The sequence below is a fragment of the Oryx dammah genome, unplaced genomic scaffold (genome assembly GCF_014754425.2).
Source record: "Oryx dammah isolate SB20612 unplaced genomic scaffold, SCBI_Odam_1.1 HiC_scaffold_3, whole genome shotgun sequence".
Lineage (NCBI taxonomy): Eukaryota > Metazoa > Chordata > Mammalia > Artiodactyla > Bovidae > Oryx > Oryx dammah.
The window spans coordinates 98,930,543-99,883,042 of record NW_024070187.1 but is presented as its reverse complement, the minus strand read 5'-3'; the positions used below and the strand labels follow the sequence as shown (position 1 = coordinate 99,883,042).

Genomic DNA, 952,500 nt, shown 5'->3' with positions numbered 1-952,500 from the left:
TTTGGCCACCTGATGTGAAGAGCTGACTCATTTGAAAAGACCCTGATGTTGGGAAAGATTGAAGGCAGGAGGAGAAGGAGAAAACAGAGGATGAGATGGTTGGATGGCATCACAAACTCGATGGACATGAGTTGGGTAAACTCCGGGATTTGGTGACGGACAGGGAGGCCTGGCGTCCTGCGGTTCATGGGATCACAAAGAGTCCGACACGACTGAGCGACTGAACTGACCTGCACTGATTCTGATCCAAGCCTGGGTTATTGCAGGAGCTTAAGGGGTTTACTCTCAAAACTTCAAGAGATATATTTGAAAAATATGAGTGAGATCACGTCCTTGGTTAAAAACAAAACAAACAAAACAGAAAAACCATTTGGTCAGTGAGATGTCTTCCCACCTCACTAATGGTAAAAATTTTTTAAATAAATACCTAACCCTTTGCCTTGGGTATTGCCACCTAGACACACTTCCTTAAAATGCGCTTCCTTTATTATCCACTTGGCTCACTCATTTACTATTTTCAGAACTTGGCTCAAATATTCTATATAAAATTGCCCCTTCCTACTCCACACGGCCTATCTCACACTTCCTACCCAGCTTCTTTGTCTTCTATTTTGTCCCCTCCATGACAGCTTTTGATATATGTGACTTGCATGTTGTTTCTCTCTGCTGGAATACATTTTTCGCTTGGTGTGAGCTCCCACAGACTGACAAGGCTCACAAGCATTGAGTGTGCACACCTCTTCCCTGCTCTAAGTTCAGTGATGTTGGGTTGGTAGATCTGTCATAATAGGAATATGTACATTATGTAAATAAACAATTGGTGCAGATAAGTCCTCTTCCCTCCTCCAACCCCAGCCAGTTGTTGAATAATTACAGCACATAGTTGGGATTTTCTCTCTTCTGCACACAGCTGTGTTGTAGTACTAACAATAATATCTGGCAGAGGGTGGGCTCTCACCAAATATTTGCATAATGAATGATACATGTTTGGTTAATGCAGTCAATTGCAGCTGGGATAGTGCCCTGGTGGAAAACGAGCAGGCCTGAATTTCTGGTTAGAATATCTGGGCCATTTGCAAGCTTTATGATTGTAAGCCATTGCCTTAGCGTCCATGGTTGTAGTCATTTACCATGGGCATTAGCCCTTAAGAACCAAACCAAAAACAAACCAAAAAAGTTTATTTTTTACATATTTTGAGATTAATATGAATTTAAGAAATTATCAAAAAAATCTTAAAACTTCAGCTATTATTTTTAATCCAAAAATCTTCTGTGTAGGTTGAAGTTATTTTTAAATTGTCTCCCCAAATTTGCGTACAGATTCAGAATGTCTAGTTCTAGGAAGAGTTCTTAAAGAGTTTAAAGCAAAGGAATAAAGAGAAGAAATGAAGCATGAACTTTTTTAATGGCTCTGATTTTTTTTTTTTTTTTGCTTACTGTGAACTTTTAATACCTAGAAGATATACATGTGTATTCTATAACTTAAATCCTAAAAATATCATAGCAAGCAGGATATTTCTAGTTGTGACTCAGAGTGCTTAATTTACTTTCCATGTAGAACTTTAATTTGATGATGTTTATTTTTTCTGTCCTGTAGCTGTGTGCCTCATTTACTATTCCAACAATTTAAAGAAAATGGTGTCTTTATTTTCTCTAAATGAATGCAGAATTTATTTATTTGAGTTTTATTTATTTATTTGCTTGAGTTTTCTTGCAAACTATGTGCTTTGGAAGCTTCTCATTTTATGAGACATCTCATGGATCCCTGGTATGCCGTGGCATTTAACACCATGTACAGTAGGGTTAGGTTGTCCCAACTTCTTGCCTCACAGGTGGTATGTGAAGACCTTTAAGTAACTTGTCAACAATTAGGGATCGAGTATATCCCAAATGGAGGGCTTCCCTGGTGGCTCAGTGGTAAAAGAATCTGCCTGCCAGTGCAGGAGGCATGGGCTCCATCCCTAAGTGGGAAGAGGCCCTGGAGAAGGAAATGACAGTGCACTCCAGGATTCTTGCCTGGGAAATCTCACAGACAGAGGAGCCTGGCAAGCTACAGTTCATGGGGTCACAAAAAGTCGGATGCAGCTTAGTGACTAAACAACAATATCCAGAATCTAGGTCTCTTGAATCTTAATCTCTGGCTTTAAAAAGTTATATCATATTTCCAGGTTTCTCACTGTTATAAGAAAGAAATCATAGAAAATATAGAAAATAAAATTGCCCAGGTAGTTATCAACAGTAAATATGTCAGTTAACTGTAGTAATAATCTTATTTCTTTGTTAAATTATTTGAAGAACATGAGATTCATTGAATTTTTTAGCTACTCCTATTCATTTTTTTTTCTTTAAAAACATCAAGCAGCTTTTGTAGACAGGAGGTTTCTTGCTCTATTATGGGGAGAAATTTGTCATAGACAATGAAAAACAATCTTAAGTTTGCCCTTGTATAAATCATTTACAAAATATAGACCAATAGGGAATTGAAAGTGCCAGAACTCTTGATTCTCCAGAGATGTAGGTAAGCCTTCTTAGCCTTCTTTTCTCAATTGAATAGAAAAGTGAAGAACTGTTAAATTTCACTCTATGAATTAAGAAAAAAATCTGTGAAAATTGCTGTTTTTGGAACTCTGGTGTACTGAATAGATGAGTCATGGTTTTAACCAAGAAATATATGCACAGAGAGATACTGTATGTTGGAAACCACATGCATACCCACTGGTGTCTACAGCATTTACCACATCCCAGTTTGTGTTACCATTGGTTGTACAAGTTTATGCTTTCCCAGCTCAATGGTGATGGCCTCTAGGGTAGGGCCAGGGCATCCTTATCCTTGTCTTCCAAGCCCAGACTTCTACCTTAATTCAGGAAATGCTCAATAAGTGCTTTTTGAATAAAAAAGGGTAAATAAAAACTCAGAAAAGCACTAGTAGAAATTTGCTCACCTTTGAAAATCAAGTCAATTTCTCAACATCTTAACATCTTGATAAGTGCATATCTTCAGTTCAGTTCAGTCGCTCAGTCGTGACCGACTCTTTGCTACCCCGTGAACTCCAGCATGCCAGGCCTCCCTGTCCATCACCAACACCTGGAGTCCACCCAAACCCATGTCCATTGAGTTGGTGATGCCATACAATCATCTCATCCTCTGTCATCCCCTTCTCCTCCTGCCCTCAATCTTTCCCAGCATCAGGGTCTTTTCAAATGAGTCAGCTCTTCATATCAAGTGGCCAAAGTATTGGTTTCAGCTTCAACATCAGTCCTACCAATGAACATCCAGGACTGATCTCCTTTAGAATGGACTGGTTGGATCTCCTTGCAGTCCAAGAGACTGTCAAGAGTCTTATCTAACACCACAGTTCAAAAGCATCAATTCTTCGGTGCTCAGCTTTCTTTATAGTCCAACTCTCACATCCATACATGACCACTGGAAAAACCACAGGCTTGACTAGACGGACTTTTGTTGACAAAGTAATGTCTGCTTTTTCATATGCTGTCTAGGTTGTTCATAACTTCCCTTCCAAGGAGTAAGCATCTTTTAATTTCATGGCTGCAATCACCATCTGCAGTGATTTTGGAGCCCCAGAAAATAAAGTCAGCCACTGTTTCCACTCTTTACCCATCTATTTGCCATGAAGTGATGGGATTGGAATATATTTAATTTGTATTTTGGTTAATTTGTTAATCACAAGTGTTAATCTAACACTTATTTAACAATTTATCAACTTATTGCCCTATCCTATTATTGATGCTTGAGTTGATTACAAATCATTTAAAAGGATTTCTTGATTTTCCAAAAGCCTTAAGAGACAGGAGGTTCATGTTAGTGAGTCAACAATTATGGTTTTATGCAACAGTGGAAATAAAGAGACTGAGCTCAGTGATCTGCTTTTTTGCTGTGACACAGAAACTCTTTGGGCTTTCTTTGCGTGGAGACATCTACACATCGAATGATTATTGATTGGTTCCATCATTCATTTATTCAACACATCTTTATTGAGTGGGGTTCCCTGGTGGCTCAGATGGTAAAGAATCTGCCTGCAGTGCAGGAGACCCATGTTTGATAACTGGGTCAGGAAGATCCTCTGGAGAAGGGAATAGCTACCCACTGTAGTATTTCTTGCCTGGAGAATTCCACAGACAGAGGAACCTGGAGGGCTACAGTCCATGGGGTTGTAAAGGGTCACACACAACTGAGCGACTCACACACTTCTTTACCGAGTAGCTCTAATATGAACCTGTAACGTAGAAATTAGGGGAGCAGGGTGGGTATTGTTACTGTCCTCAAAGAACACCATCTAGTCTAAAGCACAGTAGAGAGTAGCTTGGCTTAAAACATAAAGAAAACTTCTTCCAGTTTCAGTTAAAACCTCAGTGATAACTATGGGCTAAACGATAACAAGTCAGAAAAGGAAACACCTCAATACTTAACAGATGCTTTCTATCTGTGGGGACTTCATTAAGACTTTATCTCATTTAATCTTTACAGTGCCATTAACTACCAAGACAATTCAATTATGTTTTATTCTGGGGTTGGAAACCTGAACCATTTTACTAGAATGTCTTTATCTAGTCTCATCATGGAATTTTGACATCTTCTATTGGTTACACAGAATTTTAACTGAACTGAGTAGCGACTAGGACTCAGAACCCAAATACTATAATTAAATGCAAAGAAGCCTAAGATTCTATTGGTGGCCAGTAGGAAAAAAAAAAGAAGACTTTTATATAAATTCCAAAGGACAGTAGTGATGTATAAGGTCTAAAATATTACTGGGTAATGACATAAATAGCAGTCTCTTTGTAGAGTTCTTAATGGCAAAATTGTTTTCAGTGTCTTCAGAAGTTAGTGTTTTTTGGTATAGCCCCTTGTTAGAAATAAAGGCCAAGACTGAGCCTGTTGAATTTTCTAGTTAAAACGATGCTTTTCTTAATAGATATAAAATGTTACTAGATGACTAGGTAAGTAGATTTTATTTTGCTACTCTAATGTCTGGATAACAAATGTGCTATGTGTGTGTATATATATATATAGTAATAATAATCTTCCTAGCCACAAATGGTGGCTGTTCTAAATAAATGAAAACTTAACTTTTAAACAGATTTCAAAAGAGTGACATTAGTGTTACATTTATGCCTTTTACCTCTGCAGGCTTTTTAAAAGAGATTTATTATGTAATTATTCCAGTTAGTAAGTAGATTCCATTATGCTGCTAAATATTATCTAACAAAAATGTATAGATCCTACCTAAGATTTGGTTCTGTAATGATAAACTTCTCTATTGGTTTATGTGAGTATGTGTTTGGTTTGCTTGAAGCATGTAAAAGTTCAGGCCTGACTTGTTGAATGATCTTGTTGAATGATCTTAACCTGAATGTAAATGTAACTCAATATTATGAGAGCAATTATGGTTGAGGTAGTAATCAGATTAAATGAAGTTATTGCTTATATCTGACAAAATTATTGTGCTGTAAAAGGTCCCAGAATTATCTGTGGTTTTCAATGTATGGTTAATCATGCTCTGTCAGTTAGGTTCACGTGAGTTCAGTTGCTCAGTCATGTCCAGCTCTTTGCGACCCCATGAACCCCAGCACACCAGACCTCCCTGTCCATCACCAACTCTCGGAGTTTACCCAAACTCATGTCCATTGAGTTGGTGATGCCATCCAACCATCTCATCCTCTGTTGTCCCCTTCTCCTCCAGCCTTCAATCTTTCCCAACATCAGGGTCTTTTCAAATGAGTCAGCTCTTCACATCAGGTGGCCAAAGTTTTGGATTTTCAGCTTCAACATCAGTCCTTCCAATGAATATTCAGGAATGATTTCCTTTTGGGTTGACTGGCTTGATCTCCTTGCAGTCCAAAGGACTTTCAAGAGTCTTCTCCAACACCACAGTTCAAAAGCATCAGTTCTTTGGCACTCAGCTTTCTTTATAGTCCAACTCTCACATCCATACATGACTACTCAAAAAATCATAGCTTTGACTAGATGGACCTTTGTTTGCAAAGTAATGTCTCTGTTTTTTAATATGTTGTCTAGGTTGGTCATAGCTTTTCTTCCAAGGAGCAAGGGTCTTTTAATTTCATGGCTGCAGTCACCATCTGCAGTGATTTTGGAACCCCCCAAAATAAAGTCTGCCACTGTTTCCACTCTTTCCCCATTTATTTGCCATGAAGTGATGGGACCAGATGCCATGATTTTAGTTTTCTGAATGTTGAGTTTTAAGCCAACTTTTTCACTCTCTTCTTTTACTTTCATTAAGAGGCTTTTTAGTTCTTCTTCCTTTTCTGCCATAAGGGTGGTGTCATCTGTGTATCTGAGGTTATTGATATTTTTCCCAGCTATCTTGATTCCAGCTTCTGCTTCATCTAGCTTGGTATTTCACATGATGTACCCTGCATATAAGTTAAGTAGTTTGATGCTAGCACAGGTAGGCTCATGAGGTTTAAGAAAAGATGCCATCATCTTAACATAAAAGTGCAAGGTGAAGTAGCAAGTACTGATGTAGAGGCTGCAGAAAGTTATCCAGATGACCTAACTAAGATGATTAATGAAGGTGGTAACACTGAGCAACAGGTTTCTAAGCATTGTCAAAGCAGCCTTCTATTAGAAGAAGATTCCATTTAGGATTTTCATAGCTATAGAGGAGAAGTCAATGCCTGACTTCAAAGCTTCAAAGGACAGCCTAACTGTCTTGTTAGGGGTTAATATACCCAGTGACTTTAAGTTGAAACCAATGCTTGTTTACCATTCTGGAAATCCTGGGGCCCTTAAGAATGATGCTAAATCTACTCCGCTTGTGCTCTCTATATGAAAAAACAAAGCCTAGATGGCAGCACATCTATTCATGATATGATTTACTAAATAATTTAAGCCTACTGTTGAGACCTAGTGCTCAAAAAAGATTCCTTTTGACATATTACTGCTCATTGACAAGGCATCTGCTCACCCAAGAGCTCTGGTGGAGATGTACAGTGAAATTGATGTTGTTTTCATGCCTGCTAGCACAGCATCCATTATGGAGGTCATGGACTGAGGAATGATTTCCACCTTCAAGTCTTATTATTTAAGACATTTTGAAAAGACAGAGCTGCCATAAACAGTGATTTTTCTGGTGGATCTCGGAAAAGTAGATTGAAAACCTTCTGGAAAGGATTCACTATTCTAGTTGTCATTAAGAATATTTGTGATTCATGGGGCAAGGTCAGAATATCAATTAAACAGGAGTTTAGAGGAAGTTGATTCTAACCCTCCTGGATCACTTTGAAGGGTCTGAGACTTCAGTGGAGGGAGGAACTGCAGATTCTTGCAGTGAAAAAGCAGGAGAATTAGAATTAGAAGTGAAGCCTGAAGATGTGACTGAATTGCTACCATCTCATGATAAAACTTTAACAGATGAGGAATTGCTTCTTAGGGATGAGCAAAAAAAGTAGTTTCTTGAGAAAGTAGCTACTCCTGGTGATTTTCTTTGAAGAATGTTGAAATGGCAACAAAGGATTTAGAATATAATGTAAAAATAGTTTACATTCAATATCACAGTAATCCAAGTCTATGCCCCAACCATTAATGCTGAAGAAGGTGAAGTTGAATGGTTCTATGAATACCTATAAGACCTTCGAGAACTAACACCCTGCGAAGATGTCCTCTTCATTATAGGAGAATGGAATGCAATGGTGGGAAGTCAAGAAACACCTGGAGTAACAGGCAAATCTGGCTTTGGAGTACAAAATGAAGCAAGGCAAAGGCTAATAGAGTTTTGTCAAGAGAACACACTGGTCATGACAAACACCCTTTACCAACAACAGAAGAGAAGACTCTGTACATGGACATCACCAGATGGTCAATAATAAAAACAGACTGATTATATTCTTTGCAGCCAAAGATGGAGAAGCTCTATACAATTAGCAAAAACAAGACTGGGAGCTGACTATGGCTCAGATCAGAGAACTCCTTATTGCCAAATTCACACTTAAATTGAAGAAAGTAGGGAAAACCACTAGGCCATTCAGGTATGACCTAAATAAAGTCCCTTATGATTATATAATAGAAGTGACAAATAGATTCAAGGTACTAGATCTGATAGACAGAATGCCTGAAGAACTATGGGGTGAGGTTCATGGCATTGTACAGGAGGCAGGGATTAAGACCATCCCTGAGGGAAAAAAATGCAAAAAGGCAAGATGATTGTCTGAGAAGGCCTTACAAATAGCTGAGAAAAGAAAAGAAATGAAAAGCAGAGGAGAAAAGGAAAGATATACCCATTTGAATGCAGGGGTCCAAAGACTAGCAAGGAGAGATAAGAAAGCCTTCCTCAGCAATCAGTGCAAAGAAAGAGAGGAAAACAATAGAATGGGAAAGACTAGATATCTCTTCAAGAAAAACAGTGATACCAAGGGAACATTTCATGCAAAGATGGGCACAATAAAGGACAAAAATGGTATGGACCTAACAGAAGCAGAAGATATTAAGAAGAGGTGGCAAGAATATACAGAAGAACTATACAAAAAAGATATTCATGACCCAGATAACCACAATGGTGTGATCCCTGGCCTAGAGTCAGACATCCTGGAATGCAAAGTCAAGTGGGCCTTAGGAAGCATCACTGAGAACAAAGCTAGTGGAGGTGATGGAATTCCAGTTAAGCGATTTAAAATCCTTAAAGATGATGCTGTGAAAGTGCTGCACTCAATATGCCAGCAAATTTGGAAAACTCAGCCGTGGCCACAGGACTGGAAAAGGTCAGTTTTCATTCTAATCTCAAAGAAAGGCAATGGCAAAGAATGCTCAAACTATCCCACAATTGCACTCATCTCAGATGATAGCAAAGTAATGCTCAAAATTCTCTAACCCAGACTTCAATAGTATGTGAACCATGAACTTTCAGATGTTCAAGCTGGATTTACAAAAGGCAGAGGAATCAGAGATCAAATTTCCAACATCCACTGGATCATAGAAAAAGCAAGAGAGTTTCAGAAAAACTTCTACTTCTGCTTTATTGACTATGCCAAAGCCTTTGACTGTGTGGATCACAGCAAAGTGTGGAAAATTCTTCAAGTGATGGGAATACCAGACCCCATGGCCTGCCTCCTGAGAAATCTGTATGTAGGTCAGGGAGCAACAGTTAGAGCTGGACATGGAACAACAGACTGGTTCCAAATAGGGAAAGGAGTATGTTGAGGTTGTATATTGTCACTCTGTTTATTTAAATTATATGAAGGATATATCATGTGAAATGGCAGGCTGGATAAAGCACAAGCTGTAATTAAGATTGCTGGGAAAAATATCAATAACCTCAGATATGCAGAAGACACCACCCTTACGGCAGAAATCAGAGAACTAAAGAGCCTCTTGATGAAAGTGAAAGGGGAGAGTGAAAAAGTTGGCTTAAAACTCAGCATTCAGAAAACGAAGATCATTGCATCTTGTCCTATCACTTCATGGCAAATAGATGGAGAAACAATGGAAACGGTAACAAACTTTATTTTGGGGGGCTCCGAAATCACTGCAGATGGTGATTGCAGCCATGAAATTAAAAGACCCTTGCTCCTTGGAGGAAAAGCTATGACCAACCTAGACAGCATATTAAGAAGCAGAAACATTACTTTGCCAACAAAGGTTTGTCTAGTCAAAGCTATGGTTTTTTGAGTAGTCATGTATGGATGTGAGAGTTGGACTATAAAGAAAGATGAGTGCCAAAGAATTGATGCTTTTGAACTGTGGTGTTGTCCCTTGGACTTCAAGGAGATCCAAGCAGTCCATCCAAAAGGAAATCATTCCTGAATATTCATTGAAAGGGCTGATCCTGAAGGTGAAAATCCAATAGTTTGGCCATCCGATGTGAAGAACTGACTCCTTGGAAAAGACCCTGATGCTGGGAAAGATTGAAGGCAGGAGGAGAAGGGGATGACAGGAGATGAGATGGTTGGATGGCATCACCGACTCGACATGAGTTTGATCAAGCTTCGGGAGTTGTGATGGACAGGAAGCCTGGTGTGCTACAGGCCATGGGGTTGCAAAGAGGCGGACACGACTGAGTGACTGAACTGAAGTGTAAACGTAGTTGATAAGGCAGTGGCAGTGTTAGAGAGGATTGACTCCAATTTTGAAAGAAGTTTTACTGTGGGTTAAATGTTATGAAACTGCCTTGTATGCTAGGAATAAATCATTTGTGAAAGGAAGTCTGTTGATGTGGCAAACTTCATTGTTGTCTTACTTTGAGAAATATCCACAGCCCCTCAATCTTCAGCAGCTACCACCCTGAGCAGTCAGCAGTCATCAATGTTAAGACAAGAGCTTGCACCAGCTAAAAGACTGATTCACTTCACGCTCAGGAGTTAGCATTTTTTAGCACTAAAATATTTTAAAATTGAGATATTTATTTTTAAACGCAATACTATTGCACACTTAAGAGACACTACTTTTATAAGCACTGGGAGGCCAGAAAATCTGTGTGACTCTTTTTTTTTTTTTTTAAATGGTGAACTGGAATGAAACTTACACTATTCCTAAGATATGCATGTGTTGCCAGCATTCCATATAAAAGGACTAAGGCTAAGATTGTTAAAAGTTTGCCCAAGGCCTCCCAGTAATGATTCTTAGATGAAAGTTGTACTGTTACCCTTTGCTGAAGTACTCAGTCTAGGATTTCTCAAGTGCAAAATGAAAATACTTTAATCTTTTGTGTGTGTTTTGTGCTGATTTATTATACACTTAACACAGCATCTGGTCCTAATATAAGCGTGGTACTTAGTAGGTATTCAAGCAGTATTAGTTATCTTCCTTTATATACAAGGAACAGGCAGGCAGAAGCCATGCCTGTCCTGTTATTGATTACTATTATATGCTTTTTCAAATAAGTGAAAATAGTGATTAAACAAAATTTAAGTCTTAAGAGTTTTTACTGCATTACTGATTTGCAACAAGCCATTGATTCCACAGAGTAAGAGTTCTGGGAAAGTGATATAGATTCCATACTGCAGTCTTCCTCTTAAAGTGGAAACATTTCAAGAAGTTGAATGGGGAAAATATGCTCAGGACAGAACAAAATTTATTTCAGTTCACTTCAGTTCAGTTGCTCAGTCATGTCTGACTTTGTGATCCCATGAATTGCAGCACACCAGGCCTCCCTGTACATCAGCAACTCCCGGAGTTCACTCAAACTCATGTCCATCGAGTGGGTGATGCCATCCAGCCATCTCATCCTCTGTTGTCCCCTTCTCCTCCTGCCTCCAATCCCTCCCAGCATCAGGGTCTTTTCCAATGAGTCAACTCTTTGCATGAGGTGGCCAAAGTATTGGAGTTTCAGCTTCAGCATTAGTCCTTCCAAAGAAATCCCAGGGCTGATCTCCTTTAGGATGGACTGGTTCGATCTTCTTGCAGTCCAGGGGACTCTCAAGAGTCTTCTCCAACACCACAGTTCAAAAGCATCAATTCTTCAGCGCTCAGCTTTCTTCACAGTCCAACTCTCACATCCATACATGACCACAGGAAAAACCATAGCCTTGACTAGACAGACCTTTGTTGGCAAACTAATATCTCTGCTTTTTAATATACCATCTAGGTTCGTCATAACTTTCCTTCCAAGGAGTAAGCATTTTGTAATTTCATGGCTGCAGTCACCATCTGCAGTGATTTTGGAGCCCCCGAAAATAAAGTCTGACACTATTTCCACTGTTTCCCCATCTATTTCCCATGAAGTGATGGTTGATGCAAAAATAATTCTGTTTTTACATTTTGAACTTTGCTGTTAGATACTGGAATGCATTCTTAAATAAATGTTATGCTGTACATCATTTTAATGTGCATTTCTCACTTTGTTGTTTTTTTTTTTTTGCTAATGACTTGTTACTTGCTGTTTATTTTATATTTATTTTTAACTAGGGGAATGATGTAGGCCAAAAGCAAATTCAAGTGATTTTCTTATTCGAATTCAAAATGGTTCATAAAGCAGCAAAGACAACTCGCAGCATCCATAAGGCATTTGGCCCAGGATCTGCTAACGAAAGTGCAGTGCAGTGGTACTTCAAGACGTTTTGCAAAAGAGATGAAAGCCTTGAAGATGAGGAGTGCATTGGCTGGCATCGGAAGGTGACAGCAACCAACTGAGAAGATCATTAATGTGATCCTCTTATAACTACACAAGAAGTTGCTCAAGAACTCACTGTTGGCTGTTCTATGGTTGTTCAGCATTTAAAGCAAATTGAAAAGGTGAAAAACCTCAAATACATGGGTGCCTCATGTTGTTGCTCAGTCGCTAAGTTGTGTCTGATTTTTTGTGACCCCATGGACTGCAGCACTCCAGGCTTCCCTGTCCTTCACCACCTCCCGGAGAGTTTGCTCAAACTCATATCCAGTGAGTCATCCAACCCTCTCATTATCTGTCATCCCCTTCTCCTCCTGTCTTCAATCTTTGCTGACTGAAAATCAAAAAATTTGTTCTTTTGAAATGTTATCTTTTCTTATCCTACGCAAAAGCAATGAACCATTTCTTGATCAGATTGTGACATGCCACTAAAAGTGGATTTTATACGACAACTGGCAATGGCCAGTTCAGTGGTTGGACCAAGAAGAAGCTCTAAAGCCCTTCCCAAAGCCAAACTTGCACCCCTCAAAAAAGGTCGTGGTCACTGTTTGGTGGTCTGCTGCCCATCTAATCCACTACAGCTTTCTGAATCTTGGTGAAGCCACTACATCTGAGAAGTATGCTCAGCAAATCGATGAGATGCACCAGAAACTGCAGTGCCTGCAGCTGGCATTGGTCAACAGAAAAGGCCTGATTGTTCTCCACAGTGATGCCTGACCACATGTCACACAACCAATGCTTCAAAAGTTGAATGAATTGGGCTTTGAAGTTTTGCCTCATTCATCATATTCATCTGACCTCTTGCCAACTACCTACCACTTCTTCAAGCATCTTGAGAACTTTTTGCAGGGAAAATGCTTCCATAACCAGCAGGATGCAGAAAGTGCTTTCTAAGAGTTCGTTGAATCCCAAAGCAAGGGTTTTTATGCCTCAGGAATAAGCAAACATATTTCTTGTTGGCAGAAATATGTTGATTGTAATGGTTCCTATTTTGACTAATAAAGATGTTTTTGAGCCTAGTTTTAATGATTTAAAATTCACGGTCCAAAACCACAATTACTCTTTCAGCAACCTTAATCATCCTTAATGTCATTAAAGATTGTCTCAAATCTCCCCTTTAAAACTCATATGTAGACTATGTGATTCAGATTTTAAATGGAATCAACACATGCCTTTCTGGCATAACAAACAGAGTAGCAGGCATTTTTCCTGCTGACTTTATATTTCAATCATGGAGGGACATCATGAGCAATTCAATATATTGGTCATAACTATAAGACTAAAGAGCTCATTATCACTTGTGTCAAAAGTAGAATCATCACTTTTGGCAGATAGTTTTCAGTATCCAAATATCAGTGCTAAAATACTATCTAACGGATTGACCAGTTCATTTTCTGGAGATGTGTTTTGTAGTGGACTCATCTTGGCTATCCTGTTGAGCTAGATCGACATCACATCCAGAGCATCTTCAATAGTGCCTGGCACAAAGCATTTAACACCCACTCCAGTATTCTTGGGCTTTCCTTGTGGCTCAGCTGGTAAAGAATCCACCTGCAATGCAGGAGACCTGGGTTTGATCCCTGGGTTGGGAAGATCCCCGGGAGAAGGGAAAGGCTACCCACTCCAGTATTCTGGCCTGGAGAATTCCATGGACTGTATAGTCCATGCGGTAGCAAAGAGTCAGACATGACTGAGTGACTTTCACTTTCACTTCAAGCATTTAACAAATACATTTTCTGGGCAGCTCTGAAAATCCAGATTTCCATCACCAACACAAGACTGTCTACTTCAATCCTGAACTTCAATCACCAACACAAGACTGTCTACTTCAATCCTGAACTGTTCAGTGAACTTCAAACTCCAGACTGAGACAATTGATCAGTGAAAGAGTAGGATGTGTTACTCATTCATCTCTCTTAAGCTCTATTCCTACAGCTCAGTTTTTCATAAGAAAATGACATCACCGTTCTAAGTTATTTTAGCTGAACAAATGAATAGTAAAAGAAAAGCACATGTTTGGATTTGGACAAACTTCAATTCATATTAATTGGTACACTATTAATAGTTAATAGTTTCAAGACTTTGAGCCAATTAACAACTCTATATGCCACTTCCCCCACCTGTTGTTGGTGTTGAATATAGTATTTAACAGAATATGAAGTTCACCTTTACTTGGTAAGTGATCAATGCTGGTTCATCTTTCTCCCCCTGCCTTATTGAGAACTGAAATCATATGACTTGTATGGAGCAGAGTTCTATGTCTTTGATGAAAAAATGCTATATCTACTGCCTATTTGTTGATTCCAGGGTTATATAAAGAAGTGTTGAATATTTTTTCCCTTAGGGTTGAGTGCTGGAGAAATTTTGCTTTTCCTATGAACTATTGTATGATATACTTCATGAAATTAACAAATCAAAACTTGCCACTCACTGTGGTTTTGTTGTTGTCATGCTTTTCTTTGGCTTGCTGTAAGCATGACACTAACTTTCGTGTTCCAGACAGTAGACATTTGTAACTTAAGTCTTCTGGTAAAACTGTCATCTCTCAGCCTGCTTTATTTGACATTTGCTCTTAAAAGAGGATTTAATGGTTTTATTGCTCCTATATCTTTTATGGTGAACTGCACAAATCCTTTTTGAAACCACACAGAATATAAATAATAAATGAATGAAAGAATAAAATTGCTTGGTTTTATAGATATTAAGTGCAGAATTAATCCAGGCCTGATGATCTTTTCAGTTATATCATTCAAGAGAAACGAAAGAAACTTAACATCTAAAAATTCTTAAACCTTAATGCTTCCTGCTCAGGAAATGACTGGCAGTAACATTGGCCAGCCATGCACAAATGAAAATGAGGAGGGGATGGCATACGGGTTATTAGATTTGAGAAAAATGCAACCAAGGCTTTGGACATTTGCAAGATAGGATCAGTAACGTGGGACATTTGTTTCTGCAAACTCCGAAGCAATGTGCTAGCCACTGAACTGATGATGGGCAATCATGAAACAAGGCCCCCCCCCTTTTTTTATAGTTCTCTCTAATATGCAGTCTTTTGACAGAACAGGTTCTATTCAGATTTCCTTTCTGCCTACCAAACTGCTAATAACAAAAAAAATCTTCTTTTAATTTAGCTTAAATATTTTTTTTTTTTTGGCAGATGGAGGACAGGGAGGAAATGTGTTTGTTTTGAATTTTTTCAAAGAAAATTCTATTATGTCTGTATCAAGTAAATTGTCAATTCATTTAAATATAAGATTAGTATTTGGTGAAAGAATGAGTTAAGTACTTTTAAAAATAATTTGAATTGATAATAGAATAGAGTATTCTAAACCTTTAGTTATTTTGAGCTGTATTGATCTCCAAATGTTATCACTGTGATATTTATCATTTTTAATGTAATATTTCTTATTTATAATTAATTTCAACATCTTAGCTTCTTCTCTGAAAGAGACTTTTCATTTTGATGAGCATGTATGAATAGCATGTATGAATTTCATACGTTCCTCCATGTTTTATATAAATTTAATATGAATAGGTCATGGAATGTTTATCTCCATGAGATAAATGAAGTAAAGTTGACTGAGCACTATATTGCACCTGTGAGGTAGGAGAACATATCCTAGGGAATACAACATCCGGGCCTGTTATAGGGGTGCTGGTACCAAGGAAAGGCATCTTGGCATTATTTTAAACTTCCATATCCTTTGTTTACTTGGGTTGACCTGCGTTTCTTTGAGTTTTGGCCTCTCCAACTAGCCCTTTTTGAGTGGTGAGACTTCTTACATCTACTGTTCTTCAAAATAGTGGTTCTTAAAGTTTGTGAAGCTTGTTAGAACTACAAACTCTTGGTCTTGTCTTAGTCCCACTGAATCAGAAACTTTTCAGTGGGACACAGCAATCTGTTTTATAAGCTCCTCAGGAAGTTCTGATCTATATTAAAACATCAGAATCTCTGCCTTAATCTATTAGCCTTAAACTAAAGTCATACCTTTCCAATGGGCTTTCTGGGTGGTGCAGTGTTAAAGAATTTGCCAGCCAATGCAGGAGACTCAGGGGATGTGGGCTCTATCCCTGGCACAGGAAGATCCCCTGGAGTAGGAAATGGCAATCCACTTCAGTATTCTTGCCTGAGAAACCCCGTGGACAGAGGAGCCCGGTGGGCTACATACAGTCCATGGAGTCACAAAGAGTCAAATATGACTGAACACACACTCACGCCTTTCTAATATGAATTTTTGGTTCTTCCCTTCTTGGGTTCAAATCATCAGTTCTGGGATATGAACCAAGAATATATTAAAATATACAACTGGTGAAAAATCTCTTTATCACTGATCATATTTTCTATAGTGTGCTTAATAGCATATTTTCATAGGCACATTTTTAAAGAAGAGTTTATATTTGACCTTTATAGTCATGACAAGAGAGACTGCATGGAAATTAAGGAAGGAAAGTGTGTGTGTGTGTGTGTGTGTGTGTGTGTGTGAGTTCACAAACTTCACAATGATGATTTTCAATCTTATTGTAAGAAATTCTCTGAAATGGATAAAAAAGATCACTGAGTAATTTTTATTTTAGAAAATGTGTCAGGGCATTAGCTGACACATGAAATGAAATATCATTTGAGTAGCTTTTATTTGTTTCTTTCTGACAAGGAATACTTTTGTAGCTAAAATTTTGCTCTTAGTCTAAGCCCTTTGATTGTTTTAAACATTTTACCAAACTACCACTAAGTCCATTTATAGCTTCCCCTTTATGTGAAAAGTCCTGCTCCAGGCACACACTGTGAAAAATTATAGGGTACTTCTCAGGTGGGTCCGTTGCTGGGATGAAATGATATACTCCATTACATAAAACTTGGCCAGCTGGTGACCTGTCTGAGTACCAAGACTTTGTTAGTCCTTGAGTCTGGAGCAGTGGGTCTCTTTCAAATACCTGAATCTGAGATACAGGATAAATCCTTGTCCTAACTAGGCATTCTGGTTGCCAGTTTGTGTTTGCCATGGACAATGGAATTTGGCAATATGTAAAGACACAGAGTGTGTTCCCTGATGTAGATGCAGAAATATTATTTCTGCTGTGTAATAAGTGTTTCACTTTGCCAATATCTCAGGCAGAGCTGTATGATCTGTTTCACAGGCTTCAGGCAGTCCTTCTCCAGGGTGTGATTCTAAATATCCATCAGAACACTTAGAGGGCTTATTAAAGCAAGATGTTGGACCTCAGAGTTCCTGATTCAATAGGATTGGGGTGGGAGTGAGGCAGTTGTAGTTCTAAACAAGCCTGCAGGTGATGCCAATATGGATGCTCCAAGGAGGACACTGTGAGAATGATGTTCTAATGCTGCCTTTCTCAAAGTCAGATCCTCAAATCAGAACCACCTGCACTGCCTGCTAATCTCCCGACCCTCAGGACCATCCTGATGGCCTGAATTCAAATCTCTGAGGTGTTATGTCACTGATTTGTATTTGATCAAGCGCCCCAGGTGGTCCAGACGCACATTCACATCTGAGAACCAGTTAGAGGGGGAGGACAGGGAATAAGGTTAGCCAGAGAAAACACAAATCAAGTCTTCTTTTCAATATAACCAATTTTAAACCATGGCTTGGCATTTGTGGTTGTTTTATACATACTAGTTGAATGAATTAACGGTAATGAATGTAGGCAGGCAATTAGTCGCTACTCTGTTTGCTCCCAGCATCTTTTCTTTATTCTGCTCTAAGTTACATCATCCACATTTTAACTCCCTGCTTCTTTGACTGTCTTCATTTAGACGGGGACTTTATCTTTTTGTTCTGTCTCTAGAGTAAGAGGTCTGGAACAAAAGGATCATTACATAGGATCACTGCACACCTGGAGTGCAGTTGGAATAAGTGACATTCCAGAGGTGAAGAGAATGAATACATGGGGGAAGAAGAAAATAGATCACTTAGGTTTGATGAGACTAGTGTGTGCTAAGAATTTTGTGGGTGGTCAGAAATAGAAATGACAAAATGGCAAGTCAGGCATTTCTTCCCAAATTAACCTTGACGGGGGGGACGCTTCCCCTGTGGCTCAGTGATAAAGAATCTGCGTGCCAGTGCAGGAGACATAAGAGAGGCAGGTTTGATCCCTAGGTCGGGAAGATCCCCTGGAGGAGGGGATGGCAATCCATGCCAGTATTCTTGCCTGGAGAGTCCCATGGACAGAGAAGCCTGGTGGGCTATGGTGCATAGGGTCACAAAGAGTCGGACATGACTGAAGTGATGTAGCACGCATGTACAACCATGACAGATGAAATTTGTTTGTTAGTCGAACTACAATTTATTTAACCTTTCCTAGTTGAGAGGGAAAATGACTTTATTAGGGTTACTTTGCCAATATGTAAAAAAAAAAATCTAGAGTAAAAATAGATTATAGATGTGGAGAAGAGTTCCTGATACTGTGGTTGAAATAAAGGATTGTTATGATGTCCTTGTTTCTGTTATTGTCCACACCCATTGTCTAAATTATAAACTCTATTTAGTCTCCCGTGAATGGGCTTACAATGCTCTGATTCTTAATAGTCTTGTTTAATTTTCTGTTCTGTGCTTCACAGACTGCCTCCTGAATGTCAAACCTCTCATCACTGTATTTGTAAATGACTTGAATTTTCAGTCTCTGTCCGAACAACCTGGACTCCTAACACAGTCCACTCTGTTCTTTGAGGTCTGTGTGCATTGGTACTGGATTGTTTCTAGCACATGCATCCCAGTCATAGACTGCTTCTGTCACGAGTATTCAGTCTCAAGTCTGTCTGCGGTCTTAAGATTCTTGCACCAGATTCGTGGATTTTGCCACCATGTCCGCACAGTCCCCGTTGTATTTTCCTCATTTGCATCATTGATGCTGCTTGCCCCTCTTCCAAGAGCATACTAGGGCAAATCAGTTTGTACTTCCATTTCAATTTTTTAATTAGAAATGAAATGCCAAAAATATCTAAGGATACATGCAATGGAATATTACTCAGCCACAAAAAGGAATGCATTTGAGTCAGTTCTAGTGTGATAGATGAACCTAGAGCCTGTTAAACAGAGTGAAGAAAGTCAGAAAGAGAAAAAACAAATTTGGTATATTAAGGCATATATATGGAGTCTAGAAAAACGATACTGATGAACCTATTTACAAGGCAGAAATAGAGACACAGACATAGAGAACAGATTTTAGACCCAGTGGGGGAAGGAGAAGGTGGGACAAATTGAGAGGGTAGCATTGACATATATGCACCACCATATGGAAATCAGATAACTAGTGGGAAGTTTTGTACAGGAACAGGGAGCTCAACCCAGTGCTCGGTGACAATTTAGAGGAGTGGGGTGGGGTGGGAGTGGGAGAGAGGTTCAAGAGGGAGGGAGCACATGTATTCTTATGGCTGATTCATGTTGATGTATGGCGGAAGTCAATGCAATATGGTAAAGCAATTATCCTCCAATTTAAAAATATTTTTTAAATGTCTAGGGAAATGATTTTATTATCAACTAGAATTTCAGAGCCTGAGACGGTTTAACTTTTCTTTCATATTATGTGAGAATTAGATTTTCTGAGGTCAGTGTAAAAACCATACAAAGACCTTTAGTTTAGATTCTGGGCTCAGAACATTAAAGCCAGTTTTGTTTTATTTTTCACTAGTTAAAACTTTGGCATGCTCAAAAATTGTAAGGGACATAGAAAATTATTCGCTGTGTGGGCATGTCCCACTTATTATGCGTGGGGCATGGCCCACTCATAGACCACTAGCACTGGTCGATAAGCCACATTGCCTATTATTGTGGCAACCAAAACATGCCCACAGGTCTCCCAAATGCCTGCTAAGGGTTGGCACCACCTCTAAAGAGAACCACTGGTTTAGACTGTTCAGTTGTCAAGTGCTGGAACTTGGAAGGAACCCATGGAGCATGTGTGTGCTCAAAACCTGAACAACATCAGCAAGAAGGAAACGAATGACTTTTTGGGTAGGCATCCACCAGTGTGTGCTGCAAGGAAAAGGCTGGATAATATTCTGTAATGTCCCTTCTCACTACAGAATCCAAACTACTTAAAGTCATAGAAAGCAATGTAAGATCATTTATGCATAAACAATAATCATGGATAATGGATATTTACATTATATATATTCATAAATCATGATTCAAAATAGCAATTTCTTCAATTGCTAAATATAATTAATAGAATTTTTCTTAATGATAAATGAAAGATATAACAATTGAGATACTTAAAATCTAAACTTGAAATAAATAAAAGAGCTATCATGTGGTATTTTAGAACAGTGTTAGTGACTAAAATCTCTCCATGCAGGATAGTAGCACTTTTGGTATTACTGAGAGCAAAAGAAGTCAACACTATTTAATTCAAATTTTCCAAATTAAAACTATGCATTATTTTGTATCTCATTTCTTTCTGAGAAAAGGATATATATACAACCCTTTTTTAAGGCAAATTAGCCCTCATTGCCCTTTTTCTAAAAATTGAGTTTATTTATTTGGCTGTGCCAGGTCTTAGTTGTGACATGTGGGATCTTTACTTGTGGGATGCCAACTCTTTGTTGCAGCATCTGAGAGTAGTTCCCTGACCAGGGATTGAACCTGGACCCCCTGCATTGAGAGCACAGAGTCTTAGCCCCTGGACCACTAGGGAAGACCTAAATACATTCTTTTATTCCTCTTTATATGGCTGTTACAACAGATGGTCAGGGAGCATCTTTGAAGTATTAATATCTAACATAGTCTCTGGGGCCAGTAGATGTTTGGTAGGTGTTTGCTGCATAAATAAATGGTTTCAGTGAAACATTTCAGAAAAGATGATGCAGATCTAAGAATATTTTATCATAAATAGTTTTAACATTGAAAACAAATTTTTCTTTGCATATTTCTCAGCTCTTTTACTCCAGATTATCATGTGTGGGCTAATAGGTATTTTTTCCTGTGGGAAATGTGGGTTTATATAATGATCACAGATGACAAAGTATTAGTAATCACCGAAAGAACAGGCTTCTCTGCAGCTCATTGCCATTCTGGCTGTTCACTTGTCTCACATTTTCGTTGTTCTTTTCCACAGGGATTCGATAAACAAGTGGATGTGTCATATATTGCCAAACATTACAACATGAGCAAAAGCAAAGTTGACAACCAGTTCTATAGCGTGGAAGTGGGAGACTCGACGTTTACGGTTCTCAAACGCTACCAGAATCTAAAGCCTATTGGCTCTGGGGCTCAGGGAATAGTCTGGTAAGTAGGATGGATTTAACTTCTATTTTTAGAGGGAACCAGCTGTATATGTTGACTAGCCACAAACACACATATACAAATAAATAGTACGACTTGAGATGGGAAATATCCATTCTACCAAAGAAAAATAAGTGTATGAACATTATTAGAAATTTATTGACACATTGGTTAACAATATGTACATCTTTGCTTGTGATTAGCTTTTTCCTAGTTAAAAAAAAAAATCCATTAGACAACAACCATAGAGGAACCAAGAAAACCAGAGTTTTTGCTAAAGCCTTTCAAAAATCTTATTGGATGTTCTCACAGCAAGAAATGAGGAAAGATGTGTTCAGATAACCAGAAAATAAAATTATCTACTCTCAAGAAGTATAAATGAGATCTCAAATGTTTCAGTGACTTTTAAAGTTTAATGTTCAAAATTCAGTTGCCTATTAGAAAAGAGGTATTAAAAAAATGTTTGTTGAGTATTTCCAAAATGGAAAGATTTTGGGCTCCTTGGTAACCATTCTTTTTGTGACATTTTGAGTGGCAAATTGAAATGATGACAAATCAGGATCTAACTTACTGATTATAAAACTCTTGCAAAAGTGATGATATCAGATTAGTAAGCATTTTTTTTGTAGTTTTAACTTGTAATTTAGCAACCAAATATATTTAGTGTGAACTTCTTAGTGTAATTTTCAATTTAGTGGCTCACAACTATAAGTAAAAATTTAGGACAATGCATTATAAGTATACATGTATATTGATATTTATTTATAATCAATATTTACTTATAACAATATATTTATCTGTTGTATAACATATTAGGGATATCTATTTAAAAACACAAATACCCCTTTTAAAAGATGAATAAGATGAAGATGAAATAAACATCATTTTAAAATAGGTAGGTTTTTAAAAAATAATTTTATGCATTTTATTATTTATTTTTGGCTGTGCTGGGTCTTTGTTGCTATGGAGGCTTTCCCCTCGTTGCAGCGAGTAGGGGCTACTCTGTAGTAGTGGTGTGTGGCTCACTGTGTGGCTTGTCTTGTTGTGGAACATGGGCTCTAGAGCACAGGCTCAATAGTTGTGGCACACAGGCTTAGCTGCTCCACAGCATGTGGGATCTTCCTTAATCAGGGATTGAAACTGTCTCTCCTGAATTGGCAGGAGGATTCTTTACCATAGAGCACCAGGGAAGCTCTCGATTTTGATTTAAAAATCCTTTTCCCCCTCTCGTTTGATATATGTATTTTTTTTCATATTTCATAAGATGATCCTAAAATCTGATTCACTTCACTCTTTTAATAATTTATTTTTAAGACTATTTTTTAAGAGTAGTTTTAGATTCACAGCAAAATCAAGAGGATGATTCTGATTTTTCCCATAAATCCCTAGCTCATATGCATGCGTAGTATCCCCCGAATCAACATCCTTCACAAGAGTGGCACATTTATTACAACTGATGAACCGACAGTCACACGTCATAATCACCAAAGCCCATAGTTTGCAGTAGGGTCACTCTTGGTGTCATACATGCTATGGCTTTGGATAGATGTAAAATGATATGTATCCATTTTTATGGTATCATATAGAGTATTTCCACTGCCCTGCCAATCCAATATACTCCCCCTGTTTATTTCTCTCTATATCCTCAACCACTGGCAACAGTTGATCTTTTTACTGTTTTCATAGTTTGCCTTTTTCAGAATGTATAGTTGAAATCCAACAGAATATTGGATTGGCTATTCAGATTGTCTTCTTTCACTTAGTAATATACACTTAAGTTTCTGCCATGTCTTTTTATGGATTGAAAGCTCATTTATTTTTAGCAGTGAATAATATTCCATTGTCTGGGTGTACCATAGTTTATTTATTCATTCATCTACTCTTAGGACATCTTGGTTGCTTTTGTTTTGGAAAATATAAGTAAAGCTGCTTTAAACATTTGTGTGCAGCTTTCATGTGGATATAAGTTTTAACCATTCACTTCATGTTGACAACTCATTTTAAGCTCACTCTCAATGCTTAGTCAATGCAAATGGCAGAAGTGCCTAGCTGCTATACTACTAAATCATTTACTAGCACTTAAACTTCATTTATTAAATATACCAAGATTTTCACTGAAATTCACCTAGGGAATTTCAGTCTTTGCCAATGTCAATCAGTAGCTGTTTTTGCAATTTGAAGATGGAATATTTTAATATTTTAAAATAGTGGGCCAAAACGTCATTGTGTAGATATTTTACAAGTTAGGTAAATTTTTATTTTTAATGTTTGTTTATTATGGTGCAAGGTTGCAGGTCAACATCTTTGTGACACAAAATGTCACAGGTGACACAGTGACAATGCAGGAGGTATAAGAGATATGGGTTCCATCCCTGAATCAGGAAGATTCCCTGGAAAAGCAAACAGCTCAGTATTCTTGCCTGGAAAGTCCCATGGGCAGAGGAGCCTGGTAGGCCACTGTCCATGAGGTTACAAAGAGCTGGACACAACTGAGTGACTGAGCGCGCGCGCGCGCGCGCGCACACACACACACACACACACACAAGGTTGCAGGTGAACTTCTGTATTACACAAAACAATTTCAAAGTGTGGTAGACAGAATAGTGATCCTTCAAATAATCCCCAGAATTCTTGGTATGTTATCTTATTTGGCAAAAGGATCTTTTGCCATATAACTTAAGATGAAGGGGGCGTTAAAATAGGGGGATTGATTATCTTAGAATATCAAGGTGGGACCATTGTAATCACATGAATTCTTAAAAATGGAAATGGAAGACAGAAGAATGGATAAGAGAGACACAAGGAGAGAGAAGAGAATAGAGATTCAAAACATGACAGGGGCTTGCCTTGTTGGTTTTGAAGACAGAGGAAAAGTGTCATGAGACAAGGAGTAGGGCAGCTTCTAGAAGCTGGCAAAAGCCCTCAGTTGCCAATTAGCAAGACAATGGAGATCACAGTGATACAACCATGAGGAGCTGAAATTTGCCAGCAATACCCAAATGAGCAAGGAAACAGGTTGTTCTACAGTACCTCCAGAAAGGAACTCAGCCAGCTGATGTCTTGACTTTATCCCTGAGGGACTCGTGTAGGACCTCTGACCTGAAGAACTGTAAGATAATAAATTTATCTTCTTTGAGCAGCTAAGTTTGTGGTGATTTGTTGTGGCATTAACACTAATACATACATTATAATATTCTACTACTAAGATGATTGCTATAAATCTCCTAAAAAGCAGACACACCGAACTATTATTTTCAAAGGAAGGAGTTCAGAGTGCCTTTGTCAACTGTCCCCAAACTGTGAAATTCCTTTTTTCCTTCCAAGTTGCATCTTTTACCCTAGATTATATATGACCAATGTGAGGAGGATAAAATGTGCTTGGGAGAAACCAATATTAATTGTTCAGTTCAGTTCAGTTCAGTTCAGTCGCTTAGTTGTGTCTGACTCTTTGCGACCCCATGAACTGCAGCATGCCAGGCCTCCCTGTCCATCACCAACTCCCAGAGTTTACCCAAACTCATATCCATTGAGTCAGTGATGCCATCCAACCATCTCATCCTCTGTTGTCCCCTTTTCCTCCTGCCTTCAATCTTTCCTAGCTTCAGGGTCTTTTCAAATGAGTCAGCTCTTCGCATCAGGTGGCCAAAGTATTGGAGTTTCAGCTTCAACATCAGTCCTTCCAATGAACAGCCAGGACTGATCTCCTTTAGGATGGACTGGTTGGATCTCCTTGCAGTCCAAGGGACTCTCAAGAGTCTTCTCCAACACCACAGTTCAAAAGCATCAATTCTTCAGCGCTCAGCTTTCATTATAGTCCAACTCTCACATCCATACATGACTACTGGAAAAACCATAGCTTTGACTAAATGGTCCTTTGCTGGCAAAGCAATGTCTCTGCTTTTTAGTATGCTGTCTAGGTTGGTCATAACTTTCCTTCCAAGGAGTAAGCATCTTTTAATTTCATGGATGCAATCACCATCTGCAGTGATTTTGGAGCCCCCCAAAATAAAGTCTGACACTGTTTCCACTGTTTCCCCATCTATTTGTCATGAAGTGATGGGACCAGATGCCACGATCTTAGCTTTTAGAATGTTGAGCTTTAAGCCAACTTTTTCACTCTCCTCTTTCACTTTCATCAAGAAGCTCTTTAGTTCTTCTTCACTTTCTGCCATAAGGGTGGTGTCATTTGCATATCTGAGGTTATTGATATTTCTCCTGGCAATCTTGATTCCAGCTTGTGCTTCCTCCAGCACAGTGTTTCTCATGATGTACTTTGCATATAAGTTAAATAAGCAGGGTGACAATATACTGGCTTGACATACTCCTTTTCCTATTTGGAACCAGTCTGTTGTTCCATGTCCACTTCTAACTGTTGTTTCCTGAGCTGCATACAAGTTTCTCAAGAAGCAGGTCAGGTGGTCTGGTATTCCCATCTCTTTCAGAACTTTCCACAGTTTATTAATTATTAGTAAGGCTTAATTTGGGCTTCCTTGTGGTTCAGCAGTAAAGAATCTGCTTGGAATGCAGGAGCCACAGGAGATGTGGGTTCGATCCCTGGGTCAGGAAGATCCTTTGGAGGCATTGTGGCAACCCACTGCAGTGTTCTTTCCTGGACAATCCCATGGACAGAGCATCCTGGTGTGTTATGGTCCATAGGATTGCAGAGAGTCGGACGTGACTAAAGCAACATAGCAGCACAAGGTTTAATTTATTTTCTAGATTACATGTTTATATTTTCTTCTGCATTCTACTGTGTGGTTTGGATACCACTTGGAGAGTAGGAACCCCATTTAAGAGGTCACTACATCCATGAAGAATTTTCAAAGTAAAATAGAAAATAAAACAGAAACAAAAATTCCTGTGAAGGAGGAGAAATAGCAGACGGAGAAAGTAGAATGATTCATGGATACCTTTTTAAAATGGAAAGTTGTAGAACACGAGAAATTTTTCCCAAGACCCTCAGTTTTGATGCTCCAATCTTCATTGGAATCATTTCATTTTCTTTCAAATAAAACTACCACAAAAATCAGAAGTAGTATTAAGAGGAAGTTAATAGATTTTTAAAGATTAAAAAATAGCCCCAAAGCACCATTTTGCTCAAGAAGTTAACGGATTGTCCCAGAAACATTTGAAAATCTACTAGAACTAGTACTCTTGCCTGGAAAATCCCATGGACGGAGGAGCCTGATAGGCTGCAGTCCATGGGTTCGCTAAGAGTCAGACACGACTGAGCGACTTCACTTTCACTTTTCACTTTCATGCATCGGAGAAGGAAATGGCAACCCACTCCACTGTTCTTGCCTGGAGAATCCCAGGGATGGGGGAGCCTGGTGGGCTGCCGTCTATGGGGTCTCACAGAGTCGGACACGACTGAAGCGACTTAGCAGCAGCAGCAGCAGCAGCTATTTGCTAGTGTTAGTCACTCAGTGTGTCCAGCTCTTTGCAACCCCATGGACTGTAGCCCGCCAGGCTCCTCTGTCCATGGGATTCTCCAGGCAAGAATACTGGACTGGGTAGCCATACCCTTCTCCAGAAGATCTTCCCTACCCAGGGATTGAACCTGGGTCTCCTACCTTGCAGGCAGATTCTTTCTCATCTGACCCACCCGGGAAGCTTTTTATAGGGTACATTGGGCCTCTGTTTCTCCTCGTACAGAAATGAAATCATACAAGGTCTTAAGTATAGTAATTGAAACAAATTTCAGTAAATAAAATGTCCTTGAGTACAATTTTTACTCCAGTAAAATCAGTAAAATTAATGATAGCTTTATCAGCAAACTTGTCAATAAAAGGACACCTGAATTCCAAAATATTAGCCTTGGAATTTCCTGAGATTAGAGGAAAATAAAAGTAGCAAAGACGAAGATGAAGGGGCAGAAGTGGGATAATGTATTCCTCTCCATCATCTTCCAGTACCATTGTACCACACGCACAGATACAATTCCAGCACATTTCCTTCTATATATGTATATAGTTGTCTCTTCCTCGTCCCTCTTCCTCAACCTAACTTTGAGTTATCTCTGTGTACTTATTATAATTTGGATTTGTGATGTGCTATTTTTCTGGAAGATCTACTTTTGTATTAATTTGTCCTATCTACCTTCTTTATATTTAATTGTTTTTTTCTGTTGCCTTTTGTCAATGGTGAGTTCATCCACTTCTCTACACCAAAAACACATTTGTTCCCAACATGCTTGCAAAATCCACACCTTTCCTCTGTTCATGAAAATTCAGATTTGCATATTTTGAATGTCCCACGTAGGGTTGCAAAGAGTTGGAAATGACTGAAGAGACTTCAGTTTTTTTCTTATTTTGGCATACATCACTATAAAATTCTCTGTATATGTATAAGAAGGAGTTTGCTTTTCAAGTGAACTATTGATATATTAGTACTTATGTCACAGAATCTCCATTTTCGTAACTTGTTTAAAATGGATTATCCTTTCTCTTGTTCCTGTTACCTTAAACCTTTTTTCTTATATGTTGTTTCCTCCCTTTGAATGGCTTCATTGCTTACTTACTATCAGGAAAATACATAGGCAATAACTAAAGTATTTTCAAAAGGAACTCACCATTACCATGCTATTTTTCATTCACCATAGATAATAGACCACATATATCATTATTTAGAATCATTAAATAAAATCTAATATAAAATCTTTAGAATAAATGACAAATTTCTTTCTACCACTGAGGAAAATATATTATCCATTGAAACAAAAAGAAACTGATGACTTTCCTTCTCCATGTGAACAAAGAAGTCTTCTGTGGCTTCCTAGGTGGGGAATCATAAAGTGATCTATAAAATGTGGTTTTAACAACAGTAGTCAGGAGCCAGATGAACAAAGCATTTCAGAACATCTTTTCAATCATCAGAAGAGGATCTCATTAGTACTGTGTCTACTACCAGCTCCAGAACAAAAACTGAACGTAGGAAGAAATCAACAGCAGGGAGTTCATTATCTTCTCTTACTTCAGTTCTGCTGTTGCTTGTCAAACCCAGAAAACATTTCTATTTTCTCAGTTCTTTCTGCAAAGATGATTTAAAGTGACAGTGAAATGGTGGCAAAATTCAGGTCAATCAAGTTCAGCAGAGAAGACTTGCCAAGTTTGATCTGCCCCTTAATCGAAAAGAATTCGTTATACGGTTTTAAATGACAGGAAGTATTTTAAATGACGTTTCCTTTCCTTCTTGAGGTTGTTCTCTTTATTATCTGTGCATGTATGCTAAGTCACTTCAGTTGTGTCTGACTCTCTGTGACCCCATGGACTGTAACTCACCAGGCTCCTCTGTCCGTGGAATTCTTCAGGCAAGAATACTGGAGTGGGTTGCCATTCCCTTCTCCAGGGGATCTTCCCAACTCAGACTGAACCCACACCTCCTGCACTGGCAGGCAGATTCTTTATCGCTAGTGCCACCTGGGAAGCCCCTCTTTATTATCTACATGTAATCAAATTGTAAGCAGTCCCAATGTAATTTTGCAAGATGATCTTTTACAGGATATTTCTGTCAAAGATGTAAGCTGAATGCTGAAAAAGTAGAGACTTAATAGTGGCTTATTATAAAAAATGTGTACTTAGAAAATTAAATATTTATTATACACTGTGTATTAACTAAACTTTACTGAAATTCCAATTAGAACAGGAGAACATAGAGATAGAAGTAATTGTAGTCATAAGATGCCCTGGTAATAATGCAGTGGGTTAACAATTTTAAATTAGATACATATCCATATGTGTATATACAAAATGAAGAACACTGGAGTGGGTTGCCATTTCCTTCTCCAACGCATGCAAGTGAAAAGTGAAAGTGAAGTCGCTCAGTCGTGTCCGACTCTTAGCGACCCCATGGACTGTAGCCTACCAGGCTCCTCCGTCCATGGGATTTTCCAGGCAAGAGTACTGGAGTGGGGTGCCATTGCCTTCTCCATATAACAAATACATTATTTATAACATTTGCATATGTATATGTTAATTTACATAATTTACAAAAATGTAAAAAATCATTTCTGGTGATTGTCGTTCAATCAGTGGTCTATAGCAATAAGCTCCCGTGCAGATAAACAATCTAAGATTTAAGCTGCCGAACATGTTCAGCAGAAAATCGTGTGCTCATGTATTCTTATTTCATCACCTTCCTTTGATAAGTGGACCCTGGTGAGTACAGTGAGCCTGCCTAGCAACGTCCTATGACCCTGGTCAGGTTACGGATCTGGGAGATGGTGAAATACAGGGAAGCCTGGCATGTTGCCGTCCACAGGATCACAAAGAGTTGGACACGACTGAGTGACTGAACTGAACAGAGACTGAAAAATTGTCTAGAGTTCCTGTACTTGTGGCTTTTTAAATCTATTTAGTATGGGTGTGATCTACATGGAAGGAGGACAGGGATAGAAAACATTCTGTAAGAAACTCTGTGATGCAGAAAACTAAGTCAGTTATGGCATTTTATCTCATGGGCCCATTCTTGGCTCAGCATCTGAAACTGTAGTTATATAATTTTGGTACCTGCATACAGATACATACGTGTTGGAACCTTGTTTACCCTCAAATAGGATTTAAAGTGATGAGACCGTACTATAGCACAGGAAGGTCTACTTAATGCATCATGGTGATCTGAGTGGGAAGGAAATCCAGAAAGTAGAAGATATGTGTGTATGTTGGCTGATTCACTTTGCTATACTGTAGAAATTAACACAGCATTGTGAAGCAACTGTACTCCGATAAAAATTAATTTAAAAAGAAAAAAAAGTGGTGGAAAAGATAGGTGTGACTTAGTATCCACCTAACCTTTAGGGAAGATTGTTACCATATGCCTCAAAGTAGAATCTCCTTAAGGGTGATGATATAATAAGGCATACAGCCTAAGTTGATTGAAGACCTCCCCTGTGCTTTAGGAGGGATAAAAGGAAAAGGAGTTTTCTTCATGGTTTGTTTTTTTAATTGTGGAACATAGTTTGTTTAGATGTTTTTTTTCATGGCTTTTTAAAATTGTGGAACACAGTTTGAATCTTTGCCATCCTATTTCCACATAGTACTTATAATAATAATAATAACAACGAGTTGTATCCTCAGTGCTCAGCATGTCTAACTCTTTGTGACCGCATGGACTGTAGCCCACCAGGCTCCTCAGTCCATGGAATTCTCCAAGCAAGAATACTGGAATGGGTTATCATTTCCTCCTCCAGGAAGTCTTCCCAACCCAGGGACTAAATCTGTGCCTCCTGCATTGACAGGGGCTATCTGGGAAACCCCTAGTAAATAGAATTACTGTGGGTAGGCCAGAGCTCTCATCAAAAACCAAACCAAGACAACCAAGAACCAGCCCCCGCAAGAATTTCTGAATTTGTTCAAATGCTCAAAATAATTACTGATAATCATCAAATCACATTATTAGAGCATCAAAATCCTTGGAATTTTCTTCAAATTATAGTAGTTTCTATGTGCTTTAAAAAGTGAGTTATGGAAAGTCTCCCCCTTTTAATTTTCATTTTTATTTAAAAAGATATTATTGACTCACTGATGCTTTTAGCAGCTTTTCTCATCTTGATGATGAATTGGAGCTCTTTTATCTAGACTCTGATTTAATCACCCTTGAAATAATGGCACACATTTACAAAATGACTGGCAAAGGTTAAGGACTATCTGTAGATATACACCAAAACAAAGGAGTTGCAACCTTGGCAATGTTAGGCTGTATGATGGAAAGTTATTCAATATATGTTTATTGCTGATTGAGATTGGGATGGAAGTTAAGTATATTATCTGAATTCTATAAAATATTTGCACATTTAAATACATTGATTCAATTAAAGATTTTTTTTGTTTCTGTGTGTGTGTGCTTAGCCATGTCTGACTCCAACTCTTTGCAACCCCAGGGACTGTAGTCAACTAGGCTTCTCTGTCCATGGAATTTTCCAGGCAAGAATATTGGAGTGGGTTGCTATTTTCTCCTCCAGGGGATCTTCCCGACCCAGGGATCGAAGCCTCATTTCCTGCATCTCCTGCATTGCAGGTGAACTGTTTACTGCTGAGCCACCCAGGAAGCCCTCACATACTTAGGATACCTCATATTATCATGCTCAGTCATTATAATTATAAATACACTTCAGAATAATTGAATTTCCCATTGTGCTTTATCAGTGATAGAATTTATCATTCAGTCTTTCAGAACTCATCTGTACTCAACTGTGAAATGGAGACATTGGTATCTCAGAGGGCTCAAATAGCATAAAACAAATTAGATATATGAGATTGCTTTATAAATCTGATGTTGTCATGAATTTTAGTAGATTTCAAGGAAGGTAGACAATGTTACTCTTCTATCAGTGGAAAATTGCAGGTCAACACATGTAACCCAAGATGGCTGATTGTAACAGTTGCTTAGACTGTGCATATTGTTTGCATATTGTAGTTGAGAATATGGGATGCAAAAAATAACGTATGTAATGCTCCATAATGGAGTCAAGAAAAGCCTCTGAACCTTTTCATTCCTATCTTTCTATCTGAGTTTCAATTAACCAAGGATATTTACAATATTTACACAAATTTTAAATATTAGTTTTTAAATTTGCAACATGGTGACACAGAGTCAGCTAACCATCTTGAAGCATGGAATTTGAATAGAAATGTTTTATGGTAATTAGGTTGATGGTATGAAGTGAGACCATCCAGAGGGTGATCAGGCTTTCTGAATAACACAAAAGAGGCCTGATCAGTGGGTCCCAGATGATGGTTTTATTTTGCTTCTGGAAACATCACTTTTGATCCTGTAGTGCATTTTTCTTCTGAGAGTTCCTAATGAGCCATTATACTAAACAATGCAGCGTTACTCACACATTTCCATTTAGCCTCTGACTAGGGGACATGATTGCCTTCTGATCCACATCTGGAATATCAGCACACTTTTGTGTCCCTGTTATTTTCCATTATTTTTACAATTTAACCCTTAATTGCAAACTTCATTTTTATTTTTTAATTAAAAAATTTCCATTATAGTTTATTACAGGATACTGAATATAGTATCCTGTGTGTAGTGTTTTTTTTTTTTTTTTTAAATCACAACCTTCTTGGTATAAGGAGCATTGAGCTTCAAGTATTGCCTTTTGTATTGGTAAGACAGTTGAGGTTGTGATGGTGCAATACGACAGAATTAGACACTGTATTCTCCTGCTATATTTCAGTTTTTCTTGGCCTTGTTGCCTAGCATAAGCCGCAAATATTTACTTGCTCTATTACTCGACTAGTGATTAAGACTTATACACATTACCTTTTTCCCCTTCACTGAGAAAAGGTGGACTTTGAGAAACCATGGGTAGAGGAGTTTCGTAGCAGCATGCTTTTAGGGAAAACATTATACAAGTTCTATATTTCTGTGTGTTAAAGTACACATATGGTACACATAAAGTACACAAATATGGTACACATATTTCTGTGTACCATAAAATACATGTCTCCATACTTGTAAATATATAATTGCCAGTGCAATAAATGATGGCATAGGTTGTATATAATCTTAAAACTATGTTTGATTTTGCAGTGTGTTATGGACATTTATTCTGAATCCTGTCTTTCTTTAATAAACTTGCAATTAATTTATATCCCTGTTGTTAAAATGGACAGTGAGAGTTTGTAGCTGAGAAACATTTTTATTGGCAGAAGGGATAAGTAGTTATTGAAATTCCATAGATATTTATTCACTTATGCATGAATGAATCTTCTCTGTAAATCAGTTATTGATATAAATGCTAATGTCCTATCAGGAGAACTATTAATAATAAACAAATGAACTATTTTTTTTCAGTTTCTACTTCAATTCCAAAGATTAAGAGTTTAAGTGACACTAATTCTTATTTCTTTTAGGATCTGTCTTCTAGGGCATCAATAGGTATTTTCATTGCAAAGCTAAAATTAGTTTATGGTTCATGTACTCTTTCGCTAGATACATTCTGATTGTTTGGATTAGAGGGCATTCACGGTTTTATATATAAACTATAACCTAAATATAAGTGAAAAAGTTGAAGGGGCTCAGTCATGTTAGACTTTTTGTGACTCCATGGACTATTGCCTGCCAGGCTTCTCCAGCAAGGATTTTCCAGGCAAGAATACTGGAATGGGTTGCCATTTCCTTCTCCAGCGGATCTTCCAAACCCAGGGATCAAACCCTTGTCTCCTGTACTGCATGCAGACTCTTTACTGTCTGAGCCACCAGGGAATCCCTAAAAGATTAATCTTGTACTATCCTGCATGTTCAAAAAAAAACATCATTCTTCACAGAAAGGAGACAATGTCTTCAGTTAAATTAAATTATGCTCAATATAGATGGGCTTCCCAGGTTGGCTCAGTGGTAAAGAATCTGCCTGCTACCAGGAGACACAGGTGTGATCCCTGGGTCAGGAGAATCAGCTGGGGAAGGAAAGACAATCCACTCCCATATTCTTGCCTGGAAAAGCTCATGGACAGAGGAGCCTGGTGTGCTGCAGTCCATGGGGTTGCAAGGAGTCGGACACAATTTAGAGGCTGAACAACAACAACAAATAACAGATGGCAATTGCTGTTCCTCAGATTTCATAGATTATGCTGAGTTATTGGTCTTAGAGATCTTTCCATTCTATCTGTAGATTAATATGACTTAAAAAAAAAAGGAGAGCAGGTAGGTGTTATAAATTTGGTAACTAAAAATACGAAGGCTTCAAGGAACTTTTTATAAAGCTCCGAGGGAAGGTACTTGGCGCCCTCTCTTCTGCAGAGTCATGCTTCTGGCCCATTCCAGCATCCTATTCTGTTTATAGAGTTTGAGCTGTCTTGCTAATCACGGATTTGAACGTGGAAGCTGAGGACAAAGGAAGACATCTTTTAGAAGTTTGAGAGACAGCCCTGTCATTCCCTGGTTCCGCTCTCTATTCCTGAACTCATTAAATGTATTTGAAATACTTGACCTTGTCAAGCGACTTGCACTTTACGTGTCCAACATTTTGAATCCAGCACTGAACCATTGAATTTTAAGCTTCTCAATATGATGGGGGTGTCAGTCACCATCAGAGAGGGAATTTAGCCACTTCATATGACATGGGGCTTCTTTCGTTTAAAAACATGTACTTTAGAGACCTCTTAGCTATGCTCCTCTTTGTCTATGTTCACCTTTACTTTTTATCATTAAAAATGTTTTCCACAGAAGATGTTCATACATCTGTTCATAAAATCAAGATTGTACTCCCAATCCAGAGAGCTACAATACTGAATATATTTTAAACAATTTTTCACTGGGCTCACTTGGGACTGGAAAGTATAGCTGGGGAAGGATGCCCTGCACAACTGCACACAGATGAGGGAAAAGTGTAGGGGCTGAAACCCAGGCTGCTCTTCACCCTCCCAGCAGTGTGCCCCGTGGGGGAGGTCCCCTGTACCCCAAGGAGTTGCCTGCTCCTTATTCACACACCACACCTGAGCTGCTATTGAATGAATGAACTTTGGATTTCAGGTGATCCATGAGAGAAACATTGAAAGACTGAGAGCAAGAGGGAAAAGAGGGAAAGATTGAGGGCAAGAGGAGAAGGAGGCGACAGAGGATGAGACGGTTGGATGGCATCATGGACTCAGTGGACATGAGTTTGAGCAAACTCTGGGAGATAGTGAAGGACAAGGAAGCCAGGCGTGCTTCAGTGCATGGGTCGCAAAGCGTTGGGCATGACTTAGCTACTGAACAGCAACAAATGACAGAGGCTCAATTGACCTAGCAAAAATAGAAGTTGAAGAGTGAGTAGTATGTAGTGGAAACCTAGTAAATTTAGGAGGTGAAATAATTCCCTGGTGGGGAAATATAAGAAAATGGAGAGAAATAGGGAGCAGAGGGAATTAAAAGTCAAATTGTTGTCACACACTATGCTGTTCCTTCTTGTACCTTCCTTCTCTCCCTGTATGTCCTTACAGATGTCAGTCTTTCAAGGTTTCCCTGTTCTCTGAGTCTGTCATCCTCCTGCTAGATTAACATTTTTCCTATTAAGTCTGGAGCCATGAAAATAATTTCAAAGACTGTATAGGAGGCTGTCTATTTTCTTCCCTCTCTGTCTCCTGCAGCTCTCTGTTTTCCAAACCCTCATCCTGGGCAGCCCCATGAGCTGTTTCCTCCTGCCAAAGCCTGAGCCCAGCTGGAGAAAACACATAATCACACTGATTCCCTCCATTATAAGTTTATGAGCTTCATCCTCAGCTGGGCCCTTGATGCTGCTTAGCAATCCTTTTACTTACATGTCTCATCAGCCCCCTATCCCATTTCCCATGGTGGCCCTTACAATCCTTTTATGACTGTTATTGCAAGCTCCTGGTTCCACTTCACCCACGCTATTCTTGGTGGAAGGCTTGCCTCCTACTTCCTGGAGAAAACAGATGGCCTCAGTCAGGCATGTGAGCTCTCAATTTCCCCTTCCACCTCCTAACGCTGTCTGCAGTCTTCTCTCCCAATTAGTTCCTCCATGAGGAGCTCTGGAGGTGGGTGGCCACCAGGGTTCTTAATTTCATTCCTTGCCTCTGGGGTCTGCCAGAAGTTCCCTGTCTCACTTCAACTATCTCTTCTCTAGTAGCTTCTTCTGCACAGACTCTCGAAGACCTCCCACTTGATTCTCGTGTAAAAAATGTTATTTAGAATGTGCCTGATTTCTGCCTCTTGACTCTCTTTTCTTCATTGTCAAACTTCTGGATAAAATAGTCTACATTTAGGGACTCACATACTGTTTAAATTCTCATGCCACAGACAGCCCCAGTTCCAGTACCATCACACCCTCGGATGGAGTAGGATGCTATAGAGAAGGCTACCGTTGACCCCTAAATAGTTAATAAGCCACCAACTTCTTTTTCAGCCCTCGTTTCTTTACTTCTCTTTAATGTTTGGAAATAGTAAGTATTCATTTAATTCTTCTTGAATGTTGTCTTACTTTGATTGTCAAGCTGGGAATTTTCAAAATCTGCCCTTTGGAATTGGATGAACTGAGCAGCGTGTGAAGTGCAGCATGGTGGTTAAGAAAGCAGACTCGAGTCAGACGGCCTGATGGGGATCTTGGCTCGGTCTTACCCATGTGTGACCTTAGTTACTTCATCTGAAGATGGGGACAGTAGAAATATGCATGTATAGGGCTGTTGTTAAAACAAGTTAAATTAGTTAACATAGTGTTTGACTTTAGTAAGTAGCCAATACATGTCGGTTTTCATTAGTGGTGGCTGGTCTGGGTCATGGCCAGTTGCTAAGGGACTGGCTGGCTGGAGAACTGTATTTGATAGCGTAATGCTCAGAAAGATAGGAAAAGAAAAATCAATCCAAAGTTCCTGAAGGCAGATTGGAATCAGGGGCCAGAACAAAATGAGCAAAAAGGCAGGTACTAATTCTAAATCCTGTGGAGAGGGAGATTCTAAAGGGGGAATGGAGGCAAATGCCAAAACCCGGTATGAAGCTGGGTCAACGAGGGAGAAATTTGGAAGCAATGGAGCGAATCTAGGACAAGTCATGAATATTATTGGCTGGTGGGTGAGTGGTTGTGATGTTAAACTGGGTTGAAGCCAACTGTTTCCTGGTCCCTTCCTGCTTCTCTAATGAAAAATTATCTATCTCTTTTGTAAGTAATTTTTCTCTACTTTTCAAATATTTGTATGCTTTAAATGTTCATCCAACCTTGGCTTTTCATTTCCTCTCACAGTTCAATCCCTAATGTTTTCCACGTTTATATTGTTCTGGCTACCCCTTGTTCCTTTTTTATTGATATAATGTATATTTAATCATCTACTTCAAATATACATTTTTATTGAGGTTATGAGTGTCATTAGTTTCAGGTATATAGCATAGTGATTCTATATTTGTGTATATTTAGCAATGATCATCACAATAAGTCTAGTTAATATCTGTCACCATTCATTGTTACAAAAAATTTTTTCTTGTGATGAGACCTTATAAGATCTACTCTCTTAGCAACTTTCAAATATGCAATAGAGTGTTATTAATTATAGTTAAAAATGTGAGTCATCTATTCAGTGATCAGAAGAGGCAGGCTGATGAAGGCTCTGTCATATTTATCTTGTGGCCTCTAAGGTCTCCAGACAACAGCAGGGGATAAAGCATGGAATTACTCTTATTGCACAGGCCCAGAAGTGGTGTGTTTTCCTCTGTTTACAGTCCAGTGACCAGAGCTCAGTTACATGGCTGTTTAGGAGGCTGAAAATATCATCTAGCCATGTGCCAAAGAAGAGGAGGGGGACTAGGATTTGGAGTCTTTGCCCTATTTTGTTGTTTTTATTATTTTTTTAAAAATATAAATATAGCTTAAACAACAGGTATATTATTGCTGGGTGTATCATTTCCAAGATTGATTAATTCAGAGACCCAACAAATGTCATTAAGCACCCAACCTAGGTGCTTTCTGCCTTTTCCCTTTACCATCCACAGCATGTAGGTTTTCATTCTCAGAGTTGTCCCTCATGGTCCCAAGATGGCTGTCATAGCTCCATAAATTGTATCTGCACATAATTTCATCTAAAGACAGAAAAAGGAACATTTCTCATCATGCCCCCTGCCTCTCACCCTAAATGTCTATCACCCACCTGAATCCAACGTCAGTGCCTCTCTGATACGCTTCCACACCACTCCATGTTTCTTTGATCAAATCATCATCATGCCATATTTATGTTGTTTCTTTGTAGTGTTTTATTTCCCACTTAACTATAGAAGCTCTTACAGGCAGAGACTGTCAAACTTGATCCCAACTGTGTTTCTAAAGCCTAGCACAGCCCTGGCTTAGAGTAGACACTTAAAAAGTATTTATTGCTGTTTTCTCTTCTTCCTCTCCTGTTCACTCCCCAGCTCACTGGAATCCACTTCTGTGTACACTGCTCTGTGGGAACTGCTTTTGCTAAGTTCCCAGTAATCAAATGACGAAGACGGCAAGTACTCGTGGGTCTCTTCCTCTTTGGTTTGGCGCTTGCTACTTCATTTTGGCACTCTCATTAAAGGTTTATCTTTGAGTTTTTCAGCTTTACCTTCTCAATTCTTATGTGGATTCCTTTCCCCTAAAATTTGCTTGCAAAGGAGCACTCTTGAGTGTTCAATGCTTGCTTTACAGAGATAAGGAAAGAGTGTATTTTTAAAAAGAGTAAAGTCTGTGTACCCCATCTGATGGTAAATGCTGGATGCTGGAAATTGAGCACTTGGAGAAGAAGATGGGTAGTGGAGAGACAAGTCTAGAGAAGTAAGAGAAGATAGATACAGATGTAGAAACAGAAATAGCGAGAGAGAAACCAGCGACAGATGCACAAAAGGAAGAGTGAAGATGGAGAGATGTGGGGGCACAAAGAGGTGGCTGAGAGACACCCAGAGAACGGAGAGAGGCAGAGAGCCCGAAGATACCAGCAAGTGAAAACAAATCTGTTAGGGAACAATTTCTGAGGAAACAAGTCGATGCTAATGGGATTAGCTTTAAACAGAGATAATAATTCTTCATGAAAGAGCGAAAGTGAGAAAAATGCTTCTTTCTTTCGTTTACAGAGAAGCGTCTTCGATATATTGTGTAACATTTCTTCACTAACGTTGCTTTACTCTCAAATAGAGGTAGAGATCTGAATGGACAAAGAAGTCTTTTGACCATGCAGCTACATATGAAAAGGCAATTGAAAGAAAAAGTGGGACAAAAGAGAATAGCATTAGTCACAAAGCGGTTCTTATAAAATTGCCACTGACTCAATGGACATGAATCTGAGCAAACTCCAGGGGAGATAGTGAAGGACAGGGAAGCCTAGTGTGCTGCAGTCCATGGAGTAGCAAAGAGTAGGACACAACTTAGCGACCGGACAACTGTTTCTTTGCCCTTTGAGGGGGATGAAGCTTCTGATGCAGAATATTGTTACTTATAGCAACAACTGCATCGGTTACCCACGTCCCCTTTCAGGGTTAAGCTATAAAAGCCAAATATTACCCTGTATATGCAGATGGGTTTTTGAAAACAAGAAGAAATTATGAATCTTAGAGTTTGTCTGGGAAATGCGACACAGCTGCAGCCTCCTCCTTCTAAGACAGAGGATGGGAAGTGGGGAGGGCAGGAGAGAGAGACTGAGAGATCTAATGTCCCTAATATGAAGAATCTTCTCCAGGAAGAGAAAGGAAAGGTCTCTATTTAACAGTCCTTTGGAATGTAAAGGATGGTTCTGATTTTCACTTGCTTTGAAATAAAACACATTTTTCTTGGGAAGTCTCTATTTATTTACTTTTTAATTTTCAAAGTCTGTGCTTGATAAAATTATTCCCTCCAAGTTCATATATTTCTTTAGCATCATGATTTGAGTTCCTTTTTTCACCCACCTGAAGTTCCCTTCTTTTTGAATGACAGTTTTTAGATGAAAAGTAAACACCAAAGGAATCTGGGTTTAAAATCTGCCTGAACTGGCACAACATCATCCCCATATATATTAGCTGAGTGACTGTACATAGATTACTTACAATCTCTGATCCTTGTTTTCAGCGTCAGTAGAGGAGCATAAAAAGTGCCCAGCACAATCTTTGGGTGCATAGTAGATAGTTAATTCCTGAAATTCCAACCTTAACTATGGCAAAAAATTATGAGAAAGAAAATGAACTTCCTCTAAAAACTAAAGGAACTAGCCATATTTTTCTTTTTTCTTTTTTCTCTCCCAGGAAAAGAAAAATCCTACAGCTGAATTTGAGAAAACAATGATATTCAATGAAGTAACTAACAATAGCAAATATGTCATTTATCAGGTTAATTGATTTTTTTGGTTGGAATCTTTAACAATTTTGATAACTGAAACAGATGGAGAAACAACACTTCCAGCAGTATATTTCAGACTTGACTTATCCTTGGGTTTCAAAAGGGCAGGATTGGTAAGAGAGTCTCTGGAAGCAACTGATCTGCCAAATCTGGGCAGTTTATGTTTATATTTGGTTCCGCCTATTGATGCTTCAAAACACTGACCTAATTAGGAGTCCTAAAACAAAAGATAATCTAGCTATATTATCTGGGTCATCAGAAGGATGAAGTTTGTATTATTTTCTTGATAGCTTGCTTGCAACCCTTTCATAATTGAGTTTTGTTTTTTCCCATGGGACAATTACATCCCAGCTGGCTAGCTTCGCTTTGTCCTTGTTCCGTGTCAGAAACTGCAACTGATTTAGAACGGAGTGAAAACTTGTTGATGAGCAAGAAGATCTGGATGACTAAACTCACTGCTACAGCTTTCTGATTTGAGGTCTGTCTTGGTCATCTCAGGCTGCTATTACAAAGTACTGGCTGGCTTACACACACCAGGAATTTATTTCCCACAGTTCTGGAGGCTGGAAGTCCAAGGTCAGTTTGTCTGCATTGGTGAGGGTTCAGTGTCTTATGAGACCCTGTTTCCTAGTTCACAGATGGCTCTCTCAGTGTTATCACCTGATGAAAGAGGAAGCAAGGTCCCTCCAGACTCTTGGAAGGACACTAATCCCATTTATGAGGTCATCCCTCATGGTTTCACTGAATTGTCCTTACCTCCCCAAAATCTCACTTCTTAACATCATCACATTAGGGGGTAGGGTTTCAATGCATGGATTTGGGGGATACCAAACATTCAGTCATAGCGAGTCTGTGGTGGATACACACTGATGTAATCCCCAATGAGTCAAACCCTTGTATAACCTTCCCCTCTTGGGAGCAGATGAAACCTGTGTCTTACGTCTAGTCACTTAAGTATGACAATGGTGATAGATAGGATCATCGCTTCCTTGATTAGGTTGTAAGACACTCTTAGGAGACTGAGTGAGATGTTTTCCTGCTGGCTTCGAAGGAGTGAGCCATTATCTGGTAAGTGGATAATAAGCCTCTGACTTGGAGGTGGCATCTAGAAGCTGATAGGAGCCTCTGACTGACAGCTAGCAAGAAAGTAAGGACCTCTGTCTTACAGCCACAGAAGAGTGAGTTCTTCCAAAAAACTATGTGAGCTCAGAAGAGAACCTTGAGATCTAGAAAGCTCCTTAAGCGGTCCAACATCTTGATTTCAGCTTTGTGAGACCCTGAGCAAAGGGTCCAGCTAGGCTAAGCATGCCTGGAATCCTGCCCATGAAACCCCTGAGATGATAAATTTTTTGTTATTTTAAACCATTAAGTTTGGGGTAATTATTATGCAGCATGTAAAACTAATTCAAAGTCATCTCATTTGCCCTCTGAAGATTATTCAGTTAATCCTCATAAGTGGATGAGATTTTTGGAAGGATGATATCTTAGAAATGCGTCAAACATACCTACGTTCCCGCGTGTGGAGGATTTTACACAAATTTACATCTAATGGCTACTGACTCATTCATTTTCTAGTGCTGGAAGTAGGTTTTACACTGTTAAACTTTGCTGCAATCAGGAATTCTACAGCTATTTTACTTAAATATGCACCTTACAAGTTAATGTGGAGGAAAGTGAAAGTGTTAGTCACTCAGTCGTGTCCAACCCCATGGTCTGTAGCCTGCCAGACTTTTCTGTCCATGGCAAGAATACTGGAGTGGGTTGCGATTTCCTTCTCCATGGGATCTTCCTGACCTAGAGATAAACCTGGGTCTCCTGTATTAAAGCCGGACTCTTTACAGTCTGAACCACCAGGAGTCACTACTTACAAAGAGCAGGTTTAAGGAGAAATAAGCCTTGTCTGGCAGTTTTCCAAAGAATACTGACTCCCTGGTTTTGACCTTCCTCTCACTACTAGGGAGTTCTTCTCAGTGAAGATATTTAGATGCAACAGAATTGTTAGTTTGTTATGGGGTGGTCTGATGGTTGTATATAACTAAATGAGAATGACCAAGTCCACACTGAAAAAATAAAAAAGATGAGTACTTCAGCATGTAATTAATATAACATCAATTGAATGATTATAGATTTTAATATTCAGCATACATAGATTTCAGCCTAGCTGCTGCCACTTCTTAGCAATATGACCTAAAGCCTCAGAGCTTCTTTCCTTTTTTGGAAAATGAGATAGTAATGCCTACATCACAGGATTATGTGAGGGTATGTAAGGATTAAAATGTATAAGTAAAATGCAACATACAGTATGTGACACGGATACTCAACAAATTCTGGTTCTGTCCCTTCCTAGGCCCAAACTAACACACACACACATACACAAACACACACACACATTCAAACTCACAAACATGTGCATACCCACACCACAGATACATAAAAGAACTCTTTGATCTGGATTGAAGATTATTTTCTATTCTGGCCCAATCTTGATACTTCTTTTTGTCTTACTAAATGTGAATTGTGCTTATCTGTTTTTATTACATCAATATTATAGTAAAAGATGCTTTTCTTTAGCATTGCCCTGTTAGATTGTTCAAAGTGCATTTTAAAAAGTCTATCAGTAAATTCTACAGAGCTTTGTTTTGTTTATATTGAACACAGAATTCTCCCTGCCCCTTACTCCCAGTGAAGAGATGGACCTTATGACAGTTTCCTCACGTTCAGGGATCGATTGTCTTGTGTCACAGCACCTGTGGTGTGAACTGCACCTCTTAGCATCTTGTTCAGTGGACAAGTATCTCATGTTCACCGTGGACTTAATTTCTTGTAAGATACTAGCAAGGCTTCCTAGGTGCCGCTAGTGGTAAAGAATCCGCCTGTCGATGCAGGAGACACAAGAGATATGGGTTCAATCCCTCAGTCATCCCCTGGAGTAAGAAGTAACCCACTGCAGTATTCTTGGAAAATTCCTGGAAAATTTCATGGACAGGGGAGCCTGGTGGTCTACAGTCCATGGGGTTGCAAAGAGTTGGGTACTAGCATCATTTTTTGTAAATGGTATCTTTTTTATAAGATGGTTTCATGATTCCTTAACTCAGTCTTGGTCATTAACCATGCTGAGCTTGACTTGTATGTTTTAGTACAGCTGAATCTTTAGAACATAAGACAGAATCTTGTAGAACTGATGTTGCAAATAAGCCATGTATCTTTGGGTAAGTCAGTTGTCTTCCTTAGGCCTTGATTTCCTCTTTATAAACAAAATGGATTCAATGATTAGAAGTCTTGCTAGCTAAAAATTAAGTCTTGCTATGTAGCCCATTTGCTATTTATGGAAATGTACAATATGCTTTTCCTTTCCTTTTGAAAACTGCTGCTGACAAGCACAGTGCTTTTAGCACTTAGCAAAGTATTTATTGTACATCTGTTAGGAACCTTGGCTTGGGAGCATGGGAAGTAATTGCCAAGTCTTAAGCCTCTGCAGCCAATAGTTTGTGTCAATGTATGTATACTTGAATGTGTATCTGTCTGCCCATACTCATGCCCACATATGTGTGTACATTGCAGCCAGTAGGAATCTGAATGTGTACCTAAATTTCCTTTCCTCTAAATGATGAGTAGAATATATAGTCTTATTGCCAAAGGTAAAATTTCTTTCATTTTCAAGGCTTCTTATTCTTTGGAAAATCTGAAACACCTGAATGTTATCATCAGCTTGCAGATCAAACACAAGTAATAGACCAAAAAATGTGTGTGTTTGTGTGTGTGTGTGTGTGTGTGTGTGTGTGTGTGTTATGGCAGTGGGATAGAGGGGATGGGGTAGAGACTGATGTTGTTTTGCAACATTTGATTACTAATTGCTATTAAGAGAGTTGGACTGTGAAGAAAGCTGAGCACCAAAGAATTGATGCTTTTGAAGTGTGGTGTTGGAGAAGACTCTTGAGAGTCCCTTGGACTGCAAGGAGATCCAACCAGTCCATTCTAAAGGAGATCAGCTCTGGGATTTCTTTGGAAGGAATGATGCTAAAGCTGAAACTCTAGTACTTTGGCCACCTCATGGGAAGAGTTGACTCATTGGAAAAGACTCTGATGCTGGGAGGGATTGGGGCCAGGAGGAAATGGGGGTGACAGAGGATTAGATGGCTGGATGGCATCACTGACTCGATGGATGTGAGTTTGAGTGAACTCCGGGAGTTGGTGATGGACAGGGAGGCCTGGTGTGCTGCAATTCATGGGGTCGCAAAGAGTCGGACACGACTGAGTGACTGAACTGAACTGAACTGAAGGGGCGTCCCTGGCGGCTCAGACAGTAAAGAATCCACCTGCAATGCAGGAGATGAGGGTTCGATCCCTGGGTTGGGAAGATCCTCTGGAGAAGGGAAAGGCTGCCCACTCCAGTATTCTTGCCTGGAGATTTCCACAGACTGTATAGTCTATGTGGTCATAAAGAGTCGGACATGACTGAATGACTTTCACTTTCTTTCTCTCTTACACATAGGAAGGGTATGGTTGTTGAATCTAGAGCTAGAGATACTTAATTTGGCGAGAGGTTGACTTTTCAGGGAGATAGAAAATATCTTCAAATATTTGAAGATACCTGTGTCAATAAATCAGTAATGTACTCCATTTGACTCCAGAGGACATATATAGGGATTAATAGGAGTTGAATTTGGTTTTAAGAAAGAACTTTATCAGAGTCAGAACCATTCATCAATGGGCTGTCTTCTTTGTGAAGATGTAAGCAATTGGTTGCTGATAGTTTTTAAGCAAAAGCTGGCAGGATGAATCTCTCTCTTTTTGTTGAAGTATAATTGATTTATATTAGTTTCAAATGTGCAATATAGTGATTCAATATTTTATAGATTATACTTCATTTAAAGTTATTATAAAATAATGGCTATTTTTTCTGTGCTATGCATCATATCCTTATAACTTATTTATTTTATACATAGTAATTTGTGTCTCTTAATCCCATATCCCTATCTCAGTCTGCTTCTGTCCCCTCTCCCTACTGGTAATCACTGATTTGTTCTCCCTATCTGTGAGTCTGCTTCTTTTTTGTTATATTCCCTACTTTGTTGTATTTTTTAGATTCCATATATAAGTAATATCATACAATATTTATCTTTATCTGACATTTCACTAAGCATAATACTCTGTAGGTCCATTCACATTGTTACAAATGGTAGAATTTCATTTTTTATGGCTAAGTAATATTCATATATATATGAATATATACATATACCCCATCTTATTTATCCATTCATTTGTTGATGGGCATTTGGGTTGCTTCCATATCCTGACTATTGTAAATAATGCTGTTACGAATGTTAGAATGCATATTTCTTTTCAAGTTAGTGTTTTCATTTTTTTTCAGATATATACCCAGCAATGGAGTTGTTGGATCGTATGGTAGTTCTGTTTTTAGCTTTTTTGAAAAACTTCCATTCTGTTTTTCATAGTGAGTGCACCAATTTACAATTCCACCTCTCTTGGTCTGTGTGCGAGTTGGAAAATGGTTTCCAGACATGAGGCATAATGAGAGCAGAGGAGAGTTTACTAGAATGAGAGACACTGTTAGAACAGTGGACAGGCTCAAGGGAGAGCTGACTGTTAGAACAGTGGGCTAGCTGAAGGGAGAGCTGACCTTTTCATGGGTCAGTAGCCAATTTTTATAATCTCGAGACTAAGGAAATTCCTGCTGGAAGAGTGGCATTAGGTGACTGGTTAGGGTGGTTGTTTTTACCTAACATGGGGTTATGGATCTGGCTGGTTTAGATCAGGGGTGCTCATAGCAATGGTTGCTATGGTGCTTGGTCAGTTCCACAGATGACATTGGTGCAGGGCTCTGCACCTGTGTCCTTGGTATAGGGCTCTATACCACCAACGATGTACTAGGGTTCCTTTTTCTCCCTGTCCTCACCAACACTTGTTATTTCCTTTTTTTATAATAGCCATTCTGACAGGTGTGAGGTGATATTCATTTTTGATTTTGAACTTGCATTCTCTGATGATTCATGATTTTGAGCATTTTTTTCTTGTGCCTGTTGGTCACCTGTATATCTTCTTTGGAAAAATGTCTGTTCAGTTCTTCTGCTCTCATATTTAGTTGGGTTGATTTTTTTCTTTGATATTGCCTTGTATGAGATGTTTGTATATTTTGGATATTAACATCTTATAGATCATATCATTTACAAATATTTTATCCCATTGAATAGGTTGTCTTTTTGTTCTGGATTTGTTTATTTTTACCTTTATTTCCTTTGCCTTCGGAGATAGATTTTTAAAACCTTTCTACAGTTTAGGTCAGCATGTTCTACTTATGTTCTCTTCTAGGTTTTATGGTTAATTTTTTATGGCTTTCAGCTTGCAGTTGGTCCTTAATCCATTTTGAGCTTATTTTTGTATGCAGTGTGAGGAAATGTCCTAATCTCACTTTTTACATGTATCAAGAGCTGTCCATCTTCCCCAGCACCAGTTATTGAAGAGATTATCTTTTCCATTGTATATTCTTGTCTCTTTTGTTGTAGACTAATTGACTGTAAGGGCATGGTTTCATTTCTGGGCTCCCTATTCTGTTTTTGATCTATAATTCTACTTTTGCGCCAATACCATGCTATTTGGAAGAGAAAATGCCAACCCACTCCAGTATTCTTGCCTGGAAAATTCCATGGAGGGGAGCCTGGTGGTCTATGGTCCATAAGGTTTCAAAGAGTTGGACACGGACATGACTGAGCACACATTCACGCACCATGCTATTTGGACGACTTTCTCTTAAGGATATTCTATTCCACATAAAATTTCTTCTTTTGGTGGACTGTTGGATTAAGTGGGTTAGTTTTCTTCCCATTCTAAGTTTGTGTAGATTTTTTGTTACTTTAGAGATGTTATTTGTAAGCTATCAATGTTTTTAAGTAGAGAATCTGCTCCTAGAAGATGGTTAAGGTAGTGCTATGATTAGCTTTGGAGCAGGGTATATCCTCACTTCATGCACCATATTGTTGGTAATGGCTGAATATCGGATTGAGTCGCAGTGAAGATGTCTTGACTCTACACCCAAAGTCTGAACCTAAAATTCCGTCCAGAATGTTAAATTCATATGTTTAACACCCACAGAAAGAATTACTTATTCAGATTTTCTCAAATACAAAACTGTAGACACATGTTTCAGTTTTTTCCAGCTGGTGTAACAAAATGCCATAAACTGTGTGGCTTACACACAACAGAAATTTATTTCTCACAGTTATGGGAAGTTCAACTTGCCCGATGGCTCAGTGGTAAAGAATCTGCCTGCAAGGCAGGGTGGGGGAGATCCCCTGGAGAAGGAAAAGGCAACCCATTCCAGTACTGTTGACTGAAAAATCCAATCAACTGAGTATCCTGGGGGGTCTACTGTCCATTGGGTTGCAAAGAACATACATGACTGAGCATGCATGCAAACTAATGGAAATTTCAAAATTAAGATGCCAGAGGATTTTGTGTCTGATGGAAGTGTGTCTTCTGGTTCATAATTGGTGTCTTTTAGTGACAACCTTACATGGCAGATGGTAGAGGGAATCTCTCTGGGGACTCTTTTATAAAAGCATTAATCTAGTGTATGAGGGCTCTGCTTTCAGGACACATTACCCCCCAATGACCCCACCTCCAATCAGCATCACACTAGGCATTAGGATCTCAACATATGAATTTGGAGGAAAGTGAAAGTGAAGTGTTAGTTGCTCAGTCATGTCCGACTCTTTGCGACACCATGGACGGTAGCCCACCACCTGCATTGGCAGGTGGATTCTTTACTGCTGAGCCACCGACCAGGGAAGCCTGATACATTTGACACTAGCACCCTATTTCCAATTTTACAAGGACCTACAATCTATTATCTGTCCTCATTTCTTTGTTCCTGATAACCTTCATGTACTCATTTTCCTCCTTCCATAGCTTGGATATTGTGGCTGATATTATAATCTATCCCATACATAAACTCTCAACTCTCTTCTCCTCTCATCCTTCCTGCCAAAACTCAAATGCTGGTTTAATCTAACTCCTCCCCACCAAACATGGCTGGAGAAAAACATTTAATCATGTTGACTGTTTGCTAAAGATGAAAACCAAAAGATGAAGTGGGGCTTTATGCTGCCCACCCAGAATCTCTTTATTACTGCCCAGACTTCCCCAGTGGCCCATTGGTTGAGGCTCTGTGTTCCCAATGCAGGGGGCATGGGTTCAGTCCCTGTTTGGGGAAGATCTACATGTTATGCAGCCAAGAAACAAAACAAAAAGTATCTAAACTTTCCACATTTGGGCTTCCCTGGTGACTCAGACACCTGAAATGGGGGAGACCTGGGTTCGACCCCTGGGTTGGGAAGATCCCCTGGAGAAGGGAATTGCAACCCACTCCAGTATTCTTGCCTGGAGAATTCCACTGACAGAGGAGCCTGTGAGCTACAGTCCATGGGGTCGCAATGAGCTGGACACGACTGAGCGACTAACACATACACATGCAGTGACTTGAGCTCTCTGAGTTTTACTTATTGGGGCTTCTCAGGTGGCACTAGTGGTAAAGAACCTGCCAGCCAATGCAAGAGATCAGGAGATGTGAATTCCATCCTTGAGTTGGGAAGATCCCCTGGAAAAGGGCATGGCAACCCATTCCAGTATTCTTGCCTGGAGAATCCCATGGGCAGAGGAGACTGACAGGCTGCAGTCCATAGGGTCACACAGAGTTGGACATGACTGAAGCGACTTAGCACTCAGCACTCAGAAACTCTAGCCCATTACATTTCTACCACTGTAGGTGGCAATTTTATTCCTGTTTCTGCCCTCAAAACTCGAACACCGCTTTGCCCATTTTTTCTTTTAGCAGATGATCTTGCTTCCTGTTTCACTTCAAAATTAAAAGCCAGTAGAAATGAACATTGGAAAGTTCTTCACCACCACTATCCCTACGTATGTACTGTCATCTAAACCTATTCAGGCTACTTTTCTGGGTGATGCTGTACAGAATTTTTCCTGTATAAATTAATCCCTACACTTGTATAAACTAGTCCTGTGTAAACTAGATCCCACATCATTTTATCATCTTTAGCAATTGTCCTATTTGCCATCTTCCTTAAAACTAGACTTTTCCATCTGTGTATTGTATTTTCTTCTCTCATTTTTTAGCTAATATTTTCAGTTTGTATTTTATTCCTATATTAGGTCATCCCTAATATGTCACAGTGCTTTGAGTATAAGAAACTGAACTTGTATATTTTTTTGTATATATCACAATAAAAAATTGCAAGATTTTGCTTAATTTTCTACCTGGCAGAATTTAACCTTCTTCTATGAAATTTTTTATTTTATCCAAATAAAAATATCTAATAAATAAAAACAGACACTCGACAGATCAGTAAACTTATGTTGAGTGAATAAAGAGATAGTCCTGCAACAATTTATAATTAACTTGATTTTAAAAACGATTAATTCAAATTAAAAAGAAATGTTACAATGGAATTCCATTTCCTTATCGTGTGTAGCCAAAGGACAAAGAGAGGTATTGTTTTCAACAATCCTAGAGGACGTAGAATTTGTGTTCACATAGTTTCATCTATATTAAGGTGTCCCGGAATAGATGATTAATACAAATGCATATGTACAGGCATATATACATACACAATGCTTTCATCTTTACCAGTGACGCAGAAAGAACCTTTGCAAGAAGAGAATTTTTGTTATTGTTAAAGTGACTCTTGTACATTCTGAACTCAGACTGCATCACAAAGAGAATACATAAATAAATCTCTTTTCCATTTTGGTGCTTTATGAGCGTTGGGTGTCTTGGGTTCCTAAATTGAGCACACATAAAACCATAAAAGCAGGATGCAGTGGGAGTGCTGTTAACACCAGCTCATCAGGAAACCCATTTGGGGTCAGTAAGCAGATTGCTAATGATACCAACCAACAGGAAGAAGGTGGAGATGGCAAGAGGCAGGCAATCATTTAGAAGTAAAATCAATACATGTACTTGATAGGTGTGTTCCTTTTTGGGTAGTTCTGCAAAGAAATTCCAATGTAGAGTCTTAAAGTGCCAATTCTCTATCACTGTTTAACATTTTTAGGAAGATAGGTTTTGTGAGAAGAATACTTGATAGACCAAACCTATGCTGAACAATCTTCTTGTTTGTTTAAAGCAAACAGAAACAACTAACCCCAGCAGAATTTGCCAGCCATTTATCTGATTTTACCATGTTTCTCAAAGGAATTGATCACATCAGAAATTCTTTATTTAAAAATATGCTTTTGGTATTTCCTGGAAGCTCAGTTTTCATTTCTTTTCAAGGAGTAAAGCTTTAATGGGGAGCAGTTTATCCCCAGACCACTCATGTGCTAATTATTTCATGAGCAAGTTCTTTAACCATTCTGCGTCTCAGTTTCTTTAGCTCCACTAGTTTGCCAATGTTCTGTAAAAATATGGTAAGTTCACTAACATCTGTTCAGATGAGAAATGTAAATTTTAGTTATTATCACGAAGTGATTTTTCGAGGTTCTTTCAATTATCTAAATAAGTATTAACTATCTGTTGATTGAATGTATACATGAATAAAGAATGAACTAATTGTGAAGTAAGAATCAGACATCCTAGAGTAATGGCTTGCAAATGTTTGTAGTTTTGACTTTAATAATAGAGATAGTAAAGGGAACATAGAAAATTATAATAATAAGAACTGGAAGAAAATTAAGAGAGCTCACAATGTTGCGGTCATATAACATCAGTTACATTTTTATTTTTCAAATGTGTGCTGTATTTCTATATATTTATAATAATGATGTCAAATTTTTATTTTGCAATGATTTTAAAGTTGCAGGAATAGCAAAAATAACCATATAAGATCATAATAATACTTCATAAAATTTTGGTGAGGATCAAATGTGCTAGTAAATAGAAAGTTTTAAGAACTTTAGAAGAAAATAAACTGGGAGGAAAACTGCTTGAAGCTGATAAACACTGGTTGTTATCATTAAGTTTCAGTTTTGTCATGTCAATGATGGTGGTAATAACAGTGCCTATCTTATAAGATTATTACACGCATAATACTTAGCAACCTGGGGTTTTTCCTGCCTAAGTTAATGACAACCTGTGCTTTATAGATAATAAAACTTACTGTAAGAAACCCCATTTGAGTTTCTATGATTACTTAAATAACATCCCCCTAAAATTGAATTGCCTATGCATAGTTTGTTTGTTTTTTTTACCTAGAGTTAACACTTACATCAAGTCTTCACATTTCAGATTTACCTAGGCTTCCCATCAGTATCTGTCAATGTGAGGATGAACCTTGTTATCTTTCCTAAAGTGCATCTGGTAAATTATTTGACATTAGGAAAAGGTTTACCAGTGGAAGAAACTTCAGTCACCTTATTGTTGTCTAGAAATGCTAATCAAATTTTGGTGGAAAGAAAACAGCCTAGATGTTACTCTTCCATTTTTCACATTGGAGTCTTTGTGGTTCAGGGTAAGGGGCTGCTTGGGGAGGGATACTGATGCAGCTTGGCAGGAATGCTCAGAGCCCCATGATAAATATGGCAGGTGTGACTGGAACTCAGATTTAATGTAAAGACTGAAGTATTAATGAAGAAGTGAAATTTTATATTAAATATGGATATATATGGGATTAAAATACAAATTTTATATGAATTTTAAAAATGAAACATATGACTTCAAGAATATTTATAAGTTAGTTGACTCTTGTTTTTATAACTCTGAGATCGATAATTCATTTTGCTATACTATTAGGAGTATTTCAATCGGCAATTAGGTTACTTGTTTAAAAATACATGCCAGACACTGTGCTACGCTCTCAATGCAAACAAAGGTGAGCAAGTCTCATTGCAGCATTATTTACCAAATACCTAAGTGCCCATTTGGCTCAGTTGATAAAGAATACACTTGCAATGTGGGAGAGCTGGGTTCGATCCCTAAGTTGGGACAATTCCCCTGGAGGAGGGCATGACAACCCTCTCCAGTATTCTTGCCTGGAGAATCCCATGGGCAGAGGAGACTGGTGGGCTATAGTCCATGGGGTCGCAAAGACTGACTGACATGGACACGACCGAGTGACTAAGCACACAGCACCTAATTGCCCGTTGATGGATGAATTGATAAAGAAAATGTGGTATCTATACACACATACACACAGACACACACACACACACACACACACAATGGGATATTATCCATCCACAAAAAGAAGGGAATTCTGCCATTTGTGTCGACATAGATGGACCTTGTTAACAAGGTCAGAGAAAAACGAATACTATATGATCACACTTATATGTAGAATCTAAAAAAAATTGAACTCATAGAGACAGAAACAGATTGATGGTTGCCAGAGATGGGTTTAAGGGTGGGAAGAGGGATTGTTGAAGGTGGTCAAAAGGTATAAACTTCTAGTTATAAAATAAGTCATGAGATGTAACACACAGCATGGTATCTATAGTTAACAATATTGTATTACATTTTGCAAGTTGCTGAGACTAAGTCTCACCATAAGAAAAATTTGTAACTAAGTCAGGTGATGAGATGAAGAGAGATCTCTAGTCTTTCCCATTCAATTGTTTTCCTCTATGTCTTTGCATTGATTGCTGAGGAAGGCTGTCTATCTGTCCTTCCTATTCTTTGGAACTCTGCATTCAATGGGTATATCTTTCCTTTTCTCCTTTGCTTTTCACTTCCCTTCTTTCCACAGCTATTTGTAAGGCCTCCTCAGACAGCCATTTTGCTTTTTTTTTTTTTTCTTGGGGATGGTCTTGATTTCTGTCTCCTGTACAATGTACTGAACCTCCATCCATAGTTCATCAGGCACTCTATCCGTCAGATCTAGTCCCTTAAATCTATTTCTCACTTCCACTGTATCGTCATAATGGGATTTGATTTAGGTCATACCTGAATGATCTAGTGGTTTTCTCCACTTTCTTCAATTTAAGTCCAAATTTGGCAATAAGGAGTTCATGATCTGAGCCACAGTCAGCTCCTAGTCTTGTTTTTGTTGACTGTATAGAGCTTCTCCATCTTTGACTGCAAAGAATATAATCAATCTGATTTCGGTGTTGACCATCTGGTGATATCCATGTGTAGAGTCTTTTCTTGTGTTGTTGGAAGAGGGTGTTTGCTATGACCAGTGTGTTCTCTTGGCAAAACTCTATTAGCCTTTCCCCTGCTTCATTCTGTACTCCAAGGCCAAATTTGCCTGTTACTCCAGGTGTTTCTTGACTTCCTACTTTTGCATTCCAGTCCCCTATAATGAAAAGGCCATCTTTTTTGAGTGTTAGTTCTAGAAGGTCTTGTAGGTCTTCATAGAACTGTTCAACTTCATCTTTTCAGCGTTACTGGTCAGGCATAGACTTGGATTACCATGATATTGAATGGTTTGCCTTGGAGATAAACAGAGATCATTCTGTCGTTTTTGAGATTGCATCCAAGTACTGCATTTCAGACTCTTTTGTTGACCATGATGGCTACTCCATTTCTTCTGAGGGATTCCTGCCTCCAGTAGTAGATATAATGGTCATCTGAGTTAAATTCACCCATTCCAGTCCATCTTGGTTTGCTCATTCCTAGAGTAGATGTTTACTCTTGTCATCTCTTGTTTGACCACTTCTGATTTGCCTTGATTCATGGATCTAACATTCCAGATTCCTATCCAATATCGCTCTTTACAGCATCAAACCTTGCTTCTACCACCAGTCTCATCCACAACTGGGTGTTGTTTTTGCTTTGGCTCCATCCCTCCATTCTTTCTGGGATTATTTCTCCACTGGTCTCCAGTAGTATATTGGGGACCTACCAACCTGGGGAGTTCATCTTTCAGTGTCCTATCTTTTTGCCTTTTCATACTGTTCATGGGGTTCTCAAGGCAAGAATACTGAAGTGGTTTGCCATTCCCCTCTCCAGTGGACCACATTCTGTCAGACCTCTCCACCATGACCCGTCTGTCTTGGATGGCCCCACACGGCAAGACTAGAGATCGCTTCAAGAAAATTAGAGACACCAAGGGAACATTTCATACAAAGATGGGCTCAATAAAGGACAGAAATGGTAGGGACCTAACAGAAGCAGAAGATATTAAGAAGAGGTGGCAAGAATACACAGAAGAACTGTACAAAAAAGATCTTCATGACCCAGATTATCACAATGGTGTGATCACTCACCTAGAGCCAGACATCCTGGAATGTGAAGTCAAGTGGGCCTTAGGAAGCATCACTATGAACAAAGCTAGTGGAGGTGATGGAATTCCAGTAGAGCTATTTCAAATCCTGAAAGATGATGCTGTGAAAGTGCTGCACTCAATATGCCAGCAAATTTGGAAAACTCAGCTGTGGCCACAGGACTGGAAAAGGTCACTTTTCATTCCAATCCCAAAGAAAGGCAATGCCAAAGAATACTCAAACTACCGCACATTTGCACTCATCTCACACACTAGTAAAGTAATGCTTAAAATTCTCCAAGCCAGGCTTCAGCAATATGTGAACCATGAACTTCCAGATGTTCAAGCTGGTTTTAGAAAAGGCAGAGGAACCAAAGATCAAATTGCCAACATCCACTGGATCATGGAAAAAGCAAGAGAGTTCCAGAAAAACATCTATTTCTGCTTTATTGACTATGCCAAAGCCTTTGACTGTGTGGATCACAATCAACTGTGGAAAATTCTGAGAGAGATGGGCATAGCGAACCACCTGACCTGCCTCTTGAGAAACCTCTCTGCAGGTCAGGAAGCAACAGTTAGAACTGGACATGGAACAACAGACTGGTTCCAAATAGGAAAAGGAGTATGTCAAGGCTGTATAGTGTGACCCTGCTTATTTAACTTCGATGCAGAGTGCATCATGAGAAACTCTGGGCTGGAGTAAGCACAAGCTGGAATCAAACATTGCTGAGAGAAATATCAATAACCTCAGATATGCAGATGACACCACCCTTATAGCAGAAATGAAGAAGAACTAAAAAGCCTCTTGATAAAAGTGAAAGAGGAGAGTGAAAAAGTTGGCTTAAAGCTCAACATTCAGAAAATGAAGATCATGGCATCTGGTGCCATCACTTCATGGGAAATAGATAGGGAAACAGTGGAAACAGGGGCTGACTTTATTTTTCTGGGCTCCAAAATCACTGCAGATGGTGGTTGCAGTCATGAAATTAAAAAGACGTTTACTCCTTGGAAGCACAGTTATGACCAACCTAGACAGCATATTGAATAGCAGAGACATTACTTTGTCAACAAAGGTCCATCTAGTCAAGGCTACGATTTTTCCAGTGGTAATGCATGGATGTGAGAGTCGGACTATAAAGAAAACTGAGCACCAAAGAATTGATGCTTTTGAACTGTGGTGTTGGAGAAGACTCGAGAGTTCCTTGTACTGCAAGTGAGATCCGACCAGTCCACCCTAAAGGAGATCAGTCCTGGGTGTTCATTGGAAGGACTGATGTTGAAGCTGCAACTCCAATACTTTGGCCACTTGATACAGTGAGCTGACTCATTTGAAAAGACCCTGATGTTGGGAAAGATTGAGGGCACGAGGAGAAGGGGATGACAGAAGATGAAATGGTTGGATGTCCTCACTGACTCGATGGATATGGGTTTGAGTGGACTCCGGGAATTGGTGATGGACAGGGAGGCCTGGTGTGCTGCAGTTCATGGGGTCACAATAGTTGGACAAGACTGAGTGACTGAACTGAAGTGAACTGATGAGATCAATGTCAGTTAAACCTACTGTGGTGATGATTTTGCAATATAAACATGTATCAAGTCATTTTGCTGTACACTTTGGACTAATACAATGTTATCTGTCAATTATATCCCAGTGAAACATTCAGAAAACAAATATCATGGCATCTGGTCCCATCACTTCATGGGAAATAGATGGGGGAAACAGTGGAAACAGTATCAGGCTTTATTTTTTTGGGCTCCAAAGTCAATCACTGCAGATGGTGACTGAAGCTATGAAATTAAAAGACGCTTACTCCTTGGAAGAAAAGTTATGACCAGCCTAGATAGCATATTGAAAAGCAGAGACATTACTTTGCCAACAAAGGTCCATCTAGTCAAGGATATGGTTTTTCCAGTGGTCATGTATGGATGTGAGAGTTGGACTGTGAAGAAAGCTGAGTGCCAAAGAATTGATGCTTTTGAACTGTGGTGTTGGAGAAGACTCTTGAGAGTCCCTTGGACTGCAAGGAGATCCAACCAGTCCATTCTGAAGGAGATCAACCCTGGGATTTCTTTGGAAGGAATGATGCTAAAGCTGAAACTCCAGTACTTTGGCCACCTCATGGGAAGAGTTGACTCATTGGAAAAGACTCTGATGGTGGGAGGGATTGGGGGCAGGAGGAGAAGGGAACAACAGAGGATGAGATGGCTGGATGGCATCACGGACTCGATGGATGTGAGTCTGAGTGAATTCTGGGAGTTGGTGATGGACAGAGAGGCCTGGCGTGCTGCGATTCATGGGGTCGCAAAGAGTCGGACACGACTGAGCGACTGAACTGAACTGAACTGAACTGAAAACTTGAGTAAAAAGGTGATCAAGATTCAGGTGGCTCCTGCCCTCAGTGGACTTTAAAGCAAGCAGTATGGCAGATATTTTTTTAAGTCAAGCTAACAATTTTTGTGACAATTTATGAGGTTCTATCAGTTATTTTATTAATGCTGTGTTACTTCAAGTCATTTTCTTGATAAGTACTAAAAACGAGCAGGATTCTCAGAAACAAAGTAGTGTGGCTGGGACAGCCTCATTTAGATAAAATGAGACTGTGCGGGTGGGGAGTTGCAGGTTGTTGAGAAGCAAGAGTTAATCTAAGGAGACCATTTAAGGGGAGTCTCTGCACTACATGTAGTACATTATAGTGGACATGGAGTTATAGTTAAGTGGATTAATTTGAAAATTTTTATTGGAATTAAATACAGACCTTCATGAATTGGGTATGGGGAGGAGATGAGAAGAGAAAAATCAAGATGACTTCTATTTTGAATAAATGGTGTTGAAAAGAGAAACAGATGAAGAGAGAAATCAGGGGTTTCTTCAGTTTATGGGCATATTAATTTTCAGATAATTCTTAGACATTTAATTAGGGGTGTACAGTAGGTAGCTGTGTATGTGAGTCAGGAGCTTTGAGACAGACATCTTAGCTAGAGACAATATCTTGGCATCTTGAGTAACCCAGCATTAAATTAAAATATGCTGCTTGGTTTATTTGAACTTTTGTTCTTAACTTATACAGTGCTATCTTCCTAACATCTTTAAACCTCTAGACATAAAAAAATTAGCAACAGCAAATATAATTCCATGCAACAAACATGTAGGGTATACAGAGCTAAATCCCTCAGGATTTTGACCATTAAGAAGCACAACAACTCTGAGGATAGCAAGAAATATATTAGAAGGTAATGTATGATAATTATACCATAATGATCATACAAATAAACTGTTGCAGATATAGAAGTCAGTTTCATAAAGATCAGAGTCAGGGAAGTGAATTAAAAAAGATAAATAGTAGACAAAGAGGAACAGGCCATAACAAAGGAAAGAAGTCCAGGGGTCATAAAAAATAGCTAATACACATTTTCAGAGTCAAGAGATGCTGGGGGTCATCCATAGTTGACAATGCTGTGCCAGTCGTCAGACTATGGAGGGCAGTCATAAAGCCAGAAATGCTGTGCTGGGCCAGGCACAGAAGAAGAGAGAGTAGGCCCATGGGCTGGGCAATGAAGCTTATTCCTGACATAATTATATGTCCTGTGTGCAGGAACCATTTGCAAGTCCTGTGGGTCACTTAATGGATCTCATTAAGCTGCAGGTGTCAAGAAATAGTACCAACCTCTGAGCCATAGGAACATCCTACTGTCTTTAATTACATTAATTTTAGACATAGCACATTTTTTATTATAAGGCTAATCTGAGAGGTGGCATTTCAGAGTAGAGTTACTTGCACAAATAAAAATGATGTGCTCAGTGAATGCTCAGTCCTTAGCTAACTCTGCCATCATCCAGGTTCTGACACTCACGTAACCTATATGCACTTAAAGCTATTAAGTAGAAATCAGATTTCAAATTTTATTGCCAGGAAATGGCCAAAGATAAGAATGTAACAATAATCCTGGAAGAGCAATTCCTTGCTTCTGTCTCTTCCATCTTGTGGAAGCAACCTGCAAAAGCCTCTTCAACAAGAAGCACAGTGGCCATCAGTAGCAGGGGACCATATCATTTATCTCTAAATGGGGAAATTTTTGGCAGTGAAAAGGCACACTACAATACATTGGTGGATGTCAAAGAATTGTAGTTGCTGGAGAAGACTTGAGATTCCCTTGGATAGCAAGGAGATCAAACCAGTTAGTCCTAAAGGAAATCAGTCCTGAATATTCACTGGAAGGACTGATGCTGAAACTGAAGCTCCAGTACTCTGGCCACCTGATGCAAAGAACTGACTCATTGAAATAGACCCTGATGCTGAGAAAGAGTGAAGGCAAAAGAAGAATGGGGTGGCAGAGGATGAGATGGTTGGATGGCATCACTGACTCAATGGATATGAGTTTGAGCAAACTGGGAGATGTTGAAGGACAGGGAAGCATGCTGCAATCTATGAAGTCACAAAGAGTTGGACACAACTTAGTGACTAAATAACAACTTTAAAATTAGAGCTGTTTGTTCTAAATTACTTAAAATAATACAAATAAAAATTTAAGATGTGTTTATATTGATAACCTAAATACTAAAAATATAACATGAGAAGAATGATTATTCTTCATTTATTCTCATGTACTTTTATCAACTGAAAATTCATTGCCCTGTCTGTCTCTTATACAATTTCACTGGTGTTTTTCTGGAGGAAACTTTTTTCAAATATGATTTTATTATTTGATTTGTTCAATTTCTTTCTTGCATCAGTTCCTTTTACCACATTTCAGTGTGGTTCTATTTACAAGTATTATTTGTTTATATTAACAGCTGTTTCCTAAAATTTCAAGAGGTGAAGTATAGGGATGCTCCATTTACTGAATACTATTGTTAAAGATTTCTAAGTGATTATAAAAAACAATCTGAAATTTAAGAATTATTTACTAAAAGTTGTTTTTCAACCAGAATCATAAGGATTGCTAAGAAAATGCCAACTGCCTTCCAGAAGCATCTATATTTTTTTATTCAACATCAGCTTTTTCTTGAAAATTTTGTAATAAAGTTATTTTAACCATTTATGCATTCTATTTTCAAATCTTGGCACATATGCAAATTTTATTTTGATTCATAGAATATTTCAATTTGCTTGAACTCAAATGTGCATTGTTTTTACATCACAACCACTGTTCTATAGAAAATCAAGCTAAACTAGAGTATAGTTTCTAATATACTATATAAAATCCAACTATTATTGAAAAGTTCTGATTTTATATTTGAAGCATTTGGCATAACGCAGATAAAATGATGTAAAGCAGACATAATCTAAATGCCTTAAGAATTATTTTTCTGTGGCAACACATTAATAAACTTTTGCTTAACTTTTTGTACATATCCAAAAATACACCTTGATATAGAAAATAAGCAAAATTAATTTAAAATTGTCATTTGACCTAAATGAAAAGTCATAGTTCAAGTGCATTTTAAGTGCATGTGTTAAATTGTTGTCTTTGGGCATGGCCTTAAAATAATTACTAATTTTTGAAATAGATCTGATGTTTCTTTAGGAAAATTATTTTCTAGTTTTCATTTAGTTATGCCCAAGAAAACATGAGAAATGGAAATTCAGCATATGGTATTTTAATTAAATATGCAGTCTCAATTTTATTTACTTTTGTCAAAAGGGTTTTATTGCAAAGTTAAAAAAGCTTTTACTAAACACTAAAAGATAAATAATTATAAATTGATGCCACACACATGGCGAAATCAATGTAGCACAGTTATTCTGACTATTCTCCATGACCTCATTATAGGCTTTATAGCAGGCTGATCAGCCTCTTTACTCCCAGATATTTCTTATCAAGCTAAACTGTAATTTTAAACTAAACTCTTTCCTACTGAGTTTATCAAAGAGGGGCATGGTAGCTCTGTGAATTTTGTAGGTTAAATCATGGACCGGATCATACATGGTGCACTTAGTGGTCACTAAGGGCAGCAGAGTGGGCATGAGACAACTTGTCACAAAGATAAAAGAAAAGCAAGAGAAGCAGCACCTATCATTCCCTCTCACTGAGATGAAGCAGCTTCTAATCGGGAGCCTTCAGTTCTTCTCCAACGCCATCATCCCAATTTCTGAGAATATTGTTGCCTTGTCCATCTATTTTTGGTGGTGATGAGTTTGTTTAGCTAGTCCCCCATTCTTCATCCATGTGGTTAAGTCTTTATGTGATCTCCCACAACACTCGTTTGCTGGAGGGCTGTAAAGTTCTAGTTCAGTATCTAGTGTTTGGAAGAGCTGCTGCTTTTGGTCCTGTCTTTGAGGGTTTGGCTTCTGAGCCCTTTGCTGTTCATGCTTCAACTCTGTTGTCCATCAAGTGCAAAGTGCAGGCGCAGAGTTGCCTGCAAGGAGATCCAACCTGTCAATCCTAAAAGAAATCAGTCCTGAATATTCATTGGAAGGACTGAGGCTGAAGCTGAAACTCCAATACTTTGGCCACCAGATGCGAAGAGCTGACTCATTGGAAAAGACCCTGAGGCTGAGAAAGATTGAAGGCAGGAGGAGAAGGGGATGACAGAGGATGAGATGGTTGGATGGCATCACTGACTCAAGGGACATGAGTTTGAGTAAGCTCCAGGAGTTGGGGACAGACAGGGAGGCATGGTGTGCTGCAGTCCATGGGGCCGCAAAGAGTTGGGCACAACTCAGCAACTGAACTGAGCTGAACTGCCTTACAGTATTGTCTTAGTTTCTACTGTACAGCAAAATGAATCAGCCATTGTTGTTCAGTTGCTCAGTTGTATCAAACTCTGAAACCCCATGGGCTGCAGCACTCCAAGCTTCCCTGTCCTTCACTGTTTCCTAGAGTTTCCTCAAATTCATGTCCATTGAGTCGGTGATGCTACCTAACCATCTCATCTTCTGCTGTATGGCAAAATGAATCAGCCATACATATACATGTATTTCTTCCTTTTTGAGCTTCCATCCCACACAGGTTATCACAGTGCGTTAAGGAGAGTTCCCTGTGCTATACAATCAGTTCTCATTTTCTATTTTATGGGAGGAGAAAAAAAAGTGAAAGAGAAAGTCACTCAGTCTTGTCCAACTCTTTGCGATCCTATGGACTATACAGTCCATGACATTCTCTAGGCCAGAATACTGGAGTGGGTAGCCTTTCCCTTCTCCAGGGAATCTTCCCAACCCAGGGATCGAATGCAGGTCTCCCACATTGCAGGCGGATCCTTTACCAGCTGAACCACAAGGGAAGCCCAAGAATACTGGAATTTTTGGTAGCCTATCCCTTTTCCAGTGGATCTTCCCAACCCAGGAATCAAACTGCGGTCTCCTGCACTGGAGTGGATTCTTTACCAACTGAGCTATCAGGGAAGTTTTATACATAGTATCAAAATTGTGTGGGTGTCAATCCCAGTCTCCCAATTCCTCCCACCCCTTGTTCACCTCTTGGTATCCATATATTTGTTCTCTATGTCTGTCTCTATTTCTGCTTTGCAGACATGATCATCTGTACCATTTTCTAGGTTCATGTATGCATTAATATATGATATTTGTTTTTCCCTTTCTGACTTCACTCCATATGACGACACTCTCTAGGTCCATTCACATCTCTGCAAACGACCCATCTAGACAATAAGGCTTGGTCATCTAGGTTCAGTTCAGTTCAGTCGCTCAGTCATGTCCAACTCTTTGCGACCCCATGAATCGCAGCACGCCAGGCCTCCCTGTCCATCACCAACTCCCGGAGTTCACATCCATCAAGTCAGTGATGTCATCCAGCCATCTCATCCTCTGTCATCCCCTTCTTCTCCTGCCCTCAATCCCTCCCAACATCAAAGTCTTTTCCAATGAGTCAACTCTTCGCATGAGGTGGCCAAAGTACTGGAGTTTCAGCTTTAGCATCATTCCTTCCAAAGAAATCCCAGGGTTGATCTCCTTCAGAATGGACTGGTTGGATCTCCTTTGTTGCATATGAAGTGGCTTTCTTGGTGTTGAGCTTTGAGCCCAGACACCTTCATCTACAATGGGACACTGCCTTTTGCTTAGAAAAAGATCCTGGCAAATGCCACAGCTTATTGCTCTATTTGACCATGAGTTACTGCTTGTCAAATGTTGTGTTCCCCAGAAAATACACTTCGAGATGGTGATCACATGCAGGAGATTTATTAGTGAGTGTTTTGGGGATTTACAGCAGTGGAAAGGAAGGGAAAGAAGCAGAGGCAGAAGTTCAGCTGCAATGGAAACTCATTGGAAGCCTCTGCTGACCCTACTGGGAATTCTAAAGAGGGAATGAGCCTTCTTTGCTCTCCTGAGTTGGCGCAAGATGGCCATGCTTTCATAATCCTGGATTTGTTAGTTGCTGATTGAAGGCTGCCAAAGAAGAGAGTGTAACTTTGATTAGACAGCTCTTTTCAGCTGAGGTTATAACCAGAGAGGACTAAGAGCTGCAGGGCTTTGTGCCAGCAGCGTTCCCAGCAGTTGGATGCAAACAAAGTCCTTTGTTCTTGAAGGGGCATCTTAGTGGTTCATGGCAACACCTACACTTCCCTTTGAAGAACTAATGGATTTCTGTTATTGGCTTTTGTTTTCAACATGTTTAGAAACAATCTGCAGAAAATCAGAAATCAAAAGTGTCTATGGCCCATGAGAGTTATAATGTATTCCTGAAACCTGGACATGCCTATTTTTAGACTGTTACATGATATAATGAATACCTTTAATAATTAAGTCAATGTTAGTCATAATTCTATTACTCGCTATCTTAAGTGGTGATATAGACAATCTTATTTATAAAACAGAAATAGAGGTAGAGAACAAACATATGAATACCAAGGGGAAAAGGAGGGCAATGGGATGAATTGGGAGATTGGGACTGACATACATATACTATTGATACTATGTATAAAATAGATAACTAACGAGAACCTACTGTATAGCAGGGAAATCTTCTCAGTGCTCTGTGGTGACCTAAATGGGAAGGAAAACAAAAAAAAGAGAGAATATATATACATAGCTAATTCACTTTGCTGTACAGTAGAAACTAGCACAGCATTGTAAAGCAACTATATGCCAATAAAATGTTTTTTAAAAAATACTTCTATGAGTTTAAAACTTTTTAAAATTTCATTTTATTTATATGTTTATGTCTGTGTGTCTGTCTGCATTAAGATATGAATGCAAATAAGCCAAAATGACTATGAACAGAAAAAAGTGTCTCTAACAAAATATAATCAAAGTGATATAGCCAAGCAATTCAATGACAAATTAATCAATCAAAAAAATATCAACTGCTGACTTTTGATAAGAGGGTTAGGGGAAGCCTGTACTGAGGAGATGATGTTTAGGCTGAAACCTGAATCATAAGATGGAGTCAGGCTAGTGAGGATGTGGGAAGAGCATTTCTGGCAGAAAAGAACAAAAGCCCTGATGCAGAGGTGATTTTGTAGGCTGGCCTATGCATTTTTCTGTGGTGGAATCAGTGTCTTGATAGCATGGCTAGGAACTCTAAAGTTTGGGTGTAAAAGAGATATTTGAGGGTACTGGGTAAAGACTTTTTGATAGTTTTCAATTGAAGTCCAGGCCTTTGGTAAAAGCCAAAGTGAGAACATAATAGTAACATGGGGACAGAGCTGTGAAGGGTGCAGTGTGTACTCCGGGACAGAAATTGGCTTCCGAGCTGTGGCTTGAGAATCTTAAGATGCTCCAATGATAAGGTTTTTTTAATTTTTATTAAGACATAAGCTCTTTTCATCCTGCCTAGGGATTTTTGGTTTATTCTTTTTAATTTTCTGTGCACTAACATGTTAATATTGATCAAGAACATTTTAAATGTGATAGGGAAGGGGAACAAGAGAAATTATCAAATAAATAATGATGACTTAGGAAGAAGAAAATTTTGCAAAAGGTTGTCTACAGTTGCTAGAAGGAAAACTGATTTTATGTTTAAAACAGACTTGGCTACAAGGATGTGTATGTGTGTGTGTTTGTATAAATATATTCAAGGAGGTAAACATAACTTTATTGCATCATAAAACTGGATTAAATAACAGGAGCATAAAAACAGAAGGCTATATCTTTCTTTTATGAATAAACCTGGTAGAAGTGGAGGTGAGATAGTACTGTGTGTCAAGAAATTTCTCAAAAATTTTCAGTAAAGTTGCTAGAAAGTTGCTAGAAGTTGTTGGAAAACCTTTATAAAGATTTATCTCTTTTTCACCTACATGAAGAAAAAAGAAAAACTACTGAAAGAAATAAAGTAATATTTTATAGACCAAGATTCAAAAAAAGAAGGAGTTAAGAGTAATGGAAAACTTTCAGACATTAATTTATGACTATGCAGCATCAGTGATGCCAACTTGCAGATGTATTTGCTAAACTGCTGCCAGTAATCACTGAGAAATTACAGAAAATGGGAAAGATAGTAGTGTCAGCCAAGGTTCATAGCAGGAGACAGAAATACTGTAAATAAGCAAAGATTTAATTCGGTAAATTGGGTGCATTGGAAAGCCTGGAGAAGTGGACTCTAGTCTGGGCTTCCTGGAATGGCTCAAGACACAAGAGAGCTGAATCACCAGGGGAGCTCCAACCTCTGAGATTATCCTAGAGAACTTGAACTTCCAGAGTACATGATGTAACCAAGATTTGAAAATCACAGAGCTGGAACTGTGTGCTCATTATTACCATCATTGCTACTCCATCAGGCTGGTAACTGGAAACCAGTGGCCTGGTGGCTGGGCCCTGAAGACCAGTAATGCCTCTGCTTTAAATGCTCCCCTCCCCCAGGAATCTGGTGCAGGGTATGTATTTTCACTGCTTCAGAAGAAAATTTCAGGTCTTCGTGAGACCAGGCCTACCAACTGAGAGGTGATGGAAGATGACCACCCTTGCTTTTGCCTTACGAATCTCCCATGATTACATCTGCATGGCAGGACCATATTGGAATCCAGAATACCAGCTGCAAAAGCTTCTGGGAATAGTATGTGTGTCTTTCAAGTCTCTTCAGTAGAGGAAAGCATGATACATGGGGTTAACTGGAAGTTCAGTGAGCCAAACTACCATGTTCCATACAACCGTAGATAGGCAAACATTCTTATTTCTCTAGAAGGAAGAAAGAACGCGTAAGAGACATCTGCTGACCTTGACATTGGCCCTAGCATTAGTTAGAAAAGAACACCTGTGAGCCACTGAGAAAGGATGTAGTGATCATTGAGAATAGGGGTTTCATTAAAAATAAATCACAGCAAATAGCTTATTAAAGTGGTAGGTAATGGAACTGTATGGCTATGATGTATCTGGATTTTAACAAAGCTTTTGTCCCAGACTTTTATATCGTGGGACAAACTTGTGAAATGTGGTCAAGATAGTAGTATAACTGATTTGTAATTAGTAGAAAGATTAAAAATGGCTAATTAGTAGATATTATACCTATCCAATTATAACACATAAATATAAAAAAGAATGATATATCTCTATATATTTTATCCTACCCTACATCACACAATGACTCTAGCAAGGATATTACCAAATCCAAGCTCACTTTGCTCACTGCATGACAGGCTAATAAAATTGGGAGATGAGGTGCTGAGGCAAGGAATAGCAATTTTGTTCAGAAAGCCAACAGACTGAGAAGATGGCAGACTAGTGTCTCAAAATAAATAACTGTCTTGTCAGGGGTCTGGATGCCAGTTTCTTTTATAGAACAGAAAGGTGGAGGAGGTTAGGAAGTAAAGTAAAAAGGCCCAAAGTGTTTTAAATATCTCCTGGAATAGCCTGCCTTGGGGAGGGGACGTGTTAATTTCTTCTTTCCTGTAGCCATTCACAGGTCAGGAATGGGTCAGCTATTCCTAGACCCTTTGGTTTAACCTTCAGGCAGAGGGGCAGGGTTCCCTGAGGCAGGCCATTATGTACAGACAGTATCCTTTTAGTAAATAAAAGCAATGGGAAGCAAAGGTTAAAGTAAAAGAAACAGATCCAACAGGGAGTCAGATTTTGTTCCTCCATGTAACAAAGACATTGACTTGAAAAATAGTAATAGTCATTGTTTATTGAGTGTACACTCTAGGCAAGGCACTGTAGATACATCACCACCTCATTTACTCCTTATAGCAATCTTGTCAGATTTTTATCTCCATTTTTAAATATGAGGACATTGATACTAGAAAGGGTAAGTGGCTTGCTCATACTTCACATCTATTAAGCAGTAGTGCTGATTCAGACCTAGAATTGTTTCAAAAAGAGGCACCAGACGGAGAGAGAACTTTACAACACTTCTAGGAGAAACTGGCTAGAACCTGCCCAGATCCCCAGAAGGGGACATTTTCTTGGTCATCCCGCATGGGCCTATGGTGTTGCAGGATCTGTTCAGTATCTCAGGGACTCAAACACACATTGATGAGCTTCACTAAAGGCTCACACATAAAACCAGATGCCAATATTTTAAATTACGAGAAATTCAGTAGTCAAGCTAATCAAATATGGGCGGATTTCTTGCATGTAGGAGTCTGAAGGAGAGCCTGATGAGCAGAATTTCAACTGCAGAGGATAGACTCAGCCTAAGGAGACACAGACTAGATTGCTAACTGGCCTAGGTCTGTACTTCCACAGTGGGGATGTCCACCTGGCTGACTGTTTGGCTGGACCAACATCAGTCAGTCAGTGTTAATCCCTCAGTCATGTCTGACTCTTTGAGACCCAATGGACTATAGCCCGCTAGGGTCTTCTGTCCATGGGATTCTCCAGGCAAGAATACTGGAGTGGCTTGCCCTTTCCTTCTCCAGGGGATCTTCCCAATCCAGAGATCAAACCCCAGTCTTCTGCACTGCAGGCAGAATCTACCATCTGGGCCACCAGAGCCCTACATCAGAAGGCATTTATTTTGCCAGGCAGTACCAGAATTTGCCTCTCTTACTCCTTCCCTGGAATGTTAGGTCCATGAATCAAGGGAAATTGGAAGTGATCATACAGGAGATGGCAAGAGTGAACGTCGACATTCTAAGAATCAGTGAACTAAAATGGACTGGAATGGGTGAATTTAACTCAGATGACCATTATATCTACTATTGCAGGCAGGAATCCCTTAGAAGAAATGGAATAGCCATCATGGTCAACAAAAGAGTCCGAAATGCTGTACTTGGTTGCAATCTCAAAAACGACAGAATGATCTCTGTTCATTTCCAAGGGGAACCATTCAATATCATGGTAATCCAAGTCTATGCCCCAACCAGTAATGCTAAAGAAGCTGAAGTTGAACAGTTCTATGAAGACCTACAAGACCTTTTAGAACTAACACCCCCAAAAGATGTCCTTTTCATTATAGGGGACTGGAATGCAAAAGTAGAAAGTCAAGAAACATCTGGCGTAACAGGCAAATTTGGCCTTAGAGTACAGAATGAAGCAGGGGAAAGGCTAATAGAGTTTTGCCAAAAGAACACACTGGTCATAGCAAACTCCCTCTTCCAACAACACAAGAAAAGACTCTACACATGGACATCTCCAGATGGTCAACACTGACATTAGATTGATTATATTCTTTGCAGCCAAAGATGGAGAAGCTCTATACAGTCATCAAAAACAAGACCAGGAGCTGACTGTGGCTCAGATCATGAACTCCTTATTGCCAAATTCAGACTTAAATTGAAGAAAGTAGGGAAAACCACTAGACCATTCATGTATGACCTAAATCAAATCCCTTCTGACTATACAGTGGAAGTGAGAAATAGATTTAAGGGACTAGATCTGATAGACAGAGTGCCTGATGAACTATGGATGGAGGCTCGTGACATTGTACAGGAGACAGGGATCAAGACCATCCCCAAGAAAAACAAATGCAAAAAAGTGAAATGGCTGTCTGAGGAAGCCTTACAGATAGCTGTGAAATAAGGGAAGTGAAAAGCAAAGGAGAAAAGGAAAGATATAAGCGTCTGAATCCAGAGTTCCAAAGAATAGCAAAGAGAGATAAGAAAGCCTTCCTCAGCGATCAATGCAGAGAAATACAGGAAAAGAACAGAATGGGAAAGACTAGAGATCTCTTCAAGAAAACTAAAGATACCAAGGGAACATTTCATGCAAAGATGGGCTCGATAAAGGACAGAAATGGTATGGACCTAACAGAAGCAGAAGATATTAAGAAGAGGTGGCAAGAATACACAGAAGAACTGTACAAAAGAGATGTACATGACCAAGATAATCACAATGGTGTGATCACTCATCTAGAGCCAGACATCCTGGAATGTGAAGTCAAGTGGGCCTTAGAAATCATCACTATGAACAAAGCTAGTGGAGGTGATGGAATTCCAGTGGAGCTATTTCAAATCCTGAAAGATGATGCTGTGAAAGTGCTGCACTCAATATGCCAGCAAATTTGGAAAACTCAGCCGTGGCCACAGGACTGGAAAAGGTCACTTTTCATTCCAATCCCAAAGAAAGGCAATGCCAAAGAATACTCAAACTACCGCACAATTGCACTCATCTCACACACTAGTAAAGTAATGCTCAAAATTCTACAAGCCAGGCTTCAGCAATACGTGAACCTTGAACTTCCAGATGTTCAAGCTGGTTTTAGAAAAGGCAGAGGAACCAGAGATCAAATTGCCAACATCCGCTGGATCATCAAAAAAGCAAGAGAGTTCCAGAAAAATAACTATTTCTGGTTTATTGACTATGCCAAAACCTTTGACTGTGTGGATCACAATCAACTGTGGAAAATTCTAAAGAGATGGGCATACCAGACCACCTGACCTGCCTCTTGAGAAACCTGTATGCAGGTCAGGAAGCAACAGTTAGAACTGGACATGGAATGACAGACTGGTTCCAAATAGGAAAAGGAGTACGTCAAGGCTGTATATTGTCACCCTGCTTATTTAACTTCTATGCAGAGTACATTATGAGAAATGCTGGGCTGGAAGAAGCACAAGCTGGAATCAAGATTGCCGGGAGAAATATCAATAATCTCAGATATGCAAATGACACCACCCTTATGGCACAAAGTGAAGAGGAACTAAAAAGCCTCTTGATGAAAGTGAAAGAGGAGAGTGAAAAAAGTTGGCTTAAAGCTCAACATTCAGAAAATGAAGATCATGGCATCTGGTCCCATCACTTCATGGGAAATAGATGGGGAAACAGTGGAAACAGTGTCAGACTTTATTTTGGGGGGCTCCAAAATCACGGCAGATGGTGATTGGAGCCTTGAAATTAAAAGATGCTTACTCCTTGGAAGGAAAGTTATGACCAACCTAGTTAGCATATTAAAAAGCAGAGACATTACTTTGCCAACAAAGGTCATTCTAGTCAAGGCTATGGTTTTTCCAGTGGTCATGGATGGATGTGAGAGTTGGACTGTGAAGGAAGCTGAGTGCCAAAGAATTGATGCTTTTGAACTGTGGTGTTGGAGAAGACTCTTGAGAGTCCCTTGGACTGTAAGGAGATCCAACCAGTCCATTCTGAAGGAGATCAGCCCTGGGATTTCTTTGGAAGACATGATGCTGAAGCTGAAACTCCAGTACTTTGGCCACCTCATACAAAGAGTTGACTCATTGGAAAAGACTCTGATGGTGGGAGGGATTGGGGGCAGGAGGAGAAGGGGACGACAGAAGATGAGATGGCTGGATGGCATCACCAACTCGATGGACATGAGTTTGGGTAAACTCCAGGTGTTGCTGATGGACAGGGAGGCCTGACGTGCTATGATTCATGGGGTCACAAAGAGTCAGACATGACTGAGTGACTGCCCTAAACTGAACTGAACTCCTTCCTAGGCTGACATAACTGATTGCTATTCTTTCTTTAGATATTTTAATGACTTGACCTTAGTTATTTTTACTTTAAATTTAGTTTTTCTCTTTAAGGTGACTGTTCTGATCAGTTTCCTGCTGATACAATTTCTTATCTGCAGGAAGCAATTTCACTTCCTCTATTTCCAGACTCACTGTTACCCTTATACACTACATATAAGATGAAGGCCCGTTTGACTCTTTCCTTTCCTTGTGCTGCCATTGGTAAGTACCAGTGTTGAAAGACAGAGTCAAATAGCAGCATAAGATTTTAAGAAGACAGTGTTTCTAATTAGCATAGATTCACTGTGAATCAGTAGTGTGTGATGCATTTATCAAAGGAGCTAGGACAGACTCAGCTGTATTAACTGTCAGCAATTGAATGAGCAAGTGAATGTTTGAGGGAGTTAGCCTTTCTCTACTCGTCACTGATATGACATGCTTAGAGGAACAACGTCACTTTCAGAGATCGACAGACTGGAATATATTCAGCGGAAACTGACCAGATGACAGTAGATCTTGAAATCACGCTCTGACAAATGGAGTAGGACGTTGGTGATATTTAGCTCAAGAAAGAAAATACTTGGCGGGGGTGGGGAGTGGGGGTGGCTGAATGGGGGCGGTAAGGAAAGCTAGGAGTTATTGAGTGCTTACTGAGTGCTGATAGATTAGGCCAGAGATTGAGTAGGGTCTTTAGTGGATTTCAGTCATTATAGGTCTGTCATGATGAAAAGTCCTGGAGGAGGTCACGGCAACCCACTCCAGTATTCTTGCCTGGAGAATTCCATGGACAGAAGACCCTAGCAGGCTATAGTCCATTGGGTCTCAAAGAGACTTCCGGGATCCCTTTCATTTGCTGCCAGTTCTTAAGGGATTTCATTCATTTGACTCTTGGCAACGTCACTTGTGTTATTTTGAGTTGCCCTGGAAGGCAAGGCTGAACGTAGTTAATAGAAATCAGAGAGACAATTCTGTTCATTAGAATGATGACATTTCTAACCCTCGAAATTGTCCAACGACAGAGTGGGCTGCCTTTTGTCAAGGAGCCCAGGTGTTTGAAGCTGCACAAGCAGAGACTGGTCAAAATTTGATGAAGATATTTTGGAGAGGAATAAATATAAATGCAGGTATGGACCAGATGAACTCTAAGGCTGTGTCCAAACTTACCTTGTAATTCTCATCCTGTAACACAGCAATCATTTTCTTTATCTTTTAGTGTAGAGAGTGGAGCTCTACATGGTTAATGTCACTTCCAATACAATAGATCAGTAGGATACTGGTTACTGCCTTCCTTCCTGGCAACTAAGACAAAATCTAGTACAATCCAAATTTTCAAGGATGGAAAAAACTTTGTAAGTGGGCTAATTAGATGTAATAGCCAGAAGAGACTCACTTTCTCATTGACCCCTAGACCCATATACTTTGAGTATGGCAAAAACATAAAGCATGGTAAATTATTCTTAAATGATTTGAAAGCTTCAAATGTTAGTAGCATTCATTTCTGTCTTTGTATTTAAATGCAGTTATTTATGCTTCTGAAATTCTCTCTGATTACATTCTGTATTTCAAGCTCTGTTATCATTAATGAGTGTACTTGGAACATCAGCCCACCTGTGCATTCAAGGCAATTAGCATCATGCCTTAAAAACTAGTTCCTGTGAATGGGGAAAAATGAATGTCTACTTAAAATAATCAAAGAACAATAAAGTTTTATAGCTAAATATCACATATTAATAGATGAGAAATTCAAGCCCCTTGAGATTAAATGCCTTGCCACAGTCACGTGGCTAGTGGGAAAGTTGAGCACTTTTCTTTCTTCTTTTGTCCCCGACTCACTGACGCAATTACATGCTGTTTTCTTGGCAAGATACCCTTTTTATTTTCCTAGCAAGTAGAAGGTTTCTATACTAGTCACTCTTATGTCTTTATTTACAGCTGATTGACATGTGCCTTGAGAAGCAGGTATTTGAGTAGGATTCCAAACTGATGTTTTCCTCATCCATACCCTTAGCTCAGTAGGTAGGAACTGTAAGGGCTCCTTTGTTCTTAATTCCGGATTGCTCTTGGGTCTCTGCAGCGCTGCATATGATGCTGTTCTTGACAGAAATGTGGCCATTAAGAAGCTCAGCAGACCCTTTCAGAACCAAACGCATGCCAAGAGAGCCTACCGGGAGCTGGTCCTCATGAAGTGTGTGAATCATAAAAACGTGAGTTGGTATTTTAAACTGCTGGCGGTGGGAGGTGGTGAGATTGGGAAAAGAAGATCAGTATGCCAACTTGAGTGGGAAAAGCTTTCTTTACTTTGCAATTTTTGCCTCTTAAGACTGTTTATCCTGCCCATATGCTACATTTGCTTTCATTGTCCTCACGGTAGCTTTCTGCTTAAAATTCATCTGAAAACCATATGGCATGGAGGGACTGAATTGGATAGATATTTCCCTGTTAAGAAATTAACTGTTGGATGCATGAAACAGGGCACTCAAAGCCAGTGCACTGGGAAAACACAGAGGGATGAGATGGGGAGGGTGGTGGTGGCGGGGCGGGGGGGGGGGGGCGCGGATTCGGGATAGGGGACACGTGTACACCAGTGGCTGATTCATGTCAATGTATGGCAAAAACCAAAACAGTATTGTAAAGTAATTAGCCTCCAATTAAAATAAATAATTTAAAAAATTAACCATATTTGGTTTTCTTACTCCAGATTAACCAGAAAACTTCATGCATTTCCAGAAAAAAAAAAAAACCTCCAGAAAAACCAAACAAAAACCAAAAATATCTTAAAGAACAATATGCTATATTTCTTTACAACAATTTAAATTTAATTATTAACAGGTGAAGATTTTTATCTCCTTTTACTTTTAGCTATAGTCTGGCAGTGGCCGCCAACTGTTCAGTGTACACACTGTGCTTTGGCATCTTGCTTTTGGTAGGATGGGGCAAAGGCGCAGAGACATATCTGCAAAGCATTCAGAACAGGTTTGTTCAAGAACATTGCTCAGGGACTTCTTTGGAGGTTAAGTGGTTAATGCTCTGTGCTTCCACTGCAGTGAAGAACTAAGATCCCATATGTCTTGCAGTGCAGCCACAAAAAATAAAAGCATTTTGCATTGAAACACAGTAGGGAGCATCATTACAGAGCTTTCTTCACTTCAGAGTATAATCTTCAACCACCAGTAAAGGCCTCTAGAATTCTTCCTGTGCTCCTGTTTTTCTTAGTAAGGATAAATGGGAGATAATTCTTCTTTTAATAAAGACAATATTAATAAATAAATCATAATAAATATAGTGTATATTTTGTTAGATATAAACATGTAATAAAATAGATTACTATAAAACTGTAATATTAACTGCTTACAAAGTTCTTCTTGAATATGAATCAAATCACAGAATATATGAAATCATGAGTACACTTTTATAAATAGGTGAATTTGTCATAAGGCGCTAAGTAGAAGCAAATATATGAGTGGATATAGTTGAAAGATACTTGAAATAAAAATATAAGGATTTAGGCCCAGTGATAGTGTTTCTTTTTTCCTCAATTCCTCTACTCTAATGAGTTTTTAGTTCAGTCACTTGACAAATACTTGTTAACTGAATAAAAGTGCCAGGTATAGATTGCGCTCTAGATGCTAAGAATACAGCAGTGAAGATAAGAGAGACCAGTCACTGCCCAAGTGATTCTCATGTTCTATGAGGAGAGAAAGGCAGTCTGCAAAATAGGCATATCTATGTATAGAATGTCTGTCAAGTAAAACAAAGCAAAGAAGGAAGAGAAAAACTACTGGTCAGTGCAGAGTGGATAGGGTAACTCTTTTATAAATAGGTTGAGCAGGAAAGGCCTTACTAAGAAAGAGAAATTTTATGAAGCGTGAGCCCATCTCTAGTTTGACCAGGCAAGGAACATGGTACTACTAGGAAGGAATATAAAAATGACAGAAAGGATGATTCCTAAGAAAAATCATTCTACTAGCATAAGTTCTTCTTTGAGTATGATAAGTAAAGGCAGGAGCAAGATGAACCACATGATCAATGCAATCTATTTTTATGATAGCAAAGAGGATGAGAAATACCACAGGCAGTGGAAGATGGGTGGACACAAATGATGAAGTGACTACATGGGAAGTTTTGATAGTTTTCATTTTTGTATATTTCCCTAACCCTTCTTCCAGCCCTTATAATGCAATAAAGACATTGTGGAGAAAGTCCTGCTTACTTTGCCAATATGAGGGACTCATATTCCCCAGTCTTGACTGGACTATGGGGGTTCATGTTTATGATACTGGAAAAGGATTTCCAAATTGAAATAATGATTTTAAATGGCATCTGATATGCTACTCCATTTATCTGTGTATGTACATAGGTTTGTATATATGTATGTATATAAGTCTATGGAAATAAATTTCTAGAGCTTGTTAATAGAGAGGAAGTTCACTTACAACTTAATGTAAATTCTACATTAGTGCTTATAATACTAACTAAAAGCAGTCAGAATGCAGAACTCTGTTAATGCTGTGGAAAGTAATATAAAATATTGAAATTATGCCAATTAAATTTTTAATAATAAAGAAGACAATCTGTTTAGAAAATGAACACCCTTCTAGGAAGTGATTGCTGGTATGATAGTGGGGTCATTGATTCATATCTGTGCAGCTTAAGATGCTAGAATAAAAAGGAACCAAATCACATTCCTGCCTGAAAACTCTTGAACTAAAATGGAAATACCTGTGATGATCTGTTTCTAAAGACAAGATTTTTAATTGGTTATTAATAAGAATTAGGATTTACAAGGGAGCAAAGGAAGAACAGAGGAGAAATTCTAAAGGACAATCAAACACAATGAAGGTGTTACAACAAGGGCATGGTAAAAAGGAATAATATATAGTGGGAATTTATCTTTTAAAGTAATAGACCTTGATTTATTTAAAATTGTAATGCTATTTTCTAGATAAATTTAGATTACCTAGATTATCTATTCACCAGATAATATCAATTAGCACTTTTTCATCTTTAAGAGTTGTTTGTATGTATTGTGTGTGTGTGTCCTATACATAGTCACTAATGTTTTCATTTGAACAAATATCAAAATGAATTGTTTGATTGGGAAAATCCCCTGGGGAGGAGGGCATGGCAACCCACTCTAGGATTCTTGCCTGGAGAATTCCATGGACAGAGGAGCTTTGTGAGCTATAGTTTATAGGGTCACAAAGAATCTGACATGACTGAAGCAACTTGGCATACACGCAAAATAAATTCCTTTCTAAGATTGATGAAGTAATATAAAAACAGGCTCACAATATATGTTCCAAAGAGATCTGGAGACATTTTTCAACACAAACCATAACTAAGTATACAGAATAACAAAGCACTTTAATCACAAGTTTGAAAATATTTGAAACAATTTTATTTCTAGATGCATATTCCATACTGCAAGGTTGCTTCAGAACAGATAGTCTTGTTTTTTGATACAACCATTGCCGTGTATATATACCTGTGCATGTGTGCTAACTCGCTTCGGTCGTGTCCAACTCTTTGCGACCTCATGGACTGTAGACCACCAGGCTCTCTCTCTCTCTCTCTATATATATATATATATATATACACACATATATATATATGCATTGAATAGTATTGTGATTTTTTTTCAGTAATTTATCAATAAATGAAAACTACTGAAGACCTAAACCATTCCCTAAATTTTCAGATGTTGAAAATAATTTTCTTTTGTTTATTACTTCTTGTGTACCACTTATGAACTTTACTGAAATTCATTAGTTCATGTTTTGCTGCTGCTGCTGCTGCTAAGTCGCATCAGTCATGTCTGACTCTGTGCAACCCCATAGACGGCAGCCCACCAGGCTCCCCTGTCCCTGGGATTCTCCAGGCAAGAACACTGGAGTGGGTTGCCATTTCCTTCTCCAATGCATGAAAGTGAAAAGTCAAAGTGAAGTCGCTCAGTTGTGTCCGACTCCTAGCGACACCAAAGATGTATAAATCTTCCTCTTGTTTTTGTGAAACGGTTGCATCTATTTTATGAGTAGAGTATTGCTTTCTATGGTTTTATTTTTATTTCCCACTGGCACATTAATACAGAATATTTAGCTGAAAGAAAATTTTGAGTAACTTGTGTATGCAATTGAGTTGCATAAGACAAAGCCTTTTTCCTTTTAAAGTTTACTTATTCTGTTTACTATCTAATATATTAAATAACTAAAGCAGGAGAACAAAAAAGTTCAAAACCCAGAATTTTAATAACTTTAAAAAATACATTTGCCTTTAAATTCATCATTGATATCATGTAAGACATACCTTTCCTCACACATACCATTGGAGTTTTAGTTTAGTATTGGAGTGTGAATGAAGCAGGAGCAAAAGAAACTAAAGTAACAACACACACAAAAAATCTTGACTTAGAATACCTCCTGACTTAGAACATCTCCTTGACATAGAAAGCAAACTTTTCATTTGGAGGAAGACATGGGCTTCCCGGGTAGCACTAGTGGTGAAGAACCCATAAGAGATGCTGGTTCAATCCATGGGTCGGAAAGATCCCCTGGAGTAGGATGGCAACCCACTCCAGTATTCATGCCTGAAGAATCCCATGGACAGAGGAGCCTGGCCATGGGGTCACAGAGCGTTGGATGCCACTGAAGCAATTTAGCCCACACAACCCTTTCACATAGCCTTGCCATGTCCTGCTGGGTATTTCACTGATGCTTAACTTTCCTTACATGGTTTTTTTCTCCTTTTTTGTTTAATTGTATCATCACCTTGTATTTACCAAGGAGAACCACACTCTAGAGCAATATCACAATTACGTACGTTTTCTGACTCTTCTGCTTAAGAATTTGAGCTTTTTAATTGCATTTTAACCAAAGACAGATCATATATCCTTTCTGAGTACATTTTTCTATGAGACAGTTCTAGAAAAATTTTCCAACTTTTCTATTTCGATCATAGTACTAATATGTGACTTTGAGTGGAATAAGTACTTGTTTAAATATGCTTTTCAAATAATTATTTTTCTCCCTTTTTCTTTCTCTCCTCCCATCCCACTGTCTCTTCTTAGATTATTAGTTTATTAAATGTCTTCACACCCCAGAAAACACTGGAGGAGTTCCAAGATGTGTAAGTAACACAGCTCATGAAGGAAGCGGGAGTATAACATCCAAATAACACAAGTGACGTTGCCAAGAGTCAAATGAATGAAATCCCTTAAGAACTGGCAGCAAATGAAAGGGATCCCGGAAGTCTCATTTTCTGGTGTTTCTTCCTGGAAAGACGGTTCCGCTATTTTCCGGCCTTCGGGTTCTTTGTGTTTTGTTGTCCCACGTTCTTGGTTCAATCAGAATCAAGGAAGGCTTGCTATTTATTCTTTATTTTTCTTTATTTTTTAATGTATTTTGTGAGCTTTCTAGAATGAGTCAGTTCACTTTGAGAAATATTAATGGTGGACATAATAAAAAAAATCATCCTTAATCTATTTTTGTGGTGTCTTGGATTTTGTGCAAAAAAAATTACCAGGAATACAGTGACTATAAGTGAATCACAGCATGTTGTCTTTTTTTTTTTTTTAACACAGATACACTGCATTTAATGGAAAATTCTATTCTGAAATTTTTTTCTTATTTGTAATATTAATACTCAGGAAAGAGTTCAGGGAATTCAGGGTAAAGTTGAGAACAAAATGAAGGGAGAAAGTACACAAATAGAAACCACACACCCGTAAATGCTACCTCTATTAGCACCTTGATGGTAGAGTTACCACAGCTATCATGCATGTAATACTTGCGCGTTTTTTTGTATTCTTAATTCAGAGGTGGAGCTGGGAAGTTTGGGAGACTTAGAGATTTAGGAGGGGATTCTGACTTGTTTGAAGGACTTCGTGGGTCTTGTGATCTGAAACTGACGATGTGGATTTACCTTGCAGTTACTTAGTGATGGAGCTGATGGATGCTAACTTGTGTCAGGTAATTCAGATGGAGCTAGACCACGAGCGAATGTCGTACCTGCTATACCAAATGTTGTGTGGCATCAAACACCTTCACTCTGCTGGGATTATTCACAGGGTAAGAACACAGTCCAGAATTATAATGCAGGTGCTTGTGCAGAAGACAAAGAGCGACGGTAGATTACGTTCTTTAGGTAGGGGAGCTTGGTTAAATATATTGTACTTCCTCATTTATTTTACTATAGAATAAGCATATAGCTCACTAATGTGTAGGAGGAAACATGTAGCACACTGTAGCTGATTTTGTTTAATGTTTTGTTTCAGCTCGCTGAAAGTCAGCTTATGAGACTTCTCAGAAATTCTGATTGGCAGAGGTCATACGTGCAGCTGAAACAAGACAACTCCTTTCCACTGTTGGTTTCTGGTCCCATAAAGACAGCTGCCCTGATCTGCTCTTCTGTCAGGCCTAGAAATGAAATATAACCTAAAAGGCTTATGTTGCTGTAAAGAGAAACTTAACAGATGACAATCGATGATTCTTTTTTTTCCTAAAAACGTCTTCCCAAGATGAGCCAAAAATTGTAAAAATGATGCAATTATCTTCTGGGTTTAAAAAACTTTCTGAGGATATTAAAACAAAAATCCCAAACCTAATTTTAAGCTTCCTTGGGGCAGTACTGTTTGGCTTTACATAGGGCTCTGCAGCCAGTGGGGAGGCCCATCAGTGCTATTGCAAGACTGCCATGTTGATTGAGTAGATGGACATCACATGTGCCATTTGATGTTTTTAATTTCTTCTCTTGTTCTTATTGTCAGGACTTAAAACCAAGTAACATTGTAGTCAAGTCTGATTGTACATTGAAAATCCTAGACTTTGGGCTGGCCAGAACAGCAGGCACAAGCTTCATGATGACTCCCTATGTGGTAACACGTTATTACCGGGCCCCCGAGGTCATTCTGGGAATGGGCTACAAGGAGAACGGTAAGGATGCCTCTGAATAGCAGCCACAGAAACTGTAAAGAAACGAAGTACATCAAGAGCAATGTTCTCTCTCATGTGTATGAATTTTTTAAAATAGGGCTACCAGCCTTCATAGTCAGAAGTTTTCAAAAATTACTACTAAGAGGAACCAACATGAAGGACGCTTCTAAGAAGCATGCATAACTAGAAGAACACTGACATGTTATAACTCGAAAGACTTATAAAGAGTCTGATTAAACAGTCATATGGATACTGATGAGCATGCATGCTGTAGATATTCAGAAACACTGATATTTAGAAGGCAGCTCAGCTCACAGTGAATATAAACAGGAAGAAATCCATCTATTGCATTTTACCATTTGGCTTTATGTCATGTCTTAAACTGATGTCTCTAGTCCTAGGAAAAGACAAACAAAAAGGTACCACAAATCCTTGGAGCAAGAATCTTCACACATGCTCAATGCATAGTCATTTTAGAATAATCCAAATTGTTCAAGTTGGATACATACTGTTCTGTGAGTAATAGTTAAGGTAGTAATTACCTGGTAAGCTTTTATAAATTCTGAAACCATACAGAGAGAAAAATATTAAATTTTACACTGCTGCTTTCATAAAGAAAATCTAGTATTCATAAACACTTGCAAAGAAAAGGTAGAAAGAATCTTCAAAATATAGTACAATTTGATTTTATTAAAATGAGGATTTATAAAAATACTTATTAGAAAGCACTGCACTATATTATTTTGAAAGAATAGCCCTAACAAGTAATGAGGTGTATTAAAAAAATCCAACATATTCAGGAAATGAAACTTTTAAAGTAGAATTGTATATGTATACTTAATATACCTTTCATGCTTATTTTGATACTTTATTCTATTAAGTTACTGGGAAGCTGTAAGTTCTATAGAAATAATTATCATTGTATTTTTATGTGTAGGTGCTACAGAGTACTTTTATGAAAAATCCCTGGCCACCAAAATTTTGAAAAATTTCTTGTGCTCCTTCCAGGTTAGAGGAGAGCCAGTACTTTTGTGCATTTGTGCAGAGGAAGCAAAAACGTTCTCAGGAAGGTCAGGCTTACTGTGGTGAACAGTGGCAGAGTTCCTTTTGACTTGGAGGAGGAAAAAAAATCTAATCCTGTTCCAAGGCAATACTACATCTAACTTATTTGGAAAAGCAGATAGTTGTATACATTCTTCATATTTAAAAAAAAATCAAAGTGGGAACCAATTTAAAAAATTCAAGAATCTACAAAAAATCTGTAGGGAAGTCTGAATTTGCTATTAATGATTTCAGATCTTTGCTGAACACAGATGGCATGTGACTGCATCCCTTGTCCTTCCCTCACTAGAAAGGATCGCAAGTTTCTGCCTCCATTTTTTGGCTTCTCTGGATCCGCGGAGAAAGCATACCTACCACCCTTGTGCTGCTCTCACCCACGTGTGGGATGAGGGTTATCATGCACAAAAACCCGCTTGCTCCCACATCAGGCATGCCAGCTCTCCTGTGCACCGAACCTTGCCTTCCTTCCTCAAGGAGCGTTTTAGCCTAATGTTTTTGCCCAATTCCCTTCATCCTTACTAAAAAGTGAGTTGGAAGAGGGTAAAGATTAGTAAGAGAAGGTGAAATATGTTTCGTTAACAAGCATGGCAACAGAAACCAACATATGTGCATAACAACTTTTTAACACCATTAATACTCTGTTTCCTTCATGACTCCTTTATACATGTACAAATTAATTATACATCTTTTTTCTTGAGATATATCAAAAAGGAACTCAAACTGATATTTATAAGAATAACTTCTGAAGGAAAAACTAAGTCCTGAATAACAGGACTTAATTAAATTTTCAGTGTTTTTTATTCTTCTTAAATTATTTTATTATCTATAATTCAAAATAGCAGTGTTGTTTTTCATAAATAAGAGAGGCCAACATTTCTCAAGTGATTAAAATATATTTCGAATTAGTAAAAGAAGTCACTAATACTTCTGCCTTTAAACCATAGTTTCAGCCATTTCCTAGTTTCTTGGATTTGGCAGCATGTACCTTATTTTGGACCAAAAAAAGATGATCTCTAGTTGCCTTATTCCATGTAATTGAGTAGAATAGAAAATGGAAATAGCCACCCCTAAGAGTTGATTGAGATTATTTTCTCTCCCTCCAGAGAATGACATTGAAAACCCTTTGGTGGCTTTGAGCTGTCACCTGACATGGAGATAAGTTTGGTTAAGCTGGTGCTTGTCCACGTTAGCACTTTATGGCACTAAAGGATAATCTAAGACACTCACAAAGTAATTTTTAAAACTTGAGTTCTTCTACTAGACATGGTTTATGTCATATTACAGTGCTGGTTTTAATTCACATTTTTGGCCAACTTTTGGTGGGAGACAAAAATTTGTACCTTCTAATCAAACTGTTCTTTTTCCTCCTCCTTCAGAGATCAATTATCTTAGTTAACTTTACTTTCCTCCCTTTTCTTCACCTCCCTCTCTCCTGTTCTAGTGGATATATGGTCTGTGGGATGCATTATGGGAGAAATGGTTCGCCACAAAATCCTGTTTCCAGGAAGGGACTGTATCCTTGTACCTTTTGCTGCAGCTTTACCTGTTTTGTTCTCTCTCCCTTTAAACACATAATGATTTTACCAGGAGAGTAAAGATAGAAGCAAAAAGTTGGGTAAGTGGTGTAACTGTGATTAAAAAAAAAAAGTGATTATTTCCATAATCTGACCAGTACTGAAGACTACCTATCTCAATAGTTTAATTACATTTTTGATGGGTTTTTTTCCCTTAAATTATTTTATCTATAACTCAGAATAGCAGTGCTCTTTTTCATAAATAAGAGAGGCCAACATATCTCAAGTGATTAAAATATATTTCAAATTAGCAAAAGAAATCACTATTTTCAAGTATTACCCATCTGTTTTCTAAATCCATTTTGTGCTTCTACAAATTTAGGCATGATCATTTCTCTTCTTGCCAACATCTTAAGCTTCTGTCCACACCTTTATTGATTTGAATTACTCTCAAAACTATATCCAGTCTTAAGGCATATCTTCCTTAAAACATGAACTTCCACATTTAAAAATCATAATTTTAGTCAACTTGCTGGAGGCCAGGTAGGTTTAAAATAGGCTTTCCTTATTTGACTTGGAGATGTGACTTAGACATAGATAATTGCTTTTCCAATGAAATTTAGAATCAAAGAAATGAAATGTACAATGTGCGGGATGTAGTCAATTAAAAAAAAGCTGTGTTGCTTTGCCTTATACCACTGAGTCTTTAGCTAGATTTCATCAGGAATTTTTTTGACAAATATCTCTGATTTGGAATTATTAAGTGAGCTGGTGATATGAAATATGATAAGGAGCGCAAGTATAGTGGGAGGGGGGTTCATGTTTGGGAACGCATGTACACCTGTGGTGGATTCATGTCAATCTATGCCAAAACCAATACAGAATTGTAAAGTAAAAATTAAAAATAAATAAATTAATTAATTAAAAAAAAAAAAAAGAAAGTCAGTGGGGAAGCTACATAAAGATAGTAAGTCTTGCTTAAGTTAAATTTTACTTAAATATGGGTAAATGATTTCCACAGGAAATATGTTGAAATTAGTTCATTTTCCTATAATTAAAATTATAATTTAATGTCAGTCTGACCATATTTAAAAATTAAACTAAACCATAGAAATCCTTATTGAACAACGGATTATATATACTCTGTGTTTTTGGATGAAATTGTTTCATTAATCTTTATATGAAATTATTATCATTTTGTAATTAGAGCTTACTACCGGTAATAAAAGGATCAGAACACTAAAGTAACTTCACTAGACCATGATGATCAGACACAAGTTTGGGGGCTGATGGAGCTTATTTATGGGGAGAAGACTCATATCAATATTTTAGCATAATGAAATGATTTCAGCATTTACTGGAAGTAATATCAAAGTTTCAGTTCAGTTCAGTTCAGTCTCTCAGTCGTGTCCAACTCTTTGTGACCCCATGAATTGCAGCACGGCAGGCCTCCCTGTCCATCACCAACTCCCGGAGTTCACTCAAACCCATGTCCATTGTGTTGGTGATGCCATCCAGCCATCTCATCCTCTGTCGTCCCCTTCTCCTCCTGCCCCCAATCCCTCCCAGCATCAGAGTCTTTTCCAATGAGTCAACTCTTCACATGAGGTGGTCAAAGTACGATCAAAGTCTAGTATATGCTAATTTATACCTTGACTACTTCCAAGATTCTTCACAGACAAAACAAAAACAAAAACAAAATCTAAGTGAATAATGCACTTAGAATTATTCAGAGTGACTTCCATTGAATTTCTCTGAGGCTGAAAAATGATGTTATAGTACTCTGTCATCATAATCAAAGTTATTCTTCTCTCTGAACAAAACGTTTTAATGTTCCTTTTAAAAAAATCTGTGTTCTAAGTGAAAATAGTAAAACACCTTGAAAAATTGGGAGCTCTTAGGAAATTACCATTCACAACTGAAGTTTTAGCTATTTTCCTGTGTTAAATTTGTTTTTTCACTTTGAGGAACATTGTGTGGGTTTCTTGACTATTGACATGACCCAGATGATATCAGAAGGTAGTTTCTTGATGATTAAATTAAAGTGTTGGCAAAATACATACATGCATATTTAGTTTTCCATTCATTAGTTTGCTAGCTTTTGTAATATCCAAAGAAACATTTAGAAAGTACTTGTTTTTATTGTGTAAATAGTTTCTTAATTATATAAACATGCACTATTATACACTCAATTTTCATTTGTGGTTTTATGATTAAAACCTGCATATAGGTTGACATAATAATAGTATTACTAATAATTCTTCAGTCTATGATGAATTTCAAGTTAGAGAACAATAAATATGCCAAGTCACTTATTTTCTATTTTCTTTACATAGTGCAATGATCATATAAGAGGCATCAAAGACTACATTTCATTAAGATCTTGTTTCTTTTAATAATAGCTTATAGTACAGCAGTTTTATGATACTTTCTTGGAAGTTTGTTTGTCTGTTTTTTTTTTTAAAAAGAGAACTATCTAGTCACTGACTCCTTCCACAGCCCAACCAGGGCATGGTAATTTTTTTATTACCAAAGTCTCATATAGTATCAGTATAGTTTGTATATACTGTAATATTAGTTCTTTCCTTAAACCTGCATCTTTTTTTAATTAAACTTTTTATTTTGTGTTGGAGTACAGCTGATTAACAATGTTGTGATTGTTTCAGGTGTGACTGTTCAGAAAAAATGGGACTCAGCCATACATACACATGTGGCCATTTTCCACCAAACTCCCCTCCCATCCAGGCTGCCACATAACATTGAGCAGAGTTCCCTCTGTTATACAGAAGGACCTTGTTGGTTATCCATTTTAAATAGATATACTCTTTCTACCTTTTTATTTCTATTCTACTTCAAATGGTTGCACCTTTTTTGAACAAGATCAGGTGATATTCCTTTATTTTGAGCTCTGGCTAGAGTTCTCTGGATCTGGGGAATAATATAAATAGGCACACCATATTCATTTGAAACTTCTAGACCTCAGGCATATTATTTCTGATTAAAGCTGACAGTTGAGCTGCTAAAACACTGTTTTTTGCCTTTCCCTCTGAGGACATGAGAAATTTCAGTTAGAAAGAAAAGAGTGTATATATATATATATGTATATATATATATATAAAATCTTCCCAAGAAAACAGCTTATTAAAGAACAGGGAATGATTTACCAAAATATTATATATTTAAAGAAATAAAGAAAATATCCTCAGATTAACTAAATATCACATCTTTCTAAGCTTGAAGAAATGAAAATTAGGGACAATCAAGGTAAGGTGAACAAAAATTGGAGGTTGTGGATTATTATATCCATCTAGTACAGATAGATACTTTTAATCCTTCTTCCCTCTTTGAAATAACTTTGCTTATTTCCTAATAATCTTTTGCAACTAATAAATTTTGTTATAGTCTGAGTCTTCTACCTAATATTACAGTAATAAAACATTATCTCAAACAATACATACTTTATAGTCAGGGTTTAAAAACAGTCATTCTTCACATTCATAAACAAATTGCCAATAATCACAAGCATTTGAAAAAATAAGATTTAACTCCTTTTTCTTTGTATTTGCTTAAGAAAATATTTTTCACCATGAATTTGTTAATACACTTCCCTTTATTACTTTAAGAAAATCTGAGTAAGCTGAAGATTCTGAGATGATCTGAACAGATGGAAGAAGTACAGAGTTAAGAGGAAAATTCTTCTCCCAGGAAATTTAGAGGAGGCCAGAGTATTCTAGGGGCTTCAGAGGGTAAAGCATCTGCCTGCAATGCAGGAGACCTGGGTTCGATCCCTGGGTCAGGAAGATCCCCTGGAAAAGGAAATGGCAACCCACTCCAGTATTCTTGCCTGGAGAATCCCATGGACAGAGGAGCCTGGTGGACTACAGTCCACAGGGTCGCAAAGAGTCAGACATGACTGAGCAACTTCACTTTCACTTTCACTTTCAGAGTATTCTAGAGTTGGGGGTGGGTCTCAAACCTCCAGGATCTAAAGCCTGATGATCTCAGGTGGAGTTAATGTAATAATAATAGAAATAAAGTGCATAATAAATGTAATGTGCTTGAATCATCCTGAAACCATCCTCCTCCCCATCCCAGGTCCATGGAAAAATTGTCTCCCATGAAACCAGTCCCTGGTGCCAGTAAGGTTGAGAACCACTGTACTAGAGGGCAGGATAAGGCATAACTGGGATAAAACAAGGTCAGAAGGGTATATTGAGAGGGGGCAGAAAGTAAGGGAGGACACAGTGAACCAGCTTTGGTGGTAGAACAGGAAAAAATAAATTGAGGTGATGGACCTTGATGACTTGGAGAGAAGCATTTGGGTGACCATGCACATAGCTCCACCAGGATTGCCAGTTCCCCCAGGAGCCCCTGTCTCCCAGAAACAGATATCAGTGCAGTTCAGTTCAGTCACTCAGTCATTCTGACTCTGCAACCCCATGAATCGCAGCATGCCAGGCCTCCCTGTCCATCACCAACTCCCAGAGTTTAATCAAACTCATGTCCATCGAGTCGGTAATGCCATCCAGCCATTTCATCCTCTGTCGTCCCCTTCTCCTCCTGCCCCCAATCCCTCCCAGCATCAGAGTCTTTTCCAATGAGTCAACTCTTCGCATGAGGTGGCCAAAGTACTGGAGTTTCAGCTTCAGCATCAGTCCTTCCAGTGAACACCCCGGACTGATCTCCTTTAGGATGGACTGGTTGGATCTCCTTGCAGTCCAAGGGACTCTCAAGAGTCTTCTCCAACACCACAGTTCAAAAGCATCAATTCTTCTGCACTCAGCTTTCTTCATAGTCCAACTCTCACATCCATACATGAGCACTGGAAAAACCATAGCCTTGACTAGATGGACCTTTGTTGGCAAAGTAATATCTCTGCTTTTGAATATGCTATCTAGTTAGGTCATAATGTGAACTTACAGATGTTCAAGCTGGTTTTAGAAAAGGCAGAGGAACCAGAGGTCAAATTGCCAACATCCACTGGATCAGTGGAAAAGCAACAGAGTTCCAGAAAAACATCTATTTCTGCTTTATTGACTATGCCCAAGCCTTTGACTGTGTGGATCACAATCAACTGTGGAGAATATTGAAAGAGATGGGCATACCAGACCACCTGACCTGCCTCTTGAGAAACCTGTATGCAGGTCAGGAAGCAACAGTTAGAACTGGACATGGACCAACAGACTGGTTGCAAGTAGGAAAAGGAGTACGTCAAGGCTGTATATTGTGACCCTGCTTATTTAACTTCTATGCAGAGTACATCATGGGAAACGCTGGTCTGGAAGAAGCACAAGCTGGAATCAAGATTGCCGGGAGCAATATCAATAACCTCAGATATGCAGATGACGCCACCCTTATGGTAGAAAGTGAAGAGGAACTAAAAAGCCTCTTGACGAAAGTGAAAGAGGAGAGAAATAAATATAGAAAGGTTTAAAAGCATATTGCTTTTCCTTATCCCTCTACAGTTCTGTAGACAGAGTACTGGAAGGTCTTTAAAAATAAACTGAACTAATTGACAGAGTAAAACTACAATAACCAAAAATATTCCTTAGTCATTACTGTGCTATTCCATTCCAACTGCCCTTAGCCTGATTGGCTCTTAGGATGAAATGCATGAATAGTGATAACTTATTGTGGGACTCTCTCCCTTCAGCAGTCAGATGAGACTCCAGAGCATAATGGTTCCAAGAACTGGCTCTGGTCCTCTTCATTTTAGTCATAAATTATCTCCTAGGAGTTTCAATGTATTTTGTATAATACCTCCTTTGCCAGCATTACAGAATTGCTGTGATGATATTATATATATATATATATATATATATAATATATATTATATCATCATTAGATGTTTAGATGTTTACAAACATACTTGTTTTGTGTGCTAAGTTGCTTCAGTCATGCCTGACTCTTTGCGACTCTGTGGACTGTAGCCCACCAGTCTCCTCAGTCCATGGAATTCTCCAGGCAAGAATACTGGAGTGGGTTGCCATACCTCCTTGAGGGGATTGTCCTGACCCAGGGATTGAACCTGTGTCCCTTATATTTCCTGCATTGGTAGGTGCATTCTTTACCACTAGTGCCACCTGGGAATCCCCTTACAAACATACACATACCTGTAAATAACTTTAAGATATAAAGAACTCCAATTTTTATGGCATGGAATTAGTTTGGGGGCACCTTAGCCCAAATAGAACCTTCAAATTGAATTAGATAAACTATTAAAAAATAGAAATAACCAAAAGACCGCCTAGAAAAAAAATTATCAAGTGATGAGAAACCAAAATTATCTGTGAATTAGTAAAAGGAAAGAAAATGAGTAGTTCGTCAGTTACTGAAGCACTTCTGCAAGTTGATGTGTAAAATGAAATGAGGATAATTACCCCAGTCTTTAGGGAACTTGTATTTGGTGATAATGTGAAACATTCAGAGCCAAGAATTTACTATGTGTTCATCAAAACATGAAAAGTTTAAAGAAAAAAATTATTTTTTCAACATTAAGATTTCTTCAGATTCCTTATTTATACACACTGCAGAATTATAGAAATTTTAAAGATGACAATTTAAAATATTTTGGTGCAATAAAAAATGACTTAAGCCTTTTTATGGCAGAGTATTTTGAAAATTATTAGTCTACAGTTTTATTTATAATTTAACATAAAGCTAAAGTTTTTCGTCTTTATAGTAAGTTTCAATGGATTTTATTGTTTCATTAAAAAACAAAATCAATGTTATAACATCTATAAAAAAATGTTAAAAATTAATATGATGCCATAGAAGTTATAAAGGAAGAAAAACAAGTTGAATAGCTAGATCCAAGGAGAAAAATCTTCCTCTGTTTCCTGGAACTAGAATATTTAGCATTGTGTTCCATGAATGTTTTTTATTTTTCTTAGTTAGATCCACAGGTGCAAAATAAGTACATTCACAGTTTATTTATACATATTGGTAGTTTTTCATAATTCTATCTTTGCACTAAAGTTTAAAACAATGTGTTTTTGTAAAATATCTAATTAAATGTTGAACTTTTAAAGCAAACATTTTCAAGAAATGGTGTTCTGATTTTAGAAAACCATATTAAATCTTCTATTGTACTTTGAAGTGCTTGTTGAAAGATTTATCAAACCCCATTGTCTGAATCCTATGCTAAACAAAGATATAATTAGGTTAAAGAGAAAAGCAGTGTGGTCTCATAATTGTGTTACCAGAACCGCATAATCTCCTAGACAGGAAACATTTGTCAGGTTGCTGGATAGAAGCCGAAAAAAAATAGTCCAAAAAATATTTCATATAGTCCAAAAAATATTTCATCATAAATCACAAATCAAGCCACTGGGGTGTGGAAGTAGCAATAAAATGCTCTCTATATTTAGATTTAAACTGACACAACCTTGTTGTTAAGTCATGTCTTACTCTTTGCAACCCCATGGACCGTAGCCCACCAGGCTCCTCTGTCTATGGGATTTCCCAAGCAAAAATACTGGAGTGGGTTGCCATTTTCTTCACTAGAAGCTTCCCTGGTAGATCAGTGGTAAAGAATTGCCTGCAAATGCAGGAGATGCAGATTTGATCCCAAGGTCAGGAAGATCCCCTTGAGAAGGAAATGGAAACCCACTCCAGTATTCTTGCCTGGGAAATCCCATGGACAAAGGAGCCTGATAGGCTACAGCCCATGGGGTCGCAAAAGAATCAGACATGACTAAACAACAATAACAATTTAGATTTAAACTGTCATGACCTATATTATTTTATTTCTATCTCTTGACTAGAGTAGAAAAATGATAATTTAGCGTAATCTAATGCCTGACGAATGATACACATGAGATTTTCTCCCTTAGAAAACTGATAACCATATTTTAGTAACATCAAAACTTACTAAACATTCCTTTTAAGAAAAGTAAATCAGTTTCTGTGTGCCACAGTTGCAAACGAATCTGCTTTCTCTGGAAATACTGATGATGAGAGGAATGTAATGATCAGAATCATGGAAGGAACTAGAATTCTGCCTGGGTGGCATTAGTGTACAAAAATCTTATGGAGACTCACATATCATATCAGACTGTCTCAGAGAGCAACAAAATCCAGTTTCCAACTGTGACTGAATTTGCCAATTTCTTCTAAGGTCTATGCACAGTCGGTATTCATTGGAATATCTTGAAATTTTCATAAAATAATCCAGTCTTATCTTGAGAAGCATATAGATGTATTAGTTGAGGGAGGGCTATCACCCCTCATCCCCAAAGGATTTAAAAAGATCTAGTACCAAATTCTTTTATTCCCTATTTATTGTTTTAGTTATGATGAATAATTAATAAAATCCCTTGCTGGTGGCTGTTGCAATGACATTCTCTTAAAATTTCATCCTGTCTTGAGTAATAAGAATCAATATAAACTCATATGCATCTACTCCCCTTTTTGTAATTTATAATGGTGGTGGTGGTTTAGTCACTAAGTCACGTCCGACTCTTGAGAACCCATGTTCTCTAACCCACCAGGCTCCTCTGTCCATGGGATTTCCCAGACAAGAATACTAGAGTCAGTTGCCATTTCCTCTTCCAGGGGATCTTCCTGACCCAGGGATTGATCCCTGAACCTGGGTCTGCTGCCTTGCAGGTGGTCTCCTGCATTGCAGGTAGATTCTTTACCAATTTAGCTTCCAGGACAGGCATAAGGCTTAGCATTTCTGTGGCATAAGCATGGAGAGTCTATAGGAATAGTGAATTGTGAGGAAAGTTAAATGGAAACTGGAATTTGGAGAGGTTTCTAGGGTATTATAACTCAGAAAGTGAAGTCGCTCAGTCATGTCCGACTCTTTGCGACCCCACGGACTGTAGCCTATCAGGCTCCTCTGTCCATGGGATTTTCCAGGCAAGAGTGCTGGAGTGGATTGCCATTTCCTTCTCCAGGGGATCTTCCTGACCCAGGAATCGAACCCGGGTCTCTCTCATTGCAGGCAGACGCTTTACCATCTGAGCCACCAGGGAAGCCCATTGGTACGTTAAATAAAGCAAATGGAATTCAGTATTCATCAGGAGTTCAGATCTTGAGTTTTTATCTCTCCATTATTTTCACACAAAGGCTCCGTTATCTATTAAGTCTACAATTGTAGCTTCTATCGTGAAGATATATTTCCAAAAATGTTCTGCTTTTACTTTAGAATATCTGTATCTTGCAGAGCCACGTAAGTGAGAATTGGGAGACACAGCAGTTATTATACCAACAACTATCTAGAGCCAAGTGAGACTGAAGTAACCCCAGGACTAAGACTTCTTGCAGGGCATCTGTTGTTACTGTCATTGCTGTTTAGGTGAGGGAGAAGAAAACGCAAGGGATTCTTAGTCTGAAAGAGGAAAATTGTCAGTTTTGCAAGAGTGGTCAGGGGTCACAGATTCTATTTTAAGATTATTATTTGTATTAGAGAACAAGATAATTCTGATTTAGATAATGGAGAGAAATTCCATGGAGTCAGCTGTGATTTAATATGTGGAGTGCCTTTCAAAGTGATTTCAACAGTGAAAAGGAATGCCCAGTGAGTGATAAGCTTCCCTCATTGGAAAAATTTCTTAATTATAGATATTAATATAAGATATAGTATAATAGTATATAAATATTAAATGAATAAGTCTTCTCTAAGTATATTTAATTCTAATATGTATATAATACATGATACATAACAAACATTTATTGATAACTTACTATATGCCAGGTAATATGGAAGGATCTTTACCAGGCATAATCCTTTTAAGTCAAAAAATTTTTACATAATAAATGCCATCCATGTTTTAGAGGATGAAAAGAGAGAGTCAGTAACTTGGCCAAGTTGATACATTTAGAAGGCTTCCCTGGTGGCTCAGACAGACAGAACACAGAAGATCTGAGTTTGATTCCTGGGTCAGGAGTATCCTCTGGAGGAGGAAATGGCAACCCACTCCGGTATTCTTGCGGAGAATTCCAAGGACAGAGGAGCCTGGCAGGCTACAGTCCATGGGGTCACGAAAAGTTGTACATGACCAAGTGACTAACACACACACATACAGTTAGAAAGCAATGGCATTGGTTCTGCAGCAGAAAAAAAAAATATCTGCCAGAGATAACATAAAAGAGACATTTTTTCATTACATAAATATAGAAATAGATGTTTTTTAACTAGCAGATAGGTTTGGGGCAGAAATAACCTTTTTCCAAATGTTTAAATTGATGTAGGCAAGAGAAAACCTTGCTTACTGAGCCTTTAGCTCGCTCTCTCTTTTTTTAAAAAAATCTATCTCTCCCACAATATCTCTAAAAAATAGATACATGTTAAATAACAACTTAGACTGGTCACTTTGATGATAAGAATATTTGCAATTCAAAAGCAAATTTTGTTTAAGAGAATTTTTTTGCCCTTTAATCAAAGTGCTCACAATACCAACCTCTTGTGAGACACATATTATCTTGAATTCCAAATGTATTAATAATAAAGAGATGCACAACTGTTTGCTCTATCTTTTCCTGATCTTTTTGCATGTCCCTTGCTTTCCTAAAATGGAAGCAAGACAAATTTGCTTCTCTGGGTATGCTTGTCACCTTCATAGCTATAACCGTTTCTTTACAGTGATAACTCTGTTTAGGTATTTGGTCAAACTTTGCATTTAACCTGAGTGAGACCTTCACCTGGGAAAGAATCTCGAGGAATTCTGTAAGGTCACTGCCAAATTACAATATATAATTAGAAGAATAAGTGGAGCAAAATTCTAGTGTGCTATCTTAATGTCTTTCCCTATTTGTTCCCCCTCAACTTGCCTTATTCTTCTAGGTTAATTTTCCTCATAAGAATGACCTATCTTTCTTTCTGAGTTTTCAGTAGGAACACGTGAGTAACCAAGGACAGTTAGAAAGCAATTGTTTTTATGAGAATAAGACAAAGCTTCCTGTTTAAAAACATACTTCTTTGGTGAGAGTCAATGAAACTGAACCAGCCTATTCGAAAACACTCATTGTTGAACTGGCATTTCACTTCCGGAAATTTATTCATATTTATAAATAAGAGTAAGTGTTTTTTATAAAAGAAACCCTTTCTTTTGAGGTTTCAGGCAGCTCAATCTTTCTTTTTTTTCTTTCTCCAAGTATGGTATACAAAAGAATGAAAGAGAAACCAATTTGTATGTTTCCCACATTAACACAATCTAGAATAATTTACAATACAAATCGGTAGGATTCTAGGAGATGAATGCAAAACAGACCTTTTAAATCAGAACCTAAATTAATCATTGCATTATAATTGCAAAGTAATATTATCATACATTAGGTAGCATTGAATGACATGGTTAGTTCAGTTGCATAGCAGAAAGGGCTCTGACATTCTTGTGTTCTTCCCAGCCCACTGTTTTAAAGCACTGTTAAGTGTTTTAAAGCACTGTTATCCAGTCAGCAAAAGTTCAGACCATTGCTCCAAGGCCTGGGTAGTGAAGTGTTTTTGTTTATTTGCTGTTCTATTCCTGTCTTCTTGTTTATCTTCATTTCATTTTTGTTTTCAGTTGACATGTGGTCAGTAGGGTGCATCATGGGAGAAATGATAAAAGGTGCAGTGCTGTTTCCTGGCACTGATCGTATCCTTCTTAGAAGCCAGGGGTCTCTATGGGTAATATTTTCAATCAATTCCATTAAGTCTCCAGTATAATACTATTGATGGTATATCCTCACTGCCCTTAGAGGGGTTCTATGAAACTCCAATGTCAAATATTTACCAGCTGGCATCATGGTAGAGTAACCTTGTCTCCTAGCAAGATTGTATGTAGATAATATTGTAACACATATGAAACATTCAATTACTATCAAAAGATCTGCCTTAATTCAGTCTTATGAAACTAATAACAATGATATATTCTACTAGGTTTTACTGTTTTTTGTTGTGAAAGTGTTAGTCGCTCAGTTGTGTCAGTTGTCATATCCATAGCTAGATAATAAACGACAAAATCTTTTAGTTTAAGACTAAAGATTTATGCTTTTATACCATAAGAAATATTCATTTGGCATGGAAATCTTTTATCAGTTAAATTTATGTTCACTCATAAATGCAATCAGTTTATTATTAACACATATTCAGAGAACATTCATATGAATTTCCTTTTAAAAATGATCTTCTAAAATAATTTTTCTCATTTCCTTAATGTCTAGGAATAATAACTCCGTTACTGCTTTTATTCTCTCCACATTATCAACAAGTACAATGATTAAAACCTCATTAATTAATAATGATTATATGAAATATCCAAAGAAAGCAAATGTATATCACTTGGTTAAGTAAAAGTGATCTCTTAAGCAGCTAATAATTAGCAAGTAAAGGTTCTATAGGCTTTGCAGTATTAAAAAGATATGGAGAGTGTGATTTAGATGGGTTTATAATAACTTATTTTATTTAGTCAGTTAAGTATCCTACTCACAGTCACAAAAATATTATGTCATTGTCATACTAAAGATAAAATGATCATTTAAGTAAATGGTCACCGTTCAAAAACAAAATTGAGCCTATAATAATGGGGTTTTCATGTATAAAGTAAACCTAATTAATAATATTGTAGCCTAACCATGTAATTAGCCATTTACTTTGAAGATTAATATGTAACATATATTAAGTGCATGCATATATTCTCTGTGTTAGTGGACAAATTTACAAACTGACTGAATTAGGCACTCAGTTTTTGTGGATAAGAAGCTTAACGTGAAATGTTTTATTTAGTTAAAAATAAAACTGCACTACTTTTAACTCTATTCTTACGAAGAGTATTTTTTTTAGTTTTATATGACACACATTTATTTCTAAAAAATTTATGCCTGTTTTGCAGAATTGTCTTCTGCATATACATTTTACTAAATAGTATCTATAAATTTACCACATTCATGTTTATGTTAACACTCTTTAAAAGTGTGTTAGCATGATAAAAACTGAATTCCTTCAGATTGAAAAAAAAAAAAGATTTCTTTGACACCCTGTGGATTATAAACTTGAATTTGGACTTTGAACATGAATATGAAACAGTTAAGTTTTGCCTAATTTCTAGACATTTGATAAAAACAGACTCGATCTATTAACTTTATACTCTTTGATATTTTAGAAATTCATTTTGCTTGAATAATTGATGATTAAAATGAATTATTTGCCACCTATAAATTAAAATGATTAATTTTCATTACTTTTCTTATAATTTTTATTAAAGAAAATCAAATCAGATTTCCACAACTGAGTTATTAAAACAGATTAACATTTCTTAGAATTCATTTTTTTTTTAAGTTGGTTGGTTATCATTTCTTAACTTGATACCAAAATCCCTTATAAGTAAACCTTTGGGTTGCTGCTAATGTTAAAAAGTCTCAGACTGTCCTTTCAATACTTGAGCTTGGTATTTTTATTTTTGGTTATTTATAGAGCTCTTGTATAGGGATATATTTGTAAATTTTGGGAAGGGCAAATGGTAATTATTAACTAAAGCATCTCCTCTGAATGTCAGATATGGTCTTTTCATAATTTTAAACATGTTAGTAATTTCAAATCAGAATTTTTCAAGCAAACAAATCATGAACACTCATTATTATAATGTTAAACTCTTAAAATACAAGACAGATTACTTATTTTTTGAAATGCCCTATTATTAAACATGACATCTGAAAGTGGCAATAAAATTATATTTAATCTACTAGATATATAGTGTGTGTAGTATACATCTATACAATACATTGTAGGCAGTCATATTATTATTTAACATATCATTTATTTGAAGACATTCTCAAAATAAATGATTGATAAAAGTCAGTGCAATATGAGCCATACATGTCTTAATACATAAAATAACAACAAAACTTAAAAATACAGTCTTGTACCCTTTTTTAAAAATACCTAAACAAACACATTATTTTTAGCCTTGAGAAATTTAGATAACCAAAAGCAGTTCTTAAAATTTAATGCATTTTTATGCTACTTTATTCATAGCTATATTTTTGTGTTGTGTGCTTAGTCACATAGTTGTGCCTGATTTTTTGCGACCCCATGAACTGTAGCCCACCAGGCTCTGCTGTCCATGGGATTTTCCAGGCAAGAATACTGCAGTGTGTTGCCATATCCTTCTCTAGGGGATCTTCTCTGCCCAGGGATTGAACCCAGGTTTCCTGCATTGCAGGTGGATTTTTTACTGTCTGAGCCACCAGGGAAACCCTTTATTAGTAGCTGTATTTTGATATATTTTAATTAAATTTTTCTTCAAATCAAATGTGTTTAACTTTCTACAGAAAAATCAGAGTTCAACTACTGAGATACTTTTCTATTAGGAGGTCTCCTAATGAATTTCACCCTGGCAGACACTTTTACTTTGAAATTACAAAATATATTATGCAAGTGAATTAGAAGAATATTAAATTTATAGCTTTTGAAAAGATCAATAAAATGAACACACGTATATTACCACTCAGGTTAAAAAACTGGAACATTATCAATACCTATGAACTTTTTGTGTGTGCTCCTGGTCAGTTATATCCTCTCTTCCCCAGAGGTCACCCCATTCCTAAAGGCATGTTTTTAAAATCTCTTGGACTTTCCTTATATTTTTACCACATACATATTTATCCCTAAACAACATATCATTTCAGTTCAGTTCAGTTGCTCAGTCTTGTCTGACTCTGCAACCCCATGAACCACAGCATGCCAGGCCTCCCTGTCCATCACCAGCTCCTGGAGTTCACTCAGACTCACGTCCATCAAGTCGGTGAAGCCATCCAGCCATCTTATCCTCTGTCATCCTCTTCTCCTCCTGCCCCCAATCCCTCCCAAAAGATCAGGGTCTTTTCCAATGAGTCAACTCTTCACATGAGGTGGCCAGAGTATTGGAGTTTCAGCTTTAGCATCAGTCTTTCCAATGAACAGCCAGGATTGATCTCCTTTAGTATGGACTGGTTGGATCTCTTTGCAGTCCAAGGGACTCTCAAGAGTCTTCTCCAACACCACACTTCGAAGGCATCAATTCTTCTTCACTCAGCTTTCTTCACAGTCTAACTCTCACATCCATACATGACCACTGGAAAAACCATAGCCTTGACTAGACGGACCTTTGTTGGCAAAGTAATGTCTCTGCTTTTTAATAAGCTGTCTAGGTTGGTCATAACTTTCCTTCCATTTAATTTTATCCATTTTACATATTGTGCTATTATTATTTTGTGACTTGCTTTTTTTTATGGAAAGCAAGCTTTTTTTGAAGTTAGCATTATATTTTTAAGATTTATCCATGTTGATACATCAGAAATAGTTCATTCATTTTCATTGCTGTATATGAATGTTCTATTAATACAATAAATCTGTCCTTCTATAAATAGACTTTGGAATATATTGAGTTTTTGTTTTTACTTTTATAAACAATGAATATATGTTTCTAGGAGCACATGGACAAGATCCTTTATGATGAATGCCTGGGATCATTGTTTTTTAGTTGCTGAGCCATGTACCATGCCGCTCTGTAGGATTTCCCAGGCAGCAATAAGAGTAGATTGCCATTTCCTTCTCCAGGCGATCTTTTCCACCCAGGAATTGAACCTGAGTCTCCTACTTGGCAGGTGGATTCTTTACCACTGAACCATCTGGGAAGTCACACCAGAACTCATAGGTGTGCACATTTTAAGCTTGACTGTGTGTTGATAACATCAGATTGATTTCCAGAGTAACAGTATATATATATAAGTAACTGTCTACTCCACATCCAAACCCATTCTTGATATCGTCAGATTTGTTTTTAAATTTGTTAGCAATCTCTTGGATGTAAAATCCTATTCATTGGAGCTTTTATTTATATTTTCTTTGTAAGCATTTTTCCTATTTACTGGCCATTAGTATTTCCTCCTGGTAATATATCTTTTGTTTTTTACTACAAAATTTTTAATTGTATTTTTAAAAACTAATTTGTAGGAATTCTTTATTTATTGTGGTACCTTTGTCCATTTTATGTGTTGAAAATATCCTTTCCCTTATTTAGAATATTTTGCCATTTTATTTTATTTTGATTTTGAAATTTGCTTTTTTTAATAGTTCATTTATTTATATGTCTTTCTTAAGAATCCTTTGATGCGTTAGTATTCTCTTTTAGTTTTGGTGTGAATATTTTAAAGTTTAATCTTTTATATTTAAGCTTCTAGTTCACTTGGTAATGATTTTTGTGTATGGTGTGAAAGAGGAATTTCATTTCCATTTACTGACTGAGGAAGAATAGCTAATTCTTTCTTCATTGTTCTATAATGCTGTCTTTGTCATAAGTTTTCACATTTAGGGGGAAAGGGTGTTAGATTCTTGGCTCTGTATTCTGTTTCATTATGAGGGTTTTTTTTTTTTTTTTTTTTTTTTGGTCTGTCGCTATACCACAACTACCCTTTCTTAATGAATATAAGTGTATACTACACACATATCAGATAAGATAAATATCTTCCTTCTTTGTCTTCTTCAGAAGTACCTTAGCTATTAATGAGCCATTGCTTTTCCGCAAATATTTTAGAATTGGCTTGCTAACTTCTATAAAATGATCCCTATTTGCAATTATTTTGGATTTGTATTGAATCTATAGTTCAGTTTGTGGAGAATTTCTGTTTTAATTCAGATAATTTTTATCTCTCTCCTGAACACACAAGGATCTTACCACATACTAATAATTTAGATCATTACTGTACCAATTTAAATATGCTATCTATGCTCAGTATTTTAGGTTTTTTTCTTTGAACCTCATAAATTGATATTATCATATGGTTATGTAAAGAGTTTGTTTAGATTTACCCTTATGATTATAATTTTCTTGGCTTATCAGTATTTCTTGCAATTTGACCCTTTACTTTGCGATTATTTTCATTTCTTCTGGAGTATATCCTTTAGAAGTTCTTTAGAAGTCTTTGATGATAAAGCTGTTTTCTGATTTGTATTCCCTACTAGAAAGATAGTTTTGTTGGATATAGAATTTTAGATTGAGAGTTATTTCTTTCAGCATTTTAGAAATGTTTTTCCACTGGCTTTTTCTTTTTAATATTACTGTTGAATAATTAGCTGTCAGTGTTAGTCATCTTTGGACATACTCTGTCTTTTTTTTCTCTTCTTTCATTTAGGAATTCTTTTCTTGATCTTTGGTTAGTTGCTGTTTCTCTCCCATGTGACTAGGTCTCGATTTCTTTTTATTTACCTCTCAGGATTCCCTTTGTTACCTAAATTTCAACCTTTCTCGAATTCCTGGAATTTCTCAATTTTTGTTTCTTTGAATACTTTCTCTCCCTATTCTTCAAGTTATCTCCTTAAAAAACTCTAATTGAACATAAAATAGATATTTATTTTTTCAACAGATATTTTGAGCACTTGCTATGTGCTTATACCTAGGGATATACATGTAAAGAAAATTGATAAAAATCCTTGTCATCATGAAACTTAAAATAAAAGGCATGGTATATTAGAATGTGTTAACAACTAAGGGAAAAGAGGGATCAAAGTGCTAGGATGGGGGAGGCAAGGATTTTCTCCTTTCTTTTTGAATTGAAACATAAAAAGTTTTGTCAAGTATGCCTCATATAGCATGTTTTCTTTACCTCATATAAACTTCATTGTCCCTTCTAAACCTTTTTCTTACATAGTGTTATATCCAGAAATGAGTGTAATCTTTCAGAGAGGTTTTCATAGAACAGGGTAGAGAGTTACCAAAACTGTTAAATAGAATTTTGTACTTCTTTTAGTGTTGGGAGCTGTTTGTATCAGCTACTTTTCTTAAAGTCATTTTACTTACCAATTTTAAAACATCTCAACATTTTTCAGCTATAAAATACAGATGTCAATTTAAGTGATTTCCAAGACATCTTCCCGTTTCAAAATGCAGGTAGAGTCAGATCTAGTCTTTATGAGACCAGAATATAATGCAGTTGGAGGAAGCTGTTATGTAAAGAAAAAATTAATATTACAAATACAAAACTAGGCATAGAATTTTGCAAGGGACCTGTACAAATGAGTGGCCCTAAAGATTAACCCTCAATAGTTTAATGAAAATTCCACATTGTGATACATATTAACGTATATTGAATTTGCTTATGTGTGAAATGTCTTTTCAATATTTTTTGCTTTGTAAATATAGATTACAATGATAAATAGATTTATTAGATGAAATAGATTATGCTGAGATGCATATATATCATGCTTCAAATATCAGCCTCTGGATAATTCTTGTTCCTCAGTATTCCATGAGCAATCAGCTTCCAGTGATTGACAAATAGCCTTTTAATCAAACTGTCAGCTTTGACTTTTTCAAAGTGTTATTAGCTTATAATATTTCCCCTTCCTGTGCTCATTTATAATGAAAACAGATGTTAGTTATAATTTTTCACTGTCACTTATTCGTATTTCTAGAATTTGAGGGTGACTATCAAGATGAAAATAACACTTTTCAAATAGAAAAAAGTAAAAATGTTTTTAAAGTGACAAAAAACTCAAGACAAAACCATGAAAATCTGAATCCAGACCTTTGTCATATGAATATAGATATATTTCTAGCCTGAATTTTACAATGTCCTCAGAAGTGAGAGTTCCTTGAGAACAAATTTTATCATAGAAAATTATGGAGTAATTACTGGAAAATAGTAAAATAGTTTGAACTTATATTGAATACCTTTTACGCTTCCTATGAGTAGCACTCCATATAACATGATATCAATCTGTATTTTTATGATGGCAACATGCAATTTCAATCCTTCTATAGGTATTCATGAGTAGAACCCCTTTTTCTCTGCATAGAGCTTATGTGTGACACTTGTCATATTTTCTCATGGTCTTTTCGGGAAAATGACATGCGGAAGGGAACAAATAGTAGGATTTTTCTTTCCTTGTCATGTTTCCATGTGAACAACCCCTAAGTTTTCCATAGCAAAAGGTGTGGAATAATATTTTGTTGAAATTGACCCTAAACTAATCTGTGTCCTAAAACTGAAACAGGTTAGTACTTTATTCTTAGATCTGGACTTATTTTTTCACAAGATATTGTCAGTATTTCTCAGATATACCAGGGGCCACCTGGATTGCAATTACTGTGATGTTTCTTAATGATATCATCTCAAACATATGCATTCAGAATCTTGTAGATCAATGGGGAGAGGGGGGTGATCTATATTTTTATAAGTTCCCTAAATGATGAATATTCAGTTTGAGAACTGCAGTTTTTTTATCATGATGCCTAACACATGGCATGCATACCTCCACCTCCTAATGCACATTCATTGAAGGGCTAACATAAAGCCACCCAGTAATACACAACACAGTGCCAACCAGGTAGCTGCCTGTCTTGCAAGAAAAAGTAGTCACTCCTGGAACTTTTCTAAAGACAGTACTCTTAAACAATATTGTCTTTAAAAACATAGTTAAGAATTTGGGGACAGACACTGATATTCTTTAGGTTGTGAAGAGATGTCAACATTTTTGCACAGAATATTGAATATAAGGCTTAGAGCAGAGTAAAAAAGCAAATCTGAATTCACAAAGATGTCAACTCTGGAAACCATATTCATCAGAAGAAAAAGTAATCAATGGAAAAACAAAATGGAGATAAAATAATTCAAAGGGCATAGAAGAATGAAGTCACTAACAACTCTTTATGATCCCAATTGAAAGAAAAAGTGAAGTCGCTAAGTCACATCTGACTTTTTGCGACCCCATGGACTGTAGCCTACCAGCTTCCTCTGTCCATGGGATTTTCCAGCCAAGAGTACTGGAGTGGGTTGCCGTTTCCTTCTCCAGGGGATCTTCCCAGCCCAGGGATCGAACCCGGGTCTCCCGCGTTGCAGGCAGATGCTTTACCATTTGAGTCACCAGGGAAGCCACTTGATCCCACTTGGTAGCCTCTGAAAGCTTAAATGTACATGGTATAAATTATGACCCCAAATTTTCAGAAAATATTAAGGCATTATTCATACATTAGGCTCAAGGCAGTTTGTTATATATTTTAGAAAGTTTCTCAACCAAGGAAATTAATGTAAAAGAAGGACATTAAATGTAAGTTCTTGGCTAACTGACAAAAATTAGCTGGAATGATTTCCAATCTTAGGATTTCAAATAATCACTTTTACAATCCATACTTTGTTTCTTTCATCTATTACAATACTACTTATTGAAGACATTAGTAGTAGTCAATAGTTGTACATTATCTTATCATACTCTATTTAAAAAAACAAACTTTTTAGTGTAGTGAGTTTAGAACTAGATGAGAATATTGTCAAATAATTCCTACTAGATGACATTTTAAAATTTTTATTAAAAAAATAAAATAAAATTTTTATTAAATACATTTGATAATTATGTTGTATGATGATTTCTGAACTGCTACTGCTGCTGCTAAGTCGCGTCAGTCCTGTCTGACTCTGCACGACCCCATAGATGGAAGCCCACCAGGCTCCTCTGTCCCTCGGATTCTCCAGGCAAGAACACTGGAGTGGGTTGCCATTTCCTTCTCCAATGCATGAAAGTGAAAAGTGAAAAGTGAAAGTGAAGTTGCTCAGTCGTGTCCGACTTTTAGCGACCCCATGGACTGTAGCCCATGAGGCTCCTCTGTCCATGGGATTTCCCAGGCAAGAGTACTGGAGAGGGGTGCCATTTGATAATTATGTTGTATGGTGATTTCTGAACTAGTAGATCAAAAATATATATGTTTTGGTTTTTTGATGACTGCACATGCTGGAATCTGTAAGTACTCATATAGTAGAAAAATGATGACCTATTAGTGTCCTAAAGCAAAGAAATTGTTTTACAAAAGTAATTTTGGTCATTCTTTTAAAAAATATTTACTGTTTTAAATTAACACATAATCATAAAAACCTAGTTAATATTTTCTGTATTTTTAAAAGTATAATCATTGTGGAAATCTGATGATTAAAAAGTTCTTTTAAAATGTATCACCTTATTTTCTATTTAAATATTAATAAGATTAGTTGTTTTATGTGAATCAGTTGGCCTAATAGATTAAGAAAGCAATTTCAGAGGCATTCTTTAAGAGGGATTGCCTGTGACAAACATACGATCAATTTTATGGCAAAATTAAAGTAATATTTACTAAGTCAGTTCCAGACGTGGTCTTTTTTCTACTGGAATCCTTGGAACAAGACCTGGGTTTAAAGCCAGGAGATATTATTTCTAGTATTGGATTGTATTTGTTTAATTATGATTATAGAGAAAACTCACATGGTTAACTAAGTACATAGTTGTTAATGATGTAACCCTGTGAACGCCTGTAAAACATGTACTTAGTGTTTAAATGTACTAGTCATGTTTTGGGGAAGAAAGAGCTTGAAATGGATTGGTTAAAATAAAGGCACACACTTTTAAAGATGACTATACCACATATTTACAGTTAGAACAATCAAGTATTTCATTGCCAATAATAAAGATTAGTGTTTCTTTTTGGTAAACCATTACATCAAGGACCATAACAGTATTTCATCTAAAGAGCAATCTAAGGTAGGAAGATGTGCTGAATGCTTCTAGAGACTTTAATTATAACTTTTAATAAGAAACATTTTAATGGTTCTTGTTTAATTAATTCTAGGACGTTTGACTCTCCTTAAATTTCCCTGGTGGCTCAGCTGGTAAAGAATCTGCCTGCAATGTGGGAGACCTGGGTTCAATCCCTGGGTTGGGAAGATCCCCTGGAGAAGGGAACGGCTATCCACTCCAGTATTCTGGCCTGGAGAATTCCATGGACTATGTCGCCCATGGGGTTGGAAAAAGTCGGACACGATTGAGTGACTTTCACTTTTTCTGAAAGTTTACTGTAAAAACACCATGCAATTGTTTTGGAAATGTTACTTTAAAAGCAATTCACTTTTTAGTTAAATAACTGTATCAAGTGTTAGTTACTCAGTAGTGTCTGCCTCTTTGTGACCCCAGGGACTGTAACCTGTCAGGCTCTTCTGTTTGTGTAGTTCTCCAGGTAAGAATACCAGAGTGGGTAGCCATTCCCTTCTCCAGGGGATCTTCCTACCCAGAGATCAAACCTGGGTCTCCTCCATCATAGGCAAATTATTTACCATCTGGGCCACCATACTGTAGCTAAATATAACTATACTAGTGTGTTGGGAGTATTTTGCTAACTTTGTTAAAAGATTCCTTTACAGAAAATCTGATAACTTCTCTGCCCTGATCAAATCTTTAGAATTCTCCAGAAGTTTGATCACTGATTAGATTATGTCTTGTTAGGACATGATAACTAAACAGTATTAAAAAGTAGATCTCTTTTCATAATTTACAGTGTAAGCATTGAGGTTTATTTAACTGTATTAATGTTTTCTATTTAAAATATATCTAAGTAAATCTAGCTTACCTATTATCGATAGTACTAACATAAGTTTTTGTCTGAATAACTTTTAACTCTAATCTTTTGCATTTTTTTACTTTATTCCTAATGATTCTCATTTACTACTATATATTCTCATACACATGGTAACTGAGATGAATCTTTATTGAGAGATGTTCTTGTTTAGTTATTTCTGTCATTTTGTAAAGGAATATTCTTCAGTTTTCCCCACTCTTACTTCATTTCTTAATTACACAATCATACATTTTTTCATCCTAGTAACTGAGAGGATATATAATTTAAATTTTATTCAGCTCGATTATAAGAGAAATAGAAGAGCATTTGCAAAGTAGCTTGGTTTTACCTTTGTTCAGTCACCTATCTACATTGTATTATATATTTATTTTTGTTAAATATAGTTAATTTTGTCAGGACTGTCCATCATTTTTAGTCCAATGCTATAGAAAAACTAGGGGTAACGATTTTACAAATCTTAATTAAATAATATTATAGTAACATTCCCTGAACTGTCACAAATTGCATTAGCAGAAATGAATTAACTTTACACTAAAGATAGAGTTATAGCATTAGCAATATTGGAGACAACACTGCCTATGGTATTGGATTTGAGAATTTCTAAGGCCTCTGTCTTTCATTGACACATGGCAAGGAAATCTATTTGAAATCAACTTCTTCCAGTTGACTATTCAGAGTTTTCATGAGTGGTATTTATCATTCCCAAGCTCTAACATATCAAATATCTATGAAAGATGAAAAAGAAAATCTCAATCAGTGGGTGTGCATGTAAAAGACCCCCAGTTTTGGAAGTATTAGTTTTCATAGAGAGGTAATGCTTTTCTTATAAAATTCCCCATGTTTAACATGCTTTTGAAACACAGGCACTTGGATGAAATCTGTCTTGAATTGAACATCCTGTGTTTACCTTCATATTTCATTGAATATTACAGTATTCAGGATATGAGGCACTATTATCAGAAGTAAGAAAATGGGTATGAAACTGCAACTGCTTTGATAAACGGAATCTTTTAAGTCTTTGATGAAGAGTTAATAAGTTATTATCATACTGATTCTATTTGTAATGTGCATGAGTCGAAAAAATTAACAGATGAGGAAATTTCCCATTTTGTAGAGAACAAGAGGAATAAAGAGCCTTATAAAGAATTTAAGAAAAATATAGAAGAATCTTATAAAATATTTGTTCATCTGTCATTTTTAGAAAATAAATGGAATAATTTCATGATAATATTATTATGTGTCATTATAATTTTCTCTTCCAAACTACATGGCTATATAGAAGTTTAACTCAATAAAAGAAATTCTTCTGTTATTTAAATACCTTTCCATTGACACAACCCAAAGACTCCTTCATGATATCATATTTTGTTAAGTAATGCTAATTCCTCAAAAGTGTATGTGTTCTCAAAGTGAATTTAAAATTCCAAGAGGATTCACTGCCTGACAATCTGATTTTATATGTTTGTCCGTTGTTGTTTTTTTAGAACTTCTTTTGTATTATCAACTGTTCAGAGTTCTGAGAAGCAGTTAGTCTCCCAACTAGTGAAAGGCAAGAGCTGGTGTCCTGCACTTGTTTTTGCCCTTAACTATTCAATTCTCAGATATTGACCAGTGGAATAAGGTTATTGAGCAACTAGGAACACCATGTCCAGAGTTCATGAAGAAATTGCAACCCACCGTAAGAAACTATGTGGAGAATCGGCCCAAGTATGCAGGACTCACCTTCCCCAAGCTCTTTCCAGATTCCCTCTTCCCAGCGGACTCTGAGCACAATAAACTCAAAGGTAAGCCCTTCAGGGATAACTTCAGAACCACCGCATGGGTGATGCAGACCATAGACACTCTTCTCCCAATGCTGGGAAAATTGAGCGCAGGAGGACAAGGAGGCCACAGGGGGTGAGATGGTTGGATGGCATCACTGACTCAATAGACATGAGTTTGAGCAAACTTAGGGAGATAGTGAAGGATAGGAAAACCTGGCATGCTGCAATCCATGAGGTTGCAAAGAGTCGAACATGACTTAGCAACTGAACAACAACCTCAATTTAAGAAGAGGTATTTTTAAAAGATCCTCATTACAAAGGGAGAGTAATCAAGGATTTTAAAGTTTTCTGGATATCTAGAGAGAAGACTAGTAATAAGGTGTGTGACAGTGGTATGGGTTAACTATTCACAGGGCTTATTTAGAATCTAAAATTACTTTGCAATGTTAATGCTAAAAGAACAACATTATATAGACATTGAAGCAATTGTTCCAGTTATTTTTATATTCTGGGAAATATTTTCAACACAAGATTTTCATTGTACAATCTTGAAACTATAGATGTTTGAGTTTTATTTGTATTTTACTAAATGCTTAACCATCGTTTTTTATTTTAGAGTGACAAATGAGATTTTTACTTTCACATTTTGTTTTCAACATAAAGACTTTCATTAATAAGTAATTTTTTCTACTACTATGTCTGCCATTATGAACTTTGGTAATGAATCTTAATTTCTTACCCACAAAATGGGGAGCATAACAGCTTCTTTATAGGATTCAAGACACAGAATAAATTTGGCAAGGTATAAAGTATAATATAAGTAATATTTTAATTCTTATTATAATTTATGACATTTCAGAAATTGGGGATATGAAGCAAATCTGATTTTTTTCCTTTGCTGGGGGAAGGAATCCTATCCCTTAAAATCTGTGTGAACCTGGGCAAGTTATCTAATCTTTTTGTACCTTCTTTAACAAACTAAAGCAAAAAGTGTCCATCTTATAGGATCATTGGGAGGATTAATTGAATAATTTGTCAGGCACTTAAAACACTGCCGGTCTCACACTAAATGCTCAGTAACTGTTAGATATTAAAAAATAATAAATCTTTATTAATAATAAAATGATTATTTCCAGGGGGTCTATGTTGCTGTTCAGTTGCTATGTTGTCTCTGACTCTTTGTGACCCCATGGACTGTAGCACACCAGGCTCCTCTGTCCTCCTCTGTCTCCTGGGATTTGCTCAAATTCACATCCATTGAGTCAGTGATGCTATCTAATCATCTTATCCTCTGCTCATCTTATCCTCATCTTATCTTTTCCTTTTGCCTTCAATCTTTCAGAGTATCCGGGTCTTTTCCAATGAGCTGGCTCTTCACATCAGGTGGTCAAAGTATTGGAACTTCAGCTTCCCCTGTGACCCTATAGACTTTACAGTCCATGGAATTCTCCAGGCCAGAATACTGGAGTGGGTAACCTTTCCCTTCTCCAGGGGATCTTCCCAACCCAGGGATCAAACCCAGGTCTCCCACATTGCAGGCGGATTCTTTACCATCTGAGCCACAGGGGAAGCCCAAGAATACTGGAGTGGGTAGCTTATCCCTTCTCCAGCGGATCTTCCTGACCCAGGAATCGAACCAGGATCTCCTGCATTGCAGGTGGATTCTTTATCAACTGAGCTATTAGGGAATCCTCCCACCCCACCCCACCCTGCAAAAGGACACACACTCATGAAATTTTACTGCAAATTGTTCAGTGGACAATTAATTAGTTACAGATTAAATGTACAGGCTTAATTTATAGTTAATATAGAATTAAATGAGGTGGAGAAAACAAAATATAGTGTTACAACTTCCCAGGGTCATATTATCTTCTCCAGACTTCCATCTTGTGGTTTTTAAATTAAGTACCGTGTTGTTTCTGAGTCTGTGACACTTTCGTTGCACAGTTGGGTTTCTCCCGTCTGCTACCTGTACCACTCTCTGAATTTTATAATTGCTGAATTATAATTATAATGCAAAATCAGCAAATTATAAAGAATTACACAAATAATCAAAGGGAAGGATTTATTCTACTGTTGTTTAAGAGTGTAAGACATTTACTTGCAAACAAAACAATGAAAGATGAAGAATTAAAATCTTTTCCTCTTCCTCATTTTGTTCCCTACAAGCAGTAGTGATCATTGTTTCTTAGTGAGATGATTTGGTTTTCCAGTGGTTCATTCTCCCATAGATGAGGAGACCACTCCAACCCCTGCTCTTCCAAGAACAGAAATGTGGGTGATGCATGAGAACCCGTGGAGTGTGTGAGTCTAGGTATAAAATCAGTTACAAATCAAAGAGGTCTTGAACCAATGAAATAGACACAGACCTGTTAGGTTAACAGTCAGAGAAACTAATACTGAAAATCATTGTATATTTCTGTACTTTTGTCACTCTTGTCAACTTCAAAGTGTAAATTTGGAAGTAGCAGAAATTAAGTGTTTGGAATTGAGATCCCCAGAAAAATGACTAATAGAAATAAAAAATCTTCCAGTAATTTAACCTGTGATTTTTTAAAAATATATAATTAGTATAAATAAATGTGAATATTTTACTAAAATGTAATAACACAAGAAATACAAATGCTGTAGGTGTGAAAATTAGATTGCCACATTTTAACTCTAGTATAATCAAAATTATGAAACAGTACATAAAACTAGAAGGGAATACATTAATAATAAGAATGATTGCTTGAGATGGTGGGGAAGGTTGGCTTTTCTGGATTTTATGTTTAATGTAATGTCAAAATTTTATAATTAACCATATTTCATTAATAATAAACAATTGCTAATTAAAAATTGGTATATATTCATGAATTCAAACACATTGCCTTTTTCCTAATTTAGCAAACCAGTTTTAGATTTTCCTTTCTTTAATCTGAAGTTTTACCATGTTTGGAATAAATTGAATATTTTCACCATAAAAATTTCCAAATCAGTTTGGATCCTTATTTTCTGAAACATTTTTTATATTTTCGGATATGTTTAGAGCATCCTTTAGAAAAGTTAGGGGCTTCCCTGGTGGCTCAGATGGTAAAGAATCCACCTGCAGTGCAGGAGAGCATGGTTCGATCCCTGGGTTGGGAAGATCCTCTGGAGAAGGGAGTGGCTACCCACTCCTGTGTTCTTGCCTGGAAAATCCCATGGACAGAGAAACCTGATGGCTACAGTCCATGGGGTCACACACACACGGTCAGACATGACTGAGCAACTAATACACTTCACTCAGCAATGTTATTAAATAAATACATTTACTGATTATCACTGTGCAAATTTTTTGTATCCCTAGCATCTGAAACCATACCTGGCACACAGTAGATGATGTATATTGAATAAATTGAATATTGAATAAATAAACAAGATTCCCTGCATCAATTTGTTTACTAAATCTTGTGGATTTTTTCTCTCAGAGTTGCCCCCTTCTCTCAATCCTTGAAGCTTCTGCTTCCATTAAAGTCCTCATTATCTCTCCCGTTCTCCAAAAGTCACCTCTAACTTCCTTGCCTCCCTCCAGATACTGCTTTGTCCTTTTTTGCAGCTCTGAAGTTTTAAAATGAGTGGTGTACACTCACTTTGTTTCCTTTTAAAAAACAACTCTTTAAACTTTATTTTTATTTTTATTTTTTATTTTTTTTTAGATTTTCCTACATATATATATATATATTTTTTTAATTTATTTATTTATTTTTAATTTTTACTTTACAATTCTGTATTGGTTTTGGCATAGATTGACATGAATGCAACCAATACATGTACGAATTTTCTTCCTCTCAGAGGTACCTATGATTTTCAGTTTGTCTATGATCCTTGCAGAATTTTTCTATGCATTTATAACCATAAATAAAGAGAGAGAAATGTTTGTTGTTTTATTGGGAAGAGGCAGATTTATACAGTGGCATCAGGATCTATGGGTCATTCTGCAGTTATTTTTTTACTTAATACCATGTCCATGTGAATACATCTGAAAGTGAAAGTTGCTCAGTCGTGTCTGACACTTTGCGACCCCATGGACTGTAGCCTGCCACGCTTAAAACTGCCAAACTTAATTGGTACAGGTGGATGACTCTTGAGAGTCCTTTGGACTACAAGGAGATCAAACCAGTCGATCCTAAAGGAAAGCAGCCCCAAACATTCACTGGAAGGACTGATACTGAAGCTCTAATACTTTGACCACCTGGTGAGAAGAGCTGACTCATTGGAAAAGACCCTGATGCTGGGAAAGATAGAAGGCAAGGAGAAGGGGGTGGCAGAGGATGAGATGGTTAGATAGCATCACCAACTCAATGGACATGAATTTGAGCAAACTCCAGGAGACAGTGAAGGAGAGGGAAGCCTGGTGTGCTGCAGTCCATGGTGTTGCAAAGAGCTGAACATCGTGACTGAACAACGGCAACACTTAAATTGTTTAAAATGTTTAATCCTTGACCAATGCTGCAGTGAGCATCCTTTCTGGATGCTTTTCCTGAACGTGTGCAATTGTTTCTCTAGACTGTATACCTAAAAGTGGAACTGTTGGGTCATAAGGTATTCACATTTAAAAATTTAAAATATACTCCCAGATGTGCCCTCTAAAAAAATGTTTATCAATTTACACTGCAACTGCATGAATGAGATTATTGAATATTATGCCATGTTTTGTGTGTATTTGATGGATAAAAAATATTTCATTGTTTCATTTTGCATTTCCCTAAACCCTTGGTGAAGTTAGCTGATGTTTGGAAGGAAGGTGCTAACTGACTTTTTAAAAAATATTTTTCCCTCCAAAAAATGTCCTTGCCAAAATCAAAATTTAACAAATTTTTTTCTTCATTCATTTTTTTCAGCCAGCCAAGCCAGAGACTTGCTGTCAAAGATGCTAGTGATTGACCCAGCAAAAAGGATATCAGTGGATGACGCCTTACAACATCCATACATCAATGTCTGGTACGACCCTGCTGAAGTGGAGGCGGTAAGGTTTAGGTTTTTTTTCTTTTCTTTTCTTTCCACAAACAAATCATAGTAACTGGGTGCTCCATGGTGTGCACTGAAAGAGAGTTAGAATCCAAAAGAATTCTCAGAGGGCCTTCATAAAATTCCTAAGTCACAAAGCTACTACCTTCCCTTCTAAAAGTTATTTCCTTCAACCTATGTTTTGAGTTGCATTTCTTTTTCAGGATTTCCTATGTGAGATGGTGATTCAGTCCAACACCTTGGCTATTCATGACATGCTTCCACTAGTTTTTGTTAAATTATTAATACCACCAGTATCTCCTTATGTTTAATGATCAGTCTCTCTTGATGCAAACTAAGTAACAAAAAATGTAATAAAGGATAAATCTCTTTGCCTCTCTTCCAATCAGGTGCCTGGTTTTAATAAACTGTGGTACTAAGAACATTTATTCTTTTTAATTAACTTATTTATTTTAATTGAAGGATAATTTCTTTACAATACCATGATGGTTTTTGCCATACATCCATGTGAATCAGTCACAGGTGTACATGTGTTCCCCCATCTTGACCTCCCCTCCCACTTCACTCCCCACCCCATCCCTCTCAGTTATCCCAGAGCACTGGCTTTGGGTACCCTGCTTCATGCATCGAACTTGTACTTGTCATCTGTTTTACATATGGTAATGTACATGTTTCAATGCTGTTCTCTCAAATCATCCCACCCTTCCCTTCTCCCACTGAGTCAAAAAGTCTGTTCTTAACATCTGTGTCTCCTTTGCTGCCTTGTGTGTAGGATCATCATTACTGTCTTTCTAAATTCCATATATATGTGTTAATATACAGTATTTGTCTTTCTCTTTCTGACTTACTTCACTCTGTATAATAGACTCCAGTTTCATCCACCTCATTAGAACTGATTCAAATAGATTCCTTTTATAGCTGAGTAATAATCCATTGTGTATATGTACCATAACTTCCTTATCCATTCATCTGCCAACGGACATATAGATTGCTTCCGTGTCCTAGCTATTGTAAAAAGTGTTGCAGTGAACAACGGGGGTACATGTGTCTCTTTCAATTCTGGTTTCCTCAGGGTGTATGCCCAATAGTGGGATTGCTGGATCATATGGCAGTTCTATTTCCAGTTTTTTTAGGAATCTCCACACTGTTCTATCAAGTGGCTGTACCAGATGGCATTCCCACCAACGGTGTAAGAGGGTTCCCTTTTCTCCACACCTTCTCCAGCATTTACTGTTTGTGTAGCCTTTTTGATGATGGTCTTTCTGACCGGCATGAGATGATACTTCATTGTGGTTTTGATTTGTATTTCCCTAGCTGAGTACTGAAGAATTGATGCTTTTGAACTGTGGTGTTGGAGAAGACTCTTGAAAGTCCTTTGGACTGCAGGGAGGTCCAACCAGTCCATCCTAAAGGAGATCAGTCCTGGGTGTTCAGTGGAAGGACTGATGCTAAAGCTGAAACTCCAAAACTTTGGCCACCTCATGCGAAGAGTTGACTCATTGGAAAAGACTCTGATGCTGGGAGGGATTGGGGGCAGGAGGAGAAGGGGACGACAGAGGATGAGATGGCTGGATGGCATCACTGACTCGATGGACATGAGTTTGAGTGAACTCCGGGAGTTGGTGGTGGACAGGGAGGCCTGGTGTGCTGAGATTAATGGGGTTGCAAAGAGTCGGACACGACTGAGCGACTGAATTGAACTGAACTGAAAGAGTTTTAAAGAAGTGTACACAGAATGTAGAACCCTTGATACTACCTATTTATTTCCAATTTATTCTTATGTGAATTTGCAGTTGATTTTTTTCTAGACTTTCAACTCAGTTTAGTTCAGCTCAGTTGCATAGCCATCTGACTCTTTGCAACCCCATGGACTGGAGCACACCAGGCTTCCCTGTCCATAACCTACTCCCCGAGTTTGCTCAAACTCATGTCCACCAAGTCAGTGATGCCATCCAACCATCTTGTCCTCTGTTGTCCCCTTCTCCTCCTGATTTCAACCTTTCCCAGCATCAGGTCTTTTCTAAAGAGTCAGTTCTTTGCATCAGATGGCCAAAGTATTGGAACTTCAGCTTCAGATCAGTCCTTCCAATGCATATTCAGGACTGATTTTCTTTAGGATTGACTAGTTTGTTCTCCTTGCAGTCCAAAAGACTCTCAAAAGTCTTTTCCAACTCCACAGTTCAAAATCATCAATTCTTCAGTGCTCAGCTTTCTTTATGGTCCAGCTCTCACATCTATACATGACTATTGGAGAAACCATAGCTTTGACTAGACAGACCTTTGTTGGCAAAGTAATGTCATGCTTTTTAATATGCTGTCTAGGTTGGTCATAGCTATTCTTCTAAGGAGCAAGTGTCTTTTAATTTCATGGTTGCAGTCACCATCTGTAGTGATTTTGGAACCCAAGAAAATAGTCTCTCACTGTTTCCATTGTTTCCACATCTATTTGCCATGAAATGATGAGACCAGATGCCATGATCATCATTTTTTGATTGTTGAGTTTTAAGCCAGCTTTTTCACTCTCCTCTTTCACCTTCATTAAGAGGCTCTTTAGTTCCTGCTTTCTTTCTGCCATTAGGGTGGTGTCATCTGCATATCTGAGGTTATTGACGTTCCTTCCTGGCAATCTTGATTCCAGCTGATGCTTCATCCAGCCTGACATTTCTCATGATGGACTCTGCATATAAGTTAAATGAGCAGAGGGTTAATATACAGCCTCGACGTAGTCCTTTGCCAGTTTTGAACCAGTCCATGTTTCCCTGTCTGGTTCTAACTGTTGCTTCTTGACCTGCATACAGGTTTTGCAGGAGGCAGGTAGGGGGTCCGGTATTCCCATCTCTTAAAGAATTTTCCACAGTTTGTTGTAACCCACACAGTCAAAGGCTTTAGTGTAGTCAGTGAAACAGAAGTAGATGTTTTTATGGAATTCTCTTGCTTTTTCTATGACCCAACAGATGTTGGCAATTTTATCTCTGGTTCTTCTGCCTTTTCTAAGTAAAATACCTAAAATTAAATATTCTCAGTTTAATTCTAATGCTCTTAAAACTGAAAAAACTAGTGTTCTTACAACTAAAAACTAGAATCTCTTCCAATCTCTCATTCTTGGGAAATATTTCAAGTATATTCCTGGAGTAGAATGAAATAATGAAATAAATAAGAGAAAGTATGATGTAGACATATGTGAAAATTAAGCATGAGTTTTTTCTCTGATGATTTTTGAGGTTATGCTGATGAAATTTTAGATAAACATAAATTATTTGAAATTACTGCTCAGTTATTTTGATAGATGGAATCATGTTGCATATATATTTTTCCTTATATGTAATGTAATGTGTATAATAGGTTTTTAATGGATTGTGGCCTAGAGTTTAATTGGAGTCATAAAGTCTGTATTTGTAATTCACTTGTAATTATGTTGCCTATAAAAGAGACAGTTGCTTAGAATCTATAACAGCATATTAATGAATAGTTTCAATGGGTTTTTAAATTAATTTTAACCTCTTATGAAAAATTCCTCTCAAGTATAGAAAGATCAAATTTAGGGTACTTATAAGGCTAGAATCTTTTTCTCAGTCATTTCAATATTGCCAAAGTAAGCATCTTTGGAGGAAAAGAGAGGCAAGTAGAGGGAAATAAAGGAGAAAGTGCAAAAGAATATGATGTCTTCAGGAAAAATAGAGGTAGAGAAATGCTACATGTATTAATCAGTTAATCATACTACAAGCTATCTTATCACATTTCCAAAAGTGCCAAACTACCAAACTGAAAAGCAAAGAACATATGAATGCTGTCATAATGCTAAGAGAGAAAATTATTCATGTAACAATGAAGTTGAAAGTGTAAAAAGTTGAATGTCAAGGTTAATATTCATCTCTTTGTATAACAGAACATCAAATTTGAAGATAGATCTGTTCAGATTATTAGCAAGTTCTTATTCAAGTAATGTTCAGAGTGACAGAAATATGTTCCTCAAACAGAAAGGCCAAATTTACTGTCAATACTTTTTCAGGAAACGATTAGGAGGTATTCTCACTTTCAGTATTCATTAAGAAGAGTTCGATATCAGACATAAATGCCATTTATTTGAGTTGTTTGTATAATCACAGATGTGGAAAGATGCATTAGGTTTAAATTCCTGTTCTGTCACTTACAAGCTGGACTAGTTCAAGTTTCTTGTCTCAACTCTGTTTTCTTAACTAGGAATGGAGAACAATCATACATATTGTATTGTGTTCTTCAGGAATTTGGAGTTAATGTAGATAAAGTACTTTGTACAGTGCTTGGTAGCCAGTAAATATCATACAAAATCTTATTCTCATAATCATTACTATTACTATTATGATTTTTACTTGCATGCCTTTGCTATGTGGGGTGTGTGTGTGTGTGTGTGTGTGTGTGGGTTAGTCACTCAGTCGTGTCCAACTCTGCAGCCCCATAGACTGTAGCCTGGCAAACTCCTCTGTCCATGGGATTCTCCAGGCAAGAATACTGGAGTGAGTTGCCATTTCCTTCTCCAGGGGATCTTCCTGACTCAGGGGTCGAACCCAGATCTCCTGCATTGCAGGCAGATTCTTTACTGACTGAGCCATCAGGGAAGCCTGCTCAAGCCTTTGCTACCTTTTGATATTCAGAAAAATAGATATATTTGGTAAAAAAGAGGAGCTGGTCAAGAAACTATAGAAATACTCTACATTTTAAGAAAATCACTAAAATCCATCTAGTTCCTGTAAGATTTTAAATAGTTGGCTTTTATTTATTTATTTATTTTGCTGATGTAGACCCTCCAAGTATAAGAAAATCCAGTGCCATTAATTTAAGCCAACATAAAGACAAATTATGGGGCTTCCCAGGTGACTAGGTGATAAAGAATTCACCTGCCATCGCAGGAGATGTTGGTTCAGTCCCTGGGTGAGAAGATTTCCCTGGAGTAGGAAATGGCAACTCACTCCAGTATTGCCTTGAAAATTCCATGGACAGAGGAGCCTGGTGGGCTACAGTCCATGGGGTCACAAAGAGTCAGACACAACTGAGAATGCAAGCATGCATGCAAAGATAAATTACATTGTTTACAAATATTCATTATAACTATTGATATCTTTAAGAAACTAGCATATAGTCAGGGCAATTTTAGGGAATCAGCTTGACATTTTCTCTGTGCTCTGTTGGAGGGAAATACAGAGACAGTAGGGATCAGCTGCCTTGTTTCTTATCCAATTCCTGAGTTTAGAGACCCTGCTAGGATACAGGATGACTCTCTCCTTGCAACCCCTGAGAATAGGCATATGGATACACTTTAGGAGAATTTTTGTGAACTGCAAGCTAAGAAGGAGTCAATTAACTCTGTCTCAGGGCATATAAAAAAGTAACTTAAGAAGAGTATGAAATGTGACCTTTTTTTTAAAAAAACATAGTTTTAACTTTTTTAAGAAACTTCTGAGCACCCTATGAAAGCTCATGAGTATAGGAAACTTACTAAGAGCTTTTGTAATTCTTCTGTGTTGGAGATGGGGGCTGGGAGGAAGATGGAGGGGAGGAAGAAGGGAGGGAGAAATGCTTGGCCACCAAACCAAAGACATCCAAACTCAAAGGCATCATCATGGGATGTCCCTGGTGGTCCAGTGGCTAAGACTCCATGTTTACAGTGCTGAGGGCCAAGGTTCAGTCACTGGTCGGGGAGCTAGATCCCACATGCTGTAACTAAGAGTTCACATACCACAACAAAGATCCCAGAGTAGCCAAAGTAATCATCATGAGGATCTCAGTTGGCAACTTACCATGTTAGAGAAGGACATCCATTTCTCAATTCATGATAAAAAAAGGAAGGCTTCTGACCTGATACTAGAACTATTGTCTCAGGGGGTACTGCTCCTGGGGGCCAGGCTCATGGCCAACCGTGATCACGTCCACTGTTGGAAGGCTCTGTCTCTGAGAAGCCCAGATACAGTCCTAAATGGTCAAAACATCACTCTGGGAATCTGGACAGAGGGACAGGTTGAACCAGTCAGGCAGCTGGTATCTGAGAATTCTGCCCTCCAGTTGGCAAGCCACAGATACTTGACCGTATAGTGGAGGAATGGCAGGCAACCCAAACCTTCTGCCTGGTGATTGAGTCAAAGTGACAGGAGAGAATGCTGGAAGAAAAGTTTGAAACATGGGCCCCAGCTGAGGATGGACTAGAGAGAGAGGTTGGGAATATAAATATAAGTGCCATCCATATAGAGATCAAGGGGAAAGGTGTGGCTAATCCAATCCAGTTTCAGTGGAGTGTGATTAGGGAAGCAAAGCCAGTGCTGCACTTATTTGTTATTTCTTATCCAGTTCAAGATTAATTTGGGAATTGGGACAAGGCTGTGTGGGAATTTAATCTACCTATATAGACCCTAAGTTAAACAACCTAGTTGTCAGCTCCCCAGTGAGAGAATAACCTAGGAAACAGTAATGCTTACATGTGCTAGTGCTGAAGTTCAATTAAAATAAGCATGGTGGAAATGTAAGCCCAGAATAGTCAGTAATGTTACAAATTTACTGTTTATAACATAAGGTAATTAATAGAGCCTTAAATGTTTTATTAATATTTACTATTACATTGCTCTAGGGATTATGTTATTTTTGTGAGCAGTGAAAGTATAGGAACAAGCTAACCTGACTATTATAAACTCTTTTACTGCAAGACCATCATAGATTTCATGCTCTTTGAGCAGTGTTACTCTCTGACATTATTTTATTTATCTTGTCTGCCTTTGTATCTTTTTGGTCATTACCAAAGTGAGCACATGGAAGAGATGACCAACCATACAGGAAATATACACTATTTTTAATCTTTTTGTGACATAGATATGTAAATTTTAATGTTGTGTATGTCTAGAAATTTATTCAAGGTAAATCTTAAATGAGAGCTTAAAGATCATTGTAGAATGTTTTCGTGCTACAATTCGTCCAATATCAGCATCCAGAATATCAGCTCTACAATTATGAACAGCGACAGGCACACAGATCAGAAGCCATGAGGAGATGAGTAGAATAGGGCTAGATGTGGAATCAGAAAGCATCAAAAAAAGAATCAGAAGCCTGTGTTAAAGTAGCAAAGATTCCAGAGCTTGGTCTGAGCAATCCAGAGTGAAGGCTGACTCGTGTGAACAAATCACATAGGGCAGGGTGGGCACATCAGACCACTTTAGGAGAAACATGTACTCTAAGGTCAGAGGTCTGAGCAGATACCACTCTACAGGGCATTTATACAGAGGCAAAGCTAAGAACATTTTCTGATCATAGGGCAAAAGTCAAGAGCAGATATGCTTTTCTCTCTCTCTCTCCTTTTAAATTGTAACCATATTTAACTGTACAGTTCAGTGGCACCAAGTACATTCATATTGTTGTGCAAGTCTCACCATCATCTACCTCCCGAATTTTTCACCTTCCTACACTGCAAATCTGCCTCCATTAAACATTAACTCCTCATCTCCCTCGCCCTCCCCACTCCAACTCTACCTTCTGGTCCCGGGCATCTACCAATGTACTTCCTGACTCTATGAATTTGACTATTCTGTCATTGTTCAGGCACTTAGTCATGTCTGACTTTTTGTGATCCCATGGATGGCAGCACTCCAGGCTTCCATGTCTTTCATCATGTCCCAGAGTTTGTTCAAACTCATGTCATGATGGATGGCATCACTGACTCTTTGGACATGAGTTTGAGCAAGCTCCAAGAGTTGGTGATGGACAGGGAAGCTTGGCATGCTGCAGTCCATGGGGTTGCAAAGAGTCAGACATGACTGAGCAACTGAACTGAACTGAACTGAACTGAACATGTCCATTGAGTTAGTGATGTCATCCAACCATCTCATCCTGTGTCGTTCCCTTCTCCTTCTGCCTTCAATATTTCCCAGCATCAGGGTCTTTTCCAATGAGTCGACTCTTCGCATCAGGTAGCCAAATTATTGAAACTTCAGCTTCAACATCAGTCCTTCCAATGAATATTCAGAGTTGATTTCCTTTAGGATTGACTGGCTCGATCTCCTTGCAGTCCAACGGACACTCAAGAGTATTTTCCAGCACCATATAGCTTGAAGGCATCAATTCTTCAACACTCAGCTTTCTTTATTATGGTCCAACTCTCACATCCATGCATGACCACTGGAAAAACAATAGCTTTGACTGTATACACCTTTGTCGGGAAAGTAACCTCTCTGTTTTTAAATATGCTGTCTGGGTTTGTCATAGCTTTTCTTACAAGGCCACATTGGGTTTGCCTCTGCTCACAGCGTGTGTGCTTTCCCTGTCCACACTGCTTAGGTGCTAGGTTGCTCTGCCAGGAACTGTCTGAGGCCGGCCCTGGGTTGTATGCACTTCCTAGGTCTAAGCCGCTCAGGTTCAGGTATTCGGGTAGTCCTCAGAGGCACAGACTCGGTTGGGCCAGCGTTTTGTGCCCTTCCCAGATCCAAACAGCTCAGGTGACCAGGTATTTGGCGAGCGCAGTCGCTGCAACTTATCTCCTCCCCTTTCCATGCTGCTTGGTTTTCTGGGTATACAACCAGCACACCTTCTCAGGCGGATGTTGACTGTCCAGAATCGCAAGAAGTCTTGGTTAGCCACGAAGCCTGCTTGCAGTTTGGTAGATGATGCCTCTCTGGAGCCATGACGGCCCCCTTCCAGCTCTGGCTGCCCTCGCCTGCCTGTCACCGGAGAGGGATGGACGGTCTGCAGCTAGCTCTGCTCAGTCCTTTGTTCTGTGAGTGGGCCTGACGGTGTCTTAGGTTAGGGATTTTCACGTGGTAGTTATCCCACAGTCTGGTTTGCTAGCCCAAGCAACCTTATTTCCCTCAGATTGCCCTCGAGGCATTCAGGCCCGGTCCTTACTCTAAGCAATGCAGCTTCTGCCTCCCTGCCCAGCCCCCGCTTGCTAGTGGCGAATGCAGGCGTCTGCGCTGCTTATCCGCTGGGGGAGTTACTGTTGGGCACAGTAATTGGTGGGTTTTATTTATTTATTTATCCTCCCAGTTATGTTGCCCTCTGTTGTTCCAAGGCTCGCCACAGACTCAGCAGTGAGAGTGTTTCCTGGTGTTTGGAAACTTCTCTCTTTTTAAAGACTCCCTTCCCAGGATGGAGCTCCATCCCTACCTCTTTTATCTTTTTATCTTTTATATTTTTTCCTATCTCCTTTTGAAGACAACGGGCTGATTTTCTGGGTGCCCGATATCCTCTGCCGGCATTCACAAGTTGTTTTGTGGAATTTTCTCAGTGTTCAAATGTTCTTTTGATGAATTTGTGGGGGAGAAAGTGGTCTCCCCATCCTATTCCTCTGCCATCTTAGGACCGCCCCCCCCCCATTTTTTGAATGTTGAGTTTTAAGCCAGCTTTCTCACTCTCCTCTTTCATTTTCATCAAGAGGCTCTTCAGTTCCTTTTCATTTTCTGCCATTAGGATGGTATCATCTGCATATCTGAAGTTATTGATATTTCTCCTGTCAATCTTGATTCCAGCTTGTGCTTCATCCAGCCAGGCATTTCACGTTATGTACTCTGCATATAAGTTAAATAAGCAGGGTGACAATACGCAGCCTTGATGTACTCCTTTTCCAATTTGGAACCAGTCCATGATTCCCTGTCTGTCTCTAATGGTTGCTTCTTGACCTGCATACAAGTTTTGCAGGAGGCAGGTAAGGGGGTCTGGTATTACCATCTCTTCAAGAATTTTCCAGTTTGTTGTGATCCATACAGTGAAAGGCTTTAGCATAGTCAGTGAAGCAGAAGTACATGTTTTTCTGGAACTCTCTCACTTTTCCTATGATCCAGTGTTTGCTGGCAATTTGATATCTGGTTCCTCTGCCTTTTCTAAATCTAGCTTGTAAATCTGGAAGTTCTCCATTCACTAGGAGTCAGCTTGAAGGATTTTGAGCATTACCTTGCTACCATGTGAAATGATTGCAGTTGTGCAGTAGGTTGAACATTCTTTGATGTTGCCTTTCTTTGGGATTGGAATGAAAACTGACTTTTTCCAGACTTGTGGCTAGTGTTGAGTTTTCCAGATTTGCTGGTATATTGAGTGCAGCACTTTAACAACATCATCATTTAGAGTTTGAAATAGCTTAGCTGGAATTCCATCATCTCCACCAGCTTTGTTCATAATGATGCTTCCTAAGGTTCACTTGACTTCGCACTCCAGGATGTCTGGCTCTAGGTGTGTGATCACACCATTGTGGTTATCTGGGCCATTAAGATCTTTTTTGTATAGTTCTACTATGTATTCTTGCCACCTCTTCTTAATACCTTCTGCTTCTGTTAGGTCCGTATTATTTCTGTCCTTTATTTTGCCCATCTTTGCATGAAATACTCCCTGGGTATCTCTAATTTTCTTGAAGAGATCTCTGGTCTTTCTCATTCTATTGTTTTTCTCTATTTCTTTGCATTGATCACTTAGGAAAGCTTTTTAATCTCTCCTTAGTATTCTCTGGAACTTAGCATTCAGATGGGTATCCTTTTACTTTCCTCCTCTGCCTTCTACTTCTTTTCTTTTCTCAGCTATTTGTAAGACTTCCTCAGATGCTTTTTTGCATTTCTTTGATTAGGCACACTTAATCTGCAGAGGAGTAGACTCTGGCTTCTTACCAGGAAATCATGAATACTATGCCAACCTGAGTGTCTTGGCAAGAGAGTATTTCTCAATGGGTTTTCAACAGAATATGTGTACTCCTTTGTATATGTTGGTATCACTTTTTCAGTTGTTTGTTGTGTGGCTGAGGAGGAGCCTGCAGCTTGTGGAGCCAACACTAGACAGCCGATGTGTGGGGACATGAGGGACTCAGCCATCTGTTTTCCTTTAGGTTGTTTTCATGCTACCTTTTTGTTGCCAAGCAGGTAAAACACACCAAAAAAGGCCACTCTGTGATTCTTTCTTCTCATTCACTTCTTGGTTGGTTCTTTGTTCTTTGTCTTTTCTTCTCTTATTAGCCCATTTTCTTTATCCAGCTCCTACAGAGTTATTCACATTTGTTTTGATTATTTATTAACAATTTAGTATTTATTCACTCTGTAAATATTTATTAAACCCAAACTGTGTGTCCCTCACTGACCTAGCTTCTGGTGATTCAGCAGTGAATTAAAAACAAAACAAAACAAAAATAGTGCCTGCTTTTACTGATCTTCTATTTCTCTTAAATATATCTTGAATATTCATTTAATAGCTAATGAAGATTTTTATTGATTGGGAATTTTATAACTTATCATCTCTGGACCTAAATGACTCCAAATGTGGGTTATCTACCTTACTTGACTATTTAACTTGTTTAGTATGTAAGATTCTGAATGTAAGAAGAATCTGTAATAATTGTCCTTCAACGTTAATCAGAAATAACTAGATAGCAATGACCATCTTCCAATCCTTGACCTTATGTGCACCAATTACTTTGAAACCTGTTTAACAAATTATGATAGTCTATCTCTAGCTATGATATTAAAAAAACTATTTGACTTTGAATACAAATCAGTGTCCAATGTATGTTTTAGTAACTGTAACACATAGATTTTTATTGAAGAATCAAAGAATCCTGAAGTTGGCATACTAAATAAAGACTTCATGTGTAGTTTAAAGGTTCATCTATAAATATATTGGCTATCTGGGGCCTTCCAAAAAATTCAAGTTATTGAGGATGATGGTGGGAAATTATTCTTCTTTTCTACTTCTAATTCTCCTGAATATATAGTAAAAGCTAATATTATTTGATTACAAATATCATGTATTAACTTTTTCTATTACTTACTTCATGAATGAGTTGTTGTTCATATTATCTTTATCTTCACTAAGTATGGTTTAACCAGCTATCTTCTACCAAATTCTCTTGAGTCCATAAGACATTCCTAAAACAATGTGGTAAAGAATAGGCTTATAAATATTTTCATTTATAAATTCATTAAATGCATTCTGCAAAACTCAGAATGAATGTAAATTTAGGAATGAGAAAAATATGAGCCACTGTGAATATGAACTTGATGCCCCTCATGTTCAGAGTCCCTCAGCAGTTTACATTTTGGTGATAAACCACTGAATAAGAGGTATATGTGTTTGCTTCAAATATTTTACAATCTCTTTACTAATTCAGTGAGTCTAACACCATTAAACATGAAGTATCTAGAAGAGATGATATAAAAGAGTTATAAATGAAAACAACTCTCTCTATAGGCTGTCTCTCTCCTATTGAGGGGAAAGGAGATTAAAGTCTTTGTAACTGACATTTCTCTTTGGTGAGTAATATCAAAAGGTTAGGCCATATCCTCAAGACAGCTTCTGAATAAGTAATCAATCTGAAATTCAGAAACCACTGTTTTTTGTTTCCTGATTTTGCCTGGGGAATATAGACACATGCTTAAAGGGTTAATGGGTGTTACTTTTTTTTTTTTTTTGCCTTTAGTGTGCCTGAGAAAGAAGCCAGTTTGAATATGAAGTTTATGGTATAAAATTTAATAAAAACTCTCAACTATCAATACAAAGAAAGAACTTTTACATATATAAGTAAACATGCGTGCATGTTCAGTTGCTTCAGTAGTGTTTGATTCTTTGAAATCCTATGGACTGTAGCCCACCAGGCTCCTCTGTCCATGGGACTGTCCAGGCAAGAATACTGGAGTGAGTTGCCAGGTCCTCCTCCAGGGGATTTTCCTGACCCAGGGATTAAACCTGCATGTCTTGCATCTCCTGCATTGCAGGCAGATTCTTTACCCACTGAACCACCTGGGAAGCCCTTCAGTAAACATAACCTGCAACCATTATGCTATTTAAGAATTTTTTGGTGTAATCTGAAATTTTTATTGGGGTAGAAAAACTCTATTTCACCAATGTAATAAGATAACTAGTGTCTCTTAACATTTATTGGACAAAAAGCCTTCAGCGCTTTTCTTTAAAGCAAAAAAGACTATATGATGCTATGTCTCCGACTATGACCTGGGATTTTACTGGTGATATTGTTACTAGTTTGCTTCTTGATGTTAGGTACCCTCACTATTGGTTAAAAAAAAAACTTTTTACTTTTCTTTAGATAATTTCAATCACATTACTCTATCCTCTTGGATTAAAATTTGGAAAACTTATAGTTTTTTCTTTTCATATTTGCAACTAGACATATTGCTATATGTAATAAAGAATATAAATTGAATTTTCCCATGAAAGTCCTGGGAGATTGTATAAAGGAAATTGTTCTCAAAAAAGATTTTTCACATTGTCTCTAGCATTTTAAGAATATCAAAAATGATAAGTTCTCTTAAATATGTTCATAAGTAGGGTAAACTGCCATTTCAGAGGGAGGAAAGAATAATTAACAATGGTTCCTCAAATGCCTAACATCATGGATTTCATTTCCTTAGTATGTTAGCATGCATTATGTGTTTTAAATGTGATAATCAGTCTAAATTCTTCCCAAGCATTTGTCACTAGTCTGGTCCATAATTTGGGTTCAGGTCACTAGTGACCTTTTGCTGTTTTTTGTTTTTACTGTGTGATGTTGTAAGGTGAAACATTTTTATTCTATTCATTCCATTCTAAAATTGCCATCATTTAAATTCTTTTTTTTCCAGACTAAATGTTCCTCTGAATTCTTTTCAATATGATTTATTCTACTCACAGGGAGTTATTAAATTGGCTGAATCCTTCTCTCAGCTGTTCTCTCCATCTGTCCTGACACGAGGACTACCTCTTTCAGTCTTATGATTTCTTATTATTGCAGCAGGCATCATGCTGGGAAAAAGCTAGTGCGACTCCCTGGCAAGCTTAATTTGAGAAATAGTTTAGTGCCATCTATCTGGCACAGAAAACACTTTTGTTGTGGAGTTGAACTCTGAGTAGGTCTGTTATACAGAGAATGTATATAAATTTAGAAATAAGAAGGAAGAAACATGAGCTTACAATGGATATGAATCTGATGTACTCTGATGACGTATTTAATTATAGAAAGAGTGATGTGTATTTTTGGATTCTTGTTTGCTTGGTGAAAGTTAAATCAACGTCTCTAATTCCTAATATCTGCCATTTGTGGAATTCTGCATTTCCATCTGTTCATGTTGGTGTAGTCTTTTCAGCAGCAAAATGTGAGCAGTTTACTAATTGCCTGCTGGAGAAAAATATAACTTACAGTTCACATGCCCAGTGCCTCAGCTGTTAAAGTGAAGATGTCTTTTGAATCACATTGGGATTGTTTTGATGCCATGCTGGTGGGAGCTTGTCAAAATGTTTGTTGTAGATAGATTTAGCCACCTGCTCTTAGAGGCCCCTCTCCCTACATGACTTACAAGAAGAATATATACTTCACTCAAACACTAATTCATTCATCTCTAATTTTAGCAAATTGTTCTGCAGAAGAAAAGCCTTCTTGGCTTCAAATCATTGGGAGATTCAGAGTTCACTGAATGTATATAGTTCTCAGGTGGCAAAACTGGAGTGGTTGGTGAGTTTTTTCTCAGGAGATACCTGTTTTGCTGACTGGTAGAGTCTGGGATCAGGCTTTTCTTTTCAGACGTTACTTTGAACACTTGTTGTTGTTCTGCCCCTGTCGTATCTGACTCTTTGTGACCCACACAGACTGCAGCATGCCAGGCTCCTCTGTCCTGCAGTATCTCCCAGAGTTTGCTCAAGCTCATGTCCGTTGAATGAGTGATCCCATCCAACCATCTCATCCTTTGCTGCTCCTCTGTGGGGCCCTTTAGGCAGTGAATACTTTTAATGTCTTGAATAGACCACTGGAGGAGAATTCTTTTAAAAACATGGGAAGGGAACAGAAATTATCATTCTAGAACATTCCACAGCTGGTGATCTCTGAAAGCCTGAGTTACAATGTCCCTGTCAGCTTCTCCCAAATCTACATTTTTTTGTTTGTTTGTTTGTTTTCTCCCAGATGACTTTAGTTATTGTGAGATCCACCCATTTTACTCACAGGAGTAAGCATTTATGAGAGCATATTTTATTTTCTTAATAATTTCATCCTAGAAAGAAAGATTATTCACTGTGGCAGATGCCACGGTTCAGTTCAGTCGCTCAGTCGTGTCCGACTCTTTGCGACCCCATGAATCGCAGCATGCCAGGCCTCCCTGTCCATCACCAACTCGCGGAGTTCACTCAGACTCACCTCCATCGAGTCTGTGATACCATCCAGCCATCTCATCCTTGGTCATCCCCTTCTCCTCCTGCCCCCAATCCCTCCCAGCATCAGAATCTTTTCCAATGAGTCAACTCTTCGCATAAGGTGGCCAAAGTACTGGAGCTTCAGCTTTAGCATCATTCCCTCCAAAGAAATCCCAGGGCTGATCTCCTTCAGAATGGACTGGTTGGATCTCCTTGCAGTCCAAGGGACTCTCAAGAGTCTTCTCCAACACCACAGTTCAAAAGCATCAATTCTTCTGCACTCAGCTTTCTTCACAGTCCAACTCTCACATCCATACATGACCACTGGAAAAACCATAGCCTTGACTAGACGGACCTTTGTTGGCAAAGATGCCACAAGGTAGTATAATTCACAGGCTGTGAGAGAATAAAAACTAATTTTTTTACCCTTTCAGAGCTGCCTGTAAGAGATAAGCAAAGAAGTTAATATTGGAACTTGTAAGGTTTTCTGTCAATGAAAACTTAGCAAATTTTATAGTAAGAGGAAGACTAAAGAGGAAGAAAGGCCAGTAAGAAGAGAGAATCTCTGCTGGATAGCTTTGCCTTGAGATAATTAGAAGTCATAAAAATCGCTCATCCCTAGGAAACCTAACTTACTTGGTAATTTGCATTTTGGCTTTGTTTGACTACCCACTGTGTTACTGAAATAATCAAACTAGGCTGTTTCCTTTACACAATTTTTTGTCTGTCCTAAAAGAATATCCTCTAAACTGTGTTTATAAGTTCAAGGGCAGCTGTGAGGCATTCCTGCCCACCCTCATATCATTATGAGTGCTTTCAATATAGAACCTTTATTGATAAAGAAACTGCTACTGCTGTGCAGAGTTGGGGATATTTTCTGTAAGGCACACATATTAATGATTATATAAAACATATATAAATTACATATAAATTAAATTACATATATAAATCAGTATGTATGTAATTTAAAGGCCACCTATGTTCTATTTGGGCTTCCCTGATAGCTCAGTTGGTAAAGAATCCACCTGCAATTCAGGAGACCCCGGTTCAATTCCTGGGTCAGGAAGATCCGCTGGAGAAGGGATAGACTACCCACTCCACTATACTTGGGCTTCCCTTGTGACTCAGCTGGTAAAGAATCCACCTGCAATGCAGGAGACCTGGGTTCGATCCCTGGGTTGGGAAGATACCCTGGAGAAGGGAAAGGGTACCCACTCCAGTATTCTGGCCTGGAGAATTCCATGGATGTATAGCATATGGGGTCTCCAAAGAATCGGACACAACTGAGCGATTTTCACTTTTACTTTCTGTTCTGTTTCTAGCAGTAATGCTTATTTGGTGGGTTGTTTGTCACTAAGTCATGTCTGACTCTTTTGTGACCCCAGGGCCTGTAGCCTACCAGGCTCCTCTGTCCATGGGATTTCCCAGGCAAGAATACTGGAGTGGGTTGCTATTCCCTTCTCCAGGGAATCTTCCCAACCCAGGGATTAAACCCACATCTCCTGCATGGGCAGGCAAGTTCTTCACCACTGAGCCTCCAGGGAAGCCCATTTGGTGGGTAGCTCTGTTCAAGTTTCTAAACCTGCTCTGGTTTGCTATTTTAAAAAACTTTTTCTTTGTCCTGTGTCTACCAGATTCAAGGAAGTTTATTTGTATGATGAACTTTTAAAAAGTATATTCTCCTTAAAAAAAAAAATCCCTTAATACACACATGCCAGCGTGCACAATTCAATGTAACAAATTATTTCTGCATGTGTGCTATGTTAAACACCATTCCATAGTTAAAGAGGCACAAATGAGGGAAGCGTTTTCCTACTCTGATGAGCTCATGATCTAGCCCTAAGCTCTCTTATTCTGGCGTTCATTTATCCCTAGAGGTTCTTTGGATGAGCCTCAGAGGGCTGGTGCAAAACACACTGAAATTATATGCCTATAATTATGTGTGTACATCTTCCTAGGGATATAGTTCATGAGTTTTATGAGATTTTAGAGTTTTTACCTCCAGTGTTTTTAAAAAACAGTCTGATTCAGAAAGTTTTGGAGGAGGGAGCCACAAAAATATGTGTAATTGATTATTAGATTTGGCTATCAGTCATAGCTGTAGCCAAAAGAGTTAATGCTCTTCTTAAAAAAATCTCAGGTTGTGCCCTTGAGGTAATTTTTATTTGTATGGAAAGACCCTTCATCTACAAACGTTCTACTTTTTTTAGGTGGGGGTTCACAGGAGAAAGGATAGGTAAATATAAGCACTATGCTTGCAAATTTTATTATGATTTTTTAAGTTTATTGAAGATATGAAAAGGTTTTCTGTGTTTTTAAGCAAGTTAAAAATGACATTTTTTTTCTAAGTAGAATTAATAGCCAATGTTTACTTTCCAAGTAGCTAGCTCCTTTCTTGTGCTATGGAACTTTCAGGGGTTCAATTAGCAGTTTGGTATATAGCTTCATGATGGCATTGTTCTGCAATGAAGAACAGATCTCCTGAGAATGAGCCATTCAGTTTTCTCCATACTTGGCTTCCATTTTTTTTCCTCCTAATTAAAGACATCCTTCCTTTGCACTATCCATTTTTCTCCCACCATGTTTGTCTCCAAAGATTTTTGGAATTTTGCCTATTTTCTAAGAAAGTGGATATGTTGTTTATTGCAACATAAAAGAGAAATAAACAAATGAACAGCTAAAACACATAAAAAGGCCTAATTTCTTCAGTATGCAGGGGGCACCATAGGGTCAAGTTAGTCAATCATCTTGTTTTAAAATTCATGCTTAAATTTGGTTATGCAATCAATGTAATGGGCTTCCCTGGTGACTCAGTGGTAAAGAATATGCCTGCAGTGCAGGAGATCTCCTGAAATGCAGGAGATGCAAGTTCGATCCCTGGGTCAGGAAGATCCCCTGGAGAAGGAAAAGGAAACAGCAACCCACTCCAGTATTCTTGCCTGGAAAATCCTATGAACAGAGGAGCCTGTCAGGCTACAGTCCATGGGATCGCAAGAGTCAGACATGACGTACAGACTAAACAACACCACATGCTATCAAGGTTAGGAGATAAATTGAGAAATTTCAAGTTGTAGGGAAATAATAAGAAACTATAATCCTTAATGGTGCTGAAAACAAATGTGTGGTGCTATGAGAACAAAGCTATTAAACCTGAATGATGTTTAGTTTGGCTTTTTTAGCCCCAAATGAAAGCTATAGAGATGAAGTCAGCAGAACTCTTCTAAGACCAGAAGATTATAGTCTGGAAATCTGAGGAGCTGTAGAATCAGAAAAAAGGGTGGCCAGGAAGCGCTCTTGAGTGCTAAATCACAGTAACCTTCAAATTCAGGGAAAAGGCTAGATCTGAACATTTTCTCCTCGAGTGTGGAACCATTGCTTAGGCCCTGGGGCATCCATCTTGCATGAGGAGAGGGTGGAATGGATTCACCCAAGGATGACACAGAATATTGAAAAGGTTACACTCCCTTTTTATAAGTCTATTAAAAGTTTATGGTCTTTCACAGAGCATGTAGTATAATAAAATTATTATGTCCCTTTCTAATGGCAAGACAGTCTGAAGAATGATAAAAACCACTGCTATTACTTGCTATAGGTTTAATTTGGGATTTATAGTGTCATTTGTGGAATATTCACCCACAACATGTTGTAAAAGAATGAAATTTATTGTTTATGCAAATGTTTTTAATTGATAACCAAGAGACATTCCCCACAGTTTCTAATTCCAGGGAGGATATTATTTCCATCTTTATGTACTTTTTGAAAACTGAACTCCTCATGTTCCTCTGAACGTAGCAAGGGATAAAATAGCTATGCTTTGGGCACTTTTTCTGAAAATTTCTTATTTTAAGATGTTTGTTACTATGGACTAAATCTAGCCAAAGCATTTTTGGTGACTTCTTTTCATGACATATGCACCAGAATGCTGTTATCATGTTACAGCAATCTGTTACCATTTCTCTTTCTGAAGCAAGCTTGCTCGTGTTCCCTGCTCCATTGCCTTGGGCCTCCTATATAATTTCAAAGAAAAGTTTATCCCTGGCCAGAATTCTTATACATACACTCACAGAGAAGTTCTTAAGTATTGAGTAGCTTCCCCACAAATAGAAAAGTAAAAGTGGAAGTCACTCAGTCGTGTCTGACTCTTTGTGACCCCATGAACTGTATCAGTTCAGTTCAGTTCAGTCCAGTCGCTCAGTCGTGTCCGACTCTTTCCGACCCCATGAATCACAGCATGCTTGGAATTCTCCAGGTGGAAATACTAGAGTCTTTCACTTCTCCAGGGGATCTTCCCAACCCAGGGATTGAGCCCAGGTCTCCACATTGCAGGTGGATTCTTTACCAGCTGAGCCATAAGGGCAGCCCAAGAATACTGAAGTGGGTAGCCTATCCTTTCTCCAACAGATCTTCCCAACCTGTGAATTGAACTGGGGTTTCCTGCATTGCAGGTGGATTCTTTACCAACTGAGCTATCTGGGAAGCCCTCCACAAGTAGAAGACTTAGCAAAAATATAAACAAACAACAAAAAAAAAAGGATTTGCAATGAGTTAATTTATAATATTGAGGCATATAACCTAACTTCATCAAACCAAGGGGTTCTAGGCAATGGGAGAAAACAAGGAGTTACAGAGTGTGGAGACCAAAGTCATTATCTGGGGGATAGCAGAGCACAGTGGAAACTGCTCATAGTCCACAATTAGACCTGGACTCAAGACTTTATGTTACCTTTAATTCCCTAAATTTTCATTGAGTTTCAATCACATATAGTCATTGAGGGTTCATTAATTATAATTATAAAATTACTTAATTCTTATTACTTAGATTCTTATAATATAGTAGTGTTGATAGATAAGTAAATTAGAAATTTTGACCTCTCTGGTAAATTATATTAAAAAGAAAGACAAAGCTCTACAGAAGCCAAAAGAATAATGAATTTGTTGTTGTTCAGTTGCTAAGTCAAGTCTGACTCTTTGGGACCCCAGGGACTGTAGCATACCAGGCTCCTCTATCCTCGATTCTCTCTTGGAGTTTGCTCAAATTCATGTCCATTAGATGCTGTCTAGCCATCTCATCCTCTGCCGCCCCCTTCTCCTTTTGCTTTCAATCTTTCCCAGCATCAGGGTCCTTTCCAGGGAGTTGGCTCTTGGTATCAGATAGCTAAAGTATTGGGGCTTCAGCTTCAGCATCAGTCCTTCCAATGAATACTTCCTTTAGAATTGACTGGTTTGATCTCCTTGCTGTCCAAGGGACTCTCAAGAGTCCTCTCCAGCACCACAATTCAAAAGCATAAATTCTTTGGCACTCAGCCTTATTTATGGTCCAATGCACATATCTGTACGTGACTACTATGAAAGCCACAGCTTTGACTATACGCAGTTTGTTGGTAAAGTAATATCTCCATTTTTTAATACACTGTCTAGATTTCTCATAGTTTTCCTTCCAAGGAGCAAGCATTTTTTAATTTCGTGGCTGCACTTACTGTCTGCAGTGGTTTTGGAGCCCCCCAAAATAAAATCTGTCACTGCTTCCACTTTTTTCTCTTCTATTTGCTATGAAGTGATGGGACTGGATGCCTTGGTCTTAGTTTTTTGAATGTTGAGTTTTATGCCAGGTTTTTCACCCTCCTCTTTCACCCTCATCAAGAGGCTGTTTAATTCCTCTTCACTTTCTGCCATTAGAGTTGTATCATCTGCATATCTGAGATTGTTGATATTTCTCACGACAATCTTGACTCCAGTTTGTGAGACTTTCAGAAGGAAAGAAAGTCTTAAATGGATCAAAAAGGATGGGGAAATGTTAGCTAAATGAAACAGAGATTGAAGTGTAGAATCTTCTATTCAAAGGAATCAACCTGTTCAAAGACCAAGAGAGAAAAAACATTTTCTTACAGTTCTTCTCAGGTAATTCAGTGTGACCAAGGAAGGGATCAGGTCAGGAAGCACCTTTAAGTCATTTTTAGAGAGAACCCACACTGAAAACAGAAAGAATGCTTATAGGAATATTGATCAGAGATGTCTGTTGAGGTTGACTGTTCTTTCTGACTGGTGAGGTGGTGACTATTATCAGAAAGAGCAGTTAGAAAGCTGGTGAAGTAGTTGATATAAAAGATGATGATAAAATGAACTTCAATGGCAGTGAGGATGAAAAAAGAATGATAGATTCTGGATGTTTTTGGTGGTATAATTGTCACAACTGATTTTTATCTATGAATTTTCCCATCTAACAATGTCAGTAGATAAGTATTATATGTGAAAATGCTCAATAAATTTGAAAATACATGATGTTATAAAGAGGGACTGTTTAGTTTGTGAGTGTAGTAAAAATTGTTTCAACCTAAGGGTCTTAACCTTTATGACATAAGGTAAATGAAAATGCATTTGTGTCTTATTAACAAAAAGCTCAATTATAATTATTTTCTTTTTCATATTTCATTAGTGAATGAAAAGGCATGGTCTTTTTTAAAAATAAAATCTATTACGTGAAATGTTTTAAGAGGAAAAATAGGGACAATAGTTATGCCTTATATTAGGTCATAGTTCTCTATGATTGTGTTTGTAAGGAGGAAACTTGTGTTCTCAACCTGTATCTTCCACAGTGTACCTGAGAAACAATCATCAAGTCTTCAACATGCAATAAGACAATTATTATCATTTTCTTGTCTGTGCTGTAAGACTTGGAGGATCTCAGTTCCCTGACCAGGGATTGGTCACAGCAGAGAAACCTGGAATCCTAACCACTAGGCTACCAGGGAAATCCCAAGGCAATAATTCTTTATGGGATGTGTGGGGTATGCTAGAATCTTGTGAGCAAATCAATAGGAAATAATCCTTCATCATTAGGTGATTCTGTTCCTTAGCCAATCATCTACCCACCCACCCGAGCATCCTGTTCCCACCGTATGTATACACATTAGAAATGATTGCTCTGGGAACAATTTGAAGACAATGGTTTTGTCTCATTCAGTTGCATCATCTGTGCAACTACTTGTTCTTAGCACACTGCAAGTTCTCAGAATAATTAATTAAGGAAATGTTTTAATCATCTTCGTATTGACTACTTTATTTAATCTTCCCATCTATATTCCTGTTACCCCCGGCAAAAGAACCCCTACCACTATTTCTGGATACTATTATTCCCATTTGACAAAATTTAGAAATAACTTTTACACAGTCCACAGCTAAAAACTTTGGTTCTAAACCAGTGGTTTTTGCACTATGTCATGATTTTCTTTAAAAACATCTATTATTCAAAAAAATAAATAAATAAAAACATCTATTATTCTTCATAAAGGAAATTCTTTAATAATATTTGTATTGATGAAATTTAGAATAGAAATGAAATTACAATATTTGCTACTTTTTTCCTGATAACCATCTTGTGTTTATAAAATGGTACATGAACATTTACTTATATAATGTGCCAAATGTATTGAATCTAGGTGGGTAGTGTGCATGTGTGTTAGTTGCTCAGACATGTCTGACTCTTTGTGACCCCAAGGACTGTAGACCGCCAAGCTCCTCTGTTCATGGAATTCTCCAGGCAAGAATCCTGGAGTGGGTTGCCATTTCCTTCTCCAGGGGATCTTCCCTATCCAGGGATCAAAGCTGCATCTCCTACATTGCAGGCAGATTCTGTACCAGTGAGCCACCAGGGAAACCCAAGGTAGGTAGAAGAAATAGTAATTACTAGATTAGCAGAACTCTTTATACATGATTGAAATTTTTCACTAATCCCAAATCTTTATGTCATGTTCTTGGGCTCCCCTTGTAGCTCAGTCAGTAAAGAATCTGCCTGCATGCAGGAGACACTGGCTTAAGTCCTGAGTCAGGAAGATCCCCTGGAGAAGGCAATGGCAACCCACTCTAGTATTCTTGCCTGGAAAATCCCATGGACAGAAGAGCCTGGTAGGTTCACAGTCCATGAGGTTGCAAGAATTGGACACGCCTTAGTGACTAAACCACCACCAGCAAGATTTTTCAGAGAGATCACTACTAGGAAAGACAGAAAAGCAGAAACTTGTAATTTGAAAAAAATGTATACTTTAATAAAACTATTTTGTAATAGGAAAAAGATGAATTTTTATGTTAAAATACAATAGCATTCTTTTAATGGCAGTAAAGAATAGGCACATCAGTTTTCCTTAATAGAGTTTCTAACTATGTTTCTTTATTCATTGTGGATTCCTACTGGGGCTACTCTACTCACTTATGCTAACTAGAGGAGTGTGGTTTTCTCTGGTAAATGTCTCTAGAATGAATTGCTCTTGAGTCATGTTACTGATAGGGAAGTGCTGAAAGGCTTTTATCCCCTTGTTCCTTTTGCTTTTGCTTTGTGACTGTCCAACAGAGGTGCAAATGGCACGTGACCTTAAGAGGCTGACTCTTTATGTTCGATGTGTTGACTTTTCACCCAGGATGTTTTCCTATCTCCTTAATTTTGTCCTATAATGTATGATGGGGGCTAATATGGCCTTTTGCCTGTGGTAAGCCTTGCAGTAAAAGCTGTTGCTTCTCAGAATTTTAAGTTAATGCTGTTTTTCTTTAGAACCCTCCACATGCCATCATCGTATCAAGTGCAATGCTGAAATGGTCCATTTTTAGATCTGTCTCCCCAACTCCACAGCTCTAATGCTCGCTGTGAGCACTTTTCGATTTACTACTAAGTGTTTCTGTTTGGTGTTTTTGTCACATACTTATGACCACTTATGGCCATAAGCCAATTTTGCTACCAAAGGCAAAATGAGTGGTTGATAGGTTGGTTTGACAATTTGGTTTCAGTGCCAGTTACAGGTAACATAAAAGAGGTGACTAGTAATTCACAAAAAGTCTTTGAGAGCATTGATTACCAATTATTTAGCTGATTCAAATAAAACAACTTGTTCTCAAAGGTATCTTAACCAAATTTATTGCACAATATTTGAAGTTGGAGGCAAAAGGAGAATCAAGATCCTTCCATCTCTCTCCAACCCTAAACGGTTACCTGATTCATGATGACCGTAAATTTCCTGAAAATGGCGACATTTCTTTGTTGTCTGATAGTGGAGAATGTGACGTTGGACAAGTGAAGTCGCTCTGTCGTGTCCGACTCTTTGCGACCCCGTGGACTGTAGCCTACCAAGCTCCTCCATCCATGGGATTTTCTAGGCAATAGTATGGAGTGGGTTGCCATTTCCTTCTCCAGGGGATCTTCCCGACCCAGGGATCGAACCTGGGTCTCCTGCATTGTAGGCAGACACTTTACCGTCTGAGCCACCAGGGAAGTTATGTTGGAGAAAGCAATGGCAACCCAGTCCAGTACTCTTGCCTGGATAATCCCACGGACGGAGGAGCCTGGTAGGCTGCAGTTGATGGGGTTGCTAGGAGTTGCGACTTCACTTTCACTTTTCACTTTCATGCATTGGAAAAGGAAATGGCAACCCGCTCCAGTGTTCTTGCCTGGAGAATCCCAGGAATGGGGGAGCCTGGTGGGCTGCCGTCTGTGGGGTCGCACAGAGTGGGACACGACTGAAGCGACTTAGCAGCATCAGCAGCAGTGGAGAATGTGATGTAGACTGAATTTGGGGATTTGGCACAGAATATGACTTAGATGGTTTGGTGAAATGTAAGGATTGGGCATGTGATGGGACACTTGAATGTAGTCCAGATGTGTACAGCACCAGTTACACATGTTACATGGATTTATTGATAAGAAATATCATCATTCCTTGTCTGTTTTTTTTTTACTTCCAGGGAAATCTGAAGAGACTTACAGCAGATTTTTTTTTTTTTTGCATCATAAAACAAATCCACATGGTTTCCCTCCATTATTTAATTTAGTCCTTTGCTTAAATGTCTTCTCAAAGAAGCCTTCTTGTATCTGTTATATGCTGAGTACAATGTTTGGCTCTGGTGAATGAAGATACAATCTTTATCCTCCAGACTTTGTCCCCACAGTCTAGTGAGAAATAAAACCACTAAGCATTAAGTGACCAGTAGTCCAAATTTTAAGCTTACTGAAGCACATTGAAAAAACTCAACTCAAAATGTGAATTAGGGAAGGCTCTTTGGATGATTTTACATGAAATTTAGATGATTAATATCTAAATAGATGTATGAAAAATAAAGCAGGAGTCGTCCAAATGAAAGAAAGGCAGAAGAAAAGGTTGGCAAAAAAAACTCAGTCGAGAGAGGCTTGGGAGAACTGCAGATCTTTGGGGGTGACTCAGTGGAGAAGGTTGAGAAACAATCGGGGCTGATAAACAGGGATCAGACAAGGAAGAAAAACATCATGGGGGAGCGTGTGCTCTATCCTAAGGGTGAAGGGAAGCTGTTCAAAACTCCTACGTATAAAATAAATAAGCTACAACGATGTATTGTACACCACCAGGGAATATGGCCAATATTTTCTAAAACTTTAAATGGAGTATAATCTATGAAAATTATGAATCACTATGTGGTACACCTAAAACTAAGATAACATTGTAAATCAACTCTTCTTAAAAAAAGAAAGCTAGCAAGCAGAACACTAACATTACCTGATTTGAACTTCTGCAAGGTCACTCTCAGGATGAGATGGTTGGATGGCATCACCAATTCAATGGACATGAACTCGGGCAAATTTCAGGAGCTGGTGAGGAGCAGGGAAGCCTGGCATGCTGCAGTTCATGGGGTCATAAACAGTCGAATAGGACTTGACGACTGAACCACAAAGTCCCTCTGTACACAATGTGAGACTCGAGGAGAGAAAAGGGAGATGGAAGGTTGGAGGATAAATCTGTAATGACATAGGTTAGAACTAATGGCAGCCTGAGAATAGACATGAGCAAAATCTTTTTTAAATTTTATTTAAAACAATTTTAGTGAAGTATAGTTGCTTTATGTTGTGTTAGTTTCTGCTGTATAGCAATGTGAATCTCTTATGCATATCCATATATTCCCTCTTTTTTGGATGTCCTTCCCATTTAGGTCACCACAGAGCATTGAGTAGAGTTCCCTGTGCTATACAGTAGGTTTTTATTAGTTACCTCTTTTATACATCAGTTCAGTTCAGTCACTCAGTCATGTCCAAATCCTTGTGACTCCATGGACTGGAGCACGCCAGGTCTCCCTGTCCATCACCAACTCCTGGAGCCTACTCAAACTCATGTCCATTGTATCGATGATGCCATCCAACCATCTCATCCTCTGTTGTCCCCTTCTCCTCCTGCCTTCAATCTTTCACAGCATCAGGGTCTTTTCAAATAAGTCAGTTTTTTGCATCATGTGGCCAAAGGATTGGAGCTTCCGCTTCAGCATCAGTTCTTCCAATGAATATTCAGGAATGATTTCCTTTAGGATTGACTGGTTGGATATCCTTGCAGTCCAAGGGACTCTCAAGAGTCTTCTCCAACACCACAGTTCAAAAGCATCAATTCTTTGGCGTTCAGCTTTCTTAATAGTCCAGCTCTCACATTTGTACATGACTACTGGAAAAATCATAGCCTTGACTAGACGGACCTTTGTTGGTAAAGTAATGTCTCTGCTTTGTAATATGCTGTCTAGGTTGGTCATGGCTTTTCTTCCAAGAAGCAAGCATCTTTTAATTTCATGGCTGCAGTCACCATCTGCAGTGATTTTGGAGCCCAAAAAAATAAAGTCTGACACTGTTTCCACTGTTTCCCCATCTATTTCCCATGAAGTGATGGGACCAGATGCTGTGACCTTAGTTTTCTGAATGTTGAGCTTTAAGCCAACCTTTTCACTCTCCTCTTTCACTTTCATCAAGAGGCTCATTAGTTCTTCTTTGCTTTCTGCCACGAGAGTGGTGACATCTGTGTATCTGAGGTTATTGATATTTCTCCCAGCAGTCTTGACTCCAGCTCATGCTTCATCCATCCTGGCATTTTGCATGTTGTACTCTGCATATAAGTCAAATAAGCAGGGTGACAATATACTCCTTTTCCTATTTGGAACCTGTCTAACTGTTGCTTCTTGACCTGCATACAGATTTCTTAGGAGGCAGGTCAGGTGGTCTGGTATTCCCATCTCTCAGAATTTTCCACAGTTTATTGTGATCCACACAGTCAAAGGTTTTGGTATAGTCAATAAAGAAAAAGTATATGTTTTTGTGAAACTCTCTTGCTTTTTTGATGATCCAGCAGATGTTGGCAATTTGATCTCTGGTTCCTCTGCCTTTTCTAAATCCAGCTTGAACATCTGGAAGTTCACAGTTCACATACTGTTGAAGCCTGGTTTGGAGAATTTTGAGCATTAGTTTGCTAGCATGTGAGATGAGTGCAATTATGTGGTAGTTTGAACATTTTATATATATACTTTTTATTTTACTTTATTATATATATATTTACATATATATGTTTTATATATAGTAGTGTATATATCACTCCCAATCTCCCAATTCATCCCCCCTCCCCTATTCCTCCCTAGGTATCATAAGTTTGTTGTCTACCTCTATATCTGTATTTCTGCTGTGCAAAGAAATTAATCTGTACCATTTTCCTGGATTCCACATATATGTGGTCATATATGATATTTGTTTTTCCCTGACTTATTTCAGTCTGCATGGAGGTCATTAGGTCTATCCCCAGCTCATATTCATTGTAGATATATATCATGTCTTCTTTATTCATCCCTCTGTTGATAGACATTTAGAGTGCTTTCGTGTCCTGGCTGTTGTAAACAGTGCGTCAATGAACACTGAGCTGCATGTATCTTTTTGAATCATGATTTTCTCTGTGTATTCCCCGGGCAAAAGATTCAAGACACTTTTAGAAGCTAACAAGAAACATGACTTATAAATGATTAGATTTGAGGTATAGGATGGTAGGATTCAAGAGGGCATACATTATACATAATAAATATGTGTTAAATGAACAAATGACAATAATTTATGACTTGGATACTGAGTGATTCATTGTGCAATGACTTGGTCTTTATGATTAAAGAACCATAGAAAAATTTAGCTTCCAAGGAACAGTAAAGAGAATTTCCACTTTCAAGACATGATTAAACTTTTTAATGGGTGTAAAGCTAATAAATTTGTGACCTAACATCTGAGAAAGCTATAGAATAAAAAATAAAATAAAACTGAATTCAGCTTTCTTATCAAGCCACTGGAAGGTTGTTAAATTAAGTTTCAAAATTACACTCAGTTTGCATTATAATTACAGTTTGCACTATTAGCTTTTAAAATTTCCTCTGGTCACTTAGTGCTCTGGTGTCTCTGAACAACATTCGTGCTTTCCGTATGTAACACATTATATATAATACCAAGCTTTGCACAGTGCAAGTTCTCTAGAGAGGTGTGTTGAATTACCTGTTATGCATGTGAAAGTAGTCTCCTCTTGAATAAAGCAGTATATAAACTCTTTACAGGTAATTAAGACACCGTAAGCTAGGTGATTTGCCCAAGGTCACTTGTCTTCCTAGTAACAGAGTCTAGGTTGCTCTGGGCCCCATGCACTTTCCATTATTCCTGTGAGTTCTGTGACTTTCAGCAAAGACTGAACTTGATTAAGAGATACAAATCTGGGGTCCACTTTGATTACAATCCACAAATCTCTGTTCCTGTTCTTCAAAACCAGAGCACATGATGATTTCTGTTCACAAAACATTTTTTTCTCCCAAGAAATAGATATCTTTAAAGGCTAAGAGGAAAGCACTTACTTTCTCTTGAATATTTTCTCTTCAGTTCAGCTGCTCAGTCCTGTCTGACTCTTTGCAACCCCATGGACTGCAGCACACCAGGCCTCCCTGTCCATCACCAACTCCCAGAGTTTACTCAAACTCATGTCCATTGAGTCGGTGATGCCATCCAACCATCTCATCCTCTGTTGTCCCCTTCTCTTCCCGCCTTCAATCTTTTCCAGCATCAGGGTCTTTTCAAATGAGTCAGCATTTTGCATCAGGTGGCCAAAGTATTGGAGTTTCAGCTTCAACATCAGTCCTTCCAATGAATATTCAGAACTGATTTCTTTTAGGATGCACCTGTTGGATCTCCTTGCAGTCCAAGGGACTCTTGAATCTATACAAACGAGGCACATTAGGCAAATAACAAAACTTGCCTTGATTACTGTGTAAGGATTTAGAACAGAGGTCCTAATCTTGGCTACCTGTTAGAATTACTCTAGGAGCTTTGAAATGTCCTGGTGCTGAGATCTCACTCCAGGCCAATCATATGAAAATCTCTGGGGGTGGGATTAAGGAATCAGCATTTTTAAAGTTCCCAGTTGATTTCAACGTGCAACCAAAGTTGAGAATCCCTGGGTGAGAGCAATTTGATAAAAATGGTGAACTCAGGCTTTTAGTTAATGTTTGCTTTTTGTTTTTTACAACCACAAGGTGGCAGTATGACAATACAGTGCACATACAGGCCCTTCTGTTGCAGGGACTTAGAAATTTGAATCAGTAATGCTAATTAATAGTATTTTGAAGGTTCCTCCAACTAGAGACAGCATTGACTTTTTTACCCTGTTGTTCTCTCTTGCTTTGGTTGGTTAAGAAAACTTTTAAACAGAAAACTATTTCAACAGGTTAAATTAGCACGAACTGTTCTTTACCGTCTGAGCCACCAGGGAAGCTCCATATAATAAGTTATAGTTGAGTGGAAAATGCAAAAAAAAAAAAAAAAAACCAAACAGATTTTACATTCATATAGACTTGGGTTTAATGCTACCTGTGATGCTTACCGAAAGACTGTTTAATCTCTTTGTGCTTTAATTGTATGCCTAGATAAGGAGGACTGTTAATTGGACTAAATGAGGTAATATGTGAAAATCAACTCTGTGAATGGTACTAGGATGGGGATGATGTCAAGCATGACAATGAAAAAGCTGTGATAGAGTCAGTTACACAAAGTCCAGAAAAGCTCAGGATATGGCGCTTTCTCACGTATGGTCTTTTTCTGCATGGGCAGTTCTTTTGTGGTGTGTGTCCCATCTTTCACTTTTCTCTGGTAATTATACTAATACAAATGAACATGCTCCAGCTGCCTTCATTTAAAGAATAAAGAATCAGTCATTACTTTTTTTAAATACACCATTAGCAATGGAAGTATCTTCCACCAATTTATAGTCAAGTTTCTGTAAAAAATTAGACTTTGTTCACAATTACTCTAGTTCATGTCTCAAACCTTAAAATTGATGCTTTTTAACTGTGGTGTTGGAGAAGACTCTTGAGAGTCCCTTGGATGGCAAGGAGATCAAACCAGTCAATCCTAAAGGAAATCAGTCCTGAATATTCATTGGAAGGACTGATGCTGAAGCGGAAGCTCCAGTACGCTGGCCACCTGATGCAAAGAACTGACTCATTTGAAAAGACCCTGATGCTGTGAAAGATTGAAGGCAGGAGGAGAAGGGGACAACAGAGGATGAGATGGTTGGATGGCATCACCAACTCGATGGACATGAGTTTAAACAAGCTCAGGGTGTTGGTGATGGACAGGGAGGCCTGGCGTGCTGCAGGCCATGGGATGGCAGAGAGTTGGACAGGACTGAGCGAGTGAACTGAAGATCACCAGTGACTTCCTAAGGGCCAAGTCCAAAGAAAATTGGCAGCTTGTGCATATTTGACATTTCAATAGACTATAAACACCCTCCTTCCTGATACATTCCCCACTGATCACTGTGATGACACCTTTCCTGTTCTCTAGTCACCACTGCTGTCTGAGTTGTTTTCTCTTCCCTTAGAACTGGGGATCCCAGGAGTCCTCTCCCATAGCCCTAACTTCTTTTGTCCAGGGGAATCTTTGGCTTCCTTGCCCACAGCATGAATTTTAATTACTATGAATGACTTTCAAACCTATGCATTGTTACACATGGCTGTCCTGAACTCCAGATCTATAAATCTAGCTATAGATTTAGATTGGCATTTAGACTGGCAACATAAAATTCACATGTTGAATTTTGAGCTGGACATAGCCCCTGTCACCCCAAACTGATTGCTCTTTCTTCCTGACTTCACACCTTTCAATCCACGGCATTACTTTCCACCCAGGTGATTGAACCAAATCCCTAGGAGTCACTCTACACGTCTCCTTCTTCAAATCCAAATTGTCAAAAGTTTTTCAATTTTTTACCACCTCCTGAAAAATACTTTGCAACAGTGTTATTCAGTCTCAGAAATCTCCATTTCTTACTTCACACTTGACGCTTTCACACATGTCAGTCTGACTTCTGCACCAACACAACTCTTGTTAAGGTCACTAACTGTTGTGTTATTCATTCTTCCCTGTTCATCATCCTCCCCTCACTTACAGGATGCTCCCTGAGAGCACATCTTCAAATGATCATCTGCGCATGAATCCCCTTCTGAGCTCCTCCTTGAGGACCCAGTGCCAGATGACTTCAAAAAGAAGAATTAATCAGATTGGTTTCCAGAGACAGATTTTACTAACCTTTTTTCCCCTCTCTGTAGAGTACTTTCAACTCATCAGACTTTTAAAGGGCATTTACTTCATCTGTAGTACTAGGATGTTTAATTTCTATGTAAGAGCACAGACATACTTCCTCAAACTTGTCTAAGCAATTAAAAAAAAAATCAACTGGTAAGTATTACAAGCTGCTATTTGTCTACTTGGGCTTTCTGGTAGCTCAGATGGTAAAGAATCAGCCTGCAACACGGGAGACCCAGGTTGGATCCCTGGATTGAGAAGATCCCCAGGAGAAGGGAGTGGCTAATCATTCTAGTATTTGTGGCTGGAGAATTCCATGGACAGAGAAGCCTGGTGGGCTACAGTACATGGGGTTGAAAAGAGTCGGACACGACCAAGTGACTAACACTTTCACTTCACTTTGTCTATTTTTCAAAGGTCAAGTGCTGTGCTCAGTCATATCTGACTCTTTGCACCCCTATAGACTGTAGCCCACCAGGCTCCTCTGTCCATGGGATTTTTCCCAGCAAGAATACAGGAGTAGGTAGCCATTTCCTTCTCCAGGGGATCTTCCTAATCCAGGGATTGAACCCGTGTCACTTCCTCCTACATCTCCTACATTGCAGGCAGATTCCTTACCGCTGAGCCGCTGGGTTGTCTACTTTTGGAGGCAATTATATTTTTGTTGATTGGACACCACGTCATTGTTTATTGCATAGTCAGGTCACAAAATAGAGAAACACTGTGACTCTCAAAAATAACTATGTTTAGTCATTTTTTTATAGTTGTCATAGTGCTGTTATACTTTTATTAATGTGGTAAATTTTGTAAGACTGTTAGAGAGACATTGAATCTCATTGTGGATAATGAACTGTTCTTGGTCCTACAGGGAATATAAAGTTTTCAGAAAAAATTTGTTTAGTCGCTAAGTTGTGGCTGGATTTTTGAGACCCCATGGACTGTAGCCCACCAGGCTCCTCTGCCCATGGGACTTTCCAGACAAGAATACTGGAGTGGGTTGCCATTTCCTTCTCCAGAGGATCTTTCTGACCCAGGAATCGAACCCAAGGCTCATAGAACATATCAAACACTGTCATTAGCCAAAGAAACAAACATATCATTTAGTGCTGGGTAAAAATTATTCAATATAAATGTTTATTTCCAGTTAGGAGGCTAAAATTTTAAGAAGTTATATTCCTCAAAAATTTTAAATACATTTAAAACTTATCTCTGTATGTGTTGAGTCAAGGAAATTTAAAAGCAAAATTTTCACATTTCTTTTAACAGTTTTTCTGATTTCATTTTGTACTAAAATACATTTATCTTGGTTGAAGCCTTACCGTAAATCATGCATGCCTTGGTAGTGCTCAGACTGCAAAGGTTAATAAGAAAAAACAAAGCATATTTCACTAGGACAGAATATAAGTTTCTTTGACCCAGCTACTGAATTAATAGAGAGAGCATACATAGAAAGACACTGCTATTTAAAGCTTTCATTGGCATTTTCAACAAGAGAGCAAACACACACCGAGAAAAAAGGTAGAACAAAACCATCCTGTATGCTGAATTAGGATAAAATAAGCAGAAAGCAAACACCAGCATCTTCATGATTGTCATATGGTCAGAACATGACTGATATGGAAAATATGTTAATTCAGGGCTTAAAGATGACTACAAAGAACAACTTAGTGCAATTTAGCTCTTTCATATCTGGATTCATGTGTGGAGAGACCCTGATGTTGGCCAGGGTATTGTAACAAAAAGCCTTTTGGAATATGTATTGACTACTCAGATGGTAGCTGCCCGATCCAGTTACATGTATAGACTGACAGAAAATGGGAACAGAAATTAGAGTGGCATCCTTAAATTTGTCATTAATGAAAATGTTTTGTGACTGTTGAATTATTCTGTTTAATATTCCTTCAACCTTAAGAATTCTTCATTCCATTTTTTCTCATAAGAGATAATACATTTTATTTGTAACTCTGCCACTAATTAACTCTATTCAGTTCACTTCAGTCCCTCAGTTGGGTCCAACTCTTTGCAACAGCAGGAACTGCAGCACACCAGGCTTCCGTATCCATCACCAACTCCAGGAGCTTGTCATGCCATCCAATCATCTCATCCTCTGTTAACTCTATGACCATGGACAAATCACTTATGACCACCAAGTTTTCATATTCTCATTTGCAAATTAAATGAAGGTGGCACTAGATAATCTCTCAACCCTCTTCCATCACTAGCCTTCTACGATGCTGTTGATAACAAAATTATCTTGAAGATTAAAGAAAGAAGAATTCATACATATTACTCAGTTAAGAAAAGTGAAAGTCGCTCATTCATATCCGACTCTTAGGGACCATATGGACTGTCCATGAAATTCTCTAGGCCAGTATACTGGAGTGGGTAGCCTTTCCCTTCTCCAGAGGATCTTCCCAACCCAGGAATCAAACCCAGGTCTCCTGCATTGCAGGCAGATTCTTTACCAACTGGCTATCAGGGAAGCCCTACTCAGTTAAGAACTATTACTTAAACATATGATATAAAACCTTGAGTCTGTCACACAGAGTGAAGTAACTCAGAAAAAGGAGAACAAATATTGTATATTAGCACATATATTTGGGATCTGAGGGCTTCCCAGGTAGCTCAGTGGTAAAGAATCCCCCTGCAATGCAGGAGATGTAGGTTTGATCCCTGGGTCAGGAATATACCCTAGAGAAGGAAATGGCAACCCACTCTAGTATTCTTGCCTGGGAAATCCCAAAGACAGGGGAGCCTGGCAGGCTACAGTTCATGGGGCTACAAAGAGTCAGGCATGATTTAGCCACTAAACAGCAGCCGCAGCATATAGAATCTAAAAGATGGTATAGATGTACAGATGAAGCTGTTTGCATGCCAAGAATAGAGACACAGATGTAGAAAATGGACATGTGGACATAGAAGGGGAAGTGAGCTGTGAGAGGAGTTGGGAGAGTAAGATTGACATATACGCACTGCTATGTGTAAAATAGGTAGCTAGTGGGAAGCTGCTGTGTAGCGCAGGGAGCTCAGCTCGGTGCTCTGTGTTGATGGGTGGGAATGGGGGGTGTGGGGGAGGGAGGTTCATGAAGGAGGGGATATATGTATACTTATTGCTGATTCTTTTGAACTGTGGTGTTAAGACTCTTGAGAGTCCCTTGGACCTGCAAGGAGATCCAACCAGTCAATCCTAAAGGAAATCAGTCTCGATTATTCATTGGAAGGACTGATGCTAAAGTTGAAATTCCAATACTTTGGCCACATGATGGAAAGAACTGACTCATTGGAAAAGACCCTGATGCTGGGAAGGGTGGAAGACAGGAGGAGAAGGGGATGACAGAGGATGAGATGGTTGGATGGCATCACTGACTCAATGGACATGAGTTTGAGCAAGCTCAGGGAGTTGGTGATGGACAGGGAGGCCTGGTGTGCTGCAGTCCATGGAGTCACAAGGAGTTGGACACGACTGAGTGACTGAATTGAACTGATAGCTGATTCACGTTGTACAGCAGAAACCAAGACAACATTATAAAGCAATTATACTCCAATTAAAAAAATAAAGTTGCAAGAGAGAGCAACTTGTACCTTAGGAGAATCAACTAGGAATTTAAATAGATGCTGATTATAAAGATCTCTTCAGCAAGAAATCATGCCCAGCCATAAGAACTCAAGAGATTGTCCCCCAAATCCATATTCCTTAATTTCAATCTTATTATGTAGAAATGTACTCTTTTATGTACTGTCTGGCAGTACTAATATCTGAGTACCAAAATACAGAAAATGGAAGAAACTGCTGACTTGTTGTCCTTGGGCAGGAAAGGGTACAGCTGCAAGTGTTGAGACTCCAGTGGTAGAAAAACGTTGCAGTTCAGTTATTTTTTTCCACCCTCCCAATTGCAGTATCCCTGACATCCCTAATAGGCATATTTCAGCATTGCCAAGTAGGCTGCTCACATAATTGTCCTCCAAGCACTTATGAGAGTGAAGGAGCTGAGGGCTATTAATAACTGCGAGGACAGCAAGCACACACGGTGACTGTGTTGGGCAAGTTGAGAAGTACAATCCTATGTATGCTTCATACAAAAACCCTCTATACTTATGTTTCTATTTCCTGTTTTACAAAGATCTTAATTTAAATATTGTTTAGATATTGTTTCATTATTCCTTATTTTAGTTTCATCTCAATTACTATTTGCTCTGAATCATTCTTCATATTCTTAAACTTTTAATCAAAAGTCTATCATTAATTTAATTTGTAACTTCAAGATATTTTTAAAAAACTTTTTTGAATCCTAGTTTCCTGATTCAAGGATTATTACACTGTATATAAAAGCCTAGTGTATGGTATCTTCGGAGAAGGCAATGGCACCCCACTCCAGTACTCTTGCCTGGAACATCCCATGGACAGAGGAGCCTGGTAGGCTGCAGTCCATGGGGTCGCTAAGAGTCGGACACAACTGAGCGACTTCACTTTGACTTTTCACTTTCATGCACTGGAGAAGGAAATGGCAACCTACTCCAGTGTTCTTGCCTGGAGAATCCCAGGGATGGGGGAGCCTGGTGGGCTGCCATCTCTGGGGTCACACAGAGTTGGACACGACTGAAGTGACTTAGCAGTATAGTATCTTCTCAGGAAAAAAAAATATGACTTCCCTTATTTAGATATAGAAGAGATAGAATTAGATATAGAAGAGTGGTATTCATTTATGAAGCCCTGCTTCCCAGGTGGCACAATTGGAAAAAAAATCCCTTGCCCATGTAGGAAACATGAGAGTCACAGGTTCGATCCCTGGGTTGGGAAGATCCCCTGGAGATGCCCATGGCAGTCCACTTCACTGTTCTTGACTGGAGAATCCCATGGACAGAGGAGCCTGGCAGGCTACAGTCCATGGGTCTGCAAAGAGTTGGACATGACTGAAGTAACTTAGAACATACAAAGATAGTTAGGGGAGCAGATCTAAGACCATTGTAACTTTTTTCTTTGGTGTCACAATGTCACAATCTGTTCTGCAGTTCCTTTTTGTCTTATTCATATACCATATCCATGTTAGCATTGAAGGTATTTCTCCTATATTGTTCCTGTCTTTTAGGTGCTAGCTTGTATAATGTTCCCCACCAAGAATCTATCTGGATCTTTCTGAGCATGATGGCAATTTTGAAGTTTGGAAACCTTGATGGGTTTCAGAGGCATGCTTTCTATCATGCCTTTCTGGTGTTTTCAAAGCCAAAATCTTTACTTTATTTATAAGAAACTTCCAATTACTTCTTTTTTTTTTTTAAACTCCCTGGTCATTTCACCTCTCTAGCAATATTCTCATTCTCCATGTATTCCTGTAAATGTTCCTTTCCCCTTGTCTTGTTCCCCCCACCTCCTCCTTCTTTAACTCATCTTCCTCTGGCCAAACTTTAAATTTTGGTGTCTGACAGGGGCCCATTTTGGCCCTTTACTCTTTCTCCCTGCCTTGACTTCAGCAAACTCCTCTTGCTGATACTCTCAAATAAATATGTCTCTAGCCAATGGCATTTCTGTGAACATCATATTATATGTTTGATTATCAAATAACCATCTCTGCCCACATAACACTAGGCTCATTTCTCCATCAATCTCATTTTCCATTGTTTTACTCTCTGTATTTTTAGTTGACTCCACCAGTATTGCCATTGTCTAGCTACTGTGCTTAGAAATCTGGAAGTCATTCTTTCCCATCACACACATTCCATCAAAAACAAAATTCTAGCAATTTGATTTATTAATATTTATTAAGGATTCTTTTTTAATTTGATTTACAGAATTTTGTTGTTTACTGTCAAACCTCAACATGAATCAGCCATAGGTATACATATGTCTCCTCCCTTTTGAACCTCCCTCCCAATTCCCTCCCCATCCCACCCCAAAAACTAAGGAGTCTTGTATCCATGTTTTCTATCTATTTTTACCTTCTCCACCCCAGCCAGACCTTTTAGTGTTTTTTTTCCAGATGGTGCAGCAGCTCCCTGACTCTTCTGTGTGATTCTAGTTGTGTCTTTCTTGACTCTGGCCATATATTTAGCCATGCTGTTCTCTTTCATTCTTTGGTGGGTTCTCCCCCATTAGAAAAACATCTTCATTTCAGTCATGGTACCTGAAACCATTCTTGATTCAGCCTTTCTCTGACCCGTCTGTTTCTCTAGGCATGGCCCTCTTGTCCCTTCTGACCACATAATTTATAGTTTATGACCACAGATGCCTCTGGTTCTCTTGCTGTGTGTGTGCAGCTGAGCAGAGAAACACACACACACACACATACCACCACCACCATTCTCAGCACCACCACCGTCCTCACCACCATCATCATTCTGTTTTCTAGATTCTGTGGCCTGGAGTCATCTTTTTCTTTTCCTCACTTTACCCTGTCAATATCCAAGATATTTTTTCGCTCACTGAACTAGTACAAGTGTCATCTACTCCAAGAAGAAAAGGTTTCGCTTATAGTTTCTTCACTCTGCTCCGATATACCACCTACGTATTTCTTTTATTTTTCATGTTGTATGTTAATTACCTGTTTTACATAAGTCTTACCCAGCTAAATTCTGAGTTCCTTGAAGTCAGCAGTCACATTATTCACTTTCAAAATATCGATTTCTAATATAGCCTAGCATACATATACTGGGTGCCCCAAACCTTTATTGAATGAATGAATTTAATAAATGAGTAAGTCAATCCCAGTATCTACTAACTCCTAGTTACTTGTATTTGGCCATGTGTTTATCTAATTTAACTGAAACCATTTGTACCTGTATACATGGTATCATTAATATAAAACACATCTAATCCATATTAACTATTCATATGCAAGCTATATGAATTCCTAAAAGAATTTAAAATAGGTAAGCAGAGTTCAAATCTTCAGGAGGAAAGAAATCGTCAGTCTCTTGAAGAATATGCAAAAGCATGCAAGATATAAGCCCTAATAACTCTCCATAGATTATTCTTCATTTCTTCTCATCCTTAATTTTCTCACATCTCAATTTGTTCAAATCTACTGCACTTTCTTAAAATACACTCTAGGGCACTTCCCATGATACCCACTCCTCATTTCCTTTGTATTTAGAATGTTACCTGGGAAGAGAGACTCCTTCCTGTTTAGTAAGGTGGGGAAAGGGGACAACAGAGCAATAGGCCCCTAGCTTCATCTAACAGGGAAAGGCAGGGAGTGTATGGACCACTGCATGCTGACAATAGCTGTCTGAGCACGTGCATATGTATGCTGGAATATGACATTACTCTTTTTGGATTATTGATCAGTTACTATTTTATATTGCTATGTAGAAACATCTTTATGTGAAGTACCCTTCCATCGCAGGTGATCAAATCCCCTCTTTTAAAAGAGACAAACAAACAAACATGCTGCTCTTTCAACCATAGCACTAATGCAGGTGTGTTGAAAGCAGTCCTTTTGATTTGTTGAAAGGTAACATCTGGGACTCAGTACTCTGCTTTCTTTCTTTGTAGTTTGTAATTAGAGTGTAATACTTTGTGCTTTCTACATCAGCAACAGCGGTCTGCTGAAGCTCCAAGGAAAACGTCTCTCAAACAGTTTAGTTGCAAAGAGAATATGGCATTCATGAGCTTTGGCAGGAAATAACACTCTTGAGCCATGTTCCGTTTTGAAACTTGAAAAATCCACTGCTTGGAGAAGTCAGCCACAAAGGATCCTGAGCTGAGTCTATTGTTAGAAGAGGCACCAACAGTGAACAGAGCTCGGAAGTGCGGGTAGAGGGGGAGTGGGGGGCTCTGGGAGCTTGTGTGCCTCCCTGCTGGGGGGCCTGGACAGGGCTCACTTAGAGAAGACCTCACCATGGCTTTATGTAAGCTCAGTAAGAGCAGAAAACCTGCCGCTTGGGAAAAGTGTCTTTCCATAACCAGAGTTTGACTTTGCATTAGCTTACTTAGATGACATTTTCACAAGTTATAAAAAAATAACCTTATTTTACTCATGCGCTCATTAAATCATCATATTTCTATAACTGGTGCATGCGTGCTTAGTCGCTTGGTGGTGTCCAACTCTTTGCGACCCCATGGACTGTAGCTCATCAGTGTTCTCTGTCCATGGGAATTCTCCAGGCAAGAATACTGGAGGGGGTTGCCATGCCCTCCTCCTGAGGATCTTCCCAACCCAGGGATCAAACCCAGGTATTTCGCATTGCAGGAGGATTCTTTACTGTGTGAACCACCAAGGAATCACAGTAGCTGGTTTAAAACCTTCTGTCCCAGTAGCAATCGTAGATTTTGAAGGAATGTCTGACCTCATCAGTAGTTGTTTCTCAGTAATTCCATATGGTGTTAAGCTGCCCCACGACAACTGGTCAGAGTCTTTCATTTTCATATCCAACTCCTTCTGTGATCTGTGACACTGGCCCAACATACTAAGTCTAAGGGGAGTGCTCCTGTCTGTTATGATGCAGGCTGCCAGCGATTCTGCACAGTAAAGAAGAACCATGTCATACTAGGGTGCTGCCCACAGGTCTAAGACCTCCCCACGGAAGCCAGAAACTTTCTCTGAAGATCTTGTCCAAAGTCTTCCTGTGATAGCCATTGTGAGGGAGGCTGTCCTCAAAATGAACAGGCTTCACAGGTGGCTCAGCAGTAAAGAATCTGCCTGCTAATGCAGGAGACATGCATTCAAACCCTGGGTGGAACGGATCCCCTCAAGTAGGAAATGGCAACGCATTCCTGTAATCTTACCTGGAAAATTCCATGAACAGAGGAACCTAGTGGGCTACAGTCCATGGGGTCCCAAACAGATATAACTGAGCAACTGAGTGTGCACACACATCCTAATAGACCTGAGTCACTTTATTGAGCAACTATTAGTTTCTTATAAAAAACTGCTGCTTTTGGAGCTTTGGACAGCATGAATTCTGGGGCCCCTGTCTCATGACACCAGACGTTTGCAGCTCTTTTTATTTTCACTGAAGCCATTGTTGGCCAAGATATCTCCTTCTCTCTACCTCTTTCTTTCTCCAAGAGATTTTTTTTTTCTTCCCCTCTTCCTTGAGCTGAATTGGAGCTACCATGTCACCATGATAGAATTCCCTAGGTCCAAGATTTGGGAGAAGGAGGTTAAGGAATCTGTCTGAGATCTCCTTCCTAAAAGGCACCTCAATCTGTGAAAATTTCTCCTTTTCCATATCCAAATTCCTCAGAGCAAGAGGAATGCATATGTTAGGCTAAAAGTTCCGTCATATCCTTTTCCTCGAGTGGGTTAACTCGGGCCACTCAGGGGTCCAAGGTGAGTGAACCTTGAACCCCTCTAGAGAACTGGCAGTTGCTTCTGAGGGGAGGAAATATCTTAAACCATTTAAATATAGGGCACCCAGCTATGTCTAAAATGTCTTATGATGCTTCAAAAAAATAAAAATTGATTAGGTCTAAATATTCCTTTGGGAGAAGGCAACGGCACCCCACTCCAGTACTCTTGCTTGGAAAATCCCATGGGTAGAGGAGCCTGGTGGGCTGCAGTCCATGGGGTCGCACAGAGTCAGACATGACTGAGTGACTTCCCTTTCACTTTTCACTTTCATGCATTGGAGAAGGAAATGGCAACCCACTCCAGTGTTCTTGCCTGGAGAATCCCAGAGAATGGGGTCGCACAGAGTCGGACACGACTGAGGTGACTTAGCAGCAGCAGCAAATATTCCTTTATGATGGAGGCTAGTACTAAGGTCTGTTGAGAGGCATTGAAGACTCTTCTTCACAAGGGTCTAAAAATGGAACAGAATCTTATCAGTCTGGGATAATTTTAGCAGGGTTCTGTTAGAGGGCTAGTGAATGGACAAAATGCAACTTCTGGGTCCTTGTTATCAAGTGTCTTGTTTGCTTTCTAAAGAGAGCGAGTGCATGCCTGCTCTGTTGTTTCTAGCTCTCTGCGACCCCATAAGGCTCCTCTGTAAAGGGGATTATCCCAGCAAGATACTGGAGCAGGTTGCCATTTCCAAACTGAACATTAATTGGTAACACTTAAGTTCTGAATCAGATTTTGGAAAGTGAGCTCTCAGGTTTTGGACTCTGCTGCCTTATTTGTTAGCAGCAAATATTGGCATATAAATGAATCCTTTATAAGTTTGTTGGGGCAATTTAAACTTCTTCACCACTGTAATTACTCCACAATTTATATGAGATTCTGATCATCCCTAAAATCACTGCACTGAATAGCAAGATGTTCTCCTTCACTGAAAGAGTTTATTAAATTTTTAGGCTATTATAGAAAGCTCATTGTTTGTCTGTTTTTTTCTCCCCGCAGCCCCCACCTCAGATATACGACAAACAGCTGGATGAGAGAGAACACACCATTGAAGAATGGAAAGGTGATTCTACTACTTAATTAAGTGTACTTTTTCTTTTATTTAAACTCAGAAAATATTTTTAAGTCTTTTCATTTTAAAATGCTTTAGTAACAGATGGTTTTCTAAGGGCTATCCTCTTAGACCATTTTCAAAACTCCTAAACTTCATCTGTCTTTTCATACTAATAACAATATTACATTTACTCAAGAATGAAAGGAATTAATTACTGACACATTTTAAAAAATAGTACTGATTGTCAAAATATTTGTCACGGTGAAAGTCAAGCTTTAATTCAAATTTCAGAATTAACCATTCTAAGTTTGTACATAAAATTATCACATTAAATGGATAATGTTATGCCTGAGATGGTTTTAGGCATTATAAAATAAAAGAGTGAATATGTGAATTCACTCACTCACTTTATAGGACTTGAGAATTTAAATGAAAATGTATGCGTTCAAGCAGCTTATTTCTTATTTAAACTAAGAAAACAGTGAGTGAATATATTAATTAACTTTTTTTTTTAACAAAACTTTTCTAAACACATACTATATTGTCAAGATCATACTCAGGATGAAACAAAGCAGAGAAGAATTGCTAAACTAATATAAATAGCCACAGAGTAGAATAAATATGAAAAAACCAAATGGAGTTTATAACAAATGATTAGCTCAAAATGAGGAGGAAGAGAAAGGGTGCATCAGAAGGAAAGAAATGTTTGAGCTACCTTGAAAGAATTAGTAATTCTAAGTTGGGAAAATAAAAAATAGAGTAAAATACTAGAATGAAAATATAAGAGGAAACCAAAGGGTAAGAATGAGCAAAATGTGCTATAAAGAAAGTAAGGAGAATTCACTGTTCAAGAGATCATATTGGAGAGTATGGAAAAATGAGCTCATATAAACAGATCAAATTTTAAAAAATGATGAGAATGATAGACAGAAAAAGACTTGATCTAAATAAGGACCAGAGTGCACTCAAAGGTTCTTGATTAGGTAAGTGATAGGGTGTAAATATCACTCAAGGAGGATAGACTCAATTCTGAAAACTGGAGGAATACCTATAAAGGATGGTGATTGTGTTAACTGTAAGCCATTGCAAAGCAGGAATGAATTGCACAGAGTAATTTTTAGCTAAAAGGGATAAAGTAAAAAGAAATGAATATATACACACACATTTTTATCTCTAGCAATGAAAAAGCCAGAAATGGATGCCAGTTTGGAAATGAGGGTAATAATTTTTTTTAATGTTGGATTTTAGGCAAGTTTAGTTTTACAATCCAAAATTTGAGTCTGGAAAAAAAGATGAAGTAAGAGTTGGAAATAGATAGAAAGTAATAATTTCAAGTCACAAGAATATGTGCATCTTTTAAGGAGAGAACATAAAAGAGAAATGGATGTTCAAACTGAGGCATTAAAATCCATAAGAGATAAAGTCAGAATGCATCAGAAATTCCCCACAGAATTCAGAAAACAAGTAATGTGTATTCTATATACATTGATTTGGTCAAAGGCACTGTTGAACACCTACGTTTGCCAGGCTCTGTGCTTTTGCAAGAAAATGGGGCTTCCCAGGTGGCTCACTGGTAAGGAATCCACCTGCCAATGCAGGGACTCGGGTTCAATTCCTGGGTTGGAAAGATTCCTTAGAGGAGGAAATGGCAATCCGCTTCAGTACTCTTGCTTGGAAAATTCCATGGACAGAGGAGCCTGGCAGGCTACAGTTCATGGGGTCGCAAGGAGTTGGACACGACTGAGCACATAAAAATACAAGAGTAAAAAATTCCACTTGATTTGTAATTGACTCAATCCTATCAAAATGCTATTATTTGTTATTAATGACTTTTTCTTTGGGTTGAGGAGAAAACTGATTTTCATAACACTGATAACTTTGTTACAGAACTTATCTATAAGGAAGTAATGAACTCGGAAGAAAAGACTAAGAATGGCGTTGTGAAAGGACAGCCTTCTCCTTCAGGTACTCACTCTCAATGAATAACCAATAAACCAGTACTTGCATATTTTTTTGGCCTTAAGGAGAGATTGCAGTCAATAATGTTGCTTATCAAGCAAATGAACCAGTGTCACCTGTTTCCCTCTAATGATTTCAGTCTCGCTACTTTTGATGGTTAGTGTGGCATTTATTCTGACTATAATGATTTAGCATGAGTTCTTTCAGAACTTTAAAATACCAAGGAATCTTGAAGAAATATTAGCATAAGCTGATTAAAGGGTGGCTTGGCAGCAGCAGCAGCTCCTCATCAAAATTCAGAGCCATAATGCCCTCTTGACCACCAAATCAGTGTGGAGTTCAGGAATCCCTCCAGCCAAAACCTTTTCCTTCATTCACTCTAATGTTTACTCTTCCTAAGGTTGATATGACAGTAGTTGAAGCCTTAACCACAATGGGTCCAATTAAAGTCAGTACAGAAAAATCTTTCCATTTGTAATCTACAAAATATAACACACATTGGTACATATACGTGGGCTTCCCAGTGGTAAAAAAAAAAAAAGAAAAAAACCTGCCTGCCAACACGGGAGACATAAGAGACACGGGTTCAATCCCTGGATTGGGACAATCCCCTGGAGGAGGGCATGACAACCCACTCCCTATTCTTGCCTGGAGAATCCCATTGACAGAGGAGCCTGGTGGGTCACAGTCCATAGGGTTACAAAGAGTTGTATACAACTGAAGCAACTTAGCATGCACACATGTAATACACATATTTTCCTGAGCTCACCAATGAGCTTTAGGATGACTTGAGATAATTTACTTACGCTTTTTAATGCCAATATATTTTTCCTAAGACCCATGAAAGAGAATATAGAAATAGTTTTAAATAATGTAATGACTTTATCATCAGCTTTAAACAACACTCAGATCATGCTGACAAAACTGTAGGCTGCAAATTATTACCTTAGAGAAAAGTAGATTTGGTGTCCTACTTTTGATATATAATTTTTTCCCGTGCAATTTAAATCATTTCAGGAAACCAAATAGGATGAGTGAATCAATCCCTCCTGCTGATATTACTCTTTCACAAGTTGGCAACCCACAACTACTATGATACCCAAACTGATGCTGTTCAGTTATGACACGTTTTTCTCACTTCTGCTGCTAAGTCACTTCAGTCGTGTCTGACTCTGTGCGACCCCATAGACAGCAGCCCACCAGGCTCCCCCGTCCCTGGGATTCTCCAGGCAAGAACACCGGAGTGGGTTGCCATTTCCTTCTCCAATGCATGAAAGTGAAAAGTGAAAGTGAAGTCATTCAGTCGTGTCCGACTTCTGGCGACCCCATGGACTGCAGCCTACCAGGCTCCTCCATCCATGGGATTTTCCAGGCAAGAGTACTGGAGTGGGGTGCCACTGCCTTCTCCATTTTCTCACTTCTAGACTTAGGGAAATGTCCAATTCTATGTCAAGTCTTTCCTTTCATCAAAGAAGGTTAAAGGAATCATTGGAGTTGGTTGTCTGCCCACCCTATTTATCCAACCCAGCCTCTATATTGATACAAGTCTGTAGAAGCTGCTTCTTACTTACCTGCCTGTTCTATCTGCTGCTGACTAAAGAGCCCAGAGACTGAATCCAACAGCAAGATGCCACCTGCTAAGGCATAAAGACTCCCTAACTTAAGAATTATCATTATGATCAGAATACTTTTTCCTATAATCATTAAGAAGTTGAAATACCAGAATCCAGTGAAGGGTGACTTAGCATTTCAGGAAGTGTTGAAAGTGAAAGTGTTAGTTGCTCAGTTGTGTCCGACTCTTTGCAATCCTATGGACTGTAGCCTGCCAGGCCTCTTTATCCATGGAATTCTCCAGGCAATACTAGAGTGAGTTGCCATTCTCCTCTCCAGGGGATCTTCCTGACCCAGGGACTGAACCCGTTTCTCCTGCGTTGCAAGCAGATTCAGATTCTTTCTTTACCTCTAGCACTATTTCAAGATGTGAAAGTGAAAGTGTTAGTCACTTAGTTGTGTCCAGCTGTTTGCAATCCCATGGACTGTAGCCCGCTAGACTTCTCTGTCCCTGGAATTCTCCAGGCAAGAATACTGGAATGGGTTGCCATATCCTTCTCCAGGGGATCTTCCCAAGCCAGAGCTCGAACCTGGGTCTCCTGAATTGCAGGCAGATTCTTTACCACTGAGCCACCAGGGAAGCCCCATTTCAAGATGGGACAGGACAAATTTCCAGTTTGTTCTATTTATCTTTCTTTTTTTTTTTGAAACTGTAAGGCACCTTTTGTTTTATTTTATTTTTACTTTACAATATTGTATTAGTTTTGCCATACATCAACATGAATTCACCACAGGTATACTCGTGTTCCCCACCCCCCACCCCCCCACCCCACCCCCGCCCCGTACCATTGTCTCAGTGCACCAGCCCCAAGCATCTAGTATCATGCATCTAACCTGGACTGGCGATTTTTTTCATATATGATACTATACATGTTTGAATGCCATTCTCCCAAGTCATCCCACCCTCTATTCATCTTTTTTTAAAAAAAATTGTTTATTTCTGCATCAGGTCTTATTTGCAGCACACAGGATCTTCATTGCAACATGTAGAATCTTTTGTTGCTGCAGAAGAACCCTCTAGATGTGCTGCATGGGCTCAGTAGCAGCAGCACATGGGTTTAATTGTCCCGTGGCAATATTCGATCTCAGTTCCCCAACCAGGGATCAAATCCCTACCCCCTGCATTGCAAGCCAGATTCTTAACCACTGGACCACCAGGGAAATCCATTCACTATCTCCTTTGTTTTTTGCAAAGAGCTCAGAATTATGCTATCCACTCCAGGATACCCCATCTTCTGCTTGTTTCCTCCACTTTCCCCTCAACCCCGACCAGGTCTTCACAACAGCTAATCTGTGATGGCATAAAAATACACAATTTGCTTTTCAATACTTTCACAATACTTCTACAAAAATCTTCTTATTCCCATGATTCCTTTAAGGCTAACTGTACAGCTCAGGGAAGGCAGAATGTACAGCTCAGGGAAGGCAGAACGGAATTAGTGATGGTACAAGTGAGATCAATGAATCATTAAAGGGATGGGATCAGTAGTCTGCCATAAGAAAGGCTTGCGTGTTTGGTAAAGGAACAAAGTTTTTATATAATCAAAGTGTAATTCTTTAATCATTAAAGCCATTATTCTTATTGCAAAAAGAAAGTGAGTACATGTAAAGTTTCTTTTAGCTCCTTAATGAGGGAAATGACAGGATGACAAAGTTCAGTGAAGATATGAGAAATTAAGATTAGATAGTCTATGGAAAAAAGAACACTGAGATAAGATTACCAAATTAAATCAAAACCTGCAAATGTCCTACACAGCAACCAAACCTATCTTTGTGGTTGTCTTTTCTACTAGGCAGAAAAAGAAGAGTTTTACTTTATCAGTTTTCTACAAGTTTACAATGTTATAAAACATCTGGATCCTAATCTATTGAGACTATTAAGTCAAAAAGTTATGTTCCACAAAACAGTCAGATGACCCTTAGGAGGGGGCCTATTAAAAAATGCTCAAGTATGATATTAAAAGGTTATATGCTCATTTTTTTTGCACTTATCCCAAGTGTTGGATCATTTTCTTGAACAATATCTAAGGTTATTGACATAATTTCTATATGCTCTGAATAGATGAACCTTAGTTTTGGCCAAGTAATTATTTTTAAGTTTGTAGGAAATATATCTAAGGGGAATAAAGCTGAAGCCTAGTTTACAAAGTAGTTTGTTATTTCTGGAATGACTGTGAAATAAATTCATTCTGCCAAATTATGTAATGATGAGTGTAACCTAGTCATAAAGAAATTAGGATACTGGGCCAGGATGCGTGAGATGCTGCCAATTCAGATTCCATTTGTTTAAAACCAAACACATCCTTTCCATTTAGATTCACCCATTCAGCAGTAAATTTTGTCTCAGCTTTCCCATTTCTATTAATGGCAACTCTTTTTCTCAGCCTCCCAGCCTGAAACACATAACTGACCTTTCACTCCATACCCACATTATGACTGTCAGTCATTCTTTGCATCCTAAACATTTTGCTTGCTAGATGTCTTACATCTAATTGCTACCATCCCTTTATATTAACACCATTATGATTAAAGTTTTCTTGAAATAATTTTCCATACTTCAGTCTTGACCTGTTGATCTTTCAAAACTATAGGTTGAGCAATCATTTTACTGATCAGTGCCTCCAATAGCTTTGCATCACTTATAATTTAAGTCTAGTAACCTCTCACTGACACAGACAGCCCTCTGAAATACATTCCACATTTTCCCACTTTTGATACTATACCCATTCTAGGGTCCTGCATTGTCACTGCCTTCCTTGACTGGCTCCTCACCTTTCTGCCCATTCAGAAGTGTTCTTTTGTTACCACCGTGTCGCCAAATATTTTTCATATCTATTCCAAAAGACTTTTCATATCTTCCCAAAGAATAAGATCTTTCTTTCCTATGGGTCGTACTAGTACTTGTATTTTACACATTGTCTTATTGCCCTTATTGATTATAAATTCATTGAGAAAAAGATTGTATATAGTCACTTTGTGTACCCTGCGGTGCCAGAGTATTGTCCCTTCACATAATGAGTGAGTGAAGTCGCTCAGTCATGTCCGACTCTTTGCGACCCTGTGGATTATAGCCCACCAGGCTCCTCTGTCCATGGGATTCTCCAGGCAAGAATACTGGAGTGGGTAGCCTTTCCCTTCTCCAGGATATCTTCCCAACCCAGAGACTGAACCCAGGTCTCCCGCATTACAGGTAGGCGCTTTAACCTCTGAGTCACCAGAGAAGGGTTCCCTGGTGGCTCAGCGGTAAAGAATCTGCCTGCTATGTGGGTGACATGGGTTCGATCCCTGGGTTGGGAAGAACCCCTGGAGAAGGGAAAGGCTACCCACTCCAGTATTCTGGCCTAGAGAATTCCGTGGACTACAGTCCATGGGGTTGCAAAGAGTCAGACAGGACTGAGCAATTTACACATAATAGTAGCTTGTTAAATATTTATTAATTTGCAAATTGGTGCTCAGGTCTTTCCTCAACGTTTCTTGGTGATTTCCCAAAGACACAATTCAAGACAGGATTATAGTTTTGAGACAGTATGCAATTCAGTATGTTCTTATGCCAGTTAATATTTATTCACCCATTAATCATCATGAAGGTAAATGAACCGAGTATCAAGTACACAGATTGTTGCTTCTGGCATTTGCTCATGCTTCAGATAAAGCTTTGCGCTTTCAGGTGGTTTTTTTTAATTTATTCATTTTGGGGCATATATAGCCCTGAAATTTTTTTGCATGCCCGTTTAGTTTAATGTGCTAGTGATTAATAATAAAGTATTCCCCTTAGGCTCTTTGTGCACATGAGAAGGCCAAAATATTTTTTACCCATTCCAACTACCTGTAACAATACTAAATTATCTACCTTCTACACCTGCTCTAAACTGTAGTGGACTGGCTTAAGCAATTTATAGTTAAAATGATTGTGGATTCAGTCTTTCACTACATGATTTTTTTTTTTTTACTTTAAACTTTTATTTATTTATTTTTCCTTTTAAAATATTATTTTTTTTTTTTACTTTACAATATTGTATTGGTTTTGCCACACATCAACATGAATCCGCCACAGGTGTACACGTGTTCCCAGTCCCGAACCCCCCTCCCACCTCCCGCCCTCGGCCACACCATCCCTCCGGGTCATCCCAGTGCACCAGCCCCAAGCATCCTGCACCCTGCATCGAACCTAGACTGGCGATTCATTTCTTATATGATAGTATACATGTTTCAATGCCATTCTCTCAAATCATCCCACCCTCTCCCTCTCCCACAGAGTCCAAAGGACTGTTCTATACATCTGTGTCTCTTTTGCTGTCTCACATACAGGGTTATGGTTACCGTCTTTCTAAATTCCATATATATGCGTTAGTATACTGTATTGGTGTTTTTCTTTCTGGCTTAACTTCACTCTGTATAATCGGCTTCAGTTTCATCCACCTCATTAGAACTGATTCAAATGTATTCTTTTTAATGGCTGAGTAATACTCCATTGTGTATATGTACCACAGCTTTCTTATCCATTCATCTGCTGATGGACATCTAGGTTGCTTCCATGTCCTGGCTATTATAAACAGTGCTGCGATGAACACTGGGGTACATGTGTCTCTTTTGATTCTGGTTTCCTCTGTGTGTATGCCAGCAGTGGGATTGCTGGGTCATAAGGCAGTTCTATTTGCAATTTTTTAAGGAATCTCCACACTGTTCTCCATAGTGGCTGTACTAGTTTGCATTCCCACCAACAGTGTAAGAGGGTTCCCTTTTCTCCACACCTTCTCCAGCATTTATTGGTTGTAGACTTTTGGATCGCAGCCATTCTGACTGGTGTGAGATCGTACCTCACTGTGGTCTTGATTTGCATTTCTCTGATAATGAGTGATGTTGAGCATCTTTTCATGTGTTTGTTAGCCATCTGTATGTCTTCTTTGGAGAAATGTCTGTTTAGTTCTTTGGCCCATTTTTTGATTGGGTCATTTATTTTTCTGGAATTGAGCTGCATGCATTGCTTGTATATTTTTGAGATTAGTTGTTTGTCAGTTGCTTCATTTGCTATTATTTTCTCCCATTCTGAAGGCTTTCTTTTCACCTTGCTTATAGTTTCCTTTGTTGTGCAGAAGCTTTTAATTTTAATTAGGACCCATTTGTTTATTTTTGCTTTTATTTCCAGTATTCTGGGAGGTGGGTCATAGAGGATCCTCCTGTGATTTATGTTGGAGAGTGTTTTGCCTGTGTTCTCCTCTAGGAGTTTTATAGTTTCTGGTCTTACATTTAGATCTTTAATCCATTTTGAGTTTATTTTTGTGTACGGTGTTAGAAAGTGATCTAGTTTCATTCTTTTACAAGTGGTTGACCAGTTTTCCCAGCACCACTTGTTAAAGAGATTGTCTTTAATCCATTGTATAGTCTTGCCTCCTTTGTTGAAGATAAGGTGTCCATAGGTGTGTGGATTTATCTCTGGGCTTTCTATTTTGTTCCATTGATCTATATTTCTGTCTTTGTGCCAGTACCATACTGTCTTGATGACTGTGGCTTTGTAGTAGAGCCTGAAGTCAGGCAGGTTGATTCCTCCAGTTCCATTCTTCTTTCTCAAGATTGCTTTGTCTATTCGAGGTTTTTTATATTTCCATACAAATTGTGAAATTATTTGTTCTAGCTCTGTGAAAAATACCACTGGTAGCTTGATAGGGATTGCATTGAATCTATAGATTGCTTTGGGTAGTATACTCATTTTCACTATATTGATTCTTCCAATCCATGTACATGGTATATTTCTCCTCTATTAGTGTCCTCTTTGATTTATTTCACCAGTATTTTATAGTTTTCTATATATAGGTCTTTAGTTTCTTTAGGTAGATATATTCCTAAGTATTTTATTCTTTTCGTTGCAATGGTGAATGGAATTGTTTCCTTAATTTCTTTTTCTATTTTCTCATTATTAGTGTATAGGAATGCAAGGGATTTCTGTGTGCTGATTTTATATCCTGCAATTTTACTATATTCATTGTTTAGCTCTAGTAATTTTCTGGTGGAGTCTTTAGGGTTTTCTATGTAGAGGATCATGTCATCTGCAAACAGTGAGAGTTTTACTTCTTCTTTTCCAATTTGGATTCCTTTTATTTCTTTTTCTGCTCTGATTGCTGTGGCCAAAACTTCCAGAACTATGTTGAATAGTAGTGGTGAGAGTGGGCATCCTTGTCTTGTTCCTGACTTTAGGGGAAATGCTTTCAGTTTTTCACCATTGAGGATAATATTTGCTGTGGGTTTGTCATATATAGCTTTTATTATGTTGAGGTATGTTCCTTCTATTCCTACTTTCTGGAGAGTTTTTATCATAAATGGATGTTGAATTTTGTCAAAGGCTTTCTCTGCATCTATTGAGATAATCATATGGCTTTTATTTTTCAACTTGTTAATGTGGTGAATTACATTGATTGATTTGCGGATATTGAAGAATCCTTGCATCCCTGGGATAAAGCCCACTTGGTCATGGTGTATGATCTTTTTAATGTGTTGTTGGATTCTGATTGCTAGAATTTTGTTAAGGATTTTTGCATCTATGTTAATCATGATATTGGCCTATAGTTTTCTTTTTTTGTGTCATCTTTGTCAGGTTTTGGTATTAGGGAGATGGTGGCCTTATAGAATGAGTTTGGAAGCTTACCTTCCTCTGCAATTTTCTGGAAGAGTTAGAGTAGGATAGGTGTTAGCTCTTCTCTAAATTTTTGGTAAAATTCAGCTGTGAAGCTATCTGGACCTGGGCTTTTGTTTGCTGGAAGATTTCTGATTGCAGTTTCAATTTCCGTGCTTGTGATGGGTCTGTTAAGATTTCTATTTCTTCCTGGTTCAGTTTTGGTAAGTTGTACTTTTCTAAGAATTTGTCCATTTCTTCCACGTTGTCCATTTTATTGGCATATAATTGCTGATAGTAGTCTCTTATGATCCTTTGTATTTCTGTGTTGTCTGTTTTGATCTCTCCATTTTCATTTCTAATTTTATTGATTTGATTTTTCTCCCTTTGTTTCTTGATGAGTCTGGCTAATGGTTTGTCAATTTTATTTATGCTTTCAAAGAACCGGCTTTTGGCTTTGTTGATTTTTGCTATGGTCTCTTTTGTTTCTTTTGCATTTATTTCTGCCCTAATTTTTAAGATTTCTTTCCTTCTACTAACCCTGGGGTTCTCCATTTCTTCCTTTTCTAGTTGCTTTAGGTGTAGAGTTAGGTTATTTATTTGACTTTTTGCTTGTTTCTTGAGGTATGCCTGTATTGCTATGAACTTTCCCCTTAGCACTGCTTTTACAGTGTCCCACAGGTTTTGGGTTGTTGTGTTTTTATTTTTATTCATTTCTATGCATATTTTGATTTCTTTTTTGATTTCTTCTGTGATTTGTTGGTTATTCAGAAGTGTGTTGTTCAGCCCCCATGTGTTGGAATTTTTAATAGTTTTTCTTCTGTAATTGAGATCTAATCTTACTGCATCATGGTCAGAAAAGATGCTTGGAATGATTTCAAATTTTTTGAATTCATCAAGGTTAGATTTATGGCCCAGGATGTGATCTATCCTGGAGAAGGTTCCATGTGCACTTGAGAAAAAGATGAAATTCATTGTTTTGGGGTGAAATGTCCTATAAATATCAATTAGGTCTAACTGGTATATTGTATCATTTAAAGTTTGTGTTTCTTTGTTAATTTTCTGTTTAGTTGATCTATCCATAGGTGTGAGTGGGGTATTAAAGTCTCCCACTATTATTGTGTTATTGTTAATTTCCCCTTTCATACTTCTTAGCATTTGTCTTACATATTGCAGTGCTCCTATGTTGGGTGCATATATATTTATAATTGTTATATCTTCTTCTTGGATTGATTCTTTGATCATTATGTAGTGGCCTTCTTTATCTCTTTTCATAGCCTTTGTTTTAAAGTCTATTTTATCTGATATGAATATTGCTACTCCTGCTTTCTTTTGGTCTCTATTTGCATGGAATATCTTTTCCCAGCCCTTCACTTTCAGGCTGTATGTGTCCCTTGTTTTGAGGTGGGTCTCTTGTAGACAACATATATAGTGGTCTTGTTTTTGTATCCATTCAGCCAGTCTTTGTCTTTTGGTTGGGGCATTCAACCCATTTACGTTTAAGGTAATAATTGATAAGTATGATCCCTTTGCTATTTACTTTATTGTTTTGGGTTCGGGTTTATACACCCTTTTTGTGTTTCCTGTCTAGAGAGTATCCTTTAGCATTTGTTGGAGAGCTGGTTTGGTGGTGCTGAATTCTCTCAGCTTTTGCTTGTCTGTAAAGCTTTTGATTTCTCCTTCATATTTGAATGAGATCCTTGCTGAGTACAGTAATCTGGGATGTAAGTTATTTTCTTTCATCACCTTAAGTATGTCTTGCCATTCCCTCCTGGCCTGAAGAGTTTCTATTGAAAGATCAGCTGTTATCCTTATGGGAATCCCCTTGTGTGTTATTTGTTATTTTTCCCTTGCTGCTTTTAATATTTGTTCTTTGTATTTGATCTTTGTTAATTTGATTAATATGTGTCTTGGGGTGTTTTGCCTTGAGTTTATCCTGTTTGGGACTCTCTGGGTTTCTTGGAGTTGGGTGATTATTTCCTTCCCCCCTTTAGGGAAGTTTTCAACTATTATCTCCTCAAGTATTTTCTCATGGTCTTTCTTTTTGTCTTCTTCTTCTGGGACTCCTATGATTCAAATATTGGAGCATTTCATATTGTCCTGAGGTCTCTGAGATTGTCCTCATTTCTTTTAATTCATTTTTCTTTTTTCCTCTCTGATTCATTTATTTCTACCATTCCACTAATCATATCTTCTGCCTCCGTTCAGTTCAGTTCAGTTCAGTTCAGTTCACTCACTCAGTCGTGTCTGACTCTTTGCGATCCCATGAATCGCAGCACGCCAGGCCTCCCTGTCCATCACCAACTCCCGGAGTTCACTCAAACTCATGTCCATCGAGTCAGTGATGCCATCCAGCCATCTCATCCTCTGTCATCCCCTTCACCTCCTGCCCCCAATCCCTCCCAGCATCAAAGTCTTTTCCAATGAGTCAACTCTTTGCATGAGGTGGCCAAAGTACTGGAGTTTCAGCTTTAGCGTCATTCGTTCCAAACAAATCCCAGGGCTGATCTCCTTCAGAATGGACTGGTTGGATCTCCTTGCAGTCCAAGGGACTCTCAAGAGTCTTCTTCAACACCACAGTTCAAAAGCATCAATTCTTTGGTGCTCAGCCTTCTTCACAGTCCAACTCTCACATCCATACATGACTACTGGAAAAACCATAGCCTTGACTAGATGGACCTTAGTCGGCAAAGTAATGTCTCTGCTTTTGAATATACTATCTAGGTTGGTCATAACTTTTCTTCCAAGGAGGAAGCGTCTTTTAATTACATGGCTGCAATCACCATCTGCAGTGATTTTGGAGCCCCCCCAAAATAAAGTCTGACACTGTTTCCACTGTTTCCCCATCTATTTCCCATGAAGTGATGGGACCGGATGCCATGATCTTCGTTTTCTGAATGTTGAGCTTTAAGACAACTTTTTCACTCTCTTCTTTTACTTTCATCAAGAGGCTTTTTAGTTCCTCTTCACTTCTGCCATAAGGGTGGTGTCATCTGCATATCTGAGGTTATTGATATTTCTCCCGGCAATCTTGATTCCAGCTAGTGTTTCTTCCAGTCCAGCATTTCTCATGATGTGCTCTGCATATAAGTTAAATAAGCAGGGTGACATTATACAGCCTTGACGTACTCCTTTTCCTATTTGGAAGCAGTCTGTTGTTCCATGTCCAGTTCTAACTGTTGCTTCCTGGCCTGCATACAGATTTCTCAAGAGGCAGGTCAGGTGGTCTGGTATTCCCATCTCTTTCATTTTCCACAGTTTATTGTGATCCACACAGTCAAAGGCTTTGTTTGGCATAGTCAATAAAGCAGACATAGATGTTTTTCTGGAACTCTCTTGCCTTTTCCATGATTCTACTATTTGTTGCCTCCAGAGTGTTTTTTATCTCATTTATTGCATTATTCATTATATAGTAACTCTTTTTTATTTCTTCTAGGTCCTTGTTAAACCTTTCTTGCATCTTCTCAATCCTTGTTTCCAGCCTATTTATCTGTGATTCCATTTTTATTTCAAAATTTTGGATCATTTTCACTATCATTATTTGGAATTCTTTATCAGGTAGATTCCCTATCTCTTCCTCTTTTGTTTGGTTTGGTGGGCATTTATCCTGTTCCTTTACCTGTTGGGTATTCCTCTGTCTCTTCATCTTGTTTATATTGCTGCGTTTTGGGTGGCCTTTCTGTATTCTGGCAGTTTGTGGAGTTCTCTTTATTGTGGAGTTTCCTCACTGTGGGTGGGGTTGTACGGGTGGCTTGTCAAGGTTTCTTGGTTAGGGAAGCTTGTGTCAGTGTTCTGGTGGGTGGAACTGGATTCTTCTCTCTGGAGTGCAATGAAGCGTCCAGTAATAAGTTATGAGATATCAGTGGTTTGGGGGTAACTTTGGGTAGCTTGTATATTGAAGCTCAGGGCTGTGTTCCTGTGTTGCTGGAGAATTTGCTTGGTATGTCTTGCTCTGGAACTTGTTGGCCCTTGGGTGGTGCTTGGTTTCAGTGGAGGTATGGAGGCGTTTGATGAGCTCCTGTCGATTAATGTTCCCTGGAGTCAAGAGTTCTCTGATGTTCTCAGGATTTGGACTTAAGCCTCCTGCTTCTGGTTTTCAGTCTTATTTTTACAGTAGTCTCAAGACTTCTCCTTCTATACAGCACCATTGATAAAACATCAAGGTTAAAGATGAAAAGTTTCTCCACAGTGAGGGACACCCAGAGAGGTTCACAGAATTACATGGAGAAGAGAAGAGGGAGGAGGGAGTTAGAGGTGACCCGAATGAGATGAGGTGGAATCAAAAGAGGAGAGAGCAAGCTAGCCAGTAGTCACTTCCTTATGTGCACCCCACAGTCTGGACCGCTCAGAGATGTTCATGGAGTTATACAGAGAAGAGAAGAGGGAGGAAGGAGACAGAGGTGGCTAGGAGGATAAAAGGGGGGAATGAAAAGGAGAGAGACAGATCCAGCCAGTAATCAGTTCCCTAAGTGTTCTCCACCGTCTGGAACACACAGAGATTCACAGAGTTGGGTAGAGAAGAGAAGGGGGAGGGAGGAGACAGAGGCAACCTGGTAGAGAAAAAGGAGAGTCCAAAGGAGGAGAGAGCAGTCAAGCCAGTAATCTCGCTCCCAAGTAAAAATGGGTACTGAAGATTGGGTTTTTAAAGGTACAAAATTGATAACAACTACCAAAAAGCAAAGATTAAAAATCTAGAGTAGAAGTTGGATTTTCAAAAATACAATATTAAAGAAAAGAAGAAGAAAAAAACCAAAGTCACAAAAATTATTAAAAAAAAAATATATATATATGAAGTTTGCTTTAAAAATAGGGTCTTTTTTTGAAAAGTAATAGTAGGTTATAAAAATGAAAATTAAAGGAGTAATAGAGGACTTAAAAATTATAAAAAGTTAAAAAAAGAAGAAGAAGAAAAAAAGAATGATCATAAAAATAGTAAAGATACATCTAGGACTTTCTCTGGTGTTGTTGTGGGCAGTGTGGGGTCAGTTCATTTTCGGATAGTTCCTTGGTCTGGCTTATATTTCTCAAGATCTATAGGCTCCTTCCTATGTAGTTGGTACTAACGACAGGGTTGTAATCTATTGCACCTGTCACTTCCAAGGCAGTTCCCTCTGTTTTAGCTTCTTCTGTTTGCTGGTCTCTTCAGTGTCTGATTTCCACCCTGACACAAGGGGGGTGGTGATGGACACTTTTTTTAGGCTCACTTGTTCAGTCGTGCTGTGGGGAGGGAGGGATGGTGCAAACAAATAACACTGATGTGTGCTCACAGTGTCTCAGCCACACTGGGCCTGCCCCTGCTCACGGCGCATACAGCTCAGGCTCTAGGTTGCTCCGCTGGGAACCCTCTGAGGCTGGCCCTGGGCTGCATGCACCTCCCAGGTCTAAGCCACTCAGGTTCAGGCACTCAGGGAGTCCTCTAAGGTGCAGACTCGGTTGGGCCTGCGTTTTGTGCCCTTCCCAGGTCTGAGTATGACAACCCACTCCAGTATTCTTGCCTGGAAAATTCCATGGACAGAGAAGCCTGGTAGTCTACAGTCCATGGGGTCGCAAAGAGCTGGACACCACTGAGCAACTTCACTTTCATTTTCCAGGTCCGAGTAGCTCAGGTGTTTGGCAAGCGTGGTCTCTGCAATTTATTGCCTGTCCTGTCCCTGCTGCTCGGTTTTCTGGGTGTACAACTGGCGCACCTTCTCAGGCAGATGATGACTGTCCAGAACCCCAAGAAGTCTTAGTTAGCAAAGGAGCCTGCTTGCCGTTTGGTAGATAATGTCTCCCTGGGGCTGCAATTGCCCCCTTCCGGCCCTTCCAGCTCTGGCGGCCTGTCACCAGAGGGGAATGGTCTGCAGCCGGCTAATTCTGTTCCGTCCTTTGTTCTGTGCACGGTCCTGGCGGTGTCTTATGTTAGAGCTTTTCGTGTGGTAGCTATCCCACAGTCTGGTTTGCTAGCCCAAGTTAGTTCGCTCTGATTACACTCCGGGCATTCAGGTCCGATCCTTACTCTAAGCAATGCAGCTCGTGCCTCCCTGCCCCGCCCCCGCTTGCTAGTGGCAGATGCAGGCATCTGTGCTGCTTCTCTGCTAGGGGAGTTACCACTGGGCAAGTAATCTGTGGGTTTTAATTATTTATTTATTTTCCCCCCCTGTTATGTTGGCCTCTGTGCTTCCAAGGCTCACCACAGACTTGGCAGTGAGAGTGTTTCCTGGTGTTTGGAAACTTCTCTCTTTTTAAGACTCCCTTCCCGGGACGGAGCTCCCTCCCTACCTCTTTTGTCTCTTTTTGTCTTTTATATTTTTTCCTACCTCTTTTCGAAGACAATGGGCTGCTTTTCTGGGTGCCTGATATCCTCTACCGGCATTCAGAAGTTGTTTTGTGGAATTTACTCAGCGTTTAAATGTTCTTTTGATGAATTTGTGGGGGAGAAAGTGGTCTCCCTGTCTTATTCCTCCACCATCTTAGGACCACCTCCCCACTACATGATTTTAAAGGGAAATATTCCTGGCTCGATTTTGAGAAATCATATGTGTGATACATATTATATGACATATTTGTGTTTGGTGTTTTTATTCTTTTATTTATTTAGCTAGCTATTATTTATTTTTGGCTGCAGTGAGTCTTCATTGATGCCCATGGGCTTTCTCTAATTGCAGCGAGTGGGAGACTACTCTCTAGTTGCAGTGCATGGGATTCTCGTTGAGGTGGCTTCTCTTGTGCAGCATGGATTCTAGGGTGCATGTGCTTCATTAACTGTGGTATGAGTGCTCAGTAGTTGTGGCACATGAGCCTAGTTACTCCGAGGCATGTGGAATCTTCCTGGAACAGGGATTGAACCTGTGTCCCTGCATTGGCAGGTGGATTCTCAACCACTGGACCACCAAGGAAGTCCCTGTGTTTAATATATTTCCATGCATTATGCGGAGACATAGGACACCCATGTGCTGGTGCAATTATTCTAGCTCATGAGCGCCACTTGTGTACATCTGAGTTTTTTGACCTCATATTGTAGCTTGAAACCCACCATGCAATATTTAAGATACAGAAATTGGCTGACTCTCCAAATAAAGGCATTCTTAACTCCCCTGAAGAGCCAATTGCTAAATTTTTATTGGCACACCACTGTGCGTGTGTGCATGTGTGTGTGTGTGTGTGTGTGCATGGTGTGTGTATATATATATATACAACCACTCCGGTATCCTTGCCTGGAAAATCCATGGACTAAGGAGCCTACTGGGCTACAGTTCATGGGGTTGCAAAGTGTCGGACATGACTGAGCAATTAACACACACATACACACACATGTGCAGTAAATTATGCTGGAAAGAGAAAGCTATTACTTAGAAAACTTTTGAAGATTCAGCCTTATTGCATTCCTCATTATAATCACCTTTTCTCAGGAATGTTGCATATCACATTTTATTTTGTAAATAGCTGAGATGAAATAATATTACAGCATAGACTCCCTTAATATTCAGTCATGGCAACACTGGAAACCCAGCAGCAAGGGAATAAGTTAATGCAGTTTTTCAGTGACAAAATTGTTCTAATACCCAAACTCATGTTTTAGTGATGCTTTTAAAATGTAAATAGAAAGTTAAATGTGCATTTGAAGAATAATACAGAAGCTTGAAATTTACTGATGGAATTGTTGTGTATCAATAAGAAATAAATCTAAACCCCAGATACACTTCTAAATAAATAATTGTATTCCCTTCTACTATCTGACTTCACTTGCATAGTGATTTATCTTCAAGAATAGCATGAGTGCTTGCTTTCTGAATTGATTTGTAAAGATTGTTGAGGGAATAACAGCCCATGAATAGAAATTAAATTTCTTCTGAAAGCATTTACTATAGAATGTTAGAGCAAGAACAGACTAGAAGGTCATCTAATACAAAGACTCTCAGTCTGTTCACCACCCTGTTGTCTGAGACGTAAACCTCCCTGAAGTGACAATGACTCACTGAGCTAGGGATGCTTAGCATCAGGATGGGTAGAGATTTCTAAGAATCTCTAAATGGAAGATAAAGCTTTTCCAGTGATTTTAATATATAGCCCCTCCTTCTCCTCTACACCTTATGGGAGTGTGTTCCTCCCAATTAGTTACAGATCTATCCCAATAACTTTTTCTATTAAAAACCTCAGCCCCTAAACCAACTGAAGCTGATGGCCATGAATACAGAGAAGGAATACATCTCAGTGATTACAAAAAATCTAGTGGTTCTCCTAACACTTTGTGTCTCTTTTTATGTTTGGATGGGTCAAGAAAATAATTTTATTTAAAAAAGCAGAACAATATTTTCCTTGAGACTATGAATGCCTTTGGCTAGATAACTTCTAGGCTTCCCAGGTGGCTCAGTGGTAAAGAATCTGCCTGCTGGTGCAGGAGATACAGGAAATGTAGGTTTGATCCGTGGGTTGGGAAGGTTCCCTGGAGAGAGGAATGGCAACCCACTCCAGTATTCTTGCCTGGAAAAACCACGGACAGAGGAACCTGGTGGGCTACAGTCCGTGGGGTTACAAAGAGTCAGACACAATGGAGTGACTGAGTGTGTGCACACAGATACACACACAACTTTTAGCTGGTAAATTTTTGTAAGTTCAGCTCGGTTCAGTCACTCAGTCATGTCTGATCCTTTGGGACTCCATGGACTGTAGCACCCCAGGGTTCCCTGTCCATCACCAATTCCTGGTGCTGCTCAGACTCATATCCATTGAGTCGGTGATGCCATCCAGCCATCTCATCCTCTGTCATCCCCTTCTGCTCCTGCCCAGGGTCTTTTCCAATGAGTCACTTCTTCCCATCAGGTGGCCAAAGTATTGGAGCTTCAGCTTCAGCATCAGTCCTTCCGATGAATATTCAGGGTTGATTTCCTTTAGGATTGACTGGTTTGATCTCCCTTCAGTCCAAGGGACTCTGAAGAGTCTTCTCCAACACCACAATTTAAAAGTATCAATTCTTCAGTGCTCAGCTTTCTTTATAGTCCAACTTTCACATCCATACATAACTACTGGAAAAAAAATAGCTTTGACTAGATGGACCTTTGTTGGTAAAGTAATGTCTCTGCTTTTTAACATGCTGTCTGGGTGGTCATAGCTTTTCTTCCAAGGAGCAAGTGTCTTTTAATTTCATGGCTGCAGTCACCATCTGCAGTGATTTTGGAGCCCCCCAAAAATAAAGTCTGTCATTGTTTTTATTGTTTCCCCATCTATTTGCCATGAAGTGATGGGGCCGGATGCCATGATCTTTATTTTTTGAATGTTGAGTTTTAAGCCAGCTGTTTCACTCTACTTTTCACTTTCATCAAGAGTCTCTTTAGTTCTTCTTCACTTTCTGCCATAAGGGTGGTGTCATCTGCATATCTGAGGTTATTATGTCTTTCCATAAAACCTAAATTTTTTTCAGGTAATTTTGAAAGTAATTGGTATTTTTTATCTGTAACTCTACTAGTATTTTTGGTTAATTTAAATGAGATATTTATTGACAAAAATTTATAATGCTTTACTAACAAAAATGTTTTATAAAAAAGTATGTATTTTACTGGTTTCTCTGAAAACAAAAAAGGAAGAGGGGTATTTATCACATTGCTAGGATATCCTGGGCAATGATAAGTTCAGTTTAGTTCAATTCTACTTTTAACATGTTGTCCCAAACTGTTTGGCAGTAAACTAACAACTTGAAGCCAAAATATTTGTCTGGAACCTTCTAATTTTGTTTGGTTTTATGGTTTAAAAATTTATTTATTGTTTACATAAAAAACAGACTTGAGAGGATCATTCAGTAAAGCCAGAGATGGATACAGTTGAGAAGGCATATAGTATAGTGCAATAGAAAAAATCAAACAGAAGCAAAAGTTTTCTTTTTTTAATTACAGTGTGGGGTTTAATTTTTAATAATGATAGGGTTTGATCCCTGAGTGAGGAAGATCCCATGGAGAAGGGAATGGCTACCCACTCCAGTATTCTTGCCTGGAGATTTCCATAGACAGAGGAGTCTGGCTGGCTACAGTCCATGGGGCCACAAAGAGTTGGACACGACTGAGCAAATGAGCATGCATGCATGCATGCAACCATCTCTTTAAAAAAGATGGACTGATTGTAGCAATTACTAATTTCTATTGACTGCAGCCATGAAATTAAAAGATGCTTACTCCTTGGAAGAAAAGTTATGACCAACCTAGATAGCATATTCAAAAGCAGAGACATTGCTTTGTCAACAAAGGTCCATCTAGTCAAGGCTATGGTTTTTCTAGTGGTCATGGATGGATGTGAGAGTTGGACTGTGAAGAAAGCTGAGCACTGAAGAATTGATGCTTTTGAACTGTGGTGTTGGAGAAGACTCTTGAGAGTCTCTTGGACTGCAAGGAGATCCAACCAGTCCATTCTGAAGGAGATCAGCCCTGGGATTCCTTTGGAAGGAATGATGCTGAAGCTGAAACTCCAGTACTTTGGCCACCTTATGTGAAGAGTTGACTCATTGGAAAAGACTCTGATGCTGGGAGGGATTGGGTGCAGGAGGAGAAGGGGACGACAGAGGATGAGATGGCTGGATGGCATCACCGACTCGATGGACGTGAGTCTGAGTGAACTCCGGGAGCTGGTGATGGACAGGGAGGCCTGGCATGCTGCGATTCATGGGGTCGCAAAGAGTTGGACACAGCTGGGTGACTGAACTGAACTGAATTGATTGTGTGATCAATTTCAAGCTATTGATATGTCATCTATGAAGGCAAAATTGGAAAGAAATGCTAATAATTGACTCTCAAAAGCCACTAAAGCCGCTGCAGCATGCTGCTAGACAGTACAAAAGATTCCGCACCCCCCCCATAGCACTATATAGAGTAACTCTTTACATACAACATGAGAATGTAATGGGGAGTTTATAGAGGGACTGTTGGAAGAGAGAACCTCTTTTTAATGCATTTGTGCTACACAGAGTCAGCAACAACAATTATGGAACCCTAGAAATATGATTGATAAAGATTCTGAGAAATGAAAATCAAAACTACAATGAGATATCACCTCGCACCAGTCAGAGTGGCTATCGTAAAAAAGCCTACAAACAGTAAGTGCTGGTGAGATTATGGTTAAAGGGAACCCTCCTACACTGTTGGTGGGAATGTAAATTGGTACAACTACTATGGAGAATAGTATGGAGGCTCCTTAAAAACTAAAAATACAACTACCATAAGATCTAGCAGTCCCAATCCTGGGAGTATGTCCAGAGAAAAACATGGTTTGAAAGGATACATGCATGTCAATATTCATTGCAACACTGTTTACAATAGCCAAGACAGGAAGCAACATAAAGATCCATCTACAGATGGATGCAAGAAGAAGATTTGGTACACATATACAATGGAATGTTACTCAGCCTTTAAAAAAAAATGAAATAATGCCTTTTGCAGCAACATGGATGGACCTGGAGATTATCATACTAAGTGGAGTAAGTCAGAGAAAGACAAATATCATATGATTTTATCTACTAAATAAACAAAAGGGATATAGTCATAAGTAGAATATTGTCATAAAAAGAAGTGAAGTATTGATACAAATGAATCTTTTGAAAATATTAAGCTGTGTGAAAGAAACTAGTCACAAAAGACACATATTGTATGATTCCATTTATCTGATATGTTCAGAACACACAGTTTTATAAAGACAGAAAGTGAGTTAGTCATGGTTTAGGTTTGGGTGGTAAGAAATAGATTATAGGATTTCCTTTTGTGGTGATGAAAACTCTACAAAACTGATTGTTGTAATGATTGCACAACTATGTGAATATGCTAAAAAAATTGAATTATACAAATTAGATTTGTGAATCATGTCTCAGTGAAGCTGTTACAAAAGGTATATGGGCAATATTTTATATTTCAAATTAAAACTAAATCTAAACTCTAGTACCGTGATTTAAAAATCATCCATAGTATAAGAATATATCATTCAGGAGATGAATAGACAGTAATCTCACTCTGTCAGCCCATACTTTGATTAAGCCTTTATTAAAATCCTACATCTAGTTTTAATCTCTACCCTTTAATAATGATGTGGAAAAATTAAAGATGTTTCTGAGAAGCCCATCTCAGTAATGCTCAGTTATTAGAGACCATAGCTGATGAAAGTATATGAGGATGTTGGTATAATTTAATCTAAAATCAAAGGAAAAAAACAGAACTGGGCCGTTGGGTTGTTTAATCAAGGATTGTCTGCTGGGCTTTGAAATCTACTAGTATATGTCATGAGAGGAAATGAAGTAGTTCTGCACCATATCTGTAAAGGATATAATGAAATAAAGCTGGAATGAATTGAAGCCAGATAACTTTACATTACTTGTGTGCTTACTGAGCAACTAAGCACACATTAGGTGGCCAAAGTATTGCCACCTGATGCGAAGTACTGACTCATTGGAAAAGCCCCTGATGCTGGGCAAAATTGAAGGCAGAAGAAGGGGAAGACAGAGGATGAGATGGTTGGATGGCATCAGCAACTCGATGGACATGAGTTTGAGTAAGCTTCAGGAGTTGGTGATGGACAGGGAGGCCTGGCATGCTGTAGTCCGTGGGGTTGCAAAAAGTCAGACATGATTGAGCGACTGAGCTGAACTGAACTGAACTTTATGTTATATATTTTTATGACAATTAAGAGTAAAAGTATTTACAAGAAGATGTTAATGAGACAGATTTAAAAATATAGAGACATTTAAGATTAGAGGGTACTGATACTTTTAAGAGTTTAAAGAACATGAAATATTGCATAGATTTTTTGGATAAGAAAATATAGGATACAAAAGGATATATATGAAATGATTATACTTAGAGAGAGTTCCTAGCAAAAAGACTAGAAAGTAATATATCAAAATTTAATAGTTCTTATCATTAATTTGAGGATCAGTGCATATTGCTGTCTTTTTTCCTATATTTTTTATATTGCTCATAATTTGCATAAATATGGTTATAATCAACAAAGTACAATTTAAAAAGGATCCATATAATTTGTCTTGGTTTAAGTATGTGTATCCTCTCCAGTTACTGTCACATTTTAATCATCTATCTACTCCAGGAACAAGGAGATTGTATTAAGTTCTCCACTTCATTAGATTTTTTTCCCTAACTTATTAGATGTATTTGATAATACTACTGTGACTTATTCACAGGGATATATGATTTTCACCAAACATCTCACTTTATTAGATGATTATACTTCATATATTTTTAATAGTGAACTATTTCACAAAACATGCATTTCACCACCTATATCACTTGAATATAAAGGCTCTATAAAGAGAAAAAGTGACTGGACTTTCCGGGGTGCTCTGGTTGAATTCAGTTTTATGATCTCCCCTGTGTGGTTCTTAAAACTACTGTAGCTCAGTAAGTATTTATTGAGTGATTACCATGAGCAAGTTTCTCCTCAGAGTTTCAAAATCTTTGTATTCCTACATAGCAGATCAATTAAAAAATTTTTGTAGTTCTTATTTGGAGATTCCCAGGTAAGCAAACCTGATGAAAGGTAAACACACTCAAGAGGCTGACTGTGGTCCTGACTTCTGTTCTTTTTAACTTTCATCCACAGTCCTACCTGGATTTTCCTATATGGATTTTAAGTTTGATGTCAAATTAATGATGGTGTAATAATATTTACTTAATATACCTTCCTTTCTTATAACTGTAGCCTCAAAGTAATTTTGATCTCTGGGAATTACCTCAGCCTATATTTCTGGGATAAGAGGCTTATATGTGTTTGTTTTAAAAGTTGCCTGAGGAACTTCCCTGGCAGTCCAGTGGTTAAGACTCTGTGATTCCAGTCCCTGGAGTGTGGGTTTGGTCCCTGGTCAGTAGCTAAAATCCCACCTGCTGCCTTATGCAGGAAAAAAAGAAAAAAACCAAACACCTTCCTGAATTGAAACCATCCAGGTTCAGGTGATTACTTTAAAGATGTTCACTTATTTGCCCTCTTCATAGAACAGTAGTCTTCAGCCTTTAACATCAGTCTCTGGGAGCTTTTGAAAAATGCAAATGCCTTGACTCTACCCAAGGCCAGATGCGTTACAATATGGGAGGTGTGAAGGGTGAATGGGGTGTTTAGTGGAGTTTTTTTTTTCCTTTTAGAAGCATTACAGGTGATTTCTAGGGTAGAGCAGAATTTGAAAGTTATTGCATTGTTGTTATTTAGTCACTCAGTCATGTCCCACTCTTTGCAACACCAAGGACTGCAGCACAACAGGCTTCCCTGTCCTTCATGATCTCCCAGAGCTTGCTCGAGCTCATGTCAGTGATGCCATCCAACCATTTCACCCTCTGTCATTCCCTTCTCCTCCTGCCTTCAATCTTTCCCAGCATCAGGATCTTTTCCAATGAGTCAGTTCTTCCCATCAGGTGGCAAAGTATTGGAGCTTCAGCTTCAGCATCAGTCCTTCCAATGAATATTCAGGGTTGATTTCCTTTAGGACTGACTAGTTGGATCTCCTTGCAGTCCAAGGGACTCTCAAGAGTCTTCTCCAGCACCACAGTTCAAAAGCATCAGTTATTTGGTGCTCAACCTTCTCTATGGTCCACCTCTTACCACCATACATGGCTACTGGAAAATCCATAGCTTTGACTAGACAGACCTCTGTGAACAAAGTAATGTCTCTTCTTTTTAATATGCTGTCTAGGTTGGACATAGTTTTTCTTCCAAGGGGCAGGTGTCTTTTATTTTCATGCTGCAGTCACAATCTTCAGTGACTTTGGGACCCAAAAAATAAAGTCTTCACTGTTTCCATTCTTTCCCCATCTATTTGCCATGAAATGATGGGTCCAGATCTTCACTGTTTGAATATTGAGTTTTAAGCCAGCTTGTTCACTCTCCTCTTTCACCTTCATCAGGAGGCTCTTTAGTTTCTCTTCACTTTCTGCCATAAGGGTGCTGTCATCTGCATATCTGAGGTTATTGATATTTCTCCCAACAACACTGATTCCAGCTTGTGCTTCATCCAGCCCAGCGTTTCTCATGATGTACTCCGCATGTTAGAAGTTAAATAAGCAGGGTGACAATACACAGCCTTGAGGTACTCCTTTCCCAATTTTTAATTACTGCATTAACCCTTGAATAACTTGTGACCAGGGACACTGTGTTGTTATCCTCATGTTCACAGTCTAATGTAATGCTCTGTGTTAGTGGTTCTATGAGGACTTGTCGAATGAATGATGGAGCAGACATCCCCTATCTAGGGTCCCCAACCTTCAGGATCTAATAATGCCTGATGATCTGAGGTGGAGGTGATGTAATAATAATAGAAATAAAATGCACAGTAAAGGCAAGGCACGTGAATCATCCCCAAACCATCCCCCCTTATTGCTCTGTGGAAGAATTGTCTTCCATGAAACCAGTCTCTCGTGCCAAAAAGGTTGGGGACCACTGCCTTATTGTATGTGCACACACTTGTCTGCTGAGTGACATCCAGCTGAGTCTAGTTCCAGGTTTAGTCATGTCGGTCTTCGTTTTCTTAGCACAGGTGCAGCCGTGAACAGCAGTGAGAGTCTCCCTCCTTCCTCATCCGTCAACGACATCTCCTCCATGTCCACCGACCAGACCCTGGCGTCTGACACTGACAGCAGCCTGGAAGCCTCGGCAGGACCCCTGGGTTGTTGCAGGTGACTAGCCGCCTGCCTGCGAAACCCAGCGTTCTTCAGGAGATGATGTGATGGAACACACACGCAGACACTCACGCACACACGCACACGCAGACACGCGACGACAAGAATGTGGCAAGGGAGAGAATCCGAGTCTAAAATTGAAACACATCTTTCAGCCTGCTTCTTCTCCAGAGTTCTGTATTGCAGCTAAGCCAAATGTATATTTAACTCCTAGTTGCTCTTGCTTTGGTATTCTTCCAATGATGCTTTTACTACAGAAAGCAAATCAAACACAATTAGAGAAGCCTCCATAAAGTGTAATTTTAATGGCTGCAGAACCAGTGACCTGTAACTGCCCTTTCAAATGGCATGACAAGGTGTGCAGTGGCCCCATCCAGCATGTGTGTGTCTCTATCTTGCATCTACCTGCTCCTATTGGCCTAGTCAGATGGATGTAGATACAGATCCGCATGTGTCTGTATTCATACAGCACCACTTACTTAGAGATGCTTCTGTCAGTGTCCTCAGGGCTCTCCCAAGACATCACGCACTGGGGTACCACATGGTCCATTTCATGTGATCTATTACTCTGACATAAACCCATCTGTAATATATTGCCAGTATATAAGCTATTTAGTTTGTTAATTGATTAAGCTGTATGTCTTATGAGAAAATGTGTAAAGGGCGGAATATGGGGAGGGAGTGAGTTCTCTTGGACCCTTGAAGATGTAGCTTCCAAATCTGAACTGATTAAATGGCACCTGTAAACCAATTTGTAGAAAGAACATATGTGATGCTTATGTACAGTGCGGGGTGGGAGAGGGTAACAGTTTCCAGGTACTGAATGGTTTGACCTTTAGAAGGAAGGGAGGCATAACAGCTGAGGGTCTTTTCTCTGATAATGAGTGGGTAGGAGAGGCTAGGGTAGTGTGGCCATGTGGGAGGAAGAACTAAAGGAAGTATGACCCAGATTCTAGGAGACACCGACATTCCTGTTTTAGAAAGGAGACCCTCATTTGTCGTTTGCAAATTATGTGTCACAACTGAGAAGAGATTGGCAGCTAGTGAGGCAGGGTTAGTGCGTCCATATCTGATGGGAACCCTTCTCTGAAATAGAGGGGGGCTGCCTCTACATGGTATCCCTAACAAAAAATGAGTTTGCCTAGGCTATTTTTAGATCGTGGGTTGTGTTTTCCATGACTGTGATATTTTCCGTGTTTATACCTTGTCAAGGTTTTATTTTGAGAAGAAATATTACTTCCCTCTTCTGGAATTTAAAAAAAAAAATTATTTAAAAAAAATACCCCAAGCCCAGGGCGATCCTCAGGTTAGCATTTGAAAACATCCCCAGACATTCCTCAGGGGTTTTCCCCGACTCCTTAACATGGCCAATGTCTCATGTTTATTTATTTTTTCATAAATTTCACCAATTCAAGAAGGGCTGATCATCTGAGTTTTGTACCACAAGTTGACGTGACAGCAATAACTCTACCCATAAGTTACTGCTGCTAAATAGCTTTAGCAATAGAGTGTCTTAAAAGCCATGAAGCATTGGTGTCAATGTTTAGCAAAATCTCCTGAATTTAGCTCAAAAATAAATGAAAGTGCTTTCCCAGGCACTTGAAGGAGGCACTGTGAAACATCCTGGTTCCATACAAGGCAACACCAGGATAACTTCTCAGCAATAACAGGACCAGGTCGACCCTTCTCCTCTTATTCACTCTAGTGAAGTATCCATCACAACTGTTTGCACTCTGACCATTTTGGTGCTCACCAATGTGGTAGTATTTCAGCTGAAGAAGAAGCGAAACACACAGGATGGTTGGTTGAGTGTGAGATGACGGGCACATGGAATCCCTCTGAAAACAGAGCAGACAAGAATGCCAGTGCTCTGAAAACTGCCTTAAACACAACGATAAGGAAGCCGTATCTCTTCCTAAGCAATAGAATCAACTCCCACCATTGCCACGGGAGCAATGCTGCCATTTACCAAGGATTGCTTTGCACCATCGATTTCATGACAAGAGGTCATGTGTTCAAAATGGAGAGAAAAATTATTAGACTGTGCAGCCCATCCCCTGGAATAGAAGTGGCCCAGCGTCTCTATCTTGCTGCCCTTGCTCTTGGTTAATATTGCAGACAATCTGATTGGGAAAATGCTTCCACATTCACATGAGTTCTCTCAATTTTCTTTGTGTCGCACTCTCTCAACCCTCCCCCTCAGTCTCCCTCCCCCTTTAAAGTTTCTCTTCTCTGCTTTCCTTTTTCTTTGTTTATCCCCTTTCTTTGTGCTCTTCTCTTGCTATACCTGCCGCCTCTCCCCTCCTGGCTCTTTAACCACATGAGATTAAGGGCAGAGAGCACGAAGCTGTTGAAAGAGAGTGAATCCAGGGAGAATTTCATCAGCCACAAAACAACATCAGGAGACAAGAGGAAATCTCCAGCCAGCGTCTTCAAACCACTCGATAGTTAGACTCTCTCTCATGTATGTGGAAGTGATTTTTTTTTTCCACTCAGATGAAACCAGGCAAGAACTACCTAAAGTACCCCCCCTTTAGTTGCTACTTCCACTTGCTACTTACTTACTTCTCTAAACTCTCCTGTTGTCTCTTGGAAACGGGTTACCTTTAGCTAGAACTCCCTCCAGTCAACGAAAAATGGAACAACTTTTATATTGAGATATCATGTATTACAAAGCAAGTTAAGGGTTAGCTTCTTGACAGCTTCTACAATTAATTTTCCTAGATTATCAAAGCAATAGACAATAGGCCAACAAAAAGAACCATCATTGCAGAAGTCCATCCACCCTTCAAAATCTTGGGTCCATTTTATTAGAGTCTCTTCAGGAGGTGATTATGTTGTTACCAGATCCACAGAATATACTATGTTCTGCACTGAATCTTCTTTTCTTGAAAAAACAATTATTTCCGGTGCAGTCACCCATTCCTTCAAAAGGCCTCTCCTGCTTTTCAGGTAGGGGGGTGTCAGGTCACTCTCAGCAAAAGTGAGATTCCTGCCTATGGTTGGGGTTCCTTTCAGAATGCGAAGTTGGCCTGACCTTCCTTAAAGGGCAAGTAGTTTCACAGTGATCCTTCAAGAAATGTTTTGTAGTATTTTACAGGAGGGATAGCTACATGTCCATGTGCAGGAGAAACTAGGTTTTTGAGAGAGCTTGGCAAAACCACCACCACCACTTTGATATTTCTATATATATTCTGTTGGCCAATGTGTCCAAAAGAGATACACTGGCCTAATAACCAAATTTCTTCTTGTGGAATAAAAACTGATAATAATCTTGCATCTTCAAGAATCTGATGACTGAGCTTTGAGAGAATGTACCCCATAGGTGGACCAGGGCCTACTCTGTTACCTCCACTTGGAGTAAACTATTTAATTGAAGGCTAGGGAGCTGTATAGTTTTATCTCAGTCTGTTATCATTATCAGAAAAATATTACCTAAGGATGCTGATAGCAGCTGACTGGTAAATCAGAAAACAGGCCTTGACAAAGAGAATAAGTAGAATAGGTGAGATTAGATAAATCCTTTTATGACTTGCCAGGGAAGGGGTGGTGGGCAGAATGAGCAAAACGGACTTTAAAATTTTAAATAGTCATTGCAAAATCTAAATTATTCCAAATCTATTTCTGTGTAATTCTCAACATACGATAATCTAAATCTTAGAAGCATCATGCTCTGTGATGAATGCTATCAACCAGGTTGGCTGAAGAGAATTTATCTTGTATAGCTCAGAGAAAGGGATTAAATAGACTGAGGAATCTTTGATTCCAACCACTTTGGGTCTGAAGAGAAATCTCCACCCTCTGCCCTGCTCACAGTGCACAACGTGCGTATATTCCACAGAGATTATTGAACCCAGAATGGAAACTCCTTTCTCTAAGAACAACGATCAACTTATAATGTACATAGTTACACTAATTATTTTCCATGTGATTAAAATATAAGATTTTATCTCTTTTAGCACTTGGACAGTTTTTTCGCTGTCTGAAATGGCTCACTTTGACTCATTTCCTTGATCAACAAGCTGAAATGGAAGATCTCTGTATATGAACTCCTGTACATCTAACTCTTGATTATGTGGGACCAATGGCCAGTATATCCTAATGGACAGAAATCTCCCACCCCTAGTTAGCACTGAACTGTTCACCTTGCCATGTATATCTTGCAACAAGACCTAACTTACACCTGCCTGTTTCTCTGCATGATTGGACTCCAAAGACCATTACAAATGATGAGAATTGTCCTGTGTCCGTGTTTATGAAATGAACTTAAAACACACACACATTCATACACATCTCACCCTTATAGTTCTAGATCAACCCTGGAAAGAAAAACTACACACATCCCATTTCTTTGCAAGGTCTTAATGGTGAGAATTGAAAGTCAGCCTGATAGATCAAATGCACTTCAGTGATGTTTAATAAGGATTGAAATTATTTAAATCATTTGTGTCCTTTCTCACTCTTTTTCATTTTGTGTTTTTTTTTTTTTTCCTTTTTTATTTTCAAGATGTTGGTGAAACAAGAGGATGAATGGGGGGAGAACTTTGGCTTTTTTGAACTCTTTGTAGGTGGATATGAAGTCGATACATTGTGATTTCTGTTTCTTATGAACTATTAAAAAACAGAGCAAATCTGCTTCTAGTAACATAAAACCAAATCCAAACCCAGACTGTTGGAGTTTGCCTGTTGCTAACTGTTGTCGTGCTGCTCATTGTCCTGGGTTTTATGTCCTGACAGTAGCTCTGAAGCATATCACATGATTTCATTGTGCAGTCTGATTGTGCCAGGGAATAAATGAGAAATGAGGAGTGACCTGCTTTCTCACTTTGGGTAATGAGTGTGTAATACGTATGTGACCATGTAGAAAGCTCTACTTTCATTTGAGATTAGTTTCTTCTAATCTCATTACCCAAGAGAGAGGTCAAAGTTGTTGTTGTTGTTGTTGTGTGTGTGTGTGTGTGTGTGTCTACATGGTAGTTAACCTTACTCCTCAGTGAATTTATGATTTTATGTCTTGATAAGGTCACAAAACCCATGCTAAGCTGGAAACATCTGAAAAATTGAGGAATGGCCTTCTATTTCTGTAAATACAATGTTTTATTTAACCAGCTAACCATTACAAAGAAAATCTGGAAGATAAACATACCTATTCTTTTGCGTTAACACAATTTAGTTTGGATGAACTCTGGGAGTTGATGATGGACGGGGAGGGCTGGCGTGCTGCAATTCATGGGGTCGCAAAGAGTCGGACACGACTGAGTGACTGAATTGAACTGAACTGAACCTTTTATATATGAGAAAATAGAAACCAAAAGCCATTTGTTATCTCTGGCATAGCTTCTATTTTAAATCACATATCTTTACTCTGTTAATAAAATACATTTAAAAGTGGCCAAGTATAGGTACCTGAAAATACAATATTAAGAAGGGGAATCACATTCCGTAAGACTGCTTATGGAGAAAAAGGATCAGAAGGAGTTATTGGTGCATACCAGGTGCCATGAAAAGTTACCAAATATGTGGGTCATTTTGACTGCATTTACAGTGAGAATAAAAATATCTTGAAAACTGCCTTTCTTGCTTGTGCAACAACTATTCTAGAAGGAGGATTCTGTTTGCTCAGCAGTTGCACTGGGGTACACTCAAGGTGGACTTCCCTGGGGGCTCAGACGGTAAAGTGTCTATCTACAATGTGGGAGACCCGGGTTCAATCCCTGGGTCGGGAAGATCCCCTGGAGAAGGCAATGGCAACCCACTCCAGTACTCTTGCCTGGAAAATCCCATGGACGGAGGAGCCTGGTAGGCTGCAGTCCATGGGGTCACTAAGAGTCGGACACGACTGAGCAACTTCACTTTCACTTATACTCAAGGTAGAGGTTTTTGACCTTATGGATTTATCAGAAAGCTACTTGTTGCATCTCTTTCCTCCCCAAAGTTTGAAAGGCATACCTGGAAGACATTTGCAAGTAGGGAAACACACTGAAAACGCTATTGTCTCAGATCAGTTCACGTCAGGGACCGCTGAACATGGCAAGTCATCTCCCCAGGTCCAGACTGAATTCAGTCTGTTCATCCTTGTAGCTCAGTGTCTTCTCTTTTGTTACTGAAACAAACTGTAGACATGTACAGTTCCTAAGCACATGAAGTGTGATGGTACATACACAAGAATCAAACCCCACTTTGGAATTTCCCATCCTCTCTTGTCACATATTAAAGACTTGTTTATCATAGTATAAAACTTAATGTAAAATAAGTCTGAAATGCAATTGAGAAGATTCAAATTTTACTCCATGGTTCACTTCCTTGACACTGAACTTCTGGTTCTGTCTTTCTTTTTCTTGTTTTTGCCCAATGATCCACGTTGTCTGCAACTCAAAAGCAGATATAAAATGTTATTCATCTTAAAAACTCTCCACACTCTTCCTAGAAAAGTGTATCTCTCACAATTTGCTTTTCATGAGCACTTTTATATTTGCATTTGTCAAAGGATTATTTATGAACAACTAACCATACACAAAATCAATTTTTATAAACCAAATAATATTTTACATGGACAAAGGAAACTACTGATATTACAGTGCTTCTTTTATAAAAGGCAGACTTTCAAAAAGCAATTGCTTATTTCTTAATGTTAGTATTTTGCAAACTTGGATCTGGTGCAAATCAGCTCTCAAAAAAATTGCTCTAAATTTCTAATTTAAATTCTGGGTTACATTCATAAATGGCACATTCATTCACTCCAAAGCCATTTGTTGAAGATCTCTCTATGTATCCTTGGTAGGAGATAAATACAACATAGTTCTTATCCTCACAACTTCAGAGTAAATGAAGCTTAACAGTTTAAAAAAAAGTGGTTGAAGCAAAATATCTTTAACTCATCTATTACTTTCTTTTAAAATAATAATGTGTTCAAATTAGTGGCATGATTTGAATGATTCCATTTTTATTATTCTCTTAAAGCAAATGAAACACAGAATCTGCTTCTTTAGATGTTATCATTTTGTCTAATTGTACATAATTACAATTAATGAAGGGCTTCCCTGGTGACTCAGCAGTAAAGAATTCTGCCTGCCAAGGCAGGAGATGTGGGTTGGATCCCTGGGTTGGAAGATCTCCTGGAGAAGGAAATGTCAACCCACTCCAGTATTCTTGCCTGGGAAATCCCATGGACAGAGGAGCCTGGGCACAGTCTATGGGGTGCCAAAAAGTCAGACAAGACTTAGCAACTAAACAACAACAAACAAATTTCAGTCTCCAGAAAAAGAGAGAAATGTGATGGCATTTTGACACCTTGCCAATGACTTATGATATTTGTATCCTGGGGGGAAAATAGATAAGAGGTTCAGAGGCTAAAAAACAACAACAACAAAAATAGCATGGATGCTTTTTTCTACATAATATAAATTTCATTTTGATACATGTTTCTTCCAAGAGCTATTGGGCCTGAATGCTGAGCTTGAGGCTCATATTTCAAAATATCCAAATGAGTAAATAACATCACAGCAGATACTGGAGTCTCTCTGCACTGATGCTCTCATAGGAAGCCAAATCTTTGAAATTTGTTCAGTCTGTGGGGGTTGTTGGAGCCCTAAAATAAGGTAGAGTTTAGTCATTTGTTATTTTCTGTTAGAAACTCCAACTCAGAACATCACTGAATATGTGAACCAGAAACTTGACATTGAACTCTGAACATTCACTCACTGACCCATGCCACAGATATTGATTAAGTACTTCAGTCTTCCCATGATTGTTCTATGCACACTGAAAAAGTGAAAGTGAAAGTCATTCAGTTGTGTCCGACTCTTTGCGACCCCATAGACTATATAGTCCATGGGATTCTCCAGGCCAGAATACTGGCGTGGGTAGCCTTTCCCTTCTCCAGGGGATCTTCCCAGCCCAGGGATCGAACCCAGGTCTCCCTCAATGCAGATGGATTCTTTACCAGCTGAGCCACATGGGAAGCCCAAGAATACTGGAGTGGGTATCCTATCCCTTCTCGAGCGGATCTTCCTGACCCAGGAATCGAACCAGGGTCTCCTGCATTGCAGGCAGATTCTTTACCAACTGAGCAATGAGGGACACCCAAGGTCCTGTATAGCACTAAGGGAACAGACAAAGTAGTTAAAAGGATAAGGCAGCATAAGGGGTATCATTTAGATGAGGTGATCAGGGCAAGGTTCTCATAAGAGGTAATATTTGAGCATAGATCTGAATAAAGTGAGAGAATGAGTTATATTAGTATCTGAGGGACAGGCAAGTTCAGAGGCCTTGCAGTAAGAGCTTGTTTGTATATATAAAGAATGAGTCTTGTGAATAAAGGCCTTCCCCAGTGACTCAGTGGTAAAAATCTGCATGGCCAATTCAGGAGACTGGGGAGATGTGGGTTTGATCCCTGGATCGGGAAGATCCCTAGGAGGAGGAAATGGCAGCCCACTCCAGTATTCTTGGCAGGAAAATTCCATGGACGGGGAGCCTGGTGGGCTGCAATCTAGGGGATCTCAAAGCGTCAGACAAAACTGAGCACACACTACCTCTTGTGAATAAAGCAGAATGGACAAGAGAAGTGTGATAATAAATGAAATTGAAGAGGTAGAAAGAGTCAGAGCATGACAAGATCTTGGGATTTGATCTATCATGGGAAGATGACGCATAGAGTTGAGCATGGAAATGCCATAATATTTCTTTTTAAAAAGTATCTCCCTTGCTGCTGAGTAGAGAGAGGAGGTTAAGAAAAAAGACAAGAATCGAAACGAAGAATCCATTGTAAGGTGTATCAGGATCCAGAAAAGCATGATGGAACTTGGGCTAAGAAGAGCTGGTGCTGAGAAGGAGTTGGAGTCAGAGTCTAATTAAGGATACGTTGTGAAGGTAGAGTTGACAAGATCTGCTGATGGATTGAAATGTGATACAGAAGAAGAGATGAAGGAGTGATTGTATTTTTAAGAAATCTAAGCTGCAAGGTAAATGATGGTGCAGTTGACTGAGAACGATGGGCTAGGAACATATTTGTGAAGAAATTCATATTTCTTGTTGGAAATGTCAGTTCATTAGATACTCATATGAAGTAGCTGGAGTTTCTATGAGGTTGGAGGTAGGAAAGAAGTTGAATGGAAACATAAATTTGAGAGTCATAAGTGTTGATTGAAACAAGGAGATTATAAGAGGCTTAAGAGGTTGAGGGTAGATGAAGAAGAGTCCAAAGATGAATGTACCTCTTGTTCCAACATACAGAGGTCAGGAACAGGAGGGTGTTCTAAAGAATGTCTAGTAAAGCAGAGGGAAAACCAGGAACATGTGCTGTCCTGGAAGCCAAACAAAGTGTTTCAAAAATGAGGTAGTGGGCACCACGGACAATGTCACTGAGCAGCTAAGATGGAGATGGAAGATTGACAATTGGACTTGATTTTATGAAGGTCATGGCTGACCTTGACTACGGTAGTTTCTCTGCAATTTTGAGCAAGAAAGCATGATTCCACTGAGTTCAAGAGAACATGGGAAGCGAGAAGTTAGAAATGAGGTCAGAAAATTCAAGTTTTTTTTGTTTGTTTTTTCTGAATAGTGAAGCAGAAGAGTGATGTTGAAATTAGACATATATATATATATATATATATATATAAGATGAAAGGATTTTTTAAAGTTACCAAAATGTAAGTATGTATGGGTGGGCTTAATAGTTAAGAGCAAAATATCTAATTCAAGAGAGAAAGAGTATCTGTTTGAAGGAGCAATATTCTGGAATAGGAGAGATGTGCTCTCAAAGAGGAATCATTGGCCTGGGTGGAGCAGGCAGCACGGTTTTTGGAACAAGAGCTAAGATGGGTATATGGTGCAGGTGTAGGTTGTCTGGTAGATATGACAATGAAACATTAAAACAGGGACTTCCCTAGTCGTCCAGAGGTAAAAACTTCACCTTCCAATGCAGGGAGTGTGGGTTTGATCCCTGGTTGGGGAGCTAAAATCTCATGTGCTTTGTGGATTTTTTTTTTTTCCTCAGTAAAGAGAGGCCATCGGTAAGTAAGGTTATATAAGTAAGATTATCAGCTGAATATGAGGATAGAAAGAGCTCATGGGGCTTATGAAGTGTGAACTAGATCTTAAAAATTACAAAAATAAGTTATTGGACAACAATGAGAGGGAAATGAGCCATTTTTATATAAGGTAGACAAGTCAGTCAGTGGTCTTTGCTCTTCAGCCACATTTAGTTTTTTAGATGAAGGTTAGGAGGAAGCAGAAATTGGATTTAGCCAAAGTTGAGTTCTTTTCTTTGCTTCCCAGGTGAGTGGAGTGGTGAAAGAGAAGATGAAGGGATTTGAGAGTGGAGTGTGTGAGTGCGTACTCAGTTATGTCTGACTCTTTGGCACCCCACGAGCTGTAAACCACCAGATTCCTTGGTCCATGGAATTTCCCAGGCAGGAATACTGGGTTGGGTTGCCATTTCCTACTCCAAGGAATAAATGGAGAGCCATAGAAGCTAAGTTGGTCAAGGAGGGAAGTGATGCCATGAGGGATGGCATGAGGGGATAATAATTTGGGAAAATTTAGGCAAGTCCATGGCTCTGAGATACTTTGGGAGTATTCAAGAATTGTTGGAGTGATGGTGCAGAAAGGAGTGATCTAGAAAGAGAAGAGGTGATAATCAGAGATTGGATGCTTGGTCTAGACATTTTGGTGATGGTGCAGTTATTTTTAGGCTGTATATTATCACCTCACTTGTTTAATTTGTATGCAGAGTGCATCATATGAAATGCTAGGCTTGAGAGTCCCTTGGACTGCAAGGAGATCAAACCAGTCAATCCTAAAGGAAATCAGCTCTGAATAGTCACTGGAAGGACTGATGCTGAAGCTGAAACTCCAATAATTTGACCATCTGATGTAAGAGCCGACTCATTAGAAAATACTCCGATGCTGAGAAAGATTGAGGGCAGGAGGAGAAGGGGATGACAGAGGATGAGATGGTTAGATAACATCACCGAGTCAGTGGACTTGATCAAACTCTGGGAGATAGTGAAGGACAAGGAAGCCTGGCATTCTGCAGTTCATGGGGTCACTGTATCGGTCACGACTTAGCGACCCAAGAACAGCAACAACTTTTTATAATGCCATGGTGTGAGGTCAACCTTGGGCATAGATGGCTGATGTTTGGGCAAAGGAGAGTAAGATTTTTCAGGATCGAGTAGGTTGAGGAGCTGTTTGGCCAGAGGTGAGGACAAACAGCTGATTGGATGCTCTTTCATGTGACATGTACTTCCAAGAAGGTTCTTAGGGAGGTGAGAGGATCAACGCTCCAAAAGGAGCAATAAAAAGCAAAGAGAGACCTTTCTCTCTGTCAGGCTAATGATAATTGTGGGAATTATCATTTGTGTTGAACTGTGTTGTGGGAAGGAAAAATAGGCCATCCTGGAGAGGGCTGCAGGACAGCCATGTCTTTAGGACATAGCTGCTTCAGGAAAGATGTAGAGGGGACGCTGGCAGATCTAGAAGGTGTAATGGAAAGGTTGGGGGATGGGAGAGGGATCAGAGTTTGAAGCAAACGTGGGAATGTGCTGAGCAAGACGGGGATGAGCTCACAGGCAGAGACAAGCGACATGGGCCATTAGCTACTTCGATGAAAAGTAACAGAGGGTGAGGGCTTCCCAGGTGGCCCAGCAGCATCCACCTGCCAATGCAGGAGTTCTGGGTCGATCCCTGGGTCAGGAAGATCCCCTGAGAAGGAAATGGCAACCCACTCCAAGAATTCTTGCTTGGGAAATCCCATGGGCAGAGGAACCTGGCAGGCTATAGTCCATAGGGTCACAAAAGAGTCAGACATGACCGGGCAACTAAATGGCAACAACAACAGAGGGTGACGTGTTCTTCACTTCTGTTAGCCTGTTCTATTCAATTAGCCCGTTCTAATTGGCTAAGAGTCGTTAGCCAATTCTAATGACTCTTGTGGAGGCAGGGAACGTGTGTGTTGGGAGGAAATGGCTAGGATGGACTTGGTGTCTTCACAAATTCTTTAAGGGTTCCCCTCAGAGCCAAGAGATAGCTTTGCTCCAAGCAAACAGTCCCACTTGACTCCTCACTCAGACAATTCAGTGTTACCCTGTTACCTGTACCCTCCACTTAAGAAAGGGACCCCGAAGATAAAACAAAAGGACTTCTACCTGTGTGGGCTGGTCTCACCTGGGCTTGAGCCTCAAGGGGCTATGATGACAGCAGGTACACATAGTCCATAAATAAAGAGTGTCATTCAGCCCTGGACCTGAGCCATAAATGGGATGTTAAACAACACACTTTTCATTGGCTAAACTTTCCGCTCAAAGCTCTAGAGTAGGTTCAGTAAAGTCAGGCTGCCTGGGAAACTGTTCATTATCTAAGTCATTTGGCAACAAGAGGCCCTTCAGCTGGGCCGTGCTAACACTTGGCTCATTTCCCACTGGTCCCATTAAGAAGACTATAAAGAGAATAATGAAAGAGACCTACAGGAGCCACTGATCCAGCGCTCTTTCCCTGTGGTTCGTGCATTCAAACAAGGCAAAACACTTCACACCCTGGCTGCTTCCTTTGAATAAAAGGGTAGAAGCCGCCTGGGACCTAAGCGTGTTTTCAAGTCTCACAGGGTGCAAGAAGGTTGTGAGGTAGAAGGCCACCTCGATGGCACAGGCTGGATAGGTCATCTTGTGTATTTGAAAAGGCCCCCTCCCTAGAGTCCGTAACACAAGCACCTTCGTACATGCTGTTCCACGTGTGCTCCAGGGAGGTCCTGGCTCCAAGCTGCCTCCCTGTCTGATTACCTCCAACCTATCCTTTAGGGCTCATGTCATAGCCATGGCTCTGCAGGGCCTTGCCCAGCCTCACCTCTGTGATCTTTTAACATCTGCAATACATCTCATGTGGAAATTATTGTAAATTAGGCTGAGCACTGAAGAAATGATGCTTTTGAACTGTGGTGCTGGAAAAGACTCTTGAGAGTTCCTGGGACTGCAAGTAGATCAAACTAATCAGTCCTAAAGGAAATCAACCCTGAATAGTCATTTAGAAGGGCTGTTGCTGAAGCTCTGATACTTTGGCCACCTAATGCAAAGAGCCGATTCATTGGAAAAAACCCTGATGCTGGAAAAGATTGAAGGTAAAAGGAGAAGGGGGTGACAGAAGATGAGATAGTTAAATAGCCATCACTGACTCAAGGGACATATTGTTCAGTCACTAAGTTGCGTCTGACTCTGCGACGCCATGAACACGCCAGGCATTCCTGACCTTCAATAAATATCTCCTCGGGTTTGCTCAGATTCATGTGAATGAATCTGTGAATGATTCATGTGAATCTGAGCAAACCTAGCCTCCTGCTAGTCTACAATGTGGAATCCTTCAACGAATATTCACTAAAGGTGATGCTGCTATGACTGTAGGCATGTTCACTGGCCCACATCCTTAGGCTCTTTCACCGTACTTTACCTAATACCTTTAATGCCCATTGTTTCCCTCTGTGTCCACATAGACAAAATTGGTGGACAGTTAGAGGTGGTTCTTTAGATTTTTTTCCCAGATCATGGATGTAATTGTATTAATTCCAAATAGAAAGGATGCTCTCGGCATGCCTCTTTCTTGTCATCAATCTCGGCAGGTCATCTGAGAAAAGGTAAAATTAGAGTCCTTGAGACAGGATCACAACTACACCCTCTGCTACTGTGCATGCTAGTGTCACATTGCTGGTCAGTTTCCCAAGGCCAGAATCCAGCTATGAGCTCCAGAAGCATCCCTTTAACAGGAGTAATTTGGGGGCCAACAGCTACCATTTATAGAACACTTAATATATGCCAAATACTGTGCTAATCACTTATTCATGCCTCAGAAAAATCTAGTAAGGAAAAGACAGTATTACTATCCCAATTTTACATGAAAATGAACAGGCTTGCAAACTTGACATAACTTCCTTTAAGCTTATATAACTACTAAGCTGCAAAGCTGGGATTATGATCATTTTCTCTTCTAGGATGCTACACCCAGAGGGCACAAATCTGCAGTGTAAGGAACACCGGGCTTTGTGGTTGGCTCCCTGGGGCTTCCTTGGCGGCTCAGCAGTAAAGAATCCACCTGCCAATGCAGGAGGCATGGGTTTGATCCCTGGGTCCATAAGGTGCCCTGGAGAAGGAAATGGCAACCCACTCCAGTATTCTTGCCTGGAGAATCCCATGAACAGAGGAGCCTGGTGGGCTACAGTTCATGGGGTTGGAAACGATTTAACAACTAAACAACAACCCCAGTCTAGGCTGAGCACCGAAGAATCAATGCTTTCGAACTGTGGTGCTGGAAAACACTCTTGAGAGTTCCTAGGACTGCAAGTAGATCAAACCAAACAGTTCTAAAGGAAATCAACTAAACAACAACCCCAATCTTTAATCCGCTCCTGCATTTCCAATGAGAGATAATTATATCATTAAAATTATGGCAGTACTAATTATATGAATTAATTTTATAATATTATATTAACTATATATTTAAAAAGAGATTTAAATTCTCTTACCTAGCATTGATCTAATTTTGTAAAAGGAATCCTCAGCGTGTGAATAAATTGGAATGACATTATTTAAATTCCACTTGGAGGTTTTAGTCACTTCATGATAACTTTACATATGAAATCTACACTTTAGTTAGCTTGATGGCATGGGCATTTCTATTTTAAATGTTCATTAAAGGATACACAGCCATATAGTTGGATAAGTCAAACCAGTACTATAGACTCACTTGGAAGCAAGTCTTTTTTCCTGAGCCCATAATATAAAAATCATCACAGTTGTCTAAAGAGTTTTAAAGAAATGTATACAGAATGCAGCAAATGAACCCTCAACACTACCTGTATATTTCCAATTTATTCTTATGTCAATTTGCATTGATATTTTTCTAGGCTTTCAGCTGAATTAATATAAAAACCAATAGAAATCCAGATGGACATTGCTCACAGCATGCATTGACTAAAGATTGACATCACGGAGATTTATAATTAAAATTAATAACAGTATCCCTCATAAAGCAAAGACAAAATTTATTGCTAACTCTCCATGCTGATAGTCTGTGGCATAATAATGGTGAAGAGTGTGTGTGCTCAGTCTTGTCTAACTCTTTGTGACCCTATGGACTGTAGCCCACCAGGCTCCTCTGTACATGAAATTTTCCAGGCAAGAATACCGGAGTGGTTTGCCATTTCCTGCTCTAGGGGATCCTTCTAACCCAGGGATGAAATCTGCATCTCTTGCATCTTCTGCATTGGCAGGCTGAATTCTTTACCCTTGCTTCACCTGGGAAGGCCAGTGATGATGGAGGAGGAGGCACTTAAAATCAATAAGATATCTTTCTGGTGCCTTAAGAAACTCCATTTGTCAATAGAGCTATCAATCAAGTTACATGGCAGGCACTTGGATAGGCCCAGGGCACATCACCTCAAAGTAAGAGAGTTACCATCTTCACTTTACAGATGAAAAAACTAAGGCTCAAAGGTTAAATAACTTATCATTATTTTGCATCTTGCCTAAGGTATATTCAGTCCAGTTGAGTTCAGCTGCTTAGTCATGTCTGCCTCTTTGCAACGTCATGGACTGGAGCTCGCCAGGCTTCCTTGTTCATCACCAACTCCCGGAGCTTGCTCAGACTCTTGTCCATCGAGACAGTGATGTCATCCAACCATCTCATCCTCTGTCATCCCCTTCTCCTCCCACCTTCAATCTTTCCCAGCATCAGGAGCTTTTCCAATGAGTCAGTTCTTTGAATCAGATGGCCAAAATATTGGAGCTTCAGCTTCAGCATCAGTCCCTACAACGAATATCCAGGACTGATTTCCTTTAGTATGGAATGGTTTAATCTCCCTGTAGTCCAAGGGACTCACAAGTCTCTGCTCCAACACCACAGTTCAAAAGCATCAGTTCTATGGTGCTTAGCTCTCTTTATGGTCCAACTCTCACATTCATATGTGACTACTGGAAAGACCATAGCTTTGACTAGATGGACAAAGATTTGACTATGTGGACAAAGTAATGTCTCTGCTTTTTAACATGCTGTCTAGGTTGGTCATAGCTTTTCTTCCAAGGAGCAAGCATGTTTTAATTTCATGGCTGCAGTCACCATCTGCAGTGATTTTGGAGCCCAAGAAAACAACCCACTGTCTCCATTGTTTCCCCATCTATTTGCCATGAAGTGATGGGACTGGATGCCATGATCTTAGTTTTCTGAATGCTAAGTTTTAAGCCAGCTTTTTCATTCTCCTCTTCTACCTTCATCAAGAGGGTCTTTCGTTTCTCTTTGCTTTTTGCCATAAAGTTGGTGTTATTTGCATATCTGATGTTAGTGATTTTTCTCTGGCAATCTGGATTTCAGCCTGTGCTTCATCCAGCTCGCATGTATTCTGCATATAAGTTAAATAAACAGGGTGACAATATACAGCCTTGACGTACTCCTTTCCCAATTTCCAACCAGTCCATTGTTCCATGTCCTGTTCTAACTGTTAAGATGCTTACTTTTGTATGGTTCTCAGCTTCCTGCAATTACCATTCCACTTTGCTGCTTCCTAAACTGCTTTTTAACTTGGTGAAGAAAACAATCAGACATGGAAAAGGGTAAAAGAGATAAATATAAATTGGGAGCACAAAGCACAACTAACCTTCCATTGAGATCTTAGGAAGCTTTAAAGGGGAGCTGACATTTGATGAGAAGTGCTGGGCTGGATGAAGCACAACCTGGAATCAAGATTGCCAGGAGAAATATCAGTAACCTCAGATATGCAGATGATACCACCCTTATGACAGAAAGCAAAGAACTAAAGAGACTCTTGATGAAAGTGAAAGAGGAGAGTGAAAAAGTTGGCTTAAAGCTCAACATTCAGAAAATGAAGATCATGGCATCTGGTCCCATCAGTTCATGGCAAATAGAAGGGGAAACAGTGGAAACAGTGGCTGACTTTATTTTTGGGGGCTCCAAAATCACTGCAGATGGCGATTGCAGCCATGAAATTAAAAGACTCTTACTCCTTGGAAGAAAAGTTACGACCAACCTAGACAGCATATTAAAAAGCAGAGACATTACTTTTGCCAACAAAGGTCCATCTAGTCAAGGCTATGGTTTTTCCAGTAGTAGTGTATGGATGTGTGAGTTGGACAATAAAGAGAGCTGAGCGCCGAAGAATTGATGCTTTTGAAATGTGGTGTTGAAGAAGACTCTTGAGAGCCATTTGGACTGCAAGGAGATGCAACCAGTCCATCCTAAAGGAAATCAGTCCTGAATATTCATTAGAAGGATGGATGCTGAAACTGAAACTCCAATACTTTGGCCACCTGATGGGAAGAACTGACTCATTTGAAAAGACCTTGATGCTGGGAAAGATTGAAGGCAGGAAGAGAAGGAGACGACAGAGGATAAGATGGTTGGATGGCATCACCAACTCTATGGACACGAGTTTGAGTAAACTCCGGGAGTTGATGATGGACAGGGAGGCCTGGCATGCTGCAGTCCATGGGGTCACACGACTGAGCGCCTGAACTGAACTGAACTGACATTTGATTTGGCAAAAAACAAAAACAAAAAAATACATGGTTGGTGTGTGCCAGATAGAAGGAAGGCAGTCAAGATGCGCACAATGATAAAAGGTGGAGGGACTTTGCGGGTGGTCCAGTGTTAAGATTTTCCTTTCAATGCAGGGGGTGCAGGTTTTATCCCTGGTGAGGAATCTAAGATTCCATCTGCCTTATGACCCCAAAAAACAAAACAGAAACAGAAACAATATTGTAAAAACTCAATAAAGACTTTAAAAATGGTCCATAAAAAATAAAAATTTTAAAGATAAAGAAGGTGGAACGTTTCAGAGGCATGAGATAGCTTTGCAGGTATGGGGGAAATGGTAAGATCTGAGACTGAAACTGCAGGTCAGAGTCATATATACTGTGTGAGGGGCATTTGAATGTTATTAACAAGGCTACAATAGTCAGAAGGATGACTTAGAAAGAGCAGTCTGAAAATGAAATACCAAAACACAAGGGGCTGGGTGAGATGATTTCATCAAGAGATGGGCAGAATTGATCAAGCGAGCAGATGAAAAAGGTGAGGATGGGTGGACTAGCCAGTCCTTGATGAGTGAATGTTAACATGAAGAAGAGGGTATAGTAGAGATATATTCTAGTTAACAGTGATGGAGTCCTTCCTGTATACTAGGTATCGTCCTCAACCTGATATAAGCTACCTTGCTGAAACCACATAAGTCTACGAGAGCAATGTTTTTATTATGCCCAGCCATTCTACAGATGAAAAAAGAGATGCACAGAAGATTTAGGAACAGCTGGACAATCGGAAAAAAATTGAACATGGGCAGTTTGCATAATCTTTGATTTTTACTGTTGTAACATACAGCTTCCTATGAGTCTGTGGTTTTTGTTAACTAAGGCAGGGACTTGGGAAAAGATAAGAGATCATTTTTGCACATATTGCATTTGAATTTTCTATAGGATATCCAGGTAGAAGTATCTTGCTACAGAGTTGAAGAGAGAGAGAAAAGGGAACTAAAGATAAAGGAACTATTGCTTTAGAGACAGTGGTTAATACCAAAGTACCACATAAGCTTGCTCAGTGTAAGTTTATAAACAAAGGCAGCACAGTGACAAGAACAGAGGTTGTAAAGGTTACTGACCTCTTGAAAATAAATACACACAGAGAAGAACCTCCAAACAACGCAAATCCCATAAACTCAAGTAGAATTTATTTCTAATTATGCCTTTTGTGACTTTCTATTCTAGTCTGAGAAAGATTTATTCACTTTGCTTCTCAAAATCATTGTCTTATTTAATTGTGAAGAATTATTCTCTCCAATCTCCAGCTCCAGAGAGTCTTAGAGAGCCTGGAAAGTTATCATTAGTGATGCTCACAAATTTATCACCATCGGACTTTTAAAGATTCACATTTTAAAATTATTGTGAATAACTATGTTTTAATAGGGAAGGACAATATTGTAAAAAAAACAAATTAGAAGCCGGATAGTTTCTTCCAAACTGTCTCCTCCTTCTCCTGGTCCCTTTTCCCTCCATCACCTCCCTCTGGCTTCAAACTACCTTTGCCAGCTCTCGTTCGGAAAGGATCCTAGATGGTAACAGAACAGTCAGCCTGAGCAAAAAAGAATATAAGGCACATACTCCAGCAGTTTAACTGAGAGAGATACGGTAATACTATTTCACCGTTTGCATTTCCAGAGGGCAGTTCAGGGCAGGGCGAGGTTGGTAGGGATAGGGGTGGAGTAGAGGACAGGTGCTCAACGTGGACACCATAATTAGCAAACATTGTTTCTCAACTTCCCAATGGCAGGAAGAATTTTCTCTCATAACCATCCAGCAGAAAGAGTAATTGAAGGCATGACTACTTAAATGCTTTTTTTTTTTTTTTAATGATTTTTTCCCCCTCTAAAGTGCACCCTGCATAGGAGACATGCGTCTATGGCATAGGCAAGACAGACCAGGGGACTTAAGGAGGAGACCTTTTTACTTAATCTAAAATTTCCTGTGTCAAACCATCTCACCAAGAAAACTGAGCAGTGTCAAGGGCAGAATTCATAGAGTGATTCAAAGTTTCCTGGGGATTCCATCGTATTTTATAAAATTATTTACATTTCTCTTTTTGGTCACGGAAAGGTCTATTGGCACAAACAGCACAGCCACAAAGTATTCTTTTGATTTTAATAACTCATCTCATATATATTTTTATATATTTATATATCTGCTTATCTTCGTTTCCTCAGCAAAAAGGGAAATAAAAATATTGATCTATAAAATAAGCTGATGATAACACAATACCAGAAATAGCTTATGTTAAGTGCAAGGGGTGAAGCTTGAAAGCAAGCTAAATTGCAATGACATACTGATTTAACATTTTAAATACAAGACTGGCAATAAAATAATTCTTGAGATATGCTTCTTGTTTTTAGTTTACTTTTTAAAAACTACTCTATATACACATATCCAGTTGTAACACTTAACAGTAGCATTATGGGACATGATACAACTTTGGTACACATTGAAGATATGGGTAGGTAATGTCTATAAATGATATGCCTTCCCCAGCTAGAACTCTGTACAGCCAGGTGACCAGCCACCTGGTCCCATATAATCTTCCCACCAGAATCCCCAGCGTCCTTCCCAGGGCCGCTCGAGACAGCAGGAGAGAGCGCCCCTCACTGGATCCATATCGTGTTTCCTCTCTCGGTTCTCCTGGGTTCCACTGTCAGCTCCCCAAACGTGGAAAAAAACTGCTCCATCTCTTTCTGAAGCATGTCATTTCTTTTCTCTGCATCTTCTTTTGCCCGTTCGGCATTTCGCATTTTGATTTCTATCATTGTGAACTTTTTCCTTTCTTGATCCAGTTCATCGTGGAGGCTCATCATTTCTGTTTCCAAAGTCAAGTTTCGCTGTTCTAAGCTGCACAGGGTGGAGAAGGAATAAGAGATAAAGTAATTTCGTTTTTTGAAATGCAAAAAAGATTTTAAAAAATATTTCCTAAACTCTATCTCTGCAATGCTTCGGAAACTGGAACAAGCCCTTTCAAATCAGTGAATCAAGGTCCACTGATTAATACATACATACATATATATCATATATATTCCTTTCCTTTTTTTTTTTTTTTACTATTTTGTAACATGATTCACTATCATTTCTGCAAGACCCCAAGACCTCTCTTGGAAGTACTTCATTGTCATTTGATAGTGAATTTCAGCACAAAGAAGCCAGAGACCCGGGTCATCGTACAGCACAGAATTTGGCAGAAGCAGGAGGAAGCCCAAACTACAAAGCTTCCTAATCATTAGATGTAAATATGTCTTCACTAAAAGAAAGGGGAAAGTCTGATAAAGTTGTAAAGAAAAGAGGGCCATCAAATTTGCTTTCTACCAAAGGAAAAAGAGTGACAGTGAAAATGTCATTGCTAGAGAGAGTAAGTCGACACAGCATCCCTCTTATAAAAGTGGTTCTAAAAGTAGCCACCTTACATTAACGAGAAGCAGAACTTACATGTGTTGAATAAGTAATTCACCTGACATTTTGTGACAACGGAGTCCACTTAAATAGCCTGTTAGCTGCAATTCTGTCTTCCAAGTTAACATATCTTAAGATCACTATACAGTAAGTTCCCTGCATACAAATGAGTTCTGTTCCAAGAGCACATTTGCAAATCCAATTTGCTTGTAAGTCCAAGAAACAAAGTTAGCTAAGGTATCCAACTAACACAACTGGCTATATAGTACTGTACTATAATCAGTGTATCATACTTTTCACAGAAATAAGACATTAAAAATACAAAAAAGAAAACATTTTTAATCCTACAGTATAGTACCTTGAAAAGTACAATAATACAGTATAACAGCTGGCATGCAGGGTCTGGTATCAAGTAAACAGGCAAGAATTATTGACTGGAGGAGAGAGAGGAGGTAGAAGATGGTAGAGCTGAAGGATAGAGGGCAAGCTGCAATTTTACTCACACCTGACATTAATGGAATGCACATCTGCATCTTTGAAAGTTTACAACTGCAAGGTTCCTATATACGGGACTGGGGCTTCCCTGGTGGCTCAGAGATAAAGAATCTGCCTGCAATGCAGGAAGATCCCCTGAAGGAGGGCATGGTAACCCACTGCAGTATTCTTGCCTGGAGAATTCCATGGACAGAGGAGACTGGTGGGCTACAGTCCATAGGGTTGCACAAGACTTGGAAATGACTGAAGTGCAGAGTTCCAGAGAATAGCAAGCAGAGATAAGAAAGCCTTCTTCAGCGATCAATGCAAAGAAATAGAGGAAAAGAACAGAATGGGAAAGGCTAGAGATCTCAAGAAAATTAGAGATACCAAGGGAATATTTCATGCAAAGATGGGCTCGATAAAGGACAGAAATGGTAGGGATCTAACAGAAGCACAAGATATTAAGAAGAGATAGCAAGAATACACAGAAGAACTATATAAAAAAGATCTTCATGACCTGGATAATCATGATGGTGTGATCACTCATCTAGAGCCAGACATCTTGGAATGTGAAGTCAAGTGGGCCTCAGCATCACTACGAACAAAGCTAGTGGAGGTGATGGCATTCCAATTGACCTATTTCAAATCCTGAAAGATGATGCTGTGAAAGTGCTGCACTCAATATGACAGCAAATTTGGAAAACTCAGCAGTGGCCATAGGACTGGAAAAGGTCAGTTTTCATTCCAATCCCAAAGAAAGGCAATGCCAAAGAATGCTCAAACTACCACACAATTGTACTCATCTCACATGCTAGTAAAGTCATACTCAAAATTCTCCAAGCCAGGCTTCAGCAATATGTGAACCGTGAACTTCCAGATGTTCAAGCTGGTTTTAATAAAGGCAGAGGAACCAGAGATCAAATTGCCAACATCCGCTGGATCATCGAAAAAGCAAGAGAGTTCCAGAAAAACATCTATTTCTGCTTTATTGACTAGGCCAAAGCCTTTGACTATGTGGATCACAATAAACTGTGGAAAATTCGGAAAGAGATGGGAATACCAGACCACCTGACCTGTCTCTTGACAAACCTGTATGCAGGTCAGGAAGCAACAGTTAGAACTGGACATGGAACAACAGACTGGTTCCAAATAGGAAAAGGAGTATGTCAAGGCTGTATATTGTCACCCTGTTTATTTAACTTCTATGCAGAGTACATCATGAGAAACGCTGGACTGGAGGAAACATAAGCTGGAATCAAGATTGCCGGGAGAAATATCAATAACCTCAGATATGCAGATGACACCACCCTTATGGCAGAAAGTGAAGAGGAACTAAAAAACCTCTTGATGAAAGTGAAAGAGGAGAGAGAAAAAGTTGGCTTAAAGCTCAACATTCAGAAAACAAAGATCATGGCATCTGGTCCCATCACTTCATGGGAAATAGATGGGGAAACAGTGTCAGACTTTATTTTGGGAGCTCCAAAATCACTGAAGATGGTGATTGCACCCATGAAATTAAAAGATGCTTCCTCCTTGGAAGGAAAGTTATGACCAACCTAGTTAGCATATTAAAAAGCAGACACATTACTTTGCCAACAAAGGTCATTCTAGTCAAGGCTATGGTTTTTCCAGTAGTCATATATGGATGTGAGAGTTGGACTGTGAAGAAGGCTGAGCATTGAAGAACTGATGCTTTTGAACTGTGGTGTTGGAGAAGACTCTTGAGAGTCCCTTGGACTGCAAGGAGATCCAACCAATCCATTCTGAAGGAGATCAGCCCTGGGATTTCTTTGGAAGGAATGATGCTGAAGCTGAAGCTCCAGTACTTTGTCCACCTCATGCGAAGAGTTGACTCATTGGAAAAGACCCTAAAGCTGGGAAGGATTGGGGGCAGGAGGAGAAGGGGACGACAGAGGATGAGATGGCTGGATGGCATCACCGATTCAATGGACATGGGTTTGGGTAGACTCCGGGAGTTGATGATGGACAGGGAGGCCTGGCGTGCTGTGGTTCATGGTGTCGCAAAGAGTTGGACACGACTGAGCAACTGAACTGAAACTGAACTGAAGTGACTATGCAGCAGCAGCAGCATGTAGCGCACTTGCTGTATTCTATATATTAATAGCTGTATTTTATACATTGATAGCTGTTTTTAGATGGCTATATTATTTTAGATAATTTCCTAAAAAATAAAGTTTTCTCCATAATCACAAAGTTCCAAAACACAACTTATTATTTCTGTTGTTCAAGGAGGAACATTAAGCACTTCTTTATTAGATGATATGTCTTAGTAATAGCTGGCATCGTAATTTCTCCTGTTATGAATGGAAGTTGCAAGGGTAGGCTTGAATTTGCCATGCTATTGAAATGTGAGAGGCTAATGCACACTACGCACTCAAAAATCTGATTATTCTAATAATTTTCAAATTAAAATCTCAATTATTTTTCTGCTCTGAAATAATGAGTCCCATATGTTATTTCATCCAGATAATCATAAGAACATTTAAAGATGAATCTGCTCTCCCTTTGTAAGCAACTAAGATCTTTTTGTAAAAAAGATCACATTCTTTAATTAGTTTAGAAGCCCATTTTGATCACATGATCATGTGTTTTACATAAAAACCTGGTAGTGTGCTGGTTCTCACCCAGAACTATTTTCCAGTATATTCTCTTTATATGCTTTGTAAAGTTATTTGTTTTAGAAATAGAAAAAGTTGGAAGAAACTCAACCTTTAATATCAAGGAAGACTATCCTTTAAAAATATACTAATGCATTTGTACATATCAGGCACCTGTATGAAACTTCCTGGAATCTAATGGCTGAGCTGAAAATAGAAGAAACCCCTCCCACAGACTAATGTTGGAAAAATATGTTAGAAAAATATTTTTAAAATACAAAGTTAAAAAAATAAAAAGAGCATCTTCAGGTATCAGAACCAAGGAAGAAACAAGTTTAGAACAGCAAGTGAAAGCACATGAGGGGTATTTGTCTCAGAAAGAAGCCCTAGAAGCTGCGACTAGGTTTTTACTTTTCACATGGGGAAGAGGAGATCTCCAGTATAAGAGAGACAGAAGGCTGAAAGTGACTCAACCAAGAGTTTGGAACATCAGTAGTCTTTATGGCAAAGAGACTACAAAAACTCTACTCATGGGCTGAGTGAAGTGACAGAACTGAATCAGAAGAGGAAATAAATAAATGAGAAAATAGCTTTGAGAAAAACTACCCAAATGCCTCATGGAATGAAAAAAGATGAAAATTTAATATAAGAAAGAGAAATTAACAAAGATGGAGAGGGAGAATGGACTAAGAAGGTCCAACCTACTTTAGTAAGGGTTATAGATAGAAAATTCAGAAAATGAGGAAGATGAAATAAACAAAAGAGGAGATGGATAAATGTACTCCAGGACTGAAAAAAACTTGAAACAATGGAAAATATATAGCAAGGAGTTATTAATCAAAATAGAAATTATATAGGAATATTAACATCAGAAAAATATTTTGGGCAAAAAGTACTATTACTATTATTTTATGATAAAAGGATCAATTCATTAGGGGGATATAAACAATTCTGAACTATAGCCCCAAGTTACTCAATACAAAATAGAACAAAATTATAAATAGATAAATCCACAAGAATTAGGAAATTTTAAGAAACCTTTGTTAGAAATTATAGATCTAGCAAATAAAATTTAGGAGAAATGCAAAATATTTGAACAGCTTGATTAACAGATTTGATCTATTGGTCATATATATAATCTCAAACCAATAATAAGATAATACTTCCTACCAGACCAAACAACTGATATCTATAAATGAATTGATCTGACCACAGTATGATAAAGGTAGAAACTAATTTGAGGGAGGGAAGAGCATTAAACTCATATGTTTAAAAACTAAAAATCATATGTATCAATGATTGATAAATAAAGTAATATCTATTTATTTCCCCATGATCTAGCTGTCTATCTATCTAGGGATGTATGTATATATGTACACACATATCTATCATCTATCTAGTCTCAATACTTGTAGAGTTAAAAAGGAATTGAAAGAGAAATATATAACCTTAAAGAGTAATGATCAATAATTAGAACAATTACTTCTTATACTTCCTGGCTTGGTCATATGGAGATCCTCTATCCTGTTTTATCATGGACCTCTTCCTTTGCTTGTCAAGTCGGTAAAAATGCCAATGAAAGAGGCCAAAGAGATGACATTCTGTTGAAATGTTTTTTATTTTATCAAAGTCTCTGAAATGCACCACAGACTCAGAACATAAATGTAACACCAATGTTCTCATAAATGAATGTGTACATTTGCAGCTGTTCAGAATAACGTATGTTCTATCTTAATGCAAGTTTCAAGTGCCATCTCTTGCTTTCCACTGCTAAGTGCTAATTTACCATCATGCATTCGCAGCAATTCAGAGATTTGGTAGCCATTGCTTCCATAAACTACATTCAGAAAGAAGAGTAGCCTTATAATGTTATAACTTTATTTTTTCTTCTTATTTAAGTCTCCTGTCACTTGGCATTATTTAGAAAAATTCAAACCAAGCTTCTGTTTCCAATAAAGTAATTTTTCAATCTAACATGTAAGTATTTTTATTTATTTTTCCATAGCTCTTAAAAATATGTATCTTTTGGCTTGATAATTGATAAATGGATGGGGAACATTACAATACATGAAGGTCAACTTTATATATAAAGAAAACAACCATGTGTGGTTTAGGGTAATGGAAGCAGTTGAACAGGACAAAGACATTCACGTACCATGAGGATCTTAGAACACGAAGGGGTCTAACAAGGCACAGCCTGGGTCTGGGGCTGAGGCCCCTAGAGGGGCTACTTCGGGCTGAACTGAGCCTCAGACCTGCTCTTAAGAGTGCAGGGTCTTTCCCCTATACTACACTGAAAGGTGAACAGAAAAACAATGTTTTGTAATTCCTGTAACCCTGGTGAAACTGTGGAGTGTGTTGATATTCAGGTTTCCAGCACAAGGCAGTACTTGTGGGGGCAGCGGCTCCATTTTCTGTATAGCTGCCTCTCAAGACCTAGGAGCATCTGATAGTCAGGGGCATTGTCAAGGCAGTATGCTCGGCCAATGCCCCTTATCTTTCCCAGGTTACCTCCTTGAAGTTGCTAAGCCAACTCCTCTCTTGGATATTTTATGAGAAGATGTCAACTGGTATCACTTAGGTTTCAGCACAATGGTTTCCTTATAAATCATATTTTTTGCTTCCCATTCAGGTTACAAGTTTCCTGTCTATATGAATATACTTCATGCTATCACTTTTCTCACCAGCTTCCCTGGATTCCAATCTCAGAGTAAAAGCCAAAGATTAAGATGATCTTGAAGGTTCTATGGTACCTCTCTGAGCTCCTTGTCCATCCCACCTCAGGGCATTTCCGCTTCTACTGGATATCTGCATCATTGCCTCCCTACACTTAGAATTACCCTCAGCAACACTTCTCACCCCCCTTCCCTGCTTTAATCTTCTACTTAGCATAGGATCAGTTTACTTATTTATCTATCTCTTCCAGGGGACTGTAAGCCTGTTCCACAAGGGCTGAATTTTTGTCTTCTTTACTCACTGCTGAATCCTTGTGGCCTGGTCTGAGCCTGGGAGAGAGCAGACAAGCATTCACCCCAAGCATTCAAACATGGAAATAATGAACAACAGAGATCTGTTAATTTTCCAACTTTTCTTTACTCTCATTTCATCCTCTTCCTGTGATAACAGACTCCTTGTTCTCCAGACATCCCTTACCACTCCTCTCCCCAGCTTTTGAACTGAAATCCATGCTAATAACAAGAGGTAGAATTACTGAGCATCTGCTCTGTCCTGGGGACAATGTGTAATGATTTCTTAACATGATTGTGAGGTTGGTAAAGAATCTGCCTGCAAGGCAGGAGACCCGGGTTGGATCCCTGGGTTGGGAAGATCCCCTGAAGAAGTAAATGGCAACCCACTCCAGTATTCTTGCCTGGAGAATCCCCATGAATGAAGAGTTGGTCACATCTGAGCAATTATCACCTCAGGTAGATTACTGCTAGAATTTTAAAATTTTCACATTGGGAGGCTGAGACTCACAGAGATGAAGTCAACTTTCCCTGAGTCCCACTGCTTACAAATGGCGAAGGTAGGACCTGAACCCAGGTCTCTGGAGTTAGCGGATTTAACCCGGGCGAGACTGTCTCACAGGAGGCTATCGCACCCTCTCTGGCCACTAGGGGCTCCAGGTTTTCCTCACCTCTTTATCCTGGACTCATACTCTATCTTCTGTTTGGTCATTTCCTGTTTCAGGCTGGACACTAAGCTGTGCAGGGCACTGTGGTTGCTGGTGGTGTTGCTAACGAAGGTCTCACTGTTGTCGCTGCTGCTGGTGGCCCGACTACTGCGGCCACCCACACTCCTCCGGTCGCTTTTGTTTTCATAGTCTGTGGGGTGGGAGAGGTCGTCCTGCGGGGGCCCATCCAAAACGGGGTCCTCAAAGTTCCCACCGTAAAAGTCTTGCTCCGGGCAGGTGGTGGTGGAGGAGCGGCAGGAGGTGGAGTTCTCGGGCAGGGAGATCTCACAGGAGGAAGTGGACCAGGTGGCGCTGTCGACGCTCTGCTTGTCGTCGAGGCTCATCGCCGAGAACTGCTGGTGGACGTTATCGTAGGTGGAGAGCCTGTTGTGCTGGCCCGACTCTCCTGCTTGCTCTTTTTGCTTATTATCCCTCAGGGTCACGTAGCCATTGGGCAGCCAGCTCATGCTGCGGCCATTCCCGGGGTTCCCCAGGGTATCAGAGTTCAAGATGCCCATGCGCACGGTTCCATTCTGCATGCTGTGGGTGCCCATTTTGGTACCAGACCCCTTCAGGGAAGAGGTCCTTCTGGTCTGTAAGCTCCCATTGGGAGTGGTCTGGGCTTTCTCGAGTGCTTCAGCATTACTGCTGCTGAAGGACCCATTGGTGACAATCCCACTGCCCTTGTTGAAGGCGGGATTCTTTTTGACCATGAGAGGGGGGCTTCTAGAGACATCCAGCTTGTGGATGCTGTTCCTGGGGCTGTTGGTTTTGCTGCCTGGCAGAGCTATGGGGGATCCATTATCCATGCTGCTTCTTTGGGGAGACTCAGGCTTGTCCCAAGAGCACCGCCTTACGGGACTGTCCTTGGTATTATTGTTCTCCTTGTTCTGTAGCTGCCCCATGACGGCTTTCTTCTGAAGGTCATTGTTGTTGTTGCTCACGCCATCCTGGGACTTGCTTTGCAGCTCTGCATCTTTGGGGAAGAGGCGATCATGTTTGCCAATCATCACTGACATCAGCTGTTGGACCACCACAGTGCCTGGAATTGCGAAGAAAGCAAAGGAGTATGAGCAAAACAGTTTTGATTTATCTCCTATTTTGAAAGTGACTTTTAAAGAGCCATATTTAGGTGCACATTCGGCATTATTATTAGCAGTGCCAAACTATGTTTTTGATGATGACAATAGCAATTATTGTTGTTGTTTGGTCACTAAGTAGTGTCCACTCTTTTGTGACCCCATGGAATGTAGTCCACCAGTCTCCTCTGTCCCCGGATTTTCCAGGCACCTTCTCCAGGTTAGGGAGACAATAGCAATTGCAGCTAAAAACTTCTTGGACATTTAACATGAACTGTACTAAGCACTTTACTTTTGTTAGTTTAGTCGGATTTTTTAAAAATTTATGAATAGATACTGTTATTATCACTATCTAATAAAGGTTAAGTAACTTGACCAATGTCCCAAGCTATGAAGGAGAAAAAGAAGAGCTTAAAACCAGAATTAACTAGTTCCAAAGAACAGGCTCTTAATTGGCACACACCATTTCTTGTAAGTTTGACATTTAATTATGAAAAATCTTTCTGAAGAAGTCACTGTGATCTCTCATCTAACTGCCTCAAAATATGAAGATAGTTTAATGGCACCTTGAAGTGTAACCTTCTACAATCTCTAGTGGATATGTGGTCTGCCTTCATAATATAGCAAGAAAATGAAACTCCATAAAACTCTTGCTCAGCATTCAAAAGTTTCAGGGCATTTAAGTGACATTAGCCAAAATGGTGTAATAAAGATGTACGAGAATCCTCTCTTCCATAAAAGTAACTGACAAAAATGTTCCCAGTCAATATATTAGAAATTTGGAAATTAATGAAAGGCTTGCTGTAATCTGGAGAGTGTTAATTTTTTTAAAAAAATTGTTGACTCTTGGTAAAGAACAGCAAGCTCTGTAGTGTTTTAACTCACCCTATTCCCATCCTCCTTTTTGCAGTAGCCTTGAAAACCAACAACCCTCAATCTTAGTGGGAACCAGAAGTGAAGCAGCCACTGGAATGGAAAAAGCTGGTTTGGAACTCCTTCAAAGCCCCCTTCCCAAAGAATTGTAATTTGACTTGTTTGGTGGTTCCCTGGAAGACCCCACTCCAGAGGCTTGTCTTCATTTTATCTGACTAAGGAGTTGATTAGAATGAGCGACATTTCTCAGGGGCATTTAAAAGCATGTTTGCCTGAAGCAAGTGGATAACTGTTGAAGACAAAACAGGCTAAACAAAAAGCTTAGAAGGAAAATCTGAAGAGATTTCCATAGGAGGTGCTGAAAGCTCTGCTATATACTTGAAGATTCAGATTAGGTACATGTATGCATAGGGTTCTGTGTATACCTAGGGCTGTGTGCACACTCGGGAAAGAACTGAGAAGTCCCCAAGGTCTCATCTCCAGCTGATCTTGGAGCTCTGCACAAGCAGGACCAGAATGCTAAAGCATAGTTGTAAACTGCCTGGCTGAGTGTCAAAAGTCTGGCCCAACAAGCACACGGGGCCCCTTGGTAAAGAATGGGAGACTTACTGGCCTAACTCAAATTCTGAATAGGAAGAAATGTGTTATATCCATCTATATCCTGCACATTTCTGTCATGATTCAAAACTTCTAACATATTTAGATCAGGAATCAGCAATGTGTCAGGTCTGAAGCTGGCTAGTGCTGCTCAAACATAAGTGTTCATACAAATTATCTGGAGATTCTGTTAAAATGTAGATATTGAGTAGGGCATGAGATTTTATGTTTCTAACCAGCCGCCTGGAGGAGGCAATGGCACCCTACTCCAGTACTCTTGGCTGGAAAATCCCATGGACCAAGGAGCCTGGTGGGCTGCAGTCCATGGGGTCGCTAAGATCGGACATGACGGAACGACTTCACTTTCACTTTCTACTTTCATGCATTGGAGAAGGAAATGGCAACCCACTCCAGTGTTCTTGCCTGGAGAATCCCAGGGGCAGGGGAGCCTGGTGGGCTGCTGTCTATGGGGTCGCACAGAGTGGGACACGACTGAAGAGACTTAGCAGCAGCAGCAGCAGCAGCAACAACCAGCCCCCAGGTGATAAGACAACAGTGATAACAGAATAGTAGTTTTGGTATTGCCTAGTGGGCTGCACACAGAGCTTCTGAATCATAATTTGCATGTCAACAATATCCCTAGGTGGTTTCTGTGTGTGTTAGAGTTTGAGAAACTGTGTTAGGTGGAAATGTTTCACTTAAATATCTTCTAAATTAATATTCTCATAAGGCTTTGCGATGGCTTCGGGTGGCACTATTGGTAAAGAACCTGCTCCCACTGCAGGAGACGTAAGAGACATGGGTTTGATCCCTGGGTCAGGAAGATCCCCTGGAGGAGGGCATGGCAACCCACTCCAGTATTCTTGCCTGGAGAATCCCATGGACAGAGGAGCCTGGTGGGCTACAGTCTATAGGCTTGCAAAGAGTCAAACATGAGTGACTTGGCCTGTATGCAAGGCTCAGAGATAAGACTTTGTGTTTTTCAAATGAGAAAATTGAGGTTTAGAGAGGTGATGTATAAAATTATATGAGTCCAGAGTGGTTGTGATCACCAGGCCAATCTGAAGGATCCATGCAGATTTGGGAGTCCCACTGGACTACATGTTTCAACAATTCCCCCAGGCTCATATAATTTTATATAGGTTGAATTTAAATACCATACTACAAGCACTTGTGTCTTCATAAGAAATGGATAAGAATTCAGTTTTCCTTCGAAGGTACCTAGGTACTTTAGTATATATGCGGGCGACCTGGGTTCAACCCCTGGGTCAGGAAGATCCCCTGGAGAAGGGCATGGCAACCAACTCTAGCATTCTTGCCTGGAGAGTCCCATGGATAGAGAAGCCTGGCCGTCTACAGTCCATGCGGTCACAAAGAGTTGGACACAACTGAATGACTAAACAAATACACACACACACACACGCACACACACAGAGCATTCTATAAAATGTAGTTTCAATTTGTATTTTTTGCAGTGAATTACTTTGCACATGTATCCTTCAGTACATGTACAAGATATCTGTGAGGTATATGATAAATTTTGACAAATGACAGTCCTGGAAACACTATCTAACCATTTTATAGATAATCCCCTCGTGTTCTTTTGCAGCCAATCGCCTACCCATGGCAACCACTGATCTGCTTTCTGTCACTATATTTTTCTTCTTTTCTAGAATTTCATATAAACACAATTATAGAGTCAGGTCTTTCATCACTTAGCATAATGCTTTTGTCATCTTCCCATATTGTTATTCATGTATCAGTAGTTCATCCTTTTTATTGCTGAGTGTGCCTTCGTCACTCAGTCATGCCTGACTCTTTGTGACTCCATGGATTGTAGCCCACCATGGAATTCTCCAGGCAAAAACACTGGAGTGGGTCACCATTCCCTTCTCCAGGGGTCTTCCTGACCCAGGGGTTGAACCCAGGTCTCTTGCATTGCAGGCAAATCCTTTGCCATCTGAGGGAAGCCCAGTTTTAGTTTCCATTGATGAACCAATATTGATATATTATGATTATTAACTAAGGTCTATAGTTTATATCAGGCTTCCCTGGTGGCTTAGCAGTAAAGAACCTGCCTACAATGCAGGAGCTGTATAAGATGCAGGTTCGATCCCTGGGTCAGGAAGCTCCCCTGGAGGAAGGCACGGCAACCCACTCCAATATTCTTTCCTGGAGAATCCCATGGACAGAGGAGCCTGGCAGGCTGCAGTCCATAGGGTTGCAAAGAGTCAGACACAACTGAAGCAACTTAGCACGCATGTACATGTAGTTTATATTAAAATCACTCTCTGTGTGATCTGGGTTTTGACACATGCACAGTGTCATATATCCACTATTACAGTATCACATGGAATAGTTTCATAGCCTTGAAAATCTTTTGTGCTCCAATTATTCCTCCTTCTTTTCTTCCTCAATCCTCTATTGAATCATTAGGATTTCTTCTAAAAGCTTTGTAGAGCTTGGTCCATAACTTTTAACATTATCACCAAGGTAAGACCCTCTTGAGGACTCTATGCAATGCCTCGATGTCAGGATTTTCTACTCTGGTTGTGGGAAATATAGTTACTTCAGGCTTGGTGTGAGGCCCAGGAAAGCCTCAGATAACTGATTTCTGGCACTCTTCCCCATAAAGTAGCATGGAGTCCCCTCCTGCAAGCATAAATCAATTCTTAGGTAAAGACTTAAGGGATATCCTCTTCAGATCTCGAAATAATATGTGTCTAGTTTTCTCTTTTTTGCTGCTTACTTGAGTTTCCCATCCTCTAATCTTACTCTCAAAGCTCACCAAGACCTGCACATCAGTGCTACTACTAATGCCCACAAGAAGGAATGGTACTCTAGCAGGGAAACCTGCTGAAAATAAATAGAAGTAACTTTTCATTATGATAAATAATTTGAGGTATCTTGTAATATAGAAAACAAGAAATTCTTCATGTTTCAACCCAAAGTAAATAAGCAGCATTATCTTAGAGGCCCATCTTTTCTGCCTCTTGAAGTCAGTCCAATAAAACCAGAACTAATAAAAATATATTAACTATTTGAGGTTTCAGAAAATTGCATCAAACTCAGAAAGTGAAGTAGACTTTTCCAGTTCTTGTGTGATATTTTACAGATGATTTATGAAAGTTCTGTTAATTTTTATCATGAAAATATGGAGGAAATGTTTAGTAACTTATGTTTAGTAAACTCCTCAAAAAATGCCTGGCTCTCAAACATAAGATTTTACATTTGAAGAACCTGAGTCCATAAATGAAATCACCATGGATTCACTTATTTCCTTTGTTTCCTCACAGGAGAATAGGTTCAAGACAATCAAGAGACAACTGACTGTTCTTCTGATGACGATATATGATAGTAATTCACTTACCCTCCATAATGGTCAAGGGATCTTCCACTTTGGGACGCAGGATGTTAGGGCCAAAGACAGTGGCCAAGTTCTGCACACTCATTTTGTTAATTCCTGAATAGGACTGCACTTCATCCAAGAACCTGTTGAGTAAAAGAGTATGAACAAAACACAATGGGGTCAAATTTGTCAGTGGAAAAAAAATGGGTTATCGGGAAATTTATGAACTGGAGTCTGTTCAGAGGCAATAATGGACACACAGTCACTTAGCAATTCAAACATTCTCTGCCAGATGTGAAGAACGTATATTGCAAATTTTTAAGTATCAGAATCATAAGGGATCATATAAAATATCTGCTCTGGCCTGGCTTGGTTTCCCCTGTCAGTCATAGGAACGAGTGTGTTTGGATAATGCTAATGTGGACTTGAGATTCAAGAATATGAATTTCTTTCTTATCTCTAAGTAAATATCCAATTTATATACATATTTAATTGGAGAACTATAAAAATAAGCTTGTCTGGTACAATCTCTTATTTCTGAGAAGAGGAATCAATCCCCCTTGTGGGTCAATTTGTGAGCCTCAAATTTATAGTCTATTAAAAAGTGACATCAAACATGATTTAAATTAAAACCTCGGTTCTATTGATATGAGAAATTGCAAACACAAATTGTTTTAACTTGTTAGGTGCTAAAGAATAAGAGCCATGAAATAGCCCTTTCCCAGAATGATTTTAGTAGCAGAGATTGTTTCTGCAATCTTTCAGCTTTTGTTCATTTCCCATCCCATCTTCATTACTACAAGTGCTTCTATTAATTCGTGGCTTATTGATTGTACCAATGAGACAAAAAAGAAGCAAGAAAAATATTTTTAGAAAACTTACTTTGTGTGTTATTTAAAATAATATATTTCATTCTGTGCCAGTCATTGTGCTAACATTAAATTCTCATAGCATCTCTGTGTGAGCTAAATACTATTATTATTTCCATTTTACTGATGAGACACATGAGGCACCAGAGAGGTTAAGAAACTTCTCCAAGGACACAGAGTTAATAAGAGGCAGAACTGAGACCTGAACCCAGGTGATCTTACCCTAGAGTCTGGGCTGTTGACTACTATCTCATGAGTTTCTAAAAAGGTGCCTATTTCCACATGTTCACTACTCTTATACATCCTAAATTACAGCAAAATTGAAGGGCAAAAAGTCAAACTACCATTTATTATTTGAAATAGATGAAATTAGTAGTGTGGTGTGTTCACTCAGTCGTGTCCAACTCTTTGCGACCCCATGGACTGTAGCCTGTCAGGTTTCTCTGTCCATGGAATTTTCTAGGCAAGAATACTGGAGTGGGGTGCCATCACCTTCTCCAGGAGACGTTCCTGATCTTGCGCTTCCTGTTGTCTGGCACATTTTTTACCACTGTGTCACCTGGGAAGCCTTATTAATCATTAATCTCTTTATTTAAATTTAGTATGCTTCATGTATTTCAACTATACTCCAATAACATTTTAAAAATAAATTCAATGTGTTTCAATCATATATATTTGATTTCTTAAGTAGCAGCACAGACATGGGACATGCCATCTCTGGCCTTAAACATGGTTATTGACAGAGAGTATTTCGAGGCACAATTAGTGTTCTAGCAAAATTGAGTTACAATGTTTTCTTCAGTGAATCTTGAGAGAAATGGGAAAAAATAACATATATTAACATTCATCATGTGTATAAATATATATGCATATACAAATTTTAAAAATTTATTGGAGTAAGTTGCTTTACAATATTGTAATAGTCTTTGCTGTATAGGAAAGTGAATCAGCTATACATATACATATATCCCCTCTATTTTGGATTTCCTGCCCATTTAGGTCACCACAGAGGACTGAGTACAGTTCTCTGTGCTACACAGTAGGTTCTCATTACTTATCTATACCTAGTATCAGTAGTGTAATATGCTTCATGTTTAAAACAATCATGTGAAATGTGTGCTTTCATTACCCTTTTATCTATTAGGATGCTTAGTCTCAAAGAGGAGAAGAAAATTGCATAAAAGTACGTAAGTAGTCAGAGGTAGAATCTGGACTCCTAGACAAATGATTCTCATGCAGGCTCCTTCTGTTAAACAACAGTACATGGTACACGTACAAACAACTTTGATGGAAGTTCAAAGCAACATATCTTTAATATGTAGAGGTCAGAGAGACTTGAGAAACAACAGATTAGAAAATCAAGCAATTTTAGTGCTCAGAGAAACCTTTGAGATCACCTTGTCAAACCTCTTAATTTTACAGAGGCCGACATTGGAGCTCAGAGCAGTTAAGTGATTTTTGTTGTTTTGTTATTTTAGTCACTAAGTCACGTCCAACTCTTTGTGACTCCATGAACCGCAGCCTGTTAGGCTCTTCTGGTCATGGGCCTATCCGGGAAAGAATACTGGAGTGGGTTGCCATTTCCTCCTCCAGGGGTATCTTCCCGACCCAGGGATCGAACCTGCATCTCCTGTATCTCCTGCGTTGGCAGGTGGATTCTTTACCAGTGAGCCACCAGGAAAACCCAACTGATTTTTATTCATTGTGAAAATGAACTATTATCAGTATAAATACAGTCTTTTTAAAATTCCATTTTGTCTTGAGGACAATTCTTACCTGCAAATATACTTGAGAAGGTTGTAATTGACCACTGGCAAACTCTTCACTTGCTTCGCTAATTCTTTAACACCCTGAGTATAAAGAAGAGAATGTGTGTTATCTAAGTGTTGACCTTGGAATGAAAGTACACGGGAAATGGGCATGCAGTTTTTTCTTTTGTTTTGTTCTTGTTAGTTTCACCTATTACCAGTGATGGATCTTGTCTTAAAAACTTGCCACTATCACAGAGAGCATTTCAGAAATATTTTCAAAAGATGTGAAAGCATTTCAAATATCTCTGTGAGTACTATTTGTGGAGAAACAGATTTAACATTTTTAACATTTGTTCACAACTGACTGAAAAGGAAAAATAGACTTATTTATAGTTAGGTCATTTGGGGATCCTTGGTGGCTCAGAGGTTAAAGTGTCTGCCTGGAATGCAGGAGACCCGGGGTCGATCCCTGGGTTGGGAAGATCCCCTGGAGAAAGAAATGGCAACCCACTCCAGTACTCTTGCCTGGAGAATCCCAAAGGAGGAGCCTAGTAGGCTACAGTCCATGGGGTCGAAAGAGTCGGACACGACTGAGTGACTTCACTTAGCAAACCACGAGACTTAAACTTAGTAGCCTTAATATAGTGAGAGTCCTTTCAATTTTTAGCATTTAGGGGGCAGTGTGGCAAGGAGTGCTGATTTCATTTCTTCAGCTCTACTTTCCTTTTTGATGAGAGAGAGGATTATAAATGGGACCTGTATTAGTGAAAGTGAAGGTTACTTAGTTGCATCCAACTCTTTGCAACTCTATGGACTATACAGTCCATGGAATTGTCCAGGCCAGAATACCAGAGTGGGTAGCCTTTGCCTTCTGCAGGGTATCTTCCCAACCCAGAGATCGAACCCAGGTCTCCTGCATTGCAGGCAGATTCTTTACCAGCTGAGCCACTAGGGAAGCCCAAGTGTAAAAATCTAACAAGTATAATAATCTAACTGTGTGTAATGTCAATACTTAGCATAGTGGAAAACAATCCAAACACGGCAAAGGAAAATTTACAGGTTAGAGATAAGAAACACTGACAAACCCCCCAAATAACAGCATTTTAAAAAATCACTGCATCGACTTACAGCTTCCTCTTCTTTGCTGAGCAGTTTGGCACAAGACAAGAAGTCTTCATACTTGGCATAAGGAATAACTGGTTCTGGGAGTTCTCGGAGATACAGTTTAAGAAGTGACGCCACTGTGTGTACATCCGTGTTGCTGTGGGGATAGAAGTATGAAGTTTTTTATGGAGTGAACTTTATACTATTTGATTAATGTTTCATCAAATATACATCTAAGAGTCAGACTTCTGTATTCTATTGGCCATTAAATTAGTCAATCCAGGTTTCAAGAGGCACATACTTAGGTAACGCCTGTTATCTGCTACCACAGGTGGGGAAGAGAGGGACCTAGAGGGACTTGGAATCCTCAGTGGAGTTTGAAAATATTAAAAAGTGTAAACACTCATCTTTTGTGTGTATCTGATGTTAAACAAGAGGTTACTTTCATAAAACAATGAGAATATATGTACCAAATTTTAAATAAAACGTAATGCAGCATCCCCCAAATGCCCAATCTCCATATGTATGTGATCAGTTGTCTCCAACTCTTTGAGATCCCTGTCCCACCAGGCTCCTCTGTCCATGGAATTTTCCAGGCAAGAATACTAGCATAGGTTGCCATTTCCTACTCCAGGAGATCTTCCTGACCCAGAGATTGAAGCTCTGTCTCCACACCTCCTGTACTGCAGGCAGATTCTTTACCCCTGAGCCACTGGGAAAGCCCTAGGTGTATATTAATTAATACAAAATTAATTATCTCTGGATCCTAAATTCGTTTCTTATTCTCTAGAATACAGTGGTAACTGGTTATAGACACATGAAGTTTAGTATGGCATGTTCTAAATTTTTAAGAAAAGCTCATCTTAAAGATGGTTCTCAGCATGATTGCTTGTCTAATAATCTAAGATAGCTAGGAATCCTTGGAGTCTTTTAGAGAGCAAAGGGAGGTGCTATAAAAATAAGCACTGAAAACTCAATGTGTCCTTTGTGTAATGTGCAAAATTTATTTTTATTTTCTGCTGAATACCAGAGTAACAGGATAATCTGCTGAAATGTTAATTTCTATTTTGTTCTCTGTATCCCCTGTTAATCCATGAAGATGGCTGACAGTAGAGATAGGAAGAGGCAGTTGTTTGTTTTGGGGATTTTTTTGGTTTCCTTTTGCTTTGTTTCTTGGGGGCTGGTGGGGAAAAAGGAGCATGGGAAGGAGAGGTGGTGGTCAGGGGGAGGGTGAAAGGTCAATTGATTCCCAGGAAGTGGGAAGAGCGGTGGTAAGCAAGACCAGGGATTCTGTAAGCTGTGGGAACAAACACTCCACTCCCTGACTCTGCTTCGGGAAGTGATGAGTCGCTGAAAGGTCTTTCAGAAGCTGGGATCCAGGCACTGGGACTTCCTGCCTCCGTGACTATTCTCGTGCCCCAAGGGTGACATAGAAGCAGAGTTGACTTCACAGTTCCACATGGACTGAAACAATGGGCATCTCAGTTCTCAATTTTGGACTCTCAGTTTGATTTCCTCAACTATTTCCCCCGCCTCTATTCTATAATGGAAATTACAGAAAACACAATGGCTACGGCCCTAAGGAATATTCTAGCCTGCTCATAATTTATAATCTGGTGGGGGCAGGAGACAGAATATAGAGAACACAGGTGATGCAGGCTAAGTCCCTTCAGTTGTGTCCGGCTCTTCACAACCCAAAGGATCGAAGCCCGCCAGGCTTCTCTGTCCACAGGATTCTCCAGGCAAGAATACTAGTGTGGGTTGCCATGCCCTCCTCCAGGGAATCTTCCCTACCCAGGGATCAAACCCGTGTCTCTTATGTCTCCTGCATTGGCAGGTGGGTTCTTTCCTGCTAGTGCCACCTGGAAAGCCCCAATAAAACAAGTCAGTCAGTTCAGTCGCTCAGTCGTGTCCGGCTCTTTGCGACCCCATGAACCGCAGCACACCAGGCCTCCCAGTCCATCACCAACTCCCAGAGTTTACCCAAACCCATGTCCATTGAGTTGGTGATGACATCCAACCATCTCATCCTCTGTCATTCCCTTCTCCTCCTGCCCTCAATCTTTCCCAACATCAGGGTCTTTTCAAATGAGTCAGCTCTTCACATGAGGTGGCCAAAGTATTGGAATTCCAGCTTCAACATCAGTTCTTCCAATGAACACCCCAGGACTGATCTCCTTTAGGATGGACTGGTTGGATCTTCTTGCAGTCCAAGGTACTCTCAAGAGTCTTCTCCAACACCACAGTTCAAAAACATCAATTCTTTGGCGCTCAGCTTTCTTTATAGTCCAACTCTCACAGCCATACATGACCACTGGAAAAACCATAGCCTTGACGAAACAGACCTTTGTTGACAAAGTGATGTCTCTGCTTTTTAATATGCTGTCTAGGTTGGTCATAACTTTCTTTCCAAGGAGTAAGCATCTTAATTTCATGGCTGCAATCACAATCTGCAGTGATTTTGGAGCCCAGAAAAGTAAAGTCAATAACACAAGTATCTAACTGCAAAGTGTGTGAATGATAATAAGGAAAAGTATTGGGTGCCATCTAATAGCAAAAAAAGACTAATTCAGGAGGTGAAGGGCTTCTCTGAGGAAGTGATGATTAGGCTAAGATGTGAAGGAGTGTAAGAATGAACTGAGAATGAAGAATAAAAGAAGCCACTCCAATTAAAGCAAGGCAGGTAAACAGAGCCCAAAGTGGGAAACTGACAATAAGCTAAGGGAGAACAGAGGTCAGAGGATGAAGTCTGAGCAGAAGGGAGCATCTTCGAAGACCATGGGACTTCATCCACCTCAGAATTACACAGGGCAAGGGCTGAGGTTTTCCATTTTAACATCAGAGCCAGTTGGGGCTGGTAGGATATACTGTCAACCATTTTACAGATGCTAAAATGATGGGGGTGTTCTCATAGGACCTGTCTTTAACCAATTTTATTCTTTTCATAATTACAGAAATGAATTTTGTTCTATTACATTTCTAATAGACAATATAGAAACCATCTTAAAGGCTAGTAAAGAAAATAAAAATCATGTTTCTGGGACATCTTGAAAACTGTGTTCAAGTTCACTTATTCCTAAAAATACGTTCCAAAATATTTTTTGAAAAGATAGACATAAAATAACCTTAATGGTAAAGCAAAATAAAAGATACTAGTGTTGTTGTTTTTTTTCTTTTCTGGTAAGTTACTCAGTTTTATACAGTCCAAAGCCCCTCTGTGTTTCTCTAGATATGCAGTAAAGCACCAGCCCCTTGAAAGCACAGTCATGGGCAATAACAACACCACACCCTGCAGGGTATGCAGTGACATCTATTATTGCAATGAAGCATTTCCACTTTTTTATTCCATTCATACCTAGTCCACTCTAATCCAATCCAATCCGTGACTAGGTTGTTGGATTGTGTTGCCTTCAAAGTTAAGGATCCTTCTAGTAGCGTTAGAGAAATGATATAAAATGAGTATAACTTCAATGGGGCTTCACAGGTAGTTCAATGGTAAAGAATCCATCTGCCAGTGAAGGAGACATAAGAGACTTGGATTTGAACCCTGGGTACAGAAGGTCCCCTGGAGAAGGAAACAGCAACCCACTCCAATATACTTGCTTGGGTAATTCCATGGACAGAGGAGCCGGGGGGCTACAGTCTATGAGGTCGGAAAGAGGTGAACATACCTGAGCCACTGAGCACACGTGCGTAATTTCAATACATGGAGTATATCAAGTATAATTTATAGGCTCATGTAAATAGAATATATAAAATGTGAATTAAATGCAATAAATAAATGAGACAATAATGATAAATAAGAAATATATATTGAAGAAATCTGTTTGTGTTTCCATGATGAACTATTCATTTCATTGCCTGTCCCCAAGCACACTGTTTTTAAGGCAGCTTGCCTGTTGTTGTTGCTTAGTTGCCAAATTGTGTCTGACTTTTGCGCTCCCATGAACTGTAGCCTGCCAGGTTCCTCTGTCCATGGGTCTTTCCAGGGAAGAATACTAGAGGGGTTGGCCACTCCCTTCTCCAGGGGATCTTCCCCACCCAGGGACTGAATCCGTTTTTCTTTATCTGCTCCTCTGGCAGGCGGATTCTTTGCTACTGAGCCACCTGGAAAGCCCAGCTGACCTGTTATTTCCTGTATTTTGCTTCTAATGAAGTTGAGCTGTAGTAGTGAGGACCTTTGAACAGTAGGTGGCGCGAAAGCAAAGTTAGACTAATGGTAATTGTGTGAAAACTGTGAAGGATGAGAGAGTGCAGAATCATTCTTCACCCACCAGCAATTTTCTTAGCACCAAAGCTGCAGTAATGCTCCAGGAATAGAAATATCTGAGCTATGAATCAAGATAAGAGATGTGAACCGGGATAACTATTTTATTCCTTCCCTAAAGTGATACGTTAATTAGTTTCCAGCATTATAAGTATATACCTATACTCTGCTGGTTATATAAAAATGGTCAGAAAAAAATGACAAATATGTTACTTTTTATTTCAGTTAGTAAAGGCTATTACTTTTTTTGCTTAAAGGCAACAACTTAAAAATTTATGACTTTTTGAGATGCTTTGCTAAATTTAGGTTATTTTGTAGAAATAGAGATTTCTCCCTTTGCCTTGTGCTCTCATTTTTAGCTTTGTCCTTTTCCCACTGAACTTCCCTTGTGGCTCAGCTGGTAAAGAATCTGCCTGCAATGCGAGAGACCTGGGTTCAATCCGTGGGTTGGGGTGATCCTCTGGAGAAGGGAAAGGCTACCCACTCCAGTATTCTGGCCTGGAGAATTCGATAGACTGCATAGTCCATGGAGTCTCCAAGAGTTGGACACGACTGAATGACTTTCACTTTCCCACTGAATGGAAGAAAACAATTGTTTCAGGAAGACTAGAACATGTTTGTCAGTTCCAGTTCACCTCAAGAGGATCCCAGTCCATCCTCCGTAATTGCCAGTAGGCTACTCACTGCAAGGGGAAATCTGATGTTTTCTCTGAAAGATCTCTTTGTATATCCATTCTAAAAAATAGCTACCTCCCGCATCTAACTCTACAGCCTTGTATCTCTTACTGAAAACCCACTATTTTGCCTAATTAATATTTGCTTTAATATGTACAGTCAATTAAGTACATATCCATGGTATGCGTTAATTGCTCAAAGTATCTCATGCAATATGCTCTTTGCCTCAGAGAAATATGTTCTACAACAAAGTGAATTGACTGTATTAGAACAAGAGTCACTATACAATGGGAAGTTAAAATCCCTAAACTGGTTAATAATAGTAGTAATAATAATAATAGTAACAATAGCAGCAGCACACACTTATACACATCTGTCCCTGTCTCAGGTCCTCAGAGTAGTCCAGTGAGTCCTTTTAAACTCCACTTGGGTAAACAAACAGGGAAACTGCACAGAAAGCAAATTGGGGCTAATCACTGAGATATGAGGGGTTTTGTCTTTTTTTTTTTAAAGAAGCTCTTTTGCAAAAATATTTTATTTATTTTTGACTGCCCTGGGTCTCACTGCTGCACGTGAGCTTTCTCTAGTTGTGGTGAGCAGGGGCTACTCTCTAGCTGCAGCGCTCAGGCTTCTCACCGTGGAGGCTTTTCTTGTTGCTTTAGAGTTCGAGCTTTGGAGTTTGGGATTCAGTAACTGTGGCACATGGGCTTAGTTGCTCTACAGCATGTAGGATCTTCTCCCACCATGGATTGAACCCACGTCTTCCACATTGTCAGGTTCAATTTTTTACTGGACTACTAAGGAAGTCCCAAGATGGGGGTTTGGGTGGTTTAAAATCACACTCTTGGTAGAAATTCAAAACTATGTGCTAATGTAAATTCATTACCCAGACCTCAGGTCTCTTTCACTCACCTGGTGGTAAAATCTGTTTTCAGAAGTTAAGTTAAAAATTGTGCACGTCATATCCAGGGAAAGTAAAAAGACCATGGCAGGCCCAGGGATCCCGAGTAAAGAGCTGTCAGGCCAGAAGATGCTCTGTAGCATCTGTCCCTTAATCGCTCAACAGATGGAGTTTGTTTCACCTTAGATTGGACCTGGACTTTAATTCTGGATTCTGTTTTTTAAAATCAAGCCTGATTTCCATGCGACTTTCTATAAATGACCCAATTTTATATTATTGAAGGTCTTCCTTTGAGATTGTTCTATCATTCACTCACCAAATAGTTCTTGAACACCTACAGTGTCTACTGCCTTTCACCCCATCCTAGGTAAAACAGACATGAACGACATAAATCTTTCTTGTCCCCCTTGGGCTTATGTTGCTAACCCATCTCCATCAACTTCCCTGATAGCTTAGTTGGTAAAGAATCCGCCTGCAAGGCAGGAGATCCTGGTTCGATTCCTGGGTTGGGAAGATCTGCTGGAGAAGGGATAGGCTACCCACTCTATTATTCTTCAGCTTCCCTGGTGGCTCAGCTGGTAAAGAATCTGCCCGCAATGAGGGAGACCTGGATTCAATCTCTGCGTTGGGAAGATCCCCTGGAGAAGGGAAAGGCCACCCACTCCAGTATTCTAGCCTGGAGAATTCCATGGACTGTATAATCCATGGGGTCACAAAGAATTGGACACGACTGAGTGACTTCCACTTTTCACTTTCATCAGCATCAACACATTGCCATATCATGCTTCATCTGTTTGACTTAAACTTTTCTGTATATTCCAGGTGGAAAGCCCCTGACAGGTGTGTGGTTGTAAGAAGTTTTTTATACTTTCCAGAAGTTGCTTATTTATAATCTATGTACAATATAGGCCTCCGACTAATCCGGGATAAAGGAATCTGACAACAATCCCTCTTGCTCATCCTCTAACCCCACTTCCACCTTCCCTGATAAACAGACTCACGCATACAGATGAGGAGAATGCCACAGTGATTACAAGTATAATACCACACAGATCAAAACCTTAAAATTTTTAAGCCTCAAAATTAGAAGTGGGTATTTTTCACTCTGGATACTATGTACAGAACACACCATAATCCGTTGATTTAAGTGACTAAAATGAATTTCCAGTGTACCAAACAGTAAGTTTATTAAAGTTATTGCAAAGTTATTTGCAACACATACAATAAGATGACCTAAGATCTGCTTGGAATTAATAAAAAATAATGTAATAACCATCAAATCGCAGGGAGAATGTATGAGACTGAAACGTTCAGGAGCATTACCAAGATGAAGCCTGCCAATAAACTGTCTAAAACTACACGCTATTCTGTGTGCCAAATTCACCAAGACATAGAAAAGTGAGTCCAAAGTCAGTAGGCAGTTCCAAACTAAACATTTACAAGAAAAGTCTGGTTCTGTTCTAGCTTTTCTTTTTTTTTTAAATGTATCTGTCATAACCAGATACCAGTACACTTTTTGGCAGTAAAATCTGAATCTGGTTAGACTGTCTCGCCTCACTATAGTTATGTAAGAGTCACTGCTGAATTGCATACAACGCCAAAGGACAGTTTTATCCGTCTGGACCACACTGAATTAGTGCTTGTCTTCAAGAAGCCTCCAGGCTTAAAAGCGGTGATGGCAGAGAACTATACGATGACCCTTGCTATGGACTGAACACCTGTTTCCCCCAAATTCATATGTTGAAATCTCAACCTCTGATGTGATGATGTTTCGAGATGGGACCTTTGGGAGGTAATTACGGTTAGACGAAGTCATGAGGGTGGGACTCTGGTTTGATGGGATTAGGGTCTTTATAATAAAAGACACAGGTAAACTTGCTTCCTACTCCACTGGCTCTGGTGCACGTGCAAGGGGAAAGGCCAGGTGAGTACAGGGTGAGAATGTGGCCATCTAAAAGCCAAAAAGAGAGTCTTTACCAGAGCCCACTCATGCTGCTATCCTGGTCTTAGACTTTCAGCCTCCAGAGCTGTGAGAAAATAAATTTTTGTTGCTTAAACCACCTAGTGTGTGGTGTTCTATTAAGGCAGCCTGTGTGCACGCGTGCCTGCTCAGCGTCTGTCGTGTCCGACTCTTTGCGACCCCATGGACCACAGCCGACCAGACTCCTCCATCCATGGGATTTCCCAGGCAAGAACACTGAAGTGGGTTGCCATTTCCTCCTCCAGGGGATCTTCCACCCCAGGGATCGAACCTGTATCTCTAGCATCTCCTGTATTGGGAGGTGGATCCTTTATCACTGAGCCACTTGGGAAGCTGTAATGTAACTCCTAAATCTGCATCTGGTGATCTTACTTATAAAACCATGAAGGTATTGACAGAGTCCTAGGTAATGAAATGTCATCAGAAAGACAGAAACATGCTTTTAGATAATGTGGGTTTATGGAAATATTGCCAGATTAACCAATGTAACACAGAAGAAAGTGATTCTCAACCTTGGTTGTTCACTGGAGTCACCGGAAAGCTTTTTAAAAACACTGATGATTGGTTCTTATATATTCTGATTAAATTAGACTAAGTGAAGTTGGGCATTGAAATTTTTTAAAGAGCTCCTCTATTCTCATATGCTGTCAAGGTTGAGGAACATTAATAAAGACTGTGTACTTGAGGTGGAAAACTTCCAAATAAGGAGGCAATTCTAATGTGTAATGTCATATGTTAAAATCTGGCTACTCTATCATCCATTAGAGCTGACTAATTACATACTTATCTCCTTAGTGTTCCTGGTGACAAAGGCAGGAGGGATGGTGATGGGAGATGTTGTTCATGCTCAAACCAAACTGTCATGTTGACACTTTTTTCCTACTTCTACGTTACTTATGTGTATGCGCTTACTTATGTGTGTATAGACTCCTCCCTTAAAATGCTAGCTAATCTGGAAATCAATCCTGAATATTCATTAGAAGGACTAATGCTGAAGCTGAAGCTCCAATACTTTGGCCACCTGATGCAAAGGGCTGACTCATTAGAAAAGACCCCGATGCTGGGAAAGATTGAGGGCAAGGGGAGAAGGGGACGACAGAGGATGAGATGGTTGGATGGCATCACTGAGTCAATGGACATGAGTTTGAGCAGGCTCCGGAAGATGGTGAAGGACAGGGAAGCCTGGTGTGCTGCAGTCCACGGGGTCACTAAGAGTCAGACATGACTGCAACTAAACAACAGCAAATCAGATACAAGGAATATTTGACAGTGTGATATACAACCCAACATACCATACACACACGTGCACACATATGTGCACACACACGTGTATAAGGTATTCAAAATAACAAATGAAATACTCTGTCCTGCAGGTGTAGGAAGATATTCCTTTGAGAAATCTGATTTTGATGATTCCACATAATAGACCTCTCAAATGAAACTAGCTATATCTCTACCTGAGAAAAAAATGCATGGCTATTCATTGATTTGCTATTTCTGACAAACATTTCCCATGGGTGAATCTCTAATTCCATTCATTTTGTGCCACCTCACTGACCTTCTCCTTCTCTGGCTATCATTGCTTACTAATCAGCCCCCAAGCCTTTTCCCCTCTGCTGGCCTCTAAGGGTTATTTTCTATGTACACACCCTGGCGACATCCAGGAGGTCAATTGTCACTTCTCTACAATGATTATGAGTATACATCTCCATACCAGACCTTTCCACTGAATTCTTAGACATGCCATACCCTCTCTGAACTCTGTATAAACAAAGTTGGATAACAGCAAAACTCTTGCAATAAAATTCTTTCTTTACCATTTTCTCAATGATGAATGGCATCACCATGCATACAAATGAGCAAGAAACCTGGAAATCAACCTAAATTTTGCTTTTCCTGTGACTCTATATCTAAGAGTGACTAGTGATTCTCAGACTGAGCTGCATTTTAGAACCATCTGGAAAGTTTGAAAAATGCTAATGACTGGATCCTATATATTCTGATGTCGTACCTTATGAGTCCATTCCCTCTTAATTGACACTACTCAAGTTCAAGATCATATCACTCACTTCCATTAATATAACAGCATTGGTCTTTTTTGCTATAAGCCTGTCTTTCCACCCTAGACCCCAAACACACATATATAGGTGGTAATCATTTTACCAAATACATAATAAATGACAAGTAAAATGCCTTGTCATATAGCTTTTGAGGCCTTCCCAGGTGGCGCTAGTAATAAGGAATCTGCCTGCCAAAGCAGGAGATATAAGAGATGCAGGTTCGATCCCTGGGTCAGGAAGATCCCCTTGAGGAGGAAATGGCAACCCACTTCAGTATTTTTGCCTGGAGAATCCCATAGACAGAGGAGCCTGGAAGGTCCATAGGGTCGCAAAGGTTTGGACAGGACTGAAGTGACTTAGCATGCATGCATGCATAGCTTTTGAATACTACATTTGAAAACAAAGGAAGGATGTTTAAGAATATAAGATAAATATATACAACAGAGAAATATACATACTTATTTTATAGACAAGTCATTAGAGGTGACATCATTTAGTCAGTTTGGATTAGTGTTTGAGAACATTGATTCACTTTATAAATAGCCACATTCTTATTTCTCTAAGTAAGTTAAAAATTTAGACTAAAAAATAAAAACAAAATCCAATGTTTTCCATTATAGCACCAAGGTCATTCACCAGAGTAGAAAGGCTAATGCAAATTAGACATTTAAAAGGCTTTATGTAGAATATTCAGAGACATTTCCTCACAGCAATATTACAACAGTATAACTCTATTTTAAAAAGGCTACCATATTCATAAATAGGCTTTCAATTCCAAAAATAATAAAAACAAAAAACCTAAATAAACCTTAAATTGCTGATAGTAGATAAGTTCTGGAGATCCAACACACAGCATAGTGAATGCAGTCAACAATATTGTATTATTAATGTCAAGTTTGCCAAGAGACTACATCTTAATTGTTCTCACTAAAAAAAAAAAAAAAAATTATAATCATGGGACCTGGTAGATCAGCAAATATGGAAAACTCAGCAGTGTCCACAGGACTGGAAAAGGTCAGTTTTCATTCCAATCCCAAAGAAAGGCAATGCCAAAGAAAGCTCAAACTACTGCACAAAAGCACTCATCTCACACGCGAGTAAAGTCATGCACAAAATTCTCCAAGTCAGGCTTCAGTAATACGTGAACCATGAACTTCCAGATGTTTAAGCTGGTTTTAGAAAAGGCAGAGGAACCAGAGATCAAATTGCCAACATCCACTGGATCATGGAAAAAGCAAGAGAATTCCAGAAAAACATCAATTTCTGCTTTATTGAAAAGCCAAAAAAAAAAAAACTGTAGAAAATTCTGAAAGAGATGGGAGTACCAGACCACCTGACCTGCCTCTTGAGAAATCTGTATGCAGGTCAGGAAGCAACATTTAGAAGTGGACATGGAACAACAGACTGCTTCCAAATAGGAAAAGGAGTACGTTGAGGCTGTATATTGTCACCCTGCTTATTTAACTTATATGCAGAGTACATCTTGAGAAACGCTGGGCTGGAAGAAGCACAAGCTGGAATCAAGATTGCCAGGAGAAATATCAATAACCTCAGATATGCAGATGACACCACCCTTATGGCAGAAAGCAAAGAAGAACTAAAGTGCCTCTTCATGAAAGTGAAAATGGAGAGTGAAAAAGTTGGCTTTAAGATCAACATTCAGAAAACTAAGATCATGGCATCTGGTCCCATGGCAAATAGATGGAGAGACAGTGGAAACAGTGGCAGACTTTATTTTTTGGGTTTCCACAATCACTGCAGATAGTGATTGCAGCCATGAAGTTAAAAGATGCTTACTTCTTGGAGGGAAAGCTGTGACCAACCTAGGCAGCATATTCAAAAGCAGAGACATTACTTTGCCAACAAAGGTCCGTCTAGTCAAGGCTATGGTTTTTCCAGTGGTCATGTATGGATGTGAGATTTGGACTATAAAGAGAGCTGAGAGCCAAAGAATTGATGCTTTTGAACTGTGGTGTTGGAGAAGACTCTTGAGAGTCCCTTGGACTGCAAGAAGATCCAACCAGTCCATCCTAAAAGAGATCAGTCCTGGGTGTTCATTGGAAGGACTGATGCTGAAGCTGAAACTCCAATACTTTGGCCACCTGATGTGAAGAGTTGACTTATTGGAAAAGACTCTGATGCTGGGAGGGATTGGGGGCAGGAGGAGAAGGGGAGACACGTGAGACAGGGGTTCAGTCCCCCAGTCAGGAAGATCCCCTGGAGGAGGACACGGCAACCCACTCCAGTATTCTTGCCTGGAGAACCCCATGGACAGAGGGACCTGGCGGGCTACAGTCTACGGGGTTGCAAAGAGTTGGACACGATTGAAGCAACTTAGCACACGCACACACACACACACACACACACACACACATCTATGTTATATTGAACAAACACTGCATGCTTTAAACTTACACAATGTTTTATGTTAATTACATCTCAATAAAAATAAATTTTAAAAAGTGTTTTCAGTTACAAATTAATTAACATATATAGTAAAATGAGTTAATATGGCCCTTATGACTTGGGATCCAAGGTCCAATGTTATGTCCAAAGTTAACTTGGGAGTAACATTCAAACACTCATGGTACATCCTTTCACTAGAAATGACATTGTGTGTGTGTGTGTGTGTGTGTGTGTGTGTGTGCTCAATCATGTCCAACTCTTTGTGATCCCACAGACTGTAAGTCACCAGACTCCTCTGTCCATGGAATTTTCCAGGCAAGAATACTGGAGGGGGTTGCCATTTCCTTCTCCAGAGGATCTTCCTGACCCAGGGATCAAACCCACATCTGTTGCATCTCATGCACTGGCCGGTGGATTCGTTACCACTGCACCACCTGGGAAGCCCCATAAATGACATTAATACCATACAAACTCTTGTCATATGCTATGAAAAAAATTTTCCCATAAATTTTTCCCATAGAAAATAAATCTGAGGTCAAAGAATCACAAAGATTTTATTAAACTGAGACTCTATTCATATTTATAATGTATATAATTCCTTAGAATAAGTATTAACCTAAAGAATTATTTGAAGGTCAACAATGATATGATTAGAGATAGTCTGTTTGCAAACCACAGAGATTCTGCATGTGTATTTACATACTATATATACTATATATATACCATATATACTATATGCTATATATACTATATATATATACTATATACTATATATATATATATACACACACACACACACATACTACATACACATTAAGGTACTACAAATGCAAATAAGCAACATGTAAAACCAGTTGGTGTTGAAGATATTAATAAGAAAACAAAGTTATATTAAGGAAACTTTGGTGGTTAGTTTTTAATAACTAGAAAAATTATTTGTTACACTTAACTCTGAGTTGCAAGGAGTTAGGCACGATTGAGCACACACACATACACACACACACACACACACAATATTAAAGGGATACACTATGTGTGTTTGAACGTTACTTCTAAGTGAAACTTGGATATAACATTGAACTTTGAATCCAAGTCACCAGGGCCATATTGATTCATTTTAATACCCACATTGATTAATTTTGTAACTGAAAACATATTTACTTTATTTTTATTGAGATATACTTGACATATAACATTGTAAGGTGTTATTCATAGAGTTTCTGACGATGTATCCAATTGGTTTTATGGTATGAAGAAAATGAATCAAGACTCTCCCTGATTGACTTGCATGTTGGATTTTGTTTTCTCTCAGTGCTAGAACTTTATTATATTTATTCAGAATTGTCTCAGGAGAAAGCTCTAGCCTTTGACATTGCACAGAGTATCTATTGTTGCCAATGGAAGAAGTAGTTCATTTGCTATGATTTTTAATAAACATAGGCATTTCTAATTTAGGTTGAGAGTCACGATGGAGAAATATCCACACATTAATACTTTCTCTGGCTGTTCTGTGAAATATGATTTCCTAAATTCGTGAAGTGTGAAATATATGCCAGGAAATGCATGAATGATTTAAAAAATTAGAAGATTATTGTCAATTCAGATGACCTATTTTCAGGTGGATATAAAGAAACCACTCATAGTATGACACAAGAAAACTTATCGACAGATATTTTAAAATTATACTTAACAAATTGCACTTATTATTCATTGGATTATGTGACTACAGTTTGAGAGAAGTGGACTAAGATACTTCTTGTTCACTTCACATTTCTCCCAGGAATGGCTTAGGGAAAAAAAAAAAAAAACTGGAAGGAATAATATATATTTGCTAAGCAAGACCATCCCTAAGAAAAAGAAATGCAAAAAAGCAAAATAGCTGACTGAGGAGGGCTTACAAATAGCTGTGAAAAGAAGAGAAGTGAAAAGCAGGGGAGAAAAAGAAAGATATACCCATTTGAATGCAGAGTTTCAAAGAATAGCAAGGAGAGATAAGAAAGTCTTCCTCAGCAATCAGTGTAAAGAATAGAGGAAAACAATAGAATGTTTGGGAACGCATGTACACCCGTGGTGGATTCATGTCAATGAATGCCAAAACCAATACAGAATTGTAAAGTAAAAAAAAAAAAAAAAAACAATAGAATGGGAAAGACTAGAGATCTCTTCAAGAAAATTAGAGATACCAAGGGAACATTTCATGCAAAGATGGGCTCAATAAAGGACAGAAATGGTAGGGACCTAACAGGAGCAGAAGATATTAAGAAGAGGTGGCAAGAATACACAGTAGAACTATACGAAAGAGGTCTTAATGGCCCACTCACCTAGAACCAGACATCCTGGAATGTGAAGTCAAGTGGGCCTTAGGAAGCATCACTATGAACAAAGCTAGTGCAGGTGATGGAATTCCAGTTGAGCTATTTCAAATCCTGAAAAATGATGCTGTGAAAGTGCTGCACTCAATATGCCAGCAAATTTGGAAAACTCAGAAGTGGCCCCAGGACTGGAAAAGATCAGTTTTCATTCCAATGCCTAACAAAGGCAAAGAATGCTCAAACTACCCTACAACTGCACTCATCTCACATGCTAGTAAAATAATGCTTAAAATTTTCCACGCCAGGCTTCAACAATACATGAACTGTGAACTTCCAGATAATCCAACAAGTCCATTCTAAAGATCAGTCCTGGGTGTTCATTGGAAGGACTGATGTTGAAGCTGAAACTCCAATACTTTGGCCACCTGATGTGAAGAGCTGACTCATTTGACAAGACCATGATGCTCAGAAAGATTGAAGGCGGGAGGAGAATGGGATGACAGAGGATGAGATGGTTGGATGGCATCACCGACTCGATGGACATGAGTTTGAGTGAACTCCGGGAGTTGGTGATGGACAGGGAGGCCTGGCGTGCTGCAGTCCATGGGGTTGCAAAGAGTTGGACACGACTGACCGGGTGATTGAACTGAACTGAACTAAAGTACACTATGATCATGTAATCATCTAGTGAGATGCGAATGATGATTTTCACATTTCTTGTTTAAAATGAGGTGTGCCATCTTTCCTAACATTTGACTCCTCATGTACAGACATGAAGTATTCTTTCATAGAGGGTTTATACAACTCTACCAGCGTTCATATCTTGACATTAGTAACTGTATGTACCTGAGACTGTCACATAGCTCCTGCTGGCTTCAATTGTACCCAGCACTTGAAACATTACGAGTTGTAATTTCAGTTTCATGTGGTCTTCAAAATCCTGGCAAACAGTTAATGAACTTGGCTTAGCTAAGATAGAGAAGTTACAGCTGTATTTAGTTACTTTACAATTTTATGTTGTCTGCCTACATATTTTTCCCTTTACTAAACTCCACAGATGGAATTTCAGGAGAAACAAAGGAAATGTCATCATCATAATACATTCAACAATTAATCTTTTTTTTTTTCTGAGAGATTTCAGATTATGCAACCAAGAATGTTCCAGAGAAGCATTATTGATGTTCTGATGCTGATAGGCATATGTTAAAAATATCTTTTAAAATTCCCCCAACAGCATTGAAAATCCATGGACATAATTTAATATTTTCATTTTTAAATAAAAAAAAGCAGAACTAAGTATCACACGTAATTTTTCTAGTTATTGAAAACTAAATAGCAACCAAAGTTTCCTTACTATAATGTTTTTTTCTTATTAATGTGTCTTCAACACTGACTCTTTTGCATGTTGCTCATTTATTTTTGTAACCATCATGAGTTTGGGAATTTTTGGAGGAGTAGGGGCTGAGTGGCAAGGCATGTGGGATCTCAGTTTCCAACCAGGGATGCAATACGTGCGCTGGAAGCACAGAAGGTTAGTTAACCATCGAACCACCAGGGAAATCAAAATTCTGGGAGATTTGGATTATTTGACTCTAGGATAAACAATCGAGGAGGCAAACATTCTTTTCCAGAATACTTATTTTCTTCTAATAAAGTCAATAATGTAGGGAAAAAAATCTTTGTAAAGATTTACAAAGGAGATGAATAAAGCTTTAGTTTTACATTGCTGAATCTATAATTCATGGTCTTAAAAGGAATTTAAATGTATTTTCTGGTATATCCATGTGAATCTACAAAATCAACACTGAAAGTGTTCAAATCCACTCAAAACTTGTCCCTCCTTGGACACTTCAGTGGTCTTTTATTACAACACAAAGGCATTCGCCACATGTGAGCTAAATGATAGCATCCCAGTTGGGGCTTCCCAGGTGGCTCAGTGGTAAAGAATTTACCTGCCAATGCACGAGATGCAGGAGACACAGACTTGATCCCTGGATCAGGAAGATCCCTTGGAGGAGGAGATGGCAACCCACACTAATATTTTTGCCTGGAAAATTCCATGGAGAGCAGAGGCCAACATTACAGTCCATGGGGTTGCAAAGAGTCAGATATGACTGAGTGACTCATCACACACATATATATTGAGGGAAAGAAGAAAAAGTTTTAAAAGAATCCAATTATATACTTATTGTGGATCTCACACTAAAATGTTGTTCAGCTCTTTGTTGGAAAGGATGCTTTACTACGACATATACAGTAAATCCCCTGTATTACAGCTCTTCGAGTTGCGAACTTTCAAAGATGCAAACACGTATTCCATCCATGTCAGTGTGTGCCTGATAAGTTGTGCTCAACTCTTTGTGACCTCATGGACTGTACCCTGCCAGGCTCTGCTGTCCAAGAATTCTCCAGGCAAAAACATTGGAGAGGGTTGCCACTTCCTCCCCTGGGGGAATCTTCCCAACCCAGGGATCAAACACACATCTCTTGCATTGCCAGGCAGATTCTTTACCACTGAGCCACCTCGGAAGCCCAGTGTCAGGCATGAGTGAAATCACAGCTTGTCCTCCATTTCCTATTGCTGACGGTCCTTCAGCTCTACCATCTCCCACCCCCTTCTCCCTCCCCCAGTCAGTAACTCTTCTTGCCTCTCACTCAACACCAGTCCCTGTAGGCCAGCTGTTATACTGTACTACTGAACTTGTCAAGGTACTGTACTGTAAGATTAAAAATGTTTTCTTTTTTTGTGTGTGTTTTGTTAAAGTATTATTTGTGTTAAAAGTATTATAAACTTATTACAGTATAGTACAGTATTTGTGTTAGTTGGGTACCTAGGCTAGGGCAGGAGGAGAAGGGGGTGACAGAGGATGAAATATTTGGATGGCATCATCAACTCAATGGACAAGAGTTTGAACAAACTCCAGGAGATAGTGAAGGACAAAGATTTATTGAATGTCTACATTGTGTCAGACACTGTTGTAGATATGATCAAGAGTCTGAAAATTCTCTACTTTCTTTGAGCTCATGTTTTAGTTACATGTGTAGAGTTTTGCTTTACAACCATAGATTTTTAAGTGAATATCAACAGTGAGATCTTCATGAGTGTGTATATGTAGGCTTTCAATAGTTCACAGATGTTTACCTTAATTCCCAGAATACAATTTTGATTCTTTAGCAATTTTTCAACCATTTCCTTATAATAAATTATCAAGATAATCAGAAAAATAAAAAACCATATGCCTTCTAAGATGTATTTAAGAATGGCTCATACACATATAAAATGATACACAGAATCAGTGTCATCAAGGAAATGCAAATTACAACAATGAGATACCATTCCACAATCACTAGAATGTCTAGGATAAAAAAATGAAACACTCATACATTGCTAGTAGAAATAGAAAATGTTGCAGCCATTTTGGAAAACAGTTTGGCAATTACCTAAATGTTCAATACAGATAAAGCCTAGCAATTTCACTTGTAGGTGTGCACCAAAGAGAAATGAAAACATGTCCATGCAAAATGCATATTCACAATATTATTTCTAAAAGCCAAAAAGCAGAAGCAACTGAAATATCTACCAACCGATAAATGAATAAACAAACTGTAGTATATCCACAAACTGAAGTTCTATTCATGAATGCAAAGCAACAAACTACTGATATTTGCTGAAATATGGATGTAGTTCAAAAGCATTATGTTTAAGTGAAAAAAGCTGGATGCAAGAGACCATATATTGAATAATTCTATTTATACAAAATGTCCAAAAAAGGGAAAAATCTATAGAGACAGAAAGTACATTAGTGACTGCTGGGGAGGAAGGGCTGCTAGGAATAACAATAAAGGGTACAAGAGATGCTATTTGAGTGATGAGAATGTTCTAAAACTGATACATGGTAACAGCTGCATAACTGGGAAATCTGTTAAAAATCACTGCCTTGAAATGGGCAAATTGCATGATATGTAAAATGTAACTCAATACATTTGTTTTACAAAATATATACCTTTAAGGGATGTACTTTCACTAAACTCCTGCAGGAATATTTGCAATCTGACTTACAAGACACACAAAAACATATTTTCAGAATATAAGACCTTAGAGGTATCTTACTTATCTGTTTCAGTAGGAATCGCTATGGAGATTTCAAAACTGAAAAGAAGATATTCTGTATTAAAAACACTGAAGAATTCATAGTTAAGCACAATTTCTGTATCTATGTGTTCAGGCATATTACTTTTCCTTGTCACGCACGCATGCTATGCATGCTAAGTCACTTCAGTTGTGTCCAACTCTTTGCAACCCCATGGACCACAGCCCTCTAGGCTCCTCTGTCTATGGAATTCTGCAGGCAAGAATATTGGAGTGGATCGCCATGCCCTCCTCCAGGGGATCTTCTTGACCCAGAGATCAAAACTGTGTCTCTTATGTCTCCTGCATTGGCAGGGGGGTTCTTTACCACTCATGCCACCTGGGAAGCCCAAAATGTTAAAACCATCGTCATCAATGTCATGATACTCCAATGACAATAAATATGCTAAGTGCCTTCTTCACATTGTACCATTTATTCCTGGTGGGTTTGTTCCACTTTCTTTTATTTTTAAGTGCATGAATACAATTGAGGGGGTTCTTAGGGATTATTTCCATTTTACATACAAGGACACTAGGAATTTGGAGAAGTTAAGTAACTAGTCTCATATGGTTAACATGTGAAGTAAATGGTGCCCGCTTCTCATCAAAGTCTGAACTCTTATCCACCACTGTTTCTTACAAATAAGTACACAGATGCCAACTGACAGATATGCCACATACTGGGAAAGTTCTTGGCTAATTGGCTATTTTTTTTTTCCATCACTCAATCAGTTTAGTGGAAGTGAGCTTAAATTTATTCAAAATTAAAATGAAAGGAAAGAGAAATTCAGGTTCCCCACTTCAGATGTTTTAAAAATACATTACCAAGAGAGTAAGCATAATGGAACATGACAGATTTCCAGCTAACAATCTGTCTTACATAAGTATTTAGTAAGTATTCATTTGAGCAAGTATTTTCCACATATGAAATATTTTCCCTGAAGCTCATTAATTTTTCAGACCTTGGTATGTTTACAAGAGGGTTTCATGAGACTCTTGCAAGTTACACTCATGGTTCAAATTAGATATGAAGCCAAACATTCAAGGAAGTAGGCCTGTCAATACTGGCAAAGAGTGGACTGTATTTCCCAAAGTATGGTTGTTGTCCATTCACTAAGTCATGTCAGACTCTGCAACATCGGGGACTGAAACACACCAGGCTTCCCTGTTCTTCACTATCTCCTAGAGTCTGTGCAAACTCCTGTCCATTAAATCCGTGATGCCATCCAACCATCTCATCCTCTGTCACCCCCTTCTCCTCCTACCTTCAGTCTTTCTCAGCATCAGGGTTTTTTCCAATGCTCTGGCTTTTCACATCAGATGGCCAAAGCATTGGAGCTTCAGCTTCAGCATCAGTCCTTCCAATAAATATTCAGGGTTGGTTTCCTTTAGGATGAACTGGTTTGATCTCCTGGCAATCCAAGGGACTCTCAAGAGTCTTCTCTAGCACCACATTCAAAAGCATTGGTTCTTTGGTACTCGGCCTTTTTCATGGTCCAATTCTCACATCCGTACATGACAATGGGAAAAATCATAGCTATGACTATATAGATCTTTGTTGGCAATGTGATGTCTTTGCTTTTTAATATTCTGTTTAGGTTTGTCCTTTCTTCCAAATAGCAAGCATCTTTTAATTTCACGGCTGAAGTCATTATCCATAATGATTTTGGAGCCCAAGAAAAAAAAATTTGTCACTGCTTCCACTTTTCCCCCGTCTATCTGCCATGAAATGAAGGGACCAGATGCCATGGTCATAGCTTTTTGAATGTTCAGTTTTAAGCCAGCTTTTTCACTCTCCTTTTCACCCTCATCAAGAGGCACTTCCAAATCAAGTGCCACATGGACAGGACATTCAGTTCAGTTCAGTTGCTCAGTCGTGTCTGACTTTCTGCAACCCCATGAATCGCAGCACGCCAGGCCTCCCTGTCCATCACCAACTCCCAGAGTTCACTCAGATTCACGTCCATTGAGTTAGTGATGCCATCCAGCCATCTCATCCTCTGTCGTCCCCTTCTCCTCCTGCCCCCAATCCCTCCCAGCATCAGAGTCTTTTCCAATGAGTCAACTCTTCGCATGAGGTGGACAAAGTACTGGAGCTTCAGCTTTAGCATCATTCCTTCCAAAGAAATCCCAGGGCTGATCTCCTTCAGAATGGACTGGTTGGATCTCCTTGCAGTCCAAGGGACTCTCAAGAGTCTTCTCCAACACCACAGTTCAAAAGCATCAATTCTTTCGTGCTCAGCATTCCTCACAGTCCAACTCTCACATCCATACATGACCACTGGAAAAACCATAGCCTTGACTAGATGGACCTTTGTTGGCAAAGTAATGTCTCTGCTTTTTAATATGTTAACTAGTTTGGTCATAAATTTTCTTCCAAGGAGTAAGCGTCCTTTAATTTCATGGCTGCAATCACCATCTGCAGTGATTTTGGAGGCCCCCAAAATAAAGTCTGACACTGTTTCCACTGTTTCCCCATCTATTTCCCATGAAGTGATAGGACCAGATGCCATGATCTTCATTTTCTGAATGTTGAGCTTTAAGACAACTTTTTCACTCTCCACTTTCACTTTCATCAAGAGGTTTTTTAGTTCCTCTTCACTTTCTGCCATAAGGGTGGTGAAATCTGCATATCTGAGGTTACTGATATTTCTCCCAGCAATCTTGATTCCAGCTTGTGTTTCTTCCAGTCCAGCATTTCTCATGATGTATTCTGCATAGAAGTTAAATAAGCAGGGTGACAATATACAGCCTCGACGTACTTCTTTTCCTATTTGCAACCAGTCTGTTGTTCCATGTCCAGTTCTAACTGTTGCTTCCTGACCTGCATACAGATTTCTTAAGAGGCAGGTCAGGTGGTCTGGTATTCCCATCTTTTTCAGAATTTTCCACAGGTTATTGTGACCCACACAGTCAAAGGCTTTGGCATAGTCAATAAAGCAGAAATTGATGTTTTTCTGGAACTCTCTTGCTTTTTTGATAATCCAGTGGATGTTGGCAATTTGCTCTCTGGTTCCTCTGCCTTTTCTAAAACCAGCTTGAACATCTGGAAGTTCATGGTTCATGTATTCCTGAAGCCTGGTTTGGAGAATTTTGAGCATTACTTTACTAGTGTGTGAGATGAGTGCAACTGTGCGGTAGTTTGAACATTCTTTGGCATTGCCTTTCTTTGGGATTGGAATGAAAACTGACCTTTTCCAGTCCTGTGGCCGCTGCTGAGTTTTCCAAATTTGCTGGCATATTAAGTCCAGCACTTTCACAGCATCATCTTTCAGGATTTGAAATAGCTCAACTGGAACGCCATCACCTCCACTAGCGTTGTTTGTAGTGATGCTTTCTAAGGCCCATTTGACTTCACATTCCAGGATGTCTGGGACAGGACATTAAGTGATAACAAATGACACAGTAGCAACACTAGTCCATTTTTGATTTGCTATTCCTGATTATTATATCAAGTAGGAAGTACCAGTTGGGGATGAGAATTTCTCAAGTGCTTCTGGCACCTGCCAGTCTTTACTTTCATCAAATAAACAGAGGTTCTAAGGGTCAGAGTTTTCCCAAAGCAGCTATATTCAGATAGCATTTAATAATATGCTTTGTGGCCATTGCACTTGTACTATATCGACCTTGTATTCATGGCAAGTGATGCTGCTTTTTAGGGGGAAAAATATCAAGTTCCTTTTACAATGAAATTGATCAAAAATAAAAAGTGAAAAAAATTTAAGGAAAAAAAATCAGAAAATCAAACACAGGTATTATAAGAATATGGTCAAAGTCAGGATAGTCCTATGTCATTCGACAGACATTTGAAAAGTACTATAAAACAATGGTCAAGCCACCATAATATATAAGAACTGCATCAAAATATAGAAATGTTAGGAGCAACCATAGCTAAATAGATGCCTAGAACTTTGGAGGGCTGACTTCCTTCCAGACTTGGGAAAATCATCTCAGTTGCTGAAAATAAGTAGCTAATTTGCCATCTATAAGTTCAGGGCTTGCCTTAGGTGAACTCCTGAGTCTGTTCTTTCCTTTTCCAATTCTACCTGCTTTTATGCCCTCAAGCTACATATTCTTTCTTCACTTTCCACAATCAGGCTCGGCAAGATCTTTGATTTGCACTATGATACAAATGCTCTATGTCTGTAGTATGTTATCCAACTCCACAGTGTTTTGAGTTTTCACATGGATCAAAATATTGTTGTTCAGTTGCTAAATTACATCTTACTCTTTGTGACATCATGGACTGCAGCACATCAGGCTTCCCTGTCTTTCACTATCTCCTGGAGCTTGCTCAAACTCATGTCCATCGAGTTGGTAATACCATCCAACCATCTCATCCTCTGTCATCCCCTTCTCCTGCTGCCCTCAAAAATCTTTCCCAGGATCAAAGTCTTTGCCAATGAGTTGTCTCTTCCCATCACGTGGCCAAAGTATTAGAGCTTCAGCTTCAGCATCAGTCCTTTCAATGAATATTCAGGGTTGATTTCTTTTAGGATTGACTGGTTTGATCTCTTTGCTGTTCAAGGGACTGTCAAGAGTTTTCTTGACAAGCAAAGGTATAGGAATATACTTTTTAGGCTGTTCTAAAATTTCAGACCCATTTTAGCAGATAGGATATTTTTTTATTTCACACATAAAATGTATTCCCCAGAAAGTAATTTACCTTTCACAACAGCGTAAGTAAGACCTGCTTAGGCGAGTCAGAACTAATTTGCTTCTCCCAGTAGTGCCTTGATGTTGATTTTTGTCTCCATTTCATAATTAGAAAACTGAGGCACATCACTATAAAGAAACAATTTTCCTCCAACCCACACTTCTGCAGCCCACTGTCTGTCTACCATGTCCCAAGTTGTGGTTAGAACACCATGTGTATAAGAATGCAGATAAAGATTATCTGGGGATTTGCCTGAAATGCAGATTCCTAGGTCTCCTCAATCCTTTTAAATCAGAATGAGAGCCATTGGGGTCTGGGCATCTGGACCTTGACATCTCTTTCTGGGTCATTCTTTTCCAAAATAATGTTTGAGAATCTGTAGTGTGTCCTTTTCAAGGTCACTTTTTATAACTCAGGTCAGTAAGTCTCAAAATTATATGGCTACCCAGAGGGTAAAATTAAAATGTGTCTGGTTTTTCTGTCTCCTAAACTTTATGTTATTTATTTATTTATTTTCATTTACATCTGTAGACTTGAAGTTTGTTTAGTGATCCTGAATCAGTCACGAACACAAATGAAAAATAAAACAGGAGAAGAGGAGGAGGGATGAAGGCAGAAGGAGCTCAGTATAAGGGGGAGGGCAGTTGGGGTACCTCGGACAGCAGCTGTCTTGTGGGACTCTTGGACAGAGTGTGTAAAATCGGAGGCTTCTCCAGCCTTCTGTCTTAGCTCTTGAAGGTGGTGTTGTAGTGTGTAGTTATTTTGTTGCTGAGCAATTAATGCTACAATGTGACACCCACATGGCCATTTTTGACCCTACCTTCCCAGCTCTTCCTAACTGCATCTTTAACAGCTGATACCATCTGGAGAGCCTTGGAAACAAAATAACACTTGGCTCCTAATCTGGTTTCACACATTCTGCATTTCATTTTTGTCCCTTCAATGTGGGGAAGTTTAACATAAAATGTTATATTTTGATTTGCTTCACTTTGAAACAGAAATAATTAAGAAAAGAATGGTTAGGAACTCCAACATCTGTTGTTTTTTACAGTTGACATAAACTGATTAAATACAAATTCTTTCAGGTCAGTGAAAGTGTCCTTTCTCACAGAATTCCCTTTGGTCAAGGAGTCTGTGGAAATACCTCATCTAACTGTAGGAATAAGTCATTCATATATAAAGGTCTCAAACCTGGACCTCAGAACTGGGAAAATAGCATTTGATACCATTAAAGGAGAGCGGAAAGTGCCTGGTCTCATAAAAGCTGGCATGTGCGCTTGCAATTTATAAATTCAAGCAGTCTATGTTCTAAGTTTCTCTTTCTCAAACCATCTTTTTTTTCTCTTGTAACACAAGGTATTTCCTTTCATTCAAATATGAAATATTAACTTCCAAATGGATCCACAGCTTCAAAAGCACAGGCTGATTTATGAACATAGGCGCTCAGCAGTATACGACTGATGTATGCGTAACACTGAACACAGCAACAAAGGAGAATGAGACAAGCCCATGTGATGGCATGATGAATTACTATCAGCTCAGCTCGGCCGCTCAGTCGCGTCCGACTCTTTGTGACCCCATGGGCTATGAATTATTATATTATCCCTGAAATCGTGTTTATGAAAATCACTTAGTGACATGGAAAGTTGTTTATGATACGGTGTTAACATGAAAAGGTAAAATGCAAAAACTGTGTGATTCCAGTATTTGTGTGTGTGTGTGTGTATATATATATAAATCTGCATTTAGATATATCTTTATTTTTATTCTGTACATATCAACTTATATATATACATATATATATATAAATAACAAGACTTCTCTGGGTTGTTTTGTTTTAAAATATTCATCTTTCTTTCTTATATGCTTCTATATTGTATACAAAATGTTATAGTTTAAAATGTGATTTTAATTTTAATAGCACTATACTTTTATAAGTATAAAATGTTATTTTAAAAGCTTACTTTAAAACTCAAATTTTTGAGCTTAATATTAGAGCTATAGTACTATTAGGCCTTAATATTAAAATTAGAGATGGTCTTTGCAGAATTCCTGTGAGATTGTCTTTCCAGATTTTAATAAAGATAAAGATGAAAGCTAAATCCGGTTGACTCTTTAGTGAGATATAAGCTTTTTTAGAATAAACAGGGGATACTATTTATTCATTCTTATTCTTTAACATATTTCACAAAGAAAATTTTCTGTACTTTGCTTTATATACTAATATCTAGTCAAAACATTGTGCAAAATCTATATTTTTAAACATATTCTTTTTTAGATCACTTTGATGATGAACACTGGTGAGAATAACTTGAACTAGTAAATGTTCCCAAGCAGTTTGCCTTCACATCCCCCCGGACTGAAACCTGAACTAGGACTTGATCACATGAAATTTTAAACTCAGCCAGTTCACTAAAAAATCTGATGGGCTAAATACTGTACTTGAACACATTTCCAAAAGTAATTTACTCTCCTTGGAAAATTATGGATTATTTATTCCCAAAGAATGTAGTTTACAATTACACTTGGTTATAAACATGTTACTCTTTTTATTTCGTGGTCCATGTATCCGGGAATTCTTTTTTTTTTTTTTTTTAATCAGCAGCAATTTGTATATCTGCCTCCCTATAACTGAGGGACTCAAGCTTAACAATTTACTTATCAAAACAAGCATATTCAGATTACTAGAATGTGATAACATGATCTCTTTTGATTTTCATTCCTAGCTCCTGATCAGAGCACCTAAAACCCTTGTAATTTCCTAAATTATAAGAATATAGAAGCATCTTTTGTTATTTTCTTTTTATCCCCAGTTCCTAAAATAGTTCTGGAATGAGGAAAGAGAAAGGAAAAATTCTTTGTTATTCCTACCAAGTTCTTTCAACTGTGTCTGAACTTACTTAAGGCATCCTTGAGAAAGTCCTTAAGGAGGATGAAGGGTGGAGTGGGTGAATGGTGGTTGCCAGAGAAACCAATCAGGTGAATAGAGGGTTGGAACCTTAGCCCCAGTGATTAATCAATCATGCCTATGGCAAGAATACTAGAGTGGGTTGCCATTTCCTTCTCCAGTGGATCTTCCCAACCCAGGGATTGAACCCATGTCTCTTGAGTCTCCTGCATTGGTAGGTGGATTCTTTACCACTGTGCCACCTAGGACTGAAATTGCTATGTAACGAAGTCTTCATAAAAATTTCCTCACTGAAGGGGTTCAGAAAACTTCTAGGTTAGTGAACATGTCCAAGTGCAAGGAAGGTGGTATAAGTGGGGAGGGTGTGACTGTTGTGAGCCCCTCTGCCATCCCTGCCCTATGCCTCTCTTTCATCTGTGTTCCTGAACTGTATCCTTTTATCACAAACAAGTAATCTAGTAAGTGGACTGTTTTCCTGAATTCTGTGAGCTCTTCTAGCAAATGATTGAACTTGAGGACTCTCAGATTTATGGCTGGTTGGTCAGAAGTACAGGTGATAAATGATTGATGCCTGAAGTGGGTGGGGGGTGGTGAGGCAGTCTTGTGGAAATGAGCCCTTAACCTGTGGGGTCTGAGCTAACTCTGGGTAGTTATTGTCAGAACTGATTAACTCATAGGACGGTCAGTGGGTGTCCATCAAGAACTGGAGAATTTGCTTGTTATGGAAAACCCACATATGTGGTGCCAGAAGTGCTCTGCGGGTAGATTAGTAGAAAATCTTAGTTTTTTCTCACAGAGTGATTTTTTTTCTTTCTAACATGTAAATAAAATCTTTCCATTAGTTTGTTAAGTGTCTTTCAATGGATTTCCATTTCACTTAGAATAAAAATGATATTTCTTATTATAACCTACTGCATTGTTCAGGATCAACCTCTTTCACCTCATCTCCAAGGATGTCATTGGTAAATATTACCCAAGATACATGGAGGAAATAATACAACCTACATATACTTTTTCTGAAAATAGAGGTTGAAGGAATACTTTCCAGCTACTTTTGAGACCAGAATTTCTTTGATAACAGAAGTAGTCAAATGCATTACAAGAAAATAAACTGCTGAGTCAGCAACCATGATGCAGATGGGTTCAAAAATCCTCAGCAAGTTGTTTCCAAGTCAGATACAGCAAAATATTAAGAGTAATACACCACAACCAAATGTGGTTTATTCTCATTAACATAATTAAACAGAAGAATCATATAATTTCTACAGTAAATATGGGAAAAGTGGACATGATAAAATTCAGTTGTCAGTCATTATTAAAACTGTTAGCAAACCAGAAATAAAAGAGCATTTTCAAACACGATAAAGGGCAACTACACAGAACTTATAGCTACCATCATGAACAATACCAAAAAACTAACAACTTCTCACTATATATAAGAAACACGTTCACTCACCATTCTAGTAGAATAGTTTTTAGCAAGGACAAAAAGTCAAGAAAAAGGAATACAAAGCATATCAAAAAAGAATAAATAAAACTCTCATTATCTACAGTCAATAAGGTCAGGTATAAAGAAAATCCTAAGATCTAAAAAAAAAAAAAATCCTCTAGCATTTATAAATAAATTTGTCAAGTTTGTAGGAAAAAATCTCTCTATAAAAATCATATTTATATAATCTAGCAGAAGAAATTAGAAAATTAAACATAAAAAGCAAAGGTATATATCAGAGCATTAAGGATGAATGTAACAAAATAGAGCAAAATCTTACAGTGAAAATTACAAAATACTGCTGAAATATGAAAAGTCCTAATGATACATTGAGATGGGCTATGTTCAAGGATAGAAGATTTCATATTTTTACACTGTCATTTTTCTCCTAATTGATATCTAGAGTCAATGAAATATCTATCAAAATCATATAGGCATTTTTTTTTGTAAAAATTGACAAACTTACACTAAATTTTTTAGAGGTATGCTAACGTTCTAGAATATACAAAGCAGTCTTGTAAAGAACAAAGTTGGGGAACTTACTTCACTTTATTTCTAGATTTTAAAGCTATAGTGATTTTCTCTTAAAATAACATCCCACAAATTCTTCCTTTCCTGAACATGTGTGCCCCTTCTGTCCGCTCTGGAGTTTATTTCCCTTCCCTGAAATCTAGGCTGCCCCTGTTTCGTGACTTGCTTTGACCAATGCGGTGCTTATAAGCTTCCATATTCGCTCTCTTAGAAGCCTGAGCCATATATCACTGAGTCTGATTAATCTGATAGAGATAAAAGTTGCATGAAGAGACGCTCTACTGGATGTGAGACTTCAAAGAGAGAGAGAGGACCATGCAGCCTCCAGCAATCTTCTGTGTACGCTAAGTTGCTTCAGTCGTTTCTGACTCTTTGAGACCCCATGGACTGTAGCCCTCCCAGCTCCTCTGTCCATAGGATTCTCTGGGCAAGAATATTGGAGTGGGTTGCCATGACCTCCTCCAGGGGATCTTCCCTACCCAGGGACTGAACCCATGTCTCTTACGTCTGCTGTGTTGACAGGAGGGTTCTTAACCACGGGCACCACCTTGGAAACCCAGCTAGCTTAGTCATCTCAGATAATGCTCCAAACATGTGAGTGATGCTTTCTTACATCCTTCAGACTTAACTGATCTATATTAACCAACACCACATGTTGGAGAAATGAGCACATCTTCATCACGTCCTGCCTGAATTGCTGATTTACAAACAAGTGATTGGTTGTTCTTGCTGATGCCACAAAATTTGGGGGTCAGTTCATATACCAGGGTAGAAATCTGACTGAGCAAATGAATGACACTCCTTTTACTCAAAGCAGGCTAGTAACATCATATCCTGCCTTATGCTGAAATATTCTCTGTAAGTCTCTTCTACATATTTTCCAGGGAACAGGCGGTTTCTGTAGATACACTTCAGAAATTAGAAGATAAGGACATTTTTGTGCAGCATGAAATTAACTGAAAGACCTTTCGGATTAATTTTCTGATTATAAAAGTTAAGGTTTACTGAATTTATAGTATAAAAAAGAGTACATTCCTCATCATTACACAAAACTAATGTTTATCTTTTTAATAGTTTCTTTAGTCTCAGTGCATTGGTGCATTTTATGAAAAAATGCATTTTTTGCAATTGGGATCATATTTTATATAAAGTTTATTGTTAGCCTATAGTTATCAGGAAATAATTGCTTACAGGGCACATCTCTTCTTACAAGTACCCTAAGACATAAAATAGACCCTTATGAGTTATTGAACTGAACTGAGCTGATTCTCACGTTTAGCAAAGATCTGTTATCAGAGACAAACTTCAGATACTTAGGAGAATTTTAAATAAATACACTTTACTGTTAAGGTCATCTGCATGTACTGAGATAATTACATAAATACAAAGAAAAAGGTCATTGAAATTTATCAATGTCACATGAAGTTCATTGTACAGAATATTGTTTTCTTATAATGTGATATTTTATATGAGAATCCCACTGATAAACTTTTTTCTAATTTTAGCACAAAACTTTACATTTCTCCTAGATGAACCATTGTTTATATATTCTAAACAGGCCTGAACTATGGAACCACTGAACTTTGTTTTTTTTCAAATAGACTAAGACATGAGGCTCCCCCACCAAAAGTATATCTGCATTTTTGAAATGTATTCATTTCCTTACCTCTCCATTTAATTTTCCATCAGGGAGGATTTATGAATCTTTATAAACTGTGATACTTTTTGTAAAATTAATTTACCTGTCTTATTTTTCCATTTATCATTATATAATTAGCATTTTCTAAACATTTCAATAACTAAGCAACATTTTATTATAGTAATCACACTACAGCTAGAGATAATAGATTGGTGTTCATTCTTCGGTATTATAGAAATTGTAAGAAACAACTCTGCACTTCAACTTTTTCACAAATTTGTTTTTTTTCTAGGATTAGGCTTTCCTTAAGGGGTCTTGAAATATATTACCAAATTTCTTTAGAAAGATTACAATGACCTCTACTCTAATCATGAGGGTGCCTACCTCAGCACACCTTGCCGGCACTGAGTAGTAGTATTATTCAGGATTTTGTTAATGTGACCAGTAAAAGGATATCAAATGAGTTAACATGATTTATTATTATTATTAGAACAAACCTATACTCTCAATGATGCTTCCCTTACCTTGTATCAAGTATTCAAGAGTCTTTTTGTTTATTTGTTCTATAGACCTGTGTCTATCCATGTGATAATTCTATACTTTCAAAGAGAAAGTATACTACACGATTACCTCTAATAGTGAGAAAAGTTGTAATATAAATGTTCAACATTACTGAACTAGTTATATGTGACATAGCTGCAGAGTGAAACGATTATTAAAAATTATGCTTATAGAGTTTGCCAATGATCAGATGTTAAATTAGAATATGTTGGCATAAGGGCATTTCTCAACTATTGATATAAAAAGAAAAACTTGTTTCTGTTGAATTAAAAAAAATGAAGAGGTAGTTAACAAAATATTTTCAGTGTTCAACTCAATTAGTGGAGTCATAGGTGCTTTATGCATTCTTCGCTGTAACTTGCATTGTTTTCTAAATTGTACCAAGCTATATACTTTTCCTTGCTTCCTTGCAAATCTATTCTAGATTAGGGTGGGGCTATATATTTAAGACACAATGCTTTTAATTACATTGTCAATATCCCAAGCTGTTGATCAACACTTTAAATATTCTTTATCTGAAAGAATTCAAAGAAACATCAAACAAGAGAAGACTGCTATTTTAAAAATTCATTTTCCAATGTGAAAGTTTAATATTTGATTTGAGATCAAAGGAAAAGAATAAATAATAATGTTTTAAGGGGGGAAAAGCATAGCAGAGAAAGACACCTAATACCACATTTTTGATACTGTAACTTAACAAACACAATCCATCTTTGCGAGGCCATATAATTCATCTTCTAAACTGTGACAATATCAATTCAAGTTACGCCATTTCAGCTCACAGCAACCTTTCAGATTAGTGTCTCGGTGAAGGATGATTAGTAAAATCTTGAAATCTACCTGTCAAATGACGGCTTCTCTCCACAGTCAAAAGCATCCTGCAGTTCTTTGACTAGGTTAGCCTGGCCTGGCAGTCGGAAGAGACCCTCTTCCTTCAGCCCCCTTTGTCGGATGAAGTCCACACACTGCTCCACCAACATTGGAGCCAGGCGGTTCCCGTATCTCTTCTCATAGCGAACAGTATCTTCCAGTTTCTGTCCAAAAATGCCTGGAGAAATAAAGGATCACAACGAATTTGAGGAATTCATCTGTTCCTACTGCGTAAGTTTAAGCAACCTCTCTCTAGGAGATAGTGAAGGACAGGGAGACCTGGCTCTCTGCAGTCTATAGGGTGGCAAAGAGTTGGATATGACTCAGCGGCTGAACAACAACTGCTATTACTCCTTTGTTCTAACTGCTGGGGCACAAGAGAATTCCCCTCTCTTCACTTCTGTTTTCTTTTTCTTTTTTAAATAAAAAGGCACCTTTTGTTTTCAATCAAGTGATGATGCCATGATTATAATTAAGGTGATAAACCATGAAAAGAGACACACAGAATTTTCACCCATATAAAATATTTTAGACAGTGTCTGCTCTTTAAAATCTTAAACTATTAATTTACTAGAAAGAAAAAAAATTGAATTATGAAGCTCTATGTTCCAAAAGTGAGGAGACAGGGTCATGGTGGTTTTTCCTAACAGGAATGAGTATCTGATTACATATTGTCTAGAATTAGCAGCACATGGGGGTAATAAAAATCAAAACCATTTTGACCAGTTTTATTCATTATTTTTAAATACTTACAAATGATGCATTTCTTTGTGCATGCATTTGGGGCTGAATATCCCCACTCTTAAATCTTGGTACCCCACTGATTAAGAAACAATGCCTCTAAAATATACTAATATGAGTTGGAACTTGGAAAAATAACCAACCAGTGAGAACAGAGGAAGAAAAGGAGCCAAAGCAAATATGATTCCAATGTTCCCAGATGGGATGAATATTACTGAAAGGTTTTAATGGCCTAATGAGTTTCATAAAAGGGGAAGAAAAATTAGCGGTGCATGTTGAAACTATGTAAGACTCCGGAATGTTTGGGGAATTATTTCAAAACCGTTAAGTTCAGGATTTAACAATAAGAACATATGCTTTACTTCTCTATCAGTAAAATAATTTATGTATGGATTCAGTAAAGTAAAACCATCACATTCCATGCAATAAACACTTGCTACCAAAGAGAATATTCTTAGCCTAGGCAGAAAGAAAAACACAACAAATGAAACTATTCTCCACCTGGTATCAAGTCTAGCACTAACAGATTCCTTTTAAGAAAAAGGGTTGAATGATCTGATATTAATATTTAAGTGCATATAAAACAATTGGAAATTAGCTGAGTTTGTAGACTTTACAACAAGAAGTTTCTCGATGATGGTACGTTAAACTTGGAATCACTGATCTCTGGGTTTTCTGTTACTTGAAGCAGTGTCCGATACTTTATGAAGTGGTGATAATGATTTGAAACTCTTTTAGTATTTTAATAACAAAGCTTAAAAATTGATTATGAATGAAGAACACTGACTCTTTCTCTATGGAGCTCTTTCATGCTTTCTTGCTTGGAATGTTTGGATTCTATCCCAAATTACGGAGATAGTCTTTCAGAGGCACTTATAAATTAAATTAAAAAAAATGTTAACATTAGGGAATAAATCTTCTCTATCTGATTTTTCACTTTTTTTTTTTGGACTGACACATTATTAATACATAAGGTATCTCCCTAAATCCAGCAGAAAATCTATTAAAGATGTTCTAGTTCAACCTCAATGTGTGCTACAAATGAGAACCAAACTTCCAAGATTTAGTTTTACACAGTAATGAAAAACAGTCAAGCATGCTTTTCTGATCAGGGTTCCTTTATTCCCCCAAAACTCAGGGAGGTGATAAAGGATACAGTAAGTTTTGCTTTAGATGGGTATTCTGGTTTTCTTTTTTCCTCCCTGTTACACATAGGCTTGCTTGTATGATAAGAATTTTCTTAAGTAGAGCAACAAACCAAAAGCCAAGAGCCCCCAACATTCGCTCATGCATTAAGTACCTAACATGCACTAAGCTGTTGACATGTATTCTCTTATTTCCTTAATAAATATACATGGTAGCTATATTATACCTGATGAAACTGAGAGAGATTTAAATACATAAGGTTAGTTATACAGCCAGAGAAGGCAATGGCAACCCACTCCAGTACTCTTGCCTGGAAAATCCCATGGATGAAAAAGCCTGGTAGGATGTAGTCCATGGGGTCACGAAGAGTTGGACTCGACTGAGCGACTTCACTTTCACTTTTCCCTTCATGCATTGAAGAAGGAAATGGCAACCCCCTCCAGTGTTCTTGCCTGGAGAATCCCAGGGATGCGGAGCCTGGTGGGCTGCCGTCTATGGGATCGCACAGAGTTGGACACGACTGAAGCGACTTAGCAGCAGCAGCAGCAGCAGTTACACAGGACCAAGTCGCAGAATGGAAATCCTTATCTAGACTTAGCCTTACCAATCTTTGCTTGGCTCTGAATACTTGTCCTCTTCCTCTTTATTTAACTCAATTATCATGTGTTCTCATTTTCTAGTAATTTAAAATATTAATAAATTCTAAAAGTGAAGAAAACAGCATATCTTTTCTGTGCTCTGAAAAATGGTAATAGCTAGGCTGTATTTATGTATGCCAGGCATGGGTACAAGCAGTTTATCTGCACTTCTGTTACTTAAAACTCACAGCATTCTATGAGGTAGGCACCACCATTTTACTAAGGAGGAGACTAAGCACAGAACAATTAAGTAACTTGCTGAATGTCACAAGGTAAAAGGTGGACCCAGGATTTGATCAAGGCTGTTGAATTTCAGAGCGACTCTGTGTGCATTATAAAATATTGCATAGTGGGCATAAAGGCTAAAAATTGAGTTACAGAGGAAGAGCCGACTCATCAGGAAAAGACCCTGATGCTTGAAAAGATTGAGGGCAGGAGGAGAAGGAGAGCAAGGATGAGATGGTTGGATGGCATCACTGAATCAATGGATATGAATTTGAACAAACTTTGGGAGATGGTGAAGAACAGGGAAGCCTGGAGTGTTGTAGTCCATGGGGTCACAAAGAGCTGGACATGACTTAGTGACTGATCAACAATAGAGGAAGTAACCTGCCTTTTACTAGTTTTCTGGCCTCAATACCTGTCATCATATTAAGGGTGGGGGAGTAGATTTCTGTTGAGAAAATGAAAATCTGGGGGAAAGGTGGAAGAAAGGAAAAGGAAAAATTCAGCATCCTGGCCAACAAAATGATTTCCTTAATATAAAGAGCTATACCTATTTAGCAACAGAATATGTAAAAGAGTTTTAGAATGTAGACAATATGTACACATGCTTAGAATAAAAACAGTAATTTTCTGCTGTTTATCCAGTCTTGCAAAGCATTAGGTAATGATTAGTTGTATACCCCCCAGTCTGTAGCATTGGAAATAGAATGTTCCAAAGGTCTCTGACTTACAAAGGTAGATGGTGAATCAACTTCTGTATAAGAATTTTTTGTTTTTGGTGTGGAAGCCAGGGAGAAATTGTGTGCTTAGTCACTCACTCATGTACGACTCTTTGCCGAGTCATGGACTGTAGCCTGCCAGGCCATTTGTCCATGGAGATTCTCCAGGCCAGAATACTGGAGTAGGTTGCCATGCCCTTCTCCAGGGGATCTGCTCAACCCAGGGATGGAACTCAAGTCTCCCTCATTGCAGGTGGATTCTTTACCATCTGAACCACCAAGGAAGCACAGGGGAAAGCTGGAGTTGCAGAAATAGAGAATGGAGCTGAGGGCACAGGGAGAGAGGGAAAGGGAAGGAGCAGTGGATGGAGAGATTGGGACTGACATAGATACACAACCACATCTAAAATAGATAGCTAGTGGGAACCTCGGAGAAGGCGATGGCACCCCACTCCAGTACCCTTGCCTGGAAAATCCCAGGGATGGAGGAGCCTGGTGGGCTGCAGTCCATGGGGTCGCTAAGAGTCGGACACAACTGAGTGACTTAACTTTCACTTTTCACTTTCATGCACTGGAGAAGGAAATGGCAACCCACTCCAGTGTTCTTGCCTGGAGAATCCCAGGGACGGCGGAGCCTGGTGGGCTGCCATCTATGGGGCTGCACAGAGTCAGACACGACAGAAGTGACTTAGCAGCAGCAGCAGTGGGAACTTGCTGTATAGCAAAGGGAGCTCAGCTCTGTACTCTGTGGAGACTTAGAGAGGTGAGACTGGGGGTAGGGTGGGAGGGAAGCTCAAGAGGGAGTGGATACATGTATACATATGGCTGATTCACTTCATTTATAGCAGAAACTAATACAGCATTGTAAAGCAATTATACTCCAATAAAAGAAGCTGCTTTAGCTAGAACTTCAACATTTAAACTTCAAATTTTAAAATTAACAACAACAAAAAAGCACAAAGGTCATGAGCTATCCCCAACTACCAGCATGAAGAAGAGGACACACTGTTTAGTAGATTATTAACAAGAATATTCCCTGTAGTGTGAGTCTTGCAGCAGTTCTAGATATGCCCATGTAAATTCTCAGAGAGGTTTCACATTCCCTAACAAAAGCATCCTTGGAATTTCTGGGTGACAACAGTACGTTATGCGTATTTCCCCCTGAAGTACATCGATGGTGTCATAAAGCATCATTCAGGACGTGACTTTCCACTAGACTGAGAAAGTAAATCACACAGGTGATTTTATTATATCTTTGGGAGGCTGTTTCAGCTGGAGGGAGACACAGAGATGAAAAAAAAATATGAAGAAAATCTAAATAGCTTCAGGATTTGTGAAGTTCTTCCTTTACATGTAAATGATATACTCCATAGCTAGAGGCAGCCTGTGGCATTACTGAATGTGATCAGAAAAGTATATTCAAATTCTACTTATTGCATAAATAAGTAAATAAAATACAAAGCCAAACATCTCTGGACTCTTCATGCTTTGTAATTATTCAGTTTATTCCTTGATTCTGAACTAAGTATAACACTGGCTCCATTTCATCACTTCCTGTCTTCTTGCTGATCTGTTATAATATGGCGTCTGACACCGTCATTTCACTAAAAGAGCTTTCAGAATAATTACCAATAACTATCTAGTTGCAAAATCATTGACAGATTTATTTTTTGTAGTACTTTATAGTTCACTCCCTTGAAAACCATCAATCTCACTCTTCTCACTGATACTTCTCACATCTTATGTAATTCTTGCCTTCCAGAACATTCTTTTCAGTCTCCTTCTTGATTATGAAATCTACTACATCCTTCTTATAAGTTTGCTGGTCCTCTGGATTCTATCCACAGCTTAGTTTTCACCTTATTTTACATAATTTCTTTGTTGGATTACACTCAATCTCACAGTGTAACAATTGTTCCCAGATTTGTATTTCAATCTGGGCCCCTCTTGCACTGGATTTCCAAGTGTCTATTAGACCCCTAAACATGAGTATCTCAAAACACTGGCAAACTCAAAATTTTTAAAACTATGTGGATTCTTTTTCTTCAAAACCTGTCATACTTCCTATAATCCTGATTTTGGTTCTCAGAACCAGTGATCCCCGCAAACATTTGAAGGGCCCTCTGAGAATGGACCTAGATGCACCTTCCTTCACAACCCTCATTTAATGGCCACATCGGTCCCTTCCAAACTCATTGCCATCAGATCCTCAATACTTCATAACTGACTTTTATAGAGCCAAGTTCCCAAGTCAGGCAAGTGTTGCCATAGTGATCGTCATAATATTTAAATCAGATCACGCCACTTTTTTTGTTTAATTTCTTCCAATGGTACCCACTGGCTAGCCAAGCTCCTTTTCATGAAATGTGTGTGTGCTCAGTCGTGTCCGACTCTTTGCAAACCCATGGGCTGAGGCTCAACAGGATCCTCTGTTAATGGGATTTTTCAGGCAAGAATACTGGAGTGGGCTGCCATTTCATCCTCCAGGGGGTCTTTCAGACCCAGGGATGGAACCTACATCTCCTGCGCTGGCAGGTGGATTCTTTGCCACTGAGTCACCTGGAAGCCCTTTCATGAAATACAGTCTCTGTAATCCAGTCTCTGCTGCTTCATCAACAATCCAATCAATAAGCATTTAGGTAGCACCCTTTCCATGCTGGGTGCTGGGCCATATTCACCCTCATTACTGCTGCTCCCTCAAAAACAACCTACTCAGTAACTATATTGAACTATTTGTTGTTTCCTAGGTGGGTTATGACTTATTATATCTTTGGGTGTCCTGGTACAACATAAGTCAAGAGTCAGCCTAGGAAAACTTATCCTGAAAAAGTCAACTCATATAATCTCCTGTGTTAAGTCCTTATAAACATTCCCTCATACCCAACCCAGTCACAGACTTGTTGTTTCTTTCTTTGATTTCTTAACATATCACTTTCTAATTATTTATTTAGATCCTTATCCACATTGGACTAGTTCCCTACCAGTCAAAAAAGGATTGTTTAAAAAATAAAAAAGGATTATACTTTCACAATTACTATAAGAAGACAATAGTCTACATTTATTAAAAATGATGCTTATACAGTTTATACTACTATTTATTTTATAAACTGAAAGGAAATTTGAGTAAATTTCTTAAGGTTCTGCAGACACAAGGACTGAACTGGGATTTGTGACAGATATGAAGGACTCCGAGGTTCATAGTTCATTCTATCATCGTGTCCTGGTATGAATGTTTGTGTCCCTTTCAAATTTCTATGTTGAAAATCTAATTCAATGAATGACTTTTGGAGGCAGGGCCTTTGAGAGGTGATTAGGTCATGAGTATCACTTCCCCTTGGTGGCTCAGATGGTAAAGAATCTGCCTGCAATGCAGGAGACCCAGGTTCAATCCCTGGATGGGGAAGATCCCCCGGAGAAGGGAATGACAACCCACTCCAGTATTCTTGCCTGGAGAATTCCGTGGACAGAGGAGCCTGGTGAGCTACAGTCCATGGGGTCACAAAGAGTCAGACATGACTGAGTTACTAACCCTTTCACCTTTCACCCTAGTGAAAAGTACTCATGAGTGGGATCAGCATTGGGTTGGCCAAAAAGTTAGCTTGACTTTTGACATAAGATTTTAAGAAAGACTTGAATGAACTTCTTGGCCAACCTAAACACCTTTATAAAAAGGGCCCCAGAGAGCTTTTTCTTTCTACTCCTTGAGAATGTAACAAGTAGACAGTCTGCAATCCAGAAGAGGGCGCTCATTGGAACCCAGTCATGCTGGCTTTATCTCAGTCTTTGAACCTTCAGAACAATAAGAAATAAATTTCTGTTGTTTAGAAGCCACCCAGGCTGTGGCATTTTGTTATAGCAGCTTGAATGGACTTAGGCACACTCTCTTGTTCTCTGGAACTCAATACCAAAGTGGATAAGGATTGAGTGTTCCATTAAACATCTGTGGAATTAATGTAGGCATTAAAACAAAATATTCACCCCCTCAATTAAAGGAAATAAATGAATAACTCCAAGGTAAAATGAAACTTATCAAGACTTCACAGGTTGTGGTACTGATTTCTACAAAAACTTGAAAACAAAAAAAGTCTTTGTTGATGAAAAAGGTATAAGTTAGCGAATTTCTTGGTCATTACATAAATTTTCTACTATCAACTATTTTTCAGAGTTCCCTGACCCTCTCATTCCATAGATTACCACCAAGTCATATAGAGAATTTGCTTTTACTTATATTTGTGCTTACTGCAACCCTGCTAGCAGAATAAGACTTGGTGTGACCAGGATTATAATAATTTTCAACTAAAAATTAACATATGCCCATGGTAAACGGACAAATCAAAATAAAAGACATAGTACAGAACTAAGAAGCAAAGTCAGCCAAGGCTTACTTTGGTCTCTCACCAGCAGTTTCCAAGTAGCCAACAAACCTTACATGAAAAGAAACCTTTGAATTCAAGAAGCTCAGAATCTATACAACAACCGATGAATTTGGTAAAAGCTTGACTCTCCTTGTCAGAAGGGGGAAGAAGGGAGAAAAATAAAGTCTTGAAATAATTAAGAAAGTGTAATAATGTGAAAATAGTGACCTGGTAGCATTGGTCTTAGACCAGCAGAATAATTAGCAGAATAATTAAACTCATCATTTACATCCAGGTACCAAGCCACAGAATATACATGCATTTTCTTATTTGACACTCACAGACATTCTCAAGGGCATCTCCCTTCTATAAACAGACTCAGAGATGCAAGGTTACCTACAGTCATACATACAGAAAGCAGTAGATCTGGGATATAAACACAGGCCTATATGATTCTAAAAGTCTTCCTTTTCTACTGGATTGTATTAATTCAATTCAGACATACATCCCCCCCCCCCACAGGAACACTGACCACTCTCTTAGGATCATGTAGTAGAAAATGTCTTTCCATAACTTCCAAAGATCAAATCTGATTTCACGTGGTTCATATGAATCATTGCCTTTCCACATGAACCCATAGTGAGTCTTCTTATTCATAAGCTCCTCAGAATTCACACATAATTTGTTATAGTGCTTTTTACAGATTAAACAATTACTTTTATTTATGCTTCCTTATCCTCAAGGAGGGTGTGAGCTCATAGGTTCCAGGCAGCCTGTTTTGTTTGCGTTCTCACCCCCAGAATCACTTGGTAGGTGATTCTGTAAAACTGTGATGTGCGAATTGATGAGCTATTAATACTTACAGCACCACTTAAAATTATATGGATTTAAATAGCAGCATTCTGTTGGACAAATCAGTTTCCAAAATGTGATTATAACTTCAAAATATACAACTAACTTAAAAATTATTGGTTGTATTCATTATTACTATAAAGATCTTCTATTCTGTTATTGCCTATGAACTAGTAGGTTATAATACTGTACATCACCATAAATAAATAAATCTTAAATCATGGATTGAAAAGACCTATCGCTGTTTTTAACTTTCAGAAGAAAAAACAAGTACATATATAATATATACGTCAACACACACATACACATATATATGTATACACACACATATACATATATCTTATCACAAATGTGTTTAACAGCACTTGAAGATAGATATGAAGATAAAGTGGCCTGATGGCAGCATGTAAGACATGTAAGGGAGGACTTCCCTGGTGGTACAGTAGATAAGAATCCACCTACCAATGCTGGAGATATGAGTTCGATCCCTGGTCCGGGAAGATTCCATATGCTACTGAGCAACAAAGCCCGTGTGCCCCAACTATTGAGCCTGTGCTCTAGAGCCAGGAAGCTGCTACTACTAAGCCCACATGCCACAACTACTGAAGCCTGAGCCCTAAAGCCTGTGCTTTGAAACAAGAGAGGCCACCACAGTGAGAAGTCCATGCACCACAACTAGAGAGCAGCCTCCACTCCCTACAACTGGAGAAAAGGCCATGCAGCAACGAAGATTCAGTGCAATCAAAAATAAATAAATTTAAAACAGTAGATATAAGGGCTACAGAGTAAAGAATACAAGAGGTGAACAGAGACAGCCTGATGAAGAAGTGAGAGCCAACAATGACTTGAAGAAAGTGTGGACAGACTTCCGAGGAGGGACAATGGACAGAAGCAAAGCAGTAGGAGAGGTTCAGGGAGGAAAGTGGAGCCTGTCTGGGGAAGTGGGAACAGTTGCAATTGCTTAGAAGGCCTTGATAATTACATGAAATAGTCAGGACAACCTCCTGGGAGCAACAGGAACTCATAAAACATTTCTGAGCTGTGGAACACTGCATAACAGTACTGTTTCAGGAATGTCAGTTGGATGACCCCTAGCAAACTAACTGTATGAAACATATGAACAATATTGAGGGTAAAAAGAGGTGAGAATGGATGCTGTCTTGAAGAGCCACTTTTAAGGTTAAAATCAGTTTTGTGCTTCTACGATGCTTGTTCCTTGGAAGAAAAGCTATGACAAACCTAGACAGCATATTAAAAAGCAGAGACATCACTTTGCTAACAAAGGTCCATATAGTCAAAGCTATGATATTTCCAGTAGTCAGTCAGGTATGGTATGGATGTGAGAGTTGGGCCATAAAGAAGACTGAGAACTGAAGAACTGATGCTTTCAAACTGTGGTGCTGGAGAAGATGCTTGAGAGTTGCTTGGACTGCAAGACCAAACCAGTCAATCCTAAAGGAAATAATACTGAATATTCATTGGAAGGACTTGTGCTGAAGTTGAAGTTACAACACTTTGGCCACCTGATGTGAAAAGCTGACTCATTGGGAAAGACCCTGATGCTGGGAAAGATTGAGGGCAAGTGGAGAAGATGACAACAGAGGACAAGATGGTTGGGTGGCATCACTGACTCAAGGAACATGAGTTTGAGCAAACTCTGGGAGATGGTGAAGGACAGGGAAGCCTGGCATGCTGTAGTCCACGGGGTGGCAGAGTCAGACTCAACTTAGCAACTGAACCACAACAACAATTTACAATAGCCAATACATGGAAGCAACCTAGATGACCATTACTAGATAAATGGGGATAAAGAAGAGGTGGTGCACATATATTAATACAATGAAATATTATTCAGCCATAAAAAGGAAGAATCAGAGTCAGTTCTAGTGAGATGGATGAACTTAGAGTCTGTTATACCAATGAAGTAAGTTGAAAAGAGAAAAATATCATATATTAATGCATATATATGGAATCTAGAAAAATGGTATTGATGAACCTATTTGTAAGGCAGCAATAGAGACGCAGACATATGGACACAACAGGATACAGAGAGTGTGAAATGAACTGAGAGAGAAGCATTGAAACATACACCACAATATGTAAAACAGACAGCCAGTGGGAATTTGCTACATGACCCAGGGAGCTCAGTCTGGTGCTCTGTGACACCCTAGCAGGGTGGGACAGGGTGGGAGGTTGGAGGGAGGTTCAAGAGGAGGGGATATATATAAATACATATGGATGATTCATGTTGATGAATCAGAGGACAACACTAAAACCAACACAACATTGTAAGGCAGTTATCCTGCAATGAAAAATAAATACATTTTTTAAAAGTCAGTTGTGTGCTTGAAACAACAAAGGCAAAAACAACCAAGGTGATGGAAATAGAAATGAAGCTGAAAGTATAGAAAGAAGGAAAAAGCAATATGTTGCTGTTAAGTTGCTAAGTTGTGTCCAACTCTTTGTGACCCCACAAACTGCAGCCCTCCAGGTGCCTCTGTCCATGGAATTTTCCAGGTAAGAATACTGGAGTGAGTTACCATCTCCTTCTTCAGGAGATCTTCCCAATCCAGGGATCTCTTTCATCTCCTACATTGGCAGATGGATTCTTTACCACTACTAGTACTACCTGGGAAGCCCACAGAAGCAATATTGCATGACCACTAAATAGTTATTGGAGATGGAAATGGCAATCCACTCCAGTATTCCTCCCTGGGAAATTTCATTGACAGAGAAGCCTGGTGGGCTACACTTCATGGGGTTGCAAAGAACTGGACATGATTTAGATACTAAACAGCAATAACTAAATGGCTATGGTATGTGTCGGGGGAACAACTGGGGAATTAATGATGACTTATCTCCAAGAAGAGAGCAACTCGAGAAAAAGACAAGATAAAGTTAGGGCTTCAAATTGTACTTTAGTATGTCCTGTGATCACAACAATTGTAAACCAGCCAGCCTTTTCTGACTAGAAATTTCACTGATATCAGGACCCAAAATGTTACGCACCCCCAGGTAATCAAAAGATCAGTTATGCTCTGTATATTCAATATTAGTCTTAATGGAGGTAAAAAAAATAAAGTTTCAAATAGCAAAAAATACATTCTAACCTTTATCTCAGCAGAACATAAATCCAGCAAAGCACCACTCTCCCCAGCTTCCTGCCCGATAGATGGTTTACATTCCCTCGATTTTTAAAACCACTGGGAAAGTGTGTTCTGAGAGCCTTGTGTGTGTGTGTGGGTGTGTGTGCGTGTGTGCACGTGTGCTCAGTCGCTCAGTTGTGTCCAAGTCTATGTGACCCTGCGGATTGTCCCCCACCAGCCTCCTCTGTCCATGAGGATTCTCCAGGCAAGAATACTGGAGTGGGTTGCCATATCCTCCTCCAGGGGATCTTCCTGACCCAGGAATGGAACCCATGTCTTCTGCGTTGGCAGGCAGATTCTTTACCACTGTACCACCTGGGGAGACCCTTATTAGTACCTAAAGAAAGAAACAGAGATGGAAAGAACAGTAAAGGACAGAAGAGCTCTGAAAGAGAAAGGATGGCTGAGCAGTGAGTTCCACTGGCTCAGTACAGAAGCTACAATCCCCCCAGACCTCTGGAAACTTCAGTCCAACTCCCCTCTGCATTCTGAAAGCCTTTCCATTCTGTCAGCCTAGCCAGGACAACAGAAAGAATATGTTTAAAATATGGATCAGGAAAAGCAGACATGTCACAATTTTTCACTTCTGGATGCTTTCCCATGATTCCTGAAAGGATTTCAGGGGTTGCTTTCTAAGAGGCTTGAGAGAGGAACTCCGAAATCCCCATCCACTTCTAGAACTCCCAGAGTACCCAGGATGACACAAAGAACAAAATGACACTCTTTCCTTAAGGTAGTGTGGCTTGGGAACGTGGGATTGAAAGAAAAGTTCATTCTTTTCAATGCAGGACCTTGAATTAAGATCTAACTCTCTGCTGGACACTGCTGCTGAAGGGCCTGGCTAGTGCAGCACAGAAACAGTCTCACAGCCACAGCCTGGCACTTTTTTCCCCAAAGCCTCACTGCCTAACTGGCTGAGCAGTGACCTGGGAGAGGCTGGTATGCACGGCTCAGCAGAAGGGGAGAGGGAACTTAAAAAATAGCTGAACGCTTCTGGTACCTCTCCTCTGACAGTGACCAGAATGCACCTTTGTCAATTAAAAATCTGTTAATCCTTGACTCAAATGCTGAACATTCCTCAGATTACTAAGACTTCGTAGAGGCAAGGACAATCATTTAAAAATAGCCCACGGGAGATGATAAATGGACCACATTCCCACTCTGTGGCTGCCCTTTGCTAGCCTGCCCTTTTTTTTTTTTTTTTTTTTTTTTGCAGCACTGCCTTCCCTTGCTGATATTTCAGGAGAGAGGGAAGGGGGCATAATGAATAGCAGGGCTAACCAGGATTCTTGGAGAAGTGCTATAGCTCATGACAAGACAGAAAGTGCAAAACATAAAAAACACTTTGTGTTTCAAAGATAAAGTAATTGCTCCCCAGAACATTCCATGTTACAAATGAGCAGCGATAACCTGGAAATTAGACCTTCTCTCCTTGTTTGGACAAACCCAATTTAGTTGCTGATGGGTGGAGGGACCAGAAGAGGGGATGTCCTTGAAGCAATGAATTCCTAGCTTTTTTCAGTTTCATTGTCAATTTCTCTATCAATGATGCAATCTTACAGTAACCACCAGATCTCTAGAGATCTGTAAAATATGAGACGTATCTCTCATTTAATTGCCTTTGTGGGATGAGAGAGCAATATAAATTAACACCCAATTCCTTGCTTATAATATATGATAATGATTACAACCAGATATTAACTGCTCTAAGGAAAAGATTCAGAAGGAATGAGGTTTAGTTTTTAAAAGTTACCACTATATCCTGCTTTAAATATAGCTTTTTTCTTCTATTTTGTGTTAATTACTAGATAAAGAATGTTAATCAATGGGCAAATCAAAGAAAAAACGGGAGAAGGAACAACATTAGATGTTACTCAAATCAGCTCCTGATTAAGTTATTAACTTCGTGTACATGACTTTAAAATTATAATAACCTAGTTCCAAGTTAAATAATAATTTGATTTAATCACTCCCATTTTTAAGTCAAAGGAAATTTTACAATATTTTGATACATAAACATTTTCTAGAAATATTCTTTATATATATTTTGTACCCTCTAACTCCCCCTACACAAGTCATTTCGGAAACAGTTTCTTTTACTGATCATAAACTTATATTTTCCCACTCCTTGTTCCTAATCGTTTATATCTGTGCCCTCTCCCAATGCCACCTTCTGATATATTTGGAAAGTCAAGGTGACCCCTATTTCTAATCAGTGTTAATCAATATGATTGAAAGCCTCCTGAAAAAGTCACTACAGAGAGTGATTACTAAAATTTTCTCATTAGGGAATGTGAGGCAAGGGCAGGCAGACAGAATCAAAATGATCTGATGGGAGCACAGGACAGGGACTTCACAGGGACTCTTCTCAAGGGGGAACAACAGGGCTGCTGGGTGTGGGTCTGGGAACAGCCCAAGGCAGCCTTGGGCCCTCCCCTCAGCATGGTGGGGCGAGCTTGCTTGGTCTCCGGCTGTCAAGGTGATCCCATAGGACCACCGTTCTTTAAGCCCCGCCCACCCGGCCCATTCACAGACAGTAACAAACAAATCAATAGGCGCCTCCAGACATAAGTGCAGACAAGCAAAACCACCTATAAACCACTCTAGTGCAGTTTTAAACTCTTGGTTTCCAAACTCCCATTTTATCTGAGCATAAACTGACCTTAAAGCATCAGAAAATATCTGATCCTTTTTTTTTTTTTAAGGACATGAACATATTATCTACCTACCTTTCCGAAAACTAAAACACCGTTTGATTCTTCGGTATGTAGTTTTAGGAATGAAAGGAGCAGACGCCAAGGCACCCGAGGGGCGCTCCCCAGTATTTCGGTCTTCAGGCATCATACAGGCCCAAAGTTCTGAACCCGGTTCAGGCTTCCTTTAAAACCTGCCTCTGGGCGATCTCAGGACCCCATAGCCACTCCGCCTCATGTTTGTTAGGCTTGAAGCTCGGTTTCCTAGAACTTGAAGATTTTGATCAGCCAGGTCCTGAATGGGGGATAAGTTACCCCCTCTCATTTCCTTCTTTTTTGGCCCCCCTCAAAATAATAATAATAATTTCCTTTTCTCTTGCCTAATCCCGAGAGTTCTGGAGGCTGTTTCTTTTTAAAGTTTCTGCAGACATTCCAAAATGTCACAGCAAAAAGAACCACAGCAAGCAAGCTGCACCTTCCATTCAGACAGCAGGATTAATTTTTTTAATTTTTTAATTGAGAACTGGCTTCTCAGCTGGAATTGTGGGGGGGTACTGAGGTTCCTCTGGAAAGGTCAGCAAATAGCCGTGAGCCGGGGGCAAGAGGAACAATGACCACAAGGCCCCTGAGGGATATACTTCAGGACCGTCCTTGCCGGCTCCTTTCATCTGAGCAAAAGGGGAGGCTGCTAATGGCACCTTCTCCAGAAGGCATTTCGATGCATGAGAGATTCTTTTCAAAGAACTCCCTTGGTCCTTTTACAGCACCCCTCAGCCTTTGATGCTCTCGGCGCGCTTCTCCCTTCTGTCTTTAAACTCCCGGAGCTCTCCAGGGAACTGCCACGTCAGAACAGTCGAGTGCCCAATTCCAGGAAGGCTCCTCGGAGGATCCCTGTTGGAGGCAGCTGCTCAGGGAGCTCTTCCTCCCCCTCGTCCCGCTCCTGGTTCCCTTTTCTCAGTGAGAGCTGGGCGGGAGCTGGCAGGGCTGCAGCCGCCGTGACCGCGCCGTGGCTGAGGCTGCCTTCAGTGCCCGTGGTCACATGCAGCAGGTGCAGTCACAACAGTGGGAGGGGGAGGAGGGGATGCCACGCGGCTGTGTGAACCCCTGGCTTCTCCCTCTGACTTTGCCGCTGCCTCCCCTGGCGGCTCTGTTCCTCTACATACCTTTACAGCTGGCTGCCTCAGCCCCAAACCATCCCCATGGGGGGTCAACTTTTTGACCCTTCCTTTCTGCATTTATTCCGTTCCTACACAGGATATTTTTTCCCAGGTACTTTGCCACTGAATCTATTTGTGAGTGCTGATCTCAATGTGCATATCATTAAAACCTATGGGTGTAGGGACTTCCCTGGCGGTACAGTGGTTGAGACTCACCTTTCAACCTAGGGGGTTTGGGTCCCATCCCTGGGCAGCGAACTAGGATCCCACATGCCTTGTGGCCAAAAAAACACAGAAGGTAAATAACAGAAGCAATATGGTAACAAAGCCAATGAAGACTTTAAAAATGGTCCACATCAAAAAAAAAAAAAATCTTTTTAAAAAGCAAAAAATATGTGTGTGTTTATATACATGTGTGTGTTTATATACATGTGTGTGTGAAACAGAAAAATATTCAAAACGTAGCAACAAGGAATCTGCAAGTATAACCACAAAACAAGTTAACTTCTTTACATATATATATTTATTTCTAACTAAAACGTGTTCTTATGTGTGTTTATACATTTATATATTTATTTCTCTGGCTGTAGTTTGAAAATTGATCCTGTTTTTATATTTTCCCCAGCTCTTGCATGCACCCACAGCGCCCCAGCCCCCACCTCTACCAAACCCCTTGGTCCTAGTCACTGAACAATTGACTGGCTAGGTTAATCATTCAACCACCTGGCTGTTCCATGAGCAGATTTGGAATGCTAGTGCTTCAACCCCAAATGACCCCTCAGGCCTCTGGGTGCCTTCTGAGCCTTTCAGCAAGAGTGTTAAAAAAGCTGTGAGGAATACTACACAAAGGTCCTCCCTTGAGAAACTTCATTATCATTACTCTGATGAGCATGCCTAGATAGGAAAACTTCTGTTGGAAATCATTATTATTTCTGTCCCATGGTTCAAACATTGTTTTTGTTTTCTCTGTCACAGCAGGATGCTAGGAAAATAAGGAACCGTGACGTATAGAACTCTGTCCACCAAGACAGTGGCAGTGCTGGAGGGAGGCACCTTGGTGCCTGAAAGCATCCCTCCTCTGAGCCTTGGTATGGAGGGAACACACGTAATCACAGGACTTTGGAGTTGGACTGAATCTTAGTCGAAACATTTTTCTCTAGTATTATTTCACAAGTATGGAAACTAGAGGTGGAAGTAACACCACTTATGGGAAATCACACAGTGGTCTGTGTCAGAGGCAGGACCACAGAGCTTCTTAATTAACCCCTGCTTGCCCACACACTAGTTATTCATCATGAGGATTACATTCAGTATTTTTACTGCCTTGATACATCTCTGACTCAAGGCTTTTCGTAAGGAGACAGAAATATACAGGAAGAATCCCTTTTAGTTAGTAGCTAAAATTAGGCTCTGCATTCAGGTCTAATGAACAACTAATGGAATTCTCTCTCCCCAGATCCCAGGCTGGGTACCTCCATATACACTGCCTCAAAAACAGTGAAAAAGGAACCCAGAGAAAAAAGACAAAAACAACAAGACAAAAACAAAACCCTAAAGTTTTCCAAAGTTAAATATATGTTTTGACATCCCAACTTTTGAATTTGACTTTTAAGCAGATACCATGTACTTCTCAGTGAGCAATATGAAAAGGGAAGCAACTGTTTATGAGGGGAAGCTAATCAGGTAACAGAAAGTGGAGGTATCTAGATTCAATATTGAACTAGGTTATCAGGTTTGGTTGTTAAGAGAGGATGTCTCCTTTTTGCATTTCCACTGGTTTCTTTCCTTCATCTCAGTATTCATCATAAGTTTGTTGTATTTCATAGGAAGAAACACCAGAGTCCTATATTTTATGATTTTCACTTAGTTTTTGATTTCTAAATATTGAAAAGCAAGGCAACTTCCTCAGGTGTTGCCTATATTTTAACTAAAAGTCCAATATAAAAACCATAAAGAAGAAATATTTTACATGTAAAAACAACCTGAACAAGGTAAGCTCCAGTGCCTCATGAAAAACTGTAATTGTTTAAAAACACAGGCTGTCAAACTGCAGTTGTAGACACTGAATTGTCATAATTGCTTTTCATTGGAGAATACATTTCCCTTTCCTATTTCATCATAAAATCCAAGATTATTAATCCCACATAAATACCTGTTGGCTTCCAATCTCCTTCCCACTGCTCAAAGATTGTTGCTGTCATTGATTAAATGGCATCCGTAAAGACTTTTGGAAGGCGACTTTTCACCCTGATTTATCATAGTCTATGTAGTACCTTTGGATACATCTTCAATGTATTTATTGCAAAGAAGACATTTCGTTGTCTATAATTGCAGTTCCCCCATCCAAGCCCTAAGCAATTAGTAATCTACTTTCTGTCTCTATAGTTTTCTCTGTCCTGTACTTTCATATAAATAGGACTACAGTTCGGCAGTAAAGATTTGGCCTGTAATGCAGGAAACGCAAGAGATATAAGTTTGATACCCAGGTTGAGAAGCTCCCCTGGAGAAAGGCATGGCAACCCACTCTAGTATTCTTGCCTGGAAAATTTCACGGACAGAGAAGCCTGCTGGGCTGTGGTCCATAGTGTTGCAAAGAGTTGGACATGACTAAATCAACTAAGCATGCACGCACATACACATACAGTTCCTTCTGACTGGCTTCTTCCACCTGGCACGTTTTCAAGGTTCAATTGCACCTCATTTTTTCTATGGTTGACTAATCCATTGTATGAACATACCACTTTCTGTTTATCCATTAGTGCATTTCCACTTTTTGGCATTTAGGAATAATGCTGCTATAAATATTGATGTACAAGCTTCCCAGGTGGCACAATGATAAAAAATCTGCCTGCCAATGCCTGAGACACAGGAGATTTAGGTTTGATCCCTGGGTCAGGAAGATCTCTTGGAGTAGGAAATGGCAACCCACTCTAGAATTCTTGCCTAGAAAATCCCATGGACAGAGGAGCCTAGTAAGAATCAGACACCACTGAATGACTGAGTACACCAATATTGATGTACAATTTTCCGTGTGGACATACATTTTCATTTCTTTTGGGTATATACCTAAGATTACAAATGTTGGGCCATATGTTAACTCTATGTTTAATCATTTGAGAAACTGCCCAAGTTTTCCAAAACAGCTACATTTTAAATTCCCAACAGGAATATAGGGAGGTTTCAATTTCTCCACATCCTCACCAATACTTGTTATTATTGAACTTACTGATTCCAGCAATCCTACCGTGTATGAAACAATATCTCATTGTGCTTTTGATTTTTATTTCCTTGATGACTAATAATGCTGTGCATCTTTTCATGTGCTTATTTGGATATTTGGATATTTTCCTTGCAGAAATGTTTATTCAGATTCTTTGCCCAATTTTAAATTAATTCTAATTGAGTCAAAATTTTGATTTGTCTTTAGTTTTGAGTTGTAAGAGTTATATATATATTCTAGATACAAGAGCAAAATCAGATTTATGATCTGGAAATACTTCCTCCCATTCTATGGGTTGTCTTTTCACTTACTTGATGGCATTAATTCAGATTTTTTGAAGGACTCAACTATACTCATTCTACTTATCACACTTTTAAACGCTCTTGTTTTTTATGTACTGAATAATATACTATCAATAAAACAGGGACTTGTAATTGTGGGCTTCCCAGGTGGTGCTAGTGGCAAAGAACATGCTTGTGAATGCAGGAGATATAAGAGACGCTGGTTTGATTCCTGGGTTGGGAAGACCCCCTGGAGGAGGGCATGGCAATCCACTCTGGTATTCTTGCCTAGAAAATTCCGTGGACAGAGGACCGTGGTGGGCAATAGTCCATACGGTCACAAAGAGTCGGACATGATTGAAGAGACTTGGCACATGGTCCCACAGTAAAAATAACAGATCACACTATTGTGCAATAAAGCAGGAAGCTCACTAGTCTGAAGACACAAGGTTTCTTCCTACTTATATTACTCATGATATGACACTTGAAAGTCATTGCTTCTCTCTGGGTCTTAATGATCTAATCTACAAAATGTGAGATTGAACTAATGGAGTGATTTTAAAATATTCTTAATCAGTGAAAAACTCAACTTATTTTCAAGGAAGTACTAAGTAGAACCCCTATATATATATATATATCAACTAATGGAATGATTTTAAAATATTCTTAATCAGTGAAAAACTCAACTTATTTTCAAGGAAGTACTAAGTAGAACCCATATATATATATATATATCAGCTTCAGGACATTCACTCCCACATAGAGTGTTCAGCTCACACCCAGGGCCGGGCAGCTAGGCAGCAGCTTTTGAGCTCAGACACCTATGTGTGAACACATTTTTCAGCACCTGAGTCCCAGTTCATCCCACTGGGAGCAGTCCAGGCTCGGCTAGAGCCCCGGAAAAGAGAGACCCTCACCAGCAAGACTGGAGGGCCAGGGCAGCCGGGCCTGGGCAGTGTGCTTAGGAAACAGCTCCTTGTTAGCTGCTGCCCTCGGCTTCTCCCTGTCCCCAGCTCTCAGCAATTCACAGAACTCTGCCTCCTATCCTTCCTTCCACCTGTCATCTTTGCTTCTGAAATAAGAATCATTTGTGTAACACCAATACCTACCTAAAGAAAGACATGCATTATGTGGTTGTAATCAAACCTGATGCTTTCAGATGACCTACTTATATATATATATATGATAAAGGAATTCTCAGCCACATAAATGTATTGTTTATTGCCCAAATTTATAATATTTCTTTAAAAATAAATCAGTAAGTATAGAGGAGCCATATTAATACAAACACTTGAAACAAGATTTTTGGTGACATTTGCAACCTTCTATCAGGAGTTTGGTTCTACATGCTGTAATAACTTTAGAAAATTCTGACATTAAGATGAGTCACAAAAGATTTCTTGCAAATTGAATGAGTAAGAGCTTGGTGTGCAATCTCTTAACACTTTTCAATTAAACAAAGAGGGCAAGAGAAGATTTATTCTTCAGACTATTCTTTCTATTCTAAGTGCTCTATGTTAAAATAGATCCCTTTAAAAGTAAATTTGAATCGAGCATTTGCAAAATTTCTGGAGCATATCCCATAGGATAAAGAATGTAAACCAATCAACTACTAGAATTCCAGGTTCATAAATTCGAAGATTAATACTCAAGAACCAAGAGCATTTGTGATACCCCTGTGCTGACAGGACTTCTTGTAGCCACTGATTTGGTGAAGTAAACTGGATCTCATTCTTTTTCCTTAAGAAAAGGACAGATGGAAGAGGAGGAAAGGGAGAAAGTAACACACTTGATGGAAATAATCCCCCAACAAAAGTACCATTTTCCACAGATATTAAGAATCTTCCTGAACTCAGGAGCCCCAGAAATCTGATAATGGAGGGGAGAGGAATGTCTTTAGAAACAACACAAACTTGAAAATACATATCCTTAGTATTCCCCATAAAGCCTTGACCCTGAAGGTAACAGCACACGTATCTCTCATGAATAATCATGAAGACCCCTCTGCTAAGGCACCAGGATGGAGGCCCACCAGCCTCTTCAAACATTTCAAAGTCACTTATTAGCCATTTTAGTATATGAATAGGGTGACCATACAAATTGCCATCCAAACTAGGACACCATGAGAGCGAGAGATAGCACTATCAATAATTAGCCTGGGACAACAGTTGTAAACCACACTGTTACCAGGCAAACTGGGATGAATGGTCAGCCTCTCCCTTTCCCACATCATGCTAAAGGACCAACAATTTTCAGACATGTACCACCGCTTTCATAAAATATCAACACATCTTCCATGAATCTTCACTATTTTAACTTTAACCTAACTTTTCAACTTTTTAAACTAAATTTTTGAAGTTATTTTAAAATATAATGAGGTTAGTCATTAAGAAGCATCTGATATGTTAAGGGAAAAACATTTCACATATGAATTCAGGGTGCTGACAATACACAAAAGAGAATATAAAATAAATACAAAAGTTGCAGTTGCTTTATTAAATATGCATTTGATTTATGCCATCTATTTAACTACATCAACATAAAATAATTAGGTTTTACAGTCTTAGAAATACATGTTAGTTACAGATGAATATTTTGGGGTCCTTATTTATTTGGTTCCATTTACTGAATTTTCTCTTGAAATATGTTTTTCTGTTTATATCATTTTATCTTATAATACTTGACAGAAAAGATCACATCTTTTATCCTTCCTTCCCCCTTTTAGCTCTGTTCATAGCACCATATACCTTATTCTTCAAATATGTATTCTTTACACTGCATAAATAAGATTTTTTTTTAGAAAAAATACATTATCCAATCCACAAATGCTTTCCTGATTTCAAAGATTTTTTTTAAACTCTGTTAATTAGCAGATTCTCATTCAATGCTTTGCCACTTCTATTTGATACCACCGAGCATCTGGGGGCTGAAATCTCACCCAAAACTAACAGTCAAAATGGTTTTTGTCCTGTATCTACATGCTGTTAACTAATCCACATTTATGGTATCAGGGTCATATATATTGTTAGTACAATATAAAAAGGAACAATCTAAAATAAAAGAAAAATATTATATCTTTTTATAATTCAAAGTATTCATGAAAGAAATTTGGTTACTAATGATATTTGATCCAAATTCCCAGGTTGTGCTGGTGGTAGAGAGCCTGCCTGCCAATGCAGAAGACATAAGAGACGTGGGTTCAATCCCTGGGCTGGGATGATCCCCTGGAGTAGGAAAGGGCACCCCACTCCAATATTCTTGCCCAGAGAATCCCATGGACAGAGGAACCTGGTGGACTATAGTCCATGGGGTTGCAAAAGAGTCGGACACCACTGAAGCTACTCAGCACACACACGCAAGCATCTAGAAGTTACTTAGAGATGTGTCTAAAACTAAATAAGTAGTTTACTACTTAGTTTAACATTCATTCATGTGAAAATAGGAGTTGATAGTGACACTGGCTTGGGGAAAGGATGAACAGGTTTGGCCAACCTTCCTGTTTTTCCATGATTTTAAAATATACTCACCTCCTCCAAACGGTCCCCAGATGACTCGGCGGATGGACTTGACCCAGTCTTCCATATCATTCTGGGTGCTCGCCATAAGGAGATAGCTCTCATGATTGGCTGTCATTCGATCTCGATCGCCTCCTGTAAAAAGACAGGAACAGTTACACATGAGTGTGTGCTCAGCCAAAGTTTCCTCATCAGCTGCCTCCGATGAATCCCTGAAACATAAACTGTACCTAATGCAGCTAGCACTAGGTTCTACCCAATGAATTGAAAATATTTACCATGGTTTCAGCATGGGGAAAAAAAAAGAATCTGCTTAAAAGGGAAAGGCTCTTATGTTTCCAAGAGAAAGCCAGCAAACAAATGTCATTCCCCAAACAAAGCCTAGCTTTTTGTCCTAGCAACAGCCCATAGGCCTGCATTAACTCATAATCCAGTCTATTCACACTGCACTGCTGAATAAGGAAAAATAGCAAAAGCAAAATGAAAGATGGAGAAGTGGTCCACAGAGCCTGAGCTTTCATTCCAAGCAAGAACTGAACCATCTACCTTTGCTCGGCACACACAGGGAGGCCACCAGGACATCATGGTTGAGAACAAGAGTCCCAGGAGAGGGAAAGAGCCACATGTGAAAATCTGACCCAGAGGTTTCGCCTCTATTTTTCTGTGCTGGAAAGGGGAGCCTCTTCTCCTTGATCACACTTTCAGGGGGACAAACAAAAGAAGACAGAAGCCTGGCCAGTCACAATGGCCAAATCAACATCCCAAATGGCCCTCCCACCTAAGAGTGAGCTTTAGGAAACCTCAGCAGTTAACTGCTTGCTTGTTGTTGTTCAGGTGCTAAGTTGTGTCTGACTCTTTGCAATCCCATGAACTGCAGCATGTCAGGCTTTCCTGTCCTTCAGTATCTCCCGGAGTTTGCTCAAACTCATGTCTACTGAGTTGGTGATGCCCTTCAACCATCTCATCCTCTTTGCCCCCTTTTCTTTCTGCCTTCAATCTTTCCCAGCATCAGGGTTTTTCCAGTGAGTTGGCTCTTTGCATCAGGTGGTCAAAGAATAGCTTCATTTTCAGCATCAGTCCTTCCAATGACTACTCAGGGTTGCTTTCCTTTAGGACTGACTGGTTGGATCTCCTTGCAGTCCAAGGGACCCTCAAGAGTCTTCTCCAAACCACAGTTCCAAAGCATCAATTCTTGGGCTCTCAGCCTTCTTTATGGTCCAATTCTCACATCCGTACATAACTGCTTGTTGGTTTCTCTTATTTCCTCCTCCCCCTCCCAGAAAGACAACACATACACTTTGAAACCTGTATAATCTCTGAAATCAATCTTGAAATGCTAGTGGTCTCTGAAACATTTTTATGCTTAAAGGAGTATTTCTGAAAACAAGTATCTGAGACTGAACTGCTTCACTCTCTTTTCTCATGACCAGCATTGTTCACAGAAGGAATAATTAACAAATTGGATCACTAAATACTTAATTCTGAATTCTGATAATATGTCAGTATTATTCGATTTCTAAGGTGCTCAAACTATCTGTGCACAATTTAATTTTCACGAGGTGCTGGAAAGGTGTAGCCTTGGTTTGGATGAATTCATACCCAGTGTTATATTTGTTTAAGACATTGTTGTCATTTGTTTGTAAGTGATCAGAGCAGATAGCAACTGTTTTAATTCACAGCCCTTTAGTTCTGAGAGCTGGCTATCACACCTTGCAACTGAAGGAGCTCAAAAACCGCTCCTTTATGAGGAGCTTGAGGCTCCAATTTACAAGTCCCATCACTCCCTATCTTGCACATCCAGCCTCATTTGCAAAGCTCTGAAAACTCTAGAATTTGAGTTTGTGTTCTCTGAATTTTATACAAATGTCCTAGGTTGAGAAATATGACGTTTCTAGCATGATGCAAGTTAACAGAACAGGTGAGAGGTTAGAGAAATGAAATAACTTTAAGCCAATCAGTAGAAATGCCAGCACTGGTGTTTTACAATTGAATTAGGGGGTGGGGGGGGCGGTGAGGGACAACATCCAATCAGTTTCCTAAAGTTTTTAAATCTCTTGAATAAACAAGAGGAGCCTTTTCACTTTGAAGAGAACAGCTCACTATTAGGGAAACAATGACCCTCTTACACTTCTAGGTCTATCCTAGGTCAATCCTCACTTTGAGTTACTTGTACCTGAAAATGTATAGGTTCAGGATATCAGAGAAAACTCTGCTGAAACCGCAGTTATATTTTCTGTTAGCAGTGTATCTTCTGGGAAATCACATAACTTCTGGAAACTCAGTATTTTTAGTCATGCTTTAGAAATAATAGTCTTTAATAAATTTTTTTGTGAATCAAATGAAACAAAGTTAAAATACTAGTACTGTTAGGCTGAAAGAGAAATTCTGAAAATATTCATTCATTCTCATCTAACTGCCTCCTGTATCTACAAATGCAACAGACATAGTACATCTAATCTGTCCTCAGAGATACACAAGTTGAGCATGCTACTAAGGGCTTAGGAACAATTAGTCAATAATACACATACACAGGAGGCTTTTTTTCAGAAGGCTGTCTTTCTTTGACACATAACAATGTACATTAAAATTGTATACGTAGGAAAATTTGCTAAGTCACTTCAGTCGTGCCTGACTCTTTGTGACCCCATGGACTGTAGCCCGCCAGGCTCCTCTGCCCATGGGCTTCTCCAAGCAAGAATACTGGAGTGGGTTGTCAAGCCCTTCTCCAGGGGATCTTCCCTGTAGGAAAGTTTACCGCACATTAATATGCATATGCATGACTGTGTGACATAAATAGTGGAAAGAACAAAAGAAAGAGATGCTTCATTTGGCATGGCATAGTACTAAAACTTTATTCTGTATCTGATCCACTTATAAAAAACATTACCATATTGAAATCAAGATATTTTAATTATTGTCTTTGCCTGGAGGATGCTTAGCAATTCAGACAGCAATATCCTGCTGTGTCACTCCCAACCCTGGCAGAGACAGTCCTAGTAATGAGAGTGAGCAAAAGCCACTGGAGTGTGTTTCTGCCTGAAAACAGGGAAATAAAAGAGAATGATAAGCACTACAGACCATTATCCCCTGACTTTTCATTTGATTCTCTATCTCTGCCAATGATATTGTGTGTCTGACCCTGAATCTCATTTTGACTGTCAATCACAAATATAAAATCCCACCTGTGAATTTCACCCATGGATATAGATCTTGATTCTTCAGTTGAATTAGCAGAAGAGGGGGAAGAAGATTTAGAAAGACTTTTCTCTATGGGTCTCAGTGGAAATAAAAGACTCATTGCTAAGAACGTGATTAAAACAATTGGAGACATTTATATAGATATGAACTAAATTCTCTGCACTAAAGGTATGTGATTTCTAACTGGAGAAGCCATCTGTTCCTAATTCATGATCCTTCAGTTCTGAGAGTATTGTGTTCTGAGAGTATTGTGTTCTGAGAGTACACAGTTCTGGTACGGTGCCTTGCAATTGCAGGGGCTCAAAGACAATTTATTAAATGTATGATTTGATAAATGAATAAGCTCATTGTTGACTTTCAAGGATTTGGATCAAGTTTCACTCTTAATGTTCCATTTAACTATTTAACCTAAAATTCTTTCAAAAGGTGAAATTTTAAAATGCAGCCTTAAGATGTAACTATCACCAGAGTGATAGTATTATAATCATCTTCAATCCATGTATATGTGTATATATATGGACATATATTATAATATAACCAGTGTACATTTTCCATTCGTAAACTCTGCTTGAACATAAATATTTATACAGTGCTATTTTTATTTTTTAAAACTACCTTTTAGATATTAACTTGGGTTGGTAGCAATGCTTTGGTGCTAGTGTTAACACTTCAAGCATTTGATTTTAAATTAACCAAGTAGGTCACATAATTCAATTTTACTTGTTTATATGTAATTGAAAGTATGTGTATATTTCATTGGGATCTTCTGAATATTTGCATTTAATATGAAGTTTTTCCTTCCCCAAAATAAAATAAATTCTCCAAAATAAAATAATTGGCATGATTAACTTTTGCAAAAATTAAAACGTAGATTAAGAAAAGCCTAATGAACTTAATAGATTAAGAAAAAGCTTAATGTAAAATTCAAGTGTGTGTGTGTGTGTGTGTGTGAATCGCTCAGTCACGTGCAACTCTTTGTGACCCCATGGACTGTAGCCCACCAGACTCCTCTGGGATTTTTTCCAGGCAAGAATACTGGAGTGGGCTGCCAATTCCTCCTCCAACGGATCTTCCCTACCCAGAGAGAGAACCCACATCTCCTATGTCTCTTGTAGTACAGGTGGATTCTTTACCCCTGAGCCATGGGGGAAGTCCAAAGTAGATGTACAGTTATTCAATAAATAAATACAAATCTGTACTACATGGAAACTTCAGCCCCTCTTATAATGACAAAATAATAATTTAAAAGATAATACTTTTGATGAAAACCTCTGTGAAGAGGTTAAGAGAAATATTGGGAATGGTATACTGAGATATATATGCTCACTGTTGATAGGAATATGGGTAATATTCCTTATGATGAAATCACTAAAATAAGATTTTGAAGAATATTTATTAATATGAACTTTTAATACATAAGAGAATGTACAAATTATATATATACACATATGATATCTCTATTTTCATATAGATAGAAAGCCAGATAAATAAGATACTAGATTGAAATACACAATAATTTTAATGATGATTATCTGTGAATGCTAGGATTGGAAAAATTTTGCTCTCTCTTCTGTACTGTAATACAGAAAATACAGTACTTCTCTGTATTTTCTAGATGTTCAGCCATGTGTTATTTTATAATATATATATTACTTCAGATGTTCTACTATGTATTATTTTATCATCAGAAATAAATTGTTGCAAAGAAGAAATGATGGGAATTGTATGCTCATGAAAGCATTAATCAGCAAAAATTCCAGGTGAGCTGGAAGGTAATTATGACTAACTTCATTCAGTGCTGCTTAAAATTGTTCAATTTTGAATGTTCAGAATTCTCAGTAGATTATTTACCTGTAACCTCTTTCCCTCTCTCCGAAAATACATCCCTGAGTACATTCCCAAGAGAGGATTTGGGACCGCAGATCAGCATTGCTCAAAGTATAGGCTGCATCATGTAACTAGGACTTTCTCAGTAAAATAGACTGCTACTTTTCTTAAAGACAATATTTAAAGAAATATTTCACCGAATTTATTGTGTGGAAATTTCCAAAAGCAGTCACCAAAGTAGGTTATTTTCCCTTGGAGAATTAACTGTAAATTGTTAAAATTATGAACTTGAAAAGCAAAACGATCAGAAGTGAAATATTTTATGTGTATCAGCTCAAGTAAACAAACTTTTAAAGATACACAGTGAACTACTTTGTGTTTAAACTTTAAAACAACTTGCTCAAGGGAAACATTTCGGTTCAGTTTCCAAGCAGAGTTCATGGTACAGACCTGAGGACATTTCACTGAACACCTCTGATACTGTTAATAATTTCAAGGGCAAAATGTTTCCTCATTCCCAATTACAGATCAGTTTAGACTGAGACCTAGTGTACTACCAATTTAATTAGAGCTTACAGAAAATATTTTAAGTGTTTCAAGTAGGGTTATTAATTTTTACACATATGACTCCAAGGTCTTAATTTTTTAAGCATTATTTTCTTCAACACTCAGTCTGAGTCTTCAGTAGTAGTAGAACTCTAATGATAAATTGCAAGATAAAAAGTAAATTATGAAGCACATCAGTGGAAAGTTACTGAAATAGAAAAACATTTCTTCCCTTTTATAGAGAATGACATTTGGAAAACAACCAGTATCCTGTGAACTACAAGCAACAAATTGTAGGTTTCTATGGATACAATCATCTCAATAAATAACAACAAAAAATAATAAAATAGCATGTAATTTACAAAATAAGGCCAGAGAACAAATTGGACTCACATTCAATATCCTTTTTATTTTTTCATGTGTATTAGAGAGACATTGTTCTCTGAAAATTAAGAGTTTTGGTATGCGTTACTAATCATAATTTTTACAAGTATTTTTTCCTCCAAGGTTAATTTCAAAAATATCAGAGTGGCAAAATTTCAATGCATTTTGTCAACAGAAACTTTACATTAATCTTTAATGAGATCTTCAAAATGTTAATACGCTTAAACAAGAAAATGAGAATTACTCAAAGGCCGAAGGCTGTACCATCACTCTGTTTGTAGTCTGCTGCCAGGACACAGCAAACACATTACTAAATGTCTTACATTATAATAAAATTAATGTGACATTTTAATTTCATGACTACTTTATAATACTGTTTTACATATTTCTTATACTCCTTACTAGATCATATTCTCTTTGGAAGAAGGAATCATCCTATCACTTATAGCTACATTATGTGTAAGCCGAAAATAGCTGTAAATGCACACTTATTAACCAACTATGATTGGTATTTATTATTTATGGTACATTTCTGAATTTTTCTAATAATATTTATAAATGATTTATTTCAAGAGTCTGTCTATACTTGGCTAGTTGTTGTTGTTCAGTCATAAAGTCTTGTCTGACTTTTTGCAGCCCCACAGACTGCAGCACACCAGGCCTCCCTGTCCTTCACTATCTCCTGGAATTTGCTCAAATTCATGTTCGTTGAGTCTGTGATGATATCTAACCATCTCATCCTCTGTCATCCCCTTTTCCTTTTTGCCTTCAATCTTTCCCAGCATTAAGGTCTTTCCCAGTGAGTTGGTTCTTTGCATCAGGTGGCCAAAGTATTGGAGCTTCAGCTTCAGCATCAGTCCTTCCAGTGAATATTCAGGGTTGATTTTCTTCAGGATTGACTGGTTTGATCTCCTTGCTGTCCAAGGGACTCTCAAGTGTCTGTCTTCAGCACATTTCTAAAGTATCAGTTCTTCAGCATTCAGCCTTCTTTATGGCCCAACTCTCACATCCATACATGACTACTGGAAAAACCATAGCTTTGACTAGATGGACCTTTGTCAGTAAGGTGATATCTCTGCTTTTTAATATGCTGTCTAGGTTTGTCATAGTTTTCCTTCCAAGGAGTAAGCATCTTTAATTTCATGGCTGCAATCACCATCTGCAGTGACTTTGCAGCCCAAGAAAATAAAATCTGTCATCGCTGACACTTTTTCCCTTTCTATTTGCCGTGAGGTGATGGGACCAGCTGCCATGGTCCTAGTTTTGTTTTCTTTTTAAATGTCGAGTTTTAACCCAGCTGTTTCACTCTCCTCTTTCACCTTCATCAAGAGGTTCTTTAGTTCCTTTTTGCTTTCTGTCATTAGGGTGGTGTCATCTATATATCTGAGGTTATTGATATCTCTCCCTGCAATCTTGATTCCGGTTTGTGATTCATCCAGCCTGGCATTTTGTATGATGTACTCTGCATATAAATTAAATAAGCAGGGTGATAATATATAGCCTTGACCTACTCCTTTCCCAATTTGGAACCAGTTTGTTGTCCCATGTCTAGTTCTAACTATTGCTTCTTGACCTTCATGCAGGTTTCTCAGGAGGCAGGTAAGTTGGTCTGGTATTCCCATCTCTTTAAGAATTTTCCAGTTTGTTGGGCAGATACACAGTCAAAGGCTTTAGCATAGTCAATGAAGCAGAAGTAGCTATTTTCCTGAAATTCCCTTGCTTTCTCTATGATCCAATGGATGTTGCAATTTGATCTCTGGTTCCTCTGCCTTTTATAAATCCAAAGTGTACATCTGGGAGTTCTTGATTTACGTACTGTTGAAGCCAAGTTTGAAAGATTTTGAGCATAAACTTACTTGCATGTAAAATGAGTGCAATTGTCCAGTAGTTTGAAATTCTGTGACATTGCCCTTCTTTGGGACTGGAATGAAAACTGAACTTTGCCAGTCCTGTGGCCACTGCTGGGTCTTCTAAATTTGCTGACATATTGAATACAACACTTTAACAACATCATCTTTTAGGATTTTAAACAACTAGCCTGGAATTCCATCACCTGCTAGCTTTGTTTGTAGTAATGTTTCCTAAGGCATACTTGACTTCACACTCCAGGATGTTTGGCTCTAGGAGTGATCACACCATCATGGTTATCCAGCTACAGATATAGAAAGCATTGACCTAAAAATTATATACCGTACAAATGATTTCTGATTACCTTTCTACAGGCTTTACTCTAAGAAATGTCCAAATATGTGACTATCAGAGCAAAAGTGATGCCTGGATCAAATTGCAAAGACAGATATGTGCTTATGAAGAAGTACTGAAAAGTGGTTAAGAGTTAAGACAGAGAAACCGGATTCAAGTTCAAATTACTCACTGACTAGCTATGAGATTCCCCCAGCTTTAACTGAGGGTGAGGAGTTCCTGCTTCTTAGCATTATTGTGAATTAATCAGATAAGTAATACCACAAAATATGTTGTATAGTGCTTGGAACATAGAATACCCTGCTGTTGTAACTGCCATGTATCATTGCATGCCTGCTTAGTCATGTTTGACTCTTTGTAACTCTATGGACTGTAGCCTGCTAGACTCCTCTATCCATGGGATTTCCCAGCAAGAATACTGGAGTGGTTCTCCAGGGGATCTTCCCTGATCCCGGATTTGAACCTGCATCTCTTATGTCTCTTGCACTGGCCGGCAGATTCTTTACCAACTGCACTACCTGGGAACCCCCACTGCCATGTAAAATTCAAACAAAATTTTTTGATAAATTAATTAAATATTTATAATTTGAATCCTTTAAAATGCAGGAAAGCAGCTTACTTTTGAAAAGTATACAGATATTCTTACTAAAGCTATGTCAAAGCTATGGTGTTTTCAGTAGTCATGTATGGATCTGAGAGCTGGACAATAAAAAAGGCTGAGCGCCGAAGAACTGATGCCTTCGAAATGTGGTGTTGGAGAAGACTATTGAGAGTTCCTTGGACAGCAAAGAGATCAAATCAGTCAATCTTAAAGGAAACCAACCCTGAATATTTATTGGAAGGACTGATGCTGAAGCTGAAGCTCCAGTATTTTGGCCACCTGATGAGAAGAACTGACTTATTGGAAAAAAAAACCCTTATGAGGGAAAGACTGAAGGCAGGAAAAGAAGGGGATGACAGAGGATGAGATGGCTCGATGGCATCACCGACTCAGTGGACATGAGTTTGAGCAGACTCTGGGAGATGGTGAAGGACAGAGAAGCCTGGCATGCTTCAGTCAAGGGGAAATAAATGGCAACCCACTCCCAGCAAGAGTACTGGAGTGGGTTGCCATTTATTTCCCCAGGGAATCTTCCCAACCCAGGGATCGAACCCTGGTCTCCCGCACTGCAGGCAGACGCTTTACTGTCTAAGCCACCAGGGAAAGCCACCACTATACTTAAGGAAAGTCCTTTTATAAGAAAGTAACCATTGATTTACCTTTTAGGAAAATGTTAATTTTCATATTGGTCATGTTTTAAAAGTACAATTGTGATACATTTACTTTCAAATGATTAATTAAAATTTTAAAAACTTAAATAGACATAGTTCATATTTCCTCTAATTTTCCACATTTCTTGGACTCATTCTTTCAAAAACCTACTATTTGTGCTGAGTACATTAACTGTAAAAAGTGATACAATTTTTTACATTTTGGGTAGCTATTTTCCAGATTGCATTGAGAAGTCAATAGAAGCTCAATTTAAATCCAACAATATATTTTGACTCACTTATGTCAAAGATTCAGGATCTAGTCACTTTCTTCACAGTATCTAATTAAATTCTGATGATGAAAATTTCTGAGAAATTAAAGTAGAACATTTCTTTGGAAGAACCAAAATATGTAGACATTTGCCTTTTAATTTAGCTTGGCTTACTTTGGGAGATCAGTGAATTAAAAATCTTATCTGATTGACATAGAAGGCAGGCAACACACCAAGAATAAATGACATGTATATTCGGATCAGAGTTACTCTGACAGTGGTGATACAGATGGGAGTTACAAATGAAAGCAAGTCCTGATGCAATAATCTACAAGTCGTAGCAAATGAAATGCCATTCACAGTTTAAAAAGCAAAGCAGAGAGGTTTTGCCTTGAATGAATCTAAAATGAAAAGTGTTCTTCAATTGGGAGGTCCCTTAACAGTATAATTGATGACTTTAATATTGGGGAATATTGAGAAATTTTGGAGAAATGTTTTGGAGTTATATTGAATTTTATATTCCATATGAACATAACAATAAACTTTTTATTGCAGCATTTCTCAAAGTGTAATGAAACTCGTATCCATCCAGGAGAATAATAGGAAACAACTGAGAACTTGTTAGACATGCAAATACTTGGTCCCAAGCCCAACTGAATGAGAAACAGTGGTGGGACCCAGTAACCTGTGTTTCAAGGTGCTTGCCAGAAGATTTTGATGCACCATAAAGTTTAAAGAAATCAACCATGAATATTCATTGGAAGGACTGATACTGAAGCTGAAGATCCAGTACTTTGGCCACCTGATGCAAAAAGCCGACTCATTGGAAAAGACCCTGATGCTGGGAAAGATGGAAAGCAAAAGAGGAAGGAGGCAGCAGAGGATGAGAAGGTTAGATAGCATTACCAACTCAATGGACAAGAGTTTGAGCAAACTCCAGGTGATAGTGGAGGACAGGGGAGCCTGGAGTGCTGCACTCCATGGGGTTGCAAAGAGCCGGACATGACTTAGTGACTGAACAACAAGAGAATTTGTTATAACAGGCAGAACGTATAATTTTAGAATTGACGCGTTTCAACTGCATTCATCGTATTAGCTTGCATCCACGTCTTATTCTTTCATTGACAGCCATTAAGCCAGAAAGTGTTAAGCTTTAAAGCTATGAATCATATAACTTATCTAATTGCTTATTTGCATTGTAAATGATTAACACTCTGCAACTAGTTTTGCAAGGACCTGTCATTCAAGTTGGAATTACTAAGTCTATCAAATTTGTGGGCCTCATGCATTAAAGATACTATGCTTTTATCAGAGTAAACATTAGAACATTTATTTTTGCACTTGAATATAGATTCATTATACCTCTTTCTTTGGTTCTCAGCGTCTGAAGAATGAAACAGAACATTGAATCTGGGGAGACATACCATTTTTGAAAATCTAGATTAGAAACTTGAAAAAATTAGAAAAATCCTCTCATCTTGTTGTTTAGTCACTCAGTTGTGTCTGACTCTTTTGTGACCCCATGGACTGTTGCTCACCAGGCTCCTCTGTCCATGGGATTCTCCAGGCAAGAATACTGGAGTGGGTGACCATTTCCTCCTCCAGGGGATCTTCCTGATCCAGGGATTCAACTCATATCTCTGTATCTCCTCCACTGCAGGCAGATTCTTCACTGCTGAGCCATTGGGTAAGCACTGCCCCCCACCCCCAAATCCTCTCATATCCTACTGCTTTTATCATTTTTGAATAGGGCAAAAATGCAGGATGAATAATATTATGACAATTTCAAGTTAAATTACCTTTATCTCCTGATTTTACTTGGTTTCTACAACTACCCTGAGAAATGAAACAGACCATTCATTCATTTATTCAATTAATATTGATCGAGCACCTGTACTGTGTCACTCTTCTGAGGATATAGCAGGAGACAAAACAAAGGCTGGAGTTCATGGGAAAGACCTGGACTGAAGATACAGATTTGGAAGTCATCAACATGATAATATAAAAAGACATAGAACTGGATGAGGTCCCCAGGGAATACTGTAGCTAGACTAGAGCAAAAAAGTTCAAGTGAGCTCCAACTTTTAGAGATTAAGAAAAGGAATCAGATTGAGATGATGGGAAGAGAAACAAGAGAGGCTGAGTAAAGAAAGTGATCAGGTGAGTCAAATGTTATCTAGGGCATTCAAGAAGATGAGGAGTTAAGTATAGACCACTAAATTAGGGGAAGCAGAGGTCATAGATTAGACAGCATGGAGCTTATCGGTGACCGTGAAAGATCAACTAGGCCAACAAAAATAAAATCATCATTGAAATGTGTTCATCAGATCATGTAAGAAATTGACATGTACAAAGTGCTATATTTAAAATTGATAACCAGAGAATTCTCTGGTTGTCCAGTGGTCAGGACTCCGGGCTTTCATTGCCAAGAAGCTGGGTTGAGTCTTTGATCAGGGAAATAAGATCCCATAATACAGTGGTATGTCCATAAATAAATAAATAAAAATGAGGAAACCAACAAGGACTTACTGTATGGCAGCACAGAGCACTGTGCTCAGTATTCTGAAATAACCTAAATGTGAAAAGAATTTGAAAAAGAAAGTCCAGGTGATGCAGTGGTAAAGAACCTGCCTGTCAGTGCAGGAGACACAAGAGACATGGGTTTGATTCTTGAGTCAGGAAGACCTTCTGGAGAAGGAAATGGCAATAAACCCCAGTATTCTTGCCTGGAGAATTCCATGGACACAGGAGCCTCGTGGGCTACAGTCCACTAGAGTCACAAAGATTCGGACATGACTGAGGGACTAACACTATGGAAGAGAGAAAACAGAAATGGCCAATATAAACAAGTCTTCTAGGCATTTTAATGTATAGAGGAACAGAGAAATAGGGGTGGTGATGTGAGCAGGAGAGTTGTGAGGATTAAAGGGATTTAAAAGGAGAAATATTTCAGAATATTATATTCTTACTGGAATTATTCACTGGAGAGGGAAAATTGATGATGTAACAGAGAAGAGGTTTAAAGACTTATCTGTATTTCTTTAAAGCTGAGTTCAAAATTTCTCATCATCTCTATGACAAACTCTAGGTCCATCCACATCTCTACAAATCCCAATTTCATTCCTTTTAATGGCTGAATAACACTCTGTTGTGTATTATGTACCACACTGTCTTTATCCACTCGTCTGTCCATGGACATTTGGTTGCTTTCATGTCCTGGCTATTGTAAACAGTGCTGCAATGAACACTGGGGTGCTTGTGTCCTTCTGAATTATGGTTTTCTCAGAGTGTATGCCCAGTAGTGGGACTGCTGGGTCATATGATAGTTCTGTGTTTTAGTTTCCTAGGGAATTTCCATACTCTTCTCCATAGTGGCTGTATAGAGTGAAATAAGTCAGAAAGAGAAAAATAAATGATATATTAATGCACACACATGGAATCTAGAAAAATGGTACAGATGAACCTAATTGCAGGGCAGGAATAGAGATGCAGATGTAGACAACAGAGGTGTAGACATGGAGGTGGGAGGAGGAGGGCTGAGTTGGGGATTGGGCCTGACATATATACACTACCATGTGTGAAATAGCTAACCAATGGGAACCTGCTCACAGCACAGGGAGCTCAGCGCGGGGCTCTGTGCTGACCTCGAGGGTGGGATGGGGTTGGGGGGTGGTGGGAAGGTGGTCCAAGAAGGAAGGGATATGTGTACACAAATATCTGATTCATGTCATTGTACACTGCAAATGAACCCAACATTGTAAAGCAACGACACTCCAATAAAAAAATGAAAATAAAAACTTCTCACTCTTTATGAATCTTTAATAAGCTTTGAAAATTGCTATAATGTGTTTTCCCCCAAAGTGTATTAATTTCAAAATATATAAAACATCTAGGAGAGAACCACTGAAAGAAAAGGAAGTGACAGAGTAGCGGTTTTACTCACATTTCTGCCTGAGAGCAGCATAAGGAGGGACTAAGTTTATGTGGAAAAGTCATTTTTTAAAGTTAAATTTTACTATCTTTATTGGAACACAATTTTCAGCTTATTTGCTCAATAGGAAATTTCTGGCAACTTAATTGGGATAATATTCTTTATACTCTATTAGTTTTAATTGCCACAGATGCTAATTGCCCAACTTTACATAGCAGCGATTACATAAAATGTGTTTTGATACAAACAAAAGAATTGATATCTTAAAATGCAATGATGCATAACTCAAAATTAAATTATTTCATTCAACAAATGACAATGAGTAATCATGATGATAGTGTAAAATTAAGAATAACTCTTTGATTTAGATTTCAATGTTGTTCTCTTAAGCAGCTAAAATTAACTTTGTGATCAGAAGAGCTCAGCTGTACATTGTGCTTTATTTCTCACAGTTTATGAATTTTCTGTTTTCATGTATATATGCTTGGGAGGGTAAGATAAAAAATTTGTCTTAAGGATCTGGAATTTGAACCTAGGCTTTCAGGTAAAGACACTACTTCAAAGAGCACACATTTGTATAATGTGTCAAAAGCCTCAATAGACAAGATCATTTGTATTCTGAAACTATTTTCACTTCCACTGGCAAGGATACCTGGGAATAATTTCCTGATTCACTTGATATAAATATTTTTGTTGTTGCTTAGTTGTTCAGTTGTGTTCAACACTTTGTGACCCCATGGACTGGAGCCCACCAGACTCCTCTATCCATGGGATTCTCCAGGCAACAATCCTGGAGTAGGTTGACATTTCCTTCTCCAGGGGATCTTCCTGACCCAGGAACCAAACCCACATCCCCTGCATTGCAGGCAGATTCTTTACCACTGAGCCATAAATATATTACACATTAATTATATGGTTTCCTTAAGTTTAAGCAGTTTCCACAATGAATGGTGAAAAGATTCTGTATGTTCACACGGTGTCTGGGGTTAGGGGTGTCACCTAATAGTCCCATTCTAATTAAAATAATTCCATGATCCTACAGAAGACTTCCCCGGTGGCTCAGATGGTAAAGCATCTGCCTACAACGCAGGAACCCTGGGTTGGATCCCTGGGTTGGGAAAATCTCCTGGAGAAGGATATGGCAACCCACTCCAGTATTCTTGCCTGGAAATCCCATGGATGGAGGAACCTGGTAGGCTACAGTCCATGGGGTCGCAAAGAGTTGGACATGACTGAGCAACATTTACTTTACTTACAGAAGGAGTAGGGACAGAAAGACACATATTGCTCCCAAACTGACTACAGACATAGGAGTTTCTATAAAGAATACTCTTCCATATCTGCTTCTTAATCCAAATTTAGAATGGTTAACACTATCAGAAGGGCTATGCAACACAGAATTTCATTTCTAGTTTTCATATTGGTGACATGAACATATTTTAGGATGATTTCTTTCAAAATAAACACATATGAATATACTCATAACTGCACTCAGGTTGACTATAGATCATTTGATCTATTCTTTAAAATTTAACTCCTTGCAGGCAAGGCTTCATAGTAATTCAGTCTTACACATTTCAAAAAATTGAATTTCCTTTCAAATTCTCTGGAATTAAAAAATTTTTCACTACTTATGATAGGTTGAAAGTGAAAGTTGCTCAGTCATGTCCGACTCTTTGTGACCCCATGGACTGTATAGTCCATGGAATTCTCTAGGCCAAAATACTGGAGTGGGTAGCCTTTCCCTTCTCCAGGGGATCTTCCCAACCCAGGGATCAAACCCAGGTCTCCCACATTGCAGGTGGATTCTTTACCAGCTGAGCCACAAGGGAAGCCCAAGAATACTGGAGTGGGTAGCCTGTCCCTTCTCCAGTGGATCTTCCCAACCCAGGAATTGAACCGGGGTCTCCTGCATTGCAGGAAGATTCTTTCCAACTAAGCTATCAGAGAAGCCCTATGATAGGTCAGTGTATCAGTTTTCAGCATAATCAATATGATCATTACAGTCAGGATTAATAAGTCAGGTAGGAAATTTTATTATTAAAGGAAGATGTAGAATCACTTCAAAGCAAATCAGTTGGTGAAGAGACGATTTAAAGCCAAGTAGAGTATGTGCTGGCAGAATTTAAGAATCCCAGGGACAGGGGAGACTGGTGGGCTGCCGTCTCTGGAGTCGCACAGAATTGGACACGACTGAAGCCACTTAGCAGCAGCAGCAGCAGCAGCAAGAGTATGTGCTGGCAGAATTTAACTAACTTCAGAATTTTTGAAAGGAAAATATTTATGGAATCCAAATGCTTAAATATAATAGGTTGGCAAGTATTCATTATCTACTTGGAAAGATTTTGGTAGATCTCTATGACTGCCTTGGGAGGTGACAGAAGTATTAATTACTAATGAGAATTAAATATATTGTATAATTTAAAATGATACAGGGATTTCAAGTAGTATCTTTTGTTATTGTTGTTCAGTCTCTCAGTCATGTCCTGACTCTTTGACAATGTTTATTTCAGTTCAGTTCAGTTGCTCAGTTGTGTCTGACTCCTTGTAACCCCATGAAGAGCAGAAGAAATCTAATTTGTCAAATTCATGTTTATTGAGCTTTAAGCAAAAACATATAAAAGTTATTTTTTAATCATAACATAATTTACTAGATTTATATGTAAAATAGGAAAAACTGGAACTACAACTGAAGGCTCAGAAAACTCTAGGGTTCTACATCTTTAATTAATGGAATACTAATTTAAATACAATTATTCTTGCCTTGTAGCTCACATGATAAAGAATTTGCCTGCAATGCAGGAGACCCAGGTTCAATCCCTGGGTTGGGAAGATCCCCTGGAGAAGGAAATGGCAACCCACTCCAGTATTCTTGGGAGAATCCCATGGACAGAGAAGCCTTGGTGGGCTACAGTCCATGGGGTTGCAAGAATCGGACATGACTTAGAAATGAAAGTATACCACCACAGTATTGAGGAATGTTTGCCTAAGAAAAAGTAAAAGTGTTAGTTGCTCAGTCTTGTGTGACTGTGACTTCATGAACTGTAGCCTGCCAGGCTCTTCTGTCCCTGGAACTCTCCAGGCAAGAATACTGTAGTGAGTCTCCATTCCCTTCTCCAGGGGATCTTCCCAAACCAGGAACTGAACCTGGGTCTTGCATTGCAGGTGGTTTCTTTACTCTCTGAGCCACCAGGGAAGCCCAGCACCCCCCTTAAATGATTTCTTTTTTTTAAGTCTTGCGTGGACACTAATTTTAAAGCTCAGAAACACATCAAATCTATATTACTAAAATAGCAAACTTTTTGTTTACTCCAAATTAGATTGAATCTGGCTAATTATATCAGAATTATTATAGAAAGGTTTTCTTGGGCTTCTTAAAAAGTCAGTTTTATAGTTTTCAATATCATTAAGTTAGCAAATGAATGAAAATCTGAAAGTCTCCCTTAAAACTATAGTTCCCATAACCATTTGCAGGCTGAAACATAAATATTGAGTCATATACCACTTATAACAAATGAGAACCATCTTGAGAGAACCATCATAAAGCCAAAATAACTTAGAATATTTCAAGAATTCCTTCCTATTTCTCAAAATAATCTGCAACTACTTCCAAAACCTTAAAAAACAGTGACCATCCTTAGCAAAGAGAAGTAAAATGTTCACTTAGGACAACCACAGAATGTTCCAAGTTCTCATAATATTCACTAATCTACAAATATGTTAAAAAGTAAAAAAAGAAAAAGTACCACTTCCCTTTTGCATGAATTTTGGATAACTGAGTCCAAATGAGAATTTAAAGAGGAACAAAGGCAAGGAAAAGCCCCTAGAAAAAACTTTCAGATCTTTCTCATTGCATTCATTTTTTTGTTATATATTATCTTTCATATCTAATACAATATCCACTTCTTTGAATTCTTAAAGCTCTACAATTTTCTAGACACAGGCAATAAATTAAAATTGATCCTGCCTGCTGATAGATTGATGCTATGCATCTCATAATTTTAAAGTGAAGAGCAGTCAGCCAGAATCCACAAGTCAATTCAACTCAGCATACCATTATTAATTAACGTTTAATGAATACCCTCGGGTGTCTGCAGTAGCATTTGAAGTCAGTAAACCAGTTGCTGTTTGGGAGCATGTAGTCTAATTCATATATAATTACCAACCTAAATCTGGCTAAACTCTGAATATAGATTGGCAGATCAATGGGTATATTTTTAAACTAGAGGGAAGGTTCCAAAAAAAAACAAAAACAAAAAAAGGAAAGGAAAATGAGAAAATAATATTTTTTTCAAATATAATGTATGAAAGTCACCAAAGAGGTAATAGATATATGCTATATATCCTGATCTTTTGTGTGGTAGGTGGGGTATCAGTGCAAGAGGATAAAATGAATGGACAGATACACATCTCTTTTTACATATACATCAAGACAGAAAAAGAAAAGGGATATAAAGCCAGTTATTTACTGAAGAAGAAAGTTTCATAGTTGAAAGCAAGACTAAATCAAGGTCACTGAGTTTCTCTTCAGTAGAGTTCATAAACACTTCAAAGTTAGCAAATTCCATATTCTAGATTATGGAAAAATCTGACCTTTTTCAGAAGATGTGAAGAAAGTAAGCAAGAACTAGCTATGAGAGTTGTTGAAAGATCTTTCTTGACTAACGTAACAGAAGATTAGAGACTTACATGACTCCATTCACTGAACATTATCATTTATTACTCTTTAATATGCATGTAGGGGCTTCCCAGGTGGTGCTAGTGGTAAAGAACCTGTCTGCCAATGCAGGAGACTTATGAGACATGGGTTCAGTCCCTGGGTCGGGAAGATCCCCTGGAGGAGGGCATAGTGACACACTCCAGTTTTCTTGCCTGAAAAACCCCACGGACAAAGGAGCCTGGCAGGCTACAGTCCATAGGGTCACAAAGACTTGGACACAACAGAAGCAACTTAGCACACATTCAAGCACGCACAATATGCATACAAGCTTGACCTAGAGTATATTGAAACCCACCATGAAGACTTCTTTACGGTTTACAACATATTTAAAAGGAAGAAATGAGCAAAAATGGGGAAATTATTCAGTACCCACACTATCAATAGAGGCCAGCAGAGAACAACCATTCACGAAAAATGGTGGAATAACTTACCAACTGTTGTAAGTGATCCACCACCCAAGCCAAAGTTACCATGTGAATCCAAGTTACAAAGTTATTTTGTTGATGATTTGTTTGTTTGCCCTTTAAAAAAATTTTAACTAGTTGAAGTACAATATTGTGGTTATTTTCAGATGTACAGCTTCATATTCTTTTCCATTAGAGATTATTACAAGATACCGAAAATAATTCCCTGTACTGTATGGTAAATTCTTGTTGCTTATTGGTTTGTTTGCCTTTTTATCTATAGTTTCTCAGCCTAATAACAGGTTATTGTTTTGTAATCTAGGATAAGAATTTGGACATAATAGTCTCTGTGTCTAAAGGGAGTACTCCTAACAATTAAATATAACTATTGGTACTTTTCATACATTGTCTCATTTAATCAATAAAAGTAACCTGTGAGGTAAGAATTACTATGTCTCTTTTACAGATGATAAAAACTGAGCATCAGAGAGGTTTTGTTCATTTACCAGCTGCTAATAAATAGAGCTGGGGTTTGAACAGCTTTCAGTTTAACTCCAAAGGCCAATTTTCTTTTCCTATTATTCTTGATTTCTTTAGAATCATGTATTCTCTTTCAGAAATCACCTTGTCCTCTCTGTATAGTATCTCCTTCCTCTTTTCTTCATTAGAACAATGAAGGATCTTACCCAAAGGAGAAACCCTGCTGCCTTTCCAAATAAAGTTGATTCCTCCCTCCCTGACTTCCACAACACTCTGAATGTATCTATTGGAGAAGGAAATGGCAACCCACTCCAGTATTCTTGCCTGGAAAATCCCATGGATGGAGGAGCCTGGTAGGCTACGGTTCATGGGGTTGGAAAGAGTTGGACATGACCGAGCAACTTCACTTTCTTTCTTTCTGGCATAGCACATGTAACATTTTGTTATTAAAGTTGAATGGCATCACACAAGCATTTGACTTAACTGAATTAAAAGTCTGTGTTTACTATTAATTTTTAAAGAAAATATTACTCTTAGTGGTAAAAATTTTCAAGTATCAGGGCAGGCTCCATTAAGAGATGATGTGCCAGATATTGTCCCTGAGTCCCTTCAGATACACTCTGCACTTTTCCATCCAGACTCCTGCCCAGAGAGACTAACTGGTATGGATAATAGAACTAGGTTCCCATCCTTATAGATTTCCCATTGGATTAGGCCAAAATACGGAGCTAACTCAATGCAACCCCAGAGCTAAGGAGTCAGGGAAATAAATACTCTGATCTCACACTTCTATCTCACCTCCAATCTGTCTCCTGCCATGGCTGCCTGTTGGCCAAAACCAATACTGCCATCTTTTTCCAGGCTCGCTATTTGCAAATAACTACTCCATGATTGGAAGATTCCTGAGATAGACGAGAAGCAGCTAAGCATCTCTTTTTGGATAATTTCATCATCAGCAACAGGACATGATATGGCAAGCACCAAATTACTTAAGGCCATTGACACAAAGATGATTGTCACAATTGTTCGGAAGTAGTATGCCTTCGAATAGGAGAAATTAAAAAGTATATGAATCTCCACTTTCTGTTCCCAATAAAAGCAGGGGCATTGTGGGCAAATACAATGATTACACATATACAAATGCATACATATACTCATATATACGCTTGCTCACACAAAGACACTTTTGCTGGTAACCTCGTATCAGGCAGGAATTCATTTGCACATAAGCTTATAATGAAGAGAAAATATGTAATATTAAAATCATTCAGGGAATCAATTTCAATGAGTGTATAGAAGTGTAAGATCTTTGATAACTATGAAGGTAATATTTCTTTTCACTTAATTCATCTGGATAGATCTACTTAGGTTTCATAAAGGGATTCAAGTGGGCAAAATATATTGAACATTTAAATATATGCATAATTTTAAATAAAATAAACAGATTTGTTTGGCTATCCATGTTTGAGTTGACATGGGAATTCCAAATGCTAACTTGGCCACAGAGGGGCTATTACTTTTTCTTAGAACCTGAGAACATATTAACACTAGGAATATATTAACAACTGCAAAGAAGAAAGGTGGTAAAATGAAAATCCAATTCAGAGGTTCAGAGTTCGGTCAAGACTGAATCATTATTCCACTGAAAGATGTCTGAGCAAGCAAAATGTCACGCAAATCATATTTAATTTTCATTTTGCATCTACAATTTGATTTAGATTTAGTAATCAGAAGATTTAATAATCAGTCAGTTCCTTGCACATTCAGTCTTCTTTTTCACCCATATGTACCTTCCTGCCAGGACTTTAACTTTCTCCTTTAGTCAAAATAGAAATAATAAAAATATCTTTCTGATTTATCAAGAATAGCAGAAACTGGTAGGTGAGAGACTCTTCCTTCACTAGGATCCCTATTTAAATATAGAAAACATAAATTTAATATAGCTCAGCCACATCTCTTTTATCCTGCCCCTCACAAAATTTTGGCAGTGAATCAGTCTATTATCATCATCTTCCAATGATGCTGAGAACTTTACTGTCCAATACTATGCACCAAAAAATTCCAAATGCTAGCAATGACAAAACTTTGAGATCTATTGTTTAGTTATATGAAATATGGGGTCAGTATGGTGATGTTTTTTTCTATAATTTTCCATAAATTTTTTCAGTTTTCTGCTTATGTTAGTTTGTACAGTAAAAATTAAAATGGTACAAAATTTAAGGAGCATCAAAGTACATAGTAATCAACATAAAACATTTAACAGAAACAAATTAATATTTAAAAAACCCATCATGAATGAAATATCAAAATAAAGACACCATCATTACTGATTTTTCCTTTTGCCTTAGGTTTCAATATCAGTATTATTGATCCTAGCCCAATTAGTTTGAATGTTATCAATCCCTACTATTACCTTATTTCTAAACTCCCATTTCTGCCAGCTGAGCATACTCCCTGCCTTCCAGATGATAAACCCTTTATTTGACTCTGAGAAACAGCAGAGAGAGATATAATCAGCTTTGTTATAAAAATGATGGGCTTCCCACCTGGCTCAGATAGTAAAGAACCTGTCTGCAACGCAGGAGACACAGGAGACAGAGGTTCAGTTCCTGGGTCAGGAAGAACTCCTGAAGAAAGGAGTGGCCATCCACTCCAGTATTCTTGTCTGGAGAATTCCATGGATCAAGAGCCTGGCGGTCTACCATTCATGGGGTTGCAAAGAGTCAGACATGGCTGAGTGACTAACACTTACGTAAATGATAAGCTTTAGTATGCTGGAAAAATCTATAATATGCACCTTGTGTGCTGGTAGCAGTTGGCATAATTCTGAAATGTTTGTAATAGGTTTTCGCTATCTTTCTTTTGTAAGAAGACTGAAAAAGCAAGACAATTCCTGCATAGTCTCTCTTTATTGTAAACTCCTGCATACAATACAGTTCCTGGACTAAACAATGTCTTTGGCCTCTAGCACCAGGTTAAATACAGCTTAGCAGTAACCTTGGTGTCAAGATGAAATGAGCCGATGGCCTTATTTCAGCTTCTTCTTGGCAGATATCCAGTGTACTAATTGGCACACAGGTGACAGCATCATGAAACCAATCAAGGTGAATTGAATGTGTAAAGTAACCCATGGACACAATTTTAGGTCATCTACAAACTTGAAATCAGGCATACGAAGTTTTATTTTTGCTTCACTAAATGTAAGGGGAAAATTGACTGCTTTATGACAATCCTGCTAGCATTATAATTTTAAGCAGAAGATTCTTTATACGTATTTAGGATAAGGTACAATGATGAGCTTATGATCCAAGGAAGATTGATACTCAGTGCAAACCAAAGGCAAAGGGAAGCATCTCTTCACACAGAACACATCTCAGGACTCTTCATTTACTTTCTCAATATTTTATATCAGATTTACTGTATAAAAAGCACAGAGTTGTTTAATACAGTGGAAGAAAGAATTGGAACAAAACAGGGCAGGGCAGATAAAGGAATAATGGAGAAAGGAAGTAAACAGTGTGAATACAGATATAATACCTAAGTCCATTATCACACACACACACACCATTATCACAATTTTTTTAAAGAAACTCTAAGCAACAGATGATGTTGTCTGTAAATATAAGAGGATTTAAATAAAATGTCTTCTACTTCAGTAATATAATGTACTAAGTGTGCCTAGCTTAGTGACTGGCCCATGTGAAGTGGAAAGACACTGATTAACAAATCACCCTTTTTTCTCCCTTTTCCAGAGGTAAAATTAATGATTCTTTTCTCTTCTTTTTTGATAACATTTTCCAATGTTATGGAATTGCTTCCTTTCTTAGAATTGTGACCGTATGTCTACTTCCAAACCCAAAATGTCTCTAATATCTTTCCCTAGTGGAAGAAAAATACAAATATAATTCAAACTTCTTCTGAACATATTCAGTTCAGTTCAGTTGCTCAGTCGTGTCCGACTCTTTGTGACCTCATGAATCACAGCACGCCAGGCCTCCCTATCCATCACCAACTCCCGGAGTTCACTCAGACTCACGTCCATCGAGTCGGTGATGCCATCCAGCCATCTCATCCTCTGTCGTCCCCTTCTCCTCCTGCCCCCAATCCCTCCCAGCATCAGAGTCTTTTCCAGTGAGTCAACTCTTCACATAAGGTGGCCAAAGTACTGGAGTTTCAGCTTCAGCATCATTCCTTCCAAAGAAATCCCAGGGCTGATCTCCTTCAGAATGGACTGGTTGGATCTCCTTGCAGTCCAAGGGACTCTCAAGAGTCTTCTCCAACACCACAGTTCAAAAGCGCCAATTCTTCAGCGCTCAGCTTTATTTACAGTCCAACTCTCACATCCGTACACGACCACTGGAAAAACCACAGCCTTGACTAGATGCACCTTTGTTGGCAAAGTAATGTCTCTGCTTTTGAATATGCTATCTAGGTTGGTCATCACTTTTCTTCCAAGGAGTAAGCGTCTTTTAATTTCATGGCTGCAGTCATCATCTGCAGTGATTTTGGAGCTCCAAAAAATAAAATCTGACACTGTTTCCACTGTTTTCTCATCTATTTCCCATGAAGTGATGGGACCAGATGCCATGATTTTTGTTTTTTGAATGTTGAGCTTTAAGCCAACTTTTTCACTCTCCTGTTTCACTTTCATCAAGAGGCTTTTTAGTTTCTCTTCACTTTGTGCCATAAGGGTGGTGTCATCTGCATATCTGAGGTTATTGATATTTCTCCCAGCAATCTTGATTCCAGCTTGTGCTTCTTCCAGCCCAGATTATAATAAATTAAAAAACTCAAGTAACTAATTTTGACAAATTCTCTGTCCCCAACCTCTGACCATAATTTTAGATTCTATCCTCTATTTAAAGGCAATAATTTTTAAAATTATTTATTTTAATTAGAAGATAATTACTTTACAATATTATGATGATTTTTGCCATTCATCAACATGAATAGGCCATAAGCATACATGTGTCTCCCATCCTGAATCTCTCTCCACCCCACCCTATCCCTCTCTGTTGTCCCAGAGCACTGGCTTTGGGTGCCCTGATTCATGCATCAAACTCTCATCTGGCCATCTGTTTTACATATGGCAATGTATATATTTCAATGCTATTCACTCAAATCACCCCACTAAAGGCAATAAATAAGCATTTGTAATTTGTGTTTTTACCAGTCTATTTGTAAAGTCTTGTGATATGGAAAGGAGCACTCACCAACAAAGTGTGTTTGTTTCTAAACTTCAATTCAGCAGATATCTAATAATATGGTGACAAGAGCACTTTTAGTAGTTTAACTCCACAGAACCATTATTCTATTCAGGGAACAGGCACTTAAGCCACTGAAACAAAACGCTCATATGTACTTATTTATTTGCTTTCTTCCCGACTATTTCGTGCAATCAGAAAATAAATCATACAAATGTTGACTTAAAAAAAGAGTCACAACCTAAAAGTTGAGCTTTGCTTTATCTGGTGGGAATTTTTAGAACTTCAAGCCTGGGAAACACCATCTGAAATAACCCAGAGAGAACTGTTTTGAGGAGGCAGTGGGGAGGGGTCAGCTTATACTGAAGTTTGCAACAAGGGGTAGGTAGTCTGAACATCAAAACATTATGAAGTAAGCTGGTGCTCTGGGACAAGCCAGAGGGATGGGGCGGGGAGGGAAGTGGGTGGGTGGATTTAGGATGGGGGTCACAGGTGTGCCTGTGGTCGATTCATGTCACTGTATGGCAAAAACCACCACAATATTGTAAAGTAGTTATCCTCTGATTAAAATCAATTAATCAAAAAAGGATTATTGTTAATTAAGGAAACCAGATATCTCAGATGAAGAAATTTAGTGCTTTTCTATGTATGCAAGATGCAACAATTTGATGTTCAACCAGAAATCACTGAAATCATTCCTTTCACGTGCATCTCAGCTATCTGGGGCCAGCATCCTGAGATTTGATTTTTCACATCCTTAGTTCCTCCCTCACCATAGGGAGTGGCAGCAGCTCACTGTGGCAGCTCACTGGCTGCCACATAGCAGGCACTATTCTTCCTGGGCTCAGAAATTCATCCGTGGAGGGCCGGAATCCCTGAGGGCTGTGACATCATTGTTTATTGATATGGCAGGATATACTCCATTTCACACAAAAGTAATGTGACTCTTCAGTACTTAATTTTTAGACACCATTTAGGCAATAGAAACATTCCATTCATAGGTCTAAATGGAGGTAAAATGTTTTCAATAGCTTTGAATGGGGCACATTCTCAAATATGTTATAATCATACGGCATTAGAAAGCAGTACTGATGTAAACAACAATTTGGATCTTGTCCAATTTTATTCAGCAGCATTTCTCAAAGGATGTTCTGGAGAAAATAGATTTCACAGTCTAGTTTTATACTCAATATTTTGTAATAACCGATAAGGGAAAAAGGACCTGAAAAAATATGTGTATATATATATATAGCTGAATCACTATGCTGAACACCTAAAACTAACACAACATTGTAAATCAACTATGCCTTAACAAAAAAATAAAATATAAAGCACCATTGACAGAAAAAAAAAAAAGTTATCCAGGATCAAATCCATCTGAGAAACTACAGGTTACACTAAGGTAAATAGAGTTAATTTCTGCAGGATTTCCCAGAACCTCAATATTTAAAAATGTTTTACAAAAATGCCAAGAAAAGATGATATGCAGATGATACCTCACATCTTGATATTTGAGGATATGGCCACAAATTCGTATTTTTAAAAAAGCTCCTAGAGTAATTTTGATGTTTTAAACACCCTGTGTTTTTGTTTGTTTGCTTCTGTTTGGTTTGTTTTTAGTTTTCCAGGAATACTTCAAACTGTAAGCAGTTTTAAGTCTTGAGGTTGTACTTCACATTACAAATAGTGGAAGTTTTCAAATATGTCTCTTTATAGAGCTAACTTAGTAAAATTTTTATACTTGTTGAACTATGTTCTGGAAGGAGAACACCAAAATATTATGGCTATCCAGCACAAGAATCCTGAGGTGAACCAACTATAAGATTTTTAATAAGAACCAAAACTAAAAGCTCATTTTTAAGTTGCAGTAGCCTAGCTTCAGTAAAATCAAATGTAGTATATATATCAGTGCTTTTAGCATTGCCATAGGTCCAGCATATATCAGAAGAATTTTAGATTTTAGATGCTTCTGACCAAAGATCAAAATGTTCAGTTAATTAGAAAAATTCTTTGACCTTGCTTTCCTCTCTTACATGCAGTATAGAAGTATACAAAGTTTCTCATTTAAGAAAAAGTTAAACATAGTGTTTTTGATATTTTCAATAAATTGGAAAGAGAAATATTTTTCAATGCACTCTCAGTTACATCCTCAGTTGATTATTTTTAAATCATACATGAAAATACCCTGTTTACTAGAGACAAAAAAAAAAAAACCCTGAGATGTGGGACAGAACAATTAAACCTTTCACCAAAGTGCGGGTCAGTTTCAACTAGAAAGTTTTATGTTTTAATCAAATTTCAAAACTCTGGTCACATCTGATTACTATTTTGTTCCAGACAGGATTGATCTGCTTTTTAAAGCAGATCTGTGACTCAAGCCAAGGGGAACATGTTACAAACAAGGCAACCTATGATTACCAGACCATGATTACCAGACCATGGATGTTTTATTTTCTGCTCTCAGCCAACCTTAAAAATCAGTGGCCAGTTAAAAGCTGAAAGGTTATTTGAGACAGAGAACTGTGATGTTGTATCAACGTACATTGGAATGTACAAGTATAAAGACACTAGATCCCCTCAATGTGATCATTTGGAAACCAAACTTCCTGGGAAAGAAAATATCATAATCTCTAAATTAGATGGACCAGTAGGCTTCATTTGTTAACTCTGTGTGCTGCCTGAGTTAATAGAGACTTTAAAATCTTCAAGAGTCTCTACCACAATGGAAGTGTTACACATTAAATATACCCTGAAGAGTATGATGCAGTCAATATAACCCAAATATCATATATAGTTTGGTAAACAAAGAGTATTGTTGCCTGGAGAATCCCATGGACAGAGGTGGGCTACAGTCCATGGGGTTGCAAAGAGTCAGACACGACTGAAGCAACTACACAGACACGCACAGAGAGATTGCCAACAGAATGAACCATCTCTAAATATTTACTTTTTGTTTGGCAAACAAATAACTTCTTGGGTGCTAACTGAGATTCTTGAAGGAGCAGGAGTACAATAAAGTTGCTAATGCAACTACTGTATTATTTGGCTTAATTACTTTCCCATGAAAGTTTTCAAGTTACTTGCTGAGTAAATAAAACGTGCTTTTCAAGGAGGCAAACTATCACCATCGAGTCCGTGATGCCATTCAGCCATCTCATCCTGGGTCGTCCCCTTCTCCTCCTGCCCCCAATCCCTCCCAGCATCAGCAAACATTATCAATCCTATAATATAATGTCTTCTGCTTAGGATTCTAAAACAGCAGGTAAAAATCTGTTCACCCATCAAATGGTCTGCCGAGTCTGCTCCATCTAGTCTACTATGTGACAGGTAATCGAAATGCAAGAAAGATTTCTTACAGTTTCAAGGTTCTTTTCAGTTATTTTTTGCTCTATGATTTCCCATAATGGATCCTGACAAGAAACAAACCATTACGACTTTCTATTTCTCCTCTTTCAATATGAAGGAATGAAGTTAAATTGAAGAGAGATCTCCATACATAAATAATTGCCTTTGATGATGTGCAATCAGGTTGGTAAATCATTTATTTTTCTTATTTTTTCTGACATATTTCTAGAACCCCAAACAAATGAGAAAATATGACTAACCTAGAAGAAGTTAAGTAATTGGTCTTGGAAAGATTTCTTCAACCAAGAAAAAAACAAGGTGACTGCACTTCATATGTTAAAGCTGCCATGAAAGTGAAAGTTGCTCAGTCGTGTCTGATTCTTTGTGACACCATGGACTATACAGTCCATGGAATTCTCCAGGCCAGAAAACTGGAGTGTGTGGTCGTTCCCTTCTCAGGGGATCTTCCCAACTCAGGGATCGAACCAGGGTCTCTTGCATCGGAGGTGGATTCTTTACCAGCTGAGCCACCAGGGAAGCCCATAACATATTAAGATATGTATAAATAGTAAAAGGTTAACTTTGCCTTTAAGAATGAAGGTCACTGTTGGCCCTGAGAGGTCACATGGTGAGTGTAATCAAAAGGGAAAAGTAATATTTATTGTACACCAACTATATGTCTGCCACGCATTGTGTTTGGCATTTTTACATATTTTACTGTATTTAATTCTCCCAATAATTCTGCAATAAAGGTTTTATAATGTCTATTATACAGATGAGATAACTGAAGTTCAGAAACACTGAGTACTCTTTTGACATCCAAGAGTCACTTGTTACTGGGAAAAGCACTTATGTTCACTATCCTCTGCTGGCACAAAATAGTCTTACCTAAAACAGTCTGACCATAACATATACTTGCTTGAATAACACCACCAAAATTGTCCTTAGATAATTTGATAGGAGATGACTGTTTAATTTATCATGATTTTGTATCAACAAAGCATGATGTTGCAGGAAGTTTAGAATGATGTAAGAACACTCTTCTTCCTATTGGGAGTAAAATTGACTCTATTTTCTCTAGATTCAGTTCAGTTCAGTTCAGTCGCTCAGTCGTGTCTGACTCTTTGCGACCCCATGAATCGCAGCATGCCAGGCCTCCCTGTCCATCACCAACTCCCGGAGTTCACTCAGACTCACGTCCATCGAGTCGGTGATGCCATCCAGCCATCTCATCCTCTGTCGTCCCCTTCTCCTCCTGCCCCCAATCCCTCCCAGCATCAGAGTCTTTTCCAATAAGTCAACTCTTTGCATGAGGTGGCCAAAGTACCGGAGCTTCAGCTTTAGCATCATTCCTTCCAAAGAAATCCCAGGGTTGATCTCCTTCAGAATGGACTGGTTGGATCTCCTTGCAGTCCAAGGGACCCTCAAGGGTCTTCTCCAACACCACAGTTCAAATGCATCAATTCTTCGGCACTCAGCCTTCTTCACAGTCCAACTCTCACATCCATACATGACCACTGGAAAAACCATAGCCTTGACTAGATGGACCTTTGTTGGCAAAGTAATGTCTCTGCTTTTGAATATGCTATCTAGGTTGGTCATCACTTTTCTTCCAAGGAGGAAGCGTCTTTTAATTTCATGGCTGCAGTCACCATCTGCAGTGATTTTGGAGCCCCCCAAAATAAAGTCTGACACTGTTTCTACTGTTTCCACATCTGTTCTCTAGATTAGCAACATCTTTACTTTGAGTACTCCCGAGAAGATAAACAACATTTCTAAGGCCTGAAGCCTTAACCTTGAAAATTAAAAATGTTTTTATAGGTGAAATTTTTTTTTTTTTGCCAAATGTGGTTAGAAAAAGAATAAAGGAGAAAGAAAAGAGACATGACAGATAGAACCTTGAGGACAGTTGTACACCATACAGAAGAGAGTGACTTTAGAGTATTTATTTTACAGTTTATGGATGAGGATAACTTTATATTTATATATATATAAAGAAATACCTATATAGGACACAGAATTTTCACAAGCTTGGCATAATAAATAATATATAAGAGAGTTTCTTCACTAGCTTCCCTTGGTGTCTTGGGTAACAAATGTTCCCTATTTCCCTCTATAAAACAGATTCATTTTTCCTCACAGGACTTGAATAAGTTTTGTGGCTGGCTTCCTTCTTGTAGATCTGTCTAATTCTGCTTCCATCAGCTGGGTAAATTGTGTTTCTTGCAAGTCAGACTTGTTGCAAATGCCATGAAAAAGTTATTTGGCCAGGAAACTTACATAACTTGCTATAGCATTTCATAAATTTATTTGATCTAAAAACATATATTTCTCTCCAATACCTACAGAAAAATGGTCTGATGTACTCCATTTCATAAATATTACTGTGTAGTGTATGTAACATGAAGCGATCAAACATGGAGGCAAAAAACAAAGAGAGGTGGTCCTATGAAAATGAGTTTAAGGATTTGCTGTATAAGACTGACATAAAGTCATTATTCAGTTAGATGTGAGCAAGACCAAAGTAATAATTGGTTTAAAAAAATCACACCTCAATATATTGACCTGACTTTAAAAACAAATCATAGAAATCTAGGAAGATTCTGAGCTTATATTACTTTGTAAAGAAACTGAATGTGAAAATTGCAAGTGCTAAATTTGCAAGTGATAAAAAGCCAAGAAGAAAACCAATCATTACGTTCCTACTCAAAGAGCCCAGTCTCACATCAAAATTGGCAACTTCATATACATTTAAATGTTTTAAATTGATACAAAATTTCTACATCGTGTATGTCCTGCTTCACAGTTCCCTACTTTAACCAACATTTTCAGTGGATTAATTAACTGAACATCTTCTACTTCAAACATAGTGGTGAAGAGAATTTCAACTGTATGGCCATGATACTCTACAAATTTACCTTACAGATACCCGCTCTTCTTTCTAAAGGAAGCTGTCCTTTTCTCCTATTGCAAGAGAAAATCAGCAGTTGTAGAGTTCAAGCATGAGTGTAATTTGGAAGACTGATTTTGTTCAATGGAAAGGCATCAGGTCTGGAAGCCCGGGCTCAGCATTTCTGGGACCCCAAGAGAATCTCATGACCCTGTGGTACCAGGAACACTCTTTCTTCTGTATGAAGAAATTTTTGGTATTAAAAGTGATCTGCAGGATAAGATGACTTTAAATTCCTCGTATTACTTAGCTTTGCATTTAAATGAATATTAATTGCACTTGCTGCATACTCTATTCCTTCTCAGACTCAGTTAAAATGACCAGCCAATGCATCCTGAATAGTTAAGAGAAGAAAATATGCTGATAGAAAGGAAGGATGCATTTGGTATTGTGTGTGTTAGTCACTCAGTCGTGTCCAACTCTTTGCGACCCCATGGCCTGTAGTCCACCAGGCTCCTCCGTCCATGGAATTCTCCAGGCGAGAATACTGGAGTGGGTTGCCATTTCCTCCTCCAGGGATCTTCCTGACCCAGGGATCGAATCGGGTCTCCTGCATTGCAGGCAGATTCTTTACTGTCTGATTCTTTCCCACCAGGGAAGCCCCATGTGATACTGAAAGTGAAGTCACTCAGTCATGTCCAACTCTTTGCGACCCCATGGACTGTAGTCTACCAGGCTTCTCAGTCCATGGGATTTTCCAGGCAAGAGTACTGGAGTGGGTTACCATTCCCTTCTCCAGGGGATCTTCCCTACCCAGGGATTGAACCCGGGTCTCCCGCATTGTAGGCAGACACTTTACCCTCTAAGCCACCAGGGAAGCCCTCATGTGATATTAAGAACCTGTAAATATATAGATTAGCAGGTGGACATTGTCAAACAGCTGTTAGAAACAGCTAGACTATGTTCTTTGTTCAATAATTTCTATGTTTGCTCCAATTTTGCTTTGCACCACAGGCTGGAAGCATAAGCACTTTAAAGCACACATTCTTTTTGTTCTTCTGGTTTCTTTATCATGTTAGCCATTTTAATGTTGCAGAACTTAGTAGACATTGCTCCATTGATAATTTTATAATCTTCATTATTCTGTGAATATCTTTATCATGTGAGGCTTGTCACATTTTTAAAATATTATCTTAATGAATATGGACTACTTTAAATAGTATTATATATTGCAGATGGTGATCTGAAGTTCAAAGACGTTTTGGAATTTTGAAGAGTGTTGAAATTAGACTTAATTTACTGTTTGGTTTAAATTTAATTTTTCCTGGAAGCTGACCAGATGATATCTCAAAGTATATTTTGTTTCCAGAACTTAAATTATTTTCCCCACATAATCTCAGCCTTATGTCTTTATCACTGGCTACTATCTTACTACCTTTTCACCTTTAAAGAATAATTTCTCCATCTTCCTTTTCCTTGTTGATTCTACCTCTGCATAATGGAAGTCGTCATACAAAAAGTAAAGAAAAGAAAGAGTGACCTCTGAAAGTGTGCAGATGAAGTGAAGATTGGAACTGAAAGGTCCTACTGAACAGTGCCTGTAACACAGCCAATCCAGTTACTGATTAACTAACCTTGTCCCCAAAGCAAAGGAGGTACAATGCTATTTTAGTTACCAATATAGTTTTGCTCTTTTATTATTTACATTCTATAAGTAAATTTCAAGCAATCTATGTAGTAGAGAAATTCTTATTCCCTCTAAAGATTTTTTTTTCTTTACAAAACAGAGATTTCCCAAAAACAGAGAAAAGAGCAGTTTCAACTTTAGACATTTTACTAACAAGCTGCTGCTTTAAGAATTTCCAGAAAAGTTATCTGATTATATTTTTTTAATACAGGATCCATCCGTTTTTCTTTTCTTTAAGCCACTAAAAATCTTAGACACATATTAAATCCCAGTAAGATTGATTTGATTAACTCTTTTACATCTTGCTGTTTGTATTTTCTTAAGAAATGTGGTGAACCACTGAGATCCTAATTCTGCCAGTTGATCAACTATCCTGGTTTGATTTTTTTGAAAATGCATCAGTCTTTATTCACGTTCACATCCTGATAATTTTCTTTGTAAATGCACTTTTTAATCTTACATGTATTCTAGACTAAACTACTCAGAAAGGACATCTCATCAACTGCAGCCTGAGGCAGTCATCTCCTATAATCAGTGAACAGGGTGTGACCATGTGGGTACAAACGCATACCTAAGAGGGTATATGCACCCATGTTTAGGCACGAAGCTGATAGTGCTCTGTGCAAAGTGCCTTGGAATAAAATACTATTGGTAATTCAAGCAAATCATGTTGAAGTTTTATCGAGAGTTCTGGACCCATCATTCATGTAGTCATGTGCCACTTGCTGTAACTCCTTGGGCCCATTTTCTTCATGTGTAAGATGGACATGACATTTTTCTATTGATAGTTCCTCAAACAAGAGTATAATAATTGGCCTCAGAAGAAGAATAACAATAGTTTTTTAAAAGGCATTTCAAGAAAGATAGTAACAGTTTAATATTTTGAGGCTCAATTTCATTTAGAGATCTTTCCTAAAACCAAAATGAACAAACCAAACCAAATCCCAATCCCTCCCATGAAAAAGTTCCCCTAAAGGACAAACAAAACCTCTAACCAAAAAAAATGAGCAGTAAATTGCTATATAGGAAACATTTCTTATGCCTCGTCCATCTGAACCCCTGAGTCAACTAAGAGTGGATACATGTGTGTGCAAGCGCACGCACACACACACAATGTTATCTTCCCCCACTGCTGAGCGTTTCTTTTCCTTCCTCACTTGTCTTGCTCTTCCTCTCAATTTAACCACTCTTCAAGTTGGAAAAAGAAAAGAAGAAAACTGGAAAACCATAGGAAGAAGAATAGATGATGAGAAAGTATCATAAAGAATGAAGAAGATAAATGAGAAAGAAAAAATATAAGAATGGATGGAGAGGAAAGTAAAGAAATAAGAAAAGCAGTAAGATGAGAGTTATGGGGAGAGAAAAGTAGGAAGCTGTTGGTTTCATGTTAATACTGGTGATAACATTAATTTGTGTATCCAGACCCCAAAATGCAGGGCTTCCAGCGGCCTGGCCCAGGTCACAAATCAGAATGAACTCAGCATGCACTTACGGAAATGCCTCACTGTCATAGAAATCTAATACCAATCACAACCCTCCAAATCAGCTTACTCTAGAAAACGGGACCTGCCAGCCTTGTAAGGGAATCCTTGACCTTCTAGCTAATCATGTCCTGCTCCAGCATGACAGCTTCTCCAGCTCCTAAAACAGGCTCCTGCCATGACCCTCAGGAATACTGTTCCACCACTGTGAGGCACTATGCTCTCCCAATCCATGAGTTGATTCCCCTCGCATAAAGAACATCAGACTCATTACTAAATTGCTGTAGCTTTGTCATTTGCCATTGGTTAATCACCCTTTTGAGTCCCTGTGAAATTTTTCTCTCCATATCTTTAGATATCTGTGTGTGTGCTAAGTCACTGCAGTCGTGTCCGACTCTTTGTGATCCCATGGACTGTAGCCCGTCAGGCTCCTCTGTTCATGGGATTCTCCAGGCAAGAATACTGGAGTGGGTTGCCATGCTCTCCTCCAGGGGAGCTTCCTGACCCAGGGATCTCTTATGTCTCCTGCGTTAGCAGGTGGGTTCTTTACCTAAATTACCGTGTCTGTTGCCATAAAGTCAGTTACTTCTTTTTTTAATATTAGAAATAATAACAATAATCCATCATTCCTTAACACTAGAGTTTAAACAGATAACTGAACCTAATAATATCTTGGGGTCACATTTACCACTATGATCAATGTTAGTGAAGAAAAGCTGGTGTATGTATTCCTTAAATAAAGCAAATAACACACAACTAAATAAGAAAAAAAATCTGATTACATGCAGTATTTAGAGTGGTTTCCCTCACACATGTCTTTTGAATGAATATTGATTTGAAGTGGATGGTGCTTCTGCCTGAAAATTGATCTGTGTTCACACTAGCATTCAAACTGAGAGTGTGGTGGAACAGGGATTGATTTGGTGTGTGAATCTTCATCCTTCCAAGAAAGAACTCAATCTGAAGGGAAAAAAGATTGAGACATCCATGTGTCCCACTGGAGGGGGTAAAGAGGAGAAAGGATCAGGTGATACAGCACCCATTTCCTTTTAATCATATCTTTCTCAGATGGGTTCATATGGCACATCTAAGGCAGAGGGTTTGAATAAAGTCTACAAGATGTAGATGTTAAAACCAAACTGCATGAAAGGTTTTGAGAGTTCAAAGAAGTGCATCCTGAGCTCATGGGGAACAAAGTCCTCACTCTAACTGGGGCGTGATAGGTCCTGCAAAGGATATTATGTCTTGAGCAGCATTGCAGACAATTCTGTATTTCAACAGAGAAATGAGAAAGAGCATTGCAATTAAGTGACATTCAAAAGAGATCCCCAGAGCAGAAGCAGACGACAATTGCAACACTGGGATCTGAAAGGATGGTTGAGAGAGCAAACATGCAACCCTGTCAGGGCCTCTGAGCATCAGGAGAAGACGGAGAAAGTGAAGGGGCAAGAGGTGCTGGGCTAAAGGAACTTAACCTCTATGACCCTCAAACAAGCAAAGAAATACACTGCTTGCTCTGGAAGTGAAACTTTAAGAAGGGGAATCTGGTACCCACTTCTAAACACATTCTAGATATGAGCCACTTCTACACAGAAATTCTATAACAACATTATTGCGGAAACTTCAGGAGGCAAGAATTTCCGGCATGAGGTTGCAGAAGGTGCTTGTGCTTAGTCACTCAGGCAAGTCCAACTCTTTGTGACCCCTTCGACAGTAACCTGCCAGGCTTCTCTGTCCATGGGATTTCCCAGGCAAGAATACTGGAGTGGGTTGCCATTTTCTTCTCCAGGGGAATCATCCCAACCCAGGGATCGAACCTACATCTCCTGCTTGGCAGGTGGCTCCCCTGAGCCACCTGGGAAGCCCAACGTTAGCAAAATAAATTACAGAAAATATTCCTGTTATATTTCTACCGCTTCATTAATACAGATAAATTTGGTTTAAATATCATATCAAATATTTTATTTATTTAGCTACACCTGATATCAAGAGGCACATGCTTCCTTAGGAGTGGGAGCTCTTTTGTTCCTGCATTTTTGTTTCAATAAGGTAATTATTCTTATGAATTTAGTCACATAAGCTATTAACGTTACATTGAAGTATACTCTACTATGGAATTAAGGTAATTGATCACTATAGACTGTGAGATCTATATACAACCATTGGAAGAGAGAAATGGCCTATAAATCTTTCAGAAAGGCTGTGGGAACTGGTATTAAATTTCCATATTATCAGGCAGGTAGGCTAGAAACAATATCAAAATACAAAGAAATAAGAACGATCTAGCACTCAGCTTTTGAAAGTTATTTTGTTGATCATTTACCTCCCATAAGTCTGTCAAGCAACATTTCCATATAATACTCTTCATTCATACGTCGCACCATTTGTGTTTAGAATCAATGCTGACTTCAAAGACAGCACACACAGAAGTCAGACTGGATACATTTTAAGGAATTAGGATTTAGAAATATGAATTATGTCATAAAACATTGATGCAGAACATACCACATCAATAGTTGCAAAAAATAAAAACCAAAAAAGAAAAAATCTCCCCTGCAAAGAGTTTTCTCAGGAAAACAAATACACAAAATGGAAAATCCAGATGCTCAGAGACCATGGGATGGATTCCATGGTTACTTATATGTGATTCTTCACGAGTGTTTTGTTGCCTGGAGCCCAGGGAATTTAGGGATGACTGCCTTTAACATGAGAAGCTGGTCATAGTCCAGAAAAATTTCCACAGGCTTCAACAATTCTGGTTCTAAACTCACTAGTGTAAACTTCTCCCTGGCAAATCACAGAAGTTAGCAACAATAAATAAGTAAATTATATCCTTCATTTTCATCCCTTTACCAATTCTCTGTTTTGTCTCCTGCCTGTTAAATATTTTCAAGAATAATGTGGGGTTTGGTCACCTACTGTCATTAAATTCCTAAGTGATTCAACTTGGCCTAGAATTGACAGCAGAAGATGAGCAAAATTTCCACCATCAGTCATGTTTCATGTTGAATGCTGTGAATGTGAAACACAGCAGGACCTAGGGTCCTTGCCCTTCGTCTCCTCAGTCTGCCTTTTGTCTGTGGAAAAACTTTAGCCAAGAAATAAGTTTAATCCGAGAAGTGAGAAAATGCAGAAACAAAGAAAAACAGACCAACAAGACTGAATAATAAGTCATTTAGTCATTAAGCATAGTCGAGGACCTTCAGCTTCTCTCCAAGGGCTATAGACGGTATCCTGCCGCATTTGCTTTTAGCTGTTTTATAGATACCAACACCCCCACCAGGTGGGAGAAGTTAACTACACCATGATCAGACTAGTCCTAACATAAGCTGCCACAATTCTGAGAGCTGATCTCAGAGAAATGGGAACAAACTGACCCTGGAACTGAAGATCAGCTGTACTTAAAACAATCAAGATGATGCTGGTCAGACCACCATGTGACCAATTTCACTGCATGACTGTCAGAGCTGACCGTGCTGTTTCTACACTTAGCCCCCTCCTTCCATCTATAAAAGCTCATGCCCACTGATTGTCAGTGTGTGGGGGTCGGGGGTGGGGGTTGACTTTGGGTCAGAAGTCTACTCTCCCTACCTCCCCAGGGTTGCTGGCCTTGGAGATAAACTTTCCATCAACCTTGCCTCTTTACTGGCTTCAGAGAGCTAAGAGGGAAGACCTCTACTTTCAGTAACAGACGAGCCTGTTGTATCTTCAAAAACCAAGAGAAGAATGTTATTCATACAGGAGGAGAAGAGGAGAGAGTAGACAACCTACACTTTCCCTGGAACTTCTTTTTTTTTTTTGGTTGTGTCTCCTCCTCCTCTCCTGTCAGATAACTTTCATTATCTTCCCTATAAATAGTGATCTTCTGGTGTGAGGCTTTTCCTGAGGCTTTTCTTCATTTGCTTCTGCCAGCTTGGTTATTAACACTGGGGTGATGGTTCCTAATTTTACTTCTCCATCTCTTATGTAGATGAGAAATGTACTCTACTGAATGCAAACATAAAGTATCCCCAAATAAGAATCTGTAGAAGGAAATGGCAAACCACTCCAGTACTCTTGCCTGGAAAATTCCATGGACAGAGGAGCCTGGTGGGCTATAGTCCATGGCATCGCAAGAGTTGGACACAACTTAGCGACTAAACCACCACCAAATAAGAGTCGTCCATTTCACCCCCAAATCTGCATTTTCTCTTGCCTTTCTTCTCTTATTTGGGAGTTACTTTAGTCCTATTGCAGAATGCTTCAATCTCCCCACTGATGTTCCAGACTTTATCAGTCACTGAGCCCTGTCAATATTGTTGTTGTTCAGTTGCTATGTCCAACTCTTTGTGACCCCACGGACTGTAGCCTGCCAGGCTCCTCTGTCCATGGGATTTCCCAGGCAAGAATCCTGGAGTGTGTGGTCATTTCCTTCTCCAGGGGATCTTCCCAATCCAGGGATGGAACCCGCATCCCCTGCATTGGCACTAGGGAAGCCCTGAGCCCTGTCAATATTATGTCCAAAGTCATTTCACCTCTCCGGGTTCACAGTTCTCATCAAAGCAACAGCTGTTTCCCTAGCTCAGGCTGTCATCATCTCTCACCTAGATCACTACGCTGTCTCCTCACCACGTCCCATCTCTGATATCTCCCATTAGCAATTCCACTGTCACATTCACCCTCTGCAATCTTTAGGACAGACATTTTGCTAACTGTGTACTTACTGATGCCTGCCAGCTCTGTAAAGTTCCTGTCCTAAGGGATTTTGTGTGCTACGGTGATAGATTTCATTTGATGATTCTTCAGATTAAAAATCCATCATTAGAGAATAAGGTCTCCAGTGTTAGAGGTACACAAAGCTCTTAACACTCTGACTTTAGGGTACTCGACTCAATGCTCTGTGGTCCCTAAATGGGAAGGAAATCGAAAAAAGAGGGGATATAGGTATATGAATAACTAATGCACTTTGCTGTACCATAGGAACTAACACAACATTGTAAAACAACTATACTCCAATAAAAATGAAAGAACAAAATCCAATCTGACTTCAGAAATATTTCTAGTCCTCTTTTCAATCACAACTTCACTCTTTTCACCGTTTTCTTTTTTAAATTCTAGCTGCTATTACCGAATATGTTTTTATTAATGTATTTCCTCCTGACTCATTTATTTGCAAAATTTCTATTAAAGCTTTAAGACCCTAGCTAGAAAATTTCCCTTTCAGTGAAGTTACCCTTACCATCCTAGCCAGATTTCGTTGATGCTTCTTTCATGTCTATGTTTGTTCATGCCTCTATCACTGATCATATTCACAGAATATTATAATTCATTGCTGCACCTGTATGCCCCCCTCTAGGCTGTAAGTCCTTTCATTGCAAAAATGATGTCGTCATCTTTGAATCTTGAGTCCCTATCAAAGCAAAATTTCTACCATGATAAGAACATGGTAAGGATGTGTTTAAGGACCAAAACCAGAAACAAAATAGGAAAATAAAGGGAAGAGGGAAAGAAAGAGAAGAGTGAGCAGAAAGTTGGGGCATGCTCTGCGATGCCTTAGAGGAACGGAATGGGGAAGGAGGAGGAAGGTTCAATAGGGAAGGGACATATATATATATATAAATATATCTGATTCACATTGTTGTATGGCAGAAAACAGTGCAATGTTGTACAGCAATTTCCCACCAATTAAAAGAGAGAAAAAGACAAAAATAAGAAAATTGGTAATTTATTGTATTTCCAAGTTTTATAGATTTCCAAATAATTTTGAAAAAAAAAACAAGAATACAACATGTGACAGAGTAGGGGAAAATGAATTTATTTCCAACTAATCTTAAATGTTAGTTTCATCTAATTAAAAAAAAAGCCAAAGTTTAAAAAGCTACAAAAAAAAAAAAAGAAAGTTGGGGGAAGGGAAGTTTTCAGATTAAAAGTATGGGTGATAAAATGGTTAAGGACCTTTATTTTACGCTCAGTAAATGCTAAGGATTAGGTGTCATTGTTAACTGACAGCTAAGAGGAAAGACACTTGATTGTCCCAAGCAGACCTTTCATCATTCTAATGATTCATTTGCTTCAGTTGGCTCTTCATAACAGAGAAGCTTTTCTTTCCTGCAATCCTGACAGCATGCTGGGGAAGAAACTATATATACATCATTCACAAGAAAATGAAAACTATAACCCCCTTTTCAGCTCGTGGATTTAGGAAATAAAAAAGAAGAAGAAAGAAGAGGCAATAAAAAATGAATGAAATGGCAATAAAAGTCTTGGAGGGTCAAGACAAGATTCTGCCAGGGCGCAGATGATTTATACATGCATAAGGCATTAGGAGGATTAAGAAATATTGTGCTGGGGCTGCTCTTGCTACTTTAAGCTGTAAATGATAGAAATACCAGGAAGCATGGACTTATTTATAGAAGAGGCCATTTAAATTGCTGTGTAAACGTTGGGAGATTGAATGTGCATTACCTTAACCAGATACTGAGTGTTTTCTCTTGACTTTCCATCCATTTTGCTCTGTAAACACCGGTACACAAGCAGCTAAACAGTCACTGAAGGAAGACGTGTGGTTATCAAAGTTCTCTGACATATCCACTGCAGAACCACTGTGTATACTATTGGGTTGGCCAAAAAGTTCCTTCAGGGTTTTCATCAGCTGTTATGAAAAACCTGAATGAAATTTTTGGCCAATCCAATATTATACTGTGTGACTAAGCCTAGCAAACAACAGAATAAAAGGTGTTTTACTTTCATTCTAATTTCATGAGGTTTTATACTAAAAAGGAAACAGTGATTCCTTTGAGATTTCTCCCTAAGTATTTATTTTATTGAGAAATGCTAATGTTAATTACAATTTTGCTAAGTAGGAAGACATAAATTTGCAGTTTTCCTGCAGTTAGCACAAAGAGCTGACACATTGAATAAATATGAGAATTCTGCCTCTCTTACCACCTTGCAGGTGACTATTAATGTAAACACTTTCTCAGCAGGAATGGGAAACTAAGCTCCTGTTACAGTACAACTCTATGCCCAAATAGAATTTACTTTTTGTTTAATTACATCTCTGACATTTTCTGGATGAATTGGGTAGGATGTTCATCCACTTGAAATAATTACCTAATAAAGTTTAAAAGACAGACTTAATAAAGTTTTTGACTGCTGTAAAAATTGCTGCTCAGAACAATTAATGCAATATAAAATATATCTGAAGCTATAAACATCACAAGTAAACAGTAAAAATAGAATTTTCTTAAATCCAGATCACTGAAACATGCCAAAAATTTCAAACAAGGGCCTTAGAAGCAAAAGATCACAAATACATGAAATTTGTTTAATTGTATTCAGGGGTAGTGATTTTTAAAAACACATTATATGCCAATTTTTAAATAAAGAATGAGATGTATAGCTTTTCAAAAAATGTATGAAATAAAATATAGACTATCTTGTGCCTATATAAAGAGGGGAAGGGAAGGTGAAAGATACGGAGAAAGAAGATAGAGAACAGAAAGAGAGGTGGAAAGTAGGTTTACATGATGAAAGATGAGGGGGGTGGTACTTCCTCTGGGTCCCAGAAAAAAAAAAAAAACTGACCATAGAAAAAAGACAATATTTATCCTAAAGCATCATTCAGACTTGTTAATATCAATATGTATCTTGTGTTGCAAGGAAAACTATGATTCATATATGATCCAGGGTAGTCTCTAGTTGGCAAGGGAAGCTCAGCAGCTTATATATATATAACTTTATGGTCTCTGTGATGACCAGTAATAAACTCTAAGCATAAAACATATATATAGTCCATTATGAGTCACCCTTATTTAACATTATCTTATATCAAAACATATATCAACTATTGCTTTCATATCTGAATGCATGGGGTTAAACTACTTTATTTGTATTTTTTTTAAGGAAAAATGTCTTCAGTGTAGCCTTAACATTTTGGCTGTTTTATGAGTGATTTCGACTTAGAATGTGTTAATCTATTTGGAAACAAAGAAGGTATTCAATTAATACTTTCAAAGCTCTAGGAATATGTATCAATTTTAAAGTGCCATTCAGAAAATAAACATCAACTGTTTATCACGTCTTTGCTCTCAATTAGTTTGAGTAGGCTAAAATCAAGACTATTTCAGCAGTGATTTTAGGGGAGACACACAATCTTGGTCTATGATGATAAAGTTTAATACTTGCAGGACCATTTGTAAAATGTTCACCTTTATACCTCATGAGAATGTTAATCTGGAGTCAGGATGAAAACTAAAGATGGAAAGTCTACACTATCCATGGGCTGCCTCACTGTTGTATATGAATCTTTTTAAGCAATCCAAGTTATAATTCCTATTTCACTTAGTAAATATGTTTTACAATATAAAAAAGCAAATATGTTTCATGATTGTTCTGTGAAGTTTAGCATATTATGGTAAGTAAATCATGTTTTCAGATACTGGGCATTGACAATCTTTAAACTTTTGCTAAAAACATGGTTTGCTAAAGTGTATCTTCAGCCCTTAAACAATGAATTACTTCTGAGTCCAGCTACTGCTAAATTAAAGATAAATCTGAATATAACCCCTGAAAGTATTTTGAAATAAGCATAAGAAGATTCAAAATTCTCTACAGCACTGGAATAGTGATAGTGTGATTTTGATTAATATTTATCTTTAATTTTTGAACAAGTCCAATAATGAAATTGATTATTAGATTCCATTTTAAAATTCTCTAAGTGAGGGCTTCTCATTCTAGGCAGTGCATTAATTATCCAGGATTTTGCTCTCTGAGGCATAAAAGACAATAGATGAAATATCAACCAACGTAATTTACCCTCTCTAATTCTAGCGTTAGACAATTAAGCAGCCCAGATGTTAAGAGAAACGACCCCTGTACTAACCATAACAACCTGCTGTTTTAGTTTTCCATATGGTTTCACGAATGAGAGATTATCAAATGTTTGGAAGCATATGGAAGACCTAAGAAGAACTACTGTCTTCTTACTTTATTAGAGAAAGCTCAAAAAGAAATTAATAGGTATTAAACACTTATTGCATTGCCTCTTATTTTACAATTTAAACCATACAATGCATGATCCAACAGTGCTTTTGATATATTCGAAATTCCTATATTTCAGAGACACTGAATAACCTTCCAAAATGTCCTTGAAAATTCTAAAAATGCATTATTACATTCTCTGAGAAAGTTAATACCACCCTCAAACTGGACTTATTAGTTACTTACAGATTTATAAAGAAAACGTACTATGAATTCAGCATTTGTAAAAATGGTCTTTACTTGAAGACCACAATTAAAAAGGAGTATAAATAAAAACATATACTTAAAAATCTACACATAGACACTAAGTTACCAGAAGAAATATAAACCTAAATTAGGCTATCCATGTAAATTACAAAACTAAACACCTAAGGGAGTTATATTGCATTTAAAACACTATAATTGAAGCCACATACACAAACAGTAAACTCTGCAAAAGGAATCACAATGAACTTAATATGTACTGCAAAGACACTAAATCCTAAAATGTCTTCTTATATTGGCTAATAGTGAATAAATACAAAAAAAAAAAAAGGCTATTTGCCTTAAATAAGAAAAATATTCTCAAGTCTCACTTTTTCCCGTTTGCTTCTATCTGGTGACTTCAGGCCATTCTTGAAGTCTATTTGAATTTCTTAACAGACATAAAGAACCTATACAATTAAAAAATTTCCGAACCCATTTTCACCATATTCACACATACAAAGTAGCAAATGTTAGAGATTATATTTATAGACACCATTTACATATGAAGGCAGCAGAAAATAAACTGAAATAATAAATCTTTAAAACAACTATTTTAGTTGACACAATAATGTCTTTCTGCCCTCAAACCCCAACCTCCATCCTCAACATTTCTTTATCGAAGCTTCTAAATATTCTGAAAAGGAAAAAAAAAATCAATGATTTTTACCTTCCATATTTTCTAGAAAGAAGTCAAACATGCCACAACTTGACAGTTTCAAATTCAGTCTTCCCTCACTAGAAGTGTGCTTGCGGATAGTGGGTTCATTTCTAGACCCTCCAGAAGAAAACTAACTCAGACTAGAGGTTTGCTGACTTGACACTCATCCCTCCTTTTATCAACTAAGGGTGAGAGACCAGTGACCACACATAATAGTTCCGTAACTCCCCCTTAACAAATGTTTAGAAAGCTTGTCTTGACAGAAACTGATTACAGGGATAAAAATCACACCCCCTTGTCCCCTCACAACAAAGAGCTCAACAATGAGAAGATTAAAAGACAGGCTTTGAAGTGGCTTACTGTCCCCCTGGTCTTTAAAGCCAAAACAGACACAAAGTTTTTCCCTCATTAACTTTTCAGCATCTTCTTATTTGAATGAACTGAAATCTTCTAAGATCAGATAGTACTTAAAGGGATTTGCCTGAGAAAGCTCGAGCAAAATGTCTTTGAAAAATAGGGTATAGAAAATAAATTGGAATTGCCAATTCCCTAAGTAATGATTAGGTAAGTTGAGAGTGTTAATAAAATGAATACTAAGTCGTGTATGATTGATTACAACTTAACCTACAGGTTTTTGCCCAAGATTTAACCACTTTTTGCCTTTTTTTTTTTCTTTTTGAGAACAGATGCTGTAAATAAGGTTTTTGCATACTTGTCCTCAAAACAACCTCAGGAGTTTTAAGTGAACAAGTTTTGTTTTTTAAATCTCTATTTTGTAAATAAAGAATTTGAGACATAGGGTGTTTTTCACTAAATGTACATGAAAAACTATAGGTCAACATGCAATAAGACTAGAACAAATAGTTTTAGTGGATTTTGTAATCATGGTGGCTCAGTGGTAAACAATCCACCTGCCAAGCAGGAGATACAGGTTTGATCTCTGGGCCAAGAAGATTCCCTGGAGAAGAAAATGGCAAACCACTCCAGGATCTTTGCCTGGAAAACTCCATGGACAGAAGAGCCTGGCAGGCTACAGTCCATAGGGTCGCAAAAGAGTTGGACACGGCTTAGCGACTGAAACAACAACAAATAATCATATAAGACCAAAATGCAGGAAAAATAGATTGAATGCCTTCTCAATTTCTTATATTTTCCTGACTTCTATCTGTGTGTTTGGGTTTTCACTATGTAGCCATATTTCTCCAGAAACTCTCATCAGACTTGGCTCCCAGAACTTGTACTATCTTGATTCCTTCATTTCTCCTAGCTGCACTAATTATTCAAGGTTTTGTCATGTCATGTCTCTTTGTTTGTGTCGGTTCAGTTCAGTTCATTCGCTCAGTCGTGTCCGACTCTGCGTAATGATGTATTATTTTCCTCTCCCTCAATGTAACACGCCAGCAAGTTCTCCCAGCACCTGCACTAGCAAGGCTGGATGACTCTGGCCCCCAAATAAACTCTGTTCTTTCCTTTGGCTCTTTGCTAATGGCACTCCCTCTGGTTGGAACAGTCTCCCAAGAGCATTTCTTCAACCTCAGTTGCATATTAGAATCACCGAGAAAGGAGAGGAACCGTGCCATATTTACAAGCCAATTCAGGTGATTTCAATAGTCAACTTAGGTGAAAAACCACAGAAACCTATCAAAATTCTCATCTCTTCAAACCTTGCTTATAAACCTTTCAGCCATATTGAAGTTTCTCTTGCAAATTTCTAAGAATCTTTGCCAAATTCTTCTTTGTATGCAGACAAAGGCTCTTTGTATGCAGAGGGCTCTTCTCTGAGCCCTCCTTCTTAATGATAAGCTTAGAAAAGGGGACAAGTGACAGTCTTCCTCAGTGCTCTACCTTTGTATCTGTTTGTTCCCTAGATCTGTTCCTGCTGATTAGCTTGATACAGACCATTCAAACCCGGAAAGGAAGTATTTAAATATTCTCAATGTCTTTCCTCACCAATCTGGGTCAGTCCAGCAAGGTCCTATTCCATCTCCAAGATGGCAGCTGCAGTGCAGGGCATTCTGTGCTGTGGATTGCTGAGTTGTGTCTTGCCCAAGACTCTGATCTTCAGTCTGCTCTGGGCAAATCCTGCTTTGGTTCCTATTTGACTCTCATTGGAGACTCTAGTTATACCCCAGGACTTCATTCCAATCCCTGGGGTTTGGACAATGATATGCTGATTCTGGCCTGCCATTTGACACCTGCATTGATGGTAAAGCATCTGTCTACAATGCGGGAGACCTGGGTTCGATCCCTGGGTTGGGAAGATCTGCTGGAGAAGGAAATGGCAATCCACTCCATTACTATTGCCTGGAAAATCCCACGGACAGAGGAGCCTGGTACGCTACAGTCCATGGGGTCGCAAAGAGTCAGACATGACTGAGACACTTCACTCACTCACTTATTGTCCCTTTACATTCTCGGTTGCTACATTCTAATCATCATCTATTAGAAACCTCCTCTATCCTCAGAAAATCTTTGCAGAATGCTTCCTGGATCCCTTGGCCATGTAGACAGTACATCATGATTGAATCACTAAGCTGGCGGTCAGTTGGACCTGCCTTGTGTGGCTCCAATTGTAAGAATTATGTTAGGTCCCAGATCTGTTCTCACTCACCCAATGTGTTTTTGGCTCTTAGAAACTGTCAAGCATTACACTGGAGCCCTCATGTAGATAAGAACAGTGACTTACTTATCTTTTGCTGTTTTATTTCACAAAGTGCCTGGCACTTGTTCAAACTGTTTTGCACATTTTATTTATTTTCAAAAGATTTGTTTTTAACGTAGACCACATTTAAAGTCTTTATTGAATTTGTTACACTATTGATTCTGTTTTAAGTTTTGGTTTTTTTACCTCTAGACATATGGGATCTTGGCTCCCTGACCAGGGATTGAATCTTAATCGTTACTTTGGAAGAAGAAGTCTTAACCACTGAACTGCCAGGGAAGTACCTGCACATTTTATTAGGGAAAAAAATTCATAAGCTTAATTTTAAAAAAATGAACTTTATTTAAACTTTCTATCATTCCCATCCTTGTTCATTGCACTCAAATATTTCAACATACAGAACTGAAAAATAGACTTCAGAAGAATCACAAAGATTATTGTGCTCATATTTTTCACTTTATAGATCAGAAATTAAGGAATAGAAGGGCTTAATGAACTGGCCAATGTTGTGCAAATAGTTAGTAGCAGAGACGGAGTTGGATAGCCTAACTTCTAATGCTGTCATCTTAATTATCAGGAGGGTCTAAAGATGAACATAGCATCATGGATAAAAAATGGGAGAAAAAGACCACTGATTAAGCACTTGTTGTTTCATGTCCTACTCTTTTGCAACCCCATGGACTGTGTCCTGCAAGGCTTTCCCTGGGATTTTCCAAGCAAGAAATCCATGGGATTTCCCAGGCAAGAATACTGGAGTAGGTCACCATTTCCTCTTCCAGGAGATCTTTCTGATCCAAGGATCGAGACTGCATCTCCTGTGTCTTCTGCACCGGCAGGAGGATTCTTTACCACTGAGCCACCTGGGAAGCCTAGTTCAAACTTATAGTTTTTCCTTATTCAAAGTATCCAATGGTGACTTCAAGACCCAAGGAAAACTTCCAAGAGAATTTAGACCTCATTAGAAACTGTGCACTAGGAATCATTATTTCAAGATTTCATCAAGCTTTTATATGTCTTCAGAAAATCAGCAAAGTAAATTTTTATTTACATATCATTTAGATCACCGGGGCTTCCCTCGTAGCTCATTTGGTAAAGAATCTGCCTGCAGTACAGGAGACCCGGGTTTGATCCCTAGGTCGGGAAGATCCCCCGGAGAAGGAATTGGCAATCCACTCCAGTATTCTTGCCTGGAGAATCCCATGGACTGAGGAGCCTGGTGGGCTGCAGTCCATGGGGTTGCAAAGGCATGTTGGGCATGACTGAGTGACTAACACTAATCCTTGATCACCACTTATATACTACTCAGAAGATATATTTTAAAGGACAAAGTTTTTACATAATAATAAGTGCACAATTCTTTTGATTTGTGCCTAAAAGCTGACCTAAAATTGCCAAAATAAACTATTCTGAATTATGTTTAAGGGGAAAAGAGTGACCACTAAATTTTGAAACAATTTACTAAAGGCCTTAAAACATGTAGCCTTGTGTGCTCATCCAAGTCTACAGTCTTTTATGTTTTCTCTGACTGAAAAGTCATCAAAGTATTTATGATGCTGATTATACTCAGCAGAATTTATTCCCCCACTTCGGACATTAATGTGTGTTTGGAGGCAGGTGGTCACTGTTGGGAAAGACCACCACGTTTAAGTAAGTATTGTGTGCTATCTTGCCACCAGCCAGCTCTGATTTTCACAGAATCAAACTCCTCAGAAAATCAGTTAAATAGGGGAGATTTTAACTTACCAGAATGTATTGCTCATGGTCACAGACAATTACAAAGAAACTATCTTGTCAACATAGGTCCCTGCTCATTAAAAATGTACTGTTTTGGTGAGCAATGTTGGTAATGAGGTAGGTTAGGCATGTGTGCAGAGGGAAGGGCAAATGGGACTCTACCTTTATCTTCGTTTTTTTGTAAATCTAAAACTACTCTAAAAAATAAAGTCTTTATACACACACACACACACACACACACACATTTAAGTGGCTCAGATGGTAAAGGATTCATGCAATGCAGGAGACCCAGGTTCAATCCCTGGGTCTGGAAGATCCCCTGGAGAAGGGAAAGGAAACCCCATCGCAGTATTCTTGCCTAGAGAATTCCATAGACAGGGGAGCCTGACAGACTACACAGTCCATGGGGTCACAGAGAGTCAGAATGACTGAGCAACTAACACTTTTTTCACTTTTTCAGAAAAAAAAAAAAGAAAGAAACTACCAGAAATTGGTACACACAGTGAAAGGAGAAATAAAGCTTGATACCAGCTTATCACATACTGTGTCATACAGTGGAGCTTCTAGTAGAGAAATGGAATCCAGAGCTACAGAGTTGCTCAGGGTGTTCACGACACTGAGAACTGCCAGCTTGTTTCCCCAGGTAGTTCAATATATGCTCATCGAGTTGAAGGTACAAGCATCACTGATTTGCATGGTTTGATCAAAATAGACAATTCTGACCAAACAGACAATTAAACAGTCTCACTGTGGTCTAACCGAGGCTTGAGGAGATGAAAGAAAACTTACCCCAGAGATTAACATAAACCATGTAAAAAACAAATGATAATTTCCCTAACTGATCTGTAAATGTACATTTTTCTTGATCACTATCATTTGTTGCATTTATGTAAATATATAACAGCTAAATGATGATCATAGAAAAGTCTTCAAGACACATAAAGATAGGCAATGTGTTGGACAGAAATAAATTGTATCTCACTGTAATGCAAAAAAAAAAAAAAGAAAAAATACCCGAAGAGTAATTTTCAGAATTAACCTAATACAATTGATATGTGCATGGAACACAATTTTACTGATTATGTTGTCTCAGAGAAAATTCATAGAACAAGATCATAATGTTGCTATTTTATGCAAAAAAGTCAAATAAAATAGTATCCTCATTACTAGACATAGTTACTATGCTTCAATAAAATATATACAAGTCTTCTATTTCATAATATTTTAGAGATGAAAATTCCAATATCTTTGTTCAGCAGCTAGCCTCTGTAGTACTTCCACAAGCACTGAAACGTTTGGTATTGGACTCGGCTGAATTGCTTTCTGGAGACTGAGTGCCATGCCAATTTTTCATACCATGTTTTTACAGTTTCTTCAATGCTTTCATAAAGGTGATATCTTATAAAGCTTGGCCAAAGAGAAAAATTCAATGTTGTAGAGAAAATGGACATAATGTAAGAGAAATGTTATATCAGAGATAAGGGGGGAAAACTTAAAATTGCTTTTTTATTAATCTCTTAAGAGATATAACTGGAGGAGCTTCAAGATAGTAAGATTCTCTGTGATAACAAATACTATGCTCTTTTATAATGAAACAAATGGATTACACAAGATCAAAAATGATGATTTTCATATTTTATTCCAAGATAAGAGATAAAAGACATGAACATAGGATCTAAAAACTGTATATATAATTAAATGCTGCTTCAAAATTGACTGGAAATATCACCTAGGTCTGGCTTAATTTTCATCTGTTAATGAACACTAATTATTATTGTTTATTAATAGTGGTCTTAATGTAGAATTTTTCTCCTGTCTTAAAAGATGATGGAACAATTAGCAATTAATATTAATTATAACCTTAAAAAATTAACTATCTCTTATATAGTATACATAAATGTGGGCTATACTATGGTTGTTTCTACCTTTTTAAAATACCTGAACACATAGTCTTCCTGAAATCTTTATCAAGGAATTATCTCATTGTACACTGTATCCACTTTCTACTAAAAATGATGCAAGTTGGTCTTTTGAAATAATTTACAGCATCCAAAACACACATATACACATATCTGTCTATATATGTGCCTGCTTGAAAATTAAAGGGATAAAATAAGCTTTTTTGAGTACTTGCAATTAACTGAAATAATGGACTTGATAGATAACAGGATAATTTAGCTAGATATTACAAAGATATTTTCTCTTTTATGAATTGCATTTTTATTAGCTACAAAATAGGGTTACTTCCTAGCCATTTTAACATCAAATAAAGACTATAAAACTCTGAGGTGTGCATTAATTTAATATTTAATTAACTATCAATTCCTGTAACTGTATTTTCTATATATTATTTTATTCTCATAATCATGAACAAAATTTTTCTTTCACTAGTAAACATAAATGCATTAAACTCCATATTGTTTGGGCACATTTAATAAGTTTTCTTAAATAATTTATAAACACCTAATTAAGTCTTTATCAAACATAAAATCATTCTGAATAGTTTACCCCTACTTAACTTCATTATATTTTATATAGGGGAAATGTGCCCTTATGTTCTTATACTTTTATTTCAAAACAGATATCTACATTCATTACTCATTTTTGCTTTATCTATACCACCCTGCATTAAATAATAAATATACAATAGGAATGAAACATACAGAACAACAACAGAAATCTAGCTGACTGAAAAACAAATCTAACAGACTGCAAATACTTAAAACATTTTAAATTAGCTACCATATTTTGTAACAGTCTCAAGAAAAAAAAAAAAGAGAGATGATAGATAAATATAGAAAGATAGAGCTGGAATACAGAAATGATATTTATAAGTGAAGATTTACATGAAAACTGAATTTAATAATAACGTCATAGTTAAGAAAGCACATCAATTTCAAACTCATGTCAGTGTTAGTCTGTTATCTTTTTAATAGATAAAAGGAAAAGTCTGATGAAGAATGGTAGAGTTAGATTAACTGCAGACTATCCAAGAATCTCTTTTTGATCAAACTTATTCAGGCTCCTCTGAACTCTCTTTTCAACTATATCCTGACTCTTGAATCTCTGTTTGTCTTTGCATTATCCAATTTTAGCAAGAATCTTGCTAAGTCGGTTTAGCTAGAATCCCCAACCTTGGTATCTGATGGGGTTCCTCATGCCCTAGTAACCCTACATGATGTCTGATCATCCTGGCCTTCCTTTAGCAAGAGTCCTGTTAGGTTGGTTTAGCCAGAATTTCCCCTTGCCCTTGATGTTTCCTCTTAGTAATTTTATATTCACCGACCCCTCACCTTCTTCCTTGGCTATAAATTCCCACTTTTCCTTGTTATATTCAGAGCTGAGTCCAATTTCTCTCCTCCACCGCAAAACCCCAGTGATGTGGTCCCCATATCTATTGAAACAGTCCCCTGGAATAAAATCTGCCATTGTTTAGTTGTTAAGTTGTGTCTGACTCTTTTTCGACCCCAGGGACTGTAGACTGCCATGCTCCTCTGTCCAGGGAATTTTCTAGGCAAGAATACTGGAGTGGGTTGCCATTTCCTTCTCCAAAATCTGCCTTGGGCTGTGCTGTGCTAAGTCACTTGTCACGTTGAACTGCTTGTGACCTTATGGACTGTAGCCCACCAGGCTCCTCTGTTCATGGGACCCGCCTGCTCTGTCCAGGCAGGAATTCTGGAGTGGGTTGTCATGCCCTCCTCTAGAGGATCTTTCCAGCTCAGGACTGAACCTGCATCACTTAGGTCTTCTGCATTGGTAGGTGGGTTCTTTACCACTAGCTCCACCTGGGAAGCCCCAAATCTGCCTTATTAGTCTTTAATTCATGGGGCTTCCCAGATGGCTTAGTGGGTAAAGACTCTATCTGCAATACAAGAGATGTCAGTTTGATCCCTGGATTGGGAAGATCCCCTGGAGGAGGGCATGGCAACCCATGACAATATTCTTGCCTGCAGAATCCCATGGATAGAGGAGCCTGGCAGGCTACAGTCCTTAGGGTTGCACAGTGTTGGACACAACTGTAACAACTGAGCATAGCACAGAACAGTCTTTAAGTTATACCATGAATAATATTTTTAACCAAAAAAGCACACAAATATTATCTTAGGTAGTGCCAAAAGAACCTTATAACACAAAGTTGTCATGCAATTGTAAAACAAGGGCACCAATTGGGAGTCTTTACAGGATGGTGAAGCACCAGTGAGGTTATATTGAATTCTGTCACATTCAGAGCTGATGGTCATAGGGGTTGAGTATGATAATCCATTGGGTGCTGGAAGGAAATATTACAACTTGATTTGATATTATTTTCATAGATGAAAAGAAAGAGATCCAATGTTAAAAGTGTTTTACATGCAATTGAACCTGAGACTTCCACAGAGTGCAGAAGTCAGACAATCAGTTTTGCTTACTGAAGATGAAGATTCTTGAGGGAAGAGGAGGGGTTTCACAAGGAAGTGAAAGCAGAGATCTCACAATTGTATTTGAGCTTTGAGGATACTAAATATATTGTACTTTACAGGCATGTGCTTCAGTGAAGTAATGGATCAGAGTTTCCATTTTAAGAAACTAGTCCTCATGAAATGAACAGATGGCTTACAAATATTCCTTCCAAGAAACCAAGAATTAAAGACAATGCTGGTAATTCAAGCACAAGTCAATTCCATCAGGTAAATCACAAGATGAAATAAACAATATAACTGGTGTGAAGAAAAGCAGTCCAAAAGTGGTGAAAATATAAGATTATTTGAAACATAAGTATATCTGCTACTTTGGTTGACAGACTTTGCCTTGGGTGTATGCTGATTGCCCAGAATGTATATTCTGCCCTTGTGGGACAATTTATTTCAGTTATAATAGTCAGCAAAATAATAACTTCTATAAAGATTATGAGAGAGGCCATATATTAAAGGTATCTTTCATTTAAATTAAGATATTTTTGTATTAGTCATAAATGAAGTTATTATTTTTAAAACACAATCTCTTCTGCTCTGTGTTTCTTTGATATGAACTTCGTCATGTGTGATTGTACATAGAGGAATAATACCAGTAGGATGTAATAGTAGTTTGGGTTCACATGTAACTTTTTATTAGAATGTTAATGTTTTAAAGAAATCAGGTGTAATCTTTATCATAATCAAAGAGAAAGCCTTAGCGATATTTGAAAACCTTAATAATGGAGCTGAAGATCTACAGAGGCACCTTCTTCAAATAGTGGCTCATTTAGGAATTTTAAGAACTTCTCATCTCTCTAATAGGTTAAGGTGCAAGTGTAGTTGTATAAACTGCATAAGACACATACTCTCACTTAAGTGGTGGATTAATGAGAAAGACCACACTTGGGGTGAGATTTTTCATTTTGATGAAAATGGTGTCTATTGTCGACTTCCCTGGTGGCTCAGATGGTAAAGCGTCTGTCTACCATGCGGGAGACCTGGGTTCGATCCCTGGGTCGGGAAGATCCCCTGGAGAAGGAAATGGCAATCCACTCCAGTACTATTGCCTGGAAAATCCCATGGACAGAGGAGCCTGGTAGGCTACAGTCCATGGGGTCACAAAAGAGTTGGACATGACTGAGCAACTTCACTTCACGCCAAAGCAAGTTTACTTCCACACCTACATCTCAAAGGAAGAAGTCAAGTCCAAGATTCAAGTTTGCAAAGGCTTGACTGTCTGACAGTGAGGTTTGGGCCAGTTTCTATGGAAATTTAACAGTGCTAATGTTTATATGCAGACATTTCTCACTTTGGTTTGTGCTCTATTTTCAGATTGCTCTAGGTTTCAAGTGATCTCTTCTTAATTCCGTGGGAAAACTCAAGCCTTAATATTTTTATTAAGTAATTTTGCAAGACGGAATTTTTATGAACTCATAGGGAGCTTAACAGGAGAATGCCTAATTTAATCATTCAATCTTAGATTTTTTTCTGCATGTTTTAAAAATACATTAAAAAATGTATAATATACAAGCAAATAAATACCTTATTTACATTGGAATGCATAGTCTATTTATTCTATTTTTTTTTTAATTGAGGGAGCACAGGTGAAAATGTTTTGTGGATACTACTCCAATGTTTTTTATTACCCTCCATGAAAAAAAGTGAATAAAAGCAGATATCAGCTTCAATGTGGAGAATGAAAGTGAGGAACTCTCAACAAACGGGTGAGGTAACAGAAACCCAAGACGAATGGATATACTGAAATAGAAATGCCTGAAATGATGTCGCATGAAATGAATGCTTGGAAATAAAAGCAAGACAGAACTCAGTCATGCAGCAGACAAGAAAGGGATCTCTCATTCTGAACATTCTGAACGCCCTGTGGCAATATTTATCACATTACATTCTGGTTAGTTGTTGCTGTCCCGACTCCTGGGACAGGGCACCATGCCTTATTCCGCTTTAAAAACCCTCTGCATTTGGCAAACGCCTTGGTATGCAGGACTTCTCTGCTGGCTCAGAAAGTCAACAATCCACCTGCAATGCAGGAGACCTGGATTTGGTCCAGGTTCCACCTGGGTTGGGAAGATCCCCTGGAGAAGGAAATCGTTACCTACTCCAGTATTCTCACTTGGAGAATTCCATGGACGGAGGAGCCTGGCAGGCTCCAGTCCATGGGGGTCACAAAGAGTGGGATACAACCGTGCCATTAACACTTTCACTTTCCTTTGGTATGATTACAAGCATTTGCTGAGTGAATAAAATGATTTATGAAAAAAGATGTGGCTTCACTTAGAAAGGAAATAGGGTGAAAAGCAAGAAAATGGTTAAGAGAATTAATATTTATCAAAGTCACCTATGTGTTAGAAGGAGAGTCAAGTACTTTATTACTCTAAGTTGTTCTTACAGCTCACCTATTCCCATTTACAGAGCAGAAGCTGAAGATCAGAAGTTAATTTGTTCCCCCAAAACAGATATAGCTAGTAAATTGCTGGATCAGAATCTGCAATAGGATCTGACCTGGGAGCTATACTATCATCTTCCTTATGTTGCCAGTAATGGGTAGGGCCTCTGTTAATTGCTTGCTTAGTGGCTCAGTTGTGTCTGACTCTTTGGGACCCCATGAACTGTAGCATGTCAGGTTCTTCTGTCCATGGGATTCCCTGGGCAAGAATATTGGAGTGGGTAACCATTCCCTTCTCCAGGGGATCTTTCCGACCCAGGGATCGAACCCAGGTCTCCTGCATTGCTAGCAGATTCTTTAGGGTCTGAGCCACCAGATTGAAGTTACCATCATAAACCTTTTTAGGCATAAGTAACATGGATACCAGCTTCAGAGTTCTGTAAAGTGCAGAATGAACTTTATAATCAGGGAAGAATAATCGGCCATTAAAACTTACTTTTCTTTATAGTTCAACTCCAATGGATTTGTTTTTGTTTGTATAAGATATGGTTTAAGACTTAGACTGATTTCTATAATACATTGTGTTGATTGATTTTGTCTCCTAATGTGAAATATGACAGGAAATTCAAATGTTCTTGTGAAAGATAAAAAATTTCATAAGTTCAAGGTCGCCAACCTATAATCAAAACACAGCCTATTAGACAAAAACAAACATTCATTCAGCCTGTTTCAAGTATGTGAATAAATAATTCATGTATATTTTTGCAGTTCTTCCTATAAGTACACTGGGAATTTAGACTTAATATGTGATGCACACTAGACTTTGGTTAAATATCTAGTTTAAAGAGCAAATAAACTTTTAAAGCTAGAGGCTGTAATCATTATTTTTTGATGAAAACAATTTCCTTTTTACCCACATCTTAGCATAATAATGTCATCCAATAATTAAGAGTCTTCAGGAGAATAAAACACATGGATAATGCAATGCCGCTCTTTGATGGTGAAAGGAAGGGTCAGTTTGCTCTCACTCCTTTGTCCCTCAAGCAGAGGAGAATTAATTTTGGAACAAATGAAGCTTAAGCTTCAAGGCTCCTCAACTGCACAGCCCTCATCCAAGGTCCTACAGGGGTTATGTCAAGCTGCTCATATGGTCATGTATTTTTGTAAAATTCTCAAAATTAAGATGCTTTAGCCACAGTCTAGTAAACCCCCTGTTTCCAACCATCGTACCTCCCTTGGGTCTGTTAACACTGGAATGGCCACCAGCATTTTTGGTATCCAGATAAGAAGACATGGGCTTCCCTGGTGGCTCAGAGGTTAAAGCGTCTGCCTCCAATGCGGGAGACCAGGGTTCGATCCCTGGGTCGGGAAGATCCCCTGGAGAAGGAAATGGCAACCCACTCCAGTATTCTTGCCTGGAGAATCCCATGGATGGAGGAGCCTGGTAGGCTACAGTCCACGGGGTCGCAAAGAATCGGACAGGACTGAGCGACTTCACTTTCACTTTCACTTAAGAAGACGTACTGAGGATACACCTAGCTCAGGTTCCCTGGTAGCTCAGCTGGTAAAGAATCTTCCTATAATGCCAGAGACCAGGGTTTGATTCCTGGGTTGGGAAGATCCCCTGGAGAACGGATTAGCTACTCACTCCAGTATTCTTGAGTCAGGCAGGGCTGAGCAACTTTTGCTTTTTTTCACTTTAGTGGAATCTATGCATGTGGTTCATGGAAAGGCTGAATTATCTGTTCACTCTTTCTGCAGAAAGTGATATTACAACATAGTTGCCAAAAGGTAATCAGAGAGTACTCTGTCAATTAAGGTAGGGCAGAAGGTGTTTTAGGCATTCTGTAAGTAACAATCCTGTTATTTTTCTGGATTTGTGATTCTTGTGGGTGTTTGGCCACTGTCATAAATTTGAAATTTGTTGTGAATTCTTTTTCATTCTGAAATCATAGTTGATTTCTTATACATAATTTTGTACTCTTTCTCTTAAATATGACTCCCACATGGTCTAAGTTTTAGATCCTTCAATCCCTGAAATATTTATGGAGACATTTATATACTTTTTAAATATACTTTATATACATCTATACACTTTATATACTTTCTTTGGAACAGACAAGAAAGTCAACAGCTTTCTTCCAACTAGGAATTATTTAAGAGGTATTTATTCAAAAAAGAGAATAAATAAGAATAAAAGTCTAGCCGGTCTACTTAATAATTCCTCCCCTTGTTTCAACATTACCATGGTGAGCAAGCAGATATACAATTGTACCATTTAGTAGGTACTATTCAGTGCAAAGAAATGAAGTAGATTTGTGAAACAGTAAACAATAAAATAGACTATATGCCATCTTTGAAACAAAGCAGGTTTTATTCTTTCCTTATCTCCTCTAATCTCTGTGATATGTATGAAAAAAAATGTTTCCTTTGTAGATATTTACTATTGAAGGAAAGGGCCTCAAAACCTTTGCTAGATAATTAAATGTTATTATACAATGGGAGTGGACTTTAAGTGTGCCAGAGCACAAAGTAAAACCCTTAGAGACATCTGTCCCAATGTACAAAACACCACAGTCTCCAAGAACCCTATGTTCATATCACCCATAAATATGTGAGTTCAGGGAAAGAGAAAGTCTCTAATTAGTGGACTTTACTTCTGCAGAAGTTAACCCATAAGTGTTGGGACAAGCTGGATAATAAGCTACCATACACAGACAGACCAATGAGAGTCTTCACTGATGAGTGAGGAAAGCTCAGCAGAGTACACTGGATTTATGTTTCTTCCTGAAAAGCAAAATTAACAACTGAAGTCAATTTGCTTTATAGGCATACCTAATGAATGACTTCTATGGCTTAAATTTCATCTTTGAAAGATAATATAGACATATACATCTGAAAGTCTTAACAATACAGGTAGGATGTAGACTTGTATTTCTAGACATGATTGGCAATGCTTAAGGCTGGGGAGAGAGAAAAAAGGTAAGTTATGTATAGTATATGATAATATAAATTATGAAGCCTCTTATATTGCTCTCCTGTAACTGTGACACTACTAATAATGACCATAATAACAGCTAACATGTATTAAGTGTTAGGCACTGTTGTAAGGGCTCCACACGTATTTATTCATTAATGCACATAGCATCTCAGCTAGCTACTGTTACTATCATTCCTATTTTTCATATGATGAAATTAAGGTGCAAAATTACTGAGCTACTAATCACAGGCATGAAGCCACAGTACTGACAGAGCAGGGGTTCAAACCCAGGCAGTGTGGATGCCTAGCCCAAGCTTTGCACTCTTATGTCATATGTACAATAAGCTGACGTCTCTCTTCTGAATAATTCTAATTTCAAATATTCTCCCTTAATCCTTAATAAAAATTCTATTTCTCTGATGTATGCCTCAACTTCAGTTTCAGAAAACAGTTCCCCAAAATTCAGTGTAATCAGCTCCTTTACCAAGTGGCTTCTCTTAATCTACAAAAGAAAAACAAATTGATTACAGAAATGTATGGGGAAAAAAAAAGCTTTTCCTTTCCCACAAGTTGATGTAATAAAATATGCTCCTTTATTTTATTTGACATCTGATTGGAGAACTATCGGTGAGCTGAAAATTTCTCAATTTTGCATTTTGCTTTTTTTTTTCCTTCCCCAGAACAGGACTGTAGTATCTTAGAGTTAGATGATAATAGAAGATATCAGGCAAATGCAACTGAAAGCATCATCTCATAAAAATGACTAGGAATTAGAGCTAATGTAAGTGAAACACCAGAGTTTCCTGTAAGGAATGGTAGAAACGGAAGAGAAGTAGGATCTTCTTGGAATGACAGATATGGACAGCTGGGTGTACCAACAACCACTCCCAATCCTCACCTCCCTGTTGAGTTTCTGTACAGACTGGAATTCAGTCATGTATCTGTAATAGGCAGCAATGTTGTACTATGTAATAACTCACTTATTTTGTACTTTGGGTTCCAATCCAATACTTCTTTCTTTTACATTTTTCCAGTTTTATCTATTGGGAGCTCTTCCAGGTGGTTATTTTGTTCCTCTGACATATCCCCATAACTATGTTTTTGTTTTTCCATAATACATCTTTAGCTCTGGCCCTACAGAATGCTGCAGGTTCATCTTGTATATTTCCTGCCCCAGACCTAGAATCAGACACTTTTTTCCCAAGAGACTTGATTCTTTGTTGGATAATAGTATTAGAAACCAAGATCTGGGTGCTTGGTGTATGACTGACATTTAAAAAAAATATTCCGTAGAGTGTTTCATTAATTTTCTCAAGTTTAAAAGTGACTGCTTTTTCAGATCATACCCTTTCCCTATAATTTACTCCCTTTTCTTCTCCCTTAACGTCCATCCTCTTTTCACAATATTCCTAAGTGGCCACTATATTCTTTTTTCACCATCGTCAATGGGGTAAGTGTTAATGCCCTACAGTTCAAGATTTCCAATTATATGGTGAGCAAGATTAAAACAAAATCACAACAGAAAGAAAACTTCATCCTACCATCTGAATTCTAATCACCATTTCTATGCTCGTGCTCAGTGAGTGTACACTTTTGGTTCACAATGACCCCTGGACAAGGTTATCTTGGTTGTCATATATCATAATATCCACTATCCATATATAAACGCCTAAGAATTTAAATATAGAAATTTTAGATCACCTAGATCACTACTGCCTGATAATAATAGCACTAGGATTGAGAATTGAATATAAGAATAGGTTTCTAAAAAGAGGGGGAGCTGTAACTTCCAGGCACTACTGTGTTTCCATATTTTTCTCTCAAAAAAAAAAGCACAGTAATTTATTGGGCAAGCTAAATGATCTGTGCTATTTTGAGGAAAAGAGGATACCTCAGCAAAAAATAAAAAGAAGAAAATCATATGTTTATTATTGCTTATTCCCTCATCAACTACAGTTCTGTCAGCATCCTCCAATCTCTGGACTGCTGGAAAGCCAAATATTTTCTACATTAGCTATTTGGCTAATGAACATAGGTCTGATGTTCTTTTAAGTCTGACATCAGTTGTAAATTCAGTAGAATCCATGACAATGAGGCCCAAATTATACTTAGATGTGTTAAAGATGGAGCATAGAGTATAAATAACCATGACATTTTAGAAGAAAATAGAGCTCTTCAGTCAGCATTACATTAAAAAAAAAAAAAAAAGAAGAAGAAGAAAGAAAGAAAATGACTGGTATGGGCCAGGTACTTTATGTAAACATAAATTATTTCATGTAGTCCTTTGCTTTAGTCCTCCTTATATATTTAAAAAATAAAGGTTAAATAATTTGTCCAAACATCCATGAAGCATGCAGTAGAGTCCAGATTAAAGATATGACATTTTTTCTGACTGAGACTCACATAGAGTATAAGAACCACTTACACTCTGTGTCTATCAGGATACGAGCAGGAAATAGCCCATACAGATTAGGATAATTGGTGGGGGGATTAATGAAAAGACCACTACTAAAGACATAGGTAGGCAATAGGGAGACCACAAGGCACTTCCCCAGGCTGGGCACAGTAAGTCATACCCTCTCCCAGGGTACAGTCAGCCAGACACGACCCACCCAGCCCGCCACCCACAGTGAAGGAGTCAGGCCAACAGACACGGTTATTCTCCCCCCATCACTCGATGCTCTGGATAGGTCCTCTGTGAGCCCACTCCAACCACAGGGCATAGGACAAGAGAGAGAGGGAGTGGGCTCCTAGTTCTGCCTACTGGAGTGGAGAGCAGGAAGGGGGTGGGGACAGTGGTGGGAGAGGGAATCAAAAGAGTTCAGCAAAGGCTGGCATTTCTCTAACCGTTGGTTTAAGCATAGAAACAACATAGGATTCACATTCATTTAAATACGCTAAATATTTATTCTCTTGAAAACAACCTTGAAAAACATCAGGAAAAAACTTTTGCACTGAATCTTTCTAAATGTGGACAGATCAAAGGTGAGTTTGTTCAAGTGGAAAAAACAAATCCATAGAAAAACCATAAAAACCATGGCCAAGGCTCAAGTAGAGCCTTTGCTGGTTGACAAGGTGAACCAAAGCAATGTCTTATAAGCCAGGCCTCTGTCCGTGGGATTTTCCAGGCAAGGGTTCTGGAGTCGGCTGTCATTTCCTACTCTAGGGGATCTTCCTGACTCAGGGATCAAACCCATATTTCTTGTGTTTCCTGTGCATGCGTGCGCACACACACACTCACACGCACACACACACTCACACACACACACACACACACACACAACTCTCCAGGCAACACTTATTGCTCAGTGAAGAGATTCTGAATCATGAGAAGTTATCCCAGAAGAACTGAGGCTCTAGTTCCATTACTGAGTGGTTGAAAATTCTTAGACAAGTGACTTAATAACATTGCTTTGCCTCAGTTACTTTCTCTATCTCTATTTCAATATCTAATATATATTCAATCAGTTATCAAATTAATATTGCATAAGATCAGCAGAGAGTGAATCACATTGTCAAAGATGTTTCCAATAACCATTTCTCTGCTCATTTTAACTGATTTTTGTTGATTTTCTTTCCATTGTTTTGTTTTTCAGTGTGAATTATCCAAAACATATATAAATGTACAAGGAATAGTTTCTTAATAAATACAAGTAATAAATATTTAAGCTAACTTTTAAAATTCAAAAAACCAATAATCTTTTGAATGTACTATAGATGCCTTTGACAGAAGAATCCAATTGGAAGTCTTTTTGAATATGTTATGCTAATTGAAATGAATAATCCCTTTTCTTTATTTTGATTTCAATATTCCAGACTTATTTCTACAGTAAATTACATAATCAGTTCTGGAAAACATAAATAAAATATAATACACTCCCTGATCAGCATTGGTGATTTATTTAAAGTGAATAAATGATTTCACCTCAATAATCTTAGGATTTAATTTGGTCACAATAATTATTGACCTAGAAAATCAAGAATTAGCTTAAAAAGCTTTTTGCTTATAAAGCAAAGTTGAATAGCACTCTGAAGAAATAAATAAGAATTCTGAAACTCATCCTGACCAGAAAGCCTAGAGGGAAAATTGTTCTTTAAGAGGATTTAGCAAATTTTATCAAGTCATTTCTCCACCTATATATCTCAAGAAATCTGACTTGCCTCCTAACGAGTGTTAGATGGGAAATCAGGGCCATGATACCACATGAAAGAGGGAGATGGGTGTCGCATATGAAATTTATTTTTTCAGGGTGACAGAGTTTAGTCATTTCAAATGTATGTACATTCTCAAGATGCTATTATAAATGATTTACTTCAAAGACATTTTAGTAAAAAACTTCAGAGCTCTTCTATTTCTCTAAAACACATGAAAAGAAAAATCAAAAAAGTTTACCTTGCCTAAACGCTGCACATTTCTGTGCGTTTCTTACTGCTCTCATTCATTGCCAGTGGGCCTGGCTCATGATCTCACCTCTGAAGGATTCCTCTTTCTTTCTCATGCTATCGTTTACATTCCCTGCTTCCTACCCAAGCTGATATTTGGGGTCTGTTAGTCCAAAAAAAAACAAAAAAACAAAACAAACTAATTTTCTTCCTTTTCAGAAAATTACCTGTCCATCTTAAGTTTGGACTCCAAGTTTTCGTACAGATGTCTTTGACATGCCAGAGGAGAATAACTTTGTTTTTCTTAGGACATACTGAATTTAAGATAAATCTGTGCCAAATGTTACATGGCTATTCAAGCCTCTTATACGACTATCTTGTTTTATTTGGCAGGGCTCTACTAAAGTCACACTAAGAGTTCCCTAAAACCATTCAGATTTGTATTCAAGGAGCAATGAGCTGTTACCTCACAAATGGACTCCCCCACCACACCCTGTACACTTAATTTGACATTTCAAAGTTCCTATTTCAAAAACATTAACAATAAAAATTTTACTGAAGTCCAAGTATATGTAGGATACTTTTCTAGACATTAGGGAAGCAAACGTTATGAGAAAAAACTCTGCAACAGTGATAAGTAATAGTATGAAGGAGTGGAAAATATCCTGTGCCCCCAAAGTAGTGTTCGTTCATATAACTATGTTCACAGCATCTATTGTCACCTAACACAGTGGGGCTAGAAACACAAAGATAAATGAGTAGACCTAATCCTTGACTTCACTGACCTTACATTATAGTGTTAGTGAGAGATGATTTTTTATAAAAAAGGTCTATAAAGTTGGACTATAAAGAAACCTGAGCACTAAAGAATTGATGCTTTTGAACTGTGGTGTTAGAGAAGACTCTTGAGAGTCTCTTGGACTGCAAGGAGATCAAACTAGTCATTCCTAAAGGAAATCAGATATTCATTGGAAGGACTGATGCTGAAGTTGAAACTCCAGTACTTTGGCCACCTGATGTGAAGAGCTAACTCATGTGAAAAGACCTTGATGTTGGGAAAGATTGAAAGTGGGAGGAGAAGGGGATGACAGAGGATGAGATGGTTGGATGGCATCACTGACTCGATGGACATGAGTTTGAGCAAGCTCTGGGAGTTGATGATGGACAGGGAGGTCTGGTGTGCTGCAGTCCATGGGGTCACAAAGAGTCAGATATGACTAAGTGACTGAACTAAACTGATAATATAAAGTAAATATATAAATGTCTAAATAATAGAGATTGCAGTAAATGCTGTGAAAGAAAAAATATAGAGTTTGGTGATAGAAGATAATGGGGTAGCAGCCTACACTATTTAGGGGTGGTTAATAAAGGCCTCTCAGGTTTAAGCTGAGACTTGAATGAGCAGCCAATCAGTTAAGAGAAACAGGCTGCTGGAGAGAAGAGATGGATTTAAGTTAGCAGCCTAAATTAAAAAAGAAAAAAAATCCTGGTGATGTATGTAGTAGTCACTGGAAGCCAAGATGGCTAGAACATACATCTGGAGAGAGTGGCCCAAAAGAAGGTTAGTGATGTACCTCGTCATGCTGTCTACAGGTCACGGTGAAGCATGCGGACCATTCCAAGCAGGGAAGCAACAGGATCTGTTCTCAGCAGGGATCTCTGTTAGGCCCTGGGATCTTTGTCTTAAGCAGGGACCAAACAGTATTTGTTGGCTTTAATGGCTATTTTGTGGAGAATGTGTTTGAGTGGAAAAGAGATATTTTAGGAGACCCTTGCAGTAGTTCAAGTGATCGTGGCTTGTGCTAGAGTGATAGTAAGAAACATAAAGATAAGTCCAAAGATGTGAAACATACCTTGGGTGTAGAACTGATAAGACTGCAAATGAACTGAATGTGAGACATGAGGAAAATGGGGCCCTGCCCAATATTAGATGAATTATGTTGCCACTTACTGAGCTAGGAAAGGATGGAAAAGGGACTGGTGGTGGCAGGGGAGTGTATATACAGTGGCATTTTGGACAGTTTAACTTTTAGATCATAATAACCATGAGTCAGTTATGTGAGTCCTTGCATCAAAGGAGAGGGCCAGGGCAGGAATTCAGAAGAGGCTAGCCCTGGTGGAAGAGCTGAGACTCTAGTTGGGACTTGAAGCAACAGTCAGCCTTGGAGAATTAGAAAAAGAAGATCCCATTCAAGGTACTTAGAAGCATGGATTGATCTAATTGTGGAACAATAAAAAGTTTAGCTGCAGTAGAGATTTCTTGTAGGAATGCACTAGAAGAAAAAATGTTGGAGAAATAAGTAGGAGTCAGATTAAGAGAGCTTTTAAACTCCAAGTTTATGACTTTTTTTTTTTTTTTTGGCCTAATTTTAATGAGCCATCTGAGTTTCCCAGGTGGTTCTAGTGTTAAAGAACCTCCCTGCCAATGCAGGAGACTAAGAGACGTGGCTTTGATCCCTGGGTCGGGAAGACCCGCTGGAGGAGGACATAGCAACCCACTCCAGTATTCTTGCCTGGGGGATCCCATAGACAGAGGAGCCTGGCAGGCTACAGTCCATGGCGTTGCAAAGAGACAGACACAACTGAAGCAACTTACCACACAGCTCAGGCAGACATCCAGGGTAACTGAGTAGAGATGCCGAGTGGGAGGTGTTGTGTCAGTGAAAGTGAAAGTGTTAGCTGCTCAATCATGTCTGACTCTTTTGTGACCCCGAGGACTGTAGCCCACCAGGCTCCTCTGTCCATAGAATTCTCCAGGTAAGAATACTGGAGTGGGTTGTCATTCCTTTCTCCACGGTATCTCCCTGACCCAGACCAGGGATCGAACCCAGGTCTCCTGCATTGCAAGCAGATTCTTTACCATCTGAGCCAAAAGGGTGAGTGAAGGGTATCATTAAAGCAGTGACTATTTGTGTACGATTTGGGGAGGTACGGAAAGCATTAGGCTGATGTGATGGTCTCTCAGGACACCATTTAATTAATTGTGATGTGAATGGATAAGTGTTTGTGCTAAGATCATGGGCCCAGAAACAGAAAGGAAGAGAAGGATAAAGTAACATTAAAAAATACTTGGTGCCCGAGACATCAAGAGGGGAGGCGAAATAGAGGAAATAATTTGGTAAATACCATTCAGCCTTTTTTCCTTCCTTAACTAACCACTATACTTTGGCCACGTGCCTAAGCAGTGTGTATTACGCATGCCTTGCTTCATGCTGGAATGGCTGACTCTGATCTACAAAGCCATAGTGGGAGACATCAGGACAAAACTGGTAATCGCTGGGCCAGACAATTTCCAGCACAGAAATAAGGAATGCTGAAGGGTTTGATGAATATCTGCAAAATCTACACTTTCAGCAAAGAAACATGCACAACAGCACATGTTTTGCAGCCCTCACAGCATTTAATCTTTTCTTATCCTACTTCATATAAGGCTTTTTATTTTATGGGAAGGGGGGATCACCACTATGTAAATTTTGCAAAAGTACACCAAATAAACAAAGGGAAAAATACTGTCACCAGCAAGAGCTAGCTGAATGCCAAGACAGATTAACAGTCCGCTTTGTGTTTAACTTTGACATTCTTATTTTTGTTATGTTGTTAAAACAGTATCTGGCCTTGGGCAGTTCTTTCCCTTTTTGTGTCCTGGTTTTACCATCTACAAAAGGAAATCGCTTAATCTAGTGAAGTGGGAGAGAGTTGTATTTGAGACCATGTGTGTGCATGCAGAATAATATATATTCTTAAAAGGCACCTAGAAAATATAGAGGCATAAAATAGATATTAAATACTGACAAATGGGTCTGAGCAAAACAATATTAAACATAATGCATTCCTTCCAAAGCATTTTATTCAAACCAGCAAGGAAAGATTTAATAATATTAATAAGCAACCTGCTCACAAAATATGATGAGTAGGGAGAGTGACTCTCATGATTCATTTTAATAACAAATGAAGAGATAAAATGGATGCCAGCAATTGCCTTCCGTAATGCCCACCTTCATTCCACTGGTGATTGACAAAGTATTTTGTATTGTGCCTAGAGTACAATATTAAATCTACTCCTAATCGTTCATCATTTTATGGCTGTCCTGTCCTCAGGAACTCCAGTCATGTTTAATGCCTACTTTCCTGCCGCAATTGGTGCTTCATTCCAAGTGAAGTCATCTATTCTAAGCCCGTCTTGGGTTTTGCAGAGACACATGGAATAAAAGCCTCCAGTCTGTTCAGACTACTGCGTTGGTGATTCTACCATAATGGATCCTGCAATAAATGGCTGAAGAGTTGTCCCTGCCTAAGGGAGGCTGACAAGTTGAATATTAAACCATAATGAAGAGATGTCACAAAAATATCATGTGTACCTAATATCTGGTCTTTGGAGAGACCATCTCTATAAATCCCAATTCTTTCAAGGCATTGTCCACGTTTTCTTTGGATCATATGTCAATGTGCTCTTACAGGGCACCATATTTCAACAGGTCACCCTGGTTGCTCCCACCTCTCTACACACTTGCTTTTTATATTCTCCATAAATAGCACTTAGTCCTATAATTCATCTTCCATGCCTCATTCATTCTAAATCTCAGCTTCTTGGCCCTGTTTCTGCCATATTAAAATACTTCCCATAGCAAGCTCATGTTTAAAAGGAAAATCAATTGTTCTGATTTATCTGACGTGAGCTTCTGGGTGTTTTTATAATTTATTGTTCACTCAGGTCAATATCTCTCCGATACCATCATTAAATATTAAAGGATGCTTAAGGGTACTATGCTTATCAGAAAGCTCTGCCCTGTTATTATAATATTGGGGGAAAGGATACTCTCCCTCTAGGGAGAATGCTTCACTTTTTTCAAACTGCAAGCTCTAAAACTCGGGTCTGCCACTTTGATACGGTGGTAAAGAGATTAAAAGATAACCAGGAAAGTTCAAAAGGATGGTCATTGTCTGTTGCCCCCTCTTCCCGCCTGCTACAAAAATGGCCTCATTAGTAGGTGTAGGCCCTTAAATGAAATTGAAAGCTAGAACTCCAGGGTAGAGCATGCTGGGAGAATCTGTCAGTAAAAATAGTCCACACATATATGGTATATGAACCCACTTACTGGAAAGTCCAGACATCTTACCCCTGGCCTGGAAACATCACTTGTCACCATAATCCTACCTATTAGCATGGGTCTGTGGAGATACTAAGACCTAAATCTTTCCTAAAACATCTAAAAAGGAAAAAACAACAACAACATGGAACTATAATTCCTAGTTGTAAAGAGAGAGAATATTTCAGCAGTTAGGGTGCAAAGTTTATCATGAATTTAAACAATTGATTTGTAATTACTAAAACATGCCTGCACTTACTGAGTACTTTCATTTTTATCTGCCAAGATGATTTATCATTCTATCACCATTTTCTGTCTTTGCTCCATAAGTGAACATTCTTTAAGTAAATCTCTTTAAGGTTTTGATGTCAAACGTTCATGAAATAATTCTTAAGGGATGTCTGAAGGAATGTCCAGTCCTTCATAGCTCATGGTGGAGGAACTGATTGTGTTAGTGCACAAAACCCAAGCTGTTCTCAAGGCATAAAGACAAGGGCATTGTGTGTGCGTGTGTGTGTGTGCACACACGTGCACATGTGCCATGAGGTAGCTATCAGATCTCCACCCCTCACTTTTTTCCAATGGTAAGAGGTCTAAGTTTTAATGACCACAGAGACCTGCAGTAATGTGTGAAAGAAGGAGATATTACTCATCTAATGTGAGTTCAGGAATCTGCAGACTGACTAACGTACCCCTGTTGCCTTGCTCTTGTTTCATAAACGTTAGAGTTGTCTCCTTAGCTCCCCAAAGCTTAGTCCAGTGTTTTGTACAACAGTATTATTTCTTGAAATTGCATGAATGAGTATCTTATCCAAGAGGAGCATGCATCTATGTGTCTGTTCTAATTATTTTCTATTTCTCACCACTCTTGTGGTATGGAAGAACTTATTCTGTGGTGAGAAGTGAAGTTGTTCAGTCATGTGTGACTTTGCAGTCCCATGGACTGTAGCTTACCAGGCTCTTCTGTCCATGGAATTTTCCAGGCAAGAGTACTGGAGTGGGTTGCCATTTCCTTCTCCAGAGGAACTTCCCGACCCGGGGATTGAACCTGGGTCTCCAACATGGCAGGCAGATGCTTTACCCACTGACCCACCAGGGAAGTGCCTATTTTGTGGTAGGTACTGAAGAAAAAGTTAAAAGCATCATCTGTTCCACTTAAAGATCTAAATTGAAAGCAAAAGAGATTTTTTAAATGACTAATTTAATTAAAACCATAATTATTAAAGTTATGAGCTCAGAATCAATGAGAGGCTAAGGGTCAGGCTTCAGAGTGTCAGAGGGCTAGAAAAGTAATTAAATAAAATAAAAAGCAGGGTCCAGAGGCACAGAACTCAGCCTACCACAGTAACTTACCAGTTACGGTGTCTTTTGCAATTACTGTTCAGATGTGAACTTTCCAACCGTTTCTCTCTATGCTGTGTAGCTTACAACTGAGAGAAAGAACCGAATTGGTCAAAATAAATCCATGTGCTATTCTCTGCCTCTACTGGACTGAGGCAATAAGGATCCAGTGTCTTCTGCTTCTTTCAGATAAGGTGTAAGCCTAGATTTTTTTTCCTACCATTAAAACTTCACAGAGATAACTTCTGAATAGGAAATGAAGCATTATGAGGGAGAGTAAATGGATTTCAGGAGTAGGAGATGGCTACCCACTCCAGTATTCTTGCCTGGAAAATTCCATGCACAGAGGAGACTGGTGGGCTACAGTCCATGGGGTCGCAAAGAGCCGGACTGAGTGACTGAACACACACAAAGGAAATATATGTGTGTGTGTGTGTGTGTATAATAACTGATCATGATGATTAACTTGAATTCGTAACCCATGCTTTTCTTATTCGTAAATAAACAGTGGGAAATGGAATATATGCAATACACCTGACATTTCCAGAGAATATTCTATTCTGATACTCTTATTCTAGTAACCTTATTGCTACACTATGTGTTTAATTTATATTCATGACAAGCTTCTTTTCCCTTGCTGTTTGTGAAATGAAAATAAATATTTATGAAATCACCTTTGTTCTGCTTTCCTCACAGTCTTTGAAATAGCAAGGAAGTTTGTTCCTGCTAATAGTTTTGCTCATTACCCTGTACTAGTAAAATCCTCAACAACAAAAAGTTTGCTTTGTACACTCAATGTCTAGAACAGAGCCTGGCACAAATGCTCAATAAATACTTGCTGAATGTTGATTTCTTAAACGTGTTCATTCCAGAATGCTAATTGAGCCACTGCTTATAACAACACAACAAAAATGGGAACAGTCTGTGTATCCAGCAAAAGGGGAATAATAAATATTGTTTGATGGATAAAAATCTATGAGATGTGCATTATATGTCAAATTTTTTTAAAAAATGAGTTATCAAATGAAGAACAATATATCATAGTTTTTAAATATTAAGAATATACATAAAAGTAGTTATAGAAAAAATGTATTAAAATGTTAAGACAGCTTAGTATTAAGAGTGGGTTTGGAAAGAAAGAATAAGAAAACTACTTTCACTTCTTATTTTACATAATTTCTTTAAAAAATACTTTTATTATTACAATAGCATGACATGTGCTTTGTAAAAAGTAAGTGCTGATAAGAAGGATCAAAAAAATTAAAACATCTTTATCTTTTAAAAATTAAAACACAGATCTTTATCACTGGGCATCTATCTACATAAAGATATTTTTTTAACCAAAATGAAATAATTCTGCACATAAGGCTTTTCTAGTAAATAACACCTATATTTTCATTTCAGTAAATTTTCATCTGATCTAATACAGAAGAAATATTTGTAATTGTCTTCATCAAAATTAAACTTTTGTTCTTAGAAAGACATACCTAAGTAAAACAAAAAGGCAAGCTCTGTACTGATAGAAAATATTCACGATACGTACATAGTTATCTGACAAAAAACTTCTATCCATAATATATAAGGAATTCTTACTACACATTAATAAGAAGATAACAAACCCCTTAAAATAAACTAGCAAAATATGTGGACAGTAAACCAAAGAAAATATATAAAAGGCCAAAAAGTATATAAAGAGATACCAATGTCATTAGTCATGAGAAAATAAAATTTAAACCACAATGAAATTCTAAGTTCTACCTACTAATCAAAATTTTAAAAAAGAAAAAATTACTGACATTACCAAACAGTAGCGAAGATGTGAAGCAACTGAAACTCTTATATATGCTAGTGAGAATATAAAATGGTACAAATCATTTGGAAAAGAGTTGGTCAATTTCTCCTACAGTTAAAAATGCACTTTGCAAATTACTCAGCCATTCTTCTCCCAGGTTTCCCTCAAGAGAAATCTAAACTCATGTCCAAAAATGAATTGTGTATGATGTTCATAGAGGCTTTATTTATAAGAGCCCCAAACTTGACCAATGGTATTAAAAATTGATTTTATATGGAAAATAGCACATCACTTATAGAGGGCAACTCCAAAGCCAGTCTGAGGGAATGAGGGACTTCTCAGTATCCTGCTTTTCCAGATAGAATGGAAACATCATGGGAGTCTCAGCCTTCATGTAGGCTATCAGACTGTCTAATTAAGCCTAGACTTGGTGGTCCTGTCTGAGCACTCTCACTCAAATGTAGGATTAGAATGTCTAGGCTTAATTTCACAGAGCCTTTTCTCTGTGTAACCCAGTAGTGTTTTGTTCCATTTCAGATGTAGATTTCTGTGGTGTAGAGAAGAAAGAGTGGATTTAGAGTCTGAAAAACTTAGTTTCTCTTTGGCTTAGTGTCTCTCACGTTCTTATACACAGACATACACGCACATAATGTTTGGCTGTATCAGACTAGTAGTCTAATACAAACAAACTCACAGGGCTAGTGTGAATACTACATGAGATAAACCACCAAAAATTGTTTTTCAAAATGGAAAGAGCTCCACCAGTATTCAATCTTAGCTGCAGTCCTCAGGAGTGATGGTGGTAGGCTTCATACAAAGTAGATTGCCTGGCTACCTGACATATTGCTATAGGAAAACAAAGTTAACATGAAGCTAGGACTTTGAAAAGTATAAGGTCTAGTAAATAGCCCCTTGTTCTTAAGGCAACCCCAGGACTTTAAAGGTACCAAGTGTTGTTGTTTTTCTTTTGGAAATGCTGCCCGTTAGGTGTTGGAACTAATGACACGCATGGCTACGGATCTATTTCCTATATTGTGAAGTCATCCCTGAAAATACCATTTCAAGTGGCGGAACTCCAGGGACCAAGGGCAGATGAGATTTCTGAGCTCACTCACTAGCGCTGCATAACCCCTGGTTTCCCTTTAGACCTAGTGGGAGAAACATGGTCACTGAACTGTGAGGCTTTGGAGCTTTCTAGGCTAAAGGAAAAGAGAGAAGTAAAAAGAGCAATAAAGAGATGGATTCATGGAAATTTGGAACTTTCCATAAGATACCTTAAAGGTTTAGAGATAATGTTTTAGAACACCTTCAAATTATAAGTAAAGTGGGAAAGTTGGGAAAAGGGAAGAAATAACTTCCCCAAGACAGAGCTGACCAACACGTTAGTCTTAGTACTTTCCTCCTCATCATTGTTGATGTTGTTGAATTTTCACCAGCTAATACACCAGCACCAATATCTAAAAAGCGGTCGAGTCTAAATAGTGAAATCAATTTTCTAGTTTTTCAATTCTGTAAATTCAAAATGCCATTTGTCAAGTGTGTTGAAAATGAGGACCATTCGATATTGCCTCTGTGATTTCAGTTCATGTGAACAAGATTTCTGCGGCAGTCATCATTTCATGCACTATCTTTCCATATGTAAATTTGGATATTTTATATCTCATATTAACAAATTGATAAATGGGAGACATTTCATTGGTCAGCTCACTTGTTTCTGCTTTGAGGTACAGAAATGGACATAGTAGATTTATCCCACGCAGAGACAGTGTGGTGAACTGGGAGAAAAATATAGAACACAGAGGCTACCAGCTCTGCCTTTTATACCTGTAATCAGGTATAACATGAACTTCCCAGGTGACTGAGTGGTAAAGAGTCTGCCTCCCAATGCAGGAGATGTGGGTTTGATCCCTGAGTCAGGAAGAGCCCCTGGAGAAGGAAATAGCAACTCACTCCAGTATTCTTGCCTGGGAAATCCCATGGACAGAGGAGAATGGCAAACTACAGTCCAAGAGTTGGGCATGACTTAGCAACTAAACAACAACAAATCAGGTATAGCATACCCAGATTCACTTATTGTGAGATGTCTTCATTTGAAAAACAAGCCTAAGTCTTCTGCAGCATTGAGATACATTACGCTACTAAACCGGCAACCTGAGTGATTGATGATTGGGTCCTTGACAGTGTTGACCCACCAAATATCACCACATTCTGAACCCTAATGTTGTGAAGATCAGATCATCATTTACTTAGCCAATGACGACTTTATGCGTGTCTGAATCTGATCTCATCTGCTCCCTAAGCAAGTCCCCTTGCAGTTCCTCCAACAAGCCAGGTACGCTCCCACATCTGAACCTATCCATCTGTGGTTTCCTCTGTTTGGACGCTTGTTACACAGCAACCTCCCTTAGGCTTTGGCTCACAATTCACTACTTAGAGGTGTGTCTTGAAAATCCTACATAAAATAGTGCCCTGCTCCACTCACTCTTTGGTCTCTTTCTCTTATTACTCTGCTCTGTCTTTCTTATAGCCTTTACCGCCTAGCAAGCTTTACATTTATTTTACTAAGCACTATCCATACATAATACAATATTATTATATATCTTCTGGTATCTAAAATGTAAGATTATCAAGGACAAAGAGCCTGTCAGTTTGACTCACTGCTATATTCCCAGTATTCAGAATAGTACTTATCACATAATTCACTTTAACAAGTATTTGTTGAATGAATGAAAAAATAAATCAGGCAAATTTTCTGGGGATTCAAAATGCTCAGGTGATATTTTAAATTTTCTTATAAGTTTATGGCAGACCAAGTGAAGAGTTGATAAATATTGAAGTATTATAATGTTATAAAAATGTACTGGAAGAATTTTTTGTATGTACTCCAGAAAGTTTTAGCAGAAATATGATGTTTAGAAATTCCCAGCAGAGTTCATAAATGGATGTGCCCTCAAAATTCCCCCTTTTATTTCTAGAGCCAGCTGGCATCTAAGATCTTTTGAAAGAATGTATGAATTTGGATTTATTTTGGCTAAATTATATTCTAGCCTTTGCAAGAACTGAGCTATGAAATGGTGGCAAAACTATTGTAAATCTCGCTATGACATCTTACTCTGAAATATGCATAATCAAATAGTTCTAAAGGTGGTCTTCTGACTGAAGCATAACTTTCTACACAACTATATTTTAGATATCAAACTTTGTGAACTTGTTTCTTTATTGCTTTTCTTAACTAAAAGTCCAGAAATCAATTTTTCTGAGACCCTTGGCATGGTGATTAAAACAGTATTGGAATCCAGACAAATTATTTTTTATCAAGGTAACAGGGCAGAGTGAAAGTTGGTTAATAACCACATTGTGAGGTGTGAGAATTACCCTATTACTATTATGTGAGAATTAATTGATTGTTTTATAGTTATTCCAAGAGGAAATGTAAAAGTGTTGACTTCAAAAAAGCACTTGCCTAATCCTAATGATGGATAGTAGATGATCTATGATGTATGTCTACATACTCATTCTACCGAAGAAGCAGAATTAAGATATTACAGTAGTATCTCAATAAAAAGCATCATTGATCAAAAATCCTGACTTGATTGTGAAATGCTGAGTTCTCCTATCTCTTACTTCGTTGGGAGCAGAGCAGAGAGTGAAGACAAACTGCTACAAGAGGACAGCTTTGTTTGTTTTGCCTTCTACCAATGCCTAACATTCCATAGAAAAGCAGTAATAACCAGAAATATTAAAAAATGATCTTCTTTTTACTTTAAAAAGAATAATCACCAGTAAATCTTCTTAGTAGCTAAATAAACCTTTCTAATGACTTTGAAATGTTTGCTATTAAGAAAAAGTGAGTCCTAGTCTAACCTTCTCAATACCCACTAATGGAAACTTTTTTAACTTCATTTTCCTTAATCCTATTAACATAACTGGAAGCTCCCTATTCATAATTCATCATTTATTATTTATTAAACTTAGAAGGTTTTCCCTAAATGTAATAGATGCTGATGAGAAATACGGCAATGTCTTGTATGTTTTAAGTAAAACATATTGAAAGGAGAGGGAAATAATAAGAGGGAATAAGAGAGGGAAAAAAATCCTAAGGAAGCAAATGCAAAAACTGTATTAAATTCCAAAATATGTACACAGATATACAGTAATGCATTACATGACTGCATACATTAATGTTTCTGTAGTTTGAGAGGGAGACACACAAGTAAGAATGGGATTTTTCCACTTACTACCCATGTGACTTTAGCAAGCTGTCTAATCTCTATTGGTCATAGTTTTTTTTAAATCTTAACATGCTAAGTTCAATATACATGTAATCTAATAAAATAGAATGTTTCATCCTATCTTTAAAATTCATTATCTGTCTACACATCCCTTGTTCCATCCTGCTCAGACACAACTTGCACGACACTTGTATACACACATTTACACACTCATGTGCACATGTGTACACTCACATACACATCTATGTCCATTGTAGGAAAGCAAAACAATGTGGAACAATATTTATCTGGCAAACAACTGAATTTTATTCTAGTTACAGTTGCATATTTTTCAATCTAATAACACTGTAATATCTTCCATGTCATGTTCAGTATTGTACTATTAATTCTACAAAGCAAAGCATGTTAAAATTTTTTCCTGAGTGCTAACAAAAATCACATGAAAAATGACTCGTGAGAAAGGTTTAGCTTTGAGTGAACAAACTTTGCATAAACTGTCTCTCCATGAATATATACAAATTTATATTTGTCAGAAATTATGTTAAATTATAATATTGGATATAATCATTATTTCTTATATTTTTATTATGCACCAATCTCTAAATTCAGATTTATCCTATCAGTTGGAATGAATGTTTAAGCAATATTGGTATATTTTGGTTTAAATATGATTATCTTATTAGCTTAGCTAAGAAACTGTACATTATTCATAGAAACCATATATTCATGGTGGTTTCTATGAATCTGCCTTCTAATCTACCATGGATGAGTTAAAAGACTTCAAGTCTAAATTTATGAATCTATGTTTCTTATTATGAGTCTCCCTTGGATCTTCTGTTACTTGCATCTTGAATATGGATATTAGCTTTGCCACTTACTAGCTGTTTAACTTTTCCTTACCTGTAAATCTCAGAAAATAATATAACATAGAACTAGAATGCAGGTTTCCTGACAAATGGTGCAGTTTTGATTCTGTAAATCTATTTTATGTTATGAGACAGAGAAAATAAAAGAGCTATCTAACTAATCTAGCATTTTAATGGCAGTATTAACCTAACAGAAAATCTTACTGTACCATCAATCTAATATTTTAAAAATGTAAAGGCAATCATAAAAATTCTAATGGTAACTTGTATATTTGACTCAATAATAATGACAAATTTATTACTCTGCCCATGAGCTCATTTCTTATGGCTAATTACAAGAAAAAAGTATAGTATACTTTATACCCTATGCATTTCAGTTTTTTTCATACATTTAAAACTTATTAATTTGATACATAATTTTCATCCCTTCCACATTTTTGCATTTTTACCTTAGTAATAAGGAAAAAATATGAAAAATTACAAAGAAAGAGGAAAAAAAAATGAACTGAAATATGCAAGAAGCTTTTGAGTAAATTTTGGATGGGAAAAAAACTGGAGGCCATTTATAAATAAATATTTGTTGATTATACAATTTTCAAATATCTTAATGTGAATGTAGTATTTCCTCATGTGAAGTTTTTTATTTTTACTGCTAACTCCAACTGGTCAGCAATGAATCTACTTGGCATTATCAAGAGCAGTCAGTGGTCATAGAAAACAAACATAATTACCAAAGGAGAAAGAGAAAGGAGTGATAAATTAGGCAAGTAGGATTAGCAGATACAAACTGTTACTTCTAAAATAAATAAACAACAAGGTCCTACTATTTAGCTTACTGTGGGGAACTATATTCAACAACTGTGAAAACCATAATGGAAAAGAACATGAAAAATAATATATATATATATATGCACTTTGCTGTATACCAAAAACTAACCCCAAACTGTAAATTGACTATGCTTCAATTAAAAAAAAAAAAAAAAAGCAGTCAATGGCGTGGCCTGACTGACCTTGAAGTCAGAAGACCATTTGCTTCTGGTGGGTTTTTGGCTGGCTTATCTGACCTCCCTAAGTCTGTCTTCCATGTGTACATCAGGGGCACTGATACCACCCTACCAATGAGCTGGGAGAACCAAATGAGACAAGTCACACAATACGCTTGGCACAGAGAGTCGCTCAAACAACATGAGCTCCTTTCCTCTTCCCCTAATGCCAGCTGGCTGGCAGGCCACATTAAACAAAAAAGGAAGCTCTGTTCTCCTTTTTCCAGACAGCTGGTAACCCAGACATCACAGGCCTTTACAAACAATGTTGACTTATTTTTGCCACAGCTGATGTGTATATAACGTGCGTTGCCAGTTCTCCTCATGGGTTGAGTTCATGATCATGGAATAATTGACTTGTTTTTTCTTTATTTTTCCTTATTTTATGGGACCCAATTGAGGTAAAGTGGCAGTTTCATTATGTTTTATACATTTCACAGACCTGAAGGACTTCATTTATTGTCTTGTAATAACACCAACAAAAATGTTTTATACTGTTTTGTCCCCATCCCAGTCCTCTAATGTATCTCCGGTTAAGCCTTCCAATCTGTGGATGCAGGTACTGGGAAACACAGGTTCAATAAGTTGCCCAGCATCACCTGGGTAAAAGGGACAGAGTTGGGATTTGAATTGATACATCCTGATCACAGACTCTATACCATAAATTCATGGAAGTGAAAATGAGAGAGCTTGATGCTCCTATGGAGTCAGCACAGGCTTTAAGCTCCCATCTGCTTTCCACTGCACAGAGGTCAGGGTATAGAACATACCACCGAATACCAGAATGATGGCAATTACACACTTATTTAAAAAGAAAAACTCAGGAATTTCCTCTTGAGCGATACATATGCATCTCCTCTTTTTTTTTTTAAAAAAATATTTATTTGGCTGTGCCAGGTCTTAGTTGTAGCATGCAGGATTTTTGATCTTTATTGTAGCGTGTGAGATTTTTTTTTTTTTTTAACTTGTGGCATGTGAACTTTTAGTTGCAGTATGTACAATCTAGTTCCCTGATCAGGGCTTGAACCCAGACTCCTTACATTGGGAGCATGGAGTCTTAGCCACTGGACCACCACAGAAGTCCTTGTATCTCCTTTTATATCACTCAAGTAGAGTGCATGTTTAACAGGCAACATAGTTTAGAAGTGGTCAACAGAGGATGAGATGGTTGGATGGTATCACTGACTCTAGGGAAGCCTGGCATGCTCCAGGCCATGGGGTCGCAAAGAGTCGGACATGACTGAGTGACTGAACAGCAACAAAAAAATATTCAGTGGTTTCAGAGGCACATTCCTCCTCTTTTGGGTCTCTGCTACCTATGGGGAAAAGGTAGCATAAGCTGGCTTGTGTGTAAGTGCTTAGACTAGTGCCTGGTACACAGTGAGAACTATATTAATTATTTACTATTGTGTTGACATTTTAATGTTATTATTATCATTTACAACCCAGAGGCTGCATAACATAGTGTTTAAGAGCCCAGATTTGTGAACCACACTGGCTGGGTTCTGACTTCAAATGCACTCTTAACTAGCCAAGACCATGGCTAAGTTGTTACTTAACCTCTTCAATTTCCTTACCTATGAAATGAGAATAATAGAGCTTATTGCATAACCATAAGAATTACTGGGAATAATTTCTGGTTTACATAAGTCCCATACGTGTATTATATTTTATTACTGTTATCATCATCAATTTTATCTATCTTACTATAGGAATAGTTTTGTTTGTTCATTTGTTTTCCTTTGTTTGTTGTTTTTTGGGGGTTTTTTGGGCCCTGCAAACTTGTGCCAACTCCAGTGAAAGCACAGAGTCCTAATCGCTGTACCACCAGGGAAGTCTCAATTTTTGTTTTTACTAGAATTATTTCTTCAAATGAAACTGGACACAAAAGTCCAATATACATAAAGCAGATTTTATATTGTATGGCAATGTGCATCAAGCCAACACTGTCTGGACAAATGGGGCTAAGAATTTCTTCCTCTGACCTCACCCTAGCACACCTGCACAAAAGGCAACATTCCGGGAGCACATTTCATTCAGCAGTGTTAAACAGTCCTGGGCACCAGCAGGGTGCTCCTTGGCAGGCTATAAAGTTGAATTGAGGAGGGTTGATTAAGCAACAACTTAAGAGCTCCTGGCCTCTTTTGACTTGAGGCTAATTGAGTTTGGACCCGACTTGGCTATTTGATAGTTGGGAAGTAATTCCATCCCTTTAACACTCAGTTGTTTCCTCCTTTGCTGTGAGATGGATATGACCCTATGTCCACTTCATAGGGTTGTATTTGGGTAAATAAAATTTTAGTGTAAGTATTTATATCATCTCAATGACACACAAGCCCCAAATTATTGGTGTTCAAATAATCTAAAAAGAGAATTCTTCCATCACTACTTCCTCTTTGAACACTTGTCCTGAAAAAAAAAATATGAAATTATATGAAAGGATTGTACTTTTATAATAACATCTTCTACTTTTACCCATCTGGTAGAAATAGGAAACTAATGTACTGCATTTGTTTAAAATAGGAGTTATCAGTAGTTGATTTTGGAGTTTAAAAATCTACCCATACTTCCTATTTTAAGTAAACAACCTAATTTGGACACATCAAGATTTGCACTGAAAAGCAAGCAGGCACACATTTTGAAAACTACATATTTTAACCAAATTTATACCAATGTTGAAAACCGTGTGTGTGTGTTTTAACAGAGATTAAAATTATACCTTTTGAATATTTAAAATTATCTCTCATTCATATTAACTAAATCTCAGTTGCTTAAACCTGGCCTGAAATTAATTACAATAGAAAGCTTCATTATGCTTTCTCCCTCAAGAATAGGAAGCAACATGAAATAAAAAGATATATGTTAGAATGACTGAAATTCACTAGGAAAAAGAAGAGAAACACAAGATCTCTACCCCCTTTCACATCTGAAAAGCATTTTAGAAGTTGAAAAGAAAGTTCCTATTCACATAATTTTTACAGTTTTCAATCACTAGCCCTGAAATATAAACTTGAATTAGAATAAATGAATGCAAGATTTCTAGTCTGACAATATCATCTGAAAGCCTTCCCAATACGAAGACAAAATACAACAAGAAACTGAGGGAAACTATCAGTGTGGCCAATGCAAACAAAGAATTGTGCCCTGTTATGTGGCTCCATCCTATTTGATGTTCAGTGAATCCTTTCACACTATTTTTTTTAAAAAACAAAAAAACCACAAAGGATCCTCCCTCTCTCCTAGAAGCTGTATTAATAGAGACTCAACCGAAGCCATTTCGAGAGTAAGGATTTACAAGCTGCAGGGGACTACAATATGGGCTTCCCTGGTGACTCAGAGGGTAAAGAATCTTCATGCCAATGTAGGAGACATGGGTTTGATCCCTAAGTTGGGAATATCCCCTGGACTAGGAAATGGCAACCTACTACAGTATTCTGGCCTGGAAAAATCCCACAGACAGAGGAGCCTGGCAGGCTACAGTCTAGGGGGTTGCAAAGGGTTGGACATGGCTTAGTGACTAAAGAACAAAAGAAAGAGACTACAGTGTACTTTGTCTCTCTTTGTTCAGTTACTTGAAAAATCAATTGTGGTAGAAGTTTCCTCTTTTGTTTGGTCCACAGATTATCTGCTAAAAAAGGTGAAAATATGTACACATTCAAATGAGTTGATGGACACGTCACCTATTATACTTCTATAGTCACAGTTTCATGAGGGTGTTTTTCATCATGAGTCACTAAATTTTGAAAATGCATACTGTACTGATCATACAGAAACAGGCCCTATTGAATGAAAATATTCTATTGAACTGTCATTCTAGATTCAATTTAAAATGATTCCCCATGTCCCTTGAGTACTTTTGAACTTAACATTAGTTTTCCTAAGTAATTTTTTTTATCAAAGTTTACTTCTGTTTATTCTGTCATATGTTTTTCATTTTTGCTTTTTCTTATTTTTTTTCCCCCCAGCCAGATACAGGTTTCTTAAGAAAGGTACTTTATACCTTCTAAGTTAATTTCAGGTAAATTAGTATTTATTTTGCATCTGCTTTGGTCAATAGATTGGAATTATTTTATCTCAAAATTATTTTATTCTCAAAAAATGTTAGAGTTACAATCAGAGATATGTATCTTTAGTGCTTTATCTGTAGTGATAAAGAAATTCTGTGTGAACTCTTATCAGGGATTCATACTTGAGAAAATATTGATAAAAGGTGTGAACCACTAGAAAATATCTATTCTCTGATATTCAAATTTTAATCAATATAGACACTTTCCTCTCTGAGAAAGGTACTTGGAAGCAAGAACCATGTTAAGTAATACCAGTTTACAAATTGCTGTTTTTCATGTTTAAAGATAATTTGTGTATTATTTCTGTTGAGTTCATTCTGTTTCATTACAATTTCCCAAAGCTGTGGGTGTAGCTAATATTTCATTGCCCTTGTGTGTTTCCCCTTCCCTCTGGAATTAAGTATACGTCAAACATGTATTGCTTCCCAGGTGGCAAAGCGGTAAAGAATCCACCTGTCAATGCAGGAGACACAGGGGATGGAGACACAGATTTGATCCCTGGGTCAGGAAGATTGCCCTGGAGCAGGAAATGGCAAGCCACTCCAGTGTTCTTGCCTGGAGAATCGCATTGACAGAAGAGTCTGGCAGGCTACAGGCCATGGAATCACAAAGAATCAGACATGACTGAGCGTGCACATGCATTTATTAGCTGTCATGTAAGGCAATTAGTTGTTCATGAGAATGCCATCGACAATACTCAGGTTGTGGCAACTGACCTACATTTTTTCTTTAGAACTGTGTTTAGACCAGAACATCAGCAAAAAAATAAAAACAAGGAACTCAGTTCAGCCAGAGGCAGATGCAGGAGAGGAAGAGCAGACACATCCAAGGTGCATCCTCATGTGAATGGTGAAGACAACAGGTGCATGAGACAGCAGGTAAATGGAGGGGGTGTGGAATGAGTGATGAAGAGGTGAGGTATGGAAAGCATTTTTCTGGTGTATGGATGAAAGGAAATGTGCCTGAAAGATCACAGACCCAAATACCTTTTCCCCAATACTAGCAGCTTTTGTTTTTCCCTCAATGGACCTTATTTTAGCATTAAGTTGTATAACTCAGCTAGCTGAGTCAACTTAAACTATAGACCAGGTCGGCAGAAAAAAAAGCAACGTATACAAGCAAAGGAAATATAGGAGAAAACATATGAGCACTCTCTGTATATAGTGATCTGAGTTTACTCCTAAGGGATAAGCTACAATGAAGTAAATTAATGATAATTTAAGTTTAACTCCTAAAGATATCCCCAGAGATAAACATTCCCTTAAAAATTAATTGCCATAGCTGTACTGGAATAATGGCCTATACTTGCTGAGTACACATATTAATGGTGCTTCTGCATATAAACATTATTCTTTTTTCTTCTCCTTCTTGGCATTTGCAGGTTGTGCTTCTATTCTATGAGCTAGAATAGCTCCTCTCAATCTTTATTGTATAAATAAAACATGAGGTTTTAGGGAAAGATGCAGAATTTGATTCAGTGGACCCTTAGATGAGGCTGAAGGTTTTGTATTCCTAACCAGCTCAGAGGTGATACTGACGTTGCCAATCCATTGACCACACTTTGGACAGCACTGACATAATAAAACAGCTGGTCCTATTCTCTGAATTCTTCCTGGTTTTCTTTTTTAATTATGTATTTATTTATTTGGCTGCACCAGGTCTGAGTTGTGGCACGTGGAGCCTTTTAGTCATGGCAGTTGCAGCATGTGGGTTCAGTTCCCTGAGCAGGGATTGAACCCGGGGCCCCTTCTTTGGGAGCACAGAGTTTCAGCCACTGAACCAGTGGGGACATCCCTTGTCATCACCTCACTCGAGCCAATGTTATGAGTTGAATTGTGTCTACCCCCCCGCCAAAGAAAGATATGATGAAGTTCTAACCCCTGGTATCTCACAATGTAAACTTATTTGGAAATAGAAAGGGTCTCTACAAAGATAATTAAGTCGGTAGAGTAGGCCCTCATCTAATATGACTGGTGTCCTTATAAAGAGGGGAACTTTGGACCCAGAGAGAGACTCGCAGAAGGAAGATGATGTAAAGACACAAGGATAAGATGGCTGTCTACAAGCTAAGGAAAGAGGCCTGGAACCGATCTATTGCCAGTAGCCTTCAGAAAGAACATTGACCTGCCAGCAACTTGATTTTAGACTTCCAGCCTCCTGAAGTGTGAGACAGTACATTTCTGTTGTTTTAAGCCACCCAGTTTGTGGAATTTTGTCATGGCAGCCTTAGGAAAGTAGTACAGATTAGTATTAACAGCTTTTCCCTGACACCGTTCTCCTCTCTGACACTTAGGAACCATTTCAGTACACCACTAAACTTAGTACAATGTCAAGAATTGGAGGGCGACATTCCACACACAGATAAGGTAACACAGAGGGGTAGGTCACGTTTCTCAGGTCGGCGCAAGAGAAAAGCTTGGGCTGGCCCTGGAGTTGTTGCAGGCGTTAATTATGGAACAGGTTCAATGTACTGTCTGGGTTAGTTCCCCTTGTGTGTGTGCCTGCTAAGTTGCTACAGTCATGTCTGACTCTGCGACCCCATGGGCTGTGATCTGCCAGGCTTCCCAGGCTTCCATGTCATTCTCCAGGTGAAAAAACTAGACTGGACTGCCATGCACTTCTCCAGGGGATCTTCCCGACTGAGGGATCAAACCCGCATCTCTTTCGTCTCCTGCATTGGCAAGCGGGTTCTTTACCACTACCACCACCTAACACTCAAAGGACATAGCCTCAGACTTCTGTGAATCTCTAAATTCTCAAATGCTTCTATAGAGAATAATTTCCTTCAGAAAATGAAACTTGGAGTGGCCCTTTAATAATCCTATATGCATAGACCTAAAATAAATTATAAAGGCACTGAAATGGTTTTACACATCAGTTTGTTGTTGTTGTTGTTGTTGCTCTTGCTATTTAGCACATCTGGTGGACTCCTTTTTCCTTAGATCATTGGTACTGCCAAATTTGCACTCCATCATTTATTCAAAATTGCCCTTGTCTATGAATTCCCACTTGTTTCTACCTCTTCACATTGTGCTTCATACCCTACAAAGTGCTTTTTTTTTGAAGCCACTTTTCTGCAATGAACCAAAGCTGTTCTATTTTTTTTTTAATCACACTATGAAAGTTACTAAGTTTGCAGTGAATACAAATGGAAAGAACAATCCATATAGATTTTTATTTGAAAAGAATAGGAAAGAATGGGGTAAACTGATCTTACTCAGTAGCTAAATGATGGGTCTGGACAAATCAGTCACACTCCAAACATGATTCAAATACATTCCTCATCAAAGTGACAAATTACTCAAGATCTTTGCATTCATTTTAAAACAGTAAAACACAAGCTTCCAAGGTCTGTGAAAGTCAAGAGTGGGGAGTTCTTGATTTTGGTACTTAGCCATTTCTGAATATAGTTCATCTCATTTTTTAAGCTCTCTGTGCTTCCCAACTGGGGGTGGTACCACTCCCTGAAGGGATATATGGAAAAGTGTAGGAGTGTTTGAGTTTTCACAAGAAATGGAGGGAGTTATTGGCATTTAATGGGCAAGGCCTGGGGAAACTAAATAAAGCAAAGCAAGAGATAATAAATCTTTGCCCCTCACCAAACGCCTACAGCTTCTCTATGTTGAGGTCCTCCACCCATTTGGACATTTCTTTAAGATGAATGGTCTTTCCAGTTTGGGCTTTGGGTTCACCTCTTGACTTCTACCAGAAACCATGCTGACTTCACAGGTTTCTTTGTCTCTGATTTAACAGGTGTGTCATTCCTTTGCATGTTCAAAGAATGCTGGTTTCTCACCCCCTTCACTTATGGGCTGTAATAAAGAACATACTGTGTAACTAACATATCTATTCTGGATTGCTGCTGTTGTTTTAGCATTATAGACAAATCTAACACTGTATTTCAGACAGGATATCTTGAAGATGTTTTTAAGCATTCTTTTTACAACCATCCAGTTCTCTCCACTATTACAGTTATGGTCTCATTTCCTCCTTTTTTTACTTCTTTCTTCAAACACAAATAAGCACTTGCTCTAAGACATGGTGTTAAGACTCATGGAAGAAGGTTACATATAATGATAATCAGATCTTCCTTCCAGTATAGTCAGATTTACCATCTTTTATTTCTCATTATTTATTTTCCTATTCTCCCTGATAACTTTTCCCAACTTTGAGCTTTTGTCTGATCTGAAAAAAACCTCACTCCTCCACAAAACTGTGGCAATTATATTTGCTAAAATATCTCCTTTCACATCTATATTGATTAGCTTTTTAATGATTTTTCCCACCAAAAAACAAGTCTACATACATATTTTATCATTTTAACCTTAAAATTTGTAATGTATGCTAACGTCGGAGATGTTACAAACTGAAGCTTAAAAGGTTAAACAACTTTCCCACAGTAAAACAACTTGTTCATGGATTTCAAAACAGGTCTAACAGCCCCTAATGCCTGTGTTCTTAATGAATATAAAATATTCCTGATAATTAAAATCACCTTCTTGTGACTGCTAGTGAACTTTATATGCCCTACTTTTAAATCTCAGCATAGACGTGCTTGACCTTCATTCTCAGCGCCTTGGCTAAATTCATCACGACTGTTTTAGAAAAGCGGTTATACCTTCCAAGTTTCTATTAAAAAAAAATAGTTTAAAAACTTCCCTGGGTTTCTTAGCTAATACAAAAACCACAGAGCAGAAGTTCCAAATATAACTAGGTAGTCCTCTGTGATTTTTCAATGTCTGAAGCTTTTGAAGTGCTGTGAATGTGCCTTAATCTGTTGCTAGGAACACTGTACACTGCTCCAAACAGCCTGCCAGTCTGAGAAACCTAGCGTGAATGACATAAGTGTTTCTTTCATCCAGGTCAGAGGATGGTGTGCGGCGTTATGGGAGGTCAGAGGAGGGGAGGAATTCAGGATCGAGAAAGGAACTAGAGGAAAAGGAAGTGACAAAGAAGAAAGAAGCCACAGACCCTAAAGGAAAAGCTTTCCAACTGAAGCTCTTCTGCTCTTACCAAGCACGCTCTCCTTGAGAGCTTTTGGAGTTGGTTCAGTCTAGTCTGACAACAGCTCAGAAGGGCTTGGGCACAGCTGAGAATGTTTCGTTCCCTTGTCACCCCATGGAAATCACAGATGATCAACCTGCCAATCCCAGAGACAGTGAAGCCACTTTGAGACCTCAGTCACGTGTCAGATTTGGGACTCAGGAGAGTTCAGAGCAGAAATCAGTCTCATTTTTTCCCAATACTGGTCTGGTCCCAGGATAAAACACAGAGCATCTGCTTTGGAATGAAAACAAGAAATTAGTGACTTACACATATCCCTTTCTTTGCTTCCCTTCATCTCAGGATCTTTGGTGTCTGAAAGACACGGAGAATGATGGGGAAGGTGTGCGGAGAAGGAACACTTAGAACACCTCCCTTCTGCTATAACCGTCACAACTGCCACCAAGCCCAGGCGCCTCTCGAGCAGCAGGCTGTCACCTCTACTCCTGTTCATGGCTGCTTAGTGACTTGGTCACTGTAGCATCTTCTCTGTGCAAATCAGTACACCAAAGCCTTCTTCTAGTGTGCATGTGGTTTCACGTTTTACATCTAAATCTTCGACTCGTCTAGAATTTATTTTGGGGTAAAAGATAAGCCCTTTTCGCCCTCAGATGGCTATCTTGTTGTACCCAATTGTGCTCAGTTGCTCTTTGCGACCCCCTGGACTGTAGCTTGCGAAGCGCCTCTGTCTGTGAGATTTTCCAGGCAAGAGTACTGGAGTGGATTGCCATTTCCTGCTGCAGGGGATTGGAACCACGTCTCCTGCACCGCCTGCATTTGGCAGGCGGGTTCTTTACCACTGCGCCACTGGGAAGCCAGTAGTACCCATACCTGTTGTCAACTCAGTTATTCTTCCCCCACCGTTTGGAAGTTCCATGTTTATTACACAATAAATTCCCATGGGAAATTCCAGCAACTGGAATGGAGAAACTACATAGGGAGAGGAAGAAAATTCTCTTTCCACTGAAACACCATATGTATGCTTTCTCCTTTCCTTTATGTTTAAAAACGGCGAAACAGAAATATTACGAGGTAAAATGCCACATTTCTAAGGCCTCGTCTTCCTTGATTACAGGTTATTTCTAGCACATGTTGGTCTATCCTAATTTGATAAATTAGCTGTCCTATTCATCTGCTAAATGTTCTTGATCCCTCTGTGCATTACTGCTGACTCAAGGAGTAGGGCACTATGAATGACAGATTTGCCAGTTCAGCTGAAACAGAATTGTTACTCAATTTATATATGTCCCTTGCCACATTTTATGTTTCCTTATACTAGCAGCTCGTCGTGGATATTTTTAAGTGACAAGAGACTCAGCTTTTGTTTGAGCAGAATAATCAACATCATTCGCTCTTCTTTCCTTAATTTCCTTATTATGAAAATCATACTGGAAACAATGCAAAAGGCTCTTAGGGAATCTGAAGAAAATTCTGCCAATGAGCTCAGGTGACTGAATCATTTATTTATCCACTGAGCAATTATTTATTAACTTGTGTGTGCCAGGAGTGGGTTCCAACCAAAGGTGAATGGTGAGTGCATAAAGTTAAACTTTCTTTAATAATTACAGCCTATTTAAGGATTTTAACACAACTCTAATGTGGAAGCATTTATTGTTAGACTCCAACTCAAATAATATACAGCTGTGTAGGACAAGTAAAATGTGCCTAGTTTTTCAATAAAGAGGATTTAGCTATTTTTGACCTTTCTGTTGTTTTAAAGTATTGAATGTAAAAAACAAAACCAACTGAACCAAAACCTTTCTGGAGTTTACTGGCAGAGGTTGTGGAATTGATGAAGAGGTACATTTCATGTCAAGAGATTGTTGTCCATAGTGGACCAACCAGGTGAATACCAAATTTGGCAAAATGATACTAAGTAATCAATATATTTCTGTTTGGGTATGTTAGTATGTATTAGCAATGCCTTTTAATTTTCAGTATTTCTTAAAAAAATTTTTTTTTTTTTACTGGAGTATAGTTGCTTTACAATGTTGTGCTAGTTTCTGTTGTACAGCAAAGTTAATCAGCTATATGTATACATGTATGCCCTCTCTTTTGGATTTCCTATCTGGAATCTAGAAAAATGGTACAGATGAACCTATTTGCAGAGAAGAAATAGAGACACAGACATAGAGCACAAATGTATGAACACCAAGTGGGGAAATGGGAGATGGAATGAATTGGGAGATTGGGATTGATACATATACTCTGCTCTGCATAAAATAGATAACTAAGACGAACCTACTGTACAGCACAGGGCACCTACTCAGTGCTCTGTGGGGACCTAAATTTTCTGTATTTCAAATGTTTTGGCATCTGGGCTTTGTTGACCATAAACAAGCTGCCCTTTCTGCTGCTGCTGCTGCTAAGTCGCTTCAGTCGTGTCCGACTCTGTGCGACCCCATAGACAGCAGGCTCCACTGTCCCTGGGATTCTCCAGGCAAGAACACTGGAGTGGGTTGCCATTTCCTTCTCCAATGCATGAATGTGAAAAGTGAAAGTGAAGTCACTCAGCTGTGTCAGACACTACACAACAGGGCAAGCCAATTCCTAAAGATACAAAAGACTAACCCAGAGCATGCCTTTTAATGCAAATAAATCAGTTCTGAGCCCTGACCCCATTCAGGTCCTTTATCTGACTCTCACAAGGCACTCATACTCTGGGCTAATATCCATTTGCCAGGACCAGGTACATAGACAACTAGAGACTCTTGATACCCCAGAGACTGCTGAAATTATTCCAACGATCCAAGCCTAAGCCTGTTTACCCTACTTTGTCTGTTCTTCCCCAGTTCAGTTCAGTTGCTCAGTCATGTCCAACTCTTTGTGACCCCATGAACTGCAGCATGCCAGGCCTCCCTGTCCGTTACCAACTCTCAGAGTTTACCCAAACTCATATCCATTGAGTCAGTGATGCCATCTAACCATCTCATCCTCTGTCCCCTTCTCCTCTTGCCCTCAATCTTTCCCAGCATCAGGGTCTTTTCAAATGAGTCAGCTCTTCACATCAAGTGGCCGAAGTATGTGTTCTTCCCCAAGGAAAGCACAATAAAGGCTCTTGCCCATGCTTTCCTCTTTCTCTCTCTCTGCCTTCTGACCAACCCTGGGGCTTCCCTGTGTGGCCCTTCAAGACACGATGTGTCCAGCCTTCTGAAATTGAGTAGCACACTGTCTTTGCAATAGCAATCCAGTATTCCTGATCTGTTGTTCTCACTCTATATCTAAATAATAATAAACCCAACATTTTAACTATCTCTTTAATTTTTGAAATCTTTACTTAGTTTTGTTTTTAAATTTTTGACCATGCCACATGGCATGTGGGATCTTAGTTTCCCAACCAGGGATTGAAAACTTGCCCCATACATTGGAAACAGAATCTTAACCACTGGGCTCCCAGGGAAGTCGCCAAAGCCTACATTTTAAAGTTGAGTACTTATATTAACTTATAAAGGAAAGGAGATACTTACTTATGGCTACAAAATAATTCCTCTTAATACATTGATGTGTTCTGATAAGAGTTATTCAATATGCAAATCCCACACTACAGGAGAACAGGAGTGAGAGAAGGGACAGGCTCTAGTGTGTTTTATACTTTATCATAAAATATATTTCTAAGCAGGCTGATCTTGAAAATACTCCATCACAAAAGAACATCTAAGTGTCACTTTGTATTGACTTTGGAGTGCTGGAATAGAATTCTTGAACATTCCCTTACGATCCAAAATGTTTGTAGCAGGAAACTCTGCAATAATTTTTTGGTGATGGTTTCTTGGCCTTTAGAGATATCTGGAAATTGTAATTTTATTCTCTTGAAGTATTATTCAAATTATATATGGATGAAAATTGTTTGGCTAATAAAATGTAAAGAGCTTAATTGGCTGTTAGCTTTTCTTAAAAATTATTTGTTTTGTGTGGTAGAGGGTAGCTATTTGAGGGGCTGGTTAAACATTGGGGTCAGGTTTGAAGCCTGCCCAATGGGGCTTCCCAGTTGGCCCTAGTGGTAAAGAATCCCCTTGCCAATGCAGGAGATGTCAGAGACCTGGGTTCGATCCCTGAGTTGGGACGATCCCCTGAAGGAGGGCATGGCAACCCACTCCAGTATTCTTTCCTGGAGAATCCTATGGACAGAGGAGCCTGGTGGGCTACAGTCCATGGGGCTGCAAAGAGTCAGACATGACTAAAGCAACTTAAGCATGCGCTAGTAGAAATTATTTAAGAGTTGTAAAAACAGGACTTATACTGGTTGTAAAAATGTGTAAAAATATGGCGATGCATTTTATGTGGAGGTCTGTCACAATCTGGGCCCACCTGCTAGCAACCAGACTCTGCCCATCCTGTTTACTTAGAAGACACACTGGATTCAAGACAGATGAGGCAGACCTCTTGAGAAGACTTGTAGAAATGTTTTTCATCATGGTCTCCAGTGGAGAACTGCCTGCAGCCACCTGCTCCTCCAGCAGCTGCCAGGTTCTTGCAGCCCAGGGGTCCACTAAGCAGTCCAGAGATTATCTGGGCACTCTGTAGCCCCAGGGGGACATCTACCAGAAAAACAGATCATACACCCTGCCTTCCATGTTTCTTGTCCGGAAACAATCTGGGCCTACTTTAGGGAATCTTGAAATAATAATTAAAAGTTGTGTGAATGCTCATGGCTTCACCTGAATGTACAGTACTTCATGAGGAATTAACAGGCAAAATAGAACTTAATTACCTTAATGCTAAGCTGGTGGCTCAGATGGTAAAGCGTCTGACTGCAATGCGGGAGACCTGGGTTTGATCCCCGGGTCAGGGAGATCCCCTGGAGAAGGCAATGGCAACCCACCCCAGTACTCTTGCCTGGAAAATCCCATGGATGGAGGAGCCTGGTAGGGTACAGTCCATGTGGTCACAAAGGGTCGGACACAACTGAGCGACTTCACTTTAAGGTAAAAAAGACAACCGATACTACTTTAAACGAATCCCATATACTACAAATCATATTTAATCTCAATTTACCAAGAGTCTTCATGACAGGGTAACTATGTTGCTACATGCAAACATTTCTTGATAAAGGTTTCAAAGCCCAGTAGCAGACTAGATGGCTAAGAGCATGAATAGCGGAAACACTAAGTGAGATAGACATGGTCATTGCCTGCCTGGGAGCCATTTATCAACCCTTTATTTCCCAGTGATCTTCACACTTCCTGCTCAAAGAGGGAACATTTGTCTCTTGATCTCAGGGAGGTGGGTCTTCCTCCAGGAGGTAAATCATAAATTGCTTTCTTACCCAAGAAGAAGAGATTGAGTGTAGGTCAGAAGAAAGAAGGTTCAGTAAATTAAGGATTTACCAAGTTTAAAGTCTAGAATCAGGTATAAAGCTAAAAGAAGAAAGGAAGAAAGAATACAATGTGTTAAGAAAATTAAGCTTTAAAAGAAAAAATAGAGATAATCATCAAACACATAAATAAAGCCTAATCTTTTCCTTTAACTAGGAGTACTTAATTGCATAGACATAAATGTGTTTGCACAGACTAGCATGTGCTTTGAGGTCAGTACCTATAATCTCTAAATCTTTTTAAACCTCTTTGTATGCTATGGTAAGCTAGTTATCTAAAGAATAAATGTGGACACTATTTAAGGCATTTCTTGGCTGCTTACACTGATTGTGGTTCATCAGAGAGATGACAAATTTTCTAAGGTGGAAAGTGACCATGGGTACAGATGGACACACCACATTCAAACATATCAGACTGCGCTCATCATAGAGACAGGACTTCTCTGGTGGCTCAGCGGCAAAGAATCTACCTCCAAAGCAGGAGACACAGGAGACACAGGTTCAATCCCTGTATTGGGAAGATCCCCTGAAAAAGGAAATGGCAACCCACTCCAGTTGCCTGGGAAATCCCAGGGACAGAGGAGCCTAGCAGGCTACAGTCTATGGGGTTGCATGAGTCAGGCAGGACTTAGCAACTAAACCACAACCACCACCATCATAGAGACAGGGATACTCTCGTGTTTATAAAACAATGATAAGAGGTCTTCCACCACTTCTTTTCAGTCCTGTGATAATGCTATGTTACACCCTTTTAAAGAAGCAGTCAAATTTTAGATGGAGGCAGCTGAAAAATCAAGGTATTAATAGTACATGTTCTAAACTAATCATGAATTCTTTGTACACCTCAGATTTCATATCATATGAAAATATTTCTGTCCTAAATGCATAGAAAGCAAGACAATGTTAGATTCAAGTGTTTTCTGCTCACCATTCCACAGTGTTGTAACGAAGCTTAAAAGCAAGAAACTGTGAAGAGTGGATCCATGGGGCTCAGCAGTTCAAGTGTATGTAGCGACAGCTGACATTCTAGTTTAGAAGATCAGTGTCTGACATAATTCAGAAGTGGGACAAAAAATTTTCATATTGTATATTGTTTGTTAAGTGTTTTGAACAATTTCAATGTTTACTTCATTTTAATACATCTTATATTACTTTATTAGCTTTCCAAATCTACCTAAATGAAAATAAATTTTAAATAAAAATTTTAAATCTATATTTTTAAACAAATTCTAATTTTATCAATCTAGGCAACAGAATTCAACTTAAGACCACTAAGTATATTCCACAGGTAGGCTGAAACCATGTCTTATTAAGAAATTTTGCTCTGGGCTTCATTTCTGCACACTCTGAGTTTCCTTAAATATGCTATTGTTCTTTCATTAGACTTATAAATTTGAGCAGTTGAAGTGCTTTTCTTATCCCAGTGCACTTACTCCTCATTTTAACATATTGTTTTCTTCTCCCTATAAAATTTGATAGCTTTTCAAACTTTTGCTTGTCCTATTTTCACTACCCAATTCCCAAGAGCTTTCTTTTTTAGAGCATGCGTTTTACTAATACAAATCTCCTATATATTTATTTAGATATAATAATACACTGTATCTCCTTTACATTTTGCATAAGTCCGTTAGGCAGCTAACACACAAAACTGGTGTGGCATTAAAGCCTGTCAGCTCAGCCAAGGGTACATTTTGGATTCCTGTTTTGTTCCTAGTAAGCACATACTCCATGTCCCCACATGTCTTCACAAACACACACTGAGGTTGTATTGTCCTTGTGCACACAAAATGCAAAATTCCAAAATTTTAAATATGCTGCTAACAAAAGCTTTAGGAGCTCATTAAATTAATAAGTACATCAAAATATAGCTAAGCAAACTTTGTTTTTCTTTTGAGTCTGTTTCTTTTTTAAAAATTATGGCCTCCCCCCACCACACACACACCACTGGCCAAGCATAAGTTTTCGTTTCCACAAGCAAAAACACAGAAAATTCCCATGTCACTTTTATCACCAGATCAGACCCTAAGGCACTCTGCTTTCTCCAAAGTTTCACCTACTAAAATATGAGCAAAGAATACACCCCAGCAAGTACTCCAAAAAACAGCAATCAGGATTTCTATCGGAAGCAGTTCTCACACGCTCTCAAATCAGCGCTGGAATCCCGTCTATGAACAGCTCTATCATTTGGCAGCAGCGATCAATGAAAGAATCCAAGCAAACGGCACCAAACTGTTCACATCGCAGGCTAAGAACAGCAGTTCGTCCAATCTGTTGCCATAATTTGGACACCGTGCAGCAAATGGATCACGACCGAAAACAATAAATAAAACCACAGACAGTCTAGGTCCTGAATTTGCAGCGACAGAAACCTCCCCAAATGAGCAAACACAATCGACAGCAATACCTGGCAAGTTGTCTCCAAAGTAATGAGAAAGCACCCAGCTCTCACCTTGCACAAACACACACTTCAGTGGTCAGTGACAAATGCAGGCTGCGCTTGCAGGCTGGGAGAGGGAGCCAGCTGCTCTGTCCTGAGCCGCTTAAACAGTTCAGCCCTGCTGCCGCTCGGGTCCTCCTTACTGTTGGTTCCCGACAGTTTCTCCCATGACTCCATCACGCAGGAATGGAAACCAACCGCTGCCCTTGCCCCAGGACTAGCAGGCTCCCCGGGTACTGAGCTCAGGTAAAAGTGCTGAGTCGTGCAAGGTCATTGCAAGGTGAACGAGGGGCAAAAGGAATGAACAGGGGAAAGGGAGGGACCATCAAGGAAATACTGTAAACTTAAGACACCTTGCTTTTCAAGAGATTTTGAACTCCATAAATCAGAGCGGCAACAATAGTCAGAGAAGCAGTAAATCTGAGAAGCCCCAAATGGCTCAGTGCCAATCTGCTAAACCAGAGGCACTCTTGAGTAATCTCTCTCTCTCTCCCCCCTCTTCTTTCTCTTTATCTGTCACACACACACACACACACACATACATACATATGCACACATACACACACACAGACTTCAGTGTAGCTATTCTACCAGATCAGACATCCTTTTCAAGCCAAAAAGCTTTTTGTATGCCCTTTCAGTGTGGTTGTTGCTCAGTCACTAAGTCACGTCCAACTCCTTGCAGTAACACAGCTTAAGGAAAGATCTTAGAAAATTAAAGTACTTGCCAAAATCAAAATAAAATAATTCTCTTCAGAATAAAACCATTTCTGCTCCATAAACTAATTCACATTAATGAAGTCTTGCTCTGGGGACCCATATTTGAATTATGTAAATCCCACATATTAAAAAGACAGTAAAGATATATCTATTTCAGAGATGACTGGGAAAATCAACTAAAACTTCTCATAAAAATTCTTGCCATCTTTTTCAAGATTAGTCTTGACTGATGCACATTTTAATTTGGAGAGATTTCAGAAAGGTGTTTCTGGCCTGAAATATAATCATTCTGCATGTAGATGTTCTAGGCAGATACAAACATGTTTATAAACATTTCCCTGTAAAGTCTGTCTAGGTGTTTTTTAAAATTGGGGTACAGTTGCCTTATAGTGTTGTATAACCAAATGAAGCAGGTATATGTGTGTGTGTATATATATATATCCCCTCACTTGTGGCCCCCCTCGCATTCCACCCCATCCCACCCATCTAGATCATCATAGAACACCGACTAAGCTGAGCTCCCTGCCCTATACAGCAGGCTTTTATTTATCTTATTTCGGTTTTCCTATCTGAAGTGGAGAAGAAACAGTTTTTAAGCTTGCCAAAACATTATAAAACATTATTTCTCTTTGTTTTCTTTTTTATTCTTACAGGTAAACCATTATTCACTGAAGATTAAATTGATCACATTAACAGGAAATCATTCTTACTCTTTAACCACTTTCCTCTCCCCTCCTTCTCCAACCATGTAACATGAGCAACTCATCCAACCTCCTAAACATTGGGTTTATAATCTATAAAATGGGGATTTACTGCCAATGTCTGCTTTGGCTCCCTGCTGGGTCAATATGAGGATGAAATGAGATAGCACATAAGAGTAAATCTTTATAAACTGCAGAGGGCTAGAAAAAAAAACGTACTTACTGCATTTTCCACCCTTCTGTTGCCCTAGTTTGGTACTGGGACTAGTGAGTTACTTTCTGTGTACTCAAGGAGGACTCCTCAGGCTTCATGGGAGAGTGTTTGTTTCAAGGAGGCTATAAATAGAGTTCAAGATTTTATTGAACTGCTGTCCTCCTGGTGGTGGATCTTGACGGCAGTGACCACGTGGCCAGAGTCAGCCCACTGTGAACAACATAAGATCTGTCTGGTCTTTGAGGACAAATGAGACCAGCTGAAAGCCTGGTAGAAAACGCTCTCGGGCATGACTGGTTTCACGGTTTCTGGTGTCTAGGAGTAAGACTGTGTAAGGATGTTGCCTAGGAGGATTAATGAAGGGGAAAGTTTGGGAAGAGAATGCCAAGTTCACTGCTGAGTTAATTCAGTAACAAATGCATCAGGCCATTCATGCATTATTCTTGCATTATTTGGAAATTAGGTTGAGGGAGGGTAAAGGAAGGAGACCAATGGGAAACAGGAAAGGAGTTAACCTATGAACATCTGTCTCCTGAGACACACAGGGCTGGGGGCTTCACAAATGTTATCTCAGTTAATCCTCATAGATGCTATGAGGTAATTGGTGTTATTCTCACTGTATTTTTTTAAAATTTAAATTTATTTATTTTAATTGGAGGCTAATTACTTTACAATACTGTATTGGTTTTGCCATACATCCAACATGGATCCGCCACGGGTGTACACGTGTTCCCAATCCTGAACCCCCCTCCCACCTCCCTCCCCACTGTATTGCTGTTGTTCAGTCGATCAGGTGGGTCCAACTCTTCATGACCCCATGGATTGCAGCATGCCAGGCTTCCCTGTCCTTCACTATCTCCCAGAGTTAGCTTAAACTCAAGTCCATTCAGTGGATGATGCCATTCTATCCCATTTTATCAATGAGAATAATTTGCCTGCACCCTGTTACTGGTGAGTTGTGGGGCTTGAACTACAATCATGGTCTGCCTGGCCTTGAACTTGCAAGAAATCTGTTGATTTATAACTTTCTCAAAAGAAGAACAGAAATAAAATGTGCTTTATAAATAGAGGGAGTAGAGAAGACAAGAATGCAATTATCACAAAACCTTGAGCGTATCTGCCAGGCAAGTTAGCTTTTATAAAGAGCACAGAAATGTTTAGAAAAAGTTTTTGTTTTTGTTTTTTTTTTAAAGGAAGTTGATGTAGGATACAGACAAAAAGTAATAGTTTTTGCTAATATGTGCCTATAATTCTTTTTTTTTTTAAATGGATCTGGCCTGTCTTCAAGCTGAAGATGAATGTTTATTTTTTTTTTTACAGAAAGGAACAGAATATGTATTTATTTTAAATTAATTTTTTATTGGTGTATAGTAGCTTTACGTTGTTGTGTTAGTTTCTATTGTACAGCAAAATGAATCAGCCACACATATACACACATTCTCTCCCATTTGGACTTCCTTCCCGTTTAGGTCACCACAGTGCACTAAGTAGAGTTCCCAGTTGCAGTGGTAAAGAATCTGCCTGCCAATGCAGGTATGGGTTTGATCCCCGGGTTGGGGAGATCCTCTGGAGAAGGAAATGGCAACCCATTCCAGTATTCTTACCTGGAGAATTCCATGGACAGAGGAGCCTGGTGGGCTACAGTCTATGGGGTTGCAGAGTCAGACAGGACTGAGCAACTGAGCACACATCCGTATGCTACACAGTATATTCTGAAGCTGTGAGTTTAGAGGTGCTTCTATACAGTAGACTACCACTCTGTTTTTCACGAGTATTGTTTTATTTTAATTTTCTTAAATTACAAGATCCTTAGAAATGCCCACTAGGGAGCAAGGCAATCTCTTACCCTTAAATATAGCAGACAAGGCATTTTTTTCAACTATAGTTTGGAGTACTGTATCAGAGTCACAATTTTCAGTTCCCTGAGTCTGAGGATGTTAATAAAACACCAGGTTCTTTCTACTAGTTTTATTGGAATGCTAGAAGCAGAGCCTGAAATGCAGCCCTGCATGGTATGTATTTCTGCTCTCCTCATTTTAAGTGGCACTGCCAGCTGAAAGAGAAACCTTGAAATTATATCTGCAAGCCAGCAGGGCAATTCACACCAAATCCTTCACATAGGGTAACTGTTCCTGCCTTCAATCTCCCTTTCCCATATTTTTACAATCTTCTCTGAGAATGCCACTGGCTGATGATACTTTGCCTCTGCTTTTAATACTCTCATCTGCAAACTGCACCATCCAACATCACTTCATAAAACCAGCCTCTTCATCCTTGCCAAATCTAGCCTTAAAAAGAAAACTAAATTTCAAAATCTTGGAGCTAGAATCAGTGTGTTACAGATATTTTCTTTAAAGAGATAAATATAACTGGGCCACTGATTAAACTATAATAAGTCAAAATAAGTAGCAGAGAAAAAGAATAAAAACAGGGACTTTAACAATTTTTCAGGTTAAATTCTGAATTAAAAAACAAAAGCACCAACATAATCCTGAATAGCCAGTCAGCCCATATAAAAGAAGGTAAAGGCCTTCAGCTATTTGGCCTTCATTTCATTGCTATATTTTGCTCAGAATACACATTGTGACACTTACTACAACCCTCTTGTTCTATGGCACCATATTTAACTAAAGAGCAAGTAAAAAAAGTTACTCTATAGGGAAGCCTATGATGACATATATGGTGGTGGTGGTTTAGTCGCTAAAGTCATGTCTGATTCTTGCGACCCATGGACTGTAGCCTGCCAGGCTCCTCTGTCCATAGGATTTCCCTGGCAAGAATCCTGGACTGAGTTGCCATTTTCTTCTCCAGGGTAGCTTCCTGCCCCAGGGACTGAACCCAGGTCTTCTGCCTCGCAGGCAGATTCTTTACCAACAAAACCACCATGCAGCAAAGTGAAGCAGCTGCTTTTTCTTATTCCCAAACTCATTTTACTTCTGAAGAAAGGCTAAAAACACAACCATGTCAGAATTATTATTATTTTTTTAATTTAGAAACTACTGCAGTGATCTTTTAACAAAATAAAAATCTACTGGCAAAGTTTTCAATTCTCTCTCAAATCGAAAATAATGTAAAAGGAAACATAATTTCTGGCATTTTCTGCCAAATGTTATACTGTCCCATTAAAGCATTTGGTTTTTCAAACACTTCAGCTATTGTTTTCCTGAGCACATTGCATTCTCTCTTTCTTTGTCTCAGAAACTTCATTTCGAGATCCTGATTGCAAATCATGTAATACCATAAAAAAGGCTGAGCTCCAAAGAATTGATGCTTTCAAAATCTGGTGCTGAGGAAGACTCTTGAAAATCCCTTGGTCTGAAAGATCAAACCAGTCAGTCCTAAAGGAAATCAATCTTGAACATTCTTTGGAAGAACTGATGCTGATACTGAAGCTTCAATATTTTGGCCACCTGAGGCAAAGAGCCAACTCATTAGAAAAGACTCTGCTACTGGGAAAGATTGAAGGCAGGAGGAGAAGGGGATAAAAAGGGATGAGATGTTTGGATGGCATCACTGACTCAATAGCCACGAGTCTGAGCAAACTCCAGGGGATAGTGAAGGAGAGGGAAGACTGGAATGCTGCAGTCCATGGGGTCAAAAGAGTCGAACATGACTCAGCAACTGAATAACAACAACAACAAATGAAAAGAAGAAGGCAATGGCACCCCACTCCAGGACTCTTGCCTAGAAAATCCCATGGACGGAGGAGCCTGGTGGGTTGCAGTCTACAGGGTCGCTACGAGCCGGACACGACTGAGCGACTTCACTTTCACTTTTCACTTTGATGCATTGGAGGAGGAAATGGCAACCCACTCCAGTGTTCTTGCTTGGAGAATCCCAGGGACAGGGGAGCCTGATGGACTGCCATCTCTGGGGTCACACAGGGTCGGACACGACTGAAGCGACTTAGCAGCAGCAGCATTAAAGTTTAAGTGTATAAAGAAAGTGTTTGGAAGCATGGGCCACTATTTGCAATGGGTAAAAGGGCAAATAAGATGGTTTGGTTTTCTGCTTGGTTCTTGCTTCCTTTCCCAATGATGATACCTTCCTGATGTATCCCACTGGCAATATTTAAATTCACACAGATATGAAAGGAGGTCTGGCCTGCAATCCTTAGAATCTTTCCATTTAGAGTGGAACTGGGTTCCTAAATGAGTAGAATTCGGTTGTTTCTAGTTTGTAATCTAATGAGCAAAATGATTTTTCTAACACATTTTCCCCTGCCACTCCCTTCAATTTAATTCCTTTTCTTGGGCCTTAGAAACAATGCCACATGATAATAACTATTATTAGCGATGGAGAACAAATATTGTTAAAACATTGAAGGTCATTTAGGGAAAAATTGAAAGTAATCTGAAATGTGTAAGCTTTTAGATTGTCAATCATTTTATGTGGATGCTTAAAGATATATATGTCAGGTCTCTTAATGTATATACAGTCAAAATCATGAAACTGAACACTTCCTGAACAGTAAAAATTTACAGTATCTTGAAACATAATTTTATTTTGTATTGAAGACATTTTTCCCCTGAAGGCAAAAAGATGTTTCTGTTCATATCTCTCTATGCTGTAAATAATCACTGTCCTGATTTTACTGAAAGTTTTCCTAAATATGTTCAAGTGGTTTTAGAAAAAAATACTTAGGAGCATAAGTTAGGAGAGAAAAAATTCTGAAGGTTATCATCCTGTGAACCCAGAGAAAGGAATTTCTGGGTATTTAAAGTTGCTTTAAAATGTGTAATCAGGTGCATTGGACATATTTGAAATTTTCATAAAAATATAGTCTTACAATATAATTGTCACCCATATACAGTGTGGCAGGCCATTATAGTCAGGTGGTCTGAGGAAAAGCTTTCAGTCACCTGGCAACCTGGGCTAGGTGATTATAGCCTCAGATGCTGTTCCACCAACATCCTTCAGTAAGGGCTCCTTTTGGAAGCCTGGGACCCTCTGGGACCTGGGTACTTCTGCTTTCTACAAAGTAGGTCCTTGAGGGAAAAACCTTCAAACTATCAGTGTCAATGTCCCTTGAAAGTGAAAGTGTTAGTCACTCAGTCATGTCCAACTCTTTGGGACCCATGGACTCTAGCTCACCAGGTTCCTCTATACATGGAGGGGCTTCCAAGGTGGTCAGTGGTAAAGAATCCATCTGCCAATGCAGGAGACTTGGGTTTGAGCCCTGGGTCAGGAAGATCCCCTGGATAACGAAATGGCAACTAACTCCAGTATTCTTGCCCAGAGAATTCCATGGACAGAGGAACACAGTGGGCTACAGTCCATGGAGTCGCAGAGTTGGACATGACTTATCCACTAAAGAGCAACATTAACAACAGTGAGACAACAGCAGCAATTTTATTTTTGATCTTTTTTCTATTTTCTAAATATTCTGCAACAATCATTACTACCATGTAGTAAAAAGAAAGAAAAGAAAGGAAGACGGAAAAAGAAGAAAAGAAACCCCAATAACTCTAGATCATAATATTTGGGAATCATTTTTGAAAAAAAATTTCAAACTAACTCACCCATGTTTATAGTCTCTGCAAGTGGAAACATTCAGTCTTTATATCTGTTATTATCATTTCTCTTACCAACTGTATTAAGTGTGTCTGTGTGTACATACGGAGAGAAAGAACATGATGCATATCTAAGGACTGGTAAATACATGATCAGAGTTTTGGAATCACTGTGCTGTGCTTGGAGAAGGAAATGGCAACCCACTCCAGTGTTCTTGCCTGGAGAATCCCAGTGACGGCAGAGCCTCATGGGCTGCCATCTATGGGGTTGCAGAGAGTCGGACACGACTGAAGCGACTTAGCAGCAACTTAGCAGTGCTGTGCTTAGTCACTGAGTCATGTCTGACTCTTTGCAACCCCATGGATTGTACCTGCCAGGCTCCTCTGTCCATGGGGAAAGAATACTGGAGTGGGTTGCCATGCCCTCCAGGGGATCTTCCCAACCAAGGATCGAACCCAGGTCTCCTGCAATGCAGGCGGATTCTTTACCATCTGAACCACCAGGGAACCCCTTGGTTGTTAAGTTGCTCAGTCATATCCGACTCTGTAACCCCATGGACTGCAGAATGCCAGGCTTCCCTGTCCTTCACCATCTCCCAAAGCTTGCTCAAACTCATGTCCATTGAGTCAATGATGCCATCTAATCATTTTACCCTCTGTCCCCTTCTCCTCCCAACTTCAGTATTTCCTGGCATCAGGGGCTTTTCCAATGAGTCAGTTCTTCACAAATTAGTGGAGTTTCAGCTTCAGCGTCAGTCCTTCCAATGAGAATATTCAGGATTGATCTCCTTTAGGATTGACTGGTGTGATCTCCCTGCAGTCCAAGGAACCCTCAAAAGTCTTTCAATACCACAGTTCAAAAGCATCCTTCAGCACTCAGCATTCTTTATGGTCTAACTCTCACACCCGTACATGACCATTGGAAAAATCATAGCTTTGACTATACAGACCTTTGTTTGCAAAGTAAGGTCTTAGGAATAAGTAGAGAACCCCTACTTATTCCTAAAAGGGGAATGATGAACTAACAGTATATACAATCAAGAAAATCTATTGTCTTCTAAAAAAAGAGCTTGCTTTACTGCATATTTTATAGAGCTCTGTTCTGTAAAGTCAATATAAATTTATTTGGGAGTAACCAAGGTGCCTCAACTCACTCCAGTTTTCTTGCCTGGAAAAAATCCCATGGACAGAGGAGCCTGGTGGACTACAGTCCATGGAATTGCAAAGAGTCGGACACAACTGAGCACTTGTCAGCAGCGCAAGCAGGGTACCTAGGGGAGAGACTGCATTGCTGGAGTCACTTGGGCCTTACTTGCACTTTTGTTTGTGTTCTATATATCTTCTGACCTAACTAGGATCCAGCTGGTAGAGAACACAGGAGTTACAAGAAAATAAACAAACATCAGCCAGTTAATTAAATGGCAGACTCAGGTCCTCAACTTATACGTTTCTTGGGACCAGCTGTGTTGAGCATAAAGGTCTTGAGGCCAGTCAGGAGTATTTGGACTCAGGTTAAAATGCATTCACCTACTACAGTTTTGTTTGTGTGTTTATCTGCTTAAATAATATTTGAGGAACTGGAGAAACAGAAAGACTGAATTCATGCATATTGAGCATTTTAATTTTCAATAGTTAAGTCATAGACATATGTTTTCCTTTTTAAATTGAATAAAAATTTTCTAACATGCTCATAAGGAGAAATAGGTTCATTAGGTAAGCAGGAAGGGGATAGGTTTTGCTCTTTAAACAAAAAGTCAACACAATTAAACTGAGAGAACACTATGCTTTTCAGATATTACTGAGCTAGAGGATCAAAAATATAAAGGTGTGATGTTCTCAAAACAACAATCTCCAACATACTTTAAGAAAAACAGCTAATTCTTCTACTTATTTATATCTTTGTTTGGACTGTGACTAAACAAACGTGTGTGTTTGGATTATTCCTACTCTTTAGTTGGGATACTATTAGAACTCCAGGGTTATTTTTGGAAGCTAAATAAAGTTTGAATACACTTAAATTATATATTTATGGAATAAATTTCATCTTGGTTGGCTAAAAATTTGAGAAATATGATTTATTCATTCATATAGAAATTAGAGTAAAAGATGTGTTCTATGGATTCTATTTGATTCCATTCTATCACGAAAAGAGACAATATTTTTTAGTTTAATCTATTCAAGAGGAATAATCACATTTCATCTTCTGTTTAAAATTTATAACAAGTTTTTGTTTAAATTAAATATCTTAATATTAAAGAAAATGGTATATATATATATAGCTCCCTCAACTATATACTGTATGTGTGTATCTATCTCTATCTATCTACGTAATGCATATATATACATTCCAATCTTTATCCATATGTAGCATTTTATGTGGTTATTGTCATAGTTCATTTATAAATTTTTAAATACTATTTCACTTTGATTATTTTATAAGCATTTTCCATGTATCAAGAATCATCAAATGAGATACTGCAAAAAAAAAAAGCAAAACACTTTCAAATTGTAAAATATATAAATAAAATTATTATTTCATTTGCTGTTTTCAATGTCTGAATAATATTCTTTTGCATGGTATAACACAGGTTATTTGTATGTTACTCTATTTGGAGGCATAAGCTTAGTTTTCAGGGTTTTCTTTTTAGTAAATTGTACTACCCACTACTAGGAATATTTTTGTTTTTCTGTAGATTTCTTATTTGAAAGCCTTAGAATGAACTTCTAGGAAAAAGGATCGCTATGTTAAAAAGGCTAATCTAATTGGGAGCTTTATTCTGATGGCAAAAAATTAGCATATATTAATTTTAAAGTACCTCTTTTGGGGACAGGACAGAAGGTGAGTGAATGAGCACATTTACAAGTATTTGTTATAAATTATTTTGGATACTTTAATCCATATATCAATTTTTTGTGTTCTGATGGTTCAAGATGTTTGTACAGGCTTATTTTTATCCATAGAACAAGGACAGACATTTATCCCAATAAAACATTAGGTACAAGCTGGTGCTGATCCCGTTCCACTTATACATGAGGATAAGTTCTAAGTGACTTCTTATACATTCTGGTTACCATACATCTATGTCACCCAAAGAAACCACTGCAATTTTTATTTGATAAATTCCATGTGTGGATCCTTTGAAGGTCTCAAAGCACATCTTGCAATATGAAAAATATCATTAAAATTAATGATGGAAGAGAACAGCCATTGTTTCCAGGTTGCAATTCATCAATCACTTATTCACAGTAAGAGGCATATTTAAATTTATTCACATTTTACATTTTAATAGTTGCTTTAAAACTGTATCTTGATACTCATTCAATATTTTCACATAATCTCCATATTATTTAATCTAGAAACAATAGAGTACATTATAGTAGTGAAAACAAATTTGTTGGTCATACATAAATTTGCTTTATTAAATTGAACTTATCCAACTATATCAATAGAGCATTTTTAAGGAATTATACTTAAATATGAGGCAGGAGTTTCATCCTATTAGCCTACAATAAAACACATTAGAAGTATGTAAAATAGAAGGATTAATTTTGCACTGACATCTTTTTCTTATTCACTTTTCTTGTCTCCACCATTGCAAATTTTGACAAGGGAAACTAGAGAAATAAGAAGAATCTTAGCACCACCAAGAATTAGCAGCAAATGGAGAGGTGTCCTTGTCTGGTAGAAAGAGAACTGGAATGGGAGGCAGGGGAACTCTGCTACTTGTTGACTGCAAACCTGGGCGCATCACTTTCCCTCTCCAGGTCTCAATTTCCTTACCTGTCTAATGCCACTCCAATCAGACAATGGATGCTGAGATGTCATGTAAACTGAGAATCTAAGGAGTTCCTATCAGATGTTAATCTGTACTTAATTTTATGAATTTGGTGTTGGATTTTTGTTGATTTTATAATGAGTTCCATGGCTTTTACTGCTAGGCAACTATAAATAATAACACAACATAAAGGTCTATTACAAACCTTTCAGTTCATACCAACAGTCATTTATAAAGCAAAAGATAAACAAATGATGCAGACAAACTGAAGTCATAAGCATTTCCATGAAGCTTTCAAACTGGCTAAATGGTGGTTGTCAAAATATTTCTTCTGATAACTACTACCCTTCACACGTCCCATGACATCTCCCATTAAAACAACAACAAAAAAGGAATCTTTATAGCAACAAACAATCTGTTGTGATGAGGCTATTATGACATTTTGAAAAGGAGGGGAAGATGAGGATAAACAAGTACGCACAGGCAATAGTGGAGGTAATAAACACCTCTCCCTCAACAGGGGATCAATAAATGTTAACCAGCTGGAGAGAAGAAAACAACGAAAAGAAAGATTTCACGGAGGAGGAAGAGGGCTCAGCATAGGGAAGAAACCTAGAACAGGAGACCTATTTCTCTCTAATGAAAAGTTATGTTACGTAAAACTAGTTTTCACTTTCTCACAAAGTTGTCAATGCTAAGGTCATAATATTAGAAAGAAAAAGGGATCTGCTGACATCTAATTGAGACTCTTTTGATGATAAAACCAATCACCTTTGTGGTGGTATTGAATGTCTCTTTTTCTGATTTACATAGCAACCCAATTAGGCTAACTCCTAGAGAAGGAAATGGCAACCCACTCCAGTATTCTTGCCTGGGAAAAAACCCCATGGACAGAGGAGCCTGGTGTTTGCGAAGAGTCAGACACCATGACTGAGCAACTAAGCACAAGCATGAAATTTGGCTAAAACGAACAAGAACGTGAAAAGAGCCCACGTGACACCAGAAGTTTGTGCTTTGCCTGCTTCATCATATTTCTGAGAAAAAAGAAACTAATTAGCGAGTAAAGACTTAATGCATATAATCATTTCCATTTTACAGATAAGGAAAATGTAGCTTAGGAAATCAATACCACTCTGTCATAATATCAATATCACCCAGCCAGTGGTCAATAATTCTACACTTTCTTAGGTCTGAATCAAGGAAGGATATAGGCACTTGGATTTTAATAGCCAAGATAATGGGAATATCAAACACAAATCATGCTAAGAATTTAAACAAAGAAACGAGCCAATTGGGACAGATCTCAACCTAGAACCAGAATCGGGGCTACAGGACCATGAATTTGTATTAAATATCTCAGAAAAGTCTCTATATTAAAAGCATTATTTTCACTGTACTATTTATACTTGGCTTTAATCACATGATAACATGTGAAACTCTTAATTCCAATAAAATGAATTATGTGCAAAACCTCTAAATTATTACTTATTATTTATCAAGTAAGTGATTCAATAAATTTTCACACCTACATTCTATGATGACTTCTAACTTCCACCCACCTACTTCTCTCTTAAGGATATAATGGACACCTGTCAAGCAAGATCTGCTTTACTATTTAGGTAACTTTCACTTTAAGGAATTGACCATGAATCATAGATATGAAAAAGACTAGGAATTTTACAACTGAGGACACTGACACCTTCAAATAAAAAGCCTCTTGCTCAAAGTCCCATAAATACTGAGCATTTGACTCTGGCATAGGAAACAGCATGCGATTCTTCATTTGGTTGTTATTCCTACTTTACTACAAAGTTTTGTTTCATGATTTTTACTCAAGTAGTTAGGTCTTTTTTCCCTGTTGTTACAGATCCACTGCCCCAGATGGTCAAAAAGAGGCAGTTTATGGAGAAATCTAAACAGACTTATTCCCTGTTGCTCCTGTCTTCTCCTCCTATGTGAATGTTGGACTCATTGAGGTGTACCAAAGTCAAAGTGTCAGTTGCTCAGTCATGTCCGACTCTTTGCAACCCCACCAGGCTCCTCTGTCCATGGAATTCTCCAGGCAAGATTAGTGGAGTGTGTATCCATTTCCTTCTCCAGAGGATCTCCCTTACCCAGGAATCGAACCCAGGTCTCTTGCATTGCCGGCAGATTCTTTACCATCTGAGCCACCAAGAAAGTCCAAGGTATACCAAGGGGATTACTATTCTGTCATGGACTTTGCAGTGAAGACCAACCATGGGTATTAACTCATCCTGATATGAAGTAGTTGTACTAAAAAGAAAATAAGGCAAGAAGACGGCTCTCGAAGAGTAGAAGAAGCAGATTTTTCTGGCATTCTGACTAAGGTCTAAGTTGAGAGGAGCATGGAAAATGCCTAGCAAGTCAGTTTTTGACTGATAGGTCATAAGATAGAGCTTTGAGACCTAAGATAGAGCTTTGAGGCAGAAAAGGGACCATGCGGAACTGAAGCCAGTCTCCCTGGAGAACAGGTGATTCACGGCACAAAATCCTGTGTGTGCGCGCTTAGTTGCTCAGTCGTGTTCGACTCTCTGTGGCTCGATGGACTGTAGCACACCAGGCTTCTTTGCCGTGGGGATTCTCCTGGAAAGAATACTGGAGTGGGTTGCCATTCCCTCCTCCAGGGATCTTCCCAACCCAGGAATCAAACCCAGGTCTCCTGCATTGCAGCAGGATTCTTTACTGTCTGACCCACCAGGGAAATAATTGCTTGTTATTTTCCTTTATTTTCTCTGGGATCCTTGTGAGAATCCAGCCTTGCATCAGGTGTTTTATTGGCTGTAACTGGACTGGCTGTACTGATAAATTATGAAAGCAAAAGGCTCTATGAAGTCATCATGGGATGACTGCAAATAGCTAATGGAAACAAAACTCCTGATGGGAAAAAACACTACAGGAAGTCAGGGGAAGAGAATGGAGTTACACGTCTCCATGTGAGACTCTCTGACATCTTAAAGATCATGGGCTTTATTGTTAGGGCTGGGGATAGTTTTCTTAAGGTAAACGAAGATATTTTTGGCTGGGGGAAAAATCAGTTTCAAGTTCCAAATCTTCTGTTAGTTTAATCTAGATTCTGAAGAAAGTGTGAATTCGTTTTTTGTAACTTAATAGATGTCATAGAAAATAATCTTAAGTTCAAGATACTGCTTTCAAACTTAAACCTCCCCTGAACCGACATCTGATAGAACAGCCAGGTTTACTTTATATAGCTATTACTATCCAATAATCATGTTATGAAGAAACATGAAAATGATTTTTTGAAAAGGTGAGAAATTCTCACTTGGAGCTCTGATCCTTATTATTAAAAATACAATTATTATAAAAGAAAATACTAATTATGTCACCAGCTTTTATTTCTCTAGACAGAAAGTGATATGAAAATATCACAGAAGTGATATGAAAATATTTGAAAAAAATGCTAAAATCAATTTTGCATTAATGCATGTATTGATTTTTCTCTAGCTCTTCCTAAAGATTTTGAACTTATTCATGTGATAATAAAAGATGTGAAGATTTTCTCCTTAATCAGTAAATACTCTTAGTTGTGGCTAAATCTTCATCATTAAAACTTTCTACTTTTACTATAATTATCAGTGGGATAAAATGATAAATATTTAAGTAGTGTAATAAGAAAAAATAAATTTTAGGCTAAAGGTAACCTAGAAATTTTGTTCTATAGATTAAGTAGCATGACTATAAGAAAGAGTGGAGATGGTTGATAATAGGGTAACATCCTTGCCTGTGAAGCCAGTGTGGACTGGGAATTTCAGGTTTCTGACTAGGACTCTCTATGCTTCAAGCATAGACATCACCAGATGGTCAATAGGGAAATCAGACTGACTATGTCTTTGCAGTCAAAGATGTGTCTGTGTATGGTCAGTAAAAACAAGACCTGGAGCCAACTGTGGCTAAGATCATAAGCTTCTTGTTGCAAAAGTGCATGTATGTTTGCTCAGTCGTGCCTTACTCACTGTGATCCCCTGGACTGCAGCTCGACATGATCCTCTGCCCATGAGATTTTCCAGGTAAGAATACTGAAGTGGGCTGCCATTTCTTCCTCCAGAGGATCTTGCCAACCCAGAGATCAAACATGTGTCTCCTTCATCTCCTTGGAGATATCAGGAGAAAACTTCATGTAATGATGGGCACAATAAAGGACAGAAACAGTAAGGACCTAATAGAAGCAGAAGATATTAAGAAGAAGAGGTGGCAAGAATACACAGAAGAACTAAACAAAAAAGGTCTTAATGACACAGATGATCATGATGATGTAGTCATTCACCTAGAACCAGACATTAGTGATCAGTGCAAATAAATAGAGGAAAACAATAGAATGGGAAAGACTAGAGATCTCTTCAAGAAAATTAGAGACACCAAGGGAAGAAAATTAGAGACACCAAAGGACAGAAATGGTCTGGACCTAACAGAAGCTGAAGACATTAAGAAGAAGTGGCAAGAATACACAGAAGAACTATCCAAAAATATCTTCACCATCCAGATAATCACGACGGTATGATCACTCACCTAGAGCCAGACATCCTGGAATGCGAAGTCAAGTGGGCCTTAGGAAGCATCACTACAGACAAATTTAGTGGAGGTGATGAAATTCCAGTTGAGCTATTTCAAATCCTAAAAGATGATGCTGTGAAAGTGCTGCACTCAACATGCCAGCAAATTTGGAAAACTCAGCAGTGGCCACAGGCCTGGAAAAGGTCAGTTTTCATTCCAATCCCAAAGAAAGGCAATGCCAAAGAATGCTCAAACCACTGCACAATTGCACTCATCTCACACACTAGCAAAGTAATGCTCAAAATTCTCCAAGCCACATTTCAGCAGTATGTGAACCGTGAACTTCCAGCTGTTCAAGCTGTAGAAAAGGCAGAGGAACCAGAGATCAAATTGCCAAGATCTGTTCGATTATCAAAAAAGCAAGAGATCGCCAGAAAAACATCTATTTCTGCTTTATTGACTATGCCAAAGCCTTTGACTCTGTGGATCACCACAAACTATGGAAAATTCTTTAAGAGACAGGAATACCAGACCACCTGACCTGCCTCTTGAGAAATCTGTATGCAGGTCAGGAAGCAACAGTTAGAACTGGACATGGAACAACAGACTGGTTCCAAATTGGGAAAGGAGTAAGTCAAGGCTGTATATTGTTACCCTGATTATTTAACTTATATGCAGAGTACATCATGAGAAACGCTGGGCTGGATGAAGCACAAGCTGGAATGAAGATTGCTGGGAGAAATATCAATAACCTCACACCACCCTTATGGCAGAAAGTGAAGAAGAACTAAAGAGCCTCTTGATGAAAGTGAAAGAGGAGAGTGAAAAAGTTGGCTTAAAGCTCAATATTCAGAAAACTAAGATCATGGTATCTGGTCCCATCACTTCATGGCAAATAGCTGGGGAAACAGTGGAAATAGCAACAGACTTTATTTTTTGGGGCTCCAAAATCTCTGCAGATTGTGACTGCAGCCATGAAATTAAAAGACACTTACTCCTTGGAAGAAAAGTTATGACCAACCTAGACAGCATATTAAAAAGCAGAGACATTACTTTGCTGACTAAGCTCCATCTAGTCAAGGCTATGGTTTTTTCAGTAGTCATGTATGGATATGAGAGTTGGACTATAATGAAAGCTAAGCACCGACAAATTGATACTTTTGACTGTGGTGTTGGAGAAGATTCTTGAGAGCCCCTCGGACTGCAAGGAGGTCTAACCAGTTCATCCTAAAGGAAATCAGTCCTGAATATTCATTGGAAGGACTGATGCTGAAGCTGAAACTCCAATACTTTGGCTACCTCATGCGAAGAACTGACTCTTTGAAAAGACTCTGATGCTGGAAAAGACAGAAGGTGGGAGGAGAAGGGGATGATAGAGGATGAGATGGTTGGATGGCATTGCCGACTCAATGGACATGAGTTTAGGTAAACTCTGGGAGTTGGTGATGGATAGGGAAGCCTGGCGTGCTGCAGTCCATGGGGTCGCAAAGGGTCAGACACCACTGAGGGACTGAACTGAACTGAACTGAACAAGGTAATGCACAAAATCCTTCAAGTTATGCTTTAACAGTATGTGAATGGAGAAATTCTAGATGTACAAACTGGATTTAGAAAAGGTAGAAGAAGCAGAAATTAAACTGCCAACATTCATTGAATCATAGAGAAAGCAAAGGAACTCCAGAAAACAATCTACTTTTGCTTCACTGACAACCCTAAAGCTTTTGACTCTGTGGATCACAACAAACTGTGGAAATTTCTTAAAGAGATAGAATACCAGACCGCCTTATCTGTCTCCTAAGAAACCTGTATGCAGGTTAAGCAGCAACAGTTAGAATCAGACATGGAACAACTGACTGGTTCCTAACTGGAAAAGGAGTGCATCAAGGCTGCATATTGTCATGCTGTTTATTTAATTTCTATGCACAATACCTCATGTGAAATGCTGGTCTGGATGAATCACAAGCTGGAGTCAAGATTACTGGGGAAATGTAACAACCTCAGACATACAAATGATACTATTCTAGTGGCAGAAATTGAAGAGGAACTAAACAGCCTCTTGATGAGGGTGAAAGAGGAGGGTGAAAAAACTGGCCTAAAACTCAGCATTCAAAAAACTAAGACCATGGCATCTGCTCGCATTCCTTCGTGGCAAATAGAAGGGGAAAAGTGGAAATAATGACAGATTTTATTTTCTTGGCCTCCAAAATCAGTGAGATGGTGACTGCAGCCATGAAATTAAAAGACACTTGCTTCTTGGAAAGAAAGCTATAACAAACCTAGACAGCATATTTAAAAGCAGAGACATCACTTTGTTGACAAAGTTCCTTATAGTCAAAGCTATTTCCAGTAGTCATGTATGGATGTGAAAGTTGGACCATAAAGAAAGCTGAGTGCTAAAGAATTGATGCTTTTGATCTGTGGTATTGAAGAAGACTCTTGAGAGTCTCTTGGACTGAAAGGAGGTGAAGTCAGTCCTAAAGGAAATCAACCCTGAATATTCATCGGAAGAACTCATGCTGAAGTTGAAGCTCCAATGCTTTGAGCACTGTGAGCAGTCCAGTTCAGTTCAATCACTTAGTCATGTCTGACTCTTCAGAACCCCATGGACTTCAGCACGCCAGGTTTCCCTGTCCATCACCAATTATCGGATCTTGTTCAAACTCATGTCCATTGAGTCAGTGATGCCATCCAACCATCTTATCCTTTGTTGTCCCCTTCTCCTCCTGCCATCAATCTTTCCAGCATTAGGGTCTTTTCCAATGAGTCAGTTCTTCACACAAGGCCAACTCATTGGACACAACCCTGGTGCTGGGAAAGATTGAATGCAAAAGGAGAAGGGGCCAACAGAGGATGAGACAGTTAGATAGCATCACCAATTCAATGGACGTGAGTTTGAGCACTATCTGGGAGATAATAGAAGACAGAGGAGTCTGGCGTGCTGCAGTTCATGGGGTCATAAAGAACTGGAGATGACGTAGCGACTGAACAACAAGTATATGCATCAACCATATAAACCAGCAGCCAGATCTCACGTCTGGGTAAACTCTCCTCTAGGATGAGTAATAATGCAGCAACATATGCTAAAGGAAAGGGAAGCTTTCAAATTTACATAATTTAAAATTTTTTATTAAAATATTTTATAGCATGTGCAATTTAATATCTTAATGCTATGCCTTTTTGGTCCACCCTAGTTACAACTCTAGACATCATTTCAAACGTTACCATTTTTAATTACCAATCACTTTCCAAGAAATACATACATATCAAAGGATCTCATAATTAGAGAAAATGCCAGTGGCCCTGTAGTTGAAATTTGTAAAGTGAAAGTGTTAGTCGCTCAGCAGTATCAGACTCTTTGCAGTCCCAAGGACTGTAGCCTGCCAGGCTTCTCTGTCCATGGAATTCTCTAGGCAAGAATACTGGAGCGGGTTGCCGTTCTCTTCCCCAAGGGTTCTTCTCAACCCAGGGATCGAGCCTGCGTCTCCTGTACTGTATGTAGGCAGATTCTTTCACCACGTGAAGCACCAAATTCCTCCTTACTGTTACTTTTAAAGTATGGCTTGAACAATATTTTTTTCTTGCTCATTATAACAGACCCTTAATATTAGAAAGGTTCCAAACCTTTTATGAATATGGAAATGTTTACACTGATACTATATATCATTAAAATGCACTCATGAATAGGAAAACTCACCAAGTAAATACTGAGAAGGTATTGATTAATAAATACATTACCTTCATACTTTCTCCTCTGTGTTAATAATTATAATAACACACATTTCTGTATGACAGTTTCTCAAATTACTAGTGAGTTATTTGTTACAGTTTCATAGGTCTATAACTAAAAGAGACATGACATTCTAGAACATTTTTGTCTGACTGGGGTGAGAGAATGAAGTGCTGGTGTTTAGCCAGCTTGTGGTAAAACAATGTAACACTTTCATTAAACTATTTATTACATTTGGAAAGCAGAGCGCCAGTAGGATAGATGAGGTAATAGAGATTTGAGGACAAATGACTTTCTCTATATCATTAGAAAATTAAGTTGTGCAAAGAAAATCTATAAAATGGAAAAAAAAAAAATGAGGCATAAAACAGCTGCCTGACCTGCCCAGAACATTCAGCTACATTAAGCAGGGGAACTGTGAGAAGTAACGCAGGTCATGTTACCCTACAGTCCATGCTGCTGACGCCAGTGCTGTGTTGGATTATGCATTTTGCAGCATATTGATGCATATGCCTCTTGCTTTAATTATGATCAAGAAGAAAATGGATAGCAGGCTATTAGCACCATGACCTTGGAGGACTCGAGCATTCCTCAAGATATTACCCCTGTTATTTCACGTGTGAAGAAACTGAATCATACAAAGGTTAAGGGCATTGCTCAAAGTCAAAAAGCTATTTTGTGCTGAAAAATAAAGATGAAGGAGATATTATCTAACAAAATTGGTAATTTAGTTATATAAAAGGCAAGGCTGACATTTTTAGAATAAGTTCAGTCATAATATCTGCCATTTATTGAGTGTTGATTATTTTTCAAGGACTTTATGTACATTTTTATTATTCTCCCAACAGCCCTGAAAGGTAGATGCTCATTTCATGATATAATCCTCATGTTACAGATGAGGAAATTGAGTCTCAAAAACGTAAATAGCTTGCTTGCCCCAGATTACACACATACGTAGCAGATGACGAATTCGGATTTGACTCTAAAGACCACACTATTTTCAAATGTAACTTTGGGGGACTCCAGTTGATATTTCCATGCCAGAGGTTGACTACAGAAAGAAATCCCATAGCTGGACACATCAGTTCCTTACCATCTGTCTCGCCTCACCTCATTTTGCTCATCCTGTTCTACTTCTTATCAGTCCTCAGGTCTGGAAAACCCCATCATGTCATTTCACTAAAATCTTCAATTATCTTCTAAGCTTGCCTCATCAGACTATTTTGTGGGCCAGAAAATTTACACAACAAAGAATGTTAGAACTATGTACTGAAAGTCCCGAAGTAGATTCTATGCCTGAAACAGGGGAGGGGAGTGCTAAAGAATGTTAAATAAACTTTTACATGCATAAGTATATTCAGTTCCATTGAATATATGGAACTATATATTCATGCGCTAAATCACCTCAGTTGTGTCCAACTCTTTTTGACCCCATGGACTTCAGCCCACAGGTCCTTCTGTCCATGGAATTCTCCAGGCAAGAATAATAGAGTGGGTTGCCACTTCTTTTTCCAGGGGATCTTCCTGACCCAGGGATCGAAACTGAGTCCCCTTCAGGTCCTGCACTGCAGGCAGATTCTTTATTGCTGAGCCATCAAGGGAAGGTTTTGGAAATGATTAACCCTTGAATGGAGTAAGGTAACTCTGTTTCTTATCTGGGATACTTATTTGATGAATCATATGAATAACTCATTTACTGGCTTTGCCATTAATACTTTGATATGAATCTCTATATAGTGAAGTGAGTGAAGCGAAGTTGCTCGGTCGTGTCCGACTCTTTGCGACCCCATGGACTGTAGCCTATCAGGCTCCTCTGTCCATGGGATTTTCCAGGCAAGAGTGCTGGAGTGGATTGCCATTTCCTTCTCCAGGGGATCTTCCCGACCCAGGAATCGAACCGGGGTCTCCCGCATTGCAGGCAGATGCTTTACCGTCTGAGCCACCACTAGCCATATATCCTTATTTCTTCTCTTAATTTTATATATTTATTCTCAACTCTATTAAAATGGAAGTATTTTTTGAGGTTAAAACTTTTTTTATTATTATTATAAGCAGAAAGTAAGGTATAAAGCCAAGAGTTGAACTGGAGAAGACTCTTGAGAGTCTCTTGGAGTGCAAGGAGATGAAACTAGTCAATCCTAAAGGAAATCAACCTGAATATTCAATGGAAGGACTGATGCTAAAGCTGAAGCTCTAATACTTTTGCCACCTGATATGAAGAGCTGACTCACTGGAAAAGACTCTGAGGCTGGGAAAGACTGAAGGCAAAAAGAGAAGAGGGTGGCAGAGGATGAGATGGTTAGTATCATCAACTCATGACATGAATCCAAGCAAACTCAAGGGGATGGTGAAGGACAAGGAATCCTAGCATGCTGCAGTCCATAGGGTTGGAAAGAGTGGGACATGACTTAGAGACTGAATAACAACAATAACAAGCCGAAAATAAGGGGTAAAGCCAAGACTTGACCACATGACCGCCTGTCCCCAAGGCTACTTCCCTCCATCCTGCTATGATCCTTCCATGACACACACTGAGTAAGTGTCTCCTGGGTAGGCTCTATCATGTCAAATTACCTCTCTCCAATTTCAGCTATTATCTGAGCAAGCAAACAAAACTCCTTGGCTCTTATTTTCTCTGAACACGATGTGAGGGGATAGGTTACAGAGATGAAAAAATATTTAAAAAATTACCTCACTCTGCACTTTTATTTGCTGTACATACACTGCAGAATGATATTTTATATAATTATCTCTTTCATAATTGTCTTTTGGGCATTAATATTCTTTTAAAATATAGCCTTTTGTTCATTATCTTTGAATTAAGAATACATTTTCCATAACTTTTTTCTATTATCTATCCTTTAGTAAACAAAAAATCTCAACTGTTAATATATTCCTCTTATAAAAAAATGATAAATCTTTAAGTGGTTCATTAAACAGATATAAAATGCTCCTTTTAACTGTTTCTTCTCATTTTGGAATATGCTGCCTATAAAATGCTTTTAAATGATCAGTTTTGTTGACTGTACAATATTTACCCTTGAGGTATGTGATGGTTTGGTTATGTGGACTGGCTTGTTGTTATTCATTTAAACTCCTTTCAATACCTAATTGAGATATACCAAATTATTAATGATGCTGTCAATGGTGGCTAAATATAAGTCAAGAAATATTTACAGTGATGACTGAAGAAACTGTTTTCTATCTTGCTTGTAAAAGATATTAATGGAATGCCCTTCTGTCCTAAACCAATTAACCCTGGGGCTGGTATTTCCCAAAACTTCAACAAGGTATCAGTAATGACTTTCTATCCAAGGCTTATGAAAGATACTCACCTTTGCTGTAGGTGGGAGGAGTTGTACAAATGATTCTGCAATGATCTTCTCTATGACTTCCAGGAAAGCACAGCCTTTACTTCATGTGTAACAAGAGTTTGTTCTAGGTCCACAGATTAATCTTCCAAATCACATATCTTCCCTCATGATACAAAACTTTTTTTTTTTTCGCTTTACTCACTGTTTTTCCTTTTGGATCTTTTTCTCTCATAATTAATGCAGATGATTACTACCATATGGACATTTGAATGACAGAACAGGGATAGAAAATATCATTCAAAAATCTCAAACAAGACTTAAGAAGAGCTGCTGTATAAGGGCCAACTTTCTTTCATTCTAGACTTAAAAGTTCACATTCTCTAGAGGATTTCTCTTGAGCTTCCTTCTCTCTGATAATTCTCAGAAAATAAAATATGAACAGAGGCAGAGGGAAGATGGAGTGGAGTTAATACCTTCGAACGTCTGGACATCTAGTTTCAGACCACCCCTCTCTGGGGAAGGCTAAGGAAAGCTGGCTACTAACAACATACTTCTTTTTTACCTGAAAAAAAAAAAACTCAAAATACTTTCATCTGAGGCAACTGAAGTAGCATCAGAGACAATAAAGTTTAACTGACGGGTTGACATTAAACCAAAAAACGTTGATGGAGAAGAGGGGTTTAAACAGCTGAACGGAAGCTGACCTAGAGAAGAGAACTACCGCTGAATCTCATCACCTGCCTAGATACAGTCTTGGAATGGCAGGGTGCGAAAATGCCCAGTCACCCCTAGGGCCTAACAGTGGGAATTCTGCCTTATATTGATGCCTGCTACACAATTTTACCAGAAAGATCATATTGAGGGGCTTCCCTGGTGGTTCAGTGGGAAAGAATCTACCTGTCAATGGAGGAGACATGAGTTCAATCCCTGGTCTGGGACAATCCCACACACTGTGGAGCAACTAAGCCAGTGAAGCACAACTTTTGAGCCCGTGCTCTAGAGTCCACACACCACCACTACTAAAGCCCACGTGCCTTAGAGCCTGTGCTTCACAACAAGAGAAGGCACCACAATGAGAGGCCTGTGCAGGGCAACTAGAGTAGCCCCCGCTCACTGCAACTAGGCAAAAGCCAGTGCAGCAAGGAAGACCCAGTGGCGCCAAAAGAAAATAAATAAATAAAATTACAAAAAGATCACGTGGAAATAAACAGCATAGTTTGGGGATTGGAGGAAAAATACAAAAATGCTGGCATGTCCAGTCTCTTTCATTATAAGAAGAAACAAACAGCTATATAAAACTATCAACAACTAAATAAAAATATGTATTAGTTAGGAAAAAGTCCTTCTGCTCCCAAGAAAGACAGATCAGCATCATGTTTATAAACGTCCACAGAGGGGAAAATTGAAAATCTTCCAGGGGTGCTGGGACGGGTTGGGAGGGAAGGAAGGGGTGATGTGGAGAGAGACAGAGATTAAGAGAAGGACTTAGGGCTTCCCAGGTGGTGCTAGTGGTAAAGAAACCCCCTGCCAAAGAAGGAGATATAAGAGACATGGGTTCAGTCCCTGAGTCAGGAAGATGCCCTGGAGAAGGAAATGGCAACCCACTCCAGTATTCTTGCCTGGAGAATCCCATGGACAGAGGAGCCTGGTGGGCTACAGTCCAAAGGGTTGCAAAGAGTCAGACACAACTGAAGCAACTTAGATTAGAGGGATAGGGACCCATGTGCTGACCTCAGAGTAAGAAAAAGCCACTGGAATAGTGGGGTTTGAAATACCCCATGGAGATAACAGGACCAGAGGAGAATGGTGACTTAGCAAAGCTCTGGCTCCAAGGTTGGACAAAGCCACCAGTGACCTTGGCACAGAGCAACAGAATCATCCATCATCAGGACATTGTGTGGCTTGGGCATTGATCATTTCAGCCTGATGTAGGTTAATGTTCTGAAAATCCTTTCTCTGAAATTTTAACACAGCCCCTATTTGGAGGTGGGAAAGATGAGATGAAGAGGAAAAATAATGGCTAAGGTTGAATTTATATTTATTCACTATCCTGGTGACTTGAATTTCAGAGTTTAAGATTGTGAGAGAAACAATGAACTGTTAGGCACTGAGTCAGTTGTGGGGTAAAAATTATACTGTGACAAATATTTGTACAATATTACAAAATACAAAGATACTGGTTATTACTTGGAAATATCTTTCTGACACCAGGCCTCTCTGATTTGGGTAAAACGGTAAATATAGCTGTTCTGCTAAGTCGCTTCAGTCATGTCCGACTCTGTGCAACCCTGTAGACAGCAGCTCACCAAGCTCTGCTGTCCCTGGGATCCTCCAGGCAAGAACACTGGAGTGGGTTGCCATTTCCTTCTCCAATGCATGGAAGTAAAAAGTGAAAGTGAAGTTGCTCAGTCGTGTCCGACTCCTAGTGACCCCATGGACTGCAGCCTATCAGGCTCCTCCGCCCATGGGATTTTCCAGGCAAGAGTACTGGAGTGGGGTGCCATTGCCTTCTAGAACAGGCTAATATAGACCTTCTGTCAAGTTAAACAGTGTATCACAAATGTTTTTCTCTGCCACTTGAAAAATGCTTTATTCAGATTGATGCAAAGATAATTAAAATTGGCAAAAAGCTATATGTAGCAAAAGCTACCTATGTTGAGACTGTCATGAGCTTTCTCTTAATTATCTAAATCTTGAGTTCCATTGTATCCCCATTTTACAAATGGAAAATTAGAACTAGAGATTGCGTGTGTATGTGTGTGTGTGTGTTAGTCACTCAGTTGTGTCCAACTCTTTGCTACTCCACGGACTATAGGCCGCCAGGCTCCTCTGTGCACAGAATTCTCCAGGCAAGAATACTGGAGTGAATTGCCATCTTCTTCTCCAGGGGATCTTTCCAACCCAGGGATTGACCCTGGGTCTCCTTCATTGCAGGCAGATTCTTTATCACCTGAGCCACTAATGAAGACTCAACTAGAGATAATCAAAGTAAATTTATGAACATAATTATCATTTAAAGAGAGAACTGGTGAAAAATCTTTATTTCTTAATTCCCATTTTTGTGTCTGTCTTAAGAGATAGCAAGGGGTTATGTAGCAACCTTCTCTTGAATTCCTAATCCATCCCCCAGAAAAAAACAAAAGTTACATCCATAGGGAACAACTGTTACACAATAGATAATGTCATCTGTCTCAGGTATGTTAGGATTGTTTCCTAAAGCCTTCTCTCGAAAGAAATGAGAAATAGAGTGCATAGACTCTTCAAAGAGTCTATGATGTCATGATTTTCTAACACTACTGCCAAATGCAAAATGTTTTCAATAATGACCCTGTCACACACTCTAAGCTGCAATGAACTTTAGCTTTATTGGCAGAAAGCATTGCTTCCTTGCTAAGAAGTATGTGACAGAGTCCCCTAGAAGTACCTTATCTCTGAATCTATACTTCAGGCTTCTCCTGGACTCCTCACCTTAGATCCGAGGTAACCAAGACGGATAACGTGCAACTGGTTTAATCTATCACTCTTTCCAGTCTGTAGGGAAACTTACTTAATTGGGAGCCATTAAACTGAACCATATTGGAACAAGTTTAGTTTCTAAATCCAGAGTTCCTGTTTGCTGAAGTGTTAAAGTGTTAGTGTGTTAAATCACTCAGTCATGTCCAACTCTTTGCAATCCCATGAATTGTAGCCTGCCAGACTCCTCTACGCATGGAATTTTCCAGGCAAGAATACTGGAGTGGGTTGCCATTCCCTTTTCCAGGGGGTCTTCCCAACCCAGGGATCAAACCCGCGTCTCCTGCATTGCAGGCAGGTTCTTCAACAACTGAGCCACCTGGGAAGCTGAAGAACCAAGTCAAACAGGTTCTTAAACATCTAGTCAAATAAAGCAGTTAAATGGGGTAGGCTGCTGGTATGAAACAGAGGCAATGTTACTGTACAAAAGATAGTAACAGTGTGTCTGATGAATACATATTCACTCTGGGATTTATGGATTTAGCATGAATTTCCCAGGTGGCTCAGTGAGTAAAGAATCTGCCTGTGATGCAGGACCCTCAGGAGACAGCGGTTCAATTTCTGGATCAAGAAGATCCCCTGGAAGAGGGCATGGCAACCCACTCCAGTATTCTTGCCTGGAGAATCCCATGGACAGAGGAGCCTGGTGGGCTACGGTTCACAGGGTCACAAAGAGTCAGACACGACTGAAGTGACTGGGCAAGTACACATGGTCTTCAAAGAGTCTCTGATGCCTTGCCTGAAATTGGATCCAAAAGTCTGTGATTATCTGCACAAGTGAATTTTTCTAGGGAGATTATCTTGACTAAATTTCCAGATAGGTTTGTTGAGGACAGCTGTCAAGGGTTTGACACTGCTCGGTTGTGGCTGACCTCTTCTTGAAGCTCAAAGCTGATCAATGTGACTCTATGTGGAGCATGCAAAGTTAATGAGCACTAATGGCGCATTAACAAAAGGCCAAAGGAAAAAATCTCAAACTCAGGAAATTTACATTTTAATGCAGTGGCACACCTGAGCAAAGTATCTCAAATCATAAAGCCTTCGCTATTAACCCTACACAGCAGGGGAATCATCTGTGATCGAGACAAATTTTAATATAATCCCTAATCAACACAGCAGAGGAGAGAATTTCACATCTCTCTATTCCAGATGGTGCCATTTTATCAGAGCTTCACTTCTTGGTATGCTCAGTTAATTAAAGTCCTTACTGTTTGTTAATGGCAGATTTGTGCAGCAAAAATGACTCTGGAACAGATGTCAGCAAATTTGTCAAACTGGCTGGATAATCATGCTGACTGCTCTGAAGGACCATTCCATTTCACCCACACCCAGACTTGCTGGAGTCAAATTTCACCTTTGTCTTTACTGCTTTGAAAACGGAACAAGGGGAAGGGGTAATGGTGGAAAGGGGAAGGACAGCCAGATCCTTGGTCAAAGTCATTCACTTTGCAAGGAATGATCAGTAATGAAGGCATTTTGGCAGACAGTTTCAAATGCAAACATATCAAGATGATATATTTTTATGAGACTCTGCCTACAAGTTTCACTGCAGGCTCCCTAATCAACTTGCATGCACACTTGCTATAAACTTGCAGCTCAAATAAACTTCTATCTCTTATCTTTGTTCTTGTTTTGTCAGCCTATGTCTGCAACTATAATGGCAGCCTATTATAACCAGAGATTAAAGGAAAAGGGAATAAGGAGAAGCCAGTGATTAACGCAAAAATCAACCAAAGCTACAGCAGGTAACTTGTCTCTCCTCTAAAGCTCTATGGTTCTTTGAACTCAAAATTGCAGAAGGGGAGTTTGGAATATTGTTTGTCCTTTGGCAATTTTCAGAGCACTGAATATAGTGAATGCTTTCAATAGGAAAACACAAGAAAGGGTTAGAAAACACAGCGTTATTACAATAAGAGAAAATAAAACAGAAAAATATAAAGCCCTGTACAAGATGCCACATCTTTTAAAAAATTAATTAATTCTGGTCTCTCAGAAAGATATCATTTATGATGTAATAGATAATGATGAAAAACATCTTTATCTGGCCTAGTAATTTGATTTGCATTTCTGAGCTGCCTAATCCAAGTGCACAGGCATGTGTGTGTAAGTGTGTGTGTTTTAAATAAACCAAAATCACTTATATACTGTTTGGTAGTATTACCTAGTTCTTTTAAAGAAAAAAAACAAGTTATCTTCTTTATGTTAAATTATAATGTGTTTTTTTTGTGATTCATTAAATTTTTGCTTTATACAGAATTTTATATCTAAATTTCACATATTTCAGTATATAGTTAGTAAAATTATTGATGGATGTACAGGAAAGACCTATTGCAAAGATGAGAAAGAGCTGCCTTGAAGAAACATGGCATCATTTGTCAAAGTTATTGGGGCTGAACAAAAACCAGGACTTGAGTGGCTTCCATATCAAGCTTTTCTATTTTTTTTTATTATATAGCATATCTATAGTCCCATTCCATAACATCCTATTTAAATAATTTACCTATTTATAAAAATATTGGGTTGGCCAAAAAGTTTGTTTGGGTTTCTGTAAGATATTTCTTCCTGGGATTGGGAATAGAGCATTTACATTTATTATAAATGAAAATGTTTGAAAGTAGTAAGTAGGAGCCTCTTCAATAAAATTATGCAAAGAGTCATGGCCCACTGTTTTCAAAGTCACTTTACATGGCCCCACAGTAGAGGGCACAGTGAAACTCCCAGAAAAGAGGTGAGAACTGCCTTTCAAATAACCAGCCTGAGCAAATGGCAGAGGGATATTGTGGCTATACATTTGAGAAACAGAAAAATCTCAACTTTTAAAAAGTTTCGGGGACAAATTAAACTTCAAGTCCATGAAACAAAAGGAAATATATGCAAACACAAAGATTAAAAATGTAAAGGGAAAAAGGCAAAATGAGCACCATAAAAAAGATACACAAATTGTTCCAAAGTGCAGGTCTGAAAGTATCAGCCTAGTTCTCTGATCTAGTGAAGATTTCCTACCTTTCCTCCCCTTCACCCCAACAATGGGGAGGAGATCCATCACCCATCTGTCTTAGACAATAGATGAGCTCTATTTTAGTTAGGAAAATGTTATTAGCCATTAAGCACACTTTCCCACAGTTCTAGCATTTTCTAGGATTTAGAAAACTCTGCCCATGGAAAGCTCGGCCAGTAGAGAAGGTGACCATTGGCAACCGTGGACTCCCGTGTAAGCTTCACTCAAGCACAGAGCCAGACCTAGATGTTTCATTTTAGTATTCTGAGTTTACAAAGTATAGGGCTAAGAACTGCATGTTCACACTGTGCATCAGACAATTTATTCATCTTAACATATAACTTGTTTTTATCTTAACCCAGTATTTTTCCTAATTATTGTTTTGCAAATGCAGAAGCAGAAATGCATAAGTGCTAAAATAACTTCCACAAACTTTGCTAAAGATCTGGGAATTCCAAAGCAAGTTAATCCAATTTAGACCCCTGCCCTTTTCATTTCAATGTGTTGCCTATTAAAACTATCTTGACTTTCCATAAAAACAATATTTTTCAAACTGAACATTAACTACTTTAAATCTAATTGTCTCGATTTTTTTTCTATTTAAAATTAAGTATTATTATTCTTTATTTACCATTGATAAGTCAATAATCATAACGTTTGACTATTTCTCTGGACATTTCCACATTCAAGTCTTAAGTTGAACTCTTTTAAGTTTCCTATTGCTTGGAGCTGAGCATACGAAAAGCCATTCCTTAGCTCAAAACTCTTTCTAGCTTTAAAACATATAGGCAGTGGACTAAGAGGAAATTATCTTATTTGAAAATCTTTCAGTTCAGTTCAGTTCAGTTCAGTCGCTCAGTCATGTCCGACTCTTTGCGACCCCATGAATCGCAGCACGCCAGGTTTCCCTGTCCATCACCAACTCCCAGAATCCACCCAAACCCATGTCCACTGTGTCAGTGATGCCATCCAGCCATCTCATCCTCTGTCGTCCCCTTCTCCTCCTGCCCCCCATCCCTCCAAGCATCAGAGTCTTTTCCAATGAGTCAACTCTTTGCATGAGGTAGCCAAAGTACTGGAGTTTCAGCTTTAGCATCATTCCTTCTAATGAACACCCAGGACTGATCTCCTTCAGGATGGACTGGTTGGATCTCCTTGCAGTCCAAGGGACTCTTGAGAGTCTTCTCCAGCACCACAGTTCAAAAGCATCAATTCTTCAGTGCTCAGCTTTCTTCATAGTCCAACTCTCGCATTCATACATGACTACTGGAAAAACCATAGCCTTGACTAGATGGACCTTAGTCGGCAAAGTAATGTCTCTGCTTTTGAATGTGCTCATGAGAAGAGTTGACTCATTGGAAAAGACTCTGATGCTGGGAGGGATTGGGGGCAGGAGGAGAAGGGGATGACAGAGGATGAGATGGCTGGATGGCATCACGGACTCGATGGACGTGAGTCTGAGTGAACTCCGGGAGTTGGTGATGGACAGGGAGGCCTAGCATGCTGCGATTCATGGGGTTGCGAAGAGTCGGACATGACTGAGCAACTGAACTGAACTGAACTGAAAGTCAGACAAATCTGAATTAACAGTACGCCAGTACTCCATAACAGGGTTTTTATTACAACTGCCGAGCGGAAAAACTCTTTGACTGCTAAGTTCTCGAATTCATCCTGCCACGATATGGATGCAGTCAGCCTAGGAAGAAGCCACCCAAAGGAAAGAAATACAGAGAATCAGAAAATAAGCAACATTTTTGAGATGTTGACATCATTTGAGATTTCACTTGCGATCTCCCTACATTTACTCTGAATCCACCCTTTTCCCCTGCTCTGTGAAAATGGTACACGCATATGTGCTCAGTCCAACTTTGTGCGAGCCCAGGCAAGGATACTGGAGTGGGTTGTCATTTCCTCCTCCAGGGGATCTTCCCAACTCAAGGATCAAACCTGGACCCTTCCCGACCCCAGGGATCAAACTGGCATCTCCTGCGGCTCCTGAATTATCAGGTAGACGCTTTACTGCTTGTGTCTCCTGGGAAGCCCTGTGAAGGTTGTTAGGTTCTATCTAAAAATGTTTCCTTTGTCAGTTGGCACCGTGTTAAAACTCAGCCAGTAGCGGGCATATGAGAGACACTGCAGAAGAAAGTAGGTGTTGCTTCCTGGTTCGTGTCTGTTGGCTCTACAGGTTCTCCAGCTTCCAGCCCTTCCCGTGTACAGGGGTCTTTTCAGTGCCCAGCAACTGCAGCTCTGGCAGCTTCTTTTGCATCAAGCATCTGCAGTGCATCCTGGCCCTAACAGTCAGTGGCCAGCAGTTTCCCCCAAACCTCCTCAGGCCCTTTGGTAACAAGCATCTCCAGTGAGACAACTCTCTGTGAGTTTTCTGACACCCTGGACAGCACATTTCAGCCATGTTCCAAAGGAAAGACTTTGAGAAAGTTCTGCCAGTGCAGTACCACAGTGATACTTGGCCATTTAGTGAGCTAAGGTCGTACCCTGTCCAAAGGTTTCTGGATTTCAGAAGGGTGGGAGGGGTGGGAAATTCATTGGGCAATCAATCACACCTCTAGGAGTCATGGCTGCTCCTTATATCTGAAATATGTATATTCTTTGGAATTCTTTTACTTCTTACTAGCCATTCTTCTAGATGTAAAGAAGTTGCCTACATATGATAAAATAGAAAAAAAAAAAAAAAAACTATAGAAAAGAAGGCTTCCCTGGTGGCTCAGATGGTAAAGCATCTGCCTGCAATGCAGGAGACCTGGGTTCAATCCCTGGGTTGGGAAGATCTTCCTGGAGCAGGAAATGGCAACCCACTCGAGTACTCTTGCCTAGAAAATTCCATGGATGGAGGAGCCTGGTAGGCTACAGTCGGACATGGCTGAGCAACCTCTTTAGCCATTCTCCTACTTCCTATGTGTGTGCGTATTAAGTCACTTCAGTCATGTCCAACTCTTTGGAACCCTATGGGCTGTAACCCGCCAGGCTCCTCTATCCATGGGGGTTCTCCAAGCAAGAATACTGGAGTGAGTTGCCATGCCCTCTTCCATGTACTAGTCAATTACTTATACACTAATCCTCTATTACAGTTAATAATTCTTTATACTAAACTTCCCCTGTTCAAATTACTATGTGGTTTCTCTTTCCTGATTAGATCCAAATGGATATACCATGCCTGAAGGCTGAGCTACCCTTGGATTTCTCAATTTTGTGATCTAATAAATTCCATTTTTTTGTGGATGTTGGCTGTAGTTACAACTGAAACTGGAAAAGTTCTAATACAAATAAGGTCCATAAAATTAATAAAAAGAATACTACAGAGAAAATGGTCTTAGAAAGTTCCATACACATATTTTTTAAAAAATAGACAAGAATAGTCAGACTTAATTAACACAGATTCCAATTCTAGAAAACTTCTAATCTACACAGGAATGGTATTATAACGATACTTTGGAATATGCTTTTAATTTCTTTTTAAGCTTATGAGTAAACTTCACATCTTTGATTCTGGACATTAGTAGAAGGGATCAGATTTATGTTATATGCCCTGTTGCATGCAGAAGGGAAACCATTTCTCAAGAAATTGACACTAAACACTCTCTGGTGGTGAATTAATGTAACTAAGTAAACATTAAGTAGTTAATGCACTTATGCACATCCAACAACTATCCAAGATGAACATGTGTTCATCTGAACGAAAACTGAGTGAAATAGATACAGTAAGCTGAGTGTCCTTAAGTGAAGAAATATTATAAATTATTTTTACTTTTAGTTTTGTGCTTTTAAATTATTTTATGTGTATACAGAAGTTGATTCTTCACAAGTTTTTTCCACCATGCCTCATTCATTGAAAACATCTCTTTTTTGGAATAGATATAAATTGTGTAGTCAAATTACAGTGAATGCTAAAATAACAAAACCTGGATGGTTCTTAAAAGATACTTTCTGAGTAAGAAAATAGCACACAAATAAATAGCCTGTTTCAGATTCTGACTGCCAAAAAGTAGGAAATGCTGCAACGATTTGGATAAGAATAATTAATGATTGTTGCCTATCTACAAATTTCCAATGAACTAAGATTCAACAAACAGAAATATTCTAGATAGGATCTGCCACTAGAGTCAGATCAAAAAATATTTCAAACCTTAAAGAAAAATTGACTAAAACACAAACAAGTACAATGTCAAACTTTGGTTAACAAGCTTCCAGTGTCTACTGTCAATAATATGTAGGTAGGAGGGGTTGCCAGGTTTTAAGGGTCTCAGCCCAAACTGTATTCCTTTGATTGCTTTAAATGAGATAAAGACCCTTATATGACCAAGAGTTAATGACATCTGACTACCCTTTCTCAGCCTGTCATCTCTTTCAAAGCTGTATAAAGGTCCAAGAGATTCTAAATTATTTGGATTAGAGGTCTTGTCACTAAAGTTTAGGGTAGGGTAAGGCAATGGCATTCCACTCCAGTACTCTTGCCTGGGAAATCCCATGGGCGGAGGAGCCTGGTAGGCCGCAGTCCATGGGTTCGCACAGAGTAGGACACGACTGAGCGACTTCACTTTCACTTTTCACTTTCATGCATTGGAAAGGGAAATGGCAACCTGCTCCAGTGTTCTTGCCTGGAGAATCCCAGGGACGGCAGAGCCTGGTGGGCTGCCGTCTATGGGGTCCCACAGAGTTGGACACAACTGAAGCGACTTAGCAGCAGCAGCAGCAGCAGCAGCAGGGGTTGAAATATTACAGAGATTTGATGTTTTATTGACTAATGTGGTATTTTTATTTTATTTTATTTTTACTTTATTTTACTTTACAATACTGTATTGGTTTTGCCATACATTGACATGAATCCACCACGGGTGTATACGAGCTCCGCAATTTCTCCAGCAACACAGGAACACACCCCTGAGCTTCAATATACAGGCAGTCTAATGTGGTATTTTTAACAAGTAACTTGATTGAGTTCTAACATTAATATGTTTGAAATGTATAGATATATTCAGAAAGAAGTCATGCATTCTTAGCTTACAAATTCTTTTTGATGTTTTCAAGAAAAGGCTAAATTGATATTTAAAGTGAAGTTCTGGATATTAATACTTGGCTTTTATTACTTAGAAACAAATGAATTCAAAGTGGCTTTCTTTTTCATTGAGTTGAGAATATATTAACTTGGTCTCATAGCACTATACATAGAAGAATAATTTTTTGTTTCTGTTAGTGTATTGTCTGTTTTTCCTTTGAAGTCCACATACTCTGACAATAACAAAATGAGGGTTATATGAGGGAAGATTGGAAAATAAGGAGTTCCAGCAGAATAAAATAAGGAGTTCCAAAGGTGCCCTGGTGGGCACCCCAAACAGGAGAAGAGGGACCCAATTATTATATACTACACATACATTTTTTTTTTTTACTATAAACTTTACATGAGCTGTTTCATTAGATTTCACAATAGTCCTGTGAAAATGGCATCATTATTCTCCTGTGGAGAAAAAAAAAACAAACAAACAAAACTGAAAGCCAGAGTAGTCCACTCTAGCAGACTCTAGTTCAAACCCTAATTTTTTGAAATCCACACCCCTGGTCTCTCTAATAAACCATATTGCCTTTCAGTGGGAGAAAGAGGAAGAGAATAGAAAATAGAGCCGAGACAGAGAATGAAGAAGAACAAGTCATTAGGTTATTACCATATATATATATATATATATTTAAACATCTGGTTAAGGTTGACTCCTTTGTGTGAACTTTGTGTGAATTTCTATATCAAAGTATATGTCAATTCTCAGACAAATGCCAATTTCAAAATATTAAAATGTGAAAAAGTGTAATGTGGAATGAAGGAAATATGATAGTGAGAGGTGACATTTTTCTCTATACTTGATAGAGCTTCCTTGACCCTGGATGTTGACAACTACTCATGAAAATGCCCTTGAGCTAATTAAGTAATGTTTCTCCCTTTCATTCCTAATACCTCTCAGGCTGTCCTTTGAGGAGAAAAACCCAATAGGTGCACGAGGGTAGATTTTTATCAGTTGCAGAACACATCAGATGAAGCCACTGGTGAGATGAAACACAGGGACAAACGTCATTACAGGCTCAGTATTACTCATTTGAAAGATCACATAATTGAAATTTTCTGAGATGCTCAAGATAATGTCTAAGTAAAAGAATCTGCAATAATACTTTGAAGATAGCATATTTTAAAAGCATCATATACTATGATAATATTTAGGTATTATTTTTTCTCCACTTGTATTTTATTAACTATCCCACTGACTTCATAACTAATGTTACAAAAAGGGCACTGAAAACATCTGCAGAATAATCTTCAGTGGCATATGGTATCTCTTTTTCACTCTACCACTTCATTATGTCAATAGAATTCAGATACCCTCTTGACAGATGTAAATTGCATTATGAAAGTCTCACACTTCAATAGACTCAAACGACCTGAAAGCGACAGAAATGGTCATAGAAAACTGACATTCCATTAACACTAAAGGTAAAAGTGTATTTTTCCTCAAAATTCAAGAATGTATGACTTTATCCCCTCTCTATGATATTCATTTAGATTGCCTCCTTAAACTATTAAGCATGCCTTTCCCCCTCAACAGAAGGAATATAGTTTCCTAAAGAAAGTGGCAAGAGCTATACACTAACTCTTCCTAATCATTACCTCATAATGCTAAATAAATCAAAATATTTTCTTCTCAGGTGAAACTTCAATAAATTTCCTTCAAAAATCTTCTTATTTATACCCTCATCACTTTGCTATTCTTTTTCTTGTAGGATACATGCTGACAATGAGTCATAAATTTGCAAAAAAAAAGAAAAAGGTACTGCTTCTGTGTGTGTGTGTGTGTGTGTGTGTGTGTTGGGCAACACCTACTGTGCTGTGTACAGTGGATTAATAAGGAAAAGGATTTTCTTAGGGGCTATTAATCTCTTCTTTTCAAAGAAAACACAAGAGCATTCTACTTTACCATGACAGGAAATAGCCTAATCTCATTCCATCACATATTTTATCTAAGATTAAAAAAAAGAGTATATACAAACTGAGGGTCATAATTTTAAGGCTTTGAAGACTTGTTTAAAAACAGAATGTGATGGAAAAGTTTACCAGGTACCGTAAACAGAACTAAAAGATGAAGGACTAGCCTATCTTTGGATTATTCTGTGGGAAATAGGTTTAAAATTTCTACTCACCTCATTTTCATTTATCTGGGCTATCATTTGCAAGTTATGTATCCACCCAGTTCCTGTATTTTTAAGAAACCATGTCCCCAAATCAAAACAGATATCTCTAAGTAGTCACCCACTTAAGGAGACATATAACTTGCTTAACTTTGTTTCTTTAAGGACTTCTCACCACAGAAATTTATTGTAAATGAGAACTTAAGAGTTATTGCTGGCAGTTTCTTGAAGTATACATTTCTGAGATATTTCATACTCATTATCTAGACAAAGTTAAAGCTCACCTATTCTGTACTACGTAATATTCACAGACGTAGTGGGTGGTGAAGTTGTATGCTGCAACACTTTATGACCTCTAGCTAGGACAAAATTTCATTCTTTAAAAATTTATTAGTGTTATATAACTGGGAGCTAACTTTGCTTCTTTTATATCTGTCAACTCTCTATTTATCTTACTGTCTCTAATTTATGGGGCCAGGAAAAATATTCTTGCATTTCAACTAGAATTTCCTACAGAAAAACAGTGAGTTCTCTGCCTACAGTGACAGTTTTGAGCCTAATTAAACAATGACAGTGAGTTAAATCCAAATATTAGTTGATGGGAGCAATTTGTTCATGTACTTCAATGGTGCATGACAATGAAGTCTGACAGAGCTTTAAACTGTACTATCATAAATCAACTTGATGATTCTGCATTTCTGAAAGAGGAAACATAGAAGCTCTTTGAGATCAGATATTTCCTAAGAAAACAAAGTCAAACAGGGATACTGTTGGGAAGAAAGACATACTGGAAATGTTTTTTGAGCGATTAGCATTTTGGAACATTATCCATAAATTGTCACACTGTGCTGTGTGATCTGAGTTGCTCAGTCATGTCAAGCTGATTGTGATCCCCACAGACAGTAGCCCACCAGGCTCCTCTGTCCATGGGATTTTCCAGGCAAGAATACTGGAGTGGGTTGCCATATCCTTCTCCAGGGGATCCTCCCAACTCAGGGATCAAACCCAGGTCTCCTGCATTGCATGTGGATTCTTTACTGACTGAACTACCAGGGAAGTCCGAAGCAGGAAGAAGGGATTTTAAAAAGATAAAAAAAAAAAAAATGAGGGGGCACAGACTAGTTTCAGGGTTAAAAAAATTGTGAGTATTCAGATTAACTTTGGGGACAACTGCAAAAAATCAGAGAATTTTTAAGAGATAATGCAATTAAGTCAACAAGTAGAACATACTCTAACGTACTTAAAGATTACCGGAATTAAAAATTACATTTACAGTTAATGGGCAAGTTTCTTGAAAGCAATCTATGCTATTGAGTAGACCATGTGCACCTTGGCTTTTATATAGGTAAAATACAATACTCCATTTCCTTCCAAATCCTTGATTTTGGGTTCTTTTTCAGCATCAACATATTCTTAATTCTCTTAATGCTGATCACCATATTTTATCTGCAGGATACAGGATGCTTGGGGCTGGTACACTGGGATGACTCAGAGGGATTGTATGGGGAGGGAGGTTGGAGGGGGGTTCAAGATTGGGAACACGTGTACACCCATGGCAGATTCATGTTGATGTATGACAAAACCAATACGATATTGTAAAGTAAAATAATAATAAATAAATAAATAAATAAAATACAGTTTTAAAAATTGCTAAAACTTTAGATTTTTAATGGGGAATGACAGCAAATTTTTCCATATTTGTATTTTTAAATATAAGTTTGTTTCAAGCTCAAATAAAAAGTTAAATTATTGAATGAAAAGTAGTATCTCTATTGCATTCACTTTGGTTTTTAATTTTCAAATGTTATCACTGTTGAGAGTTTTATTGTACATTACTTCTCATTAATGTATATATAAATGAACACAAATTTTTACTATTATTTTTAGTTCTTTGAAATTCAGCTCTGACTCCAAAATTAAATAAGCATGCTTCTTTCTTTCCATCATACTCCTTTAAGGAATATACAATACACACATGTACATTATTGACAACCTCTATCTTTACATCTTTACTTGTGAAACCCTCATTTTCTATTAAAATATTTGAAGCATTTTTTGTTGTTGTTTTGTCTCCATGTTTATAGCTTTACTAGTCAGGATAGGCTAAATGATGGTCCACTAACAACCAGTTCTATAGGAAAAATTATGTCTGATTTATACTATTGTCCATTGTGGGTCAGCAGGAGCTGCAGCTCATCATATTCATTCAAAGACCCTGATAAGCACCCCTATGTTCCTAGAGCATCAGGAAGAGCATGCAGTATTCTGGACACCGGAGCCTAAAACTTCCACCCGGAAGTAAGACGCATCACTTCTGTTCATCTTTCATTGGCTAAGGAAACTTACATGGCCCATGGCTCACTTCAGAAATGGGAAATATAATTCTTTCATGTGACCCGAGAGCACAGAGCTGAAAATATTTGGAGAACACAATTTGTGACTCTATATTTTCATACATGTAATCTCTTTTCTGAGGTCATCTCTCAAATCCTAACCATTTTATGGAAGATAGCAATATTTTATAGTATTAGTATCTATCTTAACCCTCAAATATGTATTCAAGGTTTACCTGAACATGCTACAGCAGCAGAATTTATTTATTTTTTAAAGTTGTTTTTTTTTTTTAATGTGGACCATTTTAAAGACTTTATGGAATTTGTTACAGTATTGCTTCTGTTGCATATTTTGGTGTTTTGGCCTTGAGGCCTGTGGGATTTCAAATCCCCGATTAGGGATCGAACCCTGCACTCCTTGCACTGGAAGGCGAAGTCTTAACCACTGGTCCAACAGGGAAGTTCCCAGCAGCAGCAGAATTTAAAGCACTGAGAAATTGGTAAGGCTACTATTAAAAAAAAAAAAAATGTTAAGACTGCACACATTCCCAAAATGAGGACATTTATTTCCAGTTGTATTTGCTTTTTTAAATTTTGGGACAACTGGCTGTATACACAGTTTCATGGAGTTCCTTCTTTTCTGTGATTCCTTACTTCTTTGTTGGGTTAGAAAACGTAAACACAGAAGACTTTTGACCAGCCTGGCCTGGCAATACGTGGCATGAGCCTGCTACATAGACCTTACAGACCCTAGTTAGAACAAATGTTTACTGATTAGTGGTTAAATGCCTGATATATTTATTTTTAGACCAAGTTTTCATTTTTTCCAATCCAACTCACGAAGAACGAAATCATATGTGAAACAGTCACACTAAACTTGGCCTAAAACAAAAGGCTATGAGCACAGTGCCTGGAAGAATGCTTATTCATTACTCCCTAGACTAGCATATTTCTCAGCAGAGAGAAGAGCATATACTGTAGCCATGGAAAATCTGGGGAACTGGAACTCTTGAAAATACCATTTATGCTACATCAAACTTGAGCCCACTCAGGCAATGTAAATCTTTCCATATGTGATGAGTGCTTGCTGCCCAGCTTCCAATCCTGAAAGAGACACTGAAAATATCCCAAACGCTCCTTTTTAATTTATACCAAGAGTCTCCATCTGTCTTTATGCTTTGAGTTAAAGAACGGTTCTCTAATAAACTAGAAAGAGAGGAGAGCACAGAGATACTATCTCATATTTCAGGTATAAATTGAAACCATCTTCATCCCCCAGAATAGATCTACATTTCAATAAAAATTAATTGCCCCTTCAATTGTAGATAATAACAAAATTAAAGACAGCCAAAACACAATTTATCTTGAATTTTGAATTGTATCCTAAAACTCTCAATGTTTTGGCCCAGGATAATGTTATGGGGACCATTTTCTTAATCCAAAATCAAGACATATGGTGTGATAAGGAATGGTTTGTGCTGTTATATGGGGAGCAAGAGATAAGTCTGAGAGCTGTAATAGAGTCAATAAATTGCCCAAATCCCTAAGGTATTTAGATAACTTAAAGCAGTGCTTTTCAAGTGTGACCCATGGACCATCTGCATCATTATCACCTGGAGTTTTTGCTAAAATACCTATTTCAGGGCCTTGAGCTAGACTAACTGAATCAGACACTCTGGACAAAGGCTCAGAAATCTGCTTTTTATGTTCTTCAGGTGATTTTTACACCTGCTAAAGGAAATGTTATACTCTGAGAGCTCCTGAGAGAAAACAAGATAAAGGAGTTTAAACATTAGGGCATTGGAGGACAGGCTAGGGACTCAGACAAGAAAACATCCTTATTTAGATCTTAAAGCAAGATGTAGTAATCTTGGAAGAGAAAGTATCAGGCTGATGCCACTTTAACAGGACTTCCCAAGGGGATTTAGGAGAATCCTTGACATTGTACCTAAGGAAGGTGGGCAATCATAATCTCCAGGAATAGCCTCTATAAGGAATGCATTGAAATAGCTGCACTAACTTCCCCATCCCCTATAACTTTCTGGTAGTCAATCACAAATATCAGAAGCCCAGAATAGGCGTTGTTGTTGTTGTTTTTTGGTCGCGAAGTCCTGTCTGACTCTTTGTAACCCCATGGACTGGTGCCTGCCAGGCTCCTCTGTCCATGGGATTTCCCAGATAAGGATACTGGAGGGGGTTGCTGTTTCCTTCTCCAGGGGATCTTCCTGACCCAGGGATCGAACTTGAGTCACCTGCATTGGCAGGCAGATTCTTTACCACTGAGCCACCAGGGGAGCTCTAGAAGAGACAAAGCCCTACAGAATATCCGGTTTTCTCTGATCACTAACACTGGTCATGTGCTTCTCTCTACTGCCATGTGACTCACGGCTAGCCCTGCCCCAAAGATCTGAGATCTCCCATTAGTAAGAACATGAGTTCTTACTAATTTCTGGTGTCTCAGTTCCTAAGTCTAGTCCCCAGGTGCTTAAGGAGCCTGCATCCTACTTTACATTTTACTCTTAAGAAGATTCCTCTTTATGAACTCCAGTAAATCTGCTGACTGATTTCCCTGAACACACAAGGCTGCTTGACCTGTTCAGCATCCCTCTTTGATTGCCTGCCATCTTATTCTCTTTGACTGACTGGACCTCATTTGCCATATTCTGGTAGCCCTGATGCTGACTGCTTCTCCAGATTATACCCCAGTGTTGCTTAACCTGGCGGATGCAGTGTCTGGCCTTTCAGAAAAGATTTTTATTCAGAGCCTGCATTTGACTGTGCATGGAGGGTTCATCTCTTGCCCCACCCATACACACAAGTCTACTTCTGCACACCACTCTCTTCTCTCTGCACGATGAAAGTAAGAAGCTGGGCCATACATAGGCAGTTATCAAATTTTGGGTAAGAAATCCCATAGATGTCCTAGAAGACCAGTGAAGACCTAAACAGATATGAGTTAGAAAATTCTCCCATCAGTAAGTTGCATTACGAACTCCTCAGGGAGGCTCAAGAGGGAGGGTGTATATGTATAGTTAAAGCTGATTCATGTTGCTGTATGGGAGAAACCAACACAATATTGTAAAGCAATTATCCTCCAATTAAAAGGAAAAGAACTCCTCAGGACTTAGATCTTTACAAGGAACTTCTTGGCAAGTACAGATTCAGCCTTTACCCTTAGAGTAAACTATAAACTACTCAGAAAGCCAGTCAGTGTCTTTTTTTTTTTTTTTTTTTTTCCTTTCTCTATGGAGCCCACAGACTTGGAGCAGATTTTTTTTTTTTTTTTTTTTGTAGCTTAGCTGTGTTTTAAGAACTTGGGTAAGGATCACTCATTACCAGTATGGACTCAGTTTATAAGGCACTTTTTGACAGGCAACAATCCTGAGCACTTTACTAAAATTTCAGCATTTGCTCTGTGTCCCTTAAGAGAACATCAATAAGGAATAGAAAGATAACAGATGTTTCCAGTCCTTAGAGATCAGAATTTGAATGAGATGGAAACTAAAATATGAAGCTCTATGAAGCTGTTTCATGTAGAGATTCTCCTGTAAGATTGTTCTTTTCATTCCCTAATCCTCTCACCTCTACGCAGAGCTCAAGACCTACAAAGGTCACATCCTATACTTTGTCTTTCCAACCTTGATCTCTCTCCCACTTCACAGAAAAACGAGTACAGTTTAGACTTTTAAAATGATAACAAACATTATTTCCACACTAGTATTTTTTATAGTAACATAGATGAGAAAGAGCAATTGGTTTAAAAAAAGATTTCTGTAGAAGGAAGGAATGGGAGTTCTATAAAATCCAGTGCACGATGTAAAACTTCTTTATTCTTTGTTACTGTCAAGTGGTTAATCTAGGATCCCCCCTTTCCTAGGAGCCATATGACGCTGTGGACATTTAGGGTTCCATGTCTGGGATGAGGGAGAGTGGGGACGTGGTCCATGGTCACCATGCACTGCCCACACAGGCTGCTCTGAGGTCGGATTTCTTCCTTTCTTGTCTGTGGCTGGAGGTCAGTCCACACACCCTGGGACTAAGTCCTCTTTGTCCTGACTCCTGACATCATGCTGTTCCTTCTTTTGGCCTCTGGGCTGCATTTACAGCATCAGGATCATCTGGGAGAATGTTTTGGACATGTCTGCCTAAATACTCATGTCTAATGACCTGGCACCAGGCAGAATAGCATTAACACTGGTTCCAGTTTTATACTTCCATGCACTTCATATAGGAAGTAACTTACAGATTCCACTGCTCCCGTTCAGTCTAACTCTTTTGCGACCCCATGGACTATAGCCTGCCAGGCTCCTTCTGTCAACGTGATTTCCTAGGCAAGAATACTGGAGTAGGTTGCCATTTCCTTCTGCAGGGGATCTCCCCAACCCAGGGATTGAACAGGTGTCTCTTATGTCTCCTGCATTGGAAGGTGCATTCTTTATCACTAGTGCAACCTGGGAAGCCCTCTCTTACATTTCTCCAATATGATCCGGGTTTTCAGGTCTGTCTCCAAGGTACCTGGTTCAGGGAGTGAGAGAGAAGATGCCAGAGCATAGAGCCCCTACGTGGGTGAACCCACATCTTCCAAGCATCTGAGGTCCCTCTGCTTTCCTTTAATTTTTTCCTTTGGTCCCACTACCATGGGAATCATTATCTGCTCTTGGGGATGGGATAAAAGATCTGCTTTATTTATTTATTTATTTTCTTGTCATTATTTTGATCCTGAGGATTTAAGAAGTTACCTTTTGAAACTCAAAAGCTGTCACTAACAAAAATATCTAAAACTCTTCTTTCCGAATTAGGCCTTTCCTGAGGCAATATTTGTCATAAAACAAATGAGATTTGAGCAAATACAAGAGAACAGACCATGAATGAATATCTCAAAATATTTCTTGAATGTTAACACTGAGTCTAAGCTTCCATCATATATAGGGATTGCTGAAACTGACAAAAGGTGAAGAAGCTAAAATTTTAAAAGTTTAATGAAACTATCCTTGACCCTATCCTGAGTGGCAAAAATGGTCATCAACTTTATCATAAAATCTGAGTAAATGTGGAATAAAATATATTTAGAGGAAAAACCTGGAATAATATACCCAGAGGGAAAAAGAAGCAATCTCATGGTCTTTTGCCTGTGTCTTTTTATTTTCCAATGGACGGACCAGATGTCTAGAGGGACAGGCTGGCCCAGCCTTTCCATACCATTGTATGGGAAAACCTTACACAAGATTTATGTTCCTTGGTAACAAGAAGACTAGAGCAATACCAAGCCCCTAAATTCGGCAGCTGTGCATCAGGCAATGTGCTGCACACTGGCCAGACAATCTATAAAACAAAAGCCTCCGGGAGCTTACGATTCAGTGGAGCTAGCAAATAAGAAGTTAAAATGCAAAGCAATGGAAGGTCAATGAAGAGGGCTGTGGAGTTGAAGTGCAGGGATGGGGTAAGGGAGAAAATCTCAGAAGAGGGAGGTACAGATTTCTGGAAAGGCAAGACTGACCAACTGTCTTTCTAGGCTGAAAGACCCCACCCTGTGTAGAATATAACACAGAGGGGAGGCTGCAGAGATGCTAATGCTAGGTGCATATATGAGAAAGTGTCCGAGATGGAGACAAACCTGCGGGGAGGGAGGGAAACAATCATTCTTATCAAGTCAACAATCTTGAGTCTTTTCCCCCAATCTCTGTGTGTGTTCATAAGAGATTGGTTTTTCATAATTTTTTTGCTCCAGTATTACTTTAAAAAAATTATTGGAGTATAGTTGCTTTACAATGTCGTGTCAGTTTCTTCTGTACAGCAAAGTGAATCAGTCAAACGTATACATATATCCCCACTTTTTGGATTTTCTTCCCATTTAGGTCACCAAAGAACATTGAGTGGAGTTCTCTGTGCTGTATACAGTAGTTTTTCATTAGTTATCTATTTTACACATCACGTCAACAGCGTATATATGTCAACCCCAGTCTCCCAGTCCATTCTACCTGCTGGTTTGTCATATTTCAAAACTGTATAACATAAAGTTCATACGTTCTGAAATGTATGAGTTTATCTCTGGCATAAAGCCTGACTTCAGAGAGGACTGTGGAGCTTTGGGAGTTGCACTTTGCAGATAATTCACAAAAATTCCATTATTTTATTTGCTATACATATATCACTCATTCTCATTTTAGGAGTCGAAGTTGAAAGTCAAGCATATGGAAGGCTGTCTCTACCAAAAAGCAGCTCCTATGAATGAAAAAGAGATGGATCTTAATATACATACTGGATGCTAACAATTCCTGCTGACTCAGAAAGAGAGAAAAGGGGAGAGAAGAGTCAGGCTTATTCTTTGTGAGTTTGAGACTATTTGTTTCAATCAATATTCCAAGAAGTTGCCAGTATAAACGCAAGGTAGATGTTCTTCCTGAAGAAACATGTTGTAGACTTGCTTTATGATCATGGAAAAGTCACTTAGCCTACTTTGAACTGTTTTGGTCATTTGAAATATGTGTGGGCTCAGTGACAAGATCTTTAAGATCCCATCCAACTTCCTTATTGTATGATTTGTGCAACTTCCATTTAGAAGTAATTAATGAGCTGATTAAGGAAATGAAATAAACCAAAGAACCCTTTGATGTTAAGAAAGAGCCTAAGTCCTCTGACAGAAATAATTTCACGGTCTCTAGGGGAAAGCCCTAAAGGAGACACCAGCATAGCTTTTATAAAACTAATATTTGACACAAGGGCAAATGGTCAGTGTGTCTACCCAAAGAGACAGGCATGTATCAATTTGGAAAAACCACATTAATCCATTGCTCTAGATTAAAATTATAGTGAAATAATATTCCTTGAAGACACCTGAAAACCCTTAACCGTTACTGTGGAGTATTTCTGCTTAAATTTGACTATGTCTCTGCATGGATTCTTAAATTCAAAGAAAGATAAGCAGTAAGCTGGATTTAGAAAAGGCAAAGGAACCAGAGATAAAATTGCCAACATCTGCTGGATCATCAAAAAAGCAAGAGAGTTCCAGAAAAACATCTACTTTTGCTTTACTGACTACACCAAAGCCTTTGACTGTGTGGATCACAACAAACTGTGGAAAATTCTGAAAGAGATGGGAATATCAGATCACCTGACCTGTCTCCTGAGAAATCTGTATGCAGGACAAGAAGCAACAGTTAGAACTGGACATGGAACAACAGACTGGTTCCAAATCAGGAAAGAAGTACATCAAGGCTGTATATTGTCACCCTGCTTATTTAACTTTTATGCAGAATACATCATGTGGAATGCCAGGCTGGATGAAGCACAAGCTGAAATCAAGACTGCTGGGAGAAATATCAATAACCTCAGATACGCCGATGACACCACCCTCATGGCAGAAAGCGAAGAAGAAATAAAGAGCCTCTAGATGAAAGGGAAAGAGGAGACTGAAAAAGGATGAGATGGTTGGATGGCATCACCAATGTGATGGACGTGAGTTTGAGTAGGCTTCGGGAGTTGCTGATGGACAGGGAGGCCTGGCGTGCTGTAGTCCATGGGGTCACAAAGAGTCAGACTGAGCGACTGAACTGAACTGATGCAAACGAGGCAGGAAATTTATTATCAAAAATCCTGGGTAGACTTCTGGGTATTTCACTTGTTTGCTTTGTGACTATAAGGTTGAGTTGTAGAGAATAAAGAAAACCACATAGCAATATAAAAGTATTTATTTGCACCATGTAGTTTATAGTTATCAAAAAGGGGAAAATAATTGTTTAACTTTTCTTGTTCTCCTTTCTTAAAAGAAAAAAGTGAGGCCAGAATGCCTTTGTCTCAAACTGAAATGACACACTCATCACCACTGGCAATTAGACTAAGGTCATTGGTGTTATTTGGGTTTGACTTCAGTGTTGGGTTGTTGTTCAGTCACTCAGTTGTGTCTGACTCTTTGCGACACCATGGCCTAGGCTTCCCTGTCCTTCACTATCTCCCGGAGTCTGCTCAAACTCATACCCGTTGAATTGGTGATGCCATTAGACCATCTCATCCTCTGTTGTCCCTTTCTCCTCTTGGCCTCAATCTTTCTTAGCATCAGTGTCTTTCTTTTCCAACTTTAGTGCAGGTTTCTTCATTAAGCCAAATGAACTCAAGAAGAATAAATAAGCCAGTCTCTTTAAGATTAATTGGATTTCACCTTTCAAGAATGTTCAATATAAATCTAATAAAATTTGCTCCTTTGAATAGGAAATGAAGGAAGGAATGCATGGGAAGTGTATAGAGCACTAGCTAGAACACATACATGTTATTCATTATTGGAACTCTTATTTTATCTGAGAAAATGAAAGCTTAGAAATATTAAGTAGCTTGCATAGGATAGTACATGTAAAGTATACCAGAGCTGGGGCCTCAAATCCTGAAATTCAACTCCATAGCCTTTGCTCTTAATCTTCTACTAAGAACTCACTGAAAAATTAGTTGGGGGAAAGACTATATATAGGTATGTCCTTTAAATTGCCAATGGTGCAGATTGGAATAGTAAAGGACTGCAGAACTAATTAAATTCCAAAGAAGCTGGTGGCCGTGAGAACAATGAAAAGAAAATGCTGAGAATACATATTTTTGAATACTGTAATCACCATCAGCTGGCTGTATAGGAAGGGAGAAAGAAGATAAAGATGAAGGACTCATTTGAGTGGAGGAAAGACACTGAGTTCGAAACACTGGAATACCTGAGACAGGTATTGTATAGGGGGCTCTGACCAGCAGGGCAACTACTTAAGAAATAATATATAGGTGAAATGGCACGGCTGTGTTCCAAGAAAACTTTACGAAAACAGGCAGAGGGCCAGATTTGGTCTATGGACTGTAGTTTACCAACCCTCATCCTAGATAGCTCAAAGTAAGAGGGAATATTATGGCCATTTTGCTTATATTAGCCAACATGCCTATAGGCCCATCTGTCACTGGCCAGGAGTGAAGATGTCATATAGACAGGCACTGGCACAGGAATGGGGGTGGTGGGTTATAATAGTACACCTCAGAGTCTAGTATGGGAAAGAAACAGAAGTAGGAATGCCCAGCTTGGTCCCCAACTCATTAAAAATGACTGAGTCTACGTACAAAATTTACCTTTCCAACATGAAAATACCTTTTTCGATACTGTGTATAGTCAATTTGGGACTAAAATACAGCCCAGTTCCCTGCCAAGACAAAGCATTGTGAATCCCGAGGAAGAGCGCCTCTAAAGCAACTTGTACAAAGTATGAGTTGGAACAGATCTTGCTGACCTGATCTCTAGACTGGGCTTTAAGATGAAGCCATGGGACTGGATGCAGTCCTCTGAGGAAGAAAGTATAATAGGGGGAAATCAAACAATAAAACCAACACAGAACCAGGAAGCGGCGAGAAGACAGGACACCTCTGAAGACAGTGAAGAAAAAAGGGATGGAAGTACAGGCCAGTATCAGATCCCTGATACACCAGGGAAGAAGTATTTCGAGAAGAGAGCACAAAGGTAAACAGTATAAATGGCAGCAAGGGGGAGGTGGGTACAAAGATAAGAAGCTGTTGGATTTAACCATTAAGTCAGCCATCATTAGCAACCTCTGAGAGATTTTCAGTATTGTGATAGAAATAGATGTCCAATTGCAAAGAGTTATAGACTCAGAAACGCCAATAGTTTGGCCACCTGATGTGAAGAGCTGACTCATTTGAAAAGACCCTGATGCTGGGAAAGATTGAGGGCAGGAGGAGAAGGGGACGACAGAGAATGAGATGGTTGGATGGCATCACCGACTCAATGGACATGGGTTTGGGTGAACTCTGGGAGTTGGTGATGGACAGGGAGGCCTGGCACGCTGCGGTTCATGGGGTCATAAAGAGTTAGACACGACTGAGCAACTGAACTGAACTGATAGAGTCAGAAGGAGGTGAGGAAGCAAAGACAGAAAATACAAATTTTTCGTGGCACCAAAAAGAGAAAACTTGGTTGAGAAAGCTGAGTGTGTGTTTGTTCAGTGTAACAGAGGCTTGAACATTGGTTGTGCCTGAGGAAAAGCAAGGGAACAGGTAACAGGACATAATTTATGAAGCAAAGCCTGGTTTCGTCTTCATAAATATTTTGTTTAAAAGTTCCATAAACAGCAGTGGCCCAGGAAATGCTTCAGCAAATACTCATTAACGAAACGACAGCTATTTAAAAATGTTCCCATAGCTGTTATATGTTTATCACCCCTTGTGTAGTAAAGACTTCTGGCATGGAATTTTGAGTTCTTTCTTTAGTATGAGAACGCTTCCGTTCCCTGAGGATTTTCAGAGAATAGGGTACATGGTTGACCTCTTACTCAGACAGAAGGAAATTATGCTTTCACCTCTTGCCCCTGAATAAATTTATCATCCAGTCATTAGTTCTTCTGGATGAAGATAGAAATTAGACTGAAAGCCGGAAGCCTGGATGCTAAATGAGTAATATTTCCGGACTTAGTTCCCCTACTCTGTAAAATGAAGGATTTAGACTTGCTCATTGCTAAGTCATCACAGCTCTAAAAGAACCAAATGAACAGAAAAGACATATGTAAATCAATGTTTATTCTTATTTTATTTATCACAGAACATGCTGAAACAATGCAGGCCCCTAACAGTGTGTGTGGTGGGGGGGTGTATTTTATTATGTATAGTATAGCCATAGAACAGAGGATTATACCCTTGTCAATTATTTGTTATCCAAGGTGTTCTGAAGATATAGAAAAAGTTGCCAATAAACTGTTACATGAAAAAGGTGGAATCCAAATTTGCAGTGTGAAGCCAATTTTGTAAAAATAAGGTGAAACAAAATATTGGTACCAATTTATGAACACAGATACAGAAGGAAATCTATCAATAGGAATTACTCTACTAAGCGAGTGAAATTCGAGACAATTTTTTTTCCCTTTATATTATCATTCTCTTTATAATCCTCCTGGTATTTTACATTTGAGGTTTACAGGAAGGTCACTTTCATTTCCATTGTACTCAACTCTACTTAAAATGTTTTCAAGTGAGGAGGAGGACCTCTGGGTGCTAACTTTCCTGATGGACTAGCCCTGTGTTCTAGAGAAGGACAAAAGCAAGTCGGTTGGAGATAGAAGATACAGACAAATGAAAATTGCCCCTCAGAATTATTATTATTCTCTTATTAATTTGGAAGTGAAGTGAAGTCGCTCAGTCGTGTCTGACTCTGCAACCCCATGGACAGTAGCCTACCAGGCTCCGCCATCTATGGGATTTTCCAGGCAAGAATACTGGAATGGTTTGCCATTTCCTTCTCCCGGGGATCTTCCCCACCCAGGAATCGAACCCAGGTCTCCTGGATTGCAGACAGACGCTTTACCGTCTGAGCCACCAGGGAAGCCCTGTTAATTTGGAAAGATGTCAGTATTTTACCTAGATCTTTGTAACATCTAACCTTTATTTGTTTAAAGCTTACCAAAATAATATTTGGCTTGTAAAATTGTCTTAGACTCAGCCGTTTTTATTTATTCTTCTGTTTCCACCCACCCTCCCCAACTATTAATACAGCAAATGCTAGCAGCATCTTCTTGTAGCAAATGCATTATCAATTCCACAATGCTTTCAGCAAAATCAACAAACCAAAAAGGGGTATTGGAAAATGGCTGATACCTCCCTGTCCTCCAACTCTACTTTTTAAATTATTATTGACAATAGACACCTGATGCTGTTTCTTCATAGCAATTTACAGTTCCAAATTACTTGTTGCTAACAGCAATTTCATAATTTGTTAAATGGCATTATAAAATGAAATTTTCATGTTTTTAGCATGCTCTAGCAGTGAACTAAATAACAAACACTTTGATAATAAAATATGAAGTAAAACATATATGGTTTTTGGATCATGTATTTGTTAACAACCTTTTAAGTTATATTCACTTAACAAACACTTAGATCTGCTGCTGCTCAGTTGTATCTGACTCTTTTCAACCCCATGGAATGTAGCCCACCAGGCTCCTCTGTCCATGAGATTTCCCAGGCAAGAATACTGGAGTGGATTGCCATTTCCTTCTCCAGGGGATCTTCCCAATCCAGGGATTGAACCCACGTCAACGGTGTCTCCTGCATTGCGGGCAGGTTCTTTACCTGCTGAGCTACCTGGGAAGCCACTTATTACACTAAAATGTACCAAAAGAATCTCGGTCTTTAACCACATCACCTCTTCAATTGTCTAGAAGTATTGATTTAGTTCATCAAAAAAGGCCAGTACATAAGGATATAGTTCAGTGGTTTGAGCATCTTTTCTTTCCTGAGAGGCTACAATTGAAAATAAGCTAAATGCAGATTTTTATCAGAACAAATCAATTATTTCTCTGTTCACCAACTGAAGAAATATCAGTAGCTTCTCTCTCTAGTTCACATCCTACAGCATTAAGCTTGACAGCCTCTTGGAAAGTATACATCTTGCTCACCGAATTCTAGTTCAAGAGGGGCTAGCTTCTGAAGACTTCTGGAGAATTCTCACAAGGTTGTGGGGAAAAAAAAAAAAAAAGGATACTTATAAGGCACTGTGGGCTTCCCAGGTGGCACAGTGGTAAAGAATCTGCCTGCCAGTGCTGGAGACTCAGGAGATGCAGGTTCAGTTCCTGGGTCAGGAAGATCCCCTGGAGCAGGAAATGGCAACCCACCCCATTATTGCTGCCTGGAGAATCCTATGGGCAGAGGATCCTGGTGGGCTACAGTCTAGAACGTTACAAAGAGTCGGATACAGCTCGGCATGCACGCAGACACATAAGGTATTATCAGTGAACACTGTCACATGTTAATTTATTTTAAATTTTCCTTTCTTTACTAGTTTTAAAAGTCATTTTCTAAATAGAAGCCTTCTCAAGTGTGCATTTCTAATGACATTGAGTTTTCAGTGATTTAAAGTTTAGGTGTTGTGGTAATATAGTTCTCACGTAAAATATACCTCATGTGTCAAATTTTCTAATTAGGTATGAATGTGAAAATTAAATTTTAATTAACCTGAAATAGTCAAGTAGAGAAAACTTTTACTGAATTAACATAGTATCCTTTCCATTTGAAAATAACTCATCCCATTTAACTGAAAGTAGGGGGCAAAAATAAGCAAAACTTGCACTTTTTAGATAATGTTTCTACATTTATGCAGACCCTAAATCCACTGTTGCAAACAAAAGATAGTCCCTAGTTCATTGTTTCAAACAGAAAGAGTTTGTCATATATATCACAAAATGCTTTTACAACTAGGACCAATTTCCGCAGTGACTAGGTGAACCTGTTTGTTTTTTTTTTTTTTTAATAGTTTCAGTTTGAAAAGGGCCTTCAGTACAAAAGACCTCACAGCATAATTCTTTATAAAGCTCTATGATCAAGGAATTAGCAGTGGATTCTTATTAAAGCTGGAATGTAGAACTATCCTGGACTCAATTTATAGCTTCATGTATTGTCTAACATATCCAGTTTTAATTTCTTTCTTGTGTCAAACAGAATTAATGATCAAGATCATTGAGAAACCAGTGATCCATTTTGCTCTGAAATGCACTACATAAAAAATGTGGGAAGATAAGAAAACATATATTCAGCTACTAAATTCAATGTTTTATGGCATTTTCAGCTTAGAAAAAGCTGTAAGTAAGAGAAAGACGCAGTTTTTAAAAACCAAGATATAACGGAGACAGTTATCTTTAATTTCCTCTTTTTTTCCCTAAAGTTTGATCAGCACACAGAAGATGACAATGATCATTTTCCCTTTTCTCTCTTTTCTACCAAGCAGTATGCCATTTCTCAGACACACGTGCATGTGAACAGCATATGTGTGAATGGGGCTAAAACAATGTACTTAGTACTTGTCCACTCAGGCATGCTCAGTTGTGTCCAACTCATTGTGACCCTATGGATGGACTGTAACCTGCCAGGCTCCTCTATCCATGGAATTCTCCAGGTTAGAATGTTGGAGTGGGTTTCCATTTCCTTCTCCAAGGGATCTTCCCAATCCAGGGATCAAACTCTCATCTCCTTATCTCCTGCATGGCAGGCAGATTCTTTACCACTGTGCCACCTGGGAAGCCCAGTATTTGATTAATACTAATTAATATTATGGCCCCCTTGAAATTGGTTAGTCACTGATTTCTTGACACATGCCTCCGGTAATTGTGTAAAAAGGAAAACAAACAGCACTTTCTGTATCTGATGTTGGAATGAGGTAGTTATCCCAGAGCCACTTCCATAGCAACTTCTACAGAACACAACTAAGAGTTTGGACACAAACCAAAAGCCTCCTAAGCACCTAAAATAGATGTCACTATGTCTGTGCACTTTGGCTCTGCACTTTGCTCATAAAAGATTCTCTTGTGTCTTTGGATAAAGTTATAGCCTCTCATTCCTTCCATTTTTTTTTAATAAACGTTTGTTTTCTGGTTTTCTTGTGCACAGCACAAATGACATGATCATTACAAAGAGATGGTGGAAGCTGAAGAGAGTTATTAGAGGAATACAAATTGTCCACACGAGCAGGTAAAGAAATCAGAGTTCCATATGGATGATGAACACAAGAAAAAAAAGTCTCATAAAAATAATACAATTTTTTAAAGCACAGTAATTATGTGACCTCATGACGTAAAAAGGATGGCCTTACACACCACAGAATAGGCCCCGCAAGTACTATTATGTTCTAGAATAAGTCTATGCTGTGTATTCATGACGACAATACTGAGAAACTCACAAAACTTTGAATTTAGTCCTCTCCAGAGAGAGAGTAAAATATCTAAGGCTTCCTAGGTGGCTCAGTGGTAAAGAATCTGCTTGTCAACGCAGAAGACTTGGGTTCTATCCCTGGGTTGGGAAGATCCCTTTGAGGAGGAAATGGCAACCCAATCTAGTATTCTTGCCTGGGAAATCCCATGAACAGAGGAGCCTGGCGGGCTCCAGTCCATGGGGCTGCAAAGAGTTGGATACAACTGAGCACGTACATATTATTATAGTAGATTTCAGAAAGATAACTCTCCCAAAATTGGCTAACTTCTCTCTAAACTTTTGGAGTTTTCAGTAGTAAACTTCTAAGCTTTCCTTTCTGGAAAGTCCATAGATAGAAAACTCCTTAGTTCTCTGTTACTTGTTTACTGACCAGCAGCAAATACTATATATAGTATTAGTTAACCAGGCCTTCTGGGGCAAGAGGGACATCTCAGATGACAGTTGTTCATGGGGTCTTATCTGTCCACTCCACTGCTACGTGGGCTACTCCTCTGCTCTGAAAACCCCTTCAGGGCTCAGTGGTTTGCACTCTTATAGCAAACATCACCCTTAGAAATGCTGTCCCTTTAAGGTGGATGAACTTAATAAGATAAACTTCATCTAAAAATTAAAAAAAAAAGAAGAAAGTTTACCAGAATTTGTAAAACTAAATGGGGGTAAAGGGAAGGAAGGGTTAAAATGAACAAGTATAGAAACAAACTAAAGATAAAACTCCAGTTTAAAAACTCATGTTTTCCAGGTCAGATACACCAAGCTGTGATGAGGTCAAGTAGACTTGACCCAGACAGTTAAAGGGCCGGGGCTTGCCCTGTGCTGGTTCCCTTATCTGATTGACTCTACAGGTTCTGCACTTCAAGCTGACAATGGATTAACCAATCTCTGCCCCTCTTCCCCAAGTCAAGAGCATCTGTACATTCTGTAATATTAAAGCATATCCTGCTTTATTCAACCTAAACAATAAAAACATAAAAGCCACCCATGACAAGAGTCAACAAAGGACAAAACTAAACTAAGATTCAATATAAAATAACAACAATTATTAGTTTCCTAAAAGCAAAACAAGATTTTACCAGCTTCAACCAACAACAGCTACAAAACAATACTGAGACGCGCAAGAGCTAAGATATTTTAAGAGTGTGTTTTCTCTCAGAATAGAGGCAGAGTGGGAGAAAAAGGTCAGATGATCACAGAATACTTGTGGCTGAAAGAAATGAACCTTGAAGGAGATTTCTATGAGTTAAAAAATAGTACCTTATAAGCAACTGGTCTGGTCTACTCACAGCTGTTTCCAGTGTCGACTCTTGTTTAACTGTCTACTGACTTCAGTTTAAAGTTAATTCTGTTGGCAAAAAAGTATAGAGCTTGTCTGGAAAGTGCTGTTGGGACATAAACCATTCCTTTCAGAGCGGTGGTAGCTGTATTAAGTTTTCTTGTAGAGGGGGATAGAAATCCTTCCTGTAGCAAATCTTCTTCCTCCTTCCCCTCAGACTTAGTCAGTATCCTCCTATCCCATATATTGAAGAAAGAGACAGAGAGGGAAGAAAAAAAAAAAAAAAACTGCCAGGAAATATACCTTAAATAATGTAGTATTTGAGCATTTAGAAATAGACCAAAAAAAAAGTGGGGGGTGGTTTAAAAATGAGACCCAGAGAAAGCACATCAGGATCTTAAATATAATTTAGCCCAATGCCTTCACTTTGTAAATAATGTAAGTGATGCCTAGAGAAAATATGATTTGTGCAAAGTCACTCACGAAGCTCATATGTGTCAGCTAAGAATAGTTATTGGATTTCACAACTCCCAGTTCAAGGCTTTTTCTATTACGCTATTGTGCCCGAGGGGAAATGGTTTACCTTTTTCCTCTGCATCCTTATAGAATACCCGCATGAGCTGGCAGGGAGAAGTAATACAATGTCAGAACCACCTGTTCTCACAAAAAAAACATTTCCCTCCACTTCACAGGCCTTAATACTGAACATCTCTGTCTCTAATGTCTAATTTCTTCTATATTTAGGAAATAATATTTTCCTCTTTTGATTTTCCAGATTATTTTTTATGTCTCAGGACTTGCCATTTTTCAGGGGGTCTGAATATCCCTTAGTCCTTACAGAGGACTCCTGGAAAGGACGGAGCTGTGACAGTTGTCAGAGTAAGTAGTTACTTGGCTCTTGAATCAGAAGCACATTATTATTACCAAAAATCTCTGATTCTAAATTGTCAAAAAAAATTTCACCATATATACAAGTTTATTTTTTAATCACTTTTGTAAAAGATCTTTTTGATGGCAACCATTTTTAGTCTTTACTGCTTCTATTTTTATATTTTTGGCCATGAGGCATGCGGGATCTTACCTCCCCCACCAAGGATCAAACCAACACACTCTACATTGGAAGACGAATTCTTAACCACTGGACCACCAGGGAAGTCTGCTATTCTTGACTTTGACTTTTTATATATTTTGTTAAATATAAGATAAACATCACAATAATTTTTATTTGGTATCTGTCACATCACTTTTCCTACTTATATATGAGAAATTATTTTTCTTGAACCGAAGGGATGATTTCTTTATTATAACTTTTTTTAAAAAGCTTCCTTTTGAAATAATTCATTCACTTATTAAACAAATATTAATTGAATATTTATAAACTACCTCATCCTTCCCTTGTGGAATATAATAACTGACAAGCAATAGCTTTTTCAGAGAAGTGCATAATTTTCAAATAAAATCAAAGGGAAGTAAGGCCAGTTTTCTATAACTTATATTTTTCTTCATTCCCACACATCAACCATGGGCCCAACATTTACTTACATTCTACCCATTGAGTTGTTCACTCTCAAAAACATCCATCCTAGGGTCAGATAAGCCAAAATATGAAGTGGCCCAGACTAAAATTGCTCTGGTCACTACTGATCTTTCTATTTGATGTGACTCCTTAAAATATTAATGTCAAATCAACTTTACGTGCTATGACTCAAAGACACAATTAAATAAATTCTCAGATCATTAAAGACCATTTTCAAACTTTTACTCATTCCTTATCTCAGAAATTCACTGTTTCGTTTTGATATTTCTTGTCCACTTTTAAGATTCCATTTATCTATGCTTGTCCTGGTCTTTGGCAGAAAGCAATGTAATTGTGAACAAATACTTGTGAAAGTATACTTTTTAAAATGAAAATTGGATTAGATTTTTAAAAACATTTTCCAAAGTGTTGAGTAATTAACACATACCATATAAATCTTCCAACCTTGACAAATAAACAGTTGATATTCAGAACATGTAAATGTTGAGAGAGATCTTGTAAAATATACTCTGTGCTTCTTTACACAATGGTAGATACTATTTCCCCTTTGTTCTTAATTAATCTTGCTTGACTGAGCTCTAAGAAAATGAAAGCCCCACAGACATTAACATCTAATCTACATTTATACCTAACACTAATATGTCAAATACAACAAGAGTTTGACAAACAGATGTGTATTCCTTGGGTTTACTAAAATTTTTCCATATTTTTCCTTTACTTCTTAAGCTTTTTTTCTTTATTTGAACATTTGGCCTTTTGGATGTTAGAAGGGGCAGGAAGGAAGTGTGAGTAAAACCTTAAAAGAGAAGTAGCCTGTGAGGAGACACAGAGATTCAGATGGAATGACTGACGTCAGGGTGATTCAGGGCTGTTGAGTAGACTCAGGGGAAAAAAAAAGGTGTAGAGAGAAGTCACGTATCAGCAGGTTATTTAGAACAGAAGTGGGTTGAGTCACAGACAATAGATTATAGGTACTGATTTCAGGAACCAAAGTCTCTCAAAATAGGGTAAGCAAAGAAAGAACCGGCAATTTTGGTGACCAGTGCAAGCAACAGGAAATTGGCCCTCAAACTTACTTTGTAATTCATAACGTTGTTCCTTTCTCCCCATTGAGAGGAAAGCAATTGCTGTCAATATGTGAAATTTAGCACCATCTAAAATAACACAGTGGTATACAATCATTTTAAAAAATCCTATCTCTTTATATTTAGGTCCCTTGGACATATTCCAGGTTGCCCTACTCTGGGCATGCTCTGAATTTCAGAATCCTTAGGTAAGTTTAGAGGGGAAGAATTACTGTGTTATGAAGATGGCATCTATGGAGTTGAATTCCACTGATGGGAGTAGCACTTAGAGCAGAGGTGAACTCCAGGGCACACTGCAGTAACACAGGCAAGGCCATCAGAATTCTCCAACTCTCAGTCTCCTCCTCTCAATTTTCAGATTTACAGTAATATTAGAAGAAGGTTTGTACTAAAGAATCCCAGAGAGCAGTTTTGTGATAGCAGGGAAGGGAAGTGATCACGTGAACAGCTGTTAGATTATTTTGTGTTTGAGAAGAGTTTTCATAGGTGGACATTTTTAACTGTCCCAGGAGACTGACGCACATACAAATCTCAAGCATCAAGTCTCTTAAACTAGTTCAAGCTCTTGCTTGCTCTGTTGCCGTCTCTGTTCACAGTCCAGTCTCCCCACAGCAGCCAGAGTCACCGTTCCCCTCTCCATCTCCTCTGTTGGTTTCCATCAGCTCCTGCTTTATATCATCCAATGGGTTCCGATCATCTCTCTCCTTCATTCCTTTCAGTTTCCCATTATCCTCTGGTTCACACTGTTCAATCATTTGCCATTATTCCTCGCTTCATCCCTACAATGGTTTCCCATTATCCCCTGGTTCACACTGTCCAGAAATTTCCCTTCATTCTCTGCTTCATCCCTACAATGATTTCGGTATGGCCAAAATCAATGGCCCTCGGTATAAATCCAAATGCCTAGCCATAGCCTCCTAGGCTCTTCATCATTTTGCCCCCATTTATCTTTCCTACTTTCCTAAATTCTGTTCCATTTGTCTAGAAAGTGCCTCCCTCATACCTTCACAGAACTATTCTCTTCTCAGCATTCAGAGCTCATTATAAATGCTTCCTCTCCAGAAAAAGAATATCCTAACCACTCTGGTTAACCATCCTCCTGACCACATACACACACTCTCTCTACCTCCTTTCTCTACTTTGGTTTTTCTTCACAGCACTTACCACTATCCAAAATTATCTTTGGTTCTTTTTTAGTTATTCATTCATTTAATTAGTTTAAATATGTTCACTGTATTTCTTCTAGAATAAGCTGCTATATAATGCAGGGAGCACAGTCTGGTGCTCTGTGATGACCTAGATGGGTGGGAAGAAGGCTCAAGAGGGAGGGGATATATATACACACATATATAGTTATGTGTATATATATACATGTATGGTGGATGTTATCTATATACATATATGATTGATGTTATGTGTATATATATATATACATGTATGATTGATTTGAGTTGCTGTTTGGAAGAAACAAACAATATTTTGTGAAGCAATATGGTCTGATTTAAAACAAATAGAATAAGTTTTATAAACTTAATTATAAAATATTATCAGAAATGTATCAGAAGTTACAAATAAGATCAGAAAGATAAGATTTAGGCTCTTTTAAACCTCATCATTCCCAGTGTTCAGAACAGTGTCAACTATAAAATAAGTCTTTGATCAACACTTCTTGAATGAATTATTTATAGTCCCGCCTGGGTAACTACTCTTCACTCAACAAGCATCTAACCTAAGTCCAGAAGCATGAGGGCAACCTTTGCCCACCTTTACAACTGATGGAACCCTGAAAATCTCCTCATGGCTCAGCAGTTAGGCATCTCAGAAATAAAGAACCCCTATTAGACTCTAGGTATGTAACTGTACCTACACAAGGGGACTCTAAGCCCTTAAATTTTCCTAACACAAAGGCCAGAGTATACCTTTGACTTGCCAGAATATCCTTTATGGATACCTGCACCAAACTAGGTATGGGATTATATTTGCTCAAAGGTCCTTAGAGCTTCCGGATATTTCCTTTGATTCCTAAACTCTACAGTAACTGCCTTTATTTAAACAGCAGATATCCGACAACAAATTCTATTCTTTCCAGGTGGTTTCGAGAAACTGCTCTCAGCTGCCAACTCTTCAGGAGAAGAAGCTAAATCTTTGCATTCACAACATATGTTTTCTAAATGAAAAGGGGGAAGACTAAGTAATTTTAGAGAGGTGAGCTCACAGATAATCTCATCCACCATCTCAGTCCTCCTCCACACGGATTCAGAGCTCTCTAGTGAGCTGTAAATTGGATTGCCTCCGTCTCCTGTCCTGCTGCTTCCTAATTACCTGTTCTAGTGAGTCAGCCTGTGGGTCCTGGGGCTCAGATGCACTGTGGGATGATGAGACTGGCTCAACACACGCTGGGTCCAGTCACATCAGAAAGGAACTGAAAGGGAAACTTCCCTGATGGTCCAGTGGTTAAGACTCTGCCTTCCAATGTACGGGGTGTGGGTTCAATTCCTCACTGGGGACTTAGATCCCACATACCTCATGGCTCTGCCCAAAAAAAAACATAAAAAAGAAGTTAAATAAATAAGAAGTAATATTGTAACAGATTCAATAACAAATTTTAGAAAATGGTCCACATCAAAAAATTTCTTTAAAAAAGAAACATGCTAATGTGATGGTGGGCAAACACTGCGGGATTCTTTGTTAGGAAGAAAATGACTTTTCCCAAGCACACACACACAGCAGTTGTCCCCTAGGACACAATGATGCAGAGAAAATCCCTTGCCAGAACATTGTTGCCACTAAATGGAAAATAGCATCATATAAAATAACTGTTGGAAAAAAATGCCCTTTTCTTATGTACTAAGATTAAATATTAATCTAAATACATAGATGCCACTTAGTTAATAAATCAAGGCTGCAAATGTTTTTTATTGCTTTCTATGGACAAGGTTTTGTGCTAAGTCATGAAGTCTCTCATCCTGGAGTCTGAAGTCAAGTTGGCCTTAGGAAACATCACTATGAACAAAGCTAGTGGAGGTGATGGAATTCCAGCTGAACTATTTCAAATCCTAAAAGATGATGCTGTGAAAGTACTGCACTCAATATGCCAGCAAATTTGGAAAACTCAGCAGTGGCCACAGGACTGGAAAAGGTCAGTTTTCATTTCAATCCCCAAAAAAGGGAATGCCAAAGAATGTTCAAACTACTGCAAAATTGCATTCATCTCACATGCTGGCAAAGTAGTGCTCAAAATCCTCCAAGCCAGGCTTCAACAGTATTAGAACCAAGAACTTCCAGATGTTCAAGCTGGATTTAGAAAAGGCAGAGCAACCAGAGATCAAATGGCCAACATCAGTTGGATCGTAGAAAAAGCAAGAGTATTAAAAAAAATGTACTTCTGCTTTATTGACAATGCCAAAGCCTTTGACTGTATGGATCACAACAAACTGTAGAAAATTCTCCAACAGATGGGAATACCAGACCATCTTACCCGCCTCCTGAGAAATCTAAATGCAGGTCAAGAAGCAACAGTTAGAACCAGACATGGAACAATGGACTGGTTCCAAATTGGGAAAGGAGTACCTCAAGGCTGTGTATTGTCACCCTGCTTATTTAACTTACATGCAGAGTACCTTATGCGAAATGCTGGACTGGATGAAGCACAAGCTGGAATCAAGATTGCCAGGAGAAACATCAATAACCTCAGATACTCAGATACCACCCTTATGGCAGAAAGTGAAGAAGAAATAAAGAGCCTCTTGATGAAAGTGAAAGAGGAGACTGAAAAAGCTGGCTTAAAACTCAACATTCAGAAAACTAAGATCTTGACATCTGGTCCCATCACTTCATGGCAAATAGATGGGGAAAGAATGCAAACAGTGACAGACTTTATTTTCTTGGGCTCCAAAATCACTACAAATGGTGATTCCAGCCATGAAGTTAAAAGACACTTGCTCCTTGGAAGAAAAGCCATGACAAACCTAGACAGCATATTAAAAAGCAGAGACAGTCCTTTTCTGACAAAGGTCCTTCTAGTCAAAGCTATGGTTTTTCCTATAGTCACATATGAATGTGAGTGTTGGACCATCAAGAAATGTGAGCGTCAAAGAATTGATACTTTTGAACTGTGGTGTTGGAGAAGACTCTTGAGAGTCCCTTGGACAGCAAGGAGATGCAACCAGTCCATCCTAAAGGAAATCAGTCCTGAACATTCATTGGAAGGACTGATGCTAAAGCTGAAGCTCCAATACTTTGTCCACCTGATGCGAAGAACTGCTGCTGCTGCTGCTGCTGCTAAGTCACTTCAGTCGTATCCGACTCTGTGCGACCCCATAGACAGCAGCCTACCAGGCTCCCCCATCCCTGGGATTCTCCAGGCAACTGACTCATTGGAAAAATGCTGATGCTGTGAAAGATTGAAAGAGGGAGGAGAAGGGGATGACAGAGGATGAGATGGTTGGGTGGCATCACCGACTCATTGGATATGAGTTTGAGCAAGCTCTGGGAGTTGGTGATGGACAGGGAAGCCTAACATGCTGCAGTCCATGGGGTCACAAAGTTGGACACAACTGAGTAACTGAACTGAACTGATGAGGTCTTTATAATAATCCCTTATTATATCATGGGATGATAATATTTCTGTATCTAGAACACAAAATTCCCTAGGGAAATACGGTCTCCCTTCCTTTCTTTACCTCTTTATTTTCTTCAGTTTATTGAAGCCTGTATTTATTAAGTTCAAATAATGTGCAATGTTTGAGTAAAAAGAAAAATATAAAATCCCTGGTGGCTCAGATGGTAAAGCATCTGCCTGCAATGCAGGAGACCCGGGTTCGATTCCTGAGTCGGGAGGATCCCCTGGAGAAGGAAATGGCAATCCACTCCAGTAATCTTGCCTGGAAAATCCCATGGACCCAGAGGAGCTTGACAGGCTACAGTCCATGGGGTCGCAAAGAGTCGGACACGACTGAGCGACTTCACATCACTTCACTATAATGTGCAATATTTGAGTAAAAAGAAAAATACAAAATCCAACATAGGGGATCTTGGAGGTGAAAGAAGTCTACTGACTATTGGGGAAATCAACACTGAATTATAGGAGAACACAATGGAGGGCTTCCCTGATGGCTTGGTAGTTAAAAAATAATCCACCTGCAGGATATACAGGATCCTGTATCCTGCAGGGATACAGGAGACGCTGGTTTGACCCCTGGGTTAGGAACATCCCCTGGAGAAGGAAATGGAAACCCACTGCAATATTCGTGGCTGGAAAATCCCATAGGGAGAGGAACCTGGTGGGCTACAGTCCACGGAGTTGCACATGACTGAACACACACACATGTGGCACTGTAAGAGGGGACATGACCAAAGAAGGCTTCCTTGAGGAGGTGCAACCAAGAAACACTTTGAGTGCAGCAGGAAAGGAAAAGGACTACCATTTCAGGCAGGAGATGAGGATAGACTTGGGCCACTTCAAGCAGTTCTACAGAACTGGAAGGTAGAATGAATGACATACAGTAACAGGTAAAATCGGAGAAGGCAATGGCGCCCCACTCCAGTACTCTTGCCTGGAAAATCCCATGGATGGAGGAACCTGGTGAGCTGCAGTTCATGGAGTCGCTAAGAGTCGGACACAACTGAGTGACTTCACTTTCACTTTTCACTTTCATGCCTTGGAGAAGGAAATGGCAACCCACTTCAGTGTTCTTGCCTGGAGAATCCCAGGGATGGGGGAGCCTGGTGGGCTGCCGTTTATGGGGTTGCACAGACTTGGACACGACTGAAGCGACTTAGCAGCAGCAACAGGTAAAATATACAGAAAGAAATACAGGCAAAAGCCAGAGTCAAGAACCTAGGCTTTATCCTGAAGGTTATGGGTAGCTACTAGAGGATTTTAAACATTGGCTATTTTGGTTTTAGAATGCTAAGTAGAAAAAGAATTTAGGAACAAGTGGTCTAAAGGACGACTTAAGAGGACGCTACCATACCAGTGTGAGGTAAGACATTGTGATGGTCTGGAGGGATGGAAAGACAGAGATGATCTCAAAAGATATTGAAATTGTTCCATAGGTAGGAAGATATAGGATAGACAAACTTACTTCCAAAATGTCCATAAAATCATTACAGAAAAATGTATACAGTGTTAGATGTGCATGAAAATGTAAATCCTTATATAAAAAACATTTTTCATAAATTCTATCCATTTGCTGATTAAGAAGCTGAGGCAGCAAACTTAAAAGAGTGAGAGCAGAATTTGAACTCTTATTCTCATGGCTGCTGCTACTGCTGCTAAGTCGCTTCAGTCGTGTCCGACCCTGTGCGATCCCAGAGACGGCAGTCCATCAGGCTCCCCTGTCCCTGGGATTCTCCAAGCAAGAACACTGGAGTGGGTTGCCATTTCCTCCTCCAGTGCATCAAGGTGAAAAGTGAAAGTGAAGTTGCTCAGTCGTGTTCGACTCATAGTGACCCATGGACTGCAGCCCACCAGGCTCCTCTGTCCATGGGATTTTCCAGGCAAGAGTACTGGAGTGGGGTGCCATTGATTCATATTTTTTACACTGAATTGTCCGTCCCTTTTAGATCATAGATTTTGGACACCTTTTTAAACTTTGGTGACTAGGATTGAAGAAACTGGAATATAATTTGGCAGGATCTTAAAAGATTCCTTACTTAGGCAGACTGTTTAGATTTTTAGGTATAAGCATGTTCAGATTTGAAATTCAACACAAACAATGGGCTTCCCCAATAGCTCAATAGGGTAAAGAACCCCCCTGCAATACAGGAGACATGGGTTCAACCCCTGGTTCAGGAATATCCCCTAGAGAATGAAATGGCAACCCACTCCGGTATTCTTGCCTGAAAAATGCTATGGACAGCATAGCCTGGGGGCTACAGTCCAAAGAGCTTTAGGAAGTCGGTAAGTGAATAAATACACAAACAATTGTATTTGCATTGTGTCTATGAAACTGTATGTTTTGCTCCCTGCAAAAGCACAAACCCTTCATCAAATTCCTCTTGATAATCTAATCATTTTAAGCCTGAAAGATTTATTCCCACTCTATAGAAGGATAGCCAGTTGAAACCAAAATGAAGTCGACTTGGCAGATATCTTAGTTCAATCAAGTCAAATACTGAGTTTTGAGTAGAATGCAGTTTGAAAGACAAATCAGCTTCAATGAGTCTAGGAAGGGAAGAGGCAAAACTCTTGAGATACTGAAAATAGAAAGGGGCAGACAGCTCAAACAGGAAAAAAAATACTGAGATTTGCCTTAGAGTTGGAGGAGGGAATTCCTTCTCTAGCAAATTTTGCAGCTACTACAGGTAGGATAACCATAGAGTTCACTATCCAAAAGTTGACTCTTTTAGATTAAAAAGAGGCACTGATTAATTACAGTGGGATAGCAGATAAAAACTAGGGCTCTTATAGAAAAACCTGGATATACACCATCCTACCTAGAGGTTTGCATTAAACCTGTCTTTCAGACGATGATATTATCAAAAATGAGGTCATTGGTTTTAAAGTAACTGCCTCTTAAAGTGAGTCAAAATTGAAAAAAAAAAGAATTTTTATACAACTTGGACAAGGTATTCAAATACATATACAAGGGTCAGATCAACTGAACCATTTGGGATGTAATAATCCTTTTATTTCCATAGTTTATTTTATTAAAAATGATGTGGAACAATAAGAAATGACACTTCATTTTAAGACAGTAATATACAGCAAGTATACAGTGTCTAGTAATAGTAGTGTTAGTTGCTCAGTTGTGTACAACTTTGAAACCCCATGGACTGTAACCCACCTAGCTCCTCTCTCCATGGAATTCTCTAGGCTTCTCTGTTCTTTACTGTTGCAGGTAGCCTTCCCTTCTCCAGGGGATCTTCCCAACCCAGGGATCAAACCCAAGTCTCCTGCATTGCAGGTGGATTCTTAACCATCTGAGAGACCAGTATCTGGTATCCCATAAAAAGTAATGTATTCACATACACATTTTGGCTATAAAATATAAAGATAGTCTAGATGGATGCCCTGAGCTATTTTGATTGTTTGAAAATAAGCACAGGCCTTATTTTTCAATGCATTAACCATAACAGAGTCAATAACACCAAATTGAGTAGAATTTCAATCCACTCTCCTGCCCCACTTTTAGATTTTTTTTCCTTAGATGAAAATATCCTTTCTTATATGGCAAAGTTCCTTACTAAGCTGGACAAAAGGAAGGATGAGCATAGCACAGGAAGCAAACATTCTCAGGTACAGACAGGAGATACCAGCCACAATTAATTAGGTTTCCAACCTTGGACAAAACAATTGACTTCACTGGGGCTTAGTTTTCTCCTATTTAAAAAAATAGGAGGATTTAGTTAGAGTACATTAGGGGTTACTTCAGATGTGAAGTTGGACTATCCTCTGAGATAATTATTTCCCATATGTTTTATATTTGTTTAAGGTTTATTCATCTATGAGGACTAAAGATCTGTTGCATCATAAAAATACTAAAACAGCCAGTTATTGAAGAAACAACTGCACTGGTAACCACAATTACGATTTTTTAAAAGATTTTCCAGAATAAAAACATAGACAGTGGGGAAACATTTTATTATTTAGGGTATAATAGGAGGACTATTAGGATTTTCTTATGGGAAAAGTCATCAGATACAAAATGCTGAACCACCTAGTGCTTAATATTTTAAAAATATTAAGCTTCTTTGTGCTCCCAAAACCACTGAATTTATACAGAAAAACAGATTTTTCTCAGAAGTGTAGGGTTGCTTCCTGACACTGTCATTTTTAACAAGGAAAGAATAAATCCACATTTACAGGACAGTGTTGGAAATAAATAGAGAAGGCTCCTGCCTGTGCTGTAGTCCTTGACAAGTTCCTAGATACATGAGCATGGTTCAGAAAATTATAAAAACAAAGTGTCCATCAATTCTTTGACATTGGACCTCAAGATTCAAGGCCAACAAATACAAGGAAGTCAGACTTTTTGCCCATATTATTTTGATTCCTTTCCAATGCATAAATAACATATTTCCTTATATATCAATGATTATTAATGATCAATGCAAAGAAATAGAGGAAAACAATTGAATGGGAAAGACTAGAGATCTCTTCAAGAAAATTAGAGATACCAAGGGACTATTTCATGCAAAGATGGGCTCAATAAAGGAAAGAAACAGTACGGACCTAACAGAAGCAGAAGATATTAAGAAAAGGTGGCAAGAATACACAGAACTATACAAAAAAGATCTTAATGACCCAGATAATCACAATGGCATGATCACTCACTGAGAGCCAGACATCCTGGAGTGCGAAGTCAAATGTGGCTTAGGAAGAATCACTATGAACAAAGCTAGAGGAGGTGATGGAATTCCAGTTGAGCTATTTCAGATCCTAAAAGATGATGCAGTTAAAGTGCTGCACTCAATATGCCAGCAAATTTGGAAAACTCATCAGTGGCCACAGGACTGGAAAAGGTCAGTTTTCATTCCAATCCCAAAGAAAGCAAATGCCAAAGAATGTTCAAACTACTGCACAATTGCACTCAATCACACACTAGCAAAGTAATGCTCAAAATTCTCCAAGTGAGGCTTCAATAATATGTGAACTCAGAACTTCCAGATGTTCAAGCAGCTGTATTTAGAAAAGGCAGAAGAACCAGAGATCAAATTGCCAACATCCACTGGATCATGGAAAAAGCAAGAAAATTCCAGATAAATATCTATTTCTGCTTCATTGACTATGCTAAAGCCTTTGACTGTGTGGATCACGACAAACTGTGGAAAATTTTTCAACAGATGGGAATACCAGACCACCTAACCTGCCTCCTGAGAAATCTGTATGCAGGTCAAGAAACAACAGTTAGAACAAGACATGGAACAATGGACTGGTTCAAAATTGGGAAAAGGGTACACAAAGGCTGTATACTGTCACCCTGCTTATTTAACTTATATGCAGAGTACATCATGCAAAATTCCAGGCTGGATGAAGTACAAGCTGGAATCAAGATTGACAGGAGAAATATCAATAAGCTTACCATATGCAGATGACACCACCCTTATAGGAGAATGTGAAGAGGAACTAAAGAGGCTCTTGATGAAAGTGAAAGAAGAGAGTTAAAAAGCTGCTTAAAACTCAACATTCAGAAAACGAAGACCATGGCATCTAGTCCCATCCCTTCATGGCAAATAGATGGAAACAGTGAGAGACTTTAATTTGGGGGGGGGGCTCCAAAATCATTACAGTTTTGGGGGGCTCCAAAATCACTGCAGATGGTAACTATAGGCAGGAAATGAAAAGACACTTGCTCCTTGGAAGAAAAGCTATGACAAACCTAGACAACATATTAAAAAGCAGAGACATTACTTTGCCAACAAAAGTCTGTATAGTCAAAGCTATGGTGTTTTCGTTAGTCATGTATGGATGTGAGAGTTGAACTATAAAGAAAGCTGAGCATCAAAGAATTGATACTTTTGAACTGTGGTGTTGGAGAAGACTCTTGAAAGTCCCTTGGACTGCAAGGAGATCAAACCAGTCAATCCTAAAGGAAATCAATCCTGAATATTCATTGGAAGGACTGATGCTGAAGCTGAATCTCCAATACTTTGTCCACCTGATGAGAAGAACTGACTCGTTGGAAAGGACCCTGATGCTGGGAAAGATTGGAGGCAGGAGGAAAAGGGGATGACAGAGGATAAAATGGTTGAATGGCATCACCAACTAGATGGACATGAGTTTGAATAAGCTACAGGAGTTGGTGATGGACAGGAAAACCTGGAAGGCTGCCATCCATGGGGTCCCAAAGAGTTGGACATGACTAAGCGACTGAACTGAACAAAAAACAATGAAGATGAATATAATGTAAAATTTAATGTTTCTACCATCTTAACCCTCACAAATTCTATTATTAAGGATCAAAAGTTGTAGTACATCCACCCAGATATTCGTCCATGCCAACTATCTACATCTGCTCACATACATGTATATTTGTACACATAAATACATATAAATATCTACAAATCTGGTTTTCAAAAGGTAAACACTTTCCTTATTTACCTCAATTTTTGAAATTATTAAAATGTGTTTACCTTTAGAGACAAGCAAGCAAACATAATTACACATATGTCTTCTTTAATCATTGTAAATTTCTCTCCTCCATTCTTAATAACTCGGACTTACACAACTTCTCAAGTGGCTACAAAAAATAAATGCAATGACATTTTATTGGCAGTCAAGAAGCTTAACAAAATGAGTACCTAACAAACGTTTACCGATTTGAATGAATCACACCACGGATCCTAACCTCATCAATGTGGAAGAAGCTGCCATTAAACAATCTCATGTGAATTGACTTCCCTACTACCCATTCCTCTGTTTTATCAAGTGTTCAAGAATTGCTTATTTGAATACTTCTTAAGCATTGCTTTTGTGTGAGGATTTGTCTGTTTCAAATAGGAATACTGTATTTTTCATCACTAAATGACAACTAAGCAATAAAAAACCATACTTAAATTAGATCCATCTTCATAAAAAATTGTCCCCTGCAATTTCCTTCATTTTAATCAACACATTGTTGAATCTATTAATCCCAGCATTCTTATTTGAGATTACAAATGTCAATGAGTATTCCCTATAGTTCTAGGGTGAAAAAGTAGTCCCACAGGCCAGTTTAGCTAGCGATTGTTGAACTGGTAAGATAATTACTGGCAGTTTTAGCTTACTGAGAAAATAATTTTATTTTTTTTTCTAATCTTAGTCAGTAGATTCTTTATATCTTTATCCTGGAAATTAACAAGTCCTTTGGTTTTTCAATAAAATTCAACTTTGATTTCTTTCTTGATATTATTCAATGAATCTATCATCATCTATGTTAGTAATACTTTCTTATGAAAGAATATAATATTTCAGTCAAAGAGAGAGATGTCACTGGACTTTGTTGGTGAAATGCTAGAGTGTTTTTTTTTTCTTTAAACTCCATTTGTTATTGACAAGTAGACAACATTTAAAGACATGAGTAGATGAGATGATCAGAAAGAGTGAGTGGAACTAGCAAAGGTGAACAAGGACAGAGACCTGTGGTATTTCAATGAAGGGTTAGAAGTATTGGGGGGGTGTGTGTGTGTGTGTAGTTTACAAACATATGAATGAGACATATATGTATTGGAATTCACTGATCGGTGAAAAACTTTGAAGATACCTGTTTCTATTCAGAGAGATGTAGTACAGAAATAGCTGTGCAAAGGTGGAAGAGCTATAATAGAGATATGAGTCATTATTAGGTGTTTATAAGGAGAAGCGAAGAAGGCAATGGCACCCCATTCCAGTACTCTTGCCTGGAAAATCCATGGATGGAGGAGCCTGGTAGGCTGTAGTCCATGGGGTCACTAAGAGTTGGACACAACTGAGCGACTTCACTTTCACTTTTCACTTTCATGCATTGGAGAAGGAAATGGCAACCCACCAATGTTCTTGCCTGGAGAATCCCAGGGATGGGGGAGCCTGGTGGGCTGCCATCTATGGGGTCGCACAGAGTCGGACACGACTGAAGCAACTTAGCAGCAGCAGCAGCAAGGAGAAGAGAATGAGAGAGGATGAGGTGGTTGGATGGCATTACCAATTCAACGGACATGGATTTGGGCAAACTCCAGCAGATGGTGAGGGACAGGGAAGCCTAGCATGCCGCAGTCCATGAGGTCACAAAGAGTTGGACACGACTGAACAACAAAAGTTTTTATTTCAGCACAATTTCAAACTTACAGGAAGACTGTAAGAATACTACAAATAAAACCTATATACCCTCTACCCCAGTTTACCAATTTCCATCTATCAGTCTATATATAGGCATATTACTTTTTCTCTGAATCACTGAGAGTAAGTTGGAGACAATGTAACCTTTAGCAGTACACAGTGTATACTTCCTAGGTATATTTTCTTATTCTTATAAGCAAGTATATTTTCTTATATACTTATAAGCAAGTATATTTTCTTATATCACTTCCCTACAATTCTAAAAATTATGAAATTTAACATTGATACAATATTATCATCTAATCCACAGTTCACATTCACATTTTTAAACTGTCCCACTAATGTCCTTTAGAGCTACTATTTCTCTATTTCTGGATCCAGTCCATAGTCACCCATTGCATTCAGTGTTCTTTTTCTATAGATTCCTTTAATTTGGAACATATCCTTAATCTTTGTCTTTATACATCTTAAAATTTTTAAGGGTACAGCAAATTATTTTATAGACTATCTCCCAGCTTGGATTTGCCTTACATTTCCTCAGTATTAGACTCAGGTTATACATTCTTGGCAGAAATGTCAGGGAAGCGATGTTTTCAATGCGTTATAGCAAGAGGCACATAATGGGAAGAAAATTCAACAAAGAGGAGATACATGCATACGTATAGCTGATTCACTTTGCTGTACAGTAGAAATGAAAACATTGTAAAACAACTATACTCCCCCCCAAAAAAAAATCACATGACATCGGGTTGCTCTGAAATTGATGCAATTTGATCCGTTTTCTTATCATACTCTTACCCAGCAGTTTTTAGCACCCATTGATTATTTCTATAATTATTAGCTGTCATTTTATTGTAAAAGAGAGCTTTCCCATCCCATCTATGTATGTATGTATTTACTTGTTTATATTAAAATAAACTCATGGATTTTTATTTTATTCAATTATTTATTATATATTTTAATATTGAAATTATTTAAAATGTGGCCAGTAGGAGCCCTTTCAGCCCAGATCCTCTGTCCTTTTTTATGTCACTATCATTCTTTGAGCACGTTCTTATTTCTGGGAGAAAATGTTTCAGGGTTAGCTATATGTTCCCTGTCCGAGACTCAGATGAGTCTTCTCTCCTTGATTTGTCTTAATGGAAAACAGCATTTAGAAACCATATGCCATGGGACTTCCCTAGTGGACCAATGGTTAAGACTTCATCTTCCAATGCAGAGAGTGCAAGTTCAATTCCTAGCCAGGGAACTAAGATCCCACATGGCTTGTGGCCAAAAAAACCAAAATGTAAAACAGAAACAAAATTGTAAAAGTTCAATAAAGATTTTAAAAATGGTCCACATCAAGAAAAACTCTTGAAAAAAAAAAACGAAAAACATGCCAAACACTCATACCATTGTTTCTACCATCTTGCCAGACATAGCTAGGGGAAAAAATTAAAGATATAGTATCTATGCACACACACAGAGTATATATTTTATTTATTTAATCATATATTTCAATTTCTCACAACATAATTGGACTCACCGGTTTAAAATTATGGGCAATTATTACTTATACTTCCATTGCCTTTCCTATCTTTTTCCACATTTTTAAGTACATATAAATATCTCAAAAACAGTAAGAATGATGCAATATCTACCTTCTGTTCTATAACTGTGTGTGTGTGCATGTGTGTGTGTGTGCGTGTGTGTGTGTGCACATGTGTATGTTCAGTTGCTCAGTCATGTCCAAATCTTTGCAACCCCATGGACTGTACCCCACCAGGCTCCTCTGTCCATGGGTTTTGCCAGGCAAGAATACTGGAGTGGGTTGCCATTTTCTTCTCCAGGGGGATCTTCCCGACCCAGAGATCAAACACATGTCTCCTGCTTAGCAGCAGATTCTCTACCACTGAGCCCTAGCCCTTCCCATTTGCAAAGCCCTAGTTCTAGAGTTAAATTAATTCAGTGTCACTGTGAGAATTTTATCATACATTCCCATTCTTGAGTTTTTGATTTTGGTTTCACAAAATCCACACTTGAGCAATTTTTTTTTTTTTCCAGGAAGGCAGATAGGTATTATATCATTGAGAATATACTCCTACAGCAGCTTGGTGGATATATTTTCATTGGTATCATTTATTATCCTCCAGTATCTCCTGGCGCTCACAATTTCTATGAAGATGTCAGAGGTAAGCCTGTATTGTTTGTTTTTCCCTTTCTATGCACTTGATTTTATTTTATCATCTGGATGACAGTAGAATTCTTCTTTTTCCCTTAATGCTAGATAACAGGTTATGTTTGGATATCCTGTTTTATGTCAACTTGATGGACCCATTCAATCTGCAGACTGATACTCTTATTCTTTTCTTCTTTCAATATGTTTTAAAATGTTTTTCCTTTCCATTCATTGATTTTCACCCTTCAGAGATACCCATTTTTCCTTCTTTCTATCATCTTTTTGCTAATTATTCTAATTTCTGTATCTTCCCTCTGCTTTTGCCACAATTATTTCAAGCATTTCCTTCATGCCAGTGATCTCATCTGTAGTTCTTTCTTGATTCCAATTTATCTGTTAGATTTATAAGAGTCTTGTTAAAGTTCTCAGTTTGCCTCCTCAACTCTGAGCATTTTTTTCTGTTGTTTTATCATTGAGTTCACATCTATGGAATTCATGGTTTTTCTTTAGATAATGCATTTTCTTTCATAATGCATAACATTGAGTATTCATGGAGGACTTCAGATTTCTATCTCATTTTTATCTTATCTTAGGTAATTTTTTCAATCTATATTTGACAGGCTAGTTTCATTTGTTTTCATCTTCCTTCCTTTGTTTTTAATTATTTACTTTTTTACTGTTACTATTTTGCTAGAGCATGTTTGCAGGTTGTCATGCCAACTCATTTCACTTTGCTCATGGTTAACAAAGCCTGCACATCTAAACAATCTCTTTTCTCTGAGCCTGTGAGCATGAATCTCTTTGATACTCTTCCTACCTTGTAAGAACACTGTTTATCTTTCCTTCAAAGCAAAGATGTCTGGACATTTCTTTAGGAGTCGGTATGTTTCTTTGATTGTACCCACAGAAATGTCTTAAGATTTTCAAATTTAGACCAATTCCTTTCCTCAACAGTACTTCCAAGGGCCTAGTTATAAACAAAAGTTGATAATGTAAGCACTGCAGCCTTATATATACAAACATGTACTGTATTTTCCGGTTCACACATCAGAGAATCATTTGCCAAACAAAAACAAGGATAACAGAAATTTAATTCCTACCAAGCATGTCATAGTTTGGGAAGAGCCTCTCTTTCTCTCTCCAATCATATTTGACATTTGTTAACAACGGCTAGAAATGTTACAACTGCCATGGCTAAAGCATAATACTAAAATTTGAAAATATGTTTTCTTTCTTAATAACTTGCCCCGCCTTGCAGTCGACTGGCTGAAAAGCAGGTGCCTCTTTTCTTCCTCCCTCTCAGGTACTCCAGTTGGTTTTGTTGTTGCTGAGATGCTCTAAGTCTCCAGGGCTTTCAACCTATGCAAATAACCCTTCTTCCTCGTCCATGGGCTTCCCTGGTAGCTCAGTTGGTAAAGAATCCACCTGCCATGCCGGAGACCCCGGTTTGATTCCTGGGTTGGGAAGATCCGCTGGAGAAGGGATAGGTTACCCACTCCAGTATTCTTGGCTTTCCCTTGTGGCTCAGCTGGTAAAGAATCCTCCTGCAATTTGGGAGACCTGGGTTCCATCCCTGAGTTGGGAAGATCCCCTGGAGAAGGGAAAGACTACCCACTCTAGTATCCTGGCCTGGAGAATTCCATGGACTGTAGAGTCCGTGGGGTCACAAAGAGTCGGACACGACTGAGCGACTTTCACTTTCACTTTTCTCCCCCATAGGAATGACAGAAAGTGTATAGTCTTACATCACGTAACGAAGAGGAAGAAGCATTCATATGAACGTGCTTATGTACCACGTGTGTTTTTGTATCCTGGTCACATAACACATACATTACCAACACACATATGAAAATTTGAGAGAAAATAAAGCACCTATCTACATGGAAGGGGCTTCCCAGGTGGCTCTAGTAGTAAAGAACTGCCTGCCAACGCAGGAGACACAATAGGCATGGGTTCGATCCCTGGGTTGGGAAGATCCCCTGGGGGAGGGCATGGCAACCCACTCCAATATTCTTGCCTGGAGAATCCCATGGGCAAAGGAGCCTGGTGGGTTACAGTCCACAGGGTCGCCCAGAGTTGGACACGACTGAAGCAACTTAGCGTGCATGCACACATCTACATGGAAATAGAGAGTTGGAAGTAGTGCAACCTAGAGGAAAAATATTCATTGAAAGCCAAAACATTAAAATATTATTACCTGAAGACTTGAACTGGCAAGGATAAACACACCATTTATGATTATTTATTAAACATGAAAGTTATGAGAAAGTTTTTCGTTTGATGTTGAGAAGCAGAAAAAGGCAAGCAAATCCCGCATGGTTTGTTTTTCTCAAGTTAGAGCTAATGAATGACCTTAGGGACACAGGAAGTCTTAGTCTAGTGGGAAGAACTTGGCATAAGTGGAGAATTTTATGTTTTCTCTGATTTATGCTTTCATCTTGGGAGATTTTTCTTCTGTTTTTCACACGCTGTGTTTCTCCGTTTGTGGTCTCTGGTTACAAAGGGACAAGTGCACACTCTGCCAGTAGATGCTGGGTCAGGCATGGCTGTTCTTCTCAATCTTAGCAACATATGATCACCTACAGATCCGCCTGAAAATACAGATTCTGATTCTAGCCCTAGGGAGAGGGTGGAAACCTGAGAATCTGATTTTCTTACACATCCCAGTTGATGCTGCTGGTCAGAGGGTTATACTTTGAGGGGCAAGGATCTGCACACTACTGACTTAAAAGGGATTCTGTTTAAATGACCAAGAGATACTGCAGGGGCCAAGGAGCAAGGGGTTCTTTCAGTGTTAAACTGCACTCCTGACATTTACATGCATGCTAAGTCACTTCAGTTGTGTCCAGCTTTTTGTGACTCTGTGCACTCTGTAACCCGCCAGGCTCCTCTGTCCAGGGGGATTCTCCAGGCAAGAATACTGGAGTGGGTTGCCAGGCCCTTCTCCAGGGGATCATCCTGACCCAGGAATCGAACCCAAATCTCTTATGCCTCCTGCATTGGCAGGCAGGTTCTTTATCACTAGTGCTACCTGGGAAGCTCCCAGACATTTGAGCAAGTGCAATCAATTCCAAAACCTTCTTCTAATAATCTTATTATTCACTCCTTCCTTGTCTTTCTTTATCTCTACTGACTTTTCCAATTCCCAGCTCCTAGCTCCTTCTCCATTTCCTTCTTTTATATATAAAAGGATGGATGAATCACAATATTCAGAATTAAGAAATGGGGACATTATTTAGATGGATTCTCCCTTCAGGGCTTTAAGTATTTTGATTCTGCATTTCCATTGTTGATATTATTTTAGGCTGAAAATAGGTTGCAAAGAACAAGACATCTGACTCAACAGTAAAGTACAGCAAATCAGTGTGTTTAATGTTTGCACAAACTGTAATCCGTAAGTCATTAAGGGTGGGAAAAAAAACAAGCTTATATTAACAGAAATAAAAGTCGCCCCAAGACTAAAAACAACACTGTGCTCTTGAGTGTAAAACTATCTCTGCTCTGTTCTCAATGTTTTATCACTAAAGGACTATGCTGTCCATGATATTTCACGTTTTCAATGACAGTGGCCACGGATTTTTTAAAAATGTACTTTCCATTTGAAAAACTGGTTTCTCTCTTGACACAGAGAATTAAATTTTCAATTTTCAAATCTCTCCTTACTGCTTATTTCCATGATCTTTCATAGTTATTTTGCTAAGTTTTGTCCCTCTGAAACTACAAACACATAATAATTTTTAATCTCAATTGCGTGTTCTTAATATTTAAGAAGCTTGCTAATAATAATTAAAAAAAAAAAACAGCAGATGTCCACAGCTCTTTATTTAAACTATGATTGTGTTTGGAGACCTAAGAGAATATGAAAATTTTCTTACCCTTAAGAATTTTTCTATTCCTTCCTCAAAAATCTTTGTACATCCATACCTTAAAAAAACCTCTTGATTCATTTTTTTTCTAGCTTTTACTTGCTAAATATTAATTATTCATCCCAAATCCATACACTGCACTTAGGTGCTCTGAAGTTAGTCAACAAATCTATCAAACTTCATAATTCCACTCACAAGCATATTCTAATATTGTACTCACTATACAATCAAACTCATAAACCATAAACAGAATTATTCTCACATCAGTATCACCAAATTAAGTTAAAAAGCACATTTTAAGCCATAGCAAGTTTTTATTAAACTTCTCTTCATCTAGAATGATCGTGCATTCAACTTAAGAGGGGACTTTCATTTAAACATTAGCTCAGGAATTAAAACTTAATGCTTGGTTCCTGATCAGTCACTCATTAAATGGTCAAACAAATATTCTATTTTTATGATATGGAAGCAGATGCAGATGAAACCTTTCAAAGACAGTCAGGCATTTGTGCCAAAAGACAAAAAATCTCCAGATCCTCCCCTATGACAATGCCTTTTACAGGACAACAATTAAGTGTACCTGGTTTGTTTAAATGTAAACACATGTAGGAGTATTGTAGGTTTCCTGAATTGAAAAATGGGAAGCTGCTATAGAGCACAGGAGCTCAGCTCAGCGTTCTGTGGTGACTTAGAAGGATGGGATGCTTTGCTTGATGCTGGGAAAGACTGAAGGCAGGAGGAGAAGGGGACAACAGAGGATGAGATGGTTGGATGGCATCACCGACGCAATGGGCATGAGTTTAAGCAAGCTCTGGAAGTTGGTGATGGACAGGGAAGCCTGGCGTGCTGCAGTCCATGGGGTCACAAAGAAAGAGTCAGACATGACTGAGCTACTGAACAACAACAACAACAAGAGGGGTGATGTGGGGGTTGGTGTGGAGGGAGGTTCAATAGGAAGGCTGTATAGGCATACATATAGCTGATTCATTTAGCTGTACAGCAGAAACTAACACACATTGTAAAGCAATTACACTCCAACGTAAAATAAAAATAAAGGATCATAGCCTAAGGAAAAAGAAAGAAAAGTTTTAACGAGGAGAAATATCATGAGATATCTTTGAAAATAAAACAACAGAAGAGGGTTGCACTTATATCACACTAATGCCTCTATCCTTCTGAACAGCCAGACACCGCTCTTTCACTTAAGTAGCTTTCTGTGTAGATAGCAAAAGACCAGACATAAGAAAATGTCCTTGGTTTCTCCTCTTTGTTAGCTGCTGGTAAAAAAAAAACACACAATTACTTCAGAGACTGGAGAAAAGGAGGGAGAGGAATGCACCTCTGTCTCTGTAAACAGCTCGACACTAACAAAATCTCAGATCTTGCTTCTCAATCAATACCAAGCTCTGTGCTTAAAAGCGCAGCATCAAAGCAGGATTTAATCTCATTAATGATATCAATGAAGGTTATCTCTACATGGAATGAAAAGGTCACTAATCAAATTGCAGAGCCTCCCTCACACGATTGTTGCTTGGGAATGCATTTCATTGATTGTTTAAGTTTCCTTGCATGGAATCTCCTCCTTTTTAATGTATTGATTATTGCAGGGGAGGACAATCATACAATGTTGTCTTGTAAATTTTCACTTCATAGTAAATAGAAAAGTGGATTTCTTCATAATATCTCTTTATGATAACGCTCTAAAATAAAGCGAGAGGAAGTACAAATTAAAGGAAAGCTGGAGAAAAGAAAATTTGCTTAGAATTTTTGGCAAGAGTATAAAATTAAAAAGCTGTCAATAAAATTTTCAAGGAACTGTCAGTGTTATAAACTGCACACCATTCAGCATGACATGTGATGCTCAGTTCTATGCTTTCACAAAATCTGTCGATCTATTTCAATGCAGATCATAACATTTATTAGGAGAGACAAAATGAACATTTAAAAAAAATGAAGTGTGATATATATTTTAATATGGAAAATATAAAATGCTGACTTCTGGTGTTTATATGCAGTGTTAACCATGCAATATTAATGTAAATAACAATCTTGTTTATTTGCTTTTGCATTTTGTATAGAAGATGCTTTCTCAATCCTGGTAAGAAAGCATGCTTATGATAGCTTCAGTTGAGTACAGTTCAGTCGTTCACTCAGTCATGTCCGACTCTCTGCAACCCCATGAATCACAGCACGCCAGGCCTCCCTGTCTATCACCAACTCCTGGAGTTCACTCAAACTCATGTCCATCGAGTCGGTGATGCTATCCAGCCATCTCATCCTCTGTCATCCCCTTCTCCTCCTGCCCTCAATCCCTCCCAGCATCAGGGTCTTTTCCAATGAGTCAACTCTTCGCATGAGGTGGCCAGAGGATTGGAGTTTCAGCTTCAGCATCAGTCCCTGCAATGAACACCCAGGACTGATCTCCCTTAGGATGGATTTGTTGGATCTCCTTGCACTCCAAGGGACTCGCAAGAGTCTTCTCCAACACCACAGCAAAAGCATCAATTCTTCAGTGCTCAGCTTTCTTCACAGTCCAACTCTCACATCCATACATGACCACTGGAAAAATCATAGCCTTGACTAGATGGACCTTAGTTGGCAAAGTAATATCTCTGCTTTTTAACATGCTCTCTAGGTTGGTCAAAACTTTCCTTCCAAGGAGTAAGCGTCTTTTAATTTCATGGCTGCAATCACCATCTGCAGTGATTTTGGAGCCCAAAAAAACAAAGTCTGACACTGTTTCCACTGTTTCCCCATCTATTTCCCATGAAGTGATGGGACCAGATGCCATGATCTCAGTTTTCTGAATGTTGAGCTTTAAACCAACTTTTTCACTCTCCTCTTTTACTTTCATCAAGAGGCTTTTTAGTTCCTCTTCACTTTCTGCCATAAGGGTAGTATCATCTGCATATCTGTGGTTATTGATATTTCTCCCGGCAATCTTGATTCCAGCTTGTGCTTCTTCCAGCCCAGTGTATCTTATGATGTACTCTGCACAGAAGTTAAATAAGCAGGGTGACAATATACAGCCTTGACGTACTCCTTTTCCTATTTGGAACCAGTCTGTTGTTCCATGTCCAGTTCTGACTGTTGCTTCCTGACCTGTATATAGCTTAGAGGGGAGTTTATTAAGTATGTCATAGACTTCTGAAAGTTTGGAGACTGTAATAATTCAGGAGGGTAAAAGAGAACTATTTAAGACATGCTCTCCCTTTGAAATAAATCAATGAACAGAACCAAGAATAAATGACTAAGTAATCCTAGACTCCTCTCTCCGTGACACTGAAGCCTCTGGGTTCCTACCCTTTCTCCCCGACTAGCTTTTGGTTAAATACTGACCCAGGCCTCTTTCTTGGTTCTTGCCCTTCACCTTAGGTTGTTGGTAGGTGTACCCTACCCAAGGGGCATCAGTTATTCCAGTGGCACTGAGATGGATCTAATAGATTTTCTGTAAATTGCCAAACTAACAGGTTTTATCACCTGGAAAATACAAGAAACAGCTGCTTATGCAAGTGCCCTAGGCACCTTAGTTAATAGTTCTCACAAATAATATGACACGGGCTATAATTCTGGTTGGCTACACTCAGTGTTTTTCTTAATATAAGAAAATAATGGTCTGGTGACCATAGCAGCATGTCAGTGATTTATCACAGCAGAGTGCTGTATACTGCCTGCTTTTTCAGAACAAAATAACTGCCAAATCATTCCACTTGAAGCACTGCTGCTGCTACTGCTATGTCACTTCAGTCGTGTCCGACTCTGTGCGACCCCACAAACGGCAGCCCACTAGGTTCCCCCGTCCCTGGGATTCTCCAGGCAAGAACACTGGAGTGGGTTGCCATTTCCTTCTCCAATGCATGAAAGTGAAAAGTGACAGGGAAGTCACTCAGTCATGTCCGACTCTTTGCGGCCCCATGGACTGCAGCCCACCAGGCTCCTCCATCCATGGGATTTTCCAGGCAAGAGTACTGGAGAGGGTTGCCATTGCCAGTACTAAGTTCCTGCAATTATAAAATACCAGAATGTAGCAGTGGATATATTGGGACCGATTGCCCTTAGTTTGCAAGATGCCACATTTACACTTAAAACTATTTTATTTTATATATTAATAGGAAAATCAGTCATTTGAAAGAAGACAAGCTATTATGTCATGAAATTTTAAACATGCACTTAAAAAGTCATAGAAACTTCAAGTTTTATAATATGCCATCTTGGTTTTCCTTTTTTTTTTTTTTATTTAAGCCTGAATTTTGCAAGGTTTTCCTTTCTTTAAAAGAAAGCATTTCTGAACTCATCGATTCTTCACAGTTCTGCTAATTAAACCAATGATACAGAGTAAATGTTTTGTTTTAGGCAGAGTAGCATTCTTCACATAAGTGTAACAGAAAATTAATGAGGAGCTTGTGGCTATAAGGAAAGGCAGCAGACTCTAAATGCTAAAGCATGGGTTAGACAGACGTGGACCAATCCTAGCTCATTCCACCATGGGCTACATGGCCTTGGGCATTTGCCTTTCAAACTGTTGGGTCCTTCACTTTCATAATTTGTACAAGGCAGATAATGATCTATCTCCTGGAATTGTCTAAAGGAATGATTCAGATAAAATATGCCAAGTAATTAGCCTTGGGATCTTTAAAGAAACCATAGTTTTATGAATTATACTACTTATTCATTTACGTTAATTAGATTTGGTACAGAGAAGGTTAGAAAAGTGGAAGGCTGGCAGTAGGTTATCATGTTTTCTCTCTTGGATCCATCTTATTTTATTATTGTTCAGTTCAGTTCAGTCCGTCTTATCTGACTCTTTGCAACCCAATGGAGTGCAGCACGCCAGGCTTCCCTGTGTGTCCATCATCAACTCCTGGAGCTGGCCCAAACTCATGACCATTGAGTTGGTGATGCCATCCAACCATCTCGTCCTCTTTTGTCCCCTTCTCCTCCTGCCTTCAGTCTTTCCCAGCATCAGGGTCTTTTCAAATGAGTCAATTCTTAATATCAGGTGGACAAAGTATTGGAGTTTCAGCTTCAACATCAGTCCTTCCAATGAATATTCAGGACTGATTTCCTTTAGGATCGACTGGTTTCATATCCTTGCAGTCCAAGGGACACTCAAGAGTCTTTTCCAACACCATAGTTCAAAAGCATCAGTTCTTCGGTGCTCAGCTTTCTTTATAGTCCAACTCTCACATCCATACATGACTACTGGAAAAACCATAGCTTTGACTAGACAGACCTTTGTTGGCAAAGTAATGTCTCTGCTTTTTAATATGTTGTCTAGGTTGGTCATAGCTTTTCTTCCAAGGAGGGTTTTTTAAATTTCATGGCTGCTGTCACCATCTGCAGTGATTTTAGAGCCCCCCAAAATAAAGTCTCTCACTGTTTCCATTGTGTCCTCATCTATTTGCCATGAAGTGATGGGACCGATTGCCATGATCTTAGTTTTTTGAATGCCTATTGTTATTTTTGAATGTTTATTAATATTATTTGAATATTATTATTATTTTCATTTTTTTAACTGGAGGATAATTGCTATACAATGTCGTGTTAGTTTCTGCTGTGCCATAACATCAGCCAGTTATACATGTACATATATCTTCTCCCTCTTGAGCCTCCCTCCTGCCCACCTCCATCCCACCCCTCACACACAGCACGAGCTGAGCTCCCTGTGCTATTCAGCAACTTCCCACCAGCTATTTTACACATGCTAGTGTATATATGTCAACACAACTTTCTCAGTTCACCCCACCGTCTCCTTCCCCTGCTGTGTCTGCAAGTCTGTTCTCTATGTCTGCATTTCTGTTCCTGCCCTGCAAATAAATCCATCAGTACCACTTTTCTCGACTCCAAATAAATGTGTTAATCAATGATATTTGTTTTTCTTTTTGGATCCATCTTCTAACAACCTTCTTCCCTTTTCATTCTCTTGGAAAATGCACCCTATGATTTTCTGGATATGAGACAAATGCTCAGAATCAAATATTAGGTTTAAGTGTGCTTGCCTGCTATGTTGTTGTTGTTGTCTAGTCTCTAAGTTGTGCCTGACTCTTTTGTGGCCCCTTGGAGTATAGCCTGCCAGGCTCCTGTCTATGGGATTTCCCAGGCAAGAACACTGGAGTGGGTAACCATTTCCTTCTGCAGAGGATTTGTCATGACACAGGGATCAAACCCTCGTCTCCTACATCTCCCGAACTGGCAGGCAGATTCTTTACCACTGAGCCACCAGAGGAGCCCAATTGCGTGTGCCTATAGTTTTTACATAAAAACAATCAAATTTCTTCATGATACTGATAATTGTTCTGTAACATAGCATAGTGTTTGGACACTCTTTTGAGCAGTTCATTTTTTCTTAAATACTGTTCCCTAATTCACCCAAAACCATATAACATTTCAAATGGAAAGCTGAGTTTAAGCAGAATGCTGAAAGATGCATCCACTGATGGGATGTATTTATACTCACCAGCAACGAAAATTTTACTGTGGCCCCCAGCCAACTGGCTCTGTTCTCAGAAAGACAATATAAAGGCTACGAGACGTAAACAGGAACTTTGGGGAAGAAACAAAATAGCACTGTTGATCATAATACAGCCGTTACTATGGACTCGGTCTTTAATCTCCCAAAACACCTTCAATCCATTTGTTGGTTCACTGAGAGTTAAGCTCTCCTTGAGAAAGGAAGAGTCAACATCCATAAGGTTAAGTCCTCAGTGATGCTAAAGTAGAAAGATATCATCTCTGCTGCCTGCTCCCTGGCGTGTTTGTTTCTGAAACTTTCAACATCATTCCATCCCACAGACAGAATGTATTGTAGGCAGATTTTTGCTTCATCTGAAACTCCAGCCCTTTCTCATACCACATTCATTCTTCACTGGACCCATGCATCAAGACTTTATTTTCTCTTCCTTTCAAAATACTCTCTTTCTACATTGGTAGATGCCATGGACTGGAGGGTTGGGGGTGAGGAGGCGGGCTGGGGAGGCAGTGTTTATTGAGGACAGGGTTTCAATTTAGGAAGGCGAAAAATTTGGAAGATGGATGATGGTGAGACTTCCACAGCAATGTGAATGTACTCAGTGCCACTGAACTGTATAGTTAAATATGGTTAAAATAGCATGTTTTATATTATGTGACTTTTACTACAATAAAAGAAGACATTAAAAAATCTTCTACTCAGGATTCCAAATATAATTTGGAATATAATTTCCACTGGTCTCCCTTTAACTCTTTCTCTCAGTTCTACCATTCACCTTCTTTGGATCACAACTTCCGGCTTAGAGGAAATAACATGAGAATTCACTCATATAAATAAATGACCAATAAAGACCCATGTGTTCCCAGCGTGGCTCTTTTAGGGTGGGATACACGTGATCGCTGGGGAGTTCTGGTGAGAACCTTGTCAGCTACTCAGAGGTACCAACAGATGCTGAGACTAAAGAGGACTCATCCCCAGGCTTGGAGAAAAAAAATCTCTAGAACTATTTTGGCTGCACTGATAAGGTTTGGGTACACCAGTTGGCTCAGTGGTAAAGAAACTACCCGTCAAAGCAGGAGACTCAGGAGACAGGGATTTGATCTCTGGGTCAGGAAGATCTTCTGGAGAAGGATGTGGTAACCCACTCCAGTATTCTTGCCTGGAGAATTCCATGGACAGAGAAGCCTGGTGGGCCACAATCCATAGCATCACAAAGAATAAAACATGACTGAGGGATTAGGCCATGCACGCACATTCATCTCTTTACTTTTGATAAAGCACAGAATAACAAGAGAGAATCAAATTACAAAGAACTCCAGCAATCTCCATGCTGTTATGATCCGAAGCACTGCTGAGGCAGATAACTGCAGCCTCAGCACCACCAGGAAAGCGTGTGAATGTAACCCTCCTAAAATAATCAGACTAATGTTTTCCTCATTACCATATCTTCATTTTTTCCTGTTGACACTGTAATGCCTACAGAGATCCCATTACTGTTGTTTTCCAAATTTTTGCCTTAAATTATTGATAAGCTGTTAGCAATACCAATCCATAGCTGAAAATAGGTGGAGGCAGGGAGCTAAGAAATGTATTTTAGAGAGCAATTGGAACACAACAAATTCACATCTGTCAAAACTGGAAAGCAGAAAATGTACATAAGATACAGCTGGACTGCTCAATTTGTGAACTACTTGGGGCAAGTCAGATCTCTTCGGAGTACAATTTGTAAGAATCACTAATGTGACAGGCCTTGAACTCTTCCAAGTTCTGTCCTTCTTGGCTCCAGGGCCTTCTCTTCTTCCTGCATCTCATTACACTAACAATTATAGTCCAAACAAAATCATATGGCAGTGATTGAATGGGCTTCAATTCTTGCTCCAAAGGTAAGTGTCATAGGTGCTTTTGGTCCTATTCCCTGTTTTTCCTGTTTGGAAGCAGATTATTCAAATAGCAGAAAGAAAATGTCACTTCTATTGCCATATGGGAAACTCTAAGCTACAGTTAAAGAAAGTTCAAATAGGAAATTTTAAGTTTCCTAGATTTGCCTGTAAGACTCCATTGCAATATACAGGAATGACATTTCATAGGATTGAAGCATTGATTAGATATGAAGTATTACTATAAAAGCAAATTTCAAGTTAATGAGCTCATTATAACTGCTGAATACTATTCTAGTAGTATTAATAAATATTAAAATAATGCAATCCTGAACCACATACATTTGCCTTGACTTCACTTATCCCAAAGTTTAAATGTTGTTTATCATCATTTGGTTTTAAAATCATTTACTCAAACAAGTAAATAGCATTAAACATGGTAGGATGTAATTCAGTAGTAAATAGCATTAAACATGGTAGGATGTAATTCAGTAAACCTGAACCAGAAAGAATAAGAAAGAAAAGTTTATCTTCATTTGGCTAAATGAAGCCCTATCTACCTGCAACAGTTTGGAACGCTCAGGTGTTGGGAGCCACATTAGGCATTACTGACAAAATGGAGACTTGGTCCCCAGCTCCCTTTCCTCATTCCGCAGGCATGGATCCCAGGATGAAGGAGTTAGACCTTGTAATCCTGACTTGTCTTTTCCTCTCCTTGGCTGAGTTGACTGAAAAGGAATATTAAGGTGCTTATTGTTCTTGAGAGGAGCATGAGAAGGCACAAAGCCTTCTGCAACATTGCTCAGAAAATAATTCATAAAGTTAATCATTGAGATTTGTTCAAGGACTTTTAAGAGTGTTCCAGGATGAGCACCTAGGCTGAGGCTTGAGGCCATGGGAGGGATTGATATCTAAAGCCTATTTGTGAGGAGAATGTTGATGGCAAAGTAGTTTACTGAATTTAGGGCTTAGAAATTATTAAAACAGTAAGAAATTAAAGATTTAAGGAATGTTGTAAAGTTAGCATAGTTTACTATAGCTTATAGAAGTTAGGAATTTTTAGAGACACTATAGCTAGAAGCACAATTGCACTCATCTCACATGCTCTCACATGCTAGTAAAGTAATGCTCAAAATTCTCCAAGCCAGGCTTCAGCAATACGTGAACTGTGAACTCCCTGATGTTCAAGCTGGTTTTAGAAAAGGCAGAGGAACCAGAGATCAAATTGCCAACATTTGCTGGATCATGGAAAAAGCAAGAGAGTTCCAGAAAAACATCTATTTCTGCTTTATTGACTATGCCAAAGCCTTTGACTGTGTGGATCACAAGTAACTGTGGAAAACTTTGAAAGAGATGGGAATACCAGACCACCTGACCTGCCTCTTGAGAAATCTGTATGCAGGTCAGGAAGCAGCAGTTAGAACTGGACATGGAACAACAGACTGGTTCCAAATAGGAAAAGGAGTATGTCAAGGCTGTATATTGTCACCCTGCTTATTTAACTTATATGCAGAGTACATCATGAGAAACACTGGGCTGGAAGAAATACAAGCTGGAATCAAGATTGCCAGGAGAAATATCAATAACCTCAGATATGCAGATGACACCACCCTTATGGCAGAAAGTGAAGAGGAACTAAAAGCCTCTTGATGAAAGTGAAAGTGGAGAGTGAAAAAGTTGGCCTAAAACTCAACATTTAGAAAACGAAGATCATGGCATCTGGTCCCATCACTTCATGGGAAATAGATGGGGAAACAGCGGAAACAGTGTCAGACATTATTTTTGGGGGCTCCAAAATCACTGCAGATGGTGACTGCAGCCATGAAATTAAAAGACGCTTCCTCCTTGGAAGAAAAGTTATGACCAACCTAGATAGCATATTCAAAAGCAGAGACATTACTTTGCCGACTAAGGTCCGTCTAGTCAAGGCTATGGTTTTTCCTGTGGTCATGTATGGATGTGAGAGTTGGACTGTGAAGAAGGCTGAGCACTGAAGAATTGATGCTTTTGAACTGTGGTGTTGGAGAAGACTCTTGAGAGTCCCTTGGACTGCAAGGAGATCCAACAAATCCATCCTAAGGGAGATCAGCCCTGGGATTTCTTTGGAAGGAATGATGCTAAAGCTGAAACTCCAGTACTTTGGCCACCTCATGCGAAGAGTTGACTCATTGGGAAAGACTCTGATGCTGGGAGGTATTGCAGCAGGAAGAGAAGGGGACGACAGAAGATGAGATGGCTGGATGGGATCACTGATCGATGGACGTGAGTCTGAGTGAACTCCGGGAGTTGGTGATGGACAGGGAGGCCTGGCGTGCTGCAATTCATGGGGTCGCAAAGAGTCGGACACGACTGAGGGACTGAACTGAACTGAACTGATAGCTAGAAGCCTTTTTAAGAGATACTGAGCTCAGGACGTTAGGGGCAAACAGGATTTAGGAAGATAAGCAGTAAACTGAGGAATGTAGCATGAGTTACATTGTAATCACAAGTTAACTATAGGACGCTTTAGAAGAGGTAGATACTAGATGATAAGGCTGATCCCCAGAGAATCACTGAAGCAGGAACTCTGTTTGAAGAGCAACAAGGATTAATGGAGATAATAAATCTGGGAGAGGGGGATCTGAAAATGTCAAACCTCTGACCTAATGTTTTTGTAAAAGTACAAAAGAGAATCTTAAACTTGGAATAAACAGGCAGTCCGTAGAAAAACGAGAGGCTGTCTCATCGCCGACACCGTTCACCTCTTCAGGTTGAATTCCTGGCTGCTGGAGTTGGACTCTGGCACTCAGGTATCAACACACATTTTCCCCTTGTCTTTACCACTTTGCTTCTCTGAATCAACTGCTGCTGAATCTCGAAAACAGAGGTGGACTGTCTTTGGCCACACACTAACTGATGCACGACTACAACACACATCATTTTTGAAGACAAAGCCCCGTCCTTGGACTTCGCTGGTGGTCCAGTGGATAAGAATTCACCTGGCAACGCGGGAGACGGCTTCAATCCCTGGACCGGAAAGACTTCACATGCTATGGAACAACTCAGCCTGTGTGCCGCAGCTACTGAGCCAGCAAGCTGCCACTGAAGCCCACGTGCCTCGAGCCCAGTGCTCCACGTGAGCAGCCACCGCAGGGAGAGGCCCACGCACCACAAACGGAGCCTAGTCCCCGCTCTGCAACTAGAGAAAGCCCATGCGCAGCAACGAAGGCCCAGCACAACCAAACATAAAATAAAACATGAATAAATTTAAAAAGCCCCTTCCTCATTCCAAGAACTGATGAAGCACATTAAAAAAAATAAAAGTTAAACAGCCAACCTCTTCCCTCCTTAAGATCTGTTCTATTCATTGCCTCCTTCCATTCCCACTGCTCTAGCCCTACTTCACAGACTCATGTCTTCAAACCCGGACACTTTCTTCTACTTCCTAACAAGTCTTTGCTTTCAGTCTTTGCCCCAGGCCTACAGAAACAGAAGCTGTCCTCAAGTGCCATTCTGATTATGTAGCTCTGTGCAGACACCTGCTGAAGTGACCACAGCATACATTTCAAACTTCTTAGTACTCTGTGGAAAGCCTTTTATGAGCTGGGTTCAACCTCTGTGCCAACATTTCAATCATCAGTCTCTCTTCACCAGCCAGGGCTTCCCTGGTGACTGAAATGGTAAAGGATCTGCCTGCCATGCAGGAGACCTGGGTTTGATCCCTGGAGAAGGGAACGGCAACCCACTCCAGTATTCTTGCCTGGAAAATCCCATGGACAGAGGAACCTGGTGGGCTACAGTCCATGGGGTTGCAAAGAGCTGGACTTGACTGAATGACTAACACTTTCTTTTCACTTCATTAGCCGAGCAGGTATCAATTAATTATTCTGTTCCTTTTGCTAGAATGTTATTCCCACTACTTTCCCTGTAAAGAATCTTAATTATGTTTTGAGACTGTGTTCAAATGCCATTTCCCCATTAAATCTTCCCTGAGTCTTCTGGCACCAAAAGTAATTTCTCTGCTTTTTATGTTCCCTTGACATTTGGTTATATCTTTCTCCTATAGTTCTTATTAAATTATCCTTCTTAAAATTGTTAGTATATCAGAATCAATTCTAATACAGAGAGTCCCCAGTTGACACATAGAAAAAAAATTGGGATTTAAATTTTGCCAGTGATATTCAAATTATAAGCAAAATTTTACACTAGTAGGTTATATTAAGTTGGCCAAAAAGTTCGTTCTAGTTTTCAGTAAGATATTATAGAAAAACCCAAACGAACTTCTTGGGCAACCAATATTTATGCTAAGTGAACATCTGAGAGTGAAATTTGGGGATGATAGTGCAATTATTTCTATAAATTGAGAACTTAGTTGTACAGTTCATGCCATCCTATGAGATAAAATGGAAGGAGTACAGTAGTAATAAGAGGATATTGAAAGTAATTAATTCATAATAACAATGAAATGGTAATGAAAACAATTTTTACGTTCAAGTCTCATGAGTGAAATTATAGAACTTCCTGTACCTTAATCCTCTCTTTTGCTTAGAAGGGTCCTGGGGTGACTCACGCCTCATGTTCCTTGACAGCATTATGTGTCTCCATCCAGAGACTGGGGTTCTTGTGTTTCATGCTTACTGCGTGGTGCACAATGGCTCAACTCTTTCTTCTCTTTTGTTTCTCCTCATCCTTGTCACCATCCACAAAGTTAGTTGTTCCCCTTCAAGGCGTTTCATAAAGCCATTCCACTGTCAAGCTGCTCACCTCTCTCCCAGTAATGTGCCACATGCACTGAGGAACTGGGACCCTCTCTCACAGCATAAAACTGCAAAACGAGAGGCTGACACCCCTTTCGCAAATTCCCTTAGGATGCTGCATTGGAAAATAGTGTGAGTGGCTGTCCTTCTTGCAAACATACCACCTAGATGAAGCCAGGACCCTTGGCTCATTACTGAATGGAGAGGAATATCCCTTCCCCTGCCATCCTTTGTCTCCTGTTGCCCCTGCTCTTTGGAGAGGTCCATTCGTTGTCCATCACTTCTCACTCCTGGACTCTAGGCCTTCTCCTTCACTCTCAAACTGTGGCTTGACTCTCAGCATGGACACAGAGAACAGTCCTTTGGGGATCCATACCCCCACAGGTATACAACTGTCTCAAGTTAAGTGTAGCTGATGAATGCCTTGGAATTGACAGATTTCTTGCATTAAAATATCCGGCTTACGATAGAAACAAAAGCAAAAAGAACCAAATGGAACCTAATTAAAATTATAAGCTTTTGCCTAGCAAAGGAAACCATAAACAAAATGAAAAAAAACAACCTACAGAATGGAAGAAAACATTTGCAAATGATACGACCAACAAGGTCTTAATTTCCAAGCTACACAAACAGTTCATACAACTCAACAACAGAACAGCAAACAATCCAATTGAAGAAATGAGCAGAACCTAAATAGACGTGTCTCTAAAGGAGAGATATACGTGGCCAATAGGCACATGAAAAGATGCTCAACGTCTCTAATTACTAAGGAAATGCAAATCAAAATTACAGTGAGGTACATCTCACACCAGTCAGAACAGCCATCATTAACATCTCTACAAATAACAAATGCTGGAGAGGATGTGGAGAAAAGCAAACCTTCCTACATTGTTGGTTAGAATGCAAGCTGGTGCAGCCACTATGGAAAACAGCATGGAGGTTCCTCAGAAAACTAAAAATAGAGCTACCATATAATAAAGCGATTCCACTCCTGGGCATGTATCCAGACAAAACGCTAATTGAAAAAGATACATGCACCTCTGTGTTCATAGAAGCACTGTTCACAATAGGCGAGACATGGAAACAACCTGAATGTCTGTCAACAGATGAACAGATAAAGAAGACGTGTCACATACATACAATGGAATACCACTCAGCCATAAAAAGAAGGAAATAATGCCATCTGCAGCAACGTGGATATGACTAGAGATTATTATACTAAGTGAAGGAGGCCAGGAAGATAAAGATAAATACCACATGATATCACTTATATGTGGAATCTAAATAGGACACAAATGAACCTATTGACAAAACAGAAACAGACTCAGGACCTAGAGAAAAGACTTGTGGTTGCCAAGGAGGAGAGGCAAACGGGAGGGATGGAGTGAGTTCAAGGCTGGAGTTCGCAGATGTAAACAGTTATATATGAAATGGATAAACAAGGTCCTACTGTATAGCCCAGAGAACTATATTTAAGATCCTTCAATAAATCATAACAAAACTGAATCACTTTGCTGTATAGCAGAAATTAACACAACATTGTAAATCAACTGTAATTTTTTAAAAAAGCAAGGTTATCTTCGTCTTTTATTCAAGTTTTTGTGAAACAAACACACTCACATGAATAAATTATTGGTGCCATTGCCTTTTATAATGAAAGTAGCTTCCCTGGTGGCTCAGCTGGTAAAGAATCCGCCTGCAGGGTAAGAGACCTGGGTTCTATTGCTGGGTTGGGAAGATCCCTTGGAGGAGGGCAGGGCAACCCACTCCAGGATAGTTGCCTGGAGAATCCCCATGGACAGAGGAGCCTGGTGGGCTGCAGTCCATGGGGTCGCAGAGTCAGACACAACTGAATGACTAAGCGAAGCACAGCAGTAAATAGATTTAAAAACTATTAGACTTTTTTTTTTTTCGAAGCACATGATGCACTTTAGCAAATTCCTAAACAACTGGTTCCACTGACCCCCTGCCGCCCTCTAGTGAGTGTCTGGTATAGTCCCCTTGGGTTCCAATCAGCAAGAAAGTAGGAGAACTGGGAGAAAGAGGGAGGTAGTCTGACCCAAAAATGCTCTAACTGATTCATTCCAGGCTCAGAAAGACCATCTGATCTCAGAGAAGAGGTTGATGCCAGGAACTTTCAGACAACTGTGCTGCTCTGGTCAGAAGACAAACAAGAAAGCACACAAAAATAACTTGGGAACATAGTTAAGATTACTCAGGGGCCCAGTAATACCCTGAAATGAATTTATTCCTGCATCATTGCTATAGAATTAGAGCCAGTGCAGCCACTCGGGGATCCCTCATATTCTAGTCTTAATTCAAACTGCACAGTCATCAGGGGGCTTAGGAATTATACTACCATTTAGTAAACAGGTTTTGAATCCTGGAGGTCAATAAAATACAGCCAACTGAGGAAAAGGAAATACCTTCTATAGCAAGCCCCTGTCCTGGTGGCTCAGACGGTAAGGAATCAGCCTGCACTGCAGGGGACCTGGGTTCAGTCTCTGGGTTGGGAAGATCTCTTGGAGGAGGGAATGGAGACCCACTTCAGTACTGCTGCCTGGAGAATGTCCACGGACAGAAGAGCCTGGCGGACTACAGTACATGGGGTCACAAAGAGATGGACACGACTGAGCGACTAAGCACACACGTAGCAAGCCCCAAGTGAACAACAGCTGGCAAAGGGGCTGGCACTGTCTTGTGTGATTTATGAGACTTTTTCTCTATAACAGTATGAAGACTTCCTTTAGGCCAAGTTATTGTAAGTCATTGAAAAGTTTCCAGTCATTGAAAAAAGAAAAGTAAGACGAGAGCCTATTCAGTACCTCAAAATATTTGTTCAAGACCCTTCCCTCTGATTCTTCTCATTTTTGGAAATGAGGAACTAGGCTCAGTAAGTTCTTTCCCAATAAAAATAAGGGAATATTCATTAACAATACCATAAAATGATATTTAATGGAAAGGTCTTGAGATTGGAATTTCAACATTTGAAATCAGATATAAAATGTGAAGGTTCTAATTTTTAGAAGGTGAGTTAGGTATGGGTCATAATGTTCATTCCCTAAAAATGCCTAATTTTATTAAATGTATAGAATAACTTAAATAGCTGCTTGTGTGCTCAGTCATGTCCGACTTTGAGTATCCCGCCAGGCCCCTCTGTCCATGGGATTTTTCAGTCCAGAATACTGGAGTGGGTTGCCATTCCTCCTCCTGGAGCTATTCTCCACCCAGGGATTGGACCCATGTCTGCATCTCCTGCACTGGCAGGCAAATTCTTTACCACTGAGCCACTTAGGAAGCCTAGAATAGCTGAAGTCCTTGGAATCATTTTGTAGGTGTACAGACTTGTAGTTTAATAAGTACATGTATTAATTATTAAAAACCAATTTGATGGGTATGGATATATTGTATAGTCTGTTGACTGTTGCAGTCTCCAGCATTATTGATGTCTTTGCATTTTATCTTTTGCTAGAAGGGGCCGTGAACAATACTCAACTCAATGTAACCAGTCATAATTGATAGAAAATAATGGAAGCTTCCCAGGGCAATGTTTTTCCCCACAGGTCAGTAGCTGAAGCAGTGCTGATCCATGAAAGAATATGTTTACTTTCCAATATAATTAAATAAGAAAACATACTATTCAACCAGTGAAGAATTCAGGGTTATGAAACCAATGTGTTGGTATTATTATTATTTCATGTGTTGTAACACTCAGTACCATACAAGATTTGACATGTCTGCATTCTGATCTCTGACACCAGATACACATAGAAATACAACACCCCGAAGTTGGACTTCTCCTCAAGAAACTTCCACCCACTGAGTTTAAAGGCTCGTAGCACATAAGCAAGGTAATTCACATGAAAGGAGCATTGTCCCCATAAGTAGGTCAGATGATAAGAAAAAGAAAGTTATATTTTATCATTCTGGAAAAAATGCAAAATAAACAACCTCATGGAAAATCGCAATGGGAGAATCACCTCCCTTCATTTATTTGTTCAGGACTTAACGTAAAGCTCATGACCTCAAGATACGATCTTTGTTCACAAAAAGCTTATAGAACTTAAACTAGAGGCAATCCAAACCAAAGAAAGACATCTGAAGAGCACTGTATAGCTACAAACCTCCTTCACGCACCTTCTAATCTGATTCTTGTAACAACTATATGAGGAAGATAGGACAGCAATAATCACCCCAGCTTTACAGACTCGTGAACAGAGGAACCAAAAATGTAAGTGGGTCGTTCAGTGTTGCACGATTCACAAAGTCTCAATCAGGACTAAATACACTTCTAAGCTTAGTGCCCTTTCCCCTATATTCTGATTGATTTTATTACTTGGCATACATTAAAGTCTTTTACCAATTGCTCGTTCTTATTTTTATAAATTTTCAAGAGGCAAGCCTACACATCACTTGCTCACAAGAACTTAAAGTTCAGTGCATACTCTATTAGAACCTGAGTCTCTTATTTAGTGCCACCTGGGAAGCCCCTACCTAACTATGCCGTATTAAATGCTCCGTATTAAATTTTAAGTGGTAACTTAAAATTGTGTTGCCTACCATATATCTCCTTGGAGGACAGTTCCAATCTGATCTTTTCCAGGGAATAAGATGAGAACCTAAATATCACTGAAGTTACTCTAATAAGGATAATACATGAGAAAAATCTGCTGTTTACTGTCAATGGAAGTTATAATCTGAAAGTTAAAACAAAGTGAAAGTTAATGCTTAGTAAGAAAGATAATGATAAAGAAGCATATTTCCAGGAAATCTGTTTCTTGTTCAGAAAAATAATTGTTGATCTGAAAATAAGCCAGAGAAGGAAGGAAACATACCTCTTTTCAAAACCAATTTAACAGAGAAGTATTTTAGGAAGCCATCAGCTAGTGCACAAAGGTTCATGTTGGGGTCCACAAATTGCTCTATTGAAATGTCAGTTGTAAACACTATTCTGAAACATGTGCAGATTTAAAGGCTGGAGTGATACTCTGGCATCAAGGGAAAGGTTTATTAGCCACTGCTGCATGTGCTCATGAGACTTTGAAATAAAGGTCCCAGAAAATGACTACCTTACTATCCGAGAACTCTAAGTACATACTGGAGGCTCTTCCCCTTTCCAGGGTTAAGCCCTATGGAAAATGGTGATTTTCCAATGATACCAAGTCCACTATGCCAGGAAGACAGAATGAGAAAAACAGAAGATAAAAAAGCAACCTTGCAATTATCAGAACATTATCCCACCACTGGAACATCTCCATTTAACTCAAATCTGTGGTCTTCATTCTGTAAGGGGCTTTGTGATCAGTTTAGCCATCGTTTCAAAAGGACACATTCTTTCTCTTCTTCTATACCAGTGACAAGGAGGTATCAGAAGATACCTTATCTGCTCATCCTCTTACACCCATTGAAAACTTTTCCCAAATTAAACATTAACCAGCCAACTGAAAAAAAAGTTTAGTCCTATTTATGAAAAGACTATTTTAATCAATGCTGCCAAAATGTACATTGCTTTATTCCTGGCAAGACAGAACGTCTATGGTGCTGAAATTCTGGCAGTGATTAGAGGCAGTATCTCTAGTCACAGATCAGTAGAGAGAACCATAAATCAGGGTGAACATTTATTGAATATTGAAATATTAAGGCTTCCTTGTGGCATGCAAGGTGTCAGGGACTTTGCATATTTTTTTTAAGTAATACATATGAAACACAACCCAGCTATTTTAATGGGAGTTTTTAACGCATTTACCCATTTTACAGAAAACTGATGCTCAGAAACAGAGCAGTTTGCTCACAGAATGAAGATACTGAGTACCAGTGTCAGATTTGAAACTCAGGCTGCCCCTTTCCAACTCCCATGCAAGTCCCTCCACAACACCAAACTGTAAGCACGGGGTCTCTCTTTGCTCATCTGTAATGGAGCAACAAGCCCTGATATTTAATGCCAAGTGATCAACTCTGAATGAGAGCCCAGCCAGAGTCTGGAGCTGTATCTGGGTTTCTTGAGTTAACAAAGAGAATAAACACAAAGGCGGTTCAGCAGACGCCAATGACTCTGAGGCAAAAATCTGTACTTCCCAGAGTTGAAGCTGAGGGTGGCTCTGCAGTGATTTATACTGACAGAAGCCTGTGAAACGGGGCAGTGATGCTTCCCGGTGGGCACGGAGCATTTTGCTAGGGGTGGAAAGCAATTCTGGGAAAGCTGTGTTTATCCACTGATCTCCCCAGTAACTGCACTCGGTGGTCCAGAGAGGCGCTGTCTTCTACATCGCCTTGTAGTCTGGAGATTCGAAGTGAAGGAGAGAGAAAGGGAAGGAGAGATGGGGGACGGAAAGGAGGAAGAAAGATGTGGTTTATGAGTAAATAAATCCTTGCTTAAGAATTTAGAGTCAAATATTGTGTTGAGCAGTGCTTGCAGTAAGAATTATGTCATTTATTTTTAAGGCATGTATATCTGTATGTATTACTGGAATCAAGCTAGAAAGGTTAACAATTTACCAAATTTCATTCTAGAGCCAGCCTGGTCCATATTTTCTCTTTTCAGCTACCTAATTCTCTATACAGCTACCTAATTCCTACAATAAATGACTCTGTCTCTGGCACTAGAGGGAACAGAAAGGCAGTCACCTGGGAATATTCCTGAATGGAAATGTGGGTCTAGTTAACAGGAAACTATGATTTTGTAATGATAACAATCCATATAGTTTTCTCACTTGATCTAACAGAGCATAGCATCCAAGACAATTCCTCTCTGTTTTGACAGCTGCTAGAAATTAAAAATAAACAAAGTTGGGCCAAAAGCCTTGAGAGGAAATTTACCATTAGGTCAATCCAGATAAAATTGCCAATATTTGACCATTTTTTACTTACAGACTCCAGAATTTATTTGGTTAACCTAATATATAAATTTAATACACACACAGCATTTGAGACAGCTAGTATGCCAAGATATATATGTGTGTTTGTGTGTGTGTGTATATATATATATATTTTTTATTTTTGAAGTACAGTTGATTTGCAATATGGTGCTAGTTTCAGGGTACAGCAGTGATTCAGGTATATGTGTGTGTGTACATATATATATATATATATATAAATGTTTTTCAGATTATTTTTTCTTATAGATTATTATAAGATATTGAATATATTTCCCTGTGCTGTACAGTAAATTCTTGCTGCTTTTCTATATTATGTATGGTAGTTTGTATCTATTAATTCCATACTCCTAATTTATACCTCCTACACTCCCTTCCCCTTTGGTAACCATAAGTTTGTTTCTTTATGTCTGTGAGTCTGTTTCTGCTTTGTAAATAAGTTCACTTGCATTACACTTTAGATTTCACATATAAGTGATATCATATAACATTTGCTAAGACATACATGAAAAGATGCTCAACATTGCTAATCCTCAGAGAAATGCAAATCAAAAGTACAGTGAGGTATTACTTCACACCAGTCAGGATGGCCATCATCAAAACGTCTAAAAATAATAAATGCTGGAGAGGGTGTGGGAAAAAAGGACCCTTCCTACACTTTTGGTGGAAATGTAAATTGATGAAGCCACTATGGAGAACAGTAAGGAAATTCCTTTGAAAACTAAAGAGAATTGCATGAAAGTGAAAGTCGCTCAGTTGTGTTGGACTCTTTGCGACCCCATGGACTGTTAGTCCATGGAATTCTCCAGACCAGAATACTGCAGTGGGTAGCCTTTCCCTTCTCCAGGGGATCTTTGCAGCCCAGGGATCGAACCGGGGTCTCCAGCATTGCAGGTGGATTCTTTACCAGCTGAGCCACCAGGGAAGCCCAGGAATACTGGAGTGGGCAGCTGTTCCCTTCTCCAGGGGATCTTCCTGACTCAGGAATCGAACTGCGGTCTTTTGCTCTGCAGGTGCATTCTTTACCTGCTGAGCTATCAGGGGAGCCCAAAGAGAGTTGCCATAGGATCCAGCAATCTCACTCTTGTGCATACATCTGGAAAAGATGGAAACTCTAATTCTAAAAGATACATGGACTCCAGTGTTCATAGTGGCACTATTCACAATAGACAAAATCTAGAAACAAAAACCTAAATGTTCATTAATAAAAAAAGTGTTCAGTGGCCATGGATAAAGAAGATGTGGTAAAAATATACATATTAATCAGTCATAAAAAAGAATGAAATCATGCCATTCGTAGCAACATGGATGGACCTGGAGCTTATCACGGTAAGTAAAGTAAGTCAGAGAAATACAAATATCATGACATCACTTAGATGTGGAAGCTAAAGTATGATACAAACGAACTTAATGACAAAGCAGAAACAGACTCACAGACAGAGAGAACAAATTTATGGTTACCAAAGAGGAAAATGGAAGTGTGGGAGAGATAAATTAGAAATTTGGTATTAGCAGAGATTAATACAAACCACTATATAAAAAATAAACAACATGGTCCTTTTGTATAACACAGGGAACTCTATTCAATAGCTTTATTGACCTATAATGGAAAATAATATGAAAAAGAATATATATATACATATATATGTGTGTATATATATATAACTGCATGGTTTTGCTGTATACCAGAAACTAACACAACATAAGTTAACTATATTTCAATTTAAAAAAATGCCAAGATATATTTATGAGGTTACAGTTTTGTTTGCAATAGTAAATACTGTAGCAGCCTAAATATCTATTAAAATCTGGATAAAAATTTTATTTATTTTGCATCTGTACAATGTAATACTATGTAGCTACTAAAAAGAGCAAAGTATATGTGTTCTGATAGAAAAAGGTATCTAAAATAAATTCTAAGTTTAAAAAATATACAGAACAAGAATGAACACTATCTCCAATAAATTCACAAGACAATGGCTAAATTGTCTTATTTACAAATAAACACATACACCTATTATATGCACACACATTCATGTATATAATATAGGCAGGGAGACTGATGATTTGAAATGTTTAATTCACGAAAACATAAGTTCATGTAGTGCTTTAAGAATGATTATAAAAAGGCAAAGAAAACATTTTGAAAACCACAACCAGAACTGTGTAGAAGGGAGGAGAGCTGTCTTGGATTTCGGCCCTGCAGTAGAATGGGGAAGGGGGAAATCTCTGAGTGGAAGAAACAGGGAGGAGATAGGAAGGAGTCTTCCCTGGCGGCTCAGATGGTAAAGAATCTGCCTGCAATATGGGAGACCTGGGCTCGATCCCTTGGTTGGGAAGATCTCCTGGAGAAGGGCGTGGAAACCCACTCAGTATTCTTGGCTGGAGAAGTTCATGAACAGAGGAGCCTGGCGGGCTACAGTGCGTGGGATCACAGAGTTGGACAGGGGTGAGTAACTAACTTTCGATTTCAGGAAGGAGCCAAGTTAATTCCCTGTGCTCTCGATAGAGGGCGAGCAAGAGCCATTTAAGGATTAAGTGGATCTGCCGGGACACGGTGACAAGATCATTTTGACCCTCTCAGTCTCCTGAATCCCTCACCTTCCTGCTAGAATCCTCTGTCCTGGTTCTAGAACCACAGCTGCTAGAGTTTAGGAATCTCTGATCTCATTGTCCAGTTAAAGAGACTTCCCAGTCACTCCATATCACAATTCCTTGTTTTATTTTTCTTGAAAACCGTAGCACTTCGGTTTCCCTGGTGGCGCTAGTGGTAAAGAACCCATCTTTCCATGCAGGAGAACTAAGAGACATGGAGTTTATACAGTGTGTAAGAACTCTGAGATTTTAACTCATTCTGATTTTCCAGTTATGCACCAGGAAATACTACCTTTCCACATCATTATTTGGGGAATAAAACATATTTCTTCCTTCAGACATTTTTATTTTCATGTCTTTTTGCAAAGTTTTTATATATTACATCATTTAACTATTAGTTTCTTATAGTCTTATTTGCATCTATAATTAAAAATATATCCACATCTCATTTAAACACCAAAATTTTTGTCACAAGCTAGTTTGAATTATATATTCCTTCTACTTTTTATTTTTTAATTATTGAGGACAACTGAGTTTAATCTACTAACTTTCCTCTGCTACAAAAAAAAATGTGACTATAAGGCAGCATCATTATTTTTATTCTTAAACACTGTTCCTGGATTTTATATAGCTCACTGTCTTTCTGGTATATCAGACTACTTTCTTAATTCTGGTATGATATATCATGTGTGTGAGAAAAGAGGGTGTGTATTGCCAACCTTATCAAAGAGTGAAAATCTTTTAAGAACTGTGGATAGTGTATATTTTAATAAACAACACAGATCATTCTGCTGTTTTAGAGGATTTGACTTTTATACGTGTTCATCATGCACAGAGGTAGGGGGATGGCCCAGGTTGCTTACTGTTAAGACTGACATCAGAGCTAAACACACATGAAGTCATCCATGTAAGTTAAGTTCAAGGTTCATTCTAGTCATGTACACACTTGAAGACAAGTGGCTGTCTTGCAGAGGAACTGCAGAGGGCAGTATTGCTGTGTGTTTTGCACATAATGATTAAGAAACTATTACTACCGAGCCAAACCACCCAGGCACCAACAAAAATAGGTGTGCTAGGTTAAGAGTCTAATCAGCTTTTTTTTTTTTAACAGTACATAGCTTTTTACTTTTATTTGAAAACCACTCACAAAATTTTAAAACATTAAAAGTCTACCCTTGTACCCACACCAAAATTCTATTTACAACACAATTTTTATTGACTGTTCTGTCCTAATGATTATATCTTTAAAACATTAAAAATTATATCATTTTGGGTTCTAAATATAAAAGAGAAATGATCACTTTTTGACTGTTTTAACGTCATGTTGTAGTTGGTTTTCTCCTTTTGTTTGTTTGATGCTTGGGGCTTATTTTTGCACAGTAGGAGTTCAAATCATATCCTCCAAGGTTACATCTCAAACAAGATTTTCTCAAACAAGATTTTTTTTTTTTTAGTACTCTTGCCTGGAAAATCCCACGGACAGAGGAGCCTGGTAGGCTACAGTCCGTAGGGTCGCAAAGAGTCAGACACGACTGAGCGACTCTACTTACTTACTTAGACCTTTTATACTTTGGAATTATTTTACTAGTTACATTTTAAAAATGTAACCAAAATCCAAACTGACATAAAAGCAAAAAAATCAAAGAGCTTATGTTTAAAGAAAGCTTTGCTCATCTTGTTTCAGGCATTTACCTGAGTGAGGGAAAAAAAAGTTTTTTCTAATGCTGCTCATAATGACTTTACATGACAGAAAGAAACAGCTATTCTCAATATATATTGGTACTGACTGGCAACGGGATCCAAGCCATGGTTTGTGTGTATGGGTGTGTGTGTGTGTGCACGTGTGTGTGTGTGCACGTGCACCCTCAGTTGTATCTGACTCTTTTCAACCCCATGGACTGTAGCCTGTTGGGCTCCTCTGTCCATGGAATTTTTCAGGCAAGAATACTGGAGCAGGTTGCCATTTCCCACTCCAGGGGATCTTTCTGACCCAGGGATGGAACCCATGTCTTGCGTCTCCTGCACTGGCAGGCAGATTCTTTACCACTAGTGCCGTCTGGGAAGCTATGGTCTGGTCACACACAAATAAGGGCCAGCCATGCAAGCAAGTGGAGTGCCTCTCCTATCCAGGCATGTTGCTAAGGGATACACAGAGATAAAAAATATAGCCCCTGCCCCAAGTAATTCACACTTTATTTTAAATGTCAGGGTATGAAATAAATGCTTAAAAACTTGAAATTATATTGAGGAAAAAATAACAAATATAAGAAATATCAGAAGAAAAAAATGTATCTGTCATGACTTAGTGGTTTAGTGGTTCTGGGACTGGTTATTGTGAGATTTACTGGAAGAGGAGCTGGAAAAACATGTTGAATTTGAAAACATACAAATTCTAGCCTCCCATCTACTCCAACTGATGGGAATTCTCCCTTCAGTGAACTCCTCCAGTACTTTCTTCACACAGAGAACTTCCTTACATGTAATACATCATTTTTTTTTTTTTTTTTTGGTACTCTGGCTTCCCAGGTGAAGGTAAAGAATCTGTCAGCCAGTACAGGAGACATAAGAGACAAGGGTTCGATCCCCAGGTTGGGAAGATCCCTTGGAGGAGGAAATGGCAACCCACTCCAATATTCTTGCCTGGAGAATCTCATGGACAGAGAAGAATGGCAAGCTATGGTCCATAGGGTCACCAAGAGCCGGACACAGCTGAAGTGACTTAGCACATATGCACTCAACAATCAGATTAAATATGTCTTGAGTTTATGTCATCAACTATTTTATCAATTTTTTAACGTCTTCCATACAAATAGGAAAAGGAGTATGTCAAGGCTGTATATTGTCACCCTGCTTATTTAACTTCTATGCAGAGTACATTATGAGAAACGCTGGGCTGGAAGAAGCACAAGCTGGAATCAAGATTGCTGGGAGAAATATCAGTAACCTCAGATATGCAGATGACACCACCCTTGTGGCAGAAAGTGAAGAGGAACTAAAAAGCCTCTTGATGAAAGTGAAAGAGGAGAGTGAAAAAGTTGGCTTCAAGCTCAACATTCAGAAAACGAAGATCATGGCATCTGGTCCCATCACTTCATGGGAAATAGATGGGGAAACAGTGGAAACAGTGTCAGACTTTATTTGGGGGGGGCTCCAAAATCACTGCAGATGGTGACTGCAGCCATGAAATTAAAAGACGCTTACTTCTTGGAAGAAAAGTTATGACCAACCTAGATAGCATAATTGAAAAGCAGAGACATTACTTTGCCAACAAAGGTCCGTCTAGTCAAGGCTATGGTTTTTCCTGTGGTCATGTATGGATGTGAGAGTTGGACTATGAAGAAAGCTGAGTGCTGAAGAATTGATGCTTTTGAACTGTGGTGTTGGAGAAGACTCTTGAGAGTCCCTTGGACTGCAAGGAGATCCAACCAGTCCATTCTGAAGGAGATCAGCCGTGGGTGTTCATTGGTAGGACTGATGCTAAAGCTGAAACTCCAGTACTTTGTCCACCTCATGTGAAGAGTTGACTCACTGGAAAAGACTCTGATGCTTGGAGGGATTGAGGGCAGGAGGAAAAGGGGTCGACAGAGGATGAGATGGCTGGATGGTATCACTGATTCGATGGACAGGAGTCTGAGTGAACTCTGGGAGATGGTGATGGACAGGGAGGCCTGGCATGCTGCGATTCATGGGGTTGCAAAGAGTCAGACATGACTGAGCGACTGAACTGATAATGTGTAGTGTGCAAGTAGATACATGATAGATACTTGTTGAATTTATAAGATTTTCCTCTTTTCACCTTTTCCTGGCACCAATTCACACATATCTGACAATGACGACCTCTTTGAAGATAAAAGCATCTCGCTTTAACCTCACATCCATATTTAAACATTGTTTAGAATGAATAATGGAGAGTACTGAGACTAGATTAAGATCCAGGAGGTTTCTGAATATGGAGGGCATATTTCGACTTGTCTGGCTGTGGATGGGAGCCTTGTATACGATCCTCTGTACCACCTGGCTAATTCCCTCTGATTATTCCCTCAGTACCTATTAAGAATTCTCTGAAATATGGGCTTATTGAAGGATATTTATGGGGACAGATATATTTTTAAATCACTCAAGAACCATTCAAATCAAAGCAGCACTACCTAATGGAAAATATCCCTGAACTAATACGAAAGATGACTCAACACAAGTAGCCCTTGTGTTACAAGTTGCTCTGGAGTTCTGTCAGTCAGGAATGTCATAACTACCTGTGTACGCAGTCACGTCTGACTCTTGGTGACCCCACGGACTGTAGCCAGCCAGGTTCCTCTGTTCTTAGAATTTTTCCAGGCAAGAATATTGGAGTGGGTTGCCATTTCCTCCTCCAGGGGATCTTCCTGATCCAGGGATTGAACCTGCATCTCTAACATCTCCTGCGTTGACAGGCAGGCTCTTTACCAGTAGCGCCACCTGCGAAGCCCCAGAAATGTCAATGCTACAAGCAACTGCCTGGTGTGTCTCTAACTACGTGTGTGGGGATGGTGGGGTTTACTAGAAACCTTGGCAATCTCAGTCCCAAGTACTCTCTCTCCCTCTCACCCTTTCTCTTCTTAACATGTGGGGTAGTCTTTAATAACCAGATGCCAAAGGTATATTCTCATTAAATTCTTACTCAGAGGACTCATTTTCGTGCTCATGTAGGAAATTTCAGTGACTCGGGCCTCATATCTTTCTCACACATACAGCGTAAGGATGCAACTGAGATTTAAAACAGAATTCTAAAAATTCATAGATTCAGGGGCCATGGGGTTTGAAATCAAGCAAATAACCATTCCAGGGAACAGAAGCCAGGTCCCCTGCCTCTCCAGGGTGTAAGCTTAATGCCAAACACGTTTGAATTATTGTGTTACCAGTGAAGGGCTCTGGGGTCTTACACAATGAAAAGCATTTTTCAAATGGAAAGTGGCTTCCATTTTTTTTCCTGTGAATATTCGGAAAATACTGAATGCATGTACGGTAATCAAAACAAACACAGCAGAACCACTGGAAAAAAAGATTTATTCACAAATAGATGGATTCCTTAAAAGAAATGCTTTTAAAAAAAAAATCCTGAAAATGAAAATCACCGACTGAACAACAATTTAGTAGCTCTTAGTGAAACCATCAGTAAATCATAGGATTTGAGATTTGGAAAGTCCCAAGAAGTTAAATACTCAAGTAGTTTTCAGCTTCAGTGGCTGCTGCTGTGTTGTTATGAGCTACGTTTTACAATTTAGGAGTAGCTAGTGACTAAAATAAAGACATTGGCAAATCTACTGATTTGCTTATTTATGATTAAAGTTTTTTAACGTTACTTTCACTTCAGTTTTGGGGTGCTTCCTTGAGTGGGAAAGCAAGAGGCAGAATTACAGTGACTGCTCTCTCATGCTAACTTGTAGTGAGTCTCAGCTGGCCTGGGGGCGGGGGAGGTCTCAGAGGAAACAGGAAGAAAGATTGGGAACTGTCCCTCCAGGGAAGCACCAATGCTTCTATTCTCTGTGTCTTTGGTTTCTTTCACTCTTTCAAACACTTGACTGACTTCCCTTAGTCTTTTTCCCTATTTCTCCTCCAAGGTCACAGATATCTTACAGTCTCCTAAATATCATAATGACAGTGATGTATTCTAGCTTCCATATAAGTTCTGATTTTTTTCCCCCTCTTTTCCAGCCAAGTAACCGTATACAGTAATCTAACAACATGGTCCTCCTTTATTTTCAATTTCTTCCTGGAGAATCTGAATTTCAAAATCATTCACGACGGCTTAGAGATCCAGATTTTCTTGCTTTAGCTGTGCTCCAAGGGTCCTGATAATGCATGGAAATTTCAAATATGCTGTGATTATCTAAGACTTCAGTACCTGGGTCTCATGTAAGCTATGAGGTTTACAACATTTTAACAAAATTAGGGACTCCATGTGAAATTTCAGACACACTTTACCATAAAATATCTATGTTCTAACAAGTTTAAACAGTATTCTAAAGGTCATAAAATGATTATTCATTGCTTATTAATTATGTGCAAGATGGCATTGGGATATAACAAAGTTAGGGCAATGTTTTGGCCCTCTAAGAGAAGTATAAGCTAGCTAGTGATATTTTAAAAATAAAAAATGAAACTTGAAACCATTAACAGTGAAGAATACACAAACATCAGATATAGCACATGCTTTGGAGTTATACAAACCAAAAACTAAAATTTATCACAAACCTCAGTTTCTACATCTATAAACTAGACTCAATCAAAGAACCTACCTTCATGATCTCATTGTGAAATTTACATCATATTTCTTTGCCTGGTATAGAGCAGGAATCAATGAATTATTTCAACTTGCATTTAATCAATGAATTATTTCAACTTGCATTTATATCTATATCTATCTATAGCTACACATATATATCTGCATGTGTTCACACACACTTATCATTCTCATCTTTTCTTCTTGTTTTGTTTAGTTGTTAAGTCATATCCAACTCTTTGCGACCCCATGGACTGCAGCACACCAGGGTCCTCTGTCCATGAGATTTCCCAGACAAGAATACTGGAGTGGGTTGCCATTTCCTCTTTCAGGGGATCTTTCTGACCCAGGGATCAAACCTGAGTCTTCCATGTTGGCAGGTGGATTCTTTACTGCTGAGCCACTGGGGAAGCCAGCCTCTCCTCCTATTCTTTCGGCACTTTGGTAATTCTGTTATCTACTGATTCAGAGATGCAGGTTCCCTACTCCATTCAGTGAGCAAAATCAGTCTCCCTCTCAGCTGGATAGACGTGCAGACTTAATCAGAATTCTTTTTTCCACTCTCCTCCCTCCACTGTCTTGTGGCTTCCCTCATTTTCTCCATTTTTATGTTGCAGGATATGAGAGAGACACCATCACTATCTCAGGTCAATGACTGGCTATCTCTCTAGGAGAAAGCAGACTGTTGGGTCAGCTGCCAGCTTCTGCCTCCAAAGCCAAGGACAATCGCCCACTCTGTGCCCTGGTGACCAAATCCTGCCAACTGGTGGCAGATGGCGTCTTCCCTGTCTAAGAGTCACACGGCAATTGGCTTGTTCACTCCACCCAACTTTTCCATTCCCTCCCCCACTTTGGCAAACAGAACATAGACTTTGAAAACACTGTCCTGTTTTCCATAATCCTCTCAGTGGAAACAAGAGTTTTTAAAGAGCAAATCGTTTTAGCTGGTGGAGTAGTGTCTGCTGCCACATAAAACATGAAGGCAAAGCACCAAGGCCTGCAAAAGAAGTTACCTCCTGGGGACACTTCTTGCCTCTCCCACACTCATGGAACAGAGCTGAGAGTTCGTAAGACCATGCACCGAAATGTCACTAACAAATCTAGTTTCCCTCTCAATTTTCAGTCAGTTTTATTATCACTGCCCTTCTTCCAGTTCCAAGGGAGGAATATAGCCCACACCCAGGTAAGGGGAGGCAGAACCTGGCCACAGTCCTTGCAACCATTCACCAGGCACTGGGATTCCCTGTCTATCTCCAAACCATGCGCATGTTCAATTGGATCAAACTGAATCTGAAACAATAAATAACAGACAGCAAGAAGCTTCACACATTTAATGACACCACTCTCAGACTATTGCATTCAGAGATATTCCTGAAAATGAAAACAAAACCCCTTTCTGTCTTCAAAAATTCTTTTCCTGTACTTCTGAGTCATTTAATAAGATATCACTATTGACATTTCCAAGTAGTCTCCATTTTTCTCCCTGATAACAAAGGCCATTCAGGTACCATGATCCCTCTTGATGCAGTGTTGTTTCTACAGTGCCTTTTCTCTCTTGCCTAGAGGGACGTACATATCCACCTGTCTGATGCTGAAGGGGGGAAAAAAACCTGTTAGCATTTAGTCTCCTAAGCTGTTTCTGAAAGAAGCACAAAATGGTTGCATGAAAGGGACCCTGGCTCTGCCATTTTACCTGCAGACCTTGGACAAGGGACTTCACCTTGAGCTTCCTCTTCTTTGTAAAATGAAAATAAAAATAGCAGCTACTTTACAGTATGGTTAAGTTAAAAAAGGAATTCAAATGTAACGAACAGAATAAATGCTCATTGAAGCTAGTGTGTTACTCTTGTTCTTTTGTGCCCCAGGGATCTATGTTTTAAGAAAGTGGGGGGTTAGTGAGGAGCAGCTACAAGTGGCATTAAATTTGAAAATATCCCTGAACAGAGGACATGGTGGGTAAGGTGGGTGCTTGGCTGGTGATAAGCTAAGCCATCGCCTAAAATATGCAAAGAATGACATCTCCTTTCACTCACTGGATATGAAGGAAGAAGAGGGAAGAAAGAGAATGATGAGAGAGTGTCCTTGTATTTGATTGATTGTTCAAGTCTGCCAAATATGACCTGAGCACACAGAATACAATGATGAATAAAACATTAAAAATTAAATAAGTCATTAAATTCAGAATGCAAAGCCTTGTGACAGATATGAACAAGATGACTAGGAACAAATACTATTATCGGAGAAAATATTTGCAAATGATACAACTGATAAGGGGTTAATACCAACATGTATGAATAGCTCATACAACTCAACATGGAACTAAAACAAACCATACAACTCAATTAAAAAATGGGCAGAACTGAATAGACATTTTTCCAAAGAGGAAATGGAGCAGAATAGCAGGCACATGAAAAGATGGTCAACATCTCTAATCCCTGGGGAAATGCAAATCAGAACCACAATTAGATATCATCTCACACCTGTCAGAACAGCTATCATCAAAAAGAACACAAGTAACAAATGTTGATGAGGGTGTGGAGAAAAGGAGCTCTCCCACTGTTGGTGGGGATGTAAATGGTGTAGCCACTGTGGAAAACAGCATGGTGTTTCTAAAAATAGAATCACCACATGACCTAGTAATTCCACTCCTAGGTATATATTCCCTGGGCCCAGCGAAGGGACCAAGTTTCCAGAGCCTTGAAGACAAGGGGTGACACCCCAAAATACAGACTCATTTTCCACTCTACCTTCATTGACCTAGCAGCTGCCAAGAACAAAGGTCGCATCTCCCGATACCTGGCAAACAAATGCAGTACTGCCTCATGAATTGATTGCTTCTCTGAAGTGCCCACCAGTATCTTCGGGGAGAAGCTTCAAGAACAAGTTGAGGAGTGGCTGTCCTTCTATGAGACTGGAGAGATTCCCCGAAAGAATCTAGATATCATGAAGGCAATGGTTCAGGCAGAGGAAGCAGCTGCCAAGATTACTAAGATGCTCAAGAAACAGGAGAAGAAACACTTGAAGAAGGAAAAGAAAAGGCTGGCTGCAGTTGCCCTGGCTTCTTCAGAAAATAGTAGTGCCCCAGAGGGGACAGAGGAGACAAGTGAAAGATCCAAAAGGAAGAAAAAGCAAAAGCCCCAGGAGGCTCTTCAGGAGAATGGAATGGAAGACCCATCTGTCTCTTTTTCCAAACCCAAGAAAAAGAACTCATTTTTCTTTTTTTTAAATTTAAATTTATTTATTTTAATTGGAGGCTAATTACTTTACAATATTGTATTGGTTTTGCCATACATCAACATGAATCCGCCACAGGTATACACGTGTTCCCCATCCTGAACCCCCCCCCCTCCTCCCTCCCCATACCATCCCTCTGGGTCATCCCAGTGCACCAGCCCCAAGCATCCTGTATCCTGCATCGAACCTGGACTGGCAATTCGTTTCTTATATGATATTATACATGTTTCAATGCCATTCTCCCAAATCATCCCACCCTCGCCCTCTCCCACAGAGTTCAAAAGACAGTTCTTTACATCTGTGTCTCTTTTGCTGTCTTGCATACAGGGTTATCATTACCATCTTTCTAAATTCCATATATATGCGTTAGTATACTGTATTTTTTTTTTTTTTCTGGCTTACTTCACTCTGTATAGTAGGCTCCAGTTTCATCCACCTCATTTCAAGGAAGAGCTAGTTAGTAGTGATCTTGAAGAGACAGTTGGCACTGGAAGTCTTCCCAAGAGGAAAAAATCTTTCCCAAAGAGAAACCAGTTATTGACCCTGATGAGTCAGAAAACAAGAGGGTCCCCAAGAAAAAGCGGAAACTGTCTTCCAAGGAGGAGCCACTCAACTGTGGACCTGAAGAGGCTGCTGTCAGCAAGAGCAGCGGCTCCAAGAAAAAGAAAAAGCTCCAAAAGCTATTCCAGGAAAGTTAGAATGGACGTCTTCCTAGTGGGGCATAACTTACAGAGGTATTCCCCATCCCATCCCCTACAGCCCAATAAAAATAAAAACAAAAAACAAAAACATGAATTTGAAAACATACATGTGCCCCACTATTCATAGCAGCATTATTTACAAGTATCAAGGTACAGAAGCAAGCTAAGTGCCCACCAACAGATGAATGGATAAAAACGATATGGTCTATGCACACACACACACACACACACAATGGAATACTACTCAGCTAATTTTTTTTTTTTAATGTATTGCAAAAAACCAAAATTTTACCATTCACAGCAACATGGGTGGACTTGGAGCTCATTATGCTAAGTGAAATAAATCAGACACAGAAAGACAAATACTGTATGATGTCACTTATGTGTGTGTGCTAAAGGCATTTCAGTCGTGTCTGACTTTGCGACCTTAAGGACTGTAGTCCGCCAGGCTCCCCCGTCCATGGGATTCTCCAGGCAAGCAAACTGGAGTGGGTTGCCATGCTCTACTCCAGGGGATCTTCCAGACCCAAGGACGGAACCTGAGTCTCCTGTGTCTCCTGTACCAGCAGGCAGGTTCTTTACCGCTAGAGCCACCTTGGAAGTCCCACTGTCATCTAAATGCAGAATCTAAAAAATAGAACAAACTAGAGAATATAACAAAAAAGAAGCAGACTCACAGATACAGAGAACAAACTGGTGGTTACAACAGAGAGGGAGGAGGGGAAGGGGTAATGAATTAAGAAGTAGAAACTATTAGGTATAAAATAGCCTACAAGGATGCACTGTATTTAATACAGCCTGGGGAATACAGTTGATATTTTCTAATAACTATAAATGGAGTATCATCTTATGACTCACTATATTATGACCTGTAACAGATAATATTGTACATCAACTACACTTCAATATAAAAAAAAGGAATATTAGGTTGGAGGTAGTTACCTTCACTAGGAATCTCCTCTGAGAAGACATTTAAATTGAGACTTGAATGATGAGAAACACCCAGAAACAAACAAGGCAAACAAAAACCTGGGGCAAGAACATTACAATGAGGGGGTTCAACATGCTTAAAGTGAAGTGAAGGGAAAGTTGCTCAGTTGTGTCCTACTCTTTGCGACCCCATGGACCATACGGTCCATGGAATTCTCCAGACCAGAATACTGGAGTGAGTAGCAGTTCCTTTCTCCGGGGATCGATCATCCCAACCCAGGGACTGAACCCAGGTCTCCCACATTGCAGGTGGATTCTTTACCAGCTGAGCCACCAGGGAAGCCCAGGAACACTGGAGTGGGTAGCCTATCCCTTCTCCAGGGGATCTTCCCAACCCAGGAACTGAACTGGGGTCTCTTGCATTGCAGGTGGATTCTTTACCAGCTGAGCTACTGGGGAAACCCAACATGCATAAAGGCTTTATATTTGAAAAGCCTGAGATTTCTCATGAACTCTAAGGCAAGCTGGTATGGCTGGAGCATGGTGAGCAAGAGGTGGGGGCTGATCCTGCAGGTCCATGACCAGGAGTCTAGATGACATGCTAAGTGCCATGGGAAGCTGTTGAAGCCTTCACACAGCCGGGGACTTGGTTCAGCTTATGTTAAAATGATCCTTCTGGAATCTGGGAGGAAAATAGAGTTCGGAAGTCTAGGAGAGAGATGATATGGCCTAGACAGGAATGAGAAGGAGGTGATGAAGGAAAGAGGACAAAGTGGAGATAAATGTTAGAAGTATAGTCAGCATCTCTGATGGTTGGGACGTCAAGGATGAGGAAGACATGAGATTTAAGGATCATGTCCTGAGTGATCTGAAAATCCAGAGCTTTTCATTCGATGGAATGCATATTGGCAACCTGGGGATGGACACCAGAGGAGAAGTCCAGGCAGATTCCAATGATCCAGACCCAGGGCTGTGGGATGGCAGGAGGGAAGGAGGCACGTGAGAGGGGAGCCACGTGGGGAACCCAGGCAGTTCCTCTAGCCTGAAGATAGAAAAGTGCTGGTGGTCACATGAAGAGAAGCAGTCAATAGAGCAAGCCAGATGAGGCACAGTCTCTAAATGCTCCTTTTCTTTTCAAGGTTTTAATAACATCACAAGGCAATCTATGGTGATCCCACATAAGAACTCGAGCATCTTCCCTGGGGCTAACGTAGATGGCAGGCAGCAGACAAGAGAATGATTGAAAATTAAAGAATGAGACTCTTTAAGAAACATGCCTGGTCTCGTGTTATCTGCAGCTGAATCAACCAGAGGGAGAAAATCTCATAACTTAATGAATCAAAAATAGTGCCAAGACAGTCCTACAGGGAAAATGCCCCTTTCAACACATGGTGTTAGAAAAACAAGGTATACATGTGCAAAAAAAAAAAAAAGCTGGACCTTTTCCTTACACCATACACAAAACTTGAACTCAAAATGAATCATAGACTTAAATGTAAGAGTAAACTATAATAAAATCTTGAGGAATAAAACTTCATGACCTTGATTTAGGCAAAGTCATCTTTGATAGGATACAAAATGATAGGAATGTAAAAACAATGCAGTCACTTTGGGAAACAGTTTGGCAATCCCCCAAAATGTTAAACATGGAGTTACAATGTGACTTAGCAATTCCACTCCTAGGTATATACTCAAAAGAACTGAAAATATATGTCCACACAAAGACTTGTACATGGAGATTCAAAATAGCCAAAATGTGGAAGAAAAGCAAAATGTTCATCAACAGATTAAATAATAAATACAAGCGTGGTATGTCAATATAATGAAATATTATTAATCAGTGAAAAGGATTTCAAGCTTCAACATGGATAAACTTTGAACATGTGCTAAGTGAAAGAAATAAGTTATGGAGATCACATATTGTATGGCTCCATTCATATGAAATGTCCAGAACAGGCAAATCTGCATGGCTAGAAAGCAGATTAATGGTAGCCTGATGTTTGAAGCTTGGGTGAAGTAGAAATGAGGTAATGAGTATGAGGTTTCTTTCTTGGGGTAATGAACATGTTCTAAATTTGATTATGGTGATGACTGAACCTCTCCATGAATATAATAAAAACTATTGAATTGTATACTTTAAAGGGGTGAATTGTTTGGTACAGGAATTCTATCTGAATCAAATTGTTAAGATCTTTCTTTCTGATAGAATAGTTACAAAACTACAAGTTAATTAACATGTTTGCTCAGATGGCTCAGAAGGTAAAGAATCCACCTGCACTGCAGGAGACCCATGTTGACTTCATGGGTCGGGAAGATCCCTTGGAGAAAGGAATGGCAACCCACTCCAGTATTCTTGCCGGGAAAAATCCCACAGACAGAGGCGCCAGGCAGGCTACGGTCCATGTGGTTGCAAAGAGTCAGACACGATTGAGTGACTAACACTCACTTCACTTTCCCATACAAAAGTTATCAAATAATATATTGCCTTTAAACAAGCCCTCAAATTTTGCCAATTTACATTGATTTGCTTACTTGGACTGCAAGGAGATCAACCAGTCAATCCTAAAGGAAATCAGTCCTGAATATTCATTGGAAGGACTGATGCTGAAACTGAAACTCCAATACTTTGGCCATCTGATGTGAAGAACTGACTCCTTGGAAAAGACCCTGATGCTGGGAAAGATTGAAGGCAGGAGAACAAGGGGACTGCAAAGGATGAGATGGTTGGATGGCATCACCAACTCAATGGGCATGAGTTTGAGCAAGCTCCAGGAGTTGGTGATGGACAGGGAAGCCTGGTGTGCTGCAGTTCATGGGGTTACAAAGAGTAGGACATGACCGAGTGACTGAATTGAAGGTAAATATTCAAGAATCACTGCCCAACGCACTGAAATTTTACAGATGATAAACAGTTGGCATAACAAGATGGTTCAACATTATATCACACTGTTGGATAAACTGTTGGATAAATCTTCTCTCCTTCCATATGGCATTTTCATGACTTTTAGTCCATTTCTTAAATTAGATTTCCATGAAAGTATTTACAATCTTATTTTTAATACACTTATGCATACACCATTAACAAACTACTGAGAAGTTCAAAAAGTTTTCCTATCACTCCATATCCTGCCTCCATTTTGACATTGGACAACACTCTGTCCACAAATGTATATAGGGCAGGAGAGGGGGCGGAAGGCTTCCTAATTCTCCATCTGCCTTGGCACATAGATATAGTTACTTCGGTGTCTCTCCCTCAACAAGCGTGCAGGATTGAGGCCCTCCAACCTTACAGAAGATGTATAACAACTGAGAGCAATGGTTGGTGGTTTCGTCACTAAGTCCTGTCCGACTTTTTGCAACTCTATGGACTGTAGCCCAACAGGTTCCTCTGTCCATGGGATTTCCCAGTCAAGAATACTGGAGCGGGTTGCCATTTTCTTCTCCAAGGGATCTTCCTGACCCAGGGTTCAAGACAAACTCAAATCTTGCTGTTTAGAGGAAGCATCCTTTTAAAACCTAACCCAGACATTGAATGGTAAATTAGCCAGGGCGGGGGTTGGGGTGTGCGGAAGACGTTGTTATCAAATATGGAAGCTGTTTCCTAATCACATGATGTATGAAAATAACAAATTTTCATCAATAAGATATATTGAGAGTTAACTACAGCTCCCGTGTTCTAGAGATCTAATGAGAAAACTCAGTATTTTTACTAGAGGACAAAATTTTAATTTCTCTGATCATTTTCTATTTCTCATCCTAGGTAAATCAACTTGGATCTGAACTCTGTACGACAAATTTAGTTCTGTGATCTTGGAAACCTTCTGACTCAAACATCACCACATGAGAAAACAATATTTAACTTATAATGATGGCAAAAATTAAATAAAATAATGTATAAATAGAACCTAATACTATACTTAGCACTTAAAGTACATCAAACAGTAGCTACTATGATGATTACTAAACTGTCATCTCTGTACTACTAGAATATTTTAAGGAAAATGAAATTCAGTGAGTCCCTTTCTCTTATTTTATAGAAGCTGTAAGGAACCTCAAAGACTGTTGTGTTCATTTCATGGTGAGGATTATGGTTTTCTGAGAGGTTATTGTGAACAACAACCTTGTATAAATGCCCATATTCCCAGTTAAGTAGTCTAAGCAGACTAGAAGTAATCTTGCTACTTAAACTTAAGAAATCAAGGAACTTTAATACCAATACAATCAACAGATATGGAAGAGCAGAAAGACTACTTAACTGGGAATATGGGCATTTATACAAGGTTGTTGTTCACAATAACCTCTTAGAAAACCATAATCCTCACCATGAAATGAACACAACAGTCTTTGAGGTTCCTTACAGCTTCTATAAAATAAGAGAAAGGGACTCACTGAATTTCATTTTCCTTAAAATATTCTTTACAATATTGTTTTTGTCTTAATTTCAGACTCAAACTAATTTCTTTTAAAGACAATTCATGTGTGGAATAGAAGGATGGAAAACATAATAGAAAATCACACAAAAACTAGTGAATATAATCTTTTAATACATTTAAATCTATAATCTTGGGAATATATAAAAAAGCCACACTCACCTATCCCTTCATTAGAAGAAACACTTTAACTGTCTGGAGTTTTCATGAGTGAACTAACTTGTAAAGCCCTAAAAAGCAAGGGATCTTATCTGACCCAGATTCCAGATTTATCAAAAATGGGAAAAACATGCTAGTCTTCCTATTGCTGTTCTAACCATGTCTAAGTAAACAGTTACTTGTCCCTCACTGAAGAAGTTGGTCTTTACCATTTCTGTTATGGGAGATAGTTTCTACCTAATGTATGTGACCAATATTGAGAAATGCCAAGAAACTACTTCTTTATTGTTATTATTTTTTTAATGGAAAAGTCTTAACTTTAATTTGGAACACATTTTTACTTCAAACAATCCTTTCAAAAGTAACATCTATGATGCATATTGTAAGAAGACATTTATTTTAAATCTTGAGATTCTAAAAGAAAACTATATTCCCCCATTTGATTTTTTTTTTTTGCAGTGGTGTTGGAGAAGACTCTTGAGAGTCCCTTGGACTGCAAGGAGATCCAACCAGTCCATCCTAAAGGAAATCAGTTCTGAGTGTTCATTGGAAGGACTGATGTTTAAGCTGAAACTCCAATATTTTGGCCACCTGATGTGAAGAGCTGACTTACTGGAAAAGACCCTGATGTTGGGAAAGTTGAAGGCAGGAGGAGAAGGGGATGACAGAGGATAAAATGGTTAGATGCATCACTGACTCAATGAGTTTGAGTAAACTCCAGGAGTTGGTGATGGACAGGGAGGCCTGGCATGCTGCAGTTCATGGGGTCGCAAAGAGTCGGACACAACTGAGTGACTGAACTGAACTGAAAGATAAGATCTAATGTTATTAGGTGAATCTTAGGTCTCATTTATAAGTAATCTTTGATATTAATTTGCCCAAGAAATCCTAAAGATTCAAGATTTGCTGGAAAAGTGGGACTCTGATCGTTAATTGCTTCAAAGATGGTGTTTTGCGGAACTGGAGCCCAATGTGGTGGTTTGTTCACACAGGGCTCGAGTCTTATGTAAAGCAAGCCAAGCTGCTGCTCTGTGAAAGCCATCTTCTTTCCTTTTACTGTAGACTCTTTGCTCTGACTCTTTCAGTATAATTTATTTTACATTGGTTGTGGTTGTCAAGATGATATGCTCTTTCATATGTTTAAATAGACAACCTAAAGGTGAATATGAATTTGCAAATGCTGTGAAAGTGAGAGCATGTAAAAGCTTCAAATTTAAATATTTAAAAATGAGATCTCCAATTAGTTTGAAGAGCAAGGAGATGGTAACACTGCACTTTGAATCAGATGGTGTTTTCAGCCACTGTTAATATACTAAGTCATGATGCCTGGTCTCTCTGCATAATTCAGTCAGTTACCAATAAGCTGACCATATAATATAATGCATTTCCCATGCACGGTCAGTCCCATCACTAGGAACACCATCAGTAGTATCATTTATGCCCTTGAGGCTTTGTGCTCCAGGAAACTAATGAATAGGCACTGCTATCTCCCAGGAAGTGAAGAAGACATTCATCTCAAAAGAAGCAGCAGTTAAATCCACCGGGGTCCATGGATTAACAGCAAAGTGGGAACAGAATGGGTAGGTTTAACATTTGGTTGTTAGGTCATGTTGACCAAGGACAGGAGTCATTTATGACAGATCTAGATTTTCAGCATTTTGAGAGGGAATGGAACACAACTGCATAAAAGAAATCCACTGTTCACACAGGCACACAGATCATCCCATTCTTTTTTCACTGACTTCTTTTGCACAATTTGAGTTTTACACATCATATCAAGTAGAGGAGAAATTGATAGAGGATGGGGTTATTAAGACTTATCACTGGATTACAACACATTAGAAAGAAGGAGGTGCCTCTAAAGAGAAGAGGGCTGAGGGCAAGTCAGACATGCATATGATGGGAAGATTGAAGGGACCAAATGATGCTCACTGGGTGACCACAATTTGCAGACAATGACATCCACAGTCTCATCTGGTAAATCCACGGTGCAATGTCTATTTCACTGATGAGGAAATGGACGCACAGCAATTAGAGAACTTGTCTAAGACATAGAGTAGAAGTCTCATTTCACCCACCTATTAGTTCTGTGAATTCTGGACTGCTTCACAAATGGGTTTAATCAGTGTTTTCCAGAGGGTTCAGTGGAACTCCATCTCTAAAGGGATGTTTTCTGGGATGACAAACCATGACTGCTTGAGAATAAGAACTTGCTACATAACATCTGGCTCACAGTTGATTCTTACTAATGTTTGTTGAACTAACCAAACCTTGAGTGTTGAAATGAGTAACAGAATTAGTGTTATACTCAAGGCTCCTGATTATCAATCCCAGAACCTACCCATTTCTAGATTATACCGACTTCCTATATCTCCCTTCTCCCTTCTTTTTCACCCTTTCTTCTGAGTTTCTCTCTCCCTCTCTCCCTTCTTTTCTTCCACAAATATTTGTTGAATGGCCACGACATGTTGGGTAGTTTGCTATGTGCTAGAGATAAGATAATGAGCCAAAATACAGAGATCTAGTTTCATGCAATTTACATTTTTGTGAGGGAACTTATATTTTAATGAGCAAAAAACCCAAAGATGTAGCTCTCATGAAACTGACATTTTTTGTGTTAATAAATCACTCATATTATTTATGTAAGAAAAATGGGTCATGGGTCTTCAATCGTGGGTTAAGAAAGACTGGGATGGAGAATCAAGCTCAGAGATAGCTGAAGAAGATAACTGATTAGGCACTATCTGAGAAATGAGTAGGAGTTAGCTCAGGAATCTTGGAATGATGGGAAGGCTAATTTTTAAAAAATAGAACAGCATATAGAAACTCTCTGTGGCTAGAGTGAAGCATGACACATTTGAGAAAGTGGAAGAAAACCAATATGGTTAGAGTCCAGAGGGCAAGAAAGAGACGAAACACACTGGATGGTCTGTGTGGGGGTCTAATTAATGCTTTTGAACTGTGGTGTTGGAGAAGACTCTTGAGAGTCCCTTGGACTGCAAGGAGATCCAACCAGTCCATCCTAAAGGAAATCAGTCTTGAATGTTCATTGGAAGGACTGATACTGAAGCTGAAACTCTAATATTTTGGCCACCTGATGCAAAGAACTGACTCACTGGAAAAGACCCTGATGCTGGGAAAGATTGAAGGCAGGAGGGGAAGGGGACGGCAGAGGATGAGATGGTTGGATGGCATCACCGACTCAATGGACATGAGTTTGAGTAAACTCCAGGAATTGGTGATGGACAGGGAGGCCTGGAGTGCTGTAGTCCATGGGGTCACAAAGAGTCAGACATGACTGAATGACTGAACTGAACTGATGGGCTGTGATATGGTTATTAAATAAGAGATGACTTGATTGGATTTGAATATCAAAATCATCACTCTGTATAAGGGACCTCTGTACTTTCTGCACAATTTTTGTTTTTAATAAATCTAAAACTTCTCTAAAGAATAAACTTTATTTTAAAATATCACTCTGGCTACACTGTATGGGATAAAACAGAATGACAGGAAGAGTGGAGTCTCCTAGCTCTCCTCTGAGTGAGCTAGGAGAAAATTAGAGATCTCTGAGACATAGATGAACAGACACAGAGCCCAAGGTCCCTCTTCCATGAAAAGGTTACGCAGACAAGGAAGAACAACCAGTGGTGACTGAGAAGACAAGGGCAGTGAAGTAGGAAGAAAACCAGGGAAGTGTGTCCCTGAAGCCAAGTGAAGAATGTGTGTCAAGAAACAGGTGGTGATTGATTATGTCAAGTGGTCTTATCAGAAATTATTATTATGAGATCTGAAACATAATTGTTGCATTTAAGAAAATTAGGGCCCTGTTAATGACAATAATAAGAAAAAGTCAAGTGAAGCGGGTTGGGGGACAAATGGATCGGGCCAAAGACAGGAACTGCAGAGAGTGTAGTAAAGAATATAGAGCAGTTTTACTGCAAAAAGAAACGAAATATATGATGTAGTGGGAGGAGTGTGGCCAAGAGTTTTTTTTTGTTTTTTGTTCTTTTTTTTTTTTAATCAGAGGACTAATAACATGATTGTATGCTCATATTTTTAAAACTTTAGTATGCATATGATTAATTGGCTTTTTAAAATAAAAATGCCAGTTCCCAGGCTACCCCTGGGAGCCCATGGGACTAATTCAATTTAGAAGACAAAGTTACATAACAAGATGCCAACAGTACAATCAGTAGATTAAGAGAGGCTCCTGAAAAGGTGAGAGTGGGTGGAATTCAATGACAGATGCTAGATTAGATTTAGGGAGGAAAAGAGACCAGTGCTCTGTTGTAACAGAGGAAGAAGATCAAATGGCAGATGTAAGCAGTTTTGTATATTTGGTATCAGGAAATTGAGGTAATTTCCATAAAATTAAGTTGGCAATAAGGTCCTCTGTGGGAGGGAGAGGCTAAACAAAGAAAAATAAAATAAAATAAATCATCTCTTCAATGAGATTTGATTTGCACCAGTTATAGCCATATGGGAATGAGTTGTCTTTCAATCAAAGAACCCATTATGACAGATCAGAGCCCCTGTATTCCAGCCAAAGAGCCCTGAAGCACAGATCTGTCCTTATCTCCTCTGTGGTTCCTGTAAGCCAGTGACACATCAGAAGTAGTGAGTCATGAGAAAGACAATGCGATTGGTGCTGGAGAAGTGAACCCTACCTCGTGGCATGCCCCTGCACTAATCATTTCCCAGAAGCCTTAATTGCCTGCCTTGATACTCTTTGCTGCTCTACACCCTGAGTGACAAGTTAGTAACTCACTGTGGAAGGCTTGGGCAACCAGATGAGATCGATCAAGGGTTTCTTTGGCTTTCTCCCCTGACTAGACACATCACAGTAATACTTAATGCATTCGTGTACCACTTTTGGAAAGGAGTTTGCTCCCAAATAAAATTGAGCCTGGACTTTTAAAAAAAGCCCAAAGACACTGACTACTAACAATGACACAGGGCTACATGCCTGGTCGATTTCCTTGGGGCAAAGTGATAAAAGCAAAGGACAACAACAAAAACAAGCCATGGAACAAAATTAAGAAGTTTAAATCCAAGGACAATTTGCAGGAAAGACTAGCTAGATATAAAATATCAGGTCTTTCTCTGGGCAGCCTCTATTTCTATTTCACACGTAGTTTTGTTAATACTTTGGCTGGTAAATCACTCAGGTTTTCCAACCTTTACAAAAGAGATGAGTGGAATTCTGAATTGTGACTTGGTGTACAAACAGCAAGGTTTGAATTTGTGCTTATTTCCTTAAATAATATGGCTCAAATAGTAAATGTGAGAAAGAGTTTGCCCCATAAAAAGAGAGGCCTCTGGAAGAACAGTAATATCTCACCTTTTTTACTCTGTCATGATGTGAGTTGTGCTCTTCCAAAATACAGATGTTGGAGATCTAACCTCTAGCACCTCAGAATCTGACCCTATTTGGAAAGAGGGTTTTAAAGAGGTGCTTAAGTTAAAATTAGATCATTAGGGGAGGCTCTAATTCAGTATTGTGCCATGCTTAGTTGCTTAGTCCTATTAGACTCTTTGTGACCTCATGGGCTATAGCCCACGAGGCTCCTCTGTCCATGGAATTCTCCAAGCAGAGTAGTGGAGTGGACTGCCATGTACTTCAGGGGCTCTTCCCAACCCAGGGATCGAACCTCAGTCTCCTGACTTGCAGGCAGATTCCTTATCATCTGAGCCACCAGGGAATCCCAATCCAATATTACTGGTGTCCTTACAGAAAGAAAAATTAGGACACCGACATACACGGAGGGAAGTGGGTGAAGACGGAAAAGGCAGCCATCTACAAGGCAAACAGAGAGGTCTCAGAAGAAATCAGTCTTACTGACACCTTGATCTTGGACTTTTAGCCTCCAGACTGTGAGAAAATAAATTTCTGCTGTTTAAGCTTCCCAGTCTGTGGTCCTTTGTAATGGCAGCCCTAAGCAGAATAATAAGCCCTCTCTACTCCTCTGTATTTCTTGTCACAGATACACAAACATGTAGTTTAAAACTACTGCTGGGCTTCCCAGGTGGTCAGTGGTAAAGAATCTGCCTGCAATGCAGGAGACACAGGAGATGCAAGTTTGATCCCTGGGTCAGGAAGATCCCCTGGTGGAGGATATGGCACCCCACTCCAGTATCCTTGCCTGGAGAATCCCATGGACAGAGGAGCCTGGTGGGCTACAGTCCATGGGGTCACAAAGAGTCATGCACGACTAAGCGACTTAGCAGGCACAAGCATGCATGCACAGCTGTCTGACAGGGAGTTCCGATACCTTCTCTTCCTACCCTGGCCTCCAGGGAGGCCTTCACAGCTTTCTTTGCTCACCTTGTCTTCTCCCCCTACGCATCTCTTCTCCTAGGTCCTAGGTTTATTCTACTCTCATATATCTAAAGCAAAGAGCTTTGTAGTTACCAAAGTATTTAGCAAATCCCCTGGAATAAATAGCGGTTTTAGAACTCCTAGTTGACTTTACTTCAAGTTACTAGTTTTCTTATTTAGGGTGGAGGGATTTTAGCAGGTAGGACTACACATTTCTGCTGAATCAGGATCTCTCCAGACTTCCATCTGGGCCTTTCTAGGCCTCAGGTCATGGGGCTGTGAAGACAGACAGTTCTCAAGAAAGGAGGCATTTGAAAGACAGGGCCAAGGAACCCACAAATCAATAGACGAAGATAACAATCTTTTTAAAGTCAGGATGCCACCCGGGCCCCAGGATGCACATGGTCCTTGAGGTTTAACTTTTGGAAACATTCAAGACCAGTTCAGCTCAGTTTTATACTGAAAATCAGAATGAAAGAAAAGAAGAAAAATGAAAAAGGCTACCATGGTTCCATGAGAGTTGGCACAGGACGTGGAGACATGCTGGTTCCATCCTTGCTGCCAGCTTATTTCCCACCCTAATTATCAGCAGCTGCTGTGCAGCACGCTCGTCCTCCTGGTACGCTGCATTTTCTGTGAGATATTTCTTTCTCAGTCCCACATCACTTCTAATCTACAGTTGTTCTCCTCACTGACAATTGCTTCATTCAGACACACTCCTCTATGACAGCTCAAGGAAGCCCTACCGCAGAAAAAGAGGACAAATCCTCTTTTCCTAGTAACAGCCACTGATGTTCCTTTAGCCCTGGACTGTCTGTTTTCTGAGCTTGATTAGATTGCAAAGGCCTTTATGATTATTGGATAAAAAACGACAGGTGAACACAAACAGCCTGCAAGGACATAATCAAAAATAGGTCACAGAGAACAACAAGGGGGAAGGGATCACATTTATCCCAGCAGATAACTTGTTCATCAACAGCTTCTATCACTGAAGTACTCAATGACACAATTGGTGTTGAGTAGTTATGAAGGACTGAAGGGAGAGGCCATGCAGATTGCTTTTAAAGAGCATAGAGTCAGTGGAGTTAATGAACTTCTTCAATCTCCAGTCTCCTAAGGCAGAGAGACAAAGAAAGGTGATGAAATTAAATACCTCAGAGCTGCAAGGCTCTTTTCATTTTAGCTAACCCAATGAAATCAATCTCTGAACAATAAAACTGAGGTCTAGTCTATTCAATAATTCAGTGAACATACATTAAGCATATACTACAAGTGAAGTAAGTTATGAAGAAGAAAACAAATATTGTTTGTTTTTATAATGCATATATATGAAATCTAGAAAAACAGTACAGATGAACCTATGTTTCAGGGCTGAAATAGAGACTCAGACATAGAGACTGGACATATGGAGGAGAAGGGGAGGGTAGGGCAAATTAGGAGAGTAGCATTGACATATATACACCACCATGTGTAAAATAGATAGCGAGTGGGAAGCTGGTGCGTAATACAGGGACCAGAGTGGTGGGATGGGGCTGGGGAGGTCCAAGAGGGAGGGCATATATGTACACATACAGGTCATTCACTTTGTTATAAGGCAGAAACTAAAGCAACATTGTAAAGCAATTATACTCCACTTAAAAAAATTAACAATAGTTATATTTTTAAAAAAGTATCACATCTGATGGAGAGGAAGAGACTACAGATAACACAAGAAACATGAGTCACATGGAGAGAAGGAAATGCAGGTTATCAGTCAGTTCAGTTCAGTTCAGTTGCTCAGTCGTGTCCGACTCTTTGCGACCCCATGAATCACAGGACACCAGGCTTCCCTGTCCATCACCAACTCCTGGAGTTCACTCAGACTCATGTCCATCGAGTCTGTGATGCCATCCAGCCATCTCATCCTCGGTCGTACCCTTCTCCTACTGCCCCCAATCCCTCCCAGCATCAGAGTCTTTTCCAATGAGTCAACTCTTCCCATGAGATGGCCAAAGTACTGGAGTTTCAGCTTCAGCATCATTCCCTCCAAAGAAATCCCAGGGCTGATCTCCTTCAGAATGGACTGGTTGGATCTCCTTGCAGTCCAAGGGACTCTCAACAGTCTTCTCCAACACCACAGTTCAAAAGCATCAATTCTTCGGTGCTCAGCCTTCTTCACAGTCCAACTCTCACATCCTACTAACTCTGAAATCCCTAATCTCATTTCTTCATTTGTCGTCCTTATTTTTCCTAATTCTTGGATATCTGGCTCTGTGGGAGCTAGTATGTGTGTGTGCTCAATTGCTCGGTCGTGTCCAACTTTTTGTGACCCGATGGACTGCAGCCTGCCAGGCTTCTTGGGATTTCCCAGGCAAGGAGAGTGGAAGGGGTTGCCATTTTCTTCTCCAGGGGATTTTCCTGACCCAGGGATCAAATCCGTGTATTTTTGTAGCTCCTGCATTGGCAGACAGGTTCTTTACCACTGAGCCACCTGGGAGGCCCTAAAATAAATCTATTCATATACTCATTAGTACAAGAAAGCTGCAGCATGTGGTGGTTTTGTGGGCTCAGATGAGTATGAAGCCCAGTTCTAGCATTTATTAGGAATGTGAATTTGTACCACTGTCAACCAGTGGAGGGGATGACATCTATCACAATTGTATTTATATTAAATGAACTGTTGTATTTAAAACCTGACATACATGAGTACAGGGACTGATTCATAATTCAGTAAACATGAGCTCTAAAAATTATGGGAGTGTTTCTCACACTGACATTAAAGGGAAACTTGTGGGACAGTAGTAGAGATATGCTCATAAATGAGAGGTGGGATAGTAGTAGAGATATGCTCATAAATGATAGGTAGGGATAATGGCAACCCACTCCAGTACTCTTGCCTGGAAAATCCCATGGATGGAGGAGCCTGGTGGGCTGCAGTCCATGGGGTCGATAAGAGTCAGACATGACTGAGCGACTTCACTTTCACTTTTCACTTTCATGCCTTGGAGAAGGAAATGGCAACCCACTCCAGTGTTCTTGCCTGGAGAATCCCAGGGATGGGGGAGCCTGGTGGGCTGCTGTCTATGGGGTCTCACAGAGTCGGACACGACTGAAGGAACTTAGCAGCAGCAGGGATGAAAACAAACAGAGGGCCCTGTGGGACTTCCAAGCACAGAGGTCTTTTTTGTCCTTCATTTCTTATAGGCAAGATTCTAGCCTCCACATCCTTCCTTGAATTCCAAAAGGGTAAATTAAAACAATCAAACAAACCCTTGCTTATCAAGGGAGGAACAGCCAAGAAACCACCTAAGGCAAGATTAAACAAACCAGAGAGGCTCATCAAGATTAGGAGACCCGTGTTCAGAGGCCTAAAATATGACCAAACCCTTTGCAGCCCTATGGACTGCAGTATGCCAGACTTCCTGTCCTTCACCATCCCCTGGAGCTTGTTCAAACCCATGTCTGTTGAGTCAATGATGCCATCCAACCATTTCATCCTCTGCTGTCCTCCTGCCTTCAATCTTTCCCAGCATCAGCGTCCTTGACAATGAGTCGGCTCTTTGCATCAGGTGACCATATTGGAGCTTCTGTTTCAGCATCAGTCATTCTAACAAATATGAAGGATTGATTTTTTCTAGGATTGACAAGGGCTTCCCTGATAACTCAGTTGGTAAAGAATCTGTGTGCAATGCAGGAAACATTGGTTCAATTCCTGGGTCGGGAAGACCCTCTGGAGAAGGGATAGGCTACCCACTCCAGTATTCTTGCCTAGAGAATCCCCAAGGACAAAGGAGCCTGGTGGGCTACAGGCCATGGGTCGCAAAGAGTTGGACACAACTGAGCGACTAAGCACAGCACACACACTTAGAGCTTTAAGATGCTAATGTACATTGTGAAGAGGAGGGTTTAGGAGAAACATCAAGTTTATTTCATCTTTCAAGGGATGCTTCCATCTCAGAGTACTAATGAATATCATCCCGAATGTGTGTGGACTGAACAAAGTAAGGGGAATGTTTTTCATGCTGCTGCTGCTAAGTCACTTCAGCTGTGTCCAACTCTGTGTGACCCCATAGATGGCAGCCCACCAGGCTCCCCCATCCCTGGGATTCTCTAGGCAAGAACACTGGAGTGGGTTGCCATTTCCTTCTCCAATGCATGAAAGTGAAAAGTGAAAGGGAAGTCACTCAGTCGTGTCTGACTCTTAGCGACCCCATGGACTGCCGCCTACCAGGCTCCTCCGTCCATGGGATTTTCCAGGCAAGAGTACTGGAGTGGGGTGCCATTGCCTTCTCCCCAATCTCCTATTGATAGTATTCATTGCTTCAAAAGCACATCACAGATTTCAGCTCTGATCAGATCATAGAGTTCTGAAGGACCTAAGACAGAATTTAAAGTGAGAATGTCAGTTTGGTCACTAAAACGTTTTACATTCATCATGATTGGTGGGAGGAGAAAAACGACATTATTCCAAGATGGAGCTTCTAATTAAAATATTGGCAAAAAGCTCCCGGATCATAATGTTGAAGCAGTGGTTAATGCCATGGCCTAGGGAGACAGGCTGTCTCAGAGTTCTAATTTTGGCTCTGGTGGCACCAGTGGGGATTAGTGATTTATAATAGTATCTTCCTGCTCCTTTTCATAGGTTTGCTGTTTTTAATCTAGCACAAGAGTTGGCTAGTTATGGCCCATGGGCCAAATCTGGCTCACTGTCTACATTTTTAACTGATTAGAGAACAAAAATCCAAAGAAGATAACATTTGATATTTGAAAATTATATAAAATCCAAATTTTGGTATTCATTACTAAAGTTTTTTTTTTTTGTTTTTTTTTTTTACTGCACTGGATCTTCATTGCTGTGCAAAGACTTTCTCTAGTTTTGGTGAGCAGGGGGCTACTCTCTAGTTGCAGGGCCAGGCCTTCTCATCAAGGGGTTTGTAGAGCACATGCTTTAGGTAAGTGGGCTCAGTTGCCTCACAGCATGGGGAAATCTTCCTGGACCAGGGACTGAACAGGTGTCCTTTGCATTGCAAGGCAAATGCTTAACCACTGGACCACCAGGGAAGCCAATAAAGTTTTGTTGGAACATAGCCATACCATTTGTTTATGCTACAGTGGCAGAGTTGAATGGTTGTAACAGAAACTTTATGGCCAGCAAAGCCTAAAATATTTGTTTTCTTGTTCTTTCTGGAAATGTTTTCTGACCCTTGAAGTATGATATAAAATGAATGATAGAATTAAATGTGAGTAGGTCAACACGTCTACAAACACTGTCAGACAATCCTCCTCATATGGACACTTCTCATAAGTGGATCTTAAGATCGGTTTATAAAGTGCTCCAAACGTCTTTTGGTTGACAAGGGAGTAGCTGGAATTTCAAGAAATTACAAACATTTAAAAATGCCCCTTGTGTTATTTTAATGACCTCTTTTAAACGTATATTTTAAAGCATTCTAAGTAGGAAGGGAATTTTGAAGCAAACATCTCAAATACATTTTTTTTAATAGAAGAATAGACAGTAGTTAAAGCATGCTGATTTTCAATGCATTTAAGTCATGTTCAGAACTACTTGTGTATATAGAAATATGTTTTCATACCATAAACAGTTCCTACTCACATTCTTAAAATGATTTGCACACATTAACCAAGCAAAAGGAAAAAAAAATACGAGCTTCAGGGCTGCCTACAGACTTAGGCAGACAGAAAAAGAGATTGTCATATTTGCCTTTGGGTAACAAATTTAATTACATGGATTTCAACTTACAGTACTAACACAAAAGGGATAGAATAAAGGGAGTGTTGTAAATTAACTGCCTTAGCAGCATATTTAACCAGTAATCAAGAAAATAACCAATTTCTATACTAAAATACTATTAAAATATCTCCACATTTTCATATAAAGTAGATGCCAAATACTGGCTTACATTTAGAATGATGGCAAATTAATTTATCCAATAGCATTATTTGATCACTCTAGAAGGAGCTGCAAAACAGATATGGATGAAAATCTTTCCTCACTGATGTCACATAATTATCTCAAAAACTCAAAAAAAATGGCTACACTTTTTTCTTTCTCAGAGACACCCATGGATATCTCTCAGAATTATCTATTTCTCAGATGGACAGAGCACAGCTATACAGCACAGCTGCACTGACTACCTAAATAGTTCAAATTTTGGTAAATTAAAAATTTTATAGCCTCCAGAGCCATGAAATATTCTATCTAGAAAGGTTTTTTTTTTGTAAATATATAAAATAGGTCTGTAGAGCTATACAATCATAGAAGCAGGGCGGGAAAAACTCACAAGTGAATCAGGGTGGTAAAAGTGAAAAACTGATACTTACTACCACACATTTGTACCCTACATAGTTACAAATAATAGGAAAAAAAATGTCATGTTTATGGAATACGTGTTTAGATGAAATAGATGATGAATAGGAACATAGAGACAAATACCTAAATATAGAGATAAAGATCAATAACATCTCAGGTCCCTAAATTTAAGGTACAGCTCTAAAGCTGGAATCCACATTGGGTTTCAGGGACTCTCTGAAGCCCCCTAAAGTGTTTGCAACTGTGGCAGGTAAACACATTTTTTTGTTTGTTTGTTTTGTTTTGTTTTAGCAAGAAGATTCATAATTCATTTATTGGACTCTCTAGGCATCTATATTTTCTAACTTTTCAGTTAGCCCCTGAAAATCCTTCTGGAAAAGAGTTAAAATGGAAATATTTTTCCTTAAAATTTACATAAGTAGTATGTAATTATCTAAGGATATTTAATAATTAGTATATTCCTGGCTAAAGGTGAGATTAAATGACACCTTCTCCTTTGTTGAAGGATTAATTTCATTTCCAGGCAGACAAAAATCACCTCAAATTACCCTTCCAATTTTCTCTTTTTTTCTTTGTTCCCATAGTTGCCTCCTCATCTTTCACCCCACTATCTCCTGTGTTCACCTCTTCTTTTCTCTTTCTGTGGGAAGGACGAAGAGAGGAAAACCTCCAAGTTTTAGTCATTTTTGATTTGGAGCACTGGGCTGAGTTTGGGCTTTGGAAATCTGCAATATTGGTAATTGCCCTTAAAACTTGTCATGAGTCTCTGCTTGGAAAACACTGTGCAGCTCACTGGACTGATTCCCAATAAAGGAACGGTATCAGGTCTGCCTATCAGCGGCCAGACCGTGAATGATACGTTGGCCAGGGTGTGGAGGGGTCTAGTGAAGAAGTGAGAACAACTTCAGCAGTCTGAGTTCTGTCAGGAATGGTATTGAATCCCAGGTGCAACAATTTTCTGAAGGAAAAAAATTACAAGTTCAGATTTTTCCTTTGATACAGTTATTCATATACATGAAAGGGCACTGCAGACGTGTGGTTTCTTTCCCTCTTTTTCCATGAGAGTTGAATTGTGGCCTTCTAACTTTAAGTCAACATCTTTACCCAAGATGCTCTTTGGAAGAAAAACTATGACCAACCTAGACAGTGTATTAAAAAGCAGAGACATCACTTTCCCAACAAAGGTCCGTATAGTTAAAGCTATGGTCTTTCCAGTATCATGTATGGCTATGAGAGCTGGATCATAACGAAGGCTGAGCACCGAAGAATGGATGCTTTCGAACTGTGGTGCTGGAGAAGGCTCTTGAGAGTCACTTGGACAACAAGAAGATCAAGCCAGTCAATCCTAAAGGACATCAACCCTGAATATTCACTGGAATGTTTGATGCTGAAGCTGAAGCTCCAAAACTTTAGCTACCTGATGCAAAGAGTCAACTCATTGGAAAAGACCTTGATGCTGGGAAAGACTGAAGGCAAGAGGAAAAGGGGGTGACAGAGGATGAAATGGTTGGATAGCATCACTGACTCAATGGACTTAAGTTTGAGCAAACTCATGGAGATAGTGAAGGACAGGGAAGCCTGGTGTGCTGTAGTTCAGAGGGTCACAAAGAGTTGGATATGACTTAGCAACTGAACAACAACAACAAAAACACTTTTCTGATAGGCTTATACATATAAATAGTTGCCTGTAAATGAAAAAACCTATTCTTACTTCAAGTGCCCAAATTCTCATCCTTAAGCTAAGAGATACAAGTCTATCCACTTCACTGACTACTAATAAAAAGAGTTCACAAGTTCATTATTTCAAAAACTAGGCTCCAGCCTCTACATACTCTATCTCATATGTTAAGCCAGAATATATATGTATATACATAAAGTCAGTAATAAATTTTATATATATATATATACACACACGCACACATGCACATACATTTACTAGCTAGTGTTAGTTATTTGACCTTGATCAAACTACTTCTCTGTTCCTGTTTCTTGATCTGGAAATGGATATAATAATAGAGTTGAGGAACAATAATGTAGTGAGGGTTAATTGATACATTTAAAAGTGTGCAATAAAAAAAGAAGGACAAAACAAACCAAAATAAAAAAGCCTGTAACATCGTCTGGGATACAGAAAGCTGGATACAAGTAAAGCTATAGATACTGTAATGGATAGTGTGATGCTTTGTCTAGATTCTAGAGGTTGTTATATTAGCTGTTGTGGCTCACAGAGACCCTCATAGAAACTTTTCTCCATTGTAATGCAGAACTGCTTCACCTGGGTTTATTTGTTTCATCTCCTCACAGTGAATGACTTTATTAGCTGATGCCAGGAAACAAAGGCTTGGAAACTCAGGTTAAGGTTAGAGCAACTCTAAGAAATGTCCAAGCTCCAGAGCTCCCCACAGCATCAGCTGAGACTTCAGGTGCCATGGCACAGCAGGCCAGCTGCATCTTATGCCTGACCCTGCCTTCCTCACTTCCTTGGAGATGGAGTATCTCCAGAGAGAACCCCCAGTAAATGTCCCAACATAACTCTTCATCTGTGCGTTTATTTGGAATTCAATGTAAGATTATAGATAGACAAAAAGTTATCCTCCCATTATCCTGAAATTGCTAAGATCTAAATTTGAAGAGAAAAGTGCTAAAAGCTTACTTAAGTTAAAACAAAAATCAGTGGAAGTTATGCCTGGCCACTTCTCTGTAGGAGAAAATGCATTTCAGAGAAGCAACCCAAATGCCATCTCCCTGCTCCTGACTGTTACCAGAGAAAGACTAGAAAAGAGGATGTGCCAGTTGGATATAACAGTGTTCAAGACAAACACGACTTTTTTTGAGGAGAAAGGAAAGAATTTCTCTCAACCATCAGAACAAGTCAGGGAAGCACAAGCGAGTAGGTCACCAGTTTTGAAGCTAGAACTGTCACCCAGCCCTTCTCCAAGTTGAAGACTCTCATGAGGCATGAAACCGCTGAACTGCTGGGCATGAAGCTCATGCTTCATGGGGAATGGGGCGAGATGGCAGTACTGAAGGAAACAGTTTTCATTACCCTTTCTTAGCAGATCAGGATACATGAGTTTCCAGGTCACTGAATAAGCTCAAAGAAAGCAGCTGGCCTTTAAGCCATTTTGTTGCTATGCCACCAGGACCATGCTCAAGGCAGAGGCTCCTACCACATGATGTGCCTTTCAATTCTGGGGACATTACATAATCTACAAATGCATCAGACGAGAGAGGCAGCATTTGAAGCGGGATGCAACAGCCATTAGGGTTTCCCAGGTGACGCTAGTGGTAAAGAACCCGCCTGCCAATGCAGGAGACCTAAGGGAGGCAGTTTCCACCCCTGAGTCAGGAAGATCCCCAGGAGAAGGAAATGGCAACCCGCTCCAGTATTCCTGCCTGGAGAATCTCATGGACAGAGGAGCCTGGTGGGCTGCAGCGCATAGCATTGCAGAGTCAGAAATGACTGAAGCAATTTAGCATGCAAGTAATAGCCAGTCAGTGTTAAGAGGCGATGCCACAGGGGTAGCTTCTCTGGAGGAAGACCTCTATCGTCTTCCATCTTTCTCTTGGTATCATTACCAGAGTGGAAGGCAGAGGAGTAAGAAACAGGATCTGAGGAGTTTCCCTCCACTTCAGGCACTAGAGGCCCAAAGAGGTCTCTGCTGCATCCGGAGGTGTAAGGATCCCACACAGCAGGACATAAGCCTTCAACACAGCCAAGGCAAGTAGTTACCGCCAACAATAAATCTATTTCATATGCTTGAGTTTCCTCGGTAAATCTGGTAAATACATACACTTCGTTTCCTCCATAAACCTGGTAAATATATACACTTCAGAAGTATTTGGCACCTTGTGTTACACTTCCAGGTGTTAGGGATACAGTAATGAGAAGAAAGCTGTGGTTCTTTAACTAGATGATAAAGTACCTACTTCCTCGTCTCTTTTTACCTGTCTCTGAATTACTACTCTTTTTTCTCCCTCTGGCAGGATATTCTTCTAAGCAAAGACATCCTCATTCCATCAATTACTCTATTTATTTTGTTTTAACATCACAAGAGAAACATGCACAGAACACATTTGGAGAAGCAACGAAACCAACTGCGTTTTCTTTCTTCAAGGACTATACACGACAGGCTGCCAACATTCCCTGCTCAACCACAGTTCCCCAAAGCTTAGCACTTGGCGATAAAAGTTCTCTCCAGCCTACAATTTGGCATGTCTGACAGCAAAGTCTTCAAATTTGCCAATTTGGCTAACGTCTCCTTTTTGAGTAGCAAGCAGATAAATAGGAAGCAATTGGAGCAAAATGCTATAAATCATGACATAATTTAGAGAGACAATTTATTTCATGGGATAGTAGTCTATAAGAAATTAACCCTAAATTATGGTAGTTTTCTTTTTTCACATAGATTTTTTTTTCTGCTTTTCTTTTCTTTTTTTTTTTTTAACTTTACAATACTATATTGGCTTTGCCATACACTGACATGAATCCACCACGGGTGTACATGAGTTCCCTATTCTGAACCTCCCTCCCACTTCCCTCCCCATATCATCTCTCTGGGTCATTCCAGTGCACCAGCCCCAAGCATCCTGTATCCTGTATCGAACCTAGACTGGCAATTCATTTCTTACATGATAGTATACATGTTTCAATGCCATTCTCCCAAATCATCCCACCCTCTCCCTCTCCCACAGAGTCCAAAAGTCTGTTCTATACATCTGTGTCTCTTTTGCTGTCTCGCATATAGGGTTATCATTACCATCTTTCTAAATTCCATATATATGTGTTAGTATACTGTATTGGTGTTTTTCTTTCTGGCTTACTTCACTCTGTATAATTGGCTCGGCCTTTTGGCTAAGATCAAGTGTAGTATCTGTTCACATAGATTTTTTATAGAAGTCTAAAATCTGCATAGAAATGCAATACAAAACAAATGTAATTAAATACTATACAAAGACCGAAAACTCTTAATTCTGTTGAAAAATCTTGTTTTTTCTCTCAAGGTTACACATGATTATTATTTAATTCCACAGGACACTTCAGACTAATGCAAAAACAAAAATGAAACAAAGCAAAACTCTGACTTACATAATATATATCAATAAATTATAAAGGTATAACTTTATAGGTGCTAATGATATATAAATAATATAAATATGCATGTTTTATTTTATATGTATAGATATATATGTGTATATATGTGTGTGTGTGTGTACTCACCATTTTACACACACATTCATACACAAATGTGTGTGTATGTATATAGTGCTAGAATATTTTGCAGAGCCTTCTGGAGATATTTGCCATTTTTACTGAAAATCATTACAAGCAGGTATGATTAAAGAATTTAATCCTATTCATTGACTGTAACTTGGGTAGTTGGGCTTAAGACGTTTGTCCATAAAGACAGAATTGTGCTGGATATGTAAGTATCATTTGCAGGATGAATTTTCAGAAGTGGTGATCGAGAGAATTCTACAGAGAAAGCCAGTGTAGAATAAATATGTGTTATGAGGATCTGCAGACAGGCAATCCTGCAGAAGATTCTATATAAGACATTGATCACATTTCTCCACTCCTTCCTGTCTCCTGCATTTTCTGACAAATGAAAACACTCTTGCAGCTTTCCAGATTCTCAACATCAAACTGTCACACAATTGAAATAATTAGAAAATAGTATCTTGTCATTCTAACTTACAAAGATATATCAAATGCCCTGCTATTTTTAAGCAATCTTGATTTTTGCAAAAACTGGTTAAAATCATGTGATACTGATCCCTCCATTCCAACACATGTACAGCAGCATTTGCCTGGAAATTCCATCCTGATGTAGGGACATACCCAAAAGTTCTGATGACCAAGACTAAGGCACAAACACTGGATTCCCAGTGCAGCCATAATATTTTTTCAACTCTTCCTTTAAAGAAGCGTTTGGCACAAGTCTCTTGTTACTGCCAAAGATGATTCAGAATTATTAAACCTAATTTAGAAGCTACTACATATTGCATTAATTATTCAGGAAGCATCTTTTCAAATGAGCTATGGGCATAGTATGTTTATTTCCATAACTACTGCAACCACCCTGAACTTCCCTGAAAACAATTTCTTTTTTGAAATGACAGCTTTCAGATTCCACACCACACAGTCTTAACTCCTTAAGCTTTGCTCATTAAAAGCCATTTTGTCTTACGTGTTGCGCATGAAACACACACCCTAGAATTGCAACCTTGGAAAGGAGTTTTGTGACTTTCTGGGTTTGAAGACACAGCTCTTTCTAGAATAGTGTATGTGAGAACATCTTCACCAAAAAGTGCAACCTCTACACAAATGGGAGACTGCAGTATTATCGGAGATGAAGAATCAAAGCTGCCAGTTTAATACCATGCTCATTTCAATGCTAACAGGCCTAATGTTTGAGAATAAATAGTGAAATTTCCTCTACTGATACTTCAAAGACTTTGCAACATCTGGAATTTGGTTCCATATAGGGTATTCCACTAAGAAGTAAGTATAACAAGATTTTAATAGAGCAAACAAGATTCAGGTTTCTTACAATATGTTTTCCCTGGGGGGAAACAAATAACACAATGCATCTGACTAACCTTTCTGCACTTGAGCTGCATTAATTAACATTTAGTCATGGATTCCACTGTGAGCCAGATGAACTCAGAGCTACAGCTGTTTTCACTGAGGGAGGAAAATATGCTTTTGCATTTCAGATTCCCAGCATTTACAAATCTGGGGAAAATGTTTTACTGACTGCCTCTGCACCAGCATTATTGATATGCATTACATATTAGTCACACAAATAAATTCACACTCACCCTAAGCTGTGATGAAATCCATGTTAATATCACATCAACTGGGTCAGTTAGAACCAAAGATATAAAAACCACATTCCTAACTCCCTTTTTCTTACAGCAAGAGTTAAAGAAATGGTAAGGAACTGACCAAGGAAGTAGGTCATGACCTTGAAGAAAGTGTTGCTGGGTGACTCAAAGACTTAAGTGCAGATGAGGTATTCTGAGAGGGGTGGATGCAACTGACTAAAAGAAAAAAAAAAAAGTGAACAGATGTTGAAGACTGAAGACATGGAACTCCAGGATCTGATCACTTGGCAGAGATGTCTTCAAATGCTCTAAGCCAAACATGTGGAAGTGGTTGGTTGTGAGCAAAACTGATGTGACTTATCCTTGGTCAGTCATTGAAGGATGGCTTTTGTTCTGTTTTGATTTTATAGCCGAGGCTCCTTAAAGATGAAATTTTGTGAGGGAACCTGACGGTGAATCAGCTGGGCAAGGCCTTCTACCTGGAGCACCTGGTCAAATCTTATACTGCAAGAAGACTGCAGAATCACCTTTGTCCCCAGTAGTCCCCATACGAAGGCTGTGTCATGACTTCTGGTCCACTCTGGAGTCTCATGGACAAATGGAAATCCAGTAGTCATGTGGGTAAATGCCTGTGTGTAGGTGTGTTCATTTGCACCAGTGTACAAACCTGGACTCATTAGTCTCTGTGTGAATACCAACCAAATTTGACACTTGCCTCTTCAAATGAATGTTCATAGCCATGACTTGAGAAGAATAAAGGCTGTCTGACCTGTCTTTACCAACATGGAACAGCAATTCTTGAATCAAAGCAGAAAAATATCTTACCTGGAACTACTTCAAAAAGAAACTTCCCTGGGCTCTCTTCATTGCAGGGATGTTCAAGCACTTTATTTCCAGGCAGGAAAATTGTACCCTGTGAACACAAATGTCCTAAATATCAACATCATCAGATGGCAAATATCATCATCATCAGTGAACATCCAAGGTGTGTCTGTAACCCAGTATTTAGTGATATGCATCTGACTCATTTATATTCCCAGCTAATCAAAAATCACATAACAGCATCATATACATTCAACATTTAACAAATATTTGTTGAGCACCTCATAGATATAAAACACTGTGTGAGGTGCTGAGTACTTTTTTTTTTGTAAATTAATTTATTTATTTTAATAGAAGGCTAATTACAATACTGTAGTGGTTTTTACCATACATTCACATGAATCAGCCATGGATGTACATGTGTCCCCCATCCTGAACCCCCTGCACACCCCATCCCATCCCTCACGGTCATCCCAATGCCCCGGCCCTGAGCGCCCTGTCTCATGCATTGAACCTGGACTGGTGATCTATTTCACATATGATAATACATATGTTTCAATGCTATTCTCTCAAATGATCCCACTCTTGCCTTCTCCCAGAGTCCCAAAGTCTGTTCTTTACATCTATGTCTCTTTTGCTGTCTCACATATAGGGTTATTGTTATCATCTTTCTAAATTCCATATACATGTGTTATTATACTGTATTGGTGTTTTTCTTCCTGACTTACTTCACTCTGTATAATAGGCTCCAGTTTCATCCACCTCATTAGGACTGATTCAAATGCATTCTTTTTAATAGCTAAGTAGTGTGTATGTACCACAGTGGAGATTCCTTAAGAAACTGGAAATAGAACTGCCATATGACACAGCAATCCCACTGCTGGGCATACACACTGAGGAAACCAGAATTGAAAGAGACACATGTACCCCAATGTTCATTGCAGCACTGTTTACAAATAGCTAGGACATGGAAGCAACCTAGATGTCCATTGGAAGATGAATGGATAAGAGAGCTGTGGTGCTCTTTTAAGCATCAATTTAGTAAATATATTCTGTGTGCCAAAACCTTTTACTGAGCTTTCAACCAGCATAATATTATTTGTTAGAAAAATATTATAAGGTGGGTATTATATATCCCCATTTTATAGCTGCAGAAACCAAGGCAGAAGCATTCAATAACATAGCCAATGCTCCCATAGCCTTCTCTTCATTATCTTCTCTCCTTTCTATTAAATTTTCTTTTCTTTAGTGGATCATTTCTGTCAGTTCTGAGAAATATTTTAAAAACTACTTTTTTGACTCCACCTTCCCCTCTAGTTCTCATTTCACGTTTTTTCCTCTTGCCAAGCAATGAATTGTCTACACTGAATCCATTTATTCATATGGATCCACTGCAGCTTGGTAAATTTTCAATCCTCCGTGAACTTGACTCCTCAGGGACATTAACACTATTAACTACTCTTTCCTGATGTCTTTCTTTCCTTGCTGTCTTAGTTTCTCCAGGTTTCCCTTTTATTTTTCTGTTGACTGAGTCTCTTTTGCTGGTTATAACTGGATTTTAAATGTTAGAGTTTTCCAGAGATTTATCCAATGCTTCCTTCTCCTCTGACTTTATACACTCTTTCTCTAAGCTATCTCATCCATGCCTATGACTTAAATAACCAACTAGAATCCAAAGAATATCAAGTTAATATTTCTATCAAGGACTATCTGACTTCTAGACTTTTGTATCCAAGAGCTTATTTGACATTTCCATTTGGATATTTAAAATGCATCTCCAACTAAACTTAGCAAAATTCAAATGCAGTTAATTCAGGTCCTGTTTATATATTCCCTAAAAGGTCTGTATAGACAAAGCTATGGTTTTTCCTGTAGTCATGTACAGATGTGAGAGCTGGACCATAAAGAAGGCTGAGCACTGAAGAATTGATGCTTTTGAACTGTGGTGCTGGAGAAGACTCTTGAGAGTCCCTTGGACTTCAAGGAGATTAAACCAGTCAATCCTAAAGGAAATCAACCCTGAATATGAATTGGAAGGACTGGGAAAGACTGAAGGCAAAAGGAGAAAGGGGCAGCAGAGGATGACACAGTTGAATGGCATCATGGACTCAATGGACATGTCTTTGAGCAAACTCTAGGAGATAGTGAAGGACAATGGAAACTGGCATGCTGCAGCCCAGGGGTTGCAAAGAATAGGGCATGACTTAGTGACTGAACAACAACTTAGCACCACCTTCCAATCAGTTGCAAAAGCCAGAAACAGAGGAGTCATTGTCTCTATGGTGTCTCTACTACCACCACACCCTAGTCCAAGAGACTGTATCTCTTATCTGGAATGTGTCAAATACCCCTTCACTGAATTTCTCACACTACTCAAACATCTTTTAATTATTTTTTTTTCTTAACATGGTCAGAGTGATCTTTAGAAACATAAATTTGATCTTGCAACTTTCTTGCTTAAAAGTGTCCTAAGGCTTTCCTTTGTCTTAAAGCTCTGAGTGGGCTTCCCAGCTGGTGCAGTGGTAAAGAATCTGCCAGTCAATACAGAAGACACAAGAGACATGGGTTGGAAAAGCCCTTGATGCTAGAAACATTGAAGACCAAAGGAGAAGGAGGCAGCAGAGGCTGAGATGGTTAGATAGCATCATTGACCCAATGAACATGAATTTGAGCAAGTCCAGGAGAGAGTGGAGGACAGAGGAGCCTGCGGTTCTATAGTCCATGAGGTCACAAAGAGCTGTACAGGACTCAGTGGCTGAATGAAAACACAACCAAGCTCTGGGTGGCCTGGCTCCATCTACCCCTCCAAACTAATTTTTGCACACTTACACTTTTAGTACTTTCTATAATCCAGCCAACTGCCCTTCTATAAATGGCACCATGTTCTCATTTACCTTAGGACTTCATTCTCTCTTTGTTGTTTTATACCCATCTTTCAGACTGACTACATATAAAATATACTTGTGTAATTTCCTGAATGTTCCTTAGACTAATTTACCACTGTATGTAATTATGTTATTTGTAAAATTATTTGATTAATGTCTATCTTCATCATTAAACTATAAAAGAGCAAATATAATGTACTTTTTAAATTTTTTATTTATTGACTTATTTTTATCTTATATTTATTTTTATCCTAAAGGTATGTGGGATCTTGGCTCCCCAACCAGGGATCAAACCCATACTCTACACTGGCATTGTGGAGTTATAACCACTGGACCATCAGGGAAGTCCCAACAATGTATGTTTTGTACGTTAAGCTACCGGCAAAGCCTAGCACTTCGCATGGCAAAAGGTTAACGTTTTTAAAAAAGGGTATGGTTGAGTCAATGAGTACTGTTAGTGCAATAAAACCAATATTCAAAATAAAGCACACTGGGATTCAAAAGCCTATACTCTGTCCACCATATTATATTGTCCATTTTCCCAGCTTGAAGCAATATTTAGCTCAAATACTTTACACAACTTTCATTGTACCTTGTTTAGCACAGAAAATTATAGTCATCTTATTGGTCCCTCCATCTGAGCTTAGAGTGATAATGGATAGCACTGTCTAACTAAAACCCAGGGAATTAGAGGTTAGAAGGGTCCCTCCCTGTCTGTACTTTACAAAGTGAGGTATTGGAGGCAATGCCTTTGTTTACCTCCTCCAGGAAGCAAAATGTCTTAGTTCTCATTACATCTAATGTTCCTTTGCCTATGGATTCCGTTTTACTTTCTAATATTTTTTTAATCAATTTAAGACTTTGAAATATTCATGGTAATTAAGATCATTATAGAGAGGTTTATATAGAGTACTAAAATCAGTTGTTTCGATTACTAGTGGATTTTACTTACTGAAACGATTTTGTGAAATACTTAAATGTGTGATTTAGCCCAACTTTTGAATATACTATCTAACTTTCAACATAGATACAGCATTCATTTCTGGATGAATATGCATTTGTATGCATGTATATATGACTCATTTAATTCTATGTCTTCAGGTTCTATACAGAATCTTAAACTGTATGTGTGCCCTATATGTTACATTCAAGCCACTCCTCTGCATAAATTATTCCCCTCCATGAAATCCCAATCCACCTTGCTTGGTAATTAAAAGATAGAGTAATGCTGTCCTTTGTTGTCTCTTTCGTAGATGAGAAATAACTACTTCTGGCTGAAATTTTTATTTTCATGTTCAAATTTGATATTATACAAGTTTTATATTTTGACAGTTTTCCAAACAAAATTATGTAAAATTATGATGTAAAAATTATAGTTTATTTACCAGTAGACAATGTTTAGGACAGGGTATACTGTAATTGACAAACATTTACTGTAGTTACTTCATTAAGTCATTCAATAAGTAAAATAAAGCCCTTTAATTAAAATGCTTAATTTGATCACCTTGTATAGAAACCAAGCAGTTAAATCTATAACTAAGGGAAAGATATTAGCTGTGATAGTTACCTTCTAAATATTTTGTAAAGTATATAGTCAGAAAATGCACATAACCAAACAAAAAATAATCTATAATTTATCCATCACCATAGACAACCAATATTAAAACAATACACATCTCTCCATATGTATTTGTATATAAATATATATTGTATTAAATACACAGTATTTAAAAAAAACAGTCAAAATATTTATCATGTACTTCAAAACTTAGGTCATATGTTGTTATTATGCTAATTTAATAATCTATATCATTTTTTAAAACTAGCACAGTCTAGTACTTACTCAAATATACATACTTTCACATTCTCTATTCTTATAAGTCTAATTTTTGGTTTATTATGCTAATTTAATAATCTATATCATTTTTAAAAACTAGCACAATATAGTATTACTCAAATATACATACTTTCACATTCTCTATTCTTATAAGTCTAATATATAACGTTTTCGTGAACATCCATGAAGCTAAATCTCTGACCTTTTCCTTAACTTGTTCTTTAGGAGAAATAGAGAAATTATTAATAGTACTCAAACATATGCACTGTTCATGTGGGATTGGTTAATTCTTCTAGAGTTGCTTTAAACTAGCTAACCAAATGAACAACTAATAAGTATATATAATTCAAGTGCTGGTGGCTCAGATGGTAAAGAACCTGCCTGCCATGTGGGAGACCTGGGTTCGATCCCTGGGTTGGGAGGATCCCCCGGAGGAGGGCATGGCTACCCACTCCAGTATTCTTGCCTGGAGAATCTTATGGACAGAGGAGCCTGGCAGGCTATAGATCATAGGATCACAAAGAGTCAGATACGATTGAGCAACTAAGCACAGCGCAGCAGAGCACATATTATTAAAACACAATGTATTGAGATACAACCAGATGTCAGACACTATTTCTAGAACTATCTCAGGTGATGTCAGATATGTGAAATAAATAAACTCTACTTTCAATAGAAGATTAACACAGTATATAACTGCAGAACTAGTAAGTGCAAAAGTATGTTGAAAAACAAAAAGAAACATAATAAAAGTTTAAGAAGAGAGTGCCATAAGAGCAATCTGATTAGTTAGGAAAGATAATAGGAAAGATTTTTTTCTTTTTTTTTTTTTTTTACGAAGTTAAGGCTTTAAGATTTAATGAGCAAGGGATCAGTTCAGTTCAGTTTAGTTCAGTCTCTCAGTCATGTCCAACTCTTAGCAACCTCATGGACTGCAGCACTCTAGACTTCCCTGTTCATCACCAACTCCCTGAGCTTACTCAAACTCATGTCCATTGAGTCAGTGATGCCATCCAACCATCTCATCCTCTCTTGTCCCCTTCTCCTCCTGCCTTCAATCTTTCCCAGCATCAAAGTCTTCTCCAATGAGTCAGTTCTTTGCATCAGGTATCAAAGTATTGGAGTTTCAGCTTCAGCATCAGTCCTTCAAAGGAATATTTAGGACTTATTTCCTTTAGGATGGACTGGTTGGATTTCCTTACAGTCCAAAGGACTCTCAAGAGTCTTCTCCAACATCACAGTTCAAAAGCATCAATTCTTTGGTGTTCAGCTTTATTTATAGTCCAACTCTCACATCCATACATGATTACTGGAAAAACCATAGATATGACCTTAGATGGACTTTGTCAGCAAAGTAATGTCTCTGTTTTTTAATATGCTATCTAGATTGGTCAAGGCTATGTGAAGAGCCTGATGTGAAGAGCTGACTTATTTGAAAAGACCCTGATGCTGGGGAAGACTGAGGGCAGGAGGAGAAGGGGATGAGAGAGGAAGAGGTTGGATGGCATCACTGACTCGATGGACATGGGTTTGGGTCGACTCCGGAAGTTGTCGATGGACAGGGAGGCCTGGCGTGCCTGGGGTTGCAAAGAGTCGGACCCAACTGAGCGACTGAACTGAAATGAGGTTGGTCATAGCTTTTCTTCCAAGGAGCAAGCATCTTTTAATTTCATGGCTGCAGTCACCATCTGCAGTCATTTGGAGCCCAAGAAAAGAAAATCTGTTTCTGTTTTCATTTTTTCCCCATCTATTTGCTATGAAGTGATGGGACTGGATGCTATGATCTTTGTTTTTTGAACACTGAGTTTTAAGCCAACATTTAAGGGAGGCCTGGCGTGCTGCAGTTCACGGGGTCAAAAAAAGTAGGACATGACTGAGTGACTGAACTGACTGACAGAAGGATTGTTAGTGACGTGGAGGACATGCTGTAGGAAATATAAGCCTTAGCAGAGGATGTTGCAGTTTACGTCCATGACAGCTGAGACCCACAGAAGGTTCTTGAGCAAAGCATAGGAGATTTAAAAATACCAGCCTCTTAGTAGTTTGCTGCTGCTGCTAAGTCACTTCAGTCGTGTCTGACTCTGTGCGACCCCATAGACAGCAGCCCACCAGGCTCCCCCATCCCTGGGATTCTCCAGGCAAGAACACTTGAGTGGGTTGCCATTTCCTTCTCCAATGCATGAAAGTGAAAAGTGAAAGTGAAGTCGCTCAGTCATGTCCAACCCTCAGTGACCCCATGGACTACAGCTTTCCAGGCTCCTCTGTCCATGGGATTTTCCAGGCAAGAGTACTGGAGTGGGATACCATGAAGCAATTAATTTGACATAAAATGGCAAAGTCAAGCTATAAATGTGTTAGCAGTAGAAATTTGCATTAGAGATGAATTATTTGGAGATCTATGTCACCCTGCTTATTTAACTTATATGCAGAGTACATCATGAGAAATGCTGGACTGGAAGAAACACAAGCTGGAATCAAGATTGTCAGGAGAAATATCAATAAACTCAGATATGCAGATGACACCACCCTTATGGTAGAAAGTGAAGAGGAACTAAAAAGCCTCTTGATGAAAGTGAAAGAGGAGAGTGAAAAAGTTGGCTTAAAGCTCAACATTCAGAAAACGAAGTTCATGGCATCCGGTCCCATCACTTCATGGGAAATAGATGGGGAAACAGTGGAAACAGTGTCAGACTTTATTTTGGGGGGCTCCTAAATCACTGCAGATGGTGATTGTAGCCATGAAATTAAAAGATGCTTACTCCTTGGAAGAAAAGTTATGACCAACCTAGATAGCATATTCAAAAGCAGAGACATTACTTTGCCGACTAAGGTCCGTCTAATCAAGGCTATGGTTTTTCCTGTGGTCATGTATGGATGTGAGAGTTGGACTGTGAAGAAGGCTGAGTGCCAAAGAATTGATGCTTTTGAACTGTGGTGTTGGAGAAGACTGTTGAGAGTCCCCTGGACTGCAAGGAGATCCAACCAGTCCATTCTGAAGGAGATCAGCCCTGGGTGTTCTTTGGAAGGAATGATGCTAAAGCTGAAACTCCAGTACACTGGCCACCTCATGTGAAGAGTTGACTCATTGGAAAAGACTCTGATGCTGGGAGGGATTGGAGGCAGGAGGAGAAGGGGACAACAGAGGATGAGATGGCTGGATGGCATCACTGACTTGATGGACATGAATCTGAGTGAACTCCGGGAGTTGGTAATGGACAGGGAGGCCTGGCATGCTGCGATTCATGGGGTTGCAGAGTCGGACACGACTGAGTGACTAAACTGAACCGAACTGATTTTGAAGAAATATGAAAGAAACTGGTTATAATTTTAACTCAGGGCATGAAGAAGGCAGAGTCAAAGATGACTTCAGTTTTTCTCTTCTGTTATTTGAAAGAAAGGTGTTACCTCTTGTTAGAAATGAGGAGTTAGGAAGAGTCCAGCTCCAAGAAGCCCATGCTCTTGAGCCCAAATTATGTGATATTCTTTCATTTTCTTTTAGAAGCTATGTTGGGTATTCTCTATTTGCCCTCCAGATCTATCCATCAGTCTGTTCTGTATCCCAGGAGACTAGCCTCTATAAATTGCATAAACCAGGCTCTCTTGATGTCTGACTTCAGACTGGGTTTGAGAGGCCATAGTAGGTGGTCAGAAGGCCACAGAGTCAAATCAAGATAACCACTGATCTGTGTCACTCCATGTTAGGCAGCATTTGATGCCTGTTGTACTGATTACCTTAGTCCACAAGTTCTAAACCTGCAGGCTCTCTGGCTTTTCCAGTAGACAGGTGGTGGTTTAGTCACTAAGTTGTGTCCGACTCTTGGGACCCCATGGGCTGTAGCCTACCTGGTTCCTCTGTCCATAGGATTTCCCAGCCAAGAATGGGTTGCCGTTTCCTTCTCCAGGGGATCTTTCCAACCCAGGGATTGAACCTGGGTCTCCTGCATTGCAGGTGTATTCTTTACCTACTGAGCTAACCAGGGAAGACTAGAGAGGTAATGGGTTCCTCCCTGTTTTTAGCCCCAGGGCTTTTTCACTATCAGTTGGTTTCCTTTAGCCTTTCCAAAGCTTTGTAAATGATTTCTTTATCACACACACCCTTCAATTACACTTTTTGAAGCAGAGCTATCAAATTTTGCCGGGGATCTTGAGAAAATAACCGGGGTACAAATATTCTGGATTTTTTTTTTTTTTTTAAGGAAGAGTATATTAACCTAAACCATGGTGTTCAACATGCCTCATTGCAAATTTTGGATGATCAGAGAGAAGAGGCTCAAGAACAAAAAAGGGAATGTAATCTTTTTGACAGGAGTTCACTACATATGGCAATAATCAGCATATTCAGAATGGAATTATACTTAGTTTTCTCCCCTCTAGGGACTATCCCTTTATAAGGAATCTTTAACATACAAAATGGGATAATATGTTATATATATATATATAACAGCTATATATGTTATATATATATATATATTGACAGCTAAGAGTTGGCAAAAGAAACATAATTCAGAACCACACTAGTATTTTGCTATCAGCTAAAATTGCTATTAGAAAAGCAGCTCATCTCTAGTTAATATCAGATCCACTGACAAGTGTTCACTCTGATCTTTGCAATTCCATGGACTGTAGCCCACCAGGCTCCTCTGTCCATGTGATTTTTCCAGGCAAGAATACTGGAGTGGGTTGCCATTTCCTTCTCCAAATATCAGATCACTGAGCCCAAACCACAAGATGGAAGGCTAGATGCTGTTGAAAATAAACACGGTATTTCTTATTCTCTGGGATTTGGACTGGAAAAAATATATGCATGTGCTTTATCTTTGTTAGTTTCATAAGTACTATAGCAAATTCTCTTTTTTCCCCAGTATGAACAATGATCATGAGCATCACAAGAAACAAGGTAAAGTCTCAGCTTGACAATATATATGAATTTTTAATGTGACCAGTCAGAGGTTTGAAAATGATATCAAGGGAGGGAGGCTCCAGAAGGAGGAGATATATATATGAGTATGACTGATTTGAACTGATGTATGGCAGAGACCATCACAACATTGTAAAGCAATTATCCTCCAAGTAAAAAAAAAAAGAAAGTGATATCAAGGTGAAATAAATATTACTCAACAATTTTTATTAGAGTATAATAGAGAAGGTTTGAGTAGAGTAGATTGGTATAATTTGCTTCTTTGTAGCAAGTAACTTCATTAATTCATTCAACAGTTATTAAATAACACATAGCATGTGCTAGGCCCTGTCTTAAGCACAAAGAAATGTAATGCTAGAAAGTCCTATAATGTCTTTATACTCCTGGATCTGAGAATCACTCAGGGAAGACAGAAAATAAAAAATAAAAAAACAGAAAAACATTACAGACAAGCCCCTGTCACAAAAAGGAAATAGGATACTCAGTTCAGTTCAGTCGCTCAGTTGTGTCTGACTCTTTGCAACCCTGTGGACTGCAGTACACCAGGCTTCCCGTACTGTATGCTTATAAAAGACATAAATTGTATCCACAAGTGCTCCAATCATATCCCAATCTACCGATGGCAATGAAGTCAGTGGTTAAGTAAATCTATTCTGGAGTCAAGCTGCCTCGGTTCAGATACCCACACATCAGCCAAGTGATTTCAGGCAAGACACTTATCCTCTCTATTCCTCATGTTCTTCATCCTTAAAATGGGATAAAAATAGAACCTTCTTCATAACTGTGAACTAACATATGTGTGGTTTATAGAAAAATCCCTGGTACACAGTATTTTTAGCTGCTTTTAATATTTTTTTTTAAAGTCTTTCTTATATCCCAGAAGCCTCAAAGATATTTTGGGCCCATATTTTGCTAATCCTCCAATAATGAGATGATTCTAATAAAGGTTCAAAATGCATCTACTAGTATCATCTAGTTGAATGAACAGGGAGGTGAACTAATTAGAAATTTTGAAGTTAGTTTTTTACTATCATGTCTGTAAGACTAGATTAAAACCAACAAACCTCTAATTAGCAATGATAGAACAAACAACACAGCAGAAAACCTGTTGATAATGATGATTGCTAATGTTTCTTAACCATCTATTGCTTTGCTCAGCAAATGTGTATGCTACTTTTATCATTAATTTGCCTAGTGCCTCAGTCATAAGTGTCTCCCATTTTACACATGAGGCAAATAAAGCCAGGAGGAGCCAAGGGAAGAGGCTGGCAGAGCAGATTCCAAATACTTATTTGCATTAATTATTAACCCAATTTATGTTCTTAGCTCTAATCAATCACTTTTACTTAAAGCAGTTTGAAGAATTTTTATCAATAATTATCAAGTTTCTCCTTCGCCTCTGAAATTAGTTACACTGCTTTCTGGGTTCTGCCAGGGAGATAAGAGATGGAGAGATTTTCCAGTTGGTTCAAATGTAGGATCTACCTAAGTAATTCCAATGTGCAAACTGTTTGGGGAACACTGACTCAAGCATTGCTATGAATTATCTAATAGAAAAAATATACATGTTTCAATGCCATTCTCCAGGTTTGATGCATGATACAGGATGCTTGGGGCTGGTGCACTGGGATGACCCAGAGGGATGGTATGGGGAGGAAGGTGGGAGGGGGGTTCAGAATGGGGAACACATGTACACCCGTGGCAGATTCACGTCAATGTATGGCAAAACCAATACAGTATTGAAAAGTAATTAGCCTCCAATTAAAATTAAATAAATTTATATTTAAAACATAAAGATTTTTCCAGATTAAAAAAATGAAAATATTGCATAATGTTAGAAAAGCTATACACTCTGTAGAATGTACTATTTTTTCTTAGCTAACAAAACTCATCAAAGCAAGTAAGACATGTAATGTTTCCAAACCATTACTTAAATTAACAATGATAGACACAATAGCATGAGGCCATTTTATGATTATGGATTTACGGAAAGAAATTCTCTATACAGAATTCTCACCTTGACGCTTTATATTCTAAACTGCATATTTAGCACTTGAGAAGCACTGTCATTCTGGGTTCACTTTAATTTTAGCACAGCATTTACAAAACATTATTACATATGTTCAAATCCTAGAAGGCTACCAAGAGCATTAATTGTGATAGAAAAAAACTGTGCAGTGTTTTGATGTGATTTATTTTTTATTTTTTAAATTTAAATTTATTTATTTTAATTGGAGGCTAATTACTTTACAATATTGTATTGGTTTTGCCATACATCAACATGAATCCACCACAGATGTACACATGTTCCCAATCCTGAACCCCCCTCCCACCTCCCTCCCCATATTTTTATTTAAAATTTTTTAAGGACTTCTCAAGTGGTCCAATGGTTAAAACTCTGTGCTCCCAATACAGGGGGCCTGGGTTCAATCTCTGGTCAGGAAATTAGATCCCAAATGCCACAACTAAAGATACCGAATGCCACAGTTAAATATAGATGCAGATATATGTGTGTGTGTATGTGTGTGTGTGTGCATTTGAAGGCATTAGAGTATGACATACAATAAACTCTATAAATATTAGCTGCTATTATTGTTGTCATAAGAAATGCAAAAAAGCAAAATGGCTGTCTGGGGAGGCCTTACAAATAGTTGTGAAAAGAAGAGAGGCGAAAAGCAAAGGAGAAAAGGAAAGATATAAGCATCTGAATGCAGAGTTCCAAAGAATAGCAAGAAGAGATAAGAAAGCCTTCTTCAGTGATCAATGCAAAGAAATAGAGGAAAAGAACAGAATGGGAAAGACTAGAGATCTCTTCAAGAAAACTAGAGATACCAAGGGAACATTTCATGCAAAGATGGGCTCGATAAAGGACAGAAATGGTATGGGCCTAACAGAAGCAGAAGATATTAAGAAGAGGTGGCAAGAATACACGGAAGAACTGTACAAAAAAGATCTTCATGACCCAGATAATCATGATGATGTGATCGCTAATCTAGAGCCAGACACCTTGGAATGTGAAGTCAAGTGGGCCTTGGAAAGCATCACTATGAACAAAGCTAGTGGAGGTGATGGAATTCCAGTTGAGCTATTTCAAATCCTGAAAGATGATGCTGTGAAAGTGCTGCACTCAAAATGTGAGCAAATTTGGAAAACTCAGCAGTGGCCACAGGACTGGAAAAAGTCAGTTTTCATTCCAATCCCAAAGAAAGGCAATGCAAAAGAATGCTCAAACTACCGCACAGTTGTACTCATTTCACATGCTAGTAAAGTAATGCTCAAAATTCTCCAAGCCAGGCTTCAGCAATACATGAACCGTGAACTCCCTGATGTTCAAGCTGGTTTTAGAAAAGGCAGAGGAACCAGAGATCAACTTGCGAACATCCGCTGGATCATGGAAAAAGCAAGAGAGTTCCAGAAAAACATCTATTTCTGCTTTATTGACTATGCTAAAGCCTTTGACTGTGTGGATCACAAGAAACTGTGGAAAATTCTGAAAGAGATGGGAATACCAGACCACCTAATCTGCCTCTTGAGAAATCTGTATGCAGGTCAGGAAGCAACAGTTAGAACTGGGCATGGAACAAGACTGGTTCCAAACAGGAAAAGCAGTACTTCAAGGCTGTATATTATCACCCTGCTTATTTAACTTCTATGCAGAGTACATCATGAGAAACGCTGGACTGGAAGAAACACAAGCTGGAATCACGATTGCCGGGAGAAATATCAATAACCTCAGATATGCAGATGACACCACCCTTATGGCACAAAGTGAAGAGGAGCTAAAAAGCCTCTTGATGAAAGTGAAATATGAGAGTGAAAAAGTTGGCTTAAAGCTTAACATTCAGAAAACGAAGATCATGGCATCCGGTCCCATCACTTCATGGGAAATAGATGGGGAAACAGTGGAAACAGGGTCAGACTTTATTTTGGGGGGCTCCAAAATCACTGCAGATGGTGATTGCAGCCATGAAATTAAAAGACGCTTCCTCCTTGGAAGAAAAGTTATGACCAACCTAGATCGTATATTCTAAAGCAAAGACATTACTTTGCTGACTAAGGTCCGTCTAATCAAGGCTATGGTTTTTCCTGTGGTCATGTATAGATGTGAGAGTTGGACTGTGAAGAAGGCTGAGCACCAAAGAATTGATGCTTTTGAACTGTGGTGTTGGAGAAGACTCTTGAGAGTCCCTTGGACTGCAAGGAGATCCAACCAGTCCATTCTGAAGGAGATCAGCCCTGGGATTTCTTTGGAAGGAACGATGCTAAAGCTGAAGCTCCAGTACTTTGGCCACCTCATGCAAAGAGTTGACTCATTGGAAAAGACTCTGATGCTGGGAGGGACTGGAGGCAGGAGGAGAAGGGGACGACCGAGGATGAGATGGCTGGATGGCATCATGGACTCGATGGACGTGAGTCTGAGTGAACTCCAGGAGTTGGTGATGGACAGAGAGGCCTGGCGTGCTGCGATTCATGGGGTCGGTAAGAGTCGGACATGACTGAGCGACTGAACTAACTATTGTTGTCATAATGATTGTTGTGTGAATGCCCCAACTAAGACCCAGGGAAAGGAAATAAACAAATATATGTAGTTTTTAAATAAAAGCTTTTAAATCTTTTTTTTTTTTTTTTTCAGACACAAGGATCCCTGCCCCATGTGAAGTCCTCCTCTGGACATAACAGAAGAAGTCCATTAATTTCTTCCCTGATAGCATCCTTCTAAATGAACATTCTCCCTGGAAACACTGCCATTATCATTCAGGCTCCCTTTAGGTCACTCATCTCTCTCCACATGGGCTTCCCTGGTGGCCAGCGGTAAAGAATCTGCCTTCCCTGCAGGGGATGCAGGAGACTCGGGTTCTAACCCTGGGCTGGGAAAATCCCCTGGAGGAGGGCATGGTAGCCCACTCCAATATTCTTGCCTGAAGAATCCCATGGACAGAGGAGACCTGTGGGCTACAGTCCATAGAGTTGGAAAGAGTGGGACATGACTGAAGCGACTGAGCATGCCTGCATCTGTCTACATGTTTTTAATTCATTGGAAATCAGAGAAATTCCTTAGCTACAGAGGGGAAAACAGATTGGAAATGTGGAAAAAGGAAGACGTCATTATTTTAAACCTAAAATTCTACAATTACATTCTCAAAATTCATAGTCATTTTTCTCATACTTATCTAATAGATGAATCCCTTTGTGATAATCACAGGCATCTAGAATTTTCCCACAACATCTAACATTTCTTAAGGTGCCCCACGCCATTTTCAAAAGATTGTGCTGCTGCAATGTGCTCAGTCCTGTCTGACTCTTTGCAGCCCTATGGACTATAGCCCACCAGGCTCCTCTGTCCATGGAATTTTCCAGGCAAGAATACTGGAGTGGGTTGCCTACTTTAGGGGATCGAACCAGTCTTTCGTGTCTCCTGCCTTGGCAGGTGGATTTTTACCAACGTGCCAGCTGGGAAGCCCCTAGAAAGACTGCAATTGCAAGAAAAAAATCCAACTGTTGACACAAAATCTATCCCCCCAAAGTTTCTCCTCCAAATTCTTCCCTTCAGAGTGAATCTTCTTTTTCCATCTTGCATCTTTACAGCTAACCATCCACTGAGATTTACTGTATACACAGCTGCACACTTTAATCTTATAAAACACTGTATGTGGAGGTACAATTACCATGGTCCATTTCATAGAAGGAAGGCCAAAGCATAAATAAACTGAGGTGAGCAGCTGGTGAAGTGCAGAGACGCAGTTTGACCTTCTATAAACCCAAACTCCACTTCCTAAACCAGTTTTCTTTCTATGATAGAAAGCTGTAGTATGATTTACAAGGCCATTCACTTACTTGTTTATTCATCAAACACATATTTACTTTGTACTATGTGTATGCCAAAATGATTATAAAAATGGAATGTTAATATGAGCTATCTTCAGATAGGCAGGTCATAGATAATTTTTATTTTACTAAGTTATTTTTACTTTTTTAAAAAATTAAAATGATGAGCACATATTACTGTATACTAAGAAAAAAATATACAAATATATATTTTAAAGCAAAAAAAAGTGACAGTACAAGGTAGGGTTGAATAGGAGCATTTTGGAGTCTCAAAGTTAGGCTTCTGCCTTGAAATAAGGACTATGGAAGTAGTTCTTTTACCAATCAAAATACAGTCCCATACCCTGAATATTGGCCATCCAAAGATATCAGGTCCTAATTCCTGGCACCTGGGAATATTATCCTGCTAGGAAAAAGATCTTTGTAGATATGATTAAGTTAAGGATCTTAAGAGACAGAGTTGTCCTGAATTACATGCATGGACCTTAAATTCAATCAGAAGTGTTTTTATACCAACCGACAGAGAGAGATTCAGCGCACCCACATAGGAGAACGTGATGAGAAAAGGGAGACAAAAATTGGAACCAAGAAATGCTTCGATGGTGGCTCAGTGGCAAAGAATCTACCTGCAATGCAGGAGACTGGGTTCGATCCCTGGGTCAGGAAGATCCCCTGGAGAAGGAAATGACAACCCACTCCAGTATTCTTGCCTGGAAAATTCCATGGACAGAGGAGCATGGTGGGCTATAGTCCATGGGCTGGCAAAGAGTCAGACACGATTTAGCAACTTCACCACCACTACCAGCATCATAAGCTGGAGGAATTTAGTCCTAGAGCCTCTGAAGGGAGTTTGGCCTTGCCAACATCTTGAGTTTCGACTTCTGGACTCCAAAACTGTGGGAGAATAAACCTCTGTTGCTTTAAGGCACTAAGCCTGTGGTGATTTGTTACGTCAGTCAAAGGAAACAAATATGGATAAAGAAATTGAAACAAACTTTCTGAGGACCCCTGTGAATGTGCTAAGTTGCTTCAGTCCTGTCTGATTCTTTGCTACCCCAGGGACTGTAGGCCACCAGGCTCCTCCATACACGGGGTTCTCTTGGCAAAAATACTGGAGTGGGTTGCCATGCCCTCCCCCTGGGGATCTTCCTGACCCAGGAATTGAACCTGCATGACACTGGTGTGGCTTGCAGAAGAAAAAGGAAAGGACTGATTTTAAAGTTTGTGTTTCACTGTGAAAGAGAAATATAAAGAGCAAAACAGACATAACTATATAATGCTTATTATGGGAAAATCTGGAACCCTAAAGAGAGGGGTCCAATAAGCCATTATCAATGGATCAGAAAGTTGTTAATAATTAAAACTTCTATTTAACCCTTTAACTAATCAGCTCTTTGTATGTTTAAAAATAAAATAGAAAAGACCTAGGTTTAACCTTGGAAGAAACTATATAATAGCTAAATCCATAATACCAGAATAAGTGCTGTATTAAGGGATGTGGAAAAAGTGTTCTTGCTAATTTTTTGACAACAGAGTGAAATTATTTTAGAGTTGGTATGAGAACTTTCTGGGCTTCCCAGGTGGTGCTAGTGGTAAAAAAGTGCCTGATTATGCAGGAGACTTAAGAGATATGGTTCAATTCCTGGGTCAGGAAGATCCCCTGGAGTAGGAGATGGCAACCCACTTCAGTATTCTTGCCTAGATAATTCCATGGACAGAGGAGCCTGGCAGGCTACAGTCCATGTGGTCACAAAGGGTCAGACATGACTGAGGACACAGGCACACATAAGAACTTTCCATATATTTGAATCTCAAAACTGAAAACTTTAACTGAGAGGAAAAACAGTCATCAGCAGGAAAAAGTCAATGCAGGGCTTAAGCACACAGCTGCTTTTGACATTCTGAACTTTAGGAAAAAAATAAATCACCTTTGGCTTACTGTACACCTATTTTTCTTGGCATGCCTCTACTTCTTTGACCTACAATTAACCATGTTCTATGTAATCCTTAAAATATGGTCCTGAACTTGCAAGTACAGTGTGATATTTATTTCTATAAAGGTAATATGCTTTTGCAAAATTAAAGAAGCTTAACAACATATTCTGTTGCTAAGGAAAACATTACTCTCACCCACTGGTGGCAAAATGGTAACATTTATACAAAGGGCACGTTGGTACTATTTATCACACCCACACGCACAAGAAATGGCTTATGTGCATAGTCCTTTGCTTTCCAAACAGCATTACGTGTAATAACAGGATTAGAAACAAATCAAGTGTCCATCAATGAAAAATTGGCTAAATAAACAATGAAATACCTGTGTAATGGAATATTATGTGGCCATAAAAATAAAACAAGCCTTATCTATTAAAGAATACATACAAGAATACATATATTAGTAGTTCTCTATGGGATATATTATCAACATAAAGGGTAACTTGATTTAGAAATAAGCATTCATTTATTTTAAAATGTTTTATTCAGATTTAGAAATTTGAGATTTTTAAATTACTGCAAAAAAAAATCAGTTACACCTAATGATTTATTAACAGAATGTAATGGTGGTGTATTGGGCTTCCCTGGTGGCTCAGATAGTAAAGAATCTGCCTGTAATGCAGGAGACCTGTGTTTGATCCCTGGATTGGAAAAATCCCCTGCAGGAGGGCATGGCAACACACTCCAGTATTCTCTAAACAGAAACCCTGCCAATGTGCCATAATAAGTTGTCTATTAGTTAAAAAAAAAATCACTTTAGGGCATGACACAGTACCGCAAATTACAGTAGGGATATTTTGCAAGAACTTATTCAAACTTGATAATTCTGAGTAACTGTATCTTTTGAATGCAGCACTTAAAAATGTAATAAATATTTTAAATAAGGAAGAAATGATGACAAGAATATAGATTTGTATTTGTCCTTATTCACATAAAAAATCATGGGTATACACACACACACACACACACACACACAATGGAGAACTACTCAGCCATAGAAAAGAATAAAATTTTGCCATTGGCAACAATATGCATGGGCCTGGAGAATATTACATTTAGTGAAATAAAAGAGCCAGAAAAAGACAAATACTGTATGTTATCACTTACAGGTGGAATCCAGAAAATGTAAGAAGACCATAACAAAACAGAAACAGACTCACAGATATTAAAAAAAAAAAACTAGTGGTTACCAGTTTCGAGATGGCAGAGGAGAGGGACAGGCTAGGACTAGGGGACTAAAAGAAACAAACTATTGTGTAGAAAAATGGAGTATAATCCATAAAAATATTGAATTGCCATGCTGTACACTTGAGACTAATATAATATTGTAAATAAGCTATATTTCAGTTACAAAAAGTGGTTATCTAGTGACTTCCTTGGAGGTCCATTGGTTAAGACTCCATGCTTCCAATGCAAGGGGCACAGGTTTGACTCCTGGTGAGGGAAATAAGATCCCAAAAGCCACATGGAACAGACCCAAAATAAAAAACATATACATTTTTATTTACAGCATGAATGTGTTTATGGAAGGGAAAATAAGAATAAACAGAGTGTAAGACTTTTCAATGTAAATATTTAATACAGTTTTGGAATTATTTGAATGTTTTTATCTACTCAGAAATTAAACATAATGAAAAAACATGCAGAGAAAAAAGTTGCACAAAAATATTAACACCTTCTATGGCTAAAATTTTAAGTATTCTTTATACATTTTTTTCCAGAATTTTCTGCATTGCAAGAATACTACATTTTTTGGATATAAAATTTTTACATTTGAGTTAATTCACTCAGTGTTAAAGATGAAGTTGATGACTTCTATATGTGTCATTCTAGATGAGCGAGGACAACTTGGAATTTAGAAACTTCAGGAAGTCTGAGCCTATGTGTAATTTTCTAAAAAAAATTTTTCATATCCAAGTTTCTTTGATGATATATGTGAATATTTTTTAGTTTAATTTTATTTTTATTTAATTCTGTCCTTCTTTGGCAAATAACTACTCTTGTTTAGTAAAATAATCTCAGGGGAAAATGTCTGCGACTAAAGTTTTGGACTCAATAGTCTAATATTTTTTTATCTCAGAAGTTCCATTGATTTAACAGTTGTTCTCACACAATATTACACTATTTGTTTGTTCCTGGCTCCTGCCCCATGCTACTCAAAATGGCATTGATTTGTTTCTCTATCTTAAAAATACTGACTTGGCTTCTATAATTAAGAGGCAATGTGCTTCAACTCTAAGTATTCATTTTCAGCATGCCTCTGTCACATTGACTAGAGACAATGTAGTCATCCAATTAAAATCTAGTTTAATTTGCAACAGCTAAAATTAATATAACACAGTCTTTTCATTTCTAAAACACATTGAGGAGAAACTGTTGAAGTTGTTTTCTTGATAAGTGTTTTAAGAGGCATCAATTTTCCTACACAAAGAAAGCACTGTAACAAAACACAAGTAGGTAGAATGGCCAGATATCAAGATAATGATAGTCTCATAACACAACATGAATTGTTATTGCATTTCCTTCATCAGAGGATGCTCTGCATGCCGAAAATACAGCAACATATGGAGTAGATATGGCTCTGGGAGCTGGTGATGGACAAGGACGCCTGGCGTGCTGCAGTCCTGGGGTCACAAAGAGTCAGACACAACTGAGTGACAGAACGACCAATGGAGTAGATGGTGTCCCTATTCTCAAGAAGCTTACCTTTTAATGAAGGAAGAAACGCATAAATTCACTTGTACATAAATAATTTTGAATCACAAGGGAAATATGGATGATGTAAAGTACTGTGCAGTTAATTAAAAAAGGATGTTCTATGTGAAAGTGCCTGTGTGTGGCTACTTTGGAAAGATTGTTCAGAGAAGATTTTTCTGACCAGATGATATTGTAGCTGAGATCTGAATCCCAAGAAATGGCCATCCAAGTGAAGATGAAGGAGAGAACAGCAATGTCTGAAAGGAAGGCAGGGGTGATCAGGTTCTACTTTATAAGCTAAGGTGGAGTGTTTGGATTTTTATTGTGAGTGTAGTGAGATGCCACTGAAGGATTTTGAACGTCGTATCCAAAATCACTGCAGATGGTGACTGCAGCCATGAAATTAAAAGACATTTGCTCCTTGAAAGAAAAGCTATGACCAACCTAGACAGCATATTAAAAAGCAGAGACATTACTTTCCCAACAAAGTTCTATCTAGTCAAAGCTATGGTTTTTCCAGTAGTCGTGTATGGATGTGAGAATTGGACTACAAAGAAAGCTGAGCACCGAAGAATTGATGCTTTTTTAACTGTGGTGTTGGAGAAGACTCTTAAAAGTCCCTTGGACTGCAAGGAGATTCAACCAGTCCATCCTAAAGGAAATCAGTCCTGAATATTCATTGGAAGGACTGACTCTCAAGCTGAAACTCTGATACTTTGGCCACCTGATGTGAAGAACTGACTCATTGGAAAAGACCCTGATGCTGGGAAAGATGGAAGATAGGAAGAGAAGCAGGTAACAGAGGATGAGATGGTTGGATGGCATCACTGACTCAGTGGACATGAATTTGAGCAAACTCTGGGAGCTGGTGATGGACAGGGAAGCCTGGTGTGCTGCAGTCCATGGGGTTGCAAAGAGTCAGATATGACTGAGGGACTGAACTGAACTGAACTGATCATCTGCTTTAGGGTTTCCCTCATGGCTCAGTGGTAAAGAATCTGCCTGCCAATGGAGAAGTTACAGGTTCAATCCCTGGGTCAGGAAGCTTCCCCTGGAGAATGAAATGGCAACCCACTCTCCTGTATTCTTGCCTGGGAAATCCCACGGACAGAGGAGCCTGATGGGTTACAGTCCATGGGGTTGCAAACAAGACATGACTTAGTGACTAACCAACAACATCTGATTTGTATTTTCAAAAGAATACACTGGCTATTGGCTAGAAAAAGGATCACAGAGGGATAAGAATGAAGCAGACACCCAGACTATCAAGATAATGAAGACCAGTACCCGTTAAGAAGAAGAAAACTGATGGTATTTAGATTACGTCTTAGAGCTAAACAGCAGTTGGTAATGTGTTGGGTGTGGGGCTTAAGGGAAGAGAAGAAACAACCACTGGAGCACTGAATGGTTTCACATGGAGAAGACAGAAGAGGGGAGAAATAGGATTTGGGGAGAAATCAAGAGTTCAGCTTAGGCGGTATTCAGTTTGAAATGCATACTATACATACAGGAAAATGAGAAGTAGGAAGCTGGTTATATAAGCCTTAATTTCCAGAAAGAGATATAGCTAGAGAAAATTATTATAAATATTTGTATTTGATTTCTCACTAGGAAAATGGATCTAAAAAGGAGCTTTCTATAGAGGTTTGTTTATAGGTTTAAATAAAATTATGCATATAAAGAGTTTAGCATAGCACCTGATATATGGTTAGTCATCTTATTAAGATGGCTTTTCATCTAAGTCTAATTGGATGATTCATTGGGTACAGAAGAGAGTTTTAGCTCAATAAATGTTTTCTATTATTATTTACATGTATAGTGTAATAGAAAAAACACATATTGGAAAGTGCTCATACATATACACAGATGTTACTCAAAATAACATATATTGAAGAATAAATGAGGCCTGAGAAAGATACTGCTTGATACGTCTGTGAGTTTTCAGGTTCATTTTCCCAGGAGTTTTAATTTGGCAAATTAGGAAATGAAAACCAGCAAGCCTGTGACCTGGAATTAGTCTCAGTCCCAAACAATAATTTCTCAGCTCACTTGGACCATTAAGCCAACTATTAACAACAAGCAGGTGGGAATTAGGAAAAAAAAAATGACTATTTCCTTTTTTTTCCTAAAAATAATTATAAAATTAATAATTAATTTAGGTTAGATCAGATAGGCAGAACTCAGGGTGCAACAGTCATGCTGGTCTCCTTTTCATTCCAGGTTGAGTTAATCAATTTTCATTCTTGTACCACAGGTCCTGCTGACCTAGTTTCTGGATAAGGCAAAAAACAGTGCAACTTTACTAAGGATCTTTAGATTTTCTTTCTTTTTTTTTAAAAAAGTAAATACAGCTTGTATCCTTAACATATGTTCAAAGGGCAGAAACTATTTTTCAACTACTTCTATTTTTAATGCAAAATAAAATCTGTAGGGGATCACTGTTTGTGATTACCTATATGTTCATCCAGTACTTTCTGAGGGTCTAAAATCTGAATTTAAATCCAGCTATATTTTATGATTATTATAACCACTGATGTATTAAGAACCTTATTGGAAATATTTTTGTAGACAGAGTGAAAATAAAAGTTAAAGAGATTATAGTTACCTCCTAGATAGTCAAAATAAAATACTAATTTAGGAGTCATACAGAAGGATTCCAAATGTCTCTTGTAAGGAAAATAAAAAAGTCCCCCCAAATCATTTGTATTTCTGCATTTTCCTTAACTATATATTCTGGTAAAAATATTTCCTTGTATGGATGTATAACAATGGTATTAAGCAAGAAATTTGAATTTTTAAAAAATAAACAAAAAAGATACCCCTAATATTTCAACTTTTAAAAATTAATGATTGTTAATTACAGAAAAACACTGAGTTAAAAGTAGACTCTATACTAGAGTTCTTCACTGTAACAGGTGAATTTTAGTAAGCAAAGTGAAATTTTACATTAGCGTTTATTGTTAACTAGTAAATTTCACAGTATGTTCAAATATTTCTATTTAATAGTCAAGAAAATACATTTTGTTAAATTGTCTTTAAAATATACCTTAGTGGTTCAACATATGTAGAATTTGACAGATTTGGAATCTATCAGGGAAATAATTTTTCTAATGGGAATCAGAGAGATAATCTGCCCTATAAACTAATCTTATATCTACATATCATATAATCTTAGAGTTGGAAAGTTATTCAGTACATTCTCCTAAAAAATACCTTGATTCGGTCTTCATCCATTTTCTGTGAGCACTCCAATGAAAAGGCACTTACTATCCCTTGAGGAAGTTCCTTCCATAATGGTGGCCTCTGGTCCTTCCCGAGATTTGCTTCATAGCCAACTACAACCTGACACTCGAGAATCTCTCCCGCTGCCAAATATTTGATTGATAATGTCCTTTGATCCTTGATGTCTTTAATGACTTGCGTCCACACTAAGTTTTATATTTTGTTCATTCATTCAGAAAAATCAATGTCAAAGCACCTCATCATCCACACAAACTGCTTTGTATCCCAGCTTGTTTGTCATTAACTGTTGGAACATGATGCCCTGAACCCAGTGCTCCAAATAAAGAGCCACTGACTAGGAGCTAAGAGCATACTTTCTGGAATCAGACTGTTTTTGCTTACATGTAAGCTCTGTGCCTTGCTAGAAAAATCTAGGGCAAGTTCCTGACTCTATCTGTACCTCTTTTCTATCTATAAAACCAGCAGTTGACCCATAGAACTGTTAGTAGCCTACCACAATGCCTTCACATGGTAAGTAGACAAAAAAAAAATGCTCATTTTTAAAAACACAGGACTATAATAACCTTCTATACCTAGACAATGCAATTCATTCAAAAGTGTTTAAAATTTTGCTAATACTTCAGGTGTTCTGAGGACATTATTGTTGCTTCCAGAGAGTATATGATGATCACTTTTCATGTGAACTTCTTTATATACACAACTAATAATTTTACATGCATTAGAGTAATGATTTATCCTAAATGTGTATATACACACACACACACACACACACATATATATATATATACACACACATACATATAATTGAAAGTGTTAGTCACTCAGTCATGTCTGACTCTTTGGGACCCCAGGGACTGTAGCCCACCAGGCTCCTTTGTCCATGGGATTCTCCAGGCAAGAATACTGGAATGGGCTTCCCTGGTGGCTCAGACAGTAAAAAATCTGCCTGCAATGCAGGAGACGTGGTTTAATCCCTGGGTTGGGAAGATCCCCTGGAAAAGGGAATGGCAACCCACTCCAGCATTCTTGCCTGGGAAATCCTATGGACAGAGGAAACTGGCAGGCAAGAGTCTATGCAATTGCAAAGAGTCAGACATGACTGAGCAGCTAAGCATGCAAGAGTGGTATACAGGTGGTCCCTGACTCACTATAGTTGAGGATGTAGTAGTCACACTATCATCTCAAGATTGATTGGGAGGATTTAATAAAGCAACAAGAAACTGCTCAAAAATTGTTAGCTGCAATTGTGTGCATGCTCATTAGCTTTGGTGGTGTCCAATTCTACGACTCTATGCACCATATCTTGCCAGGCTCCTCTCTCTATGGGATTCTCCAGGCAAGAATACTGGAGTGGGTTTTCATGCCATTCTCCAGGGGATCATCCTGACCCAGGGGTCAAAACCACATCTCTAATGTCACCTGCATTTGTCAGTGAGATTTTACCCACTAGTACCAGTGGGGAAGCCCACAGTTGAATACTCAGTTCAGTTCAGTCACTCAGTCTGACTCTTTGTGACCCCATGAATTGCAGCACGCCAGGCTTCCCTATCCATCACCAACTCCTGGAGTTCACTCAGACTCATGTCCATCGAGTCGGTGATGCCATCCAGCCATCTCATCCTCGGTCGTACCCTTCTCCTCCTGCCCCCAATCCCTCCCAGCATCAGAGTCTTTTCCAATGAGTCAACTCTTTGCATGAGGTGTCCAAAGTACTGGAGTCTCAGCTTTAGCATCATTCCTTCCAAAGAACACCCAGGACTGATCTCTTTTAGAATGGACTGGTTGGATCTCCTTTCAGTCCAAGGGACTCTCAAGAGTCTTCTCCAACACCACAGTTCAAAAGCATCAATTCTTCGGCACTCAGCTTTCTTCACAGTCCAATTCTCACATGCATACATGACTGCTGGAAAAACCATAGCCTTGACTAGATGGGCCTTTGTTGGCAAAGGAATGTCTCTGCTTTTCAATATGCTATCTAGGTTGGTCATAACTTTTCTTCCAAGAAGTAAGCGTCTTTTAATTTCATGGCTGTAATCACCATCTGCAGTGATTTTGGAGTCCCCCCAAACTAAAGTGTGACATGGTTTCCACTGTTTCCCCATCTATCTGCCATGAAGTGATGGGACCAGATGCCATGATTTTAGTTTTCTAAATGTTGAGCTTTAAGGCAACTTTTTCTCAGCAGTGAAAAAAAAAAAGGAGCTACTGAAAACACAGAACAGCATAGTTGAATTCCCAATGCATTATATTTAATGAATGAAACATGAATCAATGGCTATATGCCATAGACTGCGTTTATATTTAGAATAGATAAAACTATAGGAATGGAATAAAACAAAACAAAACAAAACATTTGTTAACCAGGGGCTGAGGGTAAGGGAGGGGAAAACTGTGAAGGGGCATGAGAAAAATTTTGTGTTGTGATATAACAAATCAGTGTCACTGATGCTCTAAGGGGTTGGAGGGATTCACAGTGCTGCAAGCCAGTCAACCCAAAACAGTACTTTATCCTATCAACTACAAATTGACACTTGCCATCTACCTCTACAAGGACTGAATCATGTGCTGCTGCAGCTGCTGATTTTCCACACCCCAGTGAAAGGAGTACAGCATAGAGAGCAGAAATGAGCTACTCTATGCTCTGAAAAACCTGCAGAACCAGTCTTCAGATAGTTGGATATTTTCAGGAGCCAATTTTATGAGTCCAATTCTTATCTCCCCTCATATCTGCTGCTGCTACTGCTGCTAAGTTGCTTCAGTCATGTCCGACTCTGTGCGACCCCATAGATGGCAGCCCACCAGGCTCCCCTGTCTCTGGGATTCTCCAGGCAAGAACACTGGAGTGGGTTGCCATTTTCTTCTCCAATGCATGAAAGTGAAAATTGAAAGTGAAGTCGCTCAGTCATGTCTGACTCTTAGCGACACCATGGACTGCAGCCTACCAGGCTCCTCCGCCCATAGGATTTTCCAGGCAAGAATACTGGAGCGGGGTGCCATTGCCTTCTCTGCCCCTCATATCTAGAAAATCATAAATCAGACCCAGAAAGATGGTACGGGGAGGGAGGTGGGAGGGGGGTTCAGGATGGGGAACACGTGTACACCCGTGGCAGATTCATGTTGATGTATGGCAAAACCAATACAATATTGTAAAGTAAAAAAAAAATAATAATAATAAAAGAAAAAATAAATTAATAAAATTTAAAAAAAAGAAAAAGCAAGAGAATTTCAGAAGAACATGTACTCTGCTTCACAGACTACATTAAAGCCTTTGACTGTGTGGATCACAACAAACTTCGGAAAATTCTCCAAGAATGGGAATACCAGACCGCCTTACCTGCCTCCTGAGAAATCTTTATGCAAGTCAAGAAGCAACAGATAGAACCAAACATAGAACAATAGACTGGTTCTAAATTGGGAAAGGAGTATGTCAATGCTGTATATTGTCACCCTGCTTATTTGACTTTATGCAGAGTACATCATGCGAAAGGCTGGACTGGTTGAAGCACAAGCAGGAATCAAGATTGCAGGGAGATGGATGAAACTGGAGCCAATTATACAGAGTGAAGTAAGCCAGAAAGAAAAACACCAATACAGTATACTAACACATATATATGGAATTTAGAACGATGGTAATGATGACCCTGTATGCGAGACAGCAAAAGAGACACAGATGTATAGAACGGACTTTTGGACTCTGAGGGAGAGGGAGAGGGTGGGATGATTTGGGAGAATGGCATTGAAACATGTATACTATCATGTAAGAAACGAAGTGCCAGTCTATGTTTGATACAGGATACAGGATGCTTTGGGCTGGTGCATGGGGATGATCCAGAGAGATGATATGGGGTGGGAGGTGGGAGGGGGATTCAGGATTGGGAGTTCGTATACACCCGTGGTGGATTCATGTCAATGTATGGCAAAACCAATACAGTATTGTAAAGTAAAATAAAGTAAAAATAAAATAAAGATTGCAGGGAGAAATATCAATAACCTCACATATGCAGATGACACCACCCTTATGGCGGAAAGCCAAGAGGAAGTAAAGAGTCTCTTGATGAAGGTAAAAGAGGAGAGTGAAAAAGCTTGCTTAAAACTCAACATTCAATAAATGAAGATCAAAGAATCCAGTCTCATCACTTCATGGCAAGTAGATGGGGAAACAATGGAAACAGTGAGAGACTTTCTTTTCTTGGGCTCCAAAAATCACTGCAGATGATGAGTGTAGCCAGGAAATTAAAAGCTTCCTCCTTGAAAGAAAATCTATGACCAACCTAGACAGCATATTAAAAATCAGAGACATTACCGACAAAAGTCCATCTAATCAAAGCTATGGTTTTTCCAGTAGTTATGTATGAATGTGAGAGCTGGACCATAAAAAAAGCTGAGCACCGAAAAATTGATGCTTTTGAACTGTGGTGTTGGAGAAGACTCTTGAGAGTCCCCTGGACAGCAAGGAGATCAAGCCAGTCAATCCTAAAGGAAATCAGTCCTGAATATTCATTGGAAGGACTGAAGCTGAAGCTGAAGCTCCAGTACTTTGGCCACCTGATGTGAAGAACTGACTCACTGGAAAAGACCCTGATGCTGGGAAAGATTGAGGGTAGGAGGAGAAAGGGATGACAGAGGATGAAATGGTTGGATGGCGTCACCAAGTCGATGGATATGAGTTTGTGCAGGCTCCAGGAACTGGTGATGGATAGGAAGCCTAGTATGCTGCAGTCCATGGGGTTACAAAGAGTCGACATGACAGAGTGACTGAACTGAACTGAAAATCCTACATGGTGAAGACTACTCATGACTAGCACAAATCTGTAAGAAATATGTGCTTGATTGCATATACTCCCCCTTCACCAAAATCACATATACACTCACTTTCTCCCCCACTACCTTTTTGCAGCAGTTTCTTATGAGTTATCTGAGATGTTGTCTCCCAGGCTATAGTCCCTCTTTTTTCCCCAAATAAAACTTAACTCAAGACTCTCAATTAGTGCACTTTTTTTTAAGTTGACAATCTTTATGCTGGTGTTCAGGCCCACCTACAATCTCACCCCACTGATCCTGAACTCCTCATCCTGTGGCATCCTCTCCACATACTATTCCAGGCAGACTGATCGATCCCATGCCCCATGCAATAATTCTGTGAAGTTCTCCTAGCAACAATGCCCAATTCCTCTTTTACTCTTTATCTTCATGTTAGCAACATGCTCAAAGACAGGAGTTAATGGCATGATGTATTTTTTGCAAGCCTTTCCACAATATCACACTCCATGCAGAGAAATTATAGTGTCTTTGAAATGGTAAGTACTCAAAAATATTTGTAGAATGAGTAAATGAATAAATAAGTAAGTAAGCAGGTGAATGAATTCCCTCTATAGCAAAGGCTCTTGGTGACCAGGCAACTTCTCATTTGAATTAGTCAAATAGAATAAGCCATGAAAGGATCTGTTTTTAATGTAAACAAAAGATTAAATTTCCTACATTTTTGTCAACAATGACCTGATTGCCTCAGTCATTATCTTGGTAGGATCTTTATTGGTTTTATTCATTTTTTCCCCTTGTCCTGTCAATGTGAAGACTTCTCTTTTTTCCCCTACATATATATGATCTTTCCTTTCATATGGGTCCCTGCGATTCTCTTACTGGCAGTTTCTGACCCACATTTCTCTCCACTCACAACCAAACTGGTCTTGGGCAGAGCAAAGGTCTTCTTCATCATCACACTGAGTACATCTTAACACTTTTCAGACCTAGACTGTAGCCTTCAAGGATCACCTATATGAAGTTAATATTTGACTTATGCTTATTCACAGGCTGTTAATGAAGCTGGGTGGGTGGGGGACTGAAGGTACTTGAACTTCAATACACAAATACACAGACCAAAGTCACATCAAAGTAAGCATCATCTACATTTTCACAATAATAAAAGTCAAGTTTAATTGTTCAAAACTTTATACAAGTAATGCTGTGAATTAAACATGAAATTTATCATTACAAGCTGGTTATGGACTCTGGAAACAACCTCAATTAGAGTACATCAAAACTCACAAGCCCCCTGAGGCAAACAAAATAAACAGTAAACATTTGTCTTTTTGCTTTTAGTATTACACTGAATAACTCATTGACAATTTGGGTAAGAAAAATATTACAAAATTAAAAATTATTTTTATTGTGTCTTAAAAATATATCTTTTCCTATATTAATTTAAAATCTATAAAACACTAATATATAAATGAATATTGAAGTATTTCAGTTAAAATAATTGAAGAAATATATATCATTAAAACAGATATTAATAAGTTATTAATAAGGTTGAAATCTATTTAATATGGTACTAGAAAGCAACCTGTAATAATCATTTTAATATATGCATACTTCTAATTTTATGAAAATTGCATTTGTGCAAATATAATGTACATTTGTTTCTCTTAGCCATAAAAAGGGAAGTCCATGTTAAAAACTTGTTTCACTTCTCTCTTTCATTCTGTCTTTTCACCAAAATATAAAAGTATACTTCCCTTTCTAACTTCCTCTTCAAGGTTCATCTTATCTTTATCCTCATGTATAAAAGCCCTAAAGGGGGAAGCTTTATTACACATGGGTATGTACATTTTATACACATATATATTATAGCCAGAGAGAGAGAGGGAAAATAAAAGAGAAAGAGACATACATTCACAGGCCAACTGGAATTTAGTAGAGATGAAACAACCTTTCAAAAGGAGAAATAGGCACCATGGGACTGATGGAGTTTTGAATGGGCTTCTTTTGACTGAGGAACTAGGTCCAAACCTCTGGTTATTTTGTTCTCTCAGACGAGACACGAAGGAAGTGTGATCTTACCACAGTACAGATGGTTTGAATGATCAACTTTCAAAAAAGAATTTTATTAAATCCACTCGCCACATGTTTCCAGTCAGCTGGAGCCCTCATTATAGTATACACATACATATAGTATGCATCTGTGAGTACATGACTTTATATGGATCTTGATGTCACTAACACTATAGTTTGTGCTAATACGAGGGTTTACAAGTTTCCTGAACATCTGTCAGGACCACCCAAGAAATTCTCAATTTTAAAAAGAGAAAATTGCAGTCAACCCAAATCTGACCAAATAAGATAGGAACTACAAGGACAGACATTTCCTTTTATGACAGCTGTTTTAAATTCTTGATTTATTGATGTTATTTATTCCACAGTAGGATGCAGTCATGCAGAAAGTACATTTTTTTTTAAAAGATGTAACAAATACGACAAAAAAGTAGCTAGTGGTTATTAGACAATGGAGATCAAACCAGTCAATCCTAAAGGAAATCAATCCTGAATATTCACTGGAAGGACAGATACTGAATGCTAAAGTTCCAATACTTTGGCACCTGATGCGAAGAACCAAGTCATTGGAAAAGACCTCAATGCTGGGAAAGATTAAAGGCAAAAGGAGAAGAAGGTGGCAGAGGATGAGACAGTTAGATAGCACTGCTGACTCAACAGACATGAATCTGAGCAAACTCTAGGAGACAGTGGAGGGCAGAGGAGCCTGTTCTGCTACGCTCCATGCGTGCATGCTAAGTTGCTCCAGTTATGTCTGACTCTTTGCAACCCTATGGACTGTGCCCATAAAGTTCCTCTGTCCATGGGATTCTCCAGGCAAGAATACTGGAGTGTGTCATGGGATTCTCCAGGCAAGAATACTGGAGTGTGTCATGGGATTCTCCAGGCAAGAATACTGGAGTGGGTTATGCCCTTCTCCAGGGGATCTTCCCAAACCGGGGATTGAACAAGCATGTCTTTCATCTCCTGCATTGGCAGGTGGGTCTTTACCACTAGCACCACCTGGGAAACCCTGTACTACAGTTGCCAAGAGTCAGACAAACCACCACCACCACCTTTGAGGGATAATTAAGTCATGATGGTGGGGCCCTGGTCTCATGGAATTAGTGGCGGCACCCCGATCTCAGACTTCCAGCCTCCAGAGCTGTGAGAGAAGAAATGTCTGTTGTTTAAGTCACCTAGTTGATGGTTTTTGTTAGCTAGTCTGATGGCAGCCCCAGCAGACTAAGGCAACTCCACGGTGCTAAATGTGGAAACTTTGAACCGATGATACCACAAAGGATATTATTACGTAGAGAAGTGTCATATTCCAACACAGTTTCTAGCACCTCACACGTGTTGAGACATTATCATTCAATTAATCCCACGAAATCTTGCTAATTCTCTCTCAGAAAAATTTCTGGAATCTGCTTACTTTTTCATTTTCTACAGCTATGCCCCTATAATAGCCTCCTACACGGTCTGCTAGCCACCCTTCCAACCTCCTCCAGCAGCTATGGTCACAGAAACCTTATTAACCCTCTACGCAACCATCAGTTCATCAAATGATTAAATACAAGCATTTCCTGTTAAGAGTCCTAGTTTCAGACTGACAAAGGTTTTGAAACATCTGTACACCTGAACTCACTGAGTTTTATTTAAAACTGTCACAATGGGCAGAACCATTAGGAAATTTTAGTGAGAGCTTGGTTATATAGATACTGCTGGCTGGCTGCCCCTCCCACTTTTCTGTTCCACATTCACACTCCCATCAAACATACCACTTGCTTAATCATGCTTTATAAATGACATTATCATGCACGTGCTAAGTCACTTCAATTGTATCCCTCTCTTTGCAACCACATGGACTGTAGACTGACTGCCAGGCTCCTCTGTCCTTGGAATTCTCCAGACAATACTGGCGTGGGTTGCCACGCCCTTATCCAGGGGCTCTTCCCAACCCAGGGATTGAACCCTGGCCTCTTGCGTCTCCTGCGTTGGCAGATGGGTTCTTTACCAGCTGAGCCTCCTGGGAAGCCCCAAATAACACTATAATGTGACATTACATTATATGTAAATATTAAATGTTACATTAATATGTAAACATTAAAAATAAAATAGGGATTTCCCTGGAGTTCAGGCGGTTAAAATTTAGCCTTTCAATACAGGGGGTCTGGGTTCGATCCCTGGTTGGGGAGCTAAGATTCCACATGCCTCATGAACAAAAACGCCAAAACATTAATCAGAAATGAGATTGTAAGAAATTAAATAAAAACTAAAAAAAATTTTTTTTAAAGGACTCAACATTTTTATCAAGTTTTGGAGCTTTTCAACTTGGGCTCTTCCAACGTTTTTTTAAGATTTTTTTTTTGAGGACCATTTTAAAAGTCTTTATTGATCTGTTATAACATTATTTCTGTATTTCTTTTCTTTTTTTCAACATGAGGCACATGGAATCTTAGCTCCCTGCCCAGGGATTGAACCCACACCTCCTGTGATGGAAAAGAAATTCTTAACTACTGGGCTGCCAGAGAAGTGCTCAGGGCTCTGTCAATTTCGATTTTAATTTCTCTCCAGCATCTACTATCACCTCTGGTCAGGGCACCCATCGTTTTTCAGCTTGCCTCCACCTTCTCCACCCCCCACCACCTATTTTCACCTTCTGTGCTTTACTCATGCTCTTCACTCAACCTGGGATGCACTTCCTCTCATTTTCTATTTTCAACATTTGACCCATCTTAAAGCTCAAACTCAATCTTCTTCACCATTCCTTTCCTCAAATACTAAGCCCCATTGATTCCCATTTTACCTAATTTGTTAGTCTCTCTTTTAGAACATAAGAACATATTTATTACCTTATCTGCTGTCTAGTATACAATGAGTTTCCCAGGTGGGTCTGTGGTAAAGAATCTGCCTGCCACTGCAGGAGACACAGGTTCAATCCTTGGGTCAGGGAGATCCCCTGTAGAAGGAAATGGTAACACACTCTAGTATTGTTACCTGGAGAATCCCATAGACAGAGGAACCTATTGCACAATTGAGCTTATTGTCATAGCAGTGTGTTATGTTGTCCAAGTAATGTTCACTGGTTTTATCCGTCTTTTATTTTTTTATTGCACACAACTAGATTGTTTTTTTATGTTGACCATTTAAAAATTATTTACTGAACTTGTTACAATATTGCTTCTCTTTTAGGTTTTGTTTTATTTTGTCCCTGAGTTATGTGGGATCTTGGTTCCCAGACCAGGGATTGAATCTTCACCCTCTGCATTGGAAGGCAAACTCTTACCCACTGGACCACCAGGGAAGTCCCTACACAACTAGATAGTTAAGCTCCTTGAGTATAGAAGCAGTGGACATTATTGTTTAAAACTGCTTTGGAGCATATCCCAATGCTAAGGACAAAGTAGTTCACTGTGTATAATAATCAATAAAACTTTGTTAGCATGACAAATGCATGGTGGTTGATTAATAAGTTGGAAAACAACATAAAACTATAAGATCCTTTCCTCACTAGCTGATCTTGATTTATCTTCCAATGATCTTCTGTGGCTCAAAGGGAGTATTTCTTATGCTTTCAACTGCAGCACAATCATTATCCATTGATATTATCATCCTAGCCTACATCTGAACTGCACTCCAAATACATCTAACTAGGAAAAATTCTTCTGTCATTACCCAATCCTCTCACTGCTTCTTTTTCCACTGGCAGGAAGAGAAGGTCCTCAACAACTTGATAAGTGCTCTGTTTGAGTCATCATTTCTGCATGGTGTCCTTTAATATAAGTCAACAACGGAGTCAGGCAACTCCTGCTTCTGCCTAGCTGAGAGAGCAGCCCCTCTCCTGCCTTAACCGTGAGGATGACCGTCTGGGCATGTTTATTTACAATGAGCACAATCCAGTTCTGAGTTCAGTTGAAAGAATTTGCTTCAGAAATAAAGTACTTGTACATGTGATGTCAGTGAATCCTTTTCAACAAACTAAGCTGCCATTTAATGCAGGCTTTAAAACATATAAAAGGATACCTAACTTAAAGTAAAACAAAACCACTTCAGGCATTAAAAGTGAAGTCAGAAAGATTAGCAAAGGAAAGGAAACAAATCATGAATCTGAAATAATTCAGATAAATCATTCAGCCTTATTGGGTTCTAGGCAGGGTTGGTATTTCTTGAATATACACCTGCCTTTTTCTATTTAATTGGTAAAAATATGGTGTAAATGTTTTTCTTCCTATTATTTCCTTGCTAAGTTATCAATCTGAATTCTGCTGCTGCTGCTAAGTCACTTCAGTCATGTCCGACTCTGTGCGACCCCATAGACAGCAGCCCACCGGGCTCCCCCGTCCCTGGGATTCTCCAGGCAAGAACACTGGAGTGGGTTGCCATTTCCTTCTCCAATGCATGAAAGTGAAAAGTGAAAGTGAAGCCACTCAGTCATGTCCGACTCTTAGCGACTAGATCCTAGTAAAAACTGATGATGGAACAGGGAAAAAAAAAAAAAAAAACACCCTACTGTTAATCCATAGCACTCAAGTTCAATTAAAAAAGAAAAAAAAAAAAACCAAAAAACCGTTGGGTCCCAAATGAGACCCATCACTCTCAACTTAATTCATATGTTCAGAAAAATTAAAATCATCCTAAGCTCTAGCAATGTTAGTCTTTCTCTAAAATGCTACCTCACCTTCATCATCCTTTATCTGTACATGACTAAATAGAAATGAAAAAGGCAACTGCCCATACCTCTGGTTGACTTAAACTATTTGTAACTGTGTCAACATATTTCCTTCAGGAAGATAAATTCAAGTTATACTCTATCAGTATATTTATTCCATGGAACTGTATATGCTTTTGAGCAACATACGTGTCGGAGACAGGAGGTAGGGACAGGCAAACACTGTGGAATACATTTTATCAATTAATTTGGTCTCTTTCAAATAAAACTGACTAAGAAGAAATTAACTGGATTTACTCTAATGAATATTAACTAACATCAGTTAATTTGCAAACAGTCATCTCTAATTTATTTGACTTCCTGCTGTTATAGACCATCAAATGACTTAGGTGTGATTTACTCAGCTTCAGAATTTTAACATATTAATGTCAATATTTCAGAGTCAGTGATAATCAAAGAGACCACAAATCCTTCATTAACCATCACACTTGCTATAGCAATGGGGCTTTAGTTCAAAACAGAAGGTTGTCAGTTTAAAAAGAGGCACTTCAGATAAGAATTCTCTTCTTTTTCATCTATGGGATGATTGAGCATTCTGATTACACTAAGAAGGTATGTTTCAGTTTTATTTTTAAGCTCTTTCAAATGAATAAATGAAGCAGAAGTAGCTAAACTCTTTCCCCATGCCCATGTTATGGACAAACATCCTAGGTGAATGAAAACCCTGTCTTTACTATGTTGTCCCCCATGGCCTAGGAGAATATGAGCCAAGGTCTTTGGGGGGGCAGAGATAGCATAGTCCTGTATCAGCATCATTTCATTTATTTTTGGAGAGATGGATACATATGGAATCAAAATAGTGTTTTACTTTACTTTTCACTGTGGGAAGTACAAAATAAGTGAAAAAATACATATATTAAAGGTTTACAGTAGAGATGACATCTTGGGGTTTGGATCCTTCTAAAACCCCAAATAAAAATGCTTAAAATAGATCTTGGGGTCCTAAGGGTATCATTTCACCTTCACATCAATTGTTTTCCTAACTGAACTAAACATGACTTTGTATTTAGTTACTTATCCTTAATAACTTCTATAAAACTTGAAAACTCAGTGCATGATGTATGGGGCTATTTCATTCCTTGAGATTTATTTATGACAAGACTCATAACTGAATAATTACATTGAGATGAAGATACATCTATATAATTAGGAAAGAAAATTCTCTAATATTTACATAGAGTGGTCTAATATATTCTTTCTTTGTAGGCCAACCTCCTGACCTGCCTCTTGAGAAACCTATATGCAGGTCAGGAAGCAACAGTTAGAAGTGAACATGGAACAACAAACTGGTTCCAAATAGGAAAAGGAGTATGTCAAGGCTGTATATTGTCACCCTGCTTATTTAACTTCTATGTGAAGTACATCATGAGAAAAACTGGGCTGGAGGAAGCACAAGCTGGAATTAAGATTGCTGGGAGAAATATCAATAACCTCAGATATGCAGATGACACCACACTTACGGCAGAAAGTGAAGAACTAAATAGCCTCTTGATGAAAGTGAAAGAGGAGAGTGAAAAAGTTGACTTAAAGCTCAACATTCAGAAAACGAAGATCATGGCATCTGGTCCCATCACTTCATGGGAAATAGATGGGGAACCAGTGGAAACAGTGACAGACTATTTTGGGGGCTCCAAAATCACTGCAGATGGTGACTGCAGCCATGAAATTAAAAGATGCTTGCTCCTTGAAATAAAAGCTATGACCAACCTAGACAGCATATTAAAAAGCAGAGACATTACTTTCCCAACAGAGGTCCATCTAGTCAAAGCTATGGTTTTTCCAGTAGCCATGTATGGACATGAAGGTTGGACTATAAAGAAAGCTGACCACTGTGGTGAAGAATTGATGCTTTTGAACTGTGGTATTAAAGAAGACTCTTGAGAGTCCCTTGGACTGCAAGGAGCTCCAACCAGCCCATCCTAAAGGAAAACAGTCCTGAATATTCATTGGAAGGACTGATGCTGAAGCTGAAAGTACAAAACTTTGGCCACCTGATGCAAAGAACTGACCCATTGGAAAAGACCCTGATGCTGGGAAAGATTGAAGGCAGGAGGAGAAGGGGACAACAGAGGATGAGATGGTTGGATGGCATCACCAACTCAGTGGACATGGGTTTGAGTAAACTCCAGTAGTTGGTGATGGACAGGGCGGCCTGGTGTGCTGCAGTCCGTGGGCTCACAAAGAGTCCGACACAACTGAGTGACTGAACGGCACTGAACTGAACTGAGGCTAAAACCTAAAGTAAACTGGAAAAAAATGCATAGTTATTAAGTAGTTGTTGTTCAGTTGCTGAGTAGTATCTGATTCTGTGATCCCATGGACAATAGTACTCCAGGCTTCCCTGTCCTTCACTATCTCCATGAGTTTGCTCAAACTCATGTCCATTGAGTTAGTGATGCTATCTAACCATCTTATTCTCTACCACTGCCTTCTCCTTTTGCCTTCTTTCCCAGCATCAGGGTCTTTTCCAATGAGCTGGCTCTTCGCATCAGGTGGACAAAGTATTGGAGCTTCAGCATCAGTCCTTCCAATAAATATTCAGGGTTGATTTCCTTCAGTATTGACCAATTTGCTCTCGTTGAAGTCCAGGGGACTCTCAAGAGTCTTCTCCAGCTCCACAGTTTGAAAGCATCAGTTCTTTGGTGCTCAGTCTTCTTGATGGTCCAATTCTCACATTCATACAGGACTGCTAGAAAATCCATAGCTTTGACTATGACGGCCCTTTGTTGGCAAAGTGATGTCTCTGCTTTTCACTATGCTATGTTGGTCATAGCTTTTCTTCCAAAGAGCAAGCATCTTTTAATTCATTAGTAGTGCTATAATCTTCCGTCAGAAAAGGAAAACTTTCATTCAAAAAGCAGTTGTACTGCTCCAGCCACCAGGCACACCATTGGTGAAAAAGATGGATAGAGCTCCTATTTCACTGCAACTTATGTTTGGCATAATCACTGGGTTCTGACTTGTGCTCCTGATACCCCTGACTCCAGGTCCCCTGTTCTTTCAAGGGAAGAATAGGGGATCTCTAAGTAGATCTCTAAGTCCCTCTTGCATTAACAGCCAAAGATTCTCTACTGTTTCAGCAATCTCATAATTTCTCAGAACTTAAAGAAAAACAAAAGCTATGTATAAAGAAACAAATAAACCAAGTAGGACAGGGAGAGCTGGCATGCTGCGATTCATGGGGTCGCAAAGAGTCGGACACGACTGAGTGACTGAACTGAACTGAACTAAACTGAGGGCACCAATCTATTTTCCAAACTAAGTAACTTCTTTGCAAATTTTCAAAACTTCTTCCTATTGATTTCTCCCTAAACAGAAATCTTAATTAAAATGATCAACCTATCTATATATCCATCTATAATCTATATAGTTAGAATTTGGAAAATTATTCTAGAAGTTGATAAATGTATGGTCATTTCCTCTCATCCCATCTCTACATTGACACAAAAGAACACTTGGTAAGGATGCAAAAAGTTAGTGGCAAGAGTTCTTTCACCTACTTTCTAGTAAAATATCTTCTGAAAATATTTGTAATGCTGATGTTTGGTGGCTAAATGTCTGAAGCAGAGAAAACTAATTGACTGATACAATAACTTTGTTAAAAATTTATCCTCTTCTTTCAAAGTGCTTCTTGCTCTTCCAACTGGGTGTAACCTTATAATTTAAGATACTAGACAATAGAAGTGTGTTCAAATTTTGCAAGTACATTTGGATTTCAAAGATAGGCACTCTTTTTCAATAAGCAATCAGGCTTAAGGATGCATTTAATGTCTGAAGAGGATTCTTCACAAACAGAAGCATGAGGGCAGCTCACACACACAGACACATTCTCTCTCTCTCTCTCTCTCTCTCACACACACACACACACACACACACACACACACAGAGCTCTCTAGCCTGTCAGTAGTGTTGCAAGATTTTCTGAGTAACCTTTCCAATACTACATACCTCCCTAAAAGTTAACTTGGAAGCTTTCATTAAAAGTCTCATCAATACAAGCCATCACCAGGGGCGCAGTTTTCTTGGTGAACACTTCTTTGTCATGACTCACTCTGGAAAAATATAAGTAAAGTTCCTAAGCTTATATATATTTGTTACCTTAAAGAGGTTTGATAATGGAGCATATTAACTTCATGCCCTGAATTTAATACATTTTTAGATTATAAATTAATAGTGACTTTTTCTCTAGCAAATATTTGCTCCATTTCCTTTATTCCTACTGACTCGTTATTATTTCTTATACTATCATTTGGTGTGGTAAATATGGGTACAACTTTTATGGCACCCTTCCCATCAAGTGATGAAATGTTTGATCTTTCCCTCAAATATAGGTGGACTCTATGACTGCTTTGAATTTGTGAGAACACTGCCTACTGGGACATACACTGGGAGCCCTTATTCTCTACAAAAACCTACCAGGTATTTAGAGATACCTCTGCTAGAGAGCTCACATATAGGTGTGTCAATCAATAGCTGTGATTGAGCCCAGCTGTCTGAACCTAGTGCCAGACATGTACATGAATCTGTCTAGAACCCTTTAGACCAGGCCATCCACTAATGAATACCACCAGGGCCTTTGGTTGCTGTCAACCAGGGTAAAAGAATTGTTCAGTCAAACTGTCCAAATTTCCAATCCAGGAAACCATAAGATATAGTAAAATGATTATTATCCTAAGCCTCTGAATTTTGGGATAGTTTGCAGTGGTACATGATAGAAGCATAACATGGTATGGAGAATTCAGTGGCTATTGTTAACAAAACCTGCAACATGTAGTATGGCCTTTGGCTGAAGCCAGAAGGGCTACAGGGAGACTTCTGTTAGGGGTTGAGGGCATGAAAGACAGTGAGGCAATTAGAAGCTGGAGAAAAGATAACCCTAGGTATGCAGTGGCAGAGTGTTTGGCAACACTGTACCATCGATCAGGTATAAAAATATATATACGTAATGAACTGGTCAATTTCACTAAGATATTCAGGCAGAATGTTGGAAGTGCCAACTGCTTTCTTTTATCTACATATGACAATGTATAACTAGAAAAAGAGAAACAAAACAAACATCCTATAAAAAGGCCTTTAGAGAAAATATATAAAGAAGACAAAACTTACTCATCAAACTGTTTTTATAATGCTCTAGGCAACCTAAGAGCACAACATAAGAGCAAACAGCAAATCCAGAACACCACCAGTCAAGTGGTAATCATTTCAAAAGTATGGCTGTAAGACCCCTTGCTGAGACCTCAGATCGCTTCTAAGGGACTGCAGTAGGGCCTCTGAAAATCTCAGGGACGTGACACTCAGACCCTTTTTTTTTTTGTAGTTAGAAGAGCCTCTAAAAATCATAAGGGTTTACCTTGTAGGCCACTAATAAACAAAAAGTCTTCTAAGAAGCTTAGGGCATTATTCACCAGCACTTTGACTCTCCATCCAAGATATAGAAAGGCCTAGTTCCGAAAAAAAAAAATGTGGTGTAGCTTTTGTCTAATTAAATGTATTATAACATGATACACTGAAGGCCGATGCAGTCCAATGGGTCACAAAGAGTTGAAAACGACTGAAGCAACTCAGCCGCACTCACACTGAAGGGCTACAACATTTTAAAAGAAATTATAGCAGCTTGGGGGCTTCCCTGGTAGCTCAGACGGTAGAGAATCTGCCTGCAATGCGGGAGACCAGGGTTCAATCCCGGGCTGGGAAGATCCCCTGGAGGAGGACATGGCAGCCCACTGCAGTATTCTTGCCTGGAGAATTCCCCGTGGACAGAGGAGCCTGGCGGGCTACGGTCTGTGGGGCTGCAAAGGGGCAGACATGACTGAGCGATGAGGCACAGCTCAGCAAAGCAGCTTGGATGGACAAGGATGCGCTACAGCACAAAATAAAATGAGACCTATTATTGTCAGCCTTCTGCAGCACAGGAAGCAGTCTAGAAGGCCATTTCCAGGAGCACACAGAGCGTTTCTTATGTCAAAGAATGAATGACTTTGAAGACTAGAGATATATAGATATGGGATTTGTTCTCTGGATGTGATTCTAATTTTTAAAAATTTAAACATAATGTTTTATCACTAATCATCAGGGAAATGCCAATCAGAACAACATGAGCTATCACCTTACAGTTGTTAGAATAACTCTTATTTTAAAAAAAAAACATGAAAACAAGCATTGAAGAAGTGGAAAACTTGGAGTCTTTGTGTAGCTGCACTGTTGGTAAAATGGAAAATGGTATAGTCACTGTGGAAAAGAGTTCAAAGATTTCTCAAAAATTAAAAACACTGCATGATCCAATGACTCCAATTCTGTGTATTTATCCAAAACAACTGAAAACAGTATCTCCAAGAGATGCTTGTGCTCATTATTTACAGTAGCTAAGAGGTGGAAATGACCTAAGTGTCCATCAGTGGCTAAATGGGTAAAGAAAATGTGATAGATATGTACAATGGACTATTATCCAGCCTTGGAAATCTTGATATGTGCCTCAACATGCATGAACCTGGAGGACATTATGCTAAGTGACATAAGTCAATCACAGAAAGACACATACTGCATGATTCCACTTACATGAGCTATCTAAAGGGCTTCCCAGGTGGCTCAGTAGTAAAAGCAAAACAAAAACCTGTAAATGCAGGAGACATGGATTTGATCCCTGGGTCAGGAAGAGTCCCTGGAGAAGAAAATAGAAACCCACTCATGTATTCTTGCCTGGGAAATCCCATGGAAAGAGAAGCCTGGCAGGCTGAAGTCCATGGGGTCAAAAGAGAGTTGAACATGACTTAGCAACTAAACACCAGCAACAAAGTAGTCAGAGTCTTAGAAGCAGAAAGTAAAATGGTGGTTTCCAGGGGCAGGAAGAGCGGGGATTGGGGAGCTGCTATTTACCAGGTGTAGTATTTCAGTTATAGCAGATGAGAAAATTCTAGAGATTACTTTGTGCTGCATAACACTGTGCAGAGTTAATAACTGTACTGTACAGTTCAAAATTTGTTGAGAGTAGGTCTCATGCATTTTTATCACAATAAAAAGCTTTTCTAAAAGGTATATATTTTCTATGTTTGAAATTAGAACATTTTCTAATACCATACACACACACAAATCTCAAAATGGATTAAAGATCTAAATATAAGACCAGAAACTATAAAACTCTTAGAGGAAAACATAGGCAGAATACTCTCTGACATAAATCACAGCAAGATCCTCTATGACCCACTTCCCAGAGAAAGGGAAATAAAAACAAAAATAAACAAGTGGGACCTTATTAAACTTAAAGGCTTTTGCACAAGGAAGGAAACTATAATCAAGGTGAAAAGGCAACCTTTAGAATGAGAGAAAATAATAGCAAATGAAACAACTGACAAAGAATTAATCTCTAAAATATACAAGCAGCTCATGCAGCTCAATACCAGAAAAATGAACAACCCAATCAAAAAGTGGGTCAAAGAACTAAACAGACATTTCTCCAAAGAAGATATACATATGGCTAATAAACATATGAAAAGATGCTTAACATCACTCCTTATTAGAGAAATGCAAATCAAAACCTCAGTGAGGTATCATCTCATGCTAGTCAGAATGGCCACCATCAAAAAGTCTACAAACAATAAATGCTGGAGAGGTTGTGGAGGGAAGGGAACCCTCTTACACTGTTGGTGGGAATGCAACCTGGTACAGCCACTATGAGAACAGTGTGGAGATAAAACTGGAAAAAAAAAACTTAAAAAACTGGAAATAAAACTGCCATATGACCCAGCAATCCTGCTGCTCGGCGTACACATGGAGGAAACCAGAATTGAAAGAGACACTGTTTACAATGGCTAGGACACGGAAGCAACCTAGATGTCCATCAGCAGACAAATGGATAAGAAAGTTGTGGTACATATATACAATGGAATATTATTGAGCTATAAAAAGGAACACATTTGAGTCAATTCTAATGAGGTGGGTGAAACTGGAGCCTATTACACAAACTGAAGTAAGTCAGAAAGAGAAACAACAATACTGTATATTAATGCACATATATGGAATTTAGAAAGATGGTAATGACGATCCTATATGCAAGGCAGCAAAAGAGACACAGATATAAAGAACAGACTTTTGGACTCTGTGGGAGAAGGCGAGGGTGGGATGATTTGAGAGAACAGCATTGAAACATGTATATTACCATATGTAAAACAAATGGCCAGTGCAGGTTGGATGCATGAAGCAGGGCACTCAAAGCCAGTGCTCTGGGACAACCCAGAGGGATGGGTGGGGAGGGAAGGCGGGCAGGTTGAGGATGAGGGGACACATGTGCACTCATGGCTAATTCATGTTGATGTATGGCAAAAACCATCACGATATTGTAAAGTAATTACCCTCCAATTAAAAATAAATAATTAAAAAAATAAAAAGGTAATATGTTTGAATATTATGAAGTGTGACAACTTCAAATACTTTATAATAATCCAAGACACCTATTATCACAGAGGTCATGTTTTAATTTAAAAAACAGCTGTAATAATTAGCTCAAATATTTTTTGGATGAGTAGATGAGTTAAAAATTAAATGATCAATCCAACAATTAGAAGATTATGGCTCAGGTCTTTGCATAGACCTGTCTATAAAATGAGGTTTTAAAAGCAGTTTTTTTTTTTAATCATCATGGACAAGGATAGAATATCACAATTACACATCATTACAATGTGTGGGAGAATTTATGCAAGCACGTGCTGACAGATGGGAAGTTTCTAATGGACAGGTTCCAACCCCTGTCATTCTCCTTTGCATATCTCGAGTTATAGGAACTGCCATTTTTTAAAAATCAGGATTCATTGTTTCCTGTTTATCCCAATTTCTGTCTCAGTCTCTCAGTTTGTTCACACACAAACACACGCAAAATTGAGGGAGGTGAGAATTGGTAATGAAGTCAGGGAAAGTGAAGGGTGGAGGGTTTGGTTCATTGAAGTTCTGAACCCAAACCTATGGACCAGCATAGGTAGAGAGGCCTATAATTTCCCTCATTTCTTGGAACACAGCAGGCAGAGAAGGGAGAGAGATCTTTCTGGCAATGGGACATTCATAAGCAAAGTTAATACATATTACATATCTTTAGAGTGTTTAACTATTAGATAAGCATGAGATCCATTGGCTAAGTTGGTCAGAAACACAAGCAATGCTACTTCTTGAAGGAGTGGTTCTTGAAAGAAAAGCTTCTCTCCATTCTGTCCCCTTCACCCAAGCCCAATACTGTTAAAGTAATCAATGTGGATTTCATAGTGCCTGCTTCTGAAGGTCTGTTATTGCATGTGTGTGTGCTCAATCACTTTAGTCATGTCCGACTTATGTGAACCTATGGACTGTAGCCCTCCAGCCTCCTCTGTCCGTGGAATTCTCCAGGCAAGAACACTGGAGTGGGTTTCCCTGCCCTCCTCTAGGGATCTTCCCGATCCAGGTATCGAACCTCCATCTCCTGCACTGCAGGTCGATTCGTTACCACTGAGCCGCTGGGGAAGACCCAAGAGGAGGTAAATGTGCTATGCAAGCAAGGTTCAAAGAACCAGATAAAGTGGCAGGAATATTTTCCTCTCAACTATTCATCCCAAGTCCTGAGCTTCTGCAATCCTTGAAGGTAATTTCTTGAGTTCTGTTCCTGGAGACTAAACTGATGATTGTGCATTTCCACAGTTCCCCTAGCCTCTACTTGCTGGTTCCCAAAAGAATGCAATCTGGTTTACATGGTGGCTGTGTGAGAAGTCCACTAGAGGTGAAAAATCAAAATAGCTGCCTGCAATTTCCCTCAGCTTATTCTCTAGGGTTCACAAGATGAAGCCTTATTGCCTTTGCTTTGTAAGAATGTGTTAAGTCTGAGGCAATGCAAACCACTGTTCCTCCCATACAAACAAGATACTAGGGCTTTCTGGTCATGATAAATGAGCATGTATTTTCAAATTACAGCACTCTGTTGAATTAACTGTAAAGCCACACAATGTAAGTAATCAGGGATATTTGTCTATCTGTGGCCGTTACATTTCTGTATGTATATTTTTACATTTTAATGTTGTGGCAGTGGACCACTGCTATGGGCACTTAGAGGACACTGCCTTACTCAGCGTGGTGATGCTTCCTGAAACAGACCCTCTTTGAGGGCAGAGTGAAACACTGTGGTTAAGAGCCCAAACTTGAGTCAGACAGACTGATGTGAATTAGGCTCCATAGTAGTTTCTGACCCTCAGCCACTTAACTTTGCCCTAGTTTTCATCTATAAAAGGAGAATCACAGTGCTACCTACATTCTACAGGTATTTTAAGAATTAAAAAATATACTCCATATACATTCTTTTGAATGACAGCCAACACATAGTAAGTGCTCAATAAATCTTAAGCTACAATATTTCATTTATCTTTATCTTCTACAAGAAAGCTTTTTGTTATTGAATTGAAAATACCATTAATATGGAAATGAAGGCATGACTAATAAATACATACTAATAAGGTTGATCTATAACTTCTTCCCAACTTGGTCAGTTCCATTTCCTCCATGATGATCATGAAAAGCTGTTACCTGCTGTTATGTTGCATATGGGATGTGAACACACTAATTTTTCTGAATTATTACATTTAAGTTTCATACATATACTTCTTTGGCCTCCTTCCCAGGAAAAGTGGGCACTCTCTGGGGAGAGCCTGTGATTTCCAGATTTATTCAGAGAACTCAATGAAGCTGTTATCTCTCACTGACCAGCCATGTCTGGCTCCAACGGTCCAAAGAGGAAAAAGTCCTGGGAGGAAGTGGACAGCTGAATGTCATGTGAGTTAGCAACAGCTTTCTTGAGCTTACATCATGTTTAATTGTATCAAATGCTGTTTCATTGTGTGGTTAGGTTTGTGGTGCTTCTTGAAGGAAGGAACATGGAAAAAAATTACTGGCATCTGAAACAAAACCAGAAATCTCTGTTCATTGGGAACCTCAAATTAGACTTGAGTCATAGGATCGTCAAGCTGTTCAGGCTGGAGTCAGCTGGGGTAACCGACTTCTTAGAGCACAATACACATATTCTTACTAAATCTCATTGTCTAAAAAAAAGAAAGAAAGATTCTCAGAAAACAAGATGTGGGAAGAATTAGGACACCGTTTTAGTTTCAAGCCTTAAAATGGGTTGACAGAAAATTCTATGGTAATTCTTAAATAAAAGCTCTGGTGTATTCATGGAAGACACACTCCTGGATGTCAGGACCAACCTTGCAACAAGACAAGCTCTAAGATTCCTCTCTATAGTATTTTTCCCTTTATCTTTAGGAAAGTCTTAGAGAAATATAAACAGAAAGACTCGTCACTGAGATTTTTTTCAGGCTCATTAGTCAGTTCAGTTCAGTTGCTCAGTTGTGTCGGACTCTTTGTGACCCCATGAGTCGCAGTACGCCAGGCTTCCCTGTCCATCACCAACTCCTGGAGTTCACTCAAACTCACGTCCATCGAGTCGGTGATGCCATCCAGCCATCTCATTCTTTGTCGTCCCCTTTTCCTCCTGCCCCTAATCCCTCCCAGCATCTTTAGAGGCTCTTTAGAGGGGACTTTAAAGCTTTGGGGAGCTTGTGAAACAAAGTAAAGTTATACTTCCTAACTCATGATATATACAGTGTTATATCTATCCAAACAATGAGGAGGAGACAGTTATCCACGCATAGGACTTCAGGATACTTCAATTTTCTTTCACCTCTGCCACTTCACTGCATGACTCTAGGTTGATGACTTAACCCCTCTGAATCTCAACTTACTCTGAAATATGTCAAAACAACACTTATCTCCCAAATTTCAAGTGCTGCACAAGTACATACTAGGAGTACGATGCTGGAGTACGATGCTATTGTTGGGATGAAGAAGCCATAGCCCTTATCCCCAGATCTCAGTGTAGGACCATCAAAAGTTGAATGAGAGAAGACACAAGAAACTACTGTGGTACATTTTAGCTCTCAGTATTAATTGGTTTCAATTTAGTAATAAAATTCCAAATCTGTATTTACTTCAATACTATGGTATTTGATGAAATGTTAATTATGCATTGGGTAGTAGATAGGGCTTTTTAAAAACCTTTCTAAACTGTGTTTCAGCTAATTAGATGCTGAGCCATGGATAGGCATGGAGGAAAAAAAGAACATCCACAGGGAAATATATTTCAGTAATGAAAAAAAGAAAAATTTTAAACATTAATGAGGGTTGTTCACAGACAGAAAGGGAAACTGTGGGTTGTCAGGAGTTTCTCATCAATGAGCCTGCTTACACAGAGGCCAGACAGCCATCTGGTGATGCTCATGTCAACCAGATTCATAGTGTTGGAGATCACTGTGCCTGGATGATCACCGTGCCTTGATGATACCCTTTTCCTGAGCTCCCTCATTTGGGCCACTAGAAGGACTCTTTCATCTCCTTGGAGGGGAGTAGAGTCAGAGAGAGAGAACTTCAAATAAGCAGCAAAGTTTCAAAGCTTCAGGTCAAGAACATGACAGAAAGTTTCAATTAGGCAGTTTCAATTCCTTGTATCTACTCCTTATTTCCACTAGGTTAAAAAGAATATGGACTTGGACCTGTAACGGGAGGAAAAAACTGAAGGAGAAACAAGAGAGAGATACCAGTCAGACTCTCATAGAAAGGACCCTGTGTCCTGACATCCTTGAGCTGACCTCAAGGTCAATTTGTCTGGAAAACAGGTGATATGCTTTCTCGCCCCATCTCATTTCATGAGGGAGTATGTGCAGAGTGTGGATTCAGGGAGCAAGGAGGAAGAGTTTAATCTTCCTGCATCTTCAAGGAAGGCACTGGAGTTAGCTGAGAATGAAGAGGGTCCAATATGCGGGTGAGGAAGAAAGAAAATTTATGAACTGAGGATCAGAGACAGGAAGACACAGGACATTATCACAGCAGATACAAGCGTTATTGTTGTTCAGCCGCTAGGTTGTGTCCGACTCTATCCCTATGGACTGCAGCACGCCAGGTTTCCTTGTCCTTCACTGTATCCTGGAGTTTGCTCAAACTCATGTCCAGAATCAAATATGTAGAGCTGACTTCTCTGAAGGAATGCCAATACCTCTTTAGATGCTCTGATGACATGTATTGGGTTGGCCAAAAAGTTTGTTTGGATTGTTCGTTAGATGTTACAGAAAACCTGACTGGACTTTTTAACCAACCCAGTGCTTTCTAGAACCTAGTGCTTTTTCTGGACACAAGGAGAAATGAAATCCTGTTTCGACTGACTGTAAATCTGAAAATAGCTAAGAATTGTGTGAATCATGCTTTGACTATAATTCAGAATAGAAATTTAAAATTCAGACTAGCATGAAGTATATGGTTTCCCAGGTGATGCTAGTGGTAAAGAATCTGCCTGCCAGTGCAGGAGACAGGAGAGATACAGGTTCGATCCCTGGTCAGGAAGAGCCCCTAGAGAAGGAAATGGCAACCCACTCCAGTAGTCTTGCCTAGAAAATCCCATGGATAGAGGAGCCTGGTGGGCTACAGTCCATGGGGTCACAAAGAGTCAGACACAACTCAGCATACACATACATACCCACATATCAACTGTAGTTACATTTTATTCAACACTGGGTTTATACTCTGAGAGATTGATACTACCCAATTTCATAGTCCTTTGCAACTCTGAGTATCTAAAATTATAGTCTAAATAAGACTCAGCTTTCTGGTATTAATTGTACTCCTCCACCTACCTTTATTATTTGGCTCTTGTTTTAATGTTTTGTTTGTGCCTCTTATTAAATGCCTCTTCTAAATTCTTTCTGAAAGCATTATAAATAAAAACAAATTTGGGCACTGGACCCAAATCTCTTGCTGATTATGCTGAACTCTGATACTGATTTTCACATGAAAATAACCCCTTCAAAATAATTTAGCAAAAAATAGCCTACAAAATTGAAAAATAATACATACTACCAACACATAGTTGGTTCAAGTTTGTTTTCCTGACAGTTGATGAAACATGTCTCCCTGACTTAAACAGACTATGTGTGCCCATGGCATCACTTGTTGACTAGCAAACCTGGGCTTTATTCCTTTTGAGGGATCATTATTAAAAGCAATGAGAAGATCAAAGGGATTTTTTTTAAATAAAAAGTTTGTTTTTATTATTATTTTTTTTTACTTTACAATACTGTATGGTTTTGCCATACATCAACATGAATCCGCCATGGGTGTACATAAGTTCCCACTCCTGAACCCCCCTCCCACCTCCCTCCCCATTCCATCCCTCTGGGTTATTCCAGTGCACCAGCCCCAAGCATCCTGTATCCTGCATCGAACCTAGACTGACGATTCGTTTCTTATATGATATTATACATGATTTTACCCTTGAAATGTTATTAGAGGACACATATCAGTTCATGGTTAAAAACTCACTTCACCATCAAGAAGAGCAGCAGGAAAGGATGCATCGTTAATGACTTGCCAGGTCAAAAGGCTAGATAAAAAATATATTCTGAATGTGAAATTGGCTAATTAAGCCCATTGTTCCCTGTCTGTCACCCTGAGGGACAGCAGGGAGGTATAAGCTGTGCGCCTAACTAGGTTGAGTGGCAAACCTGAATCCCCTCCGCCTCCCAAAGGTGCATATAAAACATGGACTGCCTGCCAAGGTCAGGAGTACAAGCTAGATCTCTGTGTATAAACATGCTAACATAAAAATGGAGGATTAAAAGCTCATTAAGATGTTGTGAGGAGGATAAAGAGAAAAGACTGGAGCAGAAGGGAAAGCAATGACCCACACGTGTGTCTTTTGCTAATGCCCTTTATTTAATCAAAGCTCAGAATTCACAGGTTATCCAAGCTGCTCAGGAGCACACTGCATGGTGTAAAACACCTGCACAAAATCACCATTTCCCTGCAGCATGAATGCCCTGCTCTGCCCCAGGAAGGGTCCCTCCTCCCTGTGTGGCTGAGCCTCCTTTCTTGAGTCTCCAGGAAGCAGAAGCTCTGTTTGCTTCTTTCCAGCTCTGCCCTTTTTTCTAGGTGCTGGTACCTGTGTCATTTAAGGACCCAGGGATAGGAAATACAGGAATCCTTTCCTTAACAGGCTATTATACTTCAAAATAACTACTTCATCTGACTGAATTAAAGAGCAGTACATTTAGGGAGGGCTTCCCCAGTGGCTCAGCGGTAGAGTCTATCTGCCTGCAACATAGGAGATGAGGGTCCAATCCCTGGGTAGGGAAGATCCCCTGGAGAAAGGCTTGCAACCCACTTCAGGATTCCTGCCTAGAGACCTCCATGGACAGAGGAGCCTGGCAGGCTACAGTCCATAAGGCCACAGAAAGTCGGACATGACTGAAGCAATTTAGCACACACACATGCATGCATGCATATTTAGGGAATGAGATAATACTGCTCTGTTTGCTTCGGTAAGACTTTCACAGGTGAACGAGGGGAACTCGGCTTCCTCCAGAATACACTGTTTGTTCATTCCCATAATACTGCCCCTTACTCTCCTCCACTCCAGACCTATGACACACTGTCCTTTCCAACAGTGGATCCAGAGGAGCTGAAAGGCCACCAGGTAACAGCAGGAAAACCAAGCACTAAGGTTTCTTGGCTTGTTGCCCAGTGCTCTTTTTTCCATTTCCCTGAAATTCTGACCACTCACCCACCACTCTTTAACTCTGCCCCTAGCCCCCCAACACCAAGTCCCAATTGACGTGCAGATGTAAACACAAATCTGGAGGAGCTGGCTTAACACTCACTGCTGAATTCTAATGAAAAAACTCAGTGATATCCGTTTAAAGAATCTTGCAAGATAATCTCTCAGAGTGCCTGGAATATGAAAGGCAGCAGCAGAGAAAAATGTCAGAGCTAATTTGCTGTGGCTTTTGGTTGAATGCAGAATGGCTCATTAAAACCTTAAACAGGTGGCAGGTTTGGCAGCCCACTGTGTGCATGCTCTGGACAGATTTATTATGCCTTTCATTTTCAAATATTTATGCAAAAACAGACTCCATGAGATAAATGATCACGTTCACAAGAGCATTCTGTTCAAGGCTGCTATGATAACTGCCATATCAATCAAATTATGCAATGAAAACTTACCATCGATTTTACAATCATCATCAATTATTTGTAACTTAGGAAACTCTCTTCATTACTTTTCCATTTTAGTTTTGCAACCTTCCAGACAGTTTTTACCTAACAGCAGGAGACAGGGCCACAAAATGCGAACTATCTGCAGGTATCTCCCCATATGCCAAGGTTCAGAGTAGGCATCTGAGATGCATTTCAAAGCAAACATAATTCCGTGTGAAGAGCATTGGCTCCAAGGATGCTGTGTAATGACTGCAGGTAGAAAGGAACATGTAAATATTAGGGGCAAGTTCAAACATGGAGGCAGCTCTTTTTCATCAAATGAGTTGTTCCATAAGCCTGTTGAAGCTCAGCATAATGTCAAGCAAAGCAAAGCACACACTTCAGAGTCACTATTGAGTCCTTAATGTTGTTATTCAGTTCCTAAGTAGTGTCCGACTCTTTGCAACCACATAGACTATAGCATGCCAGGCTTCCCTGCCCTTCACTCTCTCCTGGAGTTTGTTCATATGCATGTCCATTGAGTCAGTGATGCCATCCAACCATCTCATCCTCTGCATCCCCCTTCTCCTCCTGCCTTCAACCTTTCTCAGCATCAAGTTCTTTTCCAGTGAGTCGGCTCTTTGAGGTGATGAGATGGCCAACATATTGGAGCCTCAGCTTTAGCATCAGTCCTTTCAATGAATGTTCAGGGTTGATTTCCTTTAGGATTGTCTGGTTTGATCTCCTTGCAATCCAAGAAACTCTCAAAAGTCTGCACCAGCACCACAGTTCGAAAGTATCAATTCTTTAGTGCTTAGCTTTCTTTATGGTCCAGCTCTCACATCCATACATGACTAGGGAAAAACCATAGATTTGACTAGATGGACCTTTGTGAGCAGAGTGATGACTCCTTAAATAACTGCAATAACCCCCTAGCCTCACTGTGATCACTTTTCCAGGAGCTGATAGTTTCTACTAGTGGCATCTGCCATTTGCAGAAGGTTGGTTTCATGAAGTGAGCCAGAAAGAAAAACACCAATACATATACTAACACATATATATGGAATTTAGAAAGATGGTAATGATGACCCTGTATGTGAGACAGCAGAAGAGACACAGATGTGTAGAGCAGACTTTGGACTCTGAGGGAGAGGGAGGGATGATTTGGGAGAATGGCATTGAAACATGTATACTATCATGCAAGAAATGAATCGTCAGTCTATGTTTGATGCAGGATACAGGATGCTTGGGGCTGGTGCATGGGGAAGATCCAGAGAGATGATATGGGGTGGGAAGTGGGAGGGGGGTTCATGTTTGGGAACTCATGTACACCCATGGTGGATTCATGTCAATGTATGGCAAAACCAATACAGTATTGTAAAGTAAAATAAAGTAAAAATAAAAATTAAAAAAAAGAATGTTATATAAGTGGAAAAAAAAATAAACCCTACAGGAAATTTTCTGCTAGGATATCCAGAAATGAATCCCCTCAATCCACTCTCACAGAACTTTCCAGATTCTTTTGACCATGCAATGTCTGAAATTTCACACAGACTGACCAATGCAACATGCTGCCAGCTAATTTCTTGTCATCTTGATGTACTAATCTCACTTCTCACAGTTGCAGGATATGTGCCCAATCTCTTTATAAACACACATTCCCATAGAGAACATTCAGAGGACTAGTAATGGGGACAATACAGCTTCCATTTGTTCTTCCGTTAAGGAAACTCTGATTTTTTTTTTTTTTTTGAGCTTTTTATTTTGTATTGGATTCTGTGTGTGCTCAGTTGCTTCAGCGTGTCCAACTCTTTGTGACTCCATGGACTGCAGCCTACCAGGCTCTTTTGTCTGTAGGATTCTCCTGGCAAGAATACTGGAGTGGGTTGCCACGCTCTCCTCCAGGGGATTTTCCTGACCCAGGGATCGAACCCACATTTCCTGCATCTCCTGATTTGCAGGCAGAATCTTTACCGCTGAGCCACTGGGGAAGCTCCGTATTGGAGTACAGCCAATTAACAGTACTGTGACAGTTTCAGGTGGAAAGCAAAGGAACTCAGCCATACATATACACATAGCCATTCTCCCCAGTACTCCCCTTCCATCCAGGCTGCCACATGACATTGAGTAGAATTCCCTGAGCTAAACAGCAGGTTCTTGTTGGGAAACCCTGGATATATTCTCTGCTGTTTTAGCTGAGCATCTCAGGGACACATGCATCTTAGTTTTTCAACTGGCTTCTAACACAAAATTGTATCTTTCCATCTTCACTCCTGCCAAGAAGGCTTACCAGTCTTCTTTTTTTTTTCCTCACTAAAAGTGCTCTCTTTATTGCAAACCACATCATGTATCTTCTTTTCAAAACACTTCTCAAGAATAACCTCTATGAAGATTTTTCATTTTAATTCTCTGATTTCACATTGTTGCAGCTTCTCTCTTAGCACCTGTGAATAGGTCTGTACAACTCTAATTGGCTAGATGTATATTTACTTGTGGCCTTTTTTGGTTTATATTTTCATCCCCATCATCTATTAGGAACTCTCAAACACTAAGAAAAAGCCTACCTCAAGGCAGATCCTTCAGGTCAATTCAAGAGTCCTAAAATGTGAACAATTAGTTCAAGGTGTACAGGGTTAGTCTGCATATATCCTGCATAGGCAATATTATGCAGGCTGACATGTCTTTTATGACAATGAAGGGTTAGCTGATAGGATTTCACTATTAGGCTGTCAGAAGAATGTAAGATTACTCTCAGAAATACTAAGTTCTAATCCCTGCTGTCTCTGCACTTACTAGCTTTGTGATTTCAAGTCATATAATATTCTCAGACTAGAATCAGCTTTCTAATCTATAGAATGTGCAAAACAGCATTGCTCTGGAAACTTTTAAGGAAGGTTGACTTAGATGAGGCATATATGCACTTATTTAGGAAACTATAAAGAAAGATATAGTATTATTGTTATAACCACATATTAAAGAGATTTTTTTTTTAAATTATTTTGGGATAAGTGATAAAATGCCACAGTTGATATACCAGTCTTGAAAAGATGAGTATACCTTTGACAGTAGATGATAAATAATCTTAATTTAATATTGAGATGGGTGGTTCAGCAAGACTAGCTGAATTTGCCTGCTTAATCCCTTTTAATTAGTCTAGTGATAACAGAAATAAACCCTGCTACTTCCCCTAGAGCAGTGGCTCTTAGAGCACGGTCACTGGTCTTGCAGCAACAATAGCATCTGGGAATAGTCTTAGAAATGCAAATTATGGGGCTTCACCCCAGACCAACTGAATCCGCATTCCGGCTGCTGAATGCCAAACACTGAGAACCACTGTCTCAATCTGTAGGCTGTTAGTTCAGATACCACTAACTTGTCCAGTAAGCTTGGAGGCCAAGCTGGGATAAGAAGACATTATGAGACTGTGTATGAACATCAACTAATTTTTTCTGATTTTCAATCAATGCAGATTTCTTGTGATATTATTATTTTCAGGGAATATAAGCTAGGCAACAAAATGGGACTTTGTCAGCCTTGATAAGTCTTTTTTTCTTTAAATAATAAATTCACATATATTATTTTTAAAAAGAGCATGGCCAGATCAGGGAATCAGAGTTGAGGGTTCTAAAAATATGGCTTCTGAAGTTACAAGGGAAAAGTCTCTGACTTTAGGTGACTAAGGGCATGAGACCAAGGTTAGCCATCAGCTTTAGAGTAACACAAGCCAGTGCTGAGATGACCCTGCTTGTAAAGTGAAACGGTTGTACTAAAACATTCTCTAAGAACTCGATCAGCTCTCCCCATTCTAAACTGGAGTCATCTTCCTATTTTTCTTTCTCTTTCACTCACATTCTAAAAATTGGTTTCTTAGAAGAGAAGCCATGAAGGAAAGTCCAGAGAGAGAAACCCTGAGAAGTTTCATTTGCCATACCATGAAGTAATTGAAATAAGTCATAAGAAGTAATTAAAATTCAGCTGTGATATAAGTAAGGCCACCTAGGGAATACTTTTAAAGTAACTTTTTCACCTCCCCCATTAGAGATAAGAGTTTTCATAATTTATATCATTACTCTCATATATGAGTTTATACCATATACTTGCACATTCATAAATGATACACAACATTATCAACTGTTTTTTATTTTATATAAATGACAGCAGTTTGGCACTTATTTAAAACACATTCATTTTAACTCCAGTACAGTGCACTGACTTAATACCCTTCAATTTATTTATCCTTAGTCTTATTAATGGATGTGTTTCTGAGTATTCTTAATTACAAACAGAACTGAATCAATACTCAAGTATTTCTCTCCATGAGCACATGTCCAGGAGCTCTTTAGAATAAGGCTGGTGGTAGAACTGCTATGTAGTATTACATTTCACAGTTTTGTCAATTTATATCTCACCAATAATCCAGGAGAGTTATCTTATTCCCGCACCCTCATTTGATAGAGTCTGTCTTAATTTTATCAGTCTCATGTGTATGAAGTACTATATTTTCATTTGCCTGCTTCTGAGCCTTTACTCATTGAGATGGATCACCTTTTCATATTTCATTGTTATTAAGGTTTTCTTTTATGAGTTGCCATTCTAATTATTTGATGTATTTGTTGACCTTTGCCTTGAATACTTTTCAAATATTAACTTTTTCCAGTCAAATATATCTATATATGTACATACATATATATATATATATAAATGATATAAAAATAAATACATCTTCCTAAAAAAATTCAGCTGTGAAAAGAATATGAAACAGTACCAAGTTTTAAGAATTACACAATCAATTATGTCTATCCTTTAAAAGGAGCCTGCATATAGGTGAGTGGGAATGCCTTGAGGACTTTTTGTATTATTATAAAGTGGGATGAGGAACTGTCCCAAACAAGGTACAAATGTACACAAAGGTGTATAGCATGGAATCTTCAAATCTAGGACACTGAGACCCTGATGCTGGGAAAGGTTGAAGGCAGGAAAAGAAGGGGACGACAGAGGCTGAGATGGTTGGATGGCATCACCGACTCCATGGACATGAGTTTGAGCAAGCTCTGGGAGTTGGGGATGGACAGGGAAGCCTGGCGTGCTTCAGTCCATAGGGTTGCAAAGAGTCAGACACGACTGAGCGGTTGAACTGAACGGAACTGAAGGGGAGGGAGAACTTAAGCAAAAAGAATGGCAGAGGTCAACACAACTGCTACAGACTGAGCGTGTTTCCTGTCAAAGCTCATCTTTGTCTTATTGAGGGAAAATCTCTTCTACAAGCTTCTTCTATCAAAAACATGCCCACAGCCACTGGAAAGCTTAGCGAAGGTGAAACTCACACTCCCCTGAGTACAGAACTTAATGCCTACCAAGACAAAACAAAACTCCAGTGCTCTTAGAGAAAGGATGACACAGATTCAATGTATTATTCAAGATAGCATGCTATTATACCATTATGGTTACAGAACATCAAATTATCAGACATGAAGAAAATAAGTATTCAGTGGGGGAGATAGTTAATTATACCTCTGAATAATAGGATTTAGTATTTTACATTTCCACTTTCAAATGTCTTTAAATAAAGTTTTCCCTGAATCCCCATCCTGATTGAGACTCAGCAGCACATGTTTCCTTACCATGGAGAGATCCACACAGCCAGCTTCTTCCTGACCACTGGTGCCCAGCTGGAACCAGAAGACTGCCTCTCTTTTTTCTTGGCACCAGAACTTAGAGCTGACTGAGTAGCCAGCTCTGCTGCTGATACAGAGCAATAATGAAGCTGATGATGAACAAAAGTCTACCTAACTCACTGCCAAGACCAGTCTCTGCAACTCCAACTGAGGGTGGGCTGGGTGGGGTAGGTCGGGAGAAGATACTCAAGTACAGTCTCTCCCACTTGAAGCCTCCGCATTGCCTTCTCCATCTATCCTGTGCTGTGACTGGAACAAAGTTATGAGGTCCCAGAGAGTTGAGAAACCATTCATGCACTTCTAAAGGGCAACCATTCCCCCGTGTTCAAGCTCAGTCGTGTCTGACTCTTTGTGACCCCATGGACTGTGACCCACCAGACTCCTTCTGTCCATGGGATTTCCCAAGCAAAAATACTTGAGTGGGGTGGCATTTCCTTCTCCATGGGGATCTTCCCAACCCAGAGATCAAACCCTAGTCTCCTACATTGGCAGGTGGATTCTTTACCACTGCACCACCTATATTTCCACTTTTAAAGGGAGGCTGGACTAAAAGGATGAAAGGAAATGTACAAGCAAGGGAGGTTTGTAGCCAGAAATTGACAACTCTCATCTTGCCACTGCATGTCTTAACTGGACTTCTCTCCCTACTTCATTTCTACTCCACTCAGATTCTCTCCCAGGGCTTTTGTCTTTACACACAAAGCTAAGTAATTTTAAGAGAAATTCAATCTGCATGGTTTATGATTCATTTATACACATAAAACACATCAGAATGGCAACAGAAGGGCTCCTGATGTGCACAACTTTCTTGAGCCTGCTTCCTCATTAGGAATGGAAAACTGTGCTGTGTTCATATTAAACCCATTCATCTTTTCACAGGTTAAAGTTTCACTAAAAAGCTTGGCTCCCAAAAGGAAGGAGTAAGTTAAAAGTTGATAACTCTGCTCCATAAATGGGGGAAAATCACTGACCTCAGACCTCGGGTCTTTTGAGAATTCTCTAAGAAAAAGCTTAGAGATTTCCCTGCATTTGCTCAGTGATATATGCAACATATTCTGCCATTCAGTAGAGGCTTCAGCAGGTATTCATTTTTACAGGCAACCCAAGACATCAGTGATAATTTTCCAACCTCAGAAGTCAGAATAAGAAAACTTTTACAGAGAGCTCTGCTTTCAAAGAGCTTCCCTGGTGGCTCAGATGGTAAAGAATCTGCCTGCAATGTGGGAGACCCGGGTTCAATCCCTGGGTGGGGAAGATCCCCTGGAGAAGAGCATGGCAACCCACTCCAGCATTCTTGCCTGGAGAATTCCATGAACAGAGGAACCTGGCTGACTACAGTCTATGGGGTTGCAAAGAGTTGGACACAACTGAGCGACTAAGCACAATATCTGTTTTCAAACACATAAACGTACTGGAGCATGGAAACAGTGGTTTCCAGAAGAAAAAGAAATGTCTTCTTAACAGAAATAGATGCCTATACTCACAGATACAACATGAAAGGCTGGAGTACAACCTCTGTTTATATTAGGTTGGTCAAAATGCTCATTTGGGTTTTCCCACATGATGTTACAGAAAAACTCAAATGTAATTTTTGGTCAATCCAATATATAGGTCCCAGCTTCCTCATGAACAAGCTTTGTGGGGTCTTTTCTATTCATTCTTATATTTATTAGATTATTCACATTTTCATTTGACAAATACTTATTTCACTACCCACTTGAAGCCAAGTGTTTGGAATATGGAAATGCAAATTTTTTTGAATTTCTTGGAAGGAAAGATGAAAGCAAATATAATAAGTTTTATAGTGGGCCTGTGGACAAAATGGGCTTCCCAGCTGGTATTAGTGGTAAAGAACCCACCTGCAAATGCAGGTGACATATGAGAGGTGAGTTCAATCCCTGGGTCAAGAAGACCCCCTAGAGGAAGGAATGGCAACCCATTCCAGTATTCTTGCCTAGAGAATCTCATGCACAGAGAAGGCTGGCAGGCTTTAGTCCATAGGGTTGCAAAGAGTTAGAAATGACTGAAGCTACTCAGCATGCATGAACAAAACACAGAGGGAATATAAAGAAAACTGAACATTTAATTCTTGCTGGGAAGGACTGAAAGGTTTAGAGAAGGCACAGGTAGACAGATAGGACAATTCAAGGAAAGGGAGGTCTAGTCAGAGGGCATGTCAGTGCAAAGGCACTAAGGTAGAAAAGAAAAAGCATATTCCCCAAACTAAAGGGAGTTCAGTATTGATGAAGCAAAATATTAAGTGACATCTGAGAATTAGTCAGGGGACAGATAATGAAGGGTTCTGTATGCCATGCAAAGAACTTTAGATTGCATTTTGTAGGACAGTTGTTCTTAACTGGGTATATCTTAGAGATTCTATTCCAAACACATGCCCTGACTCAAGAGATTCCATTTTTATAGGTCTTGAGTGAAGCCTTTCATGTACCTTTTCTTTTTTTTAATATAAATTTATTTATTTTAATTGGAGGTTAATTATTTTACAATATTGTATTGGTTTTGCCATACATCAACATGAATCCACCACAGGTATACATGTGTTCCCCATCCTGAACCCCCCTCCCTCCTCCCTCCCCACACCATCCTTCTGGGTCATCTCAGTGCATCAGCCCCAAGCATCCAGTATCATGCATTGAACCTGGACTGGTGATTCGTTTCATATATGATATTATACATGTTTCAGTGCCATTCTCCCAACTCATCCCACCCTCTCCCTCTCCCACAGAGTGCGAAAGCTTGTTCTATACATCTGTGTCTCTTTTGCTGTCTTGCATACAGGATTATCATTACCATCTTTCTAAATTCCATATATATGCATTAGTATACTGCATTGGTGTTTTTCTTTCTGGCTTACTTCACTCTGTATAGTAGGCTCCAGTTTCATCCACTTCATTAGAACTGATTCAAATGAATTCTTTTTAATGGCTGAGTAATACTCCATTGTATATATGTACCACAGCTTTCTTATCCATTTGTCTGCTGATGGACATCTAGGTTGCTCCCATGTCCTGGCTATTATAAACAGTGCTGCAATGAACATTGGGGTCATGTACATTTTCTTAACCATTCACAAATCATGCTGCATGTCCCTGGTCTAGGTTTTAGGAATCACTAAAAGGACTGTAGGCATGGGAAAGTCATTTTGCTTGAGGGTTTATAAGTCTCTCTGTGGGGAATGTGCTGGAAATTTTGCAAGTGATAAAAAGACACACCAGGCAAAGAATGGTTTGAGAGGAAATGCAAACTTTCAGGCAAGAATGCTGTGTTAGAATGTGGCAGGCAGCAAAGCAAGTGCATCTGAAAGAAATGATGGGAATAAGATCAGTAGGAATTGATGACCTAAAATGACATTTGCTCTCTTCTTTGTGCCTTGGTGACACCATTCTCCAAGAAGGGAGACATGAGATGGAAGAGAGGAGGATGAAGAAGTGAATTCAAGTTCTCATCTGTTTAGTTGACTGGGTTCAGGATATAAATTATATAGGAGACTGAGAAGGTATTAATTTAATATTCCCTGGCACTTTCTCATCTGTTTGCCGTACTGGTGATTTGGGAGTGGTTTTATTTGAGTTGGCTAACACAGCACTTATTAAGGTTTCACAATTCCAAACATCATGGGCAAGTTGCAATTCTAACAATTTATGTCAAGTAAATGTCATATAGAAACACCCTACCTTCCTGTAAAGGTTGGGAGAACACTAAGTAGGCAACCTCAGAGGATGTCCCCCACCTTCCAATCTTCTCTCTTCCTCTGCTGGAACATCTGGGTACCGTGGTCTATGTTCAGCTTCTTTATTCATCCAAACAAGCTTAAGAGCTTATTGGATTTAAAAAAAAAGTGGCTGAGTTATGTAATATTCAAGTAAGAGAAATTATTCTTGGGATAGAATCAGGTTTGCAGTCATCTCATCCCAACTCAGACAAAAATTACTTTTCACAGCTTCACATTCTTTCTTTCCTCCTTCTACTTTTCCTGGCTCCCTTCCAAGAGTCAGTGCTCTGGAGATCTGTTCTGCAGCTCCACTATAGGGTGTTGACATAATTTCCTATACAAGTGAAGAACTTAGGTTGCCAAAATCCTGTGTTTGTTTTTCCTGAATTACTGAAAAGATCTACATATTTGATTATGTTTTTTGCTACAATTTTGTGTGCAGGAGTAGATGCATGAAAAGATTTTTCTACCACTATCTTCTGTGGAAAGTTCAGTCCACTAAAATATATATGATTAGACTGAAATGTCTGATATATCTCATAGAAACCTATCTTCTGCATGTTTGAAAGTACAGGGTCAATGCAGTTTACTTTTTAATATATATATAGATCTATCTATATTAATATATATTTATATCTATAGATATATAATATATATCTATATATCTATATCATATATATATGGATAGATAGATCTGTATCTAAGAAGTGAAGTGAAAGTTGCTCAGTTGTGTCCAACTCTTTATTACCCCATGGACTACATGATCCATGGAATTCTCCAGGCCAGAATACTGAAGTGGGTAGCCTTTACCTTCTCCAGGAAATCTTCCCAACCTAGGGATTGAACCCAGGTCTCCCTCATTGCAGGCAGATTCTTTACCAGCTGAGCCACATATTAAAAGGTAGACTGCATTGACCCTGTACTTGCAAACAAATATATATATTCAGTGTCAAATATATATATATATATATATTGTAGTGTCAGTGATTTTGGAGTAGTTTTATTTGAATTGGCTAAATAGCACTTGTCAAGATTTCATAATTCCACACACCATGGGCAAGTTGTAATTCTAACAAGTTATGTCAACTATACACATGTGTATATTAAAATATGCAAATTAAACACATTATATGTAGTACATATGTATTTGCATGCATGCTAAGTTGCTTTAGTCATGTATGACTCTTTGAGACCCTATGGACTGTAGCCTGCCAGGCTCCTCTGTCCATGGGATTCTGCAGGCAAGAATATTAGAGTGGGCTGCCATGCCCTTCTCCAGGGGAACTTCCCAACCCAGGGATCAAACCCGCATTTCCTCCATCTCCTAAATTGCAGGTGGATTCTTTACCCACTCAGCCACCTGGGAAGCCCAAGTATATATGTATATATACAAACACACATATATTTACATATGTATTTTTTAATTGGTGGTTATTTTGAATGGTACTTTCTGCTATCAAACATTATCTCTCACTTCTTTTTCTAATTTCCTCTTCTTGTTTACAGCAAAATGTAAAGCGTGACTGTCCTGGAGAGATTAAGATGGGCCTCTTTACCTGCTATCATACCCTATTTTCCAAATAATACATTATGAATGTTTCATTATATGTGTTGCCACAATATGTTGACAGTATGGTCTTGACATCTGAATTAGGTGAAATATCAGATTAGGGTCAGACTTCCTCAATTAAATAACAACATGCTGTTTCTCTAGGCAATTTGCTTTGGAAGTGAAAGCTGAATTTTGAGGCACTTCTCCCTGGGTGTCAGTATAACAGGTGGATTTTGAAGGCTCAACATTCTTCAACTTTTTGCACTCAATAGTGAACTGGGAACATGGTCACTGAGTTAGAAGCTGCAACCACCAAGCTTTCCAGAGCAAATCCTGTCACTTGTTGATGAAATGGCTGCTAAGAAAACCACAGGAAAGGCATGATACAAATGGCAATGCTAGAAATTCTAACACAATGTAAAATTTAGATGCATCCAATCTAAGAGTGCACCTTGGCTCAGACCATGACATCTCTCTCCTTGGTTTTTTCAGACTCCTAACTGATGGTCTTAACTTTGGTCTTCCCTTCTCCCTTCTCTTCTCCAAAACCAGAGGCATAGCAATCCTTCTGCAGTGAATATCCAACACTTGAGTTTACAAGCTTAAAACCCTATGTTGTTCTCTGGGTTAACTTCCAGTTCTTTACTGTGGATTGGATCCCAAGGCCCATCATGAAGGACTGTTTTCCCTATGCATGCGCATGTACTCAGTCATGTCCACCTCTTTGTGGCCCCATGGACTGTAGGCCACCAGGCTCTTCCATCCATGGGATTCTCCAGTCAAGAATACTAAAGTGGGTTGTCATTTCCTACTCCAGGGGATCTTCCCAATCCAGGGATCAAACCCACATCTATTACTGTCTCCTACATTGGCAGGTGGGTTCTTTACCACTAGCGCCATCTTGGAAGCCCTGTTTTCCCTATATCCATAAGTGCTGGAGAAGGCAATGGCACCCCACTCCAGTACTCTTGCCTGGAAAATCCCATGGACGGAGGAGCCTGGTGGGCTATAGTCCATGGGATCGCAAAGAGTCGGACATGGCTGAGCAACTTCACTTTCACTTTTCACTTTCATGCATTGGAGAAGGAAATGGCAACCCACTCCAGTGTTCTTGTCTGGAGAATCCCAGGGACGGTGGAGCCTGGTGGGCTGCTGTCTATGGGGCTGCACAGAGTTGGACACGACTGACGTGACTTCGCAGCATAAGTGTTATTTCCTGAGGCTCTTATCTCTGAAATGCAGACAAAACACGATAAGCAAAATCCCATGCTCTTTGCAAGGACAATCTCTTTTCTCATTCTAGTTAACTCTCACTCATCTTTTGATCTCAGATTAGAGGTTATTTCTTCTAGGAAAAAGCCTTTAGTCCCTTCTATATGCTGCTATTCTAACCTGTACTTGTCTGTATTTAGTCAGCACTTTACAAGTGCACTATAATTGTCTATCAGCTTTCCTGCTCTTTCATTTTCTCCATCAGCTCCACCATTTTCTCCATCAGAGCTTCTCTTGTTTTCCTAGAGGCCCCTGTGGCTTGCTCCCTCCCTGCACATAATAAGTTCTCAGTTACCAGCTGTAGCATAGATGAATAAATGGAATAAAACTGAACACTATTTCTGTTTTGTTGTAATGGTCTTTGACTTGATGACAGAGAAATTACAAACTACAAGTCTGGTGAAAGTCTATGAACAAAGGATTAGGGTATGCCAATCAAAACACTGAAGAGAAAATGGGCCAAGCACTTTAGCAAGACACTCATTATACTCTGAATCCTGGTTTTTTTGTTTGTTTGTTTGTTTTTTATCAGTCTATCAAGAGTACTGGGGCTTCCCTGATGGCTCAGTGGTAAAGAATCTGCCTGTCAATGCAGGAGATGTGGGTTCAACTCCTGGGTTGGGAAGATCCCCTGAAGAAGGAAATGGCAACCCACTCCTGTATTCTTGCCTGGGAAATCACATGGACAGAGGAGTCTGGAGGGTACAGCCCACGGGGTCACAAAAGAGTCGGACATGATTTAGAAACTAAAAAAAAATAACAAAAAATCAAGAGTACTATAAAGAAGGCACCTCAAGATATTGTGTCAGTTCAGTTCAGTTCAGTCGCTCAGTCATGTTCTACTCTTTGCGACCCCATGAATCACAGCACGCCAGGCCTCCCTGTCCATCACCAACTCCCGGAGTTCACTCAGACTCACGTCCATCGAGTCAGTGATGCCATCCAGCCATCTCATCCTCTGTCATCCCCTTTTCCTCCTGCCCCCAATCCCTCCCAGCATCAGAGTCTTTTCCAATGAGTCAACTCTTCGCATGAGGTGGCCAAAGTACTGGAGTTTCAGCTTTAGCATAAGTCCTTCCAAAGAAATCCCAGGGCTGATCTCTTTCAGAATGGACTGGCTGGATCTCCTTGCAGTCCAAGGGACTCTCAAGAGTCTTCTCCAACACCACAGTTCAAAAGCATCAATTCTTCGGCACTCAGCCTTCTTCACAGTCCAACTCTCACATCCATACATGACCACAGGAAAAACCATAGCCTTGACTAGACGGACCTTAGTCAGCAAAGTAATGTCTCTGCTTTTGAATATGCTATTTAGGTTGGTCATAACTTTTCTTCCAAGGAGTGTCTTTTAATTTCATGGCTACAGTCACCATCTGCAGTGATTAATGATGACCCTGTATGCAGGACAGCAAAAAAGACACAGATGTGTATAGCGGACTTTTGGACTCAGTGGGAGATGATTTGGGAGAATGGCATTGAAACATGTATAATATCATGTAAGAATCAAATTGCCAGTCTATGTCCGATGCAGGATATGGCACGCTTGGGGCTGGTACGCGGGGATGACCCAGAGAGATGTTGTGGGGAGGGGGGTGGGAGGGGGGTTCATGTTTGGGAACGCATGTACACCCGTGGTGGATTCATGTCAGTGTATGGCAAAACCAATACAGAATTGTAAAGTAAAATAAAAAATAAATTTAAAAAATGAAATAAATAAAGTCTGCACTGTTTTCACTGTTTTCCCATCTATTTCCCATGAAGTGATGGGACCAGATGCCATGATCTTCGTTTTCTGAAAGTTGACCTTTAGGCCAACTTTTTCACTCTCCACTTTCACTTTCATCAAGAGGCTTTTTGAGTTCCTCTTCACTTTCTGCCATAAGGGTGGTGTCATCTGCATATCTGAGGTTATTGATATTTCTCCCGGCAATCTTGATTCCAGCTTGTGTTTCTTCCAGTCCAGCATTTCTCATGATGTACTCTGCATAGAAGTTAAATAAGCAGGGTGACAATATACAGCCTTGACGTACTCCTTTTCCTATTTGGAAGCAGTCTGTCGTTCCATGTCCAGTTCTAACTGCTGCTTCTTCACCTGCATACAGGTTTGTCAATAGGCAGGTCAGGTGGTCTGGTATTCCCATCTCTTTCAGAATTTTCCACAGTTTATTGTGATCCACACAGTCAAAGGCTTTGGCATAGTCAAGAAAGCAGAAATAATGTTTTTCTGGAATTCTCTTGCTTTTTCCATGATCCAGCGGATGCTGGCAATTTGATCTCTGGTTCCTCTGCCTTTTCTAAAACCAGCTTGAACATCTGGAAGTTCAAGGTTCACGTATTGCTGAAGCCTGGCTTGGAGAATTTTGAGCATTACTTTACTAGCATGTGAGATGAGTGCAATTGTGTGGTAGTTTGAACATTCTTTGGCATTGTCTTTCTTTGGAATTGGGATGAAACTGACCTTTTCCAGTCCTGTGGCCACTGCTGAGTTTTCCAAATTTGCTGGCATTCTGAGTGCAGCACTTTCACAGCATCATCTTTCAGGATTTGAAACAGCTCAACTGGAATTCCATCACCTCCACTAGCTTTGCGCGTAGTGAAGCTTTCCAAGGCCCACTTGACTTCACATTCCAGGATGTCTGGCTCTGATTAGTGATCACACCACCATGATTATCTGGGTCATGAAGATATTTTTTGTACAGTTCTTCTGTGTATTCTTGCCACCTCTTCTTTATATCTTCTGTTTCTGTTAGGTCCAGACCATTTCTGTCCTTTATTGAGCCCATCTTTGCATGAAATGTTCCCTTGGTATCTCTAATTTTCTTGAAGAGATCTCTAGTCTTTCCCATTCTGTTCTTTTCCTCTATGTCTTTGCATTGATTGCTGAAGAAGGTTTTCTTATCTCTTCTTGCTATTCTCTGGAACTCTGCATGCAGATGCTTATATCGTTCCTTTTCTCCTTTAATTTTCACCTCTCTTCTTTTCACAGCTATTAACTAGCATCTAAATAAGCCTTCAGATGCCTACAATTTTCACACTTAACAGATCTTTAGAATATTTCACTCAACCACTTAAGGAAGCCTTTGTATTTATTTAGTACAAATGCTTACTACAAATGCTTCTAGATGCTACCAAACTCTTTAACTTCAATTTAGGTGTTTTCCTATTCTTTGTTTCTAGAAATAGATGGGGGGGGGGGAACAGTAACTAAACAACTGTAAACCCCAAGAGAATCAGACAACAAACCAATAAGAGATTTAAGAAATTCTCTTCTGCCTTTCTAGTCAATTTCTTTTCATCTTTCGTGGTAACATTTGATTCTTTAGGACACTGAATACAGAAAAACACAAATATTAACTTACTCGTATAGAATTCAGTAATATAATTTATGGGTCTTAGGAGAAGAGCATAGAATGAACGACAACATTAAACAGGACCTATATATATGTGATCAATTAAATTGAGCTTTTTGTGTAACTTGTAGTTTCTGAAAGCTTACAAGATTAGAGAAAGTAAAGAAAGACCTGTGATGATCTGATTAGCAAGCGGTAATAGATCAAGCCTGTAGGCTATTTCCTTTTGACCACCAAAGAAAAAGTTAAACCAGAAGAGTTTGGAAATGGATTTGCCCTGCTCCTTCCCTGGTACTTTAGAAAGATTCACTCCCCAGTTACTTAGTTGTAGTTAACTGTACTACTTTTCTTCCTTGCCAATTACGAACCAGTCACAATCTGTGTTTTATACTTCTGACATTACCTATTCATTACATTTAATTTCAGGAAGATGCCCCTACACATCAATTTTGCTACAAAACGTATTTACAGCAAGATCCACGCAGTGTTCCTAATGACTTTTCTAGGTTTGTAACATGTATCAGTCATCCTTGTAATATTCCTGATCAAATGTCTGGATTTAAGTATGTTAGTAAGAAAATGGAAGCCACATGCATCAAGGTATTTGTCTATGACTTTCTATTTCTGAAGTCTTAATAAAGGTGGTATAAGACGAATTGAAACTCCAGTACTTAGGCCACCTCATGCGAAGAGTTGACTCATTGGAAAAGACTCTGATGCTGGGAGGGATTGGGGGCAGGAGGAGAAGGGGGCAACAGAGGATGAGATGGCTGGATGGCATCACGGACTCGATGGACGCGAGTCTGAGTGAACTCTGGGAGTTGATGATGGACAGGGAGGCCTGGCGTGCTGCGATTCATGGGGTCGCAAAGAGTTGGACACGACTGAGCGACTGAAATGAACTGAAGATGAATTGAAAATCTCAAAATACCAAATGGACTAGAAATTGAAACTCTTTAAAAATAACAGAGAAAATTTTGCCTAACAATAGCTTTCTAAAGAATCCCCAGGTACAGATTCTCTTTTAAATTAATTCAGCCAAGTCACCTCCCCTTGCTGTGTTTCTGACCGTTTCATTCCTTGCCATCCTGGACATCTGAGTTATAAAACCAGTAGTTGTGAATGAATGATCTGGCTGCTTTGTTATATTTACATGGAAGGTGCATTTTAAAGCTACTTTAACAGATTATTTGAAAAGAAAAATTGACATTTTGGAAACAAAAAAAAAATGAGAAATATTGAGCAACACTGACTAAAGTGTGAGAGTTAATTCAATCACTAGCATCTACATTTTCCCTGCTTCGTGGCTGGTGGGTAGGTCTAAGGTATTTACTGATTGACTTCTTTCTCTAGAGAAAAATAATGCACATAAGGAGAGAATGAGAGAAGGAGTCACAACTAAGTTAATTATAAAATTAAATTTTAGGTATTCTACTACAAAGTTAAAAGCCTTTAAAATCTTAGGCTAAGCAGATTTCATTTTTTCCACATAACCCACCAAGGTTGACTGAGAAGTAATAAGGCCAGTTTCCCCTAGCAACAAGTCAGGCTGCCCTTGTGGCTGCTTGTGCAGCTGCCAAGCATTCTGAACTTTAAGGAAAAAGGAAGCTATTTTGAAGAACTAACAGGTGAAAAGAAGCCAATTATTTTTAGGGATGGCCTCAAAAGAATATCTCCTAAGCTATCAGAAATGCTGTTTAGAGAACTGAGTGGTACTAGGGATCCAAAACAAGGGAAAAAATGTAAATAGCAAAGATCCCTATATAATGTCTCTTTTTATAAAGTCGTTCTATCATGAAGATTTCCTTTTCATAAAAATCAGAATGAGTAAGAGGATAAAAGAACTATAACATATTAGGAAACATGTTAATAACCTTGTTGTACTTTAGCTATAAAAATATTTATCAAAATGAGACAGAATTCTGTAACATGTCTAATATGTAATATATTATATCTGACATATCGTTTCAAATAATGTAATAGAATTGGCAGGGAGACAATTAACATGGCCACTCTATACATCTGAAATACTAGAACCTGTGTCCCGCCTTGTCTCAAACACAGGCATAGTTTGAGATACTACCGCTATTCTATAGAAATTTAATTTAAAAAAAAAACATTTAAAATCAGATAAACTTCTTCATTTTTATTTTATGACATTGTAATGTTTGAAATCAGCCTTTTGAAAATCTAAGAGGCAGAATTCCTGGTTTCACTTCCCCAAACCACTCCATTAGCAGCCTCCTCGTTCTGTTACTGGCAACTCCATCCATTCAGTTGTTCAGGTCAAAATTTTCGGTCCGAAGTTTCATTTCTCAATGTCAACATCATTGACACTTGGGGCTGGAACGTTGTCCTTTGGAGAGAGCTGTTCTGTGCATCATAGGATGTTTAGCAGTATCTCTGGCCTCTGTCTGCTTGGCACATAGCATCTTCCCCAGCTAGGATACCCAACATGGGACCAGACCTTGCCCAGTGTTCCCCATCCCCAGCTGAAAACCACTGCCTGAGCGTCATGATTGATGTGGATGTCTCTCACACCCCATAAAAATCTCCTAGCAAATCCTATTGGCTCTGCTTCAAAACATGCTGAAAATACAAAGACTCCTCACACCTCCACTGCTTCTGCCTTGATCCAAGCTGTCATCATCCAAGTCCTAGATGACTCCAAAGGCCTCCTAGCCTATCTCTTTGCTTCCACCCTTGGCCACTTTTATTCCCAACACACCAGTCAGGCAGATACTATTAAACTATTATAAACTTCTCTACACGAAATCTTCCAATAATTTCCCTCTTACAAAGAGTAAAGCCAAAGTTCTTAAAATGGCTTTTCTGATGTTATCTCATTCTACTCCAATCACACTGGCCTCCTTGCTCTTTCTAGTACATTTCAGGCAGGATGCTGCTCCGGGTACCTGCTGAATCCTCTGTCTGGCAGGCTTATTCCCTCAAGTCTTTGCTTAAATGTCACCCTCCCTGCTCAGTGAAGCCATCCCTGACAACTAGATTTGAAAGGGCACTTCTCTCTACCCCAACTCTCTGTCCCTTTCCTTGCTATTTTTCTCCAAAGTACTTACCAGCTTACTGTATCATACATTTATTAATATTGTTCATTATCTGGTTCTTCTCACTAGGTTGTATGTTCTACGATGGTAACATTTTCTACTTAAAAAAATTTTTTTTTATTTTACTAATTTATCTTCAGGGCCAAAAATAGTTCCTGGCACATTATTGAAAGGCTCTGAATAAAAATGAATGGAATGAATGGTCTCTGAAGGATTACTACTGGATACTCTCAAAGGGACTTTTTAGGATTTTCAAACCATTTATTTAGATTTGGTTATTCAGTTTAGAGAATTAAAATGTAAATATTTTATTTGTGGTAGTTTCAAATTTTTGAAATTATTCTGAAGTGTCAGAACAACTTTTCTTATAGTGCCCTTGAATTTGAAGAGCAAGGTGATACAAATTTTTGCCCTTGATGCTTATAGAACTTCAAGGAAATATTTTTAGATTTTCTTATGCTTGTTAGTTAAAACTAAACAAATCTTTAGCAAAACTTATTTAGTCAAATTGAATCATAATATTTTTTAACACAACCTAGAGCCACAAATTTCTTCAGTGCTTCATTCAACCTATATCAATTTTTAAATCTCAACTATGCATAAAAGTATAAAGCTTGATTTTGCCAAATAATTCATCTTACAATTAAAGAAAATTTACTCAATATCTTGTAATAGCCTATAATGCAAAATAATCTGAAAAAGAATATATATATGTATACACAAACATACACATATAAATATATATGTATAACTGAATAATTTTCCTATACAATTGAAACTAATACAACATTGTAAATTGACTATACTTCAATAAAAAGAAAGAAAGAAACTCAACTCCATTTTCGACTAGGAAGTTTTTTCCCTTGCTTTGGTCTGGATGACCTCAGCTCATAGCAATGCTACTGTCTACCTTGGGACCATTCTCTGTTAATTCTTTTTATAAATCAAAATAACCACTCAGAAAATATCCTCAATTGCTTGAATGTTGAAACACATGGGAACAGCTTAATTTTTCAGGTGGTTTGTTTTTGAGGGCCTGTATTTACTTTTGATTACTTTTACTCTTAATTTTCTTTTGTGAGTATCACATATGAGAGGCTGAACGGCTTGAATTTCTCTGCTTACCTCCCTGGCTGGGTGAGCCTGCCTTTCCCATGTGTCTTTGCCAACATCATGCTCACAGGGCTAGTTAAAAGGAGCTCTAAGACTTGGCCAACCATAGAGGAAACAAGTGGCTTCAAAGATTCCCATGGCCCACATTTGCGACTAATCTGTGTGAGAACATGCCAACATTGCTATGAAGATGGTCCTGGGAAAATGAACGTAAATGTTATGATGCTGAACCAAATTCAGAATCAAATTTAGTCTCATGTAATGGAATACTTAAAAATGCAGGAAACCAATGCAAAGCAAGTATTTTTTGAGTGCTTATTGTATGGTCAATTCTGTACACAGTACCATTTCATTGCAATAACTTGGGGTTCAAATAATGTTTATCAAAATATTTCTATTTGGTCCAACAAACAACAGGTTGATAATAGTAGTTCTTTTCATTTCATGGCAAGAAAACCAATGAGTACTGAACTTTGTCTCAGAGTCTCAGATAAGGAATTCCACAGAATGATCAATTACATATTCCTTTAAATTTAATAATTTTGCTTTGTTTACTGATAAAAAGGGGATAGTAGATCCAAGAGTCCCAATATTGGGAGCTTGATTTTTTAAAATTATTTAAAATATACTTTATAGACATTTATACAAGAGCAGTGTAAAGGAAAAAAAATGTTCCTTCTATTGTCAGGGGCAAAAAGAAATTCTTGACAAATTGGTCAGTGAGAATGTGATTATAAGTGAAGAATAATTAGAGCTGTGACATTGGTAAAACAGGCATTTTGTAGTCATTAGCTACCCCTGAAGTATTTGTACTTTGCCAACCAAATGAAAATATTTTTTCCTTGTGAAAGTGCCTAGAGGATAAAGTCATTAATTTCTCTAATACCCCATCCCCGTGGGACAGCAGGCAAGCATGAAGTGTTTTAAAGATTCCTGTTTTGACTACTTTACCTCCCAGATATCATTATTTCAGTTTATTTTTTAAGACCCAATTTTATTTATTTTTTTATTTTAACTTTTGGCTGCATGGCATGTGGGGTCTTAGTTCCTCAACCAGGGATCGAACCCGTGTCCCCTGCATTGGAAGGTGAGGTCCTAACCACTGGATCACCAATGAAATGCCCCAGATTTTTTAGATACCAGTGGAAACTTTAATCACTGGCTAGATATTAAAGATTCATTGCTAATTTCAGTACACAAGTTCTGAGAAGGAAGGGTTAAAAGAGAAGAAGGTATTTCTCCTTTCCTTGCAGAATTCCTTCTTACACTTTACGGAACTCTAAAGGAAGAACAAAAGTAGGCCATTCAGAATGCATTACCTTTTCTCCAAAGGTTTTAGTGTGCCTGACAGCACTTCATTAAAACCCAATCATGAGTAGGTTCCAAGAAATTATTTTTCCAATTATACAGCTTACATAAATTGAGGCTTGGAAAGATGGAAAAATTTAGCCATGTCCTCCCCCGTTCTCCAAAAATCAGAAGGTTAAGGAGGAAACAAAATCCAGCAATACTTACATCAAAAAAATGAGGATAAAATAAAAACAAGACAAAAATTCTTTTCTTATTTTATTAATAGAAAAGTGTTTCAAAATATCATTGAAATGTGAGATCTGTATTACTTATATCCTTATTTTGACCTTATTTTGCACTATTCTAAGAAAATTAGAGATACCAAGGGAACATTTCATGCAAAGATGGGCTCAGTAAAGGACAGAAATGGTATGGACCTAACAGAAACAGAAGATATTAAAAAGAGGTGGCAAGAATACATAGAAGAACCGTACAAAAAAGAGCTTCATGAGCCAGATAATCACAATGGTGTGATCATTCACTTAGAGCAGAAATCCTGGAATGTGAAGTCAAATGGGCCTTTGAAAGCATCACTATGAAGAAAGCTAGTGGAGGTGATGGAATTCCAGTTGAGCTATCTCAAATCCTAAAAGATGATGCTCTTAAATTGCTGCACTCAATATGCCAGCAAATTTGGAAAACGCAGCAGAGGCCACAGGACTGGAAAAGGTCAGATTTCATTCCAATCCCAGAGAAGGGAATGCCAAAGAATGCTCAGACTACCACACAATTGCACTCATCTCACATGCTAGTAAAGTAATGCTCAAAATTCTCCAAGCCAGGCTTCAATAGTACATGAACTGTGAACTTCCAGATGTTCAAGCTGGTTTTAGAAAAGGCAGAGGAACCAGAGATCAAAATGCCAACATCTGCTGGATCATGGAAAAAGCAAGAGAGTTCCAGAAAAACATCTATTTCTGCTTTATTGACTATGCCAAAACCTTTGACTGTGTGGATCACAACAAACTGTGGAAAATTCTGAAAGAGATGGGACTACCAGACTGCCTGACCTGCCTCTTGAGAAATCTGTATGCAGGTCAGAAAGAAACAGTTAGAACTGGACATGGAACAACAGACTGGTTCCAAATAGGAAAAGGAGTACGTGAAGGCTGTATATTGTCACCATGCTTATTTAACTTATATGCAGAGTACATCATGAGAAATGCTGGGCTGGAAGAAGCACAAGCTGGAATCAAGATTGCCGGGAGAAATATCAATAACCTCAGTTATGCAAATGACACCACCCTTATGGCAGAAGGTGAAGAACTAAAGAGCCTCTTGATGAAAGTGAAAGAAGAGAGTGAAAAGTTTAGCTTAAAGCTCAACATTCAGAAAACTAAGATCATGGCATCTGGTCCCATAACTTCTTGCCAAATAGATTTGACAGACTTTATTTCGGGGGCTCCAAAATCACTGCAGATGGTGACTGCAGCCATGAAATTAAAAGATGCTTACTCCTAGGAAGAAAATTATGATCAACCTAAATCGCATATTCAAAAGCAGAGACATTACTTTGCCAACGAAGGTCTGTCCAGTCAAGGCTATGGTTTTTGCAGTAGTCATGCACAGATATGAGAGTTGGACTATAAAGAAAGTTGAGCACTGAAGAATTGATGCTTTTGAACTGTGGTGTTGGAGAAGACTCTTGAGAGTCTCTTGGACTGCAAGGAGATCCAACCAGTCCATCCTTAAGGAGATCAGCCCTGGGTGTTCATTGGAAGGACTGATGTTGAAGCTGAAACTCCAATACTTTGGCCACATGTTGCGAAGAACTGACTCATTTGAAAAGACCCTGATGGGAAAGATTGAAGGCAGGAGGAGAAGGGGATGACAGAAGATGAGATGGTTGGATGGCATCACTGACTCGATGGACATGAGTTTGGGTAAATTCCGTGTGTTGGTGATGGACAGGTTGGCCTGGCATGCTGCAGTCCATGGGGTCACAAAGAGTCAGACATGACTGAGGGACTGAACTGAACTGAACTGAACATATATTGTTGTAAACTTTTTCATCAACCTATATTCTGGTCAAGAATAAGTCTAAATGAACTATGAAAGAAGCAAGGTTTAGTCAATACTAGCACTATTAGGCCACTTCTGTGAAACTCACATGACAGCTGTGTTTAAATATGGCCACAGGCCATGATTATGATGCCTGCATTTTTAAAAAGCTGATTACTTAAAATTAAGATTAGTAAATCATTCATATGAGGTAAACTAATTGATTCTAAAATATTGTACATCTTTCTGCTGTTATACATGATGCAGTATTTTTATGCTTAAACATTTTAGGCTAAAGTAAAAATCCTCACTTTCTTATAGTGTCATTAAATTTTTAACTATAATTTCAAATTCAGTGGTTTCACAGATTGTTACTCGTTCTCTTCTTAGACAGTGCTTTGAAACACATTTCAGAATTGCCTTTGAAGAATAAGAATATTAAGTGGTCTTATGTTTATGATTACCACCTTTTCTTAGTAAATAATTCACAAACATACTTTGACCCGAGAATATAGGATTATAAGTGTCCACGCAAGATGCAATAGCTGTAGGCAAATTCTAAAACTGCAGTGTGCAATTTGAATTTATCCAGCAGTCAAGGAAATAGCATATTTCTTCTATTGGGAAACAACCCAGTAAAAGGAGACTTCTCATCAGCTACTGAGTGAAATTGTTTTATTTTATTCTGATAAAAATTTTGAATATTTTCTTCAAGTGTACAGTACACTTATTCTTTCAAGGCACAGTCTAATGAAACTTCATTTTAAAGCTTCAATGTCTATGATCAAGAGTTATGCATAAAAATTTCCTCTGGCAGTTATTAGACTGAATAAGTTATTAAAATGAATATGAATTAAAATTTTCTATTCAGCTCACTTGATATGAAAGTTATTTTGCAGGAGCATGTCTCTAAGGACATTACTCAATAACAATACTGAAATAGGTAAAAAGTCCACAAGAGTATTCATGGAAAACAGTTACCTAATTTCACCCTACCACCTTTGAACATAGACAGTTCTCACAATCAAACCACAGGTAAACCTAGACAGAATACTGTGTTCTAGCAAAGAACATTCACATCTCCATTTAGGCCTGAAAACATTCACCAAAAAAGTTATATTCTATTAATGAAAAGTATCTAAAATACAAGAAATATTTTTAAAATAACCATTTTTAATTGGGCAATAAATCCTTTTGAGCAAGTAAATGAGAGAAAGAAAATTAAAACAGAGCATCTTATAAATCTACAGGTATTTTTCTATATATTAAATTTATTATCAACTCTGTATGAATTATAATATAGGCAAATTTTTCTTATATTCAAAACTATGTCTTCTGGTCTTCAGTTACTAATTCTAAGCTAACATACAAAGTACACATGTACACATGCATGTGTTTATGTAATGTTATATCAACTGTCATAACTGACAATTTATATAACATTGTCATGCATGACATGTCATGACATTGTCAATTCATGACAATTGTCATAAATCTGACAAAATATAAATATATTTTTTAAAGTGTCAATAGCTAGATTTGAATCTATGACCAAGTTCATCCCAATCCTGCTCTTGTTCTGTAGAATATAGATTTCCATAAGCTACATAAAGAGCCTCAGATTTTCCATTTGCAAAATGCAGATGAATGAATTTATTTTTATTCATGAATTCATTTACACTAAAAGTATATGCATATAAAGATCATGGCATACAAAATGAGGGCCTTCCTTGGTGGCTCAGTGGTAAAGAATCCTTTTACAATGCAGGAGAGGTGGGTTTGATCCCTGGGTGAGGAGGATCCCCTGGAGAAGGAAACGGCAATCCACTCTAGTATTCTTGCCTGGGAAATCCCATGGACAAATGAGCCTGGCTGTCCACTGGGTCACAAAAGTCAGACACAAGTTAGCTACTAAGCAACAACACCGCATGAGAGACCTGGATTTGAGTCCTATCTCTATCAACCACTAACTATCATCGCGACAGTTTCCTCGTGTATAGAATAATAAGACTGATATTGTAAGATTGTTTTCATCATTGAAAATATATATATTAAAATGAACATTTTCTGATATATACTCTGGTACCAAAATGCTACTTCTATTTCTAATTATGCACTAAGTTGCTCAGTCAAGTCTGACTCCTTGTGACCCCATGGACTATACCCCATGAGACTCCTCTGTCCATGATATTTTCCAGGCAAAAACACTGGAGGGAGTTAGAAATACTACTCCAAGGGATCTTCCTGACTCAGGGATCAAACCTGTAACTCTTGCATTTCCTGCACTGGCAGGCAGATTCTTTACCACTGGGCCACTTAAGAAGCCCACATCTCATTATAATCTTTATTAATAATAAAATAAAAATGAGGGAACATGTATAAGTTGCACCTAGAGTAGCAATGTCCAACAGAATGTTCCGCCATGATGAAAATATTCTATAATCCATGTTGTCCAATATGGTAGTTGCTAGGCAGACATGACTATTGAGCATTCGAAATGTAGATAGTACAACTGGAGAACTGAGTTCTTATGTTAAACTAACTTATGTTTAAATAAACACATGTGGCCGATAGTTACTGTATTGGAAAGCACAAATCTAAAGTGCCTACATCTACGCAAGTGGATTTCATCTTGTTTAGAGACGCAAGTGGATTTCATCTTGTTTAGATTTTCTAAGTTTTTCTACCACATATTACACAGATTTCTCAAGACCCCTTTGCCAAACTATATAATTAGTATAGAAAATCCTCCAGTGACATTGTAATTATTCATATGCAGCATAAAATGACTTTTCTGTCTACAACAGTAATGTGTTCCTGTTTAATCTGGTTCTGTGTAATCAAAGGTCACATATTTAAACACAGTAATGTTTCATTGCATATTATTACTTTGGGGTTGGAAATTTTACCAGCCTCTCCTTGACTTTTGGCCATAACTTAGTCTTGCCTTTAAGTCACAGGTTCATCATTTTGAATATCATTTTAGGGGGCAAAAAGCATTTAAAACTATCATAAGTTTATAATACATCTCAAGAGCTCATAACATCTTGAGGCAAAATTAAAATTCAAGGAAAACTAACACAAAAACAAATAGTAACAAGGAAAACAAACCTATGTCCAACTCAAAAAATAAACAAAGAAAATCATTGGTTACAATGATCATATAAATACATGAATTCTTTCAAAGTTACTCTACCGACCAATCAAGACAGATCAACCGCAGAACAACAGCAAATGTAATGGAAGGGCACCGAACACACCACCTCCATTGTCTTTCCTAAAATCTATAGTTTTTATATCCTTCTAACAGCAGTATATCTTCTCTTTTATTTGTGATACATTACTGATTGAAGGAAAGGTGAAATATGCCTCATATCTACAAGAATTGTGGATAGAATGACTCAGGAAGCTCTTACTACAAAGTTTGAAAATTTTCCTTCTTCATTTTCACCATCATTAAACACTAATGAGAACTTTTGCTATGCTTTAAAAAAATTGCCTTGATAAGAATTCTAGGCACAAGAAACACACATGCTAGTATTAATGGGAACACTAACAATTATGTCCTTGAAAACCTAACTTGTAATATGGATCAACTTCTCAAAGATTTCTTCAATACATAGAATTTTATGTGCTGAATTATATCCTATATCATAGAGTGAATCAGTAAAGGATTATTGTGGGACAATAAAATAGGACAGGTATTACTAATTAGTAACTCTATTTCCTTATACAGAGTATTCTCTTTATCACTTTTGATTAACCAAGCTAAAATCACAGAATGACTTATCTCAATATGAAATAAGTAAATGTAGAAAAACTCTGAATCTCTAATACGAACATGAATCATTAATTTTTCATTGTAATATATCATGAGGCATAGAGTCATGTTTTACTCTAACACTGAAAAATACCTATTGAAATGAGCAAGCAAAATGATGGAGTAGTTTCACCAGCATTTTAAAATTCTCAGACTATAAACTGTACCAAGAAATGAATTTTCTGAGGAAGACATTAAATTGTTAACTATCAGAGGTTTCTGAACAATTTTCGTATCTCTGAGTCCACTTGTTAATAATTATGTCTAATTCTGAAAGATCAAAAACATCCTTTTAAAAATCAGATCTAGTTTAGTCAATGATATTTTTCATTAATCTTAATGAAATAGCTAATAATGGAAGATGGTTAATATAATTAAAAAGCTGATCTTGAGGAAATATATATGTAGGCATTCATCAAAATTATTAAATTATATAAAGATGCATAATAATAGAAGAACATTTATGAGCTATTCTTCAGTGAAAACAGAAAAAATTCAACTACATGTCTACTAGGTTTCAGTTCAGTTCAGTTCAGCTGCTCAGTCATGTCCGACTCTTTGCAACCCCATGAACTGCAGCACACCAGGCCTCCTTTTCCATCACCAACTCCTGGAGTTCACTCAAACTCACGTCCAGCGAGTCCGTGATGCCACCCAGGTATCCCATCCTCTGTTGTCCCCTTTTCCTCCTGCCCCTAATCCCTCCCAGCATTAGGGTCTTTTCCAATGAGTCAACTCTTCACATGAGGTGGCCAAAGTACTGGAGTTTCAGCTTTAGCATCAGTCCTTCCAATGAACACCCAGGACTGATCTTTAGAATGGACTGGTTGGATCTCCTTGCAGTCCAAGGGACTCTCAAGAGTCTTCTCCAACACCACAGTTCAAAAGCATCCATTATTTGGTGCTCAGCTTTCTTCACAGTCCAACCCTCACATCCTTACCTTACCACTGGAAAAACCATAGCCTTGACTAGATGGACCTTTGTTGGCAAAGTAATGTCTGCTTTTGAATATGCTATCTAGGTTGGTCATAACTTTCCTTCCAAGGAGTAAGCGTCTTTTAATTTCATGGCTGCAATCACCATCTGCAGTGATTTTGGAGCCCCCCAAAATAAAGTCTGACACTGTTTCCACTGTTTCCCCATCTATTTCCCATGAAGTAATGGGACCAGATGCCGTGATCTTCATTTTCTGAATGTTGAGCTTTAAGCCAACATTTTTACTCTCCTCTTTCACTTTCATCAAGAGGCTTTTTAGTTCCTCTTCACTTTCTGCCATAAGGGTGGTGTCATCTGCATATCTGAGGTTATTGATATTTCTCCCGACAATCTTGATTCCAGCTTGTGCTTCTTCCAGCCCAGCGTTTCTCATAATGTATATAAGTTAAATAAGCAGGGTGACAATATACAGCCTTCACGTACTCCTTTTCCTATTTGGAACCAGTCTGTTGTTAAAACTATTCAGTTCAGTTCATTGTGTCGTTGTGCCTGACTCTGCGACCCGATGGACTGAAGCATGCCAGGCCCCCCTGTCTGTCCATCATCAGCTCCCGCAGTTTACTCAAACTCATGTCCATTGAGTCGGTGATGCTATCTACCCATCTCATCCTCTGTCGTTCCCTTCCTCCCCTGCCCTCAATCTTTCCCAGCATCAGGATCTTTTCCAATGAGTCAGTTCTTTGCATCAGATGGCCAAACATTGGAGCTTCAGCTTCAGCATCAATCCTTCCAATGAATATTCAGGACTGATTTCCTTCAGGATGGACTGGTTGGATCTCCTTGCTGTCCAAGGGACTCTCAAGAGTCTTCTCCAGCACCACAGTTCAAAAACATCCATTCAGTTTTCCGGATTCCTCTGTGGCCCATGCATCTCATGTCCAATTCAAACCACCAGCAAGGCCTGTCATTTCTGCTGCTAAACCTTCACAAATCCATCCATGTTTTCACCCCTGGACTGATGAATGTCTCTTAATGGTTCTCCTAGGGTGATTCTGATTAACTCAGAGGAGGAGGCTCAGATCCTCCACAGAAAAACTTTCACACTGTGACCAACACCAGTGAGGATCTCCTGACCAGCCCTTGCTCAGAGGATGATGAATGGCTCAAAATTACAAGTTCTGAACAAAGTAAACTTTTTTTTTTCCTGGAAGGCGTTAATAAGTTTCAAAAGCAGTTCCTTTCATAATATGTCTGCATCAGAAACAAAAAAATAGAATTATAAAATATTAAAAAATTTCTTTTTTGGCCACACTGTGTGACTACTGGGATTTTAGTTCCCCAACCAGGGACTGAGCCCACATCCCCAGGAGTGGAAGCACAGAGTCCTAAACCACTGAACCACAAAGGAAGTCCCTATAAAGCATTCAGAATAGTGCAATGCCACACGTCCTCCCTGAGAGTGCAGAATTACTATTCTTTCTTTGTAGGCATGCTGCATGGGATTGACACAATGGAACAGTATTTGCATTTCTACTGTCTTAGAATATAATTTAGCTTGTATGTTGCCTATAAATCTGTGGATAAAAGAGGGTTTCCTCACTCATTTTTCTCTCTAGGTTCATGACAGGGAGGGGAGTACCCATCTGGTTCTAACCGTTTCTATTGCTCTAACCCAGTCTGTTGGGGGCATCAGCTTCATATGTCACTGGGAGAAAGCAAAACCCAGTGCAAGATTCTCATACAGCTCTAAAAAAGGCTTGCTTTCTCTGTGATCCAGTGTCCATTTTGAAAATGCCTACCCAGTCATCACATACAGATATGAGAGTTGCACCATAAAGAAGGCTGACCACCAAAGAATTGATGTTTTTGAACTGTGGTACTGGAGAAGACTTTTTAGAGTCCCCTGGACAGCAAGAGATCAAATGAGTCAATCCTAAAGGAAATCAATCCTGAATATTCATTGGAAGGCCTAAGGCTGAAGCTGAAGCTTCAATACTCTGGCCACGTGATGCGAACAGCCAATTTATTGGAAAAGATGCTGATGCTGGGAAAGGTTGAGGGCAAGAGGAAAAGGGCACAACAGAGGATGAGGTGGCTGGATGGCACCACCAACTCAAAGGGCATGAGTTTGAACAAACTCTGGGAGATAATGAAGGACAGGGAAGCCTGGCATGCTGCAGTCCACGGGGTCACAAACAGTTGGATCTGACTAATTGACTGAAAAGGAACAACAACATACAGTTTCAATGACAATTCTCCCAGGATAAAGTACAAACAGGATCAGCAAGGTTTCATAATTGTCACTCCTCATGGTCAAATAGCAGTTCAAATAAGAGTATGGTTACTGAGGAGGGGGGAAAACTCTTATACTATATACTATACCCTAAGCTTTCCCTTAGATCCTGGAATGTGAAGTCAAGTGGGCCTTGGAAAGCATCACTACGAACAAAGCTAGTGGAGGTGATGGAATTCCAGTTGAGCTATTTCAAATCCTGAAAGATGATGCTGTGAAAGTGCTGCACTCAAAATGTGAGCAAATTTGGAAAACTCAGCAGTGGCCACAGGACTGGAAAAGTCCAATTTTCATTTCGATCCCAAAGAAAGGCAATGCCAAAGAATGCTCAAACTACTGCACAATTGCACTCGTCTCAAATGCTAGTAAAGTAATGCTCAAAATTCTCCAAGCCAGGCTTCAGCAATATGTGAATCGTGAACTTCCAGATGTTCAAGCTGGTTTTAGAAAAGGCAGAGGACCCAGAGATCAAATTGCCAACATCCACTGGATCATGGAAAAAGCAAGAGTTCCAGAAGAACATCTATTTCTGCTCTATTGACTACGCCAAAGCCTTTGACTGTGTGGCTCCCAATAAACTGGAAAATTCTGAAAGAGATGGGAATACCAGACCACCTGACCTGCCTCTTGAAAAACCTATATGCAGGTCAGGAAGCAACAGTTAGAACTGGACATGGAACAATAGATTGGTTCAAAATAGGAAAAGGAGTACGTCAAGGCTGTATATTGTCACCCTGCTTATTTAACTTCTATGCAGAGTACATCATGAGAAACGCTGGGCTGGAAGAAGCACAAGCTGGAATCAAGATTGTCAGGAGAAATATCAATAACCTCAGATATGCAGATGACACCACCCTTATGGCAGAAAGTGAAGAGGAACTAAAAAGCCTCTTGATGAAAGTGAAAGTGGAGAGTGAAAAAGTTGGCTTAAAGCTCAACATTCAGAAAACGAAGATCATGGCATCCGGTCCCATCACTTCATGGGAAATAGATGGGAAAACAAGGGAAACAGTGTCAGACTTTATTTTTTGGGGCTCCAAAATCACTGCAGATGCTGACTGCAGCCATGAAATTAAAAGACGCTTCCTCCTTGGAAGAAAAGTTATGACCAACCTAGATAGCATATTCAAAAGTAGAGACATTACTTTGCCGACTAAGGTCTGTCTAGTCAAGGCTATGGTTTTTCCTGTGGTCATGTATGGATGTGAGAGTTGGACTGTGAAGAAAGCTGAGCGCTAAAGAATTGATGCTTTTGAACTGTAGTATTGGAGAAGACTCTTGAGAGTCCCTTGGACTGCAAGGAGATCCAACTAGTCCACTCTGAAGGAGATCAGCCCTGAGATTTCTTCGGAAGGAATGATGCTAAAGCTGAAACTCCAGTACTTTGTCCACCTCATGCGAAGAGTTGACTCATTGGAAAAGACTCTGATGCTGGGTGGGACTGGGGCCAGGAGGAGAAGGGGACAACTGAGGATGAGATGGCTGGATGACATCACTGACTCAATGGACGTGAGTCTGAGTGAACTCCGGGAGTTGGTGATGGCCAGGGAGGCCTGGTGTGCTGCAGTTCATGTGGTTGCAAAGAGTAGGACACGACTGAGCAACTGAACTGAACTGAGGCTTTCCCTGTCCCCCACGTCTTCCCTCTCTACTCAACAGCAGACTATTCTTGTACTTAAAACCTTTTAATATATTTTTCATTACTTTTAGGGAAAGCTCAAACTTTTTCTTCCAGAAACGTCCAAGAACCTATATGTTCCCAGGTCTGTCTATCCCTCCATCCTCCTCTCCTGTCATTTTCCCTCTTGCTCCCTAAGCTCCAAGTTCATGGATTTTTTTCTAACCTCAATATCTTTGCATGTGCTATTTCCTCCACCTAGAAAGTTCTCTGCACACATCAAGAAATGTTTCTACAAGAGTAACTTCTGCTTAAACTTCAAGTGGTTAATGATCACCTTACCTAAAGTCAGTCCAAAAAAAAAATGTTATCTGGAAAATTTAGAATTTTTATTTAGAGTCCATCTTTCAAGGCTATGGTTTTTCCAGTAGTCATGTATGGATGTGAGAGTTGGAATGTGAAGAAGGCTGAGCGCCGAAGAATTGATGCTTTTGAACTGTGGTGTTGGAGAAGACTCTTGAAAGTCTCTTGGACTGCAAGGAGATCCAACCAATCTATTCTAAAGATCAGTCCTGGGTGCTCTTTGGAAGGAATGATGCTAAAGCTGAAACTCCAGTACTTTGGCCACCTCATGCAAAGAGTTGACTCATTGGAAAAGATTCTGATGCTGGGAGGGATTGGGGACAGGAGGAGAAGGGGACGACAGAGAATTAAATGGCTGGATGGCATCACTGACTCAATGGATGTGCGTCTGAGTGAACTCTGGTAGTTGATGATGGACAGGGAGGCCTGGTGTGCTGCGCTTCATGGGATCGCAAAGTCGGACATGACTGAGCAACTGAACTGAACTGAACTGAGGGAATTCTTAACTTCACAGCTAATAGTTAATGCTCAATTTCCACTTGACTAAGGATCTTGACCTGGGATATGTATTACTAGAAGAAAAGGCCTCCTTAAGGATTAACCCTTTCAAGGTATTCATCTTCTCAACTGGAACCCGACCTCTTTCATGCAGTCTTCTCTGACACAGGATGGACTTCCTTAACCTTATTATAATTATCCTTTTCCATAATTCACTGTAGAGAGCATTAACAATAATGAATTATTCTGTTACAATAACATATCATAGCTAGGGCTTACATGGGCTTCTCTGGTGTATCAGCAGTAAAGAATGTTTGCCAATGCAGGAGACACAGGTTCAATCCCTGGGTCAGGAAAATCCCCTGGAGAAGAAAATGGCAACCCACTCTAGCACTCTTGCCCAGGAAATCCCATGGACAGAGGAGCCCAGCAGGCCACAGTTCATGGAGTTGCAAAGAGTCAGACACAGTTTACAAACCAATCAACAACAGTGTTTATATAAAGTTTACCACCAGAGCCAGGCAACTGCTCAAAGTAATTGATGTATATTAATCCATTGAGTGATGTGAAGACTGGGCACAGCAACCTAGTAAGATGGGCACTCTTACTATCCACGCAGCACAGATGAGAAAGCTGGAAGTTCACAGATTGTTGATGAAGTTTTCATTCAGCTAGTGATGAAGGTGTGTCTCACACTCAAGGAATCTGCTGCTAGCGATATGCTAAATACATACTCAATACTGAAAAAACAACAGAATGAAATAATTGATCATTTCTTTGAGGTAATTCTCTTGTCTTTAGATGATTTTGCATGGAAATTTTTGAACTGATTTTTCAAAGGCATTGCTTAAGTGTGCCCTAGCTTCTCTGGGGACACTAAATAACTGCTAAATTGTATTGATTACTCTGCTAAATGGTTCATTTCTAAAATCCTCTCTCTTTTGCTTCATGGGTAACAATTTCTCTCATGGTACAAACTTTCAAAGAAAAATGTGGATTATTTTACCTCAAATCACTGCTGCATAGCATTATGGAAAGACCATACACTTCTTTTATTTATACTGTATAGCTGAGTATAATGTCTCTGATTGTGTAAGTAAGAAACACGGGAGGTAATGTAGTGGAAAGACTGTATGATTTGGAGCCAGAATGTCTGCGTATTTTTGTCCTTTTTTTCTTCATTGCTAGTCACATGACTTTCAGTGTCTGCTTTGATATCTTTGAGCTCAATTTACTCACATATAAAAAGAGGAAAACAATGCCTGACATTTAAGGTACTATAAAGGGTAAAGAATATCAAAGAAATACCAAGAAAGCATTTTCTTTGTTGAAGCTACTGAGTATATGCAAGATATTACATGATGCTGAAAGACAGTCCACATGTACTTTATTTCTTATCCAGTGAATGACAGAGGAGGAAAGATGGATAGACTGTCAGAAAAGTTGTCCTGGTTTTGTTGGACTAGTCTTGTTCCACAATTAGAATATATCAAAATTTGAGATGAACTCTCAAGTTCTGTGGATCAGGAATGTTTATGACAGACCATCATAAGAGTCATTGACTTCTTAACCATGTATTAAAGCAATCTGGATACCAATAACAAAAGAACACTTTGCATTATATTAAAGAATACCACATCATTAAGGAAGGGACATATATGTTTAGTACAATAAGCCCTAGACCTAGAATCAGAATGCCTAGGTTTGAATTCAGGTTGTGTGATTAACAGCTGTGAGAATTTCATCTAAAAATTGAACACCTCTGAAACTATTTCCTTAGCTCTAACATATTTACCCAAAGGATTATTATGGCTACTAAATGCGATAGTGAATTTTAAAACACAATACCTGGTTAATATGCTAAATGAGTCAGCCAAGATTAAGGAAACTCTACTAAACTGAAGCCATTCCATGACTAAGGAGTTGGATTGGTCTCATAAAATGCAGGGCTCTTATCATGCTTGGATGTTTAGTTAATACCACGGAATTGAAGCCCACCACACCGAAAGTTCCTCCCATGATATTTGCCAATTATCTAGTTCATTTGTAGCCATTGTTAGCACCTTAGTTTCAGAAACAGAATATAGATATAATATTTTTCATAATACAGTGTTCTGAATGCACATATATGACATGGCTGTGAATTCTTTTTAGGAAGGATAATTTCTACTGGCAATTTTTTAAATACACAAAATTTTAATATGTTCTACTTTAGAACAGTGCAATTAGGTGTACTGTTTAAAAAAAAACAACAGCTTTATAGAAGGAAATCGAGTGGCACATACTGGAAAGCTCCCCCATGGACACAATAATTAAGTTCTAGGAGACAAGGGTGACTACAATTTCCAGAAATAAAAATAATTTTTAAAATAGTTAAAATATATCAAACTGGCATAAATTTCATAAGCTGAGACACAATTATTTTTCTAGTTCATAAATAACGAGCTATATCCTTCCTGTTAAAATTTTAGAGGATACAATAACAGTTTTCACTTCCATACCATACTTGGTTTTAGGATTTATGGTAGTAAATGGCAATGTTACATTTTTGGCCTTGATTGATTTAAAGTCATCCATACTGTCATTGATTGTGAGTCTAACATATCTATTTGCAGAACTCCAGTGTAAAACACATATTTAGATATTCTTATCATTTTCACTCTCAAAGAACACACAGCACAATTCATTTTACCTGTGTGAATCTTTTCATTTGTTCCTAAGTTAGTTTTAAGCAAATAATGTGACCATGTATCTAAAAGCTCAGTACAAAATTTATGAAACTAAATTTAAACTATAACTGATTATCTGAGAATAGCATGCACTATTACAATAAAATGTCAGAGTGTCAGAGAGAAAGGTACCTTGTTCAAGGATTTTCGGGGACCTCTGTGAGACACAACTGACAAAAAGTTACCTATCCTTAATCTACATGGCATGGGAATCAGGTCTTTGTTTAGAATCAGTTCAGTTCAGTTCAGTTGCTCAGTCATGTCTGACTCTTTGTGACCCCATGGACTGCAGCACTCCAGGCCTCCCTGTCCATCACCACCTCCCGGAGCTTGCTCAAACTCATGTCCATCCAGTTGGTGATGCCATCCACCATCTCATCCTCTGTTGTCTCCTTCTCCTCCTACGTTCAATCTTTCCCAGCATCAGGGTCTTTTTCAAAGAGTTAGTTCTTCGCTTCAGGTGGCCAAAGTATTAGAGTTTCAGCTTCAGCATCAGACCTTCCAATGAATATTCAGGATAACTAGGTTTCTGAAGAAAACCTGTAAATGCTTACATATTGCCTTGGATAGGTATTAACAAGTCAGTGTGAAGCCTATATAGCTGACTACATTAGCTGACCTCCCTAGCAGCATTTGGGCATTCATTCTATCCAAACTATATATATATATATATATATATATATATATATATATATATATTCAAACAATGACAGTCACTTTTCTATGCATTAGTGATACAGCAGTGAACAAAGTAGAATTACATCCCCCACTCATACAGCTTACATTCTAGTTGTGGAAAACATATTAAATAAATAAGTAAAATGAATGGCATAACAGATGGTGACAAGTTCCATGGACAAAAATAAAGCAGAAATGAATGGGGTTTAGTTGCAGGAAGAGAACTACAATTTCTAAAAGTTTTGTCCAATCCAGTTGACTGAGATGACATTTGAGCAAAGATTACTGACATCTGAGTATTCAGTGTATCATCATTGTACCGACCACCGCCAATAAAGGCAACATCTTTATTATCAACTTTTATTAAGTCATTACAATTAAAACGCATCTTTACAACCAATACTGGATTTATTCTTTGAGGTAACTATTCTTTCCCATTAATTTTATACGTGGAAATAATGAAGTGACAAGTGTTTAAATAACCTGTTCAAAGTCATTCTCTTGTGACAGGTTAACTAGGATTGGACCTCAACCCCAAGTTGTTTGAGCCCTCCACTTGTACAATTACTACTTGTGAACTGGGCTTCCCAGGAGGCTCTAGTGGTAAAGAATCCGCCTGCCAATGCAGGGGATGCAAGAGATGTGGGTTAGATCCCTGGGTTGGGAAGATCCCCTGGAGGAGGAAATGGCAACTCACTCCAGTCTTCTTGCTTGGAAATTCCATGGACAGAGGAGCCTGGTGGGCTACAGTCCATAGGGTCGCAAAGAGTCAAACACGACTGAGCCACACACACGGTGAATATGGAGGTGGGTCACTACAGCCTAATGTGAGTATTAAGTGCCAAAGTCAGTGCCTAATTTGCTGTTTTGCTGTGATTTGGTTGTACTGCGTTTCATGAGTGTCTCAGTAACTCAGCAGAGATTATGCAAAATATACTTCATAAAATGTAAATTATAATATGAAATCAAATTTCACAGTTGTTTCTTGCACTGTTCACCCAACCTGGGGACCATGGACCTAACCAGATTGTCTATCTCCTCCCACCTTGCCCCCACTTCACTTATTAGAGAAATGGCTTTCAAATGTAGACATCTAGCTCTAATCCTGTATCATGTAATTTCTTCCCAATTCCTCAGTTTCAGTCAGAATTCATTTCTCTCACCCTTATACTCTCAATCTAGTTGCTTAACTTATGAGATTTTAATGTACGAGATTTTAATTCTACTGAGCTAAGAATATTTATATGGCAGGTTCAATGTTTTTTTGTTTGTTTGTTTTGCTTTGTTTTATAAGCTATTGGATTTTTAAACATTATTTTATTATTCTTATTCTTATTTTATTTATTTTTATTTTTTTGGCCATGTCACACAGCATGTGGGATCTTAGCTGCCTAAGCAGTGATCAAACCCGCACTCCCACATGGAAAGCAGGGAGTGTGAACCACTGGACAACCAGATAAGTCCAAGGTTCAATTTTTTTTTCATCTTTGCTTGCTACATAGATCTGAATGAAGTTGCTTGAATTGAAATCCAATAGCAAACAACCTCATTTCCCCAACAGACTCTAAAATGCATAGCAATATGACCAGATCACTGTCTACTTGTTTACCATATATTTTTGCAGCAACTAACAAGCATACATAGAAGACAAATAAAATAAAATTAACAAAAAGTTCATGATATTTAAAATTACAAACTAGTCAAATAGTGACATCTGCACATAGTTTGTACAATGAAGGTCTATGAGTTTATAATTATTTAATCCTAAAATGATGAATCTTTGAAAAATGAATTTTGAAATAAAAAGAAATATAGCTTTAACTTGAAATAGCATAAGAAATAATGGACTTATTCCAATAACAGACTTATTCCAAATTCTAATAATAAAAAGATGTATGGCATAAATTAACACATTTTAAAGCAAGTATCCCTCAATTAAAAATACATAAATTTTATAAAAAGAGGGGAAAACTGAACAAGGGGTACAAATCTGTGGCTTATCTTTTTTCCACACCTTAATGAGTGTTACAATTAAATGAAGCCTTTGAAAATATATGTGCAGTGAGATAAAACTCACATCTATGGTTTAATATATGGACAACCAAACATTAACACATTTCCTCAGTAATACAGCTTCATGATATATTCTGAAATCATCATAGAACTAGGCTGATCATTTCAAAGCCATTTAAAATCTGTCTCGTATAGATTCTCCAAAATGCTCTTAATGAGATTGTCAGTTTCTTCTTGTGAGCTTCAAAATTCTGCTATAAAAAAAAAACTTCTTTGAGAAATATTTACTGAGAGTCAACATGTTTTCCTCAATATGTGCTTTTATTCAGAGTTAAAATGAAATATACTAAGCCAAGACATTTACCACAGAAAGCACACAGTTTTGATGTCCATTTATCAGTGCCAACAGCAAAGACACTTGCTTTTTCCAAGACAGTCTACTTTATACAAAGACTACTTTCATACTCAGAAAGCATTTTCTAGTATTAAGGTAAATCTTCATATTCTTCTATCTATATATAGTTCCTTTATAACCAAATCTGCACTTCAGTGTTCCTCTTGATTATCATACAGACTCTTCAGTTCTTAAGCACAGAGCAATGATATTAATATTGCATGCAATCAAGACTTTTAACAAAACAGAACCTAAAGAAAGTGTTCAAGGACCAAATTCTATTACTAAAACCACCGCGACTCTGTCCTGTTTATTCTGCAAGTTTATCTTATGAAATAATGTTTAAATTAAACGTGCCAATGACCAGAGCATGAAAATAATTTTGTTATGTGGAAATTTTGAGGAAGGCATTTGTTTTCAATGATAGACTTACTCTTTATTATTAAACTACCTGGAATTTTAATCTTGAGCTATAAGAAAAACAAACTCTACAGTATAAAAATAAGCAGATGTCCATGGACCATAACTAGAATTTATCCAAGAGAAAACTGCTTAAATATAATTTTATTATCTAGGTTACTTTTACTTCTACTGGTAATTTTTTTAAAGTAACAGATCATTTTCGGGACCATCATTTTAAGACCTGATCTTTACAAAAACTGTAAGAAATGAGTTTCTCATTCCTCTTGCCATCATCTAGTTTGGTGGCTCATGAGTTCCTATTTATCAAATGAAACTCTGACAATTTAATGAGATTTTGCCACATCTTGCAAAATCCATATATAATTGTCATATACAGTACAATGAATGCTACACACAGGCCTGCAATATTCCCTCAAGGAAAAGTTAACTACAAAAGAGCAAGAGTAGGTGCTTATCTACATCATTCAAAGCTTATATTGTTTATCTGTGAAATGCCACATGCATGTGTCATCTTCATTAACTAGTATTTTTGAAGTCTTGTGGTGCCTTTGTAAGGCCAAAAGTTATTTTAATAGCAAACAAAAATTAAGATAATAAATTCTAATGGTTGAGTCATCTCTAATTTATCTAGAGAATAAATTTCCTACAGAAATAAGTTACTTATTTGATAAATGGCTCTAAGGAACTATGTCATTATCATCAGAGAATTACAGGCTGTTAGAACTAGAATAGGTCTTAGATGCAATCTGGTACTATTTTTTGTTTTCAAATACAGACAGAGTCATTAAATGACTTGCTTGTCTTATGCAAATGGTCACTGATGAAGTCAAACTTAGATCTCTTAACTGAAGATGATATCTTTCAATTAAATAAAGCTACCTTCCCACAGTAATAACTATACTAACATCTGATGATTATCAAGCAATTCCTATATGCCAACTCCTATTCTAAGCTATTTACTCATTTAATATTCACAATAACTTATTTCTATTCCTAAGTACTCTGAGTTTTACTATTTTATATATGAAGAAACTCAGACAGCACAGTTTAAGTCATTGCTCTTAACGTAACTTGGTAAGACGTTGAGCTGTTGTGGCTGCAGAGCCCTTGTTCTAAACCATGCTACATGATTGTAAATACTTTGCAGATAGACAACTTTCTTCTATGAACTGTACCAAAAGTGAAGTGAATAGCTTTCATATTTTATTTAGACTAACCTCCAATCTGGGCTTCCCAGGTGGCACAGAGGTAAAGAATCCACCTGCCAGTGCCGGAGATGCAAGAGACACAGGTCTGATTCTTGCACTGGGAAGATTCCCTGGAGGAGGGTATGACAACCCATTCCAGTATTCATGCCTGGAGAATCCCATGGACAGAGGAACCTGGCAGACTGCAGTCCATAGAGTCGCACAGAGTTGGACATGACTGAATTGACTTAGCATGCATGTACTATAAACGATAATGCCAGTTCACATTCATTACTTCATTCATTTGTCCATTCCATCAACAAATATTCAGCAAGAGCCTACTATCACTAGACACTCTTCCATAGAATAAAAGAAAAATTTCTGCTTTCATAAACTCACACTCCTGTGTAGAAAAAAGACAACAAAGAATAAGCATAATGAACATACATTTTATAGTATATTGACATTAGTAAAGACTATGGACAACAATAATAAATAAATAAAAGAAAGAGTAGAAGCAGAAGAAAAACAGAAGACTCTTCAGAATCCCTTGGACAGCAAGGAGATCAAACCAGTCAATCCTAAAGGAAATCAACCCTGAATATTCATTGGCAAGACTGAAGCTGGAACTGAAGCTGCAATACTTTGGCCACCTGATGAGAACAGCTGACCCATTGGAAAACACCCTGATTCTGGGAAAGACCGAAGGTAGGAGGAGAAGGGGTCGACAGAGGATGAGATGGTTGGATGTCATCATTGACTCAATAGACATGAACTTGGGCAAACTCTAGGAGATGGTGAGGGACAGGGAAGCCTGGCATGCTGCAGTCCATGGAGTCGCAAAGAGTCAGACATAACTTAGTGACTGAACAATAACAATAACAAAGAAGCAGGTTTGATTTTATTTGAAGTGTAGAAGGGAAGGTCGTTTGCAATTCTAATTAGTGTGATCCAGATAAGCCTCCTAGAGAAAGTGTCATTTGAATAAAAACTTAATGAAGAGTTAACCATGGAACTGTTTGGAAGAAAGGCATTTGAAGACAAGAGAAGAGATCTTGCAAAGGCCACAAATGAGACTGTCGCTGGGGTTTTGATCCAACATTAAGGGGAGTGGTCAATGAAGAGAGAAGTGGAAGATTCAGTCAGAGAGACACCAAGACACCAGATGGTGAAGGGTCTTGAAGACCATTACATGTGCCCTGGCCTTTGTTCTAAGTACTGTGGGGAATAATGCTGGGTTCTAAGCAAAGGAGTGACACCTAAGAAGAATCACTCTGGCAGTTACATTGAAAATGAACTGCAGTGAGACAAAAATAGAAACAGGAAGACAAGCCAAAGGATTTGGGAGTAAATTAGCTATGAAATAATAGTGGCTCAGACCATGGTGATAGTAGTAGAGATGTAAAAAGTGATAAAGAAGTAAACAGTGAGAAATAAAGAGGCTGTGTGACCTGAATATCAAGTGAAGAAAATTTATCAATTGTGTCAAATTCTGTTCAAAGCTCTAGTAAGAGAAGGAATAAAACCTGACCACTGGACTTAGCATCATTGAAATACAGGTCACTTTGACCATTAGTGGAATGGCAATAGGTAGAAGTAGAAAAAAAAAAAGCTGGATTCTAGTATTAAATATTTTATTCTAGTTATTCTCATTATTAATTTCTTTGTCATTTCTCCTTATCAATTTGGGGGCTTATGGAGGAAGAGGTCATAGTTGTTTATCTTGATAGACTTCAGGTTTGATAGTTTCTGATCAATATCAAGTGTTCAAGTACTTTTTCCTGTTCAAGGAATGAAAAAAAATTATATATAAGACAAAATTTTATCTTTACTGTAACTTAACTATATAGCTGGACAAACAAAAGTCTGGTTAAGACCAAAACTTCTGAAGCTGTTCAGAGGAAGGAGTACTCTTTGAGGACTGGGGGATCAATCACAAAAATAGGGAGATTTCAGATGGACTTTGGAGAAGTGTGTTAATGTGCACACAAGCACTATTACTCTGAAAGACTGTCTGAACTGTCACTTTGTTGGATGGCAAGGACACTTCTCTCTTAAAAGAAGGGAGAGGAGTTGAATTGTGTCGCCACCCCACAAAAAAATTCATGTTGTAGTCCTAAAACTCGATACCTCAGAATTTCACTGCATTTGAAGATAGGATCTTCAAAAGGAGTGTTGCATTAAAACAAGGTCATACTAACCCAGTACGACTGGTATCCTTATAAAAAGAGGACTTTTGGACACAGACACATACAGAGGGAAGAGCATGTGAAGAGAAGGAAAACATGGCCAGCAATAAGCCAGAGAGAGGCATGAAATAGATCCCCCCTCATATGCTTCAGAAGGAAATAACCCTGCTAGCACTTTGATCTCATACTTCGAGGCTTCAGAACAGTAAGAAAATTAATTTCTATAGTTTAAGCTGAACAATCTGTGGTACTTTGTTACAGCAGCCCCAGAAAACTAATACAGAATATAAAGTTAAAATGGCTCACCCTTTACACTCCATCTGCAAAAGGATAGGAAGATTCCCCAAGAGCATGAAAGGTAAACTAAGAAGTTATGAAATTTCTTCTGAGTTTGCAGTGATGTCTATATGCTTGAGTGCTACAATCTTGACTGACTCCACATTCAACTATAGAAGTAAACACTGCTTCTATAATTCAATCAATATAAATAACATTATATTTTAATAATCCCTCAGTTGGTCTATACAACTCTATAGCTCTCTGTCTGTATTAGATAATCAAATCTTGACTATAGTTATGCTAATGCTATGTGCTAAGTTGCTTCAGTCATGTCTGACTCTTTGCAACCCTATGCACTATAGCCCCGGAGAAGGCAATAGCACCCCACTCCAGCACTCTTGCCTGGAAAATCCCATGGATGGAGGAGCCTGGTGGGCTGCAGTCCATGGGGTCGCTAAGAGTCGGACACGACTGAGCGACTTCACTTTCATTTTTCACTTTCATGCATTGGAGAAGGAAATGGCAACCCACTCCAGTATTCTTGCCAGGAGAATCCCAGGGAAGGGGAGCCTGGCAGGCTGCCATCTATGGGGTCGCACAGAGTCGGACATGACTGAAGTGACTTAGCAGCAGCACTATAGCCCACCAGGCTCCTCTTGTCCATGGGATTCTCCAGGCAAGAATACTGGAGTGGGTTGCCATGCCTTCCTCCAGGGGATCTTCTCTATCCAGGAATCGAACCGGCATCTCCTATGGTCCCAGGCAGATTCTTCACCACTGAGCCACCAGGGAAGCCCATACTCTAGTAATTAAATGCAAACTGTAATTTAAGTTTTAAAAAAAGCTTCAGGAGATTTCTTGTTATCACTGATCCAGTTTGACAAGGTGTCCCACACATTGTGGGAGTGCACGTATACAGGCTCATGTAAGCACACGCGCATGTGCAAACACATACAGAAAATGAAAATCTATGTTAATATTAGAGGAGAATAAAAAGGAAAACCACATTTTGCATTAAGTTGACAGTCATGGACTGACTTGTTCAGGATGAAGACAAGTTGGTATCACTATGGAATTTCTCTTTCCGTAACTATTAGAGGGTCTGAAGAAATCACATGCCAGTTGATGAATGCATCCTTTCAGTTTTTTAAGTGTTGCCAAACGGTGTTAAGAGAGAAGAATATTAAATTGCAACAGGCTCTTCTCTAAATTTGTTGGAACAGCTGAATTAAAACCACTAAGTCAAGCAGAATCTTACTCAGCAGAAGGTATATCTTATTACATGTGGAAGCCTACTAAATATCATTAAATGTGGTATTTGGTTTTAAAATAAAATACCAGAAGACTAGTATAAAATTATTTCTCTCACTAAATCATTGCTATAGTTCTTCTTAAATCAGGGCTAAGCTAGACTTTTGAACATGCAAGATCGTGTCGATTGGTGAGAAGAAGATAAGACAGGTTATTACAAAGCTATGCCACATTCCTGGCCTCCATGGTACTGGTTACTAAGGATAAAGAGTATCCTGTGACTGGGGTGGTGTGTGGTATAGAAGAAGCTTCTGCTCAGGAGCTGGGGCAAAGGGAGTGTAGATTTTGGATAGAGCCTCATAGGAATGCGCACCACAGTCCTAGCTCTTGGCAACAGTCTTCTGTGTTAATACCTGCTCCTATTTTAAAGAACAACCTCGATGATCTCTTTGATATAGATCAGTGCTGTGTAATAGACATACATAAACCAAATACTTAACATCATCTAGCAAGTACATCAGTTAAAGTAAAAAGAAACAGGTGAAATTAATGTTAATTATACATTTAATTTAATATGTCCCCAACATTCTCATTTCAATATGATTATATATTGAAAATATTAATGAGATATTTTACATTCTTTTTTCTTTCAATACAAAAATTTTGAAATCTAGTGTCTTTTACACTTAGTGAAGTGAAGTTGCTCAGTCATGTCTGACTCTTTGTGACCCCCTGGACTGTAGTCTACCAGGCTCCTCTGTCCATGGGATTTTCCAGGCAATAGTACTGAAGTGGGTTGCCATTTCCTTCTCCAGCAGATCTTCCCAACCCAGGGATCGAACCCAGTTCTCCTGCATTGTAGACAGACACTTTACTGTCTGAGCCACCAGGGAAGACACTTAGAGTACATATCAATTCAGATTAGTCATGTTGGGTTCAGGTGGTGCTAGTGGTAAAGAATCCACCCACCAAGGCAGCAGACACAGGAGATGCGGATTCGTCCCTGGGCCAGGCAGGTCCCCTGCAGGAAGAAGTGGCAACCCAGCCCTGTATTTTTGCCTGGAAAATTCCATGGACAGAGGAGCCTGGCGGGCTACAGTCTGTGGGGCTGCAAAGAGTTGGACAAGACTGAGCAGCCGTGTGTTCGACAGCCACATGTGTTTAGTGGTTACTATGTGTGGCTATTGACGGTAGATGTTGGACTCTATTACTGATGAATACCTAGAAGGTGAAGGTATGTTAAAAAAAAATAAAGTGAAGCTAAATGAATGCCTATTGGTATCTTAATTAACCTAAAGTGTCCACTTTTCCTGACCCTGTTACTTACTTGTTGCCAAATTTTGGTGTTGTAGAGAATGTAAATGAATTTTATATTTAATGTAAAGATGGGCACAATAAAGGACAGAAATGGTCTGGACCTAACAGAAGCAGAAGATATTAAGAAGAGGTGGCAAGAATAAACAGAAAAACTATACAGAAAAGATCTTCATGACTCAGATAACCATGATGGTGTGATCACTCACCTAGAGCCAGACATCCTGGAGTGTGATGTCAAGTGGCCTTTGGGATGCATCACTAGGAACAAAGTTAGTGGAGGTGATGGAATTCCAGCTGAGCTATTTCAAATCCTAAAAGATGATGCTGTGAAAGTACTGCACTCAATATGCCAGCAAATTTGGAAAACTCAGCAATGTCCACAGACTGGAAAAGGTCAGTTTTCATTTCAATCTCAAAGAAAGGCAATGTCAAAGAATGCTCAAAGTACCACACAATTGCATTCATCTCATATGCTAGCAAAGTAATGCTCAAAATTCTCCAACCTAGATTTCAACAATATGTGAACCAAGAACTTCCAGATGTTCAAGCTGGATTTAGAAAAGGCAGAGCAACCAGAGATCAAATTGCCAACATCCTCTGGATCATAGAAAAACAAGAGAGTGCCAGAAAAACATGTACTTCTGCTTTATTGACAATGCCAAAGCCTTTGATTGTGTGGATCACAATAAACTGTGGAAAATTCTTCAACAGATGGGAATACCAGACCACCTTACCTGCCTCCTGAGAAATCTGTATGCAGGTCAAGAAGAAACAGTTAGAACTGGACATGGAACAACAGACTGGTTCCAAATTGGGAAAGGAGTACATCAAGGCTGTATGTTGTCATCCTGCTTATTTAACTTATATGCAGAGTACATCGTGAGAAATGCCAGGCTGGATGAAGCACAAGCCGGAATCAAGATTGCCAGGAGAAATATCAATAACCTTAGATATACAGATGACACCACCCTTATGGCAGAAAGTGAAGAGAAATTTAAAAGCCTCTTGATGAAAGTGAGAGAGGAGAGTGAAAAATCTGACTTAAAACTCAACATTCAAAAAAACGAAGATCATGGCATCCAGTCCCATTATTTCATGGCAAATAGATGGAAAACAATGGAAATGGTGACAGACTTTATTTTCTTGGGCTCCAAAAAGCACTGCAGGTGGTGACTGCAGCCATGAAATTAAAAGATGTTTGCTTCTTGGAAGAAAAGCTATGACCAATCTAGACAGCATATTAAAAAGCAGAAACATTACTCTGCTGAGAAAGGTCCATATAGTCAAAGCTATGGTTTTTCCAGTGGTCATGACATATGTGAGAGTTGGATCATAAAGAAAGCTGAATGCCAAAGAACTGATGCTTTTGAACTGTGGTGTTGGAGAAGATCTTGAGAGTCCCGTGGACTGCAAGGAGATCAAACCAGTCCATCCTAAAGGAAAACAGTCCTGATATTCACTGGAAGGATTGATGCTGAAGCTGGAGCTCCAATACTTTGGCCACCTGATGCGAAGAACTGACTCATTTGAAAAGACCCTGATGCTGGGAAAGATTGAAGGCAGGAGAAGGGGACATCAGAGAATGAGATGGTTAGATTGCATCACCAGTGCTATGGACATGAGTTTGAGCAAGCTCTGAGAGTTGGTGATGGGCAGGGAAGCCTGGAGTGTTGCGTGTAGTCCACGGGGTCGCAAAGAGTCAGACATGACTGAGCAACTGAACTGAACTGAATTGAGTGACCAGAAAGTTTATGTGAAAGATCTTTAGACTGAAACCTTGACTCACTTGTTTCTTTGCCAGTGGATCTGAACTATGATTAGACTTTAAGGATGAATAAGGAGTGGATTATATTTATTTGAATCATAGGAGAAGAGATTTTCTTCTTCAAGGAAAGTAGACAAGAGCCATAGAGTTGTAATAATTATGAGAATCTGAAGGGTCTGTCACTGAAAAGGTATTTTGGCCCAGTGCACTCAAACCTGAGATATGGGACAAAGATAATCAAGGAAAAAAAAAAACAAACTTGCAGGTATTGGCATTGGTAGTTTCACTGAGGATGGGAGAATCCTAGGGACACAGGTCAAGTCTGCCACCACTGGGCATTGACGGTGGTGCTGATGCTTAAGCAAGTATGAACAGAAGGGCCTTCTGTGGACGTCTGTAAAAATTAGGTGTAGAAGATGAAGCAGTGATATATGTGAGGGGAAGAAACCGATGACTGATTTGGAAGCCAAAAGGAATAACTCAGTGAGCACATAGTAGACGTCATCTGATAACAGACACTAGTCTCGAGATGCATTTAAAGATGCTTAAGTCCCTGAACAGTAAGAAAAAACTGAACCAGATAAGTCCTATATTTGACCATTATCATGATCTCAATTTGCCTCCAGCCGGAAATTAAAAATAGAGAAATCAAGTATTAGTGATAATCTGAGGCAGAACAAATTTTTTGGACCAACTCTTGAGAATATTTAGAATGCTGAACTCATAAATTCTTGAAACAAAACTGCTCATACTGAGACAATGTATCTTTTAATTTTTTCATTGCTTATTAAATACATCAGTATATAATATTAACTCACTGATTAAAAAGATGGCCAAATCATTTGTGAAAAATTTTTTTCATTCCCTTAGTTAAATAGGGCAGATAATTACAACATGCAAAATACCAGTTGCATAAAAAGGAAATGGCAAGCCACTCCAGTATTCTTGCCTGGAGAATCCTGTGGACAGAGGGGCCTAGTGGGCTGCTGTCCACGGGGTCGCACAGAGTTGGACACGACTGAAGTGACTTAGCATGCAATTACATTCAAGTGTCATGTCAAGTAATTTAAATAAAACAGTAATCATTATCTTCAGAGGAAGGAGTGTTCCTGCAGAATGTAGCTGGAAAAACAATTAAGGACCTAACCTATGACAAATACCAAAGCAACATTTACTGGGGAAAAGAAAATCATGTTGATTGCCAGCAGCAGAACCAGAAGCATCTGCTTACCAAGCCAATCTAAAATGCAGAGCTTAGCTTCAGAGAGAAAGAAACAGGCTCCCAAAATATTTTAGGAAGTACACAACAATCACACCTATTCTAAAAGTATATCTTAGGACTTATTGATTTACAACTGTTCATTAAAAGGGAATAAAAACTAAAGTCTTAATCTAAAATCGCTCTCTAGTTTCCTAAATCTTGATGCATAAGGTAAACAGGTAAGATAGACAATGGTTGTAAATATCACTCTGCTAGAAGAACTTCTTGGCAAGAAACTGTGCTATTTTACATAAGGCAAAATAAATTTAGAGGTCATTCTAAAGAGCAATTTACATTAAATACTTAGGACTTTGCAGATGCATAGAGGTATAAGAAATTGCCTAGTTTAAACCATGGTAACATAGTTCTATACTCATAGAAGACACTGAGTAAATACTTCTACCCACTCCAATATTCTTGCCTGGAAAATTCTATGAACAGTGGAGCCTCGTAGGCTACAGTCCATGGAGTCGCAAAGAGTCCGACACGACTGAGCAACTGAGCACAAGGAAAGACTAGACTACATGCTCATTTGTCAAAACCATTTATAGTGGGTAACTTTCTAAGCATTCTTACATAATCCAACGAAGGGTAAGCTATCATAAAAAAACATGCCTTTCCTATGTGTGTAATTTATAATAAGATTGACAGATAACCAAAAAAATACACATCACGAGGAAAAGAGACTTAGACAGCCAAAGAAATGCCAGACAGTGAGAAAAGCAAAGGAAAACACAGACAGCCATTCAGATGAACTGTTCGTAAGAGAGGTGCCAAGGTTTCCATATGGGCAAAGTGGTAACACTATATGTAGACATATACCAAGCATTTTAATAGGCAGTTTCCACTAGGAGCTGAAAACAGTAGGTGTTAGACAACCGTTTGCTCATTATTATTTTTCCTTTGGGCCAAACATACATATAAAAGAAAAAAAAATGCTATCCATTGGAACAAATCCAAAAGGAAAATTTTTTAATGAGCCTAATATATTCTAAGTAAATGATACTGTTCCCAGGGTAACTAGTGTCCTAGAGCTTCTGTTATCTCGCCAGGGAAAATAAAACCTAATTTTAACTCCTGACACTCTAAAACATTTAGAAATCTGCAAATGACACCCTCATGCCATGAAAAAACACACAGCCCAGGGTAATTGCAATTGCAAAGCTAAATGGAGCTTAGAGAGGCAAGCATTTCATCAGACACTGCTATTAGACATGCATTTGCTATTAATTAAAGCAGATTTGCCAGCTGAACTACCTACCTATTAACAGAAAGTGGAATTTTAAATTATCACTGTATACATGTGATATAAAAGGCATAAAACACAGTGAGACCACAAAAATGTTTCATTTTCTATTTTCCTTAACAACGTGTATAGCCTACCTTAGGTTTTGTTATGTAAAATCTAGTGAGATGGAGTTCTGAGGACTTACACGAGGAGAATGCAAGAAAATATGTCCTGACTCAAACAGATCTTTCTTTTACAAATAAAAGAATGGTAGTTCTTCAGGCAATACATGTTTCCTCCTCCCCAGTTATGTGACACATAGCTCAGAACAAGAAAACATTCTCTATGGAAGGTCAACCTTTACTTGTGGCAGAAACTGCCAATTGTCTCCCAATATATGTGTTTCCTAATTGTTTTAAATAGGAATATAAGCCAAATATTTATATGGGCACATGACTATATGAGAGACCAGAGAACATATAGTGAGAAAACAAAAACAGATGAATCTGATAAAGGCTGATAAATTTCAGGAAAGTAGTGGGAAAAAATACAAATATCAGAGAAATAAAGAAAAGATAAGACAATATTAGAGCAGACTAAATTATAAGACACAGGTGCGCCAGAAAACATGAAAGAAAAAATTTTTAAGAGTTAAATGAGTTTAATAAAATGATGGATATGGAAATCAGACAAAGGAACATGCAAAATATTAAAGTATAAATTACAAGGACACTTTCCAAACTAAGAAATAATCAGACCTAAGGATACAGAAGATACACCCTATAGTAGGATCATTTCACAATGAGATGTATCCCAGGTACATTATTGTATTTGTTAGCCAATGAAAAAATTCTTTGGGTGGCCAGGCATGATTAAATCACTTTTAAGCAGTGAAAACTTGGTCTGATCTCAGTTTTCTCCACCACAATATTCAACTTAAAAAAAAAAAAAGTAAAAAAAAAAAGGTGACAAAGTCCTCAAAGACATAAAATTTGATCTAATAATTTTCCACTCATATTTTCAACAAGCAAAACCAAACTCATATTGCTATGAGCTCATCTTGAAGAAGTGACTTCTGTACTAAATAATTTTTGCCAAAGATGAAAGAATGGGAAAAACTATAGCAAAATGAGATGATGTGAACATTGAATCTATTTATCTAAAACATGTGGGGAGCAGGGTTATAGCACTTCTGTATATGTTATACATCCTGATGGTGTGATAATCTAACAAAATGGGCAGGAGAAGAAAGAGAAAAGACTGGAAATTTTATAATGTACTCTCAAGTTACTTTTTCTCCTATACCTAGCCGAAAAACTATTACTTAAAACTGGTAACTTGGAGAAGTTTCAGTTTACTTAACAGCATATAGGTATGCATTAAGACATACAACATTGTCAAACTGGGTGTGAAGAAAAAAAGCTAATGGCAGAAATATGCCAATATAATCATTGTTCTTTCTAGGAAGTAAACAGATATTTGTGTAAAATATAGAGAATTAAGAATTTTATATAAATTGGCTAAGTTTAGACATACCTCCTTATGTAAAAGTAATTTTTTCCCAAATTATCAGAAGAAACACATGCAAATCAAAGGAAACAGAAGTCCCAAAAATCAAATGCTGAAAAAATAAATATATTATTCAAAGGAAAAGCATAATGTATTATAAAAGAACATGAGATAATTATCATATTAATCATAACAACATATCATAAATGGAATAAACTCAACTATTTTTAATAAAAGAAACTAACAAATTGGAAAAATGCAGTGAAACCTGATTATCTGTTGAATGTAAGAGATGAACTAGAAAAAACTAAGCTTAAAAACTAAACCACCTGAATGAAAATTTTCAATATATTCCAAAAGAGCAGAATAAGCATACATATCTTCTGATAATCACTTAATAAAATTAGGAGTTAACAAGAATAAGCAAAAAGAGCTAAGAAATTGACAATTTTTAAAAATTAAACTAAAACTTTGTCTTCAAAAACATGAGTCAATAATGAAATCAAAGCTAAAATTTTAACATACAGATAAAAATAATAGACTAAAATAAAATATCTGGCAAAGCTTAAGGAAGAGAACTAAATGGAGCCTAGAAGAATATCTCAACTTTAAACATTTATATTAATCTAGCAAAATGAAATAAAAAGTTAACACATAAAGAACTTTGAAAAAGAGTAAAACAAAAGATGAGGGAAGGCCAATTGAGGAATTAAAATTAAAAAAATAACAATATTATAGATCATTAGAAATAGTAATAAAATAATAAACCATTAGCTAAATAAAGTTTAAAAAACAGATTCATAAGAAATTATGTAGTTCAAATTTTATGAAAATACATTTTAAAACATAGATGTAGTGTTTGATATTCTAGATAATGTAATTTATCAAATATCCGAAAATGTTGGAAATTTCGACCACTCAATTTACAAGTTTGGAGACTCTTTTTTATTGCAGTGATTGTATGAGTGGGTACTAATGGCATCTGGTAGGTAGAGATGCTGCTAAATATCCTTTTTTCTGTTTTTCAGTACCAGTAAGGATGCATAGGTCAGTGTTGTAAAACTGTTCAGAAATGTTAATAGTATTGAAATTCCAGGTATTGCTAATTATGCTGGTTTGTAGACTCTGCTTTGCATAGTACTGTTATAGAGCAAGAGTCAATAGGTTTTTTTCTCTAAAGAGTCAGAGAGCACACATTTTTAGTCTTTGTGGACAATACACAATCACTGTTGCACATTCAGTGTTTATTTATACAACCCTTTAATATATATGTAAAGCTATAAAGAAAGCTGAGCACCGAGGAATTAATGCTTTGAACTGTGAGAGCACTCTTGAGAGTCCCTTGGACTGCAAGGAGATTGAACCACTCAATCATAAAGGAAATCAGTCCTGAATGTTCATTGGAAGGACTGATGCTGAAGCTGAACCTCCAGTACTTTGGCCACCTGATATGAAGAACTGACTCATGGGAAAGATTGAAGTTAAGGGGAGAAGGGGATGACAGAGGATGAGATGGTTAGTTGGTATCACCTACTCAATGGACATGAGTTTGAGAAAGCTCTGGGAGCTTTATATATATATAAACTATTCTTAGCTCATTGTTGTTTTTGTTAAGTTGCTAAGTCATGTCTAATTCTTTTGTGACCTCATGGACTGTAGCCCACCAGGCTTTTCTGTCCACAGGATTTCCCAGACAAGAATACTGGAGTGGGTTGCCATTTCCATCCCAAGAGATCTTCCTGACCCAGGGATCAAACCCACACTTCCTACCTTGGCAAGTGGGTTCTTTACCATGGAGCCACCAGGGAAGCCCATCTTAGCTCACAGACCTTACCAAAATAGACCCTTTCATAAATAATAGGATTATATATTTGTTGTGGAGTAGTACAAATATAAAGAATATAAATTCTTCCTGAACATGATAAAATATATCATTCTTAGTCCTAAAACTAATCCTCAAAAGTAATGACAAATTCTAGCAGGTCATTAATTTCAGGGACAAGTAGAGGATCTTCAGTATTACCACTATTGTTTCACACCATTTAGTGATGACAGTCAATATAGTTATACAAAATAAATAAATTGTTCTTCTAAAGGTTGTCAAGCAGAAGCATAGTAGAAACCAGCTATATGATCACCATGTCTACTTTTTTTTTTTTTTAGTTTGAAAGTGTTAGTTGCTTAGTCGTGCCCAACTCTTTGAGACCCCATGGACTGTAGCCCACCAGGCTCCTCTGTCCATGGAATCCTCCAGGCAAGAACACTGGAGTGGGTAGCCATCTCTTCTCCAGGATATCTTCCCGACCCAGGGATTGACCCCTGATTTCCTGCATTACAGACAGATTCTTTACCATCTGAGCCACCAGGGAAGATTGGATACATATAGAAACAATTTCCCAACAGGCAAGGCCATATATGAATTCTACAAGTAAGACAAATCAGAAGTGTACTAACTCCAAATCTAATAAAAGCATTCCAGGTGATCCAGGATCTCTCTTCCCACATGTGCCAGCTGGATACTAAGAATCCCATGTAGAAGTCTGAAACCCAAGAACAGGGCTTGGTTGGCAAACCTGCTCAAGGGCCAATGCTGGCCCACCACCTGGTGTCGTAAATTAGGTTTTATTGCGGTCATACTTATTCATTTACATATTGTCAATGACCAATTTCAAGCCACAGCTGAGCCATTGTGAGAGAGACTGTATGGTCAGTAAATCATAAAATATTCATGGTCTGGCCCTGTACAGAAAAATATTTTGACAATCTTTGCCCTAAGATGATGGAAATAGAAAATGCATGTTCAGTCTCTCAGTCATGTCCAGCTCTTCTCAAATCTATGGACTGAAGCCTGCCAGACTTCTCTATCCATGGGATTCTCCAGGCAAGAATACTGGAGTGGGTTGCCATTTCCTCCGCCAGGGGATCTTCATGACTCAGGGTAATAGAAGACAGAAGACACTTATATCTCTGAGTTATTCCTTGGGTAGAGCCACCCCACCCCATTATACTGTATGCAACTGTATTCTAAAATAAAGCTTCATTTGTTTAAGTCTTTGAGATTTAGTGCTTACTTCAGAAGCTGGCTAGGGCTGGTTATATTGGGAAGGTAAAATTATGATCAGATATGAAGAGTACATGTAATATCCAAGGAAAGGAATTCTGAAAATTTTTGCATAATGAGAACAGAGTATATAAAGGTAGCTGGATTCAAAATTAATTAAAAGAAGTGATGGTATCTATATAAATAAACAAACAGCAGTAATCATTTAATAAAAGACTTGGCTATGAAGTTGTAGCAAAAATAAGAAATACCTGAATTTTAACCTGAAATGTGGGAAATCTATCTGAATAAAACTCTAAAACCTTACTTGGACATACCAAAGAAACATATCATACCTTGATGGAAATATTTAAATTATAAAGATGTCAATTTTGACCAAGTTGATAGAGAATTTTAACTTCTTCATAATAAAAAGAGCCATAAGATTTATTTCCTCAATTATACAACCTTAATTTATATTTTATGTATAAATAGCAACCTGCAAAAGTAACTAGGATCTATATACCACAGTTCAGTTCAGTTCATTTCAGTCGCTCAATCATGTCCGACTCTTTGTGACCCCATGAATCGCAGCATGCCAGGCCTGCCTGTCCATCACCAACTCCGGAGTGGACCCAAACTCATGTGCATCGAGTAGGTGATGCCATCCAGCCATCTCATTCTCTGTTGTCCCCTTCTCCTCCTGCCCCCAATCCCTCCCAGCATCAGGGTCTTCTCCAATGAGTCAACTCTTTGCATGAGGTGGCCAAAGTATTGGAGTTTCAGCCTCAGCTTCAGCCCCTCCAATGAATACCCAGGACTGGTCTCCTTTAGGATGGACTGGTTGGATCTCCTTGCAGTCCAAGGGGCTCTCAAGAATCTTCTCCAACACCACAGTTCAAAAGCATCAATTCTTCAGTGCTCAGCCTTCTTCACAGTCCAACTCTCACATCCATACTTGACCACTGGAAAAACTATAGCCTTGACTAGATGGACCTTTGTTGGAAAAGTAATATCTCTGCTTTTTAATATATCACACCTTCAGTTCAGTTCAGTCGCTCAGTCATGTCCGACTCTTTGTGACGCCATGAATTGCAGCACGCCAGGCCTCCCTGTCCATCACCAACTCCCGGGGTTCATTCAAACTCTTGTGCATTGAGTCGGTGATGCCATCCAGCCATCTCATTCTCTGTTATCCCCTTCTCCTCCTGCTCCCAATCCCTCCCAACATCAGAGTCTTTTCCAATGAGTCAACTCTTCGCATGAGGTGGACAAAGTACTGGAGTTTCAGCATCAACATCAGTCCTTCCAAAGAACACCCAGGGCTGATCTCCTTAAGAATGGACTGGTTGGATCTCCTTGCAGTCCAAGGGACTCTCAAGAGTCTTCTCCAACAACACAGTTCAAAAGCATCAATTCTTCGGCACTCAGCCTTCTTCACAGTCCAACTCTCACATCCATACATGACCACAGGAAAAACCATAGCCTTGACTAGATGGACCTTAGTTGGCAAAGTAATGTCTCTGCTTTTGAATATGCTATCTAGGTTGGTCATAACTTTCCTTCCAAGGAGTAAGCGTCTTTTAGTTTCATGGCTGAAATCACCATCTGCAGTGATTTTGGAGCCCAAAAAAATAAAGTCTGACACTATGTTCACTGTTTCCCCATCTATTTCCCATGAAGTGATGGGACCAGATGCCATGATCTTTGTTTTCTGAATATTGAGTTTAAACCAATTTTTTCACTCTCCTCTTTCACTTTCATCAAGAGGCCTTTGAGTTCCTCTTTACTTTCTGCCATAAGGGTGGTATCATCTGCATATCAGTTATTGATATTTCTCCCAGCAATCTTGATTCCAGCTTGTGCTTCTTCCAGCCCAGCATTTCTCATGATGTATTCTGCATATTAGTTAAATAAGCAGGGTAACAATATACAGCCTTGATGTACTCCTTTTCCTATTTGGAGCCAGTCTGTTGTTCCATGTCCAGTTTTAACTGTTGCTTCCTGACCTGCATATAGGTTTCTCAAGAGGCGGGTCAGGTGGTTTAGTATTCCCATCTCTTGAGCGTTTTGCAGTTTATTGTGATCCACATGGTCAAAGGCTTTGGCATAGTCAATAAAAGCAGAAATAGATGCTTTTCTGGAACTCTCTTGCTTTTTCCATGATCCAGTGGATGTTGGCAATTTGATCTCTGGTTCCTCTGCCTTTTCTAAAACCAGCTTGAACATCTGGAAGTTCACGGTTCATGTATTGCTGAAGCCTGGCTTGGAGAATTTTGATCAGTACTTTACTATATCACACGTTACACTAAAATAAATGACATATGAATCAGTGAAATTAAAGTGAAAGAATAAAACACAAAAGTACTAGAAGAAATCAAGGGAAATTTATTTTAACAATCTCAGAGTGTGGAAGAACTTCCTAAGTATGATGCAATGCCCAGAATCCATTATTTTAAAAAGGTTAAAAATTCCATGTCTATAAATTCCACCAATATCTCTCTCTCCTATAAACTGTGCAGATACATACACAGGACACACAGAGACACACATGCACATACATATATGCACACACTTGCATATATGGGCTTCCCTGATGACTCAGCAAGTGAAGAATCCACCTGCAATGAAACAGACACAGATTCGATCCCTAGGTTGGGAAGATCCCCTGAAGAATGAAACAGCAAACCCACTCTAGTACTCTCACCTAGAAAATCCCATGGACAGAGGAGCCTGGTGGGCTACATTCCATGGGGTCACAAAGAGTTGGACACAACTAAGCATGATGCCAGACCAAGACACGTATATATAAATACACACACACACACATATACATGTGTATATATACAGCCGTGTATGTGTTTTTAGTGATTAGAATAAGTACTGTCAAATGTAAAGAAATATCTTAAATTTTTTTTCAGCAATCAGATTGCCAAAAATAAAAAGTTTGACAACACATAATGTTAGAGAGGGTCTGAATAAAAAGATACTTGTAATACCTTGCTAGCAGTGATGTAAGTTGGTGAAATTCCCATAAGTGACCATTTGCAAATATCTACTCAATGGTAAAGAATCTTCCTGACAATGCAGGAGAAAAAGGAGATGCGGGTTTGATCCCTGGGTGCAAAAGATCCCCTGGAGAGGAAATGGCAACCCATTCCAGTATTCTTGCCTGGGAAATCCCAAGGACAGAGGAGCCTGGAGGGCTACATTCTATGAAGTCTCAAAGAATTGGACATGATTGCACAAATACAGCAAAGATCCCTATTGTGGATATATGGATACATTCAACATTTAGATATATTTAACATATAGTTATACTATATATATATATATAACATGGTATATTTAACAGATATTAGATGCATGAAAAATCGTTATGCTTTTCTACCACTCATTGGTATGTTCAGTCAGTTCAGTCACTCAGTCGTGTCCTACTCTTTGCGACCCCATGAATTGCAGCACACCAGGCCTCCCTGTCCATCACCAACTCCCAGAGTTCACCCAAACTCATGTCCATCGAGTTGGTGATGCCATCCAGCCATCTAATCCTCTGTCGTCCCCTTCTCCTCCTGCCCTCAATCCCTCCCAGCATCAGGGTCTTTTCTAATGAGTCAACTCTTCGCATCAGGTATATATGCAAATATTTGCATCTCATAATCTGGAGTTTAGAGAAAAAGACTATTTGTAAAAGGGAGTAAAAGAACAAATAAGCAAAAAAGAAAGCATTTGTAAAACTGGGCATAAAGAACAAAAATATAAAAATGTAATCTGATACCTTCTATAACATCTATTTTTATAGACTGTATAATTTACACAAAGTCATGACCAACAAGAGAACTAGAATGGATGATTAGAGCCCTCAAACTTTAGAAATATCTAAAATATTGTAAATAAGAGTCATCATAAGAAATCATCACAAACTGTTAAAATTAGTGATTTTTCAAAGGTCAGACATTATAAAAACAAGAAATCTCAATAAAGCTAGAATTCACAAATTCATATAGACTAGGATTCCATAACTGCCTGTCAGCTATTCTAATCGCAATATTAACTACTTGGAAATTTCAGGAAGGCTGTTACTAAAATAGCTTCACATATTTTATTTTAAATATGCCCCTCAGCTGCTAGATTAATATAGTTTTGCGCCTTTGGTTTTCAGGCTGGAAAATGAGATGAAGAACTCAATGATGCAGAAAAGGCATAAAAGTTTCTCTTCCTTTAAAGGTAGCAGTCTGTGGTTATTAAAACTCTGAGTTCTCCTTGAGTCAGATTGGCTTTAAGGCACATAATTCAAATACACATCCTTCCAGCATCAGAGAAACACAAATACACGAAATTTTGTCCATAACCAGCTGAAGACGCTGTTTTGGGATAGGCACTCTAAAAATTATTTTTTTCCTAGAGAAATAATGCATGCAAGACTCTGAACAACCACAGCTTTTTTATCATGGTCACATGAGTTAAAACTCTATTTAACTAATAAAGTAGGTCCTTTCAACTAAGTGTTTCACTAGTTCCTTGTAAGAGGGATCCCCATGTTAATTATTAATGAGCAATTAATACAGAAGTTGTGCAGTCACTGGTCTGCTCTCTACAAGTTTATATTTGCTTAAAATTTTCACAACATAATTAATATAATTAATCCTACTCCATGGGCTTATTCTTGATTAACTTTTTTTGTTATCAAAAATAACATCTAGCAGTTTTAAAGATGGATGTGAGCATGATTCATGTCTGAAGTTATCTGACAACTGGAGAAAAGAATCTGGCACCCTGGGCATGCAGACCACACTTGCAGCAACCCTTGTAAAACAGTACCCTGGTAAGCTTCATTTACTCCTGCTCAGGTGAGCTGCATATTAAAGTACTGAAGATCAAGCAAATTAATCTCTCAGTGACTATTATTTTTTCCAGTCACCAGTCATAAAATTAATTTTTATCTTTGTTTTAAGAAGGGTTTAAACTGAGACATGCTTTACAGATAAAAATCTAGCACAAAATAAAATAAATACAAGTAAAATAAAGCAATAAAACTGAGGTGGAAGGAAAATGAGGGAAGGAAAACAAAATGAAGTATGGAAAGAGATTAGTATATACATTGTATTTGCATGCCCTAAATCCTCTGTAAGCAGCCCGAACCAAGGGATCAATGTTCTCAAAAACTGACAGTTATTCTCTGGGCTGGGAGTATCCTTGGAGAAGGAAATGGCAACCCCCTCCAGTATTCTTGCCTGGGAAATCCCATGGACAGAGGGGCCTGATGGACTACAGTCTATGTGGTCACAGAAGAATCAGACACGACTGAGTGACTGAGCATGCACATAGGCGTCTGACTCTTTGATGGTTTAGTTTAATCACAGGATCTATGAGAAAATTTTAATAATGATAAGGTTATACAGGATTAATCTCCTAATATATGATGTCATGAAAAGGAGTTACTGTGACATTTATGTACTTTAAAGTCATGGAAACTTCACCCTTGGACATTATATAGTAGACAGCAATGTATAATTTGCTTTATGGTTGGTGCCTAGGCTCAGGATCAGTCCACCTGTGTTCTGGCTCCTGGCTGGCCCAGAATGGATCATCGTAAGAAAATGAGAACTCTGCTGGAAGCAGTACAAAGCAACCTTCTAGGGTAGATCAGCATAATTCTGGTCAACATCGAGTCAAGGTTTAGGGAACATGATAAAGATGTCTGGACTTTGGAGCACTACTTATCCTGGAAAGTCCTCTATAGTAGCTTGTCAGTGGTTATTTGCCTACTTTTTTCTTTTTTTTCTTTTTTTGGCTGTGTCTGGTCTTAGATGTTGCACACTGGCTCTTTAATGCAGTGCACAGGCTTAATTGCTCCATGGCATGTGGGATCTTAACCCCTCGACCAGGGATGGAACCCATGTCCCTGCATTGGATAGCGTTTCTCAACCACTAGACCAACAGTGATGCATTGGAGAAGGAAATGGTAACCCACTCCAGTGTTCTTGCCTGGAGAATCCCAGGAACGGGGGAGCCTGGTGGGCTGCTGTCTATGGAGTCGCACAGAGTCGGACACGACTGAAGCGACTTAGCAGCAGCAGCAGCAGACCAACAGTGAGTCCGGTCTTCTTATATAAGGCTATTTGTCCTCTTTTTAAACATTTTCAACATCTTTAATGAGATATAATTCATCTAAGGTGTACTGTTTACTGGTTTTTAGTATTCAGTCATGCAGCTATCTGTATAACTTCAGAACATTTTCACCATGCCTCAAAGGAACTCCCTACTTCAAACTCCATACCCACAGTAGTCAAGCCCAGTCTAATGCCCAGTTGTTGCCTAGGTGGGTCTTCTCAAAGTGGGAGCACATTATGGATTCTTTACCACTGAGCCACCTGGGAATCCCAAAGAGCCACATAGATGCTTATTAATAGCTGGCCCTCCTTCCCCATCACAGCATTGTTTTTACTGGATTGTAATTTGACTGATGTCACATGTCTACACTCATAAGTATCATAAGATAAAGGCCTGTGAAAACTAACTTATCACTTATCCTAAGGATGTTTCCTATCATATTACAGTGTTATTCTCAAAATCATCCACAAAAGAAACTGAGTCTTTATAGATTTGCCTGTTCTGAGCATTCCATGTAAATGGAATATACAATACATGCTTTTTTGCAACTAGCTTCTTTCATTTAGCATAATGTTCTTTTTTTGACATAACATTTTTTTAATATTGGAGTACAGTTGATTAACAGCATTGTGTTAGTTTCGGGTATACAGCAAAGTGGTTTAGATAGACATGCACTTACATATATTCTTTTTAAGATTCTTTTCCCATATAGGTTATTATAGAGTACTGAGTAGAGTTTCCTGTGCTACAGAGTAGGTCCTTGTTGATTATTTTTACATATGGTAGTGTATATATGTCAATAACAAACTCCTAATTTATCCCCCCACCCCAGTTCCCCTTTGTTAACCATAAGTTTGCTTTCTAAGTCCATAAGACTGTGTTCTTTTTTTTATGTACACCTAAACAATACACTGTTCATTTTCATCATCATTGAGATCAAGTTTACATGCAGTAAAATGCATCCATTTTAAGTCTGATGATGTGATGTGCTAACTTGCTTCAGGTGTGTCCAACTCTTTGCTACCCTATGGACTGTAGCTGGCCAGGCTCCTCTGTCCATAGGATTTCCCAGGCAAGAACACTGGAGTGGGTTTCCATGCCTTCCTCCAGGGGATTGTCCTGACCCAGGATGGAACCTGTATCTCTTAGGTCTCTTGCATTGGTAGGCAGGTTCTTTACCACTGAATTTTCACAAATAGTGACATCAATTTAACCAGTACAATCATTACAAGCTATATTTGACTGAATAAAGTATACTCATCTGCTTCACATGTCAAGTAATAACAAACTCAGCTAAGTTTGAATTTCTTTTTTTTCAAGGGAAAGGAGAGTATGCTGCTGCTGCTAAGTCACTTCAGTCGTGTCCGACTCTGTGTGACCCTAGAGACGGCAGCCCACCAGGCTCCCCCGTCTCTGGGATTCTCCAGGCAAGAACACTGGAGTGGTTGCCATTTCCTTCTCCAATGCATGAAAAAGTGAAACTGAAGTCACTCAGTCGTGTCTGACTCTTAGTGACCCCATGGACTGCAGCCCCCCAGGCTCCTCTGTCCAAGGGATTTTCCAGGCAAGAGTACTGGAGTGGGGTGCCATTGCCTTCTCTAAAAGAAAGTATACAGTTATCTGTTTGGTAGTCTACTAGTTTACATAGGATTCATACCATCAGCTCTTCAGCACACAAAATCATTACATGTAACTAGTTCACTTTGCTGTGCAGCAGAAACTAACACAATGTTTTGTAAAACAACTATACTCCAGTAAAATCAGTTTAAAAAATAAAATTTCAATAGTAATGACAACAACAAAAAGAAATCAATCTTAAATATCTGCAGGTATTCTGATATACCCCCTTCACCAGAATAAGTGCAGTTGACCTCTTGGTATACAGTTGACCTCTGAACAGCATCTTCGAATTGCTTGGGTCCACTTAGAGATTTTTTCAAATGGTAAACAACATATTATTGCACAATCTGTGGTTGGTTGACTCTGTAGTTACAGAACCACAGACATGGAGGACTTATTCTAAATTATATGCAAGTTTTTGAATTTGGGGGGCTGGCGCTTGGCACTGCTAACCCCTGCCTCATTCAAAGGTCAACTGTACTTAGGTAATCCTATCAGATCCCACTGATTCACTCACTCAGTTGTGTCTGATTCTTTGCGACCCAATGGACTGCAGCATGCCAGGTTTCCCTGGCCATCACCAACTCCCGCAGCCTATTCAAACTCATCATGTCCATCACGCTGGTGATGCCATCCAACTGTCTCATCCTCTGTCTTCTCCTTCTCCTCCTGCCTTCAATCTTTCCCAGCATCAGGGTCTTTTCCAATGAGTTAGTTCTTCGCATCAGGTGCCAAAGTACTGGGGTTTCAGCTTCAGCATCAGTCCTTCCAATGAATAGTCAGGACTGATTTCCTTTAGGATGGACTGGTTGGATCTCTTTGCAGTCCAAGGGACTCTCAAGAGTCTTCTCCAAAACCATAGTTTAAAAGCATAAATTATTTGGCAGTCATCTTTCTATAGAGTCCAACTCTCATATTCATACATAACTACTGGAAAAACCATAGCTTTGACCATACAGAGCTTTGTTGGTAAAGTAATGTCTTGGCTTTTTATTTTTTAATATAAATTTATTTATTTTAATTGGAGGTTAACTACTTTACAATATTGTATTGGTTTTGCCATACATCAACATGAATCTGCCACAGGTATACATGTGTTCCCCATCCGGAACCCTCCTCCCTCCTCTCTCCCTGTACCATCATGGCAAATAGATGGGGAAACAATGGAAACAGTGAGAGACTTTATTTTGGAGGGCTCACAAATCACTGCAGATTGTGACTGCAGCCATGAAATTAAAAGAAGCTTGCTCCTTGGAAGAAAAACTATGACCAACCTAGGCAGCATATTAAAAAGCAGAGACATTACTTTGCCAACAAAGGTCTGTCTAGTCAAGGCTATGGTTTTTCCAGTGGTCATGTATAGATATGAGAGTTGGACTGTGAAGAAAGCTGAGCACCGAAGAATTGATGCTTTTGAACTGTGGTGTTGGAGAAGACTCTTGAGAGTCCCTTGGGCTGCAAGGAGATCCAACCAGTCAATCCTAAAGGAAATCAACCCTGAATATTCATTGGAAGGACTGATGCTGAAGCTGAAGCACATAGTTAGCATTTTAAAAATGTTAGTCAAAACCCACTCCAGTGTTATGTAATAAAAAAGAACATTATGCTAAATGAAAGAAGCTAGTTGCAAAAAAGCACATATTGTTTATTCCATTTACATGGAATGCTCAGAACAGGCAAATCTATAAAGAGTTTCTTTTGTGGATGATTTTGAGAATAACACTGTAATATGATAGAAAAGTTTTCACAGGCCTTTATCTTATGATACTTATGAGTGTAGACATGTGACATCAAGTCAAATTACAATCCAATAAAAACAATGCTGTGATGAGGAAGGAGGGCCAGCTATTAATAAGCATCTATGTGGCTCTTTGGGATTCCCAGGTGGCTCAGTGGTAAAGAATCCATAACGTGCTCCCACTTTGAGAAGACCCACCTAGGCAACAACTGGGCATTAGACTGGGCTTGACTACTGTGGGTATGGAGTTTGAAGTAGGGAGTTCCTTTGAGGCATGGTGAAAATGTTCTGAAGTTATACAGATAGCTGCATGACTGAATACTAAAAACCAGTAAACAGTACACCTTAGATGAATTATATCTCATTAAAGATGTTGAAAATGTTTAAAAAGAGGACAAATAGCCTTATATAAGAAGACCAGGACTCACTGTTGGTCTAGTGGTTGAGAAACGCTATCCAATGCAGGGACAAGATCCCACATGTCATGGAGCAATTAAGCCTGTGCACTGCATTGAAGAGCCAGTGTGCAACAATGACCACTGGAAAAACCGTAGCCTTGACTAGACGGACCTTTGTTGGCAAAGTAATGTCTCTGCTTTTCAATATACTATCTAGGTTGGTCATAACTTTCCTTCCAAGGAGTAAGCGTCTTTTAATTTCATGGCTGCAGTCACCATATGCAGTGATTTTGGAGCCCCCCCAAATAAAGTCTCTCACTGTTTCTGTTGTTTCTCCATCTATTTGCCATGAAGTGATGGGACCAGATGCCTTGATCTTAGTTTTCTGAATGTTGAGTTTTTGTGGGGTTTTTTTGTTGTTGTTTTCACTTTATCAAAATAAGTTTATAGAGTCTAAATTTCAGGCATACAATTTGTTAAAGTTAACAAAGAGGATAACAGAAGAGATTTCTGGAGGAAAAGTAAAAGAATGGAGAAATTAAATTTATATTACTACAATAGGGAATATGTTTTCTGAGAATTTATCTAGTGAAATAAACTTTTAAACTCTAAAATAGCTATTTCTAAATAGACATTTCTCCAAAGAAGACATACAGATGGCTAACAAACACATGAAAAGATGCTCAACATCACTCATTATTAGAGAAACGCAAATCAAAATGACAATGAAGTACCACTTCACACCAGTCAGAATGTCTGTGATCCAAAAATCTGCAAGCAATAAATGCTGGAGAGGGTGTGGAGAGAAGGGAACCCTCCTATACTGTTGGTGGGAATGCAAACTAGTACAGCCACTATGGAGAACAGTGTGGAGAATCCTTAAAAAATTGCAAATAGAACTGCCTTATGACCCAGCAATCCCACTGCTGGGCATACACACTGAGGAAACGAGAATTGAAAGAGATACATGTACCCCAATGTTCATCGCAGCACTGTTTATAATAGCCAGGACATGGAAACAACCTAGACGTCCATCAGCAGATGAAGGGATAACAAAGCTGTGGTACATATACACAACGGAGTATTACTCAGCCGTTAAAAAGAATACATTTGAATCAGTTCTGATGAGATGGATGAAACTGGAGTCGATTATACAGAGTGAAGTAAGCCAGAAAGAAAAACACCAATACAGTATACTAACACATATATATGGAATTTATAAAGATGGCAATGATGACCCTGTATGCAGGACAGCAAAAAAGACACAGATGTGTATAGTGGACTTTTGGACTCAGAGGGAGAGGGTGAGGGTGAGATGATTTGGAATGGCATTGAAACATGTATAATATCATGTAAGAATCGAATTGCCAGTCTGTGTCTGATGCAGGATACGGCACGCTTGGGGCTGGTACACAGGGATGACCCAGAGAGATGCTGTGGGGAGGGGGGTGGGAGGGGGGTTCATGTTTGGGAATGCATGTACACCCGTGGTGGATTCATGTCAATGTATGGCAAAATCAATACAGAATTGTAAAGTAAAAAAAATAAAATAAAATAAAATAGCTATTTCTAACATCTAAACAACATACATGGAATCATAATATCCTGTAAATATATCAACATTCCTATATAATATGCTATTTCCATATTGTTGAGTTTTAACCCAGCTTTTTCACTCTCCTCTTTCACTTTCATCAAGAAGCTCTTTAGTTCTTCACTTTCTGCCATAAGTGTGGTGTCATCTGTGTGTCTGAGGTTATTGATATTTCTCCTGATTAGTTGTCTGTACTCAATGCTTCATTTCCACAAGCATGCCTTGTGCTTTCCTGTTTACAACAGAGCACTAATCATTGCCTTTCCTATCAAAGAAGACATGTAGGGGCTGAAGATTTTTTCTGTTTCCTTCCTGAAGACTTTTTGTGAACAGATAGGACAGAATTCTTTATCTACTGCTTTACCTAAGTTTCATCAATATAATCTGATTACATATTTTTCCACTAAGTTTTAAAGAGTGGCATGCTTAAATACATATGAAAATGAAAATCCACACTTCTTATTCTAACTACAAACTTGATCTGTTTGTCTTTTCTATCTTGATTTTCTTTTTTGCCCCAAATGTATAATGATGCTTATCTCCTCTGATTCTTACTAAACAGGGGTGAAGTTAAACTGATTCTATAGCTGTGTGTGTCTAATTTTTACATTAAAAACTTCATTATTTTTCTTATTTCTTTTCTCTTCTCTCTGCACATTGTTTGCCATGAAACTCTCAGTACTCTTGCCTGCCCTGTTGACCTTAGACTTTAACCAATAAGATGTTAGTGGACACTATGCAAACAGAGGCTTGAGATACGCTTGTATTACTGAGTTTTCCCTCTTGAGCCTCTGTGATTACCAAGAAAAAGTCAAGCTACAAGTAGTCCATGGGCCAAGGAAGAGAAAAGCCATGTGGAACAGATCTGGATTCAATCTGCAGCTTATAATTCAACTCAGCTAAGCTCAACCTAGATCAACCTGTCTACAACTGTGAAAATCTAATGTGAAATCAAAAACAATTGATGATTTTTTATGACACTGAGTATCAAAAGGTTTTTTAGGCATTATTATGGCAAAAGATAAATGGTAAAGAAATTGGTACCTAGAATTAAGGTACTGCTGTGCCAAAATCCAATATGCATAGCATTGACTTTCAGACCAAGTGGGGAATGATAATAAACTATTACAGGAGGCCAGAAAAACAGGGAATCATTTCATTTAGTGGTAAAATATTTGGTACAACTGTTGCCTGTGTTACCTTGGAGATGGAAAAAAAATACCTAACAAACTTGTAAACCTAGGAAAGCAGGTTTTCACCTGGGATATTAGAAGCATGAGGAGGCTTCTAGTAGATGTATCTGCCAAGGTGCTGCAAGAAATAAGGTCAGCGAATAGCTGACTGGTTTGCAAACAGAACTGAGAAGACGTATAGTGAGCTCAGAAATGCTAGGTTTTGCTGGGCAGAAAAATGAAAGTTTCTCATTTCTAACTTTATCAGTTAGTAAAACATCATCAAATTACAGTTTAATCTGGGGGTAAAAATCATACACCATATATATATTTTAAACTTATCATTTTTGCCCCCAGATTAAACCTTAATATATGTGTGTGTGTGTGTGTGTGTGTGTGTGTGTGTGTGTGTGTATCACAGTGCCTGACACTTGGAGGCATTCAATAAATTTAAGATCTCTTATAACACGACTGGTTTCATGCAGTGAAATATAGAGCAGTTCAAATTAGTGAACTAGATACTAAATATTGATATGGGTAAATTTTTAAATATAATGCTGAGTGATAAAAGCAAACTACAAAAACAGTTAAAGATTATGATGAGATTTATTAAACTTTTAAAACATTCACTGAGAGTATATTGTTTATAAATATCCACATATATAAAAATGTGCAAAAGCATGCATGAACACTAAACATACCAACTTCAGGAGTAGTTAAGTCTAATATAAAGGTGAGGGGGAAAGATAGGGCTTTCCTTAAGTTTACAACACTTTGTTTCTTTACAAAAATATTACCTGAAAAACTATGGCAAAATGTTAATTCTGTTAAGTGTATGTGATGCATACACAATTAACTCTTAAATCAGTTTCCTTTTTTTAATTAAAGCTAAAAATAATACTAAATGGAAAAGAAATAGAAATTACTCCTTTGAATATACAGCTTCAGGCCAGTTCTTCAGAGATGAAAATAATAATATGATATTTAAATACTAAAACACACATTTTGCTACTTGGATCATTTTAGTATTAAAATACAATTTTCACACCTGAGAAGAAGGTCTAGAAATTGGCATATCACCTCTTGCATCATGCATCTGTGTGTATATATATGAATTTAATGAGAAAGAATCCAATTTATACATGTACATGCCTGGCTAGCCATCAAAGAAGAAATAAAACCTTAATTATTTGCATCAGTTATTTTTTAAGGGTTCCTTGCCAGTGCATGGACTCAATTACAACAAACCCACTGGTACTAACTATGGAGAAACCCACTGTTACTAACCTGGAGAAAAGTACAGGTCAAGTTAAGGGATTATAATTAAATACCTGGATGAAGAAAGAAATGGTGTGCCTACCACATAAAATCAGGTGAGAGTCTGAAAATAAGCTAGTTGCTATGCTCACATTTTTCCTGCATACCCCATCAAGGTTCAACAAGTAGGTAGTACAGATTTTCATCAGACTTCTGTAATCAACTCAGGTAATAATCATAATTTCCAACTGTACTCTGCATTATCTGAGAGACCCATGTGCCTGAACTGCTTTTGTTAGTAAAGAACATTGTGAAAAGATGGGATCAGGTCATGGAAAGAGGAAGAGAAAGTGGGACCACCAGTGACCAGCTCAGGTAATGAGTTACTGATTCTTGCATTTCTAATGAATAAATCCAAATGTTTCCAGAAACAACAGTTTTTCAAAGAGGAAGAGCTAAACACAATTTGTAAAGCCCTAAAAACACAGGCACTTGAAAGCCATCTTTTTCCTTAGGTGGATAATTGTCTTGGTATCCAATGGAGATGCATATTTATTATTACACACAGATTTTCACTTCTCTAACAGAGTGACAAATGTGTTTCTCGTCTATTAGTTTACTCATATAATAACATTAGGTGAATCTTTTTTATCTAAAAATTTATTGTCCAGGTCCCTACATTTATGAGATCATACCAAACAGCAAAGGCTTTGATAATACAAAATTTTCACTTATAACTAACCTATAAGATTAGTCCCCATGCAAACATTCTTCCCAGTTTACCCCATAACCATAGCACATACGGGCAATTATAACTTGTTTATATTAGATGAAATACAATTATTTGCATGACTGTATTTTCAAGACAAATCCTAGTAAAACTTTGTTACTTATGATGCAAATATGTGCTCTGTTTAAATGGATTCACTTGTTTTCTATTTCCAGTTTTCTTTAATAATGAGCATCCTCTGTTCTACTCTGACCACAGTTTTAAGATGAATATACTAATGTTAAAAGGCAGTCTTTCTCAATTTCTTTCATATCCATAGAACACCACCCCAAGAGCCTAGATAATTCCAGGTCTAACTTATGTCAAAGTTCATGCTTTCACCCATTATGCAGTCTAACTCTCTAAGAGAAAATAATAAGAGCCACCATATTTGAGATGTGACTTTAAGGAATCATAGAGAAACAGTGAAAGAGACAGTAGAAGACTCTTAATAAATGTGAATGAAACCTTGGGAGCTTCTAACACATAAGACCTTTGAAACTGGCAACACTGCTCACCATGATAGCCACAATCACTGAACATGAGAAATGGGCATGTCAGGGACCGTTTTCCCTGACATAGACCCTTAGGGACCGGAAACCAATTTGACAGACTTATTTCTGATACACTCCAATGCACCTTCACCTGTCTCAGAGCCTTTGCATCTGATCGATTTCTGTTGATGATACTGAGCCAAATCCATTAAAATGAATCAGTTTGGCTCCATAACCCATGAGTGCTCTCTAAGGAAAACATGCCTGAGAGCATAGCATTCTATGTCACTCCTTCAATTCAATTTACCAGTACAAACCCTCTACCAGACCTAGGGAGTGAAGAATTGATTCAGATTTGATCCACACTCCCAGGGTGCTCACTTGGATAAACAATAATCATTTAATTGCCCTATGCCCCAATCACCAGGTAGTCTAAAACTGTCCATTGCCCAGTGGATAAACATAAGTTCCTGCAGATACAGTGCAGTTTGATGACATTTAAAACCTCCATAGTGCTAAGTATAAAGAATCTCTTTTACAATTCACAATCTAACCAAAACTTCCCCACCCCCCAAAAAGGGAATGCATTGGGTTGCCCTCCTCACTGTTGTAATAAAAGCAACAGAGAAGGCACGGTAAAAGAAACACCCGTGATAGAAAACAAGTGAAAGCATTCCCAGATTAGTTTAAAAATGTAAGGGCATGCAGTTTGCAGAACATGTTAAAGGAGAATAAACTTGCCTTAGAAATGGATAAACACTGGAATGATAGTGAACCTGGGGCATTTGCAGAAGCAGGGACAAAAAGTTAGTCTTGCAACAGTTAGCACTTGTATCTCAGAAGAGTGTGGGGTACATAGAATGGGATCAGCTGGACTAGGACACCATAAAGTGTTCTAGATGAGAATGGAAATAATGCCTGCTGGCTGATGTTCATCAATTTCTTAATGACAAGAAAATTCAGTTGATAGAAGCACCCAGTATATACTATTAATATTATCCAGCTTACCTTAGCAAATGGAGTAGGAGATGTCAACTCACTCCAGTATTCCTGCCTGGAGAATTCCATGGACAGAGGAGTCTGGCGGGCTACAGTCCCTGGGGTTGCAGAGAGTGGGACACGACTGAGGACCTCCACCCACTCACTTAACAAAATAGATGATTGTATAGAGTTTCATTCCAGAGTATGGATTTAATTCCTAATTAAATAATAGCAAGCATTATTCTAGCCAACAAAGGTCCATCTAGTCAAACCTATGGTTTTTCCAGTGGTCATGTATGGATGTGAGAGTTGGACTATAAAGAAAGCTGAACACCGAAGAACTGATGCTTTTGAACTGTGGTGTTGGAGAAGACTCTTGAGAGTCCCTTGGGCTGCAAGGAGATCAAGCCAGTCCACCCTAAATGAAATCAGTCCTGAATATTCATTGGAAGGACTGATGCTGAAGCTGAAACTCTAATACTTTGGCCGCCTGATGCAAAGAACTGACTCATTGAAAAAGACCATGATGCTGGGAAAAATTGAAGGCAGGAGGAGAAGGGGATGTCAGAGAATGAGATGATTGGATGGCATCACCAACGTGATGGACATGAGTTTGAGCAAGCTCCAGGAGTTGGTGATGGACAGGGAAGCCTGGCATGCTGCAGTCCATGGGGTCACAAAGTCAACACGACTGAGCAACTGAACTGAGATGATTATTCTAGCACTTACTATTACTTTAGCACTTTTGTAAGCATTTTATACACACAATTTATTTTATCATCATCATAAGCTTTGCCAGAGGCAATATTATTATTCTCAGTTTACAGATGGAAAATCTAAGTGACAGAAAGTTCAAGTAACAAAGGTCCTACAGATAGTAAGTAGAAGAGCCTGGTTCAAACTATGCAGTCTGACTCCAGAATTCATCTCAGCACTTTGCTGCCTCTCCAAAGAAAATCCTCAGGTTTGATTATATTAACAAACTCATGGGAAAGAATATTTATTCAGTACTGTCAACCAGATGCTATATTGACCATATGGCTTACAGAGATGAATACCATTGCATACATGTTTATATGTAAATTATGAACACAAAAGGTCTCCTAGAGACTAGGTTACATATGACATTAGTGCAGGGCATAAAGAAAGGAGTGGTCAGCATTTTATACATGACTATTTGTCCTAACTATAGCACTCATTTCTTGTTGCCTCTACTGACAAAAACAGGGAATCATTAAGTAATCAACATCCTTTTAAGATTTTTATATTAATATGTCTTAAGTGTGTTAGGGCTTCCCTGATAGCTCAGTCGGTAAAGAATCCACCTTCAATGCAGAAGACCCCAGTTTATTCCTGGGTCAGGAATATCCGCTGGAGAATTAATATGTCTTATGTCTTAAAGTGTTACATATTTCAACAGTCTCCTTTCCTTCCTCCTCTGTTTTGTCTCTCCCTTCCTTTTTTCGTTTCTTCTTAAATTCAATTCACACTTTTTTGAGCATATCATAGAACAAGACACTTCCTGCAATAGAATTGGTTAAAGACAAAAAGGGATCCTGTATAGAAGGCATCTTTAAGTAGAGTTTGGAAAATTTCATTTCATTCTTAGTTTCCCACTGACACATTTTACAGCTTCCTTTGTATAACTGCAGACCCACAGACGGTCAGAGACACACCTGCCTCACCAGCAACCCCCAGAGCTTTGAGCTGGTCTGCAGCCAGCACCAGGCCTCCTGTATGCTCGTGTTCCATCTCACGTGAGCCCCATCAACACCTGAGGAAAAGAAGGAGACCCAGGGACTCAGCCCTGAGAAACCTGGTGCAGGGTGGCCTGTGCTCCAACACCTGGACTGAATGAGGAAGTATCCGAGCTACTGTGTGACCAACCAAAGACACTTTCCTTTTCCTTCCTTATAATTTAAAATTCATCCTAGAGTGGCTATGTTATGTGTTGAAATAGACACATCCACAGAGAAAAGTCTAGGAGAGATTAAAATGGATTGAAATTATCAAAGATATTAGGGAAGGGGTAAAGAGACAGCTGAGCTGTGAATTTCTTAGTGATACTGAATGACTTGGACACCAGTGAACTTAGACTGTGTGGTGCCTTTTTTTTTTTTTTTGCCAATTTTAACTTATTTGGAGAATCTTTGTGGTTAAAATAAAATGAACTTGAATGGATTTAATGCAGAGTGCAAAGCTCTTAATAGGGAATGCTGTAATCTATATTTCGTTAGTTCTGCTGAAGCAGAATGGAAAGCATCAGACAATTCTAGCCCTGAGAGAGATTCTATTTTTCTCATTCCATTTATTTATAAGGTCTATTCTAGCTCCAAAGGGAGAATGCCCTGAAGTAGATGGACGTGAACTCATGCCCCCTCTTACAAAAGGACTTCACAGAACTCTAGCTGTATGGTATTGAAGATATCCTTCTACACTGCAAAGCCTGCTTGCATAGGTCTAACAGCCCACTGAAAGAAGTAAAGCATTTGTTATTAGTATCTCTCATATTCTTCAAGATATTTTCAAATAACACCTAATCTGTCTTTCTTGGGTGATTCCTTATAAAACAACAATCATTTCCCACCTTACCCTCCAGCTTTTCCTCTTCCCTTGCTAGTTCGAGTTTTCACCAAAACATTTAACTCTGTCTGGAATATTATGTATTTATATACTGTCAGTTTCAATCTAGTAGAATGCAAAACTTTGTTTTGTTCACTTGTCTACCCTGTAACTTGGAAAAGTTCTGGTCAGAGGTAGTCAGTATCTGTTCAATGAATAAATAATGAATAAACAAATGAGCATAAGGTCTCAGAAGAATACAACTTGCTCAATTTATACAGCTAATTGGTGGTAATCTCTAGAGTTAAACCTTCAACCTTGCAAATCTATATCTGTTGTGCTTTCTGTAAAAATCTTAAAAGTCCCTTTGAGGCCTGATATCTGAAAAAGTAATTTCCCAAGGTATTTGGTACACGCAGTAGGTACTCAATAATTTTGTTGCATCTGAATCTGAAAAAAACTTAATATAATACCTACCACATAAATGGGCTTCCCTGGTGGCTCAGACCAGGGAATATTCCTGCAATGCAGGTGACCTGGGATTGATCCCTGGGTTGGGAAAATCCCTTGGAGTAGGAAATGGCAACCCACTCCAGTATTCTTACCTGGAGAATCTCATGGACACAGGAGCCTGGGAGGCTACAGTTCATGGGGTTGCAAAGAGTCAGACACAACTGAGCGACTAACATGTTCACTTTTCACTTCACCACAAAAGTGGTATGATTTTCCACATTCCTGGAAGTCTTTGAAAGAACTCTACTGGGAGAAGGGGAGAAGTAGACAGTTCCTGAGATTTCAAGGAGAATAAGCAAAACAGGTCAGTTACTAAACATAAACTATAATTCTTCAAGGAATCCATTGCAATCCTCATTAACACTTTGGTTACTCCACATACCCTCAAGCCTATTCTCCCCACTAATCTCTTCAGGGTGAAATGTATCTTTTTGGTGTTGAATTTAATGCATGCTCTTGGTAGAAATTTAGAAATGCACAGAACAACACATGGAAGAAAATATAAATCTGTACTTTTACTGTTCATCAAAATATTATAATATGCCTCTGTATATATTTTCATATCTACCATATGCATGTATGCATACTGTGTATTGTAAATAGCTGAGATTCTAATGTACATACTATTTCTCTACCTGCTTTTTAAAAATTTAAATATGAATCATAAGCATTTCCCATTTCATTGGCTATTCTTAAAACATGAGCTTAAATGACTTTTTCTATGGAGGCAATAGAATTTATTTAACCATTCCCATATTTGATCCTAATCATTTACTATTATAAACAAAGACCATGAAAATATCATATAAATGAATATGTGTAAACTTTTGTGATTATTTTTTAAAATACATCCCTTTTTGTGGAATCTCTCAGTCTAGAACGCACTTTCATTATTTCATTTCATGTTTAAATCTTGATTTCCTCATGTACAGTTTCCTCAAACTATAGACATTTTATGTTTTTTTATTCCATTCCATCTTTCTTTTATTTTTTAAATTATTATTTATTTATTTATTTATTACTTTACAATATTGTATTGGTTTTGCCATACTTCAGCGTGAAACTGCCATGACCCAGAGGGATGGTATGGGGAGGGAGGTGGGAGGGGGGTTCAGGATTTGGAACACGTATACATCCGTGACATTTTATGTTTTGAAGAGTGTTGTGGACCTTCCATCTGGGTAGGCTATATTAGATTAAATTCTCTTAGCATTATAAAGTTTTGTCAACATCTTATGATTAAGAATTTCATAGACAAATTAGATTGCTCATTTTCTATAATCTTATTTTATGACAAAAATAGTATACATTCATTACAGAAAATATGTAAATCTAGACATAAAGCAGAATAAAATAAAAATCACCCACATTCCATCACATGCAAAACTTAACACTTTCATGCACTTTCAGCTTTGGTTCTTGGTGTATATTATGGATGACCATAGTATTATATCTAAAAATAATTTAAAAATTTTAAAAGTAGGATGAAACATATATTTTTAACTAAAAATATGAACATTTTCTGCTTTTTATTAGTTATTCATCTATAAAAATATCTTAATGGCTTCTTGGTGTTCCAACATATGAATAAAATTTTTCTCAAGTCCCTTATTTTTGGTTATAAAGGTTAATTCCAATCATATTACTTCAAGCCTATTGAATAATGAGACATATATTTATTAACCATGGGTAATTCTTTTGATTCGTCTCACAGATCTATTTTTTTTCAAAAGATATAGGCTTAGTTTTCTTTCCATCATTGGACAGCTGGGATTTTTACAGCAGGCAAGATAAGCAACCAGCCAAAGAAGTGCTTCTCATTTCAACATGCAGAGAAGAACATCTCTGTAATCACCCCAGTTCAAAGCATCTTTATTCAAGCCTAATGAGTCATCTAAGCCTATTACTGGAAAACAGGAAGTCTCAAGTTCCAGTCCAGTTTTGACATCATCTGGGCAACAGTCTAAGGCAACAGCTTGTTCTGCAGGCTAGATTCTGACTGCAGACATGATATTTACTGAGTTGTCTTACAAGCATTTGCAAAGATGTGTATGGCAGAAAGTGAAGAGGAACTAAAAATCCTCTTGATGAAAGTGAAAGAGGAGAGTGAAAAAGTTGGCTTAAAGCTCAACATGAAAACTAAGATCAGAAAACTAAGATCATGGCATCTGGTCCCATCGCTTCATGGGAAATAGATGAGGAAACAGTGGAAACAGTGTCAGACTTTATTTTTCTGGGCTCCAAAATCACTGAAGATGGTGATTGCAGCCATGAAATTAAAAGACGCTTACTTGTTGGAAGAAGTTATGACCAACCTAGATAGCATATTGAAAAGCAGAGACATTACTTTGCCAACAAAGGTTCATCTAGTCAAGGCTATGGTTTTTCCAGTGGTCATGTATGGATGTGAGAGTTGGACTGTGAAGAAAGCTGAGTGCCAAAGAATTGATGCTTTTGAACTGTGGTGTTGGAGAAGACTCTTGAGAGTCCCTTGGACTGCAAGGAGATCCAACCGGTCCATTCTGAAGGAGATCAGTCCTGGGTGTTCTTTGGAAGGACTGATACTGAAGCTGAAACTCCAATACTTTGGCCACCTCATGTGAAGAGTTGACTCATTGGAAAAGACTTTGATACTGAGAGGGATTGGGGGCAGGAGGAGAAGGGGACGACAGAGGATGAGATGGCTGGGTGGCATCACCGACTTGATGGACATGAGTTTGAGTGAACTCCAGGAATTGGTGATGGACAGGGAGGCCTGGCGTGCTGTGATTCACGAGGTTGAAATGAGACAGACATGACTGAGTGACTGAACTGAACTGAACTGTATCACCTTTTAAACAATTCTAAAATTACGAGAGGGGCTAATGAGGCTCCTTTTTGGTCAGAGTATTGCCAGGCAGCAACTTGAGTAATAATGAGAGATGTTGTTGTCCAAATGAAAGCTCGGACTTTGAAAGTAGAACTTACATGGATGCTTAATTGATCCAGAGCGTCTAGCCCATCATCCATCAGTAAGCTAACTACCTAACTAATGTGTACAAGTGCATTAATGAGTCATTAGTGCTGTCTCATAAATGTCTCACCAACAACCAGCACAGTGCCAGAAATACATGAGGAAATCAAAATTTAAACATGAAATGAAAGAATGAATGAGTGAATATGTCTTCTCTCTTTACTTACACAGAATTTTCTAATATATTTAACAAATACTGTGACTATTTTGATTTTAATTTGACCATCAGCTGAGAAGTGAGGAAATGTAATGATATTCTGATGATCTTAAAGGCTTTAACTGATTTCTTTGTTCTGATTCAGAAAATCCATAATATCTATGTATTGAAAATAAAGATATTCAGTATTGAAATTATCTTTATAAGGGTCCTTTAAACATATAAGGAACATTTTTATAACTTAAATATTTTTAATTAAAAATTTTGATGTGAACTATTTTTTAAAAATTTTATTAAATTTGTTACAAAATTGCTTCTGTTTTGTTTCAGTCATTTGGCCATGAGGCATGTGAGATCTTAACTCCCCATCCAGAGATCAAACCCACACCACCACCACCACCCCGACCTGCATTGGAAGGCAAAGTCTTAACCACTGGGCCACCAAGGAAGTCCCTTAAAATATTATTAAAGGCCGAAGTTAATAAGCTATTGGATGGCGGAAGGTGCCAAGGATGATAAATGAGAAGCACGTGAGCTGCAATTGTCAACAGCAGACAAGAGCCCAGAGGAAGAATTGTCCCTGCACAGATGCATTTCCAAATGCATGGTCTTAAATATTCAAATGAATACACCTCATCATGGTCTTAAATATTCAAATGAATGACCATACTGAAGACAACTTAATGTGCATTTTCTTATACCCCAAATTAATAGAGAACAAAAAGCCATGTTAATTAAGTAAAATTTTAACTTTAGTTTCTTCTGAAGATGAAAAACATTAGTTTGCCTACAATGATTACGCAGTTTATTTCCTCACAGTGCCATGAGGTGTAACAAGATAAATGGGCTGGTGCATTGAGGAAAGCAGCATCTTTGCTCATAAATGTCACTGAAAGTAGGTTTTTATGAACTTGAAATATAAAATAATCCCTAACACAGGAGACATTAAAACAGGGAAGCTAATGCAGAGAGGTGGTAATGATTAATCAAAGATAATTTTCTCCAGGTCATCACAAAATATACACTGCAAGATTTTGCTCTGAAATGTAATAATGTTGGACCTGAGATGAAAGTCCCTTTTACCAAGGACTGAGGAATTCAGAATGGAAAACCCAGAGAAAAACATTCAGAACTTGCTATGGCAGGAAAGGAGAGGCCACTTTTTGATTCTCCAAATCAGTTGAATTAAAACCTCCAGTGAGAATTTAATATAAGACAGTCTATTATATAATTTTGGACTTGTTTGTGCACCACTGCTTTATTTTCTTCCATTCATAATCTCTTAGTTTGGAATCCTATTAATAAATTATTCTGAATATTCATGTACATAATATTTGAAATGTGTGTGTGCACACGCTCAGCTGCTTCCAACTCTTTGCAACCCCATGGACAGCACCCTGCCAGGATCCTCTATCCATGGGATTCTCCAGGCAAGAATACTGGAGTGGATTGTCATTTCCTACCCCAGGAGATCTTCCAGACCCAAGGACTGAACCTGTGTCTCTTGTGTCTCCAGTATTGGTGGGCAGAATCTTTACCAGTGCACCACCTAGGAAGCCCCTAAAATGTGAAATACATGTGTTTAAAAGATGGCATAGTGACAAGCAGGGAGGAAGGTAGTAATATCACTAAATTTTTGTGATAAAATGGATTCTTTGAGTACCCTGACATTTCTACTGCTTCCTTCTAAAATAGGATTATGCTTTCTTGCCTTATCACATTAGCAAACTTGTTTGTATAAAACAAAACATTCCATGAAGGATGATTAAAATCACTCTGTGGCTCTCAAGAAGTTTCTACTGACACCCAATCCTTCCCTTAAATATTTTGCATTTCTTCCAAAAAGCATAGACTCATTATAAACTATATGGTCATTTGCTTTCAGTTCAGTTCAGTCACTCAGTCGTGTCCGACTCTTTGTGACCCCATGAATCGCAGCACGCCAGGCCTCCCTGTCCATCACCAGCTCCTGGAGTTCACTGAGATTCATGTCTATCGAGTCAGTGATGCCATCCAGCCATCTCATCCTCTGTCGTCCCCTTCTCCTCCTGCCCCCAAATATTATATTTTGCCTTGCAAATTATGTGAGATATGATAATTTTTCAATACTGCTTCCTTTTCAATGTTCAATGCAGAGTTTTTTTGTTTGTTTGTTTTCTTATACATTTTTATTTTTATTTTTTTGAAGTTTAATGGATAAGAAAGCTGTGGTACATATACACAATGGAGTATTACTCAGCCATTAAAAAGAATACATTTGAATCAGTTCTAATGAGGTGGATGAAACTGGAGCCAATTATACAGAGTGAAGTAAGCCAGAAAGAAAAACACCAATACAGTATACTAACACACAATGCAGAGTTTTATCTGCATCATAGGTTAGGTTTGAGAAATTAAAAAAAAGATGCAGTTCTGGGGATAGTAATGCAGACATCTCACTAAATGCTCTATCACACAGAAAAAGTCTGGCTATCTTGCCATACTCAATAAAGCCCTGCTTCCCAACTGGATTTATGCATTCAATACTATCCCATTCAGAATCCCAGCAAGTTATTTTTCAAGTATCTACAAACAGATTCTAAAGTTTATGTGAGAGGCAAAAGAACCAGAATAGCCAACACATTATTGAAATGAACAAAGTCAAGAACTGGCACCACCCACCTTTAAGACTTATAAAAAAAAAAAAAAAGACTTACAAAAAAGCAACAGGAATGAAGACTGTGTGAGGTTGACAAAAGAACAGACAAAGGCTTCAGTGGAGTGGAGCACAGAGTCCAGAAGTAGATCCACATATCAGAAATATACTCAACTGATCATTGACAAAAGAGAGTCTCTTCAACAAATGGTTTTGGAATAACCAGACACCAAAATGAAAGAGAGAGAGAACCTAGAACAGACCTTAATATCCCTCACAAAATTAATTCCAAATGGATAATAGACATAATTAAAACAAAAAACTATAAAACAGAAGATCATTGGAGAAAACCTAGATGGCTTTGGGTATGATACATTTTAAAATATAAACACCACCAAAAAACGATCCATAAAAGAAAATAAATGATTGATAAGTTGGTCCTCATTAAAATTTAAAACTTCTGCTCCATGAAAGAATGTCAAGAAAACAAGAGGACAAGCTATAGACTGGGAGAAAACATTTATGAAAGGCACATCTGATAATGGCTGGTTTTCCAAAATATAAGCAAGGTGAAAAGACAGCCTTCTGAATGGGAGAAAATAATAGCAAATGAAGCAACTGACAAACAACTAATCTCAAAAATATACAAGCAACTCCTGCAGCTCAATTCCAGAAAAATAAACGACCCAATCAAAAAATGGGCCAAAGAACTAAACAGACATTTCTCCAAAGAAGACATACAGATGGCTAACAAACACATGAAAAGCTACTCAACATCACTCATTATCAGATAAATGCAAATCAAAACCACAATGAGGTACCATTTCATGCCAGTCAGAATGGCTGCTATCCAAAAGTCTACAAGCAATAAATGCTGGAGAGGGTGTGGAGAAAAGGGAACCCTCTTACACTGTTGGTGGGAATGCAAACTAGTACAGCCCCTATGGAGAACAGTGTGGAGATTTCTTAAAAAACTGGAAATAACTGCCTTATGACCCAGCAATCCCACTGCTGGGCATACACACCAAGGAAACCAGAATTGAAAGAGACACATGTACCCCAATGTTCCTCGGAGCACTATTTATAATAGCCAGGACATGGAAGCAACCTAGATGTCCATCAGCAGATGAATGGATAAGAAACCTGTGGTACATATACACAATGGAGTATTACTCAGCCATTAAAAAGAATTCATTTGAATCAGTTCTAATGAGGTGGATGAAACTGGAGCCGATTATAGAGTGAAGTAAGCCAGAAAGAAAACACCAATACAGTATACTAACGCACATATATGGAATTTAGAAAGATGGTAATGATAACCCTGTATGCGAGACAGCAAAAGAGACACAGATATATAGAACAGGCTTTTAGACTCTGTGGGAGAGGGAGAGGGTGGGATGAGTTGGGAGAATGGCACTGAAACATGTATAATATCATATATGAAACGAATCACCAGTCCAGATTCGATGCATGATACTGGATGCTTGGGGCTGGTGCACTAGGATGACCCAGAGGGATGGTACAGGGAGGGAGGAGGGAGGGAGGTTCAGGATGGGGAACACGTGTATACCTGTGGTGGATACATGTTGATGTATGGCAAAACCAATACAATATTGTTAAATAAATAAATAAATAACAACAACAACAACAACAAAAAGAACTCTTAAGAACTGTGTGTTCTTTGTTGATCTCTATGAATTAACAGTTTTAAAGAATCTATTACTCCTTGAAGTAGTTTTTCTACATTGACCAAAGGAGAAGATTATATCCATTTCTGTTTACTGTCTTCATAAATTATTCTATAAAATTTCAAAATAAAACGTTCCACATAGAAATACCAAAATTCGGCATTCAATACTTCAGAACCTAAGCAGTTCCACCACTGGCATTTGTATACTGTACAAAGAACTTTTTATTGGTTCTCGACTGGGGACATCTGGCAATGTCTGCAGGCATTCTGAATTGTTACAACTTGGGGAGGGCGTGTTATTGGCATCTAGTGGGTAGAGGATAGCGATGCTGCCAAACATCCTGTAATTCACAAGACATACACACAAGGAATTCAGTCAGTTCAGTTCAGTTCAGTCACTCAGTCGTGTCCAACTCTTTGCGATCCCATGAATCGCAGCACGCCAGGCCTCCCTGTCCATCACCAACTCCCGAAGTTCACTGAAACTCACATCCATCGAGTCGGTGATGCCATCCAGCCATCTCATCCTCTGTCGTCCCCTCCTCCTCCTGCTCCCAATCCCTCCCAGCATCAGAGTCTCTTCCAATGAGTCAACTCTTCGCGTGAGGTGGCCAAAATTTGGTCGGCCTCTAATGTCAATAGAGTTGATGTTGAAAAACCCTACTTTAAAGTGAGTTAAAGGAAAGATTCAAATAAAGAGGTTGCTATCAATACATGTAACACTGGACAAAAAGTTATCTCTCAAATGAGTTTTGATACAGTAGAAATAATAGAGTTTATTTCTGAGTGTTCATTCAGCCATTCATTTACCTAACAAATATTTACTGAGCACCTGTTGTATGCCAAGAACTATTATACATGAATTCCTAAAGATACAGCCTTAAATAGAACAGAATACAAGTTCACTTCCACAGCAGTGACATCTTAGTTGAGAAATAGGTTACAAAACAATAAACTGAAAAATAAAGACTGTGGTGAATGGTACAAAGGAAAGGAACAAAAGGGGCTCATATAGTGCTGAAAATTCATAACATTCTTAAGAAATGAATAAAATAATAACATGTCATAACATTACTGAAGTGTTTGGACAAAATGAATATAATCTTTTGTGCTGTAAAGCCACCCTAAGAGCATATTCAAATTTTACCCATCACTTAGGAAAAAAGTCTTATTTGAGCATTTATTTCTTACATTCTTTTGTAAGAGATGACCAGAATGCAAACCTAAAAAGGCTTCTCAAGGCATGCATGAATTTTAATATATTGCCCCAGGAATTTTTTTTTTTAAGTTTATGTGGGAGCTGTTAACAGAGTTGAATAATTATAGAATATTACATGCTGCTGCTGCTGCTGCTAAGTCGCTTCAGTCGTATCCTACTCTGTGCAACCCCATAGACGGCAGCCCACCAGACTCCTCTGTCCCTGGGATTTTTCAGGCAAGAATACTGGAGTGGGTTGCCATTTCCTTCTTCAATGCATGCATGCTATCCCATAGATGGCAGCCCACCAGGCTCCTCCATCCCTGGGTTTCTCCAGGCAAGAATCCTGGAGTGGGTTGCCATTTCCTTCTCCAATATTACATGCATGTTGCATGAAAAGCATATTGATGGAAACCACATCAGGAAGGAGAAGCAGCGCAAATTCTTCAACTGAGTAGCTCAGCTCAGAAGTTCCTGAACTATGAAAATACTTTTCCATATCTGATCTAAAATTTGCTTTGGAGTTTCAGCCTTCCAAAGGAAGATAAGTGATCTCTCTAAGACACTGTAAGTTTAATAATATGCTCAGATGCTCAGTCAGGTCTGACTCTGCAACACCATGGACTGTAGCCTGCCAGGCTCCTCTGTTCATGGGGTTCTCCAGGCAAGAATATTGGAGTGGGTTGCCATGCTCCAAGGCATCTTCCCAATCCAGGGGTGAACCCAATTCTCTTATGTCTCCTGCATTGGAAGGTCGGTTCTTTACACCTAATGCTACCTGGCAAAATACACATCTGAATTTGCTGTGCCTTCTAGATCTTTTTCTCTGATAGATGAACGCCTCATTTCCTCTCTCCTCACTTGAAGTACAGAAAGTTCTATTTACTTAGTTTCTTTCTTGCTCTTCTGAAAATAATTTCCCCTAAGAGATACATGTGAATTACTATTCAATTGGATGCATTAAATTTTAGTTTTGTATTATATCTACCATGAGTCCTACATGTAAAATTCAAGTGTAAGTGGAAATGACTCTACTATTTATATTTTGCATGTTATATTATGACCTTAAATCAGCACCATACTTGTAGTAATTACAGATGTTGTATACATTATAGTCTGCAAAGATAATACTTTTTAAACAAAATGCATTAATTTGACATTGTTTATTTGTTCATTCAGTTAATATATATTTAACACTTACTTTATACTCAACAACCTGTTATATACTGGGACTAAAATTGAGGATAAGGTGGCATGGTTTCAGCTTTATGGAACTAATGTTTTATTTGGGAATACAAACAATAACTATGTCACAAAAAAGAATATATAGTTATAAATCACGAGAAGTGCTGTATATAGAAAAAAGAAGAAACCAGTGTGCTGAAATAGAGAACTGGGAGATGGCATGGCATATTTCCTCTCTAGAGAGGTCTACAGTAGTAGAAGGGAATGGTAGGTGCTAAGGCACTAGGTAGAAAAGAGCTGGGTGTGTTATAGACAAAGAAAAGAAGGCACTGCGACTGAGGCAGTCATGACGTGAGAGAGGACAGGAGATTCTGGAGCTATAGGCATGTCCAGATAATACAAGCCTCTGTTGAGGACATTTACCCTTCTCAGCCTCAGTTTCCTTATAAATGAACTGAAGGGTGGCTTTTAGGAAGAATGACAATTAGCTACCATAACTGTGATATGCCTAAAGATGAATAGTTAGAATTGGATATAGCTGGAGAATGTGAGAATAGCTCCATGTTAGTGCCTAGTGAATTCAGACTCTCAGTAGCTCTGGATTTTGTATTCACTTATTAATCAGACAGAACACAGATACATTTTTACCTCATTTAAAAAAGAAAATAAATAAATTTCAAAACAAGATGAATTGATATCAAATTGATCTTCTGAGAAGTCATAAAGTTTCTACTTTTTTGCTTTATAATGTGCTGCATAAAGAATAAGGATTCTTGTGACATATTAAACTTTAACATATCTATCCCTCAGGATAAGCTTGAATTCATCCTCCAAGTTAAAATGAAGGATGAAAGGTGCGCTTGATAATCTCCCAAGTGCCATCTCAGTTGTCACATGTTATCATCCATTATAATTATGAATTCACAGGTCTTCAGATATATTCACCAATATTTTAATTGGGAAATTTGTTTGCTTAATTTCATGTTATAACAAATTTACTATAGGCTCAACTGATAAGATAGCATCACTGACTCAATGGACATGAATTTCAGCAAACTCCAGGAGATAATGGAGGATAGAGGAATGGTGCTGCAGTCCACATGGTTGCAAAGAGTTGGACATGACTCAGCCACTGAACAACAACAATTGAAAATATTCTGAAAGTCAAGTTTTATTTATTAAGACTCTCTATTTATTAATCTGTTAAGGAGGCAGCCTTTCCAGATGGAAATTATCAAGGTATTTATAATAACAGTTTTAATAAAAAGTCCACTTTCGTGTGTGTGTGTGTGTGTGTGTGTGTGTGTATATATATATATATAATCATTAAGCAAACATCTATTTAAGGCCATCCCACATATCAATGTCTACATGGAGAAATACGCAGGCACTGGCCAAAGGAGCATAAAGTTTACATTTTTAAAGAGATTTTATACAAACTTACTTGCAAGATCTTTGTGGGAGTCATATGACTAGAGGTAAAGAGCCAATGCATACATAAAGTTGGGGAATAGGTCATATGTTTTTCTACTCCTTACCCCTTTAAGCAATTCCTACCCGCCCTGCTAGGAACCACTTTTCTATCCTCCAATAAGGACTTGATTTTCTCCAGAAACTTGGTTTTCTGAAGTAATATCTCCTTTATTTAGCTCATATTACTCTCAACTAACATTATTTAAGTGCTAACTATGTGCTTCAGCATCAGCATCAGTCCTTCCAATGAATATTCAGGACTGATTTCCTTTAGGATTGACTGGCGATTCTTGAGAGTCTTCAACACCACAGTTCAAAAGCTGAAGCTGCCTAATGCAAAGGACTGACTCATTGGAAAAGACCCTAATGCTGGGAAAGATTGAAGGCAGGAGGAGAAGGAGACCATAGAGGATGAGATGGTTGGATGGGATTACCGACTCAATGGACATGAGTTTGAGCAAGCTCCCTGAGCTGGTGATGGACAGGAAAGCTTGGTGTGCTGCAGTCCATGGGGTTGCAAAGAGTCAGACACGACTGAGTGACTGAACTGAACTGACTGAACTTTGTGCTAGGCAATGGGAACACATAAATAAGACTTTATAGCTTTCCTCATAAAGTACATAGCCTAATTAATAACTATATTTAAAGCAAGGAAGTCACATATCAAAAATGTAAGTATTGAGTTGTGAGGTTTTAGGCACAATAGAAGTTGTTGAGTATTTAATTGAAAAAATAATTTGTCCACTTCCCTTTAAATGAAGACAAGGAAAAAAAATCTATATTTCTTAAAATTGCCAGTTGATACCAATAATGCCTTCCACATTAAGATCAGGTGAAAAATACCTTCTAAACATTATTTCAAACATGTAATTTATTAATGAAAGTGCATGCTCAGTCACTCAGTCATCTCCAACTCTTGTGACTGCATGGAGTGAAGCCCACTAGGCTTCTCTGTTCATGGGATTCTCCAGGCAAGAATACTGGAGTGGGTTGCCATTCTCTTCAGGGGATCTTCCTGACCCAGGGATTAAACCCACATCTCCTGTGTCTCCTGCACTGTTGAGTGGATTCTTTACCACTGAACCACTTAGGAAGCCCCATTCATGAAAGTAGTGTCTACATAAAATGTATATTTAAATATTAATGGTTACAATGAAAAGTGAAAACCTTGCTTTAAAAAAAAACTGTTTTTCAATGACAGACTGAGTGCTTTGCATAAATCTGCTAGTCATTGTTCCTTTAACATGAACATCTTTTCTTTGACAAATGATTACTTTATATATTTTTAAAAGTTTATTTTATTTCAAATGATATTTGGACTTATTATGTTATCTCGAGTTAAAATCCTGAAAGATGATGCTGTGAAAGTGCTGCACTCAATATGCCAGCAAATTTGGAAAACTCAGCAGTGGTCACAAGACTGGAAAAGGTCAGTTTTCATTCCAATCCAAAAGAAAGGCAATGCCAAAGAATGCTCAAACTACCGCACAATTGCACTCATCTCACATGCTAGTAAAGCAATGCTCAAAATTCTCCAAGCCAGGCTTCAGCAATACATGAACCGTGAACTTCCAGATGTTCAAGCTGGTTTTAGAAAAGGCAGAGGAACCAGAGATCAAATTGCCAACATCCGCTGGATCATTGAAAAAGCAAGAGAGTTCCAGAAAAACATCTATTTCTGCTTTCTTGACTATGCCAAAGCCTTTGACTGTGTGGATCACAAGAAACTGTGGAAAATTCTGAAAGAGATGGGAATACCAGACCACCTGACCTGCCTCTTGAGAAATCTGTATGCAGGTCAGGAAGCAACAGGTAGAACTGGACATGGAACAAAGACTGGTTCCAAATAGGAAACGAAGTACATCAAGGCTGTATATTGTCACCCTACTTATTTAACTTCTATGCAGAGCACATCATGAGAAACGCTGGACTGGAAGAAACACAAGCTGGAATCGAGATTGCTGGGAGAAATATCAATAACCTCAGATATGCAGATGACACCACCTTTATGGCAGAAAGTGAAGAGGAACTAAAAAGCCTCTTGATGAAAGTGAAAGAGGAGAGTGAAAAAGTTGGCTTAAAGCTCAACATTCAGAAAATGAAGATCATGGCATCTGGTCCCATCACTTCATGGGAAATAGATGGGGAAACAGTAGAAACAGAGTCAGACTTTTTATTTTGGGGGGCTCCAAAATCACTGCAGATGGTGACTGCAGCGATGAAATTAAAGGACGCTTCCTCCTTGGAAGGAAAGTTATGACCAACCTAGATAGCATATTCAAAAGCAGAGACATTACTTTGCCGACTAAGGTCCGTCTAGTCAAGGCTATGGTTTTCCCAGAGGTCATGTATGGATGTGAGAGTTGGACTGTGAAGAAGGCTGAGTGCCGAAGAATTGATGCTTTTGAACTGTGGTGTTGGAGAAGATTCTTGAGAGTCTCTTGGACTGCAAGGAGATCCAACCAGTCCATTCTGAAGGAGATCAGCCCTGGGATATCTTTGGAAGGAATGATGCTAAAGCTGAAGCTCCAGTACTTTGGCCACCTCATGTGAAGAGTTGACTCATTGGAAAAGACTCTGATGCTAGGAGGGATTGGGGGCAGGAGGAGGAGGGGATGACAGAGGATGAGATGGCTGGATGGCATCACAGACTCAATGGACGTGAGTCTGAGTGAACTCCAGGAGTTGGTGATGGACAGGGAGGCCTGGCGTGCTGCGATTCATGGGGTCGCAAAGATTCAGACAAGACTGAGCGACTGAACTGAACTGAACTGAAGCAATGGATATTTTGAATGCTACTGAAAAACACTAATGGTAAACTTGAAGTTGGACTCCTTGCTCCTCATTATAGTAAAAAAAATTCTAGCCATTAAAGCCATACAACTTTTACCTTTTTTGTTTCTTAGAATACCTGAGAAATCTGTATGTAGATCAAGAAGCAACAGCTAGAACCAGATATGACAAGAGACTGGTTCCAAATTGGGAAAGGAGTACATCAAGGTTGTATATTGTCACCCTGCTTATTCATCTTATACGTGCAGAGTACATCATGTGAAATTCCAGGCTGGACAAAGCACCAGATGGAATCAAGATTGCCAGGAGAAATATCCATAACCTCAGATATGTAGATGACACCACCCTTATGGCAGAAAGCGAAGAAGAACTAAAGAGCCTCTTGATGAAAGTGAAAGGGGAGAGTGAAAAAGATGGCTTAAAATTCAACCTTCAAAAAGCAAAGATCATGGCATCCAGTCCAATCACTTCCTGGCAAATAGATGGGGAAACAATGGAAACAATGAAAGTCTTTATTTCTTGGGCTCCAAAATCACCACAGATGATGACTGCAGCCATGAAATTAAGAGACACTGGCTCCTTGGAAGAAAAGTTATGACCAACCTAGACAGCATATTAAAAAGCAGAGACATTATTTTGCCAACAAACGTCCATCTAGCAAAAGTTATGGTTTTTCCAGTAGTCATGTATGGATGTGAGAGATGGACCATAAAGAAAGCTGAACACTGAAGAATTGATGCTTTTGAACTGTGGTGTTGGAGAAGACTTTTGAGAGTCCTGTTTACTGCAAGGAGATCCAACGAGTCAATCCTAAAGGAAATCAATCCTGAATATTCACTGGAAGGACTGATGCTGAAGCTGAAACTCTAATACTTTGGCCACCTGATGTGAAAAACAACTCATTTGAAAAGACCCTGATGCTGGGAAAGATTGAAGTCAGGAGGAGAAGGGGAAGACAGAGGATGAGATGGTTGGATGACTTCACTGACTTGATAGACATGAGTTTGAACAAGTTCTGAGAGTTGGTGATAGACAGGAAAGCCTGGTATGCTGCAGTCCTTGGGGTCAAAAAGACTCAGACACAACTGAGCAATTGAATTGGACTGAACTGAACTGTGAACACCTAGGGTAAATGATGGATATTATGTTGAACTGTTTTATGTATAAATTTTATTCCATTTGTATTTCAGTAGAATATTCCCAATTTCATCCCCTTGAATGTGACCTTTTTATTTTAGAAAAGCTGGTCTTAAAACTGAGAGACAAGTAAGATTACAGGAAGAAAGTAATGCAGGATTTTAACTGTCCTCCTTTTAACCACAAGCATGTCCAGTTAAACCAGAAGAGAATTCCTTGAGTCGCTGAAAAGGTTCCATCTCCCTTCTTTTCTCTTAACTCATCCAACTTTTATCTGAACATCACTAGGAAAGTAATATTTTCTATGGAAGATAAAGAAAAACTGGAAAATGCTCACTCTGAAGTTGTTATTACAACTTTATTATAAGTCTCAGGACTTTGACTCCTGATCATTCTGGCTGCCCACTCTCTACATAATATTAACTTTCAGTGCTGGCACAATTTTGGCTCCATACCCCAAAGCACAAAAGACTACAGGCACGTAACAAGTAGAATCCGTAGGATAAAACTGGACTCATAAACATTCATCACAGTTTTCTTCATAGAAACTAAAAGCACTTTTCCAGGAATTTGGTTTCTGCTTGTCATATCCCATTCTATCTATACCAAAAGATTTTAACCACCAATTGTGATTCTGGTTAGGTAGAAAAAAAGTAAGTTTTCATGCACAAAATGATATTTTTTGCTTATATGGGTGTTTATTATTATATCAGTAAATAAGAAACCAAAAATAAATAAAGTATACTAGTTCCTTTGGAGAAACTATCATCCTAGGTATTGCTGAGTGAGAAAAGCAGGATGGAGAAAAGTTGGCATGTATGACATAATGCTTTTAAAAGAGCAAACCCTCCTATTTTGCAAGTAATGGTAAGTATGAATATTCATATATATGTATATTTCCTATAATTATATGCATATGAAAAATATAGAGGGAAAAGTACTAGGTTGTTAACATGGGACATTTTTTGGGGAGAAAATGAAAGAGAAAAGAGGGGCAGAAAAATGTCAGAAAAAAATGTTGCACTGAAAAAACCAACAACTTTACTCCCAAGGGTTGGAGAATGAACATAGAGAGAGTTGCTAGGTGAAGACAGATGTCTGGCAATGGCAGAATGAAGATTCCATCTATATTAATTAAGTAAAATTATGTATACATACATATTCATAGAAACTTAATGTGATAAAATATATTAAATTTGGTCATTTTGTTAAACATTTCAGCAATGCCTTCATTGAACTACCAGTGATTTCAAACCAGTGAGTCATTTCCAGTGCATTAATCATTCTCCTTTTAAAATAAAATCATACATTTTATAATTCATTTTTAAACAATTGATAAACATCCAATAATGTAATCCAACTAACTGAGTTAGGTGGTCATCCAGGACTATTAACAAAAAATTGAGATACTTTGAGCACTGAATTTAGATCTGAAATGTTCTGTTAATGAAACATTTCATAGTATCTTTCTTTATTTGATTTCTCATTGAACTGTTATGAAATAATATGTGATACATGATAAAAAGAGGAAATTAAAGAGGAGAATACAACATACATTGATAGTAACAATTATCTGAAGAATAAGAGCATCAGGAAGCAGTCATTTTGTAATTAGCAAAAGAAAAATGGCAAGATAAAGGATGTGATGAGATGTATATCAGTGGCATCCTTCTCCTTTATTGAGATCTTTATATCCTTAGGCAACTTCGAGTGACTGCCTCTTGCCCTACCACTGCATCTTACAGGATTCCCTTGACCATTTCTTGGAGGGCAGATCTAGTGATAACAAACTCCCTCAGCTTTCTTCTTTCAGGGAACACCTTACTTCCTCCCTGTGTTCTGAAGGCTAGTTTTGCTGGATACAAAATTCCTGAAGAGGTTTTTTTTTTTTTTTTTTCTTTTCTTTTAGCACTGAATATTTTGGACCAATGCCTCTGGACTCTACGGTTTCTGATAAGAAATCTGTTGATAACCTTATTGTGAATCTCTTGTGTGGGACAAGTTACTTATGTCTTGCTGTTTTGAAAATTCTTTTTGTCTTTGACTTTTGATAGTTTGATTATAATGTGTCCTGGCATGGTTCTCTTTGGGTTTGTACTTCATCATTGAGTTTCTTTGGTGTTTACATTCACATCTTTCATGAAAGTTGGTAAGGTTTCAGCCATTATTTCTTCAAATATTCCCTCTGCCTCTTTCTCTCCTCTCCTTGCAGGATTCCCCCAATGCTTATGTTGGTCTATTTGATATGGCACAGATCCCTTAAGCTCTGTTCACATTTTTGTAATGATTTTCCTTTGTTCTTCAGGCTCAGTAATTTCCATTCTTATATTTAAGCTCACTGATTATTTCTTCTGTCTGCTCAAATCTGCCTTTGAATGACTCTGAATTTTTAATTCATTTTATTATTTTAGTTCCAGATTTTCTTGTTGGCTTCTTTGCAGGTTTTCTATCACATGCTAGCAAAGTAATGCTTAAAATTCTCCAAGCGAGGCTTCAACAGTACATGAACCATGAAATTCCAGATGTTAAAACTAGATTTAGAAAAGGCAGAAGAACTAGAGATCAAATTGCCAACATCCTTTGGATCATCGAAAAAGCAAGAGAGTTCCAGAAAAACATCTACTTCTGCTTTATTGACTATGCCAAAGCATTTGACTGTGTGGATCACAACAAACTGGAAAATTCTGAAAGACCACCTGACCTGCCTCCTGAGAAATCTGTATGCAGGTCAAGAAGCAACAGTTAGAACTAGACATGGAACAACAGATTGGTTCCAAATTGGGAAAGGAGTATGTCAAGACTGTATAATGTCATCCTCCTTATTTGACTTATATATGCAGAGTACATCATGTGAAATGCCAGGCTGGATGAGCATAAGCTGGAATCAAGATTGCCAGGAGAAATATCAATAACCTCAGATATGCAGATGACACCATCCTTATGGCAGAAAGTAAAGAAGAACTAAAGAGCCTCTTGATGAATGTGAAAGGGGAGACTGAAAAAGATGGCTTAAAGCTCAACATTCAGAAAACTAAGATCATGGCATCTGGTCCCATCCCTTCATGGCAAATAGATGGGGAAACAATGGTAACAGTGACAGACTTTCTTTTGGGGGGGACTCCAAAATCATTATAGATGGTGACTATAGCCATGAAATTAAAAAATGCTTGATCCTTGGAAGAAAAGCTATGACCAACCTGCTGCTGTTAAATCACTTTAGTCATGTCCGACTCTGTGCGACCCCATAGATGGCACCCCACTAGGCTCCCCCATATCTGGGATTCTCCAGGCAAGAACACTGGAGTGGGTTGCCATTTCCTTCTCCAATGCATGAAAGTGAAAAGTGAAAAGTGAAAGTGAAGTTGCTCAGTTGTGTCCGACTCTTAGCGACCCCATGGACTGCAGCCCACCAGGCTCCTCCGTCCACGGGATGTTCCAGGCAAGAGTACTGGAGTGGGGTGCCATTGCCTTCTCCAACCTAGACAACATATTAAAAAGCAGAGACATTACTTTGCTGACTAAGGTCCATCTAGTTAAAGCTACGGTTTTTCCAGTAGTCATGTATGGATGTGAGAGTTGGACTGTGAAGAAAGCTGAACACTGAAGAACTGATGCTTTTGAACTGTGGTGTTGGAGAAAACTCTTGAGACTCCCTTGGACTGCAAGGAGATCCAACCACTCAATCCTAAAGGAAATCAGTCCTGAATATTCATTGGAAGGACTGATGCTGAAGGTGAAACTCCAATACTTTGGCCCCTGATGTGAAGAATTGACTCATTGGAAAAGACCCTGATGCTGGGCAAGATTGAAGGCAGGATGAGAAGGGGGTGACAGAGGATGAGATGGTTGGATGGCATCACCAACTCAATGGACATAAGTTTGAGCAAGCTCTGGAAGACAGTGAAGGACAGGGAAGCCTGGCATGCTCCATCCTTGAGGTCACAAAGTGTCGGACATGACTGAGTGACTGAATTGAACTATCTCTTTATCAATATTTCCATTTTGTTCCTATATCAGATATTTTGTTTACTTTCTCCACATCTTCCCTTAGTTCTCTGCACATCTTTAAGACAGTTGTTTTAAACTGCTTTTTTCTACTAGATCTGTCATTTGTTCTTTTTCAGTGATAGATTCTCTTGATTTCTTTTTTCCTTTAAATGGTCCATACTTTCCTATTTCTTTAAATGTCTTGTGGATTTTTTGTTGTTGTTGTTGCAAACTGGACATTTGAATCTGATCATGTAGTAACTCTGGAAATCAAATCCTCCTCTTTCCCCAGAACTTGCTGTTTTTGTTTATTGTCTGTTTGTTTGTTTTATTATTGTAGGCTGTCTCTGAGCCAAGAATCACCCTGAGTTGTAAACTGAAGGTCTTCTCATATCTTTTCTGAGCCTGTGATTTTCCCTTGGCATGAGACATCATTTTCTAATTTTCTTCCTAAATGCAGTTACTTTTCAATATTCTAGCTTTTAACGTCTGCCTTCCAAAAAGAAATAAGAGAAACTAAGGGGAAGGGGTGGAAACAAAAGGAATCAGGCCCTTTAAATGCCCTGGAAGTCACTTCAACTGAGAGATTTGCAGCAATGGTGGGAGATGAGGAAACAATGGATGCCTGCTTCTTTGAACTTCTGTGATCAGAAGAAGCAATCAGTGATCAGAGAACAGATGCCCCAAATTTGGAGAATAGGATCTTTTTTTGCACACCCTGGCTTCCATCAATTGTATACAAGTTGCTTCTGTAACATATGCACAGCTTCCTGCCATGTGACTGGGGGGTGATGGGTAGCTGCTAACTGATCAAAATTATATTCATGATCATTTATACTGGCCATACCTTCCCCTGGAATTATAAGCTTCAGAGTTTCAAAATAGTTACATCAGACAGATTCTGCCAGCATAATTGCTATCTAGGTGGGGAGACAAATTTCTGATGCTTCCTATTCCACTATCTTCCCAGAATCCTCCAAAATAATACTGATTTTTAACTAAAAAGACAGTGTCATCGTTTCCTGATGGAAGTAGTTATATATAGGCTAGGCACTGGCATTCAGAAGGGAGTTGGAGACTGGGACACAGTTAGTTCTTAATGGTAAATCAGAGCAAGGCATCTTTCTTCTACTTGTCAGATTATCAGTACTAAGTCAGGCTTCCCAGGTGGCTCAGTGGTAAAGAACCCACCTTCCAATGCAGGGGATGCAGGAGAGATGGGTTTGACGCATGGGTCAGGAAGCTCCCCTGGCGGAGGGCATGACAACCCCTCCAGTACTCTTGCTTGGAGAATCCCAGAGACAGAGGAGCCTGGCAGGCTACAGTCAATAGGGTCGCAAAGAGTTGGGCAGAACTGAGCACGCATACACACATTACCAAAGTCAACCTTAACATTGTATTAATTATTCTAGTATGACCAAACACACTGTGATGCCTAACTTTACACTACTGGACCTCTTGGAAAATGAATACACTGTATAAAATCATATTATTCACAAGCTACACTTGTCTTTGTAATGTTACTTTTTCAATTATTTCAATCTCTGAAACCATTTTATGAGGCTTGTTTTCGTTTTCCCCTTTTGTTTTACACTTTTTTCATAGCCCTCATTTGTATTTCTCCACCTAACCATTTATTTAACAGCAGCTTTTCATTATGTTCCCCAAAGTCTTTTTACATAAACCACACAGGAAAAGAAGGTACCAATTTTCTAATTCAGCAGGGTTATTTGCATTTATGAGCAAATGCTAAACACTGAAATTCAGTGAGAAAATTAAACCATGAATCTCAACCTAAGTAAGTCTGGTTTAGTTCTTCAAAAGGAACTTTGAGACTTTGCCTACACCTACTAGGTAACTATAAATATCATCTAATTTGTTTACTGTTAGGTGCTTTATGCTATCACTTTCTAGGTACAAAATGAACTAGGCAAAATAAACAATGTGCCTATGGTTGCTGGAGAGAGATTTATTTCTAGTGAAATCTTCATATATTGGATATCTGAAAGGAAAGGAGCTTCCCATTTCCTGATGTGCTCCATCAACCTGAGAAAGGGGTTATTCCCTTGTTGTGTTTGGATTAATAGTTCAGTTTGTACCATTTATTGGAGTAGAGGAAAGTTTTCAGGTTCTGCAATGCCCCCTTTCTTTCAGGTTCATTAATCTCCCTTGGACAAATAATGTCCAAGTCTGAGTGAAAAAGGAGGTGGAGTTGGTTGTAGTGAGCATGGACATATTTGGCAGACTGGGGTCAACAGAAGAGAGCAAAAGCAGAAAGAGGTTGTTGAAAAAAAAAAAAAAAGGAAAGTATATAGGATTGCAGTGTTTGTCGGCTGAGTCTCTTCTTTTTCTTTTTTAAAAGATTTTTTATTTGATGTGGACCATTTTTAAAGTCTTTATTGAATTTTTTACTACCTCTGCTTTAGCTGTTTTTTTTTTTTTTGGCTGTGAGATATGTGGGGTCTTAGCTCTCCAACCAGGGAACAAACCCATACCCCCTGCATTACAAAAGTGAAAGTGAAATCGCTCAGTTGTGTCCAAATCTTTGCGACCCCATGGACTGTAGCCTACCAGGCTCCTCTGTCCATGAGATTTTCCAGACAATAGTACTGGAGTGGATTGCCATTTCCTTCTCCTGGGGATCTTCTCAACCTAGGGATTGAACCCGGGTCTCCCGCATTATAGACAGACACTTTACCATCTGAGCCAGACAAGGTGAAGTCTTAACCACTGGACCATCAGGGAAGTCCCTAAACTCACTTTTCCACATTGACTACATGATTACCTTTCATATTAATGAATCAAAGAATGGATTTTGTGTTCCACTTAGTCTCTTTTTTGTACCTGTATACAGTTAAGTAAATTTTAAGTAATGTTTTCATTTTGTTTTGTTAACTTACTAACATTGGCGAATGGATTGGAAAATGATTTTGTGGGGTTACAAAAGACTTACTTGCCATATATTTTAGAGAGAATAAGCCACTACTGGCTTCCCCAATGGCTCAAGTGATAAAGAATCTGCTTTCAATGCAGGGGACACAGGAGATGCGGGTTCAATCCCTGGGTCAGGAAGATTCCCCTGGAGGAGGAAGTGGCAACCCATTCCAGTATTCTCGCCTGGAAAATCCCATGGACAGAGAAGTGTGGCAGACTACAGTCCATAAGAGTAGCTCTTGTCCAAAAAGCTGGACAAGACTGACTGTGAGTATTGATAATAATGATGAATTCTAATGAGTTCTTGACATTCTTATGCTTGTATTCAGAAGAGATGGAAGTTACTTTAGTAAGTACCCTAAGACAGAAAATAAGATTCCTTTCTTTACATATGGATTAGAGGGCCAATTCAATAGCTATTCAATCTAAGGCAAGGCTGATAGATAGATTTCATCTATCCTAAAAACCCTGAATGACTTTTTGTGGCTGCCTGGAATGTTATATTAAGAAAGATTTCAATTCATTTACCAGCCTAGTGAGAAAGGAGTGCTGGGATGGAGTGGACAAGTCTGACTTGAAGATAGAAAAGAAAAGGACCCACTTCTGACAAACCAAGCCTAAGATCATTGTACATTAGACTATATGTTGGGCCAGAGGTTTTCAAACTTATTTTTGCTTCTGCTATGATGTAAGTAATTGGTAGTAAAGCTAATATTAATGTATGTTTGTCTTTGTGGATATTGGTTGTTCATGGTCTAGAAATACTATTAACTAACATACACTAAGTATTTCCTACATGCCATATACCAAGCTAAGTACCTTATAGGTAGCAGCTCACAACTATTATTTAGTGCTCACACCAATCTTTTAACAAAGTTATACTTAAGGTCAACTCTCAGAGCCTTATCTGCAGTTCCACCCTTTTCTCTTTTCATGAAGAGTGTCAGAATGCCAGTAGTACAGAGACTATGTTGAATGCACTGAAATATTTGAAAAAGTGAAATTTTCTCAAGCTTTAATAGTTTAATTAATGACTTGTGACACACCGCCTAGCTTATTGACACAGGAGCATAGCAACACTCAAATTGCCTTCTGATACTACACTCACCATTCTGGTTTTCCAGACTCACTCCCTAATCCCAGACTGAATGTCATGGAAATGTGTGAGTTTTTGATATAATGGAAAGCAGGTGATCATTGGTAGAGGTGTGATTACCAGTCCCCCAAAAGTGCTATCACATCAGTTACAACTGCAAATACTACAGGTTAGTGGTGCTCCAAGGGAAGGGCAGTATAACCTACTTTAGTTAACCCTTTCATTTTACAAATGTGAAAACTAAGACCAAGGATTTTTATTTATATTTCACTACTCTTTAACTTTTTCCTATACATATTTTAAGAACTGTGGCAAAGGTACTGAAAAAAGTGAGGTTGTTAATGTTAAATTTTACATATACCCTTAGGTCTACTTTTGTGTGCACTGATAATTTTGCTAAAGGCTGTAGGGAGTAAAAGTTGATCTTCTATATTATTTGGGGGGGCAAATATGCCAGATGGCAGGCACTCTATGAGGGTTTGTTTTAATTAAAGACAGAAGACAAGGAGGAAGTGAGAGAAAGAAGAAAGGAATGAGAAAGAAAGGGAGGAAAGAAGGAAGCTTTCCCATTCAAATGAATTAAAATCTCATCTACATTAAATAGTCATGTTGTAAATATTAGCATCTCTGGGCTAACAATTCATTCTCTAGCACTCACATATTAAGCATTGCTTTCAGAGGGACTTCTTCCTTCTTGAAAAGGAGATAATCAAACTGAACATGCAAAAAATATACTATAGTAAAGTGAAAGTGAAGTCGCTCAGTCGTGTCCGACTCTTTGCGACCCCATGGACTGTAGCCTACCAGGCTTCTCTGTCCATGGGATTGTCCAGGCAAGGATACTGAAGTGGGGTGCCATTTCCTTCTCCAGGGGAATCTTCCCAACCTAGGGATTGAACTCGAGTCTCCCACATTGCAGGCAGATGCTTTACCCTCTGAGCCACGGATGAATCACTGGTACACAAATATGGCATGGTATGGGAATTTACAAAATGGCTTTGAAAAATATTCAATTTAACTTCTAGACTTATAATTAAAAGGAAAACATCTGAAAAATTAAAATCTACATTCTATTTTAAACTCTTGAATCTACTTTAAAAGCATTCTGTAGCATACTGGATTAGTATGTATTATGTATTTCTATCAAAGTATTTTGACGATAAGATATCTCAAACTAAAACCAAAACCACAAAATGTAAAATTTCTCTCAAAATTCACAAAATATCCTTTACTTTTGTTGTAAAAGATAAGGTTTCTTTGTGATACATTTAACAAAGATCTGTCAAGCTGACTTCTCTGAAGCACAGCAGGTCTCCACTCTAACCAACTCAACACAAAGATATGGCTCTAGCGACATTCAAAGAAGAATTATAAGGCTCAAAAGAGGATCAGAAATGAGAACAGCTTGATATTGAGAACCAAAGAAAATGAAAGGTGTATACATCTGTTGCTAATGGATTAGCCTGAGGTGTAGAAGTTGTTAATAAGAACCAGCTTCATTATCTGGTAAGTTTTCAGACATGCCTCCAAACTGGTCATTATCATAATTATATGATAAAAAGAGTTTGCTCCAATATTAAACATAAAAAATAAAAATGTATTTTCCCTAGTCATGTTTACTAGGGCTATAATTTTCTGTCCTCTGGCTTTTTTTTTTTTTTGTATTGGGTAAAAGAATTTTGGAACATTAATAAAAGATGCACTTCAACAGTTATTAAAATTTCAAGCTAAAAATATATTAGACATCCTCTAGTGCAAACTCCTGTTTTTTTGTTTTGTTTCCTTTTAAGATGAGCAAATGAGTCTCCAGATTAATTGTTTAGGTTTTTAAGTAAGCGGAGTTAAGATTAAATTCAGGTCCTCTGATCCTTGCTAGACCCCAATCCCATTTGTTATCAAATGTAATTCACGCCAACGCAAATGCCCACAGAAGCTAAAAGGAGGTGGTAGAGTTTACAGAACCTCTATATGCCCAGTGCAATTTCGTTTACAAAGTTGTCTTCACCTGCAAGCTTTATTTTGCAGGTGATTTACCTCTAAGAATATCACCTGATGGACTTTAGAGAAGAGACAACTTCTCATGTTTTTCCATTTTAAATCAGCTCACTATTAAAAGAAACTTTATGGGTCAGAAAGAAAGACTAAGTATTCATGATACAAAGACTTCAGCTATCACTGCCTTTATAACTCCCTCTCAAGCATTAGTTAGAAACTTTCACGGACAATAAAATATAGGGCTAATGTTTTTGCAAACTTAGACCAAAAAAACCCAGAGAGTTAATCCCCATTACGAATTTAAAACAATCTCAGGTAAGAGTGTCATCACTTGAAAAATTTGTACTCTTCCATAATGATTTTTTATAATCATATACTTTGAAGAGTTAGATATTCATGTTGAACTCAAGTTTATGATACTGATAGGGACAGAGTAAAGAGATGAAGTAGGTGGCTAAATAGTTAATCCCTCAAGAGACTGTAGTCATTATAAAGAAAAAATGTATGGGAGACCACTGTAAGTTAAGGATCACTCAAGAAAGCAGGTTTGCTTAACCACAAACCCAAGCAACAAAACCATGCAACAGAAGCCTGAGACATGACATACCACCAAACAATAAAACAATGATAGCGTGAGACCCACGTCTTGTCCAATGAGTTCAGTAAGTTAATGACTCCTAGGATATGCTCCTCTGTGCACACTCTGAGACATAAAGAATCAGAGCTCCTCAGAGTCCTCCCAACACATTTCAGCATCATTATTATCTGTATCTATTCATTCCCTTCATAGCTCTTTACTATGTTACTATTACATGTTACAAGGTTGTCTCCCTTAGTATAACCAATTGTCATTATAAATTATCAACACTAATGAGATCTACTAGATGATGTTATTTTTTGAATTAATTATCACTGGCAACATGAATTAGGTTCTAAATGCTCTAGCATGGGGAATATCTAGAAGGAAAAGGAGCTAATTATCTCTTTATTTTTGCATCTAGTTTGTTCTTGGCCCAATATATAAAAGACCTGATCCTCATCCCTCACTGGAGAAACAGTTTATGACTCCCTGAATTTCTCTGAGTTTCTTTTTTTGTCTCTGCACCTCTGTCTTGCTGTTTTCTCGTTCTCCATTCTGTTTTTTTTTTCAGTGTTTGATTCCAGGGATTCTCATGGTTGGGAAGAGGGTATGGGGAGTGAAAGGGGGATGAGGAATAATGTCTGCAAATGCTCCAGATTATTCTTTTTAACCCATTAGTGGGAACCACCACTAACACGATGACCAGTGAAAATGCCCTCAATGGGCAATGGTTTTGACAGGCTAGTACATATTCTCCCCAGTTCCCTGTCACATGCCTAAGAAGACAGTCCCTGGTACACTTCCTGATTAGCCATTTCCATTTTACAGAGAGTAATTTAGTGAACAGTCATCAGCCACTGCTTGGTATCACAATTGTCTTGCGTCAGAAACAGAATACATCACATCTGTTTGTTGTCCACGAATTCCCTTCATTGGATGAGTTTGTAAAGACAGCCAGAAATAAAACTCAGGTTTATGTCAGGTGCTGTTAATGGATCTGAGCAGGATAATATGAAATAACTAGAAGTAGGGACCACCTGGAAATGCCTACACAGCTAACAGAGGTTCCTTGCATGAATGACTGTAAAACCTGAGTACTGAATGTAGGCAGGTGGGTTTTAGCAGGGTCTTTATCCCATCTCGGCTACACACTCTGAGGACACGTCCTAAGCTGCCAGGTGTCATCTACAGAAGCTACCATCTCCTATCCTAAGACATCTCAGCAGAAATTAAGTTATTAACCTAATTCCGAGAACTCAAGGATGCCTCTAAATTGTCATTATTTAAAATGATGGGTTCTTCACCAGGATTCCATGCAAGCTACATTCCTATTTATCCATTTCTTTTTTTCTTCCTTTATTTGATAAATAAACCTACTCAAAAACATCTCAACTCTAGTTTAGATCCCGCTCTCCTCCTAAGAACAATTTTTTTTTCCTTTCTGACCTTCTTTTATTATTTATTTCACTCTTCTGCCCAGTTCTGTCACTTGTTATCTTTGGAACATAGATTATTTTAACCCTTATGAAGCTCAGTCTTACACAGAAAAAACTGTATAGAGTATAATAGTACTATGAGAATTAATGAGATAATAATATAAATAGGATAATGAACAAAGGACACAACACATAACCATTCACCAAAAAAAAAAAAGCCTCCTTTCATCTTCCTGAAAAGCTGCAGTAGAGTCAGATTATCTGTTAAAAATATCTTCAATTTTTATTACCTGAAATTATTTTTAATTGCCTCTTTAATAAAATATTTGAAATTAAGGAATTGGGGCTTGACTTTGTTCCACTTTAAAATAAAAAATCTAATTACTATATTAGTTCCTGAGCATTTAGTAAAATTGCTAATATAATTCATAAGAGAAAATCTGAGATTCTCAGAGAGACATCAAAAGTTAGAAAAATATCAATTATATGGAACGCTACCAAACACAAGCCCTCAAGGATAGCATCGTGATTTCTTGAACTAAGCCCACCAGGCTCTTCTATCCGTGGGACTTCCCAGGCAAGAATACTGAAGTGGGTTTTCATTCCCATCCTAACCCAAGGATGGAACCCACCATGTCTCCTGCATTGGCAGGCAGATTCTTTATTACTGAACTACTTGAGATAGCATATTCCTATTTCCCAATCAAAAGAGGGGGGAACAGGTCAGAAATAAAAATGTAATTTCTATTAAAATAACTGATCAGAGATGTGTAAACCTGGAAAGGCAACAAATATTGCTTCTGCCAATAATTATTTCTATGACCAAATCAAATCATGTGATTCATAATGTCTTAATTACAATATGTTGCAACTTTCAGTTCATATTAAGTATTTTGACAGATATGTATTTGAGTTTCCTTACCCAGTAATATTATGATGTGTTACAAGATTTATAAATGAATACCTGATATTTAATTGACCTCCCCTCTGTAAGTGTTTCGGACAAGGACACAAAGAATGTCACAGTCTCTGCTTTGAAAAAGGAATTCATTGATAGAATCTCAAACAGTAAACAACAATCTGATGAATGATTTATGCATGTTTGAAAACCCAGCCAAGTTTTCTATTTCATGAGTTTTGCATCTCATAATTTTGGAAGGAAAAGGCTTTGGAGGGAGCAAAATAATTGTTTATATCTTTAAAACATGCTCAATCATTTTTAAAGAGTTAAAAAGAGAAAAATGTTTTAAATAAACATATTTTTGTCATAGTTGCATATGAAATGATGATATCTCAAAGAGGAAATTTCGAAAACTGAGTATTTTAGATGTGGAATTATGTTATACCTGTGATAATGACTAAAATTGCCTTCAGTGAAGATTTTTGTTTAAATATTCAAGATGCAAACTAACAAAGAACACTTGGAACATTTGTGAAATTTTTGCCTGATTGGAAAATGGACTGCTCATTTTTCCCCAGTATGCTAAAAGGTAAAGTGCCCCAATTCCAAAATATCTGTGGCTATTCCATGAATATTTAGTAGGCAAATATAAAGATTTGGGAAAAAAATAAAAGGATTAGTTCAGTGGAAGAATTATGAAAGTTTAATTTCTAGAAAGCAGCTGCATTTGTGGGACTAAGAAAACTTCTAGAAACCTAGAATCAAAGAGCAGCTCTGAAGCCATTAGCTTCGTCTCCTCATTCAACAGAGGAAGTCCTGAGAAAACTGACTGTCAGGATGATATGCTTCATAAATGGAAGAATTAAGACCATAACACAGGAGGAATCTTTGGCTCCTGCAGCACTATGTGTTTTGCAAAACACAGAAATTTACAGGATGTCAACTTTCTCATTAAAATCTAAGGGAAAATATAAGTCTTAAGTCTAGTCACTAAAAACATTAACACTAGGAAGAAAGGTTCAAAAATAGAAACAGGAATTTTGGCACTGCAAAACTGTCTGAAAATGTATTAGAGTCTTACAGCTGCTGTTTCAATGCTAAATAACACAGTCAAGTTACGGTTATGTTCAGTTCAGTCAGTCACTCTGTTGTGTCCAACTCTTTGCGACCCCATGAACCGCAGCATGCCAGGCCCCCCTGTCCATCACCAACTCCCAGAGTCCACCCAAACCCATGTCCATTGAGTGGGTGATGCCATCCAACTATCTTATCCTCTGTCGTCCCCTTCTCCTCCTGCCCTCAATCTTTCCCAGCATCAGGGTCTTTTCAAATGAGTCAGCTCTTCACATAAGGTGGCCAAAGTATTGGAGTTTCAGCTTCAGTATCAGTCCTTCCATGAACACCCAGGATTGATCTCCTTTAGGATGGAATGGTTGGATCTCCTTGCAGTCCAAGGGACTCTCAAGAGTCTTCTCCAACACCACAGTTCAAAAGCATTTATTCTTCGGTGCTCAGCTTTCTTTATAGTCCAACTCACATCCATACATGACTACTGGAAAAACCATAACCTTGACTAGACGGACCTTTGTCAGCAAAGTAATGTCTCTGCTTTTGAATATGCTATCTAGATTGGTCATAACTTTCCTTCCAAGGAGTAAGTGTCTTTTAATTTCATGGCTGCAATCACCAACTGCAGTGATCTTGGAGCCCCAAAAAATAAAGTCAGCCACTGGTTCCACTGCTTCCCTATCTATTTGCCATGAAGTGATGGGTCCAGATGCCATGATCTTAGTTTTCTGAATATTGAGCTTTAAGCCAACTTTTTCACTCTCCTCTTTCACTTTCATCAAGAGGCTTTTTAGTTCTTCACTTTCTGCCATAAGGGTATGTCATCTGCATATCTGAGGTTATTGATATTTCTCCCAGCAATCTTGATTCCAGCTTGTGCTTCATCCAGCCCAGCATTTCTCATGATGTACTCTGCACATAAGTTAAATAAGCAGGGTGACAATATACAGCCTTGACATACTCCTTTTCCTATTTGGAACCAGTCTGTTGTTCATGTCCAGTTCTAACTGTTGCTTCCCACCCTGCATACAAGAGGCAGGTCAGGTGGTCTGGTATTCCCATCTCTTTCAGAATTTTCTACAGTTTATTGTGATCCACACAGTCAAAGGCTTTGGCATAGTCAATAAAGCAGAAATAGATGTTTTTCTGGAATTCCCTTGCTTTTTTGATGATCCAGTGGATGTTGGCAGTTTATGTTGGTTTATTCAAATAATCAGTGTCCATGGCAAGTAAGGTCAGGACTATTGCATATTCAACCCATATCTAGGTCAGTGAGCTCACATCTACAGATTCAGTTCTTTATTCTAGACATCCACTTGACAATTTCTCAAAACTGACCACAAGGTGTGCATCTTCTTATCTGAACTATCTTTTTTTTTTTTTTAATTTCAATGAGGGATGAAACTTATTTAGGCATGTGTGACCCCATACTTAAAAAAATAAATTTAAGTAGGAATACAGGTTCATTGGAATACTGATGCTGAAGCTCAAATTCTAACACTTTAGCCACCTGATGCAAAGAACTGAGTCATTTGAAAAAAACCCTGATGTTGGAAAAGATTGAAGGCGGAAGGAGAAGGGGACGACAGAGGATGAAATGGTTGGATGGCATCACTGACTCAATGGACATGAGTTTGAGCAAGCTCCAGGAGTTGGTGATGGACAGGGAGGCCTGGAGTGCTGCAGTCCATGGGGTTGCAAAGAGTCAGACACAACTGAGTGACTGAAGTGAACAGAACAGGTTTACAAAGCTGAGCTGAGGGTTTTGCTGATGCACTGAATTGATTCCATCAAGGTCTTCTATGATGGAAATGACTATGATACAAACAGGAACAAAGAGTTTGAAAGAACTAATTTAGCACAGTTAAAATATATTGGGGGGCCAAAAAGGTGGTTTGTGTTTTTCCATCACATCTTATATAAATCCCTGAACTTATTGGTCATGATGATCATGCCTTTCAGGAGCTCAAGTTTAAGCAGGGAAGGCGGGTGGCCTGGTAATGAGCTCTTAGGAGCAAGAAGCTGTGGGTGTACTGCCTGTGAGAGCTAAAGGGTATAAAACAAGAGAACAAGATGCAGCCCCATGTCCAACATCCTGGGTAGTTGAGACGGTCATAAACAGCCACAAGTTAGCCAGAGAAACGAGAATAAGCAAGATGGACCTGTGGTCTCCTTGCAGTCATAGGCTCTTAGGAAGAGACGCATTTCTCCTTTCTTTATTCTTCCTCCCTGCTAGTCCAGAAATGTCAAAGAGAAGAAAAAGGTACCCAGTTCATGGTCCTCACACATGCGTAGACACACACAGACACCCCCAGCGCTGGAGAGAGGGGAGCAAAAGTGTACCTGTGCTTCCTCTCTGTGTGAGGTAAGCCATCAAGGCTGGCAAGCACTGGGGTAGGGTGTGTTGTTGTTACTGTTTAGTTGCTAAGTGACGTCTGACTCTTTTGTGACCCCAGGGGGTCCTCTGTCCATGGGATTTCCTAGGCAAGAATACTGGAGTGGGTTGCCATTTCTTTCTCCAGGGGATCTTCCTAACCCAGGGATCAAACCCCCATCTCCTGCATTGGCAGGCTGATTCTTAGAGAAACATAAATGAGATTTAAATCAAGCATGAGGCCTGAGTTTTAAATTAGCTTGGAATTTAATTTAAAAAGGGTAGTATTTCCTCCAAAGGTTAAACACAGAGTCACTATATATCCCATCAAACCCATTATTATGTATATAAGCAAGAGAAATAAAAATGTATGACTACACAAAACCTTGTACACGCTCACAGCAGTGTTATACATAAATGCCCCAGAGCGGGAAACAACCCAAATGTTTGTCAACTGAAGAATGGATATAGATAAAATGTGGTATATCATTACAATGGACTATTATTAGGCCATATAAGGAAATGAAGTGCTAATACAGATACAAAATGGATTAACCTTGAGCATATTATGCTAAGGAAAACCAAAATTCAGAAGGTAGGAATAATAATTCAAGCAACCAGGATTGCTTCCTTTTACACAAAAATTGATACAAAATGTTTAATAAATCATAATTTACAACTGATAGTCACTGAATAAATAAACATACGGAAATAACATTGGAAAATAGAGACCATCTGAATTTATGCATAATAAATCTAAAGAAGAAGGGACAGAAAGATTGAGTGCTCAATAGAAATCTGAAAGAAAATAAATAGCAAATAGCTATGAAATACTTTATATACCGGGGGGGGGGGGGGGGGGAAGTAACATTTTAAAATACATTACTGTAAACACTAAAAATATAAACATTCAAATTATGTTTCCAACTATTCATTTTTTCCCTAAATTCTCTTTTCCACTAGTTGGGGTGATAGAAATAAACCTAAGTTTATGCTGATGGTTCTACTTATTGAATTCCATCACAAACACAAAAGCCTTCAGTCAATAAGTAAATGTTAGAAGCAGAACTCAAGGGATTCAACTCCAGTAGTTATCTCTCCAAATTGTTCTTCAGAATAAGTGCTGTGAGTGAGACGAGAAAGTTAGGGCTGCCTCCCTCTGGGTTGGTCCAAAGAGAATACTTTAAGCCTCCTCAGCTGTCATCAAAATCATTTGGTAAGCTCCGAAGGGGCCCCAGAAGTAATTTAAACAAAGAAAAGACATACTACAGAATTTAGCATTAGCTTTTTTTTTTTTTTTTTTTGAGAATCCATTTAAATTCAGTGTATTGGCAGCATAGATCACAAGGGAAAACAAGTTATCTTCTGCTCCGATGTTAGCATTACTTACAAGGGCCGATCATCTACCATTTCCATTTTGTTATACAATAAATAAGGTGTTTATTATAGATATTGATTTCTAAACTGCTGTGTCAGAGTATTCTGATGGTAAAAGATGATGAAAATGATGGCGATGATAATGTTGACTGAGGCAGTGGTGGCAGAAACAACAGTTGGTAGCACAGTGGTAAAGAATCCATCTGCCGGCGCAGGAAACACAGGAGACATGGGTTTGATCCTGGGTCAGGAGGATCCTCTGGAGTAGGAAATGGCAACCCACTCCAGAATTCTTGCCTAGAAAATTCCATGGACAGAGGAGTTTAGTGGCCTACAGTCCATAGGGTCACAGAGTTGGACACGACTGAGCGATTGATTACACACACACACACAGACTGAGAGATTAATATGTGGCCAGGTACTGTATAAGTATTCTAGAAACACCATTTCATGTATGCTAACAACTGCTTATGAGATAGGTATTATTATTACTCATAGTTTACAGATGTGTAACTTATCCAAGTAAACAACAAGTAACTTACCATAGGCCCATCACTAGTGATATAATCTAGGCTGAACACAGGCAGTCTGACCCAAGAAACTATATACAAAACAACTGGGCTCAACCACTTTCCAGAGAAATGCCTACACTGGACAAAGTCAATTCTAGAGGAAAGTATCAGGATGAAATTTTCTCTCACACGTATCCCTCTGCCCACCATGCCCATCCATCATTTTCCCTTCATCCAAGACATCCTTTGCTGCTCTTTCACCCCAAGTATCCTTTCCAGCAGCAACAGATTTTCTCCGCTCTTCCTCTTATAGTCAAAAGTGACCTGATGGGATTCATGGTTAGGTAATAACAGATGCTGCTGCTGCTGCTAAGTCACTTCAGTCATGTCCAACTCTGTGCAACCCCATAGCCAGCAGCCCACCAGGCTCCCCCATCCCTGGGATTCTCCAGGCAAGAACATTGGAGTGGGTTGCCATTTCTTTCTCCAATGCATGAAAGTGAAAAGTGAAAGTGAAGTCACTGAGTCGTGACCAACTCTTCATGATGCCATGGACTGTAGCCTACCAGGCTCCTCTGCCCATGGGATTTTCCAGGCAAGAGTACCAGAGTGGGTTGCCATTGCCTTCTCCAAATAATGGATGATAGAAGGCCAAGTGTTTGTGGCATAGTTGCTTTTCAATAATTTTTCGGCAAATTATTGCACTACACAAAATAATAAACAATACAAACAGATAGAACTGCAAAACTGTTGCAGGAGGCCTTTTTGGATAGGTGAACATTTTGGATTCCTTAATAGTGAGATGCACATAGAATAAGCCCTATTTTTACTGTTTGGCTCTAAATCCAATAAACCAAGAAAAATATGCACATAAAAGCAAGGGGAAATTGTAAGATCTCAGAATAAAATAAACAATCTCTAGCACTGCTTACTGGACTTGTAACAGACTTGTCTGTGTTTACGTCTCCAAATTCATCTCTTATCCCTGCTTGTCTCCTTTCTAAGGTGCTGAAATGCTTAACTATTATTATGGTTATCAAATCGGCAACGATCTACCAAAGGGTCATGACCTACACTTTAATTCTGCCACATATATGAACCAAACTGCTTATAATAATGTTATATTCTCCTTTATTTCTGAGGTTAAATATATCTTCTTTAGAAAAACTCTCCCTGAACCCTGAAGTGGTTATAGATGCCCCCTTTCTGTTGCTTCCTAAGTATTCTCTATACTTTCTTTATTTAAATACTCATTACATTGTACAGTAACTGCAATTGACTATAACAGCCACTGGAACTGAGTACCATCTTTATGGATATGTTTTAGTATTAATTGATCATCTGTGGCAGTGACAGCTAGCTCTTTTTCCATACCCGTGTTCTCCTCTGACCCAGGATAAAGCGGGTACATGCCCAGCCTCCTGTGCAGTTAGGCATGATCATGTGACTCAGTCCCAACTGCTGGAATTTGAATAGAAGTGATAAGAGGCACTTTCACACTGAATGGTCTATCTAATCCTTCTATGCAGTAGTCTACTCTATACTCTTTCTAGATTACTGGAAAGGAAATGATCCTATGATAAATTTCAAAGCCAAAAGTTAAAATTGCAAAATCACCAGAAGCTCAAGTTTCTAAACAGTTATTTGAAGGAGACCTCCTCACTTACTGAGAATCACTTTGGACTTTCACCTGAGAAAGAAAGAAATTTCATTTTAAATCCTTGTTTGTTTATTTGTTTGGGGAGGTCTATCTTTTTATAGTAACAGTTATATCATCTTTTGTTTCTAGAGTCTAGAATAATAACTGCAGGAACATTAGAAATCTATAAATATATGTTGAAAAAAAACCAAGTGAAAGAATGATGAGTATGACCATCTCAAGAAATAAACTCTTTTTTTTCAAACTAATGTTATAAAAATAGCTAACATTTATTTTATATTTACTATATGCTACTGCTTTCTAAAATTCTTTACATAAATTATCTCACATAAACCTCTTAACAATGTTATGCTGCTAAGTCACGTCAGTCCTGTCCGACTCTGTGCGACCCCATAGATGGCAGCCCACCAGGCACCCCCATCCCTGAGATTCTCCAGGCAAGAACACTGGAATGGGTTGCCATTTCCTTCTCCAGTGCATGAAAGTGAAAAGTGAAAATGAAGTTACTCAGTCGTGTCTGACTCTTCACAACCCCATGGACTGCAGCCTACCAGGCTCCTCCATCCATGGGATTTCCCAGGCAAGAGTACTGGAGTGGGTTGCCATTGCCTTCTCCAAACAATGTTATAGGTAGGTACTAATCTTTTCCCATTGTACAGATTAGTGAATTGAAGTTTAAACCAGCTTATTCAGTCTAATATATCATAGTTATTTGGTAGACAAATCAAGATTCAACCCAAATAAAGTGGCTCAAAAGCCTATGTTTTTAACAACACTGAAATAAAATGCCATGCCTAGGTGACTTCTATAAGCAATAAAAAAATTATTCAAACAATAGCAGAATAAAACATTCACTATTAATAACACCACCTTGACATGATTTCTAGCAAAGAGGTAAGAGTTCCTAAAAATTTATGATGACACACAAATCCTTCTTATGTGTCTTTTAAGATGCCAAGAGACTTAGATGCCACACTGGAAGTCAGTTGGGCTTCCCTGGTAGCTCAGGTGGTTTAAAAAAAAAAAAACAACACTTGCCAATGTAGGAAACATAACAAATGTGGGTTCAATCCCTGGGTCAGGAAGATCTTGCCTGGACAATTCCATGGACAGAGGAGCCTGGTGGGCTACAGTCCATGGGTTTGCAAAGAGTCAGACATGACTGAGAGACTAACACACACACACACACTTACAGAAAGTCAGTTATGTGTGTTTCCAGCATTATTTTACACACATAATCAGCACTTTGGCTGCTTCTGGCTCATATACTTTAACAGAGAACACCAATTACCTTAGAGATTTCTAGATTTCATTAACTCACATTTCATTAGACATATCACATTAGAGTTTACTCTTAAATCAGTAATCAATTCTTGCACATTTAGAAGTCAGGACTCAGGTTATAATTCATTTAAAATCACTTTGTTCTTTAAGGTAAGAAAATCCATTGTGATCTTCATCAGGTCCAGAAAAAACCTTCCCACACAACTGGATCAATATCTGCTGTAGGAAGTCTAGACTAGATTAATTGGGTTAGTGCCTGTTTGGATTTTAGTCATTTTATCAGGAATCCCAGGTTGGCTTCTAAAAATCAATGCTTTCCAGGGTATGTCAAGTTCTAGTATCCAAGGTATATCAGAGATATTCACTAGTATGGCCCAACTTGAGACTCGGCAGTTATTTAAGTAATAATATACTTCAGGATAGAAGTAAAGCAAATTGTTCCCCAAAAGCACTAGGAATTTATCACTAGATTCATTTAATAAAACCTATATAACAGCTTCCCTTGTAGCTCACTCAGTAAAGAATCTGCCTGCAGTGCAGGAGACCTGGGTTCAATCCCTGGGTTGGGAAGATCCCCTGGAGAAGGAAATGGCAACCTACTACCCAGTATCATTGCCTGGAAAATCTCATGGACAGAGGAGCCTGGTGCCTGGTGAGCCTGGTGAGCTGCAGTCCATGGGGTCGCAAAGAGTCAGGCACGACTGAGCGACTAACACTTACTTATATAACTGCTTTATTTTTAAGATAATTATAATAATCACATTTTATCTAAGATTCAGCTTCATCTTCTCTGTTATAATATCTATAAGGCCACAGTCATTTGTCATGATTATTAATGAAAAATAGCCATACAGATATTGTCATAAGCTTAGTTTAAAATATGTTTTAAAACATTTTTCATGGCTAGCCAGAACTCCTAGGGGTACGCAAGGTAGATGAAAGATTTCTTTTTAAATAAATTTTTATGTACAGTATAATTTTAAACTTTTTTCTATGTATAAATAGGACTTTAAAAAGTATTAAACAAATATTTTTAAAAATACAGAATTATAAAATGCTTACAACAGTGGCCTATGAGTAACAGAAATTATGGATACATTGGTGTATGTTCAAACATTGGCTACATCCATCACTACTCTGTTGGTTTTTTCAGAAACAACAAAATCAACTTTATTTTAAAAATCTGTTCTAAATAAAATCTGTTTCCATGATAATTGCAAACACTGGAGTTTCTGGAGTGAGTTTGGGCCAAGATGAACTAAAGTTTCATCTTAAAACTATAGGATACTAAAGATTTTTGCTTGATGTATTTTATATATAAAACACTTACACTTTGAGGTAGAACTCCAGGGGAACCCTGGCTACAGGCTAGAAAGGCTCATTTACAAAAAGGTACTGTCCCCTGAGAAAGGAGAACCTAGAGGGGCTTTTGCCTTTTGCTCAAGAAGAAAATACAAGGGTCAGTTTAGAGACTTTCTAAGTTCCCAGACTTGCCCAGACTGTGGAACATTTAGGAAGCAAGGTGCAACCCGAATAAGAACACGGTACATCAATGCTAAGTGATTAAGTCTATAATGAAATCAGATATACTAGGTTCTAGTAGACATGAAAATTGACTGTACAGATGGAAGAAACACTTAACTGAGAAAAGTATATTCATTAACATAGGTTTTCAACATATTCGGTGTTATGGATTGAATTGTGCCCGCCCCTCCACCCGCCACCATTTACATTAAAGTCCTAATCCTCCATGTGGCTAGTACTTTAATGTGAATTATAGAGGGGGGCACAATTCAATCCATAACACCAAATATGTTGAAAACCTATGTTAATGAATATACTTTTCTCAATTAAGTTTTCCTTCCACCTGTATGGTCACTTTCACAAGGAGATAATCAAGGTAAATGATGCCATAATGATGGGGCTAATCTGAGAGGACTCGTGTCCTTGGAAGAGAACAGGACACCTGAGCTTTCTCACTCTCAGTGCACAAAGCAAAGGCCATATGAAGACAGAGAGAAGTAGTTTTCTACAAGCCAAGAAGACAGGCTTCACCAGAGACCAACACCAGAAGCATCTCAATCTTGGACTTCCAGCCTCTAGAACTCTGAGAAAATGAATTTCCATAAAAATTAGATACCTATTCTATAACTCCAAGTCTTTCTTCTGCTCTGAATTCCTCTTTCCAGTTTAGGTACCTGGAAAATCCCCACCAATCTTCAACATCCTAGGTAAGGGTCACTTCCCGCTTTGCCCAGCCTCCTCGACTCCTCTAGCCAGTCATCACTCACTCCCTGGCACTAATTATATCTGTGCTTTCTGAGTACTTCACGCTTACATGTTAGTCTGTCACAATTATAATTCTATTTACATGTTTCCCCCAACAGATGTGTAGTTTTTAACAACAAGGATAATGATGGAGCTTGACATTCTTTATTGAACTGAGAAACTCAGAGAAAGTTTCACTAAAATAAATTGATAGGCTTTTTCTAGGAGAGGAGGGACACATACTTCAAGGATTTTAGTACTTTCATTTTAGAAATACTATTAAGAAAGAGGAAAACCAATTCAGATTAAGTTTATTGAAATTTTTCAGCTGGTTAGGAATGCTCAGAAGAGTAAATTTTTTCATTTCATTAGTGATGTTTCCTCCAGTATTATTGAAATAGCCCTCAGCAAAAAAAAATATGAAGGCCAAGGGCATTCTTAGGCTTGGAGGTGCCCTTATTGAAAATAGTCCTTCTGACTGAAAACAAATCTAAAGAAAAGCTGAGGATTTGTGAGCAGGCAAAAGGCTAAGTTGAAGGAACATTGGATCAGGAGCAGGGAAATTTGATTTTCAGTTTGTTATTTGCTACTCACCAATAATATCTCTTGGCTGATACATACACTCTCTCTCTCTCTGTCTCACACACACACACACACACAAACACACATGCATCCTTTATCTATAAAGTGAGGAGTTTTATAACATTTTTTCCCTGTTTTAACATTTTCCCAAGGTTTTCAATTGCTACTTATTGAATTTTTTAGAGTTTCTCTAGGATATGTCACTACAGGATTTTTTAAATGTGATTTAAACCTCATTGTTTGAAAAAGAGGTTATGATTTTGATATATGAAGCTGAGAATAGGCCATGTTACAGCACCTGGTCCTGGCCCAACCCTGGTTGGCTATAGATATCATTCATTGACTCACCAACTCATCCGAAAATGTGCCTGGCACTTGCAATGTGTCAGGCAGGCCTCTATTTCTGATTTAAATATCTCACTTTAAAGTAAGGAATTAATCCATTCATGGACAAATACACAGTCTTTTCAAATTACAAACTGTCCTCTGACATAGACATTGCTGTTTTCACCTGATTCTGTGTGTATATGTCTAAACATCAGTGCAAAATAGTAAAATTTAAAAGTACAGTGTCAAAATTCCTGGTGCTTACATGAAAGATGGTCCAAAATGAGTAATAATTCAGTTATTCATCCCAAATTAGCATACTTTATTAACAGCAAATCTTTAACAAATAATAACTAGGAAGAAAAATATGAAAATGTTTTTATGGAGGAATAATGGTAATCTATGTTTCGTTTGTATAAGAATTAGCATTTTCTTATCAATATAACTATTTTGTTAGTTTCACATATACTACAAATACTAGTAACATACTAATAGCAAAATACTGCTTATGTTAGAAATACTACGAATTAAATTAATTTTCACTTTGAGGCAATTTCATTTGAATTGATCAGAAGTTTTTGCATTTCTTATTTAAATTTCCAACTTTTTATCAAAATAACTACATTGCACAGAATACTGTGACTCTGTCGATCTCTGAGAAACCCGACAGAGGACAGTAACCAAGGCAGTTTGATAATATCCTCTTTGAACAGTTTACGGGGTTCATGTACATCTTCTCTGACATCTGCAAGTTCTCAAACTTTAGAAACATTGACCTCAGTCTTGGTCTATTGTAGCCAGTCTTCATTACTAGAAGGTACGTTGAACTCACCGAAGAGTCAGAACGATTGTTTAGTTTGCTTCCAGTTCTCCAGTCCCTCAGCTCCTAAAACCTCCGTTTGCTCCCCTAATCCTTTGTTTAGATTCTAGAGACCTAATTAATTATTTAATTTGTACTCATTCTGGTTAATGACCCAGCCTATCTAAAATATGCCAGAACAAAAGTCCATAGGATAAAATATTGAATGTTACTCATCCTTCTCCTTCTGTATTCAACACGGTCCTCCATATCAAAGTTTCCATAATGAATGCCCCCATGTTCTACTTTTTTTCACATTAACCTGAGTTTGGTAAAAAATAATTTTATGTTCAAGATAATACCTTACTGTATTACATAGTATAAAACAAGGTACAATGAGAAAAGAACGCTAGTGTATAAGATAACAAACAAAAGACTCCTTTGCCTCTGATCTCTGTATGATGGTGCTTATCTCAGCCACAGTTTCTTCATTTGTAATAGTAACTCCCACACTCCCCACTGTTTGGCCATTATGAAAGGAATGACATTGCTGTTGTTCAGTTGCTCAGTCATGTCCAACTCTTTGTGACCCCATGGACTGCAGCATGCCAGACTTCCCCGTCCTTATGGAAATGCCTTATAGCTGTCATGACGTAAATACGGGATATTCTTATTAATTTATTTATGAGATCTTTGAATGAGAGCATATGAACTTGGACTTAACTACAGGCAAACATGGCATCACTATCTAACTCTGGATAATATGCTTTATACCTAAGCATTGATTTCTTCATACATGAGGCTAATCCTACCTCGCAGGATTATTTTAAGCATTTCATAACATATATATACCAATTCTTAGTCAAATGCTTGGCCTTGGTAAAGGTATGCTAAAAAATAGAAATTTCAAAAAAATGAGTGGAGAATGTAATTTCATTGCTACTTTTATGTATTAATAATTCAGTTAGACTAATGAGGAGTTTGTTTAATTATGTCTGAGGAATTTAAAATACTAAAGCAGAGCCTTGATCCAACTTCCTAAATAAGTTCTCAAATTTTAATACAAGGAAAACAGCTCCAAGAATATACCATTAGGGATGTTTATGTAAACTACTCTCATTTTTTCTCATACTTATGTATTTTATCGATGTAGATGAAGGAAAAACACAGAGGGAATGCCTCCATTCCCATCTTCTTTTATCAATTGATAAGCAATGATCACAGCTAAGAAAGCTTGTTGTAGCTACAGGGAAGGATGGAGAATTTTTCCTCTCTAATTGCAACCCAGAGATCTGTGGCTGAGGAAATGAGAAGTAAACAAGCAACTAAAAGACCACTAAGAAACCACAAAGAAACACAGAAACTATTCCTGGGGGATTATATTGTGTATGCTGGTTGGATGTATCAACATTGTCTGGATTTAGCACTACATCCATATTTTATATGAGTTAAAGCAGAGAGAAGCCCCCGGAGAACAGATATTGACAGTGTCTCATAAATTAAAGTTGCACTTACAGTTTTCCTTCAAATCTTTCAACTTGCTTCTGAGAAAAGGAAAGATGCTTTGGCTATAATAGATAGATCTTCTAACAGAGGTCCATTACTATTTTCATATGATAACCCCCATGTCTCCTATTGGTTCGCTATGATGAAATCAGTAACAAGTATGAAAACCCCCTATAACTATCATGATATCAATATGAAATATTCTTTTTATTTTTTTGAGTGCCTCTCCAAGATATTCTTATTAATTTATTTATGAGATCTCTGGAACTCAGATATTTTGGTCCAGCTTAGTAAAAGTCAAAATTAATATACAACAAGTAAAATTTGCCTCTGGGCCTCAATTAGCAAGTTTATCCTCCTGAACCAAAGTAAACCATGAGTAAAAGTGTGAAAGCTGCCAGTGAACTGAAGGAGACCAGGGAGATGGAGATGACATCAGTCTCCAACAGTTTCTAGCAAACCCCACCACTTCTTAGGCTACTAAGCACTACTGTGCTTTTTATTTTCTCCTACTTACCAAGGGCTTGGTTTCATCTTCGTCTTTGAAGTAATACAGCTGATCACCCTTGAGCACAAACCAACGGGTATGCCAAGTCTTGACAAAGCCTCCTTGCTTCCTCAGCCACCCACACTTCACAGCATTGTTCCTCCCTGGGCCTTGTGGGGAGTTCTCCATGGAGTCATTGTTCTCCTCCATTATGAAGCTGATGGACTTTCCTATGTAGCAAACAAAAAACAACAAAAATAAGGTGCTCTGATATAGCCAACCCCCTGTTAAATTACTTGTCCCTTAAAAAAAAAAAACAAATGCTGGAGGAACAGTGAAAAATATACATCAACTCACATTCCAAATTTCTAGAAGCAAACCACAAATGTGACAACAATATTCCTGGAGGAAACTTGGACAGAGTTCCCCGTGTCTTCCCTAAATGAGCTAGTCAACTATGTGATAATATCTCTTTTTTCCAAAGTAGAATTAAAGAATAGGAAAGTTCTAGATGTGATGTTTTAAGAAGTTGGAGGAGGCAGCTATGCTCACCACTAAACCACGGTCACAAGAGGCAATATTTGAAGACAAACTAAAAACCACCTTAAAAAAAAAAAAAAAGCCCGGACTCTCGTGATAATGGGCCTCCGTGTCTGGTGTGCACTGATTGGAGCCTGCTAGTGCAAGCCTGTGATTATTTGAGCAAACTTAGTCTGACACATGTTAAAGTTTAGAGGGACTATTTTAAAAACCTCAATGCATTTGTTTTACATATGTGAGAATTTCTCAAGCAGCCTTCCTCTCCCAGAGCATCCCCTTGAGAGTTTCTTTGGCTGGTCAAGAATTAGTGCAGCTGAAACAGTTGAGGAAAAATGCAAACAAATGAAAAATAGCCTGGCTTGGCCAGTGAGTCTCCTTCAGACTTCTGGAGTGGTGGTATGTTCCAGTCAACTGCATGATGAAGAAAATTCCAAGGTTATGCGGGAAGGAACACAAGGCCACACACACTGTACATATCAAGCATATGAGTTTATCTTACAGCTAATATTAAACTACAGGTGAGATGCTAAGCTGCCACAGTAGGAAGCTGGTTTTCTGGAAGAGCCAGGGAAAAGTAGTTAAGAACAAAAGACATTTTCCTGTCCCAAACACTTCCTGCAGGCTTTTGCTAATGTTTATTCCTAAGCATTTTTCATGAAGTGAAAACTGCACTTTGACTCTTGTGTCTTTCTTGAGGATATAAGGATACAGATTAATTAATAAAACATAGAATAATTCTGTGCTGGCATATGCATGCCAAAGCTTCTATTTTTTCAGCTTAATTCCAGAAAACAAGTTGTGTTTCTATCTAGTCTTTATTTTCACCACAAATTTTTCAATTAATTTGTATATAAACAAGTCTAGTATACTCCACGAAGTTTCAATTGTCAGCCTTCAACTATCTACATTTTTTCCTTGAAGGTACAAGGATCAACCCTTCCATCATTGGACCTCTATAACTGAAGCACTATGAGAAACGCTTTAGCTTCTATGCTAAGACGCACACGGAGGAGAAGGCTATGGAGATGGTGGGGAAATGGCCGGACAGATATTTCCAGCATCTCTGTGATGACCTGGAGGTATACGCTGCTCATGCTGGCCCCAAGATGTGAGGTCAGAGGACCTGAAGCTGCTGACGCCAAGGCAGGGCCTAGTCACTGACCAAGTCTCCCCACATGTGCCCATGGAGCAGCACCTGCCCCTGGGGTGCCGGCTGCTACTCATCCCTTGTGCACTCTGTCTTCCCTGTCCAGTAGTGGCCAGGCCTCAACACCTGCCCTGTCCTGGGTTCTTTCCTTTTTCTTCCCATTTTATTTGTTTCTTTTTAACTGGAGTACAATTGGTTTGCAATGTTGTGTTAGTTTCTTCCATACAACAACATGAATCACCTTTGTGCATGCTTCCCTGGGGGGCTCAGACAGTAAAGAATCCACCTGCAATGCAGGAGACCTGGATTCAATCCCTGGGTCGGGAGGATCCCCGGGAGAAGGGAATGGCAATCCACTTCAGGATTCTTGCCTGGAGAATCCGATGGACAGAGGAGCCTGGTGCAGGCTACAGTCCATGGGGTCACAAAGATTCAGACACAAGTGAATAACTAACACTCAACATGCATATATCCCCTCCCTCTTGAGCCTCTCTCTCACCCCCTGCCTTCATCCAACCCCTCTAAGTCATCACAGAGCGAAGTTCCCTGTGTTGTACAGCAGCTTCCCAATAGCTAGCTGTTTTACACACAGTAGTGTGTGTATGTCAATGCTATTCTCCCAGTTTGGCCCACCCTCCCCTTCCCCATTCCCTGGGTCACCTGTTCAATTTCTACACGTGCATCTCTATTTTTGCCCTGCAAATAGGTTCATCAGTACCATTTATCTCGACTCCATATATATATTATATTATATTATATAAAATATGTGTAATATATAACATCATACTAATGTTTATTAATTATAGTTACAACTATCAATCATATACATAATATACATATATTAATATATAATTATATCTTTGAATTCAGTCCTGCCATTCCAGTTACAGGGGATGAAGAAGAGCTCTGGTTCTAAATACTTCTTATTTTGATCATTTCAACCATCCTCTAAGGAGTTCTGCCTCTTCCATATGTACTCCAATCTCGTTTCAGCCTTGCTTTCTATCTTCATCTCCTCAAACTACTTTTAAGCCTCATGTAGGTCATTTGACTGCCATCTGTTTCATTTAGTACCCACTTTTCCCTTTCTTATCCTGAAACACCTTCTGGACGAACAGACTCTCATCTCTACAAAACATCTTGAAACTTCCTTTGCTCCATAGGGCTTTCCCTTGGCAATCACCACTCCCGGCAAGAAACAGTCTCCCATCATGTGTGTGCATGTTTTGTGAGCAGCCTGGATCATGCCTGATGCTTCTAGTTTGCTCTGCCCTTAGGGCAGGATCTTTCATCCCTTTTCTTTCATAGTATTTGACCTAGTGTAAAGAGCCAAGTAAACCTCACTCTAAATGAACAATGAATGCTGTAACTTAATATAGATAATAAGTAAGCTCCTTGGAAGGAAAGCTACAACAGACATATACAGCATGTTAAAAAGCAGAGATATCACTTTGCCAGCAAAGGTTTTATAGTCAAAGTTCTGGTTTTTCCAGTAGTCATGTACAAATGTGAGAGTTGAACCATAAAGAAGGCTGAGTGCCTAAGAATGGATGTTTTCAAATTGTGGTCCTGAAGAAGACTCTTGAGAGTTCCTTGGACTGCAAGGAGATCAAGCCAATCAATCAGAAATGAAATCAACCCTGAGTATTCATTGGAAGGACTGATGCTGAAGCTCCAATACTTAAGCCACCTGATGCGAAGAGCCGACTCACTAGAAAAGACTCTGATGCTGGAAAAGACTGAAGGCAAAAAGAGAAGAGGGTGGCAGAGGATGAGATGATTAGATAGCATCACTGACTCAATGCACATATATCTGAGCCAACTTCAGGAGATAGGGAAAGGCAGGGGAAACCTGGCATGCTGCAGTCCACAGGGTCACAAAGAGTTGAACACGACTTAGTGACTGAACAACAGCAAGGCATATTTAGACCACCCTAAATAATCTTCTTTCATTTCCTGGCATTTAAACTGTTCACATCTACACAGCTTGCTATTTCATCATCACCTATTAATTCTTTAACCAAATATCATAACGTACAAATTGAATAAGTCCTTAAAACAAACATTTCAACACACACACCCACATGCACACATAAAAATCTAGAATTCATTGCACAAGTTGTTTTTTCTTTCTAGCCCTTTATTTCTTTCCTTTCATGTTAATGCTTTCTGTTTAATTTGAAAAATCTCCTCTGAAATGCTTCAAGATAATTAGCAACCTACCATCAATAATATAAAAAATAGAAGTGCCCAATTCCACATTTGTCTCCTATTAATCCTTAATAAAAAATGTGTGCACATTTGAATGTGGTTTATTCTTCTTCTTGCATATGTTGTTTATAAGCCTAGTCAAACCAATGATAGCATCTCTCACTGAACCCCTGGCTACAGTGCCCAAATTTTCATGACTTCAGATTGCATCAGAAAGTATTTCAATGGTACTAATTGTAACAATCATTAAAACAGAAATGAAAACAGATTGTACCATATCCCTAAGGGAAAATAATACCACAGTTATTTTGATTGAATGAAGTTAAGTTTTACTAAGATAACCATAATTTTTATAGAGGAGTCTTGATATTTCTGCAAAAATCAAAAGCTTCAAATTCTACCCTTCATCTTTAAAATAAGGATGTTGGACTGGATGATTTCCAGCTATGGTCCCTTCTTGCACTCTGAAATCTACCATCTCTGTAATTCCATAAGCATAAAGACACCAGATATCCTCAATACTTAGTATAACATCTGACATATGGTGAAGCTCAATCAATGTTTGATGAATTAATAAATTTTGCAATAGGCTTGGTGCTAGATATCTAAGAGTGAACATGATCTCCTTCTGAAACCTGATCTTGCTCAAAACCTGATCTTAGTAAAGGCTACCATGATATGCCCAGATAGGAAAAAAAAAAAAAAGTGATCATTTTAGATTCCTGATTCCTCTTCACCCTGAACATCAAATGTATCTGTAAATTCAGAAAGTTATGCATCCAAAAGATATTTCAAATCTATCCAGCTGATTCCATCTCCATCTCCACTCTATAACCCAAGCCACCACTGTCTTTCATTAGATGATTCTAATAGCCCAGCAACTAGTCTCATTGCTTCCATTTTTAACCACAAACATGAACACATAGACACATGCTCACACATTTCCTTCTCCACAAAATAGCCAAAGTGAGCTCTGAAAAATTAAATCAGACAATGATTCTCTACATGGAAAATTTTGATTCGTACCTACTCATTTTAAAATCTGGAGTTGTAAACATGGTATAGAAGGTTCTGAATCATCTGGCACGTGTTTAACAATGTAATCTAATCTCATTCTACCTCCTTCACACTTCCGCCCATAACATACACATTTTAAAGCTCTGAACAGTATGGTAACACCAGCTTACTTTCAGTTCTGAAAACACCGAAGCTCCTTTAATGCCTTGAGTTTTAATGATTGCTGATCTCCACCTAGGCTGCTCTGCCTCATTCTCTTAACTTAACCTGGTCCATCTCTTCTCATCCTTTAAGTCTCAGCCTGAAACCTACTTTCTCCAACTGTCATTACTAATCACCTAGCGAATCAGCTTCCTTGTTATTCTCTGCTTCTCAGGTGGCTCAGATGGTAAGGAATCTGCCTGCAATGCAGGAGACCTGGATCTGATCCCTGTGTTGGGAAGAGCCCTTAGAAAAGGGAATGGCTCCCCACTCCAGTGTTCTTGCCTGGAGAATCCCATGGACAGAGGAGCCTGGTGGGATACAGTCCATGGGGGTCGCAGAGTTGGACACGACTGGAAGACTAACGCTTGCTCTTTGTTATTGTCTCTCCCTGAACTCTGTCTTCTGTCTTCCTGACACTTCTCTAAATTGCTGTTTCTTCAGCTGTTTACTGCTGATCACCCCTTCAGGATCCCATAAACGTCATCAATTCAAGCACTTCCTTCTCACTGCAATATATCCAGTGCTTACTTGCTATTCAGTAAACAACTGTCCAGTCAAGGAGTGAAGCCATGTAACAATCACAATAGAATTCCTACAAAGAATATTTCAGAAAGTTGTAAATTTGCATTTAATGCCTTAAAGAATATGGTCTACTTTAAGAACTTAATTTCCCTCCCCGCCTTGGACACAGGAGACTTCCATTAGCATGAATATTGTACTTAAACACAATGTCAAAATCATCAAACTGAAGTGAACCTGAAATTGCCCTTACTAAAGAAATTCAAAACTTCCTTTTCCTTGGCAGGAAATACATGTAATCAATTCTGGTTTTGCATGAAGGAACGTATGGTTCACTCACTCGGATTCTGAGAGAATGTTTAAATGAATCTGCACTGGGAAAGTATTTTTCTTGTGGTCAGGCTATGGCAGCTGGGTAGTACATGAGATTTCCAGTAGGACCAATGACCTCAGTGTTTAGCAAAGTAACATAACAATAATATAAATAAATGGTTACCCTAAACTAAAACAAAAACATAATTAAGTTAACTTGTATCTTTACAACCTTAATGATAGCTACTGTACCATGCTGGGGCTTAAAAAAATCCCCTCATTTGATGGGATCACAGCTTTAAATTATTTTCCAGCAGAGGAAACTGGTTTGTGTATCTACTTGTATGGTTCTTTTTGCAATCAGATGGACTAGGAACACATGAAAATGTTATATGAAGCAATCAGAGATGAATTTCATGCTCTTAACAGAATTTTCTAGATGCCAATAGCCACACACATAGGTATTTATATTTGTAACTTTGTTTCAACAAAGAATATATATATATATATGAATGCACACATAAACAAAGATGTTTATAAATAGAATGCCATATGATATAGAGTTGCAATGTGTTTGAATTTACCTACAAGACTAGTTCAGGAAACACAAGAGAATAGCAGAAGAGAAGGAAGCTAGAGGAAAAGAGAGAACACGTGCTCCCACGTGTGTGGGACAGACAGGAGGTGCATTTTCACAGCAAGTGTCAGCTCCCTGAGCTCTGGTGGGGAGAGGGTGTCACAGTGCACGTGTGATCCCAGAGCCTCTGCGTACATAAATTTCACACCACATGGCTGCTCAACACAAACTCCCCACTGTTGTTCAAAAAAATAGGGATCTGTTCCATTGCTATGAGGAAAAAAAAAAAAAACAGATATAAAACTGGCAAAGTTGGCAAAGTACTGCAATTTGTGAGTGATTTGTGTGACTTTTGAGAGTTGTTTTGTTCATATCCAATTGTCACCATTTGTGTTGATATTGGAACCTAACACCTTTGTAAAATGAATGTGATTGCACTCTACATGAAGTATAACTACAGAGGACCAATATTTATCTGAGTTCTAACCTTTCTTATTAAAAAAAAAATGTCTTGTAGCTGTTGCTAACATGCTGGTTTGTCAAGCAGTAGTATATTTTATTGAGCTGTATGCCTAAATGCTGGACTTCCTTGGTGATTCAGTGGTAAAGAACAAGCCTGCCAATGCAGGAGATATGGGCTAGATCCCTAGGTTGGGGAGATCTCCTGGAAATAGCGACGCACTCTGGTATTCTTGCCTGGAAAATTCCATGGGCAGAGGAAGCCTGGCAGGCTGAGTCCATGTTATCGCAAAGAGTTGCACATGACTTAGGGATTAAACAACAACATGCTTAAATGCTAGCATATAACCTTTCTATAGGTAATGGTTCACACAACAAAAACACACAGAATAAAACATATGATGTGTATATACTCACATACATGCATATATGCATGTGCTCACATACATGTGTGCATACACATGTATATACACGTGCATGCCTAGGAATACACACATCTACACATGCTATTTACAATGTACATGTACATTACTTTTGTATTCCAATCCTCTATGATGAAAAGGACTTCTTTTTTGTGTGTGTGCTTAGTTCTAGAAGGTCTAGTGGGTCTTCATAGGACTGTTCAACTGAAGCTTCTTCAGTATTAACGGTTGGGGCATAGACTTGGATTACTGTGATGCTGAATGGTTTGCCTTGGAAACGAACTGAGATCATTACATTTACAAAGAATGTGCAAAAAACAATTTAAAGAATTAAATCTTAGTAGCCTAAGTAACTGCTAACTAAAGAAAACTGATGAATGAAAAACAGTCCACTTTCTGTCCTTCACCCTCTACCACTCCATCAGAAAACTAAATCAAACTGTGATACCTACAAGGCAATCAGCACTCTAAGTCCCATATTACAGTGGATCAAATGGAGATTGTTTTAGATTCGAGATAAATTCCAGGAGGCCAAATCTGTTTTTCAGGAAGTAATTGAATTTTTTCTAAAAATCTCTTGAAAGGACCTTGGGTTTCATACATGGTTGTTTTCACTTAACTTCTCTCCATCCCTCAGCTCCTCTAGAAAGGCTCCCCTAGAGCTACTGCTGTCCCCAGTCTGATTTTTCCCTTCCACGAGCTTCCATGTCACTCTGGACTGAGCTTTTATCACATGCGGCCATATGCTTATTACTGTTCAGTCCCCTACAGCATAACTCATGGAAGATATGGGCTCCCTGAAACCTTCCCCCCCCCCGCCCACTCCTCTAAATACTAATTAGAATATGCTAAATACTCAAAGGTTTGTTGAATAAATGTAAGTGAATGAAGAAATAAAGAAATCAATCCATCAGTCGGTTTTGGGGGCCTAACTGAATGGACCTCAGAGCCCTCAAGGTTCCCCAGAGTGCAGTGCAAAAATCCTAAACTTTTTGATATTATCATATATGTCAATGAAGGGGCTTCCCTGATGGCTCAGACAGTAAGGAATCTGCCCCCAATGTGGAAGCCCTGGGCTCAATCCCTGGGTTAGAAGGTGCCCTGGAGAAAAGACCAGCAACCCACTCCAGTATTCTTGCTTGGAGAATCCCATTGACAGAGGAGCCTAGAGGGCTGTAGTCCATGGGGTCACAAAGAGTTGGACACAACTGAGCTACTAACACTTCCACACCAATGAAAGGGCTCCAGTCCAAATCCCTTCACCTAAGATATTAGTGGCTTAAAGCTAAACCAAACTTCAGAAATTGTTGAGCAAAGGGAACTCCCATTTTTTTCTCGCTGGATGTTACCCGTAAGTATAACTCAAGTTAAAAATAAAGAAATATTTATTCTTAAAACTGAAGAGTCTAAGTGTGAAGAAAGCAGGGGAATTGAATAATGTACAACAGTCATGAATACAAAGTTTAAAACAGTCACCAGAAGAGCACACCAGGGGAAAATTTAGCAGTAATAATTTTGTAAATGTGCACTTATTTTCCTGAAGAAGCACTAAGTATCCTGCTCCTTGATTCATTTGAAATTAAATTGTCCAAAACAACAGAGAACAGACAAAAATAGAAAATTATGTGCCCGTTGGTGTGGATCAGAATGTCAGTCTATGTTTTATATTTTAAGCTTCAATGTTTCCACATTCACTTGAAAAAAAAGTTTAAATATTTACTTTGTGTTTATTGTATGTTTAATGACATACTTTGTAGAGAGAATCTGCTACCTCTTAAGGAGGTTTTCATTCAACTGGGAGAAAAATATGCTAATATATATTAATTTATTTATTTATTTTAATTTATTTTTTATTTTACTTTACTATTCTGTATTGGTTTTGCCATACATTGAAGATGTGTTCCTACTGACACATCAGTCTCCAAGGAATTAGAAGGAAAAAAAAAAATAGAGAACCACTGGAATTCCCAAGGGTGAGTAGAAACAAAAATCAAATTAAAACAAATGCTTTACCACTGATAGAACCAAGAGAAAAGGCAGATACATGGCAACTATATTGCTACTCTTAAGCTCATGAAAGACATTGTTAATTAGTCACAATTCTCTTCCTGAGGAACCTAGATGCACTTCCAGATGCTTTCTCAATTCAGCACTCTAGACAGTCACAACCAATCAATCACATACAAAAAGGAGACAGAGACTCTTTGTTACTTTGATTCTATAAATAAAACAAGAACTGATAATATCCCTCCAACAGAAAATAGAAACTCAGGTGTTCCGCAAGAGAGAATGCCATTTGAAATGAGAAAAGATAAGAAAATCAACTTACTTTTTCTTTTTTAATTGAGGTCTAATTGATATAACATATTAGTCTCTGTTGTACAAAATCAATATTTGTAAAGATTGCAAAATGATCACTGTAAGAAACCAAGTTAACATCAACCTTAATATATAGTTACAAATTTATTTTTCTTGTGATAAAGTAAAGTCACTCAGTCGTGTCCGACTCTTTGTGACCCCATGGACTGCAGCCCACCAGGGGATTTTCCAGGCAAGAGTACTGGAGTGAGTTTCCATTTCCTTCTCCAGAGGATCTTCCTGACCCAGGGATTGAAACTGGGTCTCCCACATTGTAGGCAGACGCTTTTTCAAATATGTAATACAGTATTATCAGCTCCCATCACCATGCTATACATTACATAAAAATACTAAACACCTCACAAATTTGCAGGGGCCATGTAGCATTCCAATTTTAGTAAACACGCTGTGGAAACAAGCATGGAAGTCAACTTCTTTTAATGGAAAAAACTTAGAGCGCTCTGAGATGAGAGTTCTAATATGGCAAGTAGTATTACATCATATGGCCACAAAAAACAAAGCAAACAGATCTAAGCAGGGAACAGAAAACAAGAGTTGAATGTCCTTTGTTTTACATTAACTAACTCCATCTTTGACAAGACTCTTAAATAAAGGATCAGAAAGCAAATTTTATAAACATCTCAATTTTTAGGACTTTGTGTGTCCTTCCCCTCCCTTACTCGTAGTTTAGTTTTCATTAGTAAAACTTTATTTTGAAAAACAGTCTCAGAGAACAAAGAAAAGAAACTTTCCCTCTAAATCTAAAAAGTAATGGGATTATAAATGTAGAGGATGGGGGAACAATGGCTGCAATAGAGGTGAGCTTTCATACACAGTGGGCAGAGTGAAGAGAGCAAAGCTGAAGCAAATGGGATGCTGAGAAAGACAGGCTAAGGCGAGGAGAATGCCCCAGCTGCGTCTTCCTCACAATAGGGAAATAACCTCTGGGCAGAGTTCCTCCATCTCTGTCTCCTGATGGCACATTTTTATACTTAGAGAAAAGCCTGTCTAAAAAATACTTTTGATGTCAGACTTCTTTAATGAAGTCAACCCAGGAAAATCAGATATGTTGTCGATTTCATTATCATATCAAGGCTCTCTATGGGGGCCAGCTTTTAATTTAATCACACTTCAAAGAAAATATTATACAAGTAGGCAACTTTGGCTGATATAGTCATTGTCTACAATGAACTCTCAATGTTTTTCCTTCAAATGCAAGCCTTGAGGTGCTTAATTATTTCCAGTAAGAACCACTTCTTCTTTTTTTTTTTTTTTGGTCAAGTAATGTTGAAGGTCAGGAAGGGTGGCGGTAAGGAGATACCCCTCATCCAAGGTAAGGAGCAGCGGCTGTGCTTTGCTGGAGCAGCCGTGAAGAGATACCCCACGCCCAAGGTAAGAGAAACCCAAGTAAGATGGTAGGTGTTGCAAGAGGGCATCATGGGGAAGACACACTGAAACCATTCTCACAGAAAACTAGTCAATCTAATCACACTAAGACCACAGCCTTGTCTAACTCAATGAAACCAAGCCATGCCTGCGGGGCAACCCAAGACGGATGGGTCATGGTGGAGAGGTCTGACAGAATGTGGTCCACTGGAGAAGGGAATGGCAAACCACTTCAGTATTCTTGCCTTGAGAACCCCATGAACAGTATGAAAAGGCAAAATGATAGGATACTGAAAGAGGAACTCCCTAGGTCAGTAGGTGCCCAATATATACTGGAGATCAGTGGAGAAATAACTCCAGAAAGAATGAAGGGATGGAGCCAAAGCAAAAACAATACCCAGCTGTGGATGTGACTGGTGATAGAAGCAAGGTCCGATGCTGTAAAGAGCAATATTGCATAGGAACCTGGAATGTCAGGTCCATGAATCAAGGCAAATTGGAAGTGGTCAAACAGGAGATGGCAAAGGTGAACACTGACATTCTAGGAATCAGTGAACTAAAATGGACTGGAATGGGTGAATTTAACTCAGATGATCATTACATCTACTACTGCGGGCAGGAATCTCTCAGAAGAAATGGAGTAGCCATCATGATCAACAAAAGAGTCCAAAATGCAGTACTTGGATGCAATCTCAAAAATGACAGAATGATCTCTGTTCGTCTCCAAGGCAAACCATTCAATATCACAGTTATCCAAGTCTATGCCCCAACCAGCAACGGTGAAGAAGCTGAAGTTGAACGGTTCTATGAAGACTTACAAGACCTTTTAGAACTAACACCCATTATAGGGGACTGGAATGCAAAAGTAGGAAGTCAAGAAACACCTGGAGTAACAGGCAAATTTGGCCTTGGAATGCGGAATGAAGCAGGGCAAAGACTAATCGAGTTCTGCCAAGAAAATGCACTGGTCATGGCAAACACCCTCTTCCAACAACATAAGAGAAGACTCTACACATGGACATCACCAGATGGTTGACACTGAAATCAGATTGATTATATTCTTTGCAGCCAAAGATGGAGACACTCTATACAGTCAACAAAAACAAGACCAGGAGCTGACTGTGGCTCAGATCATGAACTCCTTATTATCAAATTCAGACTCAAATTGAAGAAAGTAGGGAAAACCACTAGATCATTCAGGTACGACCTAAATCAAATCCCTTATGATTATACAGTGGAAGTGAAAAATAGATTTAAGGGCCTAGATCTGATAGACAGAGTGCCTGATGAACTATGGAATGAGGTTTGTGACACTGTACAGGAGACAGGGATCAAGACCATCCCCGTGGAAAAGAAATGCAAAAAAGCCAAATGGCTGTCTGGGGAAGCCTTACAAATAGCTGTGAAAGAAGAGAAGCGAAAAACAAAGGAGAAAAGGAAAGATATAAGCATCTGAATGCAGAGTTCCAGAGAGTAGTAAGAAGAGATAAGAAAGCCTTCTTCAGTGATCAATGCAAAGAAATAGAGGAAAAGAACAGAATGGGAAAGACTAGAGATCTCTTCAAGAAAATTAGAGATACCAAGGGAACATTTCATGCAAAGATGGGATAAAGGACAGAAATGGTCTGGACCTAACAGAAGCAGAAGATATTAAGAAGAGGTGGCAAGAATAACCAGAAGAACTGTACAAAAAAGATCTTCATGACCTAGATAATCATGATGGTGTGATCTCTAATCTAGAGCCAGACATCCTGGAATGTGAAGGCAAGTGGGCCTTAGAAAGCATCACTACGAACAAAGCTAGTGGAGGTGATGGAATTCCAGTTGAGCTGTTTCAAATCCTGAAAGATGATGCTGTGAAAGTGCTACACTCAAAATGTGAGCAAATTTGGAAAACTCAGCAGTGGCCACAGGACTGGAAAAGGTCAGTTTTCATTCCAATCCCAAAGAAAGGCAATGCCAAAGAATGCTCAGACTACCACACAATTGCACTCATCTCAAATGCTAGTAAAGTAATGCTCAAAATTCTCCAAGCCAGGCTTCAGCAATACATGAACCGTGAACTTCCAGATGTTCAAGCTGGTTTTAAACATCCGCTGGATCATCAAAAAAGCAAGAGAGTTCCAGAAACACATCTATTTCTGCTTTCTTGACTATGCCAAAGCCTTTGACTGTGTGGATCACAATAAACTGTGGAAAATTCTGGAAGAGATGGGAATACCAGACCACCTGACCTGCCTCTTGAGAAATCTGCATGCAGGTCAGGAAGCAAGTTAGAACTGGATGTGGAACAACAGACTGGTTCCAAATAGGAAAAGGAGTACGTCAAGGCTGTATATTGTCACCCTGCTTATTTAACTTCTATGCAGAGTACATCATGAGAAACGCTGGACTGGAAGAAACACAAGCTGGAATCAAGATTGCTGGGAGAAATATCAATAACCTCAGATATGCAGATGACACCACCCTTATGGCAGAAAGTGAAGAGGAACTAAAAAGCCTCTTGCTGAAAGTGAAAGAGGAAAGTGAAAAAGTTGGCTTAAAGCTCAACATTCAGAAAATGAAGATCATGGCATCCAGTTCCATCACTTCATAGGAAATAGATGGGGAAAGAGTGGAAACAGTGTCAGACTTCATTTTTGGGGGCTTCAAAATCACTACAGATGGTGACTGCAGCCATGAAATTAAAAGACGCTTGCTCCTTGGAAGAAAACTTATGACCAACCTAGATAGTATATTCAAAAGCAGAGACGTTCCTTTGCCAACTAAGGTCCATCTAGTCAAGGCTATGGTTTTTCCTGTGGTCATGTATGGATTTGAGATTTGGACTGTGAAGAAGGCTGAGCACTGAAGAATTGATGCTTTTGAACTGTGGTATTGGAGAAGGCTCTTGAGAGTCCCTTGGACTGCAAGGAGCTCCAACTAGTCCACTCTGAAGGAGATCAGCCCTGGGATTTCCTTGGAAGGAATGATGCTAAAGCTGAAACTCCAGTACTCTGGCCACCTCATGTGAAGAGTTGACTCATTGGAAAAGACTCTGATGCTGGGAAGGATTGGGGGCAGGAGGAGAAGGGGACGACAGAGGATGAGATGGCTGGATGGCATCACCGACTCGATGGACGTGGGTCTGAGTGAACTCCAGGAGTTGGTGATGGACAGGGAGGCCTGGCGTGCTGCGATCATGGGGTCGCAAGGAGTCGGACACGACTGAGCGACTGAACTGAACTGATCTGAACTGATTCCTGTGGATTGAACATCAACCTAGAGCTTTAAAGTTCTGTAAAAATACTGGGCACTCTAAGTGTATAAATCTTGCCCTAATCACTGAACCACAGTTTCTCTCCCAGTGGTTTATTTTATTGAGGTATTAACAATCCAACTTTTTCATTTTAATCTGAGGAAATTGGGGAGATGTCAGAGTGAAAATATCTGAGTGCTCTTCCACTTTGTTCAGCATCATTCACACCATGATGGACCTTGATGTATTAAACTTTACTCTTCCAGGAGGTACCATTAGTCTCATATAATCTGAACACATTTGAGTTCTTCAAAGTATCTAATTAATTCACACTTCAGTTTTAGATGAGTAGAATAGAAATCTAGCTTTACTGCACCTGAATATATTTGGGTTTCATGAAAGATAAATGAATCAGTTCAGTTCAGTCGCTCAGTCGTGTCCGACTCTTTGCGACCCCATGAATCACAGCACACCAGGCCTCCCTGTCCATCACCAACTCCAGCATCTGGGATGAATGAGGCTGAAATCATTTATCTCCCCTGGCCTTAGAAGACAGTGGTCTTCACAATGAAATGATGCAGAGATAAGCAGCTGTGAGAAAAGCCTAGAGAGAGCCCTGGAATACCCATCCTAATCCAGCTCCTGAAGTCTTGGCCCTAATCCTGTGAGATATGTCTTAGTCTTGCCAGCAAAGTGAGCAGATAAATTCCCATTTACCTACTCTATCTTGATGGACAGGGAAGCCTGGAGTGCTGAAGTCCACGGGGTCGCAAAGAGTCAGAAACAACTGAGTGACTGAACTGAACGGAACTGAACTCTAGCTTGAGTTGGTTTTAATCACTTCTACACCAAAAAGTTTTTGTTAATATCCAAAAAACATTCTTTACCAAGTGAACCACCAGGGAAGCCCAACTAAGCACAGCACACATGTCAATGTATGGAAAAACCAATACAGAATTGTAAAGTAAAATAAAAAATAAATTAAATAAATAAATAAATTAAAAAAAAAGTTTTTATTAATATCCAAAACACATTTAATGATAATACATATGGGAAACCTTTCTTTAAAGTAATAAAAATCTAGACTTACAACAAAGAGCTTTCCCTGCCTCGTATTAAAACAAAACTTAATTCAAAATGAATATTAGGCCTAAATTTAAAAGCTCACACTTCTAGAAGAAAACACAGGAGAATAAATTCACAACCTGGGATTGAATTTTTTTTTTAGAAAGCATATAAAAATAACAACCATAAAAATTGCATAATTTAGAAATTATTAAAAGTAAAACCTTCTTCTCATCAACAGACATTATTTATAAAAAGAATAGACAAGCCAGATATTGTTTGAAAATGTTTACAAAAATATATCTGCCGAAAGACATACATCCATAATATATAAGGATTTCTACAACTAACAGACCAAAAAAATTAGAAAATGAAAATAAATTAAATAAATCCTTTAAAAGAAGATATACAGATCTCCAAGAGTCTTACAGAAAAGTCCCATAACCGTCAGTTATCAAAGAAATGTGTACTAAAATCAAATGAAATATCATTACATAAACATTTGAATGGCTACATTTGAAGACAGCTGATGACACCAAATGTTGGTCAGGATATGGAGCCATATCTCTGAAAAACCAGGATTTTCAGACATTGCTGGTAAGAGCATAAATAAAACAACCACTTTGATAGAAAGTTTGGCAATTTCTTATAAAGTTAAACATAATTTTATCTACAATTTACCAATTCTGATCACTAAAGCTTAACCAAGAGAATTGAAATCCATATGCTCACAAAACTATTTGGACAAAAATGCTTATAACATTTATTTATGTTAACCTCAATTAGAAATAACCTGATGCTCATCAACAAGCGAGTAGATAAAGAAATCATGTGGTGAAATACCATTAGCAATAATAAGAAAAACTATACATATACATAACAACATAGATGAATTCCATAGTTATTATAATGAGTAAATGAAACCAGATACAGGAATATACACTTCATGATTCCATTTATATACAGTTCTAGAATAGGCCAAGCCAGTCTATGGTGATAGAAATCAGAAAAATGACTACTCTGAAGGGGATGGAAAGGGGCACGGAGACTTTCTAAGGTGATAGAAATGACATATCTTTATGGGATATGAGTTACATGGGTGTAGACATCTGTCTAAACTCATGAACTGTACGCTTGAAATTTATGCACGATCTCTGCTGTTCTAATTAGACATGATAACTCAACACAGTGCTTGAGCCTGGCTTGAATTCTGAGTCAAAACAAAATTCAGAGAGAGAGCACATTATTAGGAAAATTGATTAAAAAATTAAATATAAACTGTGGATTAGATATTTTATCAAATTTAAATGTTCTCATTTTGATCATTGATAATTCTGTTATTAATGCAGTTATGTGACTTGTTTTTAGGAAATACAAATCAAGTATTTTAAAAGGTATAAGATGTCTTCAATTTATTTTCAAACAATTCAGAAATAATCATAAACACACATATATATGTGTATGTATACACACACACACATAGAGAAAGAATGATAAATGAAACAGAATTTAAACAGTTGGTGACTTGGGGTTAAGGGTGTTAGGAATTCCTAGTACTATTCTTATAACTTTTTGGTAAATGTGAAAGTATATCAAAACAAAAAGTTATACAACCCATATGCCTTACTGAGTGCTGACTCAAAAGAGGAGCAGATTTTGTTCTTCACTGGATCACCATGAGTAAGTTTCAAGTATGCTTCTGTAGTTGAAAAGGCACTACACTAGAACTTAGTAAGCATGTCTTTGAAATTACATAGCTACCTGACCTTGAGAAAGGCATTTGATTTTCTCAGCCTCAGTCCTCTAAGCCCCCAAATAAAGACATTGAGTGAACTATTCAGTATCTAAGATTTCTGCTAATTCTATTAATACAATGTTGTGAGTCTTAGAAATGGTCTTTTGACAGCATTATACTTCTAAAGGTAAAAGGATTAGTAGGAAAACTGTTCTAGTTCATTTACTGCTAAGACTTCTAAATGAAAGAAGACAGTAAATAGAGTAGAACTCTTGTTCTATTCCTGGCCCTCTATATTGAATTGCTATACATTTTATCATTGTATCATTTGATTTTTTGAAAATGGCATACCTTAATTTAGAAGACTATAAAAACAACTACCACTGAAATATACATGATATTTTCTCTGCTTTTTTATAGAAATGTGATTTTACTTGTTTATGAAACAATATATGGAGCCAAAGTGAAAGTCACTCAGTTGCGTCCGACTCTTTGTGACTCCATGGACTATACAGTCCGTGGAATTCTCCAGGCCAGAATACTGGAGTGGGTAGCCTTTCCCTTCTTCAGGGGATCTTACCAAACCAGGGATTGACCCCAGGTCTCCCACATTGCAGGTGAATTTACCAGCTGAGTCACCGGCGAAGCCCAAACAATATATAGCATTTACTATATGCTAACTATTCTAAGTAATATGTGTACATGTATATGTACACTTATTTAATCCTCACAGCAGTTCTATGAAGCATGATTATTATTTCTACTTTATGGATAGGGAACCTAAAGTACTAAAAAGTACCTAGAATTCTACTGCTAACGAGTGGCTCTTTGAAAACAGCCATGCAATCAAACCTAGGCAGTGTGACTATCGATTGAGTCTTAATCACAGTTGGGCTGTGATTACATATGGGCTGAAATATTACATAAAAATAAGTTTTACATAAAATATTTCATAAAAATAAACTCTAGCATAGAATACTACACATATTTTTTAAATTCCATGAGAAAAATTGATCTGAGTCATAAAACTTTGTCATAAGAATAAATACACATATGTGTATGTATAATATATATACACGTTATGTTCTTCAATTATATACATAAATGTCTATATAAATGAAGACTTATTTTCCAGATTTATCAGTACTATATTTTCACTTTGATATTTATGCACAGATATTTCATTTTGAGTTAAAATTCTAATACTTGGCAGACACTTCCATGTGAACTTCTTGCCACATTGATTTGTTGCTCTTTCCCCTTTAGCTGATTGAAGGCAGTCAATTGAAAACCTGAGAAGTTACAGGTTGTCTGTTCTTTGCAGAGGGCCGGAAATAAAGATGCCCTGCCTTGTTCAGCACACTCTTAACCCAGGGGAGCAAAAATGAAGCCTGTGTGCTTGGTCCTTCATGAGAAAATCAGCAGTGAAAAGGACAAGTGACGTTTTGCTTTATAAAAAAGAAACTATGGAGCACTGTGTCATTTCAGTTGGAAAAGTACAAAGTTAAGTCCTGATAATTTTATTATAGCTTGACTAACATCTGCTGCCTCACTCCAGGTGCCAATATCTGTAGTCACCTGCTTAGCTCAGTAAGGCTCCCCTAGATGCTGGAAAATTATTCATGCAAATCCCAAATTCACCTTTCATGAGATCTAGGGTAGGGGAAAATGCAAAGCTGAATAACTCAAGCAAGGGTACAATTATTTAAATGGCAATGGAATGAACTGAGAGAGAGAAAAGCCAGGGACTAACAACTGTAAGAACTGGAACCCATAATGATTTAACATATCTGACACATTACCTTGCAAAAAATACTAATAATTACTAATATTTATATATAAAGGCCTCTCATAAATTCCATATAATCTGAAATTCATACTTTTCTTATGTTTTTAATATGGACCATTTTAAAGTCTTTATTAAAATTTTTACAGTAGTGCTTCTGCTTCATGTTTTGGTTTTTTGGCTGTGTGGCATTTGCGGTCTTAGTTCCCTGGCCAGGAATTGAACCTGCACTCTCTGCATTGGAAGGTAAAGTCTTAACCACTGGATGACCAGAGAAGTCCTTTCTTTATAGTCCATATAATTCCATATAATCCCTTAAAATATAGAGCTGATGTTCATACAATACATAGGATCCAAACGGCCAAGGTGACTTGATTCAGCCATAAACCTAGCAAATCTGAGAGAGAAAATGAAAGTCATTCAGCCGTGTCCAACTTTTTGTGACCCATGGACTGTAGCCCACCAGACTCCTCTCTCCATGGAATTCTCCAGGCAAGAATACTGGAGTGGGTAGCCATCCCCTTCTCCAGGGAATCTTCCTGACCCAGGGGTCAAACCCTGGGTCTAGATTCTTTACAAACGGAGCCACCAGGGAAGCTCAGCAAGTATCTGAGCAGATATTATTTTACTCTGGATCCTAAGGATGTTCTCTTTTCCTTTTTTTTTTTCCCAGCGAACTACAGTGCTTCCTACTAACACCATCACTTTATACAGACCACAGTGTATACTTACTAGCTTTCCTCAAAACTGAAGGGAGAAATACAGCAATAACAGAACAAAGAGTGAGCACTTAAATATTTATTACATCATAGTTGGTGCCTGTGTATGTTATTCGTTTAGTCGTGTCCAACTCTTCGCAACACCATGGACTGTAGCCTGCCGGCTCCTCTGTCCATGGAATTCTCCAGGCAAGAACACTGGAGTGGGTTGCCATTCCCTTCTCCAGGGGATCCTTCTGACCCAGGGATCAAACCCAGGTTTCCTGCATTGCAGGCAGATTCTTTACTGTCTGAGTCAGGAAAGCCCCATCATAGTTTAACACTGTCTTAAAAATGTATCAGATAAAATTAACAAGACTATTGAAGAAATAGTATAACAGTATTGACTTTTCATTGAGCTGCTTTAGGATTTCAGAATTTAAACATAAAAAGGAGACATTACATGAAGAGTCACTTATAAAAATTCAAGTATTAGCACAACTTCAATTACAATCAGAGTAAGAAGAAAAATGAAACATGCTTTAAGGGCTGCCATAAAATTCTGCCTTCCAACAGGGTTATGAAATGTAACCCTTGGGTTAATTAAATATGAAGTCTAGTAATATCTTTTATATATTTATATTTTAGATATATTTATCTTTTATATCTAGTAATATCTTCACTTTCACTTTTGCTTTCACGCATTGGAGAAGGAAATGGCAACCCACTCCAGTGTTCTTGCCTGGAGAATCCCAGGGATGGGGGAGCCTGGTGGGCTGCCATCTATGGGCTCGCACAGAGTTGGACACAACTGAAGTGACTTAGCAATATCTTTTAAAACAAGGACAGATGGTCAATTTCCAATTAATTAGAAAAATAATCATATTAATACTTATCATCAAAACTTTAATAAACACAATTCAGTCTTGCTTTGACATTCAGAAGCCATTCAGAATCTTGTAATAGCATAAAGGGCAGTTTTATCATTAATGAAAGTGAAGTCGCTCAGTCGTGTCCGACTCTTCGTGACCCCATGGACTGTAGTCCACCAGGCTCCTCTGTCCATGGGATTCTCCAGGCAAGAATACTGGAGTGGGTTGCCATTTCCTTCTCCAGGGGAATCTTCCCAACCCAGGGATCGAACCCGGGTCTCCCGCATTGCAGGCAGACGCTTTAACCTCTGAGCTACCAGAGAAGCCCTTTATCATTAATAGATCACTAAATAATCCAGATTCAGTATCATTTTCTCCTGCCCAGCTAGAGAAGTGAAAAGTGAAAGTGTTAGCCACTTTGTGTATCCAATTCTTTGTGACCACATGGACTGTAGCCCACCAGGCAGCTCTATCCATGGGATTCTTCAGGCAAGAATACTGGAGTGGGTTGCCATGCCCTCCTCCAGGGGATCTTTCCACCCCAGGGATCCAACCCAAGTCTCATGTCTCCTGCGTTGGCAGGTGGGTTCTTTATCACTACCGCCACTTGGGAAGCCCTTGCCCAGCTAAACTAATAGTTAACATCATATTCTTTTTGTTCCCACAACTAGAAGATCCTTTTTGCCCAGCCTCCTCATTCTCTTTATTCCACCTAGCTGAGCTCTACCCTCACTACCACCCATTTGCCTCATGTCTATATGACTTCATTCTAAACCCTAGTCTAGTTTGATGCTTCTAAGGACTTTCTCTCAGTGCTACTGTCAGACTGGTCATTCTTAAACATGTATTTTATATAGTCTAGAACCTTTAATTGCTTCCAACTGTATGGCACATTATGTTTAAATTTAACCTCATTTTCAAAGTATCATAATCTAACCCATTTTACCTTTCCAATTTACTGTTCATTGCCCCTCAGTAAGCACTCTATGAAACAGTTATCCAAATCCATGACTCAACACAAACACACAGTACTTATTCTTACCTCCTCCTTCTTGGAACTTACTACAACTAAAATAATCTTTCTTCTTCATCAACACAACAACAGCAAACACATAATTCTTACTATGCACCAGGTGATATCATAAGTGCATCACACTTGTTGGTTTATGTAATTCTCACATAACCTTGCAAAATAGATACCATTGTTATTATCTTCATATTACAGAAAGTATAAAGCAATCAAGGAACTCATGCAAGCTCACAAAGCTAGTATAGTAGAGCAACAATTCAAACCAGGCAGTTTGGTTCCAGATTTTACCTTCAACCACTATCTATATATTTCTTGATTACTAATTAATAAATGTACTCATAGTCATATGCTACTCTTATCTCTTTCATTATGAAATTATACCAAGAATTTTTTTCAAAGGGCTCCTTCATAGAAGATATACATTGAGCTCCAAACATGTGTTTCTAAGAGAAATAATTTTAATCAAAGAATCAAGGCAAAGACCTAAGAATTATGGTCAGTCAGAATATATAGAACTACAAATACTGTCATCAACAGTCCTCTGAATCAGGACTTGTCTGGCAAGAGTACTGAGAGGGTGGAAGCTGGAACATGGGCTGGGTAGCAGCTGCCTGGGGGGTTCTACACTGGAGAGAATGCAAGTCAGCTCTCTGCTTGTATGAAAGACTAGAGATTCAGGAAAACTCGCTTTGAAGCTCCAGTTGCCAAACAAGTACACTTATTGGGATTGTAGGTTGTAAATCAATAAAAATAGGAACATGTCCTAAAGATGCCCTTACTTTTTCTTCACATAGTATTGCTGCTGCTAAGTCACGTCAGTCGTGTCCGACTGTGTGACCCCACAGATGGCAGCCTACAAGGCTCCACCGTCCCTGGGATTCTCCAGGCAACACTGGAGTGGGCTGCCATTTCCTTCTCCAATGCCTGGAAGTGGAAAGTGAAAGTGAAGTCGCTGTCATGTCTGACTCAGCAACCCCATGGACTGCAGCCCACCAGGCTCCTCTGTCCATGGGATTTTCCAGGCAAGAGTACTGGAGTGGGGTGCCATTGCCTTCTCCGCACATAACATTGGGAAAACATAAATAACCCATGTTAAATTATTATTGACTAATATGGCAGGGTGGATAGCACCCCAATAACCCCTCAAAACTTTGTAGGGCCATGAGTGACTGCTCAGACTGATGACCTGAATGAAGAGTTAAGTAAAGTCTGGACAACACTTAGAAACAACAGAGTCACTTCCCTGACTTTCAAATGAAGCATACAACTTTTTGAAATAAAAGAGAAAATTCTTATTCACTGTTACATATAAAATGCCAGATGAGACACTTGAGTAGAGCTCTAGTTTTTTTTTTTTTTTTTTCTAAAAGGTCAATGCTGCTGCTAAGTTGCTTTAGTCGTGTCCGACTCTGTGCGACCCCACAGAGGTCAGGTTTATATACTTTCAAGATTAGAGACTCATACTTCAAGGCCCAGCTCAAGTGTCAACCTATGTGTAAGATTTCCTTTTGCATAATTAATCACTGCTTCTTCTGTATTATAACAGCATTTTATAAATATCTCTATTGGATTACATATAATGACTGTTTAGAAAAGGTGTGGACTTTGACTTTCTAGACTACCAATTCAAATGTACATCAACAAATGAACAGATAAGCAAATTTGATATAATCATGCAATTAGTACAACTCAGCAATTAAAAAATACTAATTATTAACTTGTAAAACAACATGGGTAATTCTAAAAAACATTAAGCTAAAGAAACAGTGGAAGATTTTAATTTCTTGGGCTCCAAAATCACTGCGGATGGTGACTGCAGACACAAAATTAAAAGACACTTGGTCCTTGAGAAAAAAGCTATGACAAACTTAGATAGTGTATTAAAAAGCAGAGACATTACTTTGCCAACAAAGGTCTGTATTCTCAAAGCTATGTTTTTTCCAGTACTCGTGTATGGACATAAGAGCTGAACCATACAGAAGGCTGAAAGTGAAAGTCTCTCAGTCATGTCTGACCCTTTGCAACTCCTGCCAGGCTCCTCTCTCCATGGAATTCTCCAAGCAAAAATACTAGAGTGTGTTACCATGCCCTTCTCCAGGGGATCTTCCAAACCCAGGGATAGAACCCAGGTCTCCTGCATTGCAGGCAGATTCTTCATCATTTTAGCTACACAGGAAACCCCACTAAAGAATTTATGCTTTTGAACTGTGATGCTGGAGAAGACTCTTTAAGAATCCCATGGACACCAAGGAGATTAAACCAGTCAGTCCAAAAGGACATCAACCCTGTATATTCATTGGAAGGACTGATGCTGAAGCTGAAGCTCCAATACTTTGGCCACCTGATGCAAAGAGCTCACTCATCAGAAAAGACCCTGATGCTGCAAAAGATTGAGGACAGAAGGAGAAGGGGACAACAGAGAATGAGATGGCTGGATGGCATCACTGATTCAACTGACATGAGTTTGAGCAAGCTCTGATAGATGGTGAAGGACAGGGAACCCTGGGGTTCTGCAGTCCATAGGGTCACAAAACGTTAGACACAACTTAGTGAACAACAACAAAGAAACCAGACACAAAAGAATAAATCCTAGTGTCGAGAACTGTGAAGGATCTGAGATGTTACTCAATATGTCAGCTGATAAGTTTCAGGCAGGCTGGCAGAAGACACAGGCTCTTGGGTCACAGAAAAGGACTTTGTTACTCACAGTGATAGGAATACCTAGAGCACAACATCTGCCCAAACAGTGGGTTGTATTACAGGAGATGAACCTGGGAGATTTAGGAGCCTGTATCTATTTTAGTGGACAGTTAAGCCACCTGATTTTGCCACAGGGAGACACATTATCTCTATTGCACTGCACAATAACACATTTTGCTCTTTTTTTCAGAAGAAGGGGCTTCCCAGGTGGCTCAGTGGTAAAGAATCCGCCTGTCAATGCAGGAGAAGCCAGTTCAATCGCTAGGGCAAGAAGATCCCCTGGAGAAGGAAATAGCAAACCACTCCAGTATTCTTGCCTGGGAAATACCATGGACAGAGGAGCCTGGAGGACTACAGTCCATGGGGTTGCAAAAGAGTCAGACATGACTTAGCAACTAAATAACAACAATAACAACATGATTACTGAGATGAAATTAGCCAACTGAATATTCTTAGTAAGTTCTCATAAAAGCTGGTTGCACTAAATTAATTTTTTAATCAGCAATAATGCTTAAAATGGGCTTTGGTGTATACTACTTTGTCCTATGTTTATTTGAAATTTCAACATATTAAATTTTTAGAAACTATTTGATTGTGTCTATTTATAAATACTAATACATGTGAATATCAATAAACATTTTATGCTCATCAAATCAAATCAAATTTGCATTTTTTAAAATAAAATTTTTAAATACTAACATGTTGATGCAGGTTGGTTTAAATAATGTGACAGTTTCTGTTAGGAACATTTTTGCTAATCATAATTAGGTTGTTTCCATATTATAGACCCAGTTGACTAACTTCTTTAAAAACACAATACTTTTCAAATCAATCTTCAGAACAAAGAGAGAAAAATATTTGAAATTTGAAAGTCACAACAACTGTTTATGATTTAACCAGTTACATTGAAATAAAATATCTGTTATCTATTAAGTGGTAATTTAGGCTACCAAAACCTAAAAAAAAAAGTTACAGCTTCAGTTTTCCATATACAACAGAATTTTCAAAACTTTTTTTTAATATATACTGTAGTGTAATTTTATAATTTACTTTATAGATGATGACTATTTTTTCAAAGAATATATTAATTTATATTAAATAATTCCCTTAACTCACATTAAAGTATCCTTTGAAAACATTAAGACAGTAGATCTAAGTAAAGTTATAAAATGGTTTGTTACCTTAGTATATATTAACTGCAAGTTTAAAAAAAAGTCTCACTCTTACGTTTTATAATGTTTTCTGACTAAATATTGTAGTTAAGCATACTATGTGATGCTAAGAGTTAGTCACAATCCTGAAGAGGTTTCCACAATTGTAGATGCCTACAAGAAAGCCTTCCTCAGTGATCAATGCAAAGAACTAGAGGAAAACAATGGGAAAGACTAGAGAGCTCTTCAAGAAAATTAGAGATACCAAGGGAACATTTCATGCAAAGATGGGCTTGATAAAGGACAGAAGTGGTATGGACCTAACAGAAGCAGATGATATTAAGAAGAGGTGGCAGGAATACACAGAAGAACTGTACAAAAAAGATCTTCACGACCAAGATAATCATGATGGTGTGATCACTCACCTATTGCCAGACATCCTGGAATGTGAAGTCAAGTGGGCCTTAGAAAGCATCACTACGAACTAAGCTAGTGAAGGTGATGGAATTCCAGTTGAGCTATTTCAAATCCTGAAAGATGATGCTGTGAAAGTGCTGCACTCAAAATGTGAGCAAATTTGGAAAACTCAGCAGTGGCCACAGGACTGGAAAAGGTCAGTTTTCATTCCAATGCCAAAGAAAGGCAATGCCAAAGAATGCTCAAACTACCAAACAATTGCACTCATCTCACACGCTAGTAAAGTAATGCTCAAAATTCTCCAAACCAGGCTTCAGCAATATGTGTGCCGTGAACTTCCAGATGTTCAAGCTGGTTTTAGAAAAGGCAGAGGAACCAGAGATCAAATTGCCAACATCTACTGGATCATGGAAAAACCAAGAGAGTTCCAGAAAAACATCTATTTCTGCTTTCTTGACTATGCCAAAGCCTTTGACTGTGTGGATCACAATAAACTGTGGAAAATTCTGAGAGAGATGGGAATACCAGACTGCCTGACCTGCCTATTGAGAAACCTGTATGCAGGTCAGGAAGCAGCAGTTAGAACTGGATGTGGAACAACAGACTGGTTCCAAATCGGGAAAGGCATACATCAAAGCTGCATATTGTCACCCTGCTTATTTAAATTATATGCAGAATACATCATCAGAAATGCTGGGCTGGAAGAAACACAAGCTGGAATCAAGACTGCTGGGAGAAAGATCAATAACCTCAGATATGCAGATGACACCACCCTTATGGCAGAAAGTGAAGAGGAACTAAAAAGCCTCTTGATGAAAGTGAAAGTGGAGAGTGAAAAAGTTGGCTTAAAGCTCAACATTCAGAAAATGAAGATCATGGCATCCGGTCCCATCACTTCATGGCAAATAGATGGGAAAACAAGGGAAACAGTGTCAGATTTTATTTATTTGGGCTCCAAGATCACTGCAGATGGTGATTGCAGCCATGAAATTAAGACACTCACTCCTTGGAAGAAAAGTTATGACCAACCTAGACAGCATGTTCAAAAGCAGAGACATTACTTTGCCGACTAAGGTCCGTCTAGTCAAGGCTATGGTTTTTCCTGTGGTCATGTATGGATGTGAGAGTTGGACTGTGAAGAAGACTGAGCACTGAAGAATTGATGCGTTTGAATTGTGGTGTTGGAGAAGACTCTTGAGAGTCCCTTGGACTGCAAGGAGATCCAACCAGTCCATTCTGAAGGAGATCAATCCTGGGATTTCTTTGGAAGGAACGATGCTAAAGGTGAAACTCCAGTACTTTGGCCACCTGATGCGAAGAGTTGACTCATTGGAAAAGACTCTGATGCTGGGAGGGATTGGGGGCAGGAGGAGAAGGAGACGACATCGGATGAATGGCTGGATGGCATCACTGACTCAATGGACGTGAGTCTGAGTGAACTCCGGGAGTTGGTGATGGACAGGGAGGCCTGGCGTGCTGCAATTCATGGGGTCGCAGAGTCGGACATGACTGAGCGACAGAACTGAACTGAACTGAACTTACAGGTAAACAGAGGCAAAAGAAGTTTTAAAGCTTAAATAAGCAAAACTTTTTCTAAATATCAAGACTCAGCTTACCCTAGAGAATACTTTCAAAATTAAGCAGGAAGAATATTCTTTTTTCCCTATGGGAATCTCTTGGCTCTATATGGGTTTTTACAGTTGAATTGTTTTTTCCTCACATTCTTTCACACTAAAGTTTTATGTTTTCATTGCTCAAAATAGACCCCTTCTGCCCTGGCCTAGAGCCAATAGTCAAAAGAGAAAAAGAAAGAATATTAAAGTATGCATAGCTGGGCATAAGAGTGGGACCTTGCATCATCAGTACTTGATGTCTTTTCCTTTAATTGTGTCTTAGGCTTGATCTTTATCTTACCAACCAGATGCGGAAAACTTCTCAAAGTCAAGGGTTGTATTTTATAATTTCCTCATCCATAGCCCAGAATTGAACATGAAGTGGGTACTCAATAGGTGTTAGTTTACTGATTGAAATGCAAATGATAGAGTATTAAAAAAAAAAAAAAGAAAAAACAGTAGTCATACAGAGTATCTAAGGTAGTAAGGATAATTTTCCTTCTCTGGATTAATTTTTCTTTGAATAAACTGGGAAAGAAATTAAGGCTCTTTCTCCCAAAAATGTGCTTGCAGTCATGACCTCCAATACTTTTTATAGTAGGAATGCAGTAGATTCTTGTGGCTTTGAATATTGATTTTTGATAAACCAATGTATAAAATTACCTTGACTTAAAATGTTCATAAGATATATATATAATAAGTTTTTTTACTGAAAACATAAATGTTCATGTATTTTTAAAGTATATATTTTTGTTACAAAAAGGCACTCTTTTTCAAATCACATCAGCCAAGTTAATACATTACCATTGACAGTTTTATGAAAAAGGGATTCTTCATCACTCTTCCTCATCTTTCTTCAAAATCTGTAGTTAATATAAGTTCACAAGATGTACCCAAAGTCTTTTATTATAAAGAAATATTGCTTGTCATAGACTGACCACTTATTTATTTGGCAAAATACCTAAAACTTTTGGCATCTGAACATTAAATCTCCTTTGTGATCCAAAGGCCCCATACCTTCTGTTTACCAGTGAAAGCACCAAATTAGCAATCTACTATGATTAGATAGATACTTTGAACAACGTGTAATAAAAAAGTATTTGGAACAGAGTTGAAAACAAAATATAAGGGACCGTTCAAGATATGAGTGCATTTTAATCACTGTACAGTGTATTTTCAGTGATATGTTATTGTTCAGTCACTCAGTCATGTCTGACTCTTTGTGACCCCATGAACTGCAGCATGCCAGGCTTCCCTATCCTTCACTATCTCCCGGAGTTTGCTCGAACTCATGCCCATTGAGATAGTGATGCCATCCAACCATCATCCTCTGTCACCCCCTTCTCCTCCTGCCCTCAATCTTTCCCAGCATCAGGATCTTTTCCAGTGAGGAGGCTCTTGGAGTAATTAGTAATTATATCAGTGATATGTACTTAAATCTAAAGAAAATAGGTTGAGTAATTTCTATCCATATTTGATATGTGTGCATGGTCTGATTCTTATGTTGAGAATGCTAAACAAAAATATAATGTGGTATATTATATGATATATCTTCATGCCCTACACTAGGGGTATATTATACGGATCTTATGTTAAGGGATCTTATGTTAAGGGATTGGGGGCAGGATCTTATGTTAAGGGATTGGAGGCAGGAGGAGAAGGGGATGACCGAGGATGAGATGGCTGGATGGCATCACTGACTCGATGGACGTGAGTCTGAGTGAACTCCAGGAGTTGGTGATGGGCAGGGAGGCCTGGCATGTTGCAATTCATGGGGTCGCAAAGAGTCGGACACAACTGAGCGACTGAGCTCAACTGAACTGAAGACCATATGCCTCTCTTCTGTGGCAGTTTCCACAAATATAATTCTGTATTTGTTTGTGAGGCTCCCTCATTAATATTTATTCATCTGAGTAGACCCTATGTTCTCTGAGAATACTGAGTCAGCAGCAGCAGGGTCATAATTATATCACTTCAATGGATACTGTGACTAGTACATGAGACAGTCAATAAATACTCTTGAATTTGTTGAATGAATGAAACACAGGTGAACGCTGAACACTAGAGATGTAACCCAAGTCAGGATATTTGTTGTCACAATTAACATCAAGAGACACAGATGATCACCAACTAGGAATACTGAAAATAGAGCCCTCTGTGTTTTCAACACTTCAGAGGAGAGCAACAGAGAATGCATGGAAGAGATGGCTAAGGAAATGTCTGAACCATCAGTGTTTAGGATGGGATGAAGGAAGTGGAAGAGAAAAAAAAAAACTGTAAGAATGAGTTATGTACTGAGAGAGAAGCATCAAGGCTCAGTAGATGGGAAACTGAAGACGCAGCATCGAGTTTAGAGGTTGGAGGTAACTACAGAGTTTAATTGATTGATTATATTCTTTGCAGCCAAAGATGGAGAAGCTCTATACAGTCAGCAAAAACAAGACCAGGAGCTGACTGGCTCAGATCATGAACCCCTTATTGCCAAATTCAGACGTAAATTGAAGAAAGTAGGGAAAACTGCTAGACCATTTAGGAATGACCTAAATCAAATCCCTTATGATTATACAGTGGAAGTGAGAAATAGATTTAAGGGCCTAGATCTGATAGATAGAGTGCCTGATGAACTATGGAATGAGGTTCGTGACACTGTACAGGAGACAGGGATCAAGACCATCCCCATGGAAAAGAAATGCAAAAAAGCAAAATGGTTGTCTGGGGAGGCCTTACAAATAGCTGTGAAAAGAAGAGAAGCAAAAAGCAAAGGAGAAAAGGAAAGATATAAGCATCTGAATGCAGAGATCCAAAGAACAGCAAGAAAAGATAAGAAAGCCTTCTTCAGCAATCAATGCAAAGAAATAGAGGAAAAGAACAGAATGGGAAAGACTAGAGATCTCTTCAAGAAAATTAGAGATACCAAGGGAACATTTCATGCAAAGATGGGCTTGATAAAGGACAGAAATGGTATGGATCTAACAGAAGCAGAAGATATTAAGAAGAGGTGGCAAGAATACACAGAAGAACTGTACAAAAATGATCTTCACGACCTGGATAATCACGATGGTGTGATCACTCACCTAGAGCCAGACATCCTGGAATGTGAAGTCAAGTGGGCCTTAGAAAGCATCACTATGAACAAAGCTAGTTGAGGTGATGGAATTCCAGTTGAGCTATTTCAAATCCTGAAAAATGATGCTCTTAAATTGCTGCACTCAATATGCCAGCAAATTTGGAAAACTCAGCAGTGGCCACAGGACTGGAAAAGGTCAGTTTTCATTCCAATCCCAAAGAAAGGCAATGCCAAAGAATGCTCAGACTACCAAACAATTGCACTCATCTCACACGCTAGTAAAGTAATGCTCAAAATTCTCCAAGCCAGGCTTCAACAATACGTGAACCGTGAACTTCCAGATGTTCAAGCTGGTTTTAGAAAAGGCAGAGGAACCAGAGATCAAATTGCCAACATCTACTGGATCATTGAAAAGGCAAGAGAGTTCTAGAAAAACATCTATTTCTGCTTTATTGATTATGCCAAAGCCTTTGACTGTGTGGATCACAATAAACTGTGGAAAATTCTGAAAGAGATGGGAATACCAGACCACCTGACTTGCCTCTTGAGAAATCTGTATGCAGGTCAGGAAGCAACAGTTAGAACTGGACATGGAACAACAGACTGGTTCCAAATAGGAGAAGGAGTGTGTCAAGGCTGCATACTGTCACCCTGCTTATTTAACTTATATGCAGAGTACATCATGAGAAATGCTGGACTGGAAGAAACACAAGCTGGAATCAAGATTGCTGGGAGAAATATCAATAACCTCAGATATGCAGATGACACCACCCTTATGGCAGAAAGTGAAGAGGACCTGAAAAGCCTCTTGATGAAAGTGAAAGAGGAGAGTGAAAAAGTTGGCTTAAAGCTCAACATTCAGAAAATGAAGATCATGGCATCCGGTCCCATCACTTCATGGCAAATAGATGGGGAAACAGTGGAAACAGTGTCAGACTTTATTTTGGGGGGCTCCAAGATCACTGCAGATGGTGACTGCAGCCATGAAATTAAAAGACGCTTACTCCTTGGAAGGAAAGTTATGACCAACCTAGATAGCATATTCAAAAGCAGAGACATTACTTTGCTGACTAAGGTCCGTCTAGTCAAGGCTATGGTTCTTCCTGTGGTCATGTATGGATGTGAGAGTTGGACTGTGAAGAAGGCTAAGCACTGAAGAGTTGATGCTTTTGAACTGTGGTGTTGGAGAAGACTCTTGAGAGTCCCTTGAACGGCAAAGAGATCCAACCAGTCCATTCTGAAGGAGATCATTCCTGGGATTTCTTTGGAAGGAATGATGCTAAAGCTGAGACTCCAGTACTTTGGCCACCTCATGGGAAGAGTTGACTCATTGGAAAAGACTCTGATGCTGGGAGGGATTGGGGGCAGGAGGAGAAGGGGACGACAGAGGATGAGATGGCTGGATGGCATCATCCACTCGATGGACATGAGTTTGAGTGAACTCCGGGAGTTGGTTATGGACAGGGAGGCCTGGCGTGCTGTGATTCATGGGGTTGCAAAGAGTCGGACACGACAGAGTGACTGAGCTGAACTGATATTGTCAAATATTTACCATATAGCTGACTCCCTCATTTCAATTAGTAGTGTTAAGTTCATTGACCTGGATGCATGTTCTTCATACATAAGTAGGATATTTGGTGTTTGTTTTACAATAGTGAGGACTAGTTCTGGATGTAACGGCTATTTTTCTTTGTCTTTTACTTTTAACTTCTTTCCCTTTAACAGAAAGGTGCAATTTATTTACCACCTATTAAAAAGTAGGACAAATGAAGGTACACACATAATACAGGTTTGTGCCTCTAACATCAATGAAAAAACTATCAGCTAAATTTGAGGCATTTTACAATTATATTTTGATGTCACATACATCTGATTGGCAACTGGAGGCTTTGTATTATACAAATAACCTTATGCATAACTAAGTATTAGCATAATATGGGGACTAGCTATTATGCTCTCCATTTCATTCAACTGATCCAGAGTTTTCAGAAGTCACTAATTTCACCATCCTTCTTCTAACCCTCATATGTTTCCATCCACTTTAATCTTCTCCAACTACCTTCTCTCCCAGTAAACAGACCAACATACTCTACCTGTAACCAGGCCAATGTGTCACCAAACTGGCTGCTTTTGCTATCTCAACTACATCCTTATGTTAGAGGATGTGGCAAAACAGTAGACCTTAGTGGTCCAACAGACAGATCTAGATGAAAAGCCCAGCCCAGCTACTTCCTAGCTCTGCAAATTTCAGGCAGTTACCGACAATAACCAACTATGAATAACTTAGAGAATGGTATTAATTATTCATAACTCAAGGAAGTTATTTACAAACACCAAACTTGCTGATTATTGTGTGATTTGCATAAAAGGGGCTGTGCATGCAAGCTAAAGCGCTTCAGTCATGTCCATCTCTGTGTGACCCTATGAACTGTAGCCTGCATGGGATTCTCCAGGCAAGAATACTGGAGTGGGTTGCCATGCCCTTCTCCAGTGGATTTTCCTGACCCAGGGATCGAACCCCAGTCTTCCACATTGCAGGCAGATTTTTTACCATCTGAGCCACCAGGAAGCCCCCAAACTGGCTATATCAGGAGCCAAATGAAGAGACGGCACCCAATAACCCTTACTTGTCACCCTTTCCCTTGTGTCTTTTTCAAGTTGCCACAAAGTTACTTTTCCTTACTGGTAATGCTTTTCATTTCTATGTACAATTTTTATATATAAGACATGTGCTGTGTATTTAGTCTCTCACTGGTGTCCAGCTCTTTGTGACCCCTTGGACTGTAGTCTGCCAGGCTCCTCTGTCCATGGGATTTCCCAGGCAAGAATACTGGAGAGGGTTGCCATTTTCTACTCCAGAGGATCTTCCCAACCCAGGGGTCGAAACTGCGTCTCCCGCACCTTCAGTATCGGCAGGCAGATTCCTTACCACTGGGCCACCTGGTATATACAGACACACATCAGTTGTAAGCTTCATTCTAGAGTTAGTGCTTCACAGGCATCCCCACCCTAGTTCTGTTTGCCTCAGCTCATTCCACTCACTTATTCCCCCATCTCCAGGACTTGCAGATTTCTCATTCTCTAATCACTGAGCTCTCATGTGCACCCTGAGCCAAGCTGAGTAATGTATAGGTAAAAGTATCTCAGCTAAGGTTATAATGTTCCTGTGAGTCCTCTGTGTCTTGGGAAGAGAATAACTTAACATAAGCTAGTTATTTAGTTAAAATCTTTCTCAGAGTTTTAAATTAGTGATTATCATAGTGTGTTCTCTGGAGAAGGGAAAGGCTACCCACTCTGGTATTCTGGCCTGGACAATTCCATGGACTGTATAGCCCATGGGGTTGCAAAGAGTAGAACACGACTGAGTGACTTTCACTCACTGTAATGTGTTCTAGCACATTTAATAGGGTTTCATTGTATTTGAGTGTGCACTGATTTTTTTTAAAATTTTTTTTATTTTACTTTACAATTCTGTATTGGTTTTGCCATACATTGACATGAATCCACCACGGGTGTACATTTATAATCACATAATAACCAGATCCACAAAAGCACAAAATCTCCTAATGAGTGCATCTTTATGTTTGGCATTTGACAACTGAGACAGAGGTTGAAAGGTATATTTCAGATTCTATAAATAGCACCCTAGATCCAAAGGTTACATTCTACCCCTACCTGTGAGACAGGATACCCCTTTTTCTATGCTGTAAATCATAGCTTTTACCTGTAAAGCTAATTAGGCACTGAAAACCACATTCTCAAAGGTGTAGCACAGGAGAGAGTTCATTTTAGAGAATATTTTCATTCAGACTTTAATTGCTAAATGCATATCCCATAAAAAAATACAATGCAACTTTACTGCCAGAACAATGTAAATTTAAGATCAAAAATAAAAATAATTAAAAGGAAGATGTAGGAAAAGCATTGAGTGTATTTCAATAAAGTATACTTACCTAGCTTGAAAAGTAGGACAAAACTTACAGTTAAAACAGTCACAACAAAAGAACAGGGTCAATATGGAAGTTAATTAACGTCTCTCCCTCAAGAAGAGAGTTAATATGGAAGTTTTTTGATCAATAGGAAACATCTCATTTGAGAACTAATACTATAAGCCCACTCACAAACATGTCTGGCAGCTACTATTTCTAACTCTCTATTAAACATTCCTGCTATATATTTTATCTCAGATGGTTACAACATTTTTTAGACTTTTATAACCTCTCATATTTTGAAAGTGAAATACAAAACCATGACCTTGAAGGTGACTTTGTTTCAGGTGTCACCCCACGCTTATAGCAGAGAGGTTTCCTCTCCCAAGTCAATGCTTTTGTTGACAGAACTGGCTTTTGTCTATTGAGAGCTGCCACTGACCGGTGACTAGAATGGACTCAGGAACTCAGAAGTTTTCCATCACTGACAGTGAAAAATATAAAAATAGCATTATACACTAAGGATTTGTTGAGGCTTCCTAGCAGTGACAGGATTACAGTGGTCATAGGACAGTTTTGTTTTGTTTTTTTCATACAGCAAGACCAGGAAATAGTAGAACATTCATAGAAAATAATATGCCATTAGGAGTAACCATTGTTAGATGCTAACTGATATTCAAATGTTCACAGTATTTGTAGTTTCTCTTTTCAATGACAATACAACATTTGGTATTAAATATTTTCAGTCTTTCATAGAGAGACCAAATTCTACAGGGTCAAATTGTAGATAAAGAGTGTTTTTATAATCCCAAATATATTCTCCAATTGAACCATATACTCTCTATTAAAAGAAAATTACATAGACAGTTATGATTATAGATAATGTTTCAAAACTTATTTATCCATTCCTCAATCCACAGTATTTCCATTTGTCATCTACAGCCCTCATTCCTGAAGGATTGTTCAGTTTTTCCTTGTCCTGATAAGGAATTTGGGCTTCCCTCATGGCTCAGACAATAAAGAATCTGCCTGAAATGCAAACGACCCAGGTTAAATCCCTGGGTTGGGAAGATCCCCTGGAGAAGGGAATGTATATCCACTCCAGTATTCTCACCTGGAGAATTCCATGGACAGAGGAGCCTGGGACTACAGTCAATGGAGTCACAAACAGCTGGACATGACTAACGAATTAATTCCTTAAAAATCTCTTCATTTCCTCCATCTAGGGTGAACTTTATTTTCCCATGAGGACCCTAAGTGAAACACTATCACTCACAAAAAGACAAAATGAAAGTCAGTGAAACGTCCTACTGCATACAGTAAGTTCCCTACAAATGAACCTTAAAGTTGAGAACTCTGAAAGAGGCAAATGTGGATTCACATATTTGATCACGTATGTTAGTTCACGTGTCTGATGTACATTATGACACACATATATCATCTATAAGTGGTTGTGCATTTGTGTACAGTACAAGCTGTGCCGTGTAACACAAAGAGCTTACTGATGAAGACCAGATGGAACAGGAGGCCCAGAGAAAGGACAAAGAGAGACAAGAGGAAGAAGAAGTAACCGAAGACCAAAGACTTATAATGCAGGAAAGGGCAAGGGGATTTTCTTTATCTGAGGAGGCACTGTTAGTTTTTGAGGCATGGGACCTGAATGTTAAACAATACACGAAGGTTGCAGCAGCTGTTCGCAGAATGCTACGCAATGCTACCATGAAATCTATGAAGAGAAAAGATGAGCTATGACCCAGACATCACTGGACCGTTTCTTCAAGAGGGTAGATAGAACTGAATCTGGCAAGGAACCAGAACCTGTACCATCAAGATCAAGCATGAGGAAATTGCAGCTGGCCTTCCATCTCCTATTGCTGCCAGTCCTTCAGTTCTGCCCCCTCTTGTCTCCTCTCCCTCCTCCAGTCAGTAACTTTCCTGGTCTGTTCACTCACTGCCAGCCCCTGTATGCCAGCTGTTGTACTGTGCTACTGTACTTTTCAAGGTCCTATACTGTAAGATTAAAATGTTCTCTATTCCTTGTGCTTGTTTTTTATATATTATTTGTGTGAAAATTATTATAAACCTATTATGGTACAGTACCATATAGCCAACTGTCTTAGTTGGATACCTAGGCTAACTTTGTTGGGCTTACAAACAAATTGAACTTATGAACACACTTTCAGAACAGAACTCGTTCATCGGTAAGGGACTTACTGTACTTCTAAATTTTTAAATCCCAATTCATTTCACATTATGACCTTAATATTGATTCATGAAAACCATGACATCCATCATCTCCATTATCACTTTATGTGGCTAGGTTGCTACTATAACTTGATAAACATTTGTGCTTTGCAATACTACTGCATATCCCAAAGAGCCCTGAAAGACTCAGCACTCTAAAGTTAATAGATGGTGATGCCAGAGAATACTCTTGAGAGTCACTTGGGCTGCAAGGAGGTCAAACCAATCAGTCCTAAAGGAAATCAATCCCTGAATATTCATTGGAAGGACTGATGCTGAAGCTGAAGCTCCAATACTTTGGCCACCTGATGCAAAAAGCAGATTTACTGGAAAAGATACTGTTACTGGGAAAGATTGAAGGCAAAAGGGGAAGGGGGTCAACAGAGGAGGAGATGGTTAGATAGCATCACTGACTCAATGGACATGACTGACAAACTCCGGAAAACAGTGAAGGACAGGGAAGCGTGGCATGCTGCAGTCCATGGGGTTGCAAAGAGTCAGACATGCCTGAGCCACTGAACAACAACAAGGAGAGGCAAAGGAACTGGTTCCTGATCACCATGATACAGAAACTGGACAGATTTTTTTGAAATAAGAAGCTTAAAGATGAAGGTAGTATGTACAAATCAGTTTTACAAGCTTCACTTTTAAGTGGAGAAAATAAAAGCTCATTTTATAGGATTGCTGTGAGAATAAAAACAAACCACGAATATGAATATTTAATGAAAAAGCAAATATGATTATCTTATATTTAAAGAAAAGAGAGTTGAAATATCTATATGAAGGATTTGATAAAACATAAGTTGCAAGGTCAGTAATAAAATACTATGTATTGAGATGCTTCTCTTTTCTTACAGTGATCAGCCTAAAATCAAAGTGGTTTAGAAAAGCTGCAAATTAGATAGACCTGAAAAGTCATTTTTGAAGTATGTAGCAATATATACCTCATCCATCCAACACATTCATACATGTTAGTCAAAGTCCTGTGCTTGGATAACACATGTTCTTTGGTACCACTAATGCATTCATTCACTAAACAAGTACCCACTGATGGTTTCCTATGCTCCAGACAGTGTTCTAAGGATTGCAGACAGACCAGTGAACAAAACATATCATCAATTACCTGGAACTATCACAACCTTGTTAATCAACTATATTCCAATATAAAATTAAAACTTAAAAAAATGCCATCAATGTATTTTGCCAACAATAATGTCATCTCCCAGAATTTGGTGTGCCTTTCTTTCATTGAAATCTTCATTTTTACCTTCTCTTGGTCCTGTATTTTTTAATCTCTAGATCAAGCCAACTGCTGAACTCGTGGGCCTTAGTCAAAGAGTTGGTACACAAGGTCCTATCAATTAATGCTTAACATATATACCCTAAGAAAGACAGAATTTTATCCAGAAAGGGAAGTGAATCACCTGGTCTTTATAGAAAATTATAGAATTTTCTACCACACTGCATGAATCCTATTCTTAAAACCAAACTGTATAAAAGCTACTCTTAAAACCCCATATCATCTTGATTATGGAAAATAATCCCTGTACTTATACAAATAAAAAACCTAAGGCCCAATATTCATTTACTCATTAATTAGTTCTTTGGACAAAACCTACCAAGTGCCAACTCTCTGTCTCAATGTTTAGTATCAGTTTCCTAAGGATTCTTGAACAACTATTAATATATACACAAAATAGTATCATTTAGGAAGAGAATCCACATTAGCTGAGTGAATTCTGCTTCTATTCTTATACTGGAGAATGTTAAAGAATGTCAGAGGTATTTTCTAATTATAAACAGTTTACAATCTATTTGGAGAGGTGAAATACTACATATGGAACAATTAATAAAGCCAGTATTAAATATGCCAGTGTTATATTTCTCAATAAAGTATTATTTGAGCACTTATTGGACAATCACAATCTAGAAATCCATTGCAAGCACCCTTGTCCAGAAAAATGAAGACAATTAAAATGTACAATATGGAGACATGATACATTGTGTTCTTGGAGATTTGCAAAGTAACAAGGACGAGTAAAGAAAATATTTTTATGAAAGTTAAATATCATAGTGAAACAATTCAGAGCAAATACATAAGAGAAGTTCTCATGATAAAACATATACTGTGAAGATGAACAAACAGCTTATCATGACTCTCATGCATTTGGAAAATGAAGTATACATTTGTTAGAACTTTACTGGCTTCATATTTGATCATCTTTCCCTATTTTTCTACCTACTAGATCCCTGCTTTTTTGATTATAATGAAAAGTAACTCAGAAATATTCACCTGTTAAGTAGGCCTGGAGGAGTACATGGCCCTTACTTTTTTTTTTTTTAATTAAGAAGCATATCCCTTTTGTAAGGGAATTGAATAGTAATTCTTTCACAATAGATATACATGAGAATGAGGCCCATTTTTTCATTTTAAACATTCAAATATTCAAAAAACTTAATTGAACTTTAGTTCTTGGCATTGTTAATTTCATATGAATAGATTTAAATTAACCAATTCTCAAAAGAAGTAAAAAAAAGTTGCAAAGTTTTTTAATAGTACAACATTCATATGGCCAAATGCAGAAATTAAGAAATTAGCTTTATAGTCAACCAGATGGCATATCAGGTTTTGCCTGGCATAAACTTCATAAGCAGGATACCTAAAACAGTAATCTAGTAAAATAATTTGGAATAAAATACTGGTAACATATTTGGGAAAACCCCAGAGATAAATTTGTTGCATTGAAGGTTATTAAAAAAAAAAACTGAAATTATTGAGATGAACCCTGAGCAACTTGATATTCCAGATATGTGGTTCAGGAAAACTGCATCCTTTTAGCATTTGTTATCATCATTCAAAAAGCGAAGACATTCACTTCACCCACAAAGGTCCACACGGTTAAAGCTATGGTTTTTCCAGTAATCATGTATGGATGGGAGAGTTGGACCATAAAGAAGCTGAGTACCAGGATGCTTGGGGCTAGTGCACTGGGATGGCCCAGAGGGATGGTACGGGGAGGAAGGTGGAAGGGGGTTCAGGATGGGAAACACGTGTACACCTGTGGCAGATTCATGTTGATGTATGGCAAAACAAATGCAATATTGTAAAATTTAAAAAAAAGAAGCTGAGCACCACAGAGTTGAAGCTTTCAGGTTGTGGTGCTGGAGAAGACTCTCAGAAGTCTCCTGAACTGTAAAGAGATCAAACTAGTCAATCCTAAAGGAAATCAACCCTGAATATTCACTGGAAGGACTGGCACTGAAGTTGAAGCTCCAATACTTGGGCCACCTAATGAGAAGAGCTGACTCACTGGAAAAGACCCTGATTCTCAGAAAGACTGAAGGCAAAAGGAAAAGGGGGTTGCAGAAGATGAGATGATTAGATAGCATCAATGACTCAATGAACATGAATTTGAGTAAATTCCAGGAGACAGGAAAGGACAGGGAAGCCTGGTGTACTGCAGTCCATGGGGTTGCAAAAAGTCAGACATGACTTAGTGACTAAACAAGAACAATGAAAATCATCCTTTAGAACAGTTATTCTCAGTTGATCCCTACCCCAACACCACTGAAGACACTGCAACATTGGGAGGTATGTTTGCTTGTTAAAATTGGAGGAAAGTGATTCCCCTGGATCTAGAGGGGTAAAAGTCAGGATGCTGGTAAACATTTCACAATATACAGGGGAACTCCCACACCAAAAATTATCTGACCAAGAATGTCAATAATTCTGAGGTTGAGAAACCTTGATATGTATGTGTGCTCAGTTGTGTCCAACTCTTTGCGACCCCATGGACTGTAGCCTACCAGGCTCGTCTCTCCATAAAATTCTCCAGACAAGAATACTGGAGAGAGTGCCATTTCCTACTCCAGGGGATCTTCCCGACCCATGGATCAAACCCACCACATCTCTTGAGTCTCCTGCATTAGCAGGTGGTTCTTTACCATTAGCTCCACCTGGGAAGCCACGAGAAACCTTGATATAAAATATTTAAATGGTGATGAAAAGCCAAAAAAAATAAGAGTGATCCAAAAGGTTTCAGACCAAGTGAACTTGAGTAAGTCCTCTGACAGGCTCTAGTAATATTTTGTTCTCAAGCAGCAATAATCTTACACTTAAAATCAGAAGACTAGACCAAGTCAAGCATGTCTTTTCATAGTCCAAAATTAAATAAAAATTGATGATAAATAAAATTCAATTATAAGCAGGTGCTCTATTTAATCAAACATAGGAATTACATGCCATAAAATTACGCATCACAATGTACTTGCCAAAATCTATGATTTGATATATGACTGGTTCATCTAGAACACTGTGGTTCATGAACTTTCCTTGGAAATAAATTTGAGTTCCAATAGGATACTTGGTGACAACAACAAAATCCTTTTATAGTTATGTGCACATAACCTTTAAAAGATGTGTGCCCCGGATATACTACAATGACTATTATATGTACAAAGGGATTTGCTGTCATTGACAATAACCACCTGAAGAGTAGTGTAGGTGTTATTATGTATTTGACTCAGAAGACCAACACTTGTATTTACCTTTAATGGTATTAAATAGACAAGTATCAATTGAATATTATGATAGCTGAAATCAACTGAAAAGAACAGCTCTTTATTGCTGTCTGTGCAGAGCAAACGACATAGACATAGACACAATTCATCTCTAATTACAACAATCTAGGATTCATGAGTATGCAAAAGACATACAAGCAATATTCATCTGTGTGAATTTTGTTTAACAAACACATAGCACTAACAAGGCACTCTTATAAGAGCTTTGAAAATGTTAATTCATTTAATCCTCTTGAAAATCCTATGAATTAGATGTTATTATAATCCTGATATTTACAGATGAGGAAACGGATACAGAGAGGTTAAGTCTCAAACCCATGTCATTAGTACCTAATTATACTTTACCTATATTATTGTTACGATTGTCAACTGATCTACCTCTAAATCTTTCTCCTTCCAATCCCTATTCTAAACCATTTTTCTGTAGCATACTTACTGATTAATTCTGCTGCTTAAAAGTCTCCAGGGACGCCTGATTTCTTACTGGATTATTATGATTATAAATAAGAAAGTATTTTTAGCACAGACAGCTAATATTTTTTTCTTGCCTTCTGTGTATAAAGTCCTGCATTTATTCACTTTACATGTAACATCTTGTTTAAACCCAGCTGTCATGATACGGAATACAGGGTATGCCACAATCTGACCCAAATTTCCACCCCTTCTCTCACTTCTATGCCTTTGTAAGGACTGGTTCCTTCTTTTAGTGACTTTCTATCTCTTTTCTCTCTGGGGAGTCCTCTTCTTCGGTCCTTCCAGAGCTAGGTCTTCTGTTCTTGTGTTCGTAATACATCTCACACAGACACTGCTATCGCAACACTAACTGTGTCACACTGTACTGCATTGTTCTACGCCTGTATCCTTTATCCGTTTGATAAATTCATTCCAGATACATTTATGTTTCTGCCACACAAAAGGTACTAAACAAACGTATTGAATATGTCTCAGGAAATCACCGAAATAAGCTGGGTGTTTGTTATCAATGTGGAACAGCAGAAAAAAAATCCATATCCACTGTTCTGATCAAATCAAAAGATTTGGCACACAAGGTAAAATTTCAGCAGTCATTCAAAAGAAGGAAAAAAAAAAGTACTTAGCAGGTTTTCAAGAGAGTATTTTTGCTTTCAGAGTCATGCTTGGGAAGCAGCATAAGAATGAGGGTATCTAAAAAGCATTAAGTTCCTCTGCCTTGAACAAGAAGAAAACTAAATTATGAAAGAAGAGATGAGTGGAACAGTTCAACACACTCAGGTAAAATTTTCCACATGCAAAATAAGGATCCCTGAGTGGATGAGTTTGGCAATGGGAGATATTCAGAAGAAGAGGGGCTAATTCAAGCTAGAAATGGCCTTGCCATATCTAAACTTCTGTAACATTTTTATGGAAACACCATGGCTCAGCACTTTTAATTTCAGAGACATGGAAGGACCTGTAGTCCACAATAGAGAGGGAAGTAAGTTGGAAAGAGAAAAAACAAACATTGTACATTGATGCATATATATGGAATCTAGAAAAATGGTTTAAGTGATTTATTTGCAAAACTGAAATAGAGACACAGACATACAGGACAAATTATGGACACGAAGGGGGAAGGGAGGCTGGAATGGATTGGGAGATGGGGATTGACATATACACACTGCTTCTGCTCGTTGCTCTGCTGTGTCCGACTCCTTGGGAACCCATGGACTGTAGCCCACCAGCCTCCTCTGCCCATGGGGTTCTCCAGGCAAGAATACTGGAGTGGGCTGCCGTTTCCTACTCCACATAGATACAATACTATGCATAAAACAGATAGTTAAGGAGAAGCTACTGCAGAGCACAGGGAAGCCTACTCAGTGCTCTGGGGTGACCTAAATGGGAAATGAATCCAAACAGGAGGGGATCTATGTATATGTATAGCTGATTCACTTTGCTGTACAGCAGGAACACACACCACATTGCAAAGAAACTACACTCCAACAAAAATTAATTTAATAAATAGTTTATTTTTAAAAACCTTCAATTTTGCTTTTTTTGATTAATAATATGTAGCCCTCACCTTTCCGGATAGGAAATATGCCCTGCTTATCATAATACTCCATACCCTAGTGCAACATTTGACACATAATGAATGTCCCAAATGGGTCTGCTAATTGAATAGAAATCACAAGTGAAGCCTAGGAGGAGGTAGTGAAAACACGCTGGAGCTAGACTGAATGTAAGAAATGCAAAATTACTTTGAATTCTAAACTATAATGAATTATTAATAAGTGACAGCCTCAGAAAAGACAGCAATGTCCCCTGAAACTCTTCCCACTTCAGCTTTCCGTACCATCATGTAACTTACCATTTCTATCACACCTTTCTCTAGCACTCTGAGGGCTATACACACTCCATCGATCTGTCCCACATCTCCTGAGAGAAGAAAATGTGCTGGCCCACAACAGGAGAAGCAGCAAGAGAATTTTAAATAAGACTGAAGAATAAAATCACTGCCTGAACTCCTCAGAAATAAGTTACAAAATAAATGTACAAATGATGTGTAATAATCCTAAAAGTTAAACATCAGCACAAAATAATAGAATTGTTCCATAAGCGTATGTCTAAATAAATGATCTGAAAGCTATTTATCTTTAAAGATGATGGGAGGATACATTCCCTCATGTATATTTTCTAAATAAGGGACTCATAAATTTATAACTGACAGTTATTTAACAAGAGTGATTAAAGTGGCATTTGCACTCAAAATTTCAGTAGCTATCTAAAGCCATCTCCAATAGAATCCTAAGAAAGAGAACAGATAAAAGTGAGTTTGTTAAACAGTTACAATCAGGAAAAAATGATCCTATGACTTGTTCTTCTCTCTTCAACAGGTAGAACTTCTGGTCCTCAGTAGCAGCTTCAAAGTAGGGCCAATAGCATTGGTGTAGGAGAAGGCAATGGCACCCCACTCCAGCACTCTTGCCTGGAAAATCCCATGGATGGAGGAGCCTGGTAGGCTGCAGTCCATGGGGTCGCTGAGGGTCGGACACGACTGAGCGACTTCACTTTCATTTTTCACTTTCATGCATTGGAGAAGGAAATGGCAACCCACTCCAGTGTTCTTGCCTGGAGAATCCCAGGGACGGGGGAGCCTGGTAGGCTGCCATCTATGGGGTCGCACAGAGTTGGACACGACTGAAGTGACTTAGCAGCAGCAGCATGCTGAGTGCTAAGTTGCTTCAGTCATGTCCGAATCCTTGTGATTCCTATGGACTGTAGCCCTCCAGGCTCCTCTGTCCACGGGATTCTCCACGTAAGAAAACTATAGAGTGGGTTGCCACGCCCTCCTCCGAAGGATATTCCTGACCCAGGGATCAAACCCTTGTCTCTGGTGTCTTCTGCCTTGGCAGGTGGGTTCTTTACCACTAGTGCCACCTGAGAAGCCCCATGTCATTGGTATCTAACACTTAAAATCATCAAGGTGTCCCCTCCCATAATCTGGTTTCAAGAAAGCTATGTTGAGGTGTGAAAAAAACCCTTTAAAACATAGTTCATTCTCCATTCAGTTCAAGTTAGTGTTCATCAATACAAATTCATCAAAACAAACTCTGAATTCATTAGGTCCATAATCACAGTTTCAAAGGAAGGAAACAGAACCAAGTGTTTAAAAGCCTATTGTGCATTGTGTGTGTGCTCAGTCATGTCCGAGTCTCTGCGGCCCCATGGACTGTAGCCCGCCAGTTTCCTCTGTCCATGGAATTTTCCCAGCAAGAATACTGGAGTGGGTTGTCATTTCCTTCTCCAGGGGATCTTCCCCACCCAGGGATTGAACCCGGGTCTTTTGCATCTCCTGCACTGGCAGGTGGATTCTTTACCATAAGCCTCAGAGAAAAGGCACTCCTGGAGGGGTATAAACATTCCTGCAAAAGACCTGATTCTATTTTTCTACCATAAAGGAAGAGTAAAATAAAACGGTGTCTCTCTAAAAACAACAGGAACCCAGAGAACACCCAGCATAGCCCTTTAGGAATCCCAGGTTGTGGCTCCTTGTGTAGATGAGGCTGATGCACTAATAGTAAAATATCTGCTGGGGTGCTTCTTACCAAGAGAGGTTACAGGTCTGCCCTGAAGCAGCAACAGCACATCAACTATTCCCCTGGAAAGCAAACTCTAAAAGACTGACTTCAGTGATTAAATTTAATGAGCTAAAAACATGCAAAGAACCTAGGACAGGACGTGACACAGTTGGAGCATAATAATTAGTATGGCTTATTTATAGAATGAGGAGAGCACGGAAACACACTTTGGTATTCTTGTCTGGAGAAACCCGTGGATAGAGGAGCCTGGTGGGCTACAGTCCAGATGGTTGCAGAGAGTCAAGACACAACTGAAGTGACTTAGCACACATTTATAGATAATCCTTGGCTCAAAAAGCTACAGTATGCTCTGAAGACTTAGCCATGGTTTTTATCTAAAAAATTAATGGCTTTTCATGCTGGCTGGTTTTTTTTTTTTTTTCAGAAAATTTATCAGAATTATGGAAGCTGATTTTTTTCATGGAAAAGTTAAAACATTTCCTGATTTTTCTGAGATGCATCTTAGGGCAGAGAATAAAGCTTGAATCAAATAGAGTTAGATCTAAAAAGTAAGCTAAAAGTATGAATATGACAGAAAAGTGTAACATGAGCCCAAAGCTTTAACTATATTTTTTAATGCTAATAATACATGGGCATGTAAAACTACTAACAAAAATACAACTATAGGAAAAAGTCCAATTAGATCTTGAATAGTTTACAAACACTATTACAGCTTGGTATCAAAAATGCAGTAATTTGGATATTAATAAAATATTGGATACAGTATAGATGTAAATGAAATCAAATCAAACTATATTAGGCTGGAGCTAAAAGGTTCAGATCTCATATAGATGGCCTCCATCACAACACAGGAATGTAAAGACACAGCATTTCATAGGAATCCCAGGGGCAATCAAAATAAATTGACTGAGTTGGACAATCAATAAGCCATCTCCTTGCTTTCCCTTCTCTTCACCTGTCACATTTCTAAGATTTTAGTCTGCTAACATGTCTTTGTGTGTTTATAAGATATTAAGCCTAAAATACAGAGTCTCAGAACTATCTCACTAAAAGCAGCTCATTGCACACGGGTGTCTGGTAGAGAGAGGGGAGAGGGGCAATCTACCTCAGGTTAAGCTTGGGTACTGTAGCATGAGCTGCACCCTTCCTTCCAAAAGATGAAGAGACCTTTTCTGCTTCATATGAAGGTGCCATGAGAACTTGAGGTGCCCCTGTGCATTGCTACAAATTCATTAATGAGGAACCTGCCACGGTGATTCCAGTCTAGTCTTTGGACTAAGCCACACTTGGGTTGAATTCCCAGTGCCATCCTTTACTAAAAGTAAGGCCTTATCCTTAAGCTCTCTCACCTGTCTCTTACCTGTAAAGTGGGAATAATATCAACCACCATGCCAGGCTGTTGTGAGAGTTGCAGATCCTGAATGGCCATGAAACAGCATTTCTTGTTCATATGTTCAATATGTGATAAAGATACTGCTATGATTAACTCTGCAGATCTGCAATAGAAACTAACTAAATTACACTCCTATTCATTAAATGGTTACAATATTATACAGTGTATTAAAATCTTAACCACTAAATGGCTATATCTCACAGAATAATTTTATATATCAAAGAACAGTTATGCCCAAAATACGGACATTAAATATCAAATGCTTAAGATCACCCAAGAAAGTGGTAAAAATGTAATTTTTAACCAAAGATTCTAATCCAAAATGAGGGAGGGAGGGAAGTGTCAGGATTCTGCATCAAAATTCCCCAGGTAATTCTGTAATAGACAAACCATATTTAGCCAACCTGTACTACATATAGAGAGTATTGTATCTTTAAATGAGCCTGTGATTATCCAGTCTCCAAAAGACTAGCTAGATATACAAATATAAACCAAGAATTGGGTTGTTCATCCCCACCTCTATATGCAAAAGACCAATCAGCTATATAATAATTAATCCCATCAGGATAGTCCTGTCACGAATAGGTTTTAGGGTCCACAATATGCATTTATTAGTATGCTTGTTTCCTATAAAATTATAATTCTGAAGTAGGAAAGTCAAAAGAATCAAATTCTTTAAATACTCCACCTCATCTTTTTTATCCAAGAAACTTTCTTCCACAGAGGAGGAAAATAACCTTTCTTCCTTCCAACTCATTTATAAGGCATTTATTCATTTATAAGCTAAGTGACCACAGTTGCTACCTATATTTACATATTCTGAGTGATAATTCCACTTAGAAATTTAATACGCTCTTTTAAACACGCTAAAAAAAAATCCCTAAAATAACATTTTCAACTTTATGCCTTCAGATTGTTCCAAATTACACAATTACCTTTGTCTGACTAAGTGCAAAATTTTCATAATTATGACGTTTTCCCAAAGTGTTTCTGAGTTGTTTTGTATTTTGTCTTTATAAAGTAATTTTGGAATTCTAAAAGATAGAGACAATCTTTTAGACTAGATAGGAAATAACAATTCAATTTTGGCTTGGTTTGAAAATGTCATTACATCAACAACTCATGCCAAGAGCATCCACAGCCCACACAGATATTCTAAGTATGAATAGTACTGTGACTGGTCAAATTAATGAGTATTTTGAGATATCTTGCTTTATTCCCAATCTTCAGTGTGTTACTATATTGCATCACAAGGAGAGAAACATTACATACATAAACTCAGTACATCCCACAAACAGTATTTATTGAGAACCCAAGCAGCTACATAATCAGGGCAAAGCATGGATCTCTGAATTCCAATAATGCATATGATCTGGAAAGACCTTCAACACCTCCATGCAACAGCTACAGAGCAATTAGTGACTCAACTAGTAGTCTTGACTATAACTGCTTTATGAATTAAGATAAAAAAAAGAATAAATGAAGTTTAGTATCAGGAGGAAACATCTCATTCATGTTAACGAGGCTGCCAATAGCACAAATAACAAACATTTATATTTGTTTAAGAAGTACTACTACTCTAATCAGACTTTAATTAAGTCACATCTAAAATTGGTTTGAGTTCTTTGAGACCATAGCAACAGACGGCAATGAGGAGGTGCTCTGGGGCATATATATTCACAAGCTATAATTGTTAGTTATTTTTTTAAATGGGGTATCTAGGAGTCACACACAGTACTTCATTCTAGCTATCCTGAAAAGAAAATGTGACTTAATACATTATTTTCATCTTAAAGTTAATGGTGAAATTAGATGACACATGGGAAAATGTTAGACATATAATAAGCATCCTTAAATAGTAAGGGCTTTCCTTACTGTCTGAGAAAAGAACATGGTCTCCATCTATGTATGGGCCTCTGTTCCCAGTACTGAATAGCTAACATTATCCGAATACACCGGATACCATTCCACCACGTGAAAGACTGGCAGAGCCACCTGGATGTGTGTCAGCCGCCAAAGGGCCAAATGACCAGTCCATCTGGCATGTGGTCATGTGACCAGCAGTCTATTTACATACACGCATCAGACAAGGATATAAAAGCAGCCAATTATTTGAATAAGCAGGAGAAAAGGCAAGTCAAGACAGGGTAAGAGACTCTAGTTCCACATACCTCTTAGGCTGACCCCAAAGGAAAAAGAAAACCATGTGACTGTACAATCCCCTTACCCTGTATCCGGTGGAATACTAAAACAGGATCCCAGGACAGCACAGTGTACTACGACATGCAGGAGTTTTGGAGCCAGGGGTCTGAGCTCAAATCCTGGCTGTAAGACCTTGGCTGTATTACCTAAACTCTTTGAGCAGGAGTCTCTACACCTACAAAGCTGGGATAGGACCATCTACTCAGCTAAGTTTTCGTGCTGTTTACAAATAATCCCCATAAAATACTTAGAAAGGTACTTGAGTAAGTGAGAATGTGAATAAACGGTGAGGAAGGCGTGAAGGGAGAGACAGAGAGTAGTGGATAACAACACGTCGCCTGTATCAACCATCACCATGGACTTCAGTTCTGCTGCTGCTGATACTACGTCTACTGCTACTAATGTCACACCAACACTTATAATTATACAATATTATAGAGGGCATGTTGTGAACTAAAACAATTTACAGCAACCTAAGTATATGATATTTTGGAGTTTTATTAGCTGAGTTTATGACTTAAACCAAAACATAAACAGAAAAAGAAAAAAGATTCAGGATGTCAGTCAAAGGCTAAAGCTGTCAAATTATTAAACCCTCATTCTCTAAATCATTGAAATGTTTGATGTTTGTTTTATAGAGTCTGACAGCTCAGACAGTAAAGACTCTGCCCGCAGTATAGGAGACCTGGGTTCAATCCCTGGCTTGCGGAGATTCTCCTGGAAAAGGGAATGGCTACCCACTCCAGTATTCTTGCCTGGAGAATCCCTTGGACAGAGGAGCCTAGCAGGCGGTCCATGGGGTCTCAAAGAGTTGGATAGGACTGTGATTAACACTAACCCTTATAGAATCTTCTGAGAAGTTTAAAGAAAAAATGAAACAATATTTACCTTAAGGTATTATAATCTTTTCCCCACTATTCCAACATACTCTCTACTTGAGTAACTGTCATCTACCCAAGTATTTTCTAAGTACGCCAACCTTCTTGCCAATGTCATTGGTCAAATCACTAATTTTGTCTAATATTCCTTTTTGCCAAAATTTGCCCATTCAAGTCCAATCAATGATAACCATGCTTCTATCCTCAAGATTTCCTGCACCAAGCATTTTACATGTTCAACTGATTACCCTCAGAATCAGCACTGGTAAAACTGAGCACTGCATTACTTGGGAAGAGGGGAGGGATAAATTGGGAGATTAGGATTAACACATATAAACTACTATATATAAAATAGATAACTAGTAAAGACCTACTGCAGAGTACAGGGAACTCTACTCAATAATCCATAATGTCCTATATGGGAAAAGAAACTAAAAAAGAGTGGATATATGTATACATATAACTGATTCACTTTGCTTTACAGCAGAAATTAATACAACATTGTAAATCAACTATACTCTAATAAATGTTTATAAGATAAAAGTGACCTGAAAGTGAAAGTGTTAGTCACTCAGTCATGTCCAATTCTTTGCCCCCCCATGGACTGTAGCTTGCCAGGCTTCTCTGTCCATGGAATTTTCCAGGCAAGAATATTGGAGTGGGTATCCATTCCCTTCTCCAGGAGATCTTTCTGATACAAGAATCAAACCTGGGTCTCCTGCATTGCAGGCAGATTCTTAGTTCAATACCTTGTATATAAGACAAAAGTCAGAAGTATTCTAGCGTAAATTAGATGATGGGATGTGGAATATGTTTATATTTGCAAATAGTTACCACTGATTGAGAATCCACTGTGGTTTTGGTAATACATTAAGCATTATTGCAGGCTTGTGACAGAACTGGCATTCTCTAGGGAACATTCTTTACGCTCATCCTCTTTGTTAAGGATCTCCTATATTAAAGGAAATCAAAAGAGACAGATAAGGTAGCTCAGTTTTGACATTTTGTGTGTTCTCTGAGAAAATGCTATTGTAATCTAAGGAATTCATCAATGTCTCTACTGATTTATCCCCATCTCTCCTCCTTCACCTGGGTTCTCAGATTTATGGATCATTTGAAAAGTCCTTGACAGTCTTTTCACCCTTTGTATCACAAAACTGCATAAATCTTACCTGTTTTCCTACATTCAATGTAGGTATTAAACCCCCTTTTTACATACTATTTGTCTTGTTTGGCTGGTTTAATGGTGAGAAAGAAGGCCAAAGATTTTTTTGAAGCAATAAGTCATTGACTATAAAGGAGGAGTGTGCCAATGGCTTCATCTTACTAGGTAAGCATGTTTCTAAAGAAGACAACAGTTGATGGATACGAAAAGTGTAAAAGTGACTTAAAAAAAAAATCACCTCCACAAAAACATTTTTGCAAGATGGAATGTAGAAACTGATGTAGGAGAACATTTGACAGCAAACCACAGGCAGGGAGGGCTTTGAATACAGACAAAAAGCATTCTTTCATTTCTTCATTTCTCTCTTTAATCAACAAGACTAAGAGACTGCCAGTCCCAATAAAGAATTCAGTGGAAGGAAGGATGAAAGACTATGTAACACGTGACTATAAAGTGCCTTGATCCTAGAGTCAGCTTATGAGAGTGGTATTCCTTCAAAGACAAGAACATTCAGAGCCTAAAATAATCTAATTGCTGCCTTGAAAAGGCTTCCAGGCTGACTCAGTTCCTCTGAGAAAGGCAACTAAAATGGACTTTAAAATCTTCTTAAGGTCTTTTGTCATATGTATGTGCTGTTTCTCCAACAAAGTTGTAAACCATGTCGCCCTCACTCCTAATTTTTCATTATTAATAATTGATAATTGAAATAATTTTCTGATTTACTTGGGAAACAGTGAATTAAATCTAGGCATGACACAGTGCCAGACATCATGAGAAAATAATTAGCCACGTGGGGAGAACAAGACAATACTGGGTTCAAAATCAACCTTGGAAACGAGCATAACCTCCCCAAGCCTTCATTTCCTCCCTGGGAAAGCGAGAATGGGTTTAAAAATAAGTATACAGAAAAATGTCACTCAGCTGGTATTCAGTGCCTATTAATACGTGGCATTCAAGGGGATTGAGGAATAAACCAAGATCATTATTTTCCATGTGTTTAGAATCTAGAAAGCCATATAAAACAGGTGACAAATTTTTATAAAATGTCATCTAATTGGTACCCCTGGGAACAAGTTATTCTTTATAGCCAATTTACCTGGTTAGCTATGAATATTATGCCTAAAGACCTTTTTTAAAAAATATTTGAATCAGAAATATTTCTAAAAATATTTATTTCTTTGCTTTTTATCCATGATATCCTATAAATCATTTGATATTTTCATAACTGAATATCACTTTTATGAACATCAGTTAAGGGCACTTTAAGGTCTCTTTGTTCTACCTTCAATGGACTTAGACTGTTACTATGTTGAGGATTTCTGTGTAATATTTTTAGAAAGCCTTTTGTCCTTTCATCAAATGTCACTTTTTAAAGCTGTCAAAATTCTCACCTTTAATATTGCTTCTGCCTTCTAATTTACTGCTTCAAAACAGGGAAGAATGTTACTGAGGAAGTTAAGACTATTCCTTTATTTTGGATAAATTTAATGTATTCATTTAAAATTATAAAGACATATCAGCCCTATGAGTAAGAAATAATTTTAGAACTGACTAATTAAATAATAATGGAGAAGGAAATGGCAACCCACTCCAGTGTGTTTGCCTGGAAATCCCATGGACAGAGGAGCCTGGTGAGCTACAGTCCATGTGGTTTCAAAGAGCTGGACACGACTGAGCAACTAAACAATGAAATAATACAAAACAAATAATAATACACAGCTTCTCAACCTAAAGTTTAAAATATCAGCCTGATAAAACACAAATAACATTAAAAATTTAATAAACTGGACGAGCATTGCAGTATGATTGATGAAGAGTAATACCTTTACATGCAAATTCATATAAATCAATAAGAGAACACTGAAATAAAACCAAGATGGAGAGTAAGTCACAAAAGAGAAATGATAACTAGTGAATGAACATATAGGAAAATGTTTAACCTTTTTAACATTCTCAGTTTAGTTCAGTTCAGCCGCTCAGTCGTGTCCAACTCACTGTGACCCTGTGGACTGCAGCATACCAGGCTTCCCTGTCCATCACCAGCTCCTGGAGCTTGCTCAAACTCACGTCTATCGAATCAGTGATGCCATCCAACCATCTTATCTTCTGTCATCCCCTCCTTCTCCTGCCTTCAATCTTTTCCAGCATCAGGGTCTTTTCCAAGGAGTCAGTTCACATCAGGTGGCCCAAGTGTTGGAATTTCAGCTTCAGCATCAGTCCTTTCAATGAATATTCAGGACTGATTTCCTTTAGGATTTTAACAATCTAAGAAATGCAAATTAGCCTTTTATCTATAAAATAATGACTTTAAATTTTAAAATTCTAAATATTGTGACAACTGTCTAATGGTTATTCTATTTTTAGAAAGCAATTTTGCCATCTGCACAAGGAAAACTATAATGGCCACAACTGCATAACATTTGAAAAAGCTGTATGGGCAAGAGACTACTCATTGGAAAAGACCTTGATGCTGGAAAGGACTGAGAGCAGGAGGAGAAGAGGGTGAAAGAGGATGAGATGGTTGGATGGCATCACTAACTCAATGGATGCGAGTTTGAGCAAGCTCTGGGAGGGGGTGATGGACAGAGAAGCCTGGAGCGCTGCAGTCCATGGGGTCACAAAGAGTTGGAAATGACTGAGAGACTGAACAACAACAATATAGGCAAAGATAACATGATAATGATACATGTGCTGCTAAAACTGAAGGAAAAATCCTAGTTGTTCAAAAATAAGGAATAGGAGAAGGAAATCTGTTTTATTAAGTCAAATATAGTTAGGTGGTGGTGAATGACCTAAACCTGCTAAAAAAATACAGGCTGAAATAGACTGTGAAGCTTCTAGGTTTAAAAGAGTAAGGAACTGGCTCATGTATAGACACAAGACTAACGGAGCAGAACAGTAAATTCAGAAACAGACCCAAGTAGCATGGAAATGTGTTACATGATAAAAGTGTCATCTCAAATTACTGAAGAAAAGAATGGGTTTTTTATTTTTTTAATTAATTATTTACTTTTATTTTTTTTACTTTACAATACTGTATTGGTTTTGCCATACATTGACATGAATCCACCACAGGTGTACATGAGTTCCCAACCCTGACATTTCTCCAAAGAAGACATACAATGGCTAACAAACACGTGAAAAGATGCTCAACATCACTCATTATCAGATAAATGCTAATCAAGACCACAATAAGGTACCATTTCACACCAGTCAGAATGGCTGCGATCCAAAAGTCTACAAGCCATAAATGCTGGAGAGGGTGTGGAGAAAAGGGAACCCTCTTACACTGTTGGTGGGAATGCAAACTAGTACAGCCACTATGGAGAACAGTGTGGAGATTCCTTAAAAAAACTGGAAATAGAACTGCCTTATGACCCAGCAATCTCACTGCTGGGCATATACACCGAGGAAACCAGAATTGGAAGAGACACGTGTACCCCAATGTTCATCGCAGCACTGTTTATTTATTTTACTTTACAATATTGTATTGGTTTTGCCATACTTCAACGTGAATCTGCCACAGGTGTACACGTGTTCCCACTTCTGAACCCCCCTCCCACCTCCCTCCCCATACCATCCCTCTGGGTCATCCCAGTGCACCAGCCCCAAGCATCCTGTATCCTGCATCCAACCTAGACTGGCGATTTGTTTCTTATATGATATTATACATGTTTCAGTGCCATTCTCCCAAATCATCCCACCCTCTCCCTCTCCGTATGCGAGATAGCAAAAGAGACACAGATGTAAAGAATGGATTTTTTAAATACTGGGATTTGGGAACCTGGATAACTATCCAAAAAAAAAAAAAAAACCCCGTAAAAGTAGATTTTACCTCACACCATATACCAAGGTAATCTCCAAGAGCAATAGATATATAAATGTCAAAATAAAACAAAACTAAAAAAAAAGAACAAAAAAATCAAAACCATATAAGTACTAGAAGAAGGCATAGGTATAGAGAAAGTTTAGGTTTTACTTAAAGTCCAGATCAAATCAAAGTTTGACAAATTAAATAATATAAAATTAAGGGAAGAAATCCTCTGCATGATTTTTTTAAAAAGCAAAGTCAAAAGACTAATGACAGAGAAAATATTTCCAGTGTGTATCACAAAGACTAAATCCATGAGAGCTCTTGGAAATTAAGGAATGACAAAAACAAAATCCCAGTAGAAAAAAATACAAAAATACAAAGTTTATCCAAATATGATATATAAATTTCCTGGCTTACAAAAACAAGGAAAGATGGGATTTCCCAAATAAGAGAAATTCAAATTATAATTATTCATATCAGATAGACAAAAGTGCTAATGTTTGGCAGACAGCACACTCCATTGGCAAAGCCAAGCAGAAACAGACATTGTTAGTTATTGATGTAGGAGTGCAACATTGTATAACCGTGAGGATAGGAATATGGCAACATCTTTTGAAAACTACACTGCATTCACCCTTTGACCAAGCAATACTATTAATACTTCTTAAATTTTACCCTAAAAATAAACCTCTAAAATTATGAAATAACTTGTGCTCATTGTTTCCATCACACAACAACATGAATCATCAAAGTCACACTAGCTGCATAAACTTGTTTGGTTAAATATCTTATTTTGAGCCTCTGATCTTGTTTGCCTGAAAGAGGGATTTTCTGCTTTTACTTTTTTTTTTAACTATGCCTATAAACACCAGGGGAGAAGGCAATGGCACCCCACTCCAGTGCTCTTGCTTGGGAAATCCCATGGACGCAGGAGCCTGGAAGGCTGCAGTCCATGGGGTCGCTGAGGGTCGGACACGACTGAGTGACTTCACTTTCCCTTTTCACTTTCATGCACTGGAGAAGGAAATGGCAACCCACTTCAGTGTTCTTACCTGGAGAATCCCAGGGACGGCAGAGCCTGGTGGGCTGCCGTCTGTGGGTTCGCACAGAGTCGGACACGACTGAAGTGACTTAGTAGTAGTACTAGTATAAACACCAGGGCTTGGCATCATTTGGAGACGGGGGAGACAATATATTTTACTATTAATTAAATTTCCTTCATGGTTACTGATTAATCATAATTTTCATTTTTTCCAGGCTAGGTTAATAACCTATGTTTTGCTAGAAAATTACCCATATCATCTAAAATGCTAAACTGATTGCTACACTATGGTCATGCAACACGTCTATGAACTTTAAAGTCTCTTTTGTATTTGTAACTTTAATTCATCTTCATTCCCAATGTGATTGGTTTGTGCTGTCTCCTTTTTTCTCGTTTTCCTGTCTCTGGATGGCAATTTCTCCTGCAGTAGCCTGCAAGTGGCTTTATGCCACAGTTAAATCCTCCTGTGGAAAAGGATATGAGAAGGCATTTGAAAGAGAAGTAAAAAGTCAAACTACCTGAATGAGGATGCTCCTCCTAACACAGATAGACGATGTAACATAATGTAGAAAAAAATAAGAGAGTTTAGTTATTTGAATAGATATATCTGCAGAACAGTCTATTAAAGTCACCCTCTATAAATTAGCCTCTCTGAATATGAAAAGAATAATATAATAGTACCTTTGTGAACCATCTAATTCCATAATTTATTTTGCATATTCATATTCATAAAGTGTTACTGATGTGAGAATTTTAGACAATATAAATCTACTTATGTAATAACTGAGTCACTTGCATAAGCAAAGATAAAATTGTAGATGATACTTAGTATGTTGCTACAAAAGGCAATACAAATATGTATCTCATTCTTAAGCTTACTAAGAAATAAATGGATGACCTCTTGTAGAAGTGTTGGAGATATGGTTAGTTACTGAATGTGTAAAAGGTGATCAATACATCAAGGAACAAATACACAAAAAAGGAAAATGCATACACTATGTGTACAGAATTATGTTGACAGGGAAGAATTTGAGTCATTATAGAATAAAGTCTGCAGAAATGATATTAAAATAAACCATTCCACAAAGACTTTCAATAAGACTGATGAGAAGCTAATTTCCAGAGACAGAGAAGAGGAATGCAGATTTTTAATAAGAGAAAACATTGAGATGAAGTCAACATACACACTTTAGGAGCCTGTCATGACAGTTTTCCAGGTAGAGCAAGTAAAGACACTGTAACTGTGACTTAGATCAAACCTCTAAGATAAACACCAAAGTTATAGACAAACCAGAATCAGGCAATCTGAACAGTGGAGAAAAAAAAAATCTATCACAATAGGAAAAAATCATGGGGAAGTAAAATCAAGCAGCAGATAAGAAAACATTTCATAGTATCAGATACAGTGGACATTTATTACATATTCTAGGGGTCAAATATCAGCTATTCCTTTGAGAAATTACCCCTAGTGTCGCTGACTATGAGTCCCACTCCACTGGCTAAAATGTACATAGATTCTATTGAGCTGAGTTAACCAGAGCCTATTGAGGAGACTGATCAATATTGTACTAGGAGAAGAGAACTTGTTTCTTATTATCAGGCTGTAGTGATTTGAACAAGGTCTTCCTGCAGAAGGTTCCCTCACTGGAGGAGAACATAGCCTCAGTGAAATAAGCCATCACCACACAGAGAAAGAAGGTAAATGGAGAGAATCCTGACACTTGTCAACCCCGAGCTTAGGTTAGCCCTAAAGTGAGCTATACACTAACCCTCCCTACAGTTGCTTATATGAGGAGTAAATTCCTCTTCACATTAAAACTATTTCACACTGGTTTTCTATCTGTAGTAGACAAAGACTCATGACTAAGAGATCAGACACACGTGAACAATCAAGTTATTTTTTAAAAAAAGAAAGAAAAAGTAATTCCAACCATGGAGTTTTTAGGTGACTGGACAGGAGAATTGAGAATTGAACAAAAATTAATGTTTCTTCTTAAATGTGGTGTGCTATGACTTCCAAAACTTACTGTTTTTGTAAGTGGGATACAAATTATGGTTAGCAGACAGGAAAGGGTATATTGGTAGTCCCAGAAGCCAAAATGAACACTAAAAGTAGGAATCCCCATGTGGTCAAACATGGAGGTAAGAGGAAAAAGATTCACATTTCTTCCAGGGGCTGATTTTGCTCAAGAATTCTTGTTTCCCTTTTATTCAAGTAGTCCACTGGAGGTTTGTTGGCAACTTCTAAGTGACAGTTCCAAATAAACCTCTTTCCTAGTCCTCATTTGGAGTTAGACAGCAAATTCCCTGTAGATGGTGATTTCTCATGATGGCAAGTCATCTCTTGACTGAGATGTTCTGGTGAACAAGGGAAGGTCCAGTAGCTATTATCCTTCTTTGTGTATACAGCAGGAGAGACACAGAAGAAGTGCCCAAGATCCATAAAGCAGAGACAAATTCAAAATAAGAGGCAGGAAACACAACCCATGGCCAAACATTCATCAAGATAGCTCACGCACCTATCTTGGAGAGCACGCTCAAAACCTTTCTAGGGACATTGTCCTCTGGAGTATGAACAATTGATGGAGTACTAATTTTAGTTAGCCTCTAATTTATTTGAAAGTCTTTTGGACCATGAGGAGTAATTCAACCTCTTTCAGTCTCTCTTTATTCTTTATCCAAGAGTGGTTCATTGTTATCACACAATAGCCAGTATTCTTAGTTTTGTATTTGTTGCATGTAAATCAAATAAGCTTCATCTTAAAAACAAAAACTGTTTTGCAACAAGTTACAGAGAAATCTGACTCAGGCTCTTAAAATTCAATTCCTTTCATCAGTTATGATCCACAGTGCTAAGTTATCTAGGGATCCCCTACATTTCCAAACAAAAGAATTGGTAAATTAACTTTTTTAGCTCCAGTTGGCAAACCTTTAGTAAAATATAGCAACCTCAACCACTCCATAGATGACTTTTTAAAGCATTTTCATCATCAACAGTACACTAATTATAATGACCCTGAGTGGCTGCAATTTAATTATACTGACCCTAAGTAACAAATTTAACACTCAATAAGCAAACGGATCAGGTACTAAGTTAGGATGTCTCTCACAACAGCAGCAATAAACATAACAAGCTAAATAATAACCACAAGTATAGCTAATATTTACTTAAACTTACCATGTGCCAGACATTTTGCTTAGCATTATCTCATTTATTTCATACAATACAGCACTATGAGGTAGGAACAACATGTAATCACCTACATGTTACAGTTGAGGCTCAGTGAAGCTAAGTAATTTGCCAAAGTTCACACGATTAATTGATGGAATAATGAGATGAGAACCCAGACCTTCTGACATAGATTAAATTGTGCTTCCCTCTCCAAAAGACACATCAAAGTCCTAACCCCCACTACCTCAGAACATGACTTTATCTGGAAATATGGTTGCTGCTGCTATAATGAGTTATGAAGAAGTCATACTGCAGTATTGTGGTCCTCGATCCAACATGATGGTGTCTTTATAAGAAGATGGCCATGACTATACGGAGACACAGAGAGAACACAGGTGTCAATAAAGGAAGAGATTAGAGTGATGCAGGTACAACCCAAGGAACACCAATACTGCAGGGGAGCCACCAGTAGCTGGGATATGGCAAAGGAGGATTCTGCCACAGATTTCAGAGAGGGCATGGCCGTGCTAACACCTTCATTCCAGACTCCTACCTTCCAGAATTATGAGCGAATAAATTTCTGTTGTTTTAAACTACCCAGTCTCTGGTACTTTGTTACAACAGACTTAAACACCTAATATGATCCATGAATCAGCTTCTGTTTTGTAAATGAGTATATCTGCATCATTTTATTAGATTCCACATATAAGTGATATCATATGATATTTGTCTTTCTCTGACTTACTTAGTATGATAACCTCTTGTGTGCTTAGTTGCTCAGGCATGTCTGACTCTGTGACCCACTGGACAATAGCCCACCATGCTCCGCTGTCCATGGGATTTTCCAGGCAAGAATACTGGAGTGGGTGGCCATTTCCTTCTCCAGGAGATTTTCCCAACCCAGGGATCAAGTCTTCTGTTTCTCCTGCACTGAAGGCAGATTCTTCACTCGCTGAGCCACTGGGGAAGCCTTATGATAACCTATAGGCGTATCCATGCTGTTGCACATGGCATTATTTTATTCCTTTCTTTTATGGTTGAGCAATATTCCATTGTGTATAGGAAACACAACTTCTTTATGAAATCAAACTCATGGTTACCAAAGCGGAAATACAGGGGGAAGTGATAAATTCAGAGATTGGGATTAACATATACACACTACTATGTTTGGCTGTGATGCTGGGAGGGATTGGGGGCAGGAGGAGAAGGGGACGACAGAGGATGAGATGGCGGATGGCATCACTGACTCGACGGGCATGAGTCTGAGTGAACTCTGGGAGTTGGTGATGGACAGGGAGGCCTGGTGCGCTGTGATTCATGGGGTCGCAAAGAGTCGGATACGACTGAGCGACTGAACTGAACTGATACTACACATAAAATGGATAACTAATAAGAACCTACTGTATAGCACAGGGAACTCTTCTCAATATTATGTAGTAATCCATATGGGAAAAGAATATGAAAAAAATGGATATATGTACATGTATAGATTGATTTTGCTGTACACCTAAAATTAAGGCAACACTGTAAATCAACTATATTCCAATATTTTTTTAAAAACTAATTTTGGTATCTATTATTATATATAGTATATTTTGAATTTGTAGTTGTAACTCTAAAGCCTTCAGAGTGCCAAGTTTCATTATAACATCAGCTTGAAGTCTTTGCCGGATGATAAAAAAAAAAAACATTGAATTACATGTAAAATAGACAAATTTTTTCAATTTTATTAAATTATAGCTGCATTAAAATCTACATAGACAGGTCTTTCTTTTAATCAAAATCCCCATTCTCTCCATCAGCTTTGGTAAACATAGCTTTTAGTAAGTTATTTTTAAATATTTTATAAAATAGCTTCACTCTACTCTTTTAACTTACTGGAATGACCAACATCTATCCTGAAGCAATTCTCATCTTCAAAAAGGATTCTTTGTCTTTTGTGGGGGAATATTAGGCTTTTATTTGAATTACCACACTCTAAGAACTCATCTAGAAAAAAAACAGACAGTCGGGCAAACAAGACAAGTTTATACAATACATGGATTCTACACAGCCAATACTTTTCTGGAAAAAAGACATGGGTTTTTCTTGCAAAAGAAAAAGAAATGGTAGAGAGAATAGAGACTCAAAGGAGAGAGAGGAAAGATATAGTGAATATACAGTGTTATGGATGTGATAGAGAATGAAATGGACATAATAGCTAGGCAGAGGAGGAAAAATGAGCCTGAAGACAGGAAAGGAGGCATGATGCAGGAACCTAAAAAGGGGCCTGGGAGAAAGAGAGAGAGAAGGGGAGGAGCAGAAGGAGAATGGAGGAAGGAAACTGAACTGGATACCCCTGATGCTTTGAACTCTCCTCTTTGTCCACTGATACTCAAGGAAGACATTGTCTTCAGGGTCCTAGAGCCCCCTGAAACTGAAATACACACATTCCGTGGCACTTTCTCATAATGATAAGTATCTAGTTAGAAACCCAAAGGAGGAAAATATTCTTGTAAAGTGTCATTTTTTTTAATATCTTGGCAAGGCCTTTTCTCTGAAACAAAAGAGCAGTGTGCATTCCTATCACTTTATTTTGAAGAGGCCCTTTTAAGAGCCGCCGTGTCACAGGCAATATTTGATCACCAGCAAAGCCCAAGTTTTCTAGTGCCAGGAGCCAGTGTGTTGTGGTTTGATCTTTGAAAAATATTTCTGGATAGTCCAGATTAAGGGCCATAAATATGGAGCCACAGCTTGTCACCACTCTATCTTTGTGCTCTTAGAATGTATTTATTAGGGAGGGGACTTTACCAAAAAAACTGTGCCAGTAAAAGGTACAATTATAGCAGCTCATAATACAAAAGCAGCATTTTAATGGGTTATATTTAATTTATAAAAATACATAATAATTAATATATTTACTATCTATATCATTTAAAATTTCATGAAAATCCTCAGAGTTCAAAGTGAAAAAAACAAACAAACTCACCTTTTAATATAATCAGACCTGGAAAAATATCAAGAAAAAGGAGGTCATCAGAATTACAGCTGCAGGTTCCAAACCAGGTTTTTATTATGCTTTAAGAATAAACATGCTACCAGGTTAGAGGAGATGAGTCTTTCAAAATACAGGGATAAAGAAAGAGTTCCTCAAAGCAAAAGTGTTCTGCAGGTACTGCTTCAACTTTCTGTGCTAAAACATATTTCTCTATTTAATACCTGGATAATTTTGTCATCCTCTGTAACACACTGCATGTTTTTAAATGTCTGTGTGATTTTTTATAATCTAGACATCCCTTTTTCTTGCAGTTTTTTAAAACGCCATTAAGATTTTTCTAGTGAGGGCATATACATGAAAGATAATACCAGAAAGTCAAATTTTATTTGTTGTTGTTCAGTCACTCAGTCATGTCCGACTCTTTGCAACCCCATGGACAGCAGTCAGCCAGGTTTCTCTTTCCTTCACCATCTCTAGGAGTTTGCTCAAACCCATGTCCATCGAGTCGGTGATGCCATCCAACCATCTCATGCTCTGTCGTCCCCTTCTCCTCCTGCCCTCAATCTTTCCCAGCATCAGGGTCTATTCCAGTGAGTCGGCTCTTCACATCAGGTGGCCAAAGTATTGAAGCTTTAGTTTCAGCATCAGTCAAAATTTACAAATAAAGAAAATCAATTGTAGCCAGAGTTCTCTAAAACTGAAGACAATGGAGTGATCATTCAGTGCTGGAACAGACTGGAGGAAGCTTTCATAGAAGGAAAGGACAGAAGCCAGTCCTGACAAGAGTCAGACAAGGAGAGAGAAGGGAACTCCAGGCAGGGAAAGGAGCAGTGGAATGCGAGAGGACGAAAGAAAGAACAGCCGATGGGGAAGAACAGAGAAATAAGGTTGCCTGGGTCAATTCAAACTGGAAAGTCCCATCAAGAGGAGACCAATTCGTGGACAGAAGAGAGACATGAAGACTGAACTGGCATGGTATCAAAGATGGACTTAATTGTAGCAAAGGCCAAAGATAAACAGGCTAAACTGTTGCAAAACAATAGCGATAACCCAGGTATCAAATGGTGAGGGCCTAGGGAAGAGTCACAGCAGTGGCAATGGAAGGAAAGAATATTAACCTGGACACATTAGCAGAGCTTGGAGACAGAGTGCTCAAGTTTTTTTTTTTTTAATTTTTATTTTTACTTTATTTCACTTTACAATACTGTACTGGTTTTGCCATACATTGACAGGAATCCGCCACGGGTGTACATGAGTTCCCCCCTGAACCCCCCTCCCCCCTCCCCCCCCCACCCTATGTCATCTCTCTGGATCATCCCCATGCATCTTCAGGATAGGTATTGCGTTTCTCTTGTGGCTGGCAGTGACAAAATTTTTCTAAGTCATTTAGCCTTAAGTCAGATACTTAGGAATCAGTGAGAGAAACACTCTTTTTCCCTCCCAGCTTCACTGAGGTAAAATTGACAAAATTATAAGATACTGAAACTGTACATCCCAGAGAAACACTCCTTGAAGGCCATAATTTATGAATGGAAGATCAGCCCTGAAACCTTAGAAATAAACCACTGAGTTCTACATATATTTCTCTGAGGATGGCACTGCTTGTTTTTAAGTTAGCATTTTTAATGCACCATTTCCTCAATAATGACCTTATCCTTGTCACTTCTAAATTATTTCCTTTGGGTATATTTGATTCAGAATTCCAGAAAATATTTTTTGTTTGTTTGTTTTCCCCAACTGCTTTACATTAGAGAACCTGTATGAGCCATGTGAAAAGTATATTTTACTGAGATATGCTTTCTCTACAGTGGAAACACTCAATCCTCAGGGCACATATCCGAAAACCTCAAAAATCTGCATCAATGCCAGCTACTTAGCAATAGCAAAAAAATTAGTAATGCTGAAAAGACAGAAGACGTGAAAATATTAAAAGGTTCATGGATTTGCACATATCAGTTTTCTTTATCAGTAAAGACTTCAAGCTTCTTCTCAAAGTTTAATCAGAATTTAAAGATTCTTCTAATTAGAGTAGTTATCTGAAATTTCAGGTAGATGGAAAATAGATATACAAACAGCAGCAAGGGTAGGGACCTCCCATTCTTTCTTTGACTCATTTATTAAGTAATTACTTATTGAATATTTCTATGCAATAAGTTCAAAGATGAATAAGAACCTGGCCCAAAGACCAAGAGGGGTGCGATAGGGGAGGGGTGGTAGGGAAACTCAAGAGGGAGGGATATCCGTAAGTGAGCTTAGTCGCTCAGTCATGTCTGACTCTTTGCAACCCCATGGGATGTATTTATATTTATATATATGGCTAATTTGCAATACTGTATGGCAGAAACCAACTCAACATTATAAAGCAATTATCCTCCAGTTAAAAATTTTAAAAAAGAAACTCTCACATACAGCAAAAGAGACACAGATGTGTAGAGCGGACTTTTGGACTCTGAGGGAGAGGGAGAGGGTGGGATGATTTGGGAGAATGGCATTGAAACATGTATACTATCATGTAAGAAACGAATCGCCAGTCTATGTTCGATGCAGGATACAGGATGCCTGGGGCTGGTGCACGGGGATGATCCAGAGAGATGATATGGGGTGGGAGGGGGGAGGGGAGGTTCATGTTTGGGAACTCAGGTACACCCGTGGCGGATTCATGTCAATGTATGGCAAAACCAATACAGTAATGTAAAGTAAAATAAAGTAAAAATAAAAATTCAAAAAAAAAAAAAGAAACTCTCTAAAGTTGAATAAAGTGAAATCTTGGATTTTTATAATTCATCATGGTTTATCAAGGCCATTCACTTACTATGTGAACACGTCTAAGAACCTTGGGAAAGAGGAACCATTTACACATCTTTAGATCAGAATATGAACTAGAAGTGTGTTGCTACCGAAATCTCATAATGCTCATACCCATCACTATTTCTTTGCTTATTTTCTTTCTTCTGAGGAGAACGCTCTCATCTATTCATTCAAATATTGATGTATCAGTCATAAATATAACTGAACACCAGCTTTGTGCACCAAAGTCTTTAGGTTGGGAAAGGCGAGATAAATAGAATCTCTGTCCTCAAGGACATCTTAGTGAGTAAAGAGGCAGGTAAGTTACAGAAAACTGATCAGAGACCCAAAGTGCGCCTGCATGTGCGTGCTCACATCAGTTCAGTTCAGTCTCTCAGTCGTGTCTCTTTGTGACCCCACAGACTGCAGGATGCCAGGCTTCCCTGGCCATCACCAACTCCCGGAGTTTACTCAAACTCATGTCCATTGAGTTGGTGATGCCATCCAACCATCTCATCCTCTGTAGTCCCCTTCTCCTCCTGCCTTTAATCTTTCCCAGCATCAGGGTCTTTTGAAATGAATCAGCTCTTCTCATAAGGTGGCCAAAATATTGGAGTTTCAGCTCCAACATCACTTCTTCCAATGAATATTAGGGGCTGATTTCCTTTAGGATGGACTGGTTGGATCTCCTTGCAGTCCAAGGGACTCTTAAATGTCTTCTCCAACACCACAGTTTAAAAGCATCAATTCTTTGGCGCTGAGCTTTCTTTAGAGTCCAACTCACATCCATACATGACTACTGGAAAAACCATAGCTTTGACTAGACAGACCTTTGTTGGCAAAGTAACATCTTTGCTTTTTAATATGCTGTCTAGGTTGGTCATAACTTTTCTTCTAAGGAGCAAGTGTCTTTTAATTTCATGGCTGCAATCACCATCTGCAGTGATCTTGGAGCCCAAGAAAATAAAGTCTGTCACTGTTTCCACTGTTTGCCCTTTTATTTGCCATGAAGTGATGGGACCAGATGCCATGATCTTCATTTTCTGAATGTTGAGCTTTAAGCCAACTTTTTCACTCTCCTCTTTCACTTTCATCAAGAGGCTCTTTAGTTCTTCGCTTTCTGCCATAAATGTGGTATCAGCTGCATATCTGAGGTTATTGATATTTCTCCCAGAAATCTGGATTCTAGCTTGTGCTTCATTCAGTCCAGCATTTCTCATGATGTACTCTGCATATAAGTTAAATAAGCAGGGTGACACTATACAGCCTTGACATACTCCTCACCCAATTTGGAATCAGTCTGTTGTTCCATGTCCAGTTCTAACTGTTGCTTCTTGACCTGCATACAGATATCTCAGGAGGCAGGTCAGGTGGTCTGATATTCCTATCTCTTTCACAATTTTCCACAGTTTATTGTGAGCCACACAGTCAAAGGCTTTGGCATAGTCAATAAAGCAGGAGTAGATGTTTTTCTGGAACTCTCTTGCTTTTTCAGTGATCCAATGGATGTTGGCAATTTGATCTCTGGTTCCTCTGGCTTTTCTAAATCCAACTTGAACATCTGGAAGTTTACAGTTCACGTACTGTTGAAGCCTGGCTTGGAGAATTTTTAGCATTACTTTGCTGGCATGTGAGATGACTGCAATTGTGCAGTAGTTTTAACATTGCTTAGCATTAACTTTCTTTGGGATGGAATGAAAACTGACCTTTTCCAGTCCTGTGGCCACTGCTGAGTTTTCCAAATTGGTTGGCATATTGAGTGCAGCACTCTCACAGCATCATCTTTTAGGATTTGGAATAGCTCAACTGGAATGCCATCACCTCCCCCAGCTTTGTTCGTAGTGATGCTTCCTAAGGCCCACTTGACTTCATATTCCAGGATGTCTAGCTCTAGGTGAGTGATCACACTATCGTGATTATCTGGGTCGTGAAGATCTTTTTTGTATAGTTATTCTGTGTATTCTTGCCACCTCTTCTTAATGTCTTCTGCTTCTGTTAGGTCCATACCATTTCTGTCCTTTATTGAGCCCATCTTTGCATGAAATGTTCCCTTGGTATCTCTAATTTTCTTGAAGAGATCTCTAGTCTTTCCCATTCTATTGTTTTCCTCTATTTCTTTGCATTGATCACTGAGGAAGGCCTTCTTATCTCTCCTTGCTATTCTTTGGAACTCTGCATTCAAATGGATGTATCTTTCCTTTTCTCCTTTACCTTTAGCTTCTCTCCTTTTCTCAGCTATTTGTAAAGCCTCCTCAGACAACCATTTTGCCTTTTTGCATTTCTTTTTCTTGGAGATGGTCTTGATCCCTGTCTCTTGTACCATGTCATGAACCTCTGTCCATAGTTCTTCAGGCATTCTGTCTATCAGATCTAATCCCTTAGATCTATTTTTCACTTCCACTGTATAATCATAAGGGACTTGATTTAGGTCATACCTAATTGTCTAGTGATTTTCCCTACTTTACTCAATTTAAGTCTGAATTTGGCAATAAAGAGTTCATGATCTGAGCCACAGTCCACTCCCAGTTTTGTTTTTGCTGACTGTATAGAGCTTCTCCATTTTTGGCTGCAAAGTGTATAATCAGTCTGATCTCGGTATTGACCACCTGGTGATGCCCGTGTGTAGAGTCATCTCTTGTGTTTTCCGAAGAGGTTGTTTGCTCTGACCAGTGCATTCTCTTGGCAAAACTCTGTTAGGCTTTGCCCTGCTTCATTCTGTACTCCAAGGCCAAATTTGCCTGTTAATCCCGGTGTTTCTTGTGCGTGCTCTGTCATGTCTGATTCTTTGTGACCCCATGGGCAGGCTCCTCTGTTCTCACATTTTCCAGGCAGGAATACTGGAGTGGGTTGCTATTTCCTGCTCTAGGGCATCTTCTCAATCCAGGGATGGAACCTGCGTCTCTTGTGTGTCCTGCACTGGCTTGTGGATTCTTACCCCTGGTGCCATCTGGTGAGCCCCTCGTGACCCTAAAGTAAGCCCAATATGTGATCATTCAGATCTTCAGGAGCTCTACCCCCCAGACCATGCAAATCTGACCACCCAAGCTCAAGTCTCACCTTCACTGTACAGCATTACATAACCTCGGTTCACATTTTCTTGGTTTTCCCCCACATGCCCAAACAATTAGAATCTACCAAATTTAGTCCTTTATCATATAGGTTGATGCTTTCAAAATGTGGAGAAGCCTCTTGAGAGTCCCTTGGACTTCAAGGAGATCCAACCAGTCCATCCTAAAGGAAATAAACCCTGAATATTCATTGGAAGGACTGATGCTGAAGATCAAACTCCAATACTTTGGCCACCTGATGCGAAGAGCCAACTCATTAGAAAAGACCCTGATGCTAGGAAGGATTGACGGCAGGAGAAGAAGGAGATGACAGAGGATGAGATGGTTGGATGGCATCACCACTGAATGGACATGAGTTTGAGTAAACTGAAGGAGTTGGTGATGGACAGGGAGGCCTGGCATGCTGCAGTCTATGGGGTCGCAAAGAGTCAGACATGACTGAGAGACTGAACAATGATATATGTTTTTTACATTACCAAATTTAAAAAATATGCTTCTTAGCTTCTCAGGTTTCTAAATTCCACACAGGCGAAGACAAAGTCTTTTGAGCTTTTGTATTTTATGGAGACCAGGGGCATTGTAAGTCTGATATGATGATTCATAAATATTTATTGTTTGATTTATGAAACATGTAATATATTTGGAAGAATATATTTTGCTTAGCTAATTTTGACTAAGATAAATCTCTTTGAAAGTTGTGGCAAGGAAATCTGGAATAAGAAAAAATTTTGGTAAACATTTATTCAGGCCTCACTCTAAATATTTCTAGTTGTTTTAATGACTTGATTCCTATATATTAATATTAGCTTGGCATTAACTCCATTTGGTCAACAAATCTGTTTTCTAAGTCACAAAGTGGTCAGATTACTTCCGAAAGTCATAAACTCATTTACTGTCATAACCCAATAATACAGATTTAGTCCCTGTTAGAGTATGGGCTCAATATAAATGCCATGGAACACTGGAGTTCTCAGTACCCAATACTATGGACTTTGGGGATTGTCATAAATATCTGCATCAGGTTTGCCTCACAGAAATATAATGGAAGCCACATATAAAATTTTCTAATATCTACATTTAAAAAGTAAAGGGGAACAGGTAAAATTAATTCTAATAATGTATTTTAACCTAATATATCCAAAAATGTATCATTTCAACATACAACCAATATTTTTAAAAATATATTTTATATTCTTTTTACTAAGTCTTAGAAATCCACTGTGTATTTTATACTTATAGTAATCTCAAGTTGGAGGCTAAATTGTTATCTGAAATACTTTATTGGTATTAGGTTTTATAAAACTACAATTTTATAAAACTTACAATTTAAAAAACAGACTCCCAGAAACAAGTTATTCCCCAAAACACTTATTTTTTTCCAATGATTCAAAAATACTTAAGCTTTTTTAATTTAAACATCAGTTAATAAAAATTAAATAAAATTAGAGAAGGAAATGGCAACCCACTCCAGTATTCTTGCCTAGAGAATCCCAGGGATGGGGGAGCCTGGTGGGCTGCCGTCTATGGGGTCGCACAGAGTTGGACACGACTAAAGCGACTTAGTAGCAGCAGATACAAGTTAAAAGCTCAGTTCCTCAGTCATACTAGACTCATTATATACGTTCAAGAGCTGTAGCTACCATATTGAATAGCACAGATAGATCTATTTCTATCCATATTTCTTTTTCAGCAATAATATTTAAGCCATGTTTCTTTGTCTTATTTCAGTTTGTTCTTTGTTATTGAATGAGATCCTCCTTTAAGATATGATAGTGGGAGATAATCATAGGAGCTAATATAAAGAAGGAAAGGGTCAATCCTGGGTGGGAACTAAGTAGGACTGGAAAAGAATCTGCCTGCAATGCAGGAGACCCAGGGAAGATCCGCTGGAGAAGGGATAGGCCACCCACTCCAATATTCTTGGGCTTTCTTTGTGGCTCAACTGGTAAGGAATGTACCTGCAATGCAGGAGACCTGGGTTTGATCCCTGGGTTGGGAAGATCTCCTGGAGAAGGAAACGGCTACCCATGTCAGTATTCAGGCCTGGAGAATTCCATGGATTGGATGGATAGTCCATGGGGTCACAAAGAGTTGGATGTGACTGAGAAACTTTCATTTTAGTTGGACCCCTTGAGAATTCTCCTTAATTTTTCATGGTTTCAAATATATAGACTTGAGTCATCACTATAGGCAAGAAGAAAAGAGTAAGTGAAGGAGTGGTAAAGGTTTTCTAGTCTTCCAAATATTTCCCTCCCACTTAAAGTCATGTGAGTACATGTCAATGAGAGTATCTGCTATCTTCTGAATGATTCTAAAACAGAGCATTTTATTAATTTTAAATTCAAATATAAGCTAGATTATAAAACTATAGGCTTAAAAGTCTAATAGATACATCGAACTTTACTTACATCTCCAACCTATCTTTACATTCTTTTAAATCTAGTCAATTTAGAAGGTGAGATCTTAATGATGCTTTACTTACCAAAATATATGTTGATATATTCTTTCAAATATCAGTGTTGGTATGTATTCTAACTCTAAAACAATAGAACTAAGATAGAAGTCATTCTGAGCAAGATCTAATAAGTAAATAATAACACTGAACTAAGAACACCTAAACAAATGATAATAGGCTGATTATGAATAAAAATAAGCTGTGGAATAAGTGTGAGGCACTTAACAGCAAGGTTTCTTCTCTGATCTCCTGAATGGCACTAGTTAATCTAGTGAAATTCTAAGTTGCCTGAAGCAAATAAAAGAAAATGTAATGCAATATTTGAAAAGAATGAGTTCTTAGTGATTTGTTCTTTGCTCCCTCACAGATAGCTTTCATGTTCTTAGAAATGTGAATAAGTGCTTATTAGTTATACATGGCTGCACTTTTGTTTTTCAGAGAAGGGCCAGAGTAGGAGATGGACATTTTAGTAAATATACTTCAACTTCGGTGTACAGAAAACTCACTTAAGGGATTTGTTGGAATGCAGATTTCAGAGCCTTTTTCCAAAGATTCTAATTCTTCTCTAGGTTTTAGAGGAGAAATACACTTTTTCCGCTCTTCACTTTCTTGTACTCATGATAGCATATCAGGCCTGTGGATTTCCCCACTTTGGGCATTGGGAATAAGAGGCTCTGCCCAGGCTCAGCCCTGACTCTGCCCTGACTCATTTGAAAAAACTCTGATGCTGGGAAAGATTGAAGGTGGGAGGGGAAGGGGACGACAGAGGATGAGATGGTTGGATGGCATTACCGACTCAATGGACACGAGTTTGAGTAAGCTCCGGGAGTTGGTGATGGACAGGGAAGCCTGATGTGCTGCAGTCCATGGGGTTGCAAAGAGCTGGACATGACTGAGTGACTGAACTGAATTGCCCACAGAATGAGCCACAGAATCATTGTGTCCTAGGGCTCTTTTCCTTTTCTTATTGGTAAAACAGAAAATTTTTTACAATAACCCAGTAAATGAATCATAGGAAAAATAATAACACAAGTCCTTTGAGGTGCTTTCTATCTAGTATTGGGTTAAGAAGCAAGGCTGATTCTACAGAACTTGCGTGAGGCCTGCCCAGGCTCACTAGGGTACAGGTCACATCAAAACTTGGTACTGAGAGCCAAACCAGGTATCAAGGATGCCCTTTATTATCCTGCATCCTTAGTTCCCCTGGAGTAGGTGTCTGGATGAGATTTAAGATGTTAGTCACCTTTGACAAACTAACACTGATTCTTTGCAACAAGGATTTTACTTCCTCACCAAAATCTTCTTGTTCCTGTCACCAAAGCAAAAAAAAAAAAAAAAAAACTATCAGCCTGCCTCATGGCTTGTGCATTTATTTTACTTCAATGAAAGGACCGCACAATTTTCATTAATCAACTTAAGAGAAAAAGAACTCAACCATAACTGCCTCTTGGTTCATTTAGATTAAAATTTAAAAGATAAAGGGAACCAAGTGCTGGGGAAACCCAAGTCCATGGCAAAACTGTGGTGTTGTCTGGAGATTGCTACAACAGTGCAAGTGAAAAATTGAGGACTCAGTGTTACATTTTTTAATTTAGGGTAGACAAACTGATTTTGCAAACATATGTTTTTAATGTTGATGATTACTGGCAATGAGCAAAAGATAACAATACATTTTGTATTTATGGTCATTACTAAGTGACTTCTTTCCTCCAACTAGTCTCTATAAAATCTCTGAGAAGTATTATTTTCCAGAATTTCAAACAAGTAGAAGTTATTTTTCCAAGGTTGTACATATGATTGAAAGAGTTGAGACATGGAACCATACTTTTAGGTTTCACAAAAACTTTAAAAAGCACATGATTTAATACCCTAATTGAGCTATTCAGAAATGAATGGGGCAAAGTGAGACAGTCACAAATATCTGTGACTTACGCTCAGTTGGTTTGGGTATTTCCAACCCCCTTCTTACTAACCTCCTTCTGTTAATTAGTCATGAAGTCTATTCATTGTAACCCTTTCATAATTCTTGACTTCATTTTTTCCTCTTTATCAGCAGTTTCCAAATTTATCCTAAACTCCTGGACATTTACCAAACACCTCCTAGTAGTCTCACCACAATCTTGTTTCTTTGTACTTGGGTTTCTCTCTGCCTAAAATGACTTCTTTTCTTCCTTGTACACCTGTAAACTTCAGAATATTCCTTCCTGCTTTGTCAAGTCATAAAATTCATACTCATCCTTCAATATTCTCTTTAGGAGGCTTTTTCTCAGGAAGGATAGGCTTTCACCAAAAACATTTGGGAAATAGCAATTTTCCCAAAGTTTTCAACTTCTAACCAAAATAGGGACAGTAATGTTTACAGCTGTATGTGTGTGTGTGTGTGTGCACGCGCGCGCATGCATGCATGCACACTCAGTTCTGTCTTACTCTTTGCAACCCTGTGGAAGCCCCAGGCTCACTGTCCATGGAATTTTCCAGGTAAGAATACTGGAGTGGGTTGCCATTTCCTCCTCAAGGGGCTCTTTCTGACCCAGAGATCGAACCGGCCAACTCTTAAGTCTCCTGCATTGGCAGGTGGCTTCTTTACCACTGCACCACCTGGAAAAATCTGCAAAACTCTCATTAAAATGTGGCACCAATTACGAACCATGGGACACCTGTTAAATGTTAAAAATTTAACAAAAGGCCGTGCTTTTTTAACACTATAACTGAAGATACCCTGGAGCTCAGGTATGTTTGTCTTCACATTGCTGTATGTCCATTTTTATGAATAGGCTGTTGAACTTTATCCTTGTGATTCAAACCTGTTCAAACCAATACAGAATTGTAAAGTAAAATAAAAAATAAATTCAAAACAAAACAAAACAAAATGACATGACATATATTTGTGGTCAAAAGATGATCAATAAATCATGCAAAAGATCACAATCTTCTCAAAAGTCAGAGGAGAAATAGACTTCTTCAAGGAAGGAGTTCTTTAGGCTATGAAAAGTAAACAAATAAACATTCCCACCATACCAAGGATTCCCTGACTTAAATCAACAGTGACTGTAATGAGCTCGTTTGTGCTGCTGTTGGCCCAGCCACATGGTGATACTCTCAAGCTAGTACTGTTTTATAACTGCTAAACCAGAAAGGCACATGCAACTGAAAGATTTCCTAGATCTCTGCAAAGTGTGACAATAGCATATCATGACTCTCTTATTCAGTTCAGTTCAGTTCAGTTCAGTCGCTCAGTTGTGTCCGACTCTTTATGACCCCATGGACCACAGCATGCCAGGCTTCCCTGTCCATCACCAACTCCTAGAGATTACTCAAACTCATGCCCATTGAGCTGGTCATGCCATTCAACCGTCTCATCCCCTTCCCCTCCCACCTTCAACCTTTCCCAGCATCAGGGTCTTTTCAAATAAGTCAGTTCTTCACATCAGGTAGCCAAAGACGCTCTTATTAAACCTCAGTAAATAAATACCAATGGTATCTTCCTTTTCATGGTTCTCAGAAACTCTAAACACATACCCTTCATAAGCCAAGCATTTACCAAAAGGTTGGCATTTGTATGAAAGAAAACAGACTTTTGTAACTGCTAATGATGGGAAATGCAGTCATTAAAAGAAAGAGTTCACTGTGCTATTTAAGATAAAGATAGAAATCTCACACCAAGAATAAAGGTAGCCTAACTGCTTCATTCATTCTCAAGAGTTTGGAAGCTATATAATCAAAATGAGATGCAAATATACACACAATAAAGAGTAGCATTGAAAGATTGAAATTTTCTTTCTCTATCCAAGAGACATAATCTGGACATTCATAAATCACAGCTAAGAAAAGAAACTCAAGCACTGGCTCACTATCATACCTCTATCTAGGCATCAGAAATGCTTGCAACATCTGTTATGTTATAAAGCACTAAATTCTGACACATTATTAAAGACAGGCATCCTAAAAGAAATCAACTTGATCTCATATATGTTAATTCCTGATTAATAACAATAACCATTTTCTGTATCTAAGTTATTTGGTTTGGGCTCAGTTTAGTTCAGTTCAGTCACTCAGTCATGTCCGATTCTTTGCGACCCCATGAATCACAGCACACCAGGCCTCCCTGTCCATCACCAACTCCCAGAGTTCACTCAAACTCATGTACATCGAGTCAGTGATGCCATCCAGCCATCTCATCATCTGTCATCCCCTTCTCCTCCTGCCCTCAATCCCTCCCAGCACCAGAGTCTTTTCCAATGAGTCACCTCTTCGCATGAGGTGGCCAAAGTATCAGAGTTTCAGCCTCAGCATCAGTCCTTCCAATGAACACCCAGGACTGATCTCCTTCAGAAGGAACTGGTTGGATCTCCTTGCAGTCCAAGGGACTCGCAAGAGTCTTCTCCAACACCACAGTTGAAAAGCATCAATTTTTGGTGCTCAGCTATCTTCAGAGTCCAACTCTCACATCCATACATGACCACTGGAAAAACCGTAGCCTTGACTAGATGGACCTTTGTTGGCAAAGTAATATCTCTCCTTTTCAATATACTATCTAGGTTGGTTATAACTTTCCTTCCAAGGAGTAAGTGTCTTTTAATTTCATGGCTTCAATCACCATCTGCAGTGATTTTGGAGCCCCCCAAAATAAAGTCTGACACTCTTTCCACTATTTCCCCATCTATTTGCCATGAAGTGATGGGAACAGATGCCATGATCTTCATTTTCTGAATGTTGAGCTTTAAGCCAACTTTTTCACTCTCCTCTTTCACTTTCATCAAGAGGCTTTTTAGTTCCTCTTCACTTTCTGCCCTCTTTACTTTCTGGTTTGGGCTCTCTCCTCTTTTTAGCATTTCCTATCCATCCCCCAGCCCCTTTCAGCTCACTTTCCTTTTCACTGACCCCAGAGACAAAGCAGAGAGACTGTAGTTTGCAGGTCTCGTCTTTCCTAAAAACAAAATTGCTTGTCAGAATGGAGTATCTAGGCTTAGATCACTGCTTATCTTGGGACTTTTCATGAAATTTTGTCTTAATGTACTCAATAAGACAGGCTCTTTTCTGTTATTTTATTTCATATGTGAGAGATAAATCAATATCAAAGATATTAAGATAGCAAAAACATATAGTAATATTATATCAATTACTTTTTTGTTTCATCCTTACCTAATATCTACTCTTGAGTCATTTCAAGGCAGAAAGAACTATTCCTGCTCTTTATTGGGAGGCTTTCCTGGTGGCTCAGTCGTAAAGAATCCACCTGCCAGTGCAGCAGACATGGGTTCAGTCTCTGGGTTGGGAAGATCCCCTGGAGAAGAAAATGGCAACGCACTCCAGTATTCTTATCTGGGAAATCCTATGGACAGAGGAGCCTGGGGGGCTACAGGGCATGGGGTCTCAAAACAGTTGGAAATGCGACTAAACATGGAGAAGGCAATGGCACCCCACTCCAGTGCTCTTGCCTGGAAAATCCCATGGACGGAGGAGCCTGGTAGGCTGCAGTCCATGGGGTCGCTAAGAGTCGAACACAACTGAGCGACTTCACTTTTCCTTTTCACTTTCATGCACTGGAGAAGGAAATGGCAACCCACTCCAGGGTTCTTGCCTGGAGAATCCCAGGGACGGGGGAGCCTGGTGGGCTGCTATCTCTGGGGTCTCACAGAGTCGGACATGACTGAAGTGACTTAGCAGCAGCAGCGACTAAACAATGAAAGTGAGAGTTAAAGAGACTTGAAACAATACTATAAATAAAGTATTTTTTATTCTAGTTTCTAAACAAAGTATAGAAAAAGCTTTAAAAATTAATTAAAAACTTCCAATGTAATGACATGCATTTTCCATGCGCTTTTACATTTTCCTAATTGTAAGCAGCATGTTTATCCAAATTCCACAATGCCTGGAAACATATTAGAAATATGAGACTTCCTTTTTATGTTGGTAACAAAGCATATTGGAAATTAGTTTATTAAAGAAAACAACACATTGGTTTGTAGGTTACTTGGTTAAGTATCAAAATATTCAAATCGAAACAATATCTCTATAGTTTTCCTTGTATGCTGTTGTGCTTTTACTCTATAAGACTAAAGAAAAAAATATTTTTAATACAAAAATATAAGTCACAAGCATTGTACTTTAGTTAGCAAATTTCTTTTTCACAGAGATATGAATTAGCAATTCTGAAAGTATTGCATGTATATTGATGGAATGAGGAAATTAGTGAATATATTGTAGGAGAAATTAGATCATTGTCAATGAGCACATCTAATACTTAGATCTTGGTTTCTAAATACCATTTTTCAACAAAAGAAATCTAGGCTCCCTGCATGGCTGCTCCAGTGGCTGGATCAGAAAAAAGTATAAGATAAACTTGGAGAAACTCGTGGTACCAGATAGTAAGAAGGATTCTAAAACTGCTTATGATATGAAGAAAAGATACAGTTTGAAGACTGGCCAAATGACCAAATCCTGGACAATTTAAACAACAAAATAAATACTAGTTATATTGGGTTATGGGGCTTCCCAGGAGGCACTGGTAGTAAAGAACCCATCTGCTAATGCAGGAGACTTAAGAGATGCAGGTTCCTACCCTGGGTCAGGAAGATCCCCTGGAGGAGGGCATGGCAACCCACTCCAGTATTCTTGCCTGGAGAATCCCATGGGCAGAGGAGCCTGGTGGGCTACTATTCACAGGGTCACAAAGAGTCAGACATGACTGAAGCAGCTGAGCACATAATGGATTATAATTCACAGACTGAAACAAATATCCACAAGTCCATGTGGATATAAATAAATAAATGAATAAGGAGCAGGGATAAAAAAAATTACCATTTGGAAAATACCACAGTGACAATTGTTTCAATATGAAATCACCACTGAATGCTAAATTTTGTGATTGAAAGTATGATGAAAAACCAGTCATTTACATAGTCTCAAGGTACCTCCCCACAAAATGCTTACTAATTACAAAAAGGAAACTAGTAACTTAAAAATCAAAAAGCCTGGCAGACTTCAACTGAGAGATCAAAGTTAACATCCTGAATAATTAGACATACTGACATCATAGCCTCATTTATTCAATGGTATTTTCCCAAAAATGCATAATCTGAATTTAATCATGAGAAAATATCAGAAAACCAAAACTGAGAGGCTCCAAAATAATGGTTGGTTGCTACTCTTCAAAAGTGTCAAGATCATGTAGGACTAAGAGGACTGAGGAACTGTTTCAGTTTAGGGGAGACTAATATTAATAGACATGACAACTAAATATATGTGTGATTTCTGTTGCATCCTGGTCCAGGAAAGGAACACTGGTAGTGCAATATACTGGTATATATATATATAGATATATGTTAGCTAATAATATAATGTCAAAGTTAATTTCCTGGTTTTGATATTTTTAAGATATTAATATCTAGAAAAAGGGTTTATAGCCATTCATTGTATTGTTTGTAAAATTTTATTTTTCTGAAACTATATCAAAATAAAAAGTTAAATATATATATATATAAATTTGAAAATGTCCTATGATATCGAAAGGTGACCCTCTTCATTAGTAATTCTCAGTAACAATAATTCATTTTTGCACTGTTAACTGCTGTCAACTGCATCATTTCATTTGACTATCATCCCTGTTTTACTAAATATTTGAAGTGACTTGCCACAGCTAATATGCAAGTCAGGAGGCAACAGTTAGAACTGGACATGGAACAACAGACTGGTTCCAAATAAGAAAAGGAGTACATCAAGGCTGTATATTGTCACCCTGCATATTTAACTTATGTGCAGAGTACATCATGAGAAACGCTGGGCTGGAGGAAGCATAAGCTGGAATCAAGATTACTGGGAGAAATATCAATAACCTCAGATATGCAGATGACACCACCCTTATGGCAGAAAGCAAAGAAGAACTAAAGAGACTCTTGATGAAAGTGAAAGAGGAGAGGGGAAAAGTTGGCTTAAAACTCAACATTGAGAAAACTAAGATCATGGCATCTGGTCCCATCACTTCATGGCAAATAGATGGGGAAACAGTGGAAACAGTGTCAGACTTTATTTTGGGGGGCTCCAAAATCACTGCAGATGGTGATTGCAGCCATGAAATTAAAAGACGCTTACTCCTTGGAAGAAAAGTTATGACCAACCTAGATAGCATATTGAAAAGCAGAGACATTACTTTGCCAACACAGGTCCGTCTAGTCAAGGCTATGGTTTTTCCAGTGGTCATGTATGGATGCGAGAGTTGGACTGTGAAGAAAGCCAAGAGCCGAAGAATTGATGCTTTTGAACTATGGTGTTGGAGAAGACTCTTGAAAGTCCCTTGGACTGCAAGGAGATCCAACCAGTCCATTCTAAAGGAGATCAGCCCTGGGTGTTCATTGGAAGGAATGATGCTAAGCTGAAACTCCAGTACTTTGGCCACCTCATGCAAAGAGTTGACTCATTGGAAAAGACTCTGGTGCTGGGAGGGATTGAGGGCAGGAGGAAAAGGGGAAGACAGAGGATGAGATGACTGGATGGCATCACTGACTCAATGGACATGAGTTTGAGTGAACTCCGGGAGTTGGTGATGGACAGGGAGGCCTGGGGTGCTGAAATTAATGGGGTCTCAAACAGTCGGACACGACTAAGCAACTGAATTGAACTGAACTGAATGAATACCAGAACTGACTCTCAAATCCAAAGTATTTTGAACCAAGAACCAATGTAATACTTGCTACATCAGCTGCTTACCTGGTTTTACACTTCCATGAAAGCTTTCTGGGGGTGGGAACAGAAGGAAGGAGCTGATAACAGTAGGCATATGATAGTGTGTTCAAGCAATGTGGGGCAAAGTGGAATATCTAGAGTGTTGATTCATTCAAGGGGACAAAAATAATGATCGATGCAGTGCATCCTGAAAATGTGTAAGTGAAGAAGAAAGGAGGCCAGATAAACACCACGGACAATAACAATGAGAAGCAATCTGGGAAGAAAATAGGACACTGATATGACAAAGTTCTAGGATAATAAAGAGATAAGGAAACAAAAGGAATCGAAGTAAAAGAAAGAGTAAAGAAAAAAAAAAGTGGTTAGAGAAAGGATAGAAACCTTGAACTTCAAAGAGGAGTCTGTCACTCTGCATTGGAATGGAAGTGACCAGAGTGTTGAGGCAGTGGTTGACTCACAGCTGTCACCTGCTCAGTACGGTTTCAAATTTGTCAGAATTCAGAACACTGAAGCAGCAGAAACTGCTGCTAAGAGAACAGAAACTGTTGCTAAGAGAACAGTTCTCTCTGTTTCTAAGAGAACTGAAGGTTAAAGGAAGTGAAGTGAAAGTCGCTCAGTAGTGTCTGACTCTTTGTGATGAACTATACAGTCCATGGAATTCTCCAGACCAGGATACTGGAGTGGGTAGCCTTTCCCTTCTCCAGAGGATCTTCCCAACCCCGGGATCAAACTCAAGTTTCCTGCATTGCAAGCAGATTCTTTACCAGCTGAGCCACAACAAAAGCCCAAGTCTAAGGGAACTCAAGGTTAATTCTTCTGAAGTGGCATTACAGACACCCAAAGTCAGTGAAGCAGTCATCACAGAACAAAATCTGGGGTGTGCTGGTCAACAGTGTACTCTAGCCAGTGCCCTCCTTGAATCAAGAAGCAGGAGTAGATTCACGGCAAAATAGACAGATGACAAACAGTGGCTCCAAGACCCCAGTAAGTACGCAATCCACTTGACCCCTTCTCTGGACCTTTGTCCAGCATCAGTGTTCTCTTCAGTCTGGTTTCCACAGTCATGTGGGTGTGAACAGACCCCAGGAGGTCTGGTGACTTCTAGGTAACATTTGAGCTGAAAATGGAGCCTATCTGACTTAACACAGATAAGTGAAAAAGTCACAGAACAGTAAGTGGTAATTAGTAGTAGAAGAAAAAATTTCCATTACCTACTTTTGTAGTTATAATTTCTGAGTCTGATATTTCAATTCAGACATAAAAATTAGCAGGAGAAATGAAAGGGAACAAAACCATTGCTTTCTTAAGGGATCACTTGAAATGGAAGAAATGTTCCATACTAGGTATAATGAACTTAAAAATAAACAATTACAATCCAAAAACAATCATCAATAATGAAAAAAGTCATCAGCTTAAAACTAGCCTAAGGAAGCATTATTTTGTGTGATAAGTTGCAAGACATTTAATATCATGCCTGATTTAGTCATAACTTTGAAGACAATAAAGAGAATAATAGGATAATTGATCAACCCAGAATACCAAGTTTTATACTAACTCTTTAAGTACCACTCATTTATATACTATTATTATTACCAGGTGAAAAAGAGTCAGTCAAGCTTGAATATCAGAAATGCATTAAACTAAACAAACTTATTAATAAAAATATATACTGGAGTCTGTACATAGACACGCTTGTGTTGGATAAAAAAATAGAAAGATTAAAAAAATCTGAGACTCAAAATTATATGAGATAGTCTCTGTGGGGAAAAATTCACTACTCAGTTTTACAATAATGAAGGTTTTATGGTATCGTGCCTGTTTAAAAAAAAACTCAAACAAACTATCAAATACTAGTTAGTGGCGACTTGTTACCACAAGAAAAGTGTTACCCTCATAAAACTCCAGAGGTAAATGCATTTGTCTAACAGGAGTTGAGCTGCCAAACAGACATTCTATGGCTAAATTGTTTGCTACAATTCTGAGCAGTCAAAAATTAAAGGTGCTTCCCTCTCTCTGACTAAAATCAATTACAGCGCCCAATTCAGTGTCTCAGAAAGCAGGCAGGTAGGCTGGTTCCTGTGTGAACTTATTCTAGAGAGAATTCTCTGGAAACTTCACAATGGAATAACAGGAAACTGCAAGGTAGAGGAACCACCAACTCAAGAAAAAAGCAGTTAATACCTTTGTTTCAAATCAAAGCTCAGATTTGAGATAGAAATTTAACCCTAGTCCTTTGTAAATAAGTTAACCAGAGGGCTTTGCTGTCTGCCCCCAAGTCTGTAAATACAGCCCTAGTTACTTGCTACAATTTATGACTCGCCATGGTATTAGGAATCAATTTCAAATCTCTTTTAAGCAGTCCCAGGATCTGTTCCCTGACAGTACTGACAAACAGCAACACTAGCTGTAACTCAATGCATCCTACACTCCTAGGAGAGATCACCAGCAAGTCCAGCACTTTCCACTTAACATCACACATGTATTTACCAATTCTCTCCTCCCTACCTACCTCTCTCTCTCTCTTTCCCTCTTTACAACTCTCCTCCATCCCCACTTTCTCCAGGCTCATGCTAATATGACCTTTACACATCAATTACTCTCCCTGAATTATTTTAGCCTTTCATGTTAATAATACAGCTTATAAATGATATCATACACAAGTTGCTTGCCATTTCTATAAAGCAGTTCAATATAATTTTATTGTCTTAATGGCTCTTCCTAAGACATTAAGAATATCTTTATTACATCAAACAAACAGACAACAGCAATAACATCAGCCACTATTATTATCATCAGGCATTTGGTCAGAGTGTGATTTGCTAAACAAACAAGGACTAACCCTCATAAGCCACTAGGATCCTATTCTTTCTTGAAAGTATTATTAGAAGCAGAGTCCCAATGTGACACCATTGAGCTGCTTGCAAACATCTGAAGGAAGTCTAAGCATTCAGTATTGTCTCTTTTGTGATACAGAAATAACCCTGGTTTTCTAAGATAGCATCCCACACTTTTCAAAGCTGCCTGAAAAGGTGCCCAGAGCTGCAGGCTCTGCATCCCACAGCTCAGTAGCACAAAGGTCTCACCTTGCTCCCCGAAGAGCTGAGCCATGTGCCCCACACCCAACTTGCACTACTGGTCCTCCCGTGTCTCAGACAGGATTCCCACAAAGTCTTCAAGCCCTAGTCCCAGGCGCATCTCAGGGAAGCTAAGGCTACTCCCTGGAATGCTCCACAAATTAAACAGTAGTGGACGGGACTGCAAACAGAGAGATAATAAAAGCACTGCACAGAAGAAAACTCTTCCTGATTCTCAGCGTTACACAGCAGTTACTATGAGCTAAAGCCTCTTTTTCTCCCTTCTCCATTCTTGCACTCTTCTTCAGTGATTATTTGACTGGTCAAGGCAGTGCTTAAAGAACACCTGCTGTTTTCTTCTTTTTAATTTTTGTTTTTGTTTTCTGCATGAAATCTCTTAGCTGTTGATATACCATGAGGCTTATTTATATGCTTCCTTTTCAAGAATATGGAAAACATAACAGAACCATTGTACAATTATATTGTGGTTTGAAGACTAAATTGAATGAAAATCTACAGTGTATTGAGAACATTCATATGAATGGATTCAAAATCTTATTATTGGGCTTCCCTGGTGGCTCAGATGGTAAAGAATCTGCCTGCAATGTGGGAGACTTGAGTTTGATCCCTGGGTCGGGAAGATCCCCTGGAGAAGGGAATGACAACCCACTCCAGTATTCTTGCCTGGAGAATTCCATGGACAGAGAAGCCTGGGGGGCTACAGTCCATGGGGTCACAAAGAGTCAGACACAACTGAGCAACTAACACTTAGATTTAAATATTATTACAAGGAATTAGGTTAAACATGTAACCCAAAACAGAAAGTATCACACCTTGATTTTAATATGCTATATTTTTCAGCTGCCTTTAGGGTTACTCTGGGCTCAGTAAAAATGCCTTTTAAAACATTACAGATTCACTTGCTCCTTTCTCAGTCATGAGTCCTCATCTTGGGCTTCCCTCATGACTGAGCTGGTAAAGAATCCGCCTGTAATGTGGGAGACCTGGGTTCGATCCCTGGGTTGGGGAGGTACACTGGAGAAAGGAAAGGCTACCCAACCCCTTGAACTGTGTAGTCCATGGGGTTGCAGAGTCAAATACGACTGAGCAACTTTCACAAGTCCTTATCTAATCGATAGAACACAGAAAATCATGAATGACAGTTTTGCCAAATGGTACTTACCAAGGACCCTTGTAGTTGAAGAGCAAAGGAGGTAATTCATTATATGCAGTGATGCCACAGGCTAGCATGTGGGTTTGATTATCTCCAGGAACTCAGAGGTGAGAAGAGCCTCTGAGAAATGGGGTAGTGGGGTAGAAACATAAATCACTAAAAATCAAGAGCCTGGTCTGCCTCTTCTTGACTCGGTATTCTGGGACAAAACCCCTAGATCAGGGGTCCCCAACCTCCAGGCTGCAGACCGTACCTCCCGTCACATCAGCAGCCGCGTTACATTCCAGAGTCACCTGGTTTACAGTCTACGGGAACTTGAATAGAATCTGTAACCGACTGTTGTGTGAAAATTGTATAAATCTTAATTATGTTGAATTGGTTCACCGTGCTTTTCAGGTCTGCTATATCCTTCTACTTCTCTGCATACCCATTATATTAACTTTTGAGAGTTTGCTATTGAAACTCCAACTAAAAATCTTAATTTGTCTATTTTTTTAAAAAATTGTAATACATAGTGGAACTATATGTAAACTTGTTCTGTATTTTCCAAGTCTCTTGTAAATGTGTTTTTATACTCTCATAATTTAAAAAAATTCAAACTAAAAGAAAGAGTGCACACAACAAATGTAATGTGCTTGAATCATCCCCAAACCACCCCTCCCCCCACATCCGGTCCATGGAAAAACTGTCTTCCATGAAATCGGTCCCTGGTGCCAAAACGTTGGGGATAGCTGACCTAGATCACTTTGAACTTATTTTCCATATTAAAAGACTGAGATAAGGTGGTTATAGCTATTTTTCTAGGTGTGCTTTTATTTTGATGTACAATGAATTCATTCTAAAGAGAATGCAGCATGTAATTTATAATTTACTAACTGCAGAGGCCCAGCATAGATAATTAACATGAAAGACTACCATATATATATATATATATATATATATGCATACACATACATATACATATTTTAAATTCTGTAGTTTCAACCCTCTCCTGAAACCTAAAATTTTACCAAATTTCCAGGAACAGAAAAGTTACATATTTCAATTTCACCTCTGTTTGCCTCTTCTCCTGCTGAGTTATTAAGGCCCAAATTCACCAAATGAAGCAGAAGCAGGGGTTCCTTGTCACTCCTGGAAAATATTGTTGACTTTTATTCACTAGGCAACAATTTTATCCATACATGTGTGTGTGCTCAGATGTGTCTGACTCTTTGTGACCCCAGTGACTGTAGCCCACCAGGCTCCTCTGGAGCGTGATGCCATTTCCTCCTCCAGGACCTAAGGGACCCAGGGATCGAACCTGAATTTCCTGAATTTCCTGCATTGACAGGTGGATTCTTTACCACTGAGCCACACATTAACAAAGCAAGGAGTCCACAAACACAAAAAGAAAGATGGAAGAGAGAAAAAAAAAATGAAAATGATCCTGTGACTTAAATGATTCCAAAGCAAAGTTCATGTCAAATTTAAAAATGTTACCAGAATCTTTGGGGCGGCCCTGGGGGAGTCACTTTGCTGAGTGGGCTCTATCCTTAACCTGACCCAGAATCTACAAGGCCAACACAAGGGCAGAGGAGGCCAGAGGAGGAACAGGAAGAGTTCATGTCACTCACCATCATGTGCAGAACTGTTAAGCAAGTAGTATTTCTTATCACAGAGAATCAAATCTATAATATTGATCCTGGCACTACGTATTGATCCTTCATCCTGGCACTATTTGAACCCAAGAAATGTCCAGTTGCATTGAATGGAAACTTCTGCAAGTGATTTGGCAGAAGAGAAACCTATATGCAGATCAGGAAGCAACAGCTAGAACTGGACATGGAACAACAGACTGGTTCCAAATAGGAAAAGGAGTACGTCAAGGCTGTATATTGTCACCCTGCTTATTTAACTTCTATGCAGAGTACATCATGAGAAACGCTGGACTGGAAGAAACACAAGCTGGAATCAAGATTGCCGGGAGAAATCTCAATAACCTCAGATATGCAGATGACACCACCCTTATGGCACAAAGTGAAGAGGAACTCAAAAGCCTCTTGATGAAAGTGAAAGAGGAGAGTGAAAAAGTTGGCTTAAAGCTCAACATTCAGAAAACGAAGATCATGGCATCTGGCCCCATCACTTCCTGGGAAACAGATGGGGAAACAGTGGAAACAGTGTCAGACTTTATTTTTCTGGGCTCCAAAATCACTGCAGATGGTAACTGCAGCCATGAAATTAAAAGACACTTACTCCTTGGAAGGAAAGTTATGACCAACCTCTGAAAAGCAGAGACATTACTTTGCAAACAAAGGTCCGTCTAGTCAAGGCTATGGTTTTTCCAGTGGTCATGTATGGATGCGAGAGTTGGACTGTGAAGAAGATTGAGTGCCGAAGAATTGATGCGTTTGAACTGTGGTGTTGGAGAAGACTCTTGAGAGTCCCTTGGACTGAAAGGAGATCCAACCAGTCCATTCTAAAGGAGATCAGCCCTGGGTGTTCTTTGGAAGGAATGATGCTAAAGGTGAGACTCCAGTACTTTGGCCACCTCATGTGAAGAGTTGACTCATTGGAAAAGACTCTGGTGGTGGGAGGGATTGGGGGCAGGAGGAAAAGGGGACGACAGAGGATGAGATGGCTGGATGGCATCACCAACTCGTTGTACGTGAGTCTGAGTGAACTCTGGGAGTTGGTGATGGACAGGGAGGCCTGGCATGCTGCGATTCATGGGGTCGCAAAGAGATGGACACGACTGAGTGACTGAACTGAACTGAACTTCACACTCAAAGAAAGTATTCCCAGTATGTCTTCAAGTTATATTTGCACCCTTTACTAACAGAACTGAGATGTTGCTGCTTTTCCTATTGCATTGTCAATATATAGAGCAGTGAACTGAAGGCTGTTCTCTGCCGTGTATCATAAACACAAGTTGTCATCTAACAATAGCCAGGGTTTGCATTTGTGTTATAGCAGAAACGTATATAACAACTTCATTACAATTTCCCAGTTGACTTGATAAAATATGGAGTTACAGCTCAATCTTTTCACTTTATTTGCTGGGGTTTTGCAGTGGATGTTTTTGGCATTTCAGGAAAGAAAATTCTTTGCAGTGAGGGACTGTCACACTGTAAGACATATGGCATTCTTGACCCCTGGGCAACGACTGCTAGTAGCTTCACCCAGTCATTGTTATAACCAAGCATACTCTCATACATTCTCAAAAGCCTCCTACTGAGTAGTGCCACCCATGGTAAAAACTAGCCCACTGGCACAAGGAAAGGTCAGGCTAAACTTTATCATGTAATCTAGAGACTTCCAGATCCTCACTCCTCCATAAAGGCCTCATCCGATTTTCAGAGCCCTGGAAATGACACGCACAGCTATACTCTTATCAAAATTGTTTCAAAGAAGCATACTACCATTTAGCCACAGAGGCTTTTTCAAAGCTGGAACAATCTTAGAAAGCATTTACTCTAACACCTTTATTTTACAGATAAGGAGACTGAAGTCCAGAAAAAGGAAATGATTTGCCTGAGTTCACAGATGCTAATTAATACCAGAAGTAGGACCAGAGCCACCTCATTCTAGTCCCTTCCCATTCAATCTTCCCTAATCATAGATTACAAAGCAAAGAAGGATCTTCTGAAACATCTCTCAAGCCATTGTTTTTATTTTATTTTATTTTTAACTGGAGGATGGTTTCTGCCACACATCAACATGAATCAGCCATAGGTATGGTTTCAATATAAAATCTTAGCTGCAGTCAGCCAGAGGTAGACTTTCTTACCCCGGAAACTGATTCATTCTGACAATTCTGTCCTACAAACATTTTCACACACTACAAAAGTATGAACACCTAGGGTGGAAGAGGTGGGCGAATTGGGAGGCTGGGATTAACACATATACACTATTGATACTATGTACGGCATAGGTAACTAATGAGAGCCTACTGTGCAGCACAGGAAACTCCACTCAGTGCTCTGTGGGGACCTGAATGGAAAAGAAATCCAAGAAAGAGGGCATCTATGTATACATATAGCTGATTCACTTTCTGTACAGTAGAATATAACACAATATTGTTATATTCTCCAATAACAATGTAAGATAAAATAAAAATAGAAAAGTTAATATATATTTATTTAAAAGTAGTTTTTAAAAAAATCCAGGGACATGCTCATTTAAAGAAATGGAAAAGAAAATCCTCAAACTTTTTCTAGTGAATCTGAATGCTGTATTTTCAAACATAATTCTTCCACGTCTTAAAGCAAATACACCCTCCAACCAAAGGGCTTTCCTGGTGGCTCAGGCTGTAAAGAATCCACCTGCCAGTACAGGAGACTGAGGTTCAATCCCTGGGCCAGGAAGGTCCCCAGAGAAGGGAATGGCTCCCCACTCCAGTATTCTTGCCTAAGAAATTCCATGGACAGAGGAGCCTGGTAGGTTACAGTTCATGGGGTCACAAAGAGTCAGACACGACTGACCAACTAACACTTTCACTTTGACCTTCCAACCGAAAATCAAATACAACAGTAAACACACAAAAAATGAACAAAAACTAGTCAATTCAATATTACCTGCTCTCTCTTTAAAGTAATGACATAGAGTCAATAAATATCTTAAACACATTCATTGTTTTCATTATTAGGAAAAACATCTCTTTATAAAAATTTATATGACTTCCATTTTTACCAGAATAGATTTTTGTTGTTGTTGTTTGTCATCAGTATTAGTACTGCATTACCTAGACTGCCAATCTCTGCCTGCGTGTACTTTTCAAAATAAATATCTCAGTAAAATACTGAATGCAGTTGTTTTATGAGTTCTTAATTCAATTCCCAGTTTCACAGCTGTTCAGGCATCTGGACTATTATCATTAAAATGTTTCAAATTGAATACAACTTAGATATTCAGGGCTCTGGGCTACTCCCAAAGAATATTAAGCTTTTATCTTGTAGTTCTAGAAGAAAGTACAGATCTAACTACTCAATGTCCTTCTATATACAAAAGAATTGACTTCTGTGCGACTCAGCCACCTGAACTGTGAGAGGACAGCATAGAAAAAAAATGGGAGATAAGACTACACAAAACTCAAGTCACAAGACACAGCAAAACATTTTATAGAGAATTAACAGCTTTAGTCAATATAAAATGATATGCTCTTCTAACTGCTCTTAAGTAATTTAGATATATCCTGACCTAATTTTATCATGATTTCCCAGCACCACTTTTGAACAGGTAATAGTCTTTAATCATCTGAGTTTCTTGTTAAAACTCATATGGCTGGGTTCAGGTAGGTCTCAGTAATTGCATTTCTAACAAGATCCCAGGTGAAACTGATGCTTTTGGTCTTGAGACCACACTCTGAACTGCTACTTTAAAGGATTTTTAAAATACTTTATCTTGACAGTTATTAATAATAATAAGTACATTTTTTCAATTTTACCCAGAGCATGAGATACTTACACCCACATTTTAAAAACTGAATATTAAAACATGTGAATTCTTACTTTTACTATATATAATGAACCCTGATTTTTCCATTCCATTCCATCCTGTTCTATCCCTTTTCATCGAAAAGTGGTCATTAACCACTGATGCATGAAGATCTATATTTTGAAAAATACTGCTCTAGATTCCCATGTTCATCATGAAATTTAATAATATTATAATAACTGTTGACATGTATTGACATTTACCAGATGCTAGATACCCTTCCAGTATCTTACAGGCAATGCTCAAGCTCACTTCATAAATTAAAAGCCTATAGCAACACTATGGAGTAGATATTATTAAATGCCCATTTCACAGAGAGGGAATCTGTGGTTCACGGAGGTTAACACAACTTGCCCAAGGTTATAGGACTTTGTGTAATTCCAGAACATAGTGATAAAGTATGGTATAATATCTCACAGTAAGATACTTTAGTTTTGAATCCCACATCTACCACTTAGTGGCTGTGTGGTAAATTACAAAGATTTTCCAAGTTTCAGTTTTTTGCTTTTTTTTAATGTTTGATTTTTTTTTAATGAGGACAATTTTTAAAGCCTCTACTGAATTTGTTGCAATACTGTTTTCTGTTTTGATTTTTTGACCATGAGACATATGGGATCTCCCTGACCAGGGATGAAACTCACAACCTCTGCACTGGAAGGTGAAGTCTTAACCACAGGACCACCAAAGAAGTTCCAAGTTCCAGTTTTCCCACCTATAAAAGATAATAATAGCTCCTATTCATGTGGGAGCTTGAAGATTAAAGGCGATAACCCATGGAAGAGCTTGGCATAACTAGCACATAGTAAGGCTTTAATAATTGCTATCTATTATTAAACACAGAGATTCATTCTTGTTTGTCACATCATATGCTGCCTCCCTGCCCTCGAATTCTAATTTCCAGCACTGTCTCTGGATTTGCCTTTTCTCCTGATTCTTTGATTTCTGACACTTAGCATCCTGTGACCTTGCTTCTCCCCTTCTCCCATCCATCCTCCTCCAGCAGCTCCCTCTGTTGAGAGGGAGTCCTCAGAGCTCCTTCCCCAGATAATTCCTCACAACCTCCACCTGTTTCTAGGCATCAATGTCCAAGGCTCCCCCACAGAACCTGTCAACTCAAACCTAACCCTACAAACACAGAAAAGTTACTCCATGATGAAAGTATAAGTTGTTACCAAAGTATGAAATCTCTAATGAATAAATCACGAACGTGAGAGGGCTAGTCCTTCTGTATACCCATAATTGCCTTTGTATAACATTGCCGGCATTGCACTTGACCATGTCACAGTAATAAACCATGTGCATGCATGTATGCCTGCAAAGTCACTTCAGTCGTGTCTGAATCTTTGCGACCCTATGGACTATAGTCCACCAGGCTCCTCTGTCCATGGGATTCTTGAAGCAAGAAAACTGGAGTGGGTTGCCATGCCCTCCTCCACAGGATTTCCTAACCCAGGGATCAAGCCTATGTCTCTCATGTCTCCTGTGTTGGCAGGTGGGTTCTTAACCACTGGTGCCACCTGGGCAGCCCTGTAATAAACCACTGCTGCTGCTGCTGCTAAGTCGCTTCAGTCGTGTCCGACTCTGTGCGACCCCACAGACGGCAGCCCACGAGGCTCCCCCATCCCTGGGATTCTCCAGGCAATAAACCACAATGGGATACAAAAACCAAAAAGGAATTCTAAAGGCAGTACTCCTGTGGCTAAATCCTGCTTTTATGCAATTAGGTGCAACAAGATAACATCAAGCTCCTTTGGCTCCCCTAGGTCATCTTTTCCTCCTAGAAGTTTCTTCATAGAAAAAATTTTAAAACCAGATATTCCCTGCACAATAGAACAATCAAAAATGACACCTCAAGGGAGTTGGAGAATTTTTTTTCTCTATATCATTAAAAACAGGAGTGACATGCACTCCAACAGTTTCTGGGATAAACGCTCCTATCTTGAGAAAGACTAGCTTTGAAATTACTTTCCCTGCAGTCCATTTCATTTCAGTGTGTCCAGTGAATACTGTTACCAAGAACTCAACCTTTCTCCCCTTCTCAGTTGCTACACCCAAAGAAATAATCCCTTCTTTCTGTATTTCAGCTTTTTGCGATCTTGGTTTTCATCAAAATGTAGTCTATTTATGATAGAAAGTTTCAGTTTTATAACATAGTGAATTCTACTTTTATAGATTATACTCCATTTAAAGATATTATAAAATATTGGCTATATTCACCATGCTGTGCATTATATCATCGTATCTTATTTATTTTATACCTAGTAGGCTGTACCTCTTAATCCTCTTCCCCTATCTGGCCTCACTCCCACTCCCCAGTGGTAACCACTAGCTTGTTCTCTATCTGTGAATCTATTTCTGTTTTGTTATATTTCTTCATTTGTTTTAGTGTTTAGATTCCATATACAACTGAAAACATATGGTATTTGTCTTACTTCAATAAGCATAATACCCTCCAGGTCTATCCATGTTGTTGTAAATGACAAAAAATTCATTCTTTACTAATGGCTGTATAATATTCCATTGTGTATAAATGCCCCATCTCTTTATCCATTCATCTGTTGATGGATACCTAGATTCCTTCCATGAGCTTCCCGGGTCATGCTAGTGGTAAAGAATCCACCTGCCAGTGCAGGAGATACAAAGAGATGCAGGTTCATTCCCTGGGTTTGGAAGATTCCCTGGAGTAGAAAATGGCACCCCACTCCGTTACTCTTGCCTGGAAAATTCCATGGGGCCACAAAGAGTCAAAGACGACTGAGAGACTGAGAATGCGACATGGGCTCCTTCCATACCTTGACTATTTTAAGCTATGAACGTTGGGGTGCATCTGTCTTTTCATATTCATGTTTTTGCTTACTTCAGATGTGTACCCAGGTATATAAAGAAATCACCCTGTATCTTATGCTGGTGCTCAGTCCTGACCGACTCTTTATGACCCCATGGACTGCTACCTACAGGCTCCTCTGTCCACGGGACTTTCCAGGCAAGAACACTGGAGTGGGTTGCCTTTTCTTTCTGCAGGGGATCTTCCTGACTTAGGAATCGAACCCATGTCTCTTGCATCTCCCGCACTGCAGGCAGATTCTTTACCATAGCACCACCTGGGAAGTCCAAAGAGCTCATACAACTCCATATAAAAAATGATTTTAAAATGGACAGAAGGCCCAGAGAAACATTTCTCCAAAGAAAACATTCAGATGGTTAACAAGCACATGAAAAAGTGTTCACTCAACATAACTAATCATCAGGGAAATACAAACCAAAACCATAATAAGGCATTACCCCACACTGGTCAAAATGACTGTCATAAAAAAAAAATAATAATAAATGTTGGTGAGTATATGGAGAAAAGGGGACCCTAGTACACTGCTGGTGGGAATGCAAATTGGTAAAGCCACTATGGAGAACAATATGGAGGCTCCTGAAAATACATATTATTTCAGCTTTTTCAAGTTGAGTCTCTAGTCTTCAGCCCTAGGACCATCTACCTCTTCTCTCTCCACTACCTCCATCTGTTTCTCACAGTATTCCAGGGATTCACTTAACGGTGGATATAAGCTTGGTTTACTATAATAGAGTACACTGTTCACAAAAATATTATAGAAGGCCTGCACCTTTAAAGTCACCTTTTTAATATAATTTGATGAACCTAGTATTAAAAGTACTGATATACGAGAAGTTTCACCTCAAAAAAAAAGAAGACCTCCCCTTACCTGAGTTTCCTGGGATTATTTCACACATAAATCACTTGCCCTAAGGGCAAAACTCTGGGAATTAAGCAATGAGGATAAATCATTGGCTCTATCCTACAGGGTTTTTCCAGTAGTCATGCATGGATGTGAGAGTTGGACCATAAAGAAGGCTGAGTGCCAAAGAATTGACGCTTCTGAACTGTGGTGTTGGAGAAGACTCTTGAGAGTGCCTTGGACTGCAAGGAGATCAAATCACTCCATCCTAAAGGAAATCAGTCCTGAATATTCATTGGAAGGACTAACGCTGAAGCTGAAACTCCAATACTTTGGCCACCTGATGTGAAGAGCTGACTCATTGGAAAAGATGCTGATGCTGGGAAAGATTGAAGGCAGGAGGAGAAGGGGACGACAGAGGATGAGATGGTTGGATGGCATCACTGACTCAATGGACATGAGTTTGAAGAAAGCTCTGGGAGATGGTGAAGGACAGGGAAGCCTGGCGTGCTGCAGTCCATGGGGTCACAAAGAGTTGGACACGACTGAGTGACTGAACAACAAATAAATCATTGGAGTTACATGGACCATATCTTTGCTGTTCACCTCTCACCAGAAGATAAAATCTGGTCAAGCCAATTACTATGAGTGAACCTTAATAGTGGCAATCCATCCCACAGGCCCCAACTTATCAGCATAACACTGTCATCTAAAAGATCTGCGGGAGAAATTCAAGGCCAGTTCTTTGAGACCATATTGGGACCAGGGTCTGTACTATATGTCAAGCACATTGAAACACAGATTATCATTCTAAAATTAATAGAGAGAAAAGCACTGAGAAGGTGACATACTAGAAAAATGACAGGGTATTTGGATTCAGATAGATCTGGTTTTCTCAACTCTATTACCTCTTATTAACAATAATAGCTTGAGTAAGTTTTACCTCTTTGAACCTAAACATACTCACAGAGTGGGAATAACACATCTGAATTAGATATAACATAGTTTACTTCTAGAATTACTAATTATTTCTAACTATTTCTAGAATTAGAAGTAGTATATTGAAAAAATAAATAAAACTCCCACGGAGTGCTTGGTACTTAGCAGGTACTTGATTAGTTAGCGTGATTATTATTACAAATCTGTGTGACTTAAAGAGGCAGAAAAACTCAAGATAAAATGAGAGTTATTTCTCCTCCATGGGAAATTTGAGAAATTACTTTCTTTAACTGAACACTCAATTTGATGGGCAGAATACAGCCCTAATTACAGATCTTAATTATGACTTTTACTTCAATCTATTGGTAGATCTTGCTTGTAAGAAAAAGAAATATGCTTCTCAGAGATATTCCTGAGGGCACTCTTCTATACAATTACAATATGCATATTGAAAAGAACTCACATGTTTGCTCTGAAGTATTTGCTTTCAAAATTACTCAGACATAATTTTCTTTCTAAGGTTTTCAAGAAATATAGTATTTCGGGCAAGGCCATTTTATCTATCAGGGAGTATAAAAACAGTACTTAGAATGATTCAAGAAACTACAAAAAATAATCTGGAAAAATTATTGGCTCTGAAATACTAAACTGAAGCTACAAAATAAAATTTTATACATATTTAACTACATGTCTAAAAAAAAGTTGTGCTTCCCAGATTGCACAGTGGTCAAGAATTCATCTGCCAATGCAGGGGACACAGGAGATACAGGATTCATCCCTGAGTTGGGAAGATCCCCTGAGAAGGAAATGGCAACCCACTCCAGTATTCTTGCCTGGAAAATCCCATGGACAGAGGGGCCTGAGGGGCTACAGTCTATGGGGCCTCAAAAGAGTCAGACACAACTTAGCCAACTAAACAACAACATACTAAAAAAAGTAAAATGGAGGTAATTTGGCCTATTTCCATAATGCATTTAAGCTAACTTTTAAAAGTTATGGGTATGTTAAGATCATTAAAGTAGGCTAAAAGGATACAAACCACATTATTAGAAAATCTCAACTAAGGTATAATTGTGCATGAAATTTAATGCTGAGTTCTTGGATGACAAACTAAAATGATAAACATGGTGATTTTTAGCCTCTGTTCTTCGAAGAAAAGAAGCAACACTAGCTAATCAGAAGAGACACATTTTCTAAAGCAGTAAAAGCAAAGATGGATTTGTAGAGATCTTTACATAAGGGATATTGAAATACATAACAAAAAGCACCTAGATATTTTCCATGGAGCCCATCTCTTTTCAACTGACTCCCTGCAAAAAGTAAAAAGTATTATATTAAAGCACAGTGAATGAAAACAACGTAATAAAAAGGAGTTGTAACATGATTAGGAAGGGTAAATTTTCAATTTGATAAAAATAGAGAGCATGGAAGATTTAGAAAGCTGAGTAGTCTATTACTTTTAAATATCAATGGTTGCTTGTCCAGTCTCCTCAGAGATACTATATAAAGAGCAACATGAACTATATATGGTCCCTGGATAGTGCCTGAAACACAAGTATTATGCATTCTTTATTGAAAAATTATCTACATGTTAAACAGCAAGTATACAAGTGACAAAAGTATCACAGTTCTGAAAATAAAATAAACCCATTTGTATTTTGGCTCAAAGCGCATATACCTCCCCCCTTCTACATGTTAGGCAGTATAAATAATTGTAGACAAATTTTTTTCAGGAAGGAACTTTGAGCATAAATGATCAAAGGAGATGGAAATAAAACCAATATAATTTTTAAAATCAGCAAAAGGAAGGAAGGTGCCTTTCTGAATTTCCTCCTCTCCATCCACCTTCACATTCTACTTTAATTAAATTTGATTCCCTCAAGCACTAGCATTCAAGATAATTATTAAATAGCCCAAATTAGTACTTCTATTTTGTTTTATTAATTAAGATTATTACCCAGTCCACAGGCAACAGGATCTCCAATTCAACTCCATTATTAGTCCTCACAGCTAAATCCAGGACCTCCCACTGGGATACAGCAGATTAGAGATTTTACAGTATAATATAAAAAATAATTGTGGGAGATGTTTATTTATTCTAACGGTTTCTACTCTCTTTAAACTCAAGAGTATTTTGTAATTTCAAAGAGGAAAAAAAAATTGGTTCCACTCTAGATTTTGTTTTGTTTTGCTTTTACTTTAGAATAGTAAAAACACAATATTTCATCTATTACAGAAATAAAATAGGCTTGTGTGGACCAGTCTGGAAAGTGAACTATATTTGGTAGCATTATTACCTTTAGAAAATGAACTCTGAGTCCAAATAGACATTTTTTCAAATGAACTTTGGGGAAATAACTACCTGCATAAATTGAAGTCTACCATTGCTTTCTTCATTCATGACTTTGCTTGCTCATTTACTAAGGAAACTAATAGATGTCTACTACGCTTCATACTCTGTTCTAGGAGCTAGATACAGGTATTCCCACCACCACCAATACACCCATTAAGGAACTCACTGTAGCTGGCTAGGGAAGGGTACATAAAAATTATTAAAATAATCATTCACAGTATGTTTAAGACATTACGGAAGCAGATGAGATGACATGATTAACTCTTTCTGCACGGAACTGGGCAAGAATTCCAAAGGAAGATCCACTTGAAGTGGACCACTGATAATCAACAGGGGCTTTTCAGGCAGAAGACATTTCAGGAGAATGAAATCCAGAAGCAAGAAATAAGAAGTATAAAGAGTGAGGGTCCTTGGTGTAGGAAGACACAGCTAAAAATGAAGGGCTTTGAAGAGCTTTTAGTCCTGTACTAAGGCATTTAGAGTCGCTGTTATAGGTCTCTGGGGTCTATCAAAGGTTTTAGAATATGGGACTTACACAATTAGATCTGTACTTTATAAAGATTAATTGTGGCAATGCTGCAGTAGAATGGAGATACTGCTTAAAACACACATGTGCACAGTATCCTCTGAAAACTGAACATTGACTTCATCACAATAATCCCTCCACTTCCAAATGGGCTTTTATTTAGTGCTGAAACCATCATAATCTTGTAAAGTTTGAGTTTATATAGCAAAGACAGATGGGTTACCATTCCAGACTCAATTTGAAAGCCCAACTCTTCCCATGAAGAACATTAACTTCATGGCTAAGTGGCCTATTTATGACTTAAATTTTAAATACCTTTCTCCATCCAGGAGAAATATTAATCATTTAATCACAAATTTAAGTGTAAACAGGCATCTTTTTTATTTTAAATCTCTTCTGCCTTTTTCCTCATAAAAGGTGATCAGGATAGAATGGCTAGCTCAGGTTCTTGTTATTATCAAGCTTCTCCACACTTATATGTGACCAGCTGGGTGGCTGTCCCTCCCTACTGAGGGGTTTCCCAGGTGGCAGTAGTGGTAAAGAACCCTCCTGCCGATGCAGGAGATGTAGACACTAGGGATCGATACCTGGGTCTTGAAGATGCCCTGGAGAAGGGCATGGCAACCTACGCTAAAATTCTTGCCTGGAGAATCCCATGGACAGAGGAGCCTGGTGGGCTATGGTCCATGGGGTCGCAAAGAGCCTGCCACGACTGAAGTGACTTTGCTTGCATACATGCTCTCCTTACCGGGCTCCAAGCTGGGCCTCCATCCACCTCTCCCATTTTATATTTCAAAGGCATTCAGCTTTACCAAAAAATCGAAACATGTTAGAAAGAAGGAAACAGCATTGCATACGCTCAACTCGTGGGAAAAGAACCCTTCAACACTGGCCGTAAAAGAAACCACAGGAGAACAACCACAGGTAACGAAGAGGCTCCTACAGCACTGCAAACATGAAGAACAAGAGCCAGATGTATCGCCAGGACTTTGCAGCAGCACTATGAACTTTCAGCCCTGAGAAACCAATCAGGACACTAATAGAACCAGAAAGAAAACACACTTCAGTGGGCCAGTAGGTCACAGCCAAACTATTCAGGGCACTGTTGGTAAACAACAAACTAGGCTTTGACCAAGACAGCAAAATAAACAGACTCAAGCCACTCATTACCACCTGCTGCACATTCCTAGCCCTTCCTGCCCCGCCCCACCCCCACTTCCCTAACCCTCTCCCTTCACCCTGGAGAATCCAAGATCACATAATCAATGAGACCTTGACAATGAGAACTCTCTGAGTTTTGACCACTGCTCTCCCGAGCAAAACCTGAAAGGATTTCACTGGGAATTACAGTCCAGAACATTTTCTACTTTTACACTGAAGTTTACACTCTTGTCTGAAAGGGTGCATCACTATTTGTTCTGCGCTGACTTCATTTTTTCTTGAGAACACAGTTCTCACCCCTGCTTATTATCAAATCTGTATGTTCAAAATGGTTCAAATTCACTGTATATACAGCCCACAAGAACATAACTGAGAAACCATCCTCCTCTCAAACCCAAGCCCCTGTGATTAAGTAATAAAACCAAATAACACAGTTGAAAGCCAAGGACAAGACTGAGTTTCAGCAGGCTTTCCCACATAGAAAGCACCAGAGTCTCTTCTTTTTATCACTCCAGCTGTGTATTCCTTACACAAACCTCAAACTAAAGTCCAGATCTGAACAAGTTCAGTTTTCCCCTTACTCCCATTTAGGTCTTCCACCAAGAAGACACCCTCTCTGAAGGGTAAGAGGATTTTATTTATCTTAAGGTTTTGTCAATATCTCCACCCTCCAAGATGTCTAAGGGAAATTCTCTGACAACTCAGGAATGGCTCTAAAGAAAACAGATTTCTCTGCTTGCTACCTGAAGGTCAGGCACCCAGAGAAAACAAAAAGGGGAATTGTATTATTGGGCTTTCTTAGAGGTTGAAACATCCCCAGAGAAGAGGAAGTATTAAGAAATTTAAAAGGGAGAGTGAGGTCTTAATAAGTCTAATGTGATCTTTATATTTGTTTTCTTTTTCTAATATATTAACTGTGTGTGTTTTATATTTTATGATGCCCAGCCTAATACCAACACCCATTCTTGTCCTTAATGGTTGGTTTTGAGGTCTAATTAGAAGCAGGAGACAGATTGTTTGTATTTAATCTGTCCATCTTCTTCTCAGTAATTGAGTAAAGCTCTTAACTCTACTGTAAATATCCCTGGGTTTCAATTAATTTGTTCGACTTAATAGACATAGCAACACATAACTGTTTTACTTATGGATAAGCAGACACTTTGCAACTTTTATACTTCAAATACGCATGATTTATTTACTTCCTCATTTTAGAAAGAGATAATAATGTCCTTCTAGATTTACCAAAAAAAACAGTAAGCTATGATGGAAACAGAAATATATTGGAAATGATATTTTAAATAAATTAATATATGCATAGAGTACAAGGCAGTCTGGGTTCCCTATTACTAGCTGGTATTGAAAACCTAACACCTCTAAGGAACCCAGAGTAATATTATCTACCCTTATATTTGAGGACTTGTACAAGAAACACAGTCTGAAGTATTCTTTTTTTTAATGATAACATATTACATGTCTCTATCCTCAAAAGCGGTCAGATACTTCCTCGAAAAGTTTCCTTTTAAAAAATCTAAACAAATTATCTTGGGTGACTGAAAACTCACCAAACATTCCCAAAGGCTTTGTTTACAATTACAGTATTTACTATTAAAATATACCTCTGAATAGTTGTTATCTAGAAAACTCTCCTGATATAAGACACTAACAGAAACGAGCAGCGGAGAAGGGGGCAGATAGATAGGGAAGTAAACTGCGGAGTCTATATTCCTTCCTTCTATTTTTAAGCCTAGAAACGCGTACTATCAGCTTGCTCTGTTTTCTTTCTTTTAAAAATAATAATAAAGGACCATTGTTCCCCATCATCTACATGCACGCGTATGCGCGCGCGCACACACACACACATACACATACACACACACACACACACACACACAAACACACACTGCACCAGCACGGGATTCCTGCAGTCCCTCCTCGCCCCCTGCTGCCCCCACCCGGGTCGCCCGCAGCTGTGCCCACAGCCCCCCGGGGCGCAGGCGAGGCCAGGTCCCAGCCCCCCCCCAGGTCACCCCGGAGCACATCACTCCCCCCTACGCCCCAAACCAGGTCACTTACCCTGCTCGGAGCGCACGACAGAAGAGGGACGGCGACTGCTCCGAAGAAAAAGACCCCCAGGACGAGCAGGAAAAAATAAATAATAAAGCGAGGAGGGCAGTCTCCTTACTTCCCACAACAAGGGGAAGTATTGCGCCCCATGCACTGGGTAGCTCCGCAGCCGCGGTTTCGGAGGAAATGCGCGGCGGCAGAAGGAGCTGCGGCTGGGGTGGAAAGTTGGGGGTGGTTCCCCCCAGCCGCCCACGCCTCGATCCGCTCCGGTCCCCGCGGCAGTCTTGACAGCTCCCCCGGCCTTCGATACCCTCCGAAGCCCCGCCGCCGGTTTCCACCCAGAGCTGGGCTGAGTTGCCACATGCACTCAAGAGATCCTAGCAGTTGCGCACAGAAGAGTCCCAGAAGTTAGAAAGAGTGATTGTGTGTGAATGTGTAAATATACAGTACAAGAGGCTGGAACAACTGAGCGGGGCCAACCCTCAGACGCAGCCCGGGGTTTCAGATTTCATTTGGCAACTGGCAGCTTCAGAAGATTCGAGCCGCACGACTAGGGAGGCAGGAGGAGCCCGGTCCTCGCCCAGCGCCTCTCTGCTGGGTTATCTTAGAGCCTGGGTGACACTGGGCGAGGGGGGAGGGGTCCCCGGACCCTCGACAGCCAAACAGAGGCTGGCTTGACCCGTTTATTTCATTCATATCACAGACACACGTTGGTGTGAATCTGGGGCTGTGCGTGCAGAGAAGGGATGCCGAATACATATCCCTTTGCCCACTAGAAGCTCAGCATGTCTTCGTGGCCAAACCTCACAAGGTTTTACTTGCTTCTGTCAGCTCTCTGTATAAAATCTTATTTCTCCAATCAGAATTACCTGGGTCATTAAACCTGTATTCCTAGAAATGTTTATTTAGATGAATACTCTCTAGTTAGATCTTTAGAGGAATTCAAAGTATAATTACTTCCTTATCATGGTTTAAGAGCTCTCAAAATTACACAGTATAAAAGAAAGAGGATGGAGTAATGAACATTTTGCTGATGAAGTCCCCTCTTCTCCCACCACCAAAAAAAAAAAAAAACAATTTCAGATCTAGATATAGTACTGATTACCTGGAATGCCAACTCAACTATTCAAATATATATATATCTGCTTTAAAGTATTTAAAAACCATCACTATGGGTCTCCAGTGATATGGAAGAGCACACATTTAAATTTAGAAACACCAAAAATAAGTCTGTTTGGACATGTCTTTCTTTTTTTATTCCTTTTACCTTTCTTTTTCTGGTTTCTTGTAGTCTTTCTTTCTGGTGATCTGTCTCATCCTGGCTTGATGTCCCACTAGAAAATTGATTTTCTGGTGGAAGAATTCTCAACATCTAATTAAGCTCAGCAGGGAAAAAATTCTTTGGGTATTTCTTTTTTAAAATGTGTGTTGAATTCCTAACCAGAAGCAGTGTAACTTATTTTCTAATTGGTAGGAATAAATGACCTTCACATGGCTTTACATATTCTACCTGCAGTCTGGCAGGTATATTGCTAATGGGCCGTTTTAGATGAAAGCTGGAAAATAATGAAATTAACCAAAATGAAATCTGCACACACTTGAGGGTCCCAAGAGCCTCAGGAAGATGTGTCAATGATTCAAGATTCTGACATTTAGAAAAGACAAGGAAGCTATCATGTTGGTAACCTAATTCAGGGTATAACAACTACTACCACAAGCAACTTAGAATCCAGACAATACAAAATTGAACTCAACATGATTACTGGGTGTTCCCTAATCCAAACGGTGAAGACATGCCTCTGTGACACACCCTCACATCCAAGATCTTTGCTTTCACATCTCCTGACCTCTGTCTCCATCCCTTCCAGTTCAGTTCAGTTAAGTCACTCAGTCGTATCTGATGCTTTGCAAAGCCATGGACTGCAGCACACCAGACTTTCCTGTCCATCACTAAGCTTTCTTTATGGTCCAAATCTCACATCCATACATGACTACCGGAAAAATCATAGCTTTGACTAGATGGACTTTTGTTGGCAAAGTAATGTCTCTGCTTTTTAATATGTTGTCTAGGTTGGTCATAGCTTTTTTTCCAAGGAGCAAGTGTCTTTTAATTTCATCTCTGCAGTCACCATTTGCAGTGATTTTGGACCCCAAGAAAAGAAAGTCTCTGTTTCCACCATCTATTTGCCATGAAGTGATGAGACCGGATGCCATGATCTTAGTTTTTTGAATGTTGAATTTTAAGCAAGCGTTTTCACTCTCCTCTTCCACTTTCATCAAAAGGCTCTTCAGTTCCTCTTTGCTTTCTGCCATAAGGGTGTTATCATCTGCATATCTGAGGTTATTGATATTTCTCCCAGCAGTCTTGATTCCAGCTTGTGGTTCATCCAGTCTGGCATTTTGCATGATATACTCTGCATATAAGTTAAATAATCAGGGTAACTATATACAGCCTTGATGTACTCCTTTGGCAATTGGAACCAGTCTGTTGTTCCATGTCCAGTTATAACTGTTGCTTCTCGACCTGCATACAGGTTTCTCAGGAGGCAGGTCAGGTGGTCTGGTATTCCCCCTTCCACCTGACATCATTTCATTGATGTGTATGATGTATGTGATTATCTTAAGCTAGACAGTACAACTGAAAAATGGGAAGACTGTCACTTGAAGGTTAAGCAGCAGGGAAGGTATATCTACCAAAACCCTGTCTTCCCCTATCATTTCTCTGCAGAAAGAAAAGTGCCATTGTATTTGTTTTCTAGAAGCTCCTTAGGGATTTAGCAAAGATCTTTGTTACCAATCATATAAACTGAACTAGAAAATGCTTGATTGTCCACAGGACTTAAATATGTTGTTGTTGTTGTTCAGTTGCTCGGTCCTGTCCGATTCTTTGCGACCCCGTGGACTGCAGCACACCAGGCTTCCCTGTCCTTCACCATCTCCTGGAGTTTGCTCAGACTCATGTCCATTGAGTCGGTTAGGCCATCCAACCATCTCATCCTCAGTCACCCCATTCTCCTCCTGCCATCTTACTTTTCTCTCATTTGTGGATTAATTGGGACTAGAAGACATCTCTCATGCAGATTCTAGCAACTTTAAAGGAGAGATAAATTTTAAAAGAGGAGACTTCAAATGTTCTGACCAGGGGAGGATGCCAATGTGATAGAAAGACTCCAGGGGGTGTGGTGTCTGTCATTCAGTTCCCAAGGTCTCTGGTGAAAACTTGTTCTGGGTATCACTTAAAGCTGGGTTTTGCCAGTCCACTCAATTCGGAGTTAAAGGCATTTCTTTTTCAGACCAATTCTACAAACCCCACAAGTGCTTCAAAGGTAAAAGCTAAGTTTCCAGGATTCTAAGTCATATCCTCAGAAGGAGTATAAAAGGTATGCAAGGCTTGAGAAGCTTTACAAGGAGATTTACAGGGGGATGTATGATACTTTTAAGACCAGAGAGAGTTCAGAAATCTAGAAAAGAAATAGAAGGAGACAGAGGAGGAGAAGTACGTGGAGGAGAAGAGGGAGGAAGAGGAGAGAAAGTAGATAATGGCCTTATTATACTTGATCAAGTTGTTTGGATATCAGTATTGCCAGACTTGAGGACAGAAAAATATCCATAGACAAAGCCCCCTAGACACTGTTTCTGTCTTGTCACTTAGTTTAGAATTTAATTAGAGAAACCTTAGCAAGAATTTGTACAATCACTTTAATATTTCAAGTATGTGGGGCCAATAGTACTATAAAACAAGTATGGATTAAAAATGTGTTTTAATTGCACTTTACTAATCTAAAACTTGTAAGGTTTTCCACAAGATTCCTTGCCAGATTCTTTGAAGATCTTCGCATAGAATAATCTATTGTCATGTTACCCACTGTCCATTAATAGCAGATACTGGGGCTATTTAATTATGTTTTCTTTGGGGAAAACATAAATTCCTAAGAGGGCAAAAAACACAGTAACAAAACTGAATAGTCAAGAATTGCCAAAATCCTAACATTTCCTTCGGGTTGTCACCAACAATGCAGAATTTGTGTGGGTACTGGAATATGCCAAGATATGATTGCAGAATTAAGATAGAAGGCTGTGCTATAGTGCAAGTCTGTTTCAGATCTTCAGTGTTCAGGTTGTCTTTTTATTTCCTAGGGGAAGTTTTCTTTTTGGGTGGGGTGGAGTGTGAAATCCAGTTTTTTTGAGTCTGTATCTATCACATTGGCATCCACCCCTGGTTAGAACCTTTCAAGTCTCCTGTTCGCAAATTTATTTCTCCTTAAAAGCTGCTAGAATCTGCATGAGAGATGTCTTCTGGTCCCAATTAACCCACAAATGAGAGAAAAGTAAGGTGGCCGGAGGAGAACAGGGTGTCTTAGCTAAATAAAGTAGAGAAAGATTAAGGGAGTTTTGTGCCCACCCTCATCCTAATACTTTGTATCACATGATCTAGGAAAAGGTGTAGCGCTACTACTATTAAAATGTTGGGGCCAAAAATATCCAACCAAAACCCCATGAGAAAGGAGAGAAAGTGCAAAACACAGACAGGCACCTGTGGTGGTGTCGTCCTTCCTGCCCCTGTAATTTCATCACGGGTCTGCTCTCAGTCAAGGGCCTTCAAACTGAAGCAACACGCATGCAATACACCTATGTAGATCCTGAATGGACTAGAGTATCAACCATTACTATAAACTTTTATCTAATGGATTTATTTTTGGTTCCAGCCAGTATCATACTCCACTGTCCCCTATGTGTTAGTCACTGAGTCATATCCAACTCTTTGCGACCCCATGAACTCTACCCTGCCAGGCTCCTCTGTCCACAGCATTCTTCAGGCAAGAATACTGGAGTGGGTAGCCATTCCCTTCTCCAGGGAATCTTCCTGACCCAGGGAACAAACCTAGGTCTCCCACATTGCAGGCAGATTCTTTACCATCTGAGCCACTAGGAAAGCCCTAGGTCTTCAAATTAGATGGTACACACACACACACACAAATAATCCATGATTACATTCATTTTTAAAATAGTGTGTGTTTTTTTGTCTAATTACAAAATTAATATATGTTCAACTCAGGAAATTGGGGAGATGAAAAAAGCATAAAAGAAGAAATCAAAAATTGCCATGATCTCACCATACAGAGAAAAAGTATTATTAACATTTTGAATATATCTAAATGTTTATTCACCTCTGGGTGTGTGCATGTGTGTGTGTGTGTGTGTGTTAAATAATGGTTTGGTTCACATTATCAACCAAAGCAAGACTGTCTATTCATGGGCTGCAAATGGAAACCTCAGTTTCCAGTTAAAATGGTTTTCTTTTATTCTGTTTAGAGCCAGACTGTGGAATTTACTGGATTATGTTAAAGAACCAAACTCTCCCCTCCAAGATATCCAGACTCCCTCCAGTGAGCTCCCAGAAAAATTCCCTGCTTTATGCTTTCACATTCTTTCAGTGGCCATTTCTAAATTTCCCCCTTACTAGGATTTCTTTGACCTTGTTGACTGAAAATTTCTCTAAGATAGTCTTTATGTTCCTGTCCTTCACATCCCAGCTCTTCTTTCTCTTCCTGAGTACAAGTATGCATGCGCTCACCCCCCGACACACCCACCATATACATAGACATGCATGTGCACACCCACAGAGTGAAACGTTCCCCCAGACGTGAGACTTTCCACTCGCAGACTTAGCTCTTAATATTAGAAACTAACATGAAACTTAAAATATTTCAAAATCTAATTCCATCTGAGTAATACCAAGATGGGCTTAGACTCAAGATACATAACTTTTTGTAGATTTCAAGCTCATTCTCATGTTGGAATCTTCTCATTAAGTTTGTGTTCATTCAAAAATTAAACACTGCTATTGAAATAAAACCATCTGCTCCTAAGAATTATTTACTTGTAGGCTACCTAAATTATGTGTGACTTATAAGTGGTTTCCATTTTTAAGCAGATAGAAAGTAAGTGATAAGTTGGTTCTTTACATGTGTTTAATTCCAGTGTCATATATTCTAAGCCTTATCATTTGTCCAGAATACCCTCATTTCATCATATTCCAAGCTCTTTCAATAATGGATGTACTTTTTGCCTACTTTTCCATTTTTCCTTCCTCAGAATTGCCTGCTTCATCTAGTTTCAGATAATTTGAAATTAAAAAAAAAAAGAAAAATGTTTACCTCATTATGGATTCTTGTCCCAATGATGGGAAATATACAGTCTAGATTCAAAGTTGAGCTGTTAAGACTGCTAATGGCTTTGGATATTAGGCACAATTGATCCCATTCTTGAGTAAATATTATTTATCTTGTTTGGGCTGTTAACTAGAGACTTGGAGGTCGACATTAAGTAACTTAAAACTAGTGGTTTAATAAAATAAAATGTTTTCTCATTACAGAGTGGAGACATAATCATCAATTTTTTAAACCATCCTGCTTGAAACCTAAATAAGAAAGTGTCAATGAATCAAAATAATTCATTCAAACACATTACTAATGATGATAATAATAATAATGATTATAATTGTAAAGTAATAGGAGTATTCCTTAGAGTTTTTAAAGTGTCTTTCTATATGTGATATCTTTCCATTGCAGCAGCCCTATGAAAAGTCTGTTATTGCTTACTCTTTACACAAGAAAGATCAGAGAGAAGCACTGTATACACCTTGTTCAGGATCATATAAGCTAATGAAGGGTGAAGATAAGACCTGAATTCAGGCCATTTGAGTACAAATTGTGGATTCTTTTCATTCAGGTGTCAGCAGCAGCATCTCCCTATACAAAAGGCAGCACAATTCCCCTTTCACACCTCACTTATACTGGTTAAGTGCTTGACAATAATTGTATCATTACATTCTTCTGTGAGAAGGGAAAACTATCATTCTCCTGCAGACCAATTTTAAGTCCTGCTTTAGGTATTAATTTTAGTGTCCTTTCCTACCAAACATTTTGTTCACGTTTCCAAAAAAATGACAAAATTTACTATTCTCCCTCTTTCTCTCTTGGCTCACTATTTGCTGGAGGTGTTAATGAACAATGAATTGGCCACAAAACAGGCAGAAATATCAGAAAGAACAGCAGGCAATTTAGATAATTCACAAACTTGAAAATTACTTCCTAAGAAATGACTATTGGTTTTAAGATCTTGCAGTAAAACTGAGAAAAATTTGAAATTAGAAGTCTGCTTAAGACATAGAAAAGATAGATGTCGATTACATAAAGAACAGAGATGGAGATAACTAGTTCTCCAATATTTGAAAAATTACCAAACATAAACTTCCTTGGGAAATCAACAAAAATAATGCAATTTCTGAAAGATTTTCAAAGTTATATTCCATAGTAGTAACCAAAGGGCAGTTCAAGATGTGGGCTATTAAGCAGACAAAACAAAAACCAAACCACACACACAAAGAAACAAACAACAAAACCAAATAGGACTGAAAAATTATTATCCTCTCCTTTTCTGTTCTCAAATTTCTCAATTTCTTTCAAAGTTTAGAAATGCTAGCAAGCAAGCTTTTTGCAGGCTTGCTTTGCAAAAGTGGAGAGGTTGGGCTGGGAGTAAGGAAGGAACTCTAAGGGTAAGGGTTGAGGCTGAGGAGACAAGGGGTGAAGTTTCTAGATGCTGAGCAGTCTGTCTGTCTTAGATGACTTCAATAGAAGACACTCTGTCCGGTATGTTTTACTCAAGAATGGGCAGACCAGTGAAAGAGGCTTCTATATGGCTCTTGTTGGGAAAATGTCCAATGAGATAGAAACAGAAGCACCAAGACTTCAACCCAAGACTAATGCATTTTCAAGGAAGAAAGATGCTTATCGATGGGACATCAGATGAGCCATTCTCTTGAACTTGGGGAAAGTGATTCCAAGTTCTTCAAGAAAGAGGTTTTCAAAAAAAATTAAACAAAAGTCAGAAAATGAGACCACCCTTTGGGGAGACCAGTAAAATAATTTTAAGATTCACTTAGAGAAATCCTCTCCTATCTGAGTTGAAGAAGGTGCTCAGCATCTGTGAAAGCATCAGCAGCAACTACAAGATCAGACCCAGCTGTGCCTTTGAGGTCCAACACTGAAGCAGATTCAGCCACCAGGAAAGAGAGTAGACAGCAGAACTGAGATCTACAGCAGAGAAATGTCAATAACTCCCAAAGAGAGGACCTCCAGACCCTGTGAGGGGTAGGTGTGAGGCCCAGGGGGATGGCAGTTTCCACTGATCCTTCTGGGTAGAGACTCAGAGCCAAAGTCTAAAGCTTAGATTTCAGTCATGTAAACATTCACTATCAATGTAAATGTTTACCCATGTTCCTGCCTAAGCCCCTTTAAATGTTGTGGATACTCAAATTCTAACACAAGGAATTAGAAATTCAGTGTAGTTAAGCCCAATATTGGAAATTTTATGAAGAAAAATAATATTGGGAGAATGAGAAATTCAAAAATGTAGATATTAACAGTTGATATGTACATGGGTGCTTTCTTTATACGGCTGAAAGCATTAAGAGTTCAGTTCCTCAGTCATGTCCAACTCTTTGCGACCCCATGAACTGCAGCACACCAGGCTTCCTTGTCCATCACCAACTCCCGGAGCTTGCTCAAACTCATGTCCATTGAGTTGGTGATGCCATCCAACCATCTCATCCTCTGTCGTCCCCTTCTCCTCCTGCCTTCAATCTTTCCCAGCGTCATGTTCTTTTCCAATGAGTCAGTTCTTTGCATCAGGTGGCCAAAGTTTTGGTTCAACTTCAGCATCAGTTCTTCCAATGAATATTCAGGACTCATTTCCTTTAGGATTGACTGGTTTAATCTTGCAGTCTAAGGGACTCTCAAGAGTTTTCTCTATCACCACAATTCAAAAGCAGCAATTATTCAGCGTTCAGCTTTCTTTATGGACCAACTCTCATATCCATACTTGACTACTGGAAAAACCATAGCTTTGACTGGACAGACCTTTGTTGCAAAGCAATGTCTCTGCTTTTTAATATGCTATCTAGGTTGGTCATAGCTTTTCTTCCAAGGAGCAAGTGTCTTTTAATTTCATGGCTGCAGTCACCATCTGCAGTGATTTTGGAGCCCAAACAAATGAAGTTTCTCACTGTTTCCATTGTTTCCCCATCTATTTGAAAACATTAAACTCTTCCCAAATGTGAGACCTGGGCAGAATTCAAAGTCAATTCAGGCTTTATCTGTGCCCTCGTGAAGTTCATATACAATCACTGAGAAGGAGTGAACCTAAAAGTTTAGAGTAAATGTTTCCTTTTCCTTGAAGTTCAGGCAGAAATGATGCTACAATACATTTATTCTTGGCTCAGATCAAGCCTCAGAAAGTTGCTGGCATCATCTTCAGAGGCAAACAAAAGGCTTATTCTTTCATATGATAATGTTACACCATTATTTTAGACAGACACTAGCCGTCACTTTAACTGGTATATAAAGATGTCTTGACGTACTTTATATTTTTTCTCATTTGTTCTCTAAATTCTCAATGCATTACTGTATAGACCAGAAGACAATGAATGTATTTAATGTGAAAACTGTCCAGGTACTTACCAGGTGGGTTTTTCTTAACATGCATTACACTGTGCATGAATAGACAATAATAGAAAAAAACACTCACTATTTATAAACAAATAATAGAAATTTAGTGATAATATCAAATGCTTGAAAGTCAGTTTACAAACATTAAAATAGTTTCTGAGTTGAACATTCCATGAGGAAAGCATAAAGTAACAACAAATTCCTTTTATCTTAACCATTAGCTTTAATCGCTTATCAAATTCTGGCAACCTGATGGACTACAGTCCTTGGGGTTGTAAAGGTCTGACATGACTCAGCACACATACACACACTACATTTGGCTTGAAATTTCCCACACTTACTTAACCCAAACTTGACAAGATATAGATAAATGTAATCTGTAGGTTAAAAGTAATTCAAAAGTTGCCCTTTTTCTCCTGTGTCTGCTTTTCTTTTAGAGGATCATTGTTAAAATGTCTATTTCATTAGGCCTGTTATAAAATTAATATTATAAAGCAAACATTTAAGTTTAAGCTACCTGCCATGTGTAAAATGACTTATTAATTTCTCATGATGTGCTTCATTGGGTTTTAAGAATAGAATCAAATGGTTATCTACAATAATCATATATTTTTCACACAAAAAAATTAAAAATTTTGAGACTAAGGATTTATGTTATTTCAATGAAAGGAAGATTATAGCAATGCTAATCTTTCATTTTATTAATGAAAAAGTTAACTTTAGAACTAAAATGTTTGTCTAAATGTAGTCATTTCTGCACACAGCTCCTTTTAATAGGTTGTCATATTCAGAAGTTATTTTGCAAGGAAAATCATCTAAACATAAAGTCCAGTAGGCCAAAAATTCAGTACTCTTAGCACATAAGGGACTCTTTCTGCTGCCTTCTGATACCTACATCTATGTTTCTTGTCAAGATTCCTGGGAGAAATATCAATAACCTCAGATGTGCAGATGACACGACCCTTGTGGCAGAAAGCGAAGAACTAACTAAAGAGCATCTTGATGAAAGTGAAAGAGGAGAGCAAAAAAGTTGGCTTAAAGCTCAACATTCAGAAAACTTAGATCATGGCATCCAGTCCCATCACTTCATGGCAAATAGATGGAGAAACAGTGGAAACAGAGAGAGACTTTATTTTCTTGGGCTCCAAATTCACTGCAGATGGTGACTGCAGCCATGAAATTAAAAGATGCTTGCTCCTTGGAAGAAAAGCTATGACCAACCTAGACAGCATATAAAAAAACAGAGACATTACTTTGCCAACAAAGGTCCGTCTAGTCAAAGCTATGGTGTTTCCAGTAGTCATGTATGGATGTGAGGGTTGGACTGTGAAGAAAGCTGAGTGCCGAAGAACTGATGCTTCTGAACTGTGCTGTTGGAGAAGACTCTTGAGAGTCCCTTGGACTGCAAGGAGATCCAACCAGTCCATCCTAAAGGAAATCAGTCCTGAATATTCACTGGAAAGAATGATGCTGAAGCTGAAACTCCAACACTTTGGCCACCTGATACAAAGAACTGACTCATTGGAAAAGACCCTGATGTTGGGAAAGATTGAAGGCAGGAGGAGAAGGGGATGACAGAGGATGAGATGGTCGGATGGCATCACCAACTCAATGGACATGAGTTTGAGCAAGCTCTGGGAATTGGTGATGGACAGGGAAGCCTGGCAAGCTGCAGACCATTGAGTTGCAAAGAGTTGGACACAACTGAATGACTGATCTGAACTGAACTGAATGCACATAAGGTATTACTTGACCCATGCTGACTTTGTAATTACTATTTCTGTTTCTGAAATACTATATAATTTTGTATAATAAATGTAGATAGGCATATTAATAATAAAAATTTTGCATTTGCACTTTATTGAGGTAAGATTAATGACCTTATGATTGCATTTATATTTAATAGCTGCAGAAATACCCCTTGAAAATAGCCATTTCTGGGGAGAAGCCACTGTGCTCAATGCAAGCTAATAGTCCAAGAACACACAGCTTTGTAATAACCTGGGACAGCATGACAAATTTATGTGATTAATAATTATAATCACAATAAATAAATAATAATAAATATAATAAAACAACTAATGAACTTTAATAAGTCAATCTATAGATATTTATCAGTAATCTGTCTGGGTTTTGAGCAGTCATGAAGCTTTAATTTAAAAAGTGAAGTATTTACTTAAAAGCCTGAAATAAGATTATAAATTACCTACACTGAGTGATGTTTACTAATATCATTGGTCATTCTTACAATAAACTTGAGATTTATTTACCTGTATAAATAGTCTTTTAAGTATTCATGACATAAAGTCTCAATATTCAAAGTTTAGGGATGAAGAATAAGTATCCAGCTTCATTCTTGATTTAGTTTATATTTTCTTCCAAATAGAAACACACACACACACACACAAAATAGAACTTTGTGATAAGTTAAAGGCAAAACATTCTTATAGAAAGAGAAGGCAGATGACAGATGTGTTGATAGCTACATAGTAACCCAGTCTCCTTTTTCCTAACCTCCTGTTCAGATTGACATCCCAAGAAATTGCAGAAACATGGGAGCCTATCTCATTTCACTCCAGATTTCCGACACCAATGGCCTTATCCTGGGGGAGAGAAAGAAAGGGAAGGACAAAAATATAGCAGCTTTGTCTGAGAACTAAAATATAGGCTCAAACAAAATCTCACTAATACTTCCTCTGTTTATATAGAAGTTGTGACTAACAAAATGCAAATTGCTGCTGAAACCATAAAACTTTGTGTCATGATGCCTTTTATGAATCAATAGGATTCTAAAAATACAACCACTTATACATAAGGAGACTTTTAAATATTTTCATGTTTATAGAGTCCCCAGTTGTTGGAAAAAGACTGGGGACTCTCACCTTAGCATGTTCCCTCTTTTTTAGTGTCACCATTGTTCTTTGGAAGAATTTTGTGCAGACAGAGATAACACACACGGATGGTAACTACTCTTCTCTAATACCATGCACAGCATTAATTCATAACACAATTTATTGCAGAGCATATTTAGAGTCCACAGTCTAAATTTCCTGCTACTACAGTTTTACAAACAGGGACATGAAAGAAATGTGCATAATAGATTTCTTATGAAAATTATTGAGCTGGTTTCAAAATAACTTAATTATTATTGCTACCTTTAATGGAACTCATTAAAATGGCTGTCATGAGTCTATCGAGATGGTTCCACTATAATTCAGTTTTAATTAACTTGATCATTATTTTTAACTATGCTAATAAACAAGCTATGCTACAATCTCATCTTAACCTTGGATCTTTCAGCACAGAATTTAGAGATTTGAACCCTTTTCTCTGTTTTAAATTGCTGTAGTGATACTGAACAAATTACATTATTAAAATTGACTGCTTCCTGTTATCATCAATTAGTCTTTCATTAGCAACCTTCAATATATTTATGTTCCAAGAAGATTTCAACTGCTCTCCTGCCTGGCCTCCACTAGCTTTATATTGCGGGACACAAGGGCTCTGACATGAACAGTGCATATATTGATGTTTGTGTCATGTAAGTAAAAAAACTTCAAACATTTTAAAGTATATCATGGACCTGTCATGCATTTGAGGTATTTTGGAGACAATGGAGGTATTTTTCATTGTTTAAAACTGAAAGTGCTCAAGTCTCATAGTTCAATATACAACGCCACCTGTGTGTGTGTGTTGTCATTAGGTCACGTCTGACCCTGCAGTCCCATGGACTGCAGCATGCCTGGCTCCCTTATCCTTTACTGTATCCTGGAGTTTGCTCAAATTCATGTCCATTGAGTTAGTCACGCTATCTAACCATCTCATCCTCTGCCACCCTCTTCTCCTTTTGCCATCAATCTTTCTCAGCATCAGGCAGGTCTTTTCCATTGAGTAGGCTCTTCACATTAGGTGGCCAAAGTATTAGAGCTTCACCTAGACTACTATTAATAATATGATTCTATGAGATTGTCACCCTTCTTGTTTACCTTATATACAGAGTATATCATGAGAAATACTGGGCTGGAAGAAGCACAAGCTGGAATCAAGATTGCCGGGAGAAATATCAGTAACCTCAGATATGCAGATGACACACCATTATGGCAGAAAGTGAAGAAGAACTAAAGAGCCTCTTGGTGAAAGTGAAAGAGGAGAATGAAAAAGTTGGCTTAAAACTCAACGTTCAGAAAATGAAGATCATGGTATCTGGTCCCATCACTTCATGGCAAATAGATGGGGAAACAGTGGAAACAGTGACAGACTTATTTGGGGAGGCTCCAAAATCACTGCAGATGGTGAGTGCAGCCATGAAATTAAAAGACACTTGCTCCTTGGAAGGAAAGTTATGACCGACCTAGACAGCATATTGAAAAGCAGACACATTACTTTGCTGACAAAGGTCCATGTAGTCAAAGCTATGGTTTTTCCAGGAGTCATGTATGGATGTGGGAGGTGGACTCTAAAGAAAGCTGAGCACCGAAGAATTGATGCTTTTGAACTGTGGTGTTGGAGAAGACTCTTGAGAGGTCCTTGGACTGCAAACAGATCAAACCAGTCAATCCTAAAGGTCATCAGTCCTGAATATTCATTGGTAGGACTGATGCTAAAGCTGAAACTCCAATACTTTGGCTACCTGATGCAAAGAACTGACTCATTTGAAAAGACCCTGATGCTGGGAAAGATTGAAGGCAGAAGGAGGGGACGACAGAGGATGAGATGGTTGGATGGCATAACTGACTCAACGAGTCTGAGTAAACTCTGGGAGTTGGTGATGGACAGGGAAGCCTGGCATAGTGCAGTCTATGGGGTTGCAAAGAGTCAGACACGACTGAGCAACTGAACTGAACTGACGAGATTGGGAAAACTACACAAATCTTCACAGGCGCTTTACTCAATGGAATTGTAAAAGGTGGAGTCAAGAGGCTGGAATAAGATACTGCAAAAATGCCATCCATTAAGTTAAGTGACTTCCTAGAAACTCCTAACAGGAAGCCAACACACTTATTCTATAAGAACCATGGATTTTCCCTGAAAATCCTTATTTTTTTGTTAATTTTGGCATCAGTTTCTTCATAAGTCTTTTGCTCACTTGCTGGCTGACCTCCTGCCACTATATATAACCACTATATATGACCTCCTGCCACCATATATATATATATATATATATATATATGCACACACTCACACATATATATAAAATATACCCCCCCCACATATATATATATATAATGCTCCAGTAACAGATACAAGTCTTGTTTGGTCCTTATTAAATGGCATTCTTCTCACCAGAGATTTACTGATGAAATATCAGCTCCTGTCCCTCTGCCCATTCATCCCATAGGTGTGTGTTCTTCAGCTGAGAGTCATTAGCGTCGTGATGGTACTTCACAGAACACAAAACATGGATATAAAATGAATTATTGCATGTGAACCAAAAAGCACAGTGCCTGACATAGTTAACAAATAAGAGGTCTTAGTATTCCTGCGAGTCAGGCTTGCTCATCTTCCATTGAATCTCTGCCATCTTTACCCGCAGCAAACCCTCATGAATGAGCACTCATCCCCAGTGCTCTCTGAGACCTTGACCCTCATGACTCCCACAGATGTGCCATTACAGAATCAAGATGGCCACTCCATTCAATGTGAACATTTGCGGTAAACACTGAGAAAGATGAAGATTTCAGACAAAATTTAGGAAGATGTTCTCTAGAAAACTGACAAGTTGAGTCAAGTAACACATATCTAGTCTGGGAAAAAAAAAAAAAAAAAACCCATGATGTTATCCAGCTTTCCAATTAACTGTATAGCCAAACTGCTAATTAAATTTCCCATCCTATCCTTGGAATTCCTTTACTTTCCTTTTTTGTTGATCTTTTCTCTATCACTTATCTCTCTTTTATACACAACCAAAATAACCTAGAGCAGGTTTATAAAGCCAGGCAAAGGATTGCTGAAGACAAAGGGGAAACAAATGGAAGTCCTGTCTCCTCCTCTCCTTGACCCTCTCTCTGAGACTTCCCACTTTCACAATAGAATGCCCTCTGACTTCTGGATGGAATGTCTAGGATGGTTTTCTTTATGAAAACTGATTCTGTCTTCACTCTTAAATGAAGATGTTTAAATTCACCCTGTTATGTACCTAAAACCTAGTGGGAGCAATGGCTGTGGCCACAATCCCAACCCAATAACTTCAGAGGTGGGTCTGACTGATGTAGAAATAGAACACAGGTTCTTCCCTGAGAGTAAGAGTGAGAGGACCAGAACTAGACCTGAAAAGGTGATTTTTCCTGGCCGGTTTTCCATTTTTGCTAAAAAACAAAAACACAAGCTTATCTACTAATTTCAGAGACAAAGGATAAAGACCAAAGTTGCAGAGACTTTGCTGTATCCCAGTCCACAGGGAAGAAGAGAAATCCTGGCTGAAAGGAAAGGCTATTTTGGTTACAAAGAAAAAGCAAAGATCAACAGAGAGCAGGAAAACAAGGTAGGAAGCAAGCCCGAAATGCAGCGGGATCCTGGGTGATGCTGACTTGGCTCCAGGTTGCTTCTCCTCTGGCCAGCTCACAGCTGGAAGAGCCCTCAGCTCAAATACTTAGTAGCCAGAGGGCCAAGGATGACTGGAAGCAAGCTAACCTGGAGCCCTCTTACAGCAGCAGGTAATATCCCTAACAACTTTGATTGAACTTATGGTACCTTTTCATATAACTATTTTTCACATGGTGGATAGGTCTTGGAGCATTTCTGTTAGATGGGATTGTATTTATATGATGAGATACTACCTTTGAAATACTATCAATGCATTTTTATTTCTAGGATTCTCTTTTCCCCTGTGCCTTCAATCTATCAGTTCACTTGTTTTAGGCAAAGGGCAGCACAGGGAAAATGATGAAAAACAACAGCAATCAAAAGTATATATAGATATAGATATATAGGTATAGATTAAATGGGAAGGAAATCTAAGGAAGAGGGGATATATGTATAGGTGTGGGTAATTCACTTTGCTGTACAGCAGAAATTAATCCAACATTGTAAAGCAACTATACTCTTAAAAAAAAAAAGTCCATGGCTTAAGCCAGGTCATAGGCTTCAACTGGCATAGGATTGGTTCGGTTCGGTTCATTTCAGTTCACTGGCTCAGTCGTATCCGACTCTTTGCGACCCCGTGGACCACAGCACACCAGGCCTCCCTGTCCATCACCAACTCCCGGAGTTTTTTGAAAAGGCAATAGACTTGGTGAGAATACCTTGTGATTTAGAGACAGCTTCTTCCCTGGTGGCTCAGCTCGTAAAGAATTCGCCTACAGTGCAGGAGACCTGGGTTTGATCCCTGGGTTGGGAAGATCCCCTGGAGAAGGGAAAGGCTGTCCACTCCAGTGTTCTGGCCTGGAGTGTTCCAGGGAATGTATAGTCCATAGAATTGCAAAGAGTCAGACACGACCGTGTGACTTTCACCCTTCACTCTAGTCTAGAAAGAAGTTCTCGATGTGGAGAAATAGAGGGGATGAAGGAGACGTGTTAAGAGGGTGAGAGACAAAGGAAGGAGACGTAGAGCAACACACAGACTTGGGCAAAGACATGCTCTGAGACCTCTGAGCATGCACCTAAGTGATCACGTCCACTGCTTCCATCCAGGAGTTGTGTGGGAAGTGAGCCACAGAGGGTCCAGTGTCCACCCTGGTAAACAAAGGATACCATGCATGCAGAGAAGCTGCACTAATCTCTCCCTTAGATAGCCCATCAGCCCCTATCCTTCCAACAGAAAAATTGACCATCTGTATAAGAGTTTGCTTAGTTCCTGTGTTGTCTTATATTACTTTCCAGATAAGCAATCTCCTTTCAACCCTAAACTTGTCAATAGGCAACAAGGGCCACACTAAAAGGTAAAAGTGTCCTGGAAAATTGAAGAGGAGTGGTTAGAGGGAGTGCCCTCCCAAACTGACACAACATTAAATTTAGCTACCTTCATGGGTAAAGTCAGATAGTGTGATTATGCTAAGTTTTATTTTCATTCTGAGTTTTTACTTCGTTCTAGTATACTGAAGGGTATAAGCAAGAAATCAACATGGTCAAATTTGTTTACAGAGCAGCAGGCATGTAAAGAATGGAGAGAGGATGTGGGTTACTAACATTTATTATTATGAAGGAAACATTTCAGTCTAACAATCTTAGTAGACATTTTGTATATATTGTCTCACTTGACTGTTTAACCAAAGGTATGAAATTGAGAGATGTAAGTGACATGTCTTAAGTTACTTAGGGAATAAGCAAAACCTTCTGGGTTGACAAACTAAATCTACCTAATCGCTAGCATTCTTTGTTTTAATTCTTGTCTTATTCCAACTTCCCCAAACCTGATTTAGAAACAGCTGTTAATATCACAGAATTGGGGCTTGGATGTCATGCACATCAGTCATACTATTCTTTGTTTCCAGTATTAAATGAAACCCCTTAAATCCTATTTCTTGTTACCAACAATGATCAAGTCAGTAGTGAATTCTTACAGCACAGGGAATTCTGCTCAATGTTATGTGGAAGCTAGATGGGAGAAAGTTTAGGGGAAAATGGATACATATATATATATGGAGCTGAGTCTCTTTACTGTCCACCTGAAACAATCACAATGATGTTAATCGGCTATACTCCAATACAAAATTAAAAGTTGTAAAAAAAAATAAAGCTTATATGCTTAAACTTTAAGAAAAAAAAAGGTAGTGAAATCTTAGATGGTAATGTCTTCTCATACCCAAATCCAGCACTCTTCAAGATTATGAAACAGATACATGAAAGACTGAAATCCATATGTTGAAATGCCATAGAGAAAACTGCAGCAGGCAGCCATACCCACAAGGAAAGACCGATTTTACAACGATCCTCTTGTAGAGGATACAGTCATCACAGGCAGACAATTCTGACATTTAATCACCAGAAAAGCAAACTTGCTTTCTATATTTATGAGTGGCAGCAGATCAAGGATTAGGACTTTGCGACCAGGAAGCAGTCTCCATGTGAACTGCGAACGAAAAAAGTAGGCAGCAGGTGAGTCCAAATTCAAGTAAGCAAACATCCAAGAGCAGAGAATGTAAGAAGTTCAAAGTCCATACAAACAATAAGGACTCAGGAGATCCTTATGAGTGGACTGAGCAGTTAAATGCATGAAGTCAAAGAGCCAGGAAAGGAAAGCGTTTATATGGCATTGCAGGAGGCAGAAACTAGCAGGCAGAATAGATGCCCAGCCCTTGACTTGGAGAAAATGCTTTGAGAAAGAGACAGTTGGCCCTCTCCCCTTCACCCTGAAATTCTCCGTGTATGCCTGGAAATAGTCACTGGAGATGGGGTCCTTGAGAGCATAGAATGGAGACAACAGTCATGCAAAATATAAGGGAAGACCATTTGGTACTCACTGAGCTTGAAACAGTCAATAAAACGTCAGTGAAGGCTAGACTACCTGTCACAATATTCCAGCATCATCACCTGTATATGAAAGGTTCAATAAATAGATGTTAACACTGCATATTGTGTAGTTTTGGGGTTAATTCTAGACCCATATGCAAACTTTCATTTAAAAAAAAAATTATTTGAAGAGACAGGACTGGAAACCTAACCCAGGAAGAGAAAAAGTATTATTTAGTACTCACTACTGCTTACTCCTTGGAAGAAAAGTTATGACCAAACTAGATAGCATATTGAAAAGCAGAGACATTACTTTGCCAACAAAGGTCCATTTAGTCAAGGCTATGTTTTTTCCAGTGGTCACGTATGGATGTGACAGTTGGACTGTGAAGAAAGCCGAGTGCTGAAGAATTGATGCTTTTGAACTGTGGTGTTAGAGAAGACTCTTGAGAGTCCCTTGGACTGCAAGGAGATCCAACCAGTCCATTCTAAAGGAGATCAGCCCTGGGTGTTCTTTGGAAGGAATGATGCTAAAGCTGAAACTCCAGTACTTTGGCCACCTCATGCGAAGAGTTGACTCATTGGAAAAGACTTTGATGCTGGGAGGGATTGGGGGCAGGAGGAGAAGGGGACGACCGAGGATGAGATGGCTGGATGGCATCACCGACTCAATGGACGTGAGTTTGAATGAACTCCGGGAGATGGTGATGGACAGGGAGGCCTGGCGTGCTGTGATTCATGAGGTTGCAAAGAGTCAGACACGACTGAGCGGCTGAACTGAACTGCCTGTAAATCAGACATCCCAGCGGCAGTAGTGGTAAAGAACCCACCTGCCAATGCAGGAGACACAAGAGACACAGATTCAATCCTTGGGTGGGAAGATCCCCTGGGTAAGATCCCCTACCCATTCCAGTAGTCTTGTCTGAACAACCCCATGGACAGTTGAGCCTGGCAGGCTGCAGTCCATAGGGTGGCAAAGAGTCGGACATGACTGTAGCGACTTAGCACACCTATAAATCAGTTGTGCAGTAGGCAAGAGGTTCTAAGGAGAAATTTGAAGTGAGTTCCCATTGTGTATGGGACATGCTAGAGTGGCTTAAAATAAGCAAAGGCTTGATTTTATCTGTCACTGTCTGTTCTTCAAAGGAGAATGTTGCTCACATTGCTAGGTTCCCAGTACCGGAAAACAAGATCATCTCCAGTGACCACAAGGCCAAAAGGCAGGGAGCAGGTGAGGGGGAAGCAAACTAGTGGGAGGGGCGGGGGGCTTCACACATGTTTCAGCCTAAAGAAGGGTCTGTGGTCAACGCAGCTCTAAGATATGGAAGGTTAGCTTAGATATGTTTTTTCCCCTTTTGATAGCATCCTTAGAATCGGAAAACTTTACTTTCCTGCTGGAGCCAAAAGAGCAAAGGGAAGAACTAGCTTTGAACAATAATGTGTTATTCGTGACTAACAAGACCCTTGTCATGCACTTACTCTGCAACACTCTCTGCCTTCTCCTCCTATCACAGACAGCATCATTGCAGACAAACCACCCAACAAGATAGCAGGATCTGTTGTTCAGTTCAGTTGCTCAGCAGTGTCTGACCCTTTGTGACCCAATGGACTGCAGCACACCAGGCTTCCCTGTCCATCACCAACTCCCAGAGCTTGCTCAAACTCACGTCCTTCAGATTGGTGATGCCATCCAACCATCTCATCCTCTGTCATCCCCTTCTTCTCCTGTCTTCAATCTTTCCCAGCACCAGGGTCTTCTCCAGGATTTGTTGTGGTTTATGTGAGAAGGGATTTTTGTTGTATGACTGGCCTGGAGAAAGTGGGGGTGTGACCCAGAATAAAGTGGCAGAAGTGGCCATACACAGGAAGACAACAATGCCAACTAAGAAAGTGTCAGGGTCTGATTGATTTTAGTTCCCTCTCTCAGAGCTTCTCGTGCTGGGAGCTTTTCTCTACGCCTGTGCTGGAGAGGAGGAATGTGTGTTTTGGACAAAAGGGCCTGTCCATTCACACAAACTTAACTTCTATCTCAATAAGACTAAAATAGCTCCTTAAAGACAATGGCATTGACACATTTGTTCTGAGGCCTCTACCTGCCTATCAAAATTATGAGTGCACACAATTATGAGTGCACACAATTTTGAGTGCACACAATTTTGAGTACACACAATTATGAGTACACAGTTGGCTCTCTAATGTAAAGTCATGGGTGATTGATGTCATGCATGAGTGTATTAATGCCTGAGAATGGTAGAGAGGGGTATATAATTCTTTCAACCTTCCATGAAAGATATGGGCCCTTAAAAGTTAATGCATGCAAATAAGTTCATCAGTACCATTTTTCTACATTCTGTATATATGTGTTAATATATGATATTTCTTTTTCTCCTTCTGATTTACTTCACTCTGTATGACAGACTCTAGGTTCAGCCACGTCATGACAAAGAGCCAGTTTCATTCTTTTTCATGGCTGAGTAATACTACCTTGTGTATATGTACTGAGTAATACTACCTTGTGTATATGTCCTGCATCTTCTTTATCCATTTATCGGTCGGTGGGCATCTGGGTTGCAGGAATAGAGACGCAGCCACAGAGGACAGGCTTGTGGATGAGCGGGGGAAGGGGAGGGTGGGGTGAATTGGGAGAGTGCCGTACGAAACATAGACAGCTAGTGAGAAGCTGCTGTATATACAGGGAGCTCAGCTCAGTGCTGTGTGATGACCTATAGGGGTGGGGATGGAGGTTCAAGAGGGAGAGAATACCTGTATACACATAGCTAATTCACATTGCTGTACAGCAGAAATTAACACAACATTGTAAAGCAATTATTCTCCAATTAAAAATAATTATTTTAAAAGGTGAATGCATGCTATAGTGGATAATATGACCAAAAAAAAAAAAAATAGCAGCACAGAAATGCAGGTAAATCAATGAGTTTAGCTGGTGACCCTTAGGAGGGAAGAAATCAGGAAGGGAGGATCAGAGCTGATTACCTATTTTTTTCCAAGGAATTAATATGGTTCCATTTCTCTTAGGAAGGGAGGCCATGTGAATAGCACAGCTTCCAAGTTCAGGAGTGCTGGAGCAAGAAGTCAGATGGAGGGCAAGTCAGAGGAGGGTGCACCAGCTCAGAACCACACAGGAGAACCAGGGCCAACATGACATCACACTGGAGCATGTCAAGCTGCTGGGAATTTGGCAAAATCTGGTGGATTCATGTCAATCTATGCCAAAACCAATACAGAATTGTAAAGTAAAAATTAAAAATAAATAAATAAATTAAAAAAAAAAAAAAGTCAAAAAAAAAAATAATAAATAGAGAAAAAAAAGCAAACAGGGAGTAAACAACACCAATGCAGCTAAAGGAAGTCATTCTTTTTGTGAGATCTTAACTATGAATACAAAGTTGTTGCGGACTAATGTGCTTTGAAACAATCTAGACACTTTCCTATTTTCTAAAGATGGGGTTCCCTGGTGGCTCAGTGGTAAAGAATCCACCTGTAGTACAGGAGATACAGGAGACGTGGGTTCCATGCTGGGGTCAGGAAGATCTCCTGGATGAGGAAATGGCAACCCACTCCAGTATTCTTGCCTGGAAAATCCCAAGGACAGAGGAACCTGGTGGGCTACAGTCCATGGTATTGAAAAGAGTCAGATACAACTGGGCACTCATGCAAAATGGTCATGGTTTCCCAGAGACCAGCCCCAAGTTAGCTTGATCTCTGCAAGGAGATCAAGCCAAAAAAATAAAAAAGAAAATAAACCCTGAATATTCATTGGAAGGACTGATGCTGAAGCTGAAACTCCAATACTTTGGCCACCTGATGTGAAGAACTGACTCATTGGAAAAGACCCTGATGCTGGGAAAGATTGAGGTCAGGAGGAGACGGGGACGACAGAGGATGAGATGTATAGATTTTAATAGCATCACTGACTCAATGGACATGAATCTGAGCAAACTCCGAGAGATAACGAAGGGCAGGGGAGCCTGGTGTGCTGCAATCTGTAGGGTCACAAAGAGTCGGACACAACTTAGCGACAGAGCAATAATAACAAGCCCCAGGTTTGATTTTGACAGTCCCCTAAGAACTTTTCTAGCTAATGATAGAAAAACTTTCATTTGCCTCCTGACCCTGCCCCCTTGTGTTTTTTCCCACAGTAGCCCAGTTCTTACTTCTAAGAACAATGTTACTGTCAGTGAGCCCAGCCTAGGGGAGAAGTGTGCAGAGCATACAGGTCTTTTGGATTCCTTGTCAGAAACAGAATCCTAATCTCTCGAAAGTCTTAAGTCCTTTTTTCCCCAAATGATATCCTAAAGGAAATTCTATTATTAGTTTATTCTATGACTAGGGATTCAAATAGCCCGAGTGCCTTAAGAGATCATTATCTGAAATGCATGGTATGTCTTTAAAGATTTAAAAAATTTTAACTACAATGTTTATTATTATGAACAACATATACCATATTACAGTTCAAATCATAGTTATTTACTTTCACTTTGTCTACTTCTTCCTTTTACATGTCACTTTCTGTTCAAATATCTTTCCTTTATTTCAAGAAGCACACACGACTGTTGCTCTTTTTTCTCTCTTTCTCTTATCCTCTTTGTATTACTCTGAACAAGGAATGTAAATGAATAAGAGAAAAAAACTGCATAAAAACCCTAGAGAAGTTCACATTCATTCTAAAATAAAATCTATGAGACTGTAAAACATAATACACAAAGTAGGATGATAAAAGATCACACAGTTTATAACATCATGTTTGGGAACGCATGTACACCTGTGGTGGATTCATGTCAATCTATGCCAAAACCAATACAGAATTGTAAAGTAAAAATTAAAAATAAATAAATAAATTAAAATAAATAAATAAATAAATAAATAATCCATAGCAGATATACAAGATCTAATACATTAAAGACTAAACATATAAAAACAACCATATGACATTAATCAAAAGAGCAATTTTAGGTAAGCCTAAACTTCAAAAAATTCAGTGTCAGTTAACAACATAAGAATTTCTCTATGGGGAAGAAAAATGCTTTTTTAAGAATTATTCTCTTTTAGAAAAGCTAATATCAAAACAATTAAAAATCCTAGTTTGAAATTATTGTTTCAGTATCGGGGTAAACAGAGGAGAGGAATATTTGAACACAATGATATACAGAAATCAGAGGCAATAGAGCTGTTTCCTAGAATCAATTCTCTGTGATGGTTAGAATTCACAGAGCCAGAATGGTTCTGACTCTGAAATTGACTTAGGATTACTGCCATTTATTTCCACTCACTCCTGTTAATAAGAACAAATAGTAACACTGCACAGTTGCTATTTTGAACTTTTGGAATTTCTGGTACTAGTCATTAGTCACACCTGGATTCACTGCAGTTCACACCTTCCTCCTTTTGACCTCTCTTTATGATCCCAGTCTGGAAATGTGTGTATGTATTGGGTTGGCCAAAAAATTGGTTTGGGTTTTTTTGTAAGATGTTTTGGACCCAAACGAACTTTTTTGGCCAACCGTATATATATTGAGAAGTCAGTATGTGAGAAAGATCATTGAAAGCATTTGCTCTGTTTGGAGAACTCTGACATTTAGAAAGAAGAGTGCTTCATACTCACAAAGAAAGATCTGCCCAGTGGCGTTTCTGTTCTGTCAGCCATTCTCCAATATTTCCTTTTACCTGCTCAGCAAAGGGAAAGCCTGGGAAACCAGCATTCCTAAAAAGTGCTTCTCTCATCTCTTAGATCAAGGGCATCAGCTGCTGAACACACCTTACACTATGGCTTTCAAACCAGTGTACCCTGTTCATTCCTTTCAAAATGTAGCAGTTTATTGGCATCAGAAAATCAAAGAACATAAAAAGCTATCCAGAATTAAAAATCAAAGTCTGTTTGAAAGAGTGGAATTTTAGTTTTCTCTCAGCCTATAAATCAGAACACTAGTATTTGGGGGGTTTGTTAAAAATGCATGCATAGGAGACACCCTCATGCTGTCTCAGTAGGTTTGTGTGAGAGAAATGCCTTCTTCTCCACTTCCTTGGAGACCACAAGATCCATCACCCAGATTTCTAAAACAAACAGAAAAGGGGTTACTCCAGCGTGAAAGACTGTATTATGTCCCTGATCACTCATTAAGAGGCTTGGCAAATATTATGTAACATGCAGTATTGACCTGAGTATTTGCGACATACAGGAGGTTAGAAAAGGCAGGCCTAGGGGACTTCCCTGGTGGGTCAGTGGTTAAGAATCCACCTTTCAACGCAGAGCACATGGGTTTGACCCTTGGTCTGGGGTTTAAGATCCCACATGCTGCAGAGTAACTAAGCCCAGGAACTGCAACTACTGAGTCAGTGAACCACAGTTAGTGAGTCAGTGAACCACAGTTAAAGAGTCTGTGAGCCACAGTGAAGATCCCACTTGCCAACACAGTGAAAGGAATAAAGAGAGAAAGAAAAGTGGAAAGAAAGAAAGAAAGGAATGAAAGAAGAAAGGAAAGAAGGAAAGAAGAGGCGGCTAGAAGGTGCAATCAAAGCAGAAAGAAGGAGGAATAAATGGATTCAGGAAAGTTTGAGAAAAGGTAATCGAGGAAGACAAAAAAAGAAGCAATAGCTCTGGGCCCTATTTTATTGCTGTAACTAAACAATTAAAACATGTACAATAAATAAACAGTATCACTGCACCAGATTATAATATGTGTTTGTGATGTTACAAACATACACAGAAAAAATCCAGAAATTTCCTCTAAGAAGTCAGAAAACTTTCCTAATAGTGGATAAAATAGGCAAGGGATAGGAGAGAGATAAGACCCAAGTGTTTGGAGCGTGATCTGATGTTAAGAATCTGGATACTGAATGAATGTCACTAAATCTCAAGGAGGAATTAAATGCTCTGCTATGCCCTCCTTGCTATTTGTGAGTCTGAATAGGCATCCTCTCTCCACCTTGATTTCTTCATCCTAAAATTACTGAGATAGAATACTCAGCTTCCTTTTAGTTCTAAAACTTTTCAGGGGCATGATTTTATTTCTGATAAGCAATGTCTTTATAAAATTAGTTCTTTTTAAAAACCAATTTTTATTGCAGTATAGTTGCTTGTCAAAGTTACGATTTTTCCAGTAGTCATGTACAGATGTGAGAGTTGGACCGTAAAGAAGGCTGAGCACCAAAGAATTTATGCTTTGTAACTGTGGTACTGGAGAAGACTCTGGAGAGTCCCTTGGACTGCAAGGAGATCAAATCAATCAATCAAAGGAAATCAACCCTGAATATTCATTGGAAAGACTGTTGCTAAAGCTCCAGTAGTTTGGCCACCTGATGTGAAGAGCTGACTCGTTGGAAAAGACCCTGATACTGGGAAAGACTGAGGGCAGGAGAAGAGGGTGGCAGAGGATAAGATGGTTAGATAGTATCACTGTCTCAATGGACATGAATCTGAGCAAACTCCAGGAGATAGTGGAGGACAGGAAAGCCTGGCATGCTATAGTCCACAGGGTAGAAAAGAGTCAGACATGACTTAGCGAATGAATAGCAACAACAAATAGTTGTTTTACAACATTGTGCTAGTTTTATTGTGCAGCAAAATGAATCATCCATACATGTACATATATCTTCTCCTTTTTGGATTTCCTTCCCATTCAGGTCACCAGAGTTCTTTAAGTAGAATGTCCTGTGCTTTACAGCAGGTTCTCACTAGTTATCTATTTTATACATAGTTTTAATAGTGTCTTACTTCTTCAGTCAGCTCAGTTCAGTCGCTCAGTCACGTCCGACTCTTTGCGAACCCATGGACTGCAGCTCACCAGGCCTTCCTGTCCATCGCCGGAGTTTACTCAAACTCATGTCCGTTGAGTCGGTGATGTCATCCAACCTCTCATCCTCTGTCTTCTCCTTCTCCTCCTGCCTTCAATCTTTCCCAGCATCGGGGTCTTTTCAAATGAGTCAGTTCTTCGCATCAGGTGGCCAAAGAATTGGAGTTTCAGCTTCAGTATCAGTCCTTCCAATGTATATTCAGGACTGATTTCCTTCAGGATGGACTGGTTGGATCTCCTTTCGGTGTTACTTCTTAACGCACTGCAAATTTTGAGTAGAACATCTCAGACACAGTCTGTAACAAAAACCCATGTGAGCCCTGGTCTAACACTAAAGCACTGTGGAAGAATCCTGCATAATTGTTTCTGCGGAAGTCTCGGGTCAAATAGCTCTTTATCTGCCACAGAATATATGTAAACATCCTAAAAACAGTTCACAAGACAAATGTAAGAGTATCAACAAAGAGGAAAATAAAAAGACAGCTTTTATATAAGCCTGAAAAAAAAGCTGCAAATTTAGCAAGTAGAAAACAAAAGCCATTTAAAGAATGAAAAAGATGAAGACAAGTATCTGAGGACTCTTTGGCTTAATCACAGTGGTAAGTTATTCCTTGGGGTCCAGCTGGTTCTTTCTTCTCAGGGGAAGGGAGAAGGACTGGCTGTACTTATCTGATAAAAACAGTTGATGTGGGCAGTTATGTAGTTCTCAGCGGAAACAAAGCTCTGTCACAGAACTAGCTGCCCTTGCGTGTTACTATGACCTGAAAATACTAGAAAAGATTCTTCTTGAGAATGAGAGTTTGCCCCTATCTAGAAGCCTAAGCGACTTCACTTTCACTTTCATGCACTGGAGAAGGAAATGGCCACCCACTCCAGTGTTCTTGCCTAGAGAATCCCAGGGAGGGGGGCCTGGTGGGCTGCCGTCTCTGGGGTCGCACAGAGTCGGACACGACTGAAGTGACTTAGCAGCAGCAGCAGCAGAAGCCTAGGGCTTAAAACTTTCAAACAGTGAGGAAAAAACTGCCCAAGAAAAATGCCAGCAGAGAAATTAAAATCAAGATGAATAAACTGAGAATAAATTCAGTGAATGAAGAATACCCCTACAAACATGAATGGCACAGGTTCGATCTGAGTGGCAAGGGCCTATTTTCTCCAAAAAGTCAGCAAAGAGTTGGAACTTGCATAGTTAAAGGAACTTTACTTGACAAGGAAAACAGAAACAAAGCCAAGGAATTTTAAAATAGATGCAAATGGTGAGGGTGGCAAGGAAGTAGAAGCAAAGTTCCACCATTGGAGGGACCTGGAAACCCAGTGTACCACTGGAGAACAGATGTAGGTATCGAGTATTAACAAAGATATTTTGGATAGGTGAATCTGAAGACGGGGGAGATTTGAGAAGAAAATGTGAACTGAGACTCTAAAAACATTAAAAAGGTAAGGGGAAAAGCTGATAGGAAAATTTAAGTCAAGACAATTGATAGAGTTCATTTTCAAAAATACTAAGTTGGGGCTTTTGCTTGAGAAAGTGAAAGTTAAGTCATTCAGTCGTGTCCGACTCATTGCGACCCCATGGACTGTAGCCTACCAGGCTCCTCCGTCTGTGGGATTCTCCAGACAATAGTACTGGAGTGGGTTGCTGTTTCCTTCTCCAGGAGATCTTCCCAACCCAGGGATCGAACCCGGGTCTCCCACATTGCAGGAAGACACTTTACCATCTGAGCCGCAAGTATAAAGAAATATTATTAAAAAGAAGCTCCAAAGGGGAATTGGAAAAGGGGAGAAAAGCCCTCTGTCTGAATGTAACACTGACTGTCTGTTATGATTGCCTGAATGACAAAAAGTTGGTCTGGAAGATATTATGGTTTACAGCTCTGTTCTCAACTCCTTCTGAAAACAATTTTCTGTCTATACAACTATTAGCCCATTTCCTCTCTTTAGGAATAGAAATGAGACAGAGTACAGCTGTACAAGGTATTAGGTGCTTCCAGGAATGTGTAGAAGACTGGGATCTCTCTTCTGAATATCACAGGATCACACACCTGGACCTGTGTGATTCTCTATAAAACCAAGATACACGCCCCTGTGTTGGCCACAGTCTGTTCCTGCCGAGACTGGGAAAACCCTCATGACTGACTGACGTAGCCCTGTGGTTGTTACATGTCATGTCTCTTTACTAAATGCTGATGGTCACAGCCTCTAGTCCACTGCATCTGAGAATTTTACTCAATGGAAAGGGTGTGTCACCACCAGAAACACTAATCCAAGAGTAAACAGTCAAGCTCCAGGTTAGGCCAGTTTTTATCATGATGGATGATGACATGAAAACAGCCATCTAGAGAAATAGTCATAGATTTGAGAAGGAGAAAAATTATAACCTGGAGCAATTTTCCTTAAAGGAATAAGCATTTCAGGCATGATAAAATTTTAATATGATACTGTTGACATATAAAAGAATGTCAGAGAACTCAAGATCATTAAGTTATAAGAATGTCATCTGATGCATGTTTCAGAACTCCCAGGTCCTTTGCTCATTTCTCTGCAGCCACGGACCAAAGGGCAGTCATTCAACTATTTATCAGGGCTCATCCTGAAAAGACACTGAGAAAAATGAACACACGAGCAGAGGGTTTTGTGCAGCAGTTGTTTTTTTTTTAAGGTAGATTAGTGAGGGAAAGGAGTTGCTGATTTAGCATTCTCTGGGATTCTAATAATATCGCCTTGACCCCGGAGGCCACATTAGCTGGTTTGGGAATTTACCTAACAAGAAAGCAGATTTTCTCATCTAAAATAGATCTAACCAACAGGCCTGTATATTCATCGATCCATGAACAGTCTCACTCCAGGAAGTCTCCTTAGTTCCTTGTTAAATTTCTATAGATGACTCCCTGTCCTCCTCTAAAGCTAGCTCTGACCATTCCTTCTGGACATTCCACTTACTTGTCCAAAGTGTAATAAACGCACCTCAAGATCAACTTTCTCCTGTAAACCTGCCAGTTGTTTTTTATTCAAACTGAGTGTCTGCACTCTGTTCCCCTAGGTTTTTTTTCCCCAAGAATCCTCAGTTCCTCAGGCAAATAGATACATGAGCATAGCCTTTACTAGGCTCTTGGACATGCTGAGACATAAACCAAATCCTGGAGTAAACAAGACAGTTTAGTCTCCAGCTGGAGCTTCTGCTGCACTTGGCTTTCAGTAACTTTTATGTTTTAATTATATAGCATCAAGTACATTACTACCTGAAGATTTGGACTCAATATAAATAGGCAATAGTCCAGCTTTGGACTGTACCTCCCAGTGACTACAATTATATTCCAGGATGATGGTGATCTTGCCAAGAATTTAAAGGTTAGCTTTAGCTTAATTGACTTTTAAAATAAATTATATATTAGATAACAATTTAAGAGAAAAGAAAACTCACCTTCAAACAAAATTTTCTTTTATACTCAGTGACTGACATTTATTTAGTGCATACAATGGACCAAGCATTAGGTTGAGCATTTTACAAGATTTTGTCATATGACCTTCACAACAAATCCTGAGACAAGGATCATGATTATTCCCATTTTGCAGATGAACAACCTGCAAACATGAGGCTCAACATGGCTAAGCAACAAGGTCATGGTTATTTATTGTAGAAAATTTAGAAACTCTTGTAGGGAAAAAGAAAAAAAAAAAAAAGGAACTCACCCAAAATCTACTTCCCAACACTTCCTGGTATTAAATTCAATAGCTATACTGTAATGTACTTACAGGATCCTGTTGTTGGATATTTAGGGTGCTTATAGAGTTTTAAAAGCCCAAAAGAGGAGGAGTGTGTACTTTAGTTCTTTCCCAGACCTGTGATATACTTGAAAATACCTAGTTTCAACAGAAGGGTTCACAGAAGGGTTTGTGGATAACTTTAGTCACTTAACCATTTGAAATCTGTTTTCTCACCTGTAAAAGAGATTATTACTTACTGTTCTCAGTTATTGAAAAGAATAGAGATAATCTCTGGCCGAGTGTCTGATATCTTTATCACTAACACTATGTGCATTCCCACTGACCTTACCTCTCCAGGTCTACAGGAGTATTTTATTAACTGATCTCCATGGACTAATTACTTGATTATTGGAAAAATAAACCTCTGTGATTTGAAGTTTCTGTTTGGAGACTTTAGAAATTATCTAATCCAAGGAGAGTGAACCAGTCAATCCTAAAGGAAATCAACCCTGAATTTTCATTAGAAGCACTGATACTGAAGCTGAAGCTCCAATACTCTGGCCACCTGATGCAAAGATTCAACTCGCTGGAAAAGACCCTGATGCTGGGAAAGGTTGAAGGAAGGAGGAGAAGGGGACAGCAGAGGATAAAATGGTTAGATGGCATCACCAACTCAATGGACATGAATTTGACCAAATTCCAGGTGAGAATCAGAGAAAGCAATGGCACCCCACTCCAGTACTCTTGCCTGGAAAATCCCATGGATGGAGAAGCCAGGTGGGCTGCAGTCCATGGGGTCTCGAAGAGTCAGACATGACTGAGTGACTTCCCTTTCACTTTTCACTTTCATGTATTGGAGAAGGAAATGGCAGCCCACCCCAGTGTTCTTGCCTGGAGAATCCCAGGGACAGCAGAGCCTGGTGGGCTGCCATCTATGGGGTCGCACAGAGTCGGACACGACTGAATGACTTAGTAGTAGTAGTAGCTGGGCGAGAGTGAAGGACAGGGGAGCCTGACGTGCTGCAGCTCATGGGGTCACAGAGTCGGCCACAACTTAGCGACTGAACAACAGCAACCCAGCCCTAACTTGGAAAGATACTGCCAGGTTTACAAGTCGAACCAGGTCTTCTAGCCCCTCCCTAGTTATGCTCCTGCTGCTAACAAGCTTCCCCTCATGGCTGTGTGTGGAGCAATCAGCAGGAAACTGGACTACTTTTGTGAGTGGCCTGTGGAGTGAGTGGCTTAAACATCTGCAGTGCAGTGATGCATGGCCATGCATATCATTGGTGATGTGGTGCTTCTAATAGTTAAAAGGGCAACATTTTCAAAAGAATCATGAGTAGTAAGTAATACAGTGGATTCAGGTGTATCCATCCTGTTGTGATTTCCAGTCTTCTTCTATTCCATTGGGTTATGCTTCTTTCATGAGAAGAGGTGGAGTTAAATTGTGCCCTGGAGTTATAGCTGCTCTGTCCAGACTTTTTTCACCTGGATATTCCACCTTTGGGATATTCAGTTCAGTTCAGTTCAGTTGCTCAGTAGTGTCCAACTCTGCAACCCCATGAACCGCAGCACGCCAGGCCTCCCTGTCCATCATCAACTCCTGGAGTTTACCCAAACCCATGTCCGTTGAGTCGGTGATGCCATCCAACCATCTTATCCTCTGTCGTCCCCTTCTCCTCATGCCTTCAATCTTTCCTAGCATCAGGGTCTTTTCCAATGAGTCAACTCTTCGCATCAGGTGGCCAAAGTATTGGAATTTCAACTTTAGCATCAGTCCTTCCAAAGAACACCCAGGACTGATCTCCTTTAGAATGGACTGGTTGGATCTCCTTGCAGTCCAAGGGACTCTCAAGAGACTTCTCCAACACCACAGTTCAAAAGCATCAATTCTTTGGCCTCAGCTTTTTTCACAGTCCAACTCTCACATCCATACGTGACCACTGGGAAAACCATAGCCTTGACCAGACAGACCTTTGTTGACAAAGTGATGTCTCTGCTTTTTAATATGTTCTCTAGGTTGGTCATAACCTTCCTTCTAAGGAGTAAGCATCTTTTAATTTCATGGCTGCAATCACCATCTGCAGTGATTTTGGCATCCAGAAAAATAAAGTCAGCCACTGTTTCCAGTTTCCCCATCTATTTGCCATAAAGTGATGGGACCAAATGCCATGATCTTCGTTTTCTGAGTGTTGGGTTTTAAGCCAACTTTTTCACTCTCCTCTTTCACATTCATCAAGAGGCTCTTTATTTCTTCTTCACTTTCTGCCATAAGGGTGGTGTCATTTGCATATCTGAGGTTACTGATATTTCTCCCAGCAATCTTGATTCCAGTTTGTGCTTCCTCCAGCCCAGCATTTCTCATGATGTACTCTGCATATTAGTTAAATTCATTGGCATGTAGAATCCCTCACTCACATGGGTCAGAGAAGGGAAGAGATAGAGAACTAGGGGGTGAGAGTACTAGACTGAGGCAATTGCCATTCTTCTTTAGTCACTGTGATGTGTCCAACTCTTTGTGACCCCCATGGACTGTAGCCCTCCAGGCTCCTCCATCCATGGGATTTCCCAGGCAAGAATACTAAAGTGGATTGCCATTTCCTCCTCCAGGGAATCTTCCCGACCCAGGGATCAAACCTGTATCTCCTGCGTTGGCAAGTACGTTGAGCCACCAGGGAAGCCCAAACTGAGTTAAATCTTGTGTTTAATACCAAATAGCTTTATCTGTTCTCTGACCTGCGCTCTCCAAGCAGTTCTAGCTCCTTCAGGTGAGCACTACAGTGACTATGGAGAGACTATAGATAGATTGGTGCAAATCCATTACCCATAAAAGAGGAATCCCAAGGAACCTATGTCTTACCATAGTATTGCGTTGGACCAAAAGTTCTTTCGAGATTTTCATAGCATCTAACAGAAAAATCTGAACAAGCATTTTAGCCCACCTAGCACTTTGTTCCTCGATGAAGGTCAGCCTGTTGATATCTGTATTTCTGAACCCAAAATACCTTTAACTGGTTACCATTTTACTACTTTTTATAAAACACTAACTTATGCTGTACCCAGGTTTCTGATGGCATCTCAACCAAAAATTTGCCTGTAGATAGAATAACTATGCAATTAAATTCAATGATACATGAATATTTGCCAATGTCTGCCTTGTATTAGAAGTTTTTGTTTGTTTATCTTAGATTGTTAATTGCAAGTCTCTTGAAGTCAGAGACCTTGTTCTTCCTAACTGTTCTCATTTACATTTTATTTTAAATGAAGTTATCTAATAAAAATAATTGAATAAGTGAAAAAACGAACCTTCAAGGGATCATGATGATTTCAATAATGACAAAAAAACTCAAAGCTTTTTTACCTGAATTTTCCAAAATATCACTTAATATCAACAACTTCAACCTTTGACAATTTGAGAGATAAAGTATGATTCTCCTTATAACTGGCATTTAACAAAGGCTGAAACATTTGTCATTTAAAAATATTTTTAAAATAAAACACTTGTTTATGTATTAATGTTTGAATGGAAAATACTGTAAACTTCAAATGGTTGAGCACACCCACAGGAGAAGATCATGGCTTTTAGACAGCTGCAAGAAATGAGGAAGTGAACACATGGCTGTTTATTTTTGCAGATTTGTGATCTTTCTGGTAGTGAGGTTTGAGGATAAAAAATGATCAAAAACCAATACTCCTAGGGTACAAATTAGCCATATTTATTGGTAAAGGGACTTGTTGATGACAGGAAAAAGTGGATTTTCTGAAGCTTCCTTTGATTAGACAGCAGATTGGAGTTTATAAAGACGACAGTGCAGTGTAGGGAAGTGGAAAAAAAAAACTCACACCTGCAGTTTGTTTCGTGTAACCCCGGAAGAAAGTTCCAGCACAATTTAATGAAATCATGTTCCATGCCAGAAGAATGTGTTTGCAAAGCTGATGAAAATCTGATGGGCACTCTGCCTGGAAGATTGTAAGGAAATGAACAAATGTTTTCCACTGTGATTATCAAGTCAGCAAAGCTCTAACCACAGTTTACAGAAGAATCTACAGAATATTGACACCATTGGTAACTTGTAGGGTATTGCATTAAATCAGCCATCAATCAGGATAAATATCTCAGAACAGCAGTAGACTTTCAGTTTAAAAAAAAATCATGGAAGAGAAATTCTGTTCTTTTGCAGTTCCAGTGCCATTTTTAGTATAGGTTTCCGTGTTTTGTTTAGTCTAAATCTAATCCTTTTCTTTTTGGGTTCCTTTTTTCCTCTAACTCTGGAAAAAATTGTGAGCAGACAAAATCCTGCAACCCTAGTACTATTTTTCTATTGATACATTTAGATTGTCTGAATAGCTTTTATGTTGCACTGGAAATACACAAAGATATTAACATTTGGTATATGTCCTCAAAGAGTTTAGTCTTATCTCCCTTGAAATTACTCCTCTTCCTCAAATATCTTTCTTAGGTATATTTTGATCTCAGACCATTAAACATTTCCCACTAAAGTATCCCTTGAATTATGTAAGAAAATATTTGTGAATGATGTTGACATTGATCATCATCTGGTAGGTACTCAATAAATAACTGTCTCTTTGCCCTTGACAGCTAAGGTATCAATAACCAATACAATGGATATTTTCATCTTACCAAAGACTCTTAAATACCCAAGGTAATGAAACTCTTAACATGAAATGGCAGACAGATAGATAATATTTGGATCAGGGAACAGAATGCCCTGGGTATTCTTTCCAGGTCTCATTTATCAGCCAATATACACATTCCAGCTGTAGTGAGTCTGACTGCAATGGTGCACAGCTACCTCTGTTCTCCAGACAATTGTCTTCACTCAAAATCTGACCATCTGCCTGTGTTCTAGAACCCACGAGCTGCAACTACTGAGGCTGTGCTCCATGACTACTGAAGCCCTCGTGTCCTAGAGCCTGTGCCCTGCTACAAGAGAAGCCACCACAACTCGCCCCTGCTTGCCACAGCTAGAGAAAGCCTATGCAGAGCAACAGAGACCCAGCGCAACCAAAATTAAAAAAAAAAAAAAAACTGAATATCACTGGGCTGACAAGGTTGTCCCCCTTCTCCAGGTGGGCCTATGGATGCTGTCTGCAGTGCTATGGATGTTCCCAAGCTCCCTATGGAGCAGACTGAAGCTAGAGTTCTCCTGAGAACACATCATTGCTTAGCTTCTTCTTTTGTCCAAGCTGACTTTCTGCACTCCCTTTCTCCTGGGTGCACTTCCTCACAGAATCATGTGTTTCCAAAACCCTAACACAGGCTCTGACCCAAGGCAGCTCCTCAAATGATCCTATGTAGCCAGTAGCCTATAGGGCATATTCTTCCTGCTCTAATATCAGCAAAAAACAAAAAAGACAAGAATGCATGAGTCGAGCAAGATTATCAAATTTCTTAAGAAATCCAAGTCATTCATTATGAAAATGTTTACATGGTGAGCAAAGTGTCAACCCCATAATAACATTAAAATCACTTCTGATATGTAAATGTTCCAAAAATAATACAAATAATATTTCTTATGTTGAATGCTCAGTCAAGCAACATTATAAACTTATTTTCATCATTTGTTCTATGAGAAATCATGAATAAGCCATGAATTTACAAGTAAGTGAAGGAAGAAAACAGTAATAATGATAACAAGAAACCTTTGCTCTTTGGATATTTTGAAGTGGCTTTTCTTACTTTATACACTGACCCTGAAACACAGGCAATACTGATCAAGGGATACAGAAATCTTCTGTCATTGTGCCTAATCATCATTAATTTTATAGTATTTTATGTTTTAAATGATAAAATACATTATTTCTATTGATTTTCACAATAATCCCAGGATATAAAGAAGTTTAGTACTTTTCTTTTCAATCGTACTGAAACCCAAATAATCTATCAACTCTGACAGCTCACTAGAATCAACAAAGGGAGCTTTCAAAAAATGTGGATGCCTACAAGACCCAGAAGTATTCTAAATGGCCATCAACAGATGCATGAATAAAGAAGATTCCATTATATATGCATATAAGGGGATATTACTCAGCCCTAAAAAAGAATGAAATGTTGTCATTTGCAGCAGCATGGATGGACCTATATAATAGAAAGTATTATACAAGTAAAGTCAGACAGAGAAAGATAAATATTATATGATATCACTTATATGTGAAATCTAAAAAAGAAATTCAAATAAATTTATTTATAAAACAGAAATAGACTCACAGACATGGAAAACAAACTTATGGCTCCCAAATGGGGAAGGGGAGAGAGAGGAACAGATTAGAAGTGATGGATTAACAGACACACACCGCTATATATAGAACAGGTGGGCAGCAAAGATTTCCTATATAGCACGTGGAACTATATTCAGTATGTGGTACCTATAAAGAAAAATAATCTGAAGGTATGCACCTGAAACTAACACAATATTACAAATAAACTATAGATATATAATTTTTAAAAGACAATAAGAGTATGGAGGTCTAGAATTCATGCAAAATTATTTAAACTCAAATCTGGGATAACAATATTTTATGGAGACTGGGTAATCATATTTTAAAGCTTCTGAGTGTTTCTAACTTATTGTCAGGTTGAGAAATATCAATATGGCCAAATCTCTGAAGCACACAGCTGGTCAGTTCTAAAGTCCTATCTCCAGGCCAGAATACTGGAGTGGGTAGCCTTTCCCTTGTCCAGGGAGTCTTCCCAACCCAGGAATGGAACTATGGTCTCCTGCATTGTAGGTGGATTTTTTACCCACTGAGCTATCAGGGAAGCCCTATTTGAACCTAGGTTTCCTCAGCCCCATAGGACTTCCTTCCAGTGATTCCACTTCACTGGAAATTCTGAATTTTAACTGAAATTAAAGAATGGGATGTATGCAGGTCAAGAACCAACACTTAGAACTGGACATGGAACAACAGACTGGTTCCAAATCAGGAAAGGAATACATCAAGGCTGTATATTGTCACCCTGCTTATTTAACTTATATGCAGAGTACATCATGAGAAATGCTGGTCTGGATGAAGCACAAGCTAGAATCAAGATTGCCAGGAGAAATATCAATAACCTCAGATAAGCAGATGATATCACACTTACGGCAGAAAGGGAAGATGAATTAATGAACCTCTTGATGAACGTGAAAGAGGAGAGTGAAAAAGCTGGCTTAAAGCTCAACATTCAGAAAACTAAGATCATGGCATCTGGCCCCATCACTTCATGTCAAATAGATGGTGGGGGGAAACAGTGATAGACTATTTTTGCGGGCTCCAAAATCATTACAGATGGTAACTGCAGCCAAGAAATTAAAAGATGCTTGCTCCTTGGGAGAAAAGTTATGACCAACCTAGAAAGCATATTAAAAACAGAGACGTTACTTTGCCAACAAAGCTCTGTCTAGTCAAAGCTTTAGTTTTTCCAGTAGTCATGTATGGATGTGAGAGTTGGACTATAAAGAAAGCTGAGCACTGAAGAACTGATGCTTTTGAACTGCAGTGTTGGAGAAGACTCTTAAGAGTCCCTTGGACAGCAAACAGGTCCTATCAGTCCATCATAAAGGAAATCAGCCCTGAATATTCACTGGAAGGACTGTTGCTGAAGCTGAAACTCCAATACTTTGGCCACCTGATACGAAGAACTGACTCATTTGAAAAAACCCTGTTGTTGGGAATGATTGAAGGCGGGAGGAGAAGGGGATGACAGAGGATGAGATGGTGGATGGCATCACTGCCTCGATGGACATGAGTTTGAGTAAGCTCCAGGAGTTGGTGATGGACAAGGAAGCCTGGTGTCCATGGAGTCGCAAAGAGTCAGACACGACTGAGCGACTGAACTGAACTGAAAGAACGTGAAATAAGACTGCATCTTACTGGAAAGTAAAGGATATGAAAAAAATATATAAACAGCCTTGACTTTGAATAGATTTTCACAAACAAATTTTAGATGAATAAACTATTTAAATATGTATAAATTAAAATTTTCAAACATCAGTGGATTTATAAATGACAGAAACTGTTCAACAAAGCATAAACAAAGTTTTAATGTTCCCCAAGTGCTTGTAAAACACAGTAGTTGAGTTTCTTTTGCCTAAAATGTGCCCCTATCAACACAATTCATGAAGACAGCACTAATTTCTCAGAAGACAACAGGAGAATAGAGAAGAAAGTCTAAAACTGACACACAGCTATCTCACTGGTAGATCCATCAATTAGACATTTGACCATTTTCCCTATAAAATAGTGTTGAATCTGTATTTATATAAAACTTAGTTTTTAGAACATAATATCAACCACTTATAATGGTGAGAAATTCAACGTGTACAACAAGGTTTTTTAAAGCTGCTTGTGGAGTTGAGTGTTCTACAGTGAATGTGAACGTTGTCAGGGAGACAGGGATTGAAAGCATGTTAAATTAAAGACCTGAGGACCTGAGAAAATACTGAACTCCAAGGTCCTATTTGACTCTTACAGGACTAGTTCCCTGCTAGAAGTAGAATTCAGCTCTTGTCTCAAGCCTAATTGAATGGAGCACTGAGCCCCAGCCAAAACCTACCAGTCCCAAAACTCTGGATCAGGGTTTCTTAGACATTTTGTGCTGTGGCAGTCTGATAAAGCCTGTGGAGTCCTTCTCAGATTCCTCAGGATTGTAAAGGAAACCAATTACACTGAAAAACTTTCCAACTCAAGCTTGAGAGTTGGGATGAAAAATCACCCCTAAAAATATAACCATGGTGTTCATTTTGCCCTGAAAACCACAGCATTCTAGGAGTCTTTGCTTTGATGTATGATGCTTTGAACTCTTAATTTGAACTGCTGGAGCTACAAAGATGGAAGGCAGCCTTCTGGTAGGCTCAGATATTGCCTGCTCCCAAGCCTCCAGAAAATCTGCAAATTCTGAGCATATACCCTGAGATGAGGCCACAGAGCTTAGGATTCGGCTGACCATCTGAGGCTGGGTTGGGTCATACTGTGATTTGCATTTTGAAAAATTGATCAAGTTAGAGGTTTGTTTACTTCAAAGGTGCTGCGTCTGTGATGAAGAGGAAGATGGGCTCTTTAATTTTTAAAAATTACATGTAAGGACTTGATACTTCATATTTCCTTTCTCATTGGAGTATGGTTGCTTTACAATGTTGTGCTAGTTTCTACTGTACAGAAAAATGAATCAGCCATACATGTTCATAAATACCTTCCCTTTGGATTTTTATCCCATTCAAGGCACCACAGTGACTTAAGTACTATTCCCTGTGCTATACAGCATGTTCTCATTAGTTATCTATTTTTGTACATAATATAGATGATCCTGTGTGCAAAGCATATTCCCTTTCTCTTATGGATACAGATATCACTGTTTTAGTGCCTTCTATCACCACTAAGAAAGCACACAATTGATTCCAACCCCCATTATTTAAATCATTATTTGTGATCATTAATTTATGTTAATTGACTATGTACTATCTTTTTCATTTTATACCTTTCCCAGAAGTTACTCTTAACTAATGTTGCAAACTGTAAAGCAGGTGTCTTAAATCATTTGGGGAGACAGCGGCAAAATAGAAAGTATCTTTTATTTTTTAGCGTAGAAATTAGGAATTTTCTCTTCTCATTGATACTGAATATTTAACAATCATCCATTGCATTGATAACATTTCTGCATCATTTATTCAAGAACTCTTTCTCAAAACATTTATTGAGCAAATACTTTTTTTCTGCTGGGAACAGAAATAGCCATAATCTTTTATAGAGAGAAAGGTTCAGGACTTCCCTGGTGGTCCAGTGGCTAAGACTCTTTGTTCCAAATGTAGGGGGCCCTGGTTTGATCCCTCGTCAGGGAACTAGACCCACAGGCTGCAAATAAAGATCCCACATGCCACAACTAAAGATCCCACATGCCACAAAAAGATTGAAAATGCCAGTGCTGCAGTTAAGACCCAGTGCAGCCAAATAAATAAACATTTTAAGAAAGAAACAACAGAAGGTCCAAGGCTGTAAAACATTTAAGGAAGCAACTTATCAAATTACTTGCATATTAATCACTGACTAAGTTCTTCCCAGCTGATACAAGGCTAAAATTACCAGAATAATGCTACTAAAATCCATCTTGAACTAACTGAGATAAGGTGAAGATAATATTTTCAATAATGGAACTGTTACGTGCTTTGGAACTACAGCTTATTGTTGATAGCAAGTTTTGGATCCTCATGTTTCGAGGAAGAAAATTTAGGCTGTCAAATAATTCAATAAAAATCTTTATTTCACCTTTGTTAAATGTAATATTAATGCTTTTTTCCAGTGTAATTGCTTATGCTTTGATAGAGAAACAGATGTAGAGAACAAATGTGTGGATACCAAAAGGGAATGGAGCAGTGAGATGAATTGGGAGATTGAGACTGACATATATACACTATTGATACTATGTATAAAATAGATAACTACTGAGTACCTACTATACAGCCTAAGGAACCCTACCCAATGCTCTGTGGTGACCTACATAGGAAGGAAATCCAAGGAAAAGGGGGGATATATATGTTATGCATGGTTGATTCACTTTGCTATATGGCAGATAGTAACACAGCATTGTAGAATAACTATACTCCAATAAAAAAAATAATAATTGATCTACCTGGTAAATTTCACTTAGATAGGACTCATGCCTCTCAGAGAAAGACCAAGAACAAGAGAAAGCCTAGTCACCAATGTTCTGACTTTAACTGTGTACTAGTTATGGCAAAGTTGAAGCTACAGACCCCAGCTTCATGGCTTAAATAAGAGAGACATTAAGTCCCTTCCATGAAATAGTCCAGGAACATAGGGCAGCTCCATTCCAGAATGCTTTCCAGAATGAAGAGGTGACCTTGCTATCTTAAAATGAATCTTGCAAATATGGTTTGGTGGTCACCATGCTGCAGACGGAAGGGGGAGGGAGTCAGAAAAAGTGCAAGCGCAGCGCTTTAAGGACAAGACTGAAAGTGGCACCCTCACTTCTGCTTGTGTACCACTGGTAGGAACATCGTCATATGCCAAGCTATTAATGCAAGGAGGGGAAGATGGCAGTTCTAGGTGGGGAGCTGTGTACCCAGGAAAAACTCTTGTTGATAAGGAAAATGGAGAGAATTAATTTATGAAAGAAAAAAGTGAAAGTGGAAGAGAACGTGTTAGTTGCTCAGTCGTGTCTAGCTCTGCGACCCCCTGGACTGTAGCCCATCAGGCTCCTCTGTCCATGGGATTCTCCTGGCAAGAGTACTAGAGAGGGTTGCCATTTCCTTCTCCAGGGGATCTTCCCAACCCAGGGATAGACCCCAGATTTCCTGCACTGAGGCAGATTCTATACCACCTGAGCCACCAGGGAAGGCCAATTTTCAACATTGTCACAAATCTAACACCAGACTGATTTGCATTTCTGTTTACACTTTCTATTTTCAATTATAAACTAGACTTTATCAAATACGGTAACTCATCCTGGCAATAGGTCACACAACCTTTCCATTTGCAAGACTTAAGTAAAGTGGGTCTTGTATGCAAATTATGTATTTTAGTGTTTAGACTCTTTTAAAAAGTCTTCTAGTTTTTTATATACAAAATATAGGGAGAATTTCAATTTTTTATTTTTGACATGTGTTCAAAAATGCCCCACATTTTCAAATTTACATTTTCAATAATTACAGAGTTATGAATACATTAAATCCCCTAGAATTACACGTATAAAATGTTTTAAGTTATAAAATATATATTAACCACAACCATCTATGAAGTTCTACTGCTTGGGTTAGGTTCATTACATACATTATTATACCTCAGAAACTGTTCCTTAAAACGCAGGCACAATTCACCCAGTTTTGCTGACCAGAACACTTAGACAAAAAGAGTTGAGATAACTTGGCCAAATTCCTAAGTGTTAAAGCAGGGATTTGAAACCAGAGCTGTCTGATTCTGAAGGGTTTTCTACTCATCAGCTCACTTAATCCTCATAACAATTCTTTGAAGTAGGCAGCTGGTCTTTGCCTCATTTAATACAGTAGAAAGCAAAGATAAAAAATGTTAATGGCTTGCCAAATAAACACAGTTACTAAGTAATGAAATGAAAGTTTTTGAATCAAGAAATCTATGCTCTTTGAATAACTGTCCTTGAAGTTGCACTGTATTTACAATAACAAGCCCATTCACTCAAAATAACAGACATTATCTTCTATTTTGGTGAGGTTGGGCAAGCTACTTAGGTTCCCAATAGTCCAAGAATAACAGTAGGTATCTCAAAGTGCCGTGGTAGGAATTAAATACGTTTCTGTAAAGTGCATGCAAGGAACTCAATGACAGTAGGTGCTCACTCTATAATTTTTAGCGATTTCTCTCTGAATCTGAATTAGGTGTGTCTTTAGACAGACTATATAGCCACATTTAGAACATGGAAACATGGAATAGAAAATGGATCTCTTCGAAGTAATATTAACTAACAGACCTTAGGATTCTGTTCAGTTATAAAGACTTAGGAGTACTGGAAGAAGCCATTTGATGCCAATACAAGAAAGCATTTCTTCACAAACTTAATTTAGTAGGTACAAAATAGAACTGTCATTAACTTGTATCTCAAAGAGAAAACTGGGGACAAATTAAGTCTTTCCCAGGGAGTCCTATAACATCATTTTCTCACCGAATTATCTTTTGACTCCTTTAAGATAAAGCCTTATATTTCATAAAGCAAGAGATTTAGGGAATTATCCCTCTACATCCTTCTTATTCATTAATGTCTTTAAAAAAATGTAGACTATTTTCAAAGTCTTTGTTGAATTTGTTACGATATTGCTTCTGTTTGTTTTTTGGATTTTTGCCAGGAGGCACGTGGGATCTTAAGTTCCTGACCAGGGATCAAACCCACATCCCATCCACTGTAAATCAAAGTCTTAACCACAGGACTACCAGGGAAGTCCCCTCATTAGTGTTCTTGATATACAAGATTTCCTTCTGTTTGTCTCTAAGTTTATTTTCTTTATGTTATTGAGTCCTGTGGTTTCAGGAGAAGAGTCACTTTTATGTCATACAATGTAAGTAATAAAGCTAATGTAATGATTAATAATCACAGTAGTAGTATTTATTTAACAATTTCCTAGGTACATTTTGTCTGATAATTCTTTTAATATATAAGAACATTATTAGGTAGGTACTTATTATCTCTGGCTTGCATTTGGAAAAATGAAGCACACAGAGATTACAAAGCTTATCCCTGGTCCTGTGGTTGGTAAGAAATGGGGGAGGTTTCAGACCATGAAATCCAGCACCAGTCTGTGCCAGTAACCACCACGCAATCCTGCCTCTCTATGAGCTAACATGATCTTACTTGTTAAAGAAAAAAAAAAAAAACTTTAGTGGCTTCTAGTACCCTTTTTAAACTATTCCTTTCTGGTGGAGAATTAATATCACTATATTATCTTAAAAATTCTTTCATGGAAGAGTCAAATCGATTAATTTGTACAATTCTTTTTGTTTTTGTTCCTCAGTCGTTAAGTCGTGTCCGTCTCTTTGTGACCCCATGGACTGCAAGCCAGGCTTCCCTGTCCTTCACTATCTCCCAGAGTTTACTCAAACTCATGTCCATTGAGTCAATGATACCATCCAACTGCCTTCTCCTCCTGCCTTCAATCTTTCCCAGCATCAGGGTCTTCTCCAATGAACTGGTTCTTCTCATCAGATAGCAAAGTGTTGGGGCTTAGCTTTAAATTCTTCTTTAAGATGTCAAAAAATCTGATGTAACTATTTTCAAGACTGTATACACTTAACTCCCTTTTCTATATGCAAGTTCAAACTTCATTTTTTTTTTTTTTTTGCTGTTGCCAAATTATGACCATTGAGAATGGAATCTCCCATTTGTTACAATGAGTGGGTCTGGCCTGACAATGCTGAGTTTATGAATTCTTACAGTTTTAGAAAGTAAATATTAATTGTTACACAAGTAGTTCCCCCTGCAGAAAAATTTCACATTAATAGTGCATAAACATAAAGAGTAAAAAATACAAAGAAAACAGAGTGAAGTGAGCCAGAAAGAAAAACACCAATACAGTATACCAACACATATATATGGAATTTAGAAAGATGGCAATGATGACCCTGTGTGCAGGACAGCAAAAAAGACACAGATGTGTATAGCGGACTTTTGGACTCAGTGGGAGAGGGAGAGGGTGAGATGATTTGGGAGAATGGCATTGAAACATGTATAATATCATGTAAGAATCGAATTGCCAGTCTATGTCCGATGCAGGATACGGCATGCTTGGGGCTGGTACCCGGGGATGACCCAGAGAGATGTTGTGGGGAGGGGGGTGGGAGGGGGGTTCATGTTTGGGAACACATGTACACCCGTGGTGGATTCATGTCAATGTATGCCAAAACCAATACAGAATTGTAAAGTAAAAAAAATAAATTATTAAAAAAAAAAAAAAGAAAACCTCAACTCAGAGTGTTTTTCTGGCTTCACCTTCTGTTCTTCCGAAGACGTGATGGTAGAAAGCACCTCAGAATCAGTTGTTTGGTTATTGACGGATTTGTCTCTGGTCTTATGTCCATCCCATTACGTCTCAGCTGGGCAGCATGTCTAAATCTCAGCCATAGGAGATGAAAGAGACTAATGTAGGATCCTGCAGAGTGTACTGAGCTCCAGGCTGGACTTGGCTCCCCAGTGAAGACCCAAGTGCCCTCTCTCTCCATTAGGCTGCCGAGCTTAGTCACTGCCACGTTCCCTCTCATAGCCCAAGGCCTTTAAAAGCCCTCACAGCTGAGCTCCTAAATCCAGATAAACAACTCTGCTTCGAGCTCTGTCCAAGTTGTTTCATCCAAAGTCATTTTCACTTTTATATGAAAGACAGTGGGAAGACTTAAACAACTTCACCTGTACTCTAACATATTTTTGGTCCTTCTGCCACTTGGATTCAGTAAAGACTATCTTAGAAAATACGATTGCATGTTTTCCATGACTTCTCAAATGTTGGTCTGAGGCAAATTTTAAGCCTTTTGGTTTCTACAAGACTGTATCTTGTCAGGGTCTAATGCCTTCACTGATTGCAACTGCGTAAGAAGCTTCTTTAATTGATCCTATAGAGTTTGATGGGCTTCCCAGGTGGAGCTAGTGATAAAGAACCAGCCAATATGGGAGACATAAAAGATGCAGGTTCAGTCCCTGGGTCCAGAATATCCCCTGGAGAAGGGCATGGCAGCTCATTCAATTCTTGCCTGGAGAATCCCATGGACAGAGGAGCTACAGCAACTATGGGGCTGCAGAGTCGGACATGCAGCAACTTAGCACACACACGTGCACACATAGAGTTTGATGTATATATTGGTTTGAGAGTCAAGAAAAGGCTGAAATAGTTGTTTTAGGATTCCAGTGTACTTGTCTCCAACCTTTGTTTTCTTTTTCTTCACAGCACAATCACCTGAAATTACAACAAGCATTAACAGTAACTTGTTCGCATTGTTGTCTACCTTGGCTACTAGAAGGTAAGCTCCATGAGGGCAAGGACTTCATCGGCTTTGCTCACGGATGTGTTTCCAGGGCTTATGTAGTGTTTGGTGCCTGGTGGGCCCCTGTTGGAATAAATGAATGCACGCATGATACATGTGTGAATGTGTGCATCGTGTCTATCACAGAAATGGTCATTTAACACTCAGGATTAATAGGATTGAGTTGCAAAAACAAAGCAGAGTCCATCAAGCCACCAGGACATTGAAAGCTGTAACAGCAATTTGGCTGTGATGGCAACACCTCCAGCGTCCTTGATATTAAACATCAGGGAATTGGGGTAGAAATGTTGGCTTCATTGGCTTTGGGTATTGACAGCTCCAGAAGAACAATAATGCCTTCAGTTAGCATCAGTGTTATACCTGCCACTTCGGGGCACTAGTAGTAAGTGGGCATTATCATAATGTGTCAGAGAAGAGGAAGAGGAAAGACATTGATTCTAGACTCCCAACTCTGACTATCCTAAATTTCCCTTAGGCCAACCTGGGAGGAATTCCACACAATGTAGACTTTCTTCAGAATGCGGGGATCAGAGTAATAGAAACACTGTTTTGCTTTTTTATGACTATAATTGTATAATAACTATTTTTACAAACAGACTGCCTGAAAGTACAACAATAATAGTATGTTTTCTAAATGGAGTGAAGGGAGAAATATTAAAGGGCCAAGTAGGCAGAAATTACTCTGGGGTAAAAAAATAACCAAATGGGACCAAGGAATAATTTTTCTTTGGAGAGGCAGGTAATACAACCCAACAAAAGAAAGAAAGATAAGAGGGAAGACAGAAATCTTCAGGAAACTGGTACCAGGAGGCAGAGCCTGGGCATCTGTGGGGTTGAGCACAACTTATTTGAGTGGGCTCCAAAATCACTGAAGATGGTGACTGCAACCATGAAATTAAAAGACACTAGCTGCTTGGAAGGAAAGCTATGACAAATTTAGACAGCATTTTAAAAAGCAGAGATACCACTTTGCCAACAAAGGTCCATATAGTCAAAGCTATGGTTTTTCCAGTAGCCATGTACAGATGTGAGAGTTGGACCATAAAGAAAGCTGAGTTCTTTGAAATTTTTTGAAAGCACCAAAGAATTGATGCTTACAGATTGTGGTGCTGGAGAAGATTCTTGAGACTCTCTTGGACTGCAAGGAAGTCAAACCAGCCAATGCTAAAGGAAATCAACCCTGAATATTCATTGGAAAGACTGACGCCAAAGCTGAAGCGCCAATATTTTGGCCACCTGATGTGAAGGGCTGACTCATTAGAAAAGACCCTGATGTTGGGAAAGATTGAAGGCAAAAGGAGAAGAGGGTGGCAGAGGTTGAGGTGGTTAGATAGCATCACCAACTCAGTGGATTTGAATCTGAGCAAACTCTGGGAGATAGTGGAGGACAGAGGAGGCTGGCATGCTGCATGCAGCCCATGGGAGTTAGAAACGACTTATCGACTGAACAACAATAACAACATGGGCATAGGAAATGGCCCGTGATGTACTCTCTGGAGGGTGTCCAAGTGCAAAATTTAGCTGCTGTCTCGGAGACCACTGAAATCAATAGGCAGAGTTTCTTGCTAGAATAGACTAAAGGAAATAGAAAATAGTAGATGAGGTCAGAGAGGTTTGGGTTGGGGAAGCACGTTTTATCGGAGCAGGGGTTTGGGGGTGATAATAAAAACTGAGGGGTTTATTCTGTTTAAGTGAGAAGCTCTGAGGAGTTTCAAGGAGAGTTGTGGCTGTTAAAAGGATTGATAACATTTTACAAGAATCACTGAGACCACCGTGGAAGGACAAGTGTATAAGCAGAGAGCCTGTGATAATTACACAAGCAACAATCTATGACTTAGTGACTAAAGACAACAACAGCAACAAACCTGTGATTAGGGTAGTAGCAGTCAGCAGTGAAAAGGAGTTAGACTTCTGGAAGCCTTTTAAAGATAGAGAAAACAAAACTTGCTGATGGCTTAGATGCATAGTACAAAAGAAATAGCAGAGAGGATGACACCAAAGAAGTTTACTTATTTGTTGGACCTGAGTAACTGAAGGATAGAGCTGCCATTTGCTGTGATGGAAAAGAGACAATTAGAGCAAAGTGGAAAGTGAAAGTCACTCAGTCATGTCTAACTCTTTGTGACCCCATGGACTGTACAGTCCATGGAATTTTCTAGGCCAGAACACTGGAGTGGGTAGCCTTTTCCTTCTCCAGGGGATCTCCCCAACCCAGGGGTCAAACCCAGGTCTTCCACATTGCATAAAGATTATTTACCAGCTGAACCACCAGGGAAGCCCAAGAATACTGGAGTGGATAGCATATCTCTTCTCTAGCGATCTTCCCTACTCAGGAATCAAACTGGGGTCTCCTGCACTGCAGGTGGATTCTTTACCAACTAAGCTATTAGAACAAATCAGGACATAACAATAATCAGCTCCTTTTTGGCATGCCTTCTTGACATCTGATCAGAAATGCCAAGTAGTACTTGAATATATGTGACTGAGATTCAACGTGAATTCAGCTAAAGTCATCACAATATAGGTGGGATTTAAAGCCACGGGACTAGATGAAATTACTTTGGAAGTGACCATAGATGAAGATGTCTGATGACTGACTTATGAGAACACTAATATCTAGAGTCAGAAAGACATTCTGGGTGATCCAGAAGAGAAAACTGAAAGCAAATAGCCAGAGTGTAGAAGGAGAATGTTATAGGATCATTTAGATACATATACAAGCACAAAGAGCAAGACAGAGGATGTAGGGAAAGAAGAAAGGAAGGAGGGAGGTTCGGTAGGAAAGAAGAAGAAAAGAAGCAACCAAATCAAGAAGGCAACAGCAGTTCTCTAGGAAGGAGGACTGTGTTAGTCGTTCACTCATGCCCAACTCTTTGCAGTCCCATGGACTGTAGCTTGCCAGGCTTCTCTATCCATGGAATTCTCCAGGCAAGAGTACTGGAATGGGTAGCCCTTCCCTTTTCCAGTACAGTAGGACTGTAGGCATTTTAGTCTTTGTGCTCTCTGATTTATCTTTCTTTTTGCTTTGTTTTTCAAACTTCCCATGGAGAACATTTTTTTTGGAAATAAGAATTTGTAGTATAAAATTAAAGAACATGTTGGTTTTACGTATTTAAAATGCTTTAACAGGTGAAAATTGGAACTTACGAGGATTAGATGGTTACTGTCTTAAATCTGTTGACATATACATTACATTCCTGAAAAGAAGGGACTGAGGGCCAGCTGTTGGGGGCAGGACCCTTAAGCTGGGCTGCAAGAGCTGATGAAGCCATGAAGAGCCTAGCAGCCTTCTTAGAAAGAAAGGCAGGCTGGAAGCCAACAAGAAAAAAATAAAGAGAAAGAATCTAAAGTGATCTCTAGAGTAGAAGGAGCTGAGAGAAATGCCATTAAGAGGATTTAGACTCGAGAAGAAGAGAGAGGGTTTACAGAGTGAAAAAGAAAGAGGTTAGGGCAGCAACACTGATCGTGCATCTACCGTGTTGCCACAAACTTTGAGACAAGAAATAAGGGACTTGAACCCCCAGGGAGCTGAGAAGAAAGCCTACACGGCACAATAGAAACTTCCAAGGAAAACTCCAGTCCGCATCTTTAGAACTACAAGATGAAGCCAGGACCAAGGTTATCCCTGGATTTTTCAGCTATCAGTTAATACACTTCCTTTTTGTGTTTTAGCGAGTTTGAATTGGGTCTTCTACGATTTGCTAACACAAAAATCCTGACTGATAGAATAACAACATTAAAATCTAAGCTGATATCTTCAAGCAATAAACATTTTTAAAGGAACCTTAAGTTCTGAAGTAAGGCACAAAGGTGAAGTTATTCATCTGACACCATATGTCAGACTTGTTTCCAAGTATTTTACAGATTTTATCTCATTTAATCTTCCCAACAACCCCATAAGAAAGGTGCTATTGTTAATTTCACTTCACAAGTGAGAAGCTTGAGAGAAATGAAGAAGTGGGCTCAAGTACCACACCAAGTAAATGACAGATGACCAACAAGAGAAATTCTCTACAAGTTCAAAGAAGAGTTTATTCTCGAGTGGCAGCTTTTACCTTCTTGGTCTTTGATTTATCCTCAGGATTTAATAATGCCTCTAGGTCATGTGACATTATATTTGAGACAACAAATTTTAATCTCCAGGCAACTTAGCTGTCTTCCTAAAACCTGTCACTTTACTTAGGTTTTAGTAAAATGGGAAGAAAAAAGAACCTCTCACGTTTCATCCATTCCAGCCAGATTCTTCAGTGAAAGTTCAAATTAATGGCATAAGGAATTTTCCTTTTTGATTTCTCAAAACCATTTGCTCTCAAGCTGACACCAAAAATGGGGTATTTCTCGAGTTTATAATGGGAAATTTGTAGAAGCTATGACTCTTTCTTTCATGAGTGGTTTTGTGAAAGCACGAATCATGGTTCTTTGTAGAAGCGCCAAAAGAACTTTCCAGATGGACAAGGCGTGACTTTCACTCCTTCCATTTAAATCCATTTTCTCTTCTCAGCTTTCTTATAAACCTGAACGAAACATCAACTTCCAACAAAAGTGTGTAAAACTTTGCTTGCCTCTTAGCTTAAAATGTTTCACCAGAGACTTCACAGGGTCGATATGATGAGAGTGTTCAGCCTGAACTATGGATCAGAGTTAATTAAAGTCCGTGTGTTTTTATTAGCTTGGCTGAAAATGGCTTTTGTGTTTATGAATTTATTTGCAAAGGCTCAGAAACTATGCCCTTTGCTTTAAGTTGCCTCAGGGCACAGATACACATAAAACTTCATTAATTAAAATAGTAAACTACCAAGGTCACAAATAAAGAGCTAGTAGTTATACTGATGATTAAATACAGGCAGCTAAGAAATCAGGGTCTCCAAGCAGAGTTGGTCAGGAGAGAAGTACAATCTTTTTTTTTTTTTTTTAATTTTACTGTAGCTTCCCAAGGAAAATCTTGGAAAGGTTTGTAAAGGTAGAGAGAAATAGGATCGTATTGTACATAATCAGAGGTTCAAACCATTTCCAGACTGAAATCTGTAGACTAACATGAACTCCATAGACAACAGATGCAGTCAGAGTTTCTTTGAGGCTGCAAACCTCTGAATTGCTTCAGCCTGGGATAATATGGGGCTTCCCAGGTGGCTCTAGTGGTAAAGAACCCACCAGCCAATGCAGGAGACATAAGAGATGTCGGTTCAATCCCTGGAATGGGAAGATCCCCTGGAGAAGTGCATGGCAACTCATTCCAGTATTCTTGCCTAGAGAATGCCATGAGCAGAGGAGCCTGGCGAGCTATACAGTCCATAGGTCACAAAGAGTGGGACACAACTGAAGCTACTTAGCACTGGATAATATGAGATATAAATCTGGGATTTGGTTGAGGGGGGTGGACAAATGTATGTACAAATATGTACAAATTTGAGAGTTATCAGCATATAGGTAGTATGTAGAACTGGATATTATCTATAAAGTCAGTAAGAGAGAAAAGGGGCCTAGAAAAGAGAAAGGGGAAGGAAAAGGTTGGAGGGGAGGAGAGGAGAGGAGAGGAGAGAGTACAGGGAAAAACCCTGGAGCTATATAACCAGTGGGATTATCACAGCAGTGATTCAGATCCTGTCTGTTCGTATTAAATAAACTCCAAAAATAATTATTCAGATTCTCTATAGCAACCCCTTTATTTTCAAAATGGTGGTACTGAGTATAACAGCTTTTAAAGGCAGTTTGCAGCTTAACTAAATTTAACTATTCTTTAAATCAGTTTGAGTGTATTGATGACCATGCTAATGTTCACAGCAGGCAAAAGCTTTGAAACATTAAGAAATATCTTCTGTTCAATTCAGAGTAAACAACACTAATTGCTGAATTTATTTGCCTCACAAACTGGTCCAGGAATACAGCAGAGTTGGTTTTAATTATATATATTTTTTCCATTTAGCAAATAAGCTTCAATCCCATCAGTCCTCTTGTTCACACCAGAGATCCAACTCAATCACTATTCCCAACTGAGGTTAATAACTAACATTTAGTCCTGTGAATTAAAATGCAGAGAGAAGAATAAGAAATAAATCTTAAATGCTTTTCATTTTTACTATTTTATGTCAGTTAAAGCTTTGTCCTATTTTTTTTTTACTAGAATATAATTGCTTTACAGTGTTGTGTTAGTTTCTGCTGTACACCAAAGTCAATCAGCCACATGTATACATATATCCCCTCCCTCTTGGACTGTCCTCCCACCCCACACCCCATTCCACTCCTCCAGGTCATCACAGAGCACCCAGCTGAGCTCCCTGTGCTATACAGCAGCTTCCCACTATCTATTTTACCCCTGGTTTTATATACATATATATATATGTCAATGCTACCTTCTCAATTCATCAAGATATGGATGGACCGAGAGCCTGTCATACAGAGTGAAGTAAGTCAGAAAGAGAAAAACCAGTATCATATATTAACTCACACACATGGAATCTAGAAAAATGGTACAGATGAACCTAATTCCAGGGCAAGAACAGAGATGCAGATTTAGAGAACAAACATTTGTGTCTTATTTTCACAGCCTTGACAAAACTAAAATCTGCATCTAACAACCACGCTGGTTGATTTGGTTTCTTAACACTACTAGGAAATTTATTTTCATACCTACTTGTCATTTTCTCTTTCTTCTTCCTTTGGCATTCAGTGGCTTACAAATTATTGTTAATTTTAGTTTCAAAATAGCTCTTGGTCTTTTGCATTTTTAGTCCCACTGCTACTACTATATTTTTAATATATTTAAATCTTAGTTTAATGCATAATTCATAAATACTATAATATATAGGTTCTAAGTGTACAGTTTGGTGAGTTTTAGTCTATTAATAAGCAAACTGAGTAATCTCCACCTCAATCAGGATATAGGACAGTCCCATCATCCCTTGTAGAATTTTCATATCCATTTCCAGATAATCTCATCCTTGGCCTCATTCATGAGGCAGCTACTGTTCTCATTTTCCTCACCATATATTAGCTTCAAACAAATTAAATCATATACTCTTATTTCTTTCTGTCTAATTTCCTTCATTTAACAGAATGTTTTGAAGTTCATTCATGCTCTACTAGTATTATAAATTTATTCCTTTCTATTGGTAGGCTGTGTTCCATTATGAACACACCACAGATTCTTTATCCAACCTCCTAGTGATGGACACTTGGACTTCCCAAGTGGTGCTAGTGGTTAAGAACCCACCTGCCAATACAGGAGACATAAGAGATGTAGGTTCAGTCCCTGGGTTAGGAAGATACCCTGGAGGAGGAAATGGCAACCCACTCCAGTATCCTTGCCTGGAGAATCCCATGGACAGAGAAGCCTGGCAGGACACTTAAACTGTCTTCAGTTTGGAGCTGATAAATAAGCTGCCACAAGCACTTTTGTTGACATGCGTCTTTACTTCTCCTGCCACTCTATGGTAGACAATAAGTCCCCTTAAAGATATCCATGCCCTGAATAGCCAAATCAGTCTTGCAAAAGAAGAATGGAGCTGGAGGAATCAACCTTCCCGACTCCAGATTATATGACAAAGCTACAGTCATCAAGACAGTCTGGTACTGGCACAAAAACAGAAATATAGACCATTGTAACAAGATAGAAAGCCCAGGAATAAACCCATGCACCTATGGTTACCTTATTTTTGACAAAGGAGGCAAGAATATACAATGGGGCAAAGACAGACTCTTCAATAAATGGTCCTGGGAAAACTGGACAGCTACATATAAGAATGAAATTAGAACACTTCCTAATACCATACACAAAGATAAACTCAAAATGGATTAAAGACCTAAATGTAAGACCAGAAACTATAAAACTCTTAGAGGAAAACATAGGCAGAAAACTCAATGACATAAATCAAAGCAAGATCCTCTACGTCCCACCTCCTAGAGTAATGGAAATAAAAACAAAAGTAAACAAGTGGGACACGATTAAACTTAAAAGCTTTTGCACAGCAAAGGAAACTATAAGCAAGGTGAAAAGACAGGGAAAATAATAGCAAATGAAACAACTGACAAAGGATTAATTTCCAAAATATACAAACAGCTTATACAACTCAATGCAAGAAAAACAAACAGCCCAATCAAAAAGTGGGAAAAAGACCTAAACATACATTTCTCCAAAGAAGACCTATAGATGGCTAACAAACACATGAAAAGATACTCAACATCGCTCATTACTAGAGAAATGCAAATCAAAACTACAATGAGATATCACATCACACCAGTCAGAATAGCCATCATCAAAAAGTTTACAAACAATAAATGCTGGAGAGGGTGAGGAGAGAAAGGAACACTCTTGCACTGTTGGTGGAAATGTAAATTGATGTAGCCACTATGAAAAACAGTATGGAGATTCCTTTAAAAAAAAACTAGAAATAAAACCACCCTGTGACCCAGCAATCCCACTGCTAGGCATTTACCCTGAGGAAACAAGAGTCAAAAAAGACACATGTATTCAATTGTTCACTGCAGCACTATTTACAATAGCTAGAACATGGAAGCCACCTAGATGTCCATTGACAGATGAATGGATAAAGAAGTTGTAGTACATAAGCACAATGGAATATTACTCAGCCACAAAAAGGAACTCATTTGAGTCAGTTCTGCTGAGGTGGATGAACCTATTATACAGAGTGAAGTGAGTCATAAAGAGAAAGATAAATATCGTATTCTAACACATATATATGGAATCTAGAAGAATGGTACTGAAGAACTTATTTACCAGGCAGCAATGGAAAAACTCAAGGCAAATTGGAAGTGGTCAAACAGGAGATGACAAGAGTGAACATCGACCTTCTAGGAATCAGTGAACTAAGATGGACTGGAATGGGTGAATTTAACTCAGATGACCATTCTATCTACTACTGTGGGCAGGAATCCCTTAGAAGAAATGGAATAGCCATCATGGTCAACAAGAGAGTCAGAAATGCAGTACTTGGATGCAATCTCAAAAATGACAGAATGATCTCTGTTCATTTCCAAGGCAAAACTTTCAATATCATGGTAATCCAAGTCTATGCCCCGACCAGTAATGCTGAAGAAGCTGAAGTTGAACAGTTCTCTGAAGACCTACAAGACCTTCTAGGACTAACACCTAAAAAAAGATGTCCTTTTCATTATAGGGGACTGGAATGCAAAAGTAGGAAGTCAAGAAACACCTGAAGTAACAGGCAAATTTGGCCTTGGAGTACAGAATGAAGCAGGGCAAAGGCTAATAGAGTTCTGCCAAGAGAACACACTGGTCATAGCAAACACCCTTTTCCAACAACACAAGACTCTATACATGGACATCAGCAGATGGTCGACACCGAAATCAGATTGATTATATTCTTTGCAGCCAAATATGGAGAAGCTCTATACAGTCAGCAAAAACAAGACCAGGAGCTGACTGTGGCTCAGACCATGAACTCCTTATCGCCAAATTCAGACTGAAATTGAAGAAAGTAGAAAAAACCACCAGACCATTCAGGTATGACCTAAATCAAATCCCTTATGACTATACAATGGAAGTGAGAAATAGATTTAAGGGACTAGATCTGATAAACAGAGTGCCTGATGAACTATGGATGGAGGTTCGTGACATTGTACAGGAGACAGGAATGAAGACCATCCCCAAGAAAAAGAAATGCAAAAAAGCAAAATGGCTGTCTGAGGAGACCTTACAAATAGCTGTGGAAAGAAGGGAAGTGAAAAGCAAAGGAGAAAAGGAAAGGTATACCCATTTGAATGCAAAGTTTCAAAGAATAGCAAGGAGAGATAAGAAAGCCTTCCTCAGTGATCACTGCAAAGAAATAGAGGAAAAGAACAGAATGGGAGAGACTAGAGATCTCTTCAAGAAAATTAGAGCTACCAAGGGAATATTTCATGCAAAGAAGGGCTCAATAAAGGACAGAAATAGTAGGGACCTAACAGAAACAGAAGATATTAAGAAAAGGTGGCAAGAATACGCAAAAGAACTGTACAAAAAGATCTTCATGACCCAGATAATCATGATGGTGTGATCACTCACCTACTGCCAGACATCCTGGAATGTGAAGTCAAGTGGGCCTTAGAAAGCATCACTACGAACAAAGCTAGTGGAAGTGATAGAATTCCAGTTGAGCTATTTCAAATCCTGAAAGATGATGCTGTGAAAGTGCTGCACTCAATATGCTAGCAAATTTGGAAAACTCAGCAGTGGCCACAGGACTGGAAAAGGTCAGTTTTCATTCCAATTCTAAAGAAAGGCAATGCCAAAGAATTCTCAAACTACCTCGCAATTGCATTCATCTCACACACTAGTAAAGTGATGCTTAAAATTCTCCAAGCCAGGCTTCAGCAATACGTGAACCGTGAACTTCCAGATGTTCAAGCTGATTTTAGAAAAGGCAGAGGAACCAGAGATCAAATTGCCAACATCCACTGGATCATGGAAAAAGCAAGAGAGTTCCAGAAAACATCTATTTCTGCTTTATTGACTATGCCAAAGCCTTTGACTGTGTGGATCACAATAAACTGTGGAAATTTCTGAAAGAGAAGGGGATACCAGACCACCTGATCTGCCTCTTGAGAAACATGTATGCAGGTCAGGAAGCAACATTTAGAACTGGATGTAGAATAACAGACTGTTTCTAAATAGGAAAAGGAGCACGTCAAGGCTGCATATTGTCACCCTGCTTATTTAACTTATATGCAGAGTACATCATGAGAAACGATAGGCTGTATGAAGCACAAGCTGGAATCAAGATTGCCGGGAGAAATATCAATAACCTCAGATATGCAGATGACACCAGCCTTATGGCAGAAAGTGAAGAAGAACTAAGGAGCCTCTTGATGAAAGTGAAGGAGGAGAGTGAAAAAGTTGGCTTAAAGCTCAACATTCAGAAAACAAAGATCATGGCATCTGGTCTCATCACTTCATAGCAAATAGATGGGGAAACAGTGTCAGACTTTATTTTTCTGGGCTCCAAAATCACTGCAGATGGTGATTGCAGCCATGAAATTAAGATGCTTACTCCTTGGAAGGAAAGTTATGACCAACATAGACAGCATATTAAAAAGCAGAGACATTACTTTTTCAACAAAGTTCTGTCTAATCAAGTCTATGGTTTTTCCAGTGGTCGTGTATGGATGTGAGAGTTGGACTATAAAGAAAGCTGAGCACTGAAGAATTGATGCTTTTGAATTGTGGTGTTGGAGAAGACTCTTGAGAGTCCCTTGGACTGCAAGGAGATCCAACCAGTCCATTCTAAAGGAGATCAGTCCTGGTAGTTCATTGGAGGTACTGATGTTGAAGGTGAAACTCCAATACTTAGGCCACCTGATGTGAAGACCTGACTCATTTGAAAAGACCCTGTGCTGGGTAAGATTGAGGGCAGGAGGAGAAGAGGATGACAGAGGATAAGATGGTTGGATGGCATCACCAACTCAATGGACATGGGTTTGGTTGGACTCCAGGAGTTGGTGATGGACAGGGAGGCCTGGCATGCTGCGGTTCATTGGGTCGCAAAGAGTCAGACATGACTGATCAACTGTACTGAACTGAATGAAAAAACAGACATAAAGAAACTAGAATACTTTCTAACATCATACACAAAAATAAACTCAAAATGGATTAAAGATCTAAATGTAAGATCAGAAACTATAAAACTCCTAGAGGAGAACATGGGCAAAACACTCTCTGACATAAATCATAGCAGGATCTTCTATGACCCACCTCCCAGAATATTGGAAATAAAAGCAAAAATAAACAAATGGGACCTAATTAAACTTCCTGACCCAGGGATCGAACTCAGGTCTCCCACATTGTAGGTAGACACTTTACCATCTGAGCTACCAGGGAAGCCCCACCTAAAAGCTTCTGCACAACAAAGGAAACTATAAGCAAGGTGAAAAGACAGGCTTCTGAATGGGAGAAAATAATAGCAAATGAAGCAACTGACAAACAACTAATCTCAAAAATATACAAGCAACTCCTGCAGCTCAATTCCAGAAAAATAAACGACCCAATCAAAAAATGGGTCAAAGAACTAAACAGACATTTCTCCAAAGAAAAATACAGATGGCTAACAAACACATGAAAAGATGCTCAACATCACTTATTATCAGAGAAATGCAAATCAACACCACAATGAGGTACCATTTCACACCAGTCAGAATGGCTGCGATCCAAAAGTCTACAAGCAATAAATGCTGGAGAGGGTGTGGAGAAAAGGGAACCCTCTTACACTGGTGGGAATGAAACTAATATAGCCTCTACAGAGAACAGTGTGGAGATTCCTTAAAAAACTGGAAATAGAACTGCCTTATGACCTAGCGATCCCACTGCTGGGCATATACACTGAGGAAACCAGAATAGAAAGAAACACATGTACCCCAGTGTTCATCAGAGTACTGTTTATAATAGCCAGGACATGGAAGCAACCTAGATGTCCATCAGCAGGTGAATGGATAAGAAAGCTGTGGTACATATACACAGTGGAGTATTACTCAGCCATTAAAAAGAATACATTTGAATCAGTTCTAATGAGGTGGATGAAACTGGAGCCTATAATACAGAGTGAAGTAAGCCAGAAAGAAAAACACCAATACAGTATACTAACACATATATATGGAATTTAGAAAGATGGTAACAATAACCCTGTATGCAAGACAGCAAAAGAGACACAGATGTATAGAACAGTCTTTTGGACTCTGTGGGAGAGGGAGAGGGTGGGATGATTTGGGAGAATGGCATTGAAACATGTATATCATATATGAAATGGATTGCCAATCCAGGTTCATTGCATGATACTGGATGCTTGGGGCTTGTGCACTGGGATGACCCAGAGGGATGGTATGGGGAGGGAGGAGGGAGGGGATTCAGGATGGGGAACACGTGTTTACCTGTGGCGGATTCATGTTCATGTATGGCAAAACCAATGCAATATTGTAAAGTAATTAACCTCGAATTAAAATAAATAAATTTATATTTTTAAAAATAGAAAATAAAATAAATTAAGAAAAAAAAGAGTAGACTTATGGACATGGGGAGAGGGGAGGAGAGTGTGAGATGTATGGAAAGAGTAGCATGGAATCTTATATTACCATATGTAAAATAGATGGCCAACAGATATTTGTTGTATAGCTCAGGAAACTCAGACAGGGGCTCTGTAACAACCTAGAGGGGTCAGGAGGGAGATGGGAGGGAGGTTCAAAAGGGAGGGGATATATGTATACCTATGGATGATTCATGTTGAGGTTTGACAGAAAACAACGAAATTCTGTAAAGCAATCACCCTTCAATAAAATAATAAGTAATAATAATAAAAAAAGATGTCTGTGCCTGAATCTCAGGAAACTATGCATGTGTTACCTTTCATGGCAAAACGGACTTTGCAGGCCTAATTAAATGAAGAATATTGAAATGGGGAGATTATCCTGGAGTATCCAAGTGGACTCAATGTGCTCACAAGAGTCCTTTAAAGAGGGAAGGGTGTGTGTGTGTGAGAGAGAGAGAGAGAGAAAGATTGAGGTTTGAAGATACTACAAAAATGCTACACTGGCTTTGAACAAAGATGGAGGAAGGCGCCATGAGTCAAGGAATGCAGGCAGCCTCTAGAAGCCGACAAAGACAAAGGAGCCAATTTGCCCATGACGCCTACAGAGGGCAAGCGGTCCTGCCAGCATTTTAATTTTAGGGCTTCTGACCTTCAGAACTGTAAGCAATACATTTGTGTCATTTTAAACCACAAACTTTGTAGTAAACTCTTATGGCAGCAATAGAAGACTAATTCACACTTCCCATACCCTTCATGTTCATTCTCTCTGCCAACAGGAAGATCATATTTTTATTTGAAAATTGGATTTTATTATTCTGCTTAACTTCTTTCTTCAGGATGAAATAAAAACTAGTATATTACATAAAGTTCTGTAATCTCAGCCCCAACTTGTCTAGCCAGACTCATCAGCCACCACTCTACCTAAGAGGACTCTGCTCTTTATTTAGTATGCCATGCTTGATTTCCCCACATGTCATACTCTTTCTAAAATCTGTTACTTCTGCCTCAATGGTTCATCTCCTAATTATTCAGCAAGCAAATATCTATCCTTTCCTAGTGCCTAAAATGTTCTGTGAAGCCTTCCTTTACTTTTTCAGCCAAAATATAAACCCTTTATTTGAAGGTCATAAAACCTCTATCATGACATACATCATATTACATTACAATTGTTTCCTTGTAATTGGATCCGACTCCAACTAGCGTGTAAGGTTTTTGAGGGCAAGGATCATATCTTTCTGCAACTCCCACTACCTAGTATAGTAAATTCTCAGAGTTATTGAATGAATGGATATATATAAAACTTGTATACTCATCATACAAATAGAATTTTAGGTAACATACATATTTTTATCATTTAAACCTTGCTGATATTCTCATTTATCATTTTTTATTCTTTAATGCATTCTTACATGTTTTAAAGCAATTATTATTTTTTTAACACTCAATAAAATAGTAACAAAGAGATTTCTCTTTACGGAAAAAAAAAGTGTATTCTCAAAATGAAATGTTTCCAGCCATAAATTTAAAATAAAAACAACTCTCTGAAATGAAAATACAACAATATATACACAGTACTCTTATGCATATTTTGTGTCATGGTCTACAAGCTTGTGAAGTTCACTCTATGATTATAGATGTTCATTTAACATCTTTTGGGAGATGGCTTTGGATGAGGGGTACTTCTGACACTAACAATAATTTTGATTCAATGAATGATTCCTTACTTGGTCAGTAAAATCCATATAGTTCCAAATTTGACACGATGAAACTCTTCTGCCTAGAAAACAGTTCTGAGCGAAGTTGTTTCTTGAGGCTGGGTTATGAAGTGCTGACTCCAAGTGCTGGGGCCCCCATATCTTTTGTTCATTTTACACACAACACTAAAACCCAGTGCCTGAGACTCAAATCTTTGTCGATTTAATAAACGAAATAATTCTATAGGATGCCTTGGAGCTAGATTGGGCAGAGAGAATTCTCGGGTTATTACTTGAGCTAAAATTCACAGTTGGCCCAATAACTAAAATGATCATTTTTAGGTCTTTACTCCCCCATCTCTCTCTAAGCAGGATTTTCTCTCTGGCAGTCACCACCAGCCTTCTCTTATTTCTCTATTTCCTTCACTGTATGAAAATCCCAAAGAAGTTCATTATTTTCATCTACAGTGAGCAACTTCTTTCCATCTTTGCCTGCAAGCACTAAGGAGATGGTCACTTCCTCTTTATTTTAAAAATAAGCATTGCACAAAAATGTTGAAAGAAAGGAACATGGATCAAGGAGAGCAGAAAGGAAAATACATGCTCATTTGTTGCCAATCTCAGACCCTTGTGAGCTGAGCCAAAGACCTTCCATCTCTGCTTGCCTGCTCACATTTCCCAGGGACGAGGCGGTGCAGAGAGACTCCAGTGGTTCCAGGGTTCTCTCTCCACCATCTGCAGATCCCAACTGTGCTACAGAAACGCTCTGCCGTTACTCCCAGAGCAATTCTACTCACTCTGCTGTATGCCTGCTGTTGCCAGTGGTTTTCTCTCTCTCTCCTGACAGTCTTGATATTTCTCTACGCACCATTGGGCTTCCTCCAAGAATGCTGAATGAATGGACAGCAGCTGGGAAGACATCAGGAAATTGGACCCTGTAATTCCACTGTCACAGAGAGCAGAGTCCTCCCAGTGACTTGCAGACCCAGACCTATGAGAGTGGATACAGCTACAGGTTCCTGAGCTGGCATATCATTTGACCTCAACACCAAATATCTGAAATGCTCAGGCATGGAGTGTTGTTCATTTTTGGTAATCTCATGCTAAATATCTCGCTATAGAAGATTTCCTTATACTTGGCTCACTTTTTTAGCACATACAAAACAATATGTTCCTTTTAAAACAGGAAACCCTTTTTTTCTGGCTTTAAAACAGAATAGAATATAATTGCTTTACAATGTTGTGTTAGTTTCTGCTGTACAACGAAGTGAATCAACTATCTGCATACATGTATCCCCTCCCTCTTGGACCTCCCTCCCACCCCTCTAGGTCATCACAGAGCACTGTCCTGAGTTCCCTGTGCTATACAGCAGCTTCACTCGCTATCTATTTTACACATGGTAGTGTATATATGGGCTTCCCTGATAGCTCAGCTGGTAAAGAATCTGCCTGCAAGGCAGGAAACCCCAATTCGATTCCCAGGTCAGGAAAATCCCCTGGAGAAGGGATAGGCTACCCACTCCAGTATTTTGGAGCTTCCCTGGTGGCTCAGATGGTAAAGAATCCACCTGCAATGTGGGAGACCTGGGTTCAGTCCCTGAGTTGGGAAGATCCCCTGGAGGAGGGCATGGCAACCCACTCCAGTATTCTTGCCTGAAGAATCCTCATGGACAGAGAAGCCTGGCAGGCTACAGTCCATGGGGTCGCAAAGAGTTGGACAGATGACTGAACAGTGAGCGGCTAAGCACAGCACAGCACAGCGTGTGTGTGTGTGTGTGTGTGTGTGTGTGTGTGTGTCTCCCAATTTGTCCCACCCTCCCTTTCCCTCACTGTGCTGCCCACTTGTCTGTTCTCTATGTCTCTGTCTCTATCCTGCCCTGCACATAGGTTCACCTGTACCATTTTTCTAGATCCCATATATATGCGTTAGTATATGACATTTGTTTTTCTTTATGACTTAATTCACTCTAAAACAATAAATTCTTTTAAAATAAGTTTTGCTCAGTTATTAAATTCTTTTAAAATAAGTTTTAATCAGCTTAATAAATTTTAATCAGTTATTAAGTTATTTAATAACTTGGAAGATAAAGATATAACTTATCAAAGTGTGTAACCAAAAAAAAAAGATAGGTGGTTTATAAATTTTAATTAGCATCCAAATGAACATCTGCTTCTGGCTGGGTGTCTGCCAAGTCACCTGTTCTAGGCCACGCTTGGCACAGTGAGCAGGTTCAGATATCTTTATAGCAGAAGGTACTGGCAGCATCAGTTTACTTCAGTCTCCACAGTAATCCCTGAATATCACAGCACAGCACAGAGTGCTATATGTACTGCTTCACTGATAAACTGCTTTACCGGCAGGCGCTGTAATACATCATACAGGATGAAGATGATAATGATGACGAGAAGTTATAAAACAAACACAGATGCCATCCAGAGCTCCAGCATTGAATGAACATCCCCATGGGCCTGGGCTGCACTGGGCATCTCAAAACACACCACGGTTATTTCTCCTAGCCCTCCAAGACTGCTCCCTAGCATAAGGAAACAAAGCTTTTTCTCCATACCTTTCTCATTGGGCCAGGGTTTTGTGTGGATATTAACAAAGCATAACAAAATGTGCTTCCTCCTTTAAGTATTACCAAAAAAAAAAAAGTCCTTAAAATAGAATTTTCTAGGCCCACTTTCTTATCTAAACTCTCCCAGTCCATAAAACTTTTGAGTAAGAGACTCCAAAAATTATGCACCTCCACATTTGGCCACGATTGCGTGGCCACAAGTTTATCAGCTTCTCAGATCTTGGAATCTTTTCCACTTGTGTGACCTGATTCCTCATTTATACTCTTTGGAATTTAAAAGCCAAAATCAGACATAGAGACAGATCTTGCTATCAAGACACTCTTGCCTTATCTAAAAAACTAGAAAAGACTCGCCTGTGAAGGATGTGTTCACAGAGTAAACAACTACCCCCTGCTCAGGCCCCTCCAGTCCTCCCCACTGCCCATCTCCCTCCAAGCCTTCTATCTTGACCAAGACTGCAACTGACCAGGGGTGATGGGCCCCAGACCACCCCAAGCAGATTCCTCAGCGCCCAGGTCCATGACCTCAGCCCCCCAGGACAGCCCAGCTGTCCTGCCTCCTAAATCCAGCTATCACACTTAGTTCCTGAAAAAGAAAGGAATGTGAAGTTGATCAGTTGTGTCCAATTCTGCAACCCCATGGACTGTAGCCTCCTAGGCTCCTCCTTCCATGGGATTCTCCAGGCAAGAATACTGGAGTGGGTTGCCATTTCCTTCTCCAGGGGATCTTCCCAACACAGGGATTGAACCCAGGTCTCCCACACTACAGGCAGACTCTCTACTGTCTGAGCCACCAAGGGATCCTGAAGTTAAATATATATACACTTTTTTTTTATTGATGTAGCCTTCCCTTTTCTCCTCCTCCTAGAAATGACCCACTTAAAATATAATAAGATCTTTTTTTTTTTTTTTGCTTAAAACCAATAGCTTTTAAGTGTACATGTGTGTTCAGTCATGTCTGACTCTGTGACCCCAATGGACTGTAGCCCACCAGGCTTCTCTTTCCATGGAATTCTCCAAGCAAGAATACTGGAGTGGGTAGCCATTTCCTACTCCAGGGAGTCTTCTTGAACCAGGGATCTATCCTGCATCTATGGCATCTCCTGAATTGACAAGCGGATTCTTTACCACTGTGCCACTTGGGAAGCCAGCTGTTAAGTGTACCTAGAATAAATTTTAAACTCTTTATCACAGACTATATGAAAAGTCTCTCTTTTGTCTCTGCAACTGCTGCCTCAAGCTCTCCATCCACTTCCTCCCTCGCATCTTCAGTTCAGTCGGTTCAGTTCAGTCACTCAGTCTTGTCCAACTCTTTGCAAAGCCATGGACTGCAGCACACCAGGTTCCCCTGTCCATCACCAACACACGGAGCTTGCTCAAACTCATGTCCATCAAGTCAGAGATGCCATCCAACCATCTCATCCTCTGTTGTCTCCTTTTCCTCCTGCCTTCAATCTTTCCCAGCATCAGGAGCTTTTCAAATGAGTCAATTCTTTGCATCAGGTGGCCAAAGTATTGGAGTTTCACCTTCAGCATCAGTCCTTCCAATGAATATTCAGAACTGATTTCCTTTAGGATTGACTGGTTGGATCTCTTTGCAGTCCAAGGGACTCTCAAGAGTTTTCTCCACACCACGGTTCAAAAACATCAATTCTTTGGTGCTCAGCTTTCATTATGGTCCAACACTCACATCCATACATGACTACTGGAAACACCATGGCTTTGACTAGATGGACCTTTGTCAACAAAGCAATGTCTCTGCTTTTTAATATGCTGTCTAGGTTGGTCATAGCTTTTCTTCCAAGGAGAAAGAAAGAAAGTGAAGTCACTCAGTCGTGTCCGACTCTTTGTGATCCCATGGACTGTAGCCTACCGGGCTCCTCCCTCCATGGGATTCTCCAGGCAAGAGTACTGGAGTGGGTTGCCATTTCCTTCCCCAGGGGATCTTCCCGACCCAGGGATTGAATCTGGGTCTCCCGCATTCCAGGCAGACGCTTTAACCTCTAAGCCACCAAGAAGAAAGCGTCTTTCAATTTCATGGCTGCAGTTACCATCTGCAGTGATTTTGGAGCCCAAGAAAATAAAGTCTCTCATTGTTTCCCCATCTATTTGCCATGAAGTGATGGGACCAGATGCCAAGATCTTAGCTTTCTGAATGTTGGGTTTGAAGCCAAATTTTTCACGCTCCTCCTTCACTTTCATTAAGAGGCTCTTTAGTTCTTCTTTGCTTTCTGCCATAAGGGTGGTATCATCTGCACATCTGAGCTCATTGATATTTCTCCCAGCATCTTGATTCCAGCTTGTGCTTCATCCAGCCCAGCATTTCACATGATATACTCTGCATAAAAGTTAAACAAGCAGGGTGACAATATGCAGACTTGACATACTCTTTTGCCAATTTGGAACCTTTCCATTGTTCCATGTCCAGTTCTAACTGTTGCTTCTTGACCTGCATACAGATTTCTCAGGAGGCAGGTCAGGCGGTCTGGTATTCCCATCTCTTGAAGAATTTTCTACAGTTTGTTGTGATCCACAAGGTCAAAGACTTTGGCATAGTCAATAAAGCAGATGTTTCTTTGGAGCTCGCTTGCTTTTTCAATGATCCAACGGATGTTGGCAATTATATCTCTGGTTCCTCTGCCTTTTCTAAATCCAGCTTAAACATCTGTAAGTTCACAGTTCATGTACTGTTGAAACCTGGCTTGGAGAATTTTGAGCATTACTTTGCTAGCATGTGCTGCTGCTGCTAAGTCATTTCAGTCATGTCCGACTCTGTGCGACCCCATAGATGTCACCCCACCAGGCTCCCCCGTCCATGGGGTCCTCCAGGCAAGAATACTGGAGTGGGTTGCCATTTCCTTCTCCATGCTAGCATGTGAGATGAGTGCAATTGTGCAGTAGTGTGAGCATTCTTTGGCATTGCCTTTCTTTGGGATTGGAATGAAAACTGACCTTTTCCAGTCCTATGGCCGCTGCTGAGTTTTCCAAATTTGCTGGCACATCTAGTGCAGCACTTTAGTAACATCATCTTTTAGGATTTGAATTAGCTCAACTGGGATTCCATCACCCCACTAGCTTTATTCATAGTGATGCTTCCTAAGGACCACTTGACTTCGCATTCCAGGATATCTGGCTCTAGGTGTGTGATCACACAATCGTGGTTATCTGGGTCATGAAGATCTTTTTTGTATAGTTCTTCTTTGTATTCTTGCCACTTCTTCTTAATATCTTCTGCTTCTGTTACTGCTGCTAAGTCGCTTCAGTCATGTCTGACTCTGTGCGACCCCATAGAGGGCAGCCCACCAGGCTCCCCCATCCCTGGGACTCTCCAGGCAAGAACACTGGAGTGGGTTGCCATTTCCTTCTCCAATGCATGAAAGTGAAAAGTGAAAGTGAAGTCGCTCAGTCGTGTCCGACTCTTATCGACCCCATGGACTGCAGCCTACCAGGCTCCTCTGCCCATGGGATTTTCCAGGCAAAAGTACTGGAGTGGGTTGTCATTGCCTTCTGGTACATACTATTTCTGTCCTTTATTGTGCCCAATTTATACAAAATGTTCCTTTGTCATCTTTAATTTTCTTGAAGAGATCTCTAGTCTTTCCCATTCTGTTGTTTTCCTCTATTTCTCTGCACTGATCACTGAGGAAGGCTTTCTTATCTCTCCTTGCTATTCTTTGGAACTCTGCATTCAGATGGGTATATTGTTCCTTTTCTCCTTTGCCTTTAGCTTCTCTTCTTTTCTCAGCTATCTGTAAGGCCTCCTCAGACAACCATTTTGCCCTAGCTGCTTACATGCACACAAACATACACACATATATCTTACATGCCTAACTTCTTTCAAATCTCGAACAGCACCAGTACTCAGAGAAAACCGTGATAGACAGAATAATGGTGCTTTAAAGATATCTACAGCCTAACCCCTGAAACCAGTAAACAGGTTACATGGCAAAAGAGAATTATGGCTGCAGATAGATTAAGGTTGTTAATCAGATGGCTTAAAATAAGAATATTATCCTGGATTATCTTGATGTTTCCACTGCAGTCACAAGAGTCTGCAAAAGTGGAAAAGGAAGCTAGGACTATGGAAGACAGAACCCTAAAGATGGCAATATGAGAAGGACTCAGCATCTTTGAAGATGATACAAAAGAGTTGTGAGCAAGGAATGGAGTTGCCTGCAAGCTAGAAAAGGACAAGGAAAGAGATTCTCCTCTGAGGTCTCCAGAAGAGTTGTAGCCTCCTGACACTTTGATTTTAGCTAAGACCCTATTTTTGTATTTCAGAACAATCAAGGTGTCACATAATACGTCTGTATAGTTTAAATCAAGCCATTAGGTTTGTGGTAGTTTGTTACAGCAGCAGTAAGATACTGATACATGCTTCTTCCCAGATCATGCCACTAATCCAACCCCCTCCTGTTATTTGCTGGGTTTAGTCAACTAATTTTATTATTGCAGACTCTGGGTGTCAGATTCTTTTGTTGCTCCTGCAGATACACTCAGTGAACAAATAGATGGAAATCCCTTCCCTCATTTTGTTTTACAATCTAACACATAAGTCCCATTTTTTAAATCACAATTTGGGCTTTTTGCATAATTCATTCATCCATTTATTCATTCATTACAATAAACTTTGGAGGCTAGCATATAAAAACAAGACATAGTCCATGCACATGAAGAATTTATAATCCCAAGGCACCTTTTCACCCATTTATTCATTCCATACTTGCTGATCATGTTCTCAAGTTTTCTCACTTGCAGAATGCTCTGGTCAGAATGACCTGCAGAGCTTTTAAAAATTAGTATCGCTCAGGCCTTACCCTACTTAGAACTGCTGGACATCTGCTTTGTTTTAAAGTTTCATGGGTGATTCTGGTGTTCAGCTAGAATGAGAAGCATAGTTCATTGTTTCAGTCAGCACACATCTCCTGTAAATAAAATACAGGATAATTATATTTTATTTAGTATGTTTTCTAAGTCATTCTTTGTGATGTTCTGAGTATGAATCTTAGCTACTATCATGCCTGTAGGCTCAGTAGCTCTAACACTGAAATTATCTTGAAATAACCTGTTTTTTTTTTAATATAGTATTTTGCATACTGTTTTGGTTTTTGTTTGGGGATTTTTTTACTTGACTCTCCCCTGATAGAGATCATTTCTATCTAGTTGATCACTACACAAATCCAATAGGGTCTGACACATAATGTTTCCTTCTCCAGGGGGATCTTCCCAACCTAGGGACTGAACCTGGGTCTCCTGCATTGCAGGCAGATTCTTTACTTACTGAGTTACAAAGGAAGCCCTAATCTAGTATTTACTGAGCAGTTAATATCTTGCGATCCTCAGATGGCAACATCCTGCTGTCTAAGGAAATGCTTTTTATTAAGTTGATATCCTAAGAAAAGTTTCTATCTGGCCTGTAGACTATCTCAATTCTGGTGCCAGGGACCCTTAGGTAGAAATGGGGACTGAAGGACAGTTATGATGGAAGATCGGGGTAGAGGGCCATGATCAAAGGCACAGAGAAGACGTTAACAGAAGAAAGAGATGAGATAAAGATTGCAATGTTTAAAAATCCCCCCAAATGATCAAAAATGGATTCCTTCTTATAAATGCAAGTCATATGAGGATATATTCAAGAATGATTTCCTTAAAATGAAAATCAGTTGTTTGCACATATGGGATATATATTTTTAGCCTTTCTTAACCTTTCACATATTTACTTTTCATTTTAAAGACAGGAATAATATAAACATGGCTGTAAAGGAAACTGAATATTTAGTGGACTATTGTTTCCTTTTATGAAACTTCCTCAGTTCATTCCTATTTTTAGAATACTACTACTTTAATTTCTCCATTCACTTGGGTTCAAAAAAACCTTCATGATTAATAGTTTTTCTGTTCTCTTAGAAAATATTTAAACTTTTAAATAAAATATTTAAAATATTAAATATTGAAACATTAACACAGGCATACTAATAATAAAAACCTCAAGTCTGAATTTTTTTCAACTCACCCTAGCACTTGAATTTTTACAATCTGATGATTACATTAGGATTGCAAAGTCTCTGTTAGGTTAAGGATACACTTCAAAATCGTTAGCAGAAGCAAACGAAAATTAAGATGCAGGGACTTCCCTGGCGGTCCAGAGGTTAAGAATTTCCCTGCGAATAGAGGGGACACAAATTCTATTCCTGGTCTGATAAGATTCCACGTGCCATGGGGCAACTAAACCAGTGCACCGTACCTGCTGCGCCTGCTCTCCACCACAGGAGAAGCCACTGTGATGACAATCTGAGCACCACAGCTAGAGAGTAGCTCCCACTCACTGCAACTAGAGAAAGCCTGTGCAGCAGCAAAGACCCAGCACGGCCAGAAACAGATAAATAAATGAAAACATTAAGATGCGGAGAAAACTTTATTTACTAAGAATGAAGACTATTCTTAATGTCGTAAGATCGTGAATTATATACTGAATTCAAAGCAGGGCTTTTTTTTTTTTTTTTTAATTTATTTATTTATTTTTAATTTTTACTTTACAATTCTGTATTGGTTTTGGCATAGATTGACATGAATCCACCACAGGTGTACATGTGTTCCCAAACATGAGCCCCCCTCCCACCCCCCTCTCCACAACATCTCTCTGGGTCATCCCCGCGCGTCAGCCCCAAGCGTGTCATATCCTGCATCAGACATAGACTGGCATTTCGATTCTTACATGATATTATACATGTTTCAATGCCATTCTCCCAAATCATCACACCCTCTCCCTCTCCCTCTGAGTCCAAAAGTCCGCTATACACATCTGTGTCTTTTTTGCTGTCCTGCACACAGGGTCATCATTGCCATCTTCCTAAATTCCATATATATGTGTTAGTATACTGTATTGGTGTTTTTCTTTCTGGCTTACTTCACTCTGTATAATCGGCTCCAGTTTCATCCATCTCAGCAGAACTGATTCAAATGTATTCTTTTTAATGGCTGAGTAATATTCCATTGTGTATATGTACCACAGCTTTCTTATCCATTCGTCTACTGATGGACATCTAGGTTGTTTCCATGTCCTGGCTATTATAAACAGTGCTGCAATGAACATTGGGGTACATGTGTCTCTTTCAATTCTGGTTTCCTCTGTGTGTATGCCCAACAGTGGGATTGCTGGGTCATAAGGCAGTTCTATTTGCAATTTTTTAAGGAATCTCCACACTGTTCTCCATAGTGGCTGTACTAGTTTGCACTAATACCAAAACCTGACAAAGATACTACAAAAAAGGAAAACTACAGGCCAATATCACTGATGAACATAGATGCAAAAATCCTCAACAAAATTCTAGCAATCAGAATCCAACAACACATTAAAAAGATCATACACCATGACCAAGTGGGCTTTATCCCAGGGATGCAAGGATTCTTCAACATCCGCAAATCAATCAATGTAATTCACCACATTAACAAATTGAAAAATAAAAACCATATGATTATCTCAATAGATGCAGAGAAGGCCTTTGACAAAATTCAACATCCATTTATGATAAAAACTCTCCAGAAAGCAGGAATAGAAGGAACATACCTCAATATAATAAAAGCTATATATGACAAACCCACAGCAAACATTATCCTCAATGGTGAAAAATTGAAAGCATTTCCCCTTAAGTCAGGAACAAGACAAGGGTGTCCACTTTCGCCACTACTATTCAACATAGTTCTGGAAGTTTTAGCCACAGCAATCAGAGCAGAAAAAGAAATAAAAGGAATCCAAATTGGAAAAGAAGAAGTAAAACTCTCACTGTTTGCAGATGACATGATCCTCTACATAGAAAACACTAAAGACTCTACCAGAAAATTACTAGAGCTAATTAATGAATATAGTAAAGTTGCAGGATATAAAATCAACACACAGAAATCCCTTGCATTCCTATACACTAATAATGAGAAAGTAGAAGAAGAAATTAAGGAAACAATTCCATTCACCATTGCAACAAAAAGAATAAAATACTTAGGAATATATCTACCTAAAGAAACTAAAGACCTATATACAGAAAACTATAAAACACTGATGAAAGAAATCAAAGAGGACACTAATAGATGGAGAAATATACCATGCTCATGGATCGGAAGAATCAATATAGTGAAAATGAGTATATTACCCAAAGCAATTTACAAATTCAATGCAATCCCTATCAAGATACCGGCGATATTTTTCGCAGAACTAGAACAAATAATTTCAAGATTTGTATGGAAATACAAAAAACCACGAATAGCCAAAGCAATCTTGAGAAAGAAGAATGGAACTGGAGGAATCAATTTGCCTGACTTCAGGCTCTACTACAAAGCCACAGTAATCAAGACAGTATGGTATTGGCACAAAGACAGACATATAGATCAATGGAACAAAATAGAAAGCCCAGAGATAAATCCACATACATATGGACACCTTATCTTTGACAAAGGAGGCAAGAATATACAATGGAGTAAAGACAATCTCTTTAACAAGTGGTGCTGGGAAAACTGGTCAACCACTTGTAAAAGAATGAAACTAGATCACTTTCTAACACCGCACACAAAGATAAACTCAAAATGGATTAAAGATCTAAATGTAAGACCAGAAACTATAAAACTCTTAGAGGAGAACATAGGCAAAACACTCTCCGACATAAACCACAGCAGGATCCTCTATGATCCACCTCCCAGAATTCTGGAAATAAAAGCAAAGCAGGGCTTTTTATTTCGCAAAAGCAGTAGTGCTTTCTGTCCACACTGCTTAAGAGATACTGTTTGATGTCTAAAGACGTTTATTTTCCCAAGACGCTGAACCCTAAGAACACCTATTTTTCTCTTTCCTCATACCACCTCATTGGAGTTCTTGTTTTTCAACCCACTTTGAGCAATAGTTTGAGGACAAATGTACCTTCATGCTTCTCTATTAAGAAAAATCTGTCATTGCTAAATAGTGTAGTGGTGAATAGTGGTGATTGCAGGGAACAAAGGGGCTGATTACTCAGTAGCAGGTCCTGTTAATGCTCAGATCTCTGAGTGGTAAAGACTATTTTGACAGAGAAGACTGATAAAGATCTTGTGTGGTCTAGTCATGGATGCCTCAGGTTCTCGCTGCCTGTAAGAATGAATTGACCCAAAGCTCTTCTTCTGTAAGGAAGTCCTTCTCAACTGCAAGATACTTTCCTAAAGTATCTTGTTTTTGTTTAAATGTTATTGCTTTGCTAACTAGATATGCTTTGAAAGTAACATGTGTGTAAAAATATTAAGCAAAAATATTGAGCATAATATTTAAGAATATTGAAACTGTGATTTTTGGTATACGAGTTTTGAGAGTCAGATTATTAGTAGGAAGGAATACTAGAATCTGGACACTGATGGCTACACAAATCAAAGAGATGCTGTAGGAAATCATGAGTTTATAGTGTATGAGAACTCAGTTGACTAAAGCCTGGCATTACTGATGCCAAGGTCACTGGCTCCACCCCTACAGAGGAAGAGGCTGCTAATTAAGGAAATGCTGGTCCTTAAACTGAAATGTCTGCTGTTGGTCACAAATGAGACAGCATGAACATTTTAATGAGTCCCATAATCCCAGTGGAAAAACAAATCAAGCACATTATTGAAAATCAATAGCATTATTTTTTCTGATCGTATACAAAGGAAAAGGAGCTGTTTCAAAATGAAAACATAAACAGGCTAACCACGCTCAGCATGTGAGCCAGTAATGAATTTAAACACAAAGTGTGGCTTTGAATCTGTTATGACACTTATTAGCAGGTATCACTGGACAAGATATTTAACAAACTCTGTCTTAATTTCAGCATATAGTACCCTCTCCTGATCCCCCCAACACACACACACACACACACACACACACACACACACACACACACACAGACTCGTTGTCAGGTCTACAGATCCTGTATATGAAAAGTACTTAGCAAATAACAGTACTCAATTAAAGGGAGCGCATTTCCTTCCTGTGTTGTTTACTTTCCATCGATAATTACTACCCCACTGGGCAGAGGTTCATAAGCAAGGGACCTTTTAATTGCTCTAATTTGCCAGCACCAGGCAATCCAATTCAGTTTAAATCAACACATGTTTACTGTGACCTTATTCTAATGTAAGTGTTGTATCATATACTGAGGATTCAAAGGCATTCAACGGAAAACGGGGGTCAGTCCTTAAGGAGTTCAAACTAGTAAAAGATTCACAGACAACTCAGAGTAAACACTCTGTAACACCGATTGAATGAATAGATGGGTAATGGTAAATAGACAAGGAATGACTGCTGTTACATCATTTCAGCCTGTCTACCCTTCAATATTGAAACACAAAGCCATAGCATATTTACTGTCATTGATACTTCTGGCTAAATTAATCAGCTGGTGAATGCTACTAATAATTTAAGATACACTATAAGTTAACTTCATGTGTTTCAGTCACTCCAAAATGACTGTAATGACAAGTTCATAAACTAAGTGCCAGAAAACCAAGGTGGGAGTTTATTGACAATGAAGGGAGTAATATATTCAATATTCAAGAATAGTCAAGTCTTTCTTACTCTTCTGTTTCCAGGAGCAAGCTAAAGAAAACACAAAGATGTACTCTGAATTAATGATCTCAAAAACACACTGAGTAAAGTTATTTTCTGTGATAAATACTATTTTAATACCTAGATGTGGATTTAATTTTAATATATCTCTTTATGATGAAAACAGCAAAATATTTTTTTTAATCTAGAAAGAGTAGAAATAAAACATAACCACTAAAATGTTTTGCTATTTTTATCTTTGTGTGTTTCTTCTATATTCAAAGATATTTTCTATAGTTTAAGTACAATTGTTTTTAAAACATGGATTCTGCTTTTAACTTTATAGTTGTTTGAGATGTTTCTTCTGATCATGTACTATATACCATCAATCCCACTTCAATTAATCCTTCTACATGGTCATTGCATAAACAGTGGTCTTCTCTTGATCCTGCTTCAAAGGCATGATTGATAAGTCTAGAAGAGGGCACCAGAGCAGGACCAATACAGGTCTTCATAGAAATCTAAGTTTGATATCAAAAGTGAAAATCAGACTAGTTTCTTCCCATTGGCTAGAGCTATACATTGTTAAAAACATATCTAAAGACTGTTATGTGGAGAGAAGGAGTGTGTCAGTATAGATTGATACACACACACACACACACACATAAAATCTGCTTTCACAATCAAGATGAGATGTCCTCAGATAAGTTTCACTTGTTCCCAAGTTTCATTCTTCTTCCTATCTTTGAGCTCCATGTATTTTCACTGCACCCTTAGAGTAAATTAAACTATTTGCTTAAACTGACTCAATTTTGGTTTCTGTCACTTATAACTTAACAGGTTCTTTTTTTTTTAATTGGAGGATAATTGTTTTACAATGCTGTGTTGGTTTCTGCCATACAATATGGCAAATCAGTTATTTGCCATATATATATATATCACCTTCCTCTTAAGCCTCCCTCTCCTCCCCCCACACAAGTTCTAACACAACATTATATTAGTGTTTTTCCATTTAAAACATGGAAGGATCAAATTTAAGTTAAAAATATGAAGATTCAATCTTAGAAGAGAAGAAAGACTAAATTAAAAAAATAATTGTGAAAGCAATGAAGATGGCCTTCAATAGGAGAATGGATAAACTGTGGTACATTCATACAATAGATTATTATTCAGCAATAAAAATAAATGAACTATCAAACCACAGAAAGACTTGGAGGAACTTTATATGTATATTATTGAGAGAAAAGAGCCAATTTGAAGAGGCTACAAATTATATGATTCCAAGTATATGACATTGTAGAAAAGGGCAAAACTATGGAGTCAGTAGAAAGATCAGTGTTTGCCAGGGCAAGGGGGAAGGAGGAATGAATAAGCAGAGCACAGAAGACCTTTAGATCAAGGAAACTGCTCTATGATAGTGTAATGGTGGGTACTTGACATTATACATATGTCAAAGCCCATAGAATGTGTAAAATATAAAGTGAACCTTAAGAGACTCTATAGTTCATTATCATATAACGACGTTTGCTCATCAGTTGTAACAAAGACGCAGTGCTAATGTAAGATGTTAATAATGGTGGAAATTGAGTTAGGTGAACAGATTTACGGGAACTCTGTACTTTCACTCAATTTTTCTGTAAATTGCTCAAAAAAACAATTTTCACCTTCTAATCTATCTCTGCCCCTCTGGAAGCAAATTTTCAAGTACCACAATACATTTCCAATAACAAAAATTTTGTTTATATTTTTTTATTATACATTGTCAGTCACTTTAGAATAGGATTAGTGTCTTACAAAGCTTCATAATTTGCTTGTAATTTGAGGCAAAGTAATTATATGTGGGAGGAACACAATAAATATTTGATAAATAGCAGATGCAAAGACAAATATATTGTCAACAAGCTGGTGTGTAACCTTCAATGATCAAATATTGAAATAGCATTTTTAATTAACTCTTGGTTTCTTTCTTCTGCATCTATAAACCATTCGCATAGCAAGTATAATAGTTCTCATATGTCTAAGCACATAACTCAATTTAAATTGGCTTTCAAGTTACAGTTTTGTTTAAAAATAAAAAAAGCAAACAAACAAACATAATGTTTCCAATTTGAGAGAACTCCATTTCCTTTTAATTTAGAATTTAGTCTCCTGGGGGCAAATACTCGCTAAATTCAGAGTTCCCCTTTTATTCCCTTGTTTCTTAAGATCATTTAAATTATTAAAAGGCTTACATGTCATCCTTGGAAGAAAACTGGATGCTGACCTTTGCCTTCATTGGACCACAATGAGGCTTAGTTATCCTCACCTACAGCCATGGCAATAAGACTCTGTCCCCTCTGAATCTGCACCACTAGCATCAGAAGGACCTCTAATTGGTAGGCATATGCCTCTGCGGCCTCTTATTTTCAACCTCCTGCTCTCTCCTGGACCACCAGCCCATGGCCAGCTTACTTTGCCTTTTCGGGGATATATGGGCACTTCAGATGATTTCTGTAATACTTGTAGGTACTCTGGACTCTTTCAGTTTTATGTTCCAACCACTGAAAACCTTAGACCCAAGACATCTGGACTGACTCTTCCGTCTGTCTGGAGTACACCCCTGCAAGATATCCACACAGCTCTCCACGAGGCTTACCTGGTTTTTTGTTAAAATGTTTTCTTCCTAATAAGCCAGTTTCAATCACCCTTTAAACTTTAACATCCTCCTGCACTCTTGATTCCATTTGCTATTTTTTCATACTGCTTTGTTCCATAGTTAAGTATCACTTTTTAAGGTATTTCCATTTTTTTACTATGTTAATTGTTTATGGTCTGTTCCCACTACTCACCCCGAATGTAAACTTTATAACACATCCTTTCTTCCTCCTTTATTGATGAAAAATCCCAAGTGCCTAGAGTATAGCCTGTAATATAGTAAATGCTTAGTAAATATATTTTTAATCACTACATCTCTGGCTTTTTAAATAAAACTGATCCTCCTTGCAATATAGAACACGTTTTCCATACAAGCCACATGGAATAATGTCTGTCCTTGTCATTCACACACATTTTACAGCCTCTACCCATCCCACTTCTGTAATACTTTCCTTGCTTTATAGTTATCCCTACCTCTCTGATCTCAGAGCCTATTTTCACATGTTCAAGACCTTGTTTTCATCTTCCTCTTTCACCAGTGACCCCTTTAACTTATCTGCCTTGCCTCCCCCTTAAATTATGGATCTGTAAACTGTCTTAGGTAAGGCATATTTTTTTTTGCCCGTTCTCATAATGGATCTATGCCTTCAACCATCACTCAATCTGCTTCAGACAGTAAGGCTGGTGACTCATGCCATGGGAGTGAACACAACTGTTTAAAGAGAGTGTTGTTATCCAACACTAAGTCATGTCTGACTCTCTGCAACCCCAAGGACTGAAGAAGTCAGGCTTCCCTGCCATTTACCATCTCCAGAGTTTGCTCAGATTCATGTCCATTGAGTCAGTGATACTATCTAACCATCTCATCATCTGCCACCCCCTTCTCCTTTTGCCTTCAGTCTTTCCCTAGCATCAGGGTCTTTTCTAGTGAGCCAGCTCTTCTAATCAGGTGGCCAAAGTATTGAAGCTAGAGTGAGACAAGTTCGAAGTGTGGAGCCCTGGGAAGAACTAGTATTTAAGGACTGAGAAAAGTAGAGTAACTGAGAGGACATTAAAACAATTAAAACTGAAGAAATTAAGAACTCTCGGAAACCAACAGAGGAAAAGTTATTTCGCAAATATAGTGGCCATCATTAGTACCAAGGCTGAAGGACAGTCAAGTAGGACTAGACCTAAAACCCTCCCTTGGTTTTATTAATTAAGTTGGTTGTTTTGTTCTTAGTAGGATCAGCTTCTGTGGAATTGGGGAAGGGTGGAACTGAGACACCAGACAATAATGAGCTGAAGCAAAGGGATGAGAATGTCATGTCTGGAGCCCATCACCAGGCAGGGAGCCCATCTGAGACCAGAGAACTGCTCAGTCAAACCCACCTACAGGCTCAAGTGCTGAATAAATGGTGCTAAGTTACTGCATTCGGGGTGGACTTTTGTGCAGCAAAATTGATATGCAAGCAAACCTATGTCATGTAAAACAAATAAATGAGAAGCTGCTCTGGAAGGGAGAGTCTGAGAATTCGGAAAAGAGATAACAAAGCATAGCATAAAACAGGGTGTGAAAGAATGGAATTTCAATCAGTGTGGAGGAATAGATGTAGACGGAATGAGTTTATAGGTGAGGAGACAGGAGATTAAGGGGGAGAATTCACAGCCTGGAGACTCAGATTCACAATGCAGAGATGAGTCAGGGACTTGAAGACAGTGGCAAAGCTTCGACTGATTCCTTCTTAAGTAATCCTGTTGCTAAGAGACTCTATGTCCAGTCACACCTCTTTTATCACCACATTCTTCCCTCTCCATCCATTTCTGAATTACCTAATGATAAATATCACACATAATTTAAATAACTGCTTCCTCAGTAACTTTGCTATGCAATGATAATCCAGCTATAACAATTCTGGAAATTCTTCAAAATAAGTGAACAGGAGACTACATCCATCATTGGAAATTCAAATGATTACTATCTTCTTGTCAGTATCTTGAAGAATTAAAAATAAAACTACCGACGTAGAGAACAAATATATGGACACCAACTGGGGAAGAGGGTGATGAATTCGGAAATTGGGATTGACATATATACACCGAAGGCAAAACCGTTAGTTGCTCAGTTGTGTCTGACTCTTTGCGATCGTGTACACTACTATGTATAAAATATATAACTAATGAGAACCTGCTGTTTCGTTCAAGGAACTCTACTCATGGCTATGTGGTGGCTTAAATGAGAAGAAAATCCAAAAAAGAGGGGATATATGTATATGTATAACTGATTTATTTTGCTGTACAGTAGAAACTAACACAGCATAGTAAAGCAACTATATTCCAATAAAAATTAACTTTAAAAATAACTACATGATTGTAAAGTAATTAACCTCCAGTTAAAATAAATAAATTCATATTAAAAAAATAAAAATAAAAATAACTACATGCCACAGGACCATGATTTGAAGTTGAAACAAAATGTGTGCAATGTACACTCAGTTGTATCTGACTGTTTGTGATGTCATTGACTGTAATCCTCCAAGCTCCTCTGTCCATGGAATTTTCCAGGCAAGAATACTAGAGTCAGTTGCCATTCCCTACTCCAGGGGATCTTCCCGACCCAAGGATCAAACCTGCATCTCTTGTATATCCTGCATTGTTAGGGAGGTTCTTTACCATGCCACTACTTGGGAAGCCCTGAAACAAAATACTTCAAAACAAATCTGATTTAATCCAATACCAAAACACAAAAATTATTTTTGTTTGGGAAATAAAAGTGTGTGAGCTGAATTGTATCGTCTCACAATCCCTACGTTGAAGCCTTACCCCCTATACCTCACAATATGACTGTTTGGGTATAGTACCTTTGAAGAGGCAATTAAGTTTAAGGAGGAGTCAATAGAGTAGGCCCTACTCTACTATGACTATGAATGAACTTATAAGGATGGGAAATGAGGACACAGACAACACAAACAGAGGGACAAAGGTGTGAGGATGCAGCGAGAAGGTGGAGATCTGCAAACTAAGAAGAGAGACCTCAGAAGAAATCAACCATGCCATCACGTGATCTCAAACTTCTAGCCTGTAGCACTGTGAGAAAATAAGTCTCTTCCGTTTAAGTCACTCCATTTGTGTTATTTTGTTATGGTAGCCATACCAAAGTTATACATAGGGGATTTTGTTTTTTAATTAAAAGTAGAATAAGGAAACAAAAGTCAATATTTGATAAACACCCATCAACAGAAACATCAGCAATATAGATTGGTGAATGAGAGAATGAAGCCACAACCTAGAGGCAACAAACTAGGGGTAAATACTAGTGATAACCAAGCCTGGTGAAGGACTAACATCCAACTGCATTAATTAGTAATCCAGTATAGGTTATCTAAAGTGTGACCAAGAGACCCACCTTCAAGAAAGAAGAGGCCCAGTCTAAAATGTAGAGAACCTCAGCATTGGCAGAGTCACAATCATGGGATGATGCTAAGAGTCAGGTGGGTAGGATCCTGTTCATGATGCTAGATATACAAAGTAGACTATGTCTCACTGTAGGTATGGAGAAGTGTCCAGTTCCTGGGGCAGAAGAGGATTTGAAAAGCCAGCAAGGATAAGAGTTCCAACCAAGCTGACCAGTGTCACCGTAGATAGTCAAACCCCACATGGAAACCAGAAGGCTCAGTCACACAAACAGCTCGATCACTGGACAACTGAGTTGAGTCAGCTGAATGGAGGTTGTGGGAAAGCAGTCATTTCATAGCAAATGCAGGCTGATTGACCTTGCTGGGACATGACTAACTCTATAGCCCCACCTGCTGGTAGAAGTGGGAGGTTGTAACCATAGGGCAGAGCTGTCTCAGGAACTGCCTTGACCCAAGCCGGTCAGAGGCAGGAAGTGACAATGTTTTTAATTAAAAGACTAGCAATGTCTACTGGAGAGATAAAGACATAGCATAGAAGCAGCAAGCTATTCTAAAATGACAAATCGCATTATATAGTTCAAATTGTCCTTTCTTACATCCTGAAAAAGAATTTAAAACGTTACTGCACATTTCTGCATTCTCGTGCATGCTAAGTCACTCAGCCATGTCCGACTCTGTGCAACCCCATGGACCGTAGCCTGCCAGGCTCCTCTGTCCATGGGACTTCCCAGGCAAGAATACTGGAACGGGTTGCCATGCCCTGCTCTAGGGGATATTCTTGACCCAGAGATCAAGCCCACGTCTCTTTTGTCTCCTGTCTTGGCAGGCAGGTTCTGCGTTCTTAGTGCTCAGGTATCTAAAGTAACAGATCTTAGTCTGTATTTCCAAATCAATATGTCAGGCACTACCCTGAGACTGAAAATACCATTTAAAAATTGTTGTGAGAGTGAGAACAAATAATCATTCAAATAAACTTTCTTGCTTTTTTCTCTGAAACTCATCTCAATACAGGGATACTTCCAAATGCAATGCAAACCCTACCCCCCTAAAACATTTATTGAAATCTTATAGAGGTAACCTCACCACATATATTTAGATATGTCCATTGTTATTTACCAACTTCATAGAAAAATTAGTTCAAAATGGAAAATGATGATGTAGATATATTAGCCAGCTATGAAAATGCTATCTAAATTATAACTCCCCAAAAATCTCAATGGCTAACAACAGCAGACATTTATTTCTCTCTTGTTGGTCATCAGATGGGCCAGGATGTGTCTGCTTCAAGCTGCTGGTCAAGTTCAGTTTCACGTCTGTTCCACATAGCTCTCCTACTGGGGCCAGTGGTTTCCCAGACCATCTAGATGGCAAAAGGACAAGAAACCACACCTAACCACGCAAACGCATTTGGAACTTCAGTTTATGTAACATCTGCTAACATTTTGCCAGCCAAAATGTCATGTCACCAAACCTAAAGTCAGTGAGGCGCAGGTGTACACCCCTCCCACTCTATGGGGAGGTACTTCAAGGGCTGTGAATAATTCAAACCATCAGAACAGTTTGTCAGTGGTTGTAGCTACAGAATCTTCAAGAGTCCTGAAGATCAATGGTGAATTTCTTGTCTTGTTGTTCCAGTTTCTAGCAGCGTGTAGCAATATGTGACTTCTATAAATATGGATTTGTACCTCTTGGTCAATTCTGTCTTTGTAGCAAGGTATGTGAGTCATCAAAGGCAAAATGTCTGCATTCTTTTCTTTTAGGTGATTGAACTATAATATAAAATGATTCCTTCGGCTTTCTTAAGTTAATAAAGTAAGCATCTGTGTCAGCAGGGCAGTTAAAATATCACCAGCTGGCCAGTGTAACATAACAGAAATTCACAACACTATCTCTGAGGGCCATTACCACATGTTTTAGTTCTTAGATGATGTGTGTGAGCTCAGTGATGTACAACTCTTTGCAGCCCTGTGGACCATAGCCCACCAGGCTACTCTGCCCATGGAACTTTCCAGGCAAGAATACTGGAGAGGTTGCCATTTCCTCCTTCAAGGGATCTTCCTGATCCAGGGATTGAACCTGTGTCTCTTGTGTCTCCTGCATTGGTAGGCAGATTCCCAGGTGGCACTAGTGGTAAAGAATCTGCCTGTTAATGCAGGGGACACAGCCTATAGTCCATGGGGCTGCAAAGAGTCAGACACAACTGAGCCACTGAGCACATTAGCATAGTACGTGAGGTCACAATTAAATTTGCTTTGACCAGTGATCAGTAAGAAAGAGGTCTCAGATGTAGAATTAATGGCACAGCAAGGAATCTAAGGCTTAGACAGAAAGATCAAGCCTTCTAGTACTGTTACAGTGCTGTACCCTGCCTAGATTTTGAACTATACTCTGAGCTCCTTCAAAATGGTCATCTCCCACTAGCTTAAGCAGAAGTGATCACTGAAATTTGCATAGCCCTTTGTGAAGAAGTAGAAGACATCAGGCCACTGTCCATTCACTTGTGATCTTCTCTGGTAGATATTCTTTGCTTAACTAGTTGCCTAGGTTAGTGGTTTACTAATGTGAAAGCAACCTTGGCCCATTTCTAGATGGAGTCATTTTCCATGGTAGCCTTCACACCTTGACCAATTCTAGAACCATATTATTTGAAAGGAGGAGATCTTTTTATCAAGAGATTAACAAAAAATTGATGTATTATCAGAATATATTAGAAAAAAAATAAAAAATACAAAGTAAAAAATACCAGAAGCTATTTAAGAGTCTAGAAATTAAGGAGCTTGCAGTTTGTACCCTTGAATCATGAAGATGCTTGTTCCTTGAAAGAAAAGCTCTGACAAACCTAAAGAGTATATTAAAAAGCAGAGACAATACTTTGCTGACAAAGGTCTGTATAATCAAAGCTATGATTTTTCCAGTAAGTCATGTATGGATGTGAGAGTTGAACCATAAAGAAGGCTGAGCATCAAAGAACTGATGCTTTCAGATTGTGGTGTTGAAGAAGACTCTTGAGAATCCCCTGAACAGCAAGAAGATCAAACCAATCAATCCTAAAAGAAATCAATGCTGAAGATTCATTGTAAGGACTGATGCTGAAGCTGAAGCTCCAATACTTTGCCATCTGATGCAAAAAGCCGACTTACTGGAAAAGACCCTGATGCTGGGAAAGACTGAGGGCAAAAGGAGAAGGGGGCAGCAGAGGATGAGCTGGTTTGATAGCATCACTGACTCAAATGACATGAATTTGAACAAACTCCAGGAGACAATGAAGGACAGGGAAGCCTGGCATGCTACAGTCCATTGGGTCACTAAGAATCAGACACAACTTAGCGACTTAACAACAAATCAATAATGGACAGGGCAAGAATAGAGACACTGTCCAGGCTCTTTCCTAGGTGCCACGACCGCCCCCTCCCATGGTACTCTGACTACAGGGAATAAAATCGTGGTGTGAAAATGGTAAAGCAAACATCCTGATAAACCTCGAGCCACGGGTATCCTACAGTGCACAGAGCCCTCCACTATTAGAGCTCCGAGCTCCCAGCTGGATAGACTGTGGTCTGTCTAGCCTTTAAGCTCTTAAAAAAACTGTTGTTTCTGCTGCTGCCTTTGTTTGCTTGCTTGCCAACTTGCTTATTTGGTCATTTCTTTAATCTCAGAGATTGATGAGGGCAGATATTCTAAAGTTATAACTAAAAATATTTCCTGAGTTTCCCTCCATTACGCACTTTCATGTTTTCTAATTCTGATGATTAAAAGCAAGAACAATGATGGCTTACATTCACGGAGGGTCTATTCTGAGGCACTATGCTGCTTCTTTACATGGACTTCCTCATTCCATCCTCACAGAACTTCCATTAATTAGGTACTATGATGGCAAACCCTCTCCAGTATTCTTGCCTGGAAAATCCCAGGGACAAAGAAGGCTGGCAGGCTACAGTCCATGGGGTCACAAAGAGTCAGACAAGACTGAGCATGCACTCAAGCAATTAGTCATGCAAGGCAGATCAGATAGCAATTAGAGGTAGCCTGGATTGGAATCCAGGCAGTAGACTTGGGAGCTGGCACTCTGGAGGTATCCCCATAAGGATGTGGGCACAGCCACTGCAGCTGTTTCCAATTCAGTTCACCCTCTGCCACGAGGAGCTCATCTGCTGAAGGACTTGGAGTCTGAGCCCTTCAGCTACAAGAAAGCAGTGGAACTCTTTTCTGACATTCAGCACTCACTATCAAGCTACACTTGAACGCTAGCAGTGCCTTATAAATTATAATCCATAATAACAGAGGATTACCCTTTCCGTCATTAGTATTATTAATCTGATCCTGAATTGGCCCAGCCAGGATACTCAAACTCTGCTTAGCCCCCATCTCTTCTACTGGCAAAGAACAGAGGACTTACCCCTGCAATCATCATGCCCTTATTTGCATTTCATCTCACATAGTGGATCTATTAAACAAGTCATTTGTAATGTATCCTTGTCAAACAGATTAAACATAGCCGGTCTCACATAAATGCATAAATTGCTTTCAAAATTTTCCCAATTTCAGCAACCAACAAAGAGCTAATGTTTTGGCAAAGGAACATGTCCTCATCTAACACAGAAACTGGGAGCCTTTCCATGGAGGTTTTATTGTCATGCACAGAACTGAAAACCGAAATATCAATTCGCAAGCCAGCTTTTGTTTTTTACACAGCACAGCATCCCATTCTGCAGGGCTGTGTCTTTCTAAAAGGAAAGCTGTAATTTAGAAATAGAACCTGTGAAAACAGTGTCGGGTAAAAACCTAAGACAAATAGCAGGTGCTGATGGCTGACGCTGAATAATCCTTAATTTCAGGTGGCACATGCAAGAAAATGAATCAATTTAACTCAAGACATCACAAGATTAAAGCACATAAATAAAGTGAAGAAATTTATGCACTACACTTCTGCTAGAATTTTCATTTACTTTCAAAAGATTTTGCTTTCTCCCATGGATAATTTTTATTCAGAAAAGGAAAAGGTCACCTCAAAAATTCCTTTGCAAAGATAACTCTTGCAACTGGGAATTTAATCACAGTCCTCTGAGACCTGATTCCTTCCAATAAGTAGTTCATTATCTTCTATAATATCTCTCTCTCTCTGGCAGCTCCCATTTTTTTTTCAACTTATTTGAACATATCCAGATTTCCTCTTTTGTATAAAAAAAGTGAAACCACTTTTAACAGTATTTTCTCTCATATTTATTAGAAAAACAGTCTATTCTTGGAGTTTCCATTTCCCCTATTCATTCAGTAGTCTATTCATACATTCATCTATCCATTCATTAATTCAGCAAATATTTATTAAGCATCTACTATATATAATGCATGTATTAAGTGTTGTTGAGAAAAATACTTAAATAATCATGTTCTGTGTTTATGCCATCACTTATTTGCCACAAAAAATATTTATTAAAACCAAATCATTAAAATTTTCAATAATCAATGGCACAACTTTTTTCCAGAGATTTTCATGCTTTAAGTTTGTTCAAAGCTATCCTTTAACTTCTAATGATGGAATTTCAGGTACCAGGAAAGAACATGCTTGGAAAGGGATCCCTGCTTCCGTCTGTGTTAGGGTTAAGTGGAAAGCTAGCTGAGAGGCTAACGAATACGAGGAAATTAGATGGAGGTGATTGAAAAGAGGGAGACAGAAAGAGGTATAGCAAATTGAAGCAGGATTTCAACGAGGCAAGATTTTGATTCTCAGAAGACATTTGGCAATATCTGCAGACATTTTTGGTTGTTAAACAGAGTGGCAATCTAGTAGGTAGAGGGCAAGGATGCTGTTAAACATTCTTCAATGGGCTGCATGGTCCCCATAACAAAGAACTATATAGCTCCATATGTCAATACTGCCTAAAATTGAGAAAATCAGGATTAGAAGAATATGTATGAATTGTTTCCATTTTTCCTTGCATACCACAGCAGTGATGATCAGAAAGTAACTTGTAAATGACCGGGGCTGGCCAACTTGACTGTGTAAGACAAGTCTTGAAAACATTTTGTTAATGTGCAGGAAACAGCACAATTGTCTCCATACAGAGGAGATGTCATAAGGACTAGTGGGAAGGGGAGCAAAGAGCCTCACTGTTGAGAAGAGAGTCTGAGCTGCTTCACAGGACACCTGGGTTTGAATCTAGGTTCACATTTACACAACTCTGTAATTTGGCCAAGTCACTAAAACGTCGCTTAGTTTCCTCATCTGTGAAAACAATCTGACAGGGTGGTTAAAGGACTAGAAAAGATAATGCCCAACAAAATAAATAACACATTCTAACAATTACATGGCTTATATTTCAGGGCCTCTTATTATCTGTCTGGGTGTTCTAAGCACTTTTAATGTATTAACTGAGTTAATCCTCATAGCAAATTCCAGGTAGGTTACTGTTGTCATCTGTTTCATCAGATAAGGACTTTTAAGCGAAGTTAAGCAACTTGTTCAAGGTTAAACAACTTGTTCAAGGTTAAACAACTGGTAAGTGGTTGTTCCAGGCTCTAGAACCTAAGTGCTAGCTCACTAAGCTTTTCTGAAGTGTTGGTGAGTCATACACCTCAAATACTGGAGATAATGAAGTCTGAGGTAGGCTGTTCAGTTAACAAATCATTTTTCAGTGTCTATAGTGCCACTTACTAAAGATGGAATGGTGTGCAAAACAGAAATTACACCTGCCCACATGGATCTCACACTATCAGCCAGTGTGCGCAAAAGAAAAGCTTGTCAAAGATATGGATTCTCAGGCTCATCTCTGAGAGTCCGGGTTGGTTGATCCGAGGTGGTGTTCAGAATTCTGCATTTCCAACAAACACACCAAGTACCTGATACTAATGGTATGATGACAACCCTTTGCAGAATACTTGGTCAGTCACAGGTTTTGTACTGTGTGTCACAGGGTTGAAATGGGAGCACATTTCATTACAACTCAATACCACCTAATGGGAAAGCAATTCAAAATATAAACCTCATGCTAGTCACAAAGTCAAGCCAATGAGGACAGAGAGAGTGTCAGGGCAGCACTTAAAGAGGTGAGGTTGTCTGATGGGCACTAACTCCTAACAACAACTGTTAGAACCAGACATGGAACAACAGTTAGAACCAGAAATGGAATAATAGACTAATTCCAAGTTGGGAAAGGAGTACGTCAAGGCTGTATATTGCCACTCTGCTTATTTAACTTATATGCAGAGTACATCATGCAAAATGCTGGGCTGGATGAAGCACAGGCTGGAATCAAGATTGCCAGGAGAAATATCAATAACCTCAGATATGCAGATGATACCACCCTTATGGCAGAAAGTGAAGAACTAAAGAGTCTCTTGATGAAAGTGAAAGAGGAAAGTGAAAAAGCTGGCTTAAAACTCAACATTCAAATAACTAAGATCATGGCATCTGGTCCCATAACTGCATGTCAAATAGATGGAGAAACAATGAAAACAGTGAGAGACTTTATTTTCTTGGGCTCTAAAATCACAGCAGATAGTGACTGCAGCCATGAAATTAAAAGATGTTTGCTCCTTGGAAGAAAAGCTATGACCAACCTAGATAGCATAGACATTACTTTGCCAACAAAGGTCCATCTAGTCAAAGCTATAGTTTTTCCAGTAGTCATGTATGGATGTGAGAGTTGGACCATAAAGAAAGCTGAACACTGAAGAATTTGAACTGTGGTGTTGGGGAAGACTCTTGAGAGTCCCTTGGACTGCAGGAAATCAAACCAGTCTATCCTAAAGGAAATCGGTCCTGAATATTCATTGGAAGGACTGATGCTAAAGCTGAAACTCCAACACTATGGCCACCTGATGCAAAGAAATGACTCACTGGAAAAGACCCTGATGCTGAGTAAGACTGAAGGCAGGAAAAGAAGAGGATGACAGAGGATGAGATGGTTGGATGGCATCACCGACTTGATGGACATGAGCTTGAGCAAGCTCTGGGAGTTGGTGATGGACAGGGAAGCCTGGTGTGCTGCAGTCCATCAGGTCACAAAGAGTCAGGCATAACTGAGTGACTGAACTGAAATGAACTGAACTGAACTGAACTCCTAACAAGAGACCAGGTAGGAGTCAAGAATGTTCAAAGCCTCTTTCCAAAGGGAAGGCCTTTTGCTACTCACATAAAAGATATCCTCTAGCTAATTCTTCTTAAGGCCATGCAGGGCAGCGATTCTACTCACTGTAGAATCAAGAAAGTCCAACTACAGTGATGAACAAAAAAGCCAAATTCTAGCTAAGAGTAGCTCCCAAGTTCATTCCTCTTAAGGAGGCTCTGCCTGTTCCTTCTTTACAAGCATACTAAGAGTGAGTGATTTTGCATATATAATTATTATTGCATTTTAAATTATGTAAATAATTTTATTTGCTTATAAAATTAATGCCCTACATTAATAATTATATACCAGTATTGAGAACAGATCACATCCAGAAAAAGAAACAGATATGGGTTGTGGGCTGACCTGTCCATTTGTTGTTGTTTAGTCACTAAGTCTGGGCTTCCCAGGTGGCACTAATGTTAATGAGCCTGCTTGCCAATGCAGGAGAACTTAATAGACACAGGTTCGATCCCTGCGTGGGAAGATCCCCTGGAACAGGGCACGGCAACCCAGTCCAGTATTCTTGCCAGAAGAATCCCATGGACAGAGGAGCCTCGTGGGCTACAGTCCATAGGGTCACAAAGAGTCGGACATGACTTGGGCGACTTAGCACAGCACAGTCACTAAGTCTGATTCTTCTGCAACCCCACGGACTTTAGCCAACCACGCTCCTCTGTCCATGAGATTTCCCAGACAAGAATACTGGAATGGAGTTACCATTTCCTTCTCCAGGGGATTTTCCCAGCCCAAGGTTTGAATCTATATCTTCTGCAGTGGCAGGCGGATTCTTTACCACTGGCTACCAGGGACCCCTATCCATAGAGTATGAAAAACTCACTTAATTTCTAGGACTATCTAATTCTTCTATAAGATGAAAGGCTATTCAAGATGATCTACAATAATATTTTACAATATCATATGGAATATAACATTAATTCAAGCTTGGGCCTGGTGCACTGGGATGACCCAGAGGGATGGTATGGGGAGGGAGGGGGGTTCAGGATGGGGAACACATGTACACCCATGGTGGATTCATGTTGATGTATGGCAAAACTAATACAATATTGTAAAGTAATTAGCCTCCAATTAAAATAAATAAATTTAAATTAAAAAATAAATAAAAATAAAATTAATTCAGTGAGTCAAGACTAATATTCTGGACTGGATAATTCCATGGACTGTATAGACCATGGGGTCGCAAAGAGCCAGACAAGACTGAGTAACTTTCACTTTTTTTAAGGATAGAATAGAGAATAAGTGCTTCCCTGCAGTAAATGCAACTATTATTTTTTTTTATGTGTATGTGCATGAAACTTGTTTCAGACATGCATATATAGATACTGAGTTGTGATGTAAAATGAATTATTTATTGCAGGTTTTGGTTAACATAGCCAGAAACGCACTGATTTAAAACCTCTTCTAGTTTCAAAGTGCTCTAATTCTGTAATTTCACCTGACTTGCTATTGACCTTGAAAGTCACCACATGATGCTAACTAATCCAGATTTGCTCCTGCTTTACCACAGCTTCAAGCACCAAATGTGTTCCTTATCAGCATATTCTGAAGAATATGTACGCTTCCAGAAGGTCACTGCCCCATCTCCCGTGGCCTCTTCTCTTGTGAGCTTATTTTGGCATTTTCTACTGACCACATAGCCAAGGTAACACTGGACTACACATGTAGCTACAGCTATATTCTCCAAAATATCAGAAGAAAACAATTTAAGAGGTTAAAAAATCATCACACTGACCACTCTTACAGAATGAGAAGAATATAAAAGCCCACCTGAGACATGATCTCAGAAAGCTGACGGGTATATAATTAAATCATGATGTTTGGAGGAGCCAGATGAGAGAACATAATAAAACTAGGATAAACTAAAACCCTGGAGAAACTATAAGCAAAGGTTTCCCAGGCTCTTATTCCTCAAATCTCTCACACCCATTCTAAGAATTCTGTTGTGCTGATTTTAATCCATGCCCAAGAGTAATTAAGTTAGGCACATTACTTTATAACTTGAAATTTATAATGCACCCTTTCCATGACTGATTTGGGGAGAACCAGAAGGAGGGGCCCCCTGTCTCAATACTCACACCTCTTCATTTCTACCCTCTCTGTCTTCACATAAAGTTGTATCAGGATGACATGAGGAATCTTTTCAATTACATCTGTCCACACACAGATTTAAAGAATCAAAGTCAATAAATGCTCACTATTTCACATATAAAGGCCATTCCAGCGGAGTTGGAATTTTTGACTTATGTAATCCCTTTGCATCACATTTCTCCTCAAACCCACACCTAGTTGCATCAGTTGATTTACACAAATGCTGAGGAACTCCTGACATTGTAGATAAATGTGTCTAGAAAACTGAGGACTAGGCAAACAGAAGTCAAATTTCAAGTGGGGTGTGTAGGGGTTTGAGAGATAATTGAAAGTGAAAGTTGCTCAGTCATGTCCGACTCTTTGTGACCCCATGGGCTATAAAGTCAACGGAATTCTCCAGGCCAGAATACTGGAGTGGGTAGCCTTTCCCTTCTCCAGGGGATCTTTCCAATCCAGGGATCGAACCCAGGTCTCCCACATTGCAGGCAGATTCTTTACCAGCTGAGCCACCAGGGAAGCCCAAGAATACTGGAGCGGGTAGCTTATTCCTTCTCCAGAGGACCTTCCCAATCCAGGAATTGAACCAGGGTCTCCTGTATTACAGGCAGATTCTTTACCAACTGAGCTATCAGGGAAGCTCTGAGAGAGAACTAATCTCAAAGAAAAGATATGAAAAGGCTGAGGAGAATTTGCACAGAGTTTGAGGGTCAGAGGAGAGGTGTGGTCCCATGTGTGTGTGTTTGTGTGCAAGCTCAGTCGCTCAGTCCTGTCTGACACTTTGTGACACGCCAGGTTCCTATGTCCATAGGATTTTCCCTTCAAGACTGCTGGAGTGGGTTGCCATTTCCTCCTCCAGGGTATCTTCCCAACCCAGAGATTGAACGCACATCTCTGGCATCTTCTGCGTTGGCAGGTGGATTCTTTACCACTGAGCCACCTGAAAAGCATAGATCCTTCTACACAACTAATACTAGAACCTCTTCCCACCTAGATTCTGGGTTGGTTTGTATACACCCTAAAGAGAAAGGGCCTAATTTTGCTAACTAAAGGAAGAATTTCACAAACTCTTAACATCTTGAGGTCCTTGCTAAGGAATCCCTGTAATCAACTACATTTTGGAGGAAGGATACCATCCCCATGTCCACTCTAAGTAGAGGAACTGACCCTGGGATGGATGAGGGCACTGGTGACCAAGTCATCAGCCTGGCTGCCCACACTGGCAGTGGGTGCTGCTCAGTGGAGGCGATGGTTACCACACCACCCAGAAAACAAAGCAGTGGATGTATACCTCCAGTTCAGAGAACACCAGTGATAACAGATTCCTGGCCTTGACAGCAGAAGCAAGGATTTTGTTTATAAAATCCTGGATCAAGAAGGCTGAGCATCGAAGAATGGATGCTTTCAAATTGTGGTGCTAGGAAAGACTCTTGAGAGTCCCTTGGACTGCAGGAGATCAAACCAGTTAATCCTAAAGGAAATCAACCCTGAATATTCATTGGAAGGGCTGATGCTGAAGCTGAAGCTCCAATATTTAGACACTTGATGGGAAGAGCCAACTCATTAGAAAAGACTCTGATGCTGGGAAAGACCAAGGGCAGGAGGAAAAGGGGGCGACAGAGAATGAGATGACTGGATGGCATCACCGACTCAATGGACATGAGTTTGAGCAAACTCCTGGAGATATAAGAACAGGGAAGACTGGCATGCTGCAGTCCGCAAAGAGTTGGACACGACTCTTTGTTGCTGACTGAACAACAGCAACGACAAATCAATGGCATGGATGGTGTATATCCGTGTCTACAGACAAGCCATAGAAAGCCACCAGCAGCAGCACCATCAACAAGCAGCGCTAATTTCAGTGGAAACAAAAAATTCCTATGAAGAGTCTTGGGTATATTTGGGAAGAACTTGGCAAGCTTGGAAAAGTCTAATACACAGGGTAAACTTCTAGTAAAAACTGAATTAGATTGCTCTAGCGACATTGGCCTTCTGTGGTGTCTCAGATGGTAAAGCATCTGCCTGCAATGCTGGAGGCTGGGTTCAATCCCTGGGACAGAAATATCCCCTGGAGAAGGAAACGGCAACCCACTCCAGTACTCTTCCCTGAAAAATTCCATGGACTGAGGAGCCTGGTAGGCTATAGTCCATGGGGTCACAAAGAGTTGGACACGACTGAACAACTTCACTTCATTTCTTCAGAACGTTATCATGAAAGGGTGACAGGTATAAGTGTTTGCACTGGATACACATGGAAATAACTTCATTTTAAACAACCCTAAACAGAAATCACTAAAGCCATTTCTAAGACAAGAGCATTGAACATTTACGGTCATCTTTGTAAGCAGAATAATTACAAAGAAACATTACACATAATTACAGGATCAATAAGAATGATAACAATGGGGTGTCCTACCAGTTAGGTGATATTTATCCATCACTTACAAGGTATGCTACACCATGCAAAGTTTGGGAAAATGAAAGTGAAAGTGAAGTCGTTCAGTCGTGTCCAACTCTTTGCAACCCCACTTTCTAGGCAAGAATACTGGAGTGGGTTACCATTTCCTTCTCCAGGATATCTTCCTGATCCAGGGATTGAACCCAGGTCTCCCGCATTGTAGGCAGACACTTTACCATCTGAGCCACAAGGGAAGTCTAAAGTACGGGAAGGGAGTAGAAATTCACCCAGTAGGCTTTATGTGCTCATTAGCATCTTCTGGTCTATCTGACTTAAATTCCTTTAAGTGTAAAAAGCATAGTTGTTTATAGAGAATTCAATGAGACTCAGAATTTTCTCTAAACTTAACAGAAGTGAAAATAATGATCTCAATAAGCTTTCCTAGGCGCTTTTTTAAAATAAGCAAAATGTCATTGATTAATCTTGAAACACGTTTACTTTGTGAACTGCAAAACAAATTTCTCAGATTTTGTTAAATATCAACTCCAGACTTAGCCCTTCATTCAGTGAGAATAGATTGGATCCGGTACTGCCTCAGGCATTTGGGCATAGCATTAAACACTGCATTGGATAAAAACAGGGCTTAAAAGGCACCACTTAGTTCTTTGAGAATCTAACATCTGGCTGAGAAGGCAAATTATACAAAATTAAACAAATAAAAATGACAACTTCCAGAATATTACTTTGCTCTTTCTGTGGAAGCTCTATGAAATCCCATAAATGCTTCATTCTCACACAATATCATGTGAGTGAGTGTTCTTGAAAGAATTATTTGCTATACCCAGGAACATAGAAAAGACAATAGATGGTTGATATAAACAGTGTATGTGAAGGGGGAGAATCCATTTTGGACAAATAACTTCAGCATTTGTTGATTTTTGTAGTTCAGATTCAATAATATGCCCATGAGTTTATTGAAGACCACATGTTATTTAAAAAAAAAAAAGTAAAGATAGTAGAAGTTACGTATAGAAAACAGTCAGAAAAAGAAAGTGGGAAATTGGGCAACACCTATTAAAATAAACCTAAATAAGGCAGTAATTTGGGGGGTAACAAAGAGCTCGTGGATAACATCCACTTTATAGATAGAGATATAGGCAAGATATTATAAAACACACTCAGTTGTTACACTTAAAAAAATAAAAATCACTTCTCCAAATAACTACTGGGTTCATCAAGAAATCATAAACTAATAAAGTCTCTGGATTAGAAAAATAATAAGTTCCCTTCTTTGAACCTCTGTCACAAAATTAAAACCTCTATGTTTATTGTTGTCATTGCTCAGCCGCTAAATTGTGTCTGACTCTGCAGCTCTAAGAACAGCAGCAGGCCAGGCTGCTGTCATTCACTAACTCCTGCAGTTTGCTCAAATTCATGTGCATCGAGTCACTGATGTTATCTAACCACTCATCCTCTGTCTCCCTCTTCTCCTTTTACCTTCAGTATTTCCCAGCATCAGGGTCTTTTCCAGTGAGTCAGCTCTATTTACTGTTTTCAGTTCAGTTCAGTTGCTCAGTCATGCCCAATTCTTTGCGACTCCATGTACTACGTGCACCACTCCAGGCTTCCCTGTCCATCACCAACTCCTGGAGCTTGCTCAAACTCATGTGTATCAAGTTGGTGGTGCCATCCAACCATCTCATCCTCTGTCATCCCCTTTTATACCTCCCTTCAATCTTTCCCAGTATGAGGGTCTTTTCTAATGAGTTAGTTCTTCACATCAGGTGGCCAAAGTATTGGAGCTTCAGCTCAGTATCAGTCCTTCCAATAAATATTCAGGACTGATTTCCTTTAGGATTGACTGGCTGGATCTCCTTGCAGTCCAAGGGACTCTGAAGAGTCTTCTCTAACACCACAGTCCAAAAGCATCAATTCAAATAAACAATTTATTAGATGCAATTCTAACAATTTATTGTTTTAGCAAGTGTTTGTCTCTTCAGCCACTGGTTGGATTGCTCTATGGAGAATTCACTGGCTCCAAGAACTCAGAGGCAAACTGACACTTCTTTCCCCTCTTCTTTATTACTGTCAGTATCCAGTATAAACATTATCAATAAAAATACCACTTGTAGACAACTCATCACCCTCAATTCACTGTTGTGTTTCATTTAAATGAAGAACTGTTGGAGGAGGGTTCAAGACGGTGTCTAGGAAAATCCTGATCTTACCTCCTCCCATGGACACAATAAATCTGCAAACACTTATGAAATAACTCCCTTGGAAAGGGATCTGAAAATTGGATGAACAAAACCTCCACAGCAAAGATTACAAAGGCAGCATCAGGATGGGTAGAGAGGCAGAGACACAGTCTCTTCAAAAAAGTAAAAAAGCACTCCCTGGAAGATCCGCTGGAGAAGGGAATGGCTATCCACTCCAGTGTTCTTGCCTGGAGAATCCCATGGACAGAGGAGCCTGTCGGGCTACAGTCCTTGGGGTGGCAAAGAGTTGGACACAACTGAGCCACTAACACTTTCAGTGGCAGCAATCCACAATTGGAAGGGGTCACAAAGTTGCAAAAGGGATGTTTTCCCTGAGGAGCAAGAGATTCGAACTCCAGGCCAGGCACCTCAACCTTTAAATTCTACAAGGGAGAGACAAGTATTCAAAACACCTGGCTTTGAAAACCGATGGGGAGTATATCCAAAAAAATAAATAAATAAAGCTATACTTGCATGAAACAGAAATGAGACTAATTCTGCTGCATGCATGAACCACAGTAGTCAACAGCTTAATTTCATTCAAAAGGCTCTGTGATGACCTAGTAGGGTGAGATGGGGGAGTGGGAGGGAGGTTTTAGAAGGAGTGGTTATATGTATACTTACAGCTGATTCATGTTGTCATACAGCAGAAACCAATACACTGTAAAGCAATTATCCTCCAATTAAAATTATTTTTTAAAATCTACCAGGAGCCATCCTTACTGTATTATATGGTAATACGGAGCTGTGTTACATGGCAGGGAAGAGCATTGATCCATCCAAATATTTCTGTTCTTTACATTCTGGAAGAATCTCTTTGAGAGTCTCTCTATTACACAGACTTCACAGACTATTTGCCTGTAACTTAGGAAGTTTTGACTTGAAGGTGGGGGAGGTGATATCTAGTGTCTTCTCTTTGCTCCTCCCAGCCATCCCCACTCCCCTTCCCCATCCTGAGCCGCTGGCCTGCACAGATTGTCCGGGGAGTTATTTTGCCCTCCAGGGTACAGTGAGGCAGCCCCTGGCGTACAGAACAGGCAACAGCAGATGCAAAGGAAGGGAAGAGAGGAAGGTCAGGGATTTGTGCCCCAGGTTGGCTGCATCTTTCTCCCAGAGTCCCCCTCGTGCCCTTCCGCTATCTCTGCAGTTTCAGCACCCGGGGAGCAGCAATGGCTCTCAAATGTCACTACCCAGGTTCCTGAGTCTCTCTTGTTCCTTTACCTAAGTTGAGCCCACACCTTTTCAAATAGTCCCTCTGTTAAACTCCCCTTAGATTACTTAATTCTGATTGGTACAGGTGACTCCAGAATACACCTGTGTCTGGTTTGGAGTGACTAGATCGGTATTTCCCAAAGGTTGTTTTTTGAAACAAAGTAAAAGCTTTCGATGTTCAGTGAGTTTGACAGGCTGGATTTAGCAAAATTAAGCCACATTCTTATTTTAGAATCTCACACATCCTTGGTGTGTAAACAAATGTTCACTCAGAATCACTAAGAGGAGAAAATGTATGAGCAGTATTCCATACATTTTGTTTCGCCCACCCCCCAGAGGAGTGGCTAGAACTACAAGGAGAGAGTCCAGACAAGACTGTTGGAGAGTAATAACGGAGGTGGCGATGCTGAGGCTCTGCTGGGAACTGAAGCTGTCAAGCGACCACAGGCTGCTGTTGTGTGCTGGGTGGACCACCTCGAATGGAAAATTGGGTGATGGTGTCACTAGAGGCTGAGCAATGCTCGCCAGCACAGAAAGTAATCTCTGGCTGCTGGATTCAGCTAACTGATATTTCCTCTGCCTCCTCCCTCATGACGATTTCTGATACTGTCTGTCACTTCTCATCATGGTTCCTCATGACTATACATTGTTTCTTCTCTCTTCTGGCCATATTGCGCTTGCAAAGAATCTAGCCAGTTGACTTTCTGAGACAAACTAATGTATGGATATTTCCAAATACACTTTCATCAATCTCTTCACTGTTTACTATGTTACTTCTCCAGGTCTTCTGGGCTTTGGTGTCAATGGGAGCTGAGTTTTAGTGTAATCATTTGTCACAGATATCACGCTTTTCCTTTTTGCCATTAAATGTTCTGAAATGTGTTATGAGCTATTTTTATTGCTTTGTATTATTAGCCTTTTTGCTTATTTTCATGTTCCTTGTTGTTTTGGAAACTTAACAGTGCCAGAAAGCTGAAAGTCAGATGACCGCTCAGCTGAAAAATGCTAGTTTTATTTTGTTCCTTCTGTTTGACACAGTTCAGTTCATTTTACTAACATATAACAGTTTTTTGAAGTATTTTGACACTCTAGTTGGTTTTGAATGGCACTAGTTGCTGTCTTCATCCAGTAGTGTATTTTATCCTTCTTACATGGATGTGTCTATTTACAAAGGACAAGTAAATTTACAGCTTTCAACTTAGATATGGCAATAGCCCTCCTCTTGACTTCAAGGCCATGTGGTCCTTCATCCCTCCCATGGCTAGAGAGTCTTAACCTCAAAAACTGGATTCAATCCAGGCCTCCGATGTAGGACCAGTCCTAGATGTTAATCCTAGATTAAAGCACCATTAATTCAGCAGCAAAATAGCTTGCTCTATCCCACACTAATCCTGAATACCAGTTGTTATCATCTCACTATTGCCTTATTCCTCCTCAGCAGTCCCATATCTCTTCCTCTGATTATTCTGACTAAGCCTCCACCCCACAATGGAGCATGGCACTGTTTGACCTTGGCCATGAGACTTGTAATGTGTGGTGTGACTGGTGAGGGCCTTAGAGTCCAGTTGCTTGGGTTTAAGTCTCTGCTCCCTGCAATTGCTAGATTTCTGTGCTCCAGTTTCTTTGCCTAATGAAGCTAGTAATAGTTTCCATCTCCTAGTTTTGCTGTGAGGTTTAAACACACACACACTAATGGCTTAATATGGGTAAGCATGCTCAGTCACTTCAGTCGTGTCTGACTGCGACTGTAGCCTGCCAGGATGCTCTTTCCAAGGGATTCTCCAGGTAAGAATACTGGAGTGGATTGCCATGCCCTCATTGGGGTTCTTACCAATCGAGGAATCAAACCTGTGTCTCCTCTCTCTCCTGCCTTACAGACAAGACACCTGGGAAGCTCAGTGGCTTAATGAATGTTGGCTATTATCTTGGATCCTTTGAAACTAGGGTCCCATCTTTCTTTTCTAGTTCTATCAGTCAGAGAATCAGTAGGAAATAGAAATGGACTCAAAATAATAAAGAGACTTATTTATTCACTAAGTCCTGTCAGACTCTTTCAGTTCAGTTCAGTTCAGTCACTCAGTCGTGTCCAACTCTTTGTGACCCCATGAATCACAGCACGCCAGGCCGCCCTGTCCATCACCAACTCCCGGAGTTCACTCAGACTTGCCTCCATCAAGTCAGTGATGCCATCCAGCCATCTCATCCTTGGTCGTCCCCTTCTCCTCCTGCCCCCAATCCCTCCCAGCATCAAAGTCTTTGCCAATGAGTCAACTCTTCGCATGAGGTGGCCAAAGTACTGGAGTTTCAGCTTTAGCATCATTCCCTCCAAATAAATCCCAGGGCTGATCTCCTTCAGAATGGACTGGTTGGATCTCCTTGTAGTCCAAGGGACTCTCAAGAGTCTTCTCCAACACCACAGTTCAAAAGCATCAATTTTTTGGTGCTCAGCCTTCTTCACAGTCCAACTCTCACATCCATACATGACTACTGGAAAAGCCATAGCCTTGACTAGACGGACCTTAGTTGGCAAAGTAATGTCTCTGCTTTTGAATATGCTATCTAGGTTGGTCATAACTTTTCTTCCAAGGAGTAAGCGTCTTTTAATTTCATGACTGCAATCACCATCTGCAGTGATTTAGGAGCCCCCCAAAATAAAGTCTGACCCTGTTTCCACTGTTTCTCCATCTACTTCCCATGGAGTGATGGGACCAGATGCCATGATCTTCGTTTTCTGAATGTTGAGCTTTAAGCCAACTTTTTCACTCTCCTCTTTTACTTTCATCAAGAGGCTTTTTAGTTCCTCTTCACTTTCTGCCATAAGGGTGGTGTCATCTGCATATCTGAGGTTAGACTCTTTGGGGATCCCTTAGACTGTAGCCAACGAGTCTCCTCTATCCATGGGATTTCCCAGGCAAAAATACTGTGGGTTGCCACTTCTTTCTCCAGGAGATCTTCCCGACCCAGGGATTGAACCCGCATCTCCTGCATTGTAGGCGGAGTCTTTACTGCTGAGCCACTGGAGAATCCATAAGCAAAATGAATGAAGTTCAACTTACAAAGCAGTGGGCACAAGTTAAGATAATCACTATGAGGTTTTGAGGCACCTGAAGACTAACAGCAGTGGGAAGCCATTACCACCTAGTTCTGAAACCCTGGAATTCAATGAAAACTGGAGCTGTGGAGGAGGGGTTCTTAAAAGGGCCTGGAGCTGCGTTTATGGAAGGTCTGAGTCACTGCCAGATACATGGCCCAAGAAGGGCATGGAAAAGAAATCCCCTACTTTCCCTCCCCTCCAACCTTCAGTCACTACTGCTGCCTCCCAGTGAGAACCAGATAGCAAGGGATTCTGGGTAACGCAGTGCCAAGACACTTACAACTGACAGAACGGCCGCAAAGGAAGAAAAGTGGGCGTAGGGTCAAGGCCAAGCAGAGAGAACTAGGAAGCCAGTCTTTTAGACGGTTTCTTCTAATCCAGTTCCCTCGATTAGTTATAGCTGCCACACTTGCCAATGCTCAGCTAACTCTTTTGACTCCAGTGTTTGTTCTAGAACTACAATGGGGCCCTGAGGTCTCAGATCCTGACCATCCTTCCGTGGGTTTCCCCCTAGTCAGGCAGTCAGGTTTTACTCTCCTCCCTCAAGCCTTGGTTCTGAGGGAAAGAATTTTCTAGTAGGGATTTTTGGAACTTGTTTTTGATCAATGTCGATACAAATGATCAGGTCAGCTGTAAAATGGATCCAAACTGACTACTGAACTAACAGATTGGACAGTTTCCTCTCTGTTGGTTTTGGTTATAAATGCAAGCTGATAGTACAGCATGAGTATCGGGAAGGAGAAAAAATACCAATAAATAGAAAGTGTAGAAGAAAACTGGGCTTCCCTGGTGGCTTAGATGGTGAAGAATCTGCCTACAATGCAAGAGACCTGGGCTCAATCTGTGAAATGAAAATATCTCCTGCCATATCAATAAATAAGAAATGTCACAGCCATCAGCAATTTCTGGCCTCCAAATGTGAATGAGAGCTCACAAAACAGATGCAGCAGATGCTGTCCCCCACCCCCATGTTGACTGCTGAGGAGCTGGGGGAATGCAAGAAGCAAGGTGAATAAGAAAACAGGCTTGGCCCCAGACACGAGAGATGCATGAGAAAGGAATGAATCAATGAGCCCAGAGGCGTGCATCTTCCCATACACTTCAGTTCAATTCAGCTGCTCAGTCATGTCCAACTATTTGCGACCCCATGGACTGCAGGACGCCAGGCCTCCCTGTCCATCTCCAACTCGCGGAGCCTACTCAAACTCATGTATGTCCCATCAGTGATGCCATCCAGCCATCTCATCCTCTGTCGTCCCCTGATCCTCCTGACTTCAATCTTTCCCAGCATCAGGGTCTTTTGAAGGAGTCAGTTCTTTGCATCAGGTGGCCAAAGTACTGGAGCTTCAGCTTCAGCATCAGTGCTCCCAATGAATATTCAGATCTGATTTCCTTTAGTGAATGGTTGGATCTCTTTGCAGTCCAAGGGACTCTCAAGAGTTTTCTCCACACCACAGTTCAAACGCATCAATTCTTTGGCGCTCAGCTTTCTTCACAGTCCAACTCTCACATCCATACCTGACCACTGGAAAAACCATAGCCTTGACTAGACAGACCTTTGTTGGTAAAGTAATGTCTCTGCTTTTGAATATGCTGTCTAGGTTGGTCATAACTTTTCTTCCAAGGAGCAAGCATCTTTTAATTTCATGGCTACAGTCGCCATCTACTGTGATTTTGGAGCCAAAAAAAAATAAAGTCTCTCACTGTTTCCACTGTTTCCCCATCTATTTCCCATGAAGTGATGGCACCAGATGCCATGATCTTCGTTTTCTGAATGTTGAGTTTTAAGCCAACTTTTTCACTCTCCTTTTTCACTTTCATCAAGAGGCTCTTTAGTTTTTCACTTTCTGCCATAAGGGTGGTGTCATCTGCATATCTGAGGTTATTGATGTTTCTCCCGGCATTTTGATTCCATCTTGTGCTTCACCCAGCCCAGCATTTCACATGATATACTCTGCATATAAGTTAAATAAGCAGGGTGACAACATACAGCCTTGATGTACTCCTTTGCCAAATTGGAACCTGTTTGTGGTTCCATGTCTGGTTCTAACTGTTGTTTATTGACCTGAATACAGATTTTTCATGAGGCAGGTCAGGTGGTCTGGTATTCCCATCTCTTTCAGAATTTTCCACAGTTTATTGTGATCCACACAGTCAAAGGCTTTGGCATAGTCAATAAAGCAGAAGCAGATGTTTTTCTGGAACTCTCTTGCTTTTTCGATGATCCAGCAGATGTTGGCAATTTGATCTCTGGTTCCTCTGCCTTTTCTGAATCCAGCTTGAACATCTGGAAGTTCACGGATCATGTACTGTTGAAGCCTGACTTGCAGAACTTTGAGCATTACTTTGCTACCGTGTGAGATGAGTGCCATTGTGTGGTAGTTTGAACATGCTTTGGCATTGCCTTTCTTTGGGATTGGAATGAAAACTGACCTTTTCCAGTCCAGTGGCCTCTGCTGAGTTTTCCAAATTTGCTGGCATACTGAGTGCAGTACTTTTACAGCATCATCTTTTAGGATTTGAAACATCTCAACTGGAATTCCATCACCTCCACTAGCTTTGTTCATAGTGATGCTTCCTAAGGCCCACTTGACTTTGAATTCCAAGATGTCTAGCCCTAGGTGAGAGATCATACCATTGCAGTTATCTGGGTCATGAAGATCTTTTCTGAATAATTCTTCTGTGTATTCTTGCCACCTCTTCCTAATATCTTCTGCTTCTGTTAGGTCCATAACATTTCTGTCCTTTATTGTACCCATTTTTACATGAAATATTCCCTTGGTATCTCTAATTTTCTTGACGAGATCTCTAGTCTTTCCCAGTCTATTGTTTTCCTCTATTTCTTTGCATTGATCACTGAAGAAGGCTGTCTTATCTCTCCTTGCTATTCTTTGGAACTCTGCATTCATATGGGTATATCTTTCCTTTTCTCCTTTACCTTTAGCTTCTTTTCTTTTCTCAGCTATTTGTAAGGCCTCCTCAGACAACCATTTTGCCATTTTGCATTTCTTTTTCCTGGGGATGGTCTTGATCACTGCCTCCTGTACAATGTCACAAACCTCCATAGTTCATAGTCCATAGTTTATCATGCACTCTATCAGATCTAATCCCTTGGATCTATTTCTCATTTCCACTGTATAATTATAAGGAATTTGACTTAGGTCATACCTAAATGGTCTAGTGGTTTTCCCTACTTTCTTCAATTTAAGTCTGAATTTGGCAATAAGGAGTTCATGAACTGAGCCACGGTCAGCTCCTGGTCTTGTTTTTGCTCACTGTATAGAGCTTCTCCGTCTTTGGCTTCAAAGAATAAAATCAGTCTGATTTCAGTAGTGACCAATTGGTGATATCCATGTGTAGGGTATTCTCTTGTGTTGTTGGAAGAGGATGTTTGCTATGACCAGTGTGTTCTCCTGGCAAAACTCTATTATACTTTGCCCTGCTTCATCTGTACTCCAAGGCCAAATTTGCCTGTTATTCCAGATATCTCTTGACTTCCTAATTTTGCATTCCAGTCTTCTATAATGAAAAGGACATCTTTTTTGGGTGCTAGTTCTAGAAAGTCTTGTAGGTCTTCATAGAACCATTCAACTTCAGCTTCTTCAGCATTACTGGTCAGGGCATAGACTTGGATTACTGTGCTATTGAATGGTTTGCCTTGGAAACGAACAGAGATCACTCTCATTTTTGAGACTGCATTCGAGTACTGCATTTCAGACTTTTGTTGACTATGAGGGCTACTCCATTTCTTCTATGGGATTCTTGCCCACAGTAGTAGATACAATGGTCATCTGACTTAAATTTGCCCATTCCAGTCCAGTTTAGTTCCCTGATTCCTAAAATGTCTTTGTTTACTCTTGCCATCTCCGGTTTGACCCCTTCCAATTTGCCTTGATTCATGGACCTAGCATTCCAGGTTCCTATGCAATATTGCTCTTTACAGCATAGGATGTTACTTCCATCACCTGTCACATCCACAACTGATGCTAAATGCCTTAAGTAAATTCCTTACTTAGATGTGGCATATGTCAGCAAAATTCTCTTAGTGTGAAAAATCATAATAGGAAACACAAGCCACGAGTCATACTCATGCAAAGAATGACCTCATCGGATCCAGAAGACTTAATTCTTTATCTGCTACCATTCTTGCTTTTCTAACTCACATCACTGTTTTAGAAGCACTAGCAATAAAAACTGACATTCTGAACTATGAAGGAAGTATTCACAAGCACAGGGCTTAGTGGATCTCGAACCAAAGTGGAACTGAGCATCCTGACTTGGGGGTAGTGGGTTGTGTGGATGTGGAAAAGAAGGGGACCTGCCCAGCTTTAAGTTTTCAAATAAACACATCCCCCCACAGTCAACCTTGTATGTGGGAAATTAACCAAAAGACAACAGAGTGTTTTAGGCAAGTCCCCATTTCTCCTAAAACCTGAACCAAAAGTGGAAATGCTGTAATTTGTGACTCATTCATTTGTAGTAAGTATCGCCTGCTGCCTATGTTTTTATAAAATTGCCATGAATGTTTCCATCTCCAAGAAAAATAGTCTAATAACTTTACACATGGGAGGTCTAGAGCAGCATCAGAGAACTGGATACCTGTGGTAGAAGGGAGGAAGATTAAAAACGCATGAGTATAAAATGAAGAAAAGTAAGCTGAGTGTACTGGAGACATTAGCTATCTATGAAATCAAAATGGCTCACACCTTGCCTTTTCATTTTGTTTATGGTTTCTTTCAGTGACATTTGCAGAGATGTGGATAGACCTAGAGAATGTCATACAGAGAGAAGTCAGAAAAACAAATATCATCTAATATCACTTACATGTGGAATCTAGAAAAATGGTACAGATGAACTTTTTGTAAAGCAGAAATAGAGATACAAATGTTAAGAACAAACATGGATATCAGGGTATGAAAGAGGGGATGGGGTAATTTGGGAGATTGGTACTGACATGCATACACTACTATGTATAAAATAGATAGCTGATAAGAACTTACTATATATATATACATATATGTATATACATATATATATATATATATAGCTCAGGGAACTCAACTCAGGCCTCTGTGGCAACCTAAATGAGAAGGAAATCTTTTAAAAAGGGGCTGCATGTATACATATAACTGCTTCACTTTGCTATACAGTAGAAACCAACACAACATAGCAACTATGTTCTTATTCAGTCTCTAAGGGGTGCCCAATTCTTTGCAACTCCATGAACTGCAGCACACCAGGCTTCCTTGTCCTTCACTGTCTCCCAAAATCTGCTCAAACTCATGTCCATTAATCAGTAAAACTAAAACAATATTGTAAAACAACTATACTCCAATTAAATTTTTTTTTAACGGCTCATGCCTCCTCATGGTGCCTCAGGAGAGTCTAGTCAAGAAAGCAGCATGATGTAATGAAAATAGCAAAGGTTTTGGATCTAGAGTTAGCAACATAGGATTTCAATCCTAGTTCCCTTCTTCTTAGCTATGTGACCTTAAGAAAGATACTTAATGTATCTGAGCTTAAGTTTCTTGATCCACACACAAAAAAACCATCTTTTAAAAATACTTGCTATAAAAAAAATTATTGAAAACATAGAATGATAGAATAGATCAGCAAGTGGAACTTGTTAGCATTCTCTAAATGTCAGCGGAGGTTATTTTTTAATTAGCATCATTAATCACTACACTATATTGTCCAGAACATAATTAATAGATGTCAGTTTACCCAAGTTAAATCAGATTTAAGTGATGTGCTTGACTGCATAAACAGACAAATTCTTTACACTTGGATATTGATTCTCAAATAATGAGTCAAGTAATAGTGAAGGAAGTTCTCGAGAGAAAAAGAATGTATATATTTTTACAAAAAGTATGATTAATATACCTACTGTTTTTACAACATAAATGATAGAAATTAATGTATGACAAATTGTCTTGTTGGTCAACAGTCTGAAGAAGATAAAAGGACTGCAGAAATACGATAGCATGGACTAAAAATGGTGGCTTAGAGAACAAATATGAACCTTGGAACTGGAAACCAGAAGCCCCTCATTCCCACCAACTTGATAAAGAAATGCAATTTCTTTATTTTTTTTTCTGTGCCAAATTTCCTTGTTTAACACAAACAACTAGTTCAAGTTATCCACTTATCAAACTTAAAGGAACATACACATTTATTAGATCCAAGATAATGTAAAATTTCCAGGTGGAGAGGTTACCTCCAGGCCCAACCCAATCAGAAAATTCTGGCTCACATCTACCCACATGGATCTACTTTCCAGCCTACTTCATGGAAATTATCTGGACCAAAGGATTGCAATTTCTCTCTTGCCACAAATAAGCTTTAGAGACTCTACAGGTTAATGAAAGACCAATGCTATAGATGTGAGGAATGGTGGTTGGTTTTTAAGCCAGGCTCTTCTAGCTGATTCACAAGTTGTAGCCCATAAGTGTCTCAGCAAGGGGCTTCTTGGGAGAGGAGTATCTGTTTGTTCTTCTTTATGGAGTCTAAATGTTAGTATTCATAAAACAGATGTCTTCAAAGCAATGTCAGTCAGCTTAAACACAAATATGATATTAGTCATTTGTAAAGCAGATACACATATTTCTCTAATGGGTTGCAAGACTCTGACTTTGAGTACTAATTCATGATTTAATACATTGCTAGTTGCTCTTGAGTTAACTTTTCACCCAAGCATTAGGGTCTATTTGGGGCTCAGTGGACTATTAATTTTGGGTACCAAACAAAATCTTATGAGAGATGGGATTTTTAAAAAATACTGTCCTTTAAGTTACACAAAGAAGCAAAAATTCCCTCCAGGAAATTAATACTCTAATTATAAACTTTCTGGTTGAGAAAGTCTTGAAAAGCTTTGTCTCTTCTATGAAGTCAAAAGTCTTTGGCTTGGCTTCACTTAATTTTTCCCGTTCTGAACATATGGGAATATTCCCAAAACATCAGAGCAGCTGGTCCTTTTGAAATCAGAAAAAAACTTTTCTTTCTAATGCTACTTACATTATAGAAAAAGGAATCCACACTGCTGGCAAAACAGCTGTTCTTATTTCTGAAGGATATTGCAATGGCTAAGGCAACATGTTTTCCTGCTTAAATTACAGTTTTGGAAATGAGAAAGATCAATCATTGTTTATAAATTGAGTTGTAATAATATCAGTTTCCTTCTTTCAACTTATCCCATTTAGAATGTTTCCAAATATGGGGCAGATTATCACACAGCCCAAACGGTCACATTGTTGACTGACTTTCTCAGTTTACATTGAACAGTTGATATTTTATAGTAGATACAGCTTTTCTGAAAGTTATGACCCTGAACTATTTTTCTCCTGATATTTACAGTTGTACATGCAAGGCATCAAGAAATTATTTGAAGGGAAAAGAGACAATTGAACAAATCAAAAGAGTATCTTCAGAAGTTTAAATAATATCAATAATATCCTAAGTTATATATGCCCTCAATAACAAAATAGACTTTAATAGGCTGCTCCGTGCTCTCCTGGTTCAGTGGACACAAGACTAAATCAAACCTCAAATGTTCTTTCAATAACTCTCACCTTTCTTACACGAAGGTGGCAAACTTACTGTGTAAACTGTCACAATTCAAAACTGAATCTATAAAAGTATTCACTCATCATCGTTTGGATAGAAATTCATACTTCTTAGCAGAAATGAGTAAAGGTTAAAAGAAAAAAATTGTTTCCCTGGATTTAAAAAGAACAGAAGTTTAACAAATATTTGATTTAAAAATTTATTCAAGACCAGAGCAATCCCTTGACTAATATGATCTGTACAGTAAAATAGTACTTGCTACCGATCAGTAAATTCCTTAGGTCAGATTTCCTAGTTATTGCTTTAGCGACAAAATGGAGGCTATTTTCTTCATAAAACCACTTAATTCATGTTATTTTGCAGGCAAAATAACCAACTCCTTTTAAGTTCCAACTATACGCCAGAAATGGAGCTCAATGCTTTACAGACATGATTTACTTTAATCTTTGAATTATGCACATGGTGTTAGTGAAATTAATTCAATAAGAAATAAGAACTTTACAGTAGGGCAAGTCAACTTAGGGAGTTTTATATTATCTCTCATTTATCTTAAAATTCTTTAGATTGGACAATGTGATATATACATACATATATATACATATATATATATAGCTTTGATATATAGTTTTATTTTATTCCCTACAGTGAGTAGTAAACATCTGAAGTACCTAATTGGGCAAACATTGCAGGGTTACTTAGCACATTGCAAGACTAATTGAAAGCCACAATCTACAGACTGACACTCTAATTTTTTCATCTATCTTTGAAAAAAACTTAACAGAGCTTTTGTTAATTGCCAATATGGAGGATATTAACATTTACCAAAGAATTGCAAGTAATCAAATTAGTTTACATCAGTTCACAAGACTGATTACATAACTTGCTCAAAATGGTATAGTTGAGATTTAGACACAAGTCCTCCTCATTCAAAAACCCTTGCTTTTAACCACAGTGTGTACTACCTCCTCTCTTACCTTCCCTCAATACAGATCAGAATATTAATCTGGTTGAATTCTTGATTAGTACATGAGTGATATACAAGAGAATAAGGACAGAAGGGAAAAGGCAAGAGTTCTCCTCCCATAACTGGCACAAGGGACCCCACACACACATACATAATTCTTATCCTGGTGAATCAAGGTCATAGGCCCTTCTCCACTGTCCCATATTGGACATCTGTTTTAGGCTGATAAGGCTTCCATGACAATATACCACAGACAGGGTGGACTAAACAACAGAAATTTATTCTCAGTTTCAGAAACCAAAGGTCCAAGATCAAGGTGTCAACAAAGCTGGCTTCCCTTGAGACCCCTCTCCTTGGTTTGCAGATGGCCGCCTTCTCTCTGTGTGCTCAGGTGGGATTCCTCTGCATCCCTGGCGTCTCTCATGTGTTCTCATCTCCTCATCTTCTTGGGACACCATTCAGATTGGATTAGGACCCACCATAATGGCTCTCATTTTAACTTGTCTCTTTAAAGATATACACAGTCACATTCTGAGGTATCTGGGTTAGGGCTTCAACATATAAATTTTGGGAGGAGTACAATTCAATCCATAATAGAGAAACAGTAGTTTCTTTCCAATGCAAGCTGAGCACAATCTCACAGTATTATTATTTTGAAATGACATAGCAAGCCAAAACAAAAGCTTTAGGCTCTCTACATCAGACATGACTGTCCCACTATGTAGTTGATTTTCTAGGCTGCACTGATCAAGATACCACCCAGCTTAAAACCCTGGATGTATACCCATTGCCTGTGGTTGAAATTGAACTTTATGCCAGGTGCATGCAAACTCTGCTTGCTTTTTCTCCCCTCCCCTACCTTACCCACTTACACTTGCAGTTTACCCAATGCATGCAGTTCCCTGCACATGACGAAAGACATCCTTCCACATCTCTGCTCATGTCATTCCACTGAACTTCTCCTCTTTTTCCCTTTCCAGGCTCAAGTTTTTCTATTTAAAACTTTGACCAGATATTGCTTGCTCTAGCCCCATTGCTTGACCTTTGCCTGCATTACCTGTCTTCAACAAAGTGGGATTTGCTTCCATTCCAAAGTGTTTCTCCATACATCCTTCTTTAGTCACTAAGTCATGTCCAACTCTTGTGACCCCATGAGAGAGGAGCCTGGCAGGCTACAGTCCATGGGATTCTCCAGGAAGCAATACTGGAGTGGGTTGCCATTTCCTTCTCCAGGGTATCTTTTCAGCCCAGGAATTGAACCCAGGTCTCCTGCATTGTAGGTGGATTCTTTACCAACTGAGCTACAAGGGAAGCCCCCTTCTTTAATAGCAGCTGTCATTTTTAAATTAATTTTATTGCCGTATACTTGCTTTACAATGTTGTGTTAGCTTCTACAGCATAGCAAAGTGAACCAGCTACACATATACATATATCCCCTGCCTTTTGGATTTCCTTCCCATTTAGGTCAACACAGTGTAGTATGTTCCCATCAGTTCTCACCAGGCCCAATCTTCCAGTTCCTCCTCTTTGCTCCTTGGTATTGAGAGATTTGTTTTCTATGTCAATACCAGTTGTCACATAACTATGACTTCATTTATCTACCTTGTGAATTCCTGGCAGCAGGATTTATTCTTCTTAATTGTCATGTCCTGAGTGTCACATACAGAATCCAGCTCTAGTAGGATCTTAATAGATAACTATTAACTGAATGAAAGTTACCTATTAAGGGATAAAATATGAACTACAATAATTTCTCCTGTACTACAGCTTCTATAAAATTGTTCAGCTTCTACCACAAAGATAAGTAGTATGGATTTGAGACATGTCTGTTTGTTATTTGTCATCTTATCATTATTCAAGAAACTGAATAAAGTATTAATTTCTGTGGATCTCAATACATGTATGATGATTGCTCTGAGTCTGGGCTGACAGAATTTGATACCTGAAATATACCAAAGAATTTTTCATATGATCTAAAAGATCCAATAAATCTGTTCCTGAACTTTTAAATCTAGCCCTGTTACATATAAGTAACTAACCTCACAAGGGATTTTTTTCTTTGGTCTTTTAGTTATTTTTTAAACTCCTGAGTGGAAAAAGAAAAAAAAAGACTCCCTTTGGCACTGAATCGTCAGTGCCTTTGAAGACAAATTTTACCCAGCAAGATCGTGTTAAGGACAGAGGCTTGTTTTGAGACATACTGCCTGTGGGATGTTTTATTTTAAGGCATGATACTGTGATATTAGCAAGTTGTTATTCATGGAGGCATTGATTAATATGCTTTCCTCCTGACAGCATCAAAGCACCAGCCCATTCATTTCTCCCCACCAAGTCCTTGGCACATAATATATTATAAAGACCTAATGAAGGGTTCTTTCAGTCTCTGTAAGATTGTACTGAGCACAAGTTTTTTTATTCAGTGAAAGGACGACATATCGCTACAAAATATTTGTAAATTGTCTTAGTAGTTTATCCAGAGTGAAAAGAAACTCTGCAGGCTATCAGTGTTAAAATTGAAAAGTAAAGCAAATTCTATTAGCAAAGAGTTGATAAAGTCCAATGTCGCATAGGGAAAAAGGGCAGATTGGAGTGATGATCTCTTGAAAGATAGAGTATTTCCCATAGGAACCACATTTCTTTGTTCATCAACCAAATACTCATCAACCTAACTGGCAACATTCAAAAATTAATAAATTTCACACAATCTTACTACCATGATGAATAACAGAAAGCAAATTTAATGATTTTATGAAATGAGCTACATTTTTAGTTAACTGTAAAGCCTAATCATCAAGGTACAATGAGAGGATTCCTTTAAAACATAGCTGCTCTGCATTATTTACAATAGCCAAGACATGGAAGCAACCTAAATGTCCACTTTAGGAATGGATAAAGAAGACGTGGCACACATATACGATGGAATATTACTCAGCCATCAAAAGAAAGAAAGAACGATGTTTGCAACAACATGGATGGGCCTAGAGACTGTCATACTGAGTAAGTCAGACAGAGAAGCAGAAATTTTGCATGGCATCCCTTATGTGTGAAGTCTAAAAAGACATGATACACACGAACTTACTCACAAAACTAAAACAGACTCACCGGCTCAGAGGATGAACTTATGGTTGCTGGAGGGAAGGATGGGGAGAAGAGATAGTCAGGGAGTTTTGGATGGACAGGTAACACTGCTATATTTAAAACAGATAACTAACAAGGACCTACTGTATAGCACAGGGAAATCTGCTCAGTGTTATTTGGCAGCCTGGATGGGAACGGAGCTTGAGGGAGAATGGATATATATATGTGTGTGGCTGAGTCCCTGTGCTATCCATCTGAAACTATTACAATATTGTTAATCAGCTACACTCCAAAACAAAATTAAAAATTTAATTTAAAAAATGAAAAAAAAAAGCTGCTCAAAGTAGGAATTTTTAAACATAAAGCATCCAGAGACTCTGCTAAGTCACTTCAGTTGTGTCCGACTCTGTGTGACCCCAGAGGGCAGCCCACCAGGCTCCCCCATCCCTGGGATTCTCCAGGCAAGAACACTGGAGTGGATTGCCGTTTCCTTCTCCAATGCAGGAAAGTGAAAAGTGAAAGTGAGGTCGCTCAGTCGTGCCCGACCCTCAGCGACCCCATGGACTGCAGCCCACCAGGCTCCTCCGTCCATGGGATTTTCCAGGCAAGAGTACTGGAGTGGGGTGCCATTGCCTTCTCCTATCCAGAGACAAGAATACTGACATTCTCCAACCCAAGAACTGCACATAGAGGGTCTAAAGAATAGAAAAATTTTAGCTTCCCTTGTGGCTCAGCTGGTAAAGTTATATACATAGACTATAATATCCAGTTAGTAATGTTTTGAAGAGTGGTGGCTCAGATGGTAAAAAAAAAATCTGCCTGTAGTGCAGGAGACCCACTTTCAATCCCTGGGTTGGGAAGATTCCCTCAGAGAAGAGGATGGCTACCCACGCCAGTGTTCTTGCCTGGAGAATCCCTTAGACAGAAGAGCCTGGTGCGTCACAGTTCATGGGGTCGCAGAGTCAGACATGACTAGCAACTAACCCTAACCCAAAAGGATCTCATCTCTAGATCCTTATTTCAGTAACTTCTACAAATACCCTATTCTGAAGTTCTGGATGGACATACATTTTGGAGGGCCACCACTGAAACCACTCTATGACCCCAAAGTGTTACCTTGCTTTCAAAGTAAAAAAGCACCTTTCATTTGCATGGCTAGGTGGATGTATATATCACATCTAGCTTTAAACAAGTTAATCTTCACAAAGTGACAAGTGGATCAAACTTTTTCAGCTTAAAAAAACCAACAGATTAAGCATAAGAATTACATAACACCATTGAAAAAAAATCAAGAATATAGAAAGATACTTCTTCCATCCTTTGTATGAGTTCTCTATCAGCCACAGAAAACTACAGTAACATTATCATACCTAATACAACCAAAGTAGATCAAAATTTTTAAAATCACCAGGAAGTTAATGGATTGACATCTGCTAACATCAACAATAAATCTTTGAGACTTTCTTTAATTTTGATATGATGTCATCACAATTAGTAATTCATTTTAAAATTAAGCACTCAACATAGAGACACAACTCCACAATTTTTTCAGTCATGTTTAAAAGTCATCTTAATTTTACAGCATTACTCAGTCACACAATAGACATAAAATCACCTTTGGAAGTTTTAAAGCCACATAAAATCTTTGTTCTTTTTCTGGGTAAAAATTAGCAGAACATACACACACACACACACACACACCACACAAAATGGAAACTAATGTACCTGCTAGTATAACATACCTAATAAGCCTTTTTATGAGTAAATCATTTTGGAACATGTATAGAACATGTTGGTGACTCAGATAGTAAAGAATCTGCCTGCAGTTCAGGAGACCTGTGTTTGATACCAGGACCAGGAATATTCCCTGGAGAGGGAATGGCTACCCACTCCAGTATTCTTGCCTGGAGAATTCCGTGGACAGAGGAGGTTGGCAGGCTACAGTCCATGGGGTGGCAAAAAGTCAGACACAACAGAGTGTCTAATACTTTTACTTTTCATAGAACATGCAACTGAAGATTGGAAGAAACAAGCAGTGGAATGACAATCTGCACATGATGATATGTTTTCCCTAAAGCTGGAGGAATATATTGATATTTATCAATTAGAAATATCAATATTTCTAATATAATTCATTCTGCTTGCTAGATTCTGTTTCAAAAATAAGATATATCAAAACTAACTTTTTGCACACAATGAAGTTGAAGATATATCATAAAAGACATACTGTTGGCGGTGAGCTCTTTAATTTTTTAAAAATAATCTTTTTTCCTGACAATATTTACATTAAAACATTAACAGAGTAATTATTTTGGCTAAAGACTAAAGAGAAGATTATAAGGAGAAATCACTGGAATGGGGCCATCTTTTGAATCCGTTCACGTCATCTTTCATAAGCAAACTACAGCAGCAAAATAAATGACAGAAGTACACAGAGTACTTCAGGAAGTCAGGGATGCAATTCATTTTTTAAAGGACCTTGAAAATACAATAGAGTTCGTATAAAACCTCAGTGTCATGAGGTGAGGAATATGCAAGAGAAGCTGCTGCACAGCCCAGACGTGTATTTGTTGCTGTGGTGGTTTAGTCACTAAGTCGTGTGCAGCTCATGGACTGTGCTTGCTATCTTGCATCAAAACCTTTGAAAAGTCGTTGAACTGAAGATGAACAGTACATTTTTCTGTTAAAAGAAGACACATGTTCTATTTTTAGTTTATTAAGGAACTGCCATTGGAGAAGGAAATAGCAACCCCCTCCAGTATTCTTGCCTGGGAAATCTCATGGACAGAGGAGCCTGGTGGGCTACAGTCCATAGGGTCACAAGAGTCAGACGCGATTTAATGACTAAACCCACCACCACCACCACCAAGGAACTTCCATACTGTTCTCCACAGTGGCTGTATCAATTTACACTCCCATCAACAGTGCATGAAGCTTGCCTTTTCTTCATACTCTCTGCAGCATCTACTGTTTGTAGATTTTTTTTTTTTTGATGATGGCCATTTGACCAATGTGAGATGATACCTCATTGTTACTTTGATTTGCATTTCTGCAGAGCAGAAACAGACACAGACGTAGAGAACGAATGGATGGATACCAAGGTGGGAAGGAAGGGGTGGGAGGAATTGGGAATTTGTGATTTACAAATATACACTATTGGTTGTTGTTTAGTTGCTAAGTCATGTGCAACTCTTTTGTGACCCCATGAACTGCAGCCTGTCAGGTTCCTCTGTCCATGGGATTTCGCAGACAAGAATACAGGAGTGGGTTACCATTTCTTCCTTCAGGGGATCTTCCCAGCCCAGGGATCAAACTTGCATCTCCTGCTTGGCAGGCAGATTCTTCAACACTGCGCCACCAGGGAAGCCCATGCACTATTGGTACTATGCATAAAACAGACAACTAATAAGAACATGCTGTATACCACAGGGAACTCTACTTAATGACGTGAACAGAAAGGAAATCCAGAAGGGAGAGGATACATATATATGTATGGCGGTTTCACTTTGCTGAACATAGAAACACAACATTGTAAAGCAACTATAACTCCAGTACAAATCAATTTTTTAAAAAGTGTTTAAATGTGTTGACCTGGTCCATGGGACATGAAGCCCTTGGTAGTATAATCTTTAGCAGAAAATTTCAAAAAATAGTGATAACTGTATATAACCTGTCCATTCCACTTAAAAGTGAAGCTTCAATAATGAAAAATAAAAAGATGTTTTTTAAGAGTGGTGAAAAGAGAATTGTTAAAATGACTGTTGTTAAATATTTCTACACTTATGTGCATTTGCTACAAAGAAATATGATTTGTACCATCTAGAAAAACTTATATCTGAACACTTTTAAAATTGGGAACATTCTGTCAAATAACTGACCAGTATTCCTCAAATCTGCCAAAGTCATCAAAAATGAAGAAGGTCTGAGAAAACAAGGAAAGTTAACTGTCACAGTCTGGAGAGCCTGAGGAGTCACATCCTATTCTGAAATAGAAAAAGGACATTAGGTAAAGACAAAGGAAATCAGAAAAAGTTTGGACTATAGTTAATAGTAATATATTAACATTGGTTCATTAGTTGTGACTAATGTACCTGCTAGTGTAAGATGATAACAGTTAGGAAACCAGGGCTATGCTACATGGGAACTCAATGTACTCTGCATCATTTCTGTAACTCAAAATATTCTAAAGTTTATTTTTAAAAAACATGTAATCAGAATTTTTTAACCCATTTATAAATCTTTCAAATGAAATATGGCAGTGGACTCATATACTACATATACAAACTGCATCATCCTCCAAGTAATTTGAAAGAAAACTTAATAATGAATATCAGGGAATTTACTAGCCGGAGACTTTAATAAAAACCATTTGATCAGCATCTGGGATGAAAATGAAAGTCATGGTTTAGTAAGTATAGCTGACACCATATTCCCTCCATTTGCATCTGGTTATCTTGGTGGGGTATCTCTAACCTGTGAAAGAAGTTAAAAACAAATATTCAAATAAAAGGAACCAGATCTTCAAATCTCTGTATGAAAATCTGTAAGCCGAAAGTTTTCAAATAATGCAATATTCAATCACGTTGTTAGTCACTCAGTAGTGTCCGACTCTTTGTGATCCTATGGACTGTATAGCCCACCAGGCTCCTCTGTCCATGGACTTCTCCAGGCAAGAATACTGGAGTGGATGGACATTTCCTTCTCCAGGGCATCTTCCCCACACAGGGATCGAACCCGTGACTCCCGCGTTGCAGACAGATTCTTTACCATCTGAGCCACCAGGGAAGCTAAAGGGGGCCTGCAGGGTGATGATAATTCTCACCCCATTGCTATTAAGCTTAGCCAGATGACTCCCTTTGACCAATGAAATGGAAGTAAAAGTGGAATGTACCCCTTTAGAAGAGAAGCTTTAAGAAAATAATATACTTCTAGAATCTCTTCTTCTGTCATAAGTGCAGCAATCCCCCCACCCCCAAGAAGAAGCAGTTCCAAATTAGCCCAGTTCCCTGAGTAAGGAGTCAAAGGGGACCCACAGCACACATTTAAGTCAGAAACAAACTTTTATTGCATTCCATACTGAGACTTTGAAATTGTTTGGTGTTATAGCACAACTAGGCAAAGCTGGCTGCCATGAGCAAAATTAAGGGCCCACTTAAAGGTACCATCATGAATGTACAGTAAGACTTCTTGGCATGGCTATGGGTTTATTCCCAACCACATTCATCTGCATGGAGGCAGACATGGCATGTGTGTAGAGCTAGATTTAAGCAGGATTGTGAATCATTAAACTGTATAAAGAGGAAATTAGCAAGAGATTTTGAATGTTACAAAGAAGTACTTATCATAATTAATCATGAATTGAAGTAAGAAATAAGGAATTGAGGGCACTAAGGAAGAGTGAAAAGGTATTAGGGAAACAGATTGAAAGTCTTGGTTGGGAGTCAAAGGATTTTTGGAGTTGAGTTACTGGAGAGAGTGAAATGAAAAAATAAGAGGCTGTGGCCAGAGCATGGATGCTTTCTCTATGCAAGAATGGCTGTTTCTGGTGACAAGATCTAGAGCAGAGCCCCTCAAAGCGACAGCAAAATCTGTGAGCCTCATATGGGTCCACAGTAAGATAACTGCAGAAACTGGGAATAAAAAGTAGAAAACTTGACAGCTTGACAGTGTCGTGGCACCTCTGCACGACATTTAATTGTGGCTTTGCATCCTTTGCATCTACATACTTTTTAACAGTTTTAAAATTTTCCAAAAGCATCGGTTCACAATAAGTTAGACGTTATGAAACAACAAAAAACAATATAGAATGAGGGTTTCAGCTTCCTAGACAGTTTCACATAGTACTTCTCAACTTTTTGATTTCTGGACCCTTTTACACTCTTAAAAATTATTGATGGCAAAAGCATTTTATAGAGTTTATATTAGTTAATATTCATTGTATTAATAGGAATTATTAAAATATTTAATTCCATTAAAATGTAATAAACCCATTTAATGTTAACATGTCTATTTTTTATTAAAAAATAACTGTTTTCCAAAACAAAATATGCAAAGAGTGGCATTGTTTTACATTTATGCAAATCTCTCTAGTATCGCCCCAAATAGCAGACAGCTGGATTCTTGAATCTGCTTCTACATTTAACTTATTTTTACATTATAGGTCATGCAGCCTCTGGAAAATATACTATATTCATGAGAGAATGAGAGAGAGAATAACATTTTAGCAATATTATGAAAATAGTTCTTTTTTTAATTTATTTATTTTAATTGGAGGTTAATTACTTTACAATATTGTATTGGTTTTGCCATACATCAACATGAATCCGCCACAGGTATACACATGTTCCCCATCCTGAACCCCTCTCCCTCCTTCCTCCTCCCTCCTCCTCCCTCCTTGTACCTTGGGCCCCTAGAAAGTGTCTGGGCACCTCAGGGTACATTGGACCACACTTTGAGAACTGCTGGTTTAGAGCGAAGACAATGGAATGTCTGAGGCAGGATGTAAGACAAAAATGGTTGGAGGAAAGAAGCTGAAAAAAAATGAGAGGCCAGAGTATTGGAAATCACTGATAATTATAGTAGGAATTGTGGTAAAGAGAATGGTTGTGTGTAGAAGAGGTAAAAATATACAAAGCCGGGGCGAGTGAAACAGAGAAGGGATAAGTTTCCTGGATGGCAGAACACGTGAGTGGTGACTTGCAGAGTCTTCCTTTAGAAGTTACAAAATTTGAACAAAGTTGTTAAGAGAAAGTGTTCAGTTTAAGAAAAATCAGGCAAGTTAGTTATTTCAACTCTTCACAGAGCGTTAAATATGATGAGGCCATAAGAGATGTAGGGATTAAAATGCTTTTGTTTCTTTCCCTGGTGTGATTCTGGTCATTTATATTTAATTGGTAGTTATTAATTGTAATGGCTTTATTACCAGCAGGTCTGAATGATGCTAGCCAGCCACAGTTGTTGTGTTTTGGCACTCTATAAATCTCCTCCTATGATACAACAGGGCAATAAAATAAGTATCACAATCCTTCAAGAAACAGTCAATAGTTTATAAAATCTAGGCAATGATTGACATGTCTGGTTTTATTCTCTGCCAGCTATTAGTAGCAAAGGTCAAAACAGAACAATAAGTCAACTGAAACTTCAAATGAGCTTACATCTCTCTTTTTCAGACAAATGAGACCCATACCCCTAGGAATGTGAAGCTCAGAAATCAAAATGACATCTTTGGCTGAGCTACAGGAGAATAGAATTGGGAATTTCAAGTAGACTTAAATGCCACATTTAGGAAGGTTTTAAACTAAATCACATCTAAATCCCAGACCCCAATTAAAAGGCTATTACTCTTGTTGAGTTTTGGCATTTCTAAAAAGATCTTAGGGCAGAGGAAGGAGGAATTAATAGAGGACTAGGACAAGAAAACAGAGTCCAGGGACCTCCTAGGCTCACCAGTGAAAACATTATTTAACAGAATAGGAATGATTTGTCAAGGCGACATTCACATTCCCAGCGTAATTAATTTTCATTCCCATCATTGAGCATGAAGAATTAGAAAGTACACGAAGCAGAGAATTATAAATGTTCCCGGGTGAAAAATAAGAAGTACTTGACAGTATTGGTATTATTTAACGCTCACTGAGCACCAGAAAGGGGCCGGCCTGGCATGGTCCTGAACAAGGCAGTAACATGCCATAAAGTCCTGAGAATGGCTGTGATAAGCCAAAGCCCTTATGTTTCATCAGTGCTACTATCTGTCAACCTGGATTCAGTAGCAATTTAAATTCTGGCCATTGTTTGCAAATGCTTTGTTATATCTTTTTTTAGAACTACACCACTCTCATAAAGCCAACTTAGCAACTGCTTGATTGATTATGTTTCTATTTAGGATATCTTCACTTTGATTCATGATATCTGCATTCTGTGTACCCAGAAGGAGATGAGCTGAAGTCACAATTTACAAATTTACAAGCAGTTTAACACTTCTCATCTGCCCAACCTATGGTACTCTGAAGGAGTGTAAAATGTGTTTACTAAAAAGAAATGGCAGAAAGAAAAGCAGATTCATAACTGTTTGTGGGGAAAGAACTCAGAAGACATTTACCTTTTCTGTACATATACCTCAAATGGTACTCTCTTTATTTTTAAATTTTTTATTGAAGAATTATTGATTTGAGGCTTTGCAGGTAGCTCAGCTGGTAAAGAATCTGCCTGCAATGCAGGAGACCCCCGTTCAATTCCTGGGTCAGGAAGTTCCCCTGGAGAAGGGATAGGCTACCCAGCCCTGGAAAAGGGAGAGGCTACCCACTCCAGTATTCTTGGGCTTCCCTGCTGGCTCAGATGGTAAAGACTCTGCCTGCAATGTGGGAGACCTGGGTTCGATCCAATCCCTACGTTAGGAAGATCCCCTGAAGGAGGGCATGGCAACCCATTCCAGTATTCTTGCCTAGAGAATCTGCATGGACAGAGGAGCTTGGCAGTCCCCAGTCTATTGGGTTCAAAGAGTTGGACATGACTGAGCAACTAAGCACCCACATTATTGATTTACAATGCAGTATGAGTTTCAGGTATACAGCAGCAAAATGATTCGGATATATATTTTCTTCAGATTCTTTTCCATTATAGGCTATTGTAAGATACTGAATATAGTTCCCTGTGCTATATAATAGGGCCTTGTTGTTTATCTATTTTATACATAGGAGTATGTACCTATGAATCCCAACTCCTAAATTATTCCACTTCCACCTTTTCCCCTTTGGTAACCATGTTTATTTTCTATGAAAAGACATTAACCTCTATCCTATACCCATTCCTTACATACTCATCTGTACCCCAGATATGCTCTGCAATGTTGAGTCTTCTTCCCTGGCGAAATCAAGAAAAGCATTTAAGGCATCACATGCTCTTTGTTTCTCCATGCAACATGAGTGTATGCTAGCTAAAACTCTTCAGTCATGTCTGACTCTTTGAAACCCTATTGATCATAGCCTGCCAGGCTCCTCTGTCCATGGGATTCTCCAGGCAAGAATACTGGAGTGGACTACCATTCCCTTCCCTGGGGACCTTGCAGACCCACGGATCGAACTGGCATGTCCAAGGTCTAACCGGCATTGGCAGGCGGGTTCTTTATCACAAGCAGCTCCTGAGAGTAGCGACGCACGATTTAGAGAGCTTAGTACAAAAATGATCAAATGATAGAGTACTAAGACTTTGAAGGAAATCATGGATTCAAGCATAACCGTAGCTAGTATCACAATCTTAAAGAAGGAAAAGAGTCATGACACATGCTTGCGATTCCGTTCCAGAATTCCAGATAAACACAGAGAAGCCAGCTGTGTCACTTCTGTGTGATCGTGGACTCATCAAAAAGAATTTGGGATGTATTCTTTCACTTGTGCTACCTCTTTCCTCAGGACTAACATGTTGCTTCTACAACGTAGCTTATATCACTCTGACCTGATCTAAACAAGCATGCCCCTTTTAAACAGTGCTTCAAAGGGAGCAAACTAAAAGCCTTTTATCCATTCTGCTCTTCTCAGCCTGTAATATTTTATATCTTAATGCAGAATCCTCACAGCATTTTCCAGTTTATCCCTCTTAACTCTTAAAATGAAGCTTTGCAACTGGATTGCTGACTAGAGATTCACTCTAAGAAGGTACCAAGCTGTTTTGGTAAATGGCCAACTATTGATAATAAGATTACATTAAGTCCCTTTCATATTACCTTTAGCATTGCTTTGGTAAGGATCTAACAACAGAAGCATTTTCATAGGTACATAGGTTTTCTGTAACATTTCATCCCATTTAATGCATTAGTATCTGTTAATGATTGTGCATGCCCAAGGTCACTGTGTTTATTTCATTTATGTCATGTTCAAAATGACACAGATTTAGTTCAGACTCTGATCATAAATTTTAGGTGATGCCAAAATTTAGGTGTTTTGATAGTACTACTAATTACAAATGAGTCCAACTTTAATTTCTTCACAGATGTAGATAATATTCTATGCAACTTGGGCCAAAAAAAGAAGTGATGACAAGGGAACTAATCAAGTGTAAGAAAAGATTAACACCAAAGACAATAACGTCAAGCAAATTCTCTCATCTAGATAACCTAGCCTATATTTAAACAAGTGACATATTTCTAAACTGAGCTGCTTGATGTTACAGTTAAGCAAAGGGATAAAGCAGGGACTAATTCCACTCCATAGTCAGCCAGAACGCTTTTGTGTCTAGAACTCTCTCAACTTAGCAGAAATAATGAGTTTTGTGGCTTTTTGAAATTTTTTTCAAAGAACATTCATTTCTATTATTTCATTCTCATCACCACCTTACAAAGACAGTACAACAGATACTTTCATCACATTTGACAGAAGACATTGAGGCAAAGATTTGTCCAGAGTCGAAGTTAAGTAAAAAATCAAACATAAGAACTTAGTTCTCCTGGTCCCTGGATGTGAGAAGTTGGGGTACAGTCATTTCTCTACCTTTGGCTTTGTAAGTAGACAAGATACTCAGGAGTGTTCCAGGTCAGGATCTGTCAACCTCAACACTAGTCCTATTTTGGACAGGATTGTCCTTTGTCTTGGGCTTCCCAGGTGGTTCAGTGGTAAAGAATCAGCCTGCCAGGGTAGGAGATGCAGGTTTAATCCCTGGGTTGGGAAGATCCCCTGGAGAAGGAAATGGCAACCACTCTATTTTTCTTGCCTGGAGAATTCCATGGACAGAGGAGCCTAGGGGGCTATAGTCCAGGGGTTGCAAAAGAGTTGAACACACACATTCTTTGTTGTGGGGCAGAAGAAGGACTGTTCTGTCACTGGAGGGTGTTTAGAAACATCCATGTCCTCTACCTGGGCTTCCCATGGTGGCTCAGATGGTAAAGACTGCCTGCAATGTGGGCGACCTGGGCTCAATCTGATCCCTGGGTTGGGAAGGTTCCCTGGAGGAGGGCATGGTGACCCACTCCAGTATTCTTGCCTAGAGAATCTCCATGGACAGAGGAGCCTGGCAGACCCCAATCCATGAGGTTGCAAAGAGTCAGACACGACTGAGCGACTAAGCACACACGTGCCCTGTACCCACTAGATAGGAGTAAATCCTCCTTTCCAGTTGTGACACCAAAAATGTTTCTCAGTTCAGTTCAGTCGCACAGTCATGTCTGACTCTTTGCGACCCCATGAATTGCAGCACGCCAGGCCTCCCTGTCCATCACCAACTCCCGGAGTTCACTCAGACTCACGTCCATCGAAAATGTTTCCAGACATAACCAAATATTCCCTGAGGGGCAAAATTTCCCAACTTGAGAACCACTGGCCTAAAGATGACTTCAAAGAAGTCATGTGACTCCCCTGCTCTCAGTAGCCAAGGGAAATAACTGATTTGGAGAGTTTTACCATTCAGAGCTATAACAGAGGGTCTGCAAGAGATTGCTTTCAGCATAACGCAGGGTTTTGGGAGCAACAGTCTTTCCTCCACCCTTTTCCCCTCATGTCAGAAGCAAGGAATTCAACGTCACTTACTATAAGGTGGTTGGTACACTAATGTGCTTGTGTGTCCAACTCTTTGCAACCCCATGGACTGTAGCCCACCAAGGCTCCTCTGTCTATGGAATTTTCCAGGCAAGAATACTGAAGTCAGTTACCATTTCCTCCTCTAGCGGATCTTCCCAACCCAGGATTGAACCTGTGTCTCCTGCATTGGCAGGTGGATTCTTTACCACTACATCACCTGGGAAGCTCACCAACAGCCTTCACCTATAGTGACCTTGCTGGTGAGAGAAATCAGCTTGTATCTTGAGAGTGCTGAGCCATAGGGCTTGGGAGATGAACAGCAAATCTCAGGCCTGCCATGTGTGAGCATCAAGGCTGAGCCCCGCACAAGAACACCTAGTTGAGGTAGCAAACAAGAACTGAAACACAAGCTACAGTCCAAAGTCAAGCTGAGATTTGGTCTGGCACAGAGATACATCTCTCAAAGTAAGAGAAACATAGTTTTAATTTTTCCAATTTAGATGGAAAATGTTTTTCCAATTCAGTTGGATTTTTTTTCCTAATTTTTTTTTTTTTTTTTTTACAATTCATTTAAAGGCACCATTTGAGTTAGTGGTTCTACTGGGACATGGTCAAAGGATGAGGAAAGAGAGAGAAAAATGAGGAATCTAGGAAGATGTCAACACTACCTCCAGTTGGCCATGAGTCATGCCATGGATTCAATGGTCTCCTGGAGAAGTCAAGTTCAGACATAACCCTTATATGGGTCACAAGCTAGGCACTGGGACTCCTGCAGTAAGAGGCTATGTAATGAACTGATTGGGTCAAGGCACATAAATGAATGTGGGTTATTATACACTGAAGAGAATTATAAGCCGTGAACTACCCATCTTGAACTACTTGAAGAACTAACATATATTGTTAGACAGAGATGCAATGTCTAAAAGACAGACATGAGAGAGAACCTTACCATCACTGACAGCCAACTCACCAGACCATCTTCTAGGAAATATTTTCTATCTTCTGTGTGTCCTTAAACTAAGGATCATACACAGAATAAGGAGAGGGTGTGAAAAGGTCTCACTATTCCAACATGCTAGAACTAGAAGTCTGCCTGTGCATGGACCAATAAGCACTGTGAATTAAATATGAGATAAGAATTTGGAAATAAGCAGGACTACATTTCAAAACAATCATAAGACTGGTATAATAGTTAAGGGTAACCCATAGCTCAGTTGGTAAGGAATCTGCGTGCAGTGCAGAAGACCTTGTTCGATTCCTTGTATGGATGTGAGAGTGGGACTATAAAGAAAGCTGAGCACCGAAGAATTGATGCTTTTGAACTGTGATGTTAGAGAAGACTCTTGAGAGTCCTTTGGATGGCAAGGAGATCCAACCAATCAATCCTAAAGGGAATCAGTCCTGAATATTCATTGGAAGGACTGATGCTGAAGCTGAAACTCCAATACTTTGGCCACCTAATATGAAGAACTGACTCATTGGAAAAGACTCTGATGCTGGGAAAGACTGAAGGCGGGAGGAGAAGGAGATGACAGAGGATGAGATGGTTGGATGGCATCACTGACTCAATGGAATTGAGTTTGAGTAAGCTCCAGGAGTTGGTGATGGACAGGGAAGCCTGGCGTGCTGCAGTCCATGGGGTCACAAAGAGTCGGACATGACTGAGTGAACTGAACTGAACAGCCAGCCAGCTTTGCAATTCTCAGGATTTTACTCTCCCTGCCTCTCCTTCTGTCCCCACCCAGGCTGGTATTTTCCATATAGATTTATTTCTAATATCTAATTTCAAAAAAATCTTGACACATTTCCAAAAATTTTAAGAAATATAGAAATTAAGAATTTGCATATTCTTCTACCTCTTAGCTTATTTACTTATGTATCCAGAGACAATGGTATTTACTAAATGCAAGAAAACAGACAGGAGGAGCTTAGGGGTCTTATCAAAGACTCAAAAATTGTGTGCTCAGTCATGTGCAGCTCTTTGAGAACCCATGGACTGTAGCCCACCAGGTTCCTCTGTTCCTGGGATTTCCCAGGCAAAAATATTGGAGGGGGCTGCCATTTCCTTCTGCAGGGGATCTTCTGGACCCAGGAATCGAACCCATGTCTCTTGTATCTCCTGCACTAGCAGGCAGATTCTTTTAACACTGTGACACCTGGGAAGTCCCAGTCAAAGGCGCTGAAAATATAAATAAAACAGCGGTCTCTGCATTGGTGCCAGAAACACAGTCTGCAAATTTCTTCCTCCTCATCCAGGGCTCCCAGATTGGAGTTTCTCTATAACCCATCCTCCTTCCAGTGCTGTTTCCCTTGCAAAAGCTCAGCTCTAGACAAATCTAAATATTCAGCTTCTCTATTCCATATCCATGTCATTAAGCACCAGTGAGGCCATAATTCTATGATGAATCAACCTTTATTGCTGCCTGGATGCCTAAGCACAGACATTTTGTTTACTCACACATTCCAACTCTGTTGTTTGTGTTGTCCAACTCTAGTCATTATTAAATTGATCTGATGTCTCTACCAGGATTCCCCTTGTACATTTAATCTCCATCTAGTCTTCCCACCCTTAGGAGTCAGTGTAGTCCCCTCACCTTTGAGAAATTTTGCTTGACTTCTTCAGCCATGATAGGTTATTTGCCTCTAGGTTTGCATGCAGACTTTTAATATAGTTATCACAACATTCCCCTACTGTTCTATAATTGATGATTTTACATTGCTGACTTCCACAAGAGAACATGAAACCCTTAAAGGAAATGATTTTGTATTGCTAATACCTAGCATTATGTCTAGCACATATATATTTAATAAATGGCATTTTAAAAAGAGATGAAGAGAGGAAAGGAAGGAAGAAGGGAAGAAGGAAGGCAGGCAGGGAGAAAAGGAGGAAAGAAAGAAGGAAGAAAGGGAGGAGGGGAAGAGGGAAGGGGGAGGGAGGGTGAAAGACATTATGAAGCCACTGGGAATTTACTCAGAAGACAGATTCAGGCATCCATTTTTTTAAGCCTTCCCAAACATAACCCCCACTTCTCAATTGGCTACTGACCTTTTTATCCACACAAGCTCTTCCTGTCACATTGCTGTAGTACAATCCTGTCATATTGTTGAGTTTCTCCTTTGCTATTTTCTAAAGAAAAATTGTGGAAGGAAGTGAATGTGAATGAAATATGTAAAACCTTAAGCCTAAAAGCCTTGTGTTCCCTTTCTAACACACCTATCATGATACTCCCCTTTCATTTGACTCTTGAATGTGCCTCATTATTCCACTAGGAACGTGCCTCTAGGAATGTGTCACTGATTCCCTGGGACAAAGCCAGAGGTTCAGTGATGCTTCATTGCTATGTCTAAAATTCTCTCTCCTCATTGATCCCCAACTAGAATAGCCCCCAAAGCTTGAGTGAGTTGACTCTTTTCTGTCGATATGCTCATCACACTGTTAGAGAGAATAAGGGCAGCTCTTGTGATCTAATCACTTAGGGATTTCAGTGTAGGGTCACAGAGGCAGCAACCATTGGGCTCCAATATGTCCAGTCTTCTCTTTTTACACAATCAAAATGAAATCTTGATAACTAGGTCATCGGTTCCTCCAATAAGCTAAGACACAAGCGTTTTCAAGTTTAGACCCTTGCCTTGTTGCCCTCATTCTATCAAGAATTTGGAAGAGGCTGAAGTTGACAAACACTTCTATAAAGTTTTCCCTCATGAAGAGGTGCTTGAATATGTTATATGTCAGAATAAAAGGTGAAGGCTAAAACCTTCAAATTTTTATTGCTACAACTCTTCTCAGAGTATACAGTTCATTGTTATGTATATGAAAGAGACACAGAAACAAACTCAATTTGAATAAAACTCAGTTGGCATGCACTTTGCATTTCCTTTTAGAAAAAAAAAATTTTTTGATAGAAACAATATAAGCTAATGATTAGAATTAGTTTGGTAGTTGTTCAATTAATAGTTGTCTTATTATAGAAAATTTGACTTTAATCATAATTTAAGCTCCATTTTGTTATGCTATTTAACCATAATTTTATATTGCCTCTTAGTTGAGTTTAAAATTATGGTGGACAAGTGAAAATGTCCTATAAATAATTGAAAAGAAAAATTAGAATATAGTTAGGTGGCCATGATCAGAGAAATCTGGATTAAGAAGTTACTCATAGAGGTGATAACTGAGCGAAAGTATTGATTAGAGGGACTTCCCAGGTGGCGTTAGTGGTAAAGAACCCACCTGCCAATGTAGGAGATGTCAGAGACAAGGATTTGATTCTTGGGTCAGCAAGATCCCCTGGAGGAGGGCATGGAAGCCCACTCTAGTATTCTTGCCTTGAGACACTCATGGACAGAGTAGCCTGGCAGGCTACATTCCATAGCGTTGGAAAGATCAAACACGACTGAAGCAAATTAGCATGCATGTATGCACTGACTATAGAGAATAAGAGAACAGAACACTGAAAAAGATTGCTATTCATAAACAAATCAAAAGAATGAAAAGCCATGAAAAGACAAATCTACCATGAGGAGGATTTTTGGCCTCACTGTAGTTAAGGCCAAAAAGTGTCTTCTTTTTTCAGGCATCCAGAGTGCCTGACACTGAGTTCTCTGTAAGTATTTTATGTGTGTGTATATGTACGTATGTGTGTAATAACATCTCTGTAAATACTTGATGGCTAAATAAGTAACAGGGTGTTAAATCAGATACTAAAGCTGAAGGATATTTTACATTTAGGTGCTAACTACAGATAAAATTAAGTTAAAATGTTCAATCTTAAAAGGATTTTAAGATGAAAATTGTATACACATGAACTTTGGGATGAAGAACTAGAGATCAGTGGTGAATGATGTTTACCAAACTCATTGTGGCATATCATTTCACAACAGATACCTAATTGGGATGGACATGTACACACTGCTATATATAAAATGGATAACTGACAAGGACCTGCTCTGTAGCACAAGGAACTCTGCTCAATGTTATGCAGCAGCCTGGATGGGAGGGGAGTTTGGGGGAGAATGGATACATGTGTACATACAGCTGAGTTCCTTTGCTGTCCACCTGAAACTGTCACAACATTGCTAATCAGCAATGTGTGCGTGTGTGCATGTCCAGTCACTTTGGTCGTGTCCAGCTCTGCAATCCTTTGGACTGTAGCCCACCAGGCTCCTCTGTTCATGGGATTCTCCAGGCAAGAATACTGGAGTAGATTGCCAAGCCCTCCTCCAGGAAATCAGTACTCCAATATAAAATAAAAAGGTTTAAAAAAGTTATAATGTTCAAATACAATAGAAGTTGACTTCTCTTTCATTAAAAATGCAAACTGTGTATTCCTGGTCAGTTTTTTTCTTTCAAGTGCTGACTCAAGAATTCAGACTCACTGTGTCTCATGGCTCTGCCATCTTCATAACCTGGCTTCCAATATGGGGAACACCTGACTGTGCTCATCTACAGAAAACTGCCTAAAGAAGAATTTGGCAGATTTCATTCCCCCTCATATTCCATTGGCAAGAACCAATGTTATGGACCCACTTAGACATAAAAGGACTGAGAAATATACCCTTGACTGGGCATTTCTCTCAGACAACTACAGCACTGGAGAAAGTACTTTTTCACAGGATGATTAATCACCTCTGAAATGAATCAGGAGATTTGTTTTGCTTTGTTTGTACAATCATTAAGTTTAGAAGAATTAACTTGATTTAAAGTGTCATCAGAGGAGATGAAAGGAGAAACACTATAGATTCAAATGAAGACTTAAATGATAACTACATTCTGGGACAAGACATACCAATTAAATGGCATAAAATCAAACAAATTTTTAGTCTCATCTTGAGTGGAGTTAAAACTTCTGTCTCTTGACCCTGATACTCCTAATAAAAGTGAAATAAATGGTCATCTTTTGAAGTAGAGTTAGCAATTTCAGTTCATTGTAGCTATAAAGCTGCTGAAAGTTGTTTTTCTCTTCCAGTTGGGTTGAGAGGTTTGCCCTGAGTGGAGGAGGGTAGGATGAGGAAGAGGTAGTTACAGGCCTATAATTAAAATGCTTTGTTACTCAGGCAGAAAGTTGTGAGTGATAAATGGAGTACTACAGTGTAAATGCCTGACATTAAACTGTTGATTGCCAAGGCATTCAATTCAAGAGACTCACATATGAATAAACACATTGCCAGTTATAAGACACAGCTACTAGCAAACTAAGTGGGTAAAGAACTAGGCTACCCACACCCACAAAGTTGCCCTTTCAGAAAACCTTGGGCAACCTAGATAACTGACTGTTTGAGTGGCCCTGCCTTCACTCTCCTGCACCAAATAGCCAATAAGGAGTTCAGTTCAGTTCACTCAGTCGTGTCCGACTTTTTGCAACCCCATGGACTGCAGCACGCCAGAAGCTTACTCAAACTCAATTCCATCGAGTCGGTGATGCCATCCAACCATCTCATCCTCTGTCATCTCCTTCTCCTCCCGCCTTCAGTCTTTCCCAGCATCACGGTCATTTCCAATGAGTCAGCTCTTCGCATCAGGTGGCCAAAGTATTGGAGTTTCAATTTCATCATCAGTCCTTCCAATGAATATTCAGGACTGATTTCCTTTAGGATGGACTGGTTGGATCTCCTTGCAGTCCAAGGGACTCTCAAGAGTCTTCTCCAATGTCACAGTTCAAAAGCCAATAAGGAATGACCCTGCAAAACCCTAGACACCCAACTCAGACCCTGATAAGAGCAGAGCATGAAGTCCTTTCTCTTATATACCTGTGACCATACTGCATGGCCTTCCAGCATGCCCCATACCCTCCAGGATATGAATATTTAATGTTGTTCTTCCAAGTTCTCTGATGGTTTTTTGCTGAAGTGTGCCCTGAGGTCATAATTATTAGAAACATAAGCCCTGACTCAGCCACAACACTGGCCCCACTGTGATAATGTCTATAGGGCTTGGTGGGAACAGTGCAGCTCAGGCAGTGCCTTAAGCATTTCTAGCTGAGAGCCCCGCTGTCAATCGGCTGAGACCAATGCAAGTACTGTGATGGAGACAGTACTGAATTACTTTTTTTCTAATAATAAAATAAACCTTGTATAACATGAAAAAATAAAACTTGTTTTTTTCCCCCTCTGTCTGGGTTAAATTCAGCTGTGTGCATGTTCAGTTGTGTCTGACTCTATGGGACTTTCTGGTTCACAGTCTGCCAGGTTCCTCTGTCCATGGGATTTCCCAGGCAAGAACAATGGAATGGGTTGCCATTTCCTTCTCCAGGGGCACTTCCAGATCCAGGGATTGAACTCAGGTCTTCTGTATCTCTGGCACTGGCAGGTGGATTCTTTACCACTGAGCCACCTGGAAAGCCCAAATTTTGCTATAACATCTATCAAAGATTAGCGATCAATCAAAAAAAATGAATAATTACATATTAATAAGGTGTCTTTCCCAAAATCAAGGGGGAAAAAACTTTTGGAATATAAGGCACTTTGTTCTGGGGGCCAATATGATAAACTAAAAACAACAAAAAAAAAGACAACTCTTCAACTAAATAGAGATTTTTTTGAATAAATGAGAAGCAGGGTACTTTAATACCAGGTATTTTGGTTTTAATGAATTTATTGAAATTTAGTGAAAATTTGAAAATAAAATCTAGAAATTTGATACATTCAGAAATTAAATTTAGAAAAACTGAATACAGAGTTGAATGTTCCTTGTCATCCAATGCCAAGTAACAAATTTCTATGTAAAAGAAAATTTGGTGAAACAGTATACATAGGAAGATGAAAGTAGTCTTCAGTCAATAATACAGTGTTTACTCTGGGAGAACATTTTCCACTTGGTTATGGAAATGATGTGGTGTTGACGATGATAATGGTGGTGGCAGCGATGATGAAATACTAGTGGAGGAACACATATGCCAAACTCATTTATGCAGTCCAGAAATTCTGTATCTTTCAGTCTGCTATTTTCCTCTTTTCAAAATAGGTCCTTCCCTAGACATTGTCACACTGAGTGAAGTCAGATAAAGACAAATATCATATGATATTACTTATATGAGGAATCTAAAACAAAGGTTGCAAATGAACTTATTTACAAAACAGAAATTGAGTCACAGGTGTATAAAACAAATTTATGGTTGCTGGGAAAAGGGCTGCTCCTGCTGCTAAGTCGCTTCAGTCATGTCCAACTCTGTGCGACCCTATAGATGGCTTCTCACCAGGCTCCCCTGTCCCTGGGATTCTCCAGGCAAGAACACTGGAGTGGGTTGCCATTTCCTTCTCCAACGCATGAAAGTGAAAGTGAAGTCGCTCAGTAGTGTCTGACTTCACGACCCCATGGACTGCAGCCCACCAGGCTCCTCCATCCATGGGATTTTCCAGGCAAGAGTACTGGAGTGGGGTGCCATTGCCTTCTCCAGGGAAAAGGGTAGGGAGGAATAAATTAAGAGAACGGGTTTGACATATACACACTACTATATATAAAATAGATAACTAATAAGAACCTACTTTATAGCACAGGAAGCTCTACTCAGTACTCTGTAATGATCTATATGGGAAAGGAATCTAAAAAAAAGTGGATATATGTATACGTGTAATATGTGTAACTGATTCACTTTACTGTACACCTAAAACTAACACAATGTTTTAAATCAACTATACTCCAATACAGAAAGGCAATGCCAAAGAATACTCAAACTACCGCACAATTGCACTCATCTCACACGCTAGAAAAGTAATGCTCAAAATTCTCCAAGCCAGGCTTCAGCAATACATGAACTGTGAACTTCCAGATATTCAAGCTGGTTTAGGAAAGGCAGAGGAACAAGAGATCAAATTGCCAACGTCCATTGGATCATCGAAAAAGCAAGAGTGTTCCAGAAAAACATCTATTTCTGCTTTATTGACTATGCCAAAGCCTTTGACTGTGTGGGTCACAATAAACTGTGGAAAATTCTGAAAGAGATGGAAATCCCAGACCACTTGACCTGCCTCTTGAGAAACCTATATGCAGGTCAGGAAGCAACAGTTAGAACTGGACATGGAACAACAGACTGGTTCCAAATAGGAAAAGGAGTACGTCAAAGCTGTATATTGTCACCCTGCTTATTTAACTTCTATGCAGAGTACATCATGAGAAACGCTGGACTGGAAGAAGCACAAGCTGGAATCAAGATTGCCGGGAGAAATATCAATAACCTCAGATATGCAGATGACACCACCCTTATGGCAGAAAGTGAAGAGGAACTAAAAAGCCTCTTGATGAAAGTGAAAGTGGAGAGTGAAAAAGTTGGCTTAAAGCTCAACATTCAGAAAACGAAGATCATGGCATCTGGTGCCATCACTTCATGGGAAATAGATGGGGAAACAGTGTCAGACTTTATTTTTGGGGCTCCAAAATCACTGCAGATGGTGATTGCAGCCACGAAATTAAAAGACACTTACTCCTTGGAAGGAAAGTTATGACCAACCTAGATAGCATATTCAAAAGCAGAGACATTACTTTGCCAACAAAGGTCCGTCTAGTCAAGGATATGGCTTTTCCAGTGGCTATGTATGGATGTGAGAGTTGGACTGTGAAGAAAGCTGAGTGCTGAAGAATTGATGCTTTTGAACTGTGGTGTTGGAGAAGACTCTTGAGAGTCCCTTGGACTGCAAGGAGATCCAACCAGTCCATCCTAAAGGAGATCAGTCCTGGGTGTTCATTGGAAGGACTGATGCTGAAGCTGAAACTCCAATATTTTGGCCACCTCATGTGAAGAGTTGACTCATTGGAAAAGACCCTGATGCTGGGAGAGATTGGGGGCAGGAGGAGAAGGGGATGACAGAGGATGAGATGGCTGGATAGCATCACCAACTCAATGGACATGAGTTTGAGTAAACTCTGGGAGTTGGTGATGGACAGGGAGGCCTGGCATGCTGTGATTCATGGGGTCGCAAAGATTCGGACACAACTGAGCAACTGAACTGAACTGATGCCTCAGTTTACACATCTGTAAAATGAGGATAATAATAATAGTAGTAGTCATCTCACAGAGTTTATAAAATATTTACATAAAATGAAATATATTATGCAATTAGTATGTTGCAAATACAATAGTACAGAATAAACAGAGTATTATTTGCCCTAACTGCCACATTCATTGAGACTTGGGCACTGTGCTTCATAAATCTCAAGTTGCCTAAAAGAATCACCTGATACTAGTCATTATAAGAACAAAAATATATAAAGCCAAATAATTACTTACTCAGCACTGAGGGATATTTCCTGCCTGAGATACGGCTTGATCTAAGATGATACCATTATTAAACTCACTCAACTAAGGAGCCTTAACTGAATAATATATTGGTGAGTTGATTTATCAGTAATGAGTTGCTTTACTTAGGAAGGTCTTGAAACTAAGTGATTTTTGTCTGGATATGTAGGATAGCCTATAACAAGCACAAAAACAAACAAACAAAAAAAAAAAGAGCTTTTACTTGGGACTTTGAAGTTCAGAATCACAGGCCCATATCAAATAAAAACCATAGATTCTTTAGCTCTTAGTTATGTCTAGTGGGCACATTCAGGTCAGTCACACAGGTTAATGTGTAATGGAATAAATTAATCAAAAGCAATATATAGATGACAGAATTCTCAGTAAAAGTTATACTCTCAATACACGGTGACTGATGAGCCAATGATGACAGAGACAATACCTGAGTCAACCAATCAATTACTGTGAGGAGAGTGACGTCAGCATCATGGCGGTTTGAGTCATTTATTTTGTCTCTCCTCTCCCCTCTCCAGTACTCTTGCCTGGAAAATCCCATGGACGGAGGAGCCTGGTAGGCTGCAGTCCACGGGGTCGCGAAGAGTCGGACACAACTGAGCGACTTCACTTTGACTTTTCACTTTCATGCATTGGAGAAGGAAATGGCAACCCACTCCAGTGTTCTTGCCTGGAGAATCCCAGGGACGGGGGAGCCTGGTGGGCTGCCGTCTGTGGGGTCGCACAGAGTCGGACACGACTGAAGCGACTTAGCAGCAGCAGCAGCAGACATCCACAACTAGGGGAGTCGAGGGTAAAGGGGAAAGAAACAGCACAGTATACCAGGATGCCCAAGATACTCGTTCTCTGTTGGAAGGAGGTAGATTGGACCACACAGCAAATGGAGCCTGCCGCAAGAGAGGCTGCCACAGCAGAAAAGGAGGTAGACCGCTAGCCAGGACAACTTTACTGGCAGAGGAACCCAAAGGTGAAGGCGGTGAGGGAGGGTCTGGCCACAAATTCAGTAGCTGGAGAGACCAGTTATTCTCTCAAAAGGAGAACTGGAGTGACTGGAGGAAGGGAAAGGGAAGTAGGCAGACACAGAGGGCTGACAGTGCTTCCTGCTCTCTGTCCCCTGGAGGCAACAGGACTGCCCACAGTCCTCTGGGACTCCCTCATTTGATGATCCCCCTAGTGCCGAAGAATTGATGCTTTTGAACTGTGGTGTTGGAGAAGACTCTTGAGAGCCCCTCGGACTGCAAGGAGATCCAACCAGTCCATTCTAAAGGAGATCAGCCCTGGGATTTCTTTGGAAGGAATGATGCTAAAGCTGAAACTCCAGTACTTTGGTCACCCCATGGGAAGAGTTGACTCATTGGAAAAGACTCTGAGGCTGGGAAGGATTGGGGGCAGGAGGAGAAGGGGACGACAGAGGATGAGATGGCTGGATGGCATCACCGACTCGATGCTCGTGAATATGAGTGAACTCCGGGAGTTGGTGATGGACAGGGAGGCCTGGCGTGCTGCGATTCATAGGGTCGCAAAGAGTCGGACACAACTGAGCGACTGAACTGAACTGAACTATCAGGCCATGGGTACATCCAAAGCCCTAAGTGCTAAGTGCGCACCTCCCCATACCCCCTCCCCCCACTCTGCTGCCACCCTTAGTTTTGTGTTTTAATGTTCAGCTTCCCAACCTGAGAAACCAAAAATGTGTGCTATAGCGCCACCTTCTGGAAAACAAAAGGCTCCTAACTACCAACCTATTGAATTACTCGGATTAGGCAATGGCACCCCACTCCAGTACTCTTGCCTGGAAAATCCCATGGATGGAGGAGGAGCCTGGTAGGCAGCAGTCCTTGGGGTCGCTGAGAGTCAGACATGACTGAGCGACTTCACTTTTACTTTTCACTTTCGTGCATTGGAGAAGGAAATGGCAACACACTCCAGTGTTCTTGCCTGGAGAATCCCAGGGACGGGGGAGCCTGGTGCGCTGCCGTCTATGAATTACTAAAATTGTAGTCAATAAAACCTTGTCTAAATAAGTATTCACTATTTCAAATGTGATGGTAGAGGCACTTTTCATTAAACACCATGAAAAATCACAATAATAAGCTATCACAAAAAGAAAAATAACAATTTTCTAGTAATTACTATTATGAAGAGATTAAAAGAGCTATGAGAAAACTCAGGAAGGCAATGCAATACTCTCAGGGATGAAATTAATGAACAGAAGGAGTACTTTACTATAGAATTTGAAATCCCAAAAAAGAACCAAATAGAAATTCTGCTGCTGAAGAACTCACAAGATGAAATGAAGAATGCATTAGAAATAAAGCAGGTCACATGGTTGATTCATATTGTTGTACAGTGGATACCAGTACAACATGGTACAGTAATTATCCTCCATTTAAAAATAAAAAATAATTTTAAAAAAGAAGTAATAACTGAGAATTTTGAAACCTGTAGAGGCAACTGGATATACAAGTCCATGAAGATACTAGAACACCCTATTAATGCAAAAAGACCTTCCCCAAGACATATTATATTAAAACTGTCAAAAGTAAGTAATAAAGAAAGAATTTTAAAAGCAGTCAGAAAAAAAAAAAAAAAAACAGTAACCTGCAAAGATAACCCCATTAGGTTATCAGAGATTTCTCAGCAAAAATTCTACAGGCCAGGAGAGAATAAAATGACATATTCAAAATATTGAAAGATAAAAACTGACCTCTAAGAATACTCTAAGGAGCCCAGAATTAAACTCTTCCATATATAGTCAACTAATCTTCAACAAGGGAGCCAAGAACATTTCACTGGGAAAAGACAGTCTCAGCTCATGGTGCTGAGAAAACTGGAGAAACACATGCAGAACAATTAAACTGGATTCTGATTTCATACCACTCACAAAATTTAACTTAAAATGGATCAAAAATTTAAACATAAAACCTGAAACTATTTAACTCCTAGAAAAAAATTAAAGAGGAATAAGCTCATTTATATCCATCTCGGCAATAATTTTAGGTGCACGACACCAAAAACAGAAACAATGAAAGAAAAAAAATCAACAGATGGGATTATACCAAACTCAAAAACTTAAAAAGCAAAATAAACAATTAGCAAAATGATCATAATGGTAAAATTTTGCACACCATATATTGGGAAGTGATTGATATCCAAAATATAAAGAATTCAGTCAAATCCACAACAAAAACAAGCAACTTAATTTTTTAAATGGGCATAAGAATTAAATAGACACTTCTCCGAAAAACACATTAAAGTGGTAAACAGATACATGGAAAGATATTCAACTTTAACTATTAGTGAAATGCAAAATAAAACCACAATAAGAAATCACCTCACACATGTTCGAATGACTATCCTCAAGACAAGAGACAACAGGTGCCGATGAAGATGTGGTAAATAAGGAACTTTTATATATTGCTGATGGGAATGTAAATTGGTCCAAGCACTATGGAAAAAAATATAGTTTCCTCCAAAAGTTAAACATAGATCTATTGTACAATCCAGCAATTCCAGGTCTGGGTAATACTCAAAGCAAATGAAAATTGGGTTCAATGAGATATATACACTTCCATGTTGATGGTAGGTTTATTCACAATAACCAAGAAATGAAAACAAACAAAATGCACATCAACAGGTGAATGGACAAAAAAGATGTGATACATATACTCTGTGGAATATTATTCAGTCGGGAGAAAGGAATATGTCTTCCCATTTGTGACACTGTGATGGACCTTGAGCAGATTACACTAAGTGAGATGAGTCAGACAGAGAAAGACAAGTCCTGGATAATGTCACTTATGAGTGGAACCTAAAAAAGTTATATGTGTAAAAACCAAAGCAAAATGGTGGTTTCCACAGACGGGTAGTGGGGGTAAGACTGACGGTATCAAGGGTACATACTTGTAGCAAGTAGTAAATAAGCCATAGAGATCTAATGTGCAGTACAATGAATATAGGAAATCATATTGTACTATCATTATATAATATGACAAATATTGCTACACTGGATATTAGATTACAATATATAAAAGTATCAAAGTAAAAAAAAAAAAAAACTACCATTGTAAATCCCTCCCCAGAGTTCACCTCCTCTAGGTAAGTTTCCCAATTTCTCTAAATCGAGTTAGCCATAGTCTCTTAGGATTTGCCCGGTGGCTCAGCAGTAAAGAATCTGCCTGTGATGCAGAAGATTCAGGGAACCTGGGCTCAGTTCCTGTGTGGGGAAGATCCCCTGTGGAAGGGCATGGCAATCCACTCCAGTACTCTTGCCTGGAGAATCCCATGGACAGAGGAGCCTGGCGGGCTACAGTCCATAGGGTCGCAAAGAGTCGGAAAGGACTGAAGGAATTGAGCATATGCACATGGTCACTTATCTTTATTTTTACATAAACAAAATATAAAATATGATCTAACTTACCTTCCATCTTTTCTTCTACCTGACAGTGACCTATGTGACTGGTCAATATTTGACATTCCAATACTTCATAGAATATTTTACTTGCTTACTCTGTGCTAAGAAAAGAACTAAGTAGCTGCTGATTTTAGAATTTGCCTTAATTACTTTCTTCCGCTACTGTAGTAGGTGAGTTAAAATGCTGTTGGCTTCTTTTTAATCTTTTTATTCATTTGTCCTATTATAAAATAGGACAATAATTTCCTGACCTTCAGATTTCATAGACCCCTAAAGTTTTCCCCCATAAACCAACATTTTTTCCACTTCACTTTGGAACACTGGAACCCTTGTTACTGACTGGCATTGTCTTTGGACCAGTACTTGGGAGACAATGGTTCATGGAATAATGCTAAAACAATTTCCAGTAGTCGTGCATGGATGTGAGAGGTGGATCATAAAGAAGGGTCAAAGAATTGATGCTTTTGAATTGTGGTGCTGGAGAAGACTCTTGAGAGTCCCTTGGACAGCAAGGATATTGAACCAGTCAATCCTAAAGGAAATCAGTTCTGAGTATTCATTGGGAAGACTGATGCTGAAGTTGAAGCTCCAATCACTTTAGACACCTCATGCAAAAAGCCAACTCACTGGAAGCAACTCAGATGCTGTGAAACATTGGGAGCAAGAGGAGAAGGAGGCAACAGAGGATAAGATGGTTTGATAGCATCACCGACTCGACGGACAGGAGTTTGAGCATACTCTGGGAGACGGTGAAGGACAGGGAAACCTGGTATGCTGCAGTCCATGGCATTGCAGAGCTGGACACAAACTTAGTGATTGAACAACAAACAATCCTTTATACAGAAGCATATAGATTACTTCTGTCAATAATGAGATGTAAACTTAAGTAGAGAAGAGCGGGGAGTTAGCAAGAATTCAGCCTCTTTCCCAACCCTAGCAGGATCCCCAAAGTCCAAGAATGTCAAAAGCATAAAGAATCTAGAGTCAGGAGAAAAATCTTACTAAAAATATTGCCCTCATTTTTGCTCTGTGTAGCTATCTCATTTCACTTAGGTCCCATATCCTGGGTAGTAATTAGAGACACAGAAAGAGATAGGGAGATAAATAGATAGATAGATATTGAGCAAGAAGTTCTGTCCCTGTCAATCTCCAGCCCAATCTGTACATAACACCTTAGCTATAAAATGAGAGTTACATTTCTTGGCAAGTCACTGAATTCTGTGACCATTCTGCAAAACACATAGGAATCATATTTTACCATTTAAGGATACAGGCATTCAGAATGCAGGTGGACCCTTATTTCCAGCAGAAAATTTGATAATGTAGAATTACATCACCTAATTAATAATAATCAGATCTCTGAACATTTATTAATGCCACAGGTGCATAACTCTTCTACTTTAGCCTGAGGTCTAGAAAGACATGAAGCAAACACTGGAACAGTTGTGCTCTGGTTTCTCTGCCCTGACAGTGAAATAAGAACTGTGTGGCTAAATGACCATGTATCTAGACCCCATATGTGCTACACAGTCCATTTTGAACTGAAAATAGTAGACAAACTATAATAACCATATTCAAATGTGATGAGCAAATGTAATGTTCTTAACACAAAGTCTCATGCAACCATTTTAACTATTCTTCTCAAGAGAAGGCAAACTGTATTTGGGGTTTAAGGTAGACCTTGTGAAATGTGAAGTTTTTAAAATCTGCAGCAGTTTAAGACTTCAGTTTTGCAGTTCCTTTAGGGAACATTAATTTTAATGGCCCTTTCTGATTTTTTTTTTATCATAATAGGAATTGGAAGGGTGTCATACAGCTTGTGGCTCAGCTGGTAAAGAATCTACCTGCAATGTGGGAGACCTGGGTTCAATCCCTGGGTTGGGGAGATCCCCTGGAGAAGGGAAAGGCTACCCACTCCAGTATTTGGGCCTGGAGAATTTCATGGACTGTATAGTCCGTGGGATCACAAAGAGTCAGACACGACTGAGCAACTTTCACTTCACTTCCCTTCATATGAAGAAAAAATGAAATAGGAAGACTCTATGTGGAACAAAATTATCCATAAGAAAAACCTTTTGAGTCAAAGGAGATGAAAGGCAATGATGAACAGGAAGGAAATAGAGTTAAATTACGTTGCTGAGCTATGTACCAGATACTGAACTCAGTGCTTTCTAAGTTACTTCATTTAATCGTCAAAAATATGAGTATTTGAGAGATGCAGATATAGACACAAACACATGGACGCCAAGTGGGGAAAGTGGGGTGGGATGAGTTGGGACATTGGGATTGACATATATACACTGTTATGTATAAAAATAGATAACTAATGAGAATTTATTGTGCTACTGTATAGCACAGGGGGGAAAAAAAGAAGGTACAATCTGTTTGATGTATTAAATTAACCCTAAAAATGCAATCCAATATATACTGGGTGCAGAAAAATACTGTTTGATTCCACTTATACGAGGTACCTAGATTAGTCAAATTCATAGAGTCAGAAAGTACATTGGTAGATGTCAAGGGGTGGGGTTTGGGGAAGGGGGAGGGAATGGGGAGTTCATGTTTAATGGGGACAGAGTTTCAGTTTAGGAAGGTGAAAATTTTGGGAGATGGATGATGGTGAGAGTTATACAACAATGTGAATGTACTTAGTGCCACTGAGCTGTAGAGTTAAATGTGGTTAAAATAGCATATTTCATATTACATGACTTTTATCACAATAAAAAACACATTTAAAAATGCTAAACAAGATGAAAAGGCAGCCTTCAGAATAGGAGAAAATAATAGCAAATGAAGCAGCTGACAAAGAATTAATCTCCAAAATATACAAGCAGCTCATGCAGCTCAATACCAGAAAAACAAACAAACAAACAAAAAAAAAACAATCAAAAAGTGGGCCAAAGAACTAAACAGGCATTTCTCCAAAGAAGACATATAGATGTCTAATAAACACATGAAAAGATGCTCAACATCATTCATTATCAGAGAAATGCAAATCAAAACCACAGTGAGGTATCAACTCACAGCAGTCAGAATGGCCGCCATCAAAAAATCTACAAATGCTGGAGAGGGTGTGGAGAAAAAGGAACCCTCTTACACTGTTAGTGGGATGCAAACTGGTACAGCCACTATGGAGAAGAGCATAGAGATTCCTTAAAAATATGGAAATACAACTGCCATATGACCCAACAGTCCCACTGCTGAGCATACACACCCAGGAGACCAGAATTGAAAAAGACACATGTACCCCAATGTTCATTTCAGCACTGTTTACAATAGCCAGGACATAGAAGCAACCTAGATGTCCATCAGCAGATGAATGGATAAGGAAGTTGTGGTACCTACACACAATGAAATATTACTCAGATATAAAAAAGAACACATTTGAGTCACTTCTAAAGAGGTAGATGAAACTGGAGCCTATTATACAAAGTGAGTAAGTCAGAAAGAGAAACACTAATACAGTATATTAATGCATATAGATGGAATTTAGAAAGATTGTAACAACAATCCTATATGCAAGGTAGCAAAAGAAACACAGATGTATAGAACAGACGTTTGGACTGTGTGGGAGAAGGCGAGGGTGGGATGATATGAGAGAATAGCATTGAAACATGTATATTACCATTTGTAAAATACATGACCAGTGCCTGGAGAATCCCAGGGAAAGGGGAGCCTCGTGGGCTGCCGTCTATGGGGTCTCACAGACTCGGACACGACTGAAGCGACTTAGCAGCAGCAGCAGCAGCAGCAGCAGCAGCAACAGCAGCAGCAGCAGCAACAGCAGCAGCAGCAGCAACAGCAGCAGTGCAAGTTTGATACATGAAGCAGAACACTCAAAGCCGGTGTTCTGGGACAACCCAATGGGATGGGGTTGGGGGGAGAGAGTTGTGCGGGGAGGGAGTTGGGAGCAGGGTTCAGGATGGAGGGTGAATGTGTACCTGTGGCTGATTGGTGTCAATGTGTGGCAGGGGACACCACAGTGTTGTGTAGTGATTGTCCTCCAATTACAATAAGTAAATAAATTTTTTAAAAAAGCTTGATGAAATAAATAAGCAATAAACAACAAAGGATTTCAAGGGGAAAAAATGCTAGTGTTTGGTCATTATTGTCCACCTTATAGATGAGGAAATAGATTCAAAGAGTCGAGGTCACTCATCCAAGTTCACACAGTTGGTAAGTGGTAGAGTGAGGTTTTGAACCCAAACTCATACATGCTTTATAAAATGCATACTTGGCTTATTCCAGTTTACTTAGGAATTTGAGGGCCACTCACAATATCAGTGAATTCCCTCCTGTGTCTTCTCCAAACTGCTTTTATGGTGTGCTTGATGAACTACATTTCTGATGAACTTTGCTCTGATGCTCCCAGACTCCAGTTTTTTCTTCCTTGTGTGAAATCCTAGATCATTCATTTATTCCACACTCATACATCTGACATCACATGCTACCTGGTTTACTAGCCAACTTCTACACATGATTTATGTTCTTGATTATTCACCTGAAGGTGGAGACCATATCTCAAAGACCTTTGGGTTCCTCGTTGTACAGAGCTGGAAAATACATTTCTTCTTTCCTACCAACTTTGAGCAATTAGTATTGCTGCCTAGAGTGTCACATTGAACAACCTGCTTGCACATTGTACAATCTTCCTGTCTCAGCAAAAAATCCAATTTTTTAATTAATTGGTGATGGTGTGGTGGGTATGATTGTGGAATGATGAAAACAGAAGTTAAAGGAGGGGCAGAAAATGATAGTACTTATGTGTACGTGTGCTGAACCTGCCAGAGTACTTCAATAGAACTTTGTACATTTTAGAGTTCCATGTTCAATGAAAATAACTCATATAAATGAAAATAATTTGTCTAAAATTTACATCAAAATTACAAAACACTAATTAAAGTGATTTTTTAATTCAGGTTAAACATGCAGAGGAAATGATGACTTTTAATCTTGTTCCAACAAATTCCTATCCACAAAGAGTTCCTGTTGTTGACTCTCTGCATGCACATGTATACTCAGTCAAATCCAACTCTTTGTGATCCCATGGATTGTAATCCCATCCCAGGCAAGAATACTGGAGGGGTTGCCATTTCCTACCCCAGGGGATCTTCCTGACCCAGGGATCAAACCTGCATCTCTTGAGTCTCCTGCATTGGCAGGTAGATTCTTTTACCACTGAGCCACCTGGGGAGCCCCTTTAGTTGACCCTGGCTTGATCCTCTCAGTTCAGTTCAGTTCAGTTGCTCAGTTGTGTCTGCCTCTTTGCGACCCCATGAATTGCAGCACACCAGGCCTCCCTGTCCATCACCAACTCCCGGAGTTCACTCAGACTCATGTCCATCGAGTCAGTGATGTCATCCAGCCATCTCATCCTCGGTCGTCCCCTTCTCTCCTGCCCCCAATCCCTCCCAGCATCAAGAGTCTTTTCCAATGAGTCAACTCTTCTCATGAGGTGGCCAAAGTACTGGAGTTTCAGCTTTAGCATCATTCCTTCCAAAGAAATCCCAGGGCTGATCTCCTTCAGAATGGACTGGTTGGATCTCTTTGCAGTCCAAGGGACTCTCAAGACTCTTCTCCAACACCACAGTTCAAAAGCATCAAGTCTTCAGGTTAAAGCAATAGATTAGGGATTAAATCATATTTGGTTCATTTTCTCTTGATAATATTTCTCAGCACCTCTATTATTCTCCTCTTCCTTCAATCTTCCTAAGGAATCGTCACAAGTAGAGAAAGAAGGGTGGAATGTAGAGCACAGATGTTCTTGAGGGCATATGGGCCCCCCTGCCTCCAAGGCATAGATAGAAATGATGACATGCTAATTATCAGATGTGTGCTCCCTGCTGTGCACTGTCCTAAAGGGCTATGATGGCCTTCATCCACCTTAACATTATGAGCCCTCTGTGTGTGTGTGTGTTGTGTGTGTGTGTGTTGTGTGTGTGTGTGTGTGTGTGTCGCTCAGTCATATCCGACTCCAAGGGATTCCCCAGGCAAGAGTACTACCTGCCTCTTTTGCTGCAGTTCAGAGTTAATAATTCATGATTCAGTGTTTTGACTCTAGAAGCTCTCATACACAGCATCAGTCATTTGTTATTCAGTCTGTTTTGAATCCTTGATGGCTGCACCTCCTGAGTCTAAAGCACCTCCTTCACCTGGCCCCAGGCAGAGTGCTTCACTCTATCCGGTGCTGTTGGGATCACCTTGCCTCCTGAAATGGTCCTGATTCTTAGCCCAGAATTTTTAAACTTTAAAGTATCCATCTGATCAATAGTGTTCCCCAGCTTTAATGTGTGTAGCCTCATTCTGGAGACCCAGATAAGTACTAGTTCAAAAGCCCTAATTTTCTTGAGCTCCCTAATCTTAGCAATGCCCCAAGTTAACTACAACCAAAGCCCCAAAAAGAAACTGAGACCTACACAGCTAAATGCTTTAGCATCTTCTTTTCTTTCCAACCTTCATTATACAAATACCTGGGCCAATCTTAATGGGAAAGAGATTTCTCCTGTTTCCCTTATATCATATCTTCCTTCTATCATGAAGGCTTGCCATAGAAGGATAGAGTATATTCTTTACACTGGTAGAGAAAACTGTGAAGAGAGTCCTTGAAACTTAATTTGCTAAAGCAGGGAATAAAGGAATTTGGAAAACTCATTTTCAAGGCTACGGCAAGATCTGAAAGGCTAACATGTGGTATGATTTTTATTTTGCATATCAAAAAGGTGAATATCAACTAAATCTTTCTCCTTGTATTCTACACCATCCGTTCCTAAAATAATCCCGGGCAATGTCTACCCCTGGGGAACTAGGGCAAAAGTCTTATATTCAAAAAGGTAAAAGAAAAAAGCACAGTAGTCATTTTCAAACTACATTCTCATTTTACCTCAATGTCAGTAATACATAAAATAACTAGTGGTTAGTGTACTCTGTTATCCGGAGAAGGCAATGGCACCCCCACTCCAGTACTCTTGCCTGGAAAGTCCCATGGACGCAGGAGCCTGGTGGGCTGCAGTCCATGGGGTGGCTAAGAGTCAGACACGACTGAGCGACTTCACTTTCACTCTTCACTTTCGTGCATTGGAGAAGGAAATGGCAACCCACTCCAGGGTTCCTGCCTGGAGAATCTCAGGGACAGGGGAGGCTGGTGGGCTGCTGTGTATGGGGTCACACAGAGTCGGACACGACTGAAGCGACTTAGCAGCAGCAGCATACTCTGTTATCAGAGGCTGAAGTCAATTGTCTGACTTCCTGAAAGTCCAGTTCATTTCAGTAGTTTATGGTTAAGTGCTAAACTCTTATTTCAGGCTATCATTCTATAACTGCTTATTACTAGCCATAAAAGGGAATAGACAATCTGGTATGATAAGTAGTATAAATTTCACCATAATTCAAAATCATGATTGAAAAATATATATGCCCTCATGATGTTAATCATCAGTTTCATTTTTATAATACTTCATTGAATCAATTGAGATGTTAATATTCTGAGCCCACAAAATAATGTGGCAGTGCTCCACTTTCAGAGCACACTGATCTCAGTTCTTCTCCCCACTCCTAACTGAGGCCTACTTTTAAAATTACATAAAATTGTATTGCATAAATCCAACCAGATTAGGAGTTTTCCTGGGTCTTTATTCATGTGCTATTTATGAACGTGAAGAGGCAGAAAGTCAAGAGCCTCTTGATGAGGATGAAAGAGGAGAGTGAAACAGTTGGCTTAAAACTCAGCATTCAAAAAACTAAGATCGTGGCATCAGTTCATGGCAAATACATGGGGAAAAAGTGGAAACAGTGGCAGATTTCTTTTCTTGGGCTCCAGAATCACTGGGGATGGTGATTGCAGCCACAAAATTAAAAGACACTTCCTCCTTGGAAGGAAAGCTATGACAAATCTAGACAGCATATTAAAAAGCAGAGACATCATTTTGCCTACAGAGGTCCATAAAGTCAAAGCTATGGTTTTCCCAATAGTCATGAGGTTGTGAAATCTGGATCATAAAGAAGGCTGAGCACTGAAGATTTGATGTTCTCAAACTGTGGTGCTGTAGAAGACTTCTGAAAGTCTCTTGGACAGCAAGGAGATAATACTAGTCAATCCTAAAGGAAATCAACCCTGAGTACTCATTGGAAGGACTGATACTGATGCTGAAGCTGAAGCTCCAATACTTTGGCCACCTGACGCAGAGCCAGTTCTTTGGAAAAGACCCTAATGCTGGGAAAGATTGAGGGCAGGAGAAGACGGCAACAGAGGATGAGATGGTTGGGTAGTATCAGCAACTCAATGAAATTGAGTTTGAACAAACTCCAGGAGATGGTAAAGGACAGGGAAGCCTGGTATGCTGAAGTCCATGGGATTGCAAAGAGACATGACTTAGCAACTGAACAACAGCAATTTATGAAGGTGCAAGCTAATGCTGTTCAAATAAATCTAAAGTGTTTGGCGCTCAATCTTGTCTGACTCTTTGCGACTCCATGAACTGCTCACCAGGCTCCTCTGTCTATGAGGTTTCCCAGACAAGAGTACTGGAGTGGGTTGCTGTTTCCTTCTCCAGGGGATCTTCCTGACCCAGGGATTGAACCCAGGTCTCCCACACTGTGGGCAGATTCTTTATCTCTGAGCCAACAGGGAAGTCCTAAATAAATTTAACTAGATTTTAAATATATATATACGAGTCAAAACTCTTTTATCATTTTTTTAAATGCCTGGATCTTTAAGTAAATATATAGCCAGTTCTTAAGGGATCTCAGTCATGTTTCTAAGCCTTGTCATTTGACCAAACTGGCTTTGGATTCAGTGACTGTCCAGTTGATGAATGGATGCCTATTAATGGCCTCTTTCAAATAAGAAGGCACATATTGCTCCTCAGCTAGAAAAACTACCCAGCGCTTTATTCATTCATGCTGTGTTTCACTTACTTCATCCAAAGAGGGCTGGATCAGACATTGTGCTTCACTCAGTTGGTTTAAACAACAAAAGTAAGGCATTGGATTTCTGCCTCTCATCATGACAGAGCAAAGGGAAATGGACACAGGCCCTCACAAGTGAATAACTAGAAAACTGCACAAAAAAAAGTTTAAAAAGTATGTTCAGACATTAGACAGCAGACAACAGGGGATCCTGAATCCTTCAAGAAAGGAAACAAATGAGGTGGTCCCCACAACTTTCTCAGCTTTCTACCTGGAGACACTATTCAGGCCATGATGCAGGGAAAAGGATCTGGATCAAAACAAAGACACGTCACTGAGTTGATAAGATAGACATGTGAGTCAGTGAGCTGGGCGCTTGGAATTTGAAGGGCAGAGTTTTAGAGAGGAAAGTTTGAGAGACTCAGAGCTCCAGAAATACACACAGTGGTCCCTTCCACTCTTGCTGAATATAAAGTCATGATGCATAGTTTAGAAACCCACAAGTCAGAATAAAAAGCAAAGTGTGGGGCTGAGCTCTGAATAAGAGCTTATATGAGCCTGGGAGATATTTGAGTTCATACTAGCTGAAGAGTAGAGTCCTTCTTGAACACCTAGGCATTCAAGAGAAACTCTAGAAGGAAAATGCCTCAGTAGTATGTCTAAACTAGGCATAGATGAAAAGCTGTTCTAAATGCAAGGGCCAGTATTACTACAACAACAAAATCAAAGATTTTAGAAAACTTCAGATCATTAGTTCTCATAAACATAGATGAAAATATATTTTAAAAGTATATGTATACCTATGGCTGATTCATGTTGAGGTCTGACAGAAAACAGCAAAATTTTATAAAGCAATTATCCTTCAATAAATAATAAATTAATTTTTTAAAGTATATGTGAATAAAATTAAAAATAATTAAAAAGCATAAAATCATAACTAAATGGATTTAATCCCAAGACTGTAAGTATGGGTTAATATTTGAAAATCAACAGATGTACTTCAGTATATAAGCAGGAATATATATATATATATATATATATATGTAAAGATAAACTACCTAATGGAAAAGCAGGCAAATATAAATGACCAGTAAACATGTGAAAATATGTTCAAAATTATTTGCCTTCAGAGAAATGCAGATTTAAAAACACAATAACATATCACTACTTATTAGAATAACTGAAATTTAAAATATTGGTAATTTTAAATATTGTGAAGGAGGTGAAGCAGCTGGAACTTTCACACATTTCTGGAAGCATAAAATGGTACAGTTATACAATTACTTTAGAAAATAATAAACAGTTTTTTTCATGAGATTAAACACCAGGTATTCACTCAAGACAAATAAAACCTTGTGTCCACGCAAAGAATTATATAGGCATATTATATAGGAGGTTTATTTGCAAAGGTAAACTTGAAGTAACCCAAATATGCATCAATATGAATTAGTGAATAGGTTAACACATTTCAGTACAGCCGTAAAATTGAATACCACCCAACAATAAACAGGAAGAAGCTATTGATTCACACATGGATGATTCTCAAAAATAGGCCAAGAAAAAGAAGCTGGACACAAAAGAGTGTGGATTCTATGGTCCCATTTAAAGAGAATTCTACAAAAGCTAAATTTAATCTATAGCAATTAGTTATAGTGGTTGACTAGAGCTGAAAGCACAAATATAGCTGAAAATGTTCATGAAAGAATGAGGTGATGTAAATGTTCTCTAGGCTGATTTTGGTAGTGGCCGCACCAGTGTATGCATTTTTCACCCATCTAATCATGAACTTAAAATTAGTGGATTTTATTGTGTATATAAATTATATCTTTAAAAAGTTGATTTTAAAAAAATCAAAGGGAAAAAGTAATCCACTACCTTTTTTGTGCTTTTTCTGAGTCTTATTGTACATTCAAATCATTAGATATTTGCTCAACCTTGAATATGATACCCTGATAGTCTATAATTAATAGAAATCTACACATAACGCTACTATTCCTTTAAATCATTGCCCTGTGAACTCTATTCAGGTGATAGTTTCTAATAGGATCACCAGCTTCTAGACTGTTTTGAAACTGCCTTAAAATGATGACGTTAGCACTGTCAAATGAGAGCCATAGGCAGATCACTAAAAGACCTGAGATTAGCTATGAGCTCTATTGCATAGATATGGAGAATTACTTAGGATACAATAAATGATGCAATAATGAATTTGCCACTTTTTACTTAGTGTTTGCTGTAAGTAAAACTCTGGAAAATGGAGACAGGATAAAAACATAACTGTAACTCCCTAACTACTTACTCCCAAAATGAATTAAAATTTATAACTTCATCTTGACAAAGAAGTTTGTAGGATTCTTATTGACTGTGCATTACTAAAACCAAGAAATGCAAGTAGCAGTGTCAAGCTGTTAGTACAACAGTCAGTAGGAAGGAGACGAATTATCTTGATGCTTTTGAACTGTGGTGTTGGAGAAGACTCTTGAGAGTCCCTTGGACTGCAAGGAGATCCAACCAGTCCATTCTGAAGGAGATCAGCCCTGGGTGTTCTTTGGAAGGAATGATGCTAAAGCTGAAACTCCAGTACTTTGGCCACCTCATGAGACGAGCTGACTCATTGGAAAAGACTCTGATACTGGGAGGGATTGGGAGCAGGAGGAGAAGGGGACGACCCAGGATGAGATGGCTGGATGGTATCACGGACTCGATGGACGTGAGTCTGAGTGAACTCCCGGAGTTGGTGATGGACAGGGAGGCCTGGCATGCTGCGATTCATGGGGTCTCAAAGAGTCAGACACAACTGAGCGACTGATCTGATCTGATTAGAAATCTAAGAGATTTGGCAAACAATACTTTCTTCTTCCAGAAAAAAAAAAGCAAATGTTTTAAAGTTAAAAATTAAAAAAATCCCCTTGAATATATTTGAACTTATTAAATTAACATATTTAATTAGAAGCTATCAACATCATTGGGAGAATGGCATTGAAACATGTATAATATCATATATGAAACAAGTCACCAGTCCAGGTTCAATGCATGATACTGGATGCTTAGGGCTGGTGCACTGAGATGACCCAGAGGGATGGTACGGGGAGGGAGGAGGGAGAGAGGTTCAGGATGGGAACACGTGTATACCTGTGGTGGATTCATGTTGATGTATGGCAAAACCAATACAATATTGTAAAGTAATTAACCTCCAATAAAAATAAATAAATTTATTTTAAAAAATTAAAAAAATTTAAAAACTATATTTACACATGTGTTCAGTTCAGTTCAGTTACTCAGTCATGTCTGACTCTTTGCGACCCCATGAATCGCAGCACGCCAGGCCTCCCTGTCCATCACCAACTCCCAGAGTTCACTCAAACTCATGTCCATTGAGTCGGTGAAGCCATCCAGCCATCTCATCCTCTGTCATCCCCTTCTCTTCCTGTCCCCAGTCCCTCCCAGCATCAGAGTCTTTTCCAATGAGTCAACTCTTCTCATGAGGTGGCCAAAGTATTGGAGTTTCAGCTTCAGCATCAGTCCTTCCAGTGAACACCCAGGACTGATCTCCTTCAGAATGGACTGGTTGGATTTCCTTGCAGTCCAAGGGACTCTCAAGAGTCTTCTCCAACACCACAGTTCAAAGCATCAATTCTTTCGTGCTCAGCTTCCTTCACAGTCCAACTCTCACATCCATACATGACCACTGGAAAAACCATAAGCCTTGACTAGATGGACCTTTGTTGGCAAAGTAATGTCTCTGCTTTATAAGAGAGAGTCAATATCCCCACACCACCTGCTGAATCATCAGCTATCTCTTGTCTGTTCATTTCAAATGCCAACTTTATCATATACAAAGTTTCCGTTTATTGAGTATATTTCCAGGCTCTCTGTTTTGATCCATTTGACAATGTCACACTTTTCTGATTGCTATAACTCTATAGTGTGTTTAGATAAACAGTAGGGCAAGACCTCTGTTCTCTAATTTTTTCTTGGATGTTTGAAATCCACATTAAATTTCTTTACAAAGAAGCTGAGTTTCAAAGTCTATTGGTTTATATATTTCTTAATGTCAATCTCCAGCTTATGCACTGCTTCTCAGTATCCATGATGTCCAACACTATTATTTCATCTCAGATTCTGTTTGTTTATATAATAAAAATGGGGGAGTAAAAATACTATTGGTTGAGTAATTGGAGGACCTAGATTTGAAACCAGGACTTGCCATCCACCATCTCTATGACCTGGGGAACAGCATTTACTCTTCCTGAGCCCCAGTCTGTCCATTTATAACATGGAGATAAGAAAAACCTGTCTTATGAGGTATTGTGAGGATTCTATAAGAGAAAGCAATGAAGATTTTATCAAAGCTCCTGTGTCACACTTGCAGAGATACTAGAAGCCACACACATGAAAAACAGGCTGTGATGTTTTATTTTTTTTTAATGTATTTATTTATTTTTTATTTTACTTTACAATTCTGTATTGGTTTTGCCATACATTGACATGATGTGATGTTTTAAATGTTACATAGTGTTCAATATTATTAAAGGAGAAACCATATTAAATACTTCACAGCTGAAAAAAAAAAAAGTAATGTCTCTGCTTTATAATATGCTATCTAGGTTGGTCATAACTTTCCTTCCAAGGAGTAAGCATCTTTTAATTGCGTGGCTGCAATCACCATCTGCAGTGATTTTGGAGCCCCAAAAAATAAAGTCTGACACTGTTTCTACTGTTTCCCCATCTATTTCCCATGAAGTGATGGGACCAGATGCCATGATCTTCATTTTCTGAATGTTGAGCTTTAAGCCAACTTTTTCACTCTCCTCTTTCACTTTCATCAAGGGGCTCTTTAGTTCCTCTTCACTTTCTGCCATAAGGGTGGTGTCATCTGCATATCTGAGGTTATTGATATTTCTCCCGGCAATCTTGATTCAAGTTTGTGCTTCTTCCAGCCTCACCTTTCTCATGATATACTCTGCATATAAGTTAAATAAGCAGGGTGACAGTATACAGCCTTGACATACTCCTTTTCCAACCAGTCTGTTGTTCCATGTCCAGTTCTAACTGTTGCTTCCTGATCTGCATATAGGTTTCTCAAGAGGCAGGTCAGGTGGTCTGGGATTCCCATCTCTTTCAGAATTTTCCACAGTTTATTGTGATCCACACAGTCGAAGACATGAGTGAAATGATCTTAAATGATCTTTTCAAATACAGCCTGCAAAAAGTACCCTATCATTCTCTTTGACAGTTTAAATATGAAAAATATTTTTCTGAAACAAGCATGGCTACCTTCAATATCTGAGAGGTATTATGGGAAAAATTTCAGTTAATTCTCTACAACTTGAATTTTCTTTTTCATAAATTATTATGTGATAAGATACTTCTACGGCCTTCCCACTGCCTCTAGGATAAGTTTTAAATTTTTGCTATGGCAGTACATGGCCATTTATATTCTAACTCCATCCTAATTTTTTGTCATTTTTGTTAATCATCAAGTTGTTTCCAACTCTTTGTGACCCCATGGACTGTAGCCTGCCAGGCTCCTCTGTCCTTGGGATTTCCCAGGCAGAATATTGGAGTGGGTTGCCATTTCCTTCTCCAGGGGGATCTTCTGAAACCAGGAATCAAACCAACATCTCCTGCTTTGGCAGGCGGATTCTTTATCACTGAGCCACCAGGGAAACTCATCCTACTTTATCATCCACATATTTCATTACCCAACTAACCTCTGCTTTCCCTAAAAACTGAGCCAACCCTCATTCACAAAAATCCAGTGTGCTCTGCATCTCTATCCTTTGTACATATTATTCCCTTTTTGTATCTGTTCTTGGTATGTGTCATTTGCAAGGCTAAGCTCAAATACTGCCTCCTGGAAAGCCTGACTTGGTTCTCTGTGGTTCTCCAGGTCCCTGGTAAGTAACTTTATTACAGAAGGTATCACAAGACACTCTTAATTTTTTTGTACTAGCCTCATTAATTGCATTAGAAAAAATTTTTCAGAGCTAGAACTATAGTCTATTAATTCTTATTACTTTGTTTCTTAATTATTACATACTCTATTCCTTGTATGGTCACTGTGAAGAGTAGAAACACAAAAAAGTCTAAAGGATTTAACTTTACTGGTCTTTTATGTTTTTTTGTTTTTGCTATAAGTGAAGTTTTCTGGGTGTTTCTTTTTTCTTCATTTTTCCTCTCTCACCTCACTCATTCCTCTTTAGTGTTATGTGATGTTCTTTGCTTGTTTTGTTTTATTTTAATTAAAAAAATTTATTGACATATAGTTGATTTATAATGTTGTGCCAATCTGTCCTGTACAGAAAAATAATTCAGTCATACACATATGTTTAAATTTTTATATTCTTTTCTATTATGGTTTATCACAGGAGACTGAATGTAGTTCCCTGCACTATACAGCAGGACCTTGTTGTTTATCCATCCTACATATAATAGTTTACATCTGCTAACTCCAAACTCCCAGTCATTTCTTCCTCTACCCCCTCTTCTCATGTTTTTCAAGGCTGATAAAATATGCTTAATTTTAAAAGTAAGGGCTTTAAGACCTTCTGAGAAAGAAAAAAAAAAAAAAGTCCTTACTTGCAAAGTAGTGATAAAGAGGCTTAGATAATTACTATTATGAGAAATTCCTCAAAGGGCATGTACCTTGGAGAAAGGGTCAACATAATTAAAAGGCAATGTTCTATGTATAAAATGCTAAGTATGCAAAATCTCCAATAGTTTTTCCTCATGCCTCAGACTTACAGCACATTTCCCCTCAGATTTAAGAAGTTTCCACTGATTTTACAAAGTTGCTACATCCTTACATAAGTGTCTTTTTTTACACATTCAGCCTTCTCAATATTTTGTACATAGAGTAACATAAGATTACACTGATAATTGCAATCACATAAAATTTTCCCAAACAGCTTGATTCTCTAAAGTGAAACTGAAAGTCGCTCAGTCACATCTGACTCTTTGTAACCCCATGGACTATCCAGTCCATGGAATTCTCCAGGTCAGAATACTGGAGTGGGTAGCCTTTCCCTTCTCTAAGGGATCTTGCCAACCCAGGGATTGAACCCAGGTCTCTCACATTGCAGGTAGATTCTTTACCAGTTGAGCCACAAGGGAAGCCCACTATGGTCTACAGCCATACCACCCTGAACGTGCCTGATCTCATCTGATTCTCTAAGTTCCATTTCAATTCATAGGTGTTTGAGCTATTGCTGACCTCTACTTATGCAAATGAGCTCCTCCTTTTGAATATTACTATATAAATTATTCAACAAAATCTCATGCCTTACATGTATTATTTAACTTCAAAAAGTGGTTAGGAGCTAAAATTTCCTTCAAAAACCACCTGTTTTAAAGATGAGCACCAGCTGCAGTCTTATGAAATCCAGAGATGTCTAAAAATTGTAAATGGCTTTAGTACAACAAAATGCAAGCAGTGGGTAGAGAAGAGGAGATCTGACCTGTATTTGACAGGGCTGGGCTTTCTTGAAACAATCAATAATTATTGCCTGAGCCTCCAGGAACTGAATTGCCCACATAAGTAGAAGGATCTGCCAACAGAGCTGATAATGGTGTTGGGTCCTGCCAGTCTTCAAATATCAAAAGAGGATCTCATGAGTCAAGATGCTTCTCAGGATTAAGGAGGAGGTTAAAGTTTGATTTCTAGGAGCCATCAGAGAAGAAGGGCCTTTAGGAGAATTTCTATTCCAGACTCCTATAACTACACCTTCGCTCTCAGCAGTGGGTGAGAATGAGTATATATCTATGTCTTTCTAATTACTGAGAAGGGTCAAAAGAGAAAAGAGAAGAATGATTACCTAAAAATGATATCATTTCGCAAATAGCACACAGTGCTGAAATGCACCTAAATACAAACACTCAAGACAAATTTTATATGTATGTATAAATATTGGAGGAAATATGTGAATTCAAATGTGCATGGACAACACTCGACACTCTTGGAAATAATGATGGCTGTCCTAATTGATGAAGGGCTATTACTAGGAAATGAATTAAACCAGTTCTGTGTAGTTCCGAAGGCTTCTCAGGTGGCTCAGTGGTAAAGAATCCTCCTGCAATGCCAGAGATGTGGGTTTGATCCCTGGGTCAGGAATATCCCCTGGAGGAGGAAATGGCAACTCACTCCCTTATTCTTGCTTGAGAAATCTCATGGACAGAGGAGCCTGGCATACTATAGGCAATAGGATTGCAAAAGAGTCAGACACAACTTAGTGACTAAACAATGACAAAAATGTAGAGCTGAAGAGTAGAGATAGGATCAAGAGTGAAAATTAAAGGGAAATTAATCTCAATCCTGTGAAGAGAATAACCTTCTAAAATATTAAGTAAATTTCCTTTCCTATATTTTTCTCTGAGAACTTTCCATCATCTCTACTATAGTTTCCCTTCTTATGACACATCTATTAACCTCCTTGTTATTTCCTGATGCTTGAACTTCTTAGAAATTAATTTGGCAATGCAAAAAATTTTTTGCAGATTCTATAGTAATGCAAGTATATATTAAATCAGTAAGATGGATAGCTGGTTAAAACTAAGATCTGATTAATTTTATGATGTTTTTTTATAATGGGTATAATTTTACATTATTTAATGAATAGTCATCTTTTCCTTTGAGGAAGTAGAAAACAATATGTGTTACAAGTATTCAACAGGTGTTCTCAGTAAGTAATTGTGCCCTTGATTTCTTGGCAGTCCACCATGAATGTAAAATTTTTGTAAATAATCAAGAACAATGCCTCCAACTGGTCCCTTGAGAAAATAAATATCATAGCTGCCAACAGTCACCCTTTCTAACCACTGATCTATATTAGAGGATACATCACTGACTCAATGGACATGTACTTGGACAAACTTCAGCAGATAGTAAGAGACAGGGAGGCCTGACATGCTATAGTCCAAGGAGTCGCAAAGAGTCAGACATGACTTAGCAACTGAACAACAACGACAGTAATAGAGACCTATATATGCTCACATCAAAATATGTACAACTGCACCATTCCAGTGGCACCCCACTCCAGCACTCTTGCCTGGAGAATCCCATGGACGGAGGAGCCTGGTAGGCTGCAGTCCATGGGGTCGCGAAGAGTCAGACAAGACTAAAGTGACTTCACTTTCACTTTTCACTTTCATGCATTGGAGAAGGAAATGGCAACCCACTCCAGTGTTCTTGCCTGGAGACTCCCAGGGACAGAGAAGCCTGGTGGGCTGCCGTCTATGGGGTTGCACAGAGTCGGACACGACTGATGCAACTTAGCAGCAGCAGCACCATTCCAAAGAACCAAAAAGAGGTAAAACTATTACTAAATGGCAAAAATTCTCTTGTTAACAGACAGCACCCTTGATCTTCTCTCCTAACTGCATAGGATGAAAATCCCTACTACTATGTGGGAAAACATGGTTGTAAAACCACTGATTAACATCTATTTTTTACCGTAGGTAGAGCTATAGTTCTTTCCGAGTTAATATGTGAAAAAGAATATGAAGAAAACACACAGAGAGTCTCTGTATCTCATCAAGAAGCCCCAGGCCCTTGAGGCTGGATCCAGTTCATCTCAGTGAGCCCACATTCCCTTGTGACGCGAAAGGGTTACAGTAGCCTTTACACCCATTTCTCTCCATCTCATATCTCTATCTGAGATGAGGCAGAGTTTCAAAACTATTGCTTGCCATCTGAATTTCGATAGACCCTGAAAAAGATTCCATAGCGGAAACAAGAATTGCCAACCCCATGGCACAGGGGTCTGCTGATACTAAACCAGAGAATCTGACTGATTCCGTTTCATGTAATTCACTGATGTTCATTAGGGCTGGTGTTAGACATGGGTGCATAGTTTGGTGGAGAAAACATAAATAGCATTGAGAACAGTGCTCATACACGATTTGAACATAAACCAATTTTGCCCCTCACCACCTGCTTTAACATCTCACAGAACATGCTTCATGAAATGCTTCATGAAACACAGTTTCACAAACACTGATTCAGTCATTAGAGGCACACATGCATACACACTTAGGCACACGCACACTTACATCTCTAAATAGTACCAAGGAACGGCCTAATATATGGGAGTCTAATGACATTTTATGGATACACAAATCTTTCTAATAACAAATGCTAAACCACAAAGGCAAGTTAGAAAGAGGAAATAAATGTGTGTCAAGCCTGAATAATAAATATTTGCCCAAAAGGCCTAAAATATTTATACTCTTTGAACAAATTAGTCTGAAATCTGACTCAGGGAAAAAGTAGAAAACGCAGGCAAATGTTTATGTCCTCTGATTTTTTACTTGCAATGTTATTTATAGTAATTTAAAAAAACTAAGAGTAACATAAATATCCAACAATAGGGGAATCAAATACACTTATGATAACTCCATTTACTCAGACTATTACTCAGTGATTAAAAATTATCTTTCCTTTCCTATAATATGGAAAGAAGTTTCTGATATAATGTTTGGGGGAGAATCATACTAGATTCAGTATGGTACAGAGGGTATAATCTCAATGTACAAAGGCATAGGCACACAGAAAAGGGTTGAGCAGAAACATATCAAAATGATATAGTATTTCTAAAGAGTAAGATATGCCTAAGTGCTCTTTTCTTCTTTATACATTCTGGTATTGGTAAAAAAAAAAAATTTCACAGTTGGCAAATATTGTTTTTATTGGCAGGAAACAGAAACAAAGTTTACTTCCTTATAAAGTTGTCAGTAACTGTTTCCTGGAGAAGTCACTCTCTGGGCTTTTTATCTTGAAGCAATGCTGCTTCTCTAATGACATTTTCCCCAAATTTAATTAGTGATTGTGGAAATGAGAGAAAAAACACTTAAACTGAAGAATATGATCTCCTCAAACATCTTTTATTTAAAACAAGTTTTGATTGTCATGACACCTCTGGGGTAACTTGACCATTCAGGAGAAGAAATTTTCCTCCCGGAGCAGTGAAAGACAATCCCAGGCTTTACCTCTTGGGATCTTTGGCTTCCTCTCACCTCCTTCAAGATGTCAATCAAGCTCCTGATGGTCTTGGTAACACTGAATCTAAAGCAGACCATTATTAGTTTGTCTTGCCAGCCCTGAGAATGTTAGGCTCTCTGGGAATTAAAGAGCAATGTGGTTGCTAGGCACTGCTGGTCTCAGATGTACGACTTCATTAACTCCACATTACACAAGACGCAGAAACAGAGCCCTGGAAAGCGGGAATAGGCGTCCAAGTTACGATCTCTTTTCAGCCAGTGTGAAAGGATTTTTTCCTAAACTGAATGGAGGAAAAGAAGCTTCTATGCAGCAAAGTGGATAAATATGTATCTAAAAATAGTACAACAATTAGAAAACATGTTGATGTCTCCCCCAACCGCCACTGTTTCTTCCAGACTTCCGTGAGCCATGACACAACTGTTGTGTGACTGTGTGTGTCCGTCTGAAATTAATGGTTCAAAGCAATGTATGTGAAATGTAATTTTTGGCTTTATCAGTTTCAAAAAGTGTTTATTTCATAAACTATTTGAGGATCTATTATGTGGACAATACTGGATTGTAGGTGAAACCAAGGAAATAGAAAATAGATCAACAAACCATGGTTCACACGCACAGTCAGGGAAACAACCAAATTTCCCTTTTGGCCAAAGAACAGTACAGCAAAAGTATCACTTCTAAATGCATGTGTCTCTTCAGCGTACTTTTCCTCCATATCTTTCTTCCTTGTTTTTTCAAAAAATAACTGGTCTCATCAAGAATAATAAACAGAAATGAAATATTCTAGGAGCTATATACAAAAGCTACAAAAATGATTGAGAAGAGAGAGAGATGAAAAATCCATACAGAGATGAAGAGTTTAGGCAAGTTATGTAATTATTTTAAAAATGATTTTAAAGTAACTTAAAAGTAACTTTAAAATAAAGCATAAGATCTATTTTAAGATGAAAAATTGAGCTGATGGTGCTAAAAAATAGAGGAAGAAAACTAGGGACAAAGAACTAAGCATAAAAAAAATCACAAAAATAAAATAGAAATGATCAAGAATATGATAGATAGGAAAAGAAATAAAGTTCTCTGATACATAGCTAGTGTTCATAATGCAGAAAACAGAACAAGTGGAACGGGGGAAATATTCAAATATATCATAGAGGAAAACGTTATTGAGGTAAAAATTAAAACTGAAGATTGAAATGGCTCTTCATGTACCAGGGGAAAAAAGCAGATAGTTATCAAAATTAGGATGAGTCCTTGGGAAATCTGACAAAAACATTTTATGCAAAATGAGCAACATCAAGATATATTTAGAGAAAGGCACACAATTACAAAGATTAAAAAACAAATCATAAGGGACTTAGCGGGGAAAAAAGGCAAGGTGCGTGTAAACCAAGCAAGGAAGTAGGAGAAAGCATGAACTTGACTATTAATTTCTTCACTTTTTACGGTGCTGTCTAAAATGGAAACATGTAGTTAAATATAAATAAACAAAGACAGAAATGAATGCTCTAACTTTTATTTCTTTAGTTTTAGGGAGATTTTTAAAGACCCAATCAATCTTACTTGTGGTAGAGAAACATTTATCTAAAGTCTTTCCTTCAGATGATTTTGCCAAGCCTATTTATTTCAGAGGATTGTACTTTTGTTAAATGTAGCTAAAATTAAAGCTTAAAAATTGAAGGTAGTCTACTGTTGGACTTCCCAGTTGGTGCTAGTGGTAAAGAACTCACCTGCCAATGCAGGAGATGTAAGAAACGCAGGTTCAGCCCCTGGATTGGGATGATCCCCTGGAGGAAGGCATGGCAACCCACTCCAGAATTTTTGCCTGGAGAATTCCATCGACAGAGGAACCTGACAGGCTACGGCCCGTTGGATCCAAAGAGTCAGCCATGACTGCAGCAACCTGGTGTGCACAATCAACTGCTCTCCATTATTCTTCTAAAATTACCTTTGAAAAACCTCTCTCTCCACATATGGGTTGAAAGATGTTTGAAATGATGCCATCGTATTTGGTTACTTCTGGGTTGTGAAATTTGAAAATGTTCTTTTTAACTTTACTTTCTACCCTATACTTTTCTACACTGCTTGAATCTGCATCAAAATATGAAAACAGCAGTTGTGTGTTAACAAATACAGTTAACGTGAAATGCTTTCTTGAGGAAAAATAAACGATGTGTACATATTTAATGTGTCCATCAGTGTCTGCTGACAGGTGTCATGACTGCAGGCAATAGCTAAACTGAGGGCCCTATACAAAGAACATCACTCTGAGAAGCACATCACATGAAGGCAACATGGGAAATTCATGTGTCCACTCTCTATACCTATCAAAAGTGAGGATTACAAATATTTGCTAGATCAATCCTGCCTCGTCAGTCACTTACACAGTACTCTGAAGTACACTGGATCATTTTTCTTTCTTTAGCTACTTTTTTATTCAGGGAACTGAAGCTTCCGTAGAAATAGTCACACTCTGACATTAATCCACACTTACAAAAAAAGATTCAGCACAGAGGTTAAAAACTCACAATGAGTTTTTTGATGAGTGCTATTATCTTTTAGTTACATTGTAGATGCCCAAATAGGCATAATTTTCTTAATCTTTAAGCAATGTTCTTGCTTGAGACCCTCAGAATTCTAAGATTGGGGTGACCCTCCACAATGACCTTCCTGTTCTTCACTTCTGTTCTTTTCCTCAAACCTCATTTCTATTCATTATCTATGGTGTATGCCATTCAGAATGATCTTTCTAAAAGTCAAATCAGTTTTTCTAACTCTATTCTTAAAATTCTTTAATAAAGACCAAATGCCTGTCCTGTAAAAGCAAACCTTGTCATGTCAGAGAAGGTTTGTTTTCTCCTTTTTTTATAAATGAATTTTAGAAGAGAAAAAATGTCTCCCCCATAGGCATCTTTATTCTTTTCCAACATGGTTTATCACAGGATATTGAAATAGTTCCCTGTGTTATGCAGTAGGACTTTGTCATTTATTCATTCTATATGTAATAGTTAGCATTGGCTAATCCCAAATTCCCAATCTTTCCCTCCTGCTTCAGGAATTGAGCAGCACTTTCCTTTGTGACACGTTGGCCACAAATGATGCCTCTACTTGACATATTTCGGATGGTAAGAGCTGCTTGTTGCATTTTTTGTACTTTTAGTCATTACATGATCCAATTTCCATGGCGTGAGTTTTTGCTGAGGACAGATTGTTCCTTTGCACAAGGAATAAGCGTGGCCTCTCTCCACCTTTGATTAAAGCCACCCCTGAGGAGATGGAGATGGATCTGTTTGATAAATTCGGGGGGAAAAAACGGAGTATGCAACGGTGAGCATCATCCCTCTTCCCCCAGGCTCTAGGCAGTAAGCTGCTCATGGGAAACATGATCTGTTCCTCTTCTGAGTCTCTGTGTCTTTGTACTGATCCTTTGATTGGGCAAAGGAATCTGATCATTAAAACTTCAGAATTAATGAACTTATTTGGCTACCAAAACTAAAGTCACATGCTCAACTTAGCCACTATCAGAAAAAAAAATTTTTTAATAGGAGAGAGAGAGAAATTATGCCCCTTTGCACCTTTTCACCTTCTCAATCTTTTCAGAATCCTGATGGGAAGAAGGGTTCTTGTTGTTGTTTTTAGTCACTAAGTCATATCCAACTCTTTTGGGACACCATGGACTGTAGCCCAGCAGGCTCCTCTGTCCATGGGATTTCTCAGGCAAGAACTAAAGGGGATTGCCATTTCCTTCTCCAGGGCATCTTTCCAAGCCAGGGATCAAAGCCACATCTCCTGCACTGGCAGGTGGATTCTTTACCACTGAGCCACCTGGTGGTGATGTTCAGTCACTGAGTCGTATATGACGCTTTGTAACCCCATGGACTGCAGCACGCTAGGCCTCCCTGTCTCTCACTATCTCCTGGAGTTTGCCCAAGTTCACGTCCATTCAATTGATGATGTCACCCAAACATCTCATCTTCTGTCGCCCTCTTCTCCTTCTGCCTTCAATTTTCCCACCATCAGGGTCTTTTCTAATGAACTGACTGTTCACATGGGATTTCCTGGGCAAGAAAACTGTAGCCGGTTGCCATTTCCTTCTCCGGGGAATCTTCCCAGCCCAGGGATCGAACCCCAGTTTCCTGCATTGGCAGGTACTGGTAGGCAGATTCTTTACTGCTGAGCCACCTAGAAGGGTACTGTCTACTGAATGTTTCCCCAGTGACCTCAATAAAGCTCATTTAGGCATTGAATAAAAGGTCACTGAAGCATTACACTTTACCAAGTATCACTGATGAGTGCTGTGATATGGATGACATACTTTGGTCTTACAACCATTTATCTCTCCATAGCCTCAGTCACTCAGCCTTTGGCTCCACAAACCCCTTCACCACCCTGGATCCTCAACATTCATGTGTATCCACTGAGCTTCGTAGGGAAGGGAAGAGTCCCTACTCCAATTTGTAAAATAATAATGAAATGGAAATTTCAGGATAATCAAGAGACACAACTGGTAAAGTGTTTTGCATATGCTGACTTTCCTATGGAATGTAGCATTCAAACAATTTTGAGTGATCACATTTACACACTCATTTAAACTTTCCATCCAAACATGGGAAACATCAGTGATGCAAATGGTTCTGGGACCTGAAACTGAAGTTTCTAGCTTGGTAATGAAGGATGGATGACAGAAAGGGGGTTTCCTGACTATAGCTGAGCTATTCTGGAGAATTTTTAACCAACAGTTCCTGCTTGGGAACAAAAGAATATGTTGAATCTTTTTATTTTCCCTGGCATATGATTCAGGGGCCTTGTTAAAAATGATTTACATTTACTTCACCATGATAAAATCCCACTAGAATTTGATCCATAGAAGAATAACATTACATTCTTGTTTTGAATTATTTTGCAAAGAACCTACTCTCCCTAAAAAAATTAGAGAAACATACTTATCAAAAGGGTAAGCCAGTGGGATTATTAAAAGAGGAGTTTCCCCCAAAAAGGAGTCTCATAAAAGGATTTACTTGTTATTTCTTATCCCTTAATATATACTTTGGAGAAAGCAATGGTACCCCACTCCAGTACTCTGGCCTGGAAAATCCCATGGACGGAGGAGCCTGGTAAGCTGCAGTCCATGGGGTCGTAAGAGTCAGACAAGACTAAGCGACTTGACTTTCACTTTTCACTTTCATGCATTGGAGAAGGAATTGGCAACCCACTCCAGTGTTTTTGCCTGGAGAATCCCAGTGACGGAGGAGCCTGGTGGGCTGCCGTCTATGGGGTCGCACAGAGTTGGACATGACTGAAGTGACTTAGCAGCAGCAGCATAGGAAAGGTAAGAGTTATGTTGGTCTTGTGCATGCTTAGTTGCTCAGTTGTGTCTGACTCTTTGCAAGTCTACAGACTAAAGCTAGTCAGGCTCCTCTGTCTGTCGGATTCTCCAGGCAAGAGTATGGGAGTGGGTTGCAATGCCCTCCTCTAGGGGATCTTCCCAACCTTGGGATTCCGACCCTCATCTCCCATATCTCCTGCACTGACAGGCAGATTCTTTAAAACTAATGCCATCTGGGAAGCTTCATGTTGGTGTACCTTGCTTAATAATAATTGTCACATATTATTCTTTGTTTCTATAAAAAGGGATGCCACTGAATCACGATATAATCAGTGCCTGAAGGTTCAGTCCATGGCGAGCATTCTCTAAAAATCTAATACCATATTGCTCTCTTTTCTGATTCCTAGTTCCACAGTTTTTTAGGTTTTATTTTCAATACAGGATTAGTGACAAACATTGAATCTTATTAATTCTTAGAAATGAATAATGCCATTAATAATATATTTACAAAGCAATAAACATAGATCAAGTAAGAATAATTCATTTTTTGCATTTTTCACATTTTGAAATATTATTGAGTATTAAGATAAATGATAATAAACAAATAAGGGAAGAATAAGAGGAACTGCATGAACATATTTTCAAAATATTAAAAATTTAATTGCATTAAATTTAAATTGATACATGACAGTTTTTAATTTTTTATAGTAGTAAAATCTCAAGTAAAAGACATGTTTAATGGTTCTATTAAGTTCAGTTTAGTTCAATCGCTCAGTCGTGTCCACTCTTTGTACACCATGAATCGCAGCACACCAGGCCCCCCTGTCCATCACCAACTCCCGGAGTTCACTCAAACTCATGTCCATCAAGGCAATGATGCCATCCAGCCATCTCATCCTCTGTCGTCCCCTTCTCCTCCTGCCCCTAGTCCCTCCCAGCATCAGGGTATTTTCCAATGAGTCAACTCTTCGCATGAGGTGGCCAAAGTATTGGAGTTTCAGCTTCAGCATCAGTCCTTCCAATGGACACCCAGGACTGATCTCCTTGAAGTCTAAGGGACTCTCAAGAGTCTTCTGCAACACCACAGTTCAAAAGCATCAATTCTTCAGCTCTCAGCCTTCTTCACAGTCCAACTCTCACATCCATACATGACTACTGGAAAAACCATAGCCTTGACTAGACGGACCTTTGTTGGCAAAGTAATGTCTCTGCTTTTGAATATGCTATCTAGGTTGGTCATAACTTTCCTTCCAAGGACTAAGCGTCTTTTAATTTCATGGCTGCAATCACCATCTGCAGTGATTTTGGAGCCCCCCAAAATAAAGTCTGACACTGTTTCCACTGTTTCTCCATCTATTTCCCATGAAGTGATGGGACAGGATGCCATGATCCTCCTTTTCTGAATGTTGAGCTTTAAGCCAACTTTTTCACTCTCCTCTTTCACTTTCATCAAAAGACTTTTTAGTTCCTCTTCACTTTCTGCCATAAGTGTGGTGTCATCTGCATATCTGAGGTTATTGATATTTCTCCCAGCAATCTTGATTCCAGCTCGTGTTTCTTCCAGTCCAGTGTTTCTCATGTTGTACTCTGCATATAAGTTAAATAAGCAGGGTGACAATATACAGCCTTGACATACTCCTTTTCCTATTTGGAACCAGTCTGTTGTTCTATGTCCAGTTCTAACTGTTGCTTCTTGACCTGCATATAGGTTTCTCAAGAGGCAGGTCAGGGGGTCTGGTATTCCCATCTCTTTCAGAATTTTCCACAGTTTATTGTGATCCACACAGTCAAAGGCTTTGGCATAGTCAATAAAGCAGAAATAGATGTTTTCTGGAACTCTCTTGCTTTTTCGATGATCCAGTGGATGTTGGCAATTTGATCTCTCATTCCTCTGCCTTTTCTAAACCCAGCTTGAACATCTGGAAGTTCATGGTTCACATATTGCTGAAGTCTGGTTTGGAGAATTTTGAGCATCACTTTACTAGTGTGTGAGAGGAGTGCAATTGTGCGGTAGTTTGAGCATTCTTTGGCATTGCCTTTCTTTGAGATTGGAATGAAAACTGTCCTTTTCCAGTCCTGTTGCCACTGCTGAGTTTTCCAGATTTGCTGGCATATTGAGTGCAGCACTTTCAAAGCATCATCTTCCAGGATTTGAAACATCTCAACTAGAATTCCATTACCTCCACTAGCTTTGTTCGTAGTGATGCTTTCTAAGGCCCACATGACTTCCCATTCCAGGATGTCTGGCTCTAGGTGAGTGATCACACCATCGTGATAAGCTAGGTCGTGAAGATCTTTTTTGTACAGTTCTTCCATGTATTGTTGTTACCTCTTCTTAACATCTTCTTGCTTCTGTTAGGTCCATACCATTTCTGTCCTTTATCGAGCCCATCTTTGCATGAAATGTTCCCTTGGTATCTCTAATTTTCTTGACGAGATCTCTAGTCTTTCCCATTCTGTTGTTTTCCTCTATTTCTTTGCACTGATCGCTGAGGAAGGCTTTCGTATCTCTCCTTGCTATACTTTGGAACTCTGCATTCAAATGGGTATATCTTTCCTTTTTTCCTTTGCTTTTCACTTCTCTGCTTTTCCCAGCTATTTATAAGGCCTCCTCAGACAACCAGTTTGCTTTTTGCATTTCTTTTCCATGGGGATGATCTATTAAAGTATATCACAAACTTGAAATTTAGCATTCTTGTTTGATTAATTCTTCTAAAATATCAGAAAGGAAATTTATAGGTGGAGAAGCCAGACAAATAACTTCTAATTTGTAATAAATGAAACAAACCTCTTCCAAGGAAATACAGTTCAAAAATCAAATCAATATTCCATTTTAGTTAAATTTTCCCATTAAAAATGAAATTAGTAGTGAATGTCAGCCAGCATACCAATATTTCAACTTAATCTGAAAGTGCTACTTTCTGAAAGCATGTCTGCCAGTAGAAGGGAGTGAGAAAATTTTGGTAGGTTAGTGAAGTCAGAGTTTGAAGAGATCTTTTATTTCTTCCAGAAGCAATTATATTTCTCTAGTGAGAATACAATCTATCAATAAGCATCTAACAAAAGTAACCAGATGCATCTTTCTCAGCCTTAATCGAATTTCTGAGAAATTAAATACAGAAAACCTAAATTTAGGGCACCCCACACCAGTATTTTTGCCCTTAGAATCTCATGGATGAAGGAGCCTGGCAGGCTACAGTTGACAGTGTTGCAAAGAATCGAACATGACTGAGCACCTAGGCACATATGTACGCAAGTGTGCTTTTGCAGAAATGTGCTTCTATAGCAGACAGAAATAATAGGTTTGAAATATGACCAAATCCATTACCTAAGTCACCTCAATAGAAGTAGCAGCAAATTCAGAATTGCAGAGCTATCAGTCTCCATGTGGCTGAATAAGTGTCAAACAGACCACAGCCCAAGCTAAGCAAATCCATGACATTTAGGTCAGTGCTCTACTCAGTGACTGTGCGAAGCCCTTGATGATGAGTCTGCCAAGGCTTTACCTATTTGGTATGAACTATAATTTGCATAAAATAATGTATGAGATTGTATTGAAAACAGTGCATCTACAGGCTGCATGTAAATTTCTGGTGTTAGACTGAAAAACCTGAGGTTTCTTTTCATTCTTTTTATTGATCTGTCAACCTCCCGAGTTTCAGGTTTATTTTCTGCCAATATGTCGCCAAATACCGGGCAGGTTAGAAGATGAAATTTTTCAAACATTGAGCTTCATGGAAAAAATGGGTCTATAAAAATACCAATAAAGTATTACTATTCATAATATCATAACAGAAGAGAAATAATACACACTGAATTCTAAATTTGATAGCAGAAGATGGCTTTCCATGGATTAGCCAATAAGCCCTTTCTGAATATATTGCAGCAAATGCTCCATAAACAATACCAAAAATTAAAAGATAGTAAGTTACTCTTCCAAGTAATGATTTATTTTATTTTACTTGGCTTCATAGGCTGGGAATTTATGTTCGGCTTTTAATTCTCAAGGATTTGAAGGGAAAAGAAACTACTTGCCCCTTTTTTTTTTGTCTCTTTCTGCCTCCATTTTCTAGTTTGAATAAGAACGTCTTCTGAGAGGCTTCTCTGCTGGCTCAGTGGTAAAGCATATGCCTGCCAATGCAGGAGATACAGGGAACGCAGGTTCAATCCTTGATCCGAAAGATCCCACGTGATTTGGAGCAACTAAGCCTGTGAGCCACAACTACTGAGCTTGTACTCTAGAGCTCATAATTTGCAAGTAGAGAAGACAGCACAATGAGAAGCCAGTGCACCACAACTAGAAATTAGGCCCCACTTGCCACAATTAGAAAAGGCCTGTGCAGTAAGGAAGGCCCAGCACAACCAAAAAGAAAGAAATAAAATTATTTTTTTCAAAAAGAACTTCTTCTGCTTAAGCATTAAATACAAATATTTGTATTTTTATGATATGCTATCTAAATCTTTTAATTCACTAATGCTGCTGCTGCTAAGTTGCTTCAGTCGTGTCCGACTCTGTGCGACCCCATAGAGAGCAGCCCACCAAGCTTCCCCGTCCCTGGGAGTCTCTAGGCAAGAATACTGGAGTGGGTTGCCATTTCCTTCTCCAATGCATGAAAGTGAAGTTGCTCATTCCTGTCCGACTCTTTGCAACCCCATGGACTGCAGCCTACCAGGCTCCTCAATCCATGGGATTTGCCAAGCAAGAGTACTGGAGTGGGTTGCCATTGCCTTCTCTGTAATTCGCTAATATATTCACACAAAAAGCAATTTTTTATCGGGCACCTGGTCTGTGCCAGGAATGTTCTGATACCTATAAGGTGTGTTGTAGAAGTTGCCACACAATCAGCTCCAGTACATAATTTGTGGGGGTAGTGAAAATTGAAGAATATAAAGTCCTTTGTACAAAATTTGTTAAGAATTCACTAACCAGGGGTAAGACACACTGTCTGCTCATGAAACCAGCCCCACATGGGACATTAGCACTGAAACTTCATTACCCTTCTCAGGGTAGAAAAAAATGATTAATATGCATTTAGAATGCTTAAGGAACTATGAAATAATAGGAAAAGGCAACCAAGCCCTTCACTGGCAGCTTGTGTGTTTGCATTTTTTGCACATTTCTTTATTGAATTCATACGCATGAATTTCTAGGAAGAGTTAGTGACATATTTTGATAATGTTATTACCCAAATACTTCATTTTTCTGCTTACAGAACTGAATACTTCAAAGATTAAGAAGTGTGAGTGGTAGCCTCTGTAATATGATTGAAGAGCTCATTCCATGTTAAGAATAACACCTTACTCTGAAATGGGTAAATAGTTAATAAAACTGAGACTGTCTCCAAGAGGTGGAGTGTTAAATACAGAAGTACAGTCAGCTATAAGCACAGAAGGGGAAGGCTTTTGCTGCTACAAAACAACACAGAAGCAGAATAAGATTAAAATAAACTACCTTCGATCAGGTCAACAAATATTGAATTGAACACCTCCAATGTATCAGGTGGCTCAGTGGTAAAGAATCCACCTGCCAAGGCAGGAAACTCAGAAGATGTGGGTTCGATCCCTGGATCGGGAAGATCCCCTGGAAAAGCAAATGGCAACCCACTCCAGTATTCTTGCCTAGGAAATCCCACAGACAGAAAAGCCTGGAAGGCTACAGTCCATGGGGTCGCAAAGAGTGGGACACAGCTGAGTGACTGAGCATGCACCCACAATACATCGGGTACTCTTCCAGGGGTTGGAGTACAGCTGTAACCAGAACAGATGAAGGCCTCCATCCTCATGCAGCTCACAGTCTAACAAGATGGAACATGAGAAACTTGACACACACATGTGAACGTGTGTATCTTTCTTTGCAACTTATATCAAAAGAATTTTCTCTTGATAGGCAGGTACCTTTAATTTTTATTTGGTTTTTTGCTTATTCATTCAACAAAAGCTTACCAAATAGCCTTTAAGATCTAGGCACTATGCTAGGATTTCCAGGCTTCCCTGATAGCTCAGCTGATAAAAAGCCCACCTGCAATGCAGGAGACTCCAATTCAATTCCTGGGTCAGGAAGATCTGCTGGAGAAAGGATAGGCTACCCACTCCAGTATTCTTGGGCTTCCCTGGGTGGTTCCACTGGTAAAGAATCTGCCTGCAGTGCACGAGACCTGGGTTTGATCCCTGGGTTGGGAGCATCCCCTGGAGAAAAGAACAGGTACCCACTTGGGTATCCTGGTCTGGAGAATTCTATAGACTGTATAGTTCATGGAGGTCACAAAGAGTTGGACACTACTGAGCGACTTTCACTTTCATGCTAGGATTTAGAGTTGACTCTATAACTATACAATTGTAGTTTTAAATTACGTCATTATTATAAGAAAAGTAACTTAGACTGCACCTGAGCTTATTCTCCATTATCTGTGCCTTCAAAAGTCTTCATTGTCCCACCCAGTGATTTCAAATATATGGCACCCATACTACTATTCTCTCTTTTGACTGAGACAAAAATCACTCGTGAATTTGGGCTCTGTTTTCCATTGAACTTATACATAAGCTCAAAATTCTGCTAAGGTTTACCCTTCAAACTTTCCACAGTCAAATCCATAATTGTCTAATGAGGTCAAAACATTTGCCACTTTTGCCTGACTGTGGACTTCAAAACTCACAGTTGATTTCTAAACAGTAGGTATAATATTAGGAAGAATGGTAAATCTACTGATGAGCTGTATTGCTCAAGGTAAGCTAATTATTGTTTTTAAAAAAGTTTCAAAATCTTTTTGACTCAATATTATAAAAATTAATTTTTATTCACTTCGTAGTCCTAAGAAAAATGGCCAAGGGGCTCTAGGGCTTCACCCTCCTATTCCCATTCAGGGAATCAGTTGTTTTTTTCAATCTAGTCTCTCAAATATTTCCTGTAGCCTTGAAATCATATACTGAATCCTCCTTCAAGGGCCGTTTTAATGGGGAAAGAAAGGATGTGAAGAAAGATAGAATTTTATGTGTATGGTCTGTTTGTGCCATATTGTATTTTTTGTCCACATTCCATTGGTCAGAATTCAATCATGTGACCAGGCTTCCCAGGTGCCAGAGAGAGTAGCAAGAATAGGCTACCTATGTGCCTAAGAGAGAAGTGAAATGAGATGTGGGGAGTATGGGCCTACCAGGCTCCTCTGTCCATGGGGATTCTCCAGGTAAGAATACTGGAGTTGGTTGCTATGCCCTCCTCCAGGGGATCTTCCCAACCTAGGGATCAAAACTAGGTCTCCTGCATTGCAGGTGGATTTTTTTTTTTTTTTTTTTTTTTTACCATCTGAGCCATCAGTGAAGCCGAAGAATACTGGAATGGGTAGCTTATCCCTTCTCCAAGGGGAACTTTCTAACTCAGGAATCAAACCAGCTCTCCTGAATTATAGGCAGTTCTTTACCAGCTGAGCTACCTGGGAAGCCCACATTATATAGTCTATTAAATGGCAATACTTTGGCCACCTGATGTGAAGAAATGACTCACTGGAAAAGACCCTGATGCTGGGATAGATCGAAGGCAGGAGGAAAAGGGGACAATAGAGGATGAGATGGTTGGATGGCATCACTGACTTGAAGGACATGAGTTTGAGCAAGCTTCAGGAGTTGGTGATGGACAGGGAAGCCTGGCATGCTATAGTCATGGGGTTGCAAAGAGTCAGACACAGCTGAGTGACTGAATTGAACTGAGAGTTGTGTCTATAAAAAGAGTAAAAACCTTAATTCAAAAATACTTTATTGGTTAAAAATGCTAACCATCATCTGAGTCTTCAGCAAATTGTAGTAGTAACATCAAAGATCATCATGGTGACCAGAAATCATAACAAATATAATAATTATTGAAATATTGCAAGCATTACCAAAAAATGTGACTCAGACATGAAGTGAGCAAATGCTATTAGAAGAATGACACCTATCGACTTGCTCAATGCAGGGTTGCCACAAACCATTAATATATAAAAAATGCAATATTTGTGACTTGTGGTAAACAAAGTGCAATAAAATGAGGTATACCTGTGTACAACATTTCTGTACCACATCAGGCTCACGCAGGGTGACATGGTGATGCATACTGAAAATGTGAACTTAATTTACTACCAATAAATAATTCTCAGCTTATTCTCAGATATTTCACAATACTTTGAATTAGGTGTTAGTGACCTATAACCTCCAAATACTGCTACATCTGTGTAACACTGTCCATTGTCATGAAAATACTATTATTGTTTGAACCAATAGTTACTACCAGAGAAGTTTTGTTTGTAGTTATATTATAGTTATGAAATTTGTGTACATGTCTTTTTAAAATTTTTCTATATGAAAAAATGTATAAATGTAGGTCTAAGTTCTAAGGAAGTTGTATCCTTTTTAGGTCAACTTAGGTCTCTAAATTCAATTAGGGCTGGAAGTCTGATTTGACATTCTATTTCTGGGACTAGTTAGTCTTGTCAACCAGTAATAGACTTCTTGGAAGCACCAAAATAATATTTTCCAATCTTCTCAAAAAACTTAGAGAACCATTAAGATGGTAACCAATGAGAATGAATTTCATGGTAAAGTGATTCCCATAGCCATTTATCTCACAAGATTTTGGTGATAATAAAGGGCCTGCATATAAAAAAAGACAGCAACAGTAAAAACCCTGCCACCAGTATTTCATAATGAAATAAGATATTTCAAGCTGGAAGGAATCCTAGAGATGATAAAGTGCATTAATGTGCTTCTGGGATCTACAAACCGCATTTGGCCCTTCTCACTCTTTGGTGTGGTTCAGGAAGGAGGCCTGACAGCGCCAAATTCTACTTACTGTTTTCCAACCCTTAGAAATCTTTGCTGGTCAATGTTCTGCAGCTCTACTCCTTAGGTCTGGTTATTAGGGAAAAACAACTTGGTTGAAATTGCTGGGCAAGCAATGTAAGAAACGATCTGCTTGGTGTAGTATATAGGAGGAAAGAAACAGCAGGTGGCAATGTGTGTGTGACAGGCTGTTTTCTAAATAAAACACAAGATACATCTATGGCCACTACCAAGAGGAGGAAAGTGGCTGATGAAAATCATCTGTTTCAACATAAAAGGCCTGGGGAATAATGCTTTTAAGATTAAAAACATCACTGATTTTTCCCATTTGCACTGGGAAAATCTTTTGAAGAATACAATATTGAGAGCAGCTATGTGATTTCAGTTAAGTTGTTTAGAAGACTAGAAAGGAGGCAAAACACACCAATTTCAAAAACAAATTCTAATTTAGTCTCAACATTCCATCATGATCATGCTTTATTGCATTTTCTAAAATTTAATTCAAAAAGGAAACTCTTTATTCATGGAGAAAGAATAAATTTTACATATAGTGACAGCTGGCTTCCCTGGTGGCTCAGACTGTAAAGAATCTGCCTGCCATGCAGGAGACCTGGGTTCAGTCCCTGAGTCAGGAAGATCCCCTGAAGAAGGGAAATGGCTATCCACACAATTATTCTTGACTGGAGAATTCCATGGATAGAGGAGCCTGGTGGGCTACAGTCCATAGAGTTGCAAAGAGTTAGACATGACTGAGAGACAACTATTGTATTTTCTGATAAAAAAATAAACATAACTAATAAAATTTCTATTTTGTTTCAAAGGATAATTTTCCTGTATTAATGTTCATGCAAAATAGTGAGCCCACAATTGATCCAATCCAATGCCCCAACCATAAAGGCAAGAAAACAAGTATCTTGGGAGTTAAAGCAGCAGGATCCTATGCGGTCTTCCTGGCCCAGATCCCTCCCCTATTTCCTCTGCAGTAGCTGCCCTCCATGGGGTCGCTAAGAGTCAGACACGAGCGACTTCACTTTCACTTTTCACTTTCATGCATTGGAGAAGGAAATGGCAACCCACTCCAGTGTTCTTGCCTGGAGAATCCCAGGGATGGGGGAGCCTGGTGGGCTGCCATCTATGGGGTCGCACAGAGTTGGACACGACTGAAGCAACTTAGCAGCAGCAGCAGCTCCTCTCTGAACAACTTGATAATAGTATTTGATGCACATTTTCTGAGTTACTTTACGGATGCCAGTTAAGAAGTGAAGTGAAGTGAAGTTGCTCAGTCGTGTCCAACTGTTTGTGACCCCATGGACTGTAGCCTACCACATTCCTCCATCCATGGGATTTTCCAGGCAAGACTACTGGAGTGGGTTGCCATTTCCTTCTCCAGAGGATCTTCCCAACTCAGGGATCGAACCTAGGTCTCCTGCATTGTAGACAGAGGCTTTTACCATCTGAGCCACAGATGCCAGAACCCCCAGCAAATGGAAGAAATTAACTACTTGATGACCATGAATGCTTAGCCCCCAGACCTACTGGTTAAGGATTGATAATGTTAAACCCTGTGACACCACCCTGCTATCTCACAATTAACCAATCCGAGAACTGTACACAAGCTGATCACATACCCTGGGATGTCCTACCTCACCTGGCCTTTAAAAATGCTTTGTTGAAACTCACTGGGAACTTTGGTCTTTTTGAGCACTAGCGGTCCCGGACTCCTTGCTTGGCCCTGTGAAAAACACTACACTTTCCTTCACCACAACCCCGTGTCAATAGATGATTGGTTTTACTTCGTGCAAGTGGACCCAAGTTTATTAGTTGTTGTTGTTCAGTCACTAAGTTATGTCTGACTCTTTGAGACCCCATGGACTACAGTACACCAGGCTTCCCTGTCTTTCACCATTTCCAGGAGTCTGCTGAAACTCATGTCCATGGAGTCAGTGATGCCATCTAACCATCTCATCCTCTGTCGCTCCCTTCTCCTCTTGCCCCCAATCTTTCTCAGCATAGGGGTCTTTTCCAATGAATCAGTTCTTCACATAAGGTGTCCAAAATATTGGAGCTTCAGAATCAGTGCTCCCAATGAATATTCAGGATTGATTCCCTTTCTAATTGACTGATTTGATCTCCATGCTGTCCAAGGGTCTCTCAAGAGTTTTCTCTGGCAGTACAACTTAAAGGCATTAATTATTCTGGCACTCAATTGGGAAGGGAGTAGTTCAAGGCTGTACACTATCACCCTGTTTATTTTTGGTTTAGTAACAGAAGTTACACATTTTCTCAAAACCACAAAATGAACGTATTCAATTGACATTACTAAGTGATTCTTCAGAATGTGAATCCACAGTTCTTACTACTGAAATTAATAAGCTCAAATGAGATTTTTTTTTAATGTTGCCTTGTGTCTATACATAGCTGATGAGGCTACTAATTATAATTTTTACACATTCTAACTTGTACATTATTTACTTTAAACTACATTTTAGCTATGAATTGTAAGTCCAAATATACAAGATAAAATGTCTACCAATTCATTAAATTTCCAATAGTGTTTTAAATATAATTGCCTATACACATCTGAAAATATGGAATAGATATTTTAAACACAAGAAAAAGTGTGATGATCCTGGTATTTAACAGTAAACAGTGAGATATGTTTACTGATGCTGGTGCTGGGAAAGATTGAAGGCAGGAGAAGGGGACAACAGAGGACAAGATGGTTGGACGGCATCAGTGACTCAATGGAGATAAGTTTGAGCAAGCTCCTGGGGATGGTGAAGGACAGGGAAGCCTGGCATGCTGCAGTCCAAGGGGTGGCAAAGAGTCGGACATGACTGAGTGACTGAACAACCAGAAAATGGGATAGGTTGCCAACTTAACAGCATTCAGAGATAGGATTCTAAGAGGCTTGCACAATGAGATTCAATATAAATAGTTATATGTTATAATCAGGGTTAAAGGGGAAAAATTAATATACCAGTTCCTAAAATTAGGGAAACAAATAAATAAATAAATTATAAAATAAATTACCTCTGTAGCACAGAAGTGAATTATTAGTCCAGTACACAATTTTCAGGGATAAAATTGTGCAGGATGCATGAACAGAATAGACTTTCCTCTAGTGTAGTAACAAGTAATGAGAAATGGAGGGAACTGACAATTTATCTTGAGTAAACCTATATGCACTCAAATCTTATTCTCTTTGTTTTTAAAAACATGCTCCTTATCCTTGAGGCATTCACGGTCTAGCTGGGGAGACAGATATATTTGAAATAAAAACGGATACTTTTCCCCCCTTTTCATTATTTCTGATTCTCTTTGTTTGTATAATAATATGATGTTGTAGCATACACCCTCAAAAAAGACTATTCACCATAGGAAATATAAGTATTTTTTTTAAGTTTCAAAATCTACTAAGGAGACTTACAGAAAAGAAAAAAATGATGAGTTAGAACTAAACTTCCTGCCCTCAAGATAGAATAAAAGTTCCCCAGTGTAGAAAGAAGAGAAATTAAGCCAACAGGAAGAGAGGAAGGGGTTATGAGAGGTGATATTTCGGTAGAGTTTAAGATAGTATAGCCAGACCTTAAGAGGTCCTGCTGCAGTGAGAAAAATTAGTAGGCAGAGGCCACCCTGCCCTCAGCTGAGTTCCAATTTAAACCATCATTCTGCAACCTACCTGGTAACCCCAAAGGGCAGCTGCTTCTCGTGGTTGTAAACTCCACTGTTCTAGGGTGTTACTACTCACGTAGATACTGATGAGAACGGCACTATCTGGGGTTGTGTCACTGTGTGCAACAACTCTAGAAGCCTCATGGAACCAAAGAAGCCCTTGAAAACTGCCCAATCCTTATCCACGGTACAAGAAGTCATAATATGTATTCTTACTGGTATCTGGCAAACTTCTCTGATGGTTGTCAGCAGCATTTCACCCACTGCCCATCAAGCAGGGTGTCTGTACCCTAAAACTTTACTTGGCCCACCATCCAACCTACCTTCCATTCATTATTCAAGGACACATAATTCTACTATAGAAGGAAAAACAAAGGGGATGGAAAAGCCTGTGTTGATGATAAAGGATCAGGACAGTTTTTAAGAAGAATCGTAATGTGAGTTTTCTATCATGAAGAAGTGTTGTAGCTTGTCAATAGCTTACCACACTGATAACAACCATGAGCATTTTAAAATATCCTTTTATCTACCAAGCACTTGTCTAAATGCTTTAGAAAAGATTAGTATGGGTTAGTGATTCGCCATTTAAAATAAGGATACCAGTACTGATTAAAAGTCAATTTGTATCCTTGATTTGTATCCTGGTATCCACTTCTTAATTGCTCAAATCTTGGGTAAATTTCTTATCTACTCTGTGTCTCCATTTCCTCATCTGTAAAATGCAGTGGCATGGGAGATATTAAAAATATACAAATCAAGCTTCTAGTTTGATTATGTAGAGTAATGAAAACACAGGTTAAAAAAAAAAAACACTAGTATGGGACAATGAATTTGACATTACGGAATAAAAGGTTAGTGAACTTGAAGACATAACAATAGAAAACTATGAAAAAGAGAATCAGAGAGAAAAAGAGACTGAAAACAAATTCACAGAAACAATTCTGACTCTCCTCTCTATTTATATAATAATCTGATGTAGCATACAAACTTCAAGAACTATTGATTACCATAAAAAACAAGTTTTTTTTAAGTTTCAAAAGTTTCAAATTCCCCCTTCTAAAGGGAATTAGGGCAAAGAAAAAAAATCAATGAGTTAAAACTAAATTTCCTACCATCAAAGTAGAATAAAAGTTCCCCAGGGTAGAAGAAAGAAAGTCAGTGAGCTCTAAGACAACTGATGGAGTATATACATGTAATTGTAACGAGAGTCTTTGAAGAAGGATGGGGTAAGAAAAATATTCAATGAACTAATGACTCAAATATATCCAAGTTTAATGAAAATGAAAAGCCTATAAATCCAAGGAGCTCTTTTAATCCCAAACACACAAAATAAAGAAAATTACTAGTGAGGCACATCAAAATCAAATTGCTTAAAACAGTGAGAAAGAAAAATCTTAAAAGCAGCCAGAGAAAAGAGATGAAACAGGTACAGAAAAACAAAGATAGAAATGACTGTAGGTTAGCTCCATAGCAAGTCAGAAGATGGTGGAATGACTTGTTTAAAATATCACCAAATTAAAATGAAAATATCATTACAGCTGAAAAAAGTTAGATAAAATGAATACATTTTCTCTCAGACCAGGAACAAGCAAATGTCACTATTCTCAGCATTTCAAATGAAATTCACATTAGAGGTTCTAAGCTTGTTTAGGAAACAAGAAAAATAAATAAATGGTATACACTTTATAAATGGAAGAAGTAAACTATATTTGCAGACTATATAATGACTGTGTAGAAAATGCTATGGAATGTAAAAGAAAGCTACTAGTAAGGCTGAAGAATACAACAAATATACAAATACAAATTATACTTCTATATACTAGCAAAGGATAATCGACATTGAACTTTTAATGCCATTTACAGTAACACTAAAAATAAAGAATCCTTAGGGATAAATCTGTCAGATGACATAAAAGACCTGTGCAGGGACAATGAGAAAAGACTGAGACCTAAGCAAATGGGGGAGTTTACTATGTGCGTGGAAGGAAATATGTCAGTTCCCCCAGACTGATTTATAGTTTCAATGTAATTCCAACAAAATTATAGCATACCTTTATAGAGATTCAGACATTGGTTCTAATGTTCTCATGCAAATGTGATCTAAGGTAGCTAAAACAATTCTTCTTGGCTTAGATTTGGGGTTTCAATAACTGTTATAGAGCCACAGTAACCAAGACTGGGCAGTACTGGGGGCAAAGTAGTAAACTTTGCTCAATACTTCAATCCATGTATAAAAATTAATTAAAAAGACATTATAGAACTAAATTTAAATTCTAAAATCATAAAACTTCTAGAGATAATATTTGTAACCTTGAACTAGGCAGAGTTCTAAGATATGGCATGCATAGCACAATCCATAACACTTCTTTAAATTGATAAATTGCACTTCATCAAAATTAAGAATGTTTGCTCTGCAGAATACATTATAGACAAAATGGAAACAAAATTACAGAATTAGACAATATTTTCCCAGAGAAATATTTTCTAATCACAGATCACATTAAAGATTTGTATCTGGAATATCTAGAAGTGAAGTGAAGTCACTCAGTCATGTCCGACTCCTTGCTGACCCCATGGATTGTAGCCTACAAGGCACCTCTGTCCATGGAATTTTCCAGGCAAGAGTACTGGCGTGGGTTGCCATTTCCTTCTCCAGGGGATCTTCCCCACCCAGGGATCGAACCTGGGTCTCTCGCATTGCAGGCAGACGCTTTACCGTCTGAGCCACCAGGGAAGCCTAAAGACTTCTCAAAATGTAGCAATAAAAAAAAACTGAATTAATTAATTAAAATGATTGATTGAACAGATGTTTCATCAAAGGAAGAATTACAAATGGCAAACAAGTACATAAAAGGATGTTCAACATCAACTTTCATTAGAGAAATAAAATTTTTTTTAAAAAATGAGATATTACTATTTTGAGGGGCTCCAAAATCACTGCAGATGATAAGTGATTTTGAAATTAAAAGACACTTGTTCCTTGGAAGAAAAGCTATGACCAACCTAGAGAGACTATTAAAAAGCAGAGACATTACTTTGCCAACAAAGGTCCATCTAGTCAAAGCTATGATTTTTCCAGTAGTCATGTATGGATGTGAGAGTTGGACTATAAAGAAAGCTGAATGGCGAAGAATTGATGCTTTTGAACTGTGGTGTTGGAGAAGACTCTTGAGAGTCCCTTGGAAAGCAAGGAGATCCAACCAGTCAACCCTAAAGGAGATCAGTCCTGAATATTCACTGGAAGAACTGATGCTGAAGCTGAAACTGCAATACTTTGGTCACCTGATGAGAAGAACTGACTCATTGGAAAAGACCCTGATGCTGGGAAAGTTTGAAGGTGGGAGGAGAAGGGGACAACAGAGGATGAGATGGTTGGATGGCATCACTGACTCAATGGACATGGGTTTGAGCAAGCTCCAGGAATTGGTGATGGACAGGGAAGCCTGGTGTGCTGCAGTTCATGGGGTCACAAAGAGTCAGACACGACTGAGCGACTGAAATGAACTGAACTAAATTGCAGTTTGCCATAGGTTTTCTTCCAAGAAGCAAGCGTCTTTTAATTTCATGGCTAGAGTCACTGCCTGCAGTGATTTGGAGCCCAAGAAAATAAAGCCTGTCACTGTTTTCATTTTCTCTGCATTTGCCATGAAGTAATGGGACCAGATGCCATAATCTTTGTTATGGATGCCATGATCTTAGTATTTTGAACGTTGAGTTTTAGGCCAGCTCTTTCACTCTCCTCCTTCATCTTCATTCATCAAGAGGTTCTTTAATTCCTCTTCTCTTTCTGCCATTAGGGTGGTGCCATCTGTATATCTGATGTTATTGATATTTCTCCTGGCAATCTTGATTTCAGCTTAAACTTCATCCAGCCCAGCATTTCACATGATGTACTCTGCATATAAGTTAAATAAGCAGGGTGACAATATACAGCCTTGACAGACTCCTTTCCCAATTTGCAACCAGTCTATTGTCTCATGTCCCATTCTAACTGTTGCTTCTTGACCGGTATACTGATTTCTTAGGAGGCAGGTCAGGTGGTCTGGTATTCCCATCTCTTTGAGAATTTTCCACAGTTAGTTGTAATCCACACAGTCAAAGGCTTTAGCATAGTAAATGAAGCAGATGTTTTTGTGAAATTCCCTTTGCTTTTTCTGTGATCCAACAGATGTTGGTAATTTGATCTCTGGTACCACTGCCTTTTCTAAATCTAGCTTGTACATCTGGAAGTTTTTGGTTCATGTACTATTGAAGCCTAGCTTGAAGATTTTGAGCATGACCTTGCTAGCATGTGAAATGAATATAATTGTGCAGTAGTTTGAACATTCTTTGGCATTGCCCTTCTTTGGGACTGGAATGAAAATTGACCTTTTCCTGTCCTGTAGCCATGCTGAGTTTTCCAAATGTGCTGGCATATTGAGTGCAGCACTTTAACAGCGTCATCTTAAGATTTAAAATAGGTCGTTTGGAATTGCATCACCTCCACTAGCTTTATTTGTAGTGATGCTTCCTAAGGTCCACCTGACTTCACACTCCAGGATGTTTGGCTCTAGGTGAGTGATCACACCATTGTGGTTATCCAAGTCATTAAGATCTTTTTGTATATTTCTTCTGAGTATTCTTGCCATCTCTTCTTAATATCTTCTGTTTCTATTAGGTTCATACTGTTTCTGTCTTTTATTGTGCCCATCTTTGCAAGAAATGTTCCCTTGGTATCTCTAATTTTCTTGAAGAGATCTCTATTCTTTCCCCATTCTATTGTTTTCCTCTATTTCCTTGCACTGATCACTGAGAAAAGTGAAAGTGAAGTCGCTCAGTCGTGTCCGACTCTTTGCAACCCCATGGACTGTAGCCTACCAGGCTCCTCTCTCCATGGGATTCTCCAGGCAAGAGTACTGGAGTGGGTTGCCATTTCCCTTCTCCAGGGGAACTTCCTGACCCAGGGACTGAACCCTGGTCTCCTGCATTCCAGGCAGACACTTTAACCTCTGAGCCACCAGGGAAGTCCAAAAGGCTTTCTTATCTCTCCTTGCTATTATTTGGAACTCTGCATTCAAATGGGTATACCTTTCCTTTTCTGCTTTGCCTTTTGCTTCTCTTCTTTTCTCAACTATTTGTAAGATCTCCTCAGACAACTGTTTTGCCTTTTTGCATTTCTTCTTTTGGGGGATGGTCTTGATTACTGCCTCCTGTACAATGTCACAAACCTCCGTCCATAGTTCTTTGGGCGCTCTCTCTATCAGATCTAATCCCTTGAATCTATTTGTCATTTCCACTGTATAATCGTAAGGGATTTGATTTAGGTCATACCTGAATGGTCTAGTGGTTTTCCCCCACTTTCTTCAATTTAAGTCTTAATTTGCCAATTAGAGTTGGCAAAGGAGTTCATGATCTGAGCCACAGTCAGCTCCCGGTCTTGTTTTTGCTGACTGTATAGAGCTTCTCCATCTTTGGCTGCAAAGAATATAATCAATTTGATTTAGGTATTGACCATCTGGTAATGTCCATGCATAGAGACATCTCTTGTGTTGTTGGAACAAGACGTTTGTTATGACCAGTGCACTGTCATGGCAAAACTCTTGTTAGCCTTTGCCCTACTTAATTTTGTACACTAAGGCCAAACTTGCCTATTACTCCTGGTGTCTCCTGAATTTCTACTTTTGCATTCCAGTCCCCTGTAATGAAAAAGACATCTTTTTTGGTTTATGTCTAGAATGTCTTGTAGGTCTTCATAGATTCATTCAACTTCACCTTCTTCAGTATCAGTGGTTGAGACATAGACTAGGATTACTGTGATAGTGAATGGTTCACCTGGGAAATGAACAGAGATCATCCTGTCGTTTTTGAGCTTGTGCTGAATACTGCATTTTGGACTCTTTTGTTGACCATGAGGACTACTCCATTTTTGAGGGATTCTTGCCCACAATAATAGATATAAAGGTCATCTGAATTAAATACACCCATTCAGGTCCATTTTAGTTCACTGATTCCTAAAATGTTGATGTTCACTCTTGCCATCTCCTGTTGACCATTTCTAATTTACCTTGACTCATGGACCTAACATTCCATGGTCCTATGCAATATTGTTCTTTACAGCATCAGATTTTACTTTACAACCATACACATCCACAACTGGGCACTGTTTCTGATTTGGCACAGCCTCTTCATTCCTTCTGGAGCTAATTCTATGCTCTTCTCCAGTAGCATAATGGATCATACCAACTTGGGAGTTCATCTTTCAGTGTCCTATCTTTTTGCCTTTTCATACTGTTCATGGGGCTCTCAAGGTACGAATGCTGAAGTGGTTTGCCATTCTCTTCTCCAGTGGACCACGTTTTGTCAGGACTCTCCACCATGACCTGTCCATCTTGGATGGCCCTACTTGGCATGGCTCATAGTCTCACTGAGTTACACAAAGCTGGGATCCGTGTGATCATTTTGGTTACTTTTCTGTGATTTTGGCTTTTATTCTGTCTGCCTTCTGATGGATGAGGATAAGAGGATTGTGGAAGCTTCCTGATGGGAGGCACTGGCTGGGGGCGGGGAAACTGGGTCTTGCTCTGGTGGGCAGGGCCATACTCAGTAAATCTTTCATCCAATTTTCTGCTGATGGGTGGAGCTGTGCTCCCTCTCTCTAGTTTGGCCTCAGGCAAATGGAGGAGTAATGGCATAATGGTGACCTCCCCCAAAAGAAAGTATGCCAGCATGCTGTGCCTCCCAGGATTGCTGTTGGCAGTGCCCCGACCCTGCAGCAGGCCACTCTCAATCCACACCTCCATCAGAGACTCCTAAGCACACACAGGAAAGTCTGGCTCAGTCTCTTGTGGGGTCACTACTCCTTTCCCCTGGATCCTGGTACCCACAAGGTATTTTTGTGCCCTTCAAGAGTCTCTGCTTCTCTAGTCTTATGAAAATTCTGTAATCAGTTCATGAGATAGAGCCTTCAATCTTTCCACATACATGACAGAATTTTCTTTCTAAATCACCTAGCTGCCAGAAAGGTACTATCATGCTGGGATAAGCAAACTGAGGCTTTATTAAGAACAAAGATTTATTCTTTTTCTCATGTTAGCTCACTGAAAGTTAATTAAACACACACTGCTGGATCTGACCTGTCATTCATTCCACTGCTGGTATGGAAGTTCTCAGGTAGCTGAGGCCACAAAGGGCAGAGATGCCAAAAATTTACATATCATATTAAGTTATGATAACAGAATAGCTGGGCAAATTTAATTTTTTATTCCATGTATACTCTAAAGGTGTGGGATAGTGCATTTAATATGCTCCATGGGGAAATATACATTACAAAGCACTCAGAAACACTCCCTTATTTAAAATAAATGTATAATCTGAGAAGAGACTCAAATCTGTAATGGTGTTCCCTCTGGGTAATAGAAACAAGAGAATGGAAGAAAGGTTTACTTTTTAGCATGACTTTTTATATGCTTGGAAACTATCATGTGAACAATTAGATTTTCAAAAGAAAAATAATTAAAAATTTTAAGTGAAGTATAACTCTGCCACTGGGATTACTGTTGCTAGATCAGGCCTGAAGAAAGGGTTTAGTACTAGGGCTTACCTCTTCCAATGAAGAGTCCTTATTTAGATTTTTATTTTTTGTTTATTTACTACTGCTCTATAAATCCTATTTGACATATCAAATTGGTGCACCACTTGTAGAGATAATTGGGGGATGGTGACTGGTAACCTTGTGATTTGCAAATGGGGATGATATATAAATTGTTAATGCTTACAGTGACTCCTTCCTCCTGGCTTTAATAGCTGTGGAAACATGGGTTAATCCAGCAGATTGTTTTTCATCTATAACTTGAGGGCTATCTTTACCCATTTATGTAGTTGTAGCTAATTTACATTCACTTAGCATCTTTGGAAATATTCATTATATACAGCATTACTGTTAACTGCTTTCCATAAAGAAAGAAAATGTGCACTGTTATCCATACTCAGGTGTTTCATTAAAAGATATCTTTCCCTATCATTTAGTAACTTTGTATCCTATTAGAAAGCTTCCAAACTGTTAGCAGTCACTCATTATCAGATCAGATACTTCTTACTTTCAGTTTTTCACGTGTATACAGTGAAGAATGGTATAAATGTTCTTTGTATTTTATCTCATGATAAACTCTACTGGCAAAAAGAAAAAAACCCTGCTTATATTCAAGAAAACCTAATTAGAGATGTCAGTTTATCCATGCGCAAGCACCAACAAGAGAAGCAGTATCTGTGCTTAAGTGAGTCATTTTCTTTAAAAAAAAAAAAAAAAACTAAGAGAGAAAAAAGAAATTTAAAAACACAAAAGAAATATGTTAAATTATTCTTTACAAACCTGCACAAACTCTTGTTATACATAATAAGGTTATAATCTCCCTTATGGCACCTGTGAACTCTTTTAACAATGATATATTATTTTGCTTTATAAGACTATCAAAAGGAATTTTAGGACACAAATTAAATTGGTCAGTGTCTAAAGTTCCAAGAGCAAATATTGTATCAAATCTATTGCCAATTATTCTCAAGCATATTTGGTTTCAAAGTCACACTGTATTACTGACTAACTCTGCAAATCTCAACACGAAATTTACCTCTATCATGCTCAACTTTCTCAACTATAAAATGGAGAGAGTAATTCATGCATCATAGTTCTATCATAAGGTTTAAATTAGATGATATACATAGGTGTGCACTTCCCAGGTTGGCCCAGTGGTAAAGAATACACCTGCCAATGCTGGAGACATAAATGACTCAGGTTCGATTCTTGGGTCAGGAAGATCCCCTGGAGAAGGAAAATGACAACCCATCCCAGTATTTTCGCCTGGAAAATCCCATGGACATAGGACCCTCGTGGGCTACAGTCCATTGAGTTGCAAAAGAGACAGACACAACTTAGCAATTAAACAACAACAAGAACATGTAAGATGATTGGTGTGTGTGTGTCTGTGTGTCTGTGTGTCTGTGTGTGTCTGTGTCTGTGTGTGTCTGTGCTCAGTTGTGTCTCTTTCATCTCTTGTATTGGCAGGTGGATTCTTTACCACAACACACCACTTCTGTAGGTACCAAGATGCTTGGTATGATAAATATTCAACTAATGTTCTTATCTCACTGTTCAGTATTATAAGCAGCAGACCAGCTCAGCCAGTATTTTTTTTAATGAAAGAATTAAAATTTTCCTTTCAGCTAATGGTTTAATCTATCAAATGAGTTAAATTTAATGGGTCATTACTATCACAAACATATATTAAAATAATGCTTTCATTCAGTAACTTGAGTCTTATACATTGTATTATTGGAAACAATTTCAGGACATCAACCTTATAACATATATACCATTTCCTGAGGAATACTAGTTCCATAAAAGCTATACAATGTGATTTTGTATGTTTAAAACACCTTTCAGGTTATAAGTTATCACTTCCATACTATAAAACTTCTAAAACCCAGGAGACCGTTCAAAGCCATTTGAGTAAACTGAGACACAACAGGAATAATTTTACAGAGTTAGCCTGAGAAGGGGAACCTCCTCACCCAAAGATTTTAGCATGTTGGTGAAAAAAGGCCCAAAGTGATTAACCAGCAACCTGAAAAACTCTTTCAAAAAGTTTTTTTCCAGTTAACTCTACTAAAACACTCAATAATCAGAAACATAATTTATACATATTATACACAAAAGAGGCATAGATACTAAACAGCTCTAAACACTTGAAATTACACTATTCTTTATTCAGTAAACTTTTATTAAATGCTTGCCAGGTATCAAACTTTGGAGTCCCTAGATTAGAAAGACATATCACTGTCACTCAAGAATCTAGTTTCTAGTGACCGGAGCTATTAGACATAAAAACAGGTAACTGTGATGGGTAACATGCTGTGATGAAGCAAACACTAGAGAGTGGTGTAAGAGGGGCTTCTGGTCCTCAGCATAGGCTTGGAGAAGTCTTTACAGACAAGATAGTACCTGAACTGCATCCCAAAGGGTAAGTATGTGAGAGTTAGTTACTCAGTCATGTCCAACTCTTTGCAACCCCATAGACTGGGAGAAATATCAATCACCTCAGATATGCAGATGATACCACCCTTATGGCAGAAAGTGAAGAGGAACTCAAAAGCCTCTTGATGAAAGTGAAAGGGGAGAGTGAAAAAGTTGGCTTAAAGCTCAACATTCAGAAAACGAAGATCATGGTATCTGGTCCCATCACTCCATGGGAAATAAATGGGGAAACAGTGGAAACAGTGTCAGACTATATTTTAGGGGGCTACAAAAATCACTGCAGATGGTGACTGCAGCCATGAAATTAAAAGATGCTTACTCCTTGGAAGGAAAGTTATGACCAACCTAGATAGCATATTCAAAAGCAGAGACATTACTTTGCCAACTAAGGTCCATCTAGTCAAGGCTATGGTTTTTCCACTAGTCATGTATGGATGTGAGAGTTGGACTGTGAAGAAGGCTGAGCAGTGAAGAACTGATGCTTTTGAACTGTGGTGTTGGAGAAGACTCTTGAGAGTCCCTTGGACTGCAAGGAATCCAACCAGTCCATTCTAAAGGAGATCAGCCCTGGGATTTCTTTGGAAGGAATGATGCTAAAGCTGAAACTCCAGTACTTTGGCCACCTCATGTGAAGAGTTGACTCACTGGAAAAAACTCTGATGCTGGGAGTGATTGGCAGCAGGAGGAAAAGGGGATGACAGAGGATGAGATGGCTGGATGGCATCACTGACTCGATGGACATGAATCTGAGTGAACTCAGGGAGTTGGTGTTGGACAGGGAGGCCTGGCGTGCTGTGATTCATGGGGTCGCAAAGAGTTGGACACGACTGACCGACTGAACTGAACTGAACTGAACTGAGGCTGTACCTGCCAGGATCCTCTGTCCATGAAATTCTCCAGGTAAGAATACTGGAGTGGGTTGACATTTCCTTCTCCAGAGTATCTTCCCAACCCAGGGCTTGAACACAGGTCTCCTGCCTTGCAAACAGATTCTTAAAGGATGAGTAGAAGTTAGCTAAGTCCAGACACAAAGAAAAAGCCATCTATTCAGACACCTCTAAGACTCTACAAAAATAAAGTGCTGGCTTCAGGATGCAATACCAAAGAACTATTTGAAAATCTTTCTTGTTGATATTAGTAAGAAAGCCTTAAAATGAAGCACAATTTCTTTGGAATCTGACAGACTATTCCCTTACCAGCTTAAAACTGTAAATATGAGCTGCTTGTAAGATGACTGAAAATGTCACCACATGCAATTCAATCTTTATTAATCCAAAATTGTCAGGTGGCATATTTCAGGAAGCTGTATCAGCAACAACTAACAACCAAGAGAAGCAAACAAAATTAGATTTACTTCACAAAGAGAAAGCTCTGAGTGTGTTAACTGAAGAAAGAATATGCATCCAAATGAATTCATTAACAAGAACCAAGCAGCTGCCAGAATACTACTCAGAAATGAAGAGCCTATTGAAATATAAACCACAAGAGAACTGGGCAAATGGTAAGAACCACAAGAATATTCTCCAAAAAGATTCCAAAAATACATCAATTGGCATTGCCTAATTTAAAAGAATAAGTATGTAACTGTTCAGAATTTCACAAAATAGTTTTTGCTTCTACTATTTCTCATTTATCTTTTCAAAAACAATAGAGGCAAACCCAACACCTCATAATCCTAGGTTTTTTTTGTAATAGATTAGCAAATTAGGCATCTGTTCACATCCTATGAAAGCTTTCAATAAGAGAATCCAGTGGAACTAGGAAACCTAATATCTATTCAGAAGTACACCTTGTGTGACATTTTGGCAGATATTTTGCAAGCTGAATGTACACAAGTGAGTCAGTTTCCCTTTATTATTCATAAACATTGTGCAAAACTAGACATTTCATGGTTCACCAATCTTGATTTATAATTTTTATGCAAAGTATATGGATTTACACAGCCTTAAACTATCTAATTATAAAATATTAAGGAGGCAAAGATATCAAATGTCATTATAAAGAAAATAAAATTAACAGTAACCTCTCCAAGAAGAAGTATTCTAGTGTATAGCAAAGATGTTGTAAGGAAAGAGTATTCTATTTTATCAAATAATGATTTATAAAGATCTACAATGACAAATAGACAGTACTATAATTTAGAAGTATGAACACAATTACATACACCTTCTAGACTATTTTAAAACTGGTTTCTTTAGAAGGTTTTTAGCTCTAAACAAAATGCTTTGTAGAACATGGTTAAATAATATTGTCTCACTGTAATCACCATAGTTTGCAGTGATTAAAACTTTCCATATAAGAGGACCTAAGGTATCAAAAAGCTAAGAATTCTATCCCAAGGTCCTATGAAGAGTTCGTTTGTTTATTTATTCATTCAAATATTTATTAAAGCCTATCACATATAAGGCATTCTGCTAAGAACTAAAGCAACAAACTAAATAAAAAGACCACCCCATCTGTGCGTTGACATCTGCTATGGATTGAATGTTTGCGTCTCCCCAAAATTTATGTCGAAACTTTAATCCTCAGTGTGATGGTATTTGAAGATGAGGCCTATGGGAAGTAATTAGGTCATGAGGGTGGAGCCCATATGATGGGATTAGTGCCTTTTTTAAGAATAAACTCAGGAGAGCTTGCTTCCTCTTTCTGCTCTCCACGTGAGGATGCAGTGAGAAGGCCATCTGCAAACCAGGAAAAGTGTCCTCACCAGATCTGCTGGTGCCTTGATCTTTGATTTCCCAGTCTCCAGATCTGTGAGAAATATGTTTGCTGTTTAAGCCACCCAGTCTAGAATAATTTCACCAAACTAAGACAACATCCCAGTGGTTAAATTAGATGTAAATAAAAATTAAACCTCATGGATTTTATACTTTTGTCTTTTATCATTTTCATCCTAACTGACATATCCTTCAAAAGAGCCTATAACCTTATTTTCTCCATCAATACTCATTATAATTTTGCTTTAAGAACAACATAGGATAAAACATTTATTATTAACAATTATTGGTAACAATAATTAACAATAATAGGTATAACAATAATGTGTAGAATACTAGTAATTCTTATTGGTATTATTATTTTAACTATGTTAGTTGGAATAGACTAAGTTCTATGCAAATAAGACCACAAATTTACAATGTTCAAGGACAATGGAAGTGTATTTCATGATCCAGAGACAGTATTTGATGGGTGAATGAGTGGGTAGGAAAATACTATTCTACAGTCATTCACAGATGCATGGTAACAGAGGTTCTGCCACCTTGGTGGTTTCCAAGGTCACTTTGGACATCATCTCTATTTTGACAGCTACAAGAAAACAATAGATGGGATATACCAATAGGAGGATTTTAGAGGCCAGACCATAATATTTACTATTTCTTACAATCTATTGCCTATAACTCTTCATATGATTATTTCCAATCACAAAAGAAGCTAGGAAGTACAATCTAGTGCACACAGGAAAAAGAACACTTACTTGGGTAAGGAGCCCCACCACATCAGTCAAGAGGCTAATTCCCATTTAAGCAAAAATTAGGTTATGAATTAGAGTGGTCTTGAGTAAAGCCAATTATATTAATAAATTCTTTTTATTTCTGGAAATAAATTGAATATTTCACAATAGTAATTATTTCATATGCAAACATTTAGAATTATTAGTCACATGCTGTGATTTGTTTCTAAATATATTCCAACCACATATTAAATTCATAGTTTATCATGAATTTCCTAAACATACTCCCCTTTAATTTCTTTCTTTATTCAGTGAAGTTAAAGGAGTGGGTTTTTAATCAGACCAATGAAAAGTTCACTTTGGTTCAGTTCAGTTCAGTCACTCAGTCATGTCCAGCTCACAGCGAACCCATGAACTGCAGCATGCCAGGCTTCCCTGTCCATCATCAACTCCTGAAGCATGCTCAAACTCATGTACATTGAGTCATGGTGCAATCCAACCATCTCATCCTCTCTCGTCCCCTTCTCCTTCTTTCAACTTTTCCAGCATCACAGTCTTTTCCAATGAGTCAGTTCTTTACATCAGGTGGGCAAAGTATCAGAGCTTCAGCTTCAGCATCAGTCCTTCCAATAAATATTCAGGGTTGATTTCTTTTAGGATTGAATCTCCTTGCTGTCCAAGGGATTCTCAAGAGTCCCAACACTACAGTTCAAAAGCATCAATTCTTTGGCGTTCAGCTTTCTTTATGGTCCAACTCTCACATCCATACATGACTACTGGAAAACCTATAGTTTTGACTAGATGGACATTGTTGGCAAAGTAATGTCTCTACTTTTTAATATGCTGTCTAGGTTTGTCATAGTTTTCTTCCAAGGAGCAAGCATCTTTTAATTTCATGGCTGCAATCACCATCTGCAGTGATTTTGGAGCCCCCAAAAATAAAATATCTCAATGTTCATCGCAGCACTGTTTATAATAGCCAGGACATAGAAACAACCTAGATGTC

At 38.8% G+C, this 952,500-nt stretch overlaps 2 protein-coding genes across 13 annotated transcripts in view; one reads left to right on the top strand and one right to left on the bottom strand.

Moving 5' to 3' along the window:
- Positions 1-178,950, top strand: part of MAPK10 (mitogen-activated protein kinase 10) — a 372,947-nt gene extending 193,997 nt beyond the window's left edge. For 4 of the 8 annotated variants that reach the window (XM_040237273.1, XM_040237274.1, XM_040237271.1 and 1 more), the window contains 11 exons: positions 21,153-21,322; positions 72,070-72,199; positions 77,059-77,117; positions 77,920-78,058; positions 78,757-78,922; positions 81,426-81,497; positions 105,443-105,625; positions 110,467-110,591; positions 152,339-152,402; positions 154,281-154,358; positions 178,053-178,950. In XM_040237273.1, the coding sequence (XP_040093207.1) occupies positions 21,201-21,322; positions 72,070-72,199; positions 77,059-77,117; positions 77,920-78,058; positions 78,757-78,922; positions 81,426-81,497; positions 105,443-105,625; positions 110,467-110,591; positions 152,339-152,402; positions 154,281-154,358; positions 178,053-178,069 (1,155 nt within the window). In that variant the 5' untranslated portion in view covers positions 21,153-21,200 and the 3' untranslated portion in view covers positions 178,070-178,950. Of the gene's footprint in view, positions 1-21,152; positions 21,323-72,069; positions 72,200-77,058; positions 77,118-77,919; positions 78,059-78,756; positions 78,923-81,425; positions 81,498-93,011; positions 93,084-105,442; positions 105,626-110,466; positions 110,592-152,338; positions 152,403-154,280; positions 154,359-178,052 lie in introns of all 8 variants that reach the window. The other 4 variants (XM_040237270.1, XM_040237269.1, XM_040237275.1 and 1 more) reach the window with 3 other exon arrangements.
- An 18,628-nt stretch (positions 178,951-197,578) lies between these two features.
- Positions 197,579-763,797, bottom strand: ARHGAP24 (Rho GTPase activating protein 24). 5 transcript variants are annotated; one of them, XM_040237263.1, is made up of 10 exons: positions 763,618-763,797; positions 664,216-664,415; positions 497,657-497,744; positions 269,651-269,773; positions 246,921-247,128; positions 215,589-215,721; positions 214,486-214,559; positions 211,862-211,983; positions 205,907-206,984; positions 197,580-198,622 (listed from the first exon to the last, which is right to left on the bottom strand). In XM_040237263.1, the coding sequence occupies exons 2-10, from the start codon at positions 664,393-664,395 to the stop codon at positions 198,379-198,381; spliced, it is 2,250 nt and encodes a 749-aa protein (XP_040093197.1). In that variant the 5' UTR covers positions 664,396-664,415; positions 763,618-763,797; the 3' UTR covers positions 197,580-198,378. The 5 variants fall into 5 exon arrangements, with proteins under 5 accessions (XP_040093201.1, XP_040093199.1, XP_040093200.1 ...); XM_040237267.1 differs by lacking the exons at positions 497,657-497,744; positions 664,216-664,415; positions 763,618-763,797 and adding an exon at positions 417,700-418,005 and having other exon boundaries at positions 197,579-198,622; XM_040237265.1 differs by lacking the exons at positions 497,657-497,744; positions 664,216-664,415; positions 763,618-763,797 and adding an exon at positions 363,171-363,687 and having other exon boundaries at positions 197,579-198,622.
- Between the last annotated feature and the right edge of the window lie 188,703 nt (positions 763,798-952,500).

Excerpts from the sequence above, each read along its gene's own strand:
- ARHGAP24 (XM_040237263.1), bottom strand. The coding sequence starts at position 664,395 with ATGGAGGAGAACAATGACTCCATGGAGAACTCCCCACAAGGCCCAGGG. Across the intron at positions 269,774-497,656 it reads TCTTTTTGAAGTAGTTCCAG|GAGGCGATCGAGATCGAATG; the intron begins GTAAGATATTTT and ends GTCTTTTTACAG. Across the intron at positions 198,623-205,906 it reads TATGAGTCCAGGATAAAGAG|CTTAGAACAGCGAAACTTGA; the intron begins GTGAGGAAAACC and ends CACCCTGTGCAG.